The sequence below is a fragment of the Schistocerca nitens genome, chromosome 2, assembly GCF_023898315.1.
Source record: "Schistocerca nitens isolate TAMUIC-IGC-003100 chromosome 2, iqSchNite1.1, whole genome shotgun sequence".
Lineage (NCBI taxonomy): Eukaryota > Metazoa > Arthropoda > Insecta > Orthoptera > Acrididae > Schistocerca > Schistocerca nitens.
In genome coordinates this window covers 946,960,501-948,113,933 of record NC_064615.1, presented here as the reverse complement: position 1 = coordinate 948,113,933, position 1,153,433 = coordinate 946,960,501, and the positions used below count along the sequence as shown (strand labels likewise).

At 43.5% G+C, this 1,153,433-nt stretch overlaps 1 protein-coding gene across 1 annotated transcript; it reads left to right on the top strand.

Moving 5' to 3' along the window:
* The first annotated feature begins 338,102 nt into the window (after positions 1 to 338,102).
* LOC126237273 (protein Wnt-6) lies at positions 338,103 to 1,000,015 on the top strand. The gene is made up of 5 exons (XM_049947203.1): positions 338,103 to 338,260; positions 824,932 to 825,152; positions 966,245 to 966,361; positions 989,135 to 989,442; positions 997,767 to 1,000,015. Exons 1-5 carry the CDS (start codon positions 338,199 to 338,201, stop codon positions 998,226 to 998,228), a joined length of 1,170 nt encoding a protein of 389 aa, XP_049803160.1. The 5' UTR covers positions 338,103 to 338,198; the 3' UTR covers positions 998,229 to 1,000,015.
* Positions 1,000,016 to 1,153,433: the final 153,418 nt, after the last annotated feature.

Below are 1,153,433 nucleotides of genomic sequence, written 5' to 3'. Positions count from 1 at the left end.
GCCGTCGAATGGCGCTAGCTGCGCAGCATTTGTGCACCGCCGCCGTCAGTGTCAGCCAGTTTGCCGTGGCATACGGAGCTCCATCGCAGTCTTTAACACTGGTAGCATGCCGCGACAGCGTGGACGTGAACCGTATGTGCAGTTGACGGACTTTGAGCGAGGGCGTATAGTGGGCATGCGGGAGGCCGGGTCGACGTACCGCCGAATTGCTCAACACGTGGGGCGTGAGGTCTCCACAGTACATCGATGTTGTCGCCAGTGGTCGGCGGAAGGTGCACGTGCCCGTCGACCTGGGACCGGACCGCAGCGACGCACGGATGCACGCCAAGACCGTAGGATCCTACGCAGTGCCTTAGGGGACTGCACCGCCACTTCCCAGCAAATTAGGGACACTGTTGCTCCTGGGGTATCGGCGAGGACCATTCGCAACCGTCTCCATGAAGCTGGGCTACGGTCCCGCACACCGTTAGGCCGTCTTCCGCTCACGCCCCAACATCGTGCAGCCCGCCTCCAGTGGTGTCGCGACAGGCGTGAATGGAGGGACGAATGGAGACGTGTCGTCTTCAGCGATGAGAGTCGCTTCTGCCTTGGTGCCAATGATGGTCGTATGCGTGTTTGGCGCCGTGCAGGTGAGCGCCACAATCAGGACTGCATACGACCGAGGCACACAGGGCCATCACCCGGCATCATGGTGTGGGGAGCGATCTCCTACACTGGCCGTACACCACTGGTGATCGTCGAGGGGACACTGAATAGTGCACGGTACATCCAAACCGTCATCGAACCCATCGTTCTACCATTCCTAGACCGGCAAGGGAACTTGCTGTTCCAACAGGACAATGCACGTCCGCATGTATCCCGTGCCACCCAACGTGCTCTAGAAGGTGTAAGTCAACTACCCTGGCCAGCAAGATCTCCGGATCTGTCCCCCATTGAGCATGTTTGGGACTGGATGAAGCGTCGTCTCACGCGGTCTGCACGTCCAGCACGAACGCTGGTCCAACTGAGGCGCCAGGTGGAAATGGCATGGCAAGCCGTTCCACAGGACTACATCCAGCATCTCTACGATCGTCTCCATGGGAGAATAGCAGCCTGCATTGCTGCGAAAGGTGGATGTACACTGTACTAGTGCCGACATTGTGCATGCTCTGTTGCCTGTGTCTATGTGCCTGTGGTTCTGTCAGTGTGATCATGTGATGTATCTGACCCCAGGAATGTGTCAATAAAGTTTCCCCTTCCTGGGACAATGAATTCACGGTGTTCTTATTTCAATTTTCAGGAGTGTATTTTCTATGAGTTTTGCGGATGTATACACTTTTGTCAATGTTTTATACTAACAGCAGTGAAAAAAGCATACTCCGTCATGTAAGTACTCTTCAGTGGTGAACATGTTTAAATGTGCAACAGCAATGCAGTTCCCATCCTCAGTACACCCCCATGATGTAAATGTTAGTGGTGGTGGTAATTTTTGTAAATACATTTTATTTCCAAGTGAAGCAAAGGCATCACAGTCGCCTCATGTGAAAATAATACTGTTCAATTCAACATACATTCAAATGGCAGTGTCAGTAAACACATCAGTGTGGGAATAATGCTAGATCATGATTTCTACCTGGTAGCATCTTTCGAAAATGCTCAGTTTAGTGATACGAAAGTCATATCATTCCAGTGTGAGTGGGCTCATGTACGTGATACTTCATAGAAAATTGCTACCACGTTCCCCAGAAATGCTCAAGCTCGTTCAGTAATGCCATCTGATCACACAGCCCCTATAGGGGACTTCCCACAAACGGTTAAACTTTTTAATGGAAGAGAGTGCATTCATCTAGAGAAGCAAACATTTAAATATTTAATGTATGCCAGTTACTTGATCCATCATGCTCAAGACAAGTGGGTCAGCTGGCAGCCAAATGTGTCCAGACTTTGTGAGAAATTTTGGACCAGTTTGATGGAAATAAGGTGTCTGTTGGAGGAAAGCGCCACACAACTGTGTGACACATGCTGTACATCCATATGTGGAAATATGTGAGAACCAGCCATTTCTGATGTAATCACAAGGTTCTTATTTAAAAATGTACATATATTCAACTATATGTTAGAATTTATAAATAAAATAAAAATATGAGAGCCTTGTGTATGTGTAAACCTTTTCTGTAAAAAATCCTTAATGCTCTAATGCAAACACGCAGTCATTACGAAGGCCACGTGGACAAAACACACTCACCACAAGGGCTTCATAGAAACAGATTGCTCCTGCAATGATTCTGAAAACCAGATGAAGATGAAGAACAACACGCCATTCCTCCATGATAGTACAAAGCAATGGTTATTGGTTCATTGAAATGCAGCAAGATAAATGTTATTATGACATTGCTAACACATTCTGATGGTATTTGAACATGATTATGTATTTTCAAAAACATCATTTGAGCCAAGTTAGAGGAAATATCCGGTATTGATGGTTTACCATTTAGCAGAAGCAGAGACATGCACCCATCTGAAAGAGTTAAGCTTAACACTGTGTTCATAGTTTACAATGTTTCTGTATGAAACTAGGATGCGGTACGGAACTATTTCTGTTTCAGTCTCTGTACGACATTTGATGTCTTTTATTTGATATATTATCTTGAACTGTGCGCAGCCAAATGCAAATGTCCACACTTTTATATGAAGGCAACAAACACCACTCCACCTGTAGAAAGTTTATTAAAACCACAGCCAGTTTCAAACCAATTTAGGTGCATCCTCAGTTGATGTAATTGTCTCTACAACATTATTTATCGATTTTCTTGAAGCCTTTCTCCTTCCTTCACATCATTATTTAACGCCTCCTTGAAGTCTCACCCCATTCCTTCATGTTACTGATAAAGTTAAAACCCATTTGAAGCGTTGTCAAATATATAAAACGATGTGTCACATAAAATCAGCTGGAGTGTTGTGGACTTGGCATGAAGAATGAGGAGAGGCTTCAAGAAAGTGTTAAATAATTTCATAAAGGATGGGGAAAGCCCTCAAGAAGAGCGTTAAATAATGTGTCTGGTACAGTTGTTAGCCCTCAAGAAGAGCGTCAAATGACGTGTCTGGTACAGTTGTTAGATCAGTTACTGCTGCTACAATGGCAGATTATCAAAATTTAAGTGAGCTTCAACGTGGTGATATAGTCTGCCCATGAGTGATGGGACGCAACATCTCCGAGGTGACCATGAAGTGGGAATTTTCCCGTTTGAGCACTTCACGAGTGTACTGTGAATACCAGGAATCCGGTAAAACATCAAATCTCCGACATCACTGCCGCTGGAAAAACATCCTTCAAAAGGACAGAATCAAGGACGACTATAGAGAAACGATCAATGTGACAGAAGTACAACCCTTCCGCAAATTGCTGCACATTTCAGTGCTGGGACATCAACAAGTGTCAGTGTGCGAACCATTCAACGAAACATCATCGATATAGGGTTTTGGAGCCAGAGGCCCACTCATGTACCCTTGATGGCTGCGTGACACAAAGCTTTACGTCTCGCCTGGGCCCGTCAACACCGACATTGAACGGTTGGTGACTCGAAACATGTTGCCTGTTCCGACAAGTCTCGTTTCAAATTGTATCGATCAGATGGACGTGTACAGGTATGGAGACAACCTCATGAATCCTTGGACCTTGCACGTCCGCAGGGGACTGTTCAAGCCGTGTAATGGTGTGGACCGTGTGCAGTTGGTGTGATATGGGACCCATGATAAGCCTGCATGCGACTCTGTCACCTGTCAGAGCATCTTGTTTGATCACCTGCATCCATTCATGTCCATTGTGCATTCCGACAGACTTGGGCAATTCCAACTGGACAATGAGACACCCCACACTTCCATAAGTGCTACAAAGTGGCTTCAAGAACACTCTTCTGAGTTTAAACACTTCCGCTCGCCACCAAACTCCCCAGACATGAACATTATTGATCATATCTGGAATGCCTTGCAACGTGCTGTTCAGAGGAGATCCCCACCCCCTCGTACTCTTATGGATTTATGGGCAGCCCTGTAGAATTCATAGAGTCTGATCCCTCCAGCACTACTTCATCCCTCCAGCACTACTTCATTCATTAGTTGAGTCCATGCCATGTGGTGCTGCAGCACTTCTGCACGATATTAGTCAGGTCTACCAGTTTCTTTGGCTCTTCAGTGCTAAACTGTGTCAGCATATTTCATATCACAGACAAGTTCACATATGTCATGCATTCATTCATACTAGATGATTCACAGGCCCGACATCCATTTGTATGTTGATACACAAGTTGAAGCACTCAACGAATGGCTCAACACAGAATCAAGTAATGGTATAGTCTTATCAAGACAACAGCTAGGAATCACAGTCTGAGTAGTTGGATGATAGAGTCTATCAAGCTGAACCATATATGGAGGGAGAAATTGAAGCAATCAACGAAAATTTCAAAAAAATAGTGGTGGTACTAGACAGATCTATAAAGGGAAAGTGTATGATAGTTTAGTTGTACTGAACTCTAATGTAGGATATGAATGAAAGAATCAATCAACATGGAGCTGTGACACAACAACGAAAAAGAAGCAAAACTGGTCACCACCACTGGTCTAAGAATACAGTAGGTGTATTCCATCTCCAAGCTTGTTTAGTGTCCAACAGCATGTCGATAATTGTAAAGTTATCAATGAGCAGGAGACTATTCGGCGCAAAATAAGGACATTAGGCACTGCCAAAATTAGGACAGTTGAAACAAGATAATAGTCTCTCAGGAATGTTTAAGCCTGTAACTGGAAGTCTTAAACAGCTCCCACATGTGGCAGATGGAGGCAGTAGAGGTGGAAGAGGAGAAGTATATTCTAAAAGGAATTTCGCTAACCACCACAGTGATTGTGAGATGTATGGAACACGTGGGTTTAGTGACTAACATCAATATATTCTGGGTAAGCACCTTCGAAGTTAACCAAACATGCAATACAGGCTGGGAGTATGGGATTTGAAAGAATGCCTGGTTTTGGAGATCTAACAGTTTTAAAAAGTTCAAACTTGACAAGTACATTTCGAAAAAGGTGGACACATATGCTTAAATATTACACGACTAACCTCTGTAGAAAGGGTAACAAACCAGATGGAGAAATAAAGAGCCCCAGCAATAGGATATACCAAAATGTTATTAAACCTATGTTAGCAGGAGGACATAGCACTGGCAAAGGTACTGACATTCAGCATAAAAGAACGAACAGTCGATCTCTGCAGTATATATGTTATTACAATCCCAGGAAAATAATAGAACAGTTACAACTACTCATGGCAACAGCCAATGGTGGGAATACGACTCACGCGAATGAAATCAAATCAACATTTCATAGTGCTGAGAAAGACTCACTAATCATTGAATAATAATTATGGATACAACTGTTCAAGACCTACACAAAGCTACAGACAAAATATTCTCATGCAGGGACATTAAAAATTGAGGCTTAGATGATTTATGGGAGGTAAATCTTGTAGATATGAGGCAATATTCATGAGCAAATAATGTTTCAAATATACTGAAATGGTTATTCATATGAACTCAAAATTTCCCTGGATCTTACCTGTTATACCAAAGACTTGGAAAGAAGTTGAATAAGTGTTTCAACAATAGCTGCTGACAGAGATGAATTGGTGTCCTGAAAGCCTTCAAACTAATTGTGGTGGTGAATCTTGTAACATATTTCAAGATGGTATTGGACAAGTAGGTTATACACCACTACCTAACAGTCCTTCAGTCAAAGGCAATATTGTTGAAATATTAAATGGAATGATAATAATTTGAATGTAGTTGTACTGTAATCTTTGTAGGTCATACAACTGGACAGCTACTCTGCTCCCACAAATAATTGGACAGGGTAACTGGACCTAAGATGGAGCAATAAAACTGAAGGCATTTGATGTTCATGATAATGAACTTTCAAATGATGCAATCATATTATAAAGTTGTATTAACCGTAAGAGAACTTCAATGTATGTGATTTAATATATATTTAAAAACAGAAGATAGAACCTGAGAAATCATAACTACCAAATAGAGATATTTACAATTTAGAAAATTCAGTAAACAAATCCTATAAACTACACCTTAAACTAGAGCTTTAGTGGAGATATATCCAATGGATTTATCACAGAAGCATTACAGAGATGCAGTGAAACACATGTTTTTCCCGTAGAATACATCATAAGACATGATGGAATAACGTCTCAGAGACATTCCACTCATCACTCAACAGTCAGGTAGGCATTAGAGATGTATAATAGGGTCCATAAACCCTTGAAGCATACAGTACGATAACATGTAACATAGGATGTGTATGGAGTGTAGTATTGGTGGTATTCTATAAAAGACGCCCTGATGTGACTATGTGGACCATGAACAAAGTGGCTAGCACACAGCAATAGGGAAATTCATATTCTGGACGAGTCACACAAAGAGAACGATATTGCACATGTTGCAAAATAAGATTTGGATGAACATCACACTACAGATAGAATATTTACTGATAAAGTGAATCAAATATGTGCAAGAAGGAGTAAAAAATGTCAGCTTTTACAGTTGATAAAGCAGTCCATTCTAGCTTAAATTGGGTGCTGGTATAAATTTCTGGCAAGTTATGAGTGCTGCTCATCATACACTTATTAAGAAGAAGAATTAAACCCAACGATGTTTAAAAGCTTGCATCTAATCATCATTTTCAGCAGCTAAAATAGAGGAGTAAGAAGTTAAAGACGGGTGTATAAGGTTCAAACACTACCTATGACACCTGGTGGAATTCCCCCATTGCTATTTCCGGCGTCCGTAGGGCTTTCAGCTTTTGGATCGCTTGAACAGTGATAAATGCAGAGAACACTGAAGAACAACTTGTCACAGCGGAAAAACACAATGGAATGTTGAAATTTTTCGCTATCAGGAAACAACTATATTTAAAATTGCACAGGAAAGGGCTTGGACTCGACATGAAAAAGAAACTCCTAACTCTAGTACCCAGTAGACATCTTACAAACACAGATTTGCTTAAATCGGTCAAAAAACTCCACATTACAAGATTTTGAGGAGTGTGTATGTGGAATACATTAACGAAACAAAGGTCAGTAAATTTATATGTTGCAGGGGAGTCTGGAACTCACTGGGTTGCATTTGTTGTAAAAATAACAGCATCTAATACTTTAATTCATTCATAGATTTAGATCCACCTCGAGAATTGTACCGTTACTTTACTACCAACCATGATTTCTACAAGTTAAAATCTCCCTCAAAGAAGGCTGTATGTCAAAATTTCATAGCTTTTCGGCACGAAAAATAATTGCTGTTCTACTTTGGTACTATTTATTAATACGTTTTATTATATACACTCAGAAGTTGTTGTTGTTGTTGTTGTGGTCTTCACTCCTGAGACTGAGTTTTGGGGTAAGATAGATACAGCAAAACTCAGAAGTTAAGTTCACAATAAATTTCCTATGTTGTGCATCAGTGTATTTACACATACCTAACAAGTCTCTTATTTCCTCTGATGATAAAGATAAGGCTCTTTTATTGATAGAGGGCATCGAGAAAATTACAAGAAGAGTAGTTCGTTTTGTATTATTGGGAAATAAGGGAGAGCATGTAACGTAATGGATATGAGAAATGGGTGGTAAGGTAATCATTAAAACAAAGGCATTTTGAATTGAGGCGAGATATTTTCACGAAATTTCAATATCCAATGCTCTCTTCCAAGTGCGAAAATATTTTGTTGACACCCATATACATAGAAAGAAACGACCATTATAATAAAATAAGAGAAATCAGAATTCTTACAGGAAGATATAAGTGCTCATTTTTCCTGCAATCTGTTATAGAGCAGAACGGTAGATAGTGTGAAAGTACTTCGATGAAACCTCTGCCAGACACTTAAGTGTGAACTGCATAATAGTCATGTAGATGTACATGTAGGAGACCTCTTAACAGGTATAGGGAAGTTAACTTGAGACTGATTTTCTCATATGTTTTTGCCAGAAAATGATGTACTCAAGAGTGAATGACATGTCCTTCTAGGACACTGACAGCAATAAACTCATAGACAGAATTGAGTCGTAGTTGCAATAAAGATGGATTTATTAGTTCTTCATTTGCGATGCTGTATCGAAAGGCATCTTCAGACAATCAGACTATGGGTAAATAATTGTCTCATGGAATGAGAAGTTAAACACATGAAATTAAACCCAGGAAAGAATGGGCCAAGTGTAATAGTACTGATGGTTACAATTTGTACCTTGTGAAGGTTTGCACTAATGTGGTAACACATCACAAGGCAATAATAGTAATAAAGGAGAAGAATCATATGGCAAGATAAAAAGTGTATTTTTAAAAACACGGTTTCTGTCAACAGCATAAAGAAACATCATATGGAAACGACGCCCCTTAAACGCAAAATAATGGCTGTTTTCATATGTCCATGTAGGCACAACCTTACATGTTAGCCCTAGTCTGACTAGTGCTAGCACAGAGAGTAGAATGGAGGATGCTGTAGAGTATTGCGGTAGCAATGCTGGCTGTCAGTTAACTACGTCGACATATAAACCACAATAACAGATGCATAAGTCAGTTGCTAAGCGAGGATAGCTGAGTGCAGCAGTAAACTACCCCACGTACCAAAGAAAGGTGTATTAAGTCTGTTTTTCCACCACACTTGAACGAATCTCTTTGTTATGAGCGATGTGACTAGACACAAAGTTTTAGAGAAACAAATGGGCAGTAATGATCAATGAGGCTGGACTTGAGAATAGGACGTCATTCGATTGGGAGACACTGAGTAGCTTCACCACAACGCTGTGGGATGACTGGGGAGCACGAGCAGCAGCCTCCGGTTCAAGTCAGGTTACGTCTGCTGCCACACTAGGTCCTTCATGGGACTTGATGCCACAGCCCGACTGGCCTGCTCTTCCTTTGCCACTGGGGCAGAGCTCTGATGCAGCATCGTCAGGCACTATCCTCGCAGCCAATGCTATCTGCATCATCCAGAGCCAGATTTGTGGCTGCTTTATGCAGAAGATTCAATAAAGTTATATTGCTAAATTGTGTATAGTGTTTCCACTTGTTCCCAGCCATCAATGACATCACCACATATGCACAACCCCCTGCAGAGGTGTCACTACAGAACTATCCATACAGTATATCTCTGAGCACTTCTTCCTCCTGATAACTAGATAAAATCATAGAGCATGTATATCGCTGCACCAGTTGAGGTTTAGATGCGATGTACACTCTGACTTTAAAAAAATAATCGTCTGTTCTGTGTGAGAATTATTTTCCACAAGCTGATCCAAACAAGGAGGAATGGAGTGCAGCACTGATTGGGCTGTAAAGGTACAACAGCACTCCTAGTATCACTAAGGCAAAGAATGAGCATCTAGGAAATGATAAAGTTGTCGAAATACCCTTAGCTCATGTGATTTTAATGAATTTATAAAAAAAATTTAAGGATTTTGGATTTTACCTTTTTAGATTTCATCTGTTTTTACATGCATTTAATAGCAATCAAGGAAACCCTTTTGCTTTAATCCACACTATGTGGTTTTTTAAAAGAATTGGTTTTATTTTTTAAGTAGGAGAAATTCTATATTGGTTATTAAAAGAATGCATTTATACTGGATATGAAATACATTAACAATCCCAAACCATTGTCATCCACTTTAACACTCATTCCTAACTTCCTTGTTCCAAACATAGCAATTTTTACAGCTGTTGCACATGTCTTTTCACCAACCGAAGCATCTGGATACAAATTCACTCCTTATCAGCTAGCAGAATATATTCACCTCATATATGTATCCTAAGTTTTCATGAAGCATTTACGTGAAATGATATTTCTACAAGAATCATCTAATGGATGAACTTTTATCTCATCTCACCAATATTTCTTCTAATTTAGTACCACGACTATCACAATCATACACAGAATTTCAACACTAAATACCAATTTCTCAATCCTTTATCAAGTTTCTGTTATTTCCAAAATCTGTAGGGTAATATTTTAAAAGATCTAATTGAATGTGAAATACCTCTAGCATTATTAATAATGAAATCATTGAACTTATTTGATAATACTTCAGTTATCGCCACATTTTTACTGTAACTATTTTTACCATAACCAACAAGCTACCAATAAATCTCTAATATATTTCATCGTAATACAATATATTTAGTTGTTTCTTGAGAATACTTCTCAATTATCCGTTCACTTTTGTTTGCAGGTTTTTATTCATTCTAATACATATGTAACTAAATATTGCATCACGTTTCTCATTTTCACTTGTTTTAACTCCACTATTGCTTAGATCATTATTCTGGTACATTGTGTCTGTTAAAATTAATATTTTGTCTCAAGTATACAAATTTCTATGGTACATTCTAGTTTACCACAGCAACCATCAGTTCCATTGCATTCTCCTCCATTGATTACAATGTTGTCATTGTTAAATATAGCTTCAGAATCATCAATATAATGTTTGAAAGCTTTGTAATGAATCGACACTCATTATCCCAATAATTACTACACATTTCTTAAATATTTTCATCTTACTCGTATACATGATTTTTAGTTTTAACCATATTGTCAAAACATGTTCAAGAAATCAAGATTGCCTCTAATTGTTTTGGAATCTTAGAATACATTTGAGGAAGATAAGAACAATCAATTCCTTTGTGTCTTCCTCTAGGGTACTGTTCTCTAACTACATCCTGATTTTTGAGAGTGAAATCATCAGATAAACACACTGAATCGTTCGTTTTCATCCAAACTCACAAATCTTCATTTTTGTTTTTAGATGCCCAGTTTTTCCTCAATTCTATAACACCTCTTCACTCAATATGGATATTTAGGTCGCAATAACATATGAATGAATGATTTCATTACAGATAAAACAGCCAAGAGTTGAAATGTAGCTATTAATTATTAGACTTACTTTTCAAATTCACTTCATATTACAAATCCACATCTTAGTGAATTAGGTGATATTGTTCTGTGTCAGTATTGAGTTACGTTTTTTTAGTCTTGTCTTTGATTCCTAGTCTGTTTCTTTCAATATTTTGGTTTATTGTGTACTATATAATTGAAAAGTTTAATTATTTCGAATGATTAAACTGCATTTCTAAGAGTACATTTAAAAAGTCTCTGTGCACTGAACTAAGAACTACAGATGTAGATTGCATTGGAAGTTTGAAACAAAGTTGGTAGAACACTAGTTGAGATGTGACAAAAAGTTGCTCAGGAATCATGCAATCACATTATATAAATGGCACAGTACTGTAGAAATGCTGAATAGGTCACTACCTATCGAGCAGTTGCACAGTACTGCTCCAAGAACGCAAGACGGCAACACTGTTTCTTTGAGAGAGTAATGACTGTTTTTTTATTTGTTATACTGTTGTATGACATTTAATTGTTTGGTTCAGTTGATGAAAGCTACTGAATGTGATGTGTAGTGTTTACATTTTCAATTTATTGTAAATCATGGTGACTTCAACTGAGTAACGTGTTTTTCTTGTTGAACATGTGCATTCACAAATAGATAAATAAACAAATTTAGTGCAGGAGGTAGTTGCTGAAAATTTTTTGGAAACCACTAAACCTCTTTGTAATGAGGTTGGTCGACTTACCAGGCAGGCTCAGTGTTAGATGCTGGACGAACTGGGAGACGACCTAATCTAGAGAAAAAGAAGTTGTTGCATGTTTCTGACTCTTTGCAACAGGGCTCAGCAAAACCGTCGTAAACATGGCACAAGAAAGTATGTAGGGCGTACGACTGCACATAAATCAGTTAGGAAAACATTGAAATTGTTCCCATACAACAGACAGCAGTGCAAAATTTGAAAGATGAGGATAGTCAAAAGTTAATCCATTACTGCATCCTATCTTGTGAGGAGTATCATTGTTATTCTTGCTGTTACCTTCTATACAAATGGAGCCTGGTTCCACTTGTGTGGTCATTTTAACACACAATACATGTGATTATGGACAATCCTCGTACTGTGCTTGAAACACATTACTTGGTTAGAAAATATGAGTGTGTGTAGCAATATTCAGATGGCGCATTAGTGGACTTTTATTTTAGGAGAAACCATGAACAGTAAATGTTATAGGCAAAAAAGGGATGTGAAGCCTGTGATGCTACACCATGTCAGTGACTGGTGAGGTCAAAGGGAAAGGCAAACAAAATACTGGAACTGGGGGTCCAGGAGCAGATTCGATGGCAGATTCACTAGGAGCATTCAGTTAATAGGAAAAGTAGATGTGCAGTCATAGTTACAGTGTGGAGTGAGATAGCTGCAAGGCTCTGTTGATCTTAGATTTATGCAAGCATTTCAGTTAGCAAATGTAATGACAATAAACAGACTCTACGGAAGGACTTATCTTTAACGAGGAGGTGCTTCATCTAGGAAAGTCCCTCTATAAATTGACATTCAGAGTATACATGACGTTTAATTGTACCTTTATTATCCCTGTCATACTCCAGCCACCTATACCCACCTCAAGGAATTTATCTCAGACCATCACATCTCCTTCACACTCAGGTGTACTGTTTGAATTCCCTTGAATCCATGTCATTCAGTCGCTGGCAAAACCCATGCTCGGGATACGGCAAAATGCACTTCAAAAGTTGGTGCCAATCACTGAATGTGAATGTTTATTCAAGCGAGTAAACAATGTTCCTGGCAGATTAAAACTGTGTGCCGGACCGAGACTCGAACTCGGGACCTTTGCCTTTCGTGGGCAAGTGCTCTACCAACTGAGCTACCCAAGCACGACTCACGCCCCGTCCTCACAGCTATACTTCTGCTAGTACCTTGTCTCCTACCTTCCAAACTTTACAGTTCTCCTGTGAACCTTGCAGAACTAGCACTCCTGAAAGAAAGGATATTGGGGAGACATGGCTTAGCCACAGCCTGGGGGATGTTTCCAGAATGAGATTTTCACTCTGCAGCGGAGTGTGCGCTGATATAAAACTTCCTGGCAGATTAAAACTGTGTGCCGGACCGAGACTCGAACTCGGGACCTTTGCCTTTCGCAGGCAAGTGCTCTACCAACTGAGATACCCAAGCACATGCTTGGATAGCTTGGTGGAATGACTACAACTGATCGGCTGTCGGACCCCCTCCGTCTAATAGCCGCTGCTCATACATGGTTGTTTACATCTTTGGGTGGGTTTAGTTGCATCTCTGAACACTCAAAGGGACTGTGTTCGTGATACAATATCCACAGTCATCTATATTCAGGAGTTTTGGGAACCGGGGTGACGCAAAACTTTTTTGATGTGTGTAGATACAACAACCTACAGACTAGACGGCACCCGATGCAAGAGCCCCAAGAGCGACACAGAGGACGAAAACACGGAAGAATACGTTAAGAAGATCGCTTTCATACCGTTTGTGGGCAACGTATCGCCAAAAATTGGAAGACTACTGCGAAAGCTCTACATAACGCCAGTTTTCCGCCCGCCAGAGAGACTGTGAAAGACGACATGAGTCTTAAAAAGTCATGGGTGTACCAAGTTCTGTGTGAATGAGGAAAAACGTATATTGGACATATGATTCGCGTAATTAGAGATCGATGTGTCAAACATCAACGCCACACCCGTTTACTACAGCCCAACAATTCTGCAATAGCGGAATATTGCATTAAAAATGGACATGAAATAGATTAGCAGCAAACGAAGGCCGTGGGTACTACCGATAAATTTTGGGAATACATTTTCAAAGAGGAAACTGGAATGTGTGCGGTGATAATTTAATCAATAGGGACGCGGGTATCCCACTGAACAAGGCATGGGAGCTAATACTAACCTCCATCCTTGCAGAACCTCACATCCGGACGTGAATTGCTTCGGAGACGGCGGGCGGCAAGCAGCTGACACTCTGCTCCCCACGTCGCAGAGCGACGTGGGGCCATCAAGTCCCGAACTCTATATCGGCGGGTATAATCACCTCCAGCACGCAGCGGACCCTTCATACCCTCATATACAATGGATGATGGCGGAACGGTTATTACCCTAAATATCGTGGACCTTCAGTAACTGGATCTGGCCGCACTTGAGAACCCTCGAATAAAATCATCCTCCTTGTAACAGTAAGTTTAGATATTAAATAAATCGATTTATACATAAATGAATGAAATCGATAGCTATAGTTTTAGTCATTTCTCGTAAATGTGAAGACAAAAATAATTTAAATATTCATAACAAAGAATAGTGGATGAACATAAATATTGCTGATGAAGGGATAGATACCTCCAGACAGCGTTCTGTATGAACTGCTATTATTTATCAGGATGGTGAACATTTCTCAGCATATAACTGTAAAAACATATGTTGAATAAGTGACAACTTTGCTAAGAAAATTCATTTTAGAACTATAAGGAAATTAAATATATTTTTTTCTAGACTTCAACAATCGTTTACTTCTTTAATGGTTAACTTCAGTTAACATCATCTCTTTACTATAAAATATATTTTAGAGGCAGTATCATAAATACTGGTTATATAATGCCTTCAAGGTTAAAAGGAAATAGTGTGGGGAGTAGATCTTTCTCTGTGTTCCACATGGAGTCTACTTATAACTGATAGAATTGTCATACTGGCGTAACTGAAAATGGAGTGACATCACTAAACATTCCAAAAGAGAACGACCTAAGTGTTAAAAACAATTTTAAATATTACATAACGAATTACTGTATTTCAGTGGAATCTCATATACACTCCTGGAAATGGAAAAAAGAACACATTGACACCGGTGTGTCAGACCCACCATACTTGCTCCGGACACTGCGAGAGGGCTGTACAAGCAATGATCACACGCACGGCACAGCGGCACACCAGGAACCGCGGTGTTGGCCGTCGAATGGCGCTAGCTGCGCAGCATTTGTGCACCGCCGCCGTCAGTGTCAGCCAGTTTGCCGTGGCATACGGAGCTCCATCGCAGTTTAACACTGGTAGCATGCCGCGACAGCGTGGACGTGAACCGTATGTGCAGTTGACGGACTTTGAGCGAGGGCGTATAGTGGGCATGCGGGTGGCCGGGTGGACGTACCGCCGAATTGCTCAACACGTGGGGCGTGAGGTCTCCACAGTACATCGATGTTGTCGCCAGTGGTCGGCGGAAGGTGCACGTGCCCGTCGACCTGGGACCGGACCGCAGCGACGCTCGGATGCACGCCAAGACCGTAGGATCCTACGCAGTGCCGTAGGGGACCGCACCGCCACTTCCCAGCAAATTAGGGACACTGATGCTCCTGGGGTATCGGCGAGGACCATTCGCAACCGTCTCCATGAAGCTGGGCTACGGTCCCGCACACCGTTAGGCCGTCTTCCGCTCACGCCCCAACATCGTGCAGCCCGCCTCCAGTGGTGTCGCGACAGGCGTGAATGGAGGGACGAATGGAGACGTGTCGTCTTCAGCGATGAGAGTCGCTTCTGCCTTGGTGCCAATGATGGTCGTATGCGTGTTTGGCGCCGTGCAGGTGAGCGCCACAATCAGGACTGCATACGACCGAGGCACACAGGGCCAACACCCGGCATCATGGTGTGGGGAGCGATCTCCTACACTGGCCGTACACCACTGGTGATCGTCGAGGGGACACTGAATAGTGCACGGTACATCCAAACCGTCATCGAACCCATCGTTCTACCATTCCTAGACCGGCAAGGGAACTTGCTGTTCCAACAGGACAATGCACGTCCGCATGTATCCCGTGCCACCCAACGTGCTCTAGAAGGTGTAAGTCAACTACACTGGCCAGCAAGATCTCCGGATCTGTCCCCCATTGAGCATGTTTGGGACTGGATGAAGCGTCGTCTCACGCGGCCTGCACGTCCAGCACGAACGCTGGTCCAACTGAGGCGCCAGGTGGAAATGGCATGGCAAGCCGTTCCACAGGACTACATCCAACATCTCTGCGATCGTCTCCATGGGAGAATAGCAGCCTGCATTGCTGCGAAAGGTGGATATACACTGTACTAGTGCCGACATTGTGCATGCTCTGTTGCCTGTGTCTATGTGCCTGTGGTTCTGTCAGTGTGATCATGTGATGTATCTGACCGCAGGAATGTGTCAATAAAGTTTCCCCTTCCTGGGACAATGATAAAGTTTCCCCTTCCTGGGACAATGAATTCACGGTGTTCTTATTTCAATTTCCAGGAGTGTATGTTGTTTCACATTTGTATATTTTAAGAGAGACCAAATTAAAATCTCTTGACTGTTTCATCAAAGTAAGAGTGTCTTAACACTGAGAAGAAACCTATGAAGTTGTGTAAAGGATACATAGTATTACATTAAGTTATCTAATTATGTGGGAGAAAGGAATGTTGTTGTATTACTCAGAACACCAGTTGCCTACAAAACACTTTTGATTAAGTAAAAGAATTGGAATCAGAAAAATTATTAATGCATTAACCAAATGTTTGCGTCGCTTGTGAACTGTTTTAAGAGGGATAAAGATAATAACATTGAGAAATTTAAAAACATATTTTTCCTTTATTAGTAAGTAAACTGATCATACAGTTCAATAACTCATTTGAGTTTACAAAAGTAACTGAACTTGAGACCCATTAGAAGTATATGGTTAGTTATTTGGAGAACGTAGAAAATACTCTTAAATACCTTTCAAATGAGTGATATAAAATAAACTTGCTTTATACACATGATCAGTATATTAATAAGTGGGTTTGAAGAATGTTAGATGATAAATCTGACTTTAAAACATAAAATTTTAAAGAATGCAAAGAATGTCAAACATAAAGAATTCAATTTTCTTAGTATGATTTGTGCTGTTTTCAGTTTTTAATTTAGTGTGGGCTTTTTAGGGCGCTTTTCTTAGAGAATTTGGAAAATTGTTTGAAATTTCGTTGACATACATTATCTGTTAAGTTGGAGAAATTTTGTGTGTTCTAGCCACAACACTATGAACACATGTTTAAAAAAGTGTGATGGTATTTTGTTTGTTCTTGTGCTCTATGTGCTAAATAAGAATATATTCACAGAATATGCAAATAAAAATATTTTGAGATTACATAAGTAACAAAACATGTAGATTGGTGAATATTAACATCAAATAAACTCTTCAGATAGGAGGAACAACATTTGAAAACACATGTTCACTGACACACACAGCAAAAAATTCTTTTGTATTCACAGGTGTGAGTAAAAGAACAATACATGTATATCCAACACTTAACTACCACACGATGTATTTGTCAACTCAAAATGTAATGTGTGAGTAATTATTGGAGAATAAATATGACTGAAGTTGAAAAAGGCTTATGTTATAAAACAGGCACAGATCTCAATCAATCCCATGGATCATGCACAAATATAGTTTTCAGTGCTTTATGTATACCATTTTTCATGCAATGTACTGATAAGTTTTAGTATGTGGATAAAAGACTAAATATAAACATAATCATGGGTGCAGATATATTTCTTAAATTCTTGGACATTTGCTGCTGTTAGAATGCTGCTTTGCAACAAACTGTGTACCTCCACAGTCTCCCCCCACTAAAGAGATCCCAGGAAGTCTGTCATTTATGGTACAATTAACAGGCCGCTTCTGTGATCTGGGGAAGTGCATCATCTGGACTTCATTCACGTGGTAGATTTACAAAGAGGGCCACTGTGCTGGCCAGTGTGGGTGGGGCTTTTTGGGGGTTTCCCACATCTGACTAGCTGAAAACTGGGCTGGTTCTCAGTTCCCACGTCAGTTCCATGATTCACAAACATTTAGAAAACATTCTTACACTTTCACGTGGGGTAACACTAGATGTGGGTAGTTGGATACACAAATCCATTAATTAATACCCTGGCCCCATAAAGATATTCGATAAAAAAAAACAGGAAACAGAATAGGACTATGATTATAAGGAAAGGTTTGTGGGCTATGGCTGTCTGTGTAAATGCATAAATCATGTTTCTTCCAGACAGTTCGCCTATTTTCAGGAATAGAACCTCTCTTGTAACGCATCTTTCTCTTTCTGTCTTTCCTCACTCATCTTACTGTGGTGGTTGGTTCCACCTCAGGACTTCAGGTGGGATAGGTTGTTGATAGCATGCACAGTAAGCCTGTGAATGTGCACATTTACATAGTTTTAATGTCTGTTATCCATCAGGCTGATAGCCTTTCCTCATAGACAATTTCTCATACAGAGGAAATGTTAGTGACAACCCCAGACGTGGAACAAGTCCCAACAATTCACCCCCTTCCACAGCAACCGAGCGCTCGCTTCCGCTCTGGTACAGTCCAGGGTATCCACACAACGCATAAATTCATTGGTCTATGCCATACAATCAATAGCACATGGTCTTTGGTTCTCATTGTATAGTGAAGCATGCGTTTTATCCCGTTTGCTTTTTTGTAGTGTTTATACTAAAAATCATACCTGCTGTTTGAAATAATGCATCGTTAAATACTGTCGAAATTAAAATGATAGATCGCACTCTACAAACAGTAGGTCTAGTTTAGGTTGAAAGGGGATAATTTGCTTGTGAGTTAACGAATCTGAATGAAGAATAAATATTGTGGTGACACATTTATTTGTAGTATAGCCTGTCTACTCTCGCACTATATTTAACATAAATCTCATTATAAAAGGTAACTACAAAGTAAATCCCGTAAAAACGTATATTAGAAGATGAAGATTCTTTGGATTCGTATTTTGAAGCGTATTGTGTAGACACATCGTACATAAACTGTGAAAACTGCGAAAATGGCAATTATGGCTTCCACTACATAACTTTTACCACATCGATAATATTGACGGTGTCAAGTTACGGACTGTGCGGCTGATCCCGGAGGAGGTTCGAGTGTGTGGGGCATGGGTGTATGTGTTTGTCCTTAGGATAATTTCGGTTAAGTAGTGTGTAAACTTAGGGACTGATGACCTTAGCAGTTAGGTCCCATACGATTTCACACACATTTGAACGTTTTTGAAAAATTCTACATCTTCATTTGTAATCACTTGATATATTCGCACAATTCTTTGAGAAATCGAAGCTACAGACGTGGGCTTAAAACTGTAAGGACTGTTAAACATGTTGGGAAGCAAGGTTGAACGATACTCCACGTGAAAGAGGGGGAACTTGCATTAGTGACGGAAGTAGTGAATTATTTGCTGATTTCACAGTAAATTCCATTCAATAATCACTCTGACCAACACAAGTGTTTTCATGTATTGATGGAAATATAGCAATTCATCTTTTATGCAACCTATGGTCATCATTCACAGACACCTGTAAATGAGCTATTTTTGCAATATTGTGAAGTAAATAGTTTTCCTGTGATACAATGTGTCATATACTGTTATCGTTCCAGTGTGTTCCCTAGGTGGTGTACTGCTTTATTGTACCCATGGAGAGAAGAAAAAGAGAGAGAGACAGGGAGAGAGAGACCAGCTCAAACTCTGCTACAGAGTGAACAACTTTATCTCCAGACAATTGAAAAGTATAGTTTTTGAAATACATTATATGGAGATGTTTATTTTTTGTTACGCTACCTGTTTTGTTGTTATACCAGCATTAAGGTATAAAAGAACAATATTGTTAGTTTCATGCTATACTATAGTAACACTGATTTATAATCACCATTCAAAGATACCAGTTTTTTCTCTATTTATGTTTAGCAATGTAGATGGCTCAGATAATATGGATTGCTAATGGATAAATGCTATGACATGCAAGAAATAATTTACCTTTTATATTATTTTGATGGGACATTACCGAAACTAGTAGTGCAGCGAAAGACAATAAAATAGCTGTATGTCATGCATTAAAAAAAGATATTTGTGTATGTCATTTACAATAAAAATCAGCTACATAGAAACATAATCACAACGCAAATTCCAATATACGAGCACACAGACAGATGACAGGCTTGCGTATCTGTCGTGTTACAATAACCTTCCAGGAGATATAAAAATAAAAACTTTGAACCCACATTCATTTAAATCTAGGCGAAAGACACAAATCGTCAGGCACACTTTAAAGTTCTCTGTACATTATACATGAAACCCCAGTTACAGTGTACATAACTGGAGGAAGAGTACATTAGTTCTATTTGGGTGTATCCACTTGTACATTTACAGCAATACATACATAAGCCTAGAGCGCTTATAATTTGAAATAAGATACCTGAAAAGTCAGCAGGTGTTTCTACAGTGGTAGCTTCAATGTGAGCAGAGGATGACATTCAACGTAATTAGCTTTCAGCAGATTATTTTAGATCAGATGGAGGTCGGGAAGTATTTGCTTGATTCTGTGAGAAATGTACGAACAAGAACATTAAGGGATTGTTCTATGTAAAGAGCACAAAATAAAACCTTTCAGATTAAACATCTCTGATTTCTTACATATTTTCTACATTCAGTCATCCTGGTAAGAGATGAAAAACTACCAGCCTGTATAAGGTATATGCAACCCTGCGGAAATTGCAGATCTGCAAAGTATGGCAACTGAAACTAACATACACATCTCAAGATAAATGACTAGATTTGTGGTTCTAATGTAGATACAGTATGCAAGAAGGCCTCACTAGCTCCAACTAGCCCTTTCCCTCCCTAATCCAGACTGTTACCAGCCAGTAGTCAAGGTAGGATGGACGTAAATATGTCTACACGAAATTATTTTCTCAAATACAGACATCCATTAATATAACAGCAATGTTTAATTTACTTACTTTTTCATCCAAGGATCGTCTTACAATTACATAGGATTTGCTGTTTCAATACAATGAAACTATAACGTTCTGATTCCATGTCGAAGACATGAGCTCAGAAGCTGCATTAGTTTCAAGTAGTAAAGGGTTCCCTTTACAGCTGTATGTTACCTGAGTGTTGTGGCATATTTATATTGCACAATAAGCAAAGGAATGATGAGAAGAGTTTAAGAAGTGGAACCGTGATCTAGCTGAAAGCTAAGTTTCAGAATTCAGACAGTATGTGTAACAAAATTTCATTGTTACCCTTTACTACTTGACAATGAAAGCAAATAGCTCAAAATATACCACACATGGAATATAAAAGTATACTTTTATTAGGATAGCATAGGTAATTTACACTTGTATTACAGACTTTATTTCAAGTTATACCACCCATCATCACCTCACACCCGATCAGCAATAGTTTTGTCACTAACATTAGGTTCATGTTTACGTTCTGCAATGTACAATCACAGAACATACAGTGGCAATAGCTAACATCGTATGATAACCAACAATAAAAAAGTGAAGTGCCTATTTACACAAACTGCATTCAAGTATACATGTGCAGTTTAGTAGTAGTTTCAGGCTGAAAAAGTGGATTTCAAGTAACAGTTGCGCAATTACTGTACATTTAATGATCACGCAAGAATACAGAGGAATTTAAGGAATTTCAGAAGTGAGAATTAAATAAATATCCTTGCTTTTCAACAAATCTGGAAGACAGATATTAAAATACTTCTTGAATTCGTCTCAGCTGTGCCAGTTAGTTCTACAGAAAACGTAAGTTTAAATGACAGCACGTAACCTCTCATCAGATTCTTTAAATGTAAGTACTCAATATTTAGGTGAACAACCTAGGAATAAATAGACTTCAATGCTAGAAGAAGCAAAAATTTAAAAATATTACCTGAGTGTTGTGGCATATTTATATTGCACAACAAGCAAAGGAATAATGAGAAGAGCTTAAGAAGTGGAACCATGATCTAGCTGAAAGCTAAGTTTCAGAATTCAGACAGTATGTGTAACAAATTACAGATTTTGGCTGAAGTTCTGCAAGCGAGCCATACACTGTATTGCTGCCAGTGCCGTCCAAGCTGTCTGTGTATGTGAGTCACCCAGTTTTATGTTTCGCTGCAAAATTTTAAGAGTGGAAAGAGAATTCAGCAGTGCATTGAGAACATACTTCATGGCCATCAAAACACCATGTAGTACTTGTTTCACACATTCCAAAATATGATAAACGGGTTGGAATGACAGTGATGAAATGACATGCAAATATTGGTCAACAACAGGCATTTCTAAGATGAAGAAAACCCAGAGACGAGTTTACTAAGGCGTTTGACGACCTTACAACAGATTCTACAGCACTAATTTATCATGAAGCATGAGCAACAGATCTTTCAAACCCCAAGAAGAACTCAAGTAAAATAATTTCATTGTTAAATACCCAGGCAATCACAACAGTTCACAAGTAGAAATTCACCCATTACAATTGCAAATAATAATAAAGTTTGTCATATATCGAAGTGTCTGACTGCTTTCATTATGAATTTCTACATTATATCACCCTTATATACTTTAACTTTGACGAGGTAATCAGAAGTAAATAAACAAAACGATTTTGGCTTTTTACTGACTTTAGACAGTCAAGATAAGCGACTGCATCCTTGGCGGTTCTGCAATTCCCTGCAGAATTTATTACACTGAATGAGATGGCGGTAATCGGCACTCACTGCAGTTAAGAAATACAAGATTCTAAAGATACAGCAGAACGAAGGTCATGAAACAAAAAAGATGATATGAATCACAATTTCATTTGAATTTCATTTTTGTTTTTATTGATGATGATGTGTGCAGTTCACATATTCACTCGGATATTTTTATTTCTTTAATAATACACTCTTTTGGCAGTGGCATCCGGAGAAACTGAAATTCGTACTAATTACTGAATATTTTTGTATTTCTTTTTTTTATGACTGGCATATCTGTGATACTACTAACTATGATATTGGAATTAGGCGGACTATGGGTCGGGCTTTACGTATGAACAGGTGTGGAGGGGATGAAGGGGTGGGACTTGTTTCGGATCCGAAGGCTGTCGCTAACGTTTACGTCTCATAGAGGGCTTGGACCTAAATACGAAAACACCGCGAGAAATGCATGTTTCATAAATGCCAATGCTAAAAACAAGCCTGCAGGTTGCCCCATTATATTTAACCAGGAAGGCACCTGTGCAATGTCCCCAATTCATTGCAAGTGTCGGTCGTCGTCAGTATAGTGTTCTGTGCAATTGTGAGTGCGTTATGTCGTACCTAAGTCAATTCGAATATGGCCAAATTGTTAGTGCCCGTATGGTAAGCACTTTCGTAACCAAGTAGCTGAAGCGTTTGGTGTTTCAAGCGGCACCCTATCGAAGATCCATACGGCGTTCAGGAAAAGCGAAAAAACGTCATCCTCTAAGCCAGAAAGAGGCGGAAGAGTGTATCGAATGATAGTAACAGACGGTCACTGAGAAGAATTGTGACGAAAAATAAGAGGACGACACCTGCAGCACAAAACCTACACGAAGGGAGGAATGGCAGGGCGAGTTGGGATTACGAAAGCACTCATCAGTGACGGAGATGCCCATAACAGGAAAATGTGGATCGTAGTCGTAAGACCTGGACTACGAGCAATGGAAGAAAACCGTTTGATCGGATGAATCTTGTTTCACCCTGTCTATGTCCCAAGAGTGAAACATGGTGAGGGTTTGATGATGATTTGGGCATTCATATAGTGGTATTCCATGGGCCTCTTGTTTACTCTGGAAGGTCGCATTACTGCCACGAATTACGTGACCATTTTGGCTGGTCAGGTCAATCGCATGGTAAAATGCTTGTTCCCCAATGGTGCTGTTCCGTTCCAAAATTACAGGGTGTCTGTTCACCCAGATCGTATTGTCTATGGTTGGTTTTATAAGAACAGGATGAATTGTCACATCTCATCTGGCTACCTCAGACCTCAATATTACTGAGCCTTTGTGATTTACTTTGGAGAGAAGGGTGTGTGATCATTATCCAGTCATCGTTATCTTAACTTGCTACTATTTTCCAAGAATAATTTTGAATGATAATGGTTTTCCTGTACCGTATTAGGCGTTGTAATGTGTTGTATCTTTGGTGTTTCCATATTTTTGTCTAACCCTAAACAAGAATAGAAAAGTGTCTTGCGTTAAAAGTAGCTTGTAATCTAAAGAATTCCCTACAATTTCCGACTCTCTTTCTTTCAGTTACTTCACTCTCCGAAAGCCAGTTGTGATATTTGGGAACATACGTGTGTAAAATCACAAATGCTTCTACCAAAAATTTTTTTGGCGGTTCATGACCCCCATAATCACGATGAACACACATTCCTTCCTCTGCCACTCAAATCCAAGTCCAAAAGACGTTTGGGACATAGAGGTGAGGTGGAGGGCAGCATTAGAATCGAGTGTAGTCCCTGTTTAAACATTGCCGGGCACGCAGCCTGCGATCTAGCAAAGGTCACGTTTTCGGATCTCCACACAAGGATTTTGTTCTTCGCAGGTGTATTTTGTTCGGGGAGTTAGCCCGTTCGTGTTTGACGGCGTAGGTCCTGACTTTTGATCTCATGTTGAAGTTAGCTTTCAGGTTTCGTGTAAGGAAGGCTTCAGAGACGAGGAAGAGGACAGGGATAGAGAAGGAAATCGCCGGACATCTTTTCGAAGGAATAGTTTCAGCTTTCGCCTGAAGCCCTCAAGGATAACCACAGAGAGCCTATCGTGTGTATGGCCAGACGATGATCTGCGAATCGCTCTTCCTGAATAAGAAACCCGTACTTAAATGGCTACATATGTAACCGTAAACTTCACAAACATTCATTATCGAGTACTTCGTGCAAACATGCTTACTCGTCAGAAGGATGGTATTGCTCAAGCATTGTTGTTCAAGCTGCTTTAGGTCTGGCCCGTGTGCAAGCTTTCCAGCATGTACATGTTTTACGTGTAGTATGTGTATCGACAGCACGCGGGCTTGTACAAACTTTACCAACATTGGTGTTGACGCTTTGTCGAGGTGTAAAAAGCAATAATACACCGAAATATGGTGGAGAAAGTTATTCGAGTATACGGAGGTCGACCCTGTTTCAAAAGCATTTACCTGAAATTCTGTCACGGAAACGCAAAAAGGGGTTTGTATACGTTATAGCGTTAACAAAGTGCAAACGTTTGATCCTGTCACTGACAAAGGTCCCGTTGTTATAACGATAAACTTTTTCTAAACCAACTACAGGACGGGAAAAGAGCAAAACATTTGTTAATCTGTGGCAAAAGCAGATGAGGTACATTAGTCAACACTCCCCTATTACAAATTTGTATAGAGGAGGATCTCCATGTTTGCAGATACAACAATATTGCTGTCAGTATATTCTGTGGTGTTATTCTTTCTCTCATGGTTATGTCCCGATTTGTAATCAATAATGTTTCGAGAGGTGGGAGGTGCAAATACGTTTGGTTTCATTATTTCACAATCAATTAGCAATCATGTGGACACACATTGGCTCTGAGCACTATGGGACTCAACTTCTGAGGTCATCAGTCCCCTAGAACTAAGAACTAATTAAACCTAACTAACCTAAGGACATCACAAACATCCATGCCCGAGGCAGGATTAGAACTTGCGACCGTAGCGGTCTCTGGACACACATTCACGAGGCTCAGAAACATTAAGTGAGAATAAGTTTTCCGTTTCATCAACCGCCTTTACACTAGATATCACATGCCAGTTTCACCAATTTTCTGTCTGAGCGGCAAATCCGGTCAAAACAAGTAAATCGTTGCCTACCGAGCTGCACAAACTCGTACAAGCGTGCATGGAAGAGTTTTGAATGCTCACACAAAATGCTTGATCGTGGCTGCTTATCCGGCTTGCAGATGCTTGTGGGGTTGTCCTCAATCCTACACAGAAATTTTCAGCATCATCAAATCCGACATTAATGTTACTTTATAAGAAGACTTGAATTGAAGGTCTTTAAAGGGCAGCCATCACGCACCAGTTCAAAACAAAATGTCATGAAAATCCAACTATAGCCAAAAAAGACCTTCCGCTTTATGAGGCTAAATAATCGCAATCATGCATCTCATTTGAAACATTTTTGAGTTAGTGGCATACAATATTGTGACCGCAGAAGTAAAAAAGTTGTTGATGTTAGCCACCTGCTGCCTTCTTGCGCTCTGTTTAGTACTTAGCAAAGAGATTTGGTGATGAATCTGTATAGCAGTGCTCTGTTGCAATTAGAAATAGTTATCATCTATGATTTCGTACAAAATATTCCAGCAAAACAAATTTAAGTAGCCTATTGAATGCATGTTGAAAATAAGCACAATACCTTGCATGGGGGCTTAATTAAATGAGAATGCAAATAATTTTAATTTTTTGCTTCAGTATCTGTCTGTTCGGTTACGAAGTCTCGTAACGGTTGGCCCTGACTAGTATTATTACGCAATCTGACTGCATAGAACAACAACAAAGAATGAAATGGAAATTTTCATTAACACAATTAATTAATTAAGTCCTCAGCAACTATAAAACCTACGAAACCAAAACACAAGTGTCACTGTTCTGTGTGTGCAAGTGTGACTCAACGTACACATCTGGCACGGTTCTTCTTCAACAAGACAAGAAATTTCAAATACCATTTATACTGAAATAATTAAAGAAAATAGAAATACTATAATTACGCAAGAAACCCAGAATTACACTCTAATACAAGAACACAAGCCAGATGCTTTGTTGACTGAACCTGTAATGACGCATTATTCAGGACATTGAAATAATGAGAAAGAAAAGAAAAGTAGTTTGTTACCTTAATTTATATTGATGAAAAGCACTCTAGACATTACAATCTCTCCACACCGACTCGCTACTATCACATCTCAACAAGAACTTTTCAGTATCACATCTCAGCAAGCACTGCCTACTAGCTCATCTCAACAAACACTCCTCACTACGACATCTCAGCACTGACTACCACGAGTTCTCCCAAAGCACCGCCCACTACGAGTTCTCAATAATCACTGCCAGTGGAGGCGGCGGAACAATACTCTCCAGCGCGATCTCTGGCGCTGTGGCTCAGTGTAGCCACCTTTCATATGCCCTTCCTCCACAGGCTAGAATTTGATGGTATTTTTGCCAGCATTGGTGGTGAAAATACCACCAAATTCGTCAAAAAAAATACAGACAAAAATAAAAGATAATATTAATGCGTAAATATCATATAACTAGATAAAATTTTGGCTTTGCACTGACCTTTCAATAACCTAATATATAAAATACAGTAAGCAATACAAATTCCTTCATACATGTGACTTTACATAATAGTTTACACAAGTATTATGTGGTTAAACAGTTCAATCAATAGCGTCAGCAATGACGAATATGTGCAGGTAAGAGTCTCATAACTTTTCACAAACAGTAATACACAAAAAATCGGTTTATACAAATATTCACATAAACGCTTTCCATAGTTCAAGAATAAGTAGCTGACAGTTCCAGCAGTAGCACCCAGCAATGGTCAACAGGTGCAAAAACCAACAAGTGACATTTTTTCAGTAGAAACAGTCCATCAGTGGCACCCAGTAATGTTGAATAGGTGCAGACACCAACAAGTAACACCATTTCAGTATAAGCAGTTCCATTAGTGGCACCAGCAATTTTGAGCAGGTGCACACAGCAACAGGTGACATCTTTTCAGTAGAAGCAGTCCATCAGTGGCACCCAGCAATGTTGAGCAGGTGCCGACACCAACAAGTGACATCATTTCGGTAGAAGCAGTCCATCAGTGGCACCCAGCAATGTTGAGCAGGTGCAGATACCAACAGGTGACATCTTTTCAGTAGAAGCAGTCCATCAGTGGCACCCAGCAATGTTGAGCAGGTGCAGACATCAACAAGTAACACCATTTCAGTATAAGCAGTTCCATTAGTGGCACCAGCAATGTTGAGCAGGTGCACACAGCAACAGGTGACATCTTTTCAGTAGAAGCAGTCCATCAGTGGCACCCAGCAATGTTGAGCAGGTGCAGACATCAACAAGTAACACCATTTCAGTATAAGCATTTCCATTAGTGCACCAGCAATGTTGAGCAGGTGCAGACCGCAGTCCATAATATTCACTTTCACTAATCACACTGTTCATCAGCAGAAATTAAACATGTTCTAGTGGCACCAATCATGTAGAAAAATTGCAAATAACAGTCCATAATATTCCCTATCACTAATCACACAGTTCATCAGCAGAAATTAAACATGTCCAGGTGTCCACCATGTTGAAAAGTGCAGCACCATCACTAATCAGACAGTTCAGGCATGAACAATAGTTTGAATACACATACAATGCTTTTACACTAAACATACAAATCATAATAAACACACAAATGATATCAGATAATTGTCATATTAAATATTACAAATACACAAATATCAGTAAACCTATAATTTTTATGGGTGTCAGTGCAAGCCACAACAACAAGTAAAATAATATTTAGGAGATAGGTTGGTACCAGTTTGGGATAGGGAAAGGAAAACACACAAAAAACACTCACTCATCTTTCATCCACATTAGTGCTGCTGTGTAATTGAATAGTGTTAACTGTGTAAATGCAATTCTGTCAAAATTTTATGTTCATCATGTGTATCAAGTAGTAGTGGTAGCAATGTATAACAGTCAATAATAGTTAGTCAACGTCACAGTCATCATGTCAAGACCAATGTTTGCCAAGCCAGATCAAAATGTACGGTTGCTGAACAACTGTCAGTGAGCCAAGATATGCAATTACTTCCTCTCTCCAAAAAAAAGTATATACTGCTTAGTGATTTAACAAAGTGTGTGTATAGACTATCTTCCTTCTACTTTAGTGTTCTAGTCTGCTATCTTCATCCTCCTTGTTCCATATAGACCAACAAAAAAAAATATATGCTCCTCACTTACTTCACCTCTTATCCACCAAAACTCCAATAATCATCAGCATCATATAATCTTAATACTTCAATAATACCTCTTCAATACGTCGATCATCAATATCATTTACCTTACCTCTTGTCCACGAAAACTCCAATAATCATCAACTTCACATAATCTCAGTACCTCAATCATACCTCTTCAATACGTCGATATATATAAACCTCAGCACCAATATCATTTCACTTCCATAACAACTCTTTCCTCTAGTCAGTCTCCTCGAACAAGTACAGATAAAATCCTAGTGCAAACTTCAATTCAGCATCCCATACAATCCGAAGACACAGTGTCCACACACAACCTCTGTGTAATCCATCTGACCCAAATTTTCTACTCATTATAAATTATAAGATATATTTTGGTTCCTTGTCCATCATTAAATAAAAGAAATGCATACATGACCTCTAACAGACTTAGTTCGAATAACTCTCAGTAATTAAGTACGATTACGGAGTGTGAATGATCATAATATTTCACAGTGTGTACACCACTTCAAGAATTATGGCAAACAGAAGCAAACATGTGGAGTATTTCTTGTGTCAAGTGTCACTTCCTATTTCAATTGCTCACGAAAAATGCAGTGTAATAACTGTCAATGGTCTAAACTAGTGTTGGTATGTCATGTCGTTAGCTTCCTTCCTATTAGCATAAATTTATACAGCTTCCATAAAACCTCCATCTCATGTGACTTCTATGAAGTTTCTTGTATTAATGTCGTTCGTAGCATTATAGCAGTTCATTTTCTTATCTTAAAAACATCAGGCACTGAGCGTAAGCAAAACATGCAATAGCGAGTAAATATACCAGTAGAGAACAGAATGTCGACAAGTGGATGCAGCACAATCCCTACAACGAGGCTCTGCCAAGCGAACAATCTATAATTAACACCATACTGTGGCCTAAACTCCATGTACGTACACCTCATATCAGCATTTCTATATACCAACTTATAGTTATGACAACAAAACAGAAGTGTGTAAATATGCAATCCATACGCACAGCAGCAAACATATATCTTACGTAATAAACAAGTCATTAGCATCATTCAGCATAAGCAAATAAATGTTCATATGTAATCTTAATAAGTAAACATGAAGGCGCAAGCAGATAAATCACAAAGTGTAAACTACACACCTAACTACAGTCAACACAATTAATCAGGTGACAATTATAATTTAAATAAATAAGCACAGCAGGCACATAATAGAAAAATATGACATCAGTGAAAAAGCAGTGCAGCCAAGCGATGCATAATATATACAAATAACAAGCCTGTTCATTAATCAATCATCGTCAAAATCAGTTAATGTGCGTAAGCACGTCGCTTCACAAGTAAATTCATAGAACATGAAATTTAGCACAAAGTATGAATCACGTAATTGCAAGCAGCAAATTACGCCTAAAGTACGTACCTAAGTGGATATATGTTACCTGAAAAATAAACTCAATTAATCATTACCTTTTTAGTTTATTAGTTTCATCTTCGAAGCTACATTCTTCCTGAAATTTTCTCGATAGTAAGTCCTCTTAACGTCGGACACACACAGAATTTACCTGAAGGTCTTAAATATTTTACACAACCGTATCCTGAAAAATACTGAACGTTAATAACATAATTTATAAAGTCACCATAGCTTTATACTGAATTTAATCCGAGAAACTAGACTGTGTATTTGTTTACGTCTGTCAGTGCATTCGCACTGAGCGCTCGATCAGCTGTAGACGCGTGACGTAGAAAGTGATTGTTTGCGGTCAACGACTGCCTTGTGCGGCGCGCAGACTGACTGTTGCTTTGAGTATCTGCCGCCGCCAAAACACAGCGCGGTATCCTTGTACTCTCCGTGTGTTTACGTAGCTGTTAGTTTCTCACAAGTATGTCATTCCACAAAAATTTTAACGTTAGATATGTGATGTATTCCTTTAGAGCGTCGTGATTTAAGAGTTTCTATTTCAACAGTGTTATCATGAATGATTTTGCGAATCCTATATGGACCGTTATAAAGCAGAAAAAATTTGCGACATAAGCCTTTTCCTTTATGAGACAAACGATGAGACTTAATTAACACCTTTTGACCAACTGACAAAATTTTTAAACGACCAGGACGTTTAGCTGATTTCTCTCTTTTTGCAGCCGCAGACGCAATATTTCGTAGAGCCAGGTTGACAACTTCAGAATGCCGCAGTCTCCGTGAAGGCGGAAAAGGAACGATTTCAGAAATGCGATTTGTTGGTACTTTATTTTTTAATATCAATAGAGGCGGTAATGAAGTTGAGTCATTAGGAAGTTCATTTAGAATGTTTTGAAAAATAAGAAGATACTGATCCCAAGTTTTGTGATTCTGATGACAATAAAGACGGCACAATTTATTGATTTCCTTCATCCATCTCTCTGAAGTATTAGATTGAGGGTGAAAAAGTGAAATAAAATTGGTTTAATCTTACGACGCCGTAGAGTACGAAGCCAAATTTTAGAGCGAAACTGTGATCCATTATCTGATATAACCTTATCAACATGACCAACTTCTTTAAGAAAATGTTTGATGAAAGCATTAGATACTGAACGAGCTGTTGCTTTGCGTAAAGGTGTAAAACACACATATTTTGATGTCAATTCCACTGCTACGAAAATGTACGCAAAACCATTAGTAGAACGAACCACTGGACCGAACAAATCGACTGCAGCCATGTCCTTTAATTTCGCTGGAATGATAGGAAACAACGGTGCTCTGTGAGAAACAGTTGGCGGCTTAGCCTGTTGACATAATTTGCATTTGGCAAGAACAGAACGAATACGTTTTTCCATATTACTGAAGTAGCAATTTTCTCGCAATTTATGAAAGCATTTTTCTGGGACCAAAGTGCGCATAACTGAAATGCGTAAATGAGGTGTGGCCAAATCGTCCAATTTAACAAAGCGTCTAAGAAAATTACAGACACCAAGGAAACTACAAACATCACGTTTTGTGGTAGGAACAGCATAATTACGAATAGCGTCTAACTTCTCTGGATCGGGAAGAATACCTTCTGTAGAAACAATGTGACCGAGAAATTTCACCTGAGAACGACCAAATTCAGATTTTTCCAAGTTCTCAGTAATGCCAACTCGTGCAAAAATACTTAATAATGAATCCAAAATTTTGTTATGATCACTCCAAGAACGTTTAGCAAAAAGAATATCGTCAACATATGAAGTAATGTTGTCACGAAGATAATCAGGTAAAATTTCGTTTAAATTACGAATGAATGCTGCAGAAAATATAGTAGGTCCAAACGGTAATTTCCAAAGTCACTTTTGGGTAAAAGAGTCATATTCGGTTATTCTTTACCTACTGTCTAGATAGATTGATAGTAGAAGAGTTGTTTTTATAGATGCAAAGAATAGTGAAAGAGTAGGCAGCGGTGCAGAAAACTAAAAGGGAAATAGCACCACTACAGCTCGGGGCCCTGTGAACGCTACGGCACATATTCACTTAGTATAGTGAATCCCCTGAGGACATTAATAGCTGCACATAAATTTCAGTTTGTGACTTAGTGGCAAATTTGGCGGAAGTGCGTACGTAAATTGATCAAGCCATGAACATGGATGTATGTCATTCTTAGAATTACGAAAGATCTGAAATTTCCCGACAGTCAAAAAGTGTTTATAGTCAAAGTTTTCGCCTCGTGGCGACAAAAACCTACCGCGTCTGTCCCAGTCCCAATGTCGATTATTGTCAAGTTCGCGCGCCTGGCGCTCTCTTGTTGCATCCCATAAATGAAATAAATTATTTTCTTCAAAGCCCTCTGCTATTTGTGATTCCAAATTTCTTCTGCTGTCTTTTCCTACGATTTCGCCTTCAATTTGTTTGACTTGCTTTCGTAATGCCTCAACTTCCCTTTTAACGCGTTCATTAAATTTTCCCTGATTTTCAACATGCTTATTTATGTTCTGGTACTCTTCGGTTTCTGCAAATGGTAATGGAGCTGTATCATCCGACTCTCTGTCCCCATGTAAACTAAGATTTGTCAATTTATCTGAAATCTCCTCAACTCTTTCCGATAAGTCACCTATTTTTTCTTTCTGTTTATTTACGTCTTCCGTAAGTGTCGCGACTCGGGTTTCAGTATTAACACATTTGGTAGTTAACTGTTCATATTGTTGTGTTAGGTTATTTATTCTGTCATTTGGTACGGATTCCTCGATTCTCTCAAATACTTCTTCCTTATCGTGTGCATATTGTAAATTTAACTCTGAAAATTTCTGTACTATCACGCGATCTTTTTCTTCCTGTTCCCTACCCTGTTCCTCTTGTCTGATTTCTGTTGAAATTAAGCTATTATTGTGAGCCTTCAAAATCGGTTGTACTTCTTCTCTAATTTCTTTCTTTGATTCATGTTTCATGTTTTTGAAACATGTCCCTATTCGTGAGCATAACCGTGTTGTCATTGCTTTCATCTCAGTTTTAATTTCAGATCGCAAAGTTTCCATCTGTGATCTCAAATGTAATATAGCTCTCATCAACTGCTGCATATCTTCTGTCGTTAATCTCGTATTCTGAAAATTTTTTGATTGTGAAAAATTTTGAAATGGTTCCGGACTATTTTCCCGACTTATTAAATTGTTTTCAACTCCATTATTCATCATACTGTTGTCCAGTGTTGACGAGTTCGCCATGTCAACAATTTCGTTATTCTGACTATTCATCATTTTCGCCTGTTTCATCGATCGCGTAATCATTTACAAAACATACAAAGCTCGTCACTGTACGAAAATTACACACAATGCTTCCTTATTTCCAACAATACCATTCACACGAAATGTTTCCCTCAAACACGATTAATCGAACAATTGAAATCTTCCTAACTGCACAAAATTGTCAAACCCGTATACAAGACAACAAAATTAAATTTTAAAAAATACCATTAGAAAAATGCCAATTACCAAATCTACACATGCAATATAGACTACAATTACTAAATTACAAATTACTACAACAATACTACTGTCTACTATTTTTTACAATCAAAAGGATTCCAAGGGACGATCCGAAGCAGCGGTCGCCACGTGCATGGGGGCTTAATTAAATGAGAATGCAAATAATTTTAATTTTTTGCTTCAGTATCTGTCTGTTCGGTTACGAAGTCTCGTAACGGTTGGCCCTGACTAGTATTATTACGCAATCTGACTGCATAGAACAACAACAAAGAATGAAATGGAAATTTTCATTAACACAATTAATTAATTAAGTCTCCAGCAACTATAAAACCTACGAAACCAAAACACAAGTGTCACTGTTCTGTGTGTGCAAGTGTGACTCAACGTACACATCTGGCACGGTTCTTCTTCAACAAGACAAGAAATTTCAAATACCATTTATACTGAAATAATTAAAGAAAATAGAAATACTATAATTACGCAAGAAACCCAGAATTACACTCTAATACAAGAACACAAGCCAGATGCTTTGTTGACTGAACCTGTAATGACGCATTATTCAGGACATTGAAATAATGAGAAAGAAAAGAAAAGTAGTTTGTTACCTTAATTTATATTGATGAAAAGCACTCTAGACATTACAATCTCTCCACACCGACTCGCTACTATCACATCTCAACAAGAACTTTTCAGTATCACATCTCAGCAAGCACTGCCTACTAGCTCATCTCAACAAACACTCCTCACTACGACATCTCAGCACTGACTACCACGAGTTCTCCCAAAGCACTGCCCACTACGAGTTCTCAATAATCACTGCCAGTGGAGGCGGCAGAACATTACTCTCTAGCGCGATCTCTGGCGCTATGGCTCAGTGTAGCCACCTTTCAACCTGTACAATCCTTAAAGACACAGTACATAATGTTATTGTCATCTTAAAACAGCATTCACATCGCTTTGGACTGGTACCATGCGATGACGAGCCACGACAGTGAAGTGGTGTGTATGTGCTAGTGAGTTGTATGAAACCAATGCAGTTAAGATGGGTAGACGTCGAAAAGTGACAGAGTAGCTGAAATGAGCTATCATGTTTGGACGTGCTCACGTGCTCACGTGATTGAAGTTAACCGATTTGTTGGTGTACCAACACGGACTATTCAATGTGAGCAAGGAATGCTGTACGATTCGCAGCATATAACACGGTAACAGTGGTCGTCAAATGATCCTAACTGACCCGAACCGAAGCCATGTGCCACTGGCAATTGGTTTAAAAACCGACAGGAATTGATGCTGAGAGTGAATGCAGTCCATTGAGCGCTCTTAGCCAAGGGAACTGCAGGCAACGAAGATTTGGGTACCAAACGAAAGACCGTTGCTCACAGCAGCGCACAAACACATCTTCAATGGGCCAAACAATATAGAAAACAGCCACTCTTCGACTGAGGGTATGCGGCATGGTCTAATGAGTCATAAATTTGCATCATTTCAAATTTAAAATGTAAGACCAAACAATGAGTAATACCATCGGTGTGTGGAACGTGTAGTTCACGCGGGAAGTGGTTCTGTGACTTTCGGGGGTTTCTTTCAGAACATAATTTGGACCCACTCATTTACCGTTACTGTTAATGAATCAAGACGTTTATTTAAAAAATTCTCAGATACCAAGTGTTGCCTTTCATCTAAGTCTCAATGATGATTATGCTGTGGACACTCCTAAAATTACAATCGCCGTGTTCACCGGATTGCACATATACATTCTAAGTTTGACGAACGATGAGACACCCTATTACGCCCCGACATTCCCCAATAAATCACTCAATCTTAACACCGTACAAAATGTCTACTACTATACAGTCCAGTCACTTGATGTGTCTACCGCCTTTGTTCGACGTCAACGGATAATAATCACTAACAGATGGCAGGTGGCAGTACTAGCAGTGGAGGATATAGAAAGCGTGTCGGGGGGACGCGAAAAACAGTGCAGTCGTTGTCGTAATACGGAGAGAGAGCGATTAGTCCAACGTCCAAAAGGGTATGACCATTATATTTTAGGCCAAGGGTGGAAGCATTCGGAACCGAGTAAGTTTGTTAACTGTTCGTGTGCTGCTGTGGTTACAGTATACAGTGTGTGGCAAAACGGTGCTACCCAAGACCAGGCCATAGATGACTGGGGGTGGATGATGACTTGGGAGATATGTACGGGCGAATGGACGTGCAACTGTTGAGCAGACGGCCGCCCAGATGAACCAAGGGGCTGCCCCAACAGTGTCTCTTCAACGACCGTGTAGCGAACGTTGCTGCCTATGGGTCTCTGGAGATGGCCCCTCGTTCATGCACCCATGCTGGCTGCTGTTCACCGGCGACCAAGCTGGAATTTGCACGGCAATTCGACGTCCACTGAGTGGCGACAGGTGGCGTTTTCAGATGAATCACGTTTTAAGTTCCTTTGGACCTGTGGCAATGGGCGTGTACAGCGTGAAACGTCAGAAGGCAAACGCCCTGCAGCCAGGGGGCAGCGTTATGGTCGGGGGAATGTTTTCGTGGCATTCTCGTCATTCTGCAAGGCACATAGGATCAACAAATTACGTATCCATCCTTGGGACCATTTTCAACTCCTAGCCTTTAGTCATTCCCCGATGCCTTGACAAACGTGCTATCGTCTGTTACTTCTCCTAGTCAGTGTTTCCTATATATTCCTTTCTTATCTACTTCTGCGCAGAACCTCCTCATTCCTTACCTAATCAGCACACCTAATTTTCAACATTAGTGTGTAGCATCACATCTCACATGCTTCGATTCTCTTCTGTTCGAGTTTTCCCACAGTCCATTATTCACTACCATACAATGCTGTGCTCCAAACGTACATTCACAGAAATGTATTCCTCAAATATTTGGTACTAGTAGACTTCTCTTAACCAGGAATGCCCTTTTTGCCAGTGCTAGTCTGCTTTTTATGTCCTCTTTGCTTCCTCCGTTATTGGTTACTTTGCTGCCTAGGAAGTAGAATTACTTAACTTCATCTACTTCGTTACAATCAAACCTGATGTTACGTTTCTCGCTGTTCTCATTTCTGCTACCTCTCATTACTTGTGTCTTTCTTCGATTTACTCTCATTCCATATTCTGTACTAATTAGACTGTTCATTCCATTCAGCAGATCATGTAATTCTCCTTCACTTTCATTCAAGATAGCAATGTCATCAGCGAATCGTATCATTGATATCCTTTCACCTTGAATTTTAATTCCACTCCTGAAGCTTTCTTTTATTTCCATAATTGCTTCATCGATGTACAGATTGAACTGTAGGGCGAAAGACTACGTCCCTGTCTTACAACCGTTTTAATCCGAGCACTTCGTTCTTGTTCGTCCACTCTTATTATTCCCTCTTGACCCTTCACCGTGTACATTGTATATTACCCGTCTCTCCTTATAGCTTACCCTATTTTTCTCAAAATTTCGAACATCTTGCACCATTTGACATTGTCAAACGCTTTTTCCAGCTGGACAAATCCTATGAAAGTGTCTTGATTTTTCTTTAGACTTGCTTCCCTTATCAACCGCAACGTCTCTATTTTCTTTTCCATTCTCCTGTATATAATTCTTGCCACCAACTTAAATGCATGAGCCGTTAAGCTGATCGTGAGATAAATCTCGCACTTGTCCACTCTTGCAGTCTTCTGAACTGTGTGGATGATAATTTTCCAAAAGTCAGGCGGTATTTCGCCAGGCTCATAGATTCTACACACCAGCGTGAGTAGTTATTCTGCAGCCACTTCCCCAATGATTTTAGAAATTCCGATGGAATGTTATCAATCCCTTCTGCTTCATATGATCAAGTCTTCCAAAATCCTTTGAAATTCTGATTCTAATACTGGATCAACGTATCTCTTCTAAATCGACTCCTGTTTCTTTTTGTATCACATCAGACAAATCTTCCCTCTCATAGAGGACTACAGTGTACTTTTTCAGCCTATCCGCTCCCTCCTCTGCATTTAACACTGGAATTCCCGTTGCGCTCTTGATATTACCACTCTTGCTTTTAATTTCATCGAAATTATCCTATATTCTGAGACAGTCCTTCCGACAATTATTTATTTTCCATTTCTTCACATTTTTCATGCAGCCATTTCGTCTTAGCTTCCCTGCACTTCCTATTTATTTGATTCCTCAGCGACTTGTATTTCTGTACTCCTTAGTTTCACAGAACATTTTTGTACTTCCTCCTTTGATTTGTCAACTAAAGTTGCCTTCTTTGTATCAACGTTTTTCTTTCGAACTTCTGTCATTGCCCTTTTTACAGATATCCATTCCTCTTCAACTGTACTGCCTACTGAGCTATTCCTTAAATCTTCCCGTATCATTTGAAGTATACCTCCTCTTCTTGTGATTCTTGAACAGAGGATTCAATGTTACCAGCTGAAATGTATTACAGAACTCAGTTACTCTTCCATGTCTCTCATTCCTTGTCCCAAGCCCATATTCTCCTGCAACTTTTTCTTCTACTGCTTCCTCTACAGCTGCATTCTAACCATCATGCCTGTTAGATTTCCATCTCCCTTTATGGACTTATTAACCTAGAAATATCCTAATATATTTTCTGTATTTCTTCATCTCCAGCTTCCGACGTCGGCATGTATACCTGAACTATCGTTGTCGGTGTTGGTTTGCTGTCGTTCTGGTAAGAACAGCTCTGTCACTGAACTGTTCACAGTAACACGGTCTCTGTCCTACCTTTCTATTCATAACGAATCCTACTTCTGTTATACCTATTTCTGTTGCTGCTGATAATACCCTATACTCAGCTGACCTGAACTCCTTGTCTCCTTTCTGTTTCACTTCACTGATTCCTACTATATCTAGATTGAGCTTTGCATTTACCTTTCCAGATTTTCTAGCTACCCTAACACGTTCAAGCTTCAGACATTCCACGTCCCGAGTCGTAGAACGTTATCGTTAGTTGGTTATTCAATCTTTTTCACATGGTAACTCCCCCTTTGGCAGTCTCCTCCCGGAGAACCGAATGGGAGACTATTCAGTAATCTTTTGCCAATTGGTAGATCATCATGACCTTTTTCGATTACATACGACATGCCCTATAGACACACGTTATTTATCTTCAGTGTAGTGGTCTCCATTGCCTCCTGCATCCTCATGCCGTTGATCATTGCTGATTCTTCCGCCTTTTAAGGGCTGTTTTACACCCCAACGGGAAGAGAGTGGCTTGAACCTCTGTATGATCCTTCGCTCTCTTTGACAAAGCCGTTGGAAGAATAAGGGTGACTTCTTATGCGAGAAGCCTTCCACCCCAATGCTGATTATTAATCAATATTTAAGCAGTGGCGGGTTTTGAACCCGAGATCGAGTACGTTGATTGCTAATTAAAGTTGGTACACCTGACCACGAGTGTACCTGTCCAACCTTCCAAGCACTTTGTTTTGGTATGGTCCGAGGTCATCTACCATCAGGATAATGCAGAGTGTCACACAGCTCGTAGTGCACGTGCATGGTTTGAACAGAACTATAATGAATTTACTGTACTCCCCTGGCCATCAAACTCCCCGCATTTAAACGGTATTGAGAATCTATGGGAGCACGTCGATAGGCTATTCACGCCATTCATTATTACATCAGAAACCTCGCCCAGCTGACCACGGAACCGGGTTCGGCATGGCTCCATATCCGTTTCGGTATCTTCCAGAACTTCACTGGCTCTTTTCGTGCACGTCTCGCGATGGAAAACGTGATTGTTCAGGCTTTCAGCAGCTGATCACATTAATGCGACTGGACAGTGTATTTGGCACAGCAGACGAGACATAGTTATCAATATCCCATTATTCGGTAATTCTACAGCTAACAGTCGTCAATGACTGATTTCAGCTCGATGTGGCATTGCTAAAGGGACTTGTCGACTCTCGTCTTTGTTGAAATGAAGCCATAATCAAGCCTAGAGGCGGTCTTACATGTTTTAACATAATATTTACCTTAAGTGAATGATTTTGATCTGTTATGCCAACGTAGTTAATGACGGGGTCATAAGAGACAAGATGGCACTTTTATGCTCACTCTTCTCGAATGAAAACCTAGTGGACTAACCACTTCTTCTTCCTTTTTCTTGTCTTGTCTCGTATCCACTCAAGGTGACAGGTTTATCTGAATTTGGCAATGTTAGTTGTTGAGGGTGGCCAGATGGGCTTCCTGTCGCCACCCCCGCCCCCCTCTCCTTCCACCCTCTCTGGGACTGAAATTGTGTACCCCATCAGTTTGCCTCTAGTGTTATCCGTATGAAAGTATGAGAATGGTTTCAAGTTTTTGCGAATCGTGTAACTAAGACGAGACATAGATACCAGGCCAGCATTCTCCTGCTCGGATGTGGGAAACTGCCTAAAACCCACACCAAGACTGGCTGGCACATCGGCCCTCGCTGTTAATCTGCCACGTGGATTCGATCCAGGTTCAGTGCTCATCTCCAAATCTTGAAAGCAGCGTGTTAGCATACGCAGCTATCTAAGTGGGTTCAGTGAGAGCTTATTGTGACAACCGTTTCCATAATTTGAAGCACCTTCTTGCCCTATTAGAGACCAATGTGTTAATTACTTTTGGGATTTGGATTAAGTTATTCCCGAATGACTCGCTTATGTGTTAATTGGTTCCAGGATCTGAAGCACGTTCAACTCGAAAAAGGGCCTTGTGCATTAATCATTTCAAAGATTTGAAGAACGTTCTTCGGAATAAGAGCCTAATGTGTGAACCACTTCTGGAATTTTAAGGACATTCTTTCCAAATTGGCTACTTTTGGAATCCGAAACACATTCTTCCCGAATGAGAGTGTAGCGTGTAACCAATTCGGAGTTTGTTCTTACCAAATGTTAACCACTTCCAGAACTTGAAGCACATTCTACCCAAATGAGATCTCAGTGAATTAAATGCTTCAGTCATTTTAAGAATGTTCTCTTGAATAAGAACCTAGTGTGATAATCATTTCTGGGCTCTAAATAATGTTCTTCCCGAATGAGAGCCTAAGGTAGGATTTCACAGAAAACGTGCTCCGTGAGCGGATAGTGAACACGGGCCTTCGAGCAGCGAGGACTGTAACGTCTCCATCGTCACAGGGTAGGGAAGGGAGCAGTGTGAGCATTTCTGTAATTGAGTAAGTCGATCCTGAGGACAATTCTTGAAGAAATTTAAACTGTCTTTATATTTCCTGTCGCTTTACTTCAAGCTGCAGATTTCCCATTCAGTTGCACTGAAACTCCTATTTCTTCGCTAAATTGTTAGTGCTCCACCTGCAGACACATAATCTAATAGATTCCACGACAAACCTGCATTTTCTACAAAGCTGCCAAGAATGCCATCTCAGCTGGGTGTCTATGATATCTTTACTTCCGTAGAGTGCTAAATAATATGCAACAAACTCTTTACAAAGACTTTTCAAGCTAACCTGTGTAGGATGCATGATTGTCATCTTTGATAACTGCACCACTCAAAATTGTCCTACCTGAAGTGTACATAAATGCTCAGCTGAAATTTCAAGTGTTCTTTCATGTAATCACCATCCGTGAAAGGGCAGAAGGACTTTGCTGAACGTAGTGCATTTTTGTAGCTCATCCGAAGGGCACATTCATTTGATTTTTCTTCCTCTTATTCTTTTTCTTCAGGAAGCATCCTTTTTTAACTTTTAAAACCTCTTATACACGCTCAGCTCCCTCAAATTCACCGTGTCCGTATTCCCTAACATGGTAAGACGTGTAGCGCCTTTGTGAAATGAACTTCCTGTAAAATTATTCAGCGTCTTATGATACACAAAACCTTTGATGAACATATCATTTTCAGTAAAATGATAAGATTCCACGGGCCGCTGACTGAATTGTGAAGACAATGTCGGTGTTACACAATACCGACTCGCCTTTGAAGATATTGAATGTCACATCGGTTGCAACTGACTCTCCCCTATATCACGGTTGGCGCTTCTCCCGTGTTCTCTCGAACACATGGTGCGCGAGCATTGCCCTCACTCCCCACCGCGCCGCAGTTGCTCTGCTCGCGAGCAAGACAGTGATCAGGAGCGAGTGCTCACGTTCAAAATCAGCAAGGTTGGCGTAATTTTCGCACTACTTCTAGCATTTGGAGCGAATTCTTCGCAAATAAGAAACCAGTGCATTAATCACTTCTGAGATATGAAGGACGTTCTTTGCTACTGGAAGGTTACTGCATAGACAACATTTGGGGGTTTTGAGCACGTTCACTGTGAGTGAGAGCCTAGTGTCTTAATCATTTCCCAGATTTGAATCACTTTCTTCCCAAATACACTGACGGAAAAAAATCGCAACATCAAAAATAATTGAAATGGTTCAAATGGCTCTAAGCACTATGGGACTTAACATCTGAGGTCATCAGTCCCCTAGACTTAGAACTACTTAAACCTAAGAAACCTAAGGACATCACACACATCCACGCCCGAGGCAGGATTCGAACCTGCAACCATAGCAGCCGCGTGGTCCGGACTGAAGCGCCTAGAACCGCTCGGCCACAACGGCCGGCTCAAAAATAATTAATGTAGATTATTGAAATATTGGGAATACAATTGTCTAGGTAACATATTTAAGTAATTAACATTACAAGATAATAGGTTAATGTAAGTGGTAGCTAAGCCATTGCAAATTTGAAATACTGGTATACTAATGACCTGTTTAACCACCATAATGTGGAATGCAAGCATGCAAACGTACATGCACTGTATCGTACAGGTGGGGAATGTCAGTTTGTAGGATGGAATTCCACGGCTGTTGCAGTTTTTGGTCAACACAGGAAAGATTAATGGAGTCTATGGATGACGATGTTTCATATGTGCTCGACTGCAGACAGACCTGGTGATCGTACAGGCCAAGGCAACATGTCGACACTCTGTACAGCATGTTTGGTTACGACAGCGGTACGTGGGCGAGTGTTAGCCTATTGGGAAACACGCCCTGGAATGCTGTTCTTGAATGGCAGCACAACAGGTCGAATGATCAGATTTACGTACAAATTTGCCGTCAGGGTGAGTGGGAAAACCACGAGATTGCTGCTGTTGTTATACAAAGTCGTAGTGCAGACCGTTGGTTGGTTTGTGGGGGTTAAAGGGACCAGACTGCGATGGTCATCGGTCCCTTTTTCCAAAAAACTAAAATCACCCACAGAGAATAAAAAACGAACAACAGAAAAGACGTCAGACGACACAGGACAAGAAAGACTCAGACAGAGATCGGACAAAACAAATTAAAATCACACAGAGTGTGACGGTGGTTGGCCGACCATAGAGAAAAAAAAAGGAAAAGCCAACCACCGAGAACACATTAAAAACTCAGTTTAAAATCGGAGGCCAAAAGCCAGAATCAACATTAAAAAAACAAACACTCAGATTAAATTATAAAAACCCCCTGCCCGAATAAAACGCAAAACTAAGTCCGCCATGGCAGAGTCATCTATTAAAAGGGCAGGGAGCGTGTCAGGCAGCGCGAACGTCTGCCTGAGCACAGCTAAAAGGCGACACGCCAACAAAATGTGGACCACAGATAAAATGGAGCCGCAGCGACATAGAGGTGGGTCCTCACGGCGCAATAAGTGGCCGTTGGTCACCCGTGTGTGCCCAATGCGCAGTCGGCATAGAACGACAGACTCCTTGCGAGAGACGCGCAAGGAGGAGTGCCACACAGTCGTCGTCTCCTTGACGGCACGGAGTTTGTTAGGGGTGGCCAGACCGCGCCATTCAGCGTCCCAAAGAGAGATAACTTTGCGGCATAAGACTGCCCTCAAATCAGTCTCCGGGAGGCCAATGTCCAGAGATGGTGTACTGGTGGCCTCTTTCGCCAGGCTGTCAACATTTTCATTGCCGGGTATCCCAACATGGCCTGGGGTCCTAACAAAGGCCACAGAGCGGCCGCAACGGGCAAGAGTATGCAGGGACTCCTGGATAGCCATCACCAGACAAGAACGAGGGAAACACTGGTCGAGAGCTCGTAAACCGCTCGGGGAATCGCTACGCATCACGAAGGACTCACCTGAGCAGGAGCGGATATACTCTAGGGTACGAAAGATGGCGACCAGCTCAGCAGTGTAAACGCTGCAACCAGCCGGCAATGAACGTTCTTCAGAATGGTCCCCTAGAGTTACCGCATAACCGAAACGACCATCAACCATCGACCCATCAGTGTAAACAATGCCAGAGCCCTGATACGTTGCGAGGATGGAAAGAAAGCGGCGGCGGAAGGCCACCGGAGGGACTGAGTCCTTCGGGCCCTGTGCCAATTCCAGCTGAAGGCGAGGGCGAGGCACACACCACGGGGGTGTACACAGAGGTGCCCGAAAAGGAGGCGGAAGAGGTAAAGCCCCAAGCCCGGAGATGAGCACTCTGACGTGGACCGCGATCGTACATCCAGCCCTGGACCGACGTTCTGGAAGATGGACGTGCGACTGTGGGACTAGTAGACGATAGTTAGGATGCCCGGGCAAGCTGAAAACGTGGGCAGCATAAGCGGTCTGCAAACGTTGGCGCCGTAACCGCAGTGGATGGACACCCGCCTCCACAAGTATGCTGTCCACAGGGCTGGTCCGGAAAGCACCAGTGGCAAGGCGTATCCCGCTGGTGGAGGATTGGGTCCAGCACCCACAACGCAGATGGGGATGCTGAGCCATAAACCAGGCTCCCATAATCCAGACGAGACTGGATTAACGCCTGGTAGAGCCGTAACAGGGTAGATCGGTCGGCGCCCCAGCGGGTGTGGCTCAAGCATCGTAGAGCATTTAGATGCCGCCAACACATCTGTTTAAGCTGCCGAATATGGGGCAGCCAAGTCAACCGAACATCAAAAACCACCCCCAAAAACCTATGTGACTCCACCACTGTAAGAAGCTCGCCGTCAAGATGTAAGTAGGCTGTTTATGTTTTCTTATTGGCAATGTTACGTAGCGCTCTGTATAAAAATCACTGGCTGTGCTTTGTGCAGTCTGTGGCTAGTTTGCATTGTTGTCTGCCATTGTAGTGTTGGGCAGTTGGCTGTGAACAGCGCGTAGCGTTGCGCAGTTGGAGGTGAGCCGCCAGCAGTGGTGGATGTGGGGAGAGAAATGGCGGAGTTTTGAAATTTGTAAGACTGGATGTCATGAACTGCTACGTATATTATGATTTTTCAACACTATTAAGGTAAATACATTGTTTGTTGCTATTAAAATCTTTCATTTGCTAACTATGCCTATCAGTAGTTAGTGCCTTCCGTAGTTTGAATCTTTTATTTAGCTGCCAGTAGTGGCGCTCGCTGTATTGCAGTAGTTCGAGTAACGAAGATTTTTGTGAGGTAAGTGATTTGTGAAAGGTATAGGTTAATGTTATAGTCAGGGCCATTCTTTTGTAGGGATTTTTGAAAGTCAGATTGCGTTGCGCTAAAAATATTGTGTGTCAGGTTAAGCATAGTCTTGTATAATTGTAAAAAGGGGACGTTTCAAAGATAAAGCCGCGGCTCCGGGTGGACAGTGCGTCGCCGGCAGAAATGCATAACGCAGGTCTTGGCTGCCGAAAACTGGAACCCATGAGCTACAGCTCAAGACTGCGCCTTACGGATAGCGCCCTGTAGCTGACGTTCAGCAGCTGCAATGCCAATAGAGCTGTAGTAAAGGCAGAAGTCGTCAGCATACAAGGACGCTGAGACAGACGTTCCCACCGCCGCAGCGAGACCGTTAATGGCTATTGAAAATAGGCAGACACTTAAAACAGATCCCTGTGGCACTCCGTTCTCCTGAACTCGGGAGGGACTATGGGAGGCCGCGACTTGCACGCGGAAGGTAAGATACGACAGAAAATTTCTGATAAAGATCGGCAGAGGGCCCCGAAGACCCCATCGATGAAGCGTAGAAAGGATGTGGGGACGCCATGTCGTATCGTACGCCTTCCGCAGGTCGAAAAAGACAGCGTCCAGGTGCTGACGGACGGCAAAGGCAGTATGGATGGCCGACTCCAGGCTCACCAGATTGTCGGCGGCGGAGCGGCCTTTTCGGAACCCACCCTGAGATGGAGCCAGAAGGCCCCGAGACTGCAGTACCCAATTCAAGTGCCGGCTCACCATCCGTTCAAGCAACTTGCGAAGAACGTTGGTGAGGCTAATTTGACGGTAGCTGTCCACCTCCAAAGGGTTCTTGCCTGGATTCAAAATGGGGATAACAATACTTTCCCGCCATTGCGACGGAAACTCACCCTCGACCCAGAGACGGTTGTAAAGATCGAGGAGCCGTCGCTGGAAGTCCACTGAAAGGCGTTTCAGCATCTGACAGTGGATGCGATCTGGCCCAGGAGCGGTATCAGGGCAAGCAGCTAGGGCACTGCGAAATTCCCACTCACTGAATGGAACATTGTACGATTCTCGATGGTGGGTGCGAAACGAAAGTCTCCGACGTTCCATCCACTCTTTAATGGAGCGAAAGGCCACTGGGTAATTGGCAGAACTGGAACTCAGAGGAAAATGCTCTTCCAAGCGGTTGGCAATTACGTCGGAGTTAGTACAAACTGCTCCATTCAGTGATGGCTCTGAGCACTATGGGACTCAACTGCTGTGGTCATCAGTCCCTTAGAACTTAGAACTACTTAAACCTAACTAACCTAAGGACATCACACACATCCATGCCCGAGGCAGGATTCGAACCTGCGACCGTAGCAGTCGCACGGTTCCGGACTGCGCGCCTAGAACCGCGAGACCACCGCGGCCGGCTCCATTCAGTGAGAGCGCAGGGACGCTGACAGGGGTCCAATAGCCATAGAGGCGTCGAATCTTGGCCCTGACCTGCGATGGAGTGACATGGAGGCCAATGGTGGAAACATACCGCTCCCAGCACTCCTGCTTGCGTTGGCGGATAAGGCGGCGGGCTCGTGCACGCAGCCATTTGAAGGCGATAAGGTGTACGATGGAGGGATGTCGCTTGTGACGCTGGAGCGCCCGCCGGTGATCTTTAATCGCTTCAGAGATCTCAGGCGACCACCAAGGCACAGTCCGCCGCCGAGGGGACCCAGAAGAACTGGGAATGGCAGATTCTGCGGCAGTAACGATGCTGGTGGTGACTGAGTGAACCACCGCATCAGTGTCGTCATTAGAGAGAGGCTCAATATCGGCAATGGAGGAGAACAAGTCCCAGTCAGCCTTATTCATAGCCCATCTGCTGGGGCGCCCAGAAGAGTGACGCTGTGGCAGTGACAGAAAGATCGGAAAGTGGTCACTACCACACAGGTCGTCATGAACACTCCGTTGAACAAACGGTAAGAGGCTAGGGCTACAGATCGAAAGGTCAATGGCGGAGTATGTGCCACGTGCCACGCTGAAGTGTGTGACGGCACCATCATTTAAAAAGGAAGGATCGAGCTGTGCCAATAAATGCTCAATGGTGGTGCCTCGACCTGTTGCAACTGACCCACCCCACAGAGTATTATGGGCGTTGAAGTCGTCCAGTAACAAGAAAGGTGGCGGCAATTGGGCTATCAGCGCAGCCAGGACATGCTGCGCGACATCACTATCCGGTGGAAGGTAAAGACTGCAGACGGGAACAGCCTGTGGCGTCCACACCCGAACAGCGACAGCCTCTAAAGCTGTTTGTGGAGGGACAGACTCGCTGTGAAGAGAGTTAAGGACATAGATGCAGATGCCACCAGACACCCTTTCATAAGCTGCCCGGTTCTTATAATAACCCCGATAGCCATGAAGGGCGGGGGTTCGCATTGCTGGAAACCAAGTTTCCTGAAGAGCAATGCAGAAGAAAGGGTGAAGGCTGATAAGTTGGCGGAGCTCAGCTATATGGTGGAAGAAACCGCTGCAGTTCCACTGGAGGATGGTATTGCCCATGTCTGAGAACGGCGTGACGGGACTGGGAAGGCAGATTACGCCGCTGGGTCACCTGCTGTCTCCGATTGAGCACCTGTGCTAATGCTAGCCATGGTGTCTGAGGGACTGGCGAGATCGAGGTCCTCAGCGGACGCCAGAATCTCCACCTCATCCTCAGACGCAGAGCTTGTAGGAAGCGGTGGGACAGGTGCCACCGCAGTGTCGTTAGTCTTGGGGACTTTCTTCTTCTTCTGCTTCTTTCGCTGTACCTTCGGTTGTTCAGACTTGGAGGGTTTCACTGGTTCAGTCTCAAGGACGGACGACGACCGCGAGGCCCTACGACCAGGGACTGGCCGTTGTTTCAGCCACTTACGGGTGTCTGCTTTTCCGCTGGTCGGAACTCGCGAAGGGAGGTCCCCAAGGGACCCCTTCCTGGCGAGAGTAACCGAAGAAGTCTTACTCTTCTCCGGCTGGGAAGAGGGAACTGATGTCCCCGATGGTTGGGGGTGTGTGAGATGGAGCAGGAGCAACAGGGAGTGAAGTGCCTCCCACAACCAAGGGGGCCGGTGGATTCTGACCGATCTTAAAGTTGATATGTGACGATGGGAAAACTGTTGTTGCAGCAGCGGCGTAGGTCGACGTCATTGCCACAGGAATGAGCCTCTCATACTTTCGTTTAGCCTCGGTGTAGGTCAAGCGGTCCAGGGTCTTATATTCCATTATCTTTCGTTCTTTATGGAATATCCTACAATCTGGCGAGCAGGGGGAATGATGTTACTCGCAGTTAACACAGATGGGAGGCGGAGCACATGATTGGGATGCGAAGGACGTAAACAATCTCGACATGTGATGCTGGAAGTGCAGCGGGATGACATGTGCCCGAACTTCCAGCATTTAAAACACTTCATCGGAGGAGGCTTCACATCGCAGCGGTAAACCATCACCTTGACCTTTTCGGGTAAAACATCACCTTCAAAGGCCAAGATGAAGGCACCGGTTGCTACCTGATTATCCCTCGGACCCTGATGGATGCGCCGGACGAAGTGAACACCTCGTCGTTCTAGATTGGCGCGTAGTTCATCGCCGGAATGCAGAAGAAGATCCCTGTGGAATATAATTCCCTGGACTATGTTTAAACTCTTATGGGGAGTGATGGTGACGGAAACATCCCCCAACATGTCACAAGTGAGCGACCTCCGGGACTGGACAGAGGATGTTGTTTTGATGAGAACTGACCAAGAGCGCATTTTGGACAAGCCATCCACCTCCCCGAACTTGTCCTCTAAATGCTCCACAAAAAACTGAGGCTTGGTTGGCATAAAAGATTCACCATCGACCCGCGTACAGACAAGGTACCGGGGTGAATAATCTCCACTGCTGTCTTTAGCCATGCGTTCCTCCCATGGAGTGGCCAGGGAGGGAAATGATCTTGGATTGTATTGCTTGCCGTTGAGGTTAGACCTCGATCGCTTAGAGACTGCTGGTGGAGGCCCACCAGCGAAAGATGATGTACCACGCTTCATTGCGGGTCATCCGCCCTGATGCCACCCACTCCGACCAGGGGCTCTCCCCACGGTTGCCACCCAGCCGCAGCTAAGACCGCCTGGCAGTATGGCCTTTGCTGGGAGTCCCGATGCCCCAGAGGGATAGTCATCTACTCCTCGGCATTCATGGGGAGGTAGCAGCTCAGGCATCAGCAGTGTGATCCCTGTGTAGTCAGGGGGCTACCACCAAGAGGGTACATGACGACCCCACCACAACCGACTGGCTACCGTGCTGGATGTCGTGTGTCGAATATCAATATGTGTCAGGAGGGCAAAGATGGAAGTTCATGATGGAGGGCATGTATGCTACCCGGAACACACAGCAGCTGATGTGGCCGGAAGCTCGGTGGAAGGCCAACTCCATGACACTATCGGTTGTGCCAGATCTTAGGGCAAGATGGACATAGAATGCACCTTGTAAGGCGTCCTTCCCCAAATGGTACGCACTAACGGAAAAATTTGGAAATAAAGTGGTCAAACCCCTTAGTGGACCATCACATGAAGGCCGAAACAGTTGAGACTCCTTTTAGTCGCCTCTTACGACAGGCAGGAATACCGCGAGCCTATTCTTACGCCCGAACCAGCAGGGGGGAGTGCAGACCGTAACTCGAGGTGTGGGTCCAGCGAGACTAGTACGCAGACAGGTTGGGATGCAGGTCTTCAACTAGCCTCCTCCAAACCAACACATGGCCATCATCGATAGCGAGGCAGAAACAACTTTCACCAGACAGCATTACAGATCTCCACTCTGCCCTCCAATGAGCTCTCGTTTGACACCACTGGAATCGCCAAATGGCGTTGGTTTGTGGTCAATGGAATGTACACTACAGGGCCTCTGGCTCGGAGGTGTCATTGAAGTAACCGATCTGCAACAGCTTGTTGTGTCACTGTGATGTCAATTCCTGCTCTAATTGCTGCTGCAGATGCAGTACGATGCGCCAGGGCCATATGCCGAATACGATGGTCTTCCCCTTCGGTAGTGCCACGTGGCCTCGGAACCCAGTCCCTTGTGACCACCGCTGCAAGCAATCATGTACAAGGGCTACATTCCTGCCAAATCTTTCTTCAGTAAAGCCGAAAGCATATCCAGCCTCTAGTAGCTCAGTTACACAACCTCGTTCAAACTCACTGAGGTGTCACTATTGGCATCGTTATAGCCTTGAAGGCATTCTTGACTGACATCAACTCATCACGTCCAGTTCAACGCTCACAGCCGTTACGGCGTGTATTTAAAGCAAAACTGATTTGCATACCCGTAGTGGCGGCGCTAGCGTTACTCTTATGCGACTATCACTAAATTGGAATAGGCGTCATCTTTCTTAAGTAGACACAAGCCAACCAACTTTTGTTTATTCGCACAACTCCTTCTTGGTATTGTGATTTATTTTCCAGTCATTGTAAGCTACACTACTGGTCAATAAAATTGATACACCAAGAAGAAATGCAGATGATAAACGGGTATTCATCTGACAAATATATTATACTAGAACTGACATGAGATTACATTTTCACGCAATTTGAATGCATAGATCCTGTGAAATCAGTACCCAGAACAACCACCTCTGGCCGTAATAACGGCCTTGATACGCCTGGTCATTGAGTCAAACAGAGCTTGGATGGCGTGTACAGGTACAGCTGCCCATGCAGCTTCAACACGATACCACAGTTCATCAAGAGTAGTGACTGGTGTATTGTGACGAGCCAGTTGCTCGGTCACCATTGACCAGAAGTTTTCAATCGGTGAGAGATCTGGAGAATGTGCTGGCGAGGGCAGCAGTCGAACATTTTCTGTATCCAGAAAGGCCCGTACAGGACCTACAACACGCGGTCGTGCTTTATCCTGCTGAAATGTAGGGTTTCGCAGGGATCGAATGAAGGATAGAGCCACGGGTCGTAACACATCTGAAATGTAACGTCCACTGTTCAGAGTGCCATCAATGCGAACAAGAGGTGACCGAGACGTGTAACCAATGACACCCCATACCATCACGCCGGGTGATATGCTAGTATGGCAATGACGAATACACGCTTCCAATGAGCGTTCACCGCGATGTCGCCAAACACGGATGCGACCATCATGATGCGGTAAACAGAACCTGCATTCATTCGAAAAAATGACGTTTTGCCATTCATGTACCCAGGTTCGTTGTTGAGTACACCATCACAGGCGCTCCTGTCTGTGATGCAGCGTCAAGGGTAACCGCAGCCGTGGTCTCCGAGCTGATAGTCCATGCTGCTGCAAGCATCGTCGAACTGTTCGTGCAGATAGTTGTTGTCTTGCAAACGTCCCCATCTGTTGACTCAAGGATCGAGACATGGCTGCACGATCCGTTACAACCATGCGCATAAAATGCCTGTCACCTCGACTGCAAGTGGTACGAGACTGTTGGGATCCAGCACGGCGTTCCATATTACCCTCCTGAACGACCGATTCCATATTCTGCTAACAGTCACTGGATCTCGACCAACGCGAGCAGCAATGTCGCGTTACGATAAACCGCAATCGCGATAGGCTACAATCCGACCTTTATCAAAGTCGGAAACGCGATGGTATGCATTTCTCGTCCTTACACGAGGCATCACAGCAACGTTTCACCAGGCAATGCCGGTCAACTGCTGTTTGTGAATGAGAAGTCGGTTGGAAACTTTCCTCATGAAAACACGTTGTAGGTGTCGTCACCGGCGCCAACCTTGTGTGAAAGCTCTGAAAAGCTAATCATTTGCATATCACAGCATCTTCTTCCTGTCGGTTAAATTTCACGTCTGTAGCACGTCATCTTCGTGGTGTAGCAATTTTAATGGCGAGTAGTGTGGTGTCACCGCCAGCAGACGAGAGCAATTTGGACGCAAAGGCAATAGGGCGATCGTGCGATCCATCTGTGTGCGCAAGCACAGCACCGATCCCGAAATCCGATGCATCCACCATCAACAAAAGGTAGCCTTTAAATCGGCCACGGTCCATTAGTATACGTCGGACCCGCGTGTCGCCACTGTCAGTGATTGCAGACCGAGCGCTGCCACACGGCAGGTCTAGAGAGACTTCCTAGCACTCGCCCCAGTTGTACAACCGGCTTTGCTAGCGATGGTTCACTGACAAATTACGCTCTCATTTGCCGAGACGATAGTTAGCATAGCCTTCAGCTACGTCATTTGCTGCGACCTAGCAAGGCGCCATTATCAGTTGCTATTGATATTGTAAAGAATGTACAGACAAGAGCTACGTTCAACATTAATGGATTAAAGTTAAGTATTCCACCAGCTACATCCTTTTTTCTAGTCTAACTTCCTTGTCCTGTTCCAGACCTCACGCCAGCCTGCGTGAGCTAAAATGCGTGCCTTTCGGCTTCCTCTTACATTAGTGGGTTGGCCCTCTTGCCAATCCACACCATTTTGGCGACGAGGCCAAACCGCGTTCGTACCTATACTGCCCTGATTTACTTGTGTAATGGCTTCGCCACAATCTCCACATGTACTGTCCGAATTTTATCGCTTACAGAATCAGCAGACGCAGGCCTTACTGGATGCCCTTGGACAGCTCGTCCAGGGTCACCGTGCGATGCAAAACGATGCAGCAGCCGCCGCTCCACCGCTACCGCAGCCACAACACGCTGTTGCACCGACTTTTCGTCCTTTTGATGCTGCACTGGAAAACTGGACGGAGTGATCACGCCAATTTGGATTCCATCTCGCCGCCTACAGAATTCAAGGTAATGAGCGGCAGCCTTTTCTCCTTTCCTCCGTAGGTGTCCAAACGTACCGTGTGATAGTCAAATTATTTCCCCGACGCGACGTAGCAACTCTGTCCTACGACGAAATTTTTTCTCCATTAGATGCATATTTCAAAGACTCAGTCAAAGTAGTTGCGAAAAGGTATACGTTCTTTAGTACAAAGCGTACGGCAGGTCAGACTAATAGGAAGTGGGTTGCAACCTTGCAAGGCCTTACTAGGGATTGTGCTTTTGAGTGTCAATGTGGACTCCCTTATTTAGATTCTATGGTACGTGATGCAATTGCACAGAACGTTTCTGATGTTCGTATAAGGGAACAGATTTTGAAACTAGTCAATCCCTCCCTTCAACAGGTGATGGACATATTGGATCGGCAGGACACACTTGACTTTGCTCAGAAATCATTTGAAACTTCGCCACCCGTGTGTCAGGTTAACTGGCCCGCCGGGCGCGCTGCATGGAACAGTAAACAGTCCTCGCGGCCGCCTGGCTCTCATCCACGTGTGCCGCGCAGGCAAGCAAATGCAGTGCTAAAATCATGCCCGCGGTGTGCTACTAGACATTCGCGTGAGAATTGCCCGTCACGCCAGGCTATTTGCTTTTTCTGTAATAAAAAAGGACATGTTCAGAGTGTTTGCCAGAAAAAGCTCAGATCGGACACTCACAACCATTCCAGGCCTCTTGCTTCGCGCCGGAATCGGAATCGAACCAAGGATACTCCGGCTCGTGAAACTTCGCCCATGGACAATCATGTAGTTAATTCCACTCCGCCCAGTGCCACTCTCTCTAACAGTGACTCTGTTCGTCCCACAAATGGTATGCGTCGACATCGACGGAAATCCCGTCATCTCACAAGTGATTTTGTACCAGTGTCAGTTCACGTTGCACGAGACAGTCGCTCTTGTCGTCAGCAGGACAATAAACTTTTTGTAGATTTGGACATTAATAGCCAAGTGATACCATTCCAGCTCGATACCGGAGCTGCAGTTTCACTGATCAATCAAGACACGTACAAACAGCTGGGCACACCTCCGTTAAGCTAACTACATATTCAGGTCACGGGCTCCCTGTGTTAGGACAGTGCAGCCTTCTTGCAACATACAAGGGACAAACAAAACTTGTGTCATTGTACGTCCTTCGTTCTTCTTCTGCAGTGAACTTGTTTGGTTTCGATTTATTTCAGTTGTTTAACTTGTCTATAGTAAATCAGGTCCTATCAGTGAACCAGACTGTGCCTTCAGACAGTGTTTCTCGTCTATGTGAAGAATTTGCAGACATTTTTGCACCGGGCCTTGGTTGCGCTAAGAACTATAAAGCACATTTGGAACTGAAAGTCAACGCGCAACCGAAATTTTTCAGAGCGCGCAATGTTCCCCACGCCTTGCGTGATGAGGTAGCAAAAACATTACACGATTTGGAATTGCAAGGTGTAATTGAACGTGTGCAGGCTTCTCTCTGGGCATCACCCTTAGTAATTTTGCCAAAACCGTCCGGAAAATTGAGACTTTGTGTGGACTTCAAGGCAACAGTGAATCCACAACTAGTGATTGCAACTTGTCCTTTACCCCGCCCGGAAGATCTTTTTGACAAACTGTGCCTGGGTAAATATTTTTCGCAGTTGGACCTAGCAGATGCGTACTTGCAAATCCCGGTGGACGAAGAATCCCAGCGCGTATTGGTGGTTAACACGCATCTTGGTTTGTATCGATTCAAACGATTGCCATTCGGGTGTGCATCCGCCCCTGCATTGTTTCAGCAATATCTGCAAACTTCTTTGCGCGTCGGTCCCTACTGCAGCAAACTATCTGGACGATACTGTGATCTCCGGACAGACGGAAGAAGAACATTTAGCCAATCTTAGAACATTATTTCAGGTCTTGTGACAAAATGGTCTTCGCTTGCGAAAGGAAAAATGCGTGTTTTTTGCTCGTGACTTCCCCTACCTGGTACATGTAATCAATGCCCAAGGCATACATCCCAGTCCCGAGCACCTCCGTGCCATACAAGACTTGCCTTCGCCGCAGAATTTGAAGCAGCTACAGAGTGTGCTGGGAAAAATTAATTATTATAACAAATATGTGCCGCACGCCTCTTCCATTTCAGCTCCGCTTCATCGCTTACGCCGTAAAGGTGTTCCGTTCGTCTGGACGACGGAATGCGAACGCGCCTTTTGCCAGTTGAAATCGGCGTTGCTTTCCAATACTTGCCTTACTCCGTTCGATCCCCAGAAGCCCCTTTTGTTGATGGTGGATGCATCGGATTTCGGGATCGGTGCTGTGCTTGCGCACACAGATGGATCGCACGATCGCCCTATTGCCTTTGCGTCCAAATTGCTCTCGTCTGCGCAAAGAAATTATTCACAAATCGAGAAAGAAGCTTTGGCTCTCGTATTTGGTGTTACAAAGTTTCATGATTTCTTGTATGGTCGTCACTTTACCATAATCACCGACCACAAACCTTTGACATCGCTTTTTCATCCGAACAAGCCTGTACCTCCACGTACAGCGCAGAAATTCATTCGCTGGTCTATTTTCCTCTCGCAGTACCGCTACGATATCTTGTATCGGTCCACTGCTAAGCACGGAAACGCCGATGCGTTGTCCCGTTTGCCTGTTGGTGAGGATAGAGCATTCGATTCCTCCGAACTTGCTTGGTTGTTCATTGATGCGGAAACCAATGACGTGGTCGAATCGTTTCCGATTTATTTTCGTCGTGTAGCTACAGCCACAGCTGCTGACCCTGTCCTTGCTACCGTTCTGCGTTTTGTTGCCACGCAATGGCCCTTGTCAAAGTCACGGATCGGGGATCCGTTGGTTCGCCGATTTTTTGCTCACAAGGAGAGACTTTTTGTATGACGTGGTGTTTTGCTGTTGCGTTCTGATAATGATCAGTCCAGGGTCGTGGTCCCACGTTCGTTACAGTCCTCTGTCTTACCTTTTCTCCACCAAGGACCTTGAGGTATAGTGAGAACGAAACAACTTGCTCGTCAACACTGTACTTGGTTCGGAATCGATGCTGCAATTACGAATATGTACTCTTCTTGCATGGCGTGTGCCGAACAACAATCCGCACCACCTCGGAAATTTTTTGCATGGCCAAAAGCCACTTCCCCTTGGCAACGCTTACACATCGATTTTGCTGGTCCATTCTGGAATGCTCGATGGTTGGTTGTGGTAGATTCATTCAGTAATTTTCCTTTTGTTGTCCGGATGTCTTTCACGACGTCATCTGCCACCATCCAAGCGTTATCTGCTATCTTTTGCATTGAAGGTCTTCCGCAGACTATTGTTTGCGACAATGGCCCACAATTCATGTCTGCAGAATTTCAGTCATTCTGCAAGGCCAATGGTATTCAACATCTGACGTCCGCGCCGTTTTCGCCACAGTCAAACGGTGCCGCTGAACGATTGGTCCGGACTTTCAAGTCACAGATGTTGAAGTTGAAAGAGTCGCATTCTCGACGCGTTATTGCTCTTTTTGCCCTCGTATCGCTCTCAGCCCCGAGATGGTCGCTGAGTTGCTCCACGGTCGTCCTCATCGAACCTTGATGTCTTTGCTACATCCGCCGCAGCAGGTTCCTGTGCAGCGGCAGACGCCTGCTTTTGCTCCACGCGACGTTGTCTACTATCGTAACTATCGAGGTTCACGGCGTTGGCTCGAAGGGCGCATTCTTCGCTGCCTCGGCCGCGCTATGTATCTGGTTTTGGGGGCCTCTGGTGAGGTGCGCCGGCATCTCAACCAGCTGCGCCTCTGTCGTCGCATGGGATCTGCCACTCCCCGTCTGCTTTCAGCGACGGTGCCGTCCGGTCAGCGCCCTGGGGACCCATCTACTGGCTCGCCTCAGCCCCAGGTGTTACCGACGCTGCCTTCCATTTTGCCCCATGGCGACGCGCCGCCACCGCCACCGCCGCCTGTTCTCCCGCCGGCGACGCCCGCAGTGGACGCGTCGCTGCAGCCGCCGGACGCCTCCCTGGGTCACGCTCCACAGATCGCTTCCCGTGCCCAGTTGTCCTCCGACATGGACCTCTTGCCCGCTCCGGACCATATGGCGTCTTCGCCCGTCGGGTGCCCCGGCCCGATGGAGGTCGACCCTTCGGCCCCTCCTGTCTCTCTGCGGGCGCATACACCGCATGTTGGCGTGCATCCTGGAGCAGGTTTACAGGCGTTTCCTACCTCCCCTCGGACAGAATGGCAGGGTGCGGGTAGCACAGTCTCGCCTGTTGTTAGGCTCCTCACCTCGACGCATACGTCAACATGGGGTCCTCCTCACGGCGGGCGGAATCCTTATAACACAACCGTACGCCGATTTGCGGGGGAGGAATGTGGTGTCACCGCCAGACACCACACTTGCTAGGTGGTAGCCTTTACATCGGCCGCGGTCCGTTAGTATACGTCGCACCCGCGTGTCGCCACTATCAGTGATTGCAGACCGAGCGCCGCCACACGGCAGGTCTAGAGAGACTTCCTAGCACTCGCCCAAGTTGTACAACTGACTTTGCTAGCGATGGTTCACTGACAAATTACGCTCTCATTTGCCGAGACGATAGTTAGCATAGCCTTCAGCTACGTCATTTGCTGCGACCTAGCAAGGCGCCATTATCAGTTGCTATTGATATTGTAAAGAATGTACAGACAAGAGCTACGTTCAACATTAATGGATTAAAGTTAAGTATTCCACCAGCTACATCCTTTTTTTCTAGTCTAACTTCCTTGTCCTGTTCCAGACCTCACGCCAGCCTGCGTGAGCTAAAACGCGTGCCTTTTGGTTTGCTCTTACATTAGTGGGTTGGCCCTCTTGCCAATCCACAACAAGTAGCGTAGTAACCTTGGATCTGGGGCACGTTATTCCCAATTGAGAACCTATTCTGGCCTGATGAGAAGCTAAAGACCAAGGAACACGGACAGCCAGACAGCTAGTGCCGGCACGAACGGAACGCTGCTCGGTGCGTCGCTTACGGCCTACTGCAGCCGAACCTCCCGAATCCACTGCAGCGCCGGCGGATCGCGCCGCGGTGCCGGGCTGTTCTGGTTTTTGCCGCTTCCTGGCCCGGCCCGGCCCCGGCGCGTCTTGATTATGCGTAATGATTTAAGTGCGGCCCGCCTCGGCTGCTGACCACCTCGGACACAGCCCCGGGACGTGGGAGGGGCGGGGAGAGGGAAGGGGCTAATTTGGGTCCCTCTGTCGGTGGTCCGACACCGCGGCGTGGCGCGCAGAGGCGCAATGAAGCCATCACGCGGCGCGCGGCCGTAATTACGGGGCCAGCGGCCGGCGGGTGGCAGGGCGAGCCACCGAGCCCGGCCCGTCCACAGCCGCCCGCCGCTCCCACAGACACACACACCGCCGCATCCACTGTGCGGACCGGCGATTCGCAACAAAGTGGGTGGCGCGGCGTAAACCGTACCGGTTCCGTTTAGGCACTTTTTGTGTCGTCACCCCGCGCCGCGGAACAAAAGATAAACTACGTGACGGCCGTTTGAACGCCTTCCTGCACACTCTAGAAGTGGGTGGCCCCCCGGAAGCGCTGTGGAGGTCTACATTTTACGTTCGACACAATCGGGTCGTTACATTGATAGCAAGGACATATTTCTTGTGTACGACTTTGTACACAATGGAAAGAAGACGTGGGCTTCAAAATAGTCCGGCAACTGTCGCCGTAGGAAAACTGCGCAGGAGCACAACAAATAGAAGTCAACCTGTAATTCCCCAAGCGTAGATAGACTGTTGCGGTTCTCGCTTATTTCCAAGTCCGTATCGATCTTAGTGCTGAGTTTTCACTCAGACGGCGCTTTGGCGTTAGGCGGTTGTTTCCGTGTGTGATCGCTGGCGGCAGCTTAGCTGGAGGCGTGTGAGGAGGAGAGAGGTGGCTGCATTGGCGTGGAGACAGTTCGGCTCGGCTGGGGTTGTTTGCCTCTGGACGTCGAGTGGGGCCCGATGGGAAGACCGGACAGTGATTTTACGGTTAATAGTGTGGACAGCGGCGTGGTGCGCAGTTTAACTTGATTCGCAAGGGAGCAAAATCTCGCCTGTTGTAGTTTGTCGAGTCTGAGTTTGAAATACCTTCTATGTGGGGCGGGATGCCATTTCGTCCTCCTGTCTCTCCGTCGCTGGGATTGCTTTCCTCGTTTACCATCCCATGGATGTATATCGATGGGGTACGCTGCTCTCCGCACTCTACTAGACGCTGGTGATGGAAGTGCGTCGTTCAGCGGCACGTTAGTCTGGGTGCTTTATGTTTGATCTTCACGTGCGTAGTCTTCGAGTGGCACTCCTTAGAGTTTGCCTTGCGCAGTTAGACTGGAGTTTATTTTGTCTTGTGGTGCTTCCGCTTTCCGTTAACGGTGAAGCTTCATTCGGCACTCCGTACGACGCTTGGCACCTCAGCAGGCGGGTCGGAGCCACCTTCGCAACTAAACGGAAGCCTTTGAACTGAGAAGTCTTGTGTTTTTCATATTGTTCATAAATTGTTGTTTTGGTATTAAGTTGGCTGAGGTTACTTATGGATTTCCCTGCATTTAGTCTGTTGTCCGGCCCGGTCTAGGTCTCCTTATTTTAAAAGTCGGTCCTTGTTTTAGCTTAGTACGATTTTGGTTTACTGCCTGGTGGTTCTGGTAGTACGCCGGGTCGCTGTGGTTGTGTTGCATTTTGTATGAGGTTGTGTGCTCGGAGCCGTGGAGTACCATTTGTGTGAACTGCTTCACTGGGGAGTACTGATCGGGCCATTCTCGGTCCTCTGCTGTATGAAATGATTTTATTATTATTTTAACGTAACATTATCACTTAAATGATTTAATTCTTGTTGCGTTAATTGCAGCTTGGGCACTGAAAAATTTAGTAGTGTAATTACGGAAGATTTAATAGTGGCCCATGCCCCTTTACCTGTTTCGTAATCAGTTAATTACCGAAAGACCTTAAGCTCATAGTCATATGATGTTATTTTCTTAAATTATTGTATTTTTATGTCATGTTATTGTTTTTATTTTAATTTGCTGATCACTTGTGTACTATTCCAAGTATTTAAATGTTTCAGGTACCTATTACTTGGGTGGAACGCGCGGAACCGCAACGGAGAGAGTAGTTGCGTGCCTTACGTGTCCGTTGTTGGCGCGGTCTGGTGTCCGTTGTTTGTTTTGGTGCACCTGAGTTAAGTATTGTGTTGCCTCCTCCCTTGCGGCCCCGTCGTGTTCTTCTCATAAACATTTCCTTCAAGGCATTTTAGTTAATTTTATGCTAGTATTATTTCAATTTCTTACATTGGTAAAATTGTTCGGCCTTCATTATGCACACTGTTTATCATAGCGGAGTTGACGTGCCATTGTAATTTATTTAACTCCATTGTGCGTGCCCTTCGTGATACATATTGTTTGTCATAATAGATTTGAGTATGGCAATTATAATGTCTCATATATCATGATGTGCTTGTGTAATGGTGCAATAAATGGATGATTGTTATTTCTGTTTTTGGCGCCCTTCATGCCTCCTTTCTTGTCCCTATTGGTACGCTCTCCTTGTACTTGTGTTGGTAAGCCACATCAATTACAAATTACGCAGTAACAATTAGAGTCCACCTTTACAATGATGAGGCTCACTGTACTAAGCACGAACGACGGCGTCGTAATGAAGAGGCTCCAAGTGCAAGTTGGTCGTCTCGCTGCAGCAGGCCGTCCTATGTCGCGGCGGTAGAAGACGCACGGGGTACGGAGCCGCTGGAGGCGTGGCGCAGCAGGAGTGCACTGGGTCCACCAGATCCTGCACAACCATTATCCTCGTCTAAGAGGAACTTGTACTTCCGTTACCAACTTCGCGACGCCCAATGGGGTTGTATCGATATGTGATACCACAATATTTTTAATACTCAACAGTTCATTGGTAGAAAAACAAGAGAGAGAAAAGTAATACCTGACTGGTTTTACTGGTTACTTCATGCTTCTTTCAAGCTGTGGGAGTTACCATTCAGGCAACCCACATCTCATTGTATCTTTCATACTTGGCAACACTTGTCAATTCCCCTTCAAACTGTGTTAATCTAGGCTGGCAGTGCATATACCAGGTGATCAGAAGGTCAGTATAAATTTGTAAACTCAATAAATCACGGAATAATGTAGATAGAGAGGTACAAATTGACACACATGCTTGGAATGACATGGGGTTTTATTAGAACCAAAAAAATACAAAAGTTCAAAAAATGTCCCACAGATGGCGCTTCATCTGATCAGAATAGCAATAATTAGCATAGCAAAGTAAGACAAAGCAAAGATGATGTTCTTTACAGGAAATGCTGAATATACCCATCATCATTCCTCAACAATAGCTGTAGTCGAGGAATAATGTTGTGAACAGCATTGTAAAGCATGTCCGGAGTTATGGTGGGGCATTGGCGTCGGATGTTGTCTTTCAGCATCCCTAGACATGTCGGTAGATCACGATACACTTGCGACTTCAGGTAACCCCAAAGCCAAAACAAATAATCGGACTGAGGTCTAGGGATCTGGGAGGCCAAGCATGACGAAAGTGGCGGCTGAGCACACGATCATCACCAAACGACGCGCGCAAGAGATCTTTCACGCGTCTAGCAATATGGGGTGGAGCGCCATCCTGCATAAACATCGTACGTTCCAGCAGGTGTTTATCAGCCAGGCTGGGGATGATGCGATTCTGTAACATATCGGCGTACCTCTCACCCGTCACGGTAGCAGTAACAAAACCAGAAGCACGCAGTTCCTCGAAGAAAAAAGGCCCGATAACGGTAGATGTAGTAAATCTAACCCATACCATGACTTTCTCGTCGTGCAATGGAGTTTCCACGACAGTTCTAGGATTTTCGGTGGCCCAAATTCTGCAGTTGTGAGCGTTGACAGACCCTTCGAGCGTGAAATGAGCTTCGTCGGTCCACAACACGTTACTCAATCAATCGTCATCTTCCGCCATCTTTTGAAACGCCCACACCGCAAATACCCTCCGCTTCACTTAATCGCCAGGTAACAGTTCATGATGCCGATGGATTTTGTACGGATAGCATCGGAGGGTACGCCTAAGTGCCAACCAAACAGTAGTGTATGGAATGCCGGAACGACGTGCGACTGCACGAGCGCTGACTTCCCCGTGCATAGACGAACCCGCTACAGTCTCCATTTCTTCCTGAACTGTCTCAGCAGCATTACGCCTTGTGCTCGGTCGGCCACTATGGGGTCTATCGTCCAAACAACCCGTAGCTTCGAACTTCGAAATCATTCTCGCCACAGCTGCATTTGTCAACGGAACTTTACCCCTTCGAATCCCCTTCCTATGCCGATAGGATCGTAACGCTGACCTAGCACATTCCCCATTCTGATAATACAGCTTCACTAAAAGCGCCTTTTCAGGTAACGTCAACATGCTGCGACTGCTGGCGCACCTGATTCTCTCTCTCATTACAGCTCCTTTTATACACGATTGTCATGCTACATCTGTGGGAGATTTTGTGAACTTTGTTTTTTTTTTGTTCTAATAAAACCCTATGTCATTCGAAGCATGTGTGTCAATTTTTACCTCTCTATCTACATTATTCCGTGTTTTATTAAGTTTTCAAATTTATACTGACTTTTTGATCACCCGGAATTTTGACACTGTATTTACAGTATTGTTCTACTTTCTGTGGTGAACTTCAGTTTGGTTTTTATTCTGTAAAGTTCTTTCTACATTATTAAGACATTACATAGCCTGTAAACTCGAATGTGTTTAGTATAGGAATAAATCTTGAAGTTGTCGAATAAAGTCCGGATATGGGAAAGACAAAAGACACTTAGCTACTAAAACTTCTGCTCTGTTTTGCCGAAAACCGTTATACACAACAGTAAATAGCTGACTCAGTGAAAATATCACAGAAAACTGTCAGCAGAATCAAATTTTCAGTGCATGTACGTGATGAATACAAACCAGACGAGTAGGAAAATTTAGACTCAAGGAAAATCACTCCTAGAACAATGAGGAGAAGAGCCAAAATGACAATAATGAACCGTAAATTTGCAACTGTTGACTTGAGCCATCAGTAGAAAGATATGGGTGTTGAAGTTTCACCTGTAACAGTGAGAAGGAGGCTGTCTGAATGTGGTTTAAAAGCATGCCAGCCGAGGAAAAAGTATATCATCACACTTGCAATGAAAATTAAATACTGCAATGGACTAAACAACTCCGGGGATGCCCAAGTAAACTGAGCGCCAATGCACCGTAAAACTAAGAGTTTGTGCTCCAAATTGTGATGTTTCACTGACTTTAAAGAAATGCAGATTTGAATTTTGGGATTGTTGAGGTCTCCTGTGTTACTGTTCTCATCTTAGGTTATTTGGAATTTGAAAAATATCCTTCAGGCATGCTTCATTGATGAATCTGTTTTCATTGCGACGTAAGAAAGCAGCCAGTATGTTCATCGAAGATCAGGAGAAGAATTCCGGCTCGAGTGCGTGTAACAATCTGTGAAGCATCCATCAACCGTTATAGTCTCGAGAGTGATGTCCGTGAAAGGTCCTAGCAGTTTACATATTGTTGAAGGGATAATGAGTCAAGAACAATATAAAATAAATCCTTCAAAAGGACTTTTCCTCTAAATAGATGAGCGATCACTAATATACCATTTTTATGCATGCTGGATCACCTTGCCATAAACCCAAAAGTGTCTTTAAGTTTTTCGAAGACAGGAATTGAAAATGTTGCCCTGTCCAGGGACTACACCCGACATGTAACCCATCGAAATTTATGGGCTGTTATAAAGCCCAGGATAAGGAAATTTGCAACGAACACCAAACAAGATCTCATGAACAAACTACAGGAAATCTGGTACCACGGCAATTACTTTAAATATCGAGTGAAGAGTTGATAAACATATTGCCAAACAGGGCATAATGTTGATCAAGAACGGAAACATGCACACAACGTATTGAATGTAAAATGTAACCTGTACCTGAATGAAAATGCGTTAAAAATGTAAAGTTTTGTGAAAAAGCACGTATATAGTGTAAGTGGCTTATTCTTGTGGTTTTCACTGTGGTTAATCCCAATCTCCTTTTTAAAAGCCGCTTTTGCACGAGCGAATTGTTTTGTCTCTATGGAATGATGGTCACGAGTGTGTCTTCTGCATTGCCGTTAGTGTGTTATGCCAGTACCGAGATTCGTCATTTTCGTTAACGTTTGTTTGCCAAAATTTCTTCTGTCGCGAGTCCTACTTGCGCTGAAGTTCGGAACCTCCACAGTGAAAGAGAGGTTTTGACGGACTTCCATGTTAACAAAGCTCCAAAGAGACGTAGAAACAGAATTAATTAACTGCCGATGAAAACAGCACTGATAACTCGCACTGGTTGTAACGTATAGACCGCTGGAACGAAACAAGCGGTTCCGGAGGCAAATGACAGTGGAGATCACGAAATGGACAAATAACCAAAACGAGTCCAGAGCGTCGCAAAGTTGTGTTAACTGTATAGAAGAATCTAGGAACTGAAAGTTTTGGTGACTAGCTGCTTAGCAGTACATTAGGTTCATTTCAGAGTATTCTGATAAAATTACTCGATACTTAGCAATCAACGGAAGACACGTGCCCAAACAATGGAAAGTTGCACAGATCACACCAATATTCAAGAAACGAAACAGATGTAATTCGATGAATTACAGGCACATACGACTGACGTCGATATTCAGTAGGATTTTGAACATATTGTAATGTCCCCATAGAAAATACCCTCTACTACGCACCAATTAATCGTTGTCAGTCAAACCATCCACGTTCATTCACTTTGGAAAAGTATCTCATCTGATTTTCTCGTAACATATGCGGCGACAGCTCGACGACGCCAAAGTATTTTCTAGTGCGTTTATTCTTTGAAATAACAGAGATGCATATATGCATTCTCCATGGTTGTTAGAAAGGTAACTAGGACAGCTTCTGGAGTATCTGTTGAGGGATTGACGTGTTTCTGAGAGATACATATTCTGCTTTTCTTCTCGCTAAAGCGAGCCAATTAACATTTGTGCCGCTAGCGGTTTGTTTGAAGAGAAAGAGACTGTAAAAGGAAAATAATTAAGACGTGGAATCACCGGAGATCTGGATATGTAATGGAGATGGATTTAATACACAATTTCCTTCATAAATAAGGTTTGTGACTTTTTGTTCTGGAGTGAATGAACGAATGAGTTTTTCTGAATCATTTGATGATCACGTTGGCCCTGTAATTAGTGGGGAAGTTTCAGCTGTGTCGAAGAGAGCTTGCAATCACTGAGTCTGTGTTAAATCGTCCAAAAAGGCTTCGTACACATCTGGAATTCGCAAGCTTTCGCAAAAGGAACAAATTGTCCACACGATTGATTCTCCCGACTGAATACAGAGTTTAACAGTAACAATAAATGTAAAGATCTCTTATAGCAAGTCAGCCAACAAATGGGAGGTCCTTACTTTACTGTATAGATTTATGTGTGAAGGTGAAGGGATCTTAAAGGCAACAGATACACGTCTATACAGACAAGACATTACACAAAGTTAGCGGCTAGCTGCATTCATCATCTATTCTTAGATGAAGACACGACAACTTATTATCCTTAACATTTAAAAAAATGTTAAAATGGCCAATCCATGACAGGACCCGTTTTTGTACGTTGCTAAAATAATTTTGTTCTCTGTTTCATGTCAACTACGACGAGCTAACCTAACTGACGCTTGGAAAAGAGAGGAAAGACTCGCAAGTGATATAATTGGATCTACAAATAAAGTCGAAAGACAGCACGCTGGACGCAGACTAAAGGCCTGATCTATATTTTTATTATTAAAGCTTGCTAGTATAGTCGACGTATACGATTTTTTGTTTAGAGTTATTGATTTTTGAACATTGATTAATTGTGTTCATGTACATTAAGAGAGTAGACTCAGAAGTTCTCTTGTGTGGGCGCAGAGTAAAGGCCTGATCTATATTTTTATTATTAAAGCTTGCTAGTATAGTCGACGTATACGATTTTTTGTTTAGAGTTATTTGATTTTTGAACATTGATTAATTGTGTTAATGTACATTAAGAGAGTAGACACAGAAGTTCTCTTGTGTGAACGGAGTTATATGTAGTGACAGTAGAAGGGAGTTATATATAGTGACAGTAGAACATTTATATGGTTTTAACTAGGGCAATGTTTAGGATGAGTCAAGCAGAGCAAAGCAGCACGCAACAGCCTTCAGCTGTTAGTACTGATAATAATGATGCAGTAAGAAGTGTTGTAGGACCGATGGCTACAAATAGCGCAATAGAACGCCCTGTAGACACGGCTGGAGGTGTAACAGCAAGTACACAGCAGGGATTAGATCCACTGGTAATTATCATGAGACAGATGCAGATGATAACCGAGAGCATGAGTACTTTGAAAACCGACATTAACGCGAAATTAGCCTCAGTTACTGAAGGGCAAAATGATTTGAATACGAAATTAGCCTCAGTTACTGAAGGGCAGGAAAATCTGAAAACCGATATTAAAGCACAGTTAGCGACAGTCACTTAAACTCAAGAAGAAATGAAATTAGTCCAGACTGAGATTAAGCAGCAGTTACAAGACAGTTTTTCCGAATTAGAGCAGCGGATAGAGGCGAAGACCAAGGAACTCAAAGATCAGTCCGAAGAAACGTAACGAAAATTAACTGCACAAATAGAATTGGTGAAAGCACAATGTGAGGAATCTACTCACTACGTACGTGTCGAAATGAAGGAGTATGTGGCTATTAAGATAGATACTGTACGGGAACAAGTGGAAATGGTTCCGCAATTAGTACAAAAGCAAGACGCCATGTCATGTGCAATTGCGCAACTTCTTGAATTGGCACGTACACAGACTAACCTAACATCTGACAGAGCGTCAAGACGTTATAGACCACCAAATTAGCGTACTAACGGGTAAATTATCCGAAATCACATTAGAAAACAAAAGGCTAATGTGTGAAAACGTTGAGCAAAATGTTAAGGCAGCATTCTAGAGTTTATCTGGCAAACAGGAAGAGAATTTGTTTGCGAAAGGACTTGAGGAGGTGCGACAGCAGTTAGGTGCTGATTTGGAGCATTGGAAACAAACGATAGAAGAGTCGATGCGCGCTTCACAACAAAGTTCAGAACAAATGAATACAGGGCAGCAGCAGAAGTTGCCAGCGACTATAGAGCCAGTTACTGCCCATTCGCACACAATACCGACTTGTGTAAGTAATTCAAACATTAAATTGCCACAAGCTGGTTGTTCGCGTGAATTCTTATCTAACGGAGATTACGATAGCCTTTGCCATGCCGAAGAAAAAATGATAAAGCATCGGCAATTCCAGATTTTTAACCCTGACAAAAGGGGGGTCCATCCGATTGTTTTTATTCGAAGTTTTAGAGGAGTGCTACCCAGAAATTGGTCGGAGAGGCAGAAGATCAGTTTTGTTACAGGATATATACAAGGTTCGAGGGCGATCTGGGCCTCGGACATGACTTCTGTTTGCTCGTCATATGGCGATTTTCAGAAGGCGTTTTTAGCAAAGTTCTGGTCAGAAGGGGTACAGGAACGCCTAAGGCAGGAGGTGCTGTACCCAGAGCCTTTCTCCTTTTCGAAAGGAAGCCTTAGAAAGTATTTCGAAAAATATATAAATAAAACGAGATACTGGGACAGACCTATGCCCTTGCCAGACATAATAAACATACTTAAGGCAAGACTACCAACTAGCATCCGGAATCAATTGATTTACGGCAACGGCCGGCCGGAGTGGCCGAGCGGTTAAAGGCGCTACAGTCTGGAACCGCACGACCGCTACGGTCGCAGGTTCGAATCCTGCCTCGGGCATGGATGTGTGTGATGTCCTTAGGTTAGTTAGGTTTAAGTAGTTCTAAGTTCTAGGGGACTTATGACCACAGCAGTTGAGTCCCATAGTGCTCAGAGCCATTTGAACCATTTACGGCAACGACAAAGAGTTGGAGTCGTACCTCACGACGTTAGACCATATAGATATTGTCGAAGAGAACAACCAGAAAGCCTATAATAACAGATTACCATACAGGGAGATAGAACCTCCGCCAAACGGTAGGCAAGGTGGAAGTATGGGTTATACCAATGGCGATCAATCGACACTTACAAGGAATGAACAGAGATCGTTAAATAACGGAGGAACCCCTCAAAATCTCAATACTAATCCCGGCAATGGTCTTGCGAGGGGCTATTCAAGGAACAACAGGAACGGGAAAAGATACAATCTCGTGTGGGGGAACGAAAGAAATTTCAGACCCCAAGCCTGGAATAATAACGATAATAGAAAGTGGAATCAACCGGGAGGAATGAATTCAAATAGCCAACATCAGTGGGGACGGACATCTCCGAATCAAACGGTAATTACCGAAGTGACGGATGATGTCAACCAGCAGACAAATCAAAATCCAACAAACTTGTAAGGACCCACTCGTGCCCCGGAGGAGCGGTCAACAATTGGTTGAGGGGCATGTGTACCCATGCTAATGTATAATGATGGACGATTACTGGCAGATGAACTGACCGAGGACTTAGAACCACAAGATGAGGATAAGGAACAGGTGGCAGTAGCCGAAGTGCAAGTCATTATGGAGACCGTACCTATAGTGGCGGTTATAGACACAGCTGCAACCACAAATGTTATTTCGGAGGCACTATTCAACAGGACCAGAAATATAAGACGAGTACCAGTATTTCCAGTTCAAAATTGCAGAATAATAGGCGCCGTTGGGGCTCGATCGGCTAATGTAAAGGTGCAGTCACTACTTGGTGTGGAATTCGGAAATGTAGCAATATTAAGCACATTCCTTGTTGTGAAAAATTTGATGGTAGATTGCATTATCGGAGTCGACAGCCTACGTCAATACGGATGCAGAATAGATTTTAAAACAGGAAAAATTTGGTTGAATGTTAATAAACAAGAAATTGAGTTGGAGTTGTTGAAGAAAAAAGCCTTACGAGAAAATATAATTGTGGGATCAGTGTGCAAGTAATCAGGACGGCCCAAAATTTGAAGGAGCACGTAATTAATGAGTTCAAAGTCAAAGAAGATTTCGGTCAATTAGTGTTTGAAAAGTTAAATGAATCCGACTGCATTATCGAAAATCAGAAGAAGCAGCTCAATGAATTATTATTCGCGTATGAAAACGTTTTTGATGAAAGGCCAGGAGTTATTAAGGGATACATATGCCATCTCTACGTTAAGCCGCACGAAACGTATTGTAGAACTTTCTATCCTGTTCCCTGGAGGTTAAAGGCTCAAGTTCAAAAGGAAATAGATCGCATGTTGAAATGGGGTTTGATCGAACCCTCTACAAGCCCATACTGCTCCCCATTGTTAGTCATGCCAAAAGCAAATGGGTCGGTTAGACTGGTACTCGACGCCAGAGAAATAAATAAAATCATAATTCCAGTGAGAACACATCCGGAAAACATAGACGAACTTATGCAACGGTTCCAGGATGTCCAATATTTGACGAGCATTGATTTGCGGAGCTCTTATTGGCAAGTCAAGCTGGATGAGTCATCAAGGAAGTATACGGCTTTCATTTATTCCGGAAGAAGTTACCAATTTACTGTAGTTCCTTTCGGATTCAACATTAGTGCCGGAATTTTTATAGCAGCTCTAGATTATGCACTAGGCCCAGAACTCAGAAGCAGGATAACAGTGTTTGTTGATGATTTGCTTATTGCATCGAAAACTTGGGAGGAGCATATTACCTTACTGAACCGAGTGTTGGACGTGTTCAAAACCAATGGAATCACTGCTAACCTACAGAAATCCCACTTTGCAATAAACAGAATCAAGTTCCTGGGGCATATAATTGACGCAAAGGGAATTTTACCAACCAAGGAGAAGCTAATTGCGATTAGTAAGTTTCCAACACCCAGGAATAGGAGGCAATTAAAAGGGTTTATGGGCCTTGCCTCATTTTTTAGAAGATTCATAACAAATCAGGCGATGAACGCAGCAGCTCTAAATAATCTGTTGAAGAAGGATGTGCCCCGGCTCTGGACATTAGAGTGTCAAGAAGCATTCGAAGAGATAAAGAAGCAATTAGTAAATGCACCGCTTTTGTACCATCCGGACATGCAAGAAGAATTTTACTTGTCAACAGATTCTTCGAATGTGGGTAGCCGGCCGGAGTGGCCGAGCGGTTAAAGGCGCTACAGTCTGGAACCGCGCGACCGCTACGGTCGCAGGTTCGAATCCTGCCTCGGGCATGGATGTGTGTGATGTCCTTAGGTTAGTTAGGTTTAAGTAGTTCTAAGTTCTAGGGGACTTATGACCACAGCAGTTGAGTCCCATAGTGCTCAGAGCCATTTGAATGTGGGTATTGGAGCGTGCCTTTTTCAAGTACGCAAGATAAATGGACAACTCACCTTCTTTGCTATTGCGTTTCCTGGTCGTGTTTTGTCCAACTGTGAACGAACTTACACGACGACAGAATTAGAGGCTCTTGCGGTCATCTGGGGATTTAAAAAATTTCATTATTATCTATATGGGTCAAAGACTATCGTATATTGCGATCATCTATCATTAACGTTTCTGTTACACCCCAGACTAGCTAGATGGACTCTCGCTCTGCAACAATACCAATTTAAGATCGTGCATGTCTCAGGACAGCAAAACATTATTGCTGACGCTCTATCAAGGTCACCACAGGGTTTGACAAAAGAGATTGAAGTAAATAATAACTCAGAATTCCCTGTATTGTTGCTGCAAGAAAATCCATATAAGACGTACTACGTCAATTTGTGTGCGCATATGGCACAGTTACAGAAAAGAGATGCTCAATGGGGAAGTGTCATTCAAAGGTTACAACAGCAACCTTCGGATCAGATGGCAAATTATTACAAGCTGGTAAATGGCGTATTATTTTTCCGCTGTGGAAGGCCAAACAAAGTCCGTTGGTGTGTTTGTATACCTGAGACGCAAATAGAGCAACTCGTATGGTTTCAGCCATTTAACCTGGGGACATTTCGGTGCGACAAAATGTGCAGACAAGATAAGTGTGTACTGTTATTTTCCCAACATAAAGCGCAGAGTGCATGAGGTCTTGAAGAAATGCATAATCTGTCAAAAAACAAAGCCGGATTCAAAAGTGAGTAAGCACCCGTTATGCTCTATATTAGTCCATGAGCCAAAAGAATTAATTTCGTGCGATCTGTGTGGACCGTTACCTACTTCAAGAGGTGGTGTTAGATATGTGTTAGCATTTCTCGATGTGTGTACGAAATATGTAAAGCTATACCCGATAAAGGCGGCTACAGCCAAAGTAATTGTATTAAGACTGACAAGGGATTATCTTCCACATGTTGGTATACCTAAGGCGATAATAACAGGCAATGCTAAGATATTCACTGGACTCCGATGGAAACAGGCTTTGTCTCAAGTCGGTGTGAAACACATACTAACATCATTTTACCACCCACAAGGCAATTTGGTTGAGAGAATTTTTAGAGAGTTCAATCAATTTATGAGGACCTATTGCCATAATAAGCAGACTGCGTGGGCAAATTATGTGGAAGAATTTGAGCAGATATACAACAACATGCCCCACTTCTCCACTGGATATACACCTCATGAATTGATGTTCGAGGCAAAAGAAGAAAACTTCTGGACTGAACATATGCCCAAAACTCAGGAAACTGAGATGCCTTGGGAAGAAAAAATAAGACAAGCCATCATAAATATGACGCAAAAGGCTTATCAGAGAAAACAACAATATGACAAATTAATCAAGAGGGTACAGGCGTACCACGACGGAGAGAAGGTACTAGTCAAAAGACATACCAAATCACCCTTAAGAAAGAAGAGTATAAAGAAATGGGAGTTATTATATACTGGCCCATACATCATTCTACAAATTCCGAACACTGGGGCTTATCTGTTAGCATACCCGGGATCTAACAAAATTAAAGGGTTATTTTCCCATAACGACTTGAAAAAATTTAATGAAGATTAGAAGATAGGGAGGAATGGTGTTGCGAGTGACAGAGATGAACGCTCGTAAAAACATAACAATAAACTGTGTGTGTTTAGTGTTAGAAAACTTTAAACTGAAATAATTAATCAGTGATACAGATTGTAGAAATAGTGACTAACTATTACTATCGAGTGCTGCAAACCGTGGTCGTGCGGTAGCGTTCTCGCTTCCCACGCCCGGGTTCCCGGGTTCGATTCCCGGCGGGGTCAGGGATTTTCTCTGCCTCGTGATGGCTGGGTGTTGTGTGCTGTCCTTAGGTTAGTTAGGTTTAAGTAGTTCTAAGTTCTAGGGGACTGATGACCATAGATGTTAAGTCCCATAGTGCTCAGAGCCATTTTTGAGTGCTGCAAAGAAGATAGTGGAGATAGGCTTCACCTGTGTTTGGGTAAACATAGAATTATAAAGGATCTGAATGACCTTCAAGAAGAAAGAAATATTTCCCGTAAATGACGCTGCATAATTAAAAGAGGTTCCCAGTGAATGTTCATATATACTTTCAAGTGCACGCTCAGATGTGTAAACGTGTGAAGTGATGCGTTTAGGCAGTGAATCATGAGTGACGGTTAACGCCGCAAAGATAATTTCCCGCGCAAAACAATTGACGCCGGCGCGAGAGAGAATCGATATAGACGACACAGATATGCTTTGTAAGAGACTCGCATCAAACGCGAGGGGAAACTGATTGATGTTGAACTTCAAAAAAGTGTCATAATTAGACGTTAAGAGTTCTTGATTTATTGTTGAATGTCAAAAGAAAGTATTATTCATAGAATTAGTAGTTATTTAATGGGTCTTGTTCACTTTGGAGTTTTGTTTGAAAATCCATTTCGATATATGTGCATGTATGAATGCCGGATGAATCAGAGAATAAATGAAAGAAGTGAATCCACATTCCTCACTACTAATAACTTTTACATTACAGCAATCAAGCGGAGAAACATGTATTTAGGATAAAAATTTTATGAGTATAGATAAATGATATGGCTTTTCAAGGAAATGATGGATTATGTCTTTGTATAAAATGAACCATACTTTCCATTATTCGATGATTTGAATCCAAAATCTACTGCAAGTTGCATGAATCCTTTAAATTACGAAGAACAAATCATTGACAGAAAATGTGTCAGAATTTTTGGACTTACAAGCACAAATGGTGATGCGAAGTCCAAAAGAAAATTCAAACTAGAGTAAATATTATGATGTTTTCGGCAACAGCATTAGTCAATGGATAAATGGAAACTTTAAGTCAATGGCTAAATTCCTTGCAGTACATCGTAAGAAAAAGGATGCATGAAGCCATAGAGATTTTGTTTTCAAAAAGGAGAATCTTGGACGGTGCAACCTAACCAGTTCTTTTACAGGAAGAGTTTCCCTTTCGGTCATTGCTAATTCTTTTGGATTGAATGTTGCATGTGAAATCTGGTATCCCTGTCTCTTCTACTCTTCCCATTGTGGGCCGCGTAGAAGACCGACTACAAATGTGGACGTCGGCGACATGCAAGATCCGGGGGAGTTTCAGCACCGCTAGATATTGTCCTGGGAACAAGATTGTAAAAAAAAAACTCGAGTTATTTATTGTAAAATTTTTTTGCTAGAGGCACAAATCACTCTTCTCCAAATCGTTATATAAATCGAACCCTATCTTTCCTTTAGAGATCAATTTCAAAATTATTTTTCCTCTTCTGTAGGCTTTCCTATCTTCTATGTACCGTAGGCTGGGGGTCTACGCTTAAGAGGTTTTCCAAGGTTTCCCTGCTTAAGAAAGTTCCCGAATGGGTAGACCCTGATAACAGTTTCATGAAAGATCATCTTCCTTGGTTGTGCACAGCAAACATAACACCTTGATGCACGTAAAAGCAATACAACCGCGGTACCTGTCTCTTCATTTCTTCTGTTTTCAATGTTTCTTTTCTTCGTCTGTCTTAAACATAATTATTTCTTTTTCAGTCGGAGGACTGACACTCATCACTTCCGGGTTACCCACACTAATAGATAGCTCGCGAAGTGTGTTCGGTAAATCAAAATTAGGCTCACAAACTTCGCTCGCTGCGAGGGGCATTGTAATGTCCCCACAGAAAATACCCTCTACCACGCACCAATTAATCATTGTCAATCAAACCATCCACATTCATTCACTTTGGAAAAGTATCTCATCTGATTTTCTCGTAACATATGCGGCGACAGCTCGACGACGCCAAAGTATTTTCTAGTGCGTTTATTCTTTGAAATAACAGAGATGCATATATGCATTCTCCATGGTTGTTAGAAAGGTAACTAGGACAGCTTCTGGAGTATCTGTTGAGGGATTGACGTGTTTCTGAGAGATACATATTCTGCTTTCCTTCTCGCTAAAGCGAGCCAATTAACATTTGTGCCGCTAGCGGTTTGTTTGAAGAGAAAGAGACTGTAAAAGGAAAATAATTAAGATGTGGAATCACCGGAGATCTGGATATGTAATGGAGATGGATTTAATACACAATTTCCTTCATAAATAAGGTTTGTGACTTTTTGTTCTGGAGTGAATGAACGAATGAGTTTTTCTGAATCATTTGATGATCACGTTGGCCCTGTAATTAGTGGGGAAGTTTCAGCTGTGTCGAAGAGAGCCTGCAATCACTGAGTCTGTGTTAAATCGTCCAAAAAGGCTTCGTACACATCTGGAATTCGCAAGCTTTCGTAAAAGGAACAAATTGTCCACACGATTGATTCTCCCGACTGAATACAGAGTTTAACAGTAACAATAAATGTAAAGATCTCTTACAGCAAGTCAGCCAACAAATGGGAGGTCCTTAGTTTACTGTATAGATTTATGTGTGAAGGTGAAGGTATCTTAAAGGCAACAGATACACGTCTATACAGACAAGACATTACACAAAGTTAGCGGCTAGCTGCATTCATCATCTATTCTTAGATGAAGACACGACAACTTATTATCCTTAACACATTTAAAAAAAAATGTTAAAATATGTTGTGTTCGAACATTATGAATTACCTCGAAGGAAATGGTCTATTGTCACATGGTCAACACTAATTCAGAAAACATCGTTCTTGTGAAACATAACTTGATCTTTTTTCTCACGACGTAATACCGTTCCTCAAGAGAGACTATTAATCAAATTGCATGCCTATCGACTATCGCTTCAGTTGCGCAATTGGACTCGTGGTTTCCTGTCGATCCTGTCACAGTATATAGAAATCGAAGGAAGATCATGGATCAAAACACAAATGATATCTTGTGTTCACAAGCGAATATTTTAGGGCTTCTGCTGCTCCTAATCCAAACAAACGCTTTGGGAGACAATATGAGAAGCTCTTGTAAAGTCATCAGAACATCCGCAACAACTGCAAAATGACCCATAACGATACCTGTTTGGTGCGAAAAGTGGCAGTTGTCTCTGAATAAGGGAAAGTGTGACTACTAAAAGAAACCCGTTAAATTTCAGTTACACGACGAATCACACAAATCTAAAGGCTGTCAATCTAACTAAATACCTAGCAATTGCAGTTACGAACATCTTAAATTGGAAATATTACGTAGATAACGTTGTGGGGAAATCAAACGAAAGACTGCGTTTTATTGGCAGAACACTTAGAAGGTGCAACAAGTGTACTAACAAGACTGCATAGACCACCCTTGTTCGTGCTCTGCTGTAGTACTGTCGTGATGTTATAGGATCTTTACAAGATAGGATTGACGGAGGACATCACAAAAGTCCAGAGACGGGCAGCCCGTTTTCTACTATCGCGAAATAGGGGAGAGAGTGTCGTGGATATGATAAGCGAGTCGGGGTGGTAATCACTAGTACAAAGTCGTTCCTGTTTGCTAGGATATCTTTTCAAAAAATTTCAGTCATCAACTTTCTCTTCCGAACGCAAAACTATTTTATTGTTGGCAACTTCCATAGGGAGAAATGATCATCATGATAGAATAAGACAAATCAGAGCTCGTAGAGGAATATTTGAGTGTGGAAGGATAGAGAAGTAGTCCAAAGGTGGTTCTAAGAACCGTCTGCCAGACATTAAGTGTGATTTGCAGAGTAGTGATATAGACGTAGATTTTGATGCTAGGTTAATAACACGGGTCATCCGTGAGAAAACACTTTTAAGTGGCTTATTCTTGTGATTTTTCAATGTGTTTGAACCTATTCTTCTTTTTTGAGACCCGCTTTTACACGAGCGTATTTCTTGTCTCCATGACTACTGGTGTCAAATAGGTCTACTGCAGCTCCCCTGGCGTATTATGTCTGCACTGATACTTGCCTGTCACGTGTGGTCATTTTCGTTTACGTATCTCTGTCAAAACTACCTGTGTTATGAGTCTTATTTTGCTCTGCAGCATGCCACCTCCACGATCAAAGAGAGGTTGTGAGGGTCTGTCATGATAACAAAACTGGAAATACGGAAACATAATTAATGAACTACCTATTAAAATAGTATTAATGAACTCCATATAAAATAGTGTCTTCTAGCCTGTTCTGCGTAGCTAGAACACAGTTTATAATAACTCACATTACTGGTAACATGAAAACCGACGGAATGAAACAAGCGGTACCAGAGGTAAATGACAGCGGAGCTCGCGAAATGAATGAATAACCAAAACAAGCTCACAAGGGAACCTCCCCATCGCACCCCCCTCAGATTTAGTTATAAGTTGGCACAGTGGTTAGGCCTTGAAAAACTGAACACGGATCAATCGAGAAAACAGGAAGAAGTTGTGTGGAACTATGAAAAAAATAAGCAAAATATACAAACTTAGTAGTACATGCGCAAGATATGCAACATCAAGGACAGAATGAGCTCAGGAGCGCCATGGTCCCGTGGTTAGCGTGAGCGGATGCGAAAGCAGAGATCCTTGGTTCGAGTCTTCCCTCCAGTGAAAAGTTTAATTTCTTTACTTTCGCAAAGTTAAGATCTGTCCGTTCATTCATTGACCTCTTTGTTCAAATGGTTCAAATGGCTCTGAGAACTATGGGACTTAACATCTGTGGTCATCAGTCCCCTAGAACTTAGAACTACTTAAACCTAACTAACCTAAGGACATCACTCACATCCATGCCCGAGGCAGGATTCGAACCTGCGACCGTAGCGGTCACGCGGTTCCAGGCTGAAGCGCCTAGAACCGCACGGCCACACTGGCCGGCGATTGTTCACTGTAATAAGTTTAGTCTCTGTGTTTTGCGACCGCAACGCAAAACCGTGCGATTAGTTGACGAAAGGACGTGCCTCTCCAATGGGAACCGAAAACATTTCATCGCAAGGACATAGGTCAACCGACTCCTCCACAGGAAAACACGTATGATATATTCTATACGACACTGGTGACGGCATGTGCGTCACATTACAGGAATATGTTGTCGACCCACCTAACTTGTACACCTGGCGAATGGGTAAAAAGATTCTTCTACCTTGCCCGATTTAGGTTTTCTTGTGGATATGATAATCACTCCCAAAAAAGTGATCAAAACATAAAGAGTTTGTCACATAAACTGAAAATAAAAAATTAAACTTTTCTGCCGAGGGAGGACTTGAACCGAAGACCTCTCATTCCGCAGCTGCTCACGCTAACCACGGGACCATGGCGCCCATCAGCTTGGATTGTCCTAGATGTTGCATATGTTGCACATGGACTACTCAGTTTGTATATTTTGCTTATTTTTTCATAGTTCAATACAACTTCTTCCTGTTTTCTCGATTGATCTGTGTCGAGTTTTCAAGGCCTATCCACTGTGCCAACTTATAACTAAATTTGAGGGGGGTACGATGGGGAGGTTCCCTCGTCAGAGCGTCTCTGAGTTGTCTTAAACGTATACAACAATTCAGCGGGCAATTCAAATCACAAACGCAAATCAGGCAAGGTCAAAAATCTACTGTTCAGCAGCACGTAGCTAATGGATTCTGATGACTGGCGGGACTGACTAGCAATAGCCGAGCTGCAGTATTTAGAGGTAAATTTGATTCCTTTCAGAGTCTGCTTATAAAATATCACCATACTGAACAATCATATACACTCGCTCGCTCGACGAGAGATCCGTACTAAAAGATTGGAAAGTTGCACGGGACACACCAGCACTCAAAAAAGAAATAGGATGAATTACAAGCCCATATCAAAGATATCGATTTGTAGTAGGATTTTGGAATATACCCTTCATTCGAATATTATGAATTACTTGAAGAAAATGGTCTATTGCTGTATAGACAAGATGAATTCAGAAAATATGGTCCTCGTGAAAAACAGCTAGCTCTTTAATTCGCACGACGTAGTGAGTGCGATCGACAGAGGATCCGAAATTGATTCCGTATTTTTAGTTTGTTTTGTTGTAATCAGTCACGTATCAGAAACGTTTATTGTCAGGTAATTAATTTCGGTCAATGATAACCATCTTCAGATCTGAATACATTGAATACACTACATAATTCTTGCCACTGCGTATACAGATTGTACAGTCAGATTAATCAGCCATGCAAACGAGCATGGCTGATTAATTTGACTGTACCATCTATATATGCAAAGACAAAAATTATGTAGAGTACTGGATTTACTCAGGTGTGAAGTTGGTCATCATAGACTGAAATTAATTACCTGGTTAATAAATTTCTGTGATCCGTGACAATATCTGTAACAAAGCAAATACTTTCTGGATCGCTGTGAAATCTTTATGTGAATATGTCGTAACTCGTTAACGATATTTATAGATTGCCACAACGTTTCTGACACCGTTCCTCTCAAGCGACTTTAATCAAATTGTGCCGCACGGAGTGGCTGCGTGGTTTGAGTCACCATGTCACGGATTACGCGGTCCCTCCCACCGGAGGTTCGAGTCCTCCCTCGGGCATGGGTGTGTGTTGTTCTTAGCATACGTTAGTTTAAGCAGTGTGTTAGTCTAGCTACCGATGACCTCAGCAGTTTGGTCGCTTAGGAATTCACACAAATTTGAACATTTTTTAAACAAATTGCGTGCCTACGGAGTATCGTCTCAGTTTTACAACATGATTCGTGATTTTCTGTCAGAAATGTCATATTTCGTAGTAATTGATGGAAAGTCACTGACAAGGGAACCTTGCCATCGCACCCCCCTCAGATTTAGTTATAAGTTGGCACAGGGATAGGCCATGAAAAACTGAACACAGATCAATCGAGAAAACAGGAAGAAGTTGTATGGAACTATGAAAAAAATAAGCAAAATATACAAACTGAGTAGTCCGTGTCGAAGATAAGCCACATCAAGGGACGTGTACACTGATGAGCACCGTGGTCCCGTGGATACCGCGAGCAGCTACGGAAGGGAAGGTCCCTAGTTCAAACCTCCCTCAAGTTAAAAGTTTTAATTTTTTATTTTCAGACAATTATCAAAGTTCATGCACTCAGACATGATCAACTTCGCTCTCCAAAATTCCAGGACATGTTCAGATTTGCTTGGACACATGCAGGATTTGACGGTCTACACACGGAAAAACTTGAAAACGTTAAAAACGTATGTTTTGACAGAGCACAGGGAAAACTGTGCGACTGTGAAACTTGCATTCATTTGTTGCAGTTTATGTGACAAACTCTTATGTCTTCATCACTTTTTTGGGAGTGATTATCACATCCACAAGAAAACCTAAATCGGGCAAGGTAGAAGAAACTTTTTACCCATTCGCCAAGTGTGCAAGTTAGGTTGGTCGACAACATATTCCTGTAATGTGAAGCACATGCCGTCACCAGTGTCGTATAGAATATTTCAGACGTGTTTTGCTGTGGAGGAATCGGTTGACCTATGAATTTGCGATCAAATGTTTTCGGTTCCTATTGGAGAGGCACGTCCTTTCGTCTACTAATCGCACGGTTTTGCGGTGCGGTCGCAAAACACAGACACTAAACTTATTACAGTGAACAGAGACGTCAATGAATGAACGGTCAGATCGTAACTTTGCGAAAATAAAGTAAGTAAAATTTTTACTCGAGGGAGAACTCGAACCAAGGACCTCTCGTACCGCAGTTACTCACTCTAACCACGGGACCACGGCGCTCCTCAGCTTACACAGTCCTTGATGTTGCATATCTTACACTTGGACTACTCAGTTTGTATAATTTGCTTATTTTTTCATAGTTACACACAACTTCTTCCTGTTTTCTCGATTGATCTGTGTTCAGTTTTTCAAGGCCTATCCACTGTGTCAATTTATAACTAAATCTGAGGGGGGTGCGATGGGGAGGTTCCCTTGTGAGTAAAAAAAAATCATATAGAAACATATAAGCGATCGTTTTTCCCATGTCCTGTTAGAGATTGGATTGGTGTAGAAACATTTTGAAGGTGGTTCGAAGAGGCCCCTGCCAGACACTTAAGTTTGAACCGCAAATGGTCATGTAGATGTAGATGTAAACACTGGTCAGAGAGCGACGCCACCTCACGTGATTGCTCCCCCTCGGGCCGAGTATCTCGGACGTGTTCTCCCTATCGATACTCGTACTAGGCGAGGGATCAGAATCACTGTCGGGTGCTAGGATATGTTAATGGCCAAAGTAAAATTCATAGCGCGTCTTCTAGACTAAAGTCACATGATAAATTCTCTACACTGCTGGGGACAGGAAGAACAGGATAAGTTTCGTGCAGACATTTCAACATTTTTTTTTACTCTAGAAAATACACTTAAAGGCCAAAAAAACACTCACAACGAAGGAATTATCGGAATCCCACCGCAGTCTCCAGCGTCTAGAGACACATTTTCGCTAATCATCGGGGCTCAGTTCGAGGCGGGATTCCCCTCTGAAGTCAGTTCTACTTTATGCAACGAGATATCAGGTCGAATACGTGTCTGGAGCAGACACCAACAGTAGTGAGTTACTATCCTGACTGTCAATCGCCATACAGCTCGGCAACCGTGAATGATGGTTTGGGGCGCCATTTCTTTTCATAGCAGGAACCCTTTGGTAGCCTTCCGCGGCACCCTTACAGCATAGAGGTATGTCGAGGATATTCTACGGCTCGTTTTGTTACGCTTAACGACAAGCCATCCTGAGCTTACATTTCAGCAAGATAATGCCCACCCGCAAACGGGAGAGTTGGTACTGCATGTCTTCGTGCCCTACCTGGGCTAGCAAGGCCGCCAGATCTCCCCTCCATTGAGAACGTTTGGCATTATGGACACGGCCCTCTGACCACCCCAGGATTTTGAAGATCTGGAACGCCAACTGGACAGAATTTGTCACGATATCGCTCAGGAGGCCATCCAACAACACTTTCAATCAATGCCAAGCCCAAGTACTGTCTGCATCATGGCCAGAGATCGACCAATGCGTTACTTACTTGCTCAATTTGTGAAGCTGTTTCTCTTGAATCAATCAACCAATTTGTTTTTCTGTACAAGTTATCGCATCTATCTCTTGCTGCCCCATTAGGGATAATTTATTCTGGTGCGGTTTTCTTTGTGTCATAGTGTATTTACGACCGTTGTATCCTAATCCTCGTCCAGGTGGTATAAACCTAAATAAACGTTTCCTTTCAGGTATTTGGTTTTGCTTGTGGGAGAGCACTCAAAAGAAAAATATGAAGTTTTCAGTTAGTTCTCAGTGAGTCCCTAAAACAAAGCAAACAATGAAGCAAAGAAAGAGAACATACCAAAGCAACACTTATATTAGTATAACATGTATAACGTGTAATCCTACAGCACACTCAAAATGTCAGCGTACCACACTAGGGGCAAGAGATCGATAACTGACGTCACCGACCCATTCGTGACGTGGCTGGCTGCTGATGTGCGCTCTGGCACGTGACACACACTCTCCACGAGCATTCTATGCAGATAGTCGCTCGTGTAAAACGTCCTTTGATCCTCAGTCCGAGGCAGCTGTCTGGTTGGTAGCAGATTCTCAGTTAATCTTCTGCACGCTCTTCAGTTCTGTGTAGGAATTACAGACGACATATTTTATACTTCGATCTATGTGCTTGTGTTGTGTTCTGCCTCTAGTTCCCTTTTCCATTGATGCACCCCTCTGTCATTTTTAGGAACCCGTCGCTCCTCAGTACATGACCCACAATTTGAAGCCTTCTCTTCAGAACTGTGTTCCATAAGATCCTATTCTGCAACATTCTTTTAAGAACTTCCCCATTCACCATCTGATTACTAGATTCAATTTTCAAGGTACCCTTGTAACACCACGACTGAAAAGAATTGAGCCTTTTCCGTTCCTCAGTCCTCAGAAACAAGGTCTCACAGCCACAGAAAGCCGCAACTGAAACATACGCTTTCAAAAACATTTTCCTGCTTTGTAATCTGTTAGTTTTCGAGTTTAATATCTTATTTTTGATACTGAAGGCAATTTTTGCTTGTGCTATTTTGCTTCTTACTTCTTCCTTCTTTTCTTTCTTGCGGTCCTATAAGGAGCAGCCAAATGAAGAAAAGTAAACTGTTCATTATTTCAAAAGGAATCGCCATAACACTTAACACATTTATCTCACTGTGAGAGAAGATGGTTAGTGCTTTCAGGGGAAAATGTTTGCGACTGTCTACGGAGCCATGATTGTACCCTGATGTGACCTATTCGTTCGAAGCAAATTGACAGCCACGAATGTCTTTCGTCAAGTCTCCAAAAATACTGAAACCGCATGGGGAGAAACCAGGACTGTACAGAGGATGTGTAACGGCTTCCCAGAGAATCTTCTGCAGCGTTGTCGATACAAGCTTAGAAAGAAAAGGCCCACCCATCTTTACAACAAATTGAAGAACATAATGATCACTTGATTTAGAGATGTTGATCCACTGCGATTTGTAACACAACAACACTAACACACAACGGTCGTACATCCTCTCTGTCTGCTCACAAGTGAATGCTAGAATGCACGTCTGCTGCTTAAAACTGTTAGTTCAAGCAGCCACCGCAGTTAATGCGGGGACGTCGCCTACACAACAGTAATTAAATCAGTCTAAGTATTATTTGGACGGGTGGTCTACTAGGTAAGTGGAAAAGCAATAAGACACTGCGAGTGATTTGGCAATCCTGTATTGTCCTACTTATGTAGACCGGTGAGTTCATCACTTCCACACACTCAGTCCGAGTTTCAGCTCCGTACAGCTATCACATGATTTTTGACAGCGTCATCAGTGAAGCTACGTTTTTGTTGCGTGTTACAAAAATGGAACAGCGAAATTTAGAGCAACGTTAAACCACCAGGTTTCGTGTTAAACTTGCGGAATCCACGAGTGTTAGCGTTGAAACGTCGGGATACGCCTATGGGGAACATTCTTCATTAAGGGCACAAGTTTTTCGATGGCACAAATCACTTTTTTAAGGCAGAGAACCCATTGAAGATTAATCTCGCTCAGGAAGACCTTCAACTTTAAAAACCGACGGGAACGTCGAATGTTTGCGTGCTCTCGTGAGATCAGGCCGACGTTTAACAATAAGTATGATGCGTGACCTGTTACACACTTTCACCGTACACCAAATTTTGACTAATGTTGAGCACATGCGAAAGGTTCGAGCCAAAATGGTGCCGAAACACCTCACAACTGAGCAGAAGGACAATCAAAGAACGTGTGCGTTGACTTTATTGAGAGGATTGCCGATGACCATGAATGGTTCAGTAGTGTGATCACAGGTGATGAATCCCGGATTTCTGAGTACAATCCTTGGACAAAGTGGCAAAGTGAGCAGTGCCGAAGAAAAGCTAGAATGAGCAAATCAGAGATCAATGCAATGATGATTTCCTTTTTTGACAGTAGGGGTATAGTGGATACAGATTTTTTTCTTCCAGGACAAAATGTCGACCGTTTTACAAAGATGTCCTTGAAAGCCTCAGGAAATGGGTGAATCGAGTGAGATCGGACTTTGCAGACAAGAGGATGCTCCATAATGACAACGTCTCATGTCACACGGCCACTGCCATCACGGAATTTTTTACCCTAAAACGCTTTCCTGTTGTTCCGCAGTCCTCCTATTCACCTGACCTGAGTCCTTGTGGCTTTCTCCTTTCCCCGAAATTGAAAAACGTCTTAAAATGTCGTCAGTTTGAGACTCTGGAGGACATTCAAAAGAATGTAACAGATATGTTAAAGGCTCTACCACTTGCGAACAACGACCCCGCCGGTGTATAGCTGCCCAAGGGAACTACTTTGAAGAGGACAATACTGTTTCCAGAATGAGACTTTCACTCTGCAGCGGAGTGTGCGCTGATACGAAACTCAGGTTCGTAGGAGAGCTTCTGTAGTAAAGTTTGGAAGGTAGGAGACGAGGTACTGGCAGAAGTAAAGCTGTGAGGACGAGGCGTGAGTCGTACTTGGGTAGAGCATATGGTAGAGCACTTTCCCGCGAAAGGCAAAGGTCCCGAGCTCGAGTCTCAGTCCGACACACAGTTTTAATCTACCAGGAAGTTTCGACAATACTGCTGTCTGAAAAAATAAAAACTTCTTTAGGTAAACAAAATCAGTCTCAATACATTTCTCACAAACCTCGTATACTTGATGTGCACGTGATGATGACGCTTTTAAAAACTGTACACTTACTCATGAAGGCAAACAGGTACGATTGTCATTTCACATGGAAAAGCTTTTACACCCATTCAGGTAAATTTCGTACAAGGTAACGTATATTATAAATTTAAAGAAAGTAAATAAGCAGCGATGACATTAGTGAATGAAGTGTGCGTGCATGACTTGTGGCGAGATTTCATATTGGCGAAGATAAGTAGTGTAAAGTTTATTAACTTGCTGTAAATGTTCATAAATGCAATATTTTACTGTTTTCAAAACAGTGTAAAGTAATAGTCTATGACTAAAATATCTGTGAGTCACCACTGAAATAGTCAATTCGTACAAATACGTGAATGTAACAATCTGTTGGTATGTACAACAGGATGATTACGTAGATCAATGGTAGGAAAGCAACCGGCAGACTTCGGTCCCTTGATAGAATACTGGGAAAAATGTGTCCAGAGAGAAGATTGTTAATAAAGCACTCTCCAACCCAGCATATTTCTCAGTTGTGAGGGCAGCATATCAAATAATAAGTCTAATAAGGGGTACTGGATTTACTCGAAGAAGAGCAGTACTATTGTTAAGAGGTTTGTTTGCCCAACAGGAGAGCGTCATGGAAATGAAAATCCTGACATGACAGACGCCAGCTTCCCAAGAAAAGCGTAGTTACATAGTTTCAAGAACCAACATTGAGTGAGGAAGCTGAGAAAGTATCTCAGCCACCTACGCATTCACTCCGTAGAGATGTCGAAGCTAATTATACAATGTGGACAGAGGCATTTAGGCAAATATTCTGTATTCAGTACGTGGTACTGGGAGAAACTATAATACACGGTACAATGCCATGTTGTTCACAGTGTTTTCTAGGGTATGCATGTAGATGTAAGTACTCATGAGGCTAACGTGTTACCCTATCACGTGTAAAACAACAGATGTTTTTCCTTGCTCGAGTAAGTAACGTTGCGACAAGGAGGGAAATTATAGTTCTTTTATTTCTTAATGAAAACCGAAGGATTTGCCTAAAAAAGCTCGAGAAATAGCGTACACTGAATTAGATGTGTCGAAGGGGAAAAGAGGCAATGGGAGCTGGAAAAAGGCGACAAGTTACAGGAAAGAGGAGAAATCTCAAAAACCAAATTTCAAATTCCGGTTACGAAGCAGTTTCACCTGCTACCTTAAATAGCAAAAGAGCCTCAACCAGTTTTTGAGCAAACTAGAGTGCAATCGAATCTAAGTAATAATTTTAAGGTTAGGTTGGCAGAATATTCTAAGAAAAGAAAGAGTCCTGCTGCTAGGTGGAAGGCATGGGACGTGTGTAGGCCAAATGCTACATGACATCCTAGGTGTAGAATAGCAGGTCACAACCATCATAAAACCTAGTGCCGGGCTTAGCCTCATGACAGAGAACATAGGGGACTTGTGCAAGTATTTTGATGGAGAGGGTCAAGTACGTGCTGTAGGAGAAGCAGGAAAGAGCCTGGCTAGCAACTTCTAGTATTAAAGGAGACTTGGAGGAACGGTACACACTCACGTAGGGTTTGCGGAGGATTCACAGCACCGTGAGTAGCCCCAAGCAAAAATGGCTGTTAGCTATGTAAACAAAGAGATCAGTGGATTGCATTTGACTTAAATAAAGTCTCGTATCTGTGCCATGCCTGTTGCTGGAATTGGCTGATGGGTTTACTTAGGATTTCCAATATCTGTGCGAAGAGTATCAGTACCTGTCTTGGACCTGGAATCTCATTGTCTAAAGTAGGGTTGTCTTCAGTGATGACTGCCGATTCGAAATGAATCCTGATGACCAGCAAAGACGTGTCTGGAGACGCCCCGGACAGTGATGGGATACCAACCTGGCTGTTGCCGACCATACGGCTCAACAACCTAGAGTGATGGTCTGAGGTGCCATTTTTTTCATAGCAGGAAACCTTTGGTTGTCATCCACGGCACTCGTAAAGCACAGCGATACGTCGACGATATTCTACGCCTCGTTTTGCTGCCCTTCAAGTCAAGCTGTCCATTGTTTATATTTCAGCAAGTTTATGCCTGCCTGTACACGGTGAGAGTTCCTACCGCCTGTCTTGGTGTTTGCCAAACCCCTACTTCGCCAGCAAGAAAACTTCTAAAGATTTGACACACCGGTATGATGATGGCATTGAAACAGAGGATGACATGCGTAAAGCTGAAATACTAAACACCTTTTTCCAAAGCTGTTTCACTGAGGAAGACCGCACTGCAGTTCCTTCTCTAAATCCTCGCACAAACGAAAAAATGGCTGACATCGAAATAAGTGTCTAAGGAATAGAAAAGCAACTGAAATCACTCACCAGAGGAAAGTCCACTGGACCTGACGGGATACTAATTCGATTCTACACAGAGTACGCTAAAGAACTTGGCCCTCTTCTAACAGCCGTGTACCGCAAGTCTCTAGAGGAACGGAAGGTTCCAAATGATTGGAAAAGAGCACAGGTAGTCCCAGTCTTCAAGAAGGGTCGTCGAGCAGATGCGCAAAACTATAGACCTATATCTCTGACGTCGATCTGTTGTAGAATTTTAGAACATGTTTTTTGCTCGAGTATCATGTCGTTTCTGGAAACCCAGAATCTACTCTGTAGGAATCAACATGGATTCCGGAAACAGCGATCGTGTGAGACCTAACTCGCTTTATTTGTTCATGAGACCCAGAAAATATTAGATACAGGCTCCCAGGTAGATGCCATATTCCTTGACTTCCGGAAGGCGTTCGCTACAGTTCCGCACTGTCGCCTGATAAACAAAGTAAGAGCCTACCGAATATCAGACCAGCTGTGTGGCTGGATTGAAGAGTTTTTAGCAAACAGAACACAGCATGTTGTTCTCAATGGAGAGACGTCTACAGACGTTAAAGTAACCTCTGGCGTGCCACAGGGGAGTGTTATGAGACCATTGCTTTTCACAACATATATAAATGACCTAGTAGATAGTGTCGGAAGTTCCATGCGGCTTTTCGCGGATGATGCTGTAGTATACAGAGAAGTTGCAGCATTAGAAAATTGTAGCGAAATGCAGGAAGATCTGCAGCGGACAGGCACTTGCTGCAGGGAGTGGCAACTGACCCTTAACATAGACAAATGTAATGTATTGCGAATACATAGAAAGAAGGATCCTTTATTGTATGATTATATGATAGCGGAACAAACACTGGTAGCAGTTACTTCTGTAAAATATCTGGGAGTATGCATGCGGAACGACTTGAAGTGGAATGATCATATAAAATTAATTGTTGGTAAGGCGGGTACCAGGTTGAGATTCATTGGGAGAGTCCTTAGTAAATGTAGTCCATCAACAAATGAGGTGGCTTGCAAAACATTCGTTCGACCTATACTTGAGTATTGCTCATCAGTGTGGGATCCGTACCAGGTCAGGTTGACGGAGGAGATAGAGAAGATCCAAAGAAGAGCGGCGCGTTTCGCCACAAGGTTATATGGTAAGCGTGATAGCGTTACAGAGATGTTTAGCAAACTCAAGTAGAGAGGCGCTCTGCGTCGCGGTGTAGCTTGCTCGCCAGGTTTCGAGAGGGTGCGTTTCTGGATGAGGTATCGAATATATTGCTTCCCCCTACTTATACCTCCCGAGGAGATCACGAATGTAAAATTAGAGAGATTCGAGCGCACACGGGGGCTTTCCGGCAGTCGTTCTTCCCGCGAACCATACGCGACTGGAACAGGAAAGGGAGGTAATGACAGTGGCACGTAAAGTGCCCTCCGCCACACACCGTTGGGTGGCTTGCGGAGTAGATGTAGATGTAGGGACCTTTGAAATTATATGTTGTTGTGGTCATCAGTCCAGAGACTGATTTGATGCAGCTCTCCATGCTACTCTATCCTGTGCAAGCTTCTTCCTCTCCAAGTAACTACTGCACCGTCCATCCTTCTAAATCTGCTTACTGTATTCATCTCTTGGTCTCCAGAATTCCCTGAATATCCTCGACTGGGTACCACCGTGTACAGCAATTCTGTGCGTTCTCTTTTTTTTTTTTTTTTTTTTTTTTTTTTTGTTACATGAGTGATGGCGAGTCGCAGCAGACATATAGGCAGCTGACGGTCGTCCAGCCGGGACGTTTCCCTCTTTGTCTTCGCCACCCACGGCGCTCGGATCGCCGCTGCACGCACTGCGGAGCGTAATGACGGCGAGACGCTAGCCGCCGGCCAGCAGACACCTGCTGTCGGACGCGTGAGAAGCGGCACGGCGCAGCGCCCGACCCACAGGCTCGGCCGGGAGCGCCCCTGAGACGGCGACCCCGCGGCGGACACAAAGCGGCGCGACCAGTAATTGCGATTCGCCATTGTCGGCCGCTGCACCGGAGCAGGCGCCCGCCTCGTCTGCAGCGGACGGCCTCATTATTCACAAGTATTGGACTCATTGTTTCCGCTGATGCGTTCCCACTGCCGGAATCCGGGCCCTATTGTCCCGCTGCACTCTGCACCACCTGCCACCTGCCCCGCTTCTTTGACTCGCCAGATGGGACGAGTTCGCCACTCTGTGCGCCTTTAATGAGATGGATTCTCAGAAACGAGATGAATGTGAACCCAGCAGCCGGTGCGCTTGAGCTCTTTTCCAATAGTAATCCACTTCCATTTACGTTCTAGCGTAAATGGAAATATTCAGTTGTACTGAATGACACCTAAATTAAAAACTGGATAACTGTGTTGCTGTGTTTCATGCTGGCAGGAATGTCGAATTATTCCACACACTTGCTTAAGTATTTCGAATTTTTATAAGGACCTTCTCCTGATTTATCCATCACTATGGTCTGTAGCTACTCGCATTAATGCTGCTCTTTGATGAAGACATATACCCTAAGGTCACAGAAGCCATGGGATAACGATATAGCCGGGCGGGGTGGCCGAGCGGTTCTAGGCGCTACAGCCTGGAACCGCGCGACCGCTACTGTCCCAGGTTCGAATCATGCCTCTGGCATGGATGTGTGTGATGTATTTAGGTTAGTTAGGTTTAAGTAGTTCTAATTTCTAGGGGACTGATGACATCAGCAGTTGAGTCCCATAGTGCTCAGAGCAATTTGAACCAATTTTTGATAACGATATGAACATATACACATCGCGGTAGTGTCCCGTACACAATGTGTAAAAAAGCAGTGCGCTGGCGAAACTGTTACTTGTAGTCAAGTGATACACGCGACAAGGTTTTCTACGCAATTATGGCCTCACGACGGCAACTAATAGACTTTGAACTCGGAATGGTGTTTGGAAACAATGCACTAGCTGACGGCCTCCACATAGCGACCACTACCAGCGGAGTAGAGTTCCCAGTGTTAACAGAAAAGCAACACTGCAGAAAACAATGTGGGACGTACGACAAACATATCCGTTAGGACATAGCGGCGAAATTTCGCGACAGTGGGCTGTGGCAGCAGACGATCGACGCGGGTGCCTTCGCTAACAGCCCGACATCGCCTGCGGCGTCTCTCCTGGGCTAATGACCATACCGGTTGGACCCTAGTAGAATCCTCGAAAACCTTGACCTGGTCAGATGAGTCTCAATTTCAGCTGATACGAGCTGATTGTAGAGTTCGAGTGTGGCGCAGACCCCCAAGATGCCATAGACCCAGGTTGTCAATAAGGCACTGTGCAAGCTGGTGGCGGCTCAATAACTGTGTGGGCTGTTTTTACATGGTAGGGACTTGGCACTCTGCCCAATTAATCTGATAATTGGCTGAAAATGATTATGTTCAGCTACTTGGAGACCATTTGCAGCTGTTCGTGGACTTCAAGTTTCAAAACAACTATGGGATTTTTATGGATGACAATGTACACTGTCAGAAAACAATGTCAGAACATACTGAGAGAGGTTCCGTGCCCTCTTTTGCATGTCTTCTCTCATTTTCATCAATTTTATTGATGTTCTATGCCATTGCAAGGTAGTAACAGACCGAATAAGGTTATTGTAATGAGAGTATTTGTACTGAGCTCAAAAAATACTTTTCACTTGATTCCTAAACATGTTGTTTTACTTCCCTGGGTGCCCTGTACGAGGCGAGCATTGGAGGACGCGCCACACGGCGTTTCTGGTTGGGGACTGCACTTCCCTGAATTCTGAGGGGTTCGTACAATAGGCTTAAGCGCCTGGCGGAACGACTGACGTCGGTCGAGTTTCGTCTATTGTATGCAGGGCAAAGCGACCTGCGAGACGTCGGAGTGTCGACGCAGTTTATGTGTTTACCGTTCCGGCGCGTCCGGAACGAAGATTACTGGCACCGACTGACTGCATTGTCCTCTTGATTCTGATAATACTTGTGGACTGTGCCCTGCTGGATGCGACTGCCTGGCGCTGGATTGCCGGTGGTCTAGGCAGGTTGTTTTCGTAGCCGGTCAAACGGCAAATTCAGTGCCCTCAGCTGAATAGGAGAGGCATGATTGGTCAACTTAAACTGAGGCTAGTTGACGTAATAAAGCCCTGCTCGAAATTGGAGGGAATGGTCGCCATTGGTGCGAATGATGCTCTGAGACAGTGTGGGGGAATTTTGGAATCAGAACTGAATGCTGATTCGCAGTTTTCGAGGAGAGTAGGCAGTAGAGCAATGTTGGCTTCGCTCTTGTGTTGCACGGGCAGTCGAATCGGGATCTGATCTTCGTCGGAGTCAGATAGTCTTGCAACGTGGCCGCTCTTTACCGGAAGAACGTAGAATTCTCGAACAGACTTCGAGGCCAGGGGTTGACACAGAGTTGCTGCACGGCAGAAGTCGGCGCCTACATCATCAGGACGCTGCCTACCGACGACGTCCTGCAGATTTCAGTACTGGTACAGTATTTTTCAGCTCCGGCATTGTAGGACCTTATCAGTTTTATACTGAATCCCTCAGCAGCACACGCGCTTGCTTTGCTACAAGTCCACCTTGCTTGTTTCTCCATGTGATCCCATTTGAGCTCTCACTACTAATTGCGATACTTCTATATAGTCGGGAGATCAATATTTGATTCATTAGGACCTCCAGTCATTATCGTTAATCTATTGCACCACAGAGAGTAGAAGCCCTTGGTCTCGAGCCAACTCTTATTCTCATAATATTTCAGCATACCCTATCCTTTAACTTACTGTGTGTGTTGACAATCATGTGCATTTATGTTCAGATGTATAATAAATCTCATTGTAATATTTATTCCGCATATCATTTCGTAGATATAGGCAGAATCCAATTTCCTGTTGTTTATTATGATAAAGTTCTCTTTTTTGAGTAGATTACAATTTTTATTAAATAATTGTGAGTGTGCACTCCTTATTTTACCAACTAGTAGGGTCCACCATCATATTATTCCGTTACCGTTATGCTCATAATTAATTAGCTGGTAGATAAGGAAGGGGTCGAGTGCATGTCTCGTTCTCATGCAAAATTCGTCTGAATTAAAGAGGCACAAACTCTTCTCCACCCAGTCACCTCGCAACTGGACAGTTTGAGCGAATGATTTGGCCACCCAAATCGCCCGACATGACTCCCATCGAACATTTATGAGACATAATCGACAAGTCAGTTCGTGCACGAAATCCTACACTGTCAACACTTCCGGAATTGTGGACGGTTATAGAGGGAGCACGTCTGAATATTTCTACAGGTGACTTTCAACGACTTGTCAAGTCCATGCCATATCTAGCTGCTGCACTAAACCGGGCAAAAGGAGGTCTGACATGATATTAGGTTGCATCTCATGACTTTTGCCGTTTCAGTTTGTACTTATCTACTCATCATTAGCTTTCATCTCTGTGTATCCTGATGTCTGGGAATTCAACAAAGGCCTCCCTTGGGTGCAGCGATGTCAAAATGTGTTGAAATATCTGTGTATCGACTCCCCCACAAGTGACCTGAGTGACAAGGATGCTGATGACACATTATCTGATCGAAAGTTTCCGGATGTCTATGAGTGGACAGTAAATGGTGTGTGTCTACTCTTCACATTAATGGCTGCTTGGGCACTGCTGGGGACACTTTCATTAGGATGTTTCAATATCTATGGACGAATGGCTGTTCCTCAAGAAACGAAATCAGAGAAGGCATTATTGTTGGACGCTGGTGTCTGGAGCGATGTCGAAGTTGGGATTCACCCCTAAGGCGTTCGATTAGGTTCAGATGTGGTCGCTGTGCGGGCCAGTCTATTTCAGGACTGTTGTTTCCCACAGACCACTGCCTCACAGATGCTGTCTTATGACAGGGTGCATTGTCGTGTTGAAACAACTACCATCGTCTCCGAATTGTTCCTCTAGTAACACATGGTGTTTTTTCCCACCATGTACAAACTCTAGGGACTGATCGATGAGAGGAAACGGGGCAAGAAACGTCAATGAATTTATGAGCGGAAATGAATGGTTTGTATGCTAGACACCATTTATTTAATCATACATTAGTACAGAGACTGTAAACCATGCACATTCGGCATTAGTTCATTAGACCTTTCTTGTAGCGTATCCTCTCATAAATCAAAACCTAGAGTTTGTACTCGGTGGAATAAAACACCCTTTGTACAGTGCAAAACGCTGTAAAACATCATATTAAGCGCAATAGTGGTACCACACCCCCACACCGTAACACCATCTCCTCCGTAAGTCACAGTTCTTCATCTACATCCACAGACGTTCTTCGTAAACTACGGTACGGTGCGTGGCGGATGGTAGCCTATAGCACCACTAGTCGTCTCCTTTCCTGTTCCGCTCACCGACACAGCGAGGCAAAAACGACTGTCTGGATGCCTCCGTATGAGTCCTAACTTCTCGTATCTTATCTTCCTGGTTCTCACGCGTAAAGTATGTTGACGTCAGTAGAATCTACATCTACATCTACGTGATTACTCTGATATTCACAATAAAGTGACTGGCAGAGGGTTCAATGAACCACCTTCAAGCTGTCTCTCTACCGTTCCAATCTCGAACGGCACGCAGGAAAAACGAGCACTTAAATTTTTCGGTGCGAGCCCTGATTTCTCTTATTTTATCGTGATGATCATTTCTCCCTACATAGGTGGGTGTCAACAGAATGTTTTCGCAATCAGAGGAGAAAACTGGTGATTGAAATATCATGACAAGATCCCGTCGCAACAAAAAACGCCTTTGTTTTATTGATTGCCACTCCAATTCACGTATCATGCCTGTGACACTATCTCCCCTATTCCGCGATAATACAAAACGAGCTGCCCTTCTTCGTACTTTCTCGCTGTCATCCGTCAGTCCCATCTGATGCCGGATCCACACCGCACAGCAATACTCCAGAGCCGAACGGTTCTAGGCGCTACAGACTGGAACCGCGCGACCGCTACGGTCGCTGGTTCGAATCCTGCCTCGGGCATGGATGCGTGTGAAGTCCTTAGGTTAGTTAGGTTTAAGTAGTTGTAAGTTCTAGGCGACTGATGACCTCAGAAGCTAAGTCCCATAGTGCTCAGAGACATTTGAACCAATACTCCAGAATAGGGCGGACAAGCGCGGTGTAAGCAGTGTCTTTAGTAGACCTGTTGCACCTTCTAAGTGCTCTGCCAATGAATCGCAGCCTTTGGTTTGCTCTACCCACAATATTATCTATGTGATCGTTCCAATTTAGGTTATTAGTAATTGTAATCCCTAACTATTTAGCTGAATTTACAGCCTTCAGATTTGTGTGACTTATCACGTAATCGAAATTTAGCTGATTTCTTTTAGTAGTCATGTGAATAACTTCACACTTATCCTTATTCAGGGTCAATTGCCACTTATTGCCACTTTTCGCACCATACAGGTATCTTATCTAAATCAATTTGCAAGTCGTTTTGATCATCTGATGACGTTACAAGACGGTAAATGACAGCATCATCTGCAAACAATCTAAGACGGCTACTCAGATTGTCTCCTATGTCGTTAATACAGATCAGGAATAATAGATGGCCTTCCTTGGGGAACGACGGGTGTTACTTCTGTTTTACTCGATGATTTTCCGTCTATTACTACGAACTGTGACCCTTCTGACAGGAAATCACGAATCCAGTCGCACAACTGAGGCGACACTGCGTAGGCACTCAGTTTGGTTAGAAGAAGCCTTCTGGAAATCTAAAAATATGGAATCAATTTGACATCCCCTGTCGATAGCACTTATTACTTCATGAGTATAAAGATCTAGTTGTGTTTCTCACGAACGATATTTTCTGAATCCGTGCTGACTATGTGGCAATAAATAGTTTTCTTCTAGGTACTTCATAATGTTCGAATACAGTTTATGTTCCAAAACCCTAATGCAAATCTACGTTAGTGATACAGGCCTGTAATACAGCGGATTACTCTTACTTCCCTGTTTGGGTATTAGTGTGACTTGAGCAGTTTTCCAGTCTGAAGGTACGGAACTTCCTGTGAGCGAGTGGTTGTATATAATTACTCAATATGGAGCTATTTTATCAGCATACTCTGAGAGGAACCTGACTGGTATACAATCTGGACCGGAGGCCTTGCCTTTATTAAGTGATTTAAACTGCTTTATTACACCGAGGATATCTACGTCTATGTTTCTCATCTTGGCAGTTGTTCTTGATTGGAATTCAGGAATATTTACTTCATCTTCTTTGGTGAAGGAGTTTCGGAAAACCGTGTTTAATAACTCTGCTTTAGTGGCACTGTCATCAGTGACTTCACCGTTGTTATCGCCACTGGTGTGCTATATATATGACCATAATCTCTTTGGGTTTTCTGCCAGATTTCGAGACAGAATTTCGTTGTGGAAATTATTAAAAGCATTTCCCATTGATGTACTTGCTATATTTCGAACTTCCGTTAAACTTTGCCAACCTTGAGGATTTTGTGTTCTTTTAAATTTGGCATGCCTTTTTCGTTGTCTCTGCAACAACGATCTGACCCGTTTTCCCCCCATGGAGGATCACTACCATCACTTATTAATTTATGTGGTATATATCTCTCAATTGCTGTCGATACTGTCTCTTTGAAAACATTCCACAACTTTTCTGCACTTACATAAGCAAATCGGAAGGAGTGAAGACTGTCTCTTAAAAAGGCGTTAAGAGCATTTTTATCAGCTTTTTTTGAACAGATATACTTTGCGTTTCTTTTTGATGTTTGTAGGTGTTACGGTATTTAGCCTAGCAGCAACTGCCTTGTGGTCGCTAATCCCTGTATTCGTCACAATACTCACTATTTATCCAGGATTATTTGTTGCTAAGAGGTCAAATATGCTTTCGCAGCCACTTACGCTTCGAGTGGGCTCATGAACTAATTGTTCATAGTAATTTTCTGAGAAAGCATTCAGTACAATTTCGGATTTCGTTCAAGGGTCAGCTTCAAATGACGGTTATCTAAATTTTCTCAACAGTGCTCCTCGAAACGGACGTCACTGTCCCTGCAGGGATTCCCATTTCAGTTCTCAAAGCATTTCCGTAACATTTGCATGTTGTACGAAACTAACGGTAACAAATCTAGCAGACCGCCTGTGAATTGCTTCGATGTCTCCCTCTAACCCGAACTGGTGAAGATCCCAAGCACTCGAGCAGTACCTAAGAGTATGTTACATGGGCGTCCTATGTGCGGTCTCCCTTACAGATGAACCACACTTATCTAAAATTCCGCCAATAAATCGAAGTCGGCCATTCGTTCTCCCTACCACAATCTTCACATGTTTGTTTCATCTCATATCGCTTGACAACTTTACGACCATATATGCATATAAACGACGTGACTGTGTCAAGTAGGACACTACTAATGCTGCATTCGAACATTACGGGTTTGTTTTTCTTATTCATCCGCATTACCTCACATTTTTCTACAATTAGAGCCAGCTGCCCTTCACCACACCAACTACAAATTTTGTCTAAAGTCATCTTGTATTATCCTACAGTCACTCAGCTTCGACACCTTCCCGTACACCACAATATCTTCAGAAAACAACAGTAGATCGCTGCCAGCCCTGTCTCCCAAATCATTTATGTATTATGAAAATAATAACGGTTCTATCACGTTTTCATCTTGGGTACACCCAAGATGAATACTCATAACTGTGGTCACCCCATCTACAAGGTTGTCTGCAGTCTATCACATTTCCCACACGCCATCGAGGACAACATAGTGGGTTCCATTACTTAAGAAGTCTTCGAGCCACTCACATAGCTGAGAACCTACTCCCTATGCTTGTACCATCGTTAATAGTCTGCAGTGGGGTACCGTGACAAATGCTTTTCGGAAATTTAGAAATACGGAATCTGCCTGTTGCCCTTCATCCATAGTTCTCAGTACATCAAATGAGAAAAGGGCAAGCTTAGTATCACACGAAGGATGCTTTCTAAAACCGTGCTTGTTCGTGGACATAAGCTTTTCGGTCTCTAGGAAATTTACTATATTAGAACTCAGAATATGTTCTAGAATTCTGCAACCAACCGATGTTAAGGATATTGGTTTGTAATTTTGCAGGTCCATCTTCCCTGTCGCTTGGGACTGTTGAGACCTTACATGATGTCTGGTAGTGTTCCCCACGTATTCACCAAATGCAAACCCTTCCATCGGTAGGTACTGCGTTATTCACCTCCAAATCACTCATGTCCACGTATCCGCTGTTCAGTGGCTTCGCTCTTTACACCATCTCCAGCATCTCTTAGAACTACCTACAGAAATAAGTGACTTACGATGAGCTACTCGACCACTCTACCTCGTTCTTTTTAACTCCGTGCGCGCAGTCACTGCGCTAGCTTGGTAGCTGCTAGCACTTTGGAACTCAACAGAGATTCCTTCCGCTGATTTCATAGGATTTTTAGCTGTGGTTGTTCCTTCGTCTTACTGCTTCACTGTCACATCATCTACAGTTGATTGGGGCATCCTTAGAAGTATTGAAATGTCCCTGATGGACTGGTTACTCAAATGTGATCCAATGAATAACCCACATTTGAAGTCACTGATCTCTCCATTCCGACCCATTCAGCTGTTACTGCTCCACTACTGATAACGCAATGGTCTCAGTCACTTTCTATACCTTCGGGTCCACGTCTTGTGACGGCTAGTGGACAACTGCGCATTACGTACTGATGTCCGGAGACTTTTCATCAGTCAGTTTATCTCGTGTGCAAAATATCAAGATTTCTAATATTGCACTTTATCAGTACATAATTAAGAGATTTTCTTTTCTGTAAAACGGCTTCTGCCTTTGCAACAGAAATACACTATGCGATGAAATGTACCCGGACACCCCAAAAACATATGTTTGTCATATTAGATGCGTTGTGCTGCCACCTGCTGCCAGGTACTCCATATCACCGACCTCAGTAGTCATTAGACATCGTGAGAAAGCAGAATGGGGCGCTTCGCGGAACTCACGGACTTCGAACGTGGTCAGGTGATGGGGTGTCACTTGCGTCATACGTCTGTACGCGAGATTTCCACACTCTTAAACGTCACTAGCTCCACTGTTTTCGATGCGGAAATTGGAAATTTGTGGTAAGGTCTTATGGGACAAATTGATAAGATCAAAAATGGTTCAAATGGTTCTGAGCACTATGGGACTTAACATTGGAAATTTGTGGTAAGGTCTTATGGGACAAATTGATAAGATCAAAAATGGTTCAAATGGCTCTGAGCACTATGGGACTTAACATTGGAAATTTGTGGTAAGGTCTTATGGGACAAATTGATAAGATCAAAAATGGTTCAAATGGCTCTGAGCACTATGGGACTTAACATCTGAGGTCATCAGTCCCCTAGAACTTAGAACTACTTGAACCTAACCATCCTAAGAACATCACACACATCCATGCCCGAGGCAGGATTCGAACCTGCGATCGTAGCGGTCGCGCGGTTCCAGACTGAATCGCCTAGAAACGCATGGCCACACCCCTAAGCTTACACACTACTTGATCTAACTTAAGCTAACTTACGCTAAGGACAACACACACACCCATGCCCGTGGGAGAACGAACCTCCGATGGGGGAACCGCGCGAACCGTGGCAAGACGCCCAAGACCACGCGGCTACCCCGCGAGACTTTCCGATGTGATACTGAAGTGGAAACGTGAGGGGACACGTACAGCACAAAAGCCTACAGGCCGACCTCGTCTGTTGACTGACAGAGACCGCCGATAGTTGAAGACGGTCGTAATGTGTAATAGGCAGACATCTATCCAGACCATCACACAGGAATTCCAAACTGCATCAGGATCCAGTGCAAGTACTATGACAGTTAGGTGGGAGATGAGAATACTCGGATTTTGTGGTCGAGTGGCTCCTCATAAGCCACACATCACGGCGGTATATGCCATAACATGAGTCTTTTGGGATATGGGCTCCGCCATAAGTGTGTTTAATAATGTTGTTAGAGAAATTTACGTCTTTAAACGTCATACGTTGTGAAATGTTCACGAGCTGTGGCGTCCTCCGTTACGATTGTTGCTCCGACTTATAGGAATAAAGGATATTCTTTCTTGTTTTTACAAGGTCTGTGTCAATGAGAACTTTAAATCTGATAACTGTGTGATAACAGGTATTCATGTTTACTCTTTGGACCTCGTCATACTGCAACGTTCTCCCAGTCGTGAGTGATACTAATATGAAGTTTTTACTACGTGTTGATAGCTTACCGCTGGAAGGCTCTTCACTATTATTGCAAACAAAATCTGAATTACATTTTAGTAATAATTAATCGAGTTCGTTTATCTTGGGTATAAATACAACTTGTTTGACTGATCTTATAAAGGAATTCATAGGATTCTTGTAATTTATATTTTTAATGGTTCGGTGCACTAACTGCAAACGTGACCATCATAGCAACTTTAGCATCCAAATGGGTTTTTCCTGTTCCCAAGTGGCTGCATGTTTTTCCTTTTTTTTCATTACAGTTCTACGTTAAGTAATTATTCATAGTCACACTCAAAATTAGCTGCTTTATTTAGTACAATTTTCTTCTCGCACAGTCCTATTAGGAGTATTATTTTTCTCGTAAATTAAAAATAGTCCATTTCCTTGCATAAGGCCCTTGGGTAACAAGGTTGGACGCTGAATGTCGTCAGAACTAGTTTCTAGTATATGGCACCCTATAGTGAACACACACTATTGTTTTTAATGCTGTCTTACTGAAACCTTGTAGTCTTTGGGTGCGAAAATCGACATGTAGTGGGGGTAAACTTTTTTTGCCTTTGGTCTGCAATATGATACTCAGAGACAACTAACGTGTAACGATTTTGCGCATGTAGAAGCCAATGGGTGGGAGAAACATATGGTATCCGCTATGGAAAATATGGCAAAAAGGGCAGTTATTAAATCAAAACCATTTACTGGCAAGGAAGAGAACAAAAACGGTTGAATAGAAAGCATTTTGAAGTTAATATTGAGAAAGGTGGAAGAACCACAAAAAGACGTGAGTGAAGTGAGTGGAAAGGTAAAAAAGCTAGGGAAGAAATTTATATAAAGTATGACGAATTTAAATGGGGGATTTTGAATGTTTTCTAAATGAAATTGTATTATTCCAGGATAAGAGCATTTAAGCCCGCACTCTTGAATATAAGTAAGGAAAGATGAAATAAATAATTACGGTGCTCAGCTTTCCCAGAAAATAGTAGGACGAAGGAGAAGTGGAAAAGATTAAAGAACTCACTTCTAAGATTGAGAATACGGCGGATGAATTAGAAGACTGTTCAAAATTGAAGTGTCTGTGGAGTATTTGTTGTAATTCATACAAGCAATACCAGTTCTTGGTCCTATTTCTTTCACGAATAATTTGGGGAGTCAGTTCAATACAGAATAGCCTGGGACAGATAAACTAATAAGAGGAAAGGGTGAAGGCAGAGAGGATTAGGGATCGCATGTACTGTATAAATATGGCTCTTTCGACGATTTTGCCTCATGATTACCAGAAGAATACTTATCTAAAGAAAAACTAAGTGAAGTTAATGAATTTATTTAAGAAGGTACCACGACGTGATAGGAGAACTGGCGAGAATATGAAGGAGTGCTGTAAAAGCATGATAAGTAGGTTAAAATGTTAGAATATATAACGGAGTGAAATACATGCCACAGAGGTACAATGCAAAGATTTTTATTAATAGTTATTAATAAGATACAAATATATATAAATGATATTCTAACACAGAAAGGGACATAGACAGACGAAAAACTAATTGTTCACTGCATTAAAACAGAAATTCTGAATGTTATCGTGAAAAAATGGGCTCATAGGAACAGAATAATCCAAACAAATGTGAGAGGTAGAGGAGAAAAGATCGAATGAATTTTAGACGTAATAATAGAGCTCTTACAGAAGGGGAGAGTCACTGGTGGTAAACGATCCCCTGGAACAGTAAGAGTCAGTTTGGGTTGGGTTAAGCTTTCCTGCCTTCTAATGCTAGAAGTTGCAATAATGAACCAGGAAACCTTGTAGTTTGTTGTAATAGTATTAATAACTCTGGTGGCAGGATGTGTGGAAATCAGAAAATTATCACTGAAGGTAATTGGTCTTGGGTTAGTTGTCGGAGTAATGTGGAATGATTGGTGTTTACGTGGAAATGTTTTCGCAAATGTATAGTGGTGTCAGAGAATAATGAAACAAGGAGATGGAAAAACGAGGAAAATATATCGCAAAGTACAAGTGATAAAATTAATGAGAATATTTAAGTGAATATAGTGGCACTGAAGAGGAAGAAAACAGAAAATTGTGAAACTTCTCATGATGACTTGGCAAGAGATGATGAGGAAAAAGAAGCGAAAATTTTCTGAAGTATAGCTACCACGAAGTCCTTGATAAATGAAGTAGATGTAAATACTAAGTATAAATTGGCAAAGATAAACGTGTAAGAACTTGTAACGAGAAGGGCATATATTTATGTGTTGTTCGAAAGGTATCACAATGAAATATAAGCCCACAACTTAGTACAAATGATGGATCCAGAGTGATTTTGGGCTAGGCATAATATAGGAAGAAGACAAGGCTGAGTACTGGACAACATTGTTTGGAAATTGGAGTTTATGTTAGAGGAAGCCCTTTTGGACATTAGTCCTGAAATTAGTATAGCAACTGAAATCTTTCTCTTTTATATGAGACAACATAATGACATAATTGACTTTGGGAATTTGCAACTGATGGCATGGATCTGGTACATTAAATTATTCCAAGTATGGATTAGTTAACAGAATGTAAAGCAGAGATTAATTTTGGGGACAGTTTTGTTAACAATGTAAAGGGTCAAATGTCATAGTGAAATATGATGTGATACTGGACACTCATAATTTACTGTGAAATCTCAGGCTAAAATTAAAGCCAATAGGAACTAATTTTGAGGAATTAGAAATTAATTTGGGGTGTGACTGTGCCAAAGACGAAAGTTGGATTGTAGAAGAAGAACCAACTGTCAAAAATTGAGAGAACACTTGAGCACAGGAAGGAGGAATAAACCAGCAATTTTATTTTAATTTTTCTTTATTACTACTCATTTAAATTCATATAGAAGTACTAGATTTCCATTTATTTTTGTGAAATTTCAAATTTTATTCCGATCCCAACTGACTATTTTTGATGCCACTCATCAGAGCATTCTATATGTTGTTCCAGACCACATTTGCGGCATTGTTTTCCTGCATTTTTTCTTATATACTGCTCATTTCTTCTGTTTGTCTATTTCTGTGCTTCCCAAATTGTTTTACCGCCTTTCTCACGTCAACAGGAACACGAATGTTTCAGGATTTAGCGAAAGATTTCCGACCAGCGTTTGTTTCATCAGATGTTGATGAAGACAGAGCAAGATGTCTCCTGGCAGCTATCCTTCTGTAATCAAGCAGGGAAACGTTACAGTTTGCGAAACAAAACAGCACGCAATATTACGGCAATGATACTGATGAACGACAGGCCGTGCAACTTTTTCCACGTTATTTTAATTCAGTAGTTTTGGACGTCTCAATCCATATTATCCATTCCTCCATCATACTTATTATATCTCTTTGGTCACCTTAGGTCGAGGGATGTAAACATCTTTCCTTTCAACCCTAATCCATGGCTTCACTTACAAGAGAGGTTCGACGGTTTCATAGTTGGATAACAAACAGCCTCATGTATTTGTTGGTGCTCCAAGCGGCTTCCAACATGTTGTAGATAAGATCTATAGTCATATGTTCTATGCTCATTTTTCTTCATCTTTCTGCCGGTCGAAATGGGGCACTTGTTCATTCTGTTGAATCCAACAGTTCCAGTTGTTCTCGCAAATGTTTTATCAGAGAAAATCTCGTGAAGAAACAATCGAACTAAAGTTTGTGAGTCTTACGTGTCCCTAAAAGAGAAATGATTCTGAGGACGACAGATAATCTAAGTCAGGACAGGCTAGTCGTATCATCTTCAAGGTCGCAAGCTCCTTGCCTCCATATACCGGGTGATTTTAATTAAATTGCAGTTACTCACTGAAGTACAGTGTGTGTTCCAACTATCATGTGCCAGCGAAACGTGGTAGATGCGCTGATGTGTTGATGCGGAACCGACTTACGATGGAAAAAATTAGTTCCAATTTTAGCCACCAGATGCAAATCTGGCGCTACACACTGTTTGACGGTACTATATCCACGCTGTCATTTGACAAGCCATAACATGAGTCAACTGTATTGCTATAGAGAATAGAGGCCGTGCGTTGTTAGTACAACTGTTTTACGTCAATATAAGCCATTACAGTGCTACACTGGGAGGGTGCCGCAGAGGTTGGCGCGACTGAGAAGTCTAAGAAGATGCTCGATGTCATTGAACGGTTTAAAGATGCTAATAAGGAAATTTGAAAAGTCTGAGCTAGGTGTGGCCCTGGAAGAGGAAGGCGTCCTATCCCGGTGGAGGTTATTGATGAGGTTGCTGTTGCTGTAACTGAGCTTGCAGCACGTGCCTCGGGTAATGGTAGTGCTTGTGCAGTGTCCATCCCATTGTCAATAGTACTCAGAGTTTTGCGGTCTGTTTTAGACTGGTATCCACATGAGATCCGAAGGCTGCATAACAGAAACCTCATGTTCCGCAGCAAGTTTCTGAATTTGTTCTATTTCTGATATGGATCGTGAGCGGCCAGTATTTTGTGAACTGACGAGGCACGTTTTACACTACAGAGTGCCGAATTTGGGATACTGTTAAACCGCGTCTTGTGCACGAAAAGCCAATACGCTCGCTGTATGTGAATGTGTGATATGGATTCACAAGCACTTTGATTCTCGGTCCGTTCTTCTTTCAAAAGAATACACCCACAGGCCCTGTCAGTTATACCGTGACGTCTGCACGTTATCGAGACCTTCTTGACCATCATGTGATTACCGCTTTGAAAGAGTGCAGCTGTGTGGAAACCACTTTCTTCATGCAAGATGGGGCGACACACGTCGCTCACGCAGTGAAAGATCTGCTTAATGCAGCCTTCCACGAACGTGTTATCTCCAAAGGGTTTACAGATTCCTGGGCTGCGATATCACCTGGTCTGAATCCACGTGACTTCTGGCTCAGGAGTATCTAGAAGAACTCGTTTACTAGGGAGACTCTCGGTCTCTACCTGATCTGAAGGCCAGAATACAGGAAGACGTCAAGATTCCGCCAGAACTGCAGCGAGCAACTGTTGATCACGTCGTTTTACGGATGCAGCATCTTGTCGACGTCTCCAGTGCTCATATTGAACAAACTGTCTAAGCGGTGAATAATAAAAACAACATTAAATCTTTCTCTCTTGAGTGACCTTTACTCTCCTCGTCCCATCCCTATTGCATTACATAAGGAAACATTTTTCTACGTCTTTCTTATATTCAGAACACCATATTTGCATATGGTGGCCAAAACTGGAACATTTTTTTCAGCGTAAATCGGTTTCATATTTTGGAAAGCTCATCCCGTTCTTCTGCTGGAATAACCTGAGATTTCTGAAATGTCGAGGTGGGGGAACTGCTTGATTTCGAGATGCCTGTGTCGACTCTTGGACTTCCACATCAGTGAATATCCATGTCATGGTCTTCACACCTATAGAAATATTCTTGAGAAAGATAATGATAACCTGTGAAAAGAATAGTTCTGGTAAATTTCTTGATGTAAGAAGCTGAAAGTGAAGGGCGTACGTGTGGGCGGCCTATGTCATACGCTCCCGGAAAAGGTTAGAGACATTTGTATCATCAAATAGCTTATCAAAACACCCTGCCGTGCTTTTCCCTTTCAGTTCGCCTTACAGCATCTGAATTGACGTACTTTTTCTTGTAACTGTATTGTTTTTTGTCTCACTTCGAATTGAAAGAAATTTTACTTTAGTAGCAGGTGACGCTGCACCCACTCTACTTGTCTCGTCGATGGCGGCTCAGTCATTTCAGCCACAGGGGATTCATCCCATCCTGTCACACATTGTTTCAACATGTCCAGGAACATTCTCTGATTCTTCGTCGTCGTTAACATCGTGATTAGCATATTCATTGTTAGAAAATTCCAAGCGCTGTTATGCAGAAAGTTCCACAACGTCTATGAAACCATTGTTGCTGTCGTCTTCATTGTCAGAATCCAAGAATGTCTTCAATTTTTTTCGGAGGAAGAATCTTTTGTCGAGATATTTCTCGAAAAATGCAATTTACAAAATATTTTCTGAAATTCTAGTCAGTATCAGACGGTGTCTCATTGATATCCTTTCACCTTGAATTTTAATTCCACGTTTGACCCTTTGTTTATTTCCATAGTTGCTTCTTCGATGTATGGATTGACCAGTAAGGGTGAAAGACTTCATCCATATCTTAGACCCTCTTTAATTCTAGCACCTCGTTCTTCGTCATCCACACTTATTATTATCACTTGGCTCTTGTACATAATTTTTGACTAGACATACATTTTACGTTGCTAGGCCGGTTTAAGTATGTGACGCCCAAATGGGAACCACGGCAGCTGTGCGATGTGAAGCAGCACTTTTCATTCGCCTGCCACCAGAGACTAGGTTTGATGGCTTTTATGTAGTGCTGTCTGTTAGATGGCTCGCTATGTGTGTAGGCATCGAAGCGAGCACCGGTAGGCCGAGTTGTAGGGACGGAGTGAAGTGGAGGGCTGTGTATCAGTTTACGACCAGCAGCAAAGAAAGTATGTAGTATGCCATGGAACCAGTCAACAACCAGTCAACACAGGACATGGCCAAGCGATTGTGGACACCACAGACCAGTGCGGTGGTCGGTGGGCATGTATTAATGTTTCTTGAAACGAGAGTTCTGTGAAATATTTTTCTTATTACACTGACAGAACACAGTGTGAATACTCAAGTAGATTTATAGCACTTTGCACTTCAGTAGTAGTCGTGATTGTTGGTGGCGGTACTGAGTGGTAGAGTTAGAGGCAAATGTTATTAATTTGGTCTACTATATAGAGTTAATGCACGATTGTAAAGTCTAAAGGCTGAAAACGCGATTCTACACTTTGAATTTCATGTTCCCATTTACAGGTGACCCTGATTTTATGTATTTTTTTTTGTTGGCACAATCCATCTTCTGAGCAGCTTGTAGTTAACTCATTGGGTTATGTATGTTGAATACTTGTCTCATTTAGCTTGCTTTTGCAAACCACCCAGACGTGGAACTCATAATAATTTTTTCTTACAGCCATCTTCCAATTAAACACAAGTCCCATGGAGTATAGTGTCATTTTATTTAAGTTTGCTAGAGTTTTCAGAACTTTGGGAGACATGTTTTTGAACGATGTCAACCCGCCATTTAAGTAAATTTAAATATATGATCAAACAGTAAAGATTTTTCTTTACTTTTCCCAATCATCCAGATGGCATGCTTTAAAAAATAAAAAATTAAATCATTCACTGTTAAGAATTTGTACACCAGGATTATCTTATGGTGACGTAAAATTAGATGTGTCGACGAAATTAGCCGACTAGTATATTTCAAAGGGAAGCTGATAGGTCGGCTGGGTGTCCTTCCCCACAGGAACAACGCAGTGCCGACACAACAGGCCATGCACTTGGCCATCCCATAGCCACTGTGTGGTGTGAAATGAAGTCGCTGGTATGTGTCAGTGTTTTGTCAACGAGTTTCTCACGAAACAAAAGAAGTCTCCACTCAGCGTAGAGAAAGATGATCTAAAACCTTTCAAATTGTTCCTTACGGATCCAGATGGATACGTGAGGCGCTACAGTCTGGAACCGCGTGACTGCTACGGTCGCAGGTTCTAATCCTGCCTCGGGCATGGATCTGTGTGATGTCCTTAGGTTAGTTAGGTTTAAGTAGTTCTAAGTTCTAGGGGACTGATGACCTCAGAAGTTGACTCCCATAGTGCTCAGAGCCATTTGAACCATTTTTCATACGTGAGGGAGGACAGGAGAGAATTTTGCGTGAGCCAGACACCAATACAGCAGTTCACGTGAGGATGAGTTACGAATGAAAATTTTGGGGCAAGGACCAGTAACAGATCAGATAAGCAGAGTGGTAACTGGCACCATCAGAGGACAGGAAACAATAGTGACAGATTCTGTCAGCCAAATGCTGCGCAGGACAGCGAGGATATGGCGTTGGAGATAACAGAGATTCGAGATCCGCTTCCACACTGAAATCAACAGGTTTGACTGGAACATGAATAGGTACCATGTATATGGTACGGCCCCAGCTATACGCTAGACATGCTAAAATATGTTGAGGTTAGGGATGACATTCTGTCCAGGACCGGCAACATGCAGTTCACAGTGTGTCCCGTTGCATTGATAAGGCACAAGGGAATTTAATTGCTACTCTGGCTTCGGGCAGTCTTGCAGATGGGATATCGGGAGCCACATGTTTGGCTTGCGAACAGGTAGTACACCGAGCAGCTTACCCACTCCAAAAAAACACGAGTGAAAGGAAAGGTAAAAGAAAAACTGCTGAAGTAAAGAAACAGATAAGGTTTTCCTTCCAGTGTGAAGCAATAATCTTCATGGTGAGTCCTGTCACAATACTGCAGCTGATAATGGAAGTCATTTTGGCGTGGAGTTAATTCAACAGCATTCAGTGGTACTAGACGTAGGAAGAGGTTAGATTTCTCTCGTTTAACCAGACTAAAAGTCACACTCTTTTTCAACACGACGTCGCTGAGCAGAGATGCTCTGAACCACTTCCGAGTGACATCAGCGTTGCCACAAAGAATAGCACGATAACTGCATCTTCTCCCATCCGCACAGATACCGAAAAGTGTAACTGAGATGTTGTGGAGTGTGATGGAATTCACGCAACATAGAAGAGAGTACCATCCCACTCGTCACTTATCTGGTTTTGGTGTGTGTTCACCCCAGGTAATTGACTAACAGATCAACAGAGAGTGCAAAACTGCCGCAATGTCGAATAACGCAAAGAAAGTAATAAGGCCCTGTGACTCCTGATTGAACTGCGGTGGCAGTGTTGACATTAATTGGTTCAGAATTGATCCCTTTTAATTAAAAAGGGGTGCACATTGATGTTATATTCAGCTATTGAACACCAGATGCAAATGTTGAACATAAAATTAATTAAGAAAGTGACTTGGGATTTCAACTACTTGATTGAAAACAGATGCAGTCGATTAGCACAGATTTATTTTAACTCACGACCTTCAATCATCACATTACATGACTCTCCTAACAGGCAGTGGTAATAAATTGCGATTGCGTGGAGTAAAGGGCGATAAATCAAAAATAATTCCTATCGACTGACCCAGGCGTAATGCGAAGTGCGAGAAGAATTCTGCAATACATGGCCCATGAAAACCTCGTGGAAACTTTGCCGACGTGATCCAACAACTTAATCAGTGGCCGGAGCAGGCGCAATATCACCGAATTCAGCGCGGCGGAGCGGTGTCGTTGTGCGGACGTCGACCGACCACGTGGTGCTGCAAGGCTGCTCTCGTCTATTGACTCCTAGCTATCTTGCTCAGTACATAGCTGAACCAAAACTTCCTATCTCCAAGCTCAATCGTTCCATTTGCTAAGTCCTAAACTGCAGAGATGCTCACTCTTTCTCAGGCAAGCTGAGTAAAGAACGCCACGTCCGCACTGTAGGCAAGCTGGGAACGGAAGACCTCTACGGAGACTTCTCACAGTCTGCTCTTCGCCTCGGTTTCCCCTCCAGCAAAATCACTTACACCAGTTGCAGCACGAGTCGCGTTAATTATGCGTCGCTTCCCAGCACTGACCAATGACTGCTCTGGAAGTGAACAAATTCCCACAAAATTTCCCTTCCTCTCAACTTCTGCTGTTTAGCTCCACCCAGGTCACCCATCAAGGTTAGCATCTGCACAAAACAGCAATTTTTCGGGACTTCTGACTCCCAGGAGAGTACTTCAAATTCCTTGGTCCTACGTTCCCATCGGAGGCTGGCGTATTTCATTCTGTCACTCTTCACCTGATTTACGTCAGACTCTGTGGACCGTGAATTCAGCGTGAAGTTGCTATAGTCACGAACACGCATATTTTGGCCTCTGTTGACTGCTCCACCATAGCTTTGCACGGCTTACTCGCATGTTTCACTGTAAATGGGACAATGGACATTTATCAACAGGCATACAAGTTCTCCGTCTGCTTCCCGGTACACCAGCATGGGGTCAACCACCCACTCACTGTCACTCATCTTAAGGCAGCTGGAGGCCACGCCCCGTTACCGCTTTCTCAGAGCTTGAGCCACCTTAAGCTGCCTCTTGTTGCTTCCCTTCTCCGCTCCCCAGCTGAGCGCCATGGTCAACTTTGTATACTTCCCTGGGATAAACTAGCCTCCAGTAGATCGACGCATTTCCACAAAGTTTTCATGTCGTGTGAATTACTTTAAAACCATCACCCAACATTAATTATTCCAATACGTCCATACTATACCCTCTACAAGATGCATTGTGCCTTGTCAGTCATTTTCGTTCAGCCCTACTGTTCGCTCAACGTGAATTAGGTGATCTTTAATGACTTCATGTAAGGGGCATAGTTCTTGCCATCTTACAAGAGAAGTTTTCAGGGACACAAGGTATCCTAGAAGAGAACTGATAAGAGCTCAAGAACATTTTAACGGACCATTCAGACGTTGCAGAGTAAAAGTGGGTGTTTCGAAGAAGTTTACTTGCAACATTTTAATGGATCATGCAAACGTTTCAGAATAAAAATGGGAGTTTACAAGAATTTTACTGGCAAGTTTAAGGTTAAGGAGCACAAAATAATTCCACACACCAGTATAGTATTCCCCTAATCTACAAGAAATGGTTGGAAAAACCAGTTCAGAAGATGCTGGCTCTAGGTGTGACAGAGGAGAATAACAGCAACCACGTGACTTCGCAGGCTTTCCCAGCATAATAGGTCTTGTAAGTCTCTTGGGGTTTGCTGCCAGATTCTAAAATCATCTTGACTCGATATTTCGACGATCCAACTGGTCGCCATCTTCATGGAGATTGCTGCTTCTTCTGATGAGTCCCGCAGAGAACTGGCGCCAGGCTGCAAATCGACGTCCTATATAGGCCACCGTTCGGTACACGGCGCATGCGCCGCCCATCACGGTTGTAGCCTCGTATGACGGCGATGTTCCACACACCTGTCATCAACTGTACGAATCGAACGGCCAGTGTAAGCCTTCCCACATTGACACGGAATTTTGTATACACCGGGATTCCTAAGCCCCAAATCATCTTTCACAGAGCCAAGTAGGGCCCTAATCTTAGAAGGTGGACGGAATACACTCTTAATGTTAAAGTTCCTCAAAATTCGTCCAGTCTTAAACGATATACCTCCAGCATAAGGAAGAAAGGCCACCGATCTATGTTCCTCTTCATGCACCTCTAGAGACGGTGCAAACTCGGGGTATACATTTTCCTTAAAAACAGCCATCAAATGTACAAGTTCTTGGGTTAAGCTGTCCGCGTCAGAAATGGCATATGCTCTACGTACCAATGTCCTAAGGACGCCACTGCGTTGGTGTGGTGGATGAAAACTCTAAAATGAAGATACCGATCTGTGTGCGACCTGAAGACTTCAGCTTTGCAACCAAAGTACTTTTGGAGATACGTGGATGATACTTTTTTCGTCTGGCCTCATGGACGTGATGCTCTTAACAGAATTTTGGAACGTTTCAACTGTCTTCATCCCCGCATCAAATTTACCATGGAGGGTGAAAGTGATGGGATGCTTCCATTTATAGACGTTATGGTTTATAAAAAACCAGATGTTACTTTGGGGCATAGTGTTCACCGAATGCTGACGTACACAGATTGGTATCTGCATCCTAAGAATTGTCACCCACCACACCAATGCAGTGGCGTCTTTGGGACATTGGTACGTAGAGCATATGCCATTTCTGGCGCGCTTAACCCAAGAACTTGCGCATTTGATGGCTATTTTTAAGGAACATGGATACTCCGAGAAGTAGATTCGTCGGGCTATGGAGTTTGCACCATCTCTAGAGGTGCATGAAGAGGAACATAGATCGGTGGCCTTTCTTCCTTATGCTGGAGGTATATCGTTTAAGATTGGACGAATTTTGACATTAAAAGTGTGTTTCGTCCTCCTTCTAAGATTAGGGCCTTACCCGGCTCTGTGAAAGATGATTTGGTGCTTAGGAAACCCAGTGTATACAAAATTCCGTGTCAATGTGGGAATGCTTACATTGGCCGGTCGATTCGCACAGTTGTTGACAGGTGTGTGGAACATCGCCGTCATATGAGGCTACAACAGTCGGACAAAACGGTTCAAATGGCTCTGAGCACTATTGGACTTCACTTCTGAGGTCATCAGTCCTAACTAAGGACACCATACACAGCCATGCCCGAGGCAGGATTCGAACCTGCGACCGTAGCGGTCGCGCAGTTCCAGACTGTAGCGCCTAGAACCGCTAGGCCACCTCGGCCGGCAACAGCCAGACAAATCGGCAGTAGCAGAACACTGTTTAAATGAGGGACACGGTATGAAATTTGATGAAACTGTGGTAGTTGCCAACATTTCCGGTTTTTGCAAGTGTCTATAAAGAGGAGACTGAAATTAGGTTGGCGGATAATTTAATCAACAGAGACAATAGATTTCCTCTCAGCAGGACGCGGAATCCTGTACTATCTCGCATCAAAATCGAACGTTCTTCGGTGCGACCCTGAGTGCGATATATCGTGGCCGCCATTGTTCTACTCAGGGCGGCGCCACTTCCCTGTCTTGGAGCGCAGCAACCTTGAAGGGCGGCGCATGCGCCGTGTACTGAACGGTGGCCTATATAGGACGTCGATTTGCAGCCTGGCGCCAGTTCTCAGCGGGACTCATCAGCAGAAGCAGCATTCTCCATGAAGATGGCGACCAGTTGGATCGTCGAAATATCGAGTCAAGTTGATTTTAGAATCCGGCAGGAAACCTGAAAAGACTTTCAAAACAGTAACCACAACAGTCCCCCTGGTAGTACCAAAAAGAATGACTTCGTCAGACGGATGCGATATTCTTGACAAATAAATATAACAATTTTGCCTGAAACAGGTCGTCCTGAGTCTCTAGATGAATTGCTTCAAAGATTCCACAAGAATAATATTTTCTTAGGGATTCATTTTTGTGAAGGTTTTTCGCAGGTCGAGCTACACGCCACTTGCCAGCAGTACACTACAGTGTTACGCTGTGGCAAGTTCTACCAGCTCAGAAAGCCACCGTTCAGATTGTCCTATTCGCCCTACACCTTCATGTGGTCTCTTGGCATGGCACTAGATGACGAAATAGATATATTTGTGACGAAACGAGTTGACGACATGATTTTTGGAGTGACCATAATTTTTATGCATGGAAGCTGCTATGTGCACTGTTGATGGAAGGACAAATGTACGAATCAGGAGATATAAGCTTTTGGCAAGAAGGAAATTACTTATTGTGACCCGACTTTGCCAAGATGAAATACATCCTCATGATGAGAAGGCGATAAGGAGTTTCAGCCACGGACTACAAGAAAACAAGTAAGGAGTTTTGTCGGGCTAGTGAATTGTTGTAGTAGATTTATTGGAAATGAGTTTTTCTACATCACCCAGATTGTGCATCCTCATCAGGGATGAGGATGCAAGTAGGGAGTTTCAATGAATTCATACAAACTTTAGTCAATGTGCCTATCCCAGCCCAGCCCAATCTGAGAATTCCGTTCTACATTGCACTGGATTGCAGCAAAACTGGCATCAGGGTTAAGGTGTTTGAAGAGGTGGATTTAAATGACGGAAAATGAAATAAACCAACCGCAGTCGCCAGCCATGGGCTGAATGAGAGTGAGTGTAATCTTTCTGTTACAGAATTGGAGTTGTTAGCCATCGACTAAGCTTTCCAACAGTTTCTATATTAGCTCTATGACAGATCAACCATGGTATACATCGACCACAAGGCCCTGGAGCGTTTAATATCAGAAAAGTTAACCCATGAACAGATGTCTCTTCGGGAAATTTATTTACAGGAATCCAATTTTCATATTAAACTTATCCCTGGAAAAGGCAATAGAGTTGTAGACGAACTACCACAATCACCCATCCGGTTAAGTCGAGGAGTGGAACAAGAGATAAATGAACACAGATTCGAACCTTCTTCCCGATGAATTTTGCGTTTGAAAATTTCGTTGGCGAGACGTTGTTAAGTATAAGTCAGGAGCAAGACAAGGATCCAGCACTGCGATGAGAGAAGACACAAGACAAGAAGTTTCCGATGCTAAGGCATTGCTATCTGCTCAGAAACAATTTGTTACTCCGGTTACGAAGTTTCTCGCAGCGGAGTTCTTGCATAAAAATTTCTCGGTTCACTTGCCGAGTCAAATTCGGATAAAACTCCAAGATTTCGATGATATCCATCATCAACTTCGTCAAAGACTAAAACTGACTGTCGTAAGCTGACTAGAATCCCTCTTGTATATGGCCTAGAAAGGCATCCGGTTGGCTGAACTACACGACTGGCCATTAAAATTGCTACACCACGAAGATGACGTGCTGCAGACGCGAAATTTAATCGACAGGAAGATGATGTTATGATATGCAAATGATTAGCTTTTCAGAGCATTCACACAAGGTTGCCGCCGGTGGTGACACCTACACCGTGGTGACATGAGGAAAGTTTCCGACCGATTTCTCATACACAAACAGCAGTTGACCGGCGTTGCCTGGTGAAACGTTGTTGTCATGCCTCGTGTAAGGAGGAGAAATGCCTACCATCATGTTTCCGACTTTGATAAACGTCGTATTGTATCCTATCGTGATTGCGGTTTATCGTATCGCGACACTGCTGCTCGCGTTGGTCGAGATCCAATGACTGTTAGCAGAATATGGAATCGGTGGGTTCAGGAGGGTAATACGGAACGCCGTACTGGATCCCTATGGCCTCGTATCACTAGCAGTCGAGATGACAGGCATCTTATCCACATGGCTGTAAATGATCGTGCTCCAAGTCTGGATCCCTGAGTCAACAGATGGGGACGTTTGCAAGACAACAACCATCTGCACGAACAGTTCGACGACGTTTGCAGCAGCATGGACTATCACATCGGAGACCATGGCTGCGGTTACCCTTGACGCTGCATCACAGACAGGAGCGCCTGCGATGGTGTGCTCAACGACGAACCTGGGTGCACGAATGGCAAAACGTCAGTTATTCGGATGAATCCAGCTTCTGTTTACAGCATCATGATGGTCGCATCCGTGTTTGGCGACATCGCGGTGACCGCACATTGGAAGCGTGTATTCGTCGTCGCCATACTGGCGTATCACCTGGCGTGATGGTATGGGGTGCCATTGGTTACACGTCTATTTCACCTCTTGTTCGCATTGACACCCTTCATTCGATCTCTGCGAAACCCTACATTTCAGCAGGATAATGCACGACCGCATGTTGCATGTCCTGTACATGCTACCATCAAGGAGAGAATACGTCCTACCAATTAAGAACCTGATATCAACGCTCCCACCTTACGTAGTTGACGCCTATTTCTGTCTTTAGTTCTCTCAGCATGGGGACGGGAATGGGTAGACATGACTTTGACTGCACGTCAACGGGATAATTTAAGCAATACAACTGCAAAACAGACTGATTAATTTTAGCGCCTTAACCGTGAACAAAGAAATGCGGGTCCCAGTTATTCTCACCGCACTGTCATCAACTTTTCCGACACGAAACTTGACGAAGCCACCATCTTGGTTCTCAGTAAATGGCTAAATTTTGGTCCAGCTCCAAAAAAACTACCAGTGGGCGGGTGGAACAAGCAGTTAGCCATCTTTCTGAGGAAGCGGCAGGTAAGGCTTTCTACTAGCCGGAATTCAGCGACAGTCAAATCCAATGTTAGCAGAACGGGAAAAACAAGGAGAATGAAGTGTTCGGTGTCTCATAAGCTGACAAGGGGGATGCTACGGTTATTCTTAGTGCTACAGTTTTCATAGCAACGTGGGTTTTTTTATTGAAAGGTAGTACACACTGAATCCTGAAACGGCACCCCACATCGGCACTTTTCAGGAAGAGGTGGAAACTACGTAAGAATTCAGCCCTCTCTGAAGACCTTGCGAAGAATTTGAAGACAAGAGCACGTAGGCCATCCAGGCCATGTGGTCTGCCTAAAATATTCAAAGACGGCGCCCCATTTAAGACCACCCATTAGAGGTATGGGCTCTTCTACGTACAGGCTGGCAAATTTTCTGACTAAAGTGTTGTCACTTATAGTCGGTCGCTGTAGACCTCATATGAAAGAATCACACGATAAAGCAGATGAGGACTGGCCCGAATGAAATCGTGGTTAGCCTTGATATAGTCTCCTTGTTTACGAAGGCACCAGTGGAAGATACATTAAAACTGTTGGCCACTCTTGACAACCACGTATTTCTCGTTCGGCGGAAATTATTATGAAATAACTGATGGAACAGCCATGGGTTCGCCACTATGACCAGCAGTAGCTAACTCTTTCATGCAAGATGTTTAAAGACGAGCGTTGAACAGTGTTCCTTTCAGCCATCTTGCTTCTTCAGATATGCTGACAATACTTTTCTAATCTGGCCGCATGGCAGTGAGGCACTGCAGTAGTTCGTGGATCAAATGTGTTCAAATGTGTGTGAAATCCTGTGGGTCCCTAAGCTTACACACTACTTAACCTAAATTATCCTAAGGACAAACACACACACCCATGCCCGAGGGAGGACTCGAACCGCCGCTGGGGCCAGCCGCACAGTCCATGACTGCAGCCCCTTAGACCGCTCGGTTAATCCCGCGCGGCAGTTCGTGGATCATTTGAATGGTAAACATCCTAGCATAAGATTTAGAGTTAAGTTGAAGAAGGACGGGGAGTTACTATTCTTAGATGTGTTGGTCGAACGAAAATCAGATTGACGAGTCGACCATTCTATGTACGGAAAGCCGACTCATACAGGTCTGTATCTCAAGGTGCATAGCTTTCAACATTCATCTCAGCATCTCAGAAGAGAGCTAGGCTGAACGCCTTAGTATACAGAGCCAAACTATTTCAGACATGGACTAGCTCGGTTTCAAGATTAAGTATTTGAAGATGGTGTTCAGAAGCAGGAGTGTTCTGTCCGTGACATTAGGTCAACGCTGCTGACGCTCCGTTCAAACAAACCAAAAGGACCAACAAATAGTTAAACTTTCATTCTGCGGTGCAACAACTAGCAAGATAGGTAGAGTCTTAAACAACCAAGGAATCAAACCAATCTCCCAGCCACCCTGAAAAGTTAAAGAAATGCTGCACCCCTTCAAGATAATCTCTGCCTGAGAGTGCCGTGAATTTATAACATTCCTTGAAAGTGTGGCAACAGTTACATGGGCCAGTCCATAAGGACGGTGGCCGATCGTTGCCTCGATCATCAACGTCAAATTAAATACAAGCATTTACTTACTTTTATTTACTTATACTTTTTTATCCACAACATTAAGAACTGTCCGTCCGCTCACTGAAATGTTTCTCCTCATTTTATAGTCTCTGGAATTGTCATACTATGCATTAGTTATAGAACGTGAGTCATGTGGTAAGAATACATTAACGTCGCTAGAGAATGTTATTAATAGTGAGAGCAGGCGAGAAACCTCATAGAGGTCTCACAGAAATTAAAACAACAAATAAACGGGTGTGAACTACGTTATACCAAAGGAATTCAAGAGTCAAAACTTCGAAAACGGAACTTCCAAAACATGTTTAGACAGAGCACACAGAAACGGTTGATTGTGAATATGAAACTGTTGCGTTCATTTATTGCAGCTTATGAGACAAACTATTATGTTTTCATCATTTCCTTGGCAGTGAACACGTTCACATTCATATGAACACCTAAATCGGGCAAGGGGGCTATCTCACTCACCAGGCGCCGATAAGAGATTCCCATCATATGACACATGTAGTGTCACTAATGCCATGTATGACACACCAGACGTATTTTCCGATGGAGGATTTGGTTGATTTGTCGCCTTGTTATCAAACGAATGCTACTTCCCTTTCGGCTGCTAATAGAGTAGTCGTGCAGAATCAGCTTCCATTATAAGTCCCTTCCTGACATCTCGCTGTTGCGAACGGACGTTACACCACGACACAGACACAGATTGTAATACACCGAACAGCGGAAAATAGTAGGCACGAGCAAGTTTTCAACGTGGCTTCCTCAATCAGTAGTCCAACACCCTGACCAGTTAACCACAACGCCGTAGCTCTGCCATGTTCCTGTATGTTGCTCTTCTGTGGTTGGACCGTTTCTATTGTGCTTTCTTTTACAGTTCGGTACAACGTCTTTCTATTTTCATGCTTGATCTGTGTTCAATTTTTGACGGGCTGTAAACTGGCCACTCTTACCAATAAATCTGAGAGGGGTGAGATGGGGTGCTCCAATTGTTAGCAATGCATGGGAGCGTGTGCTGCACAGGGAAAAAACACAGAGGAATACTTCCCCTCAGTTAAACCTCCTGATGAGATGAACGGCGCTGTAAACAACGCTAGACAGAGAACGCAAGACAATTCTATGAACGTAGAGCGTGCCACCTCTTTACACATCATCGTGACGAAATCCAGCCAGTCGGATGCCGTTCTGGAGGTATAAAAGAGGGAAACGATCTTGTGAGGGGTGGGGGGGGGGGGCTCCACTGGGGGCCGATCCGTACAATAACTATGAGTTCGGTATGGGGCGGCGGTGGGGTGGGTGGACTGCTGTGGCCTGTTGTGGGGCTGTGAACCACTGAGGGCTATGGTGGGACGAAGCCTCTCCGTCATTTCTAGGTCCCCAGTTTAATGCACAATCCAGTGACAGAACTGAAATGTGTATTTGTGGCTAGTGTATGTGTGGCAAGAGGTAACAAATAAAATCATGTGGTACACACACCTGAATTATGCGCATTTTTGACCAGGAACGTGCACCAGTCAACCTAGAGAGTCGGTACACATCAATAACGTGGAACAGCAGGTGAGGGAAGTACCTGTAATGCGAAAAGGCGACCTCTGACGACAAGACCGACGGTTTCTTCGTCACCTGTCATTCCGAAGAAGTTAAGATAACGCAGACATCGATCATTGTGAAGACGGAAGGTGTTACGTTGGCATCACGCCATCTCCGAACGGGTACTCTGTCCCCTCGGTTCAAATGCTATTTGGCTGGCAAGTTAATTCACGTGCAACAGATTTTCAAGAACAGCTAATAACCTGCTTTTCTCCCCAATTTCAGCCCTTATTACATCACTCAGCAACCACTTGTTATGCATCAACGTAGTTTTACTATGTCATAGGAGGATATAACAATACTAATTACTTATTGGAAGAACCATATATTTTCGTTTATGCTTGTAATGAGCATCCCTCCTGTGGTGTCACCGCCAGACACCACACTTGCTAGGTGGTAGCTTAAATCGGCCGCGGTCCATTAGTACATGTCGGACCCGCGTGTCGCCACTGTCAGGATCGCAGACCGAGCGCCACCACAAGGCAGGTCTCGAGAGACTTACTAGCACTCGCCCCAGTTGTACGACGACGTTGCTAGCGACTACACTGACGAAGCCTTTCTTTCATTTGCCGAGAGACAGTTAGAATAGCCTTCAGCTAAGTCCATGGCTACGACCTAGCAAGGCCCCATTAGTTACTTCATGAATCTAAAGAGTCTCACTTGTATCATCAAGAATGCTGTATACCAAAGGACGATATAAAAGTTAAGTGTTCTAGTAGCTACGTTCTTTTCTTTATCACATTCATCACGTATCCTGTTCCAGACTTCGCGCCAGTCGGCGTGTGTGTACGTGTGCCCTTTCGGCTACCCGTCTCCGTGGACTGGCTGCCTTGTCAGTCCACTACACCTCCTGTACATATGTTTTTGATGTCATCGTCTCTGTGTATAATAATAATTGTATTTTGTGCATTTATCGATGATCAGCGACGTTGAAATGGTCTGCTGCTGAAACAGAACAGAGAAGGGAAATATGATCTTTTATTTATGAAAAACAATGCGAGTCAGTCTCTTTCACGTTATCTGGAAGTAGTCTTTGCACGTGCTGTGTAAGTTCTCCGTTGGAAGTTACTTTTGCTTGCTGCTTAAATGTGTTATTTGTTAATCATTTTTGTAATTATTCTTAATTTACCTCCTCCGAATTGGACAATTTTTCTTCATAGGATCCAGCGGAGTCGACAGATACTTGTGAAGAGACACGATGACCGGACGCGTATTGGGTTCAGTCATTAATTTGTGTTTGTCCATTGCAATCAGCGACCCTGGGACCAAAGACTCATGGTTTTAATGTATCTTGCAGTCATTGAACATCAGAGATGTTACAAATGATTCGGCCATTGATCTCCGAAAATTTATGCTGTCAGTTTTTGCCTCTGTCGGACACAGGTTCCATGTTTAATAATTAGACGATTAACCATCTTACAATTACGCGTTTATTCCAGCAAGGTTACAAAAAATATCAAAATGAGCTACACCTGAAGTTAAAAGATGTACAACGCGTCAGAACGTACGGTGAATATACGAGGCGTGTTTTTTAAGTAAGAACCGTTTTGAAATTAAAAAAGGACGTGCTAAGATATCTCAATAATTTTATTTTTACATGAAAGCCTGTACTTTAATCTACTTTTCTACATAATTTCCGTCAATATTTAGGCACTTGTCATAACGTTGTACCAGTTTTTGAATAATCTCCTCATAGAAGTCTGCCACCTGACTTGTTAACCACTGCATCACTATTGTTTTGACCTCGTCATCGTCTTGAAGACGATGACCAGCCAGGTGTTTCTTCAAGTGCAGGAACAGATGATAGTCACCGGGCGCAAGATCGGGGCTGTACGGAGGATGGTCTAGGGTTTCCCATCGACAAGATGTGATGAGATCTATGGTCTGATTCGCCACATGCGGACGGGCATTGTCTTGCAGCAAAATGATGCCCTTGCTCAACTTGCCACGTCTTTTGTTCTGAATTGAACGGCGCAGATTGTGCAATGTCTTACAGTAAGCTGCTGCATTGATTGTCTCATTACTTGGCAGAAATTCCATAAGCAATGCTGCTTTTCTGTCCCAAAAAACTGTGCACATGATTTTCTGGGCAGAAATTGTTTGCTTAAACTTCACTTTTCTGGGTGAATCTGAATGCCGCCATTCCATGGACTGTTGCTTTGATTCTGGTGTGACGTAGGCCACCTATGTTTCATCGCCCGTAACAATCTGGCTTAAGGAATCATCGCTGTCGTTGTGGTACCGCTCAAGGAAAGTCAATGTACTGTCTAAACGTTTGGTTCTGTGCACATCCGTCAACATTTTCGGTACCCAACGTGCGCACAATTTTCGGTAATTCAAGTGCTCGGTCACAATGCCATACAAAACACTACGAGAAACATTAGGAAAGTCATCCCGCAAGGAGGAAATAGTAAAGCGTCTGTTTTCTCTCACCTTATTGCCCACTTCCTGCACCAAACTTTCACTAACGAGCGAAGGACGCCCACTCCGTTGTTCATCATGCGCATTTGTGCGGCCATCTTTAAATACTCTCACCCACTTTCTTACCATTCCATCACTGATGTTTTCTCCGTAACTGCACAGATCTCACAATGAATATCGATCGCTTTTAGGCCTTTAGCACTAAGAAATCTTATAACAGCCCGTACTTCACAGTCGGCCGGACTCACGATTATCGGAGGCATCGTAAACACTCAGTGCACAACATAAACAAGGAAGAATCAGACTGTGATGGCTTCAGTGCGTAGACAACAGATGTAGGTACCCAGTGCGCATGAGCGGTTCTAGGCGCTTCAGTCTGGAACCGCGCGACCGCTACGTTCGCAGGTTCGAATCCTGCCCCGAGCATGGATGTGTATGATGTCCTTAGATTAGTTAGGTTTAAGTAGTTCTAGGGGACTAATGGCCTCAGATGTTAAGTCCCATAGTGCTCAGTGCCATTTGAACCATTTGAGCCAGTGCGCATGTGCAGAACGCCGACTGCAGCTCTGTGGCCGCGGTGTGACGAAACGGTACTTACTTAAAAACCACGACTCATAGTCGAAGAGTTACAACACTAGCCGCTTACGTAATAACCTTAGTTTTGGCTTCAGATTTTCTGAAGATAACGCAGTTTCCATCAGACTCGGTAAAAGGTACTCTGTGGCCCTCGTAAACGTAAGGCGCGCGGCCTGATGAAACGTCCCCAGGAATTTATCATTCTGTTTACGTTTGGCACCGCGCTTCATCGATGACGCACCGTTATTGGCATCAGCTAATTAAGACTCATTTGCGCGAGGTTAGGCCCTCGCAGCCGCCTTCCCACGGGCGACCCTCTGCCCACTGCGCTGTCCGCGGCCGCCTTCTGTTTTCGTTCCCCTACTCTCTCCCTCTTCCTGCCACGCGGGCGGCGCTATTTTTAGGAGCACCTTTGAAGACGCTGCATCCATTAGTCGCTATCTGGCGACGGGCGTACATTGTGATTTACAAAGCTTGTACTCGGCTGCTCCCGCAGATCACAGCGCGCTTAATTTATGACGCGGCACCGCGTGGCCGAAACTGTCGCGGGTTTAAAGCGCGCTTAAGCGTCCGGCCTGGTGCCGCTACTTAAGCCAACAACCGACCCTCGCCTCGACCAGTGGGACAGACACATCGTAAAACTGCCAATGACTGCTCCAGAGGGACTGCCCGGCCCACAATTCCTTGTAAACACACGCCTGCTCCCAACTTTTCCGCGTGTAAACACACAAGTCTCTGTCTAATTTACTGGAATTCCGTTCGGTCAGTATTTTTAACAATTTACTTGTGTCCTTATTGACTACAGCTGCTCTCGCACTTACTGTAAGTATTGTTTTGTCGCCAGTGAACAAAGTTGTTGCTTTTCGCAGAATTTGCAACGAACTGCTTCATTTTCGCACTTCAAAAGGAACGATGAAATGAAAACGTTGAGCTATTGTGAATGATGATAAAAAACTGTACAAGAATAAAAAACTGGCCAGGTGCGAAAAGAACTCGCACACTGAAGGTCCAGTACAAACTTGATTACGTAAATAGACAGTTCATCCATTCCGGAAACCGAGAATCTCGACCATTTTTGCCTGTTATAGACAGTGATACTGGTAGGACATCAGACTCAGAGATTCGCAGATTTTCGAGAATTTTTTAATTTCAATGACATAAATGTGACATACGTCGTACAGGAAGCAGGCGACCACTATTACAATAATCAGTAGTTCTCCATTCAGGTAGACTGGGTCACGGCGGTAAAAGTCAAACACCAGGCAAGAATGACTTTCCTGTTACAAATTTTCACAGACTAGTCATGGGTCATGAACCTAGGAACCTAGTCTGCGAACGGTTGTTTTGCACACATTTTGAAATGCCATGTCTACGTACAGCAATCTCTCCTGGATATTTGGTGATGGATAAATTCCGGAACAAGTCGTATGAGCAGTAAAGTGATTCCTAGTCTGATTTTAAATTTGACGTCAGATAACAAATCACAATAGAAATATTTTTTTCGTGTGATATAATTGTAATTTTATAGCTTTCCAATTTTTTCCTTTGGTTCTACTGTGAAACCTAACTTACTGCCAAATTTCATGAGTCTAGGCCAAAGCGAAGTACCCTACAGGTTTTGATGAGTGAGTTTGCGAATATCGAAGTATGTGGCCTAATAGGCCGTAGTTTTTGGTAGAATTGACTCAAAAATCTATTCCACCGTAACGAGCTTGTAGGCCTCAGTACGTGACATAAATTTCACGTTGATACGTTTATCAGTTCCTGAGGAACAGGGTTTTTCAGTAGTTGAACAGACAGACGGACAGCAATGGGATACTATAAGGGTCCCGTTTTTACCGACCTAGGCACGAAACACTAAAAACAGAAAGACAAAAGTGATGGTAAGCAGTGCTGAAGAAGAATATGAACCTCTACGAATGGGAGCTGGAAGAGAGGAATTAGAAGTGATAGAGGAATTTATCTATTTGGGAAGCAGGATCACAAGGGATGGTAAGAGGCGTAAAGAAATTGTGAGCAGAATACAGTAGGCCAAAACCGCTGTTACTCTGAGGAAGAACTTAAGAACTAATTAACGAGCAAGAACTTCAACTATAAATAAGCAAACAGATAACGAAAGTATTTGTTTGGAGTGAATGTTAATGCGGGAGTTAAGCTTTGGCAGTAGGAAAATGAAAGAGAAAACGACCAGAAACATTGGAGTTTGGTGCTACAGAAGAATGATGCAGTTCAGCTGGAGAGATACAATTACCAATGAAGAGGTTCTGGGAAGAATCCAGTAAGCCAGATCGGATGCAGTACGTATGCCGAAGAAGAGGAAAGTAGAAAGAAGAGTGGAATGACGTGCTGCTGCAAAACAACCTCACGCTTGAACACTAAAGAAGAAGACAACAAATGAGTGTAGGAAAATTTCTGTGAGGCTTGGTAAGTATGAGAAATATAGTGGGTGTGTACAAACTGGTAGTGTGTTGTGTTTAGATATGTATTTTAAGTCTGTGAAAACTACTAATAATTTATTCTCTTAAAATTTGTCGTTTGTTATTGATTAAACAATAGCAGCTCATAAACTGATCCATTAGTTTGTTTATAGAGACAGTTCCAAGAAACAGCTAAGTGAAGAAATTGAAATTTCACAGGAAGGTTATTGCTAGATAATACCTCACGATTTTCTTAGATCTGACTCAGTAATCGTATCTCGATTTGCTTTGATTAAATTTTGGTAATCAGTCACTTTAAAAAAATTAAAAACATAAAAAACTTTATAACTGGTTTCCAGCATTTCGTCACATCGGTGCAACTGTCAGGAACTAATTTGGTGAAGGTCGATCAAAATCGGCTCTTGTACCAAAACCCATCATTCAATAGGGTCAGCATGTCACTTTCCATGAGAAAGAGACATCCTTAAACGCATTGAAGACTGTGGTACATTCGATTTTACATCCACAAGGTATATTCCCGATGAATCCCCCAAAACTGGACGGAATAAACGAAAAGAAATAGAAAGGTTTTTCAAAATATGTAACAGCAAACGAAACTAGGTTGTAGCGATACGAGCCAGAAACCACAGTAATTAGTTCGCGAAGAACTTTGAAGGAAATAATCACTTCGTTACGGCAGTTACACTGCTTCTCTCGCTGCTATTGAGTTAGAGAATCAAAGAAGAGTTAATGCTGAACAGTATACAATAGTTCGCGACAATTCATCGGTGAAATCCGCGAAAACAAGCAAAATCATTCTACTGACAGTCATCGCACACACAATGTTAGCTGAGACATGCTGTTTTGCATGGAAAGGTCAACTTCAATGTTACAACAATAGACCACAATAAACCGGGTCTAGGAATCAAAGACATTTAGTCATTCTATAAAGCTAAATTTATAAATTTTACTTTAGGAATAAAGCGCACAGAAAATTTATTTGCAAATTTAGTCCCTAAAGATAGTTTTGGAAAGCGCAATGTCGAGCATATAAATTCGTGTATATGTTGTAACAAATTATTTTATGCATAAAGGAGTTACACACAGATAAGCGTGACTCAAGCAATTTTAGGCGAATATATTAGCCCCCAAGAAAAATTTTTCACTTAACTGATCCGAGAAAGATAACGAAACAATGTATTGTAATAATATCTGGTCTAGTACCAACATCAACTTGCCAACTGACCCATACAGTCTAATAGGAGAATATGCGCACTCTTGAAGAAACATCATAGAAGTTGGAAACTTGGAAAACGAGACTCTATTTAAAGAAGGCCATAGTTACAAGGTGCAACATGAAGTATTACATCACATTCATATGGGAAGGGAGATGAACTATCTTGAAATAATGGGAATTGATAAACATACTTCTATCTGCCCAAGCTTAGTACTGAATGACCACAGTTCCTTTAATGAGCAGTTCTAATTGTAGATATTACTCATAATCCCACACAGGCCATGTTGTAAATTACCCCTCTTACTTACATGACCCCCTCTTTCTTACATGACCCATTTTTCTTTAATTCAGTTCGAATAATTTCTCTTGGCCTCTTAAGAAATTTTATTTTGTATAATCACAGCTGCTTCACTTATCTGATTAATCTCACTTTTTTATCTTATATGTTTGTAACTTAGGACCCCTTAAAGCCAAGATTATTTTGTTCAGCAAAACCCTGGGGCATGTCACCAAAATTTATTGTTCAATTTATTTTCTTCTAACAACAATTTTTACCATTTATTATACAGTTCAATAGTTAATATGTAACATATTTTATCTTAGTTAAATAATTTTACATCGCATTTTCACTTTAATTATTCCTCTCGTTTTATCCCTAACTCAAATATAGCATTTTCTTCTTTGAAAATGGAGATGTTTTGTAGATGCACTAGTCTAAAATCTTTGATCGCACAAAAGTTTTACTCCACCACATATTTATCTTTGTACCTGATGATAACGTTACAGCCGAAATCTGGTATGTGGAATGATTAATAAATTCGTATTGCAGAACGTGTTATCATTTGTAATGCATAAAATATTTTACCAAGAACCGACGGAACAGTCAATGAGTGATAATAGACGTCCTACATCAGACTTACAATGTGTCAAGAGGACACTATTTACTTCCTTCTATAACCAACAACACGACGACATAACAGGAATAAAAACGATATATTCATCACAAAAAATTTTACGCTCAAATATTCCCTAAACACAAAATAACTTTCTAAAACCTTTTAAATATTTCTCTGGGGTGAAGTACACTGTTGTAAATAAAAGAAACACCCCTAAGGAGCGACATCCACTTCCATCGCCGAAGTCTCTAATGCTCGCCTTGAGGCGGCATTTGACTCTGTGGTTTTAAAAGAAATTTTCAGTGCTGGTGTTAGGCAAGGAGAGGGGGTGCGTAAAGTTCCTGATCATCGGATTTTGCGCCAGTTCATCGATTAAACTCCAAACTCTCCGAGTGACTCATGAAAAGCGAGCATGCGGCACTGTTGGTGCCGTTCCATCCATCGGATAGGAACGTTAAGATCGGAAGCTCACTTGGTGCTATTCGAAATAAATACACCGTGTGCAATGACCATGTTTCACCCTCTCTGTTCTCTGATCACCAGGGCCAGCATAAGGGGGAAAGACGTCGAACGCGCCGACTTGGAGCAGGAGAGGCACCACAGGATATTTTAATTTCCACTGTCTATGCTTTTACAAATAAATTCATAAAACGTTGTCAGCATTACCAGGAAGGAGTCAGGATTCACACTCTTAGCGCTAGAAGTTCAAAAACATAACAAAATTATTTTTTTAGATGTGAAATTTCACCATTTTTTTCACTTACTACTGGCCGCACATGTTGCTATAGGTACACTTTTCTTCATAAGTAAGAGATATTCTTCGATGAATTTTTCACAGCATACAAACCATACTTACAGGTGTATGAAAGTCTAAAATTTTCCAAATCTATTAAAACCTGTGGTAAAAAATGAAATAATTAGCTAAAAAATTTGAGTTTTTCCTAAACATGAAGTTTAAAATGTAACAGCTCATTCATTTTTTCATAGGTTAAATAAATTCTAGAGTTTCACACACCTGCAAGTATGGTTTGTATGCTATGAAAAATTTTCGTCGAAGAATTTCTCTTACTTATGAAGAAAAGTGTACCTACAGCAATAAATGAAGGCAACAGTAAGCGAAAAAATGATGAAATTTCACATGTAAAAGAATTTATTTCGTTATGTTTTTGAACTTCTACTGCTATGAGTGTGAATCCTGAATCCTACCTTATCATGCTGACAAAGTTTTATGTACTTATTAGTAAAAGTATAGACACTGGAAATTAAATTGTGCTGTGGTTCTTTTCCTGCTCTAAGTCGGCCCGTTTGACGTCCTACCCCCTTAACGCCCACGCGGCACAACAACTGTTTCGGACGCATCACAATAATTGGTAGCGGTTGTTAGGGACGCCAAGCTGAGAGGGGCGCCGGGAGACACCCAAAGACAATATTTGTCAATAGTGCGTATCGCAGTTAGTAAATCAAACTGACACAGATGGAAGCGTACGATAGGGAAGGGGGAGGGATGGGCGAGGGAGTGCTAAATGATAAGTCATTTGTGCGGGAAAGTGTTCCTGAACCACCACTGCTAATGATCATACAACGCAAACATGTACGGACACACCCATTGCAGACACCAATAATTTGCAGATACACTTAAGAAACACCTCTCACACACCGCGAGGAAAGGGGATATTACGTGCGGAGGGAGCCACCGGGTCTCGGGTGAGACATATGAAGGGCTTATTTAAATAGTGGTACAAGTCCATTTTTGTTCATTCTGAGATACAGAGTCCTAAAGTTAAAAGAGAGCTGAAAAATCTGCAGTTGAGATACCAGAATGAACAAAAATGGGCTTGTACCACTATTGAAATAAGCCCTTCATGTAGAATGAAGTTAGTCCTAAGCGATGTGAAGCCTCAAAACAAAATTTCGAGACTAGCGAAATAAAAACATCAAAATTCATTTTCTTTTTTTAAAAAATAACGAATGCTTAGTCGATTAGATCACGGCCTGCCAGAGGCAAAGTTCTCCGTTCGACTTCTGGTCCACCACATATTTTTAATCTCTCAGGAAGTTTACAAACAGCGCACTATCAGCTGCAGAGTAATAGACATATTCTAGAAACAATAGATTACAAACCTGGACGTACAAAATATTACAAATAATAATTTATCCTTTACCCCTACCGATTAACAGAATTTGGCGCTTAGTGGGAACGCCAGTCTAGTCATAAAAGACCCATACCGCATACTATAAAATTTGAAAGGATAGAAATAACCATCTTGACATGCATGTTTGTGAAGACACTGCATCAGTGTCCCAAACAATAGGAGCCTTATTGTAGACAGCGGATGGATCCTCATATGCCCTATAACTCTGCAGGTGCTCAGTTTAGGACACTAGTTAGAGGCGATCCAGAGTAATTATTCTTCACATATATCGAAATTCAGCTGTTATTTAAGGACAACGTAGTTCGGTGAGCCATGGATCTTTAAGAAAAGTTTTCGACTCGGCAACAGATCAACATCTATTACTAATCTCCTAAATACACTCCTGGAAATTGAAATAAGAACACCGTGAATTCATTGTCCCAGGAAGGGGAAACTTGATTGACACATTCCTGGGGTCAGATACATCACATGATCACACTGACAGAACCACAGGCACATAGACACAGGCAACAGAGCATGCACAATGTCGGCACTAGTACAGTGTATATCCACCTTTCGCAGCAATGCAGGCTGCTATTCTCCCATGGAGACGATCGTAGAGATGCTGGATGTAGTCCTGTGGAACGGCTTGCCATGCCATTTCCACCTGGCGCCTCAGTTGGACCAGCGCTCGTGCCGGACGTGCAGACCGCGTGAGACGACGCTTCATCCAGTCCCAAACATGCTCAATGGGGGACAGATCCGGAGATCTTGCTGGCCAGGGTAGTTGACTTACACCTTCTAGAGCACGTTGGGTGGCACGGGATACATGCGGACGTGCATTGTCCTGTTGGAACAGCAAGTTCCCTTGCCGGTCTAGGAATGGTAGAACGATGGGTTCGATGACGGTTTGGATGTACCGTGCACTATTCAGTGTCCCCTCGACGATCACCAGTGGTGTACGGCCAGTGTAGGAGATCGCTCCCCACACCATGATGCCGGGTGTTGGCCCTGTGTGCCTCGGTCGTATGCAGTCCTGATTGTGGCGCTCACCTGCACGGCGCCAAACACGCATACGACCATCATTGGCACCAAGGCAGAAGCGACTCTCATCGCTGAAGACGACACGTCTCCATTCGTCCCTCCATTCACGCCCGTCGCGACACCACTGGAGGCGGGCTGCACGATGTTGGGGCGTGAGCGGAAGACGGCCTAACGGTGTGCGGGACCGTAGCCCAGCTTCATGGAGACGGTTGCGAATGGTCCTCGCCGATACCCCAGGAGCAACAGTGTCCCTAATTTGCTGGGAAGTGGCGGTGCGGTCCCCTACGGCACTGCGTAGGATCCTACGGTCTTGGCGTGCATCCGTGCGTCGCTGCGGTCCGGTCCCAGGTCGACGGGCACGTGCACCTTCCGCCGACCACTGGCGACAACATCGATGCACTGTGGAGACCTCACGCCCCACGTGTTGAGCAATTCGGCGGTACGTCCACCCGGCCTCCCGCATGCCCACTATACGCCCTCGCTCAAAGTCCGTCAACTGCACATACGGTTCACGTCCACGCTGTCGCGGCATGCTACCAGTGTTAAAGACTGCGATGGAGCTCCGTATGCCACGGCAAACTGGCTGACACTGATGGCGGCGGTGCACAAATGCTGCGCAGCTAGCGCCATTCGACGGCCAACACCGCGGTTCCTGGTGTGTCCGCTGTGCCGTGCGTGTGATCATTGCTTGTACAGCCCTCTCGCAGTGTCCGGAGCAAGTATGGTGGGTCTGACACACCGGTGTCAATGTGTTCTTTTTTCCATTTCCAGGAGTGTACTTCTGATAAGGATACCGCTGGTGTGCCAACATAGCGCGTTCTATACAAAATGGTGCGTAATAACAATAGGTTATGATGTCCACTAAAGTTGCTTGGTATATATTGAAAGGGTACAGTACCGCGCGACATTGAAAATAGGTACAATATTCTTCACTTAAAACTTCGGGGCTGATACGCCGTGGTCGAAGTATAAAACTCTCTCCTGACGTTTCGTCTCCGACTGCGGGAGACATCCTTGGAGGTAAAGTCGGAGACGAAACGTCAGGAGAGAGTTTTCTACTTCGACTACGGCCTATCAGCCCGGAAGATTTTAGTGAAGACAATACCGGCCGTGAAAGCTTACATTTTATCATCAGGTACAATATTCTTCGTTATTCGTGTCAGAACAACATATTTTTTTCTAATAATAACTCAATTTCACTTAATACACCGAAGCCTGATACCAGTGTAGGAAAGAAGGACAATTTATTTATTTAATTGATCACATGTGCACTCCCACAAAATAAATCCCTACATCCAACTTGGTGAGATCTGTGAAATGAATGAATGTATGGTCGTCTGCTAACTGCAGATAGTGAATGTGCAATATATGATCATCTTTAAGACGGTCCTTTGGTCACCTTTGGTGGAACCAGAGAGATGAAATTTACCTGAGCTTTGAGCGCCTGAAATGTGGCTGGCCAATACGGTAGCATGGTGCTCCCCCACCTCAGCGGAGGTGCGAGATGACCTGAAGAACGGCCATGTTTCAGCACTCTGGCGCTGGATCTTGTGCTGGTAAGACCTGTCTTAGGTGTGCTCCGTAAAGACAAAAGAGTGGAGAGAATGGTATGCATGTGAAATACTTAAGAGTATGAAACTTCCTGGCAGATTAAAACTGTGTGCCCGACTGAGACTCGAACTCGGGACCTTTGCCTTTTGCGGGCAAGTGATCTACCAACTGAGCCACCGAAGCACGACTCATGCCCGGTCCTCACAGCTTTACTTCTGCCAGTATCTCGTCTCCTACCTTCCAAACTTTACAGAAGCTCTCCTGCGAACCATGCGGAACTAGCACTCCTGAAAGAAAGGATATTGCGGAGACATGGCTTAGCCACAGCCTGGGTGATGTTTCCAGAATGAGATTTTCACTCTGCAGCGGAGTGTGCGCTGATATGAAACTTCCTGGCAGATTAAAACTGTTTTAATCTGCCAGGAAGTTTCATATCAGCGCACACTCCGCTGCAGAGTCAAAATCTCATTCTGGAAATACTTAAGAGTAGTTTGGAATAATTATTTCTCTATTTCAGGAACTTTTCGGCGGAGAATTAAATGACAGGCTGGTAATATTAAGGGGATCGTAGTAATCTTCGGAAGTGACCAATGGTCACAGTGAAACCACGTGTAGCAATAAGTTGAAATACTTCCGTGTGCTTAAGCTGAATTAGTAGCGTGTGTACTATAAGTTGAAATATTTAAGAAATAGCGTGTGCAGGACTTGAAATTAGAGGCGAGTACTTCCACGTGGTGAGTACTGTGTGAGTCTCAGTCTGTGTATGAGACAAAGGATAAGGAGAAGTACTCGTCCATGGCATCAGTTGAGGACTCGTGTGTGTGATAAATATGTTCTTAATATTACTTTGCGTGATATGTTTCCGTGTGACGCTTGATTCAAACTATAATACTCTGAGAGAGAAACAAGGTGAGTCAGCCGTGTATCCAGCAACGCCACTCGGCTTGCATTGCACAGGAAGACGTGCATATATCCTCCAGAGTTCGTAGTAGGAAAGAAAAGTTATGAAGTGGGGCAGTGTCGTGTGAAACTGGGATGAATACTAATTGAAGTGGGAAAGCTGGAAGTGAAGTGATTCTAACGTTGTGACTGTTCTTCGTGATCAGAATGAGATTTTCACTCTGCAGCGGAGTGTGCGCTGATATGAAACTTCCTGGCAGATTAAAACTGTGTGCCCGACCGAGACTCGGTCGGGCACACAGTTTTAATCTGCCAGGAAGTTTCATTCTTCGTGATGTATTCTATGTTGTCAGTGTGATGTATTTCATGTAATTTAAGTATGTGTGGTTTGCATGGGAGAGTAGCAAGATAGGTTCAGAGGCAGTGGATTATGAATGTTCTTTTTTGTACCGCTTGGTCTGGAGTAAATTTTCGTGATGATGGATGTGAGAGTCGAAGTGTGAGATATAGCAAAAGATCCACCATCCTATCCTGTAAGTGCACTGTAGCGTTAGATAATTACGAGACCATAAGATAGAGAATCACCAGTGTAAAGCCATGACCACTGGGCGGAGTTTCTCATGTTTAATTGTTGCATAAAATGTAATAGTGTGTTTAAGTTATCTTTAAATCATAATAGAATTTATCGGAATAAAAAAGATAGTGAAAAGAAAAAGATTGGTGGCCTTGTTCTTCGAATAGTGTGTAGTCATCCGGAATTTATAATGTGTGCGCCATTCATATTCAGTGCGATGGCCATGTGTTGATCAAAGCCATTGGGTAAGAAAGAAAATGTGGTACTGCCAGAGCGTAGTCAACAAAGAATTTATAATATGTGCGCCATTCATATTCAGTGCGATGGCCACGTGTTGATGAAAGCCGTTGGGTAAGAAAGATTGCCAGAGCGTAGTGAAGAATCACAGTTGAGTAAATTACTAATAGTCCGATGTGCGTTATCCGTTTCCGTTGAGTAATATACAAACAGGAGAATAATTTGTAGCTTAATTGTGGGTACTAGAGCTCATAATCAGTCATTGATGTTACTCGATAAATAATAAGAAATCCACTCGCTTGGCAGACCACTCATCTTGCAGGCCTGACTGCTTGATGCCACAGTATGAGCAAGGCATGTGAGTGCCTCCCAATATGTCGGCCCTGGGTGCGTAATGACAAGCGAGATTTGTCCACATTTAACGGATCTCGTGAAGCTCAGCCTTAGGATCAGCGTGGGAAATTGATAAGCTGAGACACGAATCACAAATGAGGTGGCCCTGCCCTTGGTATCGAAATGCACTGAAGAATTAAAACAAGGAATCATGTACGTTTATTATTATTCCATGAATACACTAATAAATGTGGGGGCAATTTGACTGGGCATCGACACTACTCAGTGAATGGGCAAATAAGAAAGGGTGGGAACTTGAAAACGAGGAAAAAATGTTGGAGTTTAACGTCTTGTCGACATCGAGATCATTGGAGGTGGATCACAAGCTCGAAAGGTTGCAAGAGTGGGGAAAGAAATCAGCTGTGCCCTTTAGAAGGAAACATCCTGGCACTTGCCTGGAGCGATTTAGCGAAGCACATTTGAATCGTAATCATTCATAACGCGAGTCCGGTGTGGTAATCACTTAGCCACATCGCTCAGTGGGTGGAAAATCCATTCAACGGAGCCATTTTCCTGTGAAAGGTGTCGGGCGATGCAAGGTCGGCGCGACATGTCGATCGCCTCTCGTTTGTCTCGCGGGGGGCTGAAGCCTGGCAGCTTTCATTTCCGATATTCAGTAACTTGACAGCAATGCCCTGGGTGGCTTAACTCATCCCATATTCCGTGCTGACTGACCAACGACCTTAGCCATTCTGATAGCGGGCGGCTCGCCGACGCCGTGTTCCCGGACATGCGCTTTCGGCAATTAATAGCTGCGGTAATTGTCTTACAGCTGAGGTCAGACAAGGAAGTGAGGTCGAATACTTATCCGTGAATTGAACAGCAAGGATTCCTCTATTCTACATGGAGCGAAAATGTGTACATCGTAAAACGATGACAGGCTTCGGAATGAACACAGGAATATTATGATAAATCTGAAGATTTAATCGATAGCAGCTCGGCATGCCTCCAGAAAACAAACTCACTGTCTCTTCCGATACCTCTGACTGCCTGCTCACCTTCTCTCCAGTTTCTCCAAACTGTCTTTTCCTCTATCCATTTGCTATCGACTGTCTGAGCTCTGTCTGCCTCTGTCTGTCTGTTCTGCTCGACTATTCACTAACTGATTGAGTGATCATTTGACTGTCTGACTAGTCACTGTCTCGCAACTCATTGTTCGCTCCCATTGCTCACTGACTACCCGAATGATCATCAAAATGACTAGCCGCTCTCTACTTGTCCGTTTGGCTACTCCTGCCTCTCAGTCTTGTTGATTCACTTCCCCCTCTGTTCTACAGGATGCAGAAGTTTCTGTCAATTTATCTTTGTCATTGGTGGGCTGAATTCGCAATTCCACCCAATTACCAGTCTAAAAAGCTTAATACCACTTCTCAGTCCTATACAGGGTGAAAATTTTCGTCTTGTAGTGATTAGCACGTAACCATAGATCTCGTTAATTCACTGCTGCCTCCCCAGCTAAGCATTGCTCTAATTGTTTATCTGCATTCCGGAGTTGTCAAGATAACAGCAGCTCAACAACAAACTCACTTGTTTATAAGAGAAATGCCTGTGCTTTGCTCAAATTTTCCCACGTGCTCGTCATTTCACAGCACTCCTCTTGGTGTCCAACAGACCACATATACTGACAACACTTCCCAAGTGAGGCAAACAATTAAATTAAGCTGTTCCTGTAGGAATTTTTGGAAAGCCCCACAGATCGGTTGCGGCCTAAGAATCCCTCTAATACTCAGTGTCCAATGGCGAAGTATTAAAACGTACAAACATATAGTCTGAAATCGTACGTATTCACTTCAAAAAACAATTATATTGTGGCAAAAAATACGAGCAAAGGTATACTCAATGAGGAGGGGAGACTAAAGGGCAGCTGCACCTGCCTCTCCATAGAAAGTGAAGAGGGAGCACTCGTCCATTCCAGGATTATTATCGCCCATTCTAGGATTATTATTCACTACAGAACTCTTAATTATCACGACGATAAATTGTCTGTGACTCTAGCAAAGTGCAGATTTAACATTTCTAAATGCAGCAGGAAATTCAGTGACTTTTGCAGTCACTGTATGTCTTTGACAAACTGCCTTTTGTGTTATGAATTCCATGGTTAAACCAGAGGAGGTGCCTTTCCGAAGACGGTTTAATTTCAAAAAGGCAGACTGGCAGAAATTCAAAGAGCAATTGGACGAAGAGATTGAGAAAATCCCTCCTCGACCAGATGAGTATGGTAGATTTATCGATCTTGTGAAAGGGATCTCAAGGAAAAACGTCCCAAGGGGTTGCCGTACCCAGTACATCCAGGGTCTGACCGGCAGCAGCAAGGACTTACTTGACAGGTACCAAAAGCTGTTCGCTCAGGACCCCTTCAGCGAAGATACGATGGAGGCTGGGGAGGAACTAATGCAGGCTATTGCTGAGGATAAGAGATCACGGTGATGCAAACTAGTCGAGAATCTTGACATGAAACAAAACAGCAGACGTGCATGGAAATTACTGAAAAACTTAAGTGGGGACCCAACTGGCCACCAGCAGAAGAACAACGGGGTAACAGCAAATCAGATTAATAGCCAACTTCTGAAGAATGTGAAAACCAAAGGGAAAAGAGAAAGGGAAAGAGTTATACCCCAAGAACCAAAAGATAACGGACTCCTCAATGCTTCATTCACAGCAACCGAACTGGAAGAGTATGAAACTGAATAAGGCCGCTGGAACTGATGACCTTAGAACGGAGCAGATAAAACAGTTTGGGCCCAAAGCTCGAAACTGGTTACTACAAATGATGAACACCTGTATTAAAGAGCTGAATATTCCAAAACTATGGCGGCAGGCGAGAGTGGTGGCTTTACTAAAACTTGGCAAGGAGAGAAAGGACCCCAAAAGTTACAGACTAGTGTCACTTCTACGCCATCTCTATAAGATACTGGAGCGGATGATTCTCAACCGGGTGGCAGAAACTATAGATGGAAAGCTCATAAAGGAACAAGCCGGTTTCAGACCAGGAAGATCTTGTTGTGGGCAAATAATCTGACGCGACATATAGAAGATGGGTTTGATAAAAAATTAATAACTGGAGCAGCTTTCATAGATCTTACTGCTGCATACGACACGGTAAACCACAAAAAGGTATTGCGCAAATTATATCACCTCACAGGGGACTGTAGGTTGACGATGGTTATTGGTAGTCTTCTGCAGAATCGAAGATTTTATGTCTCCCTAAATGGTAAGAAAAGTAGATGGTGACTGCAGAAGAATGGCTTATCACAAGGAAGTGTACTTTCTCCCATCCTTTATAATGTGTACACTAATGACCAACCTATACCTCAAGATGCAAGAGTGTTCGTATATGCTGATGACACAGCTGTGGTGGTCCGGGAGTCCAATTTTGATGCAGCATTTGGAAATATCTCTAGAGCGCTTGAAGAACTGGTTCAATACTACGACGCCAATCACCTCAAGCCAAACCCTGACAAAACCCAAGTATGTGCTTTCCATCTGCGCAATAGAGATGCTGGAGTTGAGCTCGACGTTACATGGCAAGGTAAGAAGCTAAAGCAATGTCCAACACCTAAATACCTTGGGGTTGCACTTGACAGAACGCTTTCCTTCAAGTAGCATTGCCAAAACACCAAGGCTAAAGTCTGCTCCAGGAATAACATCATCCGCAGGCTGACAAACTATGAATGGGAGCTCAACCATCAGTACTGAGAACATCAGCACTTGCTCTGTGTGTTTCTGCACCAGAATATGCAGCGCCAGTATGGGAAGCATCTGCACATACTAAACAGGTTGATGTAAGTGTAAATGAGACAATGCGAATTGTTACAGGCTGTCTCAGACCCACACCAACGGGCAATTTGTATCTACTTGCTGGAATTGCCCCATCCGAGATCAGAAGGCAGGTGGCAACAGACGCTGAGAGAACAAAGAAAGAAACAGATTCTCGACACCCACTGAATGGGCACGTCACTCAGGCTCGGTGGCTTAAGTCTAGAAATAGCTTTATTGCAAGAACCAAGATCCTTGACGGTTCACAGGAAGATAATAGAGTCCGTAAATGGGAGAATGAACAAACCGCACTGCAGATAATACCAAATGAGCAAATGGCACCTGGAAACAAACTTCCTTATATAGTGTGGAGAACACTAAATAGGCTGAGGGCTGGTGTACCCAGATGCAAAACTAATCTGTGCAAGTGGGGACTGCTGACTAACGATGACAACGTACTTCGCGGATGCGGAGAGGTACAAGACGAGGCACATCTGCTCATGTGCCGACTACTGCCGGAGCCCTGTAGTTTTAGTGACCTGCTGCAAGCCAACGACAAAGCCGTAGCGGTGGCTAACTATTGGAAAAATAAAATTGGATCTGGACACGGAAAAGTAAAGTAATTAGGTGATTTAAGTTGCTTCACTACTCCGAGGATATTTACTTCTACGTTACTCATGCTGGCAGCTGTTCTCGTTTCGAATTCTGGAATATTTACTTCGTCTTCTTTTGTGAAGGCATTTCGGAAGGCAGCACTGTCTTCGATAGAATCTCCATTGCTATCACCCAGAGAAGGCATTGATTGTTTCTCGCCGTAGAATCTCCATTGCTATCACCCAGAGAAGGCATTGATTGTTTCTCGCCGATAACATACTTCACATACGACCAGAATCTATTTGGATTTTCTGCCAGGTTTCGAGACAAAGTTTCGTCGTGGAAACTGTTATAAGCAACTCGCATTGAAGTCCGCGCTAAATCTCGAGCTTCTCTAAAAGATCGCCATTTGTAACTAACCAAGCGCATCAACATAGACAGTGGACCATCGCAGGCAAAACCTGTGGATATTCAGACTGTCAATGCGCTATCACTGAAGCAGCTTCGCGCAATTGGAAAAGTCATCTCTGCGTATTCTAGCGTGGGGCGGTCTCTGGCTCTGCACTGGCACGCGTCTTGTTGGTCGTGACGTCACCGGTCTGGTAACCCCTAGTTGGCACGCAGGTCACTCTCAATTCGAGCAATTATGCGGAGAGCAGCCGACTCCCGGAAGGCGAGCTGTGCCCAGACCAGCAGAGTGAAAGCGAAGTGCCTCCTGGAAGACGCGTCCTGCGTGTTGAACCTCGGCTGACTTTCTCTCAGCCAATCAGTGCCGAGTATTGTTGAAAAGAAACTGTGGCGTATAGGGCATCATTTTCTTTCTTTTATTAAACCTTCGGTCTTCCATCCGTTGGTCCCGTCCTCTTCTTCTTCGTCTTTCTTTTGGAATTCCCTTTCCATTCGGTAAAAATTGAGCCGATATAAGATAATTTTGTCGCCTATTTAACAATGAATTTCGCCAAACAGCTGTGGAACTGAGAAGTTACTCTTTTATTTTCGGTACCAGTTTCGGCAGTTCATTATTACATCTTCAGGCCCCATATTCACCTAGAAAAACAATCGATATTACCATACTGGGACCATATATTTCTGCATGTCGTGAATTCGTACCTCAAGTTCTTCTTTCGAAGACTTGACTCCAGTTGCAGTCAAGTCTTTGAAGGAAGCACTTGAGGTACGAATTCAAGACATCCAGAAATATATGGTCCCAGTACGCCAATACCGATTATTTTTGAGAGATGCTTATGGAGCCTGAAGATATCATAATGAACTGCCGAAACTGGTAGTGGAAGTATTAGGTCTACAACTTTGCTTCTGCTGTTTTGCAATAGACGGCAACAGCGGCAAGTGGGCTTCAGGTGGTTGGTCATAGGTGTAATACAATAAGCTTAGGCATCTGTAAACATAACGCCATAAAAGTATTCGTCGATTTGTGATTGCATGAGTAGGTTATTATCGATTAAGTACGTGAACTTGCGTACCCATTTCTCGCCATTTGCGGGAAGTTTTAATTTTCTGCTTTAACATGACCAAATCTGCGGCTGTGGCTCTTAAAATGCTGGGTAAGACCAATGATGAGGGAACTATTAGTGGAAGAACGTGCAGAGAATTTTTTCAACGCCTTAAGAACGGTGATTTTGTTGTCGAAGACCGGCATGGCGGGGGAAGACTGAACGTATTCGTAGCTACTGAAACAGACGAAGACAGTCACAGGACTTCATTATCGAAAGCAGTTGATGCATTTGAGCTCAGCACTGAAACGCAAACGGCCACAATACAGCGATAGACAAGTAAAGGTAGTTTTGCAGCAGGTGAGTGCTCGACCCCATTTCGCAAAACCCGTCAAAATATACATGGAAACGTTGAAATGAGAAGTCCTATCCCTCCCGCCGTATTCTCCATACGTTACTCTCTCTGACTACCACCTTTTTCGATCAGTGGTATACAGTCTGGCTGACCAGCACTTCCGATCATATGAACAAGTGCAAAATTGAATCCATTCATGGATCCCCACAAAAGTCGACCAGTTCTTCCGCCATGGGATTCGTATGCTATCCGAATTATGGGAGTATGTAGTAGCCAGTGATGGCAATACTATGAATCATAATTTTTTTGTAAGTTTTTCACAATATACGCCGAACTTTGGGGAAAAATGGCGGAATCAAAGTTGTAGACCTAGTAAAATAGAATAAAATAACTTAAACAAAATAACTTCTCAATTGGACGGCTGCTTGGCGAATTCCGTTGTAAAATATTTGACCAGCCACTGTCCGATGTCCACAATGGATCAACAGAGACGGAACTTCGTTGTCCGTCTGTCTGTCCATCTGTTAAGACACCTTCTTTCAGGAACGGGTAAAGGTATCGAGTTGAAATTTGTATCCGGTACTAGGGTCTACTGCCCCTTGATGGTGTAAAAAAATTGAGGCTCCTGAGTCAAAAGATACGGCCATTTATGTCGCATATTCTGATGCAAACTCCCTCGTGAAAACCAGTAGATGAAATATCTACATACATAACTACGTTTGTACGGAACCCACAGACCGCTAGCTCTAGGCGCACTTTTCTGGTTCTCTTTTGTGTCATACGTCTTCTTATTGTTTTTGATGCGGTCCGACATGGTTTCCTGCGTCAGTCTCTGCACTTCACATTAGCGCCTGCGCCCAACGTTCTTATTATTCTCTTCATTTATTCCAGGCTCTGTATTCCCTACCGTCCCTCTGTTGTCATGGAAACTATTCGTGATGTCGAAACACTTGTCCTATCTTCCTGTCACTTATTTTAACCTTTGTTTTTCCCAGAGACCATTCCTCACCAAATATACAGAGAAGCTCCTCAATCCCTATCTTATTAGTTCGCTTAGTTTCAGCGTTTTCTTTGTGTTTTTTTTACACCCAATCGCAAACGCTGGGATTATACTCCTATTTTGGGCTAACAGTCTCAGTTCTGCAGACATGAAGAACAAGCGGAATAACTTCTAGCACTGTCGGGACTACTGAAACGTACCAATAATAAAAAAAAGATGCCACCTAGGTCACTAGCTACGCTCAACTGGCTAACTGAAATGGCTCTGAGCACTATGGGACTTAACATCTATGGTCATCAGCCCGCTAGAACTTAGAAGTACTTAAACCTACCTAACCTAAGGACATCACACACATCCATGCCCGAGGCAGGATTCGAACCTGCGACCGTAGAGGTCACGCTGTTCCAGACTGAAGCGCCTAGAACCGCGCGGCCACACCGGACGACTGGCTAACTGATTTCGGTCAGCACGTAAGTGGGAAAACAAGAAAAAAGAGGTAAATTGGTAGAGACCTGATAGTAATTTGACATTAAAAGGACACAAAGAACTGACGGTGAACAAATAGAAATAAACAAGTCACGAAGTAATTCACAGTTCTTACAATGAAACGTAGCTTGTCAGTAAAGCGAGGATTCTGTACTAAAATGCAGGAACTACACCGCTGATTCTACACTGCTCGACATAAAAAAAACTCAGCGGGAGGAGGAACTGAAGTGAAAATTCGCCGATTGAGAATGTATGTAATGTGATTTCATTGATAACAATATCGAGTCAAATTTACAAAAAGTTCAAAGAGCTTAGAACTTGATAGTATGAGCCCGCCTACAGTCAGACGTTGCACCTCCTCAAGCCTGGTTGGATGCACTGATGTGGTTGGAAAGGGTTGCATGAAGCAGATGTATCCTTCAGTGATTCAACCTGGCCCACAACCTTTACAGCTGGTAGCTGATACCCTGTATAATGGCACTAGGACAAAGTTGAGGTCCGAGCTGGTCCCGCACATGTTCTATCGGGGACGGATGCGCGGACGTCCTTGGCCAAAATATTACTTCAACATCACGCAGACATTTCATAGAGACGCACGCCACGTGTAGACGGGCGTTGTCCTCTTGAAAAACCCACCACTATACTGTCGCATGAGAGGTAATACACGGCCCGATGACACGTACTGTTGTGCTGTCAGGGTTTCCTCAGTCACTAACAGCCATGATCTGAACTCATACTTGACGTATTCCCACACCTTGATGCCAAAATAAACACCGCTGTGCCCCTCCGAAGAAATGGAAGAATAGCACCTCTCCCTAGCCCGCCGCTACGTCGCCGATGTTGGTCATCTGGGCCAGTGCAGAAGCGTGGCGATTTATCGCTGAACACAAAGCGAAGCCATTATTCAGCAACCCGTGCTCCACAGTCACGACACTACTCCAAACGCAGCCATTTGTTTTGTGGTGTTAATGGCGGCCTATCCGTGGGACGATAATTCTCTAGGCTAGTTGTTACTGCTCTCCCACCAGTAATGCAGGACGACACCAAATGTTGCAAAGAGTCCATTACTTCTGCTCTAATGACAAGAGCAGTTCTAAATTTTGATGTACAATACAGTGATCCTCCCTCGTGGCAGTCAGACGTGGTTGAGCGGAACTTTGACGACCAGTATGCCTCGCATCATGTTCCCATGCAGTCCAACAAGGGGTCACTGTTCCACCCAAAAGTGCCACAAATCTGGATACCGCAGGTTCGGCCTGTCGGTAAAATGGAAACCCACAGTGAGACTACTTTCAAAACCTGTCAGTGGCCTTTACCTTTACGTGGTCAGCATATTAATTTTCAGATTTGGCAACGTTACTAGCAGACGGTGGCCAGATTCCTTTTCTGTCACTATCCCTTTATCCTCAGGATGAAATGTGAGTAGCCCAACTGTCTGCATTCAGTGTTATCCCACGTGAATGTGCGCAAACGTTTTCTAAATGTTACTGAACCATGTAACTGAGGCCGGAAATGGATACCAGGCCAGTATTCACCTAAAAGACTGTAGCAAACTGCCTACAAACCAAATCCAGGCAGTCTGGCGCATTGACCCTCGTCCTTTCGATACAGAGCCAGTGTGACTCCCTGAATCCTGAAAGTGCCACAGCTATCCAGACAGGTCGATTCTTTCTTCTTGGTATTGCCTCGGATGACCATCATCAGTGATTAAGGTGACGAGCAAGGGAGAGTTCCCATTCTTCCATTGATTTGGAGGGGTACAACAGTGTTACTTCAAAATAAGTAAAACAGAGTGCATACTTTAAAAAGTTTGGAGTAAAAATGTACTGACTGGCCAGTTTACATTTGATGCTGTTAGGGTCATACATTGCTGAATACGAAATGTGGCCAACAAATCGAAATTATTTTTAGCGATAGGAGCAGTACCAGCTTCCAGTCTCGAGTAAATAAGTGATATGTACTGGAGATTGTCAGCGGCGAGGCTGGCAGTGACGAGTCACATATGAGGCTGTTGCCACCTACTATGTCGAGGTGGTCTTATTGATGCAGTGGGAACATGAGTGTCGCACCGATAAGTATCATGTAACATAACATTTATTGCAATATGTCATATCATACTGTATTGCCTCCGTGCATACTGCATCTAACTGTAACACGAAAATCAGCAGTAGCCGAAACTTGACTACTGCAACTACCCAAATTTACACCTCACATGAAATAGGCTTTATGACAGAGAAGAATGATAAATCGTCAAAGAAGTGCAGGGTATGATATGGAAAGATGGGCTACAAAGGAGCAAAAAAATTATTAAGAATGTTGGAATCTGAAAAGAATTTACGGGTTACCTTTTGTACGAAGAATTTCACACGAAATAGCTTTGTAGCAGAGGGGTACCCGGCAACTCCTGCGTGTCAGAAACGAATACACATGACAATTCCTGTAAACAGCTCTAGAAAAAGATTAAAACATCCGTATCAAAAATCTAAAAGAGGATCAAAATAATATTCTGTTTAACAAAATCGTGTTTGGCACATTTCAGATAAAAAGGGTTTCAATACATCGGCATACGACTTCAAATCAGAATCAAAGTAACGATGAAAACGGTTCTCAAACTTCGAAGAAGGCGAAGACGATGTCATCAGTGACGCTACTCTGGGATGCAAGAAGAATTCAGTTAATAAACACACCAAAAAAATGTTTGCATCGCCCCAGTTCCCAGAACTCATGAAGATAGACGTTGACTGTGGATATTGTATCACAGACACAGTCAACCATGCATGGGCAACGCCTATTAGACGGAGGCGGTCCGACAGCCGATACGTTCCAGTCATTCCACCAGGAAAGAGATACACGGCTCTTGTTGTCTGTAGTTCAACAATGCCTAGACGGTCAATACCGCGGTTCGATCGCGTCCGCATTGTTACTTTGTGCCAGGAAGGGCTCTCAACAAGGGAAGTGTCCAGGCGTCTCGGAGTGAACAAAAGCGATGTTGTTCAGGCATGGAGAGAGAAAGGAACTGCCGAAGGGCTACTACTGCAGTAGATGACCGCTACCTACGGATTATGATTCTGAGGAACCTTGACAGCAACGCCACCATGGTGAATAATGCTTTTCGTGCAGCCACATGACGTCGTGTTACGACTCAAACCGTGCCCGATAGGCTGCATGATGCGCAACTTCACTCCCAGCGTCCATGGTGAGGTCCATCTCTGCAACCACGAGACCATGCAGCGCGGTACAGGTGGGCCCAACAACATACCGAATAAACCGCTCAGGATTGGCATCAAGTTCTCTTCACCGATGAGTGTCGCATATGCCTTCAACGAGACAATCGTAGGAGACGTGTTTGGAGGCAACCCAGTCAGCGTGAACGCCTTAGAAACACAGTCCAGCGAGTGCATCAAGGTGGAGGTTTTGGGGTGGCATTATGTTGGACCGACGTACGTCGCTGATGGTCATGGAAGGCGCCATAACGGCAGATACAAAACGTGAATTCCATACTCCGATCGATAGTGGAACCATATCGGCAGCATATTGGCGAGGCACTTGTCTTCATGGACGACTATTCACACCCCCATCGTGCACATCTTGTGAATGACTTCCTTCAGGATAACGACATCGCTCGACTAGAATGGCCAGCATGTTCTCCAGACATGAACCCTATCAAACATGCCTGTGATAGATTGAAAAGAGCTGTTTATGGACGACGTGACCCACCAACCACACTGAGGGATCTACGCCGAATCGCCATTGAGGAATGGGACAAGCTGTACCAACGGTACCTTTATGAACTTGTGGATAGTATGCCACGACGAATACAGGCTTGAAACAATGGAAGAGGACATGCTACTGAGTATTTGAGGTACCGGTGTGTAGAGCAATCTCGACCACCAACTCTGAAGCTATCGCTGTATCGTGGTACAACATGCAGTGTGTGGTTTTCATGAGCAATAAATAGGGCGGAAATGATGTTTATATTGATCTCTATTCCAGTTTTTTGTACAAGTTCGGTAACTCTCGGAACCGCGATGATGCTAAACTTTTTTTTATGCGTGTATGTTCTTCCTAATGATAAAGGAGTAACTGAGGAATATTAATCTAATTATCTACGGGTACTGGATGCAAAAAAAAAAAATGTGAGATGGACACTTGGTCTGCATCAGGAAAAGAAAATCAATCAAGGCAGAAATTTCTTCCTCAAATTAAAACCTATGTCTGAAACTAGCTGACTTCTGTTGGCCAGAAAGGACCTTTTTGTCAATGCTAGTTTGCGCTTTAAGTCCATCTTGCTCTTCCCGTTATGCATTATTTTGTTGCCTAGATATCAGAGTTCCTTAACTTTATCTTCTTCGTGGTCCCCAATTATGATGGTAAGTTTCTAATTTTTCCTATTTCTGCTCCTTCTCTTTACTTTTATTTTTCTTCTGTTCACTCTCAATCCATACTGTGCACTCATTAGACTGTTCATTTCGTTCAGAAGATCCTGTAATTCTTCTTCACTTTTACTGAAGATAGCAGTCCGCTTACTTAGCTGAGTGATAGCGGGCTTGCCTACCATGCAGTGGGCTCGGATCCGATTCCCGGCAGGGTGGAGTTTTTCTCCACCCGTAGACTGGGTGTTGTGTTGTCCTCATCATCATCTCATCGTCACCGAAGCACAAGTCACCCAACGTGGCGTCACCTGAAACAAGACTTACAACCCGGCAGCCGAACTTCCCCAGTCAGGGTCTCCCCGCCATCAATGCCACAAGATCATTCCATTTCACTGAGGATGGCATGTCACAAGCGAATCTTGTCAATGATGTTGTTTCACGCTGCATTTTAATCCCACTCTTGAACCTTTCTTTTATTTTCCTCATAGCTGCTTCGATCTATAGGTTGAACATTAGGGGCTGAAGACTACTCCCCTGCCTTATATAACCATTTTAATCCGAGCACTTCGTTGTTGGTCTTCCAGTCTGATAGTTGGCTTTTGGTTCCTGTACGCATTTTACATTACCCGCCTTTCCCTGTAGCTTACCCCCATTTTTCTCAGAATTTCGAAAAATCTTGCACCATTTTACATTGCCGAACGCTTTTTCCAGGTCGACAAATCCAATGAACGTCCTTAATTTTTGTTCAGTCTTACATCCATTATCAACCGCAATGTCAGAACAGCCTCTCTACTGCCTTTACTTTTCATAAAGCAAAACTAATCGTCATCTCAGATTTCGTCAATTTTCTTTTCCGTTCTCCTATATATTATTCTTGCCAGCGACTTAGATGAATGAGTTGTTAAGCTGACTGTGTGATAATTCTCGCACTTGTCAGCTCTTGCTATCTTCGGAAGTCCGTGGATGATATTTTCCCGAAAGCCTGACGGTGCGTTGCCAGTTTCATATATTCCAGCCACCAACGTGATGTCTCCTATATGTGCTAATACTTGGCCAGATAGACCTTGTCTGCCTCTCTATTATTTGCATGTGGTTGGCAGTACACGAAAATCATGACTGCTAATTCTGTCCCCTGTGTCAACGCCATTTAGGAGAGCTGGTCGAACATAAGAATTGTGAATAATGAATATGTGGACCGAGCAACTAATGTAGAATTACTGAGAGCTATGTGGATGAAGTGCTTTTAAGCAAGATATCACCAAAATGAGGAGTGGTTTTTTGCAATACTTGCTAAGGCGTCAAACATGGATCAGTGTGGTAAAATTCTTAGAGGATGATCAAGGCCAGAATATCATCCACAGGCTCAAATGAAAGAAGGTTATAGTCCTTATGCAGACATGTAGAGCCTTGGACGGGATAAATTAGCATAAAACTGAGAACATTCATTTGAATCATTATTGTTATAAGAATTATTATTGGAGCAATAGGAGATTTACTTCAAACGTCATGAGAATTTCTAGCAATTTCGCCGATGATGACTACAACATCGATCAACTGCATATTTCTACTTTTAAAACACAGAAGGCAGTATTAAAGAGCTGCACCTTGTCAGTGTAAACCTCACGCCTTCTACAGTACGACAGTGCAGTTCCCTCTTTCCATCCACAATAATGCCTTCCCATGGTTTGGTTGGGGTGCAGAATACCAAGATAGCAACGACGAACGTAATAAAGCTGTTTGTTGGTGACAGATTTTATTGAGACAAATATCCTCGTCGTAAATATTTCCAACACAGTTCCAACGATTATAGCGACATGAGCAATTGGTCCACAATACGACGACCACGCACAGCAAACCCTATGGACTCCCACCATGAAAAAAAGCTGTGATATCTCCAGTCAATGACGAGCCTTCTGTCAAAATCGTACACTGTTATAAAGGGAAATTAATGTAAGAAAGATCCACAAGACCTGCTGAAAGGAACGGACAGCATATTCATACGATAATTTTGTTTAAATATAACCCAAGAAAAGACGAACACGGCGTACAGTGGTAGAACGAGGGACAGCAATTTGCTAAACATCGGAAACGATACTTTAAACGAAGAAGTGAAAGACTCTTCCTACCTGAGAACTAAAACAAGGTGTGCCGGCTAAAACTGTCCCAAAAAATATTTCTTAAAGTTTAAAATAGGCAACACAGCATACACCATCTGTCCCGAGAGCGGAGGACGTTACGTTGGGGTGCATGTCTTAAAGTAGATGAAATATTTTGAAAGTCAGTTTTATTTTGTCAGCCCTGAATTTCTCAGGACGGTGGAAGCATCAAAGATACCAGAACCTAATTGATTATTCCTCAGTAACATTACTCTTCTGGTATAAAATACTTATAAGAAAAACGAAAGAAGATCCTGAAAGAGTACATCTCAAAACGTGGACTATCGAAAATCACGAGAAGAAGAAATTGGAACTATTTAAAATGCGGTCCTATCGAAAGAAATAAAGCATGAAAAAGAATTGGTGGGGAAAGAACTTTATGGAATACCCTTGCCAGAGGAAGGGACGCTTTAATGTGACTTAAGCTACGATATCTTAGAATACTTGATTTGGCGCTAGAATCAGCAATGCAATGGAACCATAGGAGCTGCAGACAAAGACTGTGATATGCAAAACAAGTTATAGAGGATCTTAGATGTAGAGGTTACGTAGAGTTGAAAAGATTTGTAAAAGACATAAAATGATGGAGTACAGCACCAAACCAGTCGAATGACTGAAGGCTAAAAAATTTCAACTTGCAAAAACAGCGACTCGTGTATGTTCGTATACCACTATAGCAATCTACAACAAATTTGGCTTGGAAATTTCTGATACAGTTTTTTAACGAAAAACGGGGTGGTGAGTAGGGAAGAAGAAGGGATTGTTGCTGAGTGCAATATCTGTATTTCTTGTGCTGGACTAATAGCTTAATTTAGTGTTTACTTTTGGTTGAAAACTAAAACAAGTCTGCAATTGAGACTGTTCCCGCTTCTATGAGGTACCTTGTGTTGTTGCTGGTACAGCCCTGGAAAGCTCTTATACTTCCTTTGTACGCGTAAACATTTATGCATCTTCTCTCTCTCTCTCACTCTCTCTCTCTCTCACACACACACACTCTGAAAGTATGGAAGGCGCTCTGAAATAAACTATTAACTAATAAGTGACAACAAAATTCATAAAAAGCTGATTACTCCATTCACGATGTACGGTAAACAATTCAGGTAACCGTTTTTTCCTGTTCATTATTGACATGTTTTGAAAAGCATCACTAAATAATGCATACAGCTTTTTTTAATTTATTGAGTGTAACATTTAACATGAGACAATTGGTATTATGTAGCACAATTACAGAACTGTTAAAAAAGAAATTATGATTATCAAATTGACGATAATACACACATCAATAAAAGTTTTGCATCACTTCGGTTCCGAGAGATCCGAAACCTGTACAGAAAATTGGAATAGAGATCAAAATAAACCTCATTTGCGCCCTTTTTACTGCTCGTGGAAACACCACATTGCATGTTGTACCACCATGCAGCGAGACCTTCAGAGGTAGTGGTCCAGATTGCTCTACACACCGGTACCTCTAATACCCAGTAGCACGTCCTCTCGCGTTGAGGCATGGCTGTATTCGTCGTGGCATACTTTCCACAAGTTCATCAAGGCACTGTTTGTCCAGATTATCCCACTTCTCACCGGCGATTCGGCGTAGATACCTCAGAGTGGTTGGTGGGTCACGTTAGCCCTTTTCAATCTATACCAGTCATGGTCGATAGGGTTCATGTCTGGAGAACATGATGGTCACTCTAGTCGAGCGATGTCGTTATCCTGAAGGAAGTCATTCATAAGATGTACACGATGGGGACGCGAATTGTCGTCCATGAAGACGAATGCCTCGCCAATATGCTGCCGATATGATTACACTATCGGTCGGAGGACGGCATTCAGGTGTCGTACAGCCGTTACGGCGCCTTCCATGACCACCAGCGGTGTACGTCGGCCCCACATAATGCCACCCCAAAACAGCAGGGAACCTCCACCTTGCCGCACACGCTGGACAGTGTGTCTAAGGCGTTCAGCCTGACCGGATTGCCTCCAAACATGTCTCCGACGATTGTCTGGTTGAAGGCATATGCGACACTCATGGTGAAGAGAACGTGATGCCAATCCTGGGCGGTCTTTTCGGCATGTTGTTGGGCCCATCTTTACCGCGCTGCATGGTGACGTGGTTGTAAAGATGGACCTCGCCATGGACGTCGGGAGTGAAATTGCGCATCATGCAGCCTATTGCGCACCGTTTCAGTCGTAACACGACGTCCTTTGACTGCACGAAAAGCATTATTCAACGTGGTGGCAATACTGTCAGCGTTCCTCCGAGCCGTAATCCGTAGGCAGCGGTCATCGACTGCAGTAGTAGCCCTTGGGCGGCCTGAGCGAGGCATGTCATCGACAGTTCCTGTCTCCCTGTGTCCCTTCCATGCCGGAACAACATCGCCTTGGTTCACTCCGAGAAGCCTGGACACTTCCCTTGTTGAGAACCTTCCCTGGCACAAAGTAACAATGCGGACACGATCGAAATGTGGTATTGACCGCCTTGGCATGGTTGAACTACAGACAACACGAGCTGTGTACCTCCTTCTAGGTGGAATGATGGGAGCTGATCGGCTGTCGGACCCGTCCGTCTAATAGACGCTGCTCATGCATGGTTGTTTAGATCTTTGCGGGGGTTTAGTGACATCTCTTCAGGAGTTCTTGGATCCGGGGTGATGCAAAAGTTTTTTTTTTATGTGTGTGTGTGGCGGGGGGGGGGGGGGGGGGGGAAATAAAAATTTCCTGAAAGGAATCAGTTGACTGCGTCATCCACAGTTGTAACAGGTTTCGTCTGTGGCGTGTCTGAACTATTTGTTTCACCTACACTGACGAAGAAAATTAGAAGCACCACAAAATGTTTAATGTAGAATGATGAAATTTTGGGAATACATTTCTCTAGTCAACAAACTTCAGTGACTAAAATTGCAACATCACAAGTTAATGTAGGCACAAGGTAAGCCATTGCAAATGTGATGTGCTGGTACATTAATTACCAGTGTAAGCAGCAGAATGTTGAGTGCAAGCGTGCAGACGTGCTTGCATTTTGTTTTTGAGGGGCCGTATGTCGTTTTGTGGGATGTAGTTCCATACCTGTTACACTTGGTCAGTCAATACAGGGACGCTTAATGCTGGTGATGGATAACGCTAGTGTTGTCGTCCGATGATGTCCCATACGTGTAGAGAGATCTGGTAATCGAGCAGGCCAAAGCAACATGTTCGCTCTGTAAAGCATGTTAGGATACAATAACGGTACTTGGGGCGACGTTATCCCGTTGGAAAGCACCCCATGGAATGTTGTTCGCAGATGGCAGCACAACAGATCGAATCACCAGATAAACGCACAAATTGGCAGTCTGGGTGGGTGGGATGACCATAAAAGTGTCCCTGCTCTCAGACGAAACCGCGCCGCAGACCACAACCTGCAGGACTAGGTTCCATGTGTCTAGCATACAGACAAGTTGGTTGCATGTGTTCAACAGAGCTCCTCCTAACCAACACACTGACATCACTGGTACCGGGCCAGAACCATCTCTGATAAGAGAGCACAACAGACCTCTGCCCTGCCTCCAAGGAGCTCCTGCTTGACACCACTGTACTCGCAGATGGCGGCGATTTGGGGTTAGTGGAATGCACGCTACAGGACGTCTGTCCTTGAAGAAATTGATTTGTAACACTTGGTTGTGTCGCTGCTGCGCATAGTGCTGCTCAAATCGCGGCTGCAGATGCAGTACAAGTGTGGTGAGCCAGAGCCATACGCCGACCACTATGTTCTCGCTCTCGGTAATGCCAAGCGGCCATCCGGTGACCGGTCTTCTTGCGAGCGTACATTCTCGTGACCACCGTTGCCAGTGGCTTCATTCCTGCCACAGAAAAATGCTACAGAACAGATTGATAGGAAATGTTCTCTCTTCCACCCTTATGGATATATGACTTTCGTAATCTATTGTTGGCTGGGTAAAAACCCCTCCAGCTACTAAGGCGTTACTGACGAAGATGTGGACGTTAATTAGTATCTGAGTTTTTCTGAAACTTTGACGGATGAATGTGAGAGCCAAATTTTTGTAGCTTTCTTTGAGCAACGCAATTGTAACTTGTTGCATACTCTCTAGTTCGTATATCTAAAGTTAGATGTCACTAAGTTGAAACGGTACAGTAGTTTCCGCTCCATAAACAGCGGGTTTCGCTGCTCGCCCGCACCGGGAAATACAAACGGAGGCGGCTCCACCGCCAATTTTATTGCACGACGTGGCCGGCCGCAGGTGCAACAGAACCCATGTGGACGGGTGGAAAGAAATGTGTCAGGCTTCATAATACGTATTTATATGTGTCGTGTATTATAGATTTCTTATACGTGAATGTGAATCTGCACATGAAATTTCCTAATCCTCCTCACATCTTTCCGTAAAGCGTGGCCAAATCTTAGTTGGGAAGTAGTTCTGTAGTATAGTATTGCCAACCTTACTCCTGCGTAGGGGATCAGAGAGACAGCACAGGCAGGTAAAAGTCAAAGACTTTCCAGTGTCACAAGATTTGGGGTGGAGGGGTTGGTCACGGCCAAGTGGTTCGACCATCCCCTCCACCGGAGCCCAGGAAGACCTCCGGGTGTCCGCCATATTCGGGGAGGCTGTTACAGAAGACGGGTAAGTGAGCAGACGTGCCCTCAGTGCGTCTGTCTCAATGTTCACGCATGGAAGAGAGGTATTTCAATATTTGTACTAATTCTTCTATTTCCAGCTTCGGATTGTGTAAGGAAATGTATATTCTCGTTTAATTTCGGAAATTAGACCCCCTGTGTTAATGTATCTGGTCCCCAGTTTGCCCGTTATCCTCCCCACATAGTGGATGTCCCATGTAAAATATTGAGAGACTTTGGTGGTATACATTTGGCCAACGCAATTCCGTCTTGCCCGTAGAAATGTGCGTGCAGATTAGCATATAATGTACCCAAGCTATAAGTTGTAAAATTGTAATATCTGTAAACTGGAACAATTGCTGCAATCGCTGTAAAGTCGAGTAATAATGTTTAAAATAAATAGGTAACCAATTGTCATCAATCTTTAACATACCTTAAAAATCACAAAGAAGTCAAGTTAAAGGAATTCATTTAAAATAAAAGATATAGAATGCAGGGACCCACACATCAGCGTGTGAGCCCCCCAGCCCCTTGCCTAGTATCCTACAGAAAGGGCACGCTCTCTAGGTAGCGCCTGTGTGGCCTTGCGGTTCTAGGGGCTTCAGTCTGGAACCGCGTGACCGGTACGGTCGCAGGTTCGAATCCTGCCTCGGGCACGGATGTGTGTGATATCCTTAGGTTAGTTAGGTTTAAGTAGTTCTAAGTTCTAGGGGACTGATGACCACAGATGCTAAGTCCCATAGTGCTCACTGCCAGTTTTGAACCAGTTATCCGTTGCGCAATTTTCATTCAGGGCTTGACGTCATCAACTTTCATCTGGCGTCCCTAGGCAAGGAGGTTAGACGGGAATCTTTCAAACTATTTATTCTTATAAGTATATATATCTATAAAATAAGAATCATCAGTTATTTCTGATTTTTATCTCAAAAAATTAAACCCTATTTGTCGAAATAACTCACGAAGAAAATATCCTAAAATCTCTGCATAAACCAGTCAGCAAAACAAGCAAGACTCAGGATGACTTCATCAATAACTGATCATCGTCTAACGCCTTGAATGAAATATTACAGAAATGTAAAAGAAAAAATCTTACTTTTCATGTAAGGATGAAATTTTATACACGTAAATTGAGTAAATTAAGTTTCCGACCGGTAAAACAGCACATTAACTCATAAAACAATCAAATTCTACATCACCTTAACAAACTGTATCTGCAACCACAACGCTGTATAGTTTCTTCACCACAATTGTTCATGATAGTTAATACTATAATGTATGGAGTCAAATGCCTTAAAGTATTTTGCGATGTATGCTGAAAGATATGATCCCTTGAACAGAGATATCTTTGGCGGTGCGAGGTTGAACTGTTACGTGGACAATAATAAGAATATCGCTGGCCACATACGTATGGAACAGAGTAGGAAACGGTCGATAAGAAACACCATTTCAGTGTGCTATGTAAAATGTGTAACGAGTAACATACATTGTCAAGGAAATAATATTTACTGTGTAGCTTGTACGTTAATACTAAACCCTGGGAAGAATTTGCAGAGGATAAGTCGCGAGTTGGCGTCTAGAATAAACCTCGCTAAAAAATGTCTTCTTTGGATGCAGTGCGTTCAAAGATCGACTAAGCAGCACAAGAAGAAGAAACCTATAATGGCGATAATGAAGAAGACGGAAAAGATAACAAACATTACAGCAGCCAAACCTTAATTTAAAAAATACTGGACATAATACTTTAACTTTTAAAGACGTCTGAACAATGTATATGGAATATTACTAACACCATTTGTCTTAGTACTAGAATATATGGTAATAATGTAAGACAGGGAGGGTAAAATTATTCTTAATAGTAGAAGCAAAATACTATCACCTAAGATTTTTAGATAATCTCCGTGTGTTTACAGGTAACGTAGATGAGCAACAAAAGATATGAGGTAGAAGTACTTAACTCCATACGCAAAGACGTCGAAAACAAAAATGATTAGAAATGACCTAGAACCAATGATACTGTCTACAGCTTACTGTCTACAGCTCCCTACCTGAACATATACAACTGACATTTACTGGACAAATTACGTCACTTGTAGAGTCAACAACCAGAACTTGTACTTAGAGAAGAGAACATTTAAATTAAACTGAAGCTTGCGATTATAAGTAAAAGGAGACCTACTTATCTACCAAGGAGAGAACAAATTTTAAGCTGTTGCGCCACAGATCGCCTTGCACACTGCACGGTGTCACATACCGCACTACTGTGACCCTGGTAGCACAGTGACCCATCGCCGCCAATCGCTCGTCACTCCGGTGTGACTCCGCAAACGCGGCACAAGGACGCCGCTTCAGTGCCCATGACGGCCACTTGGCCTCAATCTCCCTAGGAATTTATGTGACGAGGTGGAACCAAGGTTACAGAATAATGTTCTCCTCAGATAATCTGCAGTGTCTGCAACAACTCGTTCTCTCGTCGATCCAGGATACAGTCTTGTATAGAATAGCTACCAAGAGTATATTTCATCGTTAACATGAGGATTCATTGCAATTTCGATTTTTCGTGAAATGTATGAAGATGCTGGATAGAATTCTGAAAAACGTTTTGCATCACCCTGGTTCCCAGAACTCCTGAAGACAGACAATAACTGTCGATATTGTAGCACAGACAGAGTCCCTTTCACTGTTCAGAGATGTCACTAAACCCATCGAAAGATGTAAACAACCATGCATGAGCAGTGCCTATTAGACGGAGGGGGTCCGATAGACGATCAGCTCCCGTCATTCCACCACGGAGGAGGTACACAGTTCGTGTTGTCTGTAGTTCAACCATGCCTAGAGGTCAATATCGCGACCGCATTGTTATTTTGTGACAGCAAGGGCGCTCAACAAGGCAAGTGTTCATCTGTCTCGGAGTGAACCAAAGCGACGTTGTTCTGACATGGAGGAGATACAGAGAGACAGGGACTGTCGATTACGTGCCTCGCTCAGGCCAACGAAGGGCTGCTACTGCGGTGGATGACCGCTACCTACGGATTATGGCTCGGAGGAACCCTGACAAAACGCCACCATGTAGAAAAATGCTTTTCGTGCAGCCACATGACGTCGTGTTACGACTGAAACGGTGCACAATAGGCTGCATGATGCCCAACTTCTCTCCCGACGTCCATGGCGAGATCCATCTTTGCAATCCATCTTTGCAACCACGACACCATGCAGCGCGGTACAGGTTGGCCCAACAACATGCCTAATGGACCGCTCAGGATTGACATCATGTCCTCTTCACCGATGAGTGTTGCATATGCCTCCAACTAGACAATCGTCGGGGACGTTCAAATGGTAAAAATGGCTCTGAGCGCTATGGGACTTAACTTCTGAGGTCATCTGTCCCCTAGAACTTAGAACTACTTAAACCTAACTAACCTTAGGGCATCACACACACCCACGCCCGAGGCAGGATTCGAACCTGCGACCGTAGCAGTCACGTGGTTCCAGACTGAAGCACCTAGAACTGCTCGGCCACTCTGGCCGGCTGTCGGGGACGTGTTTCGAGTGACCCACTCAGGCTGAACGCCTTGACACACTGTCCAGCTATTGCAGCAAGGTGGAGGTTCCCTGCTGTGTTGGGGTGGCATTATGTGGGACTGATGTACCCCACTGATGGTCATGGAAGGCGCCGTAACGGCTGTACGATACGTGAATGCCGTACTCCGCCCGATAGTGTAAATATATCGGCAGCATATTGGCGAGGCATTCTTCTACATGGATGACAATTCGCGCCCCCATCATGCACATCTTTTGAATGACTTCCTTCAGGATAACGACATCGCTCGACTAGAGCGGCCAGTATGTTCTCCAGACATGAACCCTATCGAACATACCTGGGATAGATTTAAAAGGGCTGTTTATGTTCGCCGGCCGAAGTGGCCGTGCGGTTCAAGGCGCTGCAGTCTGGAACCGCAAGACCGCTACGGTCGCAGGTTCGAATCCTGCCTCGGGCATGGATGTTTGTGATGTCCTTAGGTTAGTTAGGTTTAACTAGTTCTAAGTTCTAGGGGACTAATGACCTCAGTAGTTGAGTCCCATAGTGCTCAGAGCCATTTGTTTATGTTCGACGAGACCCACCAACCACTCTGAGGGATCTAAGGAGTGTGACAACCTGGACCAGCAGTGTGCACTGATGAACTTGTGGATAGTACGCCACGACGAAAACATGCATGCATCAGTGCAAGAGGACGTGCTACTGGGTATTAGAGGTACCGGTGTGTAGCGCAATCTGGACCAACACCTCTGAAGATCTCGCTGTATCGTGGTACAACATGCAATGTGTGATTTCCATGAGCAGTGAAGAGACCGGAAATGATGTTTATGTTGATGTCTTTTCCAGTTTTCTGTACAGGTCCCGGAACTCTCGGAACAGAGGTGATGCAAAACTTTTTTTGTTGTGTGTAGAATCCCTGTGCGGTTTTCTACGTGCAACACGGAGTAAAGCTGTTCAGTAATCAGTTACGCTAGACTTTGCATCAGATACGAAATTGATGTCGTTCGTCCCATGTAGTCTGTTGCAAGGAATAAGGTGAAACTTAGAGGTAAGTTTAATATTTTCACTGTCAGGAAACATCCAAATACAGAAAAATACTACGAATATCTATTAAACTAAACAACTTGGGTACTACAGAGGATCGATGCAGATAAAGAAACTGTTGTATTTGTATGTAAAACTCAATGCAATAGTGATAACGTAATTTCTTTTCTTTCTTGATAATATTAGGTTGATTCGTAAGATCGTAGCGTTTTCTTTTTTATGTTGGTATTGGGCTGCTGTGGGTTTATATATCGACCATTATTTTCTATTTGTAGTTCACTGTTGCCATTTGAGTTACCAAGTTGTCATTTTCTCATTTGGAGATAGTGAGTGCAGCTGTGTGCGCTAGAAAATGGAGTGCCAAGTGGAGAAATCGCAACATTTCCGAAATACTCTACTGTTTCAGTGCAGTAGCGGAGGCATCGACAGACATTTGCGTCGTATATGGAGATAAAGCCACTGAACAGAGCACGGCAAGAAAACAGATTCTTAGTTTTAAGAAGACTCTTTCTGACATCAGGAAAACGTTCGGGGTTTGATGAAGACCGTTTATGAGCATTATTCACATTAATTCACGTCAGTGTACTAGAGAACTTCGAAATGTGATGATGTGTGGTCATTCCACCATCGTGCGACATTTACATTCAACGGAAAATATTCAAAAATCAGGTGTAGCTTACGGGTACAACAGGCTCGAAGCCAGTATCACAACAATCAGCCGGTGGCCATACGGGCACTACAGATTGCTTGCTCGGGGTGTATCCATCACTGTTGTTAACAAATGCGGCGTCTTGCACACAGAATCCACAAACAAAGACCAGGAAGACTTACGGAAAAAAGCTAAGAGCCACTACACCAACCTTATATTTCAGCCCAGTAATTTTAGCTGTGAACGAAGTAGCGTTACTTCATTTTCAGACAACAAAAAGGAATTACTCGACAGATATTGTCTCTTGGATATTTACATGGGTTTAAAATGATTAAAAACGCGGTTTACGTGTTTGGTCCTGGAGACAGCATTCAACAACCCATATCAATTTAGGAGTAGGTGAAATTTTCGCAAGTACAACACTCGAAGGAAAAATGATCTACGTTACCCTTAAATGAATCTAACTTTGGCGCAGAAAGACAGAAATACATCTTCTCTGCAGTCTGTCCCCCTATCGTTCAGTCAGTACATATAAGAAGCAAAGTAGGCAATTACAAAAGGATCCTGAGACGATATCAAAATTCGGAGTGAAAGGGTGTCGACCACATGATTAGTTGATAACAATGCTATCCTCAGTGAACGTGAGAAAGACTTGCAGGACGTGTTGAATAGAGTGAATAGTGTAATGAATGCGGAATATGGATTGAAAATGCGAAAAAAATGGAAGTTATCAGGACTAGTAGAAATGAGATTACACAATGAAAAGATAGACTGGAATGGAGGACGTGGGTTATAAGTGCTAATCTGGGATGAAGAGGTAGGTACAGGATAAGCAATAAAGGCGTCGCACGTCAAATCAGTTAGAAAATGGGGCAGTAAGAAAAGGAATGGACCATGTTACCTGACATGCACAAAAAATTCGGGTGAGAAGGTAATGCACAAGAGAATAGTTTGCAACAGTTCGAAATGAACCAGCCCGGCATTCACCTAAATCGCTTTTGTGAAACCATAGAAAACCGAAGTATCGATTGCTGAACAAATAATGGAAGCCCACTCCTCCCGAAAGCGACTTCAGTATGTTACGAACTGCCCCGCCTGGCTCTCTCCTGGCTGTGTGAGGACATAACACTAGTGACATTCATTGTTATAGCGTCCGTGAAGTATGTGCGCTCAGAATGGCGTAGCAGCTAGATGCGCGGACGGCAGGGAATGAGCGGAGGGTGCATTAGTGGAGGGGATTACGGGCAGTCTGCGTAGGTGAAATGGCGAGCGCTTGAGGGGAAGTGCAGATCTAAACTGAACCCTACACTCGCGTTTTCTGTAAATTTAAGTGCTGGCTCTCGACACCCACATTTGCATGATGGCCATTCAAAAAGATCTACTGCACATCTGCTTTGGTTAGCCTCTAAAAAGAATTTCACCGAAAATGTAGTGATTTATTTTCGCCTGGATTGTTAACCATTTGTAACGTCCATAGAAGCATCATGAGTGGCGAATTTTGAGTAAAAGCTACACATTTCCCTGGCTGTCATGTTAAAATTGGCTTCTTTTGCCAAAACAAAGCAGAGTTACCACAGCCTCACCTTGCTATCATATTGTGTAAATTCAGCTGCAAAAGAATTCTGAAAAGTGATTTATTAAGTTCATTAATTGAGGAGCTGAAGAAAAGTAAGCACTTTCTCAATACAAAATAGCGTGTAATGTCTTCACTTAAGTTGTTCCAAAACCGATAATATTTCTCGATCCACCAACTATAGACACCCCTTAAAAAGTGCTTTCTCTCACCGAAAAAAGTCTGTAGTTACTGGAATAACAGGGTAATAATGAAGTTTAGCATAATAACCTTATGTCAAAATACTATCCTTTTTTAGTGCTATCATTTGCGGAAATCTCATTTCGATACCTCAAACTGTTTATGAAATACGAGGAATATTGTGGATATTTCTCTCCGGCTTTATCGCTGGTGCAGCGCGATCCCTAGTAAGTCAGATGAGTTTTCTCGAGACTTGTAAGAGATAGAGACCTCCACCCAAGTCTAAAGAAAAATTCAATACATTAGCTAAATTTCATACAGTGCAACATATTACACTACTGGCCATTAAAATTGCTACACCACGATCATGACGTGCGACAGACGCGAAAGTTAACCGACAGGAAGAAGATGCTGTGATATGCAAATGATTAGCTTTTCAGAGCATTCACACAAGGTTCGCGTCGGTGGCGACACCTACAACGTGCTGACATAAGGAAAGTGTCCAACCGATTTCTCATACACAAACAGCACTTGACCGGCGTTGCCTGGTGAAACGTTGTTGTGATGCCTCGTGTAAGAAGAAAGGCGTACCATCACGTTTCCGACTTTGATAAAGGTCGGATTGTAGCTTATCGCGATTGCGGTTTATCGTATCGCGACATTGCTGCTCGCGTTGGTCGAGATCCAATGACTGTTAACAGAATATGGAATCGGTGGGTTCAGGAAGGTAATGCGGAACACCGTGCTGGATCCCAACAGCCTTGTATCACTAGTCGTCGAGATGACAGACATCTTATCCGCATGGCTGTAACGGATCGTGCAACCACGTCTCGATCCCTGAGTTTGGAAGATAAGAACCATCTGCACGAACAGTTCGACGACGTTTGCAGCAGCATGGACTATCAGCTCGGAGACCATGGCTGCGGTTACCCTTGACGCTGCATCACAGACAGGAGCGCCTGCGATGGTGTACTCAACGACGAACCTGGTTGCACCAATGGCAAACTTCATTTTTTTTCGGATGAATCCAGGTTCTGTTTACAGCATCATGATGGTCGCATCCGTGTTTGGTGACATCGCGGTGAATGCACATTGGAAGCGTGTATTCGTCATCGCCATACTGGCGTATCACCCGGCGTGATGGGTTACACGTCTCGGTCACCTCTTGTTCGCATTGACGGCAGTTTGAACAGTGGACGTTATATTTTAGATGTGTTATGACCCTTGGCTCTACCCTTCATTCGATCCCTGCGAAACCCTACATTTCAGCAAGATAATGCACGACCGCATGTTGCAGGTCCTGTACGGGCCTTTCTGGATACAGAAAATGTTCGTCTGCTGCCCTGGCCAGCACATTCTCCAGATCTCACACCAATTCAAAACGTCTGATCAATGGTGGCCGAGTAACTGGTTCGTCACAATACGCCAGTCACAACTCTTGATGAACTGTGGTATCGTGTTGAAACTGCATGGGCAGTTGTTACGCCATCCAAGCTCTGTTTGACTCAGTGCCCAGGCGTATCAAGGCCGTTATTACGGCCAGAGGTAGTTGTTCTGGGTACTGATTTCTCAGGATCTATGCATCCATATTGAGTGAAAATGTAATCACATGTCAGTTCTAGTATAATATATTTGTCCAATGAATACCCGTTTATCATATGCATTTCCTCTTGGTGTAGCATTTTTAATGGCCAGTAGTGTATGTAATAAGTACCAAACCCAAAATCATAGCGACCTCTATTTTTCATAACAAATTTCTTCGAATTTCGCAGAGTGTCCTACTCCCACGTAAATATCACAATAAGAATGACCATTAACGAAATGATGGGCATGGCACTATGAACCTGACACATAAACATTTAAGTAAAGCGCAAATGATTTATTTAGCGAACAGTTTCTGTAAAATAGTTTGAGAAACGTTGTAGGGCGTGCACCTCGATTCTGTCATCGCCGACCGGCCGAAAGGTTTCAGTTACTGTCGGCCCCCCATTCCGAACAGTCGAGTGAGCTCTCCCGGCGCTTTAGATAAAAACTGCTTACTGCACGTCAGCCACCGTATCCTGCATGGGCTATACATGATGATGGTGCTTCTGGTGTGTCTTTGAGCCACCAGCTGACGTCATTCAAAATGCAATCATTGGTGCCACGGGACATTTGCTTGGGCGGCAGCGTGGCCAGTCACAAGACATCCAAGGTAATAGAGCATAATGGTAATCGTCGACAACATTTTAAGTAATCTGAGGCGGTTTCTACAGACTAAGGGATGTGCAATATTAGCTATTGCCTCTTCTCAGGGTCAGTGATTCAATAACATGTTCTCTTAAGATGTAAATGAACAGTAATACATTGTACTAAATGCTATATGTGTTATATTATTGCTCTATTAGACACCAATAATTCGAAACTGGAGCCAAATTACGAAAAAGGTATAATCAAAAACCAGTTTTAAGTTCAAAATATTTTCTAATAGAAATTATTGGCAAATGACGCTAACGTCCATGATAAAGACAAAGAAAATTGTTAAAACATTAAAGAAACTCAGTTCATTTGTAAATTTCACATGTTATAAGCTAGAAGTTCTTCTTTCGTTTGAAGGAACAAGATGACACACGACCGACAAAGTATGAAACACCGACGAGTTAACATCATGTGTTCCTACATACAAGACTTTCTTCACACACTGATATCCCCGCCCCATAGTACCGTAGCATATTACAAGAGGATTACAGTGTGTACCAGGACTGCAGAAAAATGCGTGTAAACAAAGAAAAAATTAGTTACGTGACTTTACTTATTCGAGGTGTCTGGTACTAATAACAGTAGACATATAAGAAATTTTAAAAATAAGGAGTATGATAACAACTTGTGTACAAGAATATTCATTGTCATCAACAATAAAAGCTTCAAAGATAATTCACAGAAATCAAAAGAACTTTCGTAAGAATAAAAAAAAAATTTACCAAAAGTAATCCTAGAAACTTACAGTAAACTTTTAAACATATATTTCAAGGGTATTAAGCTCCAAGTATTTGCTTTAAAGGTGAAAATGCCAAATTAAGATTAATTAACAACAAAAATTATGGAATGTTAGTAATCTTTTTTTGAAAAGTTGCACCATTCTGCAAGTTATATTTGTTTTTCAGTAACACCAGAAAAACTTGCTAATAGAGCTAGTAACTCATGGCACTATCAAAACCTGCAAAAACACCAAAGTGAGTAGTGAAGCCTCAGTAGCAGAACATTATAAGAGATCGGAATCGAAGATTTTAAGAGATCTTCACTTGCTTTTTGAAAACATTTTTGGAAACAGAAAATACTCCAAAGAGTAGGAAGTAGCATTAATCCTCAAACGACAGAAGAAAGAAGACAAATCAAACTCAGAAAAATATTACTTCTATCGGTGGCATATATATATATATATATATATATATATATATATATATATATATATATATATATATATATATATAAAATGTTTGTGGACAGAGTTGAAACTTTAGATAAACATCAGAGAGAATAACAGAATGGTTTCCCAAACGGAAGAAAATGCACACAAAATACTTTTACTTATAACCAATAATTCGCAACAGAATGTTAACGAACAAACAGATAATAGTATCCTTTACTGATTTCAAGTAAATATTTTATTTTGTACGCGGAGAAACGATACATAAATCATTAGATAATTTGGTGATAAAGTAAAATTAGAAAATATAGTTCATGAAACATTAATGATAAAGATATCTGAAGTGAAATGTATGAGAAAAATACTCTAAAGCACCAAAGAAAATGGTATAGGCATGTGTATTCAAATACAGAGATATATAAACAAGCAGAATACGGCGCTGCGGCCGGCAACACTTACATAAGACAGTAGTTGCTGCTACAATGGCAGGTTATCAAGATTTAAGTGAGTATGAACGTGGTGCTGCAGTCGGCGCACTAGCGATGGGGAGCAGCATTTCCAAGGTACATCTACATCCACATTTATACTCCGCAAGCCACCCAACGGTGTGTGGCGGAGGGCACTTTACGTGCCACTGTCATTACCTCCCTTTCCTGTTCCAGTCGCGTATGGTTCGCGGGAAGAACGACTCTCTGAAAGCCTCCGTGCGCGCTCTAATCTCTCTAATTTTACATTCGTGATCTCCTTGGGAGGTATAAGTAGGGGGAAGCAATATATTCGATACCTCATCCAGAAACGAACCCTCTCGAAACCTGGCGAGCAAGCTACACCGCGATGCAGAGCGCCTCTCTTGCAGAGTCTGCCACTTGAGTTCGTTAAACATCTCCGTAACGCTATCACGGTTACCAAATAACCCTGTGACGAAACGCGCCGCTCTTCTTTGGATCTTCTCTATCTCCTCCGTCAACCCGATCTGGTAAGGATCCCACACTGACGAGCAATACTCAAGTATAGGTCGAACAAGTGTTTTGTAAGCCACCTCCTTTGTTGATGGACTACATTTTCTAAGGACTCTCCCAATGAATCTCAACCTGGTACCCGCCTTACCAACATTTAATTTTATATGATCATGCCACTTCAAATCGTTCCGCTCGCATACTCCCAGATATTTTACAGAAGTAACTGCTACCAGTGTTTGTTCCGCTATCATATAATCATACAATAAACGATCCTTCTTTCTATGTATTCGCAATAATTACATTTGTCTATGTTAAGGGTCAGTTGCCACTCCCTACACCAAGTGCCTATCCGCTGCAGATCTTCCTGCATTTCGCTACAATTTTCTAATGTTGCAACTTCTCTGTATACTACAGCATCATCCGCGAAAAGCCGCATTGAACTTCCGACACTATCTACTAGGTAATTTATATATATTGTGAAAAGCAATGGTCCCATAACACTCCCCTGTGGCACGCCAGAGGTTACTTTAACGTCTGTAGACGTCTCTCCATTGATAACAACATGCTGTGTTCTGTTTGCTAAAAACTCTTCAATCCAGCCACACAGCTGGTCTAATATTCTGTATGCTCTTACTTTGTTTATCAGGCGACAGTGCGGAACTGTATCTAACGCCTTCCGGAAGTCAAGAAAAATAGCATCTACCTGGCGGCCTGTATCTAATATTTTCTGGGTCTCATGAACAAATAAAGCGAGTTGGGTCTCACACGATCGCTGTTTCCGGAATCCATGTTGATTCCTACATAGTAGATTCTGGGTTTCCAAAAACGACATGATACTCGAGCAAAAAACATGTTCTAAAATTCTACAACAGATCGACGTCAGAGGTATAGGTCTATAGTTTTGCGCATCTGCTCGACGACCCTTCTTGAAGACTGGGACTACCTGTGCTCTTTTCAAATCATTTGGAACCTTCCGTTCCTCTAGAGACTTGCGGTACACAGCTGTCAGAAGGGGGGCAAGTTCTTTCGCGTACTCTGTGTAGAAACGAACTGGTATCCCGTCAGGTCCAGTGGACTTTCCTCTTTTGAGTGATTCCAGTTGCTTTTCTATTCCTTGGACACTTATTTCGATGTCAGCCATTTTTTCGTTTGTGCGAGGATTTAGAGAAGGAACTGCAGTGCGGTCTTCCTCTGTGAAACAGCTTTGGAAAAAGGTGTTTAGTATTTCAGCTTTACGCGTGTCATCCTCTGTTTCAATGCCATTATCATCCCGGAGTGTCTGGATATGCTGTTTCGAGCCACTTACTGATTTAAGGCAAGACCAGAACTTCCTAGGATTTTCTGCCAAGTCGGTACATAGAATTTTACTTTCGAATTCACTGAACGCTTCACGCATAGCCCTCCTTACGCTAACTTTGACATCGTTTAGCTTCTGTTTGTCTGAGAGGTTTTGGCTGCGTTTAAACTTGGAGTGAAGCTCTCTTTGCTTTCGCAGTAGTTTCCTAACTTTGTTGTTGTACCACGGTGGGTTTTTCCCGTCCCTCACAGTTTTACTCGGCACGTACCTGTCTAAAACGCATTTTACGATTGCCTTGAACTTTTTCCATAAACACTCAACATTGTCAGTGTCGGAACAGAAATTTTCGTTTTGATCTGTTAGGTAGTCTGAAATCTGCCTAGCGATGAAGTGGGAATTTTCCTGTACGACCATTTCAAGAGTGTACCGTGAATATCAGGATTCCGGTAAAACATCAAATCTCCGACATAGCTGTGGTGGGAAAAAGATCCTGCAATATCGGGACCAACGACGGCTAAAGAGAATCGTTCAACGTGACGGAAATGCCACCCTTCCGCAAACTGCTGCAGTTTTCAGTGCTGGGATACCAACAGGTGTCAGCGTGCGAAAGATTCAACGAAGCATCATCGATATGGGCTTTCGGAGCGGAGGGCCCACTCGTGTACCCTTGACGACGGAACGACAGAAGGCTTTACGCCTAGCCTGGGTCATCAACACCGACAATGGACTGTTGATGACTGGCAACACCTTTCCCGGTGAGAGGAGTCTCGTTTCAGATTGTATTGAGCGGATGGACGTGTGCGGGTATAGTGACAGCCTCATGAATCCATGGACCCTGCATGTCAGCAAGGGACTGTTCAAGCTGGTGCAGGCTCTGTAATGGTGTGGGGCGTGTGCAAATGGTTCAAATGGCTCTGAGTACTAAGGGACTTATTATCTGAGGTCATTAGAACCACTTAAACCTAACTAACCTAAGGACATCACACACATTCATGCCCGAGGCAGGATTCAAACCTGCGACCGTACCAGTCGCGCGGTTCCAGACTGAAGCGCCTAGAACCACTGAGCCACACCGACCGGAGGGGCGTGTGCAGTTCGAGTGATTTGGGACTCCTGATACGTCTAGATACGACACTGGTAGGTGACACGTACGTAAGCGTCGTGTCTGATCACCTGCATCCATTCATGTCTATTGTGCATTCGACGGACTTCGGTAGTTACGGCAGGACATTGCGACACCCCACTCGTTCAAAATAGTTACAGACTGGCTCCAGTAACACTCTTCTGAGTTTAAACACTTCCGCTGGCCACCAAATTCATCAGACATGAACATTATTGAGCATATCTGGGATGCCTTGCAACGTAGTATTCAGAAGATATCTCGACCCCCTCGTACTCTTACGGATTTATGGACAGCCCTGCGTGATTCACAGTGTTAGTTCCCATCAGCACTACTTCACACATTAGTCGAGTCCATGCCACATCATGTTGTGGCACTTCTGCGTGCTCGCGGGGGCCTTACGCAATATTAGTCAGGTGTACCAATTTCTTTGACTCTTCAGTGTGTATCAGCTAATAGGAATAATAAGCCGTGTAAAACAATCGATGACTTAGCACTTTCAGAAGAAGAGCTGAAATAGCATAACATTGAACCAATAATTATGCAAAAGAAATCAATTGCGAGGTACACTGGCTGACCAGTCAGTACTTTCAGAAAATCTGACAGATGACGTCACTCAAATGAATATTCCGGAAAGAATGAGCAAAATAACCAATAGGACTGATCTGTCGTTCAACCAAAAAATCCACAACAAGAGATGCATGTCTTGAAAAACGCTATACCACAGTGATATGATCAGAATGTTTGTATACATGTGAGTGCTCTCGATGAACAAGGAATAGAACAGAGATAGCCTACTTCAAATATGTATTTTTTCAAAACTAATGGATGTAACACGAACTATAGATAGTTGTGTGCGCCTGCTTAGCTGAGTAGTAACCTGTTTGCCTACCATGCAATGGGCCTAGGTTCGATTCCCGGCCGGGTTGGAGAGTTTCTCATCGTCACCGCCGCGCAAGTCGCCCAATGTGGCCCCTGCAATAAGACTTTGCAACCCGGCGGCCGAACTTCCCCGCATGGGGCCTCCCAGCCATCGTTGTCACAGGATAACTTCATTTTTTTATAGATAGTTGTAAAATCAGAAGTAATTAAGAGATATACCACAGTATACAAAAAATATTAGTAGTTATGGTAATGTGTTTACCAAACGAACAAACGAAAGAAAAATCCTGTAGTTATGCAACAGTCACCGATAACATGTATCTTAAGACTCTAGTGATGGCCTAGAACTGTATTCACTATAATCGTTGACAAGACATATTTAAAGCTATGAATTCTTACCTTCTTAAGTTATTATAAATTACTGACTCTGTCTCCTTTGCAAACCTTCTTCCAGAGAATTTACCTGAAAACGATATCTGAGTAGATAGGGAATTGCCTGATATTTCATGAAAGTGCTACGAAAACATAGCGAGTAAGTGAATTTTCAAACTCCATAGAGAAGTGACCAGCGTTATTTCAAAGATTGGATTTAACTGCCTCTATCATTGTTGTAACTCGTTACAAGACTGATGTACAGTGCAGCTGCACACAGAGGGGTAAGTGGTGCTGGTTACGTAATGGAGGGCCCAGTGGAAACTCTGTTGACAATAAAGAATGACTTTAAAAAAATGGCTCTGAGCACTATGGGACTCAACTGCTGAGGTCATTAGTCCCCTAGAACTTAGAACTAGTTAAACCTAACTAACCTAAGGACATCACACACATCCATGCCCGAGGCAGGATTCGAACCTGCGACCGTAGCGGTCCCGCGGTTCCAGACTGCAGCGCCAGAACCGCGCGGCCACTTTGGCCGGCAGAATGACTTTATTCAGCTCCAAAACGTTACATGTTCAGTGAAGCAAATATTGCTGCCTCCGTTTTCCCTGTCTGGCACTCACGTATGGACCGCGTGTCGGGTGGCAGGTAATAATCAAATGGTCTGTTTTCCGTTATGCCATTATCAAAAGACTCTTAAATAGCCTGTGCGTGCTTTCCAGATACTTCGCTGTCTACATAAGCCTGAAAACTGTTTATGCGGTCAGCCAGAAAGAGATGGAAAACATACTGACCATAATTTCCAGTTTGCAAGTCCACATTACTCTTCGTGTTCACTGAAAGAAAATATTACTATTTGCTATTTACTCAGCGGCATCAGCAACTATGACTATAAATAAAATTTTTGAGTTTAACTGATTGATATATACTGCAAAAGTTCACGTACCCAAAAGATAAGTCTTAGTATTGTAATTAGTATCCATTTTGGAAACAACTCTGTTAACAGTTCAGAGGCGACCTCTACAGGAAGTTCCAAGTAAACTAGTCTGTCGCCCTGACTCCTAATCACCAAAAGTTACCTGCTCGCCTTAAAAGTGGAAAATACTCTCACCACTTCCCACAAGGTTTTGTCAGCATTGCAGGTGGCACTCAAACAGATACTTCAGTGAAATCCAAGCGATCGAGGATAGTGTAAAGTCGTCGCGAGTTCACTTCCTACTTTTACCGAAACTGCATTCAAGTTTGTCCAACTTGTACGTCATCTAAGGCACAACGCACACCAGCGTTTGATTGACATGGACGGTTTGATATCTCAGTGCGAAGTGTCTCTTACCACTGCCTCTCTGGCTGCATTTACACAGGAGCACAAAATTAATTTTGTGATTTAGAATTTTCAGTCTTTACCTGCTAGAGAAACAACCAAAAATACTTCGTTATTTTATAGCTTTGCAGTACTCTCTCATTTAATCACAACTGTAGGCACTGTGGTGTGTGTCCTTATGATCCACTTTTACTAAAAGATGTAATGCACAGGGAAGGTAGTTACTGTGGCTGTGTTCTTCTCGACAGTGTATTACGGAAAGGGTCACTATCGTTGATGTCCTACTCGGTTTCTTCTCCATATAGCTTGTAGGCTGCCCTTCATGAAGCTTGCATATTCCTGAGAAACTGACACCGTACCTTAAGCTTCTGCTCTCAACTTACATCTAAGTGACGACAAAACACATTCTGTGCCCTATTTTTCTCTATAATTTAAGTAAGTAATTAGGAAGTTATCAGAATGAATATTCTTAAATTTATTATTTGGAAATCTATTATTAATTTTTTTAAATTAATACTTGGCGATACACCGTTTCATAAAGTTGTGATGTTACTTTAGCTCACATTTACAAATTACTTCATCAATAAGCTCGAATCACGAACTTTCAGATTTTTTTATGGACCATAGCTATTATGATCACCAAGTCAACACAGGTTTTCAAAATGGTCATACTTTGGCTAGCCTTCAATTTATGTTGTTATCTCGTATCTTGCTTTACTTAGAAAATCGAATAATCTTTGTAAGCTCTATTTCCATATGGTCCAATTATCATACGTGTTAATATGCTAAAGAGGTTGTTTTCCGACAGCAATTGCCTTGCTTTGTTACACACGTAATTAAAAAACTTTTTTTATTGCAACATACCAATACTCTAAAAGCCGGATACCTTAACACATTCGTTAATCTGTACTGCTGTCTGTATATGTCGATATTTATCTGTTAACTGACCATCTGACATAAGCAAGATTATGCGTTTCTCAATCCTTTTACGAGTCATGAGAGAATTACACACCAAGTTTCCACCATTTTACCTTATATGTCAGCCTATTGACTTCATTGTTTCTGTTTCTCCCTATTTTCATGAATCCATCTATTTTACTTTCGTACGTATTTCTACGCTTTATTCTCCCTTTTATCTTCGTCACCCTACTGACCTCATTATTTACATATAATTTTGGTGTGATCCTCACACCACTTTCACACACTTCCTTTGATTAACATCGAAACGCTACGGTTTGCCTCTATTGGTACCGTATTCTCTTGGCAGTCGTCATTTGGGTTTAGTCATTTTTATGAATTATTTAACTTACATAGACGATATTACAAACAAATAGCTTATGTACAACATGAAGGCATTTATAGATAAAACAGAAGAAGAGAAAGAAATCTGAAAGGGAAATAAAGTTCCATCCAGCTGGGACTGCACAGCACACCGAATTCTGCATCCACCAAAAAGTGGCGGACGCCCTATAGAATCTATATTACTATCAGGTTTGAAAGCTTCAGGTCTACAACGTTTTGTAGACCTAATTCTCTCTTACTCTTCGGGTATTTAGGCACAACAACAAGAGGGTTGGTATATTCACTAACTGCTTCCTCGATGACACCCCCCTGCCAACGTAGTCTGAATTTCTTTCTTAACAGCTTCCTTTCTCACAACATGTGTGTAATAAGGTTTCTTGAAAAATATCTGTTCAAGTTTTACAACCAATCGGTAATCAGACCCTTTAACTTCACTGGGCGAATCTGAGAATACATTCTGATGATTGGTTAATACTTCCCCTAATTCTACCTTTCGTTTATCAGAAATTTGTTCTATTGAGTGTACTTTAGCCTCTATTTCTTCCAGGTATGCCGTCCCAGCGACAATTGTGTCGCAAAGACATTAAAAAAGAAACTTATAACGAGAATTGTATTCTCGCGACGAAATAAATGTAAACGAACTTTGTGTGTTCCACCGACCGCATAGGCGGCGTAAAATTTTCCTGTTTTATAGTAAATATTAAGTTTAGTCTTAGTATCAAGAAGCAAACTCCTTAAATGTAAAAACATCTGTGCAATTAAAAATGGAGAAGAACGCTCCTGCACTGTACTTCTCTCTCCACTTGTTTCTTATAATAGGAAGCAGACGTATTGTACCACGAAGGTTGGAGGTTATTAATATAGTACGTGTTGGAACACGTGAGGCAATACTGACCCTACGACTTATCTTAGAAGAAAGATTAAGGAAAGGCAAACCTACGTTTCTAGCATTTGTAGACTTAGAGAAAGCTATTGACAATGTTGATTGGAATACTCTCTTTCAAATTCTGAAGGTGGCAGGGGTAAAATACAGGGAGCGAAAGGCTATTTACAATTTGTACAGAAAGCAGATGCCAGTTACAAGAGTCGAGGGGTATGAAAGGGAAGCAGTGGTTGGGAAGGGAGTGAGAGAGGGCTGTAACCTATCCCCGATGTTATTCAATCTGTATATTGAGCAAGCAATAAAGGGAACAAAAGAAAAGTTTGAAGTAGGTATTAAAATCCATGGATAAGAAATAAAAACTTTGAGGTTCGCCGATGACATTGTAATTCTGTCAGAGACAGCAAAGGACTTGGAAGAGCAGTTGAATGGAATGGACAGTGTCTTGAAAGGAGGATATAAGATGAACATCAACAAAAGCAACACGAGGATAATGGAATGTAGTCGAATTAAGTCGGGTGATGCTGAGGGAATTAGATTAGGAAATGAGACACTGAAAGTAGTAAAGGAGTTTTGCTATTTGGGGAGCAAAATAACTGATGGTGGTCGAAGTAGAGAGGATATAGAATGTAGACTGGTAATGGCAAGGAAAGCGTTACTGAAGAAGAAAAATTTGTTAACCTCGAGTATAGATTTAAATGTCAGGAAGTCGTTTCTGAAAGTATTTGTATGGAGTGTAGCCATGTATGGAAGTGAAACGTGGACGATAAACAGTTTAGACAAGAAGAGAATAGAAGCTTTGTTGGTAGGACATGTTCTGAGACATCGAGGGATCAACAATTTAGTATTGGAGGGCAGCGTGTAGGGTAAAAATCGTAGAGGGAGACCAAGAGATGAATACACTAAGCAGATTCAGAAGGATGTAGGCTGCAGTACGTGCTGGGAGATGAAGAAGCTTGCACAGGATAGAGTAGCATGGAGAGCTGCATCAAACCCGTCTCAGGACTGAAGACCACAACAACAACAACGTTAAAGTTTATATATGAGTTATTTCGATGTACAGTGAGCCCTATGTCATGTCCCTTGCATTGAATTAATTTTTCTTAAGACGTTTACAGCTCCACAATTTTAGCTGCCGCTGCTTCAACTGACGCCATTAGACGTTGACCCGTAAGGCGAAATCATAAGGGGGCACAGAGATCGCCCGCTTTAACATTTAACAAACATTTTTTCACAGCAATGAGCAGCAGCGGAGAGCAACATTAGTCTTAAGAATTTACGCTTCAGCTAACGCCGAGAGCCAGGATTCGACTACAGCAGCCTGAATATGATGGTAAGAGAGTATTCTTCCAGTGCTGCGTGGGTCCACAACAATTTCAATATTTGAGTCTATCCTCATAATGTACAAATACGCTGAGGCTAATTATAATACTGCTATATTTTCATTTTCAAGTAATATTCTTGGAAGTAAATCACTACATTACGTTTGATGATTTTACTATGTTAAGGTAAAACCAACTTTGAAGTAATTTTCTAAAATAGTTAAATAACTCAACAGTCAAAAATCAAAGTGTGCAGTTAAACCTCTTTGAATAATAGATTTCAAGTAAAAATCCTTTAACAATTTTTGCATATCGGACCAAACAATTACACTCACGCGTGTTTTTAAAGGCACCGAACAAATGAGAGAAATATAAAAAAATAAATGAATATACTCCACCCGAAGAGCCACTTCACAGGATATATTTCTCTTCTGCATTAGCGTCTTACACATTACTTCTGAATGCAGTATCTCCCTGGAAGTATCCTTTATTCCTCATTACTCTAACAGGCAGTTCCCATGCTACATTACTACTGCCCATATAATTTCCAAGGAGAGGCACCGTAACCACTCCAGAATCTGGAAAAGTTAACAGTAAGTGACTCTGATCACAGTCAACATTTCCTTGATATTTACTTAAAAGTTATGTATCAACCAACATTTCGACACTTATCCATAACATAATTAAACATGTGTTATTATGTTGCCTATGCCAATTGACATCAAAGCTCGGTGCTGTAGTGGTCTAGAAACCTTCCCAGTAGTATCTATTATTTTTAAACCACCGACTTTCTTGGTAGTTAACTCATTCTTATTAGGACTGGAATCAAAGAATGCTTGGGACAAGTCATTTGCTTCACTGCAATTATCAAGATCACAGCGCACAGTTATTCTTGAGATGTTAGTTTTCATTACAGGGTGAGTTACTCTTGTTTGAACAGATTCCTCATGAAAGTCTTTTACTAAAACTTTTCCAGTCTGTCTCCAGCTAAAGTAACTTTCTTCAGTTTCAAGTACATTCACATTTAGATCCAGAGGGTCATCAACCTCTACAATCACAGCTGCCTTTTACAAAACGTTCACCCATTTTAAATCAAGGCACTTGACGACTTCCTCTACTTTCGTTTCCTGTACACCAGCTAAATTACTCTCTGCCTCTGAGAAACTGCATCCCTGCGCAACATTGCTATCTGCTGTATAACACTGTTGTCTGCTTTTGCCATTTGGGTCATGTCGATACAGCTAATTGTTCCCTGACCTCGTTGTTGTTACTACTCCCTTCATCTAACTACCCCTCCACCTTAAAACCTTAAAAAGTTGTCCCAACTTCCTCCATCGAAACTTTAGCCTTCAGATTGCCATTATTACTTCATCTTCGTCCTCAGTTGATTTAAACCAGTTAATTTGTTCTTCGTTATTTCGTGTAGCGTTTTCTTTTTCCTTCTTGGCGCATTTTTCTAATGTGTCCAAAATGCTGTCAAGTAGGTAATGATAGTGCTTTAGCACGTTATTAGTATTGCCTGTTCCTATTTCATCTTCCATGTTATTGTAATGCGTATGCTAACTGGCTGTGATCTGTGTTTTTCTTTCTGGCTGTGTCACTCTTCCGGCATGGTGAGGGCCAGTTTACTCGTAGACGGGACTTAATTGGCTACATGCGGCCTGTTGTGCTCATTCGATTCACTCCTCTTCCTCTACCAAGGCCTTGACCACGATCATTATATCGTGTGTTCTGAACTTCCGTAGTTCTAACGTTCATGTTCCAACTGACATTATTTTATATGACTGTTAGAAGACCTATTATTACTCTACACATGGTCCTCAACAGCAGCTACTCTTGCCGCAAGCTCCTGATATTCAATGAATCTATCTGCATTATATCTAGGTGCGGAAATGATTCTCTTCTGCCAATACCAGGCTACTTATCTGCTACTCCCATGGTCATCATTTCCAGTTTTTATTAGATATGACAGCCGTGAGACGCACTTTCTGGAGAACTCTTAAACTAATTTAAGAGCCGGAGTGAACTCTTTACCACTCCAAAATTCTCTCAAAACATCGTTTTGTTTGAAATGCTATTTAATTACAGAAAGACTTTAATCATTATGTCAGCTGACCATCGCAAAGCGTCTCCTGAGAAATGACTTCTTATGAAAGAGACTTTCTCAAGTTCTAACCATGCATTTGGTAAAACACCCTCAAAATCATTCCAGAACACTAACAGGTGAATTTGTTTGTCTGGATCAAACGTATAAATTGATGTCATCCGATAAAAATTGCATCAAGTGAAGCAACATACTGTCAATAGTAGTATCACAAAAGCTAGCAGAGGTTACTCTTTTTTCTATGTAGCATTCAGTTCTTCTAATTGTAGTTCTACTTCCTCCACTCTGTGACAAAACTTTTTATCAACATCCTAGTATAATTTCATACAGATTTTACTTCCTTAATATCATTCTGACAATCATTTGCTTTATGAGTTACCTCCTCAAACCGATTAGAGCAAAGTTTGGATTCATTGCAAGTTCACATGCAAAGAATATGAGTCTTAATATTGTAACTTATATCCTTGTCTGGAATATCTCTATTAATAGCCCAGAGGCCACCTCTATAGGAGGTTCCAAGTAAAATAGTCTATATCACCAAAAGTTAACTGCTCGACTTAAAAGTGGAAAATAATTTCACCATTTGCCACATGGTTTTGTCCACATTACAGGTGGCACTCATTCAGCTACTTCTGTGACATCTAAGCGATCGATGATAGTACAACACACGCCAGCATTTGACTGACATATCTCGATGTGAAGTGTCTTCCCCCTGCCTCTCTGGCTCCACTTATATAGGGGCCCAGTAGACTGCCAAACAGAACATACGATGTTATCAACCGCCCTAGGCACAGGTAGTAGTATCTAAATGGCCTCTTTCTCGGACACATATTAATTAACAGCTCTGTCGTTTAATAATTTACAATCTTCTTAATTTTTAAGTGAATGAAGTTTACTTTAATTCCTGCAAAAGTTTTAGCTCAGCAGCATTTAAACTTTACTAACTAGAATTTTTAGAACAGAACTGACAGCAGAACACGACCTCTGAACTGCCTCTTCAAGGTTTCTTACAACCATTGTTATTTACAATACAGTCTTGAAATCTGATACAGCTGTGTTATTTCAGGAATGTAATAGAGTACTTAAATTGGGCTTTCTATGACAAATACAAATGATACTTAAACTATCATAAATAAGGACACTTTAGTTCTAAATTTTGTTTTTTACTAAATAACATCAAAACTAGTAGAAGTAGCTTATTGGTGTCACATATTTAATGATTTTACATCAAATTGAGGCTGACCCTAATATATAGCGGCTTCAGTTTTCTGTAAATCGCCAGTTTTAACAAAATATTGCTCTGATCAGGCTATGACTTGAAAGTTATAATTGCAACTTACATATGCATATTCTGTTGAGCTTTATCTTTGTAGTTTCATTATTTAGCACCACTTATGTTTTCTTGAGGTCGTATATTTTGCCTAATATATTCATTTGATCATTCTGAGAGTTCACAATGTCAGTGTTGATATACTTAAGTATATTGTTCTGGCGACTTCTGCCACGGAACATATCAGGATGACCAAATGTAATGAGAAGACACCAAATCTAGTGGGCGGGTGCCAGGAGTTGCCTTATTAAAACTCGGCGAGAACTTTCCAAATGATTTATTTGCTTCCACTACACTGCTCCGTTCACCTAGGTCTGCAGCACAGGGCCCCGCAAAGCTGCACCCCAGCGGCCTGTCCAACGCAACGCACTGTTGTGCTCGCCTTGGCCAAATCGCTGAGTTTCAACTATGTCAGGATGGTTGCACCAGCAGCCAACTCAGCAGTCATAATCCCCGCTGACACCGTGCTGCTCTGCTGGGAGCCGTAGGCTGGTCCCACTGCTGCTTCTTTCTCGCTGGTGTAACTGAGAATGTACGTGTAGCCCAGCAATGTGACACACTCCACCGTCCAGGAGAGCTGTCACACTTCAATGAATCTCGTTAGAAAATGGCACCTATTTATACTCAGCTGTGCACCTCTGGTTTGTGAAGCATACCACTTCGCGTCACATATGCATAACACTTAGGTTTGCCAGTGGCCCTCTTCTGCCTGTGACATGCGCCATGGAAACTGCTGTGTGCGCCCTCTCTGGCAGTTCTACGCCCCTGGTGCCTCTATTTGCCTTCGCAACTGCTGGTATGCATAACTTACTGCAATCTGACCTGCACCTGGCTGTAACTTATGCTCCAAATATTGCACAAAACTAACTTTAATTATTCTAAACGGTGGTGCTGCTACAATATGCTAATGAAGTTTAAAAAGTTACTTTAATTATCAATTCCACTTTTAAGTTATGGTGCAATCTTTTGTGTGTTAAGCACAAGCGTGTTGTGGTGACATGGCCCTGGTAATAGTGAATTGGAGCTAGCCCCATGTTCATTTGACCATTTTGAGACTTTACAATGTTTCCATTAATATACTTAAGCATGTACTGACATAGTTTGGAAAAGTTATTTTAATTTTCATTTTTGCTCACAAATTATGATGCCTGTCACAGACAGATGGTGAGCTAGAATCATATGATGCTGACAGCAGGTCCTTGGTAGGCCAGCAGCAATGTACAACTTCCACCAGTGACTTGGAGTCATGGCAGCCCCTCAGGCATCATCATGAAGGTGAATGTAAACAGCTGTGTGCGATTTGACTTGGTGCACTCTGGCAGCATTCAGACAGTGTCTTGTGCTGAGGCAGCCAGTCCCACTGGGAGCTTAGCGTTGGCAGGAGCAGGATTGGATTGCAGGTTGATGGTGCTGTGGCACCAAGTCCCGTGAAGAGAGCAATGTACCAATAGTGATTGACTTAACTCAGTCTCGAGCAAATGGCTCCTGCTAGCAATGCTCCATTATCTCGCTGTCACATCCCTGCACCGTGATCGTGCTTCTGGGGTCAAGTGACGAGATTTCCATCCTTCCATAAAATACACATCTATTAATATGCTTCTGGTGAGCAGTTTTTTCACCAAAATCAAGCACCTAGTCGGATCACCCATAACAAGATACTCACTCTGGTGTGGAGACATCAGCCCACTGCACGGTGCAGTTTACTGCAAAACTCAGCTACCTTCATCTCATAGTCCCCACATGTCACTACACTGCAGCTACCAGCCCACAGATGTTAATGCAATACTTCAATGAGGCCTCATCACACTTGTTATAACTTTTGTCAAAGACTTATTACTTTTGCTCAAAGACTAGATAGTGACACAACACTACCCTCCTCAACAGAGAAGACCCAGTCCCCCTGGTCTTAATGTGACCAATCTTTCTACAGGCGTATACAGTTACCAATAGACCAGGCATTCCTATTTATTGAAGAAGGGACATTCTTCTCCTCAATTCCTCAAACCTATATCTCATCTTTTGGTCTTATTGTCAGATCTCACATCCCTTGAGTGTCCCATGTCCTGCTCCTTAAATACTATGAAACATTTCACTGCTAGACCTCATGCTACACTTATGCACAATAAAATTTCTAACTTCCCATTCAACTCTTTCAAACAAAAAACGGCAACTTCGTTTCTTAATAAATGATCCTTAACTTTCGACTTCAACAAATTATGATCTGGCTTCATTAAATTCTTATGCTTGGAATTTTAGCCATCTGTGTGGTGTTTTCTTAAGCCTTTGTTTTGAAACAGTTAGGCAGATGTCATCCTTGAAATGCCACTTCTCTTAATGTTTCCCAGGCAGAGGTTCGAGTCCTCCCTCAGCCAAGGGTGTGTGTGTTTGTCCTTAGGGTAATTTAAGTTAAGTAGTGTGTAACCTTAGTGACTGATGACCTTAGCAGTTAAATCCCATAAGATTTCACACACATTTGAAGGTTTTAAATGTTCCCCAAGACAACATAGGCCAAAAAGTGTAGTTTCCAGGATACCACATACAGCATTACCATTCACAACACTTCGGCAGCTAGTCCCTCATACTCCTCCCACTATACTGCTCGTTAAAGACTGAATTCTCTTCGAAATGCCACGTTTTCTGGTACTCCTGTCCACACAAAACAACTTCCTGGTGGCTATACAGTGTGAATTACGCCTTTGTGCTTTTGCACACGATTTAACTAGTTTGTATAGTGCAGTAGACATACAGTGTAACAGTTCCACATTGGTAACAGTTTGGTCACTTTATCATAATTTTCTAGAGCTACTCTTTTATCATAATGAAATGAGAATTATTTCTTAATTTGTTTGTTGATTAAAGTTTTTACATTCACATCTCTACTTATGGGGTTGTAACTTAACTGTATCTGGTTTCACTTCACTCTCAGTTAATGTTATCATAGATCCACAATTCAGCTTTTGAATATTCTTATCGCTTAAAGTAAATTCCTTTATCTTCATCACAGTACATTTATCGTTTCCTCAAAACAGTAACAGTTAGGTCCAGTTCAAGACAGATCTGTAATCCAATTATTCCTTTAGTCATCGGTCCATTCATCCAATATACATCCTGTTTCTACAGTATTTTTACCGTCATCAATATATATTGTACTATCCACATCAAAATAAATAATAGATTCTCCTAGCTTACTTAACATATCATACAACTTAAGCTTTGCATTTTATGCAGTATATCCTTCAATAAAAATTTATGTAGCAGTGTTATTTTCTACATAGTAATCTTTCGAACTATACTTAATTTCAACTATATTCTCATTGATACAACTTATATTTATATTATATAGTCAGTCATCCAATACTACCTCATAAAATTGCTATAAATTTGTAGCACACTCTATTGCACTCATATTTTGTCATTGTCCAACTTTTCCTCATAATAAATTTAGACATATCTTAGCAATAACGCATTTTCCTGAATTTTCTTTTATGTTAATAGATTCTAATTCAATATCAAATTTTTCTTTAACTTTTTTGATATACATCTCACTGGTTGCAAAATCGTGTAGACTGGTTACTAATTTTATTTTCATGAAGTCTTTTATACAATTTTTAAGCAACATATTCCTTTTATTTCTAAAATCCCATACTTCAAAGACATAAAAAACTTTGCATCCTTTTTCCACATCTTTATTGCCTTCATCAGCCTTACAATAAAATTAATTTCATCATCATTGTTATTACATTTATCTATTTTTCCCTCTGCTCATTTGGCACACAAAGAAAACAACAGTTCTTCATTTTTAAAGATCGTTCTCCACACTGGTAAACTGGATGATACAATCCTCAAGGTGCCGATATTTTACATTTTATAAACCCATACCAATTATTAGAATAGTGTTGAGGTCTATATGTTTTTATTAGATGCCATTCAGAATAGTAGCCACAAAATTGTATAGTTAGACAGAGACTACACACATCGATATATATTTTATTTTTTTCTTAACAGCACCTTCTTTATCTCTTAATTTTATTGAATTTTTATGACCATCATAAGAAGCATCTCTTTGGATTCAATGGTTCAACAACTTTGTGTAACTCTTTTAATTTCTTACATTTTCATCCTCTGCTGATATAAACCAGTCTGCTTCCCACATCTCAGTAAATTATATCCAGACTTTCGTATCTTGCTACTTCTTGTTAAAATCTTTTGATATGTGTCACCCACTGCTCCTTTGTTTTTGTTGTTAATCGTTTCATTTTTAAAACATTATTTACAGGCATGGTAAAACACCTACAGTATTGGTTTTTCTCCTTCAATCCTTACTTCACCACCATTAACGGTATATTGAATATTATTATTGTTTAAACTGTTTAGCCAATGGAAAAGACTCTTTCCTATAATTTCCTTTTTGTTCTTTATCCAACACAGCAATTCTTCCATTAACCAAATAATTAGATCTGTATATAGCTATGTAAACTCCAGCAGTTGTTAACAAACAGACCAGATCATAATCAGCTATTGCCAAGAATTGTTTACTTAGTTCTAATCAACATCTGTTCAATATCTCTACACCAGAAATACAGTATTAATTAAGTATTTTCCTCACATTGAATACATAATTCTCTGTAGGTTTTTGACTGTGCCAATTGAGAAATCTATCCTTATCTTTTGGTTTCATACGTCAACACAATAACATTCACTATTAGGAATTGGTCTTATGTAATTTTAATATTCTTTTGCATTGAACAGATGTGGAAAGTAACCATTCTTATGTACGTTTAAATGAAATGTATTGGGAAGCCACTTTTTGGGAAGCCACTACAAGGGCCTTAAAGAAAATTGTTGTTATCCATAATTTTAAGACCTAACTTCTTTGTCTCTAGTAACATTAATTTAGTTCCTGTGTAGACAATACATGGTTTTATTGTATTTGTAACACATTAGTTCAGAATAAATTGTGAACCACTGGCTTTAGCATAATAAGCTATAAATGTGTCATTCCTCTGTTCTTCAAGTATCATCCACCTAGAGAATACCTCATTTGTCATAAATTTATAAGCAGTATCACAGTTAAAATTAAGAGCTGTAACGGAATTTGGAATATGTACACCACTTTCTTCTTGAGCTTCATTATTAAACCACTTGTATCTATCTCTACAACTATAAGGAATTCTCATTTATCTACTTTTTTAACATTTCAATTGTTTACCTGCAACTAATTTTTTACATACCCAGCATTGGAAAACATAATAACCTTGGTATCCTACATTAATATAACAATATCCTTTGCCACAATTTTGGCAACCTTTGACTACAAACTCTTCAACGAACTTTATTTCACAATCATCTTTTGTGTTTTGTACTGCACATAACACTTATGATTTTTGATTTTAACTATTTGTTGACAGTTTCTGTGTATTTCAATGCCACATTTGTGTACATTAGATCTCAAACAGATCTGTTTGCATTCTTGAAATTTATAAACTGTATCACAAACTTGGGTATTGTTTAAGCATTCTTCATTGTAACAATACCATTAGCAGTTTCCACAATATCGTTTAATTTTCCTCAGTACTGTGTTCTTCTCTTTTGTATGATATAGAATTTTCTCTCTACTTTCCAGCTATGCTTGTTCTTGTTTTTATATGGTTTATTAGAAATATTACAATGATACAACGATCTTAAGTATGCTGGCATACTGTTAATTATATCAAAATGGTTTTGATTTTTATACAGACATGTTTTATTTACTTTCTTACAACCACTGTAGGTAACTGAAATGAAATTTCCAGCACAAAACATTTCGTTGGATATCTAATAGTTGCTCACCATTTTTAATTTCATCTAGAGTAAATCGTTCTTCATTGTATTCTGCTAACTGTTTACATATTACATCAGTTAACTTATTTTGTAATTTGTATTGTATATAACTGGAATAAAATTGTATGAGAGGCAGGGAAAATTAGAATTTTTTAAATTTGTATAGTCAACCAATTTTCTATGACTACTTCAGCAGTTTAAAAATAAAAATTATTCCCTATTGTCAGGTTATCTGCAGTCCTTTAGTTTTTTAGGAATTTACTACTATCATTTTCTGGCTTAACCTCATTATAGCAGATTTCATTGAAGATATACAACATAATTACAATTAATATTAGTGATAATGCATATATCAACAATAGAAAATTTGTATAGACATAGCTATTACAACCCATTTATAATTAATTATTAATTATTACATTTTATTAATAAAATTTATTTTAAAAAATGAGATGTATCCAAGAATCGAGATTGAATACTTCTTAAATAGCACTACTTAAAGAGAATGACATACTACACACAGAGCCATTAGCTCTGGGATATGAATATATTCGAAATGAAATGAAAATCTTAAACCCAAATAATCTTGTTTGAGAGAACTATATTTTTCTAACTGTTGACAAGTTCAAATAATCTGTGGTGACATTGAACACAAAACTATGTAAACAGGTAACAAAGTATTACCTCACTACAGAAAAACATTAAATGCTTTCATACATATATAGCAAAATATAAAGTCATTCAGTCTCAAAAAATTATTAAACAAAAAGCATTACAATTAGAAAATAAACTAAAAATTAAGGACAGTGTAATACAAGGAAAAGATAAAGAGCTACAAGAAAAAACAGTGAGTCCTTCAAACTTAAAAATATGGTACCTGATGTAGTAGAGATGAAAAAAGGTTAAATTATTTATATTGCTCCACCAAAACTGTATGCCAAAATAAATTACTTCAAAGTTGGTGCTATATTGTCTAAAGAAACATCTTTCAGAAATACTATCAACAAGGAACAGTGGCAGACATAAAGAAGACTAAACACTTTGTCAGAAAATATGAATGTATCTAATATAAATTAGTAGAAAATACTCTGAATATTAATCTTGGTGTGCACAGAGTAGATAAAAGTAAGGAAATGTACGGTATTCACTTAAATTCTTCATCTTATTTTGCTGAGGAGTTATGTGATGAATTCTACAATATTGCTGAGAAAATAAAAGAGAAGATAAATGCTTTTTATGAACAAATTTTGACTGACTCTGTCACAGAAGAACTGAAATAAAAAATAATTATGAACTTCTACAACTATTATTCATGATCTTAAAGGGAGGCCAGAAAAATAGGCTGCTGCATTTTGAAACATATTTAGTTTCCTAAATGGATATGATGATATTTTAACTTTTCAGCAGGTAAAATTTTACCAAGTGAAAATATTTCATCTATTATATTTTCATTCTATATAAATGGTATCATTTGTAGACCTCATCATCAATGGGTTTACATACAATGGGAAGCAAATATTTGTAATAAATGATGAAAAGAATAATTCTTAGCTTAAGTCTAGGGATGTAGCACAAATTTTAGAATGTAAGAAATCTCTAAATGCTATACATAGACATGTACATGTATATGATGAAGAAAAGATATATTTTTCGGATCTTAAAGGGGTCTCTGAGTAAGTGACCCCTGAAAATTCACAAGCTCACACAATATCAATGAATCTGGTCTACATTCTTCAATTTTTCAATCACAAAAGGAAGAAGCCAAATAATTAAAAAAGGGGGTACTAGTGAAGTTATACCACCAACTGGTAAACATGGAGAAAATAAAATTAAGAAAGAACTCACTAGGAAAATTTAAATAAAATTCGAGAAGATCACAGACAAAACTGACATGGAATAGTTCATAGTACTATGGGACTAATACAAGAAAAAATTAATGACTATTAAGATCAATCTTCATACTGTCAAGATCATTTGACGATAACTTCAAATATAACAGTTATGTCATTAGAGCACAAAAAAGTCTACAAAACAATTGAATAATATTTGGGTCCTAAATCCAGATTTCGAGGAAATTTCAAGACTTGATTGATCCCAAATGAATAAACTTGGACCAGAGATTGAAAGAAAATTGTGTATTGTTTTCTATCATAGTTATTTTAATATTTTGAATGTTTACACACAAGAAGAATTCATTATTGATATAATTTGTCTCCAACAGACTGAGTTAGTATAAATTCTTTTATATGATATTATAGTGGAATCGAATCGATATTTCGCCCTGCAAATTTTCTTTATATTTTTTAATAACACATCTACACATTGGACAAAAAGAATCTTATGTTAACAATTTATCAACACATTCTTTATGAAAAACAGTCTATATTTTGTTTTCAGAAGGTGATGATTTCGTTTGATTAGACATATTAAACAGTCACTGCCATCAGGCTGCTTATATATTTTATATTATTTTTTGTATGTTTTTTGTGTGAAGGATGTTGCTATTTTAAAATGTTTTCCCAATCAACTTAATCTTTAAATTCTGATGTAAAATCTTCAGACAGTATATGATTACTTGATTTGTACTCCCAATTTAATTTATCTTGAAACTCTCACAAAATCTTCATAAATTCTGTGTTGCTGACATAGTGTTTCTATTTATTCTGTCTTGAAATTCCCGAACAAACTCTTCTGATCTCTCCTTGAAATTCTCTAGCACAGTTTTCAGATAATATTTCTAAAAATATATGCAGTCCTAATTTACTTCATCCTAAAATTCTTTTTCAAAAGCTTCATAGATATATTTCGTTTACTACATACAATATCCCAGTGTCATTTATCTTGAATTTCCTGTTAATTTGTATCTTTAAATTCTCTTGTAAAATCTTCAGATAAATCTTGTAGTAATGATATAACAATCCCATTTGTTTTTAAATACTCTCATAAAATCTTCAGGCAATTTAAAATGTCCTGATATAAACTTCCATCCACATTCATAAACAAATTATTCTTTTTAATATAATCAGTTACTTTATTTCTATATGTTTTAGTTGTTGTTGTACAAAGTTTATATAATTCTTCAAAACACAATTTTTCAAAATCATAATTAATCCATCTAATAACTTTTCTAGAAAGAATACACAGCCTTGGCTGCAAAATGATTTTTTGTTTATTTACTTTGCGATGCATTTCACTCTCAGAGGAGCATTGTCAGACATCTGTGGGAAGATTCAAGTTTTCCCAGTACTAATTTATGAGCTAGGAGTCAGCTATTAATCTACATTGTCACTTAAATAACTGGGCAACCACGACCTGAGTTGTCAAAAGAGCTAACCAGAGACAAACTAATCCTGCAACCACAAAAAATCGCACATCACCAAATAAAATATATAGTACATATCCACCTATTGAAATAAATAAGAATATGTTTCAAGGTGAAGAGCAGTAGGTGTAAAAAACATAAGAAACCATATAAATGAAGGTGGAGATAAAGTAACAAATATTGAGGGCTAAGGGACCTTGGGTCACACAGTATGTGAGTAATATGAAGAATAAAATTGTTCAAGGAACACGTATGACCTGTGTTTATGCATATGTGCTCTTAACACAACACATGGCATGTTTTCAACATAGGCCGTATGTATAAAGCATTCTTAGGGCAAACATTTACAGCTCCTACTGCAGAGCATTAAATCAATGTGACTGACACTGTATCAGGTGGCGCCACCAGATGCAAAAACGAAGAATATGTTTACAGAGTGATGAAAACCTAGAACCCTTAGATAAGATGAAAATAAGGAAGCTCTCAAAATAGACCTATTTCGAAATTTCATTTTCTTTGAAAATCGTCTTGTCATTCTCGACAATGTACAAAATATCGAGATCATTTATGGGGCGATGGAAAGATGTTTTCAAATGTGTTCTTTTGTTAAAGATGCTTATTCAAATGGGCTCTAAAGAATCTCATCGTCTGGCTGATATAGTGTGCACGATAACTGAGGCACTCAATTTTTATATTCTCCCAATCTCGCAAAGAGAAAAGTCTTAGGTTTCCCATTGTGAGGAAGCAGGTACTGTCTTCCCACATTTATAGACAACACAATTTGTACCTTAGTATTCCTAAACAGTTCAGCCAAGTCGTAGCGAAAGATACCCAAAAAGGGGATAGATAAATGCACATCAGCGTGAACCATTTATGGTTGTGAAATCATAGCATTAAGCTTCATTGTGAAGATTTTGGTGAGGGCTTTATCAACAGTGAACTTCAAATCAGCTGAGAACGAGGTCACTGTTTTCTCATTCAACATTGGTCCAGCATAATATTTCAGGCCATTAAGCAGAAGCCTTGCTTGATGACCGTCAAACTTAATGTAAGTCAGGTTCAGAAACAGTTTGGCAAAATGAAAGTTGGATGCCTTGTGTTTTTAACCTTTTTTGTATACTTTTCTAAGGGACATCAGTTTTTTTCTATCTGTACACTATGTGTTGGTCTGTCACCTATATTGCGTTATTAAGAATGTGAATGCTATTAACAAAAAAGTCATCTGATAAAATGCTTGTCAACTCAAAATAGGTCGAAAGAGCCAAGGCATTAATTCGATTTTTCTTAATGTGTCATAGTTTTGTTTCATTGGCAATGATTGTCCTACTACATGTAACTGTGGTAGGGGAAGAATTACTAAAATTATTAACCCTCAAGTGTCTACACCCAGACAGGTACAAATTTATCACTTAAACAACACTTATTAATGGCAATGTTCAAAGAACAAACTTCAAATAATAAAATAATAAGCCTTCTCTTTTACTGCCCGACTAGGCACAGGATGATAAAAATCACACCAATTCATCTTTTAGTTAATGGTACAGCAACTTCTTCAGAAGTTCAAGGAAGAATAGGCAGTCTCGGTTGCAAAACTGTTTTATTTATTTAATTTTTACATATTTAACTCTCATAGAAACATCATCAAACATTAGCTAAAACACTATAGAACCAATGGCAAAAGTTCAGGATGTTCCACAAGTTTTCACTTTTTTAGTTTAGAATATCTTATAACTCCTAGTTCTTTGCATTAGCTTTCAGGTCCATCACTTCAATGTGCTTCTTGTTAGTGCATCCATTTTGGATGAGATCAATAAGTTGATGTTTTCTCATTTGGAATATTCTTTATATCCTAATCCTTTCCCTCTAGCTATTAAGGCATGTATGCACTCTATTTAACAGATCTTTTAATAGGAAAATATGAAACCACAAGGAATCCTAGGTGTTAGAAGATAATGAAAAAATTATTAAAATATTTAGGGCATTCTCTAAATACACAACCTCATGAAACATTTATGTATATAAAATGTTATAGGATAATTTTTCTTTATTTAACCACCTATCGTGTTATTGTTCCTGTTGACCAATTAGCAGTGCATCCCTTCTGAAAAATTTCTTGTAATTTACTAATTCTGACTTTATCTCCTACTTTAAATTTCGACTTATGATTAAATACAATGACAAGTGGCTTATAATTTTTGTCATTAACTTCCACTGACTTCACTTATATTGTTGAATGTTTTGCATTATTGTATTTATCAACTAGTTTTGTAACTTAGTTCACTAACTTATAGCGTCATTGAAGAGCAAATCCCTTCCTAATTTTGTCTTGTAGTGTTCTATTAAATCTTTCAAAAATAGATGCTTTTAATTCTGGGAAAGTAGAATAATGATTAATGCTATATTTCTTTATAAGTTTTTGTAGATTTGTATTATAAAATTCTTTATCGTTATCTACAAGTAAATTGTGTGGATATCTTAGCTGTAAAACTTTTTACAAGCATCAGTTACTTTTTTACCTATTTTACTTTGAACTAAAGCAGCTGAAGCAGATTTTGAGACACGTTTCAACTTTCCAAAATCCATTTCTACCATATCAGCTTCCCATAAATCATCTACAAAAAATTAAAATTTTATCTCAACAGTTTATATAACTCATTAATTACTTCTTCGCGAATCTTATTAACCTGGGTCCAGCAGCTAAAAATTTTTTTAACAAATTACTTGTCTTAGTTTTAAAATTGTACAAAGACCAATAATCCTCAGTCTTCCATTTATAGTTGTTAAATATGAGAACGATGTGCTTCAGTAAACTTTCTGCACTTCAGACATCGTTTATATGCATTCAGATGATTAACAATAATGGGGTTGAGTATTAAAGTCTGTGTACTATTACAATGACAAGTGGCTTATAATTTTTGTCATTAACTTCCACTGACTTCACTTATATTGTTCACTGTTTTGCATTATTGTATTTATCAACTAGTTTTGTAACTGAGTTCACTAACTTATAACGTCGTTGAAGAGCAAATCCCTTCCTAATTTATTCTTGTAGTGTTCTATTAAATCGTTCAAAAATAGATGCTTTTAATTCTGGAAAGTAGAATAATGATTAATGCTATATTTCCTTATAAGTTTTTGTAGATTTGTATTATAAAATTCTTTATCATTATCTACAAGTAAATTATGTGGATATCTTAGCTGTAACACTTTTTAGAAGCATTAGTTACTTTTTTACCTATTTTACTTTGAACTAAAGCAGCTGAAGCAGATTTTGAGACACGTTTCAACTTCCCAAAATCCATTTCTACCATATCAGCTTCCCATAAATCATCTACAAAAAATTAAAATTTTATCTCATCAGATTATATCTCATTAATTACTTCTTCGCGAATGTTATTAACCTGGGTATTACACAGAGTTAAGTGTGTAAAGCCAGAGGAACCAGTTGATTCATCACCATTTAAGGGGAAATCCAGAGATGAGCAGTTAGTATGTGGAATTCGCCTAAGCATGCTGTCCATTGTGCTTAGTCCATAGCAGTTAATTGCCTGATGTGTGATTGTTTGGGGTACTTGGGTAGGCAGTTTAAGAGTCCAGGAGGCTCATGATTAGACAAAGAAGTATGTTAGTTGTGATGAGAGTCACACTGAGGCAGCAGTAAAATTGTTGACAAAAGGTGTTACCAGTGAAGAATGTTGTCTTCGACGTTACATTTCGTCTCTTCAAATAAAGTACAATAATGTGAGTATAATCATCATTTAGATCCAAAATAAACTGTTGAAAATACCACATATTAGAGTGAAGTTCAAACTGACGCCATTAAATAGTTACACAACGTTTCAGACCCTATTTCAACCAAACTATACTACATACTTTGCCCAAAGGAAATGCACATTCCTGGGGGTAACTTTACTATAATATGTAGAGAGTGCTGCCATTTGGTTAAAGTAATCAAGAATCTCACGCATGTAATTTAAAACGCCCCAAAAAATAGAGCACTTCAGTTAATTCTTAAGTTAGTCTCCATGCAGATTCATCTGAGGAGTTCAAAACACATATGTTCTGTGGAAGGCTATCTGTTTTCTTTTTTTTTGCACTTTTTAAAAGAAGATTGTAGCCAAAAAGTAAAGTGAACTAATGTCCTTTAAAAATTAATGATGTACAACAATCCAGGAAGTGGATATTTAAATACCAAATAAGGTGAAAAACTTTGTAAGGCGCCCTATAGTAAAATTAAATTTATTTTGCCAAATAGATATTATGAATTAATTCTCAATTGGGATTTTCAGTTTTTTGAAGAAGGAAATATTAAGCTGAGATACAAAGGAACGAAGAAACTTAAAAATAACGATCATTAATTACCCAATCTAGAACTTTTAGTTTATTTTTTAACTCATAAATGCAGAGTGCTAAGCCTTGCATGCTAAATTATATACATTTTACTTTTTTACTTTGGTGCCCTGTGCCACCACCTAGTTCTCAAAAAGTAGGGCGTTATTTCACCCCAGAGTGCACACAGCATGCCCATTTGGTAGTGTCCCGCCTTGAACTGAGCCTCAATGATCTGTCTGGAGACGCCCATTCAGCTTGACTGTCACCTACAATTTGGCCCAATAACCAGGAGTTTTTTAGTGCCATTTATTTTCATGACAGGATATCTCTTTCTTGTCTTGGTCACCCTTACAGTACAACAAATGGTGCAATCTTCTGTTAATTTCTCAATGATATTAAAAACTCAAAATGTTAACATAATCTGAATAACATGAATTATGCAGAAAAAATATTATGAATAAAATTGGGTGTCACCTTCTAACTGAAAACAAGAAGTGAACAACTCTATCATTTTATATAATTAAAAATTTGCACTCAAAATTCTATGCTGAGCATCACATGCTAAATTGTACTTACCAAACATGAAGCTTCATTGTAGTTTTCTGTGTGGCCAAGACATACATTCTTCTTGACATATTTATAATATATGTCAGGTAATTTGTTATGAAACTGTGTGTGTTTACATTAACATCACGATTAAATTCTGTAACTCACTTTAAACCTTGGAAAGCATTGTATACTTGGTGGATGTGAATTTCAAATTCCTTGAGAGAAAACTTCTTTCCTTCCATTCTTTATGCAGATATTCTGTATTTGATGTGATCGAACATGGAAGAGTCATTCTTCTGATTTTTTGGTTTGTTTGGAAAACAAAAACAACAAAAAGTATGGCATATGAAATTCTGTATACTTATAAAATTGAAAATGTCTCGCTCAAAAGTTCTCTTCCCATTCAACTGAGAAACCTCTAAAGTTAGTGGTTAAAAGAAAGATATAAGAATCTTCGAAGTTTCTAGTTTTCCTTGTTCTAGCTTGAACGAATATTGTGGCTCACATCTAACCACAAGAATATGGATTTCCACTGATTCCATAACAATTTTGCCTTCCTTAGGAAGAGTGGTCATGTCTATAGCACCAGACTGTTTATGATCACCTGACTGAAGACTGCGAACATTTATATTATGATACACGAGAATTAATTGATAGATTGGTTCTAATTCATAATGAAGAATTAACTGGAAATAAGAATTATCGTAATGGGAAAGTAGGCATAACACAGATGTCAACTCATACATTTAGTGATTTTGTTACCACTAACCCTAAACGAATTTCTTATTTCATGAGATTTCTCAATAATATTCCTCACATTTTGGAAGAGTGAAGAGCATGGTAAAGGATTAGTATATTGGGACTTAAATAATTAGCCATTACCAAGAAGGCATCTAACAGGATATCTGTCCTAAGGACCAACACTCAACTGGATAAAAGACTACCACATGGTGATACAGGTATAAATTCATTAAATGATGATTGCAACACTACGGAGATAGGAAAGATTTAGAAAAAAAGGCACTAAGTGAATAAAGAACTTCAGTTAGGTGCAAAAGAAAAAAAGGCATGCTTCTGGAGCCCCACTTGGTTAAAAATTTGCAGCTAAAGCAATTAGAGGAATAAGGTATGGAAAACGAAAATTAGGAATGTGTTTAGATTTTAATGAAAATGGTTGTGGACTATAAAACATTCAGGTAGCACACTTTTGGGACCACCCAAAAATATTCTTCCTTATATTTTTTTGTCTATATACATAATTAACTTCAGCAAAATGATTATAAGTAGCTGCCTAATGGCAAGACTACAGCTAAAGCAATTAAAATTAAACTAATGAACAATTAAATAATATTGATAATTTTTAAATGATTCTGAAATGAAAACCACAGATAAGAAAGTAGGTGGAAATTATTTATAACATGAGATTTATCTGTTGTGGAAAAAATATCGAATATTTAACAAAAATGATGGAATGATCATGAGTAACAAAACATTAAGGTGGCTTTCTTCCAATTTTACTGGCAGTGTTATGTGCAAAAGGCTCAGTAGCAGTTGAAACTGCCGCTATTACAAAATCGGTTCATGATAAAAAAAGAATGATGCAGAGTTACCAGGACAAAAAGACACAATCTAGCAATGGAGAAGAAAGGGACTGGAGTCAAAAATTCCAAAAATAATCAAAGAATACAGTAAACTTTTATCGAATTTTGATCTAGAAAAATTAGCTGAACATCTACAAATCATGCGTCTTTGTTCGTTCCTCATGACTGATGAACTGCCTATTAATCGTAGAGAATATGATTCTGAACTAGTAAATTTAGATACATCTGATCATAATGGCACGCACTGGATATGTTATTTTAAAAACAAAAATCTAAAAATTGTATTTGATTCACTTGGAGGAAATATTCCTGAAAAATTGGTTAAATATCTTGGTTCAAGTGAGTTGTTCTATAGTAGACAGAACACAAAATTTTAATGAAGTGATATGTGGACATTTGTGTCTGTTTCTTTTGAAAATGTTGTCAGATAATTACAAACTTACTGAAATTTTGAATCTAGTAAATGTTCATTTTTGGAAACAAGCTACAGCCTAAAGGTCAAATAATTAATGATCAGACAACTTAGAAAACATAAAAAATGAATTAGAAGCAAATATTGATCAGAAGTAGAAAGCTTGATTAAGCAATTTAGTAAAGAATTATGTAACATCTTGGAAGTAAGCAAAACTTACGTTGATTTTAAAGGTAGAAGGCCAGTAGAGTTAAAAGATCCAATAAGTGGTTCTGATACAGTTACCAATCGAAAATGATATACATAATATTGTTACAGTATATATATATTGTAGCACAATTCGGTAAGTATGTTACTACAACATATTTTACTGAAAATATTAATCAGATTCATACTACTACAACACATCTATGACAAAAAGATGAAAAGTATGGACATGACTCTTGTATGTGCTTTAGATAGATGAAATACGCTAGAAAACACAGTACAGAATAGATATACAATTAAGTTTACTTTTATGTCTGAAGTTGAACAAAATGCCAAGTTTTGAATACAATTTCAATCTTAAAAGACTTATTGTTGTTGTTAAAAATATAAACGAAGATTTGGCATTTGATGACTATGATATTGCAGTAAGTGTATCTCACAAGCTGTTTGAATTACATAATAATAAACAGTCAACAGCATTTTCCAACTGTGAGATTTAAACATTTGTTTACAACTGTACCAATAGATTTAAAATTAATAATTATGTTTGGTGAAATTGATCAAAGTTATTTAAGTTTGAATACATAAAAACGATGTTTGAAGTGCAGAAAGTTTACTGAAGCACATCGTTCTCATATTTAACAACTATAAATGGAAGACTGAGGATTATCGGTCTTTGTACAATTTTAAAACTAAGACAAGTAATTTGTTAAAAAATTTGTAGCTGCAGGACCCAGGTTAATAATATTCGCGAAGAAGTAATTAATGAGTTATATAATCTGATGAGATAAAATTTTAATTTTTTGTAGATGATTTATGGGAAGCTGATATGGTAGAAATGGATTTTGGAAAGTTGAAACATGTCTCAAAATCTGCTTCAGCTGCTTTAGTTCAAAGTAAAATAGGTAAAAAAGTAACTGATGCTTGTAAAAAGTTTTACAGCTAAGATATCCACACAATTTACTTGTAGATAATGATAAAGAATTTTATAATACAAATCTACAAAAACTTATAAAGAAATATAGCATTAATCATTATTCTACTTTCCCAGAATTAAAAGCATCTATTTTTGAAAGATTTAATAGAACACTACAAGACAAAATTAGGAAGGGATTTGCTCTTCAATGACGTTATAAGTTAGTGAACTCAGTTACAAAACTAGTTGATAAATACAATAATGCAAAACAGTGAACAATATAAGTGAAGTCAGTGGAAGTTAATGACAAAAATTATAAGCCACTTGTCATTGTAATAGTACACAGACTTTAATCCTCAACCCCATAATTGTTAATCATCTGAAATGACGATTCTGTAGGCTTTGGTTTGGACATACTGCTGCAGGGGATAACAGATCTTCTTTTGTTGTTTGTGGTGACATCAGCATCCCTGATACCACTGTGAAGAGTGCAGTCATACTAGGATGGGTGGCTGGTGACAGTGATGGGCTGGACGGCCCAGTGGAAACACAGCTGACAGTAAGCAACGATTTTATTTAACTCTAATATGTGATGTGTTAAGACTCAGCGAGGCAAAGATGCCTCCCTCTGTTGTCCCTGGCCAGCGCTGTCACATGGGTGGTGGCTTCTATCCTGGATTCTGGGTTTGGTGCCTTGCAATGTTCACGGCACACCCTGGTAGACAAGCAGTCTCTGGAGGCCACAGTCATTGACATCAGTGGCGTCCTACCTACCAGGAGGGTGTGGAGTCCTGGCAGCCTCTCGGTATTTCACACATCATCATGGCGGCATGTGGAGGCGGCTGTGTGTGGAACTCGACTCGTTGCCCTCTCGTTCTTGCTGAGGCGCCAAGTTCCATTAGGAACTTAGCATTGGCGGCAACAAGCACGGACGATGGTGCTGCGGCACCAAGTCACATGAAGAACTTAGTGCCTATGGCTAGCAGAGCCCAGACTATAGCCCATAGCTACTGCTGGTGATGTCCAGTATTCTCTTTGTTTGGCATAACCCTGGCATTATGTTGGTGCTTCTGGACTCTGACAACAAAAATTGCTCCCTTCCTCAAAATTCAGACTTATTTAAACGCATCCGGTGTGCATTTGTTCCACTAAAACTGAGCACTGGACACATCAACCGTAACAACAGACTTGCCCTGGTGTGGTGACATCGACGAGTTTGTACACGACCAATGATGCATGCTGCAGTTTACTCCTATGCTCAGCTACTCGGGTCTCGCAGTGCCCTTGCGTGTCTGTTATTGTGAGCCACATTGACATACAGCGGCTACCAGCCCGCGGCTGCTAATGCAATGCTCCATAGCGTTCCCCTCACAGTTTCTTATTACTTTTGCTAAAGACTGGGTTACGACACTGCAGATGGTAATTGCCGTATTTCATTAATACAGAGTGCTAAAATTAGTAAGAAACGTTTACTTTTCAGCATGTTCTCGAATGTGTTAGGTCCTGCTTCTTCCGCAAAGGTGATATTGCCTTTCAGCGTCGTTGGCCAATGCACTGTGTTCAGAGTTGAGTTTAACGTGGAATAATGGTACGAACATAACAAGTTTTGTTTTGTAATGAGTCAGTTTCTCCTGCTATGGCCAAAAGTGAGGAAGTGGATGGGGGCCACAGAAAGTGGAAGTAATGGTGATGGCAGCCCAGCCTGTTGCCAAGGGCGTTGGGGAAATTTCGACCGCTGGTCTAGGGGGCAAAGGACCACCAGCTGTCTCCGTACACAATTCACTTCTATCGTCCATAAGTTTTAGTTTTGATCACGTATATATTACTGAATCTGACTTAAACCTGCTACCAAAGAAAGCCCTGTATCCAAAAAATTGCAGCAACCGGTACGGAAGGCAGTGCTGTGGCACAAAGTCTCACTAAGAAGTTAGTGCGATGGCGGCTTGCTGAGCCCAGTCTCAAACCCATGGTAAGGCACAGTTGTCCCCCTGAAGAAAAATTCAGATTTTGTGACAATTACAGGTTGGTGCATATTATATTTAAATATTCCAAGCGTTAGCGAACGTTCTCATTTGTACCAGCTATGGCCAACTTGAGCACCGCTTTATGTACCTATCGAGCGTAATAGTATATTAATTCACTTATAACAGAGAATTCAGTGTACTATTCTTGATGCAACGGTCACTCTCATATTTATAACTACTACAGTTATGCAAGTTAAGATCCCCACATATAAATCAATGGAACAAGATTTCAATGAGTGACTTGTTACACCTTAAAATATTTTTTAAAAAGGAAAGAAACAGTTGTTCACATGCCCAGAATGCGATCCACTGAATACGGAATTATTTAAATACAGAAGGAAGAAAATGATTAAAAACGCTGTATTTAAGTTCTTCATTAAAGTGTGAAACGCCAGGAAGATCCCAGACACAATTAAAGTCCAGAGGCAGTTATTTGTCAACTTACTCGTTATTTTTGGAGTGTGAGAAGCCACATGGCAGAATCAGACGTCCAAAATCAAGTAGAATGCGGGAGAATGTAAACCACAATGTCAAATTCTGTTAAATTTCTTTTATTGATGAAAGAAGGTTCACATCCACAGTCCAACTTAGTAGTCAATCAAAAACTAAACCAGAGTTGTAGCATCTTAATGTTGTATAAATTAAAAAGCAGCTTATGGTGACGGCAACAGAAGGAAGGTTGAGGTTTATATCAGAGAAAAATAAACTTATTACATCATACTTGTTTGTAGGTGATCTGACATTCATATCTGATCCGAGGGACAACTAATAAAAGGGTGTAGTAAGTTTAGTAGAGTAACAGACGCGTATTACATGAAAATATCAAAAATACGAGTCCAAAGAAATAAGTGGAAGAAGAATGCATTTTCTTCTGATGGTGAAGCTGGTATCTTAATTAAGAGACTACAAGGAACAGGAGCGTAATAATGCTGAGAGAAAAATCTCACTTTCTTATTCACGTCCCTCTTCAATTACTATAACTACGATTACGAGGCAATTTTGAACCAATTTGTTGTTTCTCTTAACCCACTTAGTCAGATGTTAATAAGAGATTTCTAACATGACAACGCAGTCTGTATGGTACGGTGCAAACACGAATAGCAGATGATTGTATGCTTTACCTACTCAACTGCCAATGAAATTGCTATATGCTTGTCTGTGAATGATGTGAAAGAAATCTGTATTTATATTTATTTTCTTTAACTGCGAGTTTGTGAAATGTTACAACATGTAATACAACTGGTGTGAAGATAGAGTGGCACAAATATGAAAGACCATGAAATTTCACCTCGATAAATAAAACAATCATAACTTGATTCTCGTTAAAGTTTTATAGAACTGTAGAGTGTATGAATTGTCTCTGTGCTGCAGCTGCACCGGCAGAAATCACTGCTCACCGTCGCTTTTGACTTCGGAAGAGACAGCTGACGATCGCTGTTTTACTGTGCTTGTGCCGTGTCTGTCCTTGCGGCAACTGTTTTGGCTCCAGAAATAAACAGACCACTAAGAGGTTTTATTCTGGGACCATCAGATGAGTGAAGGCCTACTATCAGGCCCTTTCATATGCTGCAGAATCGCAGCGCTAATGTTCAGCTACGTAAATAGTGTCTCTCCACTAAGCGGAGGCGTGTTGATCTGCACACAAAATGAAGTAACTTGTTGTTCGTGAACTTCATCGTTTCATGAATGAAAGTTATATACTTCTAGTGCTTAAGTAAACATAGAAAAAAATTCAAATGTCGTGGCCGTTATAGACTGCCAAGGCGATTCGTACAAAAATGATTCAGCAGCATCGAACTGAAACTCAACATAATGTCCAGTCAGTCTCTAAATTTTCCTTAACTGACTCCCCATGTCCAATGTAAAGGACAAATGGCATATATTAAGTTTGCTTTAAGCTCTGATCTAGTTGTTGTTGTTGTTGTGGACTGATTTTATGCAGTTTTCTAATCTTGTCAATTCTGTGATACCCTCATCGTTTCTGAAAAACTACTACACCTTACGTATATCAACATGAACCTGTTTCCTAAAGTTAAATCATTGTCTCTCTCTAGAAATTTTATCCTCTGCAGTCCTGGGACACATTTTGCCTCCCACCCCCCAACCTCCGTAGTCAAATTAACAATTCTTTGATGCCTCAGGATTGTCCAGTAAACCCATTCATATCCTCTCTTTCATTCATGTTCTGCCATAAATATCTTTCCTCCCAGATTCCCTTCAGTATCTTGTCATCATTTATCCAACCTACGTAATTAAACTTCTTGGCAGATTAAAACTGTGTGCCCGACCGAGACTCGAACTCGGGACCTCTGCCTTTCGCGGGCAAGTGCTCTACCATCTGAGCTACCGAAGCACGACTCACGCCCGGTACTCACAGCTTTACTTCTGCCAGTATCTCCTCTCCTACCTTCCAAACTTTACAGAAGCTCTCCTGCGAACCTTGCAAAAAATGTTATAAAAATTAAAGAAATAAATAAATAAAACAACATCGACAAACCCACTCCATCCTCTTCCTGATCCTTCGATCCTCGAACTCGAACGCGTTGCTTGGACGTGGCGGCGGGATGGCCAGGCTTCGGGTGTCGACACCTGCCCTACCCGTCGTGCTGCTCCTGCAGCGGTTCATTAGATTAAAAAAAAAATTGTAGAGCACTTGCCCGCGAAAGGCAGAGGTCCCGCGTTCGAGTCTCGGTCGGGCACACAGTTTTAATCTGCCAGGAAGTTTCATATCAGCGCACACTCCGCTGCAGAGTGAAAATCTCATTCTGGATACGTAATTAAACATCAGCATTGTTCTATAACAAGTTTCAAAAGTTTCTGCTCTCTTCGAATCGGTATTTTTTATCGTCCACATGTAAGGCCACACTCCAAACAAAAATAGATTGTCTGACAAAAATGGTGAAGCACCCAAAAAACATGGTCAGGTGTCAATGTATTCCTCATACACGTATATACCATAGGTGTGTATGTAAATGATTAGAGTTGGTCATCGGACAGCAGAAGTGATGTTCAAGGTTAGTGTTATTACCAGACATACTAGGGTATACAGACTGTCCCTCCTAACTTTGCCGCTTCATATATTGCCAAAATGAAACACAATGTGAGAATTGCAACTGTCCAGGCATGCACCTTTGTCAGCAGCTGACGCTATGGACAGGAATGCACAAAGAAGGAAAGAATTTGGTTTAACGTCTCGTCGACACCGATGTTATTGCAGACAGAGCTGTGATTGTGTCGAGGATGGGGAAGGAACTCGGCCGTGTCCTCTCGAAGGAAGCATCCCGGCATTAGCATGGAGCGATATAGGGAAATCAAGGAAATGTGATTCCAGTAGGTATGAATAATCCCTAAAAATAAACAAACATCGCTTTCAAAAAAAAAAGTTAGGCACACGTAAGTTCTTCTACCAAAATGAAAACAGGAGGCACAATTAGTGATCACAGTCTCGATTACACTGCTGTAAACCTTACACCTTCTGGAATGTGTAAACTTTAAATAATGGAAACGGTGCCACAGTTTCTGACCTAATGCGGGTTGACTAATGCGTCTTGACTATGCTAACTTGAAGCCCCTCTGTAGGGAAAATTTGCTCTGCACATTACGGCAGAAATTGTGGCGCCGTTGCCTTCCTTTAAAGTCTTCGTAATCCAGATTGTACAAGGTCACTATTGTGCCCCTAGTTTCCATTTCAATAGAAGAAATATACATGCACCATTTTGAAAACGTGACTTGGTGCTGAATGTGGTGTTCGTTTAAATTTATGAATTGTGCATTCTTGCCTGTTGTGTGAAACCCTGACATAACTGTATTCCTGGCCAGTTGCATTTTTCACTTTTTGTTTCGTTTCGGAAATATATCAGATGTCAGAGTTAAGTGGGACACCCAGCATAAGAGGCATGAGCAGCGCCAGACGCTGAGTGATCACTGTTACACTTAATCGCAATTTACTCGTGTGAAACAACGTTATCAACAAATTATAGACTTTAAAATTTAACGCATTGTGGGTCTCCATGTGTCCAGCTAACTGAATTGTGCAATATCGAAATTTATGGCTCAATGGGTGTGACAGTACTGCGATATTGGAATGCGTGGGAACGTAGGGGAGGCACATGCGTTTTTGAAGATTGTGGTCGATCACGTCTGCGCATCACAAGGAAGTATCGCCGTATTCCGCACCAAGCACATAGCAACGTCAGGCCGAGAATAATTAACTACTCGCTGTAACATTCCGTGTCATCTGGCACCATTGCTTCAGGGCTAGGATATTACAGTCCCATGTGTAGGCTGCAGTTAACACCACAACACGAACAGTTGCGTTTGGAGTTGGCTCAAATGGCTCTGAGCACTATGGGACTTAAAATCTGAGGTCATGAGTCCCCTAGAACTTAAAACTACTTAAGCCTAACTAACCTAAGGACATCACACGCATCCATGCCTGAGGCAGGATTCGAACCTGCGACCGTAGCGCCTATAACCGCTCACCTGCAGCGGCCGGCGCGTTTGCAGTGAATGCATGACTGGGGAGCACGGACTGCTAATGAATGGCGTTGCCTTTAGTTTTCAGCGATGAACTGCCGTTCTGCCCTACTGCTGATGACCATCATCGGCGAGCACTGCGACGACCTCGAGAGAGGTCCATTCCTTCAATGTTTTGGAGAGACTCTTGGCGCGAATGTTGGTCCAGGTGTTATGTTGTGGGGAGCCATAATGTTGCATGGGCGCAGAGACCTCCAAATGTCACTTACATTCTGTAGCAGTGCTATTTGTGTGTCATCCAAGTTTCATCTATGTTACTTGGTATGAGAATGTTATTTCGTCATAAATTTTGCGTAATAGTGCACTTGCACCAAGTTACTGAAATTAACTTGTCTACGCGACTTGCAGAAACAGACTTCCGCAAATTTTTGATCTATGTAAACACCACAGCAAGTGTTTACCGAAGCTACACTACTGGCCATTAAAATTGCTACACCAAGAACAAATGCGGATGATAAACGGGTATTCATTGGACAAATACACCACTGGCCATTAAAATTGCTACACCATGAAGATGACGTGCTATAGACGCGAAATTTAACCGACAGGAAGAAGATATTGTGATATGCAAATGATTAGCTTTTCAGAGCATTCACACAAGGTTGGCGCCGGTGGCGACACCTACAACGTGCTGACACCAGGAACGTTTCCAACCGATTTCTCATACACAAACAGCAGTTGACCGGCGTTTACTGGTGAAACGTTGTTGTGATGCCTCGTGTAAGGAGGAGAAATGCGTACCATCACGTTTCCGACTTTGATAAAGGTCGGATTGTAGCCTACCGCGATTGCGGTTCATCGTATCGCGACATTGCTCCTCGCGTTGGTCGAGATCTAATGACTGTTAGCAGAATAAGGAATCGGTGGGTTCAGGAGGGTAATACGGAACGCCGTGCTGTATCCCAACGGCCTCGTATCACTAGCAGTCGAGATGACAGGCATATGGCTGTAACGGATCGTGCAGCCACGTCTCTATCCCTGAGTCAACAGATGGGGACGTTTGTAAGACAACAACCATCTGCACGAACAGTTCGACGACGTTTGCAGCAGCATGGACTATCAGCTCGGAGACCATGGCTGCGGTTACCCTTGACGCTGCATCGCAGATAAGAGCGTCTACGATGGTGTACTCAACGACGAACCTGGGTGCACGAATGGCAAAACGTCATTTTTTCGGATGATCCAGGTTCTATTTACAGCATCATAATGGTCGGATCCGTGTTTGGTGACATCGCGGTGAACGCACATTGGAAGCGTGTATTCGTCATCGCTATATTGGCGTATCACACGTCATGATGGTATGGGGTGCCATTGGTTACACGTCTCGGTGCCCTCTTGTTCGCATTGACGGCACTTTGAACAGTGGACGTTACATTTCAGATGTGTTACGACCCGTGGCTGTACACTTCATTCGATCCCTGCGAAACCCTACATTTCAGCAGGATAATGCACGACCGCATGTTGCAGGTCGTGTACGGGCCTTTCTGGAAACAGAAAATGTTCGACAGCTGCCCTGGCCAGCACATTCTCCAGCTCTCTCACCAATTGAAAACGTCTGGTCAATGGTGCCCGCGCAACTGCCTCGTCATAATACGTCAGTCACTACTCTTGATGAACTGTGGTATCGTGTTGAAGCTGCATTGGCAGCTGTACCTGTACACGCCATCCAAGCTCTGTTTGACTCAATGCCCAGGCGTATCATGGCCGTTATTACGGCCAGAGGTGGTTGTTATGGGTACTGATTTCTCAGGATCTATGCATCCAAATTGCGTGAAAATGTAATCATATGTCAGTTCCAGTATAATATGTTTGTCCAATGAATACCTGTTTATCATCTGCATTTATTCTTGGTGTCCAATTTTAATGGCCAGTAGTGTATATTGTACTAGAACTGACATGTGATTACATTTTCACGCAATTTGGGTGCATAGATCCTGAGAAATCAGTACCCATAACAACCACCTCTGGCCGTAATAACGGCCTTGATACGCCTGGGCTTTGAGTGAAACAGAGCTTGGATGTCGTGTACATGTACAGATGCCCATGCAGCTTCAACACTATACCACAGTTCATCAAGAGTAGTGACTGGCGTATTGTGATGAGCCATTTGCTCGGCTACCATTGACCAGACGTTTCCAATTGGTGAGAGATCTGGAGAATGTGCTGGCCAGGGCAGCTGTCGAACATTTCCTGTATCAGGAAAGGCCCGTACAGGACCTGCAACATCCGGTCGTGCATTATCCTGCTGAAATGTACGGTTTCGAAGGGATCGAATGAAGGGTAGAGCCACAAGTCGTAACACATCTGAAATGTAACATCGACTGTTCAAAAGTGCCGTCAATGCGAACAAGAGGTGACCGAGACGTGTAACCAATAGCACCCCATAACATCACGCCGGGTGATACGCCAGTATGGCCATGACGAATACACGCTTCCAATGTGTGTTCACCTCGTTGTCGCCAAACACGGATGCGACCATCATGATGCTGTAAACAGAACCTGGATACATCCGAGAAAATGACGTTTTTCCATTCGTGCACTCAGGTTCGTCGTCGAGTACACCATCGCAGGCGCCCCTATCTGTGATGCAGCGTTAAGGGTAACCGCAGCCACGGTCTCCGAGCTGATTGTCCATGCTGCTACAAACGTCGTTGAACTGTTAGTGCAGATGGTTATTGTGTTCCAAACGTCCCCATCTGTTGACTCAGGGATCGAGACGTGGCTGCACGATCCGTTACAGCCATGCGGATAAGATGCTTGTCATCTCGACTACTAGTGATACGAGGCCGTTGGGATCCAGCACGGCGTTCCACATTACCCTCCTGAACCCCCCGATACCATATCCTGCTAACAGTCATTGGATCACGACCAACGCGAGCAGCAATGACGCGTAACGATAAACCGCAATCGCGATAGGCTACAATCCGACCTTTATCAAAGTCGGAAACGTGATGGTACGCATTTCTCCTCCTTACACGGGGCATCACAACAACGTTTCACCAGGCAACGCCGGTGTATGAGAAATAGGTTGGAAACTTTCTTCACGTCAGCACGTTGTAGGTGTCGCCACCGGCGCCAACCTTGTGTAAATGATCTGTAAAGCTAATCATTTGCATATCACAGCATCTTCTTCCTGTTGGTTAAATTTCGCGTCTGTAGCACGTCAGGCCGGCCGGAGTGGCCGTACGGTTATAGGCGCTACAGTCTGGAGCCGAGCGACCGCTCCGGTCGCAGGTTCGAATCCTGCCTCGGGCATGGATGTGTGTGATGTCCTTAGGTTAGTTAGGTTTAATTAGTTCTAAGTTCTAGGCGACTGATGACCACAGAAGTTAAGCCGCATAGTGCTCAGAGCCATTTTTTTGTAGCACGTCATCTTCGTGGTGTAGCAATTTTAATGGACAGTAACGTATTTACGGGAGCTGCCTGCTAGCGGACACGTGCCTTACGATTTTCGTCGCCTACACCACTGTACTCTTCTCGGGCGCCGATAAACATGTCAGAACTGGAAGCGTCTGTTGTGGTCGATCCTGTATTTCACGTGAGAAACGCTTTTATACCCGTGTGGGGGACGCGCAGTCCCCTCTGGCGACTCGCAGCCTCCCCCTCCCGACAGGACAGCTTCAACGTCCCTGCGGGACGAGACAATGGTTCTGCGCCGCTGTTACGTTCGCAGACGAGCCTACACGGATGACAATGGCCGCTGCGGCGATTTACATCTGTTTACGCGGCCCGCTCGGCTGCACGCGACGGATAGGCGCGCGACGCAGTACGTCTGGCCACCGCTGCCTCTCCGAATTAGGTGGGCCGCATTTGCATCCGCTCGCCAGCCGAGAGCCACTGCCGCGCGACGGGCAAATATATCGCAGGGGGAGACCGCCCGCCGCGCACCCATCTCGTGCCCGAGAGCGTAGGGGCATCACAAAGCTCGCGCGCAGCAGCCAGACGCTGGGCTATCCACTGTCACGTGATGCACACTGTGACGTTTTCGATACTTGTGGTCGATTAAAAAAGATTCTGACACCCGTTCAATAATGCCACGAATGCAGCTTGTACATTTCACCAGTATCTTATGATGGATTAAACAGGCTGAAAACAACTCCATGTTTCTGGTCTCAGAGTTGACTTTTGCTATCAGGTTTTTCTAAATATGCACCATGTGAATACTGATAAAATCTCTTCACGGTACAATATTTATTGTATAAAACTACTCACAAAAGAATTTGACGGCGTCAACAGATAATGGACACGTTTTCGCACTGTTGCCAACCTGAATTTGGATGTCACTCATAGAAATTAAAAGCGTTACGGGTCTACAGGACCTACCACAACATAATTTCACTCTGCACTGCCGTTTAGTGACTCTCTCAAGTCATTTTCCCAACAGTTTAACGGATGTAACGTCATAAAAACGTAATAAACACATATACTCGGCAACAGGATTAAGCTGCCTTAAGGCTTTTGCTATTTTAATTGGTATTAATATTGATTCAAAGTGTTTGTCCTGTGCATATTAGATTTATCTGAATGTGTATTAATGAGTGAACCGTAATTTCTGTCAACAACATATCTGCTTTCTTACCAAAATGGAAAAAAAGTAATTTTTTTCAAAATGTTTCAGATGGCTCTGAGCACTATGGGACTTAACTTCTGAGGTCATCAGTCCCCTAGAACTTAGAACTACTTTTTTCTTTTTTTTTTTTTTTTGAGACGTTAACTGTCTAACTGTCTGACAATTGATATATAGCTTCTCTCACCCTGAAAGAATTTTACGCGATGAAGCCAAAGATAAGACCATAAATCTGTTGGAACAACTGGAGACATACCGCCACAAAATCAAAAAACCAGAATCGATGTTAAATGAACAAACAGATTTCGCAAGCTACAGCTATTTCAGTAATTTTAAGTGGTTCAAATGGCTCTGAGCACTATCGGACTCAACTTCTTTGGTCATCAGTCCCCTACAACTTAGAACTACTTAAACCTAACTAACCTAAGGACATCACACACAGCCATGCCCGAGGCAGAATTCGAACCTGCGACCGTAGCGCTCGCGCGGTTCCAATAATATTAAAGATCTGTTGTAAAGTTATTTCCTGCATATGTCAATTGTTTCCTGCATATGTCAATTGTCTAATAATTTTATCTTTAGCACTACGAAAAATTCATCTTTGACCTCACCATGTAGAAAAACATCTGTGAAGTGTTTACGAACATGTGTCTGCGAATGTGCCTCTTAGATGATATATGCTTGAAAACGATGGAGGAAAAAACTTACGCTGTTACTAAAACGTTTAAAGCACTTTTCTTAGATTATTTGGTAAGTTTACACTATTCAGCTTTTCCACAATTTCGCACTAATTTTCCGCGTCTGACTTACGAAATTCGTAACCCTACATCAAACTTTTTCGTGACAGGAATATGCATTTCATCTCATTCAAGAGAACAAATAAAGCATGTATTAAGACGAATTACACCTGAAGATGGACCCACAGGATCCGAAAATGCATCATGTTCTGAATTAAATATGAAACATTTTGGTTGAAGGCCTTTTTTTTTAAAATTCATACCTCGAGTGTATTGAGTATAGACATTTTTGAAGCTGCAAAATATGGATTTTAAAAAAATAATAATAATTTTCGTGTTGGTTCCAAAACTGGTCTCAGATTTTCCACAGTTATGGATAGTGTGCTGGCGTACGCTGGTGCCAGCACACCATGCGGCATAGAGGTTACGAGAGATCGATCGAGGCCAACGACAAGACCCGCTGGAAACGCGCCGCCAACGCTCTCTCAGCCGCCAGTACTTAGGATCGCCACCACTGATCGGAGGGCCAGTTTAGCCAGTTAGTTCTAACCTGTTACGCCTGTTAGGTCGAGTCTGTACGCCGTGGAGTTCCAGCGAAACGGAGCCGCAGACTTAGCCTCTAGCACAGACAAAGGCAGCACATAGCAACCTTATAGTGAACATAGCGGACCTCTACGTTAACAGCATTTGAAGCTACGTGGACTCTACACAAGAGAGCTTGTACCACAGGACATGGAAACGTAAAGTTAAGTAGCTCTTTGTTAATGAGTAAAGAACCGAGTTATTAATTGCGTGAAGCTTGTGTTACAGAATGAGGATACCGGCCACCAACCAACAAATGTTCACATGTGTGTGAAATCCTAAGGGACCAAACTGCTGAGGTCATCGGTTCCTACACTAACACACTACTTAAACTAACTTAAACTAACTTGTTCTAATAACAAGATGCACACCTATTCCCGAGGGAGAACTCTAACCTCCGGCGGGAGGGACCGCGCAATACCTGACATGGAGCCTCAAACCCCGCGACCACACCGCGCGGCATCAACCAACATCCTCTCTTTGCTTCCCATGGTACAGATCTGCAGAGACAACGATACGACATGAAAGCGGCTAAAGAGAACACAACAGATAATATCAAATTATGATTTATATTTTAGTAATATTAATTTGCCTGATGTATTTGCGTTACAGCTGCGTGCGTAAAACATATCTCTTATTTTCCACAAGCTGCTGAATATACGTTACTTTTCAGAACAGTCGTTTAACACTAGAAGTATCGGACATTGCTCTGTCCCTTGTAGTACCATGTCGGTCTTTTTTGACCCACTCTAGGAAACCCCGTGGGCCGGCTGGGGTAGCCGAGCGGTTTTAGGCCCTACAGTCTGGAACCGCGCGACCGCTACGGTCGCAGGTTCGAATCCTGCCTCGGGCATGGATGTGTGTGATGTCCTTAGGTTAGTTAGGCTTAAGTAGTTCTAAGTTCTAGGGGACTGATGACCTTAGAAGTTAAGTCCCATAGTGTTCACAAGGGAACCTCCCCATCGCACCCCCCTCAGATTTAGTTATAAGTTGGCACAGTGGATAGGCCTTGAAAAACTGAACACATATTGTCCGCAGCTCGTGGTCGTGCGGTAGCGTTCTCGGTTCCCGCGCCCGGGTTCCCGGGTTCGATTCCCGGCGGGGTCAGGGATTTTCTCTGCCTCGTGATGACTGGGTGTTGTGTGATGTCCTTAGGTTAGTTAGGTTTAAGTAGTTCTAAGTCCTAGGGGACTGATGACCATAGATGTTAAGTACCATAGTGCTCACAGCCATTTTTTTTGAACACATATCAATCGAGGAAACAGGAAGAAGTTGTGTGGAACTATGAAAAAATAAGAAAAGTATACAAACCGAGTAGTCCATGCTCAAGATAGGCAATATCAAGGATACAGGAGCTCAGGAGGGCCATGGTCCCGTGGTTAGCGTGAGCAGCTGCGGAACAAGAGGTCCTTGGTTGCAGTCTTCCCTCGAGTGAAAAGTTTATTTCCTTTATTTTCGCAAAGTTATGACCTGTCCGTTCGTTCATTGACGTCTCTGTTCACTGTAATAAATTTAGTGTCTGTGTTTTGCGACCGCACCGCAAAACCGTGCGATTAGTAGACGAAAGGACGTGTCTCTCCAATGGGAACCGAAAACATTTGATCGCAAAGTCATAGGTCAACCGATTCCTCCACAGGAAAACACATCTGATATATTCTATACGACACTGGTGACGGCATGTGCGTCACATGACAGGAATATGTTGTCGACCCACCTAACTTGTACACTTGGCGAATGGGTAAAAAGATTCTTCCACCTTGCCCGATTTAGGTTTCTCGTGGATGTGATAATCACTCCCAAAAAAGTGATGAAAACATGAGTGCTTGTCACATAAACTGCAACAAATGAATGCAACAGTTTCACAGTCGCACAGTTTTCCCTGTGCTCTGTCAAAACATATGTTTTTAACGTTTTCAAACTTTTCCGTGTGTAGCGTCCCCATACTACGGCGCAGTTACCTCGCATCGGACGGACGGACGGACAGATAATAATTGTCTGAAAATAAAAGATTAAACTTTTCACTCGAGGGAAGACTTGAACCAAGGACCTCTCGTTTCGCAGCTCCTCACGCTAACCACGGGACCACAGCGCTCCTGAGCTCAAAATAGCCTGGATGTGGCCTATGTTGCCCATGGACTACTCAGTTTGTATATTTTGCTTATATTTTTCACAGTTCCATACAACTTCTTCCCGTTTTCTCGATTGATCTGTGTTCATTTTTTCAAGGCCTATCCACTGTGCCAACTTATAACTAAATCTGAGGAGGGTGCGATGGGAGGTTTCCTTGTCAGAGCCCAACCCCGTGATCTGTGGGTGCCAACCGTCATACCATGTTGAATACATGCTGCTCGCCCTCTGTAATAAAAAACTGAGTAAAGGAATGAACGATCAACTTGAACGGATGTCTTGTGACGTCCGACCAGACCAAACGCTACGAACAATAAAACTAGAAAAAAAGGGGTAACTTCTTTGATTCATAATCAAAACGTCTTTGGTCCCGGGTTCGAATCCCGCCGCCGCTTAAATTTTGATTAATAATCAGCATTGGCTGCCGAAGACTTACGGCATAAGAAGCCACCCTCGTTCTGCCAACGGCCTTGTCAAAGAGGGCGGAGGGACGGACAGAGGTTCAGGGCACTCTCTTGTCCTAGAGGTGGGAAACTGCCCCTAAACGTGGAAGAATCAGCAATGATCAACGACATACGGATGCAGAAGGCAACGGAAACCACTCCATTAAAGACACGTACCGTGTATCCACAGGACATGTGGCCTGTAATTGAAGAAGCGTCATAATGATCTCTCCATTGGCCAAAGATTCCAGAATAGTCCCCCATTCGGATCTCTGGAATGGGACTGCGAAGGGACGTGACCATGAGAAAGAGTTTGAATAATCAACGAAAGGACAACGTTCTACGAGGCGGCACGTGAAATGTCAGAGGTCTGAATGTGGTAGAGGACACTAAAAAATCTGAAAAGGGAAATGCAAAGGCTCAATCTAGATTTAGTAGGAGTCAGTAAAGTGAAGTGGAAAGAAGACAAGGATTTCTTGTCAGATGAGTATAGGGTAATATCAACGGCAGCAGAAAATCGTATAATGGGAGTAGGATTCGTTATGAATAGGAAGGTAATGCAGAAAGTATGTTACTGTGAACAGTTTAGTGACAGGGTTGTTCTTATCAGAACCAACAGCAAACCAACACCGACAACGACAGTTCAGGTATACGTGCCGACGTCGCAAGCTGAAGATGAAGAGATAGAGAAAGTGTATGATGATACTGAAAGAGTAATACCGTAAGTAAAGGGGGATGAAAATCTAACAGTCATGTGGGACTGCAGTGCAGTTGTAGGAGAAGGAGTAAAAGAAAAGGTTACAGGAGAATATGGGCTTGAGACAAGGAATGACAGAGGAGAAAGTCTAATTGAGTTCTGTAACAAGTTTCAGCTAATAATAGCGAATACTCTGTTCAAGAATCACACTAGGACGACGTATACTTGGAAAAGACCGGGCGATACGGGAAGATTTCAATTAGATTACATCATGGTCAGAGATTCCGAAATCACACACTGGAGCAGATATAGACTCAGATCACAATATAATAGTGATGAAGAGTAGGCAGAAGTTTAAGACATTACTCAGGAAGAATCAATAGGCAAAGAAGTAGGACACAAAAGTACTAAGGTATGACGAGATACGGTTGAAATTCTCTAAGGCTGTAGATACAGCAATAAGGAATAGTTCAACAGGCAGTACAGTTGAAGAGGAATGGACATCTCTAAAAAGGGCCATCACAGAAGTTGGGAAAGAAACCATAGGTACAAAGAAGGTAACTGCGAAGAAACCATGGGTAACAGAAGAAATACTTCAATTGAGCGAAGAAAGGAGAAATTACATAAATGTTCCGGGAAACTCAGAAATACATAAATACAAGTCGATGAGGAATGAAATAAATAGGAAGTGCAGGGAAGCTAAAACGAAATGGCTGCAGGAAAAATGTGAAGACATCGAAAAAGAAATAATTGTCGGAAGGACATAAAGGAAAGTCACAACAACCTTCGGTGACATTAAAAGCAAGGGTGATAACATTAAGAAGGGAATTCCACTGTTAAATACAGAGGAGAGAGCGGATAGGTGAATACACTGAATGCCTCTATGAGGGAGAAGATTTGTCTTATATGATAGAAGAAGAAACAGGTGTCGATTTAGAACAGGTAGGGGATCCACTATTAGAATCAGAATTCAAAGGGCTTTGGAGGACTTAAGATCAAATAAGGCAGAAGGGATAGATAACATTCCATCAGAATTTCTAAAATCATTGGCGGAAGTGGCAACAAAACGTTGGTGTGTAGAATGTATGAGTCTGGCGATATACCATCTGACTTTCGGAAAAGCATTATACACACAATTCCGAAGACGGCAAGAGCTGACAAGTGCGAGAACTGTCGCACAATCAACTTAACAGCTCATGCATCCAAGTTGCTCACAAGAATAATATACAGAAGAATGGAAAACAAAATTGAGGATGCGCTAGATGACGATCAGTTTGGCTTTAAGAAAGGTAAAGGCACGAGAGTGGCAATTCTGCCGTTGTGGTTAATAATGGAAGCAAGACAAAAGAATAAATCAAGACACGTTAATAGGATTTGTCGAACTGGAAGAAGCGTTCGACAACGTAAAATTTCGTAAAATGTTCGAAATTCTGAGAAAAATAGGGGAAGGTATAGGGAAAAACGGGTCATACACAATATGTACAACAGCCAAGAGGGAATAATAAGAGTGGACGACCAAGAATGAAGTACTCGTATTATAAAGGGTGTAAGACAAGGATGTAGCCTTTCGCCCCTACTGTTCAATCTGTGCACCAAGGAAGCAATGATGGAAGTAAAAGAAAGGTTCAGGAGTGGAATTAAAATTCAAGGTGAATGGATATCAATGATACGATTCGCTGATGACATTGCTATCCTGAGTGGAAGTGAAGAGGAATTACCGGATCTGCTAAACGGAATGAACAATGTGATGAGTACAGAGTATGTGGTTAGAGTAAATCGAAGAAAGACGAAGGTAATGACAAGAAGTGAAAATGAGAACAGCGAGAAACTTAACATCAGGATTGATGGTCACGAATTAGATGACGTTAAGGAATTCTGCTACCAAGGTAATAAAATAACGAATGACAGACAAAGCAAGGAGGACATCAAAGGCAGACTAGAATTGCAAAAAGGCATTCCTGGTCAAGAGAAGTCTACTAATATCACGTATTGGCCTTAATTTGAGGAAGAAATTTCTGAGAATATACGTCTGGAGTACAGCATTCTATGGTAGTGAAACATGGACTGTGGGAAAACCGGAACAGGAGAGAATCGAAGCATTTGAAATGTGGTACTACAGACTAATGTTGAAAATTAGGTGGACTGATAAGGTAAAGCTGTGCGGACAGAGCGTGAGTCGTGGTTGGCTAGAAAAAGAAAAGATGGTAGAGCACTTGTCCGCGAAAGGCAAAGGTCCCGAGTTCGAGTCTCGGTCGGGCACACAGTTTTAATCTGCCAGGAAGTGTCAATAAATAGTTTCCATATCTCTGAAGCAAGGCCAAATTTATCAGTTTCCTTACGTTATCTTCTTAAGAGACAGAATCAAACCTAAGACAACTGCATATTTCTACAAATCTGTTTCCCGACGTAGTGCTGTGAAAGATTGGAGGACCCCACTTATTGCTCCATAACTCTTTGTAAGAAATACTCCGAGTGCATTTGCTCCATGAGTGTAATCTAATGAAAGCATACACTTCCTCCAGGCTTAGGGACCACTCGTTGTTAACAACTGTGCTGTCAACCTCTTCTTCCGTATACCTTTCTGTCAGTTTCAGGACTGGGCCGCTGACATATAACCGCAAAGCAGAGAGTGGCGAGTCCCGTCGGCCCAGCTATCTCCAGCAACACATTCTGGGCGCTGCGCCTACCTGCGTTGTTGCCTGGCGCAATCCATGTCCACTTTGTGCCATTGGAACACTCCACTTCCACGCCAGGGAATGCATGCTGCGCAGCACTTCCTCTTCCTCGTCCCCGATTGAACTGCTGCACCATGTCTGGCACCCAATGTACAGTCGTGGACAAAACGAGCGAGACCCCTCGCCTTTTCGTTATGCTGATCCGCACGGCTTTAAAGTCTGCTACACAGCATAACAGGCAAGGCGACGAAGTGCTACCAACATACTATGCACAGACGTGAAATTGACAAACTATGTGAACTTTTTTAGACTGTTTTCAATCATTTGTAAGACTATATTAATGCTGATTAATGTGTTAAACACAACACGTAAATATAAGACAGATATGAAAGAAGAAACGCTAATTGGTATGAACTGAACCAAAAAAAATGAATTTCAACTTATCGAGATAACATTACTGTTTTAGTAAGACAAAGAACCCCAGATCGTTACGAATTAGCAAAATATAATCCGCATTCGGCCGCGAAACGGTCTGTGTCAACGTTCAGACCAGTCATACTGGATTACCGTTGCTGACCTAACATGAAAGTGTGCAAATTTAGCAATGCGTGAAGATTCATGACGAAATTCAGTTAAAAATCATTCAGTGCCACACTTAAGCCAATTCCATTACTGACAGAAGTGGAAAAAGTAGGCAGTAGCATGTATTAAATTCTACAAGAGTGTCATATTGACACCCACATGGCGCCAGTACAGAATAAAGGTAGCAATAAAACGTATTGGGGGCGCGATAATTTCTTAAAATTGCTTTACTGATACTCTACCTGCCTCCATCGAGATTAGAACCGAAAACAAACCAGACCCTCCTTTCACTACACTAGCAGACAACCCAGGCAAACAGCCTTCTATTATTACAAGATTTTAAACATGGCTGCAGCAGCAACTGTTAAAATTCTTCACAATAAAGGATGACAGCCAGAAACAGTTGCAGGATAGAATTTTTTTATTAAAATTCTTGACCACGGTTTCGGTACATATAAATATACCTTCATCAGAAGTAAAACTTCCTGAACAGAAAGACACATTCATTAGAAAAGCCATATCAACGAAAGTGAGAAACAGAAGCTTAAGTAACAGTGAAATTACTAAAGTAATACAGGCACAAAATCTTTAGTACTTACTAAAATTACATCATGCCATGGAGAATAATAAAATAATTATGCCAAAGGCGTCGTCAGTAATTTAAAACATCATCTCCATTTATACGACATATGTAACGGGCACAAGATCATAGCGAACAGTTTAACACCGTTACTTCGCCTATGAACTATTGAGACACGAGTGTGAAAGCACTAAGGCAGACTGTTTCGCCGCGAGAGGGCACTTGCATTAAATTAATTGACCAAATTGCTAAGAAAAAAACAGCTGTAAAAAATTTTCTACTTTAGGAGATAACAGGGCAAATAAGTATGAGAGTAACTTTATGTCTATTCCATTTTTAGGTAACGTTTCATATAAGATAAGAAGACTTTTACAGAAACAATACGGTTATAGAGTTGCTTTTTCCGTAAATAATAGCCTGAAACGTAGAGTAATTCATAATATTGGAGCACGAGAAGAACTCAGCACTAAGTCCGGTGTATACAAAATTACTTGTAACGACTGCCCAAACTATTACTTGGGCAGACAGGTAGACCCATTAAAGTTAGGTATAAAGAACACATGTTTGGTAAAAATGGGGAAAACGTATATAATTCCACCTTTGCAGAACATCTATGGCTCTTACGGCACACGCCATGTGAACTGGACGACGTAGAGCTGCTTCATGAAGCTAATAAAGGTTACAAACTAGACTTGCTGGAAGAATTAGAGATTTTTAAGCATCTGTCTCTAAAAGATGGTTTTGTTCTTAATGAACAGGTGCAGCTTCGAAACAAAAATTGTTTAGACAGTTTCAAACCCCTCATTGCCTTAATGTAATTTAGTCTGGCTGACTAGTAGTTATTTTCTTGCTTGTTGATGCCGGTGAAATGCGCTTTTCCTGTCTTGTTGGGATTCTAAGTATTGTGATGTTTGTTAGTTATGAATTTTAATGTGTACGTGTGGTTAAATGACTACTATGTTTTATTCATAATGACAGATGGTTTCATTTTATTATAACATTTTGGTTGTTTCGCTAGTATGTATTTCATGCCTACGTTACGCGAGACTCTCGCGCATTACACTTGTGCCCTCTCTCGTTAGATGTTCCAAGCTCAAGCTTTATCCGTCTGACACTAGGACACAGGCAAATTTGGTTCTATATTTTTATTTTACATAAGTGTCTTTAATTGGCCTGATACGTTTTATTATTAAGACAGAGTTTGAATTAACACAACCTTTAATAGTTTTTGATGCGCTTATGTATGTATTTATGGATTTTAATATACGCGAGTCTTGCACATGCAAGTGCCCTCTCGCGGCGAAACAGTCTGCCTTAGTGCTTTCACACTCGTGTCTCAATAGTTCATAGGCGAAGTAACGGTGTTAAACTGTTCGCTATGATCTTGTGCCCATTACACATGTCGTATAAATGGAGATGATGTTTTAAATTACTGACGACGCCTTTGGCATAATTATTTTATTATTCTCCATGGCATGATGTAATTTTAGTAAGTACTAAAGATTTTGTGCCTGTATTACTTTAGTAATTTCACTGTTACTTAAGCTTCTGTTTCTCACTTTCGTTGACTCCTTATGTATGTGTCCGCAGCTCGTGGTCGTGCGGTAGCGTTCTCGCTTCCCACGCTCGGGTTCCCGGGTTCGATTCCCGGCGGGGTCAGGGATTTTCTCTGCCTCGTGATGACTGGGTGTTGTGTGATGTCCTTAGGTTAGTTAGGTTTCAGTAGTTCTAAGTTCTAGGGGACTGATGATCATAGATGTTAAGTCCCATAGTGCTCAGAGCCTTATGTATGTATTATTTTATTCTTGTTGTAATTGTCATGTCACTCGGCTGAAGAGCGGCGGATTGTGCTGCTGACAGCCCTCCCCTGCCCATATGGGGCAGGGAAATGAAATCACAATAAAGAAAAAAAAAAAAAAACTTTCGTTGATATGGCTTTTCTAATGAATGTGTCTTTCTGTTCAGGAAGTTTTACTTCTGATGAAGGTATATTTATATGTACCGAAACCGTGGTCAAGAATTTTAATAAAAAAATTCTATCCTGCAACTGCTTCTATTATTACCCCAGACGTGAATTAGCCGGCAATTTCGCAATGAAAATGGCAAAATGAACTGCAGGTTCTGTTGCATAGAGCTTTCTGGACTCAAAAACATGAATTTTCTACCTTTATCTCACCGCTTATGTGACAGTCATTCGGGATGTTTATCGAAATGGCAAAATACTGTTATTAGCGAGTAAATTTAGTAGGATAATTCTACACCACCACAGGAAATAAACGGCTACATAGCTGCCAAACGTATTCTACACTGTTTCGAATTCCCCACTAGGCTCGCCACAGCCAGAAAACGTTCATTAGCCGAAGTGTTTCTTAAGCTAGCTAGCAATGGGAATGTTCGCACCTCTAAAACGCGGTGGCATTAATACTGGGATGTGAATTACCACGTGTATAGGCAAATGGATTCTATTTGCATTCCTGTAAACGTGACTTGGATCGAAAGCGTAGCTGCGATTAATATGCTGATATCTCGACTGCAACTAGAACATTTCGAATAAAGAGTAGGGGTGTTATTTATGGGGCCCTCATCTTCAGTGACTGTCGTAGTTGTTTTCGTTGTTAGGATTTCGTCACCTAAACCGATAAAAACGGAACCCTACTAGTCTCACTTTCTTGACCGTCTATCGGTCTACCCAACCCTTAAAACCCGTTTACCTCGAGAACGTGTAGACGTAATAAGCGGAAATGTATCGCACTTCTTGCGGTAACCGGTCCATTGGTGGTGTAAAAAAGTGAGCTTCTATATCAACGCAATCTAAAGATACGGCCGTTTATGTAATGAAAATTTACGCGAAAGGTCAAAAAATGGCTTCAAGAACTATGCGACCAAACTGCTTAGGTCATCAGTCCCCTAGACCTAGAACTACTTAAACCTAGCTAGCCTAAGGACATAACAGACATCTATGCCCGAGGTAGGATTGCAACCTGCGACTGAAGCAGCCGTGCGGTTCGTGACTGAAGCGCCTGGAACCGCTCGTCCACTGCACCCGGCGAAACCTTATTCATCTCATGTATAATGATAATATATACTGTCTAGTGAGAATAAACTGTATTCGCCACCAACTCAGATCGTTTGATCACGGAACTTTTACGAAGCTACATTCAAACTTTGTTCGAAGTCGTCTGCAATATCCATTTATAAACACCCTAGGAACGTCGTATGCGATATCCACTTCTGAAGACGCTGGCAGATACTGCAGTTCGCTTATTTTGTCATTTCTTTCACTGAGCAAGCCGGCCGTTGGGGCCTTGCGGTTCTAGTCGCTACAGTCTGGAACCGCGCGGCCGCTACGGTCGCAGGTTCGAATCCTGCCTTGGGCATCGATGTGTGTGATGCCCTTAGGTTAGTTAGGTTTAAGTAGTTCTAAGTTCTAGGGGACTGATGACCTAAGATGTTGAGTCCCATAGTGCTCAGAGCCATTTTTTTTTTTTCACTGAGCAAAGTTTCCGGACAATCAGCCTATGACACCTGGCGAGTTTCCCTCGTTAGTCGAGTCGCTTCTTACGCCCGGCGAGAACTATGTATGCCTCAGAGTAAACTGCGCCACTTGGAAACACGGTGAGCGAGGATAAACACGTTTTCCTTCTTATAAGGCAACCTTCTACAGCTAAAATTCACGAAGTGTTCTTCAGGTTGCCTCAGATATTTCAGAAATGTTTCTTGCGTTAGGCCTGCCGCATATGCAAAACGTAAACATTTCATTTAATGTAATATTTATCAGTATAAGACATGACAAGAGTGGACTAGTCCCTTCTGAGAAAAATTACAGATTCTAAGTTGCTCCGTTATGTAATGACATGGGTACGGGCTTGCGATGTCTCGTTTATGTCATCGATTTCCGTGTTACACATACTTGGCCACTGCGTTGTGGCTGCCGTCGTGGAGGAGGAAGTCTGTTTCCTAATAGCGCTGTTTCCGCAGCAGATATTAACCGCGACGAATCATTCAGTCAACGCAAAATGACCCACCTGGCTGAGGCAGACAAGGGCGCTTATAATAGCACTCCATGCAGAGGGATCTTCAAATGGCTACATAGCAAGAACCATGGGTCTTCACAAGTCGACGGTAGCCAGGTGGATTAGACGAAAGGAAGAGGGTGGTAACCTGAATGGGAGGCCTCATGGCCGTCGCCGCAAAACAACAGCAGCTCAGAATCAGCAGATACGCCGTTTCAGTGAGAACCACCCATTTGTCAACGCACGACAAATTCAGCAAACTTTGGGTCTCAATGTTAGCAGTAAGACCGTCACTCGTCGTCTAAGGGAAGGTGGACTGAGAGCAAGAAGCGCTGCTGTGAAAGAGACATTGACTGTTTCCCACAGAGAAGCTCGCCTTGCTTTTGCTGCTGAATATGTCGACAAACCTCTCCAGTTTTGGAGGCGAGTGATTTTCACGGACGAAAAAGTTTTCTCTACGGCATCAACCGGAAAAGAACTTTTTACCGACCTAAAGGTGCTAGATATAATCGAAAATATATTTACAGTTGCCGAAGGAGTGGCAGGGAGTCGGTAATGGTATGGGCATGGATATCGGCCGAAGGGTGTGGGCTCCTGTGGGAAGTGGAAGGAAGATTAGATGCGCGCAATTACATTCAATTCTGGAGAACGTGATGTTGCCTTCTGTGACAGCAAGATTTGGCGATGATCAGATCATGTTCCAACAAGATCGCTCCCCTATTCACATGGCACGTGTGGTTTAGAGGTGGTTCGACGACCATAGTAATATTACTGTAATGGAATGGCCACCTAAAGGAGCTGACATGAATCCCATTGAGAATATTTGGGCAGAAATGGTCAGAGTAATACGAGAAAAGGGGCAGGCACCGTCGACTCGCCGGCAGCTTTCTGATGTGATTCATGACGCTTGGAATGAGTTACTTGAATCTCCTAGTTATGTGGCTCGAATTGTGGGCTCAATACCCAACAGACTTCGAGCTGTTGTGGAAACCGAAGGAGGCTATACGCGATACTAAGCAGCATCAGCAGAGGTGTTTTTTTTTTCCAGCCCTTCACCAATCAGCTGCAACATATGTTTCTAGTTCGATTTTTTTTTTTTTACAGACGTATATTTTATATAATTTTAAGGAAACGCAGTAAGTGGAATGTGCGCAAACAAATTAATTCATAGCAAGGTATGTAATATTTAATTTACTAAGAGAAGAAACACTCACCTTATATATTCATGCAGTCTCTAAAAATATATGACACACGTGTAAAGAAGGGTACAAAACAATTCAGCACAAATGAAAAATATTGAGGAGAAGCTCATCGATGAAGGCGTCATTGGAGAACAAAGGTTGGGCTAGAAGGAGAGGTAAGGAGGCCCGGAAAATCAGAGAAAAATCAAATACCCAATAGACTTTGAGTCATTGTCTCAGCAGAGGGCGGTTGGTATATGCGATTCGGAGCAACAGTAGAAGAATAGTTTTATTTACTGATTTTTGAGGCTTTACTTTGTTACGGCTAAACAGTGCTGCATTATGAGACCCACTACTTGTCCACATGTGGCTAAACATCAGAGGTGTAAAAAATTTTGAGAGGTGCCGAAGTTCAGTGGAACAGTAACGTGTTTTAGACAAGAAGATGATTTTTAGTTCATTTCATTTTAACCATTCCCACTATGCTTTGACATTCTAATCTTTGATTTCATTTTATTATCATGTATCTTTTCTTCAGTGAAAGTGAACGGTACTAAGCTTCAAGATATGAAGAATAACTGGAAGTTTTTAATTTGTGGAATAGCGTATTTAACAGTTAATATTTTCAACAAATCTGTAGTTATAGGACATATTAAGAAGCAAGTCAAAAATGGCATTGTGGAAAGATCAGGTTGGTCTCTAAAGGGTAACGACAGTCAAATAGCAAATACGAAACTATGGGTAACAACTATTGTTGATGGTGAGGAGCCATAATCGATATGCCACTATTCTGTAATTGTATTTATGAAGTTTATCGTCAATCGTAGGACTGAAACCGATACTCCGTTTTACGTAAAGAATATAACCTTCAAAATTTATTTAGCAGCGCAGAATATTAAATCATAATTTATAGATCAGGAACCTAATCCAACTGCCTTTAATATTATTCTCGCGGATGACATTGAGACAGTAAAAAACAAGAGAAATAACAAAACTCTCATAATCAGTATAGAGAATTCAAGTGTCCAGTGCATTCAAAAGTTTGCTATAATAGCGAATAATTGCTTTTATTGACTCCTTCATGCCTACGTTTTCTGTCAGACAATGTTTGCAACTAGGACTAGCAAGATAAACAAAGCCTGAAGAGTCGCAATTTTTGCACAAATTGTCAAATTGGAAGTCGAAGAGCCCGTTACATAAATTACGATAACAACAAAAGTTTTTCAAGTAAACTGATCACAGGAAGCATCCAACGCAATTTATTGTGTGTTACATGCACAGTATGTAAACTGGCAACGTCACCAACACACAATAGCACTAACAAGGGAACCTCCCTATTGTACCCCCCTCAGATTTAGTTATAAGTTGGCACAGTGGATAGGCCTTGAAAAACTGAACACAGATCAATCGAGAAAACAGGAAGAAGTTGTGTGGAACTATGAAAAAAATAAGCAAAATATACAAACTGAGTAGTTCATGCGCAAGATAAGCAACATCAAGGAGAACGTGAGCGCAGGAGTGCCGCGGTCGCGTGGTTAGCGTGAGCAGCTGCGGAGCGGGAGGTCATTGGTTTAAGTCTTCCCTCGAGTGAATACTTTGATTTTTTATTTTCAGACAATCATCACCACACGTACTGTTTATCAACAAATGTAGGAAATAATCACACAAATGTTCGACAATCGTTCGATCCCTTAAGGAACTTTCCGATTTCTTACAGTTCGGAAAATATTCATTGATCTTGTTATTGAAGTTGCAAGCTATATTTGCTGGATTCATATTGCCCACGGAATAAATCTCATGTATTTAAAGCACTCTCGTCCAAAGTAGCGAACAGTCAACTGCCAGCCAGGGAGCCGCGTTAGCAGGAATACTCTCTCTTCCGTGCGCTGTAGTCGACTGACGTCGTGTGTTTCGATGTTTGTTTAGGAGTAGCGTGCCCATACTACGGCGCAGTTACCTCGCATCGGACGGACGGACGGACAGATAATAATTGTCTGAAAATAAAAAATCAAACTTTTCACTCGAGGGAAGACTTGAACCAAGGACCTAGCGTTCCACAGTTGCTCACGCTAACCACGCGACCACGGCGCTCGTAAGTTTACACTGCCCTTGATGTTGCCTATCTCGCTCATGGACTACTCAGTTTGTATATTTTGCTTATTTTTTTCATAGTTACACACAACTTCTTCCTGTTTTCTCGATTGATCTGTATTCAGTTTTTCAAGGCCTATCCACTGTGCCAACTTATAACTAAATCTGAGGGGGGCTGCGATGCCGAGGTTCCCTTGTAAGCTACGAAACAACTGTAGCAAAACGGAGCATCCTCGTTATCCATGTGATGGATAAGTCGACTAATTCGCAACATAAATGTCAATGTAAGCATCAATTTCTATTGGAACGTGCTTCCTGGACCAAATAACATACATTTCCTACGTCTTCAATGCGAATCATGTATCAAATGTAATTTAAAGAACATGAAAATATCGAGTGAATTTACTAACATAATTATGAACCAGTCACGAACGTAAATCGATGGTCACATAGTTGTCAAAAGTATTCTACAGTATTGCCATTGTCCATTAGACTAGCAGCAGGAAGAAAACGTTCGCTCAGCTGTGCTGAGATATCTTGCACTGAAGAAGCTCGCGCTTCGAAGGCGCCACAGCATCGTCTGCCACCACTTCATGGGAAACGAAATATCTCAAGTGTACGCCAATGTGTTGCATTCACATATCTGTGTGGCGCTAAAGTGTGGTTGTGGATAATACGTATGCTCAAATTGCGAATCTAACATCATAAATAAAGTGAGGGAAATGAATTAGGCGTCCTTCGTCTTCCGTAACATCAAATCTATTTTAGTTATTCTGTCGTAAATGAACTGCGCAGAAAATCATTCACCAGAGGTTAATAACTTCTTAGCAACATCAGATGATATTAACAGCTTGCCGGCGCGGGTTAGCCGTGCTTTCAACGGCGTCATATCGCGGATCGCGCGACTGCTTGCGCCGTCAGTTCGAATCCTTCCCCGGGCATGGATGTGTGTTAGGTTAGGTTGGTTTAAGTAGTTCTACGTCTAGGGGCTGATGACCTAAGCAGTTAGGTCGAATTTTCATTACATAAACGGCCGTATCTTTAGATTGCGTTGACATAGAAGCTCACTTTTTTACACCACCAATGGACGGGTTACCGCAAGAAGTGCGATACATTTCCGCTTATTATGTCTACCCGTTCTCGAGGTAAACGGGTTTTAAGGGTTGGGTAGACCCATAGACGGTCAAGAAAGTGGGACTAGTAGGGTTCCGTTTTTACCGGTTTAGGTGACGAAATCCTAACAACGAAAACAACTACGACAGTCACTGAAGATGAGGGCCCCATAAATAACACCCCTACTCTTTATTCTAAATGTTCTAGTTGCAGTCGATATATCAGCATATTAATCGTAGCTAAGCTTTCGATCCAAGTCACGTTTACAGGAATGCAAATAGAATCCATTTGCCTATACACGTGGTAATTCACATCCCAGTATTAATGCACCGCGTTTTAGAAGTGCGAACATTCCCATTGCTAGCTAGCTTAAGAAACACTTCGGCTAATGAACGTTTTCTGGCTGTGGCGAGCCTAGTGGGGAATTCGAAACAGTGTAGAATACGTTTGGCAGCTATGTAGCCGTTTATTTCCTGGGGTGGTGCAGAATTATCCTACTAAATTTACTCGCTAATAACAGTATTTTGTTACTTTGATAAACATACCGAATGACTGTCACATAAGCGGTGAGATAAAGGTAGAAAATTTTGAGTCCAGAAAGATCTATGCGACAGAAACTGCAGTTCATTTTGCCATTTTCATTGCGAAATTGCCGGCTTATTCACGTCTGGGGTAATAATAGAAGGCTGTTTGCCTGGGTTGTCTGCTAGTGTAGTGAAAGGAAGGTCTGGTTTGTTTTCGGTTCTAATCTCCATGGAGGCAGGTAGAATATCAGTAAAGCAATTTTAAGAAATTCTCGCGCCCCCAATACGTTTTATCGCTACCTTTATTCTGTACTGGCGCCCTTTGGATGTCAATATGACACTCTTGTAGAATTTAATACATGTTACTGCCTACTTTTTCCGCTTCTGTCAATAATGGAACTGGCTTAAGTGTGGCACTGAATGATTTTTAACTGAATTTCGTCATGAATCTTCACGCATTGCTAAATTTGCACACTTTCATGTTAGGTCAGCAACGGTAATCCAGTATGACTGGTCTGAACGTTGACACAGACCGTTTCGTGGCCGAATGCGGATTATATTTTGCTAATTCGTAACGATCTGGGGTTCTTTGTCTTACTAAAACAGTAATGTTATCTCGATAAGTTGAAATTCATTTTTTTGGTTCAGTTCATACCAATTAGCGTTTCTTCTTTCATATCTGTCTTATATTTACGTGTTGTGTTTAACACATTAATCAGCATTAATATAGTCTTACAAATTATTGAAAACAGTCTAAAAAAGTTCACATAGGATGTCAATTTCACGTCTGTGCATAGTATGTTGGTAGCACTTCGTCGCCTTGCCTGTTATGCTGTGTAGTAGACTTTAAAGCCTTGCGGATCAGCATAACGAAAAGGCGAGGGGTGTCGCTCGTTTTGTCCACGACTGTACCACGTCCATGTCCACCTCTCGCCGCTTCGTCAACTGCACCGATCGCCACGCCGTTGCCATCTTGTGAGTTGTCCAGTACACCTAGATCATCGCCAGTATCAGCTGCAAATTGATGTCGAAGTTCTTTGCGACTGGTGAAAGATAAGAACTGACGGCAAGAGACCGACTATGAAGCAAATTGACTTACTCGTTTACAGTAGATTATCAGTGATACTGCATCTGAGTTTTCAATAATGATTTATTTATCAGTGACTTACCGACTCCATCAGCTAGCTGACCTATAACTCCTCCAGCCTGCTGTCCTAGTCCTTGTCGAAGGGCCCATCCAGCATTGTTTGGCTCGTCATTGGGAGGGACGTCCATGCCCTCGAGCAGAGTCCGTAAATCTGACACCTAAAGAATGGAAAAAAGAAAGCCATACAGTGGACTGCACACGCATTGGTTCAAAACCTTAGGTAGACAGGTTCATGCTTTTTTTGTAGGAGAAGTAGGCTGTCACATACGGATCAGATTCTGCTAGCTGTTCATCTGATGCGTCTCAATCACTTGAGTCAGCAGTTTCCACTGGAACAAAATCATCGTCGGCCTCCTTCGCATTCGTCTCACTACCTGATCCACCACTCGATTGTGTCGGTGAAACGTTCTCCAGATAGTGGAGAATATCGGTCTCCATAGGGCCAAGTCGTCTTGCCGTCGTACCTTCAATGACGTGAAATCACGAAAATATACTGCTAGCTCACGTAGTTCGCATCAGCACTGCCTCAGCCCGCTCGGCTTGACCACAAAGATGTACTGACAGGAAACTTCCGTAAAGGCGACGCGTCTGACACCTGCAGTCGTGTGGGACAACTATTAGCAGTGTCCCAGATTGCGTTGCACGAGGGAGACTCCCCTCCCAATTGTATAATATTTTACTCTGTGGCTTCCCAGTGTCCTTTCGTAGGTCTGCATGTCGCCAGTCCATAGAAAACGGAAAGCCGCGCTGATATTTTTGGCCGAAAGTGTCGTGATATATTCCAACATCTCGTGAATAACCTCAAGGCAAGCCCACAAACTATTTACTGTTTGAAAACCGGCGTGACTAATATCAAATTGCGTATGGGTAAAAAATGACCGACATAGTACTACTGGAACAACAGGTAAATTTTTCATTATTCTAGGTTGGCTACGGGGATAAAATTTTGGTGAGTTGCACAACCCCCATACACGATGAATAGTCGTGGGGGGATTTGGTCCTGTGATGATTATGAAGGCGCGTAGGGCACTCGAAAGACCCTCGTGGGTTAATTGCTCCATACCTCCCTTTGTTGGTACATGGTACGATTTTGGAATTAACCAAATGACTAGTTCCCCCGCTAAACGTATTACCGTACTAGAATTTCATAGATCCTCAATTCATCTTAGAAAAATACGGAGTCATAATGTCAGTTGGTCTCAACATTCGAAATATGAATTTTTTAATGAGTCCCAAAATACACTGTCATAAGGATTTTACGGTATGTGTGGAATGAGCAAGCAATCAGCAATCTTCTGCAGTTGTTATAACTATGTATAAGTGAAATGTGCCAATCACGTGTTATAAATTTACGTCAGGGTCAAATACCGGGTGATCAAAAAGTCAGTATAAATTTGAAAACTGAATAAATCACGGAATAATGTAGCTAGAGAGGTACAAATTGACACACATGCTTGGAATGACATGGGGTTTTATTAGAAACAAAAAATACAAAAGTGCAAAAAATGTCCAACAGATGGCGCTTCATCCGTTCAGAACAGCAATAATGAGCATAACAAAATAAGATAAAGCAAAGATGATGTTCTTTACGGGAAATGCTCAATATGTCCACCATCATTCCTCAATAATAGCTGTAGTCGAGGAATAATGTTGTGAACAGCACTGTAAAGCATGTCCGTAGTTATTATGGGGCATTGGCGTCGGATGTTGTCTTTCAGGATCCCTAGAGAAGTCGGTCGATCACGATACACTTGCGACTTCAGGTAACTCCAAAGCCTATAATCGCACGGACTGAGGTCTGGGGACCTGGGAGGCCAAGCATGACGAAAGTGGAGGCTGAGCACACAATCATCACTAAACGACGCGCGCAAGAGTTCTTTCACGCGTCTAGAAATATGGGGTGAAGCGCCATCCTGCATAAACACCGTACATTCCAGCAGGTGTTTATTAGCCAGGCTGGGGATGATGCGATTCTGTAACATACCGGCGTACCTCTCACCCGTCACGGTAACAGTTACAAAACCAGAATCACGCATTGCCTCGAAGAAAAAAGGCCCGATAACGGTAGATGTGGTAAATCCAACCCATACCATGACTTTCTCGTCGTACAATGGAGTTTCCACGACAGTTCTAGGATTTTCGGTAGCCCAAATTCTGCAGTTGTGGGCGTTGACAAACCCTCGGACCGTGAAATGAGCTTCGTTGATCCACAACACGTTACTCAACCAATCGTCATCATCCGTCATCTTTTGAAACGCTCTCACCTCAAATGCCCTCTGCTTCACTAAAGCACCAGGTAACAGTTCATGATGCCGATGGATTTCGTACGGATAGCATCGGAGGGTACGCCTAAGTGCCACCCAAATAGTAGTGTATGGAATGCCGGTGCGACGTGCGACTGCACGAGCGCTGACTTCCCCGTGCATAGACGAACCCGCTACAGTCTCCATTTCTTCCTGAACTGTCTCAGCTGCATTACGCCTTGTGCTCGGTCGGCCACTACGGGGTCTATCGTCTAAACAACCCGTGGCTTCGAACTTCGAAATCATTTCAAATTTATACTGGCTTTTTGATCACCCGGTAGTTCGTTTCTACATTTCCAATCGATTTTTCTTCGATTACACCAAATCGATTATGAAAATGTACCACAGAATATAACGGTTCTCGTTACTATCAAGTTAGCGTTACCATCGTCATGGATCACACAATAAAAGGATGAAACAATATATATTCAAAGTATTGGAGACGCTACACTGTTGAGGTTGAGAAGGCATTCCAAGGTCTACGTAGAGGAAGCCAGAGCAGTGGGTCAGTAACAGCAGTGAGACCAGCATCCGGCTTCATTTTCGCTGCCGGAACCTGGCGAGGTCACAAAGGCGCGGGAAACGATAGAAGCCGATGATCTGAGCGGACAGGGCTTTGAGAGCAAGTCCACAGCCAAAGTAACGCAGTGACTAATGAAATGGACAAAGGACGGCAGAGGAAAAACGCAGTTCAACTCTCACAAGGGTGAAGACGGAAGAAACTGTAAATACCTTAATTTAATCGCTAAAATCGTAGAAATTAACAAAGAAAGATAAGTTAATGGTGAAAATTAAACCTTCATTAAACATTTTCGAAGCAAAACTGATAGGTACAGCAGCTCCCCGTCACAGCTCCAGCACCGAGTAACTGCAACATTACTGTTACCTATCGCTTAAGCGATATTATATCATTTTCTGAAACTATTTTGTTGTTATTTTCAAATGTTCAGATGTGTGTGAATTCTTAATGGTCCAAACTGCTGAGGTTCGGTCCCTAGACTTACACACTACTTAAACTAACTTATGCTAAGAACAACACACACACACACACACACACACACACACACACATGCCCGAGGGAGGACTCGAACCTACGGCGGGAGGGGCCGCGCAATCCGTGAAATGGCGCCTCAAACTGTGCGGCTGTTGTTATTTTATTAAGAGTACTGGACATGTGGGCTTCGGAGGAAGGCTTTCCTTTTGTTTTTCGATTTGAGAAGGGGCACTCCTGGTGTGGTTCCAGGGTCGTGTTGTCGGCAGAAGGCAGTCAGTAATCTCATTAGGAAAGACAAGCCCGTTCACTGAGATGGGCCATTTTCGCAGAAGTGAGTCTGGGATATGTTTTGGGCTTTTGTGAGCAGAACGAGTGCCTGTGCTGGCTGAGGGCAGGGAGCGCAGCATCACTTAGAGCAGGGCTTCCCAACGTGTGGTCCGCGGACCCCTTAGGGGTCCGCCGGCTCTTTCTAGGGGGTCCGCAGCCAACTTTCACCAAAGCGTGTAAAATAATGAGTAAAATTATTGAATAAAAATGAGAAAATCAAATTCATCACTATTTTTTTTTTCGTGTGAAAAACATGTGTACTCTTACTTCAAGTCGTATTTCCAAGCAGCCTTTGCGGTTCCTAAGTGAGAACGCATACACAGTTTAGTGCCGGAGAATGCGGCTTCTATGATCGACTGTTTCGCAACAAAACGGGGGTCGTTGGTGCACTGAAACCTTTTACGCATGCGCAGAGCGAGCTTTGTCGACCAATCACAACCCTCGCTGGCACGCACGCGGCCCCAGACATCGTTAAATGTTAAACTTGCTTGGTCAGTGCACTACCTATTTCATAATTTGACCAGTTTAATATTTCTAACATGGATCCATGGATGAAGTCAGGATCATTGAAGAAGGGTGCGGTTTCTCCATCGCCTTCACAACAAGGGAAGTTACCACTTGAAATGAATGATGAGGGAGGACGACCAAAGGAAGAACAATCACAAGAAACTCCAAAGACTATTGATACTTCTGGGGGGGGGAGAGGGGGGGGGGGGTCTGGGGGAAAACGGCACTTGCATTAAGAAGCTTTCAGTTCCCATGGGTTTCGCTCTAAAATTTAAAGTTACTGTGCTCTTGACTGACTAGTGGTCCGCCATGGATTTTCGACTGTAGAAGGGGTCCGCCAGCCGAAAAGGTTTTGGAGCCCTGACTTAGAGTATAATTCTGTTTGACATTTTTGCTTTTTGTCCACGAAAATCAAAGGTGAACACGCCATGATATAGCTCAGCCAGCGTGAGTAAACTATACGCTGGTACGTTTATTGTAATTTATGTCAATTTTTAGTTCAAATATGTTAATCACAGTTTTGATTTGGATTTCAAGATCCTTTAAATTGTCCTAGGCCGGCCCTTGTGGCTGAGCGGTTCTAGGCGCTTCAGTCCGGAACCGCGCTACTGCTACGGTCGCAGGTTCGAATCCTGCCTCGGGCATGGACGTGTGTGATGTCGTTAGGGTAGTTAGATTTAAGTAGTTCTAAGTCTAGGGGGACCGATGAACTCAGATGTTAAGTCCCATAGTGCTTAGAGCCATTTGAACCATTTGAAATTATCCTACAACTTTCCCTTGGTTACGCAACCCACTAATAATAAATATATCCTATTGTATGACGAAGCCTGTTCTTCTCTCTGTAAAAGGATTATCGCTGTGCGCAGTGACTACACTCAAACATCACTCTCCTCTCATTGTTCAGCAACAAATGAACAAGCACTCGCTTGTCTTATTTGATTATAAATCTGTTTAAGAACTAGGGACAGGGCCATGGATATAGTGATAGTGAAAGTGTATCCCCCTACTGAAGACTCGGCCTTGCAAGTAAAATAAGAGTTTGAACAGATGCTGATGGGAACTATAGAAGGCTTTCCAAGTGACCTTGAACTGATGCTGGCAGGATATTTTAATAGCAGTGTAGGGAAAGACAGGAATAGTAAGGCTGTTGGGATGTATGACGAGGATGTCAGGAATGAGAATGGGAAAAGATTGGTGGATTTATTGGAGCAGGATGAATAACGAGTAGGAAATACAGTCTTTTCTCATAAGGACATAGATGAATTTACATGGTATAACCATACAAGAGGATTGAAATCAGCTATTGACTAATCTTGAGGCATAAGATCAGTTTAAAAATTTAGGATGTCAGAGTTAAAAGAGGGGCAGATTGTGCAAGTGACCACTATCTGGTGGGATGTAAAACTTGTATTCCCTACACTTTCTGGAGTAGTGGCGAACAGAAGAGGACGCGACATGCTGACCAGCCTGAGATTATAAGGTGTAACTTGGATAGTTTAAGGGAACACAGTACTAAGTACTTATACCAATAGCGACTGAAAAACTAAATAACATTAGAAAATGAATATGAGCATATGAAGAAGATCGTAGATGAGGCAGCGAAAGAAACCCTTGGAGAACTTGAGAAGAAGATGTAACCAATTTGAAGGGATGCAGAAATAGTGGAGATGATTGAAAGGAAGCTTATTTGACGTTCCTGAATGTGAATGACAGTCAAAGTAGGAATAGATATAGGATACTAAATACAGGTGTAAAAAGAGAACAGTTAAAAAGGAAAAACAGTGCATGGGAAGAAATATGTGAACATGTAGGATGATTGGTGGGGCTCGTAGTGCTGAAGCACTGAGAACAATCAAGTCAATGCGAGTGTCATCTAGTGAAAAATTACGTCATAATAATATTAGTAATGGTCAATGGACGACGAGGATTTATCCCACGAAAACCAGCCTGAATTTTCACATAGATGTGAGGTGAGGATGCAACAGGAGGACTTAGATATAAAATTCTTCAACAGGCTGTGAGGAGCTGTTAGATGAAGAAGGCACCAGGATAGGAATCAGTATATTCAGAACTGGTCGAGTTTTGTCACCAAAATTGTTGGATATGCAAAGGACACTGTTTGAAAGAGTGTTAAATGAAGAAAATGTCCCATCGGAATGGCAAACATGTTACATCACACCGGTGCATAAGAAAGAGTCTCGTAATTACCCAAATAGTTAAAGGAGATTAGCAGTGATATCTTTCGTTGGAAGACTCTACTCGAAGTACTGAAAGATCCGGTAGAGAAAGAAACAACTCACAGGCAGCGAGAGGAGAAAGCAGAATTCTGGACAGGAATATCGGTGACGGACAACATCTTTACAATGAAACTAATACGTGAAAAACGCACAAAGTTTGGACTGGAGACACGGGCTGAATTATTGGCAGAGTGACAACATATGATAATGTACCCACCAACGAACTGTGAGAAAAGTTGAAAGAGGTAGAGTTAGATGAAATATTCCTAAATGCTGTCATGAAATTATATGAAAATAGCATAGCGAGAGTAAGGATTTGGAATAGTTGGCCAGAAGAATTCGAGGTGAATAAGGGCCTACGACATGGATGTGGGCTATCATCGTCCCTCTTTAAGCTGTATCTAGGACCAATCCTGCACACTTAGCATAGAAAATGCCAGGTTATAGGAGCGACAGTAGAGGACAGCAGGATATTTAGCTCGTATTTTGCAGATGATCAGATTCTGCTGGCAGAAGACGAAGATGATCTCAGCTACATGATAAGAAAGCTTAAAGAGGAATCCAATAAGTCTAGGCTGAATATGAACATGAATTGTGAGCACTCAGCTGTTGAAAGGGAGAAAGTACATAACTCGGAGGTAGATGGAGAAGTAATTGTAGGTGTGGGAAAGGTAAAATATCTTGGGGCATTCTTTGGCAAATAAGGTACAAGGAATGATGAAATCACCTGTAGGGTTAATAAAGGACGAGCTGTAACAAAGGCAATGAAGACTATTCTGTGCAACTAAAAGTTTAGAAGAACAACGAAGAAAAGAACGTATACGACTATAGTCCAGAGTGTAGTTCTATACGGAGAAGAAGCTTGGGACTTTAGCAAAAGATATAAGAATGAACTGCTTGCCATTGAGATGGATTATCTACGACGGAGCTTAGGTTGCATCAGGATGGATAGAATAAGAAATGAACTAGTCCCGCAAAGGATGAAAATAGATAAGGATATCTGTGACGACATCCAACGAAAACAGCTGATATGGTTTGGCCATGTGAATAGGATGAATGAAGACAGAATACCAAATAGGATACAACGATGGGTGCCATCCCAGCGGAAGAAAATGGGTCGCCCGCGACGCTGCTGACAGAATGATGTGGCGGAGACAATGGAAGCAGGGAATACGGACGTTGAGGAAATCCAAGACAGAAGAAGATAGCAACTGGGGGTCGAGAAGAGGAGCCAGCCGTAGCTAATCCGCAAGAAGAAGAAAAAGAAGTTAGTGCCGATTCTCAACCAAAAAATTCACAATTATCTCTCAAACGACTCGTTATGGGGCCTATGTTCAAACTAAGTTTTTGTTTCTGTTATAGTATACTTTCATCCGTGTTAGTTTTTGCTATTAATTATGATACACTTTGCGTATATAATGACTCCTTGCCGAGGTTAACTCGCTAATCGTTTGGTTTCAGTTTAGAAGTTTGAATTCTCATGAAATTTTTTTTTAAGGCGATGCAGTATCTGATAACCAAGAATGTTCAATTATTTCTTTGTTAATTATTTCTTAGAACTGATGTACACAGAATGTGTTATATTGTGGAAGGAAGTTTTTCCTTGGTTATCATGTATTTATTAGACTACTTCGATCAGGCGCGATGGCCAATGTGGCCATTATAAAGTGATCAGTAGGTACAAGTAAAAACAAAGGTGCACGAAAATTCCAAATTACATCAGTAGCTGAACAGGAATGTATCAGCTGCCAGCACACTGTCTGAAATAAATTTAACAGTGAACTGTGAATTTCTGTATTCAACAGCTCTGTCTGCCTCTGTGTCTCTCTCTCTGTCTCTCCATCCCTCCCTCCCTCTCTTTCTTTCAGTCTCTCTCTCTCTCTCTGTCTGTCTGTCTATCTGCCTCTCTCTGTCTGCCTCTCTCACTGCCTCTCTCTCTCTCTCTCTCTCTCTCTCTCTCTTTCTCTCTGTCTCTTAGAGATGGCAACTGGGGGTGGAGAAGAGGAACCAGCTTTCTCTCTCTCTCTCTCTCTCTCTCTCTCTCTCTCTCTCACACACACACACACACACAGACAGGTGTATCTGAGGTAGCGTACAGTTCATAAGATCTCACATAGTGATTAGACGACATTTTATATTTAATAGATGAAGCGTCGGTCGTCTATGATCAAGTGTACAGACTATACCTAGTATAGAATAGGCCTGTGTCAAGGATGGGAAAGGCGGTGCCAGAAGGGAGGTGGTTTGAATTGACACAGAGAAATAAAATAAGCTGTTGACTATATTCTAACAGTACAGTGAATATGATTGCTTATCAAAACTGGACTGTACAGGTGTCCGCCATTCTGAGTGTTAACGAAATACTGGAACAGGACGGGGAGAGAGTGGCCGTCTGTTCCATCTGAAAAGTTAGAAACCAACAGAGACACTTCTCTGCCCTCTGTTCCCCGTGACACGGCCAGCAGCAACCAAGCGATTCCTCTCTTGCATCTCCCTATTCGCTAGCTAGTGGTGTGGGTTCATCAGTGCATCTAGCAGAGGAATGAAAGCGTTCCCTGTCAATACCATTTACCGGAATTAACTGCTTCTGTCCTGAATGGACAAGCTACTTTGTAAGATAAGCACTATAAGCACTCACGCTGGGAACCCACGCCTGCAGCTTGATTGCAGCTACATGAATGAAAGAAAATTTTAAGAAAATTTTAAACCTTCGATAAAATTTCAGTGAATTACGCCCAATAACCAAACTTTCTATGCCCCTGTACAATCCTTCCTCCAACCATAAGGCCGACCTTAGTGGGGTACTGATCATCGTGGTGGCTACACTATATGGGAGAGACATGTTACAACCGATTTTCTGTAGAGTTGTTAAGGAAAAAATTACATGTGGACAAATTGTCAAAATATGTCAGAGTTGTCACAAAAGCTTTCCCCTTAAAACACTTTTTCAGGAAACTGTTAGTGCATGATACAACACAGTCTTGTAACATTTACTTATTACTACTGGTTTTGGTGATCGATCATCCTCATGGTAACTGTGTAACGACAAAACAGAAGGAAAGGTAATGTACAACTGAATTAGAATACAAGGTCCTAGAAAATACACAGTCAGCTTCATACACTTACAAAAGATTACAATCACTACATTTCATGTCATACATGTCTTCTCATGTGGATAATAATTTTAACATAGCCAATCTGTGTAAAAAATTATCATAAGTTTCCAGTGCTAGTGCAGTGTTGCTAGGGCTACACTGCTGTGAAAGATAAAGATACGATATACAGTCTAAGAAGTCAAGAAGTTAACACACCAAAGATCACACAGACTATACGTGTGAATAGTGACATAGAATCATTTCTACGTAATAGTATGTTGTAACTTAGTATACATGTGCAACAGTGAAAGGGCCGTATTCAAAATAGTCTTTTATTCCCCTTCGTGCCCAAAAATACATGCACAATGCGCACATATTCTTTACAGTTGTATGTCATACAAATAAAATATGAGAAACTGTGCGCAAACCCAAACGAATGTGATAAGGCACAAACTGATGCCAAGTAACATCGTAACATCACATGCCAGAAAATATATTACCAACTAAATCTGTGAAAAGAACGGTAAGGTTTCATGAGAAGTCATGTAAAGGAATCCATATCTAATAATATATGAATAGAAAAAAGTATGATGAAATGAAGTAGATACATCCTCATCCGTGCTTGTAATAAAGTACCAGAATGAACAAACAAACCCAAAGTACATTGAAATTAAATACAGAAGTCTCTCTTTGTTCCTGTAATGAAGTACAAGTTATAAATAAAGATCAAGAAAGTGAAAACATACCTCATATGTCATAAGGAGCTCAACAAACAAACCTACTAAAATCCAGAACAATGAAATCATATTAAGGAATATAGCAATACATCTGCTGTCCAATGTTTCTCAAATACATAACATTATGAATATATTGAAGCACATAAGTCATTAAATATTCGTGTCAGATAACTAAACATCCAGAGAAACTGCTAAAGAAGACTGGAATACTTTCTTTATGTTGATCAATATGTGCACTTCCTTCATCGAACATCAGCTGTATTAGAGAACACTTCAATACTTCGTAGTCTCGGATAAAAAGTTCAGTTTGCTTTTCTGTTCACTAATATAAAACTGAATTTTCGCTTTCCTGAAACCTTCTTGTTGAGAGGTCGTATGTCATATGAGGGATGTTCAAAAAGTAAGTTACACATTATTATGGTAGGCCAAATAACTTTAATTTATGGCTGGACTACGCATCAAACTAACACCGATACAAGAGACTATTTTTCAACACGGTCACCGAGTCTGTAAAAAACGGTCGGAACGTTCTGCTAATAATTCAGTTCCCCGAAAACAGAAATCCACTCCATGGTCACAGGGTGGTCCGAGAGATGCTGTGGGAAACTTAGTTGCAAAATCTTTTTGCCTCAAATAGTCCTTCATGTTGTCGAAAAGACGAAACCGAATAATGCAATATTTGGATTGCATGGTGCTTGTTTCCAAATTACGATCGGAAACGTTGAAGCAAAACTTGTATCGTGGCCGCCGTTTGCGGTTTTACATTGTGGTCTAGCAGAATTATACCTTCGCTTCATTTCTGGCGCCTTTTAAACTTCAAGCCTTACCACAAGAATCGTACAGTCCCGCTTGCTTGAGCTTTGAAGTACTTTTCGTATTTTCGCCACATTTCAGTAGCACACTTTGATGCACCTCGTATCTGTACCGGAGCAGACATATACACAGGAAACCTGAAACATGTACACTATTCTGACAATGCGCCCCTTTTATTTTGCAATAAATGGTCTTAGTACAGGATGACATCTACTGCTAAGACTACTTGCTGAAGTGTTTTCTTATTGTTATAGAGACCTCTGTTCAGCAGGAATAGTTTTTGAAGCGATGCCGTCTTTCTCAAGTGTAATAAAAGTCTTACTTGCAAAACTCGCGTTTCACTTTGTTTAAAAGCATGAACTGTCAACAGAGTTTTCGAGCTTACAACATGTCCTTCTAAAGACAGGCGTCCTGTTTAAAGCACACAGTACTGCACTAGCCATACATCATCATCTCCACTGGAAGCGCAAAAGAGAAATTACTGTGGCTGGTGCAGTGCAATGTCTTAAAGATCACATATCTGTAGGAACCAAAAAACTGACCACTGATGATGCTTCCAAATAAAATGAAACATGTTTATTCCAAATAAGACTTTCAACGTCGCAGTAGACTGCGTAATTCCCATAATCGTTTTGCCAACAAACTTTTTGTCCCCATCTGCGGGAGAAATACTCCGAGATATATCAGCTTCTCTGAAGATGTCCCTCGCAGATGGGGACAAAGGTTGGTCAGTAGCTTCAAATGCTGCTATGCCTCTCAGTCCGCTGAAATACGAACATCTTTACAAATATGTTTCGTTGAAAGAAAACTATCGAAACAAAATAGATAGTTGATGATGTACAGCAGCTAGCCACAAATTTGTTTTCGGTTACGTTATTCAGTAAGTACCGTTACCGGTTTCGAATTAACACAGTTCATCAGACGGCTTTCATGCTTTCGTCAAAACAAATGATACATCGGTTTCCTGCTGATTTTCTCTACGATAAACAGTAATTCACAGCTACAAACGTACAAAAAATATGATGTGCGCTACAGATTTGTGTTAGAATGCAAGTTGCGTGAAATGTCCATCTAGAACAATTGTTTTCACAGTTTTCTTCCAACTCAACGTATTTGTAAAAGTGTTCGTATTTCAGAACTCCTGACGTCGGTTTGAATTATGAACACAAAACGAATTTGTCACAAAACGAATTTCCAATCTGAAGCACACGTGTAACAAAACTGTGAAGCAGGGTCAGTCAGGGAGTCACTAACGAAACAGTGATGAGTTAGAGATGCCAGAAGGAGAAGCAAGAGTCATGAGATGGTGAGCAGCCCGTCAGAGGAATCAAAAGAGACAGTGACTTTGCCTTCGAGAGGTTTACTAACCTATTGTTGTTGCTCGGATAGTGAGTCATATCCCTACAACAATATCAACGTTTATCATCACTTTGTGACATATTCAGCCGGCCGATGTGGCCGAGCGGTTATAGGCGCTTCAGTCTTGAACCGCACGACCACTACGGTCGCAGGTTCGAATCCTGCCTCGGGTATGGATGTGTGTGATGTCCCTAGGTTAGTTAGGTTTAAGCAGTTCTAAGATCTAGGCGACTGATGACCTCAGATGCTAAGTCCCATAGTGCGCAGAGCCATTTGAACCATTTGTGAAACATTCGTTTTCGCTCCATGTTTAATGGACCAAACCTTGTGGTCTGGTAATTGTAGCCTTAAGTATTCTATTCCTTTGACATGTCTGACCTCAGTACCCAACATAACAGAAGAGAGTAAATGCCTCTGATCGGTTGGTGTACGAGACTGCCGCAGCTAACAACACTTCTGTGAGACAGTGACTGCAAACAGTAGTTGTCCATCGTGCAGTCAGAGGAAAACCACGTGAACCACCAACTGCGCTATACATGACGATTTAAGTCAGCCAGAGTTAAAAAGTGAACATGTAAGATGAAAAAAGATGAAAGCCGCCGTTTAACCAATATACACTGAAGAGCCAAAGGAACCGGTACACATGCGTAATATCGTGTAGGGCCCCCGCGAGCACGCAGAAGTGCCGCAACACGACGTGGCATGGACTCGACTAGCGTTTGAAGTAGCGCTGGAGGGAACTGACACCATGAATCCCGCAGGGCTGTCCATAAATCCGTAAAAGTACGAGAGGGTGGGCATCTCTTCTGAACAGCACGTTGTAACGCATCCCAGATGTGCTCAACAATGTTCATGTCTGGGAAGTTTGGTGGACGGTGGAAGTGATTACATTCAAAATAGTATCCTGCAACCACTCTGTATCGATTCTGGACGTGTGGGGTGTCACATTGCCCTGCTGGAATAGCCAAGGTTCGTCGGAATGCACAATGAACAAGAATGGATGCAGGTGATCAGACAAGATGCTTACATAAGTTTCACCTGCCAGAGTCGTATCTACACTCCTGGAAATGGAAAAAAGAACACATTGACACCGGTGTGTCAGACCCACCATACTTGCTCCGGACACTGCGAGAGGGCTGTACAAGCAATGATCACACGCACGGCACAGCGGACACACCAGGAACCGCGGTGTTGGCCGTCGAATGGGGCTAGCTGCGCAGCATTTGTGCACCGCCGCCGTCAGTGTCAGCCAGTTTGCCGTGGCATACGGAGCTCCATCGCAGTCTTTAACACTGGTAGCATGCCGCGACAGCGTGGACGTGAACCGTATGTGCAGTTGACGGACTTTGAGCGAGGGCGTATAGTGGGCATGCGGGAGGCCGGGTGGACGTACCGCCGACTTGCTCAACACGTGGGGCGTGAGGTCTCCACAGTACATCGATGTTGTCACCAGTGGTCGGCGGAAGGTGCACGTGCCCGTCGACCTGGGACCGGACCGCAGCGACGCACGGAAGCACGCCAAGACCGTAGGATCCTACGCAGTGCCGTAGGGGACCGCACCGCCACTTCCCAGCAAATTAGGGACACTGTTGCTCCTGGGGTATCGGCGAGGACCATTCGCAACCGTCTCCATGAAGCTGGGCTACGGTCCCGCACACCGTTAAGCCGTCTTCCGCTCACGCCCCAACATCGTGCAGCCCGCCTCCAGTGGTGTCGCGACAGGCGTGAATGGAGGGACGAATGGAGACGTGTCGTCTTCAGCGATGAGAGTCGCTTCTGCCTTGGTGCCAATGATGGTCGTATGCGTGTTTGGCGCCGTGCAGGTGAGCGCCACAATCAGGACTGCATACGACCGAGGCACACAGGGCCAACACCCGGCATCATGGTGTGGGGAGCGATCTCCTACACTGGCCGTACACCACTGGTGATCGTCGAGGGGACACTGAATAGTGCACGGTACATCCAAACCGTCATCGAACCCATCGTTGTACCATTCCTAGACCGGCAAGGGAACTTGCTGTTCCAACAGGACAATGCACGTCCGCATGTATCCCGTGCCACCCAACGTGCTCTAGAAGGTGTAAGTCAACTACCCTGGCCAGCAAGATCTCCGGATCTGTCCCCCATTGAGCATGTTTGGGACTGGATGAAGCGTCGTCTCACGCGGTCTGCACGTCCAGCACGAACGCTGGTCCAACTGAGGCGCCAGGTGGAAATGGCATGGCAAGCCGTTCCACAGGACTACATCGAGCATCTCTACGATCGTCTCCATGGGAGAATAGCAGCCTGCATTGCTGCGAAAGGTGGATATACACTGTACTAGTGCCGACATTGTGCATGCTCTGTTGCCTGTGTCTATGTGCCTGTGGTTCTGTCAGTGTGATCATGTGATGTATCTGACCCCAGGAATGTGTCAATAAAGTTTCCCCTTCCTGGGACAATGAATTCACGGTGTTCTTATTTCAATTTCGAGGAGTGTAGATGTATGAGGGGCCTCATATCACCCCAACTGCACAAGCCCACACTGTTACAGAAACTCCACCAGATAGAATACTCTCCTGCTGGCATGCAGGGTCCACGGATCCATGAGATTGTCTCCGTCCCCCTACACGTCCATCGGCTTGATACAATTTGAAAGAGACTCGTCCGAACAGGCAACATGTTTTCAGTGTTGACTGGCCCAGACGAGGCGTAAATCTTTGTGTCGTGCAGTCACCAAGGGCACACGAGTGAATGGTTCACAAGCTGACACTCGTTAATGACCCAGCGTTTGTGGAAGGTTTACACTTCTGTCATGTCGAACGATTCTCTTCGGTCGTCGTTGGTCCAGTTTTTGCAGGATCTTTTTCCGGCCGCAGCGATTTCGGAGATTTGATGTTTTGCCGGATTCCTGATCACGGTACACTCGCGAAATGGTCGTTCGGGAAAATTCCCACTTCATTGCTACCTCGGAGATGCTGTGTGCCATCGCTCGTGCGCCGACTTTTAACACCACATTCATATTCACTTAAATCTTGATGACCTGCCATTTTAGCAACAGCAGCCGATCTAACAACTGCGCCAGACATTTGTTGTCTTATATAGGGTTGCCGACCGCGGCGCCGTATTCTGCCTGTTTACATACCTCTTTATTTGAATACGCATGCCTATACCAATTTCTTTGGCGCTTCAGTGTATACCAGCAGGTATTGTAACTTTAAATAACGTGGTAGAGGAGCTAAACAAGACCAAGAACCCTTAGCTGAAATAGCATAGTAACTATCGGACCGTGTCTCTAACTTGTTCTTAGAGCAAGAAAATACTGCAGTCCTGCAGTGAGAACTGTTTACAACTGATTTCGAAACGTGGATGTCAGCAACAGATGTGAAGTTGATGACAAGGATAAAACAAGAAATGCAGATAGCTGTAGAAAACGTCACTTCTAGGTAGGATACCCTAAAAGGCAGGGGCGGGCAGGAATCCTGCACGTGTGCCGTGCACTTGGACGCGTGCAGTTAACAGGTGTTCTGCGTGCACACAGGGGCAAGCTGGCCACCCGCTTATCTCTCCTCCCCACCATACTTTCTGTCCGCTCCTTCCTCTGCAATGCGTTTTGTTTCCTAGCTTGCTTTATTGAATGAAGGAATAAGATTAGTAGGAGTGCTTGAAAGATATCGTGATTTGAAAGAGTACCTATTACCTACGATACGTTTTATTTAATTATCACAGGTGGAGTGGAACAAAATTTCTACATACAGACAAACGCAAACAGTTACTTAAATTTTCATCACTGATGTTTGCTCTTAACCGACACTTACTAATTCAGCAAATGGTTTTCCAGCTCTCGCTATATTAAGCGCAATCTTGTAACTTGCACGTACCGCTCGGCTATTATTGTTGTCGTCCTGAAAAATTGAAAACAGTGCTCCACAAAATGTTAAATCAGTTAAATGAGAGACATGACGAAGGGAAGTCTCAGATCTCTCGTGACCACAGCAACTACGGCAGATTCATCTAGTATCGTCAGCTCGCTCTTCTTAAGCTCAGTCAATTTCCCCATCTGCTCAGAATCCGACAATAAATTGTACTCGTCCTTGTGAAATTTGTTATAATGGCCTTCAATACTAAACTTCCGCTGACCAGCGAGAATACTTCCACATATTAAACATTTTGAATTTTCACATTTTTGCACAAAGAAAAAATGATTCTCCTATTCCTTTTTAAAAGATAGCAATTCTCCACTTCTCCGTTTCCTTGATCCACTCTGCATTTTCCGGTTCTTGAAATACAACGTTCACTACGTAGTGGTCGCTACGCATCAACGTCCGCAGCTTAGCCTGGCACTACACTGCCGCAACCTGCCGGTTGTCGCCAGTGCCCCAGTCGACGATTGCACGCGAGCAGCACACGTGCAGCGCTGTGCGCTCATGAGCCGCGTGCAACGTTTGCCCGCCCCTGCCCTAAGGGATCGCTACAAATGGCATTAAAGCCCAACTAGGCAGCAACTTTTTACATAGGCAAACTACTATATATGAGCAAGTAAACAATATGACCAAAGATTTCGCTGAAATCAAGGAAGCGATGAGTGAAACAGAATCCACAATCCATGGCTCTGATTAGATGCCAATTCACACACTGCTGCCAGAGAATCTACAAGCTAACTGCTCACAAATTTATGCAAACGTATCACCTCATGCACAAATTTCTGAAGGGGAGACGACAGATTATGCACAAATGATTATCGAACAGAAACTTACTAAGCACAGACAATTTCTGGTTTTTACTCCCAACAAAAAGACTATTCACCAGTTATGTTAATTTGTTCATCAAGAACAGAGTTTCCCAAAATATATTCAATGGAATAACAGTATTCTATGGGAAGTGAATAAGTGTTCCACGGAAAACTATTAATAACCAAATGTCTTTTCTACATTTTGGTGATACTAATTATGGAGCATGGAGAGATGCATCAAACCAGTCTCAGGACTGAAGACCACAACAACAACAACAATCATTTTTTTTAAAATCCTATTGAGATTTCTGTGTTATTAATTAAGAATTAAAGTTGGAAGAATCACTGAATAAAACAAGTTTTCACCAGTTCTTCAATTTTATTGACCTTGAACATAAACAAGGTGTTCCATCACAGTACCAGGATTCTCATATAGTTCCATCACAGGAAAATCTTGGCAAACCTGATTTAGAGAAACACTATCAGTTTCACGAATTGAAGTGTAAAATGTAAGCTACTTGAGCTCTATGGGCCATGGATACTACTGAGCAATGAACCACCTGTAGTGAATTGTTAAAGACTTTCTTAGCCATATATTGGTCCAGTGGAGTGCAAGAAAGTATAAGGAACGAACTGTTCAACCTAGGAGTATTCCTCTTCAAACAGGGTAGCCTACGAAAGCACTTTGAGAAGTATCTAATTAAGACCAGATACTTTGATGAACTTTCTAATACCCCAACAAATTGAGAATTTTGAAACCGGAACTACAGATTGACATACAAGAGAAACTGTTCAATGTATCTGAAACAAACATTGATGAGTTCATGTCAATTTTTGACACAGTCGACCTTTTTCATGAAGATTCAAGAGTCCAAATGTCACAAGCTAGTAATCAGGTGAATAGATCAAGTCAGCACAACAATTGATTGTTTAATGAGAAGGAGAGTATTATAGGGATAAGAATAATATCACCAGCTTGGGAACAATTTCTGACACAATATAACCAATAATAGCATATTTAAGAACAAAATTCAGAAGAGACACAATAATAGGTTATAATGTATCAAATAATAACAGCCTTTGTCAGACTGGCCAGTCGCCAAGCACAATAGCTCAAATTGGCGAAGTCAAACCACTTTGATTAACAATGTGGTGGAAGATAACTGTCAGACAACAGGAAAACTAGATGCAATCACAAGTAGCCCCAATTTGTCACTCATGAACAGTGTTGGGTGCTGTGTGGAATTAGTTCAAATGCTGAGATACTGTGATGATGTTGATATAAGGAAACAACTGGCCCAAAAGATAAACACATACAAGAGAAATAATTTGGCTGTACGGCTGGCGGCAATAAAAGCAGAAAGCGACAGGAATGAGGTTTCCATAGTTTGTAACGACACTGCTTTACTCAGAACATTAATTTATTAGTTTTAAGAATATTCGTCAAAGTTTCATTGCTTGTTGTATGTAAAATAATGTTAAATGAGACGTGCAATGAAATGTACGGAATAAGTGACTACATATACTTCAAGAATGCATGTAAAAAGACACATTACAAACGTTGTGCGACTGTTCTGTGGAGCATGAAATGCACTACTCTTGTCTTCTCGTTTGCGTTAAGAAGACGTTAATGAAACTAGTGTGGACTTTCTGATGCAATGTGAATTCAGTGATAAGAAAAAGGTTCAATTCTTAATCAAAAGTGAACATAACTTTCCCTGCTGGTTATTTGTAGAAACCACGGCTCCAAAACCCTGTTTTAAGTGTTTCAAGTATGTAAAATTTATTTTGTTAGGTCATATATCTGGTAACAGTTTTGGTCTGGTCATTTATTAAAATATAAACATTTTTCAACATTACGTAATTCCAAAAATAGTCCGATCACCAATAAAGCATTTAAGCTGCTTTTTCGTTACCCACCGGTCTTAAATAAAGTGCAAGCGATATACAGATCCCAACCTTGGCCTGATGCAACTTCTAAAATGAAATTTATCAAAAAGACAGTTTTCCAAAACTAAGTAATTTCGCCGATCCCAGGAGCCACAGGCATATTATCGCTGACAGCCAGCGACTACATACTAAAGCTAGTTTCACGGACCTTCGTGTACACACGGACGGCAAGTAAATATTAATGCTTTAGACTCCCTACAATCAAGTAGGTGTTAACTTTAAACGTATTTAATAATACTTAAACCCAGAACTTTAAAGCCAGAAAGTAGAAAGTGACAAATTGGCTCTCTTGTTTCGAAAGAACTTTCTTATAAGATTAGTTCAAATGGTTCAAATGGCTCTGAGCACTATGGGACTCAACATCTATGGTCATCAGTCCCCTAGAACTTAGAACTACTTAAACCTAACTAACCTAAGGACATCACACAACACCCAGTCATCACGAGGCAGAGAAAATCCCTGACCCCTCCGGGAATCGAAGCCGGGAACCCGGGCGTGGGAAGCGAAAACGCTACCGCACGACCACGAGCTGCGGACTATAAGATTAGTACGTAACCAAACTGTAATTAAAAATTGGTACTTACAGTATTTGGTTTTGTACGTATATATGCCTACAAGATGTTTCTCCGTTGTATTCAAGCCTCACCGAGACAGAAAACTAAAAAAGAATTGCCAAAAGGAAATAGAATAATTAATGGACTGTTGAAAGACGAAAAGTTGATACAAGCAAAACTGTGTACCCAACTGTGAATGCTGTTCTTCTTCTGTAAGATAAGAACATGACCAGTCTTTCTCTTTGTGTTGCAAACTGCAAGTGTTAGTAAGTAAAGATTTTTCCATAATTCTGGAGTTATAAAATTTAAGTGCTGAAATAAGATCAGTGAATTTAATACGCAAACTGCAACGATATGCACAATCAAGCGCAGTTTTTAGTGTAGTGAGCAAATCAGGAATTACCCATTAACCATTAACTGAATTTTAGATAAGTGACAATACATTACATTTTGATACTTAGTAGTAACTGTAGACTAAGTAGAGTATTGTCTGCAGTGATCAGTAACGACATTTTATCTGATTCAGTGAAAATATTTTTGCCAAAATGGTCAAGACAATTAAAAACGTTAGGAAGAACTTACCCCATGAATTGGTGGATGATAACTTTGATGATGAAGGGAATTTGTCTGAGACAAAGGTGAAGTATATTTTCCCAACATTAGAGTCTCCGAAACATGAAGCAGGGACTTCTGAGGAAGTAGAACAAACGAAAACAAATTCAGAAAGTGGTGCATGCATCACAAACACTACAACTTCACAGTTAACAGGTACACTAGACCTTTAACTACCACTAGAAGTGTTAGACAACAGGAACGAAAAGAAACAGAAAGAAATGGCTAGGAAATGGGAAGAGAGACACAAAGAACAGATAAAATGGAAAAGTCTAATTTAAAATTAACTTCGGAAACATTAGACGAAGATTAATTGAAACAGACAAAGCTAGAAACAATATTACCGGACAGAGAGGAAGCCAACGTAAAATCAACAGTTTTAAAGGTTTCTTGAAATTACTGCAACCAGTCGTCATTTGTTTTGTTCTTCAATTTTATTATCCCATTACCATTTTCGAGCCGCCTAGCGATTCATCATCAGATGGTACACATTTATTGACTGTCTGCAGCAATGTAGGAGTCGTGTAGAGTTATTAGTGAGCCGTGACGAAATGTCACGGTTGGTTCTCTGCGTTTCCTCTTTGTCTGTAGCGTGTTCCTTTTTAAATTCCCGCTTCGCGCTCTGCTGTTTTCTTACCCTAGCCAGAGGGCGCTGTGGCGTTGCTGCGGCCGGCTGCCTGCCGTGTTTGCGGAGAGCGTCGGTCGGAAGGAGGTGGTGGTGGTGGTTAGTGTTTAACGTCCCGTCGACAACGAGGTCATTAGAGACGGAGCGCAAGCTCGGGTTAGGGAAGGATTGGGAAGGAAATCAGCCGTGCCCTTTCAAAGGAACCATCCCGGCATTTGCCTGAAACGATTTAGGGAAATCACGGAAAACCTAAATCAGGATGGCCGGAGACAGGTCGGAAGGAGGAACTCTGATTGTGGACGTCTGGGAGTGTACGGGAGGCCACGCCGTTTTGTCGATGGTTTGGCACGACTCGTGACAGGTGTGATGCATCGTTAAAGCCGTGATAGCAGACAATGTTACTGTCTTGGTCGCAGGTGGATCCAAGGGGATGAAGCCTGGTTGTCCATTGAAACTCCTATCCTACGGATGTCATTGGACTTAAAGTAAAACGTTTTGACCATTATTTTCGTCATTTGCAAGCAGCTGGGGAGTCCGGCGTCTGCAGTAATTCGGAGAAGATTATTTGTTTCGTCGGTGTGTAAATGATTGAACAAGGAGCAGTTTATTTAATGTTCACCTTATGCTTGTGTTCTGCTTGTGCTGCTTGCGAGGGTAACTTGACTCTCACCTTTGTCTGTTGATTTTAAGCGCATCGTCAAATACTGAATCCAAATAGTGACTTTTAATTAATTAGCTGGATTCTTTCTTTCCTCGTCACGACGCGTGTTAAATGACAAAGTAGAATTATAGACCTTAACTTGCTACCTCATTTGAGTGGCATCAATAACAGAGCCTAACCCGTTAACTAATTAAGGCTTGTGGTAAACAAAGGTATTTAAGTATGTGGTTTTAAAATATTATCTGAAATGTGTCAATGATTTATGTTGCGCTAGTTGATTCTGGGGTATGACCGGAAGTGTTGACACGTCGGCCGTGGAAGGGAATCCTGCTAGTTTTTATTGTTTTGGAAGCTTTAATTGAGTGAGAACCTAGTGTGCTTTAGTCCTGTCTTGGGTTAAGGCTATATTGGGACTCTGGCATTTGTACTGCAAGCTGCAACATCATCCTGTTGTTTCATGGTTGTTATGTTCTCAAACTAGGTGTTTGCCCTAAACATGCTTTTTGCTGGACGTTTCGCCCCTCAGCATTATACTTGGGTTTCCGCTGAGTGTTCAGTCAGATACAAGACTGATTAAGCCTTTGTTGAAATATTGGAGAGAGATGTGCGTCTCTCAGTTATTATCCGTCATTACAGTCGCAGTGATCCTCGTCCACATACTCCACATCGGTAATGGCAACCTGTCATCAGTTGATTTCAATGCTGTAGTTAATTGTAAATTAGTACTGGTTACATTACCTTCTGACCAGGGTTCTTGCTCGACGCTTGTCTTTAAATACGCCGCTAACCTGGTTAGCATATTTTGTGGCTAGCTTAAATTAATCACTGCTCAATAATCCAACACAGATTGTCGGCCGTCAGAAGCCGTGTATGTGTTATTCCTTTATTATATTCAATCTATAAGCATGGTATTCTTGATTTTGTTACTCAAGGTAGCCATTAAGTTGCCATTTTTCGGGTGTTTCGATGGAGTGCGGCTCCTTTGAGAATAGATTTGTCCATTTCCAATTTAGTGTTTCTCCACCAGTTTTAATGGCGCTTATGCGCTTGTATATCGGTGGAATCTAATTTTTTTTATATATTACTATTGAGCTGTACTTAATGTCGTATTGTAAACAAAAGGAACTTACTGGAGGTTGACCGTCGCCGTAAGGTGTTGTGAACGGTGCACTTTCCTGTTTTTCATCTTAATGTTCTAGTTAATGTGTAAACTTGCTAATTATTTTCCCTTTAAATGGAGTGTGCCTGCCTTGATGTTATGAGTGACTATTTCATAACCAGTTCTTCAACGCGCCTACGCGCATATGTATATTTATGGGAGAACTTAAATTGTGTTCGCCTGTTTAACTTTAGCTAAAGTGCAGAAAACTGAAATAGGAGTTTATTATTGTTCTAGTGCTATTATCTGTCAAGTGTAACACCGACATTTTCTTGATCTGTTATCAAGTGTTACAATACATGCAAATTGCAGTGAAGTGATACGCTATTTCAGTTTTTCCCATGATTTTCTATCTCTGTATATAATATTTAATAGTTTGATACAAGGCTGATTAAGCCTTTGTTGAAATATTGGAGGGAGGTACGCGTGTCCCAGTTAGTATCCATCATTACAGTCTCAGTGATCCTCATCCATAATGAATAAAAGTTTTAAAATAACAGTAGTGGGGTAAAGTTCACTCTTGGGCATTTTGTTTGTGTTGGTTGCATAATTCAGGGGAAAATTATCCCCATGACACTGCCCTTAACCTATTGTTCTGCTAATTGATTTATAACACACTGGGTGTTCATTTATGACCCTCTGGGGACAATCTGCCCATCTGAGGAACCTCCACCCCTCCCTCTCGCCCTCTTACTCATCTACCCCTCTAGAAAAAGGGATGTCAATACTGGAACACACTTTTTGTCATACCCTCAGAAATTTAGTTTTGAGCCACTTCTTCCCCTTTGGGAAATCCCCCAGCCTGCATCTCTCCCCTCCCCTCCCATCCCCTCTCCCTTACCCCATCTGGAAGTTCGTGGGAAATGCTTACCCTGTGTTGAACTGTTTGTGTGGAATGAACTCACAGAGTGAAATTGAAATTAGTGTCAATTACATTGCAGAGGATATACTGTGTATTTATAAAATTCAGTTCACATGTTCTTTATTGAATCAAATTGCAGGCATCAGGGCTCCTCACCTCTACTCCCTCATTTGCAAATTGTTGGGAAAAATAACCAGTCTATGCTGAACTGCTGGAGGCGAAGCACATAAGGCACTATGTACATCTAATCGTATGTGAGTAATCCTGCTGGAAGATTTTCCCAAATTTTGGTAGGGAAATCGAACTGGTGATTACTCTATAGCATTTCTGCTTGAAATACACCTGCTTAAGATTGGTGGGATGCTAGAAAAACGCTCTCATGTAAGAGCGAATCTCATGACACGAAATGGGCGGTAAATTCGAGTAATATATTGGTTACTTATTTAAGCAGCAATTTAGTCAATCAATTAAATTTTGATCAATTGCCGAGATGCTGGAGTTGGACGAGAGGGGATTAATAAATGTATTACCTGTAAGCGCACATCTGAGGACTGTATCCACAGCCTCTAGCACAATGGAAGAAAGGTGATAATAGATAAGCATGCAGGGAATATTTTGCAGCAATAAAGGTGATGCAACAAGGCAGACAGATGACGCATTTCACAACTCAGTGAGACTACTGACTGTGCCGGAGCTGTTCGTGTTTTTAGAAACTGCCGGTCAGTCGATAGTGCAGGCAACAACTTCATCCTATTCCCCTACTGCATCCTGTATGAACCAGACGCTTTGGTGTATGGGGTCGACGGAGACGGTCTAAGTGAGTTTCATTCCCCTTTCTGTTCATGTGCGTATATATCGTCACTTTACTGTGTGCCCTAGTCCACAATAGCACTCGATATTCCACCACTAACCTACAGCCAATACTGGAAGAGTTGACTCCAACCACTTTACAGGTGATATAGCTGCTGAGTAGCTTGTGCACCCACATACAGACATGTGAAGAAGGGATAGGACAGCAAACTATCACAGAAGTGTAGGAAGACCAATACATGCTAGAATAAGTTATGGGATCTCCTTCACTGAAATTCTTGTGAAAAAACCACCACCCATAGACAACAGACCGTAATGCAACACTTGCGTGGGGAATTGAGAAAAATCATTGTAATAACACAACTACTGCAAATGGTTCAAATGGTTCAAATGGCTCTGAGCACTATGGGACTCAACTGCTGAGGTCATTAGTCCCCTAGAACTTAGAACTAGTTAAACCTAACTAACCTAAGGACATCACAAACATCCATGCCCGAGGCAGGATTCGAACCTGCGACCGTAGCGGTCTTGCGGCTCCAGACTGCAGCGCCTTAACAGCACGGCCACTTCGGCCGGCAACTACTGCAAAAACTAGCCCCAAAAGATCTCACCAGGTGAGAGTGGTGGCAGCTGCACATGTATGGTTACAGACTAAGCAACTTAGAACCAGTCTTACCGCCATTCTTACCCCCCCCCCCCCCTGCTCCCTACCGACCCTTTACCCCACTTACAACCTCTATGTTGGGATACTGGTTATCCAGCCCTACTCTAATGTGTCGTTATGATACAAAAAGAGATCCATCCACTACCAGTGATATACTGTTTCGGTCTGCAGAAGTCACAGATGGACAAAAGAATGAAGAACAGGATGTTTACTGCAAGTGGTTAAATGTATTTCTCGGGAAGACTGGCCCCTGGAACAATGTATGAAAAACTGAGCAGTAACAGCGGCGTGGTTTCAAATGTTCTGTATGTACTGACACTGTCTGAAAGTGGCCCTCGACTTAGTAAAATCAGTCTCATGTAGAAAAAACATTCAAATAATACGTCCCTCGTAAATGAGATACACATGGATCTTTATACGAGCCATCTCATTGTGCGCTGACCGGTTTGCTGTGCCCCCGTGCAGGTAGAGAGCAGCACCCACACTTGCTAGCCATCACCACTGTAAGTGGTTATAACCCATCATAGGTCATTTTATTCTACTTCTTCAAGTAAACTGTCCATAGGGTGTCTGGTAGCCCTTTCAGATGTGTGTGTGTGTGTGTGTGTGTGTGTGTGTGTGTGTGTGTGTGTGTGTGTGTGTGTGTGTGTGCTCATGGTGTAACACTCAGCGCGTCTGTGTAAAGTGTTGTGTCGTTCTTAGCAGCTCAACTGCTGAAACATCAGCTCAGTTACGAGCATTTTTTAAAAAAAAGTGGCTGAATAAACACAGTTACTCATTTGTTGCATGGTGTATTGCTATCGTGTACTCTCCAGATGTGATTCTCATGGCTGCTACAACGTATATTATACCGACAGACCACATCCTACATTGTGTTAAGTGTGTAGTCTTACTGTGTCGGTGCAAACAGTGGATATAGTACTAAAATCAATGGAATCGCTAGCTAACAAGTGCAAACTCCTCTCACTGTATGAAGTTAGGCTTGCTGCAATTATTATTGAACCGAGAACATTGATTCTTGCGTTGGATATACTACAAAATAAGCACGTAACGCAATACAGAAGTTCTGTAACGTATTTTCAACTGGTAAGTTCCACTTACTACGGTCTTACTACGGTGAGAAGAAACTTCACCAACAATGCAATGGTGGCCGGCCGCGGTGGTCTCGCGGTTCTAGGCGCTCAGTCCGGAGCCGCGCGACTGCTACGGTCGCAGGTTCGAATCCTGCCTCGGGCATGGATGTGTGTGACGTCCTTAGGTTAGTTAGGTTTAAGTAGTTCTAAGTTCTAGGGGACTGATGACCACAGATGTTAAGTCCCATAGTGCTCAGAGCCATTTGAACCAATGCAATGGTGGTAGGACCAAACAACAGACATGGATGTGTGTGATGTCCTTAGGTTAGTTAGGATTAAGTAGTTCTAAGTCAAGGAGACTGATGACCTCAGATGTTAAGTCCCATAGTGCTTAGAGCCATTTGAACCTTTTTTTTTCATTTTGTAAAAGTTTGTCTGTGGTTTCTCCAGGTAATAAATAGGCGACAACCGATCTCTTACCCAGGGAAAACTCCTGGTCACGGACTGCTGAGAGACCAGCACACCATCACTCGCACTACGTGACTTCTACTGATGACCGCTGGCGCAGAGCTTGTGCAGCAAGCACAGACGCACCCATATCAGTCATCCGGACTCAGCTCGGCTCGACGCCCAGCTGCGCCAGAGCCGTAGTTGCTAGCAGAAGTCGTAGCTCTGTGCATTGAATTTAACACACGGTGTACGACCACATCATTTACAAATTGAATTATGTATTTTTACTATTATACATCACTGTATGATGCGCCTTTATGGGTGAAAACGACGCAAGGTGCTGCGTAAGTGCTTGTGGATTTGATGACTGGATCAGGACACATGTAAGGGCAGCAACATTCAGCGTTACAATGGCTTTATTTTAAATCAGATTACAATTAACGGACAAGTTTTCCAGTTGATTAGGAAACAGCTGTAAATAGTAATTTTTTTATCCCTCAACATTAACAACAACAAAGCTGCAATGAAACAGCAGGGCTTCAATAATGAATACTTCTTCCCTACACAATAATCATGACATAGGTTATACAAATCAGTTTAAACAGTTAAAGAACTTTTTATCCTCCACCAAAAATAATGATAAAACTAATACACTTAAACAGCGGACCTCCAATAGTTAATAATTTTTCTCACAGAATAATAATGACACGTCTTATGCAAATCAGCTTAAAAAAAAGAAAAATTGAAAATAAACCTGTTGATAGCGGTATGTTACAATAGGTGAATGTAAATACAACCAGTGGCCCCACCAAAAGGCACACCAAGGCTCCCGCCCCAAGACTAGAAAGACGTCACAGTGCTATTACACAGGCTACTAGCCGGAAACTCCAAAAGGAGCCACTTCTACGTCATACTAAGTTTGGCCATGAGCGACCGATAACGGAACACAATTCGAACATAAATGTACATATAAAGGACACTGCATGAAGTGCTTCCCTTTCCCTCCTTTCCCTTTTCCTTCTTTAGTTACTGGACGGAAGCAGGGAAGATCGAAAGCGGACCGGACACAAGTGTCAGCAAGCGCGGCCACGCCACAGACAAACATACGAACAGCTAGGGCGATACTAATAACAGTAGTGCTCACGGCACGACCCAAGTGCCTCATTACACCCAACAGACCAGTACACGGGAGCCGTATCAACAGACTCTCAAAACAAATGAAATATATATGCAGGTAACGCAAGTAACCAGCCCAGTACAAATTATCTCGTCAAAGTTTAGACGTCAAGACTACACTACTACACATATTAATGAGGTTCTGTTGTTGTTGTGGTCTTCAGTCCTGAGACTGGTTTGATGCTACTCTATCCTGTGCAAGATGCTTCATCTCCCAGTACGTACTGCAGCCTACATCCTTCTGAATCTGCTTAGTGTATTCATCTCTTGGTCTCCCTCTACGATTTTTACCCTCCACGCTGCCCTCCAATACTAAATTGATGATACCTTGACGCCCCAGAAAATGTCCTACCAACCGATCCAGTCAAGTTGTGCCACAAACTCCTCTTCTCCTCAATTCTATTCAATACCTCCTCATTAGTTATGTGATCTACCCATCTAATCTTCAGCATTCTTCTCTAGCACCACATTTCGAAAGCTTCTATTCTCTTCTTGTCCAAACTATTTATCGTCCATGTTTCACTTCCATACATGGCTACACTCCATACAAATACTTTCAGAAACGACTTCCTGACACTTAAATCTATACTCGATGTTAACAAATTTCTCTTCTTCAGAAACGCTTTTCTTGCCATTGCCAGTCTACATTTTATATCCTCTCTACTTCGACCATCATCAGTTATTTTGCTCCCCAAATAACAAAACTCCCAAATAGCAAAATTTATCTACTACTTTAAGTGTCTCATTTCCTAATCTAATTCCCTCAGCATCACCCGACTTAATTCGAGTACATTCCATGATCCTCGTTTTGCTTTTGTTGATGTTCATCTTATATCCTCCTTTCAAAACACTGTCCATTCCGTTCAACTGCTCTTCCAAGTCTTTTGCTGTCTCTGACAGAATTACAATGTCATCGGCGAACCTCAAAGTTTTTTTCCTTCTCCATGGATTTTAATACCTACTCCGAAATTTTCTTTTGTTTCCTTTACTGTTTGCTCAATATACAGATTGAATAACATCTGGGAGAGGCTACAACCCTGTCTCGCTCCCTTGCCAACCACTGCTTCCCTTTTATGCCCCTCGATTCTTATAACTGCCATCTGGTTTCTGTACTAATTGTAAATAGCCTTTCGCTCCCTGTATTTTACCCCTGTCACCTTCAGAATTTGAAAGAGAATATTCCAGTCAACATTGTCAAAAGCTTTCTCTAAGTCTACAAATGCTAGAAACGTAGGTCTGCCTTTCCTTAATCTTTCGTCTAAGGTTCTAACCATCACAAACCTGCAATTAAGACAACGAACCCAAGAACGGATTTTCAAACGCAATGTGTGCTTATTTGGAACTTCTTGGTAGGTTAATACCACGTGCCAGACCAGGAGGCGAAACCAGAACCCTTGCCTTTCGTTGAAAAGTGATATACTGACTGGTCTATCCAAACACGACACATGATCTTCCTCACAGGCTTACTTCCGCCAGTACTTCAGGCCCTACCTACTAGCAAGGACGGTAACATTAAGAGTGCACTGGGTATTCCATCGTTAAATGCAGAGGAGAGAGCGGATAGATGGAAAGAGTACATTGAGGGCCCCTATAACTGGGAAGACTTATTACCTGATGACGTGCTAGAACAACATACAGGAGTCTATAGGGAAGAGACAGGGGACCCAGTATTAGAATCAGAGTTTAGAAGAGCATCCGAATACTCAAAATCAAATAAGGCAGCAGAGATAAATAACATTCCACCGCATTTTCTAAAATAATTGGGGACAGTGGTAACAAAACTATTACGCTGGAGATTAGCGAAGTTCTGCCAAACCATGGAAAAACATAATACAGCACAATTCCCAAGACTGCAAGAGCCGACAAGAACGGGAATTATCACACAATCAGGTTAGTGGCTCATGCATCCAAGATGCTGATAAGAATAATACACAGAAGAATGGAAATGAAAATTCAGGATCTCTTAGATGTCCATCAGTTTAGCTTCAGTAAAGGTAAAGTTACCAGAGAGGCATTTCTGACATTGCGGTTAATACTGGCAGCAAGACTGAAAAAAAAAAGTTAAGACACGTTCATGGAATATGTCGACCTGGAAAAAGGGTAAGACAATTTCAAATGGCGCAAGATGTTCGAAATCCTGAGAAAAATAGGTGTAAGGTATAGGGAAGGTCGGATAATATAGGACAATATGTGCAAGAGCCAAGAGGGAAGAATAATAGTGGAAGACCAAGAACGAAGTGCACGGTTTAAAAAGGGTGTAAGACAAGGATGTAGTTTTTCGCACCTGCTGTTTAATCTATGTGTCGAAGAAGTACGACGGAAATAAAAGAAAGGTTCAAGAGTGAGTTTAAAATCCGGGTTAAAGGATATCAGTGTTAAGATTCACTGATAACGTTCTATCCTCAGTGAAAATGAAGAAGAATTACAGGACCTGTTGAATGGAACAAATAATGTAATAAGTACAAACTGTGGATGGAGATTAAATCGAAGAAAGACAAAGTAATAAGAAGCTGCAGAAATGAGAACAGCAAGAAACTTAATACAATAATTGGTGATCACGAAGTAAATGAAGTTAGGGAGTTCTGCGAAGTAGGCAGCGTAAAAACGCACACGGGCGGAACAAGGAGGACATTAAAATACACCAGCGCTGGCAAAAAGGGAATTTTTTGGCCAAGAGAAGTCTACTTGTATAATTTGAGGAAGAGATTTCTGAGAATGTACGTATGGAGCAAAGCATTGTATGACAGTGAGACATGAGCTATGGGATAATCGGAACAGAAGAGAGCAGAAGCATTTTAGAGGTGGTGCTACAGAAGAATATTGAAAATTAGGTGGACTTGTAAGGTAAGGAATGATGAGTTCTCCGCAGAATCAGCAAGGAAAGAAGTGTATGGAAAACACTGACAAGAAGTAGAGACAGGGGGATAGGACATCTGTTAAACATTATGGAGCAGCTTCCATGGTACTTGAGGGAGCTGTACAAAGTAAAAACAGTAGTGGAAGACAGAGATTGGGATACGTCCAGCAAACAACTGAGAACCTATGTTGCAGGTACTGATGACTCAAAACATACAGCAAGCTCTTAAGGAAACTAAGCAGAAATTTGGAACAGGAGTTAAATGTCAGTGGGAAGGGATAAAAACTTCAAGGTTTACAGATTTTATAGCAATTATGTGAGGGACAGCAAAGAACTTGGAAGGTCAGTTGAACGGATTGTCTTGAAAATTAAAACACGGACAACGGAATGTAATCGAATGAAATCCAAAAAAGGATCAGCCGCCTCGATTCGACCTGAGAGAGACAGTTAAAACTGTCACTAACATCAGTAATTAAAACCCTCCAACTATCTAATTACTTTCAGAAAGATTCCTAGATGCGAGCAGCAGACAAATTGACTCATAGAAACTTCCACCGATAGACTCCACAAAATCAAAAAAAGGGATACTGCTCAAACACACTTGGTCAGAAGATACAAGAAAGCATTACCCTTCAAGTTTCTGTGGAAATAAATGGAATTTATAGATTCCAGTTAGACCTCTCCATGTCATTAAAACCACCACCACCACCAGACAGCTACCGACTCTGCCACGTGATAAGAGGCCTCCGCCTACCAAGCTGACGACACTGCTACAGTCGCCGAGAAAACCCGAAAATGATTACACAGAAAAGCACGACCGCCCATGGTAAGGCACTTTAGAACACTTTCGGAATCTGTGCACTAAGGATAAAAAAACTCCCGACTTGATGTATGTCCACTCTGGAAACATTACCTTTGGCCCACAGCTTGTGTCCTGCACCCAAGACGTCGGCAGTCAAGTCTGTGAGTTCACGAACTCCTCCGCTCTAAGAAATTGCTTCAACTTCAGAACTTTCAGCCAATGAGGCTCAGGAGCAGAATGCAGAATCACTTCCAATCCGCGCTAATAGCAGTGCTCAGGAAACTGCTGCTTCCTGCTAACGCTTTCCAAAATTTTGTTACCGTCAGGTGCCAGAAAACACTTGCCAGCATTGGAATATCACTGGTCCTTAAACTATCTTAGTAGGACCCAACCACAAACCTTTCAAATGGACTGTTGAAAGATCGGCACGTCATCTCCATGCTGGACAAAACGCCCTTCCCATAGATCTCGAAAGATACATCAGCGTCCACAGCTTATCAGAGGGGGAGCTGAATACATTGGCCAGAAATTACACGTTACAGGCTTGTGAATATATTTAGCAGAGGGTATAGAGACGATCAAAAGAAGAGGTAGAGCGTGTCGTAGATGCTCACGAAAGCCCATTGTCGACTGCAACAGGAAATGGGGCAATTCAGAATGGTATCAGAAGTATCGTCTACCGTAGACCTATTGGTGGTTTGCGGACACAGGTGTAGTTGCAGATGTAAAAATATATTGTCTAGTCGCTTGAGTAGCCCGCATGTGTTGTGCGAACTGATCCAGAGCAACAACCGCGTGAGGCTGCTGGGCAGTGTGAGCTGGGGACCTTCGAGCAGGGAGGCCTACGTCGTCGTCGTCCCAGTTATCGTCGCACTGCAATACGCCGGGATTTTTTCTCGTCCCGAGATGTGGTGGAGATAATCCTCGTTGAGCTGGGCCTCCAAACTGTGGATGGGGTAGCTGAATATCCTATCTGCCTGATCGCCCTTGATAAGACCTTACAGTACTGTCTTGATGTCGTTTCGTACTGGTAGCTCCTCGGTTGCTCAGCAGGTGCTGTCAACGTGTGTTTAATATCCGCACTATGTAATATTTCTGGCTTAGTCAGCCATCATATTAGGTTCCAAGAAGCTGTTCCCAGAGCAGTGGAGTTGCAAGAAGTATATAGATGACGAAATGTAGTGTAAGGTACCTGTGACAGATGTTAGATTCGGTACCATTCCCGTGAGAAAGACCGCCTGCATAATGCTACTGCTCTGTGATTGGTTGCTGTGTTCGGAGCAAGGGCGCCAAAATGTTAAAGTATAGTTATTATTATTAGTTAAACTACTCATTGGAATGACTGCACTTTTTAATATAAATATCTCTCAACAGCTGACTATCAATTAGTCATTTTAGAATCATTAAAAATAATTTAAATCAAAAACAAAAGACTGACGAAATTGCAGACGAAGCACTTCGGAAGCGTTCGGGTCACGCCTTTCTGGTATGGCGCGCGGAGTGTTTCGGGCTGTTCGTCACTCTGGATTAGGCAGTCGAGAAGAACAGACATGTTGTCTGTCGCAGGATGTGTTTGCCAGTATTCAGTATTAAAAGAGTAGTCATAAGGCACAGACACGTGCCACAAATAGTGTAAACATACATTTTCGTAAACATTGTGTTTGATCATGTACTTTGCTGTATCAGAAGGTGTTGTACTAAGATCATGTAGTCTTCTCGTGTGGCTATATTAAAATACACGAGTGGCATCCCAAAGAAGTGATACATTATTTCAGAACAGAACCTCGCTAAAAGTCAGTTTCAGCCTCAAGACACAGAACCTACGACCTGCATGCTGTTTTCTGTGCTGGGGACATCAACTTGAAGACAGCAGGTTAGTGAACTATAACAGAACCTTCGTATTCCACACAGTGCAGTGGAAACAACTAGGCGCCTCAAGTGTACTGCATGCACAGAACAAATGTGCTCAGTGACACGTCATCTGCAGTAATGCAGAGGAAGTAAAGGAGGATGATCGTTATTAACACCAACAATCAATTCATTCTTCCTTTCTTGTCGCGTGAACAGGGCACGCACATGTGGACTGGTGGACTGCGCAGTCCTCCGATAGAAGATGCATGCAGTCTGGTCGAACCACTCGCAAAGGCGACATGCCTCACTGACCCTTAGTAGGTAGTCAGTCGGAAGTCGTTGCAACAAGGGTAGGGCTAAGCGGAGGGTATCCTTCTGAAGCCTCTGCTGACAGTCGATGTGTCAGCGCATTGCCCCACACATCCCTCGCATATGGGACGAGTGTACATACGAGCGTCATGTAGTTACAACGCTCAGTTGAGGTGGAAGCGTAGTCTGAGATTCCGGGAACGAGTATATTCTTAGATCAGCGATAATAGGTTGCGTCTTTCCCCTCTTGATTTTCAGACGCCATTTAGTGGTCCACTGCTTCAAGTTCTGGGCGGTTTGTTGCAGGCAGCACTGAGAGCAGATGCGGAAAACTATAGGCCTATATCTCTGACGTCGATCTGTTGTAGAATTTTAGAACATGTTTTTTGCTAGTGTATCATGTCATATCTGGAAACCCAGAATCTACTCTGTAGAAACCAACATGGATTCCGGAAACAGCGATCCTGTGAGACCCAACTCGCTTTATTTGTTCAAGAGACCCAGAAAATATTAGATACAAGCTCCCAGGTAGATGCCATTTTCCTTGACTTCCGGAAGGCGTTCGATACAGTTCCGCACTGTCGCCTCATAAACAAAGCAAGACCCTACAGAATATCAGACCAGCTGTGTGGCTGGATTGAAGAGTTTTTAGCAAACAGAACACAGCATGTTGTTATCAATGGAGAGACGTCTACAGACGTTAAAGTAACCTCTAGCGTGCCACAGGGGAGTGTTATAGGACGATTGCTTTTCACAATATATATAAATTACCTAGTAGATAGTGTCGGAAGTTCCATGCGGCTTTTCGCGGATGATAGCAGCATTAGAAAATTGCAGCGAAATGCAGGAAGATCTGCAGCGGATAGGCACTTGGTCCAGGGAGTGGCAACTGACCCTTAACATAGACAAATGTAATGTATTGCGAATACATAGAAAGAAGGATCCTTTATCGTATGATTACATGATAGTGGAACAAACACTGGTAGCAGTTACTTCTGTACAATATCTGGGAGTATGCGTGCGGAACGATTTGAAGTGGAATGATCATATAAAAAGGGTGCCAAGTTGAGATTCATTGGGAGAGTCCTTAGAAAATGTAATCCATCAACAAAGGAGGTGGCTTACAAAACACTCGTTCGACCTATACTTGAGTATTGCTCATCAGTGTGGGATCCGTACCAGGTCGGGTTGACAGAGGAGACAGAGAAGATCCAAAGAAGAGCGGCGCGTTTCGTCACAGGGTTATGTGGCAAGCGTGATAGCGTTACAGAGATGTTTAGCAAACTCAAGTGGCAGACTCTGCAAGAGAGGCGCTCTGCATCGCGGTGTAGCTTGCTGTCCAGGTTTCGAGAGGGTGCGTTTCTGCCTGAGGTATCGAATATATGGCTTCCCCCTACTTATACCTCCCGTGGAGATCACAAATGTAAAACTAGAGAGATTCGAGCACGCACGGAGGCTTTCCGGCAGTCGTTCTTCCCGTGAACCATACGCGACTGGAACAGGAAAGGGATCTAAACAGTGGCACGTAGTGCCCTCCACCACACACCGTTGGTTGGCTTGTGGAGTAGGAGATGTAGATGTAGATGAAGGATGGCGCTCATACTGGGAATCTGGAGCGCCGTATCGATGGCTATAGGGCCGGCGGGACCCGGACCATCCTGGAAGCGTTCGCTGTGTACAATATCTACAGCAAATGTCCAAGGATGGACTCTTGGGGTACGCTGGTATGGATGCGGCGTTCCGAGGTCTTGCGCCTCCGGCCACAGATAGAAGTTGCGCACAGTGAGGTATGATCGGAGCAGGCGTACGTGTGGCAGGAGGTCTCCCACGTCGAGCAGCTGCAGGCCCAAGTCGTCGTGGACACAGGTGCCGCGTCCGCCGCCTCCAGCGCCAGGGCTGCCGCCGTAGTTGTCAAGGCGGAACATTTACATCTGTTTCCCCAGTCAGGGACGGCTGTCCGCCGGGGAATATCTACATATGTAGAGTGTGCGGCCGCGAGCGTCGCGATACGTCAGCTGGTGGCGGCTGCGTCCGTCAGCTGTGCGCCATCCGCTGACAGCCATCCGTCAGCTGGACGCCGGCCCCAGACGATAAACCAGTCAGCCGGCCGACGTCTGTTTACTGGCAAGTACGGCGAAAGTGTACTCGCTCTCATTTCCTTTGGATCACAATTTTCCTCACAAAAATTGGCTTTTTCTAGACCTACTCATTACCTGCATTCCAGCAAGCAACCATGTTATGTGTTGTAGACGGTACTTTGTTACACTGTCACTTCCCCTCTTTCCTCTTCCTGTCGCCAGTGGTGCGCTGACAGAATGACTGTTGGTAAACCTGAGCTCGAATCTCTCTACTTTTACGTTCCTGATTTTTTCGTTACATATATTACGTAAGTCTCTTCCAGGAGCATACACTCAAGGAATTTGGACAGTAAATAATACCGTTAAATGAAACAACAAGTTTACTGTTACCAGTCACCGTTTTATTTATTTCCACGGCGCGTTTCAAAGGTTTAAACCTCCATCACCAGGTGGATTTACAGTTGTTACTATGACATTTGTGTGTGTGTTGTGTTACGATTTTTTGGAGGAACTTGTGGCACTGTCTAGAGGAGAAACAAGACACTATTTCAGAACATGGTTTTGGGCTTCTTCTTGCAAAAATTAAACTGATATCTAATGGTAAACATAAAATAAGTAAAATAGAGTACCTCAGTGATAACACATCACAAGTATACTGTCATAATTGTAAACAAATATGGTGTCTGGAATCTGACGGGTGCAAGGTTCGTATAACAGAAGAGAAGACATAATCGCAGAGTACACAGAATATAAATCATAAAAATATTATTACAGAATAATTGTTTAAAGGATTTGGAGGTGTTTGTTTTGAGGTGTCGAATACATGTGTGTGTACTTCAGGTGGCATATAAATCCGATTTTGACAAGTTAAAACAGCTTTAACTTCATACTCGTCTATACGAGGGCAGTTCAATAAGTAATGCAACACATTTTTTTTTCTGAAACAGGGGTTGTTTTATTCAGCATTGAAATACACCAGGTTATTCCCCAATCCTTTAGCTACACAACACTATTTTTCAACGTAATCTCCATTCAATGCTACGGCCTTACGCCACCTTGAAATGAGGGCCTGTATGCCTGCACGGTACCATTCCACTGGTCGATGTCGGAGCCAACGTCGTACTGCATCAATAACTTCTTCATCATCCGCGTAGTGCGTCCCACGGATTGCGTCCTTCATTGGGCCAAAAATATGGAAATCCGACGGTGCGAGATCGGGGCTGTAGGGTGCATGAGGAAGAACAGTCCACTGAAGTTTTGTGAGCTCCTCTCGGGTGCGAAGACTTGTGTGAGGTCTTGCGTTGTCATGAAGAAGGAGAAGTTCGTTCTGATTTTTGTGCCTACGAACACGCTGAAGTCGTTTCTTCAATTTCTGAAGAGTAGCACAATACACTTCAGAGTTGATCGTTTGACCACGGGGAAGGACATCGAACAGAATAACCCCTTCAGCGTCCCAGAAGACTGTAACCATGACTTTACCGGCTGAGGGTATGGCTTTAAACTTTTTCTTGGTAGGGGAGTGGGTGTGGCGCCACTCCATTGATTACCGTTTTGTTTCAGGTTCGAAGTGATGAACCCATGTTTCATCGCCTGTAACAATCTTTGACAAGAAATTGTCACCCTCAGCCACATGACGAGCAAGCAATTCCGCACAGATGTTTCTCCTTTGCTCTTTATGGCGTTCGGTTAGACGAGGGACCCAGCGGGAACAAACCTTTGAATATCCCAACTGGTGAACAATTGTGACAGCACTACCAACAGAGATGTCAAGTTGAGCACTGAGTTGTTTGATGGTGATCCGTCGATCATCTCGAACGAGTGTGTTCGCACGCTCCGCCATTGCAGGAGTCACAGCTGTGCACGGCCGGCCCGCACGCGGGAGATCAGACAGTCTTGCTTGACCTTGCGGCGATGATGCCACACGCTTTGCCCAACGACTCACCGTGCTTTTGTCCACTGTCAGATCACCGTAGACATTCTGCAAGCGCCTATGAATATCTGAGATGCCCTGGTTTTCCGCCAAAAGAAACTCGATCACTGCCTGTTGTTTGCAACGCACATCCGTTACAGACGCCATTTTAACAGCTCCGTACAGGGCTGCCACCTGTCGGAAGTCAATGAAACTATACGAGACGAAGCGGGAATGTTTGAAAATATTCCACAAGAAATTTCCGGTTTTTTCAACCAAAATTGGCCAAGAAAAAAAATGTGTTGCATTACTTATTGAACTGCCCTCGTACAATCAGGTGAAATGTTAAAATGACTTAAACTTCGTACTTGTTAATGACAATCAGGTGAAATGTTACAGACTTTGAGCACAGTAAAATTATACATAAATGACAATATTTGATTTGGATTAACAGACAGATGTGGCAAGCTGGAGGCAGGAGGAGAGGAAGACGGAGAGAAAGTGTGTGTGTGTGTGTGTGTGTGTGTGACAGAGAGAGAGAGAGAGAGAGAGAGAAATAAATAAAACGGTGACTGGTAACAGTTAACTTGTTTGATTTAATATCAACAACAGTCACGGTAAAGCCTAACCTAAAATGTTCACATTTAAAATCATACCGTGCTCCACAGCGCCCCTTTTGCAGCATCTGTGGTTTCTAACCGATTTCTTGTTAGTAGTACTTTGCAGAAATAATCGAAGTAAAGAGAATAATAGTTACCAAAGCTCAATAAACTTCACACTCATCTACATCATTACACTCAGTGCCTTGAGCACAAAATACAAGAGCTATCAACAGAATTGTTGTTATTATTTTTAAATTAATTTTGAAAGAAATGATTTTTATTTTATGTAACACCTATTCATTTTTTCTTTTCGTTGTTGTTGGCTCAGAAAGTCTACTAGTATATTCCTGCTCACGAAACAGATTTTACGGTAGAATTTCTGTTTTATATGAACTAGTAAATAAATATAAAAGGCCATTTCTTCCTTTTTCATTTTTATTATAATCTTCATTGATAATCTCAACCAATACAACACTTCAGTATGTCCCACACACAGCTACTTCCAAAACATGTCTGACTGTAAGCAACTTCTTCCCGCCAAGGGGCCAAAAACGCCCAAAGACATTACCTGAAATTAGTATTGATTACATGGTAAACAAAATCAACTCAGACATTTTCCACTTACAAATTATTTTTAGAGCAGTATTTCTGTAGCCGATATTAACACTCATAATAATGATCAAAATAATAGAAATGGTAACACTAATAACAATAACAATAATAATAATAGTCGATGTTTCTAGTTACTCTAATGCATAAAATATGTACAAAATTTTGAAATTTAGTTGTTTGAAGAAACTAACTTTTTCTTATATACTTTTTATTGTGGTACAAACGTAATACAGAAATAAAAATCGCTGAGAAATGAAATAAATACGAAGTGCATGGAAGCTAAGACGAAATGGCTGCATGAAAAATGTGAATAAATAGAAAAAAATGACTGTCGGAAGGATAGATTAAGTCAAAAAAAAGCAACGGTGGTAGCATTAAGAGTACAATGGGAATTCCACTGTTAAATGTAGAGGAGAGAGCTGATAGGTGGAAAGAGTACATTAAAGACCTCTATGAGCGAGAAGTTTTGTCTGGTGTGATAGAAGAAGAAACAGGAGTAAATTTAGAGGAGATATGGGTTCCAATATTAGAATTTAAATGAGCTTTGGGGGACTTAAGACCATTAAGGCAGAAGGGATAAATAACATTCCACCTGAGTTTCTGAAATTATTGAGAGAAGTGGCAATAAAACAACTGTTCACGTTGGCGTGTAATATGTATGAGACTGGCGACATGCCGACTGACATTCAGAGAAGTATCGTCCACATAATTACGAAGACTACAAGAGCTGACAAGTGAAGAATTCTCGCACAATCAGCTTAACAGCTCACGCATCCTAGTTGCTGACAAGAATAATATACAGAAGAATCGAAAAGAAATTTGAGAATATGTTAGATGACGATCAGTTTGGCTGTCGACCCGGAAAAAGCGTTCGACAACGTAAAATAGCGCAAGATGTTCGAAATTCTGGGGTAAGCTATAGGGAGGGACGGGTAATATACGAGGATTCAATGAAAGGTAATGCCTCCACCTTCGTTAATTGGGTTTGGATGGGAATATTTTAATAAATCAAAAGCAGAAGTAATCCTTAGAATGTGATCTTTAATTACCAATATTCACTTTTCCACATCCACTTTTCCACACATTACCAGCCAATAGGATACATTTTTGCCAACGATGAGCAAGTTTTCTGAAGCCGTCACGGAAGACGTTGACACTCTGTTTCCGCAACCACAGTCTCTTAGTTCTCTCAACGTCTTCATCAGAAGCATAATGATGTCCCCGCAGATCGTCTTTCATTATCGGGAACAGATGGAAGTCAGACTGTGCTAAATCGGGACTGTATGGAGGATGCCGTACGGTGGTGAGATTCAGTCTCTGAAGTTCTGCTGTGGTGGCACGTGAAGTGTGTGGTTTGGCATTGTCAAGCTGCAGGAAAACATTTCCCTTTTCCTTTCGGACCCTCGTTAGCCGTCGTTTCAGAGTTCGCAGCGTTGTGATGTAACGCTCTGAATTTATTGTTGTTCCACGATCAAGGAAATCAACATGGATAACACCATGTGCGTCCCAGAACACTGCGGCCATGATTTTTCCAGCTGAGGGCTGCGTCTTGAATTTGTTTTTCTCGGGCGAGTCTTTGTGTCGATATTCCATAGACTGACGTTTCATCTCCGGGTCGTAATGGTGTACCCACGTTTCGTCTCCTGTCACAATTGAATGGAGAAAGATACCGCCTTCATTCTCGTAACGCGAGAGGAGTTCCAGGCAAATTTCACGTCTGTGCGCTTTCATTTCAGGAGTCAGCGCCCGGGGTACCCATCGTGCACAGATCTTCCGATACCAAGGCAAAGCAATAATGTGACCACACGTTCTTGTGAAATGCCGATTGTGCTTTCAATTTCTCTCTGAGTGATACGACGACCGTCCTGAATAAATCTGTCGGCACTTCGCTCGTGAAACTCGATAGTTGCTGTCACAGGACGTCCAACTCTTTGTTTGTCACACAGATCAGATGTTCCCCGCCTCAACATCTTTAAACTTACTTGCCCAACGACGCACAGTACTCGCATCAGCACGATCACCATTAAATGCTTTCATTCTCTGACGAATCTCCTTTGGGGTGACACCTGCTGTCAAGAATTCAATGACTGCACGTGCTTAAACCGCATTGACCGACTATCTGCACATGGTTCTATACTTTACACAACCGCTCAATGCTAAGGCTTCCTCCAACTGGAGCTGTAGAGAAGGGGCTACGGAACAAGCCAGTACCTGCCGCATACCAATGCTGGCAACTGTTGAAGAGTTACAAAGGTGGAGGCATTACTTTTCAGTCAGCCCTCGTAAAATTGGTACAAGAGCCAACAGGGAATACTTATCACTAAGCAACAGCAGCATCGGCAGACAGTCTCATATTGCCACCCACATTATCCGGCAGATTATCTACGTACATGGAGAACAAGCGAGGTGCTGTCACAATGCTCTAAACACGCTGACGTTACCTTTACCTTTGTCTCTAGTGAGCACTCATCGTCCAGACAAAATATATTGGGTCCCAGTATTCAATAACACTTCGAGACAATCTCATGTTTGAGTATCTATTCCATATACTCGGACCTTTTTCTGCCTTTTTCAAATGCTTTCATTTCGAGATTCAGTTGGCACTAACTCTCTTATATGGATTCGAGATTAAAATATCGTCCTTTACGGTGAACGCATTTGATATCGGCATTAAAATTCCGCTTTAATAAGTAGCTTACTTAGAAGATTCTTGTCTGCTCTAGAGCACGAACGTTGTAGAAGGCCGACACAACTGCTCATATGCTTCAGTCAGTATCCCAAGCAGACTACAACGTAATTTCATCACTGGACAGCGAAAATAATCTAGGAGCCACAGAAGTATATGTTGCTTTCATTGTAAACATTCACAACAATATATAGTGCATTCGTCCGTAGAAAATCTGTGACTGCTAACAAAATAAAGAAACGGAAACATTTAGCTCCTGTACCAGAAAACAAGTCTTATGGGGTTTTCAGAGATGTAACAAGATGTGAAAAAGCGACAGTGTTAACAATTACAAAATATATGTGTATACTTGAATCCTGGAAAGGACTTCTGAGCCAGGGCGGCTCTAATCTTGGCGGTATGGTATTCCACTGGCGCCACTAACAACTTTCGAGAGTGAGTCTAATGAAAACCTTAATTATTTTTTAAAATATTATTTATTGTGCAGAAGTGGTACAAAGCTGTATCACTTTCCAACATAATCTCCCCCACGCTCAATACAAGTCCTCCAGCGCTTAGAAAGTGCATAAATTCCTTTAGAAAAAAATTCTTTTGGTAGTCCGCGCAACCACTCATGCGCCGCAAGGCGTACCTCTTCATCAGAACGGAACTTCTTTCCGCCCATTGCGTCTTTGAGTGGTCCAGACATATAGAAATCAATTGGGGCAAGGTCTGGTGAGTATGGTGGATGGGGAAGACACTCAAAATGCAGGTCTGTGATCGTTGCAACTGTTGTATGGGCAGTATGGGGCCTTAAATTGTCATGTTGCAAAAGGACACCTGCCGACAGCAATCCAAGTCGCTTTGATTTGAATACAGGCCTCAGATGATTTTTTTAGGAGATCTATGTATGATGCACTGGTGACACTGGTCCCTCTAGGTACGTAATGCCCCAAAATGACGCCTTTTTCGTCCCAAAAGAGAGTCAGCATAACCTTCCCTGCTGATGGTTCTGTTCGAAACTTGTTTGGTTTTGGTGATGAGGAATGACACCATTCCTTGCTTGCATTCTTCGTTTCCGGTTGGTGGAAGTGAACCCAGGTTTCGTCCCCAGTAATAATTCTTGCAAGGAAGCCATCACCTTCTCGTTCAAAGCGCCGAAGAAGTTCTTCACAGGCATAAACACGTCGTTCTCTCATTTCAGGAGTCAGCTGCCGTGGCACCCATCTTGCAGACACTTTGTGAAACTGGAGCACATCATCCACAATGCGGTGTGCTGACACATAACTAATCTGTAAACATGCAGCAGGTTAATAATTGGCTCCTTTTACCGACCTCCCGACTCAGCAGCATTAGTTGCAGAACAACTGAGAGAAAATTTGGAATACATTGCACATAAATTTTCTCAGCATATTATAGTCTTAGGTGGAGATTTCAATTTACCAGATATAGACTGGGACACTCAGATGTTTAGGACGGGTGGTAGGGACAGAGCATCGAGTGACATTATACTGAGTCCACTATCCGAAAATTACCTCGAGCAATTAAACAGAGAACCGACTCTTGGAGATAACATCTTGGACCTGCTGATAACAAACAGACCCGAACTTTTCGACTCTCTCAGTGCAGAACAGGGAATCAGTGATCATAAGGCCGTTGCAGCATCCCTGAATATGGAAGTTAATAGGAATATAAAAAAAGGGAGGAAGGTTTATCTGTTTAGCAAGAGTAATAGAAGGCAGATTTCAGACTACCTAACAGATCAAAACGAAAATTTCTGTTCCGACACTGACAATGTTGAGTGTTTATGGAAAAAGTTTAAGGCAATTGTAAAATGCGTTTTAGACAGGTACGTGCCGAGTAAAACTGTGAGGGACGGGAAAAACCCACCGTGGTTCAACAACAAAGTTAGGAAGCTACTGCGAAAGTAAAGAGAGCTTCACTCCAAGTTTAAACGCAGCCAAAACCTCTCAGACAAACAGAACCTAAACGATGTCAAAGTTAGCGTAAGGAGGGCTATGCGTGAAGCGTTCAGTGAATTCGAAAGTAAAATTCTATGTACCGACTTAACAGAAAATCCTAGGAAGTTCTGGTCTTACGTTAAATCAGTAAGTGGCTCGAAACAGCATATCCAGACACTCCGGGATGATGATGGCATTGAAACAGAGGATGACACGCGTAAAGCTGAAATACTAAACACCTTTTTCCAAAGCTGTTTCACAGAGGAAGACCGCACTGCAGTTCCTTCTCTAAATCCTCGCACAAACGAAAAAATGGCTGACATCGAAAAAAGTGTCCAAGGAATAGAAAAGCAACTGGAATCACTCAACAGAGGAACGTCCACTGGACCTGACGGGATACCAATTCGTTTCTACACAGAGTACGCGAAAGAACTTGCCCCCCTTCTGACAGCCGTGTACCGCAAGTCTCTAGAGGAACGGAAGGTTCCAAATGATTGCAAAAGAGCACAGGTAGTGCCAGTCTTCAAGAAGGATCGTCGAGCAGATGCGCAAAACTATAGACCTATATCTCTGACGTCGATCTGTTGTAGAATTTTAGAACATGTTTTTTCCTCGAGTATCATGTCGTTTTTGGAAACCCAGAATCTACTCTGTAGGAATCAACATGGATTCCGGAAACAGCGATCGTGTGAGACCCAACTCGCTTTATTTGTTCATGAGACCCAGAAAATATTAGATACAGTCTCCCAGGTAGTTGCTATTTTCCTTGACTTCCGGAAGGCGTTCGATACAGTTCCGCACTGTCGCCTGTTAAACAAAGTAAGAGTCTACCGAATATCAGACCAGCTCTGTGGCTGGATTGAAGAGTTTTTAGCAAACAGAACACAGCATGTTGTTATCAATGGAGAGACGTCTACAGACGTTAAAGTAACCTCTGGCGTGCCACAGGGGAGTGTTATGGGACCATTGCTTTTCACAATATATATAAATGTCCCAGTAGATAGTGTCGGAAGTTCCATGCGGCTTTTCGCGGATGATGCTGTAGTATACAGAGAAGTTGCAGCATTAGAAAATTGTAGCGAAATGCAGGAAGATCTGCAGCGGATAGGCACTTGGTGCAGGGAGTGGCAACTGACCCTTAACATAGACAAATGTAATGTATTGCGAATACATAGAAAGAAGGATCCTTTATTGTATGATTATATGATAGCGGAACAAACACTGGTAGCAGTTACTTCAGTAAAACATCTGGGAGTATGCGTGCGGAACGATTTGAAGTGGCATGATCATATAAAATTAACTGTTGGTAAGGCGGGTACCAGGTTGAGATTCATTGGGAGAGTGCTTAGAAAATGTAGTCCATCCACAAAGGAGGTGGCTTACAAAACACTCGTTCGACCTATACTTGAGTATTGCTCACCAGTGTGGGATCCGTACCAGATCGGGCTGACGGAGGAGATAGAGAAGATCCAAAGAAGAGCGGCGCGTTTCGTCACAGGGTTACGGAGATGTGTAGCAAACTCAAGTGGCAGACTCTGCAAGAGAGGCGCTCTGCATCGCGGTGTAGCTTGCTCGCCAGGTTTCGAGAGGGTGCGTTTCTGGATGAGGTATCGACTATATTGCTTCCCCCTACTTATAGCTCCCGAGGAGATCACGAATGTAAAATTGGAGAGATTCGAGCGCGCACGGAGGCTTTCAGACAGTCGTTCTTTCCGCGAACCATACGTGACTGGAACAGAAAAGGGATATAATGACAGTGGCACGTAAAGTGCCCTCCGCCACACACCGTTGGTTGGCTTGCGGAGTATAAATGTAGATGTAGATGTAGATGTCATTCAGTGTCACTCGGCGGTTTTCCTTCACAATGGCTTCAACTGCTGCAATGTTCTGTGGAGTCACAACTCGTTGTGCCTGACCTGGACGAGGAGCATCTTCCACTGAAGTCACACCATTTGCGAACTTCCTACCCCATTCGTAGACTTGCTGCTGTGACAAACATGCATCACCGTACTGAAACTTTATTCGTCGATGAATTTCAATGGGTTTCACACCTTCACTACGCAAAAACCGAGTAACAGAACGCTGTTCTTCCATGGTGGAAGTCGCAAGTGCGGCGGCCATCTTTATACTGATACTGCGACGGTATGTGTGCATCTGCACTATGCTGCCACCTGCAGGCCATTCTGCACGCTATTTGTAGCACGCTTACCAACTTGTAGGATAACGGCGCGAAATTTCGATTTGTCATTACAAATGTAAGGTTTTCATTTGATTCACCCTCGTACAATAATCAGTAGTTCTGTAACGTGTAACCAATGGCACCCCATACCATCACGATGGGTGATACACCAGTATGGCGATGACGAATACACGCTTCGAATGTGCGTTCACAGCGATGTCGCCAAACACGGATGCGACCATCATGATGCTGTCAACAGAACCTGGATTCAGCCGAAAAAATGACGTTTTGCCATTCGTGCACCCAGGTTCGTCGTTGAATACACCAACGCAGGCGCTCCCGTCTGTGATGCAGCGTCAAGGGTAACCGCCGCCATGGTCCCCGAGCTGATAGTCCATGCTGCTGCAAACGTCGTCGAACTATTCGTGCAGATGTTTGTTGTCTTGCAAACGTCCCCATCTGTTGACTCAGGGACCGAGACGTGGCTGCACGATCCGTTACAGCCATGCGGATAAGATGCCTGTCATCTCGACTGCTAGTGATACGAATACGAGGCCGTTGGGATCCAGCATGGCGTTCCGTATTACCCTCTTGAGCCCACCGGTTCCATATTCTGCTAACAGTCATTGGATCTCGACCAACGAGAGCAGCAGTGTCGCGATACGATAAACCGCAATCGCGATAGGCTACAATCTGACCTTTATCAAAGCCGCAAACGTGATGGTACGCATTTCTCCTCCTTACACGAGGCATCTCAACAACGTTTCACCAGACAACGCCGGTCATCTGCTGTTTGTGTACGAGAAATCGGTTGGAAACTTTCCTGTCAGCATGTTGTAGTTATCACCACCGCCGCCAACCTTGTGTGAATACTCTGAAAAGATTATCATTTGCATATCGCAGCATCTTCTTCCTGTCAGTTAAATTTCGCGTCTGTAGCACGTCATCTTCGTGGTGTAGCAATTTTAATAGCCAGTAGTGTATATTTTTTGCTCCCTGACCATTTTTGTGTGAAGCTTTATTTGCGCAGGTTATTGTTCCCTTTTCATGTGCGTTGGCAGGGTAGCTTCAGCGGAAAACGACGCGTTCATATTCCCTGGGCCCGGAGCGGAGGCGTGTTTGCTTGTTGGCGCAGCGGCACCCCCTTCGTCGCACGGCGCCTGCGTTGACAGGCAGTCCGCCGCCCCTGTCAGTCGCGTCGCGGTGGCTGAAGTTAAGTAAAGTTGATTCTATCATGGGTTCCACGACCGAATGTCACCGTTTAAACTGGAACCAGTAGTTCGATCTGTTTGGTGAATTTAAAGAGCTCAGGAAGTTCAGGCCTGATGGCGAAGCCGGAGATTCTTCCTCATTACACGTGTGTAACTATTCGCTTGAAGCCGGCATTATTATTACAGCCTCCCAGCGTATTAAGTCAAAGACCTGTTACTTATCAATATAAACTGCCGAACCTTATCTTGATCCATAGTCATTAGCTACTTCACTTGCTCTGAAATTTGGGTGCTCCTTACCTGTTGGCTGTGATAGCCGTCTGCTGCAGCTCTCAGCTTACTTTGAATTTTGGGCAATTATATAGTTATTAAAAGTTGTGTCAAAGTTTCTGCTGGTGTGTTCCAGTTGGAATTATGTTTCAGTTCGAAGTACTTCCAACTTCTAGTGAATTTTGGGCAATTGTATATTTATTAAGAGTTGTTGTTAATGTTTGGTTGGAATATACGGGTGGGCATTTATGTTTAAATTTTATACCTTCCCAGTTGGTCTATTTGAGGGACTGTGTATTTTATTGCTTAGGGGATTTTCTTACTAAGGATTATCCATTGCTAAGCGGCTTTCCAACAGCTACAACCAGTGGCGTGTCTTGTGATCATTCCAGTATTTTGAAGAATGTTGTCCAATTGTGTAACGGTTACATAAGTTTGCAATTTTTAGTACACTTAACAGCTGTTATTGTAATTGATAAAATTGTTTGTTGAACCTGCTTCCATCTATGCCCAGTTGATGCGACTTTTTCCGATTTGGGAATTCTGTACTTCCGACTTGCTTGTCCTGCTGTTAATGGTACAATTGTCGAAGCTGTTTTTTTAAATGATTTCAGCTCCTTCATGTTTTGGTGCGGATTCTGTTTCTTTTAATACGTTTTTAAATAGTAATATTAATATTGTTGTTAAGTGATAAAGTGTATTACATGAAACAACAAAGGACAAATATGTGTGCCCACCTTCCACTTTTTTCCCTTAAAGCTATCCCAAACCTAGTTGCGAGGTATCAACTTCTGTGCTTTGTTAGCACTGAGTAAATAAAAAATTGCTTGTCCATGTAGTCGGGTGTATACTGGAAGCACTAAGAGTAGCTCTAAGAGTTTGCGCAGAAGTCTACATCAAACACCATACAACGTAACGAAAGTATTGTCTACGTCTGTTACTGCATAAGAAAATATAGATCGTGTGCCAAACTGGCTTATCTAATTAATATGTAACGTAACAGCAAACGTAAACTCCATTCACGAATTGGGCCTTAGGCATGTTCCGACTGCTGCCTGCAAAGTAGTACGAGGAATGGTTTATAATCGTAGAACATGTGAACAACATGGCGCCAATCCCTCCAGCCTTTATTGTCAGCAGGTGAATCTTGATGATGCCACTCCCCATCGCACCCCCCTCTGATTCAGTTATAAATTGGCACAGTCGATAGGCCTTGAAAACCTGAACACAGATCAATCGAGAAAACAAGAAGAAGTTGTGTGGAGCTATGAAAAAATAAGTAAAATATATAAACTGAGTACTCCATGCGCAACATAAGCAATATCAAGGAGAGTGTGAGCTCAGGAGCACCGTGGTTCCGTGGTTAGCGTGAGCTGCTACGGACCGAGAGGTCCGTGGTTCAAGACTTCCCTCGACTGAAAAGTTTAATTTTTTATTTTCAGTTTATGTGACAAACTCTTATGTTTTCATCACTTTTTTGGGAGTGATTATCACATGCACAAGAAAACCTAAATCGGGCAAGGTAGAAGAATCTTTTTCCCAATTCGCCAAGTGTACAAGTTAGGTTCAAATGGTTCAAATGGCTCTGAGCACTATGGGACTCAACTGCTGTGGTCAAAAGTCCCCTAGAACTTAGAACTACTTAAACCTAACTAACCTAAGGACATCACACACATCCATGCCCGAGGCAGGATTCGAACCTGCGACCGTAGCAGTCGCACGGTTCCGGACTGCGCGCCTAGAACCGCGAGACCACCGCGGCCGGCCTACAAGTTAGGTGGGTCGACAACATATTCCTATCATGTGACGCACATGCCGCCACCACTGTCGTATAGAATATATCAGATGTGTTTTCCTTTGGAAGAATCGGTTGATCTATGACCTTGAGATCAAATGTTTTCGGTTCCCATTGGAGAGGCACGTCCTTTTGTCTACTAATCGCACGGTTTTGCGGTGCGGTGGAAAAACACAGACGCTAAACTTATTACAGTGAACAGAGACGTCAATGAGCGAACGGACAGATCATAACTTTGCGAAAATAAAGAAAATAAACTTTTCACTCGAGGGAAGACTTGAACCAAGGACCTTACGTTCCGCAGCTGCTCACGCTAACCACGGGACCACGGCGCTCCTGGGCTCAGATAATCCTTGATATTGCCTATCTTGCGCATGGACGACTCAGTTTGTATGTTTGGTCTTTTTTTCATAGTTCCACACAACTTCTTCCTGTTTTCTCGATTGATCTGTGTTCAGTTTTTCAAGGCCTATCCACAGTGCCAACTTATTACTAAATCTGAGGGTGGTGCGATGGGAAGGTTCCCTTGTTAGTTTAAGCAGTTCCTCATTTGGTCACACAAGGTCTGAGTAGAATAACATCAGATCTCCATACTCGAGAAAAAATCTGAAGAGTTATCGATAATCGAATCCAGGTCCTTCTACACCCCAGGCAGCCAAGCTACCATATTATTCTTTTTTTATATATTTTTCGCCACTTTTACACTTACAAAAAAAACACAAAGATATTTTTCGCATTCCAGTTGTCGCCTGTAACTATCATTTTCATTATTGTTTTATCGAACAAGACCAACAGGGACACAAAAATGACTTAAACTTTGAAACAAAATATCTGAAAAGGGACAATGACAAGAATATCACAAGGACCGACTAACTCAACCGATACCCTGACCAAGAAATACCAGGTTCAACGTACTGGGCAATAAGTTGCGATACCGTCCAAGCGCAAACACTGTCAGTATGCAGAGACTATATACTGATGGAAGGCGAGCAGCCATGCAGTTGTACCTGGCTTTGTCCTTCGGAAATAGGAGGAGACTTGGCGCAACAAGTTATCAGCCAAAAAGGCAGTCTCAACGGATCAAGTTAGAACACTGTCCCTCCTTTCAATAGTCGTGCGATCGTCGAAATGGCAGATACTGAGATAACCGATCGTGGATCTGAAAAGCAGCTACAATCGCTTAGTAGTAGAAAGGCTTCAGGACCAGATGAGATACCTATAAGATTCTATAAAAATTGTGGGAAAGATCTTGCTCCGCTTGTAGCAGTAATTTATCGTAGATCGCTTGAGCAACGGAAGGTATCTAACGACTGGAAAAAAGCGCAGGTCACTCCCGTTTTTAAGCAAGGCTGTAAGACAGATCCCCACAATTATAGACCTATATCGTTGACGTCGATCTGTTGTAGAATTATGGAACATGTTTTATGCTCAAGAATTATGACGTTCTTGGTAAATGAACAGCTCCTCTATAAAAATCTACATGGATTCCGCAAACAGAGATCCTGCGAAATACAGTTCGCTCTGTTCCTCCACGAGATCCACAGCGCAGTGGACAACGGTTGATGCCGTGTTTCTTGATTTCAGTAAGGCATTTGACACCGTCCTGCGTTGCCGTTTAATGAAAAAAATACGAGCTTACGGAGTATCGGAGCAGACCTGCGATTAGATTCAAGACTTTCTTGCATATAGAACTCAACATGTCGCTCTTAACGAAACTAAATCGACAGATGTAAGGGTAATATATTGAATACCACAGGGAAGTGTGATACGACCGTTGCTGTTCACAATATCTACAAATGATCTAGTAGAAAGCGTCGGATGCTCTTTAAGGCTACTCGCAGATGATGCAGTTGTTTATACCAAAGTAGCAATGCTAGAAGTGTAAGTAGGCTGTTTAGGTTTTTTTATTGGTAACGCCACCTCTGTATGAAAATCACTGGCTGTGCTGTGTGCAGCCTGTGGCTGCTTTGCATTGTTGTAATACTCGCCATTGTAGTGTTAGGCAGCTGGCTGTGAACAGCGCGTAGCGTTGGGCAGTTGGAGGTGAGCCGCCAGCAGTGGTGGATGTGGGGAGAGAGATGGCGGAGTTTTGTAATTTGTCATGAACTGCTATATATATATGATGATATCAAGGTAAATACATTGTTTGTTCTCTATTAATATCTTTCATTTGCTAACTATCCCTATCAGTAGTTAGTGCCTTCCATAGTTTGAATCTTTTATTTAGCTGGCAGTAGTGGCGCTCGCTGTATTGCAGTAGCTTGAGCAGCGAAGATTTTGTGAGGTAAGTGATTTGTGAAAGGTATAGTTTAATGTTAGTCAGGGCCATTCTTTTGTAGGGAATTTTGAAAGTCAGATTGCGTTGCGCTAACAAAATATTGTGTGTCAGGTTAAGAACAGTCATGTATAATTTTTCAAAGGGGACGTTTCATATGTCGACCCTTAGCCTAAGATACCTCACTGGAATCTTCTGATTTTTTCTTGTAGTTTGTGTAATTAGTGTAGTTTTTGTTTATTGCCAGCGCGTAATTATAGAGAGAATTTCCATTGTAGTTGTAGTCTTTCATTGTTGTACAGTAAAACAGTTGTGGCATGCATGTAGATTTGCAGCAAGTATTTCGCAGCTGCACTTACAATTAACGAGATAATATTTTCAGTGCTATGTTAATGTGTTCTCTTATTTTTGGTCTTCAAATTGTGTTTTTCTGTGTTGTCGTGTGAAATACTGTGACAATAATGGCGTGTGAAAAACGTAACACTAGGCTCCAAAGTAAACTGAGAAATAATAGTGACGACGAGCGTAGCTTGCCAGCATCACTGTGTAATGAATTAACAGACATTCAAAGTAGTAATTTGGTAACTGTGCATAGGGACATGGAGCGGGCGTCAAACAATGGCGTGGACAGTGAAACAATTAGTGCATAGGGAAGCATTATCGATCGATCGGTCGGCAACAGCTCGCCTCAGGAATCGGGAATGACAGGACACAATTTTGCAAATATTGTAGATTCAGGTTTTGGGTCCTCACCGTTTTCTCAAATGAGTCAAGACACATTTTCCACTTGTCAAAATGTGAATGTTGCCGGTGCAAATTCACTGCCAAAAAGCACTGAGGAACATGTTTCAGATACCAGTGCATTGTTATTACAATTAATGCAACAAATGGGACAAAAGCTTCAAAAGTTAGACACAATGGAACAACACCAGAGACAAACACAGCAACAGTTAGACTCAGTGGAACAAAATCTTAAAAGGTTAGACGCAATGGAACAAAATCTTCAAAAGTTAGACACCACGCTTGAACAAACACGTGAAGATTTAACTACTGAGTTACATAACATTGAATCGAAATGTCAAAAAGTCTGCAATGACGTAAAAACACAAATTTGTGAGCATTTTCAACCTATTTTTTCGCGGCATGAAAATGCATTACAGAATCATGAAGCAGCCATAAAAGAACTGCAAACTATTGTTCATGAAAATCATGAGACCTTTCAAGCTAAATTTGACTCAGTTGCATCTACCGATTCGGTTACGCAACATGCAAAAACTCAGGAAAACTTAAAGGACACAGTAGATACTCTGAAACTTGGTTCAGAAAAACACACTGAGGAAATAAGTACACTATCGGATAAAGTAGCCGAACTTTCAGATCAGTTCACTAACTTATATACAAAGGTAGATGATGATCTGAATGACACAACACCTGTAGCCTTCACTGACACTGAAGAGTATGAAGAAATTAGAAAATTCAAACAAAATCAAAATCAAATCAATACACAGTACAAAAGAGAAATCCGGGAAGTGCAAGATCAGTTGGCACAAGTAGTACAAGAATTACGTATTTCAGAGGACACTCGCGCCCCAATACGGGAAGAGGGACATAGAAATACGGAACAGCCACAAAATAATAACACAGGACACTTCGGAAATTATGAAAGAAATTGGCAATGTGCACCGAATTTTGAGATGGAACCGCCGAAACGACGTAAGAATGACCGACATGCGACTTGCCGACATGATGATTTTGACTATAAGCTGTTCATTACTACACGTAAATTCAAAACATTTAAGAATTCTGGCAACGACATTCATCCACAAGCATGACTCCATCAATTCTCTCATTGTTTTCCTCCCAACTGGTCGTTAGAACACAGATTAGAATTTATATGTGGCTACTTAGAGAATGAACCAGCTGTAAGAATGCGATCGGTCATTCACGATTGCCACAGTGAAGGAGAATTTTACCATGCCTTCCTCTCAGCATATTGGTCTCAAGCCACACAAGACCGAGTAAAACATGGCATCATAATGATGAAACATTTCGAACAATCTGAATTCTCCAGTCTTGTGAAATATTTTGAAGACATGTTGCACAAGAATCAGTACCTGTCAAACCCATACAGCCCCTCAGAACTCATCCGCATTTGCTTAATCAAATTACCTGAACATTTACGACATATTATTTTAGCAGGACGTTGCAAAGAAGACATTGAGGCTTTTCAGGGACTGTTACAAGAACTGGAAATTGACACTGACAATCGCGGAACGCAGGAGCACAACAATTACAGATCACATCCGTCGCAATTCCGCGATGAAAGAAATAACTAACGCGACAAGGCTATTCTTACAACACAAATCGTGTCCAAAACAGACACCACCCATATGACAACCACTGGCAGAGTAATAATAATTACAGGGAAAGATCGCATTTCCGTAGTAATGAATATGACAGAGACAATCAGAGAAGGCCGGCCGCGGTGGTCTAGCGGTTCTGGCGCTGCAGTCCGGAACCGCGGGACTGCTACGGTCGCAGGTTCGAATCCTGCCTCGGGCATGGGTGTGTGTGATGTCCTTAGGTTAGTTAGGTTTAACTAGTTCTAAGTTCTAGGGGACTTATGACCTAAGATGTTGAGTCCCATAGTGCTCAGAGCCATTTGAACCATTTTGAACAATCAGAGAAACAGACAATTTGGGAACCAAAACAATTATTATCAAGGGAGGCAGAATAACTTCAGACGCAACAGTTCGGCGCACAGTTACGATTCAGGGAGAAATTCTCCACCACGTGACGGACAAGGAAGAAACTACGGAACCTACCGACATGACGACAGACGATATATTCGTAACGACAGACCTGAATTGCATCAGAACTGGCGGGATTCAAACAGAGCAGGGCCTTCTCGTCACGGTGAATTTGTAGAAGTTAGGTCTCCTAATCCCAATAACGGCGCGCGCCAACAAAGAGACAGACAATGAATCGCACAGCAGGCAGCCGCGTGCGCCAGCTGGCTCAGGGAAAAATAACATCGACGCTAACCTTGAGAAAAATTCCATTATTCTCTACCGACGTATACCACTTGACAATTGCGTTAAAATTGAAACTCTGCGTACTAGGAAGAGCAAAGGGTTGCACCATATTTCACATGTAAACCATTTATTGAAAGATAATCTGCTTTTTTTTAATGCAACATTTTGGTTTACTTGCAAATACATTATGGATTCGAGGTGCTTTCTGAGAGATACCAGGTGACACAGTGGTTAGTTTATTTGACAGCTACACGACTATATCACGACGCTACTAATGTGTGACACAATTCACCTTGTTGCTTTTGCGGTGTATCTGTTTTATATCTGCACAGTTTTTCTGAATTCTTCTGGAAAGTAAAACATGTTTTAGTAGTAACTTTTGTGGTATAGCAACAATGAGACAGCGTTTTTCGTGGCACAACAATACGTTACAGCACAGCACTTTCTTCATCACAACAATAAGTGTAATAACTAAGATATCTATACGCAAAGCATTTCACTTTTGTGTATCATGAGGTAAGTACATTGACTTCTGCAGAACTTAGCTTTCGGAGGACGATAACTACGAGACTTCCACAGAGATTATCTTACAACATGACGCACAGTTTAGCGCTACAGTACACGTATTTGAGTGATTAATTTCGCACTTAAAACATTTTTTTAAGATATTTGAAGTGCAATGATACAAGGGTTTTCCGTCATACATTTCATTCCATTGCTGTAATTTGTAACACCTGAAGGTATAATTACATTAATCCTCAGGGGGGTACACGCTTACTTTGTGTACCATGTGTGTGGCAACCACAAGGAACCCTAGCTAATATGGTATTTGCTTATACAACTCTACACATCGGTACCATATTTCTCCAACACATAAATTACACAGCTATCTGATTATTTGACAGAGAAATAAACATTCTTTTTACTACGTCAGTGACAGATGTTTACGCAATTACACAGTTGGATAACTTCAAACTTACGAAATTGTATGTTGTTTGTACTTTGTGAACTGTTCATATTTTTTCAGAACCATTGTGATACTATGAGAGCTTTGAATGATATATTTGGTAAGGGAACATGATTTTAAAGTATGTTTGAGGCGGATGACACTTTTGACATGAGCAGAGAATTTTTTTTTAGGTTTTGAAACTATTGGAGGAAGCTACGACGATTTTGAGAGTTGACTGAGGTGTTATGATGTTATTTTTACGACGACGATGTGTATTATGCTGCTGAGGTATGTTTATGGTCAAGAAGCTGATGCTATATGAGGAATTTGATTATGCTACGTGTTTCATATGATGAAATATTAAAGAAGCGTCGACGAATATATATATGTGTAATAAGGTAAGGAGTAATGAGTAGCGGTTAGGAACTCTGCCTTGTGAAGACGTATGTTGGAAACCAAGAATCATACTTTAAGAGTTATGAAATGAAATGTGTGTATATGCGTGAATGTATCACAATGCTGACGAATATTTTTTTTTGGACACTTACATTTATAGGATTTTGTTTCTACAGATTTGCAACGCTAATTCTTGACCTGTGAAATATTTTTATATGAGACTGCCACTGTAGCGCAAACTGCTGTCGTAAATATTTCCGTACGAAAGTTAAGTGACCACCTGCACGTAATGCGTCGCGGGCACCCACCAGGGCGACAGCCGCCCGAAAAAAAGCCATTAGCCTTCCAGTGGCACAGGTAGAAAGAAAAAGGGGGGGGCCATTATCCTCGCTATTGACGTTCCTTTGTAGAAAGCATCGCAAAAACGACACGGTCGAACTTGAAAACGATGAGAAACATTTCACGGGTATTGTCGTGCTAATTGAGAGAAATGCCATATGGCTAGTGAATGACGTTTCACGCCTTGCTTTGCCCATTTTGTTTAATATCTAGTTTCTAGCTGCACTGAAGCATTGGTAAAAATAAAATTTTATAGATGTACTAATATAAATATTTTCTGTCTACAGATCCAGTAAATAATAGTTTTGTGATCTACTTCCAAGAAAACGAGGGCACATAAATAGACATTTCCCTTCACAGGAATTGCATAAATAATTTCTTTACGATTTGGTAACTTATCTGCTAGTGTAAGTTCTCGTGATGCATCACTCTAGTGTTAAGTTGTGACGTAAGTTTTAAACATGGCCATTTTTACTGTAATATTTTTTCTGCTTGAGCTATGTCATGTTTAGGGATAAGTTGCTGCTGTTTGCCAGGCATAGTGTTATTGAATTTGACTTTGTATTATTCTGTTAAGCCAGTTTTACTAATGATTTATTTTTATTGTTTGCTGCACATTGCCTTAGATTAGTTGTAATATTACAATTGCTTTGCTAATTTCTTAATGCTGCTTGCTTCGCAAATTTGCGTTTTTTTTATTGCTGTTTATATTAATTGTTTTTTTGCTGCGCATTGCCTCATATTAGTTGTAATGTTGAATTGCTTGGTAATTTAGATTCACTGTAGCTTGCTTTGCGAGCTTGAAATTTTTGTCATTGATGTTTGTGTTACTTGATTTGTTCTGCTGCATTGCCTCGTCCCTTAGTTTAGCATCTGAGCTCAGTAGATTTAAGTTAGCTTAAGAGGGGGTAGACTATATAAGAAACTAACTATAATGAATTGGAAGAAATGCATTGAGAAGCCACAAGAAACAGATATGGCAAAAATGAGTATTTTGCACTGAGAAATAATTATTTTGAAAGAAATATGAATAGAATACAGGAAGGAGGTATAGATAGGACTTTTTGGAAATAGTGAGGAACGAAGGGAGATCTCCGAAAAGTAAAGAAAGTTTTGTTTGCAAATACTGCAGTAAAACAAACCCTGTCCTTTCCTTTTGTGTTATCCCCCTATGTGTTTGTGTACCCTTGTGTATTTGTTTTCTTCCTGTCTCTGTGTAGTTTCATAGAATTTTTTCTTCTTCTAATACTAAGCTACATTCACTATGATGAGGAATACTGTTATCCTCAAATATAATTGGTATTAATAATATGTTATTTAACTTGTAAATATGCTTAGATATTAGTTATTCTGTTTTGTTTTAATGCTCATGTGTGAAGTTGATGTTTCAATAATTATTCTGATCTTTTATGAATTTACTTATGTCATTATTTATGTAACACTGATGTATACATTTTTATTCTTTTGTAAAGCCTGTATTACTGCAGTGTTATCTGTATTGTTATGTTCCTTAATGATGTATTTTGTATCTTTGTAATTGTATTCTTATGTTATAATATTGTAATTGACACCGGTTCGTCAAATTGGGTAACTTGTAAGTTACATTTCACTGCACACGTTTCTATTGGTCATAGTATATGGACAATATGTGAAAAGTAGGGACTGTTAGTGTTTGCACGTGTGTTAATAATTCAGCAAGGGACTGGTTAACAGCATTGCTGGTTCTCAGGACAATTCAAAAACTTTGTGAGTGCACAAGTGGTGGTTATGGACTTGCTACATTATCCGCAAGACTCTTCGATGGTGATTGTGCACCTGCACAGTCGCAGCAGATGGCTGCTGGCCATCTCTACAAGGACTACAGTGGGTCTGCATCTTTGATGACCCACCAGTACCTTTATCTCTACAAGGACTACAGTGGGTCTGCGTCTTTGCTAACTCTCCAGGACCATTATTTCTGCAAGGACTGCAGTGGGTCTGCGCCTCTGGTGGCCCACCAATACCGTAATCTCTACCAGGACTACAGTGGGTCTGCTCTGTGATGACCTACCAAACGATATTCTTCAAAACTTCGATTGACTCCGCTGTGGGTTTGCTCTGTTGTGGCCCATTACCTGTCAGCATGTCAAGAGTCAGCACTGTCTTTCCGTTGGAAGGACAACACTACTTCTTCAAGATTGCATGGAAATCCACTACTTCCGTGTGCATTTTCTTTTACTGCTCAGACTTTGAGAAAAATACTGCAATGCGATGAATGATCAGGACTGTCTTTATGGACTGTGAGAAAATTTTAGCTTTTGACCAACATTGTATCAATAAGTGTGTGCATTTGATTTCTTTGTTATTGTAATTATGAAAAATTTTTTTCAAATCTGTATTGGGCACTGCCCAAACCAATTTGTAAAATTTTTTGTGAGGAGCATGGGGGCTATGTAAGTAGGCTGTTTAGGTTTTTTTATTGGTAACGCCACCTCTGTATGAAAATCACTGGCTGTGCTGTGTGCAGCCTGTGGCTGCTTTGCATTGTTGTAATACTCGCCATTGTAGTGTTAGGCAGCTGGCTGTGAACAGCGCGTAGCGTTGGGCAGTTGGAGGTGAGCCGCCAGCAGTGGTGGATGTGGGGAGAGAGATGGCGGAGTTTTGTAATTTGTCATGAACTGCTATATATATATATGATGATATCAAGGTAAATACATTGTTTGTTCTCTATTAATATCTTTCATTTGCTAACTATCCCTATCAGTAGTTAGCGCCTTCCATAGTTTGAATCTTTTATTTAGCTGGCAGTAGTGGCGCTCGCTGTATTGCAGTAGCTTGAGCAGCGAAGATTTTGTGAGGTAAGTGATTTGTGAAAGGTATAGTTTAATGTTAGTCAGGGCCATTCTTTTGTAGGGAATTTTGAAAGTCAGATTGCGTTGCGCTAACAAAATATTGTGTGTCAGGTTAAGCACAGTCTAGTAAAATTGATAAAAGGGGACGTTTCAGAAGATAGTAAGAATATGCGGAACGACCTGCAGAGAATTGATGAATAGTACAGACTCTGGCAGTTGACCCTGAACGTAAACAAATGAAACATATTGCGCATACATAGGAAAATAAATCCACTACTGTACAGCTACACTATTGATGACGAACAGCTGAAACAGCGTCTGCCGTAAAATATCTAGGCGTAACTACGCAGAACGACCTTAAGTGGAATGACCATATAAAACAGATAGTGGGAAAAGCAGACACCAGACTCAGATTCATCGGAAGAATCTTAAGGATCTGTAACCACCAAAAAAGTGGCTTATAAGGCGCTTGTTCGCCCGATTCTTGAGTACTGTTCATCTATATGGGATCCCTATCAGGTGGGACTGATAGAGGAGATAGAGAAGATCCAACGAAGAGTGGCGCGTTTCGTCACAGGATCGTTTAGCGGGCGAGAGAGCGTTACGGAGATGTTGAACGAATTCCACTGCAGACGTTACAAGAGAGATGTTGTGCATCACGGAGAGATTTACTACTGAAAGTTCGAGACAGCACTTTTCAGGAGGAGTCAGACAACATATTACTTCCTCCCACATACACCTCGCGTATTGACCACGAGAAGAAAATTCGAGAAAATAGAGCCAATACAGAGGCTTACCGACAATCATTCGCGACTGGAACAGGGTTTGAGGGATCAGACAGTGGTTCTGAAAGTACCCTCCGCCACGCACTATTAGGTGGCTTGCGGACTATGATGTAGATGTAGATGTAGAAAGGTTAACTGTTTATTAAGCCAGTGACAGTTCGTTTCGTGATCATGGCAGGAAACTGTTGTAGCGTGTGTGGCGAAATAAATAAAAAAAATTAAATTTATTGATTTTTTTGAAAAGAGAAAAAATTATGGATATGGAACTTTAACTTTAGAATTTTGGAAAGGCTTTTCTTACGGACTGTATTGACCGGCTTGAATGCGGACAAATTCAGTGCTGCGTGAAATTTGCCTGTAATCTAATTTACAATTCCGATTAATAATACGAGGGGCGTTCAGAAAGTAAGCTCCGATCGCTCGCGAAATGGAAACGACTATGAAAATCCGATAAAGCTTTGCACAGATGTGTTGGGTAGTGTCTCTAGTATAACCCCAGTTAGCATCACGTCGCTCTTCTCATTTCTGAGCTCGCAGTGAGTGCGTAAAGATGTCTAGAAAATAGTGTCTGCCGCCAAGTACGAGGGCCTGGTGAGACATTTCGCCTGAAGCTATGCAGCTAACATTACATAACTGTCGTGCTGCTTCTTCTTCAAGACAATTCTCAGCCGCATTCTGCAGGGGCAATGAAGATGCTCCTGCATCGTTTTCAAATGGAAATGTGAGATTACCCACAATACAGTCCGCAATTGTCTCCCCCTGAGTTTCATCTCTGGTCACATGAACCGCTGTCTTTGAAGACAACATTTTGACACAGACAACGAGGTGTAGGCCAGCGTGGAGAATTGGCGGAAAGCACTGGCGGCTGCGTTCTATGATGAGGCTATTGAAAAGTTGGTATAACGCTATGACAAAAGTCTAAGTCAGAACGGCGACTACGTAGAGAAGTAGCTGAAAGGTGTAGCTAATTGTTACAAGTAAAACATTTCTGATGTTCACTGTGGTTTCAATTTGGCAATCAATCGGAGCTTACTTTCTGAACAGGCCTCGTATTTTTGAATTCTACGTCATTGTTGATTTATTAAGAGTGCTCACCTTAGACGTAGAATTAGTCCTTCTGCCACAATATTAAACCATTAGTTGCCATCGATGCTCTTTTCTTTGTTGACAGTGTGTATCTTCCTAAGTCGGCATCGGTTACCTTCACGAAGACGGTGGAAACAAAGGAATACAATACTACGTCGCTTTAAATAATTCTCGTAAAACTTAGATACTTCTCACTATTTTTTATTCACAAGACAATAAGACCTGCTCTGCTTGTCGCACAAACCATAAATACTAACAACATGGCTGCCTTTCAGCACAAACCAAAAATTACGTCCATCCCTTACAAGGTAACAATCGAAAGTGTATCTTAACCCCTCCTTGGAATATGAAACAAAAGAGAATCCAATATGAACATTACAGAGATTGTATTCTACAGTCCCCTCAATTTAATCTTTGGCGCAGACTTTAAAGCATTGTATCTCTCTGCGTCGGAATGTGTCATTACACGTGTCTGCGGCGGGACAGCGACTGCACTGATACGTGACACTACGTCCAATACGAAATATGCGCACGTTTGTAGATAGCAGATTGTGTATCGTTTGATACCACGAGGACGCCACCACCATCAGTAGAACATGAAGGCTAAGATGAAACCACACCGTCTTCTAAGAAGTTTGCGGCGGTGCCCTTACAAAAGGCGCAGTGCAGTCAATCCGTCCCACGCGCATTAAAAAAAATATAGTAGTGAGATGCTCCATCTGTAGAATGGCATCCCGAAATGACTGACAGCAACGTAAAATTCACGGAAGTGTTTTACCTGTTAATTCGATTGACCTACATTGACAGGCGGACCAAGACAGCCCGACCGCAGACAGTGAAATAACCCAGCCGTGAATGTTTGTATTGCGTGAGAGATAGTCAACACGGTGCGCCGAACTAATAAAACAGATACTTTCTTCTGAATATCGGAAAGACCCAAACCTCCGATAGAGCGCGCAGGCGCAACTATCTCATATTGTAATCGAAAAATATGACGCTTCCGTGAAAAAACGACTAGACAGCTGTTTTAGTTTCCTAACCATCGTCGCGGGAAGGGGAAAGGTCTGAGCGACGTAATATGCTTTGCACAGGACGTAGGTATGTAGGATCCGAACGGTCTGAAGCAGGTTAAGGGGATACCGTTTCCGTTTGGGGACTGCATCTTGTATCTTCTCCATAACTGACTTCGAATTAAGTGTAGCCATTTGGTGCGGAGAACGTTCAATTATGAGCTCCAAAGATTAATGTATATCGCCAATCATCGCCTACGAAATTATAGCATTATCAAAACTCCTAATTTCATCAACTGAAATTTGCATTCGTTGATGCGAGTGCCAGATACAAGGCAAAAGGCATCCGACGTAGCCTTAAGCAATGAAATCTTAGCGCGAGTACGGAGTAACACCATTACATCGTCGGTGTATGCACGAACCGAGATCGTCTCGCCCAAGAGCGTCCATCATTGTACCTGAGCGACGATTCCTCGTAGAAAGAGCTCAAATGATAGAACGAACAACGACACCGAAAGGGGACTTCCCCGAGGAAAGCCCCTACGGACACTAATCGGGGGACTCAGTTGGCCACTGACTGCCAAGCGAAGCTTCGATATCCGTAAACAAATCAGACAAGACCCTGCGTGTCATTTGTGAACTCATCGACTTCAATTACCTGCAACAGGAAGCCATGGGTGACCCGGTAGAGCGCCTTGTCAAAATCCAAAAAGGCCAGAGCACAAGGAACATAAGTAACAGAAGCCACCGATATCATATCACGAGATCCAGCTACAGAGGTCAGAATAATACGGCCAGGAATACAGCCTTGACGGTCATCAATAACTTTCTCAAGCAACGCACACAGTTATTCACCGCTCTCGGCACAGTGTTGTAATCAAAATTTAATAAGGTAATCAAGCGGAATTCTTCAGTTGCTGCCTTACCAAAACTTTTAGAAATTAACAATTAAATTTTGCCAACTTCAAACTAGTTGGGCACAATTTCGCCTCTCGACACTTCATTCGGAAGCAATGTAAGAGTAGTACCCAACAAAGGACAAAACGCGCACAAAAATCCTTTGGCAGATCATCCAATACCGGAGACTTACGAGAAGGCGATTTGACGATAAGGACATAAACATCATCACAATGAAAAAAATCTAAAAACGCAACATTATGAGCAGGTGTAAGTCTGAGATCCAAAGGCCAAACATACCAATCGGATGACAGTTCAACAGGAACGGGCATGCAATATGTCCCTCTGTGCCTTCACAACATTGCCGCCCGTGGTCTCGAGAGACGTCGACGTAAAGTCTGATGTCGAATCAGATTCTATAGAGAGAAGTCATTTTATCCACTACTATGATACATGGCTTGGAACGCATCCTTAACCCTCCCATTTGGCGCTGTTTCAGTAGTAACAACTGCGACTTCACGCGCCTGACGTCTACAGCCCATAGGGGAGCCTGATGGGCACTTTGACAAGGGTCACGTAAGTCATAGTAGTCAAATACTTTCGTCCTCCAAAATTCGGGTACTCTATCAGCGCAGAACCTGATCAACGTTTCTCGTAACCTCAGCCTTGCCAGTTGAACCCACCATTCCAAAATGGAGGCGTGTCGCTCAGTTGAATGGAGACTACGATCCCACACTTCCCGGATCACTTTATCAAGAGATGAAGCCTCCAAATGCGCCAGATTCGGCATCCAAGGCCATAGAAGCTATTTCACCTACTGTGGCGTGTGATTTAAAGTAACAGTCACTGCCCGGGGGTCCGTGAAGCTGACGTGAATGATATCGACAGCCAAAATCCTATCACGGATCCACTCATATAAATAAAATCTGTTAAGCATACTGCTAGAAGCAATAAAATAGTTAAATTTGATATGAGTAGGATAGTTACATAAGCAAACATCTTGCAGTTTCAAGAAACGAGCTAAATCTTGCAGTTCCCGATGGAAATTAAAATTGGGAGGACTGATCTACAGGACGCAACACACAGTTAAAATCACCACCTTTCAAAATACTCTGCAAACTTTATCGTAAGAAGAAAACCACCTCTTCTTTATAACATAGGGAACGGTCCAAAATGCGTCCGGGAGGTGACGGCATATAAAGGAGAATCAAGATCAGATGAAGAAAAATACATTATATTCCTCTATCATTATCAAGAACATTCAATCCCTTCAATAGGAATAACCTCCCTGAAAATCAATGCAGTCCTCGTGGAATAATCGGGAGCTACATTAAACACAGTTCAAAAACCACGGAGATGAAAACAAATAAAATAAACTTTTTGGTGGAACACATCATAGAAATATGACGCAACAAAGGGAGCCACAGGTTCGCTCCCACCCTATTAACATTAAAACAAAGAAAGACAAAATCGTATATACCTGAATACTACAATCAGAATAGTACAACAACGTTAAACAAAAGTCAATCTGCTGACTAAATTAAGTCGTCAGTGTGTGTCAGGATCCATTGCAGAGCCCACTGACGAGTCAGAGGGCGTGGGCTTGCTGGAACCTTCATGTTCTTCTTTTCACGAGCCACCGCACCCTCATGTTGGACCCGTTATTTACATCGACTACGAGACAATACAGAATCTGCCGTCTGGGGCGTAGGCGGTTCTTGTTCATCAACCAAAGTAGGTGGCAAACAAGAAGCATCAGAGGCCCACTAACTAGGACGGGATCCTTGCAATTCGGATCGACGTTCAACAGAAGGGTCAGGCATCGCAACATCTGGATCGAGAGGTAGGACTTCCTGGCCAACAACCACTTCGCCGAAGTAATAACACCAGGTCGTTCCGACTTCACCTGAGTTGCTGTTGTCAAGGAAGTACGTATATTTAGGGCCTCCTCAATTTGGTGCTCTCGAATCATTGGAACACCAAATGGCTCAATGACTTTCCAACCCTTGGGTGGTTTCTGAAAAGTTACCTCAACTGAGAAATACAAGGAGAAACACTAGAGACTTCAGCAGCTGTTTGCTCACTATCGAAACCATCAGGAATGCAGGTTTCAGCACTGCAATGCACGTCAACCGACAACTTGGAGGGGTGAGGAGTAGATTATCTGAATCCTCAACGTGCTGTGTACGACGTCTCTTATTTTGCACTGTGGTTACTGCTGTCTTGGCAATAACAATTCCAGGTCCATGCTGCGAGGGTAAAGGCGGGAAACTACTGAGCAGTAAGCTGCGCGGTCCTCTTGTTCCATTGCACCCTGAATGGACGTTGCACCAACTTCGTGAGGAGAAGAAATAAGATCAGCTAAAGTCAATTTTCGATTGTGTTCAAATGAGCTCTACATTACAAATGAGACTCGTTGCAGAGAAAACAGGTCGCCACTTGAGCAGTATACGTTATATGAAAGCAGTAACTACACAACTGTAAATCGGAAGGAGTGTTACGTTTGACTACCATTTTCACTGAATGGATTCAGCTATAACGTTGCAACCAGTATTCAGTGGACCAGCCTTCGCTTCGTATACCTCTCATATAACCATAAGGGAGCAAAGCCTCCTTAAACTGCCGTCGACTCCCGGCGGGAGACTGAACACTTGGACATTTATGTAATCCAGTTCCGCGTTGGCAAGAAGCACCATACTGGTTCAAATGGCTCTGAGCACTATGCGACTTAACTTCTGAGGTCATCAGTCGCCTAGAACTTAGAACTAACTAAACCTAACCAACCTAAGAGCATCACACACATCCAAGCCCGAAGCAGGATTCGAACCTGTGACCGTAGCGGTCGCTCGCCTCCAGACTGTAGCGCCTAGAACCGCACGGCCACTCCGGCCGGCAAGCACCATAGTCATGGAACTATCACGATGCCTAAAGAGAACTTGAAACCAAGGACGCAAAGGCACCTATCTACTTGTGGTTTCAAAAACTCAACGAAAAAGACAAAGCTTTTTTTATTTATTTATTTTTATGCGGCCCGCCACGAATTCCTCTCCCGTTCAAACCTCTTCATCTATCTCAGAGTAGCACTTGCAATCTACGACCTCAATTATTTTCTGGATGTCTTCCAATCATTCCAATCTGTATCTTCCTCTACAGTTTTCCCCTCTACAGCTTTCTCTAGTACCATGGAAGTCATTCCCTGATCTCTTAACTGATATCCTATCATCCTGTCCCTTCTCCTTATCAGTGTTTTCCACACATCCCTTCCCTCTCCGATTCTGCGCAGAACCTACTCATTCCTACCTTATCAGTCAACCTCATTTTCTACATTCGTCTATAACACCACATCTCAAATGCTTCGATTCTTCTCTATTCCGGTTTTCCAACAGTCCACGTTTCACTACCACACAATCCTGTGCTCCAAACGCACATTCTCAGAAATCTCTTCCTCAAATTAATGCCTATGTTTGATACTAGTAGATTTCTCTTGGCCAGAAATACCCTTTTTGCCAGTGTTAGTTTGCTTTTGATAACCTCCTTGCTCCTTCCCTCACTGGTTATTTTTCTGCATAGCTACCAGAATTCCTTACTTCCATCTACTTCGTCAAAATCAATCCTGATGTTAAGTTTCTCGCTGTTCTGTTCTCTAGTACTTCTCATCACTTTCGTCTTTCTTCGACTTACTCTCAATCCATATTCTGTAACCATTAGACTGTTCATTCCATTCAGCATATCATGTAATTCTTCTCCACTTCCACTCAGGATAGCAAAGTGTCATCAGCAGATCGTATCATTGATATCCTTTCACCTTGAATTTAATTTCGCTCTTGAATTTTACTTCTATTTCCATCATTGCTTCTTCGGAGTAGAGACTGAATAACAGGAACGAAAGACTACATCCCTGTCTTACACCTTTTTTAATCCGAACACTTCGTTCTTGGTCGTCCACTCTTATTATTTCCTGTTGGCTCCTGTACACATCGTATATTACCAGTCTCTCCCTATGGCTTACCCCTATTTTCCTCAGGATTTCGATCTTCTTGCACCATTTTATGTTCTCGAGCGCTTTTTCCAAGATGACAAATCCTATAAACTTGTCTTGATTTTTCTGTAGTCTTCCTTCCGTTATCATCCGAACGTCAGAAGTGCCCCTCTGGTGCATTTACCTTTTCCATAGTCAAATTGATCCTCATCTAACACATTTTCACTTTTCTTTCCCATTCTTCTGTATATTATTCTTGTCAGCCACTTGGATACATGAGCTGTTAAGCTGACTGTGCTTTAATTCTCACACTTGTCAAATCTTGCATTCTTCGGAATTGTCTGGATAATAGCTCTCCGAAAGTCAGACTCATACATTCTACACACCAACGTAAACAGTCGTTTTGTTGCTACTTACCCCAATGATTTTAGAAATTCTGATGGAATGTTATCGATCCCTCATCCCTTATTTGATCTTAAGTCCTCCAAAGCCCTTTTAAATTCTGATTCTAATACTGTATCCCCAATCTCTTCTAAATCAACTCCTGTTTCTTCTTCTACTACATCAGACAAATTTCCACCCCTCAATGTACTCTTTATACCCATCCTTTCTCTCCTCTGCCTTTAACAGTGGAATTCCCATTGCACCCTTTATGTTACCACCCTTACTTTTAAATTCACCGACGGTTCTTTTGACTTTCCTATATGCTGACTCAGTCCTTCAAAAAACCATTTAATTTTCAATTTCCTTACATTTTTCAAGCAGCCATTTTGTCTTAGCTTCCCTGAACTTCCTATCTTCTTTATTCTTCAGTGTCTTGTATTTCTGTATTCCTGAATTTCCCTGAATATTTTTGTACTTCCGACTTCCATCGGTCAACTCAAGTATTTCTTCTGCAACCCATGATTTCTTCGCAGTTACCAGTTACCTTTTTTGTACCTATTTTTCTTTCCAACTTCCCTGATTGTCTTACCCTTCAACTTTACTGCTTACTGAGCTACTCCTTATCGCATTATCTATAGCCTTAGAGATCTTCAAGGGTATCTCGTCACTCCTTAGTACCTCCGTATCCCACTTCTTTGGCATTGATTCTTCCTGAATAATCTCTTAACTTCAGTCTAGTTTTCATCACTACTACATTGTGATCTGAGTCTATTTCTGCTCCTGGGTACGCCTTACAATCCAGTATCCGATTTCGGAATCTGTGTCTGACCATGATTTAATCTAACTGAAATTTTCCATTATCAAGTATACCTCCTCCTCTTGCAATTCTTGAACAGTATTCGCTATTAGTAGCTGAAATTTATTACAGAACTCAGTTAGTCTTTCTCCTCTCTCTTTTCTTGTCCCAAGCGCATATTCTCCTGTAACCATTTGCTCTACTCCTTCCCCTAAAGCAACATTCCAGTCCCCCATGACTATTAGATTTTCATCTCCCTCAACATTTCATATTACCCTTTCAATATCCTCATATTCTTTCTCTATTTCTTCATCTTCATCTTGCGATGTCGGCATGTATTTCTGAACTATCGTTGTCGGCGTTCGTTTGCTGTCGATTCTGATAAGAACAACTCTATCACAGTAACACACCCTGTGCCCTATCTTCCTGTTCAAAACGAATCCTACCCCATTATACCATTTTCTGCTGCTGTTGATATTACCCTATACTCATCTGACCAGAAATCCGTATCTTTTTTCCATTTCAGTTCACTGACTCCTACGACATCTAGATTGAGCCTTTGCATTTCCCTTTGCAGATTTTCTAGCTTTCCCACTCGTTTGTATCAAAACGAGTGGGAAATAATACGGTGTGTTAGAATCCTGAATAAACCAACCATCTTTCAGAAATAAAAGTGGTTGCGTTACGTACTGAATGCCCCTCGTAGTATCTAGAAGGTTCACGTAACGTAACTCCTTCCTTTCTGGTGGTTATTGTGCCAAATTTGGTTACGACAGAGAAATTACTACTGCCCGTAGATGGGTACGAACAAATAATAATAATAGAGGGCGAGAAACAAGCGAAGTACTGCTGTGCTGCGGTGGGCTTCAGCCTGAAGACTCGTTTTATGCAGCTCTCCATCCTATGCAAGCCCCTTTAGCTCTGCGTAACTACTGCAGACTAAATACATCTGAATTTCACTGGAGACCACAATACCAACTAACGCGTGATAGGATATGGCACGAATACGTGGAAATAGTTGAAGGGAACGCACGCGGTTCCTGGGAATGTGGAATTCAACTGTAAAGGATAACACATTCAACGCGCTGATACGACCAGTTCTGAAATACTCTTCCGGAGTTCGGAGTACTTAGCAGGTATGCATGACAGCATAGATAATAACGAACTGTGAGACGCGCTGCTAGGATCGTAACAGGTATGTAAAGTCATTACGAAATGGTGACAGAGATGCAGTGGTGCTCGGATTAATTAGATGGGAATCCAACGAATGTAACTGACCCACACTTATAACGGGAAGTTCGATTTACTGGTGGTCATCAGATTGATTACAGCAGCATTTTGCTAAGTTTACATGAATTTAAGGGCATACACCAACATAAGCTAAACTGTTACTAATCCCAGTTTTATTCTACTTATATTCAAATTACTTGCACTGGTCTGGATGGATGTTTGGTCTTAGACACCTCAATAATTTCACTATTTTTTTTATTTTACTTTGTGAACAAGAATAAAGAAAGGAAAATTAAATTAATCCATAAAACATGAAAAACTACACCGAAGAGCCTAAGAAACTGGTACACCTGCCTAATATCGTGTAGGGCCCCGGTGAGCACGTGGAAGTACAGCAACACGACGTGGCATGGACTCGACTAATGTCTGAGGTAGTACTGCAGGGAACTGACACCATGAATCCTGCAGGGCTCTCGATAAATCCGTAACAGTACCAAGGGGTGGAGATCTCTTCTGAACAACTCGTTGCAAGGGATCCCAGATATGCTCAATGTTCATGTCTGGGGAGTTTGGTGGCCAGCGGAGGTGTTTCAACTCGGAAGAGTGTTCCTGGAGTCACTCTGTAGCAATTGTAAATATGTGGGGTGTCTCATTGTCCTGCTGGAATTGCCTAAGTCTGTCGCAATGCACAACGGACATGAATGGATGAAGATGATCAGACAGGATGTTTACGTAGGTGTCACCTGTCAAGACTCGTATGTAGACGTATCAGGGGTCCCATTTCAGTCCAACTGCACACGCCCCACACCAATACAGAGTCTCCACCAACTTGAACAGTCGCCTGCTGACAGGGTTCACGGATTCATGAGGTTGTCTCCATAATCGTACTCGTCGATCAGCTCGATACAATTTGAAACGAGACTCATCCGAACAGGCAACATGTTTCCAGTCATCAGCAGCCTATTGTCGGTGTTGACGGGCCCAGGCTAGGGGTAAAGCTTTGTATGGTGCAGTCATCAAGAGTGCACGAGTTGGCCTTCGGCTCCGAAATCCCATATCGATGATGTTTCGTTGAATGGTTCACATGCTGACACTTGCTGATGGTCCAGCATTCAAACTTGCAGCGATGTCGGAGTTTTGATGTTTTACCGGTTTCCTGACATTCACGGTACAGTCATGAAATGGTCGTACGGGAAAGTCCCCACGTCATCGCTACCCCGGTGATGTGTCCCATCGCTCGTGCGCCGACTATAACACCATGTGTCCCATCGCTTGTGCGCCGATTATAACACCATATTCAAACTCACTTAAATCTTGATAACCTGCCGTTGTAGCAGCAGTAACCGATCTAACAACTGCGTCAGACACTTGTTGTGTTATACAGGCGTTGCCGACCGCAGCGCCGTCTTCCGCCTGTTTACGTATCTCTGTATTTGAATATGCATGCCTATAGGCTACCAGTTTCTTGGGCACTTCAGAGTTGTTAACAATTGGAGTTAACCAGACGACAAACTGTCTCGACCACTTATCGTCTTTATCCATAATAAGAACTAAAACACAGGAGTGAAGAAAGCTACACTGAAACGTACAAGTATTTACACAAGAAAAGGCACTTTCGTCTATGTTTCACAAATTCTTAATTTTTGCTACACGATTTTTGGTGCAGGCTACAGTTCCCAAGTTCTAGTCTTACTTTTTCAGGCAAGTTGTTCACATCTTCTGGAGTACTGTGATACAAAGAAATTACAACCACAATACTAACGCCAAATCGAAATATGTGACCATCATAAGGGGTACAACAAATGAAGCATGTGATGATGTGAGACACTGATGCACTACTGTCTAATAGATTACAGTTGTGTTGGTTAAACTTAGAGTTTCTCGTAATACTGATAATAGCCTTCGTGTTTTGGAATTATTTCGCTTTGGAAGAAAACCACATTAAAAGAGGCGTAATGTTTATCCCTTCGCAAACACTGTTTCATTTGCTGTATTTAAGAAAAATTGTTTATATAGGACTGAAAATGCCGGAAATAAGTTGTAAATTTATTACAAGGAGAAATTAATCATTATTTCAGGGGAACTATGTTCAGTTCGACTAAAGTTAAAACACCTTCTCGTAAAATGTCTTAGCCCAATGTCCATCAGTTAATACCTGATTTACTTAAAAGTGCCATCACATCATCCACTCTTTCAGAGACCTTAATTATATCATGAAAGGTAGCACAACGTACTTTTAAATTATTCTACATCGTGCTTACACAAAGTATTCCGCTGAAACTCTAGCCTTGCTTACTTTTCCATCTCTGTTTTGCCGTTTTCTGCACCAAGATACCATTATGCATAAATTCTTTTCAGTTGACGCTTGTATCTGTGATCGTAAAACATGTACGACAGCTTTGGTAATCTTCTCGCTAGACCATTACTGCCTGGCAAACTTAATGTACTTTTTAAGCAGTGCAGGCTGACGGCCGTCAACAGCATATCTCATTACTTTGATCTTCTGCCACTCTGATGAATTACGAACCCTCTTTTTCGCATATGGGTTTGATACCTTCTAGATGTCTTCTCGAAACGTGACCTTATTACCAACAACCCAAACAGTTTGCACAAAACTGAATAACACAGTATCTGCTTGATGTCTATCAGTCTTCTGCTTAGTCGACAATAAAGTGACAGAAGTCTAAAATAATTCGAAGATCTGTCTTGAAAGCATTACCAGTGGCTGCCAGGAAATGCAAGAATACGCATATAAACGCGGGAAAGAAATATGAATAACACCGTTTTTCCAGTGCATTTGTAAATAGGATTAACGCCGCTTCGAACAGATAAAACAAGCGAGAAGGATAATATGAAAACGTCTAGGCAAAGTTTTCGGATACAGTCAGCATGTTAGTCTGACAGGCACATGCGCCAGTTTGGAGATAAGCTGATTTATTATTTTTTTTATATTGAGGTTTTTCTCTATGCAAAGGTTTTTCTCCTACATAACAAACCCGGAAATTATTACATCTTTTACATAAGATATTAATTTATCTCCTCAGGATGTCACTCCAAGTGTTTCGATCTTGTATACCTTCTTCCTCTGCGCCACGTCTTCTCATTGTTAACCGTACATTTTGGAGTCAGGTGGTCATAGGGCGTCCTCTTCTCTTCTTTCCCTCTGCTTCCCATTCCAGGATCGTTTTCGGGATTCTGGCTTCCTCCATCCTTCTTCTATGCCCGTAACATTGTAACTTCTCTCTATTCTTTCTCTTATTTCCATTTTCTATATTATTTCGTCGTTTCTTACTTTCTCTTTTCTAGAAATTCTTGCTGATCTTCTCCAGAAGTCCTACTACTTGAAGTTTTTTAGATGTTTCAGATTTGTAGTCTCCACTCCATACATAACTATGCTCTCTAGTATTATTAGTTCTTTAATAACTGCGTCAGCAGATAGTTTTTCCCTGAGTACAGAAAAATTGATTCTAAGGTGCTACCCAAGAGGCAGATATGCAGGTTTGTTTCAAATGGTAGCTTAATTCAGGAAGTTCTTCACTGATGCATTTCAAGACGCCTAGAAAGTTTTTGGCCAATGACTTTTTATGGATAAGTCATACAAGTCTATACATGTGCTCTGACATCATCTCATTTCTCTTCCCTCTCTTATTGCAGCTGGCGTAATTTAGGAGTGCCGCTGTCACAATGATGTCTATGATGGAGAAAGCACAAAGTGTTTTGAGGTTTCCTGAGATGCTGACACCTATTATGGTTCAGCGACAGTTCTGTAGTGTATGTGGTCAAGGTGCGCCAAATGAGAAGAGCATCAAAGGATGGTACGAAACATTTAAAGGGCTCCCGAAAGCCTTATCTTTCCAATGTTAAAATAGCACAAATAAATTCCATGTTTTCTCAGAAAATATTTGAGCTAGGAAGTTGAAATTTTTACACATTATTTATTGATGTATTGGCTGCAACTTGACTTAGGAATTTATTAAAACTTTAATTCAGTTGTGTTGTGTACATAGTTCCGCGTAGTCAGCGCGTACACAACTTTCCCACTAGAGCGCGCCCCGCTAAGCACAACAGCGCAGGAGCAGCGCTACGAGATGGTGATGCCTTAGAGACGGACCAAATTCTGCTTCCGCCGATCCGCGTATTAATATGTAACGCAGCCAATGAGATTGCTGCTAACGTTGAACCTTTTGTCCTCGCGGATCACACTCGTGCAGTGATACCTGAAGGCACGAGGTATTATAACGAATGTACAGACCTCCGATTAGTCAGTCTGCATCAGTCTGCATTTATCTGCACCTGTCTGTACCAGTCTACATTAGTCTGTACCAGTCTATAGTCAAGTTTCAGTCTACGCCTAATAAGATTACCATATTCCTGTACATAGCCATGAAGATAAATGTGTAGACACTCTGTCAAGTATCAGAGATATACCAGAATAAGATTAACGTACCAAGACCAAAGGAACTTCAGATTGTCAATTGTAAACAGCATCCAGAATCAAAGTAATGTCTATGCTTTTTATTATTTTAATAAATGTGTGTGAAAATTAATCAGGTTCTGTTTAAAGTTGGTCACCGTCAATCTGCTACTCTAAGAGTGCAAGTGGCATTTCTATCATCTGACCTAACGGCAGAAGATAAACACGCCACGATAAGACCACGAGACATATCGCTGACACTCGCCTACTTCGTTAGAGCGACAAGTCAAATAATCTGATGGTGTGTGTACCGAAGGTCTTACAGTACGCACACCACAGGTTGTTAGGATTAATTTTTTCTATTGTAATGAAAATTCACTACTTTTTGTGCCATTTTTGTTTATAAATTCAAAAATATATGGGTTTTAAGAAAAACGCTGTGTCAAGTTACGCAAAAGGACTGTGTAACATTTCCTGAAAATTTGAAGCAAATTGGTTTGTTCAAATGTGTGTGAAATCTTATGGGACTTATCTGCTAAGGTCATCAGTCCCTAAGCTTACACACTACTTAACCTAAATTATCGTAACGACAAACACATACACCCATGCCTGAGGGAGGACTCGAACCTCCGCCGGGACCAGCCGCACATTCCACGACTGCAGCGCCTAAGACCGCTCGGCTAATCCCGCGCGGCGCAAATTGGTTTGGTAGATCCTGTGAAAACGTGAAATTTGCGTGAAACAATAAAATTTTTGGGCATCGAGGACAAAGCTTGGATTACCTTTTTAGTGCTTTCCAGGTCCATAGGATGGATTATCTTTATCTTCTGCAAACTCCTCCTCCGGCTGCCTCTTTGTCCTCCTGTTTATTCTGGCTTGTATTTCTGTGCTATTTACAGCCCTGTCAGCAGCCTGAAGACGTCCCTTGTCTAAAGCAAGCATCGTTCGTATCATTCCCTTATTTCGAAATACGTTGCAGCTTACAACTTTGCCATGACTGAAAGCAGCAACAGTATCATACACACAAAAATGAAGCGTTTCTGTTCCAACGAGCGCAGTATTTGGGCTTCTTGGCGGTATAACATTACTTATACTTTCATTGGGGTTTTGAGTTTTTCCATGAACACACTTTTCGAACACGAACAATTTACGTGCTGTTAAGTCTCTGAAAATACGTTTCTTCACCTTCATTACCGCCATTAGGCAGACTATATTTATGAGTGTGCACTTCACTAGTTAGCAATCCCTTGTTGTATTTGCACCAACTGTTTTCTCCTTTGGCACACAAGTTATGATGGGTACTTTCATGTGTTGACAAAATATGAAAAAATGAGCCCAAACAGCCTTCTTCATTTCATCGACACTGTGCGTGTTTTGTCTAATAGCCATTCCATAATGGTTCTGTATTTTGTCAATTACACTGTCAGTTAACCTTCCCTTCCCATCCAACCCTTTACAATCAATGAGTTTTTGTTTTTTGTCGAAGCTTTCAGTCGCCTCAAGTCTTGATCCCATTCGTTTCTGTACGTGTCCAATACACTCAAGTTCCTGCACTACAACGTAATCACCATAGGGCTTCAGTTCTTGAATATGGAACTTTTAGAATCAGTGTCGCCAAGGTAATTCACATATCGCACTTTATAGCACGAAATAGAAAGTTGAAATATACTAGCAGCACCAGCCACTTCCATTCCTCCACTACTGCCACTGTAGTTAGCTATGCAATTATTTTCATATGTACCTTTATTTTTTGTGAACGCCTAAAATATTTAGATATTACTGCTACATCTAAAACTTTCCCTGTACACATATACTGATGGCAGATACTTCACCATGAAGAGACGTATGTCCCCATTTATGCCAGGTACCATAGAATGCTGCATTCAAGTCTGTATCACCACTATTTTCTATTACTCCCTCTTCCACAGCTTTCTTCATAGATTCTATACAGACATCTTATATTTTAGACCCTATAAAACTATTAGAGTTCGTAAAGTTGGTTGGGGGATTTGGAAGATTGATCATGCCATAGAAAAATGTACCCGCAGTAGTACCCTTACCAATTGTACGCAATGCATAAACAAATATAATGTTGTGTTCATAGATTTTGCTACCATTTCCCTCATTTGGAGTTACTGCAACACTGTTGCAAAAGATGGTCATGTATGAACACTTACCATACTTCAGTTCCATTTCATTGACAAGTCCTACGTGATTTTTTGTAGAGAGTTCAAGGCCGACTTCAATACACTGAATACATCTTGTATAGTTTGAAAAAAATTCCTTTGAGAAGTGACATGTCAAATATTTCATTCACATTCGATTCGCCCATAAAACATACTTTTCACTAACTGAAACAAGTTTCCTCTATGAAGTACTTTCTCTCTCACTTTCATTGCAATAGGCAGGTATAATAGCAAGATTACGTTCATGCACTTAGTTATCGTCTTTATTGTTTACGATAATAACACCTACCTTTGGCCTTCCAACATTTCTCCCTATCTTAAATGCCTTCAGAGGTTTTCTAGTCACTTTATGTTTACCCATGATTATCCATCAGTAAAACAGAGACTTCAAATGAACAAAATTCACTAGGATTACAAAGAGTAAATAAACAGGAAACTTACGACAATCGAGCGTATATATATATATATATATATATATATATATATATATATATATATATATATATATATATATATATATTATTAGTCGTAAAGCTCCCAACATGGAAGACGCTAAGTAAAGATGGTTCACTTCTGGGGCTTCTTATTCTTCTTGTTTGCCCACCAGGTCTTCATTCTTTGCGAGAATTCAGCTTTTCTTTCTTCGCTCCATTTTGTTCCAGTTCTCGGCGCTTTTGTCTCTGGTTTGACCTCCCATTTGTCTACTTTAAGTTTGAAATTGTTTCTTTTGTTCATGTCTTCAGTAGTAATGTTGGCTAATTCCAGATCTTTCTTTACATTTTTGATCCATTCTCCTCCATTAACAAGGGATGCTACGTATCTTACTATTTTTTTTTGTAAGTCTGTGATCGGGAAGTCTCATTATGTGGCCATATAATTTTAGACGCCTCTTCCTCATGTCTATCTCTATGTTAGAATATTCTTCAATTTTAGAATTGTTCTGTAATCTATACCCCTCTTTGGTCCATCTTGGTCCCAGAATTTTCCTAATGATTTTCCTTTCCTCTTTCTTCAGGTTTTCCATATCTGTTTTCCTTTTAAGTGTCAAGGTTTCGCTGGCATATAGCATTATTGGTTTAATTACCGACTTATATATATATATATATATATATATATATATATATATATATATATATATATATATATATATATATATATATATATATATATCGAACTATCACAGCCGGCCGAAGTGGCCGTGCGGTTAAAGGCGCTGCAGTCTGGAACCGCAAGACTGCTACGGTCGCAGGTTCGAATCCTGCCTCGGGCGTGGATGTTTGTGATGTCCTTAGGTTAGTTAGGTTTAACTAGTTCTAAGTTCTAGGGGACTAATAACCTCAGCAGTTGAGTCCCATAGTGCTCAGAGCCATTTGAACCATTTTTGAACTATCACAGGTTAGCCAGAACACTTATTTTGAAACACTTATTTTCTCTCACATCACTAAAATGTACGTGAGGAGCATGTAGATTCACGAGTACAACATTTGACAGCAGTTTAACAGCGCCACAGTGGTTCACGCCCATGCAGAACATAGTTCAAAATTATTTTAAAAATAGTAGTCGTCTTCTGAACTCAATAAATTATATGTCAATTAAGAGATTTTTAATTTGCAAAAAAGGAAAAACTGAATTTTTCGTGAGTTTGAACCTTCCCGGAGCCCCTTAAAGAGACTGGCAGTGTTAGTGACAAGACAAGAAACTGTAGACCGGGAGCGAGTTATGGCACTGTTGATACCGTGCCGTGCGTACTGCATTTGTATGCAGTCCGCGGAAATCGACGCGTCATGTTTCCAGAGAAACAGGCATACCACAGAGCACAGTTGTCAAGATTTTCCATGCATACAAAGTGCAACTTCTTCTAGTTTCGCAGCCAGACGATAGGCCCACATCTAACGAGTTTGCTAGAAACAAGCTAGAACGATTTGATTCCGACATTGACTACCTCAATAACGTTTGTTTTCTCGGTAAAACCACATTTCACATCCCCGGAAAAGTAAACAGAACCCATATCAGACGACGGACAGCCCGAAAGCGTATGTGTGGTATGGCTTAATGGGCAACACAAATATTGGACCGCTTTCCTTCACCGAGCCTACTACTATAGCAACAGTTTATCTAGACATGTTGGAACTTTACATTGCTCCTCAGGAATTCCAGCCGTGGGTAGTTCAAATGGTTCAAATGGCTCTGAGCATTCAAATGGCTCTGAGCACTATGGGACTTAACATCTTAGGTCATCAGTCCCCTAGAACTTAGAACTACTTAAACCTAACTAACCTAAGGACGTCACACACATCCATGCCCGAGGCAGGATTCGAACCTGCGACCGCAGCGGCCGCGCGGTTCCGGACTGAGCGCCTAGAACCGCTAGACCACCGCGGCCGGCCCGTGGGTAGTGTTCCAAGAACTTGGTACAATGCCAAACTGAGGGTTACTTGTTCGCCAGTTCTTGGATGAAGCTTTTTCGAACAGATAGGTCGGTAGAGACGTTCCAACATTATGGCCACCACGTTCACCAAACGGAATTCAATGTATGACCGGCCTTTCCCCGCCACTTGCCGCCGTCTGCAGTCCGTGGCTGGCTGAAATAGAGTCACGTGATACATTTCGCAGTATTGTGCTACTACGTTGCTTGTCTAACGTAGGAAGTATTGTGTATTTTCATAATTTTCGTGTTTAATAATGCCGCAATGTACTTTGCTTTCGACTGCATATCTGAAGCTCAAATGAGAGGGAGATATTATAGGCTTCCTTCTGAAGAAAACTGTAAAACTTAAAGCATACTAGGTTGATGGATTTAACGTTTGTATTGTTTTTTATTTTACTGCAGTTATGTTCTACAGAAATATTTAATTTTTTATGTTAAATGTCGAGATCTCGAGCGCTGCATTATGCCGACGGCTGCATCTTCGTCGCTGCCGGCAGAGATGCTGGCCTGCGCACGACCGCAACCGCACCGACACCCAGGGGCGAGGAGAACGTACTGTCGGCCGCTCTTATTCCTCTGTGAATCTCATGAAATTAATGCAATAACTGTAATTAAAAGAAAAATGAATGACGAAATGTAATCCGAATGTACAAGTGATGATATTAGGAAAGAGTACGTATTCTGACGTCTATCAGTCAATATCTGCCAGATAACATTTGTGTATTAAACGAGAATAATAACAGTGTTACGAAGTGAAAATAATTTCCCTGCCCACTAAAATAAGAAGCATAAACAGATTATTTAATGAGTGGCCAACTATTTTAAGCCAGTTTGGCTCCTGCACTATGTGAAATTTTTGACATCACCGTAACATTATGACATCGGTAACCCATTTCTTTTCAGGGATGCGGACACGCAACACGATGTTTTCACGAGTCTATTAATGTTTCCCGAACTGCTAGAGTAATAGCGAAATGCAAAAAACACATAGTTATGAACGCCCCTTAACACGTGCGTGATGAATTTTCTATAGTAAGTTCATTTAGACTGTGTTTTGTGAAGTTAAACTTCGTGTTGCCTACACGAAACACTGACAAGAAGTAGGTTAAATATTATTAGCGAAGACTGAACCTAAGTTCATTTAAATCGAAGGAAGCTGCACGACTAAGCAGAATCTTTGAACCTTATGGTTAAAATCAGCAACCTTACTAGAACAAAATAAAGAATTTTTTTTTCAATTTAGCCTCTATCGAAGGACAAATATGTTCGATTTAGTTGTGTATTATAGCCCGAACGGAAGAAATCCCAGCAAGGACAGACAAATTAATCGGAAAACTCATTTTATACACCAGTCAGGGACGTAACCCTGAAAACAGTAATACAATCTTGTTTTAATACGCAGCATGCAGAGTTGTGCATGTTTATCACTGCCGGCACAATTTTCTCAGGGCATTGGCAATCCTCTGTAATGAAAAACCTGAGTGAAGTTTTCACCAATGGAATTTAAGAGTCGTCATGGGATATCCGCCCATAACTCATGAGAAAAATGTAGAAAAAAAATTACGTAGCAACTGATAGGTACAGCGAAAAAAAGCGGTAAACTGCGTGCTTGAAACTGAAAGGTCATAGGATCGAATCCTCGTCAGACCACGGCCTTCTTATCTCAGGTGTACATTTTACCACTCACCTCTCACTGATGTGAAGATTCGCCACAAACGACTTGTGGTTCGGATTCCATGTTAAACTGTAGGTGCCCTTTCTCCTATTGGACAGCTGGGGTAGGTTAGATACACGCAAGTCGCCCAAGTGAAAGACTTGTGCCAGGCGACAGAACCGCGCGAAATTAGTACACACTTTTGCCACGTATCATTCCTACCCTCATATTCAATGTGGAGGTAGAATCATATTCGTAGAAAGTTCAAAACTTAAGTACAGTGATCTCCACATGACGTAGATGTCAGTTACACTGTAGTCAAGATAAGCATGTGTCGTTGTTAGTTGTAAAGCAAGGGTGCTGTAAATTATTCAAGCTTTAGTAGTACATCAGTAAGGAGGACACTGTTCACTGTTGTCCAATGCATGCACAACGCATTTGTCTTACGCAGTACTTTGGCAGAGCAAAAATTCTTTGTCAGAAATACAAAACTCTCACTACATACAACAGTATGTAATACACTGATTCTGCCTTGACAATAAATGTGCGATTATAAAAGCTGTGTGATAAAATACCTTTGCATGAGTGTGATTTCTTATTCAAACCTTTTTACCAGAGAAACATACCTGCTGTACCATTATATGTTTTGTTTTCGCTAGCCGGCCGCTGTGACAGAGCGGTTCTAGGCGTTTCAGTCCGGAACCGCGCTGCTGCTACGGTCGCAGGTTCGAATCCTGCCTCGGGCATGGCTGTGTGTGATGTCCTTATGGTAGCTAGGTTTAAGTAGTTCTAAGTCTAGGAGACTGATGACCTCAGATGTTAAGTCCCATAGTGCTTAGAGCAATTTGAACCATTTTTTTGTTTTCGCTAATTTCTTTTAAATTGTCTCTGAAACTGGTTGAGAATTCCGACAATTGTCCTGCAGTTTCCAACTTAGCTTGTAAAACGATGTATTGCGACGTAATAAGCCTTACCTTTTCCTGCTGCTGAGGATTCGAGGTTAAAGCTACATATACTTACGCTCATATTGAGTGTTTGAGCTTGCTGGGGTAATAGCAACTATGAAATTTATCGCTGTCGCGGTTAATAAATATTATCATGATAAGAACTGAAGTTTGACACCATCAAAAATTACATTTTTTCGACACATTATGCTTCGTGAGTAATGGGTGTGAACCATGAGCTTGCTTCTTTAATGAAAAAGGTTAAAAACACTGTAGGGATTGACGTGTAGGCAGCAGCCATATAGGCCCAATGTGCTCGCTGCCGGCATGTTGCTCATACTTCCCATATACAGACCTTTAGACATATACACGCTTGACTTCTTCGTGGTGTTGCGTTAAGGATAAATTGCCCTTTTCACCAATTCCTGATGCGCAAAGTCTTACGCCACCAATACGAGATGCTGTAAAAGAGTTGGCAAGGACAAAGAGAAAAATTGACTAGCACCTAGACCTTCTACGGGAAACGGAGCACATTGGAAGTGATCCATAAAAAGCTAAATGAGTTAAGTTACGACTCGCAAAAAAAAAAATATAAAAAAATAAAATAAAATAAAAAAACACGTAGCTTAATCTAGCACAGTTCCTTAGAAATACAATTTTGTTATCAGGGAAAGACTTTACATTCAACCTGTATTATTCCTCCAACTTGTCATGCATCAAGCAATATTCAAGTTCCACTACCATCACAAAAATGATTGTCATCGTTTTACTGCTGTTTAACGCTCAATTACTGCTGACATCGCTGATAAAGATCGCTCAGTCGCTCTTGCCACTGCGTATGAAAGAATGACAGCACAGAGGAAGGGCGCTGCTGCGTCTCTTTTTCAGGAACGGCAGCCAATCAGCGGACACCTTTCGGCTATTGTAGCCACACAGCCCAGTCGCCAGCGGCGCGCTACAGAGGGCTGAAGAGGGCGGAGGGCGGCGCGTTTGTAACATGGAGAGGCTTCCCTCCTCTCCACTGCAAGATGCAGGCGGCCAGGTAGCAGCGGGGATTATCTGGCCTATTAGGCCAGCGGGTCCACAGGGCTGTCCACACTGCGGGAGGCCACATCTCTATCAAAGTCTGAAGCTGGCGACCGCACCACTGCCAAATCAAGTACACTCCTGCTCCAGTTTGGTGTTTCCGCTTCTTCCTTCTAATAAGAACAATGTGGCATCTATTTATAACTAGCAACACAGAACTAGCATTATTGTGTGTGTGTTGGGAGATGGAGGGAGTTGTTATCAGTCTTCTGACTGGTCTGAAGCAGATCGCCACAAATTCCTCTTCTGTATCTAAGAATACCACTTACACACAACGTTTTATCGTTTTAGCTGGGTATTTTCCCAAACTGTCTGCCCCTATAGCTTTTGACTTCGACGGGTTTGACTAGTTGCATGGGAGTCATTACAAAGTTATTGAAGCTTCCGTAGCTACTTGTTGACATACACTATATGATCAAAAGTTTCCGGACACCTGGCTGAAAATGACTTCCAAGTTCGTGGCGCCCTCCATCGGTAATGCTGGAATTCGATATGGTGTTGGCTCACCCTTAGCCTTGATGACAGCTTCCACTCTCGCAGGCATACGTTCAGTCAGGTGCTGGAAGGTTTCTTGGGGAATGGCAGCCCATTCTTCACGAAGTTCTGCACTGAGAAGACGTATCGTTGTCGAGTCCGCAGCTCGTAGTCGTGCGGTAGCGTTCTCGCTTCCCGCGCCCGGGTTCCCGGGTTCGATTCCCTGCAGGGTCAGGGATTTTCTCTGCCTCGTGATGACTGGGTGTTGTGTGATGTCCTTAGGTCAGTTAGGTTTAAGTAGTTCTAAGTTTTCGGGGACTGATGACCATAGATGTTAAGTCCCATAGTGCTCAGAGCCATATCGTTGTCGGTCGGTGAGGACTGGCACGACGTCGGAGTTCCAAAACATCCCAAAGGTCAGGACTCTGTGCAGCCAGTCCATTACAGGGATGTTATTGTCGTGTAACCACTCCGCCAAAGGCCGTGCATTATGAAAAGATGCTTGATCGTGTTAAAGATGCAATCGCCAGCCCAGAATCGCTGGAAGCAATTGCAAGAATGTGCTTAAAACATCAGTGTAGGCCTGTACTGTAATAGTGCCACGCAAAACAACAAAGGGTGCAAGTCCCCTCCATGAAAAACACGACCACACCATAATACCACCGCCTCCGAATTTTGCTGTTGGAACTAGACACGCTGGCAGATGACGTTCACCTGGCATTCGCCATACCCACACCATGCCATTGGATCGCCCCATTGTGTACCGTAATTAGTCACTCCTCACAATGTTTTTCCACTGTTCAATCATCCAAAGTTCACGCTCCTTACACCAAGCGAGGCGTTGTTTGTCATTAACCGGCTTGATGTGTGGCTTATGAGCAGCCGCTCGACCATGGAATCAAAGTTTTCTCACCTCCCGCCTAACTGTCATAGTACTTGTAGTGGATCCTGATGCAGTATGGAATTCCTGTGTGATGTTCTGGAGAGATGTCTGCCTGTTACACATTACGATCATCTTCAACTGTCGGCGGTATCTGTCAGTCAACAGACGAGGTCGGCCTGTACGCTTTGGTGCTGCAAGCGTCCCTCCACGTTTTCACTTCACTATCACATCTGATACAGTGGACCTAGGGATGTTTAGGAGTGTGGAAATCTCGAGTACAGACATATGACACAAGTGACACCCAGTCACCTGACCACGTTCGAATTCCGTGAGTTCCGCGGAACGCCCCTTTCCTCTCTCTCACGATGTCTACTGAGGTCGCTGAAATGGAGTACCTGCCAGTAGGTGGCAGCACAATGCACTTAATATGAAAACATATGTTTGGGGGGGGGGGGGGGTTGTCCGGATACTTTTGATCACACAGTGTAGTGCGTGATCGCTTCCGGTTGAAACTCTTCGGCAGATGTTTCTTGTATATTTTTTCTGACATTTCGCCTGCACCAGCGGCTGGCATTGTGAAAGTTTCACCCTCCAGGCTGCCACAAACACTGTAGCGTGAAGATTTGACAAAGCCAGTCAGCCGTGCTGGCGGAACGTCAGAAAATTCGTCTAGCAAACGTCAGCCGAAGAACCCGAGACAGAAGCCAACAGACAATATGTCGAGGAAGTTATTCTAGGATGTGAAACTCCCTGGGCAGATTAAAACTCTGTGCCCGATCAGGACTAGAACATACGACCTTTACTTTTCGCGGGCAAGTGTTCTACCGACAAAGCTGTTTTTTCCTTTCTTTAATTACTAAAACATATATTTACTTTTTAGGACAGACATACTGCTATCGCTATAAACGTTTACAGACACAAGAAATCCGTACAGCCATATGTCACATGCTTACATTTATGCCTCTTGCCAAATCAAAACTACAAAAAAATTTACGATAATTTCTGTGATCAGTCACTGGAGCCCTACACAACATACCTGTTTGACAACCTTGCAAATGAATATTCGCTTTAGGAAAGTTAATAGTGGAATATCTGATTCTGCAAATGTTCATTCCATTATCTGTAAGCATATTTAAACAATCTGGCATCCTTAGATTGAACACTACCACAAGGTAAAATACAGGCAGAAGAACAGTCAATAACTTTTTGAAACGAACAGAAAAATGCAGGCCGTTGAACTGTTAAAGTCCTCTTCTAGGACAACATGACTTCTTGAGAATTAAATAAAATCAGGTTTAGGAGTCCAAAACAACAGAACAAACATTTCTTCTACTCAGTCATAAAAGGCCTCCTTGGTTCCAATATGATATTTATGAAACAGTTCATCATCCACATTTACATTCACTATTCATGTAGTTACATTAAATAAAAAAAGGTTTGGCTCTATTTAACATATTGTTCACTCTTCCTGACGAAAACAACGTTGAACTCCTGCACAGTTTCAACGTAAGAAAATTTTTCTTTTTAAGCAATTAAATTGCAGGGCGTCCAGCTGCATCTGCAGATGCACAGGGTTGCTTTTAAGTGAAATGGCAAATGGTCCCGAAAACAGTTCATAAGTCGAGATTAGATTTCCAGAGTCCTCAAGCATTTAGGAAGCTGTTGCTGGAAATCTATGAACTGCACAATGGATTGTTCAAAATTCACGTTTTCCCTTATGCCAGTGAACTTAGGGAAATGGTTGGTGTTCCTTATTAGAAGTTGTCCCTTTCACAAAGTGATTTTCTTTCTAAATGCATCCAATTTCACCATGATATTAGAAATAAGTTGCTTCTCATCCTGTAGTGTCTTATGGAGGCCAATCAGTTATGAACTCTGTTTAAAATGCAATATCTGCAATCAATTGCGAATCTTCTAATTTTCGTTATTGCTTTCCTTTTCTCTTCGGAAATTTAACAACAGCGAGTCTTAAATCGGAAACTCGTTCCAGGCATGTCCTTTGACCTAACCGACATACTTTGTAGTAATACTCTGATGTCCAAAATTAAAGCAACGAACTACTGTTTCCCCGTCCTGTGTCTGATTCACGATATAATCATACAAAATTTCAACAGATTTCCGTACGATCGTGTTCTTGGCGGAAGATGGCATCCGGTCAACGGACAACAACGCCAACGATGACGTCAGGTCACCCATCAAAGGGCGTAGTTTTTTCCGGGTAGTCCCACTCTCTCGGCCACTATGCACACAGTCACAGACGGTGCAGTATGGCACAGAGAAGACGCCTACCAGACTCTCTGCGGTGGTAAATGAAGGAAGAATGGAAGCAGGACAGTCGCAAACTGATGTGGCCTGATGGCTTAATGTGAATCATTCTGTTGTTTCTAGGATGGGGCGACAGTTTATAGAGACCGAAGCTGTATCCCGAAGACATAACAAGGCCGACATCAGAAAGAGACGACCGTTATTTGGCTGTAAGGGCACGTCGGTAACGTCTTAGTATTGCACGGCAACTGGTATCTGACCTCGCAGCATCCAATGAACGATTAGTATCGAGGCCAATTGTGTACAGAAGACTTCGACAGAGCCTTTATTGTCGGAAAACTGCTGTATGTGTACCTCTGATGCGTCTTCAGAAAAGGGAACGTATAGTGTGAAGTCCCCCGTATGGAGGGTGGAACAGTGGACCAATGTTCGTTTCACAGATGAGTCCCGATTTAGTCTAGAGCGTGTTTCGCGACGGATTCGCATCTGGGAGAATTTGGAACACACAGTTTCGCGACCCAAACATTGCGGAAAGAGGCTGATATCGAGGAGGATCTCTAATAGTGCGGGCAGGGATTATGTTGAAACGACCCCTTAGAAAAATTAAGCATGACGGGTAAACTTCTAGGTTATTTAATTTTAAAACAGCTCAGCACACTCTTTACTTATTGTGATCAACACTAAACTGACACATAATATTTCTTAGCGCAACGCAATCTGACTTTCAATAATCCCTACAAAAGAATGGCCCTGACTAACAATAACGTATACCTTTCATGAATCACTTACGTCACAAAAATCTTGGTTACTCGAACTATTGCAATACAGCGCCAATACTGTCAGCTAAATAAAAGATTCTAACTACTGAAGGCACTAACTACTGATAGGCATAGTTAGCAAATGAAAGATTTTGATAGAGAACAAACAATGTATTTACCGTAATAGCGTTGAAAAGTCCTATATATAATTTTGTGACATCCAATTAAACAAATTTCCTTTTTCTGATGGACACACGTCCAGATCGTCCGCTCTAAACTCTGGCATCTCTCTCCCCACATCCACCACTGCTAGCGGCTCACCTCCAACTGCCCAACGTTACGCGCGGTTCACATCCAACTGCCCAACACTAGACAAGCGAATAAATATTCTAACAATGAGTCCAACCAGCCACAGACTGCACACAGCGCAGTCAGTGATTTTCATACAGAGCACTACGTGGCGTTACCAACCATAAGAACCTAAACAGCCTACTTACAATGTGACCATTCGAACACTTTTTCATGAAATTGCACCGGTGAATCGGCATGGTTTAACTGCTGTCGAGTATCGAGACGAGATCTTGGGACCTCATGTGCGGTTTTTGCGAGGTGCTGTAGGCCCAGACTTCGTACTGATGGATGATAATGATCTTGCTGCCTCTGAATCACGGGGTCCCGGATTCGATTCTCGACCGGGTGGGGGATTTTCCTGCCCGGAGACAGGGTGTTTGTGTTGTCCTCATCATTTCATAATCATCATCATCATTCGTGACAGTAGCTAGAGTGGACTGTGTAAACGAACTGGGCTGTGTAAAAAGTGGGACTTTGTACGGGCGCAGATGGCCGCGCATTTGAGCGCCCCACAAACCGAACATCATCATCATCATCATCACAATAATAATCGACTCGACGTCATAGAGCACGAGTGGTTGATGTTTTCTTGCAAACGGAAGATATTGCACTCGTGGCGTGGCCTACTCGCTCTCCCGATTTGAATCCCACAGAACATATCTGGGATGCACTACGGAGAAGGGTTGCACCACGTCAGCATCCGCCAAGCACTCTCCAAGACTTATGAGCAAATCTGCGTTATTGCTTCAACATAAGATCGATGACATCATTCACAGCATGCCCCGTCATTGTTAGGCCTGTATTTCTGCCAGAGGTGGCCACACTCCATACAGGACATGTTGACCAGTTGTCGGAAACTGTGGACAAATCCGTTAAGTAGGAAAAACCGAATAACACTTTTGTCTATCTTTATGTGTGTTGCAAGTGTTCACGCTCTGTATTCTTCACATTTTTCTACTTTAGTATCAACTGTGTATACTGTTTTATGGGGAAATAAACGCAACCTTGCAAAATTTTCGTTTGTTGTTTTAATTTTGAACGTCAATGTATGTAACGCCTTCACACTCTTCGTTCAGTTCCATCAAAACCTAGTGCAACTGACGATGTGATAATGCGTGCGATTTCAGAAAATTAACGTTTACACTACCATTTCCATTACTTGTTCCATCCCTTCACATTTAACATAAAGTTCTTCTTGATGTAGAGAACAATGAATTCCCTACAAGTCATCGGTAGATAATTATAATTTTTAGCTCTTTAGTTGTCAACCAAATCTTTAAATTCTTTCTGCATGGTGTTGTAATACCTTTTCTTAGCCGATTTACGGTACCCACCGATTATGCGACGAGTTCTCATCCTGCTATTCTCTGATTCTGATTAATTTTTAAAGGATTGTGACGATAAATCGCTAGAATGCTTCATTTGCGCGAACAGCCTCTGGTTCCGTGAACTTGCTTTATATCACGAAAAAATCACCTTTAGCCACATATAGTGCCACAAATAGCGAAGGATAAACAACGCTTGCACCAAGATTCTGCCGAACTGAAAATGAAAATAGGCGCACCAAGGGCTGGAAGGAAGTGTCGCATCGCACTGATAAACGAAATATCGCCCTATACCGAGAAGCACCGAGGAAAGCCGAAACAAACCGAGTAGTGCCAAGACAGGCCGAGCCTCGGTCTGCACGTGATCAGCACATTGCGCACGCGTGAAGTTTTGCACGTCTTCGACTATCTTCCAGTATGCAGTCATAGGACCTATGCTCTGTATGAAAACCAACCCCGCACATATTGCACATGCAATTCCACAGAATACCTATGGAAAAATTGTGACTGTAGACAGCCTGCACGATTGCCTATTGAACGAAGTCAACAAGGAGCAACGACATAATTATGCAGCTGAAGTGTGACAGCCGTCTGATCTGACTATGCGTACGTCAGGGCCTGGAAGCGGGAGAAATGCCAATGAAGAAGTTACAGAAACCCTCACCGACCGCTAGAGAAGCGAATGGAGACCAATAAAACTGATAATACAAATACATCGACCGACAAGGATGGTATCAGCGTCATTGGTGACGCATATGATGAGGCACACGGGAATTTGACTATGGAAGTGGAAGGGGTTGTGGAGATGGCGTGAAACTGCCGCCTCAGGGTAAGCGAACGGGATGGATAGGGGCGTAGCAAGCAATCAAAGTAAACTAACAGACGAAGCACTCTCAACGTCACTGCTAAAATACAGCATCAGCAACATCATCAGAATGTGCATCCGGAAGTGGAAGGGGATGTGGAGACAGCAGCAAGCTTCGGTGACTTGTAACGAAAAATTCAGAAACTTTGAAACTAGGTATTCCGAGAACGCAGAAACCAATGCGACAGCGAATCTATGACCGATGAAGGTGCCATGTTGAAAAAATCCGAGGAAAATGAGCGCAGCTGGAAAACTTTCCTTACACTGTGACAGTCTTCATAATATTCTATGCACAAGTACAAACCAAACAATCTTGTTCAAAACCGATACGGCAAGTAGCGAAGAAGCTGAGAAATCCCCAGAACATAAAAATGGAAAAGAAGGGAAATGAAATTGAGCCAATCTCTGCGTTGCATGCCAAAGAATTTCATGAACTGCAAGAAAAGACTGGGGAGCAAAATATTGTATCCTGGGCAGACGAATCACCGGACCTACAGGATGAAGCGTAATTTCAGCTATGCAACATAAAGTAACGATACTCTGAAAAAGACTAGTACGGATGATATTGAAACGCCTGTGTTATTCTCCGAGAGAAGTAGAACTCAAATGAATAATATGTCAAATAACTAGTACAAGTATCCGAAAGCAATTTGGAGTATTTTCCGCAGTACGGCGTCAACAATGTAGCGTGCGCGGCTGCGTCATGACCGGCTTTTGTCGTACCCGCTGCAGCAGAGCGTATGCCAGGCCCGAGTTCGGAAGGCAATTTTAGTGATAGCTATGACCAAAATTTTAACTCGGGGTATAAAAGGAAAAGAAAAATGGTGACAGAAACTACCCTGACTACTCCGGTAACCGGAAACGAAATGGGAATAGTAACGATAACGGGAATCAGTGCAATAACGCTTACAGCAATTTTCAGCCTCAATTTAGCAACAACAACACAGTTGACGCACGTAAAGTGCACTGGCAGTACCCGATTAGTAATCAACCCTATCAGTTCCAAGCGCAAAGTAACATTACGCCCATAAACTCGTGGCAGAATCATGATCGGAATGCGTAGCGGAGGAACAACTCGTAGGGAGTGAATATTATAGAAGTGAGAAACGAAACAACTACAAACAGTAATAATGGGGCGTTAAACTAAATATGGCCTGATTATTTTCTCCAATGTTGGCCATGGTTAGTCGTGGGGGCGATCCATGCTACAATGGTAGAAATTTGCTAAGGTATCAACGTGAAAAAAAAGGGAAAAAAGGTATTGATCTCTATTACAGAACAAGGTCAAAGCCGTAAGAAACACTTGTGTTACCAAATTTGTGGTTAGAGAAAAAGAATTACTTACGACCCATGTGAAATATTCTCTGTCAGAAAAACGCTAAGTGGCAAATAACATATACTGGTCCGTACATTATTGTACATATTCCGCATGACGGATGTTATTTACTTGCGTATCCTCAACGTGGTAAAATCAAAGGACTCTATGCACACAGAGACTCGAGAAAATTCTACCATGTTTAAGTATCACACTTCACATCTATCGATGCACAAGAGTGAAATAAGTAACCTATAGTAAAAAAGGAATACGATTAAAGTAAAGTAATTATATTTTATGAATCTTCTTGAATCGGAGCATTTCAATTTTTATGACATATCCACAACACTAGACCTATGAATACATCGAGTAAAATTTTTTTGTATGCTGGGATAATGAAATGATTTCTGGCTGTTAATGAAAGCTTAACGTGGAATATACCATACACATGACAACAAAAGTGCATCCAAAGATATAACCTACGAATAAGAGCTAGTGTGATCTTACTAAAATACAAATAATTTTTCAACTTTATACACACGTTAGAGTGCAAATACACTGTTGAGGTACGATTTGTAAACGTTATCTAAGGAAAACTTAATACCGTCTCATATAATAAAAAGAAAAGAGAGATATGTTCGAGGTAGGTTACAGTTAACATACCGGCAGAGAAATTAAGTAATGCCTAAACAAACATAATTCTTTACAGGTGGAGTTCATCGAGAAGCTACGAGACTCCAACTGACGATGAGAAGCAACTAATTTACACTAATCTCACTACGATTTACCGTCGACATTATAAAATATTACCAAGATCACTGAGAAGTAACAACATAGATTTTTAATAATTTGTCTTTTCTTCGACATGAAAGTACTAAGAATCTATGTTGACTTTAAGGGGAATACATACACCGATTTTATCCAATCTGTGTTGAAGATATTTTGTGGAAGAAGTCAGGTAAGGAGTGAATACGGTCAAGTTAAAAAAAATGTACACATACCGGAGATACAATGATGAACACACGAATACGAATACAGGTGCAATCACAGAGACTTAGGAAGCAGTATAGCGTAGAGGAAGAGCAGCTATTCTTCATTATCAATCTGTTGTTTGTATTACTTAGCATTTTAATTTTCTATTTATGTGTGAGTTTAAGTATAGTGATTTGTTTATTTGTGTGTTTTTTATTTCATTCTACTTGTTTTTTATGTGTGTACCATGCGTTCTTACGCTGTTGGGTGAGGTTAAGATGAAATCCTGCCCCACTGCCCCCCCCCCCCCCCCCATCAGTATCTCGCGGGTAGTTAATGCACAGATTTTGCCTCATTTGGAGGCAATTTCTATAACCACTTATAGAGCATCAATTTTTTTGTATAGGCGTTTCGATGTATAAGTGCATTTGCAGCACGATCCTAAGTTAGGGAAGTGCTGTTGTACTCAAAAACGTGTCCTCTTATGCCCTGTGAGATGTAAGATAGTATCGCGATCGCGAACTGTAGTACTAGAGGCACGTAAATGAGACTTGGTGAATCGAAGAACCTTGCTACGCTACGGGTGTTTGTGCAGTAGAACAGTGTACCTTTGGCAAGCTAAACAATAAACAGCAAAAAAATGGTTCAAATGGCTCTGAGCACCATGGGACTCAACATCTGAGGTCATCAGTCCCCTAGAACTTAGAACTACTTAAACCTAACTAACCTAAGGACATCACACACATCCATGCCCGAGGCAGGATTCGAACCTGCGACCGTAGCGGTCGCGCAGTTCCAGACTGTAGCGCCTAGAACCGCTCGACCACACCGGCCGGCAATAAACTGCAGTACTTACCTTCGTGCAGAGAACGTAGGTGCCCTGTGGTCCCTTCTCACAGCCAAATTGTACGACGAGTTGAAGCAGGTGCAGTAATTTCGTAAATGGTGCGAACGCTGCGCAAAACACTTCATGCAGATGCACTGACCGGCACGCGCGGCATCGCTGCCCGGCGGTGGGTGCACGGCTACTGGACTCCAAACGGCGTGTAGCGTGCTGCCAGACTAATTGTTGCGTGTACGGTAACTTGTACTGAAGCATTATTGACTGACGGCGTGATGCAGGAGGACAATTTGAATGGAAAGCAAAATCTACCTTCAAATGGACACTCGCCATAGCGCAAAGAGATGTAGAGACACGGGTTCCCAGGTAGATGCCATGTTTCTTGACTTCCGCAAGTCGTTCGATACAGCTCCCCATAGTCGTTTAAAGAAAAAGTAAGAGCATATTGACGATCAGACCAATTGTGTGATTGGACTGAAGAGTTCCTAGATAACAGAACGCAGTATGTCATTCTCTATGGAGAGAAGTCTTCCGAAGTAAGAGTGAATTCAGGTGTGCCGCAGGGGAGTGTCGTAGGACCGTTGCTATTCACAATATACATAAATGACCTTGTGGATAACATCGGAAGTTCACTGAGGCATTTTGAGGATGATGCTGTAGTATATCGAGAGGTTGTAACAATAGAAAATTGTACTGAAATGCGCATGGTGCAAGGAATGGCAATTGAATCTCAATGTAGACAAGTCTAATGTGCTGCGAATACATAGAAGAAAGATCCTTTATTATTTAGCTACAATATAGCAAGTCAGTAACTAGAAGCAGTTAATTCCATAAATTATCTGGGAGTAGGCATTAGGAGTGATTTAAAATGGAAATACCATATAAAATTAATCGTCGTAAAGCAGATGCCAGACTGAGATTCATTGGAGGAATCCTAAGGAAATGCATTCCGGAAACAAAGGAAGCAGGTTACAGTACACTTGTTCGCCCACTGCTTGAATTCTGCTCACTGGTGTGGGATCCGTACCAGATAGGGTTGATAAAAGAGATCCAACGGAGAGCAGCGCGCTTCGTTACAGGATCATTTAGTAATCGCGAAAGCGTTACGGAGGTGGTAGACAAACTCCAGTGGAAGACTCTGCAAGAGAGACGCTCAGTAGATCGGTACGGGCTTTTGTTGAAGTTTCAAGAACGTACCTTCACCGAGGAGTCAAGCAGTATATTGCTCCCTCCTACGTATATCTCGCGAAGAGACCATGAGGGTAAAATCAGAGATATTACAGCCCACACAGAGGCACACCGACAATCTTTCTTTCCGCGAACAATACGACATTGGAAAAGAAGGGAGAACCGATAGAGGTACTCAAAGTACCCTCCGCCACACACCGTCAGGTGGCTTGTGGAGTTTGGATGTACATGTAGATTTCATGACCCACTGAATAAAGTCTTACCACTACAGCTCATGATTTACGTTCCAAGTTTCTAAATAAAAACGTCACACATGTTCATTGAATTTAAGACAGAACAGAACCTATTTTTTATATTTTAGTGTTAAGTTAGAATGAGTACTAATCTCTGTGAATTTTATTTGTTAGATGTTTATCTTGCCCATGTTGAGACAAACATAAAACCCAGAAAGAAGATATACTGAGACGGTTTGAAATAGATCCTGGTATAAAAGAGGGAGGCAGTGGAGAGCATAAGCAACCTAAGGAAGAATTTATCCCACTTACTACTCCAGATACCATTGATAAACCCACAACCTGAATCGGCACACCAAAATATACGACGTTCTTTTGAATTTTTTTTTATTTTTTTAGGAAAAGTGTAATTGTAGAATCATAGTAAAGACTTGTGAAATTTAGTTTTGTTGTCGAAGTGCTACTGAAAATGTTATTTGTAGGCAGGAACAAAGACGCTACAAACTAATCATAAAGAACTGAACTATGGAGTTGTATAAAATGTAATGTAATGCTCATCTATTTGATGTAAAGGACGTTGCAGTAATTTTTGTGTGTAGTATGTAAGTTAATGTATATTTTGTGTACTCTAGTATATATGTTTTGTTTTCATTGCTAAGTGCCAGGGCCGGCACCAGAACAGTGTAAGCAAAGTGGTGATGAGAAATTCCTTTAAAGACACGAACAGTGAAATTCAAGAACGTGTGTAAACGAGTGAAAGAACTACCAGTGTGTAAAGTGGTTGGGCTCATTGCCCGGAATTTGACATTTCTTGGGACAATTCACCCAAGGGGGCAATATAAAGGAACTTAATAATTTTTTCTTCTTGATGAATGTTTAGATAATTATTCGACTCTCATACCAAAGATTAATTTGAAAAGTATTTAACACTGACAGACAAAAGTGGATTTACGGTCTTCGTTTATTAGTTTTAGTAATAGTTACCTTTCGTTGTTCTCATCTCCTGGCAATTAGATGTATAAAGGAAGTGCTCGTCAAATTCGAGTGAAATTGTGATAAATAATGAAAGCAACATCTGAAACATACTCATTTTCTCATTTATGATACCATGGATCCCAGCTCCTGGAACTCTGCAAGACTATTATTATTTATATTTTGAACGAAGAATTTAGATGGAGGCGACGATCTTCACGACGGCGCTGCTCGACAATAAAGGTACGTGGCCAGCTGACAAAGTTTATAAAATTTAGCAGTGCGGTTACATACTCCTCAATTCACAATCTCCTCTGCCCTTAATCCTAAACAGCTCAGAAGTCACGTTTACTTCTTTTGCAATGAATTTGGAGACCATCACCTAGACAGGACTGAACACATAACTGAAGCCTGTAAGAAACTGTCACCATCACTTCATTCACAACAAAAATATAAAAGAAGCATTTCCTCACGAGCTTAAAAAGAAATTTGTAGAGTTACTCTTATTCCCTTTCCTTGATTGTGGCGATCCTATTCTCCAAGGGCTTTCGTATGAGAGCTCACGTCGGCTGGCATTGGCGATGAATGCTTGTGCGCGATAATTTCTGATGTACCCTATTTCGTCCATATCACTCCTGCCTACGAACAATTGTCATCACTACGAGCTGATAAACGTAGAGATTATCATACCCTGTGTTTTTCGTTTCGCCTTCTTATTCATTGTACTCCTTCCTACTAATCTTTAACCTTTACTCTACAATCTGAACAACGCAGCAGAAAAAATGATTCTCAAATAAATAAAATTATCTCTGTACCTTTACACAATACTGTGATCTTTAAATAATTTTCTGTATTAGGAACCCGACTTTGAAACAATCTTCCCAGAAATATTTGAGAAATGAAAATCCTTTCAAACGTCAAAAGACAGCTAATGGTCCACCTATCACAATGGCTATCATTTCGTGTGACCCTTGTTAACGCTCCTCCCCCATCAGTTTTCTCCTTCCTTGCCTACAGAGTTCTATATTTAAATTCTCTTCTTTCCTAGTAGCCATTGTCAATTTCATTTCCACCTTCTTCTTTATTCATTACCCCTTTCACTTCTTCTAATACCAAACAAGGTTCCAAAACCTGAACTAAGCAGTATCACCCTTAATTCCTCCATTATTACGTTAATATCGTTATTAGCTTTACTATTATTATTATTATTATTATTATTATTACTATCATCATCATCACTATTACTGCAAATTATAAATTTTTACCAATAATGCCAATTATTATTATTGCAAGTATTGTGTAATAACTAACTAATATTTTCTAAATTCTTCTATTATTTTATGATTTTTGTTATTATTGATTCCAATTGTTACATTTATTATTATTTTTATTGTGATTGTTATGCAATATTTTTGATTGGTATTCCTGGTCAGACGTGAGAGAGGGCATTAAGGCCTTAATCGGTTCAGTTTCCGGCCGCTGTGGCCGAGCGTTTCAAGACGCTTCAGTCCGGAAACGCTCTACTGCTACGGTCGCAGGTTCGAACCCTGCCACGAGCATGGATGTGAGTGATGTCCTTAGGTTAGTCAGGTTTAAGTAGTTCTATGTCTAGGGGACTGCTGAACTCAGATGTTAAGTCCCATAGTGCTTAGAGCCATTTTAACCATTTAATCTGTTCAGGCTAAATAAGTAATAATTAAACTAAGCAATAAGTGAACCAATAATTGTTAGCAGTGCTCGAAATTTTTTGGCGTCAATGACTGCCGTGGCGAAACAGTAACTTCTCCCTTGAGGCATTTTATTCGAACAACATTGGCGGCGAAATTCGTTGGTTCAGGGTCCAATTTGCGCAGGCATAAGAAATAGCATTCCAGCGTCTGTTTCCACCAGTATGCAGGCAAATTGAGAAATAAATTTTCTTATTTGGTGTTTTCCAACTTGAAACGAGCAGGTAAAGGGTCGAGATTACTATGATTGGCTCCGAAGGCATCGTGTCCATGTCTCTGTGACAGCTTGGTGCAATACGTGGTCATCCAAGGGCGACCGGCTCACCTGCAAATCCCTCGCTCTAGGAAGCATGCGCTGTCTGATGTTGTGAGGCATGATGTGATAGGCACAAAGATCTGAAAAATTTGTTGGCCATATCTCACAGTCAAACACATTATGTAGAAAAGCTCTCGTGATACAGCCCACTTGTGGGCGTGCTGCTGATATACGTAAAGGGAGCGTGGGCGGAGCTGATCCAACAGTCTATTAAGTCTAATCGGTTAGATAAAACATTCAACTAGTCATAGAAGTTAAAAATGGGGCAATTAACTTTCTGACGCAAAAAGTCATTAAAATCTCCTTCTAAAATTACGTCAACCCGAACGCCCGTTACTACATTCGCTATTTCATCACGAAACAAAGCGCTTCCGCCACGTTTGCCTATGAAGCAAGTCGGGGCACATATATTTAATAAGTGTATCTCACATATTTTTGCCGCAATGCCTCTGGCACTTTCGACAGTCGATTGTGTTTGACTTAGTAACATTATAGATTACTGCTGTCCACAATCCTTTCCCATAATCATAGTAACATCGTGTCCTAAAAAGTCAGCAAAGTTAGTTGTGACCAACTCTCGAAAGACAGCTATGTCCACATCATCTACATATAAATGATCCTATAGACATTTTACCTTGACGTCGGATTTAATTCTATTAACATTCATTGTACCTATACTACTGGCGATTGCTACACCAAGAAGAAATGCAGATGATAAACGGGTGTTCATTGGACAAATATATTATACTAAAACTGACAGTTGATTACACTTTCACGCAAATTGGGTGCATAGATCCTGAGAAATCAGTACCCAGAACAGCCACCTCTGGCCGTAATAACGGCCTTGATACGCCTGGGCATTGAGTCAAACAGAGCTCGGATGGCGTGTACAGGTACAGCTATGCTCAAAAATATCCGAACGACCTGAACTACATTTCGCCTGATTCGCATGCAACCGGCATAACGCGGCTGTCTAGCGGGTCCTCTAATCGCTCCTTGGTACAGTCGTTTGACTATTGAAAATTGTTCCAACATGTCACCACTAGAAAAAACTGCTCTGTCTCGCAATAACTCATGATGTAATGTAATACCACGATACTGCAAATATCAGGGAGCACGTTATCACAGATAAGAGTGTCGTTAAGGCTTGTAAGCTCACATTTATAACAGTAAATGACATCCCGCAAATGTTACCACTATCATTATCTCGTCACATAGGTAATGCACGTGATAAGTTCGTCGTATTCACGATTTCCTCTGCAAAGTAACAAACAGTACATATTATTTAACACATAATGACACTAAAAATTTAAGTTATTCACAAGCTGCTAGTTGAGAATACGTATGAACTTCAAATGATACGACGAACCGTCTCGTTCTGCATATGGATTCAAACCTAGGTCATGCAAACTAAACAAAGATTTCGTGACTGACGCAAACTAACAGTCATTCCTGATTAGGCATACAGAGAGTGATATACCTGCATTTTAGACAGTATCAGTTAGCAAATATCAACTTTAAATTACATAACGAAAACATTTTTAACGGACGCGAATTCCTCCCCAGCATCTCTTGTCCCCCGTTAACGAACTACGAGTGATCTTAAATATTGCTTTTTCACAAGTAACTTGCTTGAAATGCCGTGAGGCAGAGCTTTGTGTTGGACAGGGATTCGAACCCAGAACCTAATCGGATTGATATCGAAGCACAACCGTCACATATCGGATTTTCTCGGCAGTAGCTAGATGTTTTAACTGAAATGACGAGACGAAACATTAATTTTTTCCTTCCCAGGACTCCAACCCGGCACCTATCGCTGTTATATTCTAGAGAAAACGAACGTTAAATATGGGTTTGTTGCACCAGCAGCGACATGTGAGCATGTTTGAACTAGAAATAATATGACGAAGAGTTCAGTGCTCACTGGGAATAGAACCCCACACTTATCGTCGTTGACTACACACAAAGAGACGTCCGCTACCGAATTTTTCTCCACCAGCAGCTCGGAATAACATCTTGAACTTACAGTGCTCTCGCACATAGTTTTGTGTCCCACTGGGAGTCAAAAACGTCAGATATCGTTAGTGTTGACAACGAATGAAAAAACATTAAAAATCAAAATTATTATCCACCAGTAGATAGGTGTTCTCATGCTAGAGCTTGATAATACATAATGAAATCTTTAGTGCCGGGCCAGGATTCGAACCCATTCACACGTAATATGTGGAGATGTTGAGGAATCTGCAGTTTTGAACAAACAACAAATTGTAGCCGAGCTGTATTGCCACGAAGGGATCAAATTCCGCGTTAAGGGCGGTCTGATTCGCATTCTCAGTTCAGAACCAATTTTATCGACATTCAGAAGCTCAGATAAAAGATGGAATAAGTGTCCTGTGACCCTACATAGCGTTTGTTTTGTCACTAGAAATAAATAACTAGTATAAGAAAGGTTACGGGTGATAGAGTTTCTACATGTCGCCACTCCAAAGTTTATTGTGGTTCAACCTAACGTCTACTTGGCAGAGAAGGAATATCATCTTTAATGTGAATTTCAGACCACTCTGCCATTATATCTTCTTCACTTGGTGTAGTCAGAAGAGAATGGAATCTTTCTCTCCCTATCTAAAATCATTGACGGAAGTGGGAATCGAACCCAGACCACAGGTATAAGTACCCACCATCAGTCCAACAGACCACCAAACGCTCTTTTCTGTGACTCATTTCTCTATTGTAACGCCGGTGCGCCACACTGGATGTGAATTCTGACACACAGGCTCCCTGTAGTAAATTGCAGCATGTTCAGTAAATTCATTTACTTGGTTAACCGAATCACATGAACTAGCTGCCTCGGCTACCTAGTGCATACATTCGACTATACTTTGTGATCACCGAAATAAAATCACGTAACTGCCACCTACGCAGAACTGCCAACAGTGTAGGATGCAGAAATTTAAATAGGAAGTGTTCCTTTCCACTTGAGCTATTCTATTGCGCTATCTGTTTGTAAAAAACGTCGTGCAGCGCAAAAGAAAAGCTATAACTGTTTCTCTCAGAAGTCTAGAACCGGCCATTTGTATTATCTCACAGCGCTGTGGTATGCAGAAGTTCTTGAGGAATTGTTGTTCAGCTCTGGAACTGTTGTAGCTACGTGTCAGCTAGTAGCGTAATGGTAAGTGTCGTGCACCATGCATGAGGTGTCGCGAGTTCGAATAGATTTACTACTAAATTTCTTTTTAAACGCAATTCTGCTGTGTGCCGAAGTTACCAATCTAATGGAACTTTGAACATAATTCCCTTCAGTTCTCAACACAAAATAGTCGCATGTGGAAAAAGGGATAACTTCTGTGACATTTTGTTCTTTTCAGGTTTAATAGACAGCCAGGCAGCAGATGCATCTCGAAGCTTTTGTATTATGTATGGGGAGAGTGCATCGTGCCCAAATACGTCTGAAAAGTATTTTCTACATTAGCTGTCGTGTGGTAGTGGCATTTTATTCTTCTTCAAACATTGTTTGACAGCTTTAACTCAGAACAAGTTTGCTACATGCATGTAATCAATAAGCTGCATGTGCATCGTCAGACTGTTATAGATAACATCAGAGAATTCGCATATATCGTTGACGATTATTTTCGCTCTCATGTTTACTATTGTTTCAACAGCACTAAAGGAAACCTTACGAAAACTGTACACTGTATTATAAGAAATGAAATAAAACTACCCACGACAACCTTACGACGAAAGTCTGTTTTAATAAAACTGAGTATCTGTACACAAGCGTGCCTCTATCGACACGAATTAGTAAAATACTACTCACTTACCTGTTGTGCAGCATTGTACGTTTTTCACCATTGCACTATGAGGCGAATGTATTTTCTTGCGATTTCCTTATTGTTGTTTGATCTGACTGCTTGTAGCTCATTCACAGAATGGGTAAAAACGTTGAAGTCAGTGAGACTGGAACTGCGAACCATTCTTGTTGTTGTTGTTGTTGTGGTCTTCAGTCCTGAGACTGGTTTGATGCAGCTCTCCATGCTACTCTATCCTGTGCAAGCTTCTTCATCTCCCAGTACCTACTGCAGCCTACATCCTTCTGAATCTGCTTAGTGTATTCATCTCTTGGTCTCCCTCTACGATTTTTACCCTACACACTGCCCTCCAATACTAAATTGGTGATCCCTCGATGTCTCAGAGCATGTCCTACCAACCGATCCCTTCTTCTAGTCAAGTTGTGCCACAAGCTCCTCTTCTCCCCAATTCTATTCAATACCTCCTCATTAGTTATGTGATCAACCCATCTAATCTTCAGCATTCTTCTGTAGCACCACATTTCAAAAGCTTCTATTCTCTTCTTGTCTAAGCTATTTATCATCCACGTTTCACTACCATACGTGGCTACACTCCATACAAATACTTTCAGAAACGACTTCCTGACACTTAAATCTATACTCGATGTTAACAAATTTCTGTTCTTCAGTAACGCTTTCCTTGCCATTGCCAGTCTACGTTTTATATCCTCTCTACTTCGACCATCATCAGTTATTTTGCTCCCCAAATAGCAAAACACCTTTACTACTTTAAGTGTCTCATTTCCTAATCTAATTCCCTCAGCATTACCCGACTTAACTCGACTACATTCCATTATCCTTGCTTTGCTTTTGTTGATGTTCATCTTATACACTCCTTTCAAGACACTGTCCATTCCGTTCAACTGCTCTTCCATGTCCTTTGCTGTCTCTGACAGAATTACAATGTCATCGGCGAACCTCAAAGTTTTTTTATCTTCTCCAAGGATTTTAATACCTACTCCGAACTTTTCTTTTGTTTCCTTTATTGCTTGCTCAGTATACAGATTGAATAACATCGGGGAGAGGCTACAAACCTGTCTCACTCCCTTCCCAACCACTGCTTCCCTTTCATACCCCTCGACTCTTATAACTACTATCTGCATTCTGTACAAATTGTAAGTAGCCTTTCGCTCTCTGTATTTTACACCTGCCACCTTCAGAATTTGAAAGAGAGTATGCCAATCAACATTGTCAAAAGCTTTCTCTAAGTCTACAAATGCTAGAAACTTAGGTTTGCCTTTCCATAATCCTTCTTCTAAGATAAGCCGTAAAGTCAGTATTGCCTCGCGTGTTCCAACATTTCTAAGAAAACCAAACTGATCCTCCCCGAGGTCGGCTACTATCAGTTTTTCCATTCGTCTGTAAAGAATTCTCGTTAGTTTTTTGCAGCTGTGACTTATTAAACTGATAGTTTGGTAATTTTCACATCTGACAACACCTGCTTTCTTTGGTATTGCGATTATTATATTCTTATTGAAGTCTGAGGTTATTTCGCCTGTCTCATACATCTTGCTCACCAAATAGTAGATTTTTGTCAGGACTCGCTCTCCCAAGGTTGTCAGTAGTTCTAATGGAATCCTGTCTACTCCGGGGGCCTTGTTTCGACTCAGGTCTTTCAGTGCTCTGTCAAACTCTTCACGCAATATCATATCTCCCATTTCATCTTCATCTACATCCTCTTCCATTTCCATGCGAACCATAACAGATTCTTTTTCACAGGTCACCACGTTACCACAGAGCTGGCGAACAGGTATGTGTGTGAGCTTCCTCTTACGAGCCCAATAGTGGTTAGAACTCATAAACCGCTATTTAAAGGACGAGATTAGTTGCGATTTCCACCTGCAACGACTTTCTGGGCTGCAAATCGTAAGTTTACAATCTTTTGTTACACCTCAAGTGATAATATCTGAGATTATTCAATGGAAATGACAGGTAAAATCAAGTGAATTTTGAGGCTTAATTCCGTGCACACGAGGAAGTAACTCGTCGATCACTGAGTTGCCAAAAATACGTTGCCTTGTTGCCAAATCTCAGTTACAGTACCAACAGGAAGAAGACGAACCGATGTGATCCTACAGCGGGCTGGGAAGTGTCCATAGCTGGTGTCTCCAAGTCGCAGCTGCTACGGCCTGGAATACGTAATTCGACTGATTCGCATTTCTGTAACTAGGTTTACGGACTGGAGCGCATTTACTAAAAATACTCAGAATTGACTGCAAACTAAGCATCATAAATCAGTAACTCTCAATTTCTTTTTATATTCCTTTCGCAAGTGTACTCTAAACTAAAAAACTCATTCACAAGCGTTCTTCATGACTAGCCATGAAGAGTCATGAATTACCGAAATTTTCGCCAATACCAGTAACCAAATCTAAACTTGAAAATAAAAGACGACAATTTTTGTAATAAACCGGAACCCCTATCAAGACCCTTTCGTCCCTGTTAGCTAACCACGAAAGATGTCTGATATACCTCCATTCTGAAGTAACAAAGTATACGTAAATTTTAATGATGAAGTGCAAGATGTGAAGTTCTGTGACGGAGATACGAACCCAACACGTAATCGGATTGTTAACTAAGGAAAATCAAATGTTACGCATCGGTTTTTCTTACGAGCTGCTAGGTGTTTGAATCTAAAATAAGGATACAAAGTTTTGTGCCTAAGTGACAATCGAACTGCACACCTACGGCGCATCCACGAATATAGCTTAAGTATCAGCTGCTTACTCACCAACAATAAAACGTTTGCGTGTTTGACCAGAAATAACAACACCTATTGCGATTGTTGACAACACATGAACAGACATCAAAAATGCAGGTTAATTTTCACTAGCATTAGGATGTGCACTTGATAGGGCTTGAAATTAAATTATGAATAGCACGTGTGTTCCAGCAGCGGTATGAATAAAATGATAGTAATAATGACCGTAATAATCGAATTATCCTGTAACTTTACACTTCACAGTGGATTTTCTAGAATTAAGAAATTTGCTCAATTTGTGAAAATTCAAAATGGCTTTATTTCGAGCCTATGATGCCTAGAATAGTCTTTACATCCTGCTGACATGAGAATAAAATATTCTCCGCGTCAGAAGCTTACTTCTACTTAATCATATAATAGACTCGCATTTTTTCCACCGTAACTAATTTCGTAAGCTAAGCACATCATCCGTTACAGCACACTCTTGAGGCTGGGAAATGTGGCCACAATGGTCTGGTGGAACGAATTACCACATGTGCACTGCGTGGGTTCAGGAACATACTTTTAAGAGGCAGAAACAGATTTATTTTACCTCTGGTAACCTCAAGAGAAAGACGTTATACTCCATAACCAGCATTAAACATCACGTTCCTTCATTACCAACTGGGCAGAGCCGGTTTACGTTGGGAAGCAGAAGTCATAGCAAACAGAAATACAGTCGCCAGTTAACTCACATACATTAGAAAATTTTATTTTATTTAATGAACCGATAGCCATTTAAAGGAACGGGTCTCTTATTTTACTTGTACTTGATTGAAATAGAGACGTTGAAACATTTGGTGCTGGACTGTGATTCGAATTTGCATCTCCTCTTTCGAGGATATGAATCTTTCAGAACAGTAGAGTTCAATCATTTCGTTCCTTTTCCCAAGACTGCAATTTTCTCTAGGCCTCCTCCAAAGGATCCAGTACAAAAATATTCATAATTTAATTTCAAGCCCTATCAAGTGCACACCCACCTGCTAGTGAAAATTAACGTGCATTTCTAATGTCTGTTCATGTGTAGCAAACAATCGCAATAGGTGTCGTTAATTCTGGTCAAACACGCACACGTTTTATTGTTGGTGAGTAAGCAGCTGATACTTAAGCTATATTCGTGGATGCACCGTAGGTGTGCAGCTCGATTGTCACTTAGGCACAAAACCTTGTATCCTTATTTTAGATTCAAACACCTAGCAGCACGTAAGAAAAACAGATACGTAACATTTGATTTTTCTTAGTTAACAATCCCATTACGTGTTGGGTTCGTATCTCCGTCACAGAACTTCACATCTTGCACTTCATCTTTAAAATTTACGTATACTTTGTTACTTCAGAATGGAGGTATATCAGACATCTTTCGTGGTTAGCTAACAGGGACGAAAGGGTCTTGGTAGGGGTTCCGGTTTATTACAAAAATTGTCGTTTTTTATTTTCAAGTTTAGATTTGGTTACTGGTATTGGCAAAAATTTCGGTAATTCATGACTCTTCATGGCTAGTCATCAATATGATGTGATTAGATTAGATTAGATGAATTCTTGTTCCATTGATCATGAATACGACATTTCGTAATGATGTGGAATGTGTCATTTTAATGAAACATTTATTTACATATCATGATTCAAATTCTTTACAACAATTGTTTACACACACACACACTCTCTCTCTCTCTGTCTCATTCTTTTTTATTTCTCTCTCTCTGTCTCTCTCTCTCCCTCTCTCTCTCTCTCTCTCTCTCACACACACACACACACACACACACACACACACACACACACACACACACACACACATTATTTTTTATTTTTATTTGTTTGTTGTGCTCGACTATTGGCGAGGCTCGAATACGCCTGTAAATGAGTTTTTTAGTTTTGAGTACACTTGCGAAAGAAATATAAAAAGAACTTGAGAGTTACTGATTTATGATGCTTAGTTTGCAGTCAATTCTGAGTATTTTTAGTAACTACGCTCCAGTCCCTGACCCTAGTAACAGAAATGCGAATCAGTCGCATTACGTATTCCAGGCCGTAGCAGCTGCGACTTGGAGACACCAGCTATGGTCACTTCCCAGCCCGCTGTAGGATCACATCGGTTCGTTTTCTTCCTGCGGGTACTGTAACTGAGATTTGGCAACAAGGCAACGTATGTTTGGCAACTCTGTGATCGACGAGTTACTTCGTCGTGTGCACGGAATAAAGCCTCAAAGTTCACTTGATTTTACCTGTCATTTAAATAGCGGTTTATGAGTTCTAGCCCCTACTGGGCTCGTAAGAGGATACTCACACACAAACCTGTTCGCCAGCTCTGTGGCAACGGTCTGACCTGTGAAAAATCGTCTGTTATGGTTCGCAGTTCCAGTCCCACTGACTTCAACGTTTTTTACCCCTTCTGTGAAAGAGCTACAAGCAGTCAGTTCAAACAACAATAAGGAAATCGCAAGAAAATACTTTCGGCTCATAGTGCAATGGTGAAAAACTTACAACGCTGCTCAACAGGTAACCCCTCTTTCCGCTGCTGACAAGCAAATTTTGGGTTTCTAGAAATACATAACTATATTTATGAAATGCCACATTTTCATACCTCTTGAGTACGACACAGCATACCAATTAAACACAGACCCAATCAAAATGTAAGTGAGTAGTATTTTACTAATTCGTGTCGATAGAGGCACGCTTGTGTACAGATACTCAGTTTTATTAAAACAGACTTTCGTCGTAAGGTTGTCGTGGGTAGTTTTATTTCATTTCTTATAATACAGTGTGCAGTTTTCGTAAGGTTTCCTTTAGTGCTGTTGAAACAATAGTAAACATGAGAGCGAAAATAATCGTCAACGATATATGCGAATTCTCTGATGTTATCTATAACAGTCTGACGATGCACATGCAGCTTATTGATTACATGCATGTAGCAAACTTGTTCTGAGTTAAAGCTGTCAAACAATGTTTGAAGAAGAATAAAATGCCACTACCACACGACAGCTAATGTAGAAAATACTTTTCAGACGTATTTGGGCACGATGCACTCTCCCCATACATAATACAAAAGCTTCGAGATGCATCTGCTGCCTGGCTGTCTATTAAACCTGAAAAGAACAAAATGTCACAGAAGTTATCCCTTTTTCCACATGCGACTATTTTGTGTTGAGAACTGAAGGGAATTATGTTCAAAGTTCCATTAGATTGGTAACTTCGGCACACAGCAGAATTGCGTTTAAAAAGAAATTTAGTAGTAAATCTAATCGAACTCGCGACACCTCATGCATGGTGCACGACACTTACCATTACGCTACTAGCTGACACGTAGCTACAACAGTTCCAGAGCTGAACAACAATTCCTCCAGAACTTCTGCATACCACAGCGCTGTGAGATAATACAAATGGCCGGTTCTAGACTTCTGAGAGAAACAGTTATAGCTTTTCTTTTGCGCTGCACGACGTTTTTTACAAACAGATAGCGCAATAGAATAGCTCAAGTGGAAAGGAACACTTCCTATTTAAATTTCTGCATCCTACACTGTTGGCAGTTCTGCGTAGGTGGCAGTTACGTGATTTTATTTCGGTGATCACAAAGTATAGTCGAATGTATGCACTAGGTAGCCGAGGCAGCTAGTTCATGTGATTCGGTTAACCAAGTAAATGAATTTACTGAACATGCTGCAATTTACTACAGGGAGCCTGTGTGTCAGAATTCACATCCAGTGTGGCGCACCGGCGTTACAATAGAGAAATGAGTCACAGAAAAGAGCGTTTGGTGGTCTGTTGGACTGATGGTGGGTACTTATACCTGTGGTCTGGGTTCGATTCCCACTTCCGTCAATGATTTTAGATAGGGAGAGAAAGATTCCATTCTCTTCTGACTACACCAAGTGAAGAAGATATAATGGCAGAGTGGTCTGAAATTCACATTAAAGATGATATTCCTTCTCTGCCAAGTAGACGTTAGGTTGAACCACAATAAACTTTGGAGTGGCGACATGTAGAAACTCTATCACCCGTAACCTTTCTTATACTAGTTATTTATTTCTAGTGACAAAACAAACGCTATGTAGGGTCACAGGACACTTATTCCATCTTTTATCTGAGCTTCTGAATGTCGATAAAATTGGTTCTGAACTGAGAATGCGAATCAGACCGCCCTTAACGCGGAATTTGATCCCTTCGTGGCAATACAGCTCGACTACAATTTGTTGTTTGTTCAAAACTGCAGATTCCTCAACATCTCCACATATTACGTGTGAATGGGTTCGAATCCTGGCCCGGCACTAAAGATTTCATTATGTATTATCAAGCTTTAGCATGAGAACACCTATCTACTGGTGGATAATAATTTTGATTTTTAATGTTTTTTCATTCGTTGTCAACACTAACGATATCTGACGTTTTTGACTCCCAGTGGGACACAAAACTATGTGCGAGAGCACTGTAAGTTCAAGATGTTATTCCGAGCTGCTGGTGGAGAAAAATTCGGTAGCGGACGTCTCTTTGTGTGTAGTCAACGACGATATGTGTGGGGTTCTATTCCCAGTGAGCACTGAACTCTTCGTCATATTATTTCTAGTTCAAAGATGCTCACATGTCGCTGCTGGTGCAACAAACCCATATTTAACGTTCGTTTTCTCTAGAATATAACAGCGATAGGTGCCGGGTTGGAGTCCTGGGAAGGAAAAAATTAATGTTTCGTCTCGTCATTTCAGTTAAAACATCTAGCTACTGCCGAGAAAATCCGATATGTGACGGTTGTGCTTCGATATCAATCCGATTAGGTTCTGGGTTCGAATCCCTGTCCAACACAAAGCTCTGCCTCACGGCATTTCAAGCAAGTTACTTGTGAAAAAGCAATATTTAAGATCACTCGTAGTTCGTTAACGGGGGACAAGAGATGCTGGGGAGGAATTCGCGTCCGTTAAAAATGTTTTCGTTATGTAATTTAAAGTTGATATTTGCTAACTGATACTGTCTAAAATGCAGGTATATCACTCTCTGTATGCCTAATCAGGAATGACTGTTAGTTTGCGTCAGTCACGAAATCTTTGTTTAGTTTGCATGACCTGGGTTTGAATCCATATGCAGAACGAGACGGTTCGTCGTATCATTTGAATTTCATACGTATTCTCAACTAGCAGCTTGTGAATAACTTAAATTTTTAATGTTATTATGTGTTAAATAATATGTACTGTTTGTTACTTTGCAGAGGAAATCATGAATACGACGAACTTATCACACGCATCACCTATCTGACGTAATAATGAGAGTGGTAACATTTGAGGTATTCATTTACTGTAATAAATGTGATAACGTGTTCCCTGATATTTGCAGTATCGTGGTATTACATTACATCATGAGTTATTGCGAGACAGAGCAGTTTTTTCTAGTGGTGACATGTTGGAACAATTTTCAATAGTCAAACGACTTGACCAAGGAGCGATTAGAGGACCTGCTAGAGAGCCGCGTTATGTCGGTTGCATGCGAATCAGGCGAAATGCAGTTCAGGTCGTTCGGATACTTTTGAGCATGACTGTACAGCTGTCCATGCAGCTTCAACACAATACCACAGTTCATTAAGAGTAGTGACTGAGGAATGGTGACGAGCCAGTTGCTCGGCCACCATTGACTAGGCGTTTTCAATTGTTGAGAGATCTGAAGAATGTGCTGGCCAGGGCAGCAGTCGAACATTTTTTATATCCAGAAAGGACCTACAACATTCGATCGTGCATTATCCTGCTGAAATGTAGGGTTTCGCACGGACCTAATAAATGGTAGAGCCACGGGTCGTAACACATCTGAAATGTAACGTCCACTATTCGAAGTACCGTCAATGCGAACAAGAGGTGACCGAGACGTGTAACCAATGGCACCCCATACCATTACGCTGGGTGATACGCCAGTATGGCGATGACGAATACACGCTTCCAATGTGCGTTCACCGCGATGTCGCCAAACACGGATTCGACCACCATGATGCTGTAAACAGAACCTGGATTCTTCCGAAAAAATGACGTTTTGCCATTCGTGCACCTAGGTTCGTCGTTGAGTACACCATCGCAGGCGCTCCTGTCTGTGATGCAGCGTCAAGGGTAACCGCAGCCATGGTCTCCGAGCTGATTTTCCATGCTGCTGCAGACGTCTCGAACAGTTCGTGCGGATGGTTGTTGTCTTACAAACGTCCCCATCTGTTGACTCAGGGATCGAGACGTGGCTGCACGGTCCGTTACAGCCTTGCGGATATGATGCCTGTCATCTTGACTGCTGGTGATACGAGGCCGCTGGGATCCAGCACGGCGTTCCGTATTACCCTCCTGAACCCACCGATTCCATATTCTGCTAACAGTCATTGGATCTCGAGCAACGCGAGCAGCAACGTCGCGATACGATAAACCGCAATCGCGAAAGGCTACAATCCGACCTTTATCAAAGTCCGAAAGGTGATGGTACTCATTTCTCCTCCTTACATGAGGCATCACAACAACATTTCACCAGGCAAAGCCGGTCAACTGCTATTTGTGTGTGAGAAATCGGATGGAAACTTTCCTCATGTGAGCACGATATAGGTGTCGCCACCGGCGCCAACCTTGTGTGAATCCTCTGAAAAGCTAATCATTTGCATATCACAGCATCTTCTTCCTGTCGGTTAAATTTCGCGTCAGTAGCAAGTATCTTCATGGTGTTGCAATTTTAATGGCCAGTAGTGTATGTTGTATGCTTGCATAAATGTCAGGCTTCAGTTACTAATCGGTATCAACGCACTACACAATTATCCTATCTGGAAAGCTGGTGCCTGCTGTGTCCACTGTCTCCTCTGTCATCCTTTCCACTCTCATTTTACAATCTTCAGCACTGGTGTCGTGTTATCTTTTCCCGACATTTTCCTCTTCGAAGCTGTCCGTACTGTCTCTCTTGAGTATCTTCTCTGCGTGGTCCAGTTTCTTCACTGCCCCCTGTGTTTCATCGAGCTTCTGTTTCCGCGCCGTCCGTTTGGCTTTCGCGAGCTCTCATCCACGATGATCTTTGTTGTTGGTTTTGGTGGCATTGCCATCTTCTTCTGGACTGGCGGCTACATTAAATGGAATTATTGCCTCCATTGTCGCATGAACACTCACAGTATCGGAAGAATTATGACTCAGAGTAAGGTGACCTCCCATCTGCTCGGACTTACGTATAATGTTGATTATACATAGAAATGGCCCGTGAGTCTTCATCCTGAAATTTCAGTTTGTGGGTTAAATGGTTGGCTCTGAGCATTATGCGACTTAACTTCTAAGGTCATCAGTCACCTAGAACTTAGAACTAATTAAACCTAACTAACCTAAGGACATCACACACATCCATGCCCGAGGCAGGATTCGAAACTACGATCGTAGCGGTCGCTCGGTTCCAGGCTGTAGCGCCTAGAACCGCACGACCGCTCCGGCCGGCTCAGTTTGTGGGATTCATCCCTCTGTCTAGTTATGTTTTCCTAGAGGCATCCAACTCGCTGTTTCTTGACGTTTTGTTATCGCCAGCCGGCCGCGTTGGCCGACTGCTACTGTCTCAGCTTCGAATCCTGCCTCGGGCATGGATGTGTGCGATTTCCTTAGGGTAGTTAAGTTTAAATCAAATTATAGGTGACTGAAGACCTCATGTGTTAAGTCCCATAGTGCTCAGAGCCATTTGCCCATTTAGACGTCATATGTCTTTGAAATCAGTGGGCTGTACTACTAGGCTAAGCTCCAAACTTATTAAAGCCTACTAATTCTCTAAAAAATTTTAATTTGTGTATCGTGAATTTCGCCATCTTCCACTACAAATAGGCTCTCTTCTTTCGTACTTATTAAGTTTAAGAGAAGCGTCCCGGTTTGTTCCGGTTTTTGCTTCCCAAATTACATCCATTTTGAGTCATCTTAAGAGAAATGTCCCGGTTTACATACGTTATGGCAATCGTATTTGGTGTGGCATGTTGTGTTATTGTTGTTGTTGTGGTCTTCAGTCCTGAGACTGGTTTGATGCAGCTCTCCATGCTACTCTATCCTGTGCAAGCTTCTTCATCTCCCAGTACCTACTGCATCCTACATCCTTCTGAATCTGCTAAGTGTATTCATCTCTTGGTCTCCCTCTACGATTTTTACCCTCCACGCTGCCCTCCAATACTAAATTGGTGATCCCTTGATGCCTCAGAACATGTCCTACAACCGATCCCTTCTTCTAGTCAAGTTGCGCCACAAATGCTAGAAACGTAGGTTTGCCTTTCCTTAATCTTCCTTCTACGATAAGTCGTAGGTTCAGTATTGCCTCACGTGTTCCAATATTTCTACGGAATCCAAACTGATATTCCCCGAGGTCGGTTTCTACCAGTTTTTCCATTCGTCTGTAAAGAATTCGCTTTAGTATTTTGCAGCTGTGGCTGGCTCTGAGCACTATGGGACTCAACTGCTGAGGTCATAAGTCCCCTAGAACTTAGAACTACTTAAACCTAACTAACCTAAGGACATCACACACATCCATGCCCGAGGCAGGATTCGAACCTGCGACCGTAGCAGTCGTGCGGCTCCGGACTGAGCGCCTAGAACCGCTAGACCACCGCGGCCGGCCATTTTGCAGCTGTGACTTATTAAACTGACAGTTCGGTAATTTTCACATCTGTCAACACCTGCTTTCTTTGGGATTGGGATTATTATATTCTTCTTGAAGTCTGAGGGTATTTCGCCTGTCTCATACTTCTTGCTCACCATATGACAGAGATTAGTCAGGACTGGTTCTCCCAAGGCTGTCAGTAGTTTTAATGGAATGTTGTCTACTCCTGGGGCCTTGTTTCGACTCATGTCTTTCAGTGCTCTGTCAAACTCTTCACGTAGTATCATATCTCCCATTTCATCTTCATCTATATCCTCTTCCATTTCCATAAAATTGTCTTCAAGTACATAGCCCTTTTAAGACCATCTATATACTCCTTCCACCTTTCTGCTTTCCATACTTTGCTTAGGACTGGGTTTCCATCGGAGCTGTTGATATTCATACAAGTGGTTCTCTTTTCTCAAATTCCCTTTAATTTTCCTGTAGGCAGTATCTATCTTACACCTAGTGAGATAAGCCTCTACATCCTTACTTTTGCCCTCTAACCATCCCTGCTTAGCCATTTTGCACTTCCTGTTGATCTCATTTTTGAGACGTTTGTATTCGTTTTTGCCTGCTTCATTTGCTGCATTTTTATATTTTCTCCTTTCATCAATTAAATTCAATATTTCTTCTGTTACCCAAGGAATTCTATTGGACCTCGTCTTTTTACCTACTCGATCCTCTGCTGCCATCACTACTTCATACCTCAAAGCTATCCATACTTCTTCTACTATATTTCTTCACCCCATTCCTGTCAATTGTTCCCTTATGCTCTCCCAGAAGCTCTGTACAACCTCTGGTTTAGTCAGTTTATCCAAGTCCCATCTCCTTAATTTCCCACCTTTTTGCAGTTTCTTCAGTTTTAATCTACAGTTCATAACCAATAGATTGTGGTCAGAGTCCACATCTTCCCCTGGAAATTTATTACAATTTAAAACCTGGTTCCTAAATCTCTATCTTACCGTTATATAATCTATATGATACCTTTTAGTATCTCCAAACTTCTTCCATGTATACAACCTTCTTTTATGATTCCTGAACCAAGTGTTAGCTATGATTAAGTTGTGCTCTGTGCAGAATTATACCAGGCGGTTTCCTCCTCTTACCCCCAATCCATATTCACCTACTACGTTTCCTTCTCTCCCTTTTCCTACTACCGAATTTCAGTCACACATGGCTATTTAATTTTCGTCTCCCTTCATTATCTGAATAATTTATATTATTTCATCATACATTTCATCAATTTCTTCGTCATCTGCAGAGCTAGTTCGCACATAAACTTGTACTACTGTAGAAGGCGTGGGCTTCGTGTCTATCTTGGCCACAATTATGGGTTCACTATGCTGTTTGTAGTAGCTTACCCGCATTCCTATTTTTTATTCATTATTAAACCTACTCCCGCATTACCCCTATTTGACTTTCTATTTATAACCCTGTATTCACCTGACCAGAAGTCTTGTTCCTCCTGCCACCGAACTTCACTAATTCCCACTATATCTAACTTTAACCTATCCATTTCCCTTTTTAGATTTTCTAACCTACCTGCCCGATTAAGGGATCTGACATTCCACGCTCCGATCCGTAGAATGCCAGTTTTCTTTCTCCTGATAACGACATCCTCTGGAGTAGTCCCCGCCCGGAGATTCGAATGGGGGACTATTTTACCTCCGGAATATTTTACCCAAGAGGACGCTATCGTCATTTAACCATACAGAAAAGCTGCATGCCCTCGGGAAAAATTACGGCTGTAGTTTGCCCTTGCTTTCAACCGTTCGCAGTACCAGCACAGCAAGGCCGTTTTGGTTAGTGTTACAAGGCCAGATCAGTCAATCATCCAGACTGTTGCACCTGCAACTACTGAAAAGGCTGCTGTCCCTCTTCAGGAACCACATGTTTGTCTGGCCTCTCAACAGATACCCCTCCGTTGTGGTTGCACCTACGGAACGGCCATCTGTATCGCTGAGCCACGCAAGCCTCCCCACCAACGGCAAGGTCCATGGTTCATGGAGGACGGGGGGGGGGGGGTGTGTGGCATATGGCATATTATACCAAATGAGTAATTAGCACACTAGAATCTCCCAAAATTACCCCCTTTCATTCGAGACATTTTTTCATCTTTGCCCAATGATACGACGAGACACGATTACCCGGACCTCTCCTATACGGATTCACGACTATCCGGATTGTCAGCCGCGATCAGATCTCTCTGTGCTAATCCGTGCACAACGTGCCTGCGCCTCGTGTGGCGAACGAACAGCAGGGAATGCAGGAAGATGAAAGGAAAAACATAGATGTAGAAAAATGATGCAGGACCATCTCATGGAGAATCATTTCAAGCTCTGGAAACAACTTTCAAATCGTCCAAAAAAACATATAGAGTGTGATTCCGTGAATTTACTACAATTAAAACGAATTCGTGATGTAGCAACAATGAAGAGAAAAAACTGTTTACGCCAAACGACAATTATCATATATTTTAAACAAAATGAAGCTACAACGGGTGTTCAAATGGTTCAAATGGCTCTGAGCACTATGGGACTTAACTGCTGTGGTCATCAGTCCCCTAGAACTTAGAACTACTTAAACCTAACTAAGCTAAGAACATCACACACATCCATGCCCGAGGCAGGATTCGAACCTGCGACCGTAGCGTCGCACGGTTCCAGACTGTAGCGCCTAGAACCGCTCGGCCACTCCGGCCGTGTCCTATGTGACTTTTCTTAGGTATCTCCATACTTAACGGTCATATACAACCGTTCTCTCGACGAAAGATCCGTACCCAAAGACTGGGAAGTTGCACAGGTCACTCCAATATTCAAGAAACGTAGTAGGAGTAATCCACTAAATTACAGGCCCATATCATTAACGTCGATCTGCAGTAGGATTTTAGAACATATATTGTGTTCGAACATTATGAATTACCTCGAAGCAAACTGTCTATTGACACACAGTCAACATAGGTTCAGAAAACATCGTTCCTGTGAAACACAACTAGCTCTTTATTCTCATGAGTGCTATTGACAAGGGATTTCAGATCGATTCCGTATTCCTGGATTTCCGGGATGCTTTTGACACTACCACGCAAGCGGCTCGTAGTGAAATTGCATGCTCATGGATAATCGTCGCAGTTATGTGACTGGATTTGTGATTTCCTGTCAGAGAAGTCACAGTTCGTAGTAACTGACGGAAAGTCATCGAGTAAAACGGAAGTGATTTCAGGCGTTCCCCAAGGTAGTGTTATAGGCCCTTTCCTGTTCCTTATGTATACAAACGATTTGAGAGACAATCTGAGCAGCCGTCTTCGGTTGTTTGCAGATGACGCTGTCGGTTATCGACTAATAAAGTCATCAGAAGATCAAAACAAACTGCAAAACGATTTAGAAAAAATATCTGAATGGTTCGAAAGGTGGCAGTTGACCGTAAATAACGAAAAGTTTGACGTCGTCCACACGAGTGCTAAAAGGAACTCGTTAAACTTCGGTTACACGATAAATCAGTCTAATCTAAAAGCCGTAAATTCAACTAAGTACCTAGGTATTACAGTTACGAACAACTTAAATTGAAAGGAACACATAGAAAATGTTGTGGGGAAGGCTAAACAAAGACGGCGTTTTATTGGCAGGACACTTAGAAAATGTAACAGACCTACTAAGGAGAATGCCTACACTACGCTTGTCCGTCCTCTTTTAGAATACTGCTGCGCGCAGTGAGATCCTTAGCAGGTAGGACTGACGGAGTACATCGAAAAAGTTCAAAGAAAGGCAGCACGTTTTGTATTATCGCGAAATATGGGAGAGAGTGTCACAGAAATGATACAGGATGTGGGCTGGAAATCATTAAAAGAATGGCGTTTTTCGTTGCGACGGAATCTTCTCACGAAATTCCAATCACCAACTTTCTCCTCCGAATGTGAAAATATTTTGTTGACGCCGACCTACATAGGGTGGAACGATCACCACGATAACGTGGGGGAAATCACAGCTGGTATGGAAAGATATAGGTGTTTATTCTTTCCGCGCGCTATACGATATGGGAGTAATAGAGAATTGTGAAGGTGGTTCGATGAATCCTCTGCCAGGCACTTAAAGGTGATTTGCAGAGTATCCATGTAGATGTAGAGCTCATGATTAAGCCTGCAGTATTTTTTTAAATAGTGTACATCTATATGAAAATGTTTCTCTGATCCCTAAGAATGATTTTTGTTGGTTTTAGTAACTTTAATGTGTTTTCCTTGTTTTGAATAAACACCTATCATTGTGCACTAACCCTAGGAAGACAGCCATATGACAACGTACGTAAAAGATAACCATACACAGGTGATGTAGGTTACATTTCTAGAGTTAATAGTACAAAAATCGCTTTTCTTCATACAGGGTGTATACGACCCGGGACAAACGGGGTATCCGGGAAAAACCCGGGAATTTTTTCATCCGGGAGAAAACCGGGAAAAACCCGGGTATTGTTTAGAATTCCGGGAATATTTCATTGTTTTAGCTTTCAGTTAAATTTTTGTGGTTTTGACTGGTAAGAACCAATGCTCAAACAAAGGATATTACTGTATCCCGCTAATGCAGAATAATACTGCAGCAACAAAACATGAACGAAAAAAAAAGAAGAAGAAAACTTAAGTTGCAAAGGAAATGCGCCGTATGCAACAACAAAACACAGTGCTCATACAAGCATCTGCCAACAGTAAAATATGTCAAAGGCTTTAGGAAGGCTATGCAATGCTTCATAACAACAAATTGCTTCCGATGAGCGTGACGTGTGACAACTGTTTAAATTAGATCCGTTTGAGCAGTTGCGGGTGGGCTCTTGCGCATGCGCAGTTGAGTCTCGTATGAGTAGTACCTTCTTTCACTTCCGGTTACAGTAGTATGGCTGGGCGCCACTACTTAACATTGCACCGGTTCGGAAATATAGTAAATCTGGCGCTGATGCCCAGAGCAGTCTGAGTTGTGGTGGGGAGATGGGTCGTATACACGTGAACTGTGTTTAAGTTCAGTCATTTTGTTGTTTCCTCTTCGTTTATTGTTCTCACGTTAAATGATAACAAACGGATTTTTGCAGCCGGGAGTTATCAAATGAATTAAAATACGTTCGCATGATTACGGAAGGCTAAAATATGTTATTAGTTTTAGATTTTGTTTCCAACTTCCTGACAGTCAAGCATTAATCGCCTTCCAGAACAATGAAATTATTTTTGTCGGTTTGCTAAAGAGGTTTGGCTTTCATTAATCATTTCAGCTTTATTTGAAACGAAGTTATTAAAAATTTTGCTGGCGCATTTGTGTGATGTATCTTGAAGTGTAACACGCGCAAAAAAGATCAATATTGTATGTGGAAGCTTAGCTTTTCTTGCAGCTTATTAATCTCTGAGACCAATATTATATCTGAATGCTATGTATATAATTTAAACCATTAACTTTTCTTATTTGTGTGTTCGCGCTACTTAAGAGTGATCTGGCGAGATCATGTGTCATGAGCTATAACTGGCTTACAAAAGCGCATCGCAATCTCGATTTCAATGCTTCGGAAAGTGACATGCGGTGTATGGTGGAATTCAAATTTATACCTTCGTAATACAGAAATATGCAGTGTACATGTTGGTGCTTATCAAAGGTGTTTCAAAACGTGTTTTCCCCCTCTGAGTTTAGTTTTCTTAAGTGGCCGGAAATTCTATGTCGGTATATAAAACGATAAACATTAAAACAATTGATGAGTTTAACAGTGCCAAGGAAGAGTATACTGTCACTTAACACGGAAAAAGTGTATTTTCATCCAGGAGAAAGTGTGTTTTTAACGGGGAAATCCGGGTATTTTTTTTCCTTGTCCACGTATACACCCTGTCATAGATTGAGTTATCCGGATTGTCGATTATCGGAATGAGTTATGCCAACAATTTGTCCGGTCAATCGAGTCTGTCAGGTCTGAGTGAAATTGGGGAAACTCGACACGTGTTCGGCCAGCACGACCGACACAGCTACCGCCGTAGGCCGGCAGCGGACTACTGTGCGGCGCGGTGGGCGCCGCCGCACCCCCACCACCGGCAGCGGCGCGCCTGCGCAGTGGCGCCCGCCGCGGCGGCGCGCAGGCGACGCTGCCCGCCCGTGCTGCCGCGCGGCGGCGGGTGGGCGCACTAGGGCGCCGTGGGCCGTGGCGCGCCGTCCAGGTGAGAGCGCGGTGTCTGGAGGAGCGAAGCGAGCGCGCGCGCCCATCCCCCGGCCGGCCGAGGCGCGGGCAGCAGCGAGTAGCAGCCAGCAGCTGACGGCAGGCCATGGCGCTCTGACCGCCGGCCAGCCACCCACACGCGGACATGCGGCCCCTCCTGGTCGCCGTCTGCCTGCTGCTCGTCTCGCCCATCACCGGACACTGGTGGTGAGTAGCGCCTCGCCTGCCTACCCCCCACCCCCTGCCGCGCCCTGCTTCCCGGAAGGCGCCACCCGGAGAATGACAACGCGGTGCCCCACGGATTCCACTGGCCGGCGCCTAATTGCCCTCTGCGGGTGGCCGCCCGGGCCGCACGCGTCGCCAGCGGCTCCGCCAATAGAGTGCCATCTCTCATAGTTCTAACGATAAGGCACTAGTTGCTAATTATTTTTTCATACGCCGAATCTACTGCTTTACCTGGGCGTTTTAATAGGCCGCAAACACTCGTTTCTCATGCCTATTGCATATCCATCAGAGTTCCCGGTGCAATGTATAAAATCGAGGAATAATTACTTGTATATAACATTTTAGGAGTGTAGCTTTTATGTAGGCAAACGGCAGTACTCTCTGTACCGCCGTATTCGTGGCATAATGAACGGAAGTTCTCTAAACTACTTGGATCAATCATAGCTACAATCTTTTTAGCACTGTACACTGTTCCGATAGTCAGAATTTTATAAGTATGCACAGTGTTTCATTTGTGACGGTACGGTAGTCTGTACTGGTGTCCGGACGAGAAAAAAAGATCAGATCTGCAGATTCCGTGAGGTGGTAGAGCGGCGAGATCTATTTACGAAATTTCAGTCACCAACTTTCTCTTCTGAATGCGAAAATATTTTGTTGAGCCCAACCTACATAGGTAGGAATGATCATCGAAATAAAATAAGAGAAACAGAGATCGAACAGAAAGGCTTAGGTGTTCGTTTTTCCCGCGCGCTGTTCGGGAGTGGAATGGTAGAGAGATAGTATGATTTTGGTTCGATGAACACTCTGCCAAGAACTTGAATGTGAATTGCCGAGTAATCATGTAGATGTAGATGTAGATGTAGATGTAGATGTTCACATTTTTAAAGTGCCCGGAAAGCATTTAAATAACATTTTGAGAAGTCTAATTTCAGAAACACACCCAGAAAGTCACAGTTCCGAAACATCTTTTTTTTTTTTTTTACAAATTAAGCAATATACCGACCACCTAGGGTCTACGACACACTTTTAACAATTATGACCGTTGCTGTCAATTATTTTTTCTCTCTCTCCGTTTTTCGACAAAGCACGCACAATCTCTAGCGCCGCATTCACCTGATCATATGGCACAAGTCGTTCTATTTTGGCCCGGAAAGTCTGAAAAGTCACTATAGCCATATTGAATATTTGTTTTTTGCGTGTCTGCAGATTGTATTCTGCATTTTTTTCCTTAATCTTCTATACTCTTTTTTTAACGGCCTTTAGATTCACGTGTCACTGTTTGTTGTCTTCGGTATCATGTCGTAGATATTTATCATATCTTTCGTCCAAATATACAGCGGTTTCATTTATTCAGCCGTGACAGTTTGTGAAGACCGTAAATGTATTTAAATTTGCTCAACGGCTGTCAGTCGTAACATTTGTTTCCTGTTTAACTGCGAAGTATTGAAGTGCTTCTGTAGAACTGGCATAGAATCAAAGTATAAAGGCAAAACAATGTTTAACTTAAGCAGTCCGACATTCTTCATGAACCTATCGGTTCTAGACGCTAACAGACGAGACAATTCGTGACACCACGCGGGAGAAAATCATCTACTTGATCATTATATTCTAGCCACAGTAACAAGGTTAGTGTTGTTGTAACAGTGGTTAAATACGATAATGTTGATGTGAATCACAATTTATTCGGGTGCTGATCGGTTTTCCAGTGTTTCCGTACTATCGACAATGTCGGGCGTTGATTGCTTTCATACTCATACCGTTTTAAGCCATTGAGGACGTGTTGTAACACAGTTTTCTTCATAAATATTTTGGCTTCACATGATAATATTCATGTAAATACAAATTCTGAATAACATCTTTGTAAAATTGTGCGCCACAGCTTGCACAAAAGACATTTTGTTGTAAATAGCCACACCAAGCTCTTACAAACTTTGGTTTTTAGAATGTATGCTAATTACAATAACAAAATAAAATAAAACTTAATGGCTTGGTGAGGATACTTAAAACAAAATTTTTCATTACATGAATACGTTCGTATCCTAGATCCGACCTTCTGTAATAAAACCATTTCATTCCAACAATATCTCAAATTCTTATTAAAATGTGCCATTGAGGCATGAAGATATATAGTTAAATAGAATAAAATGATAAATCAATTCTCTTAGATTGTTGCATGAAAACTGCGGTGTAATTTCCTTCAAACGTAAAAGAGATCTTGTGGTTTAACAACTCAATACCTTCTGTCATGACACATCAAAAACAGAATACAGCTCTTACGGACAGCTAGGCGATCTACACGCATCGTGTGTCTGAAGTGTACCTTAATGTCATCATACATGAACATATATGGCAGTAATGAAAATTTTATTTACGAAAACCGTAAAATTGAACATTTTTAGCCATCATGCCTCTTTCCACAAATTATCTCAGATTTTCCAAATACTATATGCCCTATAATGTCGACCGAAAGTTCGCCATGCGTTCGTTCCGTAACAATATTAAAACTTATCTTAGAGTATGCTACAAGTAAGAAATTGCTCTTTTTAAATCTATTAACCTCTACATCTGCACGTAGATGTATATTATTTTATTTCGAGTAACTATCAATTGCGTGCGGGTTTAATGGAATATATCTCATTGTGAGTGACATTTCTTACCATGAGATCGACATGCAAAAAAGTTTATGAAGTAATTGATGAATGAACGCAACGATGCCGAGTGAGAATCTTTGTTGCACCTAAAAGCATACATGAGCACAATGCGCCTTTGTGATTGTCGATGATGTTAATATCTGGTAAATGGTTCGAGTTATAGGGATCCGTAAGTGATCGTATACATAGTGCAAGCATTTTCTACGGTTAATCTTGGTAAGATTTTTATTTCAGAAACTGTGAAAAATTGCTATGGAATTTAGATGAATCAAAATGTTTTTCTTTTTTCATTTTCTTTCGGATGTTGACAGCTTTCAAGAAGAAGAAACGTGCGGCGAATAATCGTAGAAAGAGCAGAGAAACGACTAAAGTGTAATTATGCGGGCTGTTTGCGAATTTACGTAGTACTGCAAGTAAAACTGTGATTCGCTGTATGTCTGCTTTACCTCGTCTGGCAGTGTAACAAATATTTATCCGATTAATCGCTATTATATCATTTTGCTGCTCTTGTCTCTAACTTACGAACTAAAATTTTTAAAAAAAGTAGTATGTTTTATGCAAAACCTTATTTCTGTTGTGCATCTATTGAATCAGAAGGTTACGAATCCTATATGCTTGTTGGAATATCGCTAACGACCATACCGGATGTTATCCACGGAATTTTCGACAGAAGGCTTTCCAGGAATATCGCTAACGACCATACCGGATGTTATCCACGGAATTTTCGACAGAAGGCTTTCCAGGACGTACGTCATCTCAAGAAACAGCGTGACCCAAGCGTTCAAGTAGGTAGAAAATTCTATCAGAACTTCTCAAAAATGTAAGTTTTTTTTTAATAACAACGGGTACTTACCAAGCTAGTGCCACGCTATCGTTCGGAGCTGCGATGTACTGCGAGTTCTGATGTGCGCTGGTTATAATGTCGGCCACATGTTTTCCGCAAAAGCAAATTTTCTGTGGGTTCTGTAGAAAACGAAACAAAATACTCTATCCGAATTCGGCTGCGGAATTCCTTACAGAGAATCTCGCACACAGAACGTTACATTCAGCCATATGTAAACTAATGGAATAGCTCATACAAAAACAACGTGTTGAAATACAAATAAGATAAAAGAAAAGCTACAATTTTTTATGAAAATACGTGTTTTGAAAATGATAATGATAAGAAGTGATAAAAATTAGATCTTTTACAATATTTCTGTATTTCTGTACTTCGACAAGAAGGTTCCACTAGTCTGTATTATTTACTTATTTTCTATTTATTTGTGGGCAGAAATGTTGTGTTATTTACCGCGATCGGTGTGTGAAATAGTGAACTATCTGGTTGGCACAAGACTTTATTACTTAATTGGAAGATGTCCACATAACCTGAATTTCCATTACATAAGCTACGAATCCGACCAACTTTCTTGTGATTTGTTCTTGCAAATTGTAACAGATGGTTCAAATGGCTCTGAGCACTATGGGACTTAACTTCTAAGGTCATCAGTCCCCTAGAACTTAGAACTACTTAAACCTAACTAACCTAAGGACATCACACACATCCATGCCCGAGGCAGGATTCGAACCAGCGACCGTAGCGGTCACGCGGTTCCAGACTGTAGCGCCTTTAACCGCTTGGCCACACCGGCCGGCATTTTAACAGAGAACTCAGTCCATAAAAATATCATGCGTGATGTATATCACGTGTGTGTGTACCTTGCAGTAATCTGAGAAACATTTACCATACTATTTTGGAAATCCATTTCAGTGACCCGTAAATTTATCGCTAGTGGCAATGCAGACAACTTGCAATATTTAGACGTGAAGATAATATCCCATTAAATTCGATATTTAATGTCGTATTGAAGGAAATACATGTCACATGCCTAATATTGAGTGGCAACGTAAATGCTGATACAGCAACACCTAATTTCAGGTGCCAAGTGCATAAAAATTATTTCGCTATTTATATTGAGATGTAGGTTTTTTCGCTTTTTTCTCAGTTTATAGTTAATGAGCACTTGTTTACTTCATTCTTATCTTTTTTTCGAGACGCGTGAGCATTGTTTAGGATACCTGCCTGCCTCTCATGGCATTGTTTTGCGTATATGAATAAAACTTACGTGAAAAATGAAGCAGAATAAATCATCTTATCAACTTAGGAATCTCTGAATGACAAGAGAGTTTTGAGATGATACAGAACAACTGCCACAGGTTTTTGGAATAGTTTAGAAACAGTACATTTTGGTCTCCTCCCGGAATCCCTACCGTCCGACGGAATAGGGTTACATGAGTGTAGAATCAGAAAGCATTTTAGCTTGCTGTCTAATGACAGTTGTAGTTGAGCAAGAACTAAAATGCAAGTATCTGTGGTCGGCACATTATGGCTGTAGGATTTCGACATCCACATTATGTAGAATCTTAAAATTTCTTGGTATGTCATTACATCTCCTTCATAAATCGGTGCGCTGCGGACTTGCGGCTGATGGTTATTCAGCATTCCACCCGAGAACAGTGCGCAATTACAACAATTTTAAATTGCAGTAGTTTACAAGAAAACTCTTTTTGCATGTTGCACATAATTTTTGTACTTTATTCACCTACCCAAACGCGTTACGGCTTTTTGACAAGGCACCTTCTGTGGGTGCCCTGGAATATCACCTGATGTTTTTTCCGCGTCGTATATTGGTTATAGACATCGATAGATAGGCACACACACACACACACACACACACACACACACACACACACACACGTGCACACGCAAGCGCACACACAAATTTCCTCAACACACATACAATTAGACAAAAAACTATTGCGATCAAATAATAGGGAATGTTGGCCGTACTTACAGATGACACGCTAGACACGTAACTGGCAGTTGAAATGTTATGTTATGGTACACGAAAAAAGTTGAGCTTTCAGTCGGTTTACCACATGAGAGAAAGATGCACAGTTATTAAGTAATGAGTTAGACAGTTTACTGCAAGTACGTTTTGGTTTTATTACAAAAACTTTCCACGAACCGTTTTTATATCGGTAACCAATGCGTGAGGAGAAAATATCGTGAAATATTTCAGTGCACACTGAAGATGCTTTGTTAAAAAGTGGATACGTGTCTGGATGCAGAAATGAAATAAAAAATTAATATGCCGCATGCAAAAGGCGTTTTCCTTGAAATTTTAAACACAGCTGCGGCAAAAAAAGGCCACCACAGGAAACTTCTTACTAACTTATTATTTTTCTTTCACTGTGATTTTACACTTAGAACACTAAATTCTGTGGGGGAGGAGGGGGGGTCGCTTTTTCATAGTTACCAAACCGTCGTAAAGTGTACTACTCCACTTTTATTCAAAGGAAATCATAATTTATGGGTTGTTGTTGTTGTTGTTGTTGTTGTTGTCTTCAGTCCTGAGACTGGTTTGATGCAGCTCTCCATGCTACTCAATCCTGTGCAAGCTTCTTCATCTCCCAGAACCTACTGAAACCTACATCCTTCTTAATCCGCTTAGTGTATTCATTTCTTGGTGTCCATCTACGATTTTACCCTCCACGCTGCCCTCCAATACTAAATTGATGATGCCTTGATGCCTCAGGAAATGTCCTACCAACCGATCCCTTCTTCTAGTCAAGTTGTACCACAAATCTCCTCTTCTCCCCAATGCTATTCAATACTTCCTCAATAGTTCTGTGATCTACGCATCTAATCTTCAGCATTCTTCTGTAGTAACACATTTCGCAAGCTTCTATTCTCTTCTTGTCCAAACAATTCATCGTTCATGTTTCACTTCCATACATGGCTACACTCCATACAAATACTTTCAGAAACGACTTCCTGACACTTAAGTCTATACTCGATGTTAACAAATTTCTTTTCTTCTGAAACGCTTTCCTTGCCATTGCCAGTCTATATTTTATATCCTCTCTACTTCGACCACCATCAGTTATTTTGCTCCCCAAATAGCAAAACTCCTTTACTACTTTCAGTGTCTCATTTGCTATAATTCCCTCAGCATCACCCGACTTAATTCGACTGCATTCCATTATCCTAGTTTTGCTTTTCTTGATGTTCCCCTTATATCCTCCTTTCAAGACACTGTCCGTTCCGTTCAACTGCTCTTCCAAGTCCTTAGCTGTCTCTGACAGAATTACAGTGTCATCGGCGAACCTCAAAGTTTTTATTTCTTCCCCATGGATTTTAATTCCTACTCCGAATTTTTCTTTTGTTTCCTTTACTGCTTGCTCAATATACAGATTGAATAACGTCGAGGAGAGGCTGCAACCCTTTCTCACTCCCTTCTCAACCACTGCTTCCCCTTCATGTCCCTCGACTCTTATAACTGCCATCTGGTTTCTGTACAAATTGTAAATAGCCTTTCGCTCCCTGTATTTTACCCCTGTCACCTTCAGAATTTGAAAGAGAGTATTCCATTCAACATTGTCAAAAGCTTTCGCTAAGTCTACAAATGATAGAAACGTAGGTTTGCCTTTCCTTAATCTAGCTTCTAAGATACGTCATAGGGTCAGTATTGCCTTACGTGTTCCGATATTTCTATGAAATCCAAACTGATCTTCCCCGAGGTCGGCTTCTACTAGTTTTTCCATTCGTTTGTAAGGAATTCGCGTTAGTATTTTGCAGCCGTGACTTATTAAACTGATAGTTCGGTAATTTTCACATCTGTCAGCACCTGCTTTCTTTGGGATTGGAATTATTATATTCTTCCTGAGGTTTGAGGTTATTTCGCCTGTCTCATACATCTTGCTCACCAGATGGTAGAATTTTGTCAGGACTGGCTCTCCCAAGACTGTCAGAAGCTCTAATGGAATGGGACCTCTGAGGTCATCAGTCCCCTAGAACGTAGAACTACTTAAACCTAACAAACCGAAGGACATCACACACATCCATGTACGGGCAGGATTCGAACCTGCGATCGTAGCGGTCACGCGGTTCCAGACTGTAGCGCCTAGAACCGCTCGGCCACCCCGGCCAGCTTGGAATTATTATATTCTTCTTGAAGTGTGAAGGTATTTCGCCTGACTCATATATCTTGCTCACTAAATGGTAGAGTTTTGTTAGGCCTGGCTCTACCAAGGCTGTAATTAGTTCTAATGGGATGTTGTCTACTCACAGGGCCTTGTTTCGACTTCGGTCTTTCAGTCCTCTGTCAAACTCTTCACTCAGTATCTTATCTCCCATTTCATCTTCATCTACATCCTCTTCCATTTCCATAATATTGTCCTCAAGAACATCGCCCCTGTATAGACACCCTGTATACTCGTTCCACCTTTCTGCTTTCCCTTCTTTGCTTAGAACTTGGTTTGCATCGGAGCTCTTGATATTCATACAAGTGGTTGTCGTTTCTCCAAAGGTCTCTTTAATTTTCCTGTAGACAGTATCTATCTTACCCCTAGGGAGATAAGCCTCTACATCCTTACATTTGTCTTCTAGCCATCCCTGCTTAGCCATTTTGCACTTCTTGTCGATCTGATTTTTGAGATGTTTGTATTCCTTTTTGCCTGCTTCATTTACTGCATTTATATATTTTCTCCTTTCATCAATTAAATTCAATATTTCTTCTGTTACCCAAGGATTTCTACTAGCCCTCGTCTTTTTACCTACTTGATCCTCTGCTGCCTTCACTACTTCATCCCTCAAAGCTACCCCTTCTTCTTCTACTCTATTTCTTTCCCACATTCCTGTCAATCGTTCCCTAATGATCTCCATGAAGCTCTCTACTACCATATTAAGTACAAATGGTTCAAATGGCTCTGAGCACTATGGGACTTAACAGCTATGGTCATCAGTCCCCTAGAACTTAGAACTACTTAAACCTAACTAACCTAAGGACAGCACACAACACCCAGCCATCACGAGGCAGAGAAAATCCCTGACCCCGCCGGGAATCGAACCCGGGAACCCGGGCGTGGGAAGCGAGAACGCTACCGCACGACCACGAGATGCGGGCATATATTAAGTACAAAATATCCTGTTGTATTCCCTACCGCAACCATAAATTTTACGAGGGCTTAGTAATCTAGGCTTAATATCGGCTGTCACCGGCTGGTTCCTCAGCAGTGTTGTTCTGTACCACAAGGTTTTACATGTTTGAAGGGTTCCACTGTAAATACGGGGTAAACAAAGAGGTGACAAACCGGAGAGAGTGTCGTTGTTTTGCTGTGCCGCTGAGGGAAGCTCCCCGGCCCCTGTCTCTCGTCCGTCGACAGCCGCATCGAGTGACGGACGCGCGCGCCACCGTAACACGACGCATCGTAACGTAAGACACCATAACAAAGCACGGGGGACCGCAAACAGCCGGTCAAGGGGGCGGCGGCGCTGCGGTCGGCGGCAACACACGAGGCCGGCGGGCGCCTAATTGACCCCTGACCCGCGGCCGGCAATTGTCACATGAGGAATCTGCAAAACAAGCCCGGCCGGCCCGTGGCTGGCTAACTAGCGCGCGTGCGCCCAGATTTGGGCCGAGAATGGGGAAACAACTCCCTAGCCGGCCCTTCGACCTTATAAATATAAAAGTCTGGCCTTGACGTCATTTTCGTGGCTCCAACACCTCTGAGCTAAAGTCACGTGAAAGTCAGCGTTTTGTCGGGGGATATGGCATTACATTTCACGAGTAAATGTTTCTATGATAGTGCCGATGCGTTTATTGAAATCTGCTGAAGTGACTTTTATACGTCTTTCTTACACTTGAAATAGAGTATCACGTAAATTAAAGTGATGCCTGTAAAGTCAGACTCGTATTACATTTTGGAAAGTATCTGTGATAATTCGGTTACAGAAGTAAGTACAACTGTTTCTCGTTCCTACTCATAGGTTCCCTAAGGATGATAACCGAAGGCAGCTTTGGATACAGGCCCTGAAACGGAAAAACTTTAAGCCATCTCCACATACGCTCCTTTTTGTATATACAAGTGAGATTATAATAAGGTAAGAGCACCTATAGTCGACACACGATGCTATTAATAAATGTAGGCTCCAAAATTATTGGTTCAAATGGCTCTGAGCCATATGCGACTTAACTTCTGAGGTCATCAGTCGCCTGGAACTTAGAACTAATTAAACCTAACTAACCTAAGGACATCACACACATCCATGCCCGAGGCAGGATTCGAACCTGCGACCGTAGCGGTCGCTCGGTTCCAGACTGTAACGCCTAGAACCGCACGGCCACTCCGGCCGGCTCCAAAATTATTTTCTGAAACTTCAAAGTCTCACCTTTCATCTGAAATATAATTTTTTTTAAACTGATAGTTTAAAATTTTGTAAAAATACTAGGAACCAAACCTTTGAAGTGCACCTAAAGTTAATACTCTAAAATGGACCTGCTCCTAAAGTCGACAATTTTGGCACCTATAATTGACGTAATTCCCATATCCCATTTTCTTTTATAAGTGACTAGAGCTCAAAACGCGGCGAATCTAATGTTTGCAGTTTTGACACGAGCCCACTCTTACCGTTTAAAAGGATTTTAACGACATTTTACTTTAATTGATAGTTTATAGTAATTTCGTCCCGCTGCCCACCAGAGGGGCGTTCGATGTATTTGTTAGATTTTATAAATGATACTGTGAACAAATCCAGGTCAAATGTAGTTCTGACATAATTTTTCACAAATGAAAAAGTAATTTTTGTTGGAAGCGTTTGGCAGTCAATTGAGAAATGTGGGTAAAATGCGATGCAAACATAGGATGGCAGACCGCTGATTTGAAATCCCGCCACGTTTTGCCAACAGTCACGTGGTTTACGTTGGACCCACACCAGCCGTATAGCTTCTGCACAGCAAGGCCAGTCTACTAGTATCTATGGTCGAAGAGCCAGCCACACTCTCAGGGATGACAGTCACTCTGCTTACCAGGCTACACGTCGAAACAGCACTCTTGTTGCTAGCTAAATAGTCGAAGAGCTATGGAGAAATGACCGCAAAAATCATTACATGAAAACAAAAAAATATTAATGTATAGGAAATTGAGTTTTATTACAGTTTATTTTTCATGAAACTCATTCCAAGATGGCGAACATGGCCAAAAAGCTCCGCGAAGTTTGCAAGAATCCTTATTTCTTAAACTAGCTGACCTGGCGAACTCTGTTCCGACTTCAAGACAATAAATAATCAGATTTTGGATGTTAAGTTCAATTTTTTACTAGGAAATATAAATTAAAAATTAAGTATTTTAATGATTCTTTATTCTTTATGTTTTTTGGTGCGTAGCTTCCACTCTTCAATTAAGTACCTTGTGATCACGACATTTTTTGTTTTATTATCAGGCACAATGTAAGTAGGCTGTATAGGTTTTTATGTTGGTAACGCCACGCAGCGCTCTATATGAAAATCACTGGCTGTGCTGTGTGAAGTCTGTGGCTGGTTGGCATTGTTGGAATAGTCGCTATTGTAGTGTTGGGCAGTTGGGTGTGAACAGCGCGTAGCGTTGCGCAGTTGGAGGTGAGCCGCCAGCAGTGGTGGATGTGGGGAGTGAGATGGCGGAGTTTTGAGAGCGGATGATATGGACGTGTGTCCATTAGAGAGAGTCAGGGATTATTGAAAGTCAAATTGCGCAGCGCTAAAAATATTGTGTGTCAGTTTGGTGATGATCAGAATAAGTAAAGAGAGAAATGTCTGAGTAGGTTCAGTTTTGCTCAGCTGTTTGAAAATCAAATAACGTAAGGGGTTTATCAGCACAGTGATTCACTAATTTTTCTAAGGGGATGTTTCAACAAGAACAAACAACGCAGATGGTCTTCCGACCCGTGAACATGCCACATATAATTGACCATGTGAAAAACATGGATATTCCAGATTTAAACCACAAACTTTCAAGGATTGGCCTTGTGATTTTTTAATGGTCATGGCGAATGCAAGACGTATCGGAAATTGAAATCTTTTAAACTCAAACGGCATATCGGTTGGGATCATCGGGATCCTCGGAATGAGAACTTCCTGACCTTCGAATTTTCCTTTGAGTATCGTCGCGTATATAACATCGTTCATCAGTTTACCTACCACGAAACGCGTACCGTTGCACAGTTTTGGTTCGTTTATGTTTCGAAGCATGACTACTGCGGAGCCAACTTTTAGGCGTAAATTATGCAGTGGTAAGCCAGGCACATCCAAGGAGTATAAAAATTCAATTGGATAGTTGGTGGCTTCATCTTCATTTGTTACACAATCAATAGTTTTGAATGAATGCATTTTACCAATGATCTCACTCTGTAGTATGTAGTTTAGGTCATTTACATCTTTATTCTTAGCCGCTAAAATTGCTCTCTCACTCACGATACTTAACCATAGTCGTTTAGCTGTCATTTGCGTTTTGTTATTCCATCCCAGATGCGTTTTTGTTATACCACTTTTAATAGCGGTCGAACGGGATAAAAAGTATCTTATGCCCATCTCCTGGATCTAAGCTACCTCTCCACCAATTTTCAGCCAAATCGGTCCAGCCGTTCTTGAGTTATAAATAGTGTAACTAACACGAATATATATATATATATATATATATATATATATATATATATATATATATATATATAAAAAAAGTAAAAAACTATACCTCCAATCGAAAAATGTTAAATGAGAAAGTTCTAGGGGTTAAAAAGCTCTATGGATTTCATTTTTATCAGTATCGATAGGTTTTTTGCGATTCAATATGCGAGGTCCGTTCAAAAAATTCCGGAACTTTGTCCGCAAAAATTTTTCTACGCTTACTTTTTTCTTGTCGTGCATGGTGCTCTTCGAAATACTTTCCTCCACAATGCGAAGTTTCTTTTATCTCGTCTGTCGTTGAAAATCTTCCTCCTTTAATGGGATTTTCAACTTTGGAAATAAAGAGAAGTGCGTAGGGGTCAGGTCTGGAGATTATGGAGAATGTGGCAGCACAGTGATTTAGTTTTTTGTGCCACAGTAAGACACCAACAGGGATGAATGTGCGGGTGCGTTATCGTGATGGAGGAGCCATGAATTGTCTCGCCACATATCAGGCCCTTTCCTTTTCACATTTCATGTTATGATCCAACTGAAATGTTACGTTCTGCTACGTACTTTTTCTCGGACAGTCAGTCTTCGATTGGCACGCCCAGTTTCATTGACGTTCCTGACAGGAGCGTCGTCGGTAGATGCCGAACGGCGTTCTAAACGAGGATCGTCTTTCACTTCCGTCTGGCCATTTTTAAACCATGTGAAACATTCTTAATACCAAGCACGGCTTCAGCACTCATCACCGTAGGCTTGCTGCATCATGTCGTGTGTCTCTGTGTAGGTTTTCTTGAGTTTCGCGAAACATTTAATGCGTACGAGTTGCTCCTCAAACTCTGCCGCGTCGAAATTTGCCAACTGTGCGACACAACGCTCTACTCAGTACAGCGCTGAACAATAACAGGCATACATACAACAATGAAAGTTCCTGCAGTTACACATTAAACACAGGCGTGTACAGGGATGCCAACCGCATTTCGCTCCAACACACCACTGGCGCGAAATTACGAATGTTCCGCAATATTTTGAACAGACCTCGTATATCAAAAAAGTGTTAAAAATAGAGTTCCCTATAACGGATCTCCGGGCGGGGACTACTCAAGAGGACGTCGTTATCAGGAGAAAGAAAACTGGCAATCTACGGATCGGAGCGTGGAATGTCAGATACCTTAATCGGGCAGGTAGGTTAGAAAATTTAAAAAGGGAAATGGATAGGTTAAAGTTAGATATAGTGGGAATTAGTGAAGTTCGGTGGCAGGAGGAACAAGACTTTTGGTCAGGTGATTACAGGGTTATAAATACAAAATCAAATAGAGGTAATGCAGGAGTAGGTTTAATAATGAATAAAAAAATAGGAGTGTGGGTTAGCTACTACAAACAGCATAGTGAAACCATTATTGTGGCCAAGATAGACACAAAGCCCATGTCTACTACAGTAGTACAAGTTTATATGCCAACTAGCTCTGCAGATGATGAAGAAATTGATGAAATGTATGACGAGATAAAAGAAATTATTCAGGTAGTGAAGGGAGACGAAAATTTAATAGTCATGGGTGACTGGAATTCGTCAGTAGGAAAAGGGAGAGAAGGAAACGTAGTAGGTGAATATGGATTGGGGGGAAGAAATGAAAGAGGAAGCCGCCTTGTAGAATTTTGCACAGAGCATAACTTAATCATAGCTAACACTTGGTTCAAGAATCATAAAAGAAGGTTGTATACCTGGCAGAATCCTTGAGATACTAAAAGGTATCAGATAGATTATATAATGGTAAGACAGAGATTTAGGAACCAGGTTTTAAATTGTAAGACATTTCCAGGGGCAGATGTGGATTCTGACCACAATCTATTGATTATGAACTGCAGATTGAAACTGAAGAAACTGCAAAAAGGTGGGAATTTAAGGAGATGGGACCTGGATAAACTGAAAGAACCAGAGGTTGTATAGAGTTTCAGGGAGAGCATTAGGGAACAATTGACAGGAATGGGGGAAATAAATACAGTAGAAGAAGAATGGGTAGCTCTGAGGGATGAAGTAGTGAAGGCAGCAGAGGATCAAGTAGGTAAAAAGACGAGGGATAATAGAAATCCTTGGGTAACAGAAGAAATATTGAATTTAATTGATGAAAGGAGAAAATACAAAAATGCAGTAAATGAAGCAGGCAAAAGGGAATACAAACGTCTCAAAAATGAGATCGACAGAAAGTGCAAAATGGCTAAGCAGGGATGGCTAGAAGACAAATGTAAGGATATAGAGGCTTATCTCCCTAGGGGTAAGATAGATACTGCCTACAGGATAATTAAAGAGACCTTTGGAGAAGCCGGCCGCTGGTGGCCGAGCGGTTCTGGCGCTACAGTCTGGAACCGCCCGACCGCTACGATCACAGGTTCGAATCCTGCCCCGTGCATGGATGTGTGTGATGTCCTTCGGTTAGTTAGGTTTAAGTAGTTCTACGTTCTAGGGGACTGATGACCTCAGAGGTCCCATTCCATTAGAGCTTCTGACAGTCTTGGGAGAGCCAGTCCTGACAAAATTCTACCATCTGGTGAGCAAGATGTATGAGACAGGCGAAATAACCTCAAACCTCAGGAAGAATATAATAATTCCAATCCCAAAGAAAGCAGGTGCTGACAGATGTGAAAATTACCGAACTATCAGTTTAATAAGTCAAAATGGCTCTGAGCACTATGGGACTCAACGGCTGTGGTCATCAGTCCCCTAGAACTTAGAACTACTTAAACCTAACTAACCTAAGGACATCACACACATCCATGCCCGAGGCAGGATTCGAACCTGCGACCGTAGCAGTCGCGCGGTTCCGGACTGCGCGCCTAGAACCGCTAGACCACCGCGGCCGGCTTAATAAGTCACAGCTGCAAAATACTAACGCGAATTCTTTACAGACGAATGGAAAAACTGGTAGAAGCGGACCTCGGGGAAGATCGGTTTGGATTCCGTAGAAATGTTGGAACACGAGAGGCAATACTAACCTTACGACTTATCTTAGAAGAAAGATTAAGAAAAGGCAAACCTACATTTCTAGCATTTGTAGACTTAGAGAAAGCTTTTGACAACGTTAACTGGAATACTCTCTTTCAAATTCTGAAGGTGGCAGGGGTAAAATACAGGGAGCGAAAGGCTATTTACAATTTGTACAGAAACCAGATGGCAGTTATAAGAGTCGAGGGGCATGAAAGGGAAGCAGTGGTTGGGAAAGGAGTGAGACAGGGTTGTAGCCTCTCCCCGATGTTATTCAATCTGTATATTGAGCAAGCAGTAAAGGAAACAAAAGAAAAATTCGGAGTAGGTATTAAAATTCATGGAGAAGAAGTAAAAACTTTGAGGTTCGCCGATGACATTGTAATTCTGTCAGAGACAGCAAAGGACTTGGAAGAGCAGTTGAACGGAATGGACAGTGTCTTGAAAGGAGGATATAAGATGAATATCAACAAAAGCAAAACGAGGATAATGGAATGTAGTCAAATTAAATCGGGTGATGCTGAGGGGATTAGATTAGGAAATGAGACACTTAAAGTAGTAAAGGAGTTTTGCTATTTAGGGAGTAAAATAACTGATGATGGTCGAAGTAGAGAGGATATAAAATGTAGACTGGCAATGGCAAGGAAATCGTTTCTGAAGAAGAGAAATTTGTTAACATCGAGTATAGATTTAAGTGTCAGGAAGTCGTTTCTGAAAGTATTTGTATGGAGTGTAGCCATGTATGGAAGTGAAACATGGACGATAACCAGTTTGGACAAGAAGAGAATAGAAGCTTTCGAAATGTGGTGCTACAGAAGAATGCTGAAGATAAGGTGGGTAGATCACGTAACTAATGAGGAGGTATTGAATAGGATTGGGGAGAAGAGAAGTTTGTGGCACAACTTGACTAGAAGAAGGGATCGGTTGGTAGGGCATGTTTTAAGGCATCAAGGGATCACAAATTTAGCACTGGAGGGCAGCGTGGAGGGTAAAAATCGTAGAGGGAGACCAAGCGATCAATACACTAAGCAGATTCAGAAGGATGTAGGTTGCAGTAGGTACTGGGAGATGAAGAAGCTTGCACAGGATAGAGTAACATGGAGAGCTGCATCAAACCAGTCTCAGGACTGAAGACCACAACAACAACAACATAACTCTTTAACATTCGCGTTCCCATACTTACTATTTACAGTAAATGTATCTCGTGGTAAGTCAAAAAATCACTTGTTAGAAAAATTAAAAGTATTAATTATTTTTGATATATATTGATATTTTGGAAGGAAAGGCACTCCCGGTAATTGGCTAGAACTTTTGAGCAAATGGCCCTATAGTAACCGTTTTAGGCTTTTTTTTGTTCTAGATAATCGTAAAACATTTTTTTTTAATTCTTGAAAATTTTTTTGAAATTTCTTTCTTTAAAGGGAACTATCATCAAATAAAAATTGAGAGAGTTGAAGAAACACGCCCAACAACAGTAGAAGTTTTTTGAAGTCGTTTTTTGATCATTACAACTAATAAAATCGTAAAAGTTATTTCACAGCATGGTAACACAATTCTTCACCAAGAAAATGAGCCTAAAACCGTTACCGTAGCTCTGTTTGCTGAGAAAATTTACCATACTACCGGATGCGACTTTCTTCAAAACAGCGACGTATTCCTTAAATAATTAATGTTGTTTTAATTCTTCAAGCAAGTACTTTTTCGACTTACCTCGGACTATACTTACAGCAAATGGCAAGTATTTGAACGGTAACGAGTTATAAAGAACCCGATTTTTACCGTTTCTTTTCACTATATCTCGAAATGTAACGAAGCAATAGATACTTATAAAAAAGGAATCGACAGGTATTTTCAAGCTCTATAACTTTCTCATTAATATTTTTTCTGTCGCAAGTATAGGTTTTTTTACTGATTTAAGAAAAGTGCCTTTTGAAATTTCGGGGATTGTTTTGGCCACGTTCTCCAACTTGGATTGAGTTTCACGAGAAGAAATTCTATTTAAAATTTTAATTCCTACATGCTCATTTTTGTTGTTTTTTGCCAATATAATATTAGGCCACCACAGAATGCTTGGACTAAAAGAGTGTACCCAAGCTGAAGAAGGAGAAGACGATGATGAAGCTCAGCGCACGTATCGGAGGTAAACACGTCATTGCTGGTTCTGCAGTGCAGTTTTTACCAATGACCACGTAATAATTTCAGCGTTGGCACGTTTTTTCTGACAAGGGAAGTGCGTAACCTTGATCACTCAGAACCACACGAAAATGAGCTTAGAATATAAATCACTCATCCCAAAAACAGTGGTTTGAGCCATTCGCATGCAACACGCAAATATTTTCTGCTAGCGCTATCCGACGGTGGTATGTTGTAATTACTCAAGGTTGTATGAACAGTATAACTGTAGTAGACAGCCGTCTTTTGGAGTGTTCGGTTGCGGGTTACAGTGTAAAGAGTGTACATCGGTACCAAGAGGCGAAATAATACCGGTAATGGTATCAAAATTTTAGAGGCAAAGTTGCGAAGTGCTGAATATGGAAACGTAATCGGCGTGGAAGATACGGAGATCGCGAATATGTTATACAGCGTAATAATCCACAAATACAATGGAGGTGACACAGAAATGCAAGAAGATAGACTGGACAGATATAATGATTTTGGTGGTCAGGAAGAGCCCGTACCTCAAGTTGGCTCGTCCAGCGGTACAATACTTGGCTCTCCAGAGCAGCTGCAACCTTTAAGTAGAAGTGACGCTCAATGTGAAAAACGGCATTGTTGTTCTTTTCCACTTTGCTTTGAACAATTATCTTAAAACTCACATCTGCACGGTGAAGACTAAATACCATGCAACACTCTCAGGTCAGTAGAAAACGTTTGCTGTTTTCAGCAGGGGGAAATACAGCAGTAAGTCGCAACATTGAAAAACGTGTGTTTTTGGTCCATATATTTTGTTAATTAGTTTCTTGCAATACCAGAGCTCCTCTCTTAGACCATGGGTAAGTAATCATTCAAATTTCTCTCTCCCTCTCCCTCTCTCTCTCTTCTCTCTCTCTCTCTCTCTCTCTCTCTCTCTCTCTCTCTCTCTCTCTCTCTCACACACACACACACACACACACACACACACACACCGAGTAGGGTGTCGCAGTGGTTAGCGCAGTGGAGTCGCATTCGGGAGGACGATGGTTCAAATCCGCGCCCGGCCATCCAGATCAAGGTTTTCCGTGATTTCCCTTAATTCGCTCCAGGCAAATACCGGGATTGTTCCTTTGACAGGCCACTGCCGATTTCCCACCTCATTCTTGACGCAATCCAAGCTAGTCCTCCGTCTTAATGACCTCGATGTTGACGGGACATTAAACCCAAACTTCCTTCCTTCCTTTAAATTTCTCTCGTGGAAGATTGTCGATTTTGTATATGAATGGCTCATGTCACTGTTTTCAGGATGGGTCTGTTTATGTTCTAGCACGCTTTTGTGTGGTTCTGAGCGTTCGTGGTCACGCACTTCCGCCACCAGAGGTTTCTCTACCATGCCCTTTCATTCTCCATCATACTTTTCTTCTCAGAAACGTCAAATAAAATGTAAAGATGGAAATTTAAAAAAAAATGATTTTCACACAACCAGCGATATATTCGAGTGCCACCATAAGCGTTTTATACAAAAGCCATGAATAACAAGCTATTTCGGTAACAGATGTTATTATTGTTCCTTAAAATATTCACTTTTATAAAAATTTGATTTTACTTTCATTAGAAACGATACCGGAAACATTTTTTACACTCTGCTGTTGGTAACGAGAAATCTTAGTTTATGAAGGATTAAACTGCGTCTTGAGATGTGAAAAAAGCCGTATTTCATGAATACCAAGAGTTGTCGATGAAATGTTTCCGCCATCTGATCATCTCTGGGGATCCCGTAGATGCACAGAAATACATTTACCATTTAACTAAGAAGGCAACGTTATATGGCGAATATGCTCACTAAAACTGTGATTACACACTGTAGTATACTCATGTAATATTATTTACAAAATCTCGCAAGGCAACGTTTCAACAGTGGTGTTTATATGAACCAAATGCTATCCAGCATCATTGAAAGTAAGGTATGAAATACGAGGAGACTTCAAAAAGTAAGTTACACATTGTTATGACAGGCCAAGTAACTTTTCTTGAATACTGAATTACACTTCAGAGTGGCAAACATACACGACACAATTATCCAACATAGTCACCAAATCTCTCTAAACGATCGGAATTTTTTAGCAATCTTTTAATTCCTCGACGACTCGACGGTCGACGTTAGAAATCCGCTCCTTGCTCACCGAGCCATTTGAGAACCACTATGCGAACGTCTTCATCGTTGGAAAATCTCTTTCCTCCCAAATACTTTAGCAGCTTGCCGGAAAGTTTGAAATTGCATGGTGCAATACCTGGACGCTCCGATCAGCATCACCTACATCTGTACGGCCATGGCCAAATTGCGTTTAGTCCATAGACCACACACCATCTGAATTTCACGGTGAATCTGGGTGCTATTTACATGTTTTGCGCACTGTGGCGCACCTGTTATCCATACGATAGCAGAACTGTTTCCTTAAACACACGCTCTAAATACAGCGCTCGGCCACTTTCTGAGCTGCATTTGTTTAACAATAACAAATAAAAAATTTTAAAGCATTACGTACGGCGCATTTCAATGGCGGCATCTAAGGTCATTTGTAAAATCTTAAAATGCGGTCCCTGTATCATCCTCAGCACTTAGATCCGTGGAAGTTTCTATTCTATCTCAAATCTTAGATTAAACTTTGCTACTTCAAATTCTCCAGTTTCACTTGCGGCCGTACACCTTGTATTTCATGGGTTAAATCTGCAACATCCAACACGCACATCTGTTCATCTGAAATTCTGTTTCGTAATTCTGTAATTGCACATTTTCGCTTTCCTGCTGAGAACATACAGTCATCTGCCTCCTGTCTTACCGAGTCTCCTAAATACATTCACGTTAGATGTCTGTGATATCTGCAGATGAAATAGTTTGTGGCACTGGTGCAATTCAAAGTGAGCGTAACACATTTTGGCACGTCATAGTTAATGTCAACGACTCAGATATTAGAACTGCTCGTATGATCAAAAATCGGAAACCATTTCGTCTCTAGTAAATTTTGATTTTCATTTTTTTATTTGATAGTATCAGTACGATATTAGCACACCATCTGGACGGCGTTGCTAAATAAAACGAACATTAACTATTGACTGCATAATAGTAAACACAGTAATAATAAGAATGTGAGTAACGACATATTGTTTTCGAATTACGAATAAATGGCATGGATAACCTATTATTAATAACTTTATCGAAATTCATCTAAAATTATTTGAAATAGTCATGGAAAATCCTAAGCATGTGGCTGAATTAGATAACAGTTCTTATTATAAATTCGACATTTCTTCAGTTACAGCCATTTTGGTACATTCTAATAACAACACTTCAAATTGTATTAAATGCATCGTTTGTCTCGTCAGCCCGTGGTCAGGAGATGTTCGATTATGTGATACATGTCAGGAAACGTATATAAGAACTGATACGCTAATGTTCTTTCCTTGGATTCTAATTCAGATCGTCCTCAATGACGAACAAATATTCAAAATTTTGTACATTTCTTTATTTACACATCAAGTAAAATGAATTTATACAGAGGCGCATAAGATAATTCCTTGGCTAATGCCGCCAATTATCCTCAAAACCTTTAAGCTTTTCTTAAACTGTACTTTACTGATAGCTATACTTTTTATGGTTGCTAGTAAGCTATTGAAAGTGTGCGTTCCTGAATAGTAGGTACCATTCTGGACCGAGGATTTTGACAATCTTTTTACTAATCTTTATTTCCTAGTATTGATTTAGTGAACAGAACTGCTGATCTGAGAGGGAGATGTATTAATTACGACCAATTCCTTATGAAGTAAATGCAATGAGAGGCAGTAATTAGCACAGCCAGTTTCTTAGATGCAATATGTTCTTGAGCTCATACCACAAACAATTTGTATCATAATCTTGTTGTAAAACTTACCTTCGCTCAATTAACCCCGAAGTAGGGTAACGTGTGACCTTGTAGAATGACTATAAGCAGAATATGCCAGCTTTTCTGTTACTGTTACGTGACCGATGTCTAACAACATTCCTATTGGGAACAAAGATTTGTTTGAGCATCAGTTGTATACTCTTCCAACAGAATTTGTTGTGAAGTTTACTGTCTACCCTTTCCATCCGCAAGTCCTCGAGTTTATGCATGTGTTGCGTAAATCCTATGCTTTGAATTGCTTGTACTGAATTTTATGAGAATTTAGTGACAGTGGATCGATCAGAAATCAATTATTAATGTCCATGGAAATTCCATGAATAGCTCTGTCCAAAACTAAATTTGATATGCTTATCCTTCGATGTCTGTATCATTTACAAACATAAAAAACATAGCATCTGGTAATAATATTGTTTAGAGGTCGTTAATGAACACGAGGAAAAGTAATGGCCCTTGGACGAAGCCTTCTGGGATATCCCATGTAATCAGTTCTCGTTCTGATAACGACTGATATGTTAATGCACGATTGCCTCAATTTAATGTAGCTTAGGAACTTCTTTGGGGATTAGACGGAGTTTAGGTGCAGAAAAGTCTGAAGATATCAGGCTTATCACTGATCGCCCTCAATTCACACACATGTCAGCTGAATATGATATATGTTTGCCACATTCCTCTCATCTGTCTTTATGTATGATGTTCGTATTTGCATCGTGTTATCGAAGTTACATAACTCGATCATCAGACGCACATGTGGCTGTCCAAATTTGAGGATGTAGTCATGTAACACTAAACTCAATAACGTAATGTAAATTTAAACAAGAAAAATAAGGAAGTCGGAGTCAAACATACCTAATATATTTTATCAGTAAACACAGCAGGTCACTTAAGAGATCTGGAAAGGTAGATCAGACTAAAAGCTGCTTAAAGCCCGTCGGCAGCGAAGCAAAACTTAAAATTCGTTGCGTGTTTGTGTATTTTAGGAAACCGCAACCGGAAGCGCAATAACCATTCATTCCGCACGTGCTGCATGGGAACAGAGTTGAAGCAGAGTGTTGCTACTTTAACCAAAGCGCTAATATACTGTAAAGTATTGATGGACATCAGTAACAAAACTCAGGTTTACTGTCACTGTTTCATAAATTAATGGGACCTACTTTTCTTACCAACATGTTAGTAGAGTTCGGCTCTTCTCTACACGTATCTATTTCTTATTTGCTTATCTTCGTCGTTTTTAGTCATGATGGTATTAATAATGTAATAACTTACTTAGATACTGACAATAATGCTGTAGTTTGAATTCAATGTCGATTCTGTATTGTAATGGTTAGGGAATGTGTCATTTAATTACACATTTGAAGAGGTTACCAGCAGATATGATAAATAATGCTAACGAAAAAAGATGATAATAATGAAAAAATAAATGAAGGACAAAAAATAGTTTTTTATCCAAAAAAATTGCCTGAAATTATTCTTTCATTCCACCTTACTTGTCTTTTCGACATCTTTCCTAGTTTCTCTCCAAAACACGATTATCTTCACTCTGTTTTAAGACATAGTATTCAATATGTTAACACATACACGTACACTTTTTGATCAAAAGTGCTAGGACACCATTACGTAATGCTAATTTACCACTAAATTTCACGATAGGTGCACTTGCCAGTGTAAAAGTAGGCGGGGAGTATTGTGTTGCCAGTAGAGGAGCAAAACAGCAGAATGGGTTCGTCACGGGAGCTCAGTGACTTTTATGTTGACCAGTAATTGGCTGTCATCTGAGTAAGAAATCCATCAAGAACATTTGAACCCTTCTGAACCAGCCCAAATCGACTGTCAGTGATGTCGATGTGATTGGGAAGCGAAAAACAACACACCACGAGAAATAGAGATTTGGGCCGCTCCTGGAAGCGTGCTCGGATGCCCGAAGTGGTTAAGGCGACAGTTCGCGATAAGCGGGAAATCCAGGTTCGTGTCCCGGTCCGGCACAAATTTTCATTTGTTCTGAAATATTCTACAGCTGATGTGAAACCAATGTCGCAATTTCAAAGCTCATTCTGCATAATAACTCCAGGATTTTCTGTGCCCCAAATACGGCAATCTTGCTTTCGCACGAAGCCGCTCAACAGAAAGTGCGCTTCATCAGTGACCATAATTTTCTTGGTGAAATTGTTGTCCGGTCTTTTTACGCGTGTACCCAGTGGGGAGATGCTCCACACCTACATCTACATTTATACTCCACAAACCACCCAACGGTGTGTGGCGGAGGACACTTTACGTGCCACTGTCATTACATCCATTTCCTGTTCCAGTCGCGTATGGTTCGCGGGAAGAACGACTGCCGGAAAGCCTCCGTGCGCGCTCGAATCTCTCTAATTTTACATTCGTGATCTCCTCGGGAGCTATAAGTAGGGGGAAGCTATATATTCGATACCTCATACAGAAACGCACCCTCTCGAAACCTGGACAGCAAGCTACACCGCGATGCAGAGCGCCTCTCTAGCAGAGTCTGCCACTTGAGTTTGCTGAACATCTCCGTAACGCTGTCAGGCTTGCCAAATATCCCTGTGACGAAACGCGCCGCTCTTCTTTGGATCTTCTCTATCTCCTCCGTTAACCCGACCTGGTACGGATGCCACACTGATGAGCAATACTCAAGTATAGGTCAAACGAGTGTTTTGTAAGCCACCTCCTTTGTTGATGGACTACATTTTCTAAGGACTCTCCCAATGAATCTCAACCTGGAACCCGCCTTACCAACAATTAATTTTATATGATCATTCCATTTCAAATCGTTCCGTACGCATACTCCCTGATATTTTACAGAAGTAACTGCTACCAGTGTTTGTTCCGCTATCATATAATCATACAATAAACGATCCTTCTTTCTATGTATTCGCAATACATTACATTTGTCTATGTTAAGGGTCAGTTGCCACTCCCTGCACCAAGTGCCTATCCGCTGCAGATCTTCCTGCATTTCGCTACAATTTTCTAATGCTCCAACTTCTCTGTATACTACAGCATCATCCGAGAAAAGCGCATGGAACTTCCTACACTATCTACTAGGTCATTTATATATATTGTGAAAAGCAATGGTCCCATAACACTCCCCTGTGGCCCGCGAGAGGTTACTTTAACGTCTGTAGACGTCTCTCCATTGAGAACAACATGTTGTGTTCTGTTTGCTAAAAACTTTTCAATCCAGTCACACAGCTGGTCTGATATTCCGTAGGTTCTTACTTTGTTTATCAGGCGACAGTGCGGAACTCTATCGAACGCCTTCCTGACGCCGGCCGGGGTGGCCGAGCGGTTCTAGGCGCTACAGTCGTAGGTTCGAATCCTGCCTCGGGAATGGATGTGTGTGATGTCCTTAGGTTAGTTAGGTTTAAGTAGTTCTAAGTTCTAGGTGACTGACGACCTCAGAAGTTAAGGCCCATAGCGCTCAGAGCCATTTGAACCATTTGAACCAGCCTTCCGGACGTCAAGGAAAATGGCATCTACCTGGGAGCCAGTATCTAATATTTTCTGGGTCTCATGAACAAATAGAGCGAGTTTGGTTTCACACGATCACTGTTTCCTGAATCCATGTTGATTCCTATAGAGTAGATTCTGGGTTTCCAGAAATGACATGATACGCGAGCAAAAAACATGTTCCAAAATTTTACAACAGATCGATGTCAGAGATATAGGCGTATAGGTTTGCGCATCTGCTTGACGACCCATCTTGAAAACTGGTCCTACCTGTGCTCTTTTCCAATCATTTGGAACCTTCCGTCCCTCTAGAGACTTGCGGTACACGGCTGTTAGAAGGGGGGCTCGGCGCTTCTCGCGATCGTTCTGTCTTCAGTTTTTTCTTTCAGTTGGATTTTGCGGGCCACAGTTTGCAGATCTTCTTTCAGAATTAGTTGCATGCTCCAATTGCTGTGAAGGTCGACGAATAGATGTTATCGCACTGCCGGAATATTAGCTTTGACGTTGCCGGTATTTTCCTCAGAAAGAATGACGTAAGAACGCCATAGGGTTTAATGTCCACAACCGAACAGATTTTTTTCAAATTTAGCCATGTCTCATCAGAGTCTTCTCGTTCGACTGAATTACTTTGCCCAAACTTTCGACGGAGTTTGTAATATGTTCTCACTGTAACCCGCTTTTCCCTCCTAAAGTTCTGCATCACAAAAAAAAAAGGGAACAGAAGAAAATCTTGTAATATTTTGTACCGGCAACATAATAAATAAAAAATTGCGGGTATTTCAAAAGTTGCATTCTTTACGGGAGACACTTTAGAAATCGAACAGTGCAACAAACGTCGATATGTAGCACGATTTTGGAATATACAGTACATTGTGTTCTAACATTATGAATTACCTCGAAGAAAACTGTCTATTGACACACAGTCAACATGGGTTTAGAAAACATCGTTCCTGTGAAACACAAATAGCTCTTTATTCACATGAAGTGTTGAGTGCTATTGACAAGGCATTTCAGATCGATTCCTTATTTTTGGATTTCCGGAAGGCTTGTGACACTGTACCATACAAGCGGCTCGTATTGAAATTGCGTGCTTATGCAATATCGTCTCAGTTATGTGTCTGGATTTGTGATTTCCTGTCAGAGAGGTCACAGTTCGTAGTAATTGACGGAAAGTCATCGTGTAAAACAGAAGTGATTTCTGGCGTTCCCCAAGGTAGTGTTATAGGCCCTTTGCTGTTCCTTACCTATATAAACGATTTGGGAGACAATCTGAGCAGCCGTCTTAAGTTGTTTGCAGATGACGCTGTCGTTTATCGACTAATAAAGTCATCAGAAGATCACAACAAACTGCAAAACGATTTTGAAAAATATCTGAATGGTGTGAAAAGTGGCAGTTGACCCTAAATAACGAAAAGTGTGAGGTCATCCACATGAGTGCTAAAAGGAACTCGTTAAACTTCGGTTACACGATAAATCAGTATAATCTAAAAGCCGTAAATGCAACTAAATACCTAGATATTACAATTACGAACAACTTAAATTGGAAAGAACACATAGAAAATGTTTGGGGAAGGCTAACCACAGGCTGCATTTTATTGGCAGGACACTTAGAAAATGTAACAGACCTACTAAGGAGACTGCCTACACTACGCTTGTCCGTCCTCTTTTAGAATACTGCTGCGCCGTGTGGGATCCTTACCAGATAGGACTGACGGTGTACATCGAAAAAGTTCGAAGAAAGGCAGCAGGTTTGCATTATCGCGAAATATGGGAGAGAGTGTCACAGAAATGATACAGGATTTGGACTGGAAATCATTAAAAGAAAGGCGTTGCGACGGGATCTTCTCACGAAATTCCAGTCCCCAACTTTCCCTTTCGAATACGAAAATATTTTGTTGACACCGACCTACATAGGGTGGAACGATCACCACGATAAAATAAGGGAAATCTGTGTTCGTACGGAAAGATATAGGTGTTCGTTTTTTTCGCGCGCTATACGAGATTGGAATAATAGATAATTGCGAAGGTGGTTCGATGAACCGTCTGCCAGGCACTTAAATGTGATTTGCAGAGTATCCATGTAGATGTAGATGAAAAGAATCATCGACAATCTAGTTATTGCGATTTATTTCATTTGAAACTTATTTTCGTGATGCCCAAAACATAAACATTAGCTCCTCTTCAAGTGTTAGCAAACAGTTTTACAAGGTAGCCAGCTCAATAATTTGTACGCTCTCGGTCTTTTCTTTTTCTTTTTTTTTTTTTTTTTTTTTTTTTTTGCTCTTTCGTCAAACGATAGCGCAGTTTGAGCGCTAAAAAAAAAAAAAGAATGCTCAATCGGTATGGCGTAAGCATGGGAAAAGCGTGAATCGCGCCCGACCCTGGGTCAGCAGGCGGCCGTGTGGAGGGTAATCGGTGCTTCCCCGGCCGACTTTGGTGACGTGCGCTCCCGTCGCCCCTTCCCCCGCTCCCCGCGGCCGGTATTCAGGCCAGGCGCGGCATTCCTGCATACATTGTGCACCCAGGCGGCTTTTTTTCCCCTCCCCACACTGCGCCGTACGTCGTTGCAAAGTGGCGGACAGCCCGTCTTTTTCTGCCCGTGCCGAGCAGCGCGTCGCGACCAGCCTCCTCCGCTCAGCGCGCAACATTTATCCCATCGCACCGAAATATGTACGCGCAGGCATTCGTCCTAACACTTAATCCGCTGCGACAGGAAAATAAATATGACCACCGACAAAAAAAAGCGCTTCTGACCTTTTTACGCTGCACTCCGTGTGCCAAATATAGCGAACTCCAACATATTTGACACTGGAGAACATCTACGCTGAGTCTGACTTGTTTTTCGCTTTGCCTCTTAGCGTGGTCGAATTCCACACACATCTAGGTTAGGACTGACAAATCCTCTGTAATCTGCGTATTATCTTCGTTAACAGCAAAATTCAACCATAGAAAGAAGACGACATTTCTCGCAAACTACTCTTTTTGTTGGCTTCTTTTTACTGTGTGAAATCTCTACAAAATAAGTAATGGAGGTCTATTGATGAAGGTTTCTCGGGTCTCCAGCAGGGTGGTAGCGTTGATATCTCGCGACGTTTCGGGAAGTGTCATACTACCCATCTTCTGGCCATCTTTTGGCGCCAGAATTTGGGTAGTATGACACTTCCCGATACGTCGCGAGATGTGACTTCGCCAGAAGATGGGTACTATGACACTTCCCGAAACGTCGCGAGATATCAACGCTACCACCCGGCTGGAGACCCGAGAAACCTTCATCAATAGTTTACGTCGGGAAAGCCTCCAGTCACATATGGTGGTCTAATTTATACGGTACACTGACAGTCGTCCTAGGTTGCCCGATCACACAAGTTAGAAACTGAAATTAGGGTACTTAGCGAGGATAGCGGCTGAAATTGCCCCCTGGTAGAAATTATTTCCGGTTATTCTGCAGAGACGGCGGTAATAATTTCCTCAGGATGCGTTACGTCACACGGCAGAGCCTGAATGTCTGGAGGTATCAGCGCTGCATAGGTGGTTCTCAAAAAGCTGTGAGCGTTTTCTTCTCTCAACAAGCCGGCAAACCGACAACAGATTTAAAATTTAATGACTCCCTTAGTTCAACGTGAAAGATCTTTACTCTGTGGTAAAATCATTACATTTACAATAAATTACTTGAGGTCCCAATCTGCCTGATATTTTAAACTTTCTACTTTTTTACCGAGACATATTTTAATATCGTTGTATTATGATCTGTTAGTTTCTTTTCTTTTTTCTAAAAACATGGGTAACTTCTATTGAAAATAAGAATAAACTAGTAAGAAAACGGTCATTGTTTTCACAAAACATGCACCTCGGTTCCAGATTTGTCGTACACTTTCTTTCGTCAGGTATACATTATGCGTAATGTTCCTTAGAAAGATTTAATATAGCCGGCCGTTGTGACCGAGTGGTTCTAGGCGCTTCAGTCCAGAACCACGCTGTTGCTACGGTCGCAGGTTCGAATCCTGCCACGGGCATGGATGTGTGTGCTGTCCTTAGGCTAGTTAGGTTTAAGTAGTTCTAAGTCTAGGGGACTGATGACCTCAGATGTTAAGTCCCACAGTGCTCAGAGCCATTTGAACCATTTGAACCGAAAGATTTAATATAGTGAATTGTATCAAACTATGCTTTTACCAACTAATGCAGACCCAAACGAATATGCCTTTAAGAAATACATTACAAGAAATTTAAATGACAACTGTTGTTTTGTTTGTTTCTTTAAAATCATATGGGACTTAACTGCTGAGCTCATCAGTCCCTAAGCTTACACACTACTCAACCTAAATTATCCTAAGGACAAACACACACACCCATGCCCGAGGGAGTACTCGAACCTCCGCCGGGACCAGCCGCACAGTCCATGACTGCAGCGCTTAAGACCGCCCGGCTAATCCCGCGCGGCAAATGACAACTGTGACAAGTTGGTATTTTGTATGTAGTGAAATTCACCATAAGGTATCATTAGCAACCACTGGAGAAACATACGTGTTAAAGCTCAGAATTTGCAAACTGTGTTTTGCTCGAGGTCAACACATGAACACAAACGCGAATAGTGAATCAGAGGCAACGAAACGCTCGTGTAAGCCAATACAACTGGCTGCGATCTGTTTGTCCAGTTATTCAGCATAGTTGTGTAGCTCTTTCGTTGTAGTGGACTAAGGACTTCACGCTGGAATTGGTAGCGTCATTCAAGGAGTACGAATCAGGTTGAAATTTGAAGTCAAAGTAGCGCTTTTCACATTAAGACGAAGGCGTTCTGAAACGTAATGCTCCTCATATTTTATGTAAAGGCTGTTAAGGCCTTTTAAATGGAACAAACTTAAATAACATCCTACATCTTTATTCTTCATGTCTACATATTTATTTCTCAACATAGTCACACTGGCGATAAACAAATTTCTGTCAACGAGAGGCCAGTTTGTTGATACCGTTACTGTAGCATGTTTCACTTGTGGACGGAACCATAATATCACCACTTTTTGCAGCGCCTGATCGCTATCAGAAGTAAAGTCCTCTGTTTTTGTTGTGGTGTTCAGTCCAGAGACTGGTTTGATGCAGCTCTCCATGCTACTGTATCCTGTGCAAGCTTCTTCATCTCCCAGTACTTACTGCAACTTACATCCTTCCGAATATGCTTAGTGTATTCATCTCTTGGTCTCCCTCTACGATTTTTACCCTCCACGCTGCCCTCCAATGCTAAATTTGTGATCCCTTGATGCCTCAGAACATGTCCTACCAACCGATACCTTCTTCTTGTCAAGTTGTGCCACAAACTCCTCTTCTCCCCAATTCTATTCAATCCTTCCTTATGTGATCTATCCATCTAGTCTTCAGCATTGTTCTGTAGCACCACATTTCGCAAGCTTCTATTCTCTTCTTGTCCAAACTATTTATCGTCCATGTTTCACTTCCATACATGGCTACACTCCATACAAATACTTTCAGAAACGACTTCCTGACATTTAAATCTATACTCCATGTTAAAAAATTTCTCTTCTTCAAAAACGCTTTCCTTGCCATTTCCCGTCTACATTTTATATCCTCTCTACTTCGACCATCATCAGTTATTTTACTCCCCAAATAGCAAAATTCCTTTACTACTTTAAGTGTCTAATTTCCTAATCTAATGCCCCCAGCATCACCCGACTTAATTCGACTACATTCCAAGTCCTCTAAGATGTTCTTAAAGTTTTGGAAACAGATGAAAATCGGATGGGGCCAAGTCGGGTTTGTATGGAGGATGACGGGGACGGAAAAAAGGTATTCAAAGCATAGAGGCTACTTACTTCAGCCATGAGTATCACAGTAGGAAACTGAAATGGCTTTATAACATCTGAAATGAAACAAATGAAAATTTATCTGGTCAATTCACATTATTTCCAGAGCGTCATGTAAACCGCAACAAAAGGCTAAAATTTCCTTCTCGCAGGCTTTCGTCCGACGCGTACACACGGCTGTTCAGTATACTTCACGTTAAATAAATAGCCCTGTAGGATTGGTATTAGCTTTAGCAAGTACGAAATAACAAATCGCCAGTGCTGCTTTTGTGTCATTTGACAGATCGATATTTTCTTTCAGCTGATAAACGACTGTATTTCACGTTGCGACGCAAGCTGGTCGTACGTCGCATGCTCAGTGGCGTAGGTAAGCAGTTTGGCACCCGGTACAGAATTTTAACTTGTCACCTCCCGCTCCCTGCCCAACCAACCCCACAATACAAAATAATTTTTTTTTGGGGAGGGGCGGGGGGGGGGGGGGAGAGGGAGGAAAGCAATCTTTTGGTACAGTCGTTAAGTAACCAGTTTAATGTTGACTATTTTGCAAACAGTTTTTGGAACTGCAAGGAATAAGTGAACCCATTTCCAAATTAACCCTATTTAATTGATAATTAAATAAGCTGGACTGATATCCAGAGACCTTCTCAGTGATGGATTACTCTAACTTGTAGCTTAGCTCCCCTGACTGTCGGAATAAAATAGAAAAAAAAACACTTATTTTCGAGTTGTGACACAGAACCAACTTCCCCCCTCCCCCCCCCCCCCCCGCCCCTGCACCGCCACCCTCCCAGCTACTCCACTGCACACGCACACAAAAAATAAAACAAAAAAAGACATCGCGGGCGTCTGATTGGTCGCAGTCTCTCTCTGCCTTGGCCGCCTCGCCTGTACAGTGGCACACACCGAGCGTTGCGGACCAGTGCTACCGGCTGGCGACCGCTCGTTGCCCGCCATCCGCCGCAGACGAGCCACCCGGCACCGCTACACACAGTGGCATTCACCACGGGCCGGCCCTACCTCTCGCTTCACGTTTTGCGGTTACTAACTCGAACATCGATCAATCGAGAATCTCGATACATTGAACTTCCCAAGTCTCTTGAACATTCGACGATAAATCGAAGAACTTGTTTTGCTATACTCGATAAAGGGATGCCACTCAAAACACTTTGTAGAGCCGAATCAGCTACTATTTAACGCCTAGTAATTGGAATTGTTTTGAAAATTGTACTCATAATTATTTAATCATTGAACTCATCGCGAATTCTTTGTTTCGTCAACAAAACAATCCGCCGGCACGAGTGGCGTGGCGGTTCTAGGCGCTACAGTCTGAAACCGCGCGACCGCTACGGTCGCAGGTTCGAATCCTGCCTCGGGCATGGATGTTTGTGCTGTCCTTAGGTTAGTTAGGTTTAAGTAGTTCTAAATTCTAGGGGACTGATGACCTCAGAAGTTGAGTCCCATAGTGCTCAGAGCCATTTGAACCATTTTTTTCTTAATTTAGCGTCACCTGCACCTTTTCTGTTCCTAGCAGTTTTCATTGGTTTACCCGGAGACGGTTGAGAATAGGGCATATGTTTATTAGAAGTTTTTTGTTCAGAATCACCAGCAGTGTACCTACCCTCCTGACTCACCATGTATATTATAATTATCACTATTAATGGCAGCAGCTGCCGTAGCACAAGTAACGCAGTATTAACATTATTAGTTCTTAGTCAGTACTTGCTCAAATTGCCATTTGAGACTTAAGAGAACGCAGGACGTCCGTGAAGTACCGATATGCCGTCACGGTTCCCCATGCCACTACCAGCTGTGACCTGGAGTCATACACTGTGCGATGGCTCCCAACGCTATGGCGCCAGAGCAGCACCTCTGTGCCTCTCTAAAACACTGAAAGAACAAGGCCTCTCCTCAGGTGGCCGCCATGCTCAGGGAGATGGTCAATTGCGGCAGTGCAAAACCGTGATTCATCGCCGTAAACAATTTAGCAGCACCACTCAGTCGCAGCCGCTTGTATTCTGTTGTTAACATAACTACGATTACCTAGTCCGGCTGCCGTTAATCCCCGACCATTGGTGCGGGATGACACAGTATGTTTTAGGAAGTCCATTAGTTATTCTCGTATGGCAGGCGCATATGTAGAGGGTTGCTCTTGGTGGACCGCCTTTCCTTGTGGTAGACAGACATGATCGACTGAAGAGCATGCCTGTTCTCATGTTCTCATTCAGCCCAGCATCGGGCTACTGTCACATCCGAGTGATCTACAGATCTTGACACTGCACGACTCGACTAGCCTGCCAAATGGAATCCCGCAAGTGCGGTTCGATTCGAACTCTGTCACGTGCTGGTGACGCTATCTCCGACGAGTACACGGCTTCTCCTTTTCACAGTGATCACTCAACGTCTGACGCTCTTCACTCCCCTTATACAGTGTGTCTGGAATCTATTGGGTAAAATTGAAACAGGTGTTAGTGGGTCCACGACCGGTTTTATTGAGGTAGAGAACCAGAAGTCGAAAATGCATATTTTATTGTGTTACGGACGTGTACAGCGTACACTGCGTAGCAGCAACGTAGCTCGTAGTAATTATTCAAAGTGACGAAAGTCAGTCTCAGAGCTGTAGAGCCTAAATTCGTACATTTTGTATTTTTCATTCACCCGTGATGGTGTTTTTCAGCAGCCGTTACAGCAGTGCTTGGATTGAGGACAATTCCCTTGCTATCCACGTCGGTGGCCACCAGTTACGATTCTGTGTCAACGTAGAGGCTAGCATTGTACGAGATCACCTAACAGGACTTCACTTGCTGCATCCCCGTGTGGTCCACGTTACGTGGTTTCATCTGAGATATGTTGCCACGGTTGTTGGAGTCCTAACTGTGTGCTAGTATGACAGACACCAGCGAACTATGAGAGGATGTGGCAGTACTTATGCACCGTTGTAATGCATGCACTGAAACTGCCGGTCGTCATATCGAACAACTGCTAAGAGCCACGTTGCTGTTACGCGGTAGGCCGGCCTCTGTGGCCGAGCGGTTCTAGGCGCTTCAGTGCGGAACCACGCGGCTGTTACGGTCGCAGGTTCGAATCCTGCCTCGGGCATGGACGTGTGCGATGTCCTTAGGTTAGTTAGGTTAAGGTACCTCTAAGTCTAGGAGACTGATGACCTCAGATGTTAAGTCCCATGGTGCTCAGAGCCATTTGAACCATTTGTTACGCGGTGTAAACTGTGTATGTCCATAATACAATAAATATGGATTTCTGACCACTGTTGCCCTATCTCAATATAATCAGTTGTGGACCCACTGTCACCTGTTGCAGTTTAACCCAAAAGGTTTAACACACCCCGTATATCCTGTCAGGCCTAGTAGAAACACTAAACACTAATAACGCTAACGCACTCTGGTGCTTGTTGTACGTGCCACAGAGAACTACAACTTAATATTTGCATACCTGCCTATTCTGTGTACGTGCACGAAGGCACAGTGACATCTGACCGTGTTTCGTGAGTGTTTTCTTTTTTTGTCAGGCAGTGTGCATAAAAACTAGTAGTGTATCCTGATTTTTTTCAGTCCCTTTCGTTTTCCTGCATATTAAGCTGAGGATCAAATTACAAGCGTGGTAGTCATGCTAATCGAGCGACTTTTTTTTCACTTTCATCCACAGTTATCGCCACGAAGACTAACCAGTGCAAAATACCGGGTGATCAAAAAGTCAGTATAAATTTGAAAACTTAATAAACCACGGAATAGTGTAGATAGAGAGGTAAAAAATTGACACACATGTTTGGAATGACATGGAGTTTTATTAGGGAAAAAAAACGAAGTTCACAAAATGTCCGACAGCTGGCGCTGGACAGCAAAACGTCAGTGACTGCACATGACAGTCGTGTATAAAAGGAGCTGTAATGAGAGAGAGAATCAGATGCGCCAGCAGTCGCAGCATGTTGACGTTACCTGAAAAGGCGCTTTTAAGTGAAGCTGTATTATCAGAATGGGGAATGTGCTACTCCAGCGTTACGATCCTATCGCCATAGGAAGGGGATTCGAATGGGTAAAGGTCCCTTGACAAATGCAGCTGTGGCGAGAATGATTTCGAAGTTCGAAGCCACGGTTGGTTAGACGATAGACCCCGTAGTAGCCGACCTAGCACAAGGCGTAATGCTGCTGATAGAGTTCAGGAAGAAATGGAGACTGTAGCGGGTTCGTCTATGCACGGGGAAGTCAGCGCTCGTGCAGTCGCACGTCGCACCGGCATTCCATACACTACCGATACTGTTTGGTTGGCACTGATGCGTACCCTCCGACGCTATCCGCAAAAAATCCATCGGCATCATGAACTGCTACCTGGCGCTTTAGTGAAGCGGAGGGCATTTGCGGTGTGGGCGTTCCAAAAGATGGCGGAAGATGACTATTGGTTGAGTAACGTGTTGTGGACCGACGAAGCTCATTTCACGATCCGAGGGTCTGTCATCGCCCACAACTGCAGAATTTGGGCTATCGAAAATCCTAGAACTGTCGTGGAAACTCCATTGCTCGACGAGAAAGTCACGGTGTGTGTTGGGTTTACCACATCTACCGTTATCGGACCTTTTTTCTTCGAGTAAATGCGTGATTCTGGTTTTGTAACTGCTACCGTGACGAGTGAGGTACGCCGATATGTTACAGAATCGCATCGTCCCCAGTCTGGCTGATAAACACCTGCTGGAACGTACGATGTTATGCAGGATGGCGCTCCACCCCATATTGCTAGACGCGTGAAAGATCTCTTGCGCGCGTCGTTTGGTGATGATCGTGTGTTCAGCCGCCACTTTCGTCATGCTTGGCCTCCCAGGTCCCCAGACCTCAGTCCGTGCGATTATTGGCTTTGGGGTTACCTGAAGTCGCAAGTGTATCGTGATCGGCCGACATCTCTAGGGATGCTGAAAGACAACATCCGACGCCAATGCCTCACCATAACTCCGGACATGCTTTACAGTGCTGTTCACAACATTATTTCTCGACTACAGCTATTGTTGAGGAATGATGGTGGACATATCGAGCATTTCCTGTAAAGAACATCATCTTTGCTTTATCTTACTTTGTTATGCTAATTATTGCTATTCTGATCAGATGAAGCGCCATCTGTCGGACACTTTTTGAACTTTTGTATTTTTTTGGTTCTAATAAAACCCCGTGTCATTCCAAGCATGTGTGTCAATTTGTACCTCTCTATCTACATTATTCCGTGATTTATTCGGTTTTCAAATTTATACTGACTTCAGAATGAGATTTTCACTCTGCAGCGGAGTGTGCGCTGATATGAAACTTCCTGGCAGATTGAAACTGTGTGCCCGACCGAGACTCGAACTCGGGACCTTTGCCTTTCGCGGACAAGTGCTCTACCATCTGAGCTACCGAAGCACGACTCACGTCCGGTACTCACAGCTTTACTTCTGCCAGTATCTCGTCTCCTACCTTTCAAACATTACAGAAGCTCTCCTGCGAACCTTGCAGAACTAGCGCTCCTGAAAGAAAGGATAAAGCGGAGACATGGCTTAGCCAAAGCCTGGGGGATGTTTCCAGAATGAGATTTTCACTCTGCAGCGGAGTGTGCGCTGATATGAAACTTCCTGGCAGATTAAAACTGTGTGCCCGACCGAGACTCGAACTCGGGACCTTTGCCTTTCGCGGACAAGTGCTCTACCATCTGAGCTATCGGTAGCTCAGATGGTAGAGCACTTGTCCGCGAAAGGCAAAGGTCCCGAGTTCGAGTCTCGGTCGGGCACGCAGTTTCAATCTGCCAGGAAGTTTTATACTGACTTTTTGATCACCCGGTACGTTTGTTGTGCGGCGCTGAGAACAGGCCTGAGGCGACCTGGTAGCACTTAGCACTCGCGCACTTTCTTGAAAGCGAGACTGGCTGATGGCGTGGCTTTGGCTTCGAGTGCGCGAGATTGTGTGTGCGGCGGAGGGGGGGGGGGGGGAGTATTGTGAGCTGTGTCAGAACAGTGAGCGCTCCCAGACACTCGGGCGCAAAAAAATTCGCTAATAAATAAACGGACGATCAAGTGCCGGCTAGACGGAGCCCCCTGGCTGTTTCTTTGTGCATTTCTGCTGGTCGGCCGCGTTCGCTAGACGGCCGTGACTGTCAAGGCCTCGCCGGCAGGGCGCTGGTTCGAGCATTGGACATGGACATGCCGCGTAAGCACTTTCGCCGTTAAACGCGAGCGGCTGAGACGCGCACCGGCGCCGTGTCTAAAGGCGCGACCAGATACGCATCGGCGGCGTTTTATTCCCCGGCCGGGATGGGACGGGACGGGCCGCGATGCAGGCCGCATTTACATGCGGGTCCCGGCGCGCAATTCGTGGCTGGCTGCACTCGGCTACAGGCTTCTCGGAAGCGATGCCTACCGTGGGAGTCCGTATTCGCAGCCGTTCAGCCGTCCAGCTCCCAAGTTGTGGCAATTGTCTCGGCCTACCGGGCAGCGGTAAGAGAACTGCAGTAATCGTGAGGTAGATTAATTGTAGGCTTTAAATCTCGGCCGCCATTGAACGCCGGTTACTATCTGACACATAATAATACTGTATCAATAGCCGTTATTTCGGTATTCTTTTATTAGCCAAGTAGTTCAACTTTCCAATAATTTCATCTTCAGCACTGTACAATTATTTAACTGACAGGAAGAAAATGCTGTGATATGCAAATGATTAGCTTTTCAGAACACTCACACAAGGTTGGCGCCAGTGGCGACACCTACAACGTGCTGACACGAGGAAAGTTTCCAATCGGTTTCTCATACACAAACAGCATTTGACCGGCGTTGCATGGTGAAACGTTGTTGTGATGCCTCGTGTAAGGAGGAGAAATGCGTACCATCACGATTCCGACATTGATAAAAGTCGCATTGTAGCCTATCGCGATTGCGGTTTATCGTATCGCGACATTGCTGCTCGCGTTGGTCGAGATCAAATTACTGTTAGCAGAATATGGAATCGGAGGGTTCAGGAGGGTAATACGGAACACCGTGCTGGATCCCAACGGCCTCGTACACTAGCAGTCGAGATGACAGGCATCTTATCCGCATGGCTGTGACGGATCGTGCAGCCACGTCTCGACCCCTGAGTCAACAGATGGGGACATTTGCGACACAACAACCATCTGCACGAACAGTTAGACGACGTTTGCAACAGAATGGACTATTAGCTCGGAGACCATGGCTGCGGTTACCCTTGACGCTGCTTCACAGACAGGAGCGCCTGCGATGGTGTACTCAACGACGAACCTGGCTGCACGAATGGCAAAACGTCATTTTTTCGGATGAATCCAGGTTGTGTTTACAGCATCATGATTGTCGCATCCGTGTTTGGCGACATCGCGGTGAACGCACATTGGAAGCGTGTATTCGTCATCGCCATACTGTCGTATCACCCGGCGTGATGGTATGGGGTGCCATTGGTTACACGTCTCGGTCACCTCTTGTTCGCATTGATGGCACTTTGAACAGTGGACGTCACATTTCGGATGTGTTACGACCCGTCGCTCTACCCTTCATTCGATCTCTGCGAAAACTTACATTTCAGCAGGATAATGCACGACCGCATGTTGCAGGTCCTGTACAGGCCTGTCTGGATACAGAAAATTTTCGACTGCTGACCTGGCCAGCAGATTCTGCAGATCTCTCACCAATTGAAAACGTCTGGTCAATGGTGGCCGAGCAACTGGCTCGTCACAATACGCTAGTCACTACTCTTGATGCACTGTGGTATCGTGTTGAAGCTTCATGGGCAAGTGTACTTGTACACGCCGTCCAAGCTCTGTTTCACTCAATGTCCAGGCGTATCAAGGCCGTTATTACGGCCAGAGATGGTTGTTCTGGGTACTGATTTCTCAGGATCTACGCACCCAAATTGCGTGAAAATGTAATCACATGTCAGTTCTAGTATAATATATTTGTCCAGTGAATACCCGTTTATCGTCTGCATTTCTTCTTGGTGTAGCAATTTTAATGGTCAGTAGTGTAGTATTACATAAACGAAACAAGTCATACATATTAATGTATATAAGTCAACGAAAGCATTAGTGGAATAAAATATTCAGGTTATAATGAAATATTATGGACGTACAACACGATACGCATCCTTCAGTGAGTTAATGAAAATAACAATAAAACAATAGTGTCAGCGTAATGCAAACATAAGTCCCCTGCGTTCATGGTCTACAAGTATATGAGGGTACAAGCGACAATCACTATTTTTTTTAATTAGAATAATCCTGAATAACGTCAGGTATCTAAAGTAAATTTGTGAGAATCGATAAAAGTGCTACAAATAAGGTGAAAAACTTATAAGTGTACTGGAAAGATAACTGTGATGGCTAATAACCGATAAAAGTCATATGGCAAAGCTGTCAGAACTACATTATATCAATAACTCAATCATGCAGGCATTAGAGCCGTAAACCACGTAAACAGAATGTGAGTAGGAAGTGTCAAAATGTGAACCAACGACCAATAAAAGAGAGGCATGTCAGGTATTGTGTGTGTAGATATCTTATAACCTGTAGGTGAATCCACAGAGAAGAGGTAACTCGTGAATTCACTGTGACACACTAACCTAAAAGTAATAGTGGCAGTCCGAAACCACGTCACCAAGATAGCCCTATTCATTCGTTAACTTGCGGATGTCAGTAAAAATGTCAATTAACGGATGAAAACAATAAATACGGACCCTTTGGGAAACATCTGAGAAGCATTTGAGTAGCAACTGTATATAGAGAAAACATACCACATAAGTGAATATGCAATAAGGCCTAAATCTTAATGTTGTAAGCTAACCAGTCATGAAGTGAAAAAAGGTGGGGACATAAGAAATGAAGTAACTTAAGTGAAGCGGGATCAGGATATTGTAAACAGCAAGGAGTATCGCATAAGCAACGCTAATCCACATTGACCGTTATTCTTAAAACATGACATAAAATAAAAATGAAGCTACTAGTATTGTAAGAATATCGGCCATATTCATTAGATACCAGACAAATGCCTGCAAAGAGACACTACCATGAAAACACTAAAATGAGGCAGTATAAAAGTTTGAAACAAATTCACATAAACGAACCAGCAGTCGGCTTGTGGACATCCTGTGACATGTACCGTACATATAAAAATGGATGTACATACTAATGCATGTCTGTGCGTGTGTGTGAATGTTCCACATCTCCTCCTGAAGTAGCTACTGGACCTATTTCAGCCAAGCTTGGTGCAAATCCCACTTACTAACTGGAAATAATTGTTTTGTCAGTAAGAACAACCTATTTAACAAAGGGGTGGAGGTGAAAACTCAATTTAGCTCACGTTGCTAGAATGCCCATATTTTATTCATCCAGCATTTGAGAATGAGAGCACTTAGTCACTTGCACCGAACATTACACATAATTTCAAACCTTTACGAAACTTATTCTCGCGGGCAGTCCACACAAAATGATGAACGGAAAAATTTTTACCCCGCACTTCATTTTCGCTGTTCATGCAGTAAGACCGCCGCATGACGCTGTAATTTATTACGTCTTTATTACTAACTTCATTTTGCAGACAACACTCACATATACCATTGAATGTACCACCAAAGTTAAATCATTGTATGAGGCATAATTCAGGAGATACCACGTCATAACGTTGAGCTGCATGAAATGAAACTGCATGGTGAAATTCGCTAGAGGTACAGCTGAAATATGTGTACAAATACGAAATATTTTAAGTATATGTGAAATATATTTGACATGTGCGTATGAGGGCAAAGCCGTGAGTAAAAATCTCATCCTAAACTCCTGGAATGATTTATGTTAAAATTGGTACACATATTAGTTCCGATCTGGAAAGAAATATTGTGTGGGCGTTAACCACCAGACTCGTACTGGGGTGAGAATGATAACATGAAGAGAGAAGGGGGGAGCCGAAAGTCTGCTTACAGAGGGGTTAAAGAGGGGATGGACACAAATAGGAGGGGAGTTGGAAATGGACAGTGGTAGATGGAGAGAGAAAAGAGAGGAGGAGATGTGTAGAGAAAGGAAAGAGGAAAAGGTGGTAAACACAGGGGCTGAAGAGACGGATAGGGAGGAGTGAGGATGAGATGGACACAGGTAATAGAGGAAACGGCAAGAGAAAGGGAAGAGGAGAAGATGAACACAAAAAGGAGGACGATGTGGGCTGGCGGAGGATAGAGGAGGGGACAGACATGGTGAGGAGGAATTGGACAAAGGAAGGAAAGAAGAGGAGATGGACAGACATGGGAGACAGGAGCAGATGAACAGCGAGAGGGGGAAGGAGGAGATGGACAAAGAGAAGGGGTGGAGCATGTACACATGTGGGAGAAGCAGATGGACAAGAGGGGGGGAGAAGCAGATAAACAGAGAGATGGCCAGGAGGACATGGACAGGGAGTGGAGAAGGGAAATACTGACTAAGAGAAGACTGGAATAAATACATATACCCGGGCAACGGCGAGTACTTAGACAAAAAAGTTAATATTACTGTCAATGAATGTCACTGGGGTCAACTAATGACAACTAATTTAACATTATTTGCGTAACCCTATATTACATTTCGTAATTGGATATACAAGAGCGTATTTTATTCTGAGTACAGATAAAAACAATATTTATGAATCTTGATAACGTACATCAGATGAAAATAATTTATGATTTTTCTATAATAGCATTACACTGTGACAAAAGTCATGGGATAACGATATGTATACGGATGGCGGTAGTATCACGTAGACAAGATGCAAAAGGGTAGTGCCTTGGCGGAGATGTCATTTGTACTCAGGTGATTCGTGTGAAAAGTTTCGGACGTGATTATGGCCGCACGACGTGAATTAACAGACTTTGAACCCGGAATAGTAGTTGGAACATTCTACTTCGGAAATTGTTAGGGAATTCAATATCACGACATCCTCGGTGTCGAGAGTGTGCCGAGAATACAAAATTTCAGACATTACCGCTCACCAATGACGGACGGAGCAAGGAGGACATCAAAAGCCGACTTGCACTGGCAGAAACGGCATTCCCGGCCAAGAGAAGTCTACTAGCATCAAACGTAGGGCTTAATTTGAGGAAGAGAATTCTGAGAACGTACATGCGGAGCACGCGCATTGTATGGTAGAGAAACGCGAACTGTGGGAAAACCGGAACAAAAGAGAAGCAAAGCATTTGAGATGTAGTGCTGCAGACGAATGTTGATAATTAGGTGGACCGATAAGAGAAGGAATGAAAAGGTTCTGCGCAGAATGGGAGAGGAAAGGAATATGTGGAAAACACTGACAAGAAGAAGAGACAGGATGATGGGCATCTGTTAAGACATGAGGGAATAACTTCCATAGTACTAGAGGGAGCTGTAGAGGGTAGAAACAGTAAAGGAAGACAGAGAGTGGAATACATTGGAGCAAATAACTGAGGAAGTAGTTTGCAAGTGCTGTTCTGAGACGGAAAGTTTAGTACCAGAAAGGAATTCATAGCGGTCCGCATCAAACCGATCAGTATACTGATGACTCAAAAAAATAAATAAATAAAAATAAAGAAACAACTCCTCACCACGTCACCAAGAACAACACGGCTCTCACTTAACATTCGAGAGCAGCGCCGTTTGCATAGTTTCCAGTGCTAAAACACAAACAACACTGAGCAAAACACAATTTGGGGCGAACGATGAACTTACCCGGCCCTCACTTAACATTCGATAGCAGCGCCGTTTGCATAGTTTCCAGTGCTAAAACACAAACAACACTGAGCAAAACACAATTTGGGACGTACGATGAACTTATCCGTTAGGGCAATGCGGCTGTATTTGCTGTTAATGGATTATGGCAGCAGATGACCAACGCGAGTGCCTTTGCTAACAGAATGACATCGCCTGCAGAGCCTCTCGTGGACTCGCGACTGTATCGGTTGGACCCTAAACAACTGTACAACTGCGGGGTGATCAGATGACTTCCGACTTCAGTTGGTAAGAGCCGATGGTAGTGGTCGATTGCGGCGCAGAGCCAAGGAAGCAAGTTATCAACAAGGCCCTGTACAAGCTGGTGGTGACTCCCTAATAGTGTGGCCTGTGTTTATATGGAATGTACTGGGTCCTCTGGTCCAACTGAACAGATCATTGGCTGGAATTGGCTATGTTCGGAAACTTGGAGACCGTAAGCAGCCATTTATGGCCTTCATGATCCCAAACAATACTGGAATTTTTTGGGATGATTTTGCCCCATGTCAACGGACCACAATTGCTCGCTATTGGTTTGAAGAACATTCTGCACAATTCGAGTGTATCATATGGCCACCCAGATCGTCCGAAATGAAACCTTCTACAATTTACGGGACATAAACGCTAGGCCAGTTCGTGCACAAAATCCTGAACCGGCAACATTTTCGCGATTATGGACGGCTATAGAGGCAGCATAACCCGATTTTTTTGCAGGGGACTTCCAATGACTTGTTGAATCCATGCCACGTTGAGTTGCTGCATTGTTGTTGTTGTTGTGGTCTTCAGTCCTGAGACTGGTTTGATGCAGCTCTCCATGCTACTCTATCCTGTGCAAGCTTCTTCATCTCCCAGTACTTACTGCAACCTACATCCTTCTGAATCTGCTTAGTGTATTCATCTCTTGGTCTCCCTCTACGATTTTTACCCTCCACGCTGCCCACCAATGCTAAATTTGTGATCCCTTGATGCCTCAAAACATGTCCTACCAACCGATCCCTTCTTCAAGTTGTCGCACAAACTTCTCTTCTCCCCAATCCTATTCAATACCTCCTCATTAGTTACGTGATCTACCCACCTTATCTTCAGCATTCTTCTGTAGCACCACATTTCGAAAGCTTCTATTCTCTTCTTGTCCAAACTGGTTATCGTCCATGTTTCACTTCCATACATGGCTACACTCCATACAAATACTTTCAGAAACGACTTCCTGTCACTTAAATCTATACTCGATGTTAACAAATTTCTGTTCTTCAGAAACGATTTCCTTGCCATTGCCAGTCTACATTTTATATCCTCTCTACTTCGACCATCATCAGTTATTTTACTCCCTAAATAGCAAAACTCCTTTACCGACACTTTTTTAGGAGGTATCCCATGACTTTTGTCACCTCGGTGTATTTTCTTAAAAGTTACCTATTATCAGTCAGAATGCTCACATTGTCACAAATAAGAGGTGTAATAAGTACATTTAAATGGTCCTGATTTTTGTTGTAATGCGTAGTTTGCTTCCATGTAATATTTGGAGCAAAGAATGGTCACTGAATGTAGAAAGGAAGGAAGATTCATGTTTAACGTTCGGTCAGTAGTGAGATCATTAGGGACGGAGCACGAAATCAGATTAGGGAATTAAATCGGCCATGCTATTTCAAAGGAAACATTGTGGCATTTGTATTAAGGAATTCAGGGAAATCACGGAAGACTTAGATCTGGTTGGTCGCACGGGGATCTGAATCGTGTGGTGTTCTAATTATTTTGGCTCTGTCGACAAGACTTTTAATCACACACCTTTGTTGCTGTGTCAGTGTCTGTCTGTGTGCGTTAATCTCCGAAAAACTTTATGTTCCACTATTCTAACGACCTGTCCCATAACAGAAGCTACCTTTTTCACAATATTTATGTCACTGTCCGATGTCTGAACTGTCAATCGTCAAGACGCGAGAAATCAGGACCATCTCTGAAGATGTCCAACACAGCTCTGGGTGAAACGTCAGGAACAAACAAGTTTCATGGACCGCTACCAAACAGTGCGCAATATCATCAGTAGCTAAAACAACCGGTCGTGAAAGCTACACTACTGGCTATTAAAATCGCTACACCACGAAGATGACGTGCAACAGTCGCGAAATTTAAACCGACAGGAAGAAGATGCTGTGCTATGCAAATGATTACCTTTTCAGGACGTTCACAGAAGGTTGGCGCCAGTGGCGACACCTACAACGAGCAGACATGAGGAAAGTTTCCAACCGATTTATCATACACAAACAGCAGTTGACCGGCGTTGCCTGGTGAAACGATGTTGTGATGCCTCGTGTAAGGAGGAGAAATGCGTACCTTCACGTTTCCGACTTTGATAAAGGTGGCATTGTAGCCTGTCGCGATTGCGGTTTATCGTATCCCGACATTGCTGCTCGCGTTGGTCTAGATCCAATGACTGTTAGCAGAATATGGAATCAGTGGGTTCAGGAGGGTAATACGGAACGCCGTGCTGAATCCCAACGACCTCCTATCACTGGCAGTCGAGATGACAGGCATCTTATCCGCATGGCTGTAACGGATCGTGCAGCCGCGTCTCGATCCCTGAGTCAACAGATGGGGATTTTTGCAAGACAACAACCATCTGTACGAACAGTTCGACGACGTTTGCAGCAGCATGGACTATCAGCTCGGAGACCATGGCTGCGGTTACCCTTGACGCTGCATCACAGACAGAAGCGCCTGCGATGGTGTACTCAACGACAAACCTGGGTGCACGAATGGCAAAACGTCATTTTTTCGGACGAATCAAGGTTCTGTTTACAGCATCATGATGGTCGTATCCGTGTTTGGTGACATCGCAGTGAACGCATATTGGAAACGTGTATTCGTCATCGCCGTACTGGCGTATCACCCGGCGTGATGGTATAGGGTGCCATTGGTTACACGTCTCGGTCACCTCTTGTTCGCATTGACGGCACTTTGAACAGTGGACGTTACATTTCAGATATGTTACGACCCGTGGCTCTACCCTTCATTCGATCTCTGCGATATCCTACATTTCAGCAAGATAATGCGCGACCGCATGTTGCAGGTACTGTACGGGTCTTTCTGGGTACAGAAAATGTTCGACTGCTGCCCTGGCGAGCACATTCTCCGGATCTCTCACCAACTGAAAACGTCTGGTTAATGGTGGCCGAGCAACTGGCTCGTCACAATACGCTAGTCACTACTCTTGATGAACTGTGGTATCGTGTTGAAGCTGCATGTGCAGCTGTACATGTACACGCCATCCAAACTCTGATTGACTCAATGCCCAGGCGTATCAATGCCGTTATTGCGGCCACAGGTGTTTGTTCTGGGTACTGATTTCCCAGGATCTATGCACCCAAATTGCGTGAAAATGTAATTATATGTCAGTTCTAGTATAGCATATGTGTCCAATGAATACACGTTTATCATCTGCATTTCTTCTTGGTGTAGCAATTTTAATGGGCAGTAGGTGGACACAGTTCTCACCGATGATCGTCATCTAGTTGAGTTCAGAACCGTGGTTCGTTCAAAACAGAATGCAGAGGCATTCATCAGAATCACAGCATCACTCCAAACTCAGCCGTTTATGTCCGAAAGAACAGACACGTCCGAAAGAACTGATACCATCTTCATGTACATATACAGGGTGAGTCACCCAACGTTACCGCTGGATATATTTCGTAAACCACAGCAAATACTGACGAATCGATTCCACAGACCGAACGTGAGGAGAGGGGCTAGTGTAATTGGTTAATACAAACCATAAAAAATGCACGGAAGTATGTTTTTTTAACACAAACCTACGTTTTTTTAAATGTAACCACGTTAGTTTTGTTAGCACATCTTAACATAAAAACAAATACGTAATCAGTGCCGTTTGTTGCATTGTAAAATGTTAATTACATCCGGAGATATTGTAACCTAAAGTTGACGCTTGAGTACCACTCCTCCGCTGTTCGATCGTGTGTATCTGAGAGCACCGAATTACGTAGGGATCCAAAGGGAACGGTGATGGACCTTAGGTACAGAAGAGACTGGAACAGCACATTACGTCCACATGCTAACACCTTTTTATTGGTCTTTTTCACTGATGCACATGTACATTATCATGAGGGGTGAGGGACACGTACACACGTGGTTTCCGTTTTCAGTTACGGAGTGGAATAGAGTGTGTCCCGACATGTCAGGCCAATAGATATTCAATGTGGTGGCCATCATTTGCTGCACACAATTGCAATCTCTGGCGTAATGAATGTCGTACACGTCGCAGTACATCTGGTGTAATGTCGCCGCAGGCTGCCACAATACGTTGTTTCATATCATCTGGGGTTGTAGGCACATAACGGTACACATTCTCCTTTAACGTACCCCACAGAAAGAAGTCCAGAGGTGTAAGATCAGGAGAACGGGCTGGCCAATTTATGCGTCCTCCACGTCCTATGAAACGCCCGTCGAACGTGTACCTCACCCCATAGCATGTGGACCTAATGTGCTGTTCCAGTCTCTTCTGTACCTAAGGTCCATCACCGTTCCCTTTGGATCCCTACGTAATTCGGTGCTCTCCGATACACACGATCGAACAGCGGAGGAGTGGTACTCAAGCGTCAACTTTAGGTGACAATATCTCCGGATGTAATTAACATTTTACAATGCAACAAACAGCACTGATTACGTATTTGTTTAAATGTTCAGATGTGCTAACAAAACTAACGGGGTTCCATTTAAAAAAACGTAGGTTTGTGTTAAAAAACATACTTCCGTGCATTTTTTTATGGTTTGTGATAACCAATTACACTAGCCCCTCTCCTCACGTTCGGTCTGTGGAATCGATTCGTCAGTATTTGATGTGGTTTACGAAATATATCCAGCGGTAATGTAAGGTGACTCAACCTGTATATAGCAAATACCATTGATGACCGTACAGCTTCTCTAGAATAAGTGATAATGGTACCTGTTATTTCGAGAACAGTTATTATCTTCATATATAGCTAAATGGCTACCCGGCCATTGACCTTCGTCTGTGCGAATGCGCGGTTTGCCCGAACTCTTACGGGAATCGTCACCTTAGTGGGCGCGAGTAAAGAGTGGATAGGCATAGTATCTATTAGGAACATTACGTATGTAGATTGTGGACAGTTGGGAATGTGGGTCTCACGGGAAGCGTGCAAGGGATAAGCCCCTGCAGTCGCGCTATTCATCTGTGTCCTCGGTGGCTCAGATGGATAGAGCGCCTGCCATGTAAGCAGGAGGCCGGCAAGGTAGCTCAGCGTGTTTGGTCAGAGGGCTGCGTGCTCTCTGTGATAAAAAAACTGAGTCAAAGAATCAACGATCAACTTGAACGGATGTCTTGTGACGTCCGCCCAGACCAAAAGCAACGAACAATATCGAACAAAAGAGAAAAAAAAGATGGATAGAGCGTCTGCCATGTAAGCAGAAGATCCCGGGTTCGAGTCCCGGTCGAGGCACACAGTTTCAGCTGTCCCCATCGAGGTATGTCAACAACACCTGTCGGCAGCTGAGGATTACAATTAATTATCACTTATATGAATATATATTTTTAAAAATCGTTATTGGACTTTTATGGCGTGAAAATAAATCGAGACGATGTCCTATGGTTGGTAGGTGGATGACAGAAAAAAAATGCGAGAGCAACTTAGGGGTAGGTAGCAGAAGTATGATGAAAAAGTCAAGAGGACGTCTTACCCGGCAATGAAATCGTCTAGCTGGTGGTGATGGCAATACGTTAAACCTCAGACGTTTGAATCGTATCAAATATTGTAAATCTCAATAATGAATATTTCCATAGATCCCTGCTGGCAAGTTTGTGATAACATTTCCAAATCAAACTGAATGATAATCTCACCTTCACCACCTGTAACTGGCGCGCACCGCCGTTAGTTATTAATCCCTCCCACTCGTTTGGTCCGTCGTCTCACCACCGCAGTCGTGTGCAGTCGCGTTGCGGTGAGATACACACCAGAACATTCTTCATTTGTCACTTCTGCTGTGCTGGCTCGTAATTTAACGTGGAAACGAGGCACATCTATTAACGTCAGCCTGAAGAATATTTATTTGCCGGTATAGGAGTACGAGGTACAACGCGCACGACCGTCGCTCGTAAGCTGCCTGCCTTGAGTAATATTCAGATACAAAACACAGTTTTAAGTTGCGTGTCTTCCTTGTTGTGACCACTGCAGATACCACTTAACTTGGGAGGTGGCGTCGGCCGAATGAGTTACTTGGACAAGCCCCTCTCAAACGTGACACTGACGCATTTCCTACCAACGGCACCGACTGAATGTGAAATTAACTTGTTAAAACATGGAATGAAAGACTCGTCGGCGCAAGCGATTTACCGATCGAAAAACCGCAGTAAACGTCGCTTTATCTTTATTAAGCCGGACTGTAGATTAGCTCACTACGTGGTACTGTGTTACTCAGCGTAAAACATTTAATAACCGCCGCATGACTCACTCTCGGCGGCGTCGCGTTTTATTACGGCATAAAACACGATGCCCTCTGCAGAAGGCGCGGACCCGCCATTTGCTAACGATTCGCCGAGGTCGATCGGTATAAACTACCGCACGTACGCCCCTCATGCTTTGCTCTTTAAACCAATCTCAGACGTTAAATCTCCGCCCACTGTGCCCTAGTCCGTCTCAGCGAAGATGATAAGAAAAACTGCGTGCCAAAGCTACCGTCCACCAGCTTGTGTACTACATGCTTTATAGGACGAGGGGCTTTGCTAAGTAATGCAACACACTTTTTTTTTTCGGTCGAAAAATGCGGAATTTGTTGTGTGCCATCGTGGAATATTCCCCTATAGTTTCATGAAGTTCCGATAGGTGGCGGCGCTGTATGTATCCTTCAAAATGGCGTCTGTAACGAGGGTGCGTTCTAAGGAGAGAGCTGTCATTGACGAAAACAGAGCGTCGCAGATATTCATAGGCGCTTGCAGAATGTCTACAGAGACCTGACAGTGAACAAAAGCACTGTGAGTCGTTGTTCGAGGCGTTTGTCATCATCGCAACAAGGTTGCGCAAATCTGTGCGATCTCCTGTGTGTCGACAGGCCACACACACTGTGGCTCCTGGAATGTGGAACGTACGGACACTCTCGTTCGAGGTGATCGACGGATCACAACCCAACAACTCGCTGCGCGGCTGGGCGTCTCTCTTGGTAGTGCAGACACACTCGTCCACCAGTTGCGGTTCTCAGAGTTGGGTAATTTCCAAGAGTGATTGCCTCTCGATGTCGCGGGGTCGAAACGATACATATCGAACGTGCTATCCTAAATCGATCACGCGACTCTGGTGGCGGGCGTTATGAGTATATTTACGGTGGTCACTACAGCAATAAAAAATAAGAGCGATACAAAAATACTTGTAATTACAAAGGAGACGACTTACCTTACTCGTTGTCGGTGTTCTCGTCATGTGAAAGTCCATGTGATTTGTACGCTACGGGAACAATTTCCTTTTTGCCATTAATTCGCGATGGTGTGTAACTTATAGCAACTAAGGACACGACGGAAAACAGATAAAAATGACGATCACAAATAATTGATCATAACGCTCGCCACCAGAGTCGCGTGATCGATTTAGGATCGCACGTTCGATATGCATCGTTTGGACCCCGCGACTTCGAGAGGCAATCATTCTTGGAAATTACCCAAAGATGTATAGCCCGAATCTGGCGTCTTAGACCAGTTTGGTCCAACGGAGTAGAACGTGGATGATGGGGAAGCTACTGATGCAGCAAGACGGTTGCTCCGACGTGCACCAGTAGAAAGGTACCGGCATATAGGCGTAACGTCGTCTCATTGAGTGGAGATTATGTTGAAAAATAGAATTTTGTAGCCAAAAGATTGGGGAATAACGTGGTGTGTTGGAATCCTAAATAAAAGGAAGCTGATTACAAAGAAAAAGAATGTGTTGCACTACCTACTGAACGTCCTTCGTAAAAAAAAGATGTCTACCGTAATGGCTTGACCTTTGAAGAAGCAGTGAAAGAAATGAAAAATTATTTCGGATTTACAGACGACTTAGACTTTTCCTCCCGATGTTGAAATCTTTCTCCGCCCCGTCTTCGGAAAGGTCGTAACGACACGTGAATCGCCGCTCTTGTTTACTGCTGAATACAAACGCTTTTGGCTCCGGAGATGAATTACGTGATGTATCGCTACGATGATAAACTGGGAACGTTTATTGGCAGACGTGGATCAAATCACTAAGTTGCTACTCTTCGCACGTGACAAAGTTAAACCTCTCACTGCTCCAAAACCAATGATTAATGCACTGCAGCTATCTAACTGCGTTCAGAAAGATTTCGAGGGTCGACTGCTTGCCTGGATAGCGTTCACAGCTAATAGTCAGCATACCATCTCCGGTTGGTTCCTAACAACTTCCGACAACACAGAACAGGATAATTCTATATATCAATTGTCATGTAAAAACGCCACACTTCAAATCTCTCAGGCAGACTTCAGTGAGTCTGTTCCTTTTGTCAAATACCACCTTCAGCACACCAATAGCTCTACGCTCTGTTATAATGCCGCTTCGTGCGAAAAGTTAGACTCCAGCATTGAAAACGTTGAACATCAATTAACAAAGTTCAAAATCGTCCCGACTAAAACTGTGAGAGTCGGAAAACAGATAGGAAACAGCTACGAATGAAAAGAGAGCCTCACTGCAAATTTAAACGTAGTCAAGCCTCATAGAGAAGTAAAGCAAAAGTAGCGTAAGGAGGACTATGCGTGAAAATAAAATGATATCTACCAACTTGACAGAAAATCCTAAGAATATCTGGTCTTATATTAAATCAGTAAACGGATCGACGCCATCTGTTCAGACTCTGTGTGACCATAATGGCACTAAAACAGAGAATGACACAGAAAAGACCGAAATACTAAACATCTTTTCCCAAAACTGTTTCGTAGAGGAAGATCGCACTGCAGAACGACAGTTATCGAAATAAATGACCAAGGGATAGAAAAGCAACTGAAATCGCTTCACAGAGTATGCGAAACAACTTGCCCTTCTTCTAGCAGGAGTGTATCGTAGATCTTCAAAAAAATGGTTCAAATGGCTCTGAGCACTATGGGACTCAACTGCTGTGGTCATAAGTCCCCTAGAACTTAGAACTAATTAAACCTAACTACCCTAAGGACATCACACACATCCATGCCCGAGGCAGGATTCGAACCTGGTTCCGGACTGCGCGCCTAGAACCGCGAGACCACCGCGGCCGGCTATCGTAGATCTCTAGAGGGGCAAAGCATTCTCAATTATTGGAAAAAAAGGCGGGAATCATTCCCGTTTTCAAGAAGGGTCGTCAAACATATGCACAAAACCATAGAACTATAATTCTGACGTCGGTCAGTTGTAGAATTTTGGAACATGTTTTACGCTCGAGTATTAGGACATTTCTGGAGGCCGATAATCTTCAAATGGCTCTAAGCACTATGGGACTTAACATCTGTGGTCATCAGTCCCCCAGACGTCAACTACTTAAACCTAACTAACCTACGAACATCACACACATCCATGCCCGAGGCAGGATTCGAACTTTCAGCCGTAGCAGCAGCACGGTTCCGGACTGAAGCGTCTAGAACCGCTCGGGCACAACGGCCGGCGCCGATAATCTCATCTGAAGCAACCATAACAACGATCATGAGAAACCTAGCTCGTTCTATTGGTCTATGAGACCCAGAAAGCAGTAAGTTGAGATACCCTGGTAGGTGTTCCTTGACTTCCGCAAGTCATTCGATACAGTTCCTCACTGCCGCCTAATGAACAACACACGAGCGTACGAAATATCAGATCAACTGTTTGATCAGCCAGAAGAGTTTCTAGAAAACAGAACACAGCATTTGATTCTGGGCGGAGCGAAGTCTGCAAGGAATAAGTAACTTCGGGAGTGCCACAGGCGAGTGTTATAGGACCATCACTTTTCACAATATATGAAAAGACCTAATAGGTAACGATCGAGGTTCGACGAGGCTTTTTGTGGATGATGCTTTTGCACACAGAGAATTCACGACCCTACAGAAGTGTGGCTAAATGCAGAAGGAGCTGCAAACGATCGACGGTTATTGCAGGGAGTGACAGTAGACCATTAACATAAACAGATGTAACGTATTGCGGTTACATATACAGATTGGGCCTTTTATGTTTGTCTACGATTGCAGAACAATCAGAGGAAGCAGTTACTTCCATAAAATATCTAGGAGTACGCGTGCGGAGCGATTTGAAGGGACGACCACACAAGATTAACCGCAAGTATGGCAGATGGCAGAATGAGTTCATTGAAAGATTCCTCAGGGCATGTAGTCCACAAACATAGGAAATACCTTAAAAACACTCGTTCGGCCACTACATGAATATCACTCGTCAGTACGGGATCCATACCATATAGGACTGATAGATCAAACAGATTATCAAAGAAGAGCAGCACGTTTTGTGACAGGTCTATTTAGTAAGTGTGAAAGTGTCACAGAGATGCTCAGCCAACGCTAGTGGCAGACGCTGCAAGAGAGGCGTCCTGGTTCCTTTATATTCGGAATCAAATCAAAGCCACAAGGACTTAAATACGGGGAGTATGGTGGATGGTACAGTACTTACCAGTCCCATCGACCGAACAGAGCTGTATGCGCCCGCGCATTGCCGAGCAAAATGATGGGTGGATTGCGCAGAAAGTGTTCCCGCTTCTTTCTCAAAGCTGGTTGCAAGTTATGCTCCAAGAACGAACAGTAATACTGCGCATTGACAGTCTTCCGTGGAGGAACGTAATACATTAGGATAACACCACCACCATCGTACACGGGAATCACCATAACTTTAGACCTCTCCATTCGCACCATCAACAGAACAAGCTCTGCTAACGGTATACTACGCCTTCCACATCGCGGGCAATGGGTTCTACACAACACTGGTGACTACTTTGAAGGACAGTAACAGGTGCAAACATTTAACTCTTTTGTATCGGTTGCGGATAAATACACTACTGGCCATTAAAATTGCTACACCAAGAAGAAATGCAGGCGATAAACGAGTATTCATTGGACAAATATATTATGCTAGACCTGACATGTGATTACATTTTCACGCGATTTGGGTGCATAGATCCTGAGAAATCAGTACTCACAAGGGAACCTCCCCATCGCACCCCCCTCAGATTTAGTTATAAGTTGGCACAGTGGATAGGCCTTGAAAAACTGAACACAGATCAATCGAGAAAACAGGAAGAAGTTGTGTGGAACTATGAAAAAAATAGCAAAATATACAATCTGAGTAGTTCATGAGAAAGATAGGCAACATCAAGGATAATTTAAGGTTAGCAGCGCCTTGGTCCCGTGGTTAGCGTGAGCAACTGCGGAACAAGAGGTCCTTGGTTTAAGTCTTTCCTTGAGTGAAAAGTTTAATTTTTTATTTGCAGACAATTATTATCTGTCCGTCCGATGCGAGGTAACTGCGCCGTGGTATGGGGACGCTACACCTAAACAAACATTTAAACACACGACGTCAGTCGACTACAGCGGACGGAAGAGAGAGGAATCAGTAGACCTATGACCTTGCGATCAAATGTTTACGGTTCCCATTGGAGAGGCAGTCCTTTCGTCTACTAATCGCACGGTTTTGCGGTGCGGTCGTAAAACACAGACACTAAACTTATTACAGTGAACATGGCTCTGAGCACTATGGGACTCAACATCTTAGGTCATAAGTCCCCTAGAACTTAGAACTATTTAAACCTAACTAACCTAAGGACATCACACACACCCATGCCCGAGGCAGGATTCGAACCTGCGACCGTAGCAGTCCCGCGGTTCCGGACTGCAGCGCCAGAACCGCTAGACCACCGCGGCCGGCTTACAGTGAACAGAGACGTCAATGAACGAACGGAGAGATCATAACTTTGCGAAAATAAAGTTAAATTTTCACTCGAGGAAAGACTTGAATCAAGAACCTCTCGTTCCGCAGCTGCTCACGGTACCCACAGGACCACGGCGCTTCTGAGCTCACACCCTCCTTGATGTTGCCTGTCTTGCGCATGGACTACTCAGTTTGTATATTTTGCTTATTTTTTTCGTAGTTCCACACAACTTCTTCCTGTTTTCTCAATTGATCTGTGTTCAGTTTTTCATGGCCTATCCACTGTGCCAACTTATAACTATATCTGAGGGAGGTGCGATGGGGAGGTTCCCTTGTCAGAACAACCACCTCTGGCCGTAATAACGGCCTTGATACGCCTGGGCCTTGAGTCAAACAGAGTTTGGATGGCGTGTACAGATACAGCTGCCCATGCAGCTTCAACACGATACCACAGTTCGTCAAGAGTAGTGACTGGTGTATCGTGACGAGCCAGTTGCTCGGCCACCATTGACCAGACGTTTTCAATTGGTGAGTGTTGTGGCGTAACAAGACAGCCACGCCACTCGGAAGTAGCCGAAAGGCACGCGTTAACTCACGCAGGCTAGTAGATAGGTCTGAAACAGGGTACGTAATGAATGCTATAAAGAAAAGTACGTAGCTCCTGGAATACTTAACTTTAATCCATCCTTGTGGTACATCGCTCTTGACGATACAAGTGAGACTCTTTAGATACAAGCTATGTAATGCTAATGGCGCCTTGCTAGGTCGTAGCCATTGACTTAGCTGAAGGCTATTCTAACCATCGGCTCTGCAAATGAGCGAGGCTTCGTCAGTGTGCATCGCTAGCTACGTCGTCCGTACAACTGGGGCGAGTGCTAGTCAGTCTCTCGAGACCTGCCGTGTGGTGGCGCTCGGTCTGCGATCACCGACAGTGGCGACACGCGGGTCCGACATGTACTAATGGACCGCGGCCGATTTAAAGCTACCACCTAGCAAGTTTGGTGTCTGGCGGTGACACCACAGTGAGAGATCTGGAGAATGTGCTGGCATGGGCAGCAGTCGAACATTTTCTGTTTCCAGAAAGGCCCGTGCAGGACCTGCAACATCCGGTCGCGCATTATGCTGCTGAAATGGAGGGTTTCGCAGGGATCTAATGAAGGGTAGAGCCACGGATCGTAACACATCTGAAATGTAACGTCCACTGTTCAAATTGCCGTCAATGCGAACAAGAGGTGACCGAGACGTGTAACCAATGGCATAACCATACTATCACGCCGGGTGATACGCCAGTACGGCGATGACGAATACACGCTTACAATGTGCGTTCACCGCGATGTCGCCAAACACGGATGCGACCATCATGATGCCGTAAACAGAACCTGGATTCATCCGAAAAAATGACATTTTGCCTTTCGTTCACCCATGTTCGTAGTTGAGTACAGCATCGCAGGCGCTCCTGTCTGTTATGCAGCGTCAAGGGTAATCGCAGCAATGGTCTCCGAGCTGATAGTCCATGCTGCTGCAAACGTCGTCGAACTGTTCCTGCAGATGGTTGTTGTCTTGCAAACGTCCCCATCTGTTGACTCAGGGATCGAGACGTGGCTGCACGATCCGTTACAGCCATGCAGATAAGATGCCTCTCATCTCGACTGCTAGTGATACGAGGCCGTTGGGATCCAGCACGGCGTTCCGTATTACCCTCCTGAGTCCACCGATTCCATATTCTGTTAACAGTCATTGGATCTCGACCAACGCGAGCAGCAATGTCGCGATACGATAAACCGCAATCGCGATAGGCTACAATCCGACCTTTATCAAAGTCGGAAACGTGATGGTACGCATTTCTCCTCCTTACACGAGGCATCACAACATTGTTTCACCAGGCAACGCCGGTGAACTGCTGTTTGTGTATGAGAAATAGGTAGGAAACTTTCTTCATGTCAGCACGTTGTAGGTGTCGCCACCGGCGCCAACATTGTGTGATTTCTCAGAAAAGCTAGTCATTAGCATATCACAGCATCTTCTTCCTGCCGGATGAATATCGCTTCTGTAGCACGTCATTTTCGTGGTGTAGCAATTTTGATGGCCAGTAGTGTAATTGCCACTAAAGTTCCAACCCTCGTACTTCATAAAATGATTGGAGAACATAGCTTTAAGCAATAACCTCCTACCCCAGACTTTGAACTTAAATTTTCACAGAGAGGAATAACAAAATAACACTCCATAAAATAAGTAATTTGTGGAGCTCCACTCAACTTTCAAACCCCCAAGACAACAGTGCATATCATGTATCACATATAGTTAATAACAACAAGCGCTTTTTAAAATTAAGGCCTAAAATAATACTTTCTGGCCACCCTTGTGGTTCGAAATTTTAGATAAGTTTAATAAGACGAAGTACTAGATTAATTCTTTAGCCGGAGACCATGTCTTACGAATGGGCCATGTCTCAGAGTTGACCCCAGTGCTACTTAGTTGCGTCCTTAATAGCTAAGTCGGAATGGCGCGGCGCCGACTGCAGTTTGACCTAGTTCACTTATCCAAGCTAAAACAGTATGGGTTTAGAGCCTCGGAACACACTGGCAGTTCCAAGTTCACAGTTATAGGGCGCCGGCCCACCTGAAACACAGTCCACAATTAAAGAGTCTGCGGTAGATAGCCGGCCGCTGTGGCCGAGAAGTTCTAGGCGCTTCTGTCCGTAACCGCGCTACTGCTACGGTCGCAGGTTCGAATCCTGCCTCGGGCATGGATGTGTGTGATGTTCTTAGGTTAGTTAGGTTTAAGTAGTTCTACGTCTAGGAGAATGATGACCTCAGATGTTAAGTCCCATAGTACTTAGAGCCATTTGAACCATTTGAATCTACAGTAGATAACAATAAGAACTTACCCCTTGCATTATATAATTCGTTGAGTAGAGTGCGTCTATCAACAACACCTTACCTCCGCAAATTCGAGTATTCTCTGATAGATGCACCAACGTGCCGTTGAGAAGCTAGGTTCCGAATTTCCACAGCGCCGGACACTAACCCGTATTCCTGGGCATATGAAAACCAACTGTCGCCTACAAGTACCGTCCTAAACAGTCACACAACTCGTCAACTCCTGCAGCAGTGCGGCTTCTACGACCTATTTCCTTGGCTTCAGTAGACTGGGCACGCTACTGCGCAGGGTCGTGTGTTAACGACAATGTGTCGCAAAGCAGCGGATTGTATACGATAGTATGATCCGGAAACAGCCTCATGCAGCGTACACTGTTCTCCGCGAGGTCATTTATACATATTGTGAACACTAACGATACTATAACACTACACTGGCGCACGCCTGAAGCAAATTTGGCATTTGCATACCTCTCTCCGTTCAGAACCACATGCGGCGTCCTGTTGGCAAGGAAATCATCAATCTGGTCACAAAGCTGATTTTATACACCATAGGCTCGTATTTTCTTCAAGAGGCTGCTGTTTGTAACTGTACAGCTCGCCTTCCGGGAGTCAAGGAACACGGCATCAACGACGACACTGGTATCTACTTCCTTCTGGGTCTCATAAGAGGAAAAGCGCGGGTGGTTTTAACACGAATCCTCCTGCTGAATGGGGCTTTGGGCGAACAAATGGATTCACTGTGTTAACGCCTCTGTTTCACTAGTGGGTAAAAGAGGCACTTACAGTCATGTTCAGCTTGGAGAAAGTTGATTCATTTATTTATTTACAACGGTTTACCACAAAAGACTCGTGCCCACGTCTGGTGGGCGGAGGGTGGCAACGAACCGATTGTCCTCGGTGCATGATGCGTAGTCGTGAAGACGCCTGCAGATGCTATGCCCAGCACGGCCCAGTAGTGTGGCGACGAGGCAAGCATTCCAGCGCAGTAGTGTGAGCTTACGTCAGATGTTGGCGCTACAGTCTGGCCCATTTAGGCCGTTGGCAATGCAGGCTGGCGGTCTGCCATTTCCTACGGCGGCTATCTAACCATCTGGAAACGAACCCCGGCCTCACATCTGACTGGCTGAGTCGGGCGTCAACAGATGCCCAATGGGTCAGCAGCTGGGAGGACCTCAATACGACCCTTGGTCCATCGGTAGTGCAATTGTATCCTGCTCTGTGGGATTGCCGCTTCAGCAGATGGCGAGTGAGAGACGATGGCCTCGCTGTGGTAAGATACCCTACGGCAGTGGCCGATTCGTTGCCACTAGCCAGTTGGCTGGCCAGTATTTACACGCAACAGGGCGAGCTTGGTGAGCATGCCTGTCCAGGTGCCATGTACTGCACCTGCCACAATACCGCTGAAGCGTTTCAGATTTCGACTAAATCGTTTGTCGTTGACGGAGCACGTGCACAGGTGTACTGAGGCGGTCGTGGTGGCGAAAAGCTGCGCTATCTGATTACAGCAAACAGTGCAATTATGGCCAGCAGCAGTTGCACAGGCCTGCACCACTACAAGAGTATCTGACAGTATAGTGCTTTACAATTTCCTTTTGAAAGACCAAGTATACGACTCGTGAACATCCCCTGCGCAAGGATACCTCCACCAGCTACCATATGGGTTCTGAAGTACGTATATATGATGCCATCAGCATTTACCAATGATTGTGACAGCTCGTCAGTCCAGACAACCTTTTTCTGTACTCTGTGTACTTAATGGCACTATCCTTCTGGCCAGCCAGCAGCCTTGCCTCAGTTGTAACGTCGGCTCCCATCGCATCACCGAAGTGAAGCGCTTCTGGGCTGGGCTAGTACTTGCACAGGTCACCGTCTGGTTCAGCCGAAGGCTGACGGTGAGTACTCAGCCCTTGTGGGGCCAATTGAGGAACTACTTGAGCGAGAAGTGGCAGCTCCAGCCACGTAAACTGACAACGGCCGGATAGCGGTGTGCTAACCACATAAGCCTTCATGTCCGCATCCAGTAACGCTATTGGGTGAGAATGACACGGCGGTCGGTCGGTACCTCTGGGCCTTCCGACGCCTGTTTGTACGGAGTAGTAGCATCCTTTGCCCATTGTAATTTTTATGCTCTGTGGTGAGCCAAGGTGTGCGTGGCATTAATGGAGAAGTAATAGCTGCGAACGTTGGCGTACGTGGGAAAAATAAAATTTTTCATGAGATCTATAATGGCTGTGAACGCCGTGCATAAAAAAAAGACTACGATTACTTCCAGTTTTTCAACCAAATAATGATTTTTTTAAGTCATTTAATTGGGCCGACATTGTACTCAAGGCCTTGTATCAGTTGACAATAGGCAAAATCGCGACTCGTCGGACCGTAGCACACCCCACCAGTCAGCAGCTGCCCAGTTACTGTGTCGTTTCATTCACTGCAGTTTTATATACTGCTGCGAGCAATGACCCTTTTGCGAGATACCCGACAGCAAATTTCAACTGCAAGTATCCCCCTTCACGATGTTCAGAGGGAAACTGGTTGATATGGACCTCCTTCCACTGCAACAACAATTCCGGCAGATTTGCAGCCGACTGCCACTGACTATGTGTGACACTCGTCCTTGGTCCATGTTGGTTAGGGTCTTTTTACTGTTTCTAATCTTGTCATATGGCTTTAACTGGTGCACGATTCCTTTCATATATGTTAGAAAATCTGCACAGATGTACATTGACGTACATACTGGACAACTACGGTGTGGTCATGGGCACGTCCGAACCCAAAAGTTCTTGCCTGCCATTCTCCACGCCCATCCACGTTACTGCGCTGATTCCATACAATCGACAGGCCCTTTCATACGACTCGACTGTCTAGGCTTACATCAGCGGAATCAAATGAGCGCCTGGTACGAGTTCTGCACCGTCTACAGCGCTCCAAAGCCATCCAATGTTCTTTCTTAAGGGGCCTACGTTTGTTTAACTTATTGGAAGTGTTGTAAATGGTCGCAGAAGCACCAAGTACACAGTGGTGATTTTCCGTAAGCTATTCGACAATTCTTTCATGAGAGACCTTTTATAAACCATGTCTTTTATAGAAGCACCCCTATCATTCTGTCAGAGATTTTGCAAAAGTGCTTTAATAAAAGACGTGTGTCTAACACTCGTTCAGTACCAACTGCTCTGGTCTCTTAGATTTCTTTCATGTTTACAGGGTAGCTTAGATCCCAGCCACCGGTTTCGTATTGCAGTATGATGCAATGCTAAAAGGAAGTTTCTAACGCAGTTTTCAGTAGCTCAAAGAAAAGTGCTTAGCCCTTAAGTTGTTTAACAGTAAAATCGCTGGCTTGAATCTCGCTAACAGTAACATTTTTTTAAATTTTCATTTACAGTCCACATTTTATGAAAATCACAAACGTTGATTAACAAATAATAGATCATAATCCTCAATAAAAATAGCACATTTTTATTTCTAATTACAAATCTCGTGAAAATGCTAACATTCACGATGTATTAAAATTTGGTGCAAAAATGCAGAATGTCAAACAGGAGAAAAAATACGACCTTATCTCTAGAAACTGAGCAGTGTTATTGGTACATAACATAATTTTGTTTGTTGTCAAATAACGCAACCAGCCACAAATAATTTTAAAATGCTTTATTTCAATGTCATAACCTGTTTCGGGCTACTATGCCCATCTTGAGATATCTAACATTTTCACGTTGATGTTTTGATTAGCAGCATCTGAACTGCTCCTATACTACATAACAATATTTGAATATTTAGATCCACTTTATATGTTGTTTCATTAATAAAAACTTGCTAATGTGCCTGCATTTATTTAGATATAAGATGAAATAGTTTTATACACGTACATGTGTTCTAGTATGTGGCGATTGGTTATGTTGTTGTCCTTACGGTTAGCAAAGACGATGTATACGCTGTTGCATTGCAAGCAGCGCACATATTGTTAATAATTCACGATAGAACACGCTTCATGATAACCCTAAGGTCAGTTGGAGCGTCACAAATATGCTTCACACTCGATTTTTTTGTTTACAATGCCAATATGATCCATCAGGCCAAGATACAGTATATAGGCATCAATCATTTCCTATTGAGTAAAGATGTAAACAAAGCAAAGAAGATATGTGGGATACGTAATATGCACCATGTTAATAACAGAAAAATTCTTCTATTCTAATAGTGAAATTATAATATTAGAGATGTAAACAATAAGATGTTCTCATACTCTTTTTAATAACTGTTAGCGGAAATTTTAACGGAGTATTATAAAGCGATCAAACTGCATACCAAAAATTAGACACGAATTGATAAATACAGTACTTTTAATAATCATTAAAGTTTATAAGTTAGTTGTGGGAACTACAAAAGTAAAATTGTCGAGCGTGAGCTTTTATCTTGGCCAACCTGGCAGAAGCTTTAATATAAGACGCCGCGAATACATGGATGCTTTTATACTAAATATTCCAACTGATTCTGCAATATTCATCCGCATGTATCACACAGACACTATGTTCCTAATATTAAATATCACTAACAGATATTATACACCACTAACAAAGACAAGAAAATAGACCTCTTGGAGGGACTACAAATATATATTCACGCCTTTAGTTCACTCCAATACATTCTAAATGAGCAACTGGAGGTAGCTAAGAAAGAGTTTCTAAATAATTTCCTTGGGCTGTTCACACAAATTAAACACAACCTGTACCCCGACAATCAGAAATCTGTACAAGAAAATCCGCACTGAAACAGAAAAACACCTGCAAAGCGTAAGATCCTAACAATTGCTAGAGAAGAAAAAGAACATAGAGGAAAATCAGAAAAGGCTATTAAACACAACCTGTACCCCCGATAATCAGAAATCTGTACAAAAAAATCCGTACTGAAACACAAAAACACCTACAAAACGTAACATCGTAACGACTGCTATGTTGATCAGATGCAAGGCCTGATCACGTCTCAGCGACGTGCCATGCCGACCCGTTCTATTTCGTGTGAGCCTACAGCAGTGCTCATTCTCCAGAGTCTACAATACGGCTGCCGTCTCTAATCCAATCACTCACGCGTGTAAACTGCACGAGTATTCGTGTCCACACAATTAGTTAACATCTCGAACGTGTAAGCTCCCGTCTTTTACCGTTCCCATCTTTGAGCGTTTGCGTGTATTTTAGTCCCTGGGCTTATGTCGTAGGAAAGCAAACAAGCTCTACTTCCCCGACTCCTTAATGAGCTAATTATACCGCAAAAAGCAGCGGTATACCGTTTGAGTCTCTAATTGGACGTTACAAAGTAAACGTGACAGATGTTGTTAGTAAATCCCCACTCAATCACACCGAGTCGGAAATGTCTAGTGTTTGATAATTTGCTTTTACAGCCATAGACAGATGCAGCATCAATCACCGATCGTTTCTGCTGCTAATTACACCTGAAATTGGCTGCCGTTACGAACACGTCTCCAATTCTGTCTGAAGAATTGTTTCCCATTCAACACAAGCCAAAATTACCTTAAACACAAAAAACTGATAACGTTAACTTACGTGTCCGCCAAAATATCACTGGGTAGTCAGCAGTTCGTGTAACCGTGCAGTAAACAGCAACCACAAAATAAAGCACAGAGTGTGGAGTGTCATTTGCAAAGTTGTTCCACTAGTAGGCGGCACGTTGATGGTATTGAATGTATGGTAAGTTGAGTGAAGACGATTACCCGCTACTAAACTTTCCTAACATTCACAAGCTTTTTCCTTTTTTTGGGGAGTGGGCGGGGGGGGGGGGCAGGTTTTGTGCCGTTACTGCCTTCAAAGAGTGTATACATCCTGAGATGGTTGCAGTGCACTTGTGATAAGGTCAGACCAAACCAAAAGTAGGGCAGCCAGTTGAAGCTGGCCTAAGTGCTCGAATCTTTTAATAAACAATAAAATTATTTAAATATTTTATCAGTTTGATAACTGCTGCAAAGTACAATTTTGTTTTTTATCCTTAATTTCTGTGAGTAACATGCTGCTCGGGAAAGAGAAAAATTCAACTTTTTTGTCACTAACATACCACACACGTGCCATCCGAATCTCGGCAGAACTGAATTAGAAACTCACAAAATTGGCGCGGAAAGGAAGCTGTGGTCAGATACGCTAAATAAGTCACCAGTTAAATGTGTTCACTCCACAATACAAATATGTGCACCTCAGAGTTTCTGTTTAGTTTCAAGAAGCACCATCAATGGTGTCTTTTTCTTTTAACACCTAAATTCGAGCAACTGTTTGACAAACTTTTGTTGTGAAGCCTTTAGCGTTGGTCGGTGTATTCCTCCCTTATGCTTGTCAAAATAGCTTTGTGTTTATCCAGATACAGCTATTTGGCTTTACGTCCAAAAGATGTCATTCACAGTTTTCTTCTAGCTCCTAAGTACCCACTATTGCCAGCCTTCATAGTTTTGTTCCATACATTAACTGCATTGTTACAGAACATTGTCATAAACATCCTCGCTAGAGTGCACCATTCTTTTGTTTACCTACACTCTAAAACACACACACACACACACACACACACACACACACGCACACCCTACCTGTTACCTGTTTGAAACTGTTTACAATACAGTTCTTTACCATTTGCGATGAAGACGGTTACTATACGGCTACTTGAACATGAGGTGGCGTTTTTAAACAATTTTGTTGCTAGTCGCAGTCACTTTCATCTTTTCACATTTCACTGCTTTCGGTCATCAATTGCAATTGCCATGCACAGGATCAGTTAGCAGCATGCTGTAACATGTTTTGTATGCATTGGTCATGTGTTGTGACAATCAGTCACAGACTTCTTTGGAAATACGTCAGCTTCACAGCCGCTAAGAATGTTGCTGAAGGTTAAAACCTTGATTCCATCAGGACTGTAACTGTCACAACTGAAAATTATTTCAAATCCACAACTATCCTGTTTCTGCTTTATCTGTATGACAGAACCAAGTGAAAATGGCGGAAAATGCGAAAATGATGTTTTCGATATAAATAAATTTTTAATATTGACAAAACTATTACAGACCGGGGGCGATCAAAGTGAAGCCCTTTTGAAACCGAAGATTGGTCGTTTCCCACATTAAAAAATCATTGCCTGAGGTGAAATATGTGATAAATGACAGAAGAAATCCTAGCACAGAGTGAAATTTGAACCGCGAGCTCTTAGATTTGCAATTTGGCACTTACCAGCTTAACCACCGATCCACACAGAAATAAAACGAAACGCCTGCTAAAGATTGCACAACAGTACATATATTCGTTTTTTTTTTAAAAAAAAGAGGTTGTTTTTCGCAGGAAGATGGGCATCCCGTCATTAATTTAATTCGCAGGTGAAGTACTGGGTGTCTAAATGTTAAACTTGGAGAAGAGATTCTTGAAGATGAGAACGAATTTGCTATCGCGTAAGTAGAACAAATAAACAAGAAATATGCAAGAAGCAACTGTAGCAAGGATTGCACAAGGAAAAGGGGTGATTACTGTAAAAAGAAACAACTGACAATATCCAAAGCTGTAAACATTGACATCAGAAATTTTTTTTATAAAGGGCTATTTGAAGTGCGGGTTGCACTCAGCCTCGTGATGCCAACTGAAGAGCTACTCGACCGAATAGTAGCGGCTCCGGTGAAAGAAAACCATCGTAACGACCGGGAGAGCGGTGTGCTGACCAAATCTTTTAGTAACATCGGTAGAACATCACGTAGGAAATCAGCATACATTGCACCATTTAGATTGTCATCGATAAAATGGGGGCCAATTATACTTCCTCCCATAACGCCGCACCATACATTAACCCGCCAAGGTCGCTGATGTTCCACTTGTCGCAGCCATCGTGGATTTTTCGTTGCCCAATAGTGCATATCATTCCGGTTTACGTTACCGCTGTTGGTGAATGACGCTTCGTCGCTAATAGAACGCGTGCAAAAAATCAGTCATCGTTCCGTAATTTCTCTCGTGCCCAGTGGCAGAACTGTACACGACGTTCAAAGTCGTCGCCATGCAATTCCTGGAGCATAGAAGTATGGTACGGGTGCAATCGATGTTGGTGTAGCATTCTGAACACCGACGTTTTTGAGATTCCCGATTCTCGCGCAGTTTGTCTGCTACTGATGTGCGGATTAGCCGCGACAGCAGCTAAAACACCTACTCGGGCATCATAATTTGTTGCAGGTCGTGGTTGACGTTTCACATGTGCCTGAACACTTCCTGTTTCCGTAAATAATGTAACTATCCTGCGAACCGTCCGGACACTTGGATGATGTCGTCCAGGATACCGAGCAGCATACACAGCACACGCCCGTTGGGCATTTTGATCACAATAGCCATACATCAACACGATATCGACGTTTTCCGCAATTGGTAAACGGTCCATTTTAACACGGGTAGTGCATCACGAAGCAAATACCGTCCGCACTGGCGGATTGTTACGTGATACCACGTACTTATACGTTTGTGACTATTACTGCGTCTATATCAAAAAGCGAAAGAAATGGTGCAACTAAAACATTCAAATTTCTTTACGTACTACACGAATATGTAACAAAAATGGGGGTTCCTATTTAAAGAAACACAGTTGATATCCGTTTGACCTACGGCAGCGTCATCTAGCGGGCCAACCATAGTGCCATCTGGTTTCCCCCTTCAAGCTAGACGAGTTTCGTTCTTTGTAGATTTTTCGTGAGATATTTGGCCCGGTCACTATCAATGGACCACCCTGTGTCTATATGATCAGGCAGTTTGCGTGCAGAAGATAGATCGTCGATGGCGTGGGTTGCCGGAAGCGTCGGGAACCGCATCAGATGAATTTCAGTGTTCATGACTGAACGTCAACAACGTTTCCGTTCAGATTTTTCAAATGCGAACTGAGCGTGAACGGCGTCATTGGCGGCAGGCTAGGTCGGGGCCAGTGAGCTATGCAGGGCCCGGAGCCAGCAGCAGTGGCAGCGGGCAGCAGATAGCAGACTGCAAGTAGCGGACAGCAGACAGCAGGTAGCTGCCGGCCGGCCGCGCATACCGCCGGCCCGCGGCCTTGTCGCTCGCACATCTCCCCGGCCGCCCATTGTGTGTTAACACGGTGCTCCACCGGCCGGTGGCAGCAGCGCGACAGCCGAAGATGAAACATCTGGCCGGCCGCTGTCACCGACATTTGTCACCAGCGAACAATTACTACTTCATCACTGGCCGCCGCGAGCAAGCCCGCACTGCGACCGTAGCTTCCATTGTTGCGCCGCCCGGCCGGCGGGCGGACGCACCGGCGGAGGAGATTTATCCCGAGGTGGAGGCGGGCGGTCGCCCGCTGCGAGACGAGCTGCCGCTCGCGAAAGAAGGCGCGGATTGATACGAGTCCAAACTGCGCGCGCCGGCGTGCCGGCCGGCTCGAGTGTCAAAATAAACGCGGCCGACGCGACGTGGACCACGCGGTGCAGCGCGGCGGCTGGGGCACGCAGGCTGCGGGGCCTGCCAGTTATAACTGCACGCGTTTTCGACCGTGATCCGGCTGCGAGCTAGGAGTCGGGGATATGTAATTGAACTACGAAATTAACACAGAACTGGCCAATAAAATTGCTACACCAGGAAGAACGGGTATTCGTTGGACAAATATATTATACTAGAACTGACATGTGATGACATTATCACGCAATTTGGGTGCATGGATCCTGAGCAATCAGTACCCAGAACAACCACCTCTGGCCGTAATAACGACCTTGATACGCCTGGGCATTGACTCAAACAGAGCTTGGATGGCGTGTACAGGTACAGCTGCACATGCAGCTTCAACAGGGTACTTCAGTAGTGACTGGCGTATTGTGACGAGCCAGTTGCTCGTCCTCCTTCGGCCAGACGTTTTCAATTGGTGAGAGATCTGGAGAATGTTCTGGCCAGGGCAGCAGTCGAACATCTTCTGTATCCAGAAAGGCCCGTACAGGACCTGCAACATGCGGCCGTGCATCATCCTGCTCAGATGTAGGGTTTCGCAGGGATCGAATGAAGGGCAGAGCTACGGGTCGTAACACATTTGAATTGCAACGTCCACTGTTCAAAGTGCCGTCAACACGAGCAAGAGGTGACCGAGACGTGTAACCAATGGCACCCCATACCATCACGCCGGGTGATACGCCAGTATGGCGATGACGAATACACGCTTCCAAAGTCCGTTCACCTCGATGTCGCCAAACACGGATGCGACCATCATGATGCTGTAAACAGAACCTGGATTCATCGGAAAAAATGACGTTTTGCCATTCGTGCACCCAGGTTCGTCGTTGAGTACAGCATCGCAGGCGCTCCTGTCTGTGATGCAGCGTCAAGGGTAACCGCAGCCATGGTCTCCGAGCTGATAGTCCATGCTGCTGCAGACGTTGTAGAACTGTTCGTGCAGATGGTTGTTGTCTTCCAAACGTCCCCATCTGTTGACTCAGGGATCGAGACGTGGCTGCACGAACCGTTACAGTCATGCGGATTAAATTCCAGTCACCTCGACTGCCAGTGATACGAGGCCGCTGGGATCCAGCACGGCGTTCCGTATTACCCTCCTGAACCCACCGATTCCATATTCTGCGAACATCTCGACCAACGCGAACAGCAATGTCGCGATACGATAAACCGCAATCACGATAGGCAACAATCCGACCTTTATCAAAGTCGGAAACGTGATGGTACGCATTTCTCCTCCTTACACGAGGCATCGCATCAATGTTTCACCATGCAACGCCGGTCAACTGCTGTTTGTGCATGAGAAATCGGTTGGAAACTTTCTTCATGTCAGCACGTTGTAGGTGTCACCACCGGCGCCAACCTTGTGTGAATGCTCTGAAAAGCTAATCATTTGCATATCACAGCATCTTCTTCCTGTCGGTTAAATTTCACGTCTGTAGCACGTTATCTTCGTGGTGTAGCAATTTTAATAGCCACTAGTGTCCTATTACTGGCAAGGAAACATCAGCAATTCGACCCTATATTTTAAGGGGGAAAAAACACACCCTTAAGATATCAGCCCCAGCAATCGATTTCGGGCGAAAATTCGGGCATCAATTCTGATAGTAAAGCTTTTAAATTCCGCCTGGACTGGTTGTTTGTCGCTCCCTCCAACCCACTGCAGCCGCCAATGGATGAACACGAAGAAGACAGTCCTGTGAAGTGAGTAAGAGGAATGTGGAGTGCTGCTGTGACATTAGGAACAACCTCTCTCCATTATCTCAAAGTGCGCGGTTTCTACCCTTTAGCTTACGCTAGCGATCTGTTTTGGTTCAAATGGCTCTGTGCACTATGGGACTTAACTTCTGAGGTCTTCAGTTCCCTAGAGCTTAGAACTACTTAAACCTAACTAACCTAAGGACATCACACACATGCATGCCCGTGGCAGGATTCGAACCTGCGACCGTAGCGGTCGCGCCGTTCCAGACTGGAGCGCCTAGAAGAGCTCGACCACCCCGGCCGGCGATCTGTTTTCTCTGAACATTTTTACGTAGTGATTCATGAAAGCATGGTCCCGGCGGAGGTTTGAGTCCTCCCTCCGGCATGGGTGTGTGTGTTAGGATAATTTAGGTTAAGTAGTGTGTAAGCTTAGGGACTGATGACCTTAATAGTTAAGTCCCATAAGATTTCACACACATTTGAACATCTTTTTCATGAAAGCAGTGTACGTGAATAAAGCGAATGAGTGTGTCATTGAAGAAGAAACGAAGCTCTGCTTCATTATTAATATCTCTGGTATGCATTATTTTCTTTGGATTTTAAAACTGACGATGTTAAAGTGAAGTACACATGGAACGGATACTCCGTTCTTCAACGTGATTGGCACGATTAACTTTTAATTCGAATATAATTAATGTCATTTCATAATAATTCTTTAGGAGTTTAGGTTTCCTCTTTTTGCTTTTGATGCATATATACAGCTGTATAATATCAATACGAAAATATTATTAAATAATATTGAATGTGTATTATTGTGAAGTTGACATATAGCACCCCAGCAGGGAAAGTGACACCGAAAAATACGTGTGAAGTTCTCGAACAAGCACGAAAAATGTTATAAAATTTACTGCCATTAATTCTTACTTGGAATTTAATGGACACTTGTAATATTTCATTATAAGTCTTATAGAATTAATTCTTTAACTCGAGATCTGAATGTTTGAGCTATGTCGATGTCCTTCCCAAGGTGCGGTATTATGTACCGCACTCATACTATTTGCATAATTTTCGCGTAGAATAACGTGTTCTCGAACAAAATTTAATACAAGTTTGGTAGATGTCTCCACCTTCCCCCTTTCTCTTCCCTCACCTTTAATACCCTGTGAATAGGAGGGCTCTGATTGTTGCTTTGTTGTACAGTATTTCGCGCTCGTGAATTACACGGTTGCAGTGAGGTGGAGCGAGTGACAAACATCTGATGTACCCGAAATTTTAAAGCTGTACTTTCAAGAAGTCATAACTACATACCTATTCTTCTTTTACTAGTGCCTTAGTCCTGCAGTTTTCGCAGGTTCGGCATGATTACAATCGGATCTGGCATTGTTAATTTGAAGGGGTGGCCAGATGCCCCTCTGGCAGCCACCCTGTACCCCCCAGGATGGAATCAGCGTACCCCAGCTGTCAGCATCTAGGGCAAATCATGAAATAGTACGAATGTGTTTCAAATGTTTGTGAGTCTTGTAACTGTGGTGGAAATTGGGGACCAGCCCGGTATTCATCTAGTGGGATGTGAAAAACCGCCTAAAAACCACACCCAGGCTGTCTGGCGCACCAGCAGATTTGATCCGGGGCCGGCGCGCCTATCCGAGTCCAGGAAGCAGCGCATTAGCGCTCTCGGCTAACTGGTGGGTTCATAACTGCTTACTATCAAAATTATAATCCAAGTTTTAGCGAGGGATCCATTGCTGGGGCTGATGTCTTACAACAATACTTCTTTCTCCTTAAAATATTAGATCGAATTGATGATTTCCCTTGTGAGTATTATTTAATATATCATACCTTGCAAGATCGACATGATTAAATTGTAATAAGGTGGTGTTCAGTTACAGAATGTCAGAAGTCGAGACCGCTAATGCACGCCTATAGAGTGGCACTTCACCGATACGTAGCTCTTTCGAATAATGTCGATGGAAGTAATGTTCACCGGCACTACTTCCCCGGCAAGGGGAGGCGATGTGCTGGAGTAATATAGCTGGTCACCACATCTTGCACCAGTGATCTGGATGAAACTGCAAACCAGTGTTTAATGGAGGCAGATCATTTGGCACTATTGAAGCTAATCCGTCCAATGGATGGGAATCTCTAGCTGGGTGGACACCTTCATACTATTCGAGATCAGTGGACTGTCCCGTCACCAGGTCTCACCTTCTCCCCTCTCTCACCATCATGCCAATCAAACGTTACAGCACGCAGCAAACACATCCATTCAATCACCTACACAGAATAGATACACTCAAGACATAACTTCCAAAGAGGAGAATATCGTGTAGTATTGCACATGTAAGCAGTTATAAATTATTTCTTCGAAGATCGTGTTATAATATTCTTCAGACTAAACAGTACTACACTGCTTGAAAGTTGCTAAGGAACAAAGACAGTGTTGGACAGGAATAACCAGAGGCAATGATGTACGACACGAAACACAGTATATACATAACAGAAGTGAAGTGGAGTATTTATAACGAAAAATGGTACACATTTCACCACACGAGGACGCGGGATGACAGACATAAATAATGTTCATGTTTGACACAGGCCAGACTCCCTACATAAATGTCTATACTGGAGTGTCAGTAATGGCTACACCCTCCTCGGGCATTAATGCACGTTTTGCACCTGATATTCACGCTGGGTAACCAACTGTTGAAAAGTCCTTGGGGGATATTGTCCCACGTCTCTCTCAAGGCGGCTGTTAGTTCTTGCACGGTTCGGGGAAGGGGTGTTCGTTGAGAAATACGTTTGCTAAGGGCATCCCAGGCGTGCGTTGTAGGGTTTAGGTACGGGGAGTGCGCAATGTACAATATGTTCAATTTCTTCAAATTCTCGTATGCCCGACACCTCTGCGGTCCTATACAGGCGGGCAGCGTCGTCCATAGAAAGAAAGTAGGGACCTGCCGCACCTTTAAACAGACGGACACGATCCAGAATAATTTCCCTGCGTTACCGGTATGCTGTAACGGTACATCGCACAAAGATACACAGATGTGTTCGGCCAGTGCGCGTAATGGCTGCCCACAACATAACGCCTAGGCCATACCGATGACGTTCATGAACATTCTGTTATGTGTAACATGTTCCCCTCTCTCTACACACTAACTGGTGGCCAGAATCACTTGCCACAGTGAAGTGGGATTCATCGGAAAACATCACTCTGGACCACCGTTGCTGACACCAATCAGCATGCTCCATACACCAATGAACTTCTTCTCGACGATGGGCTGGTTGAAGTGGGATGCATTTAACAGGCTTCGTAGCGTACAGACCAACCTGATTTAATCGCCGACAAACGGTTCTGGTGGAGATACGTGCACCGATGGCGGCTGGAAGAGCTGCCTGGGAGTGGGATTGTTCCTTTTCGCCACTAGGGCTACGTATCGATCCTCTTGGTGTGTGATGGTGCATCTACGAGCTTCGACATGCTTTCGCATAGCATTTCCACCTTCAGCGGCCATTACTGTAGCCTTGTTAATGACACTTTGACCGGATTCGAGCCATCTAACTGCTCGTCCACCATTGTTAGTACTCAAACGAGGTCTTTCAGACATGTTGCTGTCCGACACGGAATGTCGAACTAACAATCGTCAAATACCGCACTGCATGAATTGATGATGGTGATGATGTTTGGTTTGGGGGTCGTTCAACTGCGCTGTCATCAGCGCCACTACAAAGTCTCAATCTTCACACAGTCAAATTTTTTTCACATTCCTATCTAGCCTCTGTCATGAATGATGATGATGGTGATGATGAAAACACGAATACCCAGTCCAAAGGCAGAGAAAACCCAAATCTGGCAGGAAGTAGAACCCAGGACCCCGTGATCCAGAGGCAGCAACGCTAATCATAGACTACGAGCTGCGGACTTGTACTGCATGAAGTATCGAATGCGTACAGAGACTTCATGCACAGGCTTCACTGCAGTTAACACGTCCCGCCCTCTACATTTCCTTTTACTATCATCGGTAGGGTGTTCCGTAGAAATTGTTGGCTCTTCCGTAGCAATGTCATTTGTTCCTTAGCAAATGTCAAGCAGTGTATGATAAATTACTTAATAGAATTATTAAGTTCAATTTCATATGAATACGCGTTCGTTGATTTTTTAAAATATTTGTTCTGGCTTTTGCATTTTGATTATGTAATGTTTTGGGGCATGAAAATGTAACGTGTAAGAAATCCTTTTTATTACTAAAAAGATCAAATTAACCGTGAGTGATTAGGAACATTAAAGTGATATAAGTAAAAATTACGCATCTTCCTACCAAGATTGCACGTTGGGAGAAAGTACACTTAAATAAGCAAAAATTCCTAATAAAGTTATATGTCAAAGTTTTGCAAACGAGAGGCATAAATAAAAATATTAATGTAACTTTTAGTTAAACAGTTATGACACATACAGCAAAAGCATCGAGTGCGCATCGACCAGCGCATCGCCGCGAAACGGCATCAAGAAGGTGCTGACCCGCGCGCCAATGGAAAGAGCGAGCAACGCCACACCTCCTGGAAGACAGAGTTCAGTCAACGCTGACTTAACCAGCTACCCATCGCTGATCGTGCCCAGTTCGGTCGCAGGCATCGAGAGCATCAGTACTGAGTAATAGGAAGTCGATATTTAGCCTGCGTCCTGCGAGTAGTAATGGTGTGTAGAAGTAATTGCACCTAGGAGGCACAGGAAACTCGTCAACCCACCTCATAAAGACAAGTTATGTTTTTTTTTCCTTTTTAGAAATATTTTGTATTAATCTGTAAGTGTTACGTACACATCATTTTGGGTCCTGCCACCGGCCATCACAAGTTCACCCCTTCCTTGTATGTGTCAGTGCTTACACCCACAGTAACAGACACAACAGTAAGAACTGTTCAGCTCTACATAGGCACAATTCTCATGGGCCCGTATCTGTCGAATGTGGCACTGAATCCAGTCTTCTTCGAAGGTTTCATTGGTCGCACACTATTGTTTACCATCATCACTGAATGTCCTGAGAAATAAGTTGTTAGTTCCTAAAACACGTTTCGTGGCCACCTTCTCGGCTCCCCGTAAAGCCTTAAGCTTGTCACCTAATGTAGATCTTCTACATGGAACTGAATTTTTTCACTCGCTTGCCTGACAGTCATTTCAAGTAGTCTTTTACCCCGGCTTTCTTCGTGTTATTATTATCCCACTTATTTCGAGACGTCTTGATATGTAGGAAAAAAAACCAAAAAATTAAGCTTTTATGGTATCTGCTTTGTCCAGTACAGCTCGAAATTTATTTTTCCGGTACAGCACTAACATATTGCTGTGGTAGTTTAACATTTCCAATGTTACTGTTGTATTCACCAAATCAGTTTGGTGCCAAACGTAAAGGATAGCAGGACGCGAACCTTCTGCACAGATTGTAGATGCCATTTTGAGGTGGCGTGCTTTTACACTTGCAACGAATCTCGTCATACGACAATCGCAACTACTACACAAATAATTTTGTCATACGTAACAAATAACATTTATTTATTAGTTTGACGAGGAAGAGATTCGGCAGTGTAGTAAAAGATATGAACAGTGATCTCAATGATGACTAACTAATCTAATTGTTCAGTCTGGCCACTACGGTCGCAGGTTCGAATCCTGCCTCGGGCATGGATGTATGTGATGTCCTTAGGTCAGTTAGGTTTAAGTAGTTCTAAGTTCTAGGGGACTGATGACCTCAGAAGTTAAGTCCCATAGTGCTCAGAGCCATTTGAACCATTTGTTCAGTCTGGACTAACGTTAGAAATTTGGCAATTCAGGCTCATAAATGTGATAAACACTTCAACAGCCGGCGTTAATAGTCGGATGATTACTCGTGGACAGCGGCTGGGCTGTAACTGCGGCGACCGACGCTCCACGTCCCACTGTGACAATCAGTCGGCAAGTGGAACCGATCAGCAGTTCGTCGGTAACTGGTAATTCCTTACTGTCGAGTGAACGTGTGCGGCCTCTTTTTTCCACGATCGGCGGAAGAATCGTCATGTGTGGTGTATTTGGCGGATGTATGAAATACTCTCTGGTGTCAGTGCCCTTTGTGGCGACAGATGGAACTAACGGCAGTTGGGGCAGCCTTCTTTTTTAGGATTTGTGGCAGAAGCATAAATGAAATGACACAATTTCGGAGACTTTACTGGTCACATACAGGTATGGTTTTATGTACACTCCTGGAAATTGAAATAAGAACACCGTGAATTCATTGTCCCAGGAAGGGGAAACTTTATTGACACATTCCTGGGGTCAGATACATCACATGATCACACTGACAGAACCACAGGCACATAGACACAGGCAACAGAGCATGCACAATGTCGGCACTAGTACAGTGTATATCCACCTTTCGCAGCAATGCAGGCTGCTATTCTCCCATGGAGACGATCGTAGAGATGCTGGATGTAGTCCTGTGGAACGGCTTGCCATGCCATTTCCACCTGGCGCCTCAGTTGGACCAGCGTTCGTGCTGGACGTGCAGACCGCGTGAGACGACGCTTCATCCAGTCCCAAACATGCTCAATGGGGGACAGATCCGGAGATCTTGCTGGCCAGGGTAGTTGACTTACACCTTCTAGAGCACGTTGGGTGGCACGGGATAAATGCGGACGTGCATTGTCCTGTTGGAACAGCAAGTTCCCTTGCCGGTCTAGGAATGGTAGAACGATGGGTTCGATGACGGTTTGGATGTACCGTGCACTATTCAGTGTCCCCTCGACGATCACCAGTGGTGTACGGCCAGTGTAGGAGATCGCTCCCCACACCATGATGCCGGGTGTTGGCCCTGTGTGCCTCGGTCGTATGCAGTCCTGATTGTGGCGCTCACCTGCACAGCGCCAAACACGCATACGACCATCATTGGCACCAAGGCAGAAGCGACTCTCATCGCTGAAGACGACACGTCTCCATTCGTCCCTCCATTCACGCCTGTCGCGACACCACTGGAGGCGGGCTGCACGATGTTGGGGCGTGAGCGGAAGACGGCCTAACGGTGTGCGGGACCGTAGCCCAGCTTCATGGAGACGGTTGCGAATGGTCCTCGCCGATACCCCAGGAGCAACAGTGTCCCTAATTTGCTGGGAAGCGGCGGTGCTGTCCCCTACGGCACTGCGTAGGATCCTACGGTCTTGGCGTGCATCCGTGCGTCGCTGCGGTCCGGTCCCAGGTCGACGGGCACGTGCACCTTCCGCCGACCACTGGCGACAACATCGATGTACTGTGGAGACCTCACGCCCCACGTGTTGAGCAATTCGGCGGTACGTCCACCCGGCCTCCCGCATGCCCACTATACGACCTCGCTCAAAGTCCGTCAACTGCACATACGGTTCACGTCCACGCTGTCGCGGCATGCTACCAGTGTTAAAGACTTCGATGGAGCTCCGTATGCCACGGCAAACTGCCTGACACTGACGGCGGCGGTGCACAAATGCTGCGCAGCTAGCGCCATTCGACGGCCAACACCGCGGTTCCTGGTGTGTCCGCTGTGCCGTGCGTGTGATTGCTTGTACAGCCCTCTCGCAGTGTCCGGAGCAAGTATGGTGGGTCTGACACACCGGTGTCAATGTGTTCTTTTTTCCATTTCCAGGAGTGTATATTGGCTGTAGCAGCGAGTGAAAATCTGTACCAAGGCCAGGAATCTAACCCGGGTCTCCTGCTTGCTAGGCAGGGGTGTTAACCAATAAGCCACATTTGCACAGTGGTTCACATAGCTACACTGATTACCCTGGCACGCCTCCCTCCTCGATCCAAATTCTCACTGCCGTCGCAGTCTACTTTAAATAGTCCAACCTGAAACCCAGGTGCAGGTACTTATACAAATGAAGCGATAAGCACGAGATCCGGGTTCGATTCCCAGCCTCGGTACAAATTTTCACTCGCTGCTTCAGTCTATATACTCAGGAGCATGAATGTTCCTATTTTGTTTGCCACCTATGTGGGGACTCATCGGGACTCTGTGGTGTTTTTCTGAAGACTGCGTGGCTGGTTGGGACCTCTGCGCTTATAATTGTAAATTGTGAACTGCGTGTGGCGATGTACACACCGGTTCTTCATTGAGCCAGACATTGTTACTCCCTCCATTGCTACGTCCCTCCTTCCTTACATCTTCTCACACCCAGTGTCCTTTCTCACAGTAATATTAGCCGCCTTCTCCTCCAGAACATGAAATCATTTCTCAGATCCATGCATCTGACCAATCTTCCGACGTGTTTCATTTGGCCCGCTAAGAATTTACGTTCTGTGTCAGTGTCTTCATCTCAAGAGTAACATTTACACCGAAGGTCTTGATTATTTGTTCCTTCTATTCCAATATCGGCTGTCCCCTAACTCCTTATCCTCCATGGCTCTTTCTAGTACCACGGAAATTATCTCCTATCGTATGTCCAATCATCCGTATCCTTTTTTTAGATATTCAATTCTATAAATGATGTTCAAAATAGTTCATATGGCTCTGAGCTATACGGTACTTAACATCTGAGGTCATCAGTCCCCTAGAACTTAGAACTACTTAAACCTAACTAACCTAAGGACATCACACACATCCATGCCCGAGGCAGGATTCGAACCTGCGACAGTAATGGTTGCGCGGTTCCAGACTGAAGCGCCTAGAACCGCTCGGCAACACCGGCAGGCTATAAATGTTGTGCTCCAGACGTATATTGCCACTAAATTCTTTCTCAATCTGAGGCCAATGTTTGATAGCAGTGGGCTTTTGGAGAGGAATGCTCTCCTTGCCTGTGCTCGTCCCTTCTTAAGTCGTCCTTAATTCATCAGTCAAGGGTTATTGCAAGACAACAGAAGTCATTCATTTCATCTACTATGTGATTCCGAGTTTTTTTAGTAAGTTTACAAAATTACAGGTAACCTAAACTGGAACGATCACATAGATAATGTTGTGGGTAGAGCAAATCAGAGACTACGATTCATTGGCAGAACACTTAGAAGGTGCAACAGATCTACTAAAGAGACTACTTACACTACACTTGTCAGCCCTATTCTGGAGTATTGCTGTGCGGTGTGGGATCCGCATGAGGTCGAACTGACGGATGACTTCGAAAAAGTTCAAAGAAGGGCGGTTTGTTTTGTATTATCAGAAAATAGGGGAGATAGTGCCACTGACATGATACGTGAATTGCAGTAGCAATCAGTAAAATAAAGGCGTTTTTCGTTGCGACGGGATCTTCTCATGAAATTTCAATCACTAGTTTTCTCCTCCGATTGCGAAAACATGCTGTTGGCACCCACTTACATAGGGAAAAATGGTCATCACGATAAAACAAAAGAAATCAGGGCTCGCACAGAAAAATTTAAGTGCTCGTTTCTTCCCACACGCCGTTCGAGAGTGGAACGGTAGTGAGACAGCTTGAAGGTGGTTCATTGAACCCTCTGCCAGGCACTTAAATGTGAATAGCAGCGTAATCACGTAGATGAAGATGTAGATGGAGTTTGTCGCGAATATTATTTTTACTCCTCCCCAGTACTTCCGACGTTCTTTCATTTACGAGGTGCCGTCAAGAAGTTTCAGTTTGAGGTCTTTGCAGCAGCGTATATTCAGTGTCACGTGGCTCCGATGCGGGTATGTAAGAACCGACAAGTAGGTGGTGTGGCGTTCGTGTCTTTCCGACGTGCGAGCGGTCAACTAAGAAATGTGAACTATTACGACGTTGTTACCAAATGCATCCAAACCGGACCAACGTGCTGTTGTTCTTTTCTTGGCGTCAAGGGGTAAACACTGATGGACATCCATGGAGAATGAACAATGTGCATGGGGCAGCATGCCTGTCGAAAAACACCGTTATGGAATGATGCGTCAAGGGACGCTGCAGCTTCATGGTAACGCACATCCCCATATCGTAAACGTTACGCCAACTCAAGTCGCAGACACTCAAACACACGCCCTATAGTCCTGAACTGTCCTCATGAGATTATCACGCTCTCGGTCCCTTAAAAAGACCTTGAAGGGTCGAAAATTTCTGTCGGACGAGGATGTGCAGCAGGTAGTTACGGTCTTCTTGACGCATCAGTATACAGGATACCAGGGGTATCTTCAACCTAATGGCTCATTGGGAAGACTGACTCAATGCTTACGGCGATTTTGCCTGATAGGCATACCGATTCTGGACTGTACGGCCTTCGAATGGAAACTTTTGACCCCTTTTTATACATTCAAGCTTCAGTGTGAATAAAACTACGGATACAGAACTGTAAAGTGTTTAGAGGAGATAAAAAGAAACATACTTACTTATGCGACGAAAATGTCACTGTTGCGCCTGCTAGGGTTACAGGAAAGATTTGACGCTTGAGACTTTCGGAAACGGCGTTCAAACTGCTGTAAAATGAATATTGTTCAGAGATGTTTACATTAATACACAACTGGTATCTGCGTACTAATAACTGTCTAACACTTTAAAAAACAACAGAGTATTTCACGAATAGAGGCAGGAGTTTCAAGTCTTCTGGAGTGTTTGTCAGTGTCCCACATACCAAACGCTTCATCTCTCCCCAAAAAGAATTCGACAGGAGTAAGACCGAAAAAATCGTGGTTACGGTACTGGACAACACTTGCCAATCGAAAAATTGCAGAAGACAATTTTTAGCCGAAGCTGCAGACATTGTTCCTGAAATACAAAATTGTTTTGAGCACATTAGACAATCTTATCACGCAGATGCTAGTTTTTCATTAATGTAAACATTTCTAAAGCAATATTCATCAGACGGCAGATAGAAACGAGTCTCTGCACATCACTAGCGTAAAAACCTTCGCGGACTTCTACTGGAGAAACGGAGACTTGTGACATTTTTGTCATATAAAGCTAGTGTTTTGTTTTATCGCCTCCTCACACTATAAGATTTTGTATACATAGTTTTATTACAGGCTGTATAGTGTGTGCTCAGTAGAGCAAACGGTTATTGCACTTCTGATCTCTTCTTTCGGTCATCTGTTGCTTTTTTGATACGTGCATGAGCAGTAGAGGAGAAAATTGCATCAGTGTCTTGCGACCTATTTTTCCGACCACTTGTTCTACATCTATATGGTTACTCTGTAATTCACACGTAAGTGGCTGGCAGAGGCTTCATTGAAACATTTTCATACTAACACTTCCGGGCCGTGATGCCGTGGTCCATTCATAAGACTCTCCCCTGACGTTTCGCCGTCGACTGCGGAAGGCATCCTCCGAGGACAATCGGCGAACTGCGACGAGAGCGCGCTTGAGCGCCGTATATATAAGACATCCAGAGGGCGCCGCTGTCAATCACGTGACGTCGGCTGTGCTATGATCTCTGATATTGCCAACTCTCTCAATTGAAATTAATCGATTGCCACGCTGTTGCTGCAGTGTTGACATCCATATCTTATCCAGCTTAATGCGTTCATCTTTACTATTAAAATTATTGCAGTGTTTGGCAATCTCAATGGCCTCTCTGTACATTCGTGCATAATAATGCGACGTCTTTGCTATGACGGTCGTCTCACTAAATTTTATTTCATGATCACCTTCCTGAAACACATGTTCCGCTACAGCCGATTTATTAATATGTCCGAGGCGGCTGTTCCTTTTATGTTCACCCAGACGGGTGTTGACGCTTCTTTTCGTTGTACCTGTATAGACCTTTCCACAACTGCACGGAATTTTATAGACGCCTGGTGTAGCTAGAGGATGTCGTTTATCTTTTACGAATCTTAAACATTCTTTTATTTTCGTGGTGGGTCTGAAGACAGTTTCAACATCGTACTTGCTTAAAAATTTTCCAATGCGATCAGTGATCTTACTGATGAATGGTAAGAAGACTTTCCCCTTGGGTTGGTATCGATCCTCGTCCGTCCTGGTTGTCAGTCTAGGGCGTAGTGCACGATCTGTCTCTCTGTTGGAATACCCATTCTCCTTGAAGGTCGCTCTAAGGTGCTCAATCTCATCATCTAAGTGAACTGGTTCACATATTTTGTGCGCCCTGTCTATTAATGTTTTAATCACCCCTCTTTTATGTCTTGGGTGGTGGTTGGAATCTTTCTGCAGATAACGATCAGTGTGTGTGTCTTTTCTGAAAACCTTATGACCCAATGATCCGTCCTCTCATTTGATTACAGTCACATCTAAGAAGTTCAGACGACCATCGATTTCCTTTTCCATAGTAAATTGAATTCTTGGGTTAATACTATTCAGTTGTAACAGGAAGGAATCCAGTTCCTCTTCCCCATGGGTCCATATAACAAATGTATCGTCTTCATAACGATACCATCTGGCTGTTCTTTTTCTAGCTGTTTGCAGCGCCCATTGTTCAAAGTTCTCCATGAACAAGTTAGCCACAGCTGGACTAAGAGGACTTCCCAATCTGTTCATAAAAGGACATTATTATATTGAAAATAAGTTGTTGTAAGGCAATGTCTGAATAATGCCAAAATATCACTAGGAACCATGTCCGCTATACATGTGATCGTTTCATTCACCGGGATCATGGTAAACAACGACACCACGTCAAAACTGACCAGGATATCATTAGGACCCACACTAATTGTTACTTGATCTTCTTGTCACGCACTTACCGCACTTCAAATTAATTTCTGGACTGCAATCTGAATAGAGTAATTAGTCCAAACACACCATATTGGAAAGTTATGCTACAGGGAGAATAACATTCCTCAGTAGATGTCCATGTCCTGAAGTACGTCTCTCTTGTTAGCGCTCCTATCGTTGAAGCGCTCAGGGAACTACAGCGTCCACTTTACGACTCGCAGCTTGGAGGACGATGCGGCCGGCAGTCATTAGCTGGTCGCGCTGTGGCGTCGCGTCGCCGGGACTCGAGCCGCCCACGCCAGTAAACGGCCCCTGGGTGCTTGCGCATGCGCGATGGCGGCTGCTGCTGCTGCTGCTGCCGCCGCCGGAGCCGCCACAGATTTACGGCACCCTCCGCCGGCACGCATTGTCAGCATTAGCGGGCATTGCGCGCAGCTAAATCACTTATTAATGGCCCATTTATCATTCCCCGGTAGCATTGTCTAGAGATTACGACCGCCGTCGGGAGAAATCGAATTTAAAACGCAAGTTTACGGTCGAAGCGCGACGGACGCTGTCGACTTCTAAAGGTCTGTACGCCACTGTCTCCCTGGCTTCTAACTCTCTCTCTCTCTCTCTCTGTTTCACCTTCCAAGTCCACATACACACACTCACTCTTCTCTCAGCGCTCACTATCCGGTATTGAAATCTTCGCTGTGATCTAAAAGCCGTAAACCCTATTTCGCATATATTTTGCTTAATCAGCCCTTACTTGAGACGTGAAAGCTGACGCGATAATGGTTTCCAGTTAGGTTGATGTGCACTCTGGTAAGATCACACGGGATGTGCTGGCGAGCTTGAGCGCGCTCAACGCAAATGCCGTCAAAGTTTTATTTCAGTCTTGTCTGCCTCCTTATCTTACAATTTAATCTCAAATGAAGTTTTCATTTCTACATTATAAGTGGTTCAGCTAAACATACGGAGATCTTTATATTCATGTTCCATACCTTTCCACATACACGGTGATTCAGCTGCCCCTACCGATGTCGTTTTATGCAGCCCGCAGTGTTGTATCTGGCCTTCAAAAACCACGCGATAGATTTTCACAGTCTCGCTCACTATGCTCAAACTATTAGTCCTAGAGAAAAAATGAATAGTACCTTAATGTAAGAGATTTAATGTAGTTAAATTTTGTACTAGGATACGTTTTCGCCGGAGAACACGATTTTCGAGTTATTCAAGAAAAACGTACAGAATTCACCTTCAAACGCACCTCCACTCACATATTCACCCTTCACACAGTCAGGATCTCTAGTATGTTATTCACGGCAGTCCATTCTACCAATGTACAAAACTTTCCGACTAAACGAACTATTCCCGATATCCGGCCTCTTTTGGTATCTATTGATTGGGCTATTACGCCACCAGCGTAATCGGCTATTTTGTTAACATTATTAATTGGAAAGTGCCCTTGAGGGTAAGGCAAGAAAATCGACTTTCGTAAACGCTATGCCAAAACTAAATACATTGACAATTTGTTACGAACTTAACACTACAAGTACATTACCTTCGTGCTCAGAAGACCTGGCGAATACAATGATGTAATAGTTTATTTTATGCCTTTAAAATTCACAAAATCTTTAGGTAACGTCAGTTTCCCAGTTTGTAGCTGCTCGACTTAGCCGGTGGTGTAATATGGCCGGTCAATGAAGACCGAAAAAGTTTTAATGTCGGAAATAATTCGCGCAGTGGCAGATTTTAGTACAGTGGTGGGATGCAGTGCCTTGAACAATATACTAGAAAACCTGCCCGTTTGTGGGCTGAGTGAGGGATTGGGGATGCGTTTGAGGGTGACGATGGAACGTTTTTCTTAAATAACTTGAAAACTACGGCCTCTAGCGTGAACTAAATTAAAATTCCTACAAAAAGGTCCTGTTCATTTTTTCTGTAGGGCTCATAGCGCAAAGCGAGCGAGAGAGCATGAAAATCTCGCGCATGGTTTTTGAAAGCCAGCCATAACTCTGTGGGTTGCATAAAACGACATCGAAAGGGACAGTTGAATCACCCTATATGTATCAAACACGTAAAATACCCTCACACTTTAAGAGGAATGTTATAATTCATGTTCCAAAGAAGACAGGTGCTGACAAGTAAGAACATATTACCGAACTTTTGAAAGATATGTAAAAATCTGCCAACCGGTTGCAAAGATTTTCTATATACCTTGACCACGTATCGTCACCTCTAAGGGTGGCTTCATCAGAAGGTAAGGTAATTACATGAAGAACATATCTTCAAAGATGTACAGTGATATAAGAGCTGAGTTGCTCAAGTCATACATTAAAATATAAGACATAATGTTCTTCAAAAAGTCAAACATTAAAACAGTCTCCTCACACCACACCGGTGTTACTTATGTTTTAATGTTTGACTTTTTGAAGAACATTATGTCTTATATTTTAATGTATGACTTGAGCAACTCAGCTCTTAAATATGTTCTTCATGTAATTACCTTACCTTCTGATGAAGTCACCCTTAGAGGTGACGAAACCTGGTCAAGGTATATAGAAAATCTTTGCAACCGGTTGGCAGATTTTTGCATATTTTTCAAATTTGTGTATACGTCAGCCATGTTCAAAGTTGTGTATTCCCGAAACATCAGTTTAATAAGTCATGACTGCAAACTACTAACAATAATTATTTACAGAAGAATGGGATAACTGGTGGTAGTCCACTTCAGGGAAGATCAGCCTGGGTTCTGGTGAAGTGTTAGAACACATGAGGCCATACTGCCGCTAAGACTTATCTTTGAAGACAGACTGAAGAAATTCAAAGCTAAGTCTATAGCATATGTACATTTAGAAAAAGCTTTTGACAATATTGACTAGAATACACTCTAAAATTCTGAAGATAGCTGGGGTAAAATACAGAAAGCGAAAAATTACCCACAGCTTCTGCAGAAGCCAGAGTACTGCTTAAGAGTCCAAGTCCATTAATGAAAACCAGTTACTGAGGATGGAGTGAGAAAAGCTTGTAGCCTCTGCCAGATGTTATTTAATCTCAGCATTGAGAAAGGAGTAAAGGAACCAAGGAGAAATATGGAAAGCGAGTTCTGGGAGAAGAAATAAACACTGTGAGGATTACCGACGATGTTGTAATACTACCAAAAACTGCAACGGACGTGGAAGAGTAGTTGAACAGCATGAACAGAGTCTAGAAAATAGGTTATAAGATGAATATCAACAAAAGTAAATGAAAGTAATGGAATATGGCAGAATTAAACCAAGTAATGCTGATTGATTTAGATTAGGAGATAGACACTAAAAGCAATTGAAAGCAATAACTGGCCTAAATTGTTTGTTTCTCATTTCTGTTTTTTTTTTAATTATTTTGTGTACTACGACATTTAGGCTGTGTTAAGAAAAATGTTTAACCCGTTAACTTCATATGTTCCGGGTTACGGTCACATAATGTCATGACAGTTCGTGGTTGCCTCTATCAACCCTCCCGTGGCTGACAAGCAATACTGAAGAATGTGGTAGAACGAGGGGTTTGTAACATAGCTTTTTTGTGAGTGGAGTAGATTTATTCAGGATTCTTACAGTGACTCTGTCTGGCATCTGCCTTTCTGAGATTAGTCATGTGTAATCGTTCCACTTTAAATAACTGCGTACACGTACACCGAGATATTTTATGGGTGTAACTGCTTCCACTGGTTGTTCTGTAAAGTAAAATATTAAAATGGTGGGTCTTTCTGCATATTTACGCACAACACGCTAAATTTGGTTATCTTGAGGATCAGCTGCGAATCGATGCACAGAGCATCGATCTTCTCCACCTCTTTCTATGAGTAAATTTCGCTACAATTTTCTACCGTTGTGAGTTCTCTGTATACGACAACATTCATTCACGAAGTTCGTCATGGAACTTCCGGCGTTATGCACTGTGTCGTTTATAGAGAGTGTAACGGGTATGACTGCAGATATTTCTGTTGATAATAATTATAGCCATTACAAGTCGTATGTTTGTCGGTTGGCTAGTACCACCAAATAGACGTGGCTAGAGTAAAGCCGTCGGCACACGCACCGTGCATCCGAACATTGAGCGTTGAGCGTGCCGAGTTTCTGACGTCATAGCGTGGAATAACACGTTCGGGACTGTTGCCGAACATGCAGGGCAATATCTACCAGGTCAGATATTCTGAGCGTGCATCTGAGCGTTGACCAATAAGATGGCACAACGCCACCTACGCCACATGCACGCCATCTCCCTTCAGCACAGAGTTGCGAGGTGCCATATTGGCATTCATTTCAAACCTATACGTATATATGCCGTTTCTGAGCACCAGAAAATTGAGAATCACTCGAAAACCCGTTGTTAACTGTGTGGTTCGTTGCAAAAAACATTTTATTCGTGGCAAAAGTATTATTGTACCTTGCGTGTTATGAGAGTATGCCATTTGAATGCAACGACACACTGAGGATCCACCAAAAACGCTTTTCTCTTGGTACAGTTTGCTAATTAAATTTCAATTACTAACAAAGCAACTATTAAAGTTTTTAGCAACTGGCAATATACTAGACATGGGAAGGTGAGGTTTGATGTTAGTTTAGCACAGTAAGTAGCGTTACTGACCTCTACCGACATGCATGAAATACCGCTGCTTCGCGTCTCGCCACGTCTATTTTTTTTTCCGCTAACATTCGCGTAATAGGTTCTGACGCATTATTGGTTTAATATAAGTATATACTATAGTAATTGTTGTTATGTAAATATAATATCACCTTTTTACGAAGAGTCAGTTTGTTTGATTGGCTTAATCTACAAAACTTGTATAACGATATTTTGCTCCTTTTTCTTTTACGTTTCGTAATTCACATGCTGCAAAAATTGTGCTACTGGGTAGGAACAGTGATCAAGTAAGAATGACCTTATGGTTTTACTAAAATGTGGGAATGGTGACATAATGCTTATCTTATGTGGAGAACTATTACAAATTTGTATCGCACTGTTTCTAATAGAACTTTTATAAGCCTGTGTCCTTACTTATTGGACATGGTACTTTCCTTTTCGTCTTAAAAAGTGTGCATGGATATTGAAGTTTTTATTTGTGTATATTACTCGTAGAACAACGTGACTAGCCTATGGGCAATGGAGGAAATGTACGGTTTGATAGACTTAATGTGGGAATTTTACGCGCACCCGTTTAGTAAACAGTGCGATTTACGAGCTAGAAACATCCCGCAACTGCCGCTGGAGTGCGTTGTGATCGCTTATACCACGCTGGGGCCCACGTACCGTATGCACAAGTCGCATCGTTCCTGAGCGTTCAGCAGCACGTTGAACTCAGCACACTCAACGCTGACGTTCGACAGCACGGTCCGTGTGCCGACGGCTTGAGCCATTAACGCTTCTTTCTTCCTGGGCAGCAGGTCGGTGTTGATGATTGGACACATGGAAGCAAAACGGTTAGTCTGCACTGACAGGCGTAGTCCACTAGCGGGAAGTACTAACATGCAGAAAAAAATATGGTCGTAAAGTTCGTGACCAGTTTGTGGGCAGATGGTTCAACACACAGAAAAAAACACCAGCATACCGACGCGTGAACATGTTAATCTGTAATTATACCTGTTAGACCCTGTGTACACTGAGGTAACAAAAGTCATGGAATAGCTGTAAGCAGCCGGCCGCGGTGGCCGTGCGGTTCTAGGCGCTGCAGTCCGGAACCGCGGGACTGCTACGGTCGCAGGTTGGAATCCTATCTCGGGCATATATGTGTGTGATGTCCTTAGGTTAGTTAGGTTTAAGTAGTTCTAAGTTCTAGGGGACTGATGACCTAAGATGTTAAGTCCTATAGTGCTCAGAGCCATTTGAACCATTTTGAACCCATAGCTGTAAGCTCATATACACATGGTGGCAGTACCGCGTACACAAGGTATGAAAGGGCTGTGCCTTGACAGAGCTCTCATTTGTATTCAGGTGATTCATGTGAAAAGGTTTCCGACATGATAATGGCCGCACGACAGAAATTAACAGACTTTGAACGGGGAATGGTAATTGGAGCAAGACACATGGGGCATTCCATTTCGGAAATCATTAGGGAATTTAATACTGCGAAATCTACAGCGTCAAGAGTGAGTCGAGAACACCAAATTTCAGGCATTATCCGTCACCACGGACAACGCAGTGGCCGATGGCCTTTTCTTGACCGAGAGCAGCGGCGTTTGCGTATAATTGTCAGAGCTAACAGACAAGTAATACTGCGTGAAAAAACAGCAGAAATCAATGTTGGACGCACGACGAAAGTATCCGTTAGGACAGAGCGGCGATTTGGTGTTAATGGGCTATGGCCGCAGACGACTGACGCCTTTGCTAACAGCACTACATCGCCTCCAGCGCCTCTTCTGGTCCATAGACTACTCAAAAACCGTGGCAGGGTCAGATGAGTCCCGATTTCAGTTGGTGAGAGCTGATGGTAGAGTTAGAATGTGGCGCAGATCCCAGGAAGTCATGGATCCTAGTTGTCAACAAGGCGCTGTGCAAGCTGGTGGTGGATCCATAATGGTGTGAGCTGTGTTTACACGGAGTGGTTCAAATGGTTCAAATGGCTCTGAGCACTATGGGACTTAACTTCTGAGGTCATCAGTCCCCTATAACTTAGAACTACTTAAACCTAACTAACCTAAGGACATCACACACATCCATGCCCGAGGCAGGATTCAAACCTGCAACCGTAGCGGTCGCGCGGTTCCAGACTGTAGCGCCTAGAACCGCTCGGCCACTCCGGCCGGCTTTACATGGAGTGGACTGGGTCCTCTGTCCACCCGAACCGACAGTTGACTATAACTGACTATATTCGGCTACTTGGAAATCATTTGCAGCCATTCTTGGACTTCATGTTGCCATGACAATGACTCATGTCAGCGGGCCACAGCTGTTCGCGATTGATTTGAAGAAGATTCTAGACAATTCGAGGGAGTTATTAGGCCATGCAGATAGCCCAATATGAATGCCATGGCTGCAGACGACACAGCTCACACCATTATGGACGCACCTCTAGCTTGCACAGTGCCTTGTTGACAATTTGGTTCCATGAATGCCATGCGGGATATAATCGAGAGATCAGTTCATGCACAAAATCTTGTACCGGCAACACTTTCGCAGTTGTCGAACGCATGGCTCAGCATTTCTGCAGAGGACTTGCAATGACTTTTTAAGTCCACGCAACGTCTGTAGCTGCAATTATTTCCTTCTTTCTCTCTTTTGCTACTGCCTTTATACCTCATTGTGCCCGCGCCCGGGTTCCCGGGTTAGATTCGCGGCGGGGTCAGGGATTTTCTCTGCCTCGTGGTGACTGGGTGTTGTGTGATGTCCTTAGGTTAGTTAGGTTTAAGTAGTTCTAAGTTCTAGGGGACTGATGACCATAGCTGTTAAGTCCCATAGTGCTCAGAGCCAATCTCATTGTGCGCAGGGTTGGCAGGGTTATGTACGGAGTTGGCATGGTTAATTTTAAGGGGTGGCCAGATGCCCTTCCTGCCGCCACCCTATACCCCCTGGGACGAAATGGTGTACCCCAGCAGTCTGCGTCTAGTGTAAATCGTGAAAGAGTGTGAATGTGTATCAAATGTCTGCGAGTCGTGTGACTGAGGCGGGACGTGGGGACCAGCCCGGTATTCACCTAGCAGCACGTGGAAAACCGCCTAAAAACCACATCCAGGCTGGCCTGCACACCGACCGTCGTCGGTAATCCGCCGGGCGGATTCGATCTGGGGCCGGCGCGCCTAACCGAGTTCAGGAAGAAGCGCGTTAGCGCTCTCGGCTATCCTGCCGGATGTCTGGTGGCTGCAATACGCCAGGCAAAAGAAGGCCGGACATGATATTGGGAGGTATCCAATGACTTTTTTTCACATCAGTGAATATTTTGAAACACAATGGCCCTGTAACACTCCCTTGTAGTACGACCTACCATAAATTTCTTTTACAACTGAAAATGCATCTCCGCTGAGTATGACATGCTGTGCTCTGTTTAGTAGAAACTCTTCAATCCAGTCACGCAGCTGGTTCGAAAATGTATACACTGCTACTTTGCGTAATAGACGTGCATTGATAGGGGAAACAGAGCAGAAGAGCAGAGCATATCGATACAGATTCGTTTAAAAAAGCGCGGAAGCTCAGCCAACTCCAGCGGCAGACTCTCCAAGAGAGGCGTTCTCCATCATGTTCTAGTTTAAAAAGTCCAAGTATAAGAGTGAACCAGTATATTGCTTCCTCCTACGTATACTGTATCTCGAGGAAAGTCCATAAAGGTAGAATTAGAGAGTTTCGAGTTCACACGGACGCATACCAGCAATCGTTTTGTAAGTAGGCTGTTTAGGTTTTTATGTTGGTAACGCCACGTAGCGCTCTGTATGAAAACCACTGACTGTGCTGTGTGCAGTCTGTGGCTGGTTTGCATTGTTGGAATTTTCGCTGTTGTAGTGTTGGGCAGTTGGAAGTGAACAGCGCGTAGCGTTGCGCAATTGGAGGTGAGTCGCCAGCAGTGGTGCATGTTGGTAGAGAGATGGCAGAATTTTGAGAGCGGATGATCTGGACGTGTGTCTGCCATAAAAAGGAAATTTGTGAGACTGGATGTCATGAACTGCCTTTGAACACTATTAAGGTAAACACATTGTTTGTTTTCCATCAAAATCTTTCATTTGCTAACTATGCCTATCAATAGTTAGTGCCTTCAGTAGTTAGAATTTTTTATTTAGCTGGCAGTATTGACGCTTGCTGTATTGCAGTACTTCGAGTAACGAAGTGATTCATGAAAGGTATAGGTTATTGTTAGTCAGGGCCATTCTTTTGTAGGGATTATTGAAAGTCAGATTGCGTTGCGCTAAAAATATTGTGTGTCAGTTTACTGATGATCAGAATAAGTAAATAGAGAAATGTCTGAGTACGTTCAGTTTTGCTCAGCTGTTTGGAAATCAAATAACGTAAGAGGTTTACCAGCACAGTCACTGATAAATTTTCCATTGGGGGCGTTTCAGTTTTTCCAGCGAAAATGGTTGAAATGGCTCTGAGCACTATGGGACTCAATATCTGACGTCATCAGTCCCATAGAACTTAGCTCTACTTAAACCTAACTAACCTAAGGACATCACACACATCCCTGCCCGAGGCAGGATTCGAACCTGCGACCGAAGCAGTCGCGCGGTTCCATTCTGAAGCGCCTAGAACCGCTCGGCCACCAAGGTGAGCTTTCCAGCGAACTATTCGCAACTGGAACAGGAAAAGGGGAAAGCGACAGTGGTACATATGGTACTCTCGGCCACACACCATAGGGTGGCTTGAGGAACATAGATGTGGATGTAGGTATACATAAACCTCCACTGTCTTCCCACTTTGGCGTTCCCATTCCTTTTTCTTCTTGTTCCTGTATTAGGTATTCTCCTCTCTGTCCCCCAATGCCAAACCATCCTTCGGCCACCCTCTTCCGCTGCCTCGCTCATCCTAATTTGTTTCGCGCGTTACAAAACTGCACAGCCACGGAAACGCAGCGCAGGCCATGAGCCCCGACTGCCATCCCCTAACTTAGTTACACCACTAATCGCTGGGCAGCCGCAGACTTAGCAACAAGCCAGTGCAGAATGTGTCGTGTCATACTGGGGCTGAAATACGAACAGTGAGGATCCATTGTCCGTGCCTAAACCCAATGAAGCCTTTTCGCGGTGATTTTTTAATTTAGTATTCACATATTCGTCACAGTTTCAGCCTATTATTTGGGAATCTAGCATAGGCGACAAAACTCACAGTTTCGTGTCTGCTACTTGCGGACATTACGAAAAATACTATTAATACTACAAAATAAACACTACAATGCTAAAAAGTAAATCTCAAATCTAACTATCGCTATTACCCATGCCAATGACATTATCTTACCCTTAGTGCCCATAGATGTTCAACCAGGCCAGAGAATGCACCCTTTCTTTTCGGTCACACACTTCTCTCATTAGACTGTGTTATATTAGCGGTTGTTGTTGTGGTGGTCTTCAGTCCTGAGACTGGTTTGATGCAGCTCTCCATGCTACTCTATCCTGTGCAAGCTTCTTCATCTCCCAGTACCTACTGCAACCTACATCCTTCTGAATCTGCTTGGTGTATTCATCTCTCGGTCTCCCTCTACGATTTTTACCCCACACGCTGCCCTCCAATACTAAATTGGTGATCCCTTGATGCCTCAGAACATGTCCTACCAACCGATCCCTTCTTCTAGTCAAGTTGTGCCACAAACTCCTCTTCTCCCCAATTCTATTCAATACCTCCTCATTAGTTATTTGATCTACCCATCTAATCTTCAGCATTCTTCTGTAGCACCACATTTCGAAAGCTTCTATTCTCTTCTTGTCTAAACTACTTATCGTCCACGTTTCACTTCCATACATAGCTACAATCCATTCAGATACTTTCAGAAACGACTTCCTGACACTTAAATCAATACTCGATGTTAACAAATTTTTCTGCTTCAGAAAGACTTTCCTTGCCATTGCCAGTCTACATTTTATATCCTCTCTACTTCGACCATCATCAGTTATTTTGCTCCCCAAATAGCAAAACTCCTTTACTACTTTAAGTGTCTCAATTCCTAACCTAATTCCCTCAGCATCACCCGACTTAATTCGACAGCATTCCATTATCCTCGTTTTGCTTTTGTTGATGTCCTTTCAAGACACTGTCCATTCCGTTCAACTGCTCTTCCAAGTCCTTTGCTGTCTCTGACAGAATTACAATGTCATCGGCGAACCTCAAAGTTTTTATTTCTTCTCCACGGATTTTAATTCCTACTCCGAATTTTTCTTTTGTTTCTTTTACTGCTTGCTCAATATACAGATTGAATAACATCGGGGATAGGCTACAACCCTGTCTCACTCCCTTACCAACCACTGCTTCCCCTTCATGCCCCTCGACTCTTATAACTGCCATCTGGTTTCTGCACAAATTGTAAATAGCCTTTCGCTACCTGTATTTTATACCCCTGCCACCTTCAGAATTTGAAAGAGAGTATTCCCATCAACATTGTCAAAAGCTTTCTCTAAGTCTACAAATGCTAGAAACGTAGGTTTGCCTTTCCTTAATCTGTTTTCTAAGGTAAGTAGTAAGGTCAGTATTGCCTCACGTGTTCAAATATTTCTACGGAATCCAATCTGATCTTCCTCGAGGTCGGCTTCTACCAGATTTTCCATTCATCTGTAAAAAATTCGCTTTAGTATTTGGCAGCTGTGACTTATTAAACTGATAGTTCGGTAATTTTCACATCTGTCAACACCTGCTTTCTTTGGAATTGGAATTATTATATTCTTCTTGAAGTTTGAGGGTATTTCGCCTGTCTCATACATCTTGCTCACCAGATGGTAGAGTTTTGTCAGGACTGGCTCTCCCAAGGCTGTCAGTAGTTCTAATGGAATGTTGTCTACTCCCGGGGCCTTGTTTCGTTTCAGATCTATCTGTGCTCTGTCAAACTCTTCACACAGTATCATATCTTCCATTTCATCTTCATCTACATCCTCTTCCATTTCCATAATATTGTCCTCAAGTACATCGCCCTTGTATAGATCCTCTATATACTCCTTCCACCTTTCTGCTTTCCCTTCTTTGCTTAGAACTGGGTTTCCATCTGGGCTCTTGATATTCATACAAGTGGTTCTCTTTTCTCCAAAGGTCTCTTTAATTTTCCTGTAGGCAGTATCTGTCTTACCCATAGAGGGATAAGCCTCTACATCCTTATATTTGTCCTCTTGCCATATTAGCGGTAACCCTTAAAAAAAATCCTTACTCTGGTAGAGAAGTCAGATACCTAAGTATGCACGCATATATCTAGGTGATCTCTTACGCAACAGCCGAAAAAGGAGACATGGGTCTAGTTGAAAATACGGCGATTAAAGAAATATTCATATATTACGATCGTGTCACAAGACACGTGAACACACAGTATAAATGTGATTGAAAATTTGATAAATTTTTACATTGTCGGTCTCACACGCTTGAATGTAAGATTAATTGCTTCAGTGGTTGACGGTTTCGGGCTGATTCGCTCGTTCTCACACCACACATCTTCTTATTCACTGTAACTAGTAATACAACATAATAGCAACACGCACGAATAGCATCGTACAAGAAAGTCAAACAGTGTGCATCAAATAGTCTCATTGATAAGGCAGCCTAAGAGTCTACTCTTATGCCGCAACGACACATCTCAAAAGCGGTAACCACTGCTACAATATATTATATATTCATTCAGCTGAGATGAACAACATAAAAATTTATCAAATTTTCACCAACATTACCGAGCTGGGCACCTACCATCCCGAAGCAACATGCCTCGAATCAGCAAAAACTATGAAGGTTAATTTATTTTTATTAATTAAACGTTACTATCAATTTCGGCACAACATTAGAATAGTTTTACAAACTTCAGTAAGTTTGATACGTTTCTGCAAATAACACACATGTCTCATACTAGGTCAATACACAAACACAGCCGCTGTAGGGGACAGATCGTTCACCAGTCTCAGTGACACTTTAGACCGAATATGCAGGAGTAGCACCATCACCACAGGCCATTGTTCACTTCCAGAAGGCTGCTGCGTAGCAACAGGAATGTGGGTGGCCTGATGCTAAGGAAGCTTTATGCAATGACACGACATAAAAAACGCGCATTGACTTTCGATGTTGCAACCGGCAGACGGATACCACGCAGGGTAAGTGAGACGCATGAATCTTGGCCGGTTTCTCCGGTATATCTTACATCCTTATCCGATGTTGTTCAGGAACGTTTTAGCGGACACGCTTTCATGCCTCTTGTGTCGTGGATCTCTAAGATGCAATAGCTCACGAACTTCAGTGCAATACTGTAGTTGAAGCACTTATAGAAGACAATGAAAACGTGTCTGTAACTCAGGGATGCTCAATGTGTGTGCGCTCTTCCGTGTTGAAGCGAGTAGGTTTCCTTGCTACTGTATTTTACCCGTTCTTTTCAGTTTGTTCGTTCTGCTTGACGTTAATTCCTTGAAAAGCTACCCTTCATAATTTTCTCTGAAATTCAAAGCCTGTGGTCGGGAGGTTCAAATCTGCAGAAGAAGTGATGGCTTTGATATTAAAAATACTGCTATCTGTAGCCGATATTTTAAAGAAAACGATTATTTACGAGATCTCCAGGCCGAATTACTGAAATTTTCAGAAAAAAGTCCTAAGACAACAGATATCGAACAATGGAAGGAATGCTCGTAGTTAGTTTAGCACACTAGCTTCACTGTCAGTGAAGAAGAAAAAATTTGACCAAAGCAGAGAAACAGAAAAAGGCCTTATCGATATATTGAGGAAGGAATTAAAAATCTTGAGAAAGAACTAACACTACAGAGAGAAAAGAATTTATGCTTCATAACGGAAAACAATACGCTGACAACAACAACAAAAAATTACTGACTCATTCTTTGTGAGTATGCAATGCCAAAACTTTCAGTTGTGACACAGTGCTAAATTAATCACACAAGTGAGTCAGATTTTCCAAAACGTCTTTACAGACACATTAATTATGTCTCACGTCTGATGCAAGAGGAATGCCCGCCCATTGGAGTCGAAAAGACATAAGCAAAGCCTTGATTTTACGTTGTCTAGGAAAACGTATATTTATGTAGGAATCTTGATGAGTATACCTTAACGGAACTTTAAACTTGAAAAAAATGGGTATCTAACTCTTTTGAGTGTCATCCTGCCAATTTGATTAATGCATGTCGATTAACCTCAAGCTTTCTATAATTATGCGTGTGTCAAGTAACCGGAATTTTGGCATTTTCTTATTACTTCAGATCTGCACGAAAAAGATATTAAACACTGTTGCCGATTAATCGACAAAATGTATTCACTACACTGAAAACTCTGATGATTATTGCGTTTGCAACATTAAAAATGAATACGACATGTTAGAAGATAGTTAACAGAAAAATTATGTCATGGAATGTACACTATGTAATCAAAAGTATCCGGACACCAGGCTGAAAATGACTTACAAGTTCGTGGCGTCCTCCAATGGTATTTCTGGAATTCAGTATTGTGTTGGTCCACCCTTAGCCTTGATGACGGCTTCCACTCTCGCAGGCATACGTTCAATCATGTTCTGGGAAGTTTCTTGGGGAAAGGCCCATTCTGCATGGAGTGCTGCACTGAGGAGAGGTATCGATGTCGGTCGGTAGGGCCAGGCACGAAGTTGGCGTTCCAAAAATCCAAAAGGTGTCCTATAACATTCATGGCCAGGACTCTGTGCACGCCAGTCCATTACAGGGATGTTACTGTCGTGTAACCACTCCGCCAAAGGCCGTGCATTATGAACAGGTGCTCGATCGTGTTGAAAGATGCAATCGCCATTCCAGAATTGCTTTTCAACAGTTGGAAGCAAGAAGGTGCTTAAAACATCAATGTAGGCATGTGCTGTGATAGTGCCACGCAAAACAACAAGGGGTGCAAGCCCCATCCATGAAAAACTCGACCGCACCCTAACACCACCGCCTCCGAATTTTACTGTAGGCACTACACACGCTGGTAGATGACGTTCACAGGGCATTTGCCATACACACACCCTACCATCGGATCACCACACTTTATACCTTGATTCGTCACTTCAAACAATGTTTTTCCACTGTTCAGTCGTCCAATGCTTGCGCCCTTTATTCCAAGCTAGGCGTCGTTTGGATTGATGTGTGGCTTATGAGCAGCCGCTTGACCATGAAATCCAAGTTTCCTCACCTCCTGCCTAACTGTCATAGTAATGGCAGTGAATCCTGATGCAATCTGGAATTCCTGTGTGATGGTCTTGTTAGATGTCTGCTATTACACATTACGACCCTCTTCAACTGTCGGCGGTCGCTGTCAGTCAACTGACGAGGTCTGCCTGTACGCTTTTGTGCTGTACGGGCCCCTTCACATTTGCACTTCTTTATCACATCGGAAACAGTGGACCTAGGGAATTTTAGGAGTGTGAAACGCCCCCGCGTACAGACGTATGACACAAGTGACACCCAATCACCTGACCACGTTCGAAATCCGTGAGTTCGGCAAAGCGCCCCATCTGCTCTCTCACGATGTATAATGACTACTGAGGTCACTGACATTGAATATCTGGCAGTAGGTGGCAGCACAATGCACCTAATATGAAAGACGTATGTTTCTGGGCGTGTCCGGATACTTTTTATCACATAGTGTAGCAGTGTTGACAGTCAAAGATAACACAGCATGAAGTATTTGTGCAAATTGTTTACAAATTTATGTTCTTCCATGTAACGATGGAAAATATAAATTTTGGCATCCGATGGTTGAATGTTTGACGCTGCAGCGTAGTTTCACAGCGCGGTTGCCAAGACCAGTTAACATGGGACTTGTCGGTACCAAGGCATAAAGTCTTTGCCAATATCATTCCATGCAGACAGTTTCACATTAACTATGGCTCGAAAGAAGCACATGAACAATAATGCGCAAATGTCAGTGTTTGAGGGCGTGTGGTTGGAGTAATCGGCGAATCGCTTGTTATTTGAGTAGGAGCGGTGCCTTTATTTGGCGATGTTGGTAGGAGTGGGAGAACCATGGCCGATCACCGCGTCAAGGAGGACGCGGTCGACCGAGAGAGACGACAGAGCGTGTGGACCGAGCAATCGTCGGGGAGTCATTCGGACCCGCGGATTCATCATTACCATCGATCCGACGTGCAACCGGTGCTTTAATGGCCACAAGGACCATTAATAGGTGGCTCACAGAAAGGTGGCTGAGCTTAGGGATCGCATTGCTCCGACTGCCATTGACCTCTTTATACCAACAAGCCAGTTTGCAGTGGTGTCGGACGCATTGGGCCTGGAATCTTATTGACTGGAGTAGAACTGCCTGCAGCGTGACTACCGCTTCGAACTGAGCCCCGATGACCAGCAAACACATATCCAGAAACTCCCCGTGCAGCTTTGGAATACCAATCTGAACGTCGCCCGCCGTACAACTCGACGTGGTCTGGGTTGTCATTTGATTTCATAGCAGGACACCTTTGAATGCCATTCGCGGCGCATTAACAGCACAGCGGTACGACGACGATATTCTATGCCCCGTTTTGTTGCCCCTCATGGCATGTCATCCTGTGTTTAGATTTCAGCAAGATAATGTCTGCTCACACACGACCAGAGTTTCTACTTTCTTGAAGCCGGCCGAAGTGGCCGTGCGGTTAAAGGCGCTGCAGTCTGGAACCGCAAGACCGCTACGGTCGCAGGTTCGAATCCTGCCTCGGGCATGGATGTTTGTGATGTCCTTAGGTTAGTTAGGTTTAACTAGTTCTAAGTTCTAGGGGACTAATGACCTCAGAAGTTGAGTCCCATAGTGCTCAGAGCCATTTTCTACTTTCTTGTCTTCGTGCTTGCCAAAACTCAACTTGGCCAGCAAGGTCGTCTCTCCCCAACTGAAAACGTTCGCAGTATTATGGGCACACCCTCCAATCGGCTAGGTATTTTGGCGATCTGACGCACCAGTTGGACAGATTTTGGCACGATATCCGTCACGAGGACGTCCAACAACTCTACCGTTCAATGCCAAGTCTAATAACTGCTTACATAAGGGCCAGAGGTGGACCAACACGTTATTGACTTACTTAATTTGTGAAGCTTTTTCCCTTGAATAAATCATACAATTTGTCTGAAATTGTAGTCGTTTGGCTGTACATATATATCACATATACTGATTTTCTTCCCATTCTGATAATTCCTTGGTGGTGCGGTTTTTTTTTCATTAATATTTCTTTTCTTAGAGTGTACCTTCTAATACTTCAAAGTTGCACTAACTACTTCAATGAGAAAAGGAAGTAAATTCTTGTGAAATGGCTGGCTAGGAAGCTACGAGACGACGTTTCAGCCGGCTGGTTGGAAAAGTTATTTTTCCTTCTTGCACAACAGTAGCTTTCGTTCAGCAGTTGTGAGCATAGTGTCGTAAATGTATCTAATGACTGAAGGCGACTGTAATGTGTGTGTGTGTGTGTGTGTGTGTGATGGAGGGCCACGTTTGTGTGGTGTGGTGTGATGCTTCTAAAAAAAGGTAGACAATGAAACACTGCGTTATCACACAGTTTACTCCTCTCGAATAGCGCTCAGCTAAACGTCCCCAAACCGACAGACTATCAACAGTGTCACATGCCTTCACTCCACGAGACATTGTGGATATATCTGGAATTTAGCCCGGGACTTATACGACCTTCTCTTGTGCTGGACTCTGTTCCGAAAATTCTTGCTGTATTATTATTTTTATATTTTTGCCAACTGGGATCATTTATTTTCCATGGGCTGGTTCAGTATTATCGCTTTCCCATACTTATTTCGACATTCAGTCTTATTTTATGGGGAAATTGTCTGATCCGATGAATACTGTAAGATCTTACATTTGTAAATTTTATGGAAGTTGGGCGACACTAGACTCAAGTGCATATTAGACGATCTTTTAAAAGGAGAGGGTGTCGTTGTTACAGAACCGTCATTCAAAATGGCCAAACCTTGATCTACAACTGCACTGAAAAACGGGTTGTTAACGACATTGCCCCAGGCGCTGTGATGAGACCCAAAATCACTAAAAGTAATACAGGGAGGGAGAGAAGGGACTGGGGTTTTAATGAACAACTGATGCCAGATATTGCTACTGGGGGTGATACTAAAGGATTTGCATATGGACACAGTAATGAAGTCGACCTAGGGGGGTCTCAGTTTCTGCGGCTTGCACTTGAAAGTCTGATTATTTTTATTTATTTTTGTAACTGATGCTGTTTTTTTATTATTAATACTGCCGCTCCTCCTTTACTGTTCAGTCCATCTGAACTTATTAAACTGTATCTTTCGAAGCGAGACTGGTGTTTGTGGCTAGAACCGCGTTTCGGTGAGAACAGCAATAGCAAAAAATGGTTCAAATGGCTCTGAGCACTGTGGGACTTAACTTCTGAGGTCATCAGTCCCCTAGAACTTAGAACTACTTAAATCTACCTAACTTACGGACATCACACACATCCATGCCCGAGGTAGGATTCGAACCTGCGACCGTAGCAGCCGCGCGGTTCCACACTGTAGCGCCTAGACTTATGACCTCAGCAGTTGAGTCCCATAGTGCTCAGAGCCAATTTTTGTAGCGCCTAGAACCGCTCGGCCACCCCGGCCGGCAGCAATGGCGACATTGTGATTATTCAGCACCTCTAAAATTCGTGATATCCCGCCAGAATCGGTACATCTGGCAACACTATGCAGAAAAGTATCATACAGAAAGACACACTCCGGGCTGAATAACTGTACAAATCGCAGCGCGCAACCGTAAATAACGCCATGGCACTTCCGTGAGCGATGAATTTCATGGGTGGGAACGAAGTCTGTCCACACATACGGAGCAGTTTATAATGTACTAAAGTCTGCCACCCTTCCCTACCTGTTTAGGGTTGAGGCCTGACAGTTCACTCTATTAACACTGGTATCGGTATCCGCGAAGATGGTGGGCAGATCTCTAGCGAGACCGGGGGCTGCCCTAATATCAGTATACAGGACACACGTAGGTACAATATGCTTAACTGAAAGCGGCACGCCACAAACTTCACAGAATGGGGGCTCCTCCCGCCGAAGGAGGAGGCCATGTGTGGAAGGGCTGTGCCTAACGCGCAGTCTGGTAAGCAAAACCTCCTTCCAGCAGATGACGGTTAAATCCGAAACACATATTTGCTGTTTTTTTGCGTGCTAACCAAGAGGATTGCAGCGTCACTTGTGTGCCCCTCGTACTTTCACTATACCCATCTCAGCATTATGACTTTCGGGAGGTGGAGTAGTTTTTTGTAATACTCTCCTAACTAGCCAGTAGAGCCAGAGTACTATTTGTTTCATTTCGCCGTCACGGAAAGTGTTTGCGCAGTCGCTACTCGCCGGTTGCCATCCAGTTCTCCGTCTCTACGGAGGCGTCGCGCCTTGGCCAGAGGAGTTAGTGTGCTGCGCTGTGGTCCAAATACCTGTCAGCCGCTATGATGGGCCGCCTGCGCTCGCCGTCCCGTAAACTAAACTACTCGCACGTCGATAAAGCTTTCAACCAGTTTTCCGACTTAGGACTCGCTCGTATTTGTTTTGATCTCGAAATAACCCATAATATATTTAGTCGCTCCTCCGCACTTCACACGCTGCCGTTCCGTGAAAAGTTTATCCGACCTTGTCGAAACGTTTCGAGATACTAACGTGCAGATAGTGTGCTGCCTCCAACTTGTTTAGCGAATACGATACACCGGCAGCGTTTACGCACATAATGCGTTCGTAAAAAAATCAGTAAGTCGTTGAAACATTTATGTACTGCAGTTAGATTACTTTTGTTTATCTTTCTTTCATTATTAAGTTAGCATATAATAACAGAAGTAGTAATTGCTATTGTATTCGCACATGGATAACTTTTACTTAGCAGTATGTAAATATCCGCTCGAGACGGGACTTGGCACCTGGAAATCATTATTATTTACTGGAGTAATAACATCATTACTTTGCAGTGGGTAAAGTATCTAATATACGGACAAGTCAGGCTAAAAACAAGAGAGGTTCCATTTGTTTCATTTTCTCTAAGTTGCTTCTAGTTTCCATATCAATACTATCGGCAATCTAAGCTATCAATTATACTACTGCTGTTTTGTTTTATTTTCAGTTTTTATACTTTTGTTTTCATTTTGTTTGAGGACGGGTCCACAGTTGCTAAGAACATACTTGATGATTACATGTCGGCTGAACTATCAGGCTTTGTTTTGGTGTCTATACTATCCTACAACTTCGGCCAGACAGTTTCAAGTACCGGACAGTGTTAATTATTCTTTTTGTAAAAACAGTATTAGTTTTTCAGTACGTACATCACTAGTTGAATTTAAAAGCAATGACTGTGCATAACACACATAACGCTCGATCTGTGACGCACTAAATACATTTGTTTTCACAATCGATTATCAAAATAAGCTATGCTAAGTGGCGCGATACAGATATCTTGCATGTGTTGTACATAAATCATCTCTAAAATCTTGTTCTTCTGAGTGCAGTTTTGATTATACATACGAAATCGTCCACGAACCGTTGTTGTGTGGTAATGTCGAACTAGGCGTAGAACACTAGATAGCGACCCATCATGCATAAATCATAACAGGACGCCATGTGTGTCATTTCCCCTGTGGAATAATTGCGCTCCATTTCACACGTCTACATAGCTCACACGCCAGGCATCACATATTTTGCTCTGATTCTGCCTCAGTATCAGAACGATGCCGACGGAATTGCTGATGTAAGTCCTGTGTCTGAGAACAGCAGTCGGATGACAATGAAGAGAGACAAACACACCCAATAAGAAGTACACCATGGACATTAACAGGAAGACAACCTGCGGCATTGACTTCTGACCTTCTCCACACAAGTAAAATTTGTTTCTGCACATACGTTTGTAAGACCTTTTTTTCTAGTTACCGCCATACTATCTCTTGAAAAGAAATGTTGACTACATTTTTATCACCCTGTACAACGTAGTGTCTTGTTTGTATTACATGATGACAGAACAGAGAGAGCAAAACACGGTGCGGGTATTCAAGCAACGTATGTGAAATACCAACTCCCTGAAACTGTTAACCAATCCTAGGCTGTGCCAGTTCTCCGCTGTATCGAAAAATAGAAATCATGTCGGAAAGTGTCCATTGTTGAATAGTGGAATATCATCAGGAGGAACATCCAAAACCTAAATCTACCGTCATCCGTAAGATCACAGTGGTACCTCGTTGTAAATGACAAAATTGCGACAAACGAGAAAGTGAACAATATTCTTCTCTGCCCCACATCAGCATGAGAGAATTGTAAGCAGGTGGTGTGCGGAAATCCCACCGCAGTATCTGCCTACCTGAGTCGCAAACTGGCAAGTTATAGACCGAGTAATCTAGATTACATCGAAGTGAAAGAGTTTATCCATGACGAGAAGCCGCGTCATCAACGCACTAAATAAAATCAAGTGACCTATGGCTTTATTGGCTAGGAGACCAGATCTAGGGTTGTTTGGCCGCCTGTTGCAATTCTTTCTATATGACGCCACATTGGCGACTTGCGCGTCTTTGTGATGAAGATGAGATAAAATTATTAGGACAACCAAACACCTAGTCTCAGAGTGAAGAAAATCTCCGACTCACTCGGGAATTGACCCCGGGTCCGCACGATCTAGAGGCAACGACGCTAAGAACTAGAACACTAGCTGCGGACCCCACACTGAAAAGCAATTCGGCACTTTATTATAGGATATATACCATACGGAACCTCTGCGCCAGCTTCCACGAGTGTTACTTCTACATTAAGTAGTAGCATCATAAAACAAGAATCGAAGAAACATCAAGATACATACCGTAACATGATACAGATTACATTTTCCGGTAATGGTGCCGCTATATTAAAAAAAAAAGAAGCACATAGAGGAGAAGAGCGGTTTAATGCCGTTCAAATTGTAGCCGACATGATGCACAAGCGTCGGATGGTAAAATTTCCATCGTCTCCTTCCATCCGAGGTGTCGCCAACTGAATATGCATTGAACTCCTTCGTCAGTCATAAATGTCTATCTGCACTTCATCTTTAAAGCAGACTGTCACTGAAAAAGAGTGGTACACATTTCCACTGACAAATAGTGATGACAGTCGTCTCCCGTTCCTGTCGCTCAGGTTCTCCTTACGACCACTACCACTGTTGTTACTCGTGTAACATAGCTGCGAGAAGTACACCAGGTATTACAGATACGTAGCACTGTCAGAGTCGATACAGCAACAAATCGGGCAGCTTCATTCCCGGTGTGACCATGTGCACGCCCAAACATGGTAGCTCTGTTCAGCCATTGTGTGGCGTCCCGACGTCGACCCATCCTGTTGCGCTGATACCAGTCCATTCGGCTAGCACACGCACTACTCTTGACTGTTCTACAACAGGCACAGCGCTGTAAAGCGGCCAGTGGACTTTCCAACCTGTAACTCGCGTGTGCGCCCCTCTTCTCCTTCGTCTGAAAGTTTTCCTTCATGTTTTCGTTTTTCAGTTTAAATTGATATTGGACGGAATTGAATAAAATACACTATGTGATCAAAAGTATCCGACACCTGGTTGAAAATGACTTACAAGTTCGTGGCGCCCTCCATCGATAATGCTGGATTTCGATATGGTGTTGGCCCACACTTAGCCTTGATTATAGCTTCCACTCACGCCTGCATACGTCACGTGCTGGAAGGTTTCTTGGGGAATGACAGCCCATTCGTCATGCAGTGCTGCACTGAGGAGAGATATGGATGTTGGTCGGTGAGCCCTGGCATGAAGTCGGCATTCCAAAACATCCCAAAGGTGTTCCATAGGATTCAGGTGAGGTCTCTGTGCAGGCCAGTCCATTACAGGGATGTTATTGTCATGTAACCAATCCGCCACAAGCTGTGCATTATGAACAGGTGCTCGATTGTGTTGAAAGGTGCAATCGCCATCCCCGAATTGCTGGCCGGTGTGGCCGAGCCGTTCTAGGCCCTCCAGTCTGGAACCGCGCGACCGCTATTGTCGCAGGTTCGAATCCTGCCTCGGGCATGGCTGTGTGTGATGTCCTTAGGTTAGTTAGGTTTAAGTAGTTCTACGTTCTAGGGGACTGATGACCTCAGATGTTAAGTCCCATTGTGCTCAGAGCCATTCCCGAATTGCTCTTCTACAGTGGGAAGCTAGAAGGTGCTTAAAACATCAATGTAGGCCAGTGCTGTGATAGTGCCACGCAAAGCAACAAGGGGTGCGAGCCCCGTCCATGAAAAACAACCCCACACCATAACACCACCGCATCCGAATTTTGCTGTAGGAACTACACACGCGGGCAGATGACGCTCACCGGGCATTAGCCATACCCACACCCTGCCATCGGATTGCCACATTGTGTACCGTGATTCGTCACTTCACACAACGTTTTTCCACTGTGCAGTCGTCCAATGTTTACGCTCCTTACACCAAACGAGGCATCGTTTGGGATTTACCGACGTGATGTGTGGCTTATGAGCAGCCGCTCGTCGATGAAATCCAAGTTTTCTCAACTCCCGCTTAACTGTCGTAGTAATTGCAGTGGATCCTGATGCAGTTTGGAATTCCTGTGTGATGGTCTTGATAGATGTTTGCCTATTACACATTACGATCCTCTTCAACTGTCTGCACTCTCTGTCAGTCAACAGAGGAGGTCGGGCTGTACGCTTTTGTGCTGTTCGTGTCACTTCGTGTTTGCACTTCACTATCACATCGGAAACAGTAGACCTAGGGATGTTTAGGAGTGTGAAAATCTCGCGCACAGACGTATGACAAAAGTTAGGTGGCAGCACAATGCGCCTAATATGAAAAACGCATTTTTTTGAGGGTGCCCAGATATTTTTGATCACATAGTGTGTATCGCGTAAGTTTACGCAAATTATTTTTCACGATATTAAAAATCGTTTTCATTGTGAAACATTTTAAAGCAACTTCGCATTCTGCGCACAAGTGTGAAGTCTCTTTGCGAAGGCCTTTTCTCGTGCACGCCACACACGTCACTGGTGTTTTCTTCCTTGTGGGCGACAGCAGGTCTGGAAAATGCCTGGCTGTAAGGCGTGCTGCTTTCGATGTTCGAGGTAGTCGTCCTGCTGATGTCCCTTGTTGTGGCGAAGATGAAGTTAACTGTTGGTCAAGAGTTATCATGAAGCTCGTTCCAGTTTGTTGGATACCATGCTCCTTCAACAGAACATATGCACTGAAGCGTGAAATGTCAAATAAGTGGCGGAAGAGATTCTGATAGTATTTTTCAGCATGCTTCTAGCCATCTGGTAGCTGTGTAACTGAGAATCGCGCCTCCCGTATTCTTGTTGGAATCAACAATATGCGGCTTTTGAACATTCCCTTCTTCGAGTTTACGCGTAAAAATGTATCGTTACGTAAGTTGCTGACTATAACGTCTCTTTTGCCTTTCCGTTTCACTACCACCTGCTTGCCTCTCTGCTCTGTTATGTAATCTCCTTCCTTCAGTTTTTCCTTTTCTTTAAAGTCAGGGAACCCCTTTGTGTTTTGGTGCATTGTGCCGAGAACGTCGATGTTACTGCTGGTTAGTTTGTCCGCAGTATGTAGACTGGCATACCAGTTGCCAAGGTAAATGCAGTGACCTTTCCCGAGTAGATCACGTGCAAGCTCCACAACAATTCGAGAGGTTATTTTTTCTTCTGGATATTGAGTACCACAGTTAGTGTCCTTTCCAGCGTAAACAATAAAGTCCCACACATACGCGGAGCTATTTTTACAGAGTTCGTAAAATTTGATGCCAAATCTGCTGCGCTTTGATGGAATAAACTGCCTCCATTGGAGCCGTCCCTTCCAGAGCAACAACGATTCGTCGGCGGTGATGTTGCTTTCTGGCATGTATACTGATCTGAATTTACGCTCCAGATACTCCATAACCGGGAGAATTTTGAATAGTTTCTGCTGGTAGTACCTAGTGGACCACACGAGATATTGTCAGCAAAGTGGAGGGATTTCAATAAAAGAAGAAACCGATTTTCGCTCATGAATTTTCTGAGGAAAGGTCTGTCAACTGTTCTCCCATTGTACATTTTGTGTTCTGGTTTATTAAGAATTCCTTGAAGTATGAGCGTTCCAGTAAGTGGTTTTACCTCGACCCTTGTACTATCCTGCCATCTGCGTACCCTGGAGCGTGCTGCTAAATTGTGATGAGAAGCTATGAACTGTTGTGCACATAAGTTGTCTGTCCAACTATTATTTGGCATAAAGCATCAGCCATAAAACATATAGCAGCTCATTACATCATAACGTTTTAGAGGCATAACTGTACCACTATTACCACTGGACAAATATTTATCATGAACTGAACTAGCAGGCGCAGGTCAACTAGATCCATCTGCTGCAGTAGTGTCTAGTCAACAGATGTTTCTGAGTCGAAGTCACTTCCACCAGACGCAGCATCCATATCTTGAAAACTTTCAGAACTGTGACTGAAGTTATCGTCACTTTCTAAAAGCATCTCCGATTCCGATAAACGACTTTTTTTCTCCATTGTAGAAGATCACTCGTACCGCGGCGGTACAGACAGACGAAAAAGGTGCGCTTTTGCGTTTCGCAGGACGCGTGCTATCGACACGCGCTTGATTAGAAAATACTATAACTAGTCCAGTATATGCTATGTTGCCCGAAGACAGCTGCAGTCTAGTCGACGAAAGTTTATCTAAAACCACAGTTTCAACGGCATATCGATAACTCGTGATCCCCACTAGCTACTAGCCACAAAACGCAGCGGACGGACATATCCGTCCACCCCACTGCGGATTAGCAGAGCGTGGACGGATGTTTCCGTCATGCCCACTCGAAATACGAACGGGGTACTGATATTTTGTCCGGCGAGCTCGTGTAGAGAAGAGCTGCACAGTGGGCCTGAGGAATCGGGCGGGATTCCTGGGAGAGTGTTGGCAGCCGTGAGGGGACGCCGGGTTCCATTATCATAAGGCGAGGCGAGGCGGCGGCCGCCCGCTTTGCATACGGCCGACTCTCGGCCCGTTCGGCTGGAACAAATTAAACTGCGCGCCGGGGACGGGCCTCGCTGGAGGCTCACGCCTCGCCGGGGACCTGCAGCTGGAGAAGAGACTGGCGGCTCCAGCGGCGGCTGGCGGCTCCAGCGGCCTCCTGCTGGACAACGCAGTCCCTCTCTCCCAGCGTGCGCTGGCGACACCTCCTCCAGATGTGACTCAATCTACGCGGTCGTCCGGCAAGAAAAAAGGAATATAAGTGAGATAGTGTTAATACTTTCATCCTTCTTTACCTCCTCTGCATTACTGCAGATGACGTGCCACTGAGCACATTTGTACTGTGCATGGAGTACACATGAGGTGCCTAGTTGTTTCCACTGCCCTGTGTGGAATATATAAGTTCTTGTACACTTCACTAACCTGCTGTCTTCATGATGATGATGTCCCCAGTGCAGCAAACAGCACGCAGTTCGTGGATTCTTTTTCTTGAGGCTGAAATTAACTTCGCCAGGAACTGCTGCTACGAATAAACTATAACTTATTTGGGATGCCACTCGCGTTTTTATTGATATAGACACGAGAAACTATTCTTGATCACAACGTATTGAACATATCTTTCCACTGTCATCATATCTGGCTAAAATAACATGAAATACATCCTGCCACAGACAACATGTCTGGCTACTGGAACTGTCAGAACTGGAGAATAAAATTACATGAATCAAATACTACTATTACAGACAACATGTCTGTACCTAGCGACGGTGGGAACTGTAGTAAATAAAATTGCATGAAACAAATACTGCTATAACAAGCAACATGTCCGTCTACTGGAACGGTCAGAACTGGAGAGCCGACTGCCCGAGACACTTCGCGCGCCAAGCCAGCAAGGCGTGACCCGAACGCCACCGAAGTGCATCGGCAGTAATATCGTGTCTTTTGTTTTAGTAATACTTTGATTTTAATAATTTTGAAATGACTGATTGATTGCTGGCTGTTGAGAGATGTTTATTAAAAAAATGAAGTAATTTGGATGACAGGTTTAAATAATAATAGCAACTAAAGTTTAACGTTTTGGCGCCCTACCGCCGAACACAGCAGCCAATCACAGATCAGCACCATCATGCAGGCGGTCTTTCTTACGGGAATGGTACCGAATCTAACATCTGTCACCGGTACCTCATCCCACATTGCGTCATCTCTATGCTTCTTGCACCTCCACTGCCCTGGGAATAGCTTCCTGGAGCCTAATATGATGGCTGAATAAGCCAGAAATATTACAGTCGACAGACAGTCCTTGCACTCGCCACAAGTGTATCAGTGATAGACCGGAAACAGACTGGGCGTGATTTGAAACCCAGAGCTAGAGGTGGTCGCTATTGTGAACGGCATCTCCGGTTTCCGGGTGAGGGAGATGTACTCTAGCCTGCAGATAATGGAACTGTCTTTCCTCAATGCGGCTAAATGTGTGGTAGTCTGGGCTGACCCTGCAGTTTTCGAAGGCGAGTGATTTCCAAGGGATAGGCAGTTTCTCCTAACACCCTTTTGGAAAAGAAACTTCTGGAAGTGTTGAAAGGTAGCAGTTCCTTACAGCAAGTGCTATGAGTGTTAGCTGGAAATGGCCGTAAAATTCTAGACTGGGACCAATGCTATACTTACGTGTTCCATGCAGCGATAGTGTTAGTGTTCGCCGTGTGGTATCAAGGGAACAAATGGAGATGAGTCAGCTGCTGGCTCTACGCAGCCAATGAAAGAGCAGTTGGCATACGACGTATTTCGTAGCAAGAGACAAAGTAATACTGTATCAACCTCACAGGTAACGGGATGTAAAAATTCCTGCCGGTCTCACCCAAAATACGAGAATCGGAGACATGTTCTTTAGCTGAAAGGATGATAACCCCAAACATAAGCTCGATATTGGGCTATGCTAAAGATAAGGCAGTCACCTCAATCTCCATTCGTCAAATAGCACTTTAATACATGACACAGTCATTGACTTCGCCATCTCACAGCCAACTTACCAACCTCCAACCTAACCTAGACTTCGGACTACAATAGAAACGATACGGAAGAAGATAATGATAGTGGTTTCAGTTTCGGCTCTAGAAATGTATTACTCTTTTCTCGCCTCCCATTGATTACGTGAAACTATTATGCCACATGTAGCCAGCCTATGACCACTAGAGAAACACTGCCAGGACTGACCTGACCCCAATCTGGACCTTAGCCGGAAATGTATGGCCAAATGAAAAGATTAGATTCTGCCTGGAGGCAGAGAGACGGAAAGGTTTGCTTGGTAAAGGAATTCCGTGGAGCGGTTTTGTAACTCGCGAAATCGGTAATCGGCTGGCAGCCCTCGAGAGGATAAGTAGGAGGTGATGCGTCCTGTGGCGCGGGGCTGAGGCTGAGGCTGAGGCTTTAAGTATGTTTCGTGTGTGTGTGTGTGTGTGTGTGTGTGTGTCTGTCTGTCTGTGTGAAGTAGAAAGTAAATGATCCTCAGTGATCAGTATAATTGTTTTCGGGTTTTTGTGAGAAAGGGAGCGCCTTAGTGAGCGAGGTTTTGCTAACTGGGTAGAGGTCTTACACTGCAACATGGAGACCTTTCCGGAGGTAGTGTTTGATAACAGCGAGGCGGACTTTGCGTGGTCATGTAGAAGAAAATAAATTCCGTTTGTTCCAGCGGAAATTTGTGGGTCTTTTATGTGTGTCCTTCTTCCTTTTAACTTTGGATTGTTGTCCTGTATTGTTTACGGAGCGAATATAATAATTCGTTTAGAGACACTGTGTTGACTGCTTGCTGTGCTCATTTCACAACGCAGTCGTCGGATCTGAAAGTCGGATTGCTACAGGGATTGATTAGTGATACAAATTGCCGGAAAAATATGCCACGCCCTCAAGGCCATTTTACTGACAAGTGAGGTGACAGGTAGTTCATCAGACTGGGAGTTTATGATAACAAATTACGTCCAGATGAAACACACATGTCAAAGTAAAGGATGCCCAAACAGTAGCATCAGTACACAGTGTCCACACCCCACCTCCCCTTTCGCGGCAAGGCAGCCATGTATTGCCGCATGCAAATGATCATAAAGGTGCCAAATGGATCCTGCGATACATTGTCCCCAGTTCAATTCCGCGTCCGGCCATCCAGATTTAAGCTTCCTGTGATTTCCCTTAAATCGCTCCAGACAAACGCCGAGATGGTTCCTTTGAAATGGCACGGTGATTCCCTTTCCCACCCTTGAAATAATCCGAGCTTGTGGTCCGTCTGTAATGACCCCGATCTCGACGGGACGAGATTTTCCTTCCTTCCTTTCTTCCTTCCTTCCCACACCATGAAATCTGGTATGGGAGTCATGGTTAGTGCAAAAATGCACTCTGGAATAGGCTGATCACTAGATCTACACCATACATACGTACGTTCATCAGTCGCATGCTTACAGAACCTGCTCTCATCACTAAAAGCAGCAGAGCGCCATTCAACTCTCCAGTGAACTCTTTCACAACACGAGAGTAGGCGTGTTTAGCGGTGTCGCGTGTTCAAATGATTCAAATGGCTCTAAGCACTATGGTACATAACATCTGAAGTCCCCTAGAGTTAGAACTACTTAAACCTAACTAACATAAGGACATCACACACATCCATGCCCGAGGCAGAATTCCAACCTGCGACCGTAGCAGCAGCACGGTTCCGGACTGAAGCGCCTAGAACCGCTCGGTCACAGCGGCCGGCTGTGTCGGGTGTGAGTGGTAGCCTAGCCAGCTGCACACGTGATATTAATTCTGCAGCAAACATACCGTTCCCTATTGTCACTGACGACACAGCACATGAAAAATGTACCCGTATTTCATCCCTGTATGATGACCTGCCTACCACCACTGCTCGCATAGTGTGTCGATCTCGACGTGCGTCGGTACTTCGCGGATGTCGAGAACCTGGTCTACAGGTGTGGGAAAGTCCCAGAGAACTTTCGTTGAAAGCAGTGACACACTAACGATACACTGTGCCTAGCATGTGCAGCAGTCCATCGGTACATCCATCCAACTCCTCGCAGGGCCACAGTGTGACCCCGTTCAAATGGCTGAAGCTTTGCAACAGGGGTACGTACTCGGCAGGGAAGCATGGTTGTAACCTAGAATGAATGTCGCACGCAGTGTTCACCTCTAGACTCAGCCCAGTTACTGCTTGTAGGGTCAAATCAAAGTGTGCTGAGACAGGCCTACCGAGAGCCGTCTGTTCGCTGACGACCGTGACAAATGATTCACTAATCACATATTATACCCTAGTTTCCGGCAGTGTAGAAGTAAATTATTTCAGCCCTGTGTCATGGGTCAAAACGGAACTAGCGACTCCTATTCGGCGTGATACTTGCGTGTAGCAGTTGAGAAATAATCCGGGTCCGCCAACTAGGGTCTATGAGGAACTGATCGGACCAATACGCAGCGTCGTTTGTCTCGCGCACCACACGGCGCTAAGAATGTGTGGACTCGGGTCGCAGCCGCGAAATGTACTTCGCCAGACGCTAAGGAAGATCCGAGACACAGACATCAGAGGAAGGAGGGTTTCTGGATGTGGACAGTTCGTACATCTGTGTCAGAGTACAGCATCGACATGGGAAGTTCTGTTGGTGTACACAATATTCTGGCGTCGGGCTCACACTTAGCCTTTATAGCGAAGTATCCGGCAGTTGCTTGGCTCGTGTCTCGCGCGCGGGCAGTCCCGTTGGTCAGCCATCTCTAATGTTGATAAGAACATACTCGTGGCCAAATATGGCGAATTTAATACCAGAAAAGTTTACATGATGTCCGGGAAAATAGTGACTTCTCATTGTAGTTAACGATGCTGAGATTTTCGGAGCATTCCCCGTCCCGCACACATGCACCCTAATACGAACCATATCCACGGGCTGCTAGTGAAGAACCCTTCTATACCATAGCAGCCAATGCACATTATATAACCATCTGCACAGCAATGCAGACAGAATAATCACCACTCGAACAATCAATACTTATTGATATGGAGCAGGTACGTTTCACATTTGCTGGTGCATGCCGGCCGGTGTGGCCGTGCGGTTCTAGGCGCTTCAGTCTGGAGCCGCGTGACCGCTTCGGTCGCAGGTTCGAATCCTGCCTCGGGCATGGACGTGTGTGATGTCCTTAGGTTAGTTAGGTTTAAGTAGTTCTAAGTTCTAGGGGACTGATTACCTCAGATGTTAAGTCCCATAGTGCTCAGAGCCAATTGAACCATTTTTTGGTGCATGGATTCACAACTAATTTTGTTACATAAAGAAAGCGCAGCAGCGAATACTTTACCTTCTTCAAAAAAAAAAAAAAAAAAAAAAAAAAAAAACGTATTGAGTTACATTGCCGTATAAACTCTTCACTGAAAATTTCGTAAATGTAGCGGTTTCTTTCGTCAGCACAAGGTGCCAAAGAGTAACTTATCGATTTCTGCTCCGATGTCGTATAAATTCTTCACCGTCACCATATCAATGTGTGACTGTCTACATATGACGCACGGTAAAGTTTGCGCCTTCGGGAAGTCCTTCCATCCCCCCCCCCCCCCTCCCCCTGCCGCACCAGCATTTCCCATGTTTCAAACATAACGGATCAGTTGTTCCTCGCATGTTATGTGCGAGCGTACACGTGTCCTGCAGCGTGCCTCAATAAGTAATAATGGAAATGCCGTGTGGCTAGGGCCTCCCGTCGAGTAGACCGTTCGCCTGATGCAAGTCTTTCGAGTTGACTCCACTTCGGCGACTTGCGTGTCGATGGGGATGAAATGATGATGATGATGATTAGAACAACACAACACAACACCCTTAGCGGAGAAAAATCTCCAACCCAGCCGGGAATGGAATCCAGGCCGTTAGGTATGACATCCCGTCGCGCTGACCACTCAGCCACTAGGGGCGGACAAAAAGTAATAAAGCATGGCAAAAAGACCGATGGAATTCGGAGAGATACACGTAAAAAGTCGAATTTCTTGGTGGGTAAAATTAACACGCAGCCCAAGAAGTATTTATTTAGTGCTCTGACGTGTACATGGGAGTAAGTAAAGTGGCTTTTATAAGTGTGTTTTTACAGAAGAAGAATAGGACAGGAATACTGAAATCGATAACTCATCTTTACTGAAGCTTCTAAGGCACATCTGGAAGTAACGAAGAAAAGTTTTTCCCTTCCATTTATCTTACTAAACAGCTGTAACGGAGCACAGTCATAGTTAGAGGTTGCCTACCTAACGGTTTCCAGACAAGCCTCTAGTTTTCAGTGTTACATATAATTATTGACCTAACTTAAAAATTTACTCTTTAAAAGGTATAATCCAACCATAAACTTTTAAGACAATGAGTCAAGTATTGCAGTTAAAAACTTGAGTATATGTCTTGAGTCAGCATAACTCACGGCGCGCAGGTTACCCAGACATACTACGGTCGCAGGTTCGAATCCTGCCTCGGGTATGGATGTGTGTGATGTCCTTAGGTTAGTTAGGTTTAAGTAGTTCTAAGTCTAGGAGACTGAAGACCTCAGAAGTTAAGTCCCATAGTGCTGAGAGCCATTTTACCCAGACATAATTCATCCAGTATCTGAGAATAAGAGCAAACTTCGCACATAACATCAGTCCCCTAGAACTTAGAACTACTTAAACCTAACTAACCTTAGGACATCACACACATCCATGCCCGAGGCAGGATTCGAACCTGCGACCGTAGCGGTCGCGCGGTTCCAGACTGTAGCGCCTAGAACTGCTCGGCCATTCCGGCTGGCGATGATCAGAATAAGTAAAGAGAAAACTGTCTGAGTACGTTGAGTTTTACTCAGCTGTTTCTGTATCAAATAACGTAGAAGTTTACCAGTACAGTCATTCTTTACATTCAAAAGGGAAGATTCACTTTCTTAACACACAAAGGGGAAGTTTCAGGCTATAGTAAGCCCGAGTGCGTCTCCATAACCTGCTTGCTTCACACGTCTGCACGATACTGAACCTTGTGGCTGTGAACATTCCCTTCTAAATGGCAGACACAGGTGGCGCTGTGGTAGTTATATCACTACGCTATCTTTTGGTGGATGGCGTTGAAACCATTATCAGTACATCTACTAAACCACAGGTGACATATGCCGTCATCGGATCAAAATCGATTTTCGTCTCTCCAGTTGCACTAATTTTTATTTTAGTGCAAAGTATTTCCTGCAAATTGGCTGAACTACGATGAAGCAAGGTCCACCACCGCTCATCTCTGGTATGTGAAGATAGTTATTGTAGGGATTTTGATACGATTTACCTTAACACATAAGCTGATTCACGAGTAAATTTTTTTGTATGTAATTCATTACCGCTACGCCAGACAAGCCACCCGCCTGTATATGTAGATACGTAGAACTGCTTACGTGAATCCGGGGCGTGTTGTACTGTTTCTCGTGGGTAGACTTGGGTTTAAAAAAATGTAAACTAGGTATTACGATAAATTTTATAAATAATCGACAAGTACGCCAAAGAAGAAGAGATAGAACTACAATGGACATGTTATTCCATGGACTCTTGCGCTTATATGTATGAACTGTCTTTCCTTTGTCTTTCACGTATCTTATCTGCTTGGATTCGGACCTAAGAGGACGTTTTGTGTAAAGCTCGTCTTGCTGTACCAGCTCATAATGTAAGTTGTACTTAAACCCCGAAAAATATAATGGTTATTTTGTCAAAAGAATTTGTGTATACGGTCAATCAATTGGTAGTGTGATACCTGGATTGTCTTAAGTAGATATGGGCCTTAGCAAAGAATTTTCATTGTTAGGCGCCATCTTTTTTTTAGCTTATCTACGAGACGTGCCGTCGCTTAGGACAATTAACTTTATTTCACGAGACCGGAGGGAGCTACTAATAATTTAACAATTTTACTTACAGATTTTCTTTATATCACGAGATAACATCCCAGGCAGAAAAGGTCTGGTCACAGGATTCCAGTTCCGTTATAGGATTTCATTTGTAGATGCTACTCTTGTTATATTGGGGAATCGAGACGAAACCACGATGTTAAGTTACGTATTGCAGAAGTGTACATCGAACAGACTTGGCAAATATTCTCTGGTGCAATAAGCACAAGACTTCTCACTAGCCTGGAATAATATCTGTAGTGTTGGGTAAATAAGAAAAGGACAATTAACTATAGACGATTACGTAACTACCCTGAGAACTGAGCTACTTTACTGAGTGCTTATACACGTCTGGCTAAATTAAACAACATATTACACTGTTAATAATATTCCTACATTAGTTATTTCTCTTTTATGCTGAGCCATTGCATTAATGTGTGTTTCGTTTTTGTATAAGTCACGGCTCATATTCATTCTATTACATTACACTGATAGCAAAGAAAAAGAGTCACAATTAATTTTTATTTTATTACATTACAGTGTTATTAGTATTAAATAACGTCGACCGGTAGATTTTTCCATATGAGATGCATCAGTTCGGCGCAGCCCCTCTCGTACACTTAGTAGGCTTGTTAGAAGCGCGTAGCATCGATCGAAAGTGTTGCAGCAATATCTTGTATAAAACCAACACGTTAGTCAAAATGCCTGCAGTTTTGATCACCGTACGGAAACATGGCTAGACGCCGTTTCGGAGGTGTTCGCAGGTGCTGAGGTCGTCTTGTTCGTTTTCACGTCAAGAGACGGCGGCCAGCTATGATTATCTTCTGATGTACAGCCGCCGGTTGTGCGTCATGCAACGCGCCTCTTAAACGGCGATCGGCAGCGGAATCTGTCGTAAGACATTATTTTGGAAGCCAGCTGGGGAGATAAATACGAGTTAAGCACCATTAAGAAGACATAACACTCGAAACGTCCGGTAAATGGGATGTGAATGAGATACGAATAAAAAGGACCGTCCAGGAGAAAAAGAGAGAGGAAAAACTGCATGTAGGAATTAATTACGTTGGGAGGCCGAACGCAAGGCGTATGCGCCTCGCGGGGTCAGCCAAAGGTGAAACTCACAAACGTGCTCACACACATACGCACACGCACGGGCATTCACTCACACACACACACACACACACACACACACACACACGTGTACACACTGGAGAACAGCTGCGAGGCGGTCACCGTTGTAGGCCACCTGGCCCACGCCTGCTGCGTGCAGACGTCGCCTGACGGCTCCGACGAAACTGGCATCGAGATGGTCGGCTGCTGATTGCTAAAGACGATGGCTCCTCTTGTTACAAGAGCTCGCGGGGCAGCGCAGCGGGATGAAGACGAGCTCATCGACGCGTGACGGCGGGTTTTGAGTCATCAGCGGCGGCGCCGTATCACATGCGCAGGGCGAGCGCTCGGGCAGACCGGCCGCCGAATAAAAAATATCCGACAAAGCGACTGCCGGACCTGAAATACAAGTTGGTCCGCGGCAGTCATTTGAATGGGACGGCTGCGCCCGCAGTCCGCGGGGCCCGGTTTGGGTGTTAATTAACAAACGTTAATGGGCCGCGCTGTATTTTAAACGGCGAGCCCTGTGCGACCCTCCTGCATCGCACGAGCCATTCACTCCACAGTGCTGTCGCTCATTTGTAGCAGGATGGAAACCGGTGGAGCATCGCTGCGATACTAGCGTCAGGGTGTGATAATATTCGGAGCTTTCACTGTGAAACACGTACCTATTTCATTACTTGTGTTGTTTTTACCTTGACTACCAACCACAGGGCTAAGCGAATTGAAGACCTGATCTCATAATGACAGCACGGTAGTGTTTACTCGCGACAGACAGTAATGGGACGCCGTAATGATACGTCCAACCAATGCCTTTTTGCGTTCAACTTTGCACATGCGCATAAATTTCCAACAGCGCAACTACGCATACGCAGACAGGCAGCTGAGCCCCACGTATGTTTCACTGTGTAGTATGTTGAGGTTCTGCTGTGAAGTGATTTATGTACAATAATGTCTGTTGACTCCATAGGAAGACCGCTGAAATGTACAGATGATTACAGACAGAGAAAAAAGTCGTATGGAATGCCGTTTCTGAAGATTGTTTGAATAAAAATTTGAGATATGTTTGCCTCAGCATCAAGATTAAAAGCCCCCGATCATATTACTTTAAAGAATAAGATACCATTACTTTCGAAGCAGAAACTCATGGTTCAAATGGCTCTGAGCACTATGGGACTCAACATCTGTGGTCATAAGTCCCCTAGAACTTAGAACTACTTCAACCTAACTAACCTAAGGACATCACACACATCCATGCCCGAGGCAGGATTCGAACCTGCAACCGTAGTGATCACGCGGTTCCAGACTGACGCGCCTAGTACCGCACGGCCACACCAGCCGGCCAGAAACTCATGAAAAATATCTATGAAAACTGTGGGTGAATATTCATACTATGACGACTTAAAAGCATAACAACTGAGGGACCGGGCGAGGTGGCGCAGTAGTTAGCACACTGGACTAGCCGTTCGGGATGACAACGGTTCAAAACCGCGTTCGGCCATCCTGATTTAGGTTTTCCGTGATTTCACTAAATCGCTTCAGGCAAATACCGCGATGGTTCGGTTCCTTTGAAAGAGCACGGTCGACTTCCTTCCCTAATCCGTTGGGACCTATGACCTCGCTGTTTCCTTCCCTCCGCCCAAACCACCCAACCAACCAACAACTGAGGAGCCTGACATCTGAACAAAAGACCTGATGGGGGGGGGGGGTATTTGTAGCTCCTCACCATACTACTATAAATAAAACGGAGCACACTGATTATACAAGAAATACAAAACTGGAAAACACAACCTCTGTCCTATTGTCTACGAAATTCCCAGATTTGTCGAGTCTGAGGATGTTGATCTTCATACCAACTTTCTTTCTAAAAGTTGTATAAACAAATAAAATACAAATGAGGCATTGAACGTTAATTAACATTTACGACTAAGAACTCCTCGTAAGTATTTCTCAGTTTCAGCACTAATCAATGAAATGATTTGTTTTAATTTTGGAAATGGTTCAAATGGCTCTAAGCGCTATGGGACTTAACATCTGAGGTCATCAGTCCCCTAGACTTAGAACTACTTAAACCTAACTAACGTAGGAACATCACACACATCCATGCCCGAGGTAGGATTCGAACCTGCGACTGTAGCAGCCGCGTGATTCCGGACTGAAGTGCCTAGAAACGCTCGAACACAGCGGGCGGCAAAATGGGGAATAAATAGTTCAAATTTCCATGTAAGTTGCCGGTTACTAGCTAACGTAGTTTTACTGCCAGCCTTATCGTTGCAGTTCCCAAGCAGAAAATCTAAAATCTGGCTGTGGCCTCCTTCTGAAATCTGCAAACAAAACGTCCATCAGTTTTGTTTCTCGTACCATTGTTATTTAGATTCTCCATTACCTACAGTCGTTTTTGCGTTTTCATTTTCTATCGCCCTTTCATCAAATAAACGCAACACATTCTCCCAAGCAAAGAACGGAGATTCGTAGCAGACTGCTTGTGCAATGAGGCAAGGAGTGAACGCAAGAAAGCCCGTGCGTACATGCGTTCTTTCCATAAATTTTCGAGCGTGCCGTTTTACTCCTATGCATCTTCGACTGCGCACTACGAAAGAGGCATTGTGTGAACATATCTTAACAGAGTACACTCTTATATTCTTCAGGCCCTTATACACCAGCGATATCGACAGCAACTGGTCACTCGCTTCGCCCTCGCTACTCACGAGCGATACATCGAAGAATTTCAACGAGTATTTCTAGCGCCACTGTGTCGAGTTCTGCTGTTGAAAATGAACTGTTATGTTTAGTACCAGTGTCAGCTGATACCCATCTCACCACGACTACTTGTGAAAAAGTAAATAAAAAATGGGAACTGAACTTGTTTTGAATCGATTTTCTTGGGAACTGTAGGTTATTTTACAGAATAAACTATAGTTTTTAATGATGGCAGGTGCATACTTATTTCCAGGGTATTAACATAATACGTTCGTTAGTTCTTAGTCATCAGTTCCTCTACCAGTTGTTAGCCTCGTAGTCTGTAACTATCTACGTTATGCTTTTGCAATTTTGATATATCAATAGAAACGTTGTCAATAGCAGCTCTGTTGATTGCTGTAACTCTTCTTGTAAGTTGTATGAAAGATAGATTGTAGGACACGGCATGGGGCTCCATTAAAATACCCACTTAATATTACGGAGTGACTTTTAATTTAGAAGTTTAAACTTTAATAATGCTTGTAAGTGTCTCATAAATAACTCGAAATCACCAGACGGAGCCCAGTGAATCGTGTCTATTATTAGGGACTTCACATGAATTCTTCCCCGTCAGTCCCAAAAGTTTCGAGGCTGGGTTAATAAAAAATAGCACAAAGTTAAGATGGTAATTTTAAGTTAGTCGAGTTGTGGCATAAATTTATTTTTTCCAAGTCCAGTTTAGTACCTCCTCAATTGTTATTCGATCTACCCGCCTAATCATGAGCTGTCTTACCTAGCATCACATTTCAAAAGCTTCTACTCTTTGTATGTCTGAATTGCTTATCGTACACGTTTCACTTCCACGCAAGGCTAAACTCCGGACAAATACTTCCAAACAGACTTCCTCACATTTAAATTTATATCAGACGTTAAAAAATTGCTCTGTTTCAGCATTTCTTTTCTTGCTGCTGCCAGTCTTCATTTTATACCTTTCCTACTTCGATGATCATCAGTTATTTTGCTTCCCAAATAGCACAACTCATCTGCTAATTTTAGCGTCGTTTTCTAAATTAATTCTTTCACGTCGCCTGAGCTGATTAGACTGCATTTCTTTATCTTTGTTTTACTTTTATTGATTTTCGTTTGGTAATCTTTTTTCAAGACTCTACCCAACTCTTCCAAATCCTTTGCTGGATCTGGGAGAGCTAAAAGTTTCATCGACAAACCCTAAAAGTTTTTATTTCTTCTCCTCGAACCTTAATTCTCTCTCCAAATTTCTCCTTCGTTTCCTTCATAGCTTTCTCAACGCACAGACTGAATCCATTTCACTTGACGATAATACATCTAGGGACTCAAGCCGTGCTATTTCTCGTCGCCAGTTCCTAAGTACTGTTGATGGAGATTTCTGTCTTCACCTCGGTTGTACGAGATGTGAAATCTGCGCCGAGCTCCAGGTTGAAGAACGACCCCCTTATACTAACACTGGCGGGCAGCATAACCACTTGTGGAGCACACTGACGTGGTCACGAAATGATATGCTACATCCTGAATTGTGTTTTCCATTCTAGAGAGTTGTGAGCCTTCTAACTGGTCGCGATCCATTTTTTTACCGGGAGGGCAGCACATGTTTAATCTCCGGGAGTCCACGGTGGCGAGTTCGCAGTGATCGTTGAACTGTCTCTGAGGCCGCTGATGACGCGAAGCTGATGCAGGGAGCGCGACAGTAGCGGCAGCGCAGCCGGAGATGAATCCCTCTGATGACACGCCGCCAAGGAGCGCAGTTTGACGAGGCGGTACGAGTCAAAGCCGAGCCTCTGGTAATGCGGAGTCAGCAGCCATCGCAGTCAGCCGGCGGGGTCCTCAGCCTCAGCACTGCAGCCCCATGTAAGCAAACTCGCGTCAGCTTGCGTCTAGGTTGCTAACGGGTGCCATCACCGGGTACAAGCTTTTTTTTTTCTTTATTGTGATTTTAATACCCGTATGAAAACAGGTAGGCTGGCAGCAGCACAATACGCCGCTCTTCAGCCCAAGATATTACAACGGTAAAACAGAGAAGACACATGAGTTGGATCAAAACGGCGGGGAAAAAACAGTAGACACATGAACATAAAAACCATGAAGCCGTTCACACCCGATGACAATCCACACTAAAAACTGTTGACACGATGCACAAACACTGAAGATGTCGCTGGCACAGGTGAACGATGGAGTGTGATGGTGAACACTGAACACGACGGCACACACGAGACGCTAATGGCGATGATCTCTGGCGCGTGAATGTCCACGTAGCGTGTGCGAGTCCGGGGACCTGTCGAGAGGGGAAGAAGGTTGAGGGGGGGGGGGGGGGGAGAGGAAGAGAACAAAGATGCCAATGGCTGAGGAGATGGGAGGAGGAGTAGAGGAACAGGGGAGGGGAAGCCCGGGGGAGGAGTGGGGAGAAATGGAGGAGGGAGGGAAGGGGGAGAGAAGGGAGAGAGGGTGCCCAAAAGAGAAACACAGGAAGAGGGAGGGAGGTTCAAAGTTGGTAGGAGGGGTAGATAGAGGGGAGGAGGGAATCATCAGGGAGGGGGAGCTAGCGGAAGCCACCTTGGGAGAGGGTAAGGAGGGTGGAGAGATGGAGAGCAGGTGGGACATGGGAATACAGGCGTGGCAGCAGGTGGGGGTGGGAGAGGATGGGGGAGACAAGCGGGTGAGCAGGATCGAGTTTACGGGAGGTGTAAAGGATCTGTATCCTTTCAAGGAAATGGAGGAGGTGGGGGAACGAAAAAAAATCAAATGGTTCTGAGCACTATGGGACATAACATCTATGGTCATCAGTCCCCTAGAACTTAGAACTACTTAAGCCTAACTAACCTAAGGACATCACACACATCCATGCCCAAGGCAGGATTCGAACCTGCGACCGTAGCGGTCAAGCGGTTCCAGACTGAAGCGCCTAGAACCGCACGGCCACACCGGCCGGCGGTGGGGGAACGGAATGAGGTCGTACAGGATCCGCGTGGGGGAGGGGAGACGGATGCGATAGGCGAGGCGGAAAGCATGGCGTTCACGGACCTAAAGGGATATATAAATGGTAGGGGGGGAGGCGGAGATCCAGGCAGGATGGGCGTAACAGAGGATAGAGCGGATGAGGGATTTATAGATGTGGAGGATGGTGGAGGGGTGCAGACCCCACGTACGACCGGAAAGGAGCTTGAGGAGATGGAGTCAGGAGCGTGCCTTGGCTTGGATTGTCCAGAGATGGGGAGTTCAGGAGAGGCGACGGTCGAGGGTGACGCCAAGGTACTTAAGGGTGGGGGTGAGGGCGATAGGACGGCCATAGGTGGTGAGATAGAAATCAAGGAGGGGGAAGGAAGGGGTGGTTTTACCTACAATGATCGCCTGGGTTTTGCAGGGATTGACCTTGAGCAACCACTGGTTGCACCAAGCGGTGAACCAGTCAAGATGGGATTGGAGAAGGTGTTGGGAACGCTGCAAGATGGGGGCGAGGGCAAGGAAGGCGGTGTCATCGGCACACTGGAGAAGATGGACGGGGGTGACGGCGGCGGCATGTCCGCCGTATACACCCGTGTACGCAAATCAGCAACCTTTTATTTACGCGAATTACAAGATCTGTGCGTAGACATCTAATGCCACATACCACCACAAACCAACCGACAAACTGTCGGATCCGTGATACGCATAATCAATGATGTATTTTGTTCCAAAGATGGACAGACAAGCTATTCAGCAGGTGGTCATAATGTTGTGGTTCATCAGTGTATTTATTTATTTGAAGTACCAGTGCCATATGCATGAAACCACCGATGCTGTTGCAATACAGAGACATCTGCTGCAGCTCCGAGGAACTCCTAAGAATGTAGTGCATTGCTGCAGTCACTTACAGCAATCAAAGCCACAGACAGCGCAGAGAGTGTGGTACATGAGTCAAATGGTTCAAATGGCTCTGAGCGCTATGGGATTTAACAGCTGAGGTCATCAGTCCCCTAGAACTTAGAACTATTTAAACCTAACTAACTTAAGGACATCACACATATCCATGCCCGAGTCAGGATTCGAACCTGCGATCGTAGCGGTCGCGCGGTTCTAGACTGAAGCGCCTAGAACCGCTCGGCCACACAGGCCGGCGCTACATGATTTTTGGAGATTTTGATATGTGTTTTGTTTTTATAGTGGTCATACTGAGAAGGACTGACGGTGAAACTAAGTGTATCTAAAGTTATTATAGCGTAAAATTAAGTTGTTACTGCTACTTTTATGAGTGGTTTACTAATTGAAATCGCTGGCGCATTACGTAGTTTTGAAAAAACATTCGTTAAAATTTATTTCAATTTACGTTTGTTATTTAGGACTACGATTTATTTTAGTCATTATGAGTTCAAGGAATTTTCGAGAAGTGGGACTGTGTCTTGGAAATATGTGAATTTGCTTTCAAATATATCATATAAAATAATGGGTGGTTGAAAATTGTGTGTCCGTTTGGTTTCAAAATAAAACCACCTTCTTAAAATAATTGCGTGTCTACTTCTTGCTAATTTCTTCTTGCATTCGTTGTCTACTGTGACAATAAATGTTAATTATGTGAAAATGTTTAAAATTATACTTTTTTCATATTTGTGCGACTCAAAGAGTTAAACATTCCCGTGTCATTTCATGTATTTCCGGCAACTCCCAGTATATAGCAGCACAATAACGCCAGTTCAAAATGGCGTCTGCAACTGATATGTGTTCCAAGCAAAGACAATAGCTGAACCTCTTCTGATGGAAAACCAGGCCTTCACAGATATTCAAAGGCATCTGCAGAATCTCTGCGGACACTAGACAGTGGATAAAAGCATGTCAAGTAGCTGTGTGAAGCGTCTGTCGTCAACAGAACGAAGAGAACGTAGTCTGCCTGATATCCCACACACAGGCCATCCGCACTCAGCTGTGATGCCTGCAATGTTGCAGCGTGCAGCAACACTTCTTCAAAGTGATTAACGAATAACAATCAAGCAACTCAGCCCTCAAACTCACATCTCTGTCGGTAGCACTAACACAATTGTCTACCAACTAGCATCCCCAATGATTTGTGTCTGCTGGGTTCCTCACAGTATATCTAAAGAGGGTAAAATGGAAAGACCATTTGTGTAGAACTGCTTACTTGTTGATGATGCTGTTAAACTTCCTGATCAACAAGAGATGTGAAATTTTAAACTGCGAACTGGGTGACATTGCAATATTAACTCGCTTTCTTGTAAGTCTATTCAGTAGGAGTGAGAGTGAGTATGATTGGTAACACTTGACATCTAGGCTGCCCTGCACAAATGGCATGTTGTGCAGGTAGTATCAGAATGCATTTCAGGGGTGTATGTGCCGATGGACACGACTTGCTATAGTGAGAGGGGAAGAGGAGGGATACTGGGAGGGAGGAGGATGAGGTGGATTGAGACAAGGGGAAGAGGAGATGGGCAAATAGGTGTGGAAGGAGGAAATGGAAATGGGGATGAGGGGAGGAGAGGATGGACAGACAACGAGGAGGGATGAGAAAATGGACATGGAGAGGGCAGTGGAGGAGATGGACAGAAGGTGGACGGTGGAGGAAATGGACAGAGAGAGAGGGTAGGAAGAGATGGGCAGAGAGAGGGAGGAGGAACAGATAGCCATAGCGAGGACGAGTAAATAGACACAGAGATGGGGACTGGGAGAAGGTCAGAGAGAGGCAGAGGAGATGATGGACAGAGAGAGAAGAGGAGGCGATGAACAAAGAAAGTGGGAGGAGATGAACAGAGAGTGGGTGAGGAGAAAATGGACAGACTGACAGAGGAGGTGAAGATGCACAGAGAAAGGGGGAGGAATAGATATATGTAATATATGTGATAAGGGGGAAGCTGTGAGTATAAAGCTTGTACTGAACTGTAAATTTTAAAAATAATCTTATAAAAATAAATTTTGCTTGCTTCTTTACTTCATATTTGGAAAATAACAATGAAAGAGGCTGATTTGTTATTGATAGCTATATACGATATTCTAATTTAGATATCATCAGGGGAAAAGGTATTGAAATAAACCTGGAATTTAAAGTTTGTGTCGCTTATAATCTCATCAATGTGTTTCAAATTCATTGAAAAATTTCATACAGACACAAGACAAAAAGCAGAAAATAATTATTAAATAAAAACAAATTTTTAATATACCGTGGTTTTAAATCAGACTACAAAGTATAAAGTAATTTCTGCTAGTCCCATACAGATACCTAACACAATACAGATAGTTCTGCAAATATGTGATTGTGAAAATCTAATAGCTATGTCAATACTTGTAGGACTTAAAACTAAAAACGTGGATAGCATGCAGTAGATAGCACTACGGTGGTGAACCATTCGTACATCAGTTAGCAAGTAGTGTAATAGAAGATGAACTATTCATGCATCAGTTACGTATTCCACGCGCCCTTCGTTTATCGTTTTAAATCTTACAAGTATTTTCATAGCTATTAAAAAGTCAAAAGTTTTCAGGACTATCGGTGTGGCGTTAAGAATCTGTATGGGGCTAAGAAAAATTATTTTGTACTTTTTAGTCTGCTGTAAAAAATGATACGTATATTACAAATTAATTTTTATTTAAATCATCATTTACCATTAGACCACCTCGTCCGACTTTCCTCCTACTGATTCCCACTACTTATCACTCTACTGCTCGCTCTAATGCTGAGCAACGCTCGGTTGCTGAATGATTTTTGCACTGAAGGTCCATATTTCACTGATACAAGTACAAAAAAAGTTGACAAAACACACATATCGCACTTTTCGCTTCAGACATGCTGGGATCTTAGTTTAGAACACGCTATTCAGTTTACGAAAAGAATTGCAGACCATTATTACTCTGGTGTCTATTTTTGTGTCTTTGAATCCAGACGCTGCCTTCAAAGCGCAGGACAACAGAACAGCATGTATAACTGCGTTATTAACTGGCGTAATTCTGTGTTTGTTGTTGTTTTTATTGAACAGTATTGTAGCCTAATTGTAATGCATTTCAGGCATCCTTTCGAATCTTCTCTGGTTAGGTCTTCCATTTGCTATTGATGCATATTTTCAGTCATGTATATTCAAGTAAATGTACAGCCAGCTGACTCCAACTGAAGCGGTGGAAGATCATAGATGTGTAGGAGCCCCTGCGAACATGTCGGTTGTGTACAATTCCAGAAAACAGACAACGCAGAAGTAATTTTCTCGGGTCTTTCTCATTATAAATAGAACCAACTACATACTTCAAATATGTACTCAAATAACTGTTCGTAGAAGTAGTTCCCTACGAGGTTTATTACAGAAAATGGTAGGAAAGACCCAGAATTTACGATTGCAAGCATCGTAATTGCTCAAACGAAGGTAATAAAAGGTAATAGACCATTACTGCTGTGAGCAGTATTTTTCAAGGATACTAGCATCGTTAATTTCACCTAGTACAAACAGGATACTTTCAATTAATTTATGATATAACTGACCAAATGCCAGTTTCCAGGTAACTCGTGGTGTCTTTCACATACTTCATGAAGGCGTTTAGCTCGTTAAACTGAGAGATAATGGATGGGGTCATTAAGGAATTCGGGGCTTAACCCAAACTGGCGAATATAATCGAGCAATCCATGACAGGCGCAACGTCTAAGGTGAAGTTCTTGGGTAACTGTCCCGCCCCCCTGCAATAAACATAGGCCTCAGACAAGATGACGGACTATCACCGCTGCTATTCAACTGTGTTCCAGAAGAGATTGTGAGAGTTTGCAAATCAGAACTTGAAGATAAAGGAATAAGTCCGATATGCTCAGGGAAGAAACCGGAAGGAATTAAAGTCAGCTGCTTGGACTTTGTGGGTGACTCTACGATACTCTCAGATCACTCTCCTAGAAAAGACTGCCAGCAGAATGGATCTGACGGCCAAATTCGTGACAACTGAGAAATGTGGGCTGAAATTCGTTGAAACAGAGACAGGTCAGATGACGACAATAAAGAAATTCAAGTATCTCAATGAGACCAAATAAGAAAATGGACTGGACAAAGCTAGAGAGGCGATCGGATCTCAGAAATGAAGAGAAGATAATATGCATAGACAGAGAGCAGAGGAAATGGAAAGAGAGAGGGTTGAAGAGATAGACAGAAAGAGGGCAGAAAGGAAATGAGGAGAGAAAGGGGTTAAGAAGAGATGGACAGAGAGACAGAGAGAGAGGAGAGGAGAAGACAGCCAGAGAGAGTAGAGAGAGGAGATGAAGCGAAACGGCAGGGGGGGGGGGAGGGGGGAGATGGTGAGAGAGGAAAGTGATTCGACTGACTAAAAGCTTTAACAACAAAAAGTGCATCTCCTAGAATGCCATACTACGGCACTATGATTCTGCGATCAAAAGAGAAGGCTTGTACGCCAGTGAATGTCTCTCGCTGAACTTCAGGCTAGAGAAGTTGGAGAGCCTGAAAAGGAGTATCCCAAGAAAAATCGTGGGTGCAACTCAGACTGAGCTTTTGTGCTTTCCGTGTCCCTTCACGGTTCCACTTCACTATCACATCGGAAACAGTGGACCTAGGGATGTTTAGGAGAGTGGAAATCTCGCGTATATACGTATGACTCAAGTGGCACCCAATCACCTGAACACGTTCGAAGTCCGTGTGTTCCGCGGAGCACCCCATTCTGCTCTCTCAGTATGTCCAATGACTACTGAGGTCGCTGATATGGAGTACCTGGCAGTAGTTTGCAGTAAAATGCGCCGAATATGAAAAACGTATGTTTTTGGAGGTGTCCAGATAGTTTTGATCACGTAGTGTATGTTGTGGCAAGAGATCACAATCAACCGATGATAGAAAGGGAGTCTTTATAGCTTAACAATCCTGGATGTACGTGCAGCGTAGTTTCATTTGTTGCAGTGCTGCACTTCGCTGCTGTTTTCTGATCAGTGCTTCAATCACCCGCTGACTGTCCGCGTTGTCCATTTGCGCTGCAATCAGGTCTGGAATTGTAATCTATTTTGGCGAAAACCCGTCATGCCCGCCGAGATGTTTCGTTTTTAGTGACAACCAAAATGCGGGAGGCAGGTGACTTGTAGGTGAGTGTGCATAACACCCGTTGACGTTCTCATTTCATACCGTCAGTGTATATACGAATTATGGAACACGTATCTATATCGAAACACAGTATATTTGAGGGCGCTCAATAAGCAATGCAGCAAATTTTATTCAGGTTTCCGATACAGCATGTTATTCCGCACTCTTTTGGCTACACAACTGTTTTTTTCTCCATAATCTCCCTTCAATGCGCCGACCTTGCGCCACCTTAGTGGGAGGGCCTTTACGCCCGCATGGTACCACTCTATTGGTCGACGCCGAAGCCAACGTCTTGCCGCATCAGTAACCTCCCTTTACCCACGTACTGCTTCCCGAGCAGTACATCCTTCACTGGGCCGAACAGAAGGAAGTAGGAAGGTGCGAGATCCCGGCTATAGGGTGGATGAGGATTAACAGTACAACGAAGTTTTCTGAATTTCTGTCGGGTGCGCAAACTTGTGTCTCACGATGCTTTTGTTCACTGCCCTGTTTCCGTAGCCATTTTACAAGCGCCTTTGAATATCTCCGACGCTCTGGTTTTCCGCAAGTAGAAACTCAGTGACAGCTCTCTGTTTGGAACAAACCTCCGTTACAGTCGCCATTTTAAAAGTTACATACAGCGCCGCCACCAACTGGAACTTCACGAATCTATAGAGGCTGAAGGGAGAGTATTCCACGATGTCCCACAGTAAATTCCGCATTTTTGCGACGGATTTTGGACGAGAGGAAAATGTGTTGCATTATTTATCAACGTCCCTCGTACAAAGAACGTGAATGAAGCTACTTCTTAGTTAGATATAGTAAGTAACTACACTGACAAAGCTAAACATCAGCCTTTCTTAAATTTTAAAGTTTCATTAGTATCAGGAACTCCACCACCAGTGATTCTTTAAAGAATAGAACTCTTATGTGTAAAACGTCGTATTTCCTGAATTATGTGTTGTACAACGTTCTAATGTTGCATTTACTTACGTGATACATGTGGACACCATGTGCAAGACGTGTTGCCAGTAGAGCTGGTAATACAGAGTAACAAAACGTCATGCCTGATACTGCAGTTCATCTACATGAATATCGCAAATGCACTATGTGATAAACTTCTTTCCATTCATTGTTTTGAAGGTGGTAACAGTGTGAAAAAGTATCGCAAAGCATGTTGAAAGTCGCCTAGTGATAATTTTAATATTGGACTCGTGTTAAATCCTTAGCAGAAGATTATACCCCTCAGTGGGTAGAGTGTGACAGTATTTTAAGTTTTTGGATTTTGTCAGTAATCATACAAAAACACTAAGAATTACCTTTTTTGTCCCTGGAACGTATCAAAAAGACATGTTCAGTGATTCTGTGACCATTTCTCTTTTTAATAATATTAATTTTTAAGATACACCGAGCGTACAATTCTTTATTAGCCACGTGATTCTTTATTTACAGCCTTTTAACGCGCGTTCATTTTTATTACGGATTTTTTGTAGACGAGCTTATGAATAATATGTAGGAAGACTAATGACAAATCCAACTTCATTTTTTCGAAGATATTTTTGAATAATATCACAAAGTTCTTGTATGAACATCAAGAGTTCAGATGGAAATCCAGTTCTAAGCAAAGAAGGGAAAGCAGAAAGGTGGAAGGAGTATGTAGAGGGTCTATACAAGGGCGATGTACTTGAGGACAATATTATGGAAATGGAAGAGGATGTAGATGAAGATGAAATGGGAGATACGATACTGCGTGAAGAGTTTGACAGAGCACTGAAAGACCTGAGTCGAAACAAGGCCCCCGGAGTAGACAACATTCCATTGGAACTACTGACGGCCTTGGGAGAGCCAGTCCTGACAAAACTCTACCATCTGGTGAGCAAGATGTATGAAACAGGCGAAATACCCTCAGACTTCAAGAAGAATATAATAATTCCAATCATAAAGAAAGCAGGCGTTGACAGATGTGAGAATTACCGAACAACCAGTTTAATAAGCCACAGCTGCAAAATACTAACACGAATTCTTTACAGACGAATGGAAAAACTAGTAGAAGCCGACCTCGGGGAAGATCAGTTTGGATTCCGTAGAAATACTGGAACACGTGAGGCAATACTGACCTTACGACTTATCTTAGAAGAAAGATTAAGGAAAGGCAAACCTACGTTTCTAGCATTTGTGGACTTAGAGAAAGCTTTTGACAATGTTGACTGGAATACTCTCTTTCAAATTCTAAAGGTGGCAGGGGTAAAATACAGGCTGCGAAGGGCTATTTACAATTTGTACAGAAACCAGATGGCAGTTATAAGAGTCGAGGGACATGAAAGGGAAGCAGTGGTTGGGAATGGAGTAAGACAGGGTTGTAGCCTCTCCACGATGTTATTCAATCTGTATATTGAGCAAGCAGTAAAGGAAACAAAAGAAAAATTCGGAGTAGGTATTAAAATCCATGGAGAAGAAATAAAAACTTTGAGGTTCGCCGATGACATTGTAATTCTGTCAGAGACAGCAAAGGACTTGGAAGAGCAGTTGAACGGAATGGATGGTGTCTTGAAGGGAGGATATAAGATAAACATCAACAAAAGCAAAACGAGGATAATGGAACGTAGTCGAATTAAGTCGGGTGATGTTGAGGGTATTAGATTAGGAAGTGAGACACTTAAAGTAGTAAAGGAGTTTTGCTATTTGGGGAGCAAAATAACTGATGATGGTCGAAGTAGAGAGGATATAAAATGTAGACTGGCAATGGCAAGGAAATCGTTTCTGAAGAAGAGAAATTTGTTAACATCGAGTATAGATTTAAGTGTCAGGAAGTCATTTCTGAAAGTATTTGTATGGAGTGTAGCCATGTATGGAAGTGAAACATGGACGGTAAATAGTTTGGACAAGAAGAGAATAGAAGCTTTCGAAATGTGGTGCTACAGAAGAATGCTGAAGATTAGATGGGTAGATCACATAACTAATGAGGAGGTTCTGAATAGGATTGGGGAGAAGAGGAGTTTGTGGCACAACTTGACCAGAAGAAGGGATCGGTTGGTAGGACATGTTCTGAGGCATCAAGGGATCACCAATTTAGTATTGGAGGGCAGCGTGGAGGGTAAAAATCGTAGGGGGAAACCAAGAGATGAATACACTAAGCAGATTCAGAAGGATGTAGGTTGCAGTAGGTACTGGGAGATGAAGAAACTTGCACAGGATAGAGTAGCATGGAGAGCTGCATCAAACCAGTCTCAGGACTGAAGACCACAACAACAACAACATGACAAAGTTCGTACTTTTTTGTTGACCAGAACAGAATTTTTGAGTATATATGTATCAGTGCATCAATTTTGTTCATATTACAAGAAACTGTTATGTAGTGCCGGAAATTTCCTTGTATGACCCCAGTTTTAGGTCCTTGTCCGCCCAACGTTTGAAACCACCACTGCCTAATGCCCGATTTTCTGTAACTTAGATCTGGCAACACTAATACTCTCCCGATACTGCTCAGCCCTCAAACCACCCTCGATAGCGACGAGAGAGTTCTCCATTCGTATATGGTGTAAGCCCTGAACACGATGGACACATCTCCTTGCTGAACCCGTGGAACAACATGTCTAAGCGGTGAACTGGTTTGGTACCTATACATACCTATGACAACCACCAGCCGTGAGACAAATGCTGAACCCGTCGGTTAACAGAAACAGACATATTCACCCATGTTTCGTTTTAGGTATTGGTTTGACAGCGTTCTTTGCATCACAATGCTGGGAAGTTTGTAATGTTTTTTAGGACATGTCCGAAAGAACAGACATCATCGGTGATCCTGCAGCCTGATGTGAGAATTAATTAAAAGAATAACGACATTAGATGCTAGTGGGCATTGAAAGAAATCATTGGGTTATGTCTGAAAACCCGTCTTCACCGTCTCGGGTATGCTCATACGGTCCCTGACTGACCAAAATTCTCAACGTATCCACATACTACTGACGCAGTGCCTCTGTCCATTATCCTCACTACTTTCAGCAATTGCTGATTCCCGTAGGAATTCGGGCTTGTATGTACTTCTCCGATATAAGGATAGCAGAGGTGGACAAAGCGATCGTTCGCGAGTAACGGAAAAATCCTAGTTCGGGTCCCGGTCCGGCACAAACTTTCAAACTTCACCTACTTATTTGATTCAATGTCTAGTAGCAGATAATATCGTTATTCCTTTGATGAATTATCAAGTTAATTGCCTGGAGACAGATGTGTAGAGCCCGTGTCAACATAGTTGACTCCAGAAACTCAGTGCCCAATTCTGTTGCTTTATCCTTGGGGTAGCTACAAGCTGTAATTTGCAGTAAGTGGCCATGAGCTGGTGTTGTAGACAGCGTGCGATCACCACCAAGAAGATTCTCTATATTTTGTGGCTCACGGGACTGATGTCACGGTGGAGGTCACCAAATCGTAGGGCAACTTTCCACGCCTAAAACTCCTCGCCACCGAATCTTTAAAACAGATTTAAACGTCTTATTACTTCATAAATAAGACAGTGTGTTAAGTATTTGACATTAAGCATGTAACGCCAGTTTTAAGGAAAAGCTAAATTTTCACATACATTCAGTAGTAGTTGTGGGCTTTGCCTACAGAATGTTTTGTCAATTGAGTTTATAGTAAAGGAATAATGCCTCATGCTGAACTTTTACTGCATGAACAACGAAAATGTAGTAGACGGTAAACTTCATTTCGTTTCATTGTTGGTGCTCTCAGCGAGTCGAAGTTTCGTAAAGGTTTGAAATAATGTGAATAGTTTGTTGGACGTCGTTAAGTATTCACATTTTCAAATTATCCTTGAATATAGTCTGGGTAATTCTCGCGCCATATTCTCGAGACATATACACGTACACAGTTTCAGGCTTTAACTCTTGACTCGGCCGGAGTGGCCGTGCGGTTCTGGGCGCTACAGTCTGGAACCGAGCGACCGCTACGTTCGCAGGTTCGAATCCTGCCTCGGGCATGGACGTGTGTGATGTCCTTAGGTTAGTTAGGTTTAATTATTTTTAAGTTCTAGGCGACTGATGACCTCAGAAGTTAATTCGCATAGTGCTCAGAGCCATTTGAATACTACTAGCCAACTCTTGACTCATTGGGTTTAATTTTTATTGTAAGATTATATTTCTTTATGAGAGATAATGATAATGTTTTAAGTTTCCGAATTAACTCCAACAATTATATGAAATACCTAAAATCAAATTTCTGTTGCCCCTGGAAGCCATTAGATAGGCAGCTTGGTACTGGTATTGGGTAGCTGACATCGTTTCAGCCGTTTAGCCGTATAAACCAACCGCACTGCCCCGTCAACGATTGGAGACATGCGCTTCTGCCCTAAGCTGCACTGATGATATGGGTTTGTTTACTTTTGCAGCACTACACATATCACTGCACTTTGCGATTTTCTGTGGTAAAAACTGTTCCGAGAAAGAAACTCCCAATAAAAACAAGCAAAAAGTATGCAAGTCATTAGCGGGTGCAAAACTTCTTTTGAGTTCTTTATCTCATGTCTGTGTCTGTGATGAGCACGTATATTGTTTCATCTTTGGACTGTTGACGTTTCCACGGTAACGAGAGAAAGGGAAGGGTAAAATCAAGAGGGCCTCCAAGTCCAAAGCCTCAAAGTGACTGTCAACAGTGCCACCTGCTCTCACTCCATGTGTACATCTACATCTACATCTACATGGATACTCCGCAAATCACATTTAAGTGCCTGGCAGAGGGTTCATCGAACCACCTTCACAATTCTCTATTATTTCAATCTCGTATAGCGCACGGAAAGAATGAACACCTATATACACTCCTGGAAATGGAAAAAAGGACACATTGACACCGGTGTGTCAGACCCACCATACTTGCTCCGGACACTGCGAGAGGGCTGTACAAGCAATGATCACACGCACGGCACAGCGGACACACCAGGAACCGCGGTGTTGGCCGTCGAATGGCGCTAGCTGCGCAGCATTTGTGCACCGCCGCCGTCAGTGTCAGGCAGTTTGCCGTGGCATACGGAGCTCCATCGCAGTCTTTAACACTGGTAGCATGCCGCGACAGCGTGGACGTGAACCGTATGTGCAGTTGACGGACTTTGAGCGAGGGCGTATAGTGGGCATGCGGGAGGCCGGGTGGACGTACCGCCGAATTGCTCAACACGTGGGGCGTGAGGTCTCCACAGTACATCGATGTTGTCGCCAGTGGTCGGCGGAAGGTGCACGTGCCCGTCGACCTGGGACCGGACCGCAGCGACGCACGGATGCACGCCAAGACCGTAGGATCCTACGCAGTGCCGTAGGGGACCGCACCGCCACTTCCCAGCAAATTAGGGACACTGTTGCTCCTGGGGTATCGGCGAGGACCATTCGCAACCGTCTCCATGAAGCTGGGCTACGGTCCCGCACACCGCTAGGCCGTCTTCCGCTCACGCCCCAACATCGTGCAGCCCGCCTCCAGTGGTGTCGCGACAGGCGTGAATGGAGGGACGAATGGAGACGTGTCGTCTTCAGCGATGAGAGTCGCTTCTGCCTTGGTGCCAATGATGGTCGTATGCGTGTTTGGCGCCGTGCAGGTGAGCGCCACTATCAGGACTGCATACGACCGAGGCACACAGGGCCAACACCCGGCATCATGGTGTGGGGAGCGATCTCCTACACTGGCCGTACACCACTGGTGATCGTCGAGGGGACACTGAATAGTGCACGGTACATCCAAACCGTCATCGAACCCATCGTTCTACCATTCCTAGACCGGCAAGGGAACTTGCTGTTCCAACAGGACAATGCACGTCCGCATGTATCCCGTGCCACCCAACGTGCTCTAGAAGGTGTAAGTCAACTACCCTGGCCAGCAAGATCTCCGGATCTGTCCCCCATTGAGCATGTTTGGGACTGGATGAAGCGTCGTCTCACGCGGTCTGCACGTCCAGCACGAACGCTGGTCCAACTGAGGCGCCAGGTGGAAATGGCATGGCAAGCCGTTCCACAGGACTACATCCAGCATCTCTACGATCGTCTCCATGGGAGAATAGCAGCCTGCATTGCTGCGAAAGGTGGATATACACTGTACTAGTGCCGACATTGTGCATGCTCTGTTGCCTGTGTCTATGTGCCTGTGGTTCTGTCAGTGTGATCATGTGATGTATCTGACCCCAGGAATGTGTCAATAAAGTTTCCCCTTCCTGGGACAATGAATTCACGGTGTTCTTATTTCAATTTGCAGGAGTGTATTTCGGTACGAGCTCAGATTTCCCTTATTTTATCGTGGTGATCGTTCCTCGCTATGTAGATCGGTGTCAACAAAATGTTTTCGCATTCGGAGGAGAAAGTTGGTGATTGGAATTTCGTGAGAAGATTCCGTCGCAACGAAAAACGCCTTTCTTTTAACGATTTCCAGCCCAAATCCTGTACGATTTAGTAAAACGTCATGCCAAGTTAAAACAGGCAGTCGACGGGAATTAGAAGCTGTTTTCGGCTATCTATTGGCATTACCCTTAGCGTTAGAAACGTTGTAGGATGATAATGGCACACTGAATATTTTACACCAATAATTAGTTGTGTCTTTCTGACCTGCTTGTTGCTTGAGGTTCGGTTTTGAGTCCCAGTCGGATGCCGTTTTGAATCCGCCAGCTTGTTTCATTAGTCTCACCATAATCAGCGTAATGTGGCTGCATATTGGAAATACTTTCTGCAAATATGAGACTGTGACGACATTTCACACACACGGAAACAAGCGTAACTCAAACATCATTCCAGTATGCCCATTGCATGGAAGAAAATGGGTGTTCGACATCCAGTGTCGGAATGTTTATTCATTTTATTCCCCGAAAAGTCTTTTTACTTCTAAGAATATTTTTATGCATGGATTAATATAAGTTTGTGCCGATGACCTATTTCTTTTCTTTATCCATTGTTCGTTCAATACTACTTGAGGATCTCTTCAACATTCATTCACTTTACTCGTTTCTGTACTGTCACTTTATTCAGATGCTCCTCTGGATGTATTCGAGTCTTCTATTCTGTCCATCTCTCCAACTATTGGGGCCTTTCCTCGCTCAGTAGCCAGACCATTGCCATTTCAAGCTGATCACTTTCTCTAGGACGTTTGTTACTCGTGTTTTGCTTCCGACCATCTCTCGCTTGATCTCATCCTGAGGAGTTTCCCTCTCTCCATTGCTCTTTGTGCACATGGTCAATGTTAGCTTTAGTTTTTTCTTGGAATAAGTGATGAATAACTGAAACCCTCAGCTGCCGACAGGTGTTGTTGATATCCCTCGATGTGGACAGTTGAAAATGTGTGCCCCGACCGGGACTCGAATCCGGGATCTCCTGCTTACATGGCAGACGCTCTATCCATCTGAGCCACGGAGGACACAGATGAATAGCGCGACTGCAGGGACTTATCCTTTGCACGCTTCCCGTGAGACTCACATTCCCTTACTTACCGTTATTAATACGTCATGACTTATTTCAGCAAGCAGTTTCTGTTCGTCTACCTAATATTTGCTATACATTCTGCTCTGTTTTCTGTACGCCGCTGCGTAATATAGGCATTGAGGGTACAAATTTACCGGCAGACTGTCGTACATTAACTAAAACTGCTCTCTGAAGGTCCCTCGGCAGTTTTCTTTCGGTCACTTAAGTCCGAGGCACTTCGGACGCGGCGGGCAAAACGTCACAATTGAGCACGCCGAATGCTCGCCTGTCGTGGAAACAGGCCGTAGCGGTTTCATTACGAGCGGCAATTTGAGCTTTACGGTCCGCTGAAAAACGGCAGTAACGTCTTATATAGCTGCACTCGAATGAGACGTAAGTGTGGTTTGAACGGACTATTAAATGACCATTACGTCGGAGGTTGGAGGTTTACGGGCGCGGTTTTATAGAGGCGCAGCCGCACAAATGACTTGTTCACACACAACACTCCTGCCCGCCCCACCGGCGGGGGCGCGCCTCCGGTAGTGGCACGGAACGGGCCATTAAGAGTGTCTCCTAAAAGCCAAATGGTTTCCTTATACCTGATGAACAGCGACTTTCAGTGGTTATTGTAAGACGCTAAATTACGAGGGATGTCCAGAAAGTAAAGATACAAGTCTAATAAAACTGAAGGGAAATGTATTTTTCACAGCTGGAGCCTCTGTCACTTCCAGTACTGTCAGCTGTACTGTTTTGACCGCAAAGAGAGTGTAGTCGTTTGTATTTCGTCAGGGACCAGTGTGAAAGTGTCGAAGCTAAGCATCTACCAACTTTCATTGCCAATTCGTCATTTATTCATCATCATCACCATAACCAGCAACAGCAGCAGCTTTTTGGCATCTAGCAGTGGATTAATATGTCATTTGGACGTCTCCTTCCATTATTGACATCTGAAATAAGCATCCCTGTTGCTCGTACACGTCATTGAATATCATCTAGCCACTCTGTCTATTTGGCAACGTATACGATGAGCAAAATAAAACTGACCCGGAAATACACTGCATGACCAAAATAGTGAAGAACCCAGATGACGTGGTCGAACGTCAACGTAATTTCGTATCTGTGCACACAGTGGCTGGTATGTAAATGATTAAAGTTTCAAATTTCTGTGAGAGGTAGAACGCCCACCAGAGCGCATTAGTTTTTTCGTGTTTAGTGCCGTTAACAGGCTGGATAGTGTATATAATGCGCATGAACAGCCTCAGATGCTGTGCGATCATTACGAAGGACAAGGAGATGCTGCGTACTAATGTGAGACGAAATTTTCAGCACTCGACAGGGTTTGAAAGGGGCCTCATTGCGGCTCAGTTTGGCTGCGTTGCCGAATTGTGCCGTATCCAGTCAGATTAGTGGTCCATTCGGATGTGACTGTGGCAAGAGGCTGCATTGCGTGGTTCAAATGGCTCTAAGCACTATGGGACTTAACATCTGAGGTCATCAGTCCCCCTAAACTTAGAACTACTTAAACCTAACTAACCTAAGGACATCACACACATCCATGCCCGAGGCAGGATTCGAACCTGCGACCGTAGCAGCAGCGCGTTTCCGGACTGAAGTGCCTAGAACCGCTCGGCCACAGCGGCCGGCGCATTGCTTGGGAGCGTGGGTCCAGGCACACTTGTCAAGATTACGCTCGACCATATGACCGCCACAGTAAAGATCGCCATATTGTGCACCAAGCACACTGAGCCCTTTCACGTCTCCGCTTGCCATTCGAGAGAAAGTAATGGAGTTCCCGCAACATTTTACGTGATTTCGCACCACTTCATATCACTTTAGCATTGTTCTGGCTCCGAGACACGAGCAATTACATCGCTGAAATACGAGATCGCCGTCGGGGAAGACATCAAGCGTGAAGGGATGCGGGTGGTTCGCAGCTGTCAGCTTCGATTGCTATCACAGGGCCCATGCAAGCGCAGGAGAACGTCTCCCATAGCATAATACTTCTCCCACCAGCCTACACGTTTCGAGCTGCCGTACACCTTGATGACTGTGTTTGCGGAAACGACCATCGACCTAGTGGAGCAAAAATGTGATTCACACGAAGAACCGTCACGTTTGATGGACGGTCGAATGCCGATGGTCCCGTGCCTACTGCATTCGTAATTCACAAGTCGTTGGGTCAACATGTGAAGACGTAGGGGTGGTCTGCTGCGGAGTTCCATGTTCAATATTGTACGAACGAAGGTGTGCTCTGAAACACTTGTGCGTGAACCAACGTTGTGTTCTTTCGGCAGAGAGGCCACGGATCACCATCTATCCCAATTTACAGAGCAGACAAGCCTCCGAACCCCACGTTCTGTGAAGGGTTGCGAACGTCCAACCATTTAGCGCCTAATGGACGTTTTACTCTCCAACTACCTGTTTCTGTAGATGATCCCGACAGTAGCACGTGAACATTCGACCACCTTCGTCATTTTCGAGATACTCGTTTATAGGCTCTGCGTAATAATAGTCTGCCGTTTGTCAAAGTTGTTTATCTCAATAGATTTCCTCATTTGTAGCCATTTCATCTATGGTGTGATTCCCCTTCCGTGTGCCGGCCGGGGTGGCCGAGCGGTTTTAGGCGCTACAGTCTGGAACCGCGCGACCGCTACGGTCGCAGATTCGAATCCTGCCTCGGGCATAGATGTGTGTGCTGTCCTTAGGTTAGTTAGGTTTAAGTAGTTCTAAGTTCTAGGGAACTGATGACCTTGGAAGTTAAGTCCCATAGTGCTCGGAGCCATTTGAACCAACCCTTCCGTGTCTGCTCCGCTTACATACCTTTGTTAGCGCGTCACGTGCCCACAACGTCACCAGGCGGCGTCCAACATCACTGTGGCCAGAGGTCATAATGTTTTGGTTTATCAGTGTAGGGAATAAGCGTCTCAGGCTGTAGTTGGTGTGGTGTTGTGACAGGAAAACATCGATCTGATGATGAATGGCGTCCCATTGTGTTCAGCGATGAATTTTTTGAGGGGCACAACGATGTTACTCCTGGCGTAACGATATGGGGACCACCGGGTATGAGTTCACACCACGTTTAATAGTGGTGAGGGGATCTCTGGCGGCACATTGGTACGTCGCAGAAATCCTGAGTCCTCATGTACGAGGTATATCCACAAAGTAAGTTCCGTTTGTTTATATAAAACACCTCTACAGATACAGAAGAAATATTTATTGTACAAAAATCTATAACTTTTAAACAACTTCTCTACATAGCTTCCGAAATTTTGTAGGCACTTTTCATAGCGTGGCACAAGTTTTTGTACGCCTTCTTCACAGAAGGTTGCCGCCTGTGTATTCAACGATGTGGTAACATATTCTTTCAGCACGTCATCATCGTTGAAGTGTTGACCACTAAGGACAGATTTAGGCGTAAGAAGAGATGAAAGTCTCTAGGAGCGTGGTCCGGGCTGTAGGCAGGAAGATCAAACGCGTCCCAGTGAAATTCCCGTAGGAGTTGTTTGGTCACATTCGCCATGTGAGGTCGGGCATTATCGTGGAAAAAAACAACACCTTTTGACAGTAATCTTCGGCGCTTGTTCTGTCTTGAGCGGCGCAATTTCTTAATGATACCGCAGTAACCATCTGCATTGATTGTTCGGCTTCGTGGTAAGAAATCAACCAGCAAAATGCCTTTTCTGTACCAAAAAACGGTGCACATGACTTTTCGAGGTGCGAAGATTTGCTTAGGCTTAACCTTCGTTGGGGATGAAGTGTGCCTCCATTCCATTGATTGCTGTTTTGTTTCAGGGGTGTCGTACGATACCCAAGTTCCATCCCCCGTTACTAGCCGAGAAACAAAACCATCGCCTTCGTCAAGGTAGCGTGTCAAAAACTGAAGTGCACTGCCCATTCGTTGTTTTTTGTGTTGTTCAGTAAGAATTTTGGATACCCATCGTGAACAAAGCTTCCGAAATTTAAGTTTTTCAGTAATAATTTCATGAAGTAGTGATGGGTGAGATTTTCTGAACTTCCATAGAAAGGGCAGTATGTGTGAACTTAGGGCTGTGCTTAATCTTCTCTTCAATTGTGTGAACCAGTTCATCAGTAACCACAGACGGGCATCCACTTCGTTCTTCATCGTGCACTTGATCACGTCCTTCATTGAACAGTCTGCCCCATCTTCTAACCACTGAATCACTCATAGCATTTTGTCCGTAAATCTAGCAGATTTGCCGATGAATTTCCTTTGGTTTAACTTTCTTTGCATTTAGAAAATGAACCACAGATCTTATTTCAAACGCGGCGGCATTTTCAATTACGGCTGACATTATAAAGAAGTGATACAAAGCCGGCAGCAGCGATCTGAAAATGGCGTACATTTCTTCTCCTTGAGTCAGAGTAACTGCCGCGCATGCTCGGAACTGCGATCGTAGCGCTGTGGCGGATAGAAATAGAAACGGAACTTACTTTGTGGACGACCCTCGTATTACTCTTATGCAATAGTATCGTGGTGCCATTTTTCAACAGGACATTGCTCGTCCACATTTGGCGCGTGTGTCTATCATCTGCCTGAGTGTTGGTGAGGTACCTGTATGGCCTGCGTGGTCCCCACAACTGCCCCCGATAGAATACGTCTGAGACCATCTCGGGCGTCAACTCAGACACAGCGCCAATATCAAGCGTCTCAAAGACCACTTAATACATATGTTACCAACCTGCCTCAGGAGAGGATACGACGGCTTCATGACACGCTATTGTACCTGCATCACTGCATGCATTAAGGTCAACATGGATGTGACGTCACACTGAGAATTGGGCTCATACTGACCAGTTCTTTATAAATTTGTCACGATTTTGTAGTCTCCAAGATACACTACTCGCCATTAAAATTGCTACACCATGAAGATGACGTGCAACAAACGCGAAATTTAACCGACAGGAAGCAGACGATGTGATATGCAAATGATTAGCTCTTCAGAGCATTCACACAAGGTTGGCGCCGGAGGTGACACCTACAACGTGCTGACATGAGGAAAGGTTCCAACCGATTTCTCATACACAAACAGCAGTTGAGCGGCGTTGCCTGGTGAAACGCTGGCCGGGGTGATCGAGCGGTTCTAGGGGCTATAGTCTGGAACCTAGGGACGGCTATGGTCGAAGGTTCGAATCCTGCCTAGGGCATGGATGTGTGTGATGTCCTTAGGATAGTTAGGTTTAAGTAGTTCTAAGTTCTAGGAGACTGATGACCTCAGAAGTTAAGTCCCGTAGTGCTCAGAGCCATTTGAACCATTTCAACCTGGTGAAACGTTGTCGTGATGCCTCGTGTAAGGAAGAGAAATGCGTACCATCGCGTTTCCGACTTTGATAAAGGTCGGATTGTTGCCTATCGCGATTGCGGTTTATCGTATCGCGACATTGCTGCTCGCGTTGGTCGAAATCCAATGGCTGTTAGCAGAATATGGAATCGGTGGGTTAAGGAGGGTAATACGGAACGCCGTGCTGGATCTGAACGGCCTCATATCACTAGCAGTCGAGATGACAGGAATCTTATCCGTATGGCTGTAACGGATCGTGCAGCCACGTCTCGATCCCTGAGTCAACAGATGGGGACGTTTGCAAGACAACAACCATCTGCACGAACAGTGCGACGACGTTTCTAGCAGCATGGACTATCAGCTCGGAGACCATGGCTGTGGTTACTCTTGACGATGCATCAAAGACACGAGCGCCTGCGATGGTGTACTCAACGACGAAACTGGGTGCAGGAATGACAAAACGTAATTTTTTCGGATGAATCTAGGTTCTGTTTACAGCATCATGATGGTCACATCCGTGTTTGTCGACATCGCGGTGAACTCGCATTGGAAGCGTGAATTCGTCATCGCCATACTGGCGTATCACCCCGCGTGATGGTATGGGGTGCCATTGGTTACACGTCTTGGTCACCTCTTGTTCGCATTGACGGCACTTTGAACAGTGGACGTTACATGTCGTATGTGTTACGACCCGTGGCTCTATCCTTCATTCGATCCCTGCGAAACCCTACATTTCAGCAGGATAAGGCACGACCAAATGTTGCAGGTCCTGTACGGGCCTTTCTGGATACAAAAAGTGTTCGACTGCTGCCCTGGTTAGCACATTCTCCAGAACTCTCACCAATTGAAAACGTCTGGTCAATGGTTGCCGAGCAACTGGCTTTTCACTATACGCCAGTCACTACTCTTGATGAACTGTGGTATCGTGTTGAAGCTGCATGTGCAGTTGTACCTGTTCACGCCATCCAAGCCCTGTTTGACTCAATACCCAGGCGCATCAAGGCCGTTATTACGGCCAGAGGTGGTTGTTCTGGGAACTGATTTCTCAGGATCTAAGCACCCAAATTCCGTGAAAATGTAATCACATGTCAGTTCTAGTATAATATATTTGTGCAATGAATACCGGTTTATCATATGCATTTCTTCTTGGTGTAGCAATTTTAATGGCCAGTACTGTACCATCACACACCCTATAAACCACTAAGTTCCATTTTGTGACCGCCTCCCCTTCTAGGTGGTCCGTTTTTCTTGCCTGGCGGCGTACATTACCCTTGTTTCCGCACAGCTTATACCTAGTTTTCTGACGCTTTCAGATAGCCTAAACCACATTGTCTGATGAACGCTTTCTTGAGAAGGACAAATGCGATGCTACTACCGACGGGTAAAAATGGAAAGCCACTGACGTTCGCTGTCCACGAAGCTTATGCTTTCGTGTATTCGTGGGCGTGACGGAGCAGCATCCTGCGGAAAGTTTCCCCGGCCCCAGAAGCCGGCTCGAGTGACGCGCGGCAGGAGTGCGGCGCGCGGTTTTACTGCTGCGATAATTAACAAACATTAATGCGGCGCCGACGCTCAGACACGGCGCGGCCGCGCGCTGGCAGCACGGGCGTCAGCTCCGCCACTCCAGTGTCTTGCAGCATCACTCAAAGTGGCGCGTCAGGGGCCGCGGGACGTCTCCGCTCAGAATGGCCGCGTCGCCGTCCACACGCCTACCGCTTCCAACTCCACTCTCCCGCTCTCCCTGCATCTCACCATCCCCCGTGCTTTACGGAGTGTTCCTCTGTTATACAAGACCCAGTAACATTAACCTGACTGCTGCCTATATTCGACGTCAACGTGCAATAACCACTCAAAGATGACAGGTGGCAGCACTTGTATTGGAGGGGACATAAAGCTTGTCGTAGGTACGCGGAAAACAGTGCAGTCGTTGAAAGTCTCTTCGGGTTTGCTGCCGGATCCTAAAATCAACTTGATATTTCGGCGATCCAGCTGGTCGTCATCTTCAGGAAAATGCTGCTTCTGCTGATAAGCCCCGCTGAGAACTGACGCCAGGCTGCAAATCGACGTCGTATATAGGGCACGGTTCAGTACACGGCGCATGCGCCGCCCATCACGGCTGCTGCCCTCCAAGACAGGGAGGTGGCGCCGCCCTTGGTGGAACACTGCTGGCAACGATATATCGCAATCAGGGCCGCACCGAAGAACGTTCAATTTTGATGCGAAAGAATACAGGATTCCACGTCTTGATGAGAGGAAACCCATTGTCTCTGTTGATTAAATTATCCGGCAACCTAATTTCAATCGCCTCTTTATAGACACTGTTCCAGAAACCGGAAATGTTGGCAACTACCACAGTTTCATCAAATTTCATACCGTTGCTCTCATTTAAGCAGTGTTCTGCTACTGCCGATTTTTCCAGCTGTTGTAGCCTCGTATGACGGCCCTCCTATCCGCATCCTCTGAGGATGATACGGCGGTCGGATGGTCCCAATGGGCCGCTTGTGGACTGAAGACGGAGTGATAATGTTGTATAAAAAGCTTATTCCTCTATTGGCAGACGACATGAGGGACTTCTTGGGGTCCGCAGCTCGTGGTCGTGCGGTAGCGTTCTCGCTTCCCGCGCTCGGGTTCCCGGGTTCGATTCCCGGCGAGGTTAGGGATTTTCTCTGCCTCGTGATTACTGGGTGTTGTGTAATGTCCTTAGGTTAGTTAGGTTTAAGTAGTTCTAAGTTCTAGGGGACTGATGACCATAGATGTTAAGTCCCATAGTGCTCAGAGCCATTTGAACCATTTGATGTACAGGAAATTTTATGTGAAGTTGCTTTCTGAGTGAACAGTTCAACTTATTTTTTCTCTGTTTAATTTTTCTTTATTGTGGTTTTTTTGTTCTACATAAAACTAGTTCTCTTAGTTGTGAGGTTAATTAAATACGAGTAAATATGATATAATCCGTTAATACTTTCCATTTTTTTGCCACTGTAACAGACGATTAATACTTTTTTGATAGACAACGTTATTCCACAATGTACTTTTACAGGATACGCAATGTTCTTGCCCCTGGGCGCCGTCAGATAGGTATTCCGAAAGGGGGCGGTTGACCATTTTAGTAGTTCTGTAGTATAAAAAAAATAACGACAAACTATATTGTTCGTAGGGACTACGTTCCGAAGCCGCCCTTGATCAGGTCAGGCAGCCCTGTGTGCATATCGGATCTAGGAGCTGCTCCGGAGACTGCTCAGTTCCTGTCGACAATACGTGTCGCATACATGCAAGGAACAGAATGCAACATTAGCTCGTTTCCCTTCGCTAGGTATCTTTTCCCTTTTTTACAGGAATCGTTTTCTTGATACAACCACTGTGCATTTGAAGACCTCCCTCAAAGGAGGCTGCCTATAATAATTTCATAATTTTACAGTAAGTTAAAAAACTGTTGTTTTCTTTTGGTACTGTTTATGGATATGTTTTGTTATATATTGTCAAGTGATACAGTTTGTATTACAGAACAGCAACATGTATTTAGTAAATTGTACAATATTTAAAAAGCCAAGATAACATGGGGCTTCCTGACCCACCCAAGGACGGTTTCGGATGGTAGCTTCAATGAACAAAATAGTTTGTCGTTATTATTTTATACTAATGAACTGCTAAAATAGTCACCGCCCCTGTTGCAGAATACTTGTCTGACGGCTTCCAGAAGCAACAAAAATTTATTTTTCATTATTAAATATTGGCCGAATTTAGAGTTTTAAAATAGCGTCATAATCTGCATAATAATAGATATAATCTTATGTTAAGGTTTTAACACAATAAGTGAAGTATTAAAGTCAGTAGGCCTAACTGTGTACACACTTTGAGCAGTGTAATTCACGACAAGCAAGTTACCCGGACTATATTCGTCCATTATTTGAGAATAAGAGCAATTAGCGACTTCCAGTTAACATTACTCATAATTTCAAAGATTTTTGAGCTTATTCATTGTTGACCCCCTCCCATCAAATAATGAAAGGAAATAAGTTTTCCGCTTATACATTTCATTCAGTATAACTTGAACATCAAGCATGACGTTTGAATTTATTAGTTCTTAGTAGCTACTTTATTCGCACCACATTCCGCAGTATCCAAATATACCATATATCTGCAAAATTAGATCAATGTACGACGTACACTTCACCAAATATGACGCCATTTACTTTGAGATGTATGTGAAACCAGCTTCCACTAAAACGGTGGGCACATTACCCGGATTAGTCTCATCAGGTGTTTGATAGTGACTTTCTCTTTGGTCTGCTGGTGAATGATCCTAATTTAGTGAAACTAAAAAAAAAGAACTAAACTCCTCCCGAACAGGCCATGAAGGCCCAATGATACCGACCAGCCGCCGTGTCATCCTCAGCCCATAGGCATCACTGGATGCGGATATGGAGGGGCATGTGGTCAGCACACCGCTCTCCCTGCCGTATGTCAGTTTCCGAGACCGGAGCCGCTACTTCTAAATCAAGTAGCTTCTCAGTTTGCCACACAAGGGCTGAGTGCACCCCGCTTCGGTGATCTGACTGGAACCACTGCGGTAAGGCCGTTGGCCCCTAATTTAGTAAAACCGACAAAATTTGTGTTTCACGTCGTCAACCGTTAAATTTTATAAGCTTGTCATGAAATATGTAACACATCAGTTCATTTGGAAAGTAATCAGACGATCGAAGCTATTTCACATATGGGCGTTAGATTCTTTCATGAATAGCCAGCAGGGGCAGGGGGAGTTACTTGTTATTGAATAAAACGATGATAAAACAATGAAAGGGAAGACGAATTTTTGTCTGCAGTTTACCCGTAGTGGCTGAAGGGCATAGATAAAAATATAGAAATCCCAAAAACACAGCACATTACAATGCCAAATACAGTGTAGGAACTCAGTAGGCATTCAAAACGGGTCCCAGTCATTTCGGAATGGCTAAATACAGCTCGTGTATTGTTTCCAAGGAACTAATATTGAAATCTGGAGACTTTGGCGGCCTGGGAGGTTGCGAAAGTTTATCCTCGTGCTCACAAAACCAGTCTTTGGCGATGCGAGCTGTGCGAACAACGGCTCTGTCGTCTTCGAACACAGCATTACATTAGGGAACAGACATCGTACCATGGGATGGACCTGATCAGCCGAAATGGCCAAATAATACTTGACGTTAATACGATCGTGTAGAGTAATCATCAGGCCCGTGAAATACGGCGATATGGCTGTCCAAACGTTCACCGAACCCCGCCCCTCTTGGGACGTAAACTCGACCAAAAGAGGAAATACTGTCCAACAAGACTCATCAGAATCCAGGTTTTATGTCTTTGGCACCACAGTCTCCTCTTACGAGCATCTGCGACACTGGTGAGTGATTTTGAAATTCCACGTCGTCTTGCAATTTCCAGCTTCTGGAGCTCCATTCATGTTGTTTTGATGCTGACATAGTTTGAAGAGTGCAGTGCAGTGTCTTTTGCAGCTGTTGTTCTCTTATTTTTCGTCACTGTCCTCTACAGTGACCGTCTGTCACGATCACCTAACACAACACTTTGCCCGTGTTGTAATTTTGCGGATGATCTTTCTTTGCATTTCCTGTATGCGGTATAAATCTTCGATCTGGTGCCTCTTGAAACACCAGACATTTCGCCTTCCTTGGGTATGGAACCACCCATCACACGAGCACCAACAACTTGTCGACATTCGAATGCACTGAGCTCCGACATAATGCGCTCACAACTACACAGAACACATTTCTGACAATGACTGACACTTGCAACGTAGTTACATTGCACAGATGCCGTTAGCGGTCAGTTACAATAGCACGACCTGCTGGCACGGTTATCATCTGCATTTATGTTCAAGCATGCATTTCTCGCAGTATTTCCAGTTTTTCTGCAATCTCTATGCATGAGATTCTTCGAAAACATAAAGATTTAAGGATCATAGGAGAGGAACATATCACTGTTGTGTTGTTGTTGTTGTTGTGGTCTTCAGTCCTGAGACTGGTTTGATGCAGCTCTCCATGCTACTCTATCCTGTGCAAGCTTTTTCATCCCCCGGTACCTACTACAGCCTACATCCTTCTGAATCTGATTAGTGTATTCATCTCTTGGTCTCCCTCTACGATTTTTACCCTCCACGCTGCCCTCCAGTACCAAATTGGTGATCCCTTGATGCCTCATAACATGTCCTACCAACCGATCCCTTCTTCTTGTCAACTTGTGCCACAAACTCCTCTTCTCCCCAATTCTATTCAATACCTCCTCATTAGTTATGTGATCTACCCATCTAATCTTCAGCATTCTTCTGTAGTACCACATTGTTCTTGTCCAAACTATTTATCGTCCATGTTTCACTTCCATACATGGCTACACTCCATACAAATACTTTCAGAAACGACTTCCTGACACTTAAATCTGTACTCGATGTTAACAAATTTCTCTTCTTCAGAAACGCTTTCCTTGCCATTGCCAGTCTACATTTTATATCCTCTCTACTTCGACCATCATCAGTTATTTTGCTCCCCAAATAGCAAAATTCCTTTACTACTTTAAGTGTCTCATTTCCTAATCCAATTCCCTCAGCATCACCCGATTTATTTCGACTACATTCCATTATCCTCGTTTTGCTTTTGTTGATGTTCATCTTATGAACACTGCTGTGGGTGTCGGCGATATTTAACCTAACTACTGGAATAGCACTGATACTGATCCCTACGAATTAAGAAAAAAAGTATCTCCCACGCTTCTGCTTATGGTTATTCCCACGTAGTACGGGATCCGCTATACTCAAGATTAGGCAAATTTATTTCAGTTTAGCTACCTGACGCCCTTCCTATCGCCGCAGTCGTCATTTACCTAAAGGAGGGAAGCCGTGTGCGCCCCATGTCAGTGAATCGTGTAAACTTTTTTCTTTGTGTGACATGATATACGAACTGTTTGTGTATGAGGTTTTCCGTGTCGGAAGATGGTGACTAGCCCAGCATTTGCTTAAACGAGCATGAGGAACTGCCAAAAAACCACACTCCAGCTGGGAGGAGAATCAGCCACTGCTACTAATCCACCACGCGGAACCGATGCGGCTCTGGCTCAGTTATGTATTTCACAACTTTGCGCTCTGCGCATTGCGCTCTACGGGTTCCAAATGGCTCTGAGCACTATGGGACTTAACATCAGAGGTTATCAGTCCCCTAGACTTAGAACTACATAAACCGAACTAACCTATGGACATCACACACATCCATGCCCGAGGCAGGATTCGAACCTGCGACTGTAACAGCAGCGCGGTTCCGGACTGAAGCGCCTAGAACCTCTCGGCCACAGCGGCCGGCTACTCTACTGGCAAGTCACTATACGTTCCGAACAATATTCAGTGTCACTCGTACCTTATCAGCAGGCAGTCCAAGAGACCCGTCTCGTTTACCTATTACAGTCAGAGATATCTGCGTACTCAACGCCAAAAATGCCGTCGTTCCTCCGGAACGCTCTACCGCAGCCGTTTCGCGCCACGGCTGTGACTAATAAACAGGTCCGCGCTGCCTGGTTGCTACTTGCAGCAGGAACGTATTCGTTCCATTGGTAATAGTTAACAGGAATGGAATACCGAGTGCCAAGTCGTGGCATATCTACTGCTCTACGTGTGTTGTGCGTTCTTGACTGCATTTCCGTAATGATGTATCATGCAAATGTCCTATACTGTAAGAAAGTAAAGTATAGAAATATTACATTCAGCACTGTGTTTAGCTGCATATGGTTGGAACAACGAATAAGAGACATAAATTTACTTTTGCGAGGATATTTTTCTGTGCGATAGGAAAGCAAGAAAAGTGCACAGTGGGATATTTTGATTCACAACGACTGCAAGTAACCTGAAAAAACATCTCTATTGAATGTATCAAACTATAAATTACACAATTCACAGTTATCGTTGCACTCGATTAAGCACGTAGCGTTCAGAAAAGTTTCTGCTTTTCAGACTTCATGTTATATTTGTTACCAAAAGCATGATTACTTCGCTTAGAACATTAAATCCTAAACAAACGAATATTTGAACTGGTTCTGTAAACCACATATAACACTTGGAAAACACTGCTACAGTAATACGACTATTTCGCTGGTTTCAGCGTACTTGTTGGCCTACATAAGGCACTCCGCCTACAGGCCACAAGTGGTCCATCGGGGTCATCCGACCGCCGTGTCATCCTTAGCTGAGGATGCGGATAGGAGGGGCGTGTGGTCAGCACACCGCTCTCCCGGTCGTTATGATGGTTTTCTGTGACCGGAGCCGCTACTATTCAGTCGAGTAGCTCCTCAAACGGCATCACGAGGCTTGAGTGCACCCCGAAAAACGGCAACAGCGCATGGCGGCCCGCATTGTTACCCATCCAATTACCGGCCACGCCCAACAGCGCTTGACTTCGGTGATATGACGGGAACCGGTGTAGCCACTGCAGCAAGGCCGTTGCATGTTAGCCTACATAGAACCTATGAAATAATTAATACTTTCTGGAAGCTCTTACTTGTTGTAGAGGGAATGTTATAACTTATTACTTGTAATTAATCCACCCTAATACAAAAAACATAAAACGACGCACCACGAAGGAATAATCCGAAAGGGAGGGAAATCGATGGATGTGATGTACAACCACGGACAAACAAATGAACACCGTTTCAGAAAAATCGGATGCTTTATTCAAGAGAAAGAGCTTCACAGATTGAGCAAGTCAGTAACGCATTGGTCCACCTCTGGCCCTTATTCAACCAGTCATCCGGCTTGTCATTCGTTAAGAGAGTTTTTGGACGTTCTTTGGAGGGACACCATGCCATATTCTGTCCAGTTTGTGCGTCAGATCGTCAAAATTCCGAACTGGCTGGAGGGTCCTGCACGTACTGCACCAAACATTCTCAATTGGGCGGAGATCCGGCGACCTTGCTGACCAAGGTAGGGTTTGTCAGGCCGGCGAGATTGCCGGATCTCCCCCGAATTGAGAAAGTTTGGAGCATTATGAGCATGATCCTCCAACCAGCTTGGGCTTTTGAGGATCTAACGCCCAAATTGAACAGAACTGTACGTGATATCCCTCAGGAAGACATCCAACATTTCTATCAATGCCAAGCCGAATTTCAGCTCGATTAAGGGCCAGATGTGGCGCAACAATTTTCTGACTTGCTCACTTTGTGTAGCTCTTTCTCTTGAATAAATCATTCCGTTTTTTTTTCTGAAATTCTTTTAATTTGTTTGCCTGTACATGTAAATTACATCTATGGATTTTCGTCTAGTTGGAATAATTCCTTCACTGTGCATCTTTTTTTTTTTCTCTCTCTCTCTCTTAGAGCGTAGTTTAGCTCATCCCAAGAATGAATGTACCTCAAACAAAGGTTTTGTTTCCTAACTGTGGAGACATTACTTCGAGAAGTGGATTCGTGTGCGTCCTGTCACGGTCGCCATCCGCTAGAGTTCAGTTTTACACCATACGGGGGAAGAGACATTCAGTGCAGCTATCAGGGATTCTGGGGAGGGGGAGGCAGGAGAGACACAGCCTCCGCCCGAGTTTGGCCCTGAATTTCGCAACCGCCGGAGTGGCGCTGGGCTGGAGTGTGCCGGGTGGGCCCGCCACCCACGCCGGCCGCCCGGGCGGCCTCCTCATCTACATGGGCAGGTGTGGTTCGGGCTGATGAGCGCCGCTCCTAATGGCGCATAATGGCGCGCTGGCCCCAAATTAATATATCGGCCCGTGGCGGCGGAGCCGCAATTGGATCACGTGTCATTAGGACGCATTAAGCGGCGCTCGTCTTCTCGCCGGAGCGCCTCGTAATGCGAGCCCCATCGGGCTGCGATCCGACTGCGATTTAACAGCCGCAGTAAAGGTGAGGCAGGGGTTTCCCCGTGATGAAGGCAACGCCGCGCAGCGCTGCCCGTCCCGACTACTGCAGTGACTGTTTGCTCTCTCTCTGGGGGATGAATCTTGCCTTTTCCCGCACGAATGCCACCCTGGTGTCTGGCTCATCCTACGTGTGCATCAATACAACGTTTGACGGAAGGTCCGCAGTGTACTAAAATATTTATCTTCTTTTCCTGTTCTACGGGAGTGCAGGTTGATGCCATGATCCTCGACCTCCAGAAGGCGTTTGATTCAGTTCCGCCGTGCCGCCTAATAAGCGTATGGGATGTCAGACAAGCTGCGGGTGGATTCTTTTGTCTTGTCTTAAGAGGGGATGAACTATGCGATTCATTATTGAGAAAAGGAAGCACTCGTTTTTTTTTTTGTTTTTTTTTTTTTATTTACCTCTTGGTGAATATGGAAGGAATACCACAAACCAACGAAGTACAGATTCTCACCGGCGGAATGCATCACAGCAAATTATTGAAAGCATTTAGTATTTTTCTGAATGTTGCACTGGAAACTCAATAGAATTTACATCACTGCGCTTCTCTGATCGAAAGATTTTGAAAGCTCTTAAAACATGTATGCCGTTCCACTTAAAAAAAAGAAAAAAATTGTTTCAGTATCTCGGTAGATAAAAAAGATACAAGTGTTACCAACACAGCTACTTGCCACCTGCCTCCTTAGTTTCAATACCTAGAACCGTTCACAAAATAAGCAGTGTGTACAGAGCTATGTGATTCGTCCTTAAAATTGATTACTGTTATGAACTTCCAAATTTCGAATGACTGCGTAAATACGGTGCTTGAATGTTCACACTCCCTGTGAAAATGCAATGCGTTGCACGTGATATGATAGGTCATACAAACAGACTATTGGTTATTGTTTCTGTGCACGGTGTTAATGCTTTAGGAAAGAAAGGAATAAAACAGAAACAAGTATCAAATACTGAGGAAGGTGCACCGTGATCTAATGGCATCTGAAGTTTTTCGAGTTCTTAAATGTCCTAAAGCAAGATCACTTTTTCGATGGGCTATGTGGCTATGTGGTAGACTACTCGCTTACCACAGGGGCGGCCTACATTCGATTCCCCTTTGTGGTAAATTTTTAAACACACGTGCATGTTCCGTGGGCATTGCTGTGAAGCGTAAAATAAATGAAGATGAAACAAAAATTAATTTGTAATATTTGTAAATGTAAGCAGATGTTATCAACAATCTTTTATAAAATATCGGTATTTAAAAATTTATATTTGCAATGAAAACTGGATTTTTTTGTGTACAGTATGTAATTAGAAGGGGTGGCCGAGCGGTTCTAGGCGCTTCAGTGTGGTACAGCGCGACCGCTACGGTCGCAGGTTCGAATCCTGCCTGGGGCATGTATGTGTGTGTTGTCCTTAGATTAGTTAGGTTTAAGTAGTTATAAGTTCTAGGGCACTGATGACCTCAGAAGTTAAGTCCTAGAGGGCTCAGAGCCATTTGAACCATTTTGAACTACGTTACGTCTCCACCCTCGTCCTTACCTTAGGAGAGAGGAGGTGATACATCTCGATCTCCCAAAAATGGTGGTGCCACTGCATGTGGTCCTGCAGAAGCAGAGAACCTGGGGGGCTGCTGTTGAAGCCCATGGGTTTGGGCACCTGGACTGTCAGAAGACTGGTGCCCCTTAGTCCTGTGGCTTGTGGATCCTGCAGCGGAAGCAGCTGACAGTCGCAGTCAGTCCTCCTGGGCGTCGAGGTGACCAACTCTGGACAGAAACGTGTGGGAACTGCTCTATATGGGCAGCCACTGCTCTCTGATGGCGCACCTAGTTAGGATGCCTTCTGCAGCAGGAGCCATCATGCAGTTCAGTCATCACTCTGCGCAAAATGTAATGTGAGCCGATGCCTGGTATTGACGACCTCTAGAGAAAACTAGTGCCCAAACTGAATCCTGAAGGTTATAGTGGTGATGGCTCTAACACCAGGTAAGGGATGGGAGAATGGTGGGGTGCATGATAGAAAACTGTGATTAATATGGCTGACAATGCAGATTTTGAGCTGGGCTGCATCTGTCGTATGGAGAAAAGCGATATGAAACAAGAAATAAACTGGGCCCTGCATCAGCATTATGATGTTGGTGCTACTTCGCCAAATGAATTTTAAAAAGTGTGTGAACCTCTTCGCCAGTGCATTAGAAGTGTAATGTAAAGGTACCATGTATACCAAATATACGCCATTTTCTGCGCAAAAACTGAGAAATTCAGCTGACGTGGACTGAGGGCCATTATCCTTCACAATGATTTCTGGAAGCCCTTCAGTTGAGAAAATGCGAGCTAAGGACTGGATGGTTTTTTTCAATCACATTGTGTGCATCCATGTGATGGGTTGCTGCTGCCTGCTTGCTTTGACATGTCGTGTATGCTGCGATCATGTGCCCCATATCTTTGTTGATGTCCCTGTAGAAGACTTCCTGGTGGGCCAACAATTTGGTGACCACCATACCCCGATCAAAAAAATGGCTCTGAGCACCATGGGACTCAACTGCTGAGGTCATTAGTCCCCTAGAACTTAGAACTAGTTAAACCTAACCAACCTAAGGACATCACAAACATCCATGCCCGAGGCAGGATTCGAACCTGCGACCGTAGCGGTCTTGCGGTTCCAGACTGCAGCGCCTTTAACCGCACGGCCACGAAAAATGGTTCAAATGGCTCTGAGCACTATGGGACTCAACTGCTGAGGTCATTAGTCCCCTAGAACTTAGAACTAGTTAAACCTAACTAACCTAAGGACATCACACACATCCATGCCCGAGGCAGGATTCGAACCTGCGACCGTAGCGGTCTCGCGGTTCCAGACTGCAGCGCCAGAACCGCGCGGCCACTTCGGCCGGCCATACCCCGATCACCTTTATCATGTAACATAAAGTCTTGTCTTTGGACTGCCTGCAGAATGACCAGTGTGGTGTGGCCGTTAACTACTTGAAGCAAGAGGATGCCATTGGTAGTGGGCGACTCATGTTTGTGGTACCAATAGGTGTGAATGTCTGGATGTTCGAGAATCTTACAGTCTGCTGGCCAACTATTCTTCATCAGTCACATGAGTTCTTGGAGGACCAGGTCCTCAGGCAAAACCAGGTGGTATGACTGTGGTATCAATGGTTAAGCTGGCCAGTGATACCTCAGCTGCTATGTTATTATGGAACCACACATTCAGGAGCTGCATTGAACTCGAGATCTTCTAACACTGTGAGGTGTGATAGGATGTTTTTGGAGGCTTTGTCCAAGGGTAGCTGCAACTAAGCATCCCATAGGTCAGTTCTGGAATGAACGTTGCGTCCTTCAAGACACACCATGATATCCTCAACTTTAGGAATAGGTTATGCATTGACGATACATTGGAAATTGATACTTAACTTAAATCCCACAAATCGTCTATGATTCATTTGGTTTTTCGATGATGACAATAGGTTTCGCCCTCTGACTGTTTGTAATTGGGGCAGAATTGCTTTTTCCTGTAGGCATTGCAGCTCGAGATGAAGCTTGTTGCACAGAGCAAAAGAAACAGTCCAGTCTTTAAAAAGCCTGGGCATCGCCAAAGTGTAGCATTACTGTGCTGGAGGACTATCAGCCGGAATGAAGTTCTGGGTGATCTGACAGTTTACCACCGCATCTAATAATAAATAATGAGATGGTAAAATTCTGGTAACCAGTTGCTGCACTTGAGGACTATGCTTTGTCACTGAGGTAAAACGTTTCTACTTTTTTACAGAATACTTTGCTCAGCTGCTCAGTTGTCCAGATCCATTCTATAAGCTGGAATCTTCAAACACTTGTAAAAATCTATAAGAATATTTACCTCCGAGTATCAAAGAGAAGAAGCAATGAGAAATTTAAAATGAGAAAATGCAATAGAGCTAGAGGAGACTACTATATTACAGGGGAAGTTTTGAAATGGGCTCTACCATAAGTAAAAAACGGGCAGAAACTAATGTTTGAGGAAATCTGGAAAAGAGAAAAAACTCGCAGGAGAGTGTTAGGTAGCCTTACTACATCCAATAAGTAAGAAAGGCAATAACCAAGACGTTAACAACCACAGACGAATTCCCTTGCTACCAGTTGCATATAAAATATTTTCCCTATTTACATGGTGGAAGCACCACTGGACAGTCATTTAGGTGAGTATCAAGGTGGTGTTAGGAAGGGCAGATCAATTTTTGAATAAATATTCAATCTTAATTCAGTCATACCCCACTGATTATTGAAATCAAAAGTTACTGTAGTAATATTGTTTGATTTTAAAAAGGTTTTTGTTTCCATTGAAAGACAAACAACGGATAAAATAATCCAACCATTTTGTGTGAAGTCTAAATAAGCAAATCTAATTCGTGTAACACTTACAGACAAAATATCTAAAACTAAATTTAGGGAGAGATATGTCAGCCTTTCGAAATAAACCCAAAACCAAATTCTGTGGACGAACACGATGAGCCCTGCCTTCGAAGCGGAAAAACAGTGAATATCGAATGCCGCGCTCTTGGCACTCCCTGAGCTGGAAGCACACCTTGCTTTTTGGGACAGACGCGAACCAAACTGCTATCAGTGCAGTGTTAAAATAGTTACATTATCACGCAAGGCAGCTGCTCTCTTTCTATTAGCATAAGTCTTCACCATCGCAGCAAAAGTGGAGCGCATATCATCCAGAACTTCTCGCAATCTATGAGGCTTCCATTCACAATTAGAAGCCAAAGAGTTCACCATTTTCACGGATCATAAGCCGCTCACCTGTGCCTTTCGACAAAGGAACAACAATTCCTCGCCATTCAATAAAATCTTTTGTATCTTATCGCCCAGTTCAGCATTGATTTGAAGCATATCTCACGCATTTATAATGTAGTATCTGATTGTCTTTCTCGCGTCATCAGTGTGTCAGGCATTATCGATTTCGCGCAACTGGCCGAGACACAACACACAGAATCTCCTAAGTGATCCATCATCAACCGTAAAGTTGCAACTAGTCGATATTCCTGATGTAGAGGTCAAATTGTTCTACAATATCTCAAGTGGAAGGCCTCGCACTTTTTTACCAACTACATTCCACACATGCGCCTTTGTCCGCAGCTCGTGGTCGTGCGGTAGTGTTCTCGCTTCCCACGCCCGGGTTCCCGGGTTCGATTCCCGGCGGGGTCTGGGATTTTCTCTGCCTCGTGATGACTGGGTGTTGTGTGATGTCCTTAGGTTAGTTAGGTTTAAGTAGTTCTGTTCTAGGGGACTGATGACCATAGATGTTAAATCACATAGTGCTCAGAGCCATTTGAACCATTTGAACATGCGCCTTTGACAGTTTGCGTAACATGTGACAGGCTGGTGTCAGACCATCATTTCCCATGATCTCTAAATGATATTTCCGGTCTGAAATGCAAAAGGACTATCGCGAATGGACTCGTATATGCATCCACTGTCAATACAGCAAGGTATCACGCCACGTGCAGAGACTTCCCTGTTGCAACTTCACCATTTGTGCAGTAACACATCGACATTGTTGGCCGGGTACCGGCGTCCAATGTTCAGCGTTACCTTTACTCTCGTGGCAGAAACTGTGCCAATTGACAAAATATCAGAAGGAATGCTAGCCTCTTCCTTGGTATCACATTGAATATCTCGTTTTGGTTGCCCGCTACATGTCACAAGCGACCGTGGCCATCAATTTCAATCCTATCCTTTCTCCCAACTTATCAAACTCTGGAGCATTGTTCATCACAAAACTGTAAGTTATCAACAGGCGAGCAACGGGATGATAGAACGTCGCACTGTTCCCTAAAAGTAGCACTGATGGGCCATGAAACGAACTGGACTACAGCTCTTCCGATGATTCCACTTTTCTGCTTGGTCTTCGAAACGCATACAAGCATATTCCTCAACAGCGTAACTAGACCACGGTGAAGCGCTACGGTTTCCTGGAGATTTATAGACGCAAATTGCCTGTAGCCTTCTGACGAATACCAGCCATTCGTTGGCTGAGAGAGCATATAGCATGTATTCGTCGTGTTAAAGCTTCGGAACACGGTACAACACCCAGCTTCGTACATCAGGACTTGGGAGCATACACGCACGTTATATTACGTACGGATGGTGCTAAGCCCAGCCACCTGACACTGCCCACACCGTATCTTACCAAGAGGAGTACGAATACTGGACATAACAGTAAATGGCAAACCCTCTAAAGTTTCTGTAAACCAAATCAAACCAGTTCACCTGTTCCTAGACGCACTACCAACTAATGCACCATGGAAGCAGCCTCATGAGCAAGCACAAGCACCACCCAACGCAGATCCGCTTCCAAGATGAACAACAATATGCGGACGAAGCGTACACTTCCGTGCACATTTCTTGGATGACACTTCGCTTCATCCGAGGGGATTAGTGTAGCGATCAAGTCTGCCATCCGCTGCATTTATGTTGTTTTGTGTCTCTGTTTTTACCGCGGCTATCAAAATGTCTGTGTGTCAGCCGCCAGAGGCGCTGTGTTTCAGAATCGACAGTTCCGGCGATTTCTGATTCGATACTACTACATTCATTTACGTCAATAGCTTACTCAGTTGCGGATTCGTTACTTTTTAAAAGAGATGTTCTACTCGCATGTAAAACTTCTCTCAACAGCGTTCTCCTAACGAGATTTTTCCTTCGATGTTATACTGAATGCAGATATTTTCGACGGTGCGCGAAAGTTATATTTGTTGTATAAGACGGGCTGACCATTACGACATGCGTATAGCTAAGTTGGTCAGACGGCCCTTACCTTAGCCTTCTGAAAGACTAAGAAATAGGAAAGGTTTCTATTTCGCCCCTCTTTGCGGATGCTAACAATTAGATTTCACGTTTTCCCATTCAGGCTGTGATATTTGATTGATTGGATATTTTTAGATTTCACTGAAACATCTGTTTCACCACAATTAAATTTTTGAGAAACCGTTAGTTTCGGCTTGTCAAGTAAATTCACCAGTAGCGAAAAAATCTACACCTATTTTTATTAAGCGCTCTTGCACTACATGTTGCTTCAGGTTTGTGAACGGGTATAGTGGAATGTTTCTCAAAAAATCCACTGACCCAATGTTGGTCTGCAATTTCATTTTTAAAACTATGACCAATGCCATTTGTTACAGGCAGCTGATAGGATAAGCTATGCAAGTCTATCATTGCTAGACCCAACAACTTAGCGTCGCTAGTTTTTATGTATTTAACAAGCTCAAGTTCCCGTTCTTCCATAAATACGTTTTTTTTTAATTTTCCAACCATTTTATCAATAGTGTAGTCAGGGTTTTCCCTTTTATCTTTAACGTATCTTTCAAGATTATCCTGGGAAACATCAGATTGGTTCAAATGGCTCTGAGCACTATGGGACTCAACTGCTATGGTCATAAGTCCCCTAGAACTTAGAACTACTTAAACCTACGTAACCTAAGGACATCACACACATCCATGCCCGAAGCAGGATTCGAACCTGCGACCGTAGCAGTCGCACGGTTCCGGACTGCGCGCCTAGAACCGCGAGACCACCGCGGCCGGCAACATCAGATTGATTTGAAGCCTTTAAACACCCAGAATGACCAGAAATGACTACCACAACAGCATTGTTCATTGTCGTGCTTAACTATGACTGCCTGGTGGGTTTTCCTTATAGACTCGAACAACCGAAATAAAAATAAATTAGGGGTCTACTAAAAACGGTCTCTTAGTTAAAACATGGGGCTGAATGGGGCCATCACCATTCCACACGACCCATTCCGCCAGGAACAACACGATTTAGGTTATGGAGGGCACTCGAGAAAGGTGTGTAAACAAACGCCTAAGTACAAGAAACTAAAGACAATTAAGTGTGCTTTGAGCATATACTAACAATAGCTGTAATGTAACAAGTATGTTTATATTGCCTTGGTTGCAATATCGTCAATCCCGCGTCTGGCCATCCTGATTTAGGTTTTCCGTTATTTCCCTAAATCGCTCCAGGTAAATGCCGGGATGGTTCCTTTGAAAGGGCACGGCCGACTTCCTTCCCCATCCTTCCCTAATCCGATGAGACCGATGACCTCGCTGTCTGGTCTCCTTCCCCTAACAACCCAATCCAACCCAACAATATCGACAGAAGTTACAGAATAGCAGCAAAAAATCACGCATCGAGTACTTAATGCAGCGACACTCATGAAAATTAGACAAACATGGCTGCCGCAGTTGAGCAGCAACAAGCTAGCCTAGTCATAGTTATCGCCGCTCGTTGGCAGCACCTTCTCTTCACCGAAAAACATCACTCTTCATTTCGTCTACGTAGTCTTGTTCTGCCTGCGTTCCCCTATCTGGTGACGTGTTAACCCATGCCGCGCCAAGTATAGTCTTTCCCATATCTTCGCGACGTACGTCTAGCAAATGAGAAAACACAATGTAGTTTGTATTAAATATATTAAATAATTTTATATTAAAAATATTATAATAAATTTTTTAGATTAATTATACACAGTTCCTTATATCTTATAGGGTGCAAAGTTGCCTGTGACACTGCCCAGCTTCTGCATATCTACAACCTGCAAAACAGCTGCAAATATCAGCGATATGCGCCTTGTGTCTTGTCGGGAAACAAACTTGCTCCATTTACTCACTGTACTTGCTGTCAACAACAGTAATAACTACTTTGGTCTGCACCCTCAGGGATACATTCAGCAGTGTTCGTTTCTGTCTCGGTTTTATTTTTGCTTTTTGTTGGGCGTTAACAGCGTCATACAGCAGTATGGATACGTTTAGTGGTGAATAGTTTGCCGGTATGCAAGGCATGTTTGGGTTCAACGACGGTAATGGAAGACGCTTTGCCAAGCTGTTCCCGCAACGACGGCCATCACGTCACAGCGATTTTTCATCTGACAGTTGTTGCATTACTCTTTGTTTCGTCTTTTGAGCGTTAGCGGCTGCATATTACAGACTGCCTACCAGCCCAGTAGTTAGCCCGTGGGATGAGCGAAACCGCCTGAGAACTTCTTACAGGCTCGTCAGCTCACCAGCCGTTGTTATTAACCCGCGAGTCGTATTTGATTCCGGTCAGAATAGCCTTTCAGTGTCGTGGAAGTGACGCGTTAACACGCTCGGTTCTTAGGGCGAATATTAAAGTTAGAAACTTTGTATATGTTTAGAGCCAGAACAGTTCACGGTGCATAAATTACCTCGAGTAAATTCATCCATTATTTGAGAATGAGATCACTTACCGACTTACAACAAGCTTTACACGTACTTTCAAACCTGACAACCCCAACAATATAAAGAAAGGAAAAAAGTTTATGGCTTGCTACATTTTCGGTTTTCATATAGTAAAATTGCCGCATCAAGCATCAAGTTCTAATATATTGAGTCTTTACTACCAAATCTATTCGCAACACATTTCGTAGACAGCTCATATATGTAGCACTGAATGTACCTTCCATGTTATATTATTGTTCGACATACAGTTCCTATACATTGAGAGGCGTGAAAAACAAGGTTTCTTAAAACAGGGCCGGCCGGAGTGGCCGTGCGGTTCTAGGCGCTACAGTCTGGAGCCGCGAAACCGCTACGGTCACAGGTTCGAATCCTGCCTCGGGCATGGATGTGTGTGATGTCCTTAGGTTAGTTAGGTTTAAGTAGTTCTAAATTTTAGGGGAATGACGACCTGAGATATTAAGTCCCATAGTGCTCAGAGCCATTTTAACCAATCTGTGTACCTATTTGTCCCGTACAGTACAACTTGTACTCGCAATAATGTGTCAGTTTCAGCGAACCAAATTTTGATGGAATTGTTAGTCCGTGGAAGGAGGAAAGTCAGTGATAAAGATCAGGAAACAGACGAAAAAGACGACGACTTTCGATAGCCAGTGATCGCGTTTATGCAAGCGTAGGATCATTCTGAAAAAGAACTTCTGGACAACTGCGATGGATACCCTTCTGTTTCTACAACAAAATATTTAAACTGTTAGTTAAAACTAAATGTGTTCTAAGTCCTGACAAAGAAAATATAGGTTCCAGTACTGAATGTCAGTTTTGCAGATTTTCTTTTTGTAACTATCTAGTGCAATTTTTAAGCGCAAGTTTAAACCTTGGACTGTAGTTTTGTTTGAAAATTTACTTATTATAGAGATACTATAATTTTTCAGAATGTAATTCAGTTCTTTAGTTCTTCAACTGTTCGTATATGTGTACTATTTACAAAACGCTATAACGTATGTGATTTTGTGAGATAAAATGTAAAATACTGCAGGATTTATTTCATACAATAAAATCAATAAGGAGTTTTTAAACATCACTTAAATCATTGTAAAATAAATGTTATATAACTTAAATTATGTTAGTTAAATGAAAAGTTTCAAGTGAACTACGCCTGAAACCTCGGTTTTAAAATAGGGGTCCCAGAGACCCCACCTTGTGGTACACGTTACAGAAAAATCTGCTCGTATGCTAGATGTTTATACCGGTTCGAACACACAGTTTTTAGCTAGTCACATCAGATGTGATCGCCTTAAGTGGGAATGCCGTGCCACGATGCTCGATTCTGACGCAGACGGCACGCAGTCGACCGCGGCGCAGTACCGTCTTCTCAGAAATGTGTGTCATCATCTCCCGCGCCGCAGCGCCATTTCTCTATATTGTCATCCGGCGACTATAAATTAATTTTAATTGCCGTCCGTCTCGCCGCCGGACCTCACCGGAGCCGTTTCGCGGCCATTGTTCTATTGTCCGGCCTTCTCTCCCTTTCACGCTCGCTACGAGACAGAGTCATTGTCAGCTGCAATAATATAATACTCGGATTTATTGCGCCGGCGTATTAATTAACGTTCGTTTGTTGTGCGGCCTTACTAATGCTCACTCCTAATTGGAGACAGATGAGCCGCGTAATGGTCGAGGAATTGTGTGAGCGCTATTTCTGGACACGCCCACGCTCTTTAAGCAAGCCAGCGCTCTCCTGAGTGTAGCCTGTGAGCGTCACAGGCGCCCCATAGTCTTCCGAATCTGCCTCAAAGTCCACCTTGACTGCTGACAGCGTAATCACCGGGATGAGAAGCGCAGCCTTGAAACATGTGAAGAGAAACTGACTTATTGTCGCAACCATGTGTTTATCTGTGAGGCGACTGTTTTTACAGCATCGAAGGACATCTGTTACACACTTAGTGCCACAACTTTTTATTTTGCTACTTCGTCTCCCTGTAAACACACATTTTGAAGTTATTTGTACAGGGCGGAGCAGAGGAAGCGGACGTTTTTCATTATTGAGTGACTGGGACAAGGTTTGATAAAAATAATAAAAACAAGCATTACGTGATACATCTTTAATGCAGTTTTGAAATATACATACTTTAATTAGGTTCGAAAAATAATGTATTGGAGATCACGTTCTTCTCGCTGGATGCAAATTTGGATCCTCTCCCGAAAGTTACGCATGGATCCCTCGAACATTTCATTCGGCACGGCTTCAATTTCCTGACGAATGGAATTCTTCAGGTCATCGATTGTGCGAGGCTTGTTCATGTAGACGTTTGATTTTAAATATCCCCACAAAAAGAAGTCGCATATCGACAAATCGGGTGAGTGAGGGGGCCAGTAAACATCACCGTATCTTGAAATAACATGTCCTGGGAACATTCGTCGAACCACTTCCATGGATGCTCTCGCCGTGGGAGCTGTGGCACCGTCCTGCTGAAGCCATATTTCTCTCACGTTCACTTGACGCCTTTCAAGTTCTGACGAAGAAAGTTGTTTAACATTTTAACGCAGCTCGCTAATGTCACAGTAACTGAAGTTCCTTCCTCTTCAAAAAAACAACAATCCCCATCTTTGAAATGCAGCACCACACTGTTACTTTTAAACTGTGGAGAGGTCTTTGGTATAATTCATGTGGGTTCTCTGGCGCCCAATACCGACAATTTTGATCATTGACGTATCCGTCTACATGAAAATGTGCTTAATCACTCATAACGACTGTAGCAACTGCAGCTTCAGGAAAATTTCGTCCATTACGCGACAGAACTCTCTGCACTGCACAAAACCCCCTTCACTGAGCTGCTAAACTATCATTATCTTGTACGAGTCAAACTTAAGAACATCATGTACACTACTGGCCATTAAAATTGCTACACCACGAAGATGACGTGCTATCGACGGGAAATTTAACCTACAGGAAGAAGATGCAGTGATATGCAAATGATTAGCTTTTCGGAGCATTCACAACAGGTTGGCGCCGCGGCGACACCTACAACTTGCTGACATGAGGAAAGTTTCCAACCGACTTCTCATACACAAACAGCAGTTGACCGGCGTTGCCTGGTGAAACTTTGTTGTGATGCCTCCTGTAAGGAGGACAAATTCGTACCATCACGTTTCCGACTTTGATAAAGGTCGGATTGTAGCCTATCGCGATTGCGGTTTATCGTATCGCGACATTGCTGCTCGCGTTGGTCGAGATCCAATGGCTGGTAGCAGAATATGGAATCGGTGGATTAAGGAGGGTAATACGGAACGCCGTGCTGGATCCCAACGGCGTCATATCACTAGCAGTCGAGATGACAGGCATCTTATCCGCATGGCTGTACCGGATCGTGCAGCCACGTGTCGATCCCTGAGTCAACAGATGGGGACGTTTGCAAGACAACAACTATCTGCACGAACAGTTCGACGACGTTAGCAGCTGCATGGACTATCAGCTCGGAGACCATGGCTGCGGTTACCCTTGACGCTGCATCACAGACAGGAGCGCCTGCGATGGTGTACTCAACGACGAACCTGGGTGCACGAATGGCAAAACGTCATTTTTTCGCATGAATCCAGGTTGTGTTTACAGCATCATGATGGTCGCATCGGTGTTTGGCGACATCGCGGTGAACGCACACTGGAAGCTTGTATTCGTCATCGCCATACTGGCGTATCACCCGGCCTGATGGTATGGGGTGCCATTGGTTACACGTTTCCGTCACCTCTTGTTCGCATTGACGGCTTTTTGAACAGTGGACGTTACATTTCGGATGTGTTACGACCCGTGGCTCTACCCTCCATTCGATACCTGCGAAACCCTACATTTCAGCAGGATAATGCACGACTGTATGTTGCAGGTCCTGTACGGACCTTTCTGGATACAGAAAATGTTCGACTGCTTTCCTGGCCAGCACATTCTCCAGATCTCTCACCAATTTAAAACGTCTGGTCAATGGTGACCGAGCAACTGGCTCGTTACAATACCCCAGTCACTACTCTTATGAACTGTGGTATCGTGTTTTGGAGCTGCATGGACAGCTGTACCTGTACACGCCATCCTAGCTCCGTTTGACTCTATGCCCAGGCGTATCAAGGCCGTTATTACGGCCAGAGGTGGTTGTTCTGGGTACTGATTTCTCTGGATCTATGCACCCAAACTGCTTGAAAATGTAATCACATGTCAGTTATAGTATAATATATTTGTCCAATGAATACCCGTATCATCTGCATTTCTTCTTGGTGTAGCAATTTTAATGGCCAGTAGTGTAAGATGCGGTGAAGCGAACGACGTGACATACAGCGCTACAGCCTGTCGTCTAGACGATCGTTTCGGACTAACAAGAACTGCCGTTCTCACTCGGTCTACGTTTCCCGGAGTACGAACTGAACGGGGAAGACCAGATGGTTTCTTTTTCATCACAGATTTAGTACTTCTAAACGCTGCAACCCATCGGAGTACAGTATTTCGATCGGGCACTGCATTTCGATGTCCAACTCTAAAATTTAGACGGAAAAGACGTTGCACAGTGACTAGGGAATCATTATTTCTTAAAGTACTGCTCGACAACGAACGCACTATGCTCTACGCTCCTACGCTCCATAGCGACTGAAACTGCATTGTATGGTCAGTCTGCCAACATTCATTCAAGGTCAATACCCCCTCTCGTTGCCGCATACTAGCGGTTCAAAAAACATGCGTCTTCTCTGCTCCACCTTGTAGTAGCAGTAGTAGTATTGGTAGTACTTTTATCCACCTGTGGATACTGGACATATCAATGAACTACAGTTTATAAACAAAACGTGTAATCGATATACACGGTCACATTATTGTGACTATCGCCGATGTTCAACGTCAGAGTTCAGTAACCACTCACAGACGACAGGCGACAGCACTAGCAGTGGAGGGTATGCAAAATGTGTCAGAGGGGGACGCAAAAAGCGTGCATTCGTTGTCGTAGTGTGGGAATAAAACGATTTATTTGCCGGTCAAAAGGGCATGGTCACTGGCTTTGGGGCCAAGAGGGGAAGCATCTCCGAAGCGCCTAAGTTTTTAAACTGTTCGCGTGTTGCCAAGGTTAAGGTATGCCGTGCATGGCCAAATGGTGCTACCCAAAACCGGCGACGAGGCATCTGTGGTGCACCACGGGCCATAGATGACAGGATTGAACGATGGCTGCGAAGATGTGTGAGAGCGAATAGACGTGCAACTTTTGAGCAACTGACCGTCCAGATGAACCAAGGGGCTACTGAAACGTCCCCTTAGAAAAAATAGTGAATTACTGTGCTGGTAAACCCCTTACGTTATTTGACTTTCAAACAGCTGAGCAAAACTGAACGTACTCAGACATTCCTCTCTTGACTTATTCTGATCATCACTAAACTGACACACAATATTTTTAGCGCAATGCAGTCTGACTTTCAATAATCCCTACAAAAAATGGCCCTGACTAACAATAACCTATACCTTTCATGACTCACTAACCTCATAAAAATCTTCGTTACTCGAACTACTGCCATACAGCGAGCGCCAATACTGCCAGCTAAATAAAGGATTCTAACAACTGAAGGCACTAACTACTGACAGGCATAGTTAGCAAATGAAAGATTTTGATACAGAACAAACAATTTATTTACCTTAATAGTGTTCAAAAGTCGTTCATGATATCCAGTATTACAAATTTACTCTTTCTGGCGCACACACGTCCAGATCGTCCGCTCTTAAAATTCTGCCATCTCTCTCCCAACATCCACCACTGCTGGTGGCTCACCCCCAACTGCGCAACGCTACGCGCTGTTAGCAGGCAACTGCTTAACACTACAATAGCAAATTCCAACAATGCAAACCAGCCTCAGACTGCACACAGCACAGTCAGTGATTTTCATACAGAGCGCTAAGTGACGTTACCAACATAAAAACCTAAACAGCCTACTTACAACACATACCTGGGCGCCACTAGCCCAAAAACATATGTAACTTAAATGCGTTCTATCTCGGAAACCATTCGGAATAAGGCTTATGTCCAGCTAAAGGTTTTCGCTGCAAATAAATGTTGCTGGCATATCCCTGAATACTGGCCATTACTCTTCGGACACACTGTATGAAGGAAATCAACCTTCATTATTTTATACTGTCATCCATCAATTCCTCTAAACAATAAAAGCAGTGTTCTTGTGGCATCGATTTTATCTTGCGATTGAATCCTTCCTGAACAGTATTTATACTGCCAGGTAGCGTCTTGTACAAAACCACCCCAACCTGGAAATGCACCATAAACACCTTGGCCGAACGCTATGAAACTTATACTCCAGTGTCTCCACACCTGTACAATACGTTGATCACAATTTCATCCCTATAGGAGCTTATTTTCAATATTTTCAGTACAGAAAAGAGCCTTTCCTACAAATGAAGTATGGTTTGAGTACATGTTTGCTACTGGGTGTGTTTAACATCACTAGAATCTTTCTTGTGGTTGTCGCACCACAATCAGCCTAGAGGACTGGCGCGTGCAGTTCATTGGCATTTTTCGCAATTTTAAAAACTCGAATCGTTGACATGAGAGATATAGATGTATCATGTGGACATCGCACAGACACGTAATTATAGTGAAGTGACTGCAAAATGAGTGTTATTGGGACGGACTCGACATAATAGTGTGGCAAGCAGAGTAGGTACCAGTCTTTCCAGAACTACACCACGAAAAGAACGTAAGACCATTCCACTGGCTCTGAAAAATATACGGTTGACAACGGACAGCGCATCGCTACGAACCGTCGGCAACCGTGGTGGGTTGAGATATCGAGTTTGATGCGTCGTTTACCGCTAACACCATAACACAAACAACAGTGACTTGCATATTGCAGAGACAGGGTCAGCTGGGCATTCTGTGGTGCTGGACGATGAGTCTCGCTTCTGTTTGTGACGGCCAGATTGATGTCGTGTCCGTAGACAATCTAGCGGAAGGTAATACAAAGCAGCGGTTCTCGAGACCCATGCCTATCCAACTCCTGGGAATTTGTTTTAAGATGCTATGGATACGATAACAGAACTGAATTTGTAATTGTTGAAGGGGTTGAATGTTCCCCAGTGTGTGACAGGAATGGAAAACCAGGTTATTATGCCCTTCTTGACGAGAGTACCAAATGGCATATTTCAGTAGGATAATGCAATACCCCTAAAGTGTAGGAGGTATCACAAGCGCCTTGAGAAATGTATGGATCGTTGACTGGTTTGCCTAGTCCCCTGATTTATAACCCTTAGAGCACTGCTGGGGTGCAATGGGAGGATGTATACTTTCATACCATACTCCAGCAAGCAATCTTCATTAACTGATGCAGCATGTTTTTCAGTCATGGCATTCAGAGTCTGCCTGCGTCCATGCCACAACGAATACAAGAGTGTGTTAGTGTCTGTTTGGATCACACTAATGTTGATGGTCATTTCCGATTTGGATGAGAGAGTAGTTTTTACATGATTACCATCTCGACAAAGTTTGATATATATTAAGTTGGTGCTTCATAGTGTAACACTTTCCGTTTCTGGCAGTGTATAATAAATATAAGGAGACCATATGTGCATTCTGAGAGAATATATTTCTTACTAATTGCTTCTTTGAGCGTATGCATCGAACGTAACTAAATTCCAGTTACAGACGTTGAGGACTTGTAGAGGAGAGGCCAAGACAGTTAAGTTTAGCTGAGGAGCTTATGTCAGGAAACGTACAGTTTTCCCGCTGCAGGCGAAGTACCGCAACAAACATTACTCTCTGACTCCTGCTACTTGTCATGTGGGTCAACTTACAAGTAGGGCTCGATGTGACGGCTACCGACGTTAACACAAATATGGTGCCTCCGTGCTATGTTCCGATACACCGAATCACCAATCCCTGGTCCTCCAGTATCCCCCGCAGTTATAACCCGCCCACTGGCTCTTCCTCGGATGCCACAATAGTCTTGCGTGATCAAGGGCTTTATGTAACCCCACAGGTAGTAGCCAAGCGGGTTTACGTCGGGAGAACGTGCAAGTCAAGGAATCAGACCACTACGATCTACTCACTGTTGCCCAAATCGTTGGTCCAAATGAGGTGGTCGTGATGGAACGACAGGTTTTAATACACAAGCAGTGGCACATCTACCAAGAGCTCGAGCACTATGGTGTCAAGGAATCGCAAGTACGCAATACCCGTGAGATGTGGTGAAGAAGGTATGGTCCTATTGCACGTCCATCGAGGAACCCTACCCAAATGTTCAGACTGTATCGTCCCTGAAACACATGGGGCCACACAGCATGCGAGTTTTCATCAGCCCACACATGACTGTTGTGGGAAGTGAGAACACCTTCGCTGCTAGGCTTCGCTTCATCCATGAAAAGGATCCGCCATGGGAAGAAGGGCTCGTCCACGGGACACAAAATCCTATGACTGCATGGCCTGTACCTACAGGGGGGTGGTACGGGTGTAGTTGCTGGTCTTGCAGAACACGGCACACAGTTCGGTGATCCACATTTAGTCTACCTGCTAGGCTTCTGGTACTCGTCATCGCGTCCTCTTCCACAGCGTGGAGTGCAGCCACTTCAGACTCGGATTTGTGGCGTCGCCGTGGAGCAATACAGTCGGCCTTGCTGGATGTGAATGTACATGCCTCCGAGGCCTGCTGGTACACCGTAACAACGAGGGAGTGCGAAAGTGTCTGGCGGTGTGGGAAACGCTCTACGTACGAGCGGCCCTCCTACTGGACTGAGCTTCGCAGTACAATAACGTAGTGTCGGCATATTCCGAATATGTGTCGTTCAACATGATCAGCAGCAACCCCAAAAATGAAGTTTACATGCAGCTTGTGGTCTGTATTATAGTGTATAATTATAATGATACAGTAGTACTGCGACCCGCCAGGGTAGCCGAGCGCGCTAACGCGTTGCTGCGTGGACACGGGTAAGCGCGCTTGCCCCGGATCGAATCCGCCCGGCGGATTAACGACGAGGGTCGGTGTACAGGTCAGCCTGGATGTGGTTTTTAGGCGGTTTTCCACATCCCGATAGGTGAATACCGGGCTGGTCCCCACGTTCCGCCTCAGTTACACTCGTCGCAGACATTTAAAACACGTCCGCACTATTTCACGATTTACACGAGACGCAGACAGTAGGGGTACACTGATTCCGTCCTGGGGGGTACGGGATGGCTGCAGGAAGGGCATCTGGCCATCCCAAATACTAACACTGCCAAATCCGTTGTAACCACGCCGACCGCACGATCGCTGCGGGACTATGGCGTAAGCGAAAGAAGAAGAAGGAAGAAGGTACGGTAGTACTGTATGAACAAAGACCTCAAGTAGAACAGCAGGTACAAACCTCTTTGGGTAGATATTGGTAGTAGTGAAGTGTGATCAAAGACCACAACTACAACATGTAATGGTACTTTAATTACGTAACCATTGTGGCAACTCTTCTCAACCTGTCGATACCAGCTATATTCTACTGTGTTTCTATAAACTAGTTAACATATTTCTGTGACAACATTCAGATTTGATTTCATTGATGTAGAGGGACTTCGATACATCGATATGTATATATTGCAATGATATTATTCTTATGCACATTCTTACTTTTGTCACTATGATCTTCGACGTACTTGAAACTCTGATTTTTGGGCGCATAAGCGATTATTAGAGAGTCAAGTCTTGGTCGTCATGTTGAAAAGACGCAAATTGTAGTCAGTTTATGAAATGTGAACTTTAACAGTGAGGAAGATATTTTCAAGTATGTTTTATATTGTAAAGTGATGTTGCAACAAAAGTAATAAAAAAGAATTGTAACTTAAATTCGGAGTGCTGATTACTATTTTACATCACCATTGTCTTAACTTGCAAAAGTTTAATCTTCAAGAATGGTTTATCAAACACATGTATAAAACTTTTAAATATCGCAGAATAACACCTAGGCCTTTTTGCATCCGAGTTTGGAATCATCACCATCTAGATTTTCGACGATTGAGCCATGAGTTCACAACGAGACCAGCGTGGGAAGCACGAAAAGATGAGTGCCTAGTTTATCCATTATTTCATGAAATGACTTTATTAACTGTGCTCTAATGATACCTGCCACATAATATAACTTTGTTGTTGCCCGAAAATGCAATATTTAGCAGCGTGAGCAACATTACAATCATAATTAATTTTTGACTTTTGTTGCGGTAGGGTTGGTAGAAACAGCAGGCGGATCGCAGACTCAACTGAGTGACATGTAATCAAACCTGCAGTAGTGCTGAGACACCAGACGGCCGATGAATGACGAACGTAATACCCTAGACCAGGGGTTCCCAACAAAATTTTCTCGAGGACCCCCTCATCGAGCATGATTGGTACATTGTCATATCACGGTATCAAGTACCTAAAAAAGCCAAATTAAGAGTCTTTTTATATGTTTTCTATTTTTAGTACTTAGAAAAAACATTGACATATTCATTATTGAAAAAATATTGAGCAGCGAAAACAAAAAAATCTGTTATCATACGAAATATATTTAATATATTTTTTATTCTAATAGCATCTTGCGGACCCCTCTGGCATAGCTCGCGGACCCCTTGGGGTCCGCAGACCACCTGTTGGAAACCACTGTGCCCTAGACAATGTCGCCGAAAAGACGGGAGATTTGAACGGGTGTTGTGGTAGTTTGCATTTAGTGGAAGAATGGTACGTTTCTAGACATGAGTTGCTGTGACATGAGTTGGAAAATTGTGAAGGTCGCACCAGTGTTTAAGAAGGGTAGTAGGAGTAATCCATCTAACTACAGACCCATATCATTGACGTCGGTTTGCAGTAGGGTTTTGGAGCATATACTGTATTCAAACATTATGAATCACCTCGAAGGGAACGATCTATTGATACGTAATCAGCATGGTTTCAGAAAACATCGTTCTTGTGCAACGCAGCTAGCTCTTTAATCGCACGAAGTAATGGCCGCTATCGACAGGGTATCTCAAGTTGATTCCGTATTTCTAGATTTCCGGAAAGCTTTTGACACCGTTCCTCACAAGCGACTTCTAATCAAGCTGCGGTCCTATGGGGTGTCGTCTCAGTTGTGCGACTGGATTCGTGATTTCCTGGCAGGAAGGTCACAGTTCGTAGTAATAGACGGCAAATCATCGGGTAAAACTGAAGTGATATCAGGTGTTCCCCAGGGAAGGGTCCTGGGACCTCTACTGTTCCTGATCTATATAAATGACCTGGGTGACAATCTGAGCAGTTCTCTTAGGTTGTTCGCAGATGATGCTGTAATTTACCGTCTAGTAAGGTCATCCGAAGACCTGTATCAGCTGCAAAGCGATTTAGAAAAGATTGCTGTATGGTGTGGCAGGTGGCAGTTGACGCTAAATAACGAAAAGTGTGAGGTGATCCACATGAGTTCCAAAAGAAATCCGTTGGAATTCGATTACTCGATAAATAGTACAATTCTCAAGGCTGTCAATTCAACTAAGTACCTGGGTGTTAAAATTACGAACAACTTCAGTTGGAAAGACCACATAGATAATATTGTGGGGAAGGCGAGCCAAAGGTTGCGTTTCATTGGCAGGACACTTAGAAGATGCAACAAGTCCACTAAAGAGACAGCTTACACTACACTCGTTCGTCCTCTGTTAGAATATTGCTGCCCGGTGTGGGATCCTCACCAGGTGGGATTGACGGAGAACATCGAAAGGGTGCAAAAAAGAGCAGCTCGTTTTGTATTATCACGTAATAGGGGAGAGAGTGTGGTAGATATGATACGCGAGTTGGGATGGAAGTCATTAAAGCAAAGACTTTTTTCGTCGCGGCGAAATCTATTTACGAAATTTCAGCCACCAACTTTCTCTTCCAAATGCGAAAATATTTTGTTGAGCCCAACCTACATAGGTAGGAATGATCATCAAAATAAAATAAGAGAAATCAGAGCTCGAACAGAAAGGTTTAGGTGTTCGTTTTTCCCGCGCGCTGTTTGGGAGTGGAATGGTAGAGAGATAGTATGATTATGGTTCGATGAACCCTCTGCCAAGCACTTAAATGTGAATTGCAGACTAATCATGTAGATGTAGATTCTAAACTTAACCATCTTGGTCCTCAGCACAAATCCTCAGCGTCTAAAGGGAATTTAGTTAGATTTTGTATATGTTAAAAGAAGTAACGGGCCTACAACAGAACTCCACTTTACAGCATCACAGCTTTGGGTAGATCTATCTTGTCCGGGGGCGGGCGGCGACCCGCGGCGACGGCAGCCCACTTGTTAATTGGCGGCGACGCCGGGACCGGAAGCTGAGGTCCAGTTAGTCGCGGCACTGACGTGATAATTCCGTGGTTAACACCTGCGGCCGGCGGGCGCTGCCGCAGCCGCCGCGTCCGCCGCTTGGAGCCGGCCGTCGCTGGCGGAGAGCCGCCCGCCGGGCCCGACTAAATATTTATTGTGAGCCCGAGCCTCTCTCTATTTGGAGGAAAAACGACTCTCGCCTCTAATAGAGCGCCGACGCGAGCAGCTCGCGACGTCGGTCGCCCAGAACAAAGGGCCGATTATGCGGCGCCCGCCGTGGGAAGGTCTTCGTTAATGCCTCCCAATAGCTGTCAATATTTGAGCGCGCCGCGCGCCCGGCGTGTTTACACTTCCTCGTGCCGAGCCTACAATTAGTCGAACCCGTGACGTGTTGCTTCCCTCGCCGCACGGCCAAGTGCCTGACGGATTGGTTAATACTCCGGAAATAGCTGTCAATATGTGCTCAAGGCGCGCGCTTGTCTCAGCGGGCGACCCCCCCCCCACCCCCCTTGCGCTCGTCCACCCCTCGCTTCGGTAACAAGCGTGTTTGTCCGGCTAGTTATGGGCTGCGAGTCGATGCTAACAGGTTGAAGTGCTGCCGTTTATTACACTTTTCCCGTTGTCCTCACAAACACCCTCGCGTCCCGTAACTCGGGCTAGGCGACTTCAGTCAGACTACAGGGTGTTCCACGTACGACCCAAGAGCCGCCTGCAGCGTTGCGAGGGAACCAGTACGCCCGAAGGCAGGATGCGATCACAGCATGACGCTGCGGCCTGTTCCTCGGGCTGTCTTTCAGGCGGCGTATAGGCATTAGTAAAAATAGCTTCTCAAACATATGAATGGCTCGAAGACTTTTTAAGTAATGCAATCTAGGGTATTCTGATGGACGGCAAGAGTACAACAGAGGGACCGCATCTCGTGGTCGTGCGGTAGCGTTCTCGCTTCCCACGCCCGGGTTCCCGGGTTCGATTCCCGGCGGGGTTAGGGATTTTCTCTGCCTCGTGATGGCTGGGTGTTGTGTGCTGTCCTTAGGTTAGTTAGGTTTAAGTAGTTCTAAGTTCTAGGGGACTGATGACCATAGATGTTACGTCCCATAGTGCTCAGAGCCATTTTTACAACAGAGGCAAAAGTATCGCCCGGAATGCCTCATGGAAATGTGATAGGACCGCTCTTAAAATATATATATATATATATATATATATATATATATATATATATATATATATATATATATATAGGGTGTTACAAAAAGGTACGGCCAAACTTTCAGAAAACATTCCTCACACGCAAATAAAGAAAAGATGTTATGTGGACATGTGTCCGGAAACGCTTAATTTCCATGTTAGAGCTCATTGTAGTTTCTTCCACCTACGCTCAGTGGAGCACGTTATCATGATTTCATACGGAATACTCTACCTATGCTGCTAGAACATGTGCATTTACGAGTACGACACAACATGTGGTTCATGCACGATGGAGCTCCTGCACATTTCAGTCGAAGTGTTCGTACGCTTCTCAACAACAGATTAGGTGTCCGATGGATTTGGTAGACGCGGGCCAATTCCATGACCTCCACGCTCTCCTGACCTCAACCCTCTTAACTTTCATTTATGGGGGCATTTGAAAGCTCTTGTCTACGCAACCCCGGTACCAAATGTAGAGATTCTTCGTGCTCGTATTGTGGACGGCTGTGATACAATACGCCATTCTCCAAGGCTGCATCAGGGATTCCATGCGACGGAGGGTGAATGCATGTATCCTCGCTAACGGAGGACATTTTGAACATTTCCTGTAACAAAGTGTTTGAATTCACGCTGGTACGTTCTGTTGCTGTGTGTTTCCATTCCATGATTAATGTGATTTGAAGAGAAGTAATAAAATGAGCTCTAACATGGAAAGCAAGCGTTTCCGTTCACGTGTCCACATAACATATTCTCTTTCTTTGTGTGTGAGGAATGTTTCCTGAAAGTTTGGCAGTACCTTTTTGTAACACCCTGTATACATCTGCCCATTAAAATTGGCACACCAGGATGAAATGCAGATTATAAGCGGATATTCATTGGACAAATATATTATACTAGAACTGACAAGTGATTATATTTTCACGCAATTTAGGTGATAAATCCTGAGAAATCAGTACGCAGAACAACCACCTCTGGCCGTAATAACGGCCTTGATACGCCTGGGCATTGAGTCAAACAGAGCTTGGATGGAGTGTACAGGTACAGCTGCCCATGCAGCTTCAACACGATACCACAGTTCATCAAGAGTAGTGACTGGCGTATTGTGGCGAGCCAGTTGCTCGGCCACCAGTGCCCAGACGTTTTCAGTTGGCGAGAGATGTGGAGAATGTGCTGGCCAGGGCAGCAGTCGAACATTTTTTGTTTCCAGAAAGGCCCGTACAGGACCTGCAACATGCGGTTGTGCATTGTTCTGCTGAAATGTAGGGTTTCACAGGGATCGAATGAAGGGTAGAGCCACGTGTCGTAACACATCTGAAATGTAATGTCCACTGTTCAAAGTGCCGTCAATGCGAACAAGAGGTAACCGAGATGTGTGACCAGTGGCACCCCATGCCATCGCGCCGGGTGATACGCCAGTGTGGCGATGAGGAATACACGCTTCTAATGTGCGATCACCACTATGTTGCCAAACGCGGATGCGACCATGATGATGCTGTAAACATAACCTGGATTCATGCGAAAAAATGACGTTTTGCCATTCGTGCACCCAGGTTCGTCGTTGAGTACACCATCGGAGGCGCTCCTGTCTGTGATGCAGCGTCAAGGGTAACCGCAGCCATGGTCTCCGAGCTGATAGTCCATGCAGCTGCTAACGTCGTCGAACTGTTCGTGCAGATGGTTGTTGTCTTGCAAACGTCCCCACCTGTTGACTCTGGGATCGAGACGTGGCTGCACGATCCGTAACAGCCACGCGGATAAGATGCCTGTCATCTCGAATGCTAGTGATACGAGGCCGTTGGGATCCAGCACGGCGTTCTGTATTACCCTCCTGAACCCACCGATTCCAAATTCTGCTAACAGTCATTGGATCTCGACCAACGCGAGCAGCAGTGTCGCGATACGATAAACCGGTAGGCTACAATCCGACCTTTATCAAAGTCGGAAACGTGATGGTACGCATTTCCCTTCCTTACACGAGGCATCACAACAACGTTTCACAAGGCAACGCTGGTCAACTGCTGTTTGTGTATGAGAAATCGGTTGGAAACTTTCCTCATGTCAGGACGTTGTAGGTTTAAAAATAGAGCAAATGGCTCTGAGCACTATGGGACTTAACTTCTGAGATCATCAGTCCCCTAGAACTTAGAACTACTTAAACCTAACTAACCTAAGGACACCACACATATCCATGCCCGGGGCAGGATTTGAACCTGCGACCGTAACGGTCACGCGGTTCCAGACTGAAGCGCCTGAACCGCGCGGCTACACTGGCCGACTATGTTGTAGGTGTCACCACAGGCGCCAACCTTGTGTGAATGCTCTGAAAAGCTTATCATTTGCATTTCACAGCATCTTCTTCCTGTCGGTTAAATTTCGCGTCTGTAGCACGTCATCTAAGTGGTGTAGCAATTTTAATGTCCAGTAGTGTACAATAAGGTAAGCTTTTACCTTCCGACATGAAGTTTCCTGCCATTTTATTGTAACGAATCGTAACTAAAGCGACGCATTTTCGAGTGTTCCTCAATTTGCTAATGCTTTGAAACAGCTTATATTCATAACACGTGCTCTATGGAAAGAAAACCCATCAAAATTCGGTGTTTTACGCTATACAGTATGGCGACTCTTCTGTTGGCTTGTGACGTAAAACGACGACGCATCTCACTGGCTAATATGCTCTGCACGAGAAAAAAATATGACAAGCCCGATTCTTTATTTCACGCTGCACAGTGTGGTGGGTCGTGGAACTCTACTCTGTGACGTTACCAGCTCCTCGTCCAGGCGTTTTGTGACGTTCCACGAGAGGACGCCTTTGCAGTGCGCTCACAACAGTGGGCAGCGGTGGCGCGCTGACGTTGCGGTGGTCTCCGACGCTCGGGTAGCGCCAGTGCTCCGGGCGGGTGGCAGCATTCCTGCCTGAGGACTCGCGCAGAGGGAGCGCAGCAGCCAGCCGCGGCTCTCGGACAATGGCGGCGAGCGCAGATTCCGTCTGCCGTCTCCCGTTACGCGGCCGGCCGAGGCGACGCGAGGCGAGGCGAGGCGAGGCGTCCGCGTTCCGCGCATTCCGGCCGCTCTGCTGCTGCCCGGGCCCAGGTTTCAGGCGACGCCGTCAGTCAGCGCGGAGCAGCAGGCAAAGTCTGAGTGAGACCCTATACTCCCCCTTCCCCCACCCCCCTCCCTGCTCCGACTGACGAGCTCCAACCTATACGGATCTGCTAAATCTGCTAGCGCCGTGAGTGTATGGGGCTGTCTGAAGAGCAGTCGACGTATTTCAGCCATTAATGGCCACGGTCTAACGCTCGGGTGGCAAGGAGCGCCGGTCGCCGTTAAGAATCCGCCCGGCGGATTTGTGTCGAGGTCCGGTGAACCGGCCAGTCTGTGGATGGTTTTTAGGCGGTTTTCCATCTGCCTCGGCGAATGCGGGCTGGTTTCCTCTTATTCCGCCTCAGTTACACAATGTCGGCGATTGGTCCGCAAACAAGTTCTCCACGTACGCGTACACCACCATTACTCTACCACGCAAACGTAAGGGTTACATTCGTCTGGTGCGAGACGTTCCCTGGGGGTCCACCGGGGGCCGAACCGCACAATAACCGGGGTTCGATGTGTAGCGGCGGAAGGGTGAAGTGGACTGCGGTAGTCGTCGTGGGGTTGTGGACCACTGCGGTTGCGGCGGGCACGGAGCCTCTCCGTCGTTTCTAGGTCCCCGGTTATCATACAATACAATGCAATAAAATTAATGGCCGACGATGAAAAACTTTTTTTAACATTGCAATCAATTATCCCTGTGGTTTTTAGCATGCAAATTAGTAACATGATAACGAGAAAGCCGTATGACTCGCCAACTACGAGAGATAATCATAAATTTTTAACTATCAAAACGACAAAATATAGTTGCGTAATTAATTACACTCAGACAAAGAAAACAAAAAACAAAAAAAAACGACTCACCACGAAAGTATTATCAGCATGGGACGGCAATCAGTGAATGTGATGTACACGTACAAGCAAACAAATGATTACAGTATCAGAAAAAATGGATGATTAATTCAATAGAAAAAGCTTCACAAATAGAGTGAGTCACTAACGCGTTGGTCCATCTCTGGCCCTTATACAAGCAGTTCTTCGGCTCGGCACTGATTGATAGAGTTGGTGGATGTCCTCCTGATGGACATCGTGCCAAATTCTATCCAACTGGCACGTTAGGTTGTCAAAATCCCGAGCCGATGTGACCGAGCGGTTCTAGGCGCTACAGTCTGGAACCGAGCTACTACTACGGTCGCCGGTTCGAATCCTGCCTCGGGCATGGATGTGTGTGATGTCCTAAGGTTAGTTAGGTTTAAATAGTTCTAAGTTCTAGGGGACTGATGACCTTAGAAGTCAATTCACATAGTGCTCAGAGCCATTTGAACAATTTGACTGGAGGATGTAAACGAACATGAGCCCAGCTACCGACAAACTAACGGCAGACACACACGACTGTGAACAGTTTACAACTTCTAACCAAACTGAGTGCCTTCTGCAGTGACAAAACACAGATGCCCATTATATATATCCCAACAAGTATTTTATTCCCAACATACCACGTTTAGATGAACTTTTTTTCTAGTTTTGGCATGTATAATTCGCCTAAAATATATGGTAAACCATTTTTAAAACACTCTATGCTCACATACGTTCTTCTTCTTCTCTTGTTATGGCCTCCGTACGACCACTGGTAACCCCTGCGTCGACTGCATTTTGTTCTTCTCTCTCAGACCCTCCTCATCCTTTCTCTTCTGACCCCCCACTCATTTTCCGATCTCTTCCATACCGTATCCTGTTCTTTTATCTGCTCCACTGGTGACTGTATGCTTTCCCCCTACTCTTCTATCCCATTCATCTCTCTCATACTGATCAATGTATAGGGTAACTTCCTCCTCCAATTTCCTTTCCCTTGCACCTTAATCCCCAAAGCAGACCAGTCCTTCCTTGCAACAACCTACGTAATTCCTATTTTTCCTCTTGTCCTCCCCGTTGTTTGCCATACTCTTTTTGCCAATCTGTCCATACTCATTCTGATCACGTATCCTACAAATCTTATCCATTTCAGTCTGATTTCCCCTTATTTGTCACCATGTTCCGATGAAGTTATTTTTTATGCGTTCGTGTCCATCTCTCACCACCTCTCTTACAGGCCAATATTTTTCTCGCTTCTTCTTTCAGTTCTTCTATAGCACATCTTACTAGTGTTTTTATCTCAGCTACGTATAGTATACCATTTCCAACCGTCTCCTTGCAGCGTCTGATATTTTTTATTGTATATATATCTGTGGCTGTACAGAAGGCTTGACATATTTTTGTCATGCTCTCGATTCATTCCTTCGTTCCTTTTTCTTCTTCCTGATATATTCTCTCCCAAATAGTTAAATTTTTCTGCACTGTAGACAGCGCTTTCTGACGTTTTTCTTTTTTGTATGTTATCCTCAGTCTCACCATTTAGTCTGTCTTGCTTAGATTGTTGCGTAGTTTCTTTGCATTTTGCACTATCTAACTTAGTATGCCTACGTAGTCTGCAAAGGTTAGTGAGTCTACTTGGGTCCTATTGTACTTTTTGTCCCTCACAGGCGTCTTTGGTATCTCCATTTCCTCACTTATTGGTCTCGACTGTCCCATTACGTAATCCGCCGTAATGCTGAACAACAATACTTACACTCCACCAGCCTGATTGACATAAGTCTTGATCTAGATATAGATGTAGACTTATTATACTACTTACGGGTTAATTTAACCGGCGACCAAAAAGTTTCCGTTCGGGGGCGTTGCTTGCGTATAGCCAGCGTAGCGGGACTTCGATGCGGGTATATAAGCACCGACAGGTAGGCAAGCGGTTAGTGTGGCATTCGTGTCTTTCCGATGCGCACGCGGTAAATGCAAAGAAGTTAACTATGTCGATGCTAGTACCAAATGAGTCCAAACAGGACCAATATGTTTTATTTTCTTGGCTGTTGATTGACAAACACCGGTAGTCATTCATCGGAGAATGAAGAATGTGTCTGGGCCGGCATGACTGTCGAAAGCGACCGTTATTGGAATTGTGTGCCAAGTTCTGTGCCTGTGGCGATTCGACACAAGACGCGGGTCGAACTGAGAGGCCAGCATCATCAATTACAGACAACGACAAGCAGACGGTTGATGATGCCCTATAGCCCTGTCTCTCCTCATAAGAACACCAAGGTCGGCGGTTAATGTCGGACCAGGGTGTGCAGTAGGCAGTTACGGGATTCTCCACTCAGCGGACCATGGGGTTTTACCAAATTGGTATCTTCAAACTGGTGCGTTGGTGTGATGAATGCCTCAATGTTCACAGCCATTTTGCCTGATTGGCATATCGATTCTGGATAGTATGGCCTTCGAATGGCGACTTTTTGATCGCCCCTTGTGAAATGGGACAGATGGAAAGAAAGTAAGAAAACTGTTTATTGTTTAAAAAGCAGTCCCCCTAACAGTTAATGCATTTATCACACTGTGAGACAAGATGGTCAGTGCCTTCATGAGAAAAGGTTTGCGTGTGGCTACGGAAATACATTATGTTATCAAAAGTATCCGTACACCCTCAAAAACATACGTTTTTCATATTAGCTGCATTGTGCTGCTACCTACTGCCAGGTACTCCATATCTGCGGCCTCAGTAGTCATTAGACATAATGAGAGAGCAGAATGGGGCGCCTTGCCGAACTGACGGACTTCGAACGTGGTCAGGTGATTGGGTTTCACTTGTGTCATACGTCTGTACGTGAGATTTCCACACTCCAAAACATCCCTAGGTTCACTGTTTCCGGTGTGGTAGTGAAGTGGAAACGTGAAGGGACACGTACAGCACAAAAGCGTACAGGCTGACGTCGTCTGTTGGGTGACAGAGACTGCCGACAACTGAAGAGGATCGTAGTGTGTAACAGGCACACGTGTGTCCAGAGCATCACAGAGGAATTCCAAACTGCATCAGGATCCAATGCAAATACTGTTAGGCGGGAAGTTAGAAAATTTGGATTCGATGGTACAGCAGTTGCTCATAAGCCACACATCACGCCGGTGAACGCCAAACGACGCCTCGCTTGGTGTAAGGAGCTTAAATATTTGGCAATTGAACAGCGGAAAAAAGTTCTGAGGAGTGACGAATCACGGTACACAATGTGGCGATCTGATGGGAGGCTATGGGTATTGCGAATAATCGGAGAACGTCATCTGCTAGAGTGTGTAGTACCGAATGTAAAATTCGGAGGTGGTGCTGTTATGGTGTGGTCGTACTTTTCATGCAGGGGGTTGCACCCCTTGTTGTTTTGCGTGACACTATCGCAGCACAGGCTTACATTGATGTTTTAAGCACCTTCTTGCATACCACTGTTGAAGAGCAATTCGGGGATGACGATTGAATCTCTCAACACGATCGAACAACTGTTCACAATACACGGCCTCTGATGGAATGGTTACACGACAATAACGTATGTGCAATGGATTGGCCTGCAGAGAGTCCTGACCTGAATCTTATAGAACACTTCTGGGATGTTTTGGAACGCCGACTCCGTGCCAGGCGTCACCGACAGATACCTCTCCTCAGTGCAGCACTCCGTGAAGAATGGGCTGCCATTCCACAAGAAACCTTCCAGCGCCTGATTGAGTGGAAGCCGTCATCACGACTAAGGGTGGGCCAACACCATACTGAATTCCAGTATTACCGATGGAGGGTGCCACGACCGTGTACGTCATTTTCAGCTAGGTGTCCGTATACTTCTGATCACATAGTGTATGACAGTACCCAGGCGTGCGTGCGTCTCTTTGCCTGAAGCATATCGATGGCGGAGAATGCCTTCCTTCAGGTAAATTTGGAAATTGGTTGGGAAGAGATCGGGACTGTATGGAGGATGCATAACGACTACCCTGCAAAACACCTGCGGCGTAGACGAAATAACCTTGGCAGCATGTGGGCAGACATTTTACTGAAGGTTGTATCGACTACGGTGCAGAAGTTTCGCTAGGAAACCTTTACACATCATCCATACAGTGCCGATCTCTGCCCAGGTGATTTCCATATTTTTGGAGGCCTGAAGAAAGACATTCGCGGCCTTCGATTTGCTTCGCGCGAAGAAATGCACGCCTGGGTACAGTCACCGTTTTCTTAGGCAACCGCAAACTTTTTTCTGCGGAGATCCGCAGTGGGATGAAGGTATTAGCTGTTACTGCTATTAATTTTGAATTAATGAACAGTTTACTTACTTTTTTCACGTGTCACGTTTTCATTTCAATGCCCCGTACACTTGACAGGCGTCTGCACTCAAGAATCTGAGCGCGCACTGACATCCCCAGTGGAGGCCGTGCCTCGAGCAGAGCTGAGGTGGACCGGCGGAGGCGGCGGCAGCGGCGGCGTAGGTGGAGGAGGCCGGGCGAGTGTTTGCGCCGGTGCGTCGCCGTGTTTGGGCGGAGCGCGCCTCCAAATATTGCCTCGGCACTCGAGAGAGCGCGGCCCGGCCGGGACACGGCCGCTGTTTGCGGGCCCCGCTTCATTAGCCGCCCCGTAATACGAGCCGCGCGCCCAAACACGGCCGCGGCCCGTCGGCAGGTATCACACAGGAGGCTGCGCTGCGCTGCCGGCTGCCGGCTGGCCCTGCCTAATCGGCGGCGTCCGAGTCCGGGATTAACGCCGGGACACTGTGCGCTCTGCAGTGCCAGTCCCGACAGCGAGCGGAGCCACACTAGCGTTCTACGTCCACATTTTTAGAAAATATTCGTTTCTTATCCGCGCCTTTGCCCGTGTGCTCGTACGCATCATATACACTACAGGCCAATAAAATTGCTACACCACGAAAATGTGTTACAGACGCGAAATTTAACCGCCAGGAAGAAGATGCTGTGATATGCAAATGATCACGCTTTCAGAGCATTCACAACAGGTTGGCTCCGGTGGCGACACCTACAACGTGCTGACATGAGGAAAGTTTCCATCCGATTTCTGATACACAAACCGCAGTTGACCGGCGTTGCCTGGTGAAACGTTGTTGTGATGCCTCGTGTAAGGAGGAGAAATGAGTGCCATCACGTTTCCGACTTTGGTAAAGGTCGCATTGTAGCCCATCGCGATTGCGGTTTATCGTATCGCGACATTGCTGCTCGAGTTGGTCGAGATCCAATGACTGTTAGCAGACATGGAATCGGTGGTTTCGGGAGGGTAATACGGAACGCCATGCTGGATCCCAACGGCCTCGTATCACTAGCAGTCGAGATGACAGGCATCTTATCCCCATGGCTGTAACGGATATTGTAGCCATGTCTCGATCCCTGAGTCAACAGATGGGGACATTTGCAAGACAACAACCATCTGCACGAACAGTTCGACGACGTTTGCAGCAACATGGACTATCAGCTCGGAGACCGTGGCTGCGGTTGCCTTTGACGCTGCATCACAGACAGGAGCGCCTGCGATGGTGTACTCAACGACGAACCTGGCTGCACGAATGGCAAACCGTCATTTTTTTCGGATGAATCCAGCTTGTCTTTACAGCATCATGATGGTCGCATCCGTGTTTGGCGACATCGCGGTGAACGCACATTAGAAGCGTGTATTCGTCATCGCCATACTGGCGTATCACCGGGCGTGATGGTATCGGGTACCATTGGTTGGTTACACGTCTCGGTCACTTCTTGTTCGCATTGACGGCACTTTGAACAGTGGACGATACATTTGAGATGTGTTACGACCCGTGGGTCTGCCCTGCGAAACCCTACATTTCAAGAGGATAATGCACGAGCGTATGTTGCAGGTCCTGTACGGACCTTTCTGGATACAGAAAATGTTAGACTGCTGCCACGGCCAGGTCATTCTCCAGATCTCTCACCAATTGAAAACGTCTGGGCAATGGTGGCCGAGCAACTGGCTCGTCACAATACGCCAGTCACTACTCTTTATGAACTGTGGTATCGTGTTCAAGCTGCATGGTCAGCTGTACCTGTACACGCCATTCAAGCTCTGTATGACTCAGTGCCCAGGCGTATCAAGGCCGTTATTGCGGCCAGAGGTGGTTGATCTGGGTACTGATTTCTCAAGATCTATGCACCCAAAGTGCGTGATAATGTAATGACATGTCAGTTCTAGTATAGAATATTTGTCCAATGAATACCCGTTTATCATCTGCATTTCTTCTTAGTGTAACAATTTTAATGACTAGTAGTGTATTTGAAACTTTCTACTTTTCTGACAATGTTAGGTATGACTCCAATCGCTTCAATTTACTGAGTGTACTAAAACTCATAGGAATTCTTCGATTTGTCTAAGGTTTTGTTAAGAGACTTGACACTAAGTTCGCTTTATGTAGAAGGTCTACTCTTACAATTTGTCATGGCAATCGCTTCCACTTGTCGAGTGTACCGAAACACGTGTGAATTTTATCGAGAGTGGTATTTTTTTCCAAGCGACCTGATGACACTTACGATTCATCGAGAAATTCGATTTATCGAGGTGAATTTAGCGCGATCTGTGGATCTAGAGGGTACTCCCGTACTCCTAGATACCACCGGGACAAATATTTTACGAAATAAGCGTCAAACGAAAAAACTACAAAGAACGAAACTTCTCTAGCTTGAAGGGGAAAACCAGATGGCGCTGTGGTTGGTCCGCTAGATGGCGCTGCCATAGGTCAAACGGATATCAACTGCGTTTTTTTCAATAGGAACCCAAATTTTTTATTACATATTCGTGTAGTACGTAAAGGTTAGGTTAGTGTTGTTTTAACGTCTCGTCGACAACGAGGTCATTAGAGACGGAGCGCAAGCTCGGGTTAGGGAAGGATGGGGAAGGAAATCGGCCGTGCCCTTTCAAAGGAACCATCCCGGCATTTGCCTGAAACGATTTAGGGAAATCACGGAAAACCTAAATTAGGATGGCTGGAGACGGGATTGAACCGTCGTCCTCCCGAATGCGAATCCAGTGTGCTAACCACTGCGCCACCTCGCTCGGTAGTACGTAAAGAAATATGAATGTTTTAGTTGGGCCATTTTTTTCGCTTTGTGATAGATGGCGCTGTAATAGTCACAAACGCATGGCTCAGAATTTTAGACGAACAGTTGGTAATAGGTAGGTTTTTTAAACTAAAATACGGTGTGATTACCTGTAAATACCCCATGAATGCAATAAATGGTCAAAATGATGTCCGTCAACCTCTCAGTGCATTTGGCAATACGTGTAACGACATTGCTCTCAACAGAGAGTAGTTCGCCTTCCGTAATGTTCGCACATGCATTGACAATGTGCTGACGCATGTTGTCAAGCGTTGTCGGTGGATCACGACACCAAATATCCTTCAACTGCCGGCCGAAGTGGCCGTGCGGTTAAAGGCGCTGCAGTCTGGAACCGCAAGGCCGCTACGGTCGCAGGTTCGAATCCTGCCTCGGGCATGGATGTTTGTGAAGTCCTTAGGTTAGTTCGGTTTAACTAGTTCTAAGTTCTAGGGGACTAATGACCTCAGCAGTTGAGTCCCATAGTGCTCAGAGCCATTTGAACCACCAAGGTCGCTGATGTTCCACTTGTCGCAGCCATCGTGGATTTTCCGTTGCCGAAAAGTGCATATTATGTCGGTTTACGTTACCGCTATTGGTGAATGACGCTTCGTCGCTAAATAGAACGCGTGCAAGAAATCTGTCATCGTCCCGTAATTTCTCTTGTGCGCAATGGCAGAATTGTACAGGAGGTTCAGACTCGTCGCCATGCAATTCCTGGTGCATAGAAATATGGTACGGGTGCAGTCGATGTTGATGTAGCCTTCTCAACATCGAAGTTATTGAGATTCCAGATTCTCGCGCAAATTGTCTGCTACTGATGTGCGGATTAGCCGCGACAGCAGCTAAAACACCTACTTGGGGATCATCATTGTTGCAGGTCGTGGTTTACGCTTCACATGTGGCTGAACACTTCCTGTTTCCTTAAATAACGTAACTATCCGGCGAACGGTCCGGACACTTGGATGATGACGTCCAGGATACCGAGCAGCATACATAGCACACGCCCGTTGGGCATTTTGATCACAATAGCCATAGATCAACACGATATCGACCTTTTCCGCAATTGGTAAACGGTTCATATTTTAACACGGGTAATGTATCACGAAACAAATACCGGCCACACTGACGGAATGTTACGTGTTACCACGTACTTATTCGTTTGAGACTATTACAGCGCCATGTATCATAAAGCGAAAAAAGTACTAGAGGTAAACGTAATAAAAAATGGGGGTTGTTATTGAAAAAAAAAACACAGTTGATATCCGTTTGACCTATGGCAGCGCCATCTAGCTGGCCAACCGTAGCTCCATCTGGTTTCCCCCTTCAAGCTAGACAAGTTTCGTTCTTTGTATTTGTTTCGTTTGACGCTTATTTCGTGAGATATTTGGCCCGGTCACGATCAATGGACCACCCTGTAGATACCACGCGTTGCCTAAGCAACTACACATCTTGCGTATTTCCTGTATAGAGCCAACGTATTCCTTACGCAACTACATAGATCTGAAGATGATCGAGTGTGATCGAAACAAGCCACACCGTTAAAAACGTTGAACTGAGACGGAAAAATAAATGATATATAATTTTTAACGACAAGCACGAGGAAGGATGGTTACATAAACACGGGGTCGCGTTTTGTATTTTCACACGAATGGGTTGCGTCTCGATGGGAGTCGAAGGCGGGAAAGCGGCAGTGGCTACGGACTGAGTAGTGGGTGACCGAGGTGCGGAATTGGCGGGTAGCCACCGGAGCTGGCAGCTGTGTGGTGCGCGGTCGCCGTATCGTCGCACCACGCGCGACGGACGAGACGGCGGCCGCGGCCACGGGCCTGGGAAACGCGTCAGATAGCATCCGGAGATGTTATCGGCCGGGTCAAGACGGAGCCGCGCGCAACAAGAAGAAAGCTGCGCGCCCGGCCGCCCGGCCCTGGGCGGGGCTGGGGCGGCGAGGTGGCGGCCGCGGCCACCACACGCCCGCATGCGCGCTGCCTTCGCCGCGGCGGCGTTATGATCATTTACGAGCCGTCGCGCGCCAGATAAGCCCGCGCTACGTGCGCGCCGCCTGCCTGCTGGACGCGGCGGAAGTCGTCCCCGCGGACCTGCCTCTGCGTCGGCTCTGGTTTCACTTCCTGCTGCCGCTAGGTGAACCTCTCACGGATCGACCTTCTGATCGAGCGCGTGCACACTGTGTTTCTGGGTGGTATCTAGGAGTACGGGACAAGCACAAGGGTACCTCTAGATCCACAGTTCACGCTAAATTCACCTCGATAAATCGAATTTCTCGATGAATCGAACGTGTCATCAGGAGTATTTGCATTGCATACAGGAACTGAACGTGATGTGTAGTTCCTGTATTCACGGTGTGTCCCATTCATTACGACTGCTTGTGTGATATTCCACACTGCTTAATGTATCTCGTGACGAGTTGTGATATTACTATCATCCAAGTTTCTACAGCAGCCATGTAGAACGTGAAACTGCTTCCCTCCAGCAAGCGTCGTGACCGCGACTACAACAGTACGTGTCTGACACTAGTCGGAAAACGGCGGTGGAGCAGTAAGGCAATTCCTTTTTAAGTCCTCCAGCGATATTGGATGAAAATTCATCGAATTCGACACGTATATCGAGAGGCAGCTTTCTAGTCGCTCCACAACAATGACCCAGAAAACAAAGTGAATGTTGTGTGCGAGTTTTTGGTCAGCAAATGCATCGAAATCCTGGAGCACCCGCCGTATTTGCCGGATTTGGCCGCAACCGACTTTCAGTTGTTCCCGGAATTGAAGTTCGCAATGAAGGACACAATTACGATGCATCTGAGGATGGCCAAGAAAACTGTACTACAGTGCTAAATGCAATTCCAGAAAAGGACTATAGTGTCTGTTTCATAACACTTTTAAAACGATTTTAGGTGTGTGTTGATTCAGGAGAAGAGGATTCTGAATAAATACGGTGATTTTGGGAACATAACCCATGACATTTACTTTTCGTAGCCACAGTCCTAACGGAACTGGGATTCACTGTGTTAGGCAGACAGGGTTGCTTACGCAACTACATAGACCCGAAGACCGAGCGAGGTGGCAAAGTGGTTAGCACACTGCACTTGCATTCGGGAGGACAACGGTTCAAACCCGCGTCCGACCATCCTGATTTAGGTTTTCCGTGATTTCCTCAAATCGCTTCAGGCAAATACCTGGATGGTTCCATTGAAAGGGCGCGGCCGACTTCGTTCCCCATCCTTCCCTAATCCGCCGGGACTGATGACCTCCCTGTGCGGTCCCCCCCAGATCCCCAAACCAACCAACGAAGATCCGAAGATGACTGAGCGTGATCGAAACTACTCATAGGACAAAAAAGTAAAACTAAAATGAAAAATAAATTTATAAATTAAAAAAAAAATCAGATATCACCGCAGCTGCTGATTTTCTCGCTACGAATATGTCGGCTATAGTTCCTGATAATACTTTGTCAAATAGATTTTCTGCGTCTGCCTTACTCAATTTCCTTTTCTCCTTAGTTTTGTGCGGCATTTCTTTATTACATTTTTTTCAGTCCAGGACGTCTTTGCGGCTCTTCTCCACATCCACATATCTGTTGCTTCTAATAGTATTCCTTTTGCGTCGTGGATCCACGCTTCATAACTACAGCTTAAAACACTCCAAATAAATGTCTCAGTGTTCAAGGTGGTTGTTTGTTAATAAACACTCTTATTGCTGAAGGCTTGTTTAGTCATTGCTATTATTCCTTTAATATTCATTACTATAATTTTATTGTCATGTGTCATTGTACTTCCCAAGTAAGTAAATTCATTTACTTGCATTACATTAACGTTTGCCCCTACTTGACTGTTCGATTTATCTATCACCATTATTTTAGTCTTGCTTGCGAATATTTTCAGTTTGTGGTTGTCCAAGACGTCAGACAAAATCTGTAAAATACAGTTCATATCCTTCTCAGAATCTGCTTAGACTACTATATCATCAGCAAATCGAGTACATCGTATTTGTTTATGATTAATTTTGATCTCTTTAATACCGCTTTTCATTCCTTGCACTGCACTTCCTACGAATAAATTAAATAAATACGGAGAGAGAAGACAGCTTTGTCAGACACCTATCGTTATCGTAGCGTCTATCTTGAAATTTATTTCTGTACTCTGGTCTTTGCAGAAATTGTAAATGAATCTTTTATCTCTGTAGTCTATTCCAGTTCTACTCAGTTTTCGGAAAGATACGTATCACAACTTATATATTTGTTGCTGGTGGTCGCCATTATCCTGCCGCTAATGGCCACCAACTCAGAGATAAGAAATCATGTTTGTCTTATGTGTGTTTATGGATTTAGGGCGCTCATAAGCGCTCTTGCCAAAATAGTCCATGACGACTCTGGTTAAAACAGTTAAAACTAAAAATGTATAAAATACAATTACACTTAAAATTATAATCACTCTCTACCATCTTCACTGCATTCACCTACCCAGTCACATCAGATCCTGAAGAATTTAAAAACTGCAACTTTCTCAATGTTCAAATATGCTATTTGAATCGTAACTGACGTACAGAACAAAAATTTTTAAAAAACGTTTTTAGGATAGTGCTACGGGATGATTACGTAAAGAACCCGTCACAGGAGGGAAGGTGATTTCTTTACGAGGAGCACTATTCAGAAAATTTAGAAAATAAGCATTTTAGGCTGACTGCAAATGTACATTTCGCGCAAGGACCGTGAGGATAAGATTAGAGAAATTAGGGCTTGTAGGGAGGCATACAGACAATCTTTTTCCCTCGCTCTGTTTGCCAGTGGAACACAAAAGGAAATGATTAGTAGTGGTACAGGATACCGTGTGGTGGCTTGCGGAGTATGTATGTAGATGTAGATATAAATGTAAAACGTGGAACACCTCAGTGAGAAAAGAGACGATCTGGGTCTCTGATATTCTTTTTACATTCGTATAACAGGTTTACATCTATAATATAGGTCATTCTACCTAGCACGAATCTGGGCTGCATCCAATCTCTTCGGAAGAAGGCCGTTCAACGACCACAAGTTGAGCAGGGGAGAGGCCTAAAGGCGAACATAAGGTCGGCATGCGTCATCTACGGCTGTATTGAAGGCATACACCCACCACGGCAGGTAACTGTCCCAGAGGGTATGGTCCATGTGATGGAATACACCTGGGGCAGCGCCTAAATTCCTGCTGTCCTAATATTTAATTGGCGGATTAGAGTAATATTTTGTCGTTGTGGTATGTGCAATACCAGTTTCAAAAGAGAAATTGCGTAAGGATACTGAGTTGAAGATAGGGGCACTAAGTCTGACTAACACCTTGCTCGGCCTAAAGATCCCGAGTGTAGGTTGGAGGCATTTTGTCGTACTCTCGGATATAGTGCGTCATATCATCAGCAAACAGCAGAAACGCATAAACGCGCCCACGTACACAAACATTTACTGATTGCCGTCTCGCAAGCATGGTAAGCCCCCCCCCCCTCCCATAATCAACATACATCCTTTCCCTGAGCTAATTAACGACTTCTGATGTCAGGAATGCCTGGCGTAAATTTAATGCTGATTGCTAATACCATACTTCTTACACACTGATAAAATACCCATAATCCGCTTATCCACAGCATTCAGTATGAAGTACTCCCTAATTTTCATTCTCGTCTTAAAGACTCCCAAATCTCCACCCAGAGCAGCTTCGCGGATGTATTTAAGAACAAGAGGGACAAAATCCTCGAGTGGTTCCATTTTATGACTATGGCTTCCCCGAGTGGAGCAAAACAGAATATTCCCTTTCATGAAATATGGCCTTCAATTTCCCCTTTCATAATTATGTCCTTCATTCTGCTTAGCTCCAGATCAGAATACTTCACTTTTCTGACATCCTTAAGAAGGAGATGACACACACAGTTAATACGGAGCAAACTCGATGATCTGAGGCATGTAATTTATAGGGTGCGAAACGCCTTTTCCTGAGGAAGTGAATTATGTTCTTCCCCGACATCCTGCTTAGACCTTCGGTAGTAATACTCTCGGTTCCACAGACGTGCTTAACATGGAAATGGAAAGCGGAAATCTTCACTGCCAGTTCAAGCAATCGGACAGTATATTCAGGAAACACGAGAGACGTACGTGGACGAAGATTGAAATGGGCGGTCGGAGTTCACAACAATGTTTGAGGTGTGAGGTGTGCGAGATGCTGGATTACCATATCGTATGGTTTCTAGATGGATGACAGTGTTCAGTGTTTCGGGATGGCAGCATATCATGAATGGAAGCTCCCTGGTTCTCCTCACACACAGAATGTGCGCCGTAGACCAGCTGGCACCAAAGTGATGGTTATTGTGGCTTCATGGGTTGATTGTGCATCACTTTGTACTGCAGAGGCGGATGGCACTGCAGCCTGCAACTGCAATTTCTAGTGACATCACCTTCATCCCGCACTGAGATTAAAGCGACAGAAACTTCTTTCTGGCAGTGCATCCCATCATCCTTCATTGCAGTGCACCATGTCACAAAGTGAACGCCATGCAGGAGCTCCTGTGTATGTGGGATGGGAGATACTGGAACATCCACCGCATTCACCCGATATGACTTCATGTGATTATGACCTGTTCGCCAAAATGAAGGAACCTCCTAAAAGGCTTGAACTATAGCACAAGAGAACATATCATCTAGGCCATAGGGCAGTCTTTGCGACACATCGACAGAGATGGACTTGCTGATGGTGTACAACACCTTCCACTTGTGTCGGTGAAGATGATCAAGACATAGGGCGAATATACTGAGGGCATTTAATACTGTAAATGTCTGTCAATGAAGTCTGGTGTGAATTATATCAGTGCTGCCACTACTTTTTAGACAACACAAGTATTACAAATAATCTCATGGTCCTGAACATATAAGCACATAGTTCTGAGAGTGTCCACTTTTTGTAGGTACTTGTTCAACAGTTCATCGTGCCACTGTACAGTGAATTGCTTTCTATCAACTGGTGGCACGCCTGGCACAGAAATAACTCCTACGTAAATAATCCCTATATTCCGTAAAAGACAACTTACCTCATGTCACCTTCTTCAAAGATTGTTCCAGTCTCCAGTGACCATCGGACACAATATTTGGAAAAACCGTTGTTCACTCGGACCCACTATACGTCACTGACCACATAACTTTTCTTATGACTGTATCTGATTTCCATAGCTTTACTATTGGATCCTCGCTGTACCTATAAGGGGAGGTTTACTATCTTTTAGTTAAAAAAATCGATTTTTTAAATTGCATTTTTGGATCCATAAATGTGTTTAGAATCCACCCCTGAAACGGTTTTTCCGAATACGGAACGGAAATGTTTGTTATTCGCGGTTGATCAAATAAATTCACCTGCCTGAAGTCGGCCTTTTTCAGAACCAGTTTTTTTCTTTCGGAGGACGAGTTATTGTACCGGTGCTTGGGACGAAACACACAAAATTCAAATGAACGTTTGAACGTGTGCGTTTGGAAGTTAGCCCCCAAGCATTTGCATTCTGGTGCGAAGACCGTGGAGATTGCGACTTTCCTGGCAGTGAGCGGCTTCAACGAAGGGTATTCAGCAATTCTGAAGACCATGACAACGATGGACGTCACCCTGGGATTCTATTGGACGCAGTTCGCCAAGCATTCGGACGACCACCGGATTCAAGCGGCCGAAAACCGCTTGTCACCGGCCGTACGAGCGGCTCTGGAGCAGCGCAGGGTGGCCCAGAACGAACAGAACGCCCTCTATGGGGAAGAGGAAGGACTAGTTTATGGACCCGGAATAGCAGATTGAACGTACGTTGCGTAATTTTGCATTTATATGTAGTCAAAACTTCAAACGCGTTTTTCTCGAAATGACATTTTTATCGCGCGGTATGGTAACTTCAGATCTACTGAACCGATTGGTATGATTCTTTATTTCCGACGAAGCTAACTAAATTGTGTAGAAGTTGCACCACTTTTATTCCGATGCATCAGCTATGAATATTTTTACTTGGCCGACGAAGTCGAAAAACCGATGAAAAAACCCTATTTTTTTAAATGGCCGCCATTTTATTTCCTATGGTCCATATAATTTGAGAGCGGTACAACTCCTAAAAAGTCTTATATACTTCGCTAACGTCTACTCAAATTTGATTTCAGACGAGCCGGCTGACCTGTGACATACCGCGCGTGAAAGACTACATCGAAATTTTGTTTTGTTCCGACGGCACTTCCGCCTTTGTTCTTCGACATTTCAGGTCGTAAAAATTCCAGTTTGTAGAGGAAATGTCAATAAACGTTTGACCAAATTTGACATTGATATCTATAACACATCCCGAGAAAAAAATTCTCAAAAAACATGCTTTTTCTGGCCGAAGATAGTAAACCTCACTTCAATGTATTGCTTTTACCCAAAAAAGGTAAACCCGAAGCCTGGATTGAAAACTGCAGTAAATTATTTAAATAGCCATGGTTTCTTACCTGCAACTCCCCACCGTGCCTTTCCGATATCGGTCGTACGGTGTGATGAGCTCAGTAGAAGCTGTTGTCAGATATTGAGGTTAAGTAGTGTGGAAAGGTGTTTGCGTCTGTTGTCTTACGGGTGATTCCTCAGTATCCGTTTTCAAGACCCACAGTTTGTCTTTCTAGGAAGGACATCAACTTTGGCCACGCGATAATCAGACAGGTAGCGCGCAAAGATGGCGGGGTTAGTGTGTGTGTCCCTGGAGATCGGTCGGTCGCCAGTGGCGCCGAGGTCACCAGTGTGGCGATGGACGGCGTCTCGGCCGCTGCCGGTTCGCGGTCTCCAAATATAGCCGCGAAAGTGAGAGCGGCAAAAACTGGTTCCAGCGGACAATCAGCGCCGCTCTGCCCAACCATCGTAATTGCAAATTCGCGGGACAGGCCTGCGGCCAACAGTTTCCGCAGGACCTTCGCTCCACTCTCGTTTTCACCTGCTGTCAGCGGTCTACGCTGGTGCCGCAGAAGAGGTGAGTGGACGCCATACGTGACCAACGCGTGGTTTCAGCCACCTGCACGGTTCCTTTGGTAGTGGAAAATTAGGGTCCCCCCCTAACCTTAGTAGTAGTGATCCATTCCCTTTGTGAGCGTGAGGTTTATCTGCTATTCTGTTATTCTGCGCAACGGATTAATCTGAGATGTACCCTTTACCCTGTGGCTCCTGCAAGATGCAATTTCCACCCCCACACTACTACAGAATTCAGACAGACGCTCCTAACCTTCTAAAGAGAAATGCCTGAAAAACTTTCAGCAATAAATATCTTCTGGAGTCGTCCGCTGTAAGGAAATTACACAAAAATTCACAAAATTTCTTACGTAACTAGTGGGATACTTTGGTACTGGAGTAGTGCTAGTTAGTGTAAGAAAAACATGAAACTATCGAAAATTATTATTTATTTTGCAAAAATTCTGAGAAATCACAATGGCACTTTTGGCTATGAATTGAACAAGTTATATCGTGGTTCTTTTCGGAATGTGAAGTTACCTCTCAAGAATAGGATTCGCTGATGAAATTTCTATACAAAGTTTAAGATTGTTATTGACTTGGCAGAATGGCTGAGAGGCGCACCTACTCAACTTGAATAATTATCTTTTAGAATGTTGCCAGGTATGGTCGAGGCTGTCACGTGTGAAATGCAGTGAAGTGTACTGTTGTGGAGGAAATATGGGGCTCGCAATAGCTGTAGCGCACAATACCGTAAGCTGCGATGAGTGCTGTCTGCGTCGCTCGCTGCTGACAAATAAGATAACTCTCGTTCTATCTGATTTGACCTTCGCCAATCAAACTCTCCCTACGCCTTGATGAAGTCAAGGATTTCTGTTCGCCCCTAGTCTAACTATTGGCGTGGTACACTGGTCAGATAACCAGTCCACCGCAATGCCACTCAAAAATTCGCTCGCAGGCGTTTAACTACAACTCTGTCCATTCATACCGCACAATAATTGTGTCGGCCAACACAGTGAACAACGCTTAATCGCAAGGAATCAATATAGAGTCGCACTTCGATTTGCTCGCGACAGAGGTGCTCTCCCAGTGAAGTACTGAGGAGAGACTTGTTCCTCGCTCCAAGAGCGACAACAGAACGGCGCCTCTCCATGCCAGACGTGAAGGTGTATATCTTTCGGTCTCTTCCATTACTCCTTCAGCTCAAGGCGTCAGAAATATTGTCTGCCAATCAGCATTGCTCTTCTAAAATGGAAGAGTGACGTTTCGTTTAAGGTGACCAATCCGGAAATCTGTAGTATCGGCGTTTGGCGTTTGCTGTCTCCCTGTGAAAATCTCTGAAACTGCGTGCTATGTGTAAAGAATGCGTAGGTTGGATGCTCCCACACAATGTAGCGGAATTTTCTTTAGAGCCGAACACGGGGTCGTTCCCCCTTTCACTCGGGCACACGCTGTCTGCTCCACGCACAGCCGAGGTTGACTCGTCCTCTGAAGGGACTGGCCTGCTGGTGTGTGTTCTGCCTCTCTTGAACTAAAGGCTCCTGTGACCATCGTGTCTGGAATGTATGTGTGTACGCCAGCCTCGAGTATTTCAACCCCAGTGCACACTTGTTATTTGCATATCGTTTACATGAATTCATACAACATTGATTTTGTCTTATCGAGTTCGGGTTTGAATGAAGCGTCTTGATGTGTGGCATATGATTGTGAGGGCGGAATATGTAAGCAATGAAGGTCAGGAGACCATGACGTCTTACATCTTTCCTGAGAATTAATGGCAGACCATTTTCCATGTCTATCTGCGGTACTGGCAAGGAGTTTATCTCTTGATAAGAGAAACAGAACTTCTACATCTGCTTAGATACACGATTAACCACCGTATGATATGTGGTGGAGGGTACATATCGCCCCCAAATCATTTTATTCCTTGCCCTTTCTTTCGTAACTGGTACAAGGGAAGACTGAATGTCGTTATCCTCTCTGTGAGCTCAAAGGTTTCTAATTCGAGAAAGATATTTCGGAAAGTTGTAAGAGCTTGTAGAAAAATACATCATTTGAGAAAAGTTATCTTCCTTATCTTACTAAAACAATACTTGGCCTTTCATTAATACAAGGGTTGCCCACAAAGTAATGAACCGCATTTAATTTCTGTACCGAAAACAATGCTACGATTTCGAGGTGTTACATTTGTGTTATTTGAAGTCTCCTGCGTAAGCGCGCCAAGTTCCGTCACTTCCGACAGATAGCGTACCTGCAGGACAGTTTCAAAATGACGTCTGTAGGTGATGTACGTTATAAGCAACGTGCCGTTATTTAATTTCTCACTGCAGAGATAGAAACTGTGGGGAGTATTCACAAACGCTTGTGCAAAATCTGTGGAGCATCTGCTGTCTACAGAAGTACAGTTAGTCGTTGGGCACGGAGGGTGAGGTCCTCAGAAGGCGATTCGGCAGAGATTCACGATTTACTGCGGTCGAGGAAACCATCCACTGCTCTCACATCTGACATGTTGCAGCGAGCTGATGACATTCGTGAGGACAGACGCATTACGACTCGGCAGTTGGCGCTGCCTCTGTCAATCAGCAAAGGAAGTTCACACGGCGAAGCACTGGCTCCGCCACCAGCACGAGGACTGCTACCGACAGGGCATACGCGCTCTTGTTTCGTGCTAGAGTGGTTGGGTTGATTTGGGGGAAGAGACCAAACAGCGGGGTCATCGGTCTCATCGGATTGGGAAAGGATAGGGAAGGAAGTCGGCCGTGCCCTGTCAAAGGAACCATCCCGGCATTTGCCGAGCAATTTAGGGAAATCAGGATGGCCGGACGTTGGATTGAACCGTCGTCCTGCCGAATGCGAGTCAAGTGTGCTAACCACTGCGCCACCTCGCTCGGTTTTCGCGCTAGAGGAAGGCCATAGAACGGGATGGAGATTACGTGGAAAAATAGGGCCTGTATGTAAAACACTATTCTTTCTTGGGCGTAATTCTCGTTATGTTCAATAAAGAATTGTTGAAGAAGAAAAAATACGGTGCATTACTTTCTGGGCAACCCTCGTATCTAACTCGATGTGCATTATTATCACCAGCTCTCGCTAAACTTGAACTTCTGTTCTGTTCAAACTATAGATACCAAAGCATCAACATCATAAAATTAATAGCTGGATCCATTTCCATTAAAAATTAGGTACGTACATAAGGACGATCAAAACGTTTCCTTTAGAATACCACACTAACCCCTTGTCTACATATCGATGTTTATGTATACCCGCATAGCAGTCGCACAGGGTTGCGTACACGCTACAGCATCGCCCTTAGACGGAAACTTTTAGATGGACTCTTGTAATTCATAACATAACAAGAACTTAAATAAAAAGTGTTGAATATGCATTACATCGACTGTCGCGAAAAACCGAGTGTCTTGGTTTGTGGCATTACACATTGTATAAAAATGAATCATGTACTATGGGAAAACAATACAAGAAGAGAATGCAAACATTTGAGATGTGGTGGTACAGAAAGATGCTGAAAATTAAATGGACTTAGAAGATAAGAAGTGCAGATCTCTGAGGAATTGGTGTGGAAATCTATTTGTGCAAGACTGTAACTACAAGAACATATAGGATGTCAGCAGTTAAGTTGAGGTATTAGGGAATGTCTTCCATGGTAGGCTACTGAAGCGAACCGCTGAGACCAAAAAATTGTAAGGGAGGGCAGAGGATAAACGGGGTTTGGGGCAATTGTTACTCTCAGATGAAAAGATTGTGTGACGGCACTATCATATATATCGCTTTTGTCTTAGTAAGTAAAACTGGTAGCTTAACATTCTTCACCGTGGTGGAGGGAAATACCTAATTAGTAGCTTCTAGTGTAAGATTCGTGAATTTCCTTTCGCTGAAGGAGGTCTGAGAGAGTGCAGTGACGAACCTGGGTTGTCGCAGTGGTGTCAATACCGGAGGGCTCAAAGGCTTCCCCTCCCCCCCCCTCCCCCCTTCTCAGTCCCATGCTGTGCCACTGGTCCACAGAATTATTGTGATCGTACGGCTCGCTGGCTGGTTTCCATTGTCCAAGTTATAGCAGGGTGACCACAGGCCCCGCAAGCATTTCTGGTGTGATGAATCTGTAGTTCCTGTCGGCGGTTGCAAATACGCGACTGTGCCGTGTTCAGTGGGGGAAAGTTCCAGAATTCAACCATCCAGATGATGTCAGCCAATCAGAAGGGTTACCAGCATAGATGCTGTAGTGTGAATGTCTGCACCAACGAGTGGCTGCACGGTATATACAGTCTACCAAACTGTTGCCAATTAATGGGCATATCGTAAGAGACAGCGTGTTGAGAGGAGTTCTTGGTCGCCATTGTGTCGAAATTTGTGAATTCTCCCCTACAAGCCGTCGTTTTCTGGGAATAGGAGGAATGCAAGTTAGTCGGGGAGGCCGCGCAGTTACGCATGGCCAAGAGGCCACACCACATCGAGAGAGAGAAGAGAGAGAGAGAGAGAGAGAGAGAGAGAGAGAGAGAGAGAAAGAGAGAGAGAGAGAGAGGAAGGGAGGGAGGGAGGGAGGGAGGGAGAGGCAGAGGGAGAGAGAGGCGCCTGACCACAGCCTCGCTCAATTTTCTCTGAGTCGATTGAGCAAGTGTCGCTTTTTTGCTCTAGCGCTGGTTCTGAACAGCTCACACTTTGCGAAGTTAATTCCGCAACTTGTGTTGCTTTTCGAGTGTCTTTACTTGTTTGGATCTCGGATCTGGTCTAAGTTGCGGTTGAAAGCTGTACAGATACTGGGAGGCCAGTGGCAGTTCCCTATCGATCTTGTGTTCAATTAAAGGTGTCCACCACTTTTTGGCAGAACAGTCCGTCCCAGGTGAGCTTCGCTTCATTCATTGTACTTTCGTGCACATCAGTGTGCATTCCATAGAGAAATTTAATTTGTTAGACTTTTTGCGTAAACAATTTATTTCTTGTGGTGGTAACAAAGAACAATTATATCCTCAAACTTTGTGTCTTATTTGAGCATCAAATAAGCAATTGATTCGTTATGAGGCAACATTTATCTATTTGTGATACAATTTGAAAAAAAAAATAAAAACTTGTGGTTTAAAAGAAAGAGTTTAAATTCACTTTTCTTTAGTCCTACAACAAATTAGGTACGGTGACCCACGAATAATAAATATGACAAATTTCTTCTATACGACTGTGTACTCACTGGGGTGGCGCTCTGTTGTAAACTAGGTACATGAAATAATATGGAGGGCTTATTTCAATATTGGTACAAGTCCATTACCTCCACTTTTCTGTCTATAATGCTTCTGACGTTAATGGTCCAAACAAACAGAAAGAAAGGTTCATCTCTAGCAAGAAGCCATATGCTTGCATATTTCTGGTATCTCAAATGCAGATTTTTCAGCGCTCATTTAACTTTAGGACTCTGTATCCCAGAATGAAAAATAGTGGACTTGTACCACTATGTGTTGGTAGGAGATTAATTACTTTTACATGAGGAACGATTGATGAGAATTGCTCTCATTTTATACTTAACAGTTTTGGAATTAGAGATGATTTTCAGTTAGTATGATTACCAACTTTCTGGGTTAACGCTTGTACCAATTTGCATATCGTTTATGTGATGAACACGTAAGTGTGTTAGGCAGATGGCACTCTCCACTGCTGATCCCCAGCACATCACTCTCAGAGCAATGGTCCTACAAGCCGAAACTGTGGTGGACCGCATCAAACCTGTCAAAAGACTGCTAAAAATACTCCTCGTACTTGCAACAAATGGATCTCAAGCGATATTCTTGTAACTTATATACACCACTAATGGGTGGGATGACGTTGTGACTGACACATAAGTAAATAACGGGCTCCGGCACCTTCCGGGAAACTCTAAAGGAAAGAAAAAAAATAGATGGTTAAGGGACTGTAGTTCACAAACACCATTGTCAAAGCTTTTCTCAGTAATCAGCTAAGTGAACTGGATAATCGTATAGTGGGTGATGACGATGTTCATAATAGAACAACGTCCGAACCTTGTAGTTCATATAAAACGACAACTCAGTCGCTGTTACCCCTCTTTGGGGACTAAACAGTAACATCGACAAAGTATCAAGAAATTCCAGCGTACTCTTCTTATAAACTTTCCCATATTTAAAAGATGGGCACAGCGGCTCTTGAGCTTCTCCGTTGCACCTGATCTTGACCGCTTGTTGAGAATCAGCAAAGGTCAATTCACCGGACCGCGCTACTGTCTTAGAATCATTGTTGACTCGTGTTAGGTGGCCGGAAACCATCTACGTAGTGTTGCACCCTTGTCGGTGGTGATCGGAGGTTTATAGATTGTTATTCAAATATGAACTATTTTGTCTGCACACTCCTGCTTAGATACAGTCTCGCTGCGCGGTATGGCATCCTTACCAGATACGACTGACGGAATAAGTCGTAAAAGTTCAAAGAAGGGCAGCTCTTTTGTATTATCACGAAACAGGAGGGTGGAGGGGAGAGTAACGAAACAGGAGGGTGGAGGGGAGAGTATCATGGATATGATGGGGTGGCAATCATTAAAACGAAGGCGTTTTTCGTTGTGGTGAGACTTTTTCACGAAATGACACTCACAAACTTTCTCCTCAGAATGAGGTACAATATTTTACTCTCTCTCACTTACACAGAGCTCGCACGTAAGGATTTAGTCGTTAATTTTTCTCACTAGGACCTTATTTGCACGCAGGCTGTACTGCTTCCAGACTAGGGGTCCACTTCGTAAAAATTCCGAAAGAAATGTTTATGTGTCTTAATATTATATGTGGGCTCGCTTGTAATCATGGAAGATTTTGACGTGCTTATATAGTGTGGGGTGACTGGGCTGAATTTTTGAGTAGATAGTTGATATGAATGATGTCAGCATTCACCTCTCAATGCTTGCGTTCCCTCGCATCAAATTCCCAGTGGCGCCCGAGCAATCGTACAGCACTTCAGCTGGTAAGATCGATGAGACTTTTACAATAATGGTAGAGCAAATTTCGGCAGTTCGAGGTGAGTTCAGTTTTTTGTAAAGACGATTTCAACCACACTTAAATTCATTCAATTTTTTTTCCTGCGCTTGCAGATTGTTCAGACCATGAAGATGGGCAGAACCGTTCCTTCGTTAACAAGGTATTAAGGGAAATGGACAACCTGTCTCAAGACGAACAGCGTCCGAGAGATAGCTTAGTGACTCGAGACACCCTAGAAAGGTGACGTGATTACCACGAACACTTTGGCGGGAAATCTAAAAGGCCAAACAATAAAAGTACATTGTTTTTTTTTAATGCGAATGCGTTTTTTATTTTAAAATATTTTTGTCGTAGTGGTTATAACACTACCAGCTGAAAATAATGAAAATAGCTTCAGAAATTTGGCAGCATCCTTATTTCAACATTACGACGGCTGTACCGGGCACTGTGTAATATACTACACGGAACTGCCCTCGTGACTACAGACAAGTAACAACGATGTAACAAAAAAGTGTAGCTACCACTTATAATGCTAACCGACACTTCTGGCTTCAAAATATTCTCATCAGAGTTACTGTTTACTTTTGGCTCTCTAGGGGATGATGTAAATTTCAGTTGTTGCCACTTTCCAGTGGCAAATTTTTCGTTACTTCATGATTTATTAAAACGTAAGCAGCGGGCTGGGCAAAAAATAAAAGAAAGTTCACTGTTAAGAGAGACACTTCACTTTATTCCAATCACGATTGTACGCCAGTTCTCCTCCAAGGGATCGATGGCAAGCAACTGCGCCTAGGCCCCTCGGAACCTGCGCTGCTTCCGGTACAGTCCCCAACACAAAAAGATGTCCTCTTCAAAAGGACAATAATTTTTACAACTTTCACACATTCTGCTTTCTAAGACCAATTAGTATGATTTTTAAAAGTTAGCTTTAATTATTCTTAATAAAATACAATTATTCTATCGAATTATTTCGTACTTAGCAAGAAAAAACAGGATATAAAGGATAAAGTAAGATGCTGTTTACTGTCTTGTAAATATTGTTTGACGTGCTTGAAAGTATATACCTTTTGAGCAGATTATTCCCGATATTTTCAGTGTAAGGAGAACATGTTTCCTATTCTTTCAGTTTTAGGGTGTGTGGAGAATTTTTCATACGAACTTTGTCAAGAATATCCACTATTAATTTTGTTTTGGTCGAAAATAAACTCAGTTATTAGTGGGTCTTCCTAGATTCCGTTACTTTATGTCGATTTTGTTTTTCGCAAGAAGAATAGTGCCTCCTAACCCCACTGTCACCATTCAGGAACCAAACCACGCGGAATGAGCGAGGTGGCGCATACGGGTCTCACATTCGGGATGACAATGTTTCAGGTTTTCGTCCGGCCATCCAAATTTAGGTTTTTCGTGGGTTCTCTAAATCGCGCCAGTCAAATGCCGGTATGTTCCTGTAAAACGGCAGAGCGGATTTCCCTCCCCATCGTCGCAACAACCCGAGGTTGTGCTCCGCCTCTAATGACCTCTATGTCGACTGGACGAACTTCTGTCTTCCTTCCTTCCTTCACACCGCACGGCCGACACCTCACGCAACAAACGCTATTTTGGCGTTGACGTGTAAACGAGAATGACCACTCGTGACAGACGAGACTCAGTACAGGAATGAAACTCCAGGGCTTCTGCAGTAGAGTAGTGAATTGAGACAAGGAAGTCGATCGTGTAAGGCTGCGGTCACAGTTGCACTGACATCGGGGGCATTCCAACGACGACCGACATGACCGAGCTTTTCAGATCGGTACGTTAGTACGTCTGCTGTCTCTGTGCAACCGATGTCAACGACTGGAAGTACAGACTTCGGACGACGGTCGGCGGAATCCACATCAATTCGTTTTCTTCGCTCGAGTCGGTTGACGTTCCCATACGCAAAATACGGCTTGTGAAAAAAATTTTATGAAAGAAGTTTGTAGTATCCTGAGGATGAGAAACGTAACATTAGGGATATGTCTCGGAATTTATGGTCCGAAATTATTTTATTGGAAACGAAAATTTTCAACAATTTGAAAATTTAAAAGTAATTAATTGAACCGTATCAAAATTCAAGAAAAATATTGATACGAAAACTTTTGCTGGCTATACTGAAATTTACATTAGACAATTAAAACATGATGGCAAGTTTCGGTACTGTATAACAACCACCTTCAGATCGTTCAAGTCGTACAAGCATGTGAGTACGCATTGAACAATATTAATAGTGAACATCATGCAAAAACACATATTGGTATTGTTTTTGCATGATATTCACTATTGATACTGTTCAATGCATACTTACATGCATTTACGACTTGAACGATCTCAGGCTAGTGGTTATACACAACCGAAACTAGTCATCATATTTTACCTGTCTAATATAAACTGCGATCTAGCCAGCAATTGTTTTTAATTTTAATAAATTACGTTAAGACCGTTGTCTCCTTTCCTGGTAACGTTCTGTGGCTGTCTAGCCATATCAGCCTCATGTTTGTCCTAGTGCAGCATGTCATTTAAAGCACAGGCAGAACCTCTAGTGGAAATTTTGGCCTCGTTATAACCTCAAAAAATTATGTATCTAGTGAGAAATGTGGCTTACACCAATTTTGATGCTCAAAGCTTCTGTAACGGATCTTTCTTTGGGTTGTTGTACGTGAGCGTTAGCGGTCTACGAATCATTATTACTGCCGCTATTTTTTAAATTTTTTATCCCAGTGGGGTGGTGATTTTCTTATACGAGAAGAATGTCTTTCCACTTTTCAATGCTTTAGGCGTACGGAGTACCTTATACTAAAATTTATGCTTTCTTTCTCACATGCACTGTCAACCAGAACTTCACCGATGAACTTTCAGAGGCTGTTCGAGGATACAGTCCTGCAATTCTTTTCAGAGTAATAATGCAATTAAGAATTATTCGGTTAACATCTCCAAGTACTTATGATTCCGTGAATATAGCTTCACATGATTGAAAATGCCAGTAATATACAATTACTAGCACGTACAACACAGAGTACTATGCAGATGCACCAAAAGTACTGTGATGAGGTTGCCTCACTAAGGGAACGGCCTAGCGTAGCGCCGTTGCGCCTCTCTTGGCTTACATTCAGTGAGTGCATACACGAAGCGCATACACGAAGCGCATATCGGCCAACTCTTCAGCAATAAACCTATCGATACTCCTCCATATTATTATTAACGTACAAATAAACCAGCCAGAAAAACAAACCCGAGACAGAACCGATCCTTACTAGAAACCAACTTGAGAGCGAAGAGTAAAGTGGGTAATCCAGTGGTCAACAGCAAGGACCCTGTGTGAATGGAACAGATTAGTTTCCAAACAAAACATATGGCGTTAAATGAGGATATTGGCATTGGTGTGCACTATTTTCAGTGCAATAAGGGTACAAAGCTTATTGGACCAAGAAACCAAACGAGTGCGATAGCTCTGCAACCAGCCACCAAAGACCGTGGGCCCCTTATATAAAAATACTCAGAAGGTATCCCTGAACAGCCTCTGAAAGTTTGTCGGTGGAGATTTGATTGACCCTGCATATGGTGAATGACAGTCATTTGATGTTAACTAACGCATGTCTGTTATGCTGAATTTATTTGAAGTTGTGCAGAGCGTTTGTAATCATGCCACCACGAATCATCTAGAGTCTATCCGTAAATTCAACTAAATACCTAGGTATTACAATTACGAACAACTTAAACTGGAAGGAACACATAGGAAATGTTGTGGAGAAGGCTAACCAGAGACTGCGTTTTATTGGCAGGACACTTAGAAAATGTAACAGACCTACTAAGGTGACTGCCTACACTACGCTTGTCCGTCCTCTTTCAGAATACTGCCGCGCGGTGTGGGATCCTTACCAGATGGGACTGACGCAGTACATCGAAAAAGTTCAAAGAAAGGCAGCACGTTTTGTATTATCGCGAAAATATGGGAGAGAGTGTCACAGAAATGATACAGGATTTGGGCTGGAAATGATTAAAAGAAAGGCGTTTTTCGTTGCGACGGAATCTTCTCACGAAATTCCAGTCACCAACTTTCTCCTCCGAATGCGAAAATATTTTGTTGACACCGACCTACATAGGGCGGAATGATCACCACGATAAAATAAGGGAAATCAGATGGTTCAAATGGCTCTGAGCACTATGGGACTCAACTGCTGAGGTCATTAGTCCCCTAGAACTTAGAACTAGTTAAACCTAACTAACCTAAGGACATCACAAACATCCATGCCCGAGGCAGGATTCGAACCTGCGACCGCAGCGGTCTTGCGGTTCCAGACTGCAGCGCCTTTAACCGCACGGCCACTTCGGCCGGCCCGGGAAATCAGAGCTCGTACGGAAAGATATACGTGTTCATTCTTTCCCCGAGCTATACGAGAGTGGAATAACAGAGAATTCTGAAGGTGGTTCGGTGAAGCCTCTGCCAGGCATCTGAATGTGATTTGCAGAGTATCAATGTAGATGGAGATGTAGATAGATGTAGAACGTTTCTCCATTCATGTTATATATTTGTAAAACTTCTCTGGTTATTCTAATAACTAAGGAAAGAGTTTTCAGTACCCAACAACCCCTTTTCACATGCATTCGGCTTCTTCTCAATAGCGAAAGCTGCAATGCAAAATTCCACACCAAGGATAGGGGCATCGTGGCATCCACCCCGTCCAGGAGGCTGAGTAACCCTGACTTCCCTCACTGCTCCAAAAACTGGTGGAGGAGGTGTGACGCACTGTGGCCAGGCTGTCGGCCAAAAAGGGGCTAGTCCCGATTTTCTACAGACTGGATCTGGCAACCCTTTTATTTTTCAATCATCAGTCTTCCGGTTTGATGCAGCCCGCCACGAATTCCGTCCTGTGCCAACCTCTTCGTCTGGTAGAAACACTTGCACCCTACGTGGTCAATTATTTGATCGATGTATTCCAACCTCTTCCCACACAGTTCCCTTTAGTAACATGAACGTTAATCCCTGATGTCTTAACACATATCGTATCATCCTGTCCCGTCTTCTTTCAACGTTTTTCGTTTGATTCTGTCTTCGCCGATTCTGCTGAGTACCTCCCTATTCCTTACCTTTTCAGTCCACCGCATTTTTCATATTTTTCTGTACAACCACACCTCAAATTTTTCGATTCTTTCTGTTCCGGTTTTCCCATCGTCCATGGTTCACTACCATGCAATGCTGTGCTTAAAACGTACATTCTCAGATATTTCTGCCTTAAATTAAGGAATGCCCTCTTTGTCTGAGCTGGCCGGGGTGGCCGAGCGGTTCTAGGCGCTTCAGACCGGAAACACGCTGCTGCTACGGTCGGAGGTACGACTCCTGCCTCGGGCATGGATGTGTGATGTCCTTAGTTAGGTTTAAGTAGTTCTAAGTTCTAAGGGACTGATGACCTCAGCGGTTAAGTCCCCTAGTTCTCAGAGCCATTTGAACCATCTGTGTCTGAGCTAGTCTGCTTTTTACGTCCTATTTGCTTCGACCGTCGTACGTTACTTTGCTTCGAATGTAGCAGAATTCTTTAACTTCGCCTCCATCTCGCTCATTAAATTTAATGTCATTTTTCCCACTATTGTCATTTCTGCCACTTCTCATTACTTCTGCCTTCCTTCTCATTCCATATTCTGTACTCATTAGACTGTTCATTCCATTCAACAGATCCTGTAATTCTTCTACACTTTCACTGAGGATGCCAATGTCATCACCGAATCTTAAAACTGATATCGTTTCATCTCGAATTTTAGTCCGACCCTTAAAATTTTCTTTTACATCTATCTTTGCTTCTTCTGCGCATAAATTGAATAGCAGGAGCCAAAGGCTCCATCCCTGTCTTACACCCTTTTTAATTAGTTCTCTATGTTCTTGTTCTTAGTTTCACTGTGCCATCTTAGTAGTTATACATAATGTATTTCCCACTGATTCCCTATAGCTTCATTTCATTTTTCTCAGTATTTCGAAATTGTTGACCATTTAACACTGTTAAACGGTTCTTCTAGGTCTAAAAATCTTCTAAAGGTTTCTTGAATTTCCTTCAGTCTTGTTTGCATTAAGTCCAACGTCATTACTACACTACTGGCCATTAAAATTGCTACACCAACAAGAAATGCAGATGACAAACGGGTATTCATTGGACAAATATATTATACTAGAACTGACATGTGATTACATTTTCACGCAATTTGGGTGGATAGGTCCTGAGAAATCAGTACCCAGAACAACCACCTTTGGCCGTAATAACGACCATGATGCGCCTGGGTATTGACTCAAACAGAGTTTGGATGGCGTGTACAGGTACATCTGCCCATGCAGCCTCAACTCGATACCACAGTTCATCAAGAGTAGTGACTGGCGTATTGTGACGAGCCAGTTGCTCGGCCACCATTGACCAGACGTTTTCATTTGGTGAGACATCTGGAGAATGTGCTGGCGAGGGCAGCAGTCGAACATTTTCTCTTTCCAGAAAGGCCCTTAGAGGACTTGCAACATGCGGTCGTGCATTATCCTGTTGAAATGTAGGGTTTCGCAGGGATCGAATGAATGGTAGAGTCACGGGTCGCAACACATCTGAAATGTAACGTCCACTGTTCAAAGTGCCGTCAGTGCGAACAAGATGTGACCGATACGTGTAACAAATGACACCCCATACCATCACGCCGGGTGATACGCCAGTATGGCGATGACGAATAAACGCTTCGAATGTGCGTTCACCGCGATGTCGCCAGACACGGATGCGACCATCATGATGCTGTAAACAGAACCTGGATTCATCCGAAAAAATGACATTTTGCCATTCGTGCACTCAGGTTCGTCGTTGAGTACACCATCGCATGCGCTCCTGTCTGTGATGCAGCGTCAAGCGCAACCGCAGCCACGGTCACCGAGCTGATAGTCCATGCTGCTGCAGACGTCGTCGAATTGTTCGTGCAGGTGGTTGTTGTCTTGCAAACGTCCCCATCTGTTGACTCAGGGGTCAAGACGTGGCTGCACGATCCGTTACAGCCATGCTGATAAGAAGCCTTTCATCTCGACTGCTAGGCCGTTGAGATCCAGCACGGCGTTCCGTATTACCCTCCTGAACCCACCGACTCCATACTCTGCTAACAGTCATTGGATCTCGACCAATGCGAGAAGCAATGTCGCGATAGGATAAACCGCAATCGCGATAGGCTACAATCCGACCTTTATCAAAGTCGGAAGCGTGATGGTACGCATTTCTCCTCCTTACACGAGGCATCACAACAACGTTTCACCAGGCAACGCCGGTCAACTACCGTTTGTGTAAGAGAAATCTGTTGGAAACTTTCCTCATGTCAGCACGTTGGAGGTGTCGCCACGGCGCCAACCTTGTGTGGATGCTCTGAAAAGCTAATCATTTGCATATCACAGCAGCTTCTTCCTGTTGCTTAAACCTCGCGTCTGTGCAAGTCATTTTCGTGGTGTAGCAATTTTAATGGCCAGTAGTGTACTTGCACTTACCTTCCCTACGGCTGAACTGACGGTCTTCTCACAGATCCTCAGCTTCTTTTCCCACTATTCCGTTTATTATTCTTGTCGGCAGCTTGGATGCATGAGCTGCTAAGCTCATTGTGCGATAATTCCCGCAGTTACCTGCCCTGGCAACACTAGTCGCATATACGGCCCGGCGCTGCTGTGCCGGCCACCTGTGGATGGCGTGGCGGGACGCGGCGATGTGTGTCACGGGGTCAGACGCGGCGTGGCGCTCTGCCGTGGCGCTAAGCGGCGCTGGGCGGAAAGTGGTCGTGGTGGAGAGAGGAGTGGAGAGGAGAGGAGAGCGGAGTGGCGAATGACCGGTGGGCGCGCGCCGCCGCCGCCAATGGCGCGCCAGAGCGCGGCTGACCGGCTCGAGGAGGACGCCCATTGGCCGGCGCGCACCCACCTCGAATTTTCATCCGCCGCAGCGGCAGCGGCAGCCGTGCGCGAGGAGGCGCGACGCCGCAGCGCCCGCAGTAGCCACACGACGCAGTGCGGCGGCCTGCCGCGTGTAAACTTGTTGTAGAAGCAGCGTCTCTGACGTGGAGACAACACCAGCAGGCCGATGTCCGCCAGTTTTGTCAGCTTCCAGAACTAGCTTCCGCTAAGTCGGTGGAAACAGTTTTTTTTTTTTTTGTATCTTGCTCCATCTACGCGCCAACTACTACGTCTTAAATGAGGTGATAAAAGTCATGGTATAGCAATAGGCGCATATACAGATGGCAGCAGCATCGCATACACGAAGTACAAAAGTGCAGTCAATTGGCGGAGCTGTCATTTGTACTCAGGTGATTCGTGTGAAAAGTTTTACGACATGATTATGGCCACATGACTTTCAGCGCGGAATGGTAGTTGGAGCTAGACGCATTGGACATTCCATTTTGGGCCGGCTGGAGTGGCCGAGAGGTTCTAGGCGCTTCAATCTGGAACCGCGCGACCGCTACGGTCGCAGGTTCCAGTCCTGCTTCGGGCATGGATGTGTGTGGTGTCCTTAGGTTAGTTATGTTTAAGTAGTTCTAAATTCTAGGTGGCTGATGACCTCAGCAGTTAAGTCCCATAGTGCTCAGAGCCATTTGAGCCATTCCATTTTGGAAATCGTTACGGGATCCGCAATTCCGTGATCCCCAGTGTCAAGAGTGTGGCGAGAAAAACTTTGAGGGTGGGACTAAAATTCAAGATGAAAGGATATCAGTTCTAAGATTCGGTGATGACATTGGTATCCTCAGTGAAAGTGAAGGAGAATTACAGGATCTGTTGAAAGGAATGAACGGTCTAATGAGTACAGAATATGGATTGAGAAGGAAGATAAAAGTAATGAGAAGTGGCAGAAATGACAATAGTGGGAAACTTGACATTAAATTTCATGGAGGCGAAGTTATGGACTGCCTTCACTTATCGACTGAGAGCAGCACTCTTTGCGTAGCGATGTTAGTGCTAACAGACAAGCAACAATGCGCGAAGTAACCGCAGAAACCAATGTGGGACTTATGACGAACGTATCCGTTGGGATAGTGCGGCGAACTTTAGCGTTAGTGGTCTATGGCAACAGACGACGGACGCGAGTGCTTTTGCTAACAGTTCGACGTCATCTGCAACGCTTCTGCTAGGGCCGTGTGCATATACGTTGGACTCTACAAGGCTGAACAATCGTGGGCTGGGCAGATGACTCCCGATTTCCATTGGTAAGAGCTGGTGGTAGGGTTTTTGAGTGCGGTGCAGGCTCCATGAAGCCATGGTTCCAAGTTGTTGTCAACGAGGCATTGTGAAAGCTGGCGGACATGAAATGGACTGGACCCTCTGGTTATGTACGGCTACTTGGAGACCATCTGCAGCCATTGATGTACCAGATGATCAAAAAGTCAGTATAAATTTGAAAACTGAATAAATTACGGAATAATGTAGATAGAGAACTACAAATTGACACACATGCTTTGAATGACACGGGGTTTTATTAGAACCAAAAAAAATACAAACGTTCAAAAAATGTCCGACAGATGGCGCTTCATCTGATCAGAATAGCAATAATTAGCATAACAAAGTAAGACAAAGCAAAGATGATGTTCTTTACACGAAATGCTCAATATGTCCATCATCATTCCTCAACAATAGCTGTAGTCGAGGAATAATGTTGTGAACTGCACTGTAAAGCATGTCCGGAGTTATGGTGAGGCAATGGCGTCGGATGTTGTCTTTCAGCATCCCTAGGGATGTCGGTCGATCACGATACACTTGCGACTTCAGGTAACCTCAAAGCCAATAATCGCACGGATTGAGGTCCGGGGACCTGGGAGGCCGAACATGACGAAAGTGGCGGCTGAGCACATGATTATCACCAAACGACGCGCGCAAGAGATCTTTCGCGCGTCTAGCAATACTTTTTTTTTCTTCTAATAAAACCCCATGTCATTCCAAGCATGTGTGTCAATTTTTACCTCTCTATCTACATTATTCCGTGGTTTATTAAGTATTCAAATTTATACTGACTTTTTGATCACCCGGTACTTCATGTTCCCAAACAAAGATGGAATTTTTATGGATGACAATGCACCGTATCACCGCGCCACAACTGTTCGCCACTTGTTTGAAGAGTATTCTGGACCCTTCGAGCGAATGATTTGGCCACCCAGATCACCCGACATAAATCCCATTGATCATTTACGGCACATAATCAAGAGATCACTTCGCGCACAAAATCCAGCTTCGGTCACACTTACGCAATTACGAACGGCTATAGAGGCAGCATGGCTCAATATTTCTGCAGACGATTTCCAGCAACTTGCGGAGTCCATGCGACGTCGAGTTGGTGCAGTACGATGGGCAAAAGGAGGTACACCATGACTTTCGTCACCTTGGTGTACAGACTCTGCCAGCCACCGTACGCTACGTGGCGGAGAGTATCTTGTACTCTTACTGGCTGTTTTCTTTCCTGTTCCACTCGCATACAGAGCGAGGGAAAAACAACTGTCTATATACCCCCATACTGATTAAATAGTTTCCGTTATAAGGCGGTATAGTCCAGAATCGGTATGCCAATCAGGAAAAATCTCCATGAGCACTGAGGTAATCATTCCACAGATGCACCAGGTTGAATATACCCCTTTGGCAAAACACCATGTCCTGCTGCGTTGAGAAGTCCATAAGTGCCTGCTGCACATCCTAGTCCGACAGGAATCGTAGACCTGCCATGGAGTTTTCTAAGGGCCAAGGGCGTGTTCTTGAGGTGACAAAATCATGGGATACCTCCTAATATCATGTCGGACCTCCTTTTTGCCCGACTTAGTGCAGCATCTCGACGTGGCACGTACTCAAGAAGTCTCTGGAAGTCCTCTGCAGAAATATTGAGCCATGTTGCCTCCAGAGCCGTCCACAACTGTGGAACTGTCGCCGGTGCAGGATGTTGTGCACCAACTGACGTCTCGATTATCTGCCATAAATATTCTGGGTGGCCACATCATTAGCTCGAAGTCTCCAGAAATAAATGGCGAACAATTATGGCCCGGTGACATGCGCATTGACATCCATAAAAATTTCATCCTTGTTTGGGAATAGGAAGTCCATGAATGGCAGAAAATGATCTCCAAGTGATCGAACATTATCATTTCCAATCAATGGTCGGTTCAGTTGGACCAGAGGACCGTGTTCATGTAAACACAGCCCACAGCGTTATCGACCCACCACCAGCTTGCACAGTGCCTTGTTGACAAGTCCACGGCTTCAGGTGTCTGCGTCACACGTAAACGCTATCAATAACTTTACCAAGTGAAATCTGGACTCATCCGACCAGCCAACGGTTTTCTAGTCGTCTAGAGTCCAATATTGTTACGAGCCTAAGAGACGCGCTGCAGGCGATATCGAGTTGTTAGCAAAGGCACTCGCGTCGTTCTTCTGCTGTCATAGCCCATTAACGCCAGATGTCGCTGCAATATCGTAATGAATACATTCGTCGTACGTCGCACATTGATTTCTGCGGTTAGTTCACGTAGTGTTGCTTGCGTGTTAGCACTGACAATGTGTAAAAGGCGCTCCTCCCAGTCGTGAAGTGAAGGGCGTCGGCCACTGCGTTGTCCGTGGTCAGAGGTAATGCCTGAAATTTGAAAATCTGGCTACACTCTTGACACTATGGATCTCGGAATATTGAATTCGCTAACGATTTCCGAAATGGAATGTCCCTTGCGTCTAGCTCCAACTGCCATTCCGCGGCGAAAGTGTGTTCATTCCCGTCGCGCGGCCATAATCACACCGGTAATTGTTTCACATGAATCATCTGAGGACAAATGACAGCTTCGCCATTGTACTGCCTTTTTATACTTTGCGTACACGCCACAACCGCCATCTGTGTATGTGAATATCGCTAAACTATGACTTTTGTCACCTCAGCCTAATCGCATAGGGAGAGATCAGGACTATAGGGCGGATGTTCGAATGTCTCCCACCTGAGTTGCTGATTGTTCATTCTCCGATGTATGACTACCGCCGTTTGTGCTGCGACAGCCAAGGAATGAATAACCGCAGGTTGGTCCTGTTTGGACGCATTTGGTAATAATGTCGCCATAGCTCACGTTTCCGCATTTACCGTATGCAAGTCGGGAAGACACAAATGCCGCACTGATCCTTGCCTCCATGTCAGTGCTTATATACTCACATTGCAAGCGCACTACGTACCATGTAAGTTGCAGGAACGCCCCCAAACGGAAAGTTATTCAAAGTTTCCTTTACGTTGGCGGCAGCAGAATCGATCTACAGTCAGTTTGAGATGCCGATTCTCTAAATTTTCTCAAGTGTTCCTCAAAACAAAGTCAGCCTCCTTCCAGGGATTCCTATGTGAGTTTCCGAAGTATGTTGTTGTTGTTGTGGTCTTCAGTCCTGAGACTGGTTTGATGCAGTTCTCCATGCTACTCTATCCTGTGCAAGCTTCTTCATCTCCCAGTACCTACTGCAACCTACATCCTTCTGAATCTGCTTAGTGTATTCATCTCTTGGTCTCCCTCTACGATTTTTACCCTCCACGCTGCCCTCCAATACTAAATTGATGATCCCTTGATGCCTCAGAACATGTCTTACCAACCGATCCCTTCTTCTGGTCAAGTTGTGCCACAAACTTCTCTTCTCCACAATCCTATTCAATACTTCCTCATTAGTTATGTGATCTACCCATCTAATCTTCAGCATTCTTCTGTAGCACCACATTTCGAAAGATTCTATTCTCTTCTTGTCTAAACTATTTATTGTCCATGTTTCACTTCCATACATGGCTACACTCCATACAAATACTTTCAGAAATGACTTCCTGACACTTAAATCTATACTCGATGTTAACAAATTTCTCTTCTTCAGAAACGCTTTCCTTGCCATTGCCAGTCTACATTTTATATCCTCTCTACTTCGACCATCATCAGTTATTTTGCTCTCCAAATAGCAAAACTCCTTTACTACTTTAAGTGTCTCATTTCCTAATCTAATTCCCTCAGCATCACCCGACTTAATTAGACTACATTCCATTATCCTTGTTTTGCTTTTGTTGATGTTCATCTTATATCCTCCTTTCAAGACACTGTCCATTCCATTCAACTGCTCTTCCAAGTCCTTTGCTGTCTCTGACAGAATTACAATGTCATCGGCGAACCTCAAAGTTTTTATTTCTTCTGCATGAATTTTAATACCTACTCCGAATTCTTCTTTTGTTTCCTTTACTGCTTGCTCAATATACAGATTGAACAACATCGGGGATAAGCTACAACCCTGTCTCACTCCCTTCCCAACCACTGCTTTCCTTTCATGACCCTTGACTCTTACAACTGCCATCTGGTTACTGTACAAATTTTAAATAACCTTTCGCTCCCTGTATTTTTCACCTGCCACCTTCAGAATTTGAAAGAGTGTATTCCAATCAACATCGTCAAAATCTTTCTCTTAGTCTACAAATGCTAGAAACGTAGGTTTGCCTTTCCTTAATCTTTCTTCTAAGATAAGTCGTAAGGTCAGTATTGCCTCACGTGTTCCAGTATTTCTACGGAATCCAAACGTAGGTTTGCCTTTCCTTAATCTTTCTTCTAAGATAAGTCGTCCGTAGTAATTGTTGGTCGATCTACACTACTAAGCCAAAACATTATGACCACTGTCCACTGCGATGTTGGATGCCACCAGGTGGCGTCGTGGATACGTGACTGAGTAACGAAAGTATTTTATCGGAGCAGACACGGGTGGGGGATCACCCTAAAGAAGATACGGTTCAAATGACTCTAAGCACTAAGGGACTTGACCTCAGCGGTCATTAGTCCTCTAGACTTAGAACTATTTAAACCTCACTAACCTAAGGATATCACACACATCCATGCCCGAGGCATGATTCGAACCTGTTCGAACTTGCGACCTTAGCAGCCGCGTGGTTTCGGATTGGAGCGGCTAGAGCCGCCGAAGATATGGGCTGCAGGTGGGGAATGCCATCAAGATAAATGTCTTTGACAAAGAGCAGATTATTATTACGCAGAGCCTGTGAATGAGTAACTCGAAAACGGCAAAGCTGAATGAGTGTTCCTGTGATAATGTAGTGAGCATCTAAGGGAAGAGATAGAGGGACAGTGAAACTACCACTCGATGCTAAATGGTTGGACTTCCACGACCTTTCACAGGACGTGGGGTTCGGTGCCTTGTCACCTCTATAAAACAGAATAGATGGCGGTCTGTGGCACCTCTGCCGAAAGAGCACAATGCTGTTGCATGGACAAGTGTTTAGGAGCACAACGTTCAGCGTACATTGTTGAACATGAAGTGTTTCGGAGCACGACGTTCATCGTACATTGTTGAACATGGAGCTCCGCAGCAGACCACCCCTACATGTTCACATGCTGACCCAACGACATCGTCAGTTACGACTGCAGTGGGCACGGGACCATCGGGACTCGACCGTCTATCAATGGAAACGTGTCGGCTCTTCGGGTGAATCACAGATTTGCTACACGAGGTCGCTGGACGTCTCCATAAACGCCGTCATCGAGGTGAACGGCGGCTCGAAAAGTGCAACACACCACGGATTCAGGCTGGTGGGAGCAGTTTAGTGTTATAGGAGACATTCTTCCGCGATTTTGTGGGAGCCGGGGTAGTAATCGAAGATACGCCAACAGCTGGGAACCACCTGCATCCCTTCGTAGTTGACTTCTTCCCAGACAGCGATGCCATCTTTCAGCAGTATAATTGTCCGTGGCTCGGTGTCAGTATCGTGCTACAGTGGTTTGAAGAACATCATAATGAACTCACTTTAATGTCTTAGCTATAAATTTTACCTGATGTAAATCCTATGGAAGCTGTCTGGGCCGCTATCGGACGCGTACGCAAATCAGCGGCCCGTTATTTACGCGGATTACATGACCTGTTCGTAGACATTTAATGCCACAGCCTCCATAAACCTAACAACAAACTGTCGAATCACTGATACGCGGAATCAGTGATTCATTTCGTTCCAAAGACGGACAAACATGCTATTAAGCAGCTGGTTTGTAAGTTTGTGTTAAGTTCCTATGACACCAAAATGCTGAAGTCATCGGTCCCTAGGTTTACACACTACTTAATCTAACTTACGCTAAGGACAACACACACACCCATGCCGGAGGGAGGACTCGAACCTCCGACGGGTGGAGGCACGCGAACCGTGGCAAGCCGCCCCTGACCGCGCGGTTCCCCCGTACGGCTAAGCAAGTGATCATAATGCTTTGGCTCATCAGTGCATCAACACGCCTCTGAACTCCTTCGACATCTTCCTTTAACCCGACCTGGAGGGGATCCGAAACACCCAAGTAGTACGAGTGTCCTATCCGCGGTGTGCTTTACAGATGACTCACACTTTCCCAAAATTCTGCTAGTAAACCACTGTCGATCATTCGCCTTCCTCATTACATTCCTTACAAGCTCGTTCCATTTCGTATAGCTTTGCAACGTTACGCCTAGATATTTAAAGACGAGACTATCTCCAAGCAGTAGACGACTGTTGCTGAACTCGACCATTATACGTTTATTTTTCCTACTCAACTGCATTAATTCACATTTTTCTAAATTTACATCTAGCTGCCATTCATCACACCAGCTAGAAATTTTATCTATAGCTTTTTGTATCCTTCTACAGTCACTCAAGTTCGACGCCTTCATGTATACCACAGTATCATCAGCAAATAGCCGCAGATTATTGCTCAACCTGTCCGTCAGATCATTTATGTATACATACACGTAGAACTCTGGAAACCTATCCTTAACTTCTTTTTCGTCATAGCTTTTTTTAAATAATTATAATGCATCAAGGATGGCAACTGTTCCGAATTTTCATCACGACATTGTAAACTTTCACTTGCGAATCTCATCACGCAAATCTAGTGCAAGCACTTCTGCAAGTACCTGGAGCAAGTTCCTGAATATAACTTACCCAAGCGACTAGCAAAGCGAATTTGGGCAAATTTTTGTTCTAATGCAAGGACAACAGCCTGCAATGGGGCACCGCGTGAAACTCTCTTCGGAAATCTAGGAATATGTAGTCTGCCTGTTGCCTTCATCCATGGTTCGAAAGATATGATGTGAGAAAAGAGCCAGCTGAATTTCGCAAGGGTGATGCTTTCTAAAACCGTACTGATCTCTGAACAGAAGTTTTTCTGCCTCCACGAAATTCTTTATATTCGACGTGAGAACAAGCTCAAGAATTCTATAGCAAACAATTGTTAACGTGTTACACGTTGCTGGAAGTCATTTTTCTCAGTCTTGCAGAAGTTTTATGTGTTCAATACCAGTACGAGTATGTCAGCACCAAAAATTGCAACATACACTTATGGACCAGTAACAGAACGCAATTATTAATACAGAAACTGGAGTGCTTTCTTTTATTGTGGTTCACGAAACATGTGAATTTTGTTAACAAGGTTTCAAAGAAGAACGCAGTAGAAAATACTGAGACAGATTTTGAGACCACAGGTGCCGAAATATGCAAAAACTTCGCAAATTGCGGGCTCATTACGAAACAGAAATTAATCAGGTCTTTTGAAGATGACCTGGTAATTCTACACGAGGGTAGTAGAACAGCTCAAAAACAAACAGTAGTTCTTAAAAAAAATCGGCAGCAAGAGTACGCCTTTAAGTATCATTTGAAAAAATAAAATACCTGTATAGAAATTACTTCGCATCAAAAATTCTAAAACAGCAGCAAGAGTAGGCCTCCAAATACCATCTGGAAACAAAATACATGTCTAGGAACTATATCTTGAAAACTGAAATATATAGCCTCTGTATCCATTTTTTTACGCAAATATTTTTTTCCCTTAACTTCTTTTTCGTCATAGCTTTTTTTTTAATAATTATAATGCATCAAGGATGGCAACTGTTCCGAATTTTCATCACGACATTGTAAACTTTCACTTGCGAATCTCATCACGCAAATCTAGTGCAAGCACTTCTGCAAGTACCTGGAGCAAGTTCCTGAATATAACTTACCCAAGCGACTAGCAAAGCGAATTTGGGCAAATTTTTGTTCTAATGCAAGGACAACAGCATGTAATTGCGGAAGTTACTTGCGGAAGTTGCTTGCCAGTTGACATACACCTTTACGCTGTGCAGCTGGCCAGGGGGTCTGAAAAACTGGCGATTAAATCAGAGTTCCTAGTGCAGTGCCTCCAGTAGTGGCGTACAAGTGGACCGAATCAAATGGAGGTCGACCGGAGCAGAAGCGAAAAAACTGACTAAAGCCGGATCAGAATGACGGAGTGATAGTTATTTACGACAGAGCTACCATTTCTTTCAGTAATCAGTCTTCTGACTGGTTTGATTCGGCTCGCCACGAATCCTATTCTTGTACTAAACTCTTCACCTCACTGTAACATTTGGGCCCTACGTCCTCAACAATTTGTTGTATATGTTCCAGTCTCTGTGTTTTTCTGCAGCTTTTACTCTCTCTACATCTCCCTGTAGGGTCCTGGAAGTTATTCCAAAATGTCTTAACACAAATTCCGTCATCCTGTCACTTCTTCTTTTCAATGTGTCTATCCCCACGGATTCTGCGGAAAACCTCTTCATTTCTTATATTATCAGGTCACTTAATTTTCAACGTTCTTCTATAGACCTCACATCAAACGATTCGATTCTCTTCTTCTCAGCTTCCCCCACGGTCCATGATTCACTTCCATACCATGATGCGCTCCAGACGTGCGTCCTCGAAGATTTCTTCCTCACATGACGGCCTATGTTTGATATTAGTAAACTTCGTTTGGCCAGGAATCTCCTTCTTGGCCTGTGTCAGTCTGCTTTTTAGGTCCTACTTGCTTCATCCGTCACACGTTGTTTTACTTCCAAGCTGGCCTAATTCCTTCATTTCGTCTACTTCGTGGTCCCTAACATTGACGTTAAGTTTCTCACTAATTCATTTGAGCTACTCCCCATTATTTCTGTTTCTTCGATTTACTCTCAGTCCATGTTCTGTGCTCAGTACAGTGTTCACCCCATTCAGTCTGCCTTTAAATTCTCCTCACGTTCACTGAGGATAGCAATTTCATCGGAAAATATTTATATCCTTTCACCCTGAGTTTTAATCCCACTCATGAGCCTTTCTTTTATTTCTGTCATTGCGTACGTGATGTATGGATTGAACAGTAGGATTGAAAGACTACATCCCCGTCTTACACTCTTTGTAATTCGAGAACTTAACCGTTTTTACCCTATTCCTAATTCTTTCCAAATTTCGAGCGCCTTCCAGCATTTTACATTTTCCGTTTCGACAAACCCTGTGACAATCTTTCCATTTATCTTCGGTCTTGTTTCCATTATCAGGCACAACGCCATAACTGCCCCTCTGATAGCCTTACCTTTTCTAAAGCCAAACTGATCGTCATCTAATAGGTCCACAGACTTATTTTTCATTGTTCCGTATATTATTCCTGTTAGCAACTTGAAAGCATGAGCAGTTAAGCTACTATAGCAACAACGAAACAGAGAGAGACACTCGGTCGCGCTCCCTGTTTTGTCCGCCGTTGCATTATCGCTCTGTGGATGGCAGTTCCGGCCGCTAGCGTAATTCTTCTAATTCGTTTTCGTCACGTGCTTTACTTCTTTCTGCTGTTCATATTTTATAATACGCGATAGAATGACTGTATCTGATAGCAATAGTGAGAAGAAGATAACGTTATTACGAGCTTACAACTCGGTTCGGCAAGTTGATGGGAAACGTATGAAGAAGGATTTCAATACTTTTTTTCGTCTTATGGCACAGCCGCTGCTGCCGCGGTCATATTGGGTGTGCAGGTAACGGTGGACCACCCACATCGTGGCCAGCTCTAAATCACTTTAGTATTCTGATCTAGGTACTGTCCACTCCAAACAGGGATCAACAAATAACAGCTGAAATGATGGGGCTCATCTGACGAAAGAGAGTGAATAGATTCTCAGACTGTGTCTTATGGTCCATGTTACTTGTTACATAGAGCAGCAATTTTTCTGACAATAGTATCGCGTCTGTAATCACGAAGCCGTCCTGCGTAGCCGAGCGGTTCTAGGCGCTTCAGTCTGGAAACGCGCGACCGCTACGGTCGCAGGTTCGAATCCTGCCTCGGGCATGGATGTGTGTGATGTCCTTAGGTTAGTTCGGTTTAAGTAGTTCTAAGTTCTAGGGGCTGATGACCTCAGATGTTAAGTCCCATAGTGCTCAGAGCCATTTGAACCATTTTGTAATCACGAATTATACAGGGTGTTTGACTATTACTGGTGCAATAGAAAGAGACAAATGGAGGACGAGGAGCAAGCAAATAATCCTAATAAACATAGGTTCCGCAAACCAATGGTTTTCCCCTTAAGACGTATGCAAAATGGTTCAAAAGGCTCTGAGCACTATGGGACTTAACATCTGAGGTCATCAGTCCCCTAGAGCTTAGAACTACTTAAACTGAACTAACCTAAGGACATCACACACATCCATGCCCGAGGCAGGATTCGAAACTACGACCGTAGCGGTCACGCGGTTCCAGACTGAAGCGCCTAGAACCGTTTGGCCACACCGGCCGGCACGACGTATGCAGAAGAACAGGTATGCAGATTATACGACAACATTGATAATGTCTAAGGCTAAGTTTAAGCTGCAGCTTCGTTGCTGGCACATCACTGTAGGTTTGCTGACTTTCTTTCATTGTAAGACGCGAAGAGTGACCTTGTATCAACCAATCACAAATGCAGATTCGGGGTGCACCGGCGATATGTGAAAAGGTTGGCTGCAGCATAAACGTTGCCGTATGTTCCGGGTACCATTTCCCACAAAGGGCAAGAAACGCAATGTACAATTGTAGCATTTGATGCGGTGGACATTGTTCCACACACATTTTCAAATGAATAAATGGCTGAGACACATTACATGTACGAGCGTGTTAAGTGCAGTGCACGTATCCTCAGAGAAGGCAGCCAGACAGCAGTGTGTTTATTACTTCCCATCAGCGCATGCGGGAGACCCCTTCATTTAAACCCAATATGAAACATGCAAGTAAATGTAGAACGGTGTCGACACTAGGGACACAGGAGCGTGTATTACAACAAGTGGACGCAACAGTAGTACCAGAAGGATTGCTGGAGTACAACGCCTTCCGCCCTCGACTATACGGCGAATATTATATTAGGGACAGTATTACCCACATCATGGACAAAGCGTGTAAACCCTGTCTATCCAGCCTTCTGCCAATAGATATTGGTATTATCGACAGTTCCTCGTGCTCGTGTTATTTACAGACGAAGGATGCTTTACCCGAGACGGTACTATGGACATCCACAACACAGACGTTCGGGCTTACGAAGATCCACATGCTACTATTGACAGGGCACATTAGCAGAGATTATCCGTTAACGTTTTTACACGTATCATTGGTGATCAATTGGCAGGGCCACATTTCCCCACTGGCAAACTTAAGGGTCGAGTGTTCCTTCATTTACTGCAGCATACTCTAATCAACTATTTGGATGATGTTCGTTATAGTGAAAGGATACGTACCGTATATGGTACATCTATAAACAGCAGACTTTCGTATGGCCGCTCGGGAAAATGTACGGATCTTCGACGACAAGTGTATCGGTAGTGACTCAACTAGAACATACCATTCCCCCACCCCCTCTTAAATTCTCCAAATGGAACCTGCAGGAGTTTCGTGTATGAGGATATTTAAAACCTTTAGTGTGTGCCAGCTCCATTGCTAGTGTCGATGAACTTGGATGAAAGCATCGTGGATCGTTGTCAATGCATTCGGAACATGCCTGGGATTTTTGAACCTGTATAAACATTGATGAGGAAGAACACCGCCGTCACATTAACGGCGGCCTTGTAGAATACTTGCTGTAATGTGTTTGTCCTGAAGTGCAGATGTGCAGTTTACATCCTTGGGGAATTTGTTATAACGCCTTCATGCACTCTGTCGTAATATGTCGTATCGGGGAAACAATTAGTTCCCAAACTTATGTTTGTTATGACTGTTGGCTTGCTTCATTGTCCTCTGCTGCCCCCTTTCGTTTGTATCAACAATAAGTCAAATATTCTGTACATAACATAGTTCAGTGGCTTAGCTGGTACATTACAAATTTCATATCCCAATGTCCGGAGTTCCATCTCAAACAGGTAAAGACTTTTCTTTCTGAACTGATTGATTCTTTCACCTCTGGCAACGATTTCTTGCGCAGACAACAATTCCGCATCTCAGAAAACATCAAGGAGGACTTTGTTAATCCTCCTACTCCAATTCCGCATCTTGTCCTTCAGGCTGAAGAGCGCGTTTTTCGCCACATACGTGCATCTGACTACGTCACTTTAGGGCCAGATAGCTCTCGGGTGACGGCAGAGACGAGCATGGCAGTGTTGAATCTAGTACTGAGAACGTAAGTTACTTAACAGTGCTGCTAAAAATCTACGATGTTGATACTGATGACGGAGAATAAGGTACAAATAATGTATAATGAAAGGCCCCGGGAGTAGACAATATTCCATTAGTACTACTGATAGCCTTGGGAGAGCCAGCACTGACAAGACTCTACCATCTGGTGGGCAAGATGTATGAGACATGGGAAATACCCTCAGACTTCAAGAAGAGTATAATAGTTCCAATCCCAAAGAAAGCAGGTGTTGACAGGTGTGAAAGTTACCAAACTATCAGCTTAATAAGTCACGACTGCAAAATACTAATGCGAATTCTTTGCAGGCAAATGGAAAAACTAGTGGAAACCGACCACGGGGAAGATCAGTTTGAGTTCCGAATTCTTTGCAGGCAAAAGGAAAAACTGGTGGAAGATCAGTTTGGATTCCGTAAAAATGTTGGAACACGCGAGGCAATACTGACCCTATGAATTATCGTAGAAGATAGATTAAGGAAAGGCAAACCTACGTTTCTAGCATTTGTAGATTTAGAGAAAGCTTTTGACAATGATGACTGGGATACTCTCTTTCAAATTCTGAAGGTGGCAGGGGTCAAATACAGAGAGCGAAAGGCTATTTGCAATTTGTACAAAAACCAGATGGCAAATATAAGAGTCGAGGGCCATGGAAGGAAAACAGTGGTTGGGAGGGGAGTGAGGCAGGGTTGTATCCTAGCCATGATGTTATTCAATCTATATATTGAGCAAGCAGTAAAGGAAACAAAAGACAAATTTGGAGTAGTAATTAAAATCCATGGTGAAGAAATAAAAATTTTGAGGTTTGCTGATGACATTGTAATTCTGTCAGAAATAACAAAAGGACGCGGAAGAGCAGTTGACCGGAATGGAGAGTGGCTCTGAGCACTATGGGACTCAACTGCTGAGGTCATTAGTCCCCTAGAACTTAGAACTAGTTAAACATAACTAACCTAAGGACATCACAAACATCCATGCCCGAGGCAGGATTCGAACCTGCGACCGGAGCGGTCTTGCGGTTCCAGACTGCAGCGCCTTTAACCGCACGGCCACTTCGGCCGGCGGAATGGAGAGTGTCTTGAAAGGAGGATATAAGTTTAACATCAACAAAAGCAAGACGAAGATAATGGAATGTGGTCGAATTAGGTTAGGAAATGAGACACTTACAGTAGTAGATGAGCTTTGCTATTTGGGGAGCAAAGTAACTGATGATTGTCGAAGTACAGAGGATATGGAATGTAGACTGTCAATGGCAAGGAAAGCTTTTCTGAAGAAGAGTTATTTGTCAGCATCGAGTATAGATTTGAGTGTAAGGAAGTCTTTCTGAAAGTATTTGTATGGAGCGTAGCAATGTACGGAAGTGAAACATGGACGATAAAAAGTTTAGACAAGAAGAGAATAGAAGCTTTCGAAATGTGGTGCTACAGAAGAATGTTGAAGATTAGATGGGTAGATCACGTAACTAATGAGGAGGTACTGAACAGAATTGGGGAGAAGAGGAATTTGTGGCACAACTAGAGTAGAAGAACGGATCGGTTGGTAGGACACGTTTTTAGGCATCAAGGGATCATCAATTTAGTATTGGAGGGACCTGTGGAGGGGCAGCGTGGAGAGTAAAAATCATAGAGGGAGAACAAGGGATGAATACACTAAGCAGATTCAGAAGGATGTAGGTTGCAATAGTTACTCGGAGATGAAGAAGCTTGCACGGGATAAAGTAGCATCAGACCAGTCTCCGGACTGAAGACCACAACAACAACAGTGAAAGGAGCCTCCTACTTCATAAAACTTCAACATTCTGTCATTAAAGCATAGTAAAATCTATTGGTGAATGGGTTGAACATGCCGGAACAAGAATAACTCTAATGCCAAAATTTTTACCATGGCAGATGATCATGTTTTGTCTAGGTGCATGAAAAATCACACTCGTGATTCATCCTCAGTACAAGACGTAAGTGAGAAATCTATTAGAAATGCAATAAAAAAGAAAAAAAGCCGAGTGTGAAAAAGGAAAGGCAAACACAAAAAAATTCCAGATGCGTTGTGTGATCTAATGAGCATCACGGCAGAAGATCCATTACTTTTACAGTCCGCTGACATACAAATTATTTTGCTCGTGCAAATTGATATTGAGGAGGAAAATGCATCTTTCTCGCCTTGTATTTGATCAGTGAGACCTCAGCGCTTTAGAGAACAAGAAATGTGTGTGCGGGTTTTCATTCTCGTTTTAACACTTTGTTTGAATTGACTCACTCTAAAAGTAACATTTGTGTGAGTAACTTGTGAATATTATAAACAGACTCTTACAGTTCACTCAATAATGTCGCTCTGATTCTGTGCAAAAGACGAGATAACGAAAGAGTGACAGAACGTGAAACAGAGAGATCGCACTTTTTAAAGTGTGTTTCGGTCAAAGCTTAAATGTTATCGTTTGCTTACCAATATCATCTGTGTAAAGGCCATTCAACTGATGTTCGTTGTTGTAGGCTTGTAATTTCTTTCTTTTAAAAACTGTTTCGCAGTACTTCTGTCAGTGAGATTATTTAAGATAACTTACCTTTCGTTAATAGTACTCTTTAGTTTCACTTCCACTACATCGCTTACTGACGTGTTACTCAGAGTGATAAGAGAAAAATCGGAGGTCCTGCTACTTATTGTGGATCCGGATACAGGCGATCAGGACACTCTTGGAGAAATTGTGGAGTTCGTGTGTTGAGCAGGTAAAAGTGGAGGAGTTCCTGTGAGCCAGATTTGTTGATGTGAATTACGCCAATCTGGACCATGGTTGAGAGTCCTTGTAAAACTGATTAAGTTAATTATAAGCTCTAAGAACGCGCGGGTTGGTAAGATTCGGTCACACTAAGAAGGTAATTACTTACGAAGCACTTCCTTCCGTTTGCGTTTGAAACTCTCGGAGAACACCAGTGTGGTGAGGAGAGTGGGAGGGGGCAGCAAGGGGAGCTTCAATTTGTTTTGCCGGCCCGGGCCTCTGACAGGTTTAGTGCGCCACTGCTCGTAGCAAACCCCACGGTAGGAAACCCCACTACACCGGTGAGACACATATAGGAACATTGATCAAGCCTGTTCGACACATACCAAGAAGGACTTAGTGGGCATACTGAATTATACAAAGAAAGGCGCCGGCCGGAGTGGCCGTGCGGTTCTAGGCGCTACAGTCTGGTAGCTGTTCCTGGTAAATCATAGCCATAAGAGTAATCGTAAAGTAAAGGGTGTTTTTGCCCTTTTATACACAATACGTTATATTATGTACGTTCAGGGTCAGTTGCTAGTCTCTGTATCAAGAGCGGAGCCTATGTAGGTGTTCAAACTTGTCGCTACAGTCTTTTGTTGTTGCATTCTTCCTACAGACAGAACGTCCACTAATAGCTTCTTATCCACTGTATCATTATTACACAGGGTTCCCAGAAATGCTGCGACAAACTTCGAGGTGGTGTAGAGGGCGTCTTGGAGAACAAATCGAGTTTAGGAATCCGTGTCTGGAAACGTCATCCATCGATGCTGCAGAGCCTCGAAGTTATAGGTGCCAGCGCCTGTCACTAGGCCAGCCCTTTCACAGAAAACGTGACTTTGTACGCCGACCGACCGTAGGCGGAACATCTCGCAATGTTATTTGTTATTGTATGATCGCCTGAAGGCCACGATCGCCAGTGGAGAAGATGAAGCTGGTTGCTGAGTTCACAGGCCTTGTTTCCTATGAATGTGTTGCTTTTCTGCCTTGGTGGAGGAGGCTTTTGGACACGGTTTTCTATCTGCAGTTCATTTTTCCCCTGTATACTGAAAAACACTGGTGATTTTAGAGAACTACAGGAGGAAAATAAACTGCAGGTGGACACCCATGTCCAAAACCGTCATCCACCGAGGCAACAGAGCGTAGTATTGATAGGAGGCAAGCCCTGTCTAAGCAGCGGATAGCTCAATCTCCTCCACTGGCGATTTTGGCAATCAGTAGCGATCACTGAAAAACAAACGACGTTGCGAGATATACCGCCTACAGTCCGTCAGCGTACAAAGTCACGTTCTCTGCCGAAGGGGTGGCGTAGTGTCAAGTGCCGGCGCCTGTATCTTCGACGATCTGCAGCGTCTTTGAATGACGCTTCCGCACTCGGGTCCCAGTCCTCGATTTGTTCCTCAAGACACCCTCTACAACTTCTCGAAAAATTTGTCGCAACATATCAGGGACACCCTGCATGAATGAAAACACACACACACAAACTTACACACACAAACTAACGAACAAACATACATATGTGACATGTACTTCAGAATCTTAGAATCTTAAATTTTATATGTTTGTCCCGTGGCTAGAATTTGTCTGCATAATACCACATCATCCATGTGGTAATATCTTCACACTAATGGATAACTGCTGTATACGTTTCAATAGACTCTATAGTAAACATGTTGCTTCTTGTGATGGGCCGGCCGCTGTGGCTGAGCGGTTCTAGGCGCTTCAGTCCGGAACCACGCTGCTGCTATGGTCGCAGGTTCGGATCCTGCCTCGGGCATGGATGTGTGTGATGTCCTTAGGTTAGTCAGGTTTACGTAGTTCTAAGTCTGGGGGACTGATGACCGCAAATGTTAAGTCCCATAGTACTTAGAGCCATTTGAACATTTTTATGATATCAGAGGACAGCGATGGTAATATGGTTAGTGTCCTTTTCTGTGCCACACTCACGCGAGGGTGGTTCTGTTGATTGTTACCTATGCATCTGCCTCCTAAACCTTCCGCGATGGAACCAATGGCGGGAGTTTGTCACTAGAAACTTCCTACGCTATAAGCAGCCATATCTGATTGCATATAAATTGATAGCTCGATGCACTACTGCTCTTAGTAAGGTCTCAGTTCGCTTCTGTGCACACCCCTGTGAACGGATTCTATTGACACAGCAGTCTGAAGTGCTAAATGAGGTAAGATTTTGTCGGACTTCTTTCTCGAGCCTGCTAAACTGGTTGTGTCCGATACGCTACCCGCCCATAGCCCGGGCAACGGGCTGCTGCGTCATGTGGTGATCGGGACCAGCTTTCGGGGCTGTTGCTTCCTTTGCAACGCCGGAGGCTTCTCTCGAATCGTAAGCGAAGTGTGTTGCGACCGTGCTCACCAATCGCTGATAGCACCTGGTGACATATTTGTAGCTAGGCTCTCGCAGCTGCAGCTGTATGCACAAGTGTTCGTGTGTCGATATCTACGCACTACATATAGAATAATGCATTAATTCCCGCAAGATGCTCTTTTCAGAACAGAAACGGAAAAAAAGTTGGATGACAGCACTGGTCTTTTTGTGTCATAACGTATCCTTCATTGTAACCTAGAATCACTAAATTTGTCTTTATTGATGTAATTGTGTGTATTCCGTGCTACGTTGTTAACTTAACAATGTATTAAACTAATGAGATTACTAACATTATTTTCCTCCCTGTCCTTTATTCGATATGAAATAAAATTCAGTGGGACACTGATATACACAAACTCAAATTTGAAGCTTTACGTAACTTTCTCTATGAAACATAATCAAACTTCACGGAAAACACTTACCTTTGTAACAGTAAGTGAGGTGAAGATCTCAGCCTCGGCTTCTCTTCCTCCATTTCTTTCCTTTTTTTCATTTTTTTAAAAAGAAGGGAAAGTAATTAAAGAGGCAACTTATTTAATTTGGTGGTTCATAGTATGGGTTCCTGTAGTCATGTCCTAGTTCATGAAACACGGGCAACGTATGAGTGGCCAAGTAAGTGGTCCCGACAGTCGGGATACCAGTTACTTTGGAATAAGGCTGGGCATCTCGGACATATTCTGAGTCGTGGTCACCTTTGTGCTCATACGGCAGACTACCAAATCCACCGGTTAGTCCCTCAGCCGTTAGGGGTAAAACCCAATGGGACTCGGGGCAAGTAAGGCTAGCAACCTGCTTCCCTGGTACTTTAAATATGATGCTGACAACAAACAGAGCAAAATGCCTCGGACCTTTGGAGGTGACGGAGTCCCACCTCTAACTGACAAACCAGGGACTTCTAAGATACGACTTGGTATACAAATGGTAATGAGATGGGGGAGTTATTAATATCATTGGGGGCTACTCTGGGAAGAAGGTAGAGCTGGCAGAGGCTGCAAGTAAGGTGGGGCTGGACGTTTTAGCTGTTAGTGACATTCGGGTAAGGGGTGAGAAAGAAGAGGAAGTGGGAGAATACAAGGTCTACCTGTCAGGAGTCAAAGGAGGAATAGCACAATGGGGTGTGGGGCTTTACATCAGGAAAGAAATGGAACCCAGCGTAGTTGCAATAAGGTATGTAAACAAACGACTGATGTGGATAGATTTGACAGTGTCTAGCAAGAAAATCAGGATTGTGTCAGTATATTCGCATTGTGAAGGGACAGATCAGGATAAGATGGATAGTTTTTATGAGGCACTCAGTGATGTAGTTGTTAGAGTAAAGGACAAGGACAGTGTTCTGCTCATGGGTGATTTTAACGCCAGGATTGGAAATCGAACAGAAGGGTATGAAAAGGTTATGGGTAAACTTGGAGAGGATATGGAGGCCAACAGGAACGGGAAACAACTCTTGGATTTCTGTGCCACTATGGGCTTAGTAATCACAAACTCTTTTTTTAAACATAAGAACATTCAGCGGTATACTTGGGAAGGCAGGGGAACCGGATCTGTCATTGACTATATAATAACAGTTCAGGAATTCAGGAAGGCTGTGAGGGACACACGTGTATTCAGGGGATTCTTTGATGACACTGATCATTATTTAATCTGCAGTGAAATTGGGATTGTGAGGCCGAAAGTGCAGGACGTCAGGTCCATATGTAGGAGGATAAGAGTGGAGAAACTTCAGGATAAGGAAATCAGGCACAAGTACATAACAGCGATCTCAGAAAGGTACCAGTTAGTTGAATAGTCAATTACAGTAATTGGAAAAGGAATGGACAAGGTACAGGGACACAGTACTAGAAGTGACTAAAGAATGTCTTGGAATAGTAGTGTGTAAAAGTAGGATGAAGCAAACAGCTTGGTGGAATGACACAGTCAAGGCAGCCTGTAAAAGGAAAAAGAAGGCGTATCAAAAATGGCTACATACTAGAACTCAGCTAGACAGAGAAAGTTATGTTGAAGAAAGAAACAAAGCCAAACAGATAATTGCATCGTCCAAGAAGAAATCTTGGGAAGACTTTGGAAACAGGTTGGAGACTATGGGTCAAGCTGCTGGAAAACCATTCTGGAGTGGAATTAGCAGTCTTCGAAAGGGAGGTAAGAAGGAAATGACAAGTATTTTGGACAGGTTAGGAAAACTGCTGGTGAATCCTGTGGATGCCTTGGGCATATGGAGGGAATATTTTGAAGAGTTGCTCAGTGTAGGTGAAAATACGATCACTAATGTTTCAGATTTCGAGGTAGAATGGGATAGGAATGATGGTGGAAATAGGATCACATTTGAGGAAGTGGAGAAAATGGTCAATAGATTGCAGTGCAATAAAGCAGCTGGGGTGGATGAAATTAAGTCGGAACTAATCAAATACAGTGGAATGTCAGGTCTTAAATGGCTACACAGGATAACTGCAATGGCCTGGGAGTCGGGACAGGTTCCATCAGACTGGACAAAAGCAATAATCACACCAGTCTTTAAACATGGAAACAGAAAACATTGTAACAACTACAGAGGTATCTCTTTAATCAGCGTTGTGGGTAAAATCTTCTCAGGTATTGTTGAAAGGCAAATGCGAGTATTAGTTGAGGACCAATTGGATGAAAATCAGTGTGGGTTTAGGCCTCTTAGAGGTTGTCAGGACCAGATCTTTAGCTTACGGCAAATAATGGAGAAGTGTTATGAGTGGAACAGGGAATTGTATCTATGCTTTATAGATCTAGAAAAGGCATATGACCGGGTTCCTAGGAGGAAGTTATTGTCTGTTCTACGAGATTATGGAATAGGAGGCTAACTTTTGCAAGCAATTAAAGGTCTTTACATGGATAGTCAGGCAGCAGTTAGAGTTGACGGTAAATTGAGTTCATGGTTCAGAGTAGTTTCAGGGGCAGACAAGGCTGCAACCTGTCTCCACTGTTGTTCATATTATTTATGGATCATATGTTGAAAATAATAGACTGGCTGGGTGAGATTAATATATGTGAACACAAAATAAGCAGTCTTGCATATGCGGACGACTTAGTTGTGATGGCAGATTCGATGGAAAGTTTGCAAAGTGATATTTCAGAGCTAGATCAGAAATGTAAGGACTATGGTATGAAGATTAGTATCTCCAAAACGAAAGTAATGTCAGTGGGAAAGAGATACAAACGGATTGAGTGCCAAATAGGAGGAACAAAGTTAGAACAGGTGGACGGTTTCAAGTACTTAGGATGCATATTCTCACAGGATGGCAACACAGTGAAAGAACTGGAAGCGAGGTGTAGCAAAGCTAATGCAATGAGCGCTCAGCTACGATCTACTCTCTTCTGCAAGAAGGAAGTCAGTACCAAAACTAAGTTATCTGTGCACCGTTTAATCTTTCGATCAACTTTGTTGTATGGGAGCGAAAGCTGGGTGGATTCAGGTTACCTTATCAACAAGGTTGAGGTTACGGATATGAAAGTAGCTAGGATGATTGCAGGTACTAGTAGATGGGACAATGGCAGGAGGGTGTCCACAATGAGGAAATCAAAGAAAAACTGGGAATGAACTCTATAGATGTAGCAGTCAGGGCGAACAGGCTTAGATGGTGGGGTCATGTTACACGCATGGGAGAAGCAAGGTTACCCAAGAGACTCATGGGTTCAGCAGTAGAGGGTAGGAGGAGTCGGGGCAGACCAAGGAGAAGGTACCTGGAATCGGTTAAGAATGATTTTGGAGTAATAGGTTTAACATCATAAGAGGCACCAATGTTAGCACTGAATAGGGGATCATGGAGGAATTTTATAAGGGGGGCTATGCTCCAGACTGAACGCTGAAAGGCATAATCAGTCTTAAACGATGATGATGATGATGATGACTTATTTAATTGGACGCTAGAGTTCTTTCATTCTCACTTCTCTCAGAGTTTGTCCTTAGCAATATCGATTGTGCGGTAGCTAGAACAGAGCATTTATCGAGACCTCGTCGGAACGCTATTAATAAGTGACACAGGTGACAGCGTATCTAAGCGTTCCTCTGAGACCCCACAAAAACAAAGGGAGCATGTAAAAAGTTTTTGGGTTTGTTTATTAGTATAAATCACAAGGTATTTGCATCCTATTAAAAGATATATTTCAATATTACTAAGAAAACCTTTAAATGCGTAAATACCCTTCGTGTGTAGACCCTGCGAGACTGTTGCGAAGCAGAGGGTGATCCTATCTGTACGGTCAGCAAAGTATGCAGGCTTTTCTAGTACTGTTTGTACCGTGGAACAGTTCACATAGTTTTGGAAAAAATCTTTTTCAACCTCCACCATCGCTCATATCTTACCATCATGCGAGAATTACGGCGCGGAGAGTTTCTACATCTTTACGTTTGTGGCAACTAGATCGTCAGCGCGATGGAAGTTCTTTCAGGTGAGAGATAAGCCGTGATCAGATTATCTCTATCAGTCACTGCTGCCGTTAGCCCTAAATGGAAAACGTGACGCGCTAATTATTCCTTCCCGGGATCAGGCTGACAAAGAGTCCGCACCACCAATCATTCATAGCTGCTGCTCTGGAATGGCAGATGCCGCTCAAAAAGCTGATTCACTTTGTTTCCAATCTGTTGCACGGCCTGCTTGAAAGACGCCAAGTGAGCTGGACATGCCTTGTGGCAGCCACCATGGCCACCATGATCTGCATCGTTTGGAACTTCCAAGAGACAGATCGCTCCCCGTGGACTCAGGTGCTATAATGAAAACTGTCGCGCAACGTAATATTCAGATGAAAAGGGTGGTACTTCCAAATGAATCCCTAATGTTGGTTCTTCCACGCAGAATCAGTTATCTCATGTATTGAAATAAAATATCGCTTCAAACTGGCCCCAATTTATTACAAAACTCTGTGCGAAAAGCATAAAACGGTTTTTTTAACAAGATGACATCGATACATAATAAGCAATCTAAACTAATGACAGATTCACTTGCCAAAGACAGCGGGATATAGGGAAGAAGGGAATAGTCGCCATCCTACTACTAATTGATAAAAAGGAACGATGGCGGTGTCGTCACAGTGATGACTCTGACCTTGCCAGAAGGCATATGTCACATGGAGCTACTATAAGTAATTGGGTCATTATTGAGGTCTGGAAAACGTAATCGAAAGTATCGTGATCCCGGAATCTAGCTTAGTCAAAGCCACGCGCCTAATGAACGACTGGTAACTCTCATCATGATTTAACCTGCACGATGGAGTAGTGTGGACGGGTGTTGAGAGATTGGTCGCTGGGTATCATCTCTTCCCTCAGAAGCAGCCGCATCTACAACCATAGTGACAAGAGGAGACGGAGAACAGTGTGCTCTCGCAGAGGAGTAGAAACCGGGTGTTCTTGCAGAGCTGTCCCGAGTGCTCTCCCAGAGCTGTCGAACCGAGTGACCTCACAGAAGTGTATTCTCTCTGCTCTCCCCGAAGTTCAAATAAACTTTCACCAGTGGCAAGGCTCTGTTAAATTCTGGCCAACGAATACGTTCATAACAAAACTGCCAAACTCTCTGGTAGGAAAAGTTTTGTCAACAAACTAGTGGCTTTTGTTCCTGCGAGCACAGTTCCTAAAACTTAAGCGCGAAATTCCCACTCTTGAGAGACATTTTTACTTCGGACAGTCTGCGGTTCTCCATCGTCTGTAATGCTCAGATAACGACCCGCTAGCCTGGTATTTTGTTTTCGCAAAGCTAATGGAGCTCTTTTCCCTGCGTCTTCTACAACACGGGAGGCCATTTAGTGTGAAGAAGCTGTCCTGTTGATGGCAACTCGCCTCCATAAAGAGAGAAAAGAACTTCTAAAACGAGCTCACCTATTTCTCTTCCCACGAAAAAGACAGAGATCTTCGTCTGCGAGTGGCGCCATCCTCTCTTGCTGCCAACCATAGCAAACAAAATTTGTGCAGTGGTGACGGAATAGCTTAGGCTTTTGAAAATGGACAGTTTCCTGCACAGGACCAAATTTTCTTCGTGGTTGATTATATCAGCCTTTTAAGGTGGAGTCGATGAACTCTCATGCTGTGTTGTCCATCATACTCAAACGCTGGCGGCTGGGTGCCTGGCCTTAACAAAACAGATGATATGCTACCTGCCTTGTAAGCGGCCCATTGAACCTTGGCGGCATTTCTATTAGAAACGGAAACGAATTCATTTGGAGTAGTCTGGAGTCACCAAAATTCGCCTGTCGCCTTCTCGCTACATTATGCGACCGAGACGGCAGAAATATTCCACATGCAGTAGCTGCCCACTGTGAACAGGATTTCAAAACGAGGGCTGACGGTTTAATCCTTGAAATCAATGAGGTTGCTCATAGTCAGAATTGATATATTTCATCGGTACGAGAATGTTTCAGTTGCGAGAACTGAATTAAAGAAATGAAATAAAATTGAGGTGAATCAGTCCAGAACTGACTGACGTGTTTCAAGCTAAATTTTATTCATGAGTATATTTCTAAATTTTTTAATCCATCAGAAAGACGTTACACAATACGTAGCGATAAAGTTTTGATTATCACCTCGAAAAATTTTTCCTTTCATTCATTTCGTCTTCACCAGTTATCTAATCTACTCATCTAATGTCCAGCATTCTTCTGCAGCATACCAATTCAAAGCTTCTAGTCTTTTCAAGTCTGTATAAGGGGCAACACTGTGTAAGAGAGGAAGAAAATCAGGTGCATTCAGGCATCCAGAGTTTAAGAACTGATATATTCAGTTCTCTGGAATCATGTTGAAGCAATATAGGTAATTCATGTTACTTTCGTAGTTTACCTTTATTTGTTAGTATTTTATTTTTGCAGAATGCTATAAAATGTGGCCAGGACCCGAGTTCCAGGCCTGGCTTCCCTCACTCACTAATTTTCTTTGCAGGATTAAAAAGTCTGATAACGCGCTCATGTCTTTTAATACAGAGACGCAGATGACTTCACTCAAGCAGTTTTAATATGCTTTTATTTGATTTGCCATTTTCCCCACCCACGTGCGTTTGATGTTTGTATAGGAATATCTACACCAAATATATACATTGAGAATATTTCAATACGCTCAGGAACTGTTTGCTATGTCTCTGTTGTCGCTCATCTTTCCAATATATTCACCTCCGTAACTGAGTGCACAGCCTGTCTGACTGCAGGATACGGGTTTCAGTTAACGGTACTGCCTGCGATGTTTACTTGGTGGGAGGGTTGGAAGAGCGTCCATTCAGTTTGGTGATACCAACTGAGGAGTTACTTGAAAGGAAGTAGGTTTGAAAAAGGATGTTTAATGGAATGGACTAAAATAATTTATGACGGCCGAAGTAGAGAGGATATAAAAAGAAGACTGGCAATAACAAGAAACATATTTGTGAAAAGAGAAACTTGTTAACGTCGAATATGAAAGCGGTACATACAAGAACACAATAGGAGCTTTTGAAATGTGGTGCTACAGAGGAAAGCCGAAGAGTAGATAGGTAAATAATATAACTTTTGTTGAGGTGCTGAGTTGAATCGAAAAAAAAAAGGCGTTTGTGGCACAACTTAACTAAAAGATGGAATCACTTGATAGGAAGTAAGCAATTAAGACAGGTAGCGAAGAGTCAAGGAATCATCAACGTTATAATGAAGGTAAGTGTAGCAGTACGCAGATTCATATGGACTCATGTTGCAACAGTTGTGCAGAGACGAAGAGGCGTACACACGGTGGACTAGCCTGGAGAGCTGCACCATAACAGTCATTCTACATCTACATCTACATCTACATCGATACTCTGCAAGTCACATTAAAGTGCCTGGCAGAGGGTTCATCGAACCACCTTCACAATTCTCTGTTATTCCAATCTCGTATAGCGCGCGGGAAGAATGAACACCTATATCTTTCCGTACGAGCTCTGATTTCCTTTATTTTATCTTGGTGATAGTTCCTCCCTATGTAAGTCGGTGTCAACAAAATATTTTCGCATTCGGAGGAGATAGTTGGTGACTGGAATTTTGTGAAAAGATTCCGTCGCAACGAAAAAAACCTTTGTTTTAATGATTTCCATCCCAAATCCTGTATCATTTCTGACACTCTCTCCCATATTTCGCGATAATACAAAACGTGCCGCCTTTCTTTGAACTTTTTCGATGTACTCAGTCAGTCCTATCAAGTAAGGATCCCACATCGCGCAACAGTATTCTAAAAGAGGACGGACAAGCGTAGCACAGGCAGTCTCCTTAGTAGGTCTGTTGCATTTTACAAGTGTCCTGCCAATAAAACGCAGTCTTTGGTTAGCCTTTCCCACAACATTTTCGTGTGTTCCTTCCTATTTAAATTGTTCGTAATTGTAATACCTAGGTATTTAGTTGAATTTACGGTTTTTAGATTAGGCTGATTTATCATGTAACTGAAGTTCAACGCGTTCCTTTTAGCACTCATGTGGATGACCTCACACTTTTCGTTATTTAAGGTCAACTGCCACTTTTCGCACCATTTCGATATTTCTCCTAAATAGTTTTGCAGTTTGTTTTGATGTCCTGATCACTTTATTAGTCGATAAACGACAGCGTCATCTGCAAACAACCGAAGACGGCTGCTCAGATTGTCATCAAATCGTTTATATAGATAAGGAACAGCAAAGGGCCTATAACACTACCTTGGGGAACGCCAGAAATCACTTCTTTTCTACTCGATGACTTTCCGTCGATTACAACGAACTGTGACCTCTCTGACAGGCAATCTCAGATCCAGTCACATAGCTGAGACGATATTTCATAAGCACGCAATTTCACTACGAGCCGCTTGTGTGGCACAGTGTCAAAAGCCTTCCGGAAATCCAGAAAAACGGAATCGATCTGAAATCCCTCATTGTAGACAACAGCGACAACCCTCAAGATTTAAAAAAAAAAAAAAAAAAACTAGACACACTATATATTTATTACTAGCCAAGATGTGAGAATATCTTCATGTACTCCCCTGATAATGACAATTTGTGATAACTTGGCCACAACCCCCTTTACATCTTCTTCACACGTTTGCTACCACAATCCACCCACAACAGTTAATTGTTGCCAGTACAGGCCTCGCGGCGTGCCCTCTCTCGTGAGCTACTGCGTAGCAGAGTGTTTGCGGAGAGCAAGGACGAGTGCACGTATGATGACGCACCTGGCGACTGAATGGGCCCTGCACATGTGCCACTGTTTGTTGACGTCCTGCATGAGAGCGCGTTACACGTGCTGCCTGCAGGCGTGCTTCGCTCGCTCCGACGCCCACGCGACCGGGCGATTCCTTGCACCTGATGCTTTCCAGATGCGGACGGCCGTCGTGACGTCACACCGTGGCACAGTTTCAACTCACAGCCATTATCCCACGCCAGGCTATAACGCCAGAATTCCCCAAATTCACTATCCGTTGCGTGTTGAAACTACAGGAGGTTTAGGACCTAACTGTACGACTTGACGAAAAATGGGACACACAGAGAGGATCAGTTTTTGGTCATCGTCATCACCTTGATCTTCTTCTAATACAGGGTGTCTGGGCTAGAGGTACACACAAGCAGGAAAGAACGCGACATTTTATGTGGTCGGGTAAATACGATAGGCAAACTCTCTAAGATACGATCCTCATTATATCATGAACAGCGTTAAGTCGCATGCCGCATGCGCGCCATTGACAGGGCACACCTATCTCGACATGTTGGCGAGGTATGCAGTTTCTCAGATGCCTCCCGGTGTCGTTTTCAAGCGGGATGATGCCCTACCACCCACCCACTATAATCGAGATGTTAAGTATTTCTCCATGAAACGTTTCCTGAGCGTTGTGTTGCGGGGAGAGGAGATGATGGGGTCCCATTGCTTGTATCCTAATCTGACTCCGCTGGATTTCAGTGCATCGAAGTTTATCAAGGACGTTATTTACAGAACAAGAGTTCGAGATCTGGGACAACGGATCCTCACTGCTGTAGAGGCCACAACACCGGTCACGCTTATGAACAGGGGCGAGAAGTGGAGTTCCGTTTCGATATCTGTCGAACTACAAGCGTTGCCCACATTGATCCGTACCAACATGCATAAAAATGTCAGAGCTCCTATGTACAATACCGGACAGACAAAGTTGTAAAAGTTAACAGGTACTGAAATAGAAACAAATGTTTTTGTACACCTGTTGCTCGGACATCCTGTACATTGTAGCGCCTGTAAGAGGAGATGATGAGAACTGATTAAGCGAATTGACTGTTCAGTTTGATATACTTCCGTATAAGTACAGTGTGGTCCAAAAGTTCGGAAACACCCTGACAAAATCCAAATGGAGTAGCAAACAAGGAAACAGAGTCCCTACACACGAGGAACGGGAAGGAGGAAACTTTATAGGCTATGCCACCAACATGGCGGCCATCGTGAATGCCGCCATCTTGGACTCAACTCCAAAATTTCAAATGGGAATGTGGTCATGTGACATATCAAACAGATAGAGAATTTCACCAGAAAAACAATGCCGTTGTTATTTTAAACATAGCTTTATTCATTCTCGGGTTATAGCCAATTACTTGTGGCAGCAGTGGGACGCTCGGCAGCGTGAGTATTAGGTACTCAGAAGTCATAAAATGGAGTCAGAAACGGTGCAAAGTGACTGTTCCATGCCTGATATGTTACATGTGTTTAACTGTTAGGTATCATTTACTCATGCTAACGTTTTACTCATTGTTTCCTTATTTACAAGTTACAAAACGTCCTTAACACATGATGAACGCATTGAAATCATCTCGATATCAGGAGTAAGAAGCACACGGGTCATTGATGAAGATTTCAACAGTCGTCACCCAACCAGACAGCCCATCACTCACAGCGCAGTTGCCAAGCTTTTGGCCAAATTCCGAGCAACAGGTTCTGTCGCAGATATACCACCGATGAAGTAACAATAGTGAGCGTGTTGGCACCATTTAGCAAGAGTCCGCAACGGAGTACTCGTCGCCTGTCACAAGAATGTGGAGTTAGTAGTATCTCCATACTGCGAATTTTATCGCAGCACAAATGGCACCCGTACAAAATTCAGCTCCACCAACACCTGAACGAGGATGACCCAGACCGTCGGGTACAGTTCGCAGAATGGGTGACACAGCAGCTGCAGATAAACCCACGTTTCCCTTATCAGGTGCTTTTCAGTGATGAAGCCAATTTCTTTATCAATGGTGAAGTGAACAAGCAGAATCACAGATACTGGTCCGACACAAATCCGCACCGGTTTGATGCTTCCAAAACGGTCGACTCACAAAAACTGATGGTCTGGTGTGGTGTGTGGGGTACCAAAGTCGTTGGACCTTTTTTTATTGATGGTACGTTAACAGCCAACGGTTATCTGAGGTTATTGGATGAAGAAGTGTTTCCCTCGTTGTTAACGGAGGACGGGACATTTCGAGAATTCTTCCAGCATGATGGAGCCCCACCAAATTATGGGCACAATGTGCGAGCGTACCTGGATGTGCAGTTCCCTCAAAAGTGGATTGGTCGTAGGGGTGCTGTGGAGTGGCCACCACGTTCACCAGTTTTGACTCCTTTGGATTTTTATCTTTGGGGTCATGTCAAAGCACTAGTTTATTCTGTGAAGATACGGGATTTGCACCATCTAAAGCAGCGCATTGTTGATGCGTGTGGTCAAATTTAGCCAGATGTGTTGGTCAAAGTTCATCAGGACTGGGTTCGGAGGATAGCATTAACAATCCAACACAATTGACAACATATTGAGCCATTCCTATGACTGTTGGTGGTGTCTCGGGACTGTGGAATGTCTCTTCGGCACATAACGCACATGCTGCCGAGCGTCCCACCGCTGCCACATGTAACTGGCTATAACCCGAGAATGAATAAAGCTATGTTTAAAATAACAACGGCATTGTTTTTCTGGTGAAATTCTCTATCTGTTTGATATGTCACATGACCACACTCCTATTTGAAATTTTGGAGTTGAATCCAAGATGGCGGCTTTCAAGATGGCCACCATGTTGGTGGCATAGCCTATAAACTTTGCCCCTTCCCGTTCCTCAGGTGTAGGGACTCTGTTTCCTTGTTTGCTACTACGTTTGAATCTTATGAGGGTGTTTCCGGACTTTTGGACCACCCTGTAGATCAATCTTACCGGCAGATCTTCTGCTCCTTGACCGTGGAGATGTCAGAATTCAACTCTGCTACCAGAGTTTCTGTTACCGGAATAAATGATACAGTAAGATACAGAGGGAAGATTACAAGCAAGTAAGAGACAAGCAGCAAGATTAACTGCGAGGTATGCTTGTTACACACGGCACGCCAACAATTTAAAATTCTAGACTACACCTACATCTACATCTACGTGGACACTCTGCGAATCACATTTAAGTGCCTGGCAGAGGGTTCATCGAACCACCTTCACAATTCTCTGTTATTCCAATCTCGTACAGCGCGGAAAGAATGAGCACTTATATCTTTCCGTACGAGCTCTGATTTCCATTATTTTATCGTGGTGATCGTTCCGCCCTATGTAGGTCGGTGTCAAAAAAATATTTTCGCATTCGGAGGAGAAAGTTGGTGACTGGAATTTCGTGAGAAGAATGCGTCGCAACAAAAAACGCCTTTCTTTTAACGATTTCCAGCCCAAATCCTGTATAATTTCTGTGACACTCTCTCCCATACATCGCTATAATACAAAACGTGCTGCCTTTCTTTGAACTTTTTCGATGTACTCCGTCAGTCCTACCTGGTAAGGATCCCACACCGCGCAGCAGTATTCTAAAAGAGGACGGACAAGCGTAGTGTTGGCAGTCTCCTTAGTAGGTCTGTTACATTTTCTAAGTGTCCTGCCAATAAAACGCAGCCTTTGGTTAGCCTTCCCCACTTCATTTTCTGTGTGTTCTTTCCAATTTAAGTTGTTCGTAATTGTAATACCTAGGTATTTAGTTGAATTTACGGCTTTTAAATCAGACTGATTTATCGGGTAACCGAAGTTTAACGAGTTCCTTTTAGCACTCATGTGGATGACCTCACACTTTTCGTTATCTAGGGTCAACTGCTACTTTTCGCACCATTCAGATATTTTTTCTAAATCGTTTTGCAGTTTGTTTTGATTTTCTGATGACTTTATTATTCCACAAACGACAGCGTCGTCTGCAAACAGACGTCGTAAGCCCGTCTTCCGTACGAAATAAAAATAACATAAGGAAAACATCAAGAAATAGTATAACGCCCAGTCCGTAGAGAGTCAATTTTAGTGAATATAATGAACTACACGGAACAGTCACATTAATGTGACCACACTTGTTTTCGACGTCATTGTGCAATAACCACTCACAAACGGCAGGTGCGAGCAGTAGCAGTGTAGGGTATGTCACGCACGTTGATTGGACGCGAACAGTGCTTCCGTTGTCATACGGAAACGGAGCGATTCATCGGACGTACATGTGGGCATAAACTTTTTGGCTTCCGGGCCAACGGTGGAAGCATTTTCAGAACGGCTAAGTTTTTAAACTGGTCATGTGTCACTTTGTTTGGAGCATACAGTACATGGAACAATGGCGCTATCCACATTCGGGACCGAAGCAAATATGGTGCACCACATGCCATGGATAGCAGGGTGAGCGACGACTGCGGAGATGTCGAATAGATGTGAAACTGTTAACGGATGTTGCGCCGTTTGGGTCTCGGCAGCACGCGTCTGGTTCATGCGCCCATGCTGTCTGCTGTTCGTCGGAGGCATAGGCTGGAATTTGCACGCCAGTACCGCTGCTCGACGTCCACCGTGTGGCGACAGATGGCTTTTTCAGTTGAATCATTTTTTATGCTCCATCGGACAGAAGGTTGTTGGCGCGTAAGGTGTGAAAACCTGAAAGCAAATACCCTCCAAAAATCATCGGAAGGATAGAGGGAATTCGTGGCTGATTTCGTCATTCTTGAAGGCACAAGGGATCAATACAGCTATGCCTCTATCCTTCAGGATCATGCTTTTCCTCAGCACGATGGCATCTACCAGCAGGACAAAGCGACTCGACACAGCTTGCAGCGTTCGTGCATCGCTCGAAGAGCACCGGGTTGAGTTTAGTGCACTCACCTGGATACCTCACTCCCAGGATTTAAATCCAGTCGAGAATCAGTGGGACCAAATCGACCGGGCACTTCGCGTCATGGATCCTCAACCGATAAACCTAGCGCAGCTGGCCACGGCACTGGAGTCGGCGTGGCTCCACATACACTATGTGATCAGAAGTATCCGGACACCTGGCTGAAAATGACTTACAAGTTCGTGGCGCCCTCCATCGGTAATGCTGGAATTCAATATGGTGTTGGCCCACCCTTAGCCCTGATGACAGCTTCCACGCTCGCAGGCGTACGTCAATCAGGTACTGGAAGGTTTCTTGGGGAATGGCAGCCCATTCTTCACGGAGTGCTGCACAGAGAAGAGGTATCGATGTCGGTCGGTGAGGCCTTGGCACGAAGCTGACGTTCCAAAACATCGCAGAGGTGCTCTATAGCATTCAGGTTAGGACTCTGCGCAGGCCAGTGTATAACAGGGATATTACTGTCGTGTTACCACCCCGCCACAGGCCGTGAATTATGAACAGGTGCTCGTCGTGTTGAAAGATGCAATCGCCATCCCCTAATTGCTCTTCAACAGTGGGAAGCAGGAAGGTGCTTAAAACGTCAATGTAGCACTGTGCTGTTATAGTGCCACGCAAAACAAGTGGTGCAAACCGCCTCCATGAAAAACAGAACCACACCCCTAATTGCTCTTCAACAGTGGGAAGCAGGAAGGTGCTTAAAACGTCAATGTAGCACTGTGGTGTTATAGTGCCACGCAAAACAAGTGGTGCAAACCGCCTCCATGAAAAACAGAACCACACCATATCATCACCGCCTCCGAATTTTACTTTTGGCACTACACACGCTGGAAGATAACGTTCATCGGGCATTTGCCACACCTACACCCTGCCATCGGATCGCCACATTGTATACCGTGGTTCCTCACTAAATACAACGTTTTTCCACTGTTCAATCGTCAATGTTTACGCACCTTACACCAAGCAAGGCGTCGTTTGGCATTCACCGGTGTGATGAGTGGCTTATCCAAGTTTTCTCACGTCCCGCCTAGCTTTCATAGTACTTGCAGTGGATCCTGATACAGTTTGGAATTCCTGTGTGATGGTCTGGATAGATGTCTGCCTATTACACATTACGACCTTCTTCAACTGTCGGCGGTCTCTGTCACTCAACAGACGAGGTCGCCTTGTACGCTTTTGTGCTCTACGTGTCCCTTCGTGTTTCCACTTCACTATCACATCGGAAACAGTGGACCTAGGGATGTTTAGGAGTGTGGAAATCTTATGTACAGACGTATGACACAAGTGACACCCAATCACCTGACCACGTTCGAAGTAAGTGAATTGCGCGGAGCGCCCCATTCTGCTCTCTCACGACGTCTAATGACTACGGAGGTCGCTGATATGGAGTACCTGGCAGTAGGTGGCAGCACAATGCACTTAATATGAGAAACGTATGTTTTTGGGGGTGTCCGGATTCTTTTGATCACATAGTGTATCTATCGGTAACTTCATTGAGTCTCTCCCATTAGGTCTTGCGCTGCAAAAGGAGGTTATTCAGACTTCTGACAGGTGGGCACATAATTGTGATGGATGTATATTAAAGGTAATGGACGTAAGAGGAGAAATTGTGCTTGGTCACGAGGAATACTTGATGTGAAAACACAGGACGCGAACCGTGGCAATTATTATCCAACCAGTAATTCCCTGATTCTCTAAAGAAGCGAACCCTCGCGTATAGAACAGCTTCATACTTCTGATTACTTTACAAATCAGTTAGTGTGTAAAATGTTTGACGTTAAGCATGTAAGAGAGAAAAAATATAGAAAAGGTTGAAAATAATGTTTACACTTTGGAAGGTGGTAAGTGCTCATGTGTATTCTAGGTAATTTGAGCTTTGTTTTCAGCAAAATCTAATTTTTACTTATCTCAATGTTCATGACATCATATCTTCTGAATCATATGTCGTACAATGATGTAAGGTTGCAGATACATTATGTGCTATATGAGGACACTGTCAGAAAATGTGTTGCGAATGCAGTTAGTAGTAAAGAAGAAATAAATTACACCGTCATGCTCGATGTGGCAGTTTAACTGCATGAACAGTTAAAATGTATTAAGCGATGAATTTTTCCTCTTTCATCATTTTGGTGAGTGGTGCCAGTGAGAAAAAGTTTCGTAACGGTTTTAAATTACATATCAAGATTTTTGCATGTCATTAAGTGCTCTTCTTCTCAAATACTGGATGAATGTGGTCTGGGTATTTACATCAAGACATATACACAGTAAAAACTAGTTTTTCACGCATCTATCTGTTTATGACGTCATAGCTCCTAAACTATGGGCTGTAAAATCATATTATTTTGGAGGTTAAATCCTTTGATCCACTCCCCCAGAGATTAGGACAACAAAATACAAAATCTACATCTACATCCATACTCCGCAAGCCACCTGACGGTGTGTGGCGGAGGGTACCTTGAGTACCTCTGTCGGTTCTCCCTTCTATTCCAGTCTCGTATTGTTCGTGGAAAGAAGGATTGTCGGTATGCTTCTGTGTGGGCTCTAATTTTTCTGATTTTATCCTCATGGTCTCTTCGCGAGATATACGTAGGAGGGAGGAATATACTGCTTGACTCTTCGGTGAAGGGAAGCCCGTACCGAGCTACTGAGCGTCTCTCCTGCAGAGTGTTCCACTGGAGTTTATCTATCATCTCCGTAACGCTTTCGCGATTACTAAATAATCCTGTAACGAAGCGCGCTGCTCTCCGTTGGATCTTCTCTATCTCTTCTGTCAACCCTACCTGGTACGGATCCCACACTGCTGAGCAGTATTCAAGTAGTGGGCGAACTAGCGACCTGTAACCTACTTCCTTTGTTTTCGGATTGCATTTCGTTAGGATTCTTCCAATGAATCTCAGTCTGGCATCTGCTTTACCAACGATCAACTTTATATGATCATTCCACTTTAAATCATTCCTGATGCGTACTCCCAGATAATTTCTGGAATTAACTGCTTCCAGTTGCTGACCTGCTATTTTGTAGCTAAATGATAAGGGTTCTATCTTTCTATGGATTCACAGCACATTACACTTGCCTACATTGAGATTCAATTGCCATTCCCTGCACCATGCGTCAATTCGCTGCAGATCCTCCGGCATTTCCGTACAATTTTCCATTGTTACAACCTCTCGATACACCACAGCATCATCTGCAAAAAGCCTCAGTGAACTTCCGATGTCATCCACAAGGTCATTTATGTATATTGTGAATAGCAACGGTCCTATGACACTCCCCTGCGGTACACCTGAAATCACTCTTACTTCGGAGGACTTCTCTCCATTGAGAATGACATGCTGCGTTCTGTTATCTAGGAACTCTTCAATCCAATCACACAATTGATCTGATAGTCCATATGCTCTTACTTTGTTCACTAAACGACTGTGGGGAACTGTATCGAACGCCTTGCGGAAGTCAAGAAACACGGCATCTACCTGGGAACCCGTGTCTATGGCCCTCTGAGTCTCGTGGGCGAATAGCGCGAGCTGGGCTTCATACGACCGTCTTTTTCGAAACCCATGCTGATTCCTACAGAGTACATTTCTATTCTCCAGAAAAGTCATTATACTCGAACATAATACTTGTTCCAAAATTTTGCAACTGATCGACGTTAGAGATATAGGTCTATAGTTCTGCACATCTGTTCGACGTCCCTTCTTGAAAACGGGGATGACCTGTGCCCTTTTCCAATCCTTTGGAACGCAACACGTTTCTAGAGACCTACGGTACACCGCTGCAAGAAGGGGGGCAAGTTCCTTCGCGTATTCTGTGTAAAATCGAACTGGTATCCCATCAGGTCCAGCGTCCTTTCCTCTTTTGAGCGATTTTATTTGTTTCTCTATCCCTCTGTCGTCTATTTCGATATCTACTATTTTGTCATCTGTGCGACAATCTAGAGAAGGAACTACAGTGCAGTCTTCCTCTGTGAAACAGCTTTGGAAAAAGACATTTAGTATTTCGGCCTTTAGTCTGTCATCCTCTGTTTCAGTACCATTTTGGTCACAGAGTGTCTGGACATTTTGTTTTGATCCACCTACCGCTTTGACATAAGACCAAAATTTCGTAGGATTTTCTGCCAAGTCAGTACATAGAACTTTACTTTCGAATCATTGAACGCCTCTCGCATAGCCCTCCTCACACTACATTTCGCTTCTCGTAATTTTTTTTTTGTCTGCAAGGCGTTGGCTATGTTTATGTTTGCTGTGAAGTTCCCTTTGCTTCCGCAGCAATTTTCTAACTCGGTTGTTGTACCAAGGTGGCTCTTTTCCATCTCTTACGATGTTGCTTGGCACATACTCATCTAACGCACATTGTACGATGGTTTTGAACTTTGTCCACTGATCCTCAACACTACCTGTACTTGAGACAAAACTTTTGTGTTGAGCCGTCAGGTACTCCGTAATCTGCTTTTTGTCACTTTTGCTAAACAGAAAAATCTTCCTACCTTTTTTAATATTTCTCTTTACGGCTGAAATCATCGATGCAGTAACCGCTTTATGATCGCTGATTCCCTGTTCTGCGTTTACTGTTTCAAATAGTTCGGATCTGTTTGTTACCAGAAGGTCTAATATGTTATCGCCACGACTCGGTTCTCTGTTTAACTGCTCAAGGTAGTTTCCAGATAAAGCACTTAAAAAAATGTCACTGGATTCTTTGTCCCTGCTACCCGTTTGAGTCTCCCAGTCTATATCCGGCAAATTAAAATCTCCACCCAGAACTATAACATGGTGCGGAAATCTACTCGAAATATTTTCCAAATTATCCTTCAGGTGCTCAGCCACAACAGCTGCTGAGCCAGGGGGCCTATAGAGACATCCAATTACCATGTCTGAGCCTACTTTAACCGTGAACTTCACCCAAATTATTTCACATTTCGGATCTCCGTCAATTTCCTTCGATAATATTGCACTTATTATCGCTATAAACACGCCTTCCCCTTCACTGTCCAGCCTGTGTCTGCGGTATAGATTCCAATCTGAGTTTAGGATTTCATTACTGTTTACGTCTGGTTTCAGCCAACTTTCTGTCCCTGGTACTATATGGGCATTAATGAGAGCAGTCCTGGGACCTTTCTATAGACGCTCCTGCAGTTTACTATTAGCACATTAATATTGTTATTCCCTGTTGCATTTTGCCTACTCCTACCTTGCTGCGTCTCAGGAGGCGTCTTGTCGGGCCTAGGGAGGGAATTCTCTAACCTAAAAAACCCACATGTGCACTCCACACGTACTCCGCTACCCTTGTAGCCGCTTCCGGCAAAAATCAAGACATATCAAAAACTAGCAAGAGAGGAAAGGAATGGTGAGCTGGCTAAACTACGTACAAGTTGCACCTTTCACTACACATTCGTATTCAGATCCAAAAATTACATCAACCTGAAGACATGATTTATTAATAATTTGTTTTTGGCTCTCTTAACCAAACATTTATCAGAGGCAAGCTAATTTAAAGACAACATCAGCTACATTAACACAAAAACACCTACCGTATATTTCGGCGGGCAAGACGATAGTTGAAGCATTAAGAAAGGTAACCAAAATGTGGAACGTCTTATACAACGGATATAAAACACATTGATATTTATATAAATTAATACAGTTATAAAATAAAGAAAATCAGTCACCTATGCATTTAAAATGCTGCAAAAATCCTTACAAACAACATCCAAGGAAAGCAGCTCTTCAATTCCATCCTCACTTTCGTTGTTGAGAAGCTCGTCATATGGGTCCCATCCTGCATATTGTGTATCGTTTTCCGCCTCGTCATCAGCATCCCATAACAAATCTTCCTCATTGCCGTCAAAGCAATGGAAATCCCACATTTCTTGAAGGATTTGATCACTGTTTCCACTTTCACTTTTCCCCAGGATTTGATCACGAAATCACACAAAACATTAAGTGATGCAGCCTGCGTAGCTCCACCTTTCGTATAAGACTTTTCGCAAATCGTCATTCAATTGCTCCATTGTTCACGCACGTTGTCTTTGAAGGGTTTATTCAGAGATATGTCTAAGGGTTGTAGCGGTTCTAGGCGCTTCAGTCTGGAACCCTTACCATGTAATTCTAATGCATACAACTGACTTTTCTGAACCGGCCGCCGTGGCCGAGCGGTTCTAGCCGCTTCAGTCCGGAACCGCGCGACTGCTACGGTCGCAGGTTCGAATCCTGCCTCGGGCATGGATGTGTGTGATGTCCTTAGGTTAGTTAGGTTTAAGTAGTTCTAAGTTCTAGGGAACTGATGACCTCAGATGTTAAGTCCCATAGTGTTCAGAGCCATTTGAACCATCTGACTTTTAGCTCTCCAAATGAAGTATGATCAAAGTGTCTGATGGTCAACCATTCCAAAAACGTACATGAAAATTCTTGTTCTGAAACAGAAGAATGAAGAAATGTCAATGTATTCGAAAGAGGAAATGCCATGGCAAATGTATGCCATGCCACACTTCATCTGAAAGAGAATCCATGTTGCAAAACAGAAAAACTTACGAACGATGTTGGCATTTCTTTCTCAACAGCACAGGGAGCTTTAAAGCAAACTTTGCGAAATCTGGTCTCGAATATTTAGTTGTTTAAGAAACTGAAGGTAGTACCGAGAGACTTTTCTTTCTCGAATTGAATTTTGTTATTTTTTGAGTAAATTTAAATATGAGAAATAGTTTTTGTTGTAAACTCAATATGCAACGTAGCTGGAAGAATACATGTCTCCGCAAGAAATGATACAAACTCTTTGCAGTTCTCAATTGCGAACAGTGACCATTAATTGAAGCACAGTAGAGAAACATGAGTCAGAAAATGTCGTATTTTCATTGATAACGTCTTCAGCCTACTACAGGTAACTGAAAACCGGTGTGAATTCAAGAAAAACACATCTCGCTTGGAACTCCATTAGGAAGAACTGCTTGGCACAAAATCATTGCGCCATCTAATAATGAATGTTTGAAACATTTTTTCCATGGTCTGACACTTGGAACAAGTCTATGGATAAGCAGCAGAGTACCGAGAACACGGTAACACTCAAAGCGCGTTTTGTGAAAGAGATGGCACAACGTTTTCCATTTTCACTCTTCAGTCATTCTCACTATATCTGCAGGAATTGTTATCACGTAGGAGTAGCGTTATTTGCCACGAATTCGGTAGTACTACAAACGGATGGATTAACTGCCGAAGTTGATGCCTCACAGGCAGGGCAACTACTAGACTAGATGTTGCTCAACTTCATCACATAACCTCTGACATAGCCAATGTCGACCACAGCAAACACTGCGAATTCTGAATTTTATAGTGAAGTAAAGAAAAAAAATAAAAAAAAACATGTTCAAATGTGTGTGAAATCTTATGGGACTTAACTGCTAAAGTCATCAGTCCCTAAGCTTACACGCTACTTAACCTAAATTATCCTAGGGACACACACACACACACACACACACACACACAGACACACACTTGCCCGAGGGAGGACTCGAACCTCCGCCGGGACCAGCCACACAGTCCAGGACTACAGCGCCTTAGATCGCTCGGCTAATCCCGCGCGGCTACTGAAGTCACCAACCCACGTTAGATATGATCCATTGACAGCGGATTATCAATTTTTTTTATTTTATAGTGTCACTGACGATAGAACTTAGTTGGGTACGTTTGTAACATGCTCTTCAAACTTGTTCGTACAAACCACAACTCAAACGCAACTCTGTTTGCAGCTTGCGCTGACTCCCTTGCTATAACCGTGTCAGCAATCCTATGACCACCTATTCTAAGGAATCGAACTCTCTTGTAAAATCATGTAAAAAACATTCGATTCTCGTACCTCAGTGTTTGTGACGACATATCTCCCGACTATATGTCGCACAATGACATAATTTGGCAGGATGTCTCTGTGGTGTATGCGCATACTGTCTGCAAAAGTGTTGTGAATTGTGTTTATATTTGGTGACCGGTTAACAATTTTGGCCGTTTACTTATATTCTTGAACATTATTGTAACGTTGTCGGCAGCGGCGGTCCTTAACGATCATTGCTGAGATGCCTGTTGCTGCTATTCCGAGTGCTTGCTTGGACGCGTGTCTCAGTTTTTAACGCTGGCCTGTTTTGAAAGTTGGCAGAGTTGCGGCTGCTGTGGCGTTTTGGTCAGCGAGATGGGCAGACCAAACAATCTGACGGGCCAGTATAACCGGCACTTTACGCCGGGAGGTGACACCCTGCGTCAAACAGGCGGGTCGCGTCGCCGTCCCCGCACTCTCTACCGCACTGAGTTGAGTCCACTGCTCAGGCGTTCGCAGCGGAATCTGTGGTATGGCCAAATTAAAATATGAACCCTTCGCGCGCTGTCGTTTCTTTCATGAGTTCATTGGCGTGCTTTATTTTTCGTCGCTGTACTAAACTTTCCATCTTATTGCCTCCACGCCTACACCATTTCTGTGCGAGAGGAAAACGAGGCACTAGGTACGACGTGTCGTCTACATCAGTTCAGCGTGCAGAAAAGCTTCGTATCGTACACTGACACAAGTAAAGGCACGTCGCTGCCAAGAACCATGCAGCGTATGAAAATTGAGATCGACGGACGAACAATGAACGATAACACAGTATGGAACCAGTGATGTGAACTCAGATCAGTCCATAGATAAACCTATAGTCGTCTTAAACTAAAAAAACAACAGTACACACAATCAGACTTGCATATCAACATAACATGGGCTTCAATGACAATATGTGAACTGGCGATTCAGCTGCCTGGCTAGGTGTTTATTGCCTATAACGGACTGACGGTAGCTCCCGTAACATTCCCGACTGGCAGAGTCACAAGACAGGGACCATGATGCCATCGTCAGGAAGCACTTAACCTTTCTTCTAGCAGCAGAAGACTATGACGATGACGCGCTACCGCTCTTCACACCAGAAGACGTACTGAAAGTCATTAAATATTTATCCAATGGCAATGCTCCTGGCCATGACAGAATCACCAACAAATTGTTAAAAAATTTACCCCGGCAGCGATCGAGCATACTGCGAATCTCTTCATTGAGATCATACCATCACGAATGTTCACCAAGGAGTGGAAATGTGCCATAGTGAATGTGAAACCAGACAAAGACCCTCTATTCTCGCAACACCACAGGCGATCAGTTTGTTTCTTACAATCAGGAAACTATGAATACCTGCTGCTCCTTCCCATACAACTGTTACTCCCAGAAACGCAATTTGGCTTTCAGAAAGACCATTGTACCCCCCCCCCCCCTCCCACCAACAGCTAATGAGGGGGCCACCACCCAAGCACTTAACTCCAGAGGCTTCTGCGATATGATTTTACTGCAAGTCACAGAAGCTTCTGATATGGTTTGGCATCAGTGGTGCCGGCCTCTGTGGCCGAGTGGATCTAGGCGCTTCAGTCCGGAACCATGCGGCTGCTACGGTCGCAGGTTCCAATCCTGCCTCGGGCATAGATGTGTGTGATGTCCTTAGGTTAGTTAGGTTTAAGTAGTTCTAAGTCTAGGGGACTGATGACCTCAGATGTTAAGTCCCATAGTGCTTAGAGCCATTTGGCATTTAGTATCAGCGGCTTCTCTACAAATATTACTCCCTCTGTTTCCCAGGATCCATAGTGAAATTCATCAGTCGAAGTCGATAATGTCCACTCCTCCAAAAGACACGTTAAAGCCGGAGGCCTACAAAGCTCAGTTATAGGTCCAGTTCTATATAACTCATATACTGTGGACACGCCGACGGAACCAAGAGTACATACGGCACAACACGACGGTCATATGGCGCTTTCCGCCACCAGCACTTGCATGGTCATAGCAACAAGGCGGCTGCAAAATTCCCCAACAAAAACACAAGCATGGTCCAAAAATCATGCTAAACTACGAGAAGTCATCATCGTTACTAAACGTACAGGCAAAAGACTCCTGCACGCACGACCAAAACCTGAAGTGTGTCTATATGGGCACGACACAGAGTCGCGGCCTGCTGTGAATTATAAAACGGTAACTACGGAAATGTTGTGTGGCTAGGGGCTACCGTCGGGTAGACCGTTCGCCTGGTGCAAGTCTTTTGAGTTGACACCATTTCGGCCACTTGCATGTCGATGGGGATGAGATGATGATGATGGTAATACAACACGCAGTCCCTGAGCGGAGAAAAGCCACCGACGGGGTGTGGATGTAATGCGGATTAGTACGCCCCTTCCAGGAATACGCATGACCAGTATGAGACTATGCTGCAAAGATCTGTCTCAGAAAGCTGCAAGCAGTCCAGAACAGGGCACTAAAAATGTGCTATTAACGTGGACGTTACAGTTCCGACGGCAGATTTGCTTGCTGCTATAGCCATAGAAATAGTGTTAGACGAAAGATTTGAGGCCCTAACAAAGGCCGTCTATGTTGTATCAAGCTGCTCACCAGAAGTAATAGAAAATCTCGGTAACTAGATTCCTTAAATCTTGTAAATAAGAACCCGAAAATCATAAATCAGTGACTAATCGTTAACTGACCAATCAAACATGGGAAAACATCAGCCATCATATAGCTCAAACGAACGTAATAAACAGACAGGACCCAACACTCATCCACACCGTCGTGCAGAAGTAAATTTCAAAGGACTACAGTGTTCGCCACTAACAGTCTAGAGAGGTAGTCCCCTAGAGTTTTCCATCACCCCTAGAGTCGCGGCCGTTGCAAGTGGAGCTGTTACGTACGTAACATAAATAACACCGCTACTACTCTCTCAGTCGGCCTCCGTGTCGCTAGAATGGCAAGATATGAGGAAGACGAATATTTACGACTTTTGTATCTAATTAACATAAGACTACAGGCAATATATGTCGGATGCATCTCCTATAATGTTCGTATTTTGGCGACACATCAGTACCACGTAACCAATGAGTGAATAGTTCTAATTAACCAGTGAGAGACGTCGAAAGTAAAAGCTATCGAAATAATTCACCGAATGTTACACCAGCTCCATCATGTCTTGAAAAAATTGGCAGGTTTTGCTGGAAGAGTCAGGAGAACAAGCACATGTATCGGAGAACAAACACGATTAGACGACATATTTACGACTACGATGAAAATGAAATGCAAGCAAATAGAATATGCAGCAAGGTTAATGGATGGTGAATGGATCAAGGAGGTCCTTTGTTAGATTCCAAGAAATCTGGAAGGAGAAAGACGATGGCGTAAGCGAAGGCGACATTCGACCTCAAATAACCTGCAGGAAGAAAACGGATGTTCAGTGCTACAGAATTTAATGTGTGGAAAATAGACCTTGGTCCGGCACTGATGGTGATGATGACATCCCAGCCAAATATTGTGGTAACGCTAGGTAATGAAAGATTAGTTTAAGCTGCCTCCGCTAGAGTGTGCGAAATTATCAGTTCGTGAGCAGCTACCAATGGTTGCTACCTGCCAATTTCTTTCCCAAATACGTCGTTCATCCGTAGGTTGTGGCTATGCGTTACACAATGGGCTAAACTCAACTGCTGTCTCGAAAGCGACATTATTGTTAAGTTATGATTTAGCTACCACATCTTCGCGATCGCCCTATCTTTACAGAGAAATTGTACATCCCAAGTTTGACGATGTTGGTTACAGTGCCCATGTAAGTGTCCGCGACCTGAAGTAAACGATTGTCCCCCCCCCCCCCCACCCCCCCACCCCCACCACCCACCAGTAGGCCTGCTTGAAGTTTTTTATTGACAAAGACAGAAAGGTAGAAGCGTGTGGCATCAGTAGTACAGATATCGTCACTTTCTTTTAGAATCCAAGCGTCTGGTTTCTTCAGTTATTTGTCTTGACAGAATTATTTTCTTAAAATGTCAATTACAATTTGTCCAAGACATGTTTCGGTATCTCCATCATCAGATATTTTATTATTATTATTTTTTAAGGGAAGCCTCCGAGAAACAGTATCTAGTCGTATTTATACCCTGCACTACTATTGAGATAATATTTTTAAAATTTTTCATAACTTGACGAAACGCGGCACATATGGATTTTGTTTCATATAATTGCTATTGTGCGATACGGAACAATTAATAAATGCCATCCCAAGGTTATTTTATGATCGATCCATGGCAGGTTAACTCCTTGCATCGCTACGGCTCACGTCGACTGTCAGTGATTCTCTCACTGCCTGCGGAAGTCCAACTACAGATGATTCCAGTCACATCTGTACTACCCAAAACACACAACTACTGCTCCTACACTTATTTTTCATCTCCATAACGTATTATTTATTTGCCTTCTTAAAAATTTGTTCCATTAGTGATTATACAAATTATCAGAGATAACGGAGAATGAAAACTGCATCAATTTGACATTAGAAACTCTGATCAAAATACGACGAAATCGAAAGTTAGTAATCATATGCGAAGCCAAACGAATCATATGATACCTTTGCCAGTGGAATGCGAGAATCTATAAACTGAATTTTTCTACAGTTTACACACCTTGCCTATAAAACTGCAACACCAGGGCCGGCCGTGGTGGCCGAGCGGTTCTAGGCGCTTCAGTCGCGACCGCTACGGTCGCAGGTTCGAATCCTGCCTCGGGCATGGATGTGTGTGATGTCCTCAGGTTAGTTAGGTTTAAGTAGTTCTAAGTTCTAGGGGACTGATGACCTCAGATGTTAAGTCCCATAGTGCTCAGAGCCATTTGAACCATTTGCAACACCAGGAAGAATAGCAAATAACGATATTTTACATCTTGTTCGTGTACAGTATAGTAGGGGGACACGTGATTATCTTTGTAGGTGATTTGGAGGCATACAGGGTTCGAATTTTACTGCACAGAGCTACCACCTCTGGCAGGAACATCGGCTCTCCCCTGATTGGGCATCTAGTTGAATTGAGCTTGGTTCACTGATTAAGGGGTGAGTCATTCCGTTCTGCCATGACCATGTGCCAGAGTTCATCAACTGCAGTGGCGTGCATGCCATTCTTCTGGCAACCAACGACCAGGTGTCTTCAGTGGATGCAAGATGTTTAGATCATGTTGAACGGTGCATCAATCGAACACACTCTGTACTGAGGTAGGACCAGGCAGTACGAGCAATGTGCTGTCTTGCGTTGTCTTGTTTAAAGGTAACGCAATGGAGCCCTCGAACATGGGGTAAAGCCGACGGCCTTAACGTGTCAGAAATGTAACAGTTGTATTCCAGACTACTGGCTATGCAAACCCGAGATGATCTCGTTGAGTAGTCAGTGGCACACACAATACCATGGGAGATGCCACTGTGCACCTTGTGACGATAGTTGATGCGGGTAAGATGACGTTCATTTTCATCGTAGTCTCCTCAAACGGATACGTCCATCATGATGCTACTGGTGAGAGCCCTTCACCACCTTGGCTTCAGGCACAGGTTTGTGTTCATTTTGATCTCAGCTCGTTCCCAAAGAATTCAACTCCCGTGCAGACCTATCGCTGCACATTTCTCGAACTTCGCTCACAACTTGCCGATAGGTATATTTTTGTACACTGATGGTTCCAAGTCCGCCACGGTGTTGGCTGTGCTTTTGTTGTCGTGGATGATAAGTTTTAATACCGGCTTCTCGAGCAGTGCAGAATTTTTACCGCAGAGCTTTTTGCTCTCTATCAGGCTGTTCACTACGTCCGGAGGCACCAGCTCACTCGCTGTGTGATCTGCTCTGACTCCCTCAGTGCCGCTCAGAGTCTGGATGATCCAGCTCCAGTCCACCCCATCGTTTGACGGATCCAGGACTGCCTCCATTTGTTCCCGGATGGGGGAGCCCAATTGATGTTCATGACGCTGCTGATGCTGCAGCCAAGACCGCAGTCCATCTCGCTCGGCCTGCCTCTTACTCTGTTCCCTGACAAGATATTCGTAATTTTCTCTGTCGGCGTATCATGTCACTTTGGCATGACCATTGGTGCTCCCTTCATGGGAACAAACTCAGAGAAGTCAAACCTCCCCCAACAGCCTGGTCGACTTCCTCCCGGCAGTCTCGTCGTGAGGAAGTAATGTTAGCTCAGTCACGAATAGGGCACTGCCGCTTTAGTCACCGCCACTTGTTGAGTGGCGACTCTGCACCCAGCTGTCCTTTCTGTAGTCACCCATTAATGGTAATATATTCCCTGATCCTCTGCCCCTCTTTTAGCCACTTACGTCTCAGGGCGGGGCTGCCGCCCGCTTTGCCGGACATTTTAGCGGATGACGTACGAACTGTGGCTCGTATTTTAAGTTTCTTAAAAAGCAGTAATATGAAGAAAGAGATCTGATTTCTACCTCGTAAATCCGGTGTTTTGTCGATGTCTTTTGAATACTCTTCCATAACGTCTTGACGTTTTAGATTTGTTTTTTCTTCCTTTTTGTATTGGACCTCAAAGCGGTTTTTTACCCTCTCTGTCCCAGCATTCTATGGTTTTATACTGGGCGCTTATGACAGACGTTTTGCACCATAACCCCCCCCCCCCTCCAACAAAATCATGATGCTACAAATACAGTTCTCATCACACTCGCAAACTTTTATTTTATTGCTGTCATTTCCTCTAAGTCCTACAGATGGAACAGTATTTTTCCATCCCTTGTGTCCTAAATAGGTAGCCACGCAGTCACATAAACTAGCCCTACAATATTTATTATTACACTGTGCCTCGATGCTTTTCAACATATAAAGTGCCTCTGTTGTTTTATAGCTACACGATCCAGTCACATTAATGTGATCATCGCCTGTGTTCAACGTCTTGCAATCCTCATTCACAGACGGCAGGTGGAAGCACTGGCAGAGGATGGTATGTAAAGCGTGTCGGGGGGACGTGGAAAACAGTGCAGTTGTTGTTGTAATGTGGAAACGGAGCTCTTTGTCCGACGTCCAAAGTGGCATGAACATTGGCTTTCATACCAAGGGTGAAAGTATACCCGAAGTAGTTAAGTTCGTTAACTGTTCGCATGTCGCCTTGGTTAAAGTATACCGTGCATAGCAAAACGGTGCTACCCAAAACCGATGCTGAGGCAACTGTGATGCAACACGGTCATAGATCACAGGGATGAACAATGGCCGTGGAGACGTATATGGGAGAACAGACGTACAACTGCTGAGCAACTGAACGCCAGAAATGAACGAAGGAGCTACCAACAGTATCTCCTCAATTACCATCCTGTGATAGCTGCTACTCACGAGCCTCTGCACCAGGCGCCTGGTTCATGCACCCATTCTGACTGCTGTTCATCGGCGACGAAGGCCAGAATTTGCACAACAATATCGTAACTGAACATCCAATGAGTGGCGACAGGTGCGCTTTCCAAATGAATTACGTTTTATGCCCTATCGGACTGATGGCTTTTGGCGTGCACGTTCCTACAACAATCACCGGGAGAGTCCACGCTGAAGAAGGGAGCATTATGGTCAGGGGAATATTTTTGTGGCATTCCCTGGGTGATCTCGTCATTCTAGAAGGCACAGTGGATACACACGTATGTTTCTGTCCTTGGGGAGTATGTGCACCCCTATATGCAGTTAGTTTCTCCTTGTCACGATGACATCCACCAGCAGAACAGTGCTACGTGTCACGCAGTGTACATCCGCGTTTCGGAGAGCACCATTTGGATCCTCCATTGGGAAACCTAGCAGCAACTGCGTCAGTATCATCCACATTCCTGTTGGTATCTTTCAGAACGTCACTGACACTCTTCGTGCACGTCTCGCAGCAGTCCGCGCAGCAAAAGATGGTTACTCAGGCTTCTGACAGGTGGCCACATTAATGTGACTTGCCAGTGTGTAATTGGAGCAATGTGGTGCTTTGTATTGTATGTTAACTGGGGGCCTAGAAACGACGGAGAGGCCTCGTCCCCGCCGCAGCTGTTGTGGTCCACAACCCCACAACGACTACCGCAGTCCACTTTACCCCTCCGCCGCCCCACACCGAAACACACTTTCAGTGTTATGTTATTGTGCGGTTCGCCCCCGGTGGTACACCCTCCCCCCCCCCCCCCCCCCCAGAGTAATGGTGGTGTACGTGTATGTGGAGAACTTGTTTGCACAGCAGTCGCCGACATAGTGTAGCTGAGGCGGAATAAGGGGAACCAACAAGCATTCGCCGATGCAGATGGGAAAGCGCCTAAAGACCATCCACAGACTGGCCAGTCATCGTACCTCGACACAAGTCCGCCGGCTGGATTCGTGCCAGGGACCAGGCGCTCCTTCCCAATCCGGAACGCCGTGTGTTAGACCGCACGGCTAACTGGGTGGGCTATTGCGACACTTACGAAAAGTAACTATCCTTCCTCTGATGTTTATCGATTTCCATATGGTGCACCAACAGTTGATAAACGGGTATTCATTGGACAAATATCTTATACTACAACTGACATGTGATTACATTTTCACGCAATTTGGGTGCATAGATCCTGAGATATCAGTACCCAGAACAACCACCTCTGGCCGTAATAACGGCCTTGATACGCCTGGGCATTGAGTCAAAAAGAACTTGGATGGCATGTACAGGTATATCTGCCCATGCAGCTTCGACACGATACCACAGTTCATCAAGAGTAGTGACTGGCGTATTCTGACAAGCCAGTTGTTCGGCCACCACTGAACAGACGTTTTCAATTGGTGAGAGATCTGGAGAATGTGCTGGCCAGCGCAGCAGTCGAACATTTTCTGTATTCAGAAACGCCCGTACAGGACCTGCAACATGAGGTCGTGCATTTTCCTGCTGAAATGTAGGGTTTCGCAGGGATCGAATGAAGGGTAGAGCTACGGGTCGTAACACATCTGAAATGTAACGTCCACTGTTCAAATTGCCGTCAATGCGAACAAGAGGTGACTGAGACGTGTAACCAATGACACCCCGTACCATCACGCTTGGTGATACGCCAGTATGGCGATGACGAATACATGCTTCCAATGAGCGTTCACCGCGATGTCGCCAACAACGGATGCGACCATCATGATACTGTAAACAGAACCTGGATTCATCCGAAAAAATGACGTTTTGCGATTCGTCGTTGAGTCGTTGAGTACACCATCGCAGGCGCTCCTGTCTGTGATGCAGCGTCAAGGGTAACTCCAGCCATAGTCCAGCTGATAGTCCATGATGCTGCAAACGTCGTCTAACTGTCGTGCAGATGGTTGTTGTCTTGCAAACGTCCCCATCTGTTGACTCAGGGATCGAGACGTGGCTGCACGATCCGTTACAACCATGCGGATAAGATGACTGTCATCTTGACTGGTAGTGATACGAGGCCGTTGGTATCCAGCAAGGCGTTCCATATTACCCTCCTGAACCCACCGATGCCATATTCTGCTAACAGTCATTGGATCTCGACCAACGCGAGCAGCAATGTCTCGATACGATAAACCACAATCACGATAGGCTACAATCTGACCTATATCAAAGTCGGAAACATGATGGTACGCATTTCTCCTCCTTACACGAGGCATCACAACACCGTTTCACCAGGCAACGCCGGTCAAGTGCTGTTTGTGTATGAGAAATCGGTTGGAAACTTTCCTCATGTCAGCACGTTGTAGGTGTCGCCACCGGCGCCAAACTTGTGTGAATGCTTTGAAAAGCTAATCATTTGCATATCACAGCATCCTCTTCCTTTCGGTTAAGTTTCGCGCCTGTAGCACGTCATCCTGGTGGTATAGCAATTTTAATGGCCACTAGTGTAGGAAAAGTACGCGTAATATTAAACCTTCGGTGTTAACTGAAATTTTAAATAAAGTATCTTATACCGAAGTCATGCGACAATCCTGATTTGATGTTGGTGATATGCGCTGTACCCTATCCACTCTTCATACATTTTCTTCTCTATTGTCTGACCCCACTGCAAAGTTTCGACCGAATAGATTCCCAGATTCGACTGAAGTCGTCTTAAGTCAGTGATAGAACACACTATCTTCTCTTGGATGGCCAGCGTTCATCACAGACGAAGCTATCGTCAGCAGTGCATGATGGAAGTATTATAGGACTAACCTCGTATATCCATTAACGATCAGACGGACAGGGAGAGCAGCCTTATGCGACTGATTGCTGATAACACTGCAGTGTACGGGAGAATGTTGTGTTTGAGTAACTGTAGGAGGTTACAGGATAACCTGCGCAAAACATGTATTTCATGTGATGAACGTCATGTAACTCTATGTGTGCAAAAAGTGAGTTAATGCAGATGAGTAGGAAATTGGCGAACTGCTTGACACAGTCACATCGATAAATTTCTAGTATAGGTGTAACGTTGCAGAGCGACGTGAAATGGAGTGACCACGTAACGACGGTAGTAGGAAAGGCTGTAACCTCCTCCTCTCTTATCGACCTTAATGACAGTGAAAAATTAAACCGCGTGTACCTAATGGAAATTTTGGAAAAGTTAATCTGTCGGTAAAGAGGGAGGAAAGGGTTACATCTAAATGAAAGGAAAAATGCAAATGAAACTGGTGGAAATTAATTTTGAAAAGGGGTAAAGTTAATAAAGAAAGTAAATGTGCGGCCGTTACAGTAACAATTAACTAGCGGTAATTAGATATTTGAGATTTGGGGGAAATTACGGTCGCCAGTCCTATGGACAATTACTATAGTAACTGAAAAAGAAAGGTTATTACACATATAATTAGCACTAGAAGCGTGGCAACTGAAGGTTGACACGTGTAGTGTGAAAACTGAAAGTTTGTCAGACGTAATAAATTTCGCTACACTCTGACTTAATTTAGCAAAAGAATTAATAAAACCGGAAAACTGAAAGTTAATTTAGTGACTGAAATTAATAGTGAGCTTTGTTTCTGAAGCACATCGAAATTCAGTAAAATACGGTTAGTCTTGGGCTACCTCAACAATCATTTCAAAAGCTACTTGAATCTACGCAATTTAGAAATAAGAGATTTAACTTTGAACTTGAATTAAATGATTCTGAACAATTAACAATAGTAAAATTTAGTACGTACCAAGCTGAGCTGCAGTCACAGGTAAGCTAAAATACGGTAACAAAACTCGCACTCTTAATTTGTGCTTGTGTAATCTAAATATTGTAGCCAGCTATGAATACCTTAACTGAACTTTGAAATTAAAGCAGTGAAATCGAATGTTATTACTTTAATGCTGGCGTTTGAATTTCAACGACACTCGGGTTCATTCCGGAAAAGGAAGGGACCCTGCTTGGTAATGCAATTGGGACAATGAGCAACAAAGGTTCACGCTACATTGCTGTAATTTAGTGAGAAAAATTTAACAGTTTGAAAAGCTGAGGTCTGCCATACAGTTCTAAAACTTTACGTGCTACCATTGTTGGTTGATTGAAGGTTTGAAGTCGTCGATCGAGGAGGTGGCGACAGTCACTCAGTGTCGGCCGTCGCTGTTGCAGAAGCTGGATGTTGGCGCGCCTTCTTCTCGACACGGTCTCCAGCCGAAACGGGCTCTTGATGTGTGCCAGCTAACGCTCCCATTCGCGACACCATGTCAGAGGCTAACATAGCAAGTCGAGCGCAATCACATGCTGCCAAACCCCGAAAGCGCGGCAACTCGTGGGAGCGCCACACAACACACCTCCTCCACTGCACTACTCCAGCCAGACTCTACCTCTGCTCGCGCTCCACGCGGCAGCGTTAACACTACCAAAGATCCTAAACACTTTGGTTCTCCACACGACCTATCGATGTAATCGTTCGATAGCATAGTTTTCCCTAGGCAAGACCCAGCGTAAAAATACAAATAGTATTTACATAACAAACCAATTATACATCGACATAAATGCATGTATATACAAATAGTAAAACAATTACAATATACAAAGACACAGAAACGTCATATCTTCAAGTAACAAAATAAGGAAAAAAATTTATAGTACAATAGATGGAAATAGGTGGATATGCATTTCCGGCGTTACAAGGCGAATGGTTGGCTTCGGCTTATTTGGAGATTTCTAGGAAAGTGTAGGTCATCCACAAAAAGAGACCGCGTGTAGAACACTAGTGAGACCCATTGTTGACTCATGATGGAGTCTTTGGGATCCCCCTTTCCACTCCCTCCCTCCCAGTCCAAGTCGAACTTAAGAAAGACGTTGAAGCATTGTAGAGGCGTGTCGTTAGATTTGTGTAGATTTGTCGCCGGTAGGTTCGATATCATGCGAGTATTACGGAGATATTTCGTGGTTCCAAATGAGAATCCCCCGGGTGAAGGTGACGTTCTTTTCGTGAAACGCTATTGAGAAAATTTAAACAACCGGCGTCTGAGTCTGACTGCAGAACGATTCTTTTGCCACCAATGTAGATTTCGCGTGAGGATCGCGAAGAAAAGATAAGAGGAAATAGGGCTAGTACGAAGGAGTATAAACAGTCGTTTTTCTCTCTCTCCACTTGCGAGTGGAACACGGAAGGGAATGACTAGATGTAGTACAAAGTGTCGTCCGCTGTGCTCCGTATGGTGCTTGCTGAGTACTATGTAGATGCAGATGCAGATAATTCGCAACGTCGATTCATCCGGGAATATTTTGCAGATAAGTGCATCATTACTGTGAGAAGTTGCACGAATCACCTCTAGTATTAATATCAAACCGGTTGTTTAAGTGTTATCCAGTGTCATTAAAAGATTCCAGTCTAGTGGGAGGTGTTACGACCTTTATTATATCTACGGAAAGGTAAATTACAGCGTTTCTTTGACTGTAAAAACTGAATAGCCTTTGATTACACGTCTGATGAGAAACGACTGCATTCAGCCACGCCATTCAGAAATATACGACCCATAAAATAAGAGGATGTGAAGAGAAGCGATCACGTTGAGCTAACTCCAGACTAAAGATGAGCTTTCAGTGAATTGACCAGACAGTGGGACGCTACAGTCTAATGAATGTTTGTACAGCTATCCTGTACCGAAGTCAGCCTAGTGTACTTGGCTGTGCTCTTGCGTTGTATTGAGGATTGCGGGCTCAGCGGGACTGGGACAGCCTTTAGTCACCAACAGAAACTTAGTTTTCAGCGCCTCATCATGTAAATAATGATATCTCTCTTCCATTTCTAAAAAAGATTTGTCTGAATGAGATTCATTTTTTGCTCTTAAATAACTGTGTAAAGAGGATATGCACCGTACGATATATAGCGATAAAATTTCAGTTATTTAAGAGTGAAAAGTAAACCAGGAACATAGAATATTTTTCAGATGCAGAAGGAGACAATCGTTTAAAAGTACCAAAAAAATTTATATATTTATTTAAAATATTAGAATTACGATTACACAGTGACGTCTTTTGGAACAGATACTGAGAAAACTGATGAAACACTAGAGTGCACTATACGAAAAGGACGTTTACATGGTGTGGATAATTTGGAAGAGGAGAAGTAGAGTGGTTCTGGTGGTGTATAGTGTTGGCTAACGATGAGGTAGGAATGTTGGTATTTGGGGATGAGTGAAATTTAGGATAGGAATGGTAGAACAATATGGAGGTTCGGGTAGTTGTATCTAGGTTGGAGACCAAGTCGTGGTTATGAGTAGGAAAGAGTAAGAGGCAATGGGAAGGCAAGACCCTAATGTGCGGGACGATAGGGGTGGGCTACATTTGGTATGAGAAGGAAGGGTAAATAGCAGGATGGATTTCATTGTGCGAGAGACAGAACCTGTTAGAATTGCATAGGGGAGGATATGGATAGCGGTAGGACTAATTTTGGTGGTATTGTTGGAATAGAATTTTCGGGTTGTAGATGCTAAGGGAAGCGTTCAGTGTGTGTTAAGAGGGAGGCGATGAGTTGGTAAAGGACTTGTGTAAAGAAGGCTCCTTTGCCGCCACTGAGAGAAATAGAATGTCATTGGCAAACCTTAAGGTTTTTTTTTCCAAAAACTTAAATTTCTCCCCCAAACTTCTCCTCGGTTTCATTTACTGTTTGTTCAGCGTACAGATTGGGAATGTGTAATGCTGGCAAATCATTGTGGCTGATTTAGGATTTTAACATCGAAGTTTGAATGTCGATGGCGATAATAATAAACCCCGTAACCTAGATGTTAAATGGAATTTGCGAAATTACGTAAAAAGTACAGCGCAGGATTTGGACGGGAGTGAAGTTTGGTTGGTTTGTGTGCAGTCAAGCTTAGATTTATTGAATAACTATTTACAGTGCTAGAACGCAAGCATAAGAAACACAGTTAACCCTGAGCAACCTCTGAAGACTATTAACTTGAGATAAACAATGATATCATTAACCTAAATAATTACTCGCCCCAATAATAATAAAATAATAAGATCCTGAAAGGGGTCAAAATAATCCACAAGAAAAACTTATCCTAAGATGCATACGTGCAATCGACAAAATAAATCTATTCACATGTCTTGATAAGCTCGAGTACCTTCGGTTGTGTACAAGTCACAATAGCCGAAACGCAACACACATTGGTAACAGCGGCTTCACCACAAGTAACGCAGTTTTAACAGTGTATTTGTTATCCTGTTATTGTAACGATGTTACTTAAAGACCTGTTTGATTATTTCTGTGTTTGCGTACAGTTACCGAATATTGTTTTATATGTACATTATAACACTTCTATCTGCTAGAAACTCGAGGTACTTCTGCCTCGAGTAAAAAAAAAGTAACGAATTTGTACAGTTATGTGACAGTTGTGTGCCAGCGCTTGCGGGTCTGGAATTCTGCTGAAGTAATTAGTGTTCGCGTCCCTTCGATATTATATTTTTTTACATTGTATTGTTTATTGATATGTTGCAGAAGTAACGTAATACACCACGCCATAGACGCGTTATGAGAGTCATCTACTATCAGGAGGTCTCAGCATATGCAAGCCACGAGAGATGTCATTCTGGCATTCATACAGTATTACATTTTCAGTGCGCGTGAAGCGCAAGGCGTGGCATTCAATCTCGCTGTGACCAGTAGAGGATAAAGAGGTGGTGTGAGACAGGGGTAACTGGCCGACATCAAGGGTCGTGCTTAGGAAGGGTGTCGACACCTCAGCAAGACAACGTATTAGTTGATACCGTCTGTTACGCCCGTTTCTAAACCCCGTCCAGCTCAAGAATGAGAGAATTTTCCCCGTATCATCGCAAACTGCTCGCAGTCGCTTTCACGATGCTGGCCTTAGATCCCATATGGCTTCCGTTGAATTGAATGTAGACCGTGACTGGCACTATTTCGCCTTTTCAGATGGATCAGTATTTAGCCCAGTGATGGTCTACACGCCACGGGAGCACGGAGCACGTTACGAACCAGAGCACGTGGCTCAACATTCGAATGCTGGTCGTATCTCAGTGTAGCCTCCCAACAGATAAATTCCGTAACGTCCCAATAAAAATGCGTCTAACCTCCCAATAAAAATGTGACTCATATATGACCTTTAAAAAGACATCTCGTAATGTAACCTTTCAATAATTAACTGACTGTGAATCTGTTGTTGTTGTGGTCTTCAGTCCTGAGACTGGTTTGATGCAGCTCTCCATGCTACTCTATCCTGTGCAAGCTTCTTCATCTCCCAGTACCTACTGCTACCTACATCCTTCTGAATCTGCTTAGTGTATTGATCTCTTGGTCTCCCTCTACGATTTTTACCCTCCACGCTGCCCTCCAATGCTAAATTTGTGATCCCTTGATGCCTCAAAACATGTCCCTTCTTCTGGTCAAGTTGTGCCACAAACTTCTCTTCTCCCCAATCCTATTCAATACCTCCTCATTAGTTACGTGATCTACCCACCTTATCTTCAGCATTCTTCTGTAGCACCACATTTCGAAAGCTTCTATTCTCTTCTTGTCCAAACTGGTTATCGTCCATGTTTCACATCCATACATGGCTACACTCCATACAAATACTTTCAGAAACGACTTCCTGACACTTAAATCTATACTCGATGTTAACAAATTTCTCTTCTTCAGAAACGATTTCCTTGCCATTGCCAGTCTACATTTTATATCCTCTCTACTTCGACCATCTAAACTGGTAAATCTGGACGTCAGCAGTGCTGCGTCATGGCCCTAAAAAATCATTCTGAATTAACTGAAAATTCTTATCTCAATGATGTCGCCGGATAACGCGTATATATCTGATCCTATAAGAAATTTTTCTGGCACAGCCCAGTGCAATGCTGGCCACTAGATTTGGTTATGTGTGACAAACAACTGATTTTCTTTACGATAATCGGCATGACTATGGATAGGAGAAATTAGTAAAAACCTTAAATTCAGATGAATGACTGCCAAAAGTTATCTTTATAAGAAAGATTATTATTGAAAGATTTTTTGAAAACATTTATATGGGGCTTCGATATTACAATTGTACAAAATTCACTTGTAGCAATTAACATATACGCGCGGCAATAAAGAACAATACTATTTGCTTTTACCTTATACACTACATCACTCAGGCACCGCCCATCGTTCTCCACGACCGGCCTTGCCCAACCACTCGACTGCGAGCTACTACTACTACTGCTGCCGACACTGCTCTCTAGTCAGCGATTCTATTGTAGTTCACATATTGCAGGCAGCGCGTGAGCAATCCATCGAAGTTACATCTGCTCGAGTGCGCTAGCAATAAATTCCTTAGTCATGGACCTCTTACAACAGCCTCGCGCTGGAATAGAAATGTCCTAATATGAGACAGTCACAGAAAACAGTTAATATGAACCAAAACACTAACAGGTAATTCTTCCTTACTGCCTCTACAGTGCTTTCTGCTTTTATTGTACAAAAGACGGGCTGTCAGGGCATACCAAAACTCTTTTTCAAGTTAATATTCTTCAGAAGTCCAAGAACAGCATTCCGTGCACTTTACCAGTTTCTCTATGTTAGTCTTCAGAGAAACTACAACTGTAGAGCATGGGTTCAGTATCTTCTTCAGACTGCGCATCTGAAGCATTGTCCTCAATTAAGGAAACTACAACTGTAGAGCATGCGTTCAGTATCTTCTTCAGACTACGAATCTGAAGCATTGTCCTCAATTAAGTTTGTGTCAGACTCCAAATGACTGGAAGATTATGGTACCTGTGTTGTTCTCTTTTTATTTTTCAAGAGCAAACCTTTCGCTTCTCTCTGTTTTTATTCCACTACAGCTTTCGGCTCTTTCAATTGTGTCGAAGTTTCCCTGTATGGAGTCGCAGTTAGTAAGTTAAAATATTCAGAGTGTGCTGATTTTGTTAGAGCTGGTGGCTCTTGATGTGGCTTGCTGATTTTTGGAGCTGGCCAGATACCATTTGGACTCCTTTACTCCACTGTTTTTATCTCGCATGTCAAACTCCTGGTGTACTGAAAAACCATTACTCGACATATACGCCTGTTACATGGGAAAAGTCCCATTTACCAGAGGCCGTTAATAGCATTTTCCGTTCTTTCTACTCTCGAAAAGGTCGCTGCAAATAACCTAGTAATTAAAAATGAGGTTACTGCTTGAGCTGGGTTATTTTCTCACCAGGTTCCTATTGCTTGTGGATAGTGACTGTAACTGATCACGTGAATTCTGCACAAGAGGATGCATTTTATGCGTCGAATATGGTGATAAAAAGGTGATAGGGACATGGTTTTCTCTTGCTTTGTCTATGATGCCCCTGAAGCATTATCAGAACAGGATTATCACAAGATGGCTTTAAAAATTTCACACAATTGTCAAACCACTCAGTAAAAATACGAGGCTGAATCCAGCCACTATGGTGTCAAAAAAATGGCTCTGAGCACTATGGGACTCAACTGCTGTGGTTATCAGTCCCCTAGAACTTAGAACTACTTAAACCTAACTAACCTAAGGACATCACACACATCCATGCCCGAGGCAGGATTCGAACCTGCGACCGTAGCAGTCGCACGGTTCCGGACTGCGCGCCCAGAACCGCGAGACCACCGCGGTCGGCCTATGGTGTCAAACTGAAGTTATCGTAATATGGGAATGTGTGTTCCAATTGCGTTACTTTCACTTATTAGATTACCCATGCTATCACATACTAGCCGTCTTGTGCTAGAAACCCAGCCTTCATGTTGGGCCCCAGAAAACCATTTCTTGCCCTTATGTGTAGGCTGCCCTGCAAAGCAGGTTGACGTGGCAGTCCGATATTCTTCCTACACAACATACCTGTCGTGCAGGGCGGTACAAAATTTAACAAGATCAAATTTCCTGGAAAAAGTTCTGCTCATTTTTTCTGTAAGACTAATAATTTGCACGTAGCGAGCGGAGAGAATATCAAAATCTTGTGCGTAGTTTATGAAGCCCAGGTATAACATTGCAGGTTGCATAAAGCAACAGTGGTAGGGGCAGCTGGATCAGCCTGTATACACCAGGGTGTAAGATTGTATGTGTGTAAATCCAAGGTCTCCTCCCAAACCCCTGGATCGTTTCAGCCAAATCTGGCAGCAATAGGACCTTAGTTGTGGGCAAAAATGTGTTTTTTCCAGTCTCTGGCATGCAGACTGCCCTGTACGCCACGGACTGGATAAAAACCATTTTTGCCCACAACTACGCTCCTACTGGACCAAAATTTGGCTGAAATCGATCCAAGGACTTGGAAGGAGATCCCGCACATAGACACATACACTCTGCATTATATATATTACTAACCCACTAATACATGAATAATTAATGCTGCATATCTCGCAATGCATTTTCTACAGACTGTAAAAATAATATTCTTGAGAGAATTTTCCCCTTCGGTTTTTTGTGTTGTTGAGAGTGATGATGTTCCGATTTTGATAAGAGTCTTCCAGACACTGGCAATTTAGCTGTACACCGATGATATCATTTAATATTTCTAAAGGATCTTGTTTAAACTGAGCTGTGATGGTTGGTCTGTTTCTGTTCAGCTTTATAGTATTCTTTTCTTGTGATATCTTGCAATTGTCCATTCTGTAAATCAAATTTAGTTTCCCTGTTTTCCCATTATTTATCAACAGGTTGTCCACACCACCTGACAGTACGGAAGTATGAACAGATTGAATAATCAGAGACATTAGTCCATGCTTTGCTCCAGCAGTACCCGTTGTTCCTACCATAGTTCAATCAAAAATATAGCTGTCTCCCCTCTCTCCCCAATAGGTACGTTAGACAAGTCACAAATATGTTGCACTGGTGTTGCTGAGAGTCTTTTCCAGAATAATACTCGTTCAAATGGCGAAAAAATTAGTGACTTTGGTAAAAAATAGCCTGGTTTTATTTCCATCATCGAAGGTCGATATTTGGTCTTTAACATGTATGTTACGTGTTATCATGCTCTGTCTATACCACGTCATGCCATTCCACTACCAGAGATTGGCAGCGACCTTGTGATTACGCAGCCAGTCCACCGAGACAACCTCATCAGCCAGAGTGGTCAGCGCTGCTACGGAACTGAATTAGAATGATGCCGCACCGATCTGTAGTCATTTCAGTTCGATCTCTCTAGTCTAAGCTGTGTCACCGAGCCTCTGTTAAGGTTGTGTACATTGAACTCAGCGTATCTCGAGGACTTGCATTGGATATCGCTCTGGAAGTTTAACGGTCTGTGTGCATCTTATTATTTTGCTCTCTGTCATAGAACTCAACAAGTCCTTAGCATCTACCAGCGGGACGACAAAACAGTTGTGATATTTCAAAGACTTTATTATCGATATTGAAACATAGATCTTTTAACTCCCAACTTTCACACGTAAACATCATGATCATCGAACATCCCTAGTACGTAGAGATAGGTCACAAGCCTGTCTCTATCCCTTCTCAACTAACGACTCCCTTTCTTGTCCTTCGCTTCTTACAACCACTGTCCGATTTTCGTACAAGTTGTAGATACTCTATCGCATCCTGCGTTTTATCCCGGATAACTTCAGAATTTCGAATCTCTTTGTATTATTCGCGCATAATTAAACAATGAGATGGGCTCCAAAACGTAGTCACTTATCTCCTATCTCCTATACTACCATCTCCTCTCTCTCTACTATGGGGATTGTCTTGTTGTTATCTACATCTGAAGAGACGTGCCCATCACTACAGTAAGAGGACAGCCTGTTAGCTGGGGGTGGGTAAGAAATGACTTAACTGTTACAAATCACAAGCCACTGAGAAGTCACACTTTTCTTAATAATAAGTTAGCACTTTTTGGCTGTGATTTCAGTCACAATTAGATTGCATACCATCTGTTTTACGGCAATCATACTTCCACGGGACATATTACTTCGGCTGTTATAATGTTATTTCGTCTGTTGCCAAGAACAAAATAAGTAACAAGTAACGAAATAGCATTATAACATTCAAGACATTAGGCCCTCTGTAGGCGGACATTTCGTTCTTAGAACTTTGTGCGTCACGCTATCGATGTGCAAGAGAACAAAACGTTCCCGTTTGAGGGGGTTACTGTAGCGTGTAAGCAATGTAGAGCGTCACCATTGCGTTTATATAAGAATATGTATGTAGACATGAGACTAGTGTGGCAATCGTGTCTTTTCGACGTTCGTGCTGTAAACGCGGCAACGAGAACTATGACGATGTTATTACCACATGCGTCCACACCCGGCCAACTACCTGTGATCCTTTTCTTGGCTGCCGAATGGAAAACATCGGTCGACATCCATCGGAGAATGAAGAATGTGTATGGAGCAGCATGTCTCTCAAGAACCACCGTCGTGAAATGGTGCTCGAAGTTTCATGCTGCATTAGGATAACGCACGTCCCCATACCGCAAATGTCGTAAACAAGACGTTTCGTCGACTCAAGCGGCAGACTCTCGAACACCCGCCCTGTAGGTCTGATGTCTCCCCATGCGATTATCATGCCTTCAGTCCCTTAAACAAGGCCTTGAAGGGTCGAACCCATCGGAGGAGGATGAGCAGCATGTAGTTACCGGCTATTTCCCACAGCAGGACATCGTGTTTTACCAAACGGGTATACTGAACCTGGCGCGTCGGTGACATGATTGACTCGTTGCTCACGCCGATTTTGTTTGATTAAATACTGTTTCTGGACTGTACGGCCTTCGAACAGAAACGTTCTTACCGGCCCTTATATACACTACTGGCCATTAAAAACGCTATACCAAGAAGAAATGCAGATGATAAACGGGTATTCATTGGACAAATATATTATACTAGAACTAACATGTGATTACGTTTTCACGCAGTTTGCGTGCATAGATCCTGAGAAAACAGTACCTAGAAAAACCACCTCTGGCCGTGATAACGGCCTTGATACGCCGGGGCATTGAGTCAAACAGAGCGTGGGTGGGGTGTACAGGTACAGCTGCTCATGCAGCTTCAACACGATACCATAGTTCATCAAGAGTAGTGACTGGCGTATTGTGAAGAGCCAGTTGCTCGGCCACCATTGACCAGACGTTTTCATTTGCTGAGAGATCTGGAGAATGTGCTGGCCAGGGCAGCAGTCGAACATTTTCTGTACCCAGAAATGCCCGCTCAGGACCTGCAACATGCGGTCGTGCATCATCCTGCTGAAATGTAGGGTTGCGCAGGGATCGAGCCACGGGTAGAGCCACGGGTCGTAACACATATGAAATGTAACGTCCACTGTTCGAAGTGCCGTCAATACGAACAAGAGGTGACCCAGACGTGTAACCAATGGCACCCTATACCATCACGCCGGGTGATATGCCTGTATGGCGATGACGAATACACACATCCAATGTGTGTTCACCGCGATGTCGCCAAACACGGATGCGATCATTGTGATGCTGTAAACAGAACCTGGATTCATCCGAAAAAATGACGTTTTGCGATTCGTGCACCCAAGTTCGTCGTTGAGTACACCATCGCAGGGGCTACTGTCTGTGATGCAGCATCAAGGATAACAGCAGGCATGGTCTCCGAGCTGATAGTCCAAGCTGCTGCAAACGTCGTCGAACTCTTCGTGCAGATGGTTGTTATCTTGCAAACGTCCCCATCTGTTGACTCAGGGATCGAGACGTGGCTGCACGATCCGTTGCAGCCATGCGGATAAGATGCATGTAACCTCGACTGCTAGTGATACGAGGCCGTTGGGATCCAGCACGGCGTTCCGTATTACCCTCCTGAACCCACCGATTCCTTATTCTGCTAACAGTCATTGGATCTCGACCAACGCGAGCTGCAGTGTCGCTATACGATAAACCGTAATCGCGATAGGCTACAATCCGACCTTTATCGAAGTCGGAAACGTGGTGGTACGCATTTCTCCTCCTTACACGAGGCATCACAACAACGTTTCATCAAGCAACGCTGGTCAGCTGCTGTTTGTGTATGAGAAATCGGTTGGAAACTTTCATCATGTCAGCACGTTGTAGGTGTCGCCACCGGCGCCAACCTTGTGTGAATGCTCTGAAAAGCTAATCATTTGCATATCACAGCATCTTCTTCCCGTCGGTTAAATTTCGCGTCTGTGGCACGTTATCTTCGTGGTGTAGCAATTTTAATGGCCAGTAGTGTATCTTGAATCTTTACGCTTCTCTCTCCTAGAAGTGGATGGATACGTAGGGCACACAATAATCATAATAGGAGATGTGTTTGGAAAATAACGAGGATTACTCAACTATTTTATTGATTACTAGCAGTGTTATTTACAGTGTGCAACTGCCAGTATTTCCAATAATGAAAGCAGTTGAGTTGGGAAGGTCTTCACACTTGTAGTGTGATCTCACTGAAGCTCAATCATAAAAGTAGAATTTATCCTTCCTCCAGCCTAAGACGGACTATATGAGCAGAGGCAGCTTCCTGTTATTATGTCAATGATATTTTATATTATCTCTATACTGAGTGACAAAATTTAGTTCATACACTTGTCAATAAACTAAGCGGTTAAAATCTGCATTCTAAACACGACTTCGTACTGTACTGCGTTGCAATTTATGTTATGACTGTGGACACCACACATCGATATTTTGATACTTGTTCCATTGCTACGAAATTCAAAGCCAAAGCAAAAAGAAATGTAAACCATATTATAGACGGATTTGTTGGGATGAAGTTTTCTCTCTGCATGAGCGTGATCACTTCTCACGTAACTTTCGTTTATCACGTAACATCTGAGAAAGAATAGTTGCAGATATTAACAGTATCACCTCACGTAACTTCTTGCCAGTTGGCTTACTGGAGTCCTGATAACTAATCGTCTTTACAGGCTGGGACGTATCATGTCCGTTACAGTGACACAGTTCACCTACTCAGATATAACATTTAGCAGACATACTTGCCAGTACTTGTCAGTTGTTACTTGTAACTGATTACAGCTACGGTGAGAAATAACAGAAGGAACATAATAAGGGGCCCACACCCTGCTTATCTAACCCATGTTAATTTAGGCAAGTATTTGACCCATTTCTGAAAAAACTATTTGATTCAGGACCTTAATATTTTTACCGTATGTTACATGATGGTAATAGAGTTAAATGTACTAAAATCTACTTTATCCATTTTAGTTTTTAAGAATACTTTTTTAAATTTATTAACAAAAAGTATTAAGTTTTTTCTGCAGAAAATATTTTTTGTGAACTTCCTAATGGGGGAATATTAGTGAATGTAGTACCAGAGGTGGCTTTTTATGTTATGCAGAATATCTGAAAATTTCATTCATTTATCTGTGGTAGTTTCTGATATAACGGTCCGCCCCCGGTAGCTGAGTGGTCAGCGCGACGGAATGTCAATCCTAGGGGCCCGAGTTCGATTCCCAGCTGGGTCGGAGATTTTCTCCGCTCAGGGACTGGGCGTTGTGTTGTCCTAATCATCATCATTTCATCCCCATCGACGCGCAGGTCGCCGAAGTGACAGTCTGCCGCCGGCAGTGCTGCGAGGCGGTCACGCGCCAGAGCGCTGCGGGCAGGCGCGCACCGTGTGTTTGTGTTTACTTCGGCCGCTGTTAAGTGCCGTTTTTCCTTCTAGACCACCATGGCGCACAACTATCGGAAGAAGACATTACGTTTCAACTTTTGTTCCGACTTCGCCCGACCCAAGGACCTGGAGGTAGAACGATTTATTTGCGATGAAGTTAAAATACCACCAACGGATCTAATTGATATCCACTTGTCCATAGTTAGCAGTACCGTCTACGTCAAAATGATCAACGATGCGGAGTGCGACAAGGTGCTTCACGAGGCAAAACGTGGACTGCGCTTCTGTCATTCCGACGGCAACGTCGGACCCGTTGCCGTCGATCACGCAGGTCTCGGCACACGGACGATAAGGATCTTCGAACTGCCGTTCGAACTACCTGCAGACGTCGTCATCGAGGCGCTCCGTCCCTATGGCAACGTTCTGGAACATGTTGCCGAACGATGGGTCCAATTTCAAACCTATCCCGTCTTAAACGGTGTCAGACAGGTCCGCATCGAGTTGCAGAAACACGTGCCTTCCTATCTACGTATCGGAGCCTGCCGTGCCATTATAATGTACGACGGCCAACCTCGGACCTGTTCCGGTTGCGGGAAAGAAGGTCACCTACGGTCTGACTGCATTGAACGACGTGTCGCGCAGCTCCCGTTGTCGGAAGCGTCCGTCACACCCACGATGACCGCCCTACCGGTCACTTACGCAGCGGCTCTTGCCACGTCTACTGTTTCGTCCAGTCCGTCGCCCGGTCCTTCCGATCGGCACGTCCCACCGTCCCAGTCACCTATGGACGGTGCGGACGTACCACCTGACAACCTTGCGCCGAACAGGCTCCCACACCGGACGCTGAGGAGAACAGTACTTCTTCACAACACCTGTTTGACAATTTCATTGTATCCACCGACGCCTTCGAACCAGGTCGACGATCCTCCTTGCCGTCGTCCGACACTGAGGAACACGTGCGCAAACAACGCTCGCCACGTAGGCGCAAACGCCGCCGCCGTTCACCCACGGGCTCTCAAAGCGTCGACACCCGCGACGACGAAGACGACACCCAACCAGCCGACATTTCCACGCAGCGGTTGGCGGACAACTTTCAAGATGAACAAGACGTTTCGCAGGACGGGACCACCATGAAGGTCGCCACGCACAATGTAACGAACGGTGCGCAGGTTGAGACGCCTGTCTCCCCGCCGACAACTCCAGGTCTCTCCCACCACGACACAATTCCCATGGACATTGGACAGACCCACGGCACAAGAGCATGGGCCGACGACGTTGAGGAAGATACGCCCCCTCCTCCGGATGAATTGCCTCCGCCGGACAAGGCTGCCTTCGCCCGACCCAAGGACCTGGAGGTAGAACGATTTATTTGCGATGAAGTTAAAATACCACCAACGGATCTAATTGATATCCACTTGTCCATAGATTGGACCGGTTTTATGTCTCTGCCCACCTTGGCAATGAAGTCGCCCAAGCTGAACGATGGCCCCTTGCATTTTCGGACCACTGCGCCGTCATTTGCTCCCTGGCTCTGCCACCTCAGTCAGCGAGGCACTGCAGCTGATGGGACGGGACTTCCTGTCGGTGCCCTCTTCATACTTCCCTTGGTGGTGGTAGATGCGCGTCCACCACCACTGAAACAAACGTACCGGTTCGCAACATTAAACATCAACATGATCGGCACTGCACCCAAGCTGCAACTCCTATGTGACATGCTTCGGGCCTCTGACGTCGACGTCGCCCTTCTTCAGGAAGTACGCGTTGCCACACTACCACCAGTCTACGGCTACGACTCATACACGTCCACACGTGATCAATCAGGGCGTGGAGTGGCTTTCTTCATAAGCGAAGGAATCCCACTCAAGGACACAACAATCCTTCCCTGTGGAAGGGGCATGGCTGTTACCATCTTCGACACGCTCGTCATCAATATCTACGCTCCGTCTGGCTCCAAGAACCGTCGGCAGCGGTCCACTTTCTTCCGACATGACGTGGCGCCCCTGTTTTCTGGACGCTATGATCGCCTTATCATGGGAGGCGATTTCAACTGCGTCCTCCATCCGCTGGACCAAATGCCTGGTTATTCGCCATGCCAGGCGCTGCTCACCTTAATCGAAGATTTTCATCTAGTGGACGTTTGGGAGAAAATTCATGGCAATACCCCCGGTTTTACCCATTATACAGCACATTCTGCGAGCAGATTGGACCGGTTTTATGTCTCTGCCCACCTTGGCAATGAAGTCGCCCAAGCTGAACGATGGCCCCTTGCATTTTCGGACCACTGCGCCGTCATTTGCTCCCTGGCTCTGCCACCTCAGTCAGTGTGGCGCAGCAGAGGTTCCTGGAAGCTTAATACCTCCCTCCTTAATGATCCACACTGCCGACAATGTATTGTCACTACATGTGCGTCTTGCGAAAGACGTCTCCCGCAGTACACATCCACGTTCCATTGGTGACTCAAATGTGCCAAACCAGCGATCAGAAAGGTCCTCATTCAATGTGGCAAGGAAGCAGCAGCATGGCATCGAGACACCACAAATTTTCACTACGCCGTCCTCCGTGAGCTCGATGCGCTCCCTCCATCGCCTGACACCCATAGGGAACGACAGCGTACTAAAGCACGTCTCCTCTCTCTCCAACGTGCACGACTGCATGGTGTTGTGGTGCGTTCCCGACGACAAGACCTCCTCCACGACGAAACCCCATCCACAATCCATGCCGCATCCGACCATAGTCGTCGACGTCGACTTTTCGTCCCCAACATCACTACCTCTGATGGTGTTCACCACACAACACAGGCGGCAGTGCTGTCTGCCTTTGCTGAACATTATCGCCAATTTTATGATGATGAACCGATGGCAACGCCAGTTCCTGATGATCTCCGTCCTTCCCCTGATCGGACCCTCACCGTAGCGGAGTCAACGTCCATGATGTCTGCAATCACCGCAGAAGAGGTGGTAGATGCGATCAACAAAGGGGCCAAGAACAAATCACCAGGACCGGATGGTCTCCCAGTGGAGTTTTACCGGGCGTTCACCACGTTAATGCTTCCTCGCTGGACGGAAATGCTTCGGGAACTCTTTAATCCGTCCTTCCCAATTCCACCTGAATTCGTCACTGGCATTCTTCTACCTGTGCCTAAGCCGAAGGGAGGGTCTCATGTCTCTGCATATCGCCCCCTTACACTACTGAATGCAGACTACAAAATCTACGCACGCCTCTTAGCAGCGCGCATACGCACCGTATTACCTACGGTCCTTTCACCGGAGCAGACTGCACGTGGTTGTGGGGCCACCTTACAAACAGCCCTAGGAGAATGCCGTGACCTCATCGCACTGGCGTCGGTTTGTCGCCTTCGTGCAGCGCTGTTATCCGTCGATTTCACGAGTGCCTTTGATCGCGTTCGACACCCATTCCTCCTCATGGTGGCGACACGTATGGGGTTCCCATTACTTTTTGTCGATGCCATTCGCCGGTTACTACTTCCCGCGGTCTCGATGGTGCAAGTCAATGGGAGGCTTGTAGGACCGATTCCTATACGCCTCTCTGTGCGTCCAGGATGCCCTATGTCTACTTTATGATATGCCATTGCACTTGAGCCCTTCATCACTGGTCTTACCTCTAGACTGCAGGGTCTCACTTTGCGTGACTACACACCTTTCACTGCAGGGCTTATGCGGACGACCTCCTCTTTCTCACCTGCTCCTCCACGGAACTCAATGACGCCATCCAATGGATCCACCAGTATGGACGTCTTTCTGGTAGCATTCTTAATGTCCGTAAATCGACTATGATGCACATTGGGTGCGGCCTCCCGGCTATGGTGCCGACCCCACTCCCAGTCAGGGCCACCCTTCGTTGCTTGGGTATCGAATTTACGAGCTCCACACACCGCACAGTGGCCCTGGCTTACCGGCGGCTTTTGCAGTCGATTCGGCACCATGTCCGCGGTCAAGTGCACCGTAACTTAAACCAACTCCAACGTGTGTCCTATGTCAACATGTATGTCGCCCCTAAACTGGTACACGTCGCCCAGATCCTCCCAATGCCGTTACTCCTTGGCCGCCGCATCCAATCAGCCTTTGGATATTTCGTGTCAGCAGGGGCACTTTTCAAAGTCCGCTACAACACTCTAACACTGCCTCCTGCAAAAGGTGGCCTCGGACTCGTCAACGTGCGGGCACGATCTTCTGCACTCTTTGTCCACACTCTGTTGCGGCACTGGCAGGGGCCGGTCCCGTCCTTAACACGCAGTCTCTTAGATATCCTCCGACCAGCTTCTCTCGATCCACCGATCAATGTCGCACCTATTTCTCCATTATTGTACCACGTCGCCAATTGTTTCATAGAACTCAGCTACGTTCGGGCCGATCTTCCAGTCACCCGTTCTCCCCGTACTAAAGATTATTATCGTTTGTTTATGCAGTCCAACCCTTGCGACCCAATGGTGCTACAGCATCCTGACATTAACTGGCGAACGGTTTGGGGGTGTGTGCATGCACCCTTTTTACCGTCGTCTGTGTCTGCACTCTGGTACGTTTTAGTCTATGGCAAATTCCCGACTAATAGTCAACTTTATCGCATAGGACTGGCTACCTCCCCACTCTGCCATGACTGTCAGCTCGAAGACACCGACGAGCACCGTCTTACGTGCCCCCTGAAACAAAACGTATGGCTCCTCATCCAACGAATCGTGGGCTTTTACCTCCGTGCCCCGCCAACGACGGTAACCCCGGATTTCCTGTTGTCCCCTAGACATTTCACTACCCTCTTGCTAAGCACCATACCCTAATCTGGTTTCGAGGACAGGCTTTAGAATACCTCTTTCAGAGTGGTCCGCATACAGTCCTTGACTTCTAGTACAAAGTTGTGACCGTGCATAGCACCCTCACCCGAAAACCATCTTACCGACAAATTTTTGCCGGTTACTTCCACAGCGTCTTCCTTGACCCCCCTCAAAGTTGTGGTGAGCCATGCCTACCTGTCACATGATGCAACATCCTTATCCACGTTCTCATGCATCGACCGACAAACAAATAATAACAAAAGGAAGAAGACAGAATATGATATATTTTGTTGTATTTAATGTTTTTTTATATTTTTTTGTTTAACCAAGTCATTTGTATATATTTAAATAGTACCTTAAAGAACTCTTGCATAGTGAATATATATGTAATTTTAGTTTGTTCAATACAGATCATTAAAAAAAATAAAAAAAGGGAAGAAAACAGGATATGTTAAAAAAATGTGGTCAGCGAAACGGAATGTCAATCCTAAGGGCCCGGGTTCGATTCCCGGCTGGGTCGGAGATTTTCTCCGCTCAGGGACTGGGCGTTGTGTTGTCCTAATCATCATCATTTCATCCCCATCGACGCGCAGGTCGCCGAAGTGGCGTCAAATCGAAAGACCTGCACCAGGCGAACGGTCTACCCGACGGGAGGCCCTAGCCATACGACATTTCATTTCATTTCTGATATAATGGAGCATATGTACTGAAAATTTTAATTCGCGGGAAATTGACTTTAAAGAAAAAACTTTTGAAATTTGTTACTTACAGTTGCTTAAAACTGTCCTGCTGCGTATGATGGCCCTTCTTTGGCCTCTAGCAGATCTTCCAGCTTCTTTTTCACCTTCCTGGATGTTTGTCTTGCTCTCTTGGCCATATTAGATGCAGACCTGTCTGCATCGGCAACCCTCATTTTATCTCAATGTTGCAGCCCAGTGATCATATTTTCACCAGGATTAATTCCCAGCTTTTTTAGTACCCAACACTTTCCAATATTACCACAATTGAATGTAATAACAGCATTATGAACTCCTAGTTTCATTGTATGCATGCCTACAAATACAGTTTTAGGAAGCTTGTTCAAAATTATGCTGTTGAAACATTCATTTGGGTTCTGTGTCTACCCATGCAGACATTTCCTTAGAAGGTCAGGTTGAGCCAAGTCTCTGAAAATAGATTTAATTGCTGTAATAACCGCAGCAGAAAGAGATGGCTGGTGAGAATAAGATTCTCCAGTTGCCTGAGCCCAATTGTGTTTGCACCACGAATTTTCTCCTGATGGACACAGTCCATGAGATGGCATATCATCAGTAGAGGACTTACGAAAGAATATGGCCCTAACATCTCTCTTCATTGCCTCCAGATTTTCTTTATTTCTCCTAATTGCCTGCCCATAGTATACCTGCAAGTTTTCTCTAACAACTACTCGCAATCACACTTGAACAAAAGTAACCGCGTGTTAGAAAGCGTGTTGTTTACAAACAGCAGAAACGAAAGAATACCGACCGTTGCATTCCAAGGATAGCCAACACACTCTGGAGTAAAAAAAAATCCCTAACGTGCAATGTAGGGGATATAAAGATCTGAAATATATGCAGAAAAGTGGGTGACAGAAAAGTAGGGTCTAGTGAAGCAGGGGATACAACCCGTCGGCTTTGACCAATGACGTCATACATTAGTCGTAGATAGTAAAGTCTTCACTTCGAGGCATAGATAATAAAAAAGTTCTGTGATCCGGATAAGCGCTATCATTGTACATTAAAATAATTATTCGTAATGATATCGAGGTGATTTGGAGTTTTAGTTTGTTATTATAGAAAAATTTTTAGTGTCTTATTTTCGTTTATAGGAATCGATTTGTCTGTTTGTGGGTATGTAATTTTCGTTACTGTCTGTCTAGGCGAGCTTCGGTTATTCCTCGATATTTCCGTGTGGTAAGTTCACTTTTCCATTTGCTTCTTTCACGGTATTTCACTATTTTGATATTTCACTGTTTTATTCCAACAATATCTGTATTTTTTCAGCTGTCGATCTTCTTTCGTTTCCCAGCACTAGTATCAGTACGACATTTTCGAATGTGTACTTGCTATATTACAGGCGAAACCCCCCGACACAACTAAAATTTGATCCCCTCCTTCACTTCGCCTTTACACTGACGACAAAACTAAAATTTGTATCCCGTCCTTCAGTTCGCCTTTACACTGACACTATATATGTCAATTGGCGAGCAAGATACAAATGTTGCGTAGAGCTATATAGCTCAAGTAACGAATGGGATACTATTAGCGTCCAAGGCAACAAGAAAACTGTACCCCATAGTGAAGTACGGGATTCAAATTGTAGATGTGTCGTCTTCTTGTCTCCGTGTAGTTCAATTGAGGTACAAGTTGCAAATGTAACGTTCGTCTATTTCCACCTTTTCGTTACCAGGTACAGGGCTATTACAAATGATTGAAGCGATTTCATAAATTCACTGTAGCTCCATTCATTGACATATGGTCACGACACACTACAGATACGTAGAAAAACTCATAAAGTTTTGTTCGGCTGAAGCCGCACTTCAGGTTTCTGCCGCCAGAGCGCTCGAGAGCGCAGTGAGACACAATGGCGACAGGAGCCGAGAAAGCGTATGTCGTGCTTGAAATGCACTCACATCAGTCAATTATAACAGTGCAACGACAGTTCAGGACGAAGTTCAACAAAGATCCACCAACTGCTAACTCCATTCGGCGATGGTATGCGCAGTTTAAAGCTTCTGGATGCCTCTGTAAGGGGAAATCAACAGGTCGGCCTGCAGTGAGCGAGGAAACGGTTGAACGCGTGCGGGCAAGTTTCACGCGTAGCCCGCGGAAGTCGACGAATAAAGCAAGCAGGGAGCTAAACGTACCACAGCCGACGGTTTGGAAAATCTTACGGAAAAGGCTAAAGCGGAAGCCTTACCGTTTACAATTGCTACAAGCCCTGACACCCGATGACAAAGTCAAACGCTTTGAATTTTCGGCGCGGTTGCAACATCTCGTGGAAGAGGATGCGTTCAGTGCGAAACTTGTTTTCAGTGATGAAGCAACATTTTTTCTTAATGGTGAAGTGAACAGACACAATGTGCGAATCTGGGTGGTAGAGAATCCTCACGCATTCGTGCAGCAAATTCGCAGTTCACCAAAAATTAACGTGTTTTGTGCAATCTCACGGTTTAAAGTTTACAGCCCCTTTTTCTTCTGCGAAAAAAACGTTACAGGACACGTGTATCCGGACATGCTGGAAAATTGGCTCATGCCACAACTGGAGACCGACAGCGCCGACTTCATCTTTCAACAGGGTGGTGCTCCACCGCACTTCCATCATGATGTTCGCCATTTCTTAAACAGGACGTTGGAAAACCTATGGATCGGTCGTGGTGGAGATCATGATCAGCAATTCATGTCATGGCCTCCACGCTCTCCCGACTTAACCCCATGCGATTTCTTTCTGTGGGGTTATGTGAAAGATTCAGTGTTTAAACCTCCTCTACCAAGAAACGTGCCAGAACTGCGAGCTCGCATCAACAATGCTTTCGAACTCATTGATGGGGACATGCTGCGCCGAGTGTGGGAGGAACTTGATTATCGGCTTGATGTCTGCCGAATCACTAAAGGGGCACATATCGAACATTTGTGAATGCCTAAAAAAACTTTTTGAGTTTTTGTATGTGTGTGCAAAGCATTGTGAAAATATCTCAAATAATAAAGTTATTGTAGAGCTGTGAAATCGCTTCAATCATTTGTAATAACCCTGTACATATATAGAAGTCAACGGAAGTCTGGTATACATATATTACATACGTAGGTCCTTCTGTCATCAATAGTACTGATATGTACGTAAGGAAAGACTATTACTAATAGCGGAGATGAAATAAACAACACATCTACAATTTGTATCCCGTGTTCCATTTAGGGTTTACTGAAGCGGAGGATACATCGTTCAGGTGAAGAACAGGACAGTGATGCTAGTGAAAACGAAGAAATCGCCTTACGACAAACTCGTATTCCGTACTGTACTGAATCAACACACTTCTAATGAGCTTTTAATTTGTATCCGGTGTTTCATTTACGGTTTAGTAAAGCAGGGGATACATAGTTCAAGTGAACAACAGGACAGCAATACTAGTCGAAACTAAGAAATCGACGTATGCTGAACTTGTATCCCGTACTTCACTTAAGCAATACAGTTCGAAAGAGTTTCGAGATACAACTGACATACATGTAACGTGATGTATTCTTTGCTAGTAATATATTTCATTCATTTCTTTCCATTTTGTTTTGCGGAGAAATACTAAGATACAAACATGCGATATCGTTAACGTGAAAATACTACTGGCCGTTATGTATGTGAAGTACAGTTTTTCTCTCTTGCATTTCTTTGTTTCTGAACATTCTTCTCGGCTCTTTCATCTTTATAATACATGCTCTCTGGCCAGTTATGACGTCATTGGTCAAAGCCGACGGGTTGTATCCCCTGCTAAACTAGATCCGAAAAGTGGGCGCGGTACATAAACACACGTGGTAGGAAAACGCTCTCTAAATGCTCGAAAAAAAAATGTTTTCAGCAAAATCCTTTTCAGAGTACTTGAATAAAACCTTAATCTATCGAAATATTATGAAAACCGAAAATCGATTTTTTCGACCTGAAGTGCAGAGTTATACATCTTGGGAATTCGTAAAATGTTAGTTAAAGTTGTTGGAAATAACAGCTAAAAATACCAGTTACCGAAAAGTAACAGTAGCAGCAGTGACTGTTAGCAGAAAGTGACAGCTTAGCAAGTCCCAGCTGAGAGGAGCGGTGCGACACGGACGCACGAGGGCGCTCAGCACAGGTGACTGTTGTGGGAGACCGGTACGCTGTCTCTAGGAGACGTCACTCCCTACCGGCGGCTCCTCTGCACGTCCAACGTGACGCTCAAAGTCTGCTTTTATAGCCAGCATGCCGGCGACTCGCGTAAAGATAAGTCATTAAGTGTGTAATTATACAAGTAATAGCCGTTAATAACGTTAGCCGGCACTCGGTGGGATTACACACTCTTATCGCGGCTGCCCATCGGCGGACGTGGTGTGTTGCCGGCTCGCTCCCTTGCTGGGGTTACAGGCATGCGACACCGAACGTGGCCCGTATGTGCCCGCCCCAGTGGCCACGAAAGGCGTGGCAGGAACTTCACGCTGACCAAAATACCGCCGTCGCCCGCACGGGATTTACTTCTAAAACTTATTATTATGCTGATCGGTCGTCGGATTCGTGCCCATCTCCAGTTGCACTGTTACATTAAAGTTACGTTTTAATGCATACTTTTTCTACTGGAACATTGTTTGGCATCATAGTCAACGCATTTGGGTACTTCATAAGATTATATCTTCAATATGAGCGAAAAATAGAAATTTCAGGTATATTTTTCCGTCTCTTAGGACTATAAAGTTTCAATTTTCAAAGGAACTACCCGATCGTACGAGGGAACATTTTTTACATGCGTGCACATGCAACAAAGGGACTTTTAACAATTACGGTAGGATCAACGTTTTCGTGTATCTTTCACAAATGCCCTCCACTAATGGTCCTACGACAAACGTCCGGGTGCCGGCTGCGGTGGCCGAGAGGTTCTAGGCGCTACATTCTGGAACCGCGCGTTCGCTACGGTCGCACGTTCGAATCCTGCCTCGGGCATGGTTCTGTGTGATGTCCTTAGGTTAGTTAGGTTCAAGTACTTCTAATTTCTAGGGGAACTCCTTTTCCCACTCACTTCTTATTTTCCCTCTACTAAGCACCACACTATCACATGGGTCCGTGGTCAGGCTATTGCCTACCTTTTCCTTGATCACCCACATTCCACACCTGATTTTTGTTGCCATATACTGGAATCTCATAGTACACTTGAATATTACCCCGCATACCGTTGTACCTTTGTCAGCTATTTGCGCTTCGCGATCAACAATCCTCCCCTCCCCCCACCCCCCCACCCCTCCGCCCAATAGTTGTGATAGCCAACCTTCTACATTCTTGACAATATATGATCATTACGGAATGGTTCTGTGTACCAACACGTCCAGGCGGCGACCTGAATGTGGGAAGGGTGAATTGCATGGCTGAATACATGTTCTTTATATTTTTTTATTTTTTCCAGACTTTCAATTTTAGTTCCAGTATTTGTCTGCTCATGATGTAGTGGGGGGGGGGGGGGGGCAGCGTGCGGCACGCCATCCCCCCCCCCCCCCCCCGTTTCCGCCTCGCCGCTCCTAGGAAAGGCCTAAAGGCCTGATACTCTGAACAACTTTTGTCTGGTTGAAATGTATTTTGAGAAATACAAAAAAGTTAAATGATGCAGAAAAGAAAAATAAAAGAATTGGCCAGTGAAGCGAAATGGTTGCAAGGGCTCCGGGTTAGATTCTCGTCCGGGTGAAAGTTTTCTCCGCTGGGGGACTGGATGTTGTCTCAATCATCATTTCATCCGCATCGACACGCAAGTCGCCGGAGTGGTGTCAACTAGTCAAAAAAAGACTTGCACCATGCGGCCGGGCTCCCCGTGGATGGGGCTCCCAATTTAGCCAACACAATATATTCTGAAACACTGTTACTCTAGTTACTAGGACAATCAAAGAGAATGTGTAATCTCTGACTAACGAATGACGTCACCAACCATAATAGTATTAGTTTCAAATGGTTCAAATGGCTCTGAGCACTATGGGACTCAACTGCTGAGGTCATTAGTCCCCTAGAACTTAGAACTAGTTAAACCTAACTAACCTAAGGACATCACACACATCCATGCCCGAGGCAGGATTCGAACCTGCGAACGTAGCGGTCTCGCGGTTCCAGACTGCAGCGCCAGAACCGCGCGGCCACTTCGGCCGGCACAGTATTAGGTCACGACTCAATGCCACGGGCGGTGTCGAAAGCCCAAGTTGACCTGCGAGTTCAACAGAATTACATCACACAGTCGCGCCTTTAAAGCCTTCCTCACGCGAGACGTATTTTCTCATCGTGAAACACGCCAGACTTGGTATCCGTCGTGTTTGCTGCACGGTATGAAATGATCTGCTACTTCTCACGGAACGTGTTACTCAAACTGATTCGCGACCGCAGCGGGTACCAGCGGTAGTTCGCGGCTTCATATGACGCGCGAATGACACAGTTTCTTTATAAAAATGGTCGTGAGTAAATTAGCAGCGTTGACTGTGTTCCGGTCGTTGAAGATGGAAGGAATTATCCAGCGTCGGCAGGTGTGGCCGATCGGTTGTAGGCGCTTCAGTCCAGAACCGCGCTGCTGCTACGTTCGCCGGTTCGATTCCTCCCTCGGGCATGGGTGTGTGTGGTGTCCTTAGGTTAGTTAGGTTTAAGTACACTACTGGCCATTAAAATTGCTACACCACGAAGATGACGTGCTACAGACGCGAAATTTAACCGACAGGAAGAAAATGCTGTGATATGCAAATGATTAGCTTTTCAGAGCATTCACACATAGTTGGCGCCGGTGGCGACACCTACAACGTGCTGACATGAGGAAAGTTTCCAACAGATTTCTCATACACAAACAGCAGTTGACCGGCGTTGCATGGTGAAACGTTGTTATGATGCCTCGTGTAAGGAGGAGAAACGCGTACCATCACGTTTCCGACTTTGATAAAGGTCGGATTGTAGCCTATCGCGATTGCGGTTTATCGTATCGCGACATTACTGCTCGCGTTGGTTGAGATCCAATGACTGTTAGCAGAATATGGAATCGGTGGGTTCAGGAGGGTAATACGGAGCGCCGTATCCTATCGGCCTCGTGTCACTAGCAGTCGAGATGACAGGCATATTATCCGCATGGCTGTAACGGATCGTGCAGCCACGTCTCGATCCCTGAGTCAATAGATGGGGACGTTTGCAAGACAAGCATCTGCACGAACAGTTCGATGACGTTTGCAGCAGCATGGACTATCAGCACGGAGAACATGGCTGCGGTTACCCTTGACGCTGCTTCACAGACAGGAGCGCCTGCGATGGTATACTCAACGACGAACATGGGTGCACGAATGCAAAACGTCATTTTTCGGATGAATCCAGGTTCTGTTTACATCATGATAGTCGCATCCGTGTTTGGTGACATCGCGGTGAACGCACATTGGAAGCGTGTAATCGTCATCACCTTACTGGCGCATCACTCGGCGTGATGGTATGGGGTGCCATTGGTTACACGTTTCGGTCACCTCTTGTTCGCAATGACGGCAATTTGAACAGTGGACGCTACATTTGAGATGTGTTACGATCCGTGGCTCTACCCTTCATTCGATCCCTGCGCAACCCTAGATTTCAGCAGGATAATGCACGACCGCATGTTGCAGATCCTGTACGGGCCTTTCTGAATACAGAAAATGTTCAACTGCTGCCCTTAGCAGCACATTCTCCAGATCTCTCACCAACTTGAAACTTCCTGGCAGATTGAAACTGTGTGCCGGACCGAGACTCGAACTCGGGACCTTTGCCTTTAGCGGGCAAGTGCTCTACCAACTGAGCTACCCAAGCACGACTCACGCCCCGTCCTCACAGCATTACTTCTGCCAGTACCTCGTCTCCTCTCACCAACTTGTTCAATGGTGGCCGAGCAACTGGCTCGTCACAATACGCCAGTCACTACTCTTGATGAAGTATGGTATCGTGTTGAAGCTGCATGGGCAGCTGTACCTGTACACGCCATCCAAGCTCTGTTTGACTCAATGCCCAGAGGTATCAAAGCGGTTATTACGGCCAGAGGTGGTTGTTCTGGGTACTGATTTCTCGGGATCTATGCACCCAAATTGCGTGAAAATGTAATCACATGTCCGTTCTGGTATAATATATTTGTGCGATGAATACCCGTTTATCATCTGCATCACTTCTTGGTGTAGCAATTTTAATGGTCAGTAGTGTAGATTGTGGTCTTGCAACTCATTGGTCCATAATGTGTGACACATTCAGAAAATCGAACAAATCCTCACTCAGATGGAGCGCTCCTGTTTACAAGAAACCAGCTGTTATCCACTACTTTGCTCACGCATCAGTAGTTCAATTATGATGAGTGAAGGTGAGTATATAAGCTACAGTACGTACTAGTCAACTGCCCTCATGTGTCTGGCTGTTCGGCTAAGCTTAGCTCGTGATATACCTCCCCCCCCCCCCCTCCACACTACTGCTCCAACGCATGATTTGACGGCACGCACAGCGTCGGTGCCGAGCGGTGCGTGCAGTGGGCCGTGGACAGGAGCGTGTGTATACAAGTATGTACTGTGTTATTGAAGTAGCTGTACATCAGGCAACGTGTACGTAATGCGTGGTTTACGCTCATTGATGTAAAGATGTTCCATTCCCTACTTCACCCTCTTAGGTTCTTTTCTTCTTAAGTACCCTATGTTTTTTCCTCGGGGTTCAAGCTATTCCCATACCATAGTTCATAGATTCAGCAATTAAGTCGTGAAAGCTTAACAGACCGAGATATTTTCACACTTATGAAATTTGTATGGATAACACTGAATAGCCGCGCAGTCATGGACTAAGCTATAGGGAGAGACGGGTCATATACAATATGTACAACAACCAAGAGGGAATAATAAGAGTGGACGATCAAGAACGAAGTGCTCGTATTAAGAAGGGTGTAAGACAAGGCTGTAGCCTTTCGCCCCTACTCTTCAATCTGTACATCGAGGAAGCAATGATGGAAATAAAAGAAAGGTTCAGGAGTGGAATTAAAATACAAGGTGAAAGGATATCAATGATACGATTCGCTGATGACATTGCTATCCTGAGTGAAAGTGAAGAAGAATTAAATGATCTGCTGAACGGAATGAACAGTCTAATGAGTACACAGTATGGTTTGAGAGTAAATCGGAGAAAGACGAAGGTAATGAGAAGTAGTAGAAATGAGAACAGCGAGAAACTTAACATCAGGATTGATGGTCACGAAGTCAATGAAGTTAAGGAATTCTGCTACCTAGGCAGTAAAATAACCAATGACGGACGGAGCAAGGAGGACATCAAAAGTAGACTAGCTATGGCAAAAAAGGCATTTCTGGCCAAGAGAAGTCTACTAATATCAAATACCGGCCTTAATTTGAGGAAGAAATTTCTGAGGATGTACGTCTGGAGTACAGCATTGTATGGTAGTGAAACATGGTCTGTGGGAAAACCGGAACAGAAGAGAATCGAAGCATTTGAGATGTGGTGCTATAGACGAATGTTGAAAATTAGGTGGACTGATAAGGTAAGGAATGAGGAGGTTCTACGCAGAATCGGAGAGGAAAGGAATATGTGGAAAACACTGATAAGGAGAAGGGACAGGATGATAGGACATCAGCTAAGACATGAGGGAATGCCTTCCATGGTACTAGAGGGAGCTGTAGAGGGCAAAAACTGTAGAGGAAGACAGAGATTGGAATACATCAAGCAAATAATTGAGGACGTAGGTTGCAAGTGCTACTCTGAGAAGAAGAGGTTAGCACAGGAAAAGAATTCGTGGCGGGCCGCATCAAACCAGTCAGTAGACTGATGACAAAAAAAAAAAAAAAAAAAAAAAAAAAAGACTCTTTTAGAAAAAAACAAGGTGTAAACAATACATATCAGAACCCGACGTGAAGGCATTATCTTTTGCTTCATAGTTCATGGCTCTGTAAACTACACTACAGCTCTTACATGACAAAACAGTGTTAGTCACATGTTACATAATTTATAGAATGCCTAAAGACTGTTTAGTTAAATTTTGAATAATGTCATCTATGTGTGTGCCCGAAAACCTCAAACGACACACACACATAGATGTCATTATTCAAAATTTAACTAATTCAGATTGTACCGAGAACGACTTTGTTTTTCATAAACTATCAATAAACCATAGCAGTGAAACAGCATACTTCCATAGAACGCAAGTTGTATGACGGGATTCTATGTAGAATTTAACTGAAAACGACCGGCCGGCCGGGGTGGCCGAGCGGTTCTAGGCGCTTCAGTCTGGAACCGCGAGACCGCTACTGTCACAGGTTCGAATCCTGCCTCGGACATGGATGTGTGTGATGTCCTTAGGTTAGTTAGGTTAAAGTAGTTCTAAGTTCTAGGGGACTGATGACCTCTGCTGTTAAGTCCCATAGTGCTCAGAGCCATTTTTTTTTAAACGACCGTCACGATTAATAAAGATTCACACAGTCATATTTCCACTGATTCATTGACGACGGAGTTCCAAAAGTTTGACGCTCTGACCACAGTTTCGTTTGGGTTTTTGCATCAAATGGCCAATGGAAATACAATGTTTGGCGACAGTGGACTTTTGGCTTGGCGGAGGCGATTATGCCACTTATGTCCTAAGATGCACTCCTGCGCTGTGCGCGTCGATTGCCCTATCTAAGATTTGCCACAATATGTTTGTCTTCCTTTTGTACGACTGTAAGTCTCCCTGTACTTGCTGGGGCGAATACTCATTGTTCTGGGACACAGTTTTCAGATCGTCCAGGTCTGTTTGGAGATTATTGGCATCCGTGATGGTATGGGCTCGGTGGATTAAAGTCTGTAGAACGCCCTTCGTTTGTGCTTGTAGCTTGCAGATACAGGTCTGTGTGAGTTGGCTTTCGAAACACCGAATGCCCAAGTGTGCCATCGCTCTTACGTCGCACCAAGACGCCTAAAAACACCAAGAAACCTTCTTTTACCACCTCCACAGTAAATTTTATGTTTTCATGTACGGATTTCAGATACCGAAGGAGCTCTCGGAGACTCTCCAAACCATGAGGCCAAACTATAAAAGTGTCATCATCGTACCGCCGAAGTACAGTTGGTTTTAAAATAGCTGTGGCGAGTTCTCGCTCGTCGGAATCTTCCATAAAAAGGTTGGCTACCAAGGGCGACAGAGAGCTCCTTATAGCGACGTGGACACTTGCATGCAATAGATTTCAGAAAACTGATAAATGTGCCTGTGGTGGATGGTGGACTCACTGCATCTTGAAATGATAATTAAATGAAGACCCTAAGCAGTTGACACGCGTTGATATACATCAACGGGGACAGTTGAAAATGTGTGCTCCGACCGGGACTCGAACCTGTCCGAAAGAACAGATACCATCTTCATATCACTGCATCTTATCGGCAATAGGTTTGGGGGTGACATTACAGCTTTGTGCGAACACACTCTTTGCTTAACGAAGTGACTGTCGAAAACGAGCGGAGAAAATCGCAAAGATCTGGATTTGTCGACGACTAAATCAGTGAATAGGTGGTATAGGAACACTTCATAGTGCTCCTCAGCGATGTGAGATAAATACTAGTAGAAGTCAGTCGGTAATGCAATTGAATTTCTATCTCAGTTTCAGTTTTAAATTAAATATAGTTCAGGTACAGTCTCTAATGTCAGTTTGTGGATGCATAACGTCCGTTCGCTCGTTGTGGTATTGATACAAATATGGGGCAATCTATAAAATCAAATATATTATATTTCATAAGAGCGAAAAATTCCAGCATGTAACTTTCGTTTACTATCTGACACAGACTGACAGTCACGTTAAGATTTATATGCAGAGGGGAAATATTCCAGTCACTGTCCTGTGTAACAAGAATTGCAGCATATCTATTATTTATAATAAATAACATCGACTATTGCAGGTAATACTTTTACTAAATTAATAAGAAAGATGCAAAATTTTTTAGAAACCAAAAGGTGAAAAAAGATTCGTAGGAGCTCAATGCGAATATTTGCCTTTCTCTTTGCAGCTCACGACACTATTAATGACAGTACAGCTTCGACATAGTTTTTACGGATTTTTATACGTTAGAGACTGTGAACGTTGTATCTACAAATGTCAGTATCTGATACTTAATTATGACAAAATATACCAAAGCGACGCCCTTAATTGATAGATCATCTTGTGCCATTGCATTGAAACTGTATACTTGCGTAGCACACAAGTTACAACGCCAAAAGCATCAAGTACGGGAATCCTTTAATTACCGATATGTAGTTTCCTGAAATCTATTATAACAAACTATGGAGTGTAGCCATGTATGGAAGTGAAACATGGACGATAAATAGTTTGGACAAGAAGAGAACAGAAGCTTTCGAAATGTGGTGCTACAGAAGGATGCTAAAGATTAGATGGGTAGATCACATAACTAATGAGGAGGTACTGAATAGGATTGGGGAGAAGAGGAGTTTGTGGCACAACTTTACTAGAAGAAGGGATCGGTTGGTAGGACATGTTCTGAGGCATCAAGGGATCACCAATTTAGTACTGGAGGGCAGCGTGGATGGTAAAAATCGTAGAGGGAGACCAAGAGATGAATACACCAAGAAGATCCAGAAGGATGTAGGCTGCAGTACGTACTGGGAGATGAAGAAGCTTGCACAGGATAGAGTGGCATGAAGAGCTGCATCAAACCAGTCTCATGACTGAAGACCACAACAACAACAACATACCCAAAACTACGCTTTCTTGAGAGATCATCAATTTGCTGATGCTTTTAAACAGTTTGTATTCATACCACATACTCTGTAATAAAAGACACCAAACATGCAGTTTAACTCCTTACATTATGGGGTCCCAATAAGATCTGCTTGTGACGTGAGACTATGTCACATCTCACTGACCACTTTGCTCACCACGAGGCAAAAATCTGACGTTCCAGATTCGGCATTTCACGCTACGCAACGTAGTGGGACGTGGAATTCCAATGGGGCCTACGAGATATATGGATCCTGTAGCATGCATCACAATATGTGACATTACAGGTGTTGTTACGAGTGGCAGTGACCATCTCCGGCGGGGAGTGAGTTGCTACTTCAGACGAATTTAATTATTCTTAACTGCGCGTTTAAAGACATGCAAGCTTTCAATAGCGTATGACTAAGTTAAGAAACATGGGTATTTTTAAACGGCATACTTATTTCACGTGGGCTCTGGAGGGAACCAAGCGTTCGTGATGTATCCGTTGCGGAGACCGTGTTTCTAGTGGGTCCCGAATTCCACTGTGTGACGTCACCAAGTCCTCGTAATGCACGGTCATGAGCGTGCTGCAAATGGAGTATCGGGCATGTGTGTGTGTGTTGTTCTTAGCATAAGTCAGTTTAAGTTAGTTTACGTAGTGTGTAAGTCTACGGACCGATGGCTCAGCAGTTTCGTACCTTAGGAATTCACGCACATTTGAACATTTGACCAGTGGCGTTGCGCTCGGCAAGCACCGGCTAACACGATGCCCCATATGTGGGGCTAGATTGGCCAACCAGCTCCACCTTGGGTGACTAACACACTTTTGACTTTGTAAATAAGGACTTCCTCCGTTTCTACGCGTCGAGCTAGACGCTCGTCCCTGAAGATACCCTGCAACAAGAAGCGAGATGTGGTGCAGCAGGCCCGTTACTCGCGCCCCGGCGGTCCCGGACCACACGTCGCGTCAGCTGGCCTCCGCCGTCCGCCCCCGCCGCCCCCGCGGTGACACGGCCTCCCCGGCGCCCCCAAGCGGAACGCCTCCTAATAAGGCGGCTGCCGGCTGCCCGCCGACCGCCGCGCGCCGTCGATTACCGCACGACCGTGAAGACTGACATCATCGTTCGGCGGCAGCGCGATATCTGATCGTCCGGGGGCCGCGGTATCGGAAGCTCATCGGATGGAGGCGGGAGGCGGGGCCGGACGGGGAGGCTCGGCCCGGGCCACGCTTTGTCAGCCGCGCGCGGGGCGACAGCCGTGAACGGCCGAGATGCGATCGGCCGCCGATGGACAGCGATATTTAATCGACCTCGCATTAGGGACCTCTTTCGCGCTCGAGGGGGCGATCGCGCCGGAGGCGGGGGCGGCGCGAGCACCGGCCGTTTCAGTAAACAGGGAAACACCTGATGACGTGCTTTCGGGTTGTGGTATTACGTGGTACTTGGATTTGGTTACGTACTGAATTTCATCTACATCTACATCTACATCTACATCTACATTTATACTCCACAAGCCACCCAACGGTGTGTGGCGGGGGGCACTTTACGTGCCACTGTCATTACCTCTCTTTCCTGTTCCAGTCGCGTATGGTTCGCGGGAAGAACGACCGCCGGAAAGCCCCCTTGGGCGCTCAAATCTCTCTAATTTTACATTCGTGATCTCCTCGGGAGGTATAAGCAGGGGGAAGCAATGTATTCGATACCTCATCCAGAAACGCACCCTCTCGAAACCTGGCGAGCAAGCTACACCGCGATGCAGAGCGCCACTCTTGCAGAGTCTGCCACTTGAGTTTGCTAAACATCTCCGTAACGCTATCACGCTTACCATGTGACGAAACGCGCCGCTCTTCTTTGGATCTTCTCTATCTCCTCCGTCAACCCGATCTGCTACGGATCCCACACTGATGAGCAATACTCAAGTATAGGTCGAACGAGTGTTTTGTAAGCCACCTCCTTTGTTAATGGACTACATTTTCTAAGGACTCTCGCAATGAATCTCAACCTGGTACTCGCCTCACCAACAATTAATTTTATATGATCATTCCATTTCAAATCGTTCCACTCGCATTCTCCCAGATATTTTACAGAAGTAACTGCTACCAGTGTTTGTTCCGCTATCATATAATCATACAATAAAGGATCCCTGTTTCTATGTATTCGCAATACATTACATTTGTCTATGTTAAGGGTCAGTTGCCACTCCCTGCACCAAGTGCCTATCAGCTGCAGATCTTCCTGCATTTCGCTACAATTTTCTAATGCTGCAACTTCTCTGTATACTACATCATCATCCGCGAAAAGCCGCATGGAACTTCCGACACTATCTACTAGGTCATTTACATATATTGTGAAAAGCAATGGTCCCATAACACTCCCCTGTGGCACGCCAGAGGTTACTTTAACGTCTGTAGACGTCTCTCCATTGAGAACAATATGCTGTGATCTGTTTGCTAAAAACTCTTCAATCCAGTGTCAGCAACTTCATTTGATTAGTACTTACATTTTTTTCCCAGACTGTCCCACAGTTTGCTAAATCAGGAATTAAATAAGACATTTTTGCGTATCAACTGGTTTTCTTCTTTTCATGGCGTTACAACCCTGCTTCGGTCTTAGCTACTTCAACAAGTTTTCTCCATTCTTCCCGGACCTATAACTGAGAAATTTTACGTCTTCTTCCACATCGTCTATCCACCAATTTCCTGGCTTTCCTCTCTGTCTTCTTCCAGTTGGCCTCCTTTCAAAAACCTTTTTGGTTGTTCGTCCAGTATCCGTCCTAAGGACATGTCCAAGTCAGTCTACTTTGCTACTTTTTATGGTTCTTGCAATATCTGCTCCTTGCTGACTGGTGGGTGCTAGGAGGTGCCGTATTAAAACCCGCGCCGAACTTTTATAATTGATTTATTCGTTTCCACTACAGTGCTTCGTTGATCTCGGTCCGCGTCACAGGCCCCGCAATGCTGAGGCCACTGCCCTGGAGATTGTGCAACGCAACGCTGTGTCGTGCCGGCCTTGTTTGTTTCGTCAGGAATGCTGTGCCAGCAGCCGACTCAGCGGCCACCATCCCCGTTGACTCCGCGCTGCTCCACCGGGAGCTGTAGGCCGGCCCCGCTGCTGCTTCTTCCTTGGCTGGTGTAGGTGGGAACGCGGCGGCAACGACCGCCCGCGATCCGGCGTCAGAATCTGCGGCCCCTCGCCACGAAGGTCTCTGGCGTGTGTCGGGAGCCGAGACGACTGCCTGCGGTACTGAGCCGAAGAGTGGCCCGCCCTGGCTGGCTGCAGACCCCGCGTCGGCCTCATAGGGTCGAACTAACGACCCACCGTGGACTGGGACGCTGTCGCCCCATCTGTTGCTCCGTGTAGCCCGGCGGTGCGACACGCGCTGCATTCCAGGAGAGCTGCCACATTTGAATGAATCTCGTTAGAAAACGACACCTATTTATACTTGGCTGCACGCCTCTGTTTCGCTAACGCGTCGCTTTGCGTCACGTACGCACCACAGCCAGCTTGCGCCAGTGGGCCCCTTCTGCCTATGGCTTGCGGCATGCATACCGCTGCGTTTACTCTTTCCAGCGGTTCGACGGACCTGTGGGCTCCACTCCACTTTCGCAACCGCTGGTCAGCGTAACTTACTGCAATCCGGCGGGCACCTGGCTGTAACTTATGCTCAAAATATCACACAAAATTAACTTTCCCTATCCTAAACGGTGGTGCCGCTACATCCTTTTATGAGGCGTTCGAGCTCAGTGTTCGTTCTAGCATCTTGACCTGTCCCGTAAATCTGGCGCAGAACCCTGCGTTCAGCTATCCTGAGCTGGTGCTCATCAGTACTTGTTACTGTCCATGTCTCACATGCTTAGGTCACAACTGGCGTGATCATAACAGTACGAATTTGAAATTTCACTCGTCTGTTTAATAATCAAGAGACCAACAATTTCTTAAACATGTGGCAGCTTCTATTACCATTTAGGATGGGCTACTTTATATCAGTAGTCATGGAATTTGTTCTATTAATATTAGATCCCAGACAGTCAAGGTTCTACATGTTCAAAATTGGAACCAGCTGGTGGTAGTTTATTGTCTTCCTTCCTGGTGAGAATCATATACTTAGTCTTCATTCCATTAATAGCAATGCTCGTTGGTATTGTGGCATCTTTCACCTCATCTATTGCTCCCTCTAGAGAAATCTTCCTCTACTAATAATTACTACATCATCAGCATATCCACATACATGGATTGAATTTTTGCCCATGTAACTAGATATTTGAAGCTTTTGAATGGCTGCTTCAAGAATCAGTTTAAAAGCATTGTCGGGAGCACGTCCCCTCGCTGACTCCTTCACTAATGCTCAGCCATGTACTGAGTTCTCCATACCCTCGCATTACAGGCTTGGAGGCAGCAAGTGTTGCTTGGATAAATAAAACATACTTATATGGTGTACCAAGCAGTAGCAAATCATTTAGCATCTCTGCCCTATCAAGACTGTAAAAGGCTTTATGTATGTAGTCTGAAGCAGCGAGTGAAAATTTGTACCAAGGCTGGGAATCGAACCTAGCTCTCCTGCTCACTAGGCACTAAGCCACCTTCGCACATCAGTTCACACAACTGCACGGATTACGCAGGTATGCCTCCCTCCTCGATCTAAATGGACACCACCGCCCCAGTCTACTTTAAATTCCCCTTATTCTGTCTTTCTTTCTTTCGCTTACGCCATAGTCCCGCAGCGATCGCAGGGTCAGCGCGGTTACAGCGGATTTGAAAACGTTAGTTGTGGATGTGGTGTCACCGCCAGACACCACACTTGCTAGGTGGTAGCTTTAAATCGGCCGCGGTCCATTAGTACATGTCGGACCCGCGTGTCGCCACTGTCAGTGATCGCAGACCGAGCGCCACCACACGGCAGGTCTCGAGAGACGGACTAGCACTCGCCCCAGTTGTACGGACGACTTAGCTAGCGATGCACACTGACGAAGCCTCGCTCATTTGCAGAGCAGATAGTTAGAATAGCCTTCAGCTAAGTCAATGGCTACGACCTAGCAAGGCGCCATTAGCATTACATTGCATCTATCTACAGAGTCTCACTTGTATCGTCAAGAGCGATGTACAACAATGATGGATTAAAGTTAAGTATTCCAGCAGCTACGTACTTTTCTTTATAGCATTCATTACGTATCCTGTTTCAGACCTCACGCCAGCCTGCGTGAGTTAATGCGTGCATTCGGCCTCCTCAACCAAGTAGTGTGCGTAGTGTTGGATAACTGCTAACACTACAGTGGAGATGGCCGGATGCCCTTCCTGCCGCCACCCTGTACCCCCTAGGACGGAATCAGAGTACCCCAACTGTCTGCGTCTAGTGTAAATAGTGAAATAGTGCGGACATGTTTCAAATGTCTGCGACGCGTGTAACTGAGGCGGAACGTGGGGACCAGCCCGGTATTCACCTAGCGGGATGTGGAAAACCGCCTAAGAACCACATACAGGCTGGCCAGCACACCGGCCAACGTCGTTAATCCGCCGGGCGGATTCCATCCGGGGCCGGCGCGCCTACCCGAGTCCAGGAAGCAGCGCTATAGCGCTCTCGGCTACCCTGGCGGGTTTTTAAATTCCCCTTATATACAAACAGAATTCCCGAGGCTCTTCGTGTCCTCGGATAGCACCTCAGAACCGAATATAAATGTGGGAACCAGCCTGAAACCCAGGTGCAGGTATCTACGCAAATGAAATGACACAATTTCAGAGACTTTACTGATTTCATGCACATATGATTTACGTATACAGACTGAAGCGGCGACTGGAAATTTGTATCAAGGCCGGGAATCGAACCTGGGTCTCCTGCTTACAAGGCAGGTGCGTTATCCACTAAGCCACCTTGTCCTAGCGGTTCACACAACTGCACGGATTATCCTGCGATGCCTCCTTCCTCGATCCAATCTCTCACTGCCGCCCCAGCCTAGTTCAAATTCCTCGTTACAAAAGGATGAGGATAGCCAAGGCTCTCCATGTTCTAGAAAAGCACGTCAGCATCGAACGTAGACTGGAGTGACAGTGAGAATTTGGATCAAGGAGAGAGGCATGGCCGGGTAGTCCTTACAGTGGTGTGAATCACTGTGGCAAGGTGGCTGAGTGGCTAACGTATCTGCCTTGTAAGCAGGAGACTTGGCTTCGATTCCTGGCCTTTTTACAAATCTTCACTCCGTGCTTCAGTCTATATACATAAATCATATAGCACCAGTAATATCTCTGAAAGTGTGTCATTTCATCTGTATCGAATGCTTGCTTGTAGCCAACATCAGATGGCAACTCTTTAACATAATAGTAACTCTGGAATATAATGTAGACAAATTAAGTACTCCTAAGACGGGTGTCTCTATGCTTTGTTAATGAGAAAAGAAAGAAAAAGTAAGTGCTGCACACGTACATGTTACAGCAATGAATAGACCTTGCTAATAATGTAGAGGGTGGTCATAATTAAACTTGCGCTGCTTGAGATGGCTCTCTGAAAAACGAGTGACCGTAGGGCAATGAAACTCCGTAGAAACATTTGTAAGGACACGTGGAAGAGAAATAAAGAACAAAGCATTGAAAGGACATTTCCGTTTCCACAAGAGAGGGTAACATTTGCTAACTGCATATCGCGTTTACTTTCCAGGTTACAAACGTTGCTCGATGTGACGACAATCTGCATCCAGGCAGCCTGGAACTGCTTTAGAGATTACTCTACTGCTGCCGGAAACATCACAGGTCATATGTTGGTTAACCTCCTCATTATGCTCATCTTGAACCTATAGCCGACCGCTGTGGCCGAGCGTTTCTACGCGCTACAGTCTGGAACCGCGTGACCGCTACGGTCGAAGGTTCGAATCCTGCCTCGGGCATGGATGTGTATGATGTCCTTAGGTTAGTTAGGTTTAAGTAGTTCTAAGTCTAGTGTGCTGTTCATAAACCCTGTCCTTCAGGTAACCCCACAGCCTGAAGTCAGAAAGGTTCAAATCTAGTGATCTTGGTGGCCACGCAGTTTGGAACGATCGGCCAGTAATTCGGCTTTTCCAAATGTGTTACGGAGTAACAGACTGACCCCACGAGCGATGTGAGGTGGAGCACCACCGTACATGGTAACAGCTGAGTCCAAAGCACATCTCTCCCCTACATCAGGGATCACCTGTTGGCGAAGCAGATCACAGTAAAGTGTGCCGTTTGCGTTGCATGTACTTGGTGTGCGAGTTCCTCCTACGTCAGCTATCACCACCGACGCCGCCGGCCGGAGTGGCCGTGCGGTTCTAGGCGCTACAGTCTGGAGCCGAGCGACCGCTACGGTCGCAGGTTCGAATCCTGCCTCGGGCATGGATGTGTGTGATGTCCTTAGGTTAGTTAGGTTTAATTAGTTCTAAGTTCTAGGCGACTGATGACCTCAGAAGTTAAGTCCCATAGTGCTCAGAGCCATTTTTTGAACCACCGACGCCTAACGGCAAGTCATGACACTAACCGTATTAACTATGCAAATATTACAGCGCTCATCCGGAAATATCATTCCATGCCATAAATAGTTTTACGTCTACATTGGCTCAAGTAGTGATAGTTTAATTATAACCACCCTGTATGTTGTCAACTGGAGGAAATTAAGTTCACTTATGACAAGTTACGATGATATAAGGGACAGTCAAATGAAACGGAGACAAGTGGAAAAAAGGAAACTCTCTGTTGTCCCAAAAGTAATAGTCATAACTGTTAATATATGTATTCCACTGCCAGACAAGGCGGTCAATGCCTTCATGGATAAATATTTCCGGTTGCCTGCATAACCAGGGATTTACTCAACCGTGCACCTCTTCGTCCAAAACAAACTGAAGCCACAGATGTCTTTCTTCAGGGCACCAAAAATTTGGAAATCGCGTTGGAAGAGGTCGGGACTGTAATGGAGCATGTGTATGAGTAGCCCTCCCGGCTAGCCGCGCGGTCTAACGCGTTACTTCCCGAGCGGGAAGGCGTGCAGGTCCCCGGCAGGAATCTGCCCGGCGGATTCGTGCAGGTCCTTGACACGAATCCGCCCGGTGGATTCGTGTAGGTCCCAGGCACGAATCCACCCGGCGGATTCGTGCAGATCCCCGGCACGAATCTGCCTGGCGGACTAGTGTCGAGGTCCGGTGTGCCGGCCAGCCTGTGGATGGTTTTTAAAGCTGTTTTCCATCTTCCATGACGAACGCGGGCTGGTTCCCCTTATTCCGCCTCCGTTACACTATGTCGGCGATTGCTGCGCAAACACTACTGTCTCCACGCATGTGTACACCACGAATACTCTAGCACGCAAACATTTGGGGTTACACTCGTCTGTGGTATGAACCGTTCCCGGACGGGGGGTGGGGGGTGGGGGGGTGGGGGTGTCCACCTGAGGGCCGAACCACGCAATAACCCTGGATTCGGTGTGGGGCGGCGGTGGGGTGGGTCGACTGCTGTGGCCTGTTGTGGGGCTGTAAACCACTAAGGGCTACGGCACCACGAAGCCTCTCCGTTGTGTCTCGGTTCCCGGTTCAATATAGATTGTGTATGGGTTTCCCAGCTAGAGTTCCGCAGCGTACTCGATACAATCTTGGCAGCGGTCGTGGAACCCAGCAGACAGCGACCTTTGTCATGTTCCGTATGTCGTGCAAGATATTAAAAACAGATCAATGACTGATTTTACTTTTTCTGTTATCGCCGCTATTGTGATACGCTTGACTCTGAACAGCAGGGCCTCCACTTCTCTTATCATTCACAGTTCTTCATAGAAAGATGATCTGCCACTTCACTGTCCGCCATTCACACTTGTTTGACCACACTGAGAGCGTATGTAGCACTTAACCAAAGTGTCATATGATGGTGCATTGTTGCCGTGCACTCCCACCAATTTAACATGGAAGCATTGTTCATCTTCAAAGGCAAAAAATGGTTCAAATGGCTCTGAGCACTATGGGACTTAACTTCTGAGGTCATCAGTCCCCTAGAACTTAGAACTACTTAAACCTAACCAACCTAAGGACATCACACACATCCATGCCCGAGGCAGGATTCGAACTTGCCACCGTAGCGGTCGCGCGGCTCCGTGCTGTAGTGCCTAGAACCGCTCGGCCACCCCGGCCGGCTCTTCAAAGGCAGACAACTAGGTTAGGCTTGATACTCTCCTATATCACTGGGCCGCGCCATCTTGTTTTGGATTCTCTAGCGGTGTGCTACGGTATTGTGCCGCAGAATGTTCCAGGAATGCAGACGTGCCGGCCGCGGTGGTCTAGCGGTTCTGGCGCTGCAGTCCGGAACCGCGGGACTGCTATGGTCGCAGGTTCGAATCCTGCCTCGGGCATGGGTGTGTGTGATGTCCTTCGGTTAGTTAGGTTTAAATAGTTCTAAGTTCTAGGGGACTTATGACCTAAGATGTTGAGTCCCATAGTGCTCAGAGCCATTTGAACCATTTGACTGCAGACGTAAACCTGAAGAGAAGCAAACAACTAATTGTGAATATTTCTCGAGGTGATACTACACCGCATATTTAGACTGACGTTAGTAAATTCGTGGGGTACTTTTCGACCCGCAAAACCACATGAAGCGTAATTTCCTCTATGTTTCTCTAAACTGTTGTTAAAGAATCATTTAATGAAAGGCTTCTACTGCCGAAAAATCAGTCTTTATTAAAAAGGGAAACATCATCTTATGCACAATTAAGGCATCTATACTAACACTGGCCTCATAGAGTTTTGAAATTAACTTAAATAACAACAAAAAGTCTACTTCAACAACGTTCAGAAACATGTTTTGAGATAAGGTAATGAACATTTAAGTGAACTATAAAGGAAAAAGAAAACAAAAACTGAGTTTCAATAAAAATAATAGTAGGTACCGAAACGAATAAGCTGAGCACTCATTCTCATTCACCACAGTCAAGACATACCATTTTGTCAATGTAATGCGTTTTGCACACGTATTTAGTTATTTAGAACATGTTTTTGTAGTTTTTGTGACATTGAGCCAAAGATGTGTGTGGCATCATGACACCTTTGAATTTTTTTGTCTGACTCGATTGTGTTTGGACTTGCACTGCAGAGTCGTCGATTCTGCTGTCATTTTTAAAATTTTTGCAAAGAAGTTTCTTCATTACAGTCTCCAAGTTCCTTGAAAAATTACTGCAATTCATTTTCCATTCTATAATACTTGCTTTGATCAATGCCAAGCCGAGATTTTTTACAAAATCTCAATGTACGACCTTGCTAATCTTATTATAGCTGTTTTTTCAATTAATATAGCTAAATTGTTTTAATCTTTCTTGGTTTTTTCACGGACTTTCTCTTCTTCCACCTCTTCGTCATCTACTATTTTATTGTCATTTTCATAATCAGAAATTTCTGTTTCATTGTCACTAAACTCGGCTGCATTTGAAAGGAATCTGGTGTATCCAATTATCCAGAGTCTTCATTAGGTATTAAAGAAATGGCTCTAAGCACTATGGGACTTGACATCTGAGGTCATCAGTCCCCGAGACTTAGAACTACTTAAACCTACCTAACCTAAGGATATTACACACATCCATGCCAGAGGCAGGATTCGAACCTGGGACCGTAGCAGCAGCGCTGTTCCTGACTGCAGCGCCTAGACCGCTCGGCCACAGCGGCCGGCTATGTATTAATAACTCCAGAATTTCATCATCGTTCAAACGTCGCTTGATTCTGTCCAATCTCGTACAATGAAAAACAGTTTGTGATGACGAAGAAGAAGTTCGTGGGGTGGATTTCGGCTTCAACTGGTATATACATATGGAAATAATGGTCGCCGCTTAGCACGCGCGTGCAAAATGCAAAAGCACTGCCGGTACTAAGATTGCATGGAAGCGGAGTACCAACGTTGCAATTGGAACGGAATTGTAAACAGAAGAGTGACACGCGGGGTAATAAATTACCCGACGAATGTTAAGGGTTAAAATTGTGTGTCTGCCCCTCGTACTGTTTGTCGCGCCGCTGTTTACGGCCGGACCTGGCATGCACTACGCCCTTTGGTGCTCATTTGTTTTCAGAGTACACCGATTTTGCGAAATCGGTGGCTCGGCTGAACACCAGAAGGTACAATTCTGGTCAGACAGAGGAAACCCGAGACATCACACGGAAACACTTGCTGCTCCGGTGCCTTGCTCCCTGGGGAAAGGCGCACTTCGAGGGGGAGTCGCTGAAAGTTATTAGTACGGCGAGGGAGTGGTCCACTTGTAGCAATTAAGAGCTACGGCCGGGCGGCGGGGTACCGACGTTGACAGCGCAGCGGATTGCAGCGTCACAGGTTTTAATTAAGGAGTATTCGTGTCTGTAATTGAGCGGGAGGGGCGAGGGGTGCAGAGTGAGGAGGGGGGGGGGGGAGAGGAGAGAGGGGCCCCCGTCACGAGCGGACCTCCCGCGAGGCCCGTGCCGTACTCCGCACCAGCTGCGCATGCGCGAGGTCCAGCGGCACATTCCAGGTTCTCTTGCGCTTCCCGCGTTGTTACGGACTGGTTATTCTCTTAACTGCACTTTTTAAGGAGACAGATCGATCGGCCAACTGAACAGACGCATAATAATTTAGAAAACAGGAAAGTAATTGGCTAATTCATGAGCGAGATCACTGTGAAAGTTGCACGTACACCTACCGTCAAAAAAATGGCTCTGAGCACTATGGGACTTAACTTCTGAGGCCATCAGTCCCCTAGAACTTAGAACTACTTAAACCTAACTAACCTAAGGACATCACAGACATCCATGCCCGAGGCAGAATTCGAACCTGCGACCGTAGCGGTCGCGCGGTTCCAGACTGTAGCGCCTAGAACCGCTCGGCCACTCCGGCCGGCACACCTACCGTCGTTTGACATTTCGTGTGGTGACAATATGAAGCCGATGAGCTTTACTGCTCAGAACTGTGTACTTGCCCGTGCTGCCCTCGTCTTAACCCATCTGGGAAAAGCGAAGTATTGCGTAATAATATGTTTCGCCAAAAACCTTGAGGACAGGGGCGAAGCCCTGAATCCTCCCGCGGTCAGAAAAATGGTACCGAATCCTTCCAAGCCCAAAAGGGTCTGAGAAACGATGGGACCGAATCCTCCGTTTGAAGCAGGTAGGTGTTCTAAACGTTATGAATACTCGAATCAGGCAAAGGAAAGCATATGAAGATACAGTAGAAGATGTAAAAAATTTTCGCGTGTATTGTATGTTTAAAAGTTTTATCTTTTATCTTATTGAGACAAAGTTCAGTCTGCACAGCGCCAGCGACTCAGTCCCGCTCAAGATCACGCGCAAAGGGTGCATAAGTGAATCAATATATTTTTTTAAACATGAGATGGGTAGGGGGAGGACATAAGAAACATGACAGAGATAATTATATTATTGTCTATAATACAACATACATTGTGTCAGTTTGGGACGATTCGGTCCTGTTACCTGCTTACCTACCTGGTTTCGGGAGGCCGCGCCCGAGGACGGTTGTCGCTTTTGAAGAAGTGCCGCGAGTGAAGCCATGCAGCATACCACGTGAGAGTAGATGTGATGCGTGACCAGTATCTTAGCACACAGGTGTCTACAGCACATAGCAGCACGTCGCGAGGTAACCGAACTTCAACGTGCCGTTTGTGTTTCGGTGTTAACAATAGCGTAGGTTGGGACGGTAGAGTCCTAATCCGGGTGCTGCCTGTCTCAAACCGATGGTCTGGGCTGAAACAGTCTTGCAGGGAGCCCATTACTTGAACTCGGATGACAAGGCGGAGATATGAAGGGCTTACGATGTGCATGGAGCGCAATACGGCCCTCGATGTTGTGACATGTGGTCGACGAGAACCATGTTGTCAACAGTGGCTACCCTCACGTTCTTACACCGTCGGAGTATGCAGCCGCGTCTGCCGTTGTGGCCGAGCGGTTCTAGGCGCTACAGTCTGGAACCGCGCGACCGCTACGGTCGCAGGTTCGAATCCTGCCTCGGGCATGGATGTGTGTGATGTCCTTAGGCTAGTTAGGTTTAAGTAGTTCTAAGTTCTAGGGGACTGATGGCCTCAGAAGTTAAGTCCCATAGTGCTCAGAGCCATTTGAACCATTTATGCAGCCCCTGTGTACGCTACCAGGCCTGATAACAGCACCAAACACGAACAACACTAATGCACTCTGCTCGCCATTCTACTTGTCATAGATAATTGCAACTCTAATGACGCATACACCTGCCGATTGCGCGTAAGCGTACGAAGTTATATTGACATTTTACCATGTCCTCTGGGTACCTCTTTTGTCAGACAATGTGTGTAGAGGTAGATGTAGACAGGATCCAACGTGTTTTTAATTAACCACACGTCAGTAATACCCGCCGAGCAGGTCAGTAGTGCGTACAAGAAGCAATAGTAAAATTCTTGGAAAATGTGTCTATTACGACGCGTGAAGAAATGTGGTCTCAACTTGACGGCGCGCCAGCGCGTTTTACACTTCCCATACGGGACCAACTGATGCAGCATTCCGGGAAAGGAGGAGAGGTCGAAATGGGTTGCAAGCTTGGCGGTCAAGCTCCTCGAAGTTAACTCCGAGCGACTTTCTTGTCGGGCTACATGAGGCGATTTGTGTACGACAGGCCTGAATACGCAGAGTAGCCTCTGCTAGCACAGGTCGTGGGTGTAGTATGAACGATTTTGCGTTCTCCAGAAATTATTGACTGAATTATCAGATCTCCATTTTTGCAACTAATGCTTTCTTTAATTGTTATTTATAATAGCTGCAGGGAAGGAGACTAATACAAGCAAAAATTGTAGTCGGATGAAAAACACATGAATTCATGACACGATGTTGGTGATGTGAGTTACTTATATACTGGTATTACTGGGAGAGAGAGTTGGGTAAAGTTGTAGGAAGGAAGGAAATTTACGTTTAACGTCCCGTCGACATGGAGGTCACTGGAGACGGAGTACAAGCTCTGATGGGGTCAAGGATGAGGAAGGAAATTGTCTGTGCCCTGTCAAAGGAATAATCCTGGCATTTTCAAGGAGCGGTTTAGGGAAATCACGGAAAACTTAAATCTGGATGGCTGGTCGCGGGTTTGAACCGTCGTCCTTCCGAATGTGTCGAGTTAAGGTTTTAGGATACAACAGGATGTTATACGAAAGATTTTGTATGTATATATGAAACAGAAGTAATCGATGTGATGCAGGTGTTGGGAGATTTGCAGGATTGTAGTCAGATAGGTGAAGCCTTCATTTGGTTTTTAAGAGTTGCGTAGGTTATAACTGATAAGGATTGCATATTTCGGGGATAATTTCGTTATCTGGGAAGGATTGGAGATTAAGATCCCCAAGGAAAGGACATGGAGTGCATGGAGATGGAGGGAAGATTGGGTAGATCGCAGAGGCGCGGTAACAGCCCAAAGCTTCAGAGCATGACATGTAGAGTAAGGTATGAGGACTCGGGTTTACCAGAAATGCGGGGCTGGCGATGTTGTTCCAGCTGTTTGAGAAGCTGTAGGAACTCTACAGTAGAACTTTTCCGGATGTGTTTCACCCCGTCGTCACAATGTTTTATAGGCCTTCGCTGCAAGCGGCCTTCATCAGGGTATTGGATTTATTGGGCGTGTGAGAGATCTAGGAACTTCATGAGTTGGCACAGGATAAGAAGGGTGGGAGAAGTGGTTTGATATAGAAAACATGACAGAGTGTATGGCATCTAGAATGTGGAGAGAGCGCTAAAACTTGGAGAAAATGTGCATTTCTTGCTTGTGAAAATTGCAGCACCCAGTAGGAATGGTCGGAATCCTTCCACATCAGAGTATATGTAGAAAACTGGAATCATAACAAATGATTAAAACTGAAGAGGGGTGTCGTGCACATAGGCCCAACAGCGCCCTCTTTCGTGTGACCGGACAGGGCAATGTTAACGCCATGCTCAATCGAGGTAGTACTGTCAAACGATGTGGAAACGAGCAAGTGAGTGCCAGTATGCCTCTTCGACGTCAAGGGACGCAATATCGGTACGTGAGTGAATTCGAACGCAACGGTATGACTGGCCTCCAGGAACCAGTTTTGTGGAACCGTGACATTGGTGCTCATTCAGTACCCAATGCTACGACAGAGATGCGTGCGTGGAACCAGTGGATAGAAGAGGGTCGTACATAGCGAAGAGTGCGTACTAGACCAGACAATGTGATCACAGTGCGGGATGACTATCATCTCATCCGTATGGTTATACAGACGAAGCAGCTTCGTCCAGTGCGTTGAGTAGATTTTGATAGACTGCAACGGATGTGGACATGTCTGCGTCGACAGATCGACGCCGTCTGCTGAGGGTTGGACTGGGTTGGCCTCCAGTGACCACAAACCACCAACACATCAGACTGCAACGGGCACGTGAAAGATGCCACTGGCGCCCTGAGTGGCTAAATGACTAAGTAGCTTTCGGGCGAGTACCACTTCAACTTGTCCTACAGCGATGCCCGCGTGTATTTCAGATGCTACCGTGGTGAAAACAATCGGGCAGACTGCAGTTCTGGGCAACATAGCGGACGATAAGCCGATTGTAATGGAGTGGCACGCCTTTGGCTATGACATGTTATCTCGTTTACTACGTATTTAGGACCATCTGAACAGAAACCGCTACATCAAGGAGGTTTTAAAGCCTGATGCATTGCCCCTATCACAGGTAGCCGCCTGTGCTATTTTTCAGAAGGGGGATGCACGCCCGCATCTCGTGGTTGTGCGCTAGCGTTCTCGCTTCCCACGCCCGGGTTCCCGGGTTCGATTCCCGGCGGGGTCAGGGATTTTCTCTGCCTCGTGATGGCTGGGTGTTGTGTGCTGTCCTTAGGTTAGTTAGGTTTAAGTAGTTCTAAGTTCTAGGGGACTGATGACCACAGCAGTTGAGTCCCATAGTGCTCAGAGCCATTTGAACCATTTGGGGATGCACGGCCACATATGGCGAGGATAGTGCTAGGCATAATTGATGAACGACGGGTCCCACTGCTGACCTGGAGTTCTCGTTGGCTGACATGTCATCCACCAAACACACCTGGCGTATGGTCAGTGGACAGCTTGTTCGTTTTGGTCTTCCTGCAACTGCTGTCGATGCTTCGCGGATGCGCACACAAGCCGCCTGGTGTTGTGTTCCACAGCAGTATAACCCGGTCCTCCATGCCACGACGCCTAGAAAATCTGATTGCAAAAGTTGGCGGCTTCACACTGTACTCAATTTTCGCGCTCAAAGTACATGTACAGTTCTGTAATTCTTATCATATGTGTATTGCCATGTCCTTAATCTGTGGAATAATTTTCTTTGTAATCACAAGTCACCATTCTGCTGTTGCAATTTTCACGAACAGCAGTGTAATATTTGTACAGTATGTTTAAAATAAGCCTCCTGCAGTCGATAGTACTGGTCAAAGCAAGAAATTACATGTACGGAAACGAATACCTGTTGAGGTAAGGATTCATTTTACTCATGACGAATAAGGTGTAGTATGCGGTCGTGCAGGCCGTCATAATAGATGGCACAGTAAATAGAGACAATAAGCACCTGTGGGCAAATGAAAATTCTCGAGCAGTCATGAAGGTGAGGGAGCAGGATCGCTTAAATGCCAGTTTATGGACAGGAAATGTCGGTGACAGACTTATAGTGGCATACAGTGTGCCAAACAGATTAACAGGTGCTGTGTATTACCGTCGATCTCAGCTTTGAATTACCAGCGCTGTGGAGAGCGTTACCCTTGCAGAAACACAATGACTTTGGTTTATGCAAGATGGGCAATGCCCCATTTTCTACGAATCGCTTGACAAAAAAAAAAAAAAAAAACCACCGCAAAATTTCATGGGCGACGAATTAATCGAGGAGAACCCGTGGCGTGCCTCCTTGTTTACCAGGCCTCTCCACGGGAACATTTAAAGGCACTCGTATATGCCCAATCCACCGACAATGTGCTAATGTTACATGAGCCTGTGGCCAAGGCATGCGGCACAATCCGAATGGAGCCAAGTGTATACGAAAGAGTGCGAGATTCACTGCGAAGAAGAGTTGATGTGTCAGGATGCGCCTATAGTGCCTGTAATGTCTACTTCTACATAACAGACAGATAAAAATGGGACGACTACTAGGTTTAGAACCGATAACCTCCGAGTCCAGCACCACCGCGCAGACGTACATTAGGACCTCAGCTACGGAGCCACGTGTCTACTCAGCAAGTTACTGTACAGTGCATGGTGGAAGTTAAATAGTACTTATATTGACGATTTTCCCTCTTGTTCCACTCGTGCATTGTGCCACAGCGAAGAGCCAAAGCATTATGACCGAATGCTAACGTGCTGGTCCATTTTTGGAACGCAATAGAGCATCGATTCTTCATGGCATGGGTTCAGTAAGTCCTTGGTAGGGTTTCGCTGGTACGGAGCATCAGATATCTACGCACACGTCACACAATTCCCCTGAATTATAGGAGGGTGATATTTCTGGCGAGGGGTGGGGGTGGGGGGGGGGGGGGGTGAAGGGAGTTGGCGACCGACAGCGTCCCAGATGTGTTACATGGGGTTCACGATATGTGAATTTAGTGATCAAGACATCAGCGTCAGTTTACTCTCATGATGCCTTCGATTACTATCACAGGACCCGTGGAAGCCCAGAGGAACGTCCCCCGTAGCATAATACTGTCACCCACCGGTCTACATCCATGTCAGCGTCCGTTCGCTAGATGATGGCGTATATGAACTCGACCGTCGACCTGGTGTAAAAAGATACATTATTCTTCCCGCCAGGCGATACTCATGGGAAAACGTAGAGATCATCTGATACAGAGCCCCATGTCCAACAAGGTGCACCTAATGGTGTGTTTCAAAACACTTGCGTCTCCCCCAGCACTTACTCTGTCGTCAGATCTGCCCCGGTTTGCCGCCTATCCTACTTCACAGAGGGGGCAAGCCTCCGACCTTCACGTTTATGTTGAGGCATGGACCTTCAACACCTTGCCGTCTACTTGTGATTTCACCGTACTTCAACCAGTTTCCACATATGCTCACGATAGCAGCAAGAGAACGAACACCAGTTTCGCCCTCTCCGAGATGAGCTGGGCCCCGGACCTTAACAAATTACCCGTAGTCAATGCCGTTTATATCAGTGGATTTCTGTTTTTTCGTCCGGTATTGTCACTAGAATGATTCCCTATTCCTTACACTGTTTCTTTACCGCATCAGGGCCACTGAATCTCGCTGTGGGCAGTGGTCAAAAGTATGTCCCTGTATGCACCCAAAACTCTCTTGCCTAACTGTCACGAACCCAACGCGGAATACGCAGTAGGGCAACAGAACTCCCGCATTATTTTCTTCGAGTATCAGTCTATATTTACACAACACAACAACGTCGTCTTTCTTGCAAATATTCCCATATAATTTCCCAGTACAGTCCTAGCAGCGCGCCGCTAAATTCACTACATTCACATTCTCATTCCTTCTTGATAAGGATCCAAATACTAGAGCAATATTGTAGAATTTGTCGCACCGGCGTCTTCTATGTGATTTCTTTTACAGAAGCATTGCACTTCCCGAGAAACCTTCCAAGAGATCTAGCTCTACCAGAAAATTAGCTACAAGCTGTAGCGAAAGATAGATAGTATACAAAATATGCAACAAACGAGAGGAACAATAAAAATGTGTTAAAATGCATTAAAATATAGGACGAATTCGCTGATGACATACCTATTTTGTTAAGGTGATGAACTGCGCTACCTATTGAACTGAATAAGCATTCTGATGAGTACAGAATGTTGTCAGAGTAAATTAATCACGGGAATCCAAAAGTACAACCTCACGTCCGCGTAGTCTATGACGAGAATACTATGTGGATAACAGCGACGAGATGAAAGGACGGGATGAGAAAATATGGTAGGACACCAGGGAATAACTTCCGTGGTACTAGAGTTAACCGTATAGGATAAGAAGTATACGGGAAGAGAGAGTCTGGAATTCATCAACAATCACGAGGGGTGTTCAATAAGTAATGCAACACTTTTATTATCTCGGACAATTTCGGTTGAAAAAGTGAGCACTTGCCCACGAAAGGCAAAGGTCCCGAGTTCGAGTCTCTGTTCGGCACACAGTTTTAATCTGCCAGGAAGCTTCATATCAGCGTACACTCCGCTACAGAGTGAGGAGGAGGAGGAGGAGGAGATTAGTGTTTAACGTCCCGTCGACAACGAGGTCATTAGAGACGGAGCACAAGCTCGGATTAGGGAAGGATGGGGAAGGAAATCGGCCGTGCCCTTTCGAAGGAACCATCCCGGCATTTGCCTGACGTTATCTAGGGAAATCACGGAACACCTAAATCAGGATGGCCGGACGCGGGATTGAACCGTCGTCCTCCCGAATGCGAGTCCAGTGTGCTAACCACTGCGCCACCTCGCTCGGTACTACAGAATGAAAATCTCAACCTGTAAGTGAGGAATTGGATGTGGAACATCGTGGAATTTTCCCGCTTCGGTCTCTATAGTTTCATGAAAGTCCGATAGGTGCCGGCACTATACGTAACCTTCAAAATGGCTTCTGTAATGGAGGCGTGTTCCAAGCAGAGAGCTGTTTCTTTTGGAGGAAAACCAGAGTGTCACAGGTATTCTTAGGCTCTGGTAGAATGTACACGTAGACCTGGCACTGAACAAAAGCACGGTGAGTCGTTGGGCGAGGGGCCTGTCGTCATCGGAACAAGGTCGCGCAAACCTGTCCGACCTCCCGCGTGCCTGCCGGCACTGTTGGAACGTGCGGACACTCTCATTCTAAATGACGGAGGTGTCACTAGCAAGCATCTTCTTGCACAACTGAGTGTGTCTGTTGTTAGTGCTGACACATTCGGCCACCAGTTGGGGTACTCATAGGTGTGTGCCTGCTGGGTTCCTAGCCGACTAACAACAGCCCATAAGAAACAACAAATTGCTTCCGCGTTACGAGGCTGGTCGTGACAATTGTTTGTCGAAAATCGTGACAGGCGATGAATCATGGGTTCATCATTTCGAATCCGAAACTAAACGGCAATCCAGGGAGTGGCGCCACACCACCTCTACTCCGAAGAAAAAGTTCAAAGCCGCACCCTCAACCGGCAAAGTCATGGCGACTGTCTTTTGGGATTCTGAAGGGCAACTCTGAAGTTTGCTGTGCTAGCCTCGTGAAAATGAAGAAACGACTTCAGCGTGTTGTCCCCACAAAAATGAAAACAAACGTTTCCTACTTCATGACAATGCAAGGCCTCAGAAACACTGCGCAACCTAGGGGAGCTCACAAAATGTCACTGGACTGTTCTTCCTCATCCACCCTACAGCCGGGATCTCGCATCTTCCGACTTGGATCTGTTTGGCCCAATGAACGATGCACTCTGCGGGAAGCAGCACGTGGGTGACGGGGAGGGCGTTGTTTCTTGAAGCACCAAGAAGTTGGCTCCCATGTCGACCAGTAGAGTGTTACCATGCGGACGTACAGGCTCACCAAACAGGGTGGCGAAAAGCCGTCACACCGCTACGTTGAATGGAGATAATACTGAAAAACACGGTTTTGTAACAAAAGAGTGGGAAATAATATGGTGTGCTGGAGTCCTAAATAAAATCAACCGGCTTTCAGAAAAAAATATGTTGGATTAATTTTTGAACATCCCTCCCCGTTGAGGATGTTGGGAATTAAGGGCATTCTGAGACGATGAGGTTCACAATGGGAAGGTCCCCTCCCCCGCCCCTTCGCAGTGAATAAAAAGGTGTGAAACGGAATATATCTCCACACGACTAGAAGACTGATGCCACTCCTGTGCCCCCTTCCCTCCTTCCCACCCCTGTTCCCCCCACCACCCCCACCCCCTCGTCCGCCGTGAAGAGAAAGGTACGAAACGAAATACCTGCCATTTAAAAGTACACACAAAGCACCAACAAGCTTTTGTTTCGACCTCACCCATTTATTGCACTAAGTATCAAAATGGGAGTGATCGACCGTGACACCGGCTAGTCATCTTGCGGACAACAATTAAATCGAAATGCGAGTGCTGAATCCCGGAGTGTCAGAGGGGCAGGGCAGCTGTACGTATACAGTATACACGGCGCTTGATGGGCGCTGGCTCGCTATCTGCCATCTGCGAATCATAAAGAGGCGACAGGCTGCGCTAAATACCGCCTCGAGGCCCGGACGAGGCGCGCCTATCTGGACGTCTTAACTCGCCATCCCGCTGCACCGGAGAAAGGCTCGCCGGAGTAAAAAACGAACCACTCAAGGGGCAACCGAGAGGGAGAAAAAAAATACGAAAGTGAAACATAATATGTTGTCTCAGCTTCTCATGATTTGTTGGTAGTATAGATCAATATCAGTCTTAATTGATACCATAAAGATGTTAATATTCGTCCGTGACTTGTTTCCAAACTGGTTTCCGAAGGGGCCCCGTTGTTCCCGGTGTGAGGTGGGGGGCGCAGCTGGGCGGGTAATGCAGCGCTCCGGGCGGCCGCAGACGGAACCAATTCCCACCGTGCGCGCCGCGCCGGCGTGAATAGCTCGATCTGTTCCCACAGGCAGAACAGAACCACCTGTTCCGCCGCAATAGCACTCTGCCTGCGCCGAAAGCGGAACTCAACACAGTCGTAAATATCCTGCACAACCTGGCGGTCACTTACAATGCCTGTCATTAATATTCGCTCAAACACTGTTCTCAATAATTTTTGATGCCAATTGAATGATTTCCAATCAAACGTTAAGGTTTGGTAGACCGACAGCAGTTAAAAACGAAGCGTATTTGAAGCACTGTAAAATATTAATACACAAATATTTGAAAATAACTAATTTGGAAGGGCCGCAAAAGGACGAATCGAGAACGAGTTTTCACTATTCAGCGGAGTGGGCGCTGACTTGTACTTCATGGCAGACAAGCTGTGTCCCGACCTGGGGCTCGAGCCTAGATTTTTGTCTTCTGAAGTCATGTGCTCTACCTATTTTCGAGCATCTCAGAAGATCTCCAGCAGGCATTCCGGAATCAGCTACTCCTGGAAGAAAGGTTCCGCAGACCATGCAAGAGAACATTTGATAAACATATATTAGTACAGTGTCTGTATTTGTCAGTGTCTGTGAAGTTCGAAGCAATGTTCCGTGTGTGTGTGTGTGTGTGTGTGTGTGTGTGTGTGTGTGTGTGTCCGAAGGAACAGACGCAGCTGACGATTTATAGCTGCATTAAATCACGAAATGTTTTCGCAAATTGCGAATACGGTACCACCACAGGTATAAAACTTAATGAAAAAAAATGAAAATTTGTGCTGGACCGGGACTGATTTCCACAGTGCTCGCATAACTATGTGATTCCCGCACACACATGTCCGAAGGAACATTGCGTAGAACTTTATAGACTGCCAAATACAGGCACTGAAATTTATTTCATACCAAAACCAAGGCCATCTGAGGAGAAAACGTAAATAAGGATCTCTCTGTGCAGGGATCACATAATTGTGCGAGCACTACGGGCTGCAGACACTGGGACAAATGAAAGTTTGGGTCTGTCCGTGAAGTGCGCGAGGATAGCCGTACGAGCTGGGTAGCGCAGTGGTTAGCACATTGGACACGCATTCGGGAGGACGATGGTTCAAACCCGCGTCCGGCCGTCTTGATTTATGTTTTCCATGATTTCCAAAATAGCTTAATGCAAATGTTGGGATGGTTTCTTCAAAAGGGCATGGCCACTTCCCTTCTCCATCCTTTCGTAATCCGAGCTTGTGCCCTGTCTCTAATGACCTCGTTGTTCGACGGACGTTAAACACTTATCTCCATCTCCTCCTCGGACAGCTGAAGCGGTTAAGGCCACCGCTCGAGTAAAGAAGGAAATTCGAGTTCGAGTCCCGGGCCTGCACAAATTTTCGGTTGTTTCCTGTAAATTTTATAACTGCCAGTAGAATATTTGTGATTTGCGAATACATTTCAGTAGGATCTTAGAAATTTTGAGGGCAGGAGAAGAGGAACTTGTGGAACAGAATTCTGACAGCGGGTGATAAATCATATTTGTATGGATCAATCAGTAGAGCACTTGCCCGCCAAAGGGAAAGATTCGAGCTTCAGAACCTGCTCCAGCACAAGATTTTAATCTGGCAGCAAGTTTCAAATCAGCACACATTCCACTGCAGACTGAAATTTCATTCTGGAAATAATATTCTAGGTTGTGGCTAGGCCATTCCTCCACAATATCCCTTTTCCAGTAGCGTTATCCTGAAAAATAGGCAGAAGAAATTCTAAGAAGTTCGAAAGGTAGGAGAAAAGGTACTGACGCTAGTGAAGCTGTGAGGGCCGGTCGTTAAATCCCGCTTGGTTGGCGCTATCGCTAGAGCTCCTGCTCGCCAAAGGCAGGGCTAAAAGAATCGAGTGTGGCACGCAGTTTTGGCTTGCCAGGAAGCTTCAAAGTATGAATCGTTAATATTCGGTCACGTAAGGTCATAATTTACACTCCTGGAAATGGAAAAAAGAACACATTGACACCGGTGTGTCAGACTCTCCATACTTGCTCCGGACACTGCGAGAGGGCTGTACAAGCAATGATCACACGCACGGCACAGCGGACACACCAGGAACCGCGGTGTTGGCCGTCGAATGGCGCTAGCTGCGCAGCATTTGTGCACCGCCGCCGTCAGTGTCAGCCAGTTTGCCGTGGCATACGGAGCTCCATCGCAGTCTTTAACACTGGTAGCATGCCGCGACAGCGTGGACGTGAACCGTATGTGCAGTTGACGGACTTTGAGCGAGGGCGTATAGTGGGCATGCGGGAGGCCGGGTGGACGTACCGCCGAATTGCTCAACACGTGGGGCGTGAGGTCTCCACAGTACATCGATGTTGTCGCCAGTGGTCGGTGGAAGGTGCACGTGCCCGTCGACCTGGGACCGGACCGCAGCGACTCACGGATGCACGCCAAGACCGTAGGATCCTACGCAGTGCCGTAGCGGACCGCACCGCCACTTCCCAGCAAATTAGGGACACTGTTGCTCCTGGGGTATCGGCGAGGACCATTCGCAACCGTCTCCATGAAGCTGTGCTACGGTCCCGCACACCGTTAGGCCGTCTTCCGCTCACGCCCCAACATCGTGCAGCCCGCCTCCAGTGGTGTCGCGACAGGCGTGAATGGAGGGACGAATGGAGACGTGTCGTCTTCAGCGATGAGAGTCGCTTCTGCCTTGGTGCCAATGATGGTCGTATGCGTGTTTGGCGCCGTGCAGGTGAGCGCCACAATCAGGACTGCATACGACCGAGGCACACAGGGCCAACACCCGGCATCATGGTGTGGGGAGCGATCTCCTACACTGGCCGTACACCACTGGTGATCGTCGAGGGGACACTGAATAGTGCACGGTACATCCAAACCGTCATCGAACCCATCGTTCTACCATTCCTAGACCGGCAAGGGAACTTGCTGTTCCAACAGGACAATGCACGTCCGCATGTATCCCGTGCCACCCAACGTGCTCTAGAAGGTGTACGTCAACTACCCTGGCCAGCAAGATCTCCGGATCTGTCCCCCATTGAGCATGTTTGGGACTGGATGAAGCGTCGTCTCACGCGGTCTGCACGTCCAACTGAGGCGCCAGGTGCAAATGGCATGGCAAGCCGTTCCACAGGACTACATCCAGCATCTCTACGATCGTCTCCATGGGAGAATAGCAGCCTGCATTGCTGCGAAAGGTGGATATACACTGTACTAGTGCCGACATTGTGCATGCTCTGTTGCCTGTGTCTATGAGCCTGTGGTTCTGTCAGTGTGATCATGTGATGTATCTGACCTCAGGAATGTGTCAATAAAGTTTCCCCTTCCTGGGACAATGAATTCACGGTGTTCTTATTTCAATTTCCAGGAGTGTATGTTATCTTGTATAAAAGCGCTCGTTGTGTGGTATGATACAGCCTGTTTCTTCCTGTCCGCCTCCTTGTGAGTGTTTCGACCTGCCATATAGTATAATTGGCCCCAAAGATACGCAAAGGAATTAACATGTAATTCCAACAGTGACATTTTTCATCTTTTATCTTGCAAAGGATCAAAATCGTAGAGATATTCCTAAATATTCCCTAACGTACGGCTGAAGGAATAGTAAGGCGATTTGAGGAGGAGGAACGCATAGAATCTCTCATAAAATAAGCTTAAGCCTAGTCCTCAATTAAGTACATCCAAAATTGCAGTCTATCTATTGCAAGGATGCTGCGAGCAAATAAGTGAATCTATTGTCCGAAGGGTTATCGGTGATTAACGTACAACGGAAGAATAGTTTGGAAACGACACGTCAACAGTGTGTACCAAGGCAAAAGGCTCCAGTTCACATGGGACCGCTTTTTTTTTTCCTTTATTGAGTTTCGATTCCCCCCGAAGGGGGCGGGGAGGCAAGTACGCCGCTCTTCAGCCTACAGACTTTGTTTTAAAAAGATGAAGATAATAAATAACAAAAACAGGCGATAAAATCGGAGACTTAAATAGTAACATGGCGGAAAATCGTGAAACTTAAAACATAGAACAGAGGGTTGATGATGCTAATAAAATACATATGAAGCAGACAGGTAAAATAATAGACAATTAAAAAACACGGCGACAGTCTGGTTTCTCTGTTCGCAAGAGATATAAAATTAACACCCAGCACAGCACGATTTCTGTTCGCAACACTTTGGAAAGACGAACGACACTGAACATTCACTTGAACACTGCACTAAAAAGTTGGCACAACTATGACATACCACAGCCGAGGGCAGATGGGGGGAACCTGGACAGATGATGGGAAAGAAAAGTTGTGGGGGGGGGGGGGGGGGATGGGACCACTTTAACAAAGAGTCTAAGTGGTGGAAGGATAATATACTTGCAAATGAGAGCAAATTCAGCGTCTTTTCAAAAAAAAAAAAAAGACAGGGGTATATTTCCTCATCTTGTGTGGGAGACACTACATTCATTGAGACCACGTTAAACAATAGCAGATGTCTCAACATCGTGACGAAAAAGAGAGCGAGGAAATTGAGCATTATATCTAAATTCAATTTTTTCCAAGCACACGTGTGTGCGAGCGCCATCAGAGGTCGCTGGCCACACGGACCTGCTCGCTTCCGTCGGGTCACGTGGTTGCAGGTAGATGAGGCTCCGAGCTGTGCCAGGCCAGTTCATTTCTTAGAGTCCTCTGGGCCACGCGCTGACCGCAGTAGTGGATCTGGCAGTTGCTGCTGCAAAGTAGAGGCGCCAGTGGCTACCTCAGGAAGTGGTCTCTACACTGGAGACTGCAGCGGACTTTGGTATTGGCTGTTGCCCTTACTCTGTGTTGTAGCACTTCAATCGGTACTGGCTGTTGCCCTTACTCTGTATTGTAACGTTTCAACTCCAAGTGATCACAGACTTAAACACTGTCATTTTTTTGGATCCATCTGTCCAATTACGCCGGCCGAAGTGGCCGTGCGGTTAAAGGCGCTGCAGTCTGGAACCGCGAGACCGCTACGGTCGCAGGTTCGAATCCTGCCTCGGGCATGGATGTTTGTGATGTCCTTAGGTTAGTTAGGTTTAACTAGTTCTAAGTTCTAGGGGACTAATGACCTCAGCAGTTGAGTCCCATAGTGCTCAGAGCCATTTGAACCATTTTTTTTGGTCCAATTACAGACTTGTGTCGCTCAAGTGATAACCAAAACTTTACCACGAATGGTTTTGGCAAAACGTCTTTCCAAGAAGAAGCTTTTCATTCATGTGTTCTTTAACGAACTTGTTTGCCATTATTTACCCAGGATGTGTTCACGATTCACCTCCATTGGTGTGGGGCATACCAATGATCTAAGACGTGTTTGGTTGTGATTGCAGTTTTTCACGTGTTTGTGATGTGCACCAGCTAGACCATGTTTCATTTTTTATAGCTTCTACGCCAGGGGTGTGATGATATTGACTTTCCATTCCAGTGTGACTAACCCAACAGACGTTACTCACCAGGTACTACTGCTCCTCCAAAACATGCAACAGGCCGTGCAAGTGATGGTGGAAAAGATGGCTGCCATGAGCATGACACCTCCTGATCTCTCCAACGACCTGTCAGACATCGATTGCTTGGTGATAGAATTCCATATGGCACCTCTGCTGTTTGACAGATGTGAAAATTACCGAACTATCAGTTTAATAAGTCACAGCTGCAAAATAGTAACGCGAATTCTTTACGGACGAATGGAAAAACTGGTGGAAGCCGACCTCGGAGAAGATCAGTTTGGATTACGTAGAAATGTTGGAACACGTGAGGCAATACTGACCTCACGACTTATCTTAGAAGAAAGATTAAGGAAAGGCAAACCTACGTTTCTAGCATTTCTAGACTTAGAGAAAGCTTTTGACAATGTTGACTGGAATACTCTCTTTCAAATTCTGAAGGTGGCAGGGGTAAAATACAGGAAGCGAAAGGCTATTTACAATTTGTACAGAAACCAGATGCCAATTATAAGAGTCGAGGCACATGAAAGGAAAGCAGTGGTTGGGAAGGGAATGAGACAGGGTTGTAGCCTCTCCCCGATGTTATTCAATCTGTATATTGAGCAAGCAGTAAAGGAAACAAAAGAAAAGTTCGGAGTAGGTATTAAAATCCATGGAGGATAAATAAAAACTTTAAGGTTCGCCGATGACATTGTAATTCTGTCAAAGACAGGAAAGGACTTGGAAGAGCAGTTGAACGGAATGGATAGTTTCTTGAAAGGAGGATATAAGATGAACATCAACAAAAGCAAAACGAGGATAATGGAATGTAGTCGAATTAAGTCGGGTGATGCTGAGGGAATTAGATTAGGAAATGAGACACTTAAAGTAGTAAAGGAGTTTTGCTATTTGGGGAGCAAAATAACAGATGATGGTCGAAGTAGAGAGGATATAAAATGTAGACTGGCAATGGCAAGGAAAGCTTTTCTGAAGAAGAGAAATTTGTTAACATCGAGTATAGATTTAAGTGTTAGGAAGTTGTTTCTGAAAGTATTTGTATGGAGTGTAGCCACGTATGGAAGTGAAACATGGACGATAAATAGTTTAGACAAGAACAGAATAGAAGCTTTCGAAATGTGGTGCTACAGAAGAATGCTGAAGATTAGATGGATAGATCACATAACTAATGAAGAGGTATTGAATAGAATTGGGGAGAAGAGGAGTTTGTGGCACGACTTGACTAGAAGAAGGGATCGGTTGGTAGGACATGTTCTGAGGGATCAAGGGATCACCAATTTAGTACTGGAGGGCAGCGTGGAGGTTAAAAATCGTAGAGGGAGGACAAGAGATGAATACACTAAGCAGATTCAGAAGGATGTAGGCTGCAGTTGGTACTGGGAGATGATGAAGCTTTCACAGGATAGGGTAGCATGGAGAGCTGCATCAAACCAGTCTCAGGACTAAAGACCACAACAACAACACTGTTTCATCAGTTCGACATGAATGCCGAGCCGTGGGCAAACTACGTGGCAAGGATGCAGCAACACATTTATGTTCATGGTATCTCAACTGACATTTAGCACTGTCCACAGAAATACCACTTATTGCAGTAGCTCAACCCAGAAATCGAACCCCTCGCCATCCCATACGAAAATTTTAGGTCATGCCTCCTAGAACATGTTGAGTCTCAAAAGCACATCGCGGCGCTGCTGTAAGTTCAGTGGACAATGTTTTAGGGAGTGGATAGCTACGCTGAAGGTTCTGTTCAAAGACTGCAGGTTCCAGTGCGCAAAACCGAACAGTAAATGGTCTTATGCACCATCCCTAGTCCACGATACGATGCCCGTCCACCGATCAGATGAAGATCTCCATAGCAGCCTCCTCAAGCTGAAGGACCCAATGCTGGATACGTGCCTCTCCATCATTAGGGCTTTCGAACAGAGTCTTAGCTCGGTGACAGCGCTGCAGGACACATCCCAGGTGTTTGCTACCTGCCTGACACGTCGGTCCAAGCTCCAGTCTCATCTTTCACATTGACCCAAGTTGGCCGTCGTGGATAAAATTCTTGTTAGTGCATGACGCTGCTCCCTTGCATTATTGTTTCATCACACAGTTGTGTCAACAGTGCTATTGCCGCCAAACCAAATGCTCGATCTGCAGCAAAATAGACACAAAGTAGCGGCCCATCAGTTATCTCCCAAGATGAACGTGCATTGCATTTATTTAGAGTTCCTCCCCTCTTTCCAGATTCTGGGTTAGATAAGGTGCCCAATGGCTACTCTACATGCCGTGCTCTTATTTCTGACGGAGTCTTAATGGGAATGGCACTGACTTCCACTGTGAGTGGACGTCAGTGCTCTTCCCATGATTTTTCAAACTGATACAATACTCTTCAATGAGCATCATTGGCTAGATGATTTATCGTCGCCTCGGCTTCCCTGCGCTTCAGGCGTTTTTGAAACAGCTGTGAAGTATCAGCAACAGCATGATTGAAGTCAAAGGTCAGTTTAATGCTCGGATCTTGCACCAGACAATTACCATCATGGTAAACATTCTTGGGATTACTACAATGTAGGCCAAGAACATTATTACTTTAGACCGTTTCAGCGGATTGTATTTCTAAGTCTGTGACTCTGCAAACAGTATTCAGTTATCTATGGCCAGCTCGTATTTACATGACATACACAACAAATATGAATGCGCTTTTTCATGGCCTTCTATCAGCATCACAGGGTTTGAAGATCATGTCTCCTTACTCCTGCCTTACTTCATTAAGGCAGGCAATGTTAATTTTGCACTCAGGTATAAGCTTCTGAAAGAGCCACCTGCAAGATGAGGGCATCTTAACTGCAGTCCCTAACCAGTCAATGGGCCACCTGGGTCGTCATTGTGGGAAAACCAAATGGGTCACCCATAATTTGCGGAGATAATGCCCAATCAATCATCGACATCTAACCTATTCCAGAAGTCGAAGGGAGAAAGATCTTCACAAAGATCCAGTTATGGAATGCATCAATTCAACTTTCCTAAGACGACGTGTCAAAAAGCATTTTATTGATAACAGCCCTTTTGGCCTTTTCCACTATAACAGGCTTCCTTTGGCTTTGCCAGTACCCCAGATATTTTTCAACGTTACTTAGAAAATCCGACGCGGGATGTGCCCAGAATGGCCACACTGTCACAGGTAAAAGTCCTGAAGACTTAGCGACCAACCTAGACGCCTTATGTGCCAAGCTCAAGCAGGCCAATCTTAAGTGAAACAAGGACAAATGCTGTTTTTTGTACCACAGGTCGAATATTTGGGACATGTCTAAAGTGCCTCAAGGATACGGCCCATGTCGCCCAAGCCGTGCAGAAACTTCCGGCCCCTAAGAACATTAAACAACTCCAAACTCTGTTAGGACAACTCAGTTACTATAGAAATTCATCCCCCATGCAGCAGCCATAACAGAATCCCTCAATCAGTTACTGCACAAAAAATGACAAATGAAATTGGACTCCTGTGTATGACAAAGCCTTCCGAGATCTAAAACAAGCTCTCCTTAGTCCAACATACTCGTCCAAGTCATTGACTGTAACAGCTGACACATCAGACTGTCTTGGACACAGTTCTGTCGCATGAAGTTGACGGAGTGGAATGCCCTGTTGCGCTCATCTCCAGAAAATTCACGTAGGTGTAAAGCAACTATGCCGGCCGAAGTGGCCGTGCGGTTCTAGGCGCTGCAGTCTGGAACCGCAAGACCGCTACGGTCGCAGGTTCGAATCCTGCCTCGGGCATGGATGTGTGTGATGTCCTTAGGTTAGTTAGGTTTAACTAGTTCTAAGTTCTAGGGGACTAATGACCTCAGCAGTTGAGTCCCATAGTGCTCAGAGCCATTTGAACCATTTTGAAAGCAACTACAAACAGAATAGGAAGTCCTGGCTATTGTTATTGCCATGAAGAAGTTCCCACTCCTAACTTATCATAAACCTGTTCCGTCACTGTTCAAGGTTGATTAGAATATTCCAACCCGTTACGGGATGTCGTCTCCAGTGGTGGGTGTTGTTTTTGTCCCGATACTTCTACCGCTTCAAATATCGTTCCATGCGTCAGCATACATGCTGATATCCTTTCCTGACAACCAATGGGACCCACAATTTGACTCGGCACTGGAGGTCTGTTTCCACACGGATACCGAAGCAGAACAAGCAGTGGCCACCTTCCCATTAGATGTGGCAGTCATCTGCTGATCCTCTGAGGACATGGTGGTCTGAAAACTCCATCAGTGAACCCCAGTTGGCATAACTGGACCACTCAGTATTACAAAGGTCCTGGCATCGTCACAACGAATTATCGACTCTTGAGGTCGCCCTATTAATACATGGGGACAATGGTCATACTTACGTAGTATTCCCTTTCACCTCAGCTCAGTATTACAAACGTTCTGATATCCTCACAAAGAATTATCGATTCTTAAGGTCGCCCTATTAATACAGGGGGATAATGGTCACACTTACGTAGTATTCCCTTTACCCTCAGCTCAGTATTACAAACGTTGCTACTGCAAGTCACCACCGCCTAGTGGAGTCGTCAGTGACTACCTCAGACATCGTCAGATAGTGGGCTCTCCACCGGAGGCTGCAATGGACTCTGGTATTGGCCATCCCCGTTACTCTGTGTTGTAACTTTTCAACTCCGTTGTGAACTCAGACGTTAACTTTGTCATTTATTGGGTCCGTCTGCCCATTTACGGACTCGTGTTGTGACTTTAACATGAACGGCTCTTGTAAAAATTCGCTCCAGTAATAAGTTTTTGTTTATGTGTTCTTTAATAAACTGTTTCTCCGTTTGTTACCTGAGCTGTGTTCTCATTGCACTTGCACTGGCGCCGGACATATCAAATAAGATGAACCCATTACTGACACCAAAGTGATTTATTGGGAAGAAATGATTAAGAAGTCCAAAAAAAGAGAAGGTAGTGCCAAAAAGTTCACTTTCTGCAAGATCGATATGCCACGTGTCAAGGCCAGTAACCGAGAGAGTGAGCTGTCCCCGAGGTCTACTATTGTTAAAACTGGGCTGGTTCGATGCTCATTGGTCGCTCGGGAAGAGCCGCACTATCAGCGCTGACACCGCAGCGTCAGCACTGGCAATACAGCACTTGGGTACTCGCCTCACTGCCCTAGCCTCATATGAACAATCGAAAATATCAAGGCTGTTACAATACTTAATAAACACTATACATTGTACGCAGTGCCAGACGGTGAGTATGGCGGCGAGATCCTACTCATCCAAAGTTTTAGAGAGGCACAGAGGTGTCTTCATGATGTGGGGAACCATCCGGTGTGACTCCAGGTCACTGCTTGAGAGAGCTCTGACAGTACAGTGGTATGTCACAGATATCATGCGCCCTCATATGTTTCCTCTCATGCGACAGCAGCCTGTTTCCATTTTTCAGCAGGAAAATGTTCTCCACACATGTCACGTGTCGCTCTGAACTATCTACGTTATGCTAAGGTACTCCCGTGACTAGCGAGATCACCATATCTCTCCCCAGTAGCACATGTGTAGGACCAGCTCTGCTGTCAGCTATGTCGCCCGTTTTCTGGTAGCTGCAAAGGTGGAATTCAAAATACCTCTGATACTGGCGCTACACGTGTGGAACAGTGGCTCGCCCACAGCTTGCATGGGATGTGGAGAACACCAACTATTACAGTTCCTTCGGCCGCTGCCCCAAGACGTTTCGGCTCGTCTTCCGCGATTTGACTAAATTACGCTAAACGGCCTTGCCTCACTGGTAACACCAGTTTCCATCAGATCACTGAAGTAAAGCACTGTCGGTGTTGGTTAACACTCGAATGTGTGACCATCTGGTGTGCCGAGTGCTGTTGGCAAACGGGATGCACTCAGCGGTTGTGACGTCAATTGAGAAACTGCTTGAATGCGAAGTGGCGCCTCTGGTCACGAAATCTGACAACGGCCAGGAGAATGGTGTGCTCACTACGTGCTGGGAGCGACTGGTAGGTCCGTCGATACTGTTCGGACGGAGTTTCAGTTTCCTTCTTCTGTATTTACAGATTATCCTCAAAATGACGTCCGTTGCGGCAAGAGCTGCCTGATACCCTGTGAGTACATTGCCAAACACTCGTCGAAATACATCTACCGAAATTCATGAGGAAAATGCTAGCAGTACAGGTTTCTATTACAAGTCCTATGTTTGCACTAGGCACTCATCATACACATAATATACAAGATTCTAGTGTGACAGAATATGCCATCGCTAATTTTGGACAAATGTATTGCCTACAATGTCCAGCAAGTTCTTATTAATCTTAGCGTATTTTTTATAATCTGGTTTGTCATTGTACTTAATTATTTTGCTGATCGTTGGTGTACTGCATTCTAATCGGTTCTTTCTCCAAGATGTTGGAAACTGCCCAAGGTCGAAATTAAACGATATAAAACAAATAAAGTGAAACTGTAAGGAAATTTGTAAGACGTAGCTGCTCTGGGCGTTGAAATAATTCGACAGCTGCACTTGAAAATTTGTAACCGGAGCGGGATTCGAATCTCGGGTGTTCCGCTTCTACAGATCGGTCACCCGAATACCTTCCCGTCCGATCCAGTTGCGAGTGTTATTCACCACTGATGCTGTGACTTCGCTCATTTTTCCGTCGCTCGCGGCCCCATTGTATTCCAGTAAGGAGATGGACGATGATACGCACCCCGATGAAATTGTGGTATGCCCGTCGAGGCATATCTATACAATTACATGAGTGGTGTCTGCTCTTTCGGACATGTGCGAAGGACAGACACCACATTTATAATTGTAAAGTAAAACTGAATGTTGCCGGCGGGATGCAATAATTAAAAAAAAATCGTCGCAGCTGTGGACACATGTGCAATAAGAATCAATGGATTGAATTAACCTGTTAGTGCACATTAATATGTATTGTGTCCAACTTATGATACTTTGTACTCCGTTGGGGTACATTCAATACTGTATGTGAATGCTGTGGAGGAATGCTAGCCTATTCTTAGTCGACAGCTGAAACCAGAGAAGGTAGTAATGGTGCACACTAAGGTCTTATGAAGCTGACGTTCTAACTCATCCCCAGGGTGTTGCATTTCTGGAATGTTATTGTCCACAAGCCATAGATGTTGTTTTTTGGTAGTGCGCAATGTCATGCTGTTGCAATCATCGCCTCCTAAATGTTACTTTACTTTACGCAGTACACAATGCTACAAAATGTGTGTCCTTCCCCATTTAACTTTCCTTAAGCGCAATAAGGTATCACACTCTAAGAAAAACACCACCCCTTCCGCACTTCGCTGTCCACAATTCATATCTTGGGAGGTAACGTGCTCCAGGCATCAGCCAAACGCAGATCCTTCCTTTCGACTGCCACAGAATATAGCGTACGTAGTTCGTCATTCCAAATCATTCATATCCAGTCGTTAGCTCTCCAGTGGTGTCGCTCTTTACACCGCCTCAAGCTCAAAATAGCTCTGAGCACTATGGGACTTAACTTCTGAGGTCATCAGTCCCCTAGAACTTAGAACTAATTATACCTAACTAACCTAAGGACATCACACACATCCATGCCCGAGGCAGGATTCGTACCTGTAACCGTAGCAGCAGCGCGGTTCCCGACTGAAGAGCCTAGAACCGCTCGGCTACAGTGGCCGGCCCGCCTCAAGCGTTACTTAGCTTTGACTACAGAAATGTGTAGCTTATGAGTTTTGTTCGAAGATGGTTACCCGTTGTTTTTAACTCCCTATGCACATTCTACTTTTATCAGACAGTGTTTATTTCTTCGTGTGAGGAGCAGAATCCTTTCGCGACAAACGTTTTTGTTTCGTGCCAAAAGTAAAAACGTTTGTGAACACCCTAGTATTATTTCGTGTTAACAGATGTTTCGGTAAAGCCTTTTCCACTTAGACATGTTTCGCGGTACTTATCTAAATAAGGATTCTGTTACCAGGACTCTGTTACTTGGTGTATCCTTGTCATATGAGGATCAGGTGGGTATATTAGTCGTGTTCGCACGCTCGTAGCTTGATTAAACAGGCACACGCAGCAAGGCACGAAAAATGGCGCCTAAATCTGTCGCCGCAGCTGTCATTGCCACCGTATAAGTCTCAGCACGCGCGAAACGCCAGGCGGTCAGCACCCTACATCGCAGTGACAAGCATTGAATTCACCCTTGACACTGCCATCGCCTTGACAACCTTCTGAGCTGCTGTCAGCTGCCAGTTTTGCATTTCGTTCCTAATAAAACAGTAAAAAGAGGAAGCAGAAGACAATTTAGATCACCTTTTTTATTGGCCGGTATATTAGACCCCAACAATTTCAGTAATCAGTGTAGATTACTGATGTAAGTGAAAAGTGATTTGAAATTTATCTCAGAATTTATCTTTCTTGACAATTCATCTGGTTTCATGCTTGTGCATACATCGCAGGCACTGAACAAACTCCAATATAGATGAATGTAGCACGTTTCCTAAGAAGAAAACTAAGTATTCACACGCGGAGGTAAGGCACACATGCTGGAATTTGTGAAGCAAGTGAAAGGTGTAAGGTAACAAATTATCGAAGGCCAAATGTATGATAAACCCAGTACAACGTTTCATTTATCCATGTACCCAAAGTTAATCGTCATGGACGAACACAAATATCAGATTAAACCATTTAACATCCTCTCTGTACATCATGACACAAGAATACTTAAAAACAAATTAACGAACTTCTGAAAAATAACCTCTCGACTGACAGAACCTGTTTGAAAGTCATTTGAATTTACGGGTCGTTAACTCACAAACGGACACTGGTCACCGGGTGTCCTAATGAGATCAAAAACGAGAACAAATGCTTAAAATTTTCCACGGCAAGTCCAAGTACAAAATTCAACGCGAAAAGGACACGAGTTAACATAATCTCCAATACTGCTCGCAAATTGCAGCCATCTCACCAATCTGCTAAAAGTTTCCGGTCGGATGCGTCCCTGTCAAATACACGAGACAAATGTCTAAATCATTTATGCTCGTGCTGCTCAAGAAGACAGTGCTTTTTGCTTCAAACTGCAGGGCGTCGAGCCACAAAATACACGCCTAGCGTTCTGATTGGCTGGCACCGGTCAAAGTGTTAGTGTCTACACAAAAGACACTGCCCATTCCTGTTTGTAAAGATGTACTGCTCCTGCAGAAATAGTCGGATAGTGGCGGATCGTCTATGAATTGACGAGTGACTTACATGTGAAAGCTGTTCACGCTACCGAATTGTCTTTCACAATTCGAAACCCTAAATAATCTTGCAGAAAAACTTATTTCAGTTGAAGTGCAGATTTAGTGCATATTTCCTCCCCAGTTACATCTGTCCTCCACTAGCCACCTTACATTTCACGGTGGATGGTACTTCTGGCACTCCCACCATTTACCACCCCTCCTTTTTCCATTCGCGAATGGTGCTTATATGCGTCAGTCCATTGCTGGACTGCCACGTCTCATGTTTCATTCACAACTGATATAAATTCTAGACTGTCCGTGTACTATCCCCGTTAATACATATTTAATACTTGTAATAAGTGACCTCAGTGATCACCACGATTAAGCCGTCTACTTTTATAATAATTCCTTCCCTTTCCTGGTGGAAGTTTTGTATGTGCTATTTTCTGACGGTTAGCTGGGTGCATGATGAGCCAGGCAAGGCAGAGAGGCCCAGGGCATTGGCTTGGTGTCTGGTCGTGTCTTCACCCTGGGAGTTTAAGTTTGCTTTTCAGGGAAGAAAGCAGGGGATGAGGTAAAATGTTCTCTCGTGGCACATACAAGCATTGTTTAACCCATGCGCCTGGAAGTTGCATTCTGGCAGTTTTTCGCTTAATGCGCCCCGCGCAATATTAAGTCCCAGGTCTCCATTAAAAGAAGTCGTATAACACGCCGTGACGAGCACCTGCGCTCGTGCAGAATCTTGGTGTTCTCAAGTTGTGCTCATCTGGTCGAAAGTAGTTTCAAAAGAACTTTTTTTTTCGCGAACAGGTCCCTTTCCTTGAACGCTGTGGAGGAAGAACTCAGCCACATTTCTTTCTGTGAGAAGCGACACAAATTCAGGAATTTTCTGTGTACGGGAAGAGATGGGCTACATTCCTGGCACCGTTTCACGTAGGGTGAACACGCTTTTGGCTACAAAGTTGTAAGAGAGCTCTCCATTGGTGAGTCTTAAAGAAACAGCAGAGAAAGGGAAGTCAGGATGCCAATTTCCGAGATATTCGGATGTGGAGACTAGCATAGTGAGTGAAGTGAAAAACTTAACTGAAGAGTGAAAGTGCAACAGAGAATTGTTTAAGAACTGCGTACCTGCGAGTAAGGTAGTTGGTTAACGTCGTGCTGTTTTTGCTAGGTTGGGACTTACACTTCTGGAAATTGAAATAAGAACACCGTGAATTCATTGTCCCAGGAAGGGGAAACTTTATTGACACATTCCTGGGGTCAGATACATCACATGATCACACTGACAGAACCACAGGCACATGGACACAGGCAACAGAGCATGCACAATGTCGGCACTAGTACAGTGTATATCCACCTTTCGCAGCAATGCAGGCTGCTATTCTCCCATGGAGACGATCGTAGAGATGCTGGATGTAGTCCTGTGGAACGGCTTGCCATGCCATTTCCACCTGGCGCCTCAGTTGGACCAGCGTTCGTGCTGGACGTGCAGACCGCGTGAGACGACGCTTCATCCAGTCCCAAACATGCTCAATGGGGGACAGATCCGGAGATCTTGCTGGCCAGGGTAGTTGACTTACACCTTCTAGAGCACGTTGGGTGGCACGGGATACATGCGGACGTGCATTGTCCTGTTGGAACAGCAAGTTCACTTGCCCGTCTAGGAATGGTAGAACGATGGGTTCGATGACGGTTTGTATGTACCGTGCACTATTCAGTGTCCCCTCGACGATCACCAGTGGTGTACGGCCAGTGTAGGAGCTCGCTCCCCACACCATGATGCCGGGTGTTGGCCCTGTGTGCCTCGGTCGTATGCAGTCCTGATTGTGGCTCTCACCTGCACGGCGCCAAACACGCATACGACCATCATTGGCACCAAGGCAGAAGCGACTCTCATCGCTGAAGACGACACGTCTCCATTCGTCCCTCCATTCACGCCTGTCGCGACACCACTGGAGGCGGGCTGCACGATGTTGGGGCGTGAGCGGAAGACGGCCTAACGGTGTGCGGGACCGTAGCCCAGCTTCATGGAGACGGTTGCGAATGGTCCTCGCTGATACCCCAGGAGCAACAGTGTCCCTAATTTGCTGGGAAGTGGCGGTGCGGTCCCCTACGGCACTGCGTAGGATCCTACGGTCTTGGCGTGCATCCGTGCGTCGCTGCGGTCCGGTCCCAGGTCGACGGGCACGTGCACCTTCCGCCGACCACTGGCGACAACATCGATGTACTGTGGAGACCTCACGCCCCACGTGTTGAGGAATTCGGCGGTACGTGCACCCGGCCTCCCGCATGCCCACTATACGCCCTCGCTCAAAGTCCGTCAACTGCACATACGGTTCACGTCCACGCTGTCGCGGCATGCTACCAGTGTTAAAGACTGCGATGGAGCTCCGTATGCCACGGCAAACTGGCTGACACTGACGGCGGCGGTGCACAAATGCTGCGCAGCTAGCGCCATTCGACGGCCAACACCGCGGTTCCTGGTGTGTCCGCTGTGCCGTGCGTGTGATCATTGCTTGTACAGCCCTCTCGCAGTGTCCGGAGCAAGTATGGTGGGTCTGACACACCGGTGTCAATGTGTTCTTTTTTCCATTTCCAGGAGTGTAGTTATTCTGTTAACACCAATATCATTGGCCAGTCCAGCGGACTTGCAGAGAGGAGAGAGAATCATGTTTCGGTGGAGAACATGTCGTTTGGGGATCCTGAACAGAGCACTACACCTGGGCATTGTGAGGTGAAGCCATCATCTGGAGGTCTTGACGGAAGTACTGGCGAAATATTTTGCCGACGGATATGGAGAAGAGATTTTCTGACAGTCAGCAGCTGGTGTGCAACAGACTGAACCAGATCACGGCGTTCTAAGCTTTCCACGCTGCTTAATGCAAAATACGATGATAAGAATTGTAGGTCAGGTAAGCAGGGTTTGAAAATTCCTGAGCGTTTGCTGTCGTACCGTTAAGATCAGGTAGGTTCTGCGAATCCTATACTTTTCCTGAGTGGTTAAAGGCTTTCATGACTTATAGTTATCTGCATTTTGTAGTTTTCATTTTTCCAGTGCAATCAGGTAATTATTGTGTAACCACTGCAGATTTGTTTTCCACAATCATTCGTAAGATCCTGGCTTTACCCCACTCACTTAAACCGTCCGATCTTTGCCAGATAATTTAAATGTTAGATGATAATTATTCCGTGTTACCTAACTCTACTTGGAACGTGTGCTCTAGGAATTTCAACAGAAAACTGCTCCATGAAGTACAACGCCTCCCTTGTAATGTGTGCCGCTAGAGTCTGTTCTACATGTCCATAACACTCTCACCCGCGCTAAAATATCTTCGTCAGATATTCTCTATCTTTTCTGTTAACTTCCCACGGAGCAAGGTGGCGCAATCATTAGCACACTGCACTGGCTTTTGGGAGGACGACGAGTCAATTCCGCGTCCGGCCATGTAGATTTCGGCCTTCTGTGTGTTTCATATATCGCTCCAGGCACATTGGAAGATTGTTTCTTCCCAGCCTTGAAACATTTCGAGCTTGTCTCCGTTTATAATAACCTCGATGTCGTTGGCCCAATAAACGACAATCTTCCTTCCTTCTTCCCACTAACCAAACCTTCCAAACAGTCCCAAACTGATGAACAGTACCCAAAAAATGGTTTTAAAAGTGTTTCGTACGCAACATCTACCGTAGCTAAATTACATCTTCTCCAGATCTTTCCAAGTAATGTCAACATGATGTCTGCTTTTCCTACACCTAGTTTCGGTTTTACGGGATGATTCTACATTAGGTCACCCTGGACGGTAGTTACTGTTTCCGGTGATTTATCGGCAATAGCGCAATCGATCATGACTGGGTATCTTCACACACTACACACATTTACGTTCAGGGTAACTGCAGTCTGTATTATAATAATAATAAAAATGGAAAATTAAAGGATAGTACAACGGCATTATTATCAAATGTTCTGCGTGTGTATGAAATTGTGCTATTGTTCATTCACTTTACCTTACTCCATTTCTCTTTTTTTTCTGTCCATCACTACATATTTTAATTATATATGCTGTCTTCTGTAAGCTTCTCCTTCTTGTTATCCCTGGCGAGAATATGACCATGGACTTCCTTTTCTACATTTCAATTGTAGCTGCAGGCAGCCGACTCCAGGGAACCCAGTGTCTCTCAAGATGATCTAAAACATGAAATTCCTCCCAACTTGGCTTCAGTGAAAATACTTAATACTGTTATTAAGTCTTCTGTTATTCAGAATCACATATAAGACAAAACACTCGTAGAACGTCATACTCCGAGCAATACCTCTTAACCTTCCTTCTACATACGAGGGAGTGAAACAAAATCATGTACAAAAAAGTGAATGACGTTTTTTTTTCATTTGTCTGTGCCTTACTGCGCAATCATAATTAATGTATTTGCCGACGCTTATGCTCGGACGTTGATTTATTCATTATAGTAGCTTCATTTTCAATAAATTTTAACTTTATCATATCCGAGGGGTCTTTCACCATGTACCTACACAAGTCCCTGCACTAATCATTCATCCTCCGTAGACCTTCCTGGATCATGATAGTCTTTCGGCATTGCAAGATTCCGAAGTCGACAACAGCATTGTCTGTAAACAGCGTCATGAAGTTTTCGATGCTGTCCACTACACGATCTATGTATACTGTGCACAGTAACGGCCCTATAACACTTCCTCGGTGTACTTGCGAAATTACTAATAGATCTGCCGATTTCGTCCCTTTAAGAATAGCTTTTATCTCCTAGTAAATTTTAAATTCAGTCACATATTTGTCCCGACAGTCAGTAAGTTCGCGTTTTGTTCATTGAACGACACTGCGTGACTGTATCGACGGCCTTCCTAAAGTCTAGCAAGCCGGCAACAACCGGGCACGCCGGCCGCTGGTGGCCGAGCGGTTCTAGGCGCTTCAGTCTGGAAGCGTGTGACCGCTATGGTCGCATGTTCGAATCCTGCCTCGGGCGTGGATGTGTGTGATGTCCTTAGGTTAGTTAGGTTTAAGTAGTTCTAAGTTCTTAGGGACTGATGACCTGAGATGTTAAGTCCCATAGTGCTCAGAGCCATTTGAATCATTTTTAAACAATCGGGGACGCCTATGTCTACGGCGCTTTTGGATTTCATGCATGCAAACAGGGAACTTGACTTTCCAGAGATCTCTGTGTACGGATCCAGTGCTGTTTTTTATGAAGAGGAGATTTTCGTCATAATGGGCGAGCATAAAATATGTTTCGCAGTTCTACAGTAATTTGACATCAACGGTATATGCATGTAGTTGTATGCTTGTGTACGACGTCTCTTCCCAAAAACAGGAATGGTTTTTGTTTTGGTTCCAATCACTATACACCCTTCGTAGCTCCAGCGACTTACCTAAACAGCAGATATAAGATAAGCACGTTCCTTAACACAGTCTCTCCGGAATCTCATAAGCATCTGATCCGGTGTAGATTCCTGTTGATCGATTTTAGTTGATTTTCTGTTCTGTGATCAGTCATCTCAATACTTTTCATTGTGGTCATCATACGAGGACCAATTTACGATTTCTGCGATAAAACAATTTCGGAAGACCGAAGTCAGTTCTTCGCCCTTCTCTCTGTCATCAGTTTTGATGTCGGTATTATCACTGAGTGACTTAATACATGATTTCATGCGTTTATTTACTTTGTATAGAATCAAAACTTTTAGGTTCTTTGTCGGAGACGTTAAGACAAATGCTTTGAAACACTTGGACTCTGTGGACCGTCGGAAATGAAGTGTTCCATTTTCAGATGTGGAGTGATTGCAGTAAACTGGCGTTGGCGCCCAAATCGAAGAGGATATGACAATGGATACAAAGTCGGGGAATGAAGCATGGTCATCCACTCCTGGCCAGTTAGACTAAAATAATGTAAGAGGAGAGATAATAGTACAAACTAACAACAATTATACAACCAGTTGACAAGTTGAAAACGACGACTGAAATGTGTACAGATAAAAGGTAAAAACAGTGTGAAGTGTCTGACGTAAACGAAACAGAGGTTTCGATTTGTCTGATATGTAGATATTTTATCAGACTGTAGTACAGTACAACTGTCGGCTAATGGCATTGGGATATGGAATATTAAGGTGAGAACCATTTAAAAATTCAGGGCTGGTCAGCGATTAATAAAGAGGTTCAGGAAAATAATGAAATGGAGCGGAAAACGTAATTAGGATTGTAACGAAAATGGGATGGAAATGCATAAAACGAGTAGTCAGGCGAGTAGCGAGTATACGGCAGGTGGACCAAGACGCTTCTCTGATGGGTTTAAAGAAATAGGAAAACACCGAGACGGTTGTGCACTGGATTCGCGATTTTCTGTCAGAACGATCACAGTTCGTAGTAATTGACGGTAAGTCATCAGTAAAACATAAATTATGTCTGGCGTTCCCCAAGGAAATTTTATAGGCCCTCCGCCAATCCTCATCTATACAGAGTTAGAAGACAATCTGAGCATTTCTCTTAGATTGTTTACAGATGATGTTGTCATTTATCGTCTTGTAAAGTCAAAACAATTGCAAAATGATTTAGACAAGATATCTGTGTGGTGGGAAAAGTGATAAGTGTGAAGTCATACAAATAATTACTAAAACAAATCCGCTGTGTGTGGATTACACGATACATCACAAAATCTAAAGGCTGTGAATTGAATGAAGTAGTTCAGAGATCGAATTACCTACACTGGTAGGATCACACACATAATATTGTGAGGAAAGCGAACCAAATACTCCTATTTATTGGGAGAACACTTAGGAAATGCTACAGGTCTACTAAAGAGACTGCTTACATTACAGTTATCCTTCTGTTTCTGGAATATTGTTGCACGGTGTGGGATCCACATCAGATAGGACAGATGAAGGACATCAAAAATGTTCAAAGAAGGTTAATTCGTTTTATGTTGTCACGAGATAGGTAATAGAGTGCCACGGACGTGATACACGAATTGGGATATTAGTCATTAAAAATAATGCGTATTTTCAAAACTGTTCAAATGTGTGTGGAATCTTATGGGACTTAACTGCTAAGGTCATCAGTTCCTAAGCTTACACACTACTTAACCTTAATTATCCTAATGAGAAACACACACACGCATGCCCGAGGGAGGACTCGAACCTCCGCCGGGATCAGCCGCACAGTCCATGACTGCAGCGCCTAAGACCGCTCGGCTAATCCCGCGCCGCGCGTATTTCCGTTGCGGCAGGATATGCTCGCGAAATTTCAGCCACCAACTTTCTTCACCGAATGCGAAAATATTTTGTTTGCGCCACTTACATAGGGAGAAATGATCATCATAATAAAATAAGACAACTTAGAGCGCGAACGGAAAGACTTAAGTGTTCGTTTTTCCTGGGCGCCGTTCGAGAGTGGAACGGTAGATAACTTGGAGGTAGTTCGATGAATCCTCTGCGGGGTACTTAATAGTGAATTGCAGAGTAATCATGTAGGTGTAGATGTAGACGACACTCTAATGAAAGGAAGGCAAGTGACAGGAAACACGGTGGCGCAGCATGGTACTGCATCACTGACGATCGTAATGCTTGGAAAAGATCCAACAGCGTATGGCAAATCGCTGATGACGATGACTGAGATCTATCTGTTGTTTATTTTAACTGCTATTAACTCGAATTTCCACTAATAAAAGAGATCCCAAATCCATAACTACCGTGGATGTACTTTGCTTGTAGTCGTTTGTTGTCGAGTGTGCAGGCTCGCAGCTTCATATGCATGTTTGAGGCGATCTTATAGCTTAATAAATGACAAACCGCAAAACTTCGAATAATCTTGTTTGTTTTCTGTTCTGTTTCAAAAGATGATGTCGATGCACTGAATGATATGTGTCTCAGTGTTGCCACCTTCACCCCGTGCAAAAACAATTCAGAGCCGTCTTGAAAACATATACACATCTGTCGTCTGAACACAACGACTCACGGAAGTGCTACTGCCGTATATGTTCTCTCTTCGGGGCCCACGAGAAATAAGACTCCTGCAACGAACTTGTGACGTCGCATTAGTCGCCTTGTCCGCCACACATCGCTAAAGCTCAGCTCCGCGTAGGGCCCACAGGAAATCAATATACACTCCTGGAAATGGAAAAAAGAACACATTGACACCGGTGTGTCAGACCCACCATACTTGCTCCGGACACTGCGAGAGGGCTGTACAAGCAATGATCACACGCACGGCACAGCGGACACACCAGGAACCGCGGTGTTGGCCGTCGAATGGCGCTAGCTGCGCAGCATTTGTGCACCGCCGCCGCCAGTGTCAGCCAGTTTGCCGTGGCATACGGAGCTCCATCGCAGTCTTTAACACTGGTAGCATGCCGCGACAGCGTGGACGTGAACCGTATGTGCAGTTGACGGACTTTGAGCGAGGGCGTATAGTGGGCATGCGGGAGGCCGGGTGGACGTACCGCCGAATTGCTCAACACGTGGGGCGTGAGGTCTCCACAGTACATCGATGTTGTCGCCAGTGGTCGGCGGAAGGTGCACGTGCCCGTCGACCTGGGACCGGACCGCAGCGACGCACGGATGCACGCCAAGACCGTAGGATCCTACGCAGTGCCGTAGGGGACCGCACCGCCACTTCCCAGCAAATTAGGGACACTGTTGCTCCTGGGGTATCGGCGAGGACCATTCGCAACCGTCTCCATGAAGCTGGGCTACGGTCCCGCACACCGTTAGGCCGTCTTCCGCTCACGCCCCAACATCGTGCAGCCCGCCTCCAGTGGTGTCGCGACTGGCGTGAATGGAGGGACGAATGGAGACGTGTCGTCTTCAGCGATGAGAGTCGCTTCTGCCTTGGTGCCAATGATGGTCGTATGCGTGTTTGGCGCCGTGCAGGTGAGCGCCACAATCAGGACTGTATACGACCTAGGCACACAGGGCCAACACCTGGCATCATGGTGTGGGGAGCGATCTCCTACACTGGCCGTACACCACTGATGATCGTCGAGGGGACACTGAATAGTGCACGGTACATCCAAACCGTCATCGAACCCATCGTTCTACCATTCCTAGACCGGCAAGGGAACTTGCTGTTCCAACAGAACAATGCACGTCCGCATGTATCTCGTGCCACCCAACGTGCTCTAGAAGGTGTAAGTCAACTGCCCTGGCCAGCAAGATCTCCGGATCTGTCCCCCATTGAGCATGTTTGGGACTGGATGAAGCGTCGTCTCACGCGGTCTGCACGTCCAGCACGAACGCTGGTCCAACTGAGGCGCCAGGTGGAAATGGCATGGCAAGCCGTTCCACAGGACTACATCCAGCATCTCTACGATCGTCTCCATGGGAGAATAGCAGCCTGCATTGCTGCGAAAGGTGGATATACACTGTACTAGTGCCGACATTGTGCATGCTCTGTTGCCTGTGTCTATGTGCCTGTGGTTCTGTCAGTGTGATCATGTGATGTATCTGACCCCAGGAATGTGTGAATAAAGTTTCCCCTTCCTGGGACAATGAATTCACGGTGTTCTTATTTCAATTTCCAGGAGTGTATAATTGAAACGGTACCCACTAAAGGTGTTACCTTTGTCGTGTGCTGTCGAGAGCTTGCACGCATTTAACTGCACAGGTAGGAATTGAGACAGTTACTCGCTCCCCACAGGAGATGGCTGCTGGCCCTCTGAAGACCTGCAGTGTCACGAGATGTGACGTACGTGACACGGCCTGTCCTCGCGGGCCTCGCCTCTCGTAAGCTGAGACCATGGGCTAGTGACGTCATTCCCATGACGTCAGGCATGCCCTATGTCTGAATTACGTGTCCAGTTTTATAATACAGACAGTTCAGTGCATCCTAGAGACACTTGGGTACCTCACAAATTGCTGGTTCTGGTCACATGCAAAATGTTTAAGGTTTTGAATGAATCGGGTTGTAAGTAGTGGTGAGGGCTAAAAACATACCAAACAAAAATCACTAGAAAATGCAAAAATTAAAAATCCAACACAGTGTTATCATGTCGTACAGCAAACGATTCCGTTTCATCAGAGGATCACAAAACTTTAATTGGCTTTCTTCTACGCCAAGTATTATGAAAGTTATTACTATGTCTTTATTGTTGTTTTAGTTAGTAATTAATAGTAATTACAATATCGTAAGTGAAAAAAGTTGTCGGAAGGGAAGTATATTGACCACCCGCTTCGATTAAAACGCAGCGATTGCTTCAAAACGCTTTTATAAAAAATTATCAAAATTATGATCAGCAGTGGTCTCACGTAAGACTTTGCAGGCGTGGTTGATGGAATGCATTCACTACGAAACTTACTACGTCACTGCTATTAAGAGATGCTTCTGACTTACAATACGTGTTAGTAAAGCTGAGGATAATTTATAAAAGAGAAACCAAGTACAAAACTGTAACCACACGAAGGAAGCTGATATAAAGTAAATGCAAGTAAAAGGATCAATGTGAAATGGGACAACAGTTTCAGGTAATTTTGTGTCGTGGGCGACAGTGTGTGTTACGTCACATCAGAACACACTTTCATTACGTAGAATTTAGGTTACGAAGAATAAACAGTTTTTACCTACAGCAATCGGTTTGGAAGAGACCGATTGATTGCAATGGATCTTCAGTTAATGAATAGCGTTTCGTGGTAAGTACCAGGTGGTTATAAATAAAGTGCAGCTACTCACAGAGGTCCAGTGTAGGCTTCAATCATCTACATCTACATATCTACTCCGCTAGCTACCGAGCGGTGTGTGGCGGAGGGCACAATTAGCGCCAAAGTCATATTTACCCCCCTCTGTTCCACTCGCGGATCGCGCGAGGGTAAAACGACTGTCTGAACGCCTCAGTACGAGCTCTTATTTCCCTTATCTTTGAATGATGATCATTACGCCATTTGAAAGTTGGTGGTAATAATATATGCTCTACATCCTCGGCGAAGATTGGACTTCGGAATTTAGTGAGCAGCCCCATCTGTTTGGCGCGTCGTCTGCAAGTGTGTCCCACTTCAAACTTTCTATGAGATTTGTAACGCTCTCGCGATGGCTAAATGTACCAGTCACGAATCTTACCGCTCTTCTTTGGACCTTCTAAATCTCTTGAATCAGACCCAACTGGTAAGGGTCCCATACACACGAACAGGACTCTAAGACTGGACGAACTAACGTATTGTAAGCTATTTCCTTTGTTGAAGGACTGCATCGCTTCAGGATTCTACCAATAAACCGCAATCTAGAGTTCGCCTTACCCGTTACTTATGTATTCTGATCATTCCATTTGAGATCATTTCGAATAGTCACACCCAGATACTTGACTGATGTTACCGCTTCCAAAGACTGATCATTTATTTTGTACTCGTACATTAATGGGGATTTTCGCCTTGTTATACGCAGTAGATTACACTTACTAATATTGAGAGATAACTACCATTCATTACACCACACATTTATTTTCTGCAAATCCTCATTGATTTGTTCACAACTTTCGTCTGATACTACTTTCCTGTAGACCACAGCATCATATGGCAGCGAAACTTGGTAGATATTTTAATGTGTTATGGTCGGACGCAGTTGCTCGGGAAAAATTAATTCCAGTTTTGGTTTTGTGGCTGCAAGGGAAAAACTATACAAATGTTTTCATACATAATGGATTAGGAATGGGACATAGCAGAAAAGGTCAAACAAGTGACAACGGTATAATGTTGATTTTATTATTAACCGCTGCTTACTCAATTTCATCAGTATGAGCATCGGAAACGTCGACTAAATGCTGTACAGCGCCACAATTGCATGTGGTGGCCAAACTTGGAACTAATTTTTTTCCTGCGTAAATCGGCGCCACGTCAACGCATTAAAATATCTACCAAGTTTCGCTGCCATAAGGTATGATAGGTGTTGACAGATGTGAAAATTACCGAACTATCAGTTTAATAGGTCACAGCTGCAAAATACTAACGCGAATTCTTTACAGACGAATGGAAAAACTGGTAGAAGCCGACCACGGGGAAGATCAGTTTGGATTCCGTAGAAATGTTGGAACACGTGAGGCAATACTGACCTTACGACTTACCTTAGATGAAAGGTTAAGGAAAGGCAAACCTACGTTTCTAGCATTTGTAGACTTAGAGAAAGCTTTTGACAATGTTGACTGGAATACTCTCTCTCAAATTCTGAAGGTGGCAGGGGTAAAGTACAGGGAGCGAAAAGCTGTTTACAATTTGTACAGAAGCCAGATGGCAGTTAGAAGAGTTGAGGGGCATGAAAGAGAAGCAGTGGTTGGGAAGGGAGTGAGACAGGATTGTAGCCCCTCCCCGATGTTATTCTATCTGCATATTGAGCAAGCAGTGAAGGAAACAAAAGAAAAATTCGGATTAGGTATTAAAATCCATGGAGAAGAAATAAAAACTTTGAGGTTCGCCGATGACATTGTAAATCTGTCAGAGACAGTAAAGGACTTGGAAGAGCAGTTGAACGGAATGGACAGTGTCTTGAAAGGAGGATATAAGATGAACATCAACAAAAGCAAAACGAGGGTAATGGAATCTAGTCGAATTAAGTCGAGTGATGCTGAGGGAACTACATTAGGAAATGAGACACTTAAAGTAGTAAAGGAGTTTTGCTATTTGGGGAGCAAAATAACTGATGATGGTCGAAGTAGAGAGGATATAAAATGTAGACTGGCAACGGCAAGGAGAGCGTTTCTGAAGAAGAGAAATTTGTTAACATCGAGTATTGATTTAAGCGTCAGGAAGTCGTTTCTAAAAGTATTTGTATGGAGTGTAGCCATTTATGGAAGTGAAACATGGACGATAAATAGTTTGGCAAGAAGAGAATAGAAGCTTTCGAAACGTCGTGCTACAGAAGAATGCTGAAGATTAGATGGGTAGATCACATAACTAATGAGGAGGTACTGAATAGAATTTGGGAGAAGAGGAGTTTGTGGCACAAGTTGACAAGAAGAAGGGACCGGTTGGTAGGAAATGTTCTGAGGCATCAAGGGATCACTAATTTAGCATTAGAGGGCAGCGCGGAGGGTAAACATCGTAGAGGGAGGCCAAGAGATGAATACACTAAGCAAATTCAGAAGGCTGCAGCACGTACTGGGAGATGAAGCAGCTTGCACAGGATAGAGTAGCATGGAGAGCTGCATCAAACTAGTCTCAGGACTGAAGACCACAACAACAACAACAACAACAACAAGGTAATTTGAGCACGCACTGGATCTCCGTGAGTAGTTGGAGTTTAATTATAACCACCCGGTAGAATTACATCGCGTGGTATCCGGCAGCCAGCAACAAGTAACTCCTCGAGGTCCCGTTCATTAGCCTATAGTAGCGACGGGCGAGGTGACGGCGAGCGGGCCTGGCGTTGTTATTGTTTGGAGTGGGTGCGGGAGCCAGTGTGTGGCGGCGGGGGAGGGGGTTCCACGTGTCTGGTGAGCAGGCACGCGAGGCGCGGCTGACTCAGGCGGGCGCCGGCTAAGATTAACGCCGGGCGCGCTCCCAGCCACGCGCGCGGCTGGCCTGCCCCAACAGCCTCCGCCGTGCTCCCGAGCCGCGGCCGTCGGCGCAGAGGCAGTCGGTTCGAATCTCGGCGATGGAACAAATCTCTACCACCGTGAGGAGAGGTGATAACGTGCTGCTCTAGATTACTAAATTGTCTGCCTGTGACTTGGGCTTCTGGGCAGATTCAACGATGACTTATAAGACCTGTTCATCGGAATGGACAAGCAGCTACAGTTGTCCAAGGATTATGTGGTGCAGCTCTGCATAATCGACTATCCTGTCCCTGTCTTTTCATCTGTCTATAACTCTTGCTGGTAGTTGAATGACACGTGTACCTATTGTTCTGTAATTTTCAGCAAAGGCACCTGTTTCGAAGAATTTTGTACCCGCAGAGTGCGAATAGGTATACGACTGAAAGTTATCATGCCAACGAAGTGCGTTACGCTAGTAACATCGAAACAGGAAAATTTACGTGTTTCTATTAATGGATTAATAGTTGTTCACAAGAATTTTATTAATTTTCAACTGGAATTTAGCAAAACTGTTGTTGTTTAGTGAAATAATAAAGGTCGTCAGCTCGTTATAGTGTACTTACGCACTAAATGATAGAATATCTGTTCGTCTTATCTGACGTTATAAATTTTATTACAGGTTTCTATTAATGTCATTAATGTTAATTTTAAATTAAACTGTGAACTGGATTAGTTAAGGACGTGCAGGTTCTAATGTCGCTAAATGAAATAATAATTATTAATCAAAGAATGTTAGCTACCATCAGATAGGATACCAAAGGACGAGATGCTGCAAGTCTCAAATACTCCATTAAGTGATCTTAGCAGAAAATTGATTGAATATTTCGTAAAGCACAATTTAGGTACTAGTTAAGATAATACCCAAATACTCTTCTTAACATTTTTGTTTAATCTAGAATATTACACAATCGTACCTTCTCCTTAGAAGTGAGTGGTCAGATATGACTGCAAAAGATAGCAATCAGAAGGGCGCGAAAGAAAGAACCTTGAAAGTCGATGATGTCCTGTTTTATAACTTCGTAATGACAAACGAGTAGAAATGAGAATAGGACGCAACCTTTACACTGCATTTAGGTGTAGACACTTTGAATTCATGTACTCCGAGCAAAGACACATCTCTGGCGCAAAGTGCAGCCTCCTAAACGAGACATTATATCGTCTTCGACAAAAAGTTACGAAACTGATTACATTGAGTGAAAATGTGAACTTAGCTAATAATTACTGAAAATTCTGTTAACGGTGATGGCAATGTACAGGAGAGAAATCAGTTAAAAATGCGATACATTATATAACGATATAAAGCTAATTTACATTACACTGAACACTTTGTAATAATTTGGAATGATAAATCATTTCCACTTGTGCCAAAGAAAACGACAGTGATAGAGGAACGTTACTTCACTACAATGTTTACTGTCTTCAGATTATAGTAATTATTGCTTTTCAATGAACAAAACTGATTACCAGAAACACAACAAATGAATACCGAAATCACAATAAATTGACACTGGATACGTCACTACCAGTACCAATGGAAGCAGATCACGCCGAAAGTACGAAAGCCAAGAATCAAGAAAGATACAGATAAATACATAAAGTTACATAACTTTTGAAATAGATTATGTCTAAAATCTTGCCAGACAAACTGATTAAAATGTTTAATAAATTTATTTCTCAAACAGATAATGAAAGTAGTTAAATGTGCAGTTAAGTTGTGAAGTTCCACTTTTTACCGAGCTAACAAAATTTAAGATTTACTATCCATCTCCTACATGAATTTAAAGTGCCGGTCATTTCATTTACGAATGTGACTCTCTGTTATTACAATTAGGTGCAAGAGCCTACGCTTGGTAGTGATGATTTGGAATAATTTTATCACTGACATATTTTCAAGTTAATAAAATATTACTCTTCAGTTGCTGGTTCTAATACGCTGGGAAGTCTCTTACATTTCTAAATATCTGAAACGGCACAGTCTTAGTTTGAATTGGAGTTGCTGTAGGTGCAGCGTGATGATTATTTGATGACAACAATTATTAGTCATAAAGGTCTTTTTCCCTTACGAGCAAATTAAAGATATTTGGGCGCCTGCTCTTCTTCCTTTAACACTCCTGAAATTCTTCCCTAAATGATTACTGTATTGTGGCCCGTACGATTGCTCGTTATCTTCGTAAAGCTTTGCCCAAGATTCTATCACCACAGAGTTAACACACTAAGTTCCGCGCACACTTTCGCTGTTACTCATGTCCGGTCTCACTGTCAACTTGCAGCTCTGTATGTCTACGCTGTCGCGTACCAACGATGTTAGTGCCATTCCGAGATTATCTTTGGTTAGAGATTGTTATGATACATAGCAACAACTCTGTTCTGCCAACTTGTCTAGTACATTTCGTTACAACAGTATTTTTCAATGATTAGCGGCAAATATGCGTAACAGTATCCCAAATAATTAGTACTGACAATAAAATGTCAAAATATGTACATTTATGGTCTGAAATTAGTATCAAAAATCCGAAAAGAAGAAATCTGGAAAACATGAAGTATTGTGTTGTAGTGTTACAAACCTGATTAGTGATTACTGTAATCAAGACTTGGGTCTCCCCCTACCCTTCACAACTCACTTCAGTACCAAATAAACTGTTCGTTGATGCCTTCGGGTGTGTCCTGTCAATTCAAAATGGTTCAAAAGGCTCTGAGCACTATGGGACTTAACATCTGAGGTCATCAGTCCCCTAGAACTTAGAACTACTTAAACCTAACTAACCTAAGGACATCACACACATCCATTCCCGAGGCAGGTTCGAACCTGCGACCGTAGCGGTCGCGCGGTTCCGGACTGTAGCGTCTATAACCGCTCGGCCACCCCGGCCTGCTTCCTGTCAAATGGTTCCTTCTTTTAGTCAAGCTGTCAGTATAGACCTTTCCTCTCCAATTCGATTCAGTATGGTGCCGCACCATTAGATACTAGATTTACCCATGAAAACTTCAGAATTGTTTCGTAGATCCTCATCTTTAAGTTCTTTATTGTCTTCTTTTTTGTGTTGTTCATGTTGCATGTTTCACATCCATACTTTCAGAAAAGACTTATCAGTCAGTTAAATATATTTGCTGTGTCCATACGGACGAGTTTTTATCGTAATTGCGTAGAATATCTAGGCACGCCTCCCGGCCAATCCACATTCCCACCTAGCGTCACCTATACGCAGTCCCGTCCATGTCGTCCATGCACGCTGCTTTGAGATTACCGCAGGAGGTCGAACGTGATTCTGTATCTGCACCGAAGGTGGTGGATCCCTCGCTCATCGACGCGAATCAGTTGTATGAATGCGCGGTGTCTGTTCTTGCTGACGTATCCGAAAGGACAGACACCACGCTTTCATATAAGAAATGCTTTTACGATTTTTTTTTGTTTTGTTTTTGCTAGTCTCAAATTTTTAATTAGTATATCGTCATTTTGACGTCTCACTTGCAATTTTTTTACGGTATGACTACTTTCGATTCAAGTTGATCAACTTCAGATTAATGATGTACACTACTGGCCATTAAAACTGCTACACCACGAAGATGACGTGCCACAGACGCGAAATTTAACCCACAGGAAGAAGATGCTGTGATATGCAAATCATTAGCTTTTCAGAGCATTCACACAAGGATGGCGCCGGTGGCGACACGTACAACCGATTTCTCATACACAAACAGCAGTTGACCGGCGTTGCCTGGTGAAACGTTATAGTGATGCCTCGTGTAACGAGGAGAAATGCCTACCTTCACGTTTCCGACTTTGATAAAGGTCGGACTGTAGCCTATCGCGATTGCGGTTTATCGTATCAGGACATTGCTGCTCGCGTTGGTCGAGATCCAATGAATGTTAGCAGAACATGGAATCGGTGGTTTCTGGAGGGTAATACGGAACGCCGTGCTGGATCCCAACGGCATCGTATCGCTAGCAGTCGAGATGACAGACATCTTATCCGCATGGCTGTAAGGGATCGTGCAGCCACGTCTCGATCCCTGAGTCAACAGATGGGGATATTTGAAAGACAACAACCATCTGCACGAACAGTTCGACGATGTTTGCAGCAGCATGGACTATCAGCTAGGAGACCATGGCTGCGGTTACACTAGACGGTGCATCATAGACAGGAGCGCCAGCGATGGTGTACTCAACGACGAACCTGGGTGCAGGAGGGGCAAAACGTCATTTTTTCGGATGAATACAGGTTCTGTTTACAGAATCATGATGGTCGCATTCGTGTTTGGCGACATCGCGGTGAACGTACATTGGGAGCGTGTATTCGTCATCGTCCTTCTGGTGCATCACCCGGCGTGATGGTATTAGGTGCCATTGGTTACACGTCTCGGTCACCTCTTGTTCGCATTGATGGCACTTTGAACAGTGGACGTTATATTTCAGATGTGTTATGACCCGTCGCTCCACCCTTCATTCGATCTCTGCGAAACCTTACATTTCAGCAGGATAATGCACGACCGCATGTTGCAGGTCCTGTACGGGCCTTTCTGGATACAGAAAATGTTCGACTGCTGCCCTGGCCAGCACATTCTCCAGATCTCTCACCAACTGAAAACGTCTGGTCAATGGTGGCCGAGCAACTGGCTCGATGAACTGTGGTATCGTGTTGAAGCTGCATGGGCATCTGTACCTGTACACGCCATCCAAGCTCTGTTTGACGCAATGCCCAGGCGTATCTAGGCCGTTATTACTGCCAGAGGTGGTTGTTCAGGGTACTGATTTCTCAGTATTTATGCACCCAAACTGCGTGAAAATGTAATCACATGTCAGTTCTAGTATAATATATTTGTCCAATGAATACCCGTTTATCATCTGCATTTCTTCTTGGTGTAGCAATTTTAATGGCTAGTAGTGTAATTGTGGAAGCCACCTAACGTGTCCACACAGGAATTGTACATCAGAATACTGTCTGCTGCTCTGCACTTTATATCTTATTATTTCGACCGCCATCAGTTATTTTGCTGCCCAAACAGCGAAGCTCATCTGCAACTCTTACCGTCTCATTTTGTAATGTAATTATCTCAGCCTGAATTGATTCTGTTACACTCAGTAACTCTTGTGTTACTTTTATTGATGTACGACCAGCTGATCCCGACTCACGTACAACCATTGATAAGGGTTTGATCTATTGCATGCGACCAACACGACCAAAAGAACCATTAATGGATGGATCCCAGTGAATTGGGATTGATCGCACACTGTCACCACAAGTGGGAGCCTGCTAATGCTGTTTGAGTTTTATATCGAGTTACCTCTTATTGTAGCTCAAAGGCTCAGAAACCTTGTCACCAAGGATAGATCACAGTGATATATGCAAGATAGTAAGAATAATCCACCGCAACGTGCAAAGAGAACTCTGAAGGAAATTGCAGAGAACATGCGAACTGGAAGTAAGGGACGGCTCTGATCACAAGTTAGCGGGAAACAAAACATCATGTCATCATATTTAGTAAGTACATGCAAATTTTACAAGAAAGATGTACAACAAAGGTGATATAAAATGAATTTTTGAGACTATTACAAAAGTTTCAAGTAACATTACTTAAATAGCACTTTTAGAAAATACAGTCAACCGCGAGCCTATGTTGTATACGTAGTAATCTGTAATCTACTCATTCATAATTTGCGGTTTCATTTCCGCATTTAATTTATGCGAAAGAATGTCACGGATTATTCACGAACATAGTACACCGCACAGATATCACGATTCTCGCCGAGAAAAACGTATGCCTATCTGTATACTCAACTTACATCGGTGCCAAAGGCGCTCAGGTGCTATCGTTTTGCTGAAATATGACAATTTTCAATCACGCGCTGAATAACTACAGCCAAATACTAAAATGTTCCTATAGTCGACTAGTAGTAGTCGAGGAACTTGCTCCTGATGCTCTTCGCTACCTCATAGAGGGAAGAAAAGCGTCCGCTAAATTTATGACTGGCCCGTTTAATGTAAATTAATTTTCGCCGTTATTTAAGATTAATTCCGCCAGTACTTCGATGTAAGAACAATAATTTGTGCTACAGCAGAAATAATTACGATGTAACAAGTAATTAGCATGCTCATCCCGCCCTTTTCTGTGTTGTTCCATGTACCTCTTACCTCTACTTCGATGTAAGAACAAGAAAGTATGTCACAACAGAAATAACTGCGGTGTAACAAGTAAGTAGTATGCTCATTCCGCCCTTTTCTGTGTTCTTTCACGTACCTCTTCATATGGTAATGTGGAAGTAATATTGATGTCACTAATAACAGTTACGCCATGTAGGGACTATATGGTTTCTTTGTCGGTCACTTTCGAAGTGTTCTGCTTAGTGGGGGGCCTGGAGTGCCGCCTCGATCCAAGCTACGGGATGGTGACAACGCCCTCTTTCGCCTTTGTAGGCTACACGTGAAAATTTCTGGATAAAAGCGACTTTTCCGGCCGGTGCGGCCGAGCGGTTCTAGGCGCTTCAGTCTAGAACCGCGCGACCACTTCGGTCGCAGGTTCGAATCCTGCCTCGGCCATGGATGTGTGTGATGTCTTAGGTTAGCTAGCCTTAAGTAGTTCTAAGTTCTAGGGGACTGATGACCTCAGATGTTAAGTCCCATAGTGCTCAGAGCCATTTGAATCCAAAAGCGACTTTGGAAAGGGTATTTCCACGCACGCATTTAGGGGCGTTTGTATGGCGTCGTACCTTGCTTGATCTTATGTGTCTGAGGTGCTCTCCCACGCTGTAGCACGACAACAACATCGTGCCAAGCATAGCCGTCTCACATTTGAAACGTATAAAGCAAGCACTTTTTGTTTTCGTTGACGTGGTCGGATAAAGTGAAATTCTGAAGGGTGGTCTGCCCTCGTTTTATAGGACGACCACTGGTCGCAGACCGTGACTGGTCGACGGCAGTGTTGGTGCACTGTTTTCCTGGGCACGCCAGAGGAGAGTGGAGTTCGAAACGACAGTTTCCTTACGTTGATAGCATGAAAACCACCCACCTACTTGCCGATAACAGTTTTGCCTCACCCCCTTGTTGTACAGGAACGACAGGAGTCACGATAAATAATTTTTTTACTCACTCTTTCGTGATATCCACAGGGATAGACTTCTTTCAACTCTGCACTCGTCCGAGGACGCTGGGGCGAGACACTTCTGTGGGGTGCGAGATGCAAACACTAGTTATAGACGATTGTTTTGTAAGTGCTGCTTCGCACTGGTGGTTGATTTGAATCACAAGTGTTTAGCATGTAGCTCCGATCAGAACCGACTGATAATAGGGTCCTCTAAGTGTCATTTCCTTATTAACTGTTCTCCCCTCTGTTAAACGTTTAGTGAGTGGGTTTCATCTCCGTGAATCTTTGGCATAGGCTTCCTTATAGCTCATTGAAGTGCCAGTTGGAAACACTCACCGCACGACGAAGGCAATTATTTCTGTAATATCGGTTAATTGTAGATTTGGAAGTGATACGAGGAGACAATGTTACTCATTTCGTTTCCCTAGTACTTTGCGACCCACGTTTTGGTGTTTAAAGCGCAATTCATGTCACTTAAAAACCGCCTTTTCGCACGTACGTTGCTGACATTTCGATGTAAATTTTCTCTGTGTGCAGTATTATCCATATGTGTTTATTAGAATTAATAAAACAAACGTATGACTGTGACTGGACTTTTACATTTATTCTATAGCTAGTGAATCCCTATCAGAATTAATATTATTTAGCGATTTTGCAAGCCCATCACCCATTTTTCATTTACGAGGGCCCTTTTTCGTGTTAATTCGATGCACTAAATCTTCATTCAAATATCCGAAAATATGGGGAGCGATGTGACTGATGTCCATTTGGCATTAGAAGCATATCGAAGCTCACGACTGGCAGCTTGAAAGTTGTTACAGAATGCTTTTTAAAGATTTGCGGGATAGTAGAAGATGAAATTCAGATTTTTTACAGTAAAGGGACTATAATCATCGGAAATGTGAAAGAAGTTTCTACAGCAGTAGTGGGTGTTTGACATCGTATCGCTTGGTTAGCTACCTCTCCATCCATTGGTGTTATGTTACTGCTGCGGATATGAGACACAAACTACAATAGTACTCTTGAGCCTGTGTATAGGAATTTGTTTACTAAGTGCTTATTTTCCTTCAATTAGGCCCTTCCACCCACTGGCACTTTGCTGTAAACACACAGCTAATCAACGTGAGTCAGTGTACATTAGTTTGCTTATCGTGTTTTACGTATTTTAAGTTCTGGCGTTGTGGAGGGTTTATCACACGTTTGGAGAACTTGCTGATATTCATTTGTATTAGGCTGAAGATCGCCGGAATACCAGTGTATCTCGTCGGTTGCATGCAGTAAGATACCCAAACAGAGTCTTCCTTGCATCCTATTATTCACCATCATTAGGTGTCAACTGAGAAATGGAGTAATCTTGTCAACTAATACACATCACAGTAGGCGCAAGCAGAAGAGCACAAAGTGATCGTTACGGAACATGTAATTGCCAGTCGAAGAACAAGCACACATGTACTTGCCCATGCGATGCACGTAGATCACGTGTCTAGTGGCTTTCGCTTGGTGCACGTCTTCTTAGGTTCCACAATCAATAAGTTCGTACTGATCTTGACCACAGCAACAATCCTCACAGTCGTTCCTTCGCCAATGTGTTTCTGTCCCCAATTTTCCAGACCTCATGCTGTTTTCTGAATGGGAAGATACTTTTAACTCGCGCAATAACCACCAATGGGCTGTTGAAAGTTCACGCCCTACTCGTATGAGACTGGCCCAGTGAGATTCTTAGTAAACATTTCGACTGGAATGTTGGAGGTCCCCTTATTGACCACAACAGCTTACCACATCTTTGGAATGTTGCATGGGATTTGAACTTTCTGCAGAATGCTTTGCCTGAACTTATGGAGAACGTTCCCTTCCAATTGTGCACTGGTTTATGATTTCAAAACTATGGTGGTTCAGCAAACTTCATTGGCCAGGCTGAGCGTATGTCGCAGACAACTTCAGGCAGAGAGTAATTAGAAGGAGATGACCAATCCCTTACCATGTGTGATCCCCTGGCGTCACCCTTGTTGAGTATTTCCACTGGGGTTGTGTAAACTCCCTTGTGCACTCAACATCAGTTGGAACAGTGCCTGGGCTTACTGAGCGCGTCTTCACGTGTTTTGTACCATCAGATGGAAGCGTGGAATATTATGGAGAAACTTAACAAAACATGGTTCATCGTTGCACATTATGTAAAGAAGTTGGTGGTCTTTACATCGAATATTTTCTCTAAAGTAGTGAAGCCACAGATTCGGGTTACACTGCTTGATTGTACTCTACCGTTTTGTAAATGAAAGTCTTCCCAAATACGGTATTCTGAAGTTTCATTTAGCCTAATGAATGCTTGTAAAGTGTTCTAGAAACTTTATTTCACATTTCCAGCTAAACATCCCTTACTGAAAAATGCTTCGAATTGCATTATCTACAACTTCCCAAATTTTTAAAACGCCGTTCTGTAACACCCCGTATATCTGATGAAGTTCTTCCAGTGTATGACTGACCCGGTAAGCCATTCGTTTGGTCTGGGTTATTTGTTTCATGAGGTATCCATTTTGTAGAAAGTACAATTTAGTGTTCATCGTCTAATGAAGCAATGATGTTAATTATCTGCAGCAGAGATGAGCAGTCCACTCCCGAATTGATTCAAAGAACCAGATAATTCAAAGGAATTGGTGATGGGAGATTCAGAAAAAATGAATGGTAGCTAATCTGACTGCAAAATGTTTGGATGTAATGAGCGGAATGAAAATTCTGCGGTAGGCTGCTGCAACAGCGCCTCACGCCATAGCCTTAAAAAAACGTTTCCGAAGCTTCGAAAAAAATGTGTTACAGACCATGTGCACACGTGGATTTCCGTACCTTATTAGTATGTGAAGCTTTTCCCATCCATTAAAGCAACAGAAAATAAAGAAAGCTCCATGTTCTTTTTTTTTCAACTTATTGGCTGTCTGTCCCTACCCATTCATATATCTAAATAGTAATGCCAATCATGACGATCGGAAAGTAAGAACAACACAACACCCAGTCCCTAAGTGGAAACAAGTCTTCGAGCCGACCTAGAATCAAACCCAGATCCCTTCACTTGTCGATCTGCTGTGCTGACCATGCAGTTACCGAGGAAAACGAAGGGTCAGCTCTTTAGAACGGTACATTAACGCAGAAAACATTTCCAGCATCATGTTTCCACTCGTAGTTTGAAAAGAATATCTCAAATTTCAGAAGCTCAATAAACTTTTACGTAATTTTGCGTGAGTTGTTACTTTGACAATGTATAATAAATAATTATTTTAACTTATATGATAGTCCATGTACACGGGCTGCATCCGGAGAAATGGACAATATACAGGGATATTACAGGAACAATCATCTGAAGCAAAAACTTAATGTGGACATATCTCCTATTCCGAATGGTATCTGAGATGGAACACATTTAAAGTTACTTCTGTACGCTTTCCTTGAATAACTCGAAATCTGTGGACTCTGTTGAAACTATCGCTGTACAGAATCAATCTACATTAAATTTCCTATATAAAGGTCCTATTCATTTTTTCTCCAGGGCTTATAGTTTGCGAGAATAGAGCGAGAGAATAATTAAAATCTTGCGCGACGTGCATGCACTGTCTGTCAGCCAATCTGAGGTAGTTTCCCGACTTGACAGACCGCATGTCCAATAACAAATTATTTTTCTCGACTTCGTCTACACTACTGAGGCACGTTGTAAACAATGACAATGAACAGAATAATAAAGAAAATAAATAACAATGTACATTAAATATGTTCTATGTTAGAAACCATTCAGAACAGTGCATATGCCCACAAGAAGTTTTTTTACTTCAAATGATTGTTCCTGTCATATCCCTGAACATTGACCATTCTTCCTGGGTAAATCTATACATTATGATCAATATTTTGTTTATTTATTTTACCTGAACAGATTAATGCGTTCATAACCCCTCTTGCATCAGACCAGAGCATTATATGCCATTACAGAACTTATTAAAATGACCATTACTTAAAGAAATCGTAATATTTTTAATATGATATCTCTTCTTCTTCTCTCTGGGTGTATTAGGCATTTGTCTGTTACGCCCTCTTGGTTGACATTGTTGGTTATCCTCGGTCTTCCTAAATATCCTCTACCCACTGGTTAATAATTATCACCAAGAATGTACTCAGCTACCCCTCTTAGCAATCGGATCTCGAGTGCTGTATTCTGATGGGAACGAGCGTTTCTGCTGTGTTCTCCAGGAAAGAGCTTCAAGGTCTAGGGAGCAGTAGTTATTATGAGTAGTAGCGGGTCAACAATAAGCTTTATCATTTGGACTGCGACGCGGACCTGTACAGTAAATGCTGATCTGATGCATATTTCGTCAGCGTTGTCAGATCAAGACAGAATTTTTCGCTACTGCCGTCGTTTACTACCGTGAAATAATCAATAAGTCTTTGTTTTCTTTACAGCTGAATGACGGTTATTGCTAAAGTCAAGTACTGGTTTAGTTCCTTGGTTGGGACAAGTGGATCAGCTGCAGCTTGTACTTTGCCTATACTTCTCTAGATCACAAAAGCTTTTCCATAGGGCACCTGGTCTTTCTGTTTTAGATTTATATATTGGCATGCCTCTGTTATCGTTTCTCACAGATTGATTGTCTCTCTTTGCTTCCTACTTGTAATCAGTTTTATTTTGAATGGCAGAAGGTCGTTTGTAAGTTCGGTACGCAATGTGTCCGAGACTCTTGAACCGTTTTAGCTCTTCCGTTAGCCAAGGTGCAGGTTTTCCATCAACTTTCCGGTCTTTGGGGGAGCATATTTATTGTGTAATCTAGTTACTTTGATAGTAAATCCATAGAGTTTGTCTTCCAAGTTCAGGAATGGAACGGAAGTCGTCTCCCAAGTTATCTCTTGTGTCTCCACTGTAAGTTCAGGTACACTGATCCACTTAAAGTCTCAGAATATTGCCAGTTGCAGTTTATTCCTTGGATATTTTAGAGAGTAAGTCATGAATATGATGTTGTGAGCTGATATTCCAGGTGCGAATTTCTTTACTTGTGGATTTCGTGGCATATATGACTATAGGCTCCATTATAGGTAGGTGCGAGCTGAAATACTGTTAAATTTGAAGGAAAAACTGCACACTTGAATTTCACAGTGAAGGAGCAGAATATTTGTGTGTTACTAGTATTATTTATATTCTCCTAAGTCGAATCGAGTTTTGAACTGTCAGTCTCGAAACAGGCTATTCCGCTTCGTTTCATAGGTCTATAGCAGACGCAGATTAGGCAAATTTTCCAGAATGAGATTTTGACTCTGCAGTGGAGTGTGCGCTGATACGAAACTTCCCGCCAAATTAAAACTGTGTGCCGGACCGAGAATCGAACTCGGGATCTTTGCCTTCCGCGGGCAAGTGCTCTACTAACTGAGCTACCTAAGCACGACTAACGACGCGTCCTCACAGCTTCAGTTCTGCCAGTCCCTCGTCTCCTACCTTCCAAACTTCACAGAAGCTCTTCTGCATACCTTGCAGAACTAGCAGTCCTGGAAGAAAGGATATTGCAGAGACATGGCTTAGCCACAGCCTGGGGCATGTTTCCAGAATGAGATTTTCACTTTGCAGCGGAGAGACATGGCTAAGCCATGTCTCTGCAATATCCTGCAATATGTCTCTGTGATTAGCGCGATCGGTAATAAGTCAAAGCGTGGTATGCATCTGCTGCACCTACTCTGTTACTTCTGTGATGTCTTAGGACAGTGGAGCCTACGTTTATGGAGCTGGAGAACATGCTTGGCTTGAGATAGGTGTCCACGTTCGTTAGAAGAAAGACATGTATGTCGATATTCTGAAATATGTGGCGGAGTTCATCGAAATGAGTTGCAAGTGATGCCCAATTATGTTCTATAGTAACAATGCAGACACAGTGATAGAACTAGTAGCTGCAGGAGTGGACAAGTTCGTAGCTCCTAAAGCACATGCGTTAGAGTTCATTTGCACTGCCTTTTTCCAGTCTTTATCGGCATCATTATCCTGCCATTTCTTGTTCTCTCGCTATGTAGCCCAAATGTGGATATTACATTACTCAAAATTTTTATCTTTCAGCAGTGACGTCCTCGCGTATTGTCAGCCTTCGCAACTTTCTTAATCACTATGACTGTTTCAGACCTAGTCGTATATGATAAAATGCCGCTACTGCCAGCAGATTTCCATGGCTTCTGGCTTATCTTCAAACCTGAAGAGAGATCCAAAATCGAAGCATACTACAGAACCTCTGGAACGATGTGGGTCAGGAAGCTGATCAAGATTGCCATCAGTCGATGCACAAATTAGACAAACCATTTCTCGTCAATCGTCCCCACTGACGTCTGCATCTACCTCGGGGGAAGGCATCGTCTCAAAAAGGCAAACTCAGAGGCTGTACCCAGCCCATCAGCGTCGTCTGGTTTTGGACCAAGCCCTGATTTTTTTCCTTTTGTGATGACTTCACCCCAACTAGTTTTCATTTACAACAACCAATAAGTAAATTTTTAGTATTATAAAGCCACTCACATTAAATAAAACTATGGCATTAGGTGAACACCTTTTAAAAATGATTTGCAGAGAATGCCAGCCTTTCTCTAAAATTGAAGGTACAGAATTTCAGAAAAAGCTATATATTATACGCTTTGCCCAAATTATAATTTACCAAGTCGAAAAACGTTGTGAAACTCTCTAATGCCCGGTTGTTGTATCATAAGTTATTTGATAAAATTAAAAATTATTTGGCCACCGCAAAGGCAGTCTGCCGTACGTCTGATGCGTGGACCAGTGTAAATAATATTGATTTCTATGCTCTCACTACACATTTCTAAGATGAGAAGAGTGAACTATACTCATACCTTTTAGAGGGCTCACAGTTCGAAGACAGACACACTGCAGAACACATCTCAAACTGAGTGAAGTCTACTATCGTCAAATACAATATCAATTTTAAAATCACTTCCATAATAACAGACAGTGCGTCAAATATGAAACTGCCATAATTCCACATACCCCAAGCTTTATACATTCTTTAAATCTCACTACGCAACACACTATTCAGAAGTCCACACAGGAAACCGCTAAAGAGGTCAAAAGAGTTGTTATGCTTCTTAAGAAGAGGCCCTTAGCTTGTTTGCTGAAATGCAAGAAAATGTTAAAAAAAGGAAAAAAAAACAGACTGGATCTGAAATAAGATGTCCCAACCAGATGGAACGATTCTTGCGAAATGTTTCAAAGATTTACTTTAAATAAAGATTCCATCATTTGTTGCCTCGCTATTTTAGGTGGAAAATCGATCACCTTAAACTTAAAGAGGTATACAATAAGAGATAATGCAACAGGCTTTACAGATATTGGACATTTTCGATGAGGTAACCAAAGAGGTGTCCTTAGAGAAAACCATCACTTTCAAAAATGAAAAGCTTGCCAAGTTTAGTGGAATGGTAACTAAAATCATTTAAAGACGAAAATATAGAAAGTCCTCAAGAAACAGAGTCAATGGTTAATAACTTGCGGAAAGCGTTACCGGAGCGGTTTGTGGCTATCTCCGGCAACGAACTGATCAGTCAGGCAACGTTAAGCGTTGGTTGTTCAACAGGGAAAAACACAGCTCATTTCTCAAGCAGTTACAGCCGTAACGCATGAGACTTCTTCAATCATGGAGTTCGACGAGACTCTTAGTCAGCTTCAAGCAAGTCACGACCCGGAAAGTGTGGCAGATGTCGAACTGGACAAATATTTAGCGACAGGATATTTACCTAGAAACAGCAATCGCTTAACCTTTTGGGAAAAAAGAAATTGCTGTGGCCAATGGTTTGTCAATTGGTTCTAAAAGTGTTATGTATCACAGCAACATCAGTGCATTTTGAATAAATATTTTCAGAAGCAAGACAAATATGCACTGAGGAGAGAAACAGACTCACATCGACTAAAATGGGTCACCTTTTATTTATAAATGACAATATTGGTTAATGTTTCCTTTTTGGGTACATACCCGTGTTCGGTAATACTGACTGTAAATGATGACTGCAAATACACATTAATTACAGCTATGTTGTAATTGTTATATTGTATTTTCTCCAATAAAATTATCAAAGTATAACAAAATCAGTCTTCACACTTAAAATTTTTCCACTTGATGATAAATATTTAGGATCCTGTTGTAATATTTATAATTTTTACAGTAACCAAAATTTAAAACTTTTGTGTGTCAAAATTACTGGTGACATAACACAAATTTATTACTCCTCTTTATATGTTCTTTCAAAATAGGACCAAATCAGATAAAAATACAGGTTTAGCGACCTGAATTAAAAAGGCAGTGTGCCTTCCTTTTGCTCATTTTTGTGAATGAATGGTGAATCGTGAATCATGAAAAAGAACTAGTTTATTCCAGTGAGTGAATAGTACTGATTCGGTCTCTGAAAGGATCAGGTTTGCCCTTCTGTAGTGTGCAATGGAAGAGTTGCATCGACCGGATGTATTCGAACAAATGACAGATCAATAATTCAGACTAATACGATTCTAATGGGCGGGAACGGCAAGACCTTGAAAACTATCTAATGTTTATTTCTGGTTAAGTAACGAGCCCTCGTAAATTTACATTGGCAGACACCCAAATTCACAGTTCCAGGGGACATAATCACCTTTTATGTCATCGTTGTTTTTGTCTGAAGTTCAGGTCCACTGTTTTTTCTTTGTCCTGTGCAGTTATTTTAATGTTGAATAACGTAAGCTTACATAGTAGTTGATTATTTCTTTCACTAGAAGCTCAAGTAATAACATCTGTACGAAACACACTCATTAGTTAGAATTCCAACACGGCTGACGTCAATATTATTACCGCAAGTTTACTTCAGCTCTGGGGACACGCAGCATGTATTAATCTCCCATTTTGGCTGCCAACAGATAGTCCCTGCCCGTAGCTGAAGCACCATATTTCAGAAGCGTGGGTTTGACGTCATTGTAACAACTTCAAACAAGCCATACGTCATAATTACATATGGTTTTCTTTAAACTGTGTTTGATATAATTTGAAATTGACCTGAATGCCGATTTTCTACAAGTAATAAAAATTGGAGTCCCTCGCAAAGAGACGGTTCGTTTTCTTGCGAATCACATTTACAGTATGTGTACTGAACTGGTCTGACGTGAATGTAGAAGGGCTAAAAAAATACAAAAATCACTATAAATAGACAAAATTAAAATGGAATAGAATGTTGTCATTATATCAAGGGATATCGTCTGATTTATAGAGCAACAGATCTGGAGTAGGATGCTATTACTGTCGCTTTAATTTGTTGATGCTAATTAAAACAATATCTTGTATGCCGAACAATTTTGTCAGTCGAGTTATTTTGGCTTTGTCTGAGATAGCACAAGTGCCTTTCTAAAAGATGTGAATTAAAAAGTTCAGCAGTGCTGTTGTATCACACTTGGCAAGATTGGCTCATGGAACATGTCCCAAAAGAAACCATTATCTTACCGCAAAAGGTAGTTCTGGCTTTGAATAAACATAAGTAATGTCAGGCACAATTATTAACAAGGAAACTAAAGCGAAAACTTCAGTCAGACTATATTTTACAAGACGGATAAAACCTAGTCCCACATGCAGGTTAATCTAACGGTTTACACAGGCAACAAAAATTTGATTTTCGGTATCTGATATAATTATTGACACAATGTAAAAATTTAAAATGCCCTCACAATCAACTGATTAAAAGGAATAATGTTACGTTAAAGATTTAACGCAACAAATCAGATATTAAAATCAGAAACCCTCTTGAGGTAGCCTAACTCATGGCGCGTAAATTACCCTGCTATCCAATACTTGAAAGTGGGAGCACTTAGCGCCTTCCAATTAACTTTAAACATAATTTCAAAAATATTCTGAACTTTTTCTTGCTTACAGCCCCACAAAATAATGAAAGGAAAACAGTTTATCGCTTACTGAGTGTTCGTTGTACAGGCAGTAAAACTTCAGTATCAAGTATGACGTTTTAATTTATTATTTCTGTACCACTAATTCTATTCGCTATCAATTTTGCAGACTGTATCCACGCATACTATTGAAGATACCTACAAAATTACATCACTGTACAACAGTTGGGAGAAAAAATAGCTTCTCCGAAAAATGTAGTTAGCGCCCAATATGGGTTACGTAATTATTTATTGAATTTTTAAGAAAAAAGTGTGTTAGAAGGTAGTTCTCATATGGCTCTTCAATATTCGGCGTACGATTACCGAACTAAAAAATAAATTAACTGATTTTTTTCCTCTCTCTACGGTTGAATAATCCGAAACTAATAAAACCAGCGGAAGTATGGTCTTGCATTTTCACCCTTAAGGGCTTCAAATGCTTAACCACAAATATTTATCACATTAACTTATATGTAAAGAAATGTGTCATTAGAAGGTGTTTTATATACGGGAGTTCGATTCTTTAAAGAATAGTAGGTCGGGGGTTACTGGCAATAACTAATAGACTAATTATAAGTAAATTGAGCTGTGTGAGAAGAGACGGGTAAATTCAAGCAACTTTATTTTGTGGACGCAAGTGTCTTCTATGCTGCATCAGAACCAACATTTAATGACTGAAAATTTAGATTAAGATGAACAAAGACTTTCCATCGGAAGCTATCGACTAGATTATAGAATTTTTCCGGCCGATCTTTGATTGGTAAAAAGAGCGGAGGATTCAATACAGTCATATCACAACCTTGTCACGAAAACAGAGCGGTAAACGAACCTTGTTCAGAAAAACCACATTTCCTTTGTCTCGGTCGGATTGCCACCTTGGAGAGAAGAGGAATGGTGATAAGGCATCGTGGGCTCCGAAAATCCAAGGGGGGGCGGGGGGTGCAGCCTCTTAGCGGCAAAGATTTCCCACCCCCTGCGCACGATGGCCTATTTATTCTAGGTTTATGCGAGTTGTGTCTTCAGTGTAGAAGACTGTAATGGTTTCTGTGAATATTGTGTGTACAGAGCGAGGTCATACTTGTGGTGTATGTTGAGGTAATGGAGCAGATGAAACCCGGTACCAGCACATAGCCTACTCCTGCCTAACAGAACCAAGGGCCTCTGCCGGGATCAGTACCACCCGATAAACGATTCACCATCAACTGTGTCAAAAAATGGTTCAAATGGCTCTAAGCACTATGGGACTTAACTTCTGAGGTCATCAGTCCCCTAGACTTAGAACTAACTAAGGACATCACACACGTTCATGCCCGAGGCAGGATTCGAACCTACTACCGTAGCAGCAGCGCAGTTCCGGACTGAAGTGCCTAGAACAGGTCGGTCACAGCGGCCGGCTCAACGGTGTCGCATTCCATCACTTCATGAGACATCGCCAAGAGATTTGGAGTTGAATGTTGGTGCAAAATCGTTTGATCAGCAACTGCATAGCAGCCCCTCTGCTTCCATTGCCTACCGAATACTGGTGGTGAAAAGCTATACCACCACCAGAGTTCCAAGCGTCTATCTCAGAATCGTGCACTACAGCGCAGGCGACCGTCAGCGAATTTTTTTTTAAATATCCGACGACTCTTCAAGTCGACAAATCCTGAAAAGGATTAAATCTCTTCTTTATGAAAATCTAAAAACAACGCGTTCATAGTCTGTTAATTGCAGTCGTGCAACCGTAACGAAGTCGGAAACCTTTCCGCGTGAATCACCTGGGTATAAATAACAGCTCCGCCCATGCAGTGCCTTTCATACCTTATGTACGCGATGCTACCGCCATCTGTATTTGTACATACAGCTATCACATCCTTACATTTGTATATAAGGATGTAGAGGCTCATCTCACGAGTAGTAACATAGATACTGCCTACAGGAAAATTAAAGAGACCTTTGGAGAAAAGAGAACCACTTGCATGAGTATCAAGAGCTCAGATGGAAGCCCAGTTCTAAGCAAAGAAGGGAAAGCAGAAAGGTGGAAGGAGTATATAGAGGCTCTATACAGGGGCGATGTTCTTCAGGACAATATTATGGAAATGGAAGAGGAGGTAGAGCAAGATGAAATGGGAGATATGATACAGCGTGAAGAGTTTGACAGAGCACTGAAAGACCTAAGTCGAAACAAGGCCACGGGAGTAGACAACATTCCATTAGAACTACTGAAAGCCTTGGGAGAGCCAGTCCTGACAAAACTCTACCATCTGGTGAACAAGATGTATGAGACAAGCGAAAATCCCTCAGACTTCAAGAAGAATATAATAATTCCAATCCCAAAGAAAGCAGGTGCTGACAGATGTGAAAATTACCGAACTATTAGTTTAATAAGTCACAGCTGCAAAATACTAACGCGACTTCTTTACAGACGAATGGAAAAACTGGTAGAAGCCGACCTCGGGGAAGATCAGTTTGGATTCCGTAGATATGTTGGAACACGTGAGGCAATACTGAACCTACGACTTATCTTAGAAGAAAGATTAAGGAAAGGCAAACCTACGTTTCTAGCATTTGTAGACTTAGAGAAAGCTTTTGGCAATGTTGACTGCAATACTCTCTTTCAAATTCTGAAGGTGGCAGGGGTAAAATACAGGGAGCGAAAAGCTATTTACAATTTGTACAGAAACCAGATGGCAGTTATAAGAGTCGAGGGACATGAAAGGGAAGCAGTGGTTGGGAAGGAAGTGAGACGGGGCTGTAGCCTCTCCCGGATGCTATTCAATCTGTATACTGAGCAAGCAGTAAAGGAAACAAAAGAAAAGTTCGGAGTAGGTATTAAAATCCATGGAGGATAAATAAAAACTTTAACGTTCGCTGATGACATTGCAATTCTGTCAGAGACAGCAAAGGACTTGGAATAGCAGTTGAACGGAATGGATAGTGTCTTGAAAGCAGGGTATAAGATGAACATCAACAAAAGCAAAACGAGGATAATGGAATGTAGTCAAATTAAATCGGATGATGCTGAGGGAATTAGATTAGGAAATAAGACACTTAAAGTAGTAAAGGAGTTTTGCTATTTAGGGAGTAAAATAACTAATGATGGTCGAAGTAGAGAGGATATAAAATGTAGACTGGCAATGGCAAGGAAAGCGTTTCTGAAGAAGAGAAATTTGTTAACATCGAGTATTGATTTAAGTGTCGGGAAGTCGTTTCTGAAAGTATTTGTATGGAGCGTAGCCATGTATGGAAGTGAAACATGGACGATAAGTAGTTTAGACAAGAAGAGAATAGAAGCTTTCGAAATGTGGTGCTACAGAAGAATGCTGAAGATTAGATGGGTAGATCACATAGTGATGAAGTATTGAATAGAATTGGGGAGAAGAGGAGTTTGTGGCACAACTTGAGTAGAAGAAGGGATCTGTTTGTAGAACATGATCTGAGGCATCAAGGGGTCACCAATTTTGTACTGGAGAGCAGCGTGGAGAGTAAAAATCGTAGAGGGAGACCAAGAGATGAATACACTAAGCAGATTCAGAAGGATGTAGGCTGCAGTAGGTACTGGGAGTTGAATAAGCTTGCACAGGATAGAGTAGCATGGTGACCTGCATCAAACCAGTCTCAGGACTGAAGACCACAACAATAGCTATCACATGACTTCTGTCACGTCACATTTCACTTGTCCGTTCTGTGTTGGAATGCTGCTGCGCTGTGTGGGATCCTTACCAGATAGGATTGACGGAGGACATCGGAAAAGTGCAAAGAAGGGCAGCCCGTTTCTTGTTATCGCGCAGTAGGGGTGAGGGTGTGACTGATATTATACGTGAGTTGGGGTGGCAGTCACTGAAACAAAGGCGGTTTTCCTTGCGGCGAGATAGATTTACGAAATGTCAATAACCAACTTTCTCTTCCGAATGCGAAAATATTTTGTTGACACTCACCTACGTAGGGAAAAATCATCATCATAATAAAATAAGAGTAATCAGAGCTCTAACGGAAAGATTTAGGTGTTCCTTTTTCCCATACGCCATTCGAGAGTGGAATGGTAGAGAAGTAGTATGTAAATGGTTCGATGAACCATCTGCCAGGCACTTAAGTGTGAATTGCAGAGTAACAGTGAAGATGTAGATGTAGTGTATCGTGTGGAGAAGGCGACATCACATACATCAAGTTTGCTTTTTTGCCCCACTTACTTTTTGGCTGAAGTATGCTTTGTCTCTCAAAGGACGCTGTTGGATGGAAGCAGTGTAGATGATGATCGTAGATGTAGATTCTTCCACACCGACGTGGTTGTGTGTGAGTCGCTAGGTGAGTCGCTACGTTTCAGCAATTTTTTCTGTCAGCGCAACTGTTCTTGTAACACACGTAATCTGCTGGTGGATGCAATGTACAGAATGTTAAACTGTTATCACTTCCAAACTTAGTCGTTGTAACATAAGAAACACAACATTTATTATCGTACGATACTAGTCTCTAGAATCGTATCGGAACTATGGATGATGCAGACTTCCAGATCATGTTCGATTCAGTTATTAAACGGTGAACAACTGTGAAGCCAGCAGTGTGTAGAATACCTCCGTTTGTAGCGTTAATGCTGACTGTTAACTTAGCATGAATGATGCACTGTTTGGATCTTTTTATGATTGAGGATGTAATTTCTACTACTACGTGACAACAGATAACTCTTTACAAATACGTGTATCTACACTGGCGCAAAAGATCCAATACCGTCGCGTACTGTGGTCAGTGGCACCAGAGTATAATATATGCATACTAAGAGATAGTAGTGCTAGCAGTTTATTAGTCACGATCATTGGACGTCAGAGGACGCTTAGGATGACCGTATGTGCGCCTTCTGTTTGGCTCTGCAGGTAGTCACAGTGCTAACTTAAGAGGTGAATTGTGGTTCAAATTATTCAAATGGCTCTAAGCACTATTGGTCTTAACATATGAGATCATGTCCCCTAGTATTAGAACTACTTAAACCTAACTAACCTAAGGACATCACACACATCCATGCCCGAGGCAGGATTCGAACCTGCGACCGTAGCAGCAGCGCGGTTCCGAACTGAAGCGCCTAGAACCGCTCGACCACAGCGGCCGGCGGCGAATTGTGTTTGTAAATCCATTATGGGGTACAATCATGCCGCACCGACAAATGCTTACTCCTGTTGTACAGCTTCAGCCATTTAAATAAGGTCGCATTGGGGGCCTTCGGAAAGCTGGATGGATGTGTCGATAGCCTGATGCATATGTTGCTCATAATGTATCGGTGGTGTGTGTCGTTTCCTTCAACAGTGGTCTGTGGAACATTCCCTCATCTGTCGGGCAGGTTATGAATGTCCGCGTAGTATAGAAGCACGTCAAGATAGACGCAGAGTTTGAGCAGCATTGATTAGTGCAAAAGCATGTCGAGATCGACACACTGTAGCGTACGAGCAATGGTGACCGAACGAACATCATCCAGCTGTGTCATCAGGGACCATTGGGAACCGTCTGTTTACAACAGGCTCAGAACACGAGTGCATCTGCGCAGGCTACCGCTGACGCCACAAACCGCCAAGCATGACTACTCTGATGACATGAAAGGGTTGATTGAAGAGTAGAATACTGGAGTGCCATACTATCTTCAGTGATGATAGTAGGTTCTGTCTGTCTACGAGTGATGCACGTACACATTGATGACGTATACCTGGTTACCTGCCTATTCCAGAATATACAGGGTGATTCAAAAAGAATACCACAACTTTAGGAATTTAAAACTCTGCAACGACAAAAGGCAGAGCTAAGCACTATCTGTCGGCGAATTAAGGGAGCTATAAAGTTTCATTTAGTTGTACATTTGTTCGCTTGAGGCGCTGTTGACTAGGCGTCAGCGTCAGTTGATGCTAAGATGGCGACCGCTCAACAGAAAGCTTTTTGTGTTATTGAGTACGGCAGAAGTGAATCGACGACAGTTGTTCAGCATGCATTTCGAACGAAGTGTGGTGTTAAACCTCCTGATAGGTGGTGTATTAAACGTTGGTATAAACAGTTTACAGAGAATGGGTGTTTGTGCAAAGGGAAAAGTTCTGGACGGCCGAGAACGAGTGATGAAAATGTAGCACGCATCCAGCAAGCATTTGTTCGCAGCCCAGGAAAATCGACTCGCAGAGCTAGCAGAGAGCTGCAAATTCCACAATCAACTGTATGGAGAGTCCTACGAAAAAGGTTAGTTATGAAACCTTATCGTCTGAAATTGGTTCAAGCACTTTCTGCAGCTGATAAGATTAAAAGAATCGATTTCTGTGATTTTATCCTTGCTCAAATGGAAACAGATGAATCTTTCGTTTCAAAGATTGTGTATAGTGATGAAGCAACTTTCCACACTAACGGGTAACTCAACCGTCACAATGTCTGTATATGGGGCACTGAGAATCCGCGGGAAACAACTCAGTATGAACGTGACTCGCCTAAGGTGAACGTTTTCTGTGCCATTTCAGCCAATAAAGTTTTTGGTCCCTTTTTCTTCGAAGGTGCTACTGTAACTGGACTACAGTATCTGGAGATGTTAGAGAATTGGCTGTTCCCTCAGCTCGAACGTCAACTACCCGAGGCGATGGATCGGCCGCCAGGCAGCCCGTGACAGAGCACTTCATCACTGGCCTCCAAGAAGCCCTGATCTTACCCCGTGCGATTTTTTCTTATGGGGGTATGTTAAGGATATGGTGTTTCGGCCACATCTCCCAGCCACCATTGATGATTTGAAACGAGAAATAACAGCAGCTATCCAAACTGTTACGCCTGATATGCTACAGAGAGTGTGGAACGAGTTGGGAGTATCGGGTTGATATTGCTCGATTGTCTGGAGGGGGCCATATTGAACATTTCTGAACTTGTTTTTGAGTGAAAAAAAAAACCTTTTTAAAAACTCTTTGTAATGATGTATAACAGAAGGTTATATTATGTTTCTTTCATTAAATACACATTTTTAAAGTTGTGGTATTCTTTTTTAATCACCCTGTATTTAGCTCTGACACACAGATCCCATTCCGGTCTTCGTGGTGGGAGGGAGGGGGGGAGCGGCATCATTTACGTTGCGTGTTTCACCATGGTAAAGTTACCGGTGCCCCCTATGATGCATAGGATGTTGTCCTCGTGCTACAGCCATTTCTTCAACAGGAAGGTGATGTGCTTTTCCAGCAGGACAGTGCATAACCACATACAGCCGCTGCAATGCATCGTGGTCTTTGTACCCTGGCCAACGAAATTATCAGCTCTCTCTCCAACTGAACATATATGCGACATGATAAAGCTTGAACTTTGTCATTCTCCAAGGCCTGTAAGAACCATTGCCGAACTGCAACAAAAGACAGAACATGCTTAGGACAATCTATCGCAGGATGGCATTCGGCTTTTTTACGGCAGTTTGCATCTGTCAAAATACGTCTGCGTTGCCACCAGAGGTGCCACACTGTCTAATGATGTGACTCTTTGGACACCATTTACAGTGACGTGTGGATCTCACTTATCAGTAAAATGATCTTCTCCTTAAGAGTGTTGCAGTTTTTTTCCAGCAGTGTACATTTTTTATTATATGCTTTGTCATAGTTGGTTACATTATTTGTGTGTCATTCCAGTGACGAACTCATGGATTCTGTTATTTGACATCATGATTTTGTGCCACCGTATATGATGTTGTAAATGTTTTTGTGTGAATATGTTATGTATTATTACATGAGTTTAGTCATTAGTATATACATGAATTAGCAGGATATAGCTTACTCTTGTAATGTTGTTTATACAGGGTGATTCAGCTGCCCCTACCTATGAGTGTTATGCAACCCACAATGCCCTCAAAAATCATGTACAAGGTTTTAATGTACTCTCACACACTAGGTAAAAACTATTCGTCCTACACAAAAAATGGACAACACTTTTTGTAGGAACTTTAATTATGTTAATTTTGTACTGGGATGCATTTTCAGAAGAGGTCACTAAACCGTGAACTTACCTTCAAAACCTTTTCTTTTAAATTTACTTTATTTACTAGCGATTCATCAAGAACATTAACACATTTAACCACACTATGTGAGAGTGGAAGTAGTTGCCAGTGGGTAACTGATGAAAACAAATTAAATTTCTTTCAACAAATCGAAATTTTATTCCTAAAAGCCCTTTTTTTAAACAGATTTAAAATTTTATCAGGAAGCACCCTTTAAATATCAAGTTACAATTTATTCAGGGGCAGAAAGAAGAAATATTGACAGTATGAGCTTTCGGGCTGAGAACCTTGCCGCTCCCTTCTGACACGGCCGTAGTCACGACCGTTCACAACAACCTCTGCAAGACTACACTGGTACAAATCTGCAACACACCAGATTACTTTAAACTAAAAATTTTAACAACTCACACAAGAACATAAACTATGCACCCCATAGGAGGGATGGAAATGGTACAAAACACTAATATTAAAAAAAAAAAAAACTTTCCACCGAAGGTGCAACTTGACTTTAAAAAAAAACTCTTACGGTGGAAGGGTGGCAACTTTATATCCTAAAATGACCATTTAAATAAAACCCATGAAATGCAGTCTTAGATAAAATATACAAACATGCTCTACATTACACATATACCGCCTCTCAAGATGATAGGCATGATAAAAACATATTTCAGGAATTCGGCCGTTACACTTCAAGCAATAAATTCGTTAACACCGAATCTGAAAAACATGACAGAGGCAGCTACTAACGTACGGCAGACCGACAGACAGACAGACAGACACTAACTGCCTAACAAATGCGGATGGGAGGCAGACGAGCAAGCTGGGGACGAGAGACTGACCAAGATTGTTCAGATGGCTCTGAGCACTATGCGACTTAACTTCTTAGGTCATCAGTCGCCTAGAACTTAGAACTAATTAAACCTAACTAACCTAAGGACACCACACACATCCATGCCCGAGGCAGGATTCGAACCTGCGACCGTAGCGGTCGCTCGGTTCCAGACTGTAGCGCCCAGAACCGCGCGGCCACTCCGGCCGGCGACTGACCAAGAAAACAAGTAGAATTTAACAAGTAAATGAAACAACATATCACGAATCACTTAACTTCTAATAAACTGTGATGTCTGGCGAAGACCTGGCGCAGCATCCCCAAAACGCTTTCCAGAACCGTCCGCTGCCAGCCGCTTCAATGGACGCAGGAAGGCGCGCCGATCTCCCGTCTCACGGCGTCGCACCGACCACCGGCCAGACCGATGCCGTGGGTTGATTCCGGTTGCTCTCGTGTCGGCCGCGAAGCCACTACCCCTCGCTATACGGCGCGGCCGACTGGGCCCACGTGGCGACCTCACATGCGCCGACGCTAAAGGTGAACCAGTCATCTTGTGTCTCAGTGCACGACCGACCAACCGATCGATCCAACCGCCAATGACCATTGCCTGAGCAAACTCGAGCAGCCTGGCGGCCTAACACATACTACCACTCCGAACGACAGACAGACACTGACTGCCTCACAGTGACCCGGCTGACCAACTGACCAGACTCACTCCGACTGACCCACTGCCCAGACTCGCGCCTAGCGAGCTCATAGCGCCCCTTAAATGCACGTGAACAGTCAACTTTTCCCCTTTCCCACCAGCGGGAGACACCGAAGCTGCGATAGCCACAGCGGCGGCACCGCAAGAAATGGAGGGCGACTGCTTTACACTACGCGCTGCGGCGCACTATTCAAAACAGCCAATTTTACCACGGCCACTGTTTTCGAGTTATTCAAGGAAAAAAAGAATTTGAGTTTTTCTTGAATAATTTGAAAACTGAGGTCTCTAGCATAACCACATTAAGATTCCTACAAAAAGGTCCTGTTCATTTCTGGTGTAGGGCGAACAACAGTTGTGAGAGAGAGGAAAATCTCGCACATGGTTTTGGAAGGCGTTGCGGGGTGCATAAAGCCCATAGGTAGGGGCAGCTGAATCACCCTGTGTGTTCCTTTAGTTGATATACAGGAACGTGATCATGGGCCGTCCACCGAGACTGGTTGCTCAATAAAGAATGTTTATCAGCAACTGTTGGCGGTAAATCGTGACGTACTTCGTAGGTCGAGAATATGAAGTAGCTTTATACACTACTGGCCATTAAAGTTGCTACACCAAGAACAAATGCAGATGATAAACGGGTATTCATTGGACAAATATATTATACTAGAACTGACATGTGATTACATTTTCACGCAATTTGGGTAAATAAATCCTGAGAAATCAGTACCCAGAACAACGTCCTCTGGCCGTAATAACGGCGTTGATACGCCGGGGCATTGAGTCAAACAGAGCTTGGACGGCGTGTACGGGTACAGCTGCCCATGCAGCTTCAACACGATACCACAGTTCATCAAGAGTAGTGACTGGCGTATTGTGACCAGCCAGTTGTTCGGCCACCATTGACCAGACGTTTTCAATTGGTGAGAGTTCTGGAGATTGTGCTGGCCAGGGCAGCAGTCGAACATTTTCTGTATCCAGAAAGGCCCATACAGGACCTGCAACATGCGGTCGTGCATTGTCCTGCTGAAATGAAGGGTTTCGCAGGGATCGGATGGAGGGTAGAGCCACGGATCGTAACACATCTGAAATGTAACGTCCAGTGAAATGTAACGTCATTGCGAAAAAGAGGTGACCGAGACGTGTAACCAATGGCACCCCATACCATCACGCCGGGTGATACGCCAGTATGACGATGACGAATACACGCTTCCAATGTGCGTTCACCGCGATGTCGCCAAACACGGATGCGACCATCATTTATCCGAAAAAATGACGTTTTGCCATTCGTTGGCCCAGGTTCGTCGTTGAGTACACCAACGAAGGCGCTCCTGTCTGTGATGCAGCGTCAAGGGTAACCGCAGCCATGGTCTTCTAATTGATAGTCCATGCTGTTGCAAACGTCAGCGAACTGTTCGTGCAGATTGGTTGTTGTATTGCAAACGTCCCCATCTGTTGACTCAGGGAGCGAGACGTGGCTGCACGATGCGTTACTGTCATGCGGAGAAGATGCCTGCCATCTCGACTGCTAGTGATACGAGGCCGTTGGGATCCAGCACGGCGTTCCGTATTACCCTCATGAACCCACCGATTCCATATTCTGCTAATAGTCAGTGGATCTCGAGCAACGCGAGCAGCAATGTCGCGATACGATAAACCGCAATCGCGATAGGCTACAATCCGACCTTTATCGAAGTCGGAAACTTGATGGTACGCATTTCTCCTCCTTACACGAGGCATCACAATAACGCTTCACCAGGCAACGTCGGTCAACTGCTGTTTGTGTATGAGAAATGGTTTGGAAACTTTCCTCATGTCAGCACGTTGTAGGTGTCGCCACCGGCGCCAACCTTGTGTGAATGCTCTGAAAAGCTAATCATTTGCATTTCACCGCATCTTCTTCCTGTCGGTTAAATTTCGAGTCTGTAGCATGTCATGTTCGTCGTGTAGCAATTTTAATGGCTGGTAGTGTATTTTTGCCTCAGTAAACGCAAGAATCAGCGCCCCCGCCCGCCTGGGACTTGGTGGTGTACAGTATAGTGTACCGCCGGCCGGCTTAAATGTCGGTCGCCGCGTCCTGCAGGTATGTGAGCCGAGCGGAGAGGCGGCTATCTTTGGGGCCGGTAGTCCTGGCCGGGTCACAGACTGCGTGGCGGTGGCGGCAGAAGCGGTGTCGGCCACAGCACCTGTCGGCTGCCGCTGCTGCGGCGCCCACGCACACCTGTTTCCTGCCGTCCGTCAGCCGCAGCTGCTCGCCGCTCACTTGCCGCGCCGTAAATACCGACGACACTCGGGCGTGTTCAGCTAATCGCCACACCGACACTCTAGTACAAGGAATGCAGGAGGGTAACATTTCATCTCCGCCTCTCTCACTCTCTCTCTCTTTGGCTAGGCGCGCACTGCGGCGCTTCGCTGCGCCGTGTTTACGCCACGCGATGCTTTCTCACGACGTAAGGAGAACAGCCGTGCGGTTTCAACGTTACTGCCCTATCTCTTGAGCCATCCTCAGCGGGGACCTGTTTCTCATCGCAATGTACTCCAGACGTGTTGTCCGTCGCGGCTGCTGCACTCCCTGAAACGACCTGCTACATCTCACGAAACACAACGTGCTCCTCATCGTGATTTGCAACCTCACCTCTCTCCAGCGGCAGTTCCCGGCTGAATCTGGCGTGTTGATCTTACAGTTTCTTTACGAAAATTGCCGCGCGTAAAACTGATGCGTTAAATCTGTTAGCGACAGTCGAAGAAGAGTGGAGAGCCGCGCGGAATGGCCGAGCGGTCTCAGGCGCCATGTCACTCCCGCCGGAGGTTCGTGTCCACCCTCGGGCATCGGTATGTGTGCTGTTTTTAGCATAAGTTGGTTTAAGTAGTTTGTAAGACTAGGGGCCGATGACATCAGCAGTTTGGTCCCTTAGAAATTCACACACATTTGAACATTTGAAGAGCCGAAAAAATCGCGAAGAAAATTCTGGACTCGTCGATGGCTTTAACAGCGAGTTAGATGTGAAGGAACATAACCGAGCGAAGTGGCGCAGTGGTTGCCACACTAGATTCGCATTCGGGAGGACAACGGTTCAAACCCGCATCCTTCCATCAGTGATTTCCCTAAATCGTTTCAGGCAAATGCCGGGATGGTTCCTATTGAAAAGATCACGGGTGACTTCCTTCTCCATCCTTCCCTAATCCCATGGGACCGATGATCTCGCTGTTTCGTCTCCTCCCCCAGATCAACCAACCAACTATCTGAGATACATACTAGCAGGAGTTACTCGTTAACTCGAACCTTCATCCTATTTTCGGTTTTAAATTGAATGTAGTTAAAGTACGGTTTAAAATGTCAGTTTGCGCTTGCATAATTTCCAGTTCTGGATGTTGCATTGACTACCATCACTCTGAAGTAACATACTTCATCACAAAGATTTCAGGATGAAGATTCTTTTGGTAATTTCATGTAAGTGGAAGAGATGATTTTTTCGAAGCTCCTCAACATCACTGAAAAAGAAATTTGCTGGCAAGATACAAACATGAGGTAGTTCATAAAACCAAAAGATAGGTAACACGGGAGTTTGTTTTAACTTGAGACATATATGTCTCCAAAACGACGCACCATACAAAAAATTTTCTAGGTGAAAACTTCATATTGATAAGGGAGACATCTGTTTGTGCTACAACTGGCCATATCCTAACGATCCCTCCTGCGTGGGCGGGATCAGGTTCGTATTTCCAAATGGGAGCCTCCCATTTTGATTGAATATCCTATGCCAAAAACGTACATACGGTTTTTAAGCAAACTGTTGTTTTTCATTCGTGGTAGATGTGAATGTAAAGTACAAATAATACGGTTAAACACTGATATTTCTGGCAAATAAGCTGTTTGTGTGGTAAAGTAGTTTTCTGTTCCCTGCCGAGTTAATTGTAATGGCCGGCCGCGGTGGTCTAGCGGTTCTAGGCGCGCAGTCCGGAACCGCGCGACTGCTACGGTCGCAGGTTCGAATCCTGCCTCGGGCATGGATGTGTGTGATGTCCTTAGGTTGGTTAGGTTTAAGTAGTTCTAAGTTCTAGGGGACTGATGACCACAGTAGTTAAGTCCCATAGTGCTCAGAGCCAGCCAGTTAATTGTAATGAGCCCCCAACCATCGGACTGCTTAATTTCGGTGGCCGCTTTCGTACCTCCCCATCCGGGTGACTAATTTTGGAGTGCGTTTCCATCCGCTATAATAAGGTTTTGCACCCGTGTTCTAGGGGTTCAAATCCTGCTGCTGCTTAAATATTGATTAATAATCAGCATTGGTGGCCGAAGATTTTCGGCATAAGAAGTCACCCTCATTCTGCCAAAGGCCTTGTCAAAGAGGGCGGAGGTGCCCTAGGAGTGGGAAACTGCCCCTAAAAGCGGGAGAATCAGCAATGATCAACGGCAAGAGGATGCAGAAGGCAATGGAAACCACTGCATTAAAGACATGCAACGTGTATCCACAGGAGCACTTAATATCAAGTAATGCAGAAGGGATAGATAACATTCCGTCAGAGTTTCTAAAATGATTGGGGTAAGTGGCAACAAAACGACAATTCACGTTGGTGAGTAGAATGTATGAGTCTGACGACATACCATCTGACTTTCGCAAAAGCATCATCCACACGATTTCGAAGACGGCAAGAGCTGACACGTGCGAGAACTATCGCACAATCAGCTTAACAGCTCATGCAACCAAGTTGTTTACAATAATAATATACAGAAGAATGGAAAAGAAAATTGAGGATACGCTAAATGATGATCAGTTTGGCTTTAGGAAAGATAAAGGCACGAGAGAGGCAATTCTGTCGTCGCGGTTAATAATGGAAGCAACACTAAAGACAAATCAAGACACGTTCATAGGATTTGTCGACCTGGTAAAAGCCTTCGACAGTGTAAAATGGTGCAAGATGTTTGAAATTCTGAAACAAGTAGGGGTACGCTATAGGGAGAGACGGGTCATATACAAGATGTACAACAGCCAAGACGGAATAATAAGAGTGGATGACCAAGAACGAAGAGCTCGTATTGAAAAGGGTGTAAGACAAGGATGGAGGCTTTCACCCGTGCTGTTCAATTGAGGAAGCAATAATGCAAATAAAAGAAAGGTTCAGGAGTGGCATTAAAATTCAGGGTGAAAGGATATCAATGATACGATTCGCTGATGACAGCTACATAGAGTGAAAGTGATGAACAATTACATGATCTACTGGGGACAGTCTAATGAGCACAGAGCACGGATTGAGAGTAAATCGAAGGAAGACAAAGGTAATGAGAAGCAGCAGAAATGAGAACATCGAGAAACGTAACATCAGGATTGATGGTCACGAAGTAGATGAAGATAAGGAATTATGCTACCTAAGCAGTAAAATAACAGGCAGTAGACGCTCCATTCGCACCATCAACAGAACAGGCTCTGCTAACGGTATACTACGCATTCCACATCACTGGAAACGGGTTCTACACAACGCTGGTGACTACTTTGAAGGACAGTAACAGGTGCAAACATGTAACTCTTTTGTATCTGTTGTGAATAAATAGTTGCCACTATTTATGTTCGAACCTCGTATATAAAATAATTGAGAAAAAAAGACCACATGAAAAAGAAAATCTTTCAACCTCTCCCAACCAAACCCCTCCCCCCACCCCCAATTTCATTTCACTTTCTCCTCCTCACTTTTACTGCAACTTACTCTCCACCTCAGTATTAGGCACTTACGTCCACCCATCTTTGCTTCTCCTTCCCCTACCAATTCACCACAAGGGGAAAAAAAACTCCATCACTATTCCTTCATTACTCTTACACAGTACATAAATACACAGCAACATTATTAATTACAATAACACACTTATAATTAACTACAAAAAGGTGTAGGTCAAAGACAAACTGGTGGTAATAAATAAACGTAAACGTCGTGTGACTAGGGCCTCCCGTCGGGTAGACCGTTCGCCGGGTGCAAGTCTTTCGATTTGACGCCACTTCGGCGACTTGCGCGTCGATAGGGATGAAATGATGATGATTAGGACAACACACCATGCAGTCCCTGAGCGGAGAAAATCTCCGACCCAGCCGGGAATCGAACCCGGGCCCTTAGGATTGATATTCTGTCGTGCTGACTAGTCAGTTAGCGAGGGCGCACACTAATTGTAATGTTGGCCGCACTACAAAACACAGTAAACACTTTGAAGTATAAAAATAAATAGTAAACAGTGGTGCACGAAAAAAAGTGTGCTGCGTAAAACGTAAAAATATATGTAGTTCAGAAAAGCAGCGAAAAACTAGACCACAAGTACCAATGTGTAATGAAGAAAGACACCGAAAACGAGCTAGCAGACGGCATTTCCTGATGTAGACAAGAAACCAAATATAAATCACAGTAAGTAAAAACCAACATATTCTTCACCAACCAATTTTTGATCTTAAAACAAATCAAATTGTAAATATCTTTAATTACATAGCACTGATGATGCTTTACCTCAAGAAAGCAAAACGCATCTCGCGAGAAAAACAAGCATAATCTTGTACTGAATCGACGGAACGAAAATACCCACAGGAGAGTTTATGTCTTCAAAAACCTTTCTTTTTCACCTTAATCTCCTTTAGCATTATTAATACACTTCATTCAGTGGTGTTTGAGGAACTTTATTCCATCTCTGTTGTATTGCTCTGGAAGAGGTATAAAAATTCGTGTGTTCTATCCACCGCTTCTTGCCCGGCCGCAAAACGCTCACTAACAAGGACGACTTTGAGTTGAGATGGGAGCCCGAGGTTGCCAAATCTGGGGTACGCAGAGAATTTCCCAACACTTCGTATTACAGATCGCTCAATTTTCCCATTGTTTTATAGGCAGCTACCTGTCTCGAGGACGGACTAGTTCCTTCTTCGGAAATCAGGTATATTTTTTCGAATATTGGCATAGAGATCCATTAGAAGATTATGGCAACATACCCCAGTTTACTGTTGCACTATTTTTTAAGATGTTCAATTGACAGAATTCCTTTCGCATTCCAAAACACCGCTTCCAAAACCTCTCCTCTTCGCATTCTCTGGAGTTGAAGATCCGGCTTGTGTCCGCTCTTTCGGACTGTTGCTTTGATTCTGGTGTGTAGAGAGGAATCGCTGTTTCATTCACTGTCATATACATAGGCACAGAATTTTTGGTTTTTACGAAAGCGCGTAAAACACTGCTCGGAAATACTAGTGAGCATTCGGTTCTGCAAGTGCGACACCCGTCTTCCACAAAGTCCTCTCACGTACAGTTCTCCTTGAAAACTGTAGCTGACATGTTCCGTTGAAATCCGTGCAATCTTGGCAGTTTCACGCAGCGTTGTACGACGATTTTCCAAGATCATGTGCACTTATGCATTTTTCAGACGTACTTTTCGTCCATTACCTAGGACACTCTGCCAGTCTCGTTTAAACTCGACAAACCATTTCTTCACCGAGGAAATATATATGAAGCTCCAATGAATATTGGTTAGCTAGAAACGATGTATTAAAAAAAATTGCTTTATCACTGCGTGATAATCAATATCCTCTATCACCGTGCGTGGTAAGGTAGCTGCTCCCCCCCCCCCCTCTACGTCTATTTTGTCGTTTACTTACTGCTTTGGTGTAGTCCGCCACGAATTCCTCTCTCGTACACCCAATGTCAATTATTCGTTGGGTGTATTCCAATTTCTTTTTTTTCCTACAAAGGGATCTGTAGAAGCTAAACGCTGCAGCTCTGTCTATTACTGTAGAAATTACGCGTATTACCCGACTCCTGATGTATTAACATATCATCCTGTCACTTTTGCTTAGCAGCGTTTTCGGTACCTTCATTTCTAAGCCGATTCTGCAGAGACCTCCTCATTTTTTGTCTTATAAGTCGTCTTAATTTTCAGCACCCTTCTCCAGAACCTCATCACAAACGCTTTGACTCTCTTGTTTAGCGATAATCTGACAGTACATGACTCATTACCAAACAATACTGAGCTCCAGAAGTACATTCTCGCCGGCCGAAGTGGCCGTGCGGTTAAAGGCGCTGCAGTCTGGAACCGCAAGACCACTACGGTCGCAGGTTCGAATCCTGCCTCGGGCATGGATGTTTGTGATGTCCTTAGGTTAGTTAGGTTTAACTAGTTCTAAGTTCTAGGGGACTAATGACCTCAGCAGTTGAGTCCCATAGTGCTCAGAGCCATTTTTGTACATTCTCGGAAGGTTTCCCTAAAGTACGACGATGTTTGATCCTAGCAGAATTCTCATGACCAGCCACGTTCTTTTTGCTTTTGCTGATCTGTTTTTCATATCCTCTTTCAATCGTGCGTCATATTTTTCTACCGAGATAGCAGAATTCCTTAACTTTGTCTACTATGTTGCTCCCAATTCCGATGTTAAGTTTCACGCTATTCCCATTTCTACTACCCTCATTACTTTAGTCTTTCTTCGGTTTACTCTCAATCCTTTGTGGATATTACATTTTACCCTTCTTTCCTTATAGCTGACTTCTATTTTTCTCAGAATTTCTGACATCTTGCAAAATTTTACGTTGTGGAGCGCTTTTTTTAATCGACAAATCCTATAAAAGTGTCTTGACTTTTCTTAAGTCTTCCTTCCATTACCAGTCACAACGTCTGAGCTGCCTGTCTGGTGCCTTTACCTATTCGAAAGTCAAACTTATCCTCATCTAACGCATCCTCAAATTTATTTTGAATTCTTCTCTATTTATTCTTGACAGCAACTTGGATGCATGAGCTGTTAAGCTGATCATGTAATAGCGCTCGCACTTACCTGTCCTTGTTATACTCCGGATTGTGGGTATGATATTTTCTTAACTGTCTGAAACCATCAACTGGACGGAATAGGAACCAATTATAGATAGGTGGAGTTAAAAATAGAATTAACTCGAGGAAAAAATCATGCAACTTTTATGCATTCTATTGACGAGGCCGACAGGTGTTCAGACAACCCATAAAATAGCAGCCATCTCAAGAAATGAGCGTAAACGTTCCCTTTGACGCTCACGCGGACGCCCCGAAACGTGCGGCGGCGGCCTGAGGCCTATGCGCCGTGCTGAGATCACGACGCGGGTGGCCCTATGCTGTTCTATTCTACTCGTAACTTGCGCGGCCCACCCTCGCATCTCGCGTGGACTGTTCTCGGGCGCCGCTGGCGGCTGCCAACATTGACGACTCGTGTTCCCCATCCGCGACAGAATGCGCAAAGTAAAAATACAAGAGCGCCTCCGCAGCTTAGCCCGCAGTCTCCCCGCGTATGCTGCACGCAGGATAATTCCGACACTTGTTTCGTTATTGGGATGGCCACCCGACATTTCCGCTAAAACTACAGCTACGGTGGACACATAGGAATGCGTGACTGTAACGGATGTGAAGACGCTTCAGTATGCCCGCAATGTGCACCGTACCTCCGTTTCACAATTTATCAAACGGAATGAAAGCTGCTGAAGGAAATGTCAAAGTGTGGGTGGGAAAAGAGAACCTATATAATCTACACTCTACTGTTAGCGGGGAACGAAGTGATTTTCCAAGTGGTTGAAGGCTCATTCATGAGTGAATCAGTAACGTTATTTACATTTTGTAGTTTTTCATTATTTTGACGCAATCATGCAATCATTGTATATCCCTCATGGATTTGTTTTTCCATAGCTCAATCATAAGATCCGGGACTTGTTCCATAACCTAAACTATCCGATCTTTGCCAGGTCATTCGGGTGTTAGATATTTTGCCGAAGATACATGTCTGTAGTGGAGCCATGCATGGAAGTGAAAATGAGTGACAGTAGGCAATTGAGACACGAAGAGAACAGAAGCTTTTGAAATGTGGTGCTACAGAAGAATGCTGAAAATTAGATAGATATATAAAATAACAGATGAGTATGTAATGAATCGAATAAGGCGAAATTGCATTTATGGCACAACTTGACTTATAGAAGAGATCCGTTGATATGAAGCATCTTGAGGCTTCAAGGAATTGTCATTTAGGTAACGAAAAGAAGAGGGGTGTTGGTAAAACTTTTAGAGAGAGACCAAGGTTTGAATACAGTAACCACGTTTGAATTGATATAAACTGCGGCGGTTCTGCAGAGATGGAGAGGCTTGCACATGGTAGTCTAGCATCTAGACCTGCATAAGATAGTCTTCGGACCGACTAGCACGACAACTCGTTAATGGATCAGTGATTTGATGAAGGAGGGAGGGTAAAGGCAACAATGGCTGTGAGCACTATGGGACTTAACAGCTGAGGTCGTCAGTCCCCTAGAACTTAGAACTACTTAAACCTAACTAACCTAACGGCATCACACACATCCATGCCCGAGGCAGGATTCGAACCTGCGACCGTAGTGGTCGCGCGGTTCCAGACTGTAGCGCCCAGAACCGCTCGACCACCCCGGCCGGCAGGTAGAAATGGTACCTGATGTACCCTCTCGCCCTAATCATGAGGCGGCTTGTGGAGAACACATGCATACGTACTGAGAGCTGACAAAAATATGAAACACCCACAACAAAACACGTCACCATTACACATTACGATGTCGGGAAACCTTTAGCATTCAAAATAGCTTCCAGTTGCCTAGGAATTGACAAAAATATATCCTGTATGGTTTTCAAGGGAATCTTCTACCAAGCATCCTGCAAAATAGTGGCAAGTTCACGTAAGGGTGATGGAGGTGGATAGCGATCACACATCCCTGGTCTCCAAAGTAGACCACAAGGGAGATGTGACACTTCATCCTCGCCCTCAGAAAAACTATCCTTGACGATGTGGGCTATGTGAACGGGAGACCTGTCGCCTCGGAACACAAGTTCACCTTTGGGAAACAAACATTGTACCATACAAACAACTTGGTCAGTCAAATTGGTATCATAATTCTTGGTAGTAACACAACCTCTCAGGGTAGCCATGGAGCGCGTGGAATACCACAATATGGCTGCTCAAATCATTACAGAACGTTAGCCAAGTTTCACTACTGGCAGCAAGCAGTCTGCATCATGTAATTGGGACGGTGTTCCCCAGACATTCTTCATAAGCGGCATAGCCCAGCTTTTATGGCTCCAGCACCACGTTTTTCTGTTATGAGCATTTGCATCACTGATGTGTTGCTTTGGATTACCAGCTCGCACTCCAGTTTCCAGCTAATGCAAATCCCTTTTCTTTCTTTTCTTTTTTTTTTTTTTTTTTTTTCGTGCTCACAGGGTTCGCGAGTGCGACATTCAGTTCTGCAGTGACGGTTGCAGCTGGCGACCTCTTATTTTTGGTCAAAGTCCTCTTCAATGACTGTCTGTCATGATCACTCAACAGACACCTTAATTCAAGTTGTGACTTAGGAGATGATGTTTCCCCGCTTTCCCTGTTTGTGGTATAAATCTTTAATACGACGCCCCTTGGAACACAAAATTCTTCGGCTACCTTGGTTACAGTACTAGCCATTAAAATTGCTACTCCACGAAGATGACGTCCTACAGACGCGAAATTTAACCGACAGGAAGAAGATGCGGTGATATGCAAATGATTAGCTCTTGAGAGCATTCACACAAGCTTGGCGCCGGTGGCGACACCTACAACGTGCTGACGTGAGGGAAGTTTCCAACCGATTTCTCATACACAAACAGCAGTTGACCTGCATTGCCTGGTGAAACGTTGTTGTGATGCCTCGTGTAAGGAGGAGAAATGGGTACCATCACGTTTCCGAATTTGATAAAGGTCGGATTGTAGCCTATCGCGATTGCGGTTTATCGTATCGCGACATTGCTGCTCGCGTTGGTCGAGATCCAATGACTGTTAGCAGAATATAGAATCGGTGGGTTCAGGAGGGTAGTACGGAACGTCGTGCTGGATCCCAACGGCCTCGTATCACTAGCAGTCGATATGACCGGCATCTTATCCGCATGGCTGTAACGGATCGTGGAGCCACGTCTCGATCCCTGAGTCAACAGATGGGGACGTTTGCAAGACAACAACCATCTGCACGATCAGTTCGACTACGTTTGCAGCAGCATGGACTATCAGCTCGGAGACGATGGCTGCGGTTACCCTTGACGCTGCATCACAGACAGGAGCGCCTACAATGGTGCACTCAACGACCAACCTGAGTGCACGAATGACAAAACGTCATTTTTTCTGATGAATCCAGGTTGTTTACAGCATCATGATGGTCGCATCCGAGTTTGGCGACATCGCGGTGAACGCACATTGGAAGCGTGAATTCGTCATCGCCATACTGTCGTATCACCCGCCGTCATGGTATGGGGTGCCATTGGTTACACGTCTCGGTCACCTCTTGTTCGCATTGACGGCACTTTGAACCATGGACGTTACATTTCAGATGTGTTACGACACATGGCTCTACCCTTCATTTGATCCCTGCGAAACCCTACATTTCAGCAGGATAATGCACGACCGCTTGTTGCAGGTCCTGCAATGGCCAGCACATTCTCCAGATCTCTCACCAACTGAAAACGTCTGGTCAAAGATGACCGAGCAACTGGCTCGTCACGATACGCCTTGTCATAACTCTTGATGAACTGTGGTATGGTGTTGAAGCTGCATGGGCAGCTGTACCTGTACACGCCATCCAAGCTCTGTTTGACTCAATGTCCAGGGGTATCAAGGCCGTTATTACGGCCAGAGGTGGTTGTTCTGGGTACTGATTTCTCAGGATCTATGCACGCAAATTCAGTGAAAATGTAATGACATGTCACTTCTAGTATAATATATGTGTCCAAAGAATAGCGGGCCGGCCGCGGTGGTCTCGCGGTTCTAGGCGCGCAGTCCGGAGCCGTGCGACTGCTACGGTCGCAGGTTCGAATCCTGCCTCGGGCATGGATGTGTGTGATGTCCTTAGGTTAGTTAGGTTTAAGTAGTTCTAAGTTCTAGGGGACTGATAACCACAGCAGTTGAGTCCCATAGTGCTCAGAACCATTTTTGAACCAAAGAATAGCCGTTTATCATGTGCATTTCTTCCTGGTGTAACAATTTTAATGGCCAGTAGTGTAGCTTCGATACAACGCACTCCCAACTACATAGAACATCGTTCTCAACGTGACTAACACCTGCAACAGTTTGAGGACATTGCACAGGTGCCGCCTGTGGTCAAATATAACAGCGCCATCGGCAGATTGGCTAGCATCTGCATTTATATTCTGGCACGCATTTCTCGGGGTGTTTCCGTATTTTTGTCGAATTCCTGCAGCTGTAGAGACTGCGCCCACTGGGAGCGGATATACAGGGCCGGGCCAGGGTAGGACAGCCAGCTGTGGAGCCGCGAGGCGCGGCCGAGACAGACTCGCGGCCGCCTGCCAGAGCGTGCGTGGCCCCCGCGGAATGCGGCTGCCAGTGAGTAAGGCGCGAGACACGCCGCGGGGCGCGTGCCAAGCCGCCGGCCATGTCGCCGCCGCCGCCGCCGCCCCCGGCAAGGAGGCGGAGGCAGCTAGAAGTGAAGTGTTGCGAGGCTGCGTACGTGTAGCCGCGCTGCCCAGCCGACTCCACCGCGGGCGGCCGGCGGAGCACCGGCTGGTTATAATTAAACTTTCCCTATTTAACACGTTATAACATGGAAACTAACTACCGTACGAGTACCAAACTTGGTAGCACTAATGTCAAGGACATGCGGAAGAGAAATGCTGCAAAATCAATTCAATTGAAAGACAGTTAATGTGCTGCTACGGTACGTCATACCATTACATACCGGTACCATTACAAGGCCCCGGGAGTAGACAACATTCCATTAGAACTACTGACGCCCTTGGGACAGCCAGTCCTGACAAAACTCTACCATCTGGTGTGCAAGATGTATGAGACAGGCGAAATACCCTCAGACTTCAAGAAGAAATAATAATTCCAATCCCAAAGAAAGCAGGTGTTGACAGATGTGAAAATTACCGAACTATCAGTTTAATAAGTCACAGCTGCAAAATTTTTACAGACGAATGGAAAAACTGGTAGAAGCCGACCTCGGGGAAGATCAGTTTGGATTCCGTAGAAATGTTGGAACACGTGAGGCAATACTGACCTTACGACTTATCTTAGAAGAAAGATTAAGGAAAGGCAAACCTATGTTTCTAGCATTTGTAGACTTAGAGAAAGCTTTTGACAATGTTGACTCGAATACTCTCTTTCAAATTCTAAAGGTGGCAGGGGTAAAATATAGGGAGCGAAAGGCTATTTACAATTTGTAAAGAAACCAGATGGCAGTTATAAGAGTCGAGGGGCATGAAAGGGAAGCAGTGGTTGTGCAGGGAGTAAGACAGGGTTGTAACCTCTCCCCCGTGTTATTCTATCTGTATATTGAGCAAGCAGTAAAGAAAACAAAACAAACGTTCGGAGTAGGTATTAAAATCCATGGAGGATAAATAAAAACTTTAAGATTCGCTGATGACATTGTAATTCTGTCAGAGACAGCAAAGGACCTGGAAGAGCAGCTGAACGGAATGGACAGTGTCTTGAAAGGAGGATATAAGATGTACATCAACATAAGCAAAACGACGATAGTGGAATGTAGTCGAATTAAATCGGGTGGTGCTTCGGGAATTAGATTAGGAAATGAGACGCATAAAGTAGTACAGGAGTTTTGCTGTTTGGGGACCAAAATAACTGATGATGGTCGAAGTAGAGAGGATATAAAATGTAGACTGGCAATGGCAAGGAAAGCGTTTCTGAAGAAGAGAAATTTGTTAACATCGAGTACAGATTTGAGTGTCAGGAAGTCGTTTCAGAAAGTATTTGTGTGGAGTGTAGCCATGTATGGAAGTGAAACATGGACGATAAATAGTTTGGACAAGAAGAGAATAGAAGCTTTCGAAATCTGGTGCTACAGAAGAATGCTGAAGATTAGATGGGTAGATCACATAATGATGAAGTATTGAATAGAAATGGGGAGAAGAGGAGTTTGTGGCACAACTTGAGTAGAAGAAGGGATCGGTTGGTAGGACATGTTCTGAGGCATCAAGGGATCACAAATTTAGTATTGGAGGGCAGCGTGGAGGGTAAATATCGTAGAGGGAGACCAAGAGGTGAATACACTAAGCAGATTCAGAAGGATGTAGGTTGCAGTAAGTATTGGGAGACGAAGAAGCTAGCACAGGATAGGGTAGCATGGAGAGCTGCATCAAACCAGTCTCAAGACTGAAGACCACAACAACAACAACCATGACTGCTACAAAAGGGGCTCAATGTGGAGTCCACAGCTGTCCAGAAGAGTCCAAAAGCACAGGACTGCATTCTGCACAGCAGAACGAAACAAGTCCGTAGGTATGCTAGCTACTTCTCTAGATATGTTGAACGTTCCGCAGGTAAATCCTGTCCTTCAGGTAGTTCCACAACCGGAAATCACGTGGCGTGAGACCAGGTGATCGTGCCGAAAAGCATTTGGAAACGATCGGCTGATAATTTGATCATTTCCAAAAGTACTTCGGAGAAGCAGGTGAACTTCACGAGCGATCTGATGTGGTGCCCCATCTCGCATGATAACTGCTGAGTTCAATGCATCTCTCTCCTGTAGGGTGGGTCTGACACGCTGGCGAAGCATATCGCAGTAACGCTGGCCAGTCGCACTGTACGTCTTTGGTGCTTGAGCGCCAACATATTCAAAAAAGAATGGGCCAATGATGAACGTAGCCGTGAAGCCACACCATACGGTGACACGTTCACCATACAGAGGAATTTCATTCACAATGACTGGGAGTTGAAGATCTCCACACTCGGCAGTTCTGTGTGTTCAGCTCACCCGTCAGAGAAAAATGAGCTCCGTCTGTCCGTAGAATGATCCAGGGCCTGCCCTCGCCGACTTGAATCCTTGCGAGAAAGTGGAGAGCGAAGTTAACATGTCGTTGTGCGTCCTGTGGTGCAGGCTGCTGTACGATATGGATCTTCGCGGATATCATTTGAGAATGGTTCGAAGCACCTTCCGTACAGTGGACCACAGGATGTTCAACTGTCATGACACAGCACACGCACTGCCTGACGATCGGGATTTGCGCGCAGCGTTGTCTACCATAGCAACAGCAGTTTCATCAACCACCTGTTGTGCCACCGGTCGTCGGTCTCTTCTCGGAGCGACGCCTAGTACTCCAGTTGATTCGAACTTCTTCCGCACAGCAGATGGAGAAAGAGGACTCTTCCGTGATCCTTTCAGCCTGCGATATTCTCGAAGTGCAGCTGCAGCATTACTGTTGTTTTGATAACAGAGCTTCACCAAAAATTCACTGCTCGCTTTTGTGCAATCTCATGTTGACATGTCAACAAGTGCACTGCGACTGGTCAGGTGTGCAAGACTATGAATCACGATGACTGATATCGGCGCCTGGTGGCCAAAGCTGGAACTCGACGGTGGAGACGTGACGCATGGAAATCATGCACCCCATACTCTGGATAATAATGCTACCAAGTTTGGTATTCGTACGGTAATTAGTTTGAGTGTTATAACGTGTTAAATACGGAAAGTTAAACTATAACCACTCGCTAGATATCTCTGCACAGTAGGAAAGCACCAGCCTCGTCGTCCAAACAGCTCAGAAAAACTTTTTGAATCTTTAACACTACCCTCTTACAGATATTGCATATCTTTAATCTGAGCCATATTCTCCGTGGGTTTATATGTACAGATAATGTCCTATGTACAGTCATATATAGGTTGACAATTAATGAACTATATGAAATAAAATCGTCGTAACTTCTGAACGGCTTGCGTTTGGACGTTCAAACTACACGGTTGGCCGCCGCGTGAGATGGGAATTAGTATGCTCTGTATGGTTTGATTTAGCGACGAAGCCAACTTTCATTTCGATGGGTTCGTCAGTAAGTAAAATTGGCACCCTTAACGAGTGACTGTGTGGTGTGCAATGTCCAGTTACGGAATAATCGGTGCGATATTCCTTGATGACACGGTGACTACCGAACGGTAAGTGAAGATTTTGGAAAATGATTTCATCCCCATTATCTAAAGTGACCCTGATTTCAATAAGATGTGGTTCGTGCAAGACGAAGCTCCACCCCATCGTAGTAGGAGAGTGTTTGAAGACCAGGAGAAGCACACTGGGGACAGCATTCTGGCTCTGGGGTACCCAGAGGCCACTGGCGTGGGCCTCGATGGGCCGCCATATTCTCCGGATCTGAACACATGCGACTCCTTTCTGTAGGGCTATATTAAAGACAAGTTGCACAGCATCAACCTCAAAACCATTGATGAGCTGAAAACAGCCATTCAGGAGGTCGCAGACAGTATCGATGTTCCGACTCTTCAGCTGGTCATGCAGAATTTCGCTGTTCATCTGCGCCACATCATCGCAAATCGAACACGCCATAACCAAAATCCGAATATCTGTAGTGACGTTTACATGTTGAATAACGTGTGTGCGTGCCGTAGTTCGTAACTAATTTACGTTTTCATTTTTTTAAATATAGTTCAATAACATTGTCACCCTGTATGTACAGGGTGATTCAGTTGTCCTTATCTATGGGTTTTATGCAGCCCAAGCGCCATCGAAAACCATGCACAAGTCTTTAATATTCTCTCGCTCGCTACTCGCAAAACTTCAACCTTATATAAAAATTAACAGGACCTTTTTGCAGAAAATTTAACGTAGTTAAATTGTGCTCTGAGTTTCGTTTTCGCTGTAGGCCATGGTTTTCGAGTTATTCATGAAGAAGGCCTTTGAAGGTCACTTCTGAATGATTCTCTTGAATAGTTCGAAAATTAGACCTCTAGCGAAAACGTATCCCAGTACAAAATTTAAGTACATTAAATTTCCTAGAAATTTCCTAGCGAGCGCCTTGTTTTTGAAGGCCAGATGTAACGTTGCGTGTTGCACATAACAACATCGGTAGGGACAGTTGAATCACCCTGTGTATAAAAGGGCGATCAAAAAGTTTTCGTTGGAGTGCGATACTAACCCCTTGCCAACACGTCGGTGCTGACATATCCGCATCGGAGTCGTGCTGGGTTGCATATATGCTGCAAAAATTTGAAAATTTGTGGGTAGGTCTTATGGGACCAAACTGCTGATGTCATCGTTCCCTAGGCTTACACACTATTTAATGCAACTTAAACTAACTTACCCTAAGGATGACACACATACCCATGCCCGAGGGAGGACTCGAACCTCCGACGGGGTTGGGGAGACACCACGCGAATCGTGTCGAGACGCCTAAGACCGTTTGGCTACCCCGCCCGGCCATAGGTATGTATGTATGTAAATATATGCTGCAAGAACACTCTCAAATGGATACTCTTTGATCGCCCTTATCCACAGGGTGAGCCAAAATTCGTGCACTCAGACGCCTCAGCATAACTCCTTGCATACTAAAAGCACAAAAATGCCTTGAATAAAATTTCTTCCCGTTCATATTTTCGGTAGAACATAGACGTGAAACAAAGGAAATTTGGCAGAGCTGGAATCACAAGTCCGACAAGTATGCTCACCCAACGGTATGTGACCGTTTCGATCAGTTAGTGCAGTGGATAGAGTTTTGCGTTAAAATACTCGAGTCCGCGACTTCGTCTTCGGGTCCAGGTGTATTTTTTTTCTACTTTCTAATTTTAGACTGTGTGATATGGTATCTGTCTTCTTGATCCTCATACAGCAGTGGTTTTATTATTCCGCTTTTAAAGACTTATCGGTAGTGGAAGTTCTGCTTAATGGCCTCCGAGTTCGCCTGACCTAATCCCCTATATATCTTCCTGCGGTCACACTTGAAGGAACGCGTTTATTGTACTCCGTCTATGAGTGTGGAAGAACTTGCAGAGAGCTTATATGCTGTTGTAGTAGCAGATGAGCTGCGAAAGAGTTCACAGAACGATGATCCAGAGAGTAACCAAATGTTTTAGAGACGCTGGGAGGTCGCTCTGAGCATTTGCTCTAGAATGCTGTGTACGATTTGTGAAAGAGTAGCTGTCACTGATAGCGTATTTACAAAATTGTAACTTGCCGCTTTTACTCATTTTAATATGTATGTTTAGCATCTGCACATTGATAAGTTTTGCAGTTATTTCCATCCTAGGGCGGGTAACTTAGTTTTAGCTGAGTGTTACTTTTCGTAAATATTCTTGACGTGTTTGCCCACGAGTTGTAACGTGCAGTGCTACAAAAGCTGTTATTGTAGGTTGTGTAGCGTTTAAGAAACAGTGTGTTCTGCTGCATTGCTGAGTGGATCAAAATTAGAAAGTAAGAACAATTACACCTCGGTCAGAAATAGAACTCGAGGAATTTGATGCAAAACTCTACCCACTGCACTAACTGCACAGCACAGCTCAGCTCAGTAGTACTAACTTAAGATACTTGTAGAAATGATTACAGCGTTGCCAAATTTCGTTTCTTTGACATCCTTTCTCTACTGAAAATATATACAGGATGAGATTTTGTTAGAGACATTTATTCTCCTCCTAGCATGTAAGGGATTGCGACCTGGCGCCCGAGTGCGCGAATTTTGGTTCACCCTGTACCGGTATGTTAAAGAGTTTATGAGTGAAAACTCACTGTAGTCGCTAATATGACCCCATGACCTGAGATGAGTAGCTGTGAAGGTAGATCAAACCTTCGTTGCACTTTGAAAACAATTTTGTCCATAATAAACTGATGTAAAGAAATATTGCAAGTTTTAGAAATTTGCAAACGATTGTGCGGTTATATTCGAGGGGAGAGCGGAACGGAAGAATAAGCCTTGTGAAACTACGTGACGTTCTGTAGTCTAAACTCAAATAAGAACAAACTGTTAGGAAAACAAAGGCAGTCAAACTGAGGATGTGCACTATCTTGCGAAATGACGACGACTACAAAAATCAAGAAATTCATTCTTCCCATGGGATTCGTGAACGGAAAAGGAAATGAAGGAGAGACGTTGATACCAGAAGTACCTTCTGCGAAACACTGTAAGGTGGCTTGCGGAATGTGTAGATGTAGTTCTGTGAAACGAAAATATGTTGCTGTGTAACATGCAAAGATGTGAATTCTGCACTTCAAATTTTAGAAGTAAATAACCAAAATGTTACAAGTGTTCTGTTTTAAAGCGCATGCCTGGAAATCATGAGGTCACTGGATCGAATCCCGGCCGAACCATGAAAATTTTTTAGTCAGCCTGCAACCAGCCTTCACCTCACAATGATGTGAAAATGAGCAGGAACGGCACGTGATTCGGAGAATTCGGATTCCACGTTAAATTGCAGGTTCCCTTTTCCCGGTAGTGCTACTGGAGTAGGTCAGGGACATGCAGTTCACCGAAGTGGCGTTCAATAGAAAGACTCTCACCAGGTCTTTTGACCATCACGGAAGTACTGAATTAGTAGTAGTTTTAACAGCTCAAGTAAACATGTCAGTAGGCTGTTTAGGTTCTTATATTGGTAACGCCACCGCCACGTAGCGCTCTGTATGAAAATCACTGGCTGTGCTGTGCGCAGTCTGTGGCTGGGTGGCATTGTTGGAATTTGTTATTGTAGTGTTGGGAAGTTGGCTGTTAACAGCGCGTAGCGTTGCGCAGTTGGAGGTGAGCCGCCAGCAGTGGTGGATGTGGGGAGAGAGGTGGCGGAGTTTTGGAAGCGGATTGAGAGCGGATGATCTGGACAGAGGCAGTAAATTTGTAAGACTGGATGTCATGAACTGATATATATATTATGACTTTTGAACACTATTAAGTTGAATACAATGCTTGTTCTCTATCAAAATCTTTCATTTGCTAACTATGCGTATCAGTAGTTAGTGCCTTTAGTAGTTAGAATCTTTTATTTAGCTGGCAGTATTGGCGCTCGCTGTATTGCAGTATTTCGAGTAACGAAGATTTTTGTGAGGTAAGTGATTTGTGAAAGGTATAGTTTAATGTTAGTCAGGGCCATTATTTTGTAGGGATTACTGAAAGTCAGATTGCGTTGCGCTAAAAATGTTGTGTGTCACTTTAGTGAATGGCTGGTTCAAAAAATGGCTCTGAGCACTATGGGACTCAACATCTTAGGTCATAAGTCCCCTATAACTTAGAACTACTTAAACCTAACTAACCTAAGGACATCACACACACCCATGCCCGAGGCAGGATTCGAACCTGCGACCGTAGCAGTCCCGCGGTTCCGGACTGCAGCGCCAGAACCGCTAGACCACCGCGGCCGGCTGAATGGCTGAGTACGTTCAGTTCTGCTCAGCTGTTTGAAAAGCAAATGATGTAAGAGGTTTATCAGCACAGTAATTCATTAAGTTTTCTAAGGGGACGATACAAACATAGCAGACAATACGGCCTGTTTTACAGATATTCCACTCCCCCACTAACACTCAGATCTGTAGCACTCTTATCTCCAGCGTCGGGTTGCCCCAGTTTAGAATGAAAACTGTCGATTCCTCAGTCATATCCCAAAATGAAAGTCCAGAAGCAGAAAAAGACTAATTGAACTGCAGGGCCCCGTAAAATCATGGCTCGCCATATCGGTGAGGAACTAGTCTGCAAATGTATGTCCATTAAATATTTAAGGTGATCATAATTTGTGTAATTGGACTGACTACCGGGTATAAGCCTCGGAAAATGAATTATGAGGTCCAACGAGTGGGAGACACCTCCCAAGTGGATGACTCCAGTGCTGACAGCACTGCGCGCAGGAGCTACTTTGCTCGTCGGCGTCGTATGGCCAGAGGCGCCCTTTCCCCTCACTGGATGCAACGTCCACGGCCAGTTCGTGCCTGCTGCGAGCGCGTGGGTGGCACCCCGTCCTGACTGCCCCCCCTCCCTCCCCCACAGCCCACCCAACGCCCCGCCCCCCACTCCCTGCGCTACCTGCTGAGCTCAAGTTCGAGGCCGCACTGAGCGCCGCCAGTCTGCGTCTCATCCTCGCACTGCAGGGCGTCCATCGCCCGACCTCCGTACGTCATAGGCGAACTGATCGTTACTATTTCTCTCATTTCTGTTTTCCTTTTACGACTGAGGCTTATCTCTGGGACACTCTCACTTATTTGGAAAATTTGACGTGGTCGATAGTACACTACCGTTGAGAAACAAGAACTATCTCCTTGCCTACCCTCTGGACTGTCTGTTTTGATCGAGTCTATTGTTTCAGAAATAGATGTATCGTTATATCTTCTACACGTTGGCTTCATCTAGACACAAGTATCCCTGCACAAGAGGGGACGTCGTGATTCCGTGCCACCCAAAATTACCTTGAGTTCGTTCTACGAAATGTTGTGCCACAGTGCTTCAGCACTAACAATAAATGAGCCATAGAACAACTCAGTAGGATGAAATTCCTTCCTCTGGCGGTTAAATTTATGAACATAGGCTGAAGTTTATGATTTAATTAACATTCAGTAGTCCGAATCCAAGATTAAATTGAAACAAAGTGGTATTATTAATTACATTAAGCACTGGTTACGGAGGAGACCTTTCGGAAGAATTCAATTACATAGATCACTCCTTGCAGATGAGTGCTTTGTTACGTGTTTACTGTTTACATAGACAAAAAATGGTTCAAATGGCTCTGAGCACTATGGGACTTAACTTCTTAGGTCATCAGTCCCTTAGAACTTAGAACTACTTTAACCTAACTAATCTAAGGACATCACACACATCCATGCCCGCGTCAGGATTCTAACCTGCGACCGTAGCGGTCGCGCGGTTCCAGACTGTAGCGGCTAGGAACCGCTTAGCCACCCCGGCCGGCTTACATAGACAATTTGCAACCGAATTTGCATTCCTGAGGAAGGCGGTTCAGATCTCTGTAGGGACGAACTGATTTAAGCTTTTAGTTGTTTCCCAAACGCGATTAATGTGAATGACGGGTTCGTTGCTTGGTCATGAATAAACAGCTTGCTCTACACGCAAAAACGTTTAAGTCAGTGCAGAAGAGTAGGAAAAACAATCTTGTAATGTTCTAAAGCAGCACTAGTGGTGCGCTGCTCGACACAGGTACGTCGGTTAAATATCTAGGTGTGACGTGGAATGAAAAGGGGCCGTGAGGTCGGTAATCGACTTCGATTGATTGGGTTAATTCTGTGAAAGTGTAGCTGATCTGTAAAGTATATCGTGTGGAAACACTACTGGGTCCGATTACAGGAAGATATCGCAGCATTTCGGAGGCATGCTGCTAGATTAGTTACCGGTAGGTTTGATCACCCCTCGGGTGTGGCGGAAATGCTCCCTGACCTCAAATGGGGGGAACCCGTGGAGGGACGAAAACTTTCTTTTCGCGAAACACAATTTAGATAATTTAGAGAACCGTCATTATGTCACCAACGTAGATCTCGCTTAATGGCAGCGGAATACAAGATGAGAGAAATCAAGGCTCGTTCGGAAGCATACAGGCATTCATTTTCCTTCAGTCCATTTGCGAGAGGAACAGGAAAATTGGCAAGCAGTGGTACGGGGTACCTTGTGTTATGCGCCGTATGATGATTTGCGGAGTATGTATGCAGAAGTAGATGTAGAAGTACACAACCGACTTTCTTCCCCATACCCTTCCCATTCGCACTTACGTTTCCGCCGCAGATGAACTCCTTCTCCGGGGACCGTTATATCCTGGCGTTCCTTCCTTCCCTAGCCCTGTTTATGCGACTCCCAACGGCGTGTAATAAAGGGTTATTCGACTGAAAATGCTACTTATACGTTCACTAATCAAATAGTACAAGCCTTAAATAATAATATGTAGTCAGTTGGCAGCCTTTATGATCTTTCCAAGTAGTTTGATTGCGTAGGTCATTATACTCTCTTAGAGAAACTGAAGTTTTACACGTTTTAAGCAAATACTTAATAAAGAGACTGCAAAATATTGTGCTGCGTAATTCGGCCAATGTCGGAAGGATACAAAATGTTAGTGGTCTGGTGGAAAAAAAAAAAAAGAAATCATAAAGTGAGTCCCACAGGGTTGAATTTTGGGTCCATTCATATTCCTTATATATGTGAATGATCTTCCACTTGACATTCAAGAAGCGAAATCGATACTTTTTGCAGACGATACTAGTGTTACAAGAAATATCAGAGAGAAAGCAACAGAGGAATTGGGAAATGATATTTTCCACAGAATTGTGAAGTTGTTCTCTGCAAATGAACTCATCCTAAATTTTGAAAAATTCACTACATTTAGTTTTGAACAACAAATAGCCATACCAATAATTGATAGCGCATGAACAGGAGTCAGTAAATAAGGTAGAATGCTCCAAATTTTTGGGTGCACATACTAATGAGAACGTGAACGGGAAAAAGAAGAAGCATATTACTGGGCTTCTCAACAGTTAAGTTCAGCTACTTTTGCTCTTCCTATAATATTGCTAATCTTGGAAACAAACATATCAACCTCTTGACACGTTGTGCATTTTCCACACAGTAATGTCGTACGGAATAATTTACTGAGATAACTCAACACTAAGAAAGAAAAATTTATTGGACAAAAAAATGGCTCTGAGCACTATGGGACTTAACTTCTGAGGTCATCAGTCTCCTAGAGCTTAGAACTACTTAAACCTAACTAACCTAAGGACATCACACACATCCATGCCCGAGGCAGGATTTATTGCACAAAAGCGAGCAGTAAGATTAATATGTGGTATTCTTCCACGGACGTCGTGTAGGTACCGCTTCAAGGAGGTTGGCATTTTAACTGCGCCGTCACAATACATATATTCGCTAATAAAATTTGTCATTATAACCTACCACAATATGAGAAGAACTGTGATGTACAAACCTACTACACCGGAGGGAAAAATGGCCTTTATTACCCAGTGTTAAAGCTGCCAGTGGCTCACAGAGGAGATCAATATGCAGCAACAAAAAGCTTTGATCATTTGCCGAATAACGTAAAATCTGTGACAGTTAACGAACCAAGTTTTTAATCTAATTTAAAATCTTTTCTCCTGGACAGCTCCTTCTGTTCCGTTGATGAATGTCTACATAAAAACTGGTAGCCAGAAAAGATATATAGTTGCATGAGTAGGGCTAAAAATAATAATGTGTTTATTAATGTTAACACTAATCACGTATACATATCCTGTAAACTGATTAGTTCCACATCATTACGATAAAAGAATCTTTCAAACGATTTATGGAACATGTAACTAACCAACTAACAGGTTCTGACAATCATCTCCGGCCCCTATTACTTAGGATCTTTTTACGACTATGGCACTGTTTTTACGCCTCTTACACTGTTACCTATTGCCACGTTGGACAGAACGCGTTTATAAACCATAAAGTCTGGGAACTTCATTCACGGAATGGCCGTGGCCCGTCCAGACACAATAGCTGTATTCTGTCGCATCTGCCATCGCCTTATTTTACTGCATCGATTCTGTACAACCGACTTTCTTATACATACCAAATCAGTGCCATTAATCTTACGTCAGCACTGGAAGGTCAAACGATCACCCTGCACCGGATCTTCGCCATCCATAGCGTTCCAAAGCGACCATTGTGCTTTTTTTTCTTTTTTTTTATGTGGTGACTAACATCTTGTTCGGCGAGCTTATATGCTTCCAGTCAGGTAGTTCTTAAAGATGTAAGCAATTTCACGAGAGCCTTATCATGCCTTGGATTTAGTGTAATTCAGCTTTGATTGCGGTTTCTTCTGTATGTCACATAATGGACAATATAATATGTCAGTAAATAAACCAATCAAAATATCACATATCGTATAGGAATTATGGCTACACGCCATCCACTTCTGTAACTGCCCTTAACCTGTCTTATCGTAGGTAGTGTTTTTGATAAATTTAATTCTGTGTTTCAAAATTCAGAAAAAAAACCATAGGTATCAGTGAGTCTGTCACACGTTCCAAAATTCTTCTAAGGTGTTGCTAAAACTCAACTTTTATGAAACTGATGGCCCTATGCTGAGGTGGCTGGAATCATGGTTCACAAACATAATGCAAAGGTTGTGCTGAATGATTCGGACAATGTCGGATGGATAGAAAATTTACTGATTGGTGGAAATCGCAAAGAACATCCCACAGAGTTCAGTTTTGGGGCCAATCCTGTTCCTTATGTATGTAAACGACCTTCTACTTAACATTCAACAAGCAGGTACTCCCTGCAGACATTATTAGCTTTATAATATCCTCTTGGAGAGAATGTAGCATAAGAGATGGTAAATGATATTTTACAAATTACGTAAATTCATCTACAGTTAAATCTACATAAATAATCCGTAAGCCACCGTATGGTGCATGTACCTGTTCCACCACAAGACGGCCCCTTATCTGTTGACATCTGGATTGTAACTAATTTAATTCTCCCTTCTGTTAGAATTGGAAAGGTGTTCTTAAATCCCAATAGTCTCTTCATAAATATGCGCATGATAATGTGATGTTTTCCGTATGACTCTCATCTCACTGAATTTTATGTCATGTTCATCCTCTTGGTACACATGTTCCGCTATGGCCGATTTTTCCGGATGTCCCAGGCGGTAATTCCTCTTGTGTTCAACCAGACGAGTGTTAATACTTCTTTTCGTGGTACCAATATAAACCAGCCCACAACTACAAGGAATTTTACATTCATCCAATGTAGTCAAGGGACGTTGTACATGTTTTGTTGATCGAAAACATTCTTTGATCTTCCTGGTGGGTCTGAAGATAGTTTCCACTCCATACTTACTCAACACTTTTCCAGTGAGCTCTTTAATCTTACTAATGAACATTCCCCGTGGGCGGCCGTTGTTCCTAGTTGATCCTGTTGCATTTCTCCGCTTTACCTCTGAAGGTGTCTCCCGCAGTCGCAGATGCAACGTTAGGAGATTTTTATATACGTCTACCACAGCCAACCAGTCTGGAATTTTCAAGCGAAGAACGAGAGGAACGCGATTATTTATATAGATCTTTACACGCCCTAATTTCTCTTGTCTCATCTTCGTGGTCATCGCGCGAAATCTATGCTGGCGACAGTAGAATCGTGCTGCAGTCAACCTCAGTCACCAGTTCTCTAAGTTTACTCAATAGCGTTTCGTGAAAAGAATGTCAGCTTCCCTCCAGGTATTCCCATTTGAGATCACAAAGCATTTCCATAATAGTCGCGCGTTGATCGAATCCACCGCTAAAAAGTCTAGCAGCATATCTCCGAATTGCTTCGATGTCTTCCTTTCATCCGACCTGTTGTGGATTCCAAAGTTTCGAGAGTATTCAAGAATGGGTCGCACTAGCGCTCTCTACGTGGACACTTTCATAAATGACCTATGTCGACCATTCGCCTTTCCTACCTTACGTGCTCGTTCCATTTAATTTTGCTTTGCAACTTTACGCCTACATATTTAATTGACGTGACTGAGGCAAACAGCACCGCTATATTCCAACATTTTCGGACTGTTTTTCCTACTCGTGTGCATTAACTTACATTGTTCTACATTTGGAGCAGGCTGTCAATCATAACACCAACTAGAAATTCTGTCTAAGTCGTATCCTCCTACAGACACTTAACGAGGACACCGGAGCGTTTTATGGAGTGTGACGTTTAAATGGCGCGGTGACGATCGTGGTTGGTACATTTGTTAAACGAGTTTTTATAACTTCACTTTTTTGTGTCACTGTTTTCAGATCAATGAGTGACAATTGTGATCTTCAACGGCCGAGTGTAGCGTCCGTTTGAAAGACTCGCACCAAGCTCTGGTGCTACACGACTTCATATTTTTTTAGCGAGGTTAAAATTACTCTGCTGCTCGATGAACTGTAAATGAATCGATACTGTAAAAACTTAAATATAATTATGTTTCGAAAGAAAAATTATAATTATTAAAATGTGTCTTTTTTTAGAGAGGTAAGTTGTTTTGCGCCTACTCCTATACTGCTAACCACCTCACTGTGTGCAGCGAAAGGTACTTCTGGTACCCCTGGAGGTACTTCTGGTACACTGAAGAGTACTGGCAAGCTGTTTCTGCAGATGTACAGAGTCAGTCCAAAAAGTTTCGAGATTGGGCTCATAAAAGATAGAGAAAGGTTAAGGTGGCTTTAATGCTTCGGGTGTTGTACATAGCTTCCCCCGCACTCGAGTACAACGCACAGAACGTTCGCACAGCCATGTGAAACTGTCAGAAAAGTCCTTCTTTAGAATGTTGTTCAACTAGCTCGTCATAATGTTTTGAGCGATGGTAATGTCGTCAAAGCGTTGAGCGTATATGCGAATTTCTGTACTATGTCGTTTTGTGGTAGGTTCGTAGTGATAAAATCAAATCTCGACACCCGTGATGATTTTCTCCAGAAAAGAATTGTCGGCGTTTCTCCTTTCACTCAAGACGCGGCAGGCGTAAGCAACGGTTTTGTTCGGGAGTCAAGGTGTCCGGGTCAAATTCCGCACACATTGTCCACTCTTGCCGGTCAGGGTGGCCGAGCGGTTCTAGACGCTACAGTCTGGAACCGCGTGACCGCTACGGTCGCAGGTTCGAATCCTGCCTCGGGCATGGATGTGTGTGATGTCCTTAGGTTAGTTAGGTTTAAGTAGTTCTCAGTTCTAGGGGACTAATGACCTCAGATGTTAAGTCCCACAGTGCTCAGAGCCATTTGAACCTTTTTTTTTTTTTGTCCTCTCTTCAAAACATTCTGGAGGAAATCTTGAACACATGATTTAGAGATGTCGCTCGGCTGTGAATTGAAGCACAACAATGCTGACACTCTACGGCCACACGTAGAGTACGTAACTGCTCACAATTGCTTGGTGTGCACATCCCGGGCGTTGAATGCTGAACAAAAAGCAAACCGGATGGCGGTTTATCGGAAGCATCTGATGCGCTTCAGTGTTTAAGATATTACGTTGCTTGAGCGCATTGCTGCAGATGGCGAAAGCTGGTTCTATAACTGGGACATTTCCTGACTGGCTAAAATATGCAGATGTTAAGCCTCTATTGAAGAGAGGGGATAAAGAGATGCCATAAAACTACAGACCGATTTCACTTTTGCTAGCATTCTTATAATTTTTAGAAAAAGTAATGTACAGGCAGCTTCTCAACCATCTGACCACAAATAACATATTATCAAGAACACAGTTTGGATTTCTGAAGGGTTCTGATATCAAGAAGGCTATTTACACCTACAGTGAAAATGTACTTAATTCATTAAATAACAAATTACAAGCAGCAGGTATTTTCTGTGATTTGTCAAAGGCATTTGATTGTGTGAACCACAACATCCTTTTAGATAAATTAGAAATCTATGGTGTCACGTACAGTGCTGCAAAATGGTTCAAGTCGTACCTAGCTAACAGGAAACCAAGGGTGTCAGTACAAGGGACTAGTGAATTAAGTCATCAGTCATTATCAGAATGGGAAGAAATTACATGTGGTGTCCCACAAGGATCCATCTTAAGGCCATTGCTTTTTCTTGTGTACATTAATGATCTCTCATCAGTTATACTGCCAGAAGCAGAGTTCGTTTTGTTTGCAGATGACACAAGTATTGCAATAAATAGTATGTCGAGTGTAGTTCTAGAAAGATCTGCCTAATGATATTTTCATGGATATTAATAAATGGTTTAAAGCCAACTCATTGACATTAAACTTTGAAAAGACTTACTACATGCAATTCAGAACCTGTAAGAGGTTTCCACCCAGCATATGCATAAAGTATGAAGAAGAGCAGATAGAAGAGGTTGACAGTCTTAAATTCCTGGGATTACAACTTGATAATAAATTCAGTTGGGAGGAGCACACCACAGAACTGCAGAAACGCCATAACAAATCTATATTTGCAATTCGAGTGTTAGCAGACATAGGCGACATAAAAATGAAAAAGCTTGCATACTTTGCCTACTTTCATTCCATAATGTCATATGGTATAATATTTTGGGGTAACTCTTCAAGTCAAACAAAAGTTTTCAGAGTCCAAAAGCGTGTAATACGTATTATTTGTGGAGTAAATTCACGGACGTCATGTAGAAACCTCTTCAAAGAACTGGGTATACTAACCGCTGCCTCTCAGTATATTTACTCCTTAATGAAATTTGTCCTAAATAATATATCTCTTTTTCCAACAAACAGCTCAGTTCATACATACAATATCAGGAACAAAAATGATCTGCACAAAGACTTAAAAGCACTTACTTTAGTTCAAAAAGGGGTCCACTACTCAGGAACACTCATCTTCAATAATTTGCCAGCAAACATAAAAAATTTAGTTACAAATAAAGATCAATTTAAAAGGAGCCTGAAAGACTTACTAGTGGCCAACTCCCTCTACTCCATTGACGAATTTTTTAATAGAAATAAATGATGTATTGTATATATTCATACTATTAGTATTGTTATTTCAGCTAAGAAAAGAAAGTTGGCATGTTCCACATCCACGTGGATCTCCTCAGCATGGATCTATGGAACGAAAAACTGATCTAATCTAATGTAAACTAATCTAAAGCGTGAACGGTGCAGCTGTATCATCCATTGTCCCCTCGTCCCAAACAGTTCAAGAACCAGCCATCTGCTGAAAAGGCGATGTCCAACCTGTTCTTTGATTACCAGGGCCCACTGCTTATTCATTTCAAGGAACCCGATGTCTCCATCACTGGGGATCGGTACTGCCCAACACCAGAGAAATTTCCGCGTGCAGTTAAGACGAAACGTCCGGGAAATCTGCGTGAAGTGCTGTTGCTTCATGATGACGCATGTCCCCATATTGCAAATTACACCAACTTAAATGAAGACTCTCGAGCACCCACCCTTAAGCCCTGATCTCTCTCCAAGTTATTGTCTCGCCTTCGGTCCCTTGAAAAAGGGTACTTCTTCACGCAGCAGGAGACAGTGTTTTACCAAATGGGTGTCTTCAAGCTGGTGCGTCGGTAGAAGTTTGCCTCAATGCTCACGGCGATTTTGCCTGACTGGAATACCGAGTCTCGACGGTACGGCCTTCGAACGTGTAATGGTTCTTTATTTGCGAAACCATTACCACCCGCCAACCCTATTTTTCGACACCGTAGATTAATGAATATTTTACTACGTAATGACTCATATTTTTCACTCTATTAAAATTTAGTTTCATTTTTATATGTACGTACGTCGATATTTTGAGATGTTGAAATCGATATAATATCTAGTGTGAATATCTTTGTACTTATTGTTATCTTTGATGCTGGTTTGTGACTTTTTTTGGCGCGGAAGCGTACAGAGTAGTCAAGTTTTTGTGTTGGATATGAACAGTCTTGACTTTGTGTTGGAAATGAAAAGATGAGTCTGAGTTGTGGACAATGAAAAATGTTGTGAGTTTTATTAAAAGCAGTAACGGCTGAGAAATTGTATGATGAAGTAATGGTATGAACATGCGAAAGCATAACAAGGTCAATAAATGTGAATTTTTGTGAAAAGTAAGTGTCAAGAATTATTTTCAAGTGACCATTGTTTAAAAAAGTATGAAGCAGATTGCAACGAAAAACATAAATCATCAAATTAATCCTGAAAGATTGTCTTCGTAAGTTCTTCAAGTCGGCGTAATTAACATCGGAGTGCCTTTCGCACCAACAGCGACAGTCGTGCTACCCAGACAACATTTTTAATTACGAGCCAAAGCCAGAGCGAGATCGTCGTTGGATTGCAAATACAAGATAAGTGATATTATTGTTAATTTTCTTCAGTGACTAATCAATTGATGTAGCAATAGCTGCAACATTAAAGACCTTTTAGTTGCGCAATAAAATGATCATACTTTTGAGTGCCGACGTGATAATTTTTTAACTAATTAACTGTTAGTGGAGGTATTGTTATAAACGGAAACTTGATCGCCCCTTCACTTTATAGCGCCCAAAATGTGTCTCAAGGGAAAATCCTTCCATAGCTGTATTGAATTCTGTAGGTAAATTATGAGAAGTAGCCTTTCTTTAAATTTCGGAACGAGTAGGTGGACAAGTAGTTAAAGCATTCGACTCGCCTTCGAGATGAAATGGGCTTAAAAATCCGTCTGGGCATGCTGAAGTAAGTCTTCAAAAATGGTTCAAAAGGCTCTGAGCACCATGCGACTTAACTTGTAAGGTCATCAGTCGCCTAGAACTTAGAACAAATTAAACCTAACTAACCTAAGGACATCAGACACATCCATGCCCGAGGCAGGATTCGAACCTGCGACCGTAGCGGTCGCTCGGTTCCAGACTGTAGCGCCTAGAACCGCACGGCCACTCCAGCCGGCAAGTACAAGCGTGCATCTCTTGGTAGAAGACGCGGGCGCTCTAGTTCTTCAAAAGTACCTCGTTGTCGACAGCACGTTATATCTTATCTTCCAACACCTCGAGGTATCAGTCATGCTCAGTGTGCCACATGCGAAATGAATTAGGACTTCAGGCAAGAAGCGGTATCTGTGCTTACAATAAGGCTTGTTCCAATTAATTTTATGTTACGACAGAGATTATGGCATTGCTCGTTATCTAGCGATAAGTTTAGACAAAACTCACGTACCTCCTTCTTCAACGTTTGAGGCGCTCAGAAGCTGACTTACTGCAAACTAAACGAAATGCTGATAAATTCTTTGCTGTTTCTTCGCTGAAGACACTCATAGGCTGTAACTACAGCTATGTGTAGTTCGTACGTAATATTAGCTAGGTGATCTTCTGTTCCTTGTATGCAGAGGAAGTAGTTTGACACTGGTATCGAACTCCCTACAGAAAATTGTGCAGAAGCCCTGTGAGGTTTACAAAGCGCTTATTGGGGTGGGACAGAGTGAACTGCTTCCTCTTTTCATTTTGGCCATCTAAGGACCACGTGAAATAGCCTCAGCTTCGGTCCTTCTCCTTGTCTAATATTCTTTCATTGTGCTACTATGCAACCTTCTTCACCCTTTTGTCAATGATGGTTTTGTTCTGGGTCGAGATCTGTTCTTGAAATCTGTGAAACCCTGAATTTTTTATTTAAAAATGACCCTATTGTATATCTCTGGTTTCTGTATTCCCATTTCCTATATATTCCTTTGTACCTCTCGGATCCGCCGTTCTTTGGATCTCTCCTCAACCAGAAACTGTATTATTTGTCGTACTAATCCGTCCTCGTCCATTCTAAGGATTTGTCCAAACAAAACGCCACTTTTACTGATGATGTCTCAGATTCTCTCTGTCTTGGTATACAGTTCTTGGTTCGCTCATCTTTTAAACTGACCATCCTCTGTTCTTCGAGTTCCCAGCACGTTCCACCAGTTATAGTCTCATAGTACTGCTGTTCTTACAATGTTAAAGAGTTATTGCTCGTATAATGTATTCAGATTTCCGTGGTCAGTGTTTATCTGAATAAAATCGTTCCGGCAGTTAGGCCCCGTCACGTCACTATTAAGCACTAAAGCAACACCACGAAAGCCTATCGAAACGTCAGCGGTATAAATATCTCTGTTATATACTGACGCCACACAACACCCAAAACGATTGTCTTGAAATTGAGCTTGTGGTGGCACTTACTGGTACCAAACCGACTGTCACCTCTGAACTGAAAAGTACTGTACTGCAAACTCATTTCAAAACGTGAAGGTCAAACTCACTTATTATATCGACGAGTATTAAAAACTCGACTGTGAGAGAGTCTTAACGTATATGATCATACAATTATATTTTGTTGAAATGCGATAACGTATTTCTAGACTGAAGCGAAAATAAGAGTTAGAGCCGATGTCCTTAAGTAAATTGTTACTGTCACCCACATCGAAGTTTTATCTTTTTTTAACGTTGCGGTCCATTTCTGTACTCTTGTACTCTGACAATCCCGCACTAACATTACAACACAATCTTGAACTTACTGGCAAAATGACAGCTTCATCCAATTTTAAGCATCGATACTCTTTCCTTAACAATGAATACTGAAACAAACTGACCGTTTTTTCTCCACTCAGAAACATCACTTCACACAATTTTGCGTTTCTAATCAGTATTTACAACATGGAGACAACTCTATGCTCCTCTCTCATTTAAAAATCCCTGTACAGTCGGTAATACCTATCGTATCATGAGTTCTGCAGATAATATTCACAATGTAAATATTGATATTTACAGTTTTGAGCTATACAGTTGAACAGCCAACGATTACAAAAAAATTGTAGTGTTCTAATATATTTCAACATAAAGCTGAAAAAATGTCGAACATTTTGCTAAGTGGTAGTTCTCACCCACACAAAAATAAATTCAATAGACATGGGTTTGATTGCCAAGATCTCAATAATGGTTCACAGACAGGGTTCCATGTGGCTCCCATCCATGGGACATGAATCTCTCTACCCTTTGGCGTAAGGAATCACGCAATCTTCGAAGTTTATCGTTTGTTGTCATACGCGCTACCACACATAGGAGACGTGATCCTTTGAATACCAATTTCTTCAAGTACCACAACAATCAAAAGTCTAGCGCATTAGACTCTTGGGAACTAGGAACCTAAGGTTTGGCCAATTTGGCCAGTCCAGTGGAGTAGTCGGTTTCTGGACGGGAAACAGAAAAGGTTCTGAAACATTCATTTGTTCAAATCTTTGCCGATATAGCCTGAATCTCTACAGTACATTCTCAAAATTATACCATTCCTTAAAAACCCCACAACACCACACAAACATCCCAACCTCCCTCCATCTTCATACCCTTCATATCCTGTTCCAAGGCATCCCTCAACAAGCTACCTATTTCTGATCCACCTTGTCAGGCACCCAGATCCTATCCTAAAGCCCCCCCCCCCATTCACAGGCCGACTAGTCCGCCAACGCCGCCACCCCCCACCCTCCCATTCTCAAGCAGGTCTGTCCTAACGCGTTCGCCTTCTTGTGGGCGATTTTATAGCGGTTGAGTCCGTGGTATTGGTGCATCAGCTCCATTGGCACGCCGCTTCCTGGTAGCCCTAGCCAAACTCCGTCCTTTTCCTCTTTGTTGTGGCATGGTGAAAGTTGCCACATGACTGAGCACGGTAGGGGACCCACCGTCTAGTCGCTGTGTGCCCACACACAGAGGGTCAGTGACGAACTCAGCAGGGAGGGGGACGGGGTTTGCCGTCTGGTCAGCCCATGAATGGGAGGATTTAGATTAAGGTTGAATACCTCTCCCAGTCTCCAGACACAGCCACACTCCTTTCTGTTCAAGTCTCCAGCTAGCCTCCCAATTTACAGCTCGAAGCATACCTCTCAGGTGTTGCAATCTTTCTATCATTGTTACCATATTAATCTCCATCCCTCCATATTTCCTTCCTCCCACGGTATCATTTTATGAAAGCTGACCTCGAGGGACTTGCCAGATGCAAAATCATCTTAATCATCATCGTCATCATCTTAGTACCATCCATACCACCACCATATGAGTTTTACACTATGTGCATCCCTTCAGGACAGTGCCCGTCGGCTAGTGCTGAACGCCACAGCAGGTTTTTTGGGATGGGGATTATGTCCAACCTGAAGATAATGGGCTGTTTTTCGTTTACTCCGGCTAAGTGGGTGGCGGTCTGAACCGACTATGCCGTTTGGAAAGACGAATGATCCTTACAGAATAGGCGGTGCTTCCTAACATATTTTAGAAAAGAAATTTCTGAGGGGTTGGCGGGAAGCACAACCTAACTGCAAGACCTACGAGCATTAGTTGGAAACTGCCAGTTAAAATGCCTTCAATCTGCACTGGAAGCTCATTAGCCGAAAGATCTGCATGTTAAAATAATTTAGTGAAATCGGCGGTCGGGCGGCACCCATCCTAAGGTAGGACGGGATTCGTTGGTCTGTATGTGATCAGGAGTGAGAGATCATTAGTTTTAAATACAACTATTCTTGTCGTTTGGCAAACTGAAATATCTGACATATTCGTGTCCCGCGTATGGGTGAGTGAAAACGAGTGATATTTTTGTGTGTCGCCTTCTCTTTCGTAAATTCTCAAACTGCAGTGATTTACTAGTTCGCGAGCAACAAGAAGTTATGGTGGGTGGACGAACATGTTTTGAGTCCTGCTGTAGTTTTATCTACATCGAAAAATTTATCCATATTTCGACTAATGCTTTCCCTGTCGCTGCTAGTGAGCACAAAAATCACCACTATATACGGTTTTTTGAGAAAACACGAAGCTAGCTTGTGCTATTTTAAGTTTGTCAGAGACAATTTCAAGGGGTCTTGACACAGCAGACGGCGCCCTTGAATACTGATAAAATGGCGAACCGGAATTCAATTTGCTTCAAACATGGCGGACCTGCAGCCGCTCCAGGAAATTTAAGCTCGTTGCGAGCAACAGCACGGCTCTAAGATTGCGACATCGCCAGGCCCTACGGAAGCTCCGAGGCGGTAGACAAGCGACAACGTCTCATGTGTTCAAAAGGAGTCCTTTTATTCTATGTTGATCTAACTATTTTCATCTTTTTGACTGCAAAAATCTCTATGAGCACTATCTCACCAAAAGTATCCGGACACATATTAATGGGCATTAATGCGACGTGTGTCCACACTTCGCATTAATGGGCATTAATGCGACGTGTGTCCACACTTCGCCTTCCTGACGGCCTGAACTCTGATGAGGACACTTTTGATGAGGCATGTGAATGTCTGTAGAGGAATGGCAGCCCACGCTTCCTCAAGAGCAGAAACGAGAGAAGACATGTTGGACGCTGGAGTCTGGAGGAAAGTCAGCCTTATAACTCATCCCAAACATATTTCATTAGGTTCAGGTCGGGAATCTGGGTAGGCTGGTCCACTTCTGGAACGTTATTGTCCATAAACTTGCCTCACATATACTGCTTAATATCATGCTCTTACAATCACTCATTGCCTCCAAACTGTGCCTTTGCTGAATGTAGTACACAGTGCTGTACCGTGTTCATGTCGTTCCGCGTTTAGCGTCTGCTTAAGCCTAGTAAGGGGACCACATCGTAACCACGAAAGACACCCCCATGCCGTAATAGCACCTCTTCTGTGCCTCACTGTTGGTTCAAATGGTTCAAGTGACTCTAAGCACCATGGGACTTAACATCTGAGTTCATCAGTCCCCTAGACTTAGAAATACTTAAACCTGACTAACCTAAGGACATCACACACATCCATGCCCGAGGCAGGATTCTAACCTGCGACCGTAGTAGCAGCGCGGTTCCGGACTGCAGCGCCTAGAACCGCTCGGCCACAGCTGCCGGCCATGTGTAGTACACATTGTGGCACGTAGCATTCTCCAGGTGTTCCCCAAACTCAAATCCTTCCAGCGGACTGCCACAGGGTATAGCATGATTCATCACTCCAAATCACTCTTTTCCAATCATCCATTCTCTTGCAGAGCCGCTCTTTACACCGTCTCAAGCGTCACAGCACTGAATGCAGAAACTTGGCGCATATGAGCAGCTGATCAACCATTTTACAACATTCTTTTAACTCCTTACGCATAGTCAATGTGCCAGCTGCACTGTTTTATAGCACTTTGTAACTCAAGAGCTATTCATTCCGCTGATTTCTTCCGATATTTTACAACCGTCGGTCACAATGCTCGTCGGTCTCTGTCTTTTAATATATGAGGTTTCCCTTGTCTTGGTTAAGCTGGAGTTGTTCCATCACGTTTCCACTTCACACTTACATCACCGACAGTCGATTTGGGCAGCTTTAGAAGGATTGTTGAAAGGTCTCTGTTAGATTCCTTTGATACTGTTTTTCTCGATCTATTGTTGTTTACGTCATACATTTCACCTCCAAATTTACTGTGGTATTTCTAAATTTATCTGGGAGGAGACTGAGCAGTGGAATATGTTTTCTTGACACATAAACAAGAACAACTTGTCATACAACACTTTCAAACACATTTTTATATGTAGTTCGTATCATACAGTTTCATATGGAACCCACAGACGTCTCCTTCACATAGTGTATATGATTTGTTAAGATATTGTCATCTCCTTCCCTTTTGGTGTGAAAGGATGAATGAGTGACTGTATTTGTAATTGCATTCTCGGTGGTAGCAGAGAAGTTCTGTCTGCTAAAGAACAGAAGGGCCAACGTCTGAGTAGGTAGCTACGATTTCTAAGGCAAAGAGGTTTGTCTCCTTGGTGTGGTCCTGCCCGTCCCTTGTCAAGTTGGTACAGGAAGCTGCCTTTCTGTTCACTTCCCTTTGTATCTGTGGGACACCCTCGGAAGGCGCCCACGCTTCTCAGTCTACGGCCAGTTTCTGAAGTGGTAAGATCTCCGGGTAAGCGCGTCTGGTGAGTCCGATGGACAATGGGATTTTTAAGTTCAGCGTGATTGAAAAATTAATCAATTTTGTTACAGGTCTACATCGAAAATGTTTTTATATTGTTTTAAATCGCGATGCAATGCAATTTCAGTGTTAGTTTCAGAATGTATTGCGGTAGTGGCTTTGTCCCCACTCGAATAAAGGAAAGTGAAAGCACGTGGCGATGAGGCGTAGTTTTAATTAAGATCATCGGTCTTTAGTGTGAACGTGTGTGTGATTGTAACCTTTTCTTTCGATAAAATTTTTCATACTACTAATTTTTCTTTATGTTCAAGCCACGTGGTGTGTGCTTTGTGGTACCAGTACCACATGTTCGTAAAATTGTTTGACCCTTCAGGTCAATACTATGGCGATAGTAACGCAGTTCGGAAGTTTCTCTTGTAACTAATGTTTCGATTTAATTTTTTTATTATTAAAATTATTGTGGAGTTACACATTACTGTAAATCTAGTTGACCACGTGGAGCATGTGATGTAGTAACAAAACCGGACCTCGGCTACTCTTTTGGACAATACTTCGGGTATTCAAACGTAATTAATCCGTACGACGAGCAATTCTTCCGGTTTCACATTCTTTTTGAAAGATTTCACAGACCGTTTAGTAAAATTGTGGATATAGCGCACCACGTTTTCTTTGTATAAACTAACTATACCAGTCTGTGGTTATCCATTAGAAACAGGACTACGGTACGAGCCGAATTTCTTTGTCTTAAATAGAATCGATTGGTTGTGGTTCATTTCCGTTGGTGTACCCTTCAACGATCTTCGTGTGTTAGTTTTGAATGTGGTATTGCACCCTGTTTCCTATTCTTTGTTTCCTATTTATTTTGTTTTCTGTTCTTAGGAAGTCACGTTTTCCTAACAGTAAGTAAGGCACCAGCATTGAGTCAGGCTTACCATGTTATACGTTTCATTGAACACTGATAAACTTTAAAATAAATATCAAAGTTTAAACTTCCTCTATTTTTCTTTAATTTAATTTTCCCTATCATCAATTAAAATTTTATAAAAATGAGCTGATAGTGTGAGTGACTATTCCGTAAACTAAAAAAATTCATAACAGTAGTAAAAATTTGTCAGTCGCGCACGGATACTTTCCACACTAGGAGCGGACGGTTTATTAAAGACACTAGGCTCATTATATTGTGATGCACCCGATGTATCTGTTATTCAGGTGACAAGCAGTGACTAGTTCACACTTGAAGTCACACTTGCAGTCCCTGACCTCTCCTGACTTACCCATTCTGCTGTCACTGCTTCTCTACTGACAACACAGTACTCCTCGTCTCACTTTATACTGGCGGATCCGCCTCCCGTGCGATCTAGTGTCACTTCCACACTATATTGGGGTATTCGTAAGCGTTTGAACATACTGCGTACGTGTTCTGACACATTTGACGAGCAACACGGCAGCTTGCAGCCTTTAGGGAATGTTGGGGTGTAATCGGGTAGCTAAAGAGAAAGCTAGATAACAATGACAGTTTTCACTGTAGAAACCTCAAATATATTTCAATGAATGATTAACAAGACGTGAACAACTTATGTGAATCATGAGAACATATTTTTGATGGTTTAAATTGTATTTCATATACACTCCTGGAAATGGAAAAAAGAACACATTGACACCGGTGTGTCAGACCCACCATACTTGCTCCGGACACTGCGAGAGGGCTGTACAACCAATGATCACACGCACGGCACAGCGGACACACCAGGAACCGCGGTGTTGGCCGTCGAATGGCGCTAGCTGCGCAGCATTTGTGCACCGCCGCCGTCAGTGTCAGCCAGTTTGCCGTGGCATACGGAGCTCCATCGCAGTCTTTAACACTGGTAGTATGCCGCGACAGCGTGGACGTGAACCGTATGTGCAGTTGACGGACTTTGAGCGAGGGCGTATAGTGGGCATGCGGGAGGCCGGGTGGACGTACCGCTGAATTGCTCAACACGTGGGGCGTGAGGTCTCCACAGTACATCGATGTTGTCGCCAGTGGTCGGCGGAAGGTGCACGTGCCCGTCGACCTGGGACCGGACCGCAGCGACGCACGGATGCACGCCAAGACCGTAGGATCCTACGCAGTGCCGTAGGGGACCGCACCGCCACTTCCCAGCAAATTAGGGACACTGTTGCTCCTGGGGTATCGGCGAGGACCATTCGCAACCGTCTCCATGAAGCTGGGCTACGGTCCCGCACACCGTTAGGCCGTCTACCGCTCACGCCCCAACATCGTGCAGCCCGCCTCCAGTGGTGTCGCGACAGGCGAGAATGGAGGGACGAATGGAGACGTGTCGTCTTCAGCGATGAGAGTCCCTTCTGCCTTGGTGCCAGTGATGGTCGTATGCGTGTTTGGCGCCGTGCAGGTGAGCGCCACAATCAGGACTGCATACGACCGAGGCACACAAGGCCAACACCCGGCATCATGGTGTGGGGAGCGATCTCCTACACTGGCCGTACACCACTGGTGATCGTCGAGGGGACACTGAATAGTGCACGGTACATCCAAACCGTCATCGAACCCATCGTTCTACCATTCCTAGACCGGCAAGGGAACTTGCTGTTCCAACAGGACAATGCACGTCCGCATGTATCCCGTGCCACCCAACGTGCTCTAGAAGGTGTAAGTCAACTACCCTGGCCAGCAAGATCTCCGGATCTGTCCCCCATTGAGCATGTTTGGGACTGGATGAAGCGTCGTCTCACGCGGTCTGCACGTCCAGCACGAACGCTGGTCCAACTGAGGCGCCAGGTGGAAATGGCATGGCAAGCCGTTCCACAGGACTACATCCAGCATCTCTACGATCGTCTCCACGGGAGAATAGCAGCCTGCATTGCTGCGAAAGGTGGATATACACTGTACTAATGCCGACATTGTGCATGCTCTGTTGCCTGTGTCTATGTGCCTGTGGTTCTGTCAGTGTGATCATGTGATGTATCTGACCCCAGGAATGTGTCAATAAAGTTTCCCCTTCCTGGGACAATGAATTCACGGTGTTCTTATTTCAATTTCCAGGAGTGTATAATAACAGCCCAGTGCAATATATTGCTATACCTCATACCTTGGGGTAAATGCAGGTGCTTTGTGCGGCACAAACGGGCAATGTTATATTTTCCATCTGAGGTTTGGGACACACCGATACTCATCCACGTCATCCTCAATGTACCCTGTACAGCTTTCGTAACTGCACTTCTCGCACTTTAAATACTTTACCCAATCATCTCATTCTCTTATTGACCAGTAGGTATCTTTCCAAACAAGACAAGGGACTTCATTCTCATCTTCAGAAGAGCTAGTTTGTCTCACATGTCTTCAGAGTCTTCTGACTCTTTTTTGTGGGCTTGGCCTGGAGTTCTTCAACAACATGTTTCTGGAAACATTTTTTTAAACCGCCAGGAAGATTATTTTCTTCCATTGACCTCACTTTTGTAGTGAGACTGTGTCATCACGGTGCGTTTTCCTCTTCACGTGGTTGATGATGGTCTCTCGTATTGAGGAATTGGCTTTAAACTATCCAGTGATGCAGTAAATGAACACTGTGTTTAATTTCATTTGACGGAACTTGATGTGAGGAAGAATGAGTGTTGTATTGTGGTTAGCTTGCATTATTCATTCTTAAGACACAAAGAAATTATAGACATTGACTGCGAGCGGGCATTGATTGAAATCAATGGAAAAGGTTGAAAATTTATGGCAGATCGGGATTCGAACCTTGGTCTTCGAACCTAGACAGATGCTCTGACCACTTAACCGTCCTGACACAGTGGTCATTGCAACTGCGCAGACTGCCCGCATCTCGTGGTCGTGCGGTAGCGTTCTCGCTTCCCACGCCAGGGTTCCCGGGTTCCCGGGTTCGATTCCCGGCGGGGTCAGGGATTTTCTCTGCCTCGTGATGGCTGGGTGTTGTGTGCTGTCCTTAGGTTAGTTAGGTTTCAGTAGTTCTAAGTTCTAGGGGACTGATGACCATAGATGTTAAGTCCCATAGTGCTCAGAGCCATTTGAACCATTTTGAACTGCGCAGACTACCCTAGCATAACTCGCGTTCTTGGTTGTACTCTTCTCAAGTCATCCACACACTACTAAGGTAGTGCCCCTTGCCCCTTATCCTCATAACTTGCGGCATTTCATCGATTACCGTAGGAGTTAGAGCCAGGTGTGCATTTATACAGAAGAGGTCATCGGCCATCACGCCTTAATTATGTACATAAGTGATGTCTATTCCTTCGGACATGTGCTAAAGAACAGGCACATATACCTTCTTAAGCCCAGACAAGTAATTTTTCATTGTCGCTGTTCTAGTACATGCAAGTCCGGAAAACTGAGCTATTTGGTGCTGCGTTGCACTCTTTCTGGATGGCTGTTAAGCCATGTCTTATACACACATCGGAAAAAATTTTGCATCATCTCGGTTCCGAGAGGTCCAGAACCTTTACACAAAATTGGAATAAAGATCATCATAAAAATCATATCCGGCGTTTTTATTGCTATGAAAACCACACATTGCATGTTGTACCACCATACAGCGAGACCTTCAGAGGTGGTGGTCCAGATCGCTGTACACACCGGTACCTCTAATACCCAGAAGCACGTCCTCTTCCATTGATGCTTGTCTGTATTCGTCGTGGCATACTATCCACAAGTTCATCAAGGCACTGTTGGTCCAGATTGTCCCCTTCCTCAACCTCAGAGTGGTTGGTGGGTCTCGTCATCCATAAACAGCCCTTTTAAATCAATCCCAGGTATGTTCCATATGTTTCATGTCTAGAGAACATGCTGACCACTCCAGTCGAGCGATATCGTTATCCTGAAGAAAGTCATTCACAACATGTGCAAGATGGTGGCGCGAACTGTCGCCCATGAAGACGAATATCTCGCAAATATGCTGTCGATATGGTTCCACTATTGGAGGGCGGCATTCACGTGTCGTACAGCCGTTACGGCGCCTTCCATGACCACCAGCGGCGTACGTCGGCCCCACATAATGCCGACCCCAAAACAGCAAGGCACCTCCACCTTGCTGCACTTGCTGGACAGTGTGTCTACGGCCTTCAGCCTGACCGGGTTGCCACCAAACACGCCTCCGGCGATTATTTGGTTGAAGGCATATGCGACACTCATCGGTGAAGGAAACGTGATGCCAAACCTGAGCCGTCCATTCGCCATGTTGTTGTGCCCATCTGTACCGCGCTGCATGGTGTTGTGGTTGGAAAGATGGACCTCGCAATGGACGTCGGGAGTGAAGATGAGAATCATGCAGCCTATTGCGCACAGTTTGGGTCTTAACACGATGTCCTGTGGCTGCACGAAAAGCATTATTCAACATGGTGGCGTTGCTGTCAGTGTTCCTCCGAGCCATAATCCGTAGGTAGGCATATCCACTGCAGTAGTAGCCCTTGGGCGGCCTGAGCGAGGCCTGTCATCGACAGTTCCTGTCTCTCTGTACCTCCTCCATGTCCAAACAACATCGTCTTGGCTCACTCCGAGACGCCTGGACACTTCCCTTGTTGAGAGCCCTTCCTGGCACAAAGTAACAACGCGGACGTGATCAAACCGCGGTATTGACCGTCTAGGTATGCTTGAACTACTGACAACACAAGCCATGTACCTTCTTCCTGGTGGAATTACTGGAACTGATCGGCTGTCGGACCCCCTCCGTCTAATTAGGCCCTCCTCATGCAGTGTTGTTTACATCTTTGGGCGGGTTTAGTGACGTCTCTGAATGATCAAAGGGAATGTGTCTGTGACAAAATATCCACAGTCAACGGTATCTTCAGGAGTTTTGGGAACTGGGGTGATGGAAAACTGTTTTTGATGAGTGTAATTTCCTAACTGTATAAAGCGGATAATGGTTCCATATCAAATGAAAATATGCCTCTTCAATTAGTTAATCAAATTATCATTGACAAATATTATCTAAAACTGGCGTAGAATAATTTTCAGCTCCATATGTAATTGTTAAATTGTTGTTATTTAAACGTGTACACACAAGCACAGTACCGTTCAAAGGAACACTTAGTGCGTCACACATAAATGTTGTATGTAATTAAGTCGAGTAATTCAGGTAATTCTGGTTTTGCCCCAACCCTTCTACCCTTTTTGCACGAGTTGTACCTTTATCTGTAAAATTCCTTAAGCATATGAAAGAAGCTAAATAATCGTTTAACATGGCATATGTTCGCCGGCCGGTGTGGCCGAGCGGTTCTAGGCGCTACAGTCTGGAACCGCGCGACCGCTACGGTCGCAGGTTCGAATCCTGCCTCGGGCATGGATGCGTGTGATGTCCTTAGGTTAGTTAGGTTTAAGTAGTTCAAAGTTCCAGGGGACTGATGACCTCAGAAGTAAAGTCCTATGGTGCTCACAGCCATTTGAACCATTTTGGCATAACTCTGTTAAAAGTATTATTCATTGTACTACTAGCTTCAACTTGTAATATGACGGAATAAGTTCCTTAATGAAAACAAAATATCGCAAACCAAGATGCATAACCATAAAATTGCTACAAAATAGTTTTTCTCAATGACACTACCCAGTCTCATCGCGGTACTGAAGTTTTCGGTTGTCTTCATGGCATGGTCTAACGGCCAAAAAAGCAATGTACCCAGTTCGTAAGATTGAATACGAAGGTTCCTGGTTTCATCCCCATACCCGATTATACCGCAGCTTCTCCTACCCAGAAAGGAAGGGTGAAATGTTTAATAGAGGAAAAACGTCATCATCAGTTGCGGCCCGTGGTCTGCCTCTCTACAACACGAGATGGCTGCACGGTGATCGAGACGGGCTGTGAAGGCGGACTCCGCGAGTGTATTCCATCGCGAGGCGCCATCAGTCACGGTTCGTGTCCGTGACACAGGTGCGGCATTCATTTGAGCCGAGCCACGGACAACCCTCACTATTTACATATCGCAGTGAGTAGGATACGGCGGGCCGGGTCGTGCGGCGCCATTAGTTTTAGTTCACTTGCTCCGCAGCTGGCCGGGCGAGTTAACAGGTTAATCCTCGGGCCGGGACCGCGCTTCGTCGGAATAAGCCCCGCCGACACTTGACATATGGTCCCGCCGCGTCACTCCGAACGAGCAGGATAAATGCGATTCGCTGCGCAGCTGTCGCAACTCGCTCCCGGGAAGGCCGCCCTCATTGTTTCGCGGCGAGAGCCTCTGCCCCTCTGACGTCAGACGCGCACCGAGCGCATCTCTTAAAGCGTTACCAGATGCGCGTCCGGAGAAACCTATTCGTCACTCCTGCCCGCCCTCTTTCAACATCCGCGTGCCAATTCGTTCCAGCGAACCGACTCTCGAAAGGAAAAGCTGAGGCTATCATTTAATCTCGTCTATTACGAGCGGGCGACCGTCACCGATTCTTTGCAGACTGCCCGCTAAAGCGTACATTACAATGCCGCGCATTAGGCTAATCACTGCTTCGCATAACGACGAAAAAGAAAAATGACCATCCACCAGCAACCACTCACTCGTCCTCTAACCTCTAAACCACCCCCCCCCTCCCGCCCCACACACACACACACAAATGCACACCATGGCGGCCGAGACTATTTACTGTGACGATTTGTCTAGTGTTTCTACTTGCACAGACTACGGAGCGTAACTATCACAAATGCCAAGTATTTCACTACCGTCAACGTCGTTACACTGGCAAGACAAAACATGTAACATAAAACGCACACACACACACACACACACATATATATATATATATATATATATATATATATATATACCAGGTAATCAAAAAGTCAGTATAAATTTGAAAACTTAATAAACCACGGAATAATGTAGATAGAGAGGTAAAAATTGACACACATGCTTGGAATGACATGGGGTTTTAATAGAACCACCCCTTATTGCTAGAGGCGTCAAAGATCTCTTGCGCACGTCGTTTGGTGATGATCGTGTGCTCAGCCGCCACTTTCGTCCCCAGACCTCTGTCCGTGCGATTATTGGCTTTGGGGTTACCTGAAGTCGCAAGTGTATCGTGATCGACCGACATCTTTAGGGATGCTGAAAGACAACATCCGACGCCAATGCCTCACCATAACTCCTGACATGCTTTACAGTGCTGTTCACAACATTATTCCTCGACTACAGCTATTGTTGAGGGATGATGGTGGACATATTGAGCATTTCCTGTAAAGAACATCATCTTTGCTTTGTCTTACTTTGTTATACTTATTATTGCTATTCTGATCAGATGAAGCGCCATCTGTCGGACATTTTTTTAACTTATGTATTTTTTGGCTCTAGTAAAACCCCATGTCATTCCAAGCATGTGTGTCAATTTGTACCTTTCTATCTACATTATTCCGAGATTTATTCAGTTTTCAAATTTATACTGTATTTTTGATCGCCCATCTACGGATCGGAGCGTGGAATGTCAGATCCCTTAATCGGGCAGGTAGGTTAGAATATTTAAAAAGGGAAATGGATAGATTAAAGTTAGATATAGTGGGAATTAGTGAAGTTCGGTGGCAGGAGGAACAAGCCTTTTCGTCAGGTGATTACAGGGTTATAAATACAAAATCAAATAGGGGTAATGAAGGAGTAGGTTTAATAATGAATAAAAAAATAGGAGTGCGGGTTAGCTACTACAAACAGCATAGTGAACGCATTATTGTGGCCAAGATAGACACAAAGCCCATGCCTACTACAGTAGTACAAGTTTATATGCCAACTAGCTCTGCAGATGATGAAGAAATTGATGAAATGTATGACGAGATAAAAGAAATTATTCAGGTAGTGAAGGGAGACGAAAATTTAATACTCATGGGTGACTGGAATTCGTCAGTAGGAAAAGGGAGAGAAGGAAACATAGTAGGTGAATATGGATTGGGGGGGAAGAAATGAAAGAGGAAGCCGCCTTGTAGAATTTTGCACAGAGCATAACCTAATCATAGCTAACACTTGGTTCAAGAATCATAAAAGAAGGTTGTATACCTGGAAGAATCTTGGAGATACTAAAAGGTATCAGATAGATTATATAATGGTAAGACAGAGATTTAGGAACAGGTTTTAAAATGTAAGACATTTCCAGGGGCAGATGTGGATTCTGATCACAATCTATTGGTTATGATCTGCGGATTGAAACTGAAGAAACTGCAAAAAGGTGGGAATTTAAGGAGATGGGACCTGGATAAACTGAAAGAACGATAGGTTTTAGAGAGTTTCAGGGAGAGCATAATGGAACAATTGACAGGAATGGGGGAAAGAAATACAGTAGAAGAAGAATGGGTAGCTTTGAGGGATGAAGTAGTGAAGGCAGCAGAGGATCAAGTAGGTAAAAAGACGAGGGCTAATAGAAATCCTTGGGTAACAGAAGAAATATTGAATTTAATTGATGAAAGGAGAAAATATAAAAATGCAGTAAATGAAGCAGGCAAAAAGGAATACAAACGTCTCAAAAATGAAATCGACAGGAAGTGTAAAATGGCTAAGCAGGGATGGCTAGAGGACAAATGTAAGGATGTAGAGGCTTGTCTCACTAGGGGTAAGATAGATACTGCCAACAGGAAAATTAAAGAGACCTTTGGAGAGAAGAGAACTACTTGTATGAATATCAAGAGCTCAGATGACAACCCAGTTCTAAGCAAAGAAGGGAAGGTAGAAAGGTGGAAGGAGTATATAGAGGGTTTATACAAGGGCGAAGTACTTGAGGACAATATTATGGAAATGGAAGAAATTGTAGATGAAGACGAAATGGGAGATAAGATACTGTGTGAAGAGTTTGACAGAGCACTGAAAGACCTGAGTCGAAACAAGGCCCCGGGAGTAGACAACATTCCATTAGAACTACTGATGGCCTTGGGAGAGCCAGTCCTGACAAAACTTTACCACCTGGTGAGCAAGATGTATGAGACAGGCGAAATACCCTCAGACTTCAAGAAGAATATAATAATTCCAATCCCAAAGAAAGCAGGTGTTGACAGATGTGAAAATTACCGAACTATCAGTTTAATAAGTCACAGCTGCAAAATACTAACGCGAATTCTTTACAGACGAATGGAAAAACTGGTAGAAGCGGACCTCGGGGAAGATCAGTTTGGATTCCGTAGAAATGTTGGAACACGTGTGGCAATACTAACCTTACGACTTATCTTAGAAGAAAGATTAAGAAAAGGCAAACCTACGTTTCTAACATTTGTTGATTTAGAGAAAGCTTTTGACAATGTCAAATTCTGAAGGTGGCAGGGGTAAAATACAGGGAGTGAAAGTCTATTTACAATTTGTACAGAAACCAGATGGCAGCTGTAAGAGTCGAGGGGCATGAAATGGAAGCAGTGGTTGGTAAAGGAGTGAGACAGGGTTGTAGCCTCTCCCCGATGTTACTCAATCTGTATATTGAGCAAGCAGTAAAGGAAACAAAAGAAAAATTCGGAGTAGGCATTAAAATTCATGGAGAAGAAGTAAAAACTTTGATGTTCGCCGATGACATTGTAATTCTGTCAGAGACAGCAAAAGACTTGGAAGAGCAGTTGAAGGGAATGGACAGTGTCTTGAAAGGTGAATATAAGATGAACATCAACAAAAGCAAAACGAGGATAATGGAATGTAGTCAAATTAAATCGGGTGATGCTGAGGGAATTAGATTAGGAAATGAGACACTTAAAGTAGTAAAGGAGTTTTGCTATTTAGGGAGTAAAATCACTGATGATGGTCGAAGTAGAGAGGATATAAAATGTAGACTGGCAATGGCAAGGAAATCGTTTCTGAAGAAGAGAAATTTGTTAACATCGAGTATAGATTTAAGTGTCAGGAAGTCGTTTCTGAAAGTATTTGTATGGAGTGTAGCCATGTATGGAAGTGAAACATGGACGATAACTAGTGTGGACAAGAAGAGAATAGAAGCTTTCGAAATGTGGTGCTACAGAAGAATGCTGAAGATAAGGTGGGTAGATCACGTAACTAATGAGGAGGTATTGAATAGGATTGGGGAGAAGAGAAGTTTGTGGCACAACTTGACTAGAAGAAGGGATCGGTTGGTAGGACATGTTTTGAGGCATCAAGGGATCACAAATTTAGCATTGGAGGGTAGCGTGGAGGGTAAAAATCGCAGAGGGAGACCAAGAGATGAATACACTAAGCAGATTCAGAAGGATGTAGGCTGCAGTAGGTACTGGGAGATGAAGAAGCCTGCACAGGATAGAGTAGCATGGAGAGCTGCATCAAACCAGTCTCAGGACTGAAGACCACAACAATATATATATATATATATTGGCGGATCAAGGCTACTATTCCGAAGAGTTCTCTGTTGGATATTGTTCGCAGAATCAGAGAGTCAGCTACAGCACACTGCGGAGACGGCTGTGATTGTGGGGAAAGTGTATGGAACTAGGACACACGTCTGAAGGACCAAAATGATGAGAATCAGCCTACCTCAAAATATTATTCGAAGGAAGGATCTTGGAACAAGTAAAATCATTTATTCCTCTAGGGAATTTGGCGCCAGAAATTATAAGCTATATGAGTGGTTGCCAAACTTTTTTTGTTAAGGAGCTTATATTGACATTTAGGACGACACTTCGGGCTGGATAGGAAGCGGGGAGGGAAAGCGGCCACTCAAAGAGAAATTCAGTTGTCACCAAAACATCGTTGTTTTCTAGCAGCTGCTTGGCAACGTGTAGTGAAGAGAACCAGTTGTCTATTGTTATACTGATGTTTCTGCCGAGTATAGGACATAAGACTCTCATTAGCACATAACTCCTTTCATTACTGAAGCGATATGGCCCTTCTCGTTGTTGGCCTGCGTATGTTTCCAAATTGAATGTGTATAGGTAGTGAGCATCCACAAGGACAAATACCTTTACTCCATATTTTGTGGTCTTGTTGGGAATATACTGCCTAAATGGAGAGCGTCCCCCGAATGTCAAAAGCTGCTCATCCAAAATCATTTCAACACTTGAACAAAATACTGTTGAAAGTATGTAAGGAACAGATCAAACATTTAACGTATTGGGGACACTGTCAGCTTTCACTTGAAGTTGGCGATGACCAGTATCATCAGATCACAAAGTTCTGATGAGAAATTTGTGTCTCTGCTCAGGCAGGATCAAATAAATTGCTTCAGCTCCAGTATGTTTTATGTGTTTAAATATTTGTCTAGTGCTCGATCGGCTTGTTTTAAGGAGTGCAGTCATCAACAGAATCTCAATCAGTCCCATTATTTCAGTTGGATCTGTATACTTAGCATCCCTCTCTCTAGAACAGTTATTCTTGATATGGTCTGTTTTTATGTTGGTGTATTTGGTAACAGATCAATGATATTATCATAAAAAAAAAGAAATATGCAATCTTCCATTGTAGTTTTCTGTCGTCCAGTTCCTTTAGAACCAGGAGTCGCATATACAGTGTTATGAGTTATAGTTCTTCATGTAATCAGAGGAGGAGTCTTTGACCAGATGGTGTCATCTACACCAGAGTAAATATCAACCCATCTGCTTCTCTGGGGTGGTTCAGCACACGAAAATTCAGGATTACTTTCAGCTTCCTCTCTTAACTTTTCCCTCTTGCGCAGACTCGGAGTGCTGTTTCATCGTTAGAACCTGTCTCAGGAATATCTTTCTGGTCCTCAGTCTCCTTCAGCCACGCTAGAATTCGAGTTTCTTGCCTCTGATACACAATTTTGGTAAAATTAAATGAAATTTCATGGTTACTTGGAATGTGTATGCATTACAAAACAATAACTATTTGATATAATGAACTTATTGAAACATATTCCAACAAACAAAATGGAAAAAAAACTGACTTAGCAAAAAAACTGTGTTTCAAAAATATTTACATAACAAGTCGCACAGATTACAGTGGTAGATCGCCGACTTTGACGAACTCCTGTGACGCTATCACGCTTGACCGGCCCTCCCACAACACTGAGAAGGTCAAGTACGCAGAGGCTCAAAGCATTGTCGCTACTAGAGTTTCAGATTTTTTTTTTTATTATTTCCGCAAATCGATTAAATATCTAATGCTTGCGACCACTGCAGGATTAACTATTAGTTTCAATTCATTAAAAAAGCAAGCGAACACTGTTTCTCCACGGTGAAACTGTCGAACGTCGCCTGTTGGCAACCCTGGAGAGTTCGCTACACCACCGTGGAGTACCGAGACTACAGTTGCGGCGCGAGACTTGAAGCAACCAACACAGCTGGGAAGTGCGCTGTCAGCGGTATCGTTGACGCTTCTACTGTACAACGTGGAAGGTCCTGGGAGAGCGAGTGAATTACATATAGATGCTTTAATTTGTGGAAAAAAGTGTGTACATCGCCAGTGTCTATTTAGCGTGTCAGCAGCACAAAGGAAAAACGGCTATGGTCGGATATTGCGAAGGCATTGTTTCCGACATGCCATGACCACGACTTACGGCTCAAAACAAGCATATTGAAAGCACTTTCATTTATTGTAGCTAAAAGTAACAGTTGAATCCTAAATGAAGTTGTTGGAACGTGCCGGCCGGAGTGGCCAGCGGTTCTAGACGCTACAGTCTGGAGCCGCGCGACTGTTACGGTTGCAGGTTCGAATCCTGCCTCAGGCATGGATGTGTGTGATGTCAAAAAAATGGCTCTCAGCATTATGGGACTTAACTTCTGAGGTCATCAGTTCCCTAGAACTTAGAATTACTTAAACCTAACACCACACACATCCATGCCCGAAGCAGGATTCGAACCTGCGACCGTAGCGGTCGCTCGGTTCCAGACTGAAGCGCCTAGAACCGCTCGGCCACTCCGGCCGGCTGTGTGATGTCCTTAGGGTAGTTAGGTGTAAGTAGTTCTAAGTTCTATGGCGCTGATGACCTCAGCTGTTAAGTCCCATAGTGCTCAGAGCCATTTGAACCATTTTTGAACAGTTTTTAGCTTCTGTAGGTGGTTTGAAACGGATCTTGGTACAGTTCAAGTGTTGAGTAGGCGCCTAGTAGAAATTGACTTGGCAACACTACCACTACCAAGCTTTGCCATTTTGGAAGATGCACCCATCTCCAGCGCTTCATTTGTCATCCGTATCAGTATACCATAATTGCAGTTTGACTCTAGATTTTATCAATGCTTTTTATATCCCACTTATTCTCACACTTATCCATTTATGCAAAACTTCCATTTCGTTTAATTCTTATCCATTTATGCAAAACTTCCATTTCGTTTAATTCGTCGTTTTGGAGCGATATTGAAATTTAAGATTCTACTTCCCTCAAAACGTGCCGCCGCGGGCGGTTGCACAGTTCGACCTCCTAGACGCGGCCCGATGCACACCGCGGCGTCACCCACTTCAGAAAATGTGCGAAAACTGAGCCGTCGGCCGATGAATGTGAGTGCAGTGTAAGGCTGCGTTCACAATGGCACCGACACCTGCCGTAAGACACCGCCGCCAGAGGTCGTCCGATAACATCGGCCGACAGTATGGTCACAGTGCGTCCGATCTCATTCCTTAGTTTTTGGCAAGGTCAAGGAGGTTAGCTTAGAATCTTTTCTATGTACAAAACGGGATAGATTTTAATTTCTTAGCGTGGGATGCATACCACGAAGCTTCTGTGTTTGGATACGAGTGCCGCATAGCGGCTTCTGCTATTAAAGAGACGCCGAATGCATGTGAATGAGTTTTCCTTTCTCGTAGAGAACGTGGAGAGTTCTATGTACTCTGTCCTCAGTTATCGGAATAAACAAAAACAAAAAAAAATTGTTCAAATGGCTCTGAGCACAATGGCACATAACATCTGAGGTCTTCAGTCCCCTAGAACTTAGAACTACTTAAACCTAACTAACCTAAGGACATTACACACATCCATGCTCGAGGCAGGATTCGAACCTGCGACTGTATCGGTCGCGCGGCTCCAGACTGAAGCGACTAGAACCGCTCGGCCACATCGGCAGGCACGGAATAACGAGATAAGTTTTAGGAATATCCAGATAAGTTTTACGAATGGGAGAGACGTTCTGTTATATACTCGAGATAATTCGTGGTGACCCTGAAAAGCAAGTTATAAAAACTCTGTTCCACTGTATTTATTTAAAGTTGTGCTGATGTACGTCAATTAACCTTCAGTGACTGTCGTTTATCATACGAGTAAAAGATAAGCTTAAAGTGTAGCATACGGTACTCTAAAAGCCTAAAGCACTTAAACGTGGAAATACCTACCGTACACCACATTTGCAACACACTTGATACTAACAGAATCACTGGCATAAAACGCCAGTAAGCAGTAATAATAATTTGTAGACAACTAGTGGGAACCTACCACAGAAAAAGATCCAGTACAGTAGCTATAAGCATTTAAGATACTCCACCCTTTTCACTTGAAAAAATTAATTATTGAGGTTATAATCCATGCTTAAAATTTCCAATAAAGATAGTGCCTATTTGAGGTTTCGAAAAACCTGCGGTTTCAGTCCATTGTTTCCGAACTATATGCCGATTATTATATTTTCATCCTCAGGATGCCATAAACTCACTCGTTCTTCGACTAAACATGTCAGTTTCTCACATTCCATATTTCGTGTGCGAGACCGTCGGTCGATTTGAGCGAAGAAAACAAACTCATTTGAATTTCACCGATGTCGTCCGGAGCCTTTACGTTCGGGAGATAAGATTTTACTTCTTAAGTAACAGAACCGAGTACGTTGTCCTCGATGGTGAGTGTTCATCAGAGGTGAGGGTATCATCTGGAGTGCCCCAGGGAAGTGTGGTGGGTCCACTGTTGTCTTCTATTTACATAAATGATCTTTTGGATAGGGTGGATACCAATGTGCGGCTGTTTGCTGATGATACTATGGTGTACGAGAAGGTGTCATCGTTGAGTGACTATAGGAGGATACAAGATGACTTGGACAGGATTTGTGATTGGTGTAAAGAATGGAAGTTAACTCTAAATATAGATAAATGTAAATTAATGCAGATGAATAGGAAAAATAATCCTGTAATGTTTGAATACTCCATTAGTGGTGTAGCACTTGAAACAGTCACGTGAATTAAATATTTGGGCGTAACATTGCAAAGCAATATGAAGTGGGACAAGCATGTAATGGCAGTTGTGGGGAAGGCGGATAGTCGTCTTCAGTTCATTGGTAGAATTTTGGGAAGATGTGGTTCATCTGTAAAGGAGACCGCTTATAAAACACTAATACGACCTATTCTTGAGTACTGCTCGAGCGTTTGGGATCAGTATCAGGTCGGATTGAGGGAGGACATAGAAGTAATTCAGAGGCGGGCTGCTAGATTTGTTACTGGTAGGTTTGATCATCACGCGAGTGTTACGGAAATGCTTCAGGAACTCGGGTGGGAGTCTCTAGAGGGAAGGAGGCGTTCTTTTCGTTAATCGCTACTGAGGAAATTTAGAGAACCAGCATTTGAGGCTGACTGCAGTACAATTTTACTGCCGCCAACTTACATTTCGCGGAAAGACCACAATGATAAGATAAGAGAGATTAGGGCTCGTACAGAGGCATATAGGCAGTCATTTTTCCCTCTTTCTGTTTGGGAGTGGAACACGGAGAGAAAATCCTAGTTGTGGTACGAGGTACCCTCCGCCACGCATCGTGCGGTTGATTGCGTAGTATGTATGTAGATGTATAGTGTGACCGTGCACATAGTGGCGTATTGATTTGAACAGATCTGTCGTCTCCGACCGATGTCGGCTGTCAGCGGAATCGACCGATATCGGAACGACTGTGACCACAGCCTGAGCCGAAGTAGGCTAGCAGCGCTTTCGCCGCCGCCGCCGCCGCCGCCGCGAACCACTCTGGTGCTCCGGCGACCAGCGTCTGCCCCGGCGTTTGTTGACGCAGTCGCCGCCGCGTTGCAGAAGCTGTCGTTAGTGCGCGGCTGGCGGTTCCCGGAGTTTACGCGGGCCGCGGCAGTAAACGTCATCGCGCGACTGCTGTTTCCCCTGAACTGCCGGCCAAACACTTAATTCGGACCTATATTGCGCCGATGACACGCGACCGGAGTGCGATGTAAGCAAACAGACGTAAATCCTGTATTTTACTGTAGAGCGCGCTCCGCGAGGCGCCCCGCTTATTTTCGTAAGGCTGCCGAGTTTATTTGGACGGGACAGCGGCCTGTATCGGTTCTCACTATCCCTCTCCCTCTCGCTTTATTCTCATCGTCTCCTCTCTAGTCTCTTCCTTCATATACCTCTTAATTTGTCTCTCTTCTTCCTGACTACTCTACACAGCCCTCCCTTTTCATCCGCCACTTCCTCGCTCAGATCTAGTTGTTACCAACAAAAGGAAAGAGATTTTTATAGAATTCAAAAATGTTGACAAGGTCGGTATCTATACACGGAAAGCCAAGGAAAATCAACATGGCCGCCTCTTATATCTTGCTTTCCGTTTTTAATATGGTTCAAATGGTTCAAATGGCTCTGAGCACTATGGGACTTAACATCTATGGTCATCAGTCCCCTAGAACTTAGAACTACTTGAACCTAACTAACCTAAGGACAGCACACAACACCCAGCCATCACGAGGCAGAGAAAATCCCTGACCCCGCCGGGAATCGAACCCGGGAACCCGGGCGTGGGAAGCGAGAACGCTACCGCACGACCACGAGATGCGGGCCGTTTTTAATACACTGACTGAATATACACATGGAAAAGCTGCATACGTTCAGGAATACCACTAATACTTTAGACAAATTTTATGTAGGAATAAAAATTAACTGTACGGCATCGTACACAGTGGATATATCACGGCCCCGGCAAGAGAAGTGACACAAGTCGAAAACAAAAACCAAAAAAGAGAGAGAGAGGAAACTGATACTTTCTGAGCAGACCTCGTAAAAAACAGTGTTATTTTGGTATATTAACACTTGGTGCATCTTTGAAGGCAAATATAATGAAAATTATTTGTTTATTCGGAATATCGCCACTTTAAATATCTCTGTAGGCTGAACACTTGAACGAGAGGCAGCACTTCAGAAAATGATGACTGATTTTGAGTTTGTTAGCTGCAGTGGCAAGTTCAGTAATTATTGCTGTGCAAGGGTTGCGTAGTATCCAATAACATCTACGTGCTGATAACCAGAGAAAACTATCAATCATGTGTTCAGCGTTCTAATTAGCCCTCCCCTATTCAAATTAGTTAAATAACATTGTATTAAGAAGTCAAGGAAAGAAATTTCTGTAATAGAAATGTTTTGTAGAAACAGAAATTATCAAGTATGACAATGCGGAGAATAACTTCTGAGGTCATCAGTCCCCTAGAACTTAGAACTACTTAAACCTAACTAACCTAAGGACCTCACACACATCCATGCCCGAGGCAGGATTCGAACCTGCGACCGTAGCGGTCGCGAGCTTCCAGATTGTAGCGCCTAGAACCGCTCGGCCCCTCCGACCGGCTGGAATTTACGTTTCTGTCTTAAAAGAATTTACATTCGAAGCACTTACTTTCGTTATTTGTAAATACTTTACTAACCATATCCCCATTGTTCAAAGAAAACTGTTTAGTAGAACTTGTATTGTCACGACCTTTGCGCGGCCAATAATTGCTTATTTGAAAAGAGAATAAAAAATTAAGTTGCTAAAACATCAGCTTAAAAGAAATAAGAATGAGAAGGCAAAATGCCGTGCAGTGATTTGTTTCAAATCATAATATGCAATGCAACCAAGGCACGGTCAAGTTATCTATAGCAAGATAAGAATTCGTTGCAGAGCCTAAATGAATATTTTTGACAGAATTTAGGTAGAGTTTTCCATTAGTCAAATTTTTTGTAAATTCAATAGATGCGTTTTTGTAATAGGGCACATTACGTAACAGTCATTCTGATTATTCTTGTGAATTGTTCTTTTATGAAATCTAACTTACAGTCAGATGAACTTCAGATTAATTAAAATCATATTCATTAAAAGTAATCTGCGTAAATAAGTTCACCTTCAAAAGTAGGGTAGCTACGCCGATTCTAGATCTGAATCTGTAATCGGAAGTTTAGAAGTAACGAGAAATTCAATAAAATGCAGTTGCAACATACAACCAATACTAAACAGATAACTTTCAGATGGCCCAACTACAAGGAAAGTTCCTAAAATGAATTCTATGGCCGGCCGAAGTGGCCGTGCGGTTACAGGCGCTGCAGTCTGGAACCGCAAGACCGCTACGGTCGCAGGTTCGAATCCTGCCTCGGGCATGGATGTTTGTGATGTCCTTAGGTTAGTTCGGTTTAACTAGTTCTAAGTTCTAGGGGACTAATGGCCTCAGCAGTTGAGTCCCATAGTGCTCAGAGCCATTTGAACCATTTTTTGAATTCTATGGAAATCAGTACCTACAGAGATGTGGACCAATCTGTCCTCTCATTCCCATCTGTCTCTTAAACGCCGGCTGGTGTGGCCGAGCGCTTCTAGGCGCTTCAGTCTGGAGCCGCGCGACCGCTACGGTCGCAGGTTCGAATCCTGCCTTGGGCATGGATGTGTGTGATGTCCTTAGGCTAGTTAGGTTTAAGTGGTTCTGAGTTCTAGGGGACTGATGACCTCACATGTTAAGTCCCATACTGCTCAGAACCATTTGAAACATTTTTTTTTTGTCCCTTAAGTAGAAGTAGACACTATAGGCAAACACTGCACGTGGTTACCAAGCGTCCTGAGACATCCTTCAGTCCTTCTTCGCGGTGAATCACGCCCTCTTTCTAATACACCTGCCTCCTTTCGGAATGCGTCACTTGGCTTGGTCACACGTTCCTGTAACGTCTACAAAAATGGGTCAAATGGCTCTGAGCACTATGGGACTTACAAGGGGAGGCCGCCAATTGTGAAATTCAGATTCGATTCATACTGCGCATAATAAAAGCTCATGGCCAGAGGTGTAATGTGGCAAAGCACCAAGATGCACTTCTCAGCCGTTGTCGAGAAAATCTACAGTTAAAAGAAACCGTTGCGGTGAAATACTCTCTACGATTAATAATTTTCTATAGCGTCGTGGCGCAGCGGTAAGCGCTCGGGTTCGTAATCCGAAAGTCACCGGATCGAATCTCGCGCCATGCAAACTCTTTTTAGTATTTGTTTTTTGTAATTCAAATGTGTATATATACACACTATATACACACAAAAACACACACACACACATATATATATATATATATATATATATATATATATATATATATATATATATATATGAGGCACTGAGAGCACAAGCGGACTAACCCCGGAGAAGTCAATATGGAGGAAACAGGTCTCATAATACGGGCCCACAAAATAATGTATGTTTGTGATACATTGCAGCCTTGTAACATGCATATGATGTAACTGTGGTTTTATTGAACAATATTTTCACATAGATAAATTACAAAAGTACTATATAGTAGAATATTAGCAGTTTTGTTGTGGCTTAGTCCATTTTCGCTCCAAGTAGTTGAACATTCTCAATGACAGGTCCGTTAGTACGCTGATGCATGTGACAATAGTATTCATTACTAGTATACATTGTACACATTACATGTAACATTTTACATTGGTTTCTGTAATGTTACGCATTGTGTTACATTTCAAAATCATCCACAGGCAATGTTTCTACAGCATTTGATGACGTTTGTAAAGTTTTGTAGAAATCATGATGAAGTGGAGGTACATACGGAAGCAAACTTAGCAGATCCTTCTTTTTTGCCTCTGTAATTACATTTCCATTAGGATAAAGCAGTTCGAGATTGCTGATGCATGTGGATGTTCGTTTGGCCACATCAATTTCCTGAAATGGCTCTTGGTTTTGGTTCGAGTATTTATACAATATTTTGAATCTGTTGGTTGCTTCATACCGCAGCCACTGTATGTTCAACCATTGTACTTTACAATTGCCAGAAGACATTTTTCGATTCGTGATGTTTCTTTCCAGTTGTTTTGTTGAAAAGAAACATTCCGCATTCATATTAATTACCTTGAATGGATTCCTTTTTCTGGCACTCACTACCACATCATTCCAGTGTTTAGGACGGTAAATATTAGGAAAATACTTTTTTCGTTTCTGAACTAAGCCAAAATCCTGATCACAGGGCAGGTACGAGTGTCCGCTAACTAAAAATTTATGGTATATTTCCTTCACAGAGAACTCTGAGCTGTTGACAATGTATTGGCACAGTACATCAACCTTTATGTTTCTATTCTGGCCTCCGCACTGATCAGAGTACATAATTAGTTTTTGAGTCCTGACAAAATTGCGTATGAAGTACAGCAAACAAGAACCAATTTCTTGTGGCCCTCTCGACGCAATGGATTCATGCCACAGGAACATGTATACATCATCATTGTGCATATTGTGGATGCCAAAGCAATATGTCCACAACTGACGTTTGTAATAGCAAACTCCAGTTGAGATGATCGGTGTAGGCAAAGTTTTCATCAAATCAAATGTTATCACTGTAACGTTACCATCTGATTTGCTAAGCAATGTATCACTATGTAAACCTGCCCGTGCATACGCAGCTTTTTGCTGATGGAATTCACGTTCTGCAATTAACTCCGTCCTCTCCTTATCATTATCGGCAGCTGTTATTTTTACCTGCAAAGCATCACATGTTCGACAAGAGTCGGACACTGGTGGATGAAATGACAAATTGAAGTTTTCGTAAAAAATTTTGCGGAAAATAAAATGAGAAACGGGCATTTGCTCCTCTGCACAGTACAGTGAATACGTGACTGATAAATTTAAATCTGGTCCTAAATACTTTCTACCGTTATTTTTATGATACGCATAATGGCTTTCATACGCCGGGAATTTTTCTATGAAACGTTTTACTACATCAACTTTGTGGCGAGGTGTTTTATTACCAGGTTCACCTTTACCTCTACCATCACGAGGAGGGGTGGCTTTTTCCCCTTTATTCTTGAGTACCCTATCGATTCTTCCAGCAGATACGGCTAAAGTATTCTGAAAGAATCTTTTGCACACCCTCGTTTCAGACCCATTTGAATTGAGCAAGTAATACAATCTCGTCTTCTCCCTACGTGAATGTTGCTGACCTACGTAAGACCGTGCTTTATCAACGACTTTAATCATGGTAAACAGGAAAGCCGACTGCAGATCGTGGCTGCCTAAATTATAAAACTCATTGAACACTTGTTCCTGCTGTTCTTCGTTGATGTGTTTGTGGCACTCATACCGGCACGTACACTCGCTGATTTTCCGCAATTCCTTTCGAGGTACAAGGTTACCCTTACGGTTTACATACTCTTGACCTAGAGCTCTCCGTTCTTTCCTAACGTTACGAAGCCATTTATCTTCGTTTCTAAGGCGCTTCTTTCCTCGGCTCCGTACCACGGCATCGTCGTTCGTCTCTGGCACGTCCTCTGGAACAGTTGTTGCTGCAGCCGTGCTCGCTCTCGCGTCTCCCGGCACTTCCCCATCGGACGCAAACATCTCTGTAATAACAATATCCATCCCTCAATGTAATATTAACTACACTACAGTAATGGTCAACGTGTGCATTGGTATCCACAGGCGAAGCAATTGCTCAACACAACTCGGCGGGCGGTAAAACATTGTTGTACACATAACATTGCAAGTGATCGTTACTTGATTACACAAAATAGCAATACATAAAGTATTGTTTGTATGTCATTCTGTTGTCGTATGGAAAACAACCTGCATTTTCTGAACAAAGTCACCATTCGAGATACGGTACATCTAGACGTGTTTGCATATGAACGCGTTAGTGTACAATCGACAATGTTATCCGCAAAAAAGGAATGGAACACAATAAAAACTAACCTTCCAATTGATCCTCCACGCTTTTCGCAGGGGCTGCCATGCTGATCAGCTGAAATACACGTCCACGTGGTCACTGGTCCAATACGTTGTTCCACACTAAATACACAAGTCTTTCGTTCGCCGGCGTCACGCGCAATGGCAGTGGACGGAGAGCATAGAGCACAAATGGACTATGACGCATAGTCCACTCCTGCTCTCAACGGTATCTATCGGCGGTTGAGTGCAGCAGCAATGTTTACGTTGCTACATTAGACAAACCTTCAGATAAACAAACAGATCAACATGCATTGCATAATACTCGTATACTGTTATCACAACATGTCAATACCTCAAATTCACAAAAAGTGTGGGTTAGTCCGCTTGTGCTCTCAGTGCCTCATATATATATATATATATATATATATATATATATATATATATATATATATATATATATATATATATATATATATATAAAATTCCCGGCAATCAGTTGCAACAATTATGCATATAATAAGTTGTTGAAAGTCGTTTGTAGTAGAAAAACTGGCGACTTCGAACATCATTATGTTTTCCGCAAACAAAGTTGTATTTCACAAATGGGCTCTGAGCACTATGGGACTTAACTTCTGTGGTCATCAGTCCCCTAGAACTTAGAACTACTTAAACCTAACTAACCTAAGGACATCACACACATCCATGCCCGAGGCAGGATTCGAACCTGCGACCGTAGCAGTCGCGCGGTTCCGGACTGAGCGCCTTAACCGCGAGACCACCGCGGCCGGCTTGTATTTCACAAATGTTATTAATTGTCTTCATAATGTTAACCATGTATAGTTAACGGAAAACGTAGAAACGATATTCCGAAACGAATACGTATAGCGTAAGTCAAACGTTGGAATTAGAATAGAGACCCCACGAACACAAATTTACTGTGGCAGGTATGAAATATAAACCCCGTTACTCGCTCGTTACACTTGAAGGACAAATGGTTCAAATGGCTCTGAGCACTATGCGACTTAACTTCTTAGGTCATCAGTCGCCTAGAGCTTAGAACTAATTAAACCTAACTAACCTAAGGACATCACACGCATCCATGCCCGAGGCAGGATTCGAACCTGCGACCGTAGCGGTTGCCTGCTAACTTCGAAAGAAGGTAGATGCGGTCCCTAGCGCAACTTATAACATCGACGAAAATCAGTGCGGACGTGAGAGCTTTGGTACACCCTGTTAAACAAACGGAAAAATGGAGGCGGTACAATTGGAGAGCGATCTGCCTTCACCAACATGCATAAGCAATTCATTAATAGTTTATATATATATATATATATATATATATATATATATATATATATATATATTTGAATTACAAGAAACTAATAATAAAAAAAAATTGTATGGCGACCTTTGGATTACAAACCCGAGCGCTTACCGCTGCGCCACGACGCTGTTGAAAACTATTAATCTTAGAGAGTATTTCACCGCAACGGTTTCTTTTAACTGTCGATTTTCTCGACAACGGTTGAGAAGTGCATCTTGGTGCTTTGCCACATTACACCTCTGGCCATGAGCTTTTATTATGCGCAGTATGAATCGAATCTGAATTTCACAATTGGCGGCCTCCCCTTGTCAGCTGCTGAGGTCATCAGTCCCCTAGAACTTAGAACTACTTAAACCTAACTAACCTAAGGACATCACATACATCCGTGCCCGAGGCAGGATTCGAACCTGCGACCGTAGCCGTCGCGCGGTTCCAGACTGAAGCGCCTAGAACCGCTCGGCCACACCGGCCGGCTAACGTCTACATATTGTCGATGGGCTGGGTACACATCAGTGCCTTTAAATATCCCCATAGCCAAAAATCTAAAGGATTCAGATCCGGTGAACGGGGAGGCCAAGCTACCGGGCCTCATCAGCCAATCCTTCGCTCATGGACCGTTGCGTGAGATATTGTCGCAAGATCTGTAGAAAATGGGGTGGAGCCCAGTAGTGTGTAAACCACAATCGTTATCATTCTGCAGTAGCGCTTGTAGTTTAGCACCCAGGAATTGGTGCTACACAGCACCTGTTAACTTGTTTGGTAAAGTGTGTCGCCGAAAATTCCTGCCCCTACATTGAGACTGAGGCAAACCTGATACATCTCCATGATCGAGGATTTGCATCTTCCCACGTGCGTACTGCGGTTTTTAGTGCGCCATATCTTGTAAAGGCCTGCACCACGAAACACTACACATTACATAATACAAGTCAAACGGCCCATTTCTCAACAGTGAAAGGTGGCTACACTGAGCCACAGCGCCAGAGATCGCGCTAGAGAGTATTGTTCCGTCGCCTCCACTGGCAGTGATTATTGAGATGTCGTAGTGGGCAGTGCTTGTCGAGGTCTCGTAGTAGTCAGTTCCTGTCGAGAGGTCGTGGTGGAGAGTGCTTGTCGAGATGTTGTAGTAAGGAGTGCTTGTTCCATGTTTTATGCAGTTGTTTGATGGGATAGACAGCAGATGTTGTTCGAATGGAAATACTGTAATGATCAGAGTGCTTTTCGTCAATATATATGAAGGTAAAATATTCCGTGTTTTTTTTCATTATTTCAGTGTCTTAAATAATGCGTCATTACAGGTTCAGTCAACAAACCATCTGGCTTGTGTTCTTGGATTAGAGTGTAATTCTGGTTCTCTTGAGTAATTATGGTATTTTTATTTTCTTTAATTAATTCAGTATAAATGATATTTAAAATTTCTTGTGTTATTGAAGAAGAACCGTGCCAGATGCATACGTTGAGTCATACTTCCACACACAGAACAGTTATACTTGTGCTTTGATTTCGTAGGTTTTATAGTTGCTGGGGACTTAATTAATTAATTGTGTTAACGAAAATTTTCATTTCAGTCTTTGTTGTTGTTCTATGCAGTCAGATTGCGTAATAATACTAGTCAGGGCCAACCGTTTACGAGACTTCGTAATCGGACAGACAGCTACTAAAGCAAAAAATTAAAATTATTTTAATTTCATTTAATTAAGCCCCCATGCAACAGGTACTCGTTTCTTCTGGCTTTGATCAATACTACCTTCTGTATTTTAAAAAAATTAAAAGAACAGTATAAAAGCGAGGACATCTCACGAACCTCAACGGCAGAAATACACGAACAGTGGTAGATTACCTCTCCCAATCCATCATACGTTGTTAAACTTTTCTCGTAGAATCTGGAAGAACGTATGGGCAAATATCCACATCCTACAGATGTGCGTAATCATTAGTACGAAGTAGTAGTGGATGCTGTCATTACTGGACAGACGACTTTTAAATGACCACAGCACATACTCCTTACTGTACGGAATGCCAGTCCATAAATTCAGTCGCACGTCATTTTACTTGCAAGTAACAGTACTCAATATGAAACTGGATGTAATATGGTGTTTTACAAGTATTAACAGAACTACCGAAAATGAAGTGATAACGATACCGGGTTGGAGATTATTTCCACCACAAAAAAAGTATGGGTAGTTAATGAGACTTTTCTGGCAGAAATTGAAGGTATGTATGGAGAAATATCAATATAAAAAATTTCTTACGTATGTGCGTTATCATTAATACGACGTAGTAGCGGACACTATCATTACTGGGCAGAAGAATTTTAAAATACGCCAAGTAGACACACCTTACTGAACGGAAAGTCAGGTCGTGAACTCAGTCGCACATCCTTTTACTTGCAAGGACAGTACCCAATACTAAATTGGACGGAATATGGCATTCTCTCAAAGGTTTCGAACATTTGCGCTCAACATAAAAGATCACGTGAAATTACACCCCTTTCAACTTGACGTGTCAGATCTGCGTGTCGATGTGGAAGCTGGACTGTTGGGGGACAAAGTGCTGTTTGGTTTGTTTCCGTTTGAACGTTATTGGAGGAATAAAAATTTAAGGAAATACATTCAATATAAGAGAAATTATTTTATTTAACAAGTGATATGTTACATGGGTGTAGAATCTTTTTCTTTATCTCCTCTTTATTTCATAGGTGGCCAAGAGGCGCCAACATACGAGGTGCGGCTAGAAAAAAACCGGACTGATGCTGGAAAAAACATTTATATACAATTATTTACAATTTCATGTTATCTCCTTCAATGTACTCTCCTCCTCGGTCTCTACACCGCTCCATACGAATTTTCCACTGTTCATAGCAATGCTGCAGATCATTTTCGGTAAGTCCATACATTACTTCCGTCGCTTTTTCTTTTACTGCTTCAACAGTCTCAAATCTAGTTCCTTTCAAAGCTGACTTGACTTTAGGGAAAAGAAAAAAGTCACAGGGGGCCAAATCAGGTGAGTAGGGTGGATGATCTAAGATGGGAATGTTGTGTTTTGCCAAAAACGTCTTCACTGACAACGCACTGTGAGCTGGGGCAATGTCTTGGTGAAGGATCCATGACTTTTTTCTCCACAAATCGTTCCGTTTTCTCCGTACTCGCTCACGTAGGGTAGCCAGGACGCTAATGTAGTAATGCTGATTCACTGTTTGTCCCTCTGGTACGCAATCAATGTGCACAATCCCTTTGATGTCAAAAAAAAAAAAAAAAAACAATCGTCATTGCCTTGAATTTCGATTTTGACATTCGTGCTTTTTTTTTTGTCGTGGAGAACCAGGAGTTTTCCAATGCATCGATTGGCGTTTAGTTTCGGGATCGTAAGTAAAAAACCACGATTCATCGCAAGTAATAATATTTTGTAAGAAGGTGGGATCACTTTCAATGTTTTCCAGGATGTCAGAACAAATCGTTCTTCGGCGTTCCTTCTGTTCAATTGTGAGACACTTTGGAACCATTTTTGAACACACTTTGTTCATGTTGAAACTTTCATGAAGAATCTGCCTAACACTTTCCTTGTCAACTCCTGTTAACTCAACATTTTTCGACGCACAGACAAAACGTCAACTACTTAAAACAGACGCCACGGGCAGACTGAGTGCAGGAGGCAGATGAAACTCGAGCAGTAGGCGGAGCGAGAGTCACGTAACAGGCCACGCGACTTTCAGCCTTATTGCATTCGTTTTATTGTTTCACCAGTACTAGTCCGGTTTTTTTCTAGCCACACCTCGTATGTTCTTTCTTGTTCTGATTATTTATTTTTTTGCATCTGCGGTGCACCTAAGGAAAATTTTCAAGTGATTTTCAGGCGGTTTTCAACGCTCTTTTACACAGATTCGTCGCTGGTCCCCAAACACCACCTCAGCACGTATGGTTCACTAATGATGACAATGATGTCATGACACTCAGAACAAAATTCACGCAATTCACAAACAGCCGAAACACACAACTTCGTCCCTTTCAGTTAAAAGCTTGCACTATTTTAACTAACTTTGACCTGGGTGCTCGTAAAAGGCTATGACCCTTGTTTTATGCCCTGTAATGTTACCCATTTTTGTAACAAATCTGACCGACGTGTAAGTAAACGCAATCTGACTAAGCTGATTAAAATTTCGCAAAGCACAATGGAATAAAGAAAGGGGGGAGTCCCCAGAGTTAACTAAGACAAAATTAAAATTAGGATCCTCACTGCAGTCCTCACGTATTTACTAACTGTGTAAGTACATTGTTTGCTATAGGCACATTTTGTGCAACGCAAATTTTTTTCTATCTGTGCCCTATGCCAACTAAAAATCTGAAAAACCGTGAGTTCGTGTGGTAACAGACATTATTACGACGATTCCATCTCCTTCGTCACGTGTCTCGAACTTATACAGCGTACAGGCTTAGCTGTTTAGCTAAAATTATTACTTGATATATGTGTAATCACTTCTTATGGCAGGCTACATCTCCCTACCTTTAAATACCATTCATATGAGCCGGCCGCGGTGGCCGTGCGGTTCTAGGCGCTCCAGTCCGGAGCCGCGCTGCTACTACGGTCGCAGGTTCGAATCCTGCCTCGGGCATGGATGTGTGTGATGTCCTTAGGTTAGTTAGGTTTAAGTAGTTGTAAGTTCTAGGGGACTGATGACCTCAGCTGTTAAGTCCCATAGTGCTCAGAGCCATTTGACCTATTTGAACCATTCATATGAATACGGTACGTTTCGGGAATGTACTTCTCGAGTGAACACATGTGGGGGTATGGAATATGTGCAACGATTCATTAAACAAAGACCAGGGTGGAGAACTGTAAATTCGTAAGATCTCAACTATACTGAAACGTAATATAATGATCAGTATTCATATACAGAACAGTATACTTCATCTGCAAGTACAATTCCACAGACCATGTAAATTTACGTTACAAAAAATGGTTCAAATGACTCTAAGCACTATAGGACTTAACATCTGAGGTCACCAGTCCCCTAGACTTAGAACTACGTAAACCTAACTAACCTAAGGACATCACACACATCCATGCACGAGGCAGAATTCGAACCTGCGACCGTAGCAGCTGCGTAGTTCCGGACTGAAGCGCCTAGAACCGCTCATCCACAGAAGCCGGCTTACACTACAAACGAATACCAATAGACATGAGAAATTGACAGCAAATTGTTTTAAATTCAGAAACATTGACTTGCGAGTTTAAGAGCACTAGACATATCACTTGAAACCTTGGATGAAAAATTAGAAATGAATATTGAGCACCATATGTTCTAAAGAAGTTGAAAGCACGGACACAGATCTGACATTCCCTACGTCAAATCCGACAAAAATGTACCGCAGGCGGAAACCTAATCCTTCATTATCTGAAAGGTCACATAATTTACATGCACATAAATGCAGCACATATGTGCAAGCCAAATACGACAAAAATTTATCGCAGGCAGAAACCTGATTCTTCATGATCTAGCCGGCCGGAGTGGCCTAGCGGTTCTAGGCGCTACAGTCTGGAACCGCGCCGCTGCTACGGTCGCAGGTCCGAATCCTGCCTCGGGCTTGGATGTGTGTGATGTCCTCAGGTTAGTTACGTTTAAGTAGTTCTTAGTCTAGGGGACTGATGACCTCAGATGTTAAGTCCCATTTGAACCATTTTGCAGTTTCCATTTAGACATGCACCACCCGAGCAGAGAGATTCATGACTACAGATCTTTGAGGCTGACAAGTGACTATAGTAGTGCACACTAATACGCGGCGTGAAAGGAGCTTCGTGCCAAAGAGACGCCTTTCATTGTTCATGTAATCTGTAAATGAGTAAGCTGCTTTTGACTGATTAGTCATCACCTGCAGCCACATAGAAACTGATTTAGTCATTATAAATTTATGTGAGCATTGACTGATACTAACTTGATAGTTAGAAGTGATGTGTTCACTGATGCTCTCTACCAACAGCATCCCAAATATGTGAAAAAGTTCGCTCTTTAGGCTAACTGACAAGTTTGGTGACAGTGTGGACAAGTCACCACAAAGTTAAAATAACATAAAGTTTCCCAAATCATCGAATCTGCGGACTCATTACATGTATTGAATGCTGGGAAAGAATTCGAAAAAGTACTTTGAGATACGGAACCAATGACAGAGGGCAAAGGACTTCGATCTGTTGAACGGATTCTGCCCAAGTGCTGTGCATCTAAACCATGTATTAGGTGTATTCTATAAAGTATTACTCCGGTGTTTTCTATCTTTGTCATGCAGTCATGACTACAAATGTCGAAATGACTCGGACATGCAACGCTAGAATCGTAGCAGGTAGATGTTGATAATTCTGAAGTTTAGCCGAGACTCTCAGGAACCTTAAACTGGAATCTTTAGAAGACAGGCGACGTTGTTCTTGCAAGACCTCTTTGGGTACATAGTCGGTAAACGAGGAAATCTGAGTAATAATTTTGCTGCTTTCTTCGTATATCGGCCGTGAAGTACACGAAATTAAAGTGAGACAGTTTAGGAAAGTTGCACAATCCACAACAATACCCGAGAAAGGAAATAGGAGTAACCCGCTGAATTACAGACCCATATCACCAATGTCGATTTTCAGTAGGTTTTTGGAACATATAGTGCGATAGAACATTATGAATCACCTCGAAGAAAACGATTTATTGACAAATAGCCAACATGGATTCATCAGAAAATATCGTTCTTTTGAAACACAACTTTATTCTCACGCAGTAATGAGTGTTATCGACAGGGGACGTCGAATTGATACCATCTTTATAGCCTTCCAGAAGGCTTTTCACGCCGTTCCTCACAAGCGACACTAAATAAATTGCGTGCTTCTGGAGAATCGTCTGGGTTGTGTGACTGGATTCGTGGTTTCCTGCCAGAAAGTTCACAGTTCTTAATAATATATGAAAAGTCATCCAGTAAAACAGAATATCTTGCGTTCCACAAGGAAGTGTTATAGGCCTGTTCCTGATCTACATAAACGATTTACGAGACAATCTGAGCAGCCGTCTTAGACTTTTTGCAGATGGTGCTGTCATTCACCGTCATTTAATATCATCCGAAGATCAAAACGAATTGTAAAATGATTCAGACAAGATATCAGTATGGTGCAAAAAGTGGCAATTTACTCGAAATCATGAAAAGTGTGAAATCATCTACATGAATACTTAATAGAATCCGCAGAAATTCATTTACACGATAAATGAAACAAATCTGAAGGCTGTAAAGTCAGCTAAATACTTGGGGATTAAAATTACGAATAACTTAAATTGGAACAACCGCGTAGATAATGTGGTGGGGGAAAGCAAACCAAAGACTTCGGTTTATAGGTATAAAACTTAGAAAATGTGATAGACTTAGCAAAAGACTGCTCACACGACGCTTGTCGGCCTCTTCTGGAGTTCAAAGAAGGGCAACTAGTTTTGTATTATCGCGAAATAGGTGAGAGAGTGCCGTGGGTATGATACACGAATTGGAGTGGCAGTCATTAAAACAAAGGCGCTTTTCGCTGCGGCAGGACCTTCTTATGATATATCAGTCACCAACTTTCTCCTCAGAGTGTGAAAATACACTCCTGGAAATGGAAAAAAGAACACATTGACACCGGTGTGTCAGACCCACCATACTTGCTCCGGACACTGCGAGAGGGCTGTACAAGCAATGATCACACGCACGGCACAGCGGACACACCAGGAACCGCGGTGTTGGCCGTCGAATGGCGCTAGCTGCGCAGCATTTGTGCACCGCCGCCGTCAGTGTCAGCCAGTTTGCCGTGGCATACGGAGCTCCATCGCAGTCTTTAACACTGGTAGCATGCCGCGACAGCGTGGACGTGAACCGTATGTGCAGTTGACGGACTTTGAGCGAGGGCGTATAGTGGGCATGCGGGAGGCCGGGTGGACGTACCGCCGAATTGCTCAACACGTGGGGCGTGAGGTCTCCACAGTACATCGATGTTGTCGCCAGTGGTTGGCGGAAGGTGCACGTGCCCGTCGACCTGGGACCGGACCGCAGCGACGCACGGATGCGCGCCAAGACCGTAGGATCCTACGCAGTGCCGTAGGGGACCGCACCGCCACTTCCCAGCAAATTAGGGACACTGTTGCTCCTGGGGTATCGGCGAGGACCATTCGCAACCGTCTCCATGAAGCTGGGCTACGGTCCCGCACACCGTTAGGCCGTCTTCCTCTCACGCCCCAACATCGTGCAGCCCGCCTCCAGTGGTGTCGCGACAGGCGTGAATGGAGGCACGAATGGAGACGTGTCGTCTTCAGCGATGAGAGTCGCTTCTGCATTGGTGCCAATGATGGTCGTATGCGTGTTTGGCGCCGTGCAGGTGAGCGCCACAATCAGGACTGCATACGACCGAGGCACACAGGGCCAACACCCGGCATCATGGTGTGGGGAGCGATCTCCTACACTGGCCGTACACCACTGGTGATCGTCGAGGGGACACTGAATAGTGCACGGTACATCCAAACCGTCATCGAACCCATCGTTCTACCATTCCTAGACCGGCAAGGGAACTTGCTGTTCCAACAGGACAATGCACGTCCGCATGTATCCCGTGCCACCCAACGTGCTCTAGAAGGTGTAAGTCAACTACCCTGGCCAGCAAGATCTCCGGATCTGTCCCCCATTGAACATGTTTGGGACTGGATGAAGCGTCGTCTCACGCGGTCTGCACGTCCAGCACGAACGCTGGTCCAACTGAGGCGCCAGGTGGAAATGGCATGGCAAGCCGTTCCACAGGACTACATCCAGCATCTCTACGATCGTCTCCATGGGAGAATAGCAGCCTGCATTGCTGCGAAAGGTGGATATACACTGTACTAGTGCCGACATTGTGCATGGTCTGTTGCCTGTGTCTATGTGCCTGTGGTTCTGTCAGTGTGATCATGTGATGTATCTGACCCCAGGAATGTGCCAATAAAGTTTCCCCTTCCTGGGACAATGAATTCACGGTGTTCTTATTTCAATTTCCAGGAGTGTATTTTTATGGCGCCCACCTACGTAGTGAGAAATGATCATCACGATAAAATAAGAGAAATCAGAACTTGCATGTAATGTGTTAGTTTTTCCCGCCTGCTGTTCGAGAGTGGAACGGTAGAGAAGTAGCTTAAAGATGGTTCGATGAACTCTCCGCCAGGCACTCAATTGTGGATTGGAGAGTAATCAAGTAGATGTAGATGTAGGATGCATATTAGTGAATATATAGTAGACAGCCCTTCTCTCACTCTGTACGCGAATGGAAATAGGAAAAAAATTCGATAACGTTGGTTCAAAGTACCGACCGCCAAGTACTGCAGAGCATAGTGTCGTGGTTTGATTGGAAATATCTGTCTGAAGCAACTCTGTGTATATTGAAATAAAGAGCTGTTTAATTGCTGAAGCCTTTCAGTGAAGAAAAATTAGTTTGCTAACGAATATCGAGAATTGATTGTGTGTTTGTCTGTGGAAGGCATAATTTTAAATGTCTATCTGTACTACCCACTTCCTTCTTTTAATTTTGTCACACATAATACATCTTCTCATATCTCATTAATCTCAATGTTTTCAATTGTACCTTCGCATCTATTATTGCTACGCCTTTTGATTTATTTTTCAAAAAGAAATTATTGTAAGACACTGTTATACCTAAGCTTTACTAGAAGTGCTAGATTATTGGGTCATTTTAATCTACTAAAAGATATTTTGTTTTAAATTCATGTCTGGCGATCAAAGTGGCAGCTGATATTCATAATTTGACTGACTGTGAAATGACGATGTACAATTTCTGATGTTGAAGTTACCGCCGTTTGATCGTTTGCAGACAATGACCATAGTAATATCGGATAAGCTGACGAGACTCAGTTTGAATGCATCAGGAAATTCCGAGGCCTGATTATTTACGGAATCAAATACCTACGTATAAAACAGTTTCAAACGACTGATTGCTTTACAAATGATTTAATGTGTTAAGTATTTGGGTTAAACACGTGAAGCTTTTGTAGCTGGAAACGCAAAAGCCTAAATATGTTAGTTGTATTAGTTTCGGATTTTCGCCGATAAACTAATGAAAAAATCACTACCAAAATTACAATTATGTTTAAAGTTCGGTGGAAGTCACAAGTGCTCTCGTTAACAGCTGAGTAGCTGGCGCTCCGTTTCAAGATAACTTACTTTTCCACGCATCTCAATTGTCTATTACGTCGTATCTCCTGAACCATGCGCCGTACAATGATAGGACAGTGCATGTACATTCAGTGGTATGTGTGGATTCTGACAACAAAATGTGTTGCCAATATAGTTACTAGTAAAGAAGTGATTATCTAAAATGTCAAGCCTGATGCTGCCGTTGTACTGAAGGAGCAACGAAAATGTAATAAGCGATAATCTTTTATTCTTTAACTATTTTCAGGAGAAGTGACAGCAACTAAAAGTTTGTAAAAGATTTGAAACTGTGTGTGAAGTTTTTCTGGAAGTCGCTAAGTGCACTCATTCTCAAATACTTGGTAACTATAATGCGGGTAATTTATGTTTCGCGAACTACATCGCCTCCAGACGTATACACAGTTTCTAACTTTAATAGTCAATTTACTGTGTTAAACCTTTAAAGTAAAATTACACGTCCTAATTAGTACTCGTGGATTATGACATCATTTTAAATCTAAAAATTCGCTCAGTGATTATATGAAATAATGAAAGTCTTTTGTTACCCCTAAAAACCGTTAGGCATGAGGTGTTTTGTAACGTACACACATACGGAAGTAACAAGCCGGCTAGACATGTTAATGGATTAATTGGACGGCAGGCGGAAAGAACTTTGACCCAACTAATACTGAAGTGTATAAAATTCACTGTGCTTTCTTATTCGCTATCTGCTCAAAATTTATGTGAAAATAATCTACAATTTGTGTGTTTATTTGAAAATTGATATAACGTCCATGTTTACGGCATTTAACAAATGACATTCTAATCTTTTCTGAATCATGCAGACTTTTTAAAAAAATCCGTCTCTGTGAGATATTGTCTGACACCAGTCAGTCTTAAAAGTAGTCCTCTTAATATTGTACACACGTCTCCCAACGCTGCTGCCACTGCTGGAAGCATCGCTGGAAAGCCTCTTTTGGTATGAGTCGCCGCTGCTCCGTCGGTTTCTGCAGAATGTCTCTCTCGTTCTGAAATTTTGCCCATTTTCATAATCTTCGTCAGTTGAGGGAAAAGCCAGAAAACACACGGTGCTAAGTCAGGGTGACAAACCATAGCGGCACTGTGTTTGGCCAAAAAAACTCTGAATTAACTGAGAACGATGGGCGGGTGTGCTATCGTGGTAAAGTTATCAACTACACGTTGCCCAGAAGTAAGACCTTTTGCGTCTCACTGATTCATAAAGGCTACGCAGAACCTCTTGATAGTACTCCTTATTGACCTAAGTACCTTCTGTGGCGTACTCGTGATGGGCCATGCCATTAAAGAAAGACGGTCAGCATGACATTGCTGCGGACCTGTCTCGCAGTTTTGGATCTCGGAGACGAAGGGTGCTTCCGTTGCAACAATTGGAACTTTGTTTCTTGGTCTTACTCATAAACACAGGTTTCATCACCAGTGATCACTGTGTTAAGGAAGTTGGGATTACTGGCCACAGGTTGGACTACTGGCCAGCATTTCCTGTGCGATCTCCGAACGAAGTTGCTTCTGCTCATTTGTTAGCAACTGTGGCACAGATTTTACTGAGATCATCCTGAGATCCAGATGTTCCATTGAATGGAATGAATGGCTCAAATACTAATTTTAACCTAGTTTGAAAATTATCTGATCGTTATTCATCTATCCTGCATCACCAGGGTCCTTACGTGACCAATAACAACCTCATTTGCCAGTGTTCATGGCCTACCTGAACGTGCTTCGCTGACGAGCGGCCATTTTTGAAGCAGTTGAACCACTCGTACCTATTGCTTCTCGAATCTTTGGGATGAAAAGCGCTAAGCTTAAAACAAAATTTGATGGAAATAACGTTGTTCCAATTTTTCTGTCATTATGCCCACAACACAAAATCCGACAACTACAACTTTCGCGTGTTCACTTGTCAGCCGTTAGCCAGCGACTGGCTGTTTCCGCAGTCTTCAAAACAATCAGGCAGGCGTACTACTTATGAGTAAAAACATATGAGAGTGCGCGCGCCTCGGAACAATTGTTGGTTTTAACAATAAAAAAGAAGCTCGGACGTTTTTGTGAAGTCTTCGTACTAGCCTCTCATTTAGTGTATAAACCATATAGAATACTACATATTGTAGGAATATGTTACACTTCTTTTAAACATGATATGTCACTCCTCTATAAATAATAGGTGCAATTATAGCCAAATCCTTCCACGCGATGTTTCACGTCAATGAAGGGGTCGCGTTCTGTAGGATTGCAGCGAGTAAACAGTTGTTTTCTCACTGAGATCTCGCAAAGTGATAAGATTTTCCAGGTTTTCTTTAAATAAACGGCCAAGAAATGGCTCCCCGGATGATACAGTTGCAAACCTTCTTTGCATAGTGGGGCAGCTCTAATACCAAATACCGCCCTGAAGATGTTTTCTCCTCTGCACAAGATGGTCAGAAATGGTCTGAATAGCTTGTAAGGGGGTTGTAGGGTAGACTGTGTAGAGAAATATCTGTAAAGAAACAGTTTCGATGGGTTGCACTGTTTCCAAATCAATTAAATAGAAATTACGAAATAAATCTCGGGTGAACAGCCTGGTATGAGTGTGCATAGGACACAATATTTCGGCTATCGACCACGTTGCCATCATCACGTGCGCTGATGTACTGAACGGCGGTGGGCCGGCGCCATGTATATATAGGACAATCCCCCTCCACTCCTCCCTCAGGCTCTTCCTATGAGTCGGTGCGGTCCACGACCCGCGCGCCGTCCAGGTACAGCGTCCGTTCTCCCGCCGTCTGGGCGCTGCGTCCTAGGTCTTCTCGTTCAGGAGGGTCTGCCGGCACCGCTCTCGTTATTCTTCCCTCCTCCCCCGAAGTCGGTACACTCTGGGAAATATCCTTTTTCTTCTTAATCTGGGTGACCGCGGGTTCCCACGCCTTGCTAAGGATGTAACCGCTGACACGATTTAGTTGTGGCTCCCTTACTGTGATCTCTACGGCTTCTTTGATGACACAGTCCCAGTATTTGGAAGTCTGTGTCAAGACTTTGGTTTGGTCATAATCCATGCTGTGGAGTTCCGACAGGCAATGCTCAGCGACTGCCGACTTACTGGGCTGTTGCAGTCTAGTGTGCCGTTGATGTTCTCGGCATCGGTCCTCAATGGTACGAAAAGTCTGCCCTATTTATACTGTGGTGTCACCGCCAGACACCACACTTGCTAGGTGGTAGCCTTTAAATCGGCCGCGGTCCGTTAGTATACGTCGGACCCGCGTGTCGCCACTGTCAGTGATAGCAGACCGAGCGCCACCACACGGCAGGTCTAGAGAGACGTCCTGGCACTCGCCCCAGTTGTACAGCCGACTTTGCAAGGAAAGGTTCACTGATAAATACGCTCTCATTTGCCGAGACGATAGTTAGCATAGCCTTCAGCTACATTTGCTACGACCTAGCAAGGCGCCGTATTCAATTGATATAGAGATTCTATTAATGTATCATCAAGAGCGATGTTCTACAAATGTGGATTAAAGTTAAGTATTCCTGAAGCTACGTACTTTTCTTTATAGAATTCATTACGTATCCTGTTTCAGACCTCACGCCAGCCTGCGTGAGTTTAAGCGCGTGCCTTTCGGCTTCCTCTCATTGTGTCTAGGCTGTCTTGTCTAGACACAACATATACACTACTGGATTGGGAAGGTATCTGATAAAAACCTGATTTACGTAGACCAAGGTTGTCCTTGACACTACCAAGAAGGTTCTTGGTTTTGCTTGGAGGACGGAAGATGGTTTTCACTTGGTATTTACGTAAAATGCGTCCAATTTTTTCCGCATAAGGCCCCACAAAACGGAATAATAGCCAAGGCCGCCTCCGCCTGAGATTCATCCTCAGTTTCCGCCGGTGCTGCAGGTGTGGGATGTAGAGCCTTCCGAATTTGCCCTTCCTTGTAACCGTTACTCCCAAACACGGTCTTCAGATGGTCCAATTCTTGTTGGAGACTGTCCCCGTCGGAGATGGTGTGAGCTCTGTGTACAAGAGTTTTGAGCACGCCATTCTTTTGTGCCGGGTGGTGGCAGCTATCCGCATGTAGGTACAAACCGGTGTGCGTCTTCTTCCTATACACGCTGTGGCCCAAAGTGCCGTCAGCTCGTCTTCTAATCGAAACATCTAGGAAAGGGAGCATCCCATCCGTTTCGATCTCCATGGTGAACTTAATATTCTCGTTTCTGGAGTTGAGATGTGTGAGGAAGTCTGCCAGTTTATGTCTTCCGTGTGGCCAGATAACGAAGGTATCATCCACACATCTACAGAAACAGGTGGGTTTTAGATAAGCTGATTCAAGAGCTTCCTCCTCTAAATGATCCATATACATATTTGCGACAACGGGTGAGGGTGGACTCCCCATGGCTACTCCTTCTGTCTGCTCGTAGTATTCACCGTCAAATAAGAAGTATGTTGATGTCAACACATGTCTGAAACGGTTGGTGGTCTCTTCGTCAAATTTCTGGCTGATGACTCTGAAGAATCACAAGTAGAAATTAGCTAATCCGACCGTCGCGCAAAAATTCAAGTGGTCCTCCAGACGCAAATAGTATCAGTCGTTCTCATAGCGTAGACGATAGCGCCAGAGACTGTTCAGCCATTGGCTCGGGTTCCGTCCTTACTACTGCCTCATCTAAAATTTTTGTCGGGTTGGGTTGTTTGTGGGAGGAGACCAAAAAGCGAAGTCATCGGTCTCATCGGATAAGGGAATGATGGGGAAGGAAGTCGGCCCTGCCCTCTCGAAGGAACCACCCCGGCATTTGCCTGGAGCGATTTAGGGAAATCACGGAAAACCTAAATCATGATGGCCGGACGCGGGATTGAACCGTCGTCCTCCCGAATGCGAGTCCCGTGTGCTGTCCACTGCACCACCACGCTCGGTCAAATTTTTGTATCGCTCTCTTGTTCGGTTTTAGGAAACCAAACATAAAACACGTTTGGCGATACCGTACGTGTGGGGCCGCTTTAATTTGCACGCGCAACCGCCTGACTGGCTAACTTCAATACTAATTAACGCGGAAACGGCTAAAGGCATTGAATTTTTTTCTTGACAATTATTAATCAGCATAGTCTACCCGGCGACAACCTTACGAGCTATTCAGATTGTTTCTGATCACCCTGTACATACTACACTACTGGCCGTTAAAACTGCAACACCACGAAGATGACGTGATACAGACGCGAAATTTAACCGATAGGAAGAAGATGCTGTGATATGCAAATGATTAGCTTTTCAGTGCATTCACACAAGGTTGGCGCCCGTGGCGACACTTAAAACGTGCTGACATGAGGACATTTTCCAACCGACTTCTCATACACAAACAGCAGTTGTCCGGCGTTGCCTGGTGAAACGTTGTTGTGATGCCTCGTGTAAGGAGGAGAAATGCGTACCATCACGTTTCCGTCTTTGATAAAGGTCGGATTGTAGCCTATCGCGATTGCGGTTTATAATATCGCGACATTGCTGCTCGCGTTGGTCGAGATCCAATGACTGTTAACAGAATATGGAATCGGTGGGTTCAGGAGGGTAATACGCAACGCCGTGCTGGATCCCAACGGCCTCGTATCACTAGCAGTCGAGATGACAGGCATCTTATCCGCATGGCTGTAACGGATCGTGCAGCCACGTCTCGATCCCTGAGTCAACAGATGGGGACGTTTGCAAGACAGCAACCATCTGCACGAACAGTTCGACGACGTTTGCAGCAGCGTGGACTATCAGCTCGGAGACCATGGCTGCGGTTACCCTTGACGCTGCATCACAGACAGGAGCGCCAGCGATGGTATACTCAACGACGAACCTGGGTGCATGAATGGGAAAACGTCATTTTTTCGGATGAATCCAGGTTCTGTTTACAGCATCATGATGGTCGCATCCGCGTTTGGCGACATCGCGGTGAACGCACATTCGAAGCGTGTATTCGTCATCGCCATACTGGCGTATCACGCGGCATGATGGTATGGGGTGCCATTGGTTACACGTCTCGGTCATCTCTTGTTCGCACTGACGGCACTTTGAACAGTGGACGTTACATTTCAGATGTGTTACGACCCGTGGCTCTACCCATCATTTGATCCCTGCGAAACCCTACATTTCAGCAGGATAATGCACGACCGCATTTTGCAGTTCCTGTACGGGCCTTTCTGGATACAGAAAATGTTCGACTGCTGCCCTGGCCAGCACATTCTCCAGATCTCTCCCCAACTGAAAACGTCTGGTCAATGGTGGCCGAGCAACTGGCTCGTCACAATACACCAGTCACTACTCTTGATGAACTGTGGTATCGTGTTGAACTTGCATGGGCTGTTGTACCTGTACACGTCATTCAAGCTCTGTTTCACTCGATGCCCAGGCCTATCAAGGCCGTTATTACGGCCAGAGGTGGTTGTTCTGGGTACTGATTTCTCACGATCTATGCACCCAAATTGCTTGAAAATGTAATCACATGTCAGTTCTAGTATAATATATTTGTTCAATGAATACCCGTTTATCATCTGCATTTCTTCTTGGTGTAGCAATTTTAATGGCCAGTTGTGTATGAGAGCTATACTATCAGGTGAGTTCAAGATTTGGAACGGTGTATTGCTGAGGCTGCGGGTTCATGACGCCGTGTACAAGTGAGGCGGCTGCGGTCGGCAGCGGCGGCGACCGCGACCTCTCTCAAGGCCCGCCTGCTTCTCTTCCCGTCGGCAGGTGTTTGTTTGCGGGGGCGGTAAGCACCGGCGAGGCGCCACCCGCCGTGACGTTCATGAGCCGCGCTCGCGCAGCCGCTGACACAAGATTGCCAGCCAGCCGCAGCCGGCACTGTGCCTACCAGTCCGTAGACCCGCCAGCAGAACTAAGGGGCTGTCGGTTTCGCCAGCACGCAGCCGCCCACTCTAGTGTGTACAGAAGTTCCAAACCGTTGTCGCCACCTTTTAAACAGAGTGTTGGTCCACCTTTGGAACGCATTACAGCAGCGATTCTTGTGGCTTGATGGTGCAGTTGGACGGTTTTTGGAGGTACGCGGCGCCAGATGTCTACGCAGAGCTGGCAGAATTCCCATAAATTAAGGGATGGTGCTCTGTGGACACAGAACTGGCTCCCGATAGTGCCGGAGATGCGTTACAGAGGATTTAGATCAAGAGAATTTCGTGGTCAAGATAACAACTCACCATCGTGCTCCTCTAATCATTGTAGCATGACTCTGGCCTTGTGCACTGGAGGGTTATCGCGCTGGAAGATGCCACTGCCGTCGGGGAAGACATCAAGCGTAAAGGAATGCTGATCGTCCTCATTAGGGTTTACTAAGTGCACAGCTGTAATGGTGCCTTCGGTTACTATCACAGGTCCCACGGAAAGCTTGGTGAAGGCCTCCCGCAGCATACTATTCCCCCCACCCCTCTACGGCTTGCGTGCGTTTCGCGGCGCGTGTTTCGAGAAGATGTACTTCTTAATGACGGCGTATCTCGACACTACCATCGACATGGTGTAACAAGGAACGCGATTCATCCGATCAGGGGCCACGTTTCTATTGACCAACTATGTAAGTTCGTGTGATTATAGTAAAAGTTTATTAAAAAAATAACGGTCCAGTCTCGCTGATCTCGTTCCCACTGGAATCGCATTTGAATTTCTTTGGGTTAACTTATGAATGCATAGAGATCGCCTCATGGTCAAACAATATCCTTTGAACAGTGTCTTCAGAAACAATTGTGCCTCCACAGCATTGTACTCTGTCTCAAACCCACCACAAGTCGCTACCCGTCTTTCTCAGGAGCGGGCAAACCTCTGACCTCCACGCAAACGTCCAACAGCTTGTCGCCTACTCGTGGTTTCACCGTTCTTCGACCACTTTTCTTAGATGCTCAAGACAGTGGCACGCAAGCAATAGTTTTCAAGATGGCAATTCCCAGGGGCCGGGTCACAATAAGAGTTTGCCTTTTGTCAAAGTCGTTCACATCATTGAATTTCGACATACACTATGTGATCAAAAGTATCCGGACACCTGGCCGAAAATTACTTACAAAATCGTGGCGCCCTCCATCGGTAATGCTGGAATTCAGTATGATGTTGACTCACCCTTAGAGATGATGACAGCTGCCACTCTCGCAAACATACTCTCAATCAGGTGCTGGAAGGTTTCTTGGGAAACGGCAGCCCATTCTTCACGGAGTGCTGCAAAGACGAGATGTATCGATGTCGGTCGGCGAGGCCTGGCACAAAGTCGGCGTTTCAAAAGATCCCAAAGGAGTTCTATAAGATTCAGGTCAGCACTCTGTGCTGACCAGTCCTTACAGGGATGTTATTGTCGTATAATCACTCCGCCATAAGCCGTGCGTTATGAACAGGTGCTCGATCGTGTTGAAAGAAGCAATCGCCACCCCAAAGTGCTCTTCAACAGTGGGAAGCAAGAAGATACTTAAAAAACAAATGTAGGCCTGTGCTGTGATTGTGCCACGTAAAACAACAAGGGGAGCACGCCCTCTCCATGAAAAACACGACCACACTATAACACCACCGACTCCGAATTTTACTGATAGCAATACACACTCTGGCAGATGATGATCATTGTTGAGTCGTCCAATGTTTACGCTCCTTACACCAAACGAGGCGTCGTTTGGCACTTACCGGCGTGATGTGCGGATTATGAGCAGCGGCTCGACCATGAAATCCAAGTTTTCTCACCTTCTGCCTAACAGTCATAGTACCTGCAGCGGATCCTGATGCAATTTGGAATTCCTGTGTGATTGTCTGGGTCGATGTCTGCCTATTACACATTCCGATCTTCTTCAACTGTTGGCGGTCTCTGTCAATCGACAGACGAGGTCGGCCTGTACGCTTTTGAGCTGTACGTTTCCACTTCACTGTCACATCGGAAACAATGGACCTAGGGATGTTTAGGAGTGTGGAAATCTCGCGTACAGACGTGTGATACAAGTGACACCCAATCATCTGACCAGTCCGTGAGTTCCCGCGGAGAGCCCCACCCTCCTCTCCCACGATATCTAATGACTACAGGGGTCGCTGATATGGAGTACCTGGCAGTAGGCGGCAGCACAATGCACCTAACATGAAATCGTTTGTTTTTGGGGGTGTCCGGATACTTTTATTCACATAGTGTATGATGCCGGCGTCGATACTAGAATTGATTTCCCATTTGTGTCTGCTCCGCTTACAAACTTCCCTTACGACGTCAGGTCCCCACAACTGCACCAGGCATCATTCAGCCTTTCGGTGGCCAGTGGTCATAAGGTATTGCCTCATCAGTTCATAAGGTTGTTCGAAACAACACCTACACAGAAGTTGCATTCATTTGCAGTTATAGGCTTGCCCCCCTTTTCAGACGTCAGTTGGCTTCTGATATAGAAAGACGGATTTGTAACACCGCGTCTGCTGTATGGTTCCCACACGATACGAGGTGGTCCTCGAGTGAAAAGACGAAACCTCTGTCCTGAAGTTATACTTTGTGTATATCTTTCACATATTTTTCTAATCTTCGCTTGTGTTCTATACAGAGCACATTGTTTTTCAAGTGTGATTTCACATGCGGATTGCTAATTTGATTTGTATGCCGTATCTCGTGCGTTACTGTACATGTGCTTGATAGTGACATGGCAGTCGAATTTGGCTAAAAGCACAGCAAATTAAATGATATAAATATACAGCCTACAATAATTAGAATTCTGTTTTATGAAATTAATTGAAAAGGATAATAATATTAAGATGGTAGCAAATAAAAGACAATGACAGAAAATTGAAATACCCACTATGGAACAAAAGAAGTTCTGCGCTTCAACTTATTATAAGGTTATATTATTTTTAATTAGGGATGCAGACATTAAATGTGTCAGATTATATGCGGCGCTATAAGCGAACGTTAGAAAATGCGTACAGAGATTCAAAAATGAAATTCTAGGAGGGGATGGCTGTATCTATTATATTGTATAGCAGTGGAACCTGTATCATGAAGAGGAAGAATCTAGGCGTGTTCAGGTGCTGAAATAAAAAATTTTAAGGGCAGCTGCACTAATTTGGAGAGGATTTTTAATGAAAACATTAGACGCCATGGAATATTTTTGCAATAAATGACAAAATAGAAGAACATCAACATAGCTGGAAGGAACGTCCGGAACAAACAGAAGAAACAAGGATTCCAAGGATGACACAACGCAAACCTAATGAAAGGTGGGAGGTAGAGCAGCCGTTAAAAGATGTAACTCAAAAAAATGGTTGAAATGGCTCTGAGCACTATGGGACTTAACTCCTGAGGTCATCAGTCCCCTAGGACTTAGAACTACTTAAACCTAACTAACCTAGGGACACCACACACATCCATGCCCGAGGCAGGATTCGAACCTGCGACCGCAGCGGTCGCGCGGTTCCAGACTGTAGCGTCTATAACCGCTCGGCCACTCCGGCCGGCCGATGTAACTCAGGCCAGTACGCCATATAAGCTCAGAGAACGTACGAAAGGCATGTTTTAGTGTCTGCTTTGCGTGTAAGTGTAGATGCGAAAACGCAGCATTGCGTGTTTCAGAATCTTTTTTAGTCTTGCCGTAAAAGAAGAGAGGCTTATCTTTAATTTTGAAGGCCCGTCACTACTAAATATTTCAACCATTGAATTAATGAGATACTATAACAGTGGTTGCAATGAACTTTAACATTTACCCAAAAGTAAACAATAACGCGATGTCACAACTTTAAATCATGTACTGTAATGATCAGGAACTTTCTGATAGCGCAACGGACAAATTCGCAAATTTAAATATTTTTCTGCATCTGGTTTGTAAATGGGTGGATTTCCCTAATTTTGGGGTGCTGAATACACTGGTAAAATTAGTTTTTTTCTATGACGTCACATTTCCTAGACACACAGCAGAATAAAAACTGGCAATAGCGAAAATTGAAACAATTAAGTCAAACAAAAATACACATTCAGAACGTTTGAAATCGATACTATTTTGTATGTATATACTGGCATGATGCCAATAAAAGGTCCAAATTTGTGGAGAAGATATTTTCATCTTTAATCGTTTCTGGTTTTTGAAAAAAGCGACGATGGAGCTCTCCTTTTGTTTGCCGCTTCATCACTCTCCCTAACAAGACCCCAGCAGTAGTCACCCACCATCGAAGGGTTCCAATGGCCTTGGTAGCGGTGTTACATGGTAAGAACGTCTCGGTGAAAGCGTTCACGACGTTCATCGGTTACGGCTCCCAAATTTTCCGGGAAGAAATCCAGGTGAGAATGTAAAAAGTGGATTTTAAGCGACATTCTACACCCCATGTTGTTATAGTTGTCCAACAGATCATTCACAATGGTAACATAGCTTTTGTCTTTTCTGTTACCCAAAAAGCCATTCACTATTACTTTAAAAGAAGACCAAGCAACTAACTGGATATCTGTGAGTTTGGTATCGAAGACTGGATCTTTCAGCAACTTTCTTATTTGTGGTCCAACAAATATACTCTCTTTCATCTTTTCCTCACTTAATTTGGGAAACTTTTCCTTTAAGTGATTGAAGGCCTCACGTTCTTTATCCATAGCTTTTACAGAGTTCTTGATAAGGCCCAACTTGATATGAAGGGGAGGCAAAATAATTTTATCGGTTTCAACCAATGGGGGATTGTTCACATTTACGTTCCCAGGAACATATTACTTTCTTATAGGTGTTTCTTGACTGTATAGCGGTTCTTGGTGTCACTGACATAAATATCTCTGGTTACTAATAACCAGAGTGGAAATGCTAGCTTTTCTTCCAGATATTTTAGTCGTCGGTAATCACTGTTCTGCTTTTAAATTTACTCTTCAGTTTTAATGAGAGGCCGGCGAAATGTGTCACACACGTAGGCCTATATCTCAAACTTTGGTCTAATGCTAAGGAAAGTTGGAGCTGCAAATCGGTGTTAAGTGTACTACCACAATACATTTAATTTTTAAGTACAAACTGAGACACCCAAAATCTTCCGTTCCTATGCCGAATATCCATGCATCACAGCTCTAACTGTATAGTACTGTTTCCTGTGCTCCGAATATTAGCTGCAAAAAGTCATTGACACAGCATTCATTAGCTGCGTTCGTTGTCTTTAGTTCTCTTTCGACCCATCTAGTGTCAGCTTTTATTCACAGGTACTTCAGTAAACTAAAAGAAAGGACTGAGGAACAACTTCTAAGGAACGGTCGTTCACTATTTCCTACTCGTCAGTTTTGTTTCTTCCTCGGTCTCGTTCCTCTTCGGGTGCTCGCTTCTTTCTCGTTCCTTGTTACAGCCCCGCCATTTTACGTTTCCGCCTCAGTCTAGTTCTGTCGGACACTGCATCCTTTCCCTATCGAACTGTGTCAGGATGTCCTGACGTGCGCTCCATAGACATGTGGGTGTTGCACAGCCCCCTTTCCTGACTTCTCAGTTGACCCTAACAGAGCTGTACTGAAAAGTTGGGACGTCATTGCGTGATATATGCTTACCTGCGACCCGGCTGCGACCAATGACAGTGAGCTATCGTCGGCTGTTTTTCTGTACTGGATCATGATGAAGTCCCAACACTTTTGGTGTCTCAGTAGGTCCATGCTATGGTGAGTCGCCAACAACATCAGAGCGAAAAGGGGCCTACACACTAATTGTAGGGTACCCCTAATAACGTCAGCCATGGCGTGCAATATTTCACGCGTGCACAATCTGCTGCACGTGAGCAGTCCAGGGCAAAGTGTGTCTTGGCACTACTTGGTACATCTCGGCTTACTCGGTCCTGCTGGGATCAAGTCGGTAAAGCGCGACGTTATATGCAGCAGTGTGATGCGAAACTGTTTGTTCCAGTGAAACGATTAAAGAATAGTGGTAATTTGTTTTTTTATCCATGTTGTTGAGAAATACGAAATCAAACAGTGAGCAAGACGTTAAATGATCCTTCCGTTAACTGAATTGCCCTGTTATGCTCCCGTCGAGAAGGCGCGCTATAGTTGTAGGGGAAGTGTGTACTCTGACGAGAATTGCGTGCGTGGTTGTTTTAAGTGGTGTTTAAAATACGAGGTGCGGCTAGAAAAAAACCGGACTGATGCTGGAAAAAACATTTATTTACAATTATTTACAATTTCATGTTATCTCCTTCAATGTACTCTCCTCCTCGGTCTCTACACCGCTCCATACGAATTTTCCACTGTTCATAGCAATGCTGCAGATCATTTTCGGTAAGTCCATACATTACTTCCGTCGCTTTTTCTTTTACTGCTTCAACAGTCTCAAATCTAGTTCCTTTCAAAGCTGACTTGACATTAGGGAAAAGAAAAAAGTCACAGGGGGCCAAATCAGGTGAGTAGGGTGGATGATCTAAGATGGGAATGTTGTGTTTTGCCAAAAACGTCTTCACTGACAACGCACTGTGAGCTGGGGCAATGTCTTGGTGAAGGATCCATGACTTTTTTCTCCACAAATCGTTCCGTTTTCTCCGTACTCGCTCACGTAGGGTAGCCAGGACGCTAATGTAGTAATGCTGATTCACTGTTTGTCCCTCTGGTACCCAATCAATGTGCACAGTCCCTTTGATGTAAAAAAAAAAAAAACAATCATCATGGCCTTGAATTTCGATTTTGACATTCGTGCTTTTTTTGTCGTGGAGAACCAGGAGTTTTCCAATGCATCGATTGGCGTTTAGTTTCGGGATCGTAAGTAAAAAACCACGATTCATCGCAAGTAATAAAATTTTGTAAGAAGGTGGGATCACTTTCAATGTTTTCCAGGATGTCAGAACAAATCATTCTTCGGCGTTCCTTCTGTTCAATTGTGAGACACTTTGGAACCATTTTTGAACACACTTTGTTCATGTTGAAACTTTCATGAATAATCTGCCTAACACTTTCCTTGTCAACTCCTGTTAACTCAGACACTGCTCTGATTGTTAACCGGCGATCTTGTCGAACAAGTTTACCGATTTTTTCAATGTTTGCATCAGTTTTTGCTGACAATGGTCTGCCAGTGCGAGTGTCATCACTGGTGTCTTCGCGGCCATCTTTAAATCGTTTAAACCACTCAAACACTTGTGTTCGCGATAAACAATCATCGCCGTACACTTGTTGTAACATTACAAACGTTTCACTTGCAGATTTTCCTAATTTGAAACAAAATTTGACGTTAACACGCTGTTCTTTCTGTACACTCAACATTTTCCGACGCACAGACAAAACGTCAACTACTTAAAACAGACGCCACGGGCAGACTGAGTGCAGGAGGCAGATGAAACTCGAGCAGTAGGCGGAGCGAGAGTCACGTGACAGGCCACGCGACTTTCAGCCTTATTGTATTCGTTTTATTGTTTCACCAGTACTAGTCCGGTTTTTTTCTAGCCACACCTCGTATGTGTATCTCAGAACTCGTCCAGGTACTAATACTTGTTGAGATACGGTCCGTTTTCCTTGAATGATGAACAGTCGCTATTCAGTGGTGTAATCAGATTTCCTGATGATGTTCATTGGCTAGTTTTCATTGTTTGTACATTGTATCTCTTCTTAGTGCTCCGATTGTGATGTTGTCACACACAATTGTATGCTACATTAGCCTTTGTGTATATATCGTTCAGAGGTTTTCTGCCATTATAACAGGATTGGCGACTTCCTAGGGTCTGCGATACCATGAACACTGTAAAGATGTCACATTACTTCACGCTGTATATGGCAAACATAGTATTGTTCGATGGCTTAGCTAACGGCGTTTATTGACAGAACCGGCACATGTGCACCTCTATGTAATATCCCTCATTTCTGTAATCAGTGCTAAACGACGCTTGAGGTAATGTAAAGAGCGATGCCACGGGACACTGGGTGACTGTTAACGAATGATGTATCACGCTGTGCCCTGTAACAATGCCATGGAAGGATTTGGATCTGGCGAACGCTTGGAAAGCGTTACCTACTATTATGTGTAGTGTCAAGACTGAAGTGCGGGAGAAATTTGAACTGTTCAGATGTGTGTGAATTTCTAAAGGACCAAACTGCTGACGTCATCGGTCCCTAGACTTACATACTGCTTAAACTAACTTATGCTAAGAGCAACACAAAGACCCATGCCCGAGAGAGGACTCGAACCTCCGGCGGGAGGGACCACGCAATTCGTGACATAAGTACGAAGTAGGTGGTGTTACGCTATGGAAGTGTTTGTCGTGCTTAGGGTGTGGTCCCTTATTGCGCTTAAAAATTGCTAAATGCGGGGGGAAATGAACATTTATCACATTGGGCACTGCGTGCAGTAGAGGAATAATTCAGAGGAGATGGCTGTTAGGTGTCAGCATGTCACTGCACAGTGCCATTAACCGGCGTATGTGAAGCAACAGTTTGTAGATCATAACATTTCTGAAATGGACTGGTCCGCCAAGAGTCCCAACCTGAACATAATGGAACACCTTTGGGACGAGTTAGAACGCCGTCTTAGATCCAGCCATAGGGCCCATGATTACCTTTGGTGGTTTCTGCTCTGGAGCAAGAATCGGCTGAACTTTCTCGACAGACATTCAAACACCTCGTTGAATGTCTTTCCAGCATAGTTCAATCTGTCATAAAGTCGAAGAGTGAACACTTTTCATATTAATGTCCACTAATGGGTGTCCAGATACTTTCGGTCAAACAGTGTACGTCGAACGCAGTATTGCATTAAAAGTACTGTAAAGAAAGGAAATTGTACAGAAAAGGGTTGCGTTTTTCTGACGATGATGTGAAAGGTGTACTTTTTTTTGTCAACCATTGCAGGTGGTTTACACGATCACAACGTGCGACGCAGGTGGATACGCATTCGACCGAAGGATCGTCGTGAGCAAAGTGTGCTGTGTCAGGGTATGGACCGAATGGGAGCAGTGGAAGGAACAGTGATGAATGCACGTGGGGGTGCTAGCAAAGACATTGATGGAATTAAGATCTGGTAAAGAATGTCGAGGGTGCAAGAAACAAGCGAGTATAGGGCGTAAAATAATGGACGAAGTTCTGCTTTGTTAATGAATCCGTTTGGCGCAGTAGGTACTAGTTTTGTACGCTAACAGTTGATGCCAACAAAAAAAGTGACAAGTAATAATCTTCGACTTGCAACGAGTGATTGTGCGTCTCTTCACTCTTTTAATCATTTTCCCACAAATCGGAAACAAGGAAGGAGCGACACACTCAACCAGAGCCCACCACCGTCTTGCAGGTAGCAAAGAGCATATCACTCGCATGTGTCGTCGGACACTTCTTCGTTTGTTGAAGACAGATTATGACACTCTTTGGATGCAATGAAACTACGAAATTCAGTGCTCAAGAACAGTTATTCCATGTCGCAAGCTCTATTACATTTCCTTCGGCTGGCATATTATATCGTATGAAGAACTGGATCAGTTGCGCAAGTAAACAGTAAAATTGTCATTCCACAGACACAAACATTAGTGACAAAGTCCGGGCAGCCAGATGTGTTCTTCTAAATCTAAATCTACATTTATACTCCGCAAGCCACCCAACGGTGTGTGGCGGAGGGCACTTTACGTGCCACTGTCATTACCTCCCCTTCCTGTTCCAGTCGCGTATGGTTCGCGGAAAGAACGACTGCCGGAAAGCCTCCGTGCGCGCTCGAATCTCTCTAATTTTACATTCGTGATCTCCTCGGGAGCTATAAGTAGGGAGAAGCAATATATTCGATACCTCATCCAGAAACGCACCCTCTCGAAACCTGGACAGCAAGCTACACGGCGATGCAGAGCGCCTCTCTTGCAGAATCTGCCACTTCAGTTTCCTAAACATCTCCGAAATGCTATCAAGCATACAAAATAACCCTGTGACGAAACTCGCCGCTCTTCTTTGGATCTTCTCTATCTCCTCTGTCAACCTGACCTGGTACGGATCCCACACTGATGAGCAATACTCAAGTATAGGTTGAACGAGTGTTTTGTAAGCCACCTCCTTTGTTGATGGACTACATTTTCTAAGGACTCTCCCAATGAATCTCAACCTGGCACCCGCCTTACCAACAATTAATTTTATATGATCATTCCACTTCAAATCGGTCCGCACGCATACTCGCAGATATTTTACAGAAGTAACTGCTATCAGTGTTTGTTCCGCTATCATATAATCATACAATAAAGGATCCTTATGTGTGTCCATGAGACCTTGACAAGTACGGCTGAAGTAGGTGTAGGAATTACTGGTTAAGACGTTGAACACCTTCTGCAGTGACACGAGACAAATGGCTGTTAGAGGACAGAATGGCTCATATCTCAATAAATATTGGTTTCCAAACATGTGAGTAAACGACTTGTTTTTCAGTTCACACCATTCCTATCTCCTGCAAGAATATGGGACACTTAATAAGAAGAATATGTTGTCCTGATAATGTATGTTGGCGGTACAACTCTTGGCCGCGACTAACCGCACATGCCGTCACACAGTGCCGGAACGGCCAGCAGAGACGGTTGTGGCGCGGGCTGGTGCAAACCGGCAGTTTTATGACGGCCGTGAATCACGGGTCGGAGCCAGATGACGCCGTGGAAGTGACGGCGAGGGGCCGCCAAATCACGCCGCCGTATTTACCGCACTATAAAACACTAGCAGCAGCTGTACCATCTACCAGATCGTACTGCAAACTGCGATGAGAAACCTGCGACTTACACCCCATGTATCCTGCTTATTGGATGAAAATACCGAATGTAACTGCGGAAAAGTATTAAACTGTAAACGTAAGACTTTCCCTCGCCTGCATCGCACACCTGGAGAGGCCTTAGTGGCCGTTTCGTCCAACCTTTACAAAGAAATAGTACCGAATTAGTAAAAAAAAAATGGTTCAAATGGCTCTGAGCACTATGGGACTCAACATCTTAGGTCATAAGTCCCCTAGAACTTACAACTACTTAAACCTAACTAACCTAAGGACATCACACACACCCATGTCCGAGGCAGGATTCGAACCTGCGACCGTAGCAGTCCCGCGGTTCCGGACTGCAGCGCCAGAACCGCACGGCCACCGCGGCCGGCCCGAATTAGTCTATTAATACAAAATAAAATCACAGATTCATGCAGGAGGGGAAATTAAAATATTTGCGTGCATTTTAATAAGTCAAGAAACCCAGTCTGCAAAATCCCATGACGCGCGGGATTAGCCGAGCGGTCTAGGGCGCTGCAGTCATGGACCGTGCGGCTGGTCCCGGCGGAGGTTCGAGTCCTCTCTCGGGCATGGGTGTGTGTGTTTGTCCTTAGGATAATTTAGGTTAAGTAGTGTTAAGCTTAGGGACTGATGACCTTAGCAGTTAAGTCCCATAAGATTTCACACACATTTGAACATTTCTCTCTATCGAGGTCCTACCGGTGTGTTGCTGAAGTATGTAGTTATCGGATAGTAAAGTCAAAATAGTTTTGATCACTGACAAGCATCCTGTTTAAGAAAGTCGTAAAACCGCGCGAATCATTGAAGATGGGAGTCGTTTAGTTGAAAAATGGCTTCATCGTCACGCTAACGCAGAGAAAAACCGTTTTTTGTGGGAGTGTCAGACTGGCACTACTTTAGAATGGCCAACCTAAAGGCCCCACACATATCTATACTTACCGAGTGGGTCAGCCCCAACCCACTCGCCTGTGTGTGGGTGATGTCCATATGGTTGGGTCCATGGTCCAGGCCCGGCGGTTCTACCAGTAGACCTCTATCTGCTTAGTGTGACAGCTACCTGTCAGCCCACACTCCACTGGTACAGCCAGGTAGGGATTGCCAAGAGGTTGCCTGTGTCCACATACAGTTGGGTTGGCCAGCGGGTCACTGGTGTGGGTGGCGACTGGGTTGATGGACCATTCATGGCGAGAACGGGCACCTTAAAAGCCTCCATACACATGCAGACTGGTCCACCAACACACTCACCAAGTGGGTCAGTCCTGACCCACTCGCCTGTGTGTGGATGATGGGCTTGCAGTCACGTATGTGGATCAGGTCATTTGATTCCATGGACCAGGTCAGTTAGTTCCACTGTCCAGCCTCCACCTGCTTAGTGCAACTGCTACCTTCCAGTCCAAAATACAGTAGTATAACCAGGTATTGACTGCCAAACAGTCTCAGGTGTCCACACACATTTTGACAAGTCACGACTTTTTTGTTGAGTTGGTTGGATGACCAGTCAGATCGTGAATGGGCACCTTAATGGCCCACATACACAGGCAGATTAGTCCACTAACACACTTGCCATGTGGGTCAGCCTCCACCCACACTCCTATGTGTGGGTAATGGGCTCACAGTCGGGTCTATGGTCTGGATCCATTGACTCCTCGGTTGAGCCTGCACCTGCTTAACCTGACCACTGTCTGCCAGCTCACACTCCATCGACAAAGCCAGTTAGGATCTAACAAGTGGTCACTGGTGTCCACACAGTCAGAGGGTCGTGGCTGTGGTTGGCAAGTGGGTCGGCAGACCAGTCGGGCTGTCAATGAGCGCATAAGAGCTAGGAATTGTCCGCACTCCTCCACCGATATAGTGACAGAAAGGAGCACTACCACAGACTCCCCAGTGCTATAAAAACACATAAATGAAAGGAGGAAAATTAGCTGCAATGAGAATATGTCCATGACGCATAACTCCAGTGACAATAGTTTTCAGAGACAAGAATACATCGCGTAAATCATACAATGTAAACTGCCCTGTGTAATAATGCGAACCATTCTTACTTGTCTTCTGCTTTAGTGAAGAAACTATTCTATCAAATACTTCGTTTCTCACATGCAATATTAATTATCCCCGCATAATTAACTAAAGTGACAATAGATTGTGTAGCATATACTACAAACAAGAAAATGATACACAGCCCTAACTAAACTCAATGTATTCCCATATATTATTGGTAACACAGTGTACGGTTACAGACAGTGTGCAAAAACACATAAACACCAAAAACACAACACATTACCACGCCTAATACGGTGTGGAAAAACTGTTGGCAGTTGTTTCGTACTCGATAAATACCAAGGAGTGCATGGTTTTCAAGGGGATCTTACACCATTAATTCTGCAAAGTAGTGGCAAATTCAGATAACCATGATGGAGATAGAGAGCGATTGCACACCCTTCTCTCTAAACTAGACCACAAAGTCTCAATAATATTGAGATCTTGTGACGTGGTGGCCCAGGGAGATGCAACAATTCATCTTCGTGCTTACAAAATCAGTCCTGGGAGATTCGAATTATGTAAACAGGGACTCTGTCTTCTTGGAACACAGTATCGCTATTGGGGAGGAAAGATTGTAGAGTGGGATGGGCCTGATCAGCGAGAATGGTAACACAATCCTTGGCAGGATTGCTGAGGAAACATAGGATCCATGAAGTACCACGAAGGTGGCTGCCCAAGCGGTCACCAAACCCCAGCCATGTTTCACTCATTGGATGTCAACTCGGCCAGAAGTTGGAGAGAGTGGGAAACAAGACTAAGCTGCCCAAATGACATTCTTCCATTGCAATGAAAGTAGGCTGTTTAGGTTTTTATATTGGTAACGCCACGTAGCTCTCTGTATCAAAATCACTGGCTGTGCTGTGTGCAGTCTGTGGCTGGTTGGTATTGTTGTTATATTCGCTATTGTAGTGTTGGGCAGTTGGATGTGAACAGCGCGTAGCGTTGCTAAGTTGGAGGTGAGCCGCCAGCAGTGGTGGATGTGGGGAGAGAGATGGCGGAGTTTTGAGAGCGGATGATCCGCACGTGTGTCCATCAGAGACAGTAAATTTGTAAGACTGGATGTCATGAACGGATATATACACTCCTGGAAATGGAAAAAAGAACACATTGACACCGGTGTGTCAGACCCACCATACTTCCTCCGGACACTGCGAGAGGGCTGTACAAGCAATGATCACACGCACGGCACAGCGGACACACCAGGAACCGCGGTGTTGGCCGTCGAATGGCGCTAGCTGCGCAGCATTTGTGCACCGCCGCCGTCAGTGTCAGCCAGTTTGCCGTGGCATACGGAGCTCCATCGCAGTCTTTAACACTGGTAGCATGCCGCGACAGCGTGGACGTGAACCGTATGTGCAGTTGACGGACTTTGAGCGAGGGCGTATAGTGGGCATGCGGGAGGCCGGGTGGACGTACCGCCGAATTGCTCAACACGTAGGGCGTGAGGTCTCCACAGTACATCGATGTTGTCGCCAGTGGTCGGCGGAAGGTGCACGTGCCCGTCGACCTGGGACCGGACAGCAGCGACGCACGGATGCACGCCAAGACCGTAGGATCCTACGCAGTGCCGTAGGGGGCCGCACCGCCACTTCCCAGCAAATTAGGGACACTGTTGCTCCTGGGGTATCGGCGAGGACCATTCGCAACCGTCTCCATGAAGCTGGGCTACGGTCCCGCACACCGTTAGGCCGTCTTCCGCTCACGCCCCAACATCGTGCAGCCCGCCTCCAGTGGTGTCGCGACAGGCGTGAATGGAGGGACGAATGGAGACGTGTCGTCTTCAGCGATGAGAGTCGCTTCTGCCTTGGTGCCAATGATGGTCGTATGCGTGTTTGGCGCCGTGCAGGTGAGCGCCACAATCAGGACTGCATACGACCGAGGCACACAGGGCCAACACCCGGCATCATGGTGTGGGGAGCGATCTCCTACACTGGCCGTACACCACTGGTGATCGTCGAGGGGACACTGAATAGTGCACGGTACATCCAAACCGTCATCGAACCCATCGTTCTACCATTCCTAGACCGGCAAGGGAACTTGCTGTTCCAACAGGACAATGGACGTCCGCATGTATCCCGTGCCACCCAACGTGCTCTAGAAGGTGTAAGTCAACTACCCTGGCCAGCAAGATCTCCGGATCTGTCCCCCATTGAGCATGTTTGGGACTGGATGAAGCGTCGTCTCACGCGGTCTGCACGTCCAGCACGAACGCTGGTCCAACTGAGGCGCCAGGTGGAAATGGCATGGCAAGCCGTTCCACAGGACTACATCCAGCATCTCTACGATCGTCTCCATGGGAGAATAGCAGCCTGCATTGCTGCGAAAGGTGGATATACACTGTATTAGTGCCGACATTGTGCATGCTCTGTTGCCTGTGTCTATGTGCCTGTGGTTCTGTCAGTGTGATCATGTGATGTATCTGACGCCAGGAATGTGTCAATAAAGTTTCCCCTTCCTGGGACAATGAATTCACGGTGTTCTTATTTCAATTTCCAGGAGTGTATATATTGTGACTTGAACACTATTAAGGTAAATTCATTGTTTGTTCTCTATCAAAATCTTTAATTTGCTAAGTATGCCTATCAGTAGTTAGTGACTTCAGTAGTTAGAATCTTTTATTTAGCTGTGCAGTATTGGCGCTCGCTGTATTACAGTAGTTCGAGTAACGAAGATTTTTGTGAGGTAAGTGATTCATGAAAGGTATAGGTTATTGTTAGTCAGGGCCATTCTTTTGTAGAGATTATTGAAAGTCAGATTGCGTTGTGCTACAAATATTGTGTGTCAGTTTATTGATGATTTGAATAAGTAAACAGACGAATGTCTGAGCAAGTTCAGTTTTGCTCAGCTGTTTGAAAATAAAATAACGTAAGGGGTTCATCAGCACAGTCATTTACAATTTCTCTAAGGGAACGTTTCATATGCATATGTCTGACAAATGTCTGTGCACGTTCAGTTTTGCTCAGCTGTTTGAAAATCAAATAACGTAAGGTGTTTATCAGCACAATCATTCATAAATTTTTCTAAGGGGACGTTTCATATGCGTATGAAACGTCCCCTTAGAAAAATTGTAAATGAGTGTGCTGATAAAACTCTTACGTTATTTGATTTTCAAACAGCTGAGCAAAACTGAACGTACTCAGACATTTCTCTCTTTACTTATTCTGATCATCACTAAACTGACACACAATATGTTTTTTAGCGCAACGCAATTTGACTTTCAACAATCCCTACAAAAGAATGGCCCTGACTAACAATAACCTATACCTTTCATGAAGCACTTACCTCACAAAAATCTTCGTTACTCGAACAACTGCAATACAGCGAGCGCCGATGCTGCCAGCTAAATAAAGGATTCTAACTACTGAAGGCACTAACTAGTGATAGGCATACTTAGCAACTGAAAGATTTTGACAGAGAGCAAACAATGTATTTACCTTAATAGTGTTCAAAAGTCACAATATATATATATATATATATATATATATATATATATATATATATATATATGACATCCAGTCTTACAAATTTACTGTCTCTGATGGACACACGTGCAGATCATCCGCTCTCAAAACTCCGCCATTTCTCTCCCCACATCCACCACTGCCCCCCCCCCCCCAAAAACCATGGACCTTGCCGTTGGTGGGGAGGCTTGCGTGCCTCAGCGATATAGATAGCCGTACCGTAGGTGCAACCACAACGGAGGGGTATCTGTTGAGAGGCCAGACAAACGTGTGGTTCCTGAAGAGGGGCAGCAGCCTTTTTAGTAGTTGCAAGGGCAACAGTCTGGATGACTGGTTTATCTGGCCTTGTAACAATAACCAAAACGGCCTTGCTGTGCTGGTACTGCGAACGGCTGAAAGCAAGGGGAAACTACAGCCGTAATTTTTTCCGAGGGCATGCAGCTTTACTGTATGATTAAATGATGATGGCGTCCTCTTGGGTAAAATATTCCGGAGGTAAAATAGTCCCCCATTCGGATCTCCGGGCGGGGACTACTCAAGAGGATGTAGTTATCAGGAGAAAGAAAACTGGCGTTCTACGGATCGGAGCGTGGAATGTCAGATCCCTTAATCGGGCAGGTAGGTTAGAAAATTTAAAAAGGGAAATGGATAGGTTGAAGTTAGATATAGTGGGAATTAGTGAAGTTCGGTGGCAGGAGGAATAAGACTTGTGGTCAGGTGACTACAGGGTTATAAACACAAAATCAAATAGGGGTAATGCAGGAGTAGGTTTAATAATGAATAGGAAAATAGGAATGCGGGTAAGCTACTACAAACAGCATAGTGAACGCATTATTGTGGCCAAGATAGATACGAAGCCCACACCTACTACAGTAGTACAAGTTTATATGCCAACTAGCTCTGCAGATCACGAAGAAATTGAAGAAATGTATGATGAAATAAAAGAAATTATTCAGATTGTGAACGGAGACGAAAATTTAATACTCATGGGTGACTGGAATTCGTCAGTAGGAAAAGGGAGAGAAGGAAACATAGTAGGTGAATATGGATTGGGGGGAAGAAATGAAAGAGGAAGCCGCCTTGTAGAATTTTGCACAGAGCATGACTTAATCATAGCTAACACTTGGTTTAAGAATCATGAAAGAAGGTTGTATACATGGAAGAACCCTGGAGATACTAAAAGGTATCAGATGGATTATATAATGGTAAGACAGAGATTTAGAAACCAGGTTTGAAATTGTAAGACATTTCCAGAGGCAGATGTGGACTCTGACCACAATCTATTGGTTATGACCTGTAGACTAAAACTGAAGAAACTGCAAAAAGGTGGGAATTTAAGGAGATGGGACCTGGATAAACTGAAAGAACCAGAGGTTGTACAGAGTTTCAGGGAGAGCATAAGGGAACAATTGACAGGAATGGGGGAAAGAACTACAGTAGAAGAAGAATGGGTAGCTTTGAGGGATGAAGTAGCGAAGGCAGCAGAGGATCAAGTACGTAAAAAGACGAGGGCTAGTAGAAATCCTTGGGTAACAGAAGAAATATTGAATTTAAGTGATGAAAGGAGAAAATATAAAAATGCAGTAAATGAAGCAGGCGAAAAGGAATACAAACGTCTCAAAAATGAGATCGACAGGAAGTGCAAAATGGCTAAGCAGGGATGGCTAGAGGACAAATGTAAGGATGTAGAGGCTTATCTCACTAGGGGTAAGATAGATACTGCCTGCAGGAAAATTAAAGAGACCTTTGGAGAAAAGAGAAACACTTGTATGAATATAAAGAGTTCAGATGGAAACCTAATTCTAAGCAAAGAAGGGAAAGCAGGAAGGTGGAAGGAGTATATAGAGGGTCTATACAAGGGCGATGTACTTGAGGACAATATTATGGAAATGGAAGAGGATGTAGATGAAGATGAAATGGGAGATATGATACTGCGTGAAGAGTTTGACAGAGCACTGAAAGACCTGAGTCGAAACAAGCCTCCGGAGTAGACAACATTCCATTGGAACTACTGACGGCCTTGGGAGAGCCAGTCCTGACAAAACTCTACCATCTGGTGAGCAAGATGTATGAAACAGGCGAAATACCCTCAGACTTCAAGAAGAATATAATAATTCCAATCCCAAAGAAAGCAGGTGTTGACAGATGTGAAAATTACCGAACTATCAGTTTAATAAGTCACAGCTGCAAAATACTAACACGAATTCTTTACAGACGAATGGAAAAACTAGTAGAAGCGAACCTCGGGGAAGATCAGTTTGGATTCCGTAGAAATATTGGAACACGTGAGGCAATACTGACCTTACGACTTATCTTAGAAGAAAGATTAAGGAAAGGCAAACCTACGTTTCTAGCATTTGTAGACTTAGAGAAAGCTTTTGACAATGTTGACTGGAATACTCTCTTTCAAATTCTAAAGGTGGCAGGGGTAAAATACAGGGGGCGAAAGGCTATTTACAATTTGTACAGAAACCAGATGGCAGTTATAAGAGTCGAGGGACATGAAAGGGAAGCAGTGGTTGGGAAGGGAGTAAGACAGGGTTGTATCCTCTCCCCGATGTTGTTCAATCTGTGTATTGAGCAAGCAGTAAAGGAAACAAAAGAAAAATTCGGAGTAGGTATTAAAATTCATGGAGAAGAAATAAAAACTTTGAGGTTCGCCGATGACATTGTAATTCTGTCAGAGACAGCAAAGGACTTGGAACAGCAATTGAATGGAATGGACAGTGTCTTGAAAGGAGGATAGAAGATGAACATCAACAAAAGCAAAACAAGGATAATGGAATGTAGTCTAATGAAGTCGGGTGATGCTGGGGGAATTAGATTAGGAAATGAGACACTTAAAGTAGTAAAGGAGATTTGCTATTTGGGGAGCAAAATAACTGATGATGGTCGAAGTAGAGAGGATATAAAATGTAGACTGGCAATGGCAAGGAAAGCGTTTCTCAAGAAGAGAAATTTGTTAACATCGAGTATAGATTTAAGTGTCAGGAAGTCATTTCTGAAAGTATTTGTATGGAGTGTAGCCATGTATGGAAGTGAAACATGGACGATAAATAGTTTGGACAAGAAGAGAATAGAAGCTTTCGAAATGTGGTGCTACAGAATTATGCTGAAGATTAGATGGGTAGATCACATAACTGATGAGGAAGTATTGAATAGGATTGGGGAGAAGAGAAGTTTGTGGCACAACTTGACCAGAAGAAGGGATCGGTTGGTAGGACATGTTCTGAGGCATCAAGGGATCGCCAATTTAGTATTGGAGGGCAGCGTGGAGGGTAAAAATCGTAGAGGGAGACCAAGAGATGAATACACTAAGCAGATTCAGAAGGATGTAGGTTGCAGTAGGTACTGGGAGATGAAAAAGCTTGCACAGGATAGAGTAGCATGGAGAGCTGCATCAAACCAGTCTCAGGACTGAAGACCACAACAACAACAACATCCACCACTGCTGAAGGCTCACCTCCAACTGCGCAACGCTACGCGCTGTTCACATCCAGCTGCCCAACACTACAATAGCGAATATAACAACAATGCCAACCAGCCACAGACTGCACACAGCACAGCCAGTGATTTTCATACAGAGCGCTACGTGGCGTTACCAATATAAAACCCTAAACAGCCTTCTTACAGCAATACTGTCCAGATTTTATGCCTTCGGTACAACGGTGTCCTGTCACGAGCATTTGCACCTCTGATGAGTGAGTCTGGAATTCCAGTTCGCCCTGCAGTTCCCGGCTTACGGAGCTCCCTTCGTGTTGTGTTGGTGCTGACAGAGTTTGCGAGTTCGCCAATCAGTTCGGCGCTGACTTTTGTAGATGTCGTGCTCTTATTTTTCGCCTCAATTCCTTTCAATGACCGTTCGTCACAGAAAATTAACATATTGTTTCGTCCGAGTGGTGGCTTAGAGGATGCTGTTCCTCCGCTTTTGCTGCATGCGGTATAAATCTTCGGTACGGTGTTTCTAGAAACACCAAACACTCCGGCTTATTTAGTTACGAAGGAAGCCCATGTTGAAATTCACTTAGCTCCGACATAATGCACTAACAACTACACACAACGCGGTTCTGACCGCGACTGACACTTTCAAGACAGGATACTAAAATCCATTGCACAGATGTCGTTCGTGGTCACGTACAACAGCGTAACCTGCAGTCTTGGCAAGCATCTGCATTTGAATTACAGGATTTCCGAAAAGTCTTTCCCTGATTACATAAATTGATAACTCAGGCTAGAAGTAAGATACAAATATGAGACTGGTGTCTAATTATTTACAAACTATCAAAGTTTTTTTCACACATCAGTAAACTTCCACCTGAGCACCCTTGGTAGCACGTTGCACATCTAGGCGATATTCAGTTTCCGTCCACACACTAGCCAACATCACTGCAGGGATCGATTCAACGACTGTGGCTCTCCGTTGCCGCAGGATTTCAAGATCTGGTACACGTGTTAGGTAGACGTCGTCCCTGACATAATCCCATAAAAAGAAGTCTAATGGGGTTATGTCAGGAGAGCGTGGAGGCCAAACCGTTGGCCCATCACGACCAATCCATCGCCCAGGAAAGGTCATATCGAGATAGGCACGGACGTCCAAACCCCAATGAGGCGGTGCACCGTCTTGCTGAAACAATAAATCGGAGTGATACTGAAGCAGCTGAGGAACAGCATACAGTTGCAACATGTCCAGATACACTGCAGATGTGATGGTAGCCTCAGCGAAGAAGAATGGCCCGATAATTCGATCGTGCAATAGCGCTCACCAAATATTCACCTTTGGACTGCCTCTGGTGCACTCCATGACCTCGCCAGGGGGTTGTGAACCCCAAATGCGCACATTATGGCGATTCACTACTCCACTGACAAAAAAGGTCGTTTCGTCGGAAAAGGCAATTCGTCTGAGATAACCATCATCGTCCTCAATACGTGATAGCATTTCGACCGAAAGTCACATCGACGTGTACTGTAATTGGGCAACAAGGCCTGAACGATTTGCACTTTGTATGCGCGAAACAATAAACGTTTGTGTAAAATGTCATGGAGAGAGGTTTTTGGCATTTGCAATTCACGTGAGGCCCTGCGCACCGATTTCTTCGGACTTCGCAAAAAGACTGCCTTACAGCTTCCACCCTGTCTTCCTGAGGTTCTTGGTCGACCAGACCTCGGAAGGTCAGCAACCGATCCTGTGTTCTTGAACTTCTCATACCAGGCTTTAATGCTCTTGACATTAGGTGGATTCCTTCCAAATGTTGTCTGGAAGTGTCTCTGCACTGTGGTTGGTGACCGTGTCTCATGGTACCACAGGACACACTGTGCCTTCTCCTGATTGGTTAACATGGCTTCTTGGGCACTGCACCTCATCCACTACTTACGTACTCCGAACCTTAAAACAGAAAAAACTTTGATAGTTGTAAACAATTCGACACAAGTTTCATATTTGTATCTTACTTCTAGCCTGAGTTATCAATTTATGAAATCAAGGAAAGTCTTTTCGGACACCCTGTATAATCAAGCATTTCTCGCTGTGTTTCCATATTTTGGTCCATCCCCTGAATATAGCAACTGCTCAAACGTAATTGTCACAAAAAGCGGTAAAATGATCAAAAAGTAATAAAGAACAAAGAAACGCAAATCTACTGAAGTCAGAACATTATTGTTGTGATCGTCAGTCCGACAGCTGGTTTGGTGCAGCTCTGCACGCTAGTCTATCCTGTGCAGACCTCTGCGTCTCTGAATAACTACTGCAACCTACATCCACGTGAAACGGCTTACCATAGTCAAGTCTTGGCCTTACTCTACAGCCGGCCGGTGTGGCCGTGCGGTTCTAGGCGCTTCAGTCTGGAACCGCGCGACCGCTACGGTCGCAGGTTCGAATCCTGCCTCGGGCATGGATATGTGTGATGTCCTGAGGTTAGTTAGGTTTAAGTAGTTCTAAGTTCTAGGGGACTGATGACCTCAGATATTAAGTCCCATAGTGCTCAGAGCCATTTGAACCATTTGAACCTTACTCTACAGTTTACTTCTGCCAGACATCCATTCAAAATTAACCATCCCTTGCTGACTGTGATTTTTTTTTCTATCAACCGATCTCTTTCCTTTAGTCATGTAGTGTAACCAATTGCATTTCTTCCCGAATTGATACAGCACTCCTTCTTTGCTTAACCGATCCACTCATCTAATCTTCACAGTTCCTTCGGACATTCGTGCATGCATCTGTGCACGGTGCAGTGCCAGTGCTATTCCGAATTACGATGTAAAATTCTTACAAAGATGTATGCGTGCGTTGTATTTATCCGCCGAACCCTAGAAAGCGACTTTCAAATAAAATGTCTCGTGCTACGGGAATATACATGATGGACGTACCAGTACAGATTGTAGACACGTGATTGATGACATGTGGGAGCTTCAGTCTGGCCGTGAGTCGTGCTCGGACAGCCAAATGCCGGCACGGTAGCTCAGCGTGTTTGGTCAGAGGGTCAGCAGCTCGCTGTAATAAAAAACTGAGTGAAGGGATCCACGATGAACTTGGACAGGTGTAATGGGTCATCCGCCCCGAACAAATGCAACGAACAATAACAAACAAAAAGAGGTCAACAAAAAAAAAAAAAGAAAAATGGTAAGACAACCGCTCGAGGTAAGCGGGAGACTCGGGTTCGAGTCCCGGTCCGGCAAAAATTTTCATTGACGTCATTCCACTATACAGCAGATGGTAGTCCGTACTCACAACTGCGAATACATTTCATTTACTATTCATTCTGTCCAACTTATCTTCCAAGTACTTTGCTGTTTCTGACAAGACAGATACTCAATATGAAACGAATGTAAGTAATTATTTTGTCAGTACTAAGCCACGGGGATATTTCTGATTGCTGTTTGATAGCCCTAGCGTAATCGTAATGTAGTTTGGTCGCTGAATCCATATTTGATCCCACTTTTTTCCTCTCACGAAAAGTTATCACAAATCGACTTCCTTATGAACTAGAAAATTAGCTACACTTGTGTAATTGGAATGAAAAGTATTGCAGTTTGTCGTCACGATCAAAGGTTTTATTAAATTTATCTTCTTCGTTAAGGAAATAATCTAGCTTTTCCTCCAATGTTGTACGGCCCGCTAAAGTGGTGCCGCCTTTCCATCAGTTTAACGGCTTGAAAGCGCTCACTCTTGTTCCTTGAGTGAAACAATCAAGGTGACTGTTCAACAAGTGGATCTTCGCATGGTACACTAACCAGTGCAGCCACTGTCATCGAAATTTGAACTTGATAATATTATCGAATGTTATGGCACATGACCTTTAAAATCAGTAAAATGAATTTTTAGATATTAAGGATTCGTTGCAAATAAATAAATAAATAAATAAATAAATAAATAAAAGATAGGTGATATGTCTTTCCAGGATACTAAAATCCACAAGAAGAAGCCACTTCCATTAAACATATTTTCATCGTAGAGCTGTCTAATTACTGCATTTACCTGTTTTTGAGCTTGTTAGTAATCTGCATTATCTCCATAGTCCATCCCACACAGCAGCCCCTGCCCCTCTGGGACAAACGCCACTCCCTCGGGCGACAGGTGTAGTCCGACATTCGTCATCTCCGTAATATTCAAGTAGGGATTCTTCGAACGAGGTAGTCGGACTCAATCTGTACTTTCTAAAAGTAGAAGTGGATCATTAGACAGTGTCATATTTTCAACGAAGTTATTTTCATAGCTGGTTATCTGTAGAATCAACGATCTTTGGCAGACTACTTCAAACACATACCGTCAACTTCGTTTTACGTAATCAGGCGTCCAGTGATGAACGATATGACACCGTGGAATGTTAATGCAGTGGCACTGCCGGCTTCGTGTCGCCGTATCCCAAGACTTGTTTTCGCCGCTTCTCGACGCTAGTGACTCTCGTATAAGGCCGGTCAGCCTGCCAGGTTGCAGGGAAATACTCCTGAATACTTACATATCAGTACTTATTTCCCGTTCCACATTCATGCATGTTTCGCGATTGAGAACCGTGTCACAAGTTATGGATCGGCAAGATAGTTGATGTCTTGCCAAAGATAGTCACGCTATAGCAGTGAACAGGTTTTTGATACACCTGACACTATTTGATCAACTTTGTCGGACTAACCCCGCACTACATAGTTAAGAAAGAGGTCTGCCTGTCTGCCTCACCAATATCCAGATTCCAGACAGAAAAAATTAACACTCCACGTGGGATACAGCGTAGCTGGGATCGAGTAATCCTTTCACACAAATAATTCAACCGTAATTCTGTACATCACTGAGAACTTAAACTAAACACAGTAGCTGTGAACTGGACATAAGTTTTATATGATATTGGCATTAGCAATTTACGTTATTTGACGACTTAAAAAGTTAGCAATAAATATGTTCAGGGATCTACTATTTGATGATTCAGAACATTTATCTTTAAAGCGAATCAGTTCTTACGTCTACACTCCGCAAGTCACGTGAAAATATACGGTAGAGGGCACTTGATCCGCCACATTAATTCTCCCCCATTCTGTTCTGTTGGCAAATGGTACGTGGCACAAACGAATGTCGGTTGAGCTTCCGTGTTAGTTCGAGATTCATTTACTTAATGTCAGGGTGATTTCACGATGTTTCTCAAGAGTAAATGATACACTACCTGACAAAAAAAAAAAAAAAAAAAAAAGTGAAGCACCCTGAAGGTGAGGAGGAGACGAATTGAAACTTCGCAAATTGAGAGTCTGTGGAATGTTATTTCAGTGATAACAAAATCGAGTCAAATTCACAAAGAGGAAGGCCGTATGAGTACACTTGTCCCTATGACGTAGCACCCCCCTGGCGTCTATGCATGCACTGATTCGGTTGAGAAGGGTGTCATAAAGCAGTTGTATCCTCTCCTGAGGTAAGCTGTCCCACCATTGTTGTAACTAACCATTGATATTCTGGATACTGGCACAGGGATGGGGTAGCCCTCGGTACTGGTCCCACACTTGTTCTGTCGCGGCCACAACTGAGGACCTTGATGACAACGGGAGTATCCAAAGTTCGCACAGACAGTCGTAGAGACACTATCCATTTGTGGACGAGAGTTCTCCCATAGGAGAATGGCACTAAGGCACTGGTCGCGTGAGAGTTAACACATGACGTATCGAAACTTCCTGGCAGATTAAAGCTGTGTGCCGGACTAAGACTCGAACTCGGGACCTTTGTCTTTCGCGGGCAAGTGCTCTACCATCTGAGCTACCCAAGCACGACTCAGGCCCCTTCCTCACAGTTTTACTTCTGCCAGTACCTCGTCTCCTACCTTCCGAACTTTACGGAAGCTCTCCTGCGAACCTTGCAGAACTAGCACTCCTGAAAGAAAGGATATTGCGGAGACATGGCTTAGCCACGGCCTTGGGGATGTTTTCACAATGAGATTTTCACACTGCAGCGGAGTGTGCGCTGATTTGAAACTTCCTGGCAGATTAAAACTGAGTGCCGGAATGAGACTCGAACTCGGGACCTTTGCCTTTCGCGGGCAAGTGCTCTACCATCTGAGATACCCAAGCACGAGTTCGAGTCTCGGTCCGGCTCACAGTTTAAATCTGCCAGGAAGTTTCATATCAGAGCACACTCCGCTGCAGAGTGAAAATCTCATTCTGGAAACATGACGTATCGTTGTGCCGACGGAGTTCCCTTAATCAGTAGAACTACCAGCCGTGACCTCAAGTCATATCCGACGGCTCTTCATACAATGACGCCAGGAGTATCACCGCTGTTCCTGTCCACAACCCGAGCGGTTCTAGGCGCTACAGTCTGGAACCGCGCGACCGCTATGGTCGCAGGTTCGAATACTGCCTCGGGCATGGATGTGTGTGTTCTCTTTAGGTTAGTTAGGTTTAAGTAGTTCTAAGTTGTAGGGGACTGATGACCTCAGACGTTAAATCCCACAGAGCCATTTGAACCTGTCCACAACAATGGAATAATGGGGGTCTCTCCCCAGGACGCCGCTTTAATCGCCGACGGTGGCCATCCGAGATAGTGCAGATCCGCGATTCATCGCTCAACACAGTAAGACGCCGTTCATCAGTAGTCCGTACTTCCTGGTCATGGCACTACTCCAGACACAGCCGTTTGTGTTGTGTTGTTACCGTCAGGGACAGTAATTGCCTACTTTTTTTTGTCTCCTACCAATGGTGAGAAATGACACAGAATGTTGCAAGGACTCTCGGATGGTAGACGCAGATGTGATGCAGTTATGATGTGCTTAATGCACATTATGAAGATCCTCCCTTGTGGTAGTCACATCTGTCAGAACCTTGACGACGTAGTCGAACATCGGGTGACTTCTAGATCTGAATGCACTGTGTTGCACAATACTACGAGCTGACCAAATGGAGACCCACAATGAGGCCCGTTTCAAACTCTGTGAGGTGCTCATAACGCTGTCTCATACGAGTACGGCGCATCTCCGTTTCCTTCAAAGTGATCACTCAATATCTGATGCTGTTCGTGCTCATTATACAGGGTGGTTTAGGAGGAACGTCACATAATTTGTGAGATGATTCTACATGTCAACATAAATAGTAAAAGTGCTATGAACATGTGTCTGGCTTTCGATCGTTATGCAACTGGGGCGAGTTGAGGGCTATACACATCGAAGACAACTACGGACATCACTTACCGAAATGCTGGGTTGGACAGAATAATGGTGGTGCAGATGGCTGATCCATCCTACAAGAGGTGTTCAAAACGTCCCTAATCAATCTCAATGAGTCGAACATCACCTCAACAGGCTTTGATGCGGGCAAGAGCGTCGCTAATCCGAGCGACAAGTTCTTCACGTTATGCCCCTTTAACGAACCCAATAAGCATAATTATAATGGGGTTAGTTCGGGTGATCTGACAGGCCAGTTAGTGGATCTGGTACAGACAATCCACCATCGAGGAAGCTTATCTGGTACAACGAATCGGTGATCCATCATGTTGCAAGTACATTTGCCATCGTTGATCTAGTGTCACGTCTTCCAAAACTGCAGGAAGGTTTTCTATCAAAAAATATGTGTATGGTGCGGCTATCATGCAACCTGGCAGGAACGCAGTTCCTATCACCAGGCCATCAGTCATACCTCACCAGACGTTCATTGAGAACCTAACTTGGAATAATGTTTCCCTAGTGTATAGCCAACCATTCAGAAAATTCCAGAATGAGATTTTCACTCTATAGCGGAGTGTGCGCTGATATGAAACTTCCTGGCAGATTAAAACAATGTGCCGGACCGAGTCTCGAACTCGGGACCTTTGCCTTTCGCGGGCAAGTGCTCTACCATCTGAGATACCCAAGCACGACTCACGCCCCGTCCTCTCAGAGTTAATTCCGTCAGTACCTCGTCTCCTACCTTCCAAACTTTACAGAAGCTCTCCTGCGAACCTTGTCCGAGCGACAAGTTCTTCACGTGTATCCACCTTCGCAGCGTACACATTCCCCTTTAACCAACTCATTAAGCAGAATTCTAATGGGGTTAGTTCGGGCGATGTGTCAGGCCAGTTATTGGATGTGACACGGCCAAAGCACCGTCGAGGAAGCTTATCTGGTACAACGAATCGGTGATCCATCATGTAGCAAGTACAGTTGCCATCGTTGCTCTAGTGCCACGTCTTCCAAAACTGCAGGTAGGTTTTCTATCAAAATGGTTCAAATGGATCGGAGCTCTATGGGACTTAACATCTGAGGTCATCAGTCCCCTGGACTTAGAACTACTTAAACCTAACTAACCTAAGGCCAGCACTCACGTCCATGCCCGAGGCAGGATTCGAACCTGCGACCGTAGCGGTCACGCGGTTCCAGACTGAAGCGCCTAGAACCGCTCGGCCACCCTGGGCGGCATTTGGCAGGAACACAGGCCCTATCAACAGGCCATCTGTCATACCTCACCGGACGTTCATTGAGAACCTAACTTGGAACACTGTTTCCCTCATTTACAGCCAACCATTCGCAAAATTGTTGTCTGGTTACTAAGTCTCCTGGATGCAGATGTTGCACAGGGTGCACATGGAATATGTACAAGACCTCAGAATATAATGTACGCTACACATGCATTTGTGGAATATCGAGCTGACGGCCAATCCATTGTGTACTGGTGATGGGACTCTGTTTTATCATTGCAATAATGTTTTATTTCCTCAGTTGACTGGATGGCCTCACATTCTGATGTTATATGTATACTGGGTAGCGTTCTGGATTCAGGTAACGTTTGAAAAACTCTGTGAAATACCTTAGCACAGGGTGTTTGTCGATCAGGGAAACATCTCTGGTTTTTGTCACAGTTGCAATGGAATTGCCATTTCATTACCCGTACACAAACAACATGTCTGTGTATTCTGCAATAGAGAACGTATACAGCATGTTGCTATTCACGGACACAGTGGTCTTGCTAAATTAAACAGTCAAGCACGACACGCACACGGCCTCACGACTGCTAACTGATCCAACCCAGGATTGCACATGGACTCCACTTGCAGCTGTTGCCTCAGAGTGACATCACAGTGCTGCCAATTGAAGGAGAACCCCCACACCTCCTGCAAAATGGCTTAGTCATCTGTTCCACCAATACTCTGTCTACCACAGCGCCTACACGGCATTACGGTAAAAATATTCACACTTACCATCATATTCATTGATGGATGTATGTAGTCTACCACCTACTTCAGTACTGTCACGATCGATATCAGACACTTGTTCACAGGACGTTTTCCGTTTATTTTCACATGAAGAATCACCTCACAAATTATGTGACATTCCTTCTGAATTATTCTGTATACCCTACCAGTCGTGGCTCTAACACTAAACACAAACAGCAGAAATGTATAGTGGCAGACGTTCCAACTGGCACAGAGAATTGCAACTCTCAACTTTTAAATACCCGCCGACAGTGTGTACGTGTACGAGATTACGTTGACATCCGATCATATCTTTTTTTTGTCAGGAAATAACATCCTCAAAATTTTAATAGAAAACCTTCCCTTTATTCACCACGCCATTCTTCTGCTTAATGGGATGAATTTGACGATGACGCTCTCGCTCTTACTAAACTAACCTGTGATAAAATTTATCACATTTCTCTGTTGAGGAATTAATTAGTTTTACACTTTCACTGCATTTTCTCAGCGATAAATGTGGCAAATAACAGGCACGGCAGTGAAACGGGCTCTTTTGAAACCTCCACCAGTGCTACGGATTTATTCACAGCGATATCCAACAAATACAACATGAATTTACATCGCCTGCAATTTAAAATGCACATCACTTGAAAATGACATCACGTAGATGGAAATCATTTCCTTCAGACACATTTCAAGTCCTTTATGGAACTCAGACATCACATCTTGCAGGACTGGTATCGGAGTTATTCCTTCCGAATTTGATCCTTCATTTCCTGGATGTTGTGTGGTAGATTACACCGGAAGATCTGAGCTTTCAAATGACCCCAAAGGAAGAACTCACACGCTTTAAGGTCAGGGGGTCTTGGAGGCCAGGAAATGTCCCAGTTTTGGAGATCAGATGACCGGGAAATATTTTCTGTAGCGCGTTAATGGAATGCAGCGAGGTATGTATATGGCCCCGTCTTGCTGGAAGAATGTGTTTACACTTACAGGGAGAACAGCAAGCTGTCACACTAAGAAATCGTCCAACATGTGAACGTAACGTTCTGTATTCACAGTAGGAACATTGTCGCGATCGTCTAAAAAAAAAATAGTGCTCTTCTTTCCAAACGATTATACGTCGCACCACATTACCGCTTTCTGACTGTGTACTGGCATTTCATGAAGAATTTGAGGAGTCTCACCTGACCAGTATCTGAACCTTAACAAAACCTGACACACAAAAATTGGTCTCATCGCTCATGATCAGATTGTCGCACAGGCCTGGGCTGTCGTTCACGAGTTCCAAAACTCTCGGCAAAACTTCAGTTTCTTTGGGAACTTGTCAAAAAAAAAGTTCAAATGTGTGTGAAATCTTATGGGACTTAACTGCTAAGTTCATCAGTCCCTAACTTCCACACTACTTAACCTAAATTATCCTAAGGACAAACACACACACCCATGCCCGAGGGAGGACTCGAACCTCCGCCAGGACCAGCCGCACGATCCATGACTGCAGCGCCTGAGACCGCTCGGCTAATCCCGCGCGGCTGGAGCTTGTCCACTTTCAATTTTTGCACTACCTATTTTCCGTAACTATGATACTGCAGCCTCTTGTACAATATTCGCCATTCATTGCGATCCAATATGTCAAGTTGCAGCCCATTGTTGTGTGCAGAACGCCTGAGACTTCGGCTGAAGGCTTCTTCCACTCTTGCAACATTATTTGGTAGTCACAGGAGTTTTCCACTTCCACCCACCTTTCGCATGATATCATACGTTTCCTCAACGTTCTATACCCACACTTTTATAGCATGTGCCGACGGGACTGGGGGATGACGTGCGAGATCACAATGTGTGCGAAATACTCGTACACGGCTGTGTGGCTACGTCGTTTTTGAAAAACGCCCTTACGGCAAGAGCACGCTGTTCACCGATTCACGATTCCATCTCGACTGAACGTCGATATGAGAGTCAATGGCGTAGGTTTGTTATCTAGACTGCGCACTCCTGCTTTTATGGTTTGTTACGTAACATGGTATTCCCAGGCTTCCCGTGTTGCCCATTTGACTGCCGCACCGAGGACTGTTACTGGCATGACGCGACATCTGAGAGATGAGCAACTACAGTGTTGAATCCAACCACGATACTGGACACAGAGGTGGCACCACGTCGTCGTTCAGATGAGTTTCGGGTCGGCTTACACACCACGATGGACATGTACGTGTGGAGGTTCGGAGATGAAGAAATGATGTCAGATTGCATTCGTTATCATCATAAGCACCCTGCACCTGACGTGCTGCAACGGGGTACCAGTGACTATGCAACTCGGACACTTCTGACTGGCATAGCAGATAATCTGAGTAGTCGTTACGTTTATGACGTGTTAAGTCCGATGGTAGTGCTCTGCCTTTCAGGTCTCCGAGCAATTATCTTTCAATAAGATAACGAAAGACCGCACGCTCCGTGTGACTGTTCTTGTGGCCAACACGTTCTGTAGATTTCTGAAAACATGAGCTGTGGCTTAACGTGAGACTGGCACGCCACCAGTTATCGGCCACTGTGCTGACGAACTCTAGCACAGTGTTCAAGCAGCACGGACTGAGGTACCCTTATCTGACATCTAGGCTTTATTCGATTATACACCCAGTCGGTTTACAGCCTTTGCTGTAACTGGAAGTACCAACTCTATATTCTAATTTTCCCACCTACAAATTTAATTGTGAGGTGTGGCTGTAAAATAACGGGTCTGATGCTGCACACAGTAAGTATGTATGCGCCAAAAATGAAACACCAATAGCTGTGAAGCGTGAAACCTTCTCAGTGAATGTGTCATTTCTGGTCTCTGTAGACAAATCAGTGTAACCGCCGCCTTCTTTTATGTAAGAACTGTTTATTTTGTTTTGCAGGAAAAGTGGTAAGTGTAATAACAGAGCTACGAACTGTCGTGAAGTTTCGCATTAAAATTCGAGAAACTGCTACTGAAATCTGTTCTTTACCTTGTAAAATAAGTGTATGCCGAACGTTATCACATATGCGAGTTTTTGAATGGCTTAAGCGTTTCCAAGATGGCCGAGAACATACAGAAGATGATTCACGCATAACATGTGACACATTTTGATTTTTCACTTATCATACAGGAACTAAGCGCCAATCCATGCATTGGAAGGGTCCAACTTTACCGGGTGCGAAGAAAGTTCGAATGAGCATATCAAAATTCAAAGCGGTGATGATTCTTTTAGATATTAGTGGCACTGCACATCTTTACTATGTTCCTGAAGGTCAGACTGTTAATCAACGTTACTACCTTAAGGTTCATGCTCAATTAAGAAACAAAAAAGAAAGATGCGAATCGTGGAAGAATAAATTATGGATTCTAAATGAAGACAGCGCACCGGCTCATGCCGCATTGTCTGTTAAGACGTTTCTAGCGGAGTAGAGCATCCCAGTGTTAAACCACCCACCTTATTGGCCTGACCTGGCGCGGTATGACTTTTATCGATTCCAAAAGGTCAACTGCAAGATTTGAGTGCTTTGAAGTAGTAAAAGAAAAAGCTGCGCGCGTCATCAAGGAGCTCACAGAGAAAGACTTCCTGCACTGTTTCGATCAATGGAAAGTTCACATGGTTCGTTGTAGGAATAGAACACGGGCATATATTGAGGATGACATGTTTTCGAAACACAATGTTTCACAGCAGTGTCTCGTTACTTTAAATCCACATGTCGTTTTCTTACTGTTACACTGTCCACACACAGAAAGAAAAATTTCTTTATTTTGTATTATTCCTGATGTTGCAGTTTTACTGACCGGCAGTGTACGTTCGTACATAGTTTTGTCCTTTTATCTGTTGTGTAGAGGACTAAAAACGGCAAAGGCTCGTTTAAGCCCGGTTTGCACCTGCGACTTTCTGGCCACAATCAATTTATGGTTGTGCCTCGCCTTGGATATAATCCAGCCGCCAATGGCCCACGAGTCGATCAATCATGTCAGTGATCAACTGAGTGTGCCTACAGTGGAGGTCTAAAACTTTGAATGTGTTGTGTCTATTTCAGACAGCATAGACACAATGAGGTAGCTAGGTGCACGCTAAACTAACGCAGACGGGCTTGAAGTTCTGGAACATGAGACTTATTAATGAATAAGAGGAAAAGTACGTAGATGTTACTTAACTTTTATTCTCGTGTTGGAATACATCTCTTGAATAGTAGTAAGCTATAAGCACTGATACAAATGGCGCCTTGCTAGGTAGTAGCTATGGACTAAGCTGAAGGCTATTCTATCTGTCTCTCGGCAAATGAGAGGAAGACTTGGTAGGTCTAGTCGCAAGCAATGTCGTCCGTACAACTGGGGCGAGGTCTATTCCGTGTCTTGTGACCTGCCATGTGGTGGCGCTAGGTTTGCGATTATACAGTGGCGACACGCGGGTCCGACATGTACTACAGGACCGCGGCCGATTTAAGTTACCACCTAGCAAGTGTGGTGTCTGGCGGTGACACCACATTCCTCCCCCGCAAATCGGCGAACGGTCGTGAGATAAGGCTTCCGCCCGCCGTGGGGAGGACCCCAGGTTGACGTATGCGATGAGGTGGGGAGCCTAACAACAGGCGAGGCTGTGCCACCCGCACCCGGCCATTCGGTCCGAGGGGAGCTAGGAAACGCCTGCAAACCTAGTCCAGGGTGCACGTCAACATGAGGCGTATGCGCACGTAAGGATACAAGAGGGGCCGAAGGGTCGACCTCCATGTGGTCGGAGCACCCGACGGGCGAAGACGACATCTGGTCCGGAGCGGGCAAGAGGTCCATGGCGGAGAACGGCTGGTCACGGGAAGCGAGCGGCGGCGCGTGACCCAGGGAGGCGCCAGGCGGCTGCAGCGAAGCGTCCGCTGCGGGCGGCGCCGGCGGCGGCTGCGGCGGCGGCGGCGCGACGCCATGAGGCAAAATGGAAGGCAGCGTCGGTAACACCTGGGGATGAGGCGAGCCAGTAGATGGGTCCCCAGGGCGCTGACCTGACGGCACCGTCGCTGAAAGCAGACGGGGAGCGGCAGAACCCAGGCGACGACAGAGGCGCAGCTGATTGAGATGCCGACGCACCTCACCAGAGGCCCCCAAAACCAAATACATCGCGCGGCCGAGGCAGCGAAGAATGCGCCCTGCGAGCCAACGCCGTGAACCACGATAGTTGCGATAATAGACAACGTCGCCAGGAGCAAAAGCAGGAGTCTGCCGCTGCACAGGAACCTGATGCGGCGGATGCAGCAAAGACATCAGGGTGCGATGAGGACGACCATGGAGCAATTCAGCCGGCGAGCGACCATCGCGGGGCTGAGAGCGATACGAAGACAAAAAGAGCAACAAAGCGTCCTCCCGAGAATGCGATTCTTTCAATTTCAACATCTGTGACTTGAAAGTCCGGACCAATCGTTCAGCGGCACCGTTTGACTGAGGCGAAAACGGCGCGGACGTCAGATGTTGAATACCATTGGCCTTGCAGAATGACTGAAATTCTGCGGACATGAATTGTGGGCCATTGTCGGAAACAATAGTCTGCGGAAGACCTTCAATGCAAAAGATAGCAGACAAGGCTTGGATTGTGGCAGAAGACGTCGTGGAAGACATCCGGACAACAAAAGGAAAATTACTGAAAGCATCGACCACAACCAACCATCGAGCATTCCAGAATGGACCAGCAAAATCTATGTGCAAGCGTTGCCAAGGGGAAGTGGCGGTCGGCCATGCAAAGAATTTCCGCGGCGGTGCGGATTGTTGTTCGGCACACGCCACGCAAGAGGAGCACATATTCGTAATCGCAGCATCGATTCCGAACCAAGTACAGTGCTGACGAGCAAGTTGTTTCGTACGCACTATACCCCAATGTCCTTGGTGGAGAAGCTTTAAGACAGAGGACTGTAACGAACGTGGGACCACGACTCGGGATTGATCATTATCAGAACGCAACAACAAAACACCACGTCGTACAAAAAGTCTCTCCTTGTGAGCAAAAAAACGGCGAACCAAAGGATCTTCGATCCGTGACTTTGACAAGGGCCATTGCGTAGCAACAAAACGCAAAACAGTAGCAAGGACAGGGTCAGTAGCTGTGGCTGTAGCTACACGACGAAAATCAATCGGAAACGATGCGACCACTTCATCGGCTTCCGAATCAATGAACATGCAAGCAAGTTCGGAAGAATCGAATGCTTTATCCTCAGCAACAGGCAAACGGGACAACGCATCAGCGTTTCCGTGCTGAGCAGTGGACCGATACAAGATATCGTAGCGGTACTGCGAGAGAAAAAGTGACCAGCGAATGAATTTCTGCGCTGTACGCGGAGGCACAGGCTTGTTCGGATGAAAAAGCGATGTCAAAGGTTTGTGGTCCGTGATGATGGTAAAGCGACGACCATACAAGAAATCATGAAACTTTGTAACACCAAACACGAGAGCTAAAGCTTCTTTCTCTATCTGTGAATAATTTCTTTGCGCAGACGAGAGCAATTTTGACGCAAAGGCAATAGGGCGATCATGCGAGCCATCTTTGTGCGCAAGCACAGCACCGATCCCGAAATCCGATGCATCTACCATCAACAAAAGAGGTTTTCGGGGATCGAATGGCGTAAGGCAAGTATTTGAAAGTAACGCCGATTTCAACCGGCGAAAGGCGCGTTCGCATTCCGTCGTCCAGACGAACGGAACACCTTTACGGCGTAAGCGATGAAGCGGAGCTGAAATGGAAGAAGCATTTCGCAGAAATTTGTTATAATAATTAATTTTACCCAGCACACTCTGTAGCTGTTTCAAATTCTGCGGAGCAGGTAAGTCCTGTATGGCACGGAGGTGCTCTGGACTCGGATGTATACCTTGGGCATTTATGACATGCCCCAGGTAGGGTAAGTCCCGAGCAAAAAACACACATTTGTCCTTCCTCAAGCGAAGACCATGCTGACGCAAGACCTGAAATAATGTGCGGAGATTTTGCAAATGTTCTGCTTCTGTCTGTCCTGAGATCACAATATCGTCCAGATAGTTCGCAGCAGTAGGGACCGACGCACAAATAGTTTGTAAATATTGCTGAAACAATGCCGGGGCGGATGCACACCCGAATGGCAGTCTTTTGAAGCGATACAAGCCAAGATGCGTGTTAACCACTAAGACGCGCTGGGATTCTTCGTCCACAGGTATTTGCAAGTACGCATCTGCTAGGTCCAATTTGGAAAAATAGTTTCCCGGGCACAGTGTGTCAAAAAGATCTTCTGGGCAGGGCAAAGGAAAAGTAGCAGTCACAAGTTGTGGATTCACAGTTGCCTTGAAGTCCACACAAAGTCTCAATTTTCCGGAAGGTTTTGGCAAAATTACTAAGGGTGAGGCCCATAGAGAAGCCTGCACACGTTCAATTACACCTTGAGATTCTAAATCGTGTAATGTTCTGGCGACCTCCTCACGCAATGCGTGGGGAACATTGCGCGCTCTGAAAAATTTCGGTTGCGCGTTGTCTTTCAATTCCAAATGTGCAGCATAGTTCTGAGCGCAACCAAGGCCCGGTGCAAAAATGTCTGCAAATTCTTCACAAAGACTAGAAACACTGGCGGAAGGCACAGTCTGATTCACTGATAGGACCTGATTTACTACAGACAAATTAAACAATTGAAACAAATCTAAACCAAACAAGTTCACTGCAGTAGAAGAACGAAGAACGTAAAATGACACAAGTTTTGTTTGTCCCTTGTATGTGGCAAGAAGGCTGCACTGTCCTAACACAGGGATCTGTTGTCCTGAGTAACTAGTTAACATGTGCGGCACGCAATGGCGGGGCGCCCAGTTGTTTGTACGTGGCGTGATTGAGCAATGAAACTGCAGCTCCGGTATCGAGCTGGAATGGTATCACTTTGCCTTCAAAGTCTAAGTCCACAAAAAGTTTATTGTCCTGTTGACGACAAGAGCGACTGTCACGTGCAATTTGAACTGATACAGGTACAGAAGCACTTGCGACTTTACGGGAATTCCGGCGACGTCGACGCACACGTTTTGTGGGACGAACACAGTCACTGTGAGCTAAAGTGTCACTGGACGGGTGGGAATGAACTACATGAATGTCCATGGGTGAAGGTCCACGAGCCTGATTGTCCTGGGTTTGATTCCGGCGCGAAGCAAAAGGCCTGGAATTTGTGTGATTGTCTGATCGAAGCTTTTTCTGGCAAACACTTTGAACATGCCCTTTCTTTTGACAGTAAAAGCAAATAGCTTGGCGTGACGGGCAATTTTCACGCGAATGTCTAGTAGCACACTGCGGGCATGATTTCACTGCAGTTGCTTGCTTACGCGGCGCACGTGTTTGCGAGCTAGGCTGCCGCTGCTGTGCGGACGGGCGCGAGGGCCGTGTAGCGTCCCGGGCAGCGCGGCCGGCGGGCCGGTTAATGTGACACACGGCTGGCGAAGTTTCAAATGATTCCTGAGCAAAGTCAAGTGTGTCTTGCCTATCCAATATGTCTATCACTTGTTGAAGGGAGGGATTAACTAGTTTCAAAATCTGTTCCCTTATGCGAACATCAGAAACGTTCTGTGCTATTGCATCACGCACCATAGTATCTGAATAAGGGAGGCCACAGTCACATTCAAAGGCACACTCCCTAGTAAGTCCTTGCAAAGTTGTTACCCACTCCCTATTAGTCTGACCGGCCGTACGTTTTGTACGAAAGAACGTATACCGTTTTGCAACTACATTTACTGTTTCTTTGAAATAGGCATCTAAAGCAGACAAAATTTCTTCGTAGGACAGAGTTGCTACGTCGCGTCGGGGAAACAATTTCACTATCACACGGTAGGTAGACACACCGACACAAGAAAGCAAAAACGGCTGCCGCTCATTACCTTGAATTCTGTAGGCTGCTAGATGGAAGGCAAATTGTCGGGACCACTCAGTCCACGACTCTTCGGCCGCCACGTATGGCCGAAAGGGAGGTGCAACAGCGTTTTGTGGCAGCGGTAGCGAAGAAGCGGCGGCTGCCGCATCGTTTTGCAGTGCACGTTGACCCTGGACGAGCTGTCCAAGGGCTTCCAATAACGCCTGCGTCTGCTGATTCTGCAAGCGAAAAAATTCGGACAGTACATCTGGAGATTGTGGCGAAGCCATGACACAAACGAATGAATACAAACTCTTTTACTCGTCGCCAAATAATGTTGTGTCTATTTCAGACAGCATAGACACAATGAGGTAGCTAGGTGCACGCTAAACTAACGCAGACGGGCTTGAAGTTCTGGAACATGAGACTTATTAATGAATAAGAGGAAAAGTACGTAGATGTTACTTAACTTTTATTCTCGTGTTGGAATACATCTCTTGAATAGTAGTAAGCTATAAGCACTGATACAAATGGCGCCTTGCTAGGTAGTAGCTATGGACTAAGCTGAAGGCTATTCTATCTGTCTCTCGGCAAATGAGAGGAAGACTTGGTAGGTCTAGTCGCAAGCAATGTCGTCCGTACAACTGGGGCGAGGTCTATTCCGTGTCTTGTGACCTGCCATGTGGTGGCGCTAGGTTTGCGATTATACAGTGGCGACACGCGGGTCCGACATGTACTACAGGACCGCGGCCGATTTAAGTTACCACCTAGCAAGTGTGGTGTCTGGCGGTGACACCACAGAATGTGTTGCAGACTGCGCACACACAGAAACAATAGACTGTGACTTCGCCTATTAACACAGGAAGTTAACCTAAGCTCATCGAACTCATTCCTGTCGTAATAATGGATTTTAAGTTATCTTAATGTTTATTTTGTTGTTTCCTCTGTTTTAATGACATATTGTGTCCGCCCATGGTAGCTGAGTGGTCAGCGCGACGGAATGTCGTACCGAACGGCCCGGGTTCGATTCCCGGTTGGGTCGGAGACTTTCTCCGCTCAGGGACTGGGTGTTGTGTTCTTATCATCATCATTTCATTCCCATCGACGCGCTAGTCGCCGAGGTGGCGACAACTCGAAGGACTTGCACCAAACGAACGGTTTACCCGACGGGAGGCCCTAGCCACAAGGCATTTCCATGACATATTGTGAAGGTTTCTCGATAGACCTGTATTTTTCCTGTTAATATATTTCCACAAGAGAGATGAATTGTCTGAAAGCAATAAGATGTCTAACTTTTACAATCCTTGCACGAAGGAAAAGTGTACGCTGTGCGTAAATATGAACGTAAGTTCAAATGGTTCAAATGGCTCTGAGCACTATGGGACTCAACTGCTGAGGTCATAAGTCCCCTAGAACTTAGAACTACTTAAACCTAACTAACCTAAGGACATCACACACATCCATGCCCGAGGCAGGATTCGAACCTGCGACCGTAGCGGTCGCGCGGTTCCAGACTGTAGCGCCAGAACCGCTCGGCCACCAGCGGCCGGCTATGAACGTAAGTGGATAAATGTAATACAGTAACAGTGAAAGTCAGATTCGTCTCACGAGGCAAATAGTAATGGTATGAGACACTTAGAACGAAATCAAGACGTAAAGGATAAAGTAAAAATGCGCTATTTAGTGCCTTATAAATCCATACAAATTGTAAGAATGTGTGTGTGTGTGTGTCTCCACATCTCCTCCTAAACCACTGGACCAATTTTAAGCGAACTTGGTACACATGTCACTTACTGTCAGGTGACAATCGCTGTCTACGTAAGACCCACCTACCTATCAAAATGGTAAGGGTGGGGGAGAAAAATCAGTGTAGCCCGCGAGATGTGAATTCCCAGCCTTTATTCACTGAGAGTGAGATCACCTAGCTACTTGCAACAAACTTTACGCATAATTTAGAATCTTTATGAAAGTCTTTCTTATTGACAATCCATAAAAAATGATAAAATGAAAAATCATTTTCTACTTTTCCCCCATTCACGCAGTAAGAGTACCACATAAAGCATGGCGTTATATTAACAGAATCTTCCGTCGGTTCTTGGTAGAACAACGTTATAATAAATGAAAAGCACCAGTTTGCTTTTGTTCTACAATATTACTTTTATTGTAAGTCGGTTTTCGGCTTACAAGGCCATCTTCAGACATTTGCTGAGTATTATCAACATGTAGGCATGCTATTCCTATTTTGTGCTAAAGGTTTTCCTGTTTACTCCATTGTTATTCATGTACAGTTCAGTTTTTACTTTTTCATTGGAAAGATGTTACTTACTGTATGTTTCTACATCAGTCTAGATGTGTTACTTCTCTTCCAGTGTTGTCTGCTAACATTTAACTTCTTTGGTGATAATACTCAGTAAATGTTTGAAGATGGCCTTGTAAGCCGAAAACCGGTTTACAATAATAGTAATATTGTAGAACAAAAGCAAACTGGTGCTTTTCATTTATCATGGCGTTACAATTTATTGCTTCTTTACCACCACCTGTATTCGAGACATATTTTTACAGATACTATATACATATACCACTGAATCCAAGTGCAAAATCGTATCACTGTACGACACATAGTTCATCAGCTATGACGTCATAAACATTCATCGCAAGGCCAGATGTTGCGTAGTGCTGGCATGGACAGACAACTATAAATAAATACCTGGGAAACGACGGGTTTCTTCTCTAGTATTATATAAAATTGAGATGCTTTGAAATGTTTGGATGACGCTTTCTTACTCTTTCAGTTCTCAGGAGCATGGAAAATCAGCCATACAAACTTTTGCCAAGAACATCCACTATGATTTCTGTTTTGTCAGTACTAAGTTCTGTTGACATTATTGCTCTGACAACACCTACTATTTTGGCGCTGTAGTGTAAAAGAAAACGACTGTTTGTGACAGACGAGACTTAGTATAGGAATAACGCCAGAAGCAGAGTAGACTCACTTGCCGCGAATAGTCGATTGAGACAAGCAATTCGTTCGAGTAACAAGGGCTTTAAAACCGTGGCGGCGCCTTTCTGAGTTTGAGGAGGCAGCTGTGTGAGACTGTGACGTTTCTGCCGGCAGGGCCGCGGGCAGTCACGTGGTGCTGGACCCGACCATGATCTGCAAGAAGACGCGGCGGCTGCGCGGCCGGCTAGCCGAGATCTGCCGCAAGGAGCCGGCGCTGCTCAAGGAGATCTCCAAGGGGGTGGCGCTCGGCACGCGAGAGTGCCAGTTCCAGTTCCGCAACCGCCGCTGGAACTGCACCGCCGTGCGCCGCAGCCTGCGCAAGGTGCTCATGAGAGGTGCGTACACGCAGCGTGCCCGAACCTTGCAGAGCGCGTGCCGCATCGCGGGTATTTCATGCAGGGCTGTGCCCGCTTCTGTATTAGCACTAGTCACCAACAATAGAGAAGATCTACATCTCATCTACATCTACATCCATACTCCGCAAGCCACCTGACGGTGTGTGGCGGAGGGTACTTTGAGTACCTCTATCGGTTCTCCCTTCTATTCCAGTCTCGTATTGTTCGTGGAAAGAAAGATTGTCGGTATGCCTCTGTGTGGGCTGTTATCTCTCTGATTTCGTCCTCATGGTCTCTTCGCGAGATATACGTAGGAGGGAGCAATATACTGCTTGACTCCTCGGTGAAGGTACGTTCATGAAACTTCAACAAAAGCTTGTACCGAGCTACTGAGCGTCTCTCCTGCAGAGTCTTCCACTGGAGTTTAGCTATCATCTCCTTAACGCTTTCGCGATTACTAAATGATCCTGTAACGAAGCGCGCTGCTCTTCGTTGGATCTTCTCTATCTCTTCTATCAACCCTATCTGGTACGGATCCCACACTGGTGAGCAATATTCAGCAGTGGGTGAACAAGTGTACTGTAACCTACTTCCTTTGTTTTCGGATTGAATTTCCTTAGGATTCTTCCAATGAATCTCAGCCTGGCATCCGCTTTACCGACAATCAACTTTATATGATAATTCCATGTTAAATCACTCCTAATGCATATTCCCAGAAAATTCACAGAATTAACTGCTTCCATTTGCTGACCTGCTATATTGTAGCTAAATGATAAAGGATCTTTCTTTCTGTGTATTCGCAGAACATTACACTTGTCTACATTGAGATTCAATTGCCATTCCCTGCAGCATGCGTCAATTCGTTGCAGATCCGCCTTCATTTCAGTGCAATTTTCCACTGTTACAACCTCTCTATATACCACAGCATCATCCGCAAAAAGCCTCAGTGAACTTCCGATGTTATCCACAACGTTATTTATGTATATTGTGAATAGCAACGGTCCTATGACACCCCCCTGCGGCACACCTGAAATCACTGTTACTTCGGAAGACTGCTCTCCATTGAGAATGACATGCTGCGTTCTGTTATCTAGGAACTCTTCAATCCAATCACACAATTCGTCTGATAGTCCATATGCTCTTACTTTGTTCATTAAACGATTGTGGGGAACTGTATTGAACGCCTTGCGGAAGTCAAGAAATACGGCATCTACCTGGGAACCCGTGTCTATGGCCCTCTGAGTCTCGTGGACGAATAGCCCGAGCTGGGTATCACACGATCATCTTTTTCGGAACCCATGCTGATTCCTACAGAGTACATTTCTAGTCTCCAGAAAAGTCATTATACTCGAACATAATACGTGTTCCAAAATTCTACAACTGATCGACGTTGGAGATACAGGTCTATAGTTCTGCACATCTGTTCGACGTTCTTTCTTGAAAACGGGATGACCTGTCCACAATGAAAGGTGGTAGGTAGGCTGCATGCAGCGTGCTAAGCTTTGCTTAGTGGAAGAAGATGGACTATCACAGACAGCGGAGACTCGCACACAAAGAGGCGGTAACGCGAATAACGTTAAATATCAACTATTAATGCGAGGGGCGTTCAATAAGTCATGCAACACACTCTTTCTATCAGTTTTAGTTGAATAAATGAGGAATTTTGTTACCGGACACCGCGGAATATTCCCGCTCCCGCTTCAGCCCCTATTGTTTCCTGAAGTTCCGATAGATAGCAGCTCTATACGTAGCCTTCACAGTGGTGGCTGTAATGAATGTGCGCTCTAAGCAGAGACCTTTCATTGAGTTTCCTTTGCCGGAAAACCAGAGCATCGCAGATATTCATAGGCACTTGCAGAATGTTAAAGGAAACATGGCAGTGAACGAAAGCACGGTGAGTCGTCGGGCGAAACGTCTGTCATCATCGCAACACGGTCGCGCAAACCTGTCCGCAGTCGTGCAGTGTTGGAACGTACGGACTTCCTCATTCAAGGTGATCGACGGACAATAATCAGACACCTCGCTACTCAAATGGACGTTGCAGTTGGTAGTGCTGACACATTCGTCCATCGGGTGGGGTACCCACAGGTGTGTGCCTGCTGCGTTCCTCACCTCCTATCAGAAGACCACAGAAAGCTTCCATCTGTTTGGCCCAATGAAGGATGCACTCCGCGGGAAGCAATAGATGCATGATGGGGACGTTCTTGATGCACGAAGACGTTGGCTCCGCCGTAGACCTGTAGAGTGGTACCATGAGGGCATACAGGCTCTTCGATTAAGATGTGGTAAGGCCGTCGCATTGGACGGAGATAATGTTGAAAAATAGGATTTTGTAGTAAAAAGTTTGGGGAATAATATGGAGTATTAGAATACTGAATCAAACCAGCCTGCTTTCCGGAACAAAAATTAATTACTATAAAGCTATGCTAACCATACTGGAACCTTCAGTCAAACTGAAGTTAGTATTTGTAATATCACTTTATTAAAAAAAATCATTCAGAAGATAAACAGCAGAAAGACATTAATACCTGTACTACGAAATTCGGCGGAGATCGCCCATCATCAACGAAGAGCGATTGATGCGGGCACCTGAGGAACTTGCAGGAGAATTCCCGAAGCAATATCGCCCTGTGTTCTCGGAAGTATTTTTTAATTATTTATTTGTTTAACTTACTAAAATTATGGTGATCAGAAGCTCTCTTAGTCCTAACCAGGTATTCTACATACGTTACATTACATATATTACGATGAGCATGTTATACTAAATTCAGACATTAAATTTACTACAGTAAAGATAAAAAACACACACAGTTTATATTTGTTCATGATAACTACAACAATATATTGAAATTAGGTGAAGGTAGGTTTTACGTGCGAGCGCTTGCAGCAATGGCGCATGAGAGCAGGGGGTGGGTGAGGGCAAGAAAGATCAATATGATAACATACAGTTAATGGACATAAGGGAAAAGAAGGTGTCGTGACTCATAGAGAAAGAAAGAGAGAAGGAAGCGTAACTGGTACATCTACATCTACATTTATACTCCGCAAGCCACCCAACGGTGTGTGGCGGAGGGCAATTTACGTGGTAGGTGATAGGAGCAGTAGCTTTACTATTTGGCAGAGGGAAAATGGCCACCTTCGTCAATTTTTGAATAATTGTAGAGTGAACGTAGTAAAATTTTATATTCAAGATACTATACAACGTCCAAGAAGTTCCTTGGGTAACTGTGTTACACAAAGAGACTTCCGACACTGGATGCTGGTGACATCAGCTATGATCGGAGCGCTGCTGGGCCATATAGTTAGAGATCGCAAATAAATGTTCACGTGCAGAACTTGCTGGCTCCAATACGTCATTAACGATATTAAAAATTCAGTTGTATCTGTCATTTCCTTATTTAACGCTGGAAGACTAAGTAAACAAAATGAAGTGGCATTCGTTATTAAACGAAATTATTGTATTAAAATCCTTTTCATAACAGTAGTAGTAATCCCAGTTGCCACACTTATTGTCAGTGACCAATCAGTATATTCTATAAATTGGGACCCCTGACATGAAATCCAGAGCGACAGAGTGGCAGCTATAGATGATCCGTGGTGAGCAAACCTCTCTTCAGTCACCGAGCGCAGATTGGTAGGGTCTAATATCACTGTTTATCGAACGTGGCCGGCTATATACAACTATTCGTAACGAACAGTTTATGAAGTTCGAATATTTAAACAGAGTACTGTTTCGTGATCGGAACGACAATCTACAACCGCCACTACATGTTCATGCTGCCGTTTAGAGACCAATAATTCAGTTGCTGTACTCTGCTGGCATCATTTAGCTAGCGTCTTTACAGACAGTGAACAGTGTGTGGTTTTTCAAACAAAGTCACCAGAAAAAAGTACCAACATGTATGTTCGACGAAAATTATTTGTTGGGGTAAGGAGGAACAATATCGGATGCTTTTTTTCCTTTTGTTTTAAGCAGAGTGGCCAGAAATCGCTGGAACGGCTGTCCGATTTCAAAACGTGGCGTGTATGACGCCTGAATGTTACGACTAAAAGTTTCATATGTCACAACTGTTTACACGATATCTGAGCAGTCAGCTAGAGACAGGTGTACAGTGAACAGTCAAATTTTTTTTGCGTTAAAACGTTCCTTAGAAAGTCTGTTCTTAAGCTTCATTCATACCAAGTGTGGCATAAACGCTAAAATATGTTGAAACTGTGATTTAAAACATAGGGGTGTGGCGCATCCGAGCGCTCGAACGCAACCGATGTAATACTATAATAGTTACCTACGGAACAGGGGACTTAATAATTTCGCTTGGTATTACAGAGGGCATTAGTACCAACGAAAATACTTTTCTCAACAATGTTTCTCTTCGTAACATGGTTCGTTTATAGTAAACAGTCGAAAACCATGTGCTTGTCTCGCGTCTGCTTAACTTGTCATTTCCTATGTTTTTTATACGAAGTAAAACACGAGCACTTGAAAATGACAAAGAAACATATTTATACGGATAGAAAAGGTTCCAAAGGTAATCCCAGTCATGCAAAGAACGCTTCCATTGGTAAGCGGAAGCCAGTAAATTCATATACTTTCGTCAAAATGAACGTGTTTCGATACCAACGAAAAAAAAAGGCCAACTGTACGGCGCTGGCGTTGCCGAATAAATGTTTGTTCAATTTAAATATTTCAAACAAAAACACAATTTTAAACTTTAAGCGCTTGTTTTTTCAAAATACACTCCTGGAAATGGAAAAAAGAACACATTGACACCGGTGTGTCAGACCCACCATACTTGCTCCGGACACTGCGAGAGGGCTGTACAAGCAATGATCACACGCACGGCACAGCGGACACACCAGGAGCCGCGGTGTTGGCCGTCGAATGGCGCTAGCTGCGCAGCATTTGTGCACCGCCGCCGTCAGTGTCAGCCAGTTTGCCGTGGCATACGGAGCTACATCGCAGTCTTTAACACTGGTAGCATGCCGCGACAGCGTGGACGTGAACCGTATGTGCAGTTGACGGACTTTGAGCGAGGGCGTATAGTGGGCATGCGGGAGGCCGGGTGGACGTACCGCCGAATTGCTCAACACGTGGGGCGTGAGGTCTCCACAGTACATCGATGTTGTCGCCAGTGGTCGGCGGAAGGTGCACGTGCCCGTCGACCTGGGACCGGACCGCAGCGACGCACGGATGCACGCCAAGACCGTAGGATCCTACGCAGTGCCGTAGGGGACCGCACCGCCACTTCCCAGCAAATTAGGGACACTGTTGCTCCCGGGGTATCGGCGAGGACCATTCGCAACCGTCTCCATGAAGCTGGGCTACGGTCCCGCACACCGTTAGGCCGTCTTCCGCTCACGCCCCAACATCGTGCAGCCCGCCTCCAGTGGTGTCGCGACAGGCGTGAATGGAGGGACGAATGGAGACGTGTCGTCTTCAGCGATGAGAGTCGCTTCTGCCTTGGTGCCAATGATGGTCGTATGCGTGTTTGGCGCCGTGCAGGTGAGCGCCACAATCAGGACTGCATACGACCGAGGCACACAGGGCCAACACCCGGCATCATGGTGTGGGGAGCGATCTCCTACACTGGCCGTACACCACTGGTGATCGTCGAGGGGACACTGAATAGTGCACGGTACATCCAAACCGTCATCGAACCCATCGTTCTACCATTCCTAGACCGGCAAGGGAACTTGCTGTTCCAACAGGACAATGCACGTCCGCATGTATCCCGTGCCACCCAACGTGCTCTAGAAGGTGTAAGTCAACTACCCTGGCCAGCAAGATCTCCGGATCTGTCCCCCATTGAGCATGTTTGGGACTGGATGAAGCGTCGTCTCACGCGGTCTGCACGTCCGGCACGAACGCTGGTCCAACTGAGGCGCCAGGTGGAAATGGCATGGCAAGCCGTTCCACAGGACTACATCCAGCATCTCTACGATCGTCTCCATGGGAGAATAGCAGCCTGCATTGCTGCGAAAGGTGGATATACACTGTACTAGTGCCGACATTGTGCATGCTCTGTTGCCTGTGTCTATGTGCCTGTGGTTCTGTCAGTGTGATCATGTGATGTATCTGACCCCAGGAATGTGTCAATAAAGTTTCCCCTTCCTGGGACAATGAATTCACGGTGTTCTTATTTCAATTTCCAGGAGTGTAAAAGTTTTAATTGACGGGAGCTATAATTTATGAAATATACAAGCTGTTACATTATATCTTTTTCTAACGTGTGAATCGGCGTTTTATCCACTGTAATACGTAGAATTCTTTTCATAATGACTTTCTTGTCGGAAAAATTGACTTTTATTTCAAAGTGCCACCATTGTGTTAAAACCAGTTCTTTATACCCCTACCTACTACGTTTCAAAGCAGTTTTTCAAATTTTGTTCTGGGCTGCATATTGTAGTGTTCGGAGCTCCTACTAACCGCCCTCGCACTCTGTAAAGGCCGTTCGTTAGTGTCGTCTAGTGTCATCTGGATGCAATTTTTTTCGTTAAAAACACATAATTCAGTCTTGAGTGTGTACAATAAAGGTCTTAAGTTATTTTTGTAATTTGTTTGTTGTTTTATTGAAAAAATCATGAATATCAGTTTACCCTGATCTGCCCCCCCCCCCCCCCCTTAACAGACTTTGTGCGTAAATAATAACAACTACAAGACGCATGGGCCGCAGCATACAGGAGATCACACAATAATTTGTATTTCCGAGGTTATCAGCATCTCAGGATTATCTGCAATACTGCAGAGACAATATTTCCACACGCGGCGCAGGACGACCGCGGTTGTTTGACGAACTGACATCGCGTTCCTCCCGTAGAGCCATACGGGGCGACCACGTCTACTGTGGGTCAAACCGCCGCCTATTTGAATGTGAGAACATCGGTGACCAGTTTCTGTAAGGAACATGGAGACAAACGCACAGCATATGGCCCCAGCAGGCAACGACCGACATAACATTCAGTGCCTTCCCATGATTTCTGTCACGCCGTCTATTCCAGTAATTCTGTAAGACACTGTCTGAGCTTTGAAGCAATGTTTCGTTACAGTGCCTGCCACGCCTGAACACTCTGAAACAGACTGCTCCCATGAACCCAGTAACTACAGAAGTGTCACGCAATGGTAATGCTACCAAGTACCCCGACATCTAAGACAATAACGTAACGAAAATGTACGCTCTAGCTGCAGGGTTGTGGCGCCGAAATCTCCGTATACGATACTGGGACGGTGCGAAATCTAAACAGTAAATTAAATTCAGTGTCAAAATTACTAAAGTTTTAATGTTTCAATAGGCTTTCCTCAACTTTACAAAAGCTTTAGCAAATGCAAGTTATAAAAAATGGACCGTACACAAGCAAACATAATAAACCGCAAAAATAATGATATTAACAAGTTGCAACATAGTCGCGAATTAAACAGTGACCCGTATATACAATAAGTTTCCTTTAATTTACGTCTATGGTCACAAACTTTTTGTCAACAGATAACCAGTTTCGGTCTATAATGACCTTCATCAGATCCGTTATATAAAAACTAAGTCCTAATGTACTGCAGCCATAGTGGCATCGTCAAATGTTAAATGCAGAATCAGCACCACCATCGTCAAATATATATAAATAACATCATATGCACGAGAGTCATGTTCTCAGTAGTGCTACTGACAACATGACTCCTGCATAGGTTTGTGACCATAGAGGTAAATTAAAGGAAACTTAATGATATTTACATTTCGTTGAAGTCCTGGACGGGGGGGGGGGGGGGGGGGAGGGGAGTGTAAGAACAAACTGGTCAAACTGGTAAGGAATAAGGAAAAAAAATTGTCACATCGGGCATGAAAGAAAATCAGAAATTGATTACCGACATGAGTAATTACTTGATTCCAAGTTGAATAAGAAACGTAGCCCAAAGCCCAAGATTCTACGCTAGTAGGCTCTGGTGAGTCTCGCAAACACATGTATAGATTCACTATCTAACAATTACACGTTAACTAAACCATAAATCGGCCGTTCCCAAACTTCATTACTGACTGGGCGGAAAGCGTCGCAGATTTCTTTTACCATCTCTAAAATGACGACTACGGCAGGAAAGGAAGCATCGCCGTTGCTGATGATGAGATAGCACCAGTCTGAGACGACATGAATGTATATTGTCAGCTGCTTCTGTCCGCCTCCACAGGTCATTAGCTCGTAAAGTGCTGAATTCGGTGTGCAAGCCAAGCCAAAGACTGTTTGGTGCCAGGTAAACCAACCTCTCGCCAACTCTGCTGGAGACTGAATAGCCCAACAAACTTGCTCGGTTCTCTCCTCCTGAGTTCTGTGCTGCGCTTCCCGACAACACCCAGAGCCAACTGGACTGCTGGCTCAAAGGCTATTACCAATGAAAATATTTCAAAACGACGCTGCATCTTCCCTCTACTGAATCTGTAAGAAAAATCCAATCAGAAGCGTTTCCACGAACAACGGAAGTGTGTCCAAATCTGTTCCCCGGGTCACCGCGCAAGTGACGCTTTCCGACGCAGGTTATTGCTGTGGTCTTCAGTTCAGAGACTGGTTTGATGCAGCTATCCATACTATTCTATCCTGTGCAAGCCTCAGTGCAAGCCTCATCATCTCCGAGTAACTACCGCAACCCACCTCCTTCTGAATCTGCTTAGTGTATTCATCTCTTGGTCTCGCTCTACAATTTTGACTCTCCACGCTTCCCTCCAATACTAAACTGGTGATCTCTTGATGCCTCAGAACACATCCTATCAACGGACCCCCTTCTTCTACTCAAGTTGTGCCACAAATTCCTTTTCCCCCTAGTTCTATTCAGTACTTATTCTAAGTTACGTCATCCACCCACCTAATCTTCAGCATTCTGATGTAGCACCACATTTCAAAAGCTTCAATTCTCTTTTTGTCTACACTGTTTATTGTCCATTTTTCACTTCCATACATGGCTACACTCCAAACAAATACTTTCATAAAAGACCTCCTGACACTTAAATCTATATTCGATAATAACAAATTTGTCTTCTTCAGAAAGGGTTTCTTTGCCATCGCCAGTCTACATTGTATATCCTCGCTACTACGACTACCATCAGTTATTTTGCTGCCTAAATAGCAAAACTCATCTACTACTTTAAGTGTCTCATTTCCTAATCTGATTCCCTCAGCATCACCTAATTTAATTCGTCTGATGTTCATCTTATATCCTCCTTTCAAGACACTGTCCCTTCCGTTCAACTGCTCTTCCAAATCCTTCACTGTCTCTGACAGAATTACAATGTTATCGGTAAACCTCAAGGTTTTTATTTCTTCTCTATGGGTCTTAATTCCCTCTCCAAATTTTTCTTTTGTTTCTTTTACTGCTTGCTCAATACACAGATGATTAAAATCGGGGATAGGCTACAATCATTTCTGACTCCCTTCTTAACCACTGCTTCCCTTTCGTGCCTCTCGATTCTTTTAACAGCCATCTGCTTTCTGTACAAATTGCAAATAGCCTTTCGCTCCCTGTATTTTACCCCTGCCACTTTCAGAAATTGAAAGAGAGTAAGCTTTCTCTAAGTCCACAAATGCTATAAACGTAGGTTTGTCTTTCCATAGTCTCTCTTCTGAGATAAGTCGTAGGGTCAGTATTGCGTCGCTTGTTCCCACTTTCCTACGGAATCCAAACTGATCTTCCCTGAGGTCGGTCCGTATGGAATTAGTGTTCACCATAAGCAGAGAAAAAACGTTTAGCCCCAAGTGCACTTCGTTTTCACAAAACGTAGTGAGGATATCTGTTGAAAAAATTTCTTCTGACACATTACAGAAACCTTGTTTTTTTTTTTAAAAAAAAAAAAAAAAGAAAAGCAACAGACCGAGGGCGTCCGCTGAAAAGACATTAAATTGCCCAGCTGACTCCCTCGCACGGTACGCAATCGTGTTTCTGAAGCAAATGTCCTGTAACATCAAGTCCGTCACTGAACTTCCCAGACAACATGCATTCTGTATAGCCAAAGTCGTATACGGAACGTATTGAAGGTAAAACGAAATGAGTAAAGAAAATAAACGAAAGAATCAGCTACAGACGACTCTTACATTTCCAGAATGAGATTTTCACTCTGTAGCGGAGTGTGCGCTGATATGAAACTTCCTGGCAGATTAAAACTGTGTGCCGGACCGAGACTCGAACTCGGGACTTTGCCTTTCGCGGCCAATTGCTCTACTAACTGAGCTACCCAAGCGTGACTCACGCCCCGAGTTCGAGTCTCGGTCCGGCACACAGTTCTAATCTGCCAGGAAGTTTCGACTCTTACATTCATTACCCCAACGAAATCAAATAACAAAAATAATCGGAGCTCAATTAGTATTAATTAAAGAAATAAATCGCAAAAATGAGAGGAGTAAGCGCAGCCTCAGTTTGACGCCTCTCTACCATACCTCTTAGAATCGGACTCCCATGTATAAAACAGCGTCAGACGTCTGACTGGACCTGGAATCTGTTAGACAGGTAAACAGCAGTTATAACTTGGTGGCTGTTTTAGCCGTTGAGTAACATAGATATTGACGTTTGGTGTGGACTAAAGAAGAACTCTCGCAGTGCAGTGTCTCGATCGTAGACATAGGAAACCTGATGACAAATATCCAACTGAATAGCAAAGTGCCCGATAACGAAATGGGTGTATTTACTATTGGGAGTAATCACAGGATCAGTTAGCACATTAACCCTGCTAACTACCAGGGGTTCGACAAGTAATTAAACAGTGTTTTTTGTTTCTGAAAGCCCGCATTGGTTTTATTCGGCATTCTAATACACCACATTATTTCCTACTACGGTTACGAAACCTTGTTTTCCCACATAATATCCGTTCAATGCAACGGCCTTACTTCAACTTCCTGGGAGGTCCTGTATTCCCTCAGGGTACCACTCTACTGGTCAACGTTGGCGCCAACGTCTTGCTGCATCAATAACCTCCCTAACATACACATAATTCTTCCTGCAGAGAGAATCCTTCATTCGACCAAAGACATAAAAGTCGGAAGGTGAGAGACCCAACCTGTAGGGTGTATGAGGAAGAGTAGTCTAATAACATTTTGTGAGCTACTCTCGGGTGCGCAGACTTGCATGAGGAGTTTTATTGTGATCTGTCGATTACACCAAGTGATGGTGTCCGCACGTTCCAACACTGCAGGAGTCACAGCTCTGTGCACGAAGAGAGATCGGATAGGATTGCACGACGATGTTGCTATGATGACAGACTCCTCGCCCAGCGACTCACTTTCAGTCTCCGTCGATATTCTGAGAGTGTCTATGAATATTTGCGATGCTCTGGTTTTTCGTCAAAAGAAACTCAATGACAGCTTTGTGTTTGGAACCCACCTCCCTTACAAATGCCATTTTGAAAGCTACGTATAACGCCGCCAACTATCGAGCTTCATGAAGCTATAGGGGCTGAAGCGGGGATGTTCCACGATGTCCCACAGCAAATTCTTCACTTTTCCAACCGAAACTGGCAGAAAAAATGTTTTGCATTAGTTATTGAACGCCTCTCGTTCAATAAAGATTTTGCAGCGTGCGGGCTCGCAGAAATGTTCATTCCTCAACCACAATTACCTTCTGGACTTCAAACTATGTAATTTAGGCAGCGTGGGATTTGTGTAGCTTTTCTGCCCGTATCAATCCTTAACTTCACTCCAGAGCCACCTGTCTTCAGACGCTCCCATCTGGGTGTATTTGCACTATGGTACAGGTCTGCAGCAGCCCTTGCCATCAGTCGGCAGCCACACAGTATTAATCACTGGAACATATCTACTTTTACGATCATCCAATGAAGAAAAATATATTACTGCATGGTGCGTAACTAGCTAACAAATTCACGTATCAACACAGTCGCCCTATAAAGGATAAGGGACAGAAGTTTTGAGTATCCATCGTAGTGGACTGGTGGGAAAGCTGTCGATTTCTGTAATAACAATAACTACAGTAGCCTCAGACTACAAAGGTGGCTTCATAACATTTTTATTCCATGATCTATTTCAAGACTTCACGTCTCATCTTCAGACGAAAGTCTAGAGATGCACCAATGTCTCTCTGTAAGAGACATTCTACTTAGGCCATCGTCAGTTATTGTTCTGACCAAATAGCAAAACTTATCTGGAAAACTTAATGTCTCATTTCCTAATCTAATTCCCTCATATTACCTAATTTAATTCGACTGCTTTTCTTCACCATTGTAAGCAGCTTGACACGGCAGTAAATGAGACTGTCCGAAGCCTGTCGTTATGTATAAAACAAACTCCAGACGACACTCTATACCCGATTGTGAGAATAGCTCTCTCCAGTATCAGAAGGGCCGTCGTTGCCGATTCGTCAAAGACAAGCAGGTCAATAATCCCAGCCATACACTGCACGATCATCAAACTATAGACTGTTGACTGAAATATCGAAAGAGCTTCATCGACAGGACTCGACTGCTGGAGGGAACACTGGAGTGTAACTGTTTCCCCAGATGGAAGAGTAGGCTACCACCGGATATCACTGCAAAGGATGGGCTATCCCCAAGAAACGATCTGCCCTACCCCGTTTGGAGATCACTGAATCAGCGTGGGCGTTCCCCGTTGCAAAACAGACATGCAAGAATGACCCGACCTTCTAGATGATGGAGACGAGTCCTGTAAATGGGTAACAACAAAAGATTCGGTCCACTTGCCTATATGCCCGTCTACTGGAACGATCTTGCACAACACAGTACGTGAGCGAGGCAAACAACAAGGCCATCAAGGTTGCCATGTTCTGGAAATGCCGACCGGAAGTGGAAATGAACGAATGATTTACCTTGTTTTAGTTGTGTTAATGTTTATCTAATAACTTCTTTTCAAGACACTATCCATTTAGTTCAACTGCTCTTCCAAATCCTTAGCAGCCCCAGTTTCCCTCCAGCGAGTCATTTTGAGTGGAGTTTATGCTGGTGCCAGGAAAGGGCCGACAGCATGGGCATTTGTTTCCTGAGCGTTCTAAATCCGCCATGTGGTCAGCTATAACTTGGCGAAAACCTAGATATATTTATTCGTTCTGAAAATATTTGGGGTGACCTGTCTTTAACTGCCTCACCTTATATATGACTGTAAATATATATATTGTAATGCTGTTTGTAGATCGAAACTCGGTTACGTGTCGTTTCTGGCTTATTACGCTGAAGAGCCAAATAAAAAAAAGTCTGTAGTAGTGCTGCAGGGAAGAATTACACCATGAATCCTGCAGGGCTGTCCATAGACCTCATCTGAACAGCACGCTGCAAGGCATCCCAGATATGCTCAGTGATATTCATGTCTGGGGAGTGTGGGGCAAGTGTAAGCGTTTAAACTCAGAAGAGTGTTACTGGAGCCACTCTGTAGCAATTATGGACGTGTGAGGTGTCGGATTGTCCAAGTCCGTCGGAATGCACAATGGATATGAATGGATGCAGATGATCAGACAGGATGCTTACGTATGTGTCACGTATCAGAATCGTATCTAGACGTATCAAGGGTCCCATATTACTTCAACTGCACCCGCCCCACACTATTACAGAGCCTCCATCACCTTGAACAGTCTGAACAGTTCCCTGCTGACATGTGGGGTTCTTGGATTCATTGGGTTGTCTCCATACCCGTACACGTCCATACGCTCGTTGTAATTTGAAACGAGACTCGTCCGACCAGGCAACATGTTTCCAGTCACTAAATGCCCGATGTCGGTGTTGACGAGTCCAGGCGAGACGTAAAGCTTTGTGTCGTGCAGTCATCAAGGGTACATAAGTGGGCCTGCGGCTCCGAAAGCCCACATCGATGATGTTTCGTTGAATGGCTCGCACGCTGACGTTTGTTGATGGCCCAGCACTGAACTCTGCAGAAATTTGCGGACGGGATGCACTTCTGTCACGTTGAACGCCCTGCAATTCCCATGTTATGGAGCTTCCTTCGTGTTCTTTTGGTGCTGACAGGATTCGCGAGTGCGACATTCAGTTCTGTAGAAACTTTTGCAGATGCCGACCTTTTGTTTTTCGTCACTCCTAAATATTGTTTAACGTCTTATGAAAAGGAGATTAATGATAAGGAAAAGACACCACCATCTCTGGGACGCTTTGCAATTAATAATGGATTATTGGTGCTTCTGCACACTGGAACTAATTTATCAAGGCTTTCCCCGTATAAAGTTCATGCGTGCTTGTAATGAAAGGAAATGTAAAGAACTTGCTGAATGAGGATTTTGGCTGGCAGTCGAAGGGGACGAAATACTTTCTGTGTACTACATCGAAAGCATGTTCAACCCAAGAACGATATATGTGCTGTGCAGGACTGTCGTGCATTTGTATTGAGATTAATAAAAAAGTAGATGTCGACGGGTGTTCTGTTGAGCACTTTAAGCTCCCTGTGAACACTTGGAGCTAACGACCATCTGAAAACGAACTTACCGTTTTAAGTTATATGTCTTACAAGATAGTCAATGTGGGCAGAGGTTTACGATGGTAGCTTATAAAAGGCACGAATAGAAAGATGAACATTGCGCCTAGCAATGCAAAAACAAAATGATGGATGAAGGTGAATGCTTTAGAAATCTCTTTAAAGCTGAGGACTGAAGAAAGAAAGAGCTCTGAACAGAGTTCTGTATTTTCGGAGGCAGAGAAAAAGGTACATTCACGGTGCCAAGTGAAGAATGGCTTCACTCTTACATTTCCTTCCCGATGAAGGTGATTCGTAACTGTCTTTTGGTAATACAACTTCTTTCTTGTAAACCTTGTATATGGAAGTGATCGCTTAGCCAAGTGGGTGCGACCGTGCCTATACAAAGAATACGTACAGCAAAAACGTATACACTGAAGTGATCCCTCAGCCACGCAACAGTGATAGGAAAGTCACTAAAACCACACCATGTGACACTTTATTTTCATTCTCTAACCGGCGGAGGTTCGAGTCCTCCCTCGGGCATGGGTGTGTGTGTTCGTCCTTAGGATAGTTTGGGTTAGGTAGTGTGTAAGCTTAGGGACTGATGACCTTATCAGTTAAGTCCCATAAGATTTCACACACATTTGAACATTCTCTACCCTTAAACGGCACCATTCATAAACGATATTTCAGAACCCTTTGAGATACTGCTGTGAGAAGGGGAAATTGACTTTCTGCGCTTCTTTTCAGTTTTATTTTAGAGAAGGTAATGACTGCAATGAAAAACCCTTCAAGAGTTGTGACAACCACTTCCAACATAAGAGTGCATGTGCACTGAGTGTTGTATGCCCTCTAATGTTGATGACTAGGGACATTATCATACACTATCAAGCAGACGTCAGGAATCCACGTAGTAAGATTTATTCTACACGAAACGCAACAAAAAGGCATTGCCAATCTTTCAGTGTATTTTCCCCTTATGTACTAAAAGTAAGTATGTTTGTTGTATAGACATAGATCAGAAAAGGCTTTATTTCCCTTTAAGACCCATTTCCCATACCCCAGTACGTTAACAATGGGAGACACAAAGGAGCATAATATACCGCTACACCACATGAAGGTGTTGCTTACATGAAATGTTAAAGCATATGCTCTGTCAACACTGACACATATATCAACCGAAAGTCCTACTGAATCCCATAATACCTTGATGTATTTTTTGTGTTGGCTTATACTTGGAGACACGCATATGCTTTCACAGCCTTCGACAACATAGGTTCGAGGACTCTTTGTATCTCTTACCAGGGCTCGATGTACAATGCTTTGCAAATGCTCCCACGAGTAAGTCTATTGGGGTTAGGTCTGCAGAATGTAGAATCCAGGGAATGCGTCCATGTACCCGTCTGTCACACAACCTATTATTTAGAATATGAAGATGGTATCTGTTCTTTTGGACATGTCCGAAAGAACAGCTACCATTGGCTACCATACAGCTCTCTTAGCATGAAATGATAATTAAATCAAGACCCTAAGCTGCCGACAGGCGTTGATAAACATCAACGGGGTCAGTTGAAAATGTGTGCCCCGACTAGAACTCCAACCCGGGATCTCCTGCTTGCATGGCAGACGCTCTATCCATCTGAGCCACCGAGGGCACAGAGGATAGTGCGACTGCAGGGATTTATCCCTTGCACGCTCCCCGTAAGACCCACACTCCCAAGTTGATGTCCACACGCTACATTCGTAGTGCCCCTGCCCATTACACTCATTACTCGCGGCAGACAATCTTACCGAGTCCCGTAAGAGTTCTGGCAATGCATGTACATCCAGCACAGAAGAAGAAGGTCAATGGCCGGTTAGCCTTAACTACATGAAGATAGTATCTGTTTTTTTTCGGACAGGCATGGTCTTTCAAAGGAACCATACCGGCATTCACCTATAAGCGATACAGGAAAATCAGTAAAAATTTAAATATCGGTGGTCGGAGGGGAGTTTGAGCCACAGTCCTCCCTGATGCAAATCCAACGAGCTAACCCGCACTATCCCGCTCAGTTTTAGTTGGTAATTTCCACAAAGGCATGATTATGTTTATCATACTAGTAAGGAGCGCTTTTTGTGTTGAAAATAATAGAAACACTGTGGAGCAGAGAGTTAATTTACGGGACTAGATTGTGATGAACACAGCCTCACAATAAAAAGTGGAGATCCTAAAGGGCATGGTCGGCTGTCAACGTAACTTCGTACGCATGCACGTCGTCGTTGGGTGTATAACTGATCAGAGTTGCAAATCTCTGTGACAGGTAGAATGGCCACCGGAGAGCATTAGTTTTGTTCGTTTTTACTGTTGTTACCAGAACTGGTAGGATAGATAAGTGGCGTGAATAGCCCCGGATCCTGAGTGACCATTGCGAAAGACGCTAAAATGCCGTGTATTTGTACAAGGCAGCTTTATCTGCACCTCACACAGTTTGAGAGGATTTGGGAATCTCCATTTGCCCGTGTGGTCAATCATGCAGAACCCAGTCGGGTGTGACTGTGGTACGATGCTGGAGTGCATGGGTACTTCTCACCAAGGTTCCAGTCGATCGCGTGTGACCACCACAAGTGTGGATCGCCGTACTGTGCACCAATTACAACGAAATTTCTTCGCATTTGTACCTGCCGTCTGCGAATAAGTAAAGCACTCCCTGTAACATTCTGTGTCGCCCGACACCATTGATCAGTGACAAGCAGCAGCCCGACTAGACGATCACCAGCCAATACGTAGGCCGCCGTTAACACCACAGCACGAACGTCTCAGTCTGGAGTGGTGCTGTGAACGGAAAACACGGAGTGCTGGTGAATGCCGTTACACTGTGGTCAGTGACGATTCGAGATTCTGCACTACCCCGCATGACCATCGTCGGCAAGTATGGCGGCGACCTGGGGAGAGGTTCCATTCGTCCAATGTTTTGGAGTAGCACAGTGACTTTACTCCTGGTGTCACCGAGTGGGGAGCCATGGGTTATGACTTTAGGTCACTGCTGATAGTGAGTGAGGGAGACTTGAGGCCGCAGCGGTACGTCACGGTCATCCTACGTCCTCAAGCGTTACCACTGTGCGACAGTATCGTCGTGACATTTTTCAACAGGATAATGTTCGTCCACACGTAGCACGTTTTACTGTGATCTGTCTGCATGGTGTTGAGGTACTTCCATTGACCAGCAAGATCACCAGATCTGTCCCCGATAGAACATGTATGGGATCAGTTTTGACTGAAACTCCTTCGCAGTGCCAGTACCCAGAATATCGTTGTACACCTAGTCGCCACAGAGGGAATACGACTGCTTTATGACACACTTTCCAACCGAATCACTGCATGCACCCTGGCTACATGGGGTGCTACGTCTTACTGATAAGTGAGATCACACTGCCAAATTCTTTATAAATTTGACTCGATTTCGTATTAACTGAAACAACGTCGCACAGCTACTCTCTAAGTAGTCAAGCTTCATTTCGTTTCTTTCTCCCCTTCCATCGCTTCACTACTTTTCTCAGGCAGTGTATTTATAATAAAAGTGGTACGTAAATACGGTAGAAATTTTGCCAATCAGTTCGTCGAATTCATACAGATTTAGAGTAATGTTCACCTACAGTTCAGAATTGTCTATAACAATCTGAGTCATTTACTCCGTAGTCTAGTGTTCTCCAGGCCATTATGTTTATTTTAAAGCAGTTTCAATTAGTTCTTGTACTAATAGCAGAAATGTCTGGAGAATGTGTATGTCAGATTAATTTTTTGGTTTCCGTAAGAGTGCATAAAGATCAAAATGGTTGTACTAGAAAGTAAAAGAAGGAGATTTTCGTCACTAAAATATTTCAGAGTGTGGTAAATCGCTAATCTGATACGTGTCATAGTTCTAAATTGGAAGTATACCTCAATGCATTTATTTTAGCACACTAGGAAGCCATTTCGCAGCGCCGCACAGCATAATTAATCGAAACAGTAACTTTTCCGTGACTTTCTCTTCTCTTTTAATTCCGAAAAATTTAACGACATCCGAACTGTGACAAAAGTCAAAACTAAGCGAGACTCACTTTCGTTTCTCTCTTCAAAAATTAATCCACGCTCATTCCAGGCGTCGAACACCCACCAGGGTAGCCGAGAGCGGTAACGCGCTGCTTCCTGGGCTCGGGTAGGCGCGCCGGCCCCGGATCGAATCCGCCCGGCGGATTAACGATGAGGGCCGATGTGCCGGCCAGCCTGGATGTGGTTTCTAGGCGGTTTTCCACATCACGCTAGGTGAATATCGGGCTGTTCCCCATGTTCCGCCTCAGTTACACGGCTCGCAGACATCTGAACACATTCGCACTATTCCATGGATTCCACTCGACGCAGACAGTTGGGGTACACTAACTCCGTCCAGGGGGGTATGGGGTGGCGGCAGGAAGGGCATCCGGCCACCCCTTACACGTTAACATGCCAAATCAGATTAACGATGGCTGACCCTGCGTAAATGCGGGACAAGGCTCAAGCGATAGATAGATTCCAGGGGTCGAACTCGAATTGTTGTGTATGAAACGCGTGTTGCAAATGCATGCTATTTTTCTAGGTTCTGTTTGTATGTGCGCTGTAAAGACATTTAAGATCTGCAAAACACTGACGGGTAAACGTTACACCTTTCTATACTCTCTGACTTTGGCGGCAATGTAGGCATACTGGGCAAAAAATGGAAAAGAATAGATACCTTCAGGTGACATGGCAGCAATAAAGTGTAACACCACTCCTGTCTTCACAATGGGCTCAATTCGGTGAGGATGACAGTCCACAAGTTTTTTTAAGTACATCTCATCCACCTGAATGCACTCATCGATGATTAGATTCCGTAGACCTATCAAGTTGGAGGAGTGGAATTTTATTGCTACGTTTCACACGCTCTTATCGAGACTGTAGAAATAAACTTCTTGGTTCACGTCCACAATAGCCTAACCGAGTGGGCCCATGACGTGGTACCGGAAATGATACCGAAAACACCCCGAAAACATCAGAGAATCATTTCTGGATTTAACTACACCCTCTGCACAGTGCGGGTTGAAGTCTTTCTGGACCGTTGCTGAATTCCTTGAACTGACTTAGTGAAGGCTGCGTAGGAACTCTTTCTACCTGTCATGTAGAGATGCTCTCGTAGTTTTATGTCCCCTTACAGAGGCGTAGCAGTGCCATCTGATTCTGAATGTGAAATACTACTGTCTGTGTTTTACGTAATGAAGCGGGAAGAAGTTTTCCTCTGCAAATAATTTTTACACGGGATGCTGTTATGGTGGGTTTAATTAAGAAATACTGTAAAATGAGCTTGTTTACACTGATTGTAACTGACTATTAACGGTGCGAGAGCTTGATCTACTGCAGGACTGGATCGAAAGGCATCGTATCGACGACTGCCGACTATGGCGCCCAGTCTGTAAATTGAGCGTACAATCGGTATAGTTCGTATAAGATCGTACATCTTCGGTTATTCATTTATTTATTGGTATCAACGCTTCCGGGCATTGTAATATTACTTAAAGATAGTATTTATGACCCGTAGACTCCCCCTAAAGTCTGACTGCCAAAAGGCAACTTCTGTTAGCAAATACTTACTGATAACAATTACTTGATTCGTGCCAGAGTAAACGAATCTTACCTACGTGTTTGCTCACGACATGAGAGATTTCTGCCTCGACATCTCATCCCACTGGCTCTGAAAGCGCCACATGGCCAACCGCATCTGCTAGCCAGCATGAAAACCTACCGCTCGTTCTTTACTCCATATGTACTACAATGCTGAGACATTCACTTCGCCTATGTGAAATAGCGAAACTGGAAACAAAGTAAAATGCGCTCTTATCTGCAGATAAGTCGATGCCTTACATTATTTGAAAGGCGGCAACACAGCGATTCGTCGGGTCACGATACATGCCTCAGTCAGCTACTGTCCAGCTTCTGTGTTATTTGGGCCACCTTTGTGTGCCGCTGTGAGCAATAGCCTTTTGGGGGTAGCTGATTCCAAATGTTTATTGCATACACTTTCCTTCGCAATGAGATGGATCTGCATTCACTGACAGCAGCAGTTGGTGTCGGGTTAGAAAAGGATAGTCTTTGGCAAAGAATAAGACTTGGCTCCAGTTGATAATTATGATCTTTTTTCTGTCACTGTTACTACGCCGTGTTACATGTCTTCGAGTGGTACACCATTCCCTGTAGACACATTGGGCCTATGCGGTGTGATACACCGAAGAGATAGATAATAGCCAATGAAGAGGGGCGCGTTTTGTCACGAGATCACTTAGTCGGCAGCGTGTTACGGATATGCTCAATAAACTGCAGTGGCAAATGCTACAAGAGAGGCGTTGTGCAATACCTGCGGCGGATCTCTTATCCAACATGCTCTTATGTTCTTCGGGTGCAAGTGTTCGATCAACTTGTAAGTGGGCTGCTTCTGTGTTGGCAGCGCTGTGTAGCGCTTTGCATTGGATCTCTGGCTGCGCTTTCTTTATAAGAGACTCTGTGGCTGGTTGGACTCGTTGTTGGAAGTTAATCGCTAGTAGTGTTGGGCAGTTGGAAGTTAGTCGCCAGCAGTGATGGAAGTACTGTTGGGCAGTTGGAGGTGAACAGCCAGCAGTGATGGATGTTAGATGTGAGAAGTTAGCATTGATGGAGGGTAGAAGTCTGAAGTGTTAGCGTTGGCTAACGATCTATACATGTTCGACTTGGAGATTGAATGTTATTCATGATTATATACCTTTGTACTGGATGTCAATGACGATTTATATTCGTATGTGAACTGAATGTCACATTATTAAGGTAAAAAAAATACATTATTTGGTTTTCAACAGAATCTTTCCTTTGCCAACCACATGCCTATTTGTAGTTAGTGGCTTTAGTAATCAGAATCTTTTATTTAGCTGGCAGTATTGATGCTCGCTGTATTGCAGTAGTTCGCGTGATGAGGATTTTTGTGAGGTAAGTACTTAATGAAATGTATATGTTATTGTTAGGATTTCCTTTTAACAGGCCCATTCTTTTGAATTAATTATTTGAAGTCAGGTTATCCTTTTTTTGAGCAGTCAGATTGCGTTGTTCTAGAACATTGTGGGTCTCAGTCATTCAGCAATTTAAGTACAGACACACTCGTTTAAATAAAGAAGTTTCAAACTGACTGTCCTGAGGCAACCTGTGTGCTTCGAGAAGCAGAATAGTGTTTAACGTCTCTTCGACATCGAGGTCATTAGAGATAGAGCACAAACTCGGATTAGGGAACGATGGAGAAGGAAATTGGCCGTTTCCTTTCAAAGGAACCATCCAGATATTTGTCTTAAACGATTTAGGGAAATCACAAAAAACCTAAATCTGGATGGCCGGACGCGGATTTGAACCGTCCTCCTCCCGAATGCGAGTCCAGTGTGCTTACGACTGTGTGCTTCGAGATATTGTCATCGACTCACGGAGAAGCCACAAAAATTGAGGCTTGAGTACATATCCCCCTAATTATTCCGATTCTATTAATCATTAATAAGCCCTGACTTGCGTCACTGAAATCTGACTAATCAGAAGAATTCGAGAGGAAAAATTAGTAACTTACAATCCCGCAAAACTGACCAAAATCAAAGATTAGTCTTACTGCCACCTGGTAAATAAACTGTTATACGCGTAACCTGCTCTCAGTTTTATACGAAGGATGTTTCTAATTAAGTTTGAGTCCAGCCGGGCGGGGTGGCCGAGCGGTTCTAGGCGCTACAGTCTGGAACCGCGCGATAGCTACGGTCGCCGGTTCGAATCCTGCCTCGGGCATGGTTGTGTGTGATATCCTTAGGTTAGCTAGGTTTAAGTAGTTCTAAGTTCTAGGGGACTGATGACCTCAGAAGTTAAGTCCCATAGTTCTCAGAGCCAAGTTTGAGTCCAAATCACGACAGCGTACTTCGTAACCGTTCAACAGAAGCAGTCCATCACGTTTAAACTGCTAATTACTTCCTCCGAAATTCTAAATCAACATCTTTGTATTTTATGGTAACGACGACATCAATGCGCCACTTAAAATTCTTAACAATATCTCGATTTCAATACAATATGCAAGAATAAATTTACTGTGAGCTTGGTGCTGTGACGGCAGTACATGGGCGGATCCAACATATCATCTTTTTAAATATTTCACTTAAGTTCGATCTTCGGCTGCCACAGTGATGTGGTCTTTAATGCCTGTCACGTTCTCACCATTTGCCGATCGTAAGACTGACAGCCGTAGCCAGTGATACATATCGTGCTTCCTGAAACACATTTTTCAGAATGATTAAACAAAGAATTTCTCCTGTTTTGGACCATGTTTGCACTCTCAGCTGTCTCTTTACCAATAGTCATCTCCAAGCTATCATGTCTCGGAATTGGCTTACGAAGTAAATTACCACGGTCGCAATAATCGGTCCTTTACACTCGGAGAGGTTTACTACTGAAATTCTGTGAGAGTAAGTTCCAGGCACACTCGAACAAGATATTAATTTTTTATACATATGTCGCTGAAAAGACCGTAACGAGAAAATTCGAGAAATAGAGGTATTACGGACGTCTACCGACAATCGATCTTCCACACGCCATTCGCCAACAGAAGAGTGAAAGGGGATGAGATAGTGATAGCAGAAGTACCCTCCGCCCCACTGTCAGGTGGCTTGCGACGTCTAGACGTACACGTAGAAATCAGGCACCTGGCTCCCCTTCTTCTTTCTCTTGTACCTTCTTTCAAGATGCGCACTTCCAAACACCATACCTCCTTCCTGTCACGTCTTACGTCGACCTTCCTTGCTATCATGTATTCGCCGTTTCAATCCTGCTACTTATAAGGAGGATTGTCACTTGACCATTGCTCCGTGTGATATTTGTAATATTCTCTCGCCCTAGTATGGCAACGGTTTTCGTTAACATTAGTACGTTAACCGTTCCTCTAAGGGAAATGAAAGGAAAATATTTTCGAACAAGTTATGCAAAAACTAATTACGTTTCCAATTCGGTCAAACTTTTAAAAGCGGTGGCTCGGTTTCTTTTACAAGTTACTATCCCTTGCTGAAGGGGCTGTAATTTTGATATTTTTTCTAAACCAGCAAGGTAAAACAGAGGCCACTACTTCCACCACATCAAGTGGATTTAGTGCTCACGTTCTCACGCTGAACCGTGAGCACTTCCCAGTTTATCAATGGGGAATAACTGAAACTTATTATTGTGCCAGGCGCGCGATATTGAATCTTTATCCTATCATTAAGGGCGCGAGACCTGCACGACCTTATAGCAACCGATATAGTTCTGCATTATTCTACTGTGACACTAGGGGTGATGTTACATAATGAAAGGGAGAATGTACAGATTAAGGGACTCATTTATTTAACAGTTGAATATTGAACAATTATACAATCAAATGTGGGGGGGGGGGGGGGGGAGGGAGAAAGAATTGACTTCAGCAAGCTACCCCAACGTACGTTCGTAATAAGCCACGATAGCAGGAGAAAAGGAATTTTAGGAACGATCACCGTACTATCAACTGGAGTTCAATTTAGTAAAGGAAGGGGTTGCAGTCATGCAACGACCACCACCAGGAATCAGCCAAATACTAAGAAAAATGCTACTGGGGGTGAATCGCGAGGTAGCCTCCTGTACTAAAGGAATAAAACCAGCAAGACGCAAAACTATTCATACAGGCGATACGAGAGAACTTTGGCATCGCGGTCCGACTACGTTAACGAAACATGAAGAGGCTCCAGACACACACCACGTGGCGTAGGACAAGGGGCACAAGTTTCCAAGCTAGGAAGGTCTAAATTCTAAGTCAAATTTTCCACGGGAGAACTGAAAAAGCTACTGCCAAACGAAGCGGAAAAGTGAGTATGAAAGTATACACTTTAGTGCCGCACTGCAAGCTACTGTGACTAACCAACACATCTTGCACATTATGCTCAACTGTACAAGGAAAACCCACAGTCTTATAACCCGGAAAAATTGTGTAAACCGTAATTTAAGGAACGCACATCCGTAAAATGACCTATGAGGTTCCCTCTGTGCCGCAGGGCGCGAAGCTACAGTGCACGTCGGCGCTCATGCTTACCGAACTTCATCTCCTGGAAGCAGCACCTCCGGTCTCCGGCACGGTTACACTAGAACTGACTTACTGCCCCTTTGTCTACTATACCCCCGCGGAGGGCGGTTGGCGCCTACCCGCGAAAAACGGGCGCGCACCTGAACTGGCCAATCAGAGGGTCGGAATCTCACAGGGAGGCGACCTCGCGACGTTAAAATCGAGCAGAAATAGCAGTTACAATGTTGGTAAGGCAGGTTGGGGAACTGAGAACAGGAGAAACTTTAGCCAGTAGTGAACGTTCAAACGACACTACCCTGGCGATCGGAAAAAGGATGGGAAACGGGAAGCCATCATGGCTGCTAGGAAGAATGCTGCCCTCGCCCATAAATAAAGAAAATTCCTAGCGCCAAGCTCCTCTCACAGATCAGTGTGGCCGAGCGGTTCTAGGCCCTACAGTGTGGAACCGCACGACCGCTACGGTCGCAGGTTCGAATCTTGCCTAGGGCATGGATGTGTGTGATGTCCTTAGGTTGACTGGGTTTAAGTAGTTCTGAGTTCTAGGGGACTGATGACATCAGAAGTTAAGTCCCATAGTGCTCAGAGCCATTTGAACCTTTTTAGATCAGTATGAGACAAACTGTAAACATCGTCAAATAAATTAGGCAACCCCTACACATTATTAACAGGGCCTGAATTATTATATTACCGAATACCAGAATGCTGGGATTAGAAATATGAAATACGAGCACTGAATAGTGAATGAAGTACACGTCTTTCACCTTAATCATCAAAAGTAAAGCGGTCCCGTAATAAGAAGGCCAGAGAGACAAAAGTATTTAATTCTTAACTTTACGATGCTGAAAATCACAAAATTGTGAGGTGAAATTCACAAAGACGTCAGTTTTATAATTTGCAAGTGCGCAACTTAGCCCGTGGCGTAAGAAGGCGAGACATATTAAAAATCTCTCTCGAATGGGACCAGTGTACACTTACGTTATCGAAAAAAACTCTGTTCTGTGCACGTGAATGCTCACTCCACAGATACTCTTATTCTGTTGCACTGAACAAAGGCCAATCTTCATTTTTTGCTTCGATTTACCATGTCAGCAAAATACCAAGGGTATTTTTTTCTGAACGCAGATAATTTTTATTCAGGATTCCAGTACAACATAGTATTCCCCACTCTTTTGGCTACAAAACCCTACTTATCAATGTACTCTCCGTTCAGTGTGACGGTCTTAAGCCACCTTACTGCGAAGGTCTGAATGCCAGCGTAGTGTCACTCTACTGACCGACATCGGAGCAAACATCTTGCTGTATCAAGAACCTCCCCATCATCCACGTACTGCTTCTCGCTGAGTGCATCCTTCAATGGGCCAACCAGGTTGGAGTCGGAAGGTGCGCGATTTGGGCGGTAGGGTGGATGAGGAAGAGCATTCCAATGAAGTTTTGTGACCTACTCTCAGGTGCGCAGACATGGGTGCTGCTACCTGTAGAAGGAGAAGTTGTTTTGCATTTTTGTGGCAACGAACACGCTGATGTTGCTTCTTCAGTTTCGATGTAGTAACGCAGTGCACATCCGATTGATCGTTGCACGAAGAGGGAGGATATAAAACAGAATAAGCCCTTCAGAATCCCAGAAGAATGCTGCGTTGACTTTACCGGCTAATGATGTGGATTTGAACTTTTTACATGAAATGTATTCGTAGTTGCGAATACGAACAACAAACAGCTATATGAGGAATGACGACAGTGAAATTTTGTGGGATTGGGACTCCAAGCCGGATGTACCACTTTGGCTATGCGTGCACGACTCAGGCCACACCGAAACTTCCATTTTTCGTCGTTCCTGGGTCACAACCCTTTTTTGTACACACATTATGTACTTTCTGTACAGGGGAGGACATTTTAATTGGAAGTTGCTGCCTGATGTCGGCGGATAAATTCTACTCTACTGGCCATTAAAATTGCTACACCACGAAGATGACGTGCTACAGACGCGAAATTTAACCGACAGGAAGAATATGCTGTGATAGGCAAATGATTAGATTTCTCATACACAATCAGCAGTTGACCGGCGTTGCCAGGTGAAACGTTGGTGTGATGCCTCGTGTAAGGAAGAGAAATGCGTACCATCACGTTTCCCACTTTGATAAAGGTCGGGATGTAGCCTATCGCGATTGCGGTTTGTCGTATCGCGACATTACTGCACGCGTTGGTCGAGATCCAATGACTGTTAGCAGAATATGGAATCGGTGGGTTCAGGAGGGTAATACGGAATGCTGTGCTGGATCCCAACGGCCTCGTATCACTAGCAGTCGCGATGTCAGGCATCTTATCCGCATGGCTGTAACGGATCGTGCAGCCACGCCTCGATCCCTGAGTCAACAGATGGGGACGTTTGCATGACAACAACCATTTGCACGAACAGTTCGACGACGTTTGCAGCACCATGGACTATCAGCTCGGGGACCATGGCTGCGGTTACCCTTGACCCTGCGTCACAGACAAGAGCGCCTGCGATGGTGTACTCAACGACGAACCTGGGTGCACGAATGGCAAAACGTCATTTTTTCGGATGAATCCAGGTTCTGTTTACAGCATCATGATGGTCGCATCCGTGTTTGGCTACATCGCGGCGAACGCACATTGCAAGCGTGTATTCGTCATCGCCATACTGGCGCATCACCCGACGCGATGGTATGGGGTGGCACTGGTTACACGTCTCGGTCACCTCTTGTTCGCATTGACGGCACTTTGAACAGTGGACGTTACATTTCAGATGTGTTACGACCCGTGGCTCTACCCTTCATTCGATCCCTGCGAAACCCTACACTTCAGCAGGATAATGGACGACCGCGTGTTGCAGGTCCTGTACGGGCCTTTCTCGATACAGAAAATGTTCGATTGCTGCCCTGGCCAGCACATTCTCCAGATCTCTCACCAATTGAAAACGTCTGGTCAATGGCGGTCGAGCAACTGGCTCGTCACAATACGCCAATTACTACTCATGATGAACTGTGATATCGTGTTGAAGCTGCATGGGCAGCTGTACCTGTACACACCATCCAAGCTCTGTTTGACTCAATTCCCAGGCGTATCAAGGCCGTTATTACGGCCAGAGGTGGTTGTTCTGATTTCTCAGTATCTATGCAGCCAAATTGCGTGAAAATGTAATCACATGTCAGTTCTAGTATAATATATTTGTCCAATGAATACCCATTTATCATCTGCATTTCTTCTTGGTTTAGCAATTTTAATGGCCAGTTGTGTAGTTTGGCGCCATTGTATGGATTACCGTTTTGTTTCAGGTTCCATGTGATGAACCAATGTTTCATCTGCTGTGACGATATTCGACAAAAAATCGTCACGATCAGCCTCATAACGAGGATGCAATTCCTCACAGACTGTCCTCCGATTCGCATTATGGTCTTTAGTTAGGCAGCGAGGAAACCAGCGGGCACACAGTTTTGCATACCGCAACTGGTGAACGAGTGTGTCAGCACTACCAACAGAGGTGTCCAGTTGAGCAGCAAGGTGTTTGATTGTGATCCTTCGAGCACCTCAAATGAGAGTGTGCGCACACCTGTGTGCGGTCGACCGGCACGAGGGTGACCGGACAGGTTTGCGTGATCGTGTTGCGATTATAAGATCCTCGCCTAACGACTCAACGTGCTTTTGTTCACTGCCACGTCTGATTAGACATTCTGCAAGAACATCTACGGATGCTCTAGTTTTTCTGCAAAAGAAACTCAGTGACTGCATTGCTTGTTATGTACCTTCGTTATAGACGCCATTTTGAAGGTTACGTGTAGCGCTGTCATCTATCGCAACTTCTTGAAACTATAGGGGCTGAAACCGATTCTACGATGTTCCACAACAAATTCCGCATTTTTTCAACGGTTATCGGCTGAGAAAGAAGAGCGTTGACTTACTTCCTGAATGCCCCTCCTACTCTCAATATGTCCAAGGTTAGCTGGGCAATTGAGAGATCAGCAGCAGCGGGTCTCGCTATTGATCACTCGTATTTGTTGCCTTTCATGCACAGGTTCTGTCGAGCCATTCGTTATTGGCGGGCGGGCCGATTTCGGCGGCCAATTAGGCGAGCGGCGCTAAATCGCGACGACAGAGGGACAGCAGAGGTCGGCCCACGGAAGACCCGCCACATAAGTTGCAGTTGCAGATGGCGGCGGCGCCAGAGTAGGGGCCCGGCGCCCCCGTGTAGCACTGTTGCTGCTCGGCGGCAAGGGGGGCCAGAGGAGGGGGCCGAGGGAGCATAAATCAGCGGACGATGGCGACGATAGCGCGTGAGTAATGCGCGCGCGGATATCTCAATACGCGGCCTGGGCCGACCTAGCGCCACCTCGGCAGCGCGCCGCGGCGTAGCCGCTTCCGGGGGCCCTCCGTCAATTACCGGGCCACACACCTCGCCCCTATCTCGCCCATCGGCTGCGTCGCTCGGTAGTCATCGTTATTTATGATGCCTGTTCACATCTCTCTCTCCCCGAGAGCGGCCAGCCATTCGTAAACATTTTTATTGTGATCTCTTGCGATACCGATGCGTCCCAGCCGAGAGCCAAATACCGTTGTCTGTAGAGCCAGAAGAACCGAAAAAATTTTTTGACTCCATCTGTGCAAACTATATTTTTTATTATTATTTACGCAGAAAATTTTTTAGTACCGAAAGGACGATCGAATCAGCTATTAAGCGAAATTTATGACTGTGTAAGGTCCGTGTGGGTAAAAAAAAAAAAAAAAAAAAAAAAAAAAAACACATTTCTTTAATACTAGCTGAATACCCGGCTTTGCTCGGGTATGTATTTATTCCAGTCTGCTATTAGTCCATCTTCTCGTTCCCCCTCTCTCTGTCAATGTCGACTCCCTGTGTGCACCTTCTCCATCCCCCACTCTCTGTCCATTACCTGCCCCACTTTCTTTGTCCATCTCATTCTCCTCCCTTCTCTCTGAAAATCTGCTCCTTCCTCCATCTCTCTGTCAATCTGGTGCTCCCCCATCCATCCATCTGCTCTTTCCCTGTCTGTCCATCTCCTCCTCTCCCCTCTAATTCCATCTCCTCCACCCCACTCAATCTCCTCCTCCTCTTTCTCTACCTTTTCATCTCCTCCTCCTCTCTCTCCATATCCTCCTCTCCCTCTCACTACTCATCTCTTCCCCTTTCCTTTCTGTGTCTACGTTTTCCTCTTCTCTTTCTCTGTTCATTTCCTCGTCCCCCTCTGTTCATCTCCTCCTACCCCATCTCACTATCTATTTCTTGCCCTTTCTCTGTCTATCTCCTCCGCTTTCCTTTCGCTATCCAGCTGCTCCTATCACCTCTCTCTCCCTCTCCATTCCTCCCTCCTCTACTACTGTCTATCTCCTCCTCTTCCTCCTGTCTGTCTCTATGTCCTCCTTCCCCCTTACTGTCTGTCCATCTCACTTGTCTCTCCACACTATCACATTCATCTCAACAGGAGGCTGGTGGTTCTTATTCCTTCAGTATTTCTTTCCAGACGATAACTAATATGGGTACCAAATCTGGGCGTTCCAGGGGTTAAGTGATATTTTTACACGCGGTTTTGCCCGCTTCACATTATCAAATATATTTGATGCATATTTAACATATTTCCCACGTATATGAACACGTATTTTACCCGTATGTCTAGGGAATTTAGCCTCGCAAATTCATTTTGACGCAGCTTAATGTCTATTATATCGTTTCTCCTTATCTATGTGCTGAACAATGATATAATTTTGCAGGTACATCCAGTGGTAGATGTGTCTACTATACGCGAAATATGTTGCGAATAGAGTTATTATTAAAGAAGTAATAAATTTAAACGCCATACACGATGCGGCGGTCTCTCACTCCTCTCGGTGTTTATGACGTCATATCTCCTGAACAATGTGTCGTGCGATGCTATATTTCTCTAGGTACATTCAGCAGCATATTTGGATACTGTCTGCGAAATGTGTTGCGAATATAATTAATAGGAAAGAAGTGATAAAGTGAAACATTAAGCATGATGCGCAGTTCTTCCTCGGATCTCAGTACTTGGCTTCATATCTCTTGAACTATGAGTCATACAATGATACATTTTTGTAGGTTTATTCAGCAGAAGATACGGATACGTATGCGAAAAGTGTTACGAATAGAGTTAGTAGTAACGAAGTAATAAGTTTAAACGTCTTGCATCATGTGGTAGTTTTTCATGCACCTCAGTACCTATGACGTCATCTCTTGAACCAAGTGTCGTACAAGGCTGTAGTTTTTCTGGTGCATTTGGTGGTATATTTGAATATTGTCTGTAAAATGTGTCACGATTACAGTTTGTCGTAAAAAAGTAATAAACTAAAACGTCATGTTTCATGCGGAAGTATTGCTGCATGAACAGCGAAAATGTAGTAAGTCACAAACTTTTTTTCTCCCATCATTCAGTGAGGAAAAGTTTGGTAAAGGTTTGAAATTAAGTGTAGAGTTTGTTGCAAGTCTCTAAGTGCTCGGAGTTTCAGATACTGGGTGACTAAAGTAAAAGTAGTCTCATATCACGGGATTTGCAGCCCCACACTTTTGATACGTGGGTGGTTCTTACCCCCACAGTGATACTTTCCAGACAATAAATGATAAGTGTAACAAGTGTGACTGACATCGATCCTGTGTTTTAGGGAGATATTGGGAACATACATACATATATGCATACATACATTTTTATAATTTGTATATATATTTACTCGAGTGAACTAACACACATTACAATACATAAATTGAAAATCACGATAGTCATTGAAAACTTAAACAGGAGGAACAGATATCTATTTTGTCCACAGTACTTTTTTTATCACAAATGCAGGACGCTGAGCGCCAGCCATTCTTAAGGTTAACTGGTGAAGTCTTGGATATCATGTAACGCACCGCTGAAGGATGTATTGGGATAAACCATGACCAGGTGGGTGACTATCTGTTCTTCAGCTCCACATCCGTCGCATCGGGGCCATTCGAAGCTCCACGCTGCTTCAGGCTCTTGTTACAGATACCTTGGTTTGTGCGAATCCTGTTGGCATTCCACCACAATCTTTTGCGAAGAGAAAATCCTGGAACCGTCAAAGTTGGATCCGTCACGAGGTGGGAGTTCGTGACATTTTGATCTGGCCAAAGTGAACTCCAATGATCACTGATGTTGAAGTCGTTGAATTGATTGGCGACTGCTACAGGCGCATGGATGTCTAAACTTTATTCTCAGTTAGTGCCTCTTAAGGAAATCTGAATCAATTTGAATGGGAAGGGATGCACTGACATTAAATTTTTTCAGCTGTGTTTTGAGGGCTGGCATTCGTCTGGTTTGGGGATGTGCGTTATTATTTAGTTACGCTAGCCACTGGAGTGGAGCGCAGTTGTTCTAATAGCTCCTGTTATAGTTCGCATTGACTGGTTTAGCTGTGTGTCGACAAGATCGGTATGGCAGCTATTGAGTCACACATGAGCACAGTAATCTGCAGTACCCCATGACGTATTGGGCAGCTTTTGAATCAGATTGGTTCTAGTTTTGATTTTTGCCGATAGCTTTTCCAGGTGTTTTTTGAAGTTGAATGTTCCGTAGAGAGATGAGAGAAAAATTTGAACTAATCCTATAAGCAGTGATAGTAAAGCCCTGAACTATCAAGCTACGCCCCTAGGTAATGGTTTGGAAACGCATTCTGACCCGTATATTTAATACCAATAATCACACACACACACACACACACACACACACACACACACACACACACACACACACACACACACACACACATATATATATATATATATATATATATATATATATGCTGTAATTTAAGTACTAAGCAGTAAGTAGCGTTTATTTAAGACAGCGATCCAAAACCAAACAAGTGTTAGCTTTCTGCTTACATCGACCAGCTGAGCGAACCAGGATGTTTCTAAGTATTATAATCAGTGACATAGATGTTGTTGTTGTTGTTGTGGTCTTCAGTGCTGAGACTGGTTTGATGCAGCTCTCCATGCTACTCTATCCTGTGCAAGCTTCTTCATCTCCCAGTACCTACTGCAACCTACATCCTTCTGAATCTGCTTAGTGTATTCATCTCTTGGTCTCCCTCTACGATTTTTACCCTCCACGCTGCCCTCCAATGCTAAATTTGTGATCCCTTGATGCCTCAAAACATGTCCTACCATCCGATCCCTTCTTCTAGTCAAGTTGTGCCACAAACTTCTCTTCTCCCCAGTCCTATTCAGTACCTCCTCATTAGTTACGTGATCTACCCACCTTATCTTCAGCATTCTACTGTAGCACCACATTTCGAAAGCTTCTATTCTCTTCTTGTCCAAACTGGTTATCGTCCATGTTTCACTTCCATACATGGCTACACTCCATACAAATACTTTCAGAAACGCCTTCCTGACACTTAAATCTATACTCGATGTTAACAAATTTCTCTTCTGCAGAAACGATTTCCTTGCCATTGCCAGTCTACATTTTATATCCTCTCTACTTCGACCATCATCAGTTATTTTACTCCCTAAATAGCAAAACTCCATTACTACTTTAAGTGTCTCATTTCCTAATGTAGTTCCCTCAGCATCACTCGACTTAATTCGACTAGATTCCATTAGCTTCGTTTTGCTTTTGTTGATGTTCATCTTATATCCTCCTTTCAAGACGCTGTCCATTCCGTTCAACTGGTCTTCCTAGTCCTTTGCTGTCTCTGACAGAATTACAATGTCATCGGCGAACCTCAAAGTTTTTACTTCTTCTCAATGAATTTTAATACCTACTCCGAATTTTTCTTTTGTTTCCTTTACTGCTTGCTCAATACACAGATTGAATAACATCGGGGAGAGACTACAACCCTGTCTCACTCCTTTCCCAACCACTGCTTCCCTTTCATGCCCCTCGACTCTTATAACTGCCATCTGGTTTCTGTACAAATTGTAAATAGCCTTTCGCTCCCTGTATTTTACCCCTGTCAGCTTCAGAATTTGAAAGAGAGTATTCCAGTTAGCGTTGTCAAAAGCTTTCTCTAAGTCTACAAATGCTAGAAACGTAGGTTTGCCTTTTCTTAATCTTTCTTCTAAGATAAGTCGTAAGGTTAGTATTGCCTCACGTGTTCCAACATTTCTACGGAATCCAAACTGATCTTCCCCGAGGTCCGCTTCTACCAGTTTTTCCATTCGTGACATAGATACAAAAGAATAATTAAGCTATCAGAATCTACATATAACTTGTGAATACTGTTTCTAGCCTACATCACAGTAATGTGAAAAATTACTGCGCACGATATTTAGCGAACAGTAATCGTCGAAACAGCGCTCATTGACCCGACATGTCTGCATTTGTTACCTGATTGCATGCAGAGAGAATTTACTTATTACTCATGCTTTGTGACTGCAAGTCAACATGTGATTTTCGATTCGTCAGAATTTTCATGGACCGGATGCGAATCTGCAAAACACAATATAGCAGCTGTGCAACGTTGGATTATGTTATGCAAAAGTAACAAATTCTGATTTGGTTTCGATAGAAATAATTCATGAAGGAGTTAGTAGATATATTGTTACAAAACACGTCTAATTGATTCAGAAGCCCACGTGGGTCCTTAAAGCAGCAGATAAGCAATTCAATTTCACACTGTGTACAAGACTTAAAAAAATCAATAACTCTTTCACAATTTAGGAAATGACGGTAACTTTGAAAGTTCTGTTTGACAAATTGAAAAGATAATGTACAGTGAAGCGCTGTGATTATGTTTTTTTCAATAAGTTCGAGCAACTTCCGCATTTCTATGTTACCAAGCGGAAGGATACTATCGCTTAACTAACCGCGGATTAATCTCCCAAAAGCGTTGTCATAATAAGTTAACCACTGTACCTAAGCTTCACCACGGCAAGTAACTGAAGGGATTTCAGCCGACTTTCATCACTGTAGAATACCCACACCAGCGCGGATCGCTCCCAAATCGGAACACAGAACAGTATTGCTTCAAATATAGTACCAGAACACAGAATGGCAAATGCTATTTCAGACGAAGACGGCCTCGTGGCTTCTAACCCGAGAAGGCGTCCCATTGATCAAAGGACAAACTGATTTCTCAAAGATGCAAAATCGCCTCAGTGACCATGCAAAGAGGATGCCCAAGAGCATATATTGATCGATCGGTCCAAGCTATTGCCGATAAGCGTTAAGCATTTCAAAGATAACTCTCGCAGTATACCAAAAAAATAAAAATAGAGGAAATGAAACTGCCGAATGAAGAGGTAACTTTCTGCTGGATTGAGGACTTCCTTGTACTGGGCACTCAGCCCTCTACCTTGGATGGAGATTAATCGAAAGATATACGAGGGCAGTTCAGTAAATAATGCAACATTTTTTTTTCTGGAACAGGGGTTGTTTTATTCAGCATTGAAATACACCAGGTTATTCCCCGATCTTTTACCTACACAACACTATTTTTCAACGTAATCTCCATTCAATGCTACGGCCTTACGCCACCTTGAAATGAGGGCATGTATGCCTGCACGGTACCATTCCACTGGTCGATGTCGGAGTCAACGTCGTACTGCATCAATAACTTCTTCATCATCCGCGTAGTGCGTCCCACGGATTGCGTCCTTCACTGGGCCAAACATATGGAAATCCGACGGTGCGAGATCGGGGCTGTAGGGTGCAAGAACAGTCCACTGAAGTTTTGTGAGCTCCTCTCGGGTGCGAAGACTTGTGTGAAGTCTTGCGTTGTCATGAAGAAGGAGAAGTTCGTTCTGATTTTTGTGCCTACGAACACGCTGAAGTCGTTTTTCAATTTCTGAAGAGTAGCACAATACACTTCAGAGTTGATCGTTTGACCATGGGGAAGGACATCGAACAGAATAACCCCTTCGGCGTCCCAGAAGACTGTAACCATGACTTTACCGGCTGAGGGTATGGCTTTAAACTTTTTCTTGGTAGGGGAGTGGGTGTGGCGCCACTCCATTGATTGCCGTTTTGTTTCAGGTTCGAAGTGATGAACCCATGTTTCATCGCCTGTAACAATCTTTGACAAGAAATTGTCACCCTCAGCCACATGACGAGCAAGCAATTCCGCACAGATGGTTCTCCTTTGCTCTTTATGGTGTTCGGTTAGACAACGAGGGACCCAGCGGGAACAAACCTTTGAATATCCCAACTGGTGAACAATTGTGACAGCACTACCAACAGAGATGTCAAGTTGAGCACTGAGTTGTTTGATGGTGATCCGTCGATCATCTCGAACGAGTGTGTTCGCACGCTCCGCCATTGCAGGAGTCACAGCTGTGCACGGCCGGCCCGCACGCGGGAGATCAGACAGTCTTGCTTGACCTTGCGGCGATGATGACACACGCTTTGCCCAACGACTCACCGTGCTTTTGTCCACTGCCAGATCACCGTAGACATTCTGCAAGCGCCTATGAATGAGATGCCCTGGTTTTCTGCCAAAAGAAACTCGATCACTGCCCGTTGTTTGCAACGCACATCCGTTACAGACGCCATTTTAACAGCTCCGTACAGCGCTGCCACCTGTCGGAAGTCAATGAAACTATACGAGACGAAGCGGGAATGTTTGAAAATATTCCACAAGAAATTTCCGGTTTTTCAACCAAAATTGGCCGAGAAAAAAAATGTGTTGCATTACTTATTGAACTGCCCTCGTAGAAGTAAGTGCAAGCATGGTCGACGGAAGTGTGTTGGGCCCCTCACTCATCATGCTGTATATCAATCACCTTGCAAATGATATGAATAGTGCCGCCAGAATTTCCGCCCATGATGTGGTTATAAAGAGTAAAGCGCCGTCAGAAAAGCTGCATAAACATTCAGTCGATCATGATAGATTTCCAAGTGGTGCAAAGACTGGCAGCTTGTTTTAAATGATTGGAAACGTAAAGTTTAGCACTTCATGAAAGGAGAGAAACGTATTATCCAATGACTGTAGTAACAATAAGTCACAATCAGAATAGGTAAAATGATACGAGAGTAGCCTGAAAGTGCTGTGGTCCTATCTCTTCATCTGAGAAGTATTTTTGTTACCCTGAGAAAATGTTTTCAACTTGGATTGGGATAGAAGTATGATGGAGCGAAATCAGACGAATAAGATTGGTGTGGCAACAATTTGTATTTTAGTTCACGTAGTTTTGCCATGGCAACGACACTTATGTGTGGGCGTATATTATCTTGACGAAACATGGATCTCTTCCTTGCCAAACCTGGCCTCATTTGGCGTATGTAGTTGGTCCAGAAAGCTGGCGTACTGTTGTCCCGTAATTGTTTGACCAGTGGGAAGGTAACGTATCAGCAGAATCCCTTTCGCATCCCAGAAAATTGACGCCTTAGCCTTTCCGGCAGACCGTATTGCCTTGGCTTTCTTTGATGGTGGTGAGCCAACAGTTTCGACTGCTTTGACTGCTGTTTTGTCTCTCGGGTGTAATAGTGTAACCAGTTTTCATACTCTTACACAGTAATGTGTGAAAACCTGAATCGGAAAGGTTTATTTTGAGACTATCGGTAACAATGTTTCCCCTTTTATATATTTGCATATTACATGTATTAAAAATATACACGTATTAAAAAGTTATGTACCGAAAAACACGGCAGTAATTGAATTCAACGTTGTTAAAATTTCAGTGCAATCGGTGAAAAACTTTCGGAGATTAACGATTTTGAGCAAATGAACATTTAAATTATTATTTATATAAACTGCTTTCCCTACGTATCTTTCCTGTAGACATCGTGAAGGCAAGATTAAAGCGCTTATAGCCCGCAATGAGCATTTTAAACAATCATTCTTCTAGCGCTCTGTGCGTGAATGGAGCTTGAGGAAGCCCTAGTCACTATTACAGTGGGAAGTAGCTTCTGCCGTTCTATTGACAGTAGTTTGTAGAGTATCGATGTAGTTGTAGATAAACGTGTTCCGATGTCTATGAGTCATTTACAGTTGGTTCCTTTATTTCTGTAAAACACTCTGAGTGACCAAAACTAGAGGAGGACACCGGATGTCATGTTGGTCGTCGACTGTTGAAGTCTACGCGGTGCATCTGTCTCCGTACGGCTCTGATGGAAACGAGTTCCTGACGCCTCACATTCAAACTGTTGGCCATGTGGCTCACAGTAAACCATCGATCGCCCCTACGGATGTGCGGAGGCGGCATGACGTCCGCTCGTTGGTCGCCTTTGGTCGTCCTTTGCGGCGGTCTAGGCCTGTGGAAACAATGTCTCTGCGATACTGAGGATCCACCCTACACACTATTCGCCTAGGACAGTGATCAGAAAACTCAATAGTCAACGGAGCCAAATATCAGTAGCATAGCGATTGAAATTTCCTTAGGAGGCACTTTTATAAATTAAACTACATAGGTACGCACATTGTTACCAGCATAATTACAGTACTCATAATCTGACCTTTGCTAAAAACGTCCTCAGTATGACTAAGGTACGCTCGCTGACGTCCACACCTTCCAACGTCCCATACCTATGTCTTAAATAGTTAATTGATTCGCATAACTCCTTTCGTTCCTTCTCTCTGTATGTGCAAACTATCTCAACATACCTTTCTCAATACTCGACAATACCTGTTCCTTGATTCCACAACGCTCACTAATATTAAAAAGTTTCTCGTGATAACTGTACGCAATTCACCTGCAGGCCTCTGGTCCGCCACTGGTACATTTAAGTTTGGATTGTGTACTGCGAGACTACTCATTGACCTCTTATTTCCATTCCAAAAAACTCGTCAACTACCATTGATATAGATGAAACCAGTTTAAGATCTTCGACTTGCTGCTCGGCTGTATTCAAAAACGCTGTTCTATTTGCGACTCTAGTCTTTCGCGCAAGGGTCTAGAAGTTTCAGTTGCATTGTACGTTCGCGCCCGCACGTGGTATTTTGTGGAAGAGTCACATTAAAGGGGCCAAAGAGTTGCATGTGATTGCGTTGACCTAAAAGACGTGAATTTTCGAGTTGTCTCCCATACGTACAGACTCCTTTAACTTCTGATCTGATGTTCAGTACATGCCTGTCTGTAAAATATTGCTCATATATCGTGTATACAGTGACACCACACGTCGCATCTAATTCCAAATGGGACATACCTTCCCGTGAATTTTGGCCACTCAGAGTATTATAATGACACATTTTTTTTCCTGAAACTGCATTATTTTTTAAGTACTGTGAAGAAATGGTTTATTTCCTCACAGATTAGTTTTTTCCCCGGATTGACAGTAGGGTGGAATTCAAGTAGCAAACAAGATTTGGGAAACCTTATGTTTGAACATTCGTCGAGACTTGCTATGTTATTGTCGCTGCGGTACTAGTTTAGGGGTGCAGGGAACGCGGGTGGGTATATTTGATTTGTTAATGTGTGTATTTGTGTGTGTGTGTGTGTGTGTGTGTGTGTGTGTGTGTGTGTGTGTGTGTGTGTATGTGTGTGTGCATGCGTGTGTGAGTGCTTGTGTATGAAGCAAACGCGGGAAGGTAGCAACACGAGCTTCGAATCCAAACACGATTAATCACAATTTATGTCTCTGACGTACATTATTTTTCTCTGAATGATTGCGAAAAAATTGGTTTTACGCAACGGTATCGACAACTTGATTTGAAACATTCGTGACGCTCATTCGGTGAAGGATGAGGAAGGAAATCGATCGCAATATTTTTGAAGGAATCCTCCCATAATTCACCAGAAACAATTTAGGGAAGCACGGGAAATGTGATAGCATTCGGCTGCACGGACACCGAAACCCCATTCTACAACATCACAAAAAAAAACATTAGTGTAGAAAATCAGTTATTCTTTGGAAAGTATAGAAAAGCAGTTATTTTACAAGCAGACTATTACTTCAGAGACGATAAGCTTTCAAGTCATAAAATATACAACAGTAAGGTATCCTTCAGTATACGAACTAAAGCAGTCAAGACTGAAACGTGGCACCGACTCCCAGTCGTGAAAACCACCAGAATCCACGCACTCTCACGGCGATGTGCGGCGCACGAAACAAATTTCTCGATCCATTTGTCCACAGACATACCCAGAAACTGTTATGGTCGCATTCCGATTAATTTTCTGCTCTGCTACAGTCTCAAATCATTCTAAATAAATGACGCCACCCTCGGTTTGACTCATGGCACAACATTAAACTTCTCACAGTATCAAAGACAATAATTACAAACCCTGTAGTTATCAAGCTACTTTCGGGATGCTTCCTAGATCTTGAAGAGTACGTCCATTTGCCAGATACCCAGGCGTCGATGGAAAACTTTCATCTGGAGGTACACATTTTTTAGTAACGGTACCTTGTTTCGATATCAGTAGCGCAGTTAAGCTCAAAATCTAGTTAAACGTGGCTTTGCTCATCCGCAAAGGAATATGAGAATCAGCAGGAAGATTTTCTCGGAGTTCGCATAACAATATGTCCATAGCGAGCTGTCTCCTTGCGCCACATTTTAACCCACAGTTGTATTTCTCTATAATGTTGTGTTGAAATACACATAAAGTGCGGCCCAAACAACTGGACATGTTTTTAACTTTCGTAAGGACATGATGTTCGAAACTACAAACGTAGAACGCAACTGAAAACGTCCTATGTTAGGTTGGTGCAAGAACAGAGCTACACTGAGGTGCAAGTTTTGGGGTACCGATGTCACATACGAGGTGTGACAATAAGGTAATGAGCCTGATTTTCTTTGCAAGATGTGGCAACCCTGCAGGCTTGCATAGGCGCAATATCCTTGACCTTGGTCTACGAGCTGCTTCTAGTCCAAGCGACACATCGATGCAATGGCTGAGTCGTGAGTTGTGCAGTAATAAGTTAACACGTGTTTGTGTCTCTCGTCACGGAAATGGAACCGCATAATATTGCGCAATGGTATGCCATTTCTTTTTACCTTAAATTGTGTGAAAACGCGACGACAACTTAGGGTAAGCTTCAGAAGGCTTTTGGAGATGAGGTTATGTCAAGAGCTCAAGTCTTTCTTTGGCTTAAAATGTTTAGTGAAGGCAGAACGAAGGTTGAAGATGAAGACCGCAGTGGACGACCATAAACCTCACGTACGGATGTCATCTTGGTCGGGGTGCATGAACTCGTACGATCTAATCGAAGATTATCTATGAAAATGATTGCAGAAGAACTGGACATCAATCGAGAAACTGTTCGTCTAATAATGACTGAAGATCTTGGTATGAGAAAGATTTGTGCAAAAATGGTCCCTATACTGCTCTGTCAGTACCCCAATTTTTAACCTCAAAGCAAACTTCAGTACTACCACAGCCACCTTATTCACCAGATATCGCTCCGTGCGTCTTTTTTTTTCTATTTCCAAGAGTCAAAACGGCGGTCAAGGGACACCATTTTCACACAACACAAGTTGTCCAAAAAGCTGTGACGAGGGCCTTGGAGGATATTACAGAAGATGAGTTCCAGAAATGTTACCATCAATGGGACAGGCGATGGAAAAAGTGTGTGCAATCAGAAGGGAACTACTTTGAACGAGACAACACTAAACTTGAGTAAAACGGTAAGCAACATTTTTTTTCACATCAGTCTCATTATTTTATTGTCGCACTTGGTATACAGGTAGCGGTAGTATCGAGTACGCAACGCACGAAAGGGCAGCTCATTGGCAGCACTGTCATTTGTACTCAGGTGATTCATGTGAAAAGGTTCCCGACGTGATTATGGCCACACGTCGGGAACTAACAGACTTTGAACTCGGAATGGTAATTAGAGCTATATGCACGAGACATCCCATTTCGGAAATTGTTAGGGAGTTCAATATTCCGAGATCCACAATGTCAAGAGCGTGCTGAGAACACCACGTTTCAGCAACTACATCTCACCAATGACAACGAAGTGGCTAATAGCCTTCACTTAACGACCGAGAGCAGCGGCGTTCGGGTTGAGTTCTCATTGCTAACAGACCAACAACATTGCGTGACATAAGCACAGAAATCAATGAGCAAAGTACGACTAAGGTATCCGCTAGGACAGTGCGGCGAAATTTGGCGTTAATGGGCTATGGCAGCAGACGATAGACACGAGTGCCTGTGCTAATAACAGGACATCCCTTGCAGCGCCTCTCCTTGGGCTCGTGATTGGACTCTGGACAACTGGAAAACCGTGGCGTTGTCAAATGTGTCCCGATTTCAGTTGGTAAGAGCTGCTGGTACAATTAGAGTGTGACGCAGGTCAGATGAAGCCGCGGACCCAAGTTGTCAATAAGGCGCTGTGCAAGGTGGCGGTGGCTCAGTAATGGTGTGGGCTATGTCTGCTTGAAATGGACTTGGATTTCTGGTCCTACTGAGCCGATCATCTGCTGGAAATGGTTACGGTCAGCTGCCAGGAAACTATTTGCAATCATTCATGGACCTCATGTTTTCAAACAACGATGGAATTTTTATGGATGGCAACTGGCCACAATTGTTCGCAATTGGTTTGAACATTCTGGACAATTCGATCGAACAATTTGGTCACTCAGATCGCCCGACGTAATCGAGTGTCAGTTCGTGCACAGTGTCCTATACCGGCAACACTTTCACAATCATACAAGCATCATGGCTCAGTATTTCTGCGGGAAACTCGCCACGACTTGTGGGGTCCATGCCACATCTGGTTGCTGCACTACGCCAGGCAAAAGGAAGTCTGACATGATATTAAGTGTATCCCATGAATTTTCTCACCTCAGTTTATAGAGAATAATAGGAGTCCTGTGACATTTCCCTGGAGCCCTCCTGACTATACCGTTGTCTAAATGCAAAAAAGACACAAGTAATCCTAATAGCGCATCAGAAATTAGTAAGTTCATATTTCCGCGAACGGTTGACTCCTATTCTGCTCGGCAGTATTCCAATACCATATCAGAAAACAGAGAAGAACTTGGGTGTAACTCTGGATGAGCATCTCAACTGGGCGGAGAATACAGTCGCAGTGTGCCGGAAGACGTCCGTTTGTCTCTATGCTCTCAAAAAGTTTCGGAACGTATTTCCACAGGACTTGAAACGCCAGCTCGTGCAAGCACTCGCTCTACCGAACCTCCACTATTGTGAAGTAATTCAACAAGGCATGAGTAGTGAAAACAACCGACGGCTAGAACTAACTGTGAATGCATGTGTGCGTTATACCAGCAACATTCGCTTCATACTCCCAGCTAGGGTGGCTGCGGCCGGACAAGTTGCGTGACTACCACACTTATGTCTACTTCACGCACTCCTCGTCGCGCAAGCATCCCAGTATCTTGCTTCAAAGATTAAACACCTTTCATGCCATCATCATCGAAACACGAGGTCACTCTTATTTGGTATCCTAACTGTGCCCACTCACAAAACAAAAACTTTTGCAAACTCCTTCTAAGTTGCCACTGTCCGCCTCTGGAACAAACTGCCCCTTACCTTGCGCAAAATTCAATCCCCTGCTGTTTTTAAGAAAAAGTTGAAGCTGTAGTGTTAGCAGTTAGCCAACACTACGCACACTACTTGGTTGAGGAGGCCGAATGCACGCGTTAACTCACGCAGGATGGCGTGAGGTCTGAAACAGGATACGTAATGAATGCTATAAAGAAAAGTACGTAGCTGCTGGAATACTTAACTTTAATCCATCATTTGTATACATCGTTCTTGATGAGACATGCTTCATACGATAACTATCAATTGCTATGGCGCCTTGCTAAATCGTAGCCATTGACTTAGCTGAAGGCTATTCTAACTATCTGCTCTGCAAATGAGCGAGGCTTCGTCAGTGTGCATCGCTAGCTAAGTCGTCCGTACAACTGGGGCGAGTGCTAGTCCGTCTCTCGAGATCTGCCGTGTGGTGGCGCTCGGTCTGCGATCACTGACAGTGGCTACACGCGGGTCCGACATGTACTAATGGACCGCGGCCGATTTAAATCTACCACTTAGCAAGTGTGGTGTCTGGCAGTGACACCACAGAAGCATTTCCTACTATCATCCTCATAAGGTTTTCCACAAAATTAATGTACAAGGCCTCCTGAAAGGAAGGAGTGCTAGTTCTGCAAGGTTCGCAGGAGAGCTTCTGTAAAGTTTGGAAGGTAGGAAGCGAGGTACTGGCAGAAGTAAAGCTGTGAGTACCGGCCGTGAGTCGTGCTTCGGTAGCAGTGGTAGAGCACTTGCCCGCGAAAGGCAAAGGTCCCGAGTTCGAGTCTCGGTCGGGCACACAGTTTTAATCTGCCAGGAAGTTTCATACCAGCGCACACTCCGCTGCAGAGTGAAAATCTCATTCTGGACTATATGTATGTGTTTTTCCAAGTGTGCCTTTGTAATTATTTCATTTCTTTTACTATACAGGGTGTTACAAAAAGGTACGGCCATATTTTCAGGAAACATTCCTCACACACAAAGAAAGAAAATATGTTATGTGGGCATGTGTCCGGAAACGCTTACTTTCCATGTTGGAGCTCATTTTATTACTTCTTTTCAAATCACATTAATCATGGAATGGAAACACACAGCAACAGAACGTACCAGCGTGACTGCAAACGCTTTGTTACAGGAAATGTTCAAATTGTCCTCCGTTAGCGAGGATACATGCATCCACCCTCCGTCGCATGGAATCCCTGATGCGCTGATGCAGCCCTGGAGAGTGGCGTATTGTTTCACAGCAGTCCACAATACGAGCACGAAGAGTCTCTACATTTGGTACCGGGGTTGCTTACACAAGAGCTTTCAAATGCCCCCATAAATGAAAGTCAAGAGGGTTGAGGTCAGGAGAGCGTGGACGCCATGGAAGTGGTCCGCCTCTACCAATCCATCGGTCACCGAATCTGTTGTTGAGAAGCGTACGAACACTTCGACTGAAATGTGCAGGAGCTCCATCGTGCATGAACCACATGTTGTGTCGTGCTTGTAAAGGCACATGTTCTAGCAGCACAGGTAGAGTATCCCGCATGAAATCATGACAACGTGCTCCATTGAGCGTAGGTGGATGGTGATGAACACTAACCTGTTGATGCTACGTACTGATGTGCTTGATGCTAGTACTGTAGATCAATGAGTCGCATGTCAACACAAGCACCGAAGTCAACATTACCTTCCTTCATTTGGGCCAACTGGCGGTGAATCGAGGGAGTACAGTACATACTGACGAAACTAAAATGAGCTCTAACATAGAAATTATACGATTCCGGACACATGTCCACATAACATCTTTTCTTTATTTGTGTGTGAGGAATGTTTCCTGAAAGCTTGGCCGTACCTTTTTGTAACACCCTGTATATAGTTTAAGATGCCTACTAAAACATATGAATGTAAAATAAGTACAACGCCTGGTTAGATGTAAAAAAGGGCATGATGGCCCTAATCTTGCCATGTTAAATAAATAAATGTACCGTTGTCTATGACGAACACACACCGTCGAGGACAACATACCGGTTCTGTTAGTTACAAATCTTCGAGCCACTCACATATGTGGCAACCTGTTCCGTATGCTCGAACTTCGTCAGAAGTCTGCAGTGGTGCGTGGTGTCAAACGCTTCCCGCGAACTAGGAAAAGAGTCGTTTTGTAGTCCTCTTGGCAGCGGCGGTGGCGGCGCCGACCTACGGCAGCAGCGCGTCGCGGCGTCGCCTAGCAACCGCACCTCAGCCGGGGTGCGGCGCTCGGTGCTGGCTGTTGGCTGCTCGCCGCGGCCAGATTTATTGCCGTCGACCGGCCCTCCATTCATTACTGCTGTCGCGGCCGCCGCCAGGGAAGCCGGGCCCGGCACAATCGGCTCCATTTACAGCCGCGACGACACGGCCCGACCCCCGACCCCCGGCCCACGACCCGCGACCCTATACCCCAAGGTCGCCGCTCCTCCAGTCAGCACCCCTGTACCGGCCGCTTTGTCACGGCGGCCCGCTCCTTCTGACTCAAACGGGCTGCGACAACTCCATACGCTCCACGCAACTTGCGGCAGAGCAGCAGGCGAATTTCGGAAACAGTATTTCGCTATATTTTTTACGTTTTAGGCCTCCGATAATTCGACCAAAAAAAAAAAAAGGTTCAAATGGCTCTGAGCACTATGGGACTCAACTGCTGTGGTTATCAGTCCCCTAGAATTTAGAACTACTTAAACCTAACCAACCTAAGGACATGACACACATCCATGCCCGAGGCAGGATTCGAACCTGCGACCGTAGCAGTCGCACGGTTACGGACAGCGCGCCTAGAACCGCGAGACCACCGCGGCCGGCATAATTCGACCAACCCGATTAAATACCGGTTTTGTGATTGGCAGTTGCTTGCAGACAAACAAATATTACGCGAAGCGAAATGTAGTGTAAGCAGGGCTATGCGAGAGACTTTCAATGAATTCGAAAGTAAAGTCCTATGTACTGACTTGACAGAAAATCCTAAGAAACTTTGGTCTTATGTCAAAGCGGTAAGTGGATCAAAACTAAATGTTCAGACACTCTGTGACCAAAATGGTACTGAAACAGAGGATGACAGACTAACTGCCGAAATACTAAATGTCTTTTTCCAAAGCTGTTTCACAGGGGAAGACTGCACTGTAGTTCCCTCTCTAGATTGTCGCACAAATGACAAAATGATAGATAAGGGCACAGGTCATCCCCGTTTTGAAGAAGGGACGTCGAACAGATGTGCAGAACTATAGACCTATATCTCTAACGTCGATCAGTTGTAGAATTTTGGGACACGTATTATGTTGGAGTATAATGACTTTTCTGGAAACAACTCTGTAGGTATCAGCAAGGGTTTCGAAAAAGACGATCGTGTGAAACCCAGCTCGCACTATTCGTCCACGAGACTCAGAGGGCCATAGACACAGGTTCTCAGGTAGATGCCGTGTTTCTTATGTTCGCAAAGGTCTTCGGAACAGTTCCCCACACTCGTTTAATGAACGAAGTAAGAGCATATGGACTATCAGACCAGTTGTGTGATTGGATTGAAGAGTTCCTAGATAACGGAACGCAGCATGTCATTCTTAATGGAGAGAAGTCTTCCGAAGTAAGAGGGATTTCAGGTGTGCCGCAGGGGAGTGTCGTAGGACCGTTGCTATTCACAATATACATAAATGACCTTGTGGATAACATCGGAAGTTCACTGGGGCTTTTGCGGATGATGCTGTGGTACATCGAGAGGTTGTAACAATGGAAAATTGTACTGAAATGCATGAGGATCTGCAACGAATTGACGCATGGTGCAGGGAAAGGCAATTGAATGTCAAGGTAGACAAGTGTAATGTGCTGCGAATACATAGAAAGAAAGGTCCTTCATCATTTAGCTACAATATAGCAGGTCAGCAACTGGAAGCAGTTAATTCCATAAACTATCTGGGAGTAGGCATTAGGATTGATTTAAAATGGAAAGATCATATAAAGGTGATCGTCGGTAAACAAAGGAAGTAGGTTACAGTACGCTTGTTCGCCCACTGCTTGAATATTGCTCACCAGTGTGGGATCCGTACCAGATAAGGTTGATAGAAGAGATAGAGAAGATCCAACGGAGAGCAGCGCGCTTCGTTACAGGATCATTTAGTAATCGCGAAAGCGTTACGGAGATGACAGATAAACTCCAGTGGAAGACTTTGCAGGAGAGACGCTCAGTAGCTCGGTATTGGCTTTCGTTGAAGTTTCGAGAACATACCTTCACCGAGGAGTCAAGCAGTATATTGCTCCCTCCTACGTATATCTCGCGAAGAAACCAAGAGGATAAAATCAGAGAGATTAGAGCCCACACAGAAGCATACCGACAATCTTTCTTTCCACGAACAATAAGAGACTGGAATAGAAGGGAGAAACGATAGAGGTACTCAAAGTACCCTCCGCCACACACTGTCAGGTGGCTTGCGGAATATGGATGTAGATGTAGATGTAGATCAGCTTTTCGGATGTAGTCAACATAGTGGAGTGAGATTATCGAATGAACCTGGACATCAGGTGACTAAACGGTCTAATAGATGGCTACATTGAAACTAATAGTGCGGAGGAAAACCATGTTGCCCGTGTTAGTAAGACGGTAGAACAAGAGGAGGTGCTAACGTCGGTAACGCTTATACTAATAGAGGCGTAGGAGTATACGACTATAAGTTTCGACGTGGCAATCTATTAGACCGTTTGACCACCTAATAACCAGGTCATTCCGATGTACGTGTGGCACTCCGCTGAGCTTCACCTGGCAGCTGTGACTATTTTAAGCCGTTTCCTCTTACTTTGTTTGTCGGTGCCCCTCTCTTTTAAGTTTTCCTTCATTCACTTATCCCCGGTTTCTATCCTTTTCAATTTATACACTTCGTTTCGTCCCTGTTTATATTTTGCGACGGTTCTTCCTTTAGTTGGTTTGTTACCATCGTTCTGACTTACCACCATAACAGGCGGTGATATGCAATCGTTTTGCACCGTTTCGTGAGGGTTAACTTGGCTTTTTTTAATTTTTTGAAAGAGTTTTCAAAAGTTTATCGCAGCTTACAAATGGTTCAAATGGCTTTGAGCACTATGGGACTTAACGTCAGAGGTCATCAGTCCCCTAGAACTTAGAACTACTTAAACCTAACTAAGCTAAAGACATTACACACATCCATGCCCGAGGCAGAATTCGAACCTGCGACCGTAGCGATCGCACGGTTCCAGACTGAAGCGCCTAGAACCGCTCGGCCACACCGGCCGGCGCGCAGCTTACAATCATGCCTCTTAACTTGTACTTTTGTATAGTTACATCCTCGATTTACTTTTTCTTTTAGAAACTCTGAGGAAGCCTGAACGAAACGAAACGCTTTTTTTGTAATAAAAATATCTTTTCAACTAAGACGGTCTCTTTATCTCATTACGTCAATGGCTAATGTGAACCAATTCAGCTGTATTGTTAAATACTTATTGCGTTACGACCGATTTTGTTCTTAGAACATCTTCGGGTTCCCAGTTTTAGTCTCGAGCTTGGAGTTATACGAACAAGACTACAAGTGGTAGCCCGAAGACGTTCTGCGAACGAACCAGTCGTAACACAGGAAATGTGTAAGAGTACAGCTGAAGTGCATTTCATTAATCATTAACACTAGTGTCAACTGTCATGCTCAATGTCATCAAGAGAACGAAACCGTTTAATCAGCCAGGTAGTAGAAAAAGGCTCTTTTTGTAGCATTTCGTTGTACAGAGTTTTTGGCTGATACCAAACTAGAGCTTAACCGTGAATGAAGACAGAGAATATTTCAACTTAGCTATGGAATCTATACGTTTGGTTCAAATGGCTCTGAGCACTATGGGAGTTAACATCTGAGGTCATCAGCCCCTAGAACTTAGAACTATTTAAACCTAACTAACTTAAAGACATCACACACATCCATGCCCGAGGCAGAATTCGAACCTGCGACCGTAGCGGTCGCGCGGTTCCAGACTGAAGCGCCCAGAACCGATCGGCCACGTTTGCACGTTCACGTTGAAACGTCCCCTTTTAACAATTTTACACGACTGTGCTTAACCTGACACACAATATTTATAGCGCAACGCAATCTGACTTTCAAAATTCCCTACAAAAGAATGGCCCTGACTAACATTAAACTATACCTTTCACAAATCACTTACCTCACAAAAATCTTCGCTGCTCAAGCTACTGCAATACAGCGAGCGCCACTACTGCCAGCTAAATAAAAGATTCAAATTATGGAAGGCACTAACTACTGATAGGGATAGTTAGCAAATGAAAGATATTAATAGAGAACAAACAATGTATTTACCTTTATATCATCATTTATAAATGTAGCAGTTCATGACAAATTACAAAGCTCCGCCATCTCTCTCCCCACATCCACCACTGCTGGCGGCTCACCTCCAACTGCCCAACGCTACGCGCTGTTCACAGCCAGCTGCCTAGCACTACAATGGCGAGTATTACAACAATGCAAAGCAGCCACAGACTGCACACAGCACAGCCAGTGATTTTCATACAGAGGTGGCGTTACCAATAAAAAAACCTAAACAGCCTACTTACAACGTTTTTGCTGGTAGAGGTCCCCCTAGTATAGCCACGAGAGTCAGTCAGAAAGTAATACCTACTGTTTCTTTCATTTTATTTTACAAGGAAAGTAAATGACATATTCATGGGAATCGAGATTAATATCATACCACACCACCGTTCAGTTTTTTTCCAGCGCGAAACAAGAACGTGTTTATGTGTGCAGTGAAAAACGTGCCTCTGCTCCAAAAAACAAAAATCAAGTCATGCGTGCAGCTACAGTTTTCGACAAAACCTGCTCCCCCTCCACATCGTAGCGCTACGAAAGATTGGATGAAATTGTTTTCATTGTATCATTCGTCCGGTTCGTCGTTTTCGCTAGCCAGGGATCATGGAGTAGCCCAGTATTTAAATAATGGCCATCGTACTGTCTTTACTGATGGATAAATGGCAACACAATTCGTCTCCTGTTACCTGCTGGTCGTCATGGATGATTTGACCGACACGTTGGCTGCCCTGTGAAGTCACTGCAATCGCTGGCCGACCCCGCGTTGTATCAACCAACCGTGTTTGCCCCTCAGCATCTCTACAGCGACGAAGCTATCGTCAGCGGCGCTGACGTCCACCGAAGCATCTCCATACAGCATCCTCAGCCTTCTATGAACGCGACTCGGCGTTTCGTGTTCTGATGTAAGGAATACAGTCACAAAATGCTGTCGACGATTTTTTAAACTTATGCATTGCTGTATGCCTTGGTGTAGCGCGCTGCTACTGTAATGTGCTGTAGAAGAAAAATAGCTAAAGTGAGCCAAATTCGTGATTACTCCATTACCAACTTAATGAATGACCAAAGATTAGGAGGCATTACTGTCTGACTGGACCTCGGAGCCCCAGCGCCCATTCATTACCAGTGTTGATTAGGTTTAAGGTATCGATAACACTGCGACAAAGGGCGTTTTGTATTCTGCGTTTCAACGGGTGCAATTCAGTCACAGCTGTGCAGCGAGATTTTCGTCGACAGTAGGGCGCTACACCTCCTACAAAGCTCGAAGCATTCCACGATGGCACCAGCGGTTTCAAGACACTGATAGTTTCTGTGAAGGGAAGTTCATAGGTCGCCCCGAGTGCTCGTTCGAGGCTCCTCCTATGTAGCCTCTCGTCCAAGAACTTGCATGAACTGTGACACCGTGCAGTAACTCCAGACATCGTCACAAAACTATGCCACCAGTGTGACTGTATGTTTGTCGTGGGTCTAGTGTACATCACGTGGAACATTTATAACAGTAAATGGATATTTTGATCCTAAATAATTGTAAAAAGTACCCCGAGGGTGTGTGTGCAACATGTAGCAGAATGTGGAATCGGTGGGTTCAGGAGGGTAATACGGAACGCAGTGCTGGCCATTAAAATTGCTACACCACGAAGATGACGTGCTACAGACGCGAAATTTAACCGACAGGAAGAAGATGCTGTGATATGCAAATGATTAGCTTTTCAGAGCATTCACACGAGGTTGGCGCCGGTGGCGACACCTACATCGTGCTGACATGAGGAAAGTTTCCAACCGACTTCTCATACACAAACAGCAGTTGACCGGCGTTGCCTGGTGAAATGTTATTGTGATGCCTCGTGTACGGAGGAGAAATGCGTACCATCACGTTTCCGACTTTCATAAAGGTCGGACTGTAGCCTATCGCGATTACGGTTTATCCTATCGCGACATTGCTGCTCGCGTTGGTCGAGATCCAATGACTGTTAGAGTAATATGGATTTGGTAGGTTCAGGAGGGTAATACGGAACGCCGTGCTGGATCCCAACGGCCTCGTATCTCTAGCAGTCGAGGTGACAGGCATCTTATCCGCATGGATGTGATGTGACGGATCGTGCAGCCACGTCTCGATCCCTGAGTCACAGCTGGGGACATTTGCAAGACAACAACCATCTGCACGAACATTTTCACGACGTTTGCAGCAGCATGGACTATCAGCTCGGAGACCACGGCTGCGGTTACCCTTGACGCTGCATCACAGACAGGAGCGCCTGCGATGGTGTACCCAACGACGAACCTGGGTGCACGAATGGCAAAACGTCATTTTTTCGGATGAATCCAGGTTCTGTTTACAGCATCATGATGGTCGCATCCGTGTTTGGCGACATCGCGGTGAACGCACATTGGAAGCGTGTATTCGTCATCGCCATACTGGCGTATCACCCGGCGTGATGGTATGGGGTGCCATTGGTTACACGTCTCGGTCAGCTCTTGTTCGCATTGACGGCACTTTGAAAAGTGGAAGTTACATGTCAGATGTGTTACGACCCGTGGCTTTACCCTTCATTCGATCCCTGCGAAACACTACATTTCAGCAGGATAATGCACGACCGCATGTTGCAGGTCCTGTACGGGCCTTTCTGGATACAGAAAATGTTCGACTGCTGCCCTGGCCAGCACATTCTCCAGATCTCTCACCAATTGAAAACGTCTGGTGAATGGTGGCTCGTCACAATACGCCAGTCACTACTCTTGATGAACTGTGGTATCGTGTTGAAACTGCATGGGCAGCTGTAACTGTACATGCCATTCAGGCTCTGTTTGACACAATGCCCAGGCGTATCAAGGCCGTTATTACGGCCAGAGGTGATTGTTCTGGGTACTGATTTCTCAGGATCTATGTACCCAAATTGTGTGAAAATGTAATCACATATCAGTTCTAGTATAATATATGTGTCCAATGAATACCTGTTTATCATCTGCATTTCTTCATGGTGTAGCAATTTTAATGGCCAGTAGTGTATGTGCCCTTGTAATATTGAATGTTTCTCCTGAACTTATTTTTGAATCATCATTTTTCTGACTGGTTTGATGCTGCCCGCCACGAATTCCCCTCCTGTGTCCATCTTTTCATCTCACAGTAGTTACTGAAACTTACGGCAACAATTATTTGCTGGATGTATTCCAATAACTGACTTCATCTGCAGTTTTTACCCTCTACAGTTCCCCTAATACTATGGAAGTAATCTCTGATGTCTTAACAGATATTATATCATCCTGTTACTTCTTCTTCTCAGTGTTTTCCAAATATTCCTTTCCTAGCGATTCCGTGGAGAACCTTCTCATTACTTATCCCGTCAGTCCACCTAATCTTCAACATCTGGCTGTAGCACCACATTCAAATATTTCGATTCTCCACTGTTCCGATGTCCCCACAGTCCATGTTTCGCTACCATATAATTCTGTCTTCCAAACGTACATTCTCAGCAATTTCTTCCATATACTGAAGGCCTTTGTTTCATACTAGTAAACTTCTCTTGGCCAGGAATGTCCTTTTTGCCAGTGCTAGGCTGCTTTTTATATCCTCTTTGCTCCGTCCATCATGGGTTATTTTGCTGCCTAGCTACCAGAATTCCTAAACTTTATCTAATTCGTAATCACCAATTCTGATTTTAAGATTTCTAATTTCTGCTATCTCTCGTTACTTACGTCTTTCTTCGATTTACTCTAAATCCATACTATTTGCTCACCAGACTGTTCATTGCATTCAACAGATCCTGTAATTCATCTCCACTTTCAGTCGGAACAGCAATGTCATCGGCGAATCTTAACATTGGTATCCTTTCGCCTTGAATTTTAATCCCACTCTTGCACCTTTCTTTTATTTCCGTCACTGCTTCTTCGATGTGTAGACTGAACATTAGGAGGGAGTGACTACACCCCTGTCTTACACCCTCTTTAATCGGAGCATTTCGTTCTTGGTCCTCCAGTCTTATTTGTCTTTTGAACATCAAAACTTTACAGATCTGTGCGTGAGTAGGGGATATAGTTTGGGAAATCGACTGAATTTGTTTGAAATACATGTACTAGAAAGTGAGGCATCTTGAAGACATGGTCGGATGCCAGTCAGTTTGGCTTGGAAGACGTATACACCATCGATGGATGCGTAAACGACCAGAGTGGCAATTCTCTGTGATAGGTGTAATGACAATCGGAGTGCATTAGTGTTGGTCGGGTTTACTGTTGTTATCAGGCTTTGTAGGGTACATAAGGGGAGTGAACGGCGTCAGATGTTGAGTGGCCACTGTGAAGGGATGTGTAGATACCGTGCTTAGAGCACTAGCTCAAAATCTGAGGTCATCAGTCCCTTAGGCTTAGAAATACTTAAACCTAATTAACCTAAGGACATCACACACATCCATTCCCGAGGCAGGATTCGAACCTGCGACCGCAACAGCAGCGCGATTCCAGACTGAAGCGCCTAGAACCGCTCGGCCACAGTGGCCGGCTAGAGCACTAGCCTCGGTCGCTCGATATTCCAGGTTCAATGCTGGGCAGCGCCAGCGATTTTTCCTCGTTTCATTCTCTACAGGGCGGCTTGAGGCCCACTCAACCTGCTATCAAATGAGAACTGAGTATCTGTAAGGCATTCAGACCATCCTCCCCCTCCTAGTGCTACGCCAAAGATAAGTTGCATTCTACTTGAAGTCAGGACAGTAGCTTAGTCACGGACTTCTGTCCCAGACTTCACATTTACTGTCCCTAAGCTTATTCCTCGAGATTACAACATACACACCCTGATTCCACGTTATACTTTGGAAGACTTTCTCAAGAAAGAAGCGCCTAAGCATAGAAAAGTTGTGCGACAGTTTAAAACGATCTTGTAATATAAACCAGGTCTGAGTATAACAGATTTTCATTCACTATTGTTGTTAGCCACAATACTCAAGTATTTATCAGAGCAAATTTTCCTAAAAATCTGGATTGAATTTACACAAAAATGACGCTAACACTGTGGGGAGGTACTAAAAATGTGCAAGAATGTATAGAGAGGACCTGACAAGTTATTCTTATCTGGGCGCCTCACAAATTCAACGTTAACGAGACAAAATTACAAGCTACGTCCTCGAAGTCTTTCGTGGTCCCATGCTTAAATAAAATCTTCTCGGCTTCAAGCCTTGTCACTTAGAGTAAAACACTCGATGTTCCGATAGCTGTTTCCGCCATCGTCGTCAAGTTTCCGTATATAACGTCAGTCTATGTATAAAATCATGTCTTTTGATGCTAACAGTACAGGGACTGAGGTTGCTAAGTGTTGATTCAAGCAGAAAATCTCTTACAGGAACGCTCTTTACAATCCCTTCGGACGTATGCAGCTAAAGAAAACGTTTTTTAAGTCTTCTCTTCACCATAGCTGCGCAGACGAGATGAAATGCTGAAGATGGGTGGTGCTATTGTTTCAATAATTAAACGTTACACGGGATATAATTCCTATGATTCCCGTCCGCATCTGAGTCCACGGTACCAAGCTCTTCTTGGTATCGTTCGTGTTATCGCCGTAACATCTTGCCCTTGACGCCTCTGAGGATTTCCGCTCTTTGTCTCACTGAGTTCTGGGGAGACACTTCATCGTGCCTTTGAGGGCTCTGAAGGGTGCTAATTTAATTCGTTCTTTACCATGTGATAAGGTTTCCTTCGCAAAAGCGTCAACTGTTTCATTATCTTGTATGTTGTTAACTATTGTAACAATCGGGGTGTGACATCCGGTTTTAATCGGGCAACACATATTGGTCAATGTCAATTAGGCTACTGGAGCGTTTGATTATCTATTTCCCAACTTTTTAAGCTAGGTAACCGCAGATTCAGATTCTAACAGAATGATGGCATGCTCATCTGTTAATAAATGAGCATAGTTTGTAGGTTCCGGAATGGTGGTAAGCTCTACAGTCATGATAATGTCATCATCGTTCAATCTGTACATCGCTTCATACAGATGTATTGTGTCCGTGAATGCACGTCCAGTCGATGCACACTCCTTCACGCACCCCCTTGTTTGCTTTCACTCAATCAGACGTTTAGGTATTCAAAACAACGACTTTCGTAGCTTTGTAAACAACCTATAGATGGTGCAACTTTGCTCTGAGATGCGCACATTTAGATACAAGCAAACAGGCGGTACGTTTTTGGCCTCCTAAGGACCACATGAAATAACTTATGTCTTCTTTTTTCTCTTTTCTATACTTCCAGTAGTTTTTCGTTGTTTCCCTATGTTTTCTTCTTCTTTCTTCTGTCCATAGCGCATGTGTCTTTTTCTTTGTTTTCTTCTGCAAGCCCTTGAAACTTTGTATTTTTTATGATATTTCCTCTTTCTCCTGTTTCTTCCCTCGTTGTTTCCATTTCCCTCAGGTCTGCTGTAACTTTTTTGATCCACGTCTTTGATGCTTTCGGGTTTCTCTCAAAAAAGTTCATTAAAAAAATTATTTTTGTTAATTCTTTTTTAATCTATCATTTTTCAGAAAAGAACTCTTCTCTTCCTCATGATATACAATATTTATGCTATTTTTACATAAACTGCTTTATTACTTCTTAATTTTCATTTTTTACTGTCATAATTTGGTAAATTGGTTTTTCTGATTGTTTCCCTTTTCTTCTCTTGTATGTCACCTAATTAATTGGCTGTATTTAACGGAAGATATTCTCAAGCATAAAGGGATTCTGGTCTACTGACAGAATTCTAGTGGCGGAGTTTTGTATTTATGGAAATAAATTTCTTGTTATATAGAGTTTTTGTTAGTTGAAAAACTACGTCCCGTTCCCTTGCCCCTGCTAAGTTAGCTTCCTTGTCCAAAGCGTTTGGTTGCTTTATTTCACCCAGATATTTTAACTTTGTAGTCTTTTTTGTTTAACCTGATGAGCTTAGGACCTTAAGGATCTTTCTTAACTGGACCAGATTTTACACAACAATCATCATTACATAATAGTTATTTATACTGTAAAGTACACACATCAAAAAAAGTTTTGCAGCAGCCAAGTTCCCAGAACTTCTGAAGTTTTTTTCATCCACGTTGACTGTGGATATTGTATCACAGAGACAATCCCTTTGGCTGTTCATAGATGTCACTAAACCACCCAAAGAGGTAGACAACCATGCATGAGCAGCGCCTATTAGACGGAATGGGTCCGACAGCCGATCAGTTCCAGTAATTCCACCAGGAAGGAGGTACACGTCTCGTGTTGTCTGTAGTTCAACCACGCCTAGACAGTCAATACCGCGGTTTGATCGCGTCCGCATTGTTACTTTGTGCCAGGAAGGGCTCTCAACAAAGGAAGTGTCCAGGCGTCTCGGAGTAAAGCAATACGACGTTGATCGGACATGGACGAGATATATAGAGGCAGGAACTCTCGAAGGCATGCCTCGTTCGGGCTGCCCAAGGACTACTACTGCAATGGATGACAACTACCTACGTATTATGGCTCGGAGGAACACTGACAGCAACGCCACCATGTTGAATAATGCTTTTCGTGCAGCCACAGGACGTCGTCCTACGACTCAAACTGTGCACAGTGGGCTGCATGATGCGCAACTTCACTCCCGATATCCATGGCGAGGTCCATCTTTGCAACTACGACACCATGCAGCGCGGTACAGATGGGTCCAACAAGATGCCGAATGGACCGTTCTCTTCACCGATGAGTGTCGCATATGCCTTCAACCAGACGATCGTCGCGGACGTGTTTGGAGGCAACCCGGTCAGACTGAACGCCTTAGACACACTCTACAGCGAGTGCAGCAAGGTAGAGGTTCCCTGATGTTTTGGGGTGGTGTTATGTGGGGCCGACGTACGCCCATGGTGGTCATGGAAGGCGCCGTAACGGCTGTACGGCGTTAATGTCGACCGATAGTGCAACCATATCGGTAGGAAATTGGCGAGGCATTCGTCTTCATGGACGAAAATTCGCTCCTCCATCTTGCACATCTTGTGAATGACTTCCTTCAGGATAACGACATCACTCGACTAGAGTGGCCAGCATGTTCTCCAGACACGAACCCTATCGAACATGCCTGGGATAGATTTAACAGGGCTTTTTATGGACGACGTGACCCACCAACCACATTGAGGGATCTACGCTGAATCGCCGTTGAGAAGTGGAACAATCTGGACCAACAGTGCCTTGATGAACCTGTGGATAGTATGCCACGATGAATACAGGCAAGCATGAATGCAAGGGGACGTGCTACTGGGTATTAAAGGTGCCGGTGTGTACAGCAATCTGGACTACCACCTCTGAAGGTCTCGCTTTATGGTGGTACAACATGCAATGTGTGGTGTTCAAGAGCAACAAAAGCGTCGTAAATCATGTTTATGTTGATCTCTGTTCCAATTTTCTATACACGTTCCTGAACTCTCGGAACCGAGGTGATGCAAAACTTTTTTTTGATGTGTGTATTATTTGTCGTGATTTCACGTTTATATAAGGACGACGTAATTTGATTCATCAAGCAGTTTGATAACACCTCGTGAAATGTGGAAGTAGTACATACTGTGTCAGTAATACTCTATCGACCCTATGCTGTTACGTTTTAAGACAATGACGCTGTAACTTCTTTGATCCACGTGTTTGATGTTTTTGTTTTTCTCTCGAAAAAGACAATTAAAATTGTTTTCGTTATTCTTTTTCCATCTGCCCTTTTTAGGCGTCTATAGAACAGAATTGACATCTTCTATCTTAAACAGTAAGATCGTACAATGCACGGCAATTTTAATGGAATACTGTATGCTTATATTACATTACATATTGTGTTACTCACTGCAACGAGGTTTTAATGGTCTGAAGATGAATTTCTGATCAATCGATACCTGTCATCCTTGTACAAATCTGCGATCAAAACAGAGAAAATTTTAATGTCGGCTATTAAGACCGCATATTCCATAATCTTGACTATGTCAAGTCTTATAACAAAAGTTTGCTTAAATAATGCTAATTTTAGTATCATAAGCAGCACTGAAATGCACGCGGCCCTGCAACGGCTGCCGTACGCTGTGTGTGTGGCAGAAGTGGCCTCGTTGACATCGAGACGAATGGAAGCGAACGCAAGCGGACGAGCATCAGTGTTCACTGCAGTTCGCTTGTAGCTCGGAACAAGCGCTTATCACTGGAGGGAACAGAAGAGTATGCGAGTGAACAATCATCGCGAGTGAACCCTACCAACGCTGCGTTATTGTTTTTCTGGCACTAATAATCGTCGGGCTGGTTCACTATTTAGGACCAACATCCAGAGGCCGCAGTGCCACACCGAAGTCGGCAACGCACATCGATACCACAGGCTTGGCGAGGCCTCGCAATCCGCAGCGACGAATGGCAGGCCTCCCTTCGACCATAGATAATAGTTGAACTGGGCATGCCGTACAGAGGGTACGGCCTTAGCGTGACTCAGACATAAAGCCACGTGACTGTTAGTAGAACATCGTCGAGATTTCAGATTAGCACTTTTCAAAATGGCTCTGAGTACTATGCGACTTAACTTCTGAGGTCATCAGTCGCCTAGAACTTAGAACTACTTAAACCTAACTAACCTAAGGAAATCACACACATCCATGCCCGAGGCAGGATCCGAACCTGCGACCGTAGCGGTCGCGCGGTTCCAGACTATAGCGCCTAGAACCGCTCGGCCACCCCGGCTAGAACTTTTCCTTTCGATGTTTGTATCCTATTTTTCCCACATTTCTCATTGCTGTACCGTGTACGAAAACTCCTTTTCTCCTTTGTGGTAAATTAAGCCGAAGCTACATCTGATCTGGATATGCTGCAATTGCAGTTATAAAAGCCTAACAAATACATTAACGCTACTCGTGTGTGCAGCGAGACGAAATTACTAGATAAACTATCAATTAAGATAAATTCCATTAAAATTCTTTTTAAAAATAAGAGTGAGTTCGTGTCCAGACTAAAACATTGGATGCGCGGATTTTTTAGCTCTGGACACTTATAAAAGGAAACAAATGGAAATAGGAAGGACCTTTAAACAGTGTTCAAAACACTAAACCTTGGAAATTATGGGTAAATTAAGTGAAGCAACGGTAAATGATACATAAACTGGAAACTCTGAAGATGCTAACTGCAGTAGCAAACTGGCTTCGATTTCAGACAATCTTGATCGTGGACTTGTAAAGCAAGTGAAATACATTTTATGGCATAGTGAAGCAGTTGCAGGACGTAAAAGATAATCCGTCTTCTGACATAAAATGTGTTGATGGTATAAACTTCATCATCCTTTTAAGGAGCTCCAGTTACATTTACAAAGTTAAACTGCGAAGATTATACCCAGGATTAAACTTTCAGGAAGAGTTAAACTGCCAAACTATACCCAGTATTAAACCTTTTAGGCAACTTTCCACTAATATTCCTACAGAACGCTGTTTCTGCCAAATATACATGCACATGGAGGCCAGCTATGGTAGACAAATTTCTTTACTCTTTTATTTGGACATTTTCTATTAATAGTACTTATAAGGGAACCTCCCCATCGCACCCCCTTCAGATTTAGTTATAAGTTGGCACAGTGGATAGGCCTTGAAAAACTGAACACAGATCAATCGAGAAAACCGGAAGAAGTTGTGTGGAACTATGAAAAAAATTAGTAAAATATACAAACTGAGTAGTCCATGCGAAGATAGGCAACATCAAGGACAATGGGTGTCACGGAGCGCCGTGGTCCCGTGGTTAGCGAGAGCAGCTACCAATCGAGAGGTCCTAGGTTCAAGTCTTCCCTCGAGTGAAAAGTTTAAATTTTTATTTTCAGTTTATGTGACAAACTCTTACGTTTTCATCACTTTTTTCGGAGTGATTATCACATCCACAAGAAAACATAAATCGGGCAAGGTAGAAGAATCTTTTTACCCATTCGCCAAGTGTACAAGTTAGGTGGGTCGACAACATATTCCTGTCATGTGACGCACATGCCGTCACCAGTGTCGTACAGAATATATCAGACGTGTTTTTCTGTGGACGAATCGGTTGACCTATGACCCTGCGATCAAATGTTTTCGGTTCCCATTGGAGAGGCACGTCCTTTCGTCTACTAATCGCACGGTTTTGCGGTGCGGTCGCAAAACACAGACACTAAACTTCTTACAGTGAACAGAGACGTCAATGAACGAACGGACAGATCATAACTTTGCGAAAATAAAGAAAGTAAAATTTTCAGTCGAGGCAAGACTTGAACCAAGGACCTCTCGTTCCGCAGCTACTCACGCTAACCACTGGAAAACGGCGATCCTTATGCTACAATCTCCTTGATGTTGCATATGTTGCGCATGGACTTCTCAGTTTGTATATTTTACTAATTTTTTTCATAGTTCCACACAACTTCTTCCTGTTTTCTCGATTGATCTGTGTCCAGTTTTCAAGGCTTATCCACTGTGCCAACTTATAACTAAATCTGAGGGGGGTGCGATGGGGAGGTTCCCTTGTTAGTGAAAATATAGCATCATATATTTCCACTATAAATGTATATACGTTTAACACCATTCTCCACATCAAGAGCCGGCCGCTGTGGTCTAGCGGTTCTAGGCGCTCAGTCCGGAACCGCGCGACTGCTACGGTCGCAGGTTCGAATCCTGCCTCGGGCATGGATGTGTGTGATGTCCTTAGGTTAGTTAGGTTTAAGTAGTTCTAAGTTCTAGGGGACTGATGACCACAGATGTTAGGTCCCATAGTGCTCAGAGCCATTTGAACCATTTTCCACATCAAGATTTACTCATCTTCCATAGCTCTCTTCGCTCTTCATCCTTAGGGAACCTGTTGCTATGAAAAAGAAACAATTTCATGTGGGATTATGACTAAATATTCAAATATGTATTCCAAAACGTAATGCGCGTCTGATGTCAGACGGTTTACTTTAAACAAATAATTTACGTGACAGCGCGTTTATGTGTGTAAAATTTATATAAACTTCAATTCAGCAGTTTTCAATAAACGCATTTGCATCAGCGTAACAATAATTACATATGAAATATAGGGCCACTACCGCCGACAAAGCGTTCCAAACACCTGTAAACACAACACTAAAGAATCAAGTATGGTCAACAGTCACATCGTTTCAACAGGTGAATGTTTGAACCACGTAAATGACGTTGTACCCGATGTTCTAGTATCTATTGGTCGAAGGACGCGCCTGAAAACCACGCTTCTCTTTCAGCACTGCAGTGCCCTCGCATAGAGGTAAATAGAGAGACCAGCATGGAAACGCTGTGCCCAGTTTGTGACCTTAGCTGGAGTACTCAACACCATCAAGTAGGATTAAAGTGTTATTCAAGTCTCAGGGGGAAATGCACTTTCGTAATGCTGAACACTATGCTTCAAGAGAGGAGTTTGTTAATTAGCGCATCAAGTGATGCTTTAATAGTAAATTTCTTTCTTTCTTTCTTTCTCGGGGTCTTTATCTATCTCCAACGCGGGGTCGGCTTTGTTATGACGCATTTGGGAGTGTTAATTGCAGAGGGTGGCCGGATTCCCCTCCTGGCGCCACCCCCGGGATGGAAGTAGTGTACCCCAGCTGTCTGCGTCTAGTGTAAGTCATGAAATAGTGCGAACGTTTTCAAATGTCTGTGAGCCGTGGAACTGAGGCGGAACTTGGGGACCAGCACGGTATTCACCCAGCGGGATGTGGAAAACCGCCTAAAACCACATCCAGGCTGGCCGGCATACCGGCCCTCATCGTTAATCCGCCGGGCGGATTCGATCCGGGGTCGGCGCACCTACCCGAGTCCAGGAAGCAGCACATTAGCGCTCTCGGCTACCTTGGCGGGTCTGATGCTTTAATAGTAAATGACGGCTGTAAATTATCAAGCACTCCTGTGTCAAAGAATTGTATCAAATTAAATAAATCTTTTTATCATTCATATAAAAGGGACCTAATATTTCAAATGTTGTAGTTCGATGAGCCATCTCCTATAGCAATCAAAGAACCAACAGTTATGGCCCGACGATTGTAGTTTCGTCTGATCATAACAACTTTGATATATAGAGTGGGTTATTTTGCATCGTGAGTGCACTCCTTTTGACGAAGCAAACAAAATGGCATAGAAAAAGAATAGCTTAAGTGTCTGAATTTGTTCGCAAGCGTGAAAGGTAGTGCACTTAACACTTAGTTGCAACTCCAGCTTAGCATTATCCCAAAATTTTGCACGTTATGTCGGATTACACTTTACGCTGCTTCTCATGATAACAATTTAAATGCAGAACACTATTTATCAACGAGCCCTAGCATTTACACACTATTTAAACTCGAGACGTTTACGTTAGTAATTGTTTAACATTTCAATAGGAGCTACAGCTCAGATATCGTTAGTTGCTTTGTAGTGACATGATCTAATGAAATGTGAAATTACATAAAACCTGTCCCACATGATGCCTGATAGAACCTGCTGTATATGAGTTAATTAGTCGCCGGACAGTGTCGTCCCGGGTAAGCGAGTTTTTTTGTCATCAAAAAACTCTAACCTAACAGTGATACACAAACGTAACCAACGAAAATGACGACATCTTTTGTATATTTTTAATTTCAGTCAGCGTAATAGATAAATTTTCGACCTTATTTACGTCGAAGAAAATGTACTGTGTTGTTCCTTTTTAATAAAAAGACATGTTTGAGGTTATTCATTCGGTTCCTGTCTGATGCAAGCAGGTTGAAGTTATCGTTTTTCTCACATCTCCAATTGGACCTCTGAGTGCTTCGGCAATTTTCTACCAATCATATTTCCTTTCTTTCCATATTTAAATTGTGGATTTGTTGCACCCCAAAAGCATCTGTGATAAAATATTCTTATATCACATTCTCTTGAGACCATTCCACTGCTCATGGAGCTCATGTCAGCAACATAAGTAGTTCGATAACCAAACAGCTCTATGAACTGCTAGCGCCAAAGCGGAGAAGACGCGAACTTCTTATTTTTGTTTTTGGTGGTGGGCTGTCAGTGTTTACGCTGATATTCAGTCAAACCATTTAAAACATATTAAAATTTTCACATGGCGCTAAAGAACCGAATAAAATAGAAATGATGATCTGCATTGGTTGTTGATTGTTTAAAACACTTTCACAAGTGCATGAAGCTATCGGTTTATGTAGACTGCCGCGGTTAAGGGTTTCATGGGATTTGTAGGATTTTGGGTGATGTGTAGGATGGGTTTCACGCGGGTCGATGTTTGGCTGAGGGATAAATGTTTCAAATGGATCTGAGCACTATGGGACTTAACATCTGAGGTCATCAGTCCCCTAGAACATAGAACTACGTAAACGTAACTAACCTAAGGACATCACACACATCTATGCCCTAGGCAGCATTCGAACCTGCGACCGTAGCGGTCGCATGGTTCCAGACTTCAGCGCCTAGAACCGCTCGGCCACACCGGCCGGCGCTGAGAGATGGGGAGGGTGATGAGAGATGAGGTTCCAAGCCGAGCCTTAGCATGGAGATGGAGGGGAGCAAGGAGAGGAGGGGTGGGCTCTGCTAGACATGGTGGAACGTGTATACATCACGGCCGATTTCATGAGCAGGAGATTAAAGTTTCGTTGAGAGATGATGCGAAGAGTGTGGAGTTGTGTTGTTCTTCGGGAAATGTTGTGGTATAGGCACAGCAGAGAACCAGGATCGGAGAGACAAGCATCTGGGGGGGGGGGGAGGTTACTGTTAAGTCTACAGGTAATGCAGAATATCGAGAGGTGTCGAATACGTAGGTGACAGGGGTGGAATTGATAGGGGACTCATGTTAACTAGGTTCAATGCGTCCGTTTTAGGACCTGTAGAGCATGATAGAAATTGAGAGGAGCATAAATCCGTGCTACATTGTGTAGCATAGAATGAGTCTGACCAGAGATCTACAGCTGTGGAGGATTGTGGAAAGGTGCGGTCCCCTTGTTCGACTAGTTAGCAGTTTTAGTCTACTATGAGATTTCTGTTGCACTGTTAGGAGATGGGGATTTCCATGCTAGTTGGCCATTAAGCGTAGGTCCAAGGGACTTTAGTGTGTCCGTTAAGTGGGTAGGATGGTGGCAAACAGAGCGGCATAAGTTGTAGGAAGGGAAGCTACGGCGCGTTTTGCCCATAGTTATTGCCTCGGCTTTTGTGGGGTTTATTTAGCTGAGTCACTGTTTGCACCAGGAGGTGAATTAAAAGAATTGAATCTGGAGGGACCGTTTGGATTTCTGAAGGGTGGGGTAGAGGGCTAGGAAGGCACTGTCGTCGGCATACCGGAGGAGATGTACAGGAGACGAGAACTTCCAGAATGAGATTTTCACTCTGCAGCGGAGTGTGCGCTGATATGAAACTTCCTGGCAGATCAAAACTGTGTGCCGAACCGAGACTCGAACTCGGGACCTTTGCCTTTCGCGGGCAATTGCTCTATCAACTGAGCTACCCAAGCACGACTCACGCCCCGTCCTCACAGATCCACTTCTGCCAGTACCCCGTCTCCCACCTTCCAAACTTTACAGAAGCTCTCCTGCGAACCTTGCGGAACTAGCACTCCTGAAAGAAAGGATATTGCGGAGACATGGCTTAGCCACAGCCTGGGGGATGTTTCCACAACGAGATTTTCACTCTGCAGCGGAGTGTGCGCTGATATGAAACTTCCTAGAAGATCAAAACTGTGTGCCGGACCGAGACTCGAACTCGGGACCTTTGCCTTTCGCGGGCAAGTGCTCTACCAACTTTTTTTTTTCAATTAGGCGTTGATATAAGTCAACGGGGACAGTTGAAAATGTATGCCGCAGCCTGGACTCGAACCCGGGATCTCCTGCTTACATGGCAGACACTCTGTCCATCTTTTTTTTTTTTTTTTTTTTTTTTTTTACATGCGGTGTAACAATAACAAACATAAACTGCTTCTAGCATTTATTTCTTTAAATATATAAGACGATGACTTTATAAAATAAAATTTTTCTGGGAAACGTAAATAAGTGGACTTTTTTTTTACATAATAGGGAAAAAAATAAAATAAAATATCCTGCTTCTGTCAGTACAAAATAATAACGTAACGTTCTACGTTCCTCTTTTAGGCGCGTACCTCGCTAATCCCGTCATACCTCGCGTCGGTGTCGGGTACGTCTTCACGTGTGTTTGTGGATCCTCTCCACTGTCCTGGTCCTTTCTTGTTCTGATACTTATAGACAATAATTACATTCTCCTACCCGGGACACCCCAACTGGGTGGGGGATCAAGCAAGGCACTCCCTAAAAAATTTGCGTAATATATTCGATATCTCGGATGTCTCATAAGCTTTGAGTGATGTTCCTGTAGTAAGGCCCAAAAGTCAAGCACATTCTTACTGCCGTCTCGGAACAGATAACGCACAGTCAAACCTCGAATCCAAGTCACTGCGTTTGTCTTCGTTCGGGGATAATATGTCCTATCTGGGAGAAGTAGTGTGCGCGGTTCTATTGTTTGCGGCCCCACCCGAAGGAGGAAGGCGATCATTTCTTTGACCAAACACCAGACGTCCGCCGAAGGACCGCATATCAGGCGATGCTCCTCAGTGTCTATAACATTGCACTGCGGACACAGTGGCTCGTCCGCCATATGAATTGTATGCAACCTGGAACGAGTCACGTATTTCCCATTTACCACCTGATACCACAGTGGGCGCGTTCCCGTATCAAGGTGTGGGTGGTGCACTGTACGCCATTGAGCCACCCAAGCACGGCTCACGCCCCTTCCTCACAGCTCCAGCTATGGTAGAGCACTTGCCCGCGAAGGGCAAAGGTCCCAATTTCGAGTCTCGGTCCGGCACACAGTTTTGATCTGCCAGGAAGTTTCAGACGAAAACTTCATTTGACAGTTCGCTAAAAGGAAGAGAACGAGCGGAACACAAGCGAACATCAACGAATGCGAGCCGAACAAGTACGTATGCCACTCGCTCGCGCTCGCATTCTGTTTGCGCCGCAGGGAAATCTCGTTCGCTTAGCGCGTTCGCTCGTGTTCGCTCCAGTGTGAGACAGGTTTCAGGGATGACTTGCGGTGCTGGGGCCCGGCCCGGTGCACAGTGTCGGTGCCGCGGCGACCGCAGCCAGTGTCTCCAGCGCAGGCACTGACGGACAGCGCTCGCCCGTCCAGACTCCCAAGCGCGGCCAGCTCTCGCCGTCGTGCTGCGCCGGGCCGCTCGGCGTCCCCCTGCCGCCGCCGCCGCTAAATTGTGTTCCCCTCTAATAGAATCATCATGTTCACTTATATACGACAGCCATTAGTTTTTAGTGGCTCTGCTTATGACCAATTAAATGCAAAACCAATAAATAATGTTTATTTAATACGGCGTCCGGTTCGCGGCCAGCTGGAGCGGTCCCTCCATTAAGAGGTGAATACATTAGGCCAGGACGCGCGCCGCGCCGCTCCGTCTCCCTGGGAGGCCGGCCCGCTCCGTTATTAACGGCGGACCGGGGCTGGACAGCTAGGCGATAGCCGAGCAGGGCCCGGCCGGCACCGCCACTGCGCTCTCGTGGCAGCAACACTCTCCTCGCTCTGTCCTCGACGTGCGCTGGATCTCCACTGTGCACCGACCCACTGTTGCCGGCGAGACTCGACAAACACTCTGCCAGTTGCAAGAACCGTCCACTCGTACTAAACCACCACAAATGCCTCAATTCAACCGGTGAATCCGTGGATGCTGGTATAAGAGGCATACAGTGTAACTGGCCACGCTTTCCCACCCGGGTTTCGGGATGATTAAGTCAGTCCGTCCTTGGACTGACTTAGTGGGCCACCGCATAGAAAATCTTCCTACCGGTTATGTGGAGATACTCTAGTAGTTTTATGTCCCATTGCAGTCGGATTCTGAAAGGCAATGTTGTTGTTGTGGTCTTCAGTCCTTAGATTGGTTTGATGCAGCTCTCCATGCTACTCTATCCTGTGCAAGCTTCTTGATCCCCCAGTACCTACTGCAGCCTACATCCTTCTGAATCTGCTTAGTGTATTCATCTCTTGGTCTCCCTCTACGATTTTTACCCTCCACGATGCCCTCCAATACTAAATTGGTGATCCCTCGATGTCTCAGTACAGGTCCTACCAACCGATCCCTTCTTCTAGTCAAGTTTTGCCACAAGCTCCTCCCCAATTTTATTCAATACCTCCTCATTAGTTATGTGATCTACCCATCTAATCTTCAGAATTCGTCTGTAGCACCACATTTCGAAAGCTTCTATTCTCTTCTTGTCTAAGCTATTTATCGTCCACGTTTCACTTCCATACATGGCAACACTCAATACAAATACTTTCAGAAACGACTTACTGACATTTAAATCTATACTCGATGTTAACAAATTTTTCTTCTTCAGAAACGCTTTCCTTGCCATTGCTAGTCTACATTTTATATCCTCTCTACTTCGACTCGTACTAAAATGTAAATGTTGTGTTACTAGGGCCTCCCGTCTGGTAGACTGTTCACCGGGGGCAAGTCTTTCGATTTGACCCCACTTCAGAGACTTGCGCGTCCATGGGGATGAAATGACGATGATTAGGACAAGGAAACACCCAGTCCCTGAGCGGTGAAAAATCTGCGACCCAGCCGGGAATCGAAGCCGGGCCCTTAGGATTGACAATCTGTCGCGCTGACCATCTTTTTTTTTTTTTTAATCTCATTTTGTTCACTTTGATCGTTGCATCTGCTCGGGGCGGACGTCGGGAGACATGCGTTTTAAGTTCGTTGTTGATCTATTAACTCAGTTTTTTTATTACCGAACCCGCTAGAGGCATACAGTATAACTGGCCACGCTTTTCCACCCGCGTTTCGCGATAATTAAGTCAGTCCATCCTTGAACTGACTTAGTGGGCCACCGCATAGAAAATCTTCCTACCGTTTACTCGTTGTTTTATGTCCCCTTGCAGAGCCGCAGTAGCGCTGTCGGATTCTGAAAGCGCAATACTACTGTCTATATTTTACGTAATGAAGCGGAAAGAAGTTTTTGTGCAAATAATTTTTACACGGGATGCCATTATGGTGCGTTTGTTTAAGAAAGGCCGTAAAACGAACTTGTTCACACTGATTATAAGCTAACTATTAATGATAAGAGAGCATGGTCCACCGCATGACAAGATTGAAAGGCATCCTATCGACATAGTTTATATAAGATCGTAGATCTCCGGTTATGCCATAGTTATTCATTTATTTATTAATATCGACGTTCCCAGGCATTGTAAAATTACTGGAAGATAGTATTTATGATCCGTAGACTCCACCTAATGTCTGAGTGGCAAAAGGCAACTTTTTCAATTACTTGATTCGGGCCAGAATAAATCTACTTTCCCTATGTATCCCTTTGCTGACGTCAAGAGCGGTTTCTGCATCGGCACCTCATTCCACTAGCTCTGAAAACCCCAATGGCCAACCGCCTCTGCTACCCAGCGTGGCAACCTCGCGCTCACTCCTCACTCTGTACGTACTGCAGCGCTGATAATTCACTTCACGTATGTGAAATATTAAAACTGGAAATAAAGTAAAATGCGCTCTTATATGAGAATAAGGCATATCCTACACTGTGCAGGTCACAGGACCGCCTGTCTGTAGTCGGAGCTTTCGAGCGATTTTGATCGGTGCCTCCGAAGTGCTACAGTTGAATGAGGAGAGAGAGAATTTCAAACAGCTGGCCACCATGGTTAGTCTTGTTCCTTCAAATCTCATTTGCTGGGTGTCCCATTCATGTTGACCAATCTAAATAACTTTTTCTCCACAAGCAAAATAAAAAAGAAAATATTTATTTAACACATGTTGTTTGAATATCAAGGGGACATTAACCAGCAAGACTGTTTCCAGTAACTTTGTTCTTTACGAACAGCGTGTAACGAGCCTCGGGGATAGTTATAAATGCACAACTATTTCCTAAACACATGAACGGGGACTGGATGTTTAACGACCGCATGCCTAAGCCCCAAGTACCTGGTTTTCCCGCCGCGGTTGCTCTTCTCTCCTTGCACTTCCTGCTTCGATGTGTCCAATAACAATTATTGTCTAACATGGTGGGGAGACACACAAACAATAACAACTTAGTCTGGTGCAGTTCAGTACATTCTGATAAACACACACACACACACACACACACACACACACGTTCAGGGTTGGGCTGCAGTGTTCACAATTGCCGGCCGTTGTGGCCGAGCGGTTCTAGCCGCCTCAGTCTGGAACCGCCCGACCGCTACGGTCGCAGGTTCGAATCCTGCCTCGGGCATGGATATGTGTGATGTCCTTAGGTTAGTTAGGTTTAAGTAGTTCTAAGTTATAGGGGACTGATGACATCAGATGTTAAGTCCCATAGTGCTCAGAGCCATTTGAACCATTTTAGTGTTCACAATTACCATTATTCCACAACTGACGTAGTCGGTATTTGCATATCAACCGCGTAATCCGTTGTGACCGTATTGCGAGGTGGGTGTTTAAAAAAGTTGATAAGTGATACCCAAAACTAGAAAGTACCTTCGCTCGTGATGTTCCAACAGACCAACCACATCTGCTTCTTTCACTTGCAACTTGTAATTACAGTCAATCCAGTCCATGTTATTTTCCCGTAACCGTCACGGCGCCCTTGGTTATTGACCTCGCGACTCGACACACGAGATCGAAAATCGTCACATTTTAGATAAACATTAAAACTGAGCCGTGAACACTGATATAAAATGTACAACTCAGATGGCAAACATTTTTAATTTCGTCATAGTGACTTGAGAAGTGCGTATCGCAACCACGGCATCAACACTGCACGGTGTCCGCGTCTCAAGCTGATTCGCTGTCCAAATGGTTCAAATGGCTCTAAGCACTATGGGACTTAAGATCTGAGGTCATCAGTCCCCTAGACTTAGATCTACTTAAACCTAACTAACTTAAGGACACCATATACATCAATGCCCGAGGCAGGATTCGAACCTGAGACCGTAGCAGCAGCGTGGTTCCGGATTGAAGCGCCTAGAACCGCTCGGCAACAACGGCCGGCGATTCGCTGTACCTTCTCCAGAGAGGCCAACTTTCGATAAGTCAGATATACAACATTACGCTTTGTACCATTCACAGACGCATTAAGTTACTAAAATAATTCGGACAAGTGAGAACAGGAATCCCGCTCTGAGAGATGTATATACACTGAAGAGCCAAAGAAACAAGTAAACCTTCCTAATATCGTGTAGGGCCCCCGCGAGCACGTAGAAGTGCCGCAACACGACGTGACATGTCTGAAATAGTGCTAGAGGGAACTGACACCATGAATCCTGCAAAGCAGTCCATATATCCGTAAGAACACGGGTGGGGGGGGGGGGGGGAGGGGGAGTGGGGATCTCTACTGAACAGCACGTTGCAGGGCATCCCAGATATACTCAGTAACGTTCATGTCTGGGGAGTTTGGTGGCCAGCGGAAAAGTGTATACTCAGACGAGTGTTCCTGGAGCCACTCTGTAGCAGTTCTGGACGTGTGGGGTGTCGCTTTGTCCTGCCGGAATTGTCCAAGTCCTTCGGAATACACAATCGACATGAATGGATGCAGGTGGTCAGATAGGACACTTAAGTACGTGTCACCTGTCAGAGTCATATGTAGACGTATCAGGGGTCCTATATCACTCCAACTGCAAATGCCAAACACCATTACAGAGCCTCCACCAACTTGAACAGTCTCCTGTTGACATTCATGAGGTTGTCTCCATATCCGTACACTTCCATCCACTCGATACAATTTGAAACGAGACTCGTCCGACCAGGCAACCTGTTTCCAGTCATCAACAGTCCAATGTCGGTCCTGACGAGCCCTGGCGTGCAGTCATCGTTGGTCCAGTTGGTGCAGGGTCTTTTTCCGGCCGCAGCGCTGTCAGAGATTTGATGTTCTACCGAACTCCTGATATTCACGGTACAGTCGTGAAATGGTCGTACGGGAAAATCCCCATTTCATCGCTACCTCAGAGATGCTGTGTCCCATCGGTAGTGCGCCGACTATAACACTCACTTAAATCTTGATAACCTGCCATTACAACAGCAGTAACCGATCTAACAACTGCGCCAGACACTTGTTGTCTTATATAGGCGTTGCTGACCGCAGCCCCTATTCTGCCTGTTTACATATCTCCGAATTTCAGTGTAGATGATAAAAACAGTTTCTTGTGGGCTCAGGGGCCTGGTGGAAGTCTTTCTACTGGACGCTACTTCGGCGCCGGCCGCTGGTGGCCGAGCGGTTCTGGCGCTACAGTCTGGAACCGCGAGACCGCTACGGTCGCAGGTTCGAATCCTGCCTCGGGCATGGATGTGTGTGATGTCCTTAGGTTGGTTAGGTTTAAGTAGTTCTAAGTTCTAGGGGACTAATGACCTCAGCAGTTGAGTCCCATAGTGCTCAGAGCCATTTGAACCATTTTGAGCTACTTCGGCTGCTTGCGTGTCCCCAACCAGCCCCAGTTATCTAACCGGGGAAAGGGATCTACAGTTTAATCCGAACCACGTGTTGTTTTCGGCGACTCCGCTCATCGTTCAGAGGTGAAGGCTAGGTTAAAACGAAGACGAAAAAATCTATGGTCCGACCGAGACTCCATCCCGCTCCCGGTCCCGCTCACTATTTCCAGGCATGCGCTTCAGCGCTAGATTATCAGGCAACTCATGTGTAAATAATAATTCATCTATATGTGAGTTTGCGAGTATATTAATATATGCTATAAATGGCCGTATATTTTGACTGCATTGACTTGAGAGCTTACATTTTTCACACCGCCAAGACACTGTAGATCTTAATCCTTGACACAAATTTCAACTGTGTTTCCCTAACCAGTCCTAAGAAATAGGATTCTTAACAGTAGGACGGGCAGACAGACAGGCACACAGCAACAATTTCGTTAGATCGCTTAGGTTTTATTATTTTTAACACCTCATTTACCCTTTTCTAAATATTCCTTTCACATATACAATAAGTTTTTTTTCCCAGACCTTATCAGATAAGAAAGAGAAACAGAAAGATAAACGCTCTTGGTGACAATGAAAATAATTTCATCTTCAGTGATAAGTTTCTAGAAATATGCAGTCTGTGATTGTTCCTAAAGGTCATACAATTTTTGTGGGCAGTAAAATTTTGCTTTCTGATTCATTAATTTAAGGCTTTTCCTGACGGCTCTAATTTATTGGTACTATTCCATTAAAAATGAACTTTGTAGTTCATTTAAACTAGTTCATCGAACTGGTCCGATAAGAGGACTTATCAGGAAGAGATTGGTTCCATAAAAATGGCGCCTTTGCAGCCGACTACGGCAGCAACTGAAAAAGTACTATAGGAATACCCTGGCCCAACCGGTCGTAACTGCATCCCGCATACACCAACGTTCCAGAAACATCAGTAACAACGCCCATCACAGCCTTTGTGGTTCTGGTGCGCATTAAAAATGGTAAACAAATTGAAGTGAAATAATGACTGTATATCAATCTTCTAATTGACTGATGCTGCCAACCAAAATTTCGTCGCCGGTGCAGATGGATTCATCGCAGTGTCCTCAGTTATTTGCTATATGCAGTCCATTCTGTGTTTTCGTCTACAATTTTTGCCTCTCTGACACTCTGTAGTGTCATGGAAATCAATCCTTGGTGTCTTAACACATGTGGTAACACACTATGCCTTGTTTTAGTTAATAATTTGCGTTTATTACGTTCCTCGCCGATTCAGTGAAGAACCTCCAAATTTCTTATTATTTCCTTACAAAACTGTGCACCAGTTGTAAATTTTCTTAAATTTCTTTCTCTTTTTACGGGCTTTGTATGGTACCACACTAGTAAACTTATTCTGACCAGGGATGCTCTCCTTGACTGTGTTGTCTACGTTTGTCCTCCTTGTCGCATTTGTCAAGCGTGTTATGCTTGGAATGTAACGTAACTCCATTTCGTCTACATGAATGTCCTAGTTCCGATTACAAACACATCACTTATTCCGTTACTGCTGCTCCCCCATACTTCCATATTTCTTTGGTTTTCATATGTTGTCAGCTGGCCAATCTTGAATACTCTGAGTAAATTGTTTTGCTATATTGTATTTCCTCTTGGTTTGTCCCTACTTATTGTAGGTCTTCTTTTACGGCTATTGTCTCAGTTTTAATTTTACTATGAGTTTTATAAAACCCCAGAGTTTACTTAGGTAGTTTAGTTCTTTCCATTCTTTTAATATCGCCATATATTTGTAGCTTAGGTTTTCTTTACATCTGATTACCTGCTGATATACCTTTGAATTTTTTTATTCGATCTTGGTATTTTCTTCTCATTGTATTTTGCACCTAAAGCCCTGACTGTTTTCATTTTTTTTTCCTTTTTCCAGTACCTCTCCATGTGAATCAAATGATTGTTTCAGAGCCATAGAGAAATGCTTGAGGAAAACAGGAACTGACCCAATCTCAGCCCAAAAACCTAAAGGCCATTCCACGTGGTCTGAATCTGCATGGAATAAGTAAACTATGAGTAGACTAACAACAAGCAAAAAATATATCCTTTACAAAAATGGCGTCAATCGCCTCAACGGATCTCTTGCTAGGCGCCATGTTGGTAAGAATCTTGCACTGAAAGGTGATGCACTCAAGCAAGTAATGTCATGACGTTTACCGTTCGTGGAACACAAATTAGCTTGGTGATCAACGAGATCGAGAGGCGGATTCCCTACCTCTCATCTGCATCTACACGTCCAGATGCCACTGCCTGCACGCTAGATGACACGCCGTCAAGTTTGACTCTGGCTTTTCATCCCTCACAGTTGTCTCTCCTGCTCAGTTCAACCCCACCATTTCTTTCTAAACATCTAAAGATATTCGTCAACATTGAGTGGCTTCTAAATAATGGCTAAAGGAAGAAAAGACCCTCGGGTATCTGCAGCACGACTTTTAATCAGCGACTAACTTCAATAATGATAATGAGCACACAGATTTAATCTGGCAGCCAATTTCGGTAGTGATAATTCTACCGCAATTAGTCTCTTGACAAAATGATGTCACGTAATTGCCGGTTGTGATGTCCTTTTTTGTTCAAGTATTTATTTTGCTTTTTAGCAGGTTGCCCTGCCTGTGCAGGTTTTTGGACCACCAGCTACTTGACAGATCTGTCCTTCAGATGTCTCCATTTGTTCGACAGTTCTTTACTGTTTCAGCGACGTGTTGTACAGCATGGCCATAAAATCCATTTACACCTGAACTTAATTCATGCAACAGTTTAAGATGGTAAGATATTTAAGATCTGAACCATCGGTTGTCCTCCTCACGTGGATTGCAACGTGATTGCCGCGAAACTGCCTTGTCGCTGCTAGGGAAGGAGAATCATTTCTGTTTATTGACCATTTAATAGTTCGCCTTTCCGTGTTTGGTGAAGAACAGTGGCACATAACAGCGACTTCACTTTGGAGGAGTATTTAGTGACAAGCACGTGGGCCTATGAAGGAAAGCACGATGACGAACGAACGTTAACAGTCTAAAGGCGTTCACTGGGTCAAACACTTTCTGGAGATTGTTGAATATGCAAACTGACAGATGTAATTCATCCCTGTTTCGCAGGATACCGTGCGAAAAAAACAGCTTGTTGAATATGGCTTTCGTAGAACATCGCACTCATTCAAGGAACTCGACGGACTCAAGAACCATGGGTTTCGTAGACATAAATTCAAGCAAAGCATTTCGTGATTTAGAATATCCCTTGACTTTTATCAGTACATCCGAACAATTGCTCCTTATGTAGTGAATGTTGAACTTACAACATCCCTGATGGCAACAGGTTCTCATTCTTTCTGTTACACTATTCATGTTTAACACGCCTCTTGTTTCTGCTCGTGCCGGCCGAAGTGGCCGTGCGGTTAAAGGCGCTGCAGTCTGGAACCGCAAGACCGCTACGGTCGCAGGTTCGAATCCTGCCTCGGGCATGGATGTTTGTGATGTCCTTAGGTTAGTTAGGTTTAACTAGTTCTAAGTTCTAGGGGACTAATGACCTCAGCAGTTGAGTCCCATAGTGCTCAGAGCCATTTGAACCATTTTTTTCTGCTCGCGAGACTGACAAGTCACTGCGATTAACCCGCTACAGGCATGTTCACTGCGCTAGATATCAGCTAGCTCCTCGCTATACTCTTTTTCTCTTCATAACGCCCATTTTGTCCTTCATCTGCCTACTCTCTGCGATTTACCAACACATACATACGCACCAGTTTGGCTGTAAACGCAAGATTTACTCTCGCAGACAGACAGAACGGTATATACGTACGTGGCCTGATCACCTATCTAGATAAACTCGCTTGCGTAACTTTGTCATCCTCACGTACTTATTTGACTGCAGAGGCAAGCCTGCACAGGAAAAAAAGAGGCGTCAATAAACTATTCAAACAAGTTTACACATCACTAGCATTTCTGCAAACGTCTGTGTGCTTATAAGAACACCACAATGCAATCTGATTTTTGTAATTTTTTATACTTAAGGTGCCTGAAGTGTTGAACTCAAGTATCAATGGGCCAGAACAATTTGATGCAATTCTCAAAAGTCCTCGAATAAATCGACTTCGAAATTGTCGGGTTTTTAATGTACTAAAAATGTAACCAATTTTCCAATGAGTAGTTTGACACTGTGATAAAATGCTTGATTGTCACATAAAGAAGAAAAAGTAAAGAAAAATCGATAGCGCTCGAAACTAGTAGTCGCTGGGTTGCTAGCTAGAGTCTCGTTTCCGTCTTTTCTTTCCCCCTTCAGTTCGAATACGTATGTCATTTAAATATAAAATTCCTCGAATGTATGCTAATTAAAACATACCTAACAACGGCTGTTTATAAAAAGTGCCCGTCTTCTTATTTCTGAGCATATCACACGAAAAATCCCAGTTTTCATTGTAGAGATGAAATTGTAATTATTGACCTTTTATAAAACGCTTAATAAATTTTTTTAAAATTAAAAATACATTACAAATAAAAGTTTTGGGGCTCAAATTAATAATCAAATACTGTTCATTTTTACTGTATCCATTGTTTTGTACCACAGACGTAGTCTCGTAGGACGCAGAATCATAAGGCTCGTAAAAACACGGAAACTAATAATTTTCACCCCATCGACCACAACGTAAAACTGCTGTATCTTTATCGCGTTTCCCCTCAACTAACGTGCAATTTTCATTAAAACAATAATTATATGTGTTTTAATCAGCATACATTTTAGAAATTTTTTAATTAATTGACGTCGGTCTTAGAACTGAGCGAAAAAAAACGAAAAATAATAATGTCCGAAACGAGACTCGGACTAGCAATTGCCAGTGTCCAGTGCTACATAGTTTTCTTTTATTTTTACTTATGTTGTTTACGCTTCACGTAAATGCTGTTATAAGAAGCATCTTTGTTTAAAAACTAGTAGTGGCTGGAATCTAACTTGGGCCACCCACATGGCAGGCAACTATTACAGGACAGAGCCAAACTACCAGTCGCTAAACTGTTTAAAATTACAGTAAATTAAAAACGCTCGGAAAATTCCACAGTCGGTTTTCTCGATAATTTTTTAGATTTACATAGAATTGTTCTAGTCAGGTGATATTTGAGCTCTGTACTTCTCGAACCTTAAATATTAAAACTTAAAAATATCCGGTTAGCATGTCGTGTCCAAGTTACGTAAAGTGGAAGGAAGCAGGGAATTAAAAGTTAAACCTTTGAAAAAGAAAAGAAAAAGGTTCATAAAATTCACTGTAAAACAAAAATAAAACAATAAAAAACAAGGGCGTTCTCTATCAAAGTACACATCTATGAAATGAGAATCTGCTACTGATTAACATTCCGTCCATTGTAATATGCTTTTATCGTCCCTAGTGTGGTGCCCAGAATGCGGTCCACGAGTGAATTCTCAAGCCTGCCCACCCATTGACATCGTCCTCATGAGGCCATCCATTGTATAACGAGTGTTCCTGCATAAATGCACTGCAAGTTTTAACTAGTCGCAAGCATACCCAGTCGGATTCGTCTCAAATGATGGAGAAAGCCACCCTGCATTATGGTCTACATGTGGTAGGCGTGGTATGCTCGTGCGCTGACGCCTTGAAAGATGAAGCCATTGCCGAAATGTTAACTGTAGAGCTGGACAATAAGTAAGAGGATGTTATTCCGATACTGTTCAGTCCTCAAATTACCATCAATAGCGTTTAGAGGCGTCTAGGCATCCACTCACGATGCTGGCGCAAAAGATGACTTATCCACCTCCCAGTTGAACCCGCCAAACTTCATGCTTCAGAGGTATAGTGGTACCCGGAGGCCTCCACGTTCGTGTACAGCCATTATCAGTAGCCCACGTACGTCGTGCACTAGTAGGTGTACGGAAGCCAACACCAATGATCAAGGCGCCATTCCAGGAGTTCCCTTGGCCTCTTTTCACGCTTTGCACCTTTCTGAGGCTCTGTATAGTAGTTCTTAATGGACACCCATCTGCTAAATTAAGCCGAGGACAAGGATGGATACTGTCTGCGTCGAGGCCTCCCAGCTACATTCAAAAATGCAGCGACCGCTCCTGTGCTGTGTTCTTTTGAAGCCTCCTACGAGCCGTAATCTGAAACTTCCTGGGAGAGTAAAACTAGGTGTGCCGGACCGGTATTCGAAGGTGGGATCTTTGAATTTCGCGGGCAGGTGCTGCACCGACTGAGACAGTCATGCACGACCCACCGCCCCCACCGTCACTGCTTTACTTCCGCCAGTATCCCAACTAGTACCTTCTGTTGAATCCTGCCTAGTCGTCGAATATGGGGTGTCTAGGAAACCTGCTTTCTCAGATCGCTAGACAACAATTCAGGCAAATCATATTAGTGAGATTTATTACCATAAGTACATGACAATACTTAACTTTGACTAGTACATAGAAATGTCGCACGCAAAGGGAGACATACAAAAGAATAATGCTTCTTCAGTATGTACGATTCCTAAGTCATTGCAATACAAGTGCCTAATCTTGATGCTGTTGTAGAACAGCCGCGACCAGTCGGACGCGGTGCTTACGTTCTCTTCGCATAGAGGACGCTGCTGTCGCGTTGTCATCCTGGAGAGGGGTCGTTCAGAGTGCAATTGGCTGACGTCTTGTCACAGCCATCTCCGCTCTACCGTCCGTGACTGGCGGGCTGGCGCTTGACTTAACGCCGTAACACTTTCAAAATTTCACAGAACTTTTCCTGCGAAACTTACGGGCTACCAACCCTGGAAGAAAGGATATTGCGGACATGGCTTATTGTTAGCCACAGGTAGGGAGATTGTTCCCAGAAGGAATTTTCACTCTGCAGCGGAGTGTGCCAGATATACAGGGTGATTCAAAAAGAATACCACAACTTTAGGAATTTAAAACTCTGCAACGACAAAAGGCAGAGCTAAGCACTATCTGTCGGCGAATTAAGGGAGCTATAAAGTTTCATTTAGTTGTACATTTGTTCGCTTGAGGCGCTGTTGACTAGGCGTCAGCGTCAGTTGATGCTAAGATGGCGACCGCTCAACAGAAAGCTTTTTGTGTTATTGAGTACGCCGGCCGCGGTGGTCTAGCGGTTCTAGGCGCGCAGTCCGGAACCGCGCGACTGCTACGGCCGCAGGTTCGAATCCTGCCTCGGGCATGGATGTGTGTGATGTCCTTAGGTTAGTTAGGTTTAAGTAGTTCTAAGTTCTAGGGGACTGATGACCACAGATGTTTAGTCCCATAGTGCTCAGAGCCATTTGAACCATTTTTTGTTATTGAGTACGGCAGAAGTGAATCGACGACAGTTGTTCAGCGTGCATTTCGAACGAAGTATGGTGTTAAACCTCCTGATAGGTGGTGTATTAAACGTTGGTATAAACAGTTTACAGAGAATGGGTGTTTGTGCAAAGGGAAAAGTTCTGGACGGCCGAGAACGAGTGATGAAAATGTAGCACGCATACAGCAAGCATTTGTTCGCAGCCCAGGAAAATCGACTCGCAGAGCTAGCAGAGAGCTGCAAATTCCACAATCAACTATGGAGAGTCCTACGAAAAAGGTTGGTTATGAAACCTGAACGTCAACTACCCGAGGCGATGGATCGGCCGCCAGGCAGCCCGTGACAGAGCACTTCATCACTGGCCTCCAAGAAGCCCTGATCTTATCCCCTGCGATTTTTTCTTATGGGGGTATGTTAAGGATATGGTGTTTCGGCCACCTCTCCCAGCCACCATTGATGATTTGAAACGAGAAAAAACAGCAGCTATCCAAACTGTTACGCCTGATATGCTACAGAGAGTGTGGAACGAGTTGGAGTATCGGGTTGGTATTGCTCGTGTGTCTGGAGGGGGCCATATTGAACATCTCTGAACTTGTTTTTGAGTGAAAAAAAACCTTTTTAAATATTCTTTGTAATGATGTATAACAGAAGGTTATATTATGTTTCTTTCATTAAATAAGCATTTTTAAAGTTGTGGTATTCTTTTTGAATCACCCTGTATTAAAGAACAGAGGCGAAAGGCTGCAACCTTGTTCAATTCCTAAGGTGAAGGGTGCCAGTGTGCACTACGTGTGCATAGCGGGGAAATTCATTCTGGATGTGGAAAGGTTCTTCCGGATGCCGTGAAGAGCACAGGGTGCAGCCAACTCCAGGTGGTGGCCCATGTCAGTAGCCTACCAATGACGTGTGTCGCTTTGGATCGGAGGAGATTCTCTCTGGTTTCGGATGGCTAGATGAAATGATAAAGACTGCCAGTCTTGCTTGCGAGATTAAGGTGGAACTCACCATCTGCAGCACCGTCGACAGAACCGACTGTGGTCCTATGGTGGAGAGCCGAGTGGAGGGTCTGAATCAGAGGCTCAGGTGGTTCTGTGACCGTGTAGGCTGCAGATTCCTTGACTTGCGCCATCGGGTGGTGGGTTTCCGGGTTCCGCTTAATAGATCAGGAGTCCACTACAGACAGGAAGCGGCTACAGGGGTAGCGGGGGCTATGTGGAAGGGGCTGGGAGGTATTTTAGGTTAGAGGGTCTCAGGAAACCACAGAAAGGGCGTCCATCTAAAATGGGGCAGGTAAAACATATAAGGTAGTTGTAGAAACGATCGGTATTGTAGTTGTAAATTGTCGTAGCTGTGTTGGGAAAGAACCAGAGCTCCAAGCACTGAAGCACAAATAGTTATAGGTACAGAAAGCTGGCTAAAGCCGGAAATAAGTTCAGCCGAATTTTTTTCAGACGATATAACAGTGTTCAGGAAGGATAGATTAAATACAGTTGGTGGTGGAGTATTTATTACTGGCCGCGCGGGATTAGCCGAGCGGTCTTGGGCGCTGCAGTCATGGACTGTGCGGCTGATCCCGGCGGAGGTCCGAGTCCTCCCTCGGGCATGGGTGTGTGTGTTTGTCGTTAGGTTAATTTAGGTTAAGTAGTGTGTAAGCTTAGGGACTGATGACCTTAGCAGTTAAGTCCCATAAGATTTCACACACATTTGAACATTTATTACTGATAGAAGCAGTTTACCTTGTAGTGAAATTGAATTAGATAGTTCCTGCGAAATAGTATGGGTAGAGGTTATACTTGACAATAGTACAAAACTATTAATTGGATCGTTTTACCGACCCCCCGACTCAGAAGATATAGTTGCTGAACAGTTCGAAGGAAACCTGAGTCTCGTTTCAAATAGGTACCCCACTCATACAATTATAGTCGGTAGCGACTTCACTCTACCCTCAATATGCTCGAAAAATAATGCCTTTAAAGCCGGCGGCAGGCATAAAACGTCATCCGAAATTGTACCGAATGCTTTCTCAGAAAATCATTTTGAACAATTTGTTCATAAGCCTACTCGAAGCGCAAATGGTTGAGAAAGCATACTTGACCTCTTAGCAACAAATAATCCTGGACATGTACGGAGTATCTTGACGAATACAGGGATTAGCGACCACAAGGCAGTTACTGCTAGGCTGAATACCGCAACACCTACAACCATCGAAAAGAGACGCAAGGTACATCTGCTTAAAAAAAGCTGATAAAAATGCTCTTAACGCCTTTTCAAGAGACAGTCTCCACTCCTTCCGATCTGATCACGTAAGCGTAGAAAAAATATGGAATGATTTCAGAGAGATAGTATTGACGGCAATGAGAGATATACACCACATAAATTAATAAGTGATGCTACTGATCCCCCGCGGTACACAAAACGAGTCAGATCGCTGTTGCAGAAGCAACGGAAAAAGCATGCCAAACTTAAAAGAACGCAAAATCCCCAAGAATGGGGAAGTTTTGTAGAAGTTCGAAATATAGCGGTCACTTCAATGCGAGATGTTTTTTAATAATTTCCACAACGAAACTCTGTCCCGGAATCTGGCAGAAAACCCAGAGAGATTCTGGTCATACATAAAGCACACCAGTGGCAAGACGCAATCAGTACCTTCACTGCGTGATAACACCGGTGAAGTCACAGATGACAGTGCTACTAAAACGGAGTTATTAAACACGGTTTTCCCAAACTCCTTCGCAAAGAATAAAAAGTAAATCTTCCTGTATTCCAATCAAGAACAACTGTAAAGATGAAGTAACATAGAAGTAGATAACCTTGGTGTAGCAACGCAGCTTAAATGACAATAAAGGCAAGGCCTCCGGTCCAGATTGTATACCAGTCAGGCTCCTCTCAGAGTATGCTGATGTAATAGCTCCATATGTAGCAATTATATGCAACCAGTCGCTCACGGGAGGTCCGTACATAAAAACTGGAAAATTGCTCAAGTCACACCAGTACCCAAAAAGGAAAGTAGGAGTAGTCCGCTGAATTACAGACCTATATCACTAACGTCGGTTTGCAGTAGGGTCTTCGAACATATACTGTATCCGAACATTATGAATTGCCGCGAAGAAAACGATCTATTGACACACAGTAGCACGGATTCAGGAAACATCGTTCTTGTGAAACACACCTAGCTCTTTATACTCAAGAAGTAATGCGTCATATCGGCAGGGGATGTCAAACTGATTCCATATTTTTAGATTTCCAGAAGGCTTTCGACACCGTTCCTCACAAGCGTTTTCTAACCAACCTGCGTGCCTATGGAATCGCCTCAGTTGTGCGACTGGATTCGTGATTTTCTGTCAGAAAGGTCACACAGTCCGTAGTAATGTACGGAAAGTCATCGAGTAAAACAGAATTAATATCTGGCGTTCCCCAAGGAAGTGTTATAGGCTCTCTATTGTTCCTGATCTAGAGTAGACAATCTCAGTAGCCCTCTTAGATTATTTGCAGATGATGATGTCATTTACCGTCATCAGATGACCAAAATGAATTTCAAAATGATTTAGATAAGATATAGGTGTGGTGCGAAAAGTGGCAATTGACTCTGAGTAAAGAAAAATGTGAAGTTATACACGTGAGTACTAAAAGAAATCCGCTAAATTTCGATTACGCGATAATTCATACAGATCTGAAGGTTGTAAATTCAACTGAATACTTAGGGATTACAATTATAAGTAACCTAAATTGGAACGATCAAATAGATAATGTTGTGGGTAGAGCAAATCAAAAACTGAGATTCATTGGCAGAACACTCAGACGGTGCAACAGATGTACTAAAGAGACTGCTTACACCACACGTGTCCGCCCTATTTTGGAGTATTGCTGTGCGGTGTTGGATCCGCATCAGGTGGGACTGACGGATGACATCGAAAATGTTCAAAGAGGGGCGGCTTCGTTTGATTACCGCGAAATAGGGGAGACAGTGCCACAGACATGTTACGTGAATTGGAGTGGCAACCACTAAAACAAACGCTTCTTTCGTTACGACGGGATCTTCTCATAAAATTTCAATCACCAGTTTTCTCCTGCAATTGAGAAAAAATTCTGTTGACACCTACCTACAGAGGGAGAATTGATCATCACGATAAAATAAGAGAAACCAGGGCTTGCGCAGAAAAATTTAAGTGTTCGTGTTTCCCGCGCGCCGTTTGAGAGTGGAACGGTAGAGACAGCTTGAAGGTGGTTCATTGAACCCTCTGCTGGGCACTTTATTGTGAATAGCAGAGTAATCACGTAATGTACATGTAGATGTAAATTCTCTCTTCTTTTCTCATTACGCTCATTTATTTGGATTCTTGTATTACTGCAGATCTTCTGAATTATGTGTACAAAATGTACTATTATCGCTCTTCTTCTCAATATCTCCCACACCACACTGCTCTGCAAAATATATGGAGGAGATTGATAAAGAAACACAACATATTAACTACTCGGTGGAAATTAATGAAAGTACGGGAACGTGTTGCCAGAGATCTCCCAATTCTGCACAGGAAGTTGCACGCAATATGGCGCGAGGTCGGCGTGCGACTATAGCGCCAAACAGGGCATGCCCTCCAACGCGAGACAGTTGAAGGAGAATGGGAAAAGAGCAGTTAGGGTGCGCTGTAGTGCTGTTTTTCATTGCGAAATAGCCGGGAGACAAAATCAGGACAACTTCACTTGGGGAATACTCTTCGGGAAACTAGAAGAATAACGAAGTGCGACGAAAGTAACCCAGCAGTTTGGTATTACGCAAGGCATTGTTAGACGTGCGTGCGGAGCGATGGGAACGGCAGGCACCACTGCCTGGAGACGAAGATTGGTCGACCACGGCCAACTACAGACGCAGGTGACTGCTACGTTGTGCAGCGGGCAAGAAGAGAGGCACGTCAGTTAGAGGGTTCAGTTCCAACCATATTTAACAGGACTGAGCCACCGTGGTACAACAACAGAGTTAGAAAACTGCTACGGAAGCAAAGGGAACTTCACAACAAACATAAACATAGCCAAAGCTTTGCAGACAAACAAAAATTACGCGAAGCGAAATGTAGTGTGAGGAGGGCTATGCGAGAGGCGTTCAATGAATTCGAAAGTAAAGTTCTGTGTACTGACTTGGCAGAAAATCCGAAGAAATTTAGATCTTATGTCAAAGCGGTAGGTATATCAAAACAAAATGTCTAGACACTCTGTGACCAAAATGGTACTGAAACAGACTAAAGGCCGAAATACTAAATGTCTTTTACCAAAGCTGTTTCGCAGAGGAAGACTGCACTGTAGTTCCTTCTCTAGATTGCCGCACAGATGACAAAATGATAGATATCGACATAGATGACAGAGGGACAGAAAAACAATTAAAATCGCTCAAAAGACGAAAGGCCGCTGGACCTGATGGGATACCAGTTCGATTTTACACAGAGTACGCGAAGGAACTTGCCCCTCTTCTCGCAGCGGTGTACCGTAGGTCTCTAGAAGAGCGTAGCGTTCCAAAAGATTGGAAAAAGGCACAGGTCATCCCCGTTTTCAAGAAGGGACGTCAGACAGATGTGCAGAACCATAGACCTATATCTCTAACATCGATCAGTTGTAGAATTTTGGAAAACGTATTATGTTCGAGTATAATGACTTTTCTGGAGACTAGAAATCTACTCTGTAGGAATCAGCATGAGTTTCGAAAAAGACGATCGTGTGAAACCCAGCTCACACTATTCGTCCACGAGACTCAGAGGGCAATAGACACGCGTTCCCAGGTAGACGCCGTGTTTTTTGATTTCCGCAAGGCGTTCGATACAGTTCCCCACAGTTGTTTAATGAACAAAGTAAGAGCATATGGACTATCAGATCAATTGTGTAATTGGATTGAAGAGTTTCTAGATAACAGAACGCAGCATGTCATTCTGAATGGAGAGAAGTCTTCCGAAGTAAGAGGGATTTTAGGTGTGCCGCCGGGGAGTGTCGTAGGACCGTTGCCATTCACAATATATAATTGACCTTATGGATAACATCGGAAGTTCACTGAGGCTTTTTGCGGATGATGCTGTAGTATATCGAGAGGTTGTAACAATGGAAAACTATACTGAAATGCAGGAGGATCTGCAACGAATTGACGCATGGCGCAGGGAATGGCAATTGAATCTCAATGTAGACAAGTGTAATGTGCTGCGAATACATGGAAATATCCTTTATCATTTAGCTACAATATTGCAGGTCAGCAACTGGAAGCAGTTAATTCCATAAATTATCTGGGAGTAGGCATTAGGAGTGATTTAAAATGGAATGACCATATAAAATTAATCGTCGGTAAAGCAGATGCTAGACTGAGATTCATTGGAAGAATCCTAAGGAAATTCAGTCCAAAAACAAAGGAAGTGGGTTACAGTACACTTTTTCGCCCACTGCTTGAGTACTGCTCATCGGTGTGGGATCCGTACGAGATAGGGTTGATAGAAGAGATAGAGAAGATCCAACGGAGAGCAGCGCGCTTCGTTACAGGATGATTTAGTAATCGCGAAAGACAGATAAAGAAAGAGATGACAGATAAACTCCAGTGGAAGACTCTGCAGGAGAGACCCTCAGTAGCTCGGCACAGGCTTTTGTTGAAGTTTCGAGAACATACCTTCACCGAGGAGTCAAGCAGTATATTGCTCCCTCGTACATATATCTCCCGAAGAGATCACGAGGATAAAATCAGAGAGATTCGAGCCCTCACAGAGGCATACCAACAATCTTTCTTTCCACGAACAATACGAGACTGGAATAGAAGGGAGAACCGATAGAGGTACTCAAAATACCCTCCGCCACACACCGTCAGGCGGCTAGGGGAGTATGGATGTAGATGTATATTTCTGGACGAAATGGCACGACACCCACACTGCGCGTAACTGTTTGCGACAGTGCCATGAGCATGGAGAGCGACTACGTAAGAGTAGGGCCGCGTGCTCATCTCGGATGAGAGCAAATTCAGTCTGAGTAGTGATTCTGGACTTACCCTCTTCTGGCGAGAGGTGGGAACACGCAGTGCAGCCAGGAAAGTTGTGGAACATGATCGTTTTAGTGGTCTAGGTGTCGTGGTGTGGGAAGCATTGTGTTGGATGGGCGTACTGACTTCCAAATCCTTGAACAGGGTACGCTCACCAGTTAATGTTATTCTGACAGAGTACTCCTTGCCCACTGCGTCTTCTCAGGGGTGCAAGAGGCCCTGACTCTACTTTTATGAGTGAGAATGCGCGACCACATCGAACAGCGCAGTTGGGGGAGCTCTTGCAACGAGATGATATTCGGTGAATGGAGTGTCCTGCCGAGTCCCCGAATTACATCCCACCGAGCACTAGAGGGACGCATTGGGGAGACATATTGCAGTACCTCCACAGCCACGAGAAACCATCCAGAACTGCCCGCCACGAGAACTCCTTGCTAACACTGTGGTTGCTTGAGAGCACGTGGCAGAGCATCCATTGCCGTTACTGGTGATCACACACACTATTAAGAACCATGTCTCGCCTTCTGTAATGTCCAGGCGACCATCTCCAGTCCCGGTGACTTCAGTGTAATTATAGTCTTTGAATGAAAATGTCATTTCTGCTCATCTCACTGCGTATTTCTCGCAGTTACCTTCTCTACTACACTGTAGCAATTCTTTCTACGTATGATCCAAGTTTCATTGAGCTATGTTATTGGTAGTGATACATCACGCGAAAGTTACTTTCGTTCTTAAGTTTTGTACACCACTGTGTATTTATTGAGTGAAAGTTTTTACATTATCCTTGAAAATCATTCATTTTTGTTTTTTTATCCCTTGTGTCTCTCTAAAATTTGTTGTACTGCAAATGTGTTGTCTGTAAAACTTCTTCTTTTCATTCCTTGCTATTAGTCACCTGACAAATTCTGAAAGACCACAGGTGCTTTACAATTGGCGACCCTGCCTGGATTGAGAATACTGTGAGTTCATGTGTAGATGATATAGTACGTATACCTTGGTGGTAACATTATTGTGACCAAGATGTTATTCGTCCTGAGGGAGAATTTTGAGCACCTGTTGTAAGAGCGCTTAAACGAGATGCTGTTGAGCCATGTTGCAACGTCGGTATCTCGCGCCCGAATCGTATGTCCGTGGTGTTGCAATGTGAGTCTGTCTTTGGTTTGCTTAGACAGAGCAGGCTGGGTCAGCGCGCAGGGAGAGATTACTTGTGGTTGCCATTGAAAGAGGTCGCTGGCGCCCTGTTTTGTCTATGACGCGCTCAGTTCGGAAGGATTCTTTTTGGATCACGCTGGGCGAGTAAGGAGATGCAGCATAAACACGCCCAGGAGGACGTTCCTGAGCCCGGGATGCACCGCGACCGGAAGACGTGCCGCCTATGGCAAGTTATGTTTTCTAGATCTCGCTGTTGGTGCTGGTTTCTCCGGGGGACGAAGCGTGGATGCTCTTGGACTTATTAAGACTCTTTACTTATATGGATATGGTGTCTGTCCATTCGGACATGTCCGAAAGAACAGACACCATTGATGACCTGCAACCGCCTAGAACGAAATTAGAATTATATTAATACCTTCAGCTGTTGACGGGCGTTGATATATATCAGCTGGGACAGGTGAAAATGTGTGTCCCGACTGGGACTCGAACCCGGGATCTCCTGCTTACAAGGGAGACGCTCTATCCATATGAGCCACCGAGGGCACAGACGATAGTGCGACTGCAGGGACTATCTCGGGCACGCCTCCCGCGAGACCCACATTCTCACCTTGTATGTCCACACACTACATTCGCAGTGTCCCACCACAACACACTCATTACTCGTGGAAGATATTCTTATTAAGTCCCGCAAGAGTTCGGGGAATATGTGTGCATCCGCACAGAAAAAGAAGGTCATGGACGGTATTGCCAGAACAATCTGCCATGTAAGCAGGAGATCCCGAGTTCGAGTCCCAGTCGGGACACACATTTTCACCTGTCCCCGTTGATATATATCAACGCCCATCAACAGCTGAAGGTATTAATATAATTCTAATTTCGTTCTAGACGACTGCAGGTCATCAATGGTGTCTGTTCTTTCGGACATGTCCGAAAGAACAGTTGTTGTTGTTGTTGTGGTCTTCAGTCCTGAGACTGGTTTGATGCAGCTCTCCATGCTACTCTATCCTGTGCAAGCTTCTTCATCTCCCAGTACCTACTGCAACCTACATCCTTCTGAATCTGCTTAGTGTATTCATCTCTTGGTCTCCCCCTACGATTTTTACCCTCCACGCTGCCCTCCAATGCTAAATTTGTGATCCCTTGATGCCTCAAAACATGTCCTACCAACCGATCCCTTCATCTAGTCAAGTTGTGCCACAAACTTCTCTTCTCCCCAATCCTATTCAATACCTCCTCATTAGTTACGTGATCTACCCACCTTATCTTCAGCATTCTTCTGTAGCACCACATTTCGAAAGCTTCTATTCTCTTCTTGTCCATACTAGTAATCGTCCATGTTTCACTTCCATACATGGCTACTCTCCATACAAATACTTTCAGAAACGACTTCCTGACACTTAAATCTATACTCGATGTTAACAAATTCCTCTTCTTCAGAAACGATTTCCTTGCCATTGCCAGTCTACATTTTATATCCTCTCTACTTCGACCATCATCAGTTATTTTACTCCCTAAATAGCAAAACTCCTTTACTACTTTAAGTGTCTCATTTCCTAATCTAATCCCCTCAGCATCACCCGATTTAATTTGACTACATTCCATTATCCTCGTTTTGCTTTTGTTGATGTTCATCTTATATCCTCCTTTCAAGACACTATCCATTCCGTTCAACTGCTCTTCCAAGTCCTTTGCTGTCTCTGACAGAATTACAATGTCATCGGCGAACCTCAAAGTTTTTATTTCTTCTCCATAGATTTTAATACCTACTCCGAATTTTTCTTTTGTTTCCTTTACTGCTTGCTCAATATACAGATTGAATAACATCGGGGAGAGGCTACAACCCTGTCATACTCCCTTCCCAATCACTGCTTCCCTTTCATGTCCCGCGACTCTTATAACTGCCATCTGGTTACTGTACAAATTGTAAATAACCTTTCGCTCCCTGTATTTTACCCCTGCCACCTTTAGAATTTGAAAGAGAGTATTCCAGTCAACATTGTCAAAAGCTTTCTCTAAGTCTACAAATGCTAGAAACGTAGGTTTGCCTTTCCTTAATCTTTCTTCTAAGATAAGTCGTAAGGTCAGTATTGCCTCACGTGTTCCAGTATTTCTACGGAATCCAAACTGATCTTCCCCGAGGTCGGCTTCTACTAGTTTTTCCATTCGTCTGTAAAGAATTCGTGTTAGTATATTGCAGCTGTGGCTTATTAAACTAATTGTTTGGTAATTCTCACATCTGTCAACACCTGCTTTCTTTGGGATTGGAATTATTATATTCTTCTTGAAGTCTGAGGGTATTTCGCCTGTTTCATACATCTTGCTCACGAGATGGTAGAGTTTTGTCAGGACTGGCTCTCCCAAGGCCGTCAGTAGTTCCAATGGAATGTTGTCTATTCCGGGGGCCTTGTTTCGACTCAGGTCTTTCAGTGCTCTGTCAAACTCTTCACGCAGTATCGTATCTCCCATTTCATCTTCATCTACATCCTCTTCCATTTCCATAATATTGTCCTCAAGTACATCGCCCTTGTATAGACCCTCTATATACTCCTTCCACCTTTCTGCTTTCCCTTCTTTGCTTAGAACTGGGTTTCCATCTGAGCTCTTGATGTTCATACAAGTGGTTCTCTTATCTCCAAAGGTCTCTTTAATTTTCCTGTAGGCAGTATCTATCTTACCCCTAGTGCGATAAGCCTCTACATCCTTACATTTGTCCTCTAGCCATCCCTGCTTAGCCATTTTTCACTTTCTGTCGATCTCATTTTTCAGACGTTTGTATTCCTTTTTGCCTGCTTCATTTACTGCATTTTTATATTTTCTCCTTTTATCAATTAAATTCAATATTTCTTCTGTTACCCAAGGATTTCTACTAGCCCTCGTCTTTTTACCTACTTGATCCTCTGCTGCCTTCACTACTTCATCCCTCAAAGCTACCCATTCTTCTTCTACTGTATTTCTTTCCCCCATTCCTGTCAATTGTTCCCTTATGCTCTCCCTGAAACTCTGTACAACCTCTGGTTCTTTCAGTTTATCCAGGTCCCATCTCCTTAAATTCCCACCTTTTTGCAGTTTCTTCCGTTTTAATCTACAGGTCATAACCAATAGATTGTGGTCAGAGTCCACATCTGCCCCTGGAAATGTCTTACAATTTAAAAACTGGTTCCTAAATCTCTGTCTTACCATTATATAATCTATCTGATACCTTTTAGTATCTCCACGGTTATTCCATGTATACAACCGTCTGTCATGATTCTTAAACCAAGTGTTAGCTACGATTAAGTTGTGCTCTGTGCAAAATTCTACCAGGCGGCTTCCTCTTTCATTTCTTAGCCCCAATCCATATTCACCTACTACGTTTCCTTCTCTCCCTTTTCCTACACTCGAATTCCAGTCACCCATGAGTATTAAATTTTCGTCTTCCTTCACTATCTGAATAATTTCTTTTATTTCATCATACATTTCTTCAATTTCTTCGTCATCTGCAGAGCTAGTTGGCATATAAACTTGTACTACTGTAGTAGGTGTGGGCTTCGTATCTATCTTGGCCACAATAATGCGTTCACTAAGCTGTTTGTAGTAGCTTACCCGCGTTCCTGTTTTCCTATTCATTATTAAACCTACTCCTGCATTACCTCTATTTGACTTTGTATTTATAACCCTGTAGTCACCTGACCAGAAGTCTTGTTCCTCCTGCCACCGAACTTCACTAATTCCCACTATATCTAACTTTAACCTATCCATTTCCCTTTTCAAATTTTCTAACCTACCCCTTTCCCTTTTCAAATTTTCTAACCTACCTGCCCGATTAAGGGACCTGACATTCCACGCTCCGATCCGTAGAACGCCAGTTTTCTTTCTCCTGATAACGACATCCTGTTGAGTAGTCCCTGCCCGGAGATCCGAATGGGGGACTATTGTACCTCCGGAATATTTTACCCAAGAGGACGCCATCATCATTTAATCATACAGTAAAGCTGCATAAGTATATAGTTCTGGCAATACCGGCCATGACCTTCTTCTTCTGTGCGGATGTACACATATTCCCCCAACTCTTACGGGACTTGGTAAGAATGTCTTCCACTAGTAATGAGTGTGTTGGGGTGGGACACTACGAATGTAGTCTGTGGACATACAAGGTGAGAATGTGGGTTTTGTGGGAGGCGTGCGCAAGATATTCCGTGGAGTCGCACTATCCTCTGTTCACTCGGTGGTTCAGGTGGGTGGAGCGTCTGCCATGTAAGCAAGAGATCCCGGGTTCTAGTCCCGGTCGGGGCATACATTTTCACCTGTCCCCCTTGATATACATCAACGCCCGTCAACAGCTGAAGGTACTAATATTATTCTAATTTATTAAGACTCAGTGAGCGCTTAATTAGTCTCGTGCGTTGGTGTTTTTCCTGAGATCCGAGCAGTGTTGCGTGTATCACAGTTCTTGGAATATTATTTGACTGCTTGCCCATTACCCTGCTGTAGCGCATCACTCTCTCCTTTATTTCGACATGCGCTTGTACTGCTTATTCAGTGCGCCTTTGGCGTCCTCATGTCGATCTAGCATCGTTATGCTAAGCCTCCCTCTTGGATGTAATTTGTTTTCGCTTTAGGATTCTATGGGCAAGCGTTTCTGTTTTATTGTGTTCACCTGTTGACTGGGGTTTTATGTTGTCTTGTTCGGGCTAGTGTACCCGCTGTACAGTTTTTTGAAGCTTGTTTAGCTATTTGAGCCACCTTTTGAGTTTCTTACAAGTTGCAACTTCTCTCGAGGCAACCCTTTTTTTTTTATTGCATTAAAATGGCGGTTGAATTACGCGTTTTCTCACTTGTCTTAGCTGCGTCAAACGAGCAGCAATCCAGCCGCTAGATCCGTGCCAGGTACTGCACGTGCGTGTCATCGCAATGGCCCCACCGGTGTACAGCTGCGGCGGCGAGCTGCTTACAGATGTACAACCTGCGCCCTCTGGAAGCAGCCGCAGGTGTCGGCGGGAAGCACCGCGCGCACGCGGGCGACTTGAGAAACGTTTATAGCGACTCCGGTTCCAAACCACCGTCGCCCGGCCGGGTTCGCCATAACTCAGCAAAGTTGCCGGCGGCCGCTTCTAAATTCCGCGGCGCCGCCCCAGCGCGGGCATTAGGGATCTGGCGCGTCCGCGTCCGCGCTCCGTGCAGGCATCCGCCGCGGGCCGCGCCGCAGCATCCATCAGGCCGCGCCGCCAGGGGTGTGCAAGCGCCTCGCCACGCACCGCGCCTAATTTAGCCACACTAATAACTGCACGTTCGCCGACCGCCCCAGCCAAGCTACAGCTTTTCCTCTTCAGGCTTTTCCTTCTGGTTACTGGTACAGAGCCGGCCGGAGTGGACGATCGGTTCTAGACCCTACAGTCTGGAACCGCGCGACCGCTACGGTCGCAAATTCGAATCCTGCCTCGGGCATGGATGTGTGTGGTGTCCTTAGGTTCGTTAGGTTTAAGTGGTTCTAAGTTCTAGGCGACTGATGACCTATGATGTTAAGTCCCGTAGTGCTCAGAGCCATTTAAACTGCTTAAGAATAATCGGAAGGGGGGTGGGAGAGGAAGGAGCGGTGGAAGGAGAAAATATACTGTTTTGAGTTACAGTGGACCTGCAATCCTTTCCCTCTAACATCTGCAGTGTCGCAAGCGTCGTACTACATCCAGCTTGCCGGCCTGTATAGCATAGTCAAAAAAGCTTTGCACGGTTCTCATTAATTAGCAGCTATATACAGGGTGATCGAAAAATCAGTTTACATTTGAAAACTTAATAAACCACGGAATAATGCAGATAGAGAGGTATAAATTGACACACATGCTTGGAATGACATGGGGTTTTATAAGAACCACCCCATATTGGTAGACGCGTGAAAGATCTCCTGCGCGCGTCGTTTGGTGATGATCGTGTGCTCAGCCGCAACTTTCGTCATGCTCGGCCTTCCAGTTCCCCAGACCTCAGTCCGTGCCATTATTGGCTTTGGGGATTACCTGAAGTCGCAAGTGTATCGTGATCGATCGACATCTCTAGGGATGCTGAAAGATTACATCCGACGCCAATGTCTCACTATAACTCCGGACATGTTCTACAGTGCTGTTCACTACATTATTCCTCGACTACAGCTATTGTTGAGGAATTATGGCAGACATATTGAGCATTTCCTGTTAAGAACATCATCTTTGCTTTATCTTACTTTGTTATGCTAATTATTGCTATTCTAATCAGATGAAGCGCCATCTGTCGGACATTTTTTGAACTTTTGTATTTTTTTTTTTTTTGTTCTAATAAATCTCCATGTCATTCCAAGCATGTGTGTCAATTTGTACCTCTCTATCTACATTGTTCCGTGATGTATTCAGTTTTCAAATTTATACTGACTTTTTGATCACCCCGTAATTTTGATCAGTTTCTCTGGACCATAGGAACACACTACGTATAGCCACGTGCGCTCACGAGCATTCTCAGTGGAGTTCAATAGAGAGCGCTGCGTGCTTGATTGTCACCTGGCACATGCCGTCAGTATAACTTCAGTCGGTCAACATGCCTCGAAGACTCATTTCAAGCATAGATCGTGCTCCAGGTTTGAAAATGAAGTTCACCGGAGATATATGGAAAAGGATGTGGAAGCTGTTTATGTGATAAGGAACAAAGACTGATAGCATCAGTACAAAAAAATGTGGACTCACGAATGAACCTAGAAAATGAGGAAGCTTTGAAATCAAATCCCTACCACAAGAAATACCAAACATTACAGCATGCTCTCAGATATATGAAGAACCGAAAGGCGATAGGAAGTGAAGGTGTAAATAAGGAACTGATAAAATGTTCTGCAGTAAGGTTTAAAACAAGAGACCTTAGATTTTTAAGAAAGGAACTACCAAAAAGAATGGAAGATATCGCTTATAAAAACCAACATTCAAGGTAACAGATCAATGGTTCAAATGACTCTGAGCACTAAGCGACTGAACTTCCGTGGTCATCAGTCGCCTAAAACTTAGAACTAATTAAACCTAACTAACGTAAGGACATCATACACATCGATGCCCGAGGCAGCATTGGAACCTGCGAACGTAGTGGTCACGCGGTTCCGGACTGAAACGCCTAGAAGCGCTGGGCCTCAGCGGCCGGCAATCCCTATTTCATCGCTACCTCGGAGATGCTGTGTCCCATTGCTCGCGAGCCGAGTATTACACCTATTTGAATACGCATGCCTATACCAGTTTCTTTGCCGCTTCAATGTATAAAAGCTTTCCATGAGGTATGTAGACAGTGGAGTGTAAAACTTAAGGACGGATGTAACTTTCGCATGATGTGTTACTGTCAATAAAAGCCGCTGTTGATTCCGTTTTAAGGCCGAAAGTAACTTTGGTGTGATGTGTCACTGCCAGTAATCGCTGCTTTTTATTTATTTTTTTTTTATTTTTATTTATTTATTTTTTTATTTTTTTACAAAATTTCGACTACCAACCCAGCTGTCTTCATCAAGTGCTGCAAGTTGAAATGTTACGTGTACTCAGTTTCTGGACCCCAGACAACTATCATTGCTCCCGTGTGTAGCTGAGTTCGACTCCCGACACTCACTATGCCCTTGGATGTTCTTTTGTTTGCTGGGAAATGTTGAGAAAATGTAGTTTAACAGCGTATAAAAGCGGCTCGAAAAACAAAAGAGCATCAAAGTATGTGGTGGGTATCAGGAGTGTAATTCAGCTATAAGTAGCGGCGCGAAACCAACAATAGTTCACAGGTTGGATGGAAAAAAATGGTTCAAATGGCTCTGAGCACTATGGGACTCAACTGCTGAGGTCATAAATCCCCTCGAACTTAGAACTACTTAAACCTAACTAACCTAAGGACATCACACACATTAATGCCCGAGGCAGGATTCGAACCCGCGACCGTGGCGGTCGCGCGGTTCCGGACTGTAGCGCCTAGAACCGCTTGGCCACTCCGGACGGCGGTTGGTTGGAGTTTAAGCTCAAGTACACATAACTGCACAGCTGGCAGGATCTGAAGAAAGCGACTGGATTGGTCGTCGAAATATTGTGGGAGGAAAAAGTGATGGAAACGCAACTCAGCTGCATTCCTGAAAGCTCATCCTGAGTGTAATACACCTATTCTTTGCCACCTCATTTTCTTTCTCGAACAGCGAGTGACTCATCAGACACCAGACACGGGCTCATAGAACCAACAGACTATCCGATTGACCTTTGGCTCCCTCAGATTTTCTGCATAGTGAATCAGAACTCCTTCGATAATTCTAATCTTCAGGGACATTTTCTGAGTATTTTGGATATAAGAGTCCTGTAGTCTCCCGTTACGCTTTACGAATTAATAATATGATTACGGTTTATTACCCATATCTCCTTTGTTTCTGTGAAACATCATGTAATACGCCATCACCAAAAGTACAATATAAAACACGGAGTAATGCGACAATCCTCAAGTGCAAAGGTACTGTAAGGTGGTGTCTGCCACTGCAGGAGTAACTAACCACAGCGTCGTTTTACCGTTTCTCCATTGCGTTCATTGAACCGACCATGCTTGAAGTGTACACTGGGCAGTTCTTCATCAGTAAACCTACCGATGCTGTGTGTCACTGTTAAGGTACAAACAGCACTGTCGGAAATACAATCATGAGAGAAAATCGAACAGGGCTGAGTGCAAACGTGAGGGCGAGGAGTTAAGTCAGCACTACTGCTGTCAACAGTAAGGAACGTGAGGGTATGCAAAAAGTTTGTTTACAAACAGGGCACAGCGCTTACCATTGACATTTCGACTGTTGTACAGATACTTTCATCGTAATACAGATACAAAGATAAATGGAGGTAAGATATCAAACGAAATGCAACTATTCTGTGACGATCTACCAGACATTATTGCCTAATTACACCAACACTCTCGAAAGCCATTCCTAAACAACGACGATGAAATCATGTGAGTCGTTACGCAGCGTCATATTCCTCTTCCGATTTCTTTACAGCACGACGTTTCGATTCATCTTTCGAGATCTTTTTCACGTTTCCAATGGTGTCCCTCCACGTCTGAACACTATCGAAACATAGTACCCGCTCACTTACAAAAGGCTTTTTTCCGGCCGTTTTTTGGAGAAGTATTTGCTAATGACAACGGCCCGCTAATAGTAACGTGAAAGATTGTTACCCAGTAATTGCTTTTTCGTAAAACGCGGGAAAATAGCCTTTTATAAGAGAATACTGTCTTTCGAGAGTATGCAGTCTTCCAGGGACACCAGTGGAATCCCGAGAAAGATCTCAGCAAAGGAATCGAAACGTTGAGCAGCGAGAAAAACTGCAGAGAAACATGACGCCGGCGAACGACATAGAAGATTTTGCCATCAATAACACTGTCAGAAAACTCTCCAGACTTGTAATACTAATTTTTCACAATGTCTGAGAAACATACGTTGGTGAAGATTTTGTACTAAATTTATGAAATTATTTCGCAATTGCGGAATCTTTCTGACATTACGTGCATTAGGTATGAAGATATTTATTTACATTGGCGGCAGTCGAAAATTTTTACCTGAGCGGGAAAAGAACCCAGACTTCCTGTTTGTCGCGAATGGTCGCCTTCACAACATCAGCTACCCGAGCACTCTTCCAGGACCTAGCCAGACATCAGTATGTCATATTGTCTACGATTCCACCTCTCGCAACTATACTTGGAATCCCGCCATACGGTTTCAGGAAGACAAACGTATTCAAAGTTGATATAACGACCGTCATTTTGCCCGTCGAGACATTATTTCAATGTCTGAAGAAACAGACATCGGTGACGATCTTCCAGCAGTTCTTAATTTATGATACTTAATGCAGCTATTGTCAGAAATATTCGGCAATTGCGAATAACTTTCATCACTGAAAATCTTCCGAAAATTTGTCACTGTAATTTAAGTTTCGCCTCTATATTAGAGTAGTCCACATCACTTTTCATTTAAAACCCTGTCAGACAAAGACTATCAATCTTACAGACTAGTGTCGGCCACCGAGTGCCATACTGCACGCTAGCACAGTATACAGGCACCGTACGGACCGAGGCACAGCCTGACTCGGCTTTGCTCGGTACTTCTCGGAAGTACTCGGTATAACGCGACATCGCATTTAGCATTGCGGTGTGCCATTTTTAGGTGGATCCGACTTTCTTCTGTCGGATATTTAGCGGTGTCAGCGCTGTTCACCCTTCACTATGTGTTCGTGCGATAAAAGAACTTCACAGGTTCACTGGCTGTAAGCACGAAAAGAGACACTTCAGGATCTATCATCACAAGCCTATGAGAATGAATGGGAATGACAGAACAGAACGATAAGAATGCTCAGTATCTATTACGTGATGCACTGTCACATAATCAACGGGTGCCGCAAATTTACACTACTGGTCATTAAAATTGCTACACCAAAAAGAAATGCAGATGATAAACGGGTATTCATTGGACAAAGATATTATAATAGAACTGACATGTGATTAAATTTTCGCGCAGTTTGGGTGCATAGATACTGAGAAATCTGCCTCGGGCATGGATGTGTGTGATGTCCTTAGCTTAGTTACGAATAAGTAGTTCTAAGTTCTAGGGGACTGATGACCACAGATGTTAAGTCCCATAGTGCTCAGAGCTATTTGAACTATTTTTTGAACCTGAGAAATCAGTAACCCGAACAACAACCTCTGGTCGTAATAACGGCCTTGATACGCCTGGGCATTGAGTCAAACAGAGCATGGATGGCGTGTACAGGTACAGCTGCCCATGCAGCTTCAACACGATACCTCAGTTCATCAAGAGTAGTGACTGGCGTATTGTGACGAGCCAGCTGCTCGGCCACCATTGACCAGACGTTTTCAATTGATGAGAGATCTGGAGAGTGTGCTGGCCAAGGCAGCAGTCGAACATTTTCTGTATCCAGAAAGGCCCTTACAGGACCTGCAACATGCGGTCGTGCATTATCCTGCTGAAATGTAGGGTTACGCAGGGATCGAATGAAGGGTAGAGCCACGGGTTGTAGCACATCTGAAATGTAACGTCCCCTGTTCAAAGTGCCATCAATGCGAACAAGAGGTGACCGAGATGTGTAACCAATGGCACCCCATACCATCACGCCGGGTGATATGCCAGTACGGCGATGACGAATACACGCTTCCAATGTGCGTTCACCGCGATGTCGCCAAACACGGATGCGACCATCACGATGCCGTAAACACAAGCTGGATTCATTCGAAAAAATGATGTTTTGTCATTCGTGCACCCAGGTTCGACTTTGAGTACTCCATCGCAGGCGCTCCTGTCTGTGATGCAGCGTCATGGGTAACCGCAGCCATGGTCTCCGAGCTGATAGTCCATGCTGCTGCTAACGTCGTCGAACTGTTCGTGCAGATGGTTGTTGTCTTGCAAACGTCCCCATCTGTTGACTCAGGGATCGAGACGTGGCTGCACGATCCGTTACAGCCATGCGGATAAGATGCCTGATACGAGGCCGTTGGGATCCGGCACGGCGTTCCGTATTACCCTCCTGAACCCACCGATTCCGTATTCTGCTAACAATCACTGGATCTCGACCAACGCGAGCTGCAATGTCGCAATATGATAAACCTTAATCGCGATAGGCTACAATCCGACCTTTATCAAAGTCGGAAACGTGATGGTACGCATTTCTACTCCATACACGAGGCATCACAACAACGTTTCACCAGGCAACGCTGGTCCACTGCTGTTTGTGTATGAGAAATCGGTTGGAAACTGACCTCATGTCAGCACGTTGTAGGTGTCGCCACCGGCGCCAACATTGTTTGAATGCTCTGAAAAGCTAGTCATTTGCATATTACAGTATCTTCTTGATGACGGTTAAATTTCGCGTCTGTAGCACGTCATCTTCGTGGTGTAGCAATTTTAATGACCAGTAGTGCAATATGAAAGGACAACACATCAGCATGCAGAAACAATTTAAAGGTTTAGTTGACGACGAAACAGCAAAATAATTACAACGATCAACAGATGGGATTCATTGTTTTGTACTTCAAGAAGCACTTTGTGCTAAATTTTCAGGCACAGAGCATGTGATGAAACTGATGGTTCGAATAGTAAATTTTCAGAAGTCGCACGTCCAATGACAGTTGTAACAGTTTACGACGGACCTGGACGAAGAGCATGGAGACCTCATATTTTACGGCAAAGTACGTTGGTCAAGGCAAGAGGCATCCTTGGAACGATTTTTCGATTTAAAACACGCTGTTGTTGAATTTATGAAGGAAAAAGGAGAGCGGCTATGAAAATTAGAACATCCAGAATGAATTGCACACCAAGCGTCTGAAGTGGACTCGATTGAACGCTGCCCACCGTAAGCCACTGCAAGGTGGACAACAACTCATTTGTGGTTTGGTAAGGATGCGTTGTGTTAAGGGCAAGTTCTGTCTCTAAGCTTCCTGACTTTAAGGAAAACACTAGGTTTTAAGAATTCCTTGTGATTTAAAATTAACAACAGCCTTAGTTGCAATGTTTACCTAGATTTATCTAGGTTTCAGTTGGGATAACCCAACCTTCTTCAGAATAAAAGGAACTACGATTTGTCCATAATGGACAACGTCAAAAACTAAAAACTGTAATATAGTAATACATCGTCATATTGCAATAACTTATCTGGGAAACAGCCTCGGTCCCACTTCGTGACCGCATTACGGCAGTAACAGATGTTGTACTGGAACTGGCTATAGCCTCGAGAGCGCATGCGCGATAGTGTGTGTCATGCGTGCTTGTTAACACTGTTACCAACATGTCCTCCTAAACTTAAAATTTTGTGAATAACCTGGTGCGGCAAATGAAATTGACGTATACGTTATCCTGTAAGGAACTAAGATATATCGACTGTCACAACATCTGTGGACGTCAAAAGTTAAGGAAGCAATGCGTTTACTATTTTAAGCCAACCTAGCATATTCGGGCTACTCATCGAACTTGACCGCATAAGAATTACTACGGGTTTGAAATACCAGACAATCCCAGCTATTCAGCAAACGGGAGTGCTAAAAACATATTGACAAGGGTATAATGATTACTCCCTAAAATTATGGCGGGTGGAATAACGGTTGAAAACCGTCAAAAACGTTTTTGTTTAGCAGCTGCAGCTGGACGTTAAGGAGGTTATTTTTGTCATATAGCAAGTGTTTAAAAATTTGTATTTCTAGCAAAATATCCAACCTCGCACCCTTCACTTCGCAATGCAATGGACAAATCGTAGTTCATTTTATTCTGAAGAATGTTGGATTATCCCAACTGAAACCTAGGTAAATCTGGGTAAACATTGCAACTGAGGCTGTTGTTAATTTAAAATTAATATTTATACAGTTGCTGACAGTGCCGCGAAATGTTGAAAATATTAAAACTCCTTGTGATCTTGAAATAACTACAAGCACAGCTTTTTAAGCGTTTTGAGGACAATGTCAATCTAACATCTGTTATCGAGACGTTTTCGAGTCTCTGTGCCGTTTCGGTTGAAAGCGCCCCTGTGCTTTTGCAGATATAAGTGATTGATCCGCAGTGGAATTCACATCTAAAAGACAAATTCTTTTCGTTAAAACTTTCCAGTAGGTCTTCGTTGTTTCCATTGGGAAGAGTTTCCACGTGTCCATAATGAGCTGCAATAGTGATAAAATATGGCGATCAACAAATGCGTGTGAAAGATTTTTTGGATTATGAGACTAAATAAGTCTACATTACATGGCAGCCTGACCGCGGAAATCTGTGAAATTGTCCGTGTCCGCTGACAGTTTGTACCAGGTAAAAAACATATCTTCACCGCTCCAGAAATAGTTGACAATAAACAGTTGTTTTGCTTGTGATCTGTGATGTTGAGAAATATGAAATTATATTGCATGGAGTAGGAACACATTGCCATCTAAATGCGGGACTTTCGCTGTTTCCCTTCCTACCTCGTCCTGACGCTCATAACGCATAGAGTGACGATCGGGACGTGTGCAACCAAGTGAGAGAGCAATGGCAAACGAGAGAGAGCACTGCGCAAATGCCAAATTCTTGGCCGTCCTGTTATAGACTTTCTTTGGCTCTCTCAGTACTAAGCAGTGTGAACGTTTATGCTACAATTTAGCTGCTTCCTCAGTGATGAGGGATGTCAGTTTGCTTCTGTTCGTGTGATAAATGTGTTACGTTCATAAATTTTGTTGTGTCCGAAATCATTGTGCCCGCCCGAAACTCAACACGGTGGACATGGGATTACGGACTCGGTGTCGCCATCTACGCGTGTTGTTTACTATTTTTATGGCGTGTTCTTCAGTTGCACTGGAGTTTCCTTTCCTGCTCTCTGTCCATGGCACCTTCACAGTGCCTTAGGGATCATCTTTGACGCTCTATCTTTTGAAAGAGAGCACCTGAAATGTCTGGTGGTAATTCCAGAGCTCGTGTATGTGTTGGTCCTGTTTTTTTGCGCGGGAGTGAGCTGTGTCTCGTCGCCATTAATCACTTCGTCCGTCGCCGGTAAAGCACATGCCTGGAAACCGATAAGTCGTGGGATCGAATCCTGATTGGCCCATTGAAATTTTCAGTCCACGTTTAATCTAGAATTGACCTATCAGCTAGATATCGACATTTGGTTAGACTGCAGGTCCCTTTTACCCTGTTGGATAAGTTGGGTAGATTAGGGACACTCAAGTAGCAGAAACGGCGTCCAATTGAAAGACTTGCTCCTGGCCATTCAGCCACACGAAATAATAATAATAATAACAATAACCTCATCCGTAAACTATATGGCGTAAAAACTTCCTGGCAGATTAAAATTGTGAGCCGGCCCGTGATCCGTGCCTGGGACCTTTCCCTATCGCGGACAAATGCTCTACTGACTCACTATTCAACTGAGATTGACGACCTGACCTCACAGTTTCACTTGCGTCGTTACCTCATCTCCTACCTCGCAAACATCACCGAAGCTCATGCAGTCGGTAGAACAACTGCCCGTGAATGACAAGTCCGAGGTTCGAAACCATAGAAAATTTTTACAATAGCCTCAATGGCCAGGTGCAAGTCTCTTTATTGGACGCAGTTTCTATTATTTTCGTAACCCTAATCCACCGAAGTTATCCAACCTGGGAAGAGGGACATAAAGTTTAACGTCGGCCCTGAACAACGAGTCGCTTCAGTCGACTACTCGCATCGCTGACAGACGAAAGCTGGATTAAAGACAGGCTGAAAACGTTCGTAGTGAAATGAGGATTCGATCCCACGGTCTCTTAGTTTCTAGGGCGCTTTACCTCTAGACCATCAGGCGCGGTCCAACCAGCTGTTTTTGTCTGCCAGGAAGTTCGAGATCAACGAATGCTTCAAAGTGAAAATTCATTCTGGAATATGGTGAAAAGTCTCTTCAGCTTATCTGACGGTGCATACCTCTGGCCTCTGTTTCTCTTCTCCTTCACTGTAATTTTCTGTTGTCGACGGTTCCACTTGTATTTTCTCAACTTTCCTACGTGGGTTGCCTTTCCTGTTAAATCTGAATTTTATTTTTCCGAAGGTGCCACACGACTTTCCCGTCGTTTGGTACTGTATCAGCGCATGTGGTTTCTCCTAATTTCTGAACGCGTCAAGCGTTTGCTAGATTCAAAGTTGAACGCAGTAGAACTGAACGCTGCTAACACTGGGGACGTAACAGATCGATTTCACCACCCGTATCACAAGCTCGGGTGTACTCCTCCTATATTATTAATAGTTTGTACACTTGAACATTTAGGTATGTCAGGATATGTGTGTTCAAGTTATTTCACATTCCTACGAAACCGACATTGACGAATCTCTTAGCTCACTGTTTCTCCTGTGTGACTTTTCAGACTGTTTCGTACGGTGTTACCGGGGAATATATTGCTTCATTCAGAACTTCAAATGACAATTGATGTATTCTCGCAGTTTGCAATCCAGGCTACTAGATGATTACTCTACTACTCTCCCTCGATGTGCTAGTAAATTCTACAAACCCACCGAATTCTCTAATAGCATGCTGATACCTTCCATCCCTCGTTAGGTAATACCACAACCGCTAAAAAGACATCCTGTGTACAGAGAACTTTGTTTTCCTGCAGCATTATCGCTTTTGCTAGCCATTGGTTTATCTCCACAATACACAAAGTTCGGTCACGCCTACACGAAAGGGAATTCGAAACGAAAAGTAAACATCTGTGATCTAGGCTGCCATATTTGCTGCTCGTTGTTTCCGTCAGACGCCTGCCTGGCTTGTTACAAACACAAAACGTGATATCAGCCACTCTGCCGTCCCTATGGCTATCAGAGCTCGCCTGCAGACTTCATTCAAACTTTCATTCTTTTTTAATTAAATTTTACTCGACACATTTGAGTTTCATCTTTATCTACGATAATGATGCAAGCTGAAGAAATCAATCAAAATCTGTGACACGGCCAGAACCTAAACACAGGTCTCCTCAGTGACTAGGCAGGAGTGCTGGCCATTACACCACCACAATACGATGGCTAAAAATTGCTGTATGAACTATCCAATTCCAATGACTTCCCCAAAAACACCTTCACGATCTAAGAAGGGGAAAATAAGCTGACGATGCAGATTGAAGTTGGTGTTGGGGAGGGCATTGTACTGAGTACTCCATGCAGCAATGTCAGCTGTAGTGCTGTGTTGGTGTGGTAACTGGCATTCCTGCCTGGTAACCACAGAGACCTGGGTTCACATCCCAGCCTTGGTACAAATTTTAATTCATTTCTTCATCTTGCGTCGTTATCGTAGATAAAGATGAGAGTCAAATGTATCAAGGAAAATTTACACTACTGGCCATTAAAATTGCTACACCAAGAAGATGACGTGCAACAGACGCAAATTTAACTGATAGGAAGAAGGTGCTGTCATATGCAAACGATTAGCTTTTCAGAGGATTCACACAAGGTTGGCGCCGGTGGCTACACCTACAACGTGCTGACATGAGGAAAGTTTCCAACCGATTTCTCATTCACAAACAGCAATTGATCGGCGAGGCCTGGTGAAACGTTGTTGTGATGCCTCGTGTAAGGAGGAGAAATGCTACCATCACGTTTCCGACATTGATAATGGTCGGACTGTAGCCTATCGCGATTGCGGTTAATCGTATCGCGACATTGCTGCTCGCGTTGGTCGAGATCCAATGACTGTTAGCAGAATATGGACTAGGTGGGTTCAGCAGGGTAATACGGAACGCCACGCTGGATGCGAACGGCCTCGTATTACTAGCATACGAGATGACAGACATCTTATCCTCATGGCTGTAACGGATCGTGCAGCCACGTCTCGATCCCTGGGTCAACAGATGGGGACGTTTGCAAGACAACAACCATCTGAACTAACTTTTCGACGACGCTTTGCATCAGCATGGACTATCAGCTCGGAGACTATGGCAGCGGTTACCCTTGACGCTGCATCACAGACAGGAGCGCCTGTGATGGTGTACTCGACGACGAACCTGGGTGCACGAATGGCAAAACGTAATTTTTTCGGATGAATCCAGGTTCTGTTTACAGCATCATGATGGTCGCACCCGTGTTTGGCGACATCGCGGTGAACGCACATTGGAAGCGTGTATTAGTCATCGCCATACTGGCGTATTACCCGGCGTGATGGTATGGGGTGCCATTGGTTACACGTCTCGGTTACCTCTTGCTCGCATTGACGGCACTTTGAACAGTGGGCGTTACATTTCAGATGTATTACGACCCGTGGCTCTACCCTTCATTCGTTCCCTGCGAAAACCTACATTTCAGCAGTATAATGCACGACCGCATGTTGTAGGTCATGTACGGGCCTTTCTGGATACAGAAAAAGTTCGACTGCTGCCCTGGTCAGCACATTCTCCAGATCTCTCACCAATGGAAAACGTCTGGTCAATGGTGGCCGAGCAACTGGCTCGTCACAATACGCCAGCCACTACTCTTGATGATCTGTGGTATCTTGTTGAAGCTGCATGGGCAGCTGTACCTGTACACGCCATCCAAGCTCTGTTTGACTCAATGCCCAGGTGTATCAAGGCCGTTATTACGGCCAGAGGTGGTTGTTCTGGGTACTGATTTCTCAGGATCTATGCACTCAAATTGCATGAAAATGTAATCATATGTCAGTCCTAGTATAATATATTTATCCAATGAATCGCCTTTTATCATCTGCATTCCTTCTTTGTGTAGCAATTTTAACGGCCAGTAGGGTAATTATAAGATCTGTAGATAACCTGCACCTGAGGTACAAGATTTCTCTATTACGTCCAATGCTGGTGTGCTATTCCTATGCTGGAGGTCCTTGGCAATAGTGACGATCTAATAAGGGGAAAATAAGCTGAAAATGTGAATTGAAGGTTCTGTTCAGGTGGTCAATCGAATTGGGTAGTCCGTGAAGCAATGTTAGCTATATTGCTGCGGTAGTGTATTTCTTGCTTGGTAATCAAGGAGAGCTGCGTTCCAGTCTCGGCTGTGGCACAAATTTCAGTTCATTTCTTCAGCATCCATCATTATCAAACTTTCACTGTCACACATTGTATATGTACTGAGTTCCTTCGATAAACAATGTCACAATTTTTTTACAGGCATAAACGTATATAGGAAAATGCCCTTTTACACGCTTCCAATCTGATGTTTCCCCCGCAAGTGGGCGCAATTTCGAACAGTTCTCACAGATGGCAGAGTCGCAGTCAAACATCAAAATGGCGCCTACGCAAGACATTCGTTACAAGCAGTGTCTTGTAATCCCGTTCTTGATTATGCAAAAATTAACCGTGGTGAACACCACTAACATTTGTGTGAAGTTTATGGCAATGGTGCAGTTGATAAGAGCGATAGGTAAAGAAAGTTAAAGCATCGGTAAGAGCAGAAACTGAGCTCCACGACTGACTACTTTCTGGAAGTTCTATCACAGTTACCCTCTGCTCCCGACATGCTGAATAGCTTGGGTGACATTAGTCGTGCAGACCGGCGCATCACAACTCGGCAATTGGCTCTACAGCTAACGGTATGTGCAGTGATACTCTTGGATATTCAACGGTGCCCTCAAGAAGTGTTCCACGAATGCTCACGACAGACCACAAGATTCAAAGAAGGACCATTTTGTCTGGAGTATTGGAGCAGGTTGAGTCCAATGGAGAGGCCATTTTTGACGAATCGTTATTGGTGCATCACTTTGAACCGGAAACAGAAAGGCAGTAAAAAGAGAGACATCACCGAAAATAAGTCTTCTTCCTCTGCTGGCACATTTATAGTCTTTTGGGATAGTGACGATGTAGTTCTAGTGGCTGTGTTGACAAAGAGGTCAACAATTGATTCAGAGGCATTAGCATGGGATGAATCTGAAGAAATTCAAGAACCGTTTCAGACGTGTTACAGCTGAGAAGAATCCAAAGGAAATTTTCCAAAACGGCTATACAAGCCCATACACACATCTCAGAACCCAGAAAAAATTGCCAAATCGGGATGTTGGACATAATTGCCTCATCCACCCTATAGCCAAAGCCTGGCACCCTCGGACTTTCACTTGTTTGGGCCGCCTTAGGGTTGTTTAAGTGAGACACACTTCGGAGGTCATGAGAGCTTAATTGACGCAATGGAAACATGGCTACGAGCACAGGACAAGAGCTTTTGTCAACAGGGAGTACAACCTCTTACACAACGCTGGCGTAAGATTATAGAACGTGATGGAGATTGCGTGTAAAACTAATGAAAGTAAAAGAAATGTTGGCTGCTATTTTCACCAAATTCTAACTCTCAGACACAAATATGTTGTGAGAAAAAGTTTTGGGGCAATATATACTGAACAACCTTCCTCTACTTACCGAACACAGGGGTTCTCCCATGGCGCTTTTGGAAATAGCCCTACAGAATCATGGAATGTTCAAATGTGTGTGAAACCTTATGGGACTTAACTGCTAAGGTCATCAGTCCCTAAGCTTACACACTACTTAACCTAACTTATCCTAAGGACAAACACCCATGCCCGAGGGAGGACTCGAACCTCCGCCGGGACCAGCCGCACAGTCCATGACTGCAGCGCCCGAGACCGCTCGACTAATCCCGCGCGGCAGAATCATGGGAGCGCCGTGACTTACTCTGCCACATGGCATACATCAGCACATAAAATGTGTTAAATGCACTGAAATGAATTAATGAGGGGATAGAGATGAACTCAATCAAGGTGCAGTGACGTGAGTGATATCAGAGCAAGACCGTTCATATACGGTGAACCTGCAGTGTTTCGAATGTGATGAGACAGTTGAAAATTTTTTCGTGCTGAAACTCGAATTAAAATTTTCAGCTTATTGCAGGCAGTCGCCTTAACAGTTATGCTTTTTTTAAATCCTGTGTGTCCCCAAAAATACCTTCAGCGGCTACATTCTCACGCTATAATCTTCAACACTTTTTGTACATTATCTCCTCTTCTTTTAATTTCATTTTAAATCTTGAAATCAAATTACCGTGCTTAAAATAGCACTCTACGAGCGTCGTCGTTCCTCGTCGAATACCAACTTCCATTCTCTGGTTTCACTTTTGTATTTATCTCATGTTGGTATTATTTCCATTAGAACTACGTATACTACTATGGCAACAACAATTACTAATTCTATTACTACTAGCACGACTAGTACTACTTACCGCACGTATTAATAGGTCCTACTAGCACTGTTAGCAACTTGATTACGCTCCAACAACAACTACTACTAATAATGTTTATGCTGCTAATACTATTACTGTCTCTACAGAAGTACTGCGATTACTTTGATAATGTTTGGGGCTCTGATGTTCGTCACACAGTTAACAAGTATATCGTCTTATGTCACTACAGTCATTTTCTCTCCGCTGTTGCCTGAGGAAGAAGCACATACTCAACTATTATTGGGTACGTTCGCTATGCCGTCTCGTCCAGAAAGATCTTGTGCTTCCACACGGCTTGGCGAAAAAGCAGAGCGCATATCATCCCTCTATACTGAGAACCACTGCTTCTTTGTCCATTTCCGATCAGTGCTCCGTTACGGGACAAAGCGAATGTAAGCTGTTGGGCATTTTTGTCTTACCCTGATGTTGTCTACTAGCCTTTCTCGTTTGTGCTGTAACAGTTGTTGCTGCCTCGGAGACAGTTCCCGATAAAAGATTTAGAACCTCAAAATTCTCTTTTATAGTAACTACGCCATAATATGTTTGCATCTAAAAACTTTGCTTGAAGTCCTCGCTACATCTTCATGAGGGCATGATCTGGTGTGCCCAGTTCACCATAGTCACAGCTTTCGCATCATATCTGTCCAGGTATGGGGCATATGGACCACTCCAAAAAAGGCAGTGGAGCAATATGCTACTTGGCTGTAAATATGTTAGATAAAGCATTTAGGTGTAGCATTTCATTTGCATCAGGATGAAATGAACCGTTCTCCTACCTGTGACTAAACAGTTTCGCGTGTGCTACCATTCTGTAAAAATTAAATTTTTTATTTCGAAAATATTACTTGCTTGTTCCTAAACAGTTTTGTATGCTTTTCTTTATCCAATAGATGGCAGACTTTCTCGTTTTCAGTTTAGAATACCCTGTATACCTTTTGCTGGGAAGCGGTTAGATGTTCTCCATTCTGTCCTGATCTCTCCCTACGCAATAATCATATTTTTGGAGTCCTGGAGAAAGACATTTGTAGTTGCCGATTTGCTTCAAATGAAGAGGTCCACGCCTGGGTACAATCATGGTTGCTTAGGCAACGGAAACATTTTTCCATTAAGGCACTGACTTTCCTACCTCACAGTGGGAGAAATGTACTAACTGATATGCCGATTTCTTTTGAAATAATCAAAAGTTTAAATTTTTTTTATCTGTCTCTTATTCATTTCACTGTCCTATATATTCAGGGTGTAAACAGTTATAAGTGCTGATATTTTATGTGTGGCACCGTAAAATGTACACACTTCAGTGTGTTCCTTGATTTTCCTCTGTCTCGAACAGTCTTCCCATAAACACGTCACATCATGTAGTACTTCATGTTGTCTGCAAGGTCGTAACTGCACCGCTAAGTGGACTACGCCTATCGGTATGGGCTAACCGTTATGTGTCCACGCGTCCACACCCAACACCTGACCTACTGCCCAGGGGAAACAAGAATTAATAGCTTGCTCTTGCGACTACTCCGCCTAAAAACGTACTACACTTAGCAGCTCTGTAAATGAAATAAATACTAAAGTAATGTTGTTCAGTACACTGTCCTCAGTAACCAAAAAAAAAAAAAAAAAAAAAAACCTGCGTTTATATGCCTAACGCCCTGAATATACAGGGGCGATTAGAAAACGTCTGAAACATTTGGTGTTGCTGGTTAGGTACAATGGGAAACAAAAAAAAAAAAGTCGGTACGTTGCGGCACTTCTGAGTTATTAGCGTTTAAGTTAGCCCATCAGGCCGTTGCGTGCGCAAATTCATGCGGCCTCACAGAGACGGTGTCGTCAAATGTGTACTTCAATTGCTTTCCTAAAACCAAATAAGAGGGTGACACAAAAACTGGACATGGGACGGCAGTAAGGATCGCACCACAGCCAAAGGCTAGGCAACCTCATTGGCTCAGATGGCTCCGAGCACTATGGGACTTGACTGAGGTCATCAGTCCCCTAGAACTTAGAACTACTTAAACCTAACTAACCTAAGGACATCACACACATCCATGCCCGAAGCAGGATTCGAACCTGCGACCGTAGCGGTCGCGCGGTTCCAGACTGCAGCGCCTAGAACCGCTCGGCCACTGCGACTGGCAACCTCATTGCTATCACGTTGCACTATGAGAACAGCTAACAGTAATTGTATCTGGTGAGCCGCTTGAATTTGCACGACCAATGGCCTGATTCCAAACTTCAATGCTAATTATCTCGGAGACGACGCAACGTATCGAGTCTTTTTCTTAACAGTTACTTCCCAGCACAACCTATCCTGCAACACCTTTATAAGTTCTTCAGACTGTTTCTGCGCAACCTGTATATACACCGAGGTGACAAAGTCATGGGATAGCGATATGCACATTTACAGAACGTTCAAATGGTTCAAATGGCTCTGAGCACTATGGGACTTAACATCTATGGTTATCAGCCCCTAGAACTTAGAACTACTTAAACCTAACTAACCTAAGGACAGCACACAACACCCAGCCATCACGAGGCAGAGAAAATCCCCGACCCCGCCGGGAATCGAACCCGGGAACCCGGGCGTGGGATTTACAGAAGGCATTAGTATCGTGTGCACCAGGTGGGAAAGGGCAGCACTTCGGCAGAGCTCTAATTTGTACTCCGGTGATTCATTTGAAGAGGTTTCCGACGTGATCATGGACGCATGACGGGAATTAACAGACAACAACGTGGAATGGTAGTTGGGGCTAGAGACATGAGGTATTCCATTTCGGAAATTGTTAGAAAATTCAGTGTTCCGTGACCCACAGTGTCAAGAGCGTGCCGAGAATATCAAATTGCAGGCACTATCTCTCACACGGAGAACCCAGTGGCGGACGGCCTCCACTTAACGACCGAGTGCAGCGGCGTTTGCGTGGAGTAGTCAGTCCTAACAGAGAAGCAACACTGCAAGAAATAACAGCAGAAATCGGTGTGGGACGTACGACGAACGTATCCGGTAGCACAGTGCGGTGAAATCTGACGTCAGTTGGCTATGGTATCAGACGACCGACGCGAGTGCCTTTGCGAATAGCAAGACATTGCCTGCTACGCCTCTCCTGGGTCGTGACCGTGTCAGTTGGACCCTAGGCTACTGGATAACCGTGGCCTGGTCAGATGAGTCCCGATTTCATTTGGTAAGAGCTGATGGCAGGGTTCGAGTTTGGCGCAAGCACCAAGAAGCCCTGGGCCCAAGTTGTCAACAAGGGACTGTGCAAACTGGTGTGGCTCCGAAATGGTGTGGGCTGTGTTTACATGGAATGGACTCGTCCTGGTTATATTCGGCTACTCGGAAACCATTTGCAATGATTCATGGATTTCATGTTCCCAAATAACTATGGAACCTTTATGGATGACAATGCGCCTTGATACCGGGTCACAATTGTTCGCAACGGGTTTGAAGAACATTCTTCACACTTCGAGCGAATGATTTGACCACCCAGATTGAGCGACCTGAATCGCACTGAAAATTTATGGGACATGTCGAGAGGTCAGTTCGTGCACAAAATCCTGCACCGAAAACCGATTCGCAATTATGGACAACTATAGATGCGCCCTGGCTCAGTACGTCTGTAGGAGACTTCCAACGACGTGAAACTTCCCGCCAGATTAAAACTGTGTGCCCGAGCGAGACTCGAACTCGGGACCTTTGCCTTTCGCGGGCAAGTGCTCTACCATCTGAGCTACGGAAGCACGACTCACGCGCGGTACTCACAGCTTTACTTCTGCCAGTTTTAATCTGCCAGGAAGTTTCATATCAGCGCACACTCCGCTGCAGAGTGAAAATCTCATTCTGGAAACATCCCCCAGGCTGTGGCTAAGCCATGTGTCCGCTATATCCTTTCTTTCAGGAGTGCTAGTTCTGCTAGGTTCGCAGGAGAGCTTCTGTAAAGTTTGGAAAGTAGGAGACGAGATACTGGCAGAAGTAAAGCTGTGAGTACCGGGCGTGAGTCGTGCTTCGGTATCTCAGATGGTAGAGCACTTGCCCGCGAAAGGCAAAGGTCCCGAGTTCGAGTCTCGGTCGGGCACACAGTTTTAATCTGCCAGGAAGTTTCATATCAGCGCACACTCCGCTGCAGAGTGAAAATCTCATTTTCCAACTACGTGTTGAGTCCTTGTCATGTCGAGTTGCTGCAACGATAATGGGAGATATCCCATGTTTCGTCATCTGTGTATAGCTCGGCATTGCGTTATTGTGGTCTTTTCCATTGCATTCATTGGACCCATAAAGGGGGTTCTTATCGGCTAACTCTTCATGAATAAACTTGTTCATGGTGGTGCTGTGTATCACTGTTAAAGTACAACGAACAGTGCTCGAAAACATAACCTTAGACGGAACGGAGCAGTACTTCATACAAGATTGAGGGAGAAGAACAAAGTCACTCTGTTGTCAATAGCAAGTACAAGGAATGAGTTGAACAAGTTTGTTTTCAAGCAAGACACACGGCGAATACCTTGGATATGAGCAGTTTGCGGTGTTGTGCACTATTTTCAGTGCAAGGCATTTACAAAGCTAATTGCAGCAAGGAAAAAACTAATTTCCACTGGAGACTGTGCGTCCCTTGTACCAAAATACTCAGAAAGCATGTCTGAAAAACCTCTGAAAACTTGACGTTGGAGTTCTGATTGACCTAAACATTTTGTGTGTGTGTGTGTGTGTGTATGTGTGTGAGAGTGGGTGGGTAGTTCGTTGTCAGATATAGCTTACGGTCATATTGCAAGTCGTTGGGCTCAACAGAACAGAATATCACTCGTTTGAACCAACACTGCCGGCCGCGGTGGTCTAGCGGTACTAGGCGCTCAGTCCGGAACCGCGCGACTGCTACGGTCGCAGGTTCAAATCCTGCCTCGGGCATGGATGTGTGTGATGTCCTTAGGTTAGTTAGGTTTAAGTAGTTCTAAGTTCTAGGGGACTGATGACCTCAGCAATTAAGTCCCATAGTGCTCAGAGCCATTTGAACCATTTGAACCAACACTGAACTGAAATATTAAGCAAATCTTCAAAAAATTTTGATATGGTGCTTTGCGAATGCTAGTTTCATTTTAAGTTTAGTGTTAGTGAACAGATCCACAGATTTGTAGTTATTTTAAAAATAATTAAAATGTTACCATTTTTGTGCCACTCAAGCAAAATTTTCTGAGGGGACCACTCTATTTGAAATATCAGAAATATCAGTGAACGGCTGGGTAACGTCCTTCGCCGACGAGGTCAAACCGATTTTTTGAAGCAGTCACAGGATCCACGAAAAGATAGATTCCATCAAGGATGTAGTCAACAATGCTAACAAAATGGCTCTGAGCACTATGGGACTCAACTTCTGAGGTCATTAGTCCCCTAGAACTTAGAACTAGTTAAACCTAACTAACCTAAGGACATCACAAACATCCATGCCCGAGGCAGGATTCGAACCTGCGACCGTAGCGGTCCTGCGGTTCCAGACTGCAGCGCCTTTAACCGCACGGCCACTTCGGCCGGCCAACAATGCTAACACTGCAAGTGTTTACGAACTACGGTGTGAGTGGGGAGCTACCTACATAGGAGAAACAGGGAGACCTGTCAGCTTACGAAAAGCAGAACACGAATGCTATTTACGATTACAACAACATAATAAATCGGCGATAGCGGAACACCACCGTGACTGTGGAGAACCTATCAGGTTCCAGGAAGCCCGAGTACTGGCAAAACAATCGTGGATGCGAGAACGCAAAATACGGGAGGCGATCTAAATTATTAAGCAGCCTGACAACATGAACAGAGAAGATGGCCACAAACTCCTGGCGTCCTGGCTGCCGGCCATCCCAGTCCAACGGGCCGTGAGCGGTCGCGGGGCAGAAGCTACACGGGACACGGACGTATCTGCACAAACAGCTGTAGAGCAACTGTCAGTCCACTTCCGCGCACACCAGGAGGAAAACTTGCCGACCAGAAGCCGAACGCTGATTGGCGGACAGCTACTAATCGTTGACGACATGGACATCCACGAATAGCCTCTTTCCTTCCATCTACCCTTACGTCATGACTAGCCAATCATGAAACTTCCTGGCAGATTAGAACTGAGTGCCGGACCGAGACTCGAACTCGGGACCTTTGCCTTTCGCGGGCAAGTGCTCTGCCAACTGAGCTACCCAAGCACTACTCACGCCGCGTCCTCACAGCCTTACTTCTGCCAGTACCTCGTCTCCTACCTTCCAAACTTTACAGAAACTCTTCTGCGAACCTTGCAGAACTAGCACTCCTGAAAGAAAGGATATTGCGGAGTAATGGCTTAGCCACAGCCTGGGGGATGTTTCCACAATGAGATTTTCACTCTGCAGCGGAGTGTGCGCTGATATGAAACTTCCTGGCAGATTAAAACTGTGTGCCGGACCGAGACTCGAACTCGGGACCTTTGCCTTTCGCGGACAATTGCTCTACCATCTGAGCTACCGAAGGACGACTCACGCCCTCAGCTCAGTTGGTAGAGCACTTGCCCGCGAAAGGCAAAGGTCCCGAGTTCGAGTCTCGGTCCGGCACACAGTTTTAATCTGCCAGGAAGTTTCATATCAGCGTACACTCCGCTGCAGAGTGAAAATCTCATTCTAGCCAATCATATTAGAGGGCCAATTAAACGTTTTACAACAGCGACGTTAGATACCGATAGTCTGTAATAAACAGAAGCACCTATCCCCATGCAAAACCAGTCGTGCCATGAGGAAGGCCGTTGCAATTCGGCCGAAACGTTGGTTTCAGTATGTTATTGTTGTTAGTTTCTAGCAATGAAGCGGCGTAATACCCAGCAGAATTTTAATCACTATGACATCGGCCGCGGAAACCTACGTTCTTATATGAGAAATCTGTTGTAGCGAAAATATCGATATTTTAACTCCGCTAAATGGTCAGTATTAATCGAGACGTTGATAAATCGATACTTAAGAACTTTCTTGTCCAACCTTGTCTGTAGCTGGTGTGCTAAAAGCACAACAACAATATTGCAGCGTAATCCGCTGCTCTCTCCTGTCCAGCCGTAACCCCCGCATTGCTTGACGTCATTCGAAACACGAGCGCTACTGTAAATGGTTCAAATGGCTCTGAGCACTATGGGACTCAACATCTGAGGTCATCAGTCCCCTAGAACTTACAAGGGGAGGCCGCCAATTGTGAAATTCAGATTCGATTCATACTGCGCATAATAAAAGCTCATGGCCAAAGGTGTAATGTGGCAAAACACCAAGATGCACTTCTCAGCCGTTGTCGAGAAAATCGAGTTAAAAGAAACCGTTGCGGTGAAATAACCTCTACGATTAATGATTTTCTACAGCGTCGTGGCGCAGCGGTAAGCGCTCGGGTTCGTAATCCGAAGTTCGCCAGATCGAATGTCGCGCCATGCAATTTTTTTTATTATTAGTTTTTTGTTATTCAAATAAATATATATATATTGTAACGAGCGAGTAACAGAGTTTATATTTCATACCTGCCACAGCAAATTTGTGTTCGTCGGGACTCCATTCTAATTCGAAAGTTTGACTTACGCTATACGTATTCGTTTCGGAATATCGTTTCTACGTCTTCCGTTTACTATACGTGGTTAACATTATGAAGACAATTAATAATATTTGTGAAATACAACTTTGTTTGCGGAAAACATAATGGCTCTGAGCACTATGGGACTCAACTGCTGAGGTCATAAGTCCCCTAGAACTTAGAACTACTTAAACCTAACTAACCTAAGGACAACACACACAGCCATGCCCGAGGCAGGATTCGAACCTGCAACCGTAGCGGTCGCGCGGTTCTAGACTGTAGCGCCAGAACCGCTCGGCCACCAGCGGCCGGCGGAAAACATAATGATGTTCGAAGTCGCCAGATTTTCCACGACAAACGACTTTCAACAACTTATTATATGCATAATTGTTGCAAATGATTGCCGGGAATTATATATATATATATATATATTAGGATTATAAAAAACAAATACTAAAACAAAAAAAGTTGCCTGGCGCGAGATTCGATCCGGCGACCTTCGGATTACGAACCCGAGCGCTTACCGCTGCGCCACGACGCTGTACAAAATCGTTAATCGTAGAGAGTATTTCACCGCAACGGTTTCTTTTAACTCGATTTTCTCGACAACGGCTGAGAAGTGCATCTTGGTGCTTTGCCACATTACACCTCTGTCCATGAGCTTTTATTATGCGCAGTATGAATCGAATCTGAATTTCACAATTGGCGGCCTCCCCTTGTTAGACCTACTTAAACCTAACTAACCTAAGGACATCACAAACATCCATGCCCGAGGCAGGATTCGAACCTGCGACCGCAGCGGTTGCGCGGTTCCACACTGCAGCGCCTAGAACCGCTCGTGCACACCAGCAGGCGCTACTGTAAAGGTCCTTCCCCTCGTATGTGCTCGGACGTCTAGTTGGAGGGGAAGGGGGGGAAGGGTACGAAATTAAGCGCTGATGAGTACGACGGCGATAAGAGACGATAACACCGTTTTTCAGGCCCATCGCCTTTATGCGATTCGACAGGCGCAGCTGATGGCGCGCTTTCATAAGAGAACGGGGTGAGGGACGGAGCGGCCGGGAGCCAGATAGCGGCTAAATGGGGTCGCGGCGCGGCGGCGCAGTTTCCCCTATCAGGCGGGCGCTGCTCAAAGCGCACGCGACGCCGACGCCAGTGAGTTGGAGAGCAGGCGGCCGGCGCGCTCATTACGGTAATGGCCGCGGGTATCGCGTAGCTGCATCTGCCGGCCGCACAGTCTGCCTGCGCAATATTTTTCGCAACACTGCGGTACAGGGTAGCAGTAGCACAGTGTCTGCCCAGAGCGGCAGTTGTCTCAGGACGGTTTCATCTCTCGTTGTCCCTGCTGGATAGGGACAATGGCCTAAATTGTTCATTACGAGTAACACGTTACCGCCTATTAGCTACTGTTTCTTTTGTTCCCGTGATGGCTAGGTAATGTGGCAGTTATGAACCCTCCGTTGCGGTTATTTCCCTGCCCTGTTTTGTCTTACTGGACTGGAATGAGTTCGCTCCGTTTTCAGTACCGAGCGAGGTGGCGCAGTGGTTAGCACACTGGACTCGCATTCGGGAGGACGACGATTCAATCCCGCGTCCGGCCATCCACATTTAGGTTTTCCGTGATTTCCCTAAATCGCTCCAGGCAAATGCTGGGATGGTTCCTTTGAAAGGGCACGGCCGACTTCCTTCCCTGTCCTTCCCTAATCCGATGAGACCTATGACCTCGCTATTTGTTCTCTTCTCCCAAACAACCCAACCCCAACCCGTTTTCAGTGTCTTTCCGTTAGCTCTCCGTCCGTCAGGTTCAGCCATCACTGGATTTCAGTTACGCGCAGGATTGCACTGTTTATGATACATTATTGTAGCTTGCAGGATTGTGGTCATCCGCACGAAACCTCTTGCTAAAACCTGAAACAAAGAAAGTGTGTGTTACTTTACTGTTTTCCTGGATTCAGTCCAACTTTGAGCTGCGTAGCTTAAAATGAATCGAAACTAATTACAGTTAACTTGCTTTTTACCTAGAATACTTACACTACTGGCCATTAAAATTGCTACACCACGAAGATGACGTCCTACAGACGCGAAATTTAAACGAAAAGAAGAAGATGCTGTGAGATGCAAATGATCAGCTTTTCAGAGCATTCACACAAGGTTGGCGCCGGTGGTGACACCTGCAACGTGCTGACATGAGGAAAGTTTCCAACCGATTTCTCATACACAAACAGCAGTTGACCGGAGTTGCCTGGTGAAACGTTGTTGTGATGCCTCGTGTAAGGAGGAGAAATGCTACCATCACGTTTCCGACTTTGGCGACATTGCTGCCCGCGTTGGTCGAGGTCCAATGACTGTTAGCAGAATATGGAATCGGTGGGTTCAGGAGGGTAATACGGAAAGCCGCGCTGGATCCCAACGGCCTCGTATCACTAGCAGTAGAGATGACAGGCACCTTATCCGCATGTCTGTAACGGATCGTGCAGCCACGTCTCAGTCCCTGAGTCAGCAGATGGGGATGTTTGCAAGACAACAACCATCTGTACGAACAGTTCGACGACGTCTGTAGCAGCATGGACTATCAGCTCGGAGACCATGGCTGCGGTTACCCTTGACGCTGCATCACAGATGCTGTACTCAACGACGAACCTGGGTGCACGAATGGCAAAACGTTATTTTTTCGGATGAATCCAAATTATGTTTACAGCATCATGATGGTCGCATCCGTGTTTGGCGATGGTGGCCGAGCAATTGGCTCGTCACAATACGCCAGTCACTACTGCTGATGAACTGTGGTATCGTGTTGAAGCTGCGTGGGCAGCTGTACCTGTACACGCCATCCCAGCTCTATTTGACTCAATGCCCAGGCGTATCAAGGCCGTTGTTACGGCCAGAGGTGGTTTTTCTGGGTACTGATTTCTCAGGATCTATGCACCCAAATTGGTGAAAATGTAACCACATGTCAGTTCTAGTATAATATATTTGTCCAACGAATACCCGTTTATCATCTGCATTTCTTCTTGGTGTAGCAATTTTAGTGGCCAGTAGTGTACATGCGAAAAGTAAATATTCTCTTTTCTTTTAGTTTGTGGAATAAATGTCAAAGATAAAACACCCTATGACAGAGTTTAGCATAGATCCTGATGTATAGATTTTCCATAGCTGAGTGATGGATATCCTGATTTTGGTATTGATGACTGAAAGAACGAGGAAATACACGAATACATGAAAATGGTCATGATTCAGGAACAGAACAAGAAATGTCAGAAAAATGACGGATATGAATCACAGGAAAAAGTAAATCAAGTAGTATTTCTTTTAGGATAGAGTAGCTATACGGCGGGAAAGTAAATATCCTACCAATGTTAGAACAATATCTTGTAATATTATGATGCATTTTTCTGGACCCAGAAATGAAGCTCATATAACAGAGACAGAAACAGACATTATGAAGCCACTTATAGATGAAAATATAATTCCATTATTGCAACACGTACTAATATTTACATCAGTGAAGTTCATGGTAACTCTTCTAGGCGAAAGGAATACTAAAGAAACAAATCAGAGCTTTCATTGGTTTCTAATATCTGTGTGGATCTCTGTGGCGATCTAAAAGGAGTTTATTAAGTTCTGGGATAATTCAAAGAGCGGAGGACTTTAATTACGCTACTTATGAATTTAGGTTGCACTTGAGTCTAATATTTGATAGTAACCGTGACAGAGGTGTTCGCAGAGAGAACGACAAGCTGGCTGCTACCAGAGCGGTACCAGAGCTATTTACGAACAACAGCCAAAATTATTTATCATCACCTAGTGTATAAGTTATTGTATTTGTGTGTCAAGTGTATTATTTTAATACTTAAATAAAACACTACTAAAATCATTCATGTATACCGTTTGGAGTGCCCATATACATCGTTTATGTTGTGGATGACACCTGTCATCCGCGCGAGTGACCGTGTCAGGAAATATCGCTCGAGTAACGGTGGGTTGTTAAACACACCCCCTCACAAAAAACTGTAACACCCAGATGGGGAGGAGTAAACAATACGAAACTTCACAGGTTGAGAAGGAACGCGATGTTATTTCAGTGATTACAATATCGAGGCAGATTTACAAAGAACTTGGCAGTATGCAATGCGCACCGGCGTTGGCTACACTCTACCAAATGTGACTCTGATATGCATCAAGTATCCCCTCTCGTAATTCAGATCATCCCACTATGGTCTGCATGTATGGTAATAACGCATGCGCAAGGAAACAGAAGGAAATTAATAATAGGCAAGAACAAACAATTAAACTAATATACCACTTGGAGGAAATGAGTGCAGATACTAAAATCCAAATTTCTTGGAAATTTGTGGTAAGTTCCTATGGGACCAAACTGTTGAGATCAACGGTCCCTAAGCTTACACACAACTTAATCTAACTTAAAATAACTTACGCTAAGGACAATACACACATCCATGCCCGAGGGAGGACTCGAACCTCCGACAGGAGGAGCCGCGCGAAACGTGCCAGGCGTCTGAGACAGCACGGCTAGCCCGCGCGGCACTAAAATCCAAAACACAAATGCAGTAGACCATAGGAAAAGGAATGAGGGAGGTTGCTGTAGAAATACAATGACAGAAATGGTAATGAATATACCGATGTTTTCTAATTGAATTTAAACACGGTGCTAAGTTAATTGTGATATTACCGAGTGAGGTGGCGCAGTGGTTAGCACACTGGACTCGCATTCGGGAGGACGACGGTTCAATCCCGCGTCCGGCCATCCTGATTTAGGTTTTCCGTGATTTCCCTAAATCGCTCCAGGCAAATGCCGGGATGGTTCCTCTGAAAGGGCACGGCTGACTTCCTTCCCCGTCCTTCCCTGGTCCGAAGAGACCCATGACCTCGCAGTTTGATCTCTTCCCACAAACAATCCAACCCAATTGTGATGACTGCATTGTAGCTTAATGATAAAAATAAAAGGAATGAGAATCCCAAATAGCAACATAATGGGCAAGAGGTATCCTTGAAAGTAAATGATTTATTATGCTGCAACAATCCGCCTTCCATCTTGCAAGAATTACTCATTCCCCACATTCTTGCAGCACTTATATAAAATAGGTGGACCGAAGTGAGAAGAGCTTACAGACAGCGTTGGACTATGACGTGCTGTGTTCCATTTGCCCTACTGCATCAATCCAATCACAAGAAGTCTCTAACCAGAATATACATGTGCCTCTTAATAAGGTCTCGGTCCGAATGTGCGAAAAAACATGTGGACTCTGCTCCTTCGTGACGTATATTCGCCAACAACTGTCTTGTAAACCAGCCTGCGGCCGCACCTCTAATCCCCCAGTAGGAAATCTTGTTACAATATCATCGCTTCTGTATTCCAGAGCCGGCTGCTGTGGCCGAGCTGTTCTAGGCGCTTCAGTCCGGAACCGCGCTGCTGCTGTCGCAGGTTAGAATCCTGCCTCGGGCATGGATGTGTGAGATGTCCTTAGGTTAGTTAGGTTTAAGTAGTTCTAAGTCTAGGGGACCGATGACCTCAGATGTTAAGTCCCATAGTGCTTAGAGCCATTTCAATTTTGTATTCTAGAATACATCGTGCAGTTTCAAGAGACTGCGAATGTCGCCCAGTAGCAAGTCTGTAAAACAACGATCAACCAAGTACGGTCCTGCCTTTCCCTCCTAAATTTCCCTTACGCAGTGTTTTGATTGCGTCACCGGTGGGGTAGTGGCACACCACAAAGCCACGCCTAAGTGAGGAGTTCTATTCATCCCCCGTTACAATGAAATCTTATCTGGTCTAGGCACTCGGACACAGGTCCTCGAGGGCCCCTAGGAGCAACTCGACAGGGCTATTACAAATGATTGAAGCAATTTCATAAATTCACTGTAGCTCCATTCATTGACATATGGTCACGACACACTACAGATACGTAGAAAAACTCATAAGGTTTTGTTCGGCTGAAGCCGCACTTCAGGTTTCTGCCGCCAGAGCGCTCGAGAGCGCAGTGAGACAAAATGGCGACAGGAGCCGAGAAAGCGTATGTCGTGCTTGAAATGCACTCACATCAGTCAGTCATAACAGTGCAAAGACACTTCAGGACGAAGTTCAACAAAGATCCACCAACTGCTAACTCCATTCGGCGATGGCATGCGCAGTTTAAAGCTTCTGGATGCCTCTGTAAGGGGAAATCAACGGGTCGGCCTGCAGTGAGCGAAGAAACGGTTGAACGCGTGCGGGCAAGTTTCACGCGTAGCCCGCGGAAGTCGACGAATAAAGCAAGCAGGGAGCTAAACGTACCACAGCCGACGGTTTGGAAAATCTTACGGAAAAGGCTAAAGCAGAAGCCTTACCGTTTACAATTGCTACAAGCCCTGACACCCGATGACAAAGCCAAACGCTTTGAATTTTCGGCGCGGTTGCAACAGCTCATGGAATAGGATGCGTTCAGTGCGAAACTTGTTTTCAGTGATGAAGCAACATTTTTTCTTAATGGTGAAGTGAACAGACACAATGTGCGAATCTGGGCGGTAGAGAATCCTCACGCATTCGTGCAGCAAAGTCGCAATTCACCAAAAGTTAACGTGTTTTGTGCAATCTCACGGTTTAAAGTTTACGGCCCCTTTTTCTTCTGCGAAAAAAACGTTACAGGACACGTGTATCTGGACATGCTGGAAAATTGGCTCATGCCACAACTGGAGACCGACAACGCCGACTTCATCTTTCAACAGGATGGTGCTCCACCGCACTTCCATCATGATGTTCGGCATTTCTTAAACAGGAGATTGGAAAACCGATGGATCGGTCGTGGTGGAGATCATGATCAGCAATTCATGTCATGGCCTCCACGCTCTCCCGACTTAACCCCGTGCGATTTCTTTCTGTGGGGTTATGTGAAAGATTCAGTGTTTAAACCTCCTCTACCAAGAAACGTGCCAGAACTGCGAGCTCGCACCAACGATGCTTTCGAACTCATTGATGGGGACATGCTGCGCCGAGTGTGGGAGGAACTTGATTATCGGCTTGATGTCTGCCGAATCACTAAAGGGGCACATATCGAACACTTGTGAATGCCTAAAAAAACTTTGAGTTTTTGTATGTGTGTGCAAAGCATTGTGAAAATATCTCAAATAATAAAGTTATTGTAGAGCTGTGAAATCGCTTCAACCATTTGTAATAACCCTGTATATTCACATTCGCAACCACGGCGAGATCAGAGGGCGGCAAACAAAGTCGCAGCTTCCCGAACGCCGTTTGTCCACAGAGCTACAAATCTGGTCAAAGACTACGGTGAACTTGGGCAAAAGTGAAAGGACATACGGCTCCCTGCCTTAAGGCTTAAGGCCGGCTGGTGTCCCCACGGTTCCCTCGAGCTCGTCAAACCTGTCTCGTCGGCTAACAGGAGTTTCTGGGCCACAACACTGCACTCCCGTCTAGCTACTCGAGAAATAAAACTACCACACATATTAGAATGAACACGAAGAAAGGGTAACCTCAGCAATCATCACTCATTTCTACGGATAATTACTCTCAGTTCTGCAACTGTCCTGCTTTTATAAATGATGGCTCCCTTCTGTACTGTGAATTAAATTACTGTGCAGTGTAAAAATGAAACACGAGGCTGGCTCAGCTTGACGCGTTTCAAGTATGAGACCTGTTATCAGTATAACGTTCCACCATCTCCGGCCTGGATTCTTGCACTGATTCTGTTGGGAATGGTATAATAAACGCGTTGTATCATCTCCTCAGACTAGCTGGCCCACAACTGATGTAACTGGTGTTTGATGTCCAGGAACTGGCGTTGGGATGGAGCTGACGTCCTATCTGGTCCCACTACACTATATCCGGACACATGGCTGAAAATGACTAACAAGTTCGTGGCGCCCTCCATCGGTAATGCTGGAATTCAATATGGTGTTGGCCCACCCTTAGCATTGATGTTAGCTTCCACTCTCGCAGGCAAACGCCGGGATGGTTCCTTTGAAGGGGCACGGCCGTCATCGTTCCCCTTTCTTCCCTAATCCGATGAGACCGGTGACCTCGCTGTTGCCGGCCACGGTGGCCGTGCGGTTCTAGGCACTTCAGTCCGGAACCGCGTGACAGCTACGGTGTGCTACGGTCGCAGGTTCGAATCCTGCCTCGGGCATGGATGTGTGTGATGTCCTTAGGCTAGTTAGGTTTAATTAGTTCTACGTTCTAGGCGACTGATGACCTCAGAAGTTAAGTTGCATAGTACTCAGAGCCATTTGAACCATATTTTGTTACATGGGGAACTGCTCTTACAGAAAAATCTTTATATTTTGAGTAGTAAAGATAAGAACCAATTGTGACAGTGGAGTACACAGATTTACTTCTCCTGATTGTGGTAGCTTTCATATTTGTCAGACATAGCAACTGGGTTGGCCGAACATGAATAAAGCTGGAGGTTGCAGAATAAAGCCGGCGCATTTTCTAAGTATGTAGTGAGTGAGAGCTACGGCTACTAGCCCCAATGCCACGTCTTCCACATAGCAAACAAAGGCCGAAAACTCTACCTGTTGTAAACGCTGGAAATCAATAAACATGTGGCCCACAGTCATGATTTAATATTAACTGAGGAAATATAGTTCAGCGCTTCTCCTCTTCTAAACTTAACTTAATCTTCAAAGTTTTCCAGTCCCTCCCACGTCATCTGTTCCAGTTTAATTCTTCATTTTTCGTATATTCATGTATTTTAATGTGGTCGTTTATGAACTCCATATACTCTGTTGTTACAATTGTTAATTGTACGCTTTACTCGGTTTCTGTGTAATACCTCTTCAAGGTATTCTTCAGTACTTTGTCACATTCTGATTTTGTTTTCTTTAGGCACATATGGAGGCATATAGGCAGTTGTTTTTCCGTCGCTCTATTTGCGAGTGGGACAGGAAAGGAAATGACCAGTAGTGGTACAGAGTACCCTCCGCCACGCGGTGTATGAAGTCTTGGGGAGTATGTATGTAGATGTACAGCATGGCAGTATATGAAATATGTTCGTCGTAACTTCTGAACCGGTTGCGTTAGGACGTTCAAACTACACGGTTGGCCGCGGTGCATAACGGGAATTAGTACCCGGATGCATTATTTGGTGTAGCGACGAAGCCCACTTTCCTTTGGATGGGTTCGTCAATAAGCAAAAGAGGCACATTTGGGGGACTGAGGATCCTCATTTCGCGATCGAAAAGTCTCTTCACCCTCAGCGGGTGACTGTGTGGAGTGCAATGTCCAGTCACGGAATAATCGGTGCGACATTCCTTGATGGCACACTTACTACCGAACGGTACGTGAAGGTTTTGAAAGATGATTTCATCTCCATTACCCAGAGTGATCCTGATTTAGAAGACGACGTGGTTCATGCAAGACGGAGCTCGATCCCATCGAAGCATGAGAGTGTTTGATGTGCCAGAGCAGCTCTTTGGGCACCGCACTATGGCTCTGGGGTACCCAGAAGCCACTGGAAAGAACCTGGATTGGCAGCCATATGCTCCGGATCACAGCACATGCGACTCCTTTTTATGGCGCTATATCAAAGAAAGTTATACAGCAATAACACCAAAACAATTGCTGAGCTGAAAACAGCCATTCAGGAGGTCATCGACAGCATCGATGTTCCGACACTTCAGCGGATCATGCAGAATTTCGCTATTCGTCTGCGCCACATCATCGCCAATGATGGCAGGCATATCGAACATATCATAACCTAAATCCGAATATCTGTAGTGACGTATATTGAATAAAGTGTGTGCATGCCGTAGTTTGTAACTAATTTACGTATTTTTCATATGGTTAAATAACTGTCACCTTTAGATGTATGTGTAGAAGAACTAACGATATCAGTTGCATCGAGACTGTATGCGGATCAGCGCCGACGAGTGAAATTGTGTGCAGGACCGGGACTCGAACCCGGGATCTCCTGCTTACTAGGCAGTCTCGTTAATCACTGTGCCAACCGGACACGGTGTTTATCGCAAATGGGCAGAGCATCTCAGCACGCTCACATTCTCACATAGGGCCACCAATCCGTAGTACCTGTCCATGACCTCGACGCTCGATAATTGTAAAGTCCCTCTGGAGGTCGAACATAAATGTGAATCCGCACTGAAGGTTGTGGCTTCATTGCCCATCGAGGCGAATCATTTATATGAGTGCGTGTTGTCTTTACTTTCGGCATGGACTGTGCGGCTGGTCCCGGCGGAGGTTCCAGTCCTCCCTCAGGCATGGGTGTGTGTGTGTGTCTGTCCTTAGGATAATTTAGGTTAAATAGTGTGTAAGCTTAGGAACTGATGACCTTCGCAGTTAAGTCCCATAAGATTTCACACACATTCGAACTTTGTACTTTCGGACATGTGCGCATAAAGACCGGATGCAGTTGACATCAGTTCCTTCCCTTTCCTTTCCTTTCTTCCCCCCTCCCCCCTGTAACCTTCAGTTTACGCCGAAATAATGTCGCATACGCTCTCAACCCGTGATAGTTCCTACCGTTTCCTCCTAAAGTTGTTGGCGCTCCATTTTTTTATGAGACAGTTTGTAATGATGAAGATCGTAATGTTAAGGACAGTTTCACGTCAAAATCATTCTCAGAAGAGTGTTAATTGTTTCGTAAGTGGCCTTCCAGAATGTTGACAAGATCCTGGACGGTGCGAGCCGTTTCCCCAACAGCGGCTGTCACCCGTGTCAGAGTAAGAGAAACGGGGGTCCCGGATTTCCGGCGTTCGTTGCCCCCTGTCTCGCCGGTGCGTCGCCTATCCTCTCTTCTCACTGCTGTGCGGCGCGCAGCGGCGTGGCGGATCCGCGTTTATCTGTGTTTACATCGGGGGGCGCTAATTGGCAGAGTCGGCCGGCGGGCCGGCAGCTGGGCTCTAGGCGCTGGGTTCCGCTCGTCTTTTTGGCCGGGGCCGCGTCCCAGCGTCCCAACGTCCCAGCGTCCCGCTAGCCAGCCGCTGTATCAATTGCAGTGAGTGGCTGTCACGTCGTCAAAGGCGGCCATTGAGCGCCGGGACGGGACAGCGCGAGACACGTGAATGCGGCAGGTGGACGCGCATTCAGCCTCGTTATCCGGGCCCGGTTGTCATTCACGTCGGTCCCCGCGGTGGCCCCCACCGAGTAATTGCCCCCCCCCCCTCCTTCCCCGAAGCAGGGCAGCCCGCACGCACGCCGCTCCCTCCCGCTTGTTTGGCCACGCTTTTGATCTGCATTTCAATACGTGCCTCGCGAACGCAGGCAGGAACTCTCCTCCCCTTCCCAGATCCCGCATACGCGACGTGCGCGAGCCGTTGAAAGGGTCGCAGCGATATACTGGGAAGATGTGCGATTCGTCTCGGTGGGAAATCGACATCTTATAGTCTTGTGAACCGGCGTGAGACGCGCGCAGCGCCGCTAAGTGTTAATTAGACGCGTGTGGGGTGGGGGGTAGGCTGGCTCATTGTGCTCGCTCGCTTTCTCACCGCTGCGCTGTCTCTACGCGGCACGTATCGCGTTACACTGCTTCCTGCGTCGCGCTCAATGCAGGCTGTCTAGGGCCACTGCTATTCATTGGCCAGCCGAGGCGGGCGCCGTCTCTCCACACACACGTGCGGTAAGGCAGCCATCAGTGGGCACTTACCTTCTGCTGAAAGGTGGACTAATTTATGTTGGGCACATAAGTTATTTATTCGATACTATCACGTAGACTAAATGGCAGGATGCTATTTTCTATGGGTAAGAGAAAGACTATGACGCCCTCCCCCCCTTTGGTTTTTCCTCTCCTCCCCCCTTTTCCCCCCATCTATCCGGGTTTCCCCCCCCCCCCCCACATCTGCCTTAGTCTGTGGTGAGTCATCTCATTGCCGACGTTTTAGTGCACTGTTGTAAATGAATGTTAGGCGTTGTGCGTCTTTTCCGAAGTGTTGCCTGTCGTCTACTGTACCAGTCTGCTTCCTGTGAGTCTTAACTAACATCGCCAACCCTCCGTTTTATATTTTAACTTCCTCAAATTTCCGCCATTTTAAAATGTAAAAAGTCGCCGTTTTTATAGCCTGCTTTTATTTTTTATTATCTTGTTATTACGTTTTTAAGTATTCTGTAGGCTGAAGAGCGGCGTACAAAGCTGCTGCCAGTCCGCCCCCTTTCGGTGGGAATCATTGCTTCTTCGTATGGCAGCCTTAACTAGTTCCATTAATAGAAGACGTTGGTAACACCCAAAGAAGGGCGCCGAGTTTCGTCATGTGATCTTTTACTAAGCGCGAGAGTCTTGCGGGCTTAAACTTCGGTGGCCCACTATTTCTTACATTTCCTCGATGATGGTGTTGCCATCTGTCAGCAGGTGGTGTCACTGGTCCTCCATTCATGGGAACAAGCTCCGGGTGATTAAGCCTCTCCCAGCGGCTTGGACGACCTCCTCTTGGCAGTCTCGCCGTGAGGAGATCATTTCAGCCAGGTTGCGTATCGGGCACTGGCCTTTTAGCCATCGCCATTTGTTAAGTGATCGTACCCTACCACTATGTACTCATTGCGCTCAACGTTTGACGGTCCGCCATTTCCTTACGCAATGTTCTTTTTTAACCACTTACTTCTTGTTTGTGTTTGCCGTGTGCGTTATCGTCCGTTTTAGCGAACGACGCGCGCTTTACTTTTTATCCGTCGTACCAATATGACGAAGGCCATTTAATTTTTAGCTAATGACCTCCGTTGCCCTATGGCGTATTTGATAAACCTTTCGCTATGTCCCTGTTTTTGGCTGATTTCTCTTCCTTCGATTGGACTTAACGTGTAGTCGTTTTTAGAGCTTCTTTCTCTTCGTAGTAATTGACGGGAAGTCATCGACTAAAACAGAAGTGATTTCAGGCGTTCCCCAAGGTAGTGTTATAGGCCCTTTGCTGTTCCTTATCTATATTAACGATTTGGGAGACAATCTGAGCAGCCGTCTTCGGTTGTTTGCAGATGACGCTGTCATTTATCGACTAATAAAGTCATCAGAAGATGAAAACAAATTGCAAAACGATTTAGAAAAAATATCTGAATGGTGCGAAAAGTGGCAGTTGACCCTAAATAACGAAAACTGTCAGGTCATCCACGTGAGTGCCTTAAAGCAACTCTAAAAGCCGCAAATTCAACTAAATACCTAGATATTACAATTACGAACAATTAAATTGGAAAGGACACAGAGAAAATGTTGTGGGGAAGGCTAACCAAATGCTGCGTTTTATTGGCAGGACACTTAGAAAATGTAACAGACCTCGTAAGGAGACTGCCTGCACTACGCTTGTCCGTCCTCTTTTAGAATACTGCTGCACGGTGTGGGATCCTTACCAGATAGGACTGACGGAGTGCATCGAAAAAGTTCAAAGAAAGGCAGCACGTTTTATATAATCGCGAAATATGGGAGGAAGTGTCACAGAAACGATACAGGATTTGGGCTGGAAATCATTAAAAGAGAGGCGTTTTTCGTTGCGACGGAATCTTCTCACTAAATTCCATTCACCAACTTTCTCCTCCGAAAGCGAAAATATTTTGTTGACACCGACCTACATAGGGAGAAACGATCACCACGATAAAATAAGGGAAATCAGACCTCGTACGGAAGGCTATAGGTGTTCAATCTGAAACGTCCCCTTAGAAAAATTATATATATATATATATATATATATATATATATATATATATATATATATATATATATATATATATATATATATATATATATCAGTTCATAATATCCAGTATTACAAATTTACTCTTCCTCATGGACGCACGTCCAGATCGTCCGCTCTCAAAACTCCGCCATCTCTCTCCCCACATCCACCACTGCTGGCGGCTCACTCCAACTGCGCAACGCTACGCGCTGTTAGCAGCCAACTGCCCAACACTACAATAGCATATACTCTAACAATGCAAACCAACCACAACCTTCACACAGCACAGTCGCGCTACACGAGATTGGAATAAAAGAGAATTGTGAAGGTGGTTCGATGAAACCTCTGCCGGGCACTTAAATGTGATTTGCAGGGTATCCATGTAGATGTAGATGTAGATGTGTTCTACAGTTCTGACGTGGGCATGTATGACCCTAGTTGTTTTTGCGCCCTAAAACAAAACAAACAAACAGAACTACTATGCCGTTGAAATATCGAGGGGTTCATGTTCTAAACAGAATCCAGCAACATATTACTTTCTCCCACATGCATCTCAGAAAATGACGACGACAAAAAACTTAGAGAAATTAGAGCTCTTTACGGTTGTTTACCTGCAATAATTTCTCCCTTACTAACAGAACAGGGAAGGAGGGAAAATGGTGGTACCGTAAGTACTTTCCGCAAGACACCACAACGTGCCTTACACTGCATATACAAGGTGTGGCGTAAGAAATGGAACCACTGCAAACACCGCACGTTCCCATGACTAATATGGCGTAGAAAATTCGTTGGCATTCAAAACAGCTTCCAGTCGTCTCGTAATAGCTAAATACAGGTACTGTACGGTTTTCAAGGGTATCTTGTATCGTTCTTCCTGCAACCTAGAGGTCATTTCACGTAACGATGTTGGAGGCGGATAGGGATTACGCACCCTTTAGCCAAAGCTGACGACAAAAGCTCAATAACATTGAGATTTGTCACTGTGATGGACAGGGAAGATGGGTCAATTGGCCCTCGTGCTCGCAAAACCAATCCTGGACGACGATGGCTGTGTGAACAGCATCATCATGGAGCAAACATTTAACCAAAAGATTAACGCAGTCATCCAAAATAGTCACACGATCTTTGGCTATGATGCGACCTTACACAGTAACCATAGTGCTAATGCAATAGCACGATGTGGCTGCCCAAATCATCACTGAATCCGCGCAAAGTCTTGGAAGCGAGTTAATAGCGATAAGAAATACGTAAATGTCTAGTGAGATAAATACAGGTTCAGAATGTAAAATAATGTGGGTGAAGATACCAGTAAATGTTAAAGGTGCATCAAAAATGGCCGTAGTACGTTTTTATAGCCCCCTCAACTGCAGTAATTCTGGAGCAGTTGAGAGGAAACTTGGGGAATATTTCACGTAAATTTCCTGTTGATATCATGGTTTTAGGTGGAGATTTTAGCTTGCCACCTATAGACTGGGAGACTCAAGTAAAGAGCGGGAACGGAGAATCATGCGAAATTGTTCTAAGTGCCTTATCCAGAAATTACCATGTGCAGTTAATCAGAGAACCGACTCATGAAGGCAATTTCTCAGACCTACTGGTGACTAACCAGACCCGACCCGTAAGGCTCAGCGTAGAACAGGGAATCAGCGATCATATGAGAGAATAGAGCAGTAATTGGGAGTATCAAGAGAAGCAGAAAGATCTTATGTGTAGTAAAGGCAACAAGAGACAGATTTGAGATTATCTGACAGATCACGAAAATTTCACCACCAACACTAACGAAGTTGAGCATCAGTGGACAATGTTCAGTGGCATCGCACAATACGCTTTAGACAGGTATGTCCCGAGCGAAATAGTAAGGGATGGGAAAGACCCGCTGTGGTCTGACATTCGTAATAGAAAGCTTCACTGACAATTTAAACGTAGCCAGTGTCTCACAGACAAACAAAAACTTAACAAGCCAAATTCTTAGCATAAGTTAGATTATGTAGTGTGTAAGTCTAGGGACCGATGACTTCAGCAATTGCCGGCCGAAGTGGCCGTGCGGTTAAAGGCGCTGCAGTCTGGAACCGCAAGACCGCTACGGTCGCAGGTTCGAATCCTGCCTCGGGCATGGATGTTTGTGATGTCCTTAGGTTAGTTAGGTTTAACTAGTTCTAAGTTCTAGGGGACTAATAACCTCAGCAGTTGAGTCCCATAGTGCTCAGAGCCATTAGCCAACTTCAGCAATTTGGTCCCTTAGGAATTCACACACGTTTGAACATTTGAGCATTACGATATTGCAGTGCCCGTGTTGTTCACAAGTACGATGCACGCGACGACTACAGCCGTCATGAAATACATGATATGTATTCGCAATTGCGAATATGGACAACCATCAGCTGTATGATGGGATAACGACAATGAGAAATTGTGCCAGACCGAGACTCGAACCCGGATTTCCCGCTTATCGCTAGCGGTCTTACTACCAGTAAGCTAATTTAAAAAAAAAAAAAAACGAAAAAAAAAAACGTTAGGCATCCGAGCACGAATCACAGCCAGACCCAAACTTCCCTATGTCGTCAACCATATGTCTGCAAGCTGCACTCGTACATCCATTATATATATTTCAGTACAGGGGAGACATTTTATTCGAAAATTGCTTGGACGGCATCAGAGGATAAATTTATTTGTTTATTATTTATTTATCAAGTAAAGACCGGACACCTTTTATTATATAGCAGGTAGTACACTGTGTGATTTTATATATTATATCGTACATATTCAGTTTTATTAATAATAAATTTTTCTTGTTGAAAATTTTATAATACGTACACCTGGCTGAAAATGACTTACAATTTCATGGCGCCCTCCATCGGTAATGCTGGAATTCAATATGGTGTTGGCCCACCCATTGCCTTGATGACAGCTTCAACTCTCGCAGGCATACGTTTAATCAGGTGGTGGAAGGCTTTTGGGGAATGGCAGCCCATTCTCCACGGAGTGCTGCACTGAGGAGAGGTATCAATGTAGGTCGGTGAGACCTGGCACGAAGTCGGCGTTCCAAAACATCCCAAAGGTGTTCTGTAGGATTCAGGTCAGGACTCTGTGTAGGTTAGCCCATTACAGGGATGTTACTGTCGTGTAACCACTCCGCCACAGGCCGTGCGTTATGAACAGGTGCTCGATCGTGTTGAAAGGTGCAATCGCCATCCCCGAATTGCTCTTCGACAGTAGGAAGCAAGAAGGTGCTTAAAACATCAGTGTAGGCATCTGCTGTTATAGTGCCATGCTAAAAAGGAAGGGATGGAAGCCCCCTCCACGAAAAACACGACCTCACCATAACACCACCGCCTCCGAATTTTACTTTTGGCACTACACACGCTGGCAGATGACGTTCACCGGGCATTCGCCGTACCCACACCCTGCCATCGGACCGCCACATTGTGTACCGTGATTCGTCACTCCACGCGACGTTTTTCCACTGCTCAATCCTCCGAAGTTCACGCTCCGTACACCAAGCGAGGCGTCGTTTGGCATTTACCGGCACGATGTGTGGCTTATGAGCAGCCGCTTGACCATGAAATCCAAGTTTTCTCACCTCCCGCCTGACTGTCATAGTACTTGCAGTGGATCCTGATGCAGTTTGGAATTCCTGTGTGATGGTCTGAATAGATGTCTGCCTGTTACACATTACGACCCTCTTCAACTGTCGGCGGTCTCTGTCAGTCAAGAGACGAGGTCGGCCTGTATGCTTTTGTGATGTACGTGTCCCTTCACGTTACCACTTCACTATCACATCGGAAACGGTGGACCTAGGGATGTTTAGGAGTGTGGAAATCTAGCGTACAGACGTATAACACAAGTGACACCCAATCACCTGACCACATTCGATGTCCGTGAGTTCCGAGTAGCACCCAATTCTGTGTTCTCACGATGTCTAATGACTAGTGAAGTTGCTGATATGGAGTACCTGGCAGTAGGTGGCAGCACAATACAACTAATACGAAAAACGTACGTTTTTGGAGGTGTCCGGATACTTTTGAGCACATAGTATATATAGCTAGCTTTGGTAATGATAATAAATGAGATAAGAGTATATAGAATAGGTTGTGGATGTCTTTTAAATTGAAATTAAATGTGTATTTAATGATGTAATGGAAGAAACAAGAGTTAGCAATTTGACTTACATGTAATGTGACAGTTCTTCTCTCTATACCTTCTGCGTGTATGATTACATCTGTTACATATGTTGTCTTGACCGTGGTAATACTTAATTTAATATATTGATTAGTTAGGTTGATCTGATATTACAGTGCCTTTGTTGGTCAGAAGAATGATGTAATGGGGAATCTGGGTTCGAATAACAGTCTACCACAAACGTTCGTTGCCGTCATTCCATTACAAAAGTGATGGTTGTACGTTATGGCAGCTGCAGATACATTTCATAATGACATTCAAGCAGAGGATGACATAGAAAAGGTCGGAATACTAAACGTCTTTTTTCAAAACCTGTCTCACAGACGAAGATCACACTATAGTGTCTCCTTTAAATCGTCACACGTTCGACAGAATAACAGATAACGAAATGTCACCAAAGGATAGAAAAACAACTGAAATCGCTCAACACAGGGAACTTCGCTACACCTGACGGGATGCCAGTTCGATTCTAAGCAGTGTATGCGAAAGAACGTGCCCCTCTTCTAGCAACAGTGTGCCGTAGGTCCCTAGAGGAGCGAAGCTTTCCTTGTGGTAGAAAAAAAAGTAAAGGTTATTCCCGTTTTCGAGAACGACCATCGAAAAGACGCACAAAACTATACCTCTGACATCGGTCTGTTGCAGAATTTTTGAACATGTTTACGCTAGTGTATTATGACACTTATGGAAACCGGAAGTCCCATCTATAGGAAGCAAGGACGACGCAAACAACGATCGTTGGAAACATAGCACGCTCTGTACGTCCACGGGACCCACAAACTAGATGCCCGCGTTGATGCCGTGTTCCTTGACTTGCGGAAAGCATTCGATACAGTTCCGCATTGCCACCTAATGAAGATAATACGAGAGCACGGAATGTGAGATCAACTGTGTGAATTGATTAATGACTTTCTAGCGAACTAAACACAGTACGTCATTCTGAACGGAGACAAGTCCTCAGACGTAAAAGTAACTTCGGTCATACCGCAAAGGAGAGTTATAAGACGATTATTTTCACAATGGCGGATCTTCCATGACGCTTTTTCGTGGGTGATGTTGTTGTATACAGAGAAGTTACGGTGTTAGAAATTGTAGCGAAGGATCGACGCATGCTGCGGGAAATGGCAATTGATCCTCAAAACAATGTAACAATTTGCTAATAGACTGAAGGGTCCGTCATTTTACTACAACGTGACTGCAATGAAACTGGATGTAATTAGTTCCTTTAAATGCGTAGGAGTACGCGTACGGAGCGATTTGAAGAGGAACGACCACATAAAATTAATCGCTAATAAGTAGATGCTAGAATGAGATTCATTGGAAGAATCGACGGAAAATGTCAACAAAGGAAGTAGCTTGCAAAACAATCTTTAGAAAAATAACTGAATACACACCACTGGCCATTAAAATTGCTACACCAAGAAGAAATGAAGATGATAAACGGGTATTCATTGGACAAATATATTATACTAGAACTGACATGTGATTACATTTTCACGCAGTTTGGGTGCATAGATCCTGAGAAATCAGTACCCGGAACAACCACCTCTGGCCGTAATAACGGCCTTGATACGCCTGGGTATTGAGTCGAACAGAGCTTGGAAGGAGTGTACAGGTATAGCTGCCTATGCAGCTTCAACACGATACCACAGTTCACCAAGAGTAGTGACTTGCGTATTGTGACGAGCCAGTTGCTCGGCCACCATTGACCCGACGTTTCAGTTAGTGAGAGATGCGGAGAATGTGCTGGACAGGGCAGAAGCCCAACATTTTATGTATACAGAAAGGCCCGTACAGAACCTGCAACATGCTGTCGTTCATTATCCTGCTGAAATGTAGCGTTTCGCCGGGATCGAATGAAGGGTAGAGCCACAGGTCGTAATACATCCGAAATGTAACGCCCACTGTTCAAAGTACCGTCAATACGAACAAGAGGTGACCGAGAAGTGTAACCAATGGCACCCATACCATCACGCCGGGTGATACGCCAGTATGGCGATGACGATTACACGCTTCCAATGTGCGTTCACCGCGATGTCGCCAAACACGGATGCCACCATCATGATGCTGTAAACAGAACCTGGATTCACCCAAAAAATGACGTTTTGCCATTCGTGCACCCAGCTTTGTCGTTGAGTACACCATCGCAGGCGCTCCTGTCGGTGATGCGTTGTCAAGGGTAACCGCAGCCATGGTCTCCGAGCTTGATAGTCCATGCTGCTGCAAACGTCGTCGAACTGTTCGTGCAGATGGTTGTTGTCTTGCAAACGTCCCCATATGTTGACTCAGGGATCGAAACGTGGCTGTACGATCCGTTACAGCCATGTGGATAAGATGCCTGTCATCTCGACTGCTAGTGATACGAGGCCGTTCGGTTCCAGCACGGCGTTCCGTATTACCCTCCTGAACCCACCGATTCCACATTCTTCTCACAGTCATTGGATCTCGACCAACGCGAGCAGCAATGTCGCGATACGATAAACTGCAATCACGATAGGCTAGAATCCGACCTTTATCAAAGTCGGGAACGTGATGGTACGCATTTCTCCTCCTTACTCGAGGCATCACAACAACGTTTCACCAGTCAACGCCGGTCAAGTGCTGTTTGTGTATGAGAAATCGGTTGTAAACTTTCCTGATGTGAGCACGTTGTAGGTGTCGCCTCCGGCGCCAACTTTGTGTGAATGCTCTGAAAAGCTAATCATTTGCATATCACAGCATCTTCCTCCTATCGGTTAAATTTCGCGTCCGTAGCACGTCATCTCGTGGTGCAGCAATTTTAATGGCCAGTAGTGTAGATGGTCAGTCTGGCATCTTCAAAGTCAAAATGGTTCAAATGGCTCTAAGCACTATGATACTTAACATCTGAGGTCACCAGTCCCCTAGACTTTGAACTACTTTAACCTAAATAACTGTGGACATCACACACGTCGATGCCCGTGGCAGGATTCGAACCTGCGACCGTATCAAAAAAATGGCTCTGAGCACTATGGGACTTAACTTCTGAGGTCATCACTCCCCTAGAACTTAGAACTGCTTAAACCTAACTAACCTAAGGACATCACACACATCCATGCCCGAGGCAGGATTCGAACCTGCGACCGTAGCGGTGGCGCGGTTCCAGACTGTAGCGCCTAGAACCGCTCGGCCACCCCGCCCGGCCGACCGTATTAGCGGTACGGTTCCGGACTGAAGCGCCTAGAACTGCTCGGCCACGGCAGGCTGCCACAGACAAGAAGTCAGGTCTACTGAAGGAGTTTATTTGACTCATGGGAGACCGTCGCAGAAACGCTGAAAACCCTGAAGTGGTTGACGCTGTAAGATGCATGCCAGATGTCTCGCTTTAGCCTACTTATAATGTTACATGAACCATTATTGAAAGAGGAAATCGGGGATATAAAATAACTTCGTACGTGACGACCGTGAAGACAAGGTTAGACAAATTACGGCGTGCACAGAGGTATTGGGACAATCTGTTTTCTAGCGCTCCACGCACGAGTATAAAGAGAAGATACATGGTAGAATGCGATTTACCTTCTGCCACACACTACACAGTGGTTTGCAAAGTTTGGATGTAGATGAGATAATGACAGTGTCCTAGCGCGGAATATCTGCAGCAAGTCACATGTTTAAGGGTGTTATTAAGGAACGCGTTAAATGGCCCACCATGTAAAATTTGTGATAGGTAAGGAAAATGAAGATTCAGATTTGCTTGGAAAGGTTCTGGGAGGAGTGCAGTGTGTCCGTAAGGCAATTCGCACACAACACAGTAGTGTGACTACGACTAGAGTATTAGTCCAGCGTTTGAAGTGCTTATGAACTAGACATGACCAGCGTTCGAGGGAGAATGTGTAACAGTTCTGCTGCTACCATAGTGTATCTAGTATAGGAGTCTCGAAAATAACATAGAAGATATTGGGACGCGTATAGAGACAGTCAATCATTTTTCTTTCATTGAATAGACGTGTCATGCAGCACGGTAAATCGTTAATAATGGATGAAACTATCCTCTGCTATTCAATTTGCAATAAATTTAGGTGCAATATATTTAGATTTAGCTGCTCTATACAAATACTTTCTACTATATCCGCTTTATGTTCGATGCTACTGATAAGTCGAGAACCAAGATGAAGACGTAAATCGTTCTTGGCGTTAACTTACAGCGTACTTTCCTTCAACAAATTTATACACTTGTGCCGAGTCCAATCTGTTACGCCTTAAGTGTGGAGTTATTTTAAGTTATTTCTTTATTACGTGCGAAATCTGAAAGGTGATGCCGATATTAACAGGTTACTGTCGTTAGTAATGTTACCTAGTACTGAAACACTGAAACGTCCTGACCAGTGAGGATAGCTATTATTGACTTTTCTTACGAGTCAGACATGAGTCTCCTATCACTCTGCTACATGAGTTTTAGGTTGGCGTGTTGGGATTGTTGGCAATTGTGACGTTCGTTACTTTATTTACAAAGGAAACGCTTAGTTAGTTGTCACTGCTTCTTTAAATATATGAGACGAAAACCAAAAAGAAAAAAAAATAGTGATCTGCAAGTAGAGAATCTTCTAACTTTTACGCAAATCGATATTAATGCACAGTGGCGTCTGCCACGTTAATTTCAACATGTGACAAGAAACGTTTAGGATCTGCTCGGGAACGTTACAAGGCCTACTGAAAATGTGTCATGTGAGAATCTAAGCTTTCGCAGTGAATTTCATTGGTGTGATTTTCTCGGGCCATGAAACGAGTAGCAGGGTTGCCTTGAAAAAACGTTTCAACGAGTTAACTAGTCGTCGTACTCAGGGGAACTGTCGTTTTCCTGTCGGGTATGGCCTTTCATAATTACTGTATTGCAGTCTGCTCTGGTGTAAGGGAATCGAGTGGGCCAAATGGTTCCTCCAGAAGAGAGTATTCTGATCTGAGGTGGTTATGCGGAAATTGAGTGTTGAGTCCCGGTGCCATATGGACATTCTGTCCGCTGCCCTCACCTCTCTCTGAGACAGAAGTCTTCTTGATTAATTTGAGCTAACGCCTTATCTCATGATGAACGTAGTTGAAAATCGCTGTCAAGGTTGACGAGATCGACAGTTATTCTTGTTTCCACCGTCTCTTTGACGACAAAGTTACGGAACGTCTTTGCACAGCCCATGGCCTATGTCTATTCAAAAGTCCGCCCGTTATTATCTAGACAGAGGAGACTGCCGTCCAAGAGCTACACATCGCCTGAAGGTGAATAAAAAACTCGTAGGATCGTTGCTTCCATATTTTAAACATAGCTGCATAACAGCAACGGTTCCACGTAATAAAAAGATATAAAGAACACCTATTAGGTAAAAAAGGAGCCAATATACACAGTTCTACTTTTGCTGAACACCTCCTGATAGCCAGTCATACGCTAAACATTTAGAAGACACTGTTATCCTACACAGAGAAGTCAAAGGGCGTAGATTAGATCTGTGGGAAGAGTTACAAAATTTCAAACATCTAGAGCTCAAGGACGGTAATATCCTGAAAGACCAGTTGAACCTTGCTTGTAGACAATTCTTCGAAGGCTTTAAACCTGTACTGTTTATGGTATAACATTAATGCTGGTAACCTTTGTGGTTTATTTCCTGAGGAAGCTATGATGCACCTTCAATGTTTTAAGCTCACCACCCCTTAAGTAATGGTGGTTTTCTCACGATGTATGTTTCCTACTGCATCGGCCCTTATGTGATTTTGCCTGGCTCTAAAATTTTGGTTTTCCCTGTGGATATGTGTTAACAGGATCGTGTACCAGTGTTCGTAATTCTTTCTTGACAAGAGCCATTGTCAATTTTAAAGTTCTGACATATATACCTTGTGGGCTTCAGTAATGTAGTAATGTAATTTTTTGTATTTTGGCTGTATATGAGACTGGGCGTAAGTTTTTCGGCGTAAGCGCCACCTGCTTGTTTGATGTACGAGGGCAGTTCAATAAGTAATGCAACACATTTTTTTTCTGAAACAGGGGTTGTTTTATTCAGCATTGAAATACACCAGGTTATTCCCCAATCTTTTAACTACACAACACTATTTTTCAACGTAATCTCCGTTCAATGCTACGGCCTTACGCCACCTTGAAATGAGGGCCTGTATGCCTGCACGGTACCATTCCACTGGTCGATGTCGGAGCCAACGTCGTACTGCATCAATAACTTCTTCATCATCCGCGTAGTGCGTCCCACGGATTGTGTCCTTCATTGGGCCAAACATATGGAAATCCGACGGTGCGAGATCGGGGCTGTAGGGTGCATGAGGAAGAACAGTCCACTGAAGTTTTGTGAGCTCCTCTCGGGTGCGAAGACTTGTGAGATGTCTTGCGTTGTCATGAAGAAGGAGAAGTTCGTTCAGATTTTTGTGCCTACGAACACGCTGAAGTCGTTTCTTCAATTTCTGAAGAGTAGCACAATACACTTCAGAGTTGATCGTTTGACCGTGGGGAAGGACATCAAACAGAATAACCCCTTCAGCGTCCCAGAAGACTGTAACCATGACTTTACCGGCTGAGCGTATGGCTTTAAACTTTTTCTTGGTAGGGGAGTGGGTGTGGCGCCACTCCATTGATTGCCGTTTTGTTTCAGGTTCGAAGTGATGAACCCATGTTTCATCGCCTGTAACAATCTTTGACAAGAAATTGTCACCCTCAGCCACATGACGAGCAAGCAATTCCGCACAGATGGTTCTCCTTTGCTCTTTATGGTGTTCGGTTAGACAATGAGGGACCCAGCGGGAACAAACCTTTGAATATCCCAACTGGTGAACAATTGTGACAGCACTACCAACAGAGATGTCAAGTTGAGCACTGAGTTGTTTGATGGTGATCCGTCGATCATCTCGAACGAGTGTGTTCGCACGCTCCGCCATTGCAGGAGTCACAGCTGTGCACGGCCGGCCCGCACGCGGAAGATCAGACGGTCTTGCTTGACCTTGCGGCGATGATGACACACGCTTTGCCCAACGACTCACCGTGCTTTTGTCCACTGCCAGATCACCGTAGACATTCTGCAAGCGCCTATGAATATCTGAGATGCCCTGGTTTTCCGCCAAAAGAAACTCGATCACTGCCTGTTGTTTGCAACGCACATCCGTTACAGACGCTATTTTAACAGCTCCGTACAGGGCTGCCACCTGTCGGAAGTCAATGAAACTATACGAGACGAAGCGGGAATGTTTGAAAATATTTCACAAGAAATTTCCGGTTTTTTCAACTAAAATTGGCCGAGAAAAAAAATGTGTTGCATTACTTATTGAACTGCCGTCGTATAACTACATTATTTGTAGCAATGCTCCCATACTGTTATAACTGGAGTGTTAATTTCCTTCTTTTTTTATTGTTACTTTACCTTAGGACGTTATTAATACTGATAATTTACACGTTGCCTTTGTACGCCAATTGGTACATGTTTCTCGGCACGAGCGCAACCTACCCTGTTTTCAGAGTAACTACGCTCGCCGATTACACTCAGTCGGTTGTGAGCTCTGCAAGATCCATGAACTATTTTATATTTACGTGACAAACCCTAATTCTAGGGCTATATTTCATTTTTGACAAATGGATCTATGCCGACAATTGTAAAAACGGCGATGGTACATTAGTCCTTCCTAATGTAAAATTTTAAGTACCAGTCGTCGTTATCATACTTTTGTGATGCAAGAGTTCTCTAATTTGTGTTACAATTTATTCTTGGCTTAAGTTTCATACTTTTCTAATGTAAGCTATGATGTTCATTGTCCTTAGGCTACCTTCTGAAGAAGACAAATTTATATTTGTCGAAACCTAGGTAAAGAATTTCTTTATCCATTGCAACTGATCGGCTGTTTATAATTTTATAACGTTGCTTCCACTGGACGCTGCCGCAAGGCTGATACCCCGAGAAAATTTTAACAAAATACAATTTGTGTAAAAATTTTGTTATTCATTCTCGGGAACTAAAGAAGTTATCACCACCACAGCTCATTAGGGCGAGTTAAAAATATGTTATTAACAGTATAAAAATGAACGTCGGTGTGTAGGCTAGAAGGCTGTGGTAGACGCTCTTGAATACCGTGCAGCGTGGCGTTACTCAGTCGCTGCCGTCTGGTGTAGTATGCAGTGAGCAGTGTGCGTGGGAGGTGTGCAGCGTGTGTTTGCGTTTCAGACACGCGCGAGACGGGCTTCGTGAACGCCATCACGGCGGCGGGCGTGACGTTCGCCGTGACGCGGGCCTGCTCCATGGGCGAGCTCATCGAGTGCAGCTGTGACAAGGCCATCAAAGGTGAGTGCGGAACTTCTTTATTTAAATGTGTGAATCTGTACTTAAATTGCTGAATGACTGAGTAGATGAACCTTCTACGTTATTTGATTCTGAAACAGCTGAGTAAAACTGAACGTACTGAGACTACTTTCTCTTTATTTTTCTTATCGTGTCAACTCTGACCCACAATGTTCAAGTGCAACGCAGTCTGACTGCTCCAAAAAATTACAACCTGACTTCAAATAATTAATTCAAAATAATGGCCCTGACTAAAAAGAAATCTTAACAATAACCTATACATTTCATTGAGCACTTACAAAAATCTAGATTACGCGAACTACTGCAATACAGCGAGCGTCAATACTGCCAGCTAAATAAAAGATTCTAACTACTAAAGCCACTAACTACTAATAGGCATGTGGTTAGCAAAGGAAAGATTTTGTTGCAAATCAAATAATGTATTTTTTAACTCAATAATGTGACATCCAGTTCAGACACAAATATAAATCGTCATTGACGTCCAGCACAAAGATATATTATCGTGAATAATTTTCAATCCACAAATCTGATACTTCCAAATCATTGGCCTACGCTAACACTTCAGACCTCTACCCTCCATCAAAGCTAACTTTTCACTTTAACATCCATCACTGCTGGCTGTTCACCTCCAACTGCCCAACAGTACTTCCATCACTGCTGGCGACTAACTTCCAACTACCCAACGCTACTGGCGATTAACTTTCAACAACGAGTCGAACCAGCCACAGAGTCTTTTACAAAGAAAGCACTGTCAGAGATCCAATTCAAAGCGCCACACAGCGGTGCCAACATAGAGGCAGCCCACTTACTAGTGACACGACTCACCTTACCCACCTAGTAACTGTGGTGCTGCAGTGGTAAGTGGAAACTCTAATATCGTCAAACCTCGGAATGTCCATCGGAGTTACGAGGTGTAGTCTTCAGTCCGAAGACTGGTTTGACGCAGTTTGCCATGCTAGTGTACAGTCTGCGAACCCTTTCATCTCTGCATAAACACTATAACATACGTTCGCAGCCGGCCGAGTTGGCCGAGCGGTTCTAGGCGCTACAGTCTGGAACCGCGCGACTGCTACGGTCGCAGGTTCGAATCCTGCCTCGGGCATGGATGTGTGTGATGTCCTTAGGTTAGTTAGGTTTAAGTAGTTCTAAGTTCTAGGGGACTGATGACCTTAGAAGTTAAGTCCCATATTGCTCAGAGCCATTTGAACCATACGTTCGTATGATAACCTGCTTACTTTAATCAAACCTTGGTCTCCCCATGTAATTTTTAACCCACACACCTCTACCCTACACAGAAACATCCCCCCCCCCCCACACACACACACGATACCTCACGATGTAACTTCAATTTTCTTCTTCGTCACGACATTTCAAAAGGGTATATTGTTTTGTTACATCGTCCACATTTTCACTTTCGCACATGGCTTCAAACCAGACAAATAATTTCAGAAAAGTCTTCCTGACATTAAGTTTTTATTAAGTAAGTGTGTCGCTAGTCTTGATATTGCCAGTCTGCATTTTATATCTCCTCTTCTTCGACCATCGTCAGTTATTTAGCTGCTCATTAGCTAAACTGGTCTACTACCAACATGATCTCATCTTCTAATCTAACTGATTTAATTCGATTACACTCTATTACCGTTGTTTTACTTTTGTTGATAATATTCTTATAACCTCTTTTCAAGACACTATCTATTTCGTTGAACCACTGTTCCAAGTACTTCGCCGGCTCTGGCAGGATTTTTATATTATTAAGAAACGTCAAAATTTTAAATTCTTCTTGCTGAACCTTAATCCCCTTTCCAGCTTCCCCTTTTCCTTCACAGCAAGCTCAAGGCATAGACTGCCAAACGTCGTGGACAGACTGTTAGTGTGTTTCACTCTCGTCTTTCTTACTGTCACCCTTTATGTCCTCCCAGATTAAAACGTTAGTCCGATTTCTATACAACACTTATAAGCTTTATCTCCCACTACTTTATGCCTGATAACTTAGAATATCAAGGAATGTATTCCAATCATCGATCTCTAAAGCTTCTACTAAATCCACCAATGCTATAAATGTAGCTTCCTCGCAGAATAAAACAGGCCGGACAATAACTCTAACTCTGAACTTCGCCTTTCGTAGATAATGCCCTTCAGAATGAGCTATCCAGGCAGGTCGCAGAACATCCATTTATTACCTTCCAAACTTCACAGAAGCTCTGCAAACGTTGCGGCACTAGCACTCCTGGGAAAAGAATACCGCGGACAAAATGGTTCAGCCACGGCCTACTCTGGCAATAAGTTCAAAATACCGCACACTCCGCTGCAAAGTGAAAGATTCATTCACGAAATAATTCTCTAGGCTGCGGTGAAGTTATTTCTCCACGATATCCTTTCTACCAAGAGTTCTAGTGCAGCAATGAATGTAGGAAAGCTTCTGCAAAGCCACAAAAATTGGAAAGACGTACTAGAAGTATTAAGTCCTTGGAGGTGAGCCGTGAGTCGAGCATGGATAGCCCAATCGCTGAGAACATTTCCTAGAAAACTAAGTGTTATTGTCTCGAGTCCAAGTCTGACATAGGGTGTTAATCAGCCAGGAAGTTTCAAAACAGTGTACGCTCCACTGCAAAGTGGAAATTTCATTGTACCTATAAATGTGGGTTTGGCTATTTTTCTGCCTTCTATGGTGCACCGTAGCATCAGCATTGTCTCGTTTATTTTTACGTTTCCCTGGAAACCGAAATGATCTTACCCGAGGTCGACTTCTACAGCTTTTGCATTTTTCGTAAATAGTCCGTGTTAACAATTTGTAACCTTGGCCTCTTCACCTATTTCGGTAGTATTCGTACTTGTCGGCACCTGCCTTCCTCAGCATTGAAGTTACTGCGTTCTTTTTCCTGTGTCAGACTACTTCGCCTTTTTGACATATCTTGTGTACTAGTCCCCTCTCTCAAATACCTTAATTGGTATGAGGCAATGTCGTGTGTTCCATGCAACTTGTCTCCAATTTTGTGTTTCAGTGCTCTATCAGTCTCATCTCGCAACATTACATCCCTCGTCTCATCTTTATGTACTTTCCTTTTCATTTTACTGTCTTCATGTTTATTTCATATAGCTTTCAAATGGTTCAAATGGCTCTGAGCACTATGGGACTCAACTGCTGAGGTCATTAGTCCCCTAGAACTTAGAACTAGTTAAACCTAACTAACCTAAGGACATCACAAACATCCATGCCCGAGGCAGGATGCTAACCTGCGACCGTAGCGGTCCTGCGGTTCCAGACTGCAGCGCCTTTAACCGCACGGCCACTTCGCCTGGCTCATATAGCTTTCCTCTTTATTTATTCGACCATTCAGCTTTTCCTTCTTTGCTTACTACTCGCTTCCCATCTTAGTCCTTGATACTCGTATTACTGCTTCTCTTTTCATCAGCAGTAATTTATACAAGGTGTATCGTAATTAATGGCGTAAACGCATAAAGCTGAAAGTACACAATATTCTTTCTATTAAAAATCTAGTAAACATGGGCTCTAAAATGCATATCGTAAGGACTATAAGCACTTCTTCATTTCCGATACTGTGAAACTAATCTCTTCTACTGCAAGCACTTTGCTTTCCATATTTTGAGAGATGACAGTATGGACCAAAAAAAGAAAAAAGTCCACAAAATATGGGCTCTGAAGTGCATACCTTAAGAGCTGTGAGCACTTGTTCGTATCTCTTTTACTGAAAAAAGTGCTCCTATCTTTTAATTAGAAGAGATTAGTTTCACAGTATCGAAGATGAAGAAGTGCTCATAGCTGTTAAGATATGCATTTTAGAGCCCATGTTTATTAGACATTTTTTGTTTGTAGTTTCATGTGCTTTCAATTGTATGCGTTAAAGCCATTAATTACGAAACACCCTCTATTTCCAGTAGTACACAAATCGGAAAGCACCGGATATTTTGGCGTCTTTGATTCCGCTACAACACTGAATACACAAACAACTTGATATCCACTTGCAGTATCACAGTCATTGCGTTCCTCGCTAGCTTCTGTTTCAAATGTGCAAACTATGTGTTCTCTTCTGTGACTAAAACATCTGTTTCCAGAGTAACTGCTGTGGTCCACAATGGGTGACTAACGAAAGAGCGTGAACGCTGCCTACAAAATCACATATCACCGTGGACAGTTTCACCCAAACTCGCCATATACGTGACTTGCTACTAGGAAAAAATGCTGTAGAGCGACACAACTCCAGAAACCATAGGTGTGGAGCTGTAGATGGGAAGGCGGTGATAATTAAAAATGAGCATAATTTTGGAACACCTAAAGTAATTTACATCAAACTTGTTACAAATACGATTTACTAATTGAAATAAAGTAGCATGGGGTTAAAAACCTTCGCTCCTATAGGGTCGAGTGGTGCTGGCAGGCTGGTGACGTGAAGGAATGCGGCAATATTCGGGAACGCTTGGAGCAATTTGAGTGAAAATTAAATACGTATGACACACTGCCAGTAACATGTGTGGGGTGAGTTTGGTGTTGTGGAATTAGGTCCCAAGTCGATTATAATTGCCAGTATATTTCCCTTCAACCTATGCTCCGCCACAGTCTGCAAGACGGCTTGCAGTGTGTAGAAGCAGACGTAGTGTGACACTGAAGAGGATGCACGAACCAAGAAGTACTGAATATCTGTAAACTGTTATGAGATTCATCCGATCTACGCCAAACGATGTACTGAATTTTCTCAACACTTCATAGTAAATCCATGCGGTTAAAAGGTGCCCGGGAACACGCGTCTCAAAAAATAAAAAAATCGTCTCGTTATACTAACAACTCCCCTTTTCGCAAGATTTCGTATGGTCCACCCTACTCGAAGGAGCACCTTACAGTGCATGGCAGAGATAAAATGTGTTAACTACCCCTCCCCCTCACACCAAATTTGCGTCTCCAGTTCGTGTTTAATGATGCCGTCGTTGGGAGGACGTTAAATCTTCATCTTCCTTCTGCTCTTCTGCATTTGCGCTCACCTTCTCATTACAGAGAAGTCTTAGTTGTGGTCTACACATTTCATACCTCTGTTTGGGCCGGCTGGAGTGGCCGTGCGGTTCTAGGCGCTACAGTCTGGAACAGGGCGACCGCTACGGTCGCAGGTTCGAATCCTGTCTCGGGCATGGATGTGTGTGATGTCCTTAGGTTAGTTAGGTTTAATTAGTTCTAAGTTCTAGGCGACTGATGACCTCAGAAGTTAAGTCGCATAGTGCTCAGAGCCATTTGGACCATTTGAGCCCATACCTCTGTTTGCCTCCTGACTTCACCAGTGCATGCACACTGCACTATTACTTAGAGTTTCATCCAACAGAAATGTTTACTTGAGTTACATTTACCCCTTATTAGTTGAAAGTTATCCATTCACCCTGCATATGCATCTCCGACGCCAATAGGCTGTACCCTGGTATGAAGTCATCTTCGCTCGTGTATAGGGTTCTTTATTCTAACCAGGTCCTGTACGTTCAGAAGCTTTGACTTTGCTCACATCTGGGTACAATAGGAATGACTCCACATCGAGAAATACTTTCTCTCTCAGAATGTAGACATTCATTCTGCCGGCTAACCTTCAAGCGAAGCTATCGGAAAGTCGCTCTACCGCGAAGCCACTTTGCATTCTCTGCGTTGAATAGTACTGTCACTTTACAGCGACCTATAGCCTTACTACTGTCTCTGTCAAAGATTTCATCTGAGGATAAGGCGCCCGACACGCTATAATGGCCGTTCGCCTTTTATGAACGCTATCTGATATACGTATTCATGCACACAAATTGTACACGTCTTCTTACAACCGCGACGGCTAGCTGTCAGCGGAGATATATGATAGCGATACGTGCGACTGGCTGTAAAAGCAATGTTTGTTCTGTGACGCTGCTGTTGCATGGCAGAGTAAGGCATAAAGGACAGCATTCGTAATGAGAAAGACATAAATAAACGTCTAGAAGGATAGTCCGAGTGATTTTCGTAGAAGGACAGTACATAGAAAACCTCTCCCACAAACTCTCATTCGTCTCGTTCCAAAGGCGTTGGTCAGAATTTCTTGAAATGGTATTTACTCTGACGTCGGAGCCCTCAGTTAAATCTTCATTTACTTCAAAGTCCTCTACCATTTTCGGATCAAAACTGGACACAAGTCTTCCCGATAAAGCTTAACGTAATGCGCCCAAGTTTACCTTACTTGTCTCCTAATTTCGTCTACCCGAATCCCATCAGACTATTCCATTTTCCGTGAACTGATTATGTCAACTGCCCGTTTGAATTTCAGTTTTATGACAGATGCTATTACATTCGCAAATTCTCAGTTTTCTCTTACTCTGTTATTGACCCTCATGTCCCTACTCATTATATTCGAAACGCTTGTTTCCACTTACTGCCTGGCACAAATTAAAGTTTTGGTCGAAATACTTCTATAATAGTTAATAAATCAATGGAACATGTTTTAAACGGAGGAAACAGACTGTATGTGATCAATCCGGATGCAAATTTGTGCTTTCAGAACACAAATAAATAGGATGATGGTTAACATTACAGATATATATATGTATTTAGAATACAGGAAATAAAAAACCTAAAATGTAAACGATAAGTGTGATTGCAGAAAAGATCTGTGTCCCTCTTTTAAGGTCCATGAATTTCACTGAAAGATGGTTGTGTGGTTGAGGACATCCACGTTATGTACGTGGAGTAGTTCATCTACAATGCCCCAGTAAAAATTGTACCAACCATTTCATAACAGCGTACCACGTACACTCAACCTTCTTAATTATTGTTGGGTGTATTGCAGTCTGTATCTTCTACAGTTTTTACCCTCCACGGCTCTCTCTTCTATCATTTCCTGATTTCTTAACACATAGACTATGGTCCCATCTCTTCTTCCATTCGGTGTGTTGCACCTTTTACTTTCCAGGTCGATTTTTCGGAGGACCTACTCGTTTATTATGTTATAAGTCTACTTCAGTTTCACCTTCTTTCTGAATATCTCATATCAAACACTTCGATTCCCTTCCTCTCAGATTATCCCACTGTCCATGATTTACTCCCCCACAGTGCTCTGCTCTCGTAGTATCTTCTTACAAATTTATTCCTGAAATATCGGCTTGTGTTGGATACAGTATAGTAGACATCATTAAATGACAAATGCTCTCTTTCCCTGTGCCAGTCTGCTTCTTATACACTACTGGCCATTAAAATTGCTACACCACGAAGATGACGTGCTACAGACGCGAAATTTAACCGACAGGAAGACGATGTTGTGATATGCAAATGATTAGCTTTTCAGAGCGTTCACACAAGGTTGGCGTCAGTGGCGACACCTGCAACGTGCTGACATGAGGAAAGTTTCCAACCGATTTCTCATACACAAACAGCACTTGACCGGAGTTGCCTGGTGAAACGTTGTTGTGATGCCTCGAGTAAGGAGGAGAAATGTGTGCCATCACGTTTTGACTTTGATAAAGGTCGGATTGTAGCCCATCACGATTGCGGTTTATCGTATCGTGACATTGCTGCTCGCGTTGGTCGAGATCCAATGACTGTGAGCAGAATATGGAATCGGTGGGTTCAGGAGGGTAAAACGGAACTCCGTGCTGGATCCCAACGGCCTCGTATCACTAGCAGTCGAGATCACAGGCATCTTATCCGCATGGCTGTAACGGATCGTGCAGCCACGTCTCAGTCCCTGAGTCAGCAGATGGGAATGTTTGCAAGACAACAACCATCTGTACGAACAGTTCGACGACGTCTGTAGCAGCATGGACTATCACTCGGAGACCATGGCTGCGGTTACGATTGACGCTTCATCACAGACAGGAGCGCCGCGATGGTGTACTCAACGACAAAGCTGGGTGCACGAATAGCAAAACGTCATTTTTTCGGATGAATCCAGGTTATGTTTACAGCATCATGATGGTCGCATCCGTGTTTGGCGACATCGCTGTGAACGCACATTGGAAGCGTGTACTCGTCATCGCCGTACTGGCGTATCACCCGGCATGATGGTATGGGGTGCCATTGTTTACACGTCTCGGTTACCTCTTGTACGCATTGACGGCACTTTTAACAGTGGACGATACATTTTAGATGTGTTACGACCCGTGGCTCCACCCTTCATTCGATCCCTGCGAAACCCTACATTTCAGCAGGATAATGCACAACCGCATGTTGCAGGTCCTGTACGGGCCTTTCTGGATACAGAAAATGTTCGACTGCTGCCCTGGCCAACACATTCTCCATATCTCTCACCAATTGAGAACGTCTAGTCAATGGTGGCCGAGCAACTGGCTCGTCACAATACGCCAGTCACTACTCTTGATGAACTGTGGTATCGTGTTGAAGCTGGATGGGCAGCTGTACCTGTACACGCCATCCAAGCTCTGTTTGACTCAATGCCCAGGCGTATCAAGGCCGTTATTACGGCCAGAGGTGGTTGTTCGGGATACTGATTTATCAGTATCTGTGGATCCAAATTGCGTGAAAATGTAATCATATGTCAGTTCTAGTATAATATATTTGTCCAATGAATACCCGATTATCATCTGCATTTCTTCTTGGTGTAGCAATTTCAATGGCCAGTAATGTATGTTCTTTGATTCGTCCGCCGTGTCTTATTTTGCTTTCAACGTAACAGAGTTTCTACACAGGCCTCTACTTTCATGTAAAGTTTATTGATAATTTCTTTTCTACTACTCATAATTTCTTAGGTCTTTCTCTGGTTTACTTTCAATCCGTATTCTGCGCTTATTAGTTACTTCATTTCATTCAACATGTCCTGTAATGTTTCCTCACTTTCACCGAGGCTAGCAACGTCCTCAGCAAATCTTATCATTGGTATCTTTCCACCTTGAATTTTAATCCCACTCCAGTACCTTCCTTTCATTTCTATCTTTATTTCCTCCATGTACTGGTTGAGCAGTAGCGGAGGAAGACTGCGTTGCTGGCTTATTTTTAATCCGAGTGCTCTTCCGTTCTTAGTGTTCGCTCTCTAATCGTACATATAGCGTACTCGGCAAAGTCTCATTAATGTGACCACCACCTGTGTTCGCCGTCAACGGTCAATAATCACTAACAGACGGCAGGTGGTTGCACTAGCAGTGAAAAGTGTATAAAACGTTTCGGGGGAAACGAAAAACAGTGCAGTCGTTGTCATAATGCAGAAAAAGAGCGATTTTTCTGTCGTCCAGAACGTCATGATTATTGGCTTTCGGGCGCAGGGTGGAAGCATTTCCGAAACGGCTAAGCTTGTTAACAGTTCATGTACTGCTATAGTTAAAGTATACCGTGCATGGTCAAATGGTGCTATCCAAAACCGGCGCAGAGGCAACTGCGGTGTATCACCGGTCGTAGATGACAAGGGTGAAAGACGCAGCCAAAATGTGTATGGGCGAACAGAAGCTATTGATCAAGTGACCGTCCAGATGATCAAGAGGCTACCAACAGTGTCTTCTCAACCTCTGTGCAGCTAAAGTTGCTGCGTATGTACCCCTACAGCTGGCACGTGGTTCATGCACCCATGCTGACCGCTGTTTCGACGACAAAGGCTGGAATTTACACGCCACTACTGCTAGTGGACGTCCACTGACTGTCAATGGATGACATTTTCAGAGGAATCGCGTTTTGTGCTCCATCGAAGAGATGGCTGTTACCCCGTACGGCGTGAAACGTCTGAAAGCAAACACCCTGCAACAATCATCAGAAACGTTCAGACCAAAAGGCGTTACCTGGATGATCCCGTCATTCAGGAAGGCACAATGAATGTACACAAGTGTGTATCCACTCCTACATACGGTTTGTTATGGGACCATCTCCATCAGGATGTTCGCGCCAAGGATTCTCAACCGAGAAACCCAGCGCAGTTGGAGTCGGCACTGGAGTCGGCATAGCAACACTTAGCTGTCGGCAACTTCCAGAACCTCAATGACTCTCTTCCTGCACGTCTCGCAGTTCGAAAATGGTTCAATTTAGAGATGGGCAGACTCGTTCATCCTTGGGAACTAGTTCACTGCTGATCGTTCTTTTTTGGGAACCGTTCATTTTTACTCGTTCACGTTCATATGTGCTTGGTATATGGTTCTTATGAAAAACTGAAAAGTAGTAGTGTAGGTGACTGAAGGATGGAGGGCACCAAGAGGGGGCACTTGCCTCCCCCCTGGAGTATAGAGTTTTTGTTCTTTACAGAATTCTTACACACTTTTAGAAGTAATTTCTGTGATTCTGCAGAACCTCTCGTTTAGCCAATTGTAGCGTTGTGTGGCTGATCGCATGGAAATAAGATAGGGTGGCGCACGGAAAACCGGCCCCGAGTACAGACTGCTCGCCAATTACGGACGATGTGTTGCTCGTTACGAGCAGATACAACAAACAGACAAACATGTAATAATCAGGCAGTGAAGAAATAACAAGCTAATGCAAGCAACAATGGCGAAACAATCGATGACGATGTGTAGAGAGGTGGAGAAGAGAACATGAAAATCTCACGCGACGCGCATGGGCTATAACACATGTAGTCTTGTGAACCTGCTGGTGGCTGTTTCCCAACTTAATAGACCACAAGTGTCTTGTATAAAATTCTTCGTTTCAACTTCCACTACATAGCTATGCTACATTGTAAACAATAATCGTTTACACCCTATATATACTTCACGTTGTCTCTGAGTTCGTAGGCGAAGTAGACTTTATGGAAGCATAAAATAAAATGTGGTTTCCTCATCATACTTGCGTCACACGCTTAGTAAAAATTAGGTTTTTATGTTGCATTATTAAAGTTAATGCAGCAATAATAATAATAATGAAGTTCGCAGTAGTAAAGTTTTTGGTTTGAAAGCTCCTTCTGAACAAATGTTTTTGAGATGATAAGTAAATACGATTTTATGGCAATCTATGTCTTTTCAAATGGAGAGGCACCGCTTTTTCTACTGAGCCAAAATGACCGACAACCCACTTTTTTTTCTTTTTCAAAGAAACCAAACTAGCAGGTAATGCAAATTGGAAACAACCAAACTTAAAAATAATTAGAGCCTTCCTAAATGTAATGTTTTGTATATGAAAGATACACGAAAATCGTTTTATATGAATTTTCTTACACTAAAACTTAAGCAAATTATTGAAAGTTAGTTGCTAAATCAAGTCAATGAAACCAAAAAATATATGAAGAACAAAAAAAAAACTTGCCTTGTTATAAGTATGTCTTCTTCTGTTCATCGATATAATGAAGTGAGCTGATATGCCCTTTTGTTACCTGAAAAGACGTACCTATTACATACAACGTAATTTTTATGTAGTTTACGTAACTATAAAATATTTTTTGACTACCGGTCGTGGACGCTGAATAGCCAGACCCAAGAGCAAGAAAAGTTTGGAACATATGTAAAATGGGCGAGCGCAGTGAACGAAACGAACAACTTGATACTGAACTAACTAGGAGCAGTCGGCAGTGGAACTGAGACGGGTGGTCATGCGAAGAACGACGAGTGCGGCCGAGGGAGACCGAGACTGAGACGACCACGCGACCGAGGCTGGAACGAGAACTGCCGAAGTGACCGCCACGACCGAAGTGGACTAGTGAACTATGAACCGATCGTTCCTCGTTCCCGGGAACTATAAGTAGACCGCCGCGACCGTAGTGAGAACTATGAATCAATCATTCCTCGTTCCCGGGAACTATAAGTAGACCGCCGCGACCGAAGTGAACTATGAACCGATCGTTCCTTGGAATTCGTTCCTCGGTCCTTTAGTTCATCTTGGTGAACCGTTCCTTTGCACCCGTTCGTTCGCCAACTACCCATCTCTAGTTCAAATGGCTCTGAGCACTATGGGACTTAACATCTGAGGTCATCAGTCTCCTAGACTTAGAACTACTTAAACCTAACTAACCTAAGGACATCACACACATCCATGCCCGAGGCAGGATTCGAACCTACGACAGTAGCAGCAGCGCGGTTCCAGATTGAAGCGCCTAGAACCGCTCGGCCACAGCAACCGGCCGTCTCGCAGTGTCCGCGCTGCAAAAGGCGTTTATTCAAGCTTTTGATTGGTGGTCACATTTATGTGATTGGACATTGTATATTACCCGCATTTATAGGACATACACATGTTTTTCAGGGAATTTCGAACAGCAAGCAGCTTGCACTAGTTTCCATTGTGGAGCTACAGTGGTGTTGTTTCATTACCATCGGCCTGGATGAGAGGCTATTTTGTAATTTTTCTCCTATTTCTATCCACTTGCTGTACAAAGACTGCGAGCTGCATTTTTCAAACAAGAAACACCAGCAAGAACCTACTTCTGCATCACGCTGTCTGATTAGTGTTGTTTTCTTATGGAGTTTCTCATAGTCATTCCTGTTACGTGACGCTGAAATTGCATTACCAAGGAGGAATTATTCAGTGGTTTTTCGTCATTGATCAACAGTCTGTCACGTTACACAGCGGCGGATAGTGCCACTGCCCTTTGATTCAACTTTATTGCTTATATGCTGCAATGGCTCAGGTTCGTGTGTCATTTACGCCGTTTCGATTTGCGTATGGCATCCGAGTCTTCAGTGCTATTTCATTTAATTTAATGGAAGCAAGAGTTTACTTGTTTTCCGAGTAATTGCTTTGTAGACATTTACATACAGACCATACTGCTGCAGCCCGCTATACCTGGTTTCGGTTCGTCGTTGGAGCTGTTCTTTGGAAGAGCGTGTGACACCTTTTGCGCACGGCAGAGTCCATCTGACTGCAGAAATCGTGTTTGGAGTTTATGATAAGAATTAACAGCAGAAGGTGACAAAGCAGTTCCTTGATAAATGCTCACTGTCACAGGTACACTTTCCGATAAGCGTGCTGGTTATTTCACTCTGCTCTTCTCTGCAACACCATGATCCTGGAGGACATATCACATAACCTGGTGGGGCACACAATCTAAACATTTCTTAAAATTGGTTAAAGCCAATGCAAGGGATCTTCTTCGTGTTCTTTTACCAGTTACTCGACTGCAATAATTACCGCATTTGTACCATTCCGTCGATAAAGCCCTACTGATAGACTGACAATTTCACATTGGCTTGGAATGGATGTTGAAGGACACTTTCAAAAAGAGTAACCACATTGGATGGATCGCCTTTGCTTCTCAAAAAGTGTGTTGTTGTGATTTTTGATAGCCAGTCGGCGCGTATGCAGCCAGAATACACAATGGTATTGAAGTATTCATTTATTTTTCCAGAATTCTCCACGCTGACCATTACGTCCTGGTTCCTTAAATGTCTTCGTGTCACCTACGGCCCTTGAAACTTTCCTAGTGAGAGTTGATGCAACTGGCCCAGCGAATGTTGATAGTTTTCCTAAATACAACTATGCCCTTCCGAGCTTTGGTTCAAGGCATTTAAAATAAGCTGCTCGACCATCTGTATAATTTTGACTTTTAGTGCATTACAGAACCTGTGTATATAACAGTACGTACGGCAGTGGGGATGAAGTGGGAATGGGAAACTCAGTCGAATTCGAAAGCACCAGTATCGTATACATACACAGCCTGTTGCTTCTATTTGTTTCCCCTTTTCTTTTATACACCAGTGTTGTGACGGGTTTCGTGCTACGTTCCAACTTTTCCGGCTTTGCGTTCTTTTAATGTCTGCCTAATAATGACATAATTGTCTCCACTATTTTTCCACTAGGATCTTCCATAGGCGTTTTTCTGCGTTTGTTTTAGTACTTACTAATTTCATACTTTTACTGCCTACTTTATTTCTTGTACTCCCCGATAGCACCACATTTAAAATGCTTCCAGTTTCTTCTTCCTCGGTTTTCCGATGACCCACCCTTTATAATTTGATTTGTTTTAGCCAGGCAGACAAAACAACAGTGTTATTGGCCCCTGTTGCCCACACCAAAAGTCATTTTAGGTGCGGTAGCTCTCTCTGTCACTATGGTAAAGCCCACCAGCACTCTTAAAAGAAAAAGAGTCTCTTTACGTTTCTTTTAGCCACAATTTCTTCAGAATTTATTAACCCAAATATTTTATGCCTTTTGGCCTCCAATGCTTCTCTTTGGAAGATTAAATGTGTTGTGGTTTCATCCCTGTACCATAGTTTGCCCTTACGGGCTTTCTGCTGTATTCCTATCGTGCGCAGCTGTTTCTTGAAGTGCCCAAGGCAAATCATTAAACTGACTATGAATTTAATCTGCCTCCTGTTCAAACCTAGGATGACAGAACTTCTCTTTAAATATGATTTAGGCATCATTAGCTTGCCATTTCTGTTTTTTTTGTTTTCGGGTTTCCTAACCCAACTGTGTAGTTTAGATTTTACAGTCGCTTTAATGGTAGATAGGAGGGGTGCCGGTCCAATAACTGCAGTCGTTATCCCTGCCGTGGCTGGTCTATCAAGCAGGTAACCAGGACCCACAGCTGGTTTCCTCTGCTACTTTCCCATTGTCTCATAAGAATTTAATGGCATTCTGCAACTATCTTTGATGTCATTGTAGAGGATGATAGAGATTTCACAGCTACTTGCCTGCCTGACTGTATGTAGGTGCTACAGTTCTTGTCAAGAAGATTGAATAAAAGACTACGCAACTCCTCGAAGATATCAGTGAAGGTGTAACAACCATAAACTAACAATTGCAGCAAATAAAACGGTGCACTTACTACTGAAAGACGAACTTAAGAGAAACCCCAGCAAATTAAAGAGTAAAGAAATGGATCAGCTGTAATAAAATATTTTCATATATTTAGCAACGTGTTGTGTAACACCTGTAGTTTAAATGAAATAATTGTTTATTAAGCTTAGATAAAGTTTTACCTTACAGACGACACAAGCACCATGCATACAACACGTAGAAATAAGGAAGTAAAACATGTACAACTAAATCACATGTGACCTGTAACAAATGTAGCATAAGAGTAATACAGATACTTAAATTTGCCAGACGAATGTGAAAGATTCATTTTGCACATGAACTCGAATACGATAGGTTCGTAGACTGCCAAACCGTAACACCCGAGATAGCTTGCTGGTGGGACATCTAATACATTCTACGTACTTTCCCACTATCTTTTATTTCTCCTTCTTAGATGCCATAATCTTGTTATTTTTACGACATTTTTCGAATTATTATATTCATGAGTTAATGTATCATAAAGCCATTCTGTCTTTCTAAATTCCTATCTTCTACATATAAAATGCTAATATTTATGGAATACTCCGTCGGGTTTTGGAGGAGCATAGACATGTTAAACACTCGAATAAACATTATAAATTTTCCACAAAAATATGTATTTAATAGTTCGTTATGAACGACAAAAAATGGCTCTGAGCACTATCTGTGGTCATCAGTTCCCTGGAACTTAGAACTACTTAAACCTAACTAACCTAAGGACATCACACACATCCATGCCCGAGGCAGTTTTCGAACCTGCGACCGTAGCAGTTGCGCGGTTCCGGACTGCGCGCCTAGAACCGCTAGACAACCGCGGCCGGCTATGAACCACATCTCGACTTCTTAGGTTGTCAGGTAACTTACATGACGATGGCCTAAGAAGCCGAAAGCAGGTTCATAACGAACTACTAAATATATTTTATTGTGGAACATTAATACTGTCTATTCAGATTTTAAAGTAAATTGTTAATGTTAAGTATTTCCGTTTCTTAATTAGAAAGAAGCCGAAAGAAGGTTCATAACGAACTACTAAATAAATTTTATTGTGGAACATTAATACTATCTATTCAAATTTTAAATTGTTAATGTTAAGTATTTCCGTTTCTTAATTACTTTTAAGTGGTAAGTATTTAAAGCTACAATATTGTTAATAATGAAAAGAGTATAAAAATAAGAAGAAAACAAATACGTTTTACATTCTGTATATGTACAATTTTATATTGTGAACATCCGACTTGTCTTAGTAACAAGATAGCAGGTCATTTGTAAATGGCAGCAAATAAAACTAAAAAGAAAAGATACTAGTAACACCTACAGAGATTCTCCCCCTCACATTTTCTGATAGCTTCCCTAGAGGCATTGCGCTCTCTAGTCTGCTCTGTACTCCGTATATCCCGACTTCAGCATCTTCTTCTCTTTCAGACTCGTCTGTAAGCCAGACTACTTAACCTGAACGAGATAATGGTTCCTTATTCCACTGTTCCCACCATCCTACTATTATAATGAAGGGTTTATTGAAGCAGCTGGAAGTTACAGTATAGTCATTTACCACTGCCCCAATCATTTCTGTATTTACCACATCCATTATTCTGCATGTCCTACATATTTCCAGTTTTCAGCCTATATGATCCTCCAGCGAAATCTATTGTAACCCGAAGATACAATGGAGTCTGTCCAGTGTGGTATCCATAGTAGCAGTGAGTCTGCTGCTAATCCGTCCTTTATGGCTAGACCGGCCTATCTCTGCACCATCTCGAGGTAATTAACAGTCAACATCTGTTCTACTTTTCTCCCCCATACTGCAACTCCATGAATTATCTGATTACGGAGACGCGTACCCAATCTGCGTCCTTACTTCCACACAATGTTGTCTTCCAGACATAGAACTGTCAAGAACTTCTTCCTCGTTTCCCCGTATGTATACCTATGGTAGTAGAGCCCTTTACTGAAATAAGCTTTCTTCGCTTGTGTGAATCAAAATCTGACCTTACTACTGTGCAGGCCACTCAGCCAGACTTGTCGACATATGGAGTTCTCTTTTTAAAATATGTTCTTGTAATATTCAGTTATAATTCATTCAGCTGTACGAGCCAAGTAAACTAGTCGCCTCAAAAGTCGTTTACTTGCCTGAAGTGCTGACGACGAATCTGTCCCCCATGCACTCGATATGTCCAGCCAATAGGGAACGCGCAGGAGCACTAATCATTAGTTGACTATTAGAGAAGTATCGACTAATGTCTCACTGCTCTGTCTTGTACCGGCTCCAAGCTAGCAACCCGTGTTTTCTCCCTGCTCTATTATGGAAGTAAGTCGGAAAAGGCCAAGTTATACTCGTATTTCCCGGCCCCCACAAGAATGGCAACTTTGCGTGACCAACCTGGACGCGACCAACTGAGCCCCTCAGAAGGAATAAACGTGTTCATGAAACATGAGAAATTCTCCCAATTCAACACTCCCAAAAGATCCAGTAACTTTCTATCCTGTCTAAGCTCTCTACATAGTCATCTGGATTCCTACATGGAAATATCTATGACTACTTCATCATTAATATCATTAATTTTGTTGTTAGGCAAGCCATTACTCTCTCTTTTACTATAAGGGTCGATAAAAAAGCTTCCGTTCGAAAGCCGTACTGTCTAGAATCGGTATGCCAATCGAGAAAAATCGCCGTGAGCATTGAGGCCATCGTCCCACCGACGCACCAGGCTCAAGATATCCGTTTGGTAAATCAGCGCTCTTGCTGCGTGCAGAAGTGCATAGCTCCCTAACTGCTTGCTGCACATCCTCAACCGAAAGGAACCGTCGACCCTTCGAAGCTATTGGTAAAGCACCGGAGGCATGATAGCAGCATGGGGAAAATTCATCACTAGAGGAAGGATGCTCAGATGTCTCCCACTTGAGTTGTCGTAACTTCTGCATTACGACTTTTGTGATACGGGAGGGTGCATTACCATGAAGCAACAGTACCCAAGGGCGAACCATTCCAGAAAGGTGTTTTTAGACAGACTTGCTGCCCCATAAACATTTTTAATTCTCAGATGGATATCCACCAGTGTTTTTTATTTGGCAGCCAAGAAAAGAATAACAGCACGTTGGTCCTGTTTAGAAGCACCTGGTAATAATGTCGCCATAGTTAACGTTTCCGCACGTACCACATGCACGTCGGAAAGACACATTTGCCAAACTTATACCTTGCCTACATATCCTTGCTTATACAATGATAAGCCAGAACATTAAGACCACTGCCCACCGCGAAAGTGAATGCCTCCTGGTGGCGATGCTGGCACGTGGCGCAGTAAGAAAAGAACGTAAGCGTAGGAGAGACGAATTGGCACTCAAACTAGCGAAGATACGGCTCGCAAATGCGGAAATCCACTAATATAAGTAGTTCTGACAAAGGGCACATTCTTATGACGCTACGGCTGGAACTGATAATTTCTGAAAAAGCGTACTACTGCCGTGAGCGCTAAAAAAACGTGGTTGAAGGATGGAGAAATAAGGAGCAGGCCGTATGGTTTTGGTCGACCACATCGCATCCAAAACATGAAGGCCGGAGGATCCCCGTCTGTAATCCAGAACAGACAGCGATCTGTGGCAAATCTGACGAAAGTATACAATGCTGCTGCAGGCGCAAGTGCTTCGGATCACATCTTTCAAAGGCCATTGTTGAACATGGAGCTCCACATCACACGACCCCTAACTGTCCCAGTGTTGACCCAAAGACATCGACAGTTATGGTTCCAATAGCACAGCTTCACTGAGTTGTCACCGTGGATCAATAGAAACGTGTCACCTGTCGAATGAACCGCATTCTTGTTACAACAGGTCCATCTTTGGATAATTACACGCCGTCATGCAGGCGAATGGCTGCACGAAACATGCATCGGGCCACAGATGCCGGCCAGTGGGAACAGAGTTATGCTGTGGGGTACACTGAGTTGGGATTCCATTCGATCTATGGTGCTAATCGAAGGCAACATGACAGCAATGAACTACGTGAATCGATTTGTGCTTGAAGTCTCCCCTACGGTGGTGACATCTTCCAGCAGGATAACTGTTCGCGTTGCAATGTCAGAATCGTGCTACAGTGGTCGAGGGGCATTGTAGTGAACTCATATTGATGGCCTCACGGTAAGTCAGGTCTCATTATCAGGGCGAATATACTAGGCAATTAAATTATTATTCAATTAAACTATTAATATGCTGTTCGGGTGGTGAGCTGCGTTTAGGAGTGGGGATGGCGGGCGGGTTTTCGTTGTTATGTATGTTTCGCATCTTAATGCGGGTGACCTTGAACTGGACTTAGTCTTTGGCGAGGCTGCTGCAACGACACGTCCAGAATTGCTACAGAGTGGGCCCAGGAACACTCTTCCGAATTTAAACACTTCCACTGGCCACCAAACTCCCCATTCGTGAACATCATTGAGCATATTTGGGATGCCTTGCAACGTGCTGTTCAGAAGAGAACTACACCCCCTCGTACTCTTACCGATTTATGGACAGCTCTGCAGGATTCATGGCGTCAGTTCCCTCCAGCACTACTTCAGACATTAGTCGAGTCCATGTCACGTCGTGTTGTGGCACTTCTGCGTGCTCCCGGGGACTCTAAACGATATTAATTAGGTTTACCTGTTTCTTTGGCTCTTCAGAGTATATCGAGTGCCAGTTGCGTGACCATAAATCACTATCCCGTTATTTGCGGTAATTGATTGACCTGTGCGTAGACATCTGGTGCTATGTGCTTCTGGAATCGTGTCAAGCAGAGTCTTTGTTGTTCTGTGTTTGAGAAGTGGAACAACAAGCTACCAAACAGGTGGTCATAATGTTTTGTTTCATCGGTGTATACCCGAATCGGAGTCGCGCTACGTTGCAATAGGTTGCAGCAACGCCCTCAAGTGGAAATCGGCTTCAAATGGTTGTGATTTACTCCCATCCACTCCTCCTCCCGCACCTTCGTATAGCTTTAGTTAGATAGTTACATGTTTCATAGATCATCTGAACGATTCTTTTATCGAAATGATGTGGAATGAGTCAGTTTACAGGTATGTATACATGACTGGTATTAACGTTAATGAAGAAAGTATTATTTTTATTCCCACCCCATGCAACTACACTTAATTTTTATAAATATTTCAAAAAATATTTTTTTTTTTGCCACCAGTTTTTAAGTAGAAATTCGTCAATGATACAGAAAGAGTTGTGAAGGAGAAAAGATTTTAAACTAAACACTTGCTTCGCTACCTGTCATACATTTTCTGCTATTGGGCAAATGATCGAAATTTTTTGTTGCTGCATATTGGACTTATTTCTGAGCCACTAACAGCTTTAACAACGCATAGTAAAAGTTGTTGTTCCCTTCAGTGTTGTACGTGTGGACGTCACTGTTCTTGTCAAACTGTGGTGGTTTATTTGTGACGAATTTCATTAGTGAATATATGTATTGTGACGCCGCAGTTAAATTGCTTGCTCCATAAAGAGATACCTACATGTCGTCTGTGGGTGAACACCATGTATTATTCCTACTGCTTGCTTTTGTACAATCAATGCTATCTTTCTAAGTGACGAGTTGGCCTAGTAAATGTGCAAAATACGTTAGGAGGTTTGTACGTTTGCTTACAAGATCAGCATTTGTGTTGCCGAACTTAACTGTTTGAAAAGCTCAACAATATGCTTCTTCCACTTTTAAGTTTTCACCAGTATGTACAACCAAAGATTTGGAGCAATGTACCCTATTTACTGACTCCTGCTTATGTGCTGCATCAGTTGTTGGTATGAATGTATTTGTTGTTAAAAACTGAATGTAGTGTGATTTTTCAAATTTTTGGGAGAGTCCACTATCAGACAAGCAGTAATAATTCCTTGGCGAATACCAGTTACTATATCTTTTGTTGCCTTGCCTCTAATGGGTTTTATTATAACACCAGTGTCGTCTGAGAAAGTCCCAAATTTGCTTGCTGAATGTTATGAAGAAAGTCATTCAAATATACAGGGTGGTCCATTGATAGTGACGGGACCAAATATCTCACGATATAGGCATCAAACGAAAAAACTACAAAGAACGAAACTCGTCTAGCTTGAAGAGGGACACCAGATGGCGCTATGGTTGGCCCGCTAGATGGCGCTGCCATAGGTCAAACGGATATCAACTGCCTTTTTTTAAAAATAGGAACCCCTATTTTTATTACATATTCGTTAGTATGTAAAGAAATATGAATGTTTTAGTTGGACCACTTTTTCGCTTTGTGATAGATGGCGCTGTTATAGTCGCAAAACGTATAAGTACGTGGTATAACGTAACATTCCACCACTGCGGACGGTATTTGCTTCGTTATACATTACCCGTGTTAAAACGGACCGTTTACCAACCGCGGAGAAGGTCGATATCGTGTTGATGCATGGCTATTGTGATCAAAATGCCCAACGGGCGTGTGCTATGTATGCTGCTCGGTATCCTGGACGACATCATCCAAGTGTCCGGACCGTTCGCCGGATAGTTACGTTATTTAAGGAAGCAGGAAGAGTTCAGCCACATGTGAAACGTCAACCACGACCTGCAACAAATGATGGTGTCCAAGTAGGTGTTTTAGCTGCTGTCGAGGCTAGTCCGCACATCAGTAGCAGACAAATTGCTCGAGAATCGGGAATCTCAAAAACGTCGGTGTTGAGAATGCTACATCAACATCGATTGCACCCACACCATATTTCTATGCACCAGGAATTGCATGGCGACGGCTTTGAAAGTTGTGTACAGTTCTACCACTGGTCACAAGAGAAATTACGGGACGATAACAGATTTCTTACACGCGTTCTATTCAGCGACGAAGCGTCATTCACCAACAGCGTAACGTAAACCGGCATAATATGCACCATTGGGCAACGGAAACTCCACGATGGCTGCGACAAGTGAAACATCAGCAACCTTGGCGGGTTAATGTATGGTGCGGCATTGTGGGAGGCCCCCATTTTATCGATGGCAATCTAAATGGTGCAATGTATGCTGATTTCCTACGTAATGTCCTACCAATGTTACTACAAAATGTTTCACTGCATGACAGAATGGCGATGAACATCCAACATGATGGATGTCCGGCACATGGCTCGCGTGCGGTTGAAAAGGTATTGAATAGCATATTTCATGACAGGTGGATTGGTCGTCGAAGCACCATACCATGGCCCTCACGTTCACCGGATCTGACGTCCCCGGATTTCTTTCTGTGGGGAAAGTTGAAGGATGTTGGCTATCGTGATCCACCGACAACGCCTCACAACATGCGTCAGCGCATTGTCAATGCATGTGCGAACATTACGGAAGGTGAACTACTCGCTGTTGAGAGGAATGTCGTTACACGTATTGCCAAATGCACTGAGGTTGACGGACATCATTTTGAGCATTTATTGCGTTAATGTGGTATTTACAGGTAATCACGCTGTAACAGCGTGCGTTCTCAGAAATGATAAGTTCACAAAAGTACATGTACCACGTTGGAACAACCGAAATAAAATGTTCAAACGTACCTACGTTCTATATTTTTATTTAAAAAACCTACCTGTTACCAACTGTTCGTCTAAAATTGTGAGCCATATGTTTGTGACTATTACAGCGCCATCTATCACAAAGCGAAAAAAGTGGTCCAACTAAAACATTCATATTTCTTTACGTTCTACACGAAAATGTAATACAAATCGGGGTTCCTATTTAAAAAAACGCATTTGCTATCCGTTTGACCAATGGCAGCGCTATCTAGCGGGCCAACCATAGCGCCATCTGGTTACCCCCTTCGAGCTAGACAAGTTTCGTTCTTTGTAGGTTTTTCGTTTGACGCTTATTTCGTGAAATATTTGGCCCCGTCACGGTCAATGGACCACCCTGTATATAAGGAACAAGAATGGACAAAAAAAAATTTCCCTGTGGTCTCCCTTCGTGATATTTTTTTTTTCAGTCTTTCGTTTGGACGTCGTTTGAATTATGCAGAGCAACCTTCCGATTTATTTATCTGTAAACCATGTTGTGTGATAAATATGCTGTCCTCCCCTTTCGACAGTTCTCTAAAGTTCTCCTCACATTCCCTTATCGAAAGGCATTAGTGCGACACGGTTCTGGCGGTTGGCAGGTAGCGGCCGCATGGGACCGCTGCCACCCGAGCACCCGGCGTCGGTGCTGCCGCCGGGGGCGGCGGGGGCGTCAGCGGGGGCGCCTTCGGTGGCGGCGGCGCTGCCCCCGGGAGCGGGGGCGCACCAGCAGCTGCAGCAGCCGCAGCAGCCGGGACAGGCCGCCGAGGGCGAGTGGCAGTGGGGCGGCTGCGGCGACAACGTCAACTTCGGCTACCGCCGCTCCAAGGACTTCATGGACGCGCCCTACCGCCGACGCTCCGACATCAAGACTCTCGTCAAGCTGCACAATAACGACGCCGGCCGCCTGGTGAGTAGGCAGCCCCGCGCAACACGCACTGGTTTGTCGATGGGGGAAGGGGGACGGAGCGGGTCAGAACCCGCTAGTGCGGTGGCGCTCGTTTCCCAGCCGGCCGGTTCAAATTGAGGTGGTGGAAGAAAGTATCTTCATCGTCAGTATTTGGCAGGAAATGGAGAGAGAGGCGTTGGACCACAGTTCCTGATCAATGTCTTGGATTGAAATCGAAACCGTACTGTCTAGTGAAGTGATCGCGTGTGACACTCACCCACCGGTCGGATGGGAGCGCTAACAAGGGGAGGCCACGACGTTTGGAACGCGGATTTACTGCAAACTTCGTACACTCGTAGTACTCCATGAAGACAACAAAATGTGTAAGCAGTAGCGTGTACTTCTCAAGCGTTATTGAGAAAATCGCAAGATAATTTCTGTAGTCAAATATATATCTGTGCCTGGCCATTTTTACCATGAAGCGGCGGCAGCCGAGTGGTTAGCGTTCAAGCCCCAAAGTCGCTGGATCGAGTCCCGTTCGTCTGTTTTCTCTTTTTCTTTTATTTTTAACACAGTCATTTTCTTTACTATTTATATTACATTTGATATAATGGGGACAATACGTGTAATCGGATGAACTTTTATTAAATTTACAATGTTATTTGGTAGTCTACTAATTTTTATTATCACAAATAATGTAATATCCATAAGTATCGGCTATTAAACGACCAAACGCATAAAATGATCCTGAAAATGTATACTTGTCCGTGATTTGAGAAATCCCTTATACCTGGGAGGAGTCCGAAACGACTTGTTACCTCCAAGTTTTGACCGGCACAGACGGCTTTCGAAAGATGTAGAATTAATCGTCGCTTTCGACGTTACGAGTGCAAGTTGCAGGATGGTATTTTTCGTAAAAACATGGAAAACATAAAGTTAAACGACACCAGCTGCATTGAATAAATGCTATGTTTCCGCATAGGCAAGGTCTTTTGACGTTTTCCGTGGAAAAACAAACCTCGTTAACATTTTCAAAAATCTCTCTTTCAGACGATAATTTGTAAGCAAACCATGCATAACGCAGTATTTCCTTAAAAATCGGCGCTGATAATTGGTTATGCAGTATCGAGTGTATTTTAATAGCGTCTTCCGAGAAGCAGTTTCTCGTTCTCTTTCGATTAAATACGAACAGATTTGAAGATACGGACAAGCATACATTTTCAGTATCACTTCATGCGTTTGGTCGTTTACTAGTCGATAGTTATGAATATTATATTATTTGTGATAATAAAAATTAGTAGACTGCCAAACAACATTGTAAATTTAATAAAAGTTCATCCGATTGTACGTATTTTTCCCATTATATCAATTGTAATATAAATAGTAAAGAAAATGACTGTGTTGAAAATAAAAAAAAAGAAAACTGATCCAGCGATCCAGCAGCTTGAACGTCAACAACTTCTTTTTTGTTTTTTTAATTTTGTTCTATATTGTTTGTTGAATTTGTTCAGGGCGGACGTCCGATGACACCCGTTCAGTTTGTTCGTTGATCCGTTCGCTCAGTTTTTTTTATTAGAAAGGGTATCTAACACACTGACCGAACGCGCTGAGCTACCGTACCGGCACCACTTTTTCTTTTTCTTTTTTTTTTTTTTAAATTCATTTTCTTCGATATTGTTCGTTGTGTTTGGTCTGGGCGGATGTCACAAGACATCCGTTCAAGTTGATCGTTGATTCTTGGACTCAGCTTTTTTTTAATTACAGACAGCACGCAGCCCTCTGACCGAACACGCTGAGCTACCGCGCCGGCGCTCCACTCGGCTACAGCCGCTTCATGGTAAAAATGGCGACGCGCAGGTATACATTTGACGACCGAAATTATCTTGCGATTTTCTCAGTAACACTTGAGAAGTACGCACTTCTGCTTAAACATTTTGCTGTACTCATGGAGTACTACGAGTGCATGAAGTTTACAGTAAATCCGCGGTTCCAAACGTCGTGGCCTCCCCTTGTAAACCTGTGGCACATAGACTCCGCACTTAGCACACACCCACTAGTCAACTACACTCAACAGATACGCGTAAGACACAACTCTTTTACACCACAGGAGAGGGTGTTTGTTTCTTTCACAGGAGAAGAACAAGAAAGGCTTGCCACCTGCCACAAGGCTTCATATACGAATCTCTTGCATTTAGTAGATGATCGCTATTACTCGTTTATCATATTCTGCCCATTTGCTGTTCTTTAAGATTTCTCCAAGTTTCAGAGTCTTCAGCTTTTCACATCTAAGTTTGTCTCGTTTACTTTCTGCCGTCGTCAATCCATATTTCATTAGATCATCATCTAGGTCATTTCGTATCGCAACCCAGAACGAAGTATCTCCTTCTTCCATCTCCCGTCATTTCATATCGTTACACACCCAGCCCATCTCCATATCAGTTTCATAACATTGACCATCGAGCTCTCTAATACTGTATTTTCTGTTATACATTTGGCTCTTTCCTGTCACTTGTTGTTAAGTCCAACATGGATCTCTCCATTGCTCAATGCGCTACTGTAAACTTAGAGTTGCTTGCACATAAGAGGTCTATGTTTCACTTCCATAAGCTAATTTGCAAGTAAATACTAGTTTCGTGTATAGCACATTGTGATTTACAGCTACTTATTGAGCAGGTAACTGTTTCATTGATAATGTGAGAGCGGCTTGAGTAATAAGTAGCTGCAAATTACAACTGATACCGAAAGCAGTACTCCATGACGGTAGAGAATCTTGTTCTTTAGCATAATGTAGGATCGATGTTGTCTAACACACTGCACCGCAACCCCTTTTGGACCAGAAGGAAAGGCATACTAAGCGTATCCAATACGTGAGCTTTAGAATGTTATAACTGAGTATTAAATCAAATATAACTAGAGACAGTTCGACCAGTCGTTCATAAAATTCACGTTATTTTCACAAAATGCTTCCCTAGCCTTTTCTGGCACAGCTTCAGATTAGAGTCGCAGACATTAAGGTATTCATACTTACAGCATAATGACTAGCGTAGGTATCCTTAATCACATTTCAGATAGTCATCCTGCATATCTCTTGTTTTATATCATTTACTTGTACATTCTAATATTTGTTTTACACATTTGCAAATTTGTTATTTTGGGTAAAAATACCTCAACCAACGTTACGTGGAGAAGGGTCAACTAGCATGTGTCTTCTGCTAACTTTTTCGCATACACCTTGAGCTGTCAAAATCCTAAAACTTAGAAAATTAAGTGACGAGTCAGCTTCGGCAAATATTGCTTCTGCAGGCCAGATTCATTGATTATCTAATGTAGGCAGTCTGTTTACTTCATTCCCCTGAACGCACTCTCGTTTCAGAGATCACATTGTGACTGGAAGTGATACCAATGCCAGATCGCAAAGTGACAGTTCAACGACAGGTAAAGAAAGGGCCAGAGCGCCCCTAGCCGTTCCTTTCGACGCATCGAGTCAGACCACCCCACTCGTTCTTCATTTTCGAGGCACGATGGCCGTCATAATAAGTGCAGCGTCTTCATCTTTAGTCCTTTTACAAAAGAGAGTTTATTTGCAAGGGTAATACAAACATGAAATAACTGGAAACAATCTGCCATCTGTCAAATGAACGCTAATAGTTTTCTATTACAATTTTCATATATGTAAGCCAACTGAGAACCAGTGTCTTACACTAGCAGAGCAGAGAATAACGATTTGCTGTCAGAAAGCAGTAATCTCGATGTAAGAATAGCTAAGTGGACTGGGAACCTACATAGCAAAATTAGGTGTTCCGTATCAAAATCTGAGGCAGCTAAAGAAATGTGCTGAACTTTACGAACGTCCTTTTATCTTTCTTGATGAAACAACGTGTTGTGGAATATTTTTCCGTGGTCCTGAGGCTATTCGTCATGCAAGATGGATGGTAAACTATTTATTGCTTGAAAATGTTTGTACTCTGTGATGAATTTTTATTGCCCCCTCCAGAAGAGCGCATAGTTCCTGAAGTTTATACTTTCCTTATTACTGCGTACATCGAATTGAGCCTCGGCGCCTCTTCTCCAGTCGAAGCACTGTATTTATATTCCACATTTATTTCAAAATTTAATAAATATCAGTCTGTTGATCTTATTAGTTGGAAATTTGGAAATTTGTGATCTTATGGACCAAAATGCTAAGGTCATCGGTCCCTAAGCTTATACACTATTTAATCTAACTTAAGCTAACTTCCACTAAGGATAACACACACATCCATATCCGAGGGAGGACTCGAACCTCCGACAGGGCGAACCGCACGGACCGTGACAAGGCACCCAAGACAGCTCGGCTGCCCCGTGCGGCGCCTGTTAGTTCTCGCGAGCTTAAACAAAAACTGAAAAATCAGTTATGATGCCTGCTCGTGAATCTGTCGCCTTGAAAACAAAAATAAAAAAGACGGATTACTGAATGGTGATGCGGAATAATAAGATACAAACATTGTAAGGGTTGAAGTATGAATCATAGAAATCATCCATAACAGCACTTAGTTGTTTTTTCTAATAAAAGAGCGTCTTTTTATCAGAGTTTCCTTGAAGGACCAGTTCCTTATCGACAAATCCTTCGCAGTGACATGAGAAATCAAGATTGCAGTAAGACTTGATACCTGGTTCAAGTCAAAGTAGTCCCATGCGCGGGCAGTGAGTATTGGAGAGCCGATGCAGGAATCCTGCATCGCCGCTCTTGGCAAGGTCCTAGTGGAAGTGATTTGCCGTTTCTTTCCTCCGACCTGTTATGAAGTGTCAACTGTGTGTCTGCGTGGTGTGTATGAGTGCTTATACAGTTTAGTGTTGGGTTTGTGTTGTGAAGCATGAAGGGAAGGGTGAGAGTGATACGCGGTGCCGGCATATAGCCTACTCCTCTCGAATAACACCAACGGTGACACCGTTTAATGTCCCCATAAAACGGACGGATCACTATAACAGCCGGCTGTGGTGGCCGAGCGGTTCTAGGCGCTACAGTCTGGAACCGCGCGACCGCTACGGTCGCAGGTTCGAATCCCGCCTCGGGCATGGATGTATGTGATGTCCTTAGGTTAGTTAGGTTTAAGTAGTTCTAAGTTCTACGGGACTTTTGACCTTAGAAGTTAAGTCCCATAGTGCTCAGAGCCATTTGAACCATCACCATAACACCGTTGCTTGCCTTCACTGAGAGAGAGGTGTGGAAATTAATCCAAAACAGTAGAGGAGAGACTGGTGATCAGGAACTTTACGTCATCACCTCTTCTCCCCTTGTCGGCCAAATACTGGCAGTGTAAATTTTCAACCATCAGGGTAACAACGGGCTTACCTCCGCGTCGAGCGTGACCACACAGCCGTGAGCTAGCGTATGGAAGCTGGTCTTTACCTAGTTAATAAACTGAAAGCTGTAAATCAACTGGTTGAGAGAGGCGTCAAACTCATAGAGGACTACGACAGATTCCTTCAAAAAAAGTGACGTACTGATGAAGGGTGTGCTTCAGATTGTATCTGAGTATCACCACAACTTTGCAGGGCATAGGAAAAGAGAATAAGTGCATGTGATATTTTCACCATATCTCCATACCTCCATATATGTTATAAACATGTTTGCATGTTCAGCATATCCTTCTAAACTTCTGGATCGATTTCATCAAGACTTTGATCACATTTTACTTACTGTGTGGAAAACAGTACGGTGTGAGTAAAAGCCACCCACCTCCCAGTGGGGTGGGGTTGGGGGTGGTAACATGTGATGGACAGAGAGACGGAGGTGAGGATGTGGACAAGCAATGGGGAAGCAGAGTGACAGAGAGAGGGGAGGAGGAAAGGGACAAATGGAAGATGCAGGAGGAGGTGGACAGAGGGGAAGAAGCAGACGGTGAGAGAGAGGAGGGAGACGGGGAGATGGAATAATAGTGGATTGGAATAAATAAACACCCGGCAATGCTGAGTTTCTCAGGTAGTTTACATCTAAAACTTTGTGCAAAACAATATTTTAGGATGTACTATTAAAGATAATGCAGAAATAGTAATAAATAATTTGAATACATTAAAGACATTTGTTTTTCCGCTGCCGGTCCGTCTGTAAAATACCCTTAAAAATGACTGAGCTTTATATTTGATTCTTCATATATAGACCAGGAGATATCGTTTATTAGAGCTCAAATTACAAACAGTTTACTGTTTCTTGCAATAAACCCAAACGGTTGCTAGCACAAAGAAAATATCCGAACTTTAGTAGTAGGAGTCACCTCAATGTATAAAGACAATCATGTGGGATTTGCAGAAGACATACTGTGATTCTTCCACTTGTGAGTCACAATGGAAGCTCCTGGTAAACTGTTATGTAGAAGATCCCTTCCACCTGGTTATGACGGTCTAGACGTTAAAACGGTAGTGGATTAAGTATAAACTTTGTAACGCACGGAGCATTACAAATGTTTTCCTTTAAAAGTTAGGTCTGACTACCCGAACACCCATGAATACTGGATTGGCCGACATTAAACAGTGCTATGGTACGGGGAATCTAGAAAGAGGACTGGCTCAGACACGGTCAACTAATTTGGGCTATATTTGGTAACTCGCTTGTGTAGCACCTAAAATGAAGGACTATAAGAAATCAAAGATCACTAACGCCTGCTCCGAGCATTTGAGAAAACCATCCCTCAGGTGTGCAGTCGACTCAAAATTGACGGAATAAGTAGATAACTGAAACATCAGCGTTTTTTGTAATCGTGTATGAGGTCCGAGAGCACTTATTTTCCGTGAAACAAAGAAAATAATCATTTACCACTGCCACTGATGTACGCATAATGTTGGGGCGTGGAGGATCTTCGTTCGATTCCTATACGCATTCTGCAGTAATTTTATGTGTATTTTTCTCCATGTCGAAATTGGTGAGTATAGATGAATTAATAAGTGAAAAATAACAAGGCAGATAAATAAATATCTCAAATAAATTAAATGAGTGAAGAATTAAAATTTTAAAATTCGTTTATGAAAACAACTGCGACGGCCCAAGGATAGTTGAAATTCGTGGGGTTCGTAACTCTAGTTCGCTTCTGGAAACGTGGCTGGACTAACAAACCATATCATCATTAATGAAAAGCTTCCAGCACCGATTTTTCAATCGTTATAAGTGGTACGCATCAAAATTAATTCCCGCAAAAGAAATCCAAACAAAGTCTGTTTTCCACCGGATTTTCGAAAGAAACAAAAAAAATGGTTCAAATGGCTCTGAGCACTATGGGACTTAACTTGTAAGGTCATCAGTCCCCTAGAACTTAGAACTACTTAAACCTAACTAACCTAAGGACATCACACAAATCCATGCCCGAGGCAGGATTCGAACCTGCGACCGTAGCGGCCGCGCGGTTCCAGACTGTAGCCCCTTTAACCGCTTGGCCACATTGTAGTTACTCGCAGGCTGCTTTCACCAGATGCTCTAATTTTCGCAAATATATTTGCTTCGAGCGTTTTATGATAAGAACCGTCTGCATAGTTGTTCGAAGGAATGTGAGAATATGTAACATAATGAGAGAAAGAGTGTTAAACGAGCGGAATTAAAAATTTTAATTCCTCATTTATCCCAGTTGTTTGAGAAATTTATTTACCTAACTTCGTAATATTACGTACTGAAAGACTTACCTTGTTAACACTCCTGCGCCCGCCAATTTTGATACAGAGAAAAACAAGTTTTAAAAAGTACTGCAGAATGTATGTAGAAAAAATTGTTCAAATGTGTGTGAAACCTTATGGGACTTAACTGCTAGGTCATCAGGCCCTAAGCTTACACACTACTTAACCTAAATTATCCTAAGGACAAACACACACACCCATGCCCGAGGGAGCATTCGAACCTCCGCCGGGACCAGCGGCACAGTCCATGACTGCAGCGCCTAAGACCGCTCGGCTGATCCCGCGCGGCCAATGTATGTAGAAATGGAACTCAGAAATTCCACTTGCTGGCCAGTTAACTAGGCCGTTTGTCAGCGCCGCTTTCCTTGAAGAGTAAGAACATTGCAGGTACACAACCGGCAGTCGGAAAAGTTTATTTTCTCGACATTTAGGAAAATATGCGTTTAAGACCCCTATATACAACTATGAAAATGTTCAGTTTTTCAGCTTTGTACCCATCCCTTCAGTTCCGAATGGATTGCGCGTCATGAACTTTACAGGTGATTTTCCCAACACGGGAAGGAGGCGGGGGAAGGGGTTCTCGAGACAAAATGTCGATTTGGGTGGTACAGAAGCGATCTGTCAAACATGAGCCGAACCGATTGTTCGTGTTTGGGGCGTGGTACGTTCCGGACGTTACACTGAAGCTTTCTTTCTGTTTGCAGGCGATCAAGAACTTCATGCGCACCGAGTGCAAGTGCCACGGGCTGTCCGGGTCGTGCACGCTGCGCACGTGCTGGCGCAAGATGCCGCCGTTCCGCGACGTGGGCAACCGGCTGAAGGAGCGCTTCGACGGCGCCGCCAAGGTGATCCCCAGCAACGACGGCCGCTCCTTCATGCCCGAAGGCCCCACCATCAAGCAGCCCGAGCGCACCGACCTCGTCTACTCAGAGGACTCGCCAGACTTCTGCCTGCCCAACCGGCGCACCGGCTCACTGGGCACGCAGGGCCGCGAATGCAACGCCACCTCCCCCGGCGTCGACGGCTGCGAGCTGCTGTGCTGCAGCCGCGGCTACGACACGCGCGTCGTGCGCGAGAAGGTCAACTGCAAGTGCCGATTCCGCTGGTGCTGCGAGGTCACCTGCAAGACGTGCGTCGAGCGCCGTTCCATCAACACCTGCCGCTAGCCTGCGGGCTCCCGCCACTTGTGCCACTGTGGTTCCACTCTCGCGATCCAGAAGCTGATTGGTCGGCCACTTTCCAGGCAGCAGAAATCCACATTGTGCAGGGCAGGCAGAATAAAACTAGCCCAGTGAATATTTGATGCGCCTGAAGATAGACAACACAGCTTACATCATTCGCCCGAATGGTGTAAGTTGGGGTGCCTGCCTTAAGGCGCATGAAATATCTTCCGTGCCAGATCTATTCTGCCCGTCCTGTGGTCGCTTCTAGCACTGCTTCAGTTTATTTTGACATCCTAATGTATACCTGAGAGCTTTGTACTTTTTTCAGAGTTCTGCTCTCTCGTGAACGTCTCGCAGCAATGTTAAAGTGAGTGACGATTATATTGACGATACTTACTATCTGATATAGTTCGCGCCAATCGCACCTGTGCAGAGAGAGAAAGTGATAGGGAAACGTGCATTGGATGAGATTGGTGTTTGCATGGCGGTAGTGAGGGCGCAATCAAGCTCTATATTGCCACAACTGTGAAATGTTGCTTCGGACAACATCCACTAGAACTGCATCCTAAGTGAAGAAAAGCCAGATCGTAGCCTGGAGGAGAATTTTTATCGCCATCAAGCGGCACTGACGGCCAGGCGTCCTGAGGTAGATTAAATCTCATTAGCTGCTGGGGTCAGCTGAGGATGAGAGGACAGGGGAGGGGGAAGGTAATGTGCAGAATCGTTCGAAACTGTGGGCATCCAGCAGTAACTACGAGAAAATGTCAAGAAATATCTGAGACTAGCTCGCGGAAACATACACAAACACCATTAATATAATGTGGGCAAAAAAAAGAAAAAAAAGAAATAAAAAACTGACCAAGAAGGTATTTCACACACCTTAAGAATGGCAACCCAACTTACGTCATTCTCTCCTGGGGTGTATGATGTAACTATTGTTGTCTATCGTTAGGCGCATGAAATATCTTCCAGTCCAATTTTTTTTTTTTGGGGGGGGGGCGTAGCTTTATTTTGCGCAACCTGTAGATTCCAAGTTGAGTGCTGTCAGCGAAATGTTCTGCTTCCACGCGCCACAAGAGCTAGGCACATACTAAATATGAAATTCGTCGTCAGTTTCTCCATTTCCTTTCTCCTATAAGCGACCGGTGGGGAGGCAAATGACTGCCTATGCTTCTCTATGCCTGCTTTTCTGCACTTGATAGTACGTGCTTGAACTACAGAAATGCAAACAGTGAGCAGTAATGAAATTTACATTCTAATACTAGTTCTCTGAATTTTTCGTTTAATCTATGACGGAAAGAACATTTACTCCAACGATTATAATGCAAGCACTTTTAATACCTTCGTAATACTTTTGGTGGCTTCCACCACTTCCTGAAGCTGAATTTAATGGGAATATCTTATTTCTGAGGACGGCCAGTAACAGGTCGCAACAGAATCTCATACGTCCTACTCTTCACAAGAGCTCTATTCGTCTCTAAAATACTCCTACTCGACCTCCCTAAGCATTTAGCTTGATATCACTGTAAATTTACCAGTACATGCATAAAGGACGCGAGACGGTCTAGAAGTGTTCAAAAACATTTTATTGAAATTTACCAGGCTATTTGTTCTGTATATTATACAGAGCCAGAATCTGCAGTCGTACAACAGTTATAGAAGATACGGAGAGAATCGGGATGAGTAAGCAGGCAGTTTGTCCTGGACACGATTTACTTGTTTTATTTTGACCAATTATACAGCATAACTTCAGCAGAAATGGTTTACAATGCAGTTGATTTTTTTTTTTTTTTTTTTTTTTTTTGATCGACTTGTACTACTCCGCCAGGAGATGAGACAATTGAGTGAAAGCTGCTCCACCCAATTCGATAAACATTATTAAGAACTTATAACATCTTTTAAAGCCATCAATGGCTACACTTGTTTGGAAATATTAATGCAGCAATAGACAATATTAAAATATATGATTAAAATCTGGCAGTCATGAATTTTGTCCAATAGGCAGAACGTCAAGTCTTCACCATTACGAAGTTTTAGACATTCCTATCTTCCACAATTGCTCAAAATAGCACAAGGTCGTGTTGAGAATAGCAAATGTGACGGAAATTCCATCCATGGAATCAGTAGTCTACCATGATACATTAGCTTCATTTTTTAGCTTTTTCGTTAGGATATTGGCCTGTTCCGCTCTTTTAGATACTTCTAGCATCAACTCGCTAGCATCTTTTATATATGTTGTATGTTTCAGATATCAGTCTAAAAGACTTAAATTTGCAGTGTGACTACTGTATTTGAGCTTTGGGTTACCACGGAATGTAGCACATTTCACACAATTACGAGCTACAAAAACGCGGAAATGAAGTTAGTTTTTTTTTTTTTTTTTCAGGATGACAGAATTATTCCTAAGTAGCTTAAACACTACATCAGTACTTATGGAGCATTTCAGGACTGATTGTTAAGAAGCAAAGAACAAAGAAAATTAGTAAGGTATTACAACCACTGTGTTTCGCAAATGAATTGCAAGTGAAGCTAGGAACTACTTGTAGACTAAAACAGACGGGGCTAATTTTCTTTAAATACCCACAATAGGATGCTGACGTCTAACATCTCTTAGAACCAGCCGTATCACAATTTAATTGAGTGATATTCTGAAAGTCGAAAGTGTGTTCCTAGTTACGTGAACGAGTCACAAATGGGTCTCGATATTTAACGCGTCCCAATTGGATTTACACTGAAATGACCAGGATATTCGTCCCTACTCAGTCTTTTTCTACTTTTTGTTGTCTTGGTTCCTCCTTCCTCTCATGTGTCTGTCAGCAGGAATTTAAACAGAAACATTTACTTGTCAGAGATAAGCATCCTGTAATGACTTATGCCTTAGTTCTTCCACGTTCGAGTGACCATTAGTATCTTCTCTAAGTTAGTAGTGCTAGCAGACAAATAAGATTCATAAACTCTGGAAGACGGAACTTCAATAAATATTTCTATTCTTGGAGTTTATGCTGAAAAGTAGTTGTTAAATTCGAACAGTAATGTATGTTTTTGCGGCTTTTCAGTGGCTTCATGCAGACTGAAGTACTGTAAATCAGAAACAAACGAAACTTTTGTGTGGCTTTTAATTATGGACATGACATAAATGGCAATAATGAATAATAGCTCCAAAGCGAATATATATTGGTGCTAGAACTGCCGCCAATTTTCGTATAAACTATAATATTTCTAAGCTGATGTTCATGCAACTCAGGCGGAACTTGCTGTATTTAAACTAGAACGGCATGTTTGAATAGCGAAGCATGCTGTTCTCTGTGATGAAGAGTGTCTGATGTGCACTTAAGTGATCAAGGACGGTTTTTCTTACCCACATATAAATACATGACTAGAAAAGAATATTTTAGAAAAAAATTATAGTGTGTAAATTATGTGATATAAATATTTATTTCGTCGAAAGCTTGTATAAAATAATTTTATAAGGTTATGATACGATTTAGTTTCGTGTACCGAAAATATTTTCTGAAGAAATTACGTACACATGTGGAAACCAGTTTATTGACAGCAAAGATATATTTTAGGAGTGTTTATAAGAAGAGGAAAAACTGATATACATGTATAGCATATGTACACATGTGTTAACAAATACTTCTGGAGGACAATGTATTTCCTTCCGTCCTTTACAACGACTAATGCAGATTGATGTTTGATTGTCACGGTATACAACAGAACTTCTCAAACATGCATTACCTTACACGTTTCAAATTTTCTTCATATCGTTTTACTCCAAATGAAACGATATGCTCATACTATGATTGCTGATGCAGTGTACAGTATTTAATACTGTTGGCAGAAGTTATTTTACTTCAAAACATTCTTATCCTACTATGCCATTTATTCTATATTTTTTGCGTGAAATAACATAATGAGGCGGGTGGGACATGTATAAAAAAAGCTTATGTGAGGATGAGGCAATGCAACTCTGCTTCCTAACCAAGAGGTGCCAGAATCCCTAACTAAAGAAACAAACGTTACTGCTTATTTGTTATGTGTTGTGTAAATGACAAACCAGACCTGAAGGCCCGGCTGTATGGAGCCACCACATAGCCGAAACAATCCTGCCTAATTACATTTTATAACAGTTACTAGAATCATATTACAGAAATTAAGAAACCGATTTCTCATAACAGTGAAATTTGTGAAAACATACATTTTATGTGTAAATTGCTATTGTTATTGTATGAAGTTGTAGGAGTAAATGTCCATACCAGATGCTTGTGGACATGACTCTCCGATTTGAGATTTGTAATTCCGCATCAAGTTAGACACATAATGGAAATGTACCGATCTTCTCTGCTGATAGAGTGATATTGTGGAACAATGTAATCTTCCTTGGATACTGGGCAATCGTTCCAGCACTTGTATATATGGTATATGTAAGATATAAAACAAAATTATTCGTATATGGCCAGCCCCTAAATAGTTTTACCAAAAAATGACATAGGAATGTTTGTTTTTGGCATATGTGGTGACCTCCGGGCTGCCTCACGTCCATCATCTCGTATTGCTGTAGTGCCTTATCTGTAAAACAGCTTTAAGTACTCTAATGTATAGCTTTTAAAAATGAGATGTAAATTTTATTAAAATGCCTTTATCGAATGTGTAACATACTTCATTACTCCTTACCCTTCCACTACGACAAAGTATTTCATTTTGCATTGGGAAAATAAAGATTTTGCAAAATTGGAAAGTTCCAGCCTGTGTACTTCGTGTAACATTCACTACTCATGATGGAAGGTTTCCTAAATAAGCAAGTAAATGTTCAACAAAACTTCCCTTTTTCGTGGAATTTATTCATAATGTTAAAGCACCTGGGTAGCTGATGGTTCAGAAACAACACACTGCAACAGCTGCAAGCCATAAGAAAATACCATCTTACTGCCACGGGGTTCGTTTGAAGATCTACTCACGGCCGCGACTCGTCTTAACACAGTCAACAGCCATGTCCAACGATGATTGCTCCTCGATTCCTGTCTTGTATCACGGATCCGTAAGTAGTCTACGTTGGAGCATATTTATACCTACATTTCGCAAATGATTTAAATACAGTTGGTCATTCTGACATAAATTTATGTGGTTCATACAGCTTTTTAAACACTAATGAAGCAAGTCCTTTCTTTGGAGCGTAAATTAAACAACATTCACTAAATCAAACAACTTCTTAATTACTTACTGTGGGGTAAGTCAAACACATACGTAAACAGCAAACTTAGTACTTCATAAATCAGTTCAGGTTAATGTCCCAGCAGAAGTTCCTTAGTGGTTTCAAAATTTTTGTGCAATCGCTACTACGATTGTTAGGCTTTTACGTGACAAATTTGTCAGTAAACCTAACTGCACCATAGGAATCGAAAAAATTTGAATTATTGTCTAAATTATCAGCAATTGCTAAAATGTCCTGTGAATTAATTTTCCGATTTTCTAGGTAATTGACATTCGTCAGCATGTTGCAGAATGGAAAGAAATAATTATTTGTTCTGTACCTGACACCAGACAAAGCTGAAATGCTCCAGCTAGCCGCTTTAAATGCTGCTCAAGGTTGGAAGTGAAGAGAACAAATGAATCGAAATATTGCATACTTGTGATTTTATTGCTTAAATATATTAATAGTTACGGTTGACTCAAACTGACATCACTATTAAGAATATTATGAACAGTTATCATCCCTCAAATGTCAGTTCTTATATGTAGGTGTAGCTATCTCAGATTTTTCCTTTTCTCTTCACGAATAAGCTCCGTAAATAGTTATATATTCACTGAATTCTTTCGCTATTTGATGTCTTTCTTTCTTTTTCGTAAAAACTCAGGTTATCATGTTTCTCTTCTTCAATGTTTTCTCTAGTCCTGTTTCTGCAGAATCGATGGGAAGGAATATGATGGTTCAAGAACCATGGGAATAATAATTTTATGGAAGAATACAATCATTTAGATACGTGACTTAGGCAATAACGAAGAGCAAGATGTTAACTTGGCTACATTTGAAAATGTCTCTACCAAAAACTCTAAAATGGAAAATATAAAGCCATATGAGATGCCGTAACAAAACTATGATCCTCCCAAAGCTTCTTCATCGGAGTGACTGTTGGGTACCGAACTTTAGGCAAAATAAACACGTGTGCAATGAAATTTGTGAATGAGGGAAATGTTGCTCATGAACAGGCGGCATAACCAATGAAACAATGAGACAATAGCTGGAAATAGAACCAATTTAACTGGATTAATAAAGTGCTGCATCATATGGTGAAAACAGGTAAGGAGGAAAGACTTCCCAAACTAGAATTAAGCTACAAAATGTCAGTTAGATATAGGAAGATCTATGACGATATGTGCAGATAATATGTAATGAAGGATCAGGCTTCAGGTCTACTCAAGTAAATGCTGAAAAAGATGATGATGAATATACATTCTCTCATGTTCTGAGCAACAGCCATCTACTATAACACTTTAATCTTTCTGAGATTATGACAACGTACGAATGGACATTATGGCACGTTAGAAGTGGTTACGGAAGTTATTGCACAACCACGACTCCTTTCACTCAGCCGAAGGAGTGGAGCATAATGTTTCACCTTTTCTTCCTGTATCACGGAACAGGTTAGTGCCAAGACGCGGATTACATTATGTATTCAGCGCCGTCTATGCATCATAAGAGTTTTGAAAGTCAGTTTACAAATATATTACGTAGCGGAGGACATTCTTCCGTCTCGATCAAAACATGTTTACAGGGGCGGAACAAAATCATATTAACATTCTTAACTTTCTGTTAATTTCAATGTATCATTTTAAACGCAGGAGTCTTCAGACTAGTCTACGCCTGAAATGTCTGACGTTAGAAAAATTACATTATTCTGGAAATATATAGAGGGAGACATTTTCATGTCTCAACCAAAACATAATTACACAGCAGAAACAATATCATATTAACATATTTTTTTCTTTTCTACTTTTTGTAAATTTAAATGCATAACTTTAAGCGCAAGTAGGCTTTTAGACTAGTCTAAATCTGAAATATTTGAAGTTAAAAAATTATGTTGTTAAAAAAAAAGAAAAGTGGGTTCGCAGTACGGGACAATCGGTGTTTCTTACGACTTTTTTTACTGTCCTGCTTTTTTAAATGGTTGTTGAATCATAGCTAAATGTTTTGATTTCTAGACAAGGAGAGAGGATTGTATAGTGTTTCACTGTGGTAATATGGCAGCGTTTACTCAAATGTTTATGTGTGCCTCCTTCTCCAGTGATTATCGTAGTTAAAGAAATATATAGCTAATATAGGAATTCTCTGCAGATTCGTAGTACATCAAAGTGGCTGCCGATTATGGGCCCTTTCCACCTCCTCCCTTCTCCCCTCCCCTCTCTCTGTCAATCTGTACGAGTATGTGTGCATGTGTGTGTGTGTGTGTGTGTGTGTGTGTGTGTGTGTGTGTGGTGAAAAGCCCTTCATCTGACTAAGAGCAGGCGTTGAAGTCAACGATCTATAATTCCTGTTTTGTTGGTACATGTACGGTTGAGTGATAATTCTATCTGCGATATGATTTTGTTTCTTCAGCTTCGTATAATTTTTGTATTGGACTGCGCACTGAGGAAGAATTATAGGAAACCAATGAGAAATTTGGAAAGGGAATAAAGGTCTAGGGAGGTGAAAGAACTATTTTGCGATTTGACGATTACACTGTAATTCTGTCAAAGATAGCAAAGGACTAGGAAACGGAGTTGAACGTAATGAGCAGTTCCTCTACAATAAGTTAAAAGAAAAACATAAAAAAATAAATTAAGGGTAATGGAATGTGGTAAAACTAGGTGAAGCTGTAATAATTAGATTAGAAAATGAGGCAAGAAAAATAACAAATAAGTTTAACTATTTGGGCAAAAAAATAAATGACGATGGTTGACGTAGAAAGGATATAAAATGTACACTAGCAATAGCAAGGAAACCATTTGTGAAGAGAGATATTTTAACATCGTAAATAAATATAAGTTTTGGAAATTCTTTTCTGGAAGTATCTGTTGAAGTATAGCTTCGTACGCTGAGTGAAACGGGTACGATAAATAGTTCAAACTAAAAGAGAATAGTAGCATTTGGAACATGTTGCTATAGGAGAATGCTGAGGATTGGATCGGTAGAGCGAATAACTAATGAAAGATGATAGATACTCAGTAGTACCTGGGAAAAAAGAAATTTATTTCACAATTTGACTGAAAGAAGGGGTCAACTGATATGACACATTCTGAGGCATCAAGGAACATTTAATTGGGTAATGGAGGCTAGTGTGGAGATACAAGTTATGGAGGAAGGCTTGAATGCAGTACGCAGTTGCAAATGAATTTGCGCCACAGTAGTTGTCAGACGTGGAGAGACCTGCACAACGTCTAATGTCGAAGGTATCATACTCTACAGGACTCGTAGGTGTGAATCAGCCTGTGAGCGGTTATGGCAGTGGGATGTTGGTGAACAGCAAGGGCCATAGTACAGCCATAAAACCGAGAAGAACTGACTCAATGACGGAAACATACAGGTCGTCCTATTTATCCTGACCATCCCAATTAACATTTTGCCCAAAAGTAAAATATAAAAAAAATATCAAAAACTGTCATTTAGCCAACATGGGGACGTTAACCAGCATGATTGCCTTTGTTTGTAACGTCCGTCGTTGCGAAGATATGTCCTTTTCAAACAGTACCTGTACTTTTGGTACGGAATTCACATCCTCACCTCAACTCATGTCCAAAAGAGTATCTCAGAATACCGCTAATGTAAATATGATGTTATTAAAAACGTAACCCAAAACTCAGTTTGACTGTCTTGTATTAGCATATAGTGCACATAATGGGGTAGTGTAACTAGTCCACTTGCCGGTGTTGCCAGCAAACAAATAAAACACAACGAAAAAATCCACCGGAAATTCAGTCAACCGTCTTCAGTTGAAGGCTTGTGTGAATGCAACGAACACCAACGAAATGCTTCTCGTCTATGGAGAAAGTAAGTTTTCTGTACAGTAACTGGCGATAACGTTTTCTTATTTACAATACGGGTACATGAAGGAGAATACTCTAGTACATTTAAACGATATCTTTTATACAGTGGAGGCAGTCTATGATAAAACATCGCATCAAAGTCACTTTTCTGTTATGGTGATTGGAGGTAAGTGTAATTCAATTCAGACATAGGAACTCTATAGAGACCGATATCCTGACAAGAGCCCAACCTTACCGACGGGTGGTTTCTAGTCTTATTGTGACACTACATGACACGTGAATCTTCGATATAAGGCAACGCAAACGTAGTAGAACTATCATAGACGAAGCTGCCAAAGTTACTATTCTCTCTCCCACACGACAGGTTGAAGAGGAGCTGGCATCTTAGAACTGGTCTACATCGCTATCTAAAACGTCGCCAGTTCTATCCTTACGAGTACAGTTACACAAAGAATTGCACGCAAATGGTTTCCAGAATAATGCAGAGTTCTGTCAACGGGATACAGCAGCAAATCCTCGCCAATCCTAACTTTATATCCGATGTTCTTTTTGCCTATGAATGTTCCTTTTCAAACAAAGGACAGGTAAATACAGAGAACATGCATTACTAGTCCACCGAAAACTCACTATGGTTTAGACAAATGGAACATCGGCGCCAATGCTAAGTAAAGATCTGGTTTAGGATGCTTGGTACTACACTTACTGGGCCTTATTTAATCAATAGTAACCTAAACGGTAGGGCATATACAAAATTTCTCACACGAATTCTGCCTCGTCTTCTGCATGAAGTGCGGCTAAGAATCAGAATGCTTATGTGGCACCAAAACGATGGATGTCCAGCACATAACGTCCTGCACTTACGTCGTGTTCTGAAACGAAAGTACCTTGCCAGATAGATTGGTCGTGAAGAAACAGTGGATTGGCTACTCTCTCCTATTTTAACTCATCTGGAATTTTTCTTTGAGGATAGGTAACCTACGTCGTCTGTCATGATATTCTAACGATTCCAGAGTTCATCTAAGAATGTATCGCGCTTGCTCGTAATTGACTTCAGCAGGCAACACTGGAAGCTGCTTGAATTCTTTCGCCCAACGTGTGGACTAGCGTATCACTGTCCGTAGTCACCATTCTGAGCACCTATGAAGCGTCTCCCCTTTTCGAGTCCACGGTGCATTTCAGTACTACGAGGGTGAGTCAAATGAAAGCCTTAAATATTTTTTAAAATATTATTTATTGTGCAGAAGTGGTACAAAGCTGTATCACTTTTCAACATAATCTCCCCCACCCTCAGTGCAAGTCCTACAGCGCTTACAAAGTGCATAAATTCATTTAGAAAAAAATTCTTTGGTAATCCACGCAACCACTCATGCTCCGCGTGGCGTACCTCTTCATCAGAACGGAACTTCTTTCCTCCCATTGCGTCTTTGAGTGGTCTAAACATATGGAAATCACTTGCGGCAAGTTCTGGTGAGTATGGTGGATGAGGAAGACACTCAAAATGCAGGTCTGTGATTGTTGCAACTGTTGTACGGGCAGTGTGGGGCCTTCCATTGTCATGTTGCAAAACGGACACCTGCTGACAGCAATCCACATCGCTTTGATTTGATTGCAGGACGCAGATGACTATTTAGGGGATCTGTGTATGATGCAGTGGTGACGGTGGTCCCTCTGGCATGTAATTCTCCAAAATGACGCCTTTTTCGTCCCAAAAGAGAGTCAGCATAACCTTCCCTGCTGATGGTTCTGTTCGAAACTTCTTTGGTTTTGGTGATGAGGAATGGCGCCATTCCTTGCTCGCTCTCTTCGTTTCCAGTTGGTGGAAGTGAACCCAAGTTTCGTCCCCAGTACGATTCTTGCAAGGAAGCCACCTTCTCGTTCAAAACGCCGAAGAAGCTCTTCACAAGCATCAACATGTCGTTCTCTCATTTCAGGTGTCAGCTGCCGTGGCATCCATCTGGCAGACATTTTGTGAAACTGGAGCACATCATGCACAATGTGGTATGCTAACACATGACTAATATGTAAACATGCTGCAATGTCATTCAGTTTCACTCGGCGTTTTTCCTTCACTATGGCTTCAACTGCTGCAATGTTCTGTGGAGTCACAACTCGTTGTACCTGACCTGGACGAAGAGCATCTTCCACTGAAGTCACCCCATTTGCGAGCTTCCTACTCCATTCGTAGACTTACTGCTGTGACAAACATGCATCACCGTACTGAATCTTTATTCGTCGATAAATTTCTATAGGTTTCACACCTTCACTACGCGAAAATCGAATAACAGAATGCTGTTCTTCCCTGGTGCAAGTCGCAAGTGGGGCAGCCGTCTTATACTGATACTGCGACGGCATGTGTGCATCTGCGCTATGCTGTCACCTACAGTCCATTCTGCACGCTGTTTTTAGCACGCTTACCAACTTAGAGGATAACGGCGCGAAATTTCGATTTGTTATTACGAATTCAAAGTTTTCATTTGACTCACCCTCGTATATACTGGTAGTGAAGATCACTGCCTTCCTTTATTCTTAACTTGAATTTTGTGTTTACGTGAACACATGAAACGTGATACGTTGTCGAATAAGTCTTGAAGCGAGGAAGCGCCTCTACGAATAAAAAATACAAGATAGTTTAAAAAATCTGGACTGCTGAACATAATTTCATAACGAACAAAGATACATGGAAGGCGATAGCGCTGTGTAATGTCCCAGTGGTAGGTAAACAACATAAGCTTGATACATTTTTTTTATTTTGCTTCTGGACGAAAAGTTGTCTGGAATGGTGAATATAAATGGAACACCCTTTATTGCTTATTACTACCTGGTGTTTGACTCCAGATTGCGTAAATTACGAAGATGGTTTACGGACTGAGAATGGTGATCAAAACCATCTACACTGACGGAAGAAGAATCGCAACACCAAAAAATAATTGATGTAGAGTAATGAAATTTCGGGAGCTCCTTTATCTAGGTAACATATTTCAGTGACTAACATTGTGGGATCAAAGGTTAATGTAAGAGAGAGATAACCCATTGCAAATGTGAAATTCTCGTACATTAACAACCGGTGTAACCATCAGAATGTTGAAAGCAAGGATCCAAACGTGCATGCAATGTGTTGTACAGTTGCCAGATGTTAGTATGTGAGATGGGGTTCCATGCTTGTTGCACTTGGTCGGTCAGTGCTGTCTGTGGGTGATGCTGGAGTTGTCGCCCGATGATATACCGTATGTGCTCGATTGGAGAAAAATCTGGTGATCCAGCAGGTCAAGGCAACATACCGACACCCTTTAGAGCAGGCTGGGCTACAGTAGTGGTACGTGGACGAGCGTTATATTGTTGGGATGCCTCTGGAATGCTGTTCATCAATACCAGCACAACATGTAAAATCACCAGAACGACGTACAAATTTGCAGTCAGAGTGCGTGAGATAATCACGACAGTGTTTCTGCTTCCATACGAATTCGCACCCTACACCATAACTCCAGATGTAGGTCCAGTGTATCTTACCACGCAAACAGATTGTTTCTAGGTCCTCAGTTGGGCCCCATCTAAACAAAACACGGCCATGGCACTCGCCGAGGTGGAAGCAGCTTTAATCAGAAAACACAATAGACCTCCACGCTGCCCTCCAGTTAGCTCTCGCTTGACACTATTGAAGTCGCAAATGGTACTGGCTTGAGGTCGGTGGAATGAACGCTGCAGGCGTCTGGCTCGGAGCTGTCCTTGAAGTAACAGATTTGCAACAGTTCGTTGTGTCAGTGTGGAGGCAACTGCTTATCAAATAGCTGCTGCAGAACCAGTACGATGCGATAGAGTCATACACCTAACACGATAGTCTTTCCTCTCGGTAGTGTCACATTACCGTCCGGAGTCCAGTCTCTCTGTGGCCGTACATTCTCCTGACTACCCCTGCCAGCATTCATGCACAGTGGCTACATTCCCGCCAATTCTTTCTGCAACACCGCAGAAGGAACATCCAGTTTCTCGTAGCCCTATTAAATGACCTCTTCCACACACATAGAGGTACACTACTGGCCATTAAAATTGCTACACCAAGAAGATGACGTGCTACAGACGCGAAATTTAACCGACAGGAAGAAGATGCTGTGATATGCAAATGATTAGTTTTTCAGAGCATTCACACAAGGTTGGCGCCGGTGGCAACACCTACAACGTGTTGACATGAGGAAAGTTTCCAACCGATTTCTCATACACAAACAGCACTTGACCGGCGTTGAATGGTGAAATGTTGTTGTGATGCCTCGTGTAAGGAGGAGAAATGCGTACCATCACGTTTCCGACTTTGATAAAGGTCGGATTGTAGCCTATCGCGATTGCGGTTTATCGTATCGCGACATTGCTGCTCGCGTTGGCCGAGATCCAACGACTGTTAGCAGAGTATGGAATCGGTGGGTTCAGGAGGGTAATACGGAACGCCGTGCTGGATCCCAACTGTCTCGTATCACTTGCAGTCGAGATGACAAGCATCTTATCCACATGGCTGTAACGGATCGTGCAGCCACGTCTCGATCCCTGAGTCAACAGATGGGGACGTTTGCAAGACAACAACCATCTAAACGAACAGTTCGACGACGTTTGCAGCAGCATGGACTATCAGTTCGGAGACCATGGCTGCGGTTACCCTTGACGCTGCATCACAGACAGAAGTGCCTGCGATGGTTTACTCAACAACGAACGTGGGTGCACGAATGGCAAAACGTCATTTTTTCGGATGAATCCAGGTCCTGTTTACAGCATCATGATGGTCGCATCCGTGTTTGGCGACATCGCGATGAACGTACATTAGAAGCGTGTATTCGTCATCGCCATACTGGCGTATCACCTGGCGTGATGGTATGGGGTGCCATTGGTTACACGTCTCGGTCACCTCTTGTTCGCACTGACGGCACTTTGAACAGTGGACGTTACATTTCAGATGTGTTACGACCCGTGGCTCTAACCTTCATTCGATCCCTGCGAAACCCTACATTTCAGCAGGATAATTCACGACCACATGTTGCTGCTCCTGAACGGATCTTTCTGGATACAGAAAATGTTCGATTGCTGCCCTGGCCAGCACATTCTCCAGATCTCTCACCAAATGAAAACGTCTAGTCACTGGTGGCCGGGCAACTGGGTCGTCACAATATGCCAGTCACTACTCTTGATGAACTGTATCCAAGCTCTGTTTGACTCAATGCCCAGGCGTATCAAGGCCGTTATTACGACCAGAGGTGGTTGTTCTGGGTACTGATTTCTCACGATTTATGCACCCAAATTGCGTGAAAGTGTAATCATATGTCAGTTCTAGTATATTATATTTGTCCAATGAATACCCGTTTATCATCTGCATTTCTTCTTAGTGTAGCAATTTTAATGACCAGTAGTGTATTAATAATGGCGTCTTTCTCGTCTTAAAGGCACTCCTGGCCAACGGAAAGTCACCACATCCAAGTCCTTTGCTGTCTCTGAGAGAATTACAATGTCATCAGCGAACCTCAAAGTTTTTATTTTTTCTCCATGGATTTTAATACCTACTCCGAATTTTCTTTTGTTTCCTTTACTGCTTGCTCAATATACAAATTGAATAACATTGAGGAGAGGCTACAACCCTGTCTCACTCCCTTCCCAACCACTGCTTCCCTTTCATGCCCTCCGACTCTTATAACTGCCATCTGGTTTCTGTACAAATTGTAAATAGCCTTTCGCTCCCTGTATTTTACCCCTGCCACCTTTAGAATTTGAAAGAGAGTATTCCAGTCAACATTGTCAAATGCTTTCTCTAAGTCTACAAATGCTAGAAACGTAGGTTTGCCTTTCCTTAATCTTTCTTCTAAGATAAGTCGTAAGGTCAGTATTGCCTCACGTGTTCCAATATTTCTACGGAATCCAAACTGATCTTCCCCGATGTCGGCTTCTACCAGTTTTTCCATTCGTCTGTAAACAATTCGTGTTAGTATTTTGCAGCTGTGACTTATTAAATTGATAGTTCGGTAATTTTCACATCTGTCAACACCTGTTTTCTTTGGGATTGGAATTATTATATTCTTCTTGAAGTCTGAGGGTACTTCGCCTGTCTCATACATCTTCCTCACCAGATGGTAGAGATTTGTCAGGACTGGCTCTCACAAGGCCGTCAGTAGTTCTAATGGAATATTGTCTACTCCGGGGGCCTTGTTTCGGCTCAGGTCTTTCAGTGCTCTGTCAAACTCTTCACGCAGTATCGCATCTCCCATTTCATCTTCATCTACATTCTCTTCCATTTTTATAATATTGTCCTCAAGTACATCACCCTTGTATAGACCCTCTATATACTTCTTCCGTCTTTCTGCTTTCCCTTCTATGCTTAGAACTGGGTTTCCATCTGAGCTCTTGATATTCATACAAGTGGCTGTCTTTTCTCCAAAGGTCTCTTTAATTTTTTATTGTAAGCAGTATCTATCTCATTCCTAGTGAGATAAGCCTCTACATCCTTACATTTGACCTCTAGCCATCCATGATTAGCCGTTTTGCACTTCCCGTCGATCTCATTTTTGAGACGTTTGTATTCCTTTTTGCCTGCTTCATTTACTACATTTTTATATTTTCTCCTTTCATCAATTAAATTCAATATTTCTTCTGTTACCCTAGGATTTCTACTAGCCCCCGTCTTTTTACCTATGTCATCCTGTGCTGCCTTCACTACTTCATCCCTCAGAGCTACCCATTCTTCTTCTACTGTACTTCTTTCCCCCATTTCTGTCAATTGTTCCCTTATGCTCTCCCTGAAACTCTGTACAACCTCTGGTTTGTCAGTTTATCCAGGTCCCATCTCCTTAAATTTCCACCTTTTTGCAGTTTCTTCAATTTTAATCTGCAGTTCATAAGCAATACATTGTGGTCAGAGTCCACATCTGCCCCTGGAAATGTCTTACAATTTAAAACCTGGTTCCTAAATCTCTGTCTTACCATTATACGTATAATCTATCTGATACCTTTTAGTATCTCCGGGATTCTTCCATGTATACAGCATTTTATTATTAGATCAGAAAATACAATCAGAAAATTGTTCATGTGAGGGGATTTAAAACCACAAATTACATACTACTATGACAGGCCAAATAAGTTTTATAGAATGTTGCTGCTGCCTTCTTTGGTAAAGAAACAATGATTCATTTTGGAAGTCCCACGCAAGGCAGCAGCTACAAAATGTGAACAGTACCGAACTTTAAGCCTAATATCACCTGCATCAAGAATTCTCATAAATATAATTCTGAAGAGAATTGAAGAGAAGTTGGAGGATACGCTGAGTGAAGATCAGTTTGGTTTCAGACGGGGATTGAAATCAAGAGAGACGATTCTGGTACTGAGACTCGTTATCGAAAAGCAAATACAGAAAAATAAACCAACTTATATTGCCTTTGTAGACATGGAAAAAGCATTTGATAACGTTATCTGGCAAGAGATGCCAGAGTGCTGAGGAAAAGTGGAATGAAGTACAAAGACATCCGTGTGATACTCAGTTTCTATAAGGATGAGGTGGCAGTGATTAGGAAGTATCACCATCAACGAGAAGCAAATATTAGAAAAGGGGTAAGGCAAGGATGTGCTCTCTCTCCTCTTATATTCAATGCCTACATCCAGGAAGCTATAGACCAAGTTCGAGAAACTACTGAGGTGGGGATCAAAATTAATGCGCAGAAGATGGACAAGCTACGTTATCCAGATGATATTGCTATAGTCACGGAGACAAAAGAAGATCTAGAGGAAGTCCTCAGAACAATGGAAAAAATTCTATGCAATCAGTATGGAATGAGAATAACCAAGAAAAAGGCTAAAGTGATGGTATGCAGTACAGGAGCAGAATATGAACCTCTGAGAATGAGAATCGGAAGAGACGAACTGGAAGTGATAGAGGAATTTACTTAACTGGGAAGCAAAATCACAAGAGATGGCAGAAGCGAGAAAGAAATTGCGACCAGAATACAAAAGGCCAAAATTGCATCTAATCGGAGAAGGAACGTACTCACCAGCAACAGCATCAGTTTGAAAATAAGGAAACGTTTGGAGTGTGGCCCTATACGGATGTGAAACTTGGACAGTTGGAAGAGAAGAGAGAAGACGGTTAGGGGCCCTGGAGATTTGGTGCTATAGGAGTATGATGAAGATCAGCTGGAGAGATAAAGTAACAAATGAAGAGGTGCTTAGAAGAGTACGGGAAACCAGATCTCTGTGGAGGCACATCCAAACAAGAAGAGACAAACTCGTAGGGCACATTTTACGACACAACGACATTGGAACAATAGCAGAAGGAGCTATTGAGGGAAGGAATCGGCGGGGGCGACCAAGGATATTATACATACAACAGATCATGAACGACGTTGGATGTAACACATATGTGGAAATGAAGAGGAAGGCAGACAGAAGAGAGGAAGGGCGCTCTGCTGCAAACCAATCTCAGGGTTGAACACTAAAAGAAGAAGAATGTTGCATCACGTTTCAAAACAACACAGGTACAAGAAACTATTTTTCAACAAAGTCACCGAGACTGGCACCAATCGTTCAATTCCTCTACGATGGAAATCCGCTCCTTCGTCAAGGACTCATTCGAGAACCGCTGTGTGATCGTCTTCGTTGTTGAAAAACCTCTTTCCCCCCGAATGTTATTTCAGATTGCCTTGAATATGGGGATGACATGGTGGAGGATTTGGACTTCCCGAACAGTACCAACCCCGTCTGCGCGGCAAAGATTTCGCTACATCTGGAAGCGACATTACGTTGGTCCATATACCTCCAGAATTTCACGGTAAATCAGTTTGCAGTTTAAACGTTTTGTCCATAATAATCGCACTCTGCCGCAAGCTTCAACTATGGAGTACGTTTCCAGTTGCCGCTTCATTTCCCTCGCACGCTGTGGTGCATATGCTATCTCTATCGCAGAAGAACTGTGTGTGTAGAAAACCCGCAACACGCACTGTGTTTCTACAATGTACCACTTTCGTTGCGCAATAACATTAACGTCGGACGACTTGTGTAACTCCCTCTCTGATGTCGCTATGTATATGGTTCATTCTGTTATTTTTTATGGAACTACAAAAAACACTCCCTTCTTTCTGTGAAACAACGATGTACACTCATGTTAAAAAAAAAAAAAACAGAACACATTGAACGGCTACAGATAAGACGTTCATATTCACAGGACATGAACATAAGTGTGTTCTGCAGAGATGATTAGCATTTAAGTCACCTCAGTTCAGCTTGGGTCCTGTTGCCTATTTTCAAATAGATGAGCAAAACTGAACGTACTCAGACATTTCTCTCTTTACTTATTCTGATCATCACTAAACTGACACAATATTTTTATCGCAACGCAATCTGACTTTCAATAATCCCTACAAAAGAATGGCCCTGACTAACAATAAGCTATACCTTTCATGAAGCACTTACCTCACAAAAATCTTCGTTACTCGAACTACTGCAATACAGCGAGCGCCAATAATGCCAGCCAAATAAAAGATTCTAACTACTGAAGGCACTAACTACTGATAGGCATACTTAGCAAATGAAAGATTTTGATAGAGAACAAACAATGTATTTACCTTAATAGTGTTCAACAGACATTATATATATATATATATATATATATATATATATATATATATATATATATATATATATATATATATCAGTTCATGACATCCAGTCTTACAAATTTACTCTTTCTGATGGACACATGTCTAGGACATCCGCTCTCAAAACTCCGCCATCTCTCTCCCCACATCCACCACTGCTGGCCGCTCGCCTCCAACTGTACAACAGCCGGCCGAAGTGGCCGTGCGGTTAAAGGCGCTGCAGTCTGGAACCGCAAGACCGCTACGGTCGCAGGTTCGAATCCTGCCTCGGGCATGGATGTTTGTGATGTCCTTAGGTTAGTTAGGTTTAACTAGTTCTAAGTTCTAGGGGACTAATGACCTCAGCAGTTGAGTCCCATAGTGCTCAGAGCCATTTGAACCATTTGAACTGTACAACACTACGCGCTGTTCACACCCAACTGCCCAACACTACAATTGCAAATATTCCAACAATGCAAACCAGCCACAGACTGCACACAGCACATTCAGTGATATTCATACAGAGCGCTACGTGGCGTTACCAACATAAAAACCTAAACAGCCTACTTACATTGTTTTTCTTGTGCGAATATAGTCACTGTGATGTCGCTCACCTTGTGTACAGTGAGTCAAAATGCAGCCATTATTTTCGAATAAACAAAGCTTGTATTCGACCAAAAACACTATCTGATGTCATTCCTGTCCCCAGTGACGTCGTTCCATGCACCATTGCCGTCCAGGACGTTTATACGCTTTCGTCAAAGACACGCGGAGAAGTGGACGACGCTTACTTAAACCATGCTGTAATAAACGGCGACGGACTGTAACCTCTGATATTGTACATGTTACACTGCACTATTTTTGGGCCAGAGCCGAGGAGGACTCAGAACTGTCCTGAAATTCCATTTGGATGTGGTGTCATCTTCTCGGGGTTTCGTCCGGGTAGTGTGACCTGACCCATCTCTCTGTGTTCTACGGCGTTCCGTGAACTATTCTGCACACACTCGTTGTACTGCCGAAACACTTTGTCCCACACGAGCAGCAATTATGCGGATGGATACATGACATTCTCTCATGTCAATAATGCACCCTCTTTCAAACTCACTGATCTGACGGTATGGTTCGCGCACGTCTGGGAATCATCCTGCACGTGTGCCCACGTCACACTGATCCTTTACCTCCGGTTTATAGCCACAACGAGAGCCACAGGCACATTTTACTGGTTGGTGGTGTTGCGTAGTAATATTGCTGCTGACATTGAACCCACGAGCCGATGTGGTACAAATGCTAATCAATTCTACAGAACATAGTAATGCACATGTCTTGTGAATATGAACGTCCTATCTCTAGTCGTTCAAGGGCTTCTATTTTTTTTTCTGGACATGAGAATATCTTTCAGTTAGTGCACTGGAGAAATGTGAAACCATTACATTCAGGCAACCGATAACTGCAACGACTTTTCTAGGTTTTATTTATCACCTCAAGTAGATAATCCTATATACTTGTTGTTGGTGATGTCACAGTCTTTCGTATTCTAGAGAGGTTCTTAGTTGAAATGTCACGTTTGTCATCACATTCCTCATCTTTTTTTCCCTCTCTTATTCCTCTTGTATTCTCTCTTGTGAATGCGAAAGGTAGGTTGTTGCCAAATGTAGGCCAAGTACTAAATTGAAAAACATTTATCACTGAATTGTTGTGCGAAAATAAATAATCACTTATTCGACCGCGTAGAATATTACAGCACATTATAAACACGCTCTAGCTTAAATGTGCTCTAGTTTACGAAAAACAAGCAAAAATTTCCTTCTTTTCTCGAAACGATGCTGATACTGCTATAAACTTGAATCAGGTACTGAAACCAACTGGGGCCTCGCAGAAGCGAAAACAAGTGATCCACAGGAAGGACATGGGGTTAAGCGCACACTACAAACAGGCACAGAAAGTTCGGCCAGGTGCCTCAGCTAGAAGAAACTAGAACTACTACATGCGCGCTGAGGAGGTTAGGCATATCTTATTTAATAACTGACTAGCGAACTGCCCTGACTTCGCACGGGTAGCACTAAGTATCTACAGCCGGACAACTTGCATGGAGTAGCATTATATACACGAACCTTCCTCGTGAATCAATCTATCTCATTAGCGAAAAAAGTATCAAAATCCCTGCAACATATCCTGTGATTAGCCTTCACATAAAGACAGAAAAACTTGGCAAGGGAGCTTAATTTGTGTATATAGACTCTGTACACAAAACATCGAACTTCAGTTAAGCTTTCGTGTACTTTTGTCAAAGAGTTGTGTTAAAATTTCCACTCATTCGCCTTCACAATACGCTTTCTACAGTCATGTTTAGACTGCATACCAGTGAGTCTGCCTTGATTCAGTAACAGTATCTGTGCTTCAGTGGGCGTCGTTTGTAAACGGACTTCGACAAAGAATGCTCACTACCATTTACAAAGTGGTAGTGTGGTAATTTAAAATTTCTTCCATTTCGTCTTGGTGGTCTGAGTATTTAGCACTTCTGACAATCGACGAAGTCGTGGATCATAGGCTCATTAAAGCCAGCATTGAAGATCGCCGGAAACAATCACCATTCGTCTCATTTCGTGTTCGAATCCAATATCTGACAGTAATTACTTCAAAAGAACCACCACATTCCGATATCACTAGCTGATGATAAGCATATATAAATAAAAACGTGAAGGAAAGCTAAAAATTTGATAATCCTTGTTGACTGAAGGCAACGGCCTTGCTGCAGTGGGTACACCAGTTTCTGTCAGATCACCGAAGTTAAGCGCTGTTGGGTGTGGCAGGCACTTGTAGGGGTGACCGTCCGGGCCGCCATGCACTTTTGCCATTTTTCGGGGTTCACTCAGCCTCCTGATGCCAACTGAGGAGCAACTCGACCGAATAGTAGCGGCTCTGGTCCAAGAAAACCATCATAACAACTAGGAGAGCTGTGTGCTGACCACACGTCCCTCCTATACGCATCCACAGCTGAGGATGATACGGCGGTCGGATGGTCTCGATGGGCCACTTGTAGCCTGAATACGGAGCGCGCTTTTGTTGACTGAACCGATATTATAGGTGGGGGAACGGGAGGTGGGGTAAATGGATAATATTGACTGTGGGAAAAAATGAGAGAGGAAGAGCGTTCTAGAGTTAAGCCATAAGTTTCGATATCATTCTCCACTTTCATAAGAAGAGAAAGTGTGCTTGGAAAAAACCGGGAGACACATGTGGATACAGCTGACTAGACTGTGGTGTGACGAAGATTTAAAAATCATATTCTGTAGTGCAACGCGTACCCAGGTGGGGATTGACATCCACTATAACATAGTGGTAAAGTTAAATGTTGTAGCCTCGTGGAATTAGCCGAGCGGTCTAAGGCGCTGCAGTCATGGACTGTGCAGCTGATCCCGGCGGAGGTTCGAGTTCTCCCTCGTGCATGGGTGTATGTGTTTGTCCTTATGATAATTTAGGTTGAGTAGTGTGTAAGCTTAGGGACTGATGACCTTAGCAGTTAAGTCCCATAAGATTTTACACACATTTGAACATTTATTTTAAATGTTGTATGACGTTGTTGGCCGTGTGACCCCTGTGGGGTTGTTCGGCTGCCTGGTGTATGTCTTTCTATTGGAAACAACTTTACCAACTTGCGGATTGAGGAACAGGAGGTGAAATGCTCAAGACATCTCAAGCATCCAGTTTCCAAGAAGAAAACCTCCGACCTGGCCGGGTATCGAATACGAGACCCGCGATCTATAGGTAGTGGGGCTGTCCACTCGACTACGAGTTGCGGACAACTTTGCGGTGATGAACGATGATTGAATTCAAGAGGATGTAAAAGAAAGTGATTATGCTTTACCTAATGCTGAAATTTAGGTCGAAGTGAAACCAAATGGGAATTCTCCTAAACAGTGACCGCTAGCCTCAGTAAAAGTGTCAACAGTAGCTCAGTAGAAATTTGCTTGTCCATAGCGAAGAAAAAAATAAGGCAGTACTGGACACGGCATGTATAGCGAAAAAAAGACAAAGAAGTGGAAAATGTTTTTTATTCCAGTCTTTGATCACAATATAAAATTTTTTGACGATGACCGATTTCAGTCAGTAATGACCAGCCTCAGATTTACAATATAAAAATACATACACCTAGTGAGCAGTGTGTCTTTCAGCACAATACAGCATTACGTATCACTTTATACTATCATACAACCAGGGAAATGTAACTGTCTCTAAAAAAAATGGCTCTGAGCACTATGGGACTCAACTTCTGAGGTCATTAGTCCCCTAGAACTTAGAACTAGTTAAATCTAACTAACCTAAGGACATCACACACCCATGCCCGAGGCAGGATTCGAACCTGTGACCGTAGCGGTCTCGCGGTTCCAGACAGCAGCGCCTAGAACCGCACGGCCACTTCGGCCGGCTACCTTTTTCTACACCATGTCCTAAAGTGATAAGGCCATAATGGGATCGTCAAAACATAGATCTAAAATAAGGTGTAGAATAGGCCACATCGTCCACACAGTCATTTTTGTAACTGGATACTGAAGTACAGTAACTATCAGAAATATGTTTGCCTACATCCTACATAGACGTTGCTACTGTTGGCTTGGATGTAGTCATCATTTACATAAGAAACATAACCTGATAAAACACAGTATGTAAAATACATGTAACAGACAGGGCAGAGAAGGGTCGCGATCTTGACTTGTTGGAGCAGTTGGAGATTTACGAGGCCAAAAAGCATGAGCCCACTCGGGTACTCAACGGACAAAGCAATTTTGTGCCCAACACCCACTTTGCTTTTCTTCAACTGGCATATTGACATTTTACCTCTCATAGGTAATTTATAGGTTGCTACAGGCAATGTATCACGTATACTAATTTTGACCGTAAATTCACCATAAAAGTGTCAGATGTATTATCTTCATATATGTCGTTTTAATAATTTTATATGGGTAACTGTATTCGTATTTTACTGTATCACAATTGGTTTCTATAATAGTTATCAATATTTAAAAGTCTGCTACATGTGTTTTACCTAATGTATTTTATCAGATTATGTTTCTTACGTAAATGATGACTACATCCAAGCCAACAGTAGCGACATCTATGTAGGATGTAGGCAAACATATTTCTGGTAGCTACTGTACTTCAGTAGCCAGTTGCAAAATTGTCTGTGTGGACAATGTGGTCTATTCTACACCTTATTTTAGATCTATGCGACGATGCTATGCTGAATATATTTATGTTTTGACGATGCCATTACGGCCTTATCACTTTAGGACATGGTGTAGAAAAAAGTACGTTTTACCGTATTTTATCTGTACATTTTCCTGGTTGTATGATAGTATACTGTGATACGTAATGCTGTATTGTGTTGGAAGACACACTGCTCACTAGATGTATATACTTTTATATTGTAGATCTGAGGATGGTCATTACTGACTGAAACCGGTCATCGTCAAAAGAATTGATATTGTGATCAAAGACTGGAATAAAAAACATTTGACAGTATTGGATCACTGTTCATATATGCGACTATGTCGTAGCTGGTGAAACAAAGAAGTGGATGGAAGAAAGTGATTTAAAAACACTTTCTGTAGACAGTGTTCCACGGCTCTTAAATGATACAGATAAAACATTTCGAAACCAACAAGAGTTTGTATGTTAATAATTTTTATTATTTTCTACTAATGTCGTTTTTTATCATCTTCAGGCAAGAATATTATCAACGTATCATGGGAGGTAGGTTTGTTACCATAAAAAGTAGAGGCAAGAAACAGGTATCCACACTATCGAGCATCATGGTTTTAGAATATAGAAAGGATGGACAGAAATACTGTATGGAAACACCACAAACACAGCACATTATCACGCCTAATACGCTGTAGGAAACCGTTGCCATTCAAACCACGTTCCAGTCGTCTCGGAATAAATAACATGCGTCCTGTGTGGTTTTCAAGGGAACTTTATACCATTTTTTCTGCAAAGTAGTGACAAGTTCAGGTAACGATGATGGGGGTGGATAGCGATCCGCACCCATCGCTCCAAGGTAGGCCAGAAAAGCTCGGTAATATCGAGGTGTCGTGACTGTGCCCAAGGAGGGATGCAATAATTCATCCTCGTGCTGACAAAACCAGTCCTGGGCAATGAGCGCTGTGTGAACATGGATCTTGTTGTCTTGGAACACAGGATCCAATGGGGAACTAACATTATGCCATGGGACGGCCCTGATCAGCTAAACTGGTCGCATAATTCTTGGTTGTAAGACGACCTTGCAAGTAATCATGGTGCCCAAGGAATACCACGATATAGCCCCCAAGTCTTCACCGAACTCCAGTATGTTTCAATCTTAAGACGTAAATTCGCCCAGTTACGTGTCTTGTACATTTTCAATTCACTTTCATGACGGTCGTAACCCTATTATAACATGGAGACACTGCGTTGCGAAACAAAGTTTAGAAACTAAGCTGCTAGCAATTGCGCAAGCACAGCTCTCAGTGGCGAATGTGGAATGCTTCATACATCAGTTTGTCTTCTTGCCCTGTAGCATCCACAACTATTGTAATACACGTGAATTGATCTGACGTCGTTCTTGGCAGCTGGAATAGCTTCTGGAGTAATCGATCAAAATTTAATCGCTGAGCACCCGAGCAAACATCCCATCACTATCCTTTAGCAAATTCAGGCACGTTTGTTCTTTTTCTTTTGTAATGATTTCAAACAGACAAGCCTCAGCTCAACCACTACCAATGTTAACTACAACTATTTGTATTTCAGAGGCGCAAAATTGTTCTTTGGTAATCATAAAATGCCGAAACTAAAGTGTATACTGTTGTCTTCATGCAGCCGACCATTCACGAAACCAGTTTCGCATCGGTGGTTTCAACAAACGACTTTCGCAACTAATAGTCTCCATGTAAACTAGGGTTTAACCACGCGTTGCAGTCCACTATATTCTATGACCCGTGTATCTGCTCTTATTATCCCTTCTCTTTAATCCTAGCATATATTTCTCCATTTCTAGCTAAGAAATTCACAGTTTTTAAATGATTTTCGCATCATAATTCCACGTTTCACTGACATACGTCAAAATTGACAATACACACTAATCATAAAATTTCCCTTTCAGACACACTGGACTCTTCATTTTTCAACTCTTTTCAATTTACCAAAGACATTTCAGGACATTTATGTCCTTCTGTTTATTTCTTTTGCTGTCTACTACTATAAATTAAATGGTTATATGATTTCATTCCTAAGCTGCACTGCTTTCTTTTCTATTTCGTGCTTACATATTATTTTAGTCACACAGCTATTGATTTTAAAACCTACATTCAAACTTGCTTTTTTAAGTTTTTCTATTTGTTACTGAAGTTTATTTGCACTATGGACAAACATCATGAGGAAAACGCAGGTAGTTTAAATTCTTCCCTTAACACTTATACCTCCTGTCAGGTATCATTCTGCGAGTGTGCAGTCGATTTACAGTACTGTAATACTAAAAGCATCAACAATTCTTAAAACGGATGGTGTGACGTAACTGTCACCCACAACGGGCAGCAGTGGAGGTGACACGTCATTGTTAGGGTAAAATACAGCTGGCAGCTGGAGTAACTGGATGTGAAGCGAACGTCAGCTCCACAATTATGGAATGATAAGTTCTGTTTTTGGGCATGTTAAGTCAGTAAAGTCTCAGCAAATATAGTCGCATAGGGAGTGAATTTATTCTGTATTACCAAAGTATATTTGCATTTGTGACAAGTTATGCAGAGTTAGATGATGCTTATATCCTTCCAGTGTTTAGTGCCTCAGTGTTGTGATTTTATTGTCGCCGATGACCACTTATTTGTAACAGAGACATTATTCTGTAACTTTGTGTCTGGAGAATATTGAGTTATTAAGTGACAGCAATTCTTAAACTATCATGGTGTTGTGATAGAAAGTCCCGCATGTCAGGCAGCAACACTCACATACCGCAAAGCATAGCAGAGTTGTGGCGGTTTAGCAGTGTACATTCGTGCGAGGGTGACTTTTTCGAGTATTGGTATTGTCGGAACGAGAGTAAGAAATTATTGTCGCTTGAGCTCATTGGATTCTGGTAATAGCATTGGTGACTTTGTGCAATTTCTGTAAGAACGTACATCTTCAAAACTGGATGACACTGGGCCTCGACAGTATATTAAGCTTTTACCAAGTTTGTCTATTATCCATTTACGGGTGTACCAACTTCAGAGAACTCATGGTGGAGCGCAAAGAACTGGCAACTGGACTGCAGGGAACATTAGGAGAGTTTAAGAGTTTAAGAGGTTGCGCTGTTGGACTTTCGAGATACATAGCCGATAGGTAGATCTGTTATTCACTAGAGTCATGCACCCTTGTTAGACTTCCACTTCCTGATTCAGGCAGTTTATCTATGGCGTGTTGTTGCTTAGGATTTGGACACCAGTAATTTTCCCCTGCAATCAACCGCTGTGTTTTGTCTCGTTAGACATTAAAAAGTGCAAGTCAAATTAACGTAAAACACGAGTAGAAATGGCTTAGAATGTTTCAGTAGGTACCCCATCTTTTTCGAATGGAGGAGCCAAGATAACTGCTTAACTTTTGGAAATATATTCCGCAGAGCAAACGATGAAATGGAAAGTAAAGATGGAAGGAACAAACGTAGCTCTAACAGGTCTGGCCCACACGGCAGCAGCAGTAGTAGTAGTAGTAGAAGTAGAAGAAGAAGAAGGACAAGAAGGGGAAGAGAAGGAGGAAGAAGAAGAACATTTGTTATCTTAATGATCAGAAGTTCCATACTCATGTCATTCAATTCAGCAAATATGCAACAAAGTGAAATATAATGCTAAAAAATCTTCGCACATGGATATTTTTATTCAAAAACGAATATTGTTATATTGATTCAGAAAGTTAAAAATCTGAAATATAAAATATTCATACAACAGAAGTACTCCTGATGGACGTCAACAAAACTCCTTATGTGATCGTCCAACGACGATACTTTTATGTGCACATTCATGGAATTTGTGTGTTTAGAGAGGTCGTTTGGCAGTGTTGAGTGGAATACTCTCTTTGAAATTCTGAAGTTAGCGGCGACAATAGAGAGGCAGCGAAAGTTTACCCACAACTTGCATAAGAACCAGACTGCAGTGATAAGAGGCGAAGAACATAAAAGAACACGCAATACTTGAGAAGCCAGTAGGACAGGTTTGTGACCTATCCCCGATGTTATTCAGTCTGTTGAAAACAAGAGTATTGGAATATATTCAAAATAAATAGGGCGATACTTGAGGGAATCGTATTGGGAAACGAGACGCTACAAGCAATAGATGAGCAGCAAAATGTAGCGTGGATAGTCTTCGGGCAGAAGATAGCGGCAATAAATGCAATCCGTATGATCGGAATTTTTAAACAGTCGACAATATAGTGCAGTGTCAAACGTCCGGAGATCTCGGAAGACAGAATCTAGCGGTTCACATGATCTGTTTTTTCCAGGCTGTAATATTTGAATAAAGGTATCTGTCTGTCATACCAGTGGTTTATTCTGAGTCTGTGCTGATTCTCTGAGACAAGCTTGCTTTCCTGCAGGAAGGTTATGGTGTTTGAAGTTAGATTATGCTGTACGGTCCGGATATAGACGGACTTCGGCGATATGGGTCTGTAATTCTGTGTACTGATCTTTTACCTTTTTTTAAAAAAAAAAACACAGGTGACTATTCGCTGTGAAAACATTCTCAGTAACTTTGAACTAGAGGACGTGCTAATTTCAGGCAGTATTCAATCCACTAGAATTCTGTCAGGGTCTGGTACTTTGTTCGCTTTAGCTATTCTGAAATGTTTTTCGGTAGCAGGGCGCTAATATCGATGTCTCTGATTTGCAAGTCTGGGCAGCGGCTAATGATTGGAGCGGTAGTACCCTGTCGCTTAAATACATTTTTAAACGCAGAATTTGTAATTTCTGTGTTATGTCTGCTGTCATTAGTTTCTATACCAGTCTTTGTATCGTGCGGTAGCGTTCTCGCTTCCCACGCCCGGGTTCCCGGGTTCGATTCCCGGCGGGGTCAGGGATTTTCTCTGCCTCGTGATGGCTGGGTGTTGTGTGCTGTCCTTAGGTTAGTTAGGTTTAAGTAGTTCTAAGTTCTAGGGGACTTATGACCACAGCAGTTGAGTCCCATAGTGCTCAGAGCCATTTGAACCAGTCTTTGTACGTTATTATATCTTCCTAGGATTTTCTGATAAACCTTTCACCAAGATCTGACTGTGGGATTTTAGGTTTCATACAGTGCCCCTGTTACGAATGCAAGACTTGCTCTTTTCTTTATAGGTATCTCTATAATCTATTTTGTAGTGAAATTGTAGTTGTCCATGTTTTCGCATAATTCTATAAGTGGTACATTTAAAAAAGAATGAATATAAGGCAGTAGTGGATCAAAGAGTGTTTTCAGTGTAACCTGCTTTGTTACTATATCTCTGAAAGGTCAAGTGTCAAGTTACCATGTTGCCAGATTTACCTGAAGGGTCAATGTCCACCTTATCTCCAAGGAAAAGGTAAATGTGCTCTGGGCTCAGTATTTTGAGACAATTGCGTGACTTATCCTCAACATCACGGCTCAATGACTTCCCTCAGACAGGGGTCAATTGTTCTCTACAGTTCTGCTAATTGATCTTATCACTTTTATTAATGACCTGTCGTAGCTGATTATTCAGTTAGTGCAATTAGGGACATATCTGTTCTGTCAGCATATTTATTACCAAATTATAATGATTTGTGTTCCAAAAATGTTTGCCTATGATTTTAGGCCAATTGTGTGAGTCTCATCACTTGTATTCTGTTCACAATAGTGGAAGGTTCACGATTAACCATCAGACAGACTTATGTTCTGCCTACCTGCACACCTGACATGTACCTCCACCATTTTTCCAAAGCCAACATTTTGCAATTTGCGTCAGAGTATTGTGCCAAGTGACATTTCTGCGAGCAGTCATCCACCTTCTTCCATAGCTATCTACAGTTTTTGGGCTATTTGTTTCAATTTACCTGGCTTTCCGAAATACCACCTACACGAGTGCATAAATACGAAACTTTAAAAGCTTAGACGTTTCCTCACTTCTGTTCTACCTAACATCATACCTGCACACCTGACACATGTTTCAACTTTTCGTATATTGTTATGACCCGAAAATATGGATACCCCTCTTCTCCACTACTTAGTGTCGATTGATGAATTTTCACTTCCTATTTTTGTAAATTGCAGCAGAGTATTCTGCTCAGAAGTATTTCTGCAAGAACTCCAAACTACGAGTATGATCTCGTTATTTACACTTTTTGGGGCTATTAGTTACAATTTCGCTTATTTTTTCCCAAGTACGCACATTTTGACATCTTAAGTATGATCCTTTAAATGCGTAACAACTACCAAATTGCATTATTTAAACAATTTACACTAACATACTACTTTTAAACAACTGACAGTCTCATGCAATCTTGGAAATTGCTACTTGAAATAAGCTGGACGTGTATTAACCGGTTCTTAGGTGTGCTGAAAGAAGTGCTCACAATTAGGGTTGCTTAGAGAGTCTGACACTGTAAGATTACAGTTGACTTCTAAATAATGATGAAAAATATGAGTAGACACACTTCTACAGATATGTATGTACATCGCTAAATTGCACTCATATCCAACATCTTTGCTGCTCTATGGTCCACGCAAAGCACTACACCCATAATCGTACCCAGCTGGGACCTACTAGATGTCTGTACTGCATTTGAGACTGACACAACTGATCCCCTGATCCTGGGGCATTGACGTGCCATTTTGCTGGCCTAACAATAGCCAGAGTCACCTTCTGAGTTGGCTGGAGATTAAATGTGTAACATTATTTTCTCAATAGCATGTCCACTAGCAGCACCATTCTCGGGGAGGATGAATGATTGCTTCTTCTGCATAATGTGTTGTGGTTGGAACGATGGGCCCATTGTGCCTATACCCACCTGCATAAGTTGTGTTCCTTCTTCGTAGCAAGCACTCTACAGAGATTAAGATGTGCTCAGTGGAGACGAGATCATATATAAGCTGTCTAAAACGGTATTTTTTTTCCAGGAATGAGATGTTATTAATAATCCAATTGTCTGACATATTTTTTTTTCGTACAAGACTAGTACACTAGTTACCTTTTACTTTAACTCCAGTATGTTCAAATTACTAATGACAGTCATGCTGATATCACTGTTGTAGCGACATCAGTCCTCTGCAGATCTTCCTGTAAACTGCTGCAGCCCAGTCGTGTTGCAACACTACTATAAGGTACAGCAGTAGTAGGCCAAAATGGGTTCTCAGCCATTTTGTTAGTGCAGGTTGCATACACCAGAGAAAGCATACATTCAGGGACAAACTTGATTGATTTATGAACCCCTTCCCCTCCCCTTAACCTAATGTTATGCTAAATAATTATGACCCCTTGGGGTTGATTTATATCCTTCTCAGAAACCTCCCACCCTCCCCCTCCCCCTCCTTTTCACCCACCACTCTAGGAAATCCCCAACCATCCCCTATCACAATTGCTCACACAAGCACACTTTTGACATCAAATTAATTGACTAATTCATTAAAGTGAACAATAAATTACCCCTTCCTCTCCTGGGAAATTCCCTAGCCATCCACTCCACTTACCCACTTCCCCCTCCCTATCCAGAAAAAGCGGTTGGGAAAAATAACTGTGCTGGTGGAGTGGAAGGATCCCACAACAAGAATTTCAACAACATTACAGAAGGTATAATAATATATTGTTTATTTGTAAAATTCAGTTTGCAGGGTGTGGCACTCTCTTTTATTTGGTGGGAAAAGTTCATCATTCTCTGCTGTTTTGTAAGATGCATGTCTTGTAAAATACAGTGAAGAGAAGTAATTAAATCAGGAAATAATTAGTATGTGCTGAGTTTTTGGACTGGAACACACAAGTATTATTCTGTCCTGCAACTACAAGTCATAATTGTGTAATTACACTGCTGCAGTAGGAGGTGTTGCCTTGTTGGCAAATTTCATGTAGATGCACATCTTGAGGTGCAGGGATCGACTAAGTTAGTGTATGATGCCACCACCAAATGATGTCTCACCTATCACCCCCCCCCCCCCCTCTGTCCCCACGCCTCCAAGAAAAAAACTAGCTGAGCAGGCATCCCACAACAGGAAATTCAACTACATTGCACAGAGTATAATAATATATTGTTTATTTACAAAATTCAGTTTGCAGGGGTTGGATCTCTCTTTTATAATGCAGGAAAGCTCATCATTCTTTGCTGTTTTGAAAGTAGCAGGAATTTTAAAATATATCAAAAAGAAGTAATTAAATAGATCGGTTTTTTACGATCATGCAAGTAATACCGTCACAAAATCGATGCCAACATGACTCACCACACATAATGACACTGATACAAATTGTGCTACACATATCTGTCAGAAAAACAACTTCCCAATTGCACACACTAGCTTCTTCACACACACCATCCACAGAGTACTGGATGATGATGGAGTCATGTCTGCACACTCATTGAGTGGTGGGCAATGACTGTAGGAGTGCCAGCCCACCATCAATGGCAACCTCCAATCGTCTGCTACTGAATCTCTGAACAAAGCATCAAGTGCTGGCATCCTTTCTGTACCAGACTCACTTCTTGTTTTGCTCTGAGACACAGCCTTCTGTACCAGGTCAGTGGAAGCAAGTGCTTTATTTGCTCGTCCTGCCGTGCAGATACCGACTGAGTTAGTCTGCAATACCACAGGCAGAGGACGTTGTGAGAATCAGCTTCTCTACGACTCCTACCTTCCAGTCCCCTCCTCCCCTCCTCCTTGCCCCTCCAGTTACTTCCTGTCGAACAAAGCATTAGGTAGCAGCAACTATTTGATATTGATACCTCAGAAATTCCTGTAGAAACACCGAATGAGGTGGGGCAGTGGCTAACACACTGGACTCGCATTCTGAAGGACGATGGTTCAATCTCGCGTCCGGTCATCCTGATTTAGGTTTTCCGTGATTTCCCTAAATCACTCCAGGCAAATGCCGGGATGGTTCCTTTGAAAGGGCATGGCTGACTTCCTTCTCCATCCTTCCCTAATCCGATGAGACCGATGACCTCGCTGTTTGGTCTCTTCCCCCAAACCAATCCAACCCAACCCAAACCTGTAGAAACACATGCTCTCTCTTTCTTCTCTCTCTCTCTCTCATGTGGTTATTTCCCGCCCAGTGAATGTCTGTCATCTACTGAACTATCCCCTTTTGTACCCTGAACAAAGTAGTGGCTATTGATTGGTTTCTTGGAGCCTCACTCTATCAAATTGATAGTTTACAAACCCTACTCCTCCCCCTTCCACATTTTTTCCTTGCAGCCTGTTGGTGGATACTGGTACAGGGAAGTTGTTTTGCAGCAAGTCCATTACATTGGAAGTAGCTGAAAGTTTCTGCTCAGTTGCACTGTGTCCTTAAAACATCTGCAGGATATGGGGTCAGGAGTTTGATTGAAGTGTGTGCTCACAATACTGCTACTGGAAATGGGAATTTGACATTACTACTGGTCTTTAATTCACTATATAATCCCTAAGTTGGCTCTCACAGCTATACCAGGATAGTGAATGAGGAGGAGGAGGAAGAGGAGGAAGGGTCTAGCATGTAGTAGGATAGAAAGAACAACGAATTCTGATTCACCGTTCTGATGCAAGACAGAGTCCACAGGAAAGTATTGACAAACAGTAAACTCCGCACAATTAACCACATCCTATTCCATAGCACTGGTTTTCACAGTTAGATGTTGGAGATCTCTGAAACACTCGTTCATCAGTCCAGTCATGTTCCAATGTTCACACATAGTACTCCAGACCAGAGAGTCGTGCAGCGCATATTACTGCAGTGGACATGCATCTCTGTACTACATTTGCAAGTAATATCAGAATTCGTGGCGAGAAGTGATGTCATGCTCACATGAGCAGAAGTGTCACAGAATCGGTAAAATTACAAAAATTGACAGAAAATACGTATAAATTGAGGGAGAAAGGTAAGAAATTAAAGGAGAATGAGGGAGTACCTACGCGTCTGCTTGATGCAGGAAAATTCTTACACATGTGACATAAAGAGGAATAAGAGAAAAAGTTGACATGGAAGCACCAGAAGCTAAGGTACCAGTCATTTTTTGTAGACGGATGGAATGATTTGTTTAATCTGGATGACCACCAGATGTAGAGTATATATGCTGGATCACAAGCCTAGGCATGGCCCTAAAGTTATCGCCAACTACCTTATTGATTTTTACGAAGTGTGCTTAGCTAAAGAGCATTGCATTATAAGCTTTGAACTGCAGCATACAACTACAAAATGGATCGCATGTTTCACATTTTGCAAGACTGTTCACGTGTTAATTCTAACAAACATTATTTAAAATGTGTTTCTGTGTACTCTCTACGCATCACAACCATGCAGCGTCAGCTAACGAATATCTTACACAACAGTTGCTGCATGGTTTTAACAATCCTAACCATGCGGTGTCACCTAACAAATGCCTTCTAGAACAGTTGCTGCATTGTTTTAACGACATTCTACTGTATGTCTATTGAGGTAATACGGTTACATAGAAGTTGAATGACATCTTAGATGCTCTCCTGGAAAAGAGAACCATCTGCCTCTAAATTTACATGGATCTGCGTTAAAGGATGATAGAAAGTAGATGGAGTAATTGGTTGAGAGGGGTTGAAACGGGGTATGATGTAATGATAGACTGTTGACATATTCTAGAGTGAGGGAGGTGTTGGCCAGTACATTTATCATATATTTAGTCATATTTTTCCGTTGTTTTCTCATGGTGTATCAGTTGTGTGGTATAACCTGCGTTTGACTCATATACAATGCGTGTTTTGTGTGTGACTTAGAGTGGTGTCTACCTGTGATCGTTAACAGCGAACCTCTCCATACCACAGTCAGCAGAAGACTTCCACCACATGTGCGATGAATCATGTCTATCAAAATCATGAGAAACCTATTTCAGCACCCTCCTCTAGATGAAAGAAGATGTATGCGAAATACTCTGTTCCCTTGCCACATCTTGCACATAAACCTTGTCTTCAGTTTCATAACTGCAGTGATTCTAAGTTAATGACAGTGGTTTGTGAGGTACTGGAATCCCTATTTATGAATTTGCTTAACAGATGTCATGTGTGGAAGAGACTGTGTTCTGTTCATGAAGTTAGAGCATCATGGCGTGTAATTCCATATATCAAACATTACTGCTATACATTCGTCTATTTCCTCATAAGAAGTCTTTGTTTCATGCAGATTCCGTTGCTTACTATCATTTACTGACGTAAGCTTAGCACAATTATCGAACTGTAACTGGATGTGAACAGGGGGCACTATATACCTCCAGAAAGCTATATTGTGCATGGATCACATAGAATCTGTTTTCTTTGTTTGGTGTTGAAGGTAGTAGTTTTAAGTTCTTAAAGTTTGTCACCATACTGAGTGGGACAGAAAACCTGCAGAGCGATTGTATGTCATGTGTTCCAAATATATTTCCTGCATTGGAGTATTAACAGCATTTCATTCCATGTGATTAATATATTGGAAACCACACTGCTTTAACATTATAATATGCTTAAGTGCAGAACCGTGTAGCCTTAAGAATGTGTGTTTATGTTCTATGAACATTCATCCCTTCCCAATACCTTCTGGTATGGAATTCAAGCACTACAACAATTCTACAGAATTGATAGGACAAGAGATTTACATTAAATATTTCAAACTAGTTCCATCTGGAATTCCATTATGCATAAATCATACATTTCTTCTTCTTCTTAATCATCTGTTATACCACCTTGAATCAGGCTCTTATCTACTATACACCAAAAAGGAGTGCTAAAGTCCCCAGTATACCAACATCAAGAGAAATTGTGTGTAATTGGATGAGTGACATGAGTAAGACTGGTACAGAACAGTCTTAGCAGAACGGCAGTTACAGTATTGCAATGAGAACACAGGTCTGTATCACTAATGTTGGTCAGTTCAAGTTTGGAACACGTGCTATACTCTTTTCAAAACCAAAATACTGAAGTGTATTTATTACATGGAACTCAGCTCGTTTTGTTCCTTCACAATACGTCGAATGTAGTGGTTATAGTACCCTCCTACTTATGGTCAATTCCAAATTAAATCTGAGACAACGGTGCAGGGAGGGTTGGTTAAGGACAGAGGAAGTGTTAATGGACGCCTAGAGAAAGGCCTTCTACAGTTTTGCTCAGAGTCCTTAGCCGATAGGTTCAATGAAGAGGTAGCTCATTTCGAAATAGTCTACGGATGTGAGAATACTTGGTGACTCCTATCTACATAGGAGGAGAGATAAATCGTAATAAAATGTTACCGAATTTAAAAAAAAAGTATTTCGGATAAAAAACGTGGTTTTTGCACCTCCTCCCTGCTGATGGGTATTGTCTACACTAAGAAACAGTATTGAAGTCACATGATATAGGCAGTGTAACAGGATTTGCAATATGTCCACTAGAATACGACCCTCGCAAATTAATGGAGGGATTGTTTAGCAATGATACAAGAATTAAGAATTGTGCTGCAATGTCATTGGTTGATAGCATCACGAGAGCGACACGATGAGACGTTTTGTTGATGTGACAACCCGTCGAGAGTGGTGATTTGGATCTCGAGTAATAGAGTAAAGCCGGCCGGTGTGGCCGAGCGGTTCTAGGCGCTTCAGTCTGGAAACGCGCGACCGCTACGGTCGCAGGTTCGAATCCTACCTCGGGCATGGATGTGTGTAATGTCCTTAGGTTAGTTAGGTTTAAGTAGTTCTAAGTTCTAGGGGACTGATGACCTTAGATGTTAAGTCTTATAGTGCTCAGAGCCAATTGAGTAAAATGCGTTGAAATAATAGAAAACCTTGCAAAATTGCTAAAATTGATGGAAAATACGTAAAACTGATGAAAATATGACAAAAATTTCGAGGCATGATGGTGCTTACGTTCTCGTCTGTGTGTATGAAAATCATTCCATTCCTCCACGTGTGGGATTGAAAACTGATAGTGCATACTATCCATGCTCTATTGGTACAAGTCCTGCAGGATACCCCATTGTTCCACATGTGGCTATGCATTGTCAGTCATAATAATGAAGGACGCAGTCCAAATATTTCAGGGTCAGCATGACTACCCCCCAATACACCGAAACAGCGATCACATACCGCGGTGCAATATGCACCACCAATATGAGGAATCAGTTCTTCGGATCTCTTCGGAAACATAACACCGAGACATCTGCTACCCAGTCATTGTGGAAGATGAGATTTGGATAGCCGTTTGGAACCGCTCCACAATGCAGCAAACTATTCCAGCTTCCATATATGAGATGCTTCCACGTTTTTGTCAATAAGCAACACCGTCTCTGTCTCTTATTTAAACCATCCTGTGTGTTGTGGGAGCAGTTTAACTCACACCATCCTCTCTTGTGATTGACAGTCTGTGAGGTACGGCCATCCTCCAGTACGGGCTACAAAACTTTACTCAGGTCCGTACAAGCTACTTTGATCACTGGCCACCTGCTCAAACGGACCAATATTTGTATATTTAAACACCGCCATACTGTCATATTTCTAAAGTAAAATCATAGGAATATGATAAAAAGGAGATTACGACATGTAGAGGGTGATATTTATAGACCATCATTCAATATTGATGAATTATAGGTGTTATGCGTCTGAATTTCTTTACCCATTCCGGGTATGCTCTACATACTAGTGATTTTCCCCCTGTACGTTACTGTGCTATTTTTCTCATTGTGATAACCCTCCACCCAGTCAGTGTTGGGTGGAGGAATTGTCAGCCTTCTAACTAATGGAATAGTTATTTCATGCTTCCTTTGGGGCCACGAAATCAAAGGACGCCAACATGCGGTCAGTTGTCGTATTTTTTATCGTGATCCACAATTCGGACAATAGGTGGTTTCTGACCTTTGTAGCGTCGCCTGGACGACAGCCCACGTACAAGAGAGCCCAAACAGTGGCTACTATACTGAACTGCATTCCAGTTTTTGGTACTTAGAATTATTACATAATGGGATGACATGAGCTCTGTCAAAGTGCAGGAGCCTTGTTTCCCACAAACTGATGAAATAAATAATATACATCAATATATTATTGACACTGATTTGAATTTCGTGATATTCTTCCTCTCCAGCACAGAGTGGGTCTTTTTCCCGCCAATTTTTTCTGGGAGGTGTGCAAAGGGAGTGAGCGAGGGGTAGGGGGAAGGGGGGCTGGAATGTCCTCTTGTCATGGCACTATGTACTAGTTCAGTCAACCCCTGCGCCTTAATGTGAGCACACACAGGAAAATCTTCCAACAAGACAATGCCTCTAATCTGCAGCTGTGTAATTACGAAATTAGGACATGTAGTTGCTGGACAAGATAATACTTGCGCCATCCAGTCCAACAGTTCAGCACAGATTGAGCGTTTCGCATTTTAATTACTTCTTTGATATGTATTTTACAAGACCTGCATTTTCTAAAATGGCAGTGAATGATGAGCTTTTCATACCAAATAAAGGAGAAATCCAACACCTGAAAATTGACTTTTATAAATAGACGATATATTATTATGCCCTCTATAATGTTGTTGAATTTCCTGTCAGTGGATCCAGTCAGCGATTTTGTCTGCCAATTTCTTCTGGATGGGGTGGGGGGAAGTGGGGGAGGGGAGGGTATGGCTGGGTGATATATCAGGAGGGAGTATAATTGATCAGTTTCATTAATTAGTTAATTAATTTCATATCAAAAGTGTGTTTGGATTGGCGAGGGGGAAGCAGAGGGTAGGGGATTTCCCAGAGGAGTGGGAGAAAAGGAGGAGGGGTATGATGGGAGGTATCTTAGAAGTATGTATTATACCCAGGAGGTCATAAATCTACCTACACATGGTCATAAATCAATTAGCATAACAACAGGTTAAGGGGAAGGGAAGGGTCATAAATCAATCAAGTTTTCCCCTGAATGTAAACTTGCCCCTGATGTATGCAACCCACACAAATAAAATGAGTTTGTACGCTATTTGCTCTACTAGTAACAGCCAGGGCTGTGAACAATTTACGACACATTTTGGCTGCTTTTCGACGTCATCCTCGCACCTACTTATTTAACAATGGTTCAAATGGCTCTGAGCACTATAGGACTCAACATCTGTGGTCATCAGTCCCCTAGAACTTACAAATACTTAAACCTAACTAACCTAAGGACATCACACACATCCATGCCCGAGGCAGGATTCGAACCTGCGACCGTAGCAGTCGCGCGGTTCCGGACTGAGCGCCTAGAACCGCGAGACCAACGCGGCCGGCTATTTAACAATGATAAAGGGACTCCTTTAGAAACATGATAACTTCTGCTCACACCAGACGACATTATCAGCATTTGTGATCTGTGTACCTATATTTGAGATTTAAGGAACTGCTAGTATTGATGGGATAGGATAGAACTAATTACATCTTTATTTAAGTCAACACCACACCGTAGACTGTCCCAGACTGCTGCGCGGGCACAGTGCAGCTTCCGTTACTACTAACTGACGCCGTTATCATGAGATTTCGTGACGTCGGTCCATCGATTCCGCCTCTGCCAGCAACAGGAGCATTATTTTCGTTCTTCGTCTCCCTGGCTGGCAGCTTAATTACGAAACTTATTCGATCTGAGCGCAAGCAATTAGCAATGTGTAATCAATAGGTTTCATACACTATCTCTTCAAAAGTATCCGAACATTTACCGAAAATATTACCGATATCTAAGCGATCGGAGATACGGCATAACCCTCGTAGTAGTCATTAGGAGCATTTTTACAGGTGTTTCAGCGGATATTAGCAATTTTCAGCTGCACTCAGCACAAAAAAACTGTTCATAATTTTTTTAAGGTATCGGTTGTTTCTCATCAAAAGCAAAATGGTTGTACGTGGTAATTCAATAGAGCGGTCTCAAATTAGTCTGGCTTAAATTTTATTTAATCGGCATGTTTTAACAGAGATATAAAAACAAGAAGATTAGCCAACACTCGACAGTGAGGGAAACAAGTTGTGTGCTAACTCGTCTATCACACCATGATAAATCTCACATAGAGGCTGGAGGAATAACATTACGAATAACAGTATTCGAAAACTGAGAAGTGCTCATAGCTCGTAACGTTTGCATTTTAGAGTTCCTCCTTACCAGAATTTCTTGATTCAATTATTTTTGCACTATCCATTCTTTGGCTGACGAGTCGTATACATTCAGCGCTCTCGTAAAGATGAGTGTTTAATTGTGTAGTAACAGTTAAATAAGGCAGTATTATATCATAAATAAGTAAATTAATACCTATTTTAAGCTATAAATTGAAGGTTTCCCTTTTTTTACGTATTTTTCGGAAAAAGAAAACATTTCATAGGCGCCACGTTTTGTTTACTTTTCCGTATACTATAAGTTACATGATTATTTCAATAAAGTACAGTTTATATTATTGGTGTATTCCTTGACGCTATCCATTTCATTCCCTAGTAAGTAGCCAGAGTCAAAACTTTCACTCGTAAGTGAAAAGTTCATATAGTGTAGGCGCAGTTCTTTGTTTACTTTTGTTTTGTCACGTAAGTAATGCAGATTCAATCGTTTGTATTCCTAATAAAATAACAAAATATGGCATAAGTAGTGGACCAAAGAGACTTCCAGTGCAATATACATTATTGTCAGGTCTCCCAAAGGTCAGGGGCCCCGTTATAGAGTTGACAGATATCCATAAGGACCAGTGTCCTTATCTTCAATGATAGGGGTCGGTATTCTCTGGGGGCCGTGTCTTGGGGCAGTGGTATGAATTATCTCCAAGTTCATGGTTTACGCACTGAGACAAGGAATCCATCGTTCTCTATAAGTCAGCCACTTGGTCTATCATTATTCATTGTCCAATTGGTGCAATTCATAACATATGACTTACCACCATTATTTATTATGTAATTACAATGGTTTATATTCCAAAAATGTATGACAATAATTTTGGGGCAGTTGTGCCAGTCTTGTCACTTGCGTTCAGTTCACTGTAGTGGAAGGTTCGTGGTTAAACATAAAATAGTCTGCACACTCATGATCTGCCTATCTGCAAATCAGATACGTGCCTCATCACTCATGCAGTTTCGTTTATTTTTACTATATGCATCCGAGTATTGTGCCTGATGACATATCTGCAGGAACACCACCACCTTCTTCCATTCTTATCTCCAGTTTTGGACCCTTTGTTATAATTTTGCAGATTTTTCGAAATAACCTCTTTTCAAGATAATACGAGGTTTTTAACGTTCAACATTATTTGAACAATTTGTTCTGATATCCTACGATCAAACAATTCACATCCCACTCTGGCCTTGGTGGTAATACTTGTTACAACTCTACCGATTTTTTTCCCACAATACACACATTTCAAGAATGTGAAAACGAGAATTTAAATGTTTGGCATTTACCACAGTGAATTATTTTTGCTGTTTATGCTGATATCTTACGTTTAAAGAACTGAAAACCTAGTACAGTCTTTGTGGGGTTATTTGCTAATTTATTACTAATTTTCTTCCACAATATGTGTTTTTCGATATCATAAATACCCCCTCCTCAGTCAGCAGGAGATTAAGTGCGTAAAATGATTCGTGCAATGGCATGTCCAGCAGCGGCATTATGCAGGTAGAGGAAGAATGAGCGAAGGCTTCTGCCACTCGCGTGTGGTGGCTGGAACAACGGAACCTCTCGTTCTCATACTGGAATGGCTTTTGGGACGTGTCGTTACTTGCTAGGGGGCACATGCAGAGATTAAGACGCACTCAGTGAACATCATAATTATCGCATGTTGGCTGTCCTAAACTCTAGGAACTTTACAAATGTAATTTTTTCCATAAATGATGTGTTAATAACATTCCAACACTCTGACATATTGTTTCACATAGCAAGACCAGTACACCAGCCACATTCTACCCCACCTGTTCTGTATTCAAATAAGTTATGACCGTTACGCCAATATCGTTGCCATTGCGCTCGTCAAACCTCTGTAGGCCTCCCCGTAAATCGCTACAGCCTACTGGTGTTACGACCCTATTATAGGGAACAACGTCGTCTGCGAACAGGTTACGTCTGAACACAACTTTCGGCTGCTTTTCAAGGTCATCCTGCTACCCACGTCTTAGCAGTGGAACAGGAACTCTTTTTGAGACGTAAGAAACTTCTGCTCACACCAGACAGCATTATCAGCACTGGTAAAACGCCTATTCATATTTTATGTTTAAGGAACTGCCACCGTGAGCTCCCACAGACCGTTGAGGTCACATAGCACATCTTCTGGTACTAGTGACTGATGCCATTATCACGACGTTATGTGATATCGGGGCATGCCTTCCGCCTCTGCTCACAGTGTGTACATTATTGTGATTGCTGTTCCACTGACCGCCAATTTAATTAGGAAACTTATACGAGCAGTATTCATGCGCTTAGCGATGCGTAATCTAAATTTTGCGTACACTGTCCGATCAAAAGTATGCGGACATCCACTAATAATGCAACCGACATCTTAGCGATTGGAGATACGGCATAACCTCGCAATAATTGTCAGGTTCCTTTTCTCAGGCGGATATTTGCAATTTGTAGCTGCATACCATACAAACAAATACTGTTCATCACGCCTTCAATTCTTTAGTTCGTTTTCCATTTAAAAAAATGATTTTACTTGATTACCAGGTAGAAAGTTTTTAAATTAGCCTGTCTCGATGCTCTTATAATCAATTTGTATGAACAGGGACATCAAAAACATGAAAAATAGCCAGTACTCAATAACAGACCATAGGAAAAGGGTGGTGCGATAATTACTCTGTAATCACCATCTCACACAGAGGTCACAGAAATAAAATAAGAGAGATTGGAGCGCAAGTAAGTAGTCACTTTTCCTTCACTGAATGTGCGTGTGAGCCAGAAAACCACCATAATCTGTGCCAAACACCCTCCACCATGTACAGTTATCTATTTGTCTTATGAGGTCATCAATCTATAGATGAGTCCAGACGGTTTCCCCGCAGTATTTTAACGCCGCTGGTAAGTTAACATCAATAGCAGTGGGTCTCTTTGCCTACTTATGTGCTGTTGTTACATTTACGTGCATCCACGTTCGTGTAGCAATCATTCATCCTCTGTAATTTGTTACAATTATCTGGTGTTGTTGTCGTCTTATAGACAGCCACATTATCTACAAACCCGCAACAAAGCGATTAATGTAAATGTCGTGTGACTAGGGCCTCCCGTCGGGTATACCCTTCGCCGGGTGCTTTTCTATTTGACGCCACTTCGGCGACTTTCGCGCCGATGGGGATGAAATGATGATGATTAGGATAACACAACACCCAGTCCCTGAGCAGAGAAAATCTCCGACCCAGCCGGTTTGGGTTGTTGGGTTATGTGGGGGAGGAGACCAGACAGCAAGGTCATCGGTCTCATCGGATTGGGGAACGACGGGGAAGGAAGTCGGCCGTGCGCTTTCAAAGGAACCATCCTGGCATTTACCTGGAGCGATTCAGGGAAATCAGGAAAACCTAAATCAGGATGGCCCGACGCGGGATTGAACCGCCGTCTTCCCGAATGCGAGTCCAATGTGCTAGCCACTGCACCACCTCACTCGGGAATCGAATCCGGGCCCTTAGGATTGACATTCTGTCGCGCTGACCACTCAGCTACCGGGGGCGGACAGTAAAGCGATAAGTACTGCAGACCATCAACATACGTGCAACGTATTCTATGATTGTGATTCCACACAGTAATCAATTGTTGACTTGCGAAGTGTTCCTATAACTCCTTAGAAAAGTATACTCCTACCCAATCCAGGCTTGCACTCCATTATGTGATGTCATCTCCCTGCAGCATTGCTACGCAATCTTATTTGACGTCGTGTACCTCCATAGTTTAATGGACCCATGTACTATATATTTTTGATGTATAATTTAGAAGTATAATTATCCCTCTATTAAAGTACACATATGCTGTGCCATTTTTCTCTTTAGTCCTCATATTAAAGCCCCCTAGCTTCTGCTTGAAATTCCTACTAATTCCTTATCTTTTGCTTCTTCTAAGTGTATCTATAAATTCTGTAACATGACGCGTGGGTGTATGCAAGTAATTACAGTGGCAGTCAGATACTGTTCAGTGCAGAATAGCATCAAATTGCTACTAGCGCAGTGGAGTGCATATATTGCCTCTGCAGTGCTATTCCCTATGTCGTGGATGCGTGGGGTAGCCGAACGGTCTGAGGCGCCTTGTCACGGTTCCCGCTGCTCCCCCGTTGGAGGTTTGAGTCCTCCCTTGGGCATGGGTGTGTGTGTTGTCCTTAGCATAAGTTAGTGTAACTTAGATTAAGTAGTGTGTAACCTTAAGAACCGATTAGCAGTTTGGTCCCATAAGGCCTTGCAAACTTCCAACTTTCAGTTACAATCAAGACTATAATAAAATGGCAAAGGGAATGTTAATCACAACACTGGGAGGAGTTGTGATCTAAATAACAATAGATTTATTCATTCTTAACATCACAAGACAAAAAAATGGCTAAAGAAACAGCACACAAACATTTTTTTATTGGACAAATGCTTTCAATGATATGCGGTCCATGGTGAACAAAGTGATCAGCTGAAGATCAACACGCGACACTAACCAGAACACTAATCGCTTTACCTGACTTCGTATATGTGAATACGTTGCATGGCTCAAAACATACGCTATAGTCAAGCATATGTAGTCTACTATTCAATAAAGAAAAATATGGTTCGAAAGAACAGGGTGCTGAGAATATATATTGGAGCCTTATGCTGAAGCAGCGATTACTTTACCCTTCTGCAGGTCAGGGTAGCACACCATGATGCGCTCAACGACTGGAGCCATGGATGGCAGCAATCTGTTATTAATGGAGCTTGCCCAAAAAAATGCACGTACCCGGTCTCACGTTCGGATAATTCGGAACGCAGGTACTTCCCTATGAGCCACTGAAACCTCGGTGGATTCCAATGTGCAGGTGAACACGTTTGTTGGTCTGCCAAACCGATTTGACTCCGTGCCACGACTATGTGTGACAGAATATTTCAAATGTTTAGACGGCCGACTAAAATACAATAAGTACACCAACACATCACTCATTGTGGGCGCGTTGCTAGAAGCAGTACCTCTGATGGTTCAGATGGAGACTGGTACAGGCTCTAAGCGGCACACAAGCAAAGGCCACAAGTCTCAGCGTTTAGGTGAACACCTGTAGTTCTTTACAAGTGAAGCACCAGTACAGCTTTCCTCGCCAGCTCGGTAGCATAGTACATTTACATCTTAGACTACTCCCATCTTAGCACAAGCCAATCACAAGCTGGAGGGCCACTTTCGAAGCTTGGAGACTGCCATTTGCGCTGCATACACAGATTTGACCAACCACCGACCTTAAAAATTAATTGGGAGAAAGGGAAAAAAGATTCAGCTTTGCGGTCTCTTTCCCACGTGTTTATGCTGTGTCTTTGCTAAATGCATGACCTGGATGGAACCACAAACCTCCATAAAATAATCGTTATCTAGCCTTTTGCTTACATTTCGAACTTTCCAAAGAACGACCATAAACTTTCTAAAAGCCTCATGCCTTCACAAATACGTTTTGTAGCGGAGTCTGGACGTCTGGGCGCCACTGACCTGTCCCACAGAAATTCGCAGAAAGCTCACAGTCGTCTCATTGGCTTCTTGCCTATCAAGGGCCCAACCTCTGCTTTATTGCCGGTCATCAATGCACTGCCCAGAACAGCAGCGACTCCTCGACCCTAGTCAGCCAATCTGGACACGACCGCCGACTGACCGGCGCCATCCAACGGGTCTGCACAATGAGACCGAGGAACTGGGCAGTCAGCAAATGTTTTCACCCAGGTTCCGGAGAAAAAACGCTCCTCTTGGCCCTCAACCACCATATGCTTTTACTGAATGCGGGTAAAGCTTACCACTATTCCTTCACTAGAGCACAAAAGTAAGAGCATTAACTACTACCAACCATTCCAGCATATGAATGAAGTCAGATCGTATCCAGGTATAGCAACCAAGTAATAAATATCATCTTCTCTAAGAACATTAAGAAGCATAACACCATGTCAGAAGTGAGAGTGCCCTGCATTCTCTCAACCTTACCACAAATTATGTCATGAAAAACAGTTGTCAATGGATGATAAGGTACTGTGCATTATAAATGGAAATGCGCATATGGCATCGTTGGCCAGTAGGCCTCTGTTCAGGGAAACTCGGCCAGCATTTGCCGCCACATTGGGCGACTTGCATGCCTCTGATGACGATGAAATGATGATGAGGACAGCACAACACCCAGTTCACGAACAGAGAAAATCTCCAACCTGGCTAGGAACTGAACCCGGACCTGCTTGCGTGGGAGGCGAGCATGTTATCACCCAGCAAAGCAGGTGGACACTATACATTATGAGACACTTTTTTTGAAGGAAGTGTAAAGATAATATCCATCACATTAAGAGTCAACTCATCTATATATTACTTGCCTCAATATAGAAAGTCAATGTGTGATATTTCACAATAAGTATATCTTTTATACATAAATGTGATATAACTTTATATAGACTATTATCAGTATGTGTACCTGTAATGAGCAGCTCTCAAAGACTGACATTGTTACTGTGTCACCATAAAATGTGTGAAGGGCTACCCAAGAACGTCATAAACATACATCAATGAGAATATATGACCTATCTCCTTTTCTCATGATGGTTCTACATCTGTGAAATTCAAAATGATAGTGCTCATCACCACTCTGTCCATCCAATGTGCCCACCGTGGACCAACAGGTTTAAATTTAATATCTCTCCCCACCATCCCAGATAGATGTGAACTGTCGTGGTTGGTAGACAGGAACTGACTGGGGTTATATAAACCCAAGACAATCCAGCTGGTTAGCTATCAAAGCGATGTACCATTTGACCACTAGTGGGGAAGAAGAGCCAGTTAATGTCAGAATAGCACCTGAAGTTGACTTTGAAGTTACAGGAGAAGCAGGAAGTTTACAGCAAGGTACAAAAGTGAGAATCGTTCAAATAGGTTGGGAGCAACTGTGCAGCAGTCTGACATATACAGAGTCAGTTGGCAACCAGGTACAGTCGATTCCATCTTAACATTCTTGTCCTCAACAGCAGCATCAGCAGTTTGAATACATCAGTGGTCAATGTGTTTCACAGTGATACGTTAAAATTAAGCGCTCCAGAGTCGAAATAATCATCAACTTGTTGCATAAAAGAATGTTACAACCATCGCATTATTTGTGAGTGTCAGCAATAAGACATCGGTGTGGTCCAACAACCAGAGTCGCTATGGACGGGGAATTTGGGAACTAATCTCCAAACAGCTGTAGTTAGGTCAGTAGTATGTTAGCAGAGCAGAGTACTCAAACCACAGGTCACAGCCCCACAATGCGCTTTGCACCCTGTCTCTGCTGCCAGACTGCCTATTAGCATGCTAATACAGAGCAGCCTCACTGCTCGCCAGGTATAATTACCATGCAACTGTTCTCTTAGCTAGCAGATTCCTAGAAATGGTAAACACGAATTACTGGAGTAACCTAGAAGCAGCCAATCATGACTCAAATTTCTGGAAATATGCCAATGGTCACACTGCATAACACAGACCGGCTTGATATCATCGTCTGGTTGGGAATGTAGCGATCAACAGGGTGAGCAGCGAAGGTGCAGGTTAAATGCACCAGTAAGATACAGTGGGTTTGCATCATCGTCATATGCCGGCACTGCCTTTTGACAATATTGTGAAGTGTGTATTAGGAGATAATGTTCACGATGACGAAGTGAGTTAGGTAGCTGTATGTGCACAACTATCAGGAATTCAATAAAAAAAAGGCATACGTAAGCCAACAAGTCTGAATACAATACATGTGGAATTCTAAGCATACAGAAACAATTCTTTGCAAAATATCATCACATGGTGACTGGGACTGATGTGGAATGAGGAAGATTGACTATGTTTTAAAGTTGCAATATATGGTCAGTGTTGTCGCTATGTCAGAGCATTGTGTACATATAACATGCAAGTATAATAAATTGATATATTTAGAAGTTACAATGTGTGTTTAATTCCATAATATACGTTATTATGTTTGCGTGGCAACAAATGTGAATTAATGCAGCTTAATCCACAGTTTTTAATCATGAAGATGTGTAACATGGTATTTTTTTATGATATGACTTCCTAATAGTAAATCTCTATGAATGTCTCTCATATGTGAAGTGTCATGTAACCTGCTCAACACATTGCCTCTTTCTTCTAAGACCTGTGGAGTATCAGTGTTTGTAGGAGCCACTCGTAATTCGAATTGTGGCGAACGATGTTCTGGACTGAGAAAAATTTGTTTCTCCTGCTTTAATATAACACCTCCATATCACTTGCAGTTAATATATTTAGATATTCCCTACAGAGTCAAACACAAACAATCCATTCCATAGTTATAAATAATAGCTCAAAAGGATATTTCTTTGAAACGATATCCAATGCTCCCTCACTGGTTTTTCCCAATTTGTCTCGTACTGCAACAGTCGTGGTCCTTTGTAGTCTAAGTGTTAATTTCATCATAATACCATGTCTCTAGAATGTTCCCTTTATTAAAGTACGCACAAGAGATAACCTCTCTCTTGTATGCATAAGGGAGTCGCCCCTGCTACCAGATTACGCTGTAAATTTCGACCGTATTCTTTTTTATTCCATGCAATATACACAGATACAACTTAGAGGAGTGTGCAAGCCACCTCTGCTGTGCCATTACCACATCACAAAGCACCTATTAACAGGTGAGGCAGCTGGTCTTAGCAATAATATTCTGCAGGGAAAAAACCTTGTTTTTAACGATGTGAAGGACCACCTACATCGACAAAGGGTAGTACTGCCTGCCAGTTCTGTGTAGTGGCACTAAAATTACAATTCTTTAATGCAGGTCCTTGTACGCAATGAAATTTAACTGATATGTTACAAATTCTTTGTATTGTAACAGTATCAGATGTTTTCCATCCAGTAAACTCCAGTACAGCACAAAGTCGCTACTAGTGTAGCGGAGCTTAGAGTGTAAGGTGGCTCTGGCGTGCTATTCTCACAGTGCAAGAGACTTGTTAACAGACAATGTAAACCAAAATGTTTTACCAACACGACTTTGCAAGGGAAAAAAGGCGTCTTTCTAACCCTGCAGAAGGCAGTCCACATCTACGAACAGTGCTTTTGTCTGTCAGTTCTAGATTTTAGCACCAAAATTATGATTCCCTGACGTTGACAAGTTTTTCCGAACGAAGTGTTAAGGTCACAGTGTAATCATATTAAGAATTGACTATGTAGATGTAATCTATCTCTATATAGAATGCCAGTGTGTAATTTCTCACTTTAACAAGACACAGCCACATTCTTTGGGTGTATACAAATATGTTAGAATAGATTAGATTAGATCGCTTACAGGTTTTGAACTGCATGTAATCGGTCTTTTCAAAGCTTAATGACAGTGTATTAGCTTGAAATCATGAAATTTGATTAACAGCCTTTTTTAAATCTGTACTTGACTTGCTATTTATTGGAGTGTTCGTATCATCTGCAAACAAAACAAACTTAGCATCTGGCAATGCAACAGACGAGAGGTCATTAACACACATAAGAAATAGCAATGGATCCAAAATGGCACCTTGAAGAACACCGCATGTAATTAATTCCCAATGAGATGAAGAAAAATGGTTCACTGAGCACTGTGGGACTTAACATCAGAGGTCATCAGTCCCCTAGATTAAGAACTACTTAAACCTAACTAACCTAAGGACAGCACACACATCCACGCCCGAGGCAGGATCCGAACCTGCGACCTTAGCAGCAGCGCGGTTCCAGACTGAAGCGCCTAGAACCGCTCGGCCACAACAGCCGGCGTGAGATGAAGACTGACTGCTTAATCCACAGGTATTTCTCAATGACATCATTTGTTTGCTTTTAAATGGGTAAGACTTGAACCATTTTGCAGCACTTCCGGTGATACCATAGTATTCTAATTTATTCGAGAGAACGCTGTGATTCACACAATCAAAGGCTTTTGACAGGTCAAGGAAAATGGAAAAAATCTCTAATTTGTTATCTAATTAATAAAGTAAATTCTGATTGTACGTGTAAACAGCCTTCTCTACATCAGAACCCTTAATGAACCGAAACTGTGACTTGGACAATATGTTATTTTCAGTCAGATGCTTAATAAGACACTTGAACGCAAGCTTTTCCAAATATTTTTGAAAAACTGACAAAAGTGAAATTTGTAAATAGTTTGATGGTATCCCTGTACCCCCTTTTTGTAAAGAGGCTTAATTTGATCATATTCTAGCCAGTATGGGAACATCCCACTGACAAGAGATTGATCTACAAATAACTTATGATAGTACTCATCTCACATGAGCACTCTTTGATTATCTTTTTTGATATATTATCATAACCACTAGAATACTTTGATTTTAATGACTTTATGATGGATGCTATTTCTCTGAGAGATGTGAGTGTGATTTCCATTTTGCTGAAGTTATTTGTGAACACTGGTCTCAGACATTCAACTGCACTGTTTACTGAACCTGATAATGCCAAGCTATCAGTAACAGAGGTAAAATACTTGTTTAGGTGATCTGGAACACTACATGCATTTGTTACCAATGTCTCATTTACTTTTAGAGTCACCTGTTCCTCTCACTTTTGGTCCCACCTATCTCTGTCTTCACTATATCCCACATAGTTCTTATTTTGCTGTCTCATGTAATTACCTTTATCTCACAATAAAGTTGCTTAGATTTCTGGAGTACTTGCTTCTTCTTCTTCTTCTTGTGTTACGGCCTCTGTGGGACCATGGGTAGCCCCTTCGTGGACTGCATTTTCCTCTTCTTCCAGAACCTCTTGATTCTTTCTCTTCTTCTCTCCCGCTCTTCTTCCTAGATCTTCAGTGTCCGTTTCTCCTGTCGGCTCCACTGGTGACAATCTAACCTTTTTCTGTATTCTTCTCTGTCATTGTTCTCCGGCATATTGGTCGGTGTATATTTGTTCCTCCAATTTTCCTTTCCTTCGACCTTGATCCCCAATTCCAACCAGTCCTTTCGAAGTTCAACAACCCACTTGGTTCCTGTCTTTCCCCTTGTCCTCTCTGTTGTTTCCCACACTCTCTTCGTCATTCTGTCCATACTCATCCTAACTACATGTCCAGCAAACCTTGCCCTTTTGAGTCTGATTTCCCCGTATATTGTTCTCATGTTCCGGTACAATTCTTCCCTATGTCTTCGCATCCACCTCTCTCCACCTCTTTTGAGACCTAGTATTTTTCTCAGTATTTTCCTCTCTTTTTTCTCTACTTGTTCTGCCCCATTCCTTCCTAGTGTCATCGTCCCAGCAGCATATAACAATGCATTCCTCACCGTTGCCTTGTAGTGGCTTATCTTTGCCTCTGTAGATATATTCTTTTTATTGCATATCTCTCTCGTCATGCAGAAGGCTGACCTCATATTCTTTATCCTCTATGTTATTCCCTCCTTGCTTCTGTTCGTTCCTGTTATAAATTCTCTCAGGTATTTAAATTTGTCCACCGTTTGCACAGTGCCTTCCAGTGTTTCCCAGTCTACAGTGGTATTTAATGTCTTTGTCTTGTTATAGGCGATCCTCAGTCTCACCTTTCTGGCTATCTTACTTAAGTTGTTCAGTGGTGTCTTTGCTGCTTCTTCTTCCGTCTCACTTACTATTGCTATGTCGTCTGCAAAGGCTAGGCAGTCCACCTGAGACCTGTTGTCCTTGTTGTCCCCCACATGGGTCCTTGGTATTCCCATTTCCTCGTTTATTGGTCTCCATTGCCCGATCACTTCGTCCAGTGCTATATTGAACAAGAATGATGACAATCCATCTCCCTGTTTAACACCAGTCTTGATCTCAAATTCTTCTGACAGTGCTCCTCTTGCTTTTGTGCCTGTCGTGCACAGGGTCCCGGGTTGGATTCCTGGCGGGGTCCGGGATTTTCACCTGCCCCGAGATGACTGGATGCTGTTATGTGCCGGCCTCTGTGGCTGTGCGGTTCTAGGGGCTTCAGTCCGGAACCGCGCTGCTGCTACGGTCGCAGGTCCGACTCCTGCCTCGGGCATGGATGTATGTGATGTCCTTAGGTTAGTTAGCTTTAAGTAGTTCTAAGTTCTGGGGAATTATTCAGGTAGTGAAGGGAGACGAAAATTTAATAGTCATGGGTGACTGGAATTCGTCTGTAGGAAAAGGGAGAGAAGGAAACGTAGTAGGTGAATATGGACGGGGGGTAAGAAATGAAAGAAGAAGCCACCTGGTAGAATTTTGCACGGAGCACAACTTAATCATAGCTAAAACTTGGTTCAAGAATCATAAAAGAAAGTTGTGTACATGGAAGAAGCCGGGAGATACTGACAGGTTTCAGATAGATTACATAATGGTAAGACAGAGATTTAGGAACCAGGTTTTAAATTGTAAGACATTTCCAGGGGCAGATGTGGACTTTGACCACAATCTATTGGTTATGAACTGTAGATTAAAACTGAAGAAACTGCAAAAAGGTGGGAATTTAAGGAGATGGGACCTGGATAAACTGACAAAACCAGAGGTTGTACAGAGTTTCAGTGAGAGCATAAGGGAACAATTGACAGGACTGGGGGAAAGAAATACAGTAGAAGAAGAATGGGTAGCTTTGAGGGATGAAATAGTGAAGGCAGCAGAGGATCAAATAGGTAAAAAGACGAGGGCTAGTAGAAATCCTTGGGTAACAGAGGAAATATTGAATTTAACTGATGAAAGGAGAAAATATAAAAATGCAGTAAATGAAGCAGGCAAAACGGAATACAAACGACTCAAAAATGAGATCGACAGGAAGTGCAAAATGGCTAAGCAGGTATGGCTAGAGGACAAATGTAAGGATGTAGAGGCTTATCTCACTAGAGGTAAGATAGATACTGCTTACAGGAAAATTAGAGAGACCTTTGGAGAAAGGAGAACCACTTGCATGAATATCAAGAGCTCAGATGGAAACCCAGTTCTAAGCAAAGAAGGGAAAGCAGAAAGACGGAAGGAGTATATAGAGGGTCTATACAAGGGCGACGTACTTGAGGACAATATTATGGAAATGGAAGAGGAGGTAGATGAAGACGAAATGGGAGAAATGATACTGCGTAAAGAGTTTGATAGAGCACTGAAAGACCTGAGTCGAAACAAGGCCCCCGGAGTAGACAACATTCCATTAGAACTACTGATAGCCTTGGGAGACCCAGTCCTGACAAAACTCTACCATCTGGTGAACAAGATGTATGAGACAGGCGAAATACCCACAGACTTCAAGAAGAATATAATAATTCCAATCCCAAAGAAAGCAGGTGTTGACAGATGTGAAAATTACCGAACTCTCAATTTAATAAGCCACAGCTGCAAAATACTAACGCGAATTCTTTACAGACGAATGGAAAAACTGATAGAAGCCGGGGAAGATCAGTTTGGATTCCGTAGAAATGTTGGAACACGTGAGGCAATACTGATCCTACGACTTATCTCAGAAGAAAGATTAAGGAAAGGCAAACCTACGTTTCTAGCATTTGTAGACTTAGAGCTTTTGACAACATTAACTGGAATACTCTCTTTCAAATTCTGAAGGTGGCAGGGGTAAAATACAGGGAGCGAAAGGCCATTTACAATTTGTACAGAAAGCAGATGGCAGTTATAAGAGTCGAGGGGCATGAAAGGGAAGCAGAGGTTAAGAAGGCAGTGAGACAGGGTTGTAGCCTCCCCCCGATGCTATTCAATCTGTATATTGAGCTACCAATAAAGGAAACAAAAGAAAAGTTCGGAGTAGGTATTAAAATCCATGGAGAAGAAATAAAAACCTTGAGGTTCGCAGATGACATTGTAATTCTGTCAGGGACAGCAATGGACTTGGAAGAGCAGGTTGAACGTAATGGACAGTGTCTTGAAAGGAGGGTATAAGATGAACATCACAAAAGCAAAACGAGGATAATGGAATGTAGTCGAATTAAGTCGGGTGATACTGAGGGAATTAGATTAGGAAATGAGACACTTAAAGTAGTAAAGGAGTTTTGCTATTTAGGGAGTAAAATAACTGATGATGGTCGAAGTGGAGAGGATATACAGAAGAATGCTGAAGATTAGATGGGTAGATCACATAACTAATGAGGAGGTATTGAATAGAATTGGGGAGAAGAGGAGCTTGTGGCACAACTTGACTAGAAGAAGGGATCGGTTGGTAGGACATGTTCTGAGACATCGAGGGATCACCAATTTAGTTTTGGAGGGCAGCGTTGAGGGTAAAAATTGTAGAGGGAGACCAAGAGATGAATACACTAAGCAGATTCAGAAGGATGTAGGCTGCTGTAGGTACTGGGAGATGAAGAAGCTTGCACAGGTTAGAGTAGCATGGAGAGCTGCATCAAACCAGTCTCAGGACTGAAGACCACAACAACAACTACAAAGTTCTGGGGGACTGATGAGCTCAGATGTTAAGTCCCATAGTGCTCAGAGCCATTTGAACCATTTGCTGTTGTGTCGTCTTCATCACCATCATTCATTCCCATTACGGTCGGAGGAAGGCAACGGTAAACCAACTCCATTAGGACGTTGCCTAGTAATGCGGTGCGGGTCTCCCGCATCGTTCCCCTAACTCTGTGAAGAAGCATGGGACTTCATTTACATTTGGAACGTACTTATTCATATTGCAATTTATGTTTTAAGTAACAGTTGCTCTGCGTTTGCCAGATCTAAATACTCTCTCAGTTCATTGTCTAAATACGATAGTAGTGACAGTTTTTCAGTTCGACAATAAATGCTCTCCTAACTTTCTTAATGGCTTTCTTGACGTTTGACAAACATTGCTCCCGTAATTACACCAGGGTCATTTAATTCCTCTCTTTTGAACTCTTGAATAGATTGGACTGGTTTGAGAGTAGGAGATCTAGAAATTTGTTTTTTGCATGTGGATTGTCCGACTAGGTGTTCCAGGCATTCGCCAGAAAAATTCTTATTTTACTTCGCAGGACTGTTGTTTCCTTACTTCCGCGAGTGTTTGCATATTTTTCATAGCTCACACTTGATAAGTTAGGGGCACCATATGCTACTAACATATGGTCGGAGTATTTCTGCATTATCGACTCCAAACCATGTCTGAATCTGGTATGAGTCTGAGTCCTCCTGGCCCTGTTACTCTTGTCCACACTAGTTTGCAGTCAGATTCATTTTCGAGATCACTTGACCTAATGCTTCTGCTTCTCATTATAAACTCTCCCCCTCATTTTGAGTATAATCTATGTTCCTGATATACGTCTAACACGTCGAAAAACATTGTTCTATTCTCTAGCTCTGGTTTCAGCCAACTTTCATTTCCTATTACTAAGTAAATGCAGCTGCTTCCTACCTAAGATGTGAAATGTGCGACTTAAAAATGCGAACACTCTGGTAAGTAACAAAAAATATTTTGAGGTTCTCATTCTCCATATTTTCTATCTGATCTGTGGAAATAATTGGTTCATCTGATGCTGGTTTTTCTACTGGGAGCTCTCAGAGTTTAGCTGAATCTAAAATTAAAGAAAAACAGTGTGCATTCCATACGTACCCTGCCACCGGAGTATCCAGGGCGATTTTACAAGTCTCCGCTGTGTACTGTAAGCCGGGGAAACTGCCAGTAATGTTTTCACTGTCCCGAGTTCGAGTCTCGGTCCGGCACACAGTTTTAATCTGCCAGGAAGTTTCAAAAATACTCTCGTGTAACTGTGGCATTTTTATTGTATATAACATTTTGTAACTATTGGCACATACACAAAAAATTTGTACACTTAGTGACAACTGACAGGCATCAACTTAAGTGAGACAGAGAGATATAGTGTACACAAAAAGGACAGGAATTTTGTAAGCATACCTGTGTGAACGAAGATCATGTAACATAGTGTGAATCACAAAGTAGAACTTGTTCCAAACTAATATGGTGATAGGGAACCATGATAACTTCAACATGAACATTTATATAAAGAAAAGAAAACTGGAAGCTATAAAACAAAACAATATACATGTAGTTGACATTGTATTTCCAGTTTAGCAACGCGGAATTAGCCGAGCGGTCTAGGGCGCTCCAGTCATGGATTGTGTGGCTGGTCCCGGCAGAGGTTCGAGTCCTCCCTCGGGCATGGGTGTGTGTGTTTGTCCTTAGGATAATTTAGGTTAAGTAGTGTGCAAGATTAGGGACTGATGACCTTAGCAGTGAAGTCGCATAAGATTTCACACACATCTGAACATCTGTATTTCCAGTTTCTAGTCTCTGACATAAAGTCTGGAAAAAAAAACAATGTTTTCACTAAGGTCACGAATTTTACTCTGTTCACGCAGTTGTCTGAGCGAAAAAAAAAAACAGTTGACCATAACATCCTTGACGCGCTAACATCACACAACGAATCACTCAACACACAGACTTTGCCACACTCGTTTGTGGAGCGGGGTGGTGGTTCCTGGTGTGGAGAAAGGGGCGCCTGCTGGGAGGAGTGCGACTAGTGAAGTGGGCCTCCAGTATAATGTTTCTAAAAACCAGGCCCGGCATCCGGAAGTATCTCCAGTCATCCTTCCCTCTCTGTAGATGCGTTTTCAGTCAACAGGAAGCTCGTAGGGAGGTAAGGCAGCCTATTGTTGATTTGCAGTACTGTGCGGTGTGATGGCAGGCAGATGTACAGGCTCTGATTCGTTACAGATCCATAGGACAGGTAGTTGGCTGTCCGCAGACAGAAACACTTGGTCTTATCTAGTTGTAGTACAGGATACTACCCTTAGAGTGACTCCAAGACTCGTGGAGTCATCTGATGGAGGTTGAAACAAGGATAGCAGATCGATCAACGTGGCCGTTTGCTCTCTGTAGGACAGGAGATAATCACGACAAACAGCAGTCCAGCAATACCCAGCATGGGACTGATTTGGGCATGCAGTCTGGCCTATTATAGTGAGTTATGCGAACTCGTGCAGGAACTGTAAACGGTGTCTGTCATAAGTGTGGCTCAAGGGATCTTCTCTCCGATGCTTTGTGCCGCCATTATTAGAGCACGCCTTCGTCGACCGGCACCTCTTTTGCATTGGAATCCCCATTTCTGCGTCCTGCTGTCTCCTCCGCCAGCCGCTAATGGGTTCGCCCATCCCTGTGGGATTCCGAGGGTTGTGTCCACCCTCACCTGACCCAGAGCTGTCCGCCAGGTGAGGCGCCGCCTTACTTTCACTGCCGTGAACAGGTACGCGGCATGCGTCTCTGAGCCCTCTGGTGGAGGGGGATGTGTCGTGACTGACAGCCGACAGATTTCAGTTTTTTTAACAGAATGCAGTCCCGCCACACTGGTACCTGCAAGTGAGTGCCTTAACTGAGAATGAGCTGCCTCGGTTGAAAGGTGGCTACACTGAGTCACAGCGCCAAAGATTAATATTCCGCCGCCTCCCCTGGCAGTAATAGTTCAGAGGTTGCCGTGGGCAGTGCTTGTTGAGAGGATGTCGAGAGCAGTACTAGTTGAGAGCATGTCGTGTGCAGTTATTGTTCTGTTGGGCGAGACAGTAAATGCTGTTCGGTTGGTGTAATGTATAGATGGAAGATATTGCAATGATCCGGTGTATTTTTCGTCAATATACAGGGTGTTACAAAAAGGTACGGCCAAACTTTCAGGAAACATTCCTCACACACAAAGAAAGAAAAGATGTTATGTGGACATGTGTCCGGAAATGCTTACTTTCCATGCTAGAGCTCATTTTATTACTTCTCTTCAAATCACATTAATCATGGAATGGAAACACACAGCAACAGAACGTACCAGCGTGATTTCAAACACATTGTTACAGGAAATGTTTAAAATGTCCTCCGTTAGCGAGGATACATACATCCACCCTCCGTCACATGGAATCCCTGTTGCGCTGATGCAGCCCTGGAGAATGGCGCATTGTATCACAGCCGTCCACAATACGAGCACGAAGAGTCTCTACATTTGGTAAAGGGGTTGTAGACGAGAGCTTTCAAATGCCCCCCATAAATGAAAGTCAAGAGGGTTGAGGTCAGGAGAGCGTGGAGGCCATGGAATTGGTCCGCCTCTACCAATCCATCGGTCACCTAATCTGTTGTTCAGAAGCGTACGAACACTTCGACTGAAATGTGCAGGAGCTCCATCGTGCATGAACCACATGTTGTGTCGTACTTGTAAAGGCACATGTTGTAGCAGCACAGGTAGAGTATCCCGTATGAAATCATGATAACGTGCTCCATTGAGCGTAGGTGGAAGAACATGGGGCCCAATCAAGACATCACCAACAATGCCTGCCCAAACGTTCACAGAAAGTCTGTGTTGATGACGTGATTGCACAATTGCGTGCGGATACTCGTCAGCCCACACATGCTGATTGTGAAAATTTACAATTTGATCACGTTGGAATGAAGCCTCATCCATAAAAGAGAAGATTTGCACTGAAATGAGGATTGACACATTGTTGGATGAACCATTAGCAGAAGTGTACCCGTGGAGGCCAATCAGCTGCCGATAGTGCCTGCACACGCTGTACATGGTACGGAAACAACTGGTTCTCCCGTAGCACTCTCCATACAGTGACGTGGTCAACGTTACCTTGTACAGCAGCAGCTTCTCTGACGCTGACATTAGGGTTATCGTCAACTGCACGAAGAATTGCCTCGTCCATTGCAGGTGTCCTCGTCGTTCTAGGTCTTCCCCAGTCGCCAGTCATAGGCTGGAATGTTCTGTGCTCCCTAAGACGCCGATCAATTGCTTCGAGCCGGCCGCGGTGGTCTAGCGGTTCTAGGCGCTCAGTCAGGAACCGCGCGACTGCTGAGGTCGCAGGTTCGAATCCTGCCTCGCGCATGGATGTGTGTGATGTCCTTAGATTAGTTAGGTTTAAGTAGTTCTAAGTTCTAGGGGACTGATGACCTCAGATGTTAAGTCCCATAGTGCTCAGAGCCATTTGAACCATTTGCTACGTACTGATGTGCTTGATGCTAGTACTGTAGAGCAAAGAGTCGCATGTCAACACAAGCACCGAGGTCAACATTTACTTCCTTCAATTGGTCCAACTGGCGGTGAATCGAGGAAGTACAGTACATACTGACGAAATTAAATGAGTTCTAACATGGAAATTAAGCGTTTCCGGACACATGTCCACATAACATCTTTTCTTTATTTGTGTGTGAGGAATGTTTCCTGAAAGTTTGGCCGTACCTTTTTGTAACACCCTGTATATGGAGGTAAAAAAAAATTATTTCACATTTCCTTAATGACAATGCCTCTTGGTCACAGGTTCAGTCAACAAAGCATCTGGCTCGTGTTCATGTATTAGACTGGTAATTCTGGTTTCTATGTGCAGTTATAGTATTTCTGGTTTTTCAATTAGTTTATTGTAAATGGTGTTTAAAATATCTTGTCGTATTGAGAAAGAACCGTGCCAGATACATGTACGTTGAATCACACTTCCACACACAGAACAGTTACGCTTGTGCTTTGTTGTTTCGTAGCTTTTATAGTTGCTGGGGACTTAATTAATCAATTGTGTTAACGGAAATTTCCTTTCATTCTTTATTGTTATTTTATGCAGTCAGATTGCGTACTAATATTGGTCAGGGCCAACCGGTTACGAGACTTCGTAACCGGACACACAGCTACTAAAATTATGGAACAATAATTAAGCCCCCATGCACGGTACAGCCACAAACGGTATAAGGGGTCTCGATTTGCACCATTGACCTCGAAAGTGGAGTGACTGCACGGTATGTGATTTTTGCTGTGGGGTCTGTGTGCCTCTCCTTCCAACATCTTTGGATGAACTGAAAAGCCGCACAGAAACAGCAGTAAGTATTGTAGTTCAGGAGATGGTTCAAATGACTCTGAGCACTATGGGACTCAACTGCTGAGGTTATTAGTCCCCTAGAACTTAGAACTAGTTAAACCTAACTAACCTAAGGACATCACAAACATCCATGCCCGAGGCAGGATTCGAACCTGCGACCGTAGCGGTCTTGCGGTTCCAGACTGCAGCGCCTTTAACCGCACGGCCACTTCGGCCGGCAGTTCAGGAGATTTGACGTCATAAATAACGAGGTGCATTTCTTCTTGGTGTAGCAATTTTAATGGCTAGTAGTGTAATTATCATGCACTCTCAGTGATCGACTACTTGATCGGGGGAAATGAGCCTAAAAATGTTCTGAAATATGTTGGGTCACAGTTTCAGAGAAAACTGGCCGCCGAACAAGTCGTACAGAAACAGTGGAGGTAGCAATAGGTGACATGAGGAATGAGTGTAACGAGTGACATGTGGAATGAATGTAACTGTTGTGTTGGCAGAAGAGCCATCACCGTGTTACTAGTGGAGGCCGAAAGGCACGCGTTTTAGCTCAAGCAGGCTAGCGTGAGGCGGGAAGAACTATACTGACGTGAGGTCAGGAACATGACAAGGAATTAGAATTCAGAAAGCGGACGTAATTAGCTGATACTTAACTTTAATCCATTAATGATGAACGTCGCTCTTGACGGTACATGAGTCACAATATTATCTGTTCAGAAGTCATAGTAACTGAATATGGCGCCTTGCTAGGTTGTAGCAAATGACGTAGCTGAAGGTATGCTAAATTGTCGTCTCTGCAAATGAGAGCGTCTGTAGTCAGTGAACCATCGTTAGCAAAGTCGGCTGTACAAATGGGGCGAGTGCTAGGGAGTCCCTCTAGACTAGACCTGCCGTGTGGCGGCGCTCGGTCTGCAATCACTGATAGTGGCGACACGCGGGTCCGACGTATACTAAACGGACCGCGGCCGATTTAAAGGCTACCACCTAGCAAGTGTGGTGTCTGGCGGTGACACCACAGTAACGAGTACCCGCGTTATCACAGGAGCTACCAGTGGACGACGATCTTCAGCTTCTGCACGTGGCACGTGTCGCTCGTTCAGCGAGTACAGTCGGGGAGCTCGCAGCTTTCCGCCGTCGACCTTCCGGCCGCTACCCTGATCCGGCCTCCCTGCAGAGCGCGCAGCGTGATAGAGACGCGAAGGCCAGGCCGCTCGGCTGGTTCCTGTTAGGCCGCTGCGCTGGGCGGCCGTTTTAATTAAGCACCGCTGATTACTCATAGGTGGCGAATAGAGAGCTCGCAGCTCCATAACCGGCGTGTTAACTGTACGCCTGTAATCACACGGGCACACAGGTGATTTAGTGGAAATAATTACTGCTTAGCGACGTAAAACTGTTAGCCATTAGCGCTGGCCGCTGGCGGCCGCAGCGCGGCTCGTCCGCAGTGGATTAAAAGCCGGTGCGGCCCGCTCGCTGGCTCGCTCGGGCCGGAGCGTTCGCGTTGCTCCTTTTGGGAGGGAAGGGATCTGTCGGGGTCGCGGGCCGGTGGTGGGCGGCCCGCGGCGCTGGCGGCGAACTGCAAGCGCCGGGTCCCGTCTCCCAGACACACGTTCACCGTGAACCTGCTCTCGAAATGTGACGAAGGGCACTCGCCCACCACAGCCTCCGGAAAGAGCAACACCTACGAGGTTCACTCCAGAAGAAATGCACACTATTTTTGTAAAAATACAGTTTTCATTTCTGTGGTGGGCGTACTGTAAGACCTTCGGTACACACACCATCAGATTATTTGACTTGCCGCTCTAACTAAGTTGGCGAGTGTCAACAATATGTCTCGTGGTCTTATCGTGGCGTGTTTATCTTCTGACGTTAGGTCAGACGATAGAAACGCCAGCCCGCATCTCGCGGTCGTGCGGTAGCGTTCTCGCTTCCGACGCCCGGGTTCCCGGGTTCGATTCCCGGCGGGGTCAGGGATTTTCTCTGCCTCGTGATGGCTGGGTGTTGTGTGCTGTCCTTAGGTTAGTTAGGTTTAAGTAGTTCTAAGTTCTAGGGGACTTATGACCACAGCAGTTGAGTCCCATAGTGCTCAGAGCCATTTGATAGAAACGCCACTTGGACGCTTAGGGTAGCAGATTGACGGTGACCAACTTTAAACAGAACTTGATTAATTTTCACATACATTTATTAAAATAATAAAAATCATAAATATTACTTAACATGATTCTGGATGCTGTTTACAATTGACAATCTGAAGTTCCTTTGGTCTTGGTACGTTAATCTTATTCTCATATATCTCTGATATGTGACAAAGTGTCTATACATTTCTCTTCATGACTATGTGCAGGAATATGATAATCTTATTAGGCGCAGACTGAAACTTGACTACAGACTAATGTAGACTAATGCAAACTGATTAATCGGAGGTCTGTAAACTCGTTATAATACCTCGCGCGTTCAGGTATCACTGCGCGAGTGTGGTCCGCGAGGAGAAAAGGTTCTACGTTAGCAGCAATCTCATTGGATGCGTTACATATTAATACGCAGATCGGCGGAAGCAGAATTTGGTCCGTCTCTTAGGCAGCGCCATCTCGTAGTGCGGAGACGGACGAGCGCTGCGCCTGCGCTGTTGTGCTTAGCGGGTCGCGCTGTAGTGGGAAAGTTGTGTACGCGCTGACTACGCGGAACTATGAGAGGTGGCATGAGCCCCCTCTCATATTTCTATCTTACGATTCTCCTCTCTAATTGCATGCGGTGGAAAGTTGCTATTCCTTCACACGCGGACTTCCCACGCAGCGTCTCTCGTCACCCGGGTGGTCCGGTGACAGGCGGGCTCTGTTGAACTGGAGAGGGTTAAGCCGACGGGTGCGAGGAAGTCGAGTGAATGCTTTGCAGACGCCGACATTGTCAAAAGACACGCGCGGAGGGGTTTGAAGTAGCGGCTGGGCTAGAGGTTCCGTTACTTCGCAGAATCTTAGCGAAAACACTTTCTGGCGGGCTACCAGCGAGGCGTGGGAATGACTTGTGTACCCAGGCAGTTGTGGCGGGAAAATTCCCGCGCTTTCTGCAAAATAGTAACTGTGATTGGCTTGCTCAGGGCATAGCTCCGTGACGTAGCAAAATCAGCACAGAAATTGGCGCCAAGAATCTCCATTGGTGGAATGGTAGAGCTCCGGCAATGGAGTGGAATTTTCCGCCAGTTTTCAAGTTGCTGATTGGAACGTTTAACCACGGCCACTGTCGTGGGGGCGGCAATGTTGTGTGTTCGGCCTGTACGGGTGCTCTGGGTAGTCGGCTCTCGCCTTTTGGTCGAGGACGTCGAAGCAACCAGCCATCGCCGCCGATACGCCAGATCGTGTTCTGGCAGTCAAGAAGACAGTTTGGTAATGTATGTCCGCAGCACCGGCAGATAGGGATTTTCCTAGTCAATCAGAGCTCAGCAGAGCGCGCCTGTTCGTCTTTTTCTTTGTTCTGTCTTGAGTAGCAGCAATTACTGTTGGGTTAGCTGTGTGTCTCTCTTGAGATTTGAGTGGCAAGGAATTGGCTCCACATACCACTTCGTCTTAAACCTCACGATCTAGTTTAGGGACAACTTCACCTTTACAGTGTTTGTATGAGTCTCCAATTTGAGCCAATTTTATGTATTATAAATATTTCATGTGTTTTTTTTTTATTATTTTGTGTTTAGTCTTAATAAATCATATTGTTATTTTGGACAGAACTTTCATTCTGTTAATCGGTAGAGCAACCCATCATTCCCACTATGTCAATGAAACCTTCGTTTATTTAACTTATTTATCAAATTAAATTATTGCAGGTGCCAAACTCTCTTCTACTCCACTGGCAGGGTTGATTAGAGTCAGTTCGCGTGTTTTTTTTATCCTTGTGCAACAGCAAAAGTCGGAGTTAGAATAGGGGGTGGGGGGGCTTAGAGCATCATTTACATATGTAGATTCAAGAAGAATTTAGTGTCAAATACACTGCTAGCCCCGGCACCTCGCAACTATGTACACAACAATTCTGCATGTGTAAAAGTTTAACAGTGTGTATATACATCCTTCCCGCTTGTTTTCAAACTTAGTTAAACCTGTTCCTGTGAGTGGCGCCGTCACAGCATGTCTTCAAGATGGCTGCTACACTTGACGTTCGTCAGAAGCAGCGTGCTGTCATAGAATTCCCGTGCTGTGGAAACCAGACAGTGGGAAACATCCACAAGAGGTTGATAAAGGTGTATGGAGATGCTGCTGTCGAACGTAGTACAGTTAGTCGATGGGAAAGCAGGTTACGTGATGAAAGCGGGCATGGCAATATTGAAGATTGTCCTCGCAGCGGCAGGCCTCGTACTGCACACACTCCAGACAATGTGCAGAGAGTTAACGAATTGGTGACGGCAGACAGCCGCATCACAGTCAACGAATTATCACGCTACATTGCGACAGGGGAAGAAAGTGTTTGCAGGATACTGAAAGTGTTGGCGTTAAAAAAGGTTTGTGCCAAGTGGGCTCCCAGGATGTTGACAGTGGCTCACAAAGAAACAGGAAAAACGATATGCAGCGAACTTATGGAACAGTACGAGAATGGTGGAGATGAATTTCTTGGAAGAATTGTGACAGGTGATGAAACATGGCTCCATCATTTTTCACCAGAGACGAAGAGGCAATCAATGGAGTGGCATCATGCAAATTCACCTAAGAAAGCCAGCCGAAGTGGCCGATCGGTTCTAGGCGCTGGTCCCGCGCTACCGCTACGGTCGCAGGTTCGAATCCTGCCTCGGGCATGGATGTGTGTGATGTCCTTAGGTTGGTTCGGTTTAAGTAGTTCTAAGTTCTAGGGGGCTTATGACCTCAGAAGTTAAGTCCCATAGTGCTCAGAGCCACTTGAACCATTTTTTTTTCACCTAAGAAAAAAAAATTCAAAACCACACCTTCTGCTGGAAAAAGTTATGGCTACGGTGTTTTTCGATTCCGAAGGACTCTTGCTTGTGGACATCATGCCAAGTGTAATCACCATAAACTCTGATGCATATGAGACGGCACTGAAGAAACTTCAAGCTCGACCGAGTCGTGTTTGACCACATAGACAAAAGCAGGATGTTTTGCTGTTGCACGATAATGCACGGCCACATGTCAGTCAAAAAACCATGGAAGCGATTACAAAACTCGGATGGACAACACTGAAACACCCGCCTTAAAATCCTGACCTGGCTCCATGTGACTATCATCTCTTTGGGAGACTGAAAGACTCTCTTCGTGGAACGAGGTTTGAAGATGATGACTCCCTTGTGCACGCTCCCAAACAGTGGTTCCAACAGGTTGGTCCAGAATTTTACCGTGCGGGTATACAGGCGCTGGTTCTAAGCTGGCGTAAGGCAGTTGAAAGGGATGGAAATTATACGGAGAAATGAAGATATTGTTCCTAAAGGATGTATCTACACACTGTAAAACTTTCAAACTTGTAGAATAGAAGATGGATTTAAAAAAATAGTGTGCATTTCTTTTGGAGTGACCCTCGTAGAAACAGTGTGTCAAATCCCTCTCCATAAAAGCTAGTAGAGAGTTTATGAAAACTTAGGCATCAGGTGATCTATTGGTAGAGAAGATGACTACTCAGATTCCCAGTAGCATTTATGAGGGGCGTTCAATAAGTAATGCAACGCTTTTTTTTCTGAAAGCAGGTTGATTCTATTCAGGATATCAATAGACCATATATTTCCCACCCTTTAGGATACGAGGCCGTATTTTTCAACATAATCTCCGTTTAATGCGACGGCCTTACGCTGCCTTCATGGGTGAGCCTGTATGCCCGCGTGGTACCACTCTACTGGTAGACATTAGAGCCAACGTCTGGGAGCAGCAGTAACCTCTTCACCATCCACGTACTGCTTCCCGAGGTGAGCATCCTTCATTGGCACTAATAGATGGAGATCGGAAGGCGCGAGATGTGGGTTGCAGGGTGGATGAGGAGAAGAGTCCAATGAGGTTTTGTGGACTCCTGTTGGATCTGTAGATTTCTTTGAGGTCTTGCGTTCTCATGAAGAAGGAGAAATTGTTTGCATTTTTGTGGCGACAAACACGCTGAAGTTGTTTCTTCAGTTTCCTGCGGGTAGCACGATGCACTTGAGAGTTGGTGGTTGCACTACGAAGGAGGACATCAAACAAAATCACCCTTTCAGTGTCCTTAAAGACTGTCGCCATGACTTTATCGGCTGAGGGGGCAGTTTTGAACTTCTTTTCAGAGAAGAGAAGGTGTGGATCTACTCCATGGATTGGCGTTTTGTTTCTGGTTCGAAGTGAGAAGCTCATGCTTCATCGCTTTGACGATGTTTTACAAGAAACTTTCGCGATCGGCACAAACAATTACGCGCAGATGGCCCTTCGTTGCATGGTCTTTTGTTAGGTGGCGAGGAATCCAGCGGACACACACCTTTGGGTACCCCAACTGCTGGACGAATGTGTGAGCGCTACCGACAGAGACGTCCAGTTGAGAAGTGATGTGTTTGATTGCGATCAGTCGATAACTTCGCATGAGAATGTCCACAAGTTCCAACATTTCAGGAGGGACAGCTGTGTGCGGCCATCTGGTACGCTGGAGGTCGGTCACGCTTAGGCGACCTTGTTGCGATAATCACAGACGCCTTTCCCAACGACTCACCGTGCTTTTGTTCACTGCCAGATCATCATAGACATTCTGCAAGTGCCAACAGGAACTCATTGACAGCTACCTGCTTGGAACGCACTTCCGTTACAGACGCCAATTTGAAGGCTACAGCGAGGGATTAGTCGAGCGGTCTGAGGCGCTGCAGTCATGGACTGCGCGGCTGGTCCCGTCGGAGGTTCGAGTCCTCCCTCGGGCATGGGTGTAAGTGTTTGTCCTTAGGATAATGCAGGTCAAGTAGTGTGTAAGCTTAGGGACTGATGATCTTAGCAGTTAAGTCCCATACGATTTCACACACATTTGAACATTGTTTTTTTGAAGGCTACATATAGCTCCGCCACCTACGGCCACTTCACGAAACAATAGGGGCTGAAGCGGGCATAATCTGCGGTGTTCTACAATAAATTCCGAATTTTTTCATTCGAAATTGCTTATTGAACGTTCCTTGGAATAACAATACCTCGTGTGTGATGGACCGGTACTCGAAACCGGAACTTTTGCCTTTAGTGCATAAGTGATCTACGAACTGAGCTATCCAACCAGGAGTTACAACACGCCCTCATAGTTTGATTTCTGCCATTATCCCTTCTGCTATCTTCCAAACTTCAGTTTGAAAGGTAGCAAGCCACTCTCTCACTTTTTAACTTCTCTCCCGGCCAGATTAGTATTCATATTTTAGGTCATGATTTCCGTGTTCCCCAATACTACATTTGGTATGTGTGGCTTATGACTTTTTTACATTAGGAAATCGTGAGCAGAATGTTCTTGTAACTGCACGTGTAGCCTGGAGAGAATTTGTACCTGAGGGGATGTTGTGAAGATAGAGAACAGGGAGACGAATGGATTGTGGGCCATAAATGTTGTGTCCAGTGACCTGGCTGTGCGAGTGATTCGGGTAAGCAGTGCTCTGCAGAGTCACCCCACTCTTCCCACTTAGGGTTGGACCAGCAGGATGCTGGCTCCCAAAACCTTTTACCTGGGCCAGGAAACAGACTGTTGTGAAGGTGGATAGTCGGTCAAAGTGAATGGAGGAAGCCATTTGAGAGAGGCTGCTGCAATCTGGGCTTTTGTGCATGTGGCAAGGCGGTCATAAAACTATAAGCATTCTCATGTTAGAAGCTGAGACTATACAACCAGAGCAGCTGGTGTACGTGTTTAGTGGAGGCAAGACTGTGACTCCCCTGACGCTAGCAAGTCACCAGGTTCTTTTAGAGAGCGGAAAATAATATATATTTCGCAGACACGACTGTATGGAAGCCATGTTTGAAAGTGAAACATGGACGATAAATAATTTAGACAAGAAGGGAATAGAAGCTTTCGAAATGTGGTGCTACAGAAGAATGATTAGTTGCGCAGATCACATTACTAATTAGAAGATACTGAACAGAATTGGGGAGAAGAGGAATTTGTGGCACAACTTGACTAGAAGAAGGGATCTGTTGGTGAGACACGTTCTGAGGCATCAAGGTGCGGCGGGGTGGGGTAGGTCGTCTGAGTTGTTGTTAACGCCAACACTACCGTTCAGTCCACCTATCTCGATAGGCTTCTTGCCGATGTCCCTTCACTCTGTGGTAGCAGATACGTGCTAGGCAGTGTAAAGCAGCGTTGATGAAACCACTACCTAATACCTACCACACACAGGCCGCATAACTCTAGTTGAAAGTTACTTCCTGAAAGTTCATGATTAAAAAATCGGGCGTTCGGGATACTCTGTCTACTTGCAGAAAAGCGTTTAACATTAAATTAACTCTGCCTTTTATTCATATTGAAACACATGAAATGGCTACCAAGTCCGTATTTAATATGGTGAAACATTATCCTTGGAAGTTCACTGTCTATACAATAAATTTTCACTCGAAAAGCAGCCAGAACTTTAGCAAGTCCATCCCAACTAATTTTCACGTTCTACCAGTCACAGACCCACAACTATTCGCGAGTTAAACATTCGGTAGTTTCAGTGGTCTTCTTCGCAAGAAGTGCTCGCCAAAATATTCTGTACAGAGCACAAAACACGCCATGCAGAGTTGTCAGTACGACCAGAAAGTTCACACGCTCATATCTCTTAAACTATTTAATTTAGAAACACCAAACTTTCATTAACATGTTCGTAACTCCAGTCGCTTCAGTCAAGATATGTTCGCACCGAAATTAGCTCACTATTTCCTCATCTTACAGAGTATTTTTAAGGAACGATCTGACATCGTGTTATCCGTAGACCGGCTAAGCAAGCCCTTCCTGTCGAGGTACTCTCCTATATGCCCACTCCTCTTTTTCGCGCGGGAACAGCTTAATTCCGATTGGCTGTTGATCTAAACGAGCGATCAGAACGTTCCTTCTGGATCATTCTCGCGGCAAATCTTGCCTTATCCAATTACTAATTTGATAGTAATTAATGACAGCAAAACTTCAAATTCTTGTATTTTCTTTAATCAAAATAAACGAAGTGCGAAATATTCTTCAAATTGATAAATAAGCTTATTCCGCTTCTAACTTCCATTCTGGCTGCTTTTGTACAAAAGCAAGCACACACCGACATACGTCACCTGAATCGTGGTTGCAACATAACTTTCCCACGGTTCGTTTGTAGAAGGTTTTACGTAAAATAAAATATTAAATTTTGACGTGAATCCCACATACACTCTCTCAACCATTCTCACGCACTCATACGGCAAATATATATTCAAATAATAATTTTGACCGATTTTTGTTTTACGTAATGTATAGTGACTCAGGGTTTAAAGCGAAAATTCTAATTAATTGATTTTATGCACTGATAACTTTGGAATTGCTTCAAATGATAGTGAAAGCCAATCTGGAATTGTTCCTAACTTGGTTTTAAAAAACAAGCGTAGGTTTTAGGAGTTTTAGGTAATTCTCTTTATCTCCAGAACTACAATAAATAAAAATCTGAAATTTTGACATTATCATTCCATTAATAACAAAAGGCTGTGTACCAAATTTGCACAAAATCGGGTTATAACTAATATGGCTTATTTAGATTCGTAGAGGGTATGAATCTTCGTATCGACTGAATGTTACGCTATGCAGCGTCAGCTGTGCTGTGAACAAGGCGAAAAAAAAAATATCCCTCATGTAGCCACCGTGGTAGAAGGCTGCGTGCATTACTGCAACGAATATCATCTCGTAATAACTTGTTGCGTTACAAAGGGATCATAAATTTAGTATTGGAGGGGAGCCTTAATAAAATACTTCCTAAAAATAAAACTTATATTAGATGTTAATTAAGTCGTCTTTTTTGGTAGTTCTTTTCCTGCTAGGGCTAGTCTCTGTTTTATATCCTCAGTACTTTATCCACCACCGAGCGAGGTGGCTCAGTGGTTAGCACACTGGACTCGCATTCGGGAGAACGACGGTTCAATCCCGCGTCCGGCCATTCTGATTTAGGTTTTCCGTGGTTTCCCTAAATCCCTCCAGGCAAATGCCGGGATGGTTCCGTTGAATGAGCACGCCCGACTTCCTTCCCCGTCCTTCCCTAATCCGATGAAACCGATGACCTCGCTGTTTGGTCTCATCCCCCAAACAATCCAGTCCAAATCCTTATCCACTATCAGTTATTGTACTGCCAAATGACAAAATCAAGTTACTTTCAGTGTCTCATTTTCTAGCACAGTTCCTTCTGAAACTCCTGATTTAGTTAGTCTGCATTCCATTACCCTAGTTTTACTTTTGTTGATGTTCATCCTAAAAACTCTTTTCAAAGCACTATCTGTTCTGTTCAGCTGATCTTCGAAGTCCGTTGCCGTCTGTGACAGAATTACAATGTCACCAGCATTCCGAAATGTTTTTATTTCTTCACTTTGGTGTTTAATTCCCTTTCCAGATTTCTCATTGGTTTCCTTTACTGCTTCCTCAATGTACAGACTGAATACCATCGGGGATAAAGTGCAACACTGTCTCAATCTTTCTCAAATGCTGCTTCCATTTCCTGTCTTTCGACTCTTACAACAGAGACCTAGTTCTGCAAAAGTTCTAAATAACATTTCGCTCCCTATAGTTAATACTTCCTTCCTTCACAATTTCGAAGAGTATATTCTAGCCAACGTCGTCAAAAGATTACCCTAAATCTACACGTGCATTCTGTGGTGTGAGATAAATCTCAGGTTCACATTTCTGCAGAATCTAAACTGATTACTCCGAGGTGGGCTTCTGCCAGTTTTTCTAATTCCCTGTAAATAATTCGCCTCAGTATTGGAAATCATGGTTATTAAACTGATGGTTCGGTAATGCTCACACTTGATAATACTGTAATGTAATAATGGTAGGAATCACATGGCTTACATTCAATAACTCTCATGAACGATATTTGTAGCAGTAGTCTCAATTTTTAGGAAACAACTTCAAGCTAATAGTACTTCAGTCCACACGTATACTCGTCCTACCTTTACCATTTCTCCCAAATTAGTGTAGTTCGGAAGATTTCTCCATGAACGTTACTGCAGTTTATATCAAATACCGTACTGGACAATTACTGCCTCTCATAATGCACATGTAACTGTTAAACACTTGAGCCACTTAAATTCGAATGCAACTAGCAAGTTAGAATCTTTTAACGATAGCACCAAGTCTGAAGTTTTGTTCAGTTTTTGGATTTGAGCCAATTCTCAACAGCGCTGGTAGTAACTAATATCTACACTGCAGAGCCAAAACATTATGACCACTTGCGTAATAGCTTTTTGGATTATTTATGGAACGCAAAACAACGCCGATTCTACGTATCAAGGATCCGGTAGTTTGTTGGTAGGTTGTAGAGCTGTGTGGCACTAGATTTCTACGCATAAGTCATGTAAATTACGTAAACCACGGGCTGCTGATTTGTGGACGCTGTGTTGGCGTCCGAAAGCGACCCAGATGGATTCCACTGGATTTACATCAGCGAATTTTGTGGCCATGATACCAACGTCATTTCACCATCATGCTCCTTAAAAAATTGTAGCGCTGTTCTAGCTTTGAGACTCGAACAATTATCCTGTTCAAACATGACATCACCGTCTGGGAAGACATTAAGCGTGAAAGTGCGCAGATGGTGCGCAGCCTTCGATTACTACCATAGGTTCATGCTGGAGCAGCAGAATGTCTCCCACGGCGAAACACTATCTCTCTCCCCCCCCCCCCATCCCCCCGCACCAGCCTGTCCGTTTAACGTAATTTACCCGACGGGGCGACGTGTTTCCATTGATCACGGACCAATCTCGACGCCCTCGAGGCCACTGCAGTCGTGACTGACGATCTCGTTGGGTCAGCAAATGAACTCGTAGAGGTCGTCTGCAGCGGTGCCCCATGTTCAACAGCGTACGATGAACGGCCTGTTCCGATGCACTTACACATGCACCAGCACTGTGGTCTTTCGGCAGAGATGCCACAGATCGCCCTCTATCCTCCTTTACAGGGCAGGCAAGCCTCCGACTCCCCCCTTCTGTGAAGAGTTGTGGACGTCCAACCAGTTACCGCCCAGTGGTAATTTCACTGTCGTTCTACGATTTTCCATAGACGCTCACTACAATAGTAAGTGAACAGTCGACCAGCTACGTCGTTTTAGAGATACTCGTTCACAGGCTCTGGGTAACAATACACTGAAGAGCCAAAGAAACTGGTACACCTGTCTAACAATGCAGAACTGTCGCAACACGACGTGGCATGGACTCGACTAATGTCTGAAGTAGTGTTGGAGGGTATTGACACCATGAATCCCACAGGGCTGTCAATAAATCAGTGAGAGTACGAGGGAATGGAGATCTCTTCTGAACAGCACGCTGCAGGCATCCCAGATATGCTCAATAAGTTCATATCTGGGGAGTTTGGAGGCCAGCGGATGTGCTTAAACTCAGAAGAGTGTTCCTGGAGCCACTCAGTAGAAATTCTAGACGTTTCAGGTGTCACATTGTCCTGTTGGAATTGCCCAAGTCCGTCGGAGTGAGCAATGGACATGAATGGATGTAGGTGATCAGACAGGATACTTACGTACATGTCACCTATCAGACTCATATCTAGACGTATCAGGTGTCCCATATCACTCCAACTCCACACATCTCACACTATTACAGAGCCCCCACCAGCTTCAACAGAACGCTGTTGACATGCAATGTCCACGGGCTCATAAGGTTGTCTCCATACCCGTACATGTCTATCCGCTCGATACAATTTGAGACGAGACTCGTCCGACCAGGCAACATGTTTCCAGTCGTTAACAGTCCAATGTCGGTGTTGACGGGCCCAGACGAGGCGAAAAGCTTTGTGTCGTTCAGTCATCAAGGGTACACGAGTGGCCTTTCGGCTCCCAAAGCCCACATCGATGATGTTTCGTTGAATGATACGGGCGCTGGCACTTGTTGATGGCCCAGCTCTTAAATCTGCAGCAATTTGCGGAAGGGTTGCACTTCCGTCTCGTTGAAAGATTCTCTTCAGTCGTCGTTGGTCCCGTTCTTGCAGGATCATTTTTCCACCCGCAGCGATGTCGGGGATCTGATTTTTTCCCGGATTCCTTATGTTCACGGTACACTCGTGAAATGATCGTACGGGAAAATCCCCACTACATCATTACCTCGGAAATACTGTGTCCCATCGGTCGTGTGCCGACTGCAACACCACGTTCAAATTCACTTAAATCTTGATAACCTCCTATTGTAGCAATAGTAAGCGATCTAACAACTGCGCCAGACACTTGTTGTCATATATAGGCGTTGCCGACTGCAACGCCGTATTCTGCCCGTTTACATATCTCCGTATTTGATTGCGTATGCCTATACGATTTTCTTTGGCGCTTCAGCGTCATATCACCTTTGTCAAATTCTCCTATGTCAGCGGGTTTCCCGATTTTCGGCCCGTGTCATCGTTAGAATGATTCCCCATCCGTCTTTGATCCACTTATATACTTTCCTTACCGTGTCACGTTGCCAAAGCGCCACCAGGCGATATCCAACCTCGCGGTGGGCAGTGGTCACAATGTTTTGGCTTGTCAGTATTTGTCACTCCTCTTTGCAGTGGTGCGAGAATTAAATAGGAGTAACATTCCTGTATAATCCTACATATCATCGTAGTTACCGCCAAGTGAAAAAACACGAGCTTTATAAAACTGTTCATTAAGTAAGATGTACTTTAACAGGACAGAGTTACCATCACAAAATAATGTACGGAAAAAAGTGACAATGCCTAAAGACATTAAATGTTAGGATTTAGGACGCTTCATAAGAGAAGGAAAAGCAAGATTTAAACGTCAAAACAAGCAGAACCAGTGCCATGTGCGTATGTAAGAAAGCATTAGTGGAATGTAATATCGACAGAAAGTGGTGCTCTTGCTCTTCTCCCAGCAGTAGGGTATTTTGTTCACGAACCTTCAACATCGCAGCGCGTCCGCAATCGTTGGTTAATACATTAAAAAACTAAAAATCCGCCTCGATTGCGAAAAAAGCACCTAGTGTTAAGTGTTAACCCAGGTTTCGGCGTAGATAACTACAACTTCTTCAGAGCAACAATAAAACCCACAAATGCCTAAGAAGACCATTGCCAATGATTAAAAGAACACCATAGCTATGCTTTTATAAACTAAAAAGAAAAGGAAAACACAAACAGTACATATGTACAAAGTCAAAACCACTACTTAACTTAATGGTGTACGCTCCACCTCACACCGGCCTATGTTCGATGGGACATGACCCGCCATAAACTGCAGCTGCAAACGGTCGCTCACTTACAAGCCTGACCCGCTGTCTATGCACATGCGCATTCAAATAACTTCCCTTGTCTTGCGCATTTGCATAGATAGTGGGTCAGGCTTGTAAGTGAGCGACTGTTTGTAGCTGCAGTTTATGGCGGGTCATGGCCCATCGAACATAGGCCGGTGTGAGGTGAAGCGTACATCATTAAGTTAAGTAGTGGTTTTGACTTTGTAAATATGTACTGTTTGTGTTTTCCTTTTCTTTTTAGTTTATAAATGCATAGCTATGGTGTTCCTTTAATCATTGGCAAAGGTCTTCTTAGGCATTTGTTGGTTTTATTGTTGTTCTGAAGAAAGTGTAGTTATCTACGCCGAAACCTGGGTTAACACACTAGCACACTAGGTGCTTTTCTGGAATCGAGGCGGGTTTTTAGTTTTTTAATATAGTTTTTTAATGTTTTGTTTACGTTGATGGTCTTTTGCATGGTAGCGCCAACGCGCCTCGAACATGGCGGTTCAACGCCTCGCTGTGGGCATACCGAGCCAGTCTGCTCGACGAGAACTTGAGGTTCAGGTAGACTGTGTCGTAGTTAGCACGTAATTTCCTGGAATACGGGGCCGAAATTTCACATATTTCTGGTTGGGGATAAATTTTACTGGGTGCAGTTTTCATATATGCAGTGAGCTAGCCATCCCGGATGTGGTTTTTAGGCGGTTTCCAACATCCGGCTGAGTAAATACCGAGCTGATACTCGCATCCTGCATTAAGGAAACATTACTCTAACATTCAGAAATACTTTTCACACTTGAAGATGAGATTTAATACATACACAGACAAAAAGTACACACAATTCAAACCCGGCAAGGGGGAAGAGGCATCAAAAAGTGCATCCGGGGACCAGTTACTACTAACATTGTCGAAACAGCCCAGGTAACAATGCCGCCGCAGTATAGAAACGAGAAAAAGAGAAAGAAGAAGAAATAGTTTCAGTGCGTACATAGGGCATAGGCGCAGAGGTGTAGAGCATAACAGCGCCACGCTTGTAATGAGACGAGAGTGTACATTGTTACTACATTTCAATCCCTGTTTGTAGAGCGAAAACAGGACGGTGCTGCCACGTGGTCGCGTCTTTAGTTCGCTCTATCTGATAGTAGGTATTATTATTATTATTATTATTATATCTTCCCGTTGTCCAATTAAGATAACGTGACAGCTTCAGTTCCTCTTGTCTCTTTGTTCTACATCTACATCTACATCCATACTCCACAAGCCATCTGACGGTGTGTGGCGGAGGGTACCTTGAGTACCTCTATCGGTTCTCCCTTCTATTCCAGTCTCGTCTCCTTCGTGGAAAGAAGGATTGTCTGTATGCCTCTGTGTGGGCTCTAATCTCTCTGATTTTATCCTCATGGTCTCTTCGCGAGATATACGTAGGGGGGAGCAATATACTGCTTGACTCCTCGGTGAAGGTATGTTCTCGAAACTTCACCAAAAGCCCGTACCGAGCTACTGAGCGTCTCTGCTGCAGTCTCCCACTGGAGTTTATCTATCATCTCCGTAACGCTTTCGCGATTATTAAATGATCCTGTAACGAAGCGCGCTGCTCTCCGTTGGATCTTCTCTGTCAACCCTATCTGGTACGGATCCCACACAGCTGAGCAGTATTCAAGCAGTGGGCGAACAAGCGTACTGTAACCTACTTCCTTTGTTTTCGGATTGCATTTCCTTAGGATTCTTCCAATGAATCTCAGACGGGCATCTGCTTTACGACGATCAACTTCATATGATCATTCCATTTTAAATCACTCCTAATGCGTACTCCCAGATAATTTTTGGAATTAACTGCTTCCAGTTGCTGACGTGCTATATTGTAGCTAAATCATAAAGGATCTTTCTTTCTGTGTATTCGCAGCACATTACACTTGTCTACATTGAGATTCAATTGCCATTCCCTGCACCATGCATCAATTCGCTGCAGATCCGCCTGCATTTCAGTACAATTTTCCATTGTTACAACCTCTCGATATACCACAGCATCATCCGCAAAAAGCCTCAGTGAACTTCCGATGTCATCCACAAGGTCATTTATGTATATTGTGAATAGCAACGGTCCTACGACACTCCCCTGCGGCACACTTGAAATCACTCTTACTTCGGAAGACTTCTCTCCATTGAGAATGACATGCTGCGTTCTGTTATCTAGGAACTCTTCAATCCAATCACACAATTCGTCTGATAGTCCATATGCTCTTACTTTGTTCGTTAAACGACTGTGGGGAACTGTATCGAACGCCTTGTGGAAGTCAAGAAACACGGCATCTACCTGGGAACCCGTGTCTATGGCCCTCTGAGTCTCGTGGACGAATCGCGCGAGCTGGGTTTCACACGATCGTCTTTTTCGAAACCCATGCTGATTCCTACAGAGTAGATTTGTAGTCTCCAGAAAAGTCATTATACTAGAATATAATGCGTGTTCCAAAATTCTACAACTGATCGACGTTAGAGATATAGGTCTATAGTTCTGCACATCTGTTCGACGTCCCTTCTTGAAAACGGGGATGACCTGTGCCCTTTTCCAATCTTTTGGAACGCTACGCTCTTCTAGAGACCTACGGTACACCGCTGCAAGAAGGGGGGCAAGTTCCTTCTCGTACTCTGTGTAAAATCGAACTGGTATCCCATCAGGTCCAGCGGCCTTTCCTCTTTTGAGCGATTTTAATTGTTTCTCTATCCCTCTGTCGTCTATTTCGATATCTACCATTTTGTCATCTGTGCGACAATCTAGAGAAGGAACTACAGTGCAGTCTTCCTCTGTGAAACAGCTTTGGAAAAAGACATTTAGTATTTCGGCCTTTAGTTTGTCATCCTCTGTTTCAGTACCATTTTGGTCACAGAGTGTCTGGACATTTTGTTTTGATCCACCTACCGCTTTGACGTAAGACCAAAATTTCTTAGGATTTTCTGCCAAGTCAGTACATAGAACATTACTTTCGAATTCATTGAACGCCTCTCGCATAGCCCTCCTCACACTACATTTCGCTTCTCGTAATTTTTGTTTGTCTGCAAGGCTTTGGCTATGTTTATTTTTGCTGTGAATTTCCCTTTGCTTCCGCAGCAGTTTTCTAACTTGGTTCTTGTACCACGGTGGCTCTTTTACATCTCTTACGATCTTGCTTGGCACATACTCATCTAACGCATATTGTGCGATGGTTTTGAACTTTGTCCACTGATCCTCAACACTATCTGTACTTGAGAAAAAACTTTTGTGTTGAGGCGTCAGGTACTCTGAAATCTGCTTTTTATCACTTTTGCTAAACAGAAAAATATTCCTACCTTTTTTAATATTTCTATTTACGGCTGAAATCATCGATGCAGTAACCGCTTTATGATCGCTGATTCCCTGTTCTGCGGTAACTGTTTCAAATAGTTCGGGTCTGTTTGTCACCAGAAGGTCTAATATGTTATCGCCACGAGTCGGTTCTCTGTTTAACTGCTCAAGGTAGTTTTCAGATAAAGCACTTAAAAAAATTTCACTGGATTCTTTGCCCCTGCCACCCGTGATGAACGTCGAGTCTCCCAGTCTATATCCTATTTTTCCAGTGCTCCTTCATCTTCTCACCATTTTATCTTTTCCATCCTTCTGACTGTGTTGTTGTCGATTTCTTTATTCCTTCTGCTCTGGAAGCCTTCCAAATTTAGTATTTTATTCCTGAAAGAGTTTCTTCCTGATTTCCCATTATTTAATACTGTCTGTGTCTAGTTCTTTTCCTATTTCTGTAATCCTTGAAACTGTAGATTCCTTTTTACAGAGTGACAGAAATATATGCTTTGTTAGTTTGTTCTCATTCATTTAGTATATGTGTTCAAAGATGGGAAATCATCGCTTCGCTGTTAATACCGATATATTATATATACACTGCTGGCCACCGTAAATGCAACACCCTGAAGGAAGCATCCATGGGTTTGCAGCGATGAGATATGCAACTGATTAGAATTTCAGCGCAGACGCACATCACGCGCGCCTGTGGCGCCACCTCATAGCGCCATTTGAGGCTTGGCGATTTCGACCAGTGTACGTTCGGCACGTGTGTTTACCTTGTGGTTGTTTCACAAGACGATCAGTTATGCCTCGTAGACAACAGCGAACATCTTTTGATCAAGTATCCGAGTTCGACAGAGGAAGGATAGTGGCTTACCGAGATTGTGGATTATCATACAGAGAAATCGCTAGTCGTGTTGGACGAAACCGAACAACTGCAATGCGGATATGTGACCGTTGGATGCAGGAGGGTACGACGGACCGACGTGGTCGATCGCATTCACCTCGGTGCACCACTGCACGTGCTGATAGGCAAATTGTGCGCATGGCAGTGACGGATCGCTCAGTGACATCCCGAACCATAGCACAGCACATTGCATCTGTAACGCATCATCCAGTGTCTGCGCGTACCATTCGACGCCGTTTACAGCAGAGTGGTCTGTCCGCAAGACGTCCATTGCTTCGTCTACCATTGACGCAGAACCACAGACGTCTCCGTCGCCAATGGTGTGATGACAGACGGATGTGGACGGCAGAATGGAATAACGTTGTCTTTACTGACGAGGCACGCTTCTGTCTGCAGCACCACGATGGTCGGATTCGAGAGTGGAGACACCGTGGAGAGAGGATGCTGGACAGCTGCATTATGCACCGCCACACTGGTCTTGCACCGGGTATTATGGTATGGGGCGGTATTGGATATTACTCTCGCACGCCTCTAGTACGCATTGCCAGTACTTTAAATAGCCGGCGCTACATATCCGAGGTGCTGGAGCCAGTTGCCCTTCCTTACCTTCAGGGCTCGGCCACAGCCATATTTCAACAGATTAATGCGCGACCACACGTGGCACGCATTGTCTAAAGGTTCTTCGTCAATAACCAGATTGAACTGCTTCCCTGGCCGGCTCGCTCTCCGGATCTTTCGCCGATAGAAAACATGTGGTCCATGGTTGCTCAACGAGTGACCCAGATTACATCCACAGCTGCAACACCAGATGATCTTTGGCAACGTGTGGAAGCTGCTTGGGCTGCTGTACCCCAGGAACACATCCAAAGTCTCTTTGACTCAATGCCGAGACGTGTGGCAGCGGTGATCTCCAACAATGGCGGCTACTCTGGCTACTGATTCTGGCAGGAACCACATGTCACAGACGTCTGTAAACGTAATCATTTGATACTTGGTCAACATGTTATCTACCAAATAAATCTTGTTGTGCTACCTCTTGTCTTTCTTGGTGTTGCATTTACGGTGGCCAGCAGTGTATTTTATTACATCTCCTCTTAATTTCCATTTTCCAATCCTCGTGGTACGTATTGTATCCATTATTTTTCTAACAATCCATCACTGAAATATCTCTACTCCATCCGCCTTTTGGTTCAGCGTTGAGTATTCCGTTCTGAATGAATGTTCTAGCCTTACTACTATGGTATAGTATTCTTCTTTTGTTTACCTGATACGCATTTCTTGTTTAAATAGGTTTTTTTAGACCGTATGCTCTCTTGCAAATCTTTCTAGTACATTCTTCTGTGTAGATTCCCCGAAATATTTAAATTCAGCAACTCTTGTTGGCCTGTTCGTTTCTTTACATAGTTGCCATGAATTTTATTTTGCCAGCTGAACTTCTGAGAACAGTTCTGTTCGCTATTTTCTTCCAGATGAGTTATTTGAGCAACAGTTTCGTCAGATTTTCGGAAAATATTCCAAAATCGTTTGCATAAATCAGGAAATTAACCTCAGTTTCATCTGTTTTTCTTCCAGAATTTTAGTTCAGTTTTGATTTTTGAGCTCCCAATTCCAAAACACTTACAATTTCACCTAAAATGCAGTTAAACGGTAAAGGTGATGAGCCGTCGTCCCCGCGTATAACATGTTTCTTTCTTTCAAATGGCTGAGACATTTCCCCCACAAATTTAACTTCAGGTGTCACATTTGTTAGTTTTACGAATTACGCTTCCCAATTTTATTTAGCACCAAAGTCGAAATGATTTTTTTCCTACTATTTCTCTGTCTACCGAATCAAATGCTTTCTTGAAGCTGGTGACTAAAGCAACCAGCCGCATAAACTTTTAAAATGCTTTATTTCAGTACCATTCATGTCCATCTCCAGATAGGTAACGTTTCCAATTACATTAATGTTTTCATCAGCAGCATATCGCCAGTTCAAGCATTATGTTTCATAGGACAGCGCTTAATCTGGCTGCGTCTCTTATGCCTCTCCAGGACAATGTATTACCTTCTGCCGAGCAAACAGCACAGATGATCTAAATAAACCACTGTAACACGTGATACGCATTTCGTAAGATCCTTCACACCAGTTTCAGCTTCACACATATGTCCTAGGTTCGTTGTTTTTCTTTACAGTGGAAATAACATCTACTTGAAATCAATAAATTATACTACTACAGGTTGTCTGGGTAACATTCTGTGGCGAATTATTGGTTTTAAGTTAAAAATCTGTTCTTTGCAGGTTTTTTCTTTCGGAAGACATATTTGTTACTGTTGTTATTATTGACGTACGGAAACAGTCATTTATTTCAAGGCAAATAAAGAGCAGGAAGAAACGCTTAGAATACCACACAACAGTTTGATATACAGACCCTAACGGCTAGACATGCTATTCATAATGGCTCCAAGTGACGCGTGTTTCACGCTGAGGTGTTCCGAGTGTGTGTGGTCAATATATGCACGATTTAGGCAAGGGGGTGCGGAGGGGGCAGACGGGATCTCCTGGGAACCAGCGACCCCTGCTCACCCCCCACAACAACAATGCCAGCCTCTGCGCCGCTTCCCCTGCCCCCGACCCGGGGCTCCGTTCCTTTTTTAGTGGCTCAGTTTAGTGTCACAAAAGTGTTGTTATACATGCAGTGGCCTGTGGCGGGATGGCTATTTTATCACCTGGCAACCCCTAATCAAGGTGCCCGGCGGGGCTACCTGCAAACGTGGGGGGCGAGGCGCGAGGGATGCCTCAATTACGGCCGTAATGGCCCAGCACACCCCCAGCTGCCCGGCCGCCTGCGTTTCTCTGATGTGAGGCGCCGCCAGCCAGCAGGTGGAATCTCTTCTCGTCGGCAAATCTCAGCTATGTCGAATTGGCGACCGTAAAAAGCCTCAAGGTCACGTGAATACTGGCACAAACTACGTCACTACCATACACTTCAAAACACAAAAACTGTATAATCGCTTTTTTTCATTGAATCATCGGTCCTTCGACTCGTTTGATACCATCCACCTTTCGCTGTCTCATGCTTTAACATCCCGCATCCAATAAAAAAATGGTTCAAATGGCTCTGAGCACTATGGGAGTTAACAGCTGTGGTCATCAATCCCCTAGAACTTAGAACTAGTCAAACCTAACTAACCTAAGGACATCACACACATCCATGCCCGAGGCAGGATTCGAACCTGCGACCGTAGCGGTAACGCGGTTCCAGACTGAAGCGCCTAGAACCGCACGGCCACACCGGCCGGCCCGCATCCAATATCTATACATCTTACATAAGGAGCGATCAAAAAGTTTCTGTTCGAAAGGCACACTATCCCCGAGCTTACAAGTCGGTGCTCATACAGGGTGAACATTAATAAAACCAACAAACTACTGGAACGGATACCTGACTGGAAATAGAGGAAAAAAAGATCATATGAACTTGCGTCCGGAAATGCATCTTTGGCACGGTAGATGGCACTGGCAAATGACAGTTTCTTTGACCACGTGTAGTGTGTTCCTTGTGGGTTGCGGGCTGTGTGATGGATGCAGCGTACTGTAAGCAGCAGAGTGGTCCGGTGTTCACGATGGGAACAAGCCGAGATGGCTTTTGTGTACGGCCAAGCAGAGGGAAACGGTCGAGAGGAAACAAAGTTATACCGAAACAAACACCCTCAGCCGCTCCATTTTAAGAAAACCTACATTTTCGTGCATCTCAAGTTTAATGACATCATGCAGTGATATAATTAATTTTGTAGATACTATCTGTAGCATACGTGGATAATGTCTGCTAAATGTGCTGCGAATAGAGTTAGCAATCAGAAGTAATAAATAGAAGTGTCATGTGTGTTGCTAAAGTCTTACTGCATGAACAGCGAAAATGTGGTACAAGATATAGATTTTCTTTTCATTATTTTTTATGGCGATTCAGCGAGGAAAAAATTCGAATATGTTTGAATTTATGAATAAAGTCTGTTGGAAGTAGATAAGTGCTCTCATTCTCAAATAATGTATGTGTATAATCTGGGTACTTCCGTGTAGTGAGTTACATTCCCTCAAGGTACATAACTGACATAACTGAGCGAGGTGACGCAGTCGTTAGCACACACGAGTTGCTTTCGGTAAAACGACGATTAAAATCCGGGTCTGGCCATCCAGCTTCAGATTTTCCGTGATTTCCCGAATTCGAAATCGGGAAATCTCGCAATGGTTTCTTTGAAATGGCACAGCCGATTTCCTTTATCATCCTTGGAACATTCCGAGCTTGCTCTCCGTCCCTAATGTCCTCGATTTCGGCGAGGCGTTAAACTCTAACATTACTTCCTTCCCTCCCTCCCACCCTTCTTCCTTCAAGATATATAGAGTTTCTAACTGTAACAGTTGCCCTAATGTGAGAAACCTTTAATGAAAGATTATACCAACAATGACTAGATTATGACAGCATTATAAATTTTTAAATTCGGTCAATAACTTTATGAAGTACTGGAGAACAAAATTTTGTACTCCATGGAACCCACTGGATAGGCTACCTTCAACTAGTATTTGGTTTACAGGGTGACCGTTTTAGCCGTTTAGTGATGTAGGTGCTATTTCTACTCCTATCCCCATTGCGCTGATGTCATGAGACATGTCCACATAAAAATTAGTGTGAAGAACGAAAAAATTATTGACAGTGGTAACAAGTAACCAGGTTTCTTTACCAACATCGAACGTGGGTATTTTGTCTTTAGGATGTTTCAAAGACTTCATCACGATATTGAAACATCGATGTTTGAAGCCCCAACGTACGAGGAGCGTTCATTAAATAATACAACACATCTTTTTTCTGGAAGCAAGTTGATTTTATTCAAGTTTCCAGTACACCATATCATTACCCTCTCTTTTGACTACAAAATCCTGTTTTTTAACATAATCTCCGTTCAATGTGAGAGGCTTTCGTCACCTTATCGGCAGGGCCCGTATGCCTGCATGATACTACTACATTGGCCGAGGCCGGAGGCATCGCTTGATGCATAAATAACCTCCCCATGATCCACATTACTGCTTCCCGCTGTGTACATACTTCATCAGGTCAAACAGATACTCCTTATGGTCTTCTCTGAAGCAGCGACGAATCAGGCAGACACACACTTTTCAGTACCCCAACTGGTGTCAGAGAGTGTCAGCACTATCAACAGAGACATCCAGTTGTGCAGCAAGGTGTTGGATTGAGGTCCGTCGTTCACCTCGAATGTGAGTGACCACATGTTCCAACGTTGCACGAGTCACAGATCGGACAGATTTCGTGACTCTGCTGCGAAGACAACAATCGCCTCGCGCAACGACTCGTCATGCTTCTGTTCATTGCCAGGTCTCGGTAAACATTCTGCAAGCGCCTATGAATATCTGTGAAGCTCTGGTTTTCCGCTAAAAGAAACTCAACTAGAGCTTTCTGCTAGGAGGGCACTTCCGTAACAGACGTCATTTTGAATGCTACATATTGCGCCGCCATCTATCGGAACTGCATGAAACTTTAGGAGCTGAAGCAGGAATATTCCCCGATGTTTGTTGTTCTTGTTGTTGTGGTCTTCAGTCCTGAGACTGGTTTGATGCAGCTCTCCATGCTACTCTATCCTATGCAAGCTTCTTCATCTCCCAGTACCTACTGCAACCTACATCCTTCTGAATCTGCTTAGTGTATTGATCTCTTGGTCTCCCTCTACGATTTTTACCCTCCACGCTGCCCTCCAATGCTAAATTTTTGATCCCTTGATGCCAGAAAACATGTCCTACCAACCGATCCCTTCTTCTAGTCAAGTTGTGCCACAAACTTCTCTTCTCCCCAATCCTATTCAATACCTCCTCATTAGTTACGTGATCTACCCACCTTATCTTCAGCATTCTTCTGTAGCACCACATTTCGAAAGCTTCTATTCTCTTCTTGTCCAAACTGGTTATCGTCCATGTTTCACTTCCATACATGGCTACACTCCATACAAATACTTTCAGAAACGACTTCCTGACACTTAAATCTATACTCGGTGTTAACAAATTTCTCTTCTTCAGAAACGATTTCCTTGCCATTGCCAGTCTACATTTTATATCCCCTCTACTTCGACCATCATCAGTTATTTTGCTCCCCAAATAGCAAAACTCCTTTGCTACTTTAAGTGCCTCATTTCCTAATCTAATCCCCTCAGCATCACCCGACTTAATTCGACTGCATTCCATTATCCTCGTTTTGTTTTTGTTGATATTCATCTTATATCCTCCTTTCAAGACACTGTCCATTCCGTTCAACTGCACTTCCAAGTCCTCTGCTGTCTCTGACAGAATTACAATGTCATCAGCGAACATCAAAGATTTATTTCTTCTCCATGGATTTTGATATCTACTCCGAATTTTCTTTTGTTTCCTTTACTGCTTGCTCAATATACAAATTGATTAACATTGGGGAGAGGCTACAACCCTGTCTCACTCCCTTCCCAACCACTGCTTCCCTTTCATGCCCCTCGACTCTTATAACTGCCATCTGGTTTCTGTACAAATTGTAAATAGCCTTTCGCTCCCTGTATTTTACCCCTGCCACCTTCAGAATTTGAAAGAGAGTATTCCAGTTAACGTTGTCAAAAGCTTTCTCTAAGTCTACAAATGCTAGAAACGTAGGTTTGCCTTTTCTTAATCTTTCTTCTAAGATAAGTCGTAAGGTTAGTATTGCCTCACGTGTTCCAGTATTTCTACGGAATCCAAACTGATCTTCCCCGAGGTCGCCTTCTACCAGTTTTTCCATTCGTCTGTAAAGAATTGACGTTAGTATTTTGCAGATGTGACTTATTAAACTGATAGTTCGGTAATTTTCACATCTGTCAACACCTGCTTTCTTTTGGATTGGAATTAATATATTCTTCTTGAAGTCTGTGGGTATTTCACCTGTCTCATACATCTTGCTCACCAGATGGTAGAGTTTTGTCATGACTGGCTCTCCCAAGGCCATCAGTAGTTCTAATGGAATGTTGTCTACTCCCGGGGCCTTGTTTCGACTCAGGTCTTTCAGTGCTCTGTCAAACTCTTCACGCAGTATCGTATCTCCCATTTCATCTTCATCTACATCCTCTTTCATTTCCATAATATTGTCCTCAAGTACATCGCCCTTGTATAAACCCTCTATATACTCCTTCCACCTTTCTGCCTTCCCTTCTTTGCTTAGAACTGGGTTGCCATCTGAGCTCTTGATATTCATACAAGTGGTTCTCTTCTCTCCAAAGGTCTCTTTAATTTTCCTGTAGGCAGTATCTATCTTACCCCTAGTGAGACAAGCCTCTACATCCTTACATTTGTCCTATAGCCATCCCTGCTTAGTCATTTTGCACTTCCTGTCGATCTCATTTTTGAGACGTTTGTATTCCTTTTTGGCTGCTATTCCCCGATATGCCACATCAAATTTCGCATTTCTTAAACCTACACTGATCGAGAAGAATATGTGTTGCATTAGTTATTGAACGCCGCTCGTATATTTTACGAGGGTCACTCCAAGGGATTTTTTTTAATCCATCTTTTATTCTACATATTTGAAAGTTTTACAGTGTGTAGATACATCCTTTAGGAACAATATTTTCATTTCTCCACATAATTTCCATCCCTCTCAAATGCTTTACGCCATCATGGAACCAGCGCCTGTATACCCGCACGGTAAAATTCTGGACCAACCTGTTGGAGCCACTGTTTGGCATCGTGCACAAGGGAGTCATCGTCTTCAAACCTTGTTGCACGAAGAGAGTCTTTCAGTGTCCCAAAGAGATGATAATCACATGGAGCCAGGTCAGGACTGTAAGGCGGGTGTTTCAGTGTTGTTCATCGGAGTTTTGTGATCGCTTCCCTGGTTTCTTGACCGACATGTGGCCGTGCATTGCCGTGCAACAGCAAAACATCCTGCTTTTGCCGATGTTCTCGAACACGACTCAGTCGAGCTTGAAGTTTCTTCAGTATCGTCACATATGCATCAGAATTTATGGTGGTTCCACTTGGCATGACGTCCACAAGCAAGAGTCCTTCGGAATCGAGAAACACCGTAGCCATAACTTTTCCAGCAGAAGGTGTGGTTTTGAATTTTGTTTTTCTTGGGTGAATTTGCATGATGCCACTCCATTGATTGCCTCTTCGTCTCTGGTGAAAAATGATGGAGCCATGTTTCATCACCTGTCACAATTGTTCCAAGAAATTCATCTCCACCATTCTCGTACTGTTCCAAAAGTTCGCTGCATACCGTTTTTCTTGTTTCTTTGTGAGCCACTGTCAGCATCCTGGGAACCCACCTGGCACAAACCTTTTTTTAACGCCAACACTTTCAGTATTCTGCGAACACTTCCTGCCCCTATCCCAACGTAGCGTGACAATTCGTTCACTGCGATGCGTCTGTCAGCAGTCACCAATTCGTCAACTCTCTGCACATTGTCTGGAGTGTGTGCAGTACGAGGCCTGCCGCTGCGAGGACAATCCTCTATATTGCCGTGTCCGCTTTCATCACGTAACCTGCTTGCCCGCCGACTAACTGTACTACGATCGACAGCAGCATCTCCATACACCTTTTTCAACCTCTTGTGGATGTTTCCCCCAGTCTCGTTTCCACATCACAGGAATTCTATGACAACACGTTGCTGCTGACGAACGTTAAGTGTAGCAGCCATCTTGAAGACATGCTGTGACGGCGCCACTCACAGGAACAGGTTGAAATGCACTCAGTCGCAAAAGTATTCGGACAGCACGTAACGGCGCATAATTTTGCAGTTTGCCACATGAACAAATACAGGAATTGCACTTTGTAATGTATTTGGGACTCTGGGTACGATGTCGCAACGTGAAACACGCGTCAAATAAGAAGAATTGTAGTTGGACATGTGTCTGTTACGTAATATTTCCTGAAAACGACATGGGAAGGTGCAAAAAAAGTATTCGGACAAAGGCGGACAACGTGAGAGAATAGTTAACTCCGAGACGCACAGAGGGTGAAGCGACTGCAGTGTGTCCGACATTTCCGCGAGACGATAGCGATGATTAGAAAACACGTATCGCGAGCCTGTGCATGTCGACGATGAGACGCAGAGGGAAGTGTTCTACGTTCGAGCAAAGGCAACTTTTCATTTATCATCACGCGAAGGGGAAAACCTGCACGGAAATTGCCGCAATAGTGAATATGAAGAAAAGTACAGTTCACGACGTTATTAAACGGTTCGAGAAAGAAGACCGATTGGAATTCCGTTGCAGTACAAGACGGCCAGGGACATTTTCACAGAGAGATGAACGTGTGATTGTGCGAAAGGTACAACAGAATCCGAAAATGTCTGCCACACGAACTGCAAGTGAGGTGGAGGGAGACCTTGGTGTAAAAGTTCATCCCGAAACCGTGCGGAGAGTACTACGACGATCGCAGTACCATGGTCGAGTGGCACGGCGAAAGCCACTCACAAAGGCAGTGAACCAGAAGAAACGTATGCAGTGTGCGAGGGAATACGCCGAATACGATCAGGCTTGGTGGAATCGGGTGATATTTTGCGACGAATGTAAATTTACATTATGGTAAAGCGACGGAAAGGCAAACGTGTGGCGAAAGACCAATGAAGAGCTGAATCCCAGGAACCTCAAACCAACAGTAAAGTTTGGAGGTGGGAGCATCATGGTGTGGAGATGCATGTCCGGCAATGGTGTGGGTGATTTATTGTTCATTGATGATACGATGAACAAGGAAGCGTATCTGAATATACTGCGAGGACATTTGAAGCAGAGTGCACATCTAGGTATTGCGAACAACTTTCATTTTTATCAGGATCATGATCCCAAGCATACCGCGCATATTGTACGAATGTGGTTGCTCTTCAATTGCCCGAAAGTATTGCACCCCCCTCCCCAGTCACCAGACCTTAACCCAATAGAACATTTGTGGGATAAATTGAAACGGACCCTCCGCGCGGACAACATCTATACGAAAGAGACCTTGAAAGAGAAACTGCGCCAAGAATGGGCTAATATAGGCCCATATTTCCCCAAAAAACTCGTGGAAAGTATGCCTAGTAGATTGGAGGAGGTATTGAAAATGAAAGGTGGACACACAAGGTATTGACATTTTCGTCGTACAACTTATGAACATTAATTGTTCAGTGTTCAAAAATAGTTCAAATGGCTCTGAACACTATGGGACTTAATATCTATGGTCATCAGTCCCCTAGAACTTAGAACTACTTAAACCTAACCAACCTAAGGACATCACACAACACCCAGTCATCACGAGGCAGAGAAAAATACCGGACCCTGGCGGGAATCGAACCCGGGAACCCAGGCGCGGGAAACGAGAACGCTACCGAACGACCACGAGCTACGGACATCGTACAGTGTCCGAATACTTTTGTAGCAGGAGGGTGTGCAGGATGTTTCATTTTTGTTGTTAATTTTTCTGTTATTTATGTTTTGGAAACGAAATAATACAATAATTCTTTTGTAATTAATGTTGTTACGCATATATATGGCTGATACATATGTTTGGGTTTCATAATGTTTCTCCAGTACTCATTGTGAAACTTCCCACTGTCCGAATACTTTTGCGACTGAGTGTAAGTTTGAAAACAAGCGGGAAGGATGTATCTACACAGTGTAAAACTTTCACACATGCAGAATGAAAACTGTATTTTTACAAAAATAGTGTGCATTTCTTGTGGAGTGACCCTCGTAAATTATCACGACCTTCAGTGTAGCGGGCAAGGCGAATAATGTGACGTCACAACTTCGTTGCGAGGCCCGTATTTCTCGTGGGCCCCTAGACGGAGAATACGATCCATATTCTTCCAGAATGCGAGGCCACCTCGATTTGCTTTGAGGGACGGGAGGGGGTGGGGGGTGATAACCTTTTGTTAGCACGTCGACGAGCCTCGGATAAGGCCACGAGAGACGTGCTAAAGAAACGAGAGGCAGGCGGGCGGGAGAGCGGTGTGGCACGGAGTCGCGTCGCGCCGCACATTACACAGCAGAGTGGGGGCGTAGCTGCATTAGCGCGGCCGGCTGTGGCGGCGCGGCTATTAGAGCGTGGCGGTGGCTCGGGCCGCGTGTTATTAAGGGCCGGCCCGGCCCGGCGGCAGGTAGGTTGCCCCTGGGTGGTCCGCAAGAATGCGCCGACCATGGCCGGGTTATGGCACCCAGAATTAATTGGCACCTCGCTCCGCTCCGGCCGAGACTCGGCTAAATTACCCGCCGGATTGAGACGTGCCGTGCCGTGTGGAGCCGGCACGCGAAGCCCGCTGAGGCCTCGGGTTCCTCGCATCCGGTCCAGAGCGCGTTGCCGATGCTCGCCTAACCTCACCATGCACTTCTCACCAACGCCGTTCCATCGTCGGCAGAGTGATCAGCTCAAGTTGAGCCTGAAAGGGTGCCCTTACGGATTGGCTGACTCTGATTTTTCCCGGACTCATACGACTTGTAGGTCAGTGCCCGGTCATCAGTTTCCTAAAGCAGTACAATGCGTTTATGCATATACGGAGCCAAGAAAACACCAAATGCTGTACATGGATGGGCACCTAAAGTAGTTAATACATAGGGTTAGTAGCAAATAGGATAAGCAACATTATTTCTCTACCAATAACTATTTGTGTGCGTGTGTGTGACTGGCGGTCAACGGCTCGAAGAAACCATTCCGAGGTATTCACCCTCAGTCACACTCGGTGATGGTACTAACAAATCATCTATCCTATCTTCTTTTTATATTCTTCTTAAAAAACAACAAAATTTTATTTATATTTCAACCTTAAATTATTGATATTTTGAAAAGTATAATTCTTTGTAAATGTTCTAGATAAAACAAAAGGAAAGAAAACTGTAAAAATATGAAAAACGAAAACTGTAAGATGTACGACCTGTTTTAAACATCAGGTAACAGGTCTATAATGTGGCAATCAATAAAATAAAAAATAATATACAGAGTGACAGACTAGATAAGGTACACACAGTAACCAGTGTGCCCATAGAGACGATACGTCACCTTAAAAGTTGGCGTTTGGATACATGGCAAGGTGAGTGGGATGTAAGTGATAAGGGACGTAGACTGCACGACTTCCTCCCTGAGATAAGGGAGCGGTTGAGGATGAGACATATCGATCCCAGCCGCGGTGTGGTACATTTCTTAACCGGACACGGACCTTATCCCACGCACTTAAGCCGCGTGAGTCTGAGACAGAGCCCGCATCTCGTGGTCGTGCGGTAGCGTTCTCGCTTCCCACGCCCGGGTTCCCGGTTTTGATTCCCGGCGGGGTCAGGGATTTTCTCTGCCTCGTGATGGCTGGGTGTTGTGTGATGTCCTTAGGTTAGTTAGGTTTAAGTAGTTCTAAGTTCTAGGGGACTGATGACCATAGATGTTAAGTCCCATAGTGCTCAGAGCCATTTGAACCATTTGAGACAGACACCCACATGCACATGAAGAAGGTTCCCCAGAACACACTGTCTTTTTCTGCGGGCAATACGCGAACAATAGACATACACTTCACTTAGATTACACATCTACATCTACATCTACATCCATACTCCGCAAGCCACCTGACGGTGTGTGGCGGAGGGTACCTTGAGTACCTCTATCGGTTCTCCCTTCTATTCCAGTCTCGTATTGTTCGTGGAAAGAAGGATTGTCGGTATGCTTCTGTTTGGGCTCTAATCTCTCTGATTTTATCCTCATGGTCTCTTCGCGAGATATACGTAGGAGGGAGCAATATACTGCTTGACTCTTCGGTGAAGGTATGTTCTCGAAACTTCACCAAAAGCCCGTACCGAACTACTGAGCGTCTCTCCTGCAGAGTCTTCCACTGGAGTTTATCTATCATCTCCGTAACGCTTTCGCGATTACTAAAGGATCCTGTAACGAAAAACGCTGCTCTCCGTTGGATCTTCTCTATCTCTTCTATCAACCCTATCTGATACGGATCCCACACTGCTGTGCAGTATTCAAGCAGTGGGCGAACAAGCGTACTGTAACCTACTTCCTTTGTTTTCGGATTGCATTTCCTTAGGATTCTTCCAATGAATCTCAGTCTGGCATCTGCTTTACCGACGATCAACTTTATATGATCATTCCATTTTAAATCACTCCTAATGCGTACTCCCAGATAATTTATGGAATTAACTGCTTCCAGTTGCTGACCTGCTATATTGTAGCTAAATGATAAGACAGATACAGACATACATATATTTATACACAGCAATAAGAGACGAAGAACAATGGGCAGAACTAAACGCACTGACAAACAGTATTTCAAAAACAACACATGAAGAGTATATGCGGACACGACATTACAGACATGCCTATGTGCAGCGTAACAGCAATCTCCAAAGGATGGACAGCGATACCCACAGTGAAAGCGAAAATAGTGACAATGAGGAGGAGCAGGAGGAGGAAGCTGAGATGTGACAGTAAATAAGCAAAACTGCTGGCAATCTAGCCAAGAAAACACCAAATACTGTACATGGATGGGCACCTAAAGTAGTTAATACATAGGATTAGTAATAAACAGGATAAGCAACATTATTTCTCTACTAATAACCATTTGTGTGTGTGTGTGTGTGTGTGTGTGTGTGTGTGTGTGTGTGTGTGTGACTGGCGGTCAAAGGCTCGAAGAAACCATTCCGAGGTATTCACCGTCAGTCACACTCGGTGATGGTACTAACAAATCTCTCACCTATCCTATCTTCTTTTTATATTCTTCTTAAAAAAAAACAACAAAATTTTATTTATATTTCAACCTTAAATTATTGATATTTTGAAAAGTATCATTCTTTGTAAATGTTGTAGATTAAACAAAGGGAAAGAAAACTGTAAAAAGATGAAAAATTAAAATTGTAAGATGTACGACCTGTTTTAAACATCAGGTAACAAGTCTATACTTTGGCAATAAATAAATTAAAAAAAAATACAGAGTGAACCAGAAATTCACCGATAAACCCTACACATACACACACTCCACATACTATACCAACACAACTAGAATTGAAACTTCCTGGCAGATTAAAACTGTGTGCCGGACTGAGACTCGAACTCGTGCTTGGGTAGCTCAGATGGCAGAGCACTTGCCCACGAAAGGCAAAGGTCCCGTGTTCGAGTCTCGGTCCGCCACAAAGTTTTAATCTGTCAGAAAGGTTCATATCAGCGCACACTCCGCTGCAGAGTGAAAATCTCATTCTGGAAACATCCCCAAAGCCGTGGCTAAGCCGTAGCTCTGCAATATCCTTTCTTTCAGGAGTGCTAGTTCTGCAAGGTTCGCAGGAGAGCTTCTGTAAAGTGTGGAAGGTAGGAGATGAGGTACTGGCAGAAGTAAAGCTGTGAGGACGGGGCGTGAGTCGTGCTAGGGTAGCTCAGTTGGTAGGGCACTTGCCCGCGAAAGGCAAAGATCCCGAGTTCGAGTCTCGGTCCTGCACACAGTTTTAATCCGTCAGGAAGTTTCATATCAGCTCATACTCCGCTGCAGAGTGAAAATCTCGTTCTGGACAACTAGAACTGATTCCCTTTCCCAGATAATGAGATACTCCAGACATTTATCCGTCCTACCAACCACAAAGACGGAAAAAATTCACAACATCAAGAAGGAGGTGTGCGACACAAATGAAAGTTGGTAGCTGTGTTTGTACATGTGAAACACGATGTCTATTCAGATTTCACGCCAGTCGCCTGAGAGTAGGGCTGGTAGCGCCACTGTGAGGATGAAATACACGCTGTAACGGTAGTGACCGTTAGTTTAGAGATTGTACATGGTGAGTTGATATCAGTCAAAAATGCATTTAAGGCGACAAAGACGCCATTATCGACCCCTCAGTTGGTAGAGCAGTTTCCCGCGAAAGGCAAAGGTCCTGAAATCGAGTCTCGGTCCGGCACACACTTTTAATCTGCCAGAAAGTTTCATATCAGCGCACACTCCGCTGCAGAGTGAAAATCTCATTCTGGAAACATCACCCAGGCTGTGGCTAAGCCACGTCTCCGGAATATCCTTTCTTTCAGGAGTGCTAGTTCTGCAAGTTTCGCAGGAGAACTTCTGTAAAGTTTGGAAGGCAGGAGATGAGGTTTGGTAGAAGTAAAGCTGTCAGGACGGGGCGTGAGTCGTGCTTGGATAGTTCAGTTGCTAGAGCATTTGCCCAAGATAGGCAAAGGTACGAATTCGAGTCTCGGTCTAGCACACAGTATTAATCTGGCAGGAAGTTTCAACACCTTGCTAAGTTTGGACAAGATCGTGTAATGGGGCTAGCAGAAGCTAGATGTTACTTCTTCGATATTACAGAAAGACTTGGCAAGAATGTAGCTCCTATATATGCCTCCTGCAGCGGTGATCAGGAGAATGCATGGTCGCCAGATGACCCAGAGCCGGATGGCCATGTGGCACTATCGAGAGGGAAGACTATCGTGTTCGCCGTATGGCTCTGGCGCATCGTACTGCATCTGCAGCAGCAGTCTGAAGAGCAGTTGGCACCATAGTGACACGACGAACTCTTAGAAATCGGTTACTTAAAGGACAGCTCAGAGCCAGACACCCTGCAGCGCTCATTCTGCTCATCGCAAACCTCCACTATTTGCGATTTCTGTGGTGTCAAGCGAGAGCTCATTGAAGGACAAGGGTAGAGGTCTGTCATCTTTTACGATTAAAACTGCTTCCGACTCGGTGCTAGTGATGGCTGCATCTTCGTTAGGAGGAGACCAGTCGAGGGCCCGTAACCAATCTGTCTGTGTACTGGACACACTGGACTTACACCTGGAGCTATGGTCTGGGTGTTATTTAGTATGCCAACAGGAGCATTCTCGTTGAAACCATGCACCCTGACTGCAAATCTGTAAATGTCTGGAGATTCGACCTGTTGTGCTGCCAATCATGATCAGCATTGCAAGGCGTACTTTCCTATGGGGTAATACTCACCCACATACCGCTGTTGTAACCCAACATGCTCTACAGAATGTCGACATATTGCCTTGGCCTGCTCGATCATCAGATCTGTCTGCAATCGAGTACGTATGGAACATCATCGGACGACAACTCCAGCGTCATCCACAAACAGCATAAACCGTCCCTGTATTGACCGATAAAGCGCAACCGCCGTGGAACCTCATCCCGCCAGCTGACATTCGGTACCTGTGCAACACTGCATGCACGTTTTCATGCTTGCATTCAACATTCTGGCAGTTACACTTGTTATTAATGTAACAGCATTTCAAATTTGCAATGGCTTGTCCCACACTCACGTTAAATTGTGATCATGGAATGTTAATCACTTAAATATGTTACCTAGACAAATGTATTCCCGAAATTTCATTACTCTAAGTTAATTACTTTTTGGTACTGTGATTTTTTTTTCCATCAGTGTATGATTTCCCACCTTCCTTTTCGCTGCCCACCTCTCCCCAACTCGTACACTCGCGATATCACGACACTGAAAGCCAGATTCGTTCCCACCTTCTTTCCTTCCACTATCCACCCCAACAGCAATCTTAATCTCCATAGTTTTCCTACCTTCTACCCACAACCCCCAACCCTCTTCCCCTTCCTCACATCCTTCTCTTCCAGTTCAGTCCTTTCAGCTATTAAGTGAAAATGCAATGCTGCTTCTTAAAGGAATGTCACCCTTCAGCGATGCATTTTTAATGAATGCATTTTTTGTTTTTTAACTTTCAGTCCTTCGGTTTGCCGCGCGGGATTAACCGAGCGGTCTGGGGTGTTGCAGTCATGGACTGTGCGGCTGGTCCCGGCGGTGGTTCGAGTCCTCCCTCGGGCATGGGTGTGTGTGTGTTTGTCCTTAGGATAATTTAGGTTAAGTAGTGTGTAAGCTTAGGGACTGATGACCTTAGCAGTTAAGTCCCATAAGATTTCACACACATTTGAACATTTTTGAACAAGTCCTTCGGTTTTAGCCCAAAAAAGGCAACAGTCTTATCGCTTTTATGCAAACACCGACAAAATTAAACTTTTTCGATAGTTTTTAAAAACATACGGGGCGTTGGTGATGAAATTACAGTAAAGAAAAATGTCCCGCAACTTCCTGACAGATTAAAACTGTATGGCGGACTGTGACTCGAACTCGGGACCTTTGCCTTTCGCGGGCAAGTGCTCTACCATCTGCGCAACCCAAGCACGACTCACGCCCCGTCCTCACAGCTTTACTTGCGCCAGTACCTAGTCTCCTACTCGATGGCAGAGCACTTGCCCGCTAAAGGCAAAGGTCCCGAGTTCCGATTTCGAGTCTAGGTCCGGCACACAGTTTTAATCTGCCAGGAAGTTTCATATCAGCGCACACTCCGCTGCAGAGTGAAAATCTTACTCTGCAAAAACTATTCCACCAATAAAGTTTCACAGGTCAAAATATGGACCAAACCAAGGAAGATGACCAGCAAACTTGGCCTTTAAAGTGCATACGTTAAGAGCTATGAACACCTCTTCAGTTGAAGAGCTGTTTCTGACATTAGCGATGATTCTTGTAACTCTTAAGGTATGCACTTTAAAGGCCATTTTCACTGGACATTTTTTCTTGTTTCTCTCCATGCTACCACCTCTTGAACTATGGAAAGCAAAGAGCTTTCAGAACAAGATATGTGGCTCACATTTTAAGGCATGCACCTCAGAGCCCATGATTACTGCACACAGTTTCAAGTCGGCTCGCCATAGAAGACGTGGATAGAGATCATGCACCCTTCTCTCCAAAGAACACGACAAGGCTCAGTAATATTGACATCTGGTGACTGATGGCAAGAGAGATACGACAACATCCTCGCGCTCACAAAACCAGTCCTGGGCGATGCAAGGTGGGTGAACAGGGTAACGTCATCTCCGAACACAGCATCAGAAATATCGTACCACGGCTTGGGCCTAATAAGCCAAAATAGTCACATTATTCTTGGCCGAAATACGACCTTGCAGGGTGAACATGGATCCCATGGAACACCACGACTTGGCTGTCCAAAACATCACTGAACCCCTTCCATGTTTTACTCTTTGGACAAATACCTGGCCAGAACTTGGAAACAGTAAGCAAAAAGACTCATTCAACCCAACGACATTCCTCCATTGCTCAATAGTCCAGGTTTTATGTCTTTGACACCCCGTTTTCCTGTCACGGGCATTCGCATCACTAACTTAGTATTAATAAAACAGTATTAATCGCGTTTTTTATTTATTTAGTGCCGACCGGTTTCAGCCCATCGCAGGGCCATCCACTCTTATAAGATGGTTGTCATTAGTTTTGTCTAAGACATGACTTGTAATTTCACAATATGTTCGCCCTGGAGATGGCTCCTGCGATGGGCTGAAACCGGTCGGCACTAAATAAATAAAACACGATTAAGACTGTTTTCTTAATAGTAAATTAATCTTATATCAATCGCTGTTACTCCACAACCATGTTGTCCAAACATCATTCGCATCACTGATGATTGGTTTTGGAATTCCAGCTCGTCCTGCAATTCCCTGATTGTGGAGATATCCATTCGTGGTTCTTTGGTGCTGGCAGGGTCCGCGAGTGCGATATTCAGTTCTGCAGTGACTTTTGCAGCTGGTGTCCTCTTGTTTCTCGACACAAGCCTCTGCAACGACCATCTGACACGATCACGCAACGTACACTGTCGTCTTTTGTTTTAGTGGATGAAGTTTATCCGCTTATCCTGTATACGGTATAGATCTGCGATGCCTTCTCTCTTGCAAAACTAAATATTTCGGCTGATTTAGCGGTGGAAGCCCGCACCATACGACCACCAACAATCTACCCGCCTTCGAATATCTCCGACATAAAGCGCTCACAACTACACAGAACACTGACCTATTTTTTTAATTTCGTTGATTTCAGTGGGAGCCCTTACAGTAATTCCTACAGTAGAATGTCATTTATGACGATACGAATGTAAGGACAACACAGCACCAAGGCACCGGGAATCGAACCCAGGCCCAGTTCGCCGCTCTGACCACGCAGCTACCGAGATAGAAAACTGACCACGATTGGCACTTGCAACGTATAGAGGACACCGCATAGGTACCATTCGTTGTCATATACGACTGCGCGACCTGCAGGCTCAGCTGGCATCTGATTTACTACGTTCAAGCATGTATTTCTCGCGGTGTTTTCGGATCTACATCTACATTTATACTCCGCAAGCCACCCAACGGCGTGTGGCGGAGGGCACTTTACGTGCCACTGTCATTACCTCCCTTTCCTGTTCCAGTCGCGTATGGTTCACAGTAAGAACGACTGCCGGAAAGCCTCCGTGCGCGCTCGAATCTCTCTAATTTTACATTCGTGATCTCCTCGGGAGGTATAAGTAGGGGAAAGCAATATATTCGATACCCCATCCAGAAACGCACCCTCTCGAAACCTGGACAGCAAGCTACACCGCGATGCAGAGCGCCTCTCTTACAGAGTCTGCCACTTGAGTTTGCTAAACATCTCCGTAACGCTATCACGCTTACCAAATAACCCTGTGACGAAACGCACCGCTCTTCTTTGGATCTTCTCTACCTCCTCTGACAACCCGACCTGGCACGGATCCCACACTGATGAGCAATACTCAAGTATAGGTCGAACGAGTGTTTTGTAAGCCACCTCCCTTGCTGATGGACTACATTTTCTAAGGACGCTCCCAATGAATTTCAACCTGGCACCCGCCTTACCAACAATTAATTTTATATGATCATTCTACTTCAAATCGTTCCGTACGCATACTCCCAGGTATTTTACAGAAGTAACTGCTACCAGTGTTTGTTTCGCTATCATATAATCATACAATAAAGGATCCTTCTTTCTATGTATTCGCAAAACATTACATTTGTCTATGTTAAGGGTCAGTTGCCACTCCCTGCACCAAGTGCCTATCCGCTACAGATCTTCCTGCATTTCGCTGCAATTTTCTAATACTGCAACTTCCCTGTATACTACAGCATCATCCGCGAAAAGCCGCATGGAACTTCCGACACTATCTACTAGGTCATCTATATATATTGTGAAAAGCAATGGTCCATAACACTCCCCTGTGGCACGCCAGAGGTTACTTTAACGTCTGTAGACGTCTCTCCATTGAGAACAACATGCTGTGTTCTGTTTGCTAAAAACTCTTCAATCCAGCCACACAGCTGGTCTGATATTCCGTTGGCTCTTACGTTGTTTAACAGGCGTCAGTGCGGAACTGTATCGAACGCCTTCCGGAAGTCAAGGAAAATGGCATCTACCTGGAGGCCTGTATCTAATATTTTCTGGGTCTCATGAACAAATAACTCTAGTTCGGTCTCACACGATCGCTGTTTCCGGAATCCAAGTTGATTCCTACAGAGTAGATTCTGGGTTTCTAGAAATGACATGATACGCGAGGAAAAACCATGTTCTAAAATTCAACAACAGATCGATGTCAGAGATATAAGCCTATAGTTTTGCACATCTGCTCGACGACCCTTCTTGAAAACTGGAACTACCTGTGCTCTTTTTCAACCATTTGGAACCTTCCGTTCCTCTAGAGAGTTGCGGTACACGGCTGTTAGAAGGGGGCAAGTTCTTTCGCGTACTCTGTGTAGAATCGAATTGGTATCCCGTCAGGTCCAGTGGACTTTCCTCTGTTGAGTGATTTCAGTTGCTTTTCTATTCCTTGGACACTTATTTCGATGTCAGCCGTTTTCGTTCGTGCGAGGATTTAGAGAAGGAACTGCAGTGCGGTCTTCCTCTGTGAAACAGCTTTGGAAAAAGGTGTTTAATATGTCAGCTTTGTCTAACCCCATTTTAAGGTTCTCAGAAAGAGTCTAAAAAGCATGTAAGCATATTGCACGATAGATTGTGCTGAGATATAATTATTAAGAAAAAATCCGTTAGGGTGCACCGTTTCCGAGTTGATTAGCATAGAAGTCAGCCAACCAGGCCTTTAAGCGCGCAGATTCAAGCGATCCGATAGATGCAATTAGTGTCTGCTGGTCTCATACCGAAGGTGATAGCGCACGGGACTGCTCAGCCATTGGGTCGGATCCATCCTTACTACCAGTCCCGTGACCTATTTTTGTACCGCTGTCTTGTTCGGTTTTAGAAAACAAACGAAGACACGTTTGGCGACATCGGTTCTGACTAGCCTCGTGAATTTTCGAGAGCAACGACCTGACCTAACTTTAACGCTTATTAACTCTGTGACGGCAAAGGATATAGAATTTTTTTCTTAACAATTATTTTTTAACACAACCTACCCTCCAACATCCTTAGAAGATTTTTAGATTGTTTTGACTGCCCTCCGTATAGCTGACGCCAGCAACACTTGCAAAAACTAAATTGCCAATATCTGCCGATACATCTGACACAATTCGCCTGACGACTCAAAAGGGACTTCACAACTTTCTAGGTGTGTCATTTGCAGCAAACAACCTCAAGTTTCATATTAAAGTGTCAAGTGTCATTTTGGTTTGATGTAACTACAATTTGTGATACAGCTATCATCCCACCGGCAATCAACTTTTACCCACATTCGTGGCAGCAAATCGGGTGTAATTTGTGCAACGGTAGCGTAGATTCCACTTTTCAGGTGGTATAAATTGTTTGGTAGAGGAGGAACATGCACAAGGTCTTTAATGAAACCCAGAGAAAGAAATGCAATGTTCTCATGTTTGGAGAGCGAGGTGACCATTCGATCGAACCTTCACTGCCAATCTACTAACCTGGGAAGCGAATATCGAGGAAACGTCAAAGTTCCGCGAGGAAGTGAGATGATGCACCTTCATTCTGGTAGTAAATCATCCCATCTCGGTCATCTTCATCGATCTAAGGAATTAAAAAGTTTTCAAGCATACTCACATACATATAGTCATCAACAAGCGGACGATCTGGTGGTATATCATGTCATAGTGAAAACCCGTCTCAACAAAGTTCTTGTGGGGAGAGTAAAGCGTAGGCCTGCTTGAAGGTTCTTCAGCGCAATTTACGCCCAACAGTTGTTGCTGAGTTCGTTTCATAAAACCAAAACGCCCAGCGAGCATACCAGTGAAAGTAGCCATTTTAACCGGGCGCTACGCTGGCGCTCCTGATGGCGGAATGGGATCTGGTGCACTACGCGAATCAAACTTGAGGTTTCTTGTTACAAAATGACACCTACCGATTCTGTAAGTTATCTCAACACATTTCTATATCATACTAAAGTCATGAAGCCTTTTTTGATTCACTCTGTGTGACTTGGAAAAGGAAACCTTTTAAAATTAAATTTACCAGCACTGTTGAGCACTAAGCAATTCTGTTTTATTTACATAATCATCTGTAACTGAGTGCATAGGCAGGGTCGAACCGCTTTTGTTGTGTGTACAGTGGTTGATGAAGTTCATCGTAAAAGTACCAAAACTGCAAAGACATTGCTGACGAATACATTGAATATAACCCTGTAATTGTTGTGACTGACATAGTGTTTCTAAATGAGAAAGCTAATCGATACATTTTGTGGACTAGTCACTTTGAGGGCCGGTGGACGCTTGTAGCTATGTTGCTTTTGGCTGAAACACACTATGAAAGGGTACCACGAAGAAACAATACTCTTCACTAAACTGTTGAAACTGTGGAAATACATATCTTATATTTCAGGCTGGAAACTACTTTTACATCATTCTCTTGCAAACCCACTTTGGTAGTACGTTTTTGTTGCTACAGTGTTTCCAATAAGAAAGCTATATTAGATTGTCTTTCCAAAAGAAAATCAAGAGTGTTCTACATTTACTTTTATTCGTGCATTTGTTTTGTCAAAGTTTGGAAAATTTCTTGAAGTAGCTGATTAAAATGGGTGGCAATGAAATAACAAGGCTATTTGTTGGAATCTACACATATCTCTCACAGTTACTGTCTTTTTCAATAGTTTACAAGACGTCGAAGACATTGACTGGTATTGCGACATTACTTCGATCTTTTTTCAAAAGATGGTAGCGGAATCAGAAATACTGCACCTACAAGTCTTGGAACATGCTGTGTGAATGTGAGAAGGCTGTGATTTGGAGCAAATAAGAGAAATAAAGACGAGACTGACAGTGTTGAACAGAAAGAAAGTAGCGTGTAAGTCTTGTAATCGCAATATCACACGTTCGAATCTCACTACCAGCAAAATTATTTCACTTTTTTATTTAAATTCCATTTCTATTTAACAAATGGAAGGTTATTTAACAAATATTGAAGTATAATTTTTAATAATCGTGGCATCTTTGACCATTTAATTACTAATCGCATGAAAGTACTAGTATTCACAATAAATTAAAATTTGGTACAAAGACTGGGAACATCAAACAGAAAATAAAACACTTTTTTATTTATAGAGTGTGAAGATTATATATATATATATATATATATATATATATATATATATATATATATATATATATATATATATATATATACTGCTACTGTTCGGTTAAGACCGTTTTACGAAAAGTTGAAGGGACGGTTACTCGGCCGGGTGTTCTATAATGATTTTAACATTATACTGTAAGCAAGTACGCAGCTGATACCTTCTCCCATCTTATAAATTAATCCGTAAAATTTGAAAATGCTTTACTGCATGTAACACGTAAACGATCCGTAGCAAAATGTGCACAAACCATCTCATAAAATATTGTGATTAAGGCACCACACACCTGTCCTTTTAATCTAAGCCCTAAGCAGACTGTTTCTATCCTGAACTAATATATGGCTCTGATATTATCTGGTAGATAGCATCTGTCTCTAAGAAACATTGACCGAGATCGCAGATACGGAACACAAGCACACTTCAACCAGATAAAAGTCAATACATATAAGTCAAGCGCTGCTGTAACAATAAACAACTGTGGGTTGCTGTTTGCTAATGAAGTGGATATGTGGGAAAGCAGTGCAACTTTGTTATACGAAAACGTCTTTCACTAAGCTAGTAAATTTCATGCATATTTGCTTATTAGTGTTAGCAACTTAGATCTGGTAGTATTTAGAATTTTCTTGGCGAGAAACTTTAAGTATTGAGCAACGCACTCAACAAGCAAGTAAACGGTGCTTGACTGGAATAAAATTAATGCCAGCACTAGAGAATGAGTGATGACCTGGCTTGAAATGACAGAGCTGTAAACAGTTTCGACTTAAGTAATTGATAACTCAAAATTTCGTATTATACAACAGTCGCTGATTGACAGCCATGTTAAAAACCTTAATTGACAACTGATTATAAATGGCGCTATTACTTCACAAGCATTACTTTTAATAACGTGAGTTCATAGTATTAATAGATCAAAATTATTCAGCCTTCATCCGCAACGTCTCCAAAATATATTTCGTTAAACTATGGCTATGAAATTCCCACTAATTAACAAAGGAAAATAGTATCGTCAGCATAAACCGTTTTGTCAACACGCTTTGTTATGAGATACCTACGTACAGTTCTGGGATATGAAACAGCCTTTTAGAGCACAGAATGTAATTTTAATCTGAAGTGTTACGGGAAGAGAACCGTTGGAAGGTAAAATGAAAACTGAATTGAACCTACGTAATACTTATTAATAATATTTATCGTTAGAAGTTCGTATTGACAACCCGCAGCTATGAAATGCCAATTCACTGTCTACAATGTGATTGCAGAGATGTACGTGCTGCTGCTTCCTAACTGAGACGTCCTCTGTAGGATCTCTGGTGCCGATGCTCCGTTGTCCCGTTATAGCTTGTCCGTCAAAATACACCATAATAAAATGTCCCTTTTTGTGTAAACGGAACAAGACTGGCCTAGTAGGATTAATTTAATACTTAGAACAGAAATTTTCAGAATCAGCAGTAGACAGCTGGTCGAATATCAACCCTGTGCAGTCCGCCCGTTTATTTGCACATCACCAAAATTAAACTGTTCAGAAGGCCGACCCTCACATAGGTTTCGATACAGTTCTGAGGATACCCAACCAGACAATACACAATTTATTGTCACTAATGAAAACGGTACGTTTTACTTGTGTTATTCAACTCCATTCACAGTTGCCACTCCACATCGCTGACCACCGCTTCTCGACTGTCTCTTCGTAACGTTATTCACAGATATTAATTTTCCCAACAAGCCGAAGCTCCCATAATTACAATGAAATTACGTACATACTGAGAGGCACCCACCACATGCCTTGCTCATACTGTGGCATCAAGCAGTCAGGCCTGCAAGATGAGTGGTCTGCCAAGCGAGTGGATTCATTCTTATTTATCGAGTAACATGAACTCTCGTACTCACAATTAAGTTACAAGTTATACTCCTATATGATTAATACGCAACGGAAACACGCATCTGACTATCAGTAATTTACAGAACTCTGACTGTACACTACGCACTGGCAATACCACATTTTCTTTCTATTTTTATTTAACGGCTTTTGTCAACACGTGGCCACCGCACTGAATATGAATGGCGCACACATTATAAATTCGGGACATTATGACAACATACAATTCGAAGGAAAAGCCCACCAATCTTTTTCTTTTCACTATCTTATTTATTCCGATAAATTCTCTAACCTAAACACACAAATTCTATAACCTACAACAATAACACATGAGAAATTCCGCCCAGTGGGCATGGCTTTACATTGGTGAATCTCTATATTATGGTCTCTTAATTATTTAAAGCTACAGTGCACTTTCTGGATAGGATGGTGGATCTTTTATTATTTCTCACACTTCGACTCTCACAATCATCATCACGAAACTTTCCTCCAGACCGAGCAGTACAGAAGGAACAAGCATAACCCACTAATCTTTTGAAACTACCTTGCTACTCTCCCATGCAAACCACACATACCCAAAGTACATGACATACATCACACTACAATATGAATTACAAAACACTAAATAGTCACAACATTATCACCTTCAGCTTTCCCACTTCAATTAGTATTTATCCCAGTTTCACACGACACTGCCCCACTTTGTAATTCTACTTCCCTACTATGAATTCTGGAGATATTTGCACGTCTTCCTGTGCAATGCAAGCCAAGTGGCGTTGCTGGATAGACGGCCGACTCACCTTGCTTCTCTCTCAGAGTTTGAATCTAGCGTCACACGGAATCATATCACGCAAAGTAATATTAAGAACGTATTCATCACACACGCAAGTCCTCAACTGATACCATGGACGAGTACTTCTCTTTATCTTTTGTCTCACACACAGTTTGAGACTCACACAGTACTCACCACGTGGAAGTACTTGTCTCTAATTTCAAGTCCTGCACACGCCATTTCTTAAATATTTCAACTTATGGTACACACGCTATTTCTTAAATATTTCAACTTATTGTACACACGCTAGTAATTCAGCTTAACTTAAGCACACAGAAGTATTTCAACTTATTGCTACACATGGTTTCATTGTGACCGTTGGTCACTTCCAAAGATTACTACAATCCCATTAATATTACCTGCCTGACATTTAATTCTCCCCACAGAAGTTCCTGAAATAGAGAAATTATTATTTCAAACTACTCTTAAATATTCCACATGCATACCATGTCTCCATTCTTTCGTCATTACGGAGCACAACTAAAACAGGTCTTAACAGCACAAGATCCAGCGGCAGAGTGCTGAAACATGGCCGTTCTCTAGGTCATCTCTCACACCTCTGTCGAAGTGCGGGAGCACCTTGCTACCGTATTGGTCAGCCACATTTCAGGCGCTCAAAGCTCAGGTAAATTTCACCTCTTTTGTCCCACCAAAGGTGGCCAAAGGATCGTCTCAAAGATGATGATATATTCACATTCACTATCTGCGGTTAGCAGACGACCATACATTCATTCATTTCACAGATCTCACCAAACTGGATGTAGGGATTTACTTTGTGGGAGTGCACATGTTATCAATTAAATAAATAAATTGTCATTCTTTCCCACACTGGTATCCAGCTTCGTTGTATTAATTGAAACTGAGTTATTTTACAAAAAAAAATGTGTTGTTCTGACAAAAATAATGAAGTATGTTGTACCTATTTTCAATGTCGGGCGGTACTGTACCCTTTCAATACGTGGAAATAATATCACATAATAAATAACGATATTAATTCTATGTAATACATTATATTGTACTTGTACTTACATGGTCATTATAATTCAATATAAACAGTTTAATGGAGAAGAAAAAAAGACAGAAAAATATTCATGCATATTTCATTAATTAAATGCACAATACAATAAAACGTGTCAAATAATATCGTTACAAGGGCACCGAAATCTAATCTTTAAAGGTGATTTGTTCGAGTTTGTCTGCTAACTGCGTCGTAGTCCTAACTGCCTTAGGAAATCGATATCTGAGCTCTATCTTCAAATTCTATAAGCAGAGAAAATGAAGAGGATAGAGTAGTCCACAAGGCCCCCTTGCTACAGCTGCAGCATTTCACATGTGTTCATTAATGATTAACGTACATGTTAGGACAATGGAAGTATCGCTTCGTTTCTGCTTTAAAAGTTTCGTTATTAACACGGTTTCGTCCCCACACGAAGAGCCTCAGCATCCCTGGTACATTGTGATCTTAGTAAGTCATTTGACTGTATCCCACATAAGGTCTTGTGCGCAAAGTTACAGTCCTACGGGACTGAGGGAGTTGTCTTGGCAACAAATCTTCAATCGTACGTAACTAACAGACATCAAGTAGTATCAGTCCAATGAGCAGTCTCATGCAAAGAGAAGTTGCAACATGGTGTATCACTAGGATCCGTACCTAATGTATCTGATTTTTTTTAGTAATCCAAGCTCAAATAGATACTTCGTTCAGTTTACAAATGAAACAATATTGCCTGATAGTGGAAAGAGTAAGATGCAGGCGGTACATCAAACAGACGATCTGATCGATGAAGCCACGAAATTTTGTAATCTAAACAAGATAAAAATAAATGGAAACAAAAGACAGAGAATGACATGTTGCCTCAGTCACTCTGCAGCACTGCCAAATATTGGAGCTATTGAACTTCTGCATCGACAAAAAATGAACCCCAATCTCGAAATCAGGATGGCTTAGACAAGTCAGCATGAAGCCTGTGCGGCTGGTCCCGGCGGAGGTTCGAGTCCTCCCACAGGCATGGGTGTGTGTGTTTGTCCTTAGGATAATTTAGGTTAAATAGTGTGCAAGCTTAGGGACTGATGACCTTAGCAGCTAAGTCCGATAAGATTTCACACACATTTGAACATTTTGATGAAGTCTAAGCAAGACACAAACTAGCTTCCACATGGTGGACTACCGTACAATGTTCAGTACCTACCAATCGAGCTGTTAAAAGAAAAATTGTTGAATGACTTAAAGAACATCCATTATATCCATTATACTGTGTGGGTGAGTTTTTTTTTGTTTTTTTTTTTTTTAGTGATCGATGAATAAGTACCTAACCTGCAAATCAATCCAATGACACTACCAAAAATTCTATTGTACTTTTAACATTATTATTATGTGTAGTCTACTGTTATATTATTATTATTGTAGATTCACGTAATCTTGACGTAGTCAATCCACTGGAAATTGGTTAGTGATACACTCGTCGATTCTATAGAAGTTATAGATTAAACTGCCCTTCCGCGGTTTATGCGTGTATGCTCAGAAACTACTGTTTGCGCTAATAGACAGACACATTCACGGAGAAGGTTTCTGTAAATAATTTGTTATTGCTAAATAACGATTAGAGGGTAATATAGGCATTTTAAATTGTTCCATATTTAATTGGGGTTTAGCATGACATTCACGTCAGTAATGGGAACTTTGAGATGGTCGGCTAGAGGGGTGGCGTTGTTTGCCAGGGAAAACAGTACAGAAACAGCCGCCCCAACTCCAGAGAGCATCGAAGCTTGAGCACAGTCCATTCATATTGTAAATTTACGTCCCCTGCCGCTTATTTTTGTCTGTATGTCAAGATTAATCTCAGGAAATGCTGTAGGGATTTTCACACGGTTTTCGCCAATGAGGTTACAGTAAAGGGGACATGGCGTTATCTATTCCGAGCACAGCCGTCAGTTGAAGCGTATCCGCCATCTCGATGGGTCTTAGAGGTCCGTTTCTCCGTTAAAACCCCGTGTCAAATATACCGTCTCAGCGCTAATGCGTTGAATTGGCAATCAGTTCTGCGCATGTACTTTGATAGAATAAAATTTCGCGAATGAATACTATCAGGTAGTTGAAAACTTAAATTTTGAACGCCAATTCTCACTCGTCGAGTATATGTACATCGCGGCAAAACAGCCGAAAGTTTTATTCCCGCTTTAAGTGAGATCTAAGAGCAGCACTGATATACGAACACTTCACTAATCGTAAGACTCACCCGTATGGATATAGCGGAGGCAGGCTTCACCTTTTCCGCGAAAGGGCGGCTCCCTATATTCTAACCTCTTTGGTTTTCACTAGTAGGCTTAATCACGAGCATGATTTGTGTATATCACTAAAATTACAAACAAGTCGTCCGGTCGTAGATAGTGCTAGCGTGCAAAAGTGGGACGGGTCGCTAGTTGGCAATAAATTGTAATAGTAATTCGGTTTGAGTGGGTAGTTTTTATATTCCTACAGTTCGCTACCCCAGGGGTCTCCAAGTTGCGGAAACATTCCATAACTCTGCTGTACTAGGTAACAGTGAGCTGAATGTTTCAGACGTTAAAAATATGAGTATAAATTGCAAAAACCAGTCACTGACTAACGAAACATATTGTGCTACCCACGTTATGCAGATTTTAGTTAAAGGCTATAAACTATACACTAAGGATATTGAAATGCCCAACAAAGGAACTATGCACAGATAAACCTAATATTAAATTGTACCCAAGGATTAAAAAATTTGTGAAAATAAAGGCTGAAACAGTACGCCAAGTGAGTAATAGCACGGACCGCTATGGACATGGGCAAAAGTAGGCCTACGGAGGTTGGTGAAGGCGGCGAACAGGTGAAAAATGTGCGGGTTAGCAGAGGGCAGGAAGCGTAAAATGCAGTGTGGGGAGGGGGAAATAGTTAACACAGCAGCAAGTATATAATCTTACAGTCAGAACGTCAGCTGCCTGCTCCTACTATAGCAACGGTGAATAATAGAACTGTATTTGATAATTTGGGGTGAAGTCAAGGTTCTGTGATCGGTGCTTATTGATAACCAGAATTTCTAGTAACGTTGGTTCTCTGCCTACAATCACAGTATGCTCAGCAAAGGGGAAATCATTATTTTTTTGTTTCTAATTCCTTTCATATTGAGTCTGTCTATTAGTTACAGCCCTATCTGATTTACATGTAATCTGCCACACAAATTGTAAGAAATTCTGTAGATTCCACTATGTTGTAAAGGAACGGAATGTGGGTAACTATTCGTGGTGTAGAAAGCTGGTGTATATTTCATAGATTTTAGGCTCTGGCAGTTACACGTGGAGTCCTACCTGCATGCAGTGTAACATAGGGCCAATTTGTCTTTAGTTACCTTCTGAGGAGAATACAAAAGCGCTGTTCTTCTCTGTCTACCCTTTCTACTACGTATATTATCCGTAAGGTTAAGACTATAATCATAAAATCTGCTTTAGTTGGTGGTATACATAGCAGGCGATGAACTATGGAGTGGATGGCTGCATGCCGGTTTGTTACAGGACGCTGAGGAATGACAGAGATACTGTGTTTGTAGAGGTTACTTTCCTGTATACCTTAAGTAAATATTTTGGTTTGGTAATATCAACGGCAAGGTCTAAGAAGTTCAAAGAGTCTCCTCTCAGCTGCAGTGCAAACTTAATGTTGCTGTGGTGTGCATTGAAATTCTGAAAATAGTTCTTTGTCTTATGATACCCGTTCACAAGCACAGTGCAGCTTCCACACTCTAAAGAGCAGCTGAATTCTGCAATACGATACTGGACCAAGTATTTGTCTAGAGCGAGGCAGTGACTAAGTTCAGAAAATCAGTTCACTCCACGGCGTGCGAAATAAATTGTGCATGTCAAAAAGTGGCTCTGAGCACTATGGGACTTAACAGCTATGGTCATCAGTCCCCTAGAACTTAGAACTACTTAAACCTAACTAACCTAAGGACATCACACAACACCCAGCCATCACGAGGCAGAGAAAATCCCTGACCCCGCCGGGAATCGAACCCGGAAACCCGGGCGTGGCAAGCGAGAACGCTACCGCACGACCACGAGCTGCGGGCTGTGCATGTCACTCGCACATGATTAGGGAATGTGGACTACCTTTTATTTTACAAGCTCTATACGTCACTATAAAGAGAAATGCGGCTACAAAAAATTGCAATACGTAATAAGAAGTAGTATTAAATAGATATGCCTTGCACCATTCAGTGTCTACCACAATATGGTTGTAGATATAGAAACTAAAAAAAAGAAAAATTGAGCACACGTTTGAAGTCATGGAAACTGACCTAATTAGAAGACATGCGTTAATGACTGTCTCCCTGTAAAATATTTCGCAATTATGTATTATGAATGGAAAAAGAAGATTTAAAAGTCCAAGGTTATATACTACGGTTAACTTGCTGCAAACGTACCTACGGTTTTCGCGAGGAAAAAATTAGTGGGTTATGAATAAGGAAGCGCAGAAAGAATTCATAAAAAGAATATAAACACTGTAGAAATCAAAATAATTGGCTAAAAAACACTCGAAACAGAGACGACGATAACGTAATTATGCTAAAGTACGAGCTGAGAGGAAAAAGAGACCCAAGACAGAAAAATGACAAGGGCAACCGAAGGCGAGGACTGAATAGGCTAATAACTAAGTGCGGAACCCGAGATTATAATGGCGACACTTTCAGCAAATTAACAAGAGGCACTTTTCGGCAATTAACGATTCATTTCTCCAATTATTCTGCCCTGAAGGCAGCTAGTTTAACGATTACGTGAAATTCCAAGGTGGAGCCCCGAATCCATTTTACAGAATGAATTCCGCCGCAGTTAATCGTGACACCGAAAAATGTAAAGAACTCCCGGCATTTCCAGGACGGCTGACTATTAGCGCAGAATTATGCCAAAAAGAAAGAGACGAAGGGAGGTAAAAGATAAAGCTAGTAGTTTCTCACTCTGAGAGAGAAATCCCGGACGGCTAATTGCACATAATACCCCCGAGGTGGGGGGAGCGCTTACCGGGAATGTATTCAGGGTAATAACTTAATTCACGGCACGTCTGCCGTAATGGGTATCAGCGTTACATCATTAGCCGGAGATGCACTTTTTCCGACGCATTGCGGTGGTAATTTCGTATTAAATGAAACAAGCTGTAGCGAGTCAGTCAGCCCGCAATAAGACTACACGCGGTGGGGAAGGCGGGTGGCCATTAATAACGTGCAGCGCGCTCTGTCGGCAGCTCGCAGCGCGCATGCGCAGACACAAGAGCCTGAGCTGGTCAGCTCACACTCGCACCTACTCTTACGTCGGCAGCAAGTGTGGACTACTCACTGGCCTGATGGGCCAAGAGTACCATCTCCGTCCTCACTCCATTCCACCACTTTCCCCTCTCCCTCATCGCAACACCATCCTTCTCCCTCCCCCGTCTTCCTCCTCCCCTCTCTCTCTCTCTCTCTCTCTCTCTCTCTCTCTCTCTCTCACACACACACACACACACACACACATAATTGATCAGGTCCTGCTGTACTTAGCCAATATCCCATCCTCCGATGCTTAGTCTTACCCCTCCTTCTTTAGTAAAAACCCCAGATTGCACAGTTATGTACTTTAGGTGATTAACACAACAATGTTAAAGCGTCAGAATTTTGCTTAGTAACATTTTGCGCGGTCTCATTTTAAAATAAAAGAAGCGGTAAACGCGAAACTACATTCTAGCAGCTGTGTCGAGTCTCCTGAACGATTTTTCCTGCCGGCCGCGGTGGCCGTGCGGTTCAAGGCGCTTCATTCCGGAACCGCGATACTGATACGGTCGCAGGTTCGAAACCTGCCTCGGGCATGGATGTGTGTGATGTCCTTAGGTTAGTTAGGTTTAAGTAGTTCTAAGTTCTAGGGGACTGATGACGTCAGAAGTTAAGTCCCATCGTGCTCAGAGCCATTTGAACGATGTTTCCTTGGAAAAAAAAAAGGGCGAAGTAGGAGGGTGAGGAAAAACAACATGAGGGGAATTGGTGGAAGAGCACTTAACTCATGAATATCGATCTATTATATGGTAAGGCGGGCGAAAATGTGGGACTCAAAGTACATACGGGAAAGTCTCAAGCAATTATAGTATTCCTTCCTCGAACAATTCCTTCGATTTCCTCCCGACACAATAACATCTGGAGACAGTGAAGAACTTGTGAGTAACTTTGGATGATCGTCTCAGCTAGGTAAAATATATCGTCACCACATGCAGGAAGCCGTCAGCCTCGGATGATCATCTCAACTCGGTAGAAGATACCGTCAACACATGTAGTAAGACTTCAACATATTTCGGAAGGATGTGAAACGTAAACTTGCGCAATTCCTCGTTCTGCCGAACCTCCACTATTGAATGTAATACAATACGGCACGAGTAATGAGACCACTATACGCTTAGAAGTAAACACGAATGCTTGTGTGCGTTACATATGCAACGTCCGTCTAAAAGACCGTGTCGGTGCTTCACATACCCAGTTATGTTAGCTGCTGGACAAGTTACGTGACTGCTTCGCGCTATGTCTACTTTATCGGCTCCTCAGCGCACGTGGATCACAGTACTCCGCAATCGAAGATTAAGTACCTGCCATCTCATCATAATCTAAACACAAGATCTCACTTAACTAGTATCCTAGCTGTGCTCACCACAGAAAACAGAAAAACAGAAACGTTCGAAAACTTCGTCTCTTTTGCTGCTGTCTGCCTCTGAAACAAGCTATCCTGTAGAGTGCGTACAATTAAATGCCCTGTGGCTTTCAATAACAAGCTGAAGACTTGCTTCTGCACATTTCAGAGCGTTTCTCCATTAATAAACGTACAGGGTGACTGCATGCTGATGTCACAAACATTAAGGGATAGTATAGCAGGGTAAATGGACGAATCTGACGTAACGGACCCTAGGCCTGTCGCGACCGATTCGAAAGGTATAAGTGAAAATCTACTCAAATTCCTCCCTAGCCTAGAGCAGCGCTCAAACTAATGACTGCAACTACCAAATCCTGAGCATGACGTACAGAAATCCCGCTGAATACTCCCAAATACCCTCCGATAATTTCCCCTGTTGATGGAGTAGTAATGGCGCACGTAACTTGGTATCAGAGGGACCGAAAAATCCTAAATTTACTTTACAGTAATAACGAGTTCTATTTACGTGCACAAGTTTCACAAGCTGCTACGTTTACAACAGCTGTTCCAAATGGCACCGCTGCACAAAGTTCTGTCGTACCCGTTCTAATATCCCCGGTGTCGTTTGAACAGCGTCGCAGCCGCGTGAATTCTTGTGTAAAACATTCTCGGACTCCTTGCCGCATCAGTTCAGGATGAAACCTCGAGCTTTCGACATTTAAATTCATCGTCTTTGTCAGGAGGAACTGACTGTCAAAACTGGTGCTGTGGTTGCCATATGTATCCTCTTCAGTCTCGACAGGCATGTCGGACACGACTCACCACATGGTCCCACAAGAAGATATCAAGTGGGGTGAGATCATGTGAACGTATTGGACACGAAACAGCACCCACTTTCAGGGAATGTCTGCTGTACAGGTGTTTACGAACCCGCAATCCAATGTGAGGTGGGGCTCTTTTATGTTGAAACCACATCCGTTGACGGATAACAAATGAGATATGTTCCAGGAACTTGGGAAACAGTACAGGCATTACACTGTGCGAAGTTGGGGGTTAGGTTGTTTGGGGGAAGAGACCAAAGAGCGATGTGCGAGGTATCAAAACGATTTTCGCTTACGACTTCCGACTCACAAGAGGAAGCCACGACGTTTGTAATGCGGATTTACTGCAAACTTCGTACATTCGTAGTACTCTATGAGGACAACAAAATGTGTAAGCAGTAGCGCGGGTTGGGTTGTTTGGGGGAAGAGACCAAAGAGCGATGTGCGAGGTATCAGAACGATTTTCGCTTATGACTTCCGACTCACAAGAGGAAGCCACGACGTTTGGAAAGCGGATTTACTGCAAACTTCGTACATTCGTAGTACTCTATGAGGACAACAAAATGTGTAAGCAGTAGCGCGTACTTCTCAAGCGTTATTGAGAAAATAGCAAGATAATTTCGGTCGTCAAATATATATACCTGTGCGTGACCATTTTTACTAAGCAGCTGCAGCAGCGCGTGGTTAGCGTCCAAACCCCGTAATTGCTAGATCGATATATCGAGTCCCGTCTTTATTTCTAACACAGTCGTTTTCTTTACTATTTATATTGCAGTTGATATAATGGGAAAAATACGTGTAAGCGGATGAACTTTAATTAAATTTACAATGTTATTTGTCAATCTACAGACTTTTATTATCACAAATAGTATAATATTCATAATTATCGACTAGTAAACGACCACACGCATAACGTGAGACTGAAAATGTATGCTTGTCCGTGATTTGAGAAATTCCTTACCTGGAAGGAGCCCGAAACGACTTGTTACCTCCAAGTTTTGACCGGTTCAGACGGCTTTCAAAAGATGTGCAATTAATTGCCGCCTTCAACAAAACGAGTACAAGTTGCAGGATGGTAATTTTCGTAAAAAATGTAAAAAAAGTTAAAAGGCACCAGACGCATTGAGTGAACGCTATGTTTCCGCATACGCAACACGCATTCCACTGCGGAGTGAAATATGCAATTGGGTTGTATGTGGTCAATATCGCAATTACTCCTCCACCCCCAACTGAACGCTAATAACAGTAGTTACAATGATAATAATAAATATCTTACGCTACGTGCTGAGTTCAAACTACACTGAAGAGCCAAAGAAACTGGTACATCTGCCTAATATCGTGCTGGGCCCCCCGAGCACGCAAAAGTGCAGCAACACGACGTGGCATGTATTCGACTAATGTCTGAAGTAGTGCTGGAGGAAAGTGACACAATGAATCCTGCAGAGCTATCCATAAATCCGTATGAGTACAAGGGGGTGGAGATCTCTTCTGCGTCCGCAGCTCGTGGTCCTGCGGTAGCGTTCTCGCTTCCCACGCGCGGGTTCCCAGGTTCGATTCCCGGCGGGGTCAGGGATTTTCTCTGCCTCGTGATGACTGGGTGTTGTGTGCTGTCCTTAGGTTAGTTAGGTTTAAGTAGTTCTAAGTTCTAGGGGACTGATGGCCATAGATGTTAAGTCCCATAGTCCTCAGAGCCATCTCTTCTGCACAGCACGTTGGAAGGCATCCCAAATATGCTCAATAATGTTCACGAATGGGGAGTTTGGTGGCCAGTGGAAGATTTTAAATTCAAAGGAGTGTTCCTGGACCCACTCTGTAGCAATTCTGGATGCGTGGGGTGTCGCATTGTCCTGCAGGAATTGCCCAAGTCCACAGGAATGCACAATGGACACAAATGGATGCAGGTGATCAGACACGATGCTTACGTACGTGTCAAACGTCAGAGCCGTATCTACACGTTTCAGGGGTCCCATATCACTCCAACTGCACGCGCCCCACACCATTACAGAGCTCCCAATAGCTGGAACAGTCCCCTGCTGACATACAGGGCTCATGGACTCATGAGGTTGTCTGCATGCTCCTACACATCCATCCGCTCGATACAATTTCAAACGAGATCGTTACGGTCGCAGGTTCGAATCCTGCATCGGGCATTGATGTGTGTGATGTCCTTAGGTTAGTTAGGTTTAATTAGTTCTAAGTTCTAGGCGACTGATGACCTCATAAGTTAAGTCGCATAGCGCTCAGAGCCACTTTAACCATGTTTCCAGTCATCAACAGTCCAATGTCGGTGTTGACGGCCCCAGGGGGAGACGTAAAGCTTTCTATCGTGCAATAATCAAGGCTACACGTGGGGGCATTCGGCTCCGAAAGGCCATATCGATGAATGGTTCACACGCTGACACTTGTTGATGTCCCAGCACTGAAATCTGCAGCAATTTTCAGAAGTGTTGCACTTCTGTCACGTTAAATGATTCTCTTCACTCGTCTTTGGTCTCGTTATTGCAGGATCTTTTTCCGGCCGCAGCGATGTCGGAGTTTTGATGTTTTACTGGATTCCTGATATTTACGATACACTCGTGAAATGGTCGTACGGGAAAATCCCCACTTCATCGCTGCCTCGGAGATGCTGTGTCCCATCGCTAATGCGCTGACTATAGAACGACGTTCAAACTCACTTAAATCTTGATAACCTGCTATTGTAGCAGCAGTAACCGATCTAACAACTGCGCCAGATACTTGTTGTCTTATATAGGCGTTGCCGACCTCAGCGCCGTATTCTGCCAGTTTACATATCTCTGTATTTGAATACGCTTGCCTATACCAGTTTCTTTGGCACTTCCGTGTATAAATACGGAGTTTACATTAACAAACCGAAACAATAAATGTATAAAATATACGACCCTGCCACTGGATCAAGTTTAGTATGTCGCAGGGAAAACAGAGAGCCATATATCGAACATATATGCCGGGAATGCCTGAAGAACTAAAAGAAATATATGCTAAAATATAAAATAATTACGGACGCAATGTGCAAACGCACAGTATCGTTCCATGGATAATTAAGAATGAATGCTTCCAAATGGACCATACACATCTGGAATACCTTTTGGTCAATACCAAATACAAGAACAGAATGCTATATTGAAGTCTAAAAAGGTCTGGAGGAACTGAGTATACAACGAAAGACAAACAACATCGAAAGGTGCTTAGAAAAGCTGTTTTGATGTTTGGGACATTTCGCGAAACAAACAACTGATACCAAATGGTCAGATGATGCTGTACTAGATACTGTGTTTTGATAAGAGGCGTATGAGATGAACCGAAAAAAGGAAAACTGATATAAAGTCTCATAAAAGTTATAACCTTATCGTAGTCCTTAGATGGCTTGTCTGTTAGAAGTCTCTCTATCACATTTCGCATGAGGTGCGGTCCGATGGCTTCCCAGTACGTGAGATTATATAGCGGGAGACCAATTTAGTTCTGAGGACTCGGTGAGCATAGCATGCCGGCGCAACGAGACATATAGAAGTTTGTTTCCAAGTTTGATAGTCATTCCCTGGAGCAACTGGTGTGAGTACCGAGCACCCTGTGGAACCGTGAGAAACCGCTAGGCAGAAGACTTGACACAGGACCGTCGGGCCAGTTCGTTGTAAATTTTGAACGAGTCTCCTTACTGGAGTGGAGCCAGTGGGTTGGCTGGAGAGCCAATTCGGTAACGGATTGGGGACGTCAGGAAGAGTTGTTCAGAACTGAGTCCTTCCACCGGTTTATATCGCAATTGTTGAGTTATTTACGATCTTGACATTGGGCAGAGTTTTGTAATACTATCTGATTGAGGTACCGATAGGATCACAGACATCGAAGGGGGAATTGGTTCGGAGAAGGGAGTACTAATATAATTATTTGTAGCAAATTTAAAGTCCTGTTACCTGATATTTTAGAACAAGACGCACATATTACAGTTTTCGTTTGACATCATTTTGGAAGCTTTTTTGGTTTGTTTTTATTCCTGATAATACTTCTTTAAAATAACAGTAATATGTGGCTGAAATACACAACTGGCCATTAAAATTGCTACACCACGAAGATGGCGTCCTAAAGACGCGAAATTTAACCGTCAGGAAGAAGATGCTGTGATATGCAAATGATTAGCTTTTCAGAGCATTCACACAAGGTTGGCGCCGGTGGTGACACCTACAACGTGCTGACATGGGGATAGTTTGTCCATCCACTTTCTCATACACAAACAGCAGTTGACCGGCGTTGCCTGGTGAAACGTTGTTGTGATGCCATGTCTAAGGAGGAGAAATGCGTACCATCACGTTTCCGACTTTGATAAAGGTCGGATTGTAGCCTATCGCGATTGCGGTTTATCGTATCGCGACATTGCTATTCGCGTTGGTCGAGATCCAATGACTGTTAGCAAAATATGGAATCCGTGGGTTCAGGAGGGTAATACGGAACGCCGTGCTGGATCCCAACGGCCTCGTATCACTAGCAGTCGAGATGAAAGGCATCTTATCCGCATGGCTGTAACGGATCGTGCAGCCACGTGTCGATCCCTGAGTCAACAGATGGGGGCGTTTGCAAGACAACAACCATCTGCACGAACAGTTCGACGACGTTTGCAGCAGCATGAACTATCAGCTCGGAGACCATGGATGCGGTTACCCTTGACGCTGCGTCTCAGACACGAGCGCCTGGTGTACTCAACGACTAAAGTGGGTGCACATAGGGCAAAACGTCATTTTTTGGGATGAATCCAGGTTCTGTTTACAGCGACATGATGGTCGCATCCGTGTCTGGCGACATCGCGGTGAACGCACATTGGAAGCGTGTATTCGTCATCGCCATAATGGCGTATCACCCGGCATGATGGTATGGGGTGCCATTGGTTACACGTCTCGGTCACCTCTTGTTCGCACTGACGGCACTTTGAACAGTGGACGTTACATTTCACATGTGTTACGACCCGTGGCTCTACCCTTCATTCGATCCCTGAGAAACCCCACATTTCAGCAGGAGAATGCACGACCGCATGTTGCAGGCCCTGTACTGGCCTTTCTGGATACAGAAAATGTTCGACTGCTGTCCTGGCCAGCACATTCTCCAGATCTCTCACCAATTGAAAACGTCTGCTCAATGGTGGCCGAGCAACTGGCTCGTCACAATACGCCAGTCACTACTGTTGATGAACTGTGGTATCGTGTTGAAACTGCATGGGCAGCTGTACCTGTAAACGCCATCCAAGCTCTGTTTGACTCAATGCCCAGGCTTATCAAGGCTGTTATTACGGCCAGAGGTGGTTGTTCTGGGTACTGATTTCTCAGGATCTATGCATCCAAATTGCTTGAAAATGTAATCACATGTCAGTTCTAGTATAATATATTTGTCCCATGAATACACGTTTATCATCTGCATTTCTTCTTGGTGTAGCAATTTTAATGGCCAGTAGTGTACAAACAAAATTTTGTTGTTTTAAGAATACTGTATAAAGATGATAGGATAGAGGAGAGATTTGTTAATGCCATCACTGGCCGGCGACGAATACTTCGGAATGATTTCTTCGAGCTGTTGACCGCCGCTCATAACGAAACAGTATATAGTACTAGTAGAGAAAAGATATTTCTAATTCTGTCCATTAACATTCGGTTCTCACCCGTGTACAACTTTGGTTGTTTTTTTGGCTACACTGCCAGCAGCTTACACTACATTTACTCTGGTATTCCCTGTCCTTAACTATTATTTGACTAATATGTACAAGTTGCCAGTGCATTTTGGCATGATGGGTCTGAATCATAATTCTAGGCGTCTTATTTATTGTTAGGTCTCACCTTTCTCCTCCTGTTCCTCTTCAGCGTCACGGTATTCCCTGTCACTGTGGGCATCGCTGTCCACCCTCAGGAAATTGTTATTACGTTGCATATAGGTGAGTCTGTTATGTCGTGTCCTCAGGTGTTCTTCATGTGATGTTTTTGAAATACTGTTTGTTAATTCACTTAGTTGTGCCCATTGTTCTTCGCCCCTTATTGCTGTGTGTGAGTGTGTATTTATGTCTGTTTCTGTGCAATCTACCATAAGTGTAGTGTATGTCTCTTGTTCGCGTATCGCCCGCAGAAGACAGTGTGTTCTGGGGGACATGCTTCCCCACACTTGCTTGCAAGTGTCTGTCTCAGACTCACGCGGTTTTAGTGCACGGGATAAGATGTTTTATTCTCGACAGCTCCCTTACACCAGGGAGGAAGTCGTGAAGTCTACGTCCCTTATCACTTACGTCTCACTCACCTTGCCATGTATCCAAACGCCAACTTGTAAGGTGACGTGTCGTCTGTATAGTTACACCTGATACTGTGTGTGCCTTATCTACCCTCCCCATCTTCAGCCAGTACTTTGAAGCTCTGTATTTGATCGTGATACCTAGGAGCTACCCTTGGTTTAGAAGTCGGTAAGGTAGCGCAGCGTGTTCAATCAATGGATGAGCGGCCCTCTGTAATAAAAAAATGAGTGAACCGATCAACGATGAACTTGAACAGGTGTTAAGGGACGTCAGCCCCGAGCAAATGCGGGACGACCGCCCCGAGCAAATGCAACGAACGTTAACGAACAAAAATGAGATCAGCAAAAAAAAAAAGGGTGGCGTCTTTTATTAGTAATCAAAACGTCCTCGATCCCGGGTTCGAATACCGCCACCGCTTAAATTTTGATTAATAATCAGCATTGGTGGCCGAAGTCTTCCGGCATAAGAAGTCAGCCTCATTATCCCAACGGCCTCGTCAAAGATGGTGGAGAAGCGGACGCAGGTTCAGGGCACTCTCTTGTCCTAGGGGTGGGAAACTGCCCCTAAAGGCGGAAGAATCAACAGTCATCAACGGCATGAAGATGCAAAAGTCAATGGAAACCACTGCACCAAAGATGTGTAACGTGTACCCACAGGGCAATGAGTCTGTAATTGAAAAAGTGTCATGATGATCTCTCCATTGGCAAAAGATTCCGGAATAGTCCCCCATTCCGATTTCCGGGAGGGGACTGCCAAGGGGGAGGTGACCAGGGGGAAAATATTGAATAATCAATGAAAGGATAACGTTCTACGATGAATGGAGAAGCTTGAAGGTCGTAGGGAAACTAGAATATCTGAAAAGGGAAATGCAAAGGCTCAGTCTAGATATTGTAGGGGTCACTGAAGTGAACTGGAAAGAAGACAAGGATTTCTGGTCAGATGAGTATCGGGTAATATCAACAGCAGCAGATAATGGTTTAGCAGTAGTAGGATTCGTTATGAATTGGAAGGTAGGACAGAGAATGTATTACTGTGAACAATTCAGTGATAGGGTTGCTCACTTCAGAATCGACAGCAAACCAACACCAGCAACAATAGTTCCGGTATACATGCCGACGTCGCAAACTGAAGATGAAGTATATGAGGATATTGAAAGGATAATAAAGTACGTAAAGGGAGATGAAAATCTAATAGTCATTGGAGACTGGAATGCTGTTGTAGGGGAAGGAGTAGAAGATAAGGTTACAGTAGAATATGGGCTTCGGACAAGGAATGAGAGAAGAGAAAGACTGAGTTCTGTAATAAATTTCAGCTAGTAATAGCGAATAGTCTGTCAAAGGATCACAAGAGGAGGAGATATACTTGGAAAAGGCCGCATGATACTGGATGATTTTAGTTAGATTACATCATCGTCAGACAGAGATTCCGAAATCAGGTACTGGATTGTAAGGCGTACTCAGGAGCAGATACAGACTGAGATCACGATATAGTAGCGATGAAGAGTAGACCGAGGTTTAAGACATTAGTCACGAAGAATCAATACTCAAAGAAGTGGGATACGGAAGTTCTCTAAGGCTATAGGTACAGAAATAAGAATAGCTCAGTAGGCAGTACAGTTAAACAGGAACTGACATCTCTAAAAGGGTCATCACAGAAGTTGTAAAGGAAAAATACAGGTAGAAAGAAGGTAAATGCAAAGTGCTCAGAGCCATTTGAACTATTTTTAAAATGTATCATCCTCTCAATTCCGAAGACTGCCAAGCAGACAAGTGCGAGAATTATCGCACAATCAGCTTAACAGCTCAAGCAACCAAGTTGCTAACAAGAATAATATACAGAAGAATGGAAAAATGTGAGGATCTGCTGGAAAACGATGAGTTTGGCTTTCGAAAAGGTAAAGGTACGAGAAAGGCAGTTCTGACGTTGCGGTTGATAGAGGAAGCAAGGCCAAAGAAAAATCAAGACACGTTCATAGGATTTCTCGACCTGGAAAAACCGTTCGACAATGTAAAATGGTACAAGATGTTCGAAATTCTGAGAAAAATAGGAGTAAGCTGTAGGAGACAGTAGAAGACAAGTAACTAAGAGTCGATATTTACAAAACATTTCACAAACTTTACCTAAATATCTAAGTACCAGATGGAACTAAACATAATCAGTTAAGACTGTGTTCAATAGATTACATGTATACAGTAAGTATCGATGTGTGTGTGTGTGTGTGTGTGTGTGTGCGCGCACGCGCGTGTGTGTGTGTCTGTACACTCTATCGCGTATCACTGCTCAAGAAAAAGAAAAAAGAAAAAAAAAAACCTGTTGCCACGGTGAAACGTGTTCCTCTAACAACGACTGGTGTCACAAAGATCAACTTAAACTAAAATGAGTATTACGGTGAAACGTGTTCCTCTGACAATGAATGGTCAGACTTAACCTGAAATGACTATTAAAGGCATGTGCACAAAGACATAGTCCTCATTTGCAAGCAGTTATAGAAGAAAAACACGTGAAAACACATAATTATATAAATCACTAAAGTTTAATTATTTAACCTGAAAAGAAAACATTACAAAATCAACACAAATGCTACAATCATTCTGAGTCATAAAGAAGTTTATGACGTAGTCTCTTTGCATACAATACCTTTCACACATGCCTCACAGAAATGAAGTGACGAAGGGCGTTGAAAAGGTCCGTCAGATACGACGTACTTTTAGATCCTGATCACTGGGAAGGGTTCATGCAGGGATCGGAAAACTACATGAAAAAGTGACGTTCACATTGTCTGTCTCATTAGTCTCATACAAAGTCCCTCCCAGGCTACCCGCCATTGAAGGAATTCTTTCATCAATCACACTTTGCTGTCTATTAGTTGTCTCTACCGCCACTTGATATGGTTCCAAAAATGACTGATCACAAAAGTCTTCCAGTTTACGGTGGACCTTCCGCTTTCTACACGAATAAGAGTGTCCTTGGAGGTTCCGCAATGCTACCACTTGCTAAAATTATGTCCATGACTTCCGTGTTCAAACTTCATGAATATACAAACACAACTCCCTCTAAATCGGCAGTGGATAACAGTCATTACCATTCTTGATTCTGATATAGCCTCTGTGTCGTTTTTAACGAACTGTGCTCATAGTAGTATTGGGAGCTATGGCACAGACTTTCAATTAGTGTTCTTACTACACACGTAAGTGATCACGCTAAAAAAAAATGTAGGTACAGTTGCATACTACAATAATTCAGTACATGTCTCTTGGCTACACCATGATCATCAGTCCAATGTCAGCACAAGCGTTTGTTAGTATACGGTTGTCCTGTTACTACAAATCTTATTTAAACCAGTTCTCCTTGGCCTCAGTATCACGGTGGAAACGCCTGGACTCGTAGTCAATTCGGAGGTACGGAAACTCGAACGGCGCGGTGCTTTCTACGTCGTCCCGTTGGGGAGTGTGTTCTCTGTGGGGCGGCGGGAACGGAAGGACTAGCCAGCATCTCAAGGCTGCAGAAACCGCCCTCGGCAGCTTGGTGTGTTTCCGCCAAGGTCCCCGTGGAATCAGCTGACTGCAGGCAGAACTGTCCTCCTTCTGTTTACATCCGCGAAAGTGCCCCAGGGTAGGAGTATGCACACCTTCCCTGGCTGTTGTCAATGCGATTAACGGGACACTCATGTAGCTCTGTTCGCCCATACACAGCTGAAGTAGCTCGGTGCAAAAACTCTGCTGCTGCACTCTCACACATTGGCGCCATTTCCCCATCACGACTTCGTATACGTCTCAAACGAAGCCCAAATTCTGGTACAGGATCGATTGATGGGGGGCTGAAATCTTGCAAGTGTGCTTTGTTCTTCTTAAAATATGAGGTCAAGTTGGTGACACTTCCTTGTTAGTCATTTAAATACCAGCTTCTACCTCGTCAGGCTACTGCCGAATTTTCTTTATGTTTGATACATCATGTACTCGTATGCCGCAAGATCTGTTCATGTGAAACTTTTCCGTCTCAACCACATTTGGAATAAGGGTCTGCAGATTTCAAGTGGTCCACTACATACGTTAAAGAGTTTATTACAAAGGACTCTGTTTCCTATGTGAACAATGAGTCTTGATCAGCATCTTATTCCCTGCTGTCAGATCACTCATTTCCTTCTTTGAGTAATATGTCGTTCCTGTGGAGGTAGTATTGTCTTATCATAACTTGTTGCCTGTTCTCCATTTCATATTTAAATCCTTCAACATGTCGTCTTTATCTTGCTCCCATGAGATGTTCAATAATATCGCCCCAACAAAGTTCCCAAAGAGTAGTTGCTACAGATACCTTATTTCTCATATACATCCCTGTAGATACCACTTTGGAAGTAATCAAAAACAGCTCTTTATGGTCAAAAAATATGTCCCTAAAGATCAGGAAGAATCGAAACCTTGTAAATCCCTATACAGTCGTTCTGACTTGGACAAGATTTAACTCGCAAACGCGATCTGAGTCACCATTACACCATCATACTCTACCTCCTGGAACAGATGAAAACCCGTACCCGTACAAGGAAGAATTCTCTGAGTCAGAATGTCCTACGTGGCGTTGATTAACACATCTCTCAGTACCACGAATGCTCATTGCACTTCTTCGTTCCAATTACGAACTCGATTCTTTCGCATTAAGTGACAGAGCTCTGCACAAATACACTCATCTTGATGAATCTCTTGTGGAAATTTACTAGTCCTAAAAAGGCACAAACCTGTCACTTGGTTGTAGAATTGTGTATTTTCTAATGACCTGGGGCTTCTTCGAGTCAGGACAAAACCGTTCCAATGAAATCATATGCCACAGGAAATTGATTTCCTTACGCCCAAACACTGATTTTACAATGTTTGCTGTTACCCCTTGATCTCTATATGTATCCATCAAATAGTCCAAGGTTCAAAAATGGTTCAAATGGCTCTGAGCACTATGGGACTTAACTTCTGAGGTCATCAGTCCCCTAGAACTTAGAACTACTTAAATCTAACTAACCTAAGGACATCACACACATCCATGCCCGAGGCAGGATTCGAACCTGCGACTGTAGTGATCACCAAATCAACCACATACCTCATCTTCTTCCTTAGGTTTCAGGATTCATTGTGTTTAAACCTCTAATGAAGGTGGCTCACGACACGTTCGGTTCAAGTGCATTTGGCGGCACTCTGAGCGCAGTTCCACCTGCCAATAATTATCACGAAAATGCGCTCATACGAGTACCTGCGCACCATGGAAACGTTGTAACAGTTCTTCTAATGTTTCTGGACGATCTACTCCTGACTCTATAGGTGTATCAATCTCTCGTGAGTCAAGTTCAAAGAATACTGAGCTGTCTTCCTTTGGTAGGCATCATAAAACGTTGTTGTAGGAAATAGTTGTGGTTTCAAGAACGCCCCATGAAACCATGATCTTAATTTCTTCTTTGACCACTCCTTATACTTTAAGGGGATAAAGTACAGCTGTACAAAGAACTTTTGGTGTGGTTTCACCTTAAAGAAAAACACAAAGTCGCTGATTCTGAAAATATATCATGATGTGCTACCAAAATGCTGCAAAGCTGCTCTCACTGCTCCGTTGATTCCATGTGCCCTATATTATCATGTACCAGTTTATTCATTCGCAATTTCTCATATTTCGATTGTACCACACATCTTCTGTTTATGTGATGTCAATAAAATCCACCGGACAGTCGTTTCCTAGCAGTCCTCAAAACACGCCACAAATGACTCACTACCAGTACCTACCACGACCAGTCTCATGCAAAAATTTACTATCATTATGTGGCACACAATATCAATCGTAGTTTTTCTCGTGACTTGCACTGATTTTCCTGTTAATTTTCGACTTCTGCCAACATTTTTGGCTATGATTTCTGTTGTGGCGTAACAAGCTCGCTACGCCACACTGAGAAGGAAGCCGAAAGGCACGCGTACACACACGCCGACTGGCGTCAAGTCTGGAACAGGTTACGTTATGACTGCTATAAAGAAAATACGTAGCTTTGGAATATACTTAACTTTTAATCACTCCTTGTGGTACATCTCTCTGGACTATACAAATGAGACTCGTAAGATACATGCACTGTTACAATTGGCGCCTTGCTAAGTCGTAGCCATTAACTTAGCTGAAGGCTATTCTAACTGTCTCTCGGCAAATGAGAGCAAAGGCTTCGTCCGTGTAGTCGCTAGCAACGTCGTCGTACAACTGGGGCGAGTTCTCGTACGTCTCTCGAGACCTGCCGTGTGGTGGCGCTCGGTCTGCGATCACACAGTGGCGACACGCGGGTCCGACATGTACTAATGGACCGCGGCCGATTTAAGCTACCACCTAGCAAGTGTGGTGTCTGGCAGTGACACCACAATTTCTCCTGCAGACAGTCCTCATAAATTCTATTGCTCATCATGGACACCTAACTGCTGGTGTCACGAGCACAATGAATTTTCTTAGCGTTAATTTTCACTCTACGTGCAGAATAACCTGGAAGGTACGTATCATCCTCCTGTCTTATTATTTCCCTTTACTCAGCAAAATCAACGCACAATAACATGGGTAGCTGCTCATTATTTACACTATTACCAGGGCTGCACTTCTTCAGTTAATTCCTTGCATAACTGGTTTCATTCATGCTAGACCATTATTTCTCCGATCAGACGGCCATAATTCCACAATTTCTGGAGTCATACGCGTCTCTTCATTCTCATGTCTCCCAAAGTCACTCCTATTGTTCTAAGACTCTCCCAGTGACCACGGTTCAACATTTTACCCTCAGTGTTCGACTGACAGCGAAAATGCCAACGTCTCAGTCCCTCTCAACGACGCTCAGAAGTCGAATTATTTCTGGCTTGCTGTACTCTGGCCTCAGTGCCATGATCACAGTCCAGCTCTTGCAAGAGACAGTGGAATGTCCTCAAACTGTTCATGCTCCTTCTGACTATGACTATTTTCCGTTGTAGACAATGAACCAGCCTGGTTAAGTGTTTCCTCACTAGCTCCACTGCATCATACGGTGAATCAACATATTGGTTTTGCTTTATCGTTTTATTCAAATACTCTACTGGATTACATAATTTAAGTCATTATCATAATTTGAGCCACGGTCATGAATACACTCATTTTTACCTGGTCCTGGGTATTCTTAGACCAAAAGCCACACACAAATGTTTGATATCTTGGTGTGTTTTACGGTCTCGAATGGTTAAGCGAATTGGGGAGCTGCCTTTCTTGTAACTGTCCATAAACAAAATTCATCTTCAGCAGAGGAGATTAAGACACGGGCAACGCTTCATCAAATTTATCAAGCTATGTTTATGGGTACTAACTACTCAGTCGTAGGGACAGGGAACAAAGCATACTTCAGGACCAAGATGTAATAACATAGCCAGATTGTCGTCTGAAGCTTATCCAGTCCGTTTGGCCTACCCACGATGTTGACCTAAGGTTTCCTGCATTCAGTTCTTTTGATCCACTATACATTCGCTTATTTCGTGTACCAAACCCAGACTTTATAGCATCGCTTCTACATTTTGAATGCAGTCTGCGACCTATTGGAGCACATGCAACGCTTCCCTATTTTCTCAAGCTAATTCTGCCCGAATTGTAGCAGTGACTGGACGTCTGCACTACCACCTACTGCGACAGGACAAATACGATCAGAGTCAGTATTTCTACAGAGAGAACGGTCTTCAACGGCAGTAGCTAGCAATTCTAGCTTTTCTAGAACCTTTACTCTCTTCCCTCATTGTACTTTAATATTTAATCTGCAGAACTTTCTGAAACACCTTCTGTAGCAATTCAGTCTGCTTTCTGGTAATTTCACTTAAAACTTCGCACATTTACGTATGACAAAAAGGCACTGTACCGTTTTGCAAACGTAACTCTCTTTCCAAAATTATCATAAGATTCTCTATCCCTTCAGCTGCGCCGGCCGGAGTGGCTGAGCGGTTCTAGGCGCTACAGTCAGGAACCGCGCGACCGCTGCAGTCGCGGGTTCGAATCCTGCCTCGGGCATGGATGTGTGTGATTCCTTAGGTTAGTTAGGTTTAAGTAGTTCTAAGTTCTTGGGGACTGATGACCTCAGAAGTTAAGTCCCATAGTGCTCAGAGCCATTTGAACCATTTTGAACCCTTCAGCTGCCTATTCCTGGTTTGCTGCCATTTCTGTTACCTAATTGCTGACTTCTTCAAGCCACTGATCCATTGTTTCTAGCTCTGTCCTCACTTTGCGTCTCTCATTCCTAATTTCTTCTGTGGCATCTTTGCTCTCGGAGATAAATGAATCTAATTTTGCGTTTTGCACCTCAACCTTTCCTCCTAAACCAATAATCTGCGCTTTAATTTCCGTTTTCAGGTCACCTAAACCACTAGGCTTAGAATTTTTGCATAGTTAGATTCTGAACGGCGCTTAAGTGAAACTGAAGTATCTGCGCTAGCAGAATAGAAATGCGGAAAATATAAGTCCGAAAACAATTTATTGGACTCACCAACATGAAACAATAATACAGTATCCAAAAGATCAACAGACTCGATCCCATCTGCCGATCGTCACAAACATAAAATAGCAAATAATAACAGAAAAGACCTGACTCTTCATGCGGAGAGATCACAGTAAACAATTCTACAATGTCAAGATGTTCGTCAACTACACAAAGTCCACCTGCAAGAGATGGGCCAGCTACAATAGGCATGTGGCCGTATCTGCCGGGGTGGCCGCTCTGTACACCTCCAAGCGGTGCGTCGAACTGCCTTTTGCCGGCTTTTTTTTTCCTTTATTGTAATTTTAAGCACCTATACAGGCGGGCTGGCAGCAGCACATTACGCTGCTCTTCAGCCTTAAGTGGAACAATAATATGACAGAGGTGATACAGACAATACAAAAAACGGCGGGCAAAAAATGGAGATACAAAAAAACAATAAACATGAAGGCGTTCACGTCGGACGAGAAAAACACTAACACTTGTGGACACGGCGCACAAAACACGGAGAACGGCGATGGCACAGGTGAACAGTGGAGTCGTAACTGCACGAAACACAAAACGAAGCACACACACGAGATACTGATGTCGATGATCTCCGGCGCGCGAATGTTCACTATGCGTGTGCGAGTCCGCCTTTTGCCGGCAGTGCGCCGTCCTATAAAGCCGGTTTGGCGGATGTATCTGCCGGAACTATTTGCGATCACGTGGCTGGCGTATCAAATTAGTTCCTGAACTAACTGCGACCTCTGGTGAAGCTGTTCTGCAGGCTCCGTGAACGGATAGCGGTCTCTGGCGGCCGCTGGTGGAGACCTGGTACTGTGTTGTGTTGTGGCGGCCGGTAAATGTTAGTGTTGACAACAACGACGACATAGGTTTTCCTGGTGAATATACGCCCTGTGATGCAGGCATCCGGTGTTGGTTGGATGTGAAGTGGGATGCAGATGCAGTAGGTGGTATGATGTATGAAGTGGGCCGCCGCAGCAGAAACAAAGACGTAATAGGCGAACCTGCTGTCAGCATTGTTCTCGTAGGTTGGAGGAACTCATCCTGCACATGTCCCGCTGGTCCCTATGGCGACTATATTGAGCACGGGCCGCCTCTCACGGTCAGAGTCCCTGATCCACTCATCCCCTGTGTGGCATTAGGTCAGTGTCTGAAATTTCTGCATCACCTTCTCTTAACTGCATTGTGTCCATCGACAAAACTTTTGTTCTGGAAACAGGCCTCCCCATCATTCTCATTGGCATCCCTAACTGCACTTTCTCCTCATTTATGGTTCTTCTCGGAACTGCTCGCAGCATGAGACCAAGTGCATCTATGCATATCTGAAACAGAAAACAAGATAAATGACAAAACTAAGATGGAATGTGAAATAAAAATTGTTTCCCCTTACTTAACTGCACTGACTCTCAAGACAACTAAGCTTTATGCTTTCCCCTATGCCCAGTCCCTGATAGTCAACCTGCCTGCAAATTCTTTCACATATGAAACAAATTGCAACCAAACATCACTATAGTACAGTGCCATATCTCAACTCTGTTTCACACAAGACAGAACTGCTTGATGTTCAGCAAGATAAATTTTACATGTGTATGTAGTACTTGCTCTTTGGACGTGTCCAAAGAAACAAACACCTTCTTAGTCCTGCATCTACTATTAATAAAGTCACAAAGAAATAAAGGCATTAGTTGCCAGTGGGCACTGATTTATATCAATAGGGCAAGTTGAAATTGTGCCACACAGGGATTCGAACTCATGTCTACCACTTTCTATGCAGTTACGTTGACCACTATGCCATCCAGACACACTTGTTACCACAACCACATGCACTACCGTAACTCAACTCCCATCAGAGCCAAATTTTCTGCTTGTACCTCATACTACTTATGTAGTGCTTCTGTTCATTAGATTCATTACTCACAGCTTAAGAGTTCATCTATAACTGGCCACCGTCACTCTAATTATATATGTGATGTCTGTTCTTTCAGACGTGTCTGAAAGGACAGGCACAACAAATATAAGTAAAATTCCTCTTGGGGTCTGTATCTGGAAGACGAAAGCAGGACACCCAGATTCTAATCCCAGTCAAGCACCAATTTTCAACTTTCTCCATTGATATAAATCAATACCTGCTGGCAGTTAATGTCCTTAATTCGTTGGTGTCTTGAGAAATTCCGCAGATTTGATATCTTACTAAGTTTTAACAACTAATCAAGAGTTCCATAGTATCAGAATATTGCGGAAGGCATTACCATATAAAGACGCCTGTTCATCTCTTAATTAGATTTAACCATAACTCTGAACTTAAGCACTGTTCCATATACAAGATACACCTTTCACAGTATCTAATTGACTTAGTGGAGCTCTTCTGCTTCCCACTGAGAGCAGGCAGTGCCTCTCAAAACCTGGTTTGTGGTCATTCATTCTGTTCAAGAAAATTGTGGAGAAATCCTAAAGAGTGTGGTTTACGAAAAACAAGTCTCCCTTCCAAAAACTGAGTTGATAACCGATAAAATTTACATATGTGAAATTTATCTACCTAACTCCCCTGATAACTGTATTTAATTACTACACGGATCGCTTACATTGCGAAATTGACCGGGTTCTCGGGCAAAATGATTTATCCTCAGTGCGATCAGGAGCAGCATATGTTACCCACTATACCATCATACTACGAGTTACTATAACCAGAAACTTTCAGAAACATCACGGACGCTATGCTCCGATGCAGCGTCCCTGAGGGGGATGGCCAGCAGCCAATCGTCACGAAGAAAGACCCAGAGGCGCCAAACACTTCGCCCTGTCGAGTGGATACTAAAACATGCCAACACCCGTTACTCAGCCTCCCACCACTTTACCGAACAAAAATTCAAACATAAGTTCGGTGAAAATTCCGCAGTTTGCATGTTGCTTTGACTGAACAATCACAGGACGAAATTTTAAAAAGAAGAGGTCAGATTAGTGTCTCCGGTCTGCTCACGCCACAAGCGATATTTGAAAGCAAAAATATCAGTGGACTCCACTTTAAACGCGAATATTTTAGATTAGGCCTTACTGTGACTGTTACTGATATCGAATGAAACAATAAGTTTACTGCTACCAGTCAAGTTACAACTTTTCTATAACGAGAAAAAAGAAAGGTATACTTATTCAACAGTTGCTTGTGCACTCTCAATGGAGCACACATCCATACATCACTAACTGTGATTAGGTCATAAACAAAAGTTGACATATGAAGCTTATAGAACATAAAAGGAAATAAAACAATAAAGTTGGTTCCCCTTGCAATTCATCTCCGAGGCTGGGTTGTGCACTGAAGGGCGAGAGAAACTGGCAAACGTGCCTAATATCGTATAGGACCCCCGCGAGAACGAAAAGCACCGCAACACGGCGTGGAATGGACTCGACTAATGTCTGAAGCTGTGCTGGAGGGAACTGACACCACGAATCCTGCAGGGCTCTCCATAAATCCGTAAGAGTACAAAGGAGATCTCTTCTGAACAGCACGTTGAAAGGCATCCCAGATATGCTCAATAACGCTCATGGGTGGTGAGTTTGGTGGCTAGCGGAAGTGTTTATGCTCAGAAAAGTGTTCCTGAAACCGCTCTGTAGCAATTCCGGACGTGTGCGGTGTCGCATTGTCCTGCTGGAATCGCCCAAGTGCGTCGGGATGCACAATGGACATGAATGGATGCAGGTGATCAGGCAGGATGCTTTTGTACGTGTTACCTGTCAGAGTCGTATCTACACATATCAGGTGCCCCACATTACTGCAAACGCACTCGCCCCACACTTAAAGAGCCTCCAACACCTTGACAATCCCTGCTGATATGCAGGGTCCATGGATTCATGAAGTCGTCTTCACACCGGAACAAGTCCAGCCGCTCGATACAATTTGAAACGAGATTCGTCCGACCAGGCAACATGTTTCCAGTCATCTACAGACCAATATCGGTATGGACGGGCCCTCGCGAGGCGTAAAGTTTTGTGTCGTTCAGTCATCAAGGGTACACGAGTGGGCTTTCGGCTCCGAAAGACCATATCGATGAAGTTTCGTTGAGTGGAACGCACGCTGAGACTTTTTGATGACATAGCACTGAAATCTGCAGCAATTTGCGGATGGGTAACACTTCTGTCACGTTGAACGATTCTCTTCAGTTGTCGTCGGCCCCGTTCCTGCCGGATCTTTGCCCGGCCGCAGCGATATCGAAGATTTTATGTTTTACCGGATTCCTGATATTCACGGCGCACTTGTGAAATGATCGTACGGTAAAAATCCCCATTTCATCGCTACTTCGGAGATGCTGTGTCCAATCGCTCGTGCGCGGACTATATCACCACGTTCGAACTCACTTAAATCTTGATAACCTGCCATTGTAGCAGCAGTAACCGATCTAACAACGGCGCCAGAACTTGTTGTCTTATATGGTCTTGTTTACACGTATCTGTATTTGAATACTCATGCCTGTACAAGTTAATATTTTATTGGAAACTTCAAGCTATTTTACAGCCAATATACAGTGTGGTCCATTGATGGTGACCGGGCCAAATGTCTCACGAAATAAGCGTCAAACGAAAAAACTAGAAAGAACGAAACTTGTCTAGCTTGAAGGGGGAAACCGCACTGCGCTATAGTTAGCGCGCTAGATGGCGCTGCCATAGGTCAAACGGATATTAACTGCGTTTTTTTTAAATAGGAACCCCCATTTTTATTACATATTCGTGTAGTACGTAAAGAAATATGACTGTTTTACTTGGACCACTTTTTTCGCTTTGTGATAGATGACTCTGTAACAGTCACAAACATATGACTTACAATTTTAGACGAACAGTTGGTAACATGTAGGTTTTTTAAATTAAAATACAGAACGTAGGTACGTTTGAATATTTTATTTCGGTTGTTCCAATGTGATTCATATACCTTTGTGAATTTATCATTTCTGAGAACGCATGCTGTTGCAGCGTGAACACCTGTAAATACCACATTAACGCAATAAATGCTCAAAATGATGTCCGTCAACCTCTATGCATTTGGCAATACGTGTAACTACATTCCTCTCAACAGCGAGTAGTTCGCCTTCCGTAATGTTCGCACATGCACTGATAGTGCGCTGACGTATGTTGTCAGACGTTGTCGGTGGATTACGATAGCAAATATCCTCCAGCTTTCTCCACAGAAACAAATCCGGGGACTTCAGATCCGGGGAACGTACGAGCCATGGTATGGTGCTTTGACGACCAATCCACCTGTCAGGAAATATGCTATTCAATACAGCTTCAATGCACGCGAGCTATGTGCCGGACATCCATCATGTTGGAAGTAAATCGCCATTTTGTCATGCACTGAAACATCTTGTAGTAACATCGGTAGAATATTACGTAGCATACATTGCACCATTTAGTTTACCATCGATAAAATGGGGGCCAATTATCCTTCCTCCCATAATGCCGCACCATACATTAACCCGCGAAGGTCACTAATGTTCCACTTGTCGCAGCCATAATGGATTTTCCGTTGCCCAACAGTGCATATTATTCCGGTTTTCGTTACCACTATTGGTGAATGACGCTTCGTCGCTAAATAGAACGCGTGCAAAAAGTCTGTCATCGTTCCGTAATTTCTCTTGTGCCCAGTGGCAGAATTGTACACGACGTTCAAAGTCGTTGCCATGCAATTCCTGGTGCATAGAAATATGGTACGGGTGCAGTCGATGTTGATGTAGCATTCTCAACACCGATGTTTTTGAGATTCCCGATTCTCGCGCATTTCGTCTGCTACTGATGTGCGGATTAGCCGCGACAGCAGCTAAAACACCTACTTGGACACCATCATTTGTTGCAGGTCGTGGTTGACGTTTCACATGTGGCTGAACACTTCCTGTTTCCTTAAATAACGTAACTATCCGGCGAATGGTCCGGACACTTGGATGATGTCGTCCAGGATACCGAGCAGCATACATAGTACACGGCCGTTGGGCATTTTGATCACAATAGCCATACGTCAACACGATATCGACCTTTTCCGCAGTTGATAAACGGTCCATTTTAACACGGGTAATGTAGCACGAAGCAAATGCCGTCCGCACTGGCGGAATGTTACGTGATACCACGTACTTATACGTTTGTGACTGTTACAGCGCCATCAATCACAAAGCGAAAAAAGTGGTCCAACTAAAACAGTCATATTTCTTTACGGACTACACGAATATGTAATAAAAAATGGGGGTTCCTATTTAAAAATACGCAGTTGATACCCGTTTGACCTATTGCAGCGCCATATAGCGCGCCAACCATAGCGCAGTGTGGTTTCCCCCTTCAAGCTAGACAAGTTTCGTTCTTTCTAGTTTTTTCGTTTGACGCTTATTTCGTGAGATATTTGGCCCGGTCGCGATCAGTGGACCACCCTGTATACAGTTTAACGTAGCTCATCGAGCGCACTGCGCTTTTCTTCTTAAATGTACAGTGGCACTTTTCTTGTGATTTGTAACTTCATAAATCTGATACCACTATATTGGGAATAACAGATGTTACAGTCAATAGACATCTGTAAACAGTTCTAAAGGAACTGGGATATCCATAATTTATGAGCATTCACTGCAAAAAAACAAATTCTGTTAGTAAGTCAGGCAATTTTTTTTGTGATGTAAGCATCACTAGAGCGACATGTAGGGTAAATATGAGGCAATGCCAAGGTGTTCATATGAGGAGGAACCGACGCTGAAATGAAGGAAGTTGTCGACTGGAGGAACTACTCTGCATTCCGGTTACCAGAACTTTGTCATTCACGTTTCGGCTAGTCAAGTGGTAGTGGCCAGCCGCCAGCCAATCGTAGTTCTTTCTCGATTGCAACATGCTAGCAAGCGTTGCCCGTTCTGTATGTGCATGAAATACCTTGCCAAGCGTGACAGGCTGCACGCCGACAACACTGACCCCTCAGTAAGATCTGTCAATCACAAAGTTACTTTAATAGGTGTATAACACGACACATGACGAAAATGACATACACATTGTAGCGAATGTTACTGCAAATATAGCAAAGCTGTGTTCCTCATTTTGTAAGTGAATCTTTTTTTTTTCTAACTACACTCATATTGATATTAGTAGATAAACTTCAATATTGTTTGACTATAAACAAAAATTTTAAATCGATTAGGATAATGATGACTGTGTGGTCATGAAATACTCGTAATATATTAACACACTATTACAGGCATACAAGTTGCTGTTACGACACTATTGACTAGATGGCACCATTTTTGAGTATGGTGACACGTGTTTGCTGCTTGCTTGGCCACACGAGTTATGCTGTGTTAGAAAGCAGTAATGTATTATTGGTAAATGAAAAATTTTCTCAAAGTCCTCTGCAGCTAGCAGCAAGCCAAGGCAGGTCAGGCCAAAGCCCCATGCCGCTATCAGAATGACAAGCATGCAGGAAGCCGATGTTATAAGTAGCAGAGCAAACCTGGACGATATTGTCGCACCTTGCATGAGCGAGGGTCCTGAATCGTAAACTCAACGACACTTCCTCAACGAGGAGAAGGCATAATGTCATTCAGACAGTACAGCTTCATTTCGCAAGAGAGAGTAAAAGTTCCACATGGACACCTATCAGCTTGCTGATATGGCAGAAAGGCAACATCGTACTTATTTTTCTTAGAGCTTCAAACACCTATTCGCTAACTCGTCGGAAATCTATCACCTGGACAATCAATTGTGTGGCAGACTATTCCTCCCTCTGCAGTAAAATGATAGGGAGATATCTGGTTATGGTCATATATTGGAAGAAACTGCGAGAAGCTCTACTAGAAAATTGACTCTTAGACATCTCGTTTCATTACAATATATAGACCGTGACTATTTCGGCTGTTATTTATCAAAATACTTTAACATTCGTTTTATAACATTCCAATGCATACGCGGAAGTTCTACTGATCTAAATTACAAGTTAAAGGGCGCTAGTTAGTAATGACTAATGCTGTCATTAGAATGTAAACTATATGATACTTTGACGAAACAGGACCGTGAAAGTTAGCACCTGTACGGTAACGTCATAGAAACACCGTGGTAGTTAACTGTTTTACAATCCATTCAAGTGAATAATCTGTTTGTAGACCTGAAATAGCATTTTGGTGGACGTAGGACAACTATAAATAGCTGATGGGATGTGCTTCTGTTTTGGACATGTCCATGGCGGTTACTACCTGTAGGACAACCGTATAGGTGATGTGGACTAGAAATAGCACGCAGCATCTAAGTGGCTTATATGTTAGAATGTCACATATCAAAACACGGTAGAAATTCGTAGCAAAAACTTCTTCTGAAGGATGAGTTCTATAACGATTCACCTCAAAGATCTGTGAAATCAGTAAATGTGTGAATGTCACATGCTGAATGGTTTTGTTGCCATACATCAGATTTCTCAAAGTTAAGGCAGCACATGGTATTCTAGTTGTCGATGTATATTTTACTTTTGTAACATAAAGAACAATCGCCTTCAGTCACAAGCCTGATTTTATTTCAATGCACAATGGATTTCTAGCCCTGGGGGCTCATCTTTAGGTGCTTTGACAGTCTACATCATTTTTTCCCAGTTTTAGGTTCATTCTGGTCCTGGTAAGATTACAATGGTATATTACAAAGTGGGCGTCTTGTGAATATAAGTTAACAAACTAATACAAATCTTGCATTAATTCTGTAAAACTATATTCACAATGTGTCCAAAAGTACGTGCAAGGTACAATAGTAGTATGTGCGAGGTCACGAGGAAAAAAACAGGTATTCTGCATGCGACGTGACTGCTGTAAATAGCCATACACTCTGAATGGGAAAAAGTTTGGGGGAAAAATTCTTAAACGGCCTGGTTGGTAAACACAAGGGGAAATCTTGAGAAACACATCAGTTTTCTAAAAAGTGTAGCTCAAAGAAAAGAATAAGTGTTGTGAGCCCATGTGATCTTTAGCATCTTTTAAGAGATCGTTTCCGAACATTTTGATCTATGAACCACAGCTTTTGGTATCATTTTTCTTATTTTGTGTTGCAACTCAAGTAAAGCATGTTAATTACTTATGTAGAACATAGTTACACATATTTCGACATTAGAAAGTAGATGCTTGATTTCTCTCTGGAAATTCTTTACACTATTATCTTTGGAGTACACTTTTTGAAACGTGTTTCTGTCATAAGTTATGGTACAAAAGTAATGATTATCAAAAATTTCAGTAATCAGCTCATAGTTTTTCTTTTAAAAAAGTCTTTAATTTACAAATTTAAGCCATACGAAAAGTCTACTTTTTGGTTAAATACGTTTTAAGACAGTATACAAAATTTCAGCTCTGTATCTTTAGTAGTTTTAACCAGCGTGTACCAGAACATCAAGAAAGTGAACTTCTGGGAAATTCAAGTTAAAGGTAAAACTTCTTTCTCTTCCTGACTTGCATAGCACTAACGCATTCCTGGTCCACATTCATCTTGTTTCTGATGTTGTTCTTCCTCCTTCATTTCTTTAAGACTTCTTATTCTTGCTTCTTAGGTAGCTTCCAACACTTGTTTCTCTTCTTCGACAGGTCGCACATTGTCAGTGGCAAAGAAAGTTCTTTGTATATTTAGCACACGAGGCAGTCCAATCTATGAAACATAGACACTGCATCATCACTGAAACATAGTAGAGCATCCAGTACAGCTGTTTGCAAAATAATGAATCCTACTGGAATAGTTTCTGGTATCTGTTCCCACACACAATTGTTAAAACTCCCATTTGGGTTTTGAGTCCTGTCGTGTAATTCCTTCTCTAATAATCTTGTGCTACTAAAACATTAGAGACTAAAAGGTTATAAAGAAAGTGACAGAGTTGTCATCATGTGTGTAGACATTTGAAATTCCTCTAAGTTTGGGGCTTTCTTCGGTATAATTACCTTGAAGTAAACTTCTTTTTGTTCAGGAAACTGCAGATAATTTTTTAAGACAAAAATTAAAAAATGAATTTTTTTGTAATTATTCGTTACTAGTCTCCTTAAGTGGTTTTTAAGGTTGCTGAAAATAGTTCAGCAGGCTGATTACTATAAGGCTGTAGTGCGAAAAACATATTTACACATCCACAGGCCCAGACAGGCATCCTCTGTCTATAAGACAGGCTTGGGTCTACAGAGAAAACAAATACCTTTTGTTCTGGCTGTGAACAGGAGAGAGTCTTGGATTTACATGTGGGAAACAAAAATCCTTTACCTCAGTGGGAAGAACCAAGAGGACATATTAATTTCCAACATGGTATGACACCATCTTGGCTTCCTTTGTCACAGCTTAGACAATGCCCTTTGTACTAGAAATGATGGAGGGAAATGGAGTGACCATGGGAGACAATGCCCTTAGTTTCAGAACCACTGGCTCAGACTGGCAGATGGAAAGCGTCTTTTGTCCAACAAGCAGGCTTGCACCTGTAGGGGAAACAATCATCCTTTGTGTCAAGTGAGTGATGTCTGGGGAAAACCAAGGATATCTGACAACGTTTCAGGCTGATCCAGTATCCCTACTCAGTCATCTTGAATTCCAGCAGTCCAACACAGCATCTTATATTTTCCACTAATTTATGTATAGGACAACAGCCCTACATCCACAGTGACATAATAGGAAGTGGGGGAAGAACAATGTGTAACAACTGAGCCACTTTGAATACAATATCGAATTTTGAATTTCTCACCACTTTTGAATTACCCACTATTTTATACATAAGGCAATGTCTACGTTAGATGGTGGGAGGGGGTGCATCTGAGAACAGTGCGTGACATCATAGGTGAGAGAGGAAGGGCGAAATCTATCGTCAATGCACTCTGCACGAGAACTCTCATTAACTATCTACTCTTTACAGTCACAAGAAAATGAACAAACGGGAAAGATTCACAGGAAGATTTTCAGATTGTTAAGCCACGATGTTAACAGGCAACACAATGATTGGGACACGTGACTAGCATACATAATTTCGGCGTACAGATGTGAAGTTCACACCAGCACCAATCTTTCATCAAACATGGTGGCACAAGGCAGAATAATGCCATTTGCTTTCGACATGAGGATATCCAGGCTTGGAGCTAAATGCATGCCAGTAAAAGAATTTGAAAAATATTTGCGCGAAGATTGGCTGTAAGGCAGCAGCTCGAATGAATGTTCATATTGCACCTTACATGAGATTTTATATGTATTAACAAGTAGATGGATATGTCACCTGATAGTGAGCAGATTTGCCTCCCAAAATGTACAGTATGAAATGCAAAAAGGTATGACACTCGATTTGATGGTATTAACGCACCGAACCAGAATCCTGCATGTCAATGAGCAAAAGGTGGAAAAAGTAGCCGTAAGAAATACTTTAAGTTGGGATGGACTCAAGTTGCGCAGCCACGGCCCACATGCAACGAAAGGCATGTAACAGGGGTTGATGACCCGCAGAGAGGGAGACAACAAACGCACCAGGCTATAAATCGAAGGGAGCCGGTAGAGGCCCAGCGCTGCCTGCGATGGAGAAATTCTTTAAAAAGTGCATTGGGGTAATTCCAGATGGATACAAACAGGGGCAGAGACACAGTGAAAAGACAGTCGCAATAATTTACTGATCATATGAAAGGTCCATGGTGCTCTCGTGATGTGTGAGGAATGAGGAGTGGAAACAAAATGTCCGACTGGCTAAAATAAACTTGGAAGGGGTAGAAGTGATGAGAGTACGGCGCAGTTTGAAGGTACGCCCTTTGCGATTGGCAGGGTTAGTTACCATGAGATGAAAGGAACGCTCCGAATGGTCTGAAAACACCGTAACTCGAAGCACGAAAGGGCACAGATGGGGGACAGTTTTCTACGAAAGACAGAACATAGAAAACTTCGGCGAGTCTGTTCTAAACCAGCGTCAAATGTAGAAGAGTTCACATCACGCTGTGTACGACACCAGAAGAGGAATTTTGTGTGAACACTACATTCACTTTGGCTGATATTCAGCTAGAAATTAGCTGAAAAGTCGTTGAGCTCCGATAGCGGAGAAACGGAACAGCCACGTAGTTAATTGTTCTTGCGAGAGCTGAGAGGGTGTTGAAACGTATGCGCTGCTCCATCTATGCAAGTGTATATCGTCATATTTTCCAGACTAGTGATGAGTTCATGTTTTCTCACCTAATAAGAAACATAGGGGAGTTTCAGCTAATGAAGTCAGTAAAGATATTGATTAGCTTTTTATAGGATTTTCAGAGGGCGAGAGGAGTCATGCAGCCGACAACACGTCGCAGCTGAAGATAAGTGCCGCTGGGAGAGACGTAAAATCTTTGGATCACCAGCTTGCGTCCACTGTGAACATGAGCAACCTTGAGTAATCTTTTGCGTATCTTGTCACAAAAACTAAACATCCTCTGTAGACTTGATTGTCGTCCCAAATAGTACCGAACTTACAACCGGAATCAGATGATTTGACGTAATATTGGGCTATTCACACAATGCTTCACTGTGTAGATGTAAGAAAAATCTTGTAGAGAACCTTCTATTTAAATTTGATATTGGTGTGTTCAGTGATATTTCTGCTAATGAGGACATAATACGTTACCTTGACAATTGTTCTGAAATTGTCATGTCACAGTCTATGTAAACCAGTGTGCTTCATTGACAACAATACAGAAATTAAACAAATTTTGTACAGCAAAACACCGATGTTCTCAGTCGTAGAATAATGGTCCACTCCTAACTCCAGTAATTTATTTTAGTGAAACTAACGGACTCACAGGTGTTTTGCTGATGTCTTACGAATGTGTAAAGGAGTGGAGTGTCAGATGGCAAAGAGAGAAACGAACGTCAGGAACAAACAGGGCACCGCAGAGTTAGTTAGTTGATATTATCAACCAACCCGTATATACCAAAGGCAAAACCATACCATGGAGCATACCAAGTCACTGAAATGACGTCTTCAATAAACGCGTAGTTGCATTACTAACATCTATTTATCCCACAAGCAGAGTTAAAATATTCAGCGCAGCTGTTGACACTTTAACACAAGTTCCATCTCTTCCAGAAGGCTCGAAAAAAGCGTTCAGAAACGTTAGGAAGCAGATAGGTAATGTCCATTAAGACATACAAAATATGCCTTACGCAAACGGATCGCAAAATAAGTAGTTATAATCAGATTTTTTAGAGTGTTTTTGAGTTTTTGTACATGTGTTGTCTTTCAGTGCTGCTATGTACACTACTGGCCATTAAAATTGCTGCACATGAAGAAATGCAGATGATAACGGGTATTCATTGGACAAATATATTATACTAGAACTGACATGTGATTACATTTTCACGCAATTTGGGTGCATAGATCCTGAGAAATCAGTACCCAGAACAACCACCTCTGGCCGAAATAACGGCCTTGATACGCCTGATCATTGAGTCAAACAGATCTTGTATGGCGTGTACAGGTACAGCTGTCCACGCAGCTTCAACGCGATACCACAGTTCATCAACAGTAGTGACTGGCGTATTGTGACGAGCCAGTTGCTCAGCCACCATTGACCAGACGTTTTCAGTTGGTGAGAGATCTGGAGAATGTGCTGGCCAGGGCAGCAGTCGAACATTTTCTGTATCCAGAAAGGCCCGTACAGGACCTGCAACATGCGTTCGTGCATTATCCTGCTGAAATGTAGGGTTTCTCAGGGATCGAATGAAGGGAAGAGCCACAGGTCGTAACACATCTGAAATGTAACGTCCACTCTTCAAAGTGCCGTCAATGCGAACAAGAGGTAACCGAGACGTGTAACCAATGGCACCCCATACCACCACGCCGAGTGAGTACACGCTTCCAATGTGCGTTCACCGCGATGTCACCAAACACGGATGCGACCATCATGATGCTGTAAACAGAACCTGGATTCATCCGAAAAAATGACGTTTTGCCATTCGTGCACCCAAGTTCGTCGTTGAGTACACCATCGCAGGCGCTCCTGTCTGTGATGCTGCGTCAAGGGTAACCGCAGCCATGCTCTCCGAGCTGATAGTCCATGCTGCTGCAAACGCCGTGGAACAGTTCGTGCAGGTGGTTGTTGTCTTGCAAACGTCCGCGTCTGTTGACTCAGGGATCGAGACGTGGCTGCACGATCCGTTACAGCCATGCGGATAAGATGCCTGTCACCATACGATAAACCGCAATCACGATAGGCTACAATCCAACCTTTATCAAAGCCGGAAACGCGATGGTACGCATTTCTCCTCCTTACACGAGGCATCATAACAACATTTCACCAGGCAAGGCCGGTCAACTGCTGTTTGTGTATGAGAAATCGGTTGGAAACTTTCCTCATGTCAGCAGGTTGCAGGTGTCGCCACCGGCGCCAACCTTGTGTTAATGCTCTGAAAAGCTAATCCTTTGCTTATCACAGCATCTTCTTCCTGTCGGTTAAATTTCGCGTCTGTACCACGTCATCATCGTGGTGTAGCAATTTTAATGTCCAGTCGTTTATTTATTGATGTATCATATACGAGAGCGTCTAGAGATTTGTATTAGGTACATTAGAGTTAAGTATCTTTTTCTATACGTCTGCTATCATTTTTGGAAGGCGGAAGAAACTAACGAAACATTTAGATGACGAACCACTATGGACATACGTATAGGAACTTTATCGTAGTCCTGATAATGCTACTCTTCGTCTACGGAGGAGTACCGAATACGGTTCGGAACCAGCCACTCAGTTCTGGGATGCTGTTCTCCAGTCAACGGGAGGCGCTGTTAACTAGCCGTTGCTGGACGTCGAGATTAACCTTTGACGTATGGGAAATACGAAACAAAGTGTGTTAGATACACGAGGCATCCACGGATGGTACATGCGGAAGCGCAGAATGAGAATTTTTTGCAGGAAATGCATAATGAATGCCAGGAGCTAAAACTCTCGTATGAGAATTGAGAGCACAAGTAAATCAATCGACAGGAGCAATATCACAGGCATTAATCACGAAGAAAAGAAGATGGTCGGATGCAGGAGGGAAATTACTGAAAATTGCATTCGGCAAGGCAGGCAGTGAAGACGTGCAGAACCTAAATAATACGGAAGAGTAAACACGGGAAGCAGCTTATACCACCAAACCTACATTAGAGTGGCATACCATGCAGTTGAGAAGCAACACAATGTGCCTAATAAGACGGTATGGCAATAAATTGACTTCGAAACTGGCGCCGTATACAAATTGTGTGGACAACGAAAGACAACTTGGAAATAATTCAGACCCGGTTAGTGCATTATACAGGAGAATGACCATAGCCAGTCTATTGCGAGCATTAGCAGATAGCTTGAATGACACAAGACTAGAAGCAGTTTGCTATGTTATGCACGGACCTCTAACTTGGGTAGCGTTGCCTTCAACACAATTCCTAGGAGGATTAACCTAGGCCCAAAAAAATTCCTCGCATAACTGCAACACTAAATAACTCTAAGCGAGAGAAAAATAGCTTTAGTGAACAACATAACAAGTGTCAAATTTAGTTCAGAGAGAGAGAGAGAAAAACTACATGTATTCATTCAGTTTCCGATAGTGGGCATGGATGCATATACTAGTGTTTTGTCATTAACCTTTATCCGATAAAATGGGGGACTATAAACATGTGGCTCCAAAACAAACACAAAAAGAATTATTAATCTTCGAACAAAGGAAGACCTCCATCCTTATGCCATTAGCAGAGTTACAAGAATATGCGAGAGAAAGCATCACAATTTGTCCAACGAGAGTCATACTGACTAACGTACAGATATGTGAGGTACAGCTGTTATTATGGAAACGGAAACATCCGAGTGTCAAAGAGAACTGCTAGCCCCACAGCGACAATTCCAGAGAGCGGGAGCACATTGAATTTATTCAGTTCTCTCGCCGGAAATTATCATGCTAGCCCCACAGCGACAATTCCAGAGAGCGGGAGCACATTGAATTTATTCAGTTCTCTCGCCGGAAATTATCATCATCAAGTGTTACCAAAACGGAAAACAGATGGCATCGCGAAAGTAGAACAATGAAACAGTGGTATGTTAATGAACGCTACAGTTACTGACGTAGCAGGAGCACACTTTCGTCTTCCAACTACAATCACGGGTACGACGCGAGCCAGTTCTCACGATCTACGACGCATAGACAGGAAAAACCGTTTGAAGTATTATCCGAACAAATCCCAACATTCCTCAACAATACATTAAGCCCCGACCTACTGCAACCACTAGATGAGCTGATAGCGTCACAAGAAGGATGAATTACGGCAGAACAAATGTTCTAGGATTATCAGAACTATGGAAATAAGGCATTTCTACTACAAGTTCTGCCATTGCTGTACTAAGAGTTTGTGCATTCTAATTCTCTTTGAGATGGGAAACCACTCATACACTCGTATCACCAATCCATCAAATACTTCTCAACTGGTTAAATAGTAGTAATAAGGAATAAAAAAGTGTGACGTGAAGAATAATAAGATCTTGACAGAGACAATATAGGACTAAGAACATATAAAAGAAAGGAAACTTTGTAAGTTTTCCAAACACTTAAATAAAAGGAAATCGTACAGCGTTTAATTACCTATGCGACATGTATTTTATGACATTGAGAGGCAAACTAAGAAAAACTGTGGGCGATTTTTTTTAAGGAGACGGGAATGTTATGCAGTAGAACTGTACTATGGACACATGTAAAATTTTCTGAAAGTCCTCTCCAGCTAGCATCAAGCCAAGGCAAGCTAGACGTCCCACATCGCAATCGGAATGACAAACAGGCAAAAAGCCGACATTACAAATAGCAAAGAAAAGCTAGACTGCGTCGCAGCACCTTGGGAATTGGAAATTTGTGACAACACACACACTCATGCCCGAGGGCGGACTCAAACCATGGACACTGACGGGGGCTAGACGCCAGAGAACGCGGCTACCCCGCGCAGCGCCGCACCTCGCATGAGCGACGGACTTGCATCGTAAATTCAGCAACATGACCTCATCGAGGAGGAGGAGACGTAACAAAATTATGTCAGCGCAGCTTGATTTCGCCAGAGGGAGTAAAAGTTGCACAAGAACACCTACCTGCCCGTTGATATGTCGGGAAGGAACGAGATGAAGCCCTGAAAGCCATTCTTGTGCAGTAGAAGGTTTTTATGTCCACTGATGTGACCGTAAACGTAGGGCAAATCTGGCCATCGCCAGCCAAGCGTAACATCATTGCCACAGATGAGCAGTAATAAATACTCGGGCTTCCAAAGCTTTACACGAATTACATTGCAGTACACCAGATACAAGGCTGGCCCAATGATGTGCTGCTACCGTTCGCCAAAAAGCTTCCGCCTTTGATACTGCTACGTGGCCGGTCTGCTGTACTTTGTTGCTGCGAGCTGCCGATCTCTCAGCCACTGATGACAAGACCTGGGGACTTCTACCTCCGGCTTGCTGAGCTGAACTGCTGGCGTTTGGCGCACCATCAACCTGTCGCATTATCGAGGACGTGCGGTAACCGCTGCTGCTCCCGACTAGTACATATAAGCAGTCATCTACATCCCCAGCCATTCGTATGGCTGTGCTGTTGTTCATGTCCATACTGTGCAGAGCTGCTGAGAGATTACCTGAGCACAAGCCTTCGATGTCTACAAGAGCGCTCTGATAATACGCAGTCGCTCTCCTGGGCAGCAACGCCTACTGAACAGGCTGTGCCAGCCACCGTTGAGACATGACGCTCGACCACCACTGTTTTCGTGAAAGCTCGCAACCGGGACGAGTCCTCAGAAGATTGCTGAGATTGCGTCAGCACGTTCCTATAATGTATCGTTAGCGCCCAATGCGCTAACCGGCCTGCTCCACTTCACTCTATGCTTCCTCATCTGGACAACAGTTGAACAGTTGGAGTCTCAGCCCGGGCCCCTACAGCTGTTATAATATGATGGCCGGGAGACAAAATCGCAGACGATGTAAACGTACAGTATAACGTAACTTTCTTTAAATCCTGGCAGTTAGGAGCCCAATATAATACTCGCCCTGATTTATCCTGCCGGGTGTAGCTGGATATAAATAACTTTTAACGTTGTAAGCTGTCTATGCTCTTACTGTCTGGTCCTGTCCTGGCACATGAAATCAAATATTATCTGTCGTTTCTCTGCTGAATTGTTTATGCACTTTTAACTATCATCCCTTAACGTTTATGTGAGAACCAAATTTTATATGCACACTAAGCCACAGAAGAACAGAAAGAAAAAAAAGAAAACAAAAAACGACCTGCCACGAGCGAATTATAAGAATGGGATGGAAATCAGTAGAAGCGATGTACATGTACAGACAAATAAATTATTACAGTTTGTAATGGTCCGCCTGGTCGTAGATATTGCTAATTGCTGTAATCGCACTATTTCACTCCAATTTACGGAGCTTGTTAGCACTTGATGTTAGGTTGGCGCCATTAAAATGTATTGTATTGTAGTAATCGCTGCTGCTTGCTGGATCGCTGCTGTGTCTCGATGCTGATGCTGGCTCTAAATCTGGTTGTCTAGGGTAAACACATGAGGTCCCGTGTTTTTCATGTGCTTTTGATGATAAAGAACGAGCGAAACCAACACATATGTAAACATCAATCATTTATTACTTTGGTGGCCATATTAATTCCACTGTCCACCAAAGACCATAACACAACACAAAGTAGTACTTCCTTTACATGTTCTTTGCATTGTTTTTCCATCCCAAACAATAACACAGAAACACACTTCACCAAAGTGACATTCCGACTGCCCTGACTGCCTCCGACTGCTTCCCGACCCTTCTCGCTGCTTGTATTTATAACATTGTCAAAGAACTACTAAAAAGAGATATAGTTTATGAGTCACATGTACATCTGTTATCATAATTTGTGCAGAAAAGTTATTAATTTGCATCGAGTGACATAATTTAACATGTTATTAAAATGACAGACAGATTTGTTGACTTGACAGAATAATTTTTTGTTACAAAAAGGCTGTTTTTTAGAAGTTTGTCAACTGACTTCTCTAATTTGCATAAATAAGTAAGTAACATGAATTATTAAGAATTACATTGGTTTTCGTCTAAAATAGGATTGATTACGTGAATACTGAGTGAATACGCTCCTAGTGAACAAATAGGTTTCACTGGGTGATTTTTATTTAAGGAGATCCAAAATACCTAAGTTGGCCACTATTTTTCGTACTTCATATTAATTATTTAAGATAAACTTAGTGTTTCTCATGATGACATTTGCTGTATCAGTGATCAAGTGATATAAACTTTTGTGTGGGTCAGTTATTCAGTATAATTAAATGGGTTGACTGTTTATGGAGACATGTTATGCAATCATTGTTAACATACACAATAACTTTTTCTATAATCATAAATACTCGTTAAACTGGTTGAATTTGGAAGGTATCGCATACTTCGGGAAAGTAAAGCCTTTAATATGTTCCGTTACAAGTTTCAGAAAAATTGGATTATTTATTCAAGACAAAGAGCTTTACAAGTTGACCAAGTAAATAGCACGTTGGTCCGCTTCTGGCCATTATGCAAGCAGTTATTCACCTTGGCACTGATTGATAGAGGCGTTGGATGTTTTTCTGGGGGATATCGTGCCAAATTATGTCCAAATTGAGCGTTAATCGCCAAAATAGCGAAGTAGTTGGAGGCCCCTGTCCATAATGCTCCAACCACTCTCCACTGGTAAGAGATCCGGTGACCTTGCTTTCCAGGCGGGCTTTGACAAGCATGAAGACAAGCAGTAGAAACTCTCACCGTGTTCGGACGGACGTTATCTTGCTGAAATGTAAGCCCAAAATGGCTTGCTAAGATGGGCAACAAAACGGGACGTAGAACATCTTCGACTTACCTCTGTGCTATAAGGGTGCCGCTAGTCATCCGGGCTCACTTCGAAGCGGGACTCATCACTGAAGACATTTCTACTCCAGTGAAAGAGATTCGAGGCCGAAGATGTGTATGGAAATACCCCAGAGTGTGGTAGGATACCAACCTGACTGTTGCCCGCCAGCCATACTGCTCGACAACCAGGACTGACGGTCTTGGGTGCCATTTTTTTCGTAGCGGGGCCGCAGTACATTTACAGCACAGCGGTACCTCGACAATATTCTACGCCCATTTATGTTGACCTCCATGACAAGCCATCCTGGGATTACGTTACAACAAAATAATGCCCGCCCGCACACGAGAAGAGATTCTATTGCATGTCTTCGTGCTTGCCAAATCCTAACTTAGTCAGCAGGGCCGCTGGATGTTTCTCCAGTCGAGAACGTTTGGAGAGTTACATGTAGGGCCCTCCAACCACTTCGGGATTTTGACAATCTAACACGCCAATTGGACAGAATCTGGTATGATATCCCTCCGCAGGACAAGCAAAAACTGTATCAATCAATGCCAAGCTAAATAACTGGTTGCACAAGGGCCACAGATGCACCAACGAGTTATTGACTCGCTCAACTATTGATGCTCTTTCTCTTGAATAAATCATTCAGTTATTCTGAAATTGTGATCTTTTGTTTATCTGTACCTGCACATCTACCGATTTCCGTCTGATTTGAATAATTCACTCATGCCGCGTCCTGTTTTTTTTTTAGTGTATTTTCGAATGATGTAATTTGACCGCTATAATAATGTTATTGAAATAATCTGCTACCTGCTACCATTTAATTCTGATTGCTGCAGTTGCTTAGTCTTTATCTTGGAAGAATTACTCAGCTATACGTGCGTAATTTTTCTGTACTACCTTTCCAGGCGGGCTTTGACAAGCATGAAGACAATCAGTAGAAACTCTCACCGTGTTCGGACGGACGTTATCTTGCTGAAATGTAAGCCCAAAATGGCTTGCTAAGATGGGTAACAAAACGGGACGTAGAACATCATGATGATGAACTCAGTGTGAGTGTCTTCTCTTGGAGTTATTTGGTAAGCGATTCGACGAAATAACAATCCTACAATTCTTTGTTTACCATGTACAAGTACAACCTATTTCTCGTTTGTTTACTGGCACTAATCTTTATCATACACTCTTATTGCCACATATTGCACCACATTCGTTTATTCTGTTTAACAATAAAACTCGTTCACTAATTCTGTTATTCGCTCGTATGCCCTCAGTAATCGTTCTGAAAGTGTAAAGCATCTCAATATCCCTACATCATTCTGGTATCCTTTACCGAATTCATTCTCGTGTCTAACAGCTCCTACGCCTGAGGCTGCTCTCCATGTTCTGGTCCAGCCTTCTCGCCTATATGTTGTGTTGTTTCACTACCCGAAGTTGCCTGGGGTCTCTCTCGCGTCATTCCGTCTAGCGAGTTTAAACCTTCGCGTAGTACCTTCTGCTTTTCTCAGACTGAACCACCTGCTCTCACATATATCACCCCGACAAGAGCAGAGACACAACCCAAAATGTAATACTTGAGAAATCTCGACTAAAAGAATTAATTTCATAAAATATAAGTTGAAATAGTATAAGATTCCTCTAAATTCCATGTAAATTTTTTGGGAGTAAATTCCATTATATTTTTCGCGTACGTCTGGGCACTCCAAATGTATTTTTCAGGGATAAATATTGCCGTTGTTTGAGCAGTATCAGTTTCTTCCCTGGAGTGCGGCATGTAGAGCCAATGGGAACACTATTATTTTTAAGCGTTCCTTCTTATTCCAGACTCTTTTCCTTAGCAAATTTCTATCGACCAATGAGGCTCAGTTTAGGATAGATTTCTTTACCTGTAACAATTTTTTTTATTATTCGGCAGTTAAGGTAACGTGAGGTGACATTGTGATATCTAGCAATACATAGCAATCTATGTATTATATATTGACATTATATCAAAACTTCTACTAATTGACAAATAGTATCAATAACATTAAATAAATACAAAGCAGAAAAAAGACTTTCTGGAAATACTGATCACGAGAAATTCGTGTACCACCATTGACAAGCTGCACCCAGAAAATGCACCATTCTGTCGTCTGGACAAAACTGGTCAAACCCGCCGCAACCCGCTTGCTATTACAAACAGTTCCGTGACAATATAGAAACCAATGCACAGAGTATAACTAGGTTCAAATGGTTCAAATGGCTCTGAGCACTTTGAGACTTAACTTCTGACGTTATCAGTCCCCTTGAACTTAGAACTACTTAAACCTAACAAACCTAAGGACATCACACACATCCATGCCCGAGGCAGGATTCGAACCTGCGACCGTAGCGCTCGCGCGGTTCCAGACCGTAGCGCCTAGAACCGCATGGGCCGCCCCGGCCGGCGTATAACTAGGCTTCTACGACAAACAGAGAAGCGAAATTAGTTAACTGAAATGACATACACTTCCATACGAGCACTTACTATCGACGTCAATGTGCACAGTGGACAATAACACAGGCGACCAGAACAGTCATGTAACTGTTTTTACAAATTTAAACATGGCTGCTAAGTATGTCCATACTTGCGAAACAACTGCATTCAGATTTTCAAAACTTAGCAAAGAAATGTATCCTTTGACCATTTTAACCGGCCGTATGGTGAGATTAATTCTGTGATTCAAAATCTTGAAAGTGCAGAAGGGCACAAATTCAAAATTCAGGAACTGTGACCGTGAAGGCACTTTAGACATTTGTAATGAGCTGCAGTCCCAGCACAGTCCTCCACAGATCAGTGTTCTAGCTCACCATGTTAGCCGTCGTCCATAGCTGCTACAGAACGTCTCACGTCTCACAAGGACGTCCGCACATTCCATCTCACCAAAACAAGGCGTCTCATCTGGCGCGCAATGCTCGCTTTGCCGGCCGTAGTTCAAAATGGCTCTGAGCACTATGGGACTCAACATCTTAGGTCATAAGTCCCCTAGAACTTAGAACTACTTAAACCTAACTAACCTAAGGACATCACACACACCCATGCCCGAGGCAGGATTCGAACCTGCGACCGTAGCAGTCCCGCGGTTCCGGACTGCAGCGCCAGAACCACTAGACCACCGCGGCCGGCCCGGCCGCAGTGGCCGAGCGGTTCTAGGCGCTACAGTCTGGAACCGCGCGACCGCTACGGTCACCGGCTCGCATCCTGCCTCGAGCATGGATGTATGTGATGTCCCTAGGTTAGTTAGGTTTAGGTAGTTCTAAGTTCTAGGGGACTAATGACCTCAGAAGTAAAGTCCCATAGTGCTCAGAGACATTTGAACCAATGCTCGCTTTGTGGCCGTATGTCGCGCTTTCTTCGCACTGCCACAGAGCCACTGCTGGCTCCAGTCTCTCGCACCAACTTGCGCCTCCCTCGACAATTTCTCTGCTCCCTCTACAACGCTCCGCTTAAGAAAAACCACCGCCACGGGGCATACATCCACAAGGCACCTACCAACGATGTCGCTGGAATCGATTGTGGTCAAACAAAATCGATTGGGATGGATGGCTTTCCACGAAGGACAACAAAACGGGTCGTAAATATCGTCGACGACTTGCGAGGGTACCGCGAATGGCAGTCAAAGGGGTCCTGCTATGAGAAGAAATGTCACCCCAGACCACTGCTCCTGCTTGTCGGACCATGTGGCAGACGAAAGTCAGGTTGGTGTCCCACCGCTGTCTGGGGCGTTTCAGACATGTCTCTGCAGGTGGCCAGGGCACAGTTCCAAGTGGAATTCTTCGCTGAAGGCAATGACATTTCAGGCCAAAGGCGTGTCTGGAAACGCGCTAGACAGCGGTGGAATACCAGCCTGCCGGTCTCCCACGTTACGACCCAACAACCATCATATCATATCTTTTCATAGCAGGAATCGTGGCAGGCTTACAGCACAGCACTATGTCGAAGATTTCTACACTCCATTTTGTTACTCTTGATGGCAAGCCAGCCTGGGCTTACGTTTCAGCAAGATAATGCCCGCCCGCACATGGATAGAGTTTCTACTACTTGTGCTTGTGAAAGCCTACCTTGGTCAGCGAGTTTGCCGGATCTCTCCCCAATTGAGAACGTTTGGAGCACTATGGGTAGGGCCCTCCAGCCATTTGGGGTTTTCACGATCTAACGCGCCAATTGGATAGAGCCTGGCACGATATCCCTCAGGGGGATATCCAAAAACTCTTTCAGTCAATCCCAAGCGAAACAACTGTTATCATAAAGGTCATTGATGGACCAACGCTTTACTGACTTGCTCAGCTTGTAAAGCTCATTCTCATTGATTTTTCTGAAACTGTGATCGTTTGTCTATCTGTACTTGTACATCACATCCACCGATTTCCGTCCTATTCGGATGATTTCTTCGTGGTGCGTTTTTTTCCCTTTTCTTCCTGAGTGTACTTACAAGGGAACCTCCCCATCGCGTCCCCCTCAGATTTAGTTATAAGTTGGCACAGTGGATAGGCCTTGAAGAACTGAACACAGACCAATGGAGAAAACAGGAAGAAGTTGTGTGGAACTATGAAAAAAATTAGTAAAATATACAAACGTAGTAGTCCATCCGAAAGATAGGCAACATCAAGGATACTCAGAGGTTAGGATCGCCGTGGTCCTGTGGTTAGCGTGAGCAGCTGCGGAATAAGAGATCCTTGGTTCAAGTCTTCCCTCGACTGAAAATTTTACTTTCTTTATTTTCGCAAAGTTATGATCTGTCCGTTCGTTCATTGACGTCTCTGTTCACTGCAACAAGTTTAGTGTCTGTGTTTTGCGACCGCACCGCAAAACCGTGCGATTAGTAGACGAAAGGACGTGCCTCTCCAATGGGAACCGAAAACATTTGATCGCAAGATCATAGGTCAACCGATTCCTTCACAGGAAAACACTTCTGATATATATATATTCTATACGACACTGGTGACGGCATGTGCGTCACATGACAGGAATATGTTGTCGACCCACCTAACTTGTACACTTAGCGAATGGGTAAAAAGATTCTTCTACCTTGCTCGATTTAGGTTTTCTTGTGGATGTGATAATCACTCCCAAAAAAGTGATGAAAACATAAGAGTTTGTCACATAAACTGAAAATAAAAAATTAAACTTTTCACTCCAGGGAAGAATTGAACCAAGGACCTCTCCTTCCACAGCTACTCACGCTAACCACTGGACCACGGCGCTCCTGAGCTTATATTCTCCTTGATGTTGCCTATCTTGCACATGGACTACTCAGTTTGTATATTTTACTAATGTTTTCATAGTTCCACACAACTTCTTCCTGTTTTCTCGATTGATCTGTGTTCAGTTTTTCAAGGCCTATCCACTGTGCCAACTTATAACTAAATCTGAGGGGGGTGCGATGGGGAGGTTCCCTTGTTAGTAGTTCTCTAAAGGTAAATTGGGTCTCGCGGTTCAGCAGTAAAGCACGTGCCTGGGGTCAGATCCCAGTCGGACCATAGACTTCTCAGTCTGCCTTTTATCCTAACGATCACCATTCAATGATGTGGATATTCGGCACAAGCAACAAGTGGTTCGGATTCGACGTTAAACTGTAAGGTTCCTTCTTCCCACGCTTGGCGCTTATTGAAAGACTTGTTCCAGGCCATCGAAACACAGAAAGTTATTGATATGAGAATTTGTACATCTGAAGGGTACAGGGGAAAAACGATCAAAGTCCACTTTCGGTAGCAAGGAATTGTACGAGACTTCAACAGCTTCATATATGGAAGAAACCACACGTAGTTTATAAGAAATCAGCATAGAAATAGGTCCATTGTCCAGGGGGAAAACAGTCGAACTCCTTTGTTAAATGGAAGAACAATCATAGTCCATATACATTTTAAATGAGAGTATTTTGGACCACTTTATTGTTTTAAACGTTGCTCAGCTAGGGTTTTATGAATTTTTTATAGACCTATGCATTGCTGTGGCTTATATTTTTTCTGGGAGCACCTTACATTGTTACTCAATAAAGTCTATTTTACTGGTATGGAGACAGGCAGTTTACATTTCGACATGGAATCAAGGGAGGAAAATGTTAAAGTGTTTATTAAAGTAACACAAAGAAAAGACCTAAATGAAGACTTCATGATGGGAGTAAACGCATAAGATTGATAAATCATGTTCCTGGTGAAGACTTCAAATTCAGAAAATAGTGTTTCACGAAAATTTAAACACACAAACGTGATGTATTAATTCGTGGTTTCAATTCACTTGGCAATAAGAATATAGAAAGTGCACACTCGTTTTCACTAATTTCAGTTTTGCACGGAAGAAGACAACAACCTCAGAGACCACTCTTACTTGTACTAGGTACGCATACAGGGGGACGGAAAATTTGCAGATATTCCAGTCTGTTACACAGCCTTTATGTGTGTGCGTGGTATAACGAAACAGAATATGTTAACAATCAAGAAATCTTTTTATGGTACTGGTCGTATTCCTATTGGCTGGTGAGGTATTCAATCTACTAGACCCGTGTAAAAGACAGCTGATGCGTTGAAAATGTAATGAAACATATCAGTTCTCTTCAAGGCCATCATTCTCGCTAGTGCCTTCAACATATATCTAAAATTTATCTACGCGAAGGATTAAACATTAAAAAACTCCGTCAAATATACACAGGGACATTTTCAGAGTTCCCGTGTCTTAAGTAATTCTACCGGAAAATACTCTTACTTCAGACACAATTTAATATTACTTTTGGGTATGCAGGTCAGATACTTTCTCTGCATGCGATGAATTCTAAGCAAAATAGCAATCTCTTCTAATGTGATAGTTAATGATAGCAGTAGTGAGCAAGAAGGAGGTAAGGAAATTAAACTGCTAGAATATCTTAACTTATTGCGTGAGAAGAAGGCTGGTGACTTGTGTAAACGAAAACGTGGAGCCAAAATTAAAGCAATGCAGCGTCATAATCACGGAGCGAACGTCTTCCAGTGCCTAATATTACCACTAGTGAACAACAAGCGACAGCTGTCTTTTTACATGTTTAAAGTGCATGTTCTCACTTCTGAAGAATTATACTTTTCTACCTACGATGAGACCATAGCCAAAGAGGGAGCTGATGAAGCTGCATCAATGTTGTTTCAGTTTTGCTCTTATGATCTGACTTTTAGGTTTTTGCACATTTTTTGTGATTCTTTCCCCAGCCAGAATAAAAATTATTTCTTTATTCACCTTATCCACGCTATGGTTCATAAATTCTACAGATTTGAATGAATCAGATAACCTTTCCCATTGGGGGCATAGTTAAGCGGAATGTGACAAACACATGGGTTCAATGAAGCAAAAAATCAACACTGAAACAACCAGCGATAGGAATTAGCACATCAAAAGATGTTGCATGTTGCCATTGTTGACAAAAAGTGCCACGCACAAACTGAAAAGCAGCTGAAACATTCTTATTCGAGTTTAATTAAACTTTCCAAGGCTAAATCACCCAAGAAATTCTGTTCTGAAAATGCGCAGGTCCATTTTTAAAGATCCCTGAAGAAATTCTACAATCCCCAAAAAAATACTGTTCTGAAAATGCACAGATCTATTTTTCAAGATTACGCATAGGCAAAAATGAGTAATTTGGTGTAAAGATTACCAATCTCGTAAAGGTCTGTGGTATTTTATTTTTGTTCAAATAACCCTTAGATCTTAGTTCTCACAACCGTAGAAGTTTATGATACAAAGAGAAGAACTGTAATAAAAAGTCTTCCTCATTTAAAATGTGCTGCGAATTGTCAACATCCATGCTGTCCGTCATCATTCAAGTCCAACCATCAACTGGTTTCATTAGAAAAACGCATGTGTAAACTGTCGTACTTGTTTCTCAAATGCCCGTCAAAATGTCAAACACGTTGTTTTACGAACACATTAAACAAAGATGCACTCTACAAAATAATTTTACAAAGATGCGAAATTTGACAAGTTCTGATCACCTATGGGGACCT

Bases quoted from the DNA above. Each gene is read 5' to 3' on its own strand.
- LOC126237273 (XM_049947203.1), top strand. From the start codon at position 338,199: ATGCGGCCCCTCCTGGTCGCCGTCTGCCTGCTGCTCGTCTCGCCCATC. The intron at 338,261-824,931 runs GTGAGTAGCGCC...TTCTGCCGGCAG, and splicing joins CCCATCACCGGACACTGGTG to GGCCGCGGGCAGTCACGTGG. The intron at 989,443-997,766 runs GTGAGTAGGCAG...TTCTGTTTGCAG, and splicing joins ATAACGACGCCGGCCGCCTG to GCGATCAAGAACTTCATGCG.